This window comes from Argiope bruennichi, chromosome 2, assembly GCF_947563725.1.
Source record: "Argiope bruennichi chromosome 2, qqArgBrue1.1, whole genome shotgun sequence".
In the NCBI taxonomy this organism is placed as follows: Eukaryota; Metazoa; Arthropoda; class Arachnida; order Araneae; family Araneidae; genus Argiope; species Argiope bruennichi.
The window spans coordinates 21,209,604-22,230,896 of NC_079152.1; the positions used below are offsets into that span (position 1 = coordinate 21,209,604).

General features: G+C 30.5%; 17 protein-coding genes, 1 long non-coding RNA gene and 1 other non-coding gene across 32 annotated transcripts; 11 read left to right on the forward strand and 8 right to left on the reverse strand.

The window, feature by feature from the left end:
• The first annotated feature begins 12,897 nt into the window (after positions 1-12,897).
• Positions 12,898-132,304, forward strand: LOC129960568 (aquaporin-9-like). Of its 4 annotated transcripts, none has more exons than XM_056074086.1 (9): positions 12,968-13,054; positions 43,031-43,115; positions 54,635-54,744; positions 106,907-107,033; positions 110,162-110,299; positions 113,380-113,501; positions 116,945-117,162; positions 119,195-119,388; positions 130,547-132,304. In XM_056074086.1, exons 2-9 carry the CDS (start codon positions 43,046-43,048, stop codon positions 130,582-130,584), a joined length of 1,017 nt encoding a protein of 338 aa, XP_055930061.1. In that variant the 5' UTR covers positions 12,968-13,054; positions 43,031-43,045; the 3' UTR covers positions 130,585-132,304. The 4 variants fall into 4 exon arrangements, with proteins under 4 accessions (XP_055930045.1, XP_055930061.1, XP_055930052.1 ...); XM_056074077.1 differs by lacking the exon at positions 12,968-13,054 and adding an exon at positions 36,697-36,792; XM_056074064.1 differs by lacking the exon at positions 12,968-13,054 and adding an exon at positions 39,568-39,689.
• Positions 132,305-140,908: 8,604 nt separating this feature from the next.
• On the reverse strand, positions 140,909-449,899 carry LOC129962088 (multiple epidermal growth factor-like domains protein 11). Of its 4 annotated transcripts, none has more exons than XM_056075805.1 (30): positions 449,808-449,899; positions 447,036-447,167; positions 443,542-443,637; positions 441,807-441,907; positions 436,624-436,722; positions 431,076-431,177; positions 427,007-427,151; positions 423,588-423,700; positions 421,063-421,207; positions 419,419-419,531; positions 417,003-417,147; positions 416,278-416,390; positions 413,435-413,579; positions 412,918-413,030; positions 195,015-195,159; positions 189,849-189,961; positions 183,479-183,623; positions 176,514-176,626; positions 176,252-176,415; positions 171,608-171,716; positions 166,338-166,484; positions 164,914-165,042; positions 163,124-163,249; positions 162,009-162,137; positions 156,649-156,756; positions 154,891-155,023; positions 152,141-152,166; positions 146,624-146,761; positions 143,024-143,128; positions 140,909-141,252 (listed from the first exon to the last, which is right to left on the reverse strand). In XM_056075805.1, the coding sequence occupies exons 2-30, from the start codon at positions 447,128-447,130 to the stop codon at positions 141,119-141,121; spliced, it is 3,489 nt and encodes a 1,162-aa protein (XP_055931780.1). In that variant the 5' UTR covers positions 447,131-447,167; positions 449,808-449,899; the 3' UTR covers positions 140,909-141,118. The 4 variants fall into 4 exon arrangements, with proteins under 4 accessions (XP_055931780.1, XP_055931781.1, XP_055931784.1 ...); XM_056075804.1 differs by having other exon boundaries at positions 140,910-141,252; positions 164,908-165,042; XM_056075806.1 differs by lacking the exon at positions 431,076-431,177 and having other exon boundaries at positions 164,908-165,042.
• Positions 169,371-169,498, forward strand: LOC129962437 (U6atac minor spliceosomal RNA). Its single transcript, XR_008783898.1, has one exon. It is a non-coding gene; the product is annotated as a U6atac minor spliceosomal RNA (small nuclear RNA).
• A 2,120-nt stretch (positions 449,900-452,019) lies between the features above and the next one.
• LOC129958267 (zinc finger protein 474-like) lies at positions 452,020-509,907 on the forward strand. The gene is made up of 7 exons (XM_056070601.1): positions 452,020-452,175; positions 476,088-476,344; positions 476,825-476,982; positions 479,696-480,045; positions 499,664-499,862; positions 501,130-501,274; positions 509,794-509,907. Exons 2-7 carry the CDS (start codon positions 476,118-476,120, stop codon positions 509,813-509,815), a joined length of 1,101 nt encoding a protein of 366 aa, XP_055926576.1. The 5' UTR covers positions 452,020-452,175; positions 476,088-476,117; the 3' UTR covers positions 509,816-509,907.
• LOC129959226 (uncharacterized protein F54H12.2-like) lies at positions 467,538-468,842 on the forward strand. Its single transcript, XM_056072052.1, has one exon. The coding sequence runs from the start codon at positions 467,538-467,540 to the stop codon at positions 468,840-468,842; it is 1,305 nt and encodes a 434-aa protein (XP_055928027.1).
• Positions 470,333-475,214, forward strand: LOC129958254 (uncharacterized). 3 transcript variants are annotated; one of them, XM_056070571.1, is made up of 3 exons: positions 470,333-470,445; positions 470,540-470,608; positions 470,751-475,214. In XM_056070571.1, the coding sequence occupies exon 3, from the start codon at positions 471,117-471,119 to the stop codon at positions 474,483-474,485; it is 3,369 nt and encodes a 1,122-aa protein (XP_055926546.1). In that variant the 5' UTR covers positions 470,333-470,445; positions 470,540-470,608; positions 470,751-471,116; the 3' UTR covers positions 474,486-475,214. The 3 variants fall into 3 exon arrangements, with proteins under 3 accessions (XP_055926546.1, XP_055926554.1, XP_055926562.1); XM_056070579.1 differs by having other exon boundaries at positions 470,338-470,445; positions 470,521-470,608; XM_056070587.1 differs by lacking the exon at positions 470,540-470,608 and having other exon boundaries at positions 470,339-470,445.
• Positions 509,908-514,983: 5,076 nt separating the features above from the next.
• LOC129958918 (tetratricopeptide repeat protein 39B-like) lies at positions 514,984-554,789 on the reverse strand. Of its 2 annotated transcripts, XM_056071662.1 has the most exons (19): positions 554,698-554,789; positions 537,176-537,257; positions 532,177-532,208; positions 530,994-531,098; positions 529,702-529,777; positions 529,225-529,345; positions 528,584-528,716; positions 527,397-527,496; positions 527,028-527,093; positions 524,099-524,210; positions 523,604-523,671; positions 523,267-523,326; positions 522,407-522,498; positions 519,896-520,057; positions 519,613-519,730; positions 519,348-519,459; positions 517,991-518,108; positions 516,890-517,006; positions 514,984-515,643 (listed from the first exon to the last, which is right to left on the reverse strand). In XM_056071662.1, exons 1-19 carry the CDS (start codon positions 554,751-554,753, stop codon positions 515,385-515,387), a joined length of 1,989 nt encoding a protein of 662 aa, XP_055927637.1. In that variant the 5' UTR covers positions 554,754-554,789; the 3' UTR covers positions 514,984-515,384. The 2 variants fall into 2 exon arrangements, with proteins under 2 accessions (XP_055927637.1, XP_055927645.1); XM_056071670.1 differs by lacking the exons at positions 537,176-537,257; positions 554,698-554,789 and adding an exon at positions 533,170-533,305 and having other exon boundaries at positions 514,986-515,643.
• Positions 554,790-568,012: 13,223 nt separating this feature from the next.
• On the forward strand, positions 568,013-576,932 carry LOC129961884 (novel acetylcholine receptor chaperone-like). The gene is made up of 3 exons (XM_056075504.1): positions 568,013-568,198; positions 569,587-569,722; positions 571,933-576,932. Exons 1-3 carry the CDS (start codon positions 568,088-568,090, stop codon positions 572,130-572,132), a joined length of 447 nt encoding a protein of 148 aa, XP_055931479.1. The 5' UTR covers positions 568,013-568,087; the 3' UTR covers positions 572,133-576,932.
• Positions 576,933-579,670: 2,738 nt separating this feature from the next.
• Positions 579,671-590,979, reverse strand: LOC129954998 (peroxiredoxin-4-like). Its single transcript, XM_056068188.1, has 6 exons — positions 590,517-590,979; positions 586,566-586,683; positions 583,617-583,733; positions 583,357-583,479; positions 582,340-582,505; positions 579,671-579,833 (listed from the first exon to the last, which is right to left on the reverse strand). Exons 1-6 carry the CDS (start codon positions 590,686-590,688, stop codon positions 579,780-579,782), a joined length of 750 nt encoding a protein of 249 aa, XP_055924163.1. The 5' UTR covers positions 590,689-590,979; the 3' UTR covers positions 579,671-579,779.
• Positions 590,980-591,204: 225 nt separating this feature from the next.
• LOC129954982 (26S proteasome non-ATPase regulatory subunit 11-like) lies at positions 591,205-610,039 on the forward strand. Its single transcript, XM_056068187.1, has 12 exons — positions 591,205-591,396; positions 596,694-596,828; positions 597,071-597,195; positions 597,339-597,410; positions 600,707-600,764; positions 601,150-601,261; positions 604,019-604,246; positions 605,555-605,678; positions 606,912-607,037; positions 607,386-607,421; positions 608,978-609,029; positions 609,783-610,039. Exons 1-12 carry the CDS (start codon positions 591,300-591,302, stop codon positions 609,923-609,925), a joined length of 1,308 nt encoding a protein of 435 aa, XP_055924162.1. The 5' UTR covers positions 591,205-591,299; the 3' UTR covers positions 609,926-610,039.
• A 5,084-nt stretch (positions 610,040-615,123) lies between these two features.
• On the reverse strand, positions 615,124-659,850 carry LOC129961890 (cytochrome P450 3A21-like). Its single transcript, XM_056075510.1, has 15 exons — positions 659,833-659,850; positions 651,020-651,115; positions 644,757-644,853; positions 637,914-637,966; positions 637,727-637,823; positions 636,295-636,426; positions 635,966-636,203; positions 633,936-634,075; positions 630,700-630,817; positions 627,988-628,063; positions 625,747-625,852; positions 622,540-622,631; positions 620,568-620,708; positions 617,188-617,344; positions 615,124-615,370 (listed from the first exon to the last, which is right to left on the reverse strand). Exons 2-15 carry the CDS (start codon positions 651,067-651,069, stop codon positions 615,284-615,286), a joined length of 1,584 nt encoding a protein of 527 aa, XP_055931485.1. The 5' UTR covers positions 651,070-651,115; positions 659,833-659,850; the 3' UTR covers positions 615,124-615,283.
• Positions 659,851-661,041: 1,191 nt separating this feature from the next.
• On the forward strand, positions 661,042-689,486 carry LOC129960721 (complex I assembly factor ACAD9, mitochondrial-like). Its single transcript, XM_056074315.1, has 19 exons — positions 661,042-661,155; positions 662,554-662,794; positions 665,588-665,681; positions 666,487-666,588; positions 666,802-666,908; positions 667,530-667,630; positions 670,596-670,737; positions 672,456-672,555; positions 672,930-673,003; positions 674,176-674,251; positions 675,112-675,182; positions 677,057-677,176; positions 677,281-677,409; positions 678,246-678,325; positions 680,227-680,353; positions 680,737-680,814; positions 683,245-683,373; positions 686,457-686,529; positions 689,350-689,486. The coding sequence occupies exons 2-19, from the start codon at positions 662,558-662,560 to the stop codon at positions 689,448-689,450; spliced, it is 1,941 nt and encodes a 646-aa protein (XP_055930290.1). The 5' UTR covers positions 661,042-661,155; positions 662,554-662,557; the 3' UTR covers positions 689,451-689,486.
• Positions 689,487-690,069: 583 nt separating this feature from the next.
• On the reverse strand, positions 690,070-697,729 carry LOC129961725 (uncharacterized). The gene is made up of 4 exons (XR_008783819.1): positions 697,586-697,729; positions 695,161-695,213; positions 693,058-693,123; positions 690,070-690,382 (listed from the first exon to the last, which is right to left on the reverse strand). It is a non-coding gene; the product is annotated as an uncharacterized LOC129961725 (long non-coding RNA).
• Positions 697,661-757,255, forward strand: LOC129961724 (neurofilament medium polypeptide-like). The gene is made up of 7 exons (XM_056075274.1): positions 697,661-697,783; positions 730,809-730,951; positions 737,818-737,995; positions 748,873-749,174; positions 753,261-753,478; positions 754,932-754,999; positions 757,121-757,255. Exons 2-6 carry the CDS (start codon positions 730,825-730,827, stop codon positions 754,962-754,964), a joined length of 858 nt encoding a protein of 285 aa, XP_055931249.1. The 5' UTR covers positions 697,661-697,783; positions 730,809-730,824; the 3' UTR covers positions 754,965-754,999; positions 757,121-757,255.
• A 20,416-nt stretch (positions 757,256-777,671) lies between these two features.
• Positions 777,672-804,183, forward strand: LOC129958766 (nose resistant to fluoxetine protein 6-like). Its single transcript, XM_056071442.1, has 15 exons — positions 777,672-778,240; positions 779,325-779,491; positions 781,372-781,486; positions 782,895-782,991; positions 783,349-783,512; positions 783,775-783,951; positions 784,309-784,402; positions 789,976-790,068; positions 791,998-792,166; positions 795,243-795,322; positions 795,428-795,544; positions 795,958-796,087; positions 800,454-800,640; positions 802,019-802,161; positions 803,517-804,183. Exons 1-15 carry the CDS (start codon positions 777,964-777,966, stop codon positions 803,637-803,639), a joined length of 2,133 nt encoding a protein of 710 aa, XP_055927417.1. The 5' UTR covers positions 777,672-777,963; the 3' UTR covers positions 803,640-804,183.
• A 3,486-nt stretch (positions 804,184-807,669) lies between these two features.
• On the reverse strand, positions 807,670-827,057 carry LOC129954956 (far upstream element-binding protein 1-like). 2 transcript variants are annotated; one of them, XM_056068186.1, is made up of 18 exons: positions 826,903-827,057; positions 825,051-825,144; positions 824,586-824,624; positions 824,287-824,317; positions 824,137-824,201; positions 823,725-823,854; positions 819,118-819,283; positions 818,608-818,706; positions 817,155-817,202; positions 816,481-816,516; positions 816,051-816,257; positions 814,975-815,340; positions 814,381-814,472; positions 814,065-814,180; positions 812,123-812,266; positions 810,537-810,649; positions 809,416-809,708; positions 807,670-808,120 (listed from the first exon to the last, which is right to left on the reverse strand). In XM_056068186.1, exons 1-17 carry the CDS (start codon positions 827,002-827,004, stop codon positions 809,433-809,435), a joined length of 2,124 nt encoding a protein of 707 aa, XP_055924161.1. In that variant the 5' UTR covers positions 827,005-827,057; the 3' UTR covers positions 807,670-808,120; positions 809,416-809,432. The 2 variants fall into 2 exon arrangements, with proteins under 2 accessions (XP_055924161.1, XP_055924160.1); XM_056068185.1 differs by having other exon boundaries at positions 814,975-815,355.
• Positions 827,058-837,582: 10,525 nt separating this feature from the next.
• On the forward strand, positions 837,583-844,656 carry LOC129961644 (signal recognition particle 19 kDa protein-like). The gene is made up of 5 exons (XM_056075170.1): positions 837,583-837,741; positions 839,482-839,557; positions 840,566-840,637; positions 844,138-844,249; positions 844,434-844,656. Exons 1-5 carry the CDS (start codon positions 837,698-837,700, stop codon positions 844,559-844,561), a joined length of 432 nt encoding a protein of 143 aa, XP_055931145.1. The 5' UTR covers positions 837,583-837,697; the 3' UTR covers positions 844,562-844,656.
• Positions 844,657-844,684: 28 nt separating this feature from the next.
• On the reverse strand, positions 844,685-855,392 carry LOC129961643 (proteasome subunit beta type-4-like). The gene is made up of 8 exons (XM_056075169.1): positions 855,154-855,392; positions 852,902-853,108; positions 850,331-850,414; positions 848,799-848,861; positions 846,422-846,503; positions 845,706-845,822; positions 845,415-845,504; positions 844,685-844,766 (listed from the first exon to the last, which is right to left on the reverse strand). Exons 1-8 carry the CDS (start codon positions 855,288-855,290, stop codon positions 844,752-844,754), a joined length of 795 nt encoding a protein of 264 aa, XP_055931144.1. The 5' UTR covers positions 855,291-855,392; the 3' UTR covers positions 844,685-844,751.
• A 4,399-nt stretch (positions 855,393-859,791) lies between these two features.
• LOC129990877 (methyl-CpG-binding domain protein 4-like) lies at positions 859,792-945,858 on the reverse strand. Of its 4 annotated transcripts, XM_056098187.1 has the most exons (10): positions 945,711-945,805; positions 892,101-892,208; positions 872,539-872,668; positions 872,015-872,185; positions 869,889-870,041; positions 869,126-869,253; positions 867,911-868,120; positions 865,142-865,291; positions 863,756-863,859; positions 859,792-859,978 (listed from the first exon to the last, which is right to left on the reverse strand). In XM_056098187.1, the coding sequence occupies exons 2-10, from the start codon at positions 892,195-892,197 to the stop codon at positions 859,916-859,918; spliced, it is 1,206 nt and encodes a 401-aa protein (XP_055954162.1). In that variant the 5' UTR covers positions 892,198-892,208; positions 945,711-945,805; the 3' UTR covers positions 859,792-859,915. The 4 variants fall into 4 exon arrangements, with proteins under 4 accessions (XP_055954162.1, XP_055954166.1, XP_055954163.1 ...); XM_056098191.1 differs by lacking the exon at positions 867,911-868,120 and having other exon boundaries at positions 945,711-945,858; XM_056098188.1 differs by lacking the exons at positions 892,101-892,208; positions 945,711-945,805 and adding an exon at positions 874,201-874,437.
• Positions 945,859-1,021,293: the final 75,435 nt, after the last annotated feature.

The window sequence follows — 1,021,293 nt, forward strand, 5'->3', positions numbered from 1 at the left end:
AATTTTAAATAAACGATTAAATAAGTGAATGACGTCGTGAAACCATATTTAAAAGATCTTTGTCATTACTTATTAACATTTTAATTTTGAATTTCAATTAAAAATTTTAAAAATATCAAATCTTGCATATTATAATATCAAATATTACAAGAACTTTTAAAATGGTAAAAAAACATTTTCAGCCATTTCTTATAAATGCAGCGAAATATATTTTAGTAACATTTGAAGAAGTAATCATAAAATGATTTAAAAATGAAAAAAACTTATTGAATGCTTTTAAAAATCTTCCATATTTACATTTTTGAAAATTGTTAATAAAATTTGATGGACAGTTTATTTTTTTATAATAAAAAAAATTTTGAAGTAGAAATCTTTACTAGTAATAATGGAAAATGAATGTGCTTATCAATACATTAGCGTTTTACAAGACAGATTGTTATTTGATACAAATATACAATGCAAGTTAAGGATAAACAAAAATTTCACTCGTTTCATATTTAAGTTACTGAGTTTACATGCAAACGAATATATAAGTATTGTCTATTCTAAATCTTTTGATGGTTAGAGTTCTAAATAAATCTGGTTATTATAAGTAGGAGAGAATACATATTTCTTTGTTGGTTCTTGATATTTTTTTTTATAAAAAACGAATTGTATCTCATTTTATTACACTGAACATTTTAAAAATTCAATAAAAATAAAAATGTTCATGAGTGATTCTCAAAATGGCACGAATGTATAGTAAAAAGTGCCAGCTTTTTCTATGTAAAAATTTTATTTTTAATCATGAAACAATATTCTTGATCATTGAGTTTATTGTTTATAATTTTTTCTGCTAGGGGATATATTTAAATAGTACTACAGCATGGAATTATAAATTTAAAAAAAACATCTTTCTAGTTCTGACACTCATCAATCAGCCGCTGTACTCCTAAAATATTATTCTCGTTGTTGTGTTGCTGTCTGTATCTTTTAGATCAGACTGCCTATGTTAAGACATGAATTCATTGCCTATAAATTTTCTTTTTTAGAAATTTATTTTGATTTCCATATCAAAAGTTGTTTTTAATATTTATTATAAAAATTTCGGTGAAAAATAAAACAGTTGAAAGAATTTTTAAAAGAAAATTGCTGGATAGCTTATGCCCTGTATTAAAAATTAACCATTTTTTTACTTTCTCGTATTCGTATTATCGTGAAAAGATATTAATACAGTACACTCCCGATTATCCGCGGAATTGGGTGGCGCGGCCGCCGCGGATAACAAAAATCGCGGATAATCCGAAAAAAGCTAAAAACGGGTATAGCAAAAAAGAAAACAGTCATTCCAACTTTGAAAAATCGTTTTATGTACAATAAAACGTAAAATAAACAGCAGGAAATGTTTAACTAACGCTTCATATTTTAGTATATCACTCAAAACTAACCTAAAATGCATTTTGTTAATGAAAACAGAAAAGTGCTTAGTATTTACGAGAGGCGTCAAGGATACACAGAAAAATTAATACATATGTACTGTTTTAATACTGTAATGTATTATGTAATTACAAAAGCATAACTGTAAAACTGTACCTTTTTGAAAAAATCAGTCAAAAAAAAAAAAAAAAAAAACTTTGTGCGGCAGGCGCGGATAATCCGCATCGCGGATAACCCGCCCGCGGATAATCGGGAGTCTACTGTATTCAAAAAATCGAACTCGAGATTTTGAAAAATCTCTACGTTTTAGACCTTTTTAAGTTCAAAGAACACATTTTTGGAAAATGTCTATCTGTCTTTCTGTGACAAAGATAACTTAAAACGATTTGAGCTAGATATTTTAGGTTTCTATCAAATTTTGAGTAAATTTTGTCATAGGATTTTAGATTTCTATCAAATTTTGTGTAAATTTTGTCACAGGAAGTCCGTCTATGACGAATGTAGGTTACCATGACAACTACAGTAATTTTAGATTTCTATCAAATTTTGAGTAAATTTTGTCACAAGAAGTCCCTCTATGACGAATGTAAATTAACATGACAACTACAGAGATTTTAGATTTCTATCAAATTTTGAGTAAATTTTGTCACAAGAAGTCCCTCTATGACGAATGTAAATTACCATGACAACTACAGAGATTTTAGATTTCTATCAAATTTTGAGTAAATTTTGTCACAGGAAGTCCGTCTATGACGAATGTAAGTTACCATGACAACTACAGAGATTTTAGATTTCTATCAAATTTTGAGTAAATTTTGTCACAAGAAGTCCGTCTATGACGAATGTAAGTTACCATAATAACTACAGAGATTTTAGATTTCTATCAAATTTTGAGTAAATTTTGTCACAGGAAGTCCGTCTATGAAGAATGTAAGTTACCATGATAACTACAAAGATTTTAGATTTCTATCAAATTTTAAGTAAATTTTTTCACAGGAGCCATTCAGTCTGCGCCAAATTTGAACAAGTTGCGTTTTACAATATCAATGGATAGATAGTCTTTTAAACTTTAAGGTGGTGTATCAGTAATTTGTGTAGGATCGTATAATACCAATTCCCAAAATTATTTTAATTTTGTGTTAATCAAAATTCTGAAAAAATATTTTTTTTAAAAATCAGTAAGAGGTGGATATTTCTATATTTTAAAGTTTGTATGAGATGAATTTTGTGACTGTAGATCCAAATATCTATTCTATATAAGATGTTAACATACAAAAAGACATATTAAAAAAACTATAGAACAAGTTGACACAAAGGTAGCTTAGCTTTAAGTATAGGATAAAATAGAGGGCACTGACAAATCTTCAAAAAGGAAACCTCAATTGAAACGGATACGGGAATCTGGATCTGAAATTAAAAAAAAAACTCTAAAGCAAGAGTTTATACTAAATGTGAAACAAATACGCAGTTACTACCACGAAAAGAAAAAAAGAGCCAAGATGCGGCCTCAAGGAAAAAATTGAAAGGGTAAATAGAAACAAAAGTCGATCTGTTCCTCTAGCCTTTTGCTGTCAGAAGAAGTGATTCTCGAAAGTTGAACATCCTCCTGTGGCGGGTGAAAATGGTCCGAATTCAAGATCATTGAACCGAGGTTAACGATCATCTGAAGAACCTGGAACAACACTAAACAAAAGCAGTTGGCATTGCATATTTTATCACTTCGTGATATTGGTATGCATTTCTGAGACATACGTCGGCCACTTTTATTTAAACAGAATATAAGATATGGTATATACGATAGGATAAAGATTTTAGCCAGAATTAAAAAAAAATGAATACTTAAAATCCGATTATATAGCACAATGTGACCGAATCGTTTCTACTATTTTTTGCAATAAATTTTACTTGAATAATTTTATTGAATTCAGTAGTGTTTGAACGACAGTGGAGTCTATATTTTAGCTGTAGCATAAAAAAATTCATTTTGAAAAATTTACTTTTATCGAATTTATCTATTAGATAAACATGAATATTAAAGACTGATAGTGATGTGGTTATTAAATCAAATTTACTTTTTCTCAATTTTTACTTTCTTTTATATGAATAAGAAAAAAAATAGTCGAAAAATTCAAATCCAAGATTTTGACGAATCTTTACGTTTTAAAACTCTCCAAGTCTGAAAAACATTTTTTTTTTTTTTTGGAATTACGTGTGTGTGTTTGTGAACACATTGACACAAAAAATACTTTGAAATCGAAAGAATAAAATTAGAATATGCAGTTTTCAGGCAAAATTTGTAGATTTCTATTACATTTTAGATCGATTTACAGAACTTTGCCGATCTGTTCTAGAATAACAGAATAAGATAAATACAGAACGTAAAGGGTTAGATGAATAAAATTTTATACACAACTTTGGATTCTGAAATTGGAAACGGTATCTAATTCTGAAACAAACCCGTCCAAGGGTGTAGACCTTTTGTACCTCGGTTTAATTTAGTTATATGAACGTCCCATTTTAAGGCTACACTAAGGCTATTTTGGGACGGACTTCATAATTTTGAACCTCGATCAGATGACGAGGACGACACCTGAGCAAGAACCCCCTCGCACAAACTTCCACGCCACCCCCGATGGAGGATATTTGACCTCGACGGATTTAAGATACAGCAGATCCACTTCACCACGACGGTTAACCTCGGTTCTTCGGTAGAATCGGGTCTCGGACCTCAAGCCTTTCAGACACTAAGCCGAGACCTTACCACCAGGCCACCGCGGGTACCTATCGTTTGTGCTTCGGATGAATAAAATTCGGTGTATTGTTTTATAATTGAATTGATATTGCGGTTTTGAGTCAAATATTGCTTTTAATCAATCGGGGTACCCAAAACACATTCTTTTTTCTTTCTTTTTTTATTTTTTATTCTACTACGAAGCATAAAGTCCTTACGAACGATGTTCTGAGATTGAAATTCTAAGCATACCTCGATTCTTCCATACCCAGACCGGGACCGGGATCGAGACCGGGGGATAACATATTTTAGTATGCATGCAAGCAAGCTGCAAGCTTCAGGGAGACTACTTCCACTACTTTAAAACAAAAAAAGACCCTAATGTGTGGAATTTATTACGAAGAAAACGTAAAAGTAATTACGGCTGAAATAAACCAAAATATGGGGTGTCCATAAAATAACCTTCCCTGTTTGGTGGCTTCTACAGCTAAAACAAATGAATAAAATGAAGCCACATTTCATATACCGACCGTGGAAGATAAATTCTGCAGAAAAAAAATTAATACTAAAAGTGGACGATAGGAGAAATATTGGCGCTGCAGTCACGTACGAAAGAGGAAATTTGCATATCGAGATGGATTATGTAAAATTCCTGGTGCGTGCGTGACAACAGCGCCATGCTTTCCTTGTAAAAATGGAAGAGCAATGACCTGCTAGCAATTAGTTCTTGACTATTGATGTGTTCTTTACTGTTCTTAATCGATTGTTGATGTGTGCTTAAAATGGGACCTACCTTTCCTCAACATCCTCTAGTAATAAAACTGTTCTACACTAGACAGTGTAATGTCGTGGCTGCTCTTAAGCAAACCTGCATGTCTTGAAACAGAACATAAGACGAGCTGTTATGAGCAACGAAACTGACAGTCAACACGCAGCAGCGGAGAAACATATGCAATATGCAATACACCATATGCAATATATTGTACTCAAGGAAGGTCAGAATGTTGAAAATGTTGCACGGCGTCCAGAAGATTTTAATATTGATTAATTAAAGATCATTCATTTTCTGTGAATTTTATGAATTTATTTGTAATTGTACTTCACCAGCGCCAGTGTTTTTCCTATAGGCAACATTTGGTGCTAATTTTTTTCCTGCGGAATTCATCTTCCCATGCCTTTCACAGTCTGTATATGAAATGTGGCTTCATTTCGTTCATTCGTTTGAGCTGCAGATGCCGTCAAACAGAGGAAGATATTTTATGACCACCCTGTATTAATTAAAACATTTACTAATAAATACTGGGCCGGCGTCCTTGTATAGGGGTAGGACATCTTCCTCATGATCTGGGCTTCCCGGGTTCGAATCCCGGTTCGGGCATGGCTGTTCCCCATTTGTGCTCTATCTGTGAGGGGTCTGAATGTGCCCCCCCCATGTAAAAAGGGTTGTTCAAGCGAAAGTGTGAGTTTCATCTTCATATGAGCTAGAAGTCAGACTTCTGTCTTCGGGTGCTCATGGGTTTTTACTCTCAGAAGCTACTGCACCCCCTTTTCGTGGTAACGCGGACACATCATCATCATTACTATTAAATACTATTACAAAGATTATTTACAAATAATATTAAAAAGATTTCCATTATCATGTGAGGGGTTACAATGGCCTGGTTATAAATGTTTCAAATTTGACCTCGGGAAAGAGAAGATTCGATTTGAGACCACGTGCTCATTGCATGGTTTTGGCAAATAATATGATAGGCCTAGTAAGTGTTTAATCTGTGGTCGTAAGTAAAATGTTTTTTAGTTGGTGTGGAGTAGCAGTTTGGAGAGGAGGTAATTCCCCTTTAGATACCTATCATCCTGGGGATGTTAATCTAATGAAAAGCTCAATCAAACCCTAAAACACATGCTTAAGCATATTTTTTTTTTTTTTTACCAAAGTTCAAACGAAACGTTATTGATTTTATTAGTTTAGATCTTTTAAGTGTAAAGTTGAAAAACAATTTATCCATTTTAATTGTATAAAAAGATTAATAATTGAGGCCGAGATAGCCTGGTTGGTAGGGCGTTAGATTCGTGTCTCTTCGGTTGCGAGTTCCGCACAAAGACTCTCCGTGTGTGTGGTGGCTGGCGCACATACAAATCTGCCGTGGTCACAAAGCCCTTCATGTCGAAGGCAACCCCACTGGGGGTACTGGACCAGGGGTGATCGTTCTCTGATTCAGGTCTAAATTACTATCTGTAGATGAATGAATGAATGAATGAAATGCATGAATGAAGTCCGCCTCGTTAAAAGGTCTGTGACGTGTGTAGCTAAGTCGTACTCGTGATCCTAGATGGCGCTACTGAAAAACAACAGACGCATGCTTGTCTTAAAACAATGACTTCTAAAGTCAGTGGGTTTGTCTATGACAAGCGCCATTAGAAACAACAACAACAGAATAATAATTGCTTGAAAATAAACAAATATTCGAAATTCTGCTTTATAATGAAAGCATCTTACCATAATAATGCTTGATTTTAAGAGCAAAACAAAATAAATTTCAAATAATCTTTATTTATTAATATTTTACATCTAGTGTACGTTAATTTTTTGCGTAATAACTACAGAAAAAGGTAAATAAACGCATTATGCCAATAAAAAAAATTTGATCTAAGCACTTTGTACTAAGCATAATGCACGTTCTGTCGTTTTGTCAATTTGGTTTCTTACTTAACCAAGTTTTAGCAATTTTTTAAAATGAAATATAATTAATAAAAAAGAAAAAAAAAAATACTTTAAAAACATTTGAATCGAAGAAATGGAACCGAAAGGTTAACTTAAGAACTATTTACTGATAAAATCACCATATATTCTCAATTTAAAGATTATTTAATATAAAAAAAATATGATAAAATTCTCATATTCCAAAAAAAGCTTATATTTTAAACATATAAATAAATGTCCTTATTTTAAGCTAATTTTTTATAAAATATTAAGTAATCCATCAAATTTTATAACAAGTAGATTTAAATGTCTTTTTTAAATTTTGAAAGATAAAGATATCACATCGGCATGAATGAATTAATGTCTATTGCAACAAATCCTGCTTAAAAATTATATTCCGAGTATAACGAGTTTTACAACTTGCAATTTATAGAAAGAATGGTACTCTAAAAACATGTTTACCATAAGAAACGTGGAATCAACATGTGAAGAGTATAGAAACTGTTTAGTATGATTGAAGAAGATGATGCAAAGGTGTGGGAATCCTTTCTCTTTTATCTAAACTAAAGAAAGATAAAAAAAAAATGGTTAAACTCCTTGATTTAAATTAGCTGCTACAGCATAGGTGTACGTACATACTTGAAACTTCGAAAATCTTTCAAAATATCGAATATTTTTTGATTGCTTCAAAATGTTCTCTGATCCTTTATCTTTCAAACAATACCAAGATATTGTCAGTATTCGGAATATTTCTCGAGTTATAATTATTTTTCTTGAGGTACTTTCACTAAAAACTCTAGCTTCGGTTTTTTTTAAACTCATTTTACGAAGAATGATATTTTTCCACTATATTGTTTCATTCAAACAATCATAACTCAACAAGAAATGAACCAAATACAATTATTTATATATCAAAATAATCTGTATGAAACAACGGATATTTAGTGTCTCAATCAAAGTTATATTTATAGAAATAAATTTTTAATAGCTATTTAAAAGTTAAAATGACAGAAAAAAAGCTCGCTTTTTCTATTCATCGTTGATGAAAAACTTGGTAAAAAAAACTGTATGTTTTTATATCTTGATTGAGGCTGATAACATGAAGACTAATATTCGGCATCATTTCCAACTAGAATTGTGTGTCTGTACACATTAGAATTTAAGATATCGTGTTTCAAAAAATATGCTAATTAGCTCATTAAATATTATTTAGTTAATTAATAATGAGTGTAATATGTTTTTTTTTCTCACGGAAATGAGTTTAAACATATATTAATGATCTACTGTGAAAAAACTGGATTTTTAAAGTTAAAATTTAAAAAAAACTTCTAGTGTGTACGTACACCTTATGATGATAGTTTTGAAGAAATAACAACAAAAAGTTGAAGGAAATACTGAACAATTTTTGTGGAGAATTTATATCTCATATATAAATTCATCAGTTTTCTTCCGATGAAATTATTTCAAAGACGTGATAAATTACCTGAATTTCCGATTCCATACAAAAATTCCTGTTTAATATTTGTTTCTTGTGCGTCGGCGTGCCATTTAAAACGCCAAAATCAGATGTAAGAGTCCCATTTTCCAATCGGAATACAATGGGTCATTCAACATCGACTAGATTTCCCGTCACCAAGTAGTTTAGAAATACATAAAAACAGTTCATCTCCATAAAAATGTACTTGCTGCTAAAGGAACGCTTCGTTAATTTTGACTTAATTCATGAAAAAAAGAAAAATAAATCTTCCCATTTTGTGTATGAATTTTCTACTTGACTTCTCTATCAGAATATTTTTATTGTTGTAACGTATTTCTCGGAAGTCGCCTCGGTCGTACAATGGAACCAATAAAATGAAATGATAGTAAACATGCGTATATGTAACTGACGTGTGTTTTTTTTTATTTGTAGAGAATTTTGCAAATGTGAAGGGTGTTTCAAAATGGCATTACAGTATTTTTTTTCTCAGAATTTCTTTTAGCAGTTCTTTTTAGTTTATTTTTTAATGAGCATGCCATTACTTCTATCAAAATCAGCAAAATGGTTGAATATTGATCTGTATAATTGAATCTGTCTAAAAAAATATTCAAACGTACTTCGAGCCCCAGCTCTAGGATTTCGTAGAATGATGATTGTACTAGTTGTATTAATTTAGTTTGATTGCACATTAAGAAAATAAACAGAATCGTTTGAAATAATCTGTCGAAAACATGTTAAACCTAACCTCATTAGTGTGAGAAAAAAAAATTGAAGCCTTTCTCATGTGGCGGTGGAGAAATGAAGATTTTTTGGCAAGAAAGTTTTTAATTAATAATTAAAATTCTAATTAAAATTAATAAAAAAGGGACCCTAGGTGCATATTCCCGACCTCCAAGGTATACATGTACCATATTTTCGACCATTGCCGTTTTATTAAAAAAAGTTGGCAATGTTATATGAATCCCCCTAAAGGGAAAATTGAAAGCTTAATAGTAGTATATTTTATTCAATCTATTTAAAATCTGCTGTTTATAAATTATTTTTTATAATTTCCATTTTTTTTTTTTGAAAATTTTATCTAATTTTCCACTATATCTTCAAATTCCGAGATAGTATGGCCGGGTTTAAGATAATCCTTTATTGAAGTTCAGAAAACTGATTACTTTAGATCCAGCATTGGATATTGCTCCGTGAGGAGTAAGGATATGGATATATCATATTAACAGCAAAACTTTCTTTTGACAATTTATTGAAAGGAAAAAGAAAAGTAGCAGTTTCTTTTGCATTTTCTATGGTAATCAAAACCTTCCAGTTAAATCCAATGCCAGTTAAGTCGAGAATGTATTGGGGTTTTTAAATCACCTCACAGTTTACATAAGGAACCATCACAACTTATTATTTAAAAAAACTTCGCATTAAAATGAATCTTCTGACATTTCATAATAATTATAAAAAGAAGTAAGAATAAAACCCTGGCATTCGTTTTCGTCAAGTATAAATGACATTTTTTGAAATTCAACTGAGACTACACACTTACCTTGTTTATGATATAAAGAATCCACTGCAGAACATCACTCTCATTAGTTTGTTAGTTTGCGCTCTTTCTTATTCTTGAACTATTTACTCTATAGAGTTATTCGTATTTTCTCCTTGGATATATCTGTTACTTATCTGATTAAAATCTACAATACTCATAGTTTGAATTCCCGTATTTTAGTTCATTACTTTTTTAAACAATCAATAAAATAATTCAATGACTTTAAATATTCAGTTTTATTCATCTTGTATTTTTGGTATAAGCTTTCAAAGTTTCAAATATATGCCAAAATATTTTAATCAAATTTAATAATAATGGGATCTCAGTAATCCGAATATCAAAAACACAAGCATCTTATAATTTTTTTGAAAAAAAAAAAATTAAAAGAGGCTTATTTTAAAAATAAATTATGAAAAGCTGAAGGAAAATTAAAAATTTTGATCAGAAACAACGCTTATGTTTATTCTTAATTTGAAAGAAACATTTGAATATTTAAGAATGAATATAGTAATTCAGAATAGTAAAAATTGGTTAATAGTCAATTTCTTCAATTAAGAGGTTTCAACAATATGCAGATCAAAGAGTATAAGCAAAATTGTATAAATTACTGATCGAGTTCAATAGCCAAGAAAAAAAAAGTGGAGGGTAGGGGTGTGCTACAGTTCTGCTGTGTATTTGCACGAATCGCCAGAGAGTGAGAAATCAGTAAGGACTACTAAAATCCCACTCTATGCATTTGTTTGATAATCAAGTTGTTTCAATATTGCCATGAATTTCAAGTCATATTTTTAATTAAAATAAATATTTTCCTTGTCCATTGTTTGGTAAATTTTCAATGCAAAAAACGAACTGGAAACATCTCAGTTTCCTGTTACCATACAAACTCATGAAATGAATGAATAAACTTGGAAATTACATTTCTCGGAGTTTCTTGCAGCTTGGGGCAGGATGGACTAATTCCTCCACTTCAATGTTCATAACTTCAAGAAACGCTACGGTATTTTAACAAGAACGAGGATAGATTTAATTTTATGCAAAAAAAGGAAAGAAAAATGAATAGAACAAGTAAAAGTAGCTCTTTCAAGTTGGGAAAGAAATATTAAATTCCTAAACTTTTATAAATTAGAATAGACTCTATGTAATATCTTTATATTTGATAAATTCTACGAATGTCGCCATTACTACTATGAGATCCCTAAATGATGTTGCCTTTGGGATTCTTGACTCAATGAATATTTCAAGGATATGAAGTGCATGTAAGAACGGTAATTATGAGTGTGGTCTCCTTTAAGATATTCGTGTAGCGTACCAAGACAGGAAAGATAAAATTAATTTTACTCATTCATACCATTCTTTTGTCTGATTACTTTTAAATTTTGACGATGAACAATATGGGCATCAATTTCATAAACATTAATATTAGATTTTTCTTATTCATTTATTTTAATATTAACATAGCGCTGAAACTATTCTATTAACAGAGACTGCTTTCTGTTCCAATTTAGATCTGCATTGCCTCTCTTCAATTTATATTCATAATCTTTGGACTTATTTCTTCGCTTTTCTTACTCTAAAAGTTGCTGATGCAAGTCAGATCTATTTACTTATTTCTTCACGTTTCTTACACTAAAAGTTGTTGATATAGTACAGATCTATTTACTTATTTCTTCACGTTTCTTACACTAAAAGTTGTTGATATAGTACAGATCTATTTACTTATTTCTTCACGTTTCTTACACTAAAAGTTGTTGATATAGTACAGATCTATTTACTTATTTCTTCACGTTTCTTACACTAAAAGTTGTTGATATAGTACAGATCTATTTATTCATTTCTTCACGTTTATTTCACTAAAAGTTGTTGATATAGTACAGATCTATTTACTTATTTCTTCACGTTTCTTACACTAAAAGTTGTTGATGCAAGTCAGATCTATTTACTTATTTCTTCACGTTTCTTAATCTAAAGGTTTCTGATGCAGTACAGATCTATTTACTTATTTCTTCACGTTTCTTACATTAAAAGTTGCTTATATAGTACAGATCTATTTACTTATTTCTTCACGTTTATTACACTAAAGGTTGCTGATGTAGTACAGATCTATTTACTTATTTCTTCACGTTTCTTACACTAAAGGTTGCTGATGCAGTACAGATCTATTTACTTATTTCTTCACGTTTTTTACACTAAAGGTTGCTTCTATAGTACAGATCTATTTACTTATCAACTTTATTCCATAACTCCCACTCTATTGTGAAGCTTAATCTGTCTTATATGGAATCTTAACGAAAGAGGGGAGTAAATTGCTGCAACTAAGTGTTCTGAACAATATTGTGATCTAAGTGTTTGTGACCTTGGTAAAATGACTTATAAGAAGAGGGAAAATATCCATTTTTCGCACTTTTACCGTGGCGATAAGGGTGTAGATGAATTGAGTCCTTTAATTCTTTAATACCTTTACGTTAATGTCCATGCGGAAGAAGCACTCACAGCTTAAACGCATGTTATTAATTTTTACTATTAAATCAGATATATGAATAAGTTATTCTATGTAAAATAATCCATTAAACATTATTACATCATTTGGCATCAAACTACGAATGCCAGGACAATAAAAAATGAAGCATATATTTTCGTGTTGTGCATTTTAATATTTATGAAGCAGCATTCTGAAGCAACAAGCCAAGCTACAGCCTGTAGTTTTACACGGCATAATAATAAGATTTACTTTTCACAGTACAGCTCCGCAAACATAATAATAAAATTTAATTAAGTTTATTGGAACTTAAGACCTGTCAAAACCTAGGTGCTCAAAATTCTACTTATCCATATTTTTGCATCCAATCGCCATCAAATATGGATGCATCCTCACATTGCAGGTCATTGTCATGCGCATGATTAAACGTAGATGTTGACAATCACAGAAGAAAACGTCTGCACAGAAGGAATTCCATGTCGTATGCTAAAAAGTGACTGCATGCGATGCGTCACAAAAATGGAGTGTTTGGACACCTGTTGGAAGCTCTTCTCTTCGTGGCCAACACAGGTGCTACGCATGGAAATCGAAAAGTTCAATCTCATCGGGCCTTATTACTTTAAATATGGGCTTCAATTTTCCTCATAAGCAAACTTATTGGATTACGGGAAGGTTCAAAGACGCACCTTTGGAGCATCCAGATTACGGCAAGACACGTACGTACTGCCTTTTTTATTTTGTTTACAGTTTTTACAGAGGTTGACATCCTAGAGGGCTTCGCGAGACCTTTTTCATCAACAGTACGGGAGTGCTTAAGTTTATCATTTCTTCAGATTGATTTTCGATAGTCGATAGTGTTTGCAAATATTCATTAGGGGCTACATTGAATCCATTCCATTTAGAAGTAAGATTCTGAGTACTTGTAGCTTGGAACATAATGTAACTGAAGTTATAAATAAAAAAGAAAATCCAAGCACTTGCTTCTGTTTTTTTTAAAGGTAAAATTGAAATAATGGAATGCTATAGTAAAAAAATCAAAGTGTTTGTTTTTATTTTATAGAAACAATGTGGAAATTATAAGATAAACATTGATTAATCAAAGCGTTTGTTTTTGGTCTGTAAGCATAATATTGAAAAGATGCAATTCAGTATTCAAAATACAAATTTTTATTTCTGTATTTTGGGGGAGAGTAGTGACATAATGTAACATTGAAAATACAAGTCTTTGTATTTGTCCATTATTTGATGCAACAATTGATACAATATTGATACTCCAACTGCAAAAGATTGAAATTGTCAGAATTCCTGATTATTTTAATAACAATTATCTAATCATTTTCAGGGGAAAATATTTGTTAAGACGATAATGAATTTTTGCCGAGATTTTACTGGATATTTAATTACTTTGGCGCAGAAAATACACCCCCATTCATATTGAATCAAAATAATATATCAATTATTTCAATTTAATTATTTAATTAAATATGGCATGATTTTTAATTGTTTTTTTCATAAAACATTAGAATTTCATAATTATTTTCGAATAATATTTCTGTAACTAACGCATATTGAATATTATTTTATGTTCTGTTCAAATAGCTGAATTTTGTGAAGTGCGAGCGAAAATCTTAATTTTCAAAATAATGCAAGTTTTAAAATTTTCAGATATTTTATATTGCATAATACTAGATTTATTACCTTACTTATATCGGGATAAATTCAAATTCATTTTTGATTCATCTCAATTTTTTAACCTTGTTATTTCATATTTATTTTCATAAATGTCTGAAACAATATTTTTCATTTTTTATTGATCATTGCTTATGATATTGAAAAGTTTTTCATAAACCTACCCTTAACGATAATCTACACTTCCCTCTTTCTTATCTTCCTAAAAACTTCCCCAAGAATATCTTGTGCGAATTTCATGCCAATTCACTGTTTTTGTGACTGACAAACTCATGCATTTCTTGTTTTATATTAAGGATTAGATATTTACTTTGAATTAAATCTTTTATTTATACTTTAATATTCTTGATTCACTTTCCTCAAAAGATACAAGCATCAAATCATACATCAAGATCTTGTTTTTTAAATAGCTTTACACCTTTTCTTTTCATTTTGTGTGTGGACTAACCTAAAAATGTCGTCATAGTAAAAAGTGACATCATAGTGCTGTCCGGACATCACTATTATCTGTTGTTTGACTTTATCGGTTCGAGACCCGATTCCACCGAAGAACCGTCGTGTAAGGGGGTCTGTTTCATGTTAAATTCGTCATGCCAAACGTCCTGCCGCTGGTGTGGTGTGGAGTGGGGGGTGCCAGCTCAGGTGTCGTCCTCGTCATCTGACCGCTGTTCAAAATGACGAGGTCCGTCCCAAAATAGCCCTAGTGTTGCTTTACAACTTGACGTTAATATAACTAAAGTAAACTAAACTTGACTTTGGCAGTACTTTAACTTAAAGTCATATTACTGAATCTCCGAGCCACATCGAAGACACGCTGATAAAAAACTGAAATACCGACCCGCCGTTACAGCAATACTGGCGGGAACTGTGGTTGAAACTTAAGGGCCATCACCGGCCAAGGTACAAACTTTCTCTAAGGAAGTACGTCCCGTCAACGATGGGAGGAGCCAGATCCCCATCTTTTCGTGTACCCACAGGGGTGGTGAGAACCAACCACCATGCCAGAAGCTTCTCATTCTCAATTATGTGGCGACCCCGGGGGATGTGACTTAAACGTATTATTCTTTATAAAAAAAACTTATGTAAACTACATACTTATTAAACAGGATTCTTCTTCTTTATCTTTGAACAACATAAGAAAATCACGCAATTAAATATTTCACGAAATAACTGGTAGAATGTTAGTAATGAAATCTATCATTTAAAGTTATACATGAAAATAATTGAAAAAAAATTGGCAACGTTTAGGAAAATTTCGCACGACAATTAAATTGATATAATCAAAAAGATAAAGTTCAAATTGTGTAAAAATTAATTTCGAGTTACAGTATTAATGTTTCTAGAAGTTACGGTGAAAAAATATCAAAATTTTGTTTAGTTTTCAATTAATTATAATTATAATTAGTATTTTCAGAAAAGTCAACTCTTAAACCACCTCTTCTCCCACAACCAACAATAACAGCAAAAAAAAAAGAAAAAAGAGAGACAATACATACAGATGCAACCAGATACACTTACAGACACACATATTCACTTTTATTATTAGTAGAGATAGAGATTCAGGCATTAAACAATCAAGTTTATTAATAAAAATATTTCCCCGATCCTTATTGAAAACAAGGATCGATATTTGAAAAAGGTTGAAAGTATTGCTTGCTTTGTTAAAAACATTTTTGCTAAACTTTCTGACTGACTGAATGGATGGCGGTCATACAAGATTTAATTATTATTCTACAATCAGGGATATGTAGCCTTTATGCTTATTAGCCAATAGACCTAATCTAGTAATTATAGGATTGATATACTATTTAATAACTAATAATAATTATCAACAGCTCGGTACCTTCTTCTAAGAAAATAGATAACATTTAGTTTGATTTCAATTTGAAAAAAATATTCAGTGAAGTTCAGTAGCTTCGGTCAGAAAAAAATCCGAAAACTGATCAATATTTCATTAAATAGATAATTTTATTTACCATTTCTTATTTCTAATTTATAACTTTTCCAATTAATTATTTCTAATTTATGTCTATTCAATTTTATTATTTCTTATTTATGACCATTATTTCTAATTTATGACTGTTCTAATTTATTATTTCTAATTTATGACCATTAAATTAGAAAAATAATCTTATTGAAATATTAAATAATTATAATCTGAGCGTGAATTGCAAATTTTATGTATTAAATGTAGTATTAGTAAATGTATTTATTAGTAATAATGTAGTATATGTAGTATACTAATGTAGTATTGTTGTATATGTAGTAAATGTAGTATTAGTAATAGTATTTAAATGTATTTTATGTATCAATATTTCATTAAATCGATAATTTTATTTACCATTTATTATTTCTAATTTATGACCATTATTTCAAATTTATGACTATTATATTTTATTACTTCTAATTTATGATTATTCTAATTTATTATTTCTAATTTATGACCATTAAATTAGAAAAATAATCTTATTGAAATATTAAATAATTATAATCTGAGCGTGAATTGCAAATTTTATGTATTAAATGTAGTATTAGTAAATGTATTTATTAGTAATAATGTAGTATATGTAGTATACTAATGTAGTATTATTGTATATGTAGTAAATGTATTTATTAATAATAATGTAGTATATGTAGTATACTAATGTAGTATTGTTGTATATGTAGTAAATGTAGTATTAGTAATAGTATTTAAATGTAGTATTAGTAATAGTATTTAAATGTAGTAATGTAGTATTAAATGTATTTTATGTATCAATATTTCATTAAATCGATAATTTTATTTACCATTTATTATTTCTAATTTATGACCATTATTTCAAATTTATGACTATTCTATTTTATTACTTCTAATTTATGATTATTCTAATTTATTATTTCTAATTTATGACCATTAAATTCGAAAAATAATCTTATTGAAATATTAAATAATTATAATCTGAGCTTGAATTTCAAATTTTATGTATTGAATGTAGAACGTGTTCTAAAAGATATGATTGCTGAATATCGGCATTCATTATTCTCATAATAGAAATTTTTGTATTTAGTAATTAATTCATGTGAGTCGTATAACAAACTCATTTGTGCATGCCATGTAAACATGTAACTGAATATTGAGGCGCAAAGTGCATACTATTGTTTTCAAATATTCTAGGCTGGCCTAATTTTGCCTATAATTTTCTCAAACATTTTGAATAGGAATAATGTGTTATTCTTTATTTTTTGACTTTTCATTGTTTTAACGAAAAAGAGAAGAAATGTTTTTGCTCACGGAAGCATTTTATCACCACTTAATAATTTCGAGTTATTAAGATGCTAAATATTGTTAAATATTAACAATTTCAAAAACTAAAAATGAAATGTTTTTCAAGTTTAATTTTCACCAAGTTAAAGGCTATGATAATTAACAAAAAGTTGGCATATATTATTTGGCACATGCATATCTTGAAGGATAAAAATGTGCACTTGGGAGCGATTTTTTAAAAAATTTTAATAAATTAAAAATTCAATTAAATTTTGCAATTTTTCCGCTATAACTTTCGAAAATATTATCTCACAAAAATTCAATTTTGCAACGTATCAAAATATAAAAAAATCGTCTTTTAAATGATGCCAATTTAATAGTCGTGCATTTTGTTTATTTATTTTGGATTTCGGCAAATTTTAAAAAATTATCGTTTTATTGAAATTTTTTCCTAATTTTCTAATTTTTTTTCCTTATTTCCGAAATGCTGTTATTTTTTTTTTCTAATTTCCAACCATAGGTTACATTGTTTTTCTGAAATTCAAACCATTGTTAAATGAAATATATAACCGCTAAAGTTACAGAAGAAGGATTCTATTTTATATCTGTGAAGTTTATATCCATGTAGCTTACAAGACAAATAAAAAAAATGAAGTTAAAATAACGCGTATTTTAAAGGTAAATGAGACGAATATTTACATTTTTAATAACGTCATGATGCCCAGTAACTGGTCTTCATTAGAAAGACAGAACAGAAAATTTATTATATGTACATAATAAACCGAGCATATGTAAAATTCAATTATAATAACACAGCTTAAGGTATCTGTCTACGTTTAAAATTCAGTTTTTGGTCAAAATTTACAATTTTTTATTGTTTTTTGGACCTATTTATTTGGATTTCCAAATCTGTGTTTGTTTTAATTTTGCGATAAAAGAAAACGAGATATGTGATTTTTATAAACCACTGTAACTGAAATCGAAACCGAAAGTTGAATGTTTTTCAACATTTTATCTTATATACGCCTCTCTTGAATTATATTTATAATTTATTTTATAATATGTTATATTAACAAGCCACGCGTATTAGAATACGTTTTGAGTAGTTTTTATGCCTAAAGGATTGACAATTACATCCGCTTTTGAACATTGTTTATGTTTTCAAGGCATTTTTAATATATGACAAATGAAATTTTTAATTGAATTTTTTGAAAAACTTTGATTTTGTAAAAAATTTTATACGCAAAACACGATACTTTAAAAAACTTATTAATATATTAATTACCTTTAAATTTTGCATATATGTTACCTTAAGTGTTCCAAAGTCAGTGAACAAGGGATATAACAATGAACTGAGTAGTTTTTGTTTTAGAGCTGCCTAATGTAATTTCCAACTAAAATTTTGTGAAATTTTCAATACAGAAATACTCGATTAGTTATAACTTTTTTGAAAATGCATATATTTCTTAGATTCTAGTTCGTTCCCTTCATCATAGCTGTAAGTATGTTGTGCATAAAAATAATTGGAATAGGTGCAATAAAAATTTTTATAGAGTGTTTTACTTTCCTTGCAATTTTCACTATTTTTTCGCCAAATTGACACATTTTACAGAATCTCAATTGACACAAAATTTCTTGATCAATATTTGTCATTATTTTCAATCACACTGATCCAGAAAATGAACTGAAATGGCTCATTAGAGGGATTTTTTCAAAAAAAAAAAGTTTCTCCGTAGATAAACAAATACCTTAAGTCAACACAATTTGGTGGAATTATAGATTGAAAGTTAAATATAAACGATTTATCTGAAATCAAATATAACCAGCTGGTCACCTGAATCGACTAGCTTAATATAAACCTTTCTTTTGATGCGATAGAATCAGATCAAATTTAGTTGATATGATTAAGTTAATACTATTAATATGATGTCTGAGCTATAGCTCGCGGAAGGGGTGTAATATTCATTTCAGGGGAAGGGGAGAATAAAGAAAGTAAACGCTGCCTCACTTTTGTGCAAAAATACCCAAAGCAATAATGATTTGCTTTAGTAATTGATGGTTTGATATCACAATGGCTGCTTCTATCCGCGTGGATGCTTTAAATGACGATGCATGATTCTGATTCATGTTAAAGGTAATCATTTTCGATGACATTCCGCCCATTTGTTGACATCAGACCCAGAATGATTTTTCCAGAAGTTTACACACCTGTTGAACTCTGAATGCGCATGGAGTTGTATTGCGTTCATTATGTGGTTTCAGCGAAATTCATTACAAAATAATTAGTCTGAATTAAAATATTATGAATCTCTAGCAGAAAATGTATTGTATCGTTTTGTTATTTATTATGCGCATGAAAATAACGGTATTTGAATATATGTTTCATTTAATAATAAAATGCTTATTCTTGTGAGAGGGATACAATGTTGCATCCATCTTAAGAAACAGAAATTGTTCAATTTATTATTTATTGTTTGGATTCATAAATTACCCAAAGTATTTTCGAATTATTTGGAAGCTCGAATCATTACCAAATTTTTTACATACGTAGTTTAACCCTTTAAAGGGCCATTTTTTTCTAGTCATATTATGTTAAAATATTTTTAGGCTTGAAATTAAAGTAAGAAAAGGGATTCATTTAGCTTATGAGATAAATTTAATTTGATTAATTAATTAATTTGGTTAATTAATAATTAAGTATCAAATCAAGACACATCATTTTGTGTAAAATAAAGAACTAAAGCATCTAAGTTTCTGTCTTTCTAAAAAATTTGTCAGAACTTATGCCAACCTACATAAATTCATACAAAGATTGATAAATTTGGTGGGAAGCATACTTCCCACGGCCCTAGAAAGGGTTAAAAGAATGAAGAAGTGAATAAAAATGTTTTTGGTGAAAAATGGAAGAAAACAAAATGTTTTTCAAGGAGAAACATAAATATTTCAAAATGTATTAATTAAAGAAAAATGAAAATTGAAGGGAAAAAAATATGGAAATTATCATCAGATAAAGCATTGAAATCAGTTTGCCAGAAAAGCCTTGAAGCCAATTAAAATTTGGGATCCATGTTAGATTTTATATTTTCTGTAAGAATAATTATTTTACTATTTGAAAAATTGTTTATTTTTTGCTTTATATTTCTTTTCCTTAATTTTGTTCCAACATTAAAACAAAATAAATTCTTAATAATTCTTAAACTTAGTCTAATTTAGTTAATACTTTTTTAGTCATGTGTATTTAGTAACATTGTTGTATAAATAATTTATTTTGGATTGTATCTGTAGATTAAATGGTCTGATCTGCAAACCGCTAACACTATCACACACACACACACACACACACACACACACACACACACACACACACACACACACACACACACACACACACACACACACACACACACTATTATTGGTATAAATGATAATTTTTCTGTGAATATGGGTAATTCTAACTGATTAGTAATGCTTGCAAAGAGGCGAAAATAATTGATGAAATCTTCGTAATTGCTTAGATTGTGGGTTCTGCCAGAATTTTATTATCTTGTAAAACTGGGGATATATATATGTGTATGGACTGACCATTAGGGGTCATAAGCTTTCAAATACGATACAAACTGAGAAATCGTTATAACGATTATGGCTGAGAAATTCCATCAAAGTTTTGCCCTATAGAGAATGTACAATTAAATATTGTTTTTTGAAACTTTTCATAAAAATCGAAGGTGATAGACGGCAAGCGACCACTGATGATTTATTTATCTAAGGATCGTGAAGTAATAATTTGCGAAATCAGTATAGTGGTTAAGACTGGAATATCTATCTCGATCCCCCCCTTAATAAATTAGTGAAAATGCTTAATAAATTAGTGAAAAAATAGGTTGTGGTGTACAGGCAAACGCTGATGGCTTATCTCGAGTTATTAGCTTTCATATGAAATAAAAACTGATGAAATCAGACCAGTGGTTGGAGTGGGGAATTATTTCTTTTATTTTCCTAATTATTTTAAATATAAAGAATTTGTTTGTTGCGATATTTGTATCGAAATCGGGATTCATGCAATTTTTTTTACTAGTGATTGGCGAAAAAATACGTTTTTGTATTAATTGTATTTAATTTATTACTTTTTTGTATTAACTGTATTTGGCATGGAATGCATTAACTATGCTGCATACAATCGTTATGACTTATGGTAAGTAATAGAAAATGAAACCATCAAGACTTAATTAAACTTAAAACAATAAATGTTAACTTTATTTCTCTTTGCGATAATTTTTTAGCACTGCACGAATGAGTCAGTCATTGGAAATGTACTTAAGCACTGTACATTGAAAATGAGTGAGATACAAATGATTTCTCATTTCTTCATAATTTCCTTATAATTGAAAAAGGAAAGATAATTTAAACTAAAAAAAATGTCACATCATCATAAAAAACAACTTTTTTAGAAAAAGGTTTTCGATAGCTGCGATTACTGAGAACAGAAAGGAAATTTTTCTAATCCATAATTTCTATTATTTTTAAACTTTTGTGTGCGATATCTTGGTGAATATTCTCAGCAATTGCAATACTTCTCTTCTCGATGTTCCAATTTCTACAAAATTAAAGTATGTCTACTTTTAAAAAGCAGTTTTTTTACAAAATTCACAAATTCTTTTATTGTTTTATTTTAAAATCCATTTATTTGGGTTTCCAAATCTGTGTTTGTTTTAAATAGAAACCGAAATGTGTGATTTTTTATAAACCACTGCAGCTGAAAACGAAAACGAAACCGGAAGTTGAATGTTTTTCAACTTTTTATTAAATACACGCCTCTCTGAATTATAATTTATTTTATAATATGCTACATTAGCAAGCCACGTGTATTAGAATGCGTTTTGAGTAGTTTTTATACCAAAACGGATTGGCAATTACATCTGCTTTTGACCATTGTTTCTATTTACAAAGTATTTTTTAATACAAGTCAAATGAAAACTTTAAATAAATATTTCAAAAACTTGGATTTTGTAAAAAAATTTATACGCAAAAATTGATATAAAAATTTATTAATATATTACTTTGAAATTTTGCATATATGTTACCTTATGTGTTCCAAAAGCAATGAACTAGCGATATAACTGTGGTGACGCTTTATAAGCCAGATAACAGCTACGAGACATGAATAATTGCTTTTGGCTTGTGGTCTTGTTACTCGGCAACAAACCCAAACTTTGCGAGTTCGGTCCTCGCTATAACCAAATCGCTACATAACTTTAAACTGAGTAGTTTTTGTTTTAGATCTGCCTAATCTAATCTTCAGCAATGAATTTTGTGAAATTTTCAATACTGAAATATTCGATTAGCTATAACTTTATTGAAAATGCATATATTTCTTAGATTCTAAATCATTCCCTTCACCACAGCTATAAGTATGTTGAGTATAAAAATATTTGGAAAAATATTTTGTACAGTCTTTTTCTTTTTGTTGCAATATTTATTACTTTTTGCCCAAATTGACACATTTTACAGAATCTCAATTGGCACAGAATTTCCTGATCAATATTTTTCATTATTTGCAATGTTATTGATCCAGAAAATGAACTGAAATAGCTTATTAGAGGAATTTTTCAAAAATTTGTCTCGGTATGCATATTGATACCTTAAGGGAGAAAATGGTGGCTTCGGAGCTATACTATTCTTACTTCTTATATTCCTGGACAAAAAGAAACTCCATTCTTCTTTTGTACTGCTGAGAGGTTCTATTTAATTATATTATGAAGCACCTTTGATGAAGTGGAAATATTCGTACGATTTTTTAAAATTGTTTTAAGAATATGAGGAGTATAATTAAATACGAGGAGGTAGAAAATATATAAAATAATAGTTTCGAATACTTCAGTTTAGCACTGAAGACTATTTTTTTTATTAAAATTAAAATTTTCTTTTATAATTATTATACCGAACATAATATCTCATTCAGCCGATTAATCATTTGACTATCGTGTTTATTTCGTTGTCATGTTTTTTTTAAGTATATTTTGCATAAATAAATAACATTCTTATCTTTTGACTTTGATCGATAGATAAAATTCAATAGGATTTGATGAGTTTTGTTGACTTTTAATTTAAAATTTCCGATTCTTATTTTTAATCTCAGTTTTGTTTTGGCTTTCATTCAAAACTGATAAGAAAATTTTTATAAATTAAGATTATGCAATAATTATATTAATTTATTATTGCTGAAATTATTTTTCATTGTTTTATTAGTAGATAGATTTTTTTTTGCAGGGGATTCTGTCATACTTAAAGAATGAAGTGTCATAATTATGTCTTAAAAATTATCACCGAAATTTAAAATTCTTAGTTGTTTTAGAAGAATATCATCAAAGTTCTCCTTGCAGGTAATATTAATATTATTAGAACTCGGAATTCTAATCATAATCGAGATTCAGAATTCGAATTTCTTTCTTAAATTCTTTGAGAAATGTTCCGGCTGCTCCAATGACAAATCTGTCACGATATCAAGCAACCAGAAAGAACAATACTCATTCCGCATACAGTAAGAACATTCGTAAACAGATCTGGATGAAAAATAAAAGAAAGAAACCATTTCGTAATTTCGATTTTTTTCTTTTCCTCGTCAGAAACCAATCCAGACTTCTTCAATGAAAAATAACAACATTTTAAACCGATTTAGAAATGGCATCAAATTTAACTTGCACGATTTTTCATTTTGCGGTGGCAACATTGGAATAATAACAGTATTCGAAAAAGTGAGTTTTATTGTATGTTTACTCAGATGGCATTCGGTATTGAGAAAGATGTCAGCGCTCAGGTTTTAGAGACCTTGATACGAGATTAATCTCATTACGCAACGCTGGTTGAGTTTGTTTGTTTTGTAACGATAAATAATGGCGTTTTTTGTACGATCCTTTCTGTTATGAATTTTTCTGGAAGCGCATAAATCTTTCAGCTTAGTTAAGAAATATAACTCTGCAGTTTTTTTTCTTATCTAATTTTAAATATATCTTTTAAAAGTCAACAGTTTTGCACTTTTTTTTGATATGTTAAAATTTATTGTTAGCTATGTGTATAAAAATCGAATGTCTGTTTGTTCAAACTTGATACGATTGTATGAACATTCCATCTTTGATTATATATTAAATGAAATTTAGGATATATAAATTGATATTTCGTTTGAATAACTGATAGTAATGGACAGGAAAAAATGTCCTGGACCCGCCATAAATTTTATTTAAACGAATTTCAGATTGATTAGATTTTCAAATTACAGAACAGCTTAAGTTATATAAGAGAAACTAGATTTAACTTCATAAAAATTTAGACAGTAAAATTAATTTTAAATTTCAATCATTGATATATGTATAAAGCGAGTCACTTGTGGGCACTCTAGCAGTGGGTCTTGCCAAGTTTGGTCCTTTTTGCACCTTGTTAAGGTGCTCGTGTTTTTGATTCGAAATATCTGTCTTGAATTATTCCTTTTTAATGTGTCATTAAATGTTCAAATTAAAAATCAATGTATTTTATTTTTCAAAAAATTAGACTCTGAAGAACTTTTCTTCACAAATTTTCTCAGTTTAGGTGAAAGTCTGGGTTTGGGGGCGCAACTCAGCTGCCATTTGGTTTAACTGACCACTGTCCAGGATTTTTTTAGTGCTGCTTTTGAATTGGATGTTAAATCTAGCCAAACTAAACTAATTTTAATTCTACTATTTAGATAATATAATAATTCTTAATTTGATAGATATCAAGAATTTAGTGGGGGAAGGAAAAATAGTAAAAGTGATAACAAAATATATAATTGTAGATAGTAAAAATATGCACTGTTTGTCTCTTCCTGATTTCCAAAATTTAGAAAATATTTAACTATTTCATTGTTTGGAAATTCTTAAAATATTATTTAAATATATTTGTTAAAAAAATCACCACTAAATATTCTTGATATCTTTTAGTTAGCGTTGAAGAAAACGTGCAAAATCAAAATAATGATTGTTTGAAATTCAGAAAGTCTGTTCACTTAATTCACTCATTGAGTCAAAGACGCTGGATTTATAACAGAGTTTACTTCAGCAAATTTCTCTGATAATAAGCATAATCATACCGAATTCTTAAAATGTTGCATAATCATAATCCATTTCCCAGCTCCTACTAGAAATCCACCCTCCTTTTAAGAGAGCCACTCCCGGCTTATTATACCTAAATTTGCATCAACAATGGCAATGCTTGCGTTGGCGGCTAGACCGAAGAAACCAGTGCTTCTTTCAACAATGTACTTCCGAAACATTTCTGGCCAAAGACGTTCGAAGCGTTCTAGTCGTGAGGTTTTTTCCTTGTAGTATCGACCTACGCAAGCGAAAAAGAATAACAGCAATAAATAAAAAATACATAAACTATCAGGTCTTGTTTTTTTTTTTTTGAATACAACCCAATGAGTAATCAATTCGCGAAATTGGCGAGGAGAAAAAAAAAAAAAAAAGAGTAGTGAAAATGGTACCAAAATCAGGTCATGAGGGTCAACCTATTCCCAGCCACCAACTGATGGAAATTGCGAGGTTCGATTTTTTCGACTTTCTCTATTGCCCTGAGCGGAGCATGTATCGAAACGTGTAATGGCTCGGTAACAGCTTCTGACATGATGGAGTGTTGAAAATGCGTTCAGGATATTCAGTAGCGTGATGAAAAGACAATTTTCCACTTAGAAGACTAAGGTCAGAGCACTGGGTCACCACCACGATTAGCGTCAGTTAAAAAAAATCAGTTAATAATCTATTTTTACTAGACACGCTAGATTTGGCAATCGCGTTATAAAATAATGACTTATTAGTTCGATCTGACTGCAGAATATTAAATTAACTCATGATTATCCACGGATTTAAGTGGCCAGATAACCTCGGATAATCCTCAAATTGATCAAAATATTGGACCAAATTTATAGATTTCCGTTCAGTTTTGTACAGAAACCTGGAAATTTTGGAGAGACCTGGAAAAAATTTTATTATTTGTACAGATTCTAATCACTAAAATCATTTCATCTTCATCCTCATAATCATTCTTTAATTTTAAAAATCCTTGATATTTTTAACCATCTGTCTTCTCGTGATTTTACTATTTTATTCTGTTAGATGCCCTCTCCTGTAGGAATTCTGGGCAATGAGGAGGCAGACAAGGCTGCTAAGTTGGCCACCTCTATATGATCACATCTATTCCCGGAAGCGTTGTAAAAAAAAGCACACTAAAATGCTTCTTTAGTGGGACCTAGAAACTAACAATTAATCACATGTTATTACACCTCATGCGCAAATGGAATCTACATTACCGAATCAAAAAGCAGACACAGCGTTAACCCGTTTACGCATTGCGCATACTAGATTCATCCATCTCCACGTGCTGCTAGGTGAATAAACACCTCTATGTGACTGTCAAATGTCTGTCTAATATATAATGTTAAAATGACCACATTTCAATGCTCAGCCTTTGCTATTTTTTCAAAACGGGGACACTCCATTACCTTCCTTACTTGGTAAGACAACACATGCTCAAATGTTTGCATTTTTAAAGTCCATCAAATTTTATACACTCATTTAAACTTGTTTGTTTTTAAGTACTTTTGTACACTATCCGTTTCTGATTATTGTGAATTGATATGATTTTAACCCTAGTTTGGTGCAACATAGTCAAAACCATGGCTCTTTCGTCAAAAAAAAAAAAAAAAAAAAAAAAAAAATCCAATTTTGTACGAAGTCCATTCGTAGGAAGTATGCCTGTCTGTGAACAAGTGAACATAATAACTTGAAAACGTACCGGTTAACGGGTTAACGGTACTATCTGCGGGTTAACCGTCTATTGGGTTGTCCCTTCGCATTCATGTAAATGCGGTAACTTAAAAACGCAATGACATAAGTGAAAGAACTTACTATATGATTTTGTTCCGTGACTCTTATTATGGAGCACAAAACGTTCATTGCGGGATACTGAAAATAAAAAACTGAGCACTATAAGAAGGCCTTGTCTAAGGCCCTGTTTTTATTCAGGAGGAATAAGTGATGACTCCTATATTCGGAAGTATACGAGCAAGTTTCGGGGAGACCTTTCCTACTGGTTTAATAATATTTTCATATTAACAATCACAGATAATCAGTAAAGAGTATCATCTAAAGTTTACTGTATTCTTAATTTGGAATTTTATACAATGATCTGACTCTTATGTGGGATGTGAGTTTTAGAAATATATAACTCTGCAATTTGCTTTTTAATACAGAAAGGGATAGGCTGGTTTGTAGAACGTTAGACTCGCATTCCTTGGGTTGTGAGTTCTAACCCCGCCAGCCGAAGACTCTCCATGTACATGGTGGCTGGTGCACGTATAAATCTGTCGTAGCCACAAAATCTTCCATGTCGAAGCATTACCACTGAGGATGAGAGGGGACTTTTCTCTGATTCAGGTCTAAATTACGATCTGTGAATAAAATGAATGAATGAAGTCCGCCCCGTGCAAACGGCTGTGAGGTATGAATAGTTAAGATGTACTCTTGGACCTAGACGGCGCTACTGAAATAAGAGTTGCTAAAACTGGGCTTAAAATCGCTGAATTCTTCAGCGAGCTTGTCTATGACAGGTGCTCTAAGAAACAACAACTTTTGATATAATTTAATTTTTCTTACTTTTTAAAAACAAATTCAGTTAATCAGTCTTTAAGGCAGATTATTTACTAAAGACTGAGAAAAACCTGTACGTTTAATTAAAATTTGGGTTTGTACTAGATGATCCCGAACATCTAGACTCTTTAGTTAAGGTGTAAATTTCTCCTGCATTTTAATGTTTAGTTAAAAGTGAAAATACAAAGGAAACCTAAATTGCAAAATTAGTTAACTTTAGCGTTAGCACTCAAGGTTAAAGCGTAAAATGGCATTCGCAGATGTGATAATAAAGAGATATAATATGTCAACCTCTTATACAAAAAAAAAAAAAAAAAAAAAAAAAAAATTAGCTGAATAATTAGTTCTGTAAGCAAAAAAGATTTGAATATTCAGTAATTGAACGAAAAGTATCGTTTGCCAACGGATTCTAAAACCTTCCGCACTTTTGCGCATGCGTTAGGATGGGTTTAATTGCCAAAATAGGGGTGAGGGGAAAGATGAAAGAAGGCAATGCTTATATTTAACAATAAAGTTAACTCGGATTACTCGCAGACTGAATTAAAATAAAATAATAGGGTCAAGAACGACAAGATACTTGCACACAAGTAAAAAAATGAACTATAAAATATCTAATTGGGCGGAAATGAATGATGAAGAATACCGGAAATGCGTTCATCCTTCCGCGTCTCGCCCCTTAGTGAGATAGAATCGTCGAAAAGTGGTCATCTCAGGATACTGAAACGAGCAGTATTTGTTTATTCGTTTGAAAAAATTACGTTTTTAAAGATCTTATTGCTTATCAATAGATTTTTTTATATAAAATAGTTTATAAGAGAGCGTTTATTCATTACACGTTTTATTGACTTCATACGTTCTTTCATGAAGCAGTTAGATATAGCAGGAAAAGGTTGAATTAAACACATCAGTAATAACATAAATCTAATATTTAGGAAAGAAAGTAAATTTCGGATGTGATTTAATAAATAATAAAATACTAGCCGCCTTTGGCGACCAGCCGGTTCTCCAATCTTAATGTTCGTTAAAATTTTAATAATTAAATATTTTATGCAATTCCTGCTTTAATAGCTTCTTCATCAAAATATTTTAAAACTTCAAATTTTGATAGTCATATAATTCACTCATAATATTATAAACGCCTTCAGTCATAACATAATATGTATCTCTCTAACTTTCTGTTAGTTCCCGTAGAATTTATACTATAAATTAAAGTGGAAAGGTTTAATCTGCAATTAATATAATAATATTTTTTACTGAAACAAAGTATTTTTTTGTAATATGATTACTGAAAACAGTCACTGAGCGTTTAAACTTTATGGGCACTAATGAATATATTTCCTAATTTATGTAATATTTCAAGAATTTGTCAACAAAATATTCTCAGATTCATTATGACGAGAACGATTAATTAATAATGTTTAATTTTAAATGCATCAAACACTCATAAAATAAAACGAATCGTTTAAAATAATCGGTTGAAAACAGATTAAAAAAAAACTAAAAAAACGATGTACTTAAAACTATAAGCGTATACAAAAAATATATAACTAACATAAATACAATTTAATTACAAAAACATGCAACTAACCTAAAAATAATTTAAATTATCCGTTGATAATGGTTGTCATGCCAACAATCAGAACACAATGCGCATGCGTGAATTTTCAACGCCAGTTACGGTAACGCAAATGCGTGAGTTTTTTTACGCCAGTTGGGGTAACGCTATGCAGATTAGAAATTTTTAATTTCCTTTATTCTGTTTTATTTTGATTCAAAAGTACTTAAGAATGAATCTGGAAGATCGATTCATTAACAATGTTTAATTTTAAATGCATCAAACATTAAGAAAATAAATAGAATCGCTTCAAATAATCAGCCGAAAAATCTTAAGCCTAGCCGCATGACTGTTGGCGAAAAAAACTGAAGCCGTACTCATTTGGCGGTGGGGAAAATGAAAAAAATTTTATTTGGCAGGAAAGTTAGTTTTTATTTAATAATTAAAATTCTAATTAAAAATTCAAAAAAAGGGCTATCCTATCTTTTAAGTTAGATCAAACATCACACGGTGTGCAAATTTGATTAAAATCGGTTAATTAGTTTAGGAGTCCATCGCGGACAAACAACGTGACATGTAATTTATATATATTAAGATTATTCAAACACTTGAAAATTCGTTGGTGGGATCGGTACTTGACCTGAAACCCTCCGGTTCCTAGGCCAAGACTTTACCAGTAAGCCACCGGGGCCTCGGAGAATGTATTAAAAAGAATATATATTTAGAAACATCGTTGAAAAATCTATCATTTTTTACGATTGATAAATTTTCGACACAACGTGGACAAGTGATATTGTTTATAAATGAAGCCAATCGAGCCTAGGTTTATTTTTCCCTTTCCAGATAGAAAATTATCATTCATTTAAAAAAAAATTTGTTCGCTTCATCATCAATATTTAACTGATTGTATACTAAAAAAACAATACGATCTCCGTACATCGGGTTTGGTTATATCTAGTTATTATCATTCGGCTTAAATTATCAATAGAAATAATCACAAGGATAATTTGAAACTATCTTCGTTCGGAATAGATTATCAATTCCATATCAAAGTGCTCTCGAAGTTTGTTACGACGGTGCAAAAAACTGGATTAGATTTATAGATATATGTGGAAAAATTCTGATAGGCACGCAAGAATGTATTTAAAAATTAAACCGAAGGATGACAAAATTTCACTTCAAACAAAGATATGATGCTGAGCACTTAAAAAGTAATACTTATGGATATGCAAAGATCTATCAAATCAGCAAGAATTGTCTCTCCCAAATTATCACTTATAATTCTTAATAAAGGAATTATCCTCCATTTCTTCGCATAAAATTATGAATCTTAGACAAAATCGTGAATGCTGTGTGTGATCATATTTTTATTTCCTGAGTCCAGCAATGAGAAATGTGTGTTTGTAGTATAAGACCAAGTATGCCTTTTCTGACGATTGCAGTAGTTTGTTTGTTTCGTTTATATGGAAAAGTAAAAAAGGATCCTGTATAAATGAAAGTGTGTGTGTTAGTATTACACAGACTATTTGACTAAAGCAGCTCTCAAATCTGACACATATATATACTTTTGACGGATGAGAATGCGTACCTCTGGGCGATTTTTTGGAAATTTTAGTTAAAGTTTAAATGAATTAAAAATTAAACGAGATTTTCGCCTTTTCCATGATAATCCCTTCAAACAATTACTGTATGAAATGAATTATAATACCATTTTAAAATTTAAGAAGTTGTCTTTTTAACGATATCAAATTATTTCCTATGTAATTATTTCTTAAATGTTGACTCTTTTTGTACCTTTTTTTTAAAATTTGGATATTTTTTTTAATTTGATTTAAAATTTTTTTTTAAATTAAAATTTGATTTTTAAATTTTGACTTTTTAAAATTTTGAGTTTTAATTTTTTAAAAAGTTGATTTAAAAAAGTACTTCTTTGCATAATTTGCAGCAATAGATTTCATTGTTGCAATGAAATTCAAACCGCTTTTGTTTTTACATCAAATATTTAAATACAGGATTTTCTTCCTCTTGTTGAAAGCTAAGGAAGTAAAACTCTTTTTATCACCTATGCATACACACGCAGCTCTCATAAGAAATCAGAAAGTGTAATTACATTACCGCAAAAGTTAATGTTCAATTTGAAAGAGATCACATAAACATTTATATTTTTAATGGCATGATGATGTCATGGGACTCGACTCTATTAAGAATGCTCACGTTCATAATAAAGAGAACATGTTTTAAAGCAACAGGTATAAACCCATTTTTCTCTTAATAAATCAAAAACTAACTTAGAAATGGATTAATCTATTTTACGCATTGAAATTACATTATCGCAAAAGACAATGTGCAATTTGAAATAGATCCCATAAACATTTATAATTTTAATGGCATGATGATGTCATGGGACTCGACTCTATTAAGAATGCTCACGTTCATAATAAAGAGAACATGTTTTAAAGCAACAGGTATAAACCCATTTTTCTCTTAATAAATAAAAAACTAACTTAGAAATGGATTAATCTATTTTACGCATTGAAATTACATTATCGCAAAAGACAATGTGCAATTTGAAAGAGATCACATAAACATTTATATTTTTAATGGCATGATGATGTCATGGGACTCGACTCTATTAAGAATGCTCACGTTCATAATAAAGAGAACATGTTTTAAAGCAACAGGTATAAACCCATTTTTCTCTTAATAAATCAAAAACTAACTTAGAAATGGATTAATCTATTTTACGCATTGAAATTACATTATCGCAAAAGACAATGTGCAATTTGAAATAGATCCCATAAACATTTATAATTTTAATAGCACTATGATGTCATGGGACTCGATTCTATTAAGAATGTTCATGTGCGTAATAAAGAGAACAGGTTTAAAGCTATAGTTATAAAACCCTTTTTATTTTCAATAAATTTACAAAATATTAAAGAAATGAATTAATCTATTTTTCATATTCCATAAATACAAATAGCAGTTATTACATGTTAAAGGAACTCTTGATTAAACAAAAAATTAATAAACGTCAATTAACAGAGAACGTCGAACAGAAAACAATCGAGTAACATGAGATTACTCTAAAAACGCTTTTTTTTTTTTGCAAGAGAAAAAAAACAAACAAATCTTTCAGAAGTCGAGTAAAAAATGTATGTAGGTAAGGCAAAGCGAATCCTCTAAAAGCAGGCTCGAACTTGACCTCTTTGAAGGCCACGTTTTCCGACGTGATTTTCATCTGAATGGTTCTCTCTTCAGTATGGCCAGAAGCTAATGTCTCCGCTGTAAACCACACGGAAAAAGGGCAGGAAGTCCCAATCGTCCGTATCAGACGGCCTAATAAGTGGGTAAGCAATCGGAATGCGATTCCAACACAGAAGGAAATAATAATAAAAAAACCCCAACTTGTATTTAAGAAGTTATTAAGTATTTCGTTTTAATCTAATTTTAACAGAGAAGCTTAGTTGTGGAAAAAAACAATCCCGGATATAAGGATATTGTGTTCAGATAAGAGGAAAGAAAACTTTTTTTTTGTTGCTTAGCCTGGAGATGAACTTCCTGAAGCTGTGGTTTACTGGAGCGGAATTTGTTTTCATGTATCTAAGCAAGCTCATCAGTTTTCCGAATAAAAAAATTAATATCACCAAGGGATAATTAAACATTCTAGAAAATGATTTTATCACTGGGGAAATATGTGTTTATAAAAACGCTTTTGCGTGTGTAAATCAGGTGCGATTGATAACTGATATGAGGCCACCCAGAAATAACACTTCCTTATATGGCATTAAAATTTAGTGGTAAATAATTATTCATAAATTATCACGATAATTATTGTGATATTAAAGAGCTACTTCAGGTTTAAGGAGGGTAAGAAAATGTTGAGCTTACAGGCGTTGCTCATTTAATGGCTGCTCAGATTTATTGTACTGTCTCTACAAATAATGAAGGTGAATTTGTGCATGAACTGTACAGTTCAATGAAATAAGGGTGAAAATTTTCATTTTCCTATAACTACCTTACTACTGAAAATAGAAATTATCGCTTCAACAATAACAATAAAAAAACACACTTTTGGGCCGAAAAGTTAGGCTTACTTAGAATTTAGGCACTGAAAATTTACTTTTAAATGATCATTTCGACTACTTTTTTAACCTAGAGACACTTCTTTGATGGGAAGCTGTCATCTCTTCATCTTTCATTCCCATAATTCCAATTTCTATGGAAGTAAAGAAGAAGAGAGGTGGGTGGGTGGAGGGATTCTTTGTAAAACGGAACAAACAGAATCTACCTTCGCCTTTCCGTCCGGATTTTCTTCTGACTTTTTGCTGAATTTGTTTGTGGCGCTTTTTAAACAGATATTGTTCCGAATCTGAAATATGGTTTTCCGTTGTTGTATGTCTTAAGATTGGAAAGAAAAAAAAATTCTAATATATTTAGATACTAAGACAAGAATTTCCGACCCTAGAGACAAATTTAGTCGACTTGGTGAAGCGTTTTATAACTTTGACGATAAAAGTTAAAGTTCTCGCAAATGCGGGAATTGTGTCCTATTTCTGTTAGAAACTGAGATCAAAAGATTCTTCCGGAGAATTCCATGTGATGCCCAGCCCTCTCGGGAACTAATATTATCCGTTGTACTCAAGTAATTTAATCTCTCTGCAGTTGGTAGATATTTCGAGATGGAAAACTGTACATACTGAGTGCTATTACAATTATTTAACTAACGATTTCCTCCTGTTTTTTTATTTTTTTATTTTTAGAATTTTTTTTCTCTGTATACTTTGTCTGAGTTTCCTGTGATTCCTGTTTTCTGCATTAAAGTGTCGTTTCTCATTGTGCATTTTGTTGGTCGGCCTTCACCGTGTTCTAGTCTGATGATTTTAATAATAATATGAAAGCATCAATTAATTTCAATATAACAGTTCATAAGATGAACTTTGGATTTGAAATTCGATCACTCCATGGAGAAAAATATGTTTTGATCAAGGCATCTTTGATTTTTAAAAATTATTACAAAACAATGTTTAATAAAGGTCATTTATCTTTTTGGTATAGTTTTTATCCCCCAAGTTGCATAAAACTCAGTATTATTTTTTCATCTATCTTAAGTTGGTTACCATCTTTTGCTAACCATGCCGTTAATGAAAAGGACAATACGATATCCCTCAAAGTTCATCCTCAGTCGCTGATATGCATACGAAAGCAAAAACGAATAATTAAAAACTTAATTAATGATAATAGAATACACATTTATTAATTTTTAATCATAAAATAACTTTAATGGTGATTATATTCCGAAAAAGTTCTTTAATTATTTTTGATTTTTTTTTGTTATTAAAGAATTTGCCAGCGCACAACATGTTTGAGATCCATCACCCATTAATACTATGCTTGTCTGCAATTTGAGGAGTAAAATAAGTAATCAAGTTTTTAATTAAAGTTTTATTGCTATAGATCAGTTTTTAAGAACTCTAGTAACACATAATTAGAAGCCAGCAGTTTTTAGAGTTTCGATTTTACATCGAAGTCTACATCAAAGTACCTCTAATTTTCAAAATAAAATCAAGCCGTTTGAAGTCTGTTGTTAAATAAATTTCTTATAATGCTTTAATTATTATTTTTTTAAATTGTGGAAATAATTTTTTTCTTTTGTTTTGTCCAAAAAACTATATAAAGAGTGTTTACGTTTTGGACGTTCTATATTTAACATTAATAGAAACTAGTTATTTTCGCTCTATTCAGTGACTCTGAGCAACGCATTCATAAGGTGTTAGTTGCACTTGATTCGTTGCTACACTTGGTTTTGCATTTATGCTTAGTTGGTTACTTAGTTAATTCCATATCATGATAAAAGGGTAGTGTGACATCTACAGATCAAAGAGACTTTAAGGTACGTATGTATTGCAAATCTAATTCTCCTTCATAATAAGAGTATAGGTCGCATTCTTAGAAGCATTTCAGACCAATTAACCTGTGTTTCTTTTGGAATGAAAGCCATTAAAAGTAAATTTAATTATAGAAACAAAATACTACTAAAGCGCACAATTCCTCCCTCCCTTCTTTTCTTTGTATACCCCTCCATTGTTGGCGACGCCGGCGTCCTGGCCTGGAGGTAGCAAGACTTCCCCGTGTTCTGAGGGTCCCGGGTTCGAGTCCTGGTTCGGTAATAGTTGTTCTTTACCCTGTGTTCTATTTGTGAGGTGTGTGAAAGAGTCCTCCCTGTAAAAAGGGGTTGTACAAGTGAGTGTCACCTTCATATGAGCTAGAAGTCAGGCTTGTGCTCAGGGGCCTTTACTCTCAGAAGCTACTGCAGTTCTCTTTTCCCGATCTCTTAGATTTAGTTTGCATTGGTGTTCAATCCAAGGTTGATAAGCAACAATAACAATTTTTGGAGACAAGTTTTTTCGCCAAAAATATGAGCTGTGTTTAATTTCAAATAAACTTCTCATTCTTAACTTTAACTGATAACTTGATGACTTTAGCTCAAGATTCCCACTTTAGTTTAGTTTAGTAATATTAACGTCCCGTTGTAAAGCAACACTAGGGCTATTTTGGGACGGACCTCGTAATTTTGAACCGCGGTCAGATGTCGAGGACGACACCTGAGCTCACACCCCCCTCGCCACGCCACACCACACCAGCAGGAGGACGTTTGACATGATGGATTTAACGTGCAACAGACTCCCTTACATGACGGTTCTTCGGTGGAATCGGGCCTCGAACCTGAAACCTTACGGCTCACAAGCCGAGGCCTTACCACCAGGCCACCGCGGCCAAGATTTCCGCAAAACATGTTTTAACATTGTTGAGCATTTCTTATGTTTTTAAGTTTTAAGCATTGTTCTTATTAATAATTTCTCAGAACACATTAAACGAAGCACTAACTCATCAATCCAATGAAATAAAAAAAAAAGAAGTCATGACATATAAAATAAAGAGACAGCAAGTGTTCATAAAAGTAAAAAAATGACTCTTTTTTTTTCAAAAGGAATAAATTTTTTTATGCCTATTTCGTGGTTTGAATCGCTTTCAATACTATTTGATTAATACAAAAAGAGATTTATCATTTATGCAATAATCTCAAAACGTTTCGAAACGAATTCCGAAGTTTAGAGCATATTGTATTTGGTGCATTTTATCTGAACCGCTTGCGTTTTCTCTACAAATTATTAATATCATGTTACGTTCAAGGTATCAAATCAGTTCAAGATATTTCAGGACTGATAAAGCAATGTGATCTCTCCAATAAAATCTGTGTTAGTATCTCACTGATATCTCAATTTTTGTCGAAAGGGGTGACAAGGACAGGTAGGAATATCTTATGCTCATCAAAGAACTAAAATTTATTCAAAGATTAATTTATATAAAAATCTATTTTTTTATTTTTGTTTTATATTTTGCTGATAATGTTTTTTAAAAGTATTTGCAAATTTTTATTTAAGACAATGTCTCGTATTTTGAATTTAAAATGAGAAAAGTAGAATCATTAAGAAGATCACGATCAATTTTATGTAAAATTAATTAAATTATTTTCGGCAATTAAATAAATTTGTAGATAAGGTAATGCTGACTTTATTTAAAAATTTCTAGTAAATACGTAAATAATTTCGAAAATTGCGAAAGAGCAGTTACTTGAAATTTGTGGCAGAAAAAAAGAACAATTACATAATGAATTTAGAATTATTTATGCTGTGATAAATCGATTACTTTTAATTTGAAATCACAAATAATTAGAATTTTGCCCCTGCTTCTTGAATTTCTTAGTAACATAATATTTAAAAAATGCATACAATCCGAATATATTTTGGTTAATTTGCAGTGGAAATCAAAAATTGTAAAGAAAAAAGAATTATAGTCGAGAGTCTCATAATTTGTATTTACTATGCCTTTATTGTAACTTGTATTCACTATGCCTTTATTTTAATTGGAAATATCAAAAAGGTAAATTTCTTCTTTCAAACATCAGATTAGTATCAACATCTTCAGATTAGTATTGTGTGAAGATTTTTTTTTTTTTTTTTTGGAGTGAAGCATCTATTTGCGAATCATCTTCAGTATACGGATACGGGTTAAAAATTAAGAATACATTTCTCAAATACTTTAATGAAAGTTAAAAAACAAGAACATTGTACTCATAATTAAAAAAAACTAATTACTAACATGGTATGAATATACTTAAATAATTGCAAAGAGGTAAATATTAAAAAAAAAAAGAAATTACGACATTTGTTTTAAAAGTAATATTACAATATAATTTATACATTTTTTCATCATCAGTTGCGAAAAATATTGTTAGTGAAATTTGAAAAAAGAGTGTACTAAATAAGAAAACTAAGTATTTTTAGTACCTCCCTATTTTGAGTATCCATATTTTAATATTGTCGCTCATTAAATCAAAAGAATTGTAGAAAAATTCTCGGAAAATCTGAACAAATCAGATGACGTTAGAGAAAGATTTAAAAGTACAATTTTCTTCGAAACTTATATGTAAAGCTTGAATGATTCTGTTTTTTTTTATTTTTTTATTTATGTGACATTGTAATGGCAAAACATCCAACTAACATCCTATAGACAAAAGAAACGAATGTTCACAGATTTCTTTTATTTTCGAGAAAAATCATAACTTTTTTCTTCGAATGGTTGTTTTAAGAAATTGTAGAAAATTTGTTTACTTAGAAGAAGAAACTCGAGTAAGAATTTTTTAAGAATGCCTATAAACTGATTTTATTCAGGATTTTTATAGCTTTCAAATGATTTTATTAAAATATGAACGAAAGAATCGGCATCTTAGTCCCCGTAGAAACAGAGGGACATATTCTTTAGAATTCAATATCTTTAGAAAAATGCCTCAAAAACATGAAGAAAAAGATCTGATTTGAAAAAGTGTATGCATGAAAGCATGACTATCTCCTAAAATAAGGTTAAAAATATATACATCTGAAATAGGATAAAAAAGATACTATTTATTCTCAAATACGCAATTACTTCACGGTTGCGCATGTCCCAGGAGGCGTTGATTTCCCAAAATAAGGGTAAATTAAAAAAGAGAGAAGATGTTTATATTTTATTTAGAAATACATGAAATGACAAATGAAAATGATAAGAAAAAAATGAATATGACAAATAAAGAAAAAGGAGAAGGAAATGAAAAAAAAAAAAAAAAAAGAGTAAGAGAAAGAAAAAAAGAAATGGAAAGAAAACTCATTTAACAGATCGAATGTGCTCATCTTTCTCACTATATCAGAAGGGTAAAGTGATAGTCTCGGATCTCTGAAAGAAATGGATGAAAATTATAAATTATTTTGATAAAATTAATATTTCAGTCCCGAAGATAATTGTTAACAAATCAAAAAGCAAAACTGATTGCTTCAAAGACATAAAATACAGCTTGGAAGTGTAAATATTACTATAATAAGTAATTTTCATGTCATTTTCTTATTTATTTTATTCGATAGATGACATTTACAATTTCAAATTTAATAGATAAAATGCACAGGGCCGTAAATCTTCCTTGATTAATATTGGATCTCAAGTAATTATTTGATTGTTATATTTCAAATTTGAGATGAGATTCTATGGCCCCAAAATATGCCTTGGATTAGAGGACGTTGAATGGCCAAAACTCATGAAGTAATATCAAGTATATATATTCGGATTTAAAAAGAAACAAAAAACGAAATATTTTTCTTTTTGCAAAACTATACAGTGATGTGGGTCTTTGAGTTTTCACTAGGGATTGCAATTCCGGTATACCGAATACCGGTATTTTGATCCATTTGTATAATTTTGTAATACCGGTATTCACAAGTTTAAATACCGTTTTTTTCGGTATTTACTATAAATTTTTAAAATTGTCTCCAATATGTTTTTGTTTTTATGTCTGCCTAACGGGCGAAATTAATTAAACTGTAAATACAAAGTTGCATCCTAAATTCAAGAGAAATGATAAAATACTGTTTGACAACGGATTGTAAAACCCTTAAAAAATTGAACTAAAAAGTATCTAATGGGGGATCCTAGGTCAAAGGTGAATACCAGAAATGCTCTTATCGTTCCGCGTCGAAATAGGGCCGTCTTCGAATCCGTTGATAAACAGCATGTGACTCATGCAAGGAGGTCAATCCTCCAAGGTCAAAACTATCCACACTCGCAGGATTCGTAGTCTGATATTCGTATCTGAAAAGAAAGTCGTAGTTGTGAAGAAAGTGAGTAATATTTCGATATTTTTTAAATTAGTGAGTTTGTTATTCACATTGTATTTGCATATCATGCTTTAGGGTTCAGATTTATTATATATATATATATACTCATAAATAATAACCCATAATTATGAATAACTTTAAAGAACATAAAAAATCAGTTGATAATACTTCGGTTTGGTTTCATTATTTATATAATGAAAAGAATATGATGGCGCATGTAAAAAATGTTCAAGAGCTATTAAATTGAACGGAGGAAGTACAAGCGGACTCCATTTAAAAAAGAAACATGATACAAATTTGTTAAAGAGGAAAGAATCTAATTGCGATGAAAATACAAATTTAAGCACAGTTTCTAAACCTGGGCTATCAGGAATTTTAGATTATTTTGAAGGGGGGGGGGAAGATAATTTGTAGGAAATTATGAGTAAAATGACAGCATTAGATGGTTTGCTATTTCGAGTGTTTTGCACTTCTATTGAATTAAGAAAATCACTATCCGCCATATCTACCAACATCTTTAAAAATCTACCAACATCGATTAACACTATAAGAAGAAATGTTATAAACTATAGTAACGGTGTTCGCAATTCTTTGAAACACGAGCTAATACAATTAAAAGTAAATGATGAAAAATTTAGTCTTACATTTGATGAATGGACAAGTGTAAGAAATAGAAGTTATTTAAATATAAATATTCTTTCGGAAAAAAAAAATTGGAATATAGGACTTACACATGTCTCGGGAAGTATGCCAGTCGAAAAACGTGTGGAAGTGCTTAAATCTAAATTAACGAAACATGGATTATCTCTGAAAAAAGATATTGTACCCATAACGACTAATGGTGAAACAGTTTTGAAAAAAGTTAGAAAGTAAATTGGTGCAAATCAGCAATTGTGCTATGCTCATGGAATTCAGTAAGGAGTAATAGATGTATTATACCAAAAAAATAAAGAACAGAAGAATCCAAATATTGTGGATATAGAAACTTCGGATTCCGAATTTGAAGAGAATGAATGATATTGACAATGTAATTGTCGAAGAAGATATTGCTAATGAGGATGAAATATTAACCCATCAAGAATTGATTCCTATAATTTATAAAGTTCGAAAAATTGTTAAGATATTTAAACGTTCCCCTACAAAAAATGCCATATTACAAAAGTATATATTAACTGAAAATTAAACAGAATTTTTGTTAATATTGATTCTTGGAACAGTTTACTCCTAATGATGGAACGATTTTTGAAACTGAGAAATCCAATCCAAAACGCAATAATCGACTTAAACCTGCAAATTATTTTTTCAGATAGTGAATTCGACTTAATATCCAGAACTATATCAACTCTACTTCCAATAAAACTGGCTGTCGAGGCATTATGTCGGAGAGATTCTAATTTATTAACAGTTAATGCAACAATAAATTTCATGTTGCAGTCACTGAAAGAACAGCACACATTACTATCTGAAGAATTATATATTACATTGAAAAATCGCACAGAAGAAAGGCATACCGAAATAGAAAATGTCTTTCGGTATTTACATAATTATAATAATTTTAAAAATGAAAATGAGAAAGAGGAAAAGAGACTAACCAATTCAAATCTGATATAAGTTTATAGTAAATTTTCTTCACATTTTTTAACCACAAACCTATCTACATTGAGAAGAATTCGGTACAGTTATCGAAGATTATGGCAGATGTTTCGGTCGTGGTTGTTAAGACTTCAACTTCTGCCTATGCTGTCGTGATGACGATCATTCAGATAACCCAGAATACTTGAACAAGGCGAGGGTGATTCAATCCTTATTGCCGGGAAAATACTAGAGGAATGTATAACATAGTCACACATTCATGTAATATTTTAACTCCTTTTGCTATCTTCAAAATTTATCGGCTATTTATAAGAAAACTAACTCAAAATTTTCAGAGCTGACCATTGTTTTTATTCACTATTTTCATTATTATCGACTGCATTAGGAAAAAGAAACCGCGAATTCTAGTATTTTAGTGCTATAATCATATCAACGGCCCGAAAGTATGTAATGCCTTTATAAGTATAAATAGGAATGCAAACCTGAAGATTCGGAAATGCCAGCTTTGAATAAGAAAATGTTCGTTTCAAAGTCAGTTGTTTTCATTATTTAAAGCAAATTATGTATTTAGTTTAATAATGCAATCTTCTCACACGTTACGATTTTCATAAAATGGTATGATTGCTCAACTATAAAGGTTGAAACAGGAAACCTTCATTTTTGTGTGTTTTGTTTGCTGCACTAAATTACATCTATCAGAGGTCAAGGTTTCGCTACATATTCATGGTTGATTTTTATCCAGGGTAATGCAGGTATCGCAATGATTTTTGACGAGTTCGGATAAAGTTGCAATTTTCTTTTGCGTGTAATCAACAAAAACAAAATTCTGCAAAATGTAACTCACAATAAATATTTATATAGGAAATGTAATGCGATAAAAGAATGGATAGCCATAATAATAAGTTTTTACAGTGACTCTGCGAATTATAAAAGAATTAAATTTTCATGAATGAATTAAAAAAACATGAATCTGTAAATATGCTCCATCTTTCTTATTATTTTTCAGAAATATAGAAATATAGTATCATTTGATAGGAAATATTAATTTGTTTTATAATTTATTTTTAGAAAAGAGACGTTGGCTAGGAGCAATAATATTATTAATTCAAATTTTATTTAATTTATTAATCATTAATGCAGATATATATGAATGCATTTAGCAAATATTTTTAAACATTGCTGAGAGATACGGCTAAACAATAAACAATCAGTAGAATACAGGAAATAGGAATATATTCTCACAATGGATAATGATAGAAGATTTTCATTCAGTTCATAAGTGCTCTGTTGACTGTCACCTAAAGTTAAATGTAACATAACTAAATGGCAAACAACTTTCTCTTTTAATAGTACACATCAATATTTTATATTCTTATAAAATTTTTAATTCAATTCAAAAATATTTTTTTGCTACGTCTATAGAACTGTTAAATACATTTTAAAAAATCAGCAGAACTTTTTATGTCTTATGCTATTAGTCTGTAAATAATTAACGAAAAGAAATTTAGCATGGTAATTTTGATTACGCAAAATATTGAATTGAAATCCTATATATTTATTAGTTAGATTAAATTAAAATTAAATTAATTAAAAATATTCCACTCCCCGTGGTTATTTGTATTTTAAGCCTCTTTTCAAAATTAATAAATAAGCTTCAGTTTATGAAATATATATGGTGATCTTCTATTAGATAATATTTACATATTTTAGTAAAATTTCAATGTAATCAATGGATTTAAATTTCGATGCAGATTCTTGAGTTTACAATGGAGCCGCCGGGCATTGAAGAACTTGACTTCGAGAGAGGATCTACTGAATTGATGATCGAGGAAAATGGTGAGGAATAGAAACAGCTTCTTAAACACTTGCTCGCAAACTGATTACATAAAACGTGCCTTTCTAGGGCAAAAATATGCAAAATCCGAAGAATATGTTATTACTATCTGCCTTACCAATAATTCTAAAACTTTTCCAATTCTTGATGCCGTTGTTTCTAATACTTGGAAGACTCCAATATAAAATTTCAATAAAACTGCAGGATAGGACAAAAAACAGTTGTTACTTTTTCTTAGGACAGGTAAAAATAGCTAAAACGTATTTTACATTAAATAGGAAGTGATAAATGAGATTTAACATTTGATAACACTCAGGAGTTTAGTTTATTTTAGTTTAATTGTATTAACATCACGTTTTAAAGCAACACTAGGGCTATTTTGGGACTAATCTCGTAATTTTTAACCTCTATCAGATGACGAGGACGACACCTGTTTAGCACTCAAGAAAGAATATTCATCTTTTATCGATAACCAAAGCATTGTTATTTCCACACTGATAAATCTGTAACGAACTGTTTGCAACTCAATCAGATGTTACACTTGTTAATATGAAGTTTAATTAAAAATATGAAAATGAACTCCAGATGTTATTGTGAGAAATTTGAGACTCACACTTTGGTAAGTACAGAATTTTTTTTCTAAATATTATCAAAATGTAGAAAATTACACCTTAACATTCAATAATATTGAGTATGACGACTGTGACAAAAATGCGATCTTATTTCTTATGACTTTCTGGAGTAACTTACTAGAAATAGAAATTCCAGAATTTCAAACGAATTGCGTGATCTTTTGAACGAGAGTTTAATAAAATGCAATAATTGTGTGCTCTTTTGAACAAGAGTTTAATAAAATGAAATAATTGTGTGATCTTGTGAACGAGAGTTTAATAAAATGCAATCTGGTTATGGTATGTTTTGTTTGGATTTGGAAATTAAGTTGGGCATTCCATGTAATATTTTCTTTTCTTTTTCTGCTTTTCCTGTACAATGATGATGCAATACTTATAAAAATGTATTTTGCTTTGAAGCAGTTCTTGCTCGATTTCTTCTCTGATTTATGTGAGCTTCTCTATACGAAGATGAATGCTTATTTGTGTCTTTTAAATAAATCTACAGTTTTTTCCTCAGTCTTAATGAAATTTGGAGCATGTTCTCCAAATATTAGCTTTATAGTGACACAAATTTTATTTGTATTTAATTTTGTTTTTTTAAGTTCCATTTAGCCAATCAATCGCATACTTTTGTCAATAAAGCGATTAAAAAAATAGAATTTCTCTTTTTAGACATTCACTTTTGCTTTTATTTCGTAAGCATAATAATTTGTTGTTGATATATTTTATAAACATATTTTTAGCCTTATCATATAAAAAGAAGTAAAGAAAAATCTATTTTATGTTAATAGTTTAACAGCTAAGAAAGTAAATATTCAGAAAAAACAAGCTAGCTGTCAAAGATTGATTTATCTTTACTGATACTATCCTAATTTTTTTTTTGGGGGGGGATACAGAAAATTGTGAGCAAAAATGCTGCCCATTATCAAAAGAGATTTCTTTTCTGGAGATTCAATTGTTTTTTCATGTCCTTTTCTAAGAAATATCTAATAAAAGGAGTTCTGATAATTAAGTAGAAAAATGGTAAAAGCAATCAGACCTTTCAGATTGCTGGATAATATATATATATATATATATATATATATATATATATATATATATATATATATATATATATATATATATATATATATATATATATATATATATATATATATATTAGGGTGGAACGAAAAAATCAACTTTTGATTTTTGTAATAGCGCGGAAAAGTTGCCTTTCGGTGTAGGCAAAATAAATTAAAAATATGAAAAATAATGTAAACCTTTTGAAGCACCGCAGGGACGTTAAAGTTTCATAAAATTGAAATTTTTGCACCGTTCTAAAGTTTCTTAAAGAAATAATCAACTTTTCATTTTTAATTAGTAACAACGCCAAATATTTACCTTTTGGTACAGATAAGATAAATTAAAAATTTGAAAAATATTGGAATACGTTTTGAGGCGTCGCAAGGATGTTGAATTTTCATAAAAATACACCTTTTGGAACTTTTTCAAAGATTTTTGCGTTTGCCGATTATGAAATAATTTTTTTAAAATAGACGTTATAATATGAATAGAAATATGAACATAGTTGTGATATAGTAGAATATGTGAAGGATTATATAAGATACATATGATAGACATATTTAGACATTTTTACATATATAGACATTTTTACATACATATGATTAGAACTAGAATTTTTTTATTCAATAATCCACCACATTTGATGTTAGATTTAATAAGGTAGGTTAATTCCTAATGGTTGAAGGCCATCTTAACAGTTGGCAAACTGTAGAACTTTATGAAAAGACAATATCATGTTCTTATTTGTAACTTCAATTTTGTATCTGTATGTAAATTTATTGAGTATTCTATTATCGACTAAGTACTACTGCGTTAATATAAAGGTGATATAGACCAAATTCCTCAAGTTAATAAAATAAAACGAAATGTTTCGAATTGGGATAGCTGTAAATTCTATTTTGTTGCGTTTGAAATGAAACACCAGATGAACTATCGCATTTTACAGGCAATAAAATCTACAGACAATAATCTAAATTTAAACTTATAGGATGGAAAATGGAAAGAAATATAAAAAATGAGGGAAACTCATGTTATATATAAAATATAAATGGCTGAATATGTTTTAAGCATAAAATATGTAGCGATTAATGTGTCATTTTTCTTAAAATCTTGCCAATTTAACATTACTTTAATATAATAATTTTTCGTTTTTATATATGGTAATATACCATATGCTTTTATCTTTGAAAGATACTTTTTATTTAAACTTTCCATTGAAAACACTTTTCGAAACTTTTTTTATCTGAATTCTTGATGGCTGCTAACCAAACAATCACAGTTATCGATTTAAAAATAAAAATAAAAAAGGCGCGAATTACCTAGTCACGTGGTCTCAAATTACGGTGGTGTATCGTCATCAGATTGAGGTGATGACACTCTTTTTTTTTCTTCCATTCTACTGTCCGCTATCGGAGGATAACTGCAATCCTGGAGGTTCTGTTTCTTTCAGAAATTTAAAAAGTGTTATATTCCATTCGAATATCAGTCAATTGACTGAAATTTTATCTGAGAAGCTAGCACCTTAGTTGAAGGTTAGTGTGTTATTTTTTTATACTTGATTTAAAATCATGCGATTTTAATTTTTAATTTTAGAATCTGATATTTCATTGGAAATAAATATTTTATAGATAAGGCTATTTGCTAAAATAAAGCTTTGTTGTTAGCAAAAATTTAAACAATTTTTTAAGAATCTATTTCCAGAAATCTATCTAACAACAAAAATGAGCTACGGAAATTTTCAGAATTTCCAAAGTTCACGTGTTGTAATTCTGTTAGTTATTCTCCATATAAAAGAACTTTAAAATGAAGTTAATAATAATTTTATCTTTAGAAAAGTTTAAACATCCTTACACTATTTATTCATGAAAAGCAGTTTGAAAATGGAATTCTTTTATTTTTAACAAAAACATTTTAAGGAAATGGTCATTTATTTTACTTTTGAAGACGAAATGAAATTGATAGTTTATAATGACTGGAAACTCCAAAACTTAACTTACTGAAATACTGAAAAAGATTGAACATTATGTGGTGATCCTGCTTTCATCAAGATGATGTCACAGTTTAAGGTGCGTGCTCGTGCCAGCGTAATCTTTTTGTAATTATAATAATTTGTAATCTTTTCTTTAAAAATAAAAATTATACAGTTTGCCAGGTAGATCAGTTATATATTAAAATATTGACTTTCCTTGAAATAAAATAAATGAGAATCTAAATGTCTTCTTATTAAGGCAATTTTCGCAATTTACTATCAAAATTAATAATTTTAAAAAAATTCATTTTAAGTGTTTAAAAAAATTGCCTGTATAGATCAAGAACATTTGAAAAGGCGCCATACCGTATCGATTAGGAAAAAACAGAAAACATAAAATGTTAAAAAATCCATTTCGTTTAAAAGATTAAAACTTCCGTAATTAGCAAATTTTTTTAAAAATAATTTTGTCATTATTAGAAGATATTCGCTTTTCAATACAATTCCCACAAAAAAGTTATTATTTTGTTTTATGCCTTGATTGTATGTACAAAGGCGTACTTAGTTACCAAATTACATTTCAAGCAAAATAAATGAGTACTGTACTGTCTTCATTGTTGTTGTTTGTTTCTTATGGCACTTGCCATGGACAAGACCGCTGTTATGAAGACAGCGATTTAAGCCGGTGGGTCAGCGTCTCTTGTTTTTTTAATAGCTCCAACTAGGACCAAGAGTACGACGTTGCTACTCACGCATCACTCATTCGCTTGCACAACTCCTTTTTACAGGGGGGCACATTCACACATCTCACAGATAGAACAGATGAAGAACAACCATGCCTGAACCGGGATGCCCAGATCACGGTGAAGACGCGCTACCCCCTATGCCAGGACGCCGGCATTGTCTTCGTTTTACCTATGGAATCATGATTTAAATTGATTTTTTTTTCAAATAAGTTATTCAAAGAAACAATTTCCATTTTAAAGTTTCTTGCAAGAAATCATTTATTTCTCTTCGAATGTCCAAAGAAAGTTTGAAGATTTGAAGGAACTAATAAAAATGTTTGTGTATTAACAAAATTAAGTATATTTTGAGAATTTTCTTTTATATTTTAATGCGCAATGCCTAAAAGGTATAAACGCAATATTCTTAAATTTTACTGTAGTGTTTATCATAACTTTAAAATACTATAAATTCATTAGAAGAGTCAAAGTGAGTAATATTTACAATACTCACAGATATACAAGAGTCCAGAAAATTCTGTATTTCCGAACGGAAATTTCATAGATCTTGCAACAAATCCCAAATAACGTATTCTGATATCAATAAATACTATTATAGCTTATTTTACAGTTGCTAATTGCTATTCCTTAAAACACATTTCAATCTTCCAACAAGAAGCCTGGTACAGATATTAAGAGCATGGCATAGAAGAACTTTATACAGGTGCGTGTTCTAAGAGCTACATATATTAAGTTATTAAACTAGAAACTATTAAATCTGTAAAAGAAAACCTGCATTCTCCAAATAAACAGGAAATGGATGCTGTTTTTTTTTCTTTCTATCTGAGGATCGGACATATAAGATTTACATACAAATATTTGTTATTTTTAACATAAATGTTTATCAGTCTGTATTGTTATTGTAGCACAGAATAATTTCTCGCGTTCATATTTTAATACTCAACATTTGCATCGCTTCCAACCAACGCGTGAAATGAATTAATTGTTATCTAGTTATTGCTAATCATTGATAAGAGTGTATTTAGCTATTTTTTTAAAACCATAGGATATTAAACTATAACTGAAATTTTATTTTGATTCTATAACCTCCCACTGGGGAGGGGGGCAGGTACCTCAGATATAAGTATGAGAGATTTCCGGTATGGTGGTTGATACTCGCCATCCTGGTGGGTACAGAAATGATGTGGGTTCAACTACCCTCTGTCAATGACGGGATGTGCCTCCTACGGGTAGGGTTATACCGTGGCCAGTGATGGCCCTTGGGACTCAACCTTGGTTCCCGCAATGCTGTCGCGACGTCCGGTCATTCATATTTCTCCGTTCACTTCAGGCGTGTCAGAGTAACTGTCCATAGTTATGATTCTATGACTGCATTTTTACTTCCTCGTTTGTTGAAGAGAAAGTATTGTAATTGCAGGAGATTTTGACGTTATGTACTTCTGTGTGTCCGAGAATAGAATTATGTCTCTCTAGAATATGGTAACTAAAAAACGCTTTGAACTAGATGGATGAAAATTGGATTTTTGATTTTAACAGCAGAATTTTAAAATTTTTATCAAATAAAATCTAGTAATCATTTAATTGATAGATTTTTATCAAATTTTGAAGGAAATTTATTCAGTGGAAGTGAGTTTATCGTATTGTCCGAGTACAAGTTGTTGTTGTTTATAATGGCACTTGCCATGGACAAGCTCGCGCACGAAATCAGCAATTTTAAGCCAAGGAAGCGTCTCTTGTTTTTTAGTAGCGCCAACTAGGGCCAAGAGTACGTCGTAGCTACTCACGCATCACATTCGCTTGCACAACCCCTTTTTTCAGGGGGGGGGGCACATTCACGCATCTCACAGATAGAACAGATGAAGAACACCCATGCCCGAACCGGGACTCGAACCAGGATGCCCAGATCACGGGGAAGACGCGCTACCCCTATGCCAGGACGCCGGCCCGAGTACAAGTAAACACTCTAACTATAGAATATTAAAAGTTCATTGGATAAAATTTGGTACGCAACTTTAGCATCTAAACTGCCAATCTATATCAAATTTAGAACAGAATCTGTTGTTGGGGAGGGGTTGACATTATGTGCTTTCGCACCCATGTGAACGCAGTAACTCGAAAATGCATTGACTTAAATAAGTAAAATATGGCAATCTTGTAACTGCAATTGTAATTACATGTCAAATTTTGGGTTCAATAGGTTAGATAAACGATATCAAAATGCATATTCGATTTTTCTTGTAATTGTGCATTAAACTATGCCGGTGATTAATCGCCAAAGATGCCAAATTAGATTCAGTAAAAACGTTTGAAACACGCTAAAGCTCAATGATTTATAACTTTCGTTTGCCAGATTTCAGTTAATACACAAGTACTGGTTTTTTTTTCTCTACTCTACGAAGATCACTACTCTCAAGTATGGAGCACTGAAAATAAAAATTTGAGTTATTGTGTCATTCATGGCTTTACCCAGGTGTATTATTTTATTCGGTGGAACGGGGATAACACCTTTATTAGAGAATAGCGATAAAGTTTCGGGGGGGGGACCCCCCTCACTTTGGTTCTTTTAAATGCCACTTTATCAGTGATTACTCCGAGACATTTTATTTTGAACTATTTTAATTGTGTTTTTAAATGATATTTAGAGAAATATAAATATTTGTTTGGTGCAATATCACTTCTGTAGTGGAATTTGCGCTGCGAAGTCCCAAACCAAACTAAGCCTGCTCTAATTTCTATTCTGTAGCAGGGGACAAACATATTAAAATCAAAAATACATATAGAAATGAAATCCATTATCTTTAGAAAGAATTTATATTTCGACACAAAAATTCATCTAATTTCTTTATTTATTTAGTACATTCTCTGTAAATTTTTCTAATTTTTTCCCTACACTTATTTACTAAATTCTCCTGTTCAGGCCAGGATGTCAAAAAGCAGCAGATATCTAAAAATTATCGTAAACTTAAGAATTAAAAAAAATCTTCTTGCACTTTTTAATACTTTCTTCATCGTGATTACTTACTATTTCTTTTGTTAATTAATGAGTTTATTATATTTAAATGTTTAACTTTGAAGTAAAACAAAAGTCATATTTGACCGGATTTCATTATTTTGAACTGTTGTTGGATGACTGCTCTGGAGCTGGCAACCCCCTTTCTCTACTTTCCGCATCGTACCAGCTGAAGAATATTTGACATTTGCTGTCAAATTTAATTTGCACCGGTGTAGTTACTTTAGTTTAGTTATGTTAAAGTCCAGATTTTAAAGCAACACTAGAGGTATTTTGGGACGAACCTCGTAGTTTTGAACCACGGTCAGATAACGAGGACGACACCTTAGCTGGCACATTTCCCCTTCACACCAGCGGGAGGTCGTTTGGCCCCGACAAATTCAACAATTAGTATCGGAATCACAAAAGTGGTCAATCTTCACTGGAATTACGTCTTGAGCCAGATGTCACGTGACATCGAAACCAATATTATATGTCCATGATAACGAGGCTTAGCTAATGAACTACCCGCTACAATTATTTTCTAATCTCCGGCTTTGATGATGAATTTGAGCACCTTTCACAATTATTTTGAAGTATTTTATGCACTCATATGACTTCTAGTAACATATTTGACTGAAGTTTAAATAAACTTTTTCTTAGTCGAATATTTTAGATTTATAAGGATTTTCAATTACTTCATGGAAAAAAGGCTTAGAATTGTTCCATTCATTTCTTTTGTGTTACAGATCGAATATTCATCCGAATTCTTTGTGAAAAATGTGTTTCTATTTCCTGCAGATGCAGGTATATACTTACAGGTGCCCCATTATTTTCCACAACTCTATCAAAATTCTGAATTGAAGTTGAAATCAATGTATAATTGATGTCATTTAGTTTGTATCACAACTTCCTTGAATGAAGTTACAGCATTATTGTGTTGAACTTGTGTTTCTAATGCATTTACAGAACTCTACGGTTCTTTTTTTTTTCTCTTTTAATAATTTAACGGGAAAAAATTCACGTGTTTTTGATTCTACGCGTGTTTTCATACTATTTTTCATTAATTTAAATATTTAAGTAAGTTGAAAAATATTAGGAAAATTTGATTACATTTATAATGGTTTCCATAGAAATGAAGTAATCATGATTGCTTTTCTTTTTTTTATATCCTTTTAAAGCTATAAAAAAAAGAGGACTTCATTATTAAGAGAAGGATGCATTTCGAAAGATTTCTTAGAAATTGGTAAACAAACACTGAATAAAGGAGTAATTTAAAAAAAATTAGATCCAATAATTAAAATTTAAATAATAGGTGTAAAAGAGTTTGATATGCACATATAAATATTTAAAAAATGAAGCAAAACGAAATAAAAAAAAATCAGCAGCTGAAAATTAATTAATATTTTTAAACCAATTATCAAAAATAGTCATTTGTACATATTTGCAGAATATTATAGAACTTCAAATCAATTGGAATTTCTCAATCACATTTGCTTTCTCTTTTGTAAAGAGCAAATATAGTAATTTAAAAAAAAAATTCTCTCGATATTTTAACGAATCTCTACTTTTCAAATAGTACAAAAATAGTCCATATTTTTGAAATGATATTTGTAAATCTTTGAATATGATAATTCTACGGATCAGGATCTGGTGCACTCTTTACATCAAATTTGTATATTTCTATAAAATTTTGAACGAAAATCCATCCACAGGAAATTTATCTGTCTGTGTGAGAGAAAATGAACTACTTTACTCTTATAATTACAAAATCTGACGCTCTTTACGCTTCAGAGTACTATGATGAAAATAGGAGACATATTTTCATTCTTTTGACCGACTTGGTCAAGAATTTGGTACAAATTTACTATACTGCCGACCTATTATAACTTACCAAACATACCGAACTATTATAACTTACATATAACTGCCAACATATAGATAGACGATTAATCCTTTATCCGTACTAAATCTGATATAGGTATACAATTCTATTGATAAATCTATATCAATTTCATTTATCTGGCTATTGATTTACCATATTCATAGAAACATGGAGTAAGACACCAGGGGGGGGGGACCTCGAAATGAGGACGAGATGCTTCTGGCATGGTGTTTGGATCTCGCCACCTAGAGGGTACACAAATAGGTAGGGTATCTGACTCCTCCCATCGATGACGGGACGTACTTCCTTCGGGGAGGGTTATACCGTGACCGGTGATGGCCCTTAGGACTCAACCACAGTTCACCAGTGCTGCTATTGCGGCTGTCCTGTCATTCAGTTTATGGTTTAATCCGCGTCCCTTCGTGGTGGGTCGGAGAGTCAGATGGTTGACTTGAACATGGAGTAATGAACAGGCAGAATTTCCAAAAATGGTTTTCATCCCAAATCTGCCAATTTAGTAACAAAGATGCATCGAAAATTATTTCATATTTATCGTATTTACAGAAGGTGGAGAAACGGGAATTCCAGGAAGGTCTGAAAAGTGAGAATTATTTAACTCTCGAGACCGGATTTCGAATTTTTTGATGTCTACAAAACTTTTTGTTTGCATATTTCTTATACAAGAAAGTAAAAATAGCTGTGAGCGTAAAAAAAATAACAAAACTAAATATACTTTTTCCTGAAAAAATGTATTTAATTGCCCCGAGTGCGAGTAAGGCAATGAAAAACATTGTTATAAAGTATGTAGAAAATATTTTGCAAAAAAATATTAAAAGTAGAAAGATATTTGTTGCCAGAATGTAGAATTGGTGTAATTGAAGAGCTACATTCTATGTGGTTTAAAATTGTTCTTTTTACATTAATATGTTTCAAAGCTACTAGAGGAAACGCAAATATTTCGATAAATTTTGAAGTAAAAATTTTGAAGAAGCTTTTCACAACAAGAACTTAGTATTCAAGAAGTAACTGCGTGCCTAATTTGGTTATTTCTCATAGAACATTTTAAACGATTTTTGACTAATGCATTTCTCAGTTTGCTAGCTTATAAATATTATCATGTTCAAGACATGTTTATAAATAATTCACAAAAATCAACCAAATAAGCAGCTTTATAATTTAATCTAGTGATATATGATCTATGAAAATTGCTATTGGCGTTTTCATACCCTCTAAATTATGCTAACTACTTCAGACCCTTCCCCCTACACGATCATTTATTATAAGTAAAGATATACAAACTTAATTATATATCTTGCCCAGTTTCAAACAACAACCTTTAATTTTTTAAATAAGTAAGAAGAAAAATTGGAAAAGTTCTTTTAAATGTTTGAGACAGATAAATAATTTATGTGTATCAAATTTTTAGTATTTGTAAATATATACTTTTAAATAGTTGAGGTAATATATCCATATCTATATCTATAACTATATCTCTATCTATCTATCTACCTATTGTATTTTCTATTTGTGTCTATCTATCTATCTATATTTTTTGTATTTGTAAATATATACTTTTTAATAGTTAAGGTAATATATCTGTATCTATCTATCTATAATCAGTTTTATGTCTTAAACATTATAGGAAATTTATATAAAAATTAATTTTAAAATATTAAATTATTAATCATTTTAATTTAATTTCTTAATTGATGTCTGTTTATTCAAGAGATTTAATTTTTTTGTTCTGTGAAATTTTTGTAGAAATTTATTTAAAAAGGAAAATCAGATCGTTATCATTAATTAGTTTTAACATGATTTTCTGGAAAATAAAGAAACATTCTTTTTCTTTACATATTTATGATCATCTACATATTGAATATTCATTTTTTAAAACTTAAGTAGTAGTACTATTTTCAAAACTTAAGCAGAACATTTATTTATTTTTGAATTTAGTAGTTCTCAGAGTAAAATATGCAGTGAACTTTGAAGATTAAAGCTTTTTCAAGAATTTGCATTTGCCATTCCGATATCTCTCATGATATTTCTGCAAAATACAAAATACAAATACATTGGTTACTTAATACTTTTCTAGAAAGGTTAAGAGAGGCACTGAGAGGGCGCTGCGGTCGCCTCTATCCCTTTCCTCTCTGTGAACTGATTCCTCGCGGAAAAAAGATAGGCAGGAGCAGGTGAGATACTCAGTCAGTTCTGTGTGCAGGTATCAACCGAGTAACAGCATGCCTTTTGTTCTTGTAGCCGTGGACACGAGGGTGAAGAAATTCAAAGAAAAGCTCAACACCATGAAGTGCAAAAGCGACGTCCTCAGGGAGTCCATAGCGGAGTTTCTAGGGACTTTTATCCTCTTGGTAAGCCATACACTAAAATTTAATCATCTATCATTTACTTTTATTTGAAGAGAAATATTAAACTATATATTAGTTTCAGTGGTGAATGGAATGGAAACTATTCAATAAATGTTATGTTATATTAAATAAATTTTGAAGAGAAAAGATTTTATTTATAATGAGTCAAAGAAAACTTGCTTATTGAGAGTTACTGCTAAAAATAAATATATTTTTAACAACATTTTTTATTTTATTTATTAAATAAATGAGAAAGTTAATCCGATTTCATGCATCTTGTTAACTGATTTTTGTCTGCAAGTTTATAACAAAAAATGTCCGATGTCAGCTATTTTAACCTCTTTATCGTCCGTAACGCGTCTAGCGCATTCAAGTGACATTTCTGCAAGCGTTCTTCTAGATTTTAAAACTTTTAAACGTTTAAAACGCTTTGTAAAGGTTTACTTGTTTGAGTTTTTATTTTTGTTTGTTCTAATGCGGCAAAAAACAGAGATTTTCGCAGACAGGAGAGGACAGTGAAAGGGTTAATATGCTTCATAATGCAATTGGAAAATATGAGATAGACGATTAAAAAATTTAATTAATGTGATTTCAAATGGCATAAAGCTTTGTTTTATTTTTAATGTATTGTGGGACCTGCTGTGAAATATTTAATAAAAATTAAAATAATTAATAGCAATGAAATAAAATCCGTATTCTTGTATGACATATTCGTTTCAAGGCTGTGATTAAATTGTTTTATTTAATTATACAGAACGGGAAATAATACTACCTAGAAAATAAGGATTTTGCTTGGAGAAGACTTTTAACGTCCCATACACTATAAATATTTAATTTATCATGAGGGTGACAGGATTTTTGTTTTTAATTCTTTTTTAGGGACTGCGTGATGTCATAAAATTTATTCAAATTGATTGGAATATATTGTAATATTTATATTTCTGATTAATTTAAATATAATGGATTATTACAGAATGTTTTCAATTCCATTTCTATTTTGTTCCACGATAGCAGCTATCGAAGAAAAGAGATTTTGTATTATAGTCATAGCTTGAAATTTTGCCTAACATTGAGCAGTCATTTTAGCTTAAAAAAAAAAGATTCAAGGAACATGTTTCACCATTCGAATTGATTGTTAACCAATTTCACCATTTTAATTGATTTTTAAAAAGAAGTAAATAGACAATGACAGCTTTTGAGAAAATTCATTTTTTTCCTGCAGGCAAAATTGTGAAGTTTTTGTTAAAAATTTTTTTGTTTAAGAATACACAAAAATACTGAAAGGAGAAGAAAAGAGCTGAACAAGCACATACATTTTATATATCAGATTTATTTTTAGGTTATCAGCGGATGTTTAAAGGCATTTGCAGAAATACGAAAATAACAATTAAAGTTTTAAATGACTTTGAATTAGGTCTTGGAGTGATAACATTTGGTGGAAGGTGGAAATAGTTTATTTGCAATTGATCTAAACTGGCATATTATTGAATAAAACATTGAGTCATAATAGTCACAGAGAGTCATAATAGTAAAAACAGTGACGATTTCAGGCAATAGTCTATCAAATAATTAATATTAAATCGTGGGTAAAGAAATTCTTTCAGTATTTTCGTAGAGAAATTGGTTTATTTTCACATTTTAATGAGAATTATATCAAAACTTGCCGCCTTTCACGACCAGTTATATCATTGGGAATATACTGGTTGCGCTTAATTTCAATTAAAACTTTTATACGTAATTTTCTTAACAAAATATTTTTAAGCATCTAACTGTGACATACTTTAAAATGGTTCTATTTTAATTGCTTTAAAACTGTTCTATTTATTGTGTTCATGAACCTTCCTAATGAAATTGAGTCCCATGACATTAGCATGCCATTAAAAATTTAAATGTATGGGTAATCCACTAAAAATTGTTCAATGCCTTTTGCGGTAACTCAATTTTACTTCCTGTTTCCTAAACTGAACTGTCATGCTAAAAAGTAATGAGAACGTTTTTTTTCTTAGCTTTCAATATTGGAAGAAAATTATGCAATTAATTATATACTGAATGAATGGAAATGGTTTGAATTACATTGCAACAATGAGATTGATTGTTGAAAATTACACATCATTTAAAAAAAATTGTCAATATTCAGAGAAAAATTGCACGCTTAGTTGGTATCAATAAAAAAAAAAATCTTAAATTTTAAGATTGCCTAAAAGTTATTTTTATGCTGTCATATTTTTTGAAGTAAAAAAAAATCACTTCGAGGTACATATTTTCACCTTCAAAGTATGTTTGTACTAAAGTTGGAGGATCTAGATTTTATGATCTGTCCCGTAGAGCGCTAACACACCCATACACGCACGCACGCACGCACACGACTTCCTTTTATATGTTGAGAAGAGAGTCAAAGCAGCAAAAGTAGTGAAATTTGTTGTAAATGATGTATGAAATCATTAGGAGAGATTTCAAATATTTACATAATATTGCGAGTTCTTTGTCTAAGTTCATTATGCAGCGAAGAAAATAACCGTACATCTGGGATTTAATTTTTAAACAAATTGGATTCAATAGTTAATAAAGATCTGCAGTTATGTTTCAACGCCATATACCAACTTTCTTTCGTTTAGCTCATTTCACTATTGAATTATTGTGTTCAGAGATTGACATACAGTTAACCAGTTGATAGATTTAACATCAAATTTGATATTAAGAGCGATTAAATAAAAGATCTGTATCGACGTTTGGTTTTAAAAGCGTATCGCAAATTTCAATAACGGATCTCACTACATGTTTTTGTTAGAAACTATAAATGAAGAAAAGAAGAAAATTAAAAAAAGAAATTAATTTTTTAAAAACTTAGCTATCGTAGTAGATGCCTGTGATTTATTTAAATATATTATTTCCAGATATTTGAAAAAGTTATGTCTCAGTTTGCATTTTCTTATATTTTAATGACATAAGTCTAATAAGCTCATATTATCAAAGTTTAATCTCTTATGATCACGTTATTACGTATTAGCTTAGGTGATCAGCTTGTTCTACGAAATTATTGACTTTTTAGGATATTAATTATTAATATGAAATGCTTTTTTAAAAAAAAAATTCATTTTTTGATATTAAATAAGATCTGAAAACATGAATTTAATTGAATAAGTCAAAGGAAAATATAACACATACCAATTAAAAATATTTATGCTATGATATAAAAATGTCTAAAGAAAGCTTTTTTTTAAAACTTAATTTTAACATTAGCGCAATTTTATGATTAAATGTTTTAACGGATGAGTTCGAATTTCATAATATTAAAAATTTACTGTTGCAAATTATGTATTACCTTAAAAAATTATTAAAAGTAAAGAAATTGAATTGAAATGAAACTGTATATCATTAAAAGAGAATTTTTTTCAATTTCATGATAATGCAAAATTTTTTCAATGAGATAATAATTTTGGAAGATATAGTTATCTATTTGTGTATATTGTACATATAATGATTTGTTTACAATTAAGTTTTGCCATTCAACAATTAATATAGTTCTTCAAAATTCGAATTATTTATTTTTAAAGGCCAAAAATATTAAATTTCATTTGTGATTGAGTCATTTATAGCTAATTTTTCTATTTATTACTTATGCAAGCGTTTTACAAAAAAGAAATGAAATGAATTTTCATAATTTTATCGTCGGATTTATTGTTATTACTTTCATTATTTTCGTCGTTTTATTATCACTTTTGTTTTGATTTTTAGCATATCTAATCAAAGAAAATCCTTTAATAATTGTTAGCATTTTATCAAATTGTTTTTTTAATTTCGGGAAGAAATAAAATGAAATAGTTTTCTATTTTTTTAGAAATAAATAAAACAAAATTAATGGGAAATATTTACTCTAACGCTGCGTCAATGATAGCCTATTTATCTTTGGAGTTCCTATAATTATTCTTCAAAATTAGAATCTTTAAGGCAGCGTTTTATATATCAGAAATAGTGACTAAATATTTGAATTAAAGGGAGTTGAGGTAACTCTAAACTCTTTTAGGTGCTTGAAAGACTAAGTCAACAGCAATTAAATTATCTTTCTAGAGAGATTGTTTATAAAGAAGATTATATTTTCTTGATTATTATCGTTCAATTTCATCGCAAAATAATTGTATATTTAATACAACAAAGCTGAAATATTTCAAATAATTATAAATTTAATATATCATATGTAGTATATTTTAAATATAATATAATATAATAATACAATTTTCTTACGAATATACATTTTAATATAATATATTTAATATATCAAATCATTACAGTCAAAAACAGTTGAAAATTACCTGACAGTTGATAAACTGAGGATCACTTTTTAAATTCTCATTAACTTTGCAATAAACTTAAAAATATTTAGAATTGTTTATTGTATTCTTTCAGATTTAAAGTAATTGAAAATTATATTTTTAACTATTTTGAAAATATTGATTTTTATTATTAAATTGTTACAAAAATTTAGTTTTTAGTAGTTTTGGTTTATTAGTTTAATTTACTCTTTAAATTTAATTGAATGCAAAGTAAATCCTTCATAAAAAATTTTGTTAATCTTTTTATACTTAATGGCATGAAAAAAAAATGCATTTTCTACTGACACATAATTCCAGAGCAATTTAAGCGCATTAAAAAGTATTTGGTCTATGCTATTATTATGCAAAATGCACAAAAAAAGTATTTGATAGATATTAAAAGAAAGACTATTTTCTATTATTTATTTCCATTAACAGAGTCAAAGAACGAAGGATTGTATTCCTTTTTTTTTTTTTTTTTTTTCATGAAATTGTATTATACTGAATGCAAAGAACTTTTAAAAATTTATTTTGAAGCGATTATTGTAGTGTTATTGAATGAAACGAGAGATTAAGTCTTATTATAGTATCTATTTAGAAACAAGCATCCCGTAGGCGTCAAAGAAGTGGAAGTATGCTATCGAGCCGTATTAACGAGCCACAATCGCAAAATCGCCTTTTCTGCTATTCCCCCCAAAAACTAGGCCGTTATTTTCTTACCGATATAGCTTCCATGCCGAGTTGAATGACCTGTCCGGAGCTTTTTCTTTCAATCAACAAGTTTACTCGAGCAGCGGGTGTTTTTATTTTGGGTGTAGGTAGGTCAATGTGCATTTTCTATTCCATTCACCTTTCTCTGCGGCTTTCTCACGCCTCGTTAACAGGTGGGTGACAACGGCTAAGATCTTTCGGTTAGGCTTTCGGATAGATTCAATTTTTTTTTTTTTTTTTTCTGAACTTGCCGATTTTTACTGTTAGATTATCTGCCAAAACAATGTTATTAAATTTGTTTACAACTGAGCGCACTTATGCAATTTTGGCTTCAATTTTAATGACAGGTTACCGATTTATACGTTTCAGGTTGACTAATGCAAATTGCACATTATGCAGTAAATTATATAATTTAATGCATAAAATTAAGGTGTACGTACACACTTGAAGATTTTTTTTTTAAATTTTAACTTTAAAAATCCAATTTTTTCACAGTAGGTTATTAATATATGTTTAAACTCATTTCAGTGAGAAAAAACCATATTACACTAATTATTAATTAATAATAATATTCTAATTAGCCTATTTTTTGAAACATGATATCTTAAATTCTAATTTGTACAGACACATAATTCTAGTTGGAAATGATACCTAATATGAGTCTTCATGTTGTCTGCCTCAATCAAGTTATAAAAATAGATAGTTATTTTTTTACAATTTTTTCATCAACGATGAATAGAAAAAGCGAGATTTTTTCTATCATTTTAACTTTTAAACAGGTATTAAAAATTTATTTCTATAAATATTACTTTGATTGAGGCACAAAACATCCGCTATTTCATACAGATTGTTTTGATATATAAATAACTGTATTTAGTTAATTTATTGTTGAGTTATGATTGTTTGAATGAAGCCACATAGTGGGAAAATATCATTCTTCATAAAATGAGTTTTAAAAACACCGTAACTAGAGTTTTCAATGAAAGTAATTCAAGAAAAATATTTATAACTCGAGAAATATTTGGAATATTGGCAACATCTTGGTATCGTTTGAAAGCTAAAGGATCAGAGAACATTATTAAGCAATAAAAAAATATTCGATATTTTGAACGATTTTCGAAGTTTTAAGTGTGTACATACACCTTAAACCAATTCTTAGCTCGGTAAACTAGTTATAATACAATAATTAATAAATGGTAAGCAATTTGATCTTTTTTCTGGTAATTATTTGTAAAAATAGATTTTTTGGAATAGGGTGAAAATATGCCAATAGGTTTTTAGTGTACATAATGTTCGCTCCCTTCATTAAAGTAAAATCAATTTTTATTTTAATTAAAAGTCTTAGTTAAAATAAAGCAGTTACCAATTTCAGTAACTTGGTTTTCATTTTTAATCATTTATGAAAACTATCCGTTTCTTCGGTGGTCAACTGTTGGCGCTTTTGCTGTAAGCTACCTGGCTTTCTCTTTTAACAAGAAAAACTCTATTAAAAATATGTCCGCACATTCTAATCTTATACAAGAATATATATTAAAATGAATATTTTGAAATAATGCCTTTTTCCAAAACAGTTTCCAGTACCTGTTTTAGTTTATTTAACAATTTTAAATGATATTTTTTTATACTTTTTTAGATTTTCATTTTTTTTTTTATCAGTCGCAGGCTGAAAACATAGTTTCTTAATATCATCCAAAACAATTTATAGAAATCGAGCATGTTATTATGACTAAGGCAAAATTAAAGAAAAGTTTTTAATAGTTTTCTTCTAAATCCTTTTTATTCGATAAGCATATCATGCCATTCTACTTCGAGCATTGCTACTTATAGAATTAAGAAAAGATGAAAGATGTAAATGATCTGTCAATTCATATTGAACATCACCGTTGTTATGATTTAATAGATTACACAAGTATATTGTTCATGTCATCGTGGCAATTTCAAAAAGTATAAACAGAATGAATGAATTAATATAATTTTAAATTCGATATAAAACAAATTCGAATAATTCAGAAAATTTCAAAAAAGTATTATTTTTAATTATTGAATATCAAAGTTGAAAACAAAGTTTATTTTTAAGAATTTTTTGCAGAAAAGAATTATTAGTTCCATTTGGACATTAATTTAGAAAAATTCAGAGCATTTTGCTTGAAAAGTATTAAGTTATTATGATTAAAAATAGCATATTTTTGATCAAGATTACTGTTCGTTTCAGTCTCCTGAAACGACCACTTTTCGACAATTCTATCATTCTAAGGGGTGAGACGCGGACGCATGTGCGTATTTTTGGAATTTACTTGATTGTTAAATGTAAACATCTTCAATTTTCATCTTTCCTTTCTATCCTATTTTATTGAATTAACTCGTTCTAACGCATGAGCAAAAGCGCGGAGGGTTTAAGAATCCGTTGGTAAACAATATAATTTTCGTATTAATTATAGGGAATATCTACTGTAAATAAATTTAAAAAAATTTTTCGTCTTTATTTTTGCATTATATTATTTCTATTTTTTATCTTTTACTCTGAGGAAAATAATAATATTTTTGTTTATTTTTATCAGAATTTTCCACATAAGTTTTTGTCAAATTGCATATTATTATTATTATTTGTTGGTTATACTTTGAAGTCAGCACATAGAATGTCCACAACGTTTGGTTTCTATTTACAATGGTAAATAATAGTAATATAAGGAATAAATTTGTAGAATAATATTAGGAATATATACTAACATAAGGAATAAGGATTATAAATTTGTATAACATAAGGGATAAACAGAATTTGTAGAATTTTTTAGTGATTAGTTTAAAAAATCATTATGAATCTATGGCTTGATTAGAAAGCAGTGATATTGTAAAGGACTTTTTTGTTAATTTTCTCTCTTCTTCTGGGAGCTGTTTCTTTCTTGTGCTTTTTCGAAACATACTTGTAGTAATTTTCGAAAGACTAAAGTAGATTTCAAATCAAGTAGTCAAAGAACAGGAATTTCTATGCTTTTTTTAGCGAATCTACCAGTCAGTACTAATTATGAGAAATAAATTATTTTAGAGTTGAATTTCTAAAGATACAATTTCCACTAACAGCATTAAAAATTCGAAACACCATCTTATCTAATTTTCTATGTCATTCTATTGTATATATTTACATATTAATAACTATTTTAAATATCATGCAAATTTAAGTCTTCTTGAAATATACGATTCAAAGATTCTGAAAAGTTCCAAAATATATGGAACAAAAAGTTAATAATACTCAATTTTCCAATAAATACACAATTCCAATAAATACACAACTGGATTTCATTTGATTTTTAAAGTGTGGTAAAAAGTATACAACACTTATCTATCGTTCTTATGCTGTTAAAAGAAAACATTGTCTAACTCTTAATATTGTTAATTTCAAAGAAAATTAAATAATATATTTTTTTTTAAATTCTTAGAAAATATATTGAAATGATCCAAACATTACTGTTTTGAGAAAATACATGATTATTGTATTATGTAGATGAAATTAAAACTATAGCAAAAAGTCGTTTGGTATTTTGTTTTCGTTTCTTACCATTTCAAAATATGCTCATGGAACAAAAGATTGATATGATTTTTTATTCCTTTGAAAGGACATTTATTGCTTTCTAATGTTCACCTGCAAATTTCTGCTCTCTATATATGAGACACGAATATTCATGTTTAACTGCGGGAACAAATCATGTTCCGCATTGTGATTCCATTAAATATCGCCATTTTGATTTTCTGCTTTCCCCTCTATTACTCGCGTTTTATGAGGATGTGTTCTAATTCCCATGTTTATTTGCTTGTGTTGGCAACATGTCCAGTATCCAATAAATACACAACTGGAAAATGTGTCTTTAGTCTATCCAAAGGTAGTTTTCGAAATATGCGTAAAAAAATATAATAAATTAATATAATTTTATCGCCGATCACAAAAAGCGCATAAATTATTTAATTTTACTTGTAGGGGAACAAATGATGATGTTATGTTGATATAATATTCAATTGCTCTTGCTGATTCTCATTTTTTTATTAGGTAATCGAAGAAATAAAGTCAAAGTTGAAAAGATAAATGGGATAAATAATAAATTCAATTAAGGAAAAAACATGGGAAATTTCTAGAATATTTCAATGAAATTCCATGACATTACACTAAAATGCACTTTATGTGGGCTTTCCCATTTATTTAAATGATAAAAAACGTGTATAGAGATATTTGAATTTATTAAATTTGAAATTATTGAAATCATATTCTTAGATATACTATATCTGTATTCTCCTTCTTATTCTAATGACTGTAAATGAAAAATATTTCGGAAATTTGTTTATCAAATTTGGCATTCTCTGGTATTGTGTTACGCCAATTTAAATAAATGTGATAATATTTATTAGTCAGATGATATTGATGGTAAAAACAGCTCACATAGTTATTTAAAACGATGAAAACCAGAATTCGCCTCTGTTGATTTTCTGCCCAATACTTGTGGGATTTTAAGGTAGAGTCGATTTTATGCAATGATTCATAATGAGGATGGTTTCAAGCTGTGAATTTTTTTAACAATTTAAAAGAATAATTCCATCAACCAAGCCTCCTTTTGTAACAATCTGTCAAACTTTCTAAATAAAAGAAAATTTCAAATTCTACTGGAATAAATTCATGGTGCGACTTAATTGCTCACAGTCCGTTTTATTTTGAAATATTTTACACATTTCATAGAAGAAAAATGCACGGCGTCATAGAGCACAAGAAAGAAACAAGATGAAATACAAAGTTTCGTTAATTGCAGATTATTTAAATCGATCGATTCAGTTCGATGGAGATTATTTCTTTTATCAGAGATTTTGTGTTAATGTATTTGTATTATTGTATTTCGGCGGAACATGTGACTGCAACGGAATCGCAGTTGCTTTTCAAAAATATAAGCTGCCTTTGGCGATCCTGGCGAAATGTATTGGTTAATTCGCCAAGATTCGATAGAATGATTCATCAGGAATACTAGCTGTGTTTAATTTCAGTTATTGTGAATTTCACGTATACATAACGTGAAATTCACAATATCCTTTATAAATTATTTTTCAATTCCAAATTGTAATAGACATTAAGTCTTGTTATTTTACACTGGTTTTGATTATTGTAGGAATGAACCTTCCTAATGTTGTCGAGTCCCATGATATCATTAAAGCTTCAATGTATGGATAATCTATTTAAAAATTCGATAAATGTTTTTAAAATATATCAAAATCCAAGAGAAAAATCATTTAGAAAAAAAAATCATTTAATTTTAAAATGGTATAAAAATCAGTTTGCGGATAGTATTTTGATATTTGGTACTCAGTGTGAACTATAGTACTTGTGAAAAAGCCAAATCATGCAAAATTTTTAATTAATCAGAATTTTAATTTCTTTTAGAGCGAAAACACACACAGCATGCGCACACATACAAGCATACACACACACACACATGCGCGCACGCACACACACACACACTTTTATTATTAGTATAGATAGTGATTGCTAATTTTGCTTTAATTTATCTTATTTGTGTTTCTAAAACATAGAAGAACGAATTAAGTAGTTATATATTCGTAGATTTCTTTCGGGTATGTAAATATAATTTTCTATATTAAGTTCGCCTTTCTGATCTTTTAGTTAAATAAGCATAATAAAAGATGTCTAACGTTTTCCTCTTACTTTGAAAGACCAAACGATTCGCAGGTTTTCAACCGTTGATCCTTAGAGATCATTCTAACAATATATATGAAAATAAATATGTCACCTTTGGTCAGAATGCATTGTGCAGATGAAGCAGTCTTGATGTAAAGCTCTCATGTTTCAAAATATGAGCAGCTGTTGTCCTTAAGCTTTATTTATAAATCTTCTGCAAATAGGAATATGACGTTTTCTTCTTTCCTAACCCTATCAAGGGTAGATTAAAATAATCTCTGTCGGATTATGTTGTCAAGTCTAGCCAACTGATTTGCTGCACTTTTTTCATGTTCCAACATCCTTCATTCCCAGAATTCCAAGATAAATTGTATTCAGAATTGTTTGAAAAATGGCAGAGGAAATTCTATATCTTTCAGATAGCAATATTTGCACGAACCTTCTATTGTTTGACATTTAACGGTAGTTTTGAATTTAATATTTACAATACCAAGAAAAAATGCATTATAGAATCAGAAATTAAAGGTAGATTTTATTTTGCTTTTACCGAAGATTTGTATATCAATTTAGGAGGCTAGGTAAGGCGTTAGAATTCAACAACTTAATAGTAAAGATTTTATAGAGAATTTAATTCTAACCATTGTTTCGACATCCACGGTTACAGTGAATTAAACTAAAATGTTGCCTGGAATACTGAAATTTAAAAAGACATAAAACTTTTTGTTTGTTTCAGAAATGAAAAATTAATAAATCAATATAAGTGATTTTTGAAATGATAACCATAAGCAGACTTTTTATTTTTGACGACAAAAGAAATAATTCAGAATTTTGGTTTCATTTTAATGTCTCTCTATCTCATTATGTTAATGTACAGGGTAATTGAAAATGAATATAGCGATTACATGTTGCAAGAAACGGCTATAACTATTTAATGAAAAAGAATTTATCGATAAGATTAACTCATAATGTTGATGGAATTTCAAAATTTTGTATACATACGTCATAGATGCTCTATGTGAATTTCCTTTGTTACACGGACAATATCTAGGCGGTAGTCCATTTCAAGCCATATATTCTGAAGCGTGTCTGCAGTCACCGACGCAAGCGCATTACAAATGGGTACTTTGAGTTTTTCAATTGTTTTGGGCATGGGAAGATTTGAGGAGCACATACATGTGCATGTGCTCCCATGGGAAGCAAAAGCTATAGCCTGAATTTCGTTGAACATTTTAAATATAATTTTTTACATTTTCAACATTGAATTTTATTATTGAAATGAAATACAAATCGTTTTCATTATTTCTTCGAATATTACATTGTGTCATTACTAAAGCAGCAAGGTTTCACATAATTACCCGCACATTTTACATGTGGAATAAGATAATGATGTGACAGCACTATGAATGACAACATTTGATTAGCAGATAGATTATTCGGATAATTGTATTTTGAATGGCACTTTGATGTCATAATTCGATTCCATCAAGGAGGTCCAATAGCACAATAAACAGAACAGGTGCAAGGCTGTTGAAATTGCACATTTTTTATGAATTTGGTAGAGAGAATTTGATACTTAAAAAACACTTTTTTAAAGAAATTATGATCATCAAGTTTCGAATGAGATTTAATTAAATTTTAATACAATCAATATTCCTGGCTTATTACTTGTTCTCCAGAAGTGGCCGAGGAAAATAAAAATCAGATATACATGAGTAGTAATATATAATTGCATTTAGAATTACAATAGGTCAAAGCCATAGAAAAATTGAGAATTAAATTACCACTTCGATGGGCCATCATTTTTTTAATTGTATATTATCTTATAAAAGGTGCTTGTTTCAATTCAATGAATGATCCATTTCTTCTTTACAATCCATCAATTAACACTGATATAACTTGTATCGAAACCAATTTGACTGATCGGTAAATATCAGAGAAAGGGCGTTTGATCGAATTTTCTTTTTAATCTTGTCTTACAAACACTAAATGTTGTTCTTGTGTTCGAAAGTAGATTCTGTCGTCATCTGACTCTATTGGCAGCCGCATGTCGGTCACTTGGCTAAAGGGCAGACGGGGAATACCCGATTCGTCGTGCTGACCTGACCGACAATTATGTCTTACTCAATTTTCATCTGCTTACTATATTTGGAATAATTAGACATTACTTGTGCGTCGTGATAAGTTAAGATCCCTTGCGAGATTGAGGGTAGAATTGACTGCTTTTGTGGTTATGAAAAGGTTTGTAGGTTGGAATTAATAGTTATTTCAATGTCTTATACCGGCTTTGGATGATACATCAAATATTAAATCAGAGGTATGAGTCAAATGATTCGTCATTTGCAGTGTTTTTGCAGCACAGTGTGGTAAACGTTTGAATTCTTCTCAATAAAGGGTGTCCCAAAATTAACGCAAGTTTTGAATTTGTCACCATTCGTGCAGAAGATTCCTGAAGAAAAAGTATCATATTTTATCTACTTGGATTTTTGATTCATATTCAATAACAAACACATGAAACGACAAACATTGATTCCAAAATTAAAATTTTCAGATCGAATGAAGCCTAAATCATGAAAAAATAATCAAAATTTCGAGATCATTTTTTTTTTTGTATTTGTAAATTTTTTTCATTATTTCTTATTTGAAAAAGTAAATAAAGGGAAATAAATTAAATAAATTTTTTTTATCACACATCATAAATATAAAAACTGACTGTTAACATTTTCCTACATGTCCAAGAAAAGTTTTCGTGTATTTGCAATATCACGCGAATATCTTTACATTTGTTCGTGCGTGAAACACGTCAACGTACTTTTCTTTTTTTAAAGAATTAACAGTGTGTTTGATCGAGATGTTAAGAGATTAGATAATGTACTTTGCGGAAGTTTTTACCTAATGAATGTTTGTTCACAACCTGTCAACCGAATTAGTGGTGTGTTGTGCAGATTGCCGACGAGAGCACCACACCTTGCGGGGGAGGAAGTGATTTCGAACAGGAAAACACCTGTTGACGCATGCAGTGTTCCTTATCGAATTTCTTAAGAGATTTAATCGAATTTCTTAAGAGATTTAAGAGAGAGACCAAATTAAAAAGTGTTAATTTTCATGTCATTGAATTGAAAACATGAATTCAACCTGTTACAGCATGCCTCATTAAATCTTATTTATTCGTATGCGTTTACAGAGCAGTACTGTAGTCATCAAAGAGTCCGATCTCGAGATTTTGACACATTTTTTTGACACAAAAACACATTTTCGAATTTATCTCTTTGTCTAAGAATACAATAACTAATTTGAGTTAGACTGATAGGGTTTGGTATGCATTTAATTGTATTTTGGCGTAAAATTTTGTTCAAAATTTCTATCAAATTTTAAACGAAATACATGTACAGGAAGCTTGTCTGTCTATAAAAATACAAGCGAACACAATACGCACTAAAACCTAAACAGTTAAATAAAGTTTGATGCTCAATTAAAATAGTTGTTCATATCAAATTTTGAACTAAAGCCGTCAATTGATTGTTCGTATGTTCAAATACATATAAAGGCGATAAAACAATCTAAATTTAAATTATTTCGGAAACGAAATTAAAAATTATTTCGGAATCGAAACTAAAAAATTATTTCGGAATCAAACTAAAAAAAGTTGGACTAGAATGAAACTAAAAAAGCACCATTGTTGGACTAAAGTCAGATTTCTCACAGAAAAAAATCTCTTATTTTGAATCCCTGCCTGAGGGTGACCCTTGTGAAAGTCTTCAGGCGGGATTCTTATTTTATTTGGTTTAATTTTGATTCTATTTTTTTTCCTTTTAACTTGGTATTTATTACTAATTAGTATATATATATAAACTCGAAATAAAAGTAAATTTTTCATACACGCATTGTGTCAAATTTAATCTGTAAACCACTGGAGCATTGTAAGTGCTTTTAAAAATGCCTCAGTGATTTTTTGAAATATTGTTTTCAAAATTGCATCAACCTAGTGATTTTTTTTTTGTCTTTTCCTCGAGGAAGTAAGTGCTTTCTCGAGGAATAATTATGCAATTGAACTGAACAAAAAAACTCATTATTATTATCATCAAAATTACGCATCAGTGGTTTTTAAAAATATTATTTTCGAAGTTGTGGCCATTAAGGTAAAATAAAAAGATACAATTAGTCTTTTTTTTTACATTTTTTGTTTCCCTTGAAATGGAAGTAGTTTTGATGGAATAATCATGCTGTTGAATTTAATCAACGAATCACTGTTCTTTTCAATGATTTTCTGCATTCGAAATTCAATTCACAGTTTTTAAATAAAAATACAATTATTTTTTTTAGTAAATCTATGTATTTTTTTTTTCTTTAAATGGAGTATCTGTTAAGGAAAACCCAAATATAAAATTTAAATAAATCGCAGTTAAAAACGGAAATGCAAGAAATGCCTACAGTTATGTAATTCAAAAGCAACAGCCATTTTATGACTTCCGCTTTTAATACTGTTAATAATTTTTCTATGTGTTTGTTTTGTTATTTGAAATTGAAGAATCCATGGACAATAGATCATTTAGAATGCTGTAATTTATTTAAAGAAATGCAACAATAAAGTTCTTTTCTGTTATATTTTGCTAAAACTGTAGCATCTCAAAATGTATAGATTAGAGACTAATTCTCAATTCCTCATTTGGGTCCAAAAAATCGTTTTCTCTTCAGGAACTTGCATTCGTTACGGAATTAAAATTTTCACCGCTTTCCTTTTAATAAAAAGTGGTTAAAGAGGCTTTATTTTGTGGAGAGTTATTCTATTATCGATTGGAAATTTGCACATATTCACTCAAATCTTAATATTTCAGTTGCAGTCAGTGACTTAAAATTAATTTATTTTATTTATTAGCCCCCTCCAGCGACCAATTGGTCTTATTAATAATATTACTTTATACTAGCTACGCCAACCAACTTTTATGAATTGCACCGTATCGTACAAAAAGAAAATATTACGTTAAGCAAAGCTTTATTAACATGGTGCAGTTTGGTTCATTAGCAACCCCTGCAAATTGAAGAAGTCTGTCCTGTTGTCCTGCTGGGAACTTTGCTAAAATTTTACTTTGTGATCTCTCTCGAAACGTAAGTGGAAGTGGATACAGGTGATAAATGCTGACTTATCTAAAGATCATAAGCATTCAATGGAGCAAAAATTGGCGAAATCTGACCAGTGGTTGGGGTTGGGTAATTGGTATTCTTGATTATTTTAAATACATAAGTATGTATTTTCTCCTGCACAAAATATATTACGAGAGCGAATACTGTCTGCATTGTGCATGAGATGTATCTCTGCACATGAGATGTATCTGTTTTACACATCCTTAAGTCTGAAAGAAAAAAAAAAAAAGTCATTTTCGTAATGGTAAACGTTTATGATCACTAGAACAAGCTAGAAAAATAAAATTAAGTATATAGTTTTTGTATTGAAATTGTTGATTTTTATTAAATTATAGAACGATATTCATTTTGTGAAATGCTTGTAAGAAATCTGTTTGTTTGTTTATCGTCGAAGTAATAAAAAATTAAAAACGAACGAGCTACATAAGTGAGATGTGGCTTGTAGTTTCAATGTTAAATTTTTAGATTTGATTCGTGTTTTGCTGTAAATTTATCAAAAAATTTCCTTTTGTCCATCTGTCTATTTGTGCCTATGAGAGTTCATGCAACAAGATGGAAATAATAAATTTTACTTTATAATCATCACAACAAAATTCCTGATTTTCATCTAATTTTGAATTAAATTAGTCCGTTTTTCTGTTTGTGCATATGTGGTGATGGAAAACTCAGAAACAATGAGATCTAAATGAATGAAATTTGGTATATGACCTCGACACAAAAATTGTATATTTGTATCAAATTTTAAACGAAATCTTTTTATATGAAGTCTGTAATGCAGTGAGCTAGATATATGAAACTAGGTGCATTATTTTATGACCAAAGATCAGTATGAAAATTTTTGTAGCTAAATTGTCTTAGAAACTGACTGTTCATCTGTATGTTTATTATAGCGTAATTAAATCTCGGCAACGCAAGTAGCTAAATGAATAGAGATTGCAATTCGTGATATAAGCTCCGATAACAAAAAAAAAAAAAAAAAAAAAAAAAAAAAAAAACTGGAATCTCGACTGGTTTCATGAATTTTCAATTTTTTCAAAGTATCAGCTTGCAAGTTACCGTGATCCACCATTGACTTGAAAGCATTTCAGATTTTCATCTGTTATTTCAGAAATTTTATTAATTTTGTCGACAATTGCCCTTATCAACATAGTGCTCGGAATTGATTTTATAGGAAAGCAATTTAAACTGGCATTTAAGATTTATGATACTGGATTAATATATATCACGAAGCTGTTATTGCGCTTCAGTAAATAAATGTCCTCTTAATCTATATCTATACTTATAATAAAGCTCAATGTGTGTGTGTGTGTTGGCGCTCTACAGGCCAGACCGTTTGACATACAGCTACCAAATTTGGTACATGTATACCTTGGAGGTTGGGAATGTGCACCTGGGGTTTCTTTTTTCGAATTTTTAATTAGAATTTTAATTATTAATTAAAAACTAACTTTCACGCCAAAAGAATCTTCCGTTTTCCCCACCGCCAACTTTTCCGCCAAAAAAATCTTCCATTATCCCCAGCGCCAAACGAGAAAGACTTCAGTTTTTTTTTCTCCCAACAGTAATGAGGCTAGGGTTAAAATTTTTCGGCGGATTATTTCAATCGGTTCTGTTTATTTTCTTAATGTTTGATGCATTTAAAATTAAACATTGTTAATGAATCAATCTTTCAGATTCATTCTGATGTACTTTTGAATTAAAATAAAACAGAATAAAGGAAATTAAAAATTTCTAATCCGCATAGCGTTACCCCAACTGGCGTAGAAAAAATCACGTATTTGCGTTACGTAACCGGCGAAGAAAATTCACGCATGCGCATTCTGTTCTGATTGTTGCCATGACAACGTTATCAATGGATGATTTAAATTATTTTTGGGTTAGTTGCATGCTTTTGTAAGTAAATTGTATTTATGTTAGTTATATATTTTTTGTATATGCTTATAGTTTTAAGTACATCGTTTTTTAAGTAGTTTTTTTAAAACCTGTTTTCAACCGTTTGTTTTAAACGATTCGTTTTATTTTCTTAGTGTTTGATGCATTTAAATTTAAACATTTTTAATTAATCGATCTGCTCATAATGAATCTAAGAAAATTTTGTTGACCAACTCTTGAGATATTACATAAATTAAAAAAGATATTCTTTAGTGCCCATAAAGTTTAAATGCTGAGTTACTCTATTTTCAGTAATCAGATTATAAAAAAATGCTTTGTTCAGTAAAAAATATTATTATATTAATTGAAGATAAATTCTTTCCACTTTAATTTAAAGCATAAATTCTACGGGTGCTAACAGAAAATGAGAGAGATACATATTACGTTATGACTGAAGGCCTTTATAATATTATGAATGAATTATATGATAATCAAAATTTTAAGTTTTAAAATATTTTGATGAAGAAGCTATTAAAGTAGAAATTGCATAAAATATTTAATTATTAAAATTTTAACGAACATTAAGATTGGCGAACCGGCTGGTCGCCAAAGGCGGCTAGTTATTAATATAAATGGCATTTTATATCCCTCTTGTTTTTATTTTACTTTCTAAATCTTAATTCTTTCTGAGAAAGGTTACGGTCACATTATTTGAGATAATCCACTAACAATTGACCCATATACGAATGTTACATGATGAAAACACTGAGGTTTTCCACGCATATTTTTTTTTGAAAATTACTGTGGGCGAATTCATTCTGAAAACTATTCGGTTAGTGCTCTGTTTTTGCAACGCTTCGTTTAATTCTTGGTAGAAAAATCATTCATTAAAATTCGTGGCACCATGCTTTCAATTTTCTTTCTGCGCTGTTCTCCTACTTAACGTGACTGAATTTCTAGCTGTGCATAAAATAATGCTTATTTATATATGCTAGCATTTTCTTCGTCTTCCCTTGCAAGAATTGTTTCCGCAAATTGCCAACTTATTAAATAAAATTTCTATATTTGTTTGTTGATACTACTTTGAATATTTCAACAACAACAAAATTTGGTATACAACAAAAAGTAAACAGGTCAAAAGAAAATGAAGGAGAAATCAGTATTTATAAAATTACTTTAACCCTTTAAAGGGCCCTTTTTTTCTAGTCATATTATGTTAAAATATTTTAGGTTTGAAATTCGAATAAGAAAAGGGATTCATTTAGCTTATTAGATAAAGTTAATTTGATTAATTAATTCATTTGGTTCATTAATAATTAAGTAACAAATCAAGACACATCATTTTGTGTGAGATAAAGAACTGAAGCATCTAAGTTTCTGACTTACTAAAAAAATTTGTCAGAACTTATGCCAACCTACATAATTTCATGCAAAGATTGATAAATTTGGTGGAAAGCATACTTCCCACGGCCTTAGAAAGGGTTAATTCACAAAAAACGACCAAATTATAATAAAAGGGAGATTTAAATTAAATCAAGCATATCGAAATAATAAGTAAAATATTAGAAAACGTTATTTCAAAAGCTTTGATAAGTTGGCAACCTAAGTTGAAAGTAGATAGGAAGTTTGAATAACTGAATCTCTGGGGATTGATTGAACAGTATCACAACCCCCGATCGGGGGTTGTGACAGCATTCCTACGCAAGAGGCCAAAGAATTAATTTTATGAAAGGGGCCAAAGAATCAATTGTCATTACTCGGAGTGCGAATGTTTTTGAATTTAAATTTGTCTGACAACAGTAATACTTATGTTAATGTTAATATTTAGCGTTATTATACAAGACACAATGAACCTACCAAAGCGTTCGCCTTTATGCAAACTGCAATATGGAAAGAGTATATATTTCTTGGGTTTATATATATATATATATATATATATATATATATATATATATTACCAACGATATTTCGGGAAAAAATAGATACGAACTCTGTCTTCCTATTGTATTCTCAACTAATATTATTTAGAAACTACGACAAGGATGTAGGATTTACCAATGAAACGATAGTTGTTAGATGTTTCACGATTTTCCTTGAAGTCGGATACGAACATGGTTCAATTTTTCCTGATTCTTTTAGAAGTCACCGATTTTCAGATAGATAGACGTAATTCCATGAATGGTGTTTTAGAACTGAAAGAAGTCTGGAGATGGAAATGAATTAAAATTTTGAGAATTCCAATACATTTCTAAAGATTTCAAAAATTTCCCTTTGATTATTTTGTATGCAAGGAATCGGAAATAGTTTGTGTGCTAAAGATACACATTTTTAAAGGCACGTGAAGAACTTATACAAGGTATGAATATCAGTTAACACTTCAGATTCTGATATCCATCATTCTCTTACGTAACGAACAACATTTCACGCCCTTCACAATCAATTAAACAGCTGACTTGCATCATTTTTATTTTGGTCAGCACATCTATTCATCAGCGTGCCAGGGTTTCGTCCCCAGTGACACAAGAATTCAGGGTCGGCCTCTGAGAGAAAGCCTTACCACGAAATGGGCCAACTGTCCGGTTGGGCAACTATTAATCCATATTGACTCGGTAGTCAACCACCATGAACTTGTGGGATTGACCAAAATGTTCCAGTTCTTGAATAGAATGTTGCCGATTTCGGACAACGCCTCTCTCGGGGTCAGATCGGGGCAGGCACAGGTCAGATGGCGGTACTTGACTTGGAGGCATTTCTTTCAGAAAAACGTGAATCATGAATATTGACACTTTCTGATTGAAATTACACATGCACAGATGATGTAATCCTATACATACAACGGGTGTTGGCCAGTGAAAGTATCCGCGGAATAATTGATATATTTTTTGATACTGTTTCAGCCTTTTCTTCTTTCTGCTGCAGCTAAATCTAATTAGAGGTGAGAATAAATAAATAAATGGTAGATTCAATGTGTTTGACTGCATACCTATCAATTGGAATTTCATTTAAGATAACTGGTCAGTAAGGCAAATCATATTTTTCAATCGCTTTTTTTAAATAAAAAAAATTGAATTATGTTTTAACATTTTCTTTTCATTCAGTCTGCTGAGAAGATTACAGTTGTTATATGCCTCTTCCCTATTTTGTTTTATTTAAAGACAGAAGATTCTGAAATCCTTTTTAACGACTAAATTTCACCCGCTCATTATATGTACTCTATAAAAACCATAAAACTTGATTAATAAAACAGCGTTATTTCTTGCAATTTCTTGTATGCTTCCACGGGAGGGCTCTACTTAGAATCTGCTGTCAAAAATAACCTTATCTCTCTGATATGTAACCAAATGTTTCGGAATGGCATTAAAAAAAATCTGGTGGGAAAAAAAAAAAACACCTTTAAAATGATATTTGTTAATGATGATTTTGCACTGTGTAACTGTAAAGCCTTAAAGAGATAAATATAACTCTTTTAATTACATTTATCATTTTTAAATATATATATATATACAATTAATACTATTATTATTGATAATACATGACCGATAAACAATTACTACAACAATTGATAATTGTCGTTAGGTAAAAATCATATACCAAATTTTATTCATCCAGTTTGTTTCATTTTTGAGCTTTAATGTTGAAATACACAAGAGCAGGTCGGTAAAATTCAGTAAATAATTTTTCCGGACGCAGGTAGAGGAGGTGGAAGAAAAAGCGAGGAAATGCATCAAAATTTCGAGGGGTATCTGTTAGTTATTGCAATATTTTCTTTTGGTATATTTATATAAAAGAAAATTAACAATAAATAAATAAAGAAAGGAAGAAATGATTTCAAGGCTGGCAGCAAATTCGGACAGAAGAAAAAAAATCAGATAGATAAATGTTCCTTTAATTTACATACGGATTTCTTTTTAGAAACTGGGTTACCACAAGGGGGAACTTCAGAAATGAGAATGAGAAGCTTCCGGCATGGCGGTTATAGAAATGGTGAGGACCGGCTACCTCCTACCGATGACGGGACGTGCGTCCCACCGTAAGGGTTGTATAGTGGCCGTTAATGGCCTATCAACTAAAATTCCCGTCAGTGCGGCAGTCCGGTCATTCAAATTTATCCGTGTGCCTTATGATGGATCGCAGTAGTTGCTTATGGTTATTGTTATTAGAATCTGTGTGCACTTCATCGAAGGGAATGAGAAACTTCTGGTATGGTGGTTGGTTCTCCCTTCCTTGGTGGTAAAGTAATGGTATGATCTTGGCTACCTCCATACCATTGATGGGACTTATCTTCTATGGAATGAGGTTGTACCGTAAGTTAGTGATGCTGTTAGGATTCACAAAAATAATTCCCGTTAGAGTGTTAGCGCGACGATGCGGGTTATTCAGTTTACCCTAAATGCTGCAGAGGGTGAAGAGAGTTCTTTTGGTTTACTTAACTTCTCAGTTTGACTGTAAAGGAAGAGAATTTGAGAAAAAAAAAGAGGTTGCTAAAAATATAATTTGATTTTTTTAAAAATCTATCTATTTTTGAAAAACGGAAACTTTTGTCCTTAATGCTTATAGTAGATTTTAAATCCATATGTTTACAAAATATTAAACTCGTCTCGACATTTTTCGAATTTTTGTACCCATTTCTTACATTAAAGAAAAAGAAATGATTAATTGAAAATAGCTGTAACATATTTTAACTTTTACATTAGCGAAATATTCCTGAAATGCAAAGAACAGTACTTCAGAAATTGAGTATGAATATATGAAGATATTGAGTATGAAATATATGATAATATTTCCATATATCGTGTGATCACTGAATAATCGTGAAACGTACTTAAGACTTTTCTCCTATAAAGAAAGCGCACAAAAGCTAAATAAGAAAATATCAAGCTCTCTTTGTTGTTTGTATTAGATAACTTCATAAAAAAAATGTATTTTTTTTTTTCCCAAGCAGCTTCAAAGCTTCGGAATGCCACTAAAACGGCAACATGAAATGATGATCACTTCTAAAACTGATTCATCATTACACGAATCATCTGTTGACATTGTTGTGGTTTTTGTAATGTACAGCTGGAGTGGGAAAAAAAACGGCTTTAGTTCTTACAGGTGAACAAAGACATTTAATGCTGTAAGATTCCCCATAAACGATGAAATATTTTTTTTTTCCTTTTTAATGTGCTTTAGAAATTTTTCTAAGAACCCAGGATTTTTATGAGCCTACATAGCGATCTATTGTTCTTAACGGTTCTTACTTTATGAAATCGATCCGAAAAATTTATAATAATGTAAAATTAAAAAGAGAGCAAACATCAATTCCCATGATTTTTGACTATTAATAACAAAACATTCTGATTATGGGCAAGAAATGCGCTTGTTCTAGATTTTGCGATCCAAATGATTAAATGAAAATAACTCTAATAAAACTGCACAAACTAATTTTTAAATTAGTGACCTACTTTAGTCCTAATTAATAAGGCGTTTTACATCAAAATATTAAAAAAAAAAAAAAAAAAAAAAAAGCTAACTGTAAAGAAAGTTTATGAGAAGAAAATTATTTAATCTTTTGTAGGAACTTTTTGATCTCAAGACATTTAATTTTGAATTTTCGAGAATTTGAAATTATCAATTTGTGAATTTTGCAAAACAGAAAAATTGGATCGAACGGCACAATTCTGAAATCATTTTACCTAGTTATTCTTAATATAAATATTGCTATAAAAGTTGTAAATGCTATAAAAAGGCATTAGCTCTAAATGCCGTTTTCTTTAAAATGAAACGTTATTTCTTTTAATTGTTAAAATCATTTACTTTTTTTTTTTGAAAATTTCACGTATATTGAGTTTTTTTTTTTTTTTTTTTTGGTTTTTTTCTATCAGATCGTTGCAGCTTTTGTTTAAGAAATATTTTAGTTTTGAGATTGAACTCGGAATCTATAAACATTAGGGAGCTTTTTGGATTTCAAGCAATTTTTGCATCAAATTGTAAAACCTACGTCTGATTAAATTTGTTATAAATTTAAACATTTAATAATGCGACGATATTAATTTTTCGATTTGGTTTAGCTATATTAACGTTCCGTTTTAAAACAACACTTGGGCTATTTTAGGACGGATTTCATAATCTTTAGCCGTGGCCAGATGACGAGGACAACACCTAAGCTGGCAACCCCCTTTCCAAGTTTTGCCCCGACGGATTTAACGCACACCACACCCGTTTAAACGACGCTGCTTCGGTGGAGCTAGGTCTCGAGCTTGAAACCCTGCGGATCTGAAGCCGATATCTTACCACCAGGCCGCCACGGCCTGACATTCGCTCTGTACGAGCATGAAGATTAAGTGGTTAAAGATGACTTTGACTAGATATTGAAATATTAATGTAATATTGAAAACAAAACTTGTGGGTTTTCGATGACATCTCATAGAGATTGTTTCGATGTTTAGTAAAGAAAAATTTTGCTTTGTTTTTAGTATGCAAAAGAAGTGTTTTACGTATGGATTCACAAAATTTCGAGCTGATGCTTTTTCACAATCTTTTTTAAAAAGGAATCGTTATAATATAACATTTAAAGGTTACATTAATAAAGAGCGCGCAGTCATCTACGTCGTAACGCTTTCAGGTCAGATACGATTTATTACATTTAGAGTGGTGAGATTATTCTTTAAGGAAAACCCTTTATTTCCCATATCTGTGCAATGCTCAGTTCATTATAATATCCGACCGGTAGAAATAAAATAAACTTTCGGTTGTAGTTGGCAGAAATCACGTAAGATGACGTTAAAAGACGTCGCCGGCATAACAAAGCATCACGAAAAACAAAACACAACAAATAAAACCTCCATCTATATCAAATGCATTATACCTTGAAATCATATTTGTAAGTTATATCTTTATTGTTTTATTCAATAAACTACTCTCCATTTTGTTTATCGACGATTTCTCTGACTATTGCCAGATCCTTGTTTCTTAAGAATTTTTACTCGAATTGGTTCGCATTATTTTAATCCTTTTCCCGGAGTAACCAAAACAAAGCAAGTTTTTATGTTGGAATTCTTTTGCATAAAACGTTCGTATAAATGAAACGACACGGTCGTGTTCGCATCTGTGATGTGGAAAAAAAAACCGAACCGATCGTTTGAAGTGAATTTATCGTCTGCCATTCTCGAATGAAATGTAAATATATTCCACCTCGCATACACAAAGCGGATGTATTTGGTTTGAGAGGAGATCAAGTTTAGGCGATTTTCTATAAATTTTTGTTCTATAAATTTGAGGACTCTTAAAGGAGAATCATTTTCGAAAATTTCATTCATTTTTTCTGATTTTCTCAGAAAAGTATTTTTATGTAGTTTGATTAAATTATTATGCTCTACCTTTTTGAAATATTTTTAGATCGCAAATGAACGGAGATTGAATCCACTTATTTACAACTAGCCGCCTTTGGCGACCAGCCGGTTCGCCAATCTTAATGATCGTTAAAATTTTAATAATTAACTATTTTATGTAATTCCTACTTTAATAGCTTCTTCATTAAAATATTTTAAAACTTCAAATTTCAATTCACTCAGAATATTATAAAGGCCTTCAGTCATAACTTAATCTGTATCTCTCCGATTTTCTGTTAGCTCCCGTAGAATTAATTTATGCTTTAAATTAAAGTGGAAAGGATTAATCTGCAATTGATATAACAATATTTTTTACTGAAACAAAGTGTTTTTTTGTAATATGATTACTGAAAATAGTCACTGAGCGTTTAAACTTTATGGGCACTAAAGAATATCTTTCCTAATTTATGTAATATTTCAAGAATTTTTCAACAAAATTTTCTCAGATTCATCATGACCAGATCAATTTTTTAACAATGTTTAATTTTAAATGCATCAAACACTAAGAAAATAAAATGAATCGTTTAAAATAATCGGTTGAAAAAAGGTTAAAAAGAACTACTTAAAAAACGATGTACTTAAACTATAAGCATATACAAAAAATATATAACTAACATAAATACACTTTAATTACAAAAGCGTGCAACTAATCTAAAAATAATTTAAATCATCCTTTGATAAAGGTTGTCATGTCAACAATCAGAACATAATGCGCATGCGTGAATTTTCAACGCCAGTTACGGTAACGCAAATGCGTGAGTATTTCTTCGCCAATTGGGGTAACGCTATGCAGAATAGAAATTTTTAATTTCCTTTATTCTGTTTTATTTTAATTCAAAAGTACTTCAGAAGGAATCTGAAAGATCGATTCATTAACAATGTTTAATTTTAAATGCATGAGACATTAAGAAAATAAACAGAATCGTTTGAAATAATCAGCCGAAAAATCTTAAGCCTAGCTTCATTACTGTTGGGAAAAAAAACTGAACCCTTACTCATTTGGCGGCGGGGAAAATGAAAAGATTTTTTGGCGGGAAAGTTAGTTTTTAATTAATAATTAAAATTCTAATTAAAAATTCAGAAAAAGGGACCCCAGGTGCACATTCCCGACCTCCAAAGTATACATGTACCAAATTTGGTAGTTGTAGGTCAAATGGTCTTTTCTGTAGAGCGCCAACACACACACACACACACACACACACACACACACACACACACACACACACATACACACACATTGAGCTTTATATATAAGTATAGATTTAAACTAACCATTAATTCTACTAAATCATATTTTTACATGGAAAAATATTGGACAATCAACAAAACAACTTAAGTCGATAAAAAAAAGTTGCTGTGTTTGCTGTCCAAAACAGGCCGATCCCGGATGAGCGGGGGAAGGGATGTTAAATTCAGCATTTTTATTGGATCTATAGTGTCATCCTTGGTAAGTTTTCTAATGTTTAATCCATGACATGCGCGTAATAGTATCTGACAGCAGACTTTGTGTTTTAGACATGTTTTTCTCATTCGATTGAGGCAAAAATTTGACACAAAACTATACTGTTTTAGGTGCGTTTTTCCCAATCGAATGAGAAAAAAAATTGACACAAAATTACACATGTTGTCCCAAAAACCCATGCCAAATTTGATATATTTAAGTTCCTGTGATTTGGAGTTATTGAGTTTACATATTTCTGAAAGTAAAAACCGACAGACGGTCAATCTCTCGTTGGATTTGGCTCAAAATTTGATATGTATCTACACTATAGATGTTAAATTTGTGTACCAAATTTTATCTATCTATCTCTGTTCGTTTTGTAACTATCGTATTAACTTATATTCGAATATTCTCTGAAATGATTTAGCTCAAAATTTGGTGTAAAGACCGTAAACCAAATTTCATCCATTTAACTCTTGTGATGATCTGTACCAAATTTCATCTGTCGCTGTCTTTGTCACAGACTAATAGACATTTTTTAAAATAAGTTTTCGAACTGGTGAAGGTCGAAAACGTGGAGAATCGTCAAAATCATGAGTTCGAATTTTTTGTCCATTTAAAATACTTTATCTGAACTATGTATTACAAAATGTAATGAAGTAATTTAGGGTAATTTTGGACGATGTGATCAAAGTTTGCACTGTTGAGGACCTAGCGAGCTGGGAATATATTTTATTAAAAATATCCTAAACGACATGTGTTGTTAAGAATATTCCAAACGATATTGCCCTCATATGATCATGCACTCACATAAATTAAGCCTATTTTTCTCCCTCATATCATCGCTATGAATTTAAAAAATGGACAACATCAGCAAAATTCGTTCTAAGTTACACTTATTTACTCTAATTTCTTACATTAATACTTGAATCATTTATTAATAGAATATTGATCAAATATTTTTATAGTTATTGTCCCAAAAATTATACAATTTTTCTGAATTGAAAGCTAAAACGATAGACAATTTTTCTTTTATTTATTTAAAAACTATTTTAAAATATTTTTTTTCATAATATTAGTTATTCACTTCTTATCGTCGTTATATTTTCATTGAGATATTAAATATATTAAATTTATTAAAAATTTTTTTAGCCAAACATATAAATTTATGATAAAAAAAAGTATTATTTTCTAAAACGTTTTTTTTTCTCACCGTAGCAGAAATTTAGAATATTTCTTACTTTAATCCGAATTTCTGCCTTTCCTTATAATGCTGACTATAGTGAAAAAAAATGGGAATAAATTTGACTCATTTTACATTTTATCAAAATCATATAAAAAAAGCTTCAGGCAATTTTTTTTTTTTTTTTGAATTTTTTCATTCTATTTACCAATTCTCCTGACACTTCATTATTTCTCGGCATTGACCGCAAAACTGTATCATTTTTTTAAGCGAATCATTACTCGAAATATTATCTGCAGATAACATCTGAACTCCTTGAACACAATAAAAACTTACGATAATCATAAGAAGTTTGTGGACTCTTAATAGAGGTTAGCGTTAAAAATAGGCATGTTATTGTGAAACGGAGGATAAGTATTTCTAATGGTGCCTGAAATAGGAAACTAAGATCTAAGAAATGATAAAAATCTGTTCTATGATGATATGTAGACATATTAGGTTTCTTTAAATGACGGTAAAATTATTTGTTTAATAAATAATTAAACTACTACCACATTTTTTAATAATAATATTTAGTACTAACCACCTTTAATAATATCTAATGTTCGCTAGAAAAAAAAACCTCTTACGTTCTTTTGCAATTGTATTTTTTCATGGAAGATTCATTTTTGCTCGAAAAAACCTGAATTTCTAAAATCTGCCTTCAAATGTAGTTAGTGAAAGCGGTCTACTCTAAATTTTCACAGATACTTCTTTATGAAGATGTTATACCATCTTCCCGTGAAAGTTGGGGAACTTGAATAACACCTTGAGCACCAATAGTATCTAGACTTTCATTTTCGATGTCCAACGTTTGAAAGTTCTCTGCTTCGGGAATGTAAAGTTCGGGAAGGGAAAGTTCTATAAACAACATCGACAGATGTAGAGAAACAATTTTAATTAACTGAATCGCACTCCAAATTTCATTTGTTTAAACTATTGCCCTTTTGATTTATCGGTGGAGTTATCTCGCCTCAGACAGCCTTGCTGATCTGAATGACCCGCATCGCGAGTGCATAGATGGAAACTGAGAGTGTTGACCTAATGGACGGCATTGACTGCAATTAAGCTCATATCTATAACTATATTGATCCATACCTCCCAATGAAGGTACGTTCCGTTATCGGAGTGGAAGCAACTCTATTTAATACCATTCCCAGACCCATCGAGGCAACCAGATTCTATTTATTTACGGAGCGGCTTCTCATTTTGCACTTGTGATTCTCTCTTGTGGGAGAGCAGGAAATGACAAGTTTAGATGCTAAATGATATGCATTTTTGTGATTTGATACAACAGGAGCTGTCACCATAATAAACAATTAAATGGCAGATTAAATATAGAAATAAAAGAAACGTTTATGAATTGTTCTTCGCGTACCATCGATATTCATTTTAAACCTGAAATTAATGATATGCCAGCGACGATTCGTTATCTTTTTTATGATTATTATTTCAGCGTAAATTTTGAGTTACGAGTCTGAGGCAAAACACATAAGACTCATTTATTCTGTCCTTAATATCCATTTCATTCATATTTGATTCTTATTGACTTAATGTATAAATTGGGAATGAATTTATTGATTATTTAGCGCATGCCTTACACAAATATTAAATATTATAAATATTTATTAAATTACCATTCGACTTTAGTTGATACCGGTCATTTATTTTATCTCCATATTTATAAAAACAGCAATATTGAACTTGTAAGCTGGTATTAATAACATATGAAGTCAGCTCTCAAATTAGAAAAATAAATTTGTAAAAGAATTTGTGTTTCCTATGAATTGTAATTCCGTTAATAAATATGTATGCGTTCTTTATCATCAGATTTCTGATCAGTCTTATTAATATGCCCTATAAATAATTAAACTGATAATATTATTTTATAAAGCAATATCACTTAATGACAAATTCTAATTAAAATCTAAAATTTTATTTTATCCCCCCCGAAATTATAATTATAACAATATTTTTAGAAATATTGTTATAATGAAAATTTAATATAATTGAATGTTTCTAATTCGAATATGCCAATAATCCGAATTTTTTTCTTTTGTTTCATGAAGTTTCTATTATTTCAATGTTAAAATAACGCCTATAATTAGAATTTAAACTAGTTCATTTGATGACTAAATTTAAAATCATAAAAATATTATGTATTCTTCAATTACTTTCGTTAGTTGCATGTATCTGTATCTTGTGTCCTCAGTAACCGTAGATGAATAATTTTTAAGGTCTTTATTTTATTCAAAGATTTTATTTTTGAAAATTTATTTATTAATTATAATATAATAAAAATCCATAAAAAATGTTCATTTAAAATTTTTTTTAAAGTTTGATGTAAATTATACAGTTAATTTTATTTTTTGCTTGGGCAGTTGTTTTATTCAAAGCTCTGTTTATCAAAACTTACCTATTCTTATTATCTTACAATTATTTATTCTTATTATACTCTTATAATTACTTATTCTTATTATTAAATTTCTTATTCTTCTTATTCTTATTATACTCTTATTATTACTTAGTTTTATTATTAAATTTCTTATTCTTCTTATCCTTATTATACTCTTATTATTACTTAGTTTTATTATTAAATTTCTTATTCTTCTTATTCTTATTACACTCTTATAAGTACTTATTCTTATTATTAAATTTCTTATTCTTCATATCCTTATTATACTCTTATTATTACTTAGTCTTATTATTAAATGTTTTATTCTTCTCATTATTAATTAATTAATTAATTAATTATTATTATTATCATAAATGTATTAATTTAATAAGTTTTAATTGCAATTATTTTTACTTCATCTATAAGAATTATTTATTTCTTATTAAATTATGGGTTATTAATTTCTTAAATATTAGAAATAAATCTTAAATCTCTAACATATGTATAAACATATTTACAAAGTTCAAAAATTATCATTTTCTATTATTATATTCCTTTTTTAGAAATTTGTTTTCTTTATTCAAATTTTTGAATAAATCAATCATTTATTGTGGTTTTGTCGGCTTCAAATAAGACAATTTCATGACATTAATTAACTTCCTAGCTGGGGGAGGAGGGAGAATTTCCCATGCGATACTTCTTTGAAGCCCTCAGTAACGAAGCTGGACATTTTAAATTCGATTCTGTTCTTCTAAATTTCCAGAACCACCTACAGACTTCTAAAAAGAAAGAATGATTTATGGCAGAGCACTGTAAACCTTTATCATCAATTATGAGAGTCTGTGAAATTCGGAATTCGATCGGCGAGGCCTCTTTTAGCCAGAGCTCAATGCTCACGTCCGCCCTACTCCCTGGGGTCCAGGAATAGAGGTTGGACGATTTCAAAATGACGATCAAGGTTATCGGATGAACAGTTAGATACCTTGCAGATGTATCGAACGTTCTATTTTTCATATTTTGGCTATTAATTCTTTTTTATCTTCCAAAAAGAAAAAGAGATATGTGGTAGAGGAACAGCCATTCATGGATGATTTCTGTTGGATTCCATGGACTTGTTAGAAATCCGTTGTTTCATCGCAAAAGAGTTTTTAAGACTGTTTTATTAAAATATTTTAGGAAAAAAAGTTTATAAATATGAAGTTCAGACATTTTTTTTATGAAGATATATTAGGAAAGGGATAAAGATATGCGAAAAAAAGTTTTATTAGATTTTTAAATATGATAAGAGGGTAGTAGTTCATTAACAAATTTTAATAAATATTATACAAAATTATATAAATTATAAATATTATATAAAATATTATACAAAATTTAATTTTGGGCAAAATCAATTAACAAGAAATATTTTGATAAATTAATAAATGTTTGTTTTTATAAATTCATTATCACTGTCTGAGTAATTGGTTTAATTTCATGAGATTTCCTGTAGCTTATAATGTAATTATTAATGCGTTATTTATGCTTTTTAATAATTTTTCGTGAAGTTTATATTAATGGTTTTCTTGAAGTTTGTTTATTAATGCTTTTTGTTTTATTAATAATGAAATGTATTAATAATGCCTTTACGTTGCGCTAATAATGCTTTTAGTTCTATTTCTTAAGTTGAATTAAGGCTTTTCTTAAAGTTTGTTTGTTAATGATTTTCCTATAGTTTGTTTGTTAATGATTTTCCTATAGTTTGTTTATTAATGCTTTTCTTAAAGTTTTTATTAATGCTTTTCTTAAAGTTTCTATTAATGCTTTTCTTAAAGTTTGTTTATTAACGCTTTTCTTAAAATTTGTTTACTAACGCTTTTCTTAAAATTTGTTTATTAATGTTTTTCTTGAAGTTTGTTTATTAATGCTTTTTCTTTAAGTTCATTAATGCTTTTAGTTGCATTAACAATGCAATTACGTTCTGCTAATAATGCTTTTAAGTTGTATTTCTTAAGTTGAATTAATGCATTTCTTAAAGTTAGTTTATTAATGTTTTATCTTAAAGTTTGTTATCAGAATTGCCTTAATCTCTATTATTTTGACAATTACACTTTAAAAAACAATACAAAGAAAATAATGTAAACTTATACGTTTTTAAAATGATATAATTTTCTGTTTACTTATAAATACTCCGAATCATTTATAATATTATCTGTTATATGCTGTCCCCTATAATTATTTATATAAAATATTAGTTGAATTTTTTTTGGTTTGAATAATTTTTACTTCAATTTTAAATCTTAAGAGCATATTCATGCAAAAAAGGAAAAAAAAAAAAACATTCTGCTTCTTTGTTTGCAACATTTACCAACAAACAATGCTCAATAATTCAATTTGCGAAGATGCATTCATTCAACTGGAAGCCAAGGATACCCAAAAAAGATTTATTGAGTGACCCGATGACCCTCCGAATTGGAGCACTCATTTAAATTACCCGACAGCTGATAAATCCTATATAAGATGTGTAATTAACCATTTTTCCAGCAGTGACCCTTATTTAACATGAGTTAGGCGTGTCTACGCTCCAGATTTGGCTCTCTTGGCGTAATTTGCCTTTTTTTTTAGATCCAAATCGTGATTTACATTTCGTGAAGAACTTATTTTTGCATATAGTGATTTGGATCAATTTATTTTCAGTCATCGTGATCGCTGTTACTGCTTTAAAATTGAAGTTAAAGCGAAAAAAAATTAATTTAGTTCTTGATGCAAATTACATGTCGTGACGAATGTATTTATTTTACTGGGCGGTTTTTACAATTTTGTATTCATTAGTGATTTTGAATTATTTTAATCAATTCTTTTTATAAAACGGATTATTATCATTTGGTAAGTAAATGAAGAAGTAGGAATAGATTTTTCACTTTGGATTTTGTAAGGCAGAATTTGAGGTATTTGTAATTATACAATTATGAAAAAAATGCAAATTCCATTAGAAAAATGGTGATAAGTAATAATCATGTGTTATTTTTTTCATATTGTCGCATAGATGAAGCTAGTGTAGGTAAACCGTGTGTTCACTACAGTCAAAGATAACACTCTTTAATCTCAACTCAAGACTTTATTCAACTAAACCTTACATCTGTTTTTATCCACAAGACGAAATGACTCGAATCTTCCAGATTTAGAAAGATACAGAAATTATAAGAACATTCTAGAACAAACGAGAAATAATAGAATGTAAATCAATAAAAAAACAATTTTTAGACAACTTGCCTGCAGTCAGATACAAAGTTGCGAACTGTCGCTTTCATTTCATAGCATTCTACCACTGAGCCATTCAGTCCGAGCCAAGTTAGAACAAGTTTCGTTACAATATGTAGTATTTAAAACAACCTAAGCACTATTTTTTGTTATGAATAAAAGAATAATTTTTCATGAACTGTGTAAGGAAGATAAGAATTTAATGAGGCACAAAATTAAATACTGATACTAGATAATAAATTTGCCGATTTTCTATTCGTATTGAGTTCTTTAAATATGGAGTTAGTCTATATGTTCAAATAAGCTTTATTGCTTGACTTACGGATCAAATCATAAATATAATGTTTACGAATTCTCTTGACGTTATGCGAGAATCTTTAAGTTCCCGTGCAATTAAAACAGTTCCAATATTATAAGCAATAGAAAGAATTTAAAACCAACAGCAGTGACCATCATGCGATTTTATAATAATTTTTTTTTCTATATGATTTGGTAATAAATATTTTTTTCTTTACCTTCGTGAAATAAATCAGTTATGCATTTTGGATCTTTTATGTTTTACTGATTAGATTCAAAATTTATTACATATTTATAACTATCGTTTTAAACCATGATATGAAATTTATTTAGCAAGCAAGCTCATAACATTTTTAAGTTATGGTATTCGTACATCCATTCACAGACAAGCAAGCAATAATTTATTCTTCGATGTTTTGGCAAAAAAATTTACAAAACTTTTTTATTTAGGAATTAAAAAAAAATCACATTCTTAAACTCATCTATCTTTCTGGTTGTATTGATGAGGTGTCGCTTTTATTTGCATTGTGTAGACAGTTTAGATTAGTTATATTAACGTCCCATTTTAAAGCAACACTAGGGCTATTTTGGAACGGACCTCGTAATTTTGAACCACGGTCAGAGGACGAGGACGACACCTGAGCTGGCACCCCTCTTCAAGCTTCCACATCACAGCAGCTGGAGAATTTTTGTCCCCAACGGATTTAACTCGCACCATACCCGCTTATACGATGGTTCTTTGGTGGAATTGGGTCTTGAAACTGAAACCTCCGGTTCCGAACCGGAGGCCACCATGTCCCATTGATTAGGTAAAAGCCCGACGGATGGTAAATTATTTGAGAGATTTAACACAGATTTAATAATGATTGATGATAAAAACAAATACCTAATTCCACCTATATAAATTTTATATTGTTTTTAAGATCGCGAATCGGAAAAACATCATCTTCACTACCGAGTTTCTCTTAAAATTTAGTACAAATCTGCAGGGGGGTGGGTATATTTCCTAACGATTTCATTCGTTTTGAGTATTTGCTTTGGAATTTTCATATTCAGATTGACTGGTAGAAATTTTTTTTCTGATTCTTGTCTGAAATGTGAAAATTCACAAAGAAATCGAATTTTTTTCCAGTTATTCACTAATATTAAAGAAAAACATGTTTTAATTTTTAAAAAGGTAAAAAAAAAACGTTTAGTCGTAGAATCATTTATATTTCTCATTTTTTTTTTTGGATGTAGTATATAGTATTAGGCATTCAATTTCTGAATAGGAGGACCTCGGATTTGGTATCTCATTCTATTACGCATCCACCATCAGCTGATCATTAAATCTCGTAAAAGCGTTCTGTTGCATCATCGAAAAAGAAATTAAATTTATGGCTGTTGCACCAAAACAACGCCAAACCAAATTGAAGATGTTGACTTAATATTCGTCTTTTTTGTTTGATTATGCTTGAAAAGCATACGATCTGTACCCTAAGTGATTTGCCGAGTTTCAAAACAGAAATTTCATCTATTGCAACAGTTATTAAAAAAATTTTTTTTAATTAAATCACGTTTCCAACGACCTGTAATTTGTAAATTATATAATATTCAAGAAAAACGTATTTTAATTTGTGAAAAAATAGTGTCGAAAGTTATTCAGAGTGTAAAATTTGCAGATGCATTTTGGACACAGCATATCACATATCTTCTTCATAGCTTTCAATATTTGAAGTGAAAATATTTGTAGTCAAAAATATATATATGCGTTTAGTACGTAGAGAAAGGACAAAAACAATTCATGATAAGTAATGTTGGGAAATTCGAACTATGACACCAAAAAAATGTCCTTACATTAAAATTTCCGAGATAACTTTTACTAGCAATAACTGTTATGAAAGAAATACATAAAAAATAATTTTATTCGCAGCATCTTTCCTACTTTATTTACGAAATGTAGAATAAGTAAAGTTGCATAAGGTTGAAGTTATTTTAGTCATATACAATTTTAAACTCGATGTTGAAATCGTTATATTGAATATAATAATAACACTATAAAATCTATCTATTCTCAGACTTGAAAAAAATTAATAAATGAATTCTCAATTGTTACTTGGAATTGCTGGAAAAATTATTTTCCATTCAATGCAAATCAATATAAAATTATATTCGAAAAATAAAATAAAATATCAAATAAATAAATTCATTATTTGCCTTTAACCAATCATTTGCAAAATTTAGGCCCTTTTGCAACAGCTTATTAAATTAGGCAATGTTATACTTCACTTTACTCATACACTGTACTTTAAACTTAATTTTTTTACTATGAAATGGCAAATTTTTTTGTATAATTTTTTAAAAAACTATTTTAAGATAATGAAAAACATTTCAATATTTTAACTGTTGTGTTAAACATTATATTGAGTTCAGGCTAGCAAAGACTTATATCTCTTGCATCATAAAAATCCATAATTCACTTATTCATTTTCTGAAACTGAGTGCGTTCATCTAATTGATTTCTCAATATTCTGAATGATTTGGAGATATCCATGCTTTTATTGCTAAAACTAACTAAATAAGATTTATGTCCTGTAATAAAACTTGAGATTTTTTTTTTTATTCCAACACGAACTTTTCTAAGCCATTAAACAATTTTAACGAGAAAAAAAAATGCTTCATAAATTATTCCTCCAATCCAGTTTTAATTAGGGTTCAATTAATTTTCCGTCCTGTTACGCAAACTGTGCGTCATCGGTTTCAACATTCACACGCCTTGACAGTCCCGGCATTATCAAACCACACTGTCTACAAGTCAGGCCACTTTGCCATCCGACACATTGACCAGCAGCCCTGTCTGCTTTGTTCGAGTGGGAACAGTAGAAGACTTAAGTGTTTCTTTTGTGTCTTCGCTTGACAAGAAGAACCCCAGGGGTATATTCACTTTCCGAAAAGTATCGGCCCTTTTGATGTCACACTCCAAATTAGACAAGCAAAGTTCCATGCTACCATTTTGGTTTATGGGGTCGGATAGACTTGCGCAACGGACCGCTTATACTTTGCATGTTTTTTTAAATCATTATAGCATGTCGGTTGTTAGAAGTTCTTCGTATGCTGGATTTTCTTCTTTTGTTTGTTCAGAAACAAATGCTGGTAAGTTTGGACCGATGGCCTGACTGAGAAGTTCTCTACAGAACCGATTGAGGTCACAATTTAATGGATGATTCGCTTTTTTGCCATTTAATGGTTTCATGAGTTCCTTTATTGTTTCTTTGTGAACTTTGTTCCTAAAGTGATGATACATTTCGCTTATTTTTGAGTTATTTGATTCAACTTTTCTGGTTCAGTGGGAAATTAATAAGCTAACTGGAAATGAAATGTTCGTTTAACCAATTAATTTTATTCAAAAAAAAAAAAAACACCCCCATAACTTACTGCGTTTCAGAGCGAATTATAATAAATAAACATTGATTGCAACTGTGTATAGTAGAAAAAAAATCACTTGAGCTATGTTATATTAAGAAGAAAATGAGTCGCAGCCAAGACCAGAAATGTAGAAAATTTATTTAGAATTACCTCTTCTAATGATAAAGATGAAAGTATATGTATATTGGCGCTTTACATGCCAAACCGTTTAACTTAGAGCACCAAACTTGGAGCATAATACTTTGTGGGTGAAAATATGCAACTCAGAGCGATTTTTTAAAAAAAATTTAGTTACAATTTTAATTCATTAAAAATTTATCGAAATTTTATTGTTTTTCTGTTAAAAATTCCGAAAATGCCATTTCACAAAAGTGAATTTTACACTTTTCCAAAACTTAAAAGATTGTTTTTTTAATCATATCATTTTAATAATTTTGCAAAATATTCTGAATTTGAGTCATTTTTTAAATTTTTTTTCCAAATTTTCAACAATAGATTAAGTTTTTGCTATGACGGGCAAACCATTTTTATTGTCTCATTAACTATCTGATCGCCTGATTTCACTCTTTATTGAAAGCTAAAAAAACGAGAATTTTGTTTGATATCTATGTTTTTACAAAATGAATAATGACGTGAAGTTACAATATCGTGAAATTTAGAAAACAAAAAGAACCGGATATTTAAGTTTTCAACAATCCTATGATGCTATGGGATTGACTCCATTAGAAAAGTTTTTGTACTCAATACATAAAACTTAAGTAAGTTAAAATAATGCAGCGCTAATGTCAGACAGTTTGGCGAAACTATGGGTTTGATATTATATCTAAATGATTTATCTCTTATAACCAACATTCACTGCGAACCAAACAGTCGCGAGTTGTTTAGTTTTCAATATTAAAGAAAAATTCACTTGTAGTTGAGACCAGTAATTGAATAAAATTTAGATGATGAATATCGTTTGCAGTCAAATAAAAGAAAAATTAATAATGAGCTTTAGATATGTATTTAAAAACTTGAAAAACGAATTTTGGTATATCTATCAGAACAAAAATTCTATTACAATGTAGATTAGTATAAAATTTTCTAATTTATGTATTTGTTCTTAAAAAAAGCTTTTGATAAAATTAGGAACCGACCATTAATTGCTGGAAATAATGCCTTATCTTTCTGTATTGTCAAAAAAATAATTGTTTTGTCTAGGATTTTTACTTTATAACATTTTTTTCTATCTTGATACCTGATTGTTTGTGAGGATAATATGGAATGGAAGAAGATTATGGAATAAAAAAACATTTTTCAACCCTAAGTGATTATTTGAAATTATTTAGGAATATTTTTGGCTTGGTGGTAGAATAGCCTTCCAAGTTAGGGAAAGTATTCTACAATATTGTACAGTATGGTGGATATTGATATATATCATGAAAACGTAGTAATTTTGTATGTGTTATAAAACGTTTATTTCGGAACGTTTTGAACTTGGTGGTAGAATGTGGTGGTTCGGAACTTGGTGGTAGAATATGTTACATAGAATACATAATTACATAGAATATGTTAATAACACATAACGAAATAAAACGTTTATTTCGTTATGTGTTATTAAGCGTTTATTTATGTGTAATAAAACGTAATCTAATTTTTCGGAAAAATTAGATAAGTAAATAAATGTAATTGTGAAAAATATTTCTCAAGTTCTCTGAAAATCTTTAGAACAATAATATGAAAAAAAAAAAAAAAAAAAAAACGAAATAAAATACGAATATGCTTCTTTTTTTACGAATATATACGAATATACGAAAAGCTTCAATATTTTTCATGGTTTTACGAATGAATTACGAATTAATCTTACCAAATTATTCTTTTATTATTCTTACGAAAATTTCGGAAAAAATTACAGATTTAAAAATTTGCAGTCAGCGTTACTTTTCCCGTTTCCTACTTAAAACCCATATAAAGCCTACTTCGAATATTTATTACTAGGTTTATTTGTTCTAAAAATGAGATACATACTTGTGATATATCACATATTTTAAATTCCAGGTCAAACAAAATATACAAAGACAACATAAAAACGTAATTTCAGCCAAAATATTTCAACAATATAAAATCATCATATATTCCTTTAAGAATCCGAAACAATAGAATGTTCCGTCTTTATTCTAAAATAAAGTTATAAAGTAAGATACCCAGGAAATAATTCTACAATTCTGGATTATGGAACACTGTACTTGAATATCCGTATTTCCAACATTGTGGCGCATTGTTTATACTTTCTTTGTTTGGTTTTGGTGACAATGTTTATGGAACATTTTGAACTTGTATAAAAACTTCTTAATCGAAGTAGTTTTTTGAACTTCTCAAATATGTTTTCGTTGATATCGAAACGAATATTATTTTGTGATAAAATATGTTCCATAGGTGAGCTAAAAAGAGGAGCATGTATTGGTATAGGACAGCTCATATTGGTAAAACCGTCTCGCATTTCAAATAACAATGTATTAAGCATACAAAGCAAATTTGGGATACTGATCACGTATGAACAAATTAAGGTACTTTCCTTGGGAAATTATTTGTCCCTATTAAAACTGTATTTCAATTGCCATGAAGAAGTTAAATGGCTAGTGGTAATTTATGTGACGTCACAGTCACATAAAAAATGTAACCATTGATATCATTTTCAAAAATTAAAAAAAAAAAAAAAAAAGAGGGCACGTTTTAATTTTTTAAAATGATATCGCAGTAACACTTCTCGTGTGATTCGGACATCGAAGGTGAGCTTACTTTTTTCCAACTCTGGTATTCCTTAGATAAATTGAAAATAGATTTACCTAGAGCTTTACATTTTATCTTTACGTAAAATTCGACAAATAAATTCCAGGAAGCCTTTTGTAAAAAGTGTATTTTTTGAGATTTAATTGCTCATAACAGTTATAATATTTACCATAATATCCCAAAGTTACATATCCTTTTTATTGTAACTAAACCAAGAAATAAATGAAATATGTTCAATTTTCTTTAATTTTTAAAGTTATAGGTAAATAATCAGAATAAACGCCTTGTTTAATACATGAGTTTTCTTCATTTGAATGTAGCCAATGAATAATAGTTGTTAGAAAGTCAATAAATTGGAATTTTTTTATCAATAGAATTCAGTAATTGACACCACGATTTGGGTCTAAGAGGAGAAGGTAATTTAATGCTTTTTATGGCTGCTATCAAGTTGGTCTTTGTATTTTGTATTTTTTTGTTTTGAGTGTCGTAAAAACGAATTAAATAAATAAAATTTAAAAAAAAAATTTAAAAAAATTATTAAGTAAATTAAAAATTTAATAAATAAAATAATAAATAAATGAATAAAATAATAAATAAATGAATAAAATAATAAATAAGCATATAAATAAAATAATAAATTAATAAATAAAATAATAAATAAAAAAAGTTTAAAAATAAAAAAGTTTAGAAATTTATTATTGTATAAACAAGGCTTTAGTTATAATGAAATTAAATAGAAAAATTAATCAGGAAATCTAACTAAAGGCTGCATTTTTAGATTTTTGAAAAGATAAGAAAATTTTCGACACAGAATACCAAATTGGTTAAGTCAGAAGAAGATGTTTAATACAGCGTGATGATAGATTAATTAAAAAAACATTGTCTACATGATAAAAAAAAAGAATCATTTCGGAAAATACAAAATGAAATGGCACAATGCGATGTCATGCTGAATGCAAGGGCCATTCGACTCAAATTACAGGAATCTAGTCTAAATAAAAGAATTTCACGAAAAAACGATTTTTAAAATCAGAAAATTGTGGAAAGATTTAAACTGTTAACAGGACAATAGAACAATGAGATAGAATGATTTGAAATTATGAGACCAAAGCTTCACTATTTGCTAACGGCGGTATAAAATATATAAAGAGAAGAAAATTCCCTTACCGATTACATTGTACCTAAGTGCACCATACATTCATCCATTGCATTCAATTATTGTTACAATCTAGAGTCTTGTGACAGCAAACTCCATGGACAGAATTGGTGTGATTAATGAGAATATAAATGTCCAAGAACACATGCAGGAAATACTCATTCCTGGACTGCTTGCTGGCTTCCATATGTGACGACATTCCCAGATAATGAGGAATTCATAATTTATCAGAATTCAGCTCCATGTCGTCTAGCCACAGTATGTGAAAAGAGCTTCAAGGCAATCATATTTTGCCATTGGAATGGCCTGGGCCCTATTAACAAGCATTGACTTTAATCTAATCGAAGTAGATTCGGTAAACTTGTTACACAGAAGCAACATAGCAATAAAAACCAATTAAATGAAGCAATAATTAAATCATGATATTACATTAAACAGCTGAGAAACTAAAAGCATTGGTGAAGCATTGCATGAAACGATGCTGTAAGGCCGCAGCAGATGCTAAAGTTTACCCAAATAAGTATAAACGGCCTTTAAGTGAGAAGTTTTGCAAATGACATTATTTCTATGTTTATGGCTACGTTATGAATAACTTTATGATACTTCTGTTAAAAAAATTGTTTTTATGATTCATCAAATTTAAAAATGCATTTTCACAAAAGGTTCCCAAATTTTGACTATTACTGTATATACAAATTTAATTTTTCTTGGACAAATAATATTTTGTTTGGTAAAAAAAACATAACACAACAAAACAAAGACGTATTTGATAAAATTTAAAATTAATGATTTTTTTAAATTGTTTCACTGAATGGCTGCTAATATGGGAAAAAAATCATAATCAAAGAGGAAAGAAATAGGCTTCTCACTTAAAAGAATTTCGACTGTAGAAATATTTGGAACTTTGCAAACAATTTTAAATTTTATTTTTGCTTGGGAATAAATATTTATAGTAAAATTTTATTGTAGTATATAGTATATATCTCTATTACATAATTATTTTGTAAACATTGTGTTATATCACTTTGTGATTGGTAGATAGCGTGTCACCTGATCTATGACATTTGAGGTTTGGTTTGCCAGCATTGTTTGAAATATTTAATAAAAATTATTATTACATCGTAGTAAGTATTTATATTGCACTTAGTGGTGAAATGGTGACAAAGATGGAAAAGTAAAGCTTTAATTAACTTAAGCCAAATTAACAGCAAATGAGTTAAAAACAACGTGATTTATTAGTTCTTCTTTTAGACATATTGTTTGTGGCAACACTAATGAATAACTTTTCGGTTTTTTCATACTTTTACCAAACGATATTTTTACAAATCAAATCTACTAGAATAGCAGTAGAACTTCGAATACCAAACGATATTTTTACAAAAAATTTTTTTTTCCAAAAGATTGTTTTTTTATGAAAGCCAATTTTATTTCTTCCAATTCTATTTATTTTAATATCTTTATCAAATAAAGCAGGAAGAGCAATTAAAGATGTTCGTATAGAAATCTTTTTTTTTTGTAGTTCATATCAACGGTCTAGTGATTTATATAAGAATATCTCTTGTCGCAATTTCACTCAACTATGAAAAATGTTTACAAATATGATTTTCCTTATCTTTTTATATCGTAGAAATTTTATTAAAATGTAAAAAGTAATTTTTTTTTCTTATGATTGCCGAGGCAAAGTAATAAGAAAGGTTTGTTTAGACATTTACTAAAATAAACAGACCGAATCATGAGTTCTTCTGGAACTGTTGTGATGAACTATCCTTTGAGAATGATGGATATATTTCATAAAGGGGAAGTATAATTTACTTTGTTTCAAAGATACCTGTTATAATATATGAAACTATTTAAAGTTTAAAACACATTAATGTTTTAAAATTAAGCGCATTTCTTATTTTTATATACTTATTTGTTTTTATTTTAATGTACATTAAATATTTGTAAATTATTTATGTACATTCACTTTACTTTTATCTTGTGTTTAACCTAAGCGCTTGCGTTATTTGCGTACATTAAAAATCTACTTGCTTCATATATTTACATGAAATATAAAAACACACTTCTATTTTTAAGATTTAAGTAATAATTTCTTAGAATTATAACACATGCATACCGTTAAAGCATGAAGTAACGAAGTTCACTGAATTACGTAGATGAAGTTTTATATTAAGTATTCAATTAAATGCATAAACAAATTTATTATGTTAAAGTAAAAATGTTTAAAATCTAAAGTTCACTTGAATTTTGTACTATTTAAGTGGTGTTTCTAAAAAAAGTGTAATAAACAAGTGCTCTACGATCAAGACAATTTCTTTATAAAGGAAAAAATGTTGGTTTTTATTTTACCATATAGCTGTCAATGTTGGCAATCGACTGGTTCATCAGTAATATTGGTTTTGTTTCATTTCAATTTTTCTTATGAATAATTTGTTAGTTATGATTTTTTTCAACAAATATTTTTAAATATCAAATTGTGATACACATCAAAGCTATGTTAATTAAATAGCCTCATACCTGTTTTGTTTATTCTGTACATGAACATTCTATATGGAACTGATTCCCATGGCATCGTAATATCATTAAAAGAGTAACTCTCCGGAAACTTATTTGCAAAAATTAAATTATTGTTGAATATTTTGTAAAAATTATCAAAATTCAGGGTAAAAAGCTACACTACATATTTAAGTTGACAACATTATAAAGATATTCTTTTTCTTTTTTTTAATTTTCAAATTGCTTAGAATTCATTTTTGTACTGTAATATGTTTGGAAATTATAGTGGAAAAACATTAAACTTTCGCTTAATTTTTAACAAATTGAAATTTTAATTTAAAAAAAAATCTACAAATTGTTCCAAATGTGCTTTTGTCTAGTTATCAAAAAATAATTATTGTATACAAATAATTATTTCATAGACTAATTAATTAAAGTGTAAAGTCGTTCATCATTTACTTTGATTGACTTAACCTGTTATTATGGGAAATATCTCGTGCAATAACTTAATTACACATTTTAAACATTACACTGTTTAAACATTACACTGTCATTGTCGTATTTAGTATTGCAAAGAAAAATATATTTAAATCTATGTTGATCATTTATTTCCAGTTCCTAAAAATGTCTGCTTTCTCTTCACCAAAAAGGCGTTTAAAATAGAAAATTTGTAATTTTTATAGATTATTGAGTATAAGTAATGTTTATTCCTATAACATTCAATCGTAATAATATCCATTCCTATGTGTCGCACGCATTCTATGGTCCAATGCATTACTAATCTATCCGTTGATTTAGTAAAGCATTCTACAGGGTGTTTATAAAGTCCCGGACCCATTTTGATGTTTAATAACTCATAAAATAATAAAGATATAAACACACTTATGGCATTTATTGATGGAATAACTCATATATTTTCCTTTTCAGGTTTGAATATTTTTACTTTTGTAAATATCGTCTGCGCGTGTGGTTAATTTCAGATAATTTCATTTTCCAGTCTAAATATCTGTACTTTTCTAAATATTGTCTGCTTATTAATTGCACTTTTCTCTCTTTTGTTTTTGGCAATTATTGCAATGTTATGTTTACTTTTGATGTGTTTGTTCTATGTAGTACTTTTGTATGTGATGTTTTATTCGAGCGGATATTAAGGAGAATGCATACACCACAAGAGAAAGCACAGATTTTATGGTGGTTCATAGAAATGAAATCGATAGTGCAAGCACAGAGAAATTTAAGAAGAATTTACCAAAAAGATCCTCCATCCAAAAACAGCATCTTGCGGTGGAAAAAGAATTTTCTAGAAATTGGAAGTATCGAAGATAAGAAACGTTCCAGACGTCCTTGCACAAGTGATTTTGATGTTGAGCGTGTCAGAGAGACATTTTTACACAATCCTAGAATATCTGTGAGATCAGCGGCAACAGAATTGGATATGCCAATTTCGACGGTGTACAAGGTTATTAAGAAAAAATTAAGACTACAGGCATACAAAGTTCAAATTGTTCAAGTTTTGGAACCGAACGATAGGCCTAGGAGGATGGCCTTTGCAACAGATATGCTAAGGAGGATAGAAGATGATGCTGATTTTCTGAAGAGCATAATGTTCTCCGATGAAGCAAATCTATCTTTATTATTTTATGAGTTATTAAACATCAAAATGGGTCCGGGACTTTATAAACACCCTGTATTTTACATACATATACATATTTCATAGAAGATGAAGTTGGAAATATTTTTCCCTAAAAATTATATGTGGATTATTAGAAAAAATAGGAACAGCTTTTTAAAAGTCATCAATCGGTCAAAAATATTAGTTTTGTAAAAATAGAATATGTGTGTATATTTAATATTCATTTTTGTATTATTTTTGTACATTTTTCTCCAATTTTTTAGAATAAAATTATATTGTAAGAATTTTAAAAGTATTGAATTGGCAACATTAGCTGAATGTTGATGCCATTTTATTCCATGTTTTACGCCGAATTACTCTTACTTCATTTTTAAGAAAAGTGAACAAAAATATAACTTTCTACTACTATGGAACCTGTCATTATCGCATTCTAAATTCATTTAGACATCATGAACGCTCAGAAACATTTCTGTCCACCTTCTCTAAATTGTAGAGACGTGTATTTCCGTGTCACAAAACACGAAGGCGAACGTTCTATCCACCCTGTAATTAAGGAAACTCGGTTCTCCTGTACGAAGAAGTTTTAACCACCACCCTTATAGAATGTTTCCTTTGAAACGTTTCGGTTATTTTGGTGTGAAAAAAAGAATATACCAAAAGATAGATAAAGAAACTGATAGCTTTCTGGAATACAACTTTTCAAATTTTTTTTTCCTTCTTTCTTTTCGAATAGGAGTTCGACATTTTTTACTTTAAAAGAAAACAAATTGTTCTTTCGAATAATGTTACTTTTTTTGTCCCTTTTCTAGAATTATTGTAACATATAGATTTGAGATTATAGTTTCGCATTTAGGTTAAAAAATAAATAATAATTGTCACACTTTGTTTTAAAGATATGAATGACCTATATGTTTAAAATAAAGGCGCTTTACTGAAGTTTGTTTATAACAGTTACCAGAAACGAATGCAATGTTAAATGGCAATGTTGAGGATGTAAAATCGTTTGCTTTTACAGACTGAAAAATGATTATGTCGTTGTATTTGTTATAAATTCATTATGTGTCTGAAAAAATCCATTTCAAAAGAAAGAAAACTAGAGAAAAAAGTTTCTATCTTAATGAAATAAATAAATAAGATCGGCATTAAAAAGATGTTCCATTCTTCTGTTGTTATAAATTTGTCTTATAATTTTCCATAAAATTATAGAAAAATAAAAAAAAAATTGTTTTTTTAATTTGTTATTGATATTTTCCTTCCTTTTTTTCAATTTTCGAAGGTAAAATGAACAATATTTGGAAGCGATGGTAAAGTGGAAGATCTGTTCTATTTTATTCTTAATGCTGACTATTGCATCTGTTTATGTACAACTTGATACATTGTATATTATGCAATAAAAATTTAATAAGCAAAATCTTTTTTTCCATAGCTTTCAATAATGGAAAAATAATCACTCAATTAAATGCTCGATGTCCAATGCAGACGATTTGAATTTCGTTGTAAAAAAAGAAATGTGTTAAAAATTATACAGAAAAATGTTGTTTAAAATCATTGTTTAGGTCATTAAGCAGACAATTTTTAAATTTTTAAATAGTTTAGATGTCAATTTTGTTCAGTAGTAATTGCGAAACCCCCCTGCAAAGCCCATTAGTTGTTAATAAAATTCTAATCAAAAATTTTTTAAAAAAATCACACCGAGTTGGTCGTTTTTGCCCTTCAAGATGTGCCAAATTTTGCAACTCTCAATCGTAAGGATTGCCTGTAGAGTGTCAACACACACATATATTCTCTTTTATTGTTAGTAAAGATATGGTTGATTTTGCTTTCATGGAATCCACAAAGTCCTCATCAGTTTTTCAATATGCACGCAAGATATATTTATGGCTGCATATGAAATTTCCTATATAGATTATGGCATATTTGAGTTACATTGCTCACAAACTTTTTTTTGTATACTTCGTATGCAAGAATTCACCTAGCTAGATTATTTAGTGTTTGAGTTATCGTAATTACAAACTTAATATAAGTATATTTCGTATACGAGAATTCATCTGTTTAGATTATTGCATGTTTGTATTACCGTGGTCAAAATCTTTTATTAGTATACTTTGTACACGAGAAAGTAAAAACAGCTATTGTTTACTCATTTATTTTAGGACTTGAAGTGGAAGTTGTTAACATTTTGTTTATACTCAGTATATTTTTTTGGTAGAGCAACAGTCATTTTTTTTAAAAATATGAGACAATGTTGTTATTATTTTTATTCTTTCTATCTCTGACAGGTTTTCCAGCGATTTTCTCATTAGAGCACGTGACCTGAAACATTTGTTTTCGTTTCAACCTGCTATCGTTCATTGACCGATCATCTTTAAGAAGTAAATAATACGAATTGCTTCGAAATAATTTGCAAGAAAAAAAATAACCTAATTTTTTTTTTTTTGGAGACGGCGGTTATTTATATTCACCGAGGAACACATTTATATTCATAATAACAGATGACAAATATTTCGTTTGTAGGTAACGCTCGCGTCAAAAATATGCATATTTGTCTCGATTTTTAATTAGTTCATATTTATATCTGCTTTATGTGAATAATTTCCGTCATAAATGACTTTGTCACCATTCTGTCAATTCAAATATAAGCTATTATAATCTGTTAATGATATTCTGATCTTTATTTAGGTTGTTTTGGTAGATACATAAGGCTATTCTAATCACAATTATGCAGGTGTTATCGATAAGCTTAAGAGGTCACAAAGGCGATGTGCAGAGTCGTTGGTTCAAGACCGGGTACCGCAAAAAATTTGCCATGTATATAAAATACGTTGAACTTCCAAAATACGATTGGAAACTGCTTCCAAACTTTATATATATATAAATTCGTGGCCGATTGTAAACTTAGTTAATATTTCTAAATAATTAAAAAATTTAATCTACAAGAAACAAATAAAAATATTATTATCATAAAAGTAGTTGATATATATATATATATATATATATATATATATATATATATATATATATATATATATATATATATATATATATATATATAATTTGAATTTTTAAACTTCGCTTTTATTCCATTCCGAGAGGCACAATCTATGTACAAGTAAAGAGCGACAATGTACGTCTACATCACAACACAAGAGCGAAAAGAGAGAGATGGAAATATCTCCGTGATTATTATATAATGTGAGATTCTGATAGGGATTTCTTTACCCGTGTGGATTTAGGTAAGGGAATTATAGGGATCTTTTAAAAGAATTTGTTTATATCGACAGATTTTTATCTCTTTACTCGAAGTATGGAAACTTGTCGATTTTAGCAATTTTAAAGTGTTTCGGTTGCATTAATTAAATAAAAAAGGTGGAAATGGATCAGGAAATAAGAGAACATTTTAGAATAAAGTTAATATGAGTTAAATTAAGATAAAAATTAGGAAATAAATTAAGCTTTAATTTAGATTTAGAGGTATCATTACACACACATATCAAACCAAAGAATTTCCGCATTAGCATACAGTCAACGCTTTCACAAGAAAGCAACTTTTGCTTATTCTTGCAAAACACATTTTCCCATCCCATACGCCCCTTCGGTAAATGTAACCCAAAAAGGATGCGCCGTTGCTCAATGTCGGATACCTTTGCTGTTCGACAGAGGCACTTTCTTCGTCTTCCGAACAATGGGAAGAACAGTCTTAGATTCTAGGTGTGACAAATTTCGAGGCGCACAGAGGTCGAGATCGGGTCAATGCGTGGTGTCCTTTGTCCACAAAACCTACATCCAGCAGTGTGTCAAAAGGGTGTTGGGATCGACTGATGAGTGACTTTAAGTAGTAGAGGTGTGTTGAATTGGGACATGTTTGAAGAAAACAAAATTAATTAATACTCTTTTGTTTGCTTTTTTTAAAAAAATAATTTTGATAATAAGAGAAAAAATTTTAATATTCATGTTAAGAAAAGAAAGACGGAGAATTTTCAACGCATACAATAAGATTGGTTTAATATGTATATTTTTGTATTATTTATTATATATTGAATTCAAAATATTTAGCCTTTTTGATCTGTAAAATAAAATCTATTAATAAGTAAATTTGTCTTAAAAAACGATTGGAAAAAACACGGCGTTTTAATTTTTTTTTGAACTAAAATTTATTCTAATGGATACATGATTGAAATGAATTTACATTTGAATGATTTTCAATAATTGCTTATCTTATTCTCTCATTATAATCTTAATCATCCAACTGATAACTAAGCACCCTCAAATACTTAGTTAAGAAATCAAGGACTTGAGGATTCTCTTTTCTGGATATCTGTAGAAACAGTTTGGTTCGATGTCATTGCATTACCATTTCCTTTTAGCATTCAATAAGAATGACATTTGGACGAACTTTTTTCATTTTGAACCACAATCCTATGACGACAACATACTTGAGCCGGCATTCCCTCTCCAAATATCCAAAACCACATTAATAGGAGGTTGTTTGACAGTAGCAGATTTAAAGTTCACCCTTCAAGAAATAGAACTGCGTTATAATAAGATAAATGGCATTCCTTTTGAATCTTCCAGTAAATTTTATATCTATTATTAAATTATAAAATATTATAGCTTCTGTAAAAATGCTACTACAATCCTCTTTGTTTTTGCTTAAGTAATAATCGAAAAAAATTCTTTAAAAAATGCTACAAAAATTTTTCTTTTTCTAATTTCTATGAAATGTTATTGAAGCTACTTATTTTTTACTTCTTATTTCCTTCTTATGTGACAAACATTCCTTTAAAATTATGATTCCTTTAAAAATAGAAATCCTTTCTTCAAATTTTTTCAGATAACTAAAAATATTTTTTTCTTCTCTTTTTTTGTCATAAAATCCCATATTTTTTCTTCTTTTTCTCATAAAGCCTCCTTTCTTTTCTCCTTTTATAATGGTACTAAAAAAGTTTTCTTTTCTGAAATGCAAAAATTCCTTTTATTTAAATGCTTTTGCCTTTTCTCTTCTGAATTGCAATAAAAATCACTTTTTTAATGTTATAAAGATCTTTCTTTTTGTTATTCCTTTCTCTTCGGTTAAAACTTAAGAAGTAACACCAAGTGTGGTAATTTTTTTTGAAATATTATAACTTTTTTTCATATATGGCAAAAATTCCTTAAAAAATATGAAATCACTTCTTTTAATTTTTTCAGACATTATAAAAGTAATTATCTCACTCTTTTTTACATATTATATAATCCTATCTGTTTTTTCTTCTTTTTTTTTATCTCATAGTGCTTCAAATATCCCTTTTCTTTTCTTCGTTTATAATGGTACTAATGGTACTAAAAAAGGTTTTTCCTTTTCTGTATTCTTAAAATTTTTATTCTTTTTATAATATTATAAATTCCTATCTTTCTTCTATTTCTAGTAATGTTATAAACATTTCTTGTTCTTTTCTCCTTTTATAATGGTAATAAGAAAAGTTTTTCTTTTCTGTAATTCTAAAATTCTTATTCTTTTTTTAATACCATAAATTCCCACCTTTCTTCTTTTTCTAATAATGTTATAAAAATTCCCTTTTCTTTTCTCCTTTCATAATGGTACTAAAAAAAGGTTTTTCTTTTCGATATTGCTACAATTCTTATTCTTTTTTTATATATTATAAATTCTCTTCTTTCACTTTCTAGTAATGTTTATCTATACTTTTTTTCATGTTAAAAAAAAAAAAAAACACCTTTTTTTACTATGTTACAGACTTCTTTCTTTTCGGTTAGAAATTAAGATGTAAGGTGATGTAAAATTTAACTGAACCCGCAGATGTGAGCAAAAGTTATTACGAGTGAAAGTGATTTGAATGGAGGTGATGGGACATAATGACCCTGCCATACCATGTTTCCGGTTCTCCGGTGCAATCGATGGCCTATTTTGGGCCTGAACTCTGGTCCCAGGATCATTGTGTCAAGGGCTCTCTCGCCAGTAATACAGAAGTGTCTAATGAATGGTCCGTGAATTCGCATAACGCTCACGTAAGAGTGGTTCCAGGGCTGGGAGTTTGCGGTCGATTTTGTCATCAAATAATTGCATATTTTTTCCTCTTAAAATTAGCTATGAAGTGACCGCATAAATCAATCAAAATTCGTTTTGATGGCGCCTTGACTGATAATATGATGGAAAAAGGTGAAGGATGTTGGGAAATCTCCTGGGTCCTCTTTCATGTTATGATATACGAGTCTAATTGCCGTTGTTTATGGCTGATGCCGCAAGATTTAGTGATTTCCAAATTAAGGAATTTTATTCAATCTAATGGGAGAATCAATGACTTTCATTTTGAAATAGTTAATTTGGTTCCTTATTTTCTATCTGCCATAATATTACCCTGAATTTTGTTTTTACTCAATGCTTATAACTTTAAATCTCTTTTAATGCATGAGAAATTTCAAAATGTCTAAGAATTTTTAATACACATTCACTTTCTACCATTTATTTATTTAGCCATTATTTGAAGCAGCATTTTTAGATAGGGTTACTATGCAAATAAGTCTTAGCAACTAATAAACCAATTCGATTCAATTCTAATCTGATTTCCAGATCAATCAAACTGAGTAAGAGAGAGCTGGAAAATCGGATATAAAAAATTAAAAGTAATGTTTATAATGCTTAAAAATATTCAAACTCAGATTTGAAAAAAATTAAGTGCTTTTGTAAAGAAAAGTAAGTACACTTGCTTTTCTTCATCATGTGAGGAAATTAAGTATAAAACATGCCACAAGAAAATCAGAAAAAATAACGCTCCCATTTCTTTCCCACAAATATATAATTGTACTTTCTTTTATCGTAATAAGGTGTATTTCTTTGAAAATAATTGCCATAATTATAATTTTATTTCCAACATGGTGGATGAACAACTGATTGCTGATGGTAGAAAATTAATAATAATTAACTAGATTGGGTGGTTTTAAATATGAACAATATTTTCAAATCTTGATCTGAATATATTTATAAAAAGTTATTTAAATAAATAAATAATAATGCAAATAAATAATGAGGACCTTTTTTTTCTTTTATAGTTGCTGGGAAATGCTGTGATAGCTGTCATTGTTTTCAGTGAAGTCAAGAACGTAGGCTCCATAATAGCACCTATAGGATGGGGATTGTCTCTCATGGTCGCCATATCTGTCACCGGTGGAGTCTCAGGTAATTTTTGATTTTGAGTATTTAACTAAGATTTTGAGCTATGGAAGTAAATGAGTTGGGAAAAGTGATATAAAACATGATATAAAATATGATGCAAAAATGTTTCAAAATATTATACAAAGTAAACAAGATACAAAGTATGATACAAAACAAAAAGATACAAAGTATGATACAAAACAAAAAGATACAAAGTATGATACAAAACAAAAAGATACAAAGTATGATACAAAACAAAAAGATACAAAGTATGATACAAAACAAAAAGATACAAAGTATGATACAAAATAAAAAGATACAAAGTATGATACAAAACAAAAAGTTACAAAGTATAATACGTAAAAAAATACAAAATATGATAAATAACAAAAAATTCAAAGTATGATACAAAACAAAAAAGATGCAAACCTTGTTATGAATTTTTCTAATAATTCATTTGTAGGAAAAAAATAACTAGTTCAAAGATGACTAGTTCAAATGGAAAATATTTACTCACTGACAAGAAAATAAAAACTAAATTAAATTAAAATAAAAATTTAAAAAAATTGCTATAAGAAATATACGCCTATATTTTCCATGCACTTTAAAAATATGGGGTGAATACATCTTATCGTTACAGATTAAAGAATTCTTTTAAACATTTTCAATCTATAAATTGCTTGATGCATCCGGCAAAACATAATTCGAAACATTCTATAGAATAGATTGCTAGATTTAGAGTTAGAATTTTTTTTTTACTCATTAAGAAAGGAATTTTCCAGGTTTTAATAATTAAAAATTAATCAAAATGCTTTTCTTAATAATTTTGAAACATATAATAGCCCTAAAAACTTTTATTACAATTCTTTTTTTAATTTCAACAAACTTTTCGAATTACCTTTAAATATACAGGATGGTTATAATTAAAGTTCCACTTTGAAATGGTCATAAAAGGAAAACTACTGGACCAAATCTTATCAAAGTTGGTAATAATTTAAAGGAGGTCATGAAAATTTCTTTTCTGCCAAAAAAAAGTTTAAAAACTCACCACATATTATAATGCTATTTCTACGAATTATTTTATAATAATTGTTGGTAAAACATATTATAAAAAACGATTATTAAGCGATTATAAAACGATTATTAACGATTATCATATTCGCTTAAAACGATTATTAACGATTATCATATTCGCTTAAAACGATTATTAACGATTATCATATTCGCTTAAAACGATTATTAACGATTATCATATTCGCTTAAAACGATTATTAAGGGAGCCTCATTCAATACTTTCTTTTTTGGTTGTTCATTTTCAAAATTATCTCTATACTTTTATAGTTTATGTAGAACTGTTTTATTAGACAAATAAATGAATGCTACATTCACTTTTCTGAGGACATATTTTTTCTCATCACTCAACGAACTCGTGCGTAAAACGTTGTCGCGTTTTCATTCATACATCTTCTAAATATGAATCGCGTTCATCGAGGCATTACCTGTTCTCTACCAGAACTTCATTCATCCATACGTGATCGAGAAGAAACGTGCAAGCAGACTTTTCGTTTCTGCTATTTCTTGCTCTTTTTTTCTTTCTCCTTCAATGAAGGAAAATAATCATATTCCAGCTTATCTCTTGAGGATGCCAGCCATTCATATACTAAACGATTCAAATCACCCAGGAACAAGATCTGTACGCCTGATGGCAGAAGTACATCATTTCATGCCATTCGTGTTTCAAAAGTAAAACCAGATCTGTGTGTATCATAATAAAATAATTCCTATGAGCGTATATTTTTTATACAATACTTTTTACTATTGCTCGGTAATTAGGTAACATCATAAAATTACAAAAATTAACTTTAAAAATTACAGCTTTAGAGCTGCAGATGTTTATTTTAACGAGACTCTGAAATCAGCGCCTATTAATAAATATGCCCTCTCATTTATATTCATTTTACGCCGGGTTTACACTCGGCCAATTATAAGACGGCCATTAGGCAGCGCATGCGTAGAAAGGCTGAAAAATGCTGTTCGGCCGATGGCAAGTATGGTACAACAACACGCCGCTCTATAGTAATTTTTTCTTACTGCTCATGCGTTTGCAGAATTTGATGTGAAAAAATTGGTCACTTATCATAGATTAATTCCGACATTTTTTTCCCTCTCTTTGTTCTTCCTGAAGCGAGTTTTTTTTTTTTTTTTTAATTTTCATTTTACTCGCCATTTCTTTTCTATAGTTTTCCAAATTTAATATGTTGACTTATTTTTATTTTACTATGTGTCTTTGTGTAAGTATCCACCATTTTAATTCGATACGCAGTGAAAAAGAAAAATTCGGGGACGCCAAAATGGCAATTTATAACCAAGCATGGAATGCTTGAATCTATATTATGGAATTTTGACAAACATAAGTCATTCCCTTTCCACGCATGCTAACTACTGGCTCTCTTATAATTGGCCGTGTGGAAACACGGCGTTAGAATATACAAATCGTGATGTTATTTTAGAGTGATAGCAAGTAGAACTATATTCCATATACAAGGGCAAAAATTAAAGTGTTTATATTTTCAAGAGCAACAAACACTGAACTGTTTGATAAATGGATGTTTGCGGACGGCAGGGACACTTCTTTTAATAATTTCATTCCTATCGTATACGAAAATAGTAATAATTAAAAAAAAATATTCATAAACCAATTGACATACAAAATGATTAATACACAAATAAAATCAAAATTGTAAAAATTAAAATTGCAGAATAAAATATGAAAAAAAATTATAAAACCAGAGTTTTTTTTTTTTTTGATAATTAAAACATAAAGACTAAGATAAATTGTCAAAGAACACAAAGAATGCAATATTCAATGATATGGATACCAATAAGTAATTTGTCATAATAAAACGATAAAACGGTGTAAACATAAACAAACAAAAGTAATAGGTTTTTGTACTTCATTGTAATGATATATTTTAACTTTTGTTTTGGGCTTTAGTAGGAGCTGGAGGAGGCGTACCAATATCTTACGATGTCTCCTTTAATTCCTCCCTAATTTGTTGTTGGACATTAGCTTACTACAATTTCGTTTTTATTTTGGGTTTTTTTTTTATGTTTAGAAATGTTATTTAATCTAGAAATGCGATTTATTTCAGGTTGCCACGCGAATCCAGCAGTGACGTTGGCCTTCGCGACAGTGGGTAAATGCTCCTGGAAGAAAGTACTGCCGTTCTTTTTCGCCCAGTACGCAGGCGCATTCGTCGCCTCCATTGTTCTCTATGCTATCTATTTCGGTGAGTACAACCTCTCTCTACAATTATATATTTTCTTCTAATAATAATTAGAGATAATCCAGGGTGCCTAAAATAACTTTTTCTGTTAGGATAACATGTATTGCTAAAATACTGTAGTAATTTATTTATACTTTAGTAATACTTTTCATTTAAAATCTTTTTCCAATTTTTTTTGTAGAGCAATAGCGTTCTCCACAATTTTATTATTATTTTTTTTACGATTTTTAATATTTTTCTATACGAAACTACGTAGAGTTGCAATATAGAGTTAAGGAATTCCTCTTTTAATCGAATATCAAAAATCTTTTTTTAAAAGATTTTTTTTTTTTAAATTGAAGCTATTATTTTAGTTACCTTATATTCTTTTTGTTTTGATCCAAAAAATCCTTTAATTTGCAAATGTTCTCGTAGAGGGGGATGCCAGCTCAGGTATCGTCCTCATCATTTGAGCGCGGTTCAAAGCTGCGTGGTCCGTCCCAAAATAGACCTAGTGTTGTCTTAAATTGGAACTTTAATATAACTAAACTAAAAACCGAAGTAAATGTTATCGGAATATTTTAGCACCGAATCGTCCAGACTGGAATCGGAAAAAGAAAAACAAAAGAAAGAAAGAAAAAAACATATTTGCCCAAGATGGAATTGGCTCACAATCAGCATAATCAAATGTTATGTAAATACTCTCGGTTTACACTCAAATTACATAGTGAGGGCATTAAAAAAGCTGTTGTCCATGCCTCAACCTTCACCATTCAATCAACAAGTGCTCTCTCTCTGATCTGGCCGATATATAAAGAGAGATGTAGGTAACAGGTCAGTCAGTCCCGGCGGCCGGTGGGCATCACGTTTTTGCTGTTGTCAAGATCCTCCGTCATCGGCGCAACGACCTTGACTGCCTGACCGGTGACCTACAACGCCGCCTGCCGGTCTTGGCTGCTTCTGAATGGAAAGAAAAAGCCTGCACCGGCCGGAAGGTGGAGGCGGCTTTCTCAGGGGCAGATTTAGATACTTCACGACCCTAGGCCATGCACATTATGAGGTCCCTCTTTTAATATGAGCTGCAATTCAATTTCATTTTCCAGCACATTTTTAATATGTTGATGGTTTATTTAGATTAATATTTTTCTTTCATTATTTTATTAACTTTGTGAATATTTGTTCTATTTATCTAATTTGACCCAGTTTACACTTGTGTAGATAAATATCTGACTATTTATACGTGATAAAGTATAAATATCCTTCTTATTTTTTTTCAGTCGTACAATATGTATTTTTTACAAACTTATTTATAAGACAATTACAAACTAGTTTTTTTTAAAAAAAATATTCTACTTACGGTTCCTCTCAGCCTAATTGTCCTAGGTATCTGCTTGGTCTGCCCAATTCAAAATATGCTACTGGGTCTTTCAGTGAGAAATTTGAGAGGTTATCAGCAGTTGTTGATTAAATACTATAGGAGTTTGGATCAGTATTTAGAAAAAAAAATCTATTGTAACAGAAAGAAATTAATTTTTTTCTTCCTCACCTCAAAACAAAAGCCAATTATATTGACTTTTTTTTTTTTTTTTTTTTGCAAAAAGTGACTAGTCTGAAGGTTTTAAATATTCTTGCGTAGATGAAGTTAGCATAGATAATCCGCTTGTTAGCTAAAGTCAAAGATAACACTCGCTAATCTCAAATCGAGACTTTATTCAAGGAACTCAACCTTACATCTGTTTTATCCTTAAGACGAAATGACTCGAAGCTTCCAGATTTAGAAAGATGCAGAAATTATAAGAACATTCTAGAACAATCAGAAATTTCAGAAAATACATCAATAACAAAACAACTTTCAGGCAACTTGCCTGTAGTCAGACACGAACTTGCAAGCTATCGTTTTCAGTTCACAGCATTCTACCAGTGAGCCTTTCAGTCCACGCCGAGCTAGAACAAATTTCGTTACGATTTTTATCTTTTCCTTTGAATAAAGCTACTAGGGAAAGTCACGAACCTGGAGTCATTGGCTCTGACAGCCGATATGTTGCTATTATGACACAGCTCCCCATTAGTTATTTCATATAATAAAATGGGAAAATCAGGAATAAAATAAAGGAGGTTGTATTCCGCTAAAGCAACGTTGCACACTTTATATTGGTACATCTGTTTCCTTTGCTTAATTTATTGGCAAACAACCCACTGTAACGACCCCCCCCCTCCCTTCTCATTTGCTGACTCATGTCGTATTATAAAGATGACTTGTTTCGGTAATGCCTAATTAACATTAAAAATCATGTACAGCTTTTGGAACATCTTGTACAATGTGTTCAGAAAGTAATGTAATATGATACTTTCAACTAACGTAGTTTTCATTTAACATCTGCATTTATGTACAATTTTAAGAAACAACCATCTTTTTAAAACGGATGGTAGTTTTTAAATGTTTTAATGTGCTTTGCACTCAGATTTCATTTATGCTTAGCCCCCTTGAATTGAACTCCAATTCAAACCAAGTAAGAGATCGGGGAAAGAGTTGGGCAGTAGCTTCTGAGGGTAAAGACCCCTGAGCACTCAAGGGCAAGGGCAGAAGTCTAATACGAAGATGACACTCACATACTCGCTTGCACAACCCCCTTTTTACAGGGGGGGCGCTTTCACTCACCTCACAGATAGAACATAGGACAGAAAACAACTAAGTCCGAACCAGGATTCGAATCCGGGGTGCCCAGATCACGGAGAAGGCGCACTACCCCTAGGCCAGGACGGCAGCAGAATTCATTTATTAATTCTCTTAAGAAAGTAGAGGTTATGCAACATCATCGTAGGTGAATTATTAATTAATTTAATTATAATTTAATATTGAAAAATAACTTTTTATCACGAAAACTTTAGTGGGAATTTTCTTATAGTTTATAGTATTTCTGGTCAAAATTTGGCTGAAAAAATCACCATGCAACATTCTCACTTTTTTTCATTCACTATTTATATCTTACGTAGGTAAGTAATTTTAAATTCCTTTCATTCCAACTGCCTATTTTGGAAATGTTGTGCACCTGGAATTAATTTTGCTGGAATATTTCTTGATGATCCCCCATTCATTCTTTCAGAATCTTTCACTCACTTCGATGGAGGCAGCAGAGAAATTCCACCCCACGCAGCTGCGACTGCTCAGATTTTTGCCACTTACTTACCAGAGCATATATCCATTTGGACAGCTGTAGGAGATCAGGTAAGAACCCTTTATACCTGGGGCTCTCCAACTTTCAAACACTGCGATCCTAATTTTTATTTATTTTAGAACGCTGGTGTGGTGGGGAAGTTTGGAAAGAGGGATGCTAACTCAGGTGACGTCATCGTCATCTGAACGCGGTTCAAAATTACAAGGTTCGTTCTAAAACAGCCCCAGTGTTGCTTTAAAGCGGGACGTTAATATAACTAAACTAAACCAAACCTAATTTTAGAATCCAAATCTAGAATGAAACATTATGGGCTAAAAAGAATTTTTTTTTGTTATGAAAAAGTACCCATTTACTATTAACTATTACAAATGTTTACACAAATGATAACAAAATAATAAACCGTTTCAAAATGAATGCGTTCAAAAACCGAATTCATAGCGAAATGGAGTTTGTGATTAAATGAATAGTTTATAAGTATTCCAAGGAAACATGACATTTTGCGAAGCTGTAGATTGGAACAACAAATGATTCTACGGAACTACTTATTCTTTAATTATGACTCTGGCACATTGAAAACGTAACAGTTTTAATTCTTCAGCTCTTATCACTCAACACGAATTGATTGTTTGCATATTGCGTTATTTTTTGTCATGTGACTTAATGAAGATGTTACATTACGTCACATTTTTGTAAATTTTAAAAGGATATTTTCAAGAGATAGTACATTTTAGACCATAGTTTGGGAATCCTATGCTTTAAACATCAGATCGGAATGGACATACGGAATTCGCATCTCAAACTTTTTAATACTAACGTTTTTTAGATAGATTATTATATTCAAAAAGTTTCGAAATCGTTCAAATATTTTCTAAACGTGGAAGAACTACGCCATTTCTCGTAGAATGATGAAGAATATCATGTGCCCTACGAAAAAAATGGGTACCAAACAGACAAATACGTACATTGCATGTGTATCATTCATGATTATAAGCATTTAAAATTTTCTGTCAATTTTCATAAACACTCAAAATTAATACTTCAAAAAAACTGACGAGTTCATTCTATCGGTGCTCTAAACGCTATTGATTTTTTTCACAGTAAAATAAATTCGGGGGGGGGGTATGAGAATCATGGGAAGGGGTTAAGGGGCTCTCGTATACGAAATTGCTAAAGGAAAGAAAGTATTATAATAGCCAAAAAAATTCAATCTCTGTGAATCCGAAATTCATCTTTGCAATTAATTACTTTGTTTGCCGATTTTAGCACGATACCTCACAAACGATTAGAGGTAGATAGATGAAATTTGGCACTTGGTATTCGTGCCACATTTGGGCCGTTGCGGCCTGATGGTAAGGTCTCGGAGGGTTTCAGGTTCAGGACCCGTTTCACCGAAGAACGGTCGGGTAAGCTGGTCTGGTATACGTTAAATCTGTCAGGGCCAAACGTCCTCCCACTGGTGTGTGTGGAAGCTTGGAAAGGGGGATGCCAGTTCAGGTGTCGTCTTCGTCATCTGACCGTGGTTCAAATTTACTTGATTCATCCCAAAAATAGTCCTAATGATGCTGATGATCCCAATTTAATGGGACGTTATAATCACTAAACTTAAAAACTAAAACTTATGGAAAGTTTTTATTAAATTTTGCACGAAATTTATTAAAAGGAAGTGTGTCTGTATGTCCGTATGTGAACACAGTAACTACAAATAGCAAAGAGCTAGAGGTACATAATTCGATACATTAACAGCTAAAGTGTAGTTCCGTATCAGAATTTCAACCCAACCAGTCATCAGGATGACCGTCAGTCTGTCTGTGTATTTGCAGGCACGTAAACGCGCTGATTTAAAAACATAACATTTTGGTCAAAAGAAATTTGGTGTGTAATCTTATTTCTGAAATTGCTGTTCTGTGTGAAATTTTGCTTCCAATTGATTGATTAAAACGTAGTACAAACTTGGCTTTCTTCACTGTACTAGGAAGTACAAAGCGCTCATGTGCCAAACTATGAAATTAAAAGCCTTTGGATTTTCCTAAACATTATAGATTTAAGTGTGGGAGGAAAGGGATGTAAAAAAATTTCGTTGAAATCAATCCCGTTTGGTGAATATAATAATATGTAAGATTTCATTTCAATTTGAACTAAACAAATTTAGTTTCAGTTTGAACTTACATTTTAAAATCTTGGCAAACCTGCCCATCACTTTCTGATCAAACATTGGTAATTCCATATTTGAAAATCAAACAAATTACAAGATGAAATTTTTGACAGGTGATTAATTTTAAATATTGTTTCCATGGTAATTAAGTGGGGCTTCTAAAACGATTTAATACTTTTGAAACGACATAATTAACGATTAAATAAATAATTACATTTTTATTCCAAAAATACAGCTTATATATCATAGGTTCTTATTTCCAAAAACCTTCTTATCAGAGTTATTAATTATCGTTAGCAACCATCTAGTTTGCCGTGATTAATATTTATGTAAAATCTCTAGAATTGAATCTCTTTAACAAAGCTCAAAGATTTCTTTAGTATTTTTTAAATTTCACGTGATTTGTACTATTTTAGAAATCATATGCAGATATACTCATTAACGATACTTAGTAAATATAAAATTTTATTGACTCAAAAAATATTATTCGAAATAATAATATAATTATAATATATAATAAAAAAATATAACCATTAAATAAATGAAGGAAAACGTCTAGTTTAAAGAGCGATAGTATAAAAGAGTTTCAAAATTTCCGTCTTTACATTACTTATTTCTAAATATTAACTTTAATTGTTATAATATTAAAACATCACATTAAAAACATGTTTAAAACTGAAACTAATTCAATAGAGCAAAATATGGCAAAATTTTCGTACCTTTATTATCAATGGAAGAAAAAATTGCAGAATGGAATATTAGCAACAATGAAAATGAGTTGCGTCTCATTTAAAACAAAGACACTAATGCAATAAAATGTAATTAGAAACATTGTCAAAAGTTCATTAAATCGAGGCCATAATAATAATAATAATAATATTTTTTAATGGCAACTATATTAACATTATAGAAAAGAAGTTCTTTTTTTTTAAATTTTAAAGCAAAGACAAAACCTTGCTTAGTTTTTAATAAATCAACATTTAAAATTGGCTTTCAGATGCGCATTCTTATTCTTAAAAGTATTTAAGTGCCGAATTTGGTAAGTCTGGGACTAAGAATATGATCTGTAGAGGGCCAACACCCACCCACTTGCTGTGTTATTTGGTGCCTATTAAGCAGGATTCACACGAGGCCAACTATTGGGAAGAAGTTCACGCCTACTTCAGAAAGATCATGTGAGCGCAATGGGACAATGGAAACAATTGTCTCGATCAGACAACCATTTGCCATTATTCTGTTTTGTTCACGTGATGTTCCCGAGTTAGGTATGACCTTCTATTGCGCTGACCTCGATTGAACCCTGCTTTATTTTACTATAACACAAAACTATTCCTCTTACAGATCGTGGGCACCATGATGTTGATGGTGGCGATCGGGGCTGTTACAGACCCGAACAACATGGCAGTGCCCAAAGGCTCCTACCCCCTGATGATCGGACTGTCCTTGGCGGCCATCATCTTCGCCTTCCCCCTCAACTGTGGAGCACCCCTCAACCCCGCCAGAGATCTCGCCCCCAGAGTCTTCACTGCATTCGCCGGATGGGGTAACGGCGTCTTCAGGTAAGATAGTGCCGTTGCGCCAAGAATATGCAATATATAATGTACGATGTCCATTTCACTTTTCCGACGATCTATATACGAGCACTGCGCGCGGTGACCTGTTGGTAAAGTCTCGGCTTGGGAACCGGAGGGTTCCAGGTTCTAGACCGATTCCCCCAAAGAACCGTCGTGTAAGCAGGTCTAGTGTACGTTGAATCCGTAGGGGCCGAACGTCCTCCCGCTGATGTGGTGTGGAAATTTGGACATACGACCGTCATCTGATCATGGTTCAAAATCAGGAGATCCATCCCAAAATAGCCCTAGTGGCGCTTTAAAAATGGGATGTTAATATAATTAAACTAAACCATATGCGAGTTCGCAAAACTGCTGCAAAAAGATGTCTTCAAAAGACCTTAAAAGTAGTTGATAAATTTCCTTTTACATTATTTTTACTCAAAAATATATCTTCGAAATATTGATCTGATAGAAGTACAAAATATGTAGTACTGTGCTAGCATATTGAGAAAAGAACTCTTACGATGGTTTTTGGAAATTTTCGTCGAAAGTGACGTCGTATCATTTTTCACATATTATCGAATTGCGCGATGGCCTCGACGTTTTATATCCTTTAATGATTGCTCGGTCAACAAACTTATCTGTTGCATAAGAAAATTTTTCGAAAAATATTGAAAAAACGCCGCTTTTACAATGGGATCAATGCCTATCTATTTCTTTGTTTATTGACATTCGTCTTGATGTGCTAAGTGAAAGGTAAGCACCTTAATCTGCCGCTATTTTTTGGGGTGATTATTTATCTTTGTTTGACGATCTCAGCATTCAAAGAATACGAGAAAATTTATATGAATAAGGCCATCGTAACTATAATTGCGGTCGGCAACCGAATGAGAACGAGGACAAAAATAGCTTTTTAGTGAAATCTATGATGTAAAAAAAACTTTTAAACATTCCTACTCATTTTTCAAATTTTAAGCTAAATCGAACAAAAGGCTGACTGTCTTTCGGTCTGAATTTTCATACATATGTAAAAAGCCATAACTCGGAAAAGTTATCACTTAAATAAATCAAATTTGTTATGGATTTTGTGACTGCAAGTGTAGTTAGGTGTCAGTTTGTTTTTTCTAATCGGTTGGTAATACTGCGTCCAAAACACTAATTTAATTTTCGGATACTATTTGTCGCATACCGTTGTGTCCTGTTTTTCATCATCGAAGTCTTAGACCATAATACAATGCTCAACTCTGGTTGAAAATTTTGACTACAGTTTTTATCAGTGAAGAACCTGTAAATGAAGACCATCGAAGTTACATTCAGATACACTTCACTAGAAATCATAGCAAAAGCGAAGTGGAAAATTATTTACCATTTTTCTCTCAGTTTTCCTTTCTATTGCACCCATTTTCAAAACTCACTGTTTTTTGGGCGCCAATCTTGGATTTTTGAGCTGCTGACCTGCTCTCCAGAGCTTCGGGCTATTCCTTGTCGTTTATATCATCTCCTGAGCCTTAGACCATAATACAATGCTCAACCCTGGAGGAAAATTTGCCTACAGTTTTTGCATATCTTCTGATTATAAGTTATCATTCGCTTCAGCGCTTGGTATAATCCAAAATATTTAGCTGGACTCAATCTTTAACTCCTTCGCATAAAATGACGACTCTGACTCGAGCATCAAAATTCTGAATTTTTAATTTTAAATCTGAAATTAAGTGAAAGTATTAAGTATTTAAAATGCAAAAAAGTCACTTTAAAACGCTTTGACATCTCAAATGCCTTTATATTGTCATAAGAATTAAATTAGTATACTAAGTGCTACAAATAGAACGTGTGATTTAATTAGGAAATTAAGCCAATTCGTAGGTCAAAAAATCAAGGCGAGATATTTTTTTTAAAGTTTTGTTGTTGTGGAATGTAACGATTGAATAAGGATAATTACTTTCAGTGTATATAATATAAAAAAATAGTTAAAATGTAAGCATATCGTTTAATTCGAACACTATTTTAATGAAAGATTTCTTTTATTGTTTCATTAAAGCTTCCGGGACTACAATTACTTCTGGGTACCAGTGGTCGGACCCCACATCGGAGCCATCATCGGAGTCTGGGTCTATAAACTGATGGTCGAGCTGCACTGGCCTGTGGACAGTTACGATTTCGCCAACCCTACAGAAGTCAAGACCAATGGAGAATTCAAGAAGAAGGAAGATTTACCATTCGTCGATAAGAAGAGTAAGCACATTTTTGAAGCCCTGCCGTCTTAGAGAAAGACTCTAAAATCCTCTGAAATATCCTACAAAACAACATCACTTAGAATCGTTGGAAAAGAAATTTGATATGCCTTAATTGAGCACTTTCTTATATATATACAAGCCGCCTTTGGCGACCAGCCGGTTCGCCAATCTTAATGTTCGTTTAAATTTTAATAATTAAATAGGTTGAACCGGAGTTTAACCCCCTTCTTCGCCAAGATGCGATAACGCTCCAAAGCTGGCAATCTTTATTATGCACTATAATTGAACATCTGCTCCTTTGCTTTTGAACAATTCGCAAGGCCGTTGTTGGCGATTTTTAAAAAGTCCGCCAAGCAGGGGGTTAAACTCCAGTTGTACCATTAAATATTTTACGCAATTCCAACTTTAATAGATTATTCAGCAAAATATTTTAAAACTTCAAATTTTGATAGTCATATAATTCACTCATAATATTATAAAGGCCTTCAGTCATAGCGTGATATGTATCTCTCTCATTTTCTGTTACCCCTCGTAGAAATTATGCTTTAAATTAAAGTGTAAATGATTAATCTGCAATTAATATAATAATATTTTTTACTGAAACAAAGCATTTTTTTTAATAATATGATTACTGATAATAGAGTCACTGAGCGTTTAAACTTTATGGGCACTAAAGAATATCTTTCTTAATTAATGTAATATCTCAAGAATTTGTCAACAAAAATTTCTCAGATTCATCATGAACAGATCGATTCATTAACGATGTTTCATTTTAAATGCATCAGACACTAAGAAAATAAAATGAATCGTTTAAAATAATCAGTCGAAAACAGGTTTAAAAAAACTACTTAAAAAACGATGTACTTAAAACTGTAAGCATATACAAAAAAGTATATAACTAACATAAATACAATTTAATTACTAAAGCATGCAACTAACCTAAAAATAATTTGAATCATTGAAAACAGGTTTAAAAAAAACTACTTAAAAAACGATGTACTTAAAACTATAAGCATATTTAGAAAATATATAACTAACATAAATACAATTTACTTACAAAAGCATGCAACTAACCTAAAAGTAATTTTAATCATCCGTTGATAACGGTTGTCATGGCAACAATCAGAATGCGCATGCGTGAATTTTCTTCGCCAGTTATGTAACGCAAATACGTGATTTTTTCTACGCCAGTTGGGGTAACGCTATGCGGATTAGAAATTTTTAATTTCCTTTATTCTGTTTTATTTTAATTCAAAAGTACTTCAGAATGAATCTGAAAGATCGATTCATTAACAATGTTTAATTATAAATTCATCAAACATTAAGAAAATAAACAGAATCGTTTGAAATAATCCGCCGAAAAATGTTAACCCTAGACTCATTACTGTTGGGAGAAAAAAAACCCAAACTCATTTGGCGGTGCCTTACTCATAAGGCCAAAGCCTTACTCATTTGGCGGTGGAGAAAATGGAAGATTTTTTTTGGCGGAAAAGTTGGCGGTGGGGAAAATGGAAGATTTTTTGGCGAGAAAGTTAGTTTTTAATTAATAATTAATATTCTAATTAAAATTTCAAAAAAAGGGATCCCAGGTGCACATTCCCGACCTCTAAGGTATACATGTACCAAATTTGATAGCTGTATGTCAAATGACCTGGCCTGTAGAGCGCCAACACACACACACACATATTGAGCTTTATTATAAGTTTAGATAATGTATGCTACACGATTTGGAAGCCTGATTGAATCATCCCGCTTTAATTTAAAAAGAGTTTTAATTTAGAAATATTTAATTTTTGATATTAGAGAAAAACATAACTGTAATCTAGATCAGCGTTCCGTGAAATCGGTCAGAATAGACAACTCTGCATAAGACTGAATATCGATTCCAAAGGCCATTTTTATTATTCAATGACTTGCAAATCATTTATTTATTGCAAATGCCCATAAGATTGTCTTTGACTCCACTAGATCTCTAGCCTTCCAATATTTCTGAACTTTACAGTTTAAAAACACAAGTGCTGATCATGAGTCACAGTAAGTAGCATCAAAAATTTGATGTTGTCCGCACAGAGGACATAAGGGGGAGTCACAAAGCCCGAGCCAATACGAGTAAACAGTCATGGCCTGTAGTAAGGCGGAAAAGTGCCACAGCTGCACTTCAAGGCAAATCTGGGATCAACTGTGTAAAACTCAAGCAGTGAGGCCCATGGCTTACCGGCAGAGTCACTCAGTGCACTCTGCTGCTAAGGTTTTGCCTCCTTTCTTATGTCCCTTACATTTTACTTGAAAATCATTTCTTTATAGAGTATTTTGAACGATAGATCTTTTTTCTGCAATACATTATATCTCTATTTTATTTCTTATTAATAATTAAAAATCAATAATTAAATAACACCTTTTCTGTTACTTTTAAGATATAGGAAAGAAGAGGACAACTATTAACAATTAAATTATATAAATTCTTTTTTATTTTTCTCTCTTTATTTTTTTTTTCTCTCTTTTCTTTCTTTTTTTTTTTTTTTTTTTTTTTTTTTGTGATACACTTGCACTTGGAATAAGGTTAAAATATATAGTAGTCCCCAGTTTCAAAATCATGTAAATAAAAAAATGGAAATATTAGCATTTTAGCAAACTTTTATCAAATAATTTTTTAAAATTTTTGAAGTCTTTTAGGAGCATTCATTCGATGAGTTGACTTATAAAGGTTTTAAAATATTTTTTTTCTTTTAAAAATAGAATGACTAGCATTTTTATAAAAATTTGGAATTGCGAGCCTTTGGTACTAAGTCGGCGATATACATTCTGGTTTAAATCGGGCTTTTTGGATATTAGGCTTTTAATAAGATGAGATATTTTCTTATTCCATTCTGATAATTCAGATGTGATATTCATCACTTGTTACTCGCTTTTTAATATTTTATTTTATTTTCATTCAATTTTTCTTCACATTTTATCATATTTTTTTTTGTTAAATCTATATGAATATCTTTTTCTGGTTATATCGAAGATACGCATGCCACTAGTTTGTAATTGTTTATTGGGGGGAAAAAACTGTAAAGATTGAAGAGTTAAAATAAAAATCATGCTGACGCTAGTAACTTTCAGGATTTTTAATTAAAAATCATTCAATCAATAAAAAGCAGCAGAAAAAAATTATAATTATATGATTCATTTGAATCGTTATCGTAGCTAAAAAAGGCAAAACCATTTGCCATGAGTAATTTGAGTGAGCTTCCTTGTACTTCTGGAAACCCTACAACCTTAGAATACTTGAGGATCCATTAACTAACTATTACCAAAAATGATGTATCGATTTCATTTATTGTACCAGATTCTCCAATAGTTTATTTTTTCATTCTCCATCTTAATGCCTTTCTATATTAATAGCGGTTGCAAATATTTTTTCCACGCTACAACTGGATGATTTATAAACGAAGTCAGAGAATTTAATCTGAAAATTAAAAAAAAAAAATTCTTTTTGTTACATAATTATATCATGTAAACAACGAATTATATTATAACAATAATTATATTACATTTGGATAAGAAAATTGAATAAAAATTAAATTGGGAAATCAAGAAAAATTGGATAAAGTAAGAGAAAATGGTAATTTGTAAATGAAGAGGGATTAAAAATGACTTTACAAATTTATTTTAAACACGTTAAGTTTATTCAGTTGATGAATAAAAAATAAATTGTTTCAAGAAATGATTATTATTATAAGAAAACTGTTAATAATTTTGAAATTAGAAATTTCAATAAACATATGTTTTTATAAATAGACAGTCAGTAGAGCATTATGAATACAATTGTAAGAAATTCCGAACAAAATTTAAAATAAATGATATAGTTTCCAGCTACTGTAGGTAAAAAAGAGAAAGATTAACTCATAGTTGTTCATTGCCTTTTTTATTGAACACATTGTACAGAAGTTTAGCTTTGGAATGAAGTAAAGAAAAAAATTTACTTTCTTATTTTTACCCAGAAAATATGATATACGAGCACTTTGAATTGACGAAATTAATTCAGAAATATAAGCCTTTTTTGTTTTAATTTGAATTTGCGGATTAAATAAAAAATATAGATGATATCTTAATACAAAATTAATGGAAAAATTCAAAAATCTAGGTAAAAATTCTATTTATTGAACAGTGTGACCAGAAAACATTTCAAGTTGCACTCTTTTATAATAGTTCAATATATAAGTATTGTGCAGCTTTTATAAAGTTTCTAATGATTTTCTTAATTCTTTAAATTTTCAGCTGAATTATGAGATTGAACCTTTATTTTTAAGACTAAAATGTCTTGAACTAGTAAATACATAATAGAATAACGTACAAAAGGTTAAAAAAAAACGATTTCTTTTTAAAGGTTTAAGGACATCTGTTCTTTGGTATAAATTCATTGCATCCAAAAAGATTCTGACAAGACGGTTTAATAACAGAAATAGATATACCTTTTCAAAATATAAAATATTTTAAGTTTGAATAAAAATATAATAATTTATAATTCTATAAAAATTTATAACGCAGAAATTATTATAATTGAATATAAATTTATTTCTATACATTTGAAGTATTGTTAAATAGTTTTTAATAAGAGCTTTGATTGCAGGATTTGAATGATTTGCATTTTATAAACACCCAGAATTAGTTTTCTTGTGAAGAATTTTAACGATTGTTGTTTGCGACATTTACAGTTAGTCTAATTTATTTTATATTATTAACTACTGTAAATTTTTCATATAATTGCTTCATTGCCTTTCCGCCTGGCATTGCATTCTTTACAAAATCAAAATTCGTGGAACACAAATGAGTGATTATGTTACGTGAAACCTAAGAGCACAATTTGCTCATTCTTTCATCGGCACCATTTGGACTTTCCTTAAAAATTTACCATCGATTAATACTTGACGTAGAAGAGTTGGGACGCTATCTATTGTGCACACACACACACGCACATAACATAACGCCATTCTGTGCCTATAACGACACACACATACATAACATAACGCCATCATGTGCCTATAACGACACACACACACAACATAACATAACGTAACGCCATCCTGTGCCCCCCCCGGTGCCTTTAATGACACACACACACAACATAACATAATATAACGCCATCCAGTGCCTCCGGTGCCTATAACGACACAAACACACAAAGAGGTCCAATTTACATAATTACATTCAACGGTTGCTTTGTAACAAATTTTTATAATTAGACTAGATTTTCTGCTAACCCTATAATTTCTTTTTTTTTTTTTTCATTTCATGCTGCATTTTTTGTACTGTATCGTACTGTACCTCTCTCACTGTGTCTTTTTTTGTTTTTGCCTCTCCTGATAGCAGCATGGAGAACTGTCTTAATATGGCCAACTGGCTTTCCTATTTATCCTGAGTATGTTGAAATTCATTTCTCAGTAGTTAGAACGCTTACTGCCCGTTAGTTTAGAACTATAAGCACAGCATTTTCCTGCTAATTGCGTTTGCGTAATCTAATAACTAATTATCTTGGGTCTGCATAATCTAATTATATTTTGCACGTAAGATGCTTAGAAACTGTAGAATGATACCAGATCAGTATGAAATTTTGTGTAAGAATAATTGGTATTGATTTTTGGTATTGGTATAGCTTTTTAGAAGCATCACGCATGTCAATACCCGGATGATGGGCAGTGCGCATGCTACGTCACTTGTAGCCTCGACGGAGCGTGTAGTTTACAGATTCATATTGTTATATGATTTATGATGGGCATTCACTACAGGCCCATGATTTAAAAAAAATTGCAATTGATCGAATAAATTTTACCAGATGATGGATAGGATGATGTCATCGAAGTGAGGGCAATTTGATCTCACACCACCCATCAAGGGAGTGAATACTGCTCATTATATCTGTAGCTTCTCATTTCTTTACTTCAGATTCATTCTGGGTGCTATCCCCCTAATTACTGTCATAAATTTAACCAATGTTTATTATACAAAAGGAATTTGGATACCAATTCTTTCTCTTTCTTGCAATGAATGTTCGATGAAGAATTGACAATATAAGTATTTATTATAATAAATAAAGTATGTTTGTCTGAATAGTAACATTAAAGTAATTGATTCGATTATGTCACTAATCATAACTGTAACTCTACTCTTTATAAACAAAATCGTAACAAACACTCTCATTTGATTAGTTAAATTAACGCCGATCAAACTTAAAGGAATGGTGGGCGAAATTGATACTAACACTTATACTAAAATCTAATCTGACTTCCTTCCATTTTTTTTTTTAATGTCAGCGCGCATTTGTTCTTAACCTAATCAAGATTATTTGTATTCTGTTTATAGAGCGAGGTGAAACTTACTTCGCAAAAATAAACATTTTCCCAACAAAATAAATAAATAAATAAAACTAAAAGATAATGTATGCCCCTTTATGTTTATTTCTTAACTGAATCTATTAACAATAAGGAAAAAGAATTTCTTACAATTTAAATTGTAACTCATTTTAAGTGTTTGCACTAAAAAATATCATATCTAGATTAAACCCTTTTTCTTTTTGACATTTCTGTTTGCTAAGTGTTCGATTATCTGTTGCCCTTGAATATTCCAGTTGTAACCCGGATTTATCAATTGTCAACTTTCCTTTCTCTCTCTCTCTTTCATCCACCCTTTTTCTTTGTTATCTGTTGTTTAATTTATCTCCAAAGAATAATACATTCCTGGAAATATCTGACCGTTTTGAATTTCGCGATAAAATTTGTAAATAGCTAGGGTTAAAATTAATACATTCCTGCGGTCTGTCAATGAATTTCAGTACGTTAAAGAAAGAGAAAAGTACTCTAATATAAGCATGGCAGATTTTCATTTAAAAAAAAACTGAGCAGCCTGCCTCGCTGTGTTAAGGGAAGGTCACAGACCCAACGTTCATAAATATGTTATTTGTCCAGATGTCAGATATTAATAAAATGTATAGATTCTCTTTAGTATAAAATATTAGACTAATTATCTTTGATAAAGGGCTAATATAGGGTGTCCCACAAGGTATGCAGCGTTTAATATTTACAGATTTGGATAGGAAGCGTTAAGACAATTATTTTGATGTATAACATGTAGGCTCCCCGAATATAGTGTCACAGTCTAATTATCCACATGTTAATAGGATAATTAGACTATGACACTATATTCAGGGAACCTACATGTTATACATAAAAATAATTTGTCTTAACGTGTCCTATCCGAATCTGTAAATATTAAACGCTACATACCTTGTGGTCTGCATTTGTATTAGCCCTTTCTCAAAGATAATTGTTGAGATTCTTATCTTGGGATTCCTATTTCTTGGTTTTTATACAATTCGCAGACATGCAGCCCCAGCTTCAAAAATATGTGCATAAATAGGAATACTGGATTATAATGAATCGAATAAATAAAATAACATGCCTCTTCAGAAAAAAAAAAGAATTGATATAAATTAGATAATCCACCTGATTTTGTATTAAAGACACTGAATTGTAAAACTATAAAAACCAAATGATTAAACGAAGAACATCATCCTCAACATACCTCTGACTGTAAGATAGGCATATACAGTAACTTAGTGCAAAAAAACCCTCTTTTTTTAGGATGTAGGAAACTAATGGAAACATTATCACAACAAGTGGATTAACTGTGAAGTGAAGTGAAGTTAATTGTTGTGAAGTGAAGTGAAATTGGCGGAAAAGAATATTTTACACTCACGAAAAGTCCTGCTTTGTTTCACTTGAAAGAAGAACGTTTGAAATTAAGTTTTGCATTTGATAAATTAAAATAGCAATAGTTTGTTAGCTCAAATAATCCGTTCAATGAAGTAAGTATTCATTAAAATACAATCAGTTGTGAGAAAGAAGGATTTATAAAAACCATAATCAACGTAATCACGTAAACAACCTGCATAAAATTTTATTCTCACATTTTGTTCATTGCCTCGTGCGCGATGTTTTAAAACAGTTTGCTGGATTTTTCTCCATCTGTCGTTAATAAAAACCTGAAAGCTGCACGCAAATATATTTGTATACATAATAAATAACTGTGTGCCACAAATTCGTGCAAACTTCTCTGATGGCAGATATTTCCTGATCTTTAGCTTCATTACTGTTGTTGTTGCTGTTTATGGCACTTGTCATAGACAAGACCACTAATGAATTTAAGCCGAGTTTTAGCTTCTCTTGTTTCAGTAGCGCCATCTAGGGCCAAGAATACGTCTTAGTTACTTATCTGTCACAGCTCTTTTCACGGGGTGGACTTCATTCATACATACATATCATTCACAGATCGTAATTTAGATCTGAACGAGAGAACGATCACCTCTGATCCAGTACCCCCAGTGATATTGTCTCAACTTGGAGGACTTTGTCGTAACGACAGATTTATGTGTGCACCATGCACCAGCTACCATGCACACGGAGAGGTTTTAGTCAGCGGGGTTCGAACTTACAATCCAACGCTCTATCAACCAGTCTATCCCAGCCTAGATTCATTACTAAGGAAAGAAGATGAGAGGATGCAAAAAATTGGGGTTATTGAATAGTTATAAAGAATTTTAATTTGTACAGCAGATGAATTTTTTTTCCTAGCCTAATCTCTGTCTGTCTTAAATGATTTTAGGGTTTCAACTCTTATTCGAAGGATATTTTTGAAAATTATCCTTTAGAATTTCTTTCAAACCTCTTATATAACACGTATGTTATGGGAAATATAATAAACTAATGATAATTCTTAATTAAAATTAACCTTGACAACTGGGATAACTTATTGGTTAGTTTATAAAATCAACTCGTAATGAAGAATATAATGAAAGTAAATTTTTCAATACATTTTTTGCTAATATTTTTCAATAGCTTTTACGACATATATTATATTACTTATGCTATGTTATATAATATTTATACTGAAATATTTATTGAAATTAAGGTACGAAAGCGGTACTTTTATTTTTCTTAAATTGAAATATGATTGTAAGTTTTAATAGCCACCATGACGTTCTTCGAAATTTTTACAAAGAAATTTTTAGTGTTATTTAAAAATATTCAGGTTTTTTTTTTTTTTTTTTTTTTTTTTTTTTTTAAATTAAGGCCTTGTTACTAACTAAAATAATCTGAATTTATTATATTCCTCATTATGAATTGGAAATTTTAGAAACTCACCGGTAAATTTGACAAATATTCAATAATTTGTCACATTTACCAAGTTTAATGGTGATTTTGAATAATCACCGATAATTATACGTAATCACCGTATTAATCATATTTACTGTAACATATACAATATCGACAATATTGGCCAATACAATATCGCCAATATAACAATACAATATCGCCAATTACAATCTAAAAATTCAGTATAATAACAGAATATACTGAATTAGTATCTACTTTGTTGAAATATTACGGCTAATAAGCACTTAATTACGAGTTATTTTATTTATACTTGATCAAAGTATGCACCTTATATTGAAATTTCGTTGAATGACATGCTATTTCGAATACTATTTTCAGTTTATAGACAGCGTTAGAACAATGCAAGGATTTTGATTTTTTTTTCTTGTTCAGATTTAACATGAACTATTGATTCCATTGAATAATTTCAGAGAATTGTAATTTTTCTTTTCTTTTTTGTATGTGAGCATTTTCAATTATATGATCCCATGGATTCATTTTCTTTAGATTTTGCATTGTTTCTTAGAGATTCTTTAAGTTAACTAATAAAAAAATAATATACATCTGTAATTAATTTTTTTCTGGAAAATCACTTAAAGCATTATATGAACTATACTAAAAAGAAAAAGAATAAAGGTTAAAAGATCCAATCAATTTCTTTTTTAAAATATGAATTTAATTTTGCTATATTAGCACTCCATTTTAAAATCCACAAATATAATTTTATGGGTGATTTCCCTTTTTTTTTTTTAAATCTTGGTGATGCCTGGTTAAAAAAATGATAAAGACACGTCTTAGATGACACTCATTTCTTCATACTTCCACACCATATTAACAGGAAAACATTTGTTATTACTCACAATTGAATTATTGAGACGCAGAATGGAGCCGCAGTTTCCATTGAAGCTGCTCTGAGCAATTTTTTATTTATTTATTTTCATTTCAAAAAATAAATTGAATAAAATATTTTTGTTGTCCTGTAGAAGAGAAACCGATTTTCCTCAATTGATTCACCTTAAAAACACAAACATTCAAAAATATGATACTTACTTCAGTTTATCAAAATCAAATATGAAAATAATAAATTATTTAATATTAATATGACTTCATAAATTCTCTTGATCTATCATTTGAAGTCAAATTTCTAAATCCATTTGGCCAAGCATATAAAGCTATGATTCTAATTTCCCTTGATCACAACAAACCAAGGTTCTATTAGGTCTATCATATCGAACCAAAGCTCTAACTCTATTTCATCTAGCATGACAAGCCGAGATTCTAATCTCACTTGATGTAATATATCAAGTGATAAGTAGAGGGGTCATAATAAAGTTGAAATATAGCCTCTTCTGTAACATAGTTTTGCAGATGAATTAACGAAAATAAGACAAACTTCGAATTTAAATTGACTTTTTCACTGGTAGGTTTGGTTTGTAAACGGGGAGTACAGATGAAATGTGTCTGTTTACATCTGGACACAAAGGAAAAATGTGCGAAATTTTTCCTTCAGTGCCTTTACAAAAAGATTCTTAAGCCCCATTCCGATGACCAGCGGCCTTACGGATTTAGTCATAAATCTGCCAACTGACCCATGAACGGCGATCGGGAGCTTCCCGCAAATTGTCGGTAAAATGAACAGACGTCAAAGAACCCCGAAAACCACTAGAGAGGGGAAAATGTGCCAAACTCAAGGCGGGTTCAAATCGTCGGAACAGGGATTTATAAGGATTTCCTTGACATCTGTTGATCCAGAAAAGGGGAACCAAATCATCTTTGGAAGTTATGCCATGAGCGTCAAGGTTTTTGAACCTTTCGATCGCAATGTGAGAATCACAGAGTCAGTATTTTATTACAGTCCATGTTAGAAATAATTAAATAAAAAAAAAGGGAATTTGGATTAGAAAATAAGAGAAAATATGAAAAAAATTATTAATTAATTAATTTTTGAAATTATTTTTTTAGGGATGCTAGCGGCAGAAGGCCGAAAGGTCGAAGAATAACCCATCGGACGAAGCGGACCGGGCTGCGGCGTTGTGTCACGTAACACCCCCTCATCTGACAAGAGAAAGAATTCAAAAGTGACTTAAAGAAACTCTACTGGAAATGAAGTGGAATATCACGGACAAGAAATTTCCTCCTTTCCATGATAGGAATACTTCTGCAACTTTTTATTCCTTTCAAACTGAGTTTCCGAAGGAGGTTTTATATTTATAAGCTGGTTTTTATCTAGAATTTCAAAAATGAAGTTGAATTATGCACGGGCTAATAATTCTCAAAGATTTTAGTAAATATATTTATGCATTATAAAAGTCTTAAAGTTAAGGCCGTATTTCATTAAAAAGAATTCCTTCTTTCGAATTAATTCAATGGCTAATGATAATTTTAATTTTTAGAAAAGAAAAATTCATTTTATTTCATTTTTATAACATAACACTTTTTGTTTGAAATTGCTGCATGTGGCATGTATGTTTTATACGTGTAAATATAAAATCTGAATTTTCAGATTCCATTTGTTTATTCTAAATGAATGCTGATTTTATTATAATTGCGTCAGATCTTTCAAAATGAAAATAAAAAGAAAAAAAAATGTATGAAGAAAATAATTGGAGAGATGAGAGATTTAAAATCAGATTATAGAATGTAACAGTCGTTGAAAATTTATCAACTTTTGTTTTGTCACTATTTATTAGCTTCAAAAATTTATCAGTTTACATTTAGGAAATTCTAGAATGGCCTTTTTTCAAGTAGAATAAGTTCCTCCATGGACACTGTAAATATGAATTTACTTCAATTCGATTTTAGAAGCTTTTTAAAAGTATTTTCACTTTTAAAAGGCATAATCACATACAAAACTGTGAATTACATTTTTATAAGTCGTAACAGTTTTTATAAGTCACTTTTCGGTCGGTCGATGGAATGGATTCCATTTATTCCTTTTAATAAAAACAATCATGGACCGTTTTTTACTTTTTCATCTTTGTTTTTTCATTGTGATTCTTTTTTTTGCTACAAGAAATTTCTCTTATGTTTATGTTTTACTAAGAGATCTGTTGAAGTTGAATACAATAGATGTTTGCAAAGGAGTTAAAATCTTATCCAAAAGATGTTGTTTCATCTGATATTTGCTTTTTTATATGAAATCATTAAATTTTATTTGATAAAATATAATTTTCAGTTTAAAATATAATTTTCAGTTTTAAAATATAATTTTCAGTCAGTTTAAAAACTACCCCCATGGTGAATGTTTTTTAATATTTATATTTTAACTATGTAATACATCTAAGAAAAGGATTGCTAACAAAGTACAATTGTTTCCTGACTTATATGTGAGTTTCCATACATACTTTAAGCTGTACATAAAATGTTTCCAATTTTATTGATATTTACATTATTCCAATGTTATGAAAATACTTTTTCTACATATTTTTTCATATATATCTGCAAAAAAAAATTCACTAGTGAAATTTTTTTATACTTGCAAACGCTTAAAAATGTGCGAGGAGCGTAGTTGTAAATAGCAATGTACAAAGTGAAGTTTGTTTGTTTTTTTCCCACTTTCTTGCGTAGTGTAATTTATATTTTATTTAGGTTTGGTGTTTCTCTACGTGGAAACACACTTTTTCCAAATACTATTTTTATTTCACTCTGTAAACGTATCGAAAACACATGAAATCTATGTATCATGTTATATTTATATCAATAAAAGGTGTTTTATTTGGATGGTGTTGTGATGTTTGTCAGAATCTGCGATGTATCATTATTTTACATACACGAGCTCTTCACAAATATTGCAGTTAAAATTGCTTATGCAGTTTTACTATTGTGTAATTATTTCTTAATCCATCATCATCGGTCGTGTATCATAAGAATATCGAATCATAGCTTCTCAAATCTTATAAGCTGAAATTAAATCATTCAACAGACTGTAATTGGATTAAAAAATAGCGCATAATCCATAAAAAACAACCCTCAAGTATTTTATAAATTCTTCAATGAATCAGTAAGACAGAACATTCGAGAAATTGAAGACGTCATTTAATTAATAAATATCAATATTGATAAGAGATTAATGAAAATTAGATGTCTCTAAGGACCAGCTTGGTTGCCAGCAGTAATTATTGAACTTCATTTCAACTGAATCTCTTATGAATAACTTGATATTCTTTGTACTCTTAAGAAAAACTTCAAATTTCGATAGTCAAGAAGCGCTATTATAGTTGTCCTACACTTAATTTTTTCATTCACGTGACATAACAATCTTCATCATTTAACATCTAATTGCGAGTTGTCAATGTTAACTTCACCTTCTTATTTCTCATACAAATTACGGCTTTGTGTCTAGCTTTAAATAGTGCGACGCATTCTACATTCAATATCAATCAGTTCGAATCAAATGTGTGCATAAAATAATACAACCATGATTATTCAAATTACAGAATAATTTTTTCTATGAGAAGGGGCTTACTATTTCATGGATTTTTTTTTACAGTTACCACAAAAAAATCTATGGAAATCAAAAAAGAAAAAAAAAATTAATAACGTTTTATCAAAAAAAAAAAGAAAAAAAAGTAAAGAATTTTAAACAATGTCAAAACATGCAATTAAATATTTATATATACAAACAAGTTGACTTTTATTGAAACTATGTTAAGTATTGTCACAAATCATACAAAAACATTTCACAAAATGATACGTTTAAATCAAACATTCAAATGTTAAAATCGAAGAAAATGTTAATATCGCTGGAATTTTTTTAAAAATTCAGTTTCTCCTATATTACTATTTCCTAAAATGGGACATTTAATTTGAAAAACAGAAATATTGAAATTTCAATTAACATAAAAACTTACTTTATGAAACAAAATATTTTTATTTAAATTATAAGAATTGAGAATTGAATTCTTCAGTATTGAAGTTTTATGCGTACTGCAGCCCATATTTCATAATTTTTTTGAAAAGAAGATTATATAGCTAAAATCTTCTTGATTTTATAAAAAATTCAGTTCACTGAAATAAGAAAGCACTTTTTAAGTGATAAAGAAAATAATATGTATTTACACATCCAATTATATTATAAAAAAGTGGAGTAATTTTTAATACATTTACTCAATTAAAAATCATTACTGCTTACTTGTGAAATTAAATTTTAATATGAATTACACAATAAATTTCAAAAAGTACATTCAAAGCATGTTTTAAATAAAAATCTGCTCATTATATGTGGAAAAATAAGCCCTAATTTTATACTTATATCAACAACAATGGATAAAAAAAGCCGGGATGCAAGGCAATTCGAGTTTCAATTGAAACTTTCTCTTTCAACAATAATATATATTTTAAAACGCGCTTAAAATGTTTTTAAAAATTAATTAAGGACAAAAAATATCTGGCAACTTTGTTATCATTAAAAAGGTATGTTTTTTTTTTTTAAAAACTTTAAGAAGGCACAAAAATAATTTTAGTGATATAATGTCTCCGGAATTTATAAAGGGAAAACATCATTATTTATTTCAATTTCTAATTAATGAAGTTTTTTAAAAAAATCAATCATTCTGAGGTGCACATTTCCAATCTCCAAATTATAAATGTGCCAAATTTCATAGTTCTAGGTCTAATGGTCTGGCCTGTAAACAGACAGACAGACACACACATACACTTAATATTAGTAGAGGTTGTTAAAAGTCAAAGATTCTGCTATCAATAACTTTTTATCATTTTATTTCATTCAAGTTTTGTAAAATAATTACAGACTCTAAGATTCGAAGTATTAAATCGGATATGTTGAAAGATTATCTTTCTAATTTATAGCATGTTTAATTTTGCTCACAAACTAATATGCTCAAGTTATGCAAGTAACATTTATGAGCAGTTTAAATGTTGGAATCAAATGCGAGTTTTATATGAGGAAAAGAAAGTAATTTACTGCATCGCGAAAGACAATGTGTCGCGACTTTAACAAATATTCATGTCATTACCACAAGACTTAATTACAAATATATGTATTTAAACTAAATTAATTTAAAAGTTCTAAAATGTTTATTATATTAATTGAAACAACTCAACTCTTTACTGAAACGATTTTTGAAACGGAAAAGAAGATTTATGTTTTATGTGAATGGCAACTGTCCGAATAAACAAAGGATTTGGATGTCAGGTTCAGTGTGGTTATGATTTATTTTAACTAAAGTGTTTTATTATAATTTGGACAAAACACAACGTGTAATTAGAGTTTGCATGACAAAAAAATTTAAGGCTTTTTTATTAAATTTCTTTTTATGGCATATGTGACTTGCCATTAGAAAGTTGACACAAGCAATGAATTAGATAGACTTGTGACAATTCAAATAACGCATCTTAAATTTTTAACACAATCTAAAGTTTAAAAATATTTTATTGAAAGAACCATGAAAATTAAATTATGGAAAAAAGACACGTAATTTAAATGAAATGAACAACACTCCTGAGAAACTAGTTGGCTGTCAAAAACGGTCAGTTGTACTGTAAATTCTGTTTATTAGTTATCTTTCTGGTAAACCATCATACTGTACTTGATATTTTTAGAAAAATGGTACGGATGAAAAGAAAAATTCATAAACGTGGAAAAAAATATACACACATTCAACGAAGAAGAAAGCGGGTGATAGTGCTGCCATCTACAGGTACACATACAAACTGTTTTCATTCACTAATGAAAGCTGTTTCTCAATTAAGCATGATATTTGAATTATAGTAAAGAGTAGATCTTCGAAAAACTGTTAATTCGTCTGGGGTATTTTTTTTGTTTGTTTCAGATTTATGTCATATTTTTTTCTCAAACGATGTCATTAAGGGATGTGTATGGCAAAAAAAAGATATTGATACAAAATTTTAACTTTTGGCTAATTGTTAAAATTTCGACTTAATTTTCTACATTACAAAAAAGATACATTAAGTTTTCTGTGCTATCGTTAATGAACAAAGAAGCTAAAGCTGCAACTATTCCATTTAAGCTTCAATATTCCTTTAAATCATATTTTCAGCTTACGTAAATTTTCCTCGTTTTAATTTTTTGAGTGGTTTCACTTGTCAGATCTTCAATATTCAATATCAATATTATTATCTTCAATAATAATAAATAGTTTAATTTATCTATTTTTATACTCCATTTATAACTTTATTTTGCAAGTCTATAACATTTTTTAATAAATTATGTTAAATGCTATCTAATAAAATCTTTTGAAAGGTATGTTAAAACTGAACTTATTTACTTATAAACTAAATAATGATTTACAATTAAACTAAATGATGAACCAAAGCAGAAAAAGATTTCATGTAAAAGTAATTCTGTAATAACTCTAACTATCTAACTGTAACTCTAACTAATTTCTCGACAATTTACATATTAGGAAATCTATAAGTTGAAATGTAAATATTTATAAATATCTTATACATAATTCTATACCTTGATTTAAAAGAAGCCAAATCTCCATTTGTTTGCTTTTAGTAAAAAATTGATATAGTTACAGTTTTTCTTAACGGAAATATGAAAATAATTCATCATTTTGCGTTATTCATATTTAGCATTTACTTTTCTTTTCTATGAAAAAAATATAATTTTTAAAATTAAGATAGGGAAAATTTTTTGTACTAAAAGATATTTTAAAACTATATCAAAAGATTTTTAAAAACTATGGCAAGTTAATATTTTTTTGTCAGTTGCTAGTAATATTTTAAGAATTATACAAAATTTGACGAATATTCTGATGGATAACTTGAAAAAATGCTCTCAAAATGCTTTCAAATGGAATGGTCAAGACTAGGGATTGCAATACCGGTATACCGGGATACCGAATACCGGTATTTTGAGCCATTTGTACAATTTTGTAATACCGGTATTCACAAGTTTAAATACCGGTTTTTGCGGTATTTACTAGAAAATTTTTAAATTGTCTCCACTATATGTTCAGGGATCGCCAACATAGCAAAATAGTATACTTTTTGTTTTTATGTCTCCCTAACGGGCGAAATTAATTAGCTATTTAATTGCTTAATTAGTTGCTTAAATCTAAATTAGCGAAACATGGATTATCCCTGAAAGAAGATATAGTATCCATAACGACTAATGCAGCAACAGTTATGAAAAAAGTTGGAAAGTTGATTGGCGCAAATCAGTAATTATGCTATGCTCATGGTATTCAATGAGGAGTAATAGATGTATTATACTAAAAAAATAGAGAACAGAAGAATTCAAATACTGTGGATATAGAAATTTCGGATTCCGACATTGAAGCGAGTAAGAGTGAGAGTGATATTAGCAATGAAGATAATGAACAATGTAATTGTTGAAGAAGATATTGCTAATGAGGATGAAATATTAACCCATCAAAAATTGCTTCCTATAATTTATAAAGTTCGAAAAATTGTTGATATTTAAACGTTCCCCTATAAAAAATGACATATTACTAAAATATATACTTACTGAAAATAAAACAGAGTATATGTTAATAATAGATTCTAAGACACGTTGGAACAGTTTACTCCTAATGATGGAACGATTTTTGAAATTTAGAAATCCAATCCAAAAAGCAATAATCGACTTAAACCTGTAAATTAATTTTTCAGATAGTAAATTCGACTTAATATCCAGAACTATATCAGCTCTACTTCCAATAAAACTGACTATAGAGGCATTATGTCGGAGAGTTTTAATTTATTAACAGCTAATGCAACAATAAATTTCATGTTGCAGTTATGAAAGAACAGCACACATTACTATCTGAAGAATTATATATTACATTGATAAATCGCACAGAAGAAAGGCATACCGAAATAGAAAATGTCTTTCGGTATTTACATAATTATAATAATTTTAAAAATGAAAATGAGAAAGAGGAAAAGAGACTAACCAATTCAAATCTGATACAAGTTTATAGTAAATTTTCTTCACATTTTTTAATCACAAACCTATCAACACTCAGAAAAATTCGGTTCAGTTATCGAAGATTATGATAATTTTCGATAACTGAATGTCGATAGTGAAAAGGAATTGTCTCTTGAACAAAAATTAGAATTGGTGATAAATAAAAAAAAAAAAATCAACGAACCAAAATACAATACAGAAATCATCTATATCCAAAACCATCCGACGAGAAATCGATTTATTTGAAGATGAGGGATTTAGAGGTAAATACTTGGAAAAAATATATCGTGCATTGCTAACAGTATCACCAACTAGCGTAGATGCCGAAAGAGCGTTTTCGACAGCTGGTAATTTTTTACACAAAATTACGTTTCAGGCTTAATGACAGTACAATTAATGCATTATGTTTTTTAAGATCACATTTCAAAAATTTGTAATAGTACCATAGACTGAATAGTGATATTTACACTTTTTTTGTGATTTGAATAAATTTGAATTCCTTTACTTTTTTGTGATTCTTTATATACTGTTATAATTTATAAGTTACATATTATTTTTGATATTTACACTCTCTTATAAAACTGGCAAATAAAACGAAGAAACACCTGCGTTTTCTTTCTTTTCCTAAAATTTCTGATACCGGTATAAAAATCGGTATCCCGGTATTAAGATCTAAAAAATACCGAATACCGGTATTGAAATTTTGGTCCGGTATTGCAATCCCTAGTCAAGACTAAAAGTACAAAAATTTTTCAACTCTACATAAGAAAATAACAAAAGTTATTCCGTATCATTGCCATATAATTATCATACATAATGATGAATTAATTATTTGGAGACTATTAATCCATATAATTAATAATTATATAGATTGTTATATTATCATAACCATATCTAGACTTCTATAAATAGTTATAAATATTAAAAGAAACAAAGTAAAGTACTTACACTAACGTCATTAGTAAAACAAAAACTTGCTTTTTAAGCAAAGTTTTTGTTTTACTAATGACTTGCTTGCAACAATATGTTGATACTTGCAAAATATGTTTTTTTATTTAAAATATAATATATATTTTTTATAAATAATAATAATAATAATAATAATTTTTATTTATAATTAATATATTTATTTTTTGTGCGAAATAAAACATTGTCTTTATTCAAGTTAATCAGCTTCGGAGGATTTCTTGTATCAGATGCATAAGCAAACATACGTATTTTCGATTTTAATTCATATATGTGTATATATATGGATAAATTTTGACGAAAGGGACTTTCTAATTTGATAATATATCGTTTTTTATAAATGACTGGAATTCTGAGATTGTTGAAAATAAAACAAAATTAATGATTACAATTTTGCCCTTATTATGCTTTAGTTCTTTTATAGAAAGGCAAGGCATAAGAAACTATTTTCATCTATTTATAATTACAGAAATTCATTTTTTCTAGAATCGATTACAAGGTTGTGTAAACAATACTTTTTTTTGATCTTTTAAGTAATATATCTCTTTGTCTCCTTGACTTAAAAGTTCCGATAAGATTAACATAGTTTATCAATGTTGTGCTGCCATCTATTGGTTCATTCCAAAATTAAAAAAGGAAAGAATTTTCTTCAAAAAAAGGCAGTGAATATAATTTGAAAAACGCATGTTGCTTCAATCAAAATCGAAATATTAATATTAATATATAATATAAATAACTATCATTTTTGAACAGTAAAAATGCATTCTTCGCACAAAAGGTTCATCATTATGGCAATTTTCTATAAATATATTATACATTTTTAATTTTCAAAACTTGGTACAGCAGAATGCTTTATACAGTCCCATTTTGTACAACAATATATTGAGTGATTGCCGATAATTTTAATTAATTTTGATTGGCTTTATGCCTCAACTAAAGGATGAATAGGCTTTGGCAGTGTATACTCTGTGGATCTTTGTCGACGAATTCAAAAAGTCTTTCGTTAAATCATAAGTCTTATATCGCATCGCATATGCTCAAGTATTGTTAAATGATGCAACTTTGTAGAGGTGTCGAAAATATTCATTTTTTGCAAGTTTTAAGCATTAAAGTTTATGTATTATCCAACTTTTTTTCCCAATTTTATAAAAACCGATAAATGACTGTTATCCTCTGATTCGGCACTTTTTATAATTGTTCATACTGTATATATTATCTATAAAATTCATAACGATAATCTCTCTCAAACACCTGTCAGAAATATGGAAAAATAGTCTAAATTAATACATTTGCCTTATAATATTTCAGTAAATTTGTACAGATAAAAGCATAAAACATTGCACCAGCATCGCTGAATATAAGAAAAGTAATTTATTAACTCACGCCTTTTTACTTTATGGTCAGTATAAAAATTGAATTTTTTAAACTTTTTCTTACCCTCCTCTACAAAAGCCTAAAGTATTTTCATGCATTTGCGTACTTTACTTTATTAAACTTTACACTTGAAATTTATATCTAATTGCAGTAATTGAGAAAATAAATGTTTTCCTAACTTTTTTTGAATATCCTGTACACTTGTTGAAATAACATTATACTATGGTATGAAATAAACCTGCGTGAGGCTCATGCAATCAGCAGAAATTTGTGGGAATCGAATCTTGGTCCCATGATCCCCCGATTACGAACCGAGGGAGCCGCAGTGGGCTGGCGATAAGGTCTCGGCTTCGGAATCGGAAGGTTTCAGGTTGGAGACTCGATCCCACCGAAGAACCGTTGTGTAAGCGGGTCTGGTGCACATTAAATCCGTCGGAGCCAAACTTCCTCCCTATAGCGTAGTTTAGAAGTTAGGAGAGGGAGGTGCCAGCTCAGGTGTCGTCCTCGTCATTTGACCGTGGTTCAAAATTATGAGTTTCGTCCCAAAATAGCTGTAGTGTTGCTTTAAAACTTGACGTTCATATAATTAAACTAAACTATGAAACGAAGGCTTTACTGCCTTGTAAATTGATAGCATAAAAGGAAAATGAATCGAATGTAATTTAAAAATAAATTACAGAATTTATCTAAAATATTGATTTCACTAATGATATTTATTATTTTTGTGAAAATTTATGTTATTCACTTAAGACATATCACTCATTTCGGAAGATGCATTGAATTATTTATCTTTAAAATGTAAAACATGCAAAATTTCTCTATTTGCGCTATAAGACGGTTTTGTCAACAATATTTTTGTCGCCTGAAGGGGAAATTGAGTTCTCAAAATTAAACTGGTGTAAAATTAACTCAACAAAATGATTATAAAATCGTAATTTTTTCGCTCCACTGATTCCATTACGTTATTGAAGAGTCAAATCAAGTATTCTGGTCAGGTCAAGAACTAGCGAGGTACTCTGAAATACGAACAAATTCATATTAAAAACGAAGAGGAAAAATAATATTAAGACATAGTTTTTACGAAATGGAATGTTTATCTGAGACATACGAGAAAAATGGCCAGAAACATATGTTTATACGAACATTGTTTAAACAATATATGATATAACAAATAAATGGGATATAACATATTTCTAATGAGTCAAAAGTTTTTTTCACTTCATAGACAGAGATAATAAAACAGCACGAATCATGTGAAGCAGATTTTTACAAGGGCACATGAAGCAAAATAATACTCAAGTATTCACATAAATATTTTCTTCTTCTTCTAAACCATAACACGCATTCTCATAGATATTCATTGACTGAATGGAATTTTTGTCATTCACTGCAGACGATTTTGGTTTATCGTAGAACTCAAACTGAGCAGCTGAAAGGAAAAGAAGAAATTGGGATTGAACAGTTATAAAAAAACACAGAAAATGTATTCAGATTGAAAAATTATCAGACAACCAAATTAAAAATAAATAAACGAAAATTCTTAGCATTTAAGGAATTAAAAATCATATGTTACAATTTTAGCTAAATTCGTCAAAAGCTGTCCTTTCGATCCCTTAAAAATAGTTTCATTGCTTGATGTAAATATTAGATAGCCACATTGAGTGACTTGCTACACGCCCATTATATAAATAGTAATAATTTAGTCAATTCTAACGAACTACATTAGAACATAGCAAAAGAAATGACTGTTATAATTGATACTCGAATTATAAATATAAAACATTCCAATCAGTTAGATATGTTTGCAAAACATTGAAATGAGCAGCCGAAATCTTATATGCTGTTGTTCTGATAAGGATTTTTTGGCAATATCTCCCGGAAACAGAGAGATATGAGGAATAGCGATTATTAATGACGTATTAAGGTTCATTGGCTTCACTATAAGTTTAGTTATATTAACGTCCCATTGTAAAACAACACTAGGGCTATTTTGGGACGGACCTCGTAATTTTGAACCGCGGTCAGATGACGAGGACGACACCTGAGATGGCACCCCTCTCTCCACATTACACCACACCAACGGGAGGACGTTTGGCATGACGGATTTAACATGCACCTGACGACGGTTATCCTTACACGACGGTTCTTTGGTGGAATCGGGTCTCGAACCTGAAACCCTACGGCTCAAAAGCCGAGACCTTACCACCAGGCCACCACGGCCTCGGACTTCAGTGTAAAGAATGTGCAATGAAATAGTTTTTTGGACTCACAAACAAAAGGTTAAAAGGAAACATGCGACTATTAATAACGTATCTAGAGGTTAGAGACTTTCATGTAAAATAAAAATTTGCGAAATCGGACCAGTAGTTGGGACTGGAGTGCTGATTGTTTTGGTTCCGCGAATCCCAAAAACAAAACAAGAAAGAAAAAAAAAAGATAAATAAGCAGTGAAAAAAAAAAGGAAAAGTACGTAATATAATAAAAAATATAAATTGGCGGGGGGGGGATAATCACTAAAATATTACAGCATATCTACATTTCTTGGATGCACCGACAGTTGTAGAAGCTTTTAGCAATAAATTAGATCTGCCCTTTATTCTCATTCATATATATATCCATTCTTCCTTACCTTGGCGAATTTTATAAACTTTATAATTTTCTAATGCCACATTTAGTGAAATAATAGATAATTAAATATTTCAAATCTTAGTAATAGGTATTTTTTAATAGTTAAGTTGCCCTACTATTCGAATAGAAAAATTCAAAATCGTCAAGGCCTTTAACTTTGTGTATAATAATGTTTGAATTGACATTAATTGCTAGCTAATTGTAATATGACGGGACAACGTAGACACTTTTTGAGACAACGTAGGTTTGTAGAAGGTAAAGTACAACGGTGCATTTTTATTTTTTTTTATTTTCGTTCAATTCGAAACATAATGCTCGTATTTTCATATAAACGTTAAAATTAACTTCTTGCATCGATAGTATCGAACTTAAGGTAAATGAATAGTGAGAGAGCGTCAGGCTTCTGACGCATCACCCTAAGTATGTTTACAAAGTGAATTCTATTTTTTTTAAAACAACCCATTATCCATCTGAATGCTCCGTTTCATCACATAGAATCCCAGTTACTTTCAAATAATGCTGCACCACAAAAAAAACCCCAAAGGAATAAAAAATATATTTATACTTTTTACCTTCTTGATTATTTTCGCCGATTAACTTTCTTCTGTGGTCCTCGGTATTTTCATAGGTATCTGCACCATAGGAGAATTTAAACTCCACGTTGGAAAGCGGTGAATCTGTGGATGGAAGAAGATAAAAGTTAATTTAACAGAAATATATGTGATAACTGATAAGACTGTGGGCAAAATTATCCAAGCTGAGAGTTCTGACAGCTGATAACGAAATTAGGTGATAGATTTTTCATAGCAGAAAATAATTTCCATGTTATGAAGATAATTTCCGATTTATCTAGCAACATTTTTACAACCAAAAGAAAGTGCCCGTTTCTTCTGCAACACTTTTTACAACCAAAGGAAACGCGCAATTGCTCACTGTTCCTTTTTGGTGTATGCTGGTAGTGATAGGACTATGCTCACTGTTCTATAGTTAAGATAAAGGGAGCTTTGGATGTCAAAATTCTCTATTTGATCACAATATCGCAAACTTTACGCATGCGCAAACATATACCGTATTTTCCATTGAAATTAATTTTTTACTTACATACGCAAAAAGTATAACAATTCTTTAAATACTGTAATGGAATTAGAAATATCGCTTAAACAATTTATTAATAATTCTGAAATGATTAAATGTATCGATTCGCAGTTTTTTTTAAATTTCACATTGTATAAAATACATAAACATATGGAACAAGATGGATTTGGCGCAAATATGTGAAATTTGTACTCTCTGAAATGACTATATCCCTAAAATTCCTATATCAGAAAAGGAATGAAATGTCAGAAAGGCTGACTTAAGGCTTGTCATATCACAAATGCTTTAATTTTAATCAACGATGTATTCAAATTAAAACTGAAGGCAAGTAAAAAAATAATAAATTTATGGACTAATAAATGGCAAAATTTCATTAAAGACAAATGTTTTTTTTTAATAATAATATCAGAGCCAAAATAATAACAAGAAATTTTTAATAAAATACTTACTGGACATAGGGATTTTTCGGATTACAGATTTCGGATTTCAGATCAGACATTTGGGTAAAAATTTTTAATGTAAGAATGCACTGGGGTGCAGTTTCATATATTATTAAAGAACGTGAGCTTTGAAACAAGCAACGCTGATAAGAGGCTTCTAGCTGGATGGAAATAGAATTGAAAAATTGAAATTCTAATTCCTCAGGCACTCAGTCATTTTGATTGTTGAGAGACCTCTCATTAAAGAGTTGCATGATTATATTATATATATATATGTGTGTGTGTGTGTGTGTGTAATGATGTCTCAAAATTTAAATTAAATTATAATTAATTTTCTAATTTTTATCTTACTTTAACCCATATTAACTTCATTTTAAAATATTCTTTTATTTCTTGATCCCATTCCACTTTTTTTTTATTTAATTAATTCAACATGAGTTCTAAAATTGCTGAAATCGACAAGTTCTCACATTCCGAGTAAAGGGATAAAAAAAAATGCCAAGCCAAGCAAATTCTTTTAAAATGTATCTGAAATTTTCCTTATCTAAATCGACACGTGTAAAGAAATCCCTGTCTGAATCTCATGGTATATAATTATCGTTAAAATATTTTTGCCCATTTTCGCCCTTTTCTTTTTTTGCTCTTGTGTTATGACGCAGAAGTATCTTTTCACTTCTTGCTTGTAAATAAATTATGCCTCCCGGGATGGAATAAAGCGAAGCTTTAAAATTACAAAATTGCCTTCTCCCTTCGGCCACGAAACTGCTCAAAAATATACGCTTTGCATATTTTTGACATTATTTTCATTTATTGTACTCTTTTACATTTACTTTTTCTTCTATTTCTCATTATTTTTCTTTTCTATTTTCTGTTTTTTAATTTTTGTTGTCTGCTACTTGGCATTCCAGAACACCTAAGTATAAATGAGCTGCCTGCTTGTTCTTGATTTTTACTTTCACTGGCATGTGAATTCTTTTGTTGCTTTCAAACTTATCTGGTCGAAATGCTATGCAAAATATCAAAACGTGAAAAAAATATACAACAATTTTATTGGTTTAAATTATCCAATTATTTATCCAAAACGGCCTCTAAGTTTGTATTTCGATGCGATAGCAAAAAGGATTGGAACATGAGACTCCGGTCTTTTGCGTTTAAATAATAAAAAAAACAAATAAAAAAAAAAACATTTAGATTAAAGGAAAGGATTAAATTTCAAATATGTAAGCTGGAAAAGTATCTATAAAATAAGCTGTCGAACTTTATGAAAGTTTAATAAGGTCAGAATAAAATTAAATCAGCTTAATTAGGACAGGGTAAATTTTGAAAGATATTTGACATTCTTTTTTCTTAAAATTAGTGAAAAATTTCCGAAATTCCACACACGTAAGTTTTACAAAGAAGGAAATAAGTGATAAAAAATCTAGATAAATACTTGCATTATTCTTTTTCAAAAAAATTTTACCAAAAAAAATGTTCTTCGAAAAATATCTGTAAGTTTTTTTCTATAAATCTGAAGTCATAGATTTAAAAAAATTGTTATAAAAGTATTATGTGTTATTTTATGATTTGATATAGTATTAGAATGATGATTTTTCTTTAAAAAAAGTGATGAAAATTAAATTTTAAATTAATATTTTATCTCAATAATTAATCTTGAATTCATTTCCTGATGACCATTTCAATCATAGAAAATACTATCTAATGATTTTTGCAAATCAATCGCCAAGAAATTCAAATCTTTCTTTTTCAAATCTAATCTTTACTGCTATTTTCTAAACATTAGCCATAATATCTTTTGATATCATAGAACAGCAATTTTAAAATAGGATTTTTCTTGGTCCCAGAATTCTGAGTGGAAGAAAAGTATGTATTTCTCAGCAGTTTATAATGACTGCAAGTTTTTATAAATATCAAAAATTTTAAAAAAATAAAACAGGCACCAGACTTAAAGTTTTATCACTTATTCCCTTCTGTTTAAAACATTATAAATAATGAATTATGAATATTTCGTTAAAATTAAAATAAAAACAATGAAACATTTTCCCAAATTTGCATCTTTCTAAAATTTACTTTCGATTTAGTAAAGCTTTTAACACTTCCGATAGCTTATTTTATAGGCCTTTTTAACATCTAGAACTATTTAATTAAAAAAAAAATCTCCTCTCAATTAAATTTTATTTTTTAATTTTAATATAAAAATTCGGTGTTCCATCTTTTACATCTTATTTGGTAACGTATCCTTGTGTAAACTTAGAGGATTTCCAATTAAAAAAAAATTCCCAAATAGAAAAGTCAGTATTATGCATTTTTTACAGGAAAAAGTACTACATGGGATAAATTGTTTTGTTGCAGCATATTCCATTCGACTTCAGCTGGGGTAGGGCTTGGATTTTGTATATCATGAATGCTTTGAATATTAAGTTTTTTTTTTCGATATACTTTCTAAATATGAGATTTGCACTTCATGCGACAATAAGTGTGATAAGATTATTCCAAAGTGATCTCTTTACGAAAACAAAAATCAATGAAGATGTTTTTTCTGAATTTAACCAGTAAAATTTTCAAAATATATTCTTGAGTATATAGAAATTAGAATAAAATTCATGATGTAATGTTGAATCAATGACATCGGCTGACCTTTCTTCAACTCGACGTTCTCGTAGATTCCATCTTGGCTCATTGCTCCAAGCTCAGGCTCTACGTAAATATTTCCCTGATTCACTTCATTGCAGTTCGATTCTTCCAATTTGGAACACTGAATATTTTGAGGTGTTGCTAAAAATGGGAGATTGAAATTAAAAAGATATTTATTGGTGTCATGCCAAAAATGAACAAATATTGTAAAATAAAAGTATAAAGTAAAATAAGTATTGTAAAATAAAAGTATAATGTTTTTAATACATCATATGCGAAATACGATTCCTCATGTTATCTTTCATTTAACTACATATTGTCTTAAGTTCTTTTATACTATTACTAAAAAATGAGACTGGGTTGTAGAGCGTTGGATTCGCATCCCTTAGGTTGCGAATTCGAACCCTGCCAACCGAAGACTCTCCGTGTGTGTGGTGGCTGGTGCACATATAAATCTGCCGTGGTCACAAAATCCTCCATGTCGAGAGTAATACCACTGAGGGGTACTGGATCAGGGGTGATCATTGTCTGATTCATGTCTAAATTGCGATCTATGGATGAGTGAATGAAATGCATGAATGAAGTCCGCCCTTTAAAAAGGGTTGTGACGTGTGTGTAGCTAAGTCGTACTCTTGGTCATAGATGGCGCTAGTGAAAAAACAAGAGACGCGATTTTGGCTTAAAATCACTGACTTCTAATATCAGTGGGCTTGTCTATGGAAAGTGCAATTAGAAACAACAACAACACAACTAAAAAATGAAATTTGAAATTGGGTTTTAAGTTAAATTTGTAGATAGGTATCAAATTTTTCTCCTATCTATCAAGAATCCGAACATCTGTTGATCTTTACTTTTGCCTTCATGTAAATACGAATTTAAAATCGCAACGATTTAGTTAAATGAAATATGATATTTTGAAATGTCATCTTGGAAGTAAAATTGTAGTTCTACACCCTCAATCTACAATTTTTATGAGGGAAGAAAGGGCGAATAACATTTTTATTAAAGAAAATGGAATGGGAGAAAGTTTTGTGGAGACCATTCTTACTGTCAATTCTCACTAGCAAAATGTTCGCTGTCAACTAGAAATTATTTGTCATCCAGTTTGTCGTCCAAAAGTTTTCTGTCGTCTAAACAGATAAAAAATACATGTTACTAAGTCCTTATATAGTACTGTTACGAAATTTCCGGGTTCGTTTGGATAGTGGAAGTTATATGGTGTGGAGAACGCTCAATCAGCAGGCGGCAGTAGAAAAAAAAACAACTACGTTTATTTACACGAAGGCACACAGGACAGCACAAAGACGACAACTATATACAGCACAGAAGACGATTATCTTCAGTCGAGACGGGCAGCATACAACTGGACTCTACTGCAGACAGTAGCCCACAGCTTAGTTCAGCACTAGCTTGACTCCGTCGCCGCTCTGCTAATCCATGGAAGACAGTTGCACACAGTTCTTTAACGTCGATTCCGACTACTCTCTGTCACTTCCGACTACTCCGCTCTGTCGATTTCGACCACGACTACGACTACTCCATCGTCTACCTTCCACTGGCAGCTGCGGCTGTTTTCTTTTATAGGTCTCAGGAGGCGGGGCTAGAAGCCTCTCAACCAATCAGGAACGTTCGAGGCGTATCTCGGTTCCTACTGGACGAATCGGGAAAATTCTCGATGTTTCGGGTATAATCTATTTTGGCGCCAAAGTCGCCAAATTGGTTGCCAAGCTCCGGGACCCCCGACGCGACACACGGACTCCCTCCAATACAGATGACTGTAAAACATTCTTTCCGATGGTGGAACCAACTATGCTGGGAAGCAGCATTACAGAATCGTAACAGTACGGAAATTACGGCACCAATTCCCAACTTCTGACCTGTCAGATGTGTACGAGTCTTGAGTTGCAGTTATGCGTCTTAATGCGCGTTGCTTATAACTACGTTATAACTTTCGTCAATATAAAACGTCATCTTTGTTCGTAAAATATGATGAATAATTTGGAATAGTATCGCTATAAAAGAAAACACTGTTCCAAGATGAACAGTATTGTTCTGTAATAAAAGTCGTTCTATTTTTTTAGAAAGTCCATGAAAATAAACTGCCTGATATCCCTAGTGAATGTCCATGCGTTGTTGAAACGACGCACAAACTACGTTTTCCCCCTAAAACCCAATGTTTTCGACATAATATTTTGTTAGATCACTGGACATGTGAGCATAACGACAAATGAAAATGCAGAAGGGGTTGTAGAGATAACCATTAAAACAAAATGCATCTCTAAACGATATTAATCTGATAATAAATATAGATCTCCATAAGAAATGGCAAAACATATGTTGTTGTTGTTACTTATGGCACTTGTCCTAGAGCAGCTGCTGACTTTATCAGCGATTTTAAGACGAGTTCTGTGCAGTAGCTTCTGACGATAAACACCAAAAGGCAGAAGTCTGACTCCTGGCTCATATGAAGATGAAATTCACACACTCGCTTGTACAACCCTTTTCTACAGGGCAGTTCTTTTACACACCTCACAGATAGAACATGGGGTAACGAACAAACATGCCCGAACCAGGGCTCCTAGATCACAGGGAAGACGCACTACCCCTAGGCCATGAGGCCGGAGGTAAAACATACTGCTTTTTATATAATTGCCCATATCCTGGTTTTACACCTAATATATAAAAATCTCATGCCACGGTGGTTGTGTTCGTACTCCTCCGAAACGGCTCGACCGATTTTCATGAAATTTTTTATGTGTATTTGGTAGGTATGAGAATAGGTCGTAAAGTATATTTCACAACGTTAGGTAATTAGGGTGTTCCTATCCACGTTCACCGTACGATGAGGAGATCAACGCTTGCTTGAAATCATCGCCACTGTGGCGTAATGTTGAAAAAGTCCAGCTAAAAATAAACACGAGCTTCCAAATAATACAAGATCCATCTGCTGACATATTCTCGGACCAATTGTTAGATATCGGTGATGGAAAAGTTGATTTCTATGAAAATACTGGATGCATAAAATTGCCCACTCATTTCTGCACTATCGTTGATTCGCAAAATGCTCTAATTGACCGCATATTTCCCGATGTGCGCACATAATACATAGCCATTTTGGCAGCAAAAAATGTGAACGTCGACGATTTAAACTTCAAGATAAAGTAGTCGTTGCCAGGCGACTTAGTATCATACAAATTGATCGATGCAGTTTGCGATGCTAACGAAGCTGTAAATTATCCTGTAAAATTAGTTTTTGAACTCACTGTATTTGCCAGGCATGTCACCACACCTTCTACGACTGAAAGTTGGATCTCCGTTTATTTTACTTCGGAATTTGAACCCACCACGGCTGTGCAATGACACACGATTGGTCATTAAAAAATTGATGAAAAACGTTATCGAAGCCACCATTTTGAATGGTAAATTCCGAGCCGAAAATGTTTTGCTGCCACGAATTCCACTGATTCTCACAGACGTGCCAATCGAATTCAAACGCGTTCAATTTCCTACTAGATTCGCATTCGCAGTGACAATCAATAAATCGCAAGGACAAACGATGTCTGTATGCAGCTTAGATTTAGGCGCACCATGTTTTTCCCACGGACAATTATACGTGGCATGTTCTCGTGTGAGCAAACCATCGAGCTTATTTGTGTTGACTAAAGATGGACTGACAAAAAATTCTGGCTCTCAATTGCTCTTCGAAATGAAGGTTGATTTTCTTTTTTTCATTTTTATACTTTAAGATAAAAAATATATTACTTTTTTCAATTTAAGTTTGATTTTTAAGAGATCAAACAATGTATATGTTCATTGCGTTAATGAAATACATTGTATTGAGAAAATGAATGGTTTTGTTTTTATCGGCGTTCATCGTCTACAGCGTTCCATTTCTCTTTCTGTCATAGATTCCATCCCCACACACTTACAATACATTCATTTTTTTTAATTAACAACCAAAATATTCACTAGAAATAATTTATATGGCAGAACAACGTCTGCCGGGTCATCTAATTTTAATAGTAAAAATACATTAAAATTGACAGGACCTGAGAAATGGTTACGCGTATTCTATGCATACACTGAAACATGCTAAAGAAGGGATTAGCAACAAAGTGTATTTCCTGTAATATGACTTTATCTTGGATATATTCCAATCGAGTATACTATTTTATCTCATTTCAAAACATTTTATTTTGAGAATTAGCTTCGTCATTTCATTGATTTAGTGTGATATATTCCTATTTTATTACAGATATTCTGACAAATATGGTTCTTATTCCATAAATATTCAGTTCATATTTACCATGATTATGTTACTTTAACTTGGTAAATCCCAACTTCTTTTCAATGCATAGATTTGAATGCTTACATTCAGGAATTGCTGATAAGATTTTCATTATGTAGCAGTGAATAGCATTGAGATTCTCAATGGCTTATGGGGCATGAAAGGAAATAAATTTTGCGCAGGTGAAGCGATGAATGGCCATGACCTTCATTCAATAGTGCGTATCATTTTTGAGATAGTGTAGACTGTAAGTTACTTTTTAAGAGGCGTGTATAAGAGTTTATACAGATTCAGTGTTGTCATTAATGGTTTTAATGTCACAAAATTTGCATACGTTTTAATTCTGGGGGGGGCATCATCGAGGTAGATAATAAAAATTACGTATAGAATCATTGAATTGGTTTTTGAATGAACATGCATAGGGATATTTATAAGTTCCGGAGGATTCACGGTTCACTCATAATAGGACCGTTTTTCTCAACATAAAAATGTACAAAAAGATTTAAATTTATGAATAATATGTGAATTTTTATAAATATATCCAACCAATTATCAATTTCGCATTCAGATTAGCAGTGGCAATGGGCTACGAATTCAATTTGCAATGTAGCCTTGATTTAATGAGAATCTTGCACCACAACATCATAATTAAAAGAAAGTAAATATATTTTTGCTTTAAAACATAACAAAATAATTTAAATTGTCTTGCAGAAAAAATTGATGAGCAAATGATAATAATCAGAACTCACGTAAATTATCGTGACAAGCACATCGAAATGCATTTTGAGTGTGTTGGAAATAATTTAGCAAATTTAAGAAAAGAGACTCGGATTTGCAATTTAATTAAGAAACTATTTTTTATTTTACTTAATGGAAAATGATTGAATGAATGCTCCAAAATTGCTCGAGGCTATGTTTGTGAGATTAACTAAGAGATCCTGAAGAAATTCTTTATAAAACTAAAACTATAAAACTCTCTGAAATTTTAAACAAAGAATCATTCATTGACATAGCACAATATAGATTTAAATGTAAGATTGTTATAAAACACCTAGGCTTTAGATGTTTTGGGTAATTATGATCCTCAGCATTTATTATTTTCTTCATTCTTTCGTGGAAATTTAATTCGGGAGTTTTATTGAAATACCAATAATTGAAAATATTTGAAACAAAATATCGCGATGAAATTATAAAAGAATATCTGAAATCAATGAAAAAATTTATGTACTTACTTCCAGACTTATTTGTAAGTGCAAATCTAAAAATAAAAATATTCCATAAATATAAAACAAAAAATTCTTCAGGAAAATATAGAACATAATAGAAATTTTAATTTAAAAATAATAAATATAAAATATTATTCTAATTGAAATGCATCATAAGATTCTCATTTATTTTTAAAGTTCATTTTATTTTTATTGTTTTTCCAACTGACAGAAATTAAACTTAATTTTCTAAACTAGTTTAAATAAGCATGATGGCAACGAAGGAAACATGTCGAGGCGATTATGGTTATTATTGTAATTACTGTCTTCACGGATTATCGTAGGTTTAAATTTGTGTATAATATTTTTATTATAACTGGTCATGCACTTTTGAAATTTCAATGTAATTTAACCAGACATAGACTAAAGTTTATATGGCAATTTCCTATAAATGAGTTTATCCCAACAATATCCATTGCAACTCTTGAAATTATTTATTTCCTTGTGGCCATCCAAAGTGATATCTTCAGATGAGTGTTTAGATATTGGTGAGAAACCGGGCCCTGTTCTTATCTCTAATTCAATATTCATGGCTCTGTTAATCTTATAACTATAATTTAATGACTTAAACATATATTAGATTTCGATAAAAGTAACTCAAATATATTGAGTTTTCCTTTTTAATTCGGATATTGAGTTTACATATTGATATATATTGAGTTTTCCTTCTTAATTCTGATATTGAGTTTACATATTGATATATATTGAGTTTTCCTTTTTAATTCGGATATTGAATTTACATATTGATATATATTGAATTTTCCTTTTTAATTCGGAAACGTAGATACATTACAGATTTTGGTATTCTCAACAGTTCATGTTTTATTTTTGCGAGAATTCTTATTCTTCATCTGCATGTTTGATTGTTTATTTCAGTCAAAAAAACAGCAATCAAAATCACTCTTTTAAGTCTGATCAGTAGCTGCATCCCAACAAGTGAACTTTTCTTTATATTCTTTCTGATTAGAGAAATTTTGGAGAAAAATATTTGATTTATTTTATAGCAGCGTCTTTTAATTCTAACCCTTTTTTTTATCAATCTGCATATCCTGGTCCAATAAAAGTGAAATTATTCTTCACATCAATACACCTGACTTAAGAAAAGTAATCAGCAGTTAAAGTTGAATTTCAATCGGCGATTTCTGGCTAAACAATCTTTATTGCAGTCCTAAAAATGCTAGTTGCAATTTCTTGGGATTATACAAGATGGTGCATATTGGAACATTTCTGGATGCTTAGTACAATTTCGGTGTGATTCATGGCAGACTGGAAACTATTCTTAAGTCTTACCCATAAATGAATACATCATACATACTAGGTTTAATGTAAGATTAATTTACAAAATCACGATAAAATAGTTGCAGGGATAACTTTATTATATTACGAATCATAAGCAACATGTAAGATGCAACGCAGTATCAAGGATAAACCTCTGTAGTGCTTAAGAGAAAATATCTCGTCTAAATATATTGTAATGTTTCCCCGTTCCCCTCACATGGTAATTGGCATTCCTACCAGATGTAACGTCACTCTTTTCCCACAATAATTAAGTGTCTACGGACTTCTAGATACGGATCCTTTTTACCAGTAGAGTCTTGTATCTAGTCATTTTTTGTATCCAGGTGAACAGCCACAGATGGGTATCTCGTCGTTTCAAATAGATCCATCATGTTTTCAAGTGGAAAGAACGTCAAAACATCCAGATGCCAAACTTTCTTCTCTTATGAAGGAACTCCTCAAATCTTCAAGAAACGATCAATCATCAGCCGCCATTATCATTAAGTGTCGAAGTGAAGTGGACTTTAGCCGGTGTTAGCTGTCAATTGATTATAATTGAAATGTGTTCGGGAAAGATCAGTTACAAATGTATATCCTAAGCAAAGATTCCAACGATCGACTGGAGACCATAGAAGAAACATTGCTGAGCAGCTATTGGTTGATAGAGAATTCGAGTTCTCCAATGAGAAAATCAAAGGTGTACATTTGACGGAAATAAAAAGCGGTAATTTTGTTTAGAAAAAGAAAAGAGAGTAAGGTGAGCAGTGAGAGGCGTTGAAGGAGAAGTCAGAGAGACGTCGGTATTCGAAGTTGCTCCTAATTTTGTGAAACACTCCGTGTGATTCGTATTTCTGTGTTAGGATGAACCCGATAAAGATGAGTGGATTTCTGGAGTGGCACCTGGAGCAGTCGTTTGAGCTGACAGCCTGTTAGCTCCATTTTGGTGTCTATTATCTGATTTAATCGAGGAACTATTTCATGATTCAAGTTTCAACTTTTGTAAATAATATTAACCTAGATGAGAACAAGTTGTTTTTTGCGTACATATATATGGCTGTAAATAAAAGAATTGTTTTGTTACACTACTCTCTTATTTGATCGGTCAGGATCAAAATATCACAATATATACATTTCACAAGTTCTTAATCAGAAAACTGTGCTATTGTGCTAGTGTAAATTTGTATCCGATTAAATCTCTTGTAGTACACGTTATTTGGTATACTCTTTTCTTTTTCTTAATTCATTGACCAAAAGCCCCTCATAGTGGTTCCCCCTTATCTTATTATTTTCGATTTTCAAAATGACATGTTTCTATTTGTCTGATTTACTCTTAAAGTTCGCAAGCTATATTTTTGAAAGACATTGTAAATAAGAATTACACAGATTTAACTGTAGATAGAAAATCTTGCGGAAAGAATTCGGAATCCAAAATATCTTACAATTCCGGCTGGTACTTCTTTCGTTTTTTCTTGCACATCATGCACCCAACAATGATTGAGATGATAATGACGATCAGGATTGCTGCAGATATGCTGGACAATTTTAGCACATCCTGGGAACTACTGAATAAACCTGAAATAAAAAGCATTTTAGTTTAAAAATCGAATATCATGCAGTGGTAATATCTTTTTCAAATATTGTTTGTTATTAAATATTTTTATGTGCAAAAAATGTTACATGGTTCACTTTGAATTGGCTTACAAAAACGGAAATACCTGCTAATAATGTATTAAGGAAGTTTTATAATTGCATTGCTTTTTGTTATAAAATTTCATGGACTCACTTCAAAAATATATTGTTGAAAATTTAAAGAATAACCAAAAATATTCCAACGAAAGATTGGAGTTGAAGATTGATGATATTGTGGAATCAAATGGGATTCATCTTCTTTACTTGGAGACAAGACTTTTTTTTAGCATGATGTATGATATGTGATGATAATTAATTTGCGTGAGCACTTGTATAAATTGTTTGCATGAAGAAGATGAAATATGTTGTTCAAAAGGTATTTGGCGCTTTTTTAAAAATGGCATTTGATTAGAAGAGTAAACTTGACCAACCAGACGCCAACCTAGATTTATAAAGTAATTACAAGTAGTCAAAATGTTATATTAGGAACATGAAAAGGGTTCATTTAAACTCGCATGCAGACAACTGCAGCAAGATCGTAAAACTGACTCTCAGGACTATCTTATAAGCACTGATAAAGAAAATAGATAACTGAAATTAAATAAGACTGCAAATGAATTTGCCGTAGATACAGAAACTCGGCTCTCTAGATAAACCGTGTCATTGATAACTGAGATTATTTGCAGAAAGCCCATTATTTGCCTACAACGAATTCGAGTTACAAAACGGATCCGACTGAAGTGGTGTAGAAATACACATTATTGGAGTTCAACGGACAGGAACTAAATTTCATTTAATGATGAGTCTTACCGCTGATGTGGTGTGGTGTAGAGATGGGGTTGCCAGCTCAGTGTCGTCCTCGTCATCTGATCGCGGTTCAAAATTATGAGGTCCGTCCCGAAATAGCCCTAGTGTTGCTTTACAACGGGATGTTAATATAACAAAACTAAACTAAAACTGATGAGTCTTATTTTCGTTTGGATAGCAGTTATAGATGCTTTGTAACCTGTACATATCCAAGAAGCCTAAAATCATCGGTAAAATGGAATTATACGAAGACAGTGACTGATTTTGACCGTGAGCTATCTGCACTATCATGCGCAGTTTCACAATACTGCAATACACAAAAATGAATAAATCTAATTCTCATATTTTGTTGTTTAGGAGAATTACAGCCTAACAATATCCTAATGGATAGTAATAAACGTTCTTAGCGATCTTCACTGATCATCAGTTGAATTAAAATTCGATAGAGCGAAGTCGCAAAATTCAATAACTGCAGGCTATACCTAGCGCGTGAGCATTTGAACTTGGTTTCAACCTATCATAAGGGTGTCAAATCTATAAGAATAATCAAATAGATAGTAATCAATCCTGAAGCAAAGAAATGGAACCTTTTATTTTGTTTTGAATGCCAGTCCAATAATATTTTCTTCATATTATGAGGGACCGAAATATTGGACAAGATTAGGTTTCGCAATTTTTTCAGAGCTATATTTATTGACTCAGACAACATAAAATATAATTTTTTTAAAAAATTATAGTAGTAAATATATGCTGTAGCATACCCAATATTTCTGTAGACTTTGTACATCCTGTGTGAGGGTCACATTTGAATCCTGCTCCACACTTGCACTCTTTAGAACAACGGTCACCATAGAAACCAGGGCGGCAAACTGCAATTATAATTGTGTTATTCGCAATGAAATGCCACTAAATTTTAGTTTTTCAGTTTGATTTGAATTATTTCACAAAACCATAACTATGCTATTGCAGTATTTTTTTAAAAAATTTTTTTTGCAACACTGCAACTTTTTTTTTTATACCTTCAAATGTCTTCTCAAATTAGAAGATATAAAAAAAATTAAGTGAAAAGACTTTTAACCACTTTTTAAGAAGAGAACTTTGATTAATTCTTGTGATCAAGTTTCTGATAATACTATTTTACAATTAGGATACAAAAAAAAAAAAAAAAAAAAAAAAAAAAAAACTCTTTCTTTCTGTTAAAGGTTAAATTCCTGTGAAAGACTTATGCTAATGAATCTAAAAAATGTCATTATTTGTTTTAAAAAGAGGACGCTCAAATCTACAAATTATAAAAAGATAGCTATTCTTGTATTTTCGGTCCAGAAATGATAGTACGATTTAAGAGGATATATGCCTCTAAGTTTAGAGAATTTTAATAAAATAAATTCTTTTTTTTTTAATTTTTCAATTGATTTATTGATATATTTTGATATTTAATTAATATTTTTATTGATTAAATTGTAAGTATTGATGTTATTTTTTGGTACTTATTAAAACAAAGTTAAAATCTGTACATAATATAAAATGAAGTCTCCTGAAAGTGTCTATATGTTAAAAAGAGAAAAACTCGAGAATACTTAACTGATATTGGACATATTTGTACCATTTTATAGGGCATTTATTGGAGAAGGTTTTAGTGTATTAAAGTGATATCAATTTTTTAAAAAAAAAATGAGTTTTGTAATTGCGATTTTGATTATTTTCCTACTAGAATTCGCGTATGCTTTGCACTTATCTGCGAATGTAAGGAAACCTCAAATTGCGCATGCGCAAATAGCAAGAGCTGTGGTCTGCAAATGCGATATATTTCTTTGTTTACGTCTGATTTTAAACAAAGATTCAAAATTCCTTATACCCAATAAAAAAGGAAATTCAACCTTGGTCGAAGCACATTAAATGCCAAAACGCTTTGTTTCTTGCGCGATAATAAAGGAGTAGAGGAAAGAAATTTTCGGTTAGCGAATATCAGAGAAAGAATGTCCACACTTAGAAAAGGAGCGTCTTATATTGAGCGAAGTAACAGTCTCTCTTTAAATCGCACCGCAATTGAATTACAGAGACAGAATGAATCTCATGAGGAGTGAAGTGATCGCCTATCTGCCGACAGAGAAAGACATTTAAATTTGAGACAGAGGTGAAGAAGTGAAAAAACAAACATTCCCTATATTTGGTCCGAAAAGGAGTATTCCGCCCTAAATTATGATCCATGTGTGGATTGTTGGAGTTTTTCTCAACAAAAATAGCAGAGTATAAATAAGACCAGCCATTTAGATTAAAATCAAATTCTTTTAATGAAAAACTAAAAGGTCTGCATCTTGCAGAGTTTACAGCTACGGTATATGCACACCGGCGGTGTCTGAAGAACAAACATCCAATGACAGTTCATCCGGAAATATAACGTACTTCCGGTTACAAAATGATTATAAAGTAATGTTGCTCCTCAGGGACCGACCTCTGCTTGATTTGAATATGCAACATGGATTACAGAAATGATGCCTCAGTTTCAATAGGAACAATGTCGACAGTCTGACCATATTGTTCAGCTTTAAAATGGAAAGATGAATCAAAAGGTATGTGTTGTTTACAAGGGAATATTAAATTAGAAGAAATCCTCCCCCCCTTCCCCCTCATGAACCATTACATTCACTTCTTACTAATGAACATCCTATTTACTCAATATCCCACACCAAGTTTATTGTTCAATGGACACAGTTGTGGATAGTGAAGAAGCTGTTCATTATTCAATTGAATTTTTAAATTCTCTTAATCCATCTGCTCTTCCTCCACACAAATTAATTTTAAAAGTTGGTGCTCCTGTTGGTTAAACTTTGATGTACAGTCATTGTGAGGTTGGCAATTTTTCGTTGGCGCTTTGTTTGGGGTTACACTGAAGCAATTTTTTTATTTTTTATTTTTTTACAACTATTTGTTTATTGTATTTCGATCGTTCCTGTTAATTTCTCTTGATTTTTTTCATGCTGTACGAATCCTACTGTTTACTTTCATTATTTTCGATTAAATTTTTTTTTTGTGTGTATTCCATTTTACTGCATGTACTGATTTTTTTTTCTATATTTCGAAATATGTTACAGCGTTCATCGGAACCTTACGATTGGAAACGCTATTGCTGCCGTTTGCGCCACATTCGGCCACTTCGCTAGAATTTGGCGTTAAACTATTTTTTGTGTGACGAAAATCATTGTAAATCAAAGTTGTTCCTTGAGCCAGTACTTTTAATTGGCTCTGGTGCTGGAGAATCAGTTTTAATACCAAAGATCCCTCTCATTCCAACAAGTTTACCGTTTTCCTTTAAACATGTTCAGTTCCCAGTTAAGCTCTGTTTCGCCATGACAATAAATAAAGCTGAAGAACTACTGGAATTGACTTAAGCTGGAATTTCACACTGCTGGAATTGACTTAAGCTGGAATTTCACACTGCTGGAATTGACTTAAGCTGGAATTTCACACTGCTGGAATTTCACACTGCTGGAATTGACTTAAGCGAAGAATGTTTTTCTCATGAACAACTTTATGTAGCACTTTCTAGACTTACATCCAAACAAAATCTTTTTGTTTTGGCATTAAGAGGAAAAACAGCCAATATAGTTTACAAAGAAATATTGTGAAACAAGCTGAATTTTATTTTCATATCAGATTATACAGAGTTGATAAACAAGTGTGGAACAGTGACTTATTTGTATTTTTTTAAACTTTAAAACAGCTTTTCTATTGTATATTTTTAGAGAATTGTTTTGTCTATGAATATATCATATTTTTGCCTTTTTAACAGTCTAAATATTTCTGAATGTATGCTATAAAAATTGTTTTATCGTTACTTTTGATGATTTCTAAATATATATTTATGTTTGATGTTGCGTGACATGCCCATGTCATATCGGGTGGTGGCTAGACATATGCAGGGTTTACACTCGGTCAATAGGCAGAGTATGAGCAGAAAAGGACTGATTTATGTTTGTCCCAATTTCATAAAATAGATTCAGGCATTCCATGTTTGTCTATAAATTGCCAATTTGGGACCTCTGAATTTTTCTTTTTCACTGCATATCGTATTAAAATGATGAATAATTACACAAAAAAACCTTGTAAAATAAAAAAAAAGGTCAACATATCTCAATTTGGAAAAATATAGAAAAAAAATGGCAAATAAAATGAAAAAATAATAATAAGCGCAACCTCGTATCAGAAAGAACAACGAGCAAAAAATGTCGAAATTAATATATGATTAATTTTTCCATGCATAAAACTCGCCAAATTCTACAAACGCATGCGAAGTAAGAAAAAATAATACAATACAGCATCATGTTGTTGTCCCATCGGGACAATTAATTTTCATCAACTGAACAGCATTTTTCTACACATGCGCTGCAATACTAGCCGCCTTATAACTGTCCGAGTATAAACCCGGCATTCAGTTTAAACTTAATTTTTCCTCTTGGATGTTATGCCACGGGCAACGGAGTGAGGGTACTTCTAGTTATTTATGTAATTTCTTTATCTTTAACCCTCAGCATTTTTAACTTTAGATGTATAAAAAAGAACACCCATCAAGGCATTTAAAAAGCCACTGAAAATTTTGATGGAAATGTATTATTGCGATCGTACCACAGTAAGACCTTTTTCATTCATATTATTATTTAAAAAAACCAAAATTTTATTTTAGCAAATAAGCCTAATGATGCTACAAAAAGCCTGTCACACACAAATTAGCAGACATCCAATTATACTTTTTCTTATGCTATCTGCTCATTATTGACATTTGCCAATTTTTTTAGACAAATTCGATTAAAAATAATATATTTCTACTAAGCTGACATTTCGGAAACAAAAGCAGGTTCCCGCAGCAAAATTACTGTTTCAGATTAAAATCGAAAAGGAATTTTATTTGCGATCATTGAAATTTTAAAAAGGAAATGCCGCTAAATGTTACGAAAAGGTTTAAATATGAATTTTTTAATAAATGCTGGAATTGTTAGAACTCGTTGTGGTGTTGCAATGAGCGAGCCGTAGTTTACATTCAATTGGCATCAAGGCAAGATAATAACCAACTGTATTCTGAATGCGCTGGTAGAGTCGTTCATGATATCTGACTGAAGGGCACAACACTGACGCAGGAACACTTGCGTTAGTGCTGTGAGAGACTGAAAGTTTATGCAATTCCTGAAGTAGGAAGTTGTGTTATCGTAACAAGTATCCTTGTGGCCCATTATAGAAGCATTTCGGAAATGTCAAAGGACATCCGCCTTCTCCAGATATAATCTTCTGGGTTTTTTTCTGGAAATACTTTAAATGAGTCATTTATGAGCTTTCTATTTATATTTCAGAGTTCGAATCTTTATGCTTGTAGAAGGCATTGGCAGAGTGTTCATGTAGGAAGTGATATTGGCTGAAAACTTACTTCAGGGATGGTGATTAATTGAATTTGTTTTCGATTGTAGGAGATGGCGACGCCAATCATGTCAAGTCGGATCTGGCTGGGTTTTGGCATCCAATGGGAGAGGCTCGCGCGCGTGTGACGTCAGGCCGCCTGGGAGGCTCCTAAAGTAGTAACAACCGATTCTTCCGGCTTCCGATGGACGAGTAAGATCTGACGCTGTTTACGTGGTCTCTTTACTTACTGTTTTTAAGATTGGCCATGTTTGGCATTCCAATCTCAGGTGAGCTCTGCTCCCAATTAAATCTTATCCCACTTCTGTAAATATTAAAATGTTTCAATTATATTTAGTCTTAATAGATTAATTGTTTGTTAATCCGGATATCCTTATTCTTTTTTTCAAAAAATCTACTTTACCCCTAGACGCCGTCCTTCATTCATTATTTGTGAATCTTTTCTATGTCAGCGCAAACTGTGCAATGATGGTAGCTCATATAAGCTTCAGTTACAATTCCATTCAGATTATACCTTTTCTACTTTATACAAACATACACGCATATAAATTAATCCTTTTGTATTTAGCAGATATTAGAATCGTTATCTTCACCTCCTTAAACTGATTTGCTACACCAAGTCTCAATTACCCTCCTGAAGCGTAATTCTCTCTAAGTTAAAGGCCGCACAGCTGAGCAATTAGCAGAAGCGAGTATATAAAATCTGGCAACTCACTCTCTTCGCAATGCGCTCCCATCCAGCCAGGCTTGCACCTGCACATCCCACTGGGCCGGAGGCAGACCCCACCGTTGTGACAGCCGCATCTTTGCTGGCAGTAGAGCCCGAAGGTTCCATCGGGGCATTCTGTTGAAAGAAAAAAGACACTGAAATCAGTTACGTTTATGAGGAAATGATGAATGCATCATTCATCTTTTTGATCTTCAGATGAAATTTTATGTACTCTTTTAACTAGTTTTAACCAGCTAGTCAAACACATGCACTGCTAACTAATTGGGGTTTTACTTTCCTGTTGTGTTTCACTATTGTTTTGCTCTGTAGGGAACGTTACTCTTTTTTTCTACAATGCATATCCATGTGAGATGTTTCATATTTATTGGAATGAAAAGAGGCAAAAATGGATAACCACACAAGTGATTATTAGAATCAATATCAATATAATAATGAATCAATAAGTTCTTAAATAATATTTATGTAGATGTTAAATTTTATTCTATGATATTTTGAAGTTTATTCTGAAGTTGAAACTATACTGTTAATAATGATGATGTCGTGTCCACGTTGCCACCGAAAGGGGGTGCAGCAGCTTCTGAGGGTAAATGCCCCTGAGCACCCGAGGGCAGGAGTCTGACTTTCAGCTCATGGAACTCACACACATTCGCTTGCACAACCCCTTTTTATAGCGGGGCACAATCACACACCCCACAGATAGAACACCAATGCCCGAACTGGGATTCGAACCCCGGACGCTCAGATCACGAGGAAGACGCGCTACCCTTATGCCAGTACGCCGGCTACCGTTAATAATCATGTTCTAAATTATATTTTTTGATCTATGTCGTTTAGGTTATTAAGAATTTTCACCGCTGGCTTGTATATATCTTATAGATTTTTAGGTAAATAGAACTTAATAAATAGACAAATATCTTGCCGTTTCATCCTCTCTGTAAAGCATCGTCAATCGACACATAGAATTCATAAAAGAGTGATTATAATTATCCTTATAAATTTATTTTTCAACTTCTCCTGACATTATAAGACACTAATTTGAAATCGAAAAAGTAAAAATCAATTATATACATTAAAATCAAATGAATTAAATAAAAATTTACCTTTAGAGCAGTCATCCCCTGTTCTTCCTGGGGGACAAATGCAGCGTCCACTCATCGGATTACACTCTCCAAATTTGCATATACATGTCTCCGAACATTTCTTCCCCCAGGTTCCTCTGGGACAAACTACATGAAAAGTTAATCATTATTTAAATATTTCCTACATAAAAGTTATTTATGAAAAATCAGCACTATTTCCTTCACTGTCACAGACGTTATTGTTTGAACTTTATTGTTTCTTAGTCCAGCCGAATAGCCAAGAAACATATTAAAATGTTTTAAAAATGCATAGCAGCAATTTTATTGATTTTTAATTGTTGGATCATCTCTTTCCTGTCATAGAAAAGAAGATGTAAAAGAAATCGAGAAATAGGCATCGAATGAAAAGTTTAATAAAACGCGAAAACAGATTTAACTACCACCAGATGATTAATCGCTATGACTTAACACATGGAAATGGATGACGACATTTTCTAAAGCTATTATTTCAAAAAAATTAGCTTTATCACTATTTTCAAATTGAAAAAATAAAATTTTAATGATATCAGTTTTCTTTATTTTGAATTAAAAATTTTTAATGCAATACACAATTTGTAACTGCAATAAAGTGAAGTTAAATGTCCCTGGATTATGTTGTTTGCAAAACAAGGTTTTACGAGTGATCTGATAAATAAAATAGGAATTTCAGTTCTCGGTTTATTCCCTCATTACTACGGTATCTGAACAAAACACCAACAAGACAGTCAAAAATATCTGTAACTATGTTTTTAATGTCATGCTGAAATTCAAATTCATCTATCATAACATTCGATCGTATGCTTTTAACAACTTTACAATTAAGACTTTTAAAAAAATGCTTTCTTTGGAGTTAACACAGAAAAAGAAATGTCACTTTTATTTTTAGTATCAGTTTTTTTACTGCACCCACAATAATTAGCAGTACATTGATTCATTTAAATAAATTTTTCTTTGTGTCATCAAATAACAAAATGAAATATTTTTAAAAAATAAATTCCATATTCATGGTTTAACAGCTGAAAATGCAAATTATCTGAGCGAACAAGCTGATAGCCAAAGATGGTGAGTCTTAATTTATTTTACGAAAATGGTAGTTTTGTTTTAATAATATGTTTATGAAAATTGAATTTTTTTATTTTTTGCCTGTAAATATTCCGATTGGGTGAATGAGCTTTTATTTCCTGATAATATTTCCATGTACATGCTTTAGAATGAGTGGTTTTCATTTAAAAGCTCTCGAAGTTGTGATAAATAATTTATTTAAAAACTTAAAATTACTCGGAATTCATGATAGAAAATTATTGTTCCAATAAATATGCGTTGTTGTTGTTTCTAATGGCACTTGCCATGGACAAGCTCGCTGAAGAAGTCAGCGATTTTTAGCCAAGGGAGCGTCTCTTGTTTTAGTAGCGCCAACTAGAGCCAAGAGAACGTCTTAGCCACTCACGCATCACATTCGCTTGCAAAACCTATTTTTACAGGAGGGCACATTCACACATCTCACCGATAGAACAGATGAAGAACAAACATGCCCGAACCGGAACTCGACCCCAGGACGCCCAGATCACGGAGAAGACGCGCTAACCCTATGCCAGGAAGCCGGCATAAATTTGTGTGAATACTGCGATGAGAAGTAAGTTTAAGTAATCCAATTTTGTTAGTATCCCAAAAATTAATTTAATTTATATATATCTTGCATGATTCAATCACTATTTTGTATGAGCATATAAATATCTCGATTCCCTGCAAAAGGGGCTCGCACATACATTTACCACATAATCTTCCTGTGCGTCCAGGCGGACAGTCGCACCATCCGGTCAAATGGTCACATGTTGTGTTTTCAACAGGGCAAACAGGACACAGTTCTTCACAGTCTTTACCAAAGTATCCTGGAGAGCATTCTGGTGGAAATAAATAAATATATATATAAAATTTAAACCCTAATATTTTTCCTAATTTTTATCTTAATTTAGCTCGTATTAACTTCATTCTAAAATATTCCCTTATTTCCTGATCCAATTCCCACTTTTTATTTAATTCTACACGCGCTCTATAAAACTACTAGTCTCAGAATTTCTCAGCTCTGGAAGAAGGATAAAAATCCTTAACGCTTACAATATTCTTTTAAAGATATCTAAATTTCCCTTTCCTAAAACTACACATGTCAAAAAAATCCCTATGAAAATCTCATAGTAAAATCACCAAAGGGCAAAATTTAGCTCTCTTCTGGTTTTGTGTCACGATGTAGACTGACTTATTTCTTACCACTTATTCTTTGGACGTAAATCATACCTACCGACGTGAAATAAATTGAAGTTTTAAAATTTCAAAAATCTCTTTTGTTCGGCCACGAAACTGCTAATATATATATGATGTTCCAGAAAGTGAAATAAGCTTTTATTTTTTAAACTATTATAAAAATTCACATGCATATACTAATTAATAATATTATTTATAATTTATAACTAATAATATTATTTTTATTATAAATAAAAATTTAAATTTTGAAACGTTTTACTATCAACTTCCATAGAAGCCAAATTATTTTCATACAATTGCCCACCTTATTTAATGAAATTTTGTAATTGGAAGCATATGCGTAGGTACAATATATAGGGAAATAACAAGTTGATCCATTTTTGGGGATACCTAGTATAATTTCATCTCCTATCTCCAAATACATAGGATACTTAGATTCTTAAAAATCTACATGAAATTAGACATAGTAAAGGCTTAATTAGTAAAGTATCAAGTTATTTAGTGAAAAGTTATTTTTGGCGACTGTCAGTGAATATTCAATCGCTTACCTTAATCTGACTGATTTGCTTAATAACTATCCTCACACTAACCTTTTTACGTTTCAGCAGAATTTAGAATTTAAGGTCTTGCTCAAAAACGTTGTTTAATTCTCTTTAATAAGGAATGCTTTTCTGAGGAAAGTTACATTTTCACTTTATTGGAAATATATATATATATATATATAACCACCATACAAAAATATATAGCCATTATCTTTTTAATAAAAGGCAATAAAAAAAGATCTTTGTAAATTTCTTTGTAAAGAAGTCGTAAATTTATTTTTTAAAAGTATTTTTTTATCCTATAATTAAATTGATTTTAAAATACTGCCAATGTCTGTATTGAAATTAGAAAGAAAAACTACATTTTTTAAATAAAAAATTGAGATATATTTTACCTTCGGAACAATTGTAACCTTGGAATCCAGGATCGCAGATGCATTTTCCTGTGACATGGTGACATAGAATATCATCATCGCATATGCACGTTTCGTTGCACTGGTCACCCCAGGAACGATTGCTGCATGGTTCCTCACAGAAGACACCTTAAATACATAATAGTGAAAACATCAATCACTAGATTACATTAATTTAACTTTAAATTGAAGCCATTTCTTATAGCCATAGAATTTAATGGTCACTGCAATGCATTTCTTTGATCATAATATATAAGTTATACCTTTTGAATTTAATTCCTTATAGTGATAGAAATTATAAATAATTACATAGCATTCCCTTAATAGTATTACAAAGTGGTAAAAAGTATCCCTGACATGCCAATCTTGGCGAGAAAAATGGGTGATTTGGCGAGAAATTTGGCGACAAAAGTTGGTGACCTTGGCGAGAAATTTGGCAACAAAAGTTGGTGACCTTGGCGAGAAAAATGGGTGACTTGCCGAGAAATTTGGTGACAAAAGTTGGTGACCTTGGCGACAAAAGGAATCTTCTAGAAGAATACAGATAATCTGAACATTGTATCAACTGAGATCAGTTTTTCCCTGAAGCTTGGAGAAAGTTCTGGAACTTTCCAAGATTACATCATTTCCTGTCAGTGACATTATTTCCTGTGGAGTGTCTATAAAAAGCAAGCACTCAAGACGAAAAAAAGCAAAAGGATTCGTCTACCTATATATATATATATATATATATATATATATATATATATATATATATATATATATATATATATATATATATATATATATATATATATATATATATATATAAGCTTTCGACTGGGTATGGATCAATGACTTATAAATCTGTCGTGGTCCCAAAGTCCTCCATGTCGAGAGTAATACCACTGGGGGGTACTGGATCAGGGGTGATCGTTCTATGATTCAGATCTAAATTACGATCTGTGGACGAGTGAATGAAATGCGTGAATGAAGTCCTCCCCATAAAAAGGGTTGTAACGTGTGTGTAAGTAACTAAGTCGTTCTCTTGACCCTAGATGGCACTACTATAAAAACAAGAGACGCTCCCCCACCGGCTTAAAATCACTGTCTTCGTAACAGCGGGCTTGTCCATGGCAAGTGCCATAAGAAACAACAACAAACTAATAAAGAATCAAACCCCAAATACATAATTATGGTCATTGTCTATACCTAAACAATCGAAGCTTCCGAGTAAGGGTGAAAAAAAAATTTTCAGACACCAAACTCATACAAGCAAGAGTACCACAAGGCTCAAAACTAGGACCAGTTCTGTTCTGTTACATAAACGACATCCCAAAGCAGTTTAACACAATGTTGTGTTTATACGCAGACACACCGCAATTCTCCGCAAAACCGCCACCGCAATGACCACCAAAACCCACAATGCAAAATTCATACAAATTGCACTAATTAGGCATCTCCTCAAAATTACTGAATATATGGAGAAATGGAAAATAGAAATTAATGCAGATAAGACTGCGGCAATACTGTTCCACAAAGCTCCCAAGGACAAATCATTTGACAGAATAATGATCAAAGGCAAATACATCGCATGGTCTCAGGAAGCGAAATACCTAGGTGTCATAATGGACAGAAAGCTTAATTGGAGGGCACACTTTAATTACATTAAAGACAAATTCCTAGCTCAATCGCGTCAGTTCTTCTTCTTAATCTCTCGGAATTCAAAAATGCATAGGGACACTAAGATGCTTATTTACACAGCCTATTTGCGTCCGATACTGACATATGCATGCCAAATTTGGGGATATGCGGCCAAAAATATTTCAAAATACTTGAAGGACAGCATAATATGATTATCAGTAATATTTGTGGTGCTACATGGGCCATGCCTAGTTCCGAAATTAACAAAGCTCTTATGTACCTAACTTTCAAACAAACCATCAAGAAAATAGCAACCAACTTCTTTAATAAACTTGACACCCACGAAAATGATGCAATAAAGGCAATAGATAAATACATCCCCGATCCCAATATTAAAAGAATTAGAAATATACTTTTAATTTAGAAATAGCCCTATCCAAATTCCCTGCCGTCATGTCCTTCTAAACAAGCCTACCATCTCGTATAAAAGCATGTTAAATTAACTCTGAACGAACAATAGTTTATCCTCAATAGCAAACATAAACACAACTTGGGTACCCTCTCCGATCTCCACTGCAACCCAACTCACCCACCCCTCCGCAGCTGAACTCCGACTGGACGGCGTTCTCCCTCCTCCTTCCTCTCCAACAGGGGGTCAGATAATCACCAAACACCATGGCGGAACTACAAGTACATGCCATCTATCAAAAGCCATGGCTAAATTCTGCAACTCTATGCCACTTCAGAAGATAGCTTCTGGATGAAGCGGGCTCTCCTTCAACTGTATCAGTCTCCACCTAGGAAAGGATTCCACAGCCAAGACCAGATTTCACCCTGCCACCTACACCCCCGAAGACGGTCTATCCTGATTGGTCGCATCCTCACCTACTCTTCCAGCCTTCTTAAGCCGCGGTCCAACGACCGGATGATCTTCACAGATGTGGTCATAAAACTGTCACCCTTCCTTCGTGGTGCCACCCCCGCCTGTGGCAGCGGACCCACGACCAGAGAAATCTTCAGACGGCACGCGTTCCCCTTTCGACCGCTCAAAACCCTCAGTTTCTTTGACTCCCTTCCCCCCCATAGCCCAAACAAATTTTCCGGGTCTTTGATGTTTATCCATCTACCGACATTTTGCGGGAAGCTACAGGCGTACCACGGGCGACGGGGGAGTGTGGTCCCCCAGTAGGTTGGATGTCAGATTTATGACCAAATCCGTGATGTGGCAGGTCATTGGACCGCCGCTTTACTCTACTAGTTCTGGCTTCGCTTCCACTTCATCTGTCATGAAGAAGTCCATACCATCCACTAGATGTCATGCTTTATTCAGTCATCGTCATTAAAGGAGATAGCGTCTTAGGAAGCGGGTACTCTTTTAACTGCACCAGTCTCTTCTCCAAGAAAAGCAGAGAAGGTTAGCACTCCCCTTGACAAGGAAGAATGGCCTCTGGGCCTATAACACATATAAATGGTTAAGGCACATGGTTGCGTACTTCGCAGCCACTTAACCGCAATTTTATACACCAGAGAGAGATGTAAGTTCATGTCATCCATCACAGGCCATGGCTTAATTTCCTCCAATCTGCGCCACTACAGTAGATAGCCTCTGGATGAAGCGGGGGGCTTTCCTCGAACTGCACAAGTCACCAAGAGGTGAATGGAGTATTGGACGGCAAGCAAGCTGCAAAGCTAGTGATTGAATGCGCTGTGTTAGTGCGATTGATTTCTTGTTGAATGATGCTTTGTGCTACTTTAGAGTTTTCCTGGTACACTTCGTTAAAATAAAAAGCTTTATTTTTGTAAGATCCTGCTTATTTGATTACCTCCAAAAACACCCACAAGGAAAATTTTGTAACAATATTTTATAAACGTTGTCCTTTATGGGCACAAAAACGATAATCCAGTTATAATTTCTGTAAGGGATATACAAGCTCACACTTTACAATTAAAATATTTTATTCCTATTTTTGCCCAGAAACCTATTTCTAAGCTATATAGTTCTGACTGAAAAGGAAGTGTTTTTAACGAGCAATATTTTGTGTTTTTAGAGTCCAATAGAGAAAAATTGAGAAATCTAACTTCCCTTTAATCCCATTATTGACATCTAGAAAATGTTCTAAAAATGTTCCCCTGCTCTGCGACTAAAACTGATTGATATATGAAGTTTTTAATGAATATAAGAATTGATATACTCTTTTTCACCCTAACTTGGCAGTATTGTAAAAGGTAGAAAATGTGACGCTCCGCGTTGGGAAAAAGTTCCCCATCAATTCCGAATTTAAAATAGTTAAAATGCTTAGAAATTTATCAAATAATATCATTAATTACAGAAATCCTTTTTATCAATATGTATTTAAAATTATTCTCAAATTAGAAGTGCTTATCTGTTAAGTATTTTGTAAATAAAGCGAACGAATAAAACTAAAAGATTGATATAATGAATTCCACTTTGGCTAGAACCGGTCTTCAAGGTCAAATATTTGGCGCGCTTTTCTTTTACGTCTCCGCCAACTCAGCTTCATTCAGTTCGCAATCCTTATCATCTTTCGTACTTTTTTATTCACGCTTTTTTACCAGCTGGTTTTTTTGATACTATTAATCACATTAGTAGTTATTAGTTTTGATTCTTGAATATTTATTCGATTCGTCATTTCTATTCACTTCTAAAATGTCTGAAAAAGAGAAAGTGTTATCACCGACTACGCTGTACACACCTTCAAGACGAATGAAATCAACAAAAAGTGTAGCATGCAGAAACATAAATGTTTATTCTCGACTACGAGAAAACCCTCAAGATTCTATCAATCAAATCGTCGATAAAGTTTTGCATCTTACAGGTGTTTCGCATTGAACAGTTTGCCTTTTGAAAAAAAGAAATAAAGGATCCAGTCCTTTAAGTACTCCTGGAAAGAAGCGCCCAGGCTCAGTAGGCAAACATTCAGGTCTTGTAAAATATGATGATTTTACATTATCCTGTATTTCACGAAAAATCCATGCATTTTTTCGTAGAAATGAGATTCCAACATTAGATAAAGTTTTAAAAGATGTGAACGATGATACAGATATCTTTTCGAAAAACATCAGCTGAACTACGCTTTACAGAATATTGAAAGATTTAGTGTTTTCTTTTGAGAAACGATATGAAATAACTTTAATGATTTATTAAGTAATGTATCAATAATATTGAAAAAATAAGGAAGCAATTAACTCTCCGATAAAGTAATAATAAAGTAAATAAATATTTACTATTTGGCGAAAAATTTGCGAGATAAAGTTTCGCCAGCGATCTGCATTTCTAGTAACTTTGTACTTTAAAGTAACCCAGTTCCCCTGACAACGACTGCAATTCGGCATGCCTAGAATATACACTACTGCCAAGTTAGGATGAAACAGAGTATAGAAACAAAGTAAAATATAATTCTTTTCACCATTTAAAGTATTTTTCCGACTGTAAGTATATACCTATCTCTAACGACGGTTTAGAAATTAGTTATTGGACCACGGTAAGAGTATATGTCTGTATCCACATGTTTTCACCCAAATTATATATAAATATACATATGTACAGGGAGAGAGAGAGAAAAAAACCTTTTAAAACCACAAGATAATTCAATTATAATTCATCTCACCTTCCCATCCAGGTAGACAGCTGCAGAGACCTGTTCTGATATCACAGTAATCTGTATTGGAAACATTACATAAACATTCGCTTGAGCATTGCAGTCCATAAAATCCTGGCTGAAATTCAAGAGGCAAAAATTAATAAGATTCAAATCTTTAGTCAGAATCTCCGTAACATGATAATGCTTGACTCCTCTATCCTTACTTTATTTTTAAACTTTATTCCTAATCATAGAGCAACAAAAAACATACCGAATATCATTTCCCAAGATTTTTTTAACATAAATTCAGCAATTAAAACGTTGAAAAGTATTATTGTAAGATGCACATAAACATTTAATCAAATTTTTTAATTAGAGGAAAAAATATGTAATAAAATTGATATCATTGGAGAACTTTTTTTCTGAAGTTTAAAAGTGCTGCAAAAATGTCATTTCTGAATAATGGACATCAAAATTATCAGGTGGAAACGTTAAAACTTGACCTAAGTAGTATTACGCTGTTTATAGATGGTATGCCAATCCGTTAACACTATCAAGTTAAAAAATGTTTTAATTTGTTTGTATTAAAATATATGTAATGATTTTTAAAATCTAATTTAAACTTCACTAATTTCCTAATTTTTAGCTTAATTTAGCCCATATTAACTTCATTCTAAAATGTTCTCTTATTTCCTGATTCAATTCCATCTCTTTTATTCAATTAATTCAACGCGAATTCTAAAATTGCTGAAGTCGACAAGTTCCCACATTCAGAGTGAAGGATAAAAAAATTTCCAACCTAAGCGAATTCCTTTTAAAAGATTCCTGTAATTCCCTTACCTAAATCGACGCGTATAAAGAAATCCCTATCAAAATATAATCACGGGGATAAATATTTCATTAATTTCTCCTCTTTTCGCTCTTGTGTTGTTCTGCGTTGATATGTCTCGTCACTCCTCCTTGCACATAAATAATGCCTCCCGGGATGGAATAAAGCAAGTTTGAAAATTCGAAAGTATCTCCTCCCCCTTGGGCATCTACTTAAAAAATTATGTTTATATATATATGTAACATATTTTGATTGGAGTATAATGCAGGTTCGAAACAATGAAGAGACTTGTTATTTTTAATTTCGTTTTATACTATTCCTAGTGGCAGGCATGATTATATACAAGAAAACGCAGCGCAGAACACTCAGAAGTAAGAAAAGGGAAAAAAAGGGCCAAACAGATGATCACTAGCCTTATATAACATTGGATTTCTGGCCAGGCGCCAATTCAATACACGTGTGACCTTTGACACCTTTTGAAGGGTAAAAGTATCACTTTCATTTAATACGTAGTACTGATGGCGCATTATTTTTACAAAGGGATTAATTAAACCGAAATTGGAATTGGATCACGAAATAAGAGAATATTTTAGAACATAGGTTCCCAAAGTGGTCCAGGTGGACCCCCAGGGGTCCATAGGAGACCACACGGGGGTCCACGTAGACGTAGAACAAATGACCGGATCCCGATATTTACAAATGTATCATACTTCATGTGATTGCTTCAGAATCAGGCATTAAAATATGACGACGATATCTGTTGGATATTTATAAATACCGATTACATTTTCTAATATTAATAAAAAAATATTTTTGCAGACGAAACTTTGAAGAATTATTTGAAAGTTAAATTCTTATAACGCAAATATTTTGGTGGTTGATTGATGGGACTTGGAAGTTGATTCTAAGATTCCTCAGCAGAGATTTGAGACCCGAATTTCAATCATGAATTCAATTTCAATTTCACTTCAATTTCCTTTTCATTTCTATGCATCTCACTGAAACACTTAAATTTTCATCGACTAATATGAACCTCAGAGTGATTGACTGATAAACTGAAATGGTAAATATATATATATATATATATAACATTGTATTCTCATCATATGACTGTTTTTCGAAATACCATTTGATTTACAAGTTCAGTTCAGTTACATTAACGTCCAGTTTTAAAGAAAAATTAGACCTATTTTGGGACGGACATCAAGATTCTTAACCGCGGTCAGATGACGAGAACAGCGGCTTAGTTGACATCCCTTCTCCAAGCTTCCACACAGCAACAGATGGACTTAGCGTGCACCAGGCCCATGGATATTTTGGTTCTTCGAGTTTCGAGCCTGAAACTTTCGAGTTCCGAAGCCACGACCTTACCACCAGGCCACCGCGGCCTTAGGTAATTTCCAAGATCTGGTAATATAATTTTAAAACGGAAGGTTAATTCCGAGATTTGAAATCATACTAAATAAGCAGTGCAAAAATACATATAATGCTTTCCTCTTCAACCATTTCCAGGATTATTTCTGAATGTATAGAGGGGTAAAGTAGCATTACTCTAATTAAAACAGGCGTTCAAATGTTTGACCCAAACTGACGATACATCCTTGATTTGATTTTAGCTTCAGCGCAGAATTAATCTTCTAATTGATCTTAGCAAGCTTAGGCGTCTATTAGATTATGTTATTGAGACGTGAGACGCATTCATTTTTATCGCTTACCAGAGGCGTTCTTTTATGTGCGTCTCTTTTCCCATTGAATAAAACGCCATAAAAGAGAGATGCATATATAGACCATAATTCTGAGTGTTACTTTGAAGGACCCTTTGATAGCATTGCCAGACTCTACAAACATCATTTTTTTTTTCGTTTCTCAGAATTTATATGGCAACCTTTCATTTTAATTTTTAAAGACAATTTAGGTATTTTTTCGAGTAATATCAATGCTATAATAATGCTATTTGTTCTGTGCTTGTATTTTTTTTCCATTTATCTGTTTCGTGTATATATTCTGTTAACATTCCTCTAAGTTATAACAAATTACTAACAGAAAAATCGAAGAAAATTGCAAATTTAAATGAAAATTCATTATTTCTTTTACAGAAAAAAATAATGAATATGTTATGTTGTTGTTTCTTATGGCACTTGCCATGGGCAAGCTCGCTGTTCGGAGACAGCCGATTTAAGTCTGAGGGGGGGGGGCTCTTGTTTCAATAGTAGCGCCATCAAGGGCCAAGAGAACGACTTAGCTACACACACGTCACAACCCTTTTTACGGGGTGGACTTCATTCACACATATCATTTTACTCACAGATCGTAATTTAGACCTGAATCAGAGAACGATCACCCCTGATCCAGTACCCCCAGTGGTATTATTCTCGACATGGAGGACTTTGTGACCAGGACAGATTTAACGCGCGTCAGCTACCAAGCACGCGGGGAATCTTCGGCCGGCGGGGTTCGAATACGCAACCTAAGGGACGCGAATCCGACGCTCTACCAACCAGGTTATCCCGGCCCCATGAATATGTTATAAAAGGCTATATCAAAAAGAAAGAAAATGTTGCAAAGAATCCTAAATGCAGTTTACCATTTTCTTTTTATATTTACTCTGCGTAAAATTTTTCAATTCTTTAGATTGCACACTCATTAAAGAGAGGTTGCACACATTTTCTTTTGATAAAAGAAATACTTCCATGAACACACACTTACAACAGATTTATCCTTATGTATATGAACAGAAGAATAGAAAAAATCTCAAGAATATATAAAATATCTTTATTTCACTTTTATGATGTACCTTCATAATTTATTACTTCATATTTATTAAGAAATTAAAGCATGGCATGAAGGACATGAATCGGGATTACGGTGTCTATCCTCTGACAATGAAGCTTTTAATCAACTTTATATAAAACAACTAGACCGATGAATTTTTTGGTAACGAATTACTGTCTGCAGTCATTCCATATTCTCCTTCCAGGTTGGTCAAAAATGTGGGTTAATTGCCCTTGAAAGTTCTTACCGTAGACACATTATCCCCATTAAAGTAAAACGTTTGTCTCAGATGCTACCTTAGCGTTTCAAAATGACTTTGACAATAGAAGGTGGACACTTTCTTCGTAATGTGAACATTTGAATTATGAAGTTTGTGGAATATAATTAAGCAACTGAATGAAGATTGTCACGCTCTCACGGAATTTACAACAAAAAGTTATTATACGCACTAAAACATTTTCAAGATTTTCTAAGCATTAAATACAACAACAACAACAACAATAATAATAATCCTTAAACAGAATTATTTCAAACACTTTTTTCCTAAGCCTTCCATCATTTGAGTCAGATTATTATGCTGAAAATAAAAGTTTATCACATCTCTTATTTCATTTTTTTCCTTTTAAGAATTATTTGCTTGAATTTAATTAGAAAATGAAAATAGTGCTGATATAAATAATAAAGCTGAAAATTTTAAAAAAAAATCATTTTTCCTTGATATTAAAGAATCGACAATCTGTTCTAAATATTTCTTTTTTTTGGAAGCATGGAATAAATTATGTTTAATTGACGCTTACTAAACTTTCATTGTAAAAAATGCAAATCTTGAAAGAGTAGTGACAACTTAACAACAACAACAACAACTAGCTAAACAAAGCAGTTGTTACACATACTGTTATCGTAATGCCTCTTCCATTTAATATCAAGCAAAAAGCAGCGAAAGATTTAGATGTTTAAAATATTAATTTCTTTTTTGCGCGTATTTCTTCGATATTTATACGCTTTTCAATCATTCTGTATTTCATTTATAATTTTGAAAGTTGAAAATTCACAAATATTTGCTCCGTTACCTTGCACTGTCTTTCACAGAATAGACCCTCATATCCCGGGAGACAAGTGCAATCTCCAGTCACAGAATCGCAGTAGCCGTTATTCTGACACTGACATTGGTTTTGACAATCTTGACCGAAAGTACCAGATGGGCAATGTTCTTCGCACTCTTTGCCCATAAAACCTAAAAAAAAAAAAAAAAAAAAAAAAAAATGCAATTTTTAAACGAATTATTTTTTAAGCCTTGATGATGATGATGAACAAGATGGCAGTTGTTGTTACCTGGTGTGCAAGAGCATTCTCCTGTGCTAGGATCGCAACTTCCGTTATTTTGGCATAAACAATTTTCCGTGCAATAATAACCCCAGTGCTCTTCATCGCAGATTTCATCACAACTGCGGTAAAAAAGAATGTATCGTTGATTACCTTACATGAATGTCTTATACAGGTATAAGACATTCATGTGTTATATATGTATAACATATGTTATAAGCACTCATATATTTTATACAGAGCTTTGTATAAGATCGGTGTGTCTTATATAGGATGCAATATATCCATATATGTTATATAGGATACAATCGTATCCATATGGATTTCGGTCAAATGCCTTATTCATTTGAACATATTTTAAATGAACGTCCAGTTTTAAACTTTCAACATCAATCATTTTTAATGTCACATTTTATCTCTTTAACAGTGCAGTGTTAGAAACAACTCTCCCTAGTGTCTTCTTTTTGCAGTCATTTAGTTTTATACGCCATATATGTTTATTTTTTATCATGAATTACTTTTAAACCATTTGCGTCAAAATGAGCAATTTACACATATTAAAAATTCATATCATAATTTTGCGTTATATTGCGTCCATATATTAATTGTATATTTGGTACAGCAAAAAGTGCAACTTCCAGTTATACAGGGTGTTTTAAGCTCTTGATGCTAAGTTTAAGGAATCACAACTAGGTAAGAAAAATCGCCATTCAACCGCAGAAGTTGGAGTGAGGCGATTATACTGAGCGGTTGCCGGGTTTACCTATAACCCACATCTCGATTTTTCTATGGTGTCATATATATAGTCAGCGTATGTAGTTTTAAGCTTATCTATAATGACAAGTCATATGAACAGTTACAATGACAGTACCGGCGATCTTGTGGAGTGTTTTGTTGTCAGAATTTCTAAAGCTGTAGATGCTGCAGAATATACATGCCGTTCTGCCAGATAACTAAGTCGACATTAGAAAATGCACATCTGTGTTGTTAGCCACGGGCATGAAAAGTCTCTGTAATTTGTTCTTTGAATGCAGGCCTTAAATTTATAAATTTTCTTTCATTCTTTTCCATTTTTATTTTTCACCATATCAGGATATTCCAACCACTGGCACAAATATCCTGCAGTTTGAGTCACATCTAAATATTTCACAGCGATTTCATGATCTAAATTTCTTCTATCATGACCTTAAGTTTTCAAAAAGAATTTTGATAAATCCTATATAATACCATCACTTGAAGATGGTTTGTGTGATTTTCTGAAAATGTTCCGAATAACCAAGCAGGCATAAATCAAATAAAATATCATCAAATATTTTGTTGACGGATTTTGTTGGTATTGTATTTAAAATAATAAGAAAAATTAAGAGATGTAGATTAAATGTTTAATTTAGATTAATTATAATTAGGGATTGCAATACCGGACCAAAATTTCAATACCAGTATTCGGTATTTTTTAAATCTTAATACCGGGATACCGGTTTTAATACCGGTATTAGAAATTTTAGAAAAAGAAAGAAAACACAGGTGTTTCTTTGTTTTATTTGCCAGTTTTGTTAGAGAGTGTAAATATCACAAAAAAAAATTTGTAACTTATAAATTATAACAGTATATAATCACAAAAAAGTAAAGGAACATCTTATTTATTTAAATCACAAAAAAGTGTAAATATCACTATTCAGTCTGTGGTACTATTACAAATTTTTGAAATGTGATCTTAAAAAAACATAATGCATCAGTTGTACTGTCATTAAGCCTGAAAAGTAATTTTGTGTAAAAATTACCAGCTGTCGAAAACGCTCTTTCGGCATCTTACGCTAGTTTGTGGTACTGTTAGCAAGGCGCGATATGTTTCCAAGTATTTATCTCTAAATCCCTTATCTTCAAATAAAATAAATCGATTTCTCGTCGGATGATTTTGGATATAGCTGATTTCTGTATTGTATTTTGGTTCGTTTAAATTTTTTTATTTATCGCTAATTCTAATTTTTGTTCAAGAGACAATTCCTTTTCACTATCGACAGTAGTGACATCATAATCTTCAATAATTGAACCGAATTCTGAATGTGGATAGGTTTGTGGATAAAACATTTTAAGAAAATTTACTCTAAACTTAATCAGATTTTAATTGGTTATTTTCTTTTCTTCTTTTTCATTTTCATTTTTAAAATCATCATAATTATTTAAATACCATAAGGCATTTTCTATTTCTGTATGCCTTTTTTCTGTGCGATTTTTCAATGTAATATATAATTCTTTAGATAGTGATGGGTGCTGTTCTTTCAGTGACTGCAACATGAAATTTATTGTTGCATTAGCTGTTAATAAGAATCTCTCCGACATAATGCCTCAATAATCAGTTTTATTGGAAGTAGAGATGGTATAGTTCTGGATATTAAGCCGAATTCACTATCTGAAAAATAAATTTACAGGTTTAAGTCGATTATTGCTTTTTGGATTGGATTTCTCAGTTTCAAAAATCGTTCTAATATTAACTAATTAATCTAATATTAACATATATTCTGTTTTATTTTCAGTTAGTATATATTTTAGTAATATGTAATTTTTTATAGGGGAACGTTTAAATATCTTAACAATTTTTCGAACTTCATAAATTATAGGAAGCAATTCTTGATAGGTTAATATTTCATCCTCATTAGCAATATCTTCTTCAACAATTACATTGTCAATATCACTCTCACTCTTACTCTCTTCAAAGTTGGAATCCGAAGTTTCTATATCCACAGTATTTGGATTATTCTGTTCTTAATTTTTTTGGTATAATACATCTATTACTCCTAATTGAATTCCATGTACATAGCACAACTGCTGATTTGCAACAATCAACTTTCCAACTTTTTTCATAATTGTTGCTCCATCAGTCGTTATAGATACACTACTTTCTTTCAGGGATAATCCATGTTTCGCTCATTTAGATTTAAGCAATTAATTAAGCCAATAATTAGCTAATTAATTTCGCCTGTTAGGCAGACATAAAAACAAAAACGTATGCTATTTTGTCATGTTGGCGATCCCTGAACATATAGTGGAGAATTTTAAAAATTTCTAGTAAATACTGAAAAACCGGTATTTAAACTTGTGAATACCGGTATTACAAAATTGTACAAATGGTTTCAAAATACCGGTATTCGGTATCCCTGTATACCGGTTTTGCAATCCCTAATTATAATGCCTTAAGCAGCACGAAGCCTATTTCGGGACTGACCTCATAATTTTAAACTCCGGTCAGATGACAAAGATAACATCTGAGTTGGCATTCAGACTCCAAACTTCTGCACCACATCAACTAAAGGATATTTGATGCCCATGGAATTACGCTCAACACGGAGGTTCTTCGGTGGAATCATATCTCGGACTTGAAACGCCGCCGTCCTAAAGTCAAAATAGGTTGAACCGGAGTTTAACCCTCTTCTTCGCAAGTTGCGAAAACGCGCCAAAGCTGTCAATCTCCGTTTTCTCTAGATTGGCAAACCTATTATATTTCGCCTTTAGTATGCGCTATGATTGGACATCTGCTCCCTCGCTTTTGAACATTTCGAAAAACATGGCGCAAGACCATTCTCGGCGAGTTGGCGATTTTTGAAAATTGCGCCAAGCAGGGGGTTAAACTCCGGTCGTATCTGGGAATATTATAAGTAAGCCGTTGCGGCCTGATATTTTGGTTAGAAGCAACAGTTTTATCACATATCTAAGAAAGTAGAGCTCTTCAACAAATTTGCTTTCTTCTAAATGGAATAGAGCTTTAAAAGTTGCTGTGAAATCAATGGGCATTGTTAAGAAAACGTTTTGTTAATGAATGTTGCTGATAAAACTAAATATCTTTTCAATAGTTATGATGAATAAATGATAAATGCATTTCCGGATCCTGTTAAACGCTTGCATTGCTGTTTTTATGTATAAGTTCTAGATGCAAAATCTGCCTCAAAACAATTTCGTATTTCTTCTCGCTCAGCAAATCAAATATATTTGCGTTATGCTGTATTTTTATGAAAGAAAAATGGAAAATGATGAGGACGTGACATGTTATTTAAAAAGGAGAAATTCTTTCCTCACTGAACACATTGTAGGATAGAATTAGACATTAGAATTTAATAAGCATTTATTCGATCGGCAAATAATTTCTGTACTGACATAGTATAATAATTGTAAATACTCTATAATTGATTTCAAAAAATTCTCAGTTCACGAGCAAAGCCATTTGTTTGTTAATGGTTTTGATTATGAACCGAGACTTGACTGTAATTCTAATTTTACTGTGCTAAAATCCCTTGCATTATGACATGTTGAATAAAAAAAAACTTTTCATATATTTAAATATTGGATAAAATCACGCGCCATATGAAATATCTTAATACAATAATAATTGTTGATAAACCTTTTATATCTGAAGATTTTTGGTCTTTAACAAATAAGATTTGCTTAATTATTTATAATACAAAACTCTTTCCAGTGTTTAAAATTTTTTTAAATGATATCTGAATTAAATCTATTAGAAATTCATTTATTTAATTATACTGTGCCCCTTTTGATTCTCTCACACAATAGCTTATAAAACTTATAGAAGAATTAATAGGTATCAAAGTTTAAATTAAACTGAATGGATTAAGTTATTTTACAAATGCAATTTGAAATTTAATTTGGCATAAAATTTGTGACGCTGTTCTTATTTTTACGTTGAATTTCAAACGTTTTTCATTGTTCAATCAAATTATTCAATCATGTACTCTTAGAAATGTTAAAATAAAAATTCTTTCTTTTTTTTTGCATTAATCCCAAAGTAGGATTTATACATTCGCTATGTCTTCATACTATTTAATTTAAATGCACAGTAATTTGTACACTATCTACCAATAAGTAATTGTACACTTGCAATAAAAAAGATAAACACAATTTATGAATATTCAATAGTTAGGCGAACTTCCATCTGAGGCAATTACAGCCTTAACACACCAGGGCAGGCTTTTCACAATTGTTTAGATGATGTATAAGGGTATTTTCTTCCACTAGGCCTGGAGAAGACATATAAGTTCTTTCATCGATTTTGGATGGTTGTTGCACCCCTTAATTCGGCTATCCAACTGGTCCCAGAGGTTTTCTACAGGATTCAAGCCTGGATTCTGGGTAAGCCAGTCCAGTCGATTCACCCTATTGCCATCATACCAATCCATGGTGGAATTCGTGACATGACAAGTGGCGTTGTCATCCTGGAAATAACGATCCAACTCGTCCAACTCTTTTCACAATTGTTTAGATGATGTATAATGGTATTTTCTTCCACTAGGCCTGGAGAAGACATGTAAGTTCTTTCATCGATTTTGGATGGTTGTTGCACCCCTTAATTCGGCTATCCAACTCGTCCCAGAGGTTTTCTACAGGATTCAAGCCTGGATTCTGGGTAAGCCAGTCCAGTCGATTCACCCTATTGCCATCATACTAATCCATGGTGGAATTCGTGACATGACAAGTGGCGTTGTCATCCTGGAAATAACGATCCAACTCGTCCAACTCTTTTCACAATTGTTTAGATGATGTATAATGGTATTTTCTTCCACTAGGCCTGGAGAAGACATGTAAGTTCTTTCATCGATTTTGGATGGTTGTTGCACCCCTTAATTCGGCTATCCAACTCGTCCCAGAGGTTTTCTACAGAATTCAAGCCTGGATTCTGGGTAAGCCAGTCCAGTCGATTCACCCTATTGCCATCATACCAATCCAAGGTGGAATTCGTGACATGACAAGTGGCGTTGTCATCCTGGAAACAACGATCCAACTCGTAAAATTGCCACAATGTAGGAAGTACATTTTTGTCTAGAATAATGGAGTAGCAGCCAGGGTTGAGCTTACCATGAATTGGGATCAAGGGAGCCATACTACGAGAAACATCTCCATAATATAATTCCACCTCTGCCAAACTTTACTGTAGGCGCAATGCATTCTGGCAAAAAGCGTTTTCCATGTATACGCCAGACACAGGCTCTGCCATCCGATTGGTATAGATTGAACCATGATTCATCACTCCAAAAAAAAACACCTGTTTCCACTCATCTATGGTCTCATTTCGGCGTCCCTTGCATCACCTCAAACGAGCAGTTGGATTTTGTAATCAAAGACTCATGGGCGGCAGCGTGATCTTATGGAAATCACAAAAATGTGCTTCCTTGCAGATGGTGTTTATCGAAATAACAGACCCAGATGTTTGTTAGATCTCCTGGAGTATATAGGACATTAGTTTGATGCGGCTTTTTCTAATTTCTTTGGATAGCTATCATCTTTCAGTTTCGTACGTCTGCCGGGTCGAAGCACATTCCAATAATCACCATTTACCTTTCCCTTTTTAATCACAAAAACCACTGCTGATTTTGGAATGTTTAGCTCAACCAGTATGTATCTTAAGGATAGGCCATTTCTATGATATCCGACAATTACACCTTTCTCTAAGAAGACGTGACGTAGATCAGGACTGCAGATATTCTCTTTTGCATGGGTGTCGAAATACTTATTGGTAGATAGTGTCGTTGACTGTGTCCATTAAATTTATATTTCTTAGCCTTACTTAATATGAAGATCAAATTTTGAATGAATGCATTCTACGTTTATAGTTAGCAATAGAAAAAAAATTATTTTTCGAGGTATTGGGCACCATAAACGGTTTGTTGAATATAAAAATTGAATAGTTTTAATCTATGAATCTTATTTGTAAAACAATAAGCATAGAATCAATTTTAAATATTAGAATAAGTCACATAAAAGATTTAGAAATAACTTTCGACATAATTTAATGAATATTCATGTTCTCGACGGATTTATTGACTGAAATGACCCCTTTTATTAGTCATTGCATTTTTTTTTTTTTTGAATTTTGGATTTACAATCAGAGTATCCTTTCTAAATTTCTATTTATTTAAATCAGGTCAATCCATTAAAAAAATATTATTTGTCAAAAATAAACGCCTTACCTATCACCTTTGTATCCAGGCAGACATTCGCAAATTCCGTTCACGGGACTGCAGGCAGCTCCGTTTTGGCATTTGCATTTTTCTTCGCAATTTTGGCCAAAGGTATCATTTTCACAAGGTAGGTCACATTTGACTCCTTTCCAACCTAATTTCAAATATAATGCATTTATTTAATAATACTTTATTAATTGATATAGTATGATATGCATTATTAATTAATAATGCATTAAAGAAAGCAAAAAAAAAAAAAAATGGCACACCTCTATCTCCACATATAATAAAAATGGCTGTATGTGTAATGTGTACTGTATATTGGAGAATAGGCATGTGTACCTAGGCGCAAATTGTTAGAAATTTCAATTATTTAAAAATAAAGTGAGATTTCGTCTTTTTTTTAAAAGAGATAACTTACAAAAATATTATTGATATAAAATAATTTTTCTATCATTTTAAAATCTAAAAAGTTATCTTTCAATTACATTAATTTTTACCTCATAATTTTTTGTCAATTTTTAATTAATTAAAAACATATTAAGCATGTTTTAATGTATATCATTGTTGAAGTGCAATTCAAATCATTTTCCTTGTTGCGAATAATATTTAATTCTCCCGTTTTTCACACTGTTGGTGATTATAAATTTTGTCCTATTCAATCATTCTGAATCGGTTTCAGTTTAAAATATACCTTTAATAAAATCTTTGAGTCTTTGTTGTACTTATAATTTTGGACTAACATCAGATTTGAAGATCGGTAAAAAAGAAAGCGCTCATTTTTGTGAAGTGCTGTTTTGGGGAAATATGATTGGAAATATAAAGTTAAAACAGATAAATAGATATTTCTAAAATTATCATTTTTGGATTTTAGGAAATTTAAAACGCAGAAATTCATCAAAATTTCGAATAGAAATTTTCGATACCTTCATATTTGAGAAAAATAAAATAACTCAATTTAAATAACTGAAATTTCTAAAATTTTTTCACTTCATGCTTTGCATGTTTCTATGAAAAATGTGAACATAATGTATCGTGGCTACTTCCATGAAATTCATTATGATTGAAATTTATTGTTTGGTTTTCAAAGAGCATGACACCGTAAAAGAAATATCACTGTCTTCAAAGATTCACTACTGAAGATATTCACACTCGTGCACGGAGTATACAAAAGGAAAAGTATTGTATTCATGAAAAAAATTTGAACTCAAGATTTTGATGAATTTCTACGTTTCTGATCTTCTTGAATCCCATAATCATATTTTTGTTACTATGTCTATCTGTTTTTTGCAGTTTGTGACAAAGATAACTCAAAGAAGCGTTGATTTAAATGGAATGAAATTTTGTACATAGAAATAATGTCAAATTTTGAAAGAAATCCTTTGAGAGGAAGTTTGTCCGGCTATGCGATTGTAAGTGAACATGAAAGCTACAAAACGTAGAGAGGTAGATAGGTAAAATTTCGTATACAGATTTAATATTTAAAATATAGATTTTTATCAAATTTTGAATCAAATCTTTGAAGGTGTTGGGATGAAGTGAGCAGACTATTTTTCTGACGTAGGAATATCTGTGTGATTACGTTTTTGCTTCGTTCTGGCACCATTCCTCCCGCGAACTGCTTAACACAGCGTTTCTCAACCTTTCAGTATTCGTGGTCCAGTTTTCAATCATAATTTTCATCGCCCCCCCTCTTACAATAAAATGTATACAACAATAATGTATATTGAGTATTTTGGATTCTGTTTTTAAATTATTTTTAATTTACTGCCAAAACAAGAGTAAAAGTGAGCCAACGTAGGCGAGAAACGACATCTTGTATTTTGGACAAGCGGACAGTGAACAAATGAAGCGAATGAAAGCGGAGAAAATGTAAATATTATATTTGAAATGAAAGTCAAATAGGGAGATAACGTTAAAAGAATATGAAAGTAGAAAAATTCGTCAATGAAAGTTAACCTAGACGGGGTGAGCTAAATTTAGAAACGGGGAATACATTTTTTAGAATAATAAAAGAAATAAAACAGAAGCACGACAAAACAAAAGTGAAAAAAAAATAGGAATGTTTGTGCAAGGAAATCCACACGACCGAGGCCATCTCGAGCATGCGCGGAGTAAATGTTTTCTCATAAGAAGAAGGAAAATATTCGATACGCAAGTTTCAATTCCAGCCAGTCTCATTCTAGTCGATCCTTTTATCGCTATCCAATCAATTGTGAATTTGTATCTTATATATGTTTTCGTGTTAATTGCAATTCACCATATAAAATATTCACGGCAGCAGATTTATGCAGACTTATGAATAAATTTTTAAGCGGAAGTAAGCAAGCATTAGACGATAGTCAAGCATCAACAAGTACACAGACGAGCGTGGTACCGAAAATAAAATCAAGGAAATATTCTCAAGAATACTTAAATTTTGGGTTTACCAGTACTGAAGTAAATGAAGAAAAAAGGCCCCTGTGTATCATTTGCTCAAAATTGTTGGCCGCAGACAGCATGAAACCTAATAAACTTAAACGACATTCGAAAAAGTCTTCATAATGAGTACGTCAACAAACCCAGAGAATTCTTCGAATTAAAATTAAAATCATATAACAAGCAATAACAATCATAACAGTTTGCGTGACAAATTGTTTTCAATACAGCTTGACGAAGCAACAGATAGTAATAAAGATGCTCATTTAATTGCCACGTTCGAATTTGTAGTAATATGTCAGTAGTAGAACTACTTTTCTGCAAACCAATAGAACTCAAAACATCAGCACTCGCATTATTTGGTATTTTAAATGATTTTATGAACGAGGCAAACATAGAATGGAAAAATTGCGTCGGAATATGCACCGATGGTGGTCGTTCAATGTCCCAAAGATTCCAAGATATACAAGCAATTTTAAAATAAAAATCGCCTCAGTGCACACATTGCATGATCCACAGAGAAACTTTGGCTTCGAAAGAAATGAGTCCTGGTTTGAATATTGTGTTAACTACATTTGTAACCGTAGTAAATTATATAAAAATGAGACCCCTGAAATCGAGAATCTTTTCCGCACTTTGTGAAGACATGGGTTCAGTACATTCAGCGTTATTATTTTATTGCGAGGCAAGATGGTCATCACGTGGGAAATTTTTGCAACGTGTTTATGAATTAAGAGAAGAAATCGCCATTTCCTAGAAGAAGAAAACAGACAGGAGGCCGGGAATTTTCGCGATAGTTTATTTCTGATGAAATTGAGGTACTTGGTCGACATATTCGAAAACTGAGAATGGCTATTTCTAATGTTAAGCCTTCCTTCGAAAAACTTTGCTCTGCAAGACAGGCCCAAGGAAGTCACTAATAATTATTAAATTTGTTTTTAATTTAGTATGTTTTGATTAAGAAAGTTGTTTTACTTCAATAAGTTATTAAATATGTCGAAATGTATTTTGTTTTCTATTTGTATGTGTGCTTTCCTTTCAATCACATTTTCTCTTTTAGTCATAATATTTTCTCTTTTCTCTTTTAAATAATATTTTCTCTTGGGTATTCTCGCGTCCCCCTTCTAGTGTGCTCGCGCCCCCCTAGGGGGGCGCGCCCCACAGGTTGAGAATCGCTGGCTTAACATAATGCTGTGTGCGTAATTGTCAATACCTGGGTTCTTTTCTTTTGTCGTTTTCCGTGTCTAATAAATGTGCTATCTGCAAAAACCATACTGAGATTTATTGAAAAGTAACAACAGAAGGGTTAACTTTTTATAAGTCTGTTCTTTCGTTTGCATGCAAACCATTTACATAGAAACACTGGTATAAATAAAGGAAATATGGTATGCGATCTAGACAACTGACATAAATTTATGTCAAAGTTTATTTTCATTTCAACTAAAGAAAAGGCATTTAAAATATATATTCTGATTTTTTTTTATTATTACGTATTTACAGCATTTTTCCACATGGCAGCGAGTAATCGTCGTAAAAACACTACGAAAGATCGCACATTGAATTTACATCAAAGATCGATATTTCATGATTAATGTTTGCCAATGGCAAGTAATTAATAGGCAAATGCTGGTTTTCTCTACGATACAACAAAGTTCACAACTCTCATGTGTGTGTGGGGGGGGGGAGGATAAAAATCTAAGCGCTCATGCCATTTACTGTCTTGTTCAAGGCCCACAATTTTTTTGCTGGGGGATAATAGCTGTATTAGAGAGTATACAAAAAAGTGTTAAGGTGACCACTCCCATTTATTTAGTTCAATGAAAGAAACAGAAGTTCACATCAAGATCAGCGGTAATCGCCATTTGTTAATAATGCAAAGCCACATTTCGATGAACACGGAAATCAATGAATATTCATTAACGGCAGATTTTTGTGAAATGAGAAAGAGAAGTTTCGGGACGCTATCAGAAATATTTCTATATTTATATATAAAATTAAAATTATTAAATATTTATATATAAGAATTTTAGAGTAAATAAAAACTGTCGAATTTTTTTTTCCACAACTGTATGGCCTCGCATTGATATGAGAAAAATCAACCAAATTTTTTACTATTGATTAAAGAAATTTTTCTTCTTCTTCCATCTGAATTCAGATAAATGATGACACTCGTTAAATGACGATTTTAAGTTCCATGGGAAAACATGTTATACTTGTGAGTGCAACGTGATCCTTTTTAAAAACAGCATTCAAGAATACCTGGACATTTTTTTTCTTGTAGAAATTGATTAAGCTGCTAAATTTTCAAAGAATTTATAATAGTACTTTTAAAAAATTATATTGGCAAAATATAAGAGGAAGGATAATTTCAGTTATGGATCAAAAACCGCAATTTGTTAATCCTAGGAATCAATGGTAGCCCTTTCTCAATAGAAAGTACTGAAGATTTATTGCCCAATATATATTTTTCTATTCTGCAGATTACAAGAGGGGCGTAGCTAGAATAATAAGCATCGGAGGTGTAGCATTTATGGGTCCTTGTCATCCTTATATTGCTTTAGTAAATATAAATATCGCGATACTATTTTTTGCAGCTTCTCCATATTTCATTCAAAAAACGATCTAAATACATAAATGTATTGCCACCTGGTAGCATAAGTCAACCATCTAACTCTCCGACCCGCCCAAAGGCACACGGATTTAAACCATAAAACTGAATGACCGGACCGCCGCAACAGCAACATTGGCGGGAACTGTGGTTGAGTCCTAAGGGCCGTCACCGGCCAAGGTACAACCCTCCCCGAAGGAAGTACGTCCCGTCATCGATGGGAGGAGCTAGATCCACCACCTATTAGTGTACCCTCCAGGATGGCGAGATCCAACCACCATGCCGGAAGCATCACATCCTCATTTCGAGGTGCCTCCGATGCTGATTACAATAGTGCAGATAGAGTGATAGAAGATTTACTGCACTCAACCTCCTTTAATCTTCTTTACCACCCATCCGATTTTCCCACCTACCCTCATTACAACGGCACATCAACAAATCCTGACCTAACTATGGTTTCGGATGATCTAGTACCTAACGCCGCAAGAGATGTAATTTGCGATCTCGGATCTGGACACAGAGTGATCATTACAACAATGAAGGAAAATATTCATATAAAAAATGTCCTCAACCTCCTTTAGTCTTCTTCACCACCCATACGATTTTCCCACCTACCCTCATTACAACGGCACATCAACAAATCCTAACCTAACTATGGTTTCGGATGATCTAGTACCTAACGCCGTAAGAGATTCAATTTGCGATCTCGGATCTGGACACAGAGTGATCATTACAACAATGAAGGAAAATATTCATATAAAAAATGTCCTCAACCTCCTTTAATCTTCTTCACTACCCATCCGATTTTCCCACCTACCCTCATTACAACGGCACATCAACAAATCCTGACTTAACTATGGTTTCGGATGATCTAGCACCTAACGCCGTAAGAGATGTAATTTGCGATCTCGGATCTGGACACAGAGTGATCATTACAACAATGAAGGAAAATATTCATATAAAAAATGTCAAATATAGTAGACCACAAACGCAGATGGAACTTTACAAAAGCCAACTGGAATGCAGTTACTGCAGATCCAGTATAGGGTTTTGAAGATGATAATATATTCCATATGGTTAGCATTGATGCTTCCTTTAAGAGATCCTATGAGACAATCAACAAATTAATAGACAATCAACAAAATTGCTAGAAAGTGGATTCCCAGAGGAATTCAATTACAAACTATTCTTGTTTCCACATCTCCACTGCAGTTTATCATTGTAGAGAAAACATGATTTTTTTTTATTATCTCACATCTAGACTACATTCAGAGAACAGCTAGCTTAAATCTGGAGAAATTCAAACGTTTTCTGCTCATCCTTCATCATTAACAGACATCTTTTCTCACTTACCTGGCGAACAGAAGCACTCCCCCGTGGATCGCAGACATAGTGCGTCGTTCATGCACTGGCACTTTTCTTTGCAGTAATATCCCCAGGAGTCTCCATCGCAGACTTCATCGCATCTTTAAGAAGGAAAACATCAGAAAGAAGCAATTAAAAATCAGTAGACACACAAAAAGAAGAGACCCTAAACTGAATCAAAGCAGTTTACAGAAGTTACTATTCATATTAAGAAACTCTGTTTCATCATTAATCTGACAACTTACCAACTGGCATACTAAACTTAATTTAAGAAGAAAAAAATTAATAGAAATTGAATACTGAAAATATTAAAGCAATACGTTACAAATCTGTAATGTTGCTTCTCATCACGGTTAGACCGTTGTCACTGTTAGACCGTTTCCATCAATCACTGGAAAGACCGTTTTACGATGAGCTCCTTTGGATGCCTTTCGGATGCCGAATCAGTGATACCAGAGCTTGGCGACCATTTGGTGACTTTGGCGACAACATATACAATACTGGAATCCTTCATAATTTTGGTGATAGAGCCAATAGGAACAGAGATATGCCTGATTGTTCCAGAACCTTCTCTGCTCGGCTCCGGGAACTATTAAAGGCCGGCAGTCTCAAGCTGAAGACGGTCGTGTTTCGAGTCCTGGATTAGTTTAGTTTAGTTATCTTAACATCCAGTTGTAAAGCAACACTAGGGCTATTTTGGGACGGACCTCGTAATTTTGAACCGCGGTCAGATGTCGAGGACGACACCTGAGCTGGCACCCCCCTCTCCACGCCACACCACACCAGCGGGAGGACGTTTGGCGGATTTAACGTACAACAGACCCCCTTACACGACGGTTCTTCGGTGGAATCGGGTCTTGAACCTGAAACCCTACGGTTCAAAAGCCGATACCTTACCACCAGGCCACCGCGGCCTTCTTCGAGTCCTGGAAAGAGTGCTCGAAAGAATCGCATAACGAGTTAACAGCCATTTAGTTGGATTAGTCCAGCGAAGCGCATGTGTTGAGTGGAGTTCAAGCGATTGCTGAATTGAGCTGTGTTCCGAATCCTGGAATTTATTGCAGAAACTGATAACTAAGATTGACTGATACACTGATACTGACTGATACAAATACTGATATATACTGACTGATACAAATACTGATATATACTGATTGATACAAATACTGATATATACTGAGTGATACAAATATCATTCCACACTGGGATTTCTCTTCTGCGGTAGAGATATTGATGACAATGTGTCAGTGGACATGTTTTTGTCTTTAATTGACGGATGGGTGAAAAGAAGAAAGGAAAGTCTTTGCTATTGTAATTAGAATGGGAAAAGTTGGGAGGTTTTCAGTGGTGTATGCAAGATTAAATACACTCATGTTCAAAATTAAGGTCACAAAAATGTTTTTCAAAGTAATTCTAAATGGCTACCAGTAAAATTTAAACAAATTATATTTTATATGTTGTGAAGGACAGCTAACACGATATTAACCTTTTTTGTGGGAAAAAATGTTGTTTAGCATTAGGTTTTGGGGAACTACTGAAATTAGATCGTTTAGGCATTTGGGATTTTTGCCTGCCATTTTGTGAATATTGCATTAAAACAAAAAAATTAATCTGTTTCAGTGAGAACGAGTTCTCATAATCCTTTAGACGATGCCTTGAGATGGAGAACCGTTGGTAGGCTTGAAGCTGGGCAGTCTCAAGTGAGGGTGGCTCGATGGTTATAAGTGGCACCGAAAGTGGTATCCAGGCTGTGGAATCAATTCCAAACAAGTGGTACTGTAACTAGGAAGGCCGGCCAAGGCCGTCACAGAGCAAAGACGCCTGCAAATGATCACTATTTGGCATTAAGCGCACGAGGGCATAGGCTGACAACGGCTCCTCAACTTGCTCGTGACCTTGCTGCTGCGTCTGGAATAGGAATTTCCAGACAAAAAGTATACAAACGTCTAGCAGAGAGGACTCTTTATGTCCAACGACCAGTTGAGTGCGTCCCTTTGACTGCATCCAACAGAAAAGCCCGTCTGTTGTGGTGCCTAACATATCAGTCTTGGGCACAGCAAGAATAAGGGCGTTCTTTTCAGTGATGAGTCGCGATTTACCACACATAGTGACACTCGTCGAATCTTCATATGGAGAGAGCAAGGAGCTCACTATCATCCCTCCTACGTAAAAGAAATCGACATATTTTGTGGCAGAGGAATCCTTATCTAGGGTGGCATAATGTGTGGCAGTCGTACACCACTGCACGACTTCGATGCGGGTACTGTCAATGCATATCGCTATAGGGATGAGATCCTTGAAACCTATGTGAGGTTGTTCCGGGGTGCTTTTGGCCCAGACTTCATATTTATGGATGAAAACGCGCTTCCACACAGAGCCCAGATCGTTGATGATTTTCTTGAGGAAGAGGATATACGACGTATGGACTGGCCCTCGAAAACCCCGGATCACAATCCTATTGAACATGTTTGAGATGGTCTTGGAAGAGCCATTGCACAGCGTAACCCCCCTACTAATACCCTCCAAGAGTTAAAAGTCGCCCTTATGGAAAAATGGGCTTTGTTGCTCCAAGCATTTATAGACACCCTAATAAACAGTATGAAAGCTCGTTGTGATGCCAGTATAGCAGTGCACGGTCGTCACATTTCATATTAGACAAGCTTTTCCCGAGATAAATGCTGTATCTCTGATTCATAATGTAACACTTTTTGATATATCCTATTTCTTAATTCCCAATTAAAATCTTTTCCATGTTGTTATGTGTCTATGTTCTTTCTTCCATTGTAGTGTACCTCTGTGGCAAATTGCGTGGCAACACATTAAATAGTTTTTCATTTTTCGCAGATTTTATGTTTGTGACCTTAATTTTGGACATGAGTGTAGATAAAAGACAGTAATGATGAGGAGAAAATAGATATAGTTAAAAGAAAAGACCATCATGCATGCTTTATAGCATCGTCCAGGCAAGACAGCAAACATGCTATATAGAACCTCATATTCGATTCATACCGAGTGAAAATTAATGAGGCGGAGGAGATTACCAATCGGTCTTAAACGAGTCCAAAACCTAATACAAAGTCTTGACAAACTGTGCCAGTTTTATATGCCTAATACTTTTATTTTATCTGATACAAAGCATGAGGTTGATACAGATCATCCAATCCGATTCTGAATTCACATACAAATGCATGTTCTCCATTTGAAATAATAAATTTCTTTAGATACGACCATGGATTCCTGTATGCCTACCTATTTTCTTATCATTGTTTACATTCCATACATATTTTTTCAAGTTATATTTGAAATATCTTGTTTCTTTGCATATAATCTATCTTTGGCAGGCCAAAAAAAAAAAAAAAAAAAAAAAAAAAATGAAGCGAGCTATAAATTATTCCAGTAAATTTTTTTCTAATGTATTTTTATCCGTTTTTGCCCTAAAAATCATTTGAGAGCGCTTTAATAACTATCAAATGATCAGCAGGTACTTAGCTATTGGTTGATATTACTTACAGAATGATAGTTTCCTTATCTTGAGCATAAATATCGATGCATAGTAATATAAATTATACAACGAATTGTAGAATCTAAATTTTAGAGACTCATTTTTAAAAATCAAAACCACATAATTTTTTCAGTGTTCTTGCTTTTACAACAATCGGTATATAAATACTTTTAGGGTTTTTGATGCCATTTTTCATTACAGGAATAACGGGTTTTCCGTGCTTTGTTGTTTTTAATTTAACCTGATTTATTTAGTTATATTAACGTTTTACAGCAACACTAGAGCTATTTTGGGACAGACCTTCTAATTTTGAACTGCGGTCAGATGATGAGAACGACACCTGGGCTGACACCCCCCTCTCTACATCAACGGGAGGACGTTTAGCTCGTACAGACTTAGCGAGCATCACACCCGCTTAGATGACAGTTCTTCGGTGGAATCGGGTCTCGAACCTGAAACCCTTCGGTTCCGAAACCTTATCATCAGGCCACTGCGGCTCTTGGTTTAACTTGGAGAGAGGATGATGGGATTTAGATGATATGGATATGGATGAATAAGGATTGATGAATTTTAATTAATTTATTAAAAAATAATGAATTTATAACAAATGAAGAATTTCATAAGTGAAGTATTTCTAAGTTTATTCCTTCAGTTTTCATTTTAAGGATAAATAATATTTTTTCCAGAAAAAGACGGAAAGGAAAATTCTGCTATAATTCAAAATCCAGATCGAAAGGATCCCAAGCTTTTAAAAATGTAAAAAAAGAAAGGAGGTATTACAAGAATCAACAGGCAAACATTAAAATAAATGTTCGTTAAAAGTTATAAATTTTTTTTTCGGTTCTTACCGGGTGTTCTAGCATTCTTTTCCTTTGATTTGCTACAAATAACAAGGGCCACGGTGACCTGGAGGTAAAGTTTAAACATCGGTAATGGAGAGGTTCAGGCTGGAGACCGGATTCCACCGAAGAATCATCGTTTAGCAGGCTTAGTGCACTTTAAATTCGTCGGTATCAAACGTCTTCCTGCTGGTCTGGTGGAATCCGGAAGTTTGGAGAGAGAGGTACCAATTTTTGTGTGGTCCTCTTCATCTCACCGCGGTTCAAAATTACGAGATCCGTTCCAAAATATCACTAATAGTACTTTAAAAACGGAACGTTAATGTAACTAAGCTACAAGTAACATCGTAAAAATCAAATAATTTATAAACATTTTTTAAAAAAATCTCTTAAATTAGTTCTGTTGAAACTCAGGATATTATACACTCTCCAAGGAATGCCACGATCCTCTTCTCTAAAACAGCATACAGATACAAAATGGTTGCCAATGTTATCGTATTAGCAGAGGCACGATTTGGTATGCATTAGCAAAACTGATTATAATCTAGGATTGTATACATTTGGAACATCAAGGCACATCAGATCCATTTGTTGCCCATATAAACTAAAGTGCAAGGTGGATTTGAGTAACGATTTCGAAGATGGAATATTATGTATATCTTGGTAAAATTGTTTATCTAAAATCTAATATTTTTACTCTTTTAATAAGCTTAAAAACACTTACCTTGAGCACTTGCATGTATAGAAAGATTCGTTATGAAAGTATCAAAAATTTCAAATTATTGCTTAAATAATAAATTTCATAAAACTCACTTCGCTCCTTTGAAACCTAACGAGCAGTTACAAGATCCATCAATCGGGTTGCAAACTGCCTCGTTTCTGCACTCACATTTTTCCGTGCAATTCTGTCCATAAGTGCCTGCATCACAGCTTCGGTCACAGTTTGTACCTTTCCAACCTGTTTTAGATATTTTATTTATTAAGATTTTTTTCATTAAGCGAAGAAAAATTCGATTGAAGCATACTGCAGCTATTAGAAAATAAGAAACCAGTGATGTATTCACGTGTAAGAAGTTTTTAGAATATAAGAAATAGAGACATTTCCAGACTAGAAAATTTATTCAAGTTAATTTCAATAGTGTGATTTCAAATATTTAAATATGTATGATGCACTAAAGTTGAATTTATTCCACTAGAAAGCAATATTTGCTATACATTAAGGCACTTTATACATTAAATTGAACGTATTACAGATTGTCAAAAGTTATTTGAGTCTATATAAACTCGATTAATAATGCTATTAAAAGCAATTTTTAAAAGCACACGTTTTTACATCAATTCCTTTCCACACACGTTTTTCACACACAGCTTAAATACGGTATCTAGCTGGTCTAAAAGCACACTGCTAAGAATACTAATGAATTCTGCGCAAGTGCGGGAACTAGACTAGTAAAATTTCGAATAAATATAAAATTTTTTTGATATTAAATTCTATTTTTGACGTATATGATTTGGAATTATTCAATTTATTTCTAGGAATGATGAAAACTGGCTAAAATCAATTAAAATATATATATATATATATATATATATATATATATATATATATAAATTTGTCGGCTTCGAGGCTCGAACTGAAGACCTGCAAAACTAAGCGCTGCACTCTGCCGATACAGCCACCAAGCCTCGTAACGTGAGAGCTTATGAAGGGGCTAAAAGTCTTAATACGACTTTCCAGTAAAATTTTAAATACGGTGTCAATCTGGTATAAAAGCACAATGCTAAGAATACGAATGAATTCTACGCATGTGCGTAAACTTGACTCGTAAAATTTCGAATGCATATAGAAATATTTTGATATTTAATTCTATTTTTGACGTATCTGATTTGGAATTATACCATTTATCTCTAGGAATGATGAAAACTGGCTAAAATCAATTTTAAAAAAAAAGAAAAATATATAAAAATATTTATCGGCTTCGAGCCTCGAACTGAAGACCCTCCAAGCTAAGCGCTGCACTCTGCCGATCCAACCACAAAGCCTCGTAACCAAAGAGCTTATGTAACGTAAGGAGCTACGTAAAGAGCTAAGAGTCTCATTACGACTTTCCAATAAAATTTTAAATACGGTGTCAATCTGGTTTAAAAGCACAATGCTAAGAATACGAATGAATTCTACGCATGTGCGTGAAATTGACTCATAAAATTTCGAATAAATTTAAAAATATTTTTATATTAAATCCTATCTTTGACGTATATAATTTGGAATCATTTAATTTATTTCTAGGAATGATGGAGAAAACTGGATAAAATCCATTAAAAAATATGTATATATAAAAATATTTGTCGGCTTCGAGCGTCGAACTGAAGACCTGCAAAACATAGCGCGGCACTCTGCCGATCCAGCCAAAACGCCTCGTAAACTGCGAGCTTCTGAAGGGTCTAGGATTCTCATTACGACTGTCCAATAAAATTTTAAATACGGTGTCAATCTTATCTAAAATCACAATGCTAAGAATACGAATAAATTCTGCGCATGAGCGTGAAATTTACTCGTAAAATTTCGAATAAATATAGAAATATTTTGATATTAAATCCTTTTTTTGACGTATATGTTTTGGAATTATTCAATTTATCTCTAGGAATGATGGAGAAATCTGGCTAAAATAAGTTAAAAAATAAATAAATGTATATATAAATATTTATCGGCTTCGAGCCTCGAACTGAAGACTGCAAAACTAAGCGCTGCACTCTGCCGATCCAGCCACAAAGCCTCGTAATCTGAGAGCATCTGAAGGGGCTAAGATTCTCATTACGACTGTAAAGTAAAATTTTAAATACGGTGTTACTCTTGTCTAAAAGCACAATGCTAAGAATACGAATGAATTTTGCGCATGTGCGTGAAATTGACTCGAAAAATTTCGAATAAATATAGAAATATTTGTATACTAAATCCTATTTTTGATGTATATGATTTGGAATAATTCAATTTATCTCTAGGAATGATGGAGAAAACTGGCTAAAATCAATTTAAAAAAAATATATAAAATAATTTGTCGGCTTCGGGCCTCGAACTGAAGACCTGCAAAACTAAGCGTTACAATATGCCATTGTAGCCAAAAAGCATCGTAACCCGAGAGCTTCTGAAGAAACTAAGAGTCTCATTACGACTGTCCAGTAAAATTTTAAATGTGGTGTCAATCTGGTCTAAAAGCACAATGATAAGAATACGAATGAATTCTGCGCATGTGCGTGAAATTGACTCATAAAATTTCGAATAAATTTAGAAATATTTTTATATTAAATCCTATCTTTGACGTATATGATGTGGAATCATTTAATTTATTTCTAGGAATGATGGAGAAAACTGCATAAAATCCATTAAAAAATATGTATATATAAAAATATTTGTCGGCTTCGAGCCTCGAACTGAAGACCTGCAAAACTAAGCGTTACAATATGCCATTGTAGCCACCAAGCCTCGTAACCAGAGAGCTTCTGAAGGGTCAAAGAGTCTGATCACGGCTATCCACTAAAAGTTTTAAATATGGTGTCAATCTGGTCAAAAAGCACAATGCTAAGAATATTAATGATATCTGCGCATGTGGGTGAACTTGAATCGTAAAATTTCGATTAAATATAGAAATATTTTCAGATTAAATTTTATTTATGAGACATATGATTTGGAATAATTCATAGTAACTGTAGGAATATTGAAGAAAAATAGTTAAAAAAAATTTAAAAAATAAAGTATGTAAAACTATTTGCAAAGTTTCGGGAAACGAACTGAAGTCCTGCAAAAACTAATGTCACACACTGCAGATCTTGCCACTAAGCCTCGTATCCTGAAAGCGCCGGAACGATATAAGATTATCATCACGGCTATCCACTAAAAGTTTTAAATACGGTGTCAATCTCGTCAAAAAGCACAATGCTAAGAATATTAATGATATCTGCGCATGTGCGTAAAATTTCGATTAAATATAGAAATATTTTGAGATTAAATTTTATTTTTGTAACATATGATTTGGAATAATTCATAGTAACTCTAGGAATAATGGAGAAAGCTAAAAAATTTTTAAAAATAAAGTATTTAAAACTATTTGCAAAGTTTCGGGAATCGAACTGAAGTCCTGCAAAAAGGAGTTTCACACCCTGCCGATCTTGCCACCAAGCCTCGTACCCTGAGCGTGCCGGTACGGCCTAATATTCTCATCACGGCTATCCACTAAAAGTTTTAAATACGGTGTCAATCTGGTCAAAAAGCACAATTCTAAGAATATTAATGATATCTGCGCATGTGCGTGAGTTTGAATCATAAATTTCGATTAAATATAGAAATATTTTGAAATTAAATTTTATTTTTGAGACATATGATTTGGAATAATTCATAGTAACTGTAGGAATAATGGAGAAAAATAGCTAAAATAAATTTAAAAAATAAAATATTTAAAACTATTTGCAAAGTTTCGGGAAACGAACTGAAGTCCTGCAAAAACTAATGTCACACACTGCAGATCTTGCCACTAAGCCTCGTATCCTGAAAGCGCATGAACGATATAAGATTCTCATCACGGCTATCCACTAAAAGTTTTAAATACGGTGTCAATCTGGTCAAAACGCACAATGCTAAGAATATTAATGATATCTGCGCATGTGCGTGAATTTGAATCGTAAAATTTCGATTAAATATAGAAATATTTTGAGATTAAAATTTATTTTTGTGACATATGATTTGAAATAATTTATAGTAACTCTAGGAATAATGGAGAAAGCTAAAAATTTTTTAAAAATAAAGTATTTAAAACTATTTGCAAAGTTTCGGTAATCGAACTGAAGTCCTGCAAAAAGTAGTGTCACACCCTGCCGATCTTGCCACCAAGCCTCGTACCCTGAGAGCGCCGGTACGGCCTAAGATTCTCATCACGGCTATCCACTAAAAGTTTTACATACGGTGTCAATCTGGTCAAAAAGCACAATGCTAAAAATATTAATGATATCTGCGCATTTGCGTGAACTTGAATCGTAAAATTTCGATTAAATATAGTAATATTTTGAAATTAAATTTTATTTTTGAAACATATGATTTGGAATAATTCATAGTAACTGTAGGAATATTGAAGAAAAATAGTTAAAAAAAATTTTAAAAATAAAGTATGTAAAACTATTTGCAAAGTTTCGGGAAACGAACTGAAGTCCTGCAAAAACTAATGTCACGCACTGCAGATCTTGCCACTAAGCCTCGTATCCTGAAAGCGCCGGAACGATATAAGATTCTCATCACGGCTATCCTCTAAAAGTTTTAAATACGGTGTCAATCTGGCCAAAACGCACAATGCTAAGAATATTAATGATATCTGCGCATGTGCGTAAAATTTCGATTAAATATAGAAATATTTTGAGATTAAATTTTATTTTTGTAACATATGATTTGGAATAATTCATAGTAACTCTAGGAATAAAGGAGAAAGCTAAAAAAATTTTAAAAATAAAGTATTTAAAACTATTTGCAAAGTTTCGGGAATCGAACTGAAGTCCTGCAAAAAGTAGTGTCACACCCTGCCGATCTTGCCACCAAGCCTCGTACCCTGAGAGTGCCGGTACGGCCTAATATTCTCATCACGGCTATCCACTAAAAGTTTTACATACGGTGTCAATCTGGTCAAAAAGCACAATGCTAAAAATATTAATGATATCTGCGCATGTGCGTGAGTTTGAAAAGTAAAATTTCGATTAAATATAGAAATATTTTGAGTTTAAATTTTATTTTTGAGACATATGATTTGGAATAATTCATAGTAACTGTAGGAATATTGGAGAAAAATAGCTAAAATAAATTTAAAAAATAAAGTATATCAAACTATTTGCAAAGTTTCGGGAATCGAACTGAAGTCCTGCAAAAAGGAGTGTCGCACCATGCCGATCTTGCCACCAAACCTCGTACCCTCACAGCGCCGGAACTGCCTAAGATTCTCATCACGGCTATCCACTGAAAGTTTTAAATACGGTGTCAATCTCGTCAAAAAGCACAATGCTAAGAATATTAATGATATCTGCGAATGTGCGTGAATTTTACTCGTAAAATTTCGATTAAATATAGAAATATTTTGAGATTAAAATTTATTTTGTTGACATATGATTTGAAATAATTTATAGTAACTCTAGGAATAAAGGAGAAAGCTAAAAAAATTTTAAAAATAAAGTATTTAAAACTATTTGCAAAGTTTCGGGAATCAAACTGAAGTCCTGCAAAAAGGAATGCCACACACTGCAGATCTTGCCACTAAGCCTCGTAACCTCACAGCGCCGGAACGGCCTAAGATTCTCATCACGGCTATCCACTAAAAGTGTTAAATACGGTGTCAATCTGGTCAAAAAGCACAATGCTAAGAATATTAATGATATCTGCGCATGTGCGTGAACTTGAATCGTAAAATTTCGATTAAATATAGAAACATTTTGAAATTAAATTTTATTTTTGAGACATATGATTTGGAATAATTCATAGTAACTGTAGGAATAATGGAGAAAAATAGCTAAAATAAATTTAAAAATTAAAGTATATAAAACTATTTGCAAAGTTTCGGGAATCGAACTGAAGTCCTGCAAAAAGGAGTGTCGCACCCTGCCGATCTTGCCACAACGCCTCGTACCGTGAGAGATCCGGAACGGTCTAAGATTCTCATCACGGCTATCCACTAAAAGTGTTAAATACGGTGTCAGTCTGGTCAAAAAGGACAATGCTAAGAATATTAATGATATCTGCGCATGAACGTGAACTTGACTCGTAAAATTTAGATTAAATATAAAAACATTTTGAAATTAAATTTTATTTTTGAGACATATGATTTGGAATAATTCATAGTAACTGTAGGAATATTGGAGAAAAATAGTTAAAATAAATTTAAAAAATAAAGTATATAAAATTATTTGCAAAGTTTCGGGAATCGAACTGAAGTCCTGCAAAAAGGAATGCCACACACTGCAGACCTTGCCACTAAGCCTCGTACCCTCACAGCGCCAGAACGGTTAAGATTCTCATCACGGCTATCCACTAAAAGTGTTAAATACGGTGTCAATCTGGTCAAAAAGCACAATGCTAAGAATATTAATGATATCTGCGCATGTGCGTGAACTTGAATCGTAAAATTTCGATTAAATATAGAAACATTTTGAAATTAAATTTTATTTTTTAAACATATGATTTTTAATAATTCATAGTAACTGTAGGAATATTGGAGAAAAATAGCTAAAAAAATTCAAAAAATAAAGTATATAAAACTATTTGCAAAGTTTCGAGAATCGAACTGAAGTCCTGCAAAAAGGAGTGTCGCACCATGCCGATCTTGCCACAACGCCTCGTACCGTGAGAGATCCGGAACGGTCTAAGATTCTCATCACGGCTATCCACTAAAAGTGTTAAATACGGTGTCAGTCTGGTCAAAAAGGGCAATGCTAAGAATATTAATGATATCTGCGCATAAACGTAAACTTGACTCGTAAAATTTAGATTAAATATAGAAACATTTTGAAATTAAATTTTATTTTTGAGACACATGATTTGTAATAATTCATAGTAACTGTAGAAATATTGGAGAAAAATAGTTAAAATAAATTTAAAAAATAAAGTATATAAAACTATTTGCAAAGTTTCGGGAATCGAACTGAAGTCCTGCAAAAAGGATTGACACACCCTGCCGATCTTGCCACAAAGCCTCGCACCTTCACAGCGCCGGAACGGCCTAAGATTCTCATCACGGCTATCCACTAAAAGTGTTAAATACGGTGTCAATCTGGTCAAAAAGCACAATGCTAAGAATATTAATGATATCTGCGCATGTGCGTGAACTTGAATCGTAAAATTTCGATTAAATATAGAAACATTTTGAAAATAATTTTATTTTTTAAACATATGATTTTTAATAATTCATAGTAACTGTAAGAATATTGGAGAAAAATTGCTAAAAAAATTCAAAAAATAAAGTATATAAAACTATTTGCAAAGTTTCGGGAATCGAACTGAAGTCCTGCAAAAAGGAGTGTCGCACCATGCCGATCTTGCCACAACGCCTCGTACCGTGAGTGATCCGGAACGGTCTAAGATTCTCATCACGGCTTTCCACTAAAAGTGTTAAATACGCAGTGAGTCTGGTTAAAAAGCACAATGCTAAGAATATTAATGATATCTGCGCATGTGCATGAACTTAAATCGTAAAATTTCGATTAAATATAGAAACATTTTGAAATTAAATTTTATTTTTTAAACATATGATTTTTAATAATTCATAGTAACTGTAGGAATATTGGAGAAGAATAGCTAAAAAAATTCAAAAAATAAAGTATATAAAACTATTTGCAAAGTTTCGGGAATCGAAGTCCTGCAAAAAGTAGTGTCGCACCATGCCGATCTTGCCACAACACCTCGTACCGTGAGAGATCCGGAACGGCCTAAGATTCTCATCACGGCTATCCACTAAAAATCTTAAATACAGTGTCAATCTGGATCAAAAAGCACAATGCTAAGAATATTAATGATATCTGTGCATGTGCGTGAACGTGAATCGTAAAATTTCGATTAAATATAGAAATATTTTGAGTTTAAATTTTATTTTTGAGACATATGATTTGGAATAATTCATAGCAACTCTAGGAATACTGGAGAAAGCTAAAATAAATTAAAAAAATAAAGTATGTAAAACTATTTGCAAAGTTTCGGGAATCGAACTGAAGTCCTGCAAAAAGGAGTGTCGCACCATGCCGATCTTGCACCAAGCCTCGTACCCTGAGAGCGCCGGAACACCCTAAGATTCTCATCATGGCTATCCACTGAAAGTTTTAAATACGGTGTCAATCTCGTCAAAAAGCACAATGCTAAGAATATTAATCATATCTGCGCATGTGCGTGAATTGAATCGTAAAATTTCGATTAAATATAGAAATATTTTGAGTTTAAATTTTATTTTTGATACATATGATTTGAAATAATTCATAGTAACTGTAGGAATATTGGAGAAAAATAGCTAAAATAAATTTAAAAAATAAAGTATATAAAACTATTTGCAAAGTTTCGGGAATCGAACTGAAGTCCTGCAAAAAGGAGTGTCGCACCATGCCGATCTTGCCACAACGAATCGTACCGTGAGAGATCCGGAACGGTCTAAGATTCTCATCACGGCTATCCACTAAAAGTGTTAAATACGGTGTCAATCTCGTCAAAAAGCACAATGCTAAGAATATTAATGGTATCTGCGCATGTGTGTGAACTTGAATCGTAAAATTTCGATTAAATATAGAAATATTTTGAGTTTAAATTTTATTTTTGAGACATATGATTTGGAATAATTCATAGTAACTGTAGGAATATTGGAGAAAAATAGCTAAAATAAATTTAAAAAATAAAGTATATAAAACTATTTGCAAAGTTTCGGGAATCAAACTGAAGTCCTGCAAAAAAGAATGCCACACACTGCAGATCTTGCCACTAAGCCTCGTAACCTCACAGCGCCGGAACGGCCTAAGATTCTCATCACGGCTATCCGCTAAAAGTATTAAATACGGTGTCAGTCTGGTCAAAAATGACAATGCTAAGAATAATAATAAAATCTGCGCATGTGCGTGAACTTGACTCGTAAAATTTCGATTAAATATAGAAACATTTTGAAATTAAATTTTATTTTTGAGATATATGATTTGGAATAATTCATAGTAACTGTAGAAATATTGGAGAAAAATAGTTAAAATAAATTTAAAAAATAAAGTATATAAAATTATTTGCAAAGTTTCGGGAATCGAACTGAAGTCCTGCAAAATTTAATGCCACACACTGCAGATCTTGCCACTAACCCTCGTACCCTCACAGCGCCGGAACGGCCTAAGATTCTCATCACGGCTATCCACTAAAAGTTTTAAATACGGTGTCCATCTGGTCAAAAAGCACAATGCTTAGAATATTAATGATATCTGCGCATGAACGTGAACTTGACTCGTAAAATTTCGATTAAATATAGAAATATTTTGAGTCTAAATTTTATTTTTGAGACATATGATTTGGAATAATTCATAGTAACTCTAGGAATAATGGAGAAAGCTAAAATAAATTTAAAAAATAAAGTATATAAAATTATTTGCAAAGTTTCGGGAATCGAACTGAAGTCTTGCAAAAAAACAGTGTCGAAGCCTGCCAATCTTTCCACCAAGCCTCGTAACGTGAGAAATCCGGAACGGCCTAAGATTCTCATCACGGCTATCCACTAAAAGTCTTAAATACAGTGTGAATCTGGCCAAAAAGCACAATGCTAAGAATATTAATGATATCTGCGCATGTGTGTGAACTTGAATCGTAAAATTTCGATTAAATATAGAAATATTTTGAGTTTAAATTTTATTTTTGAGACATATGATTTGGAATAATTCATAGTAACTGTAGGAATAATGGAGAAAAATAGCTAAAATAAATTTAAAAAATAAAGTATATAAAACTATTTGCGTAGTTTCGGGAATCGAACTGAAGTCCTGCAAAAAGGAATGCCACACACTGCAATTCTTGCCACTAAACCTCGTAACCTGAAAGCGCAGGACCGGCCTAAGATTCTCATCACGGCTATCCAATGAAAGTTTTAAATACTGTGTCAATCTGGTCAAAAAGCACAATGCTAAGAATATTAATGATATCTGCGCATGTGCGTGAACTTGAATCGTAAAATTTCGATTAAATATAGAAACATTTTGAAATTAAATTTTATTTTTTAAACATATGATTTGGAATAATTCATAGTAACTGTAGGAATACTGGAGAAAAATAGCTAAAAAAATTTAAAAAATAAAGTATATAAAACTATTTGCAAAGTTTCGGGAATCGAACTGTAGTCCTGCAAAAAGGAGTGTCGCATCATGCCGATCTTGCCACAACGCCTCGTACCGTGAGAGATCCGGAACGGTCTAAGATTCTCATCACTGCTATCCACTAAAAGTGTTAAATACGGTGTCAGTCTCGTCAAAAAGGACAATGCTAAGAATATTAATGATATCTGCGCATGTGCGTGAACTTGAATCGTAAAATTTCGATTAAATATAGAAATATTATGAGTTTAAATTTTATTTTTGAGACATATGATTTGGAGTAATTCATAGTAACTGTAGGATTAATGGAGAAAAATAGGTAAAATAAATTTAAAAAATAAAGTATATAAAACTATTTGCAAAGTTTCGGGAATCGAACTGAAGTCCTGTAAAAAGGAATGCCACACAATGCAGATCTTGCCACTAAGACTCGTACCCTCACTCAGCCGGAACGGCCTAAGATTCTCATCACGGCTATCCACTAAAAGTGTTAAATACGGTGTCAGTCTGGTCAAAAAGGACAATGCTAAGAATATTAATGATATCTGCGCATGAACGTGAACTTGACTCGTAAAATTTAGATTAAATATAGAAACATTTTGAAATTAAATTTTATTTTTGAGACATATGATTTGGAATAATTCATAGTAACTGTAGGAATATTGGAGAAAAATATTTAAAATAAATTTAAAAAATAAAGTATATAAAATTATTTGCAAAGTTTCGGGAATCGAACTGAAGTCCTGCAAAAAGGAATGCCACACCCTGCCGATCTTGCCACAAAGCCTCGCACCTTCACAGCGCCGGAACGGCCTAAGATTCTCATCACGGCTATCCACTAAAAGTGTTAAATATTTTGTCAGTCTGGTCAAAAAGGACAATGCTAAGAATATTAATGATACCTGCGCATGAACGTGAACTTGACTCGTAAAATTTAGATTAAATATAGAAACATTTTGAAATTAAATTTTATTTTTGAGACATATGATTTGGAATAATTTATAGTAACTGTAGGAATAATGGATGAAAGCTAAAATAAATTTAAAAAATAAAGTATATAAAACTATTTGCAAAGTTTCGGGAATCGAACTGAAGTCTTGCAAAAAACAGTGTCGTAGCCTGCCAATCTTTCCACCAAGACTCGTAACGTGAGAAATCCGGAACGGCCTAAGATTCTCATCACGGCTATCCACTAAAAGTGTTAAATACGGTGTCAATCTGGTCAAAAAGCACAATGCTAAGAATATTAATGATATCTGCGCATGTGCGTGAACTTGAATCGTAAAATTTCGATTAAATATAGAAACATTTTGAAATTAAATTTTATTTTTTAAACATATGATTTTTAATAATTCATAGTAACTGTAGGAATATTGGAGAAAAATAGCTAAAAAAATTCGAAAAATAAAGTATATAAAACTATTTGCAAAGTTTCGAGAATCGAACTGAAGTCCTGCAAAAAGGAGTGTCGCACCATGCCGATCTTGCCACAACGCCTCGTACCGTGAGAGATCCGGAACGGTCTAAGATTCTCATCACGGCTATCCACTAAAAGTGTTAAACACGGTGTCAGTCTGGTCAAAAAGGGCAATGCTAAGAATATTAATGATATCTGCGCATGAACGTAAACTTGACTCGTAAAATTTAGATTAAATATAGAAACATTTTGAAATTAAATTTTATTTTTGAGACATATGATTTGGAATAATTCATAGTAACTGTAGGAATATTGGAAAAAAATAGTTAAAATAAATTTAAAAAATAAAGTATATAAAATTATTTTCAAAGTTTCGGGAATGGAACGGAAGTACTGCAAAAAGGAATGCCACACCCTGCCGATCTTGCCACCAAGCCGCGTACCCTGAGAGCGCAGGAACGCCCTAAGATTCTCATCACGGCTATCCACTGAAAGTTTTAAATACGGTGTCAATCTCGTCAAAAAGCACAATGCTAAGAATATTAATGATATCTGCGCATGTGCGTGAACTTGAATCGTAAAATTTAGATTAAATATAGAAACATTTTGAAATTAAATTTTATTTTTGAGACATATGATTTGGAATAATTCATAGTAACTGTAGGAATAATGGAGAAAAATAGCTAAAATAAATTTAAAAAATAAAGTATATAAAACTATTTGCAAAGTTTCGGGAATCGAACTGAAGACCTGCAAAAAGGATTGACACACCCTGCCGATCTTGCCACAAAGCCTCGCACCTTCACAGCCCCGGAACGGCCTAAGATTCTCATCACGGCTATCCACTAAAAGTGTTAAATACGGTGTCAATCTGGTCAAAAATCACAATGCTAAGAATATTAATGATAGCTGTGCATGTGCGTGAACTTGAATCGTAAAATTTCGATTAATTATAGAAACATTTTGAAATTAAATTTTATTTTTTAAACATATGATTTGGAATAATTCCTAGTAACTGTAGGAATATTTCAGAAAAATAGCTAAAAAATTTTTAAAAATAAAGTATATAAAACTATTTGCAAAGTTTCGGGAATCGAACTGAAGTCCTGCAAAAAGGATTGACACACCCTGCCGATCTTGCCACCAAGACTCGTTCCCTCACAGCGCCGGAACGGCCTAAGATTCTCATCACGGCTATCCACTGAAAGTTTTAAATACGTTGTCAATCTCGTCAAAATGCACAATGTTAAGAATATTAATGATATCTGCGCATGTGCGTGAACTTGAATCGTAAAATTTCGATTAAATATAGAAACATTTTGAAATTAAATTTTATTTTTTAAACATATGATTTGGAATAATTCATAGTAACTGTAGGAATATTGGAGAAAAATAGGTAAAAAATTTTAAAAAATAAAGTATATAAATCTATTTGCAAAGTTTCGGGAATCGAACTGAAGTCCTGCAAAAAGGATTGACACACCCTGCCGATCTTCCCACCAAGACTCGTACCCTCACAGTGCCGGAACGGCCTAAGATACCTATCACGGCTATCCACTAAAAGTCTTAAATACAGTGTCAATCTGGATAAAAAAGCACAATGCTAAGAATATTAATGATATCTGCGCATGTGCGTGAACGTGAATCGTAAAATTTCGATTAAATATAGAAATATTTTGAGTTTAAATTTTATTTTTGAGACATATGATTTGGAATAATTCATAGCAACTCTAGGAATAATGGAGAAAGCTAAAATAAATTAAAAAAATAAAGTATATAAAACTATTTGCAAAGTTTCGGGAATCGAACTGAAGTCCTGCAAAAAGGATTGACACACCCTGCCGATCTTGCCACCAAGACTCGTACCCTCACAGCGCCGGAACGGCCTAAGATTCTCATCACGGCTATCCACTGAAAGTTTTAAATTCGTTGTCAATCTCGTCAAAAAGCACAATGCTAAGAATATTAATGATATCTGCGCATGTGCGTGAACTTGAATCGTAAAATTTCGATTAAATATAGAAATATTTTGAGTTTAAATTTTATTTTTGAGACATATGATTTGGAATAATTCATAGTAACTGTAGGAATATTGGAGAAAAATAGCTAAAAAATTTTAAAAAATAAAGTATATAAAACTATTTGCAAAGTTTCGTGAATCGAACTGAAGTCCTGCAAAAATGATTAACACACCCTGCCGATCTTGCCACCAAGACTCGTACCCTCACAGCGCCGGAACGGCCTAAGATTCCCATCACGGCTATAAACTAAAATTCTTGAATACAGTGTCAATCTGGATCAAAAAGCACAATGCTAAGAATATTAATGAAATCTGCGCATGTGCGTGAACTTGAATCGTAAAATTTCGATTAAATATAGAAACATTTTAAAATTAAATTTTATTTTTTAAACATATGATTTGGAATAATTCATAGTAACTCTAGGAATATTGAAGAAAAATAGCTAAAAAATTTTAAAAAATAAAGTATATAGAACTATTTGCAAAGTTTCGGGAATCGAACTGAAGTCCTGCAAAAAGGATTGACACACCCTGCCGATCTTGCCACCAAGACTCGTACCCTCACAGCGCCGGAACGGCCTAAGATTCTCATCACGGCTATCCACTGAAAGTTTTAAATACGTTGTCAATCTCGTCAAAAAGCACAATGTTAAGAATATTAATGATATCTGCGCATGTGCGTGAACTTGAATCGTAAAATTTCGATTAAATATAGAAACATTTTGAAATTAAATTTTATTTTTTAAACATATGATTTGGAATAATTCATAGTAACTGTAGGAATATTGGAGAAAAATAGCTAAAAAATTTTAAAAAATAAAGTATATAAATCTATTTGCAAAGTTTCGGGAATCGAACTGAAGTCCTGCAAAAAGGATTGACACACCCTGCCGATCTTGCCACCAAGACTCGTACCCTCACTCAGCCGGAACGGCCTAAGATTCTCATCACGGCTATCCACTGAAAGTTTTAAATACGTTGTCAATCTCGTCAAAAAGCACAATGTTAAGAATATTAATGATATCTGCGCATGTGCGTGAACTTGAATCGTAAAATTTCGATTAAATATAGAAACATTTTGAAATTAAATTTTATTTTTTAAACATATGATTTGGAATAATTCATAGTAACTGTAGGAATATTGGAGAAAAATAGCTAAAAAATTTTAAAAAATAAAGTATATAAATCTATTTGCAAAGTTTCGGGAATCGAACTGAAGTCCTGCAAAAAGGATTGACACACCCTGCCGATCTTCCTACCAAGACTCGTACCCTCACAGTGCCGGAACGGCCTAAGATACCTATCACGGCTATCCACTAAAAGTCTTAAATACAGTGTCAATCTGGATAAAAAAGCACAATGCTAAGAATATTAATGATATCTGCGCATGTGCGTGAACGTGAATCGTAAAATTTCGATTAAATATAGAAATATTTTGAGTTTAAATTTTATTTTTGAGACATATGATTTGGAATAATTCATAGCAACTCTAGGAATAATGGAGAAAGCTAAAATAAATTAAAAAAATAAAGTATATAAAACTATTTGCAAAGTTTCGGGAATCGAACTGAAGTCCTGCAAAAGGATTGACACACCCTGCCGATCTTGCCACCAAGACTCGTACCCTCACAGCGCCGGAACGGCCTAAGATTCTCATCACGGCTATCCACTGAAAGTTTTAAATTCGTTGTCAATCTCGTCAAAAAGCACAATGCTAAGAATATTAATGATATCTGCGCATGTGCGTGAACTTGAATCGTAAAATTTCGATTAAATATAGAAACATTTTGAAATTAAATTTTATTTTTTAAACATATGATTTGGAGTAATTCATAGTAACTGTAGGAATATTGGAGAAAAATAGCTAAAAAATTTTTAAAAATAAAGTATATAAATCAATTTGCAAAGTTTCGGGAATCGAACTGAAGTCCTGCAAAAAGGATTGACACACCCTGCCGATCTTCCCACCAAGACTCGTACCCTCACAGTGCCGGAACGGCCTAAGATACCTATCACGGCTATCCACTAAAAGTCTTAAATACAGTGTCAATCTGGATAAAAAAGCACAATGCTAAGAATATTAATGATATCTGCGCATGTGCGTGAACGTGAATCGTAAAATTTCGATTAAATATAGAAATATTTTGAGTTTAAATTTTATTTTTGAGACATATGATTTGGAATAATTCATAGCAACTCTAGGAATAATGGAGAAAGCTAAAATAAATTAAAAAAATAAAGTATATAAAACTATTTGCAAAATATCGGGAATCGAACTGAAGTCCTGCAAAAAGGATTGACACACCCTGCCGATCTTGCCACCAAGACTCGTACCCTCACAGCGCCGGAACGGCCTAAGATTCTCATCACGGCTATCCACTGAAAGTTTTAAATTCGTTGTCAATCTCGTCAAAAAGCACAATGCTAAGAATATTAATGATATCTGCGCATGTGCGTGAACTTGAATCGTAAAATTTCGATTAAATATAGAAATATTTTGAGTTTAAATTTTATTTTTGAGACATATGATTTGGAATAATTCATAGTAACTGTAGGAATATTGGAGAAAAATAGCTAAAAAATTTTAAAAAATAAAGTATATAAAACTATTTGCAAAGTTTCGGGAATCGAACTGAAGTCCTGCAAAAATGATTAACACACCCTGCCGATCTTGCCACCAAGACTCGTACCCTCACAGCGCCGGAACGGCCTAAGATTCCCATCACGGGTATAAACTAAAATTCTTGAATACAGTGTCAATCTGGATCAAAAAGCACAATGCTAAGAATATTAATGAAATCTGCGCATGTGCGTGAACTTGAATCGTAAAATTTCGATTAAATATAGAAACATTTTAAAATTAAATTTTATTTTTTAAACATATGATTTGGAATAATTCATAGTACCTCTAGGAATATTGAAGAAAAATAGCTAAAAAATTTTAAAAAATAAAGTATATAGAACTATTTGCAAAGTTTCGGGAATCGAACTGAAGTCCTGAAAAAAGGATTGACACACCCTGCTGACCTTGCCACCAAGAATCGTACACTCACAGCGCCGGAACGGCCTAAGATACCCATCAGGGCTATCCACTAAAAGTCTTAAATACAGTGTCAATCTGGATCAAAAAGCATAATGCTAAGAATATTAATGATATCTGCGCATGTGCGTGAACTTGAATCGTAAAATTTCGATTAAATATAGAAACATTTTGAAAATAATTTTATTTTTTAAACATATGATTTTTAATAATTCATAGTAACTGTAAGAATATTAGAGAAAAATTGCTAAAAAAATTAAAAAAAAAAAGTATATAAAACTATTTGCAAAGTTTCGGGAATCGAACTGAAGTCCTGCAAAAAGGAGTGTCGCACCATGCCGATCTTGCCACAACGCCTCGTACCGTGAGAGATCCGGAACGGTCTAAGATTCTCATTACGGCTATCCACTAAAAGTCTTAAATACAGTGTCAATCTGGATCAAAAAGCACAATGCTAAGAATATTAATGATATCTGTGCATGTGCGTGAACTTGAATCGTAAAATTTCGATTAATTATAGAAACATTTTGAAATTAAATTTTATTTTTTAAACATATGATTTGGAATAATTCCTAGTAACTGTAGGAATATTGGAGAAAAATAGCTAAAAAATTTTTAAAAATAAAGTATATAAAACTATTTGCAAAGTTTCGGGAATCGAACTGAAGTCCTGCAAAAAGGATTGACACACCCTGCCGATCTTGCCACCAAGACTCGTACCCTCACAGCGCCGGAACGGCCTAAGATTCTCATCACGGCTATCCACTGAAAGTTTTAAATTCGTTGTCAATCTCGTCAAAAAGCACAATGCTAAGAATATTAATGATATCTGCGCATGTGCGTGAACTTGAATAGTAAAATTTCGATTAAATATAGAAATATTTTGAGTTTAAATTTTATTTTTGAGACATATGATTTGGAATAATTCATAGTAACTGTAGGAATATTGGAGAAAAATAGCTAAAAAATTTAAAAAAATAAAGTATATAAAACTATTTGCAAAGTTTCGTGAATCGAACTGAAGTCCTGCAAAAATGATTAACACACCCTGCCGATCTTGCCACCAAGACTCGTACCCTCACAGCGCCGGAACGGCCTAAGATTCCCATCACGGATATAAACTAAAATTCTTGAATACAGTGTCAATCTGGATCAAAAAGCACAATGCTAAGAATATTAATGAAATCTGCGCATGTGCGTGAACTTGAATCGTAAAATTTCGATTAAATATAGAAACATTTTAAAATTAAATTTTATTTTTTAAACATATGATTTGGAATAATTCATAGTAACTCTAGGAATATTGAAGAAAAATAGCTAAAAAATTTTAAAAAATAAAGTATATAGAACTATTTGCAAAGTTTCGGGAATCGAACTGAAGTCCTGAAAAAAGGATTGACACACCCTGCTGACCTTGCCACCAAGAATCGTACACTCACAGCGCCGGAACGGCCTAAGATACCCATCAGGGCTATCCACTAAAAGTCTTAAATACAGTGTCAATCTGGATCAAAAAGCACAATGCTAAGAATATTAATGATATATGCGCATGTGCGTGAACTTGAATCGTAAAATTTCGATTAAATATAGAAATATTTTGAGTTTCAATTTTATTTTTGAGACATATGATTTGGAATAATTCAGAGTAACTCTAGGAATAATGGAGAAAGCTAAAATAAATTTAAAAAATAAAGTATATAAAACTATTTGCAAAGTTTCGGGAATCGAACTGAAGTCCTGCAAAAAGGATTGACACACCCTGCCGATCTTGCCGCCAAGACTCGTACTCTCACAGCGCCGGAACGGCCAAAGATACCCATCACGGCTATCCACTAAAAGTCTTAAATACAGTGTCAATCTGGAACAAAAAGCACAATGCTAAGAATATTAATGATATCTGCGCATGTGCGTGAACTTGAATCGTAAAATTTCGATTAAATATAGAAATATTTTGAGTTTAAATTTTATTTTTGAGACATATGATTTGGAATAATTCATAGTAACTCTAGGAATAATGGAGAAAGCTAAAGTAAATTTAAAAAATAAAGTATATAAAACTATTTGCAAAGTTTCGGGAATCGAACTGAAGTCCTGCAAAAAGGATTGACACACCCTGCCGATCTTGCCACCAAGACTCATACCCTTACAGCGCCGGAACGGCCAAAGATTCTCATCACGGCTATCCATTGAAAGTTTTAAATTCGTTGTCAATCTCGTCAAAAAGCACAATGTTAAGAATATTAATGATATCTGCGCATGTGCGTGAACTTGAATCGTAAAATTTCGATTAAATATAGAAACATTTTGAAATTAAATTTTATTTTTTAAACATATGATTTGGAGTAATTCATAGTAACTGTAGGAATATTGGAGAAAAATAGCTAAAAAATTTTTAAAAATAAAGTATATAAATCAATTTGCAAAGTTTCGGGAATCGAACTGAAGTCCTGCAAAAAGGATTGACACACCCTGCCGATCTTCCCACCAAGACTCGTACCCTCACAGTGCCGGAACGGCCTAAGATACCTATCACGGCTATCCACTAAAAGTCTTAAATACAGTGTCAATCTGGATAAAAAAGCACAATGCTAAGAATATTAATGATATCTGCGCATGTGCGTGAACGTGAATCGTAAAATTTCGATTAAATATAGAAATATTTTGAGTTTAAATTTTATTTTTGAGACATATGATTTGGAATAATTCATAGCAACTCTAGGAATAATGGAGAAAGCTAAAATAAATTAAAAAAATAAAGTATATAAAACTATTTGCAAAATATCGGGAATCGAACTGAAGTCCTGCAAAAAGGATTGACACACCCTGCCGATCTTGCCACCAAGACTCGTACCCTCACAGCGCCGGAACGGCCTAAGATTCTCATCACGGCTATCCACTGAAAGTTTTAAATTCGTTGTCAATCTCGTCAAAAAGCACAATGCTAAGAATATTAATGATATCTGCGCATGTGCGTGAACTTGAATCGTAAAATTTCGATTAAATATAGAAATATTTTGAGTTTAAATTTTATTTTTGAGACATATGATTTGGAATAATTCATAGTAACTGTAGGAATATTGGAGAAAAATAGCTAAAAAATTTTAAAAAATAAAGTATATAAAACTATTTGCAAAGTTTCGGGAATCGAACTGAAGTCCTGCAAAAATGATTAACACACCCTGCCGATCTTGCCACCAAGACTCGTACCCTCACAGCGCCGGAACGGCCTAAGATTCCCATCACGGGTATAAACTAAAATTCTTCAATACAGTGTCAATCTGGATCAAAAAGCACAATGCTAAGAATATTAATGATATCTGCGCATGTGCGTGAACTTTAATCGTAAAATTTCGATTAAATATAGAAACAATTTAAAATTAAATTTTATTTTTTAAACATATGATTTGGAATAATTCATAGTAACTCTAGGATTATTGAAGAAAAATAGCTAAAAAATTTTAAAAAATAAAGTATATAGAACTATTTGCAAAGTTTCGGGAATCGAACTGAAGTCCTGCAAAAAGGATTGACACACCCTGCTGACCTTGCCACCAAGAATCGTACACTCACAGCGCCGGAACGGCCTAAGATACCCATCAGGGCTATCCACTAAAAGTCTTAAATACAGTGTCAATCTGGATCAAAAAGCACAATGCTAAGAATATTAATGATATCTGCGCCTGTGCGTGAACTTGAATCGTAAAATTTCGATTAAATATAGAAATATTTTGAGTTTCAATTTTATTTTTGAGACATATGATTTGGAATAATTCATAGTAACTCTAGGAATAATGGAGAAAGCTAAAGTAAATTTAAAAAATAAAGTATATAAAACTATTTGCAAAGTTTCGGGAATCGAACTGAAGTCCTGCAAAAAGGATTGACACACCCTGCCGATCTTGCCGCCAAGACTCGTACTCTCACAGCGCCGGAACGGCCAAAGATACCCATCACGGCTATCCACTAAAAGTCTTAAATACAGTGTCAATCTGGAACAAAAAGCACAATGCTAAGAATATTAATGATATCTGCGCATGTGCGTGAACTTGAATCGTAAAATTTCGATTAAATATAGAAATATTTTGAGTTTAAATTTTATTTTTGAGACATATGATTTGGAATAATTCATAGTAACTCTAGGAATAATGGAGAAAGCTAAAATAAATTAAAAAAATAAAGTATATAAAACTATTTGCAAAGTTTCGGGAATCGAACTGAAGTCCTGCAAAAAGGATTGACACACCCTGCCGATCTTGCCACCAAGACTCATACCCTTACAGCGCCGGAACGGCCTAAGATTCCCATCACGGCTATCCACTAAAAGTCTTAAATACAGTGTCAATCTGGATCAAAAAGCACAATGCTAAGAATATTAATGATATCTCCGCATGTGTGTGAACTTGAATCGTAAAATTTCGATTAAATATAGAAACATTTTGAAATTAAATTTTATTTTTTAAACATATGATTTGGAATAATTCATAGTAACTGTAGGAATATTGGAGAAAAATAGCTAAAAAATTTTAAAAAATAAAGTATATAGAACTATTTGCAAAGTTTCGGGAATCGAACTGAAGTCCTGCAAAAAGGATTGACACAATCTGCCGATCTTGCCACCACGACTCGTACCCTCACAGCGCCGGAACGGCCTAAGATACCCATCAAGGCTATCCACTAAAAGTCTTAAATACAGTGTCAATCTGGATCAAAAAGCACAATGCTAAGAATATTAATTATATCTGCGCATGTGCGTGAACGTGAATCGTAAAATTTCGATTAAATATAGAAATATTTTGAGTTTAAATTTTATTTTTGAGACATATGATTTGGAATAATTCATAGCAACTCTAGGAATAATGGAGAAAGCTAAAATAAATTAAAAAAATAAAGTATATAAAACTATTTGCAAAGTTTCGGGAATCGAACTGAAGTCCTGCAAAAAGGATTGACACAAACTGCCGATCTTACCACCAAGACTCGTACCCTCACAGCGCCGGAACGGCCTAAGATACCTATCACGGCTATCCACTAAAAGTCTTAAATGCAGTGTCAATCTGGATAAAAAAGCACAATGCTAAGAATATTAATGATATCTGCGCATGTGCGTGAACGTGAATCGTAAAATTTCGATTAAATATAGAAATATTTTGAGTTTCAATTTTATTTTTGAGACATATGATTTGGAATAATTCATAGTAACTCTAGGAATAATGGAGAAAGCTAAAATAAATTTAAAAAATAAAGTATATAAAAATATTTGCAAAGTTTCGGGAATCGAACTGAAGTCCTGCAAAAAGGATTGACACACCCTGCCGATCTTGCCGCCAAGAATCGTACTCTCACAGCGCCGGAACGGCCAAAGATACCCATCACGGCTATCCACTAAAAGTCTTAAATACAGTGTCAATCTGGAACAAAAAGCACAATGCTAAGAATATTAATGATACTGCGCATGTGCGTGAACTTGAATCGTAAAATTTCGATTAAATATAGAAATATTTTGAGTTTAAATTTTATTTTTGAGACATATGATTTGGAATAATTCATAGTAACTCTAGGAATAATGGAGAAAGCTAAAATAAATTAAAAAAATTAAGTATATAAAACTATTTGCAAAGTTTCGGGAATCGAACTGAAGTCCTGCAAAAAGGATTGACAAACCCTGCCGATCTTGCCACCAAGACTCATACCCTTACAGCGCCGGAACGGCCAAAGATTCTCATCACGGCTATCCACTGAAAGTTTTAAATACGTTGTCAATCTCGTCAAAAAGCACAATGTTAAGAATATTAATGATATCTGCGCATGTGCGTGAACTTGAATCGTAAAATTTCGATTAAATATAGAAACATTTTGAAATTAAATTTTATTTTTTAAACATATGATTTGGAATAATTCATAGTAACTGTAGAAATATTGGAGAAAAATAGCTAAAAAATTTTAAAAAATAAAGTATATAAATCAATTTGCAAAGTTTCGGGAATCGAACTGAAGTCCTGCAAAAAGGATTGACACACCCTGCCGATCTTCCCACCAAGACTCGTACCCTCACAGTGCCGGAATGCCTAAGATACCTATCACGGCTATCCACTAAAAGTCTTAAATACAGTGTCAATCTGGATAAAAAACACAATGCTAAGAATATTAATGATATCTGCGCATGTGCGTGAACCTGAATCGTAAAATTTCGATTAAATATAGAAATATTTTGAGTTTAAATTTTATTTTTGAGACATATGATTTGGAATAATTCATAGCAACTCTAGGAATAATGGAGAAAGCTAAAATAAATTAAAAAAATAAAGTATATAAAACTATTTGCAAAATATCGGGAATCGAACTGAAGTCCTGCAAAAAGGATTGATACACCCTGCCGATCTTGCCACCAAGACTCGTACCCTCACAGCGCCGCAACGGCCTAAGATTCTCATCACGGCTATCCACTGAAAGTTTTAAATTCGTTGTCAATCTCGTCAAAAAGCACAATGCTAAGAATATTAATGATATCTGCGCATGTGCGTGAACTTGAATCGTAAAATTTCGATTAAATATAGAAATATTTTGAGTTTAAATTTTATTTTTGAGACATATGATTTGGAATAATTCATAGTAACTGTAGGAAAATTGGAGAAAAATAGCTAAAAAATTTTAAAAAATAAAGTATATAAAACTATTTGCAAAGTTTCGGGAATCGAACTGAAGTCCTGCAAAAATGATTAACACACCCTGCCGATCTTGCCACCAAGACTCGTACCCTCACAGCGCCGGAACGGCCTAAGATTCCCATCACGGCTATAAACTAAAATTCTTCAATACAGTGTCAATCTGGATCAAAAAGCACAATGCTAAGAATATTAATGATATCTGCGCATGTGCGTGAACTTGAATCGTAAAATTTCGATTAAATATAGAAACATTTTAAAATTAAATTTTATTTTTTAAACATATGATTTGGAATAATTCATAGTAACTCTAGGAATATTGAAGAAAAATAGCTAAAAAATTTTAAAAAATAAAGTATATAGAACTATTTGCAAAGTTTCGGGAATCGAACTGAAGTCCTGCAAAAAGGATTGACACACCCTGCTGACCTTGCCACCAAGAATCGTACACTCACAGCGCCGGAACGGCCTAAGATACCCATCAGGGCTATCCACTAAAAGTCTTAAATACAGTGTCAATCTGGATCAAAAAGCACAATGCTAAGAATATTAATGATATCTGCGCATGTGCGTGAACTTGAATCGTAAAATTTCGATTAAATATAGAAATATTTTGAGTTTCAATTTTATTTTTGAGACATATGATTTGGAATAATTCATAGTAACTCTAGGAATAATGGAGAATGCTAAATTAAATTTAAAAAATAAAGTATATAAAACTATTTGCAAAGTTTCGGGAATCGAACTGAAGTCCTGCAAAAAGGATTGACACACCCTGCCGATCTTGCCGCCAAGACTCGTACTCTCACAGCGCCGGAACGGCCAAAGATACTCATCACGGCTATCCACTAAAAGTCTTAAATACAGTGTCAATCTGGAACAAAAAGCACAATGCTAAGAATATTAATGATATCTGCGCATGTGCGTGAACTTGAATCGTAAAATTTCGATTAAATATAGAAATATTTTGAGTTTAAATTTTATTTTTGAGACATATGTTTGGAATAATTCATAGTAACTCTAGGAATAATGGAGAAAGCTAAAATAAATTAAAAAAATAAAGTATATAAAACTATTTGCAAAGTTTCGGGAATCGAACTGAAGTCCTGCAAAAAGGATTGACACACCCTGCCGATCTTGCCACCAAGACTCATACCCTTACAGCGCCGGAACGGCCAAAGATTCTCATCACGGCTATCCATTGAAAGTTTTAAATACGTTGTCAATCTCGTCAAAAAGCACAGTGTTAAGAATATTAATGATATCTGCGCATGTGCGTGAACTTGAATCGTAAAATTTCGATTAAATATAGAAACATTTTGAAATTAAATTTTATTTTTTAAACATATGATTTGGAATAATTCATAGTAACTGTAGGAATATTGGAGAAAAATAGCTAAAAAATTTTAAAAAATAAAGTATATAAATCAATTTGCAAAGTTTCGGGAATCGAACTGAAGTCCTGCAAAAAGGATTGACACACCCTGCCGATCTTCCCACCAAGACTCGTACCCTCACAGTGCCGGAACGGCCTAAGATACCTATCACGGCTATCCACTAAAAGTCTTAAATACAGTGTCAATCTGGATAAAAAAGCACAATGCTAAGAATATTAATGATATCTGCGCATGTGCGTGAACGTGAATCGTAAAATTTCGATTAAATATAGAAATATTTTGAGTTTAAATTTTATTTTTGAGACATATGATTTGGAATAATTCATAGCAACTCTAGGAATAATGGAGAAAGCTAAAATAAATTAAAAAAATAAAGTATATAAAACTATTTGCAAAATATCGGGAATCGAACTGAAGTCCTGCAAAAAGGATTGACACACCCTGCCGATCTTGCCACCAAGACTCGTACCCTCACAGCGCCGGAATGGCCTAAGATTCTCATCACGGCTATCCACTGAAAGTTTTAAATTCGTTGTCAATCTCGTCAAAAAGCACAATGCTAAGAATATTAATGATATCTGCGCATGTGCGTGAACTTGAATCGTAAAATTTCGATTAAATATAGAAATATTTTGAGTTTAAATTTTATTTTTGAGACATATGATTTGGAATAATTCATAGTAACTGTAGGAATATTGGAGAAAAATAGCTAAAAAATTTTAAAAAATAAAGTATATAAAACTATTTGCAAAGTTTCGGGAATCGAACTGAAGTCCTGCAAAAATGATTAACACACCCTGCCGATCTTGCCACCAAGACTCGTACCCTCACAGCGCCGGAACGGCCTAAGATTCCCATCACGGCTATAAACTAAAATTCTTCAATACAGTGTCAATCTGGATCAAAAAGCACAATGCTAAGAATATTAATGATATCTGCGCATGTGCGTGAACTTGAATCGTAAAATTTCGATTAAATATAGAAACAATTTAAAATTAAATTTTATTTTTTAAACATATGATTTGGAATAATTCATAGTAACTCTAGGATTATTGAAGAAAAATAGCTAAAAAAATTTAAAAAATAAAGTATATAGAACTATTTGCAAAGTTTCGGGAATCGAACTGAAGTCCTGCAAAAAGGATTGACACACCCTGCTGACCTTGCCACCAAGAATCGTACACTCACAGCGCCGGAACGGCCTAAGATACCCATCAGGGCTATCCACTAAAAGTCTTAAATACAGTGTCAATCTGGATCAAAAAGCACAATGCTAAGAATATTAATGATATCTGCGCCTGTGCGTGAACTTGAATCGTAAAATTTCGATTAAATATAGAAATATTTTGAGTTTCAATTTTATTTTTGAGACATATGATTTGGAATAATTCATAGTAACTCTAGGAATAATGGAGAAAGCTAAAGTAAATTTAAAAAATAAAGTATATAAAACTATTTGCAAAGTTTCGGGAATCGAACTGAAGTCCTGCAAAAAGGATTGACACACCCTGCCGATCTTGCCGCCAAGACTCGTACTCTCACAGCGCCGGAACGGCCAAAGATACCCATCACGGCTATCCACTAAAAGTCTTAAATACAGTGTCAATCTGGAACAAAAAGCACAATGCTAAGAATATTAATGATATCTGCGCATGTGCGTGAACTTGAATCGTAAAATTTCGATTAAATATAGAAATATTTTGAGTTTAAATTTTATTTTTGAGACATATGATTTGGAATAATTCATAGTAACTCTAGGAATAATGGAGAAAGCTAAAATAAATTAAAAAAATAAAGTATATAAAACTATTTGCAAAGTTTCGGGAATCGAACTGAAGTCCTGCAAAAAGGATTGACACACCCTGCCGATCTTGCCACCAAGACTCATACCCTTACAGCGCCGGAACGGCCTAAGATTCCCATCACGGCTATCCTCTAAAAGTCTTAAATACAGTGTCAATCTGGATCAAAAAGCACAATGCTAAGAATATTAATGATATCTGCGCATGTGTGTGAACTTGAATCCTAAAATTTCGATTAAATATAGAAACGTTTTGAAATTAAATTTTATTTTTTAAACATATGATTTGGAATAATTCATAGTAACTGTAGGAATATTGGAGAAAAATAGCTAAAAAATTTTAAAAAATAAAGTATATAGAACTATTTGCAAAGTTTCGGGAATCGAACTGAAGTCCTGCAAAAAGGATTGACACAACCTGCCGATCTTGCCACCAAGACTCGTACCCTCACAGCGCCGGAACGGCCTAAGATACCCATCACGGCTATCCACTAAAAGTCTTAAATACAGTGTCAGTCTGGATCAAAAAGCACAATGCTAAGAATATTAATGATATCTGCGCATGTGCGTGAACGTGAATCGTAAAATTTCGATTAAATATAGAAATATTTTGAGTTTAAATTTTATTTTTGAGACATATGATTTGGAATAATTCATAGCAACTCTAGGAATAATGGGGAAAGCTAAAATAAATTAAAAAAATAAAGTATATAAAACTATTTGCAAAGTTTCGGGAATCGAACTGAAGTCCTGCAAAAAGGATTGACACAAACTGCCGATCTTACCACCAAGACTCGTACCCTCACAGCGCCGGAACGGCCTAAGATTCCCATCACGGCTATCCACTAAAAGTCTTCAATACAGTGTCAATCTGGATTAAAAAGCACAATGCTAAGAATATTAATGATATCTGCGCATGTGCGTGAACTTGAATCGTAAAATTTCGATTAAATATAGAAATATTTTGAGTTTAAATTTTATTTTTGAGACATATGATTTGGAATAATTCATAGTAACTGTAGGAATATTGGAGAAAAATAGCTAAAAAATTTAAAAAAATAAAGTATATAAAACTATTTGCAAAGTTTCGGGAATCGAACTGAAGTCCTGCAAAAATGATTAACACACCCTGCCGATCTTGCCACCAAGACTCGTACCCTCACAGCGCCGGAACGGCCTAAGATTCCCATCACGGCTATAAACTAAAATTCTTCAATACAGTGTCAATCTGGATCAAAAAGCACAATGCTAAGAATATTAATGATATCTGCGCATGTGCGTGAACTTGAATCGTAAAATTTCGATTAAATATAGAAACAATTGAAAATTAAATTTTATTTTTTAAACATATGATTTGGAATAATTCATAGTAACTCTAGGATTATTGAAGAAAAATAGCTAAAAAATTTTAAAAAATAAAGTATATAGAACTATTTGCAAAGTTTCGGGAATCGAACTGAAGTCCTGCAAAAAGGATTGACACACTCTGCTGACCTTGCCACCAAGAATCGTACACTCACAGCGCCGGAACGGCCTAAGATACCCATCAGGGCTATCCACTAAAAGTCTTAAATACAGTGTCAATCTGGATCAAAAAGCACAATGCTAAGAATATTAATGATATCTGCGCCTGTGCGTGAACTTGAATCGTAAAATTTCGATTAAATATAGAAATATTTTGAGTTTCAATTTTATTTTTGAGACATATGATTTGGAATAATTCATAGTAACTCTAGGAATAATGGAGAAAGCTAAAGTAAATTTAAAAAATAAAGTATATAAAACTATTTGCAAAGTTTCGGGAATCGAACTGAAGTCCTGCAAAAAGGATTGACACACCCTGCCGATCTTGCCGCCAAGACTCGTACTCTCACAGCGCCGGAACGGCCAAAGATACCCTTCACGGCTATCCACTAAAAGTCTTAAATACAGTGTCAATCTGGAACAAAAAGCACAATGCTAAGAATATTAATGATATCTGCGCATGTGCGTGAACTTGAATCGTAAAATTTCGATTAAATATAGAAATATTTTGAGTTTAAATTTTATTTTTGAGACATATGATTTGGAATAATTCATAGTAACTCTAGGAATAATGGAGAAAGCTAAAATAAATTAAAAAAATAAAGTATATAAAACTATTTGCAAAGTTTCGGGAATCGAACTGAAGTCCTGCAAAAAGGATTGACACACCCTGCCGATCTTGCCACCATGACTCATACCCTTACAGCGCCGGAACGGCCTAAGATTCCCATCACGGCTATCCACTAAAAGTCTTAAATACAGTGTCAATCTGGATCAAAAAGCACAATGCTAAGAATATTAATGATATCTGCGCATGTGTGTGAACTTGAATCGTAAAATTTCGATTAAATATAGAAACGTTTTGAAATTAAATTTTATTTTTTAAACATATGATTTGGAATAATTCATAGTAACTGTAGGAATATTGGAGAAAAATAGCTAAAAAATTTTAAAAAATAAAGTATATAGAACTATTTGCAAAGTTTCGGGAATCGAACTGAAGTCCTGCAAAAAGGATTGACACAACCTGCCGATCTTGCCACCAAGACTCGTACCCTCACAGCGCCGGAACGGCCTAAGATACCCATCACGGCTATCCACTAAAAGTCTTAAATACAGTGTCAATCTGGATCAAAAAGCACAATGCTAAGAATATTAATGATATCTGCGCATGTGCGTGAACTTGAATCGTAAAATTTCGATTAAATATAGAAATATTTTGAGTTTCAATTTTATTTTTGAGACATATGATTTGGAATAATTCATAGTAACTCTAGGAATAATGGAGAATGCTAAATTAAATTTAAAAAATAAAGTATATAAAAATATTTGCAAAGTTTCGGGAATCGAACTGAAGTCCTGCAAAAAGGATTGACACACCCTGCCGATCTTGCCGCCAAGACTCGTACTCTCACAGCGCCGGAACGGCCAAAGATACCCATCACGGCTATCCACTAAAAGTCTTAAATACAGTGTCAATCTGGAACAAAAAGCACAATGCTAAGAATATTAATGATATCTGCGCATGTGCGTGAACTTGAATCGTAAAATTTCGATTAAATATAGAAATATTTTGAGTTTAAATTTTATTTTTGAGACATATGATTTGGAATAATTCATAGTAACTCTAGGAATAATGGAGAAAGCTAAAATAAATTAAAAAAATAAAGTATATAAAACTATTTGCAAAGTTTCGGGAATCGAACTGAAGTCCTGCAAAAAGGATTGACACACCCTGCCGATCTTGCCACCAAGACTCATACCCTTACAGCGCCGGAACGGCCAAAGATTCTCATCACGGCTATCCATTGAAAGTTTTAAATACGTTGTCAATCTCGTCAAAAAGCACAATGTTAAGAATATTAATGATATCTGCGCATGTGCGTGAACTTGAATCGTAAAATTTCGATTAAATATAGAAACATTTTGAAATTAAATTTTATTTTTTAAACATATGATTTGGAATAATTCATAGTAACTGTAGGAATATTGGAGAAAAATAGCTAAAAAATTTTAAAAAATAAAGTATATAAATCAATTTGCAAAGTTTCGGGAATCGAACTGAAGTCCTGCAAAAAGGATTGACACACCCTGCCGATCTTCCCACCAAGACTCGTACCCTCACAGTGCCGGAACGGCCTAAGATACCTATCACGGCTATCCACTAAAAGTCTTAAATACAGTGTCAATCTGGATAAAAAAGCACAATGCTAAGAATATTAATGATATCTGCGCATGTGCGTGAACGTGAATCGTAAAATTTCGATTAAATATAGAAATATTTTGAGTTTAAATTTTATTTTTGAGACATATGATTTGGAATAATTCATAGCAACTCTAGGAATAATGGAGAAAGCTAAAATAAATTAAAAAAATAAAGTATATAAAACTATTTGCAAAATATCGGGAATCGAACTGAAGTCCTGCAAAAAGGATTGACACACCCTGCCGATCTTGCCACCAAGACTCGTACCCTCACAGCGCCGGAATGGCCTAAGATTCTCATCACGGCTATCCACTGAAAGTTTTAAATTCGTTGTCAATCTCGTCAAAAAGCACAATGCTAAGAATATTAATGATATCTGCGCATGTGCGTGAACTTGAATCGTAAAATTTCGATTAAATATAGAAATATTTTGAGTTTAAATTTTATTTTTGAGACATATGATTTGGAATAATTCATAGTAACTGTAGGAATATTGGAGAAAAATAGCTAAAAAATTTTAAAAAATAAAGTATATAAAACTATTTGCAAAGTTTCGGGAATCGAACTGAAGTCCTGCAAAAATGATTAACACACCCTGCCGATCTTGCCACCAAGACTCGTACCCTCACAGCGCCGGAACGGCCTAAGATTCCCATCACGGCTATAAACTAAAATTCTTCAATACAGTGTCAATCTGGATCAAAAAGCACAATGCTAAGAATATTAATGATATCTGCGCATGTGCGTGAACTTGAATCGTAAAATTTCGATTAAATATAGAAACAATTTAAAATTAAATTTTATTTTTTAAACATATGATTTGGAATAATTCATAGTAACTCTAGGATTATTGAAGAAAAATAGCTAAAAAAATTTAAAAAATAAAGTATATAGAACTATTTGCAAAGTTTCGGGAATCGAACTGAAGTCCTGCAAAAAGGATTGACACACCCTGCTGACCTTGCCACCAAGAATCGTACACTCACAGCGCCGGAACGGCCTAAGATACCCATCAGGGCTATCCACTAAAAGTCTTAAATACAGTGTCAATCTGGATCAAAAAGCACAATGCTAAGAATATTAATGATATCTGCGCCTGTGCGTGAACTTGAATCGTAAAATTTCGATTAAATATAGAAATATTTTGAGTTTCAATTTTATTTTTGAGACATATGATTTGGAATAATTCATAGTAACTCTAGGAATAATGGAGAAAGCTAAAGTAAATTTAAAAAATAAAGTATATAAAACTATTTGCAAAGTTTCGGGAATCGAACTGAAGTCCTGCAAAAAGGATTGACACACCCTGCCGATCTTGCCGCCAAGACTCGTACTCTCACAGCGCCGGAACGGCCAAAGATACCCATCACGGCTATCCACTAAAAGTCTTAAATACAGTGTCAATCTGGAACAAAAAGCACAATGCTAAGAATATTAATGATATCTGCGCATGTGCGTGAACTTGAATCGTAAAATTTCGATTAAATATAGAAATATTTTGAGTTTAAATTTTATTTTTGAGACATATGATTTGGAATAATTCATAGTAACTCTAGGAATAATGGAGAAAGCTAAAATAAATTAAAAAAATAAAGTATATAAAACTATTTGCAAAGTTTCGGGAATCGAACTGAAGTCCTGCAAAAAGGATTGACACACCCTGCCGATCTTGCCACCAAGACTCATACCCTTACAGCGCCGGAACGGCCTAAGATTCCCATCACGGCTATCCTCTAAAAGTCTTAAATACAGTGTCAATCTGGATCAAAAAGCACAATGCTAAGAATATTAATGATATCTGCGCATGTGTGTGAACTTGAATCGTAAAATTTCGATTAAATATAGAAACGTTTTGAAATTAAATTTTATTTTTTAAACATATGATTTGGAATAATTCATAGTAACTGTAGGAATATTGGAGAAAAATAGCTAAAAAATTTTAAAAAATAAAGTATATAGAACTATTTGCAAAGTTTCGGGAATCGAACTGAAGTCCTGCAAAAAGGATTGACACAACCTGCCGATCTTGCCACCAAGACTCGTACCCTCACAGCGCCGGAACGGCCTAAGATACCCATCACGGCTATCCACTAAAAGTCTTAAATACAGTGTCAATCTGGATCAAAAAGCACAATGCTAAGAATATTAATGATATCTGCGCATGTGCGTGAACGTGAATCGTAAAATTTCGATTAAATATAGAAATATTTTGAGTTTAAATTTTATTTTTGAGACATATGATTTGGAATAATTCATAGCAACTCTAGGAATAATGGGGAAAGCTAAAATAAATTAAAAAAATAAAGTATATAAAACTATTTGCAAAGTTTCGGGAATCGAACTGAAGTCCTGCAAAAAGGATTGACACAAACTGCCGATCTTACCACCAAGACTCGTACCCTCACAGCGCCGGAACGGCCTAAGATTCCCATCACGGCTATCCACTAAAAGTCTTCAATACAGTGTCAATCTGGATAAAAAAGCACAATGCTAAGAATATTAATGATATCTGCGCATGTGCGTGAACGTGAATCGTAAAATTTCGATTAAATATAGAAATATTTTGAGTTTAAATTTTATTTTTGAGACATATGATTTGGAATAATTCATAGCAACTCTAGGAATAATGGAGAAAGCTAAAATAAATTAAAAAAATAAAGTATATAAAACTATTTGCTAAGTTTCGGGAATCGAACTGACGTCCTGCAAAAAGGATTGACACACCCTGCCGATCTTGCCACCAAGACTCGTACCCTCACAGCGCCGGAATGGCCTAAGATTCTCATCACGGCTATCCACTGAAAGTTTTAAATTCGTTGTCAATCTCGTCAAAAAGCACAATGCTAAGAATATTAATGATATCTGCGCATGTGCGTGAACTTGAATCGTAAAATTTCGATTAAATATAGAAATATTTTGAGTTTAAATTTTATTTTTGAGACATATGATTTGGAATAATTCATAGTAACTGTAGGAATATTGGAGAAAAATAGCTAAAAAATTTTAAAAAATAAAGTATATAAAACTATTTGCAAAGTTTCGGGAATCGAACTGAAGTCCTGCAAAAATGATTAACACACCCTGCCGATCTTGCCACCAAGACTCGTACCCTCACAGCGCCGGAACGGCCTAAGATTCCCATCACGGCTATAAACTAAAATTCTTCAATACAGTGTCAATCTGGATCAAAAAGCACAATGCTAAGAATATTAATGATATCTGCGCATGTGCGTGAACTTGAATCGTAAAATTTCGATTAAATATAGAAACAATTTAAAATTAAATTTTATTTTTTAAACATATGATTTGGAATAATTCATAGTAACTCTAGGATTATTGAAGAAAAATAGCTAAAAAAATTTAAAAAATAAAGTATATAGAACTATTTGCAAAGTTTCGGGAATCGAACTGAAGTCCTGCAAAAAGGATTGACACACCCTGCTGACCTTGCCACCAAGAATCGTACACTCACAGCGCCGGAACGGCCTAAGATACCCATCAGGGCTATCCACTAAAAGTCTTAAATACAGTGTCAATCTGGATCAAAAAGCACAATGCTAAGAATATTAATGATATCTGCGCCTGTGCGTGAACTTGAATCGTAAAATTTCGATTAAATATAGAAATATTTTGAGTTTCAATTTTATTTTTGAGACATATGATTTGGAATAATTCATAGTAACTCTAGGAATAATGGAGAAAGCTAAAGTAAATTTAAAAAATAAAGTATATAAAACTATTTGCAAAGTTTCGGGAATCGAACTGAAGTCCTGCAAAAAGGATTGACACACCCTGCCGATCTTGCCGCCAAGACTCGTACTCTCACAGCGCCGGAACGGCCAAAGATACCCATCACGGCTATCCACTAAAAGTCTTAAATACAGTGTCAATCTGGAACAAAAAGCACAATGCTAAGAATATTAATGATATCTGCGCATGTGCGTGAACTTGAATCGTAAAATTTCGATTAAATATAGAAATATTTTGAGTTTAAATTTTATTTTTGAGACATATGATTTGGAATAATTCATAGTAACTCTAGGAATAATGGAGAAAGCTAAAATAAATTAAAAAAATAAAGTATATAAAACTATTTGCAAAGTTTCGGGAATCGAACTGAAGTCCTGCAAAAAGGATTGACACACCCTGCCGATCTTGCCACCAAGACTCATACCCTTACAGCGCCGGAACGGCCTAAGATTCCCATCACGGCTATCCTCTAAAAGTCTTAAATACAGTGTCAATCTGGATCAAAAAGCACAATGCTAAGAATATTAATGATATCTGCGCATGTGTGTGAACTTGAATCGTAAAATTTCGATTAAATATAGAAACGTTTTGAAATTAAATTTTATTTTTTAAACATATGATTTGGAATAATTCATAGTAACTGTAGGAATATTGGAGAAAAATAGCTAAAAAATTTTAAAAAATAAAGTATATAGAACTATTTGCAAAGTTTCGGGAATCGAACTGAAGTCCTGCAAAAAGGATTGACACAACCTGCCGATCTTGCCACCAAGACTCGTACCCTCACAGCGCCGGAACGGCCTAAGATACCCATCACGGCTATCCACTAAAAGTCTTAAATACAGTGTCAATCTGGATCAAAAAGCACAATGCTAAGAATATTAATGATATCTGCGCATGTGCGTGAACGTGAATCGTAAAATTTCGATTAAATATAGAAATATTTTGAGTTTAAATTTTATTTTTGAGACATATGATTTGGAATAATTCATAGCAACTCTAGGAATAATGGGGAAAGCTAAAATAAATTAAAAAAATAAAGTATATAAAACTATTTGCAAAGTTTCGGGAATCGAACTGAAGTCCTGCAAAAAGGATTGACACAAACTGCCGATCTTACCACCAAGACTCGTACCCTCACAGCGCCGGAACGGCCTAAGATTCCCATCACGGCTATCCACTAAAAGTCTTCAATACAGTGTCAATCTGGATAAAAAAGCACAATGCTAAGAATATTAATGATATCTGCGCATGTGCGTGAACGTGAATCGTAAAATTTCGATTAAATATAGAAATATTTTGAGTTTAAATTTTATTTTTGAGACATATGATTTGGAATAATTCATAGCAACTCTAGGAATAATGGAGAAAGCTAAAATAAATTAAAAAAATAAAGTATATAAAACTATTTGCAAAATATCGGGAATCGAACTGAAGTCCTGCAAAAAGGATTGACACACCCCGCCGATCTTGCCACCAAGACTCGTACCCTCACAGCGCCGGAATGGCCTAAGATTCTCATCACGGCTATCCACTGAAAGTTTTAAATTCGTTGTCAATCTCGTCAAAAAGCACAATGCTAAGAATATTAATGATATCTGCGCATGTGCGTGAACTTGAATCGTAAAATTTCGATTAAATATAGAAATATTTTGAGTTTAAATTTTATTTTTGAGACATATGATTTGGAATAATTCATAGTAACTGTAGGAATATTGGAGAAAAATAGCTAAAAAATTTTAAAAAATAAAGTATATAAAACTATTTGCAAAGTTTCGGGAATCGAACTGAAGTCCTGCAAAAATGATTAACACACCCTGCCGATCTTGCCACCAAGACTCGTACCCTCACAGCGCCGGAACGGCCTAAGATTCCCATCACGGCTATAAACTAAAATTCTTCAATACAGTGTCAATCTGGATCAAAAAGCACAATGCTAAGAATATTAATGATATCTGCGCATGTGCGTGAACTTGAATCGTAAAATTTCGATTAAATATAGAAACAATTTAAAATTAAATTTTATTTTTTAAACATATGATTTGGAATAATTCATAGTAACTCTAGGATTATTGAAGAAAAATAGCTAAAAAAATTTAAAAAATAAAGTATATAGAACTATTTGCAAAGTTTCGGGAATCGAACTGAAGTCCTGCAAAAAGGATTGACACACCCTGCTGACCTTGCCACCAAGAATCGTACACTCACAGCGCCGGAACGGCCTAAGATACCCATCAGGGCTATCCACTAAAAGTCTTAAATACAGTGTCAATCTGGATCAAAAAGCACAATGCTAAGAATATTAATGATATCTGCGCCTGTGCGTGAACTTGAATCGTAAAATTTCGATTAAATATAGAAATATTTTGAGTTTCAATTTTATTTTTGAGACATATGATTTGGAATAATTCATAGTAACTCTAGGAATAATGGAGAAAGCTAAAGTAAATTTAAAAAATAAAGTATATAAAACTATTTGCAAAGTTTCGGGAATCGAACTGAAGTCCTGCAAAAAGGATTGACACACCCTGCCGATCTTGCCGCCAAGACTCGTACTCTCACAGCGCCGGAACGGCCAAAGATACCCATCACGGCTATCCACTAAAAGTCTTAAATACAGTGTCAATCTGGAACAAAAAGCACAATGCTAAGAATATTAATGATATCTGCGCATGTGCGTGAACTTGAATCGTAAAATTTCGATTAAATATAGAAATATTTTGAGTTTAAATTTTATTTTTGAGACATATGATTTGGAATAATTCATAGTAACTCTAGGAATAATGGAGAAAGCTAAAATAAATTAAAAAAATAAAGTATATAAAACTATTTGCAAAGTTTCGGGAATCGAACTGAAGTCCTGCAAAAAGGATTGACACACCCTGCCGATCTTGCCACCAAGACTCATACCCTTACAGCGCCGGAACGGCCTAAGATTCCCATCACGGCTATCCTCTAAAAGTCTTAAATACAGTGTCAATCTGGATCAAAAAGCACAATGCTAAGAATATTAATGATATCTGCGCATGTGTGTGAACTTGAATCGTAAAATTTCGATTAAATATAGAAACGTTTTGAAATTAAATTTTATTTTTTAAACATATGATTTGGAATAATTCATAGTAACTGTAGGAATATTGGAGAAAAATAGCTAAAAAATTTTAAAAAATAAAGTATATAGAACTATTTGCAAAGTTTCGGGAATCGAACTGAAGTCCTGCAAAAAGGATTGACACAACCTGCCGATCTTGCCACCAAGACTCGTACCCTCACAGCGCCGGAACGGCCTAAGATACCCATCACGGCTATCCACTAAAAGTCTTAAATACAGTGTCAATCTGGATCAAAAAGCACAATGCTAAGAATATTAATGATATCTGCGCATGTGCGTGAACGTGAATCGTAAAATTTCGATTAAATATAGAAATATTTTGAGTTTAAATTTTATTTTTGAGACATATGATTTGGAATAATTCATAGTAACTGTAGGAATATTGGAGAAAAATAGCTAAAAAATTTTAAAAAATAAAGTATATAAAACTATTTGCAAAGTTTCGGGAATCGAACTGAAGTCCTGCAAAAATGATTAACACACCCTGCCGATCTTGCCACCAAGACTCGTACCCTCACAGCGCCGGAACGGCCTAAGATTCCCATCACGGCTATAAACTAAAATTCTTCAATACAGTGTCAATCTGGATCAAAAAGCACAATGCTAAGAATATTAATGATATCTGCGCATGTGCGTGAACTTGAATCGTAAAATTTCGATTAAATATAGAAACAATTTAAAATTAAATTTTATTTTTTAAACATATGATTTGGAATAATTCATAGTAACTCTAGGATTATTGAAGAAAAATAGCTAAAAAATTTTAAAAAATAAAGTATATAGAACTATTTGCAAAGTTTCGGGAATCGAACTGAAGTCCTGCAAAAAGGATTGACACACCCTGCTGACCTTGCCACCAAGAATCGTACACTCACAGCGCCGGAACGGCCTAAGATACCCATCAGGGCTATCCACTAAAAGTCTTAAATACAGTGTCAATCTGGATCAAAAAGCACAATGCTAAGAATATTAATGATATCTGCGCCTGTGCGTGAACTTGAATCGTAAAATTTCGATTAAATATAGAAATATTTTGAGTTTCAATTTTATTTTTGAGACATATGATTTGGAATAATTCATAGTAACTCTAGGAATAATGGAGAAAGCTAAAGTAAATTTAAAAAATAAAGTATATAAAACTATTTGCAAAGTTTCGGGAATCGAACTGAAGTCCTGCAAAAAGGATTGACACACCCTGCCGATCTTGCCGCCAAGACTCGTACTCTCACAGCGCCGGAACGGCCAAAGATACCCTTCACGGCTATCCACTAAAAGTCTTAAATACAGTGTCAATCTGGAACAAAAAGCACAATGCTAAGAATATTAATGATATCTGCGCATGTGCGTGAACTTGAATCGTAAAATTTCGATTAAATATAGAAATATTTTGAGTTTAAATTTTATTTTTGAGACATATGATTTGGAATAATTCATAGTAACTCTAGGAATAATGGAGAAAGCTAAAATAAATTAAAAAAATAAAGTATATAAAACTATTTGCAAAGTTTCGGGAATCGAACTGAAGTCCTGCAAAAAGGATTGACACACCCTGCCGATCTTGCCACCATGACTCATACCCTTACAGCGCCGGAACGGCCTAAGATTCCCATCACGGCTATCCACTAAAAGTCTTAAATACAGTGTCAATCTGGATCAAAAAGCACAATGCTAAGAATATTAATGATATCTGCGCATGTGTGTGAACTTGAATCGTAAAATTTCGATTAAATATAGAAACGTTTTGAAATTAAATTTTATTTTTTAAACATATGATTTGGAATAATTCATAGTAACTGTAGGAATATTGGAGAAAAATAGCTAAAAAATTTTAAAAAATAAAGTATATAGAACTATTTGCAAAGTTTCGGGAATCGAACTGAAGTCCTGCAAAAAGGATTGACACAACCTGCCGATCTTGCCACCAAGACTCGTACCCTCACAGCGCCGGAACGGCCTAAGATACCCATCACGGCTATCCACTAAAAGTCTTAAATACAGTGTCAATCTGGATCAAAAAGCACAATGCTAAGAATATTAATGATATCTGCGCATGTGTGTGAACTTGAATCGTAAAATTTCGATTAAATATAGAAACGTTTTGAAATTAAATTTTATTTTTTAAACATATGATTTGGAATAATTCATAGTAACTGTAGGAATATTGGAGAAAAATAGCTAAAAAATTTTAAAAAATAAAGTATATAGAACTATTTGCAAAGTTTCGGGAATCGAACTGAAGTCCTGCAAAAAGGATTGACACAACCTGCCGATCTTGCCACCAAGACTCGTACCCTCACAGCGCCGGAACGGCCTAAGATACCCATCACGGCTATCCACTAAAAGTCTTAAATACAGTGTCAATCTGGATCAAAAAGCACAATGCTAAGAATATTAATGATATCTGCGCATGTGCGTGAACGTGAATCGTAAAATTTCGATTAAATATAGAAATATTTTGAGTTTAAATTTTATTTTTGAGACATATGATTTGGAATAATTCATAGCAACTCTAGGAATAATGGGGAAAGCTAAAATAAATTAAAAAAATAAAGTATATAAAACTATTTGCAAAGTTTCGGGAATCGAACTGAAGTCCTGCAAAAAGGATTGACACAAACTGCCGATCTTACCACCAAGACTCGTACCCTCACAGCGCCGGAACGGCCTAAGATTCCCATCACGGCTATCCACTAAAAGTCTTCAATACAGTGTCAATCTGGATAAAAAAGCACAATGCTAAGAATATTAATGATATCTGCGCATGTGCGTGAACGTGAATCGTAAAATTTCGATTAAATATAGAAATATTTTGAGTTTAAATTTTATTTTTGAGACATATGATTTGGAATAATTCATAGCAACTCTAGGAATAATGGAGAAAGCTAAAATAAATTAAAAAAATAAAGTATATAAAACTATTTGCAAAATATCGGGAATCGAACTGAAGTCCTGCAAAAAGGATTGACACACCCTGCCGATCTTGCCACCAAGACTCGTACCCTCACAGCGCCGGAATGGCCTAAGATTCTCATCACGGCTATCCACTGAAAGTTTTAAATTCGTTGTCAATCTCGTCAAAAAGCACAATGCTAAGAATATTAATGATATCTGCGCATGTGCGTGAACTTGAATCGTAAAATTTCGATTAAATATAGAAATATTTTGAGTTTAAATTTTATTTTTTAAACATATGATTTGGAATAATTCATAGTAACTGTAGGAATATTGGAGAAAAATAGCTAAAAAATTTTAAAAAATAAAGTATATAGAACTATTTGCAAAGTTTCGGGAATCGAACTGAAGTCCTGCAAAAAGGATTGACACAACCTGCCGATCTTGCCACCAAGACTCGTACCCTCACAGCGCCGGAACGGCCTAAGATACCCATCACGGCTATCCACTAAAAGTCTTAAATACAGTGTCAATCTGGATCAAAAAGCACAATGCTAAGAATATTAATGATATCTGCGCATGTGCGTGAACGTGAATCGTAAAATTTCGATTAAATATAGAAATATTTTGAGTTTAAATTTTATTTTTGAGACATATGATTTGGAATAATTCATAGTAACTGTAGGAATATTGGAGAAAAATAGCTAAAAAATTTTAAAAAATAAAGTATATAAAACTATTTGCAAAGTTTCGGGAATCGAACTGAAGTCCTGCAAAAATGATTAACACACCCTGCCGATCTTGCCACCAAGACTCGTACCCTCACAGCGCCGGAACGGCCTAAGATTCCCATCACGGCTATAAACTAAAATTCTTCAATACAGTGTCAATCTGGATCAAAAAGCACAATGCTAAGAATATTAATGATATCTGCGCATGTGCGTGAACTTGAATCGTAAAATTTCGATTAAATATAGAAACAATTTAAAATTAAATTTTATTTTTTAAACATATGATTTGGAATAATTCATAGTAACTCTAGGATTATTGAAGAAAAATAGCTAAAAAATTTTAAAAAATAAAGTATATAGAACTATTTGCAAAGTTTCGGGAATCGAACTGAAGTCCTGCAAAAAGGATTGACACACCCTGCTGACCTTGCCACCAAGAATCGTACACTCACAGCGCCGGAACGGCCTAAGATACCCATCAGGGCTATCCACTAAAAGTCTTAAATACAGTGTCAATCTGGATCAAAAAGCACAATGCTAAGAATATTAATGATATCTGCGCCTGTGCGTGAACTTGAATCGTAAAATTTCGATTAAATATAGAAATATTTTGAGTTTCAATTTTATTTTTGAGACATATGATTTGGAATAATTCATAGTAACTCTAGGAATAATGGAGAAAGCTAAAGTAAATTTAAAAAATAAAGTATATAAAACTATTTGCAAAGTTTCGGGAATCGAACTGAAGTCCTGCAAAAAGGATTGACACACCCTGCCGATCTTGCCACCAAGACTCATACCCTTACAGCGCCGGAACGGCCTAAGATTCCCATCACGGCTATCCTCTAAAAGTCTTAAATACAGTGTCAATCTGGATCAAAAAGCACAATGCTAAGAATATTAATGATATCTGCGCATGTGTGTGAACTTGAATCGTAAAATTTCGATTAAATATAGAAACGTTTTGAAATTAAATTTTATTTTTTAAACATATGATTTGGAATAATTCATAGTAACTGTAGGAATATTGGAGAAAAATAGCTAAAAAATTTTAAAAAATAAAGTATATAGAACTATTTGCAAAGTTTCGGGAATCGAACTGAAGTCCTGCAAAAAGGATTGACACAACCTGCCGATCTTGCCACCAAGACTCGTACCCTCACAGCGCCGGAACGGCCTAAGATACCCATCACGGCTATCCACTAAAAGTCTTAAATACAGTGTCAATCTGGATCAAAAAGCACAATGCTAAGAATATTAATGATATCTGCGCATGTGCGTGAACGTGAATCGTAAAATTTCGATTAAATATAGAAATATTTTGAGTTTAAATTTTATTTTTGAGACATATGATTTGGAATAATTCATAGTAACTGTAGGAATATTGGAGAAAAATAGCTAAAAAATTTTAAAAAATAAAGTATATAAAACTATTTGCAAAGTTTCGGGAATCGAACTGAAGTCCTGCAAAAATGATTAACACACCCTGCCGATCTTGCCACCAAGACTCGTACCCTCACAGCGCCGGAACGGCCTAAGATTCCCATCACGGCTATAAACTAAAATTCTTCAATACAGTGCCAATCTGGATCAAAAAGCACAATGCTAAGAATATTAATGATATCTGCGCATGTGCGTGAACTTGAATCGTAAAATTTCGATTAAATATAGAAACAATTTAAAATTAAATTTTATTTTTTAAACATATGATTTGGAATAATTCATAGTAACTCTAGGATTATTGAAGAAAAATAGCTAAAAAATTTTAAAAAATAAAGTATATAGAACTATTTGCAAAGTTTCGGGAATCGAACTGAAGTCCTGCAAAAAGGATTGACACACCCTGCTGACCTTGCCACCAAGAATCGTACACTCACAGCGCCGGAACGGCCTAAGATACCCATCAGGGCTATCCACTAAAAGTCTTAAATACAGTGTCAATCTGGATCAAAAAGCACAATGCTAAGAATATTAATGATATCTGCGCCTGTGCGTGAACTTGAATCGTAAAATTTCGATTAAATATAGAAATATTTTGAGTTTCAATTTTATTTTTGAGACATATGATTTGGAATAATTCATAGTAACTCTAGGAATAATGGAGAAAGCTAAAGTAAATTTAAAAAATAAAGTATATAAAACTATTTGCAAAGTTTCGGGAATCGAACTGAAGTCCTGCAAAAAGGATTGACACACCCTGCCGATCTTGCCGCCAAGACTCGTACTCTCACAGCGCCGGAACGGCCAAAGATACCCTTCACGGCTATCCACTAAAAGTCTTAAATACAGTGTCAATCTGGAACAAAAAGCACAATGCTAAGAATATTAATGATATCTGCGCATGTGCGTGAACTTGAATCGTAAAATTTCGATTAAATATAGAAATATTTTGAGTTTAAATTTTATTTTTGAGACATATGATTTGGAATAATTCATAGTAACTCTAGGAATAATGGAGAAAGCTAAAATAAATTAAAAAAATAAAGTATATAAAACTATTTGCAAAGTTTCGGGAATCGAACTGAAGTCCTGCAAAAAGGATTGACACACCCTGCCGATCTTGCCACCATGACTCATACCCTTACAGCGCCGGAACGGCCTAAGATTCCCATCACGGCTATCCACTAAAAGTCTTAAATACAGTGTCAATCTGGATCAAAAAGCACAATGCTAAGAATATTAATGATATCTGCGCATGTGTGTGAACTTGAATCGTAAAATTTCGATTAAATATAGAAACGTTTTGAAATTAAATTTTATTTTTTAAACATATGATTTGGAATAATTCATAGTAACTGTAGGAATATTGGAGAAAAATAGCTAAAAAATTTTAAAAAATAAAGTATATAGAACTATTTGCAAAGTTTCGGGAATCGAACTGAAGTCCTGCAAAAAGGATTGACACAACCTGCCGATCTTGCCACCAAGACTCGTACCCTCACAGCGCCGGAACGGCCTAAGATACCCATCACGGCTATCCACTAAAAGTCTTAAATACAGTGTCAATCTGGATCAAAAAGCACAATGCTAAGAATATTAATGATATCTGCGCATGTGCGTGAACGTGAATCGTAAAATTTCGATTAAATATAGAAATATTTTGAGTTTAAATTTTATTTTTGAGACATATGATTTGGAATAATTCATAGCAACTCTAGGAATAATGGGGAAAGCTAAAATAAATTAAAAAAATAAAGTATATAAAACTATTTGCAAAGTTTCGGGAATCGAACTGAAGTCCTGCAAAAAGGATTGACACAAACTGCCGATCTTACCACCAAGACTCGTACCCTCACAGCGCCGGAACGGCCTAAGATTCCCATCACGGCTATCCACTAAAAGTCTTCAATACAGTGTCAATCTGGATAAAAAAGCACAATGCTAAGAATATTAATGATATCTGCGCATGTGCGTGAACGTGAATCGTAAAATTTCGATTAAATATAGAAATATTTTGAGTTTAAATTTTATTTTTGAGACATATGATTTGCAATAATTCATAGCAACTCTAGGAATAATGGAGAAAGCTAAAATAAATTAAAAAAATAAAGTATATAAAACTATTTGCAAAATATCGGGAATCGAACTGAAGTCCTGCAAAAAGGATTGACACACCCTGCCGATCTTGCCACCAAGACTCGTACCCTCACAGCGCCGGAATGGCCTAAGATTCTCATCACGGCTATCCACTGAAAGTTTTAAATTCGTTGTCAATCTCGTCAAAAAGCACAATGCTAAGAATATTAATGATATCTGCGCATGTGCGTGAACTTGAATCGTAAAATTTCGATTAAATATAGAAATATTTTGAGTTTAAATTTTATTTTTGAGACATATGATTTGGAATAATTCATAGTAACTGTAGGAATATTGGAGAAAAATAGCTAAAAAATTTTAAAAAATAAAGTATATAAAACTATTTGCAAAGTTTCGGGAATCGAACTGAAGTCCTGCAAAAATGATTAACACACCCTGCCGATCTTGCCACCAAGACTCGTACCCTCACAGCGCCGGAACGGCCTAAGATTCCCATCACGGCTATAAACTAAAATTCTTCAATACAGTGTCAATCTGGATCAAAAAGCACAATGCTAAGAATATTAATGATATCTGCGCATGTGCGTGAACTTGAATCGTAAAATTTCGATTAAATATAGAAACAATTTAAAATTAAATTTTATTTTTTAAACATATGATTTGGAATAATTCATAGTAACTCTAGGATTATTGAAGAAAAATAGCTAAAAAAATTTAAAAAATAAAGTATATAGAACTATTTGCAAAGTTTCGGGAATCGAACTGAAGTCCTGCAAAAAGGATTGACACACCCTGCTGACCTTGCCACCAAGAATCGTACACTCACAGCGCCGGAACAGCCTAAGATACCCATCAGGGCTATAAACTAAAAGTCTTAAATACAGTGTCAATCTGGATCAAAAAGCACAATGCTAAGAATATTAATGATATCTGCGCCTGTGCGTGAACTTGAATCGTAAAATTTCGATTAAATATAGAAATATTTTGAGTTTAAATTTTATTTTTGAGACATATGATTTGGAATAATTCATAGCAACTCTAGGAATAATGGAGAAAGCTAAAATAAATTAAAAAAATAAAGTATATAAAACTATTTGCAAAGTTTCGGGAATCGAACTGAAGTCCTGCAAAAAGGATTGACACAAACTGCCGATCTTACCACCAAGACTCGTACCCTCACAGCGCCGGAACGGCCTAAGATTCCCATCACGGCTATAAACTAAAATTCTTCAATACAGTGTCAATCTGGATCAAAAAGCACAATGCTAAGAATATTAATGATATCTGCGCATGTGCGTGAACTTGAATCGTAAAATTTCGATTAAATATAGAAATATTTTGAGTTTAAATTTTATTTTTGAGACATATGATTTGGAATAATTCATAGTAACTCTAGGAATAATGGAGAAAGCTAAAATAAATTAAAAAAATAAAGTATATAAAACTATTTGCAAAGTTTCGGGAATCGAACTGAAGTCCTGCAAAAAGGATTGACACACCCTGCCGATCTTGCCACCAAGACTCATACCCTCACAGCGCCGGAACGGCCTAAGATTCCCATCACGGCTATAAACTAAAATTCTTCAATACAGTGTCAATCTGGATCAAAAAGCACAATGCTAAGAATATTAATGATATCTGCGCATGTGCGTGAACTTGAATCGTAAAATTTCGATTAAATATAGAAACAATTTAAAATTAAATTTTATTTTTTAAACATATGATTTGGAATAATTCATAGTAACTCTAGGATTATTGAAGAAAAATAGCTAAAAAATTTTAAAAAATAAAGTATATAGAACTATTTGCAAAGTTTCGGGAATCGAACTGAAGTCCTGCAAAAAGGATTGACACACCCTGCTGACCTTGCCACCAAGAATCGTACACTCACAGCGCCGGAACGGCCTAAGATACCCATCAGGGCTATCCACTAAAAGTCTTAAATACAGTGTCAATCTGGATCAAAAAGCACAATGCTAAGAATATTAATGATATCTGCGCCTGTGCGTGAACTTGAATCGTAAAATTTCGATTAAATATAGAAATATTTTGAGTTTCAATTTTATTTTTGAGACATATGATTTGGAATAATTCATAGTAACTCTAGGAATAATGGAGAAAGCTAAAGTAAATTTAAAAAATAAAGTATATAAAACTATTTGCAAAGTTTCGGGAATCGAACTGAAGTCCTGCAAAAAGGATTGACACACCCTGCCGATCTTGCCGCCAAGACTCGTACTCTCACAGCGCCGGAACGGCCAAAGATACCCTTCACGGCTATCCACTAAAAGTCTTAAATACAGTGTCAATCTGGAACAAAAAGCACAATGCTAAGAATATTAATGATATCTGCGCATGTGCGTGAACTTGAATCGTAAAATTTCGATTAAATATAGAAATATTTTGAGTTTAAATTTTATTTTTGAGACATATGATTTGGAATAATTCATAGTAACTCTAGGAATAATGGAGAAAGCTAAAATAAATTAAAAAAATAAAGTATATAAAACTATTTGCAAAGTTTCGGGAATCGAACTGAAGTCCTGCAAAAAGGATTGACACACCCTGCCGATCTTGCCACCATGACTCATACCCTTACAGCGCCGGAACGGCCTAAGATTCCCATCACGGCTATCCACTAAAAGTCTTAAATACAGTGTCAATCTGGATCAAAAAGCACAATGCTAAGAATATTAATGATATCTGCGCATGTGTGTGAACTTGAATCGTAAAATTTCGATTAAATATAGAAACGTTTTGAAATTAAATTTTATTTTTTAAACATATGATTTGGAATAATTCATAGTAACTGTAGGAATATTGGAGAAAAATAGCTAAAAAATTTTAAAAAATAAAGTATATAGAACTATTTGCAAAGTTTCGGGAATCGAACTGAAGTCCTGCAAAAAGGATTGACACAACCTGCCGATCTTGCCACCAAGACTCGTACCCTCACAGCGCCGGAACGGCCTAAGATACCCATCACGGCTATCCACTAAAAGTCTTAAATACAGTGTCAATCTGGATCAAAAAGCACAATGCTAAGAATATTAATGATATCTGCGCATGTGTGTGAACTTGAATCGTAAAATTTCGATTAAATATAGAAACGTTTTGAAATTAAATTTTATTTTTTAAACATATGATTTGGAATAATTCATAGTAACTGTAGGAATATTGGAGAAAAATAGCTAAAAAATTTTAAAAAATAAAGTATATAGAACTATTTGCAAAGTTTCGGGAATCGAACTGAAGTCCTGCAAAAAGGATTGACACAACCTGCCGATCTTGCCACCAAGACTCGTACCCTCACAGCGCCGGAACGGCCTAAGATACCCATCACGGCTATCCACTAAAAGTCTTAAATACAGTGTCAATCTGGATCAAAAAGCACAATGCTAAGAATATTAATGATATCTGCGCATGTGCGTGAACGTGAATCGTAAAATTTCGATTAAATATAGAAATATTTTGAGTTTAAATTTTATTTTTGAGACATATGATTTGGAATAATTCATAGCAACTCTAGGAATAATGGGGAAAGCTAAAATAAATTAAAAAAATAAAGTATATAAAACTATTTGCAAAGTTTCGGGAATCGAACTGAAGTCCTGCAAAAAGGATTGACACAAACTGCCGATCTTACCACCAAGACTCGTACCCTCACAGCGCCGGAACGGCCTAAGATTCCCATCACGGCTATCCACTAAAAGTCTTCAATACAGTGTCAATCTGGATCAAAAAGCACAATGCTAAGAATATTAATGATATCTGCGCATGTGCGTGAACTTGAATCGTAAAATTTCGATTAAATATAGAAATATTTTGAGTTTAAATTTTATTTTTGAGACATATGATTTGGAATAATTCATAGTAACTGTAGGAATATTGGAGAAAAATAGCTAAAAAATTTTAAAAAATAAAGTATATAAAACTATTTGCAAAGTTTCGGGAATCGAACTGAAGTCCTGCAAAAATGATTAACACACCCTGCCGATCTTGCCACCAAGACTCGTACCCTCACAGCGCCGGAACGGCCTAAGATTCCCATCACGGCTATAAACTAAAATTCTTCAATACAGTGTCAATCTGGATCAAAAAGCACAATGCTAAGAATATTAATGATATCTGCGCATGTGCGTGAACTTGAATCGTAAAATTTCGATTAAATATAGAAACAATTTAAAATTAAATTTTATTTTTTAAACATATGATTTGGAATAATTCATAGTAACTGTAGGAATATTGGAGAAAAATAGCTAAAAAATTTTAAAAAATAAAGTATATAAATCAATTTGCAAAGTTTCGGGAATCGAACTGAAGTCCTGCAAAAAGGATTGACACACCCTGCCGATCTTCCCACCAAGACTCGTACCCTCACAGTGCCGGAACGGCCTAAGATACCTATCACGGCTATCCACTAAAAGTCTTAAATACAGTGTCAATCTGGATAAAAAAGCACAATGCTAAGAATATTAATGATATCTGCGCATGTGCGTGAACGTGAATCGTAAAATTTCGATTAAATATAGAAATATTTTGAGTTTAAATTTTATTTTTGAGACATATGATTTGGAATAATTCATAGCAACTCTAGGAATAATGGAGAAAGCTAAAATAAATTAAAAAAATAAAGTATATAAAACTATTTGCAAAATATCGGGAATCGAACTGAAGTCCTGCAAAAAGGATTGACACACCCTGCCGATCTTGCCACCAAGACTCGTACCCTCACAGCGCCGGAATGGCCTAAGATTCTCATCACGGCTATCCACTGAAAGTTTTAAATTCGTTTTCAATCTCGTCAAAAAGCACAATGCTAAGAATATTAATGATATCTGCGCATGTGCGTGAACTTGAATCGTAAAATTTCGATTAAATATAGAAATATTTTGAATTTAAATTTTATTTTTGAGACATATGATTTGGAATAATTCATAGTAACTGTAGGAATATTGGAGAAAAATAGCTAAAAAATTTTAAAAAATAAAGTATATAAAACTATTTGCAAAGTTTCGGGAATCGAACTGAAGTCCTGCAAAAATGATTAACACACCCTGCCGATCTTGCCACCAAGACTCGTACCCTCACAGCGCCGGAACGGCCTAAGATTCCCATCACGGCTATAAACTTAAATTCTTCAATACAGTGTCAATCTGGATCAAAAAGCACAATGCTAAGAATATTAATGATATCTGCGCATGTGCGTGAACTTGAATCGTAAAATTTCGATTAAATATAGAAACAATTTAAAATTAAATTTTATTTTTTAAACATATGATTTGGAATAATTCATAGTAACTCTAGGATTATTGAAGAAAAATAGCTAAAAAAATTTAAAAAATAAAGTATATAGAACTATTTGCAAAGTTTCGGGAATCGAACTGAATTCCTGCAAAAAGGATTGACACACCCTGCTGACCTTGCCACCAAGAATCGTACACTCACAGCGCCGGAACGGCCTAAGATACCCATCAGGGCTATCCACTAAAAGTCTTAAATACAGTGTCAATCTGGATCAAAAAGCACAATGCTAAGAATATTAATGATATCTGCGCCTGTGCGTGAACTTGAATCGTAAAATTTCGATTAAATATAGAAATATTTTGAGTTTCAATTTTATTTTTGAGACATATGATTTGGAATAATTCATAGTAACTCTAGGAATAATGGAGAAAGCTAAAGTAAATTTAAAAAATAAAGTATATAAAACTATTTGCAAAGTTTCGGGAATCGAACTGAAGTCCTGCAAAAAGGATTGACACACCCTGCCGATCTTGCCGCCAAGACTCGTACTCTCACAGCGCCGGAACGGCCAAAGATACCCATCACGGCTATCCACTAAAAGTCTTAAATACAGTGTCAATCTGGAACAAAAAGCACAATGCTAAGAATATTAATGATATCTGCGCATGTGCGTGAACTTGAATCGTAAAATTTCGATTAAATATAGCAATATTTTGAGTTTAAATTTTATTTTTGAGACATATGATTTGGAATAATTCATAGTAACTCTAGGAATAATGGAGAAAGCTAAAATAAATTAAAAAAATAAAGTATATAAAACTATTTGCAAAGTTTCGGGAATCGAACTGAAGTCCTGCAAAAAGGATTGACACACCCTGCCGATCTTGCCACCAAGACTCATACCCTTACAGCGCCGGAACGGCCTAAGATTCCCATCACGGCTATCCTCTAAAAGTCTTAAATACAGTGTCAATCTGGATCAAAAAGCACAATGCTAAGAATATTAATGATATCTGCGCATGTGTGTGAACTTGAATCGTAAAATTTCGATTAAATATAGAAACGTTTTGAAATTAAATTTTATTTTTTAAACATATGATTTGGAATAATTCATAGTAACTGTAGGAATATTGGAGAAAAATAGCTAAAAAATTTTAAAAAATAAAGTATATAGAACTATTTGCAAAGTTTCGGGAATCGAACTGAAGTCCTGCAAAAAGGATTGACACAACCTGCCGATCTTGCCACCAAGACTCGTACCCTCACAGCGCCGGAACGGCCTAAGATACCCATCACGGCTATCCACTAAAAGTCTTAAATACAGTGTCAATCTGGATCAAAAAGCACAATGCTAAGAATATTAATGATATCTGCGCATGTGCGTGAACGTGAATCGTAAAATTTCGATTAAATATAGAAATATTTTGAGTTTAAATTTTATTTTTGAGACATATGATTTGGAATAATTCATAGCAACTCTAGGAATAATGGGGAAAGCTAAAATAAATTAAAAAAATAAAGTATATAAAACTATTTGCAAAGTTTCGGGAATCGAACTGAAGTCCTGCAAAAAGGATTGACACAAACTGCCGATCTTACCACCAAGACTCGTACCCTCACAGCGCCGGAACGGCCTAAGATTCCCAACACGGCTATCCACTAAAAGTCTTCAATACAGTGTCAATCTGGATAAAAAAGCACAATGCTAAGAATATTAATGATATCTGCGCATGTGCGTGAACGTGAATCGTAAAATTTCGATTAAATATAGAAATATTTTGAGTTTAAATTTTATTTTTGAGACATATGATTTGGAATAATTCATAGTAACTGTAGGAATATTGGAGAAAAATAGCTAAAAAATTTTAAAAAATAAAGTATATAAAACTATTTGCAAAGTTTCGGGAATCGAACTGAAGTCCTGCAAAAATGATTAACACACCCTGCCGATCTTGCCACCAAGACTCGTACCCTCACAGCGCCGGAACGGCCTAAGATTCCCATCACGGCTATAAACTAAAATTCTTCAATACAGTGTCAATCTGGATCAAAAAGCACAATGCTAAGAATATTAATGATATCTGCGCATGTGCGTGAACTTGAATCGTAAAATTTCGATTAAATATAGAAACAATTTAAAATTAAATTTTATTTTTTAAACATATGATTTGGAATAATTCATAGTAACTCTAGGATTATTGAAGAAAAATAGCTAAAAAAATTTAAAAAATAAAGTATATAGAACTATTTGCAAAGTTTCGGGAATCGAACTGAAGTCCTGCAAAAAGGATTGACACACCCTGCTGACCTTGCCACCAAGAATCGTACACTCACAGCGCCGGAACGGCCTAAGATACCCATCAGGGCTATCCACTAAAAGTCTTAAATACAGTGTCAATCTGGATCAAAAAGCACAATGCTAAGAATATTAATGATATCTGCACCTGTGCGTGAACTTGAATCGTAAAATTTCGATTAAATATAGAAATATTTTGAGTTTCAATTTTATTTTTGAGACATATGATTTGGAATAATTCATAGTAACTCTAGGAATAATGGAGAAAGCTAAAGTAAATTTAAAAAATAAAGTATATAAAACTATTTGCAAAGTTTCGGGAATCGAACTGAAGTCCTGCAAAAAGGATTGACACACCCTGCCGATCTTGCCGCCAAGACTCGTACTCTCACAGCGCCGGAACGGCCAAAGATACCCATCACGGCTATCCACTAAAAGTCTTAAATACAGTGTCAATCTGGAACAAAAAGCACAATGCTAAGAATATTAATGATATCTGCGCATGTGCGTGAACTTGAATCGTAAAATTTCGATTAAATATAGAAATATTTTGAGTTTAAATTTTATTTTTGAGACATATGATTTGGAATAATTCATAGTAACTCTAGGAATAATGGAGAAAGCTAAAATAAATTAAAAAAATAAAGTATATAAAACTATTTGCAAAGTTTCGGGAATCGAACTGAAGTCCTGCAAAAAGGATTGACACACCCTGCCGATCTTGCCACCAAGACTCATACCCTTACAGCGCCGGAACGGCCTAAGATTCCCATCACGGCTATCCTCTAAAAGTCTTAAATACAGTGTCAATCTGGATCAAAAAGCACAATGCTAAGAATATTAATGATATCTGCGCATGTGTGTGAACTTGAATCGTAAAATTTCGATTAAATATAGAAACGTTTTGAAATTAAATTTTATTTTTTAAACATATGATTTGGAATAATTCATAGTAACTGTAGGAATATTGGAGAAAAATAGCTAAAAAATTTTAAAAAATAAAGTATATAGAACTATTTGCAAAGTTTCGGGAATCGAACTGAAGTCCTGCAAAAAGGATTGACACAACCTGCCGATCTTGCCACCAAGACTCGTACCCTCACAGCGCCGGAACGGCCTAAGATACCCATCACGGCTATCCACTAAAAGTCTTAAATACAGTGTCAATCTGGATCAAAAAGCACAATGCTAAGAATATTAATGATATCTGCGCATGTGCGTGAACGTGAATCGTAAAATTTCGATTAAATATAGAAATATTTTGAGTTTAAATTTTATTTTTGAGACATATGATTTGGAATAATTCATAGCAACTCTAGGAATAATGGGGAAAGCTAAAATAAATTAAAAAAATAAAGTATATAAAACTATTTGCAAAGTTTCGGGAATCGAACTGAAGTCCTGCAAAAAGGATTGACACAAACTGCCGATCTTACCACCAAGACTCGTACCCTCACAGCGCCGGAACGGCCTAAGATTCCCATCACGGCTATCCACTAAAAGTCTTCAATACAGTGTCAATCTGGATAAAAAAGCACAATGCTAAGAATATTAATGATATCTGCGCATGTGCGTGAACGTGAATCGTAAAATTTCGATTAAATATAGAAATATTTTGAGTTTAAATTTTATTTTTGAGACATATGATTTGGAATAATTCATAGCAACTCTAGGAATAATGGAGAAAGCTAAAATAAATTAAAAAAATAAAGTATATAAAACTATTTGCAAAATATCGGGAATCGAACTGAAGTCCTGCAAAAAGGATTGACACACCCTGCCGATCTTGCCACCAAGACTCGTACCCTCACAGCGCCGGAATGGCCTAAGATTCTCATCACGGCTATCCACTGAAAGTTTTAAATTCGTTGTCAATCTCGTCAAAAAGCACAATGCTAAGAATATTAATGATATCTGCGCATGTGCGTGAACTTGAATCGTAAAATTTCGATTAAATATAGAAATATTTTGAGTTTAAATTTTATTTTTGAGACATATGATTTGGAATAATTCATAGTAACTGTAGGAATATTGGAGAAAAATAGCTAAAAAATTTTAAAAAATAAAGTATATAAAACTATTTGCAAAGTTTCGGGAATCGAACTGAAGTCCTGCAAAAATGATTAACACACCCTGCCGATCTTGCCACCAAGACTCGTACCCTCACAGCGCCGGAACGGCCTAAGATTCCCATCACGGCTATAAACTAAAATTCTTCAATACAGTGTCAATCTGGATCAAAAAGCACAATGCTAAGAATATTAATGATATCTGCGCATGTGCGTGAACTTGAATCGTAAAATTTCGATTAAATATAGAAACAATTTAAAATTAAATTTTATTTTTTAAACATATGATTTGGAATAATTCATAGTAACTCTAGGATTATTGAAGAAAAATAGCTAAAAAAATTTAAAAAATAAAGTATATAGAACTATTTGCAAAGTTTCGGGAATCGAACTGAAGTCCTGCAAAAAGGATTGACACACCCTGCTGACCTTGCCACCAAGAATCGTACACTCACAGCGCCGGAACGGCCTAAGATACCCATCAGGGCTATCCACTAAAAGTCTTAAATACAGTGTCAATCTGGATCAAAAAGCACAATGCTAAGAATATTAATGATATCTGCGCCTGTGCGTGAACTTGAATCGTAAAATTTCGATTAAATATAGAAATATTTTGAGTTTCAATTTTATTTTTGAGACATATGATTTGGAATAATTCATAGTAACTCTAGGAATAATGGAGAAAGCTAAAGTAAATTTAAAAAATAAAGTATATAAAACTATTTGCAAAGTTTCGGGAATCGAACTGAAGTCCTGCAAAAAGGATTGACACACCCTGCCGATCTTGCCGCCAAGACTCGTACTCTCACAGCGCCGGAACGGCCAAAGATACCCATCACGGCTATCCACTAAAAGTCTTAAATACAGTGTCAATCTGGAACAAAAAGCACAATGCTAAGAATATTAATGATATCTGCGCATGTGCGTGAACTTGAATCGTAAAATTTCGATTAAATATAGAAATATTTTGAGTTTAAATTTTATTTTTGAGACATATGATTTGGAATAATTCATAGTAACTCTAGGAATAATGGAGAAAGCTAAAATAAATTAAAAAAATAAAGTATATAAAACTATTTGCAAAGTTTCGGGAATCGAACTGAAGTCCTGCAAAAAGGATTGACACACCCTGCCGATCTTGCCACCAAGACTCATACCCTTACAGCGCCGGAACGGCCTAAGATTCCCATCACGGCTATCCTCTAAAAGTCTTAAATACAGTGTCAATCTGGATCAAAAAGCACAATGCTAAGAATATTAATGATATCTGCGCATGTGTGTGAACTTGAATCGTAAAATTTCGATTAAATATAGAAACGTTTTGAAATTAAATTTTATTTTTTAAACATATGATTTGGAATAATTCATAGTAACTGTAGGAATATTGGAGAAAAATAGCTAAAAAATTTTAAAAAATAAAGTATATAGAACTATTTGCAAAGTTTCGGGAATCGAACTGAAGTCCTGCAAAAAGGATTGACACAACCTGCCGATCTTGCCACCAAGACTCGTACCCTCACAGCGCCGGAACGGCCTAAGATACCCATCACGGCTATCCACTAAAAGTCTTAAATACAGTGTCAATCTGGATCAAAAAGCACAATGCTAAGAATATTAATGATATCTGCGCATGTGCGTGAACGTGAATCGTAAAATTTCGATTAAATATAGAAATATTTTGAGTTTAAATTTTATTTTTGAGACATATGATTTGGAATAATTCATAGTAACTGTAGGAATATTGGAGAAAAATAGCTAAAAAATTTTAAAAAATAAAGTATATAAAACTATTTGCAAAGTTTCGGGAATCGAACTGAAGTCCTGCAAAAATGATTAACACACCCTGCCGATCTTGCCACCAAGACTCGTACCCTCACAGCGCCGGAACGGCCTAAGATTCCCATCACGGCTATAAACTAAAATTCTTCAATACAGTGTCAATCTGGATCAAAAAGCACAATGCTAAGAATATTAATGATATCTGCGCATGTGCGTGAACTTGAATCGTAAAATTTCGATTAAATATAGAAACAATTTAAAATTAAATTTTATTTTTTAAACATATGATTTGGAATAATTCATAGTAACTCTAGGATTATTGAAGAAAAATAGCTAAAAAATTTTAAAAAATAAAGTATATAGAACTATTTGCAAAGTTTCGGGAATCGAACTGAAGTCCTGCAAAAAGGATTGACACACCCTGCTGACCTTGCCACCAAGAATCGTACACTCACAGCGCCGGAACGGCCTAAGATACCCATCAGGGCTATCCACTAAAAGTCTTAAATACAGTGTCAATCTGGATCAAAAAGCACAATGCTAAGAATATTAATGATATCTGCGCCTGTGCGTGAACTTGAATCGTAAAATTTCGATTAAATATAGAAATATTTTGAGTTTCAATTTTATTTTTGAGACATATGATTTGGAATAATTCATAGTAACTCTAGGAATAATGGAGAAAGCTAAAGTAAATTTAAAAAATAAAGTATATAAAACTATTTGCAAAGTTTCGGGAATCGAACTGAAGTCCTGCAAAAAGGATTGACACACCCTGCCGATCTTGCCGCCAAGACTCGTACTCTCACAGCGCCGGAACGGCCAAAGATACCCTTCACGGCTATCCACTAAAAGTCTTAAATACAGTGTCAATCTGGAACAAAAAGCACAATGCTAAGAATATTAATGATATCTGCGCATGTGCGTGAACTTGAATCGTAAAATTTCGATTAAATATAGAAATATTTTGAGTTTAAATTTTATTTTTGAGACATATGATTTGGAATAATTCATAGTAACTCTAGGAATAATGGAGAAAGCTAAAATAAATTAAAAAAATAAAGTATATAAAACTATTTGCAAAGTTTCGGGAATCGAACTGAAGTCCTGCAAAAAGGATTGACACACCCTGCCGATCTTGCCACCATGACTCATACCCTTACAGCGCCGGAACGGCCTAAGATTCCCATCACGGCTATCCACTAAAAGTCTTAAATACAGTGTCAATCTGGATCAAAAAGCACAATGCTAAGAATATTAATGATATCTGCGCATGTGTGTGAACTTGAATCGTAAAATTTCGATTAAATATAGAAACGTTTTGAAATTAAATTTTATTTTTTAAACATATGATTTGGAATAATTCATAGTAACTGTAGGAATATTGGAGAAAAATAGCTAAAAAATTTTAAAAAATAAAGTATATAGAACTATTTGCAAAGTTTCGGGAATCGAACTGAAGTCCTGCAAAAAGGATTGACACAACCTGCCGATCTTGCCACCAAGACTCGTACCCTCACAGCGCCGGAACGGCCTAAGATACCCATCACGGCTATCCACTAAAAGTCTTAAATACAGTGTCAATCTGGATCAAAAAGCACAATGCTAAGAATATTAATGATATCTGCGCATGTGTGTGAACTTGAATCGTAAAATTTCGATTAAATATAGAAACGTTTTGAAATTAAATTTTATTTTTTAAACATATGATTTGGAATAATTCATAGTAACTGTAGGAATATTGGAGAAAAATAGCTAAAAAATTTTAAAAAATAAAGTATATAGAACTATTTGCAAAGTTTCGGGAATCGAACTGAAGTCCTGCAAAAAGGATTGACACAACCTGCCGATCTTGCCACCAAGACTCGTACCCTCACAGCGCCGGAACGGCCTAAGATACCCATCACGGCTATCCACTAAAAGTCTTAAATACAGTGTCAATCTGGATCAAAAAGCACAATGCTAAGAATATTAATGATATCTGCGCATGTGCGTGAACGTGAATCGTAAAATTTCGATTAAATATAGAAATATTTTGAGTTTAAATTTTATTTTTGAGACATATGATTTGGAATAATTCATAGCAACTCTAGGAATAATGGGGAAAGCTAAAATAAATTAAAAAAATAAAGTATATAAAACTATTTGCAAAGTTTCGGGAATCGAACTGAAGTCCTGCAAAAAGGATTGACACAAACTGCCGATCTTACCACCAAGACTCGTACCCTCACAGCGCCGGAACGGCCTAAGATTCCCATCACGGCTATCCACTAAAAGTCTTCAATACAGTGTCAATCTGGATAAAAAAGCACAATGCTAAGAATATTAATGATATCTGCGCATGTGCGTGAACGTGAATCGTAAAATTTCGATTAAATATAGAAATATTTTGAGTTTAAATTTTATTTTTGAGACATATGATTTGGAATAATTCATAGCAACTCTAGGAATAATGGAGAAAGCTAAAATAAATTAAAAAAATAAAGTATATAAAACTATTTGCAAAATATCGGGAATCGAACTGAAGTCCTGCAAAAAGGATTGACACACCCTGCCGATCTTGCCACCAAGACTCGTACCCTCACAGCGCCGGAATGGCCTAAGATTCTCATCACGGCTATCCACTGAAAGTTTTAAATTCGTTGTCAATCTCGTCAAAAAGCACAATGCTAAGAATATTAATGATATCTGCGCATGTGCGTGAACTTGAATCGTAAAATTTCGATTAAATATAGAAATATTTTGAGTTTAAATTTTATTTTTGAGACATATGATTTGGAATAATTCATAGTAACTGTAGGAATATTGGAGAAAAATAGCTAAAAAATTTTAAAAAATAAAGTATATAAAACTATTTGCAAAGTTTCGGGAATCGAACTGAAGTCCTGCAAAAATGATTAACACACCCTGCCGATCTTGCCACCAAGACTCGTACCCTCACAGCGCCGGAACGGCCTAAGATTCCCATCACGGCTATAAACTAAAATTCTTCAATACAGTGTCAATCTGGATCAAAAAGCACAATGCTAAGAATATTAATGATATCTGCGCATGTGCGTGAACTTGAATCGTAAAATTTCGATTAAATATAGAAACAATTTAAAATTAAATTTTATTTTTTAAACATATGATTTGGAATAATTCATAGTAACTCTAGGATTATTGAAGAAAAATAGCTAAAAAAATTTAAAAAATAAAGTATATAGAACTATTTGCAAAGTTTCGGGAATCGAACTGAAGTCCTGCAAAAAGGATTGACACACCCTGCTGACCTTGCCACCAAGAATCGTACACTCACAGCGCCGGAACGGCCTAAGATACCCATCAGGGCTATAAACTAAAAGTCTTAAATACAGTGTCAATCTGGATCAAAAAGCACAATGCTAAGAATATTAATGATATCTGCGCCTGTGCGTGAACTTGAATCGTAAAATTTCGATTAAATATAGAAATATTTTGAGTTTAAATTTTATTTTTGAGACATATGATTTGGAATAATTCATAGCAACTCTAGGAATAATGGAGAAAGCTAAAATAAATTAAAAAAATAAAGTATATAAAACTATTTGCAAAGTTTCGGGAATCGAACTGAAGTCCTGCAAAAAGGATTGACACAAACTGCCGATCTTACCACCAAGACTCGTACCCTCACAGCGCCGGAACGGCCTAAGATTCCCATCACGGCTATAAACTAAAATTCTTCAATACAGTGTCAATCTGGATCAAAAAGCACAATGCTAAGAATATTAATGATATCTGCGCATGTGCGTGAACTTGAATCGTAAAATTTCGATTAAATATAGAAATATTTTGAGTTTAAATTTTATTTTTGAGACATATGATTTGGAATAATTCATAGTAACTCTAGGAATAATGGAGAAAGCTAAAATAAATTAAAAAAATAAAGTATATAAAACTATTTGCAAAGTTTCGGGAATCGAACTGAAGTCCTGCAAAAAGGATTGACACACCCTGCCGATCTTGCCACCAAGACTCATACCCTCACAGCGCCGGAACGGCCTAAGATTCCCATCACGGCTATAAACTAAAATTCTTCAATACAGTGTCAATCTGGATCAAAAAGCACAATGCTAAGAATATTAATGATATCTGCGCATGTGCGTGAACTTGAATCGTAAAATTTCGATTAAATATAGAAACAATTTAAAATTAAATTTTATTTTTTAAACATATGATTTGGAATAATTCATAGTAACTCTAGGATTATTGAAGAAAAATAGCTAAAAAATTTTAAAAAATAAAGTATATAGAACTATTTGCAAAGTTTCGGGAATCGAACTGAAGTCCTGCAAAAAGGATTGACACACCCTGCTGACCTTGCCACCAAGAATCGTACACTCACAGCGCCGGAACGGCCTAAGATACCCATCAGGGCTATCCACTAAAAGTCTTAAATACAGTGTCAATCTGGATCAAAAAGCACAATGCTAAGAATATTAATGATATCTGCGCCTGTGCGTGAACTTGAATCGTAAAATTTCGATTAAATATAGAAATATTTTGAGTTTCAATTTTATTTTTGAGACATATGATTTGGAATAATTCATAGTAACTCTAGGAATAATGGAGAAAGCTAAAGTAAATTTAAAAAATAAAGTATATAAAACTATTTGCAAAGTTTCGGGAATCGAACTGAAGTCCTGCAAAAAGGATTGACACACCCTGCCGATCTTGCCGCCAAGACTCGTACTCTCACAGCGCCGGAACGGCCAAAGATACCCTTCACGGCTATCCACTAAAAGTCTTAAATACAGTGTCAATCTGGAACAAAAAGCACAATGCTAAGAATATTAATGATATCTGCGCATGTGCGTGAACTTGAATCGTAAAATTTCGATTAAATATAGAAATATTTTGAGTTTAAATTTTATTTTTGAGACATATGATTTGGAATAATTCATAGTAACTCTAGGAATAATGGAGAAAGCTAAAATAAATTAAAAAAATAAAGTATATAAAACTATTTGCAAAGTTTCGGGAATCGAACTGAAGTCCTGCAAAAAGGATTGACACACCCTGCCGATCTTGCCACCATGACTCATACCCTTACAGCGCCGGAACGGCCTAAGATTCCCATCACGGCTATCCACTAAAAGTCTTAAATACAGTGTCAATCTGGATCAAAAAGCACAATGCTAAGAATATTAATGATATCTGCGCATGTGTGTGAACTTGAATCGTAAAATTTCGATTAAATATAGAAACGTTTTGAAATTAAATTTTATTTTTTAAACATATGATTTGGAATAATTCATAGTAACTGTAGGAATATTGGAGAAAAATAGCTAAAAAATTTTAAAAAATAAAGTATATAGAACTATTTGCAAAGTTTCGGGAATCGAACTGAAGTCCTGCAAAAAGGATTGACACAACCTGCCGATCTTGCCACCAAGACTCGTACCCTCACAGCGCCGGAACGGCCTAAGATACCCATCACGGCTATCCACTAAAAGTCTTAAATACAGTGTCAATCTGGATCAAAAAGCACAATGCTAAGAATATTAATGATATCTGCGCATGTGTGTGAACTTGAATCGTAAAATTTCGATTAAATATAGAAACGTTTTGAAATTAAATTTTATTTTTTAAACATATGATTTGGAATAATTCATAGTAACTGTAGGAATATTGGAGAAAAATAGCTAAAAAATTTTAAAAAATAAAGTATATAGAACTATTTGCAAAGTTTCGGGAATCGAACTGAAGTCCTGCAAAAAGGATTGACACAACCTGCCGATCTTGCCACCAAGACTCGTACCCTCACAGCGCCGGAACGGCCTAAGATACCCATCACGGCTATCCACTAAAAGTCTTAAATACAGTGTCAATCTGGATCAAAAAGCACAATGCTAAGAATATTAATGATATCTGCGCATGTGCGTGAACGTGAATCGTAAAATTTCGATTAAATATAGAAATATTTTGAGTTTAAATTTTATTTTTGAGACATATGATTTGGAATAATTCATAGCAACTCTAGGAATAATGGGGAAAGCTAAAATAAATTAAAAAAATAAAGTATATAAAACTATTTGCAAAGTTTCGGGAATCGAACTGAAGTCCTGCAAAAAGGATTGACACAAACTGCCGATCTTACCACCAAGACTCGTACCCTCACAGCGCCGGAACGGCCTAAGATTCCCATCACGGCTATCCACTAAAAGTCTTCAATACAGTGTCAATCTGGATCAAAAAGCACAATGCTAAGAATATTAATGATATCTGCGCATGTGCGTGAACTTGAATCGTAAAATTTCGATTAAATATAGAAATATTTTGAGTTTAAATTTTATTTTTGAGACATATGATTTGGAATAATTCATAGTAACTGTAGGAATATTGGAGAAAAATAGCTAAAAAATTTTAAAAAATAAAGTATATAAAACTATTTGCAAAGTTTCGGGAATCGAACTGAAGTCCTGCAAAAATGATTAACACACCCTGCCGATCTTGCCACCAAGACTCGTACCCTCACAGCGCCGGAACGGCCTAAGATTCCCATCACGGCTATAAACTAAAATTCTTCAATACAGTGTCAATCTGGATCAAAAAGCACAATGCTAAGAATATTAATGATATCTGCGCATGTGCGTGAACTTGAATCGTAAAATTTCGATTAAATATAGAAACAATTTAAAATTAAATTTTATTTTTTAAACATATGATTTGGAATAATTCATAGTAACTCTAGGATTATTGAAGAAAAATAGCTAAAAAATTTTAAAAAATAAAGTATATAGAACTATTTGCAAAGTTTCGGGAATCGAACTGAAGTCCTGCAAAAAGGATTGACACACCCTGCTGACCTTGCCACCAAGAATCGTACACTCACAGCGCCGGAACGGCCTAAGATACCCATCAGGGCTATCCACTAAAAGTCTTAAATACAGTGTCAATCTGGATCAAAAAGCACAATGCTAAGAATATTAATGATATCTGCGCCTGTGCGTGAACTTGAATCGTAAAATTTCGATTAAATATAGAAATATTTTGAGTTTCAATTTTATTTTTGAGACATATGATTTGGAATAATTCATAGTAACTCTAGGAATAATGGAGAAAGCTAAAGTAAATTTAAAAAATAAAGTATATAAAACTATTTGCAAAGTTTCGGGAATCGAACTGAAGTCCTGCAAAAAGGATTGACACACCCTGCCGATCTTGCCGCCAAGACTCGTACTCTCACAGCGCCGGAACGGCCAAAGATACCCTTCACGGCTATCCACTAAAAGTCTTAAATACAGTGTCAATCTGGAACAAAAAGCACAATGCTAAGAATATTAATGATATCTGCGCATGTGCGTGAACTTGAATCGTAAAATTTCGATTAAATATAGAAATATTTTGAGTTTAAATTTTATTTTTGAGACATATGATTTGGAATAATTCATAGTAACTCTAGGAATAATGGAGAAAGCTAAAATAAATTAAAAAAATAAAGTATATAAAACTATTTGCAAAGTTTCGGGAATCGAACTGAAGTCCTGCAAAAAGGATTGACACACCCTGCCGATCTTGCCACCATGACTCATACCCTTACAGCGCCGGAACGGCCTAAGATTCCCATCACAGCTATCCACTAAAAGTCTTAAATACAGTGTCAATCTGGATCAAAAAGCACAATGCTAAGAATATTAATGATATCTGCGCATGTGTGTGAACTTGAATCGTAAAATTTCGATTAAATATAGAAACGTTTTGAAATTAAATTTTATTTTTTAAACATATGATTTGGAATAATTCATAGTAACTGTAGGAATATTGGAGAAAAATAGCTAAAAAATTTTAAAAAATAAAGTATATAGAACTATTTGCAAAGTTTCGGGAATCGAACTGAAGTCCTGCAAAAAGGATTGACACAACCTGCCGATCTTGCCACCAAGACTCGTACCCTCACAGCGCCGGAACGGCCTAAGATACCCATCACGGCTATCCACTAAAAGTCTTAAATACAGTGTCAATCTGGATAAAAAAGCACAATGCTAAGAATATTAATGATATCTGCGCATGTGCGTGAACGTGAATCGTAAAATTTCGATTAAATATAGAAATATTTTGAGTTTAAATTTTATTTTTGAGACATATGATTTGGAATAATTCATAGCAACTCTAGGAATAATGGAGAAAGCTAAAATAAATTAAAAAAATAAAGTATATAAAACTATTTGCAAAGTTTCGGGAATCGAACTGAAGTCCTGCAAAAAGGATTGACACAAACTGCCGATCTTACCACCAAGACTCGTACCCTCACAGCGCCGGAACGGCCTAAGATTCCCATCACGGCTATTCACTAAAAGTCTTCAATACAGTGTCAATCTGGATCAAAAAGCACAATGCTAAGAATATAAATGATATCTGCGCATGTGCGTGAACTTGAATCGTAAAATTTCGATTAAATATAGAAACATTTTAAAATTAAATTTTATTTTTTAAACATATGATTTGGAATAATTCATAGTAACTCTAGGAATATTGAAGAAAAATAGCTAAAAAATTTTAAAAAATAAAGTATATAGAACTATTTGCAAAGTTTCGGGAATCGAACTGAAGTCCTGCAAAAAGGACTGACACACCCTGCTGACCTTGCCACCAAGAATCGTACACTCACAGCGCCGGAACGGCCTAAGATACCCATCAGGGCTATCCACTAAAAGTCTTAAATACAGTGTCAATCTGGATCAAAAAGCACAATGCTAAGAATATTAATGATATCTGCGCATGTGCGTGAACTTGAATCGTAAAATTTCGATTAAATATAGAAATATTTTGAGTTTCAATTTTATTTTTGAGACATATGATTTGGAATAATTCATAGTAACTCTAGGAATAATGGAGAAAGCTAAAGTAAATTTAAAAAATAAAGTATATAAAACTATTTGCAAAGTTTCGGGAATCGAACTGAAGTCCTGCAAAAAGGATTGACACACCCTGCCGATCTTGCCACCAAGACTCATACCCTTACAGCGCCGGAACGGCCTAAGATTCCCATCACGGCTATCCACTAAAAGTCTTAAATACAGTGTCAATCTGGATCAAAAAGCACAATGCTAAGAATATTAATGATATCTGCGCATGTGCGTGAACGTGAATCGTAAAATTTCGATTAAATATAGAAATATTTTGAGTTTAAATTTTATTTTTGAGACATATGATTTGGAATAATTCATAGCAACTCTAGTAATAATGGAGAAAGCTAAAATAAATTAAAAAAATAAAGTATATAAAACTATTTGCAAAGTTTCGGGAATCGAACTGAAGTCCTGCAAAAAGGATTGACACACCCTGCCGATCTTGCCACCAAGACTCGTACCCTTACAGCGCCGGAATGGCCTAAGATTCCCATCACGGCTATCCACTAAAAGTCTTAAATACAGTGTCAATCTGGATCAAAAAGCACAATGCTAAGAATATTAATGATATCTGCACATGTGTGTGAACTTGAATCGTAAAATTTCGATTAAATATAGAAACATTTTGAAATTAAATTTTATTTTTTAAACATATGATTTGGAATAATTCATAGTAACTGTAGGAATATTGGAGAAAAATAGCTAAAAAATTTTAAAAAATAAAGTATATAGAACTATTTGCAAAGTTTCGGGAATCGAACTGAAGTCCTGCAAAAAGGATTGACACAACCTGCCGATCTTGCCACCAAGACTCATACCCTTACAGCGCCGGAACGGCCTAAGATACCCATCAGGGCTATCCACTAAAAGTCTTAAATACAGTGTCAATCTGGATCAAAAAGCACAATGCTAAGAATATTAATGATATCTGCGCATGTGCGTGAACTTGAATCGTAAAATTTCGATTAAATATAGAAATATTTTGAGTTTCAATTTTATTTTTGAGACATATGATTTGGAATAATTCATAGTAACTCTAGGAATAATGGAGAAAGCTAAAGTAAATTTAAAAAATAAAGTATATAAAACTATTTGCAAAGTTTCGGGAATCGAACTGAAGTCCTGCAAAAAGGATTGACACACCCTGCCGATCTTGCCACCAAGACTCGTACCCTCACAGCGCCGGAACGGCCTAAGATTCCCATCACGGCTATCCACTAAAAGGCTTAAATACAGTGTCAATCTGGATCAAAAAGCACAATGCTAAGAATATTAATGATATCTGCGCATGTGCGTGAACTTGAATCGTAAAATTTCGATTAAATATAGAAATATTTTGAGTATCAATTTTATTTTTGAGACATATGATTTGGAATAATTCATAGTAACTCTAGGAATAATGGAGAAAGCTAAAATAAATTTAAAAAATAAAGTATATAAAACTATTTGCAAAGTTTCGGGAATCGAACTGAAGTCCTGCAAAAAGGATTGACACAAACTGCCGATCTTGCCACCAAGACTCGTACCCTCACAGTGCCGGAACGGCCTAAGATTCCCATCACGGCTATCCACTAAAAGTCTTCAATACAGTGTCAATCTGGATCAAAAAGCACAATGCTAAGAATATTAATGATATCTGCGCATGTGCGTGAACTTGAATCGTAAAATTTCGATTAAATATAGAAACATTTTAAAATTAAATTTTATTTTTTAAACATATGATTTGGAATAATTCATAGTAACTCTAGGAATATTGAAGAAAAATAGCTAAAAAATTTTAAAAAATAAAGTATATAGAACTATTTGCAAAGTTTCGGGAATCGAACTGAAGTCCTGCAAAAAGGATTGACACACCCTGCTGACCTTGCCACCAAGAATCGTACACTCACAGCGCCGGAACGGCCTAAGATACCCATCAGGGCTATCCACTAAAAGTCTTAAATACAGTGTCAATCTGGATCAAAAAGCACAATGCTAAGAATATTAATGATATCTGCGCATGTGCGTGAACTTGAATCGTAAAATTTCGATTAAATATAGAAATATTTTGAGTTTCAATTTTATTTTTGAGACATATGATTTGGAATAATTCATAGTAACTGTAGGAATATTGGAGAAAAATAGCTAAAAAATTTTAAAAAATAAAGTATATAGAACTATTTGCAAAGTTTCGGGAATCGAACTGAAGTCCTGCAAAAAGGATTGACACAACCTGCCGATCTTGCCACCAAGACTCATACCCTTACAGCGCCGGAACGGCCTAAGATACCCATCAGGGCTATCCACTAAAAGTCTTAAATACAGTGTCAATCTGGATCAAAAAGCACAATGCTAAGAATATTAATGATATCTGCGCATGTGCGTGAACTTGAATCGTAAAATTTCGATTAAATATAGAAATATTTTGAGTTTCAATTTTATTTTTGAGACATATGATTTGGAATAATTCATAGTAACTCTAGGAATAATGGAGAAAGCTAAAGTAAATTTAAAAAATAAAGTATATAAAACTATTTGCAAAGTTTCGGGAATCGAACTGAAGTCCTGCAAAAAGGATTGACACACCCTGCCGATCTTGCCACCAAGACTCGTACCCTTACAGCGCCGGAATGGCCTAAGATTCCCATCACGGCTATCCACTAAAAGTCTTAAATACAGTGTCAATCTGGATCAAAAAGCACAATGCTAAGAATATTAATGATATCTGCACATGTGTGTGAACTTGAATCGTAAAATTTCGATTAAATATAGAAACATTTTGAAATTAAATTTTATTTTTTAAACATATGATTTGGAATAATTCATAGTAACTGTAGGAATATTGGAGAAAAATAGCTAAAAAATTTTAAAAAATAAAGTATATAGAACTATTTGCAAAGTTTCGGGAATCGAACTGAAGTCCTGCAAAAAGGATTGACACAACCTGCCGATCTTGCCACCAAGACTCATACCCTTACAGCGCCGGAACGGCCTAAGATACCCATCAGGGCTATCCACTAAAAGTCTTAAATACAGTGTCAATCTGGATCAAAAAGCACAATGCTAAGAATATTAATGATATCTGCGCATGTGCGTGAACTTGAATCGTAAAATTTCGATTAAATATAGAAATATTTTGAGTTTCAATTTTATTTTTGAGACATATGATTTGGAATAATTCATAGTAACTCTAGGAATAATGGAGAAAGCTAAAGTAAATTTAAAAAATAAAGTATATAAAACTATTTGCAAAGTTTCGGGAATCGAACTGAAGTCCTGCAAAAAGGATTGACACACCCTGCCGATCTTGCCACCAAGACTCGTACCCTCACAGCGCCGGAACGGCCTAAGATTCCCATCACGGCTATCCACTAAAAGTCTTAAATACAGTGTCAATCTGGATCAAAAAGCACAATGCTAAGAATATTAATGATATCTGCGCATGTGCGTGAACTTGAATCGTAAAATTTCGATTAAATATAGAAATATTTTGAGTATCAATTTTATTTTTGAGACATATGATTTGGAATAATTCATAGTAACTCTAGGAATAATGGAGAAAGCTAAAATAAATTTAAAAAATAAAGTATATAAAACTATTTGCAAAGTTTCGGGAATCGAACTGAAGTCCTGCAAAAAGGATTGACACAAACTGCCGATCTTGCCACCAAGACTCGTACCCTCACAGCGCCGGAACGGCCTAAGATTCCCATCACGGCTATCCACTAAAAGTCTTCAATACAGTGTCAATCTGGATCAAAAAGCACAATGCTAAGAATATTAATGATATCTGCGCATGTGCGTGAACTTGAATCGTAAAATTTCGATTAAATATAGAAACATTTTAAAATTAAATTTTATTTTTTAAACATATGATTTGGAATAATTCATAGTAACTCTAGGAATATTGAAGAAAAATAGCTAAAAAATTTTAAAAAATAAAGTATATAGAACTATTTGCAAAGTTTCGGGAATCGAACTGAAGTCCTGCAAAAAGGATTGACACACCCTGCTGACCTTGCCACCAAGAATCGTACACTCACAGCGCCGGAACGGCCTAAGATACCCATCAGGGCTATCCACTAAAAGTCTTAAATACAGTGTCAATCTGGATCAAAAAGCACAATGCTAAGAATATTAATGATATCTGCGCATGTGCGTGAACTTGAATCGTAAAATTTCGATTAAATATAGAAATATTTTGAGTTTCAATTTTATTTTTGAGACATATGATTTGGAATAATTCATAGTAACTGTAGGAATATTGGAGAAAAATAGCTAAAAAATTTTAAAAAATAAAGTATATAGAACTATTTGCAAAGTTTCGGGAATCGAACTGAAGTCCTGCAAAAAGGATTGACACAACCTGCCGATCTTGCCACCAAGACTCATACCCTTACAGCGCCGGAACGGCCTAAGATACCCATCAGGGCTATCCACTAAAAGTCTTAAATACAGTGTCAATCTGGATCAAAAAGCACAATGCTAAGAATATTAATGATATCTGCGCATGTGCGTGAACTTGAATCGTAAAATTTCGATTAAATATAGAAATATTTTGAGTTTCAATTTTATTTTTGAGACATATGATTTGGAATAATTCATAGTAACTCTAGGAATAATGGAGAAAGCTAAAGTAAATTTAAAAAATAAAGTATATAAAACTATTTGCAAAGTTTCGGGAATCGAACTGAAGTCCTGCAAAAAGGATTGACACACCCTGCCGATCTTGCCACCAAGACTCGTACCCTCACAGCGCCGGAACGGCCTAAGATTCCCATCACGGCTATCCACTAAAAGTCTTAAATACAGTGTCAATCTGGATCAAAAAGCACAATGCTAAGAATATTAATGATATCTGCGCATGTGCGTGAACTTGAATCGTAAAATTTCGATTAAATATAGAAATATTTTGAGTATCAATTTTATTTTTGAGACATATGATTTGGAATAATTCATAGTAACTCTAGGAATAATGGAGAAAGCTAAAATAAATTTAAAAAATAAAGTATATAAAACTATTTGCAAAGTTTCGGGAATCGAACTGAAGTCCTGCAAAAAGGATTGACACAAACTGCCGATCTTGCCACCAAGACTCGTACCCTCACAGCGCCGGAACGGCCTAAGATTCCCATCACGGCTATCCACTAAAAGTCTTCAATACAGTGTCAATCTGGATCAAAAAGCACAATGCTAAGAATATTAATGATATCTGCGCATGTGCGTGAACTTGAATCGTAAAATTTCGATTAAATATAGAAACATTTTAAAATTAAATTTTATTTTTTAAACATATGATTTGGAATAATTCATAGTAACTCTAGGAATATTGAAGAAAAATAGCTAAAAAATTTTAAAAAATAAAGTATATAGAACTATTTGCAAAGTTTCGGGAATCGAACTGAAGTCCTGCAAAAAGGATTGACACACCCTGCTGACCTTGCCACCAAGAATCGTACACTCACAGCGCCGGAACGGCCTAAGATACCCATCAGGGCTATCCACTAAAAGTCTTAAATACAGTGTCAATCTGGATCAAAAAGCACAATGCTAAGAATATTAATGATATCTGCGCATGTGCGTGAACTTGAATCGTAAAATTTCGATTAAATATAGAAATATTTTGAGTTTCAATTTTATTTTTGAGACATATGATTTGGAATAATTCATAGTAACTCTAGGAATAATGGAGGAAGCTAAAGTAAATTTAAAAAATAAAGTATATAAAACTATTTGCAAAGTTTCGGGAATCGAACTGAAGTCCTGCAAAAAGGATTGACACACCCTGCCGATCTTGCCGCCAAGACTCGTACTCTCACAGCGCCGGAACGGCCAAAGATACCCATCACGGCTATCCACTAAAAGTCTTAAATACAGTGTCAATCTGGATCAAAAAGCACAATGCTAAGAATATTAATGATATCTGCGCATGTGCGTGAACTTGAATCGTAAAATTTCGATTAAATATAGAAACATTTTAAAATTAAATTTTATTTTTTAAACATATGATTTGGAATAATTCATAGTAACTCTAGGAATATTGAAGAAAAATAGCTAAAAAATTTTAAAAAATAAAGTATATAGAACTATTTGCAAAGTTTCGGGAATCGAACTGAAGTCCTGCAAAAAGGATTGACACACCCTTCTGACCTTGCCACCAAGAATCGTACACTCACAGCGCCGGAACGGCCTAAGATACCCATCAGGGCTATCCACTAAAAGTCTTAAATACAGTGTCAATCTGGATCAAAAAGCACAATGCTAAGAATATTAATGATATCTGCGCATGTGCGTGAACTTGAATCGTAAAATTTCGATTAAATATAGAAATATTTTGAGTTTCAATTTTATTTTTGAGACATATGATTTGGAATAATTCATAGTAACTCTAGGAATAATGGAGAAAGCTAAAGTAAATTTAAAAAATAAAGTATATAAAACTATTTGCAAAGTTTCGGGAATCGAACTGAAGTCCTGCAAAAAGGATTGACACACCCTGCCGATCTTGCCACCAAGACTCATACCCTTACAGCGCCGGAACAGCCTAAGATTCCCATCACGGCTATCCACTAAAAGTCTTAAATACAGTGTCAATCTGGATCAAAAAGCACAATGCTAAGAATATTAATGATATCTGCGCATGTGTGTGAACTTGAATCGTAAAATTTCGATTAAATATAGAAACATTTTGAAATTAAATTTTATTTTTTAAACATATGATTTGGAATAATTCATAGTAACTGTAGGAATATTGGAGAAAAATAGCTAAAAAATTTTAAAAAATAAAGTATATAGAACTATTTGCAAAGTTTCGGGAATCGAACTGAAGTCCTTCAAAAAGGATTGACACACCCTGCCGATCTTGCCACCAAGACTCGTACCCTCACAGCGCCGGAACGGCCTAAGATACCCATCACGGCTATCCACTAAAAGTCTTAAATACAGTGTCAATCTGGATCAAAAAGCACAATGCTAAGAATATTAATGATATCTGCGCATGTGCGTGAACGTGAATCGTAAAATTTCGATTAAATATAGAAATATTTTGAGTTTAAATTTTATTTTTGAGACATATGATTTGGAATAATTCATAGCAACTCTAGTAATAATGGAGAAAGCTAAAATAAATTAAAAAAATAAAGTATATAAAACTATTTGCAAAGTTTCGGGAATCGAACTGAAGTCCTGCAAAAAGGATTGACACAAACTGCCCATCTTGCCACCAAGACTCGTACCCTCACAGCGCCGGAACGGCCTAAGATTCCCATCACGGCTATCCACTAAAAGTCTTAAATACAGTGTCAATCTGGATCAAAAAGCACAATGCTAAGAATATTAATGATATCTGCGCATGTGCGTGAACTTGAATCGTAAAATTTCGATTAAATATAGAAACATTTTGAAATTAAATTTTATTTTTTAAACATATGATTTGGAATAATTCATAGTAACTGTAGGAATATTGGAGAAAAATAGCTAAAAAATTTTAAAAAATAAAGTATATAGAACTATTTGCAAAGTTTCGGGAATCGAACTGAAGTCCTGCAAAAAGGATTGACACAACCTGCCGATCTTGCCACCAAGACTCATACCCTTACAGCGCCGGAACGGCCTAAGATACCCATCAGGGCTATCCACTAAAAGTCTTAAATACAGTGTCAATCTGGATCAAAAAGCACAATGCTAAGAATATTAATGATATCTGCGCATGTGCGTGAACTTGAATCGTAAAATTTCGATTAAATATAGAAATATTTTGAGTTTCAATTTTATTTTTGAGACATATGATTTGGAATAATTCATAGTAACTCTAGGAATAATGGAGAAAGCTAAAGTAAATTTAAAAAATAAAGTATATAAAACTATTTGCAAAGTTTCGGGAATCGAACTGAAGTCCTGCAAAAAGGATTGACACACCCTGCCGATCTTGCCACCAAGACTCGTACCCTCACAGCGCCGGAACGGCCTAAGATTCCCATCACGGCTATCCACTAAAAGTCTTAAATACAGTGTCAATCTGGATCAAAAAGCACAATGCTAAGAATATTAATGATATCTGCGCATGTGCGTGAACTTGAATCGTAAAATTTCGATTAAATATAGAAATATTTTGAGTATCAATTTTATTTTTGAGACATATGATTTGGAATAATTCATAGTAACTCTAGGAATAATGGAGAAAGCTAAAATAAATTTAAAAAATAAAGTATATAAAACTATTTGCAAAGTTTCGGGAATCGAACTGAAGTCCTGCAAAAAGGATTGACACAAACTGCCGATCTTGCCACCAAGACTCGTACCCTCACAGCGCCGGAACGGCCTAAGATTCCCATCACGGCTATCCACTAAAAGTCTTCAATACAGTGTCAATCTGGATCAAAAAGCACAATGCTAAGAATATTAATGATATCTGCGCATGTGCGTGAACTTGAATCGTAAAATTTCGATTAAATATAGAAACATTTTAAAATTAAATTTTATTTTTTAAACATATGATTTGGAATAATTCATAGTAACTCTAGGAATATTGGAGAAAAATAGCTAAAAAATTTTAAAAAATAAAGTATATAGAACTATTTGCAAAGTTTCGGGAATCGAACTGAAGTCCTGCAAAAAGGATTGACACAACCTGCCGATCTTGCCACCAAGACTCATACCCTTACAGCGCCGGAACGGCCTAAGATACCCATCAGGGCTATCCACTAAAAGTCTTAAATACAGTGTCAATCTGGATCAAAAAGCACAATGCTAAGAATATTAATGATATCTGCGCATGTGCGTGAACTTGAATCGTAAAATTTCGATTAAATATAGAAATATTTTGAGTTTCAATTTTATTTTTGAGACATATGATTTGGAATAATTCATAGTAACTCTAGGAATAATGGAGAAAGCTAAAGTAAATTTAAAAAATAAAGTATATAAAACTATTTGCAAAGTTTCGGGAATCGAACTGAAGTCCTGCAAAAAGGATTGACACACCCTGCCGATCTTGCCACCAAGACACGTACCCTCACAGCGCCGGAACGGCCTAAGATTCCCATCACGGCTATCCACTAAAAGTCTTAAATACAGTGTCAATCTGGATCAAAAAGCACAATGCTAAGAATATTAATGATATCTGCGCATGTGCGTGAACTTGAATCGTAAAATTTCGATTAAATATAGAAATATTTTGAGTATCAATTTTATTTTTGAGACATATGATTTGGAATAATTCATAGTAACTCTAGGAATAATGGAGAAAGCTAAAATAAATTTAAAAAATAAAGTATATAAAACTATTTGCAAAGTTTCGGGAATCGAACTGAAGTCCTGCAAAAAGGATTGACACAAACTGCCGATCTTGCCACCAAGACTCGTACCCTCACAGCGCCGGAACGGCCTAAGATTCCCATCACGGCTATCCACTAAAAGTCTTCAATACAGTGTCAATCTGGATCAAAAAGCACAATGCTAAGAATATTAATGATATCTGCGCATGTGCGTGAACTTGAATCGTAAAATTTCGATTAAATATAGAAACATTTTAAAATTAAATTTTATTTTTTAAACATATGATTTGGAATAATTCATAGTAACTCTAGGAATATTGAAGAAAAATAGCTAAAAAATTTTAAAAAATAAAGTATATAGAACTATTTGCAAAGTTTCGGGAATCGAACTGAAGTCCTGCAAAAAGGATTGACACACCCTGCTGACCTTGCCACCAAGAATCGTACACTCACAGCGCCGGAACGGCCTAAGATACCCATCAGGGCTATCCACTAAAAGTCTTAAATACAGTGTCAATCTGGATCAAAAAGCACAATGCTAAGAATATTAATGATATCTGCGCATGTGCGTGAACTTGAATCGTAAAATTTCGATTAAATATAGAAATATTTTGAGTTTCAATTTTATTTTTGAGACATATGATTTGGAATAATTCATAGTAACTCTAGGAATAATGGAGAAAGCTAAAGTAAATTTAAAAAATAAAGTATATAAAACTATTTGCAAAGTTTCGGGAATCGAACTGAAGTCCTGCAAAAAGGATTGACACACCCTGCCGATCTTGCCACCAAGACTCATACCCTTACAGCGCCGGAACAGCCTAAGATTCCCATCACGGCTATCCACTAAAAGTCTTAAATACAGTGTCAATCTGGATCAAAAAGCACAATGCTAAGAATATTAATGATATCTGCGCATGTGTGTGAACTTGAATCGTAAAATTTCGATTAAATATAGAAACATTTTGAAATTAAATTTTATTTTTTAAACATATGATTTGGAATAATTCATAGTAACTGTAGGAATATTGGAGAAAAATAGCTAAAAAATTTTAAAAAATAAAGTATATAGAACTATTTGCAAAGTTTCGGGAATCGAACTGAAGTCCTTCAAAAAGGATTGACACACCCTGCCGATCTTGCCACCAAGACTCGTACCCTCACAGCGCCGGAACGGCCTAAGATACCCATCACGGCTATCCACTAAAAGTCTTAAATACAGTGTCAATCTGGATCAAAAAGCACAATGCTAAGAATATTAATGATATCTGCGCATGTGCGTGAACGTGAATCGTAAAATTTCGATTAAATATAGAAATATTTTGAGTTTAAATTTTATTTTTGAGACATATGATTTGGAATAATTCATAGCAACTCTAGTAATAATGGAGAAAGCTAAAATAAATTAAAAAAATAAAGTATATAAAACTATTTGCAAAGTTTCGGGAATCGAACTGAAGTCCTGCAAAAAGGATTGACACAAACTGCCCATCTTGCCACCAAGACTCGTACCCTCACAGCGCCGGAACGGCCTAAGATTCCCATCACGGCTATCCACTAAAAGTCTTAAATACAGTGTCAATCTGGATCAAAAAGCACAATGCTAAGAATATTAATGATATCTGCGCATGTGCGTGAACTTGAATCGTAAAATTTCGATTAAATATAGAAATATTTTGAGTTTCAATTTTATTTTTGAGACATATGATTTGGAATAATTCATAGTAACTCTAGGAATAATGGAGAAAGCTAAAATAAATTTAAAAAATAAAGTATATAAAACTATTTGCAAAGTTTCGGGAATCGAACTGAAGTCCTGCAAAAAGGATTGACACACCCTGCCGATCTTGCCGCCAAGACTCGTACTCTCACAGCGCCGGAACGGCCAAAGATACCCATCACGGCTATCCACTAAAAGTCTTAAATGCAGTGTCAATCTGGAACAAAAAGCACAATGCTAAGAATATTAATGATATCTGCGCATGTGCGTGAACTTGAATCGTAAAATTTCGATTAAATATAGAAATATTTTGAGTTTCAATTTTATTTTTGAGACATATGATTTGGAATAATTCATAGTAACTCTAGGAATAATGGAGAAAGCTAAAATAAATTTAAAAAATAAAGTATATAAAACTATTTGCAAAGTTTCGGGAATCGAACTGAAGTCCTGCAAAAAGGATTGACACACCCTGCCGATCTTGCCGCCAAGACTCGTACTCTCACAGCGCCGGAACGGCCAAAGATACCCATCACGGCTATCCACTAAAAGTCTTAAATGCAGTGTCAATCTGGAACAAAAAGCACAATGCTAAGAATATTAATGATATCTGCGCATGTGCGTGAACTTGAATCGTAAAATTTCGATTAAATATAGAAACATTTTGAAATTAAATTTTATTTTTTAAACATATGATTTGGAATAATTCATAGTAACTGTAGGAATATTGGAGAAAAATAGCAAAAAAATATTAAAAAATAAAGTATATAGAACTATTTGCAAAGTTTCGGGAATCGAACTGAAGTCCTGCAAAAAGGATTGACACAACCTGCCGATCTTGCCACCAAGACTCGTACCCTCACAGCGCCGGAACGGCCTAAGATACCCATCACGGCTATCCACTAAAAGTCTTAAATACAGTGTCAATCTGGATCAAAAAGCACAATGCTAAGAATATTAATGATATCTGCGCATGTGCGTGAACGTGAATCGTAAAATTTCGATTAAATATAGAAATATTTTGAGTTTCAATTTTATTTTTGAGACATATGATTTGGAATAATTCATAGTAACTCTAGGAATAATGGAGAAAGCTAAAGTAAATTTAAAAAATAAAGTATATAAAACTATTTGCAAAGTTTCGGGAATCGAACTGAAGTCCTGCAAAAAGGATTGACACACCCTGCCGATCTTGCCACCAAGACTCATACCCTTACAGCGCCGGAACAGCCTAAGATTCCCATCACGGCTATCCACTAAAAGTCTTAAATACAGTGTCAATCTGGATCAAAAAGCACAATGCTAAGAATATTAATGATATCTGCGCATGTGTGTGAACTTGAATCGTAAAATTTCGATTAAATATAGAAACATTTTGAAATTAAATTTTATTTTTTAAACATATGATTTGGAATAATTCATAGTAACTGTAGGAATATTGGAGAAAAATAGCTAAAAAATTTTAAAAAATAAAGTATATAGAACTATTTGCAAAGTTTCGGGAATCGAACTGAAGTCCTTCAAAAAGGATTGACACACCCTGCCGATCTTGCCACCAAGACTCGTACCCTCACAGCGCCGGAACGGCCTAAGATACCCATCACGGCTATCCACTAAAAGTCTTAAATACAGTGTCAATCTGGATCAAAAAGCACAATGCTAAGAATATTAATGATATCTGCGCATGTGCGTGAACGTGAATCGTAAAATTTCGATTAAATATAGAAATACTTTGAGTATAAATTTTATTTTTGAGACATATGATTTGGAATAATTCATAGCAACTCTAGTAATAATGGAGAAAGCTAAAATAAATTAAAAAAATAAAGTATATAAAACTATTTGCAAAGTTTCGGGAATCGAACTGAAGTCCTGCAAAAAGGATTGACACAAACTGCCCATCTTGCCACCAAGACTCGTACCCTCACAGCGCCGGAACGGCCTAAGATTCCCATCACGGCTATCCACTAAAAGTCTTAAATACAGTGTCAATCTGGATCAAAAAGCACAATGCTAAGAATATTAATGATATCTGCGCATGTGCGTGAACTTGAATCGTAAAATTTCGATTAAATATAGAAATATTTTGAGTTTCAATTTTATTTTTGAGACATATGATTTGGAATAATTCATAGTAACTCTAGGAATAATGGAGAAAGCTAAAATAAATTTAAAAAATAAAGTATATAAAACTATTTGCAAAGTTTCGGGAATCGAACTGAAGTCCTGCAAAAAGGATTGACACACCCTGCCGATCTTGCCGCCAAGACTCGTACTCTCACAGCGCCGGAACGGCCAAAGATACCCATCACGGCTATCCACTAAAAGTCTTAAATGCAGTGTCAATCTGGAACAAAAAGCACAATGCTAAGAATATTAATGATATCTGCGCATGTGAATGAACTTGAATCGTAAAATTTCGATTAAATATAGAAATATTTTGAGTTTAAATTTTATTTTTGAGACATATGATTTGGAATAATTCATAGTAACTCTAGGAATAATGGAGAAAGCTAAAATAAATTAAAAAAATAAAGTATATAAAACTATTTGCAAAGTTTCGGGAATCGAACTGAAGTCCTGCAAAAAGGATTGACACACCCTGCCGATCTTGCCACCAAGACTCGTACCCTTACAGCGCCGGAACGGCCTAAGATTCCCATCACGGCTATCCATTAAAAGTCTTAAATACAGTGTCAATCTGGATCAAAAAGCACAATGCTAAGAATATTAATGATATCTGCGCATGTGTGTGAACTTGAATCGTAAAATTTCGATTAAATATAGAAACATTTTGAAATTAAATTTTATTTTTTAAACATATGATTTGGAATAATTCATAGTAACTGTACGAATATTGGAGAAAAATAGCAAAAAAATATTAAAAAAATAAAGTATATAGAACTATTTGCAAAGTTTCGGGAATCGAACTGAAGTCCTGCAAAAAGGATTGACACAACCTGCCGATCTTGCCACCAAGACTCGTACCCTCACAGCGCCGGAACGGCCTAAGATACCCATCACGGCTATCCACTAAAAGTCTTAAATACAGTGTCAATCTGGATCAAAAAGCACAATGCTAAGAATATTAATGATATCTGCGCATGTGCGTGAACGTGAATCGTAAAATTTCGATTAAATATAGAAACATTTTGAAATTAAATTTTATTTTTTAAACATATGATTTGGAATAATTCATAGTAACTGTAGGAATATTGGAGAAAAATAGCTAAAAAATTTTAAAAAATAAAGTATATAGAACTATTTGCAAAGTTTCGGGAATCGAACTGAAGTCCTGCAAAAAGGATTGACACACCCTGCTGACCTTGCCACCAAGAATCGTACACTCACAGCGCCGGAACGGCCTAAGATACCCATCAGGGCTATCCACTAAAAGTCTTAAATACAGTGTCAATCTGGATCAAAAAGCACAATGCTAAGAATATTAATGATATCTGCGCATGTGCGTGAACTTGAATCGTAAAATTTCGATTAAATATAGAAATATTTTGAGTTTCAATTTTATTTTTGAGACATATGATTTGGAATAATTCATAGTAACTCTAGGAATAATGGAGAAAGCTAAAATAAATTTAAAAAATAAAGTATATAAAACTATTTGCAAAGTTTCGGGAATCGAACTGAAGTCCTGCAAAAAGGATTGACACACCCTGCCGATCTTGCCGCCAAGACTCGTACTCTCACAGCGCCGGAACGGCCAAAGATACCCATCACGGCTATCCACTAAAAGTCTTAAATGCAGTGTCAATCTGGAACAAAAAGCACAATGCTAAGAATATTAATGATATCTGCGCATGTGCGTGAACTTGAATCGTAAAATTTCGATTAAATATAGAAATATTTTGAGTTTCAATTTTATTTTTGAGACATATGATTTGGAATAATTCATAGTAACTCTAGGAATAATGGAGAAAGCTAAAATAAATTTAAAAAATAAAGTATATAAAACTATTTGCAAAGTTTCGGGAATCGAACTGAAGTCCTGCAAAAAGGATTGACACACCCTGCCGATCTTGCCGCCAAGACTCGTACTCTCACAGCGCCGGAACGGCCAAAGATACCCATCACGGCTATCCACTAAAAGTCTTAAATGCAGTGTCAATCTGGAACAAAAAGCACAATGCTAAGAATATTAATGATATCTGCGCATGTGCGTGAACTTGAATCGTAAAATTTCGATTAAATATAGAAACATTTTGAAATTAAATTTTATTTTTTAAACATATGATTTGGAATAATTCATAGTAACTGTAGGAATATTGGAGAAAAATAGCAAAAAAATATTAAAAAATAAAGTATATAGAACTATTTGCAAAGTTTCGGGAATCGAACTGAAGTCCTGCAAAAAGGATTGACACAACCTGCCGATCTTGCCACCAAGACTCGTACCCTCACAGCGCCGGAACGGCCTAAGATACCCATCACGGCTATCCACTAAAAGTCTTAAATACAGTGTCAATCTGGATCAAAAAGCACAATGCTAAGAATATTAATGATATCTGCGCATGTGCGTGAACGTGAATCGTAAAATTTCGATTAAATATAGAAATATTTTGAGTTTCAATTTTATTTTTGAGACATATGATTTGGAATAATTCATAGTAACTCTAGGAATAATGGAGAAAGCTAAAGTAAATTTAAAAAATAAAGTATATAAAACTATTTGCAAAGTTTCGGGAATCGAACTGAAGTCCTGCAAAAAGGATTGACACACCCTGCCGATCTTGCCACCAAGACTCATACCCTTACAGCGCCGGAACAGCCTAAGATTCCCATCACGGCTATCCACTAAAAGTCTTAAATACAGTGTCAATCTGGATCAAAAAGCACAATGCTAAGAATATTAATGATATCTGCGCATGTGTGTGAACTTGAATCGTAAAATTTCGATTAAATATAGAAACATTTTGAAATTAAATTTTATTTTTTAAACATATGATTTGGAATAATTCATAGTAACTGTAGGAATATTGGAGAAAAATAGCTAAAAAATTTTAAAAAATAAAGTATATAGAACTATTTGCAAAGTTTCGGGAATCGAACTGAAGTCCTTCAAAAAGGATTGACACACCCTGCCGATCTTGCCACCAAGACTCGTACCCTCACAGCGCCGGAACGGCCTAAGATACCCATCACGGCTATCCACTAAAAGTCTTAAATACAGTGTCAATCTGGATCAAAAAGCACAATGCTAAGAATATTAATGATATCTGCGCATGTGCGTGAACGTGAATCGTAAAATTTCGATTAAATATAGAAATACTTTGAGTATAAATTTTATTTTTGAGACATATGATTTGGAATAATTCATAGCAACTCTAGTAATAATGGAGAAAGCTAAAATAAATTAAAAAAATAAAGTATATAAAACTATTTGCAAAGTTTCGGGAATCGAACTGAAGTCCTGCAAAAAGGATTGACACAAACTGCCCATCTTGCCACCAAGACTCGTACCCTCACAGCGCCGGAACGGCCTAAGATTCCCATCACGGCTATCCACTAAAAGTCTTAAATACAGTGTCAATCTGGATCAAAAAGCACAATGCTAAGAATATTAATGATATCTGCGCATGTGCGTGAACTTGAATCGTAAAATTTCGATTAAATATAGAAATATTTTGAGTTTCAATTTTATTTTTGAGACATATGATTTGGAATAATTCATAGTAACTCTAGGAATAATGGAGAAAGCTAAAATAAATTTAAAAAATAAAGTATATAAAACTATTTGCAAAGTTTCGGGAATCGAACTGAAGTCCTGCAAAAAGGATTGACACACCCTGCCGATCTTGCCGCCAAGACTCGTACTCTCACAGCGCCGGAACGGCCAAAGATACCCATCACGGCTATCCACTAAAAGTCTTAAATGCAGTGTCAATCTGGAACAAAAAGCACAATGCTAAGAATATTAATGATATCTGCGCATGTGAATGAACTTGAATCGTAAAATTTCGATTAAATATAGAAATATTTTGAGTTTAAATTTTATTTTTGAGACATATGATTTGGAATAATTCATAGTAACTCTAGGAATAATGGAGAAAGCTAAAATAAATTAAAAAAATAAAGTATATAAAACTATTTGCAAAGTTTCGGGAATCGAACTGAAGTCCTGCAAAAAGGATTGACACACCCTGCCGATCTTGCCACCAAGACTCGTACCCTTACAGCGCCGGAACGGCCTAAGATTCCCATCACGGCTATCCATTAAAAGTCTTAAATACAGTGTCAATCTGGATCAAAAAGCACAATGCTAAGAATATTAATGATATCTGCGCATGTGTGTGAACTTGAATCGTAAAATTTCGATTAAATATAGAAACATTTTGAAATTAAATTTTATTTTTTAAACATATGATTTGGAATAATTCATAGTAACTGTACGAATATTGGAGAAAAATAGCAAAAAAATATTAAAAAAATAAAGTATATAGAACTATTTGCAAAGTTTCGGGAATCGAACTGAAGTCCTGCAAAAAGGATTGACACAACCTGCCGATCTTGCCACCAAGACTCGTACCCTCACAGCGCCGGAACGGCCTAAGATACCCATCACGGCTATCCACTAAAAGTCTTAAATACAGCGTCAATCTGGATCAAAAAGCACAATGCTAAGAATATTAATGATATCTGCGCATGTGCGTGAACGTGAATCGTAAAATTTCGATTAAATATAGAAATATTTTGAGTTTAAATTTTATTTTTGAGACATATGATTTGGAATAATTCATAGCAACTCTAGGAATAATGGAGAAAGCTAAAATAAATTAAAAAAATAAAGTATATTAAACTATTTGCAAAATATCGGGAATCGAACTGAAGTCCTGCAAAAAGGATTGACACACCCTGCCGATCTTGCCACCAAGACTCGTACCCTCACAGCGCCGGAACGGCCTAAGATTCCCATCACGGCTATCCACTAAAAGTCTTAAATACAGTGTCAATCTGGATCAAAAAGCACAATGCTAAGAATATTAATGATATCTGCGCATGTGCGTGAACTTGAATCGTAAAATTTCGATTAAATATAGAAATATTTTGAGTTTCAATTTTATTTTTGAGACATATGATTTGGAATAATTCATAGTAACTCTAGGAATAATGGAGAAAGCTAAAATAAATTTAAAAAATAAAGTATATAAAACTATTTGCAAAGTTTCGGGAATCGAACTGAAGTCCTGCAAAAAGGATTGACACACCCTGCCGATCTTGCCGCCAAGACTCGTACTCTCACAGCGCCGGAACGGCCAAAGATACCCATCACGGCTATCCACTAAAAGTCTTAAATGCAGTGTCAATCTGAAACAAAAAGCACAATGCTAAGAATATTAATGATATCTGCGCATGTGCGTGAACTTGAATCGTAAAATTTCGATTAAATATAGAAATATTTTGAGTTTAAATTTTATTTTTGAGACATATGATTTGGAATAATTCATAGTAACTCTAGGAATAATGGAGAAAGCTAAAATAAATTAAAAAAATAAAGTATATAAAACTATTTGCAAAGTTTCGGGAATCGAACTGAAGTCCTGCAAAAACGATTGACACACCCTGCCGATCTTGCCACCAAGACTCGTACCCTTACAGCGCCGGAACGGCCTAAGATTCCCATCACGGCTATTCACTAAAAGTCTTAAATACAGTGTCAATCTGGATCAAAAAGCACAATGCTAAGAATATTAATGATATCTGCGCATGTGTGTGAACTTGAATCGTAAAATTTCGATTAAATATAGAAACATTTTGAAATTAAATTTTATTTTTTAAACATATGATTTGGAATAATTCATAGTAACTGTAGGAATATTGGAGAAAAATAGCTAAAAAATTTTAAAAAATAAAGTATATAGAACTATTTGCAAAGTTTCGGGAATCGAACTGAAGTCCTGCAAAAAGGATTGACACACCCTGCTGACCTTGCCACCAAGAATCGTACACTCACAGCGCCGGAACGGCCTAAGATACCCATCAGGGCTATCCACTAAAATTCTTAAATACAGTGTCAATCTGGATCAAAAAGCACAATGCTAAGAATATTAATGATATCTGCGCATGTGCGTGAACTTGAATCGTAAAATTTCGATTAAATATAGAAATATTTTGAGTTTCAATTTTATTTTTGAGACATATGATTTGGAATAATTCATAGTAACTCTAGGAATAATGGAGAAAGCTAAAGTAAATTTAAAAAATAAAGTATATAAAACTATTTGCAAAGTTTCGGGAATCGAACTGAAGTCCTGCAAAAAGGATTGACACACCCTGCCGATCTTGCCACCAAGACTCATACCCTTACAGCGCCGGAACAGCCTAAGATTCCCATCACGGCTATCCACTAAAAGTCTTAAATACAGTGTCAATCTGGATCAAAAAGCACAATGCTAAGAATATTAATGATATCTGCGCATGTGTGTGAACTTGAATCGTAAAATTTCGATTAAATATAGAAACATTTTGAAATTAAATTTTATTTTTTAAACATATGATTTGGAATAATTCATAGTAACTGTAGGAATATTGGAGAAAAATAGCTAAAAAATTTTATAAAATAAAGTATATAGAACTATTTGCAAAGTTTCGGGAATCGAACTGAAGTCCTTCAAAAAGGATTGACACACCCTGCCGATCTTGCCACCAAGACTGGTACCCTCACAGCGCCGGAACGGCCTAAGATACCCATCACGGCTATAAACTAAAAGTCTTAAATACAGTGTCAATCTGGATCAAAAAGCACAATGCTAAGAATATTAATGATATCTGCGCATGTGCGTGAACGTGAATCGTAAAATTTCGATTAAATATAGAAATATTTTGAGTTTAAATTTTATTTTTGAGACATATGATTTGGAATAATTCATAGCAACTCTAGTAATAATGGAGAAAGCTAAAATAAATTAAAAAAATAAAGTATATAAAACTATTTGCAAAGTTTCGGGAATCGAACTGAAGTCCTGCAAAAAGGATTGACACAAACTGCCCATCTTGCCACCAAGACTCGTACCCTCACAGCGCCGGAACGGCCTAAGATTCCCATCACGGCTATCCACTAAAAGTCTTAAATACAGTGTCAATCTGGATCAAAAAGCACAATGCTAAGAATATTAATGATATCTGCGCATGTGCGTGAACTTGAATCGTAAAATTTCGATTAAATATAGAAATATTTTGAGTTTCAATTTTATTTTTGAGACATATGATTTGGAATAATTCATAGTAACTCTAGGAATAATGGAGAAAGCTAAAATAAATTTAAAAAATAAAGTATATAAAACTATTTGCAAAGTTTCGGGAATCGAACTGAAGTCCTGCAAAAAGGATTGACACACCCTGCCGATCTTGCCGCCAAGACTCGTACTCTCACAGCGCCGGAACGGCCAAAGATACCCATCACGGCTATCCACTAAAAGTCTTAAATGCAGTGTCAATCTGGAACAAAAAGCACAATGCTAAGAATATTAATGATATCTGCGCATGTGCGTGAACTTGAATCGTAAAATTTCGATTAAATATAGAAATATTTTGAGTTTAAATATTATTTTTGAGACATATGATTTGGAATAATTCATAGTAACTCTAGGAATAATGGAGAAAGCTAAAATAAATTAAAAAAATAAAGTATATAAAACTATTTGCAAAGTTTCGGGAATCGAACTGAAGTCCTGCAAAAAGGATTGACACACCCTGCCGATCTTGCCACCAAGACTCGTACCCTTACAGCGCCGGAACGGTCTAAGATTCCCATCACGGCTATCCACTAAAAGTCTTAAATACAGTGTCAATCTGGATCAAAAAGCACAATGCTAAGAATATTAATGATATCTGCGCATGTGTGTGAACTTGAATCGTAAAATTTCGATTAAATATAGAAACATTTTGAAATTAAATTTTATTTTTTAAACATATGATTTGGAATAATTCATAGTAACCGTAGGAATATTGGAGAAAAATAGCTAAAAAATTTTAAAAAATAAAGTATATAGAACTATTTGCAAAGTTTCGGGAATCGAACTGAAGTCCTGCAAAAAGGATTGACACAACCTGTCGATCTTGCCACCAAGACTCGTACCCTCACAGCGCCGGAACGGCCTAAGATACCCATCACGGCTATCCACTAAAAAACTTAAATACAGTGTCAATCTGGATCAAAAAGCACAACGCTAAGAATATTAATGATATCTGCGCATGTGCGTGAACGTGAATCGTAAAATTTCGATTAAATATAGAAATATTTTGAGTTTAAATTTTATTTTTGAGACATATGATTTGGAATAATTCATAGCAACTCTAGGAATAATGGAGAAAGCTAAAATAAATTAAAAAAATAAAGTATATAAAACTATTTGCAAAGTTTCGGGAATCGAACTGAAGTCCTGCAAAAAGGATTGACACAAACTGCCGATCTTGCCACCAAGACTCGTACCCTCACAGCGCCGGAACGGCCTAAGATTCCCATCACGGCTATCCACTAAAAGTCTTAAATACAGTGTCAATCTGGATCAAAAAGCACAATGCTAAGAATATTAATGATATCTGCGCATGTGCGTGAACTTGAATCGTAAAATTTCGATTAAATATAGAAACATTTTGAAATTAAATTTTATTTTTTAAAATATGATTTGGAATAATTCATAGTAACTCTAGGAATATTGGAGAAAAATAGCTAAAAAATTTTAAAAAATAAAGTATATAGAACTATTTGCAAAGTTTCGGGAATCGAACTGAAGTCCTGTAAAAAGGATTGACACAACCTGCCGATCTTGCCACCAAGACTCGTACCCTCACAGCGCCGGAACGGCCTAAGATACCCATCACGGCTATCCACTAAAAGTCTTAAATACAGTGTCAATCTGGATCAAAAAGCACAATGCTAAGAATATTAATGATATCTGCGCATGTGCGTGAACGTGAATCGTAAAATTTCGATTAAATATAGAAATATTTTGAGTTTAAATTTTATTTTTGAGACATATGATTTGGAATAATTCATAGCAACTCTAGGAATAACGGAGAAAGCTAAAATAAATTAAAAAAATAAAGTATATAAAACTATTTGCAAAGTTTCGGGAATCGAACTGAAGTCCGGCAAAAAGGATTGACACAAACTGCCGATCTTGCCACCACGACTCGTACCCTCACAGCGCCGGAACTTCCTAAGATTCCCATCACGGCTATCCACTAAAAGTCTTAAATACAGTGTCAATCTGGATTAAAAAGCACAATGCTAAGAATATTAATGATATCTGCGCATGTGCGTGAACGTGAATCGTAAAATTTCTATTAAATATAGAAATATTTTGAGTTTAAATTTTATTTTTGAGACATATGATTTGGAATAATTCATAGCAACTCTAGGAATAATGGAGAAAGCTAAAATAAATTAAAAAAATAAAGTATATAAAACTATTTGCAAAGTTTCGTGAATCGAACTGAAGTCCTGCAAAAAGGATTGACACACCCTGCCGATCTTGCCACCAAGACTCGTACCCTCACAGCGCCGGAACGGCCTAAGATTCCCATCACGGCTATAAACTAAAATTCTTAAATACAGTGTCAATCTGGATCAAAAGGCACAATGCTAAGAATATTAATGATATCTGCGCATGTGCGTGAACTTGAATCGTAAAATTTCGATTAAATATAGAAACATTTTGAAATTAAATTTTATTTTTTAAACATATGATTTGGAATAATTCATAGTAACTGTAGGAATATTGGAGAAAAATAGCTAAAAAATTTTAAAAAATAAAGTATATAGAACTATTTGCAAAGTTTCGGGAATCGAACTGAAGTCCTGCAAAAAGGATTGACACACCCTGCTGACCTTGCCACCAAGAATCGTACACTCACAGCGCCGGAACGGCCTAAGATACCCATCAGGGCTATCCACTAAAAGTCTTAAATACAGTGTCAATCTGGATCAAAAAGCACAATGCTAAGAATATTAATGATATCTGCGCATGTGCGTGAACTTGAATCGTAAAATTTCGATTAAATATAGAAATATTTTGAGTTTCAATTTTATTTTTGAGACATATGATTTGGAATAATTCATAGTAACTCTAGGAATAATGGAGAAAGCTAAAGTAAATTTAAAAAATAAAGTATATAAAACTATTTGCAAAGTTTCGGGAATCGAACTGAAGTCCTGCAAAAAGGATTGACACACCCTGCCGATCTTGCCGCCAAGACTCGTACTCTCACAGCGCCGGAACGGCCAAAGATACCCATCACTGCTATCCACTAAAAGTCTTAAATACAGTGTCAATCTGGATCAAAAAGCACAATGCTAAGAATATTAATGATATCTGCGCATGTGCGTGAACTTGAATCGTAAAATTTCGATTAAATATAGAAACATTTTAAAATTAAATTTTATTTTTTAAACATATGATTTGGAATAATTCATAGTAACTCTAGGAATATTGAAGAAAAATAGCTAAAAAATTTTAAAAAATAAAGTATATAGAACTATTTGCAAAGTTTCGGGAATCGAACTGAAGTCCTGCAAAAAGGATTGACACACCCTTCTGACCTTGCCACCAAGAATCGTACACTCACAGCGCCGGAACGGCCTAAGATACCCATCAGGGCTATCCACTAAAAGTCTTAAATACAGTGTCAATCTGGATCAAAAAGCACAATGTTAAGAATATTAATGATATCTGCGCATGTGCGTGAACTTGAATCGTAAAATTTCGATTAAATATAGAAATATTTTGAGTTTCAATTTTATTTTTGAGACATATGATTTGGAATAATTCATAGTAACTCTAGGAATAATGGAGAAAGCTAAAGTAAATTTAAAAAATAAAGTATATAAAACTATTTGCAAAGTTTCGGGAATCGAACTGAAGTCCTGCAAATGGGATTGACACACCCTGCCGATCTTGCCACCAAGACTCATACCCTTACAGCGCCGGAACGGCCTAAGATTCCCATCACGGCTATCCACTAAAAGTCTTAAATACAGTGTCAATCTGGATCAAAAAGCACAATGCTAAGAATATTAATGATATCTGCGCATGTGTGTGAACTTGAATCGTAAAATTTCGATTAAATATAGAAACATTTTGAAATTAAATTTTATTTTTTAAACATATGATTTGGAATAATTCATAGTAACTCTAGGAATATTGGAGAAAAATAGCTAAAAAATTTTAAAAAATAAAGTATATAGAACTATTTGCAAAGTTTCGGGAATCGAACTGAAGTCCTGCAAAAAGGATTGACACAACCTGTCGATCTTGCCACCAAGACTCGTACCCTCACAGCGCCGGAACGGCCTAAGATACCCATCACGGCTATCCACTAAAAAACTTAAATACAGTGTCAATCTGGATCAAAAAGCACAATGCTAAGAATATTAATGATATCTGCGCATGTGCGTGAACGTGAATCGTAAAATTTCGATTAAATATAGAAATATTTTGAGTTTAAATTTTATTTTTGAGACATATGATTTGGAATAATTCATAGCAACTCTAGGAATAATGGAGAAAGCTAAAATAAATTAAAAAAATAAAGTATATAAAACTATTTGCAAAGTTTCGGGAATCGAACTGAAGTCCTGCAAAAAGGATTGACACAAACTGCCGATCTTGCCACCAAGACTCGTACCCTCACAGCGCCGGAACGGCCTAAGATTCCCATCACGGCTATCCACTAAAAGTCTTAAATACAGTGTCAATCTGGATCAAAATGCACAATGCTAAGAATATTAATGATATCTGCGCATGTGCGTGAACTTGAATCGTAAAATTTCGATTAAATATAGAAACATTTTGAAATTAAATTTTATTTTTTAAAATATGATTTGGAATAATTCATAGTAACTCTAGGAATATTGGAGAAAAATAGCTAAAAAATTTTAAAAAATAAAGTATATAGAACTATTTGCAAAGTTTCGGGAATCGAACTGAAGTCCTGCAAAAAGGATTGACACAACCTGCCGATCTTGCCACCAAGACTCGTACCCTCACAGCGCCGGAACGGCCTAAGATACCCATCACGGCTATCCACTAAAAGTCTTAAATACAGTGTCAATCTGGATCAAAAAGCACAATGCTAAGAATATTAATGATATCTGCGCATGTGCGTGAACGTGAATCGTAAAATTTCGATTAAATATAGAAATATTTTGAGTTTAAATTTTATTTTTGAGACATATGATTTGGAATAATTCATAGCAACTCTAGGAATAACGGAGAAAGCTAAAATAAATTAAAAAAATAAAGTATATAAAACTATTTGCAAAGTTTCGGGAATCGAACTGAAGTCCGGCAAAAAGGATTGACACAAACTGCCGATCTTGCCACCACGACTCGTACCCTCACAGCGCCGGAACGGCCTAAGATTCCCATCACGGCTATCCACTAAAAGTCTTAAATACAGTGTCAATCTGGATTAAAAAGCACAATGCTAAGAATATTAATGATATCTGCGCATGTGCGTGAACGTGAATCGTAAAATTTCGATTAAATATAGAAATATTTTGAGTTTAAATTTTATTTTTGAGACATATGATTTGGAATAATTCATAGCAACTCTAGGAATAATGGAGAAAGCTAAAATAAATTAAAAAAATAAAGTATATAAAACTATTTGCAAAGTTTCGTGAATCGAACTGAAGTCCTGCAAAAAGGATTGACACACCCTGCCGATCTTGCCACCAAGACTCGTACCCTCACAGCGCCGGAACGGCCTAAGATTCCCATCACGGCTATAAACTAAAATTCTTAAATACAGTGTCAATCTGGATCAAAAGGCACAATGCTAAGAATATTAATGATATCTGCGCATGTGCGTGAACTTGAATCGTAAAATTTCGATTAAATATAGAAACATTTTAAAATTAAATTTTATTTTTTAAACATATTATTTGGAATAATTCATAGTAACTCTAGGAATATTGAAGAAAAATAGCTAAAAAATTTTAAAAAATAAAGTATATAGAACTATTTGCAAAGTTTCGGGAATCGAACTGAAGACCTGCAAAAAGGATTGACACACCCTGCCGATCTTGCCCCCAAGACTCGCACCCTCACAGCGCCGGAACGGTATAAGATTCCCATCACGGCTATCCACTAAAAGTCTTAAATACAGTGTCAATCTGGATCAAAAAACACAATGCTAAGAATATTAATGATATCTGCGCATGTGTGTGAACTTGAATCGTAAATTTTCGATTAAATATAGAAACATTTAGAAATTAAATTTTATTTTTTAAACATATGATTTGGAATAATTCATAGTAACTGTAGGAATATTGGAGAAAAATAGCTAAAAAATTTTAAAAAATAAAGTATATAGAACTATTTGCAAAGTTTCGGGAATCGAACTGAAGTCCTGCAAAAAGGATTGACACACCCTGCCGATCTTGCCACCAAGACTCGTACCCTCACAGCGCCGGAACGGCCTAAGATACCCATCACGGCTATCCACTAAAAGTCTTAAATACAGTGTCAATCTGGATCAAAAAGCACAATGCTAAGAATATTAATGATATCTGCGCATGTGCGTGAACATGAATCGTAAAATTTCGATTAAATATAGAAATATTTTGAGTTTAAATTTTATTTTTGAGACATATGATTTGGAATAATTCATAGCAACTCTAGGAATAATGGAGAAACCTAAAATAAATTAAAAAAATAAAGTATATAAAACTATTTGCAAAGTTTAGGGAATCGAACTGAAGTCCTGCAAAAAGGATTGACACAAACTGCCAATCTTGCCACCAAGACTCGTACCCTCACTGCGCCGGAACGGCCTAAGATTCCCATCACGGCTATCCACTAAACGTCTTAAATACAGTGTCAATCTGGATCAAAAAGCACAATGCTAAGAATATTAATGATATCTGCGCATGTGCGTGAACTTAAATCGTAAAATTTCGATTAAATATAGAAACATTTTGAAATTAAATTTTATTTTTTAAACATATGATTTGGAATAATTCATAGTAACTCTAGGAATATTAGAGAAAAATAGCTAAAAAATATTAAAAAATAAAGTATATAGAACTATTTGCAAAGTTTCAGGAATCGAACTGAAGTCCTGCATAAAGGATTGACACACCTTGCCGATCTTGCCACCAAGACTCGCACCCTAACAGCGCCGGAACGGCCTAAGATACCCATCACGGCTATCCACTAAAAGTCTTAAATACAGTGTCAATCTGGATCAAAAAGCACAATGCTAAGAATATTAATGATATCTGCGCATGTGCGTGAACGTGAATCGTAAAATTTCGATTAAATATAGAAATATTTTGAGTTTAAATTTTATTTTTGAGACATATGATTTGGAATAATTCATAGCAACTCTAGGAATAATGGAGAAAGCTAAAATAAATTAAAAAAATAAAGTATATAAAACTATTTGCAAAGTTTCGGGAATCGAACTGAAGTCCTGCAAAAAGGATTGACACAAACTGCCAATCTTGCCACCAAGACTCGTACCCTCACTGCGCCGGAACGGCCTAAGATTCCCATCACGGCTATCCACTAAAAGTTTTAAATACAGTGTCAATCTGGATCAAAAAGCAAAATGCTAAGAATATTAATGATATCTGCGCATGTGCGTGAACTTGAATCGTAAAATTTCGATTAAATATAGAAACATTTTGAAATTAAATTTTATTTTTTAAACATATGATTTGGAATAATTCATAGTAACTCTAGGAATATTGGAGAAAAATAGCTAAAAAATTTTAAAAAATAAAGTATATAGAACTATTTGCAAAGTTTCGGGAATCGAACTGAAGTCCTGCAAAAAGGATTGACACACCCTGCCGATCTTGCCACCAAGATTCGTACCCTCACAGCGCCGGAACGGCCTAAGATCCACATCACGGCTATCCACTAAAAGTCTTAAATATAGTGTCAATCTGGATCAAAAAGCACAATGCTAAGAATATTAATGATATCTGCGCATGTGCGTGAACGTGAATCGTAAAATTTCGATTAAATATAGAAATATTTTGAGTTTAAATTTTATTTTTGAGACATATGATTTTTAATAATTCATAGCAACTCTAGGAATAATGGAGAAAGCTAAAATAAATTAAAAAAATAAAGTATATAAAACTATTTGCAAAGTTTCGGGAATCGAACTGAAGTCCTGCAAAAAGGATTGACACAAACTGCCGATCTTGCCACCAAGACTCGCACCCTCACAGCGCCGGAACGGTATATGATTCCCATCACGGCTATCCACTAAAAGTCTTAAATACAGTGTCAATCTGGATCTAAAAGCACAATGCTAAGAATATTAATGATATCTGCGCATGTGCGTGAACTTGAATCGTAAAATTTCGATTAAATATAGAAACATTTTGAAATTAAATTTTATTTTTTAAACATATGATTTGGAATAATTCATAGTAACTCTAGGAATATTGGAGAAAAATAGCTAAAAAAATTTAAAAAATAAAGTATATAAAACTATTTGCAAAGTTTCGGGAATCGAGCTGAAGTCCTGCAAAAAGGATTGACACACCCTGCCGATCTTGCCACCAAGACTCGTACCCTAACAGCGCCGGAACGGCCTAAGATACCCATCACGCCTATCCACTAAAAGTCTTAAATACAGTGTCAATCTGGATCAAAAAGCACAATGCTAAGAATATTAATGATATCTGCGCATGTGCGTGAACGTTAATCGTAAAATTTCGATTAAATATAGAAATATTTTGAGTTTAAATTTTATTTTTGAGACATATGATTTGGAATAATACATAGCAACTCTAGGAATAATGGAGAAAGCTAAAATAAATTAAAAAAATAAAGTATATACAACTATTTGCAAAGTTTCGGGAATCGAACTGAAGTCCTGCAAAAAGGATTGACACAAACTGCCAATCTTGCCACCAAGACTCGTACCCTCTCTGCGCCGGAACGGCCTAAGATTCCCATCACGGCTATCCACTAAAAGTCTTAAATACAGTGTCAATCTGGATCAAAAAGCAAAATGCTAAGAATATTAATGATATCTGCGCATGTGCGTGAACTTGAATCGTAAAATTTCGATTAAATATAGAAACATTTTGAAATTAAATTTTATTTTTTAAACATATGATTTGGAATAATTCATAGTAACTCTAGGAATATTGGAGAAAAATAGCTAAAAAATTTTAAAAAATAAAGTATATAGAACTATTTGCAAAGTTTCGGGAATCGAACTGAAGTCCTGCAAAAAGGATTGACACACCCTGCCGATCTTGCCACCAAGATTCGTACCCTCACAGCGCCGGAACGGCCTAAGATCCACATCACGGCTATCCACTAAAAGTCTTAAATATAGTGTCAATCTGGATCAAAAAGCACAATGCTAAGAATATTAATGATATCTGCGCATGTGCGTGAACGTGAATCGTAAAATTTCGATTAAATATAGAAATATTTTGAGTTTAAATTTTATTTTTGAGACATATGATTTTTAATAATTCATAGCAACTCTAGGAATAATGGAGAAAGCTAAAATAAATTAAAAAAATAAAGTATATAAAACTATTTGCAAAGTTTCGGGAATCGAACTGAAGTCCTGCAAAAAGGATTGACACAAACTGCCGATCTTGCCACCAAGACTCGCACCCTCACAGCGCCGGAACGGTATATGATTCCCATCACGGCTATCCACTAAAAGTCTTAAATACAGTGTCAATCTGGATCTAAAAGCACAATGCTAAGAATATTAATGATATCTGCGCATGTGCGTGAACTTGAATCGTAAAATTTCGATTAAATATAGAAACATTTTGAAATTAAATTTTATTTTTTAAACATATGATTTGGAATAATTCATAGTAACTCTAGGAATATTGGAGAAAAATAGCTAAAAAAATTTAAAAAATAAAGTATATAAAACTATTTGCAAAGTTTCGGGAATCGAGCTGAAGTCCTGCAAAAAGGATTGACACACCCTGCCGATCTTGCCACCAAGACTCGTACCCTAACAGCGCCGGAACGGCCTAAGATACCCATCACGCCTATCCACTAAAAGTCTTAAATACAGTGTCAATCTGGATCAAAAAGCACAATGCTAAGAATATTAATGATATCTGCGCATGTGCGTGAACGTTAATCGTAAAATTTCGATTAAATATAGAAATATTTTGAGTTTAAATTTTATTTTTGAGACATATGATTTGGAATAATACATAGCAACTCTAGGAATAATGGAGAAAGCTAAAATAAATTAAAAAAATAAAGTATATACAACTATTTGCAAAGTTTCGGGAATCGAACTGAAGTCCTGCAAAAAGGATTGACACAAACTGCCAATCTTGCCACCAAGACTCGTACCCTCTCTGCGCCGGAACGGCCTAAGATTCCCATCACGGCTATCCACTAAAAGTCTTAAATACAGTGTCAATCTGGATCAAAAAGCACAATGCTAAGAATATTAATGATATCTGCGCATGTGCGTGAACTTGAATCGTAAAATTTCGATTAAATATAGAAACATTTTGAAATTAAATTTTATTTTTTAAACATATGATTTGGAATAATTCATAGTAACTCTAGGAATATTGGAGAAAAATAGCTAAAAAATTTTAAAAAATAAAGTATATAGAACTATTTGCAAAGTTTCGGGAATCGAACTGAAGTCCTGCAAAAAGGATTGACACAACCTGCCGATCTTGCCACCAAGACTCGTACCCTCACAGCGCCGGAACGGCCTAAGATACCCATCACGGCTATCCACTAAAAGTCTTAAATACAGTGTCAATCTGGATCAAAAAGCACAATGCTAAGAATATTAATGATATCTGCGCATGTGCGTGAACGTGAATCGTAAAATTTCGATTAAATATAGAAATATTTTGAGTTTAAATTTTATTTTTGAGACATATGATTTGGAATAATTCATAGCAACTCTAGGAATAATGGAGAAAGCTAAAATAAATTAAAAAAATAAAGTATATAAAACTATTTGCAAAGTTTCGGGAATCGAACTGAAGTCCTGCAAAAAGGATTGACACAAACTGCCGATCTTGCCACCAAGACTCGCACCCTCACAGCGCCGGAACGGTATAAGATTCCCATCACGGCTATCCACTAAAAGTCTTAAATACAGTGTCAATCTGGATCTAAAAGCACAATGCTAAGAATATTAATGATATCTGCGCATGTGCGTGAACTTGAATCGTAAAATTTCGATTAAATATAGAAACATTTTGAAATTAAATTTTATTTTTTAAACATATGATTTGGAATAATTCATAGTAACTCTAGGAATATTGGAGAAAAATAGCTAAAAAAATTTAAAAAATAAAGTATATAAAACTATTTGCAAAGTTTCGGGAATCGAGCTGAAGTCCTGCAAAAAGGATTGACACACCCTGCCGATCTTGCCACCAAGACTCGTACCCTAACAGCGCCGGAACGGCCTAAGATACCCATCACGGCTATCCACTAAAAGTCTTAAATACAGTGTCAATCTGGATCAAAAAGCACAATGCTAAGAATATTAATGATATCTGCGCATGTGCGTGAACGTGAATCGTAAAATTTCGATTAAATATAGAAATATTTTGAGTTTAAATTTTATTTTTGAGACATATGATTTGGAATAATACATAGCAACTCTAGGAATAATGGAGAAAGCTAAAATAAATTAAAAAAATAAAGTATATACAACTATTTGCAAAGTTTCGGGAATCGAACTGAAGTCCTGCAAAAAGGATTGACACAAACTGCCAATCTTGCCACCAAGACTCGTACCCTCTCTGCGCCGGAACGGCCTAAGATTCCCATCACGGCTATCCACTAAAAGTCTTAAATACAGTGTCAATCTGGATCAAAAAGCACAATGCTAAGAATATTAATGATATCTGCGCATGTGCGTGAACTTGAATCGTAAAATTTCGATTAAATATAGAAACATTTTGAAATTAAATTTTATTTTTTAAACATATGATTTGGAATAATTCATAGTAACTCTAGGAATATTGGAGAAAAATAGCTAAAAAATTTTAAAAAATAAAGTATATAGAACTATTTGCAAAGTTTCGGGAATCGAACTGAAGTCCTGCAAAAAGGATTGACACAACCTGCCGATCTTGCCACCAAGACTCGTACCCTCACAGCGCCGGAACGGCCTAAGATACCCATCACGGCTATCCACTAAAAGTCTTAAATACAGTGTCAATCTGGATCAAAAAGCACAATGCTAAGAATATTAATGATATCTGCGCATGTGCGTGAACGTGAATCGTAAAATTTCGATTAAATATAGAAATATTTGGAGTTTAAATTTTATTTTTGAGACATATGATTTGGAATAATTCATAGCAACTCTAGGAATAAAGGAGAAAGCTAAAATAAATTAAAAAAATAAAGTATATAAAACTATTTGCAAAGTTTCGGGAATCGAACTGAAGTCCTGCAAAAAGGATTGACACAAACTGCCGATCTTGCCACCAAGACTCGCACCCTCACAGCGCCGGAACGGTATAAGATTCCCATCACGGCTATCCACTAAAAGTCTTAAATACAGTGTCAATCTGGATCTAAAAGCACAATGCTAAGAATATTAATGATATCTGCGCATGTGCGTGAACTTGAATCGTAAAATTTCGATTAAATATAGAAACATTTTGAAATTAAATTTTATTTTTTAAACATATGATTTGGAATAATTCATAGTAACTCTAGGAATATTGGAGAAAAATAGCTAAAAAATTTTAAAAAATAAAGTATATAAAACTATTTGCAAAGTTTCGGGAATCGAGCTGAAGTCCTGCAAAAAGGATTGACACACCCTGCCGATCTTGCCACCAAGACTCGTACCCTAACAGCGCCGGAACGGCCTAAGATACCCATCACGGCTATCCACTAAAAGTCTTAAATACAGTGTCAATCTGGATCAAAAAGCACAATGCTAAGAATATTAATGATATCTGCGCATGTGCGTGAACGTGAATCGTAAAATTTCGATTAAATATAGAAATATTTTGAGTTTAAATTTTATTTTTGAGACATATGATTTGGAATAACATAGCAACATAGGAATAATGGAGAAAGCTAAAATAAATTAAAAAAATAAAGTATATACAACTATTTGCAAAGTTTCGGGAATCGAACTGAAGTCCTGCAAAAAGGATTGACACAAACTGCCAATCTTGCCACCAAGACTCGTACCCTCTCTGCGCCGGAACGGCCTAAGATTCCCATCACGGCTATCCACTAAAAGTCTTAAATACAGTGTCAATCTGGATCAAAAAGCACAATGCTAAGAATATTAATGATATCTGCGCATGTGCGTGAACTTGAATCGTAAAATTTCGATTAAATATACGAGGGCAATTCAGAAACTAACCTCCGGTTGATTGAAAAAAATACACCAAGTTAAGTAAAAATATTTTAATATATACATCTTACAACTACATCTTTGCACTATTTTTCGACATGGTCTCCATAACTATTGAGGCACTTATCGTATCTCTTCACAAGCTTTGAAATTCCTTCTGCATAAAAATCACCCGCTTGTGCCTTGAGCCAGCCTGTGACCGCATCTTTGAGCTCTTCGTCGTCATCAAACCGCTGGGACCCGAGCCATTTCTTCATACGCATGAAGAGGTGATAATCGCTTGGCGCCAGATCTGGGCTGTAAGGTGGATGGTTGAAAACGTCCCACTTGAAGGACTCAAGAAGGGCTGTTGTTCTGCGAGCAGAGTGAGGATGGGCGTTATCGTGCAAAAAAACGATACCGGAAGTCAGCATACCACGGCGTTTGTTCTGTATAGCCCGTCGTAATGTTTTTAGTGTTTCACAGTACACGTCTTGATTAATGGTCGTCCCACGTTCCATGAATTCAACCAACAACACCCCTTTGGCATCCCAAAACACCGTTGCCATAAGTTTTCTGGCAGAAAAATCTTGCCGGGCTTTTTTTGGTTTGGTAGGCGAATCTGAATGTGCCCACATCTTTGATTGTTCTTTTGTCTCAGGGTTCACGTACTTAATCCAGGTTTCGTCACCGGTCACGATTCTGTTTAACAATGGTTCTCCTTCGTCCTCATAACGTGACAGAAAGTCTAATGCAGAGGCCATTCTTTGACTTTTGTGGTGGTCGGTAAGAATTTTGGGCACCCATCGTGCACAGAACTTACGGTAACCCAATCTTGCTGTCACTATCTCGTACAAAAGACTCTTAGAAATCTGTGGAAAATCAGTAGACAACTCCGCCATTGTGAAACGTCGATTTTCACGAACTTTTGCATCAACTGTCTGAACGAGTTCGTCAGTCACCAAGGATGGTCTACCACTCCTCTCTTCATCATGAACGTTTTCTCGTCCACTTTTAAATAAACGTACCCATTCACGGACAACTCCTTCACTCATAACTTTTGGTCCGTACACGGCACAAAGCTCACGATGAATAGCTGCTGCAGAGTATCCTTTGGCTGTAAAAAACCTTATAACAGCACGCACTTCACATTTGGCGGGATTTTCTATTGCAGCACACATTTCAAACTGCCACAAAAACTAAACTAGCGCAGGTACGATGTTCACTCGACTACGGCTTGATGCCGACTGACCTGCTGAGCGTGTGAATGCACAGATGGCGCGCTACTCCCCCCACTACCCGCACTGTGACCAATCGGAGGTTAGTTTCTGAATTGCCCTCGTAGAAACCTTTTGAAATTAAATTTTATTTTTTAAACATATGATTTGGAATAATTCATAGTAACTCTAGGAATATTGGAGAAAAATAGCTAAAAAATTTTAAAAAATAAAGTATATAAAACTATTTGCAAAGTTTCGGGAATCGAACTGAAGTCTTGCAAAAAGGATTGACACACCCTGCCGATCTTGCCACCAAGACTCGCACCCTAACAGCGCCGGAACGGCCTAAGATACTCATCACGGCTATCCACTAAAAGTCTTAAATACAGTGTCAATCTGGATCAAAAAGCACAATGCTAAGAATATGAATGATATCTGCGCATGTGCGTGAACTTGAATCGTAAAATTTCGATTAAATATAGAAACATTTTGAAATTAAATTTTATTTTTTAAACATATGATTTGGAATAATTCATAGTAACTGTAGGAATATTGGAGAAAAATAGCTAAAAAATTTTAAAAAATAAAGTATATAGAACTATTTGCAAAGTTTCGGGAATCGAACTGAAGTCCTGCAAAAAGGATTGATACACCCTGCCGATCTTGCCAACAAGACTCGTACCCTCACAGCGCCGGAACGGCCTAAGATACTCATCACGGCTATCCACTAAAATTCTTAAATACAGTGTCAATCTGGATCAAACAGCACAATGCTAAGAATATTAATGATATCTGCGCATGTGCGTGAACTTGAATCGTAAATTTTCGATTAAATATAGAAATGTTTTGAGTTTAAATTTTATTTTTGAGACATATGATTTGGAATAATTTATAGTAACTCTAGGAATAATGGAGAAAGCTAAAATAAATTTAAAAAATAAAGTATATAAAACTATTTGCAAAGTTTCGGGAATCGAACTGAAGTCTTGCAAAAAGGATTGACACACCCTGCCGATCTTGCCACCAAGACTCGTACCCTCACAGCGCCGGAACGGCCTAAGATACTCATCACGGCTATCCACTAAAAGTCTTAAATACAGTGTCAATCTGGATCAAAAAACACAATGCTAAGAATATAAATGATATCTGCGCATGTGCGTGAACTTGAATCGTAAAATTTCGATTAAATATAGAAATATTTTTAGTTTAAATTTTATTTTTGAGACATATGATTTGGAATAATTCATAGTAACTCTAGGAATAATGGAGAAAGCTAAAATAAATTTAAAAAATAAAGTATATAAAACTATTTGCAAAGTTTCGAGAATCGAACTGAAGTCCTGCAAAAAGGATTGACACACCCTGCCGATCTTGCCGCCAAGACTCGTACCCTCGCAGCGCCGGAAAGGCCTAAGATTCTCATCACGGCTATCCACTAAAAGTCTTAAATACAGTGTCAATCTGGATCAAAAAGCACAATGCTAAGAATATTAATGATATCTGCGCATGTGCGTGAACTTGAATCGTAAAATTTCGATTAAATATAGAAACATTTTGAAATTAAATTTTATTTTTTTAACATATGATTTGGAATAATTCATAATAACTGTAGGAATATTGGAGAAAAATAGCTCAAAAATTTAAAAAAATAAAGTATATAGAACTATTTGCAAAGTTTCAAGAATCGAACTGAAGTCCTGCAAAAAGGATTGACACACCCTGCCGATCTTGCCACCAAGACACGTACCCTAACAGCGCCGGAACGGCCTAAGATACCCATCACGGCTATCCACTAAAAGTTTTAAATACAGTCTCAATCTGGATCAAAAAGCACAATGCTAAGAATATTAATGATATCTGCGCATGTGCGTGAACTTGAATCGTAAAATTTCGATTAAATATAGAAATATTTTGAGTTTAAATTTTATTTTTGAGACATATGATTTGGAATAATTCATAGTAACTGTAGGAATATTGGAGAAAAATAGCTAAAAAATTTTAAAAAATAAAGTATATAAAACTATTTGCAAAGTTTCGGGAATCGAACTGAAGTCCTGCAAAAAGGATTGACACACACTGCCGATCTTGCCACCAAGACTCGTACCCTAACAGCGCCGGAACGGCCTAAGATACCCATCACGGCTATCCACTAAAAGTCTTAAATACAGTGTCAATCTGGATCAAAAAGCACAATGCTAAGAATATTAATGATATCTGCGCATGTGCGTGAACTTGAATCGTAAAATTTCGATTAAATATAGAAACATTTTGAAATTAAATTTTATTTTTTAAACATATGATTTGGAATAATTCATAGTAACTGTAGGTATATTGGAGAAAAATAGCTCAAAAATTTTAAAAATGAAAGTATATAGAACTATTTGCAAAGTTTCGGGAATCGAACTTAAGTCCTGCAAAAAGGATTGACACACCCTGCCGATCTTGCCACCAAGACTCGTACCCTCACAGCGCCGGAACGGCCTAAGATTCCCATCACGGCTATCCACTAAAATTCTTAAAAACAGTGTCAATCTGGATCAAAAAGCACAATGCTAAGAATATTAATGATATCTGCGCATGTGCGTGAACTTGAATCGTAAAATTTCGATTAAATATAGAAATATTTTGAGTTTAAATTTTATTTTTGAGACATATGATTTGGAATAATTCATAGTAACTCTAGGAATAATGGAGAAAGCTAAAATAAATTTAAAAAATAAAGTATATAAAACTATTTGCAAAGTTTCGGGAATCGAACTGAAGTCTTGCAAAAAGAATTGACACACCCTGCCGATCTTGCCACCAAGACTCGTACCCTCACAGCGCCGGAACGGCCTAAGATTCTCATCACGGCTATCCACTAAAAGTCTTAAATACAGTGTCAATCTGGATCAAAAAGCACAATGCTAAGAATATTAATGATATCTGCGCATGTGCGTGAACTTGAATCGTAAAATTTCGATTAAATATAGAAACATTTTGAAATTAAATTTTATTTTTTTAACATATGATTTGGAATAATTCATAATAACTGTAGGAATATTGGAGAAAAATAGCTCAAAAATTTAAAAAAATAAAGTATATAGAACTATTTGCAAAGTTTCAAGAATCGAACTGAAGTCCTGCAAAAAGGATTGACACACCCTGCCGATCTTGCCACCAAGACACGTACCCTAACAGCGCCGGAACGGCCTAAGATACCCATCACGGCTATCCACTAAAAGTTTTAAATACAGTCTCAATCTGGATCAAAAAGCACAATGCTAAGAATATTAATGATATCTGCGCATGTGCGTGAACTTGAATCGTAAAATTTCGATTAAATATAGAAATATTTTGAGTTTAAATTTTATTTTTGAGACATATGATTTGGAATAATTCATAGTAACTGTAGGAATATTGGAGAAAAATAGCTAAAAAATTTTAAAAAATAAAGTATATAAAACTATTTGCAAAGTTTCGGGAATCGAACTGAAGTCCTGCAAAAAGGATTGACACACACTGCCGATCTTGCCACCAAGACTCGTACCCTAACAGCGCCGGAACGGCCTAAGATACCCATCACGGCTATCCACTAAAAGTCTTAAATACAGTGTCAATCTGGATCAAAAAGCACAATGCTAAGAATATTAATGATATCTGCGCATGTGCGTGAACTTGAATCGTAAAATTTCGATTAAATATAGAAACATTTTGAAATTAAATTTTATTTTTTAAACATATGATTTGGAATAATTCATAGTAACTGTAGGTATATTGGAGAAAAATAGCTCAAAAATTTTAAAAATGAAAGTATATAGAACTATTTGCAAAGTTTCGGGAATCGAACTTAAGTCCTGCAAAAAGGATTGACACACCCTGCCGATCTTGCCACCAAGACTCGTACCCTCACAGCGCCGGAACGGCCTAAGATTCCCATCACGGCTATCCACTAAAATTCTTAAAAACAGTGTCAATCTGGATCAAAAAGCACAATGCTAAGAATATTAATGATATCTGCGCATGTGCGTGAACTTGAATCGTAAAATTTCGATTAAATATAGAAATATTTTGAGTTTAAATTTTATTTTTGAGACATATGATTTGGAATAATTCATAGTAACTCTAGGAATAATGGAGAAAGCTAAAATAAATTTAAAAAATAAAGTATATAAAACTATTTGCAAAGTTTCGGGAATCGAACTGAAGTCTTGCAAAAAGAATTGACACACCCTGCCGATCTTGCCACCAAGACTCGTACCCTCACAGCGCCGGAACGGCCTAAGATTCTCATCACGGCTATCCACTAAAAGTCTTAAATACAGTGTCAATCTGGATCAAAAAGCACAATGCTAAGAATATTAATGATGTCTGCACATGTGCGTGAACTTGAATCGTAAAATTTCGATTAAATATAGAAATATTTTTAGTTTAAATTTTATTTTTGAGACATATGATTTGGAATAATTCATAGTAACTCTAGGAATAATGGAGAAAGCTAAAATAAATTTAAAAAATAAAGTATATAAAACTATTTGCAAAGTTTCGAGAATCGAACTGAAGTCCTGCAAAAAGGATTGACACACCCTGCCGATCTTGCCACCAAGACTCGTACCCTCACAGCGCCGGAACGGCCTAAGATTCTCATCACGGCTATAAACTGAGAGTTTTAAATTCGTTGTCAATCTCGTCAAAAAGCACAATGCTAAAAATATTAATGATATCTGCGCATGTGCGTGAACTTGAATCGTAAAATTTCGATTAAATATAGAAACATTTTGAAATTAAATTTTATTTTTTAAACATATGATTTGAAATAATTCATAGTAACTGTAGGAATATTGGAGAAAAATAGCTAAAAAATTTTAAAAATGAAAGTATATAGAACTATTTGCAAAGTTTCGGGAATCGAACTGAAGTCCTGCAAAAATGATTGACACACCCTGCCGATCTTGCCACCAAGACTCGTACCCTTACAGCGCCGGAACGGCCTAAGATTCTCATCACGGCTATAAACTGAGAGTTTTAAATTCGTTGTCAATCTCGTCAAAAAGCACAATGCTAAAAATATTAATGATATCTGCGCATGTGCGTGAACTTGAATCGTAAAATTTCGATTAAATATAGAAACATTTTGAAATTAAATTTTATTTTTTAAACATATGATTTGGAATAATTCATAATAACTGTAGGAATATTGGAGAAAAATAGCTCAAAAATTTTAAAAAATAAAGTATATAGAACTATTTGCAAAGTTTCAAGAATCGAACTGAAGTCCTGCAAAAAGGATTGACACACCCTGCCGATCTTGCCACCAAGACACGTACCCTAACAGCGCCGGAACGGCCTAAGATACCCATCACGGCTATCCACTAAAAGTCTTAAATACAGTCTCAATCTGGATCAAAAAGCACAATGCTAAGAATATTAATGATATCTGCGCATGTGCGTGAACTTGAATCGTAAAATTTCGATTAAATATAGAAATATTTTGAGTTTAAATTTTATTTTTGAGACATATGATTTGGAATAATTCATAGTAACTCTAGGAATAATGGAGAAAGCTAAAATAAATTTAAAAAATAAAGTATATAAAACTATTTGCAATGTTTCGGGAATCGAACTGAAGTCCTGCAAAAAGGATTGACACACCCTGCCGATCTTGCCACCAAGACTCGTACCCTCACAGCGCCGGAACGGCCTAAGATTCCCATCACGGCTATCCACTAAAAGTCTTAAATACAGTGTCAATCTGGATCAAAAAGCACAATGCTAAGAATATTAATGATATCTGCGCATGTGCGTGAACTTGAATCGTAAAATTTCGATTAAATATAGAAACATTTTGAAATTAAATTTTATTTTTGAGACATATGATTTGGAATAATTCATAGTAACTCTAGGAATAATGGAGAAAGCTAAAATAAATTTAAAAAATAAAGTATATAAAACTATTTGCAATGTTTCGGGAATCGAACTGAAGTCCTGCAAAAAGGATTGACACACCCTGCCGATCTTGCCACCAAGACTCGTACCCTCACAGCGCCGGAACGGCCTAAGATTCCCATCACGGCTATCCACTAAAATTCTTAAAAACAGTGTCAATCTGGATCAAAAAGCACAATGCTAAGAATATTAATGATATCTGCGCATGTGCGTGAACTTGAATCGTAAAATTTCGATTAAATATAGAAATATTTTGAGTTTAAATTTTATTTTTGAGACATATGATTTGGAATAATTCATAGTAACTCTAGGAATAATGGAGAAAGCTAAAATAAATTTAAAAAATAAAGTATATAAAACTATTTGCAAAGTTTCGAGAATCGAACTGAAGTCCTGCAAAAAGGATTGACACACCCTGCCGATCTTGCCACCAAGACTCGTACCCTCACAGCGCCGGAACGGCCTAAGATTCTCATCACGGCTATAAACTGAGAGTTTTAAATTCGTTGTCAATCTCGTCAAAAAGCACAATGCTAAAAATATTAATGATATCTGCGCATGTGCGTGAACTTGAATCGTAAAATTTCGATTAAATATAGAAACATTTTGAAATTAAATTTTATTTTTTAAACATATGATTTGAAATAATTCATAGTAACTGTAGGAATATTGGAGAAAAATAGCTAAAAAATTTTAAAAATGAAAGTATATAGAACTATTTGCAAAGTTTCGGGAATCGAACTGAAGTCCTGCAAAAATGATTGACACACCCTGCCGATCTTGCCACCAAGACTCGTACCCTTACAGCGCCGGAACGGCCTAAGATTCTCATCACGGCTATAAACTGAGAGTTTTAAATTCGTTGTCAATCTCGTCAAAAAGCACAATGCTAAAAATATTAATGATATCTGCGCATGTGCGTGAACTTGAATCGTAAAATTTCGATTAAATATAGAAACATTTTGAAATTAAATTTTATTTTTTAAACATATGATTTGGAATAATTCATAATAACTGTAGGAATATTGGAGAAAAATAGCTCAAAAATTTTAAAAAATAAAGTATATAGAACTATTTGCAAAGTTTCAAGAATCGAACTGAAGTCCTGCAAAAAGGATTGACACACCCTGCCGATCTTGCCACCAAGACACGTACCCTAACAGCGCCGGAACGGCCTAAGATACCCATCACGGCTATCCACTAAAAGTCTTAAATACAGTCTCAATCTGGATCAAAAAGCACAATGCTAAGAATATTAATGATATCTGCGCATGTGCGTGAACTTGAATCGTAAAATTTCGATTAAATATAGAAATATTTTGAGTTTAAATTTTATTTTTGAGACATATGATTTGGAATAATTCATAGTAACTCTAGGAATAATGGAGAAAGCTAAAATAAATTTAAAAAATAAAGTATATAAAACTATTTGCAATGTTTCGGGAATCGAACTGAAGTCCTGCAAAAAGGATTGACACACCCTGCCGATCTTGCCACCAAGACTCGTACCCTCACAGCGCCGGAACGGCCTAAGATTCCCATCACGGCTATCCACTAAAAGTCTTAAATACAGTGTCAATCTGGATCAAAAAGCACAATGCTAAGAATATTAATGATATCTGCGCATGTGCGTGAACTTGAATCGTAAAATTTCGATTAAATATAGAAACATTTTGAAATTAAATTTTATTTTTGAGACATATGATTTGGAATAATTCATAGTAACTCTAGGAATAATGGAGAAAGCTAAAATAAATTTAAAAAATAAAGTATATAAAACTATTTGCAATGTTTCGGGAATCGAACTGAAGTCCTGCAAAAAGGATTGACACACCCTGCCGATCTTGCCACCAAGACTCGTACCCTCACAGCGCCGGAACGGCCTAAGATTCCCATCACGGCTATCCACTAAAATTCTTAAAAACAGTGTCAATCTGGATCAAAAAGCACAATGCTAAGAATATTAATGATATCTGCGCATGTGCGTGAACTTGAATCGTAAAATTTCGATTAAATATAGAAATATTTTGAGTTTAAATTTTATTTTTGAGACATATGATTTGGAATAATTCATAGTAACTCTAGGAATAATGGAGAAAGCTAAAATAAATTTAAAAAATAAAGTATATAAAACTATTTGCAAAGTTTCGGGAATCGAACTGAAGTCTTGCAAAAAGAATTGACACACCCTGCCGATCTTGCCACCAAGACTCGTACCCTCACAGCGCCGGAACGGCCTAAGATTCTCATCACGGCTATCCACTAAAAGTCTTAAATACAGTGTCAATCTGGATCAAAAAGCACAATGCTAAGAATATTAATGATGTCTGCGCATGTGCGTGAACTTGAATCGTAAAATTTCGATTAAATATAGAAATATTTTTAGTTTAAATTTTATTTTTGAGACATATGATTTGGAATAATTCATAGTAACTCTAGGAATAATGGAGAAAGCTAAAATAAATTTAAAAAATAAAGTATATAAAACTATTTGCAAAGTTTCGAGAATCGAACTGAAGTCCTGCAAAAAGGATTGACACACCCTGCCGATCTTGCCACCAAGACTCGTACCCTCACAGCGCCGGAACGGCCTAAGATTCTCATCACGGCTATAAACTGAGAGTTTTAAATTCGTTGTCAATCTCGTCAAAAAGCACAATGCTAAAAATATTAATGATATCTGCGCATGTGCGTGAACTTGAATCGTAAAATTTCGATTAAATATAGAAACATTTTGAAATTAAATTTTATTTTTTAAACATATGATTTGAAATAATTCATAGTAACTGTAGGAATATTGGAGAAAAATAGCTAAAAAATTTTAAAAATGAAAGTATATAGAACTATTTGCAAAGTTTCGGGAATCGAACTGAAGTCCTGCAAAAATGATTGACACACCCTGCCGATCTTGCCACCAAGACTCGTACCCTTACAGCGCCGGAACGGCCTAAGATTCTCATCACGGCTATAAACTGAGAGTTTTAAATTCGTTGTCAATCTCGTCAAAAAGCACAATGCTAAAAATATTAATAATATCTGCGCATGTGCGTGAACTTGAATCGTAAAATTTCGATTAAATATAGAAACATTTTGAAATTAAATTTTATTTTTTAAACATATGATTTGGAATATTTCATAATAACTGTAGGAATATTGGAGAAAAATAGCTCAAAAATTTTAAAAAATAAAGTATATAGAACTATTTGCAAAGTTTCAAGAATCGAACTGAAGTCCTGCAAAAAGGATTGACACACCCTGCCGAGCTTGCCACCAAGACACGTACCCTAACAGCGCCGGAACGGCCTAAGATACCCATCACGGCTATCCACTAAAAGTCTTAAATACAGTCTCAATCTGGATCAAAAAGCACAATGCTAAGAATATTAATGATATCTGCGCATGTGCGTGAACTTGAATCGTAAAATTTCGATTAAATATAGAAATATTTTGAGTTTAAATTTTATTTTTGAGACATATGCTTTGGAATAATTCATAGTAACTCTAGGAATAATGGAGAAAGCTAAAATAAATTTAAAAAATAAAGTATATAAAACTATTTGCAATGTTTCGGGAATCGAACTGAAGTCCTGCAAAAAGGATTGACACACCCTGCCGATCTTGCCACCAAGACTCGTACCCTCACAGCGCCGGAACGGCCTAAGATTCCCATCACGGCTATCCACTAAAAGTCTTAAATACAGTGTCAATCTGGATCAAAAAGCACAATGCTAAGAATATTAATGATATCTGCGCATGTGCGTGAACTTGAATCGTAAAATTTCGATTAAATATAGAAACATTTTGAAATTAAATTTTATTTTTGAGACATATGATTTGGAATAATTCATAGTAACTCTAGGAACAATGGAGAAAGCTAAAATAAATTTAAAAAATAAAGTATATAAAACTATTTGCAATGTTTCGGGAATCGAACTGAAGTCCTGCAAAAAGGATTGACACACCCTGCCGATCTTGCCACCAAGACTCGTATCCTCACAGCGCCGGAACGGCCTTAGATTCCCATCACGGCTATCCACTAAAATTCTTAAAAACAGTGTCAATCTGGATCAAAAAGCACAATGCTAAGAATATTAATGATATCTGCGCATGTGCGTGAACTTGAATCGTAAAATTTCGATTAAATATAGAAATATTTTTAGTTTAAATTTTATTTTTGAGACATATGATTTGGAATAATTCATAGTAACTCTAGGAATAATGGAGAAAGCTAAAATAAATTTAAAAAATAAAGTATATAAAACTATTTGCAAAGTTTCGAGAATCGAACTGAAGTCCTGCAAAAAGGATTGACACACCCTGCCGATCTTGCCACCAAGACTCGTACCCTCACAGCGCCGGAACGGCCTAAGATTCTCATCACGGCTATAAACTGAGAGTTTTAAATTCGTTGTCAATCTCGTCAAAAAGCACAATGCTAAAAATATTAATGATATCTGCGCATGTGCGTGAACTTGAATCGTAAAATTTCGATTAAATATAGAAACATTTTGAAATTAAATTTTATTTTTTAAACATATGATTTGAAATAATTCATAGTAACTGTAGGAATATTGGAGAAAAATAGCTAAAAAATTTTAAAAATGAAAGTATATAGAACTATTTGCAAAGTTTCGGGAATCGAACTGAATTCCTGCAAAAATGATTGACACACCCTGCCGATCTTGCCACCAAGACTCGTACCCTTACAGCGCCGGAACGGCCTAAGATTCTCATCACGGCTATAAACTGAGAGTTTTAAATTCGTTGTCAATCTCGTCAAAAAGCACAATGCTAAAAATATTAATGATATCTGCGCATGTGCGTGAACTTGAATCGTAAAATTTCGATTAAATATAGAAACATTTTGAAATTAAATTTTATTTTTTAAACATATGATTTGGAATAATTCATAATAACTGTAGGAATATTGGAGAAAAATAGCTCAAAAATTTTAAAAAATAAAGTATATAGAACTATTTGCAAAGTTTCAAGAATCGAACTGAAGTCCTGCAAAAAGGATTGACACACCCTGCCGATCTTGCCACCAAGACACGTACCCTAACAGCGCCGGAACGGCCTAAGATACCCATCACGGCTATCCACTAAAAGTCTTAAATACAGTGTCAATCTGGATCAAAAAGCACAATGCTAAGAATATTAATGATATCTGCGCATGTGCGTGAACTTGAATCGTAAAATTTCGATTAAATATAGTAACATTTTGAAATTAAATTTTATTTTTGAGACATATGATTTGGAATAATTCATAGTAACTCTAGGAATAATTTAGAAAGCTAAAATAAATTTAAAAAATAAAGTATATAAAACTATTTGCAAAGTTTCGGGAATCGAACTGAAGTCCTGCAAAAATTATTGACACACCCTGCCGATCTTGCCACCAAGACTCATACCCTCACAGCGCCGGAACGGCCTAAGATTCTCATCACGGCTATCCACTGAAAGTTTTAAATTCGTTGTCAATCTCGTCAAAAAGCACAATGCTAAGAATATTAATGATATCTGCGCATGTGCGTGAACTTGAATCGTAAAATTTAGATTAAATATAGAAACATTTTGAAATTAAATTTTATTTTTTAAACATATGATTTGGAATAATTCATAATAACTGTAGGAATATTGGAGAAAAATAGCTCAAAAATTTTAAAAAATAAAGTATATAGAACTATTTGCAAAGTTTCAAGAATCGAACTGAAGTCCTGCAAAAAGGATTGACACACCCTGCCGATCTTGCCACCAAGACACGTACCCTAACAGCGCCGGAACGGCCTAAGATACCCATCACGGCTATCCACTAAAAGTCTTAAATACAGTCTCAATCTGGATCAAAAAGCACAATGCTAAGAATATTAATGATATCTGCGCATGTGCGTGAACTTGAATCGTAAAATTTCGATTAAATATAGAAATATTTTGAGTTTAAATTTTATTTTTGAGACATATGATTTGGAATAATTCATAGTAACTCTAGGAATAATGGAGAAAGCTAAAATAAATTTAAAAAATAAAGTATATAAAACTATTTGCAATGTTTCGGGAATCGAACTGAAGTCCTGCAAAAAGGATTGACACACCCTGCCGATCTTGCCACCAAGACTCGTACCCTCACAGCGCCGGAACGGCCTAAGATTCCCATCACGGCTATCCACTAAAAGTCTTAAATACAGTGTCAATCTGGATCAAAAAGCACAATGCTAAGAATATTAATGATATCTGCGCATGTGCGTGAACTTGAATCGTAAAATTTCGATTAAATATAGAAACATTTTGAAATTAAATTTTATTTTTGAGACATATGATTTGGAATAATTCATAGTAACTCTAGGAATAATGGAGAAAGCTAAAATAAATTTAAAAAATAAAGTATATAAAACTATTTGCAATGTTTCGGGAATCGAACTGAAGTCCTGCAAAAAGGATTGACACACCCTGCCGATCTTGCCACCAAGACTCGTACCCTCACAGCGCCGGAACGGCCTAAGATTCCCATCACGGCTATCCACTAAAATTCTTAAAAACAGTGTCAATCTGGATCAAAAAGCACAATGCTAAGAATATTAATGATATCTGCGCATGTGCGTGAACTTGAATCGTAAAATTTCGATTAAATATAGAAATATTTTGAGTTTAAATTTTATTTTTGAGACATATGATTTGGAATAATTCATAGTAACTCTAGGAATAATGGAGAAAGCTAAAATAAATTTAAAAAATAAAGTATATAAAACTATTTGCAAAGTTTCGAGAATCGAACTGAAGTCCTGCAAAAAGGATTGACACACCCTGCCGATCTTGCCACCAAGACTCGTACCCTCACAGCGCCGGAACGGCCTAAGATTCTCATCACGGCTATAAACTGAGAGTTTTAAATTCGTTGTCAATCTCGTCAAAAAGCACAATGCTAAAAATATTAATGATATCTGCGCATGTGCGTGAACTTGAATCGTAAAATTTCGATTAAATATAGAAACATTTTGAAATTAAATTTTATTTTTTAAACATATGATTTGAAATAATTCATAGTAACTGTAGGAATATTGGAGAAAAATAGCTAAAAAATTTTAAAAATGAAAGTATATAGAACTATTTGCAAAGTTTCGGGAATCGAACTGAAGTCCTGCAAAAATGATTGACACACCCTGCCGATCTTGCCACCAAGACTCGTACCCTTACAGCGCCGGAACGGCCTAAGATTCTCATCACGGCTATAAACTGAGAGTTTTAAATTCGTTGTCAATCTCGTCAAAAAGCACAATGCTAAAAATATTAATGATATCTGCGCATGTGCGTGAACTTGAATCGTAAAATTTCGATTAAATATAGAAACATTTTGAAATTAAATTTTATTTTTTAAACATATGATTTGGAATAATTCATAATAACTGTAGGAATATTGGAGAAAAATAGCTCAAAAATTTTAAAAAATAAAGTATATAGAACTATTTGCAAAGTTTCAAGAATCGAACTGAAGTCCTGCAAAAAGGATTGACACACCCTGCCGATCTTGCCACCAAGACACGTACCCTAACAGCGCCGGAACGGCCTAAGATACCCATCACGGCTATCCACTAAAAGTCTTAAATACAGTCTCAATCTGGATCAAAAAGCACAATGCTAAGAATATTAATGATATCTGCGCATGTGCGTGAACTTGAATCGTAAAATTTCGATTAAATATAGAAATATTTTGAGTTTAAATTTTATTTTTGAGACATATGATTTGGAATAATTCATAGTAACTCTAGGAATAATGGAGAAAGCTAAAATAAATTTAAAAAATAAAGTATATAAAACTATTTGCAATGTTTCGGGAATCGAACTGAAGTCCTGCAAAAAGGATTGACACACCCTGCCGATCTTGCCACCAAGACTCGTACCCTCACAGCGCCGGAACGGCCTAAGATTCCCATCACGGCTATCCACTAAAAGTCTTAAATACAGTGTCAATCTGGATCAAAAAGCACAATGCTAAGAATATTAATGATATCTGCGCATGTGCGTGAACTTGAATCGTAAAATTTCGATTAAATATAGAAACATTTTGAAATTAAATTTTATTTTTGAGACATATGATTTGGAATAATTCATAGTAACTCTAGGAATAATGGAGAAAGCTAAAATAAATTTAAAAAATAAAGTATATAAAACTATTTGCAATGTTTCGGGAATCGAACTGAAGTCCTGCAAAAAGGATTGACACACCCTGCCGATCTTGCCACCAAGACTCGTACCCTCACAGCGCCGGAACGGCCTAAGATTCCCATCACGGCTATCCACTAAAATTCTTAAAAACAGTGTCAATCTGGATCAAAAAGCACAATGCTAAGAATATTAATGATATCTGCGCATGTGCGTGAACTTGAATCGTAAAATTTCGATTAAATATAGAAATATTTTGAGTTTAAATTTTATTTTTGAGACATATGATTTGGAATAATTCATAGTAACTCTAGGAATAATGGAGAAAGCTAAAATAAATTTAAAAAATAAAGTATATAAAACTATTTGCAAAGTTTCGGGAATCGAACTGAAGTCTTGCAAAAAGAATTGACACACCCTGCCGATCTTGCCACCAAGACTCGTACCCTCACAGCGCCGGAACGGCCTAAGATTCTCATCACGGCTATCCACTAAAAGTCTTAAATACAGTGTCAATCTGGATCAAAAAGCACAATGCTAAGAATATTAATGATGTCTGCGCATGTGCGTGAACTTGAATCGTAAAATTTCGATTAAATATAGAAATATTTTTAGTTTAAATTTTATTTTTGAGACATATGATTTGGAATAATTCATAGTAACTCTAGGAATAATGGAGAAAGCTAAAATAAATTTAAAAAATAAAGTATATAAAACTATTTGCAAAGTTTCGAGAATCGAACTGAAGTCCTGCAAAAAGGATTGACACACCCTGCCGATCTTGCCACCAAGACTCGTACCCTCACAGCGCCGGAACGGCCTAAGATTCTCATCACGGCTATAAACTGAGAGTTTTAAATTCGTTGTCAATCTCGTCAAAAAGCACAATGCTAAAAATATTAATGATATCTGCGCATGTGCGTGAACTTGAATCGTAAAATTTCGATTAAATATAGAAACATTTTGAAATTAAATTTTATTTTTTAAACATATGATTTGAAATAATTCATAGTAACTGTAGGAATATTGGAGAAAAATAGCTAAAAAATTTTAAAAATGAAAGTATATAGAACTATTTGCAAAGTTTCGGGAATCGAACTGAAGTCCTGCAAAAATGATTGACACACCCTGCCGATCTTGCCACCAAGACTCGTACCCTTACAGCGCCGGAACGGCCTAAGATTCTCATCACGGCTATAAACTGAGAGTTTTAAATTCGTTGTCAATCTCGTCAAAAAGCACAATGCTAAAAATATTAATAATATCTGCGCATGTGCGTGAACTTGAATCGTAAAATTTCGATTAAATATAGAAACATTTTGAAATTAAATTTTATTTTTTAAACATATGATTTGGAATAATTCATAATAACTGTAGGAATATTGGAGAAAAATAGCTCAAAAATTTTAAAAAATAAAGTATATAGAACTATTTGCAAAGTTTCAAGAATCGAACTGAAGTCCTGCAAAAAGGATTGACACACCCTGCCGAGCTTGCCACCAAGACACGTACCCTAACAGCGCCGGAACGGCCTAAGATACCCATCACGGCTATCCACTAAAAGTCTTAAATACAGTCTCAATCTGGATCAAAAAGCACAATGCTAAGAATATTAATGATATCTGCGCATGTGCGTGAACTTGAATCGTAAAATTTCGATTAAATATAGAAACATTTTGAAATTAAATTTTATTTTTGAGACATATGATTTGGAATAATTCATAGTAACTCTAGGAACAATGGAGAAAGCTAAAATAAATTTAAAAAATAAAGTATATAAAACTATTTGCAATGTTTCGGGAATCGAACTGAAGTCCTGCAAAAAGGATTGACACACCCTGCCGATCTTGCCACCAAGACTCGTATCCTCACAGCGCCGGAACGGCCTTAGATTCCCATCACGGCTATCCACTAAAATTCTTAAAAACAGTGTCAATCTGGATCAAAAAGCACAATGCTAAGAATATTAATGATATCTGCGCATGTGCGTGAACTTGAATCGTAAAATTTCGATTAAATATAGAAATATTTTTAGTTTAAATTTTATTTTTGAGACATATGATTTGGAATAATTCATAGTAACTCTAGGAATAATGGAGAAAGCTAAAATAAATTTAAAAAATAAAGTATATAAAACTATTTGCAAAGTTTCGAGAATCGAACTGAAGTCCTGCAAAAAGGATTGACACACCCTGCCGATCTTGCCACCAAGACTCGTACCCTCACAGCGCCGGAACGGCCTAAGATTCTCATCACGGCTATAAACTGAGAGTTTTAAATTCGTTGTCAATCTCGTCAAAAAGCACAATGCTAAAAATATTAATGATATCTGCGCATGTGCGTGAACTTGAATCGTAAAATTTCGATTAAATATAGAAACATTTTGAAATTAAATTTTATTTTTTAAACATATGATTTGAAATAATTCATAGTAACTGTAGGAATATTGGAGAAAAATAGCTAAAAAATTTTAAAAATGAAAGTATATAGAACTATTTGCAAAGTTTCGGGAATCGAACTGAATTCCTGCAAAAATGATTGACACACCCTGCCGATCTTGCCACCAAGACTCGTACCCTTACAGCGCCGGAACGGCCTAAGATTCTCATCACGGCTATAAACTGAGAGTTTTAAATTCGTTGTCAATCTCGTCAAAAAGCACAATGCTAAAAATATTAATGATATCTGCGCATGTGCGTGAACTTGAATCGTAAAATTTCGATTAAATATAGAAACATTTTGAAATTAAATTTTATTTTTTAAACATATGATTTGGAATAATTCATAATAACTGTAGGAATATTGGAGAAAAATAGCTCAAAAATTTTAAAAAATAAAGTATATAGAACTATTTGCAAAGTTTCAAGAATCGAACTGAAGTCCTGCAAAAAGGATTGACACACCCTGCCGATCTTGCCACCAAGACACGTACCCTAACAGCGCCGGAACGGCCTAAGATACCCATCACGGCTATCCACTAAAAGTCTTAAATACAGTGTCAATCTGGATCAAAAAGCACAATGCTAAGAATATTAATGATATCTGCGCATGTGCGTGAACTTGAATCGTAAAATTTCGATTAAATATAGAAACATTTTGAAATTAAATTTTATTTTTGAGACATATGATTTGGAATAATTCATAGTAACTCTAGGAATAATTTAGAAAGCTAAAATAAATTTAAAAAATAAAGTATATAAAACTATTTGCAAAGTTTCGGGAATCGAACTGAAGTCCTGCAAAAATTATTGACACACCCTGCCGATCTTGCCACCAAGACTCATACCCTCACAGCGCCGGAACGGCCTAAGATTCTCATCACGGCTATCCACTGAAAGTTTTAAATTCGTTGTCAATCTCGTCAAAAAGCACAATGCTAAGAATATTAATGATATCTGCGCATGTGCGTGAACTTGAATCGTAAAATTTAGATTAAATATAGAAACATTTTGAAATTAAATTTTATTTTTTAAACATATGATTTGGAATAATTCATAGTAACTGTAGGAATATTGGAGAAAAATAGCTAAAAAATTTTAAAAAATAAAGTATATAAAACTATTTGCAAAGTTTCCGGAATCGAACTGAAGTCCTGCAAAAAGGATTGACACACACTGCCGATCTTGCCACCAAGACTCGTACCCTAACTGCGCCGGAACGGCCTAAGATACCCATCACGGCTATCCACTAAAAGTCTTAAATACAGTGTCAATCTGGATCAAAAAGCACAATGCTAAGAATATTAATGATATCTGCGCATGTGCGTGAACTTGAATCGTAAAATTTCGATTAATATAGAAATATTTTTAGTTTAAATTTTATTTTTGAGACATATGATTTGGAATAATTCATAGTACTTCTAGGAATAATGGAGAAAGCTAAAATAAATTTAAAAAATAAAGTATATAAAACTAATTGCAAAGTTTCGGGAATCGAACTAAAGTCCTGCAAAAAGGATTGACACACCCTGCCGATCTTGCCACCAAGACTCATACCCTCACAGCGCCGGAACGGCCTAAGATTCTCATCACGGCTATCCACTAAAAGTCTTAAATACAGTGTCAATCTGTATCAAAAAGCACAATGCTAAGAATATTAATGATATCTGCGCATGTGCGTGAACTTGAATCGTAAAATTTCGATTAAATATAGAAATATTTTGAGTTTAAATTTAATTTTTGAGACATATGATTTGGAATAATTCATAGTAACTCTAGGAATAATGGAGAAAGCTAAAATAAATTTAAAAAATAAAGTATATAAAACTATTTGCAAAGTTTCGGGAATCGAACTGAAGTCCTGCAAAAATGATTGACACACCCTGCCGATCTTGCCACCAAGACTCGTACCCTCACAGCGCCGGAACGGCCTAAGATTCCCATCACGGCTATCCACTAAAATTCTTAAATACAGTGTCAATCTGGATCAAAAAGCACAATGCTAAGAATATTAATGATATCTGCGCATGTGCGTGAACTTGAATCGTAAAATTTCGATTAAACATAGAAATATTTTGAGTTTAAATTTTATTTTTGAGACATATGATTTGGAATAATTCATAGTAACTCTAGGAATAATGGAGAAAGCTAAAATAAATTTAAAAAATAAAGTATATAAAACTATTTGCAAAGTTTCGGGAATCGAACTGAAGTCTTGCAAAAAGGATTGACACACCCTGCCGATCTTGCCACCAAGACTCGTACCCTTACAGCGCCGGAACGGCCTAAGATTCCATTCACGGCTATCCACTAAAAGTCTTAAATACAGTGTCAATCTGGATCAAAAAGCACAATGCTAAGAATATTAATGATATCTGCGCATGTGCGTGAACTTGAATCGTAAAATTTCGATTAAATATAGAAACATTTTGAAATTAAATTTTATTTTTTAAACATATGATTTGGAATAATTCATAGTAACTGTAGGAATATTGGAGAAAAATAGTTCAAAAATTTTAAAAATGAAAGTATATAGAACTATTTGCAAAGTTTCGGGAATCGAACTTAAGTCCTGCAAAAAGGATTGACACACCCTGCCGATCTTGCCACCAAGACTCGTACCCTCACAGCGCCGGAACGGCCTAAGATTCCCATCACGGCTATCCACTAAAATTCTTAAATACAGTGTCAATCTGGATCAAACAGCACAATGCTAAGAATATTAATGATATCTGCGCATGTGCGTGAACTTGAATCGTAAAATTTCGATTAAATATAGAAATATTTTGAGTTTAAATTTTATTTTTGAGACATATGATTTGGAATAATTTATAGTAACTCTAGGAATAATGGAGAAAGCTAAAATAAATTTAAAAAATAAAGTATATAAAACTATTTGCAAAGTTTCGGGAATCGAACTGAAGTCTTGCAAAAAGGATTGAAACACCCTGCCGATCTTGCCACCAAGACTCGTACCCTCACAGCGCCGGAACGGCCTAAGATACTCATCACGGCTATCCACTAAAAGTCTTAAATACAGTGTCAATCTGGATCTAAAAACACAATGCTAAGAATATTAATGATATCTGCGCATGTGCGTGAACTTGAATCGTAAAATTTCGATTAAATATAGAAATATTTTTAGTTTAAATTTTATTTTTGAGACATATGATTTGGAATAATTCATAGTAACTCTAGGAATAATGGAGAAAGCTAAAATAAATTTAAAAAATAAAGTATATAAAACTATTTGCAAAGTTTCGAGAATCGAACTTAAGTCTTGCAAAAAGGATTGACACACCCTGCCGATCTTGCCACCAAGACTCGTACCCTCACAGCGCCGGAACGGCCTAAGATTCTCATCACGGCTATAAACTGAGAGTTTTAAATTCGTTGTCAATCTCGTCAAAAAGCACAATGCTAAAAATATTAATGATATCTGCGCATGTGCGTGAACTTGAATCGTAAAATTTCGATTAAATATAGAAACATTTTGAAATTAAATTTTATTTTTTAAACATATGATTTGGAATAATTCATAGTTACTGTAGGAATATTGGAGAAAAATAGCTAAAAAATTTTAAAAATGAAAGTATATAGAACTATTTGCAAAGTTTCGGGAATCGAACTGAAGTCCTGCAAAAAGGATTGACACACCCTGCCGATCTTGCCACCAAGACTCATACCCTCACAGCGCCGGAACGGCCTAAGATTCTCATCACGGCTATCCACTAAAAGTCTTAAATACAGTGTCAATCTGGATCAAAAAGCACAATGCTAAGAATATTAATGATATCTGCGCATGTGCGTGAACTTGAATCGTAAAATTTCGATTAAACATAGAAATATTTTGAGTTTAAATTTTATTTTTGAGACATATGATTTGGAATAATTCATAGTAACTCTAGGAATAATGGAGAAAGCTAAAATAAATTTAAAAAATAAAGTATATAAAACTATTTGCAAAGTTTCGGGAATCGAACTGAAGTCTTGCAAAAAGGATTGACACACCCTGCCGATCTTGCCACCAAGACTCGTACCCTTACAGCGCCGGAACGGCCTAAGATTCCATTCACGGCTATCCACTAAAAGTCTTAAATACAGTGTCAATCTGGATCAAAAAGCACAATGCTAAGAATATTAATGATATCTGCGCATGTGCGTGAACTTGAATCGTAAAATTTCGATTAAATATAGAAACATTTTGAAATTAAATTTTATTTTTTAAACATATGATTTGGAATAATTCATAGTAACTGTAGGAATATTGGAGAAAAATAGTTCAAAAATTTTAAAAATGAAAGTATATAGAACTATTTGCAAAGTTTCGGGAATCGAACTTAAGTCCTGCAAAAAGGATTGACACACCCTGCCGATCTTGCCACCAAGACTCGTACCCTCACAGCGCCGGAACGGCCTAAGATTCCCATCACGGCTATCCACTAAAATTCTTAAATACAGTGTCAATCTGGATCAAACAGCACAATGCTAAGAATATTAATGATATCTGCGCATGTGCGTGAACTTGAATCGTAAAATTTCGATTAAATATAGAAATATTTTGAGTTTAAATTTTATTTTTGAGACATATGATTTGGAATAATTTATAGTAACTCTAGGAATAATGGAGAAAGCTAAAATAAATTTAAAAAATAAAGTATATAAAACTATTTGCAAAGTTTCGGGAATCGAACTGAAGTCTTGCAAAAAGGATTGAAACACCCTGCCGATCTTGCCACCAAGACTCGTACCCTCACAGCGCCGGAACGGCCTAAGATACTCATCACGGCTATCCACTAAAAGTCTTAAATACAGTGTCAATCTGGATCTAAAAACACAATGCTAAGAATATTAATGATATCTGCGCATGTGCGTGAACTTGAATCGTAAAATTTCGATTAAATATAGAAATATTTTTAGTTTAAATTTTATTTTTGAGACATATGATTTGGAATAATTCATAGTAACTCTAGGAATAATGGAGAAAGCTAAAATAAATTTAAAAAATAAAGTATATAAAACTATTTGCAAAGTTTCGAGAATCGAACTTAAGTCTTGCAAAAAGGATTGACACACCCTGCCGATCTTGCCACCAAGACTCGTACCCTCACAGCGCCGGAACGGGCTAAGATTCTCATCACGGCTATAAACTGAGAGTTTTAAATTCGTTGTCAATCTCGTCAAAAAGCACAATGCTAAAAATATTAATGATATCTGCGCATGTGCGTGAACTTGAATCGTAAAATTTCGATTAAATATAGAAACATTTTGAAATTAAATTTTATTTTTTAAACATATGATTTGGAATAATTCATAGTTACTGTAGGAATATTGGAGAAAAATAGCTAAAAAATTTTAAAAATGAAAGTATATAGAACTATTTGCAAAGTTTCGGGAATCGAACTGAAGTCCTGCAAAAAGGATTGACACACCCTGCCGATCTTGCCACCAAGACTCATACCCTCACAGCGCCGGAACGGCCTAAGATTCTCATCACGGCTATCCACTAAAAGTCTTAAATACAGTGTCAATCTGGATCAAAAAGCACAATGCTAAGAATATTAATGATATCTGCGCATGTGCGTGAACTTGAATCGTAAAATTTCGATTAAATATAGAAATATTTTGAGTTTAAATTTAATTTTTGAGACATATGATTTGGAATAATTCATAGTAACTCTAGGAATAATGGAGAAAGCTAAAGTAAATTTAAAAAATAAAGTATATAAAACTATTTGCAAAGTTTCGGGAATCGAACTGAAGTCCTGCAAAAATGATTGACACACCCTGCCGATCTTGCCACCAAGACTCATACCCTCACAGCGCCGGAACGGCCTAAGATTCTCATCACGGCTATCCACTAAAAGTCTTAAATACAGTGTCAATCTGGATCAAAAAGCACAATGCTAAGAATATTAATGATATCTGCGCATGTGCGTGAACTTGAATCGTAAAATTTCGATTAAATATAGAAATATTTTGAGTTTAAATTTAATTTTTGAGACATATGATTTGGAATAATTCATAGTAACTCTAGGAATAATGGAGAAAGCTAAAATAAATTTAAAAAATAAAGTATATAAAACTATTTGCAAAGTTTCGGGAATCGAACTGAAGTCCTGCAAAAATGATTGACACACCCTGCCGATCTTGCCACCAAGACTCGTACCCTCACAGCGCCGGAACGGCCTAAGATTCCCATCACGGCTATCCACTAAAATTCTTAAATACAGTGTCAATCTGGATCAAAAAGCACAATGCTAAGAATATTAATGATATCTGCGCATGTGCGTGAACTTGAATCGTAAAATTTCGATTAAACATAGAAATATTTTGAGTTTAAATTTTATTTTTGAGACATATGATTTGGAATAATTCATAGTAACTCTAGGAATAATGGAGAAAGCTAAAATAAATTTAAAAAATAAAGTATATAAAACTATTTGCAAAGTTTCGGGAATCGAACTGAAGTCTTGCAAAAAGGATTGACACACCCTGCCGATCTTGCCACCAAGACTCGTACCCTTACAGCGCCGGAACGGCCTAAGATTCCATTCACGGCTATCCACTAAAAGTCTTAAATACAGTGTCAATCTGGATCAAAAAGCACAATGCTAAGAATATTAATGATATCTGCGCATGTGCGTGAACTTGAATCGTAAAATTTCGATTAAATATAGAAACATTTTGAAATTAAATTTTATTTTTTAAACATATGATTTGGAATAATTCATAGTAACTGTAGGAATATTGGAGAAAAATAGTTCAAAAATTTTAAAAATGAAAGTATATAGAACTATTTGCAAAGTTTCGGGAATCGAACTTAAGTCCTGCAAAAAGGATTGACACACCCTGCCGATCTTGCCACCAAGACTCGTACCCTCACAGCGCCGGAACGGCCTAAGATTCCCATCACGGCTATCCACTAAAATTCTTAAATACAGTGTCAATCTGGATCAAACAGCACAATGCTAAGAATATTAATGATATCTGCGCATGTGCGTGAACTTGAATCGTAAAATTTCGATTAAATATAGAAATATTTTGAGTTTAAATTTTATTTTTGAGACATATGATTTGGAATAATTTATAGTAACTCTAGGAATAATGGAGAAAGCTAAAATAAATTTAAAAAATAAAGTATATAAAACTATTTGCAAAGTTTCGGGAATCGAACTGAAGTCTTGCAAAAAGGATTAAAACACCCTGCCGATCTTGCCACCAAGACTCGTACCCTCACAGCGCCGGAACGGCCTAAGATACTCATCACGGCTATCCACTAAAAGTCTTAAATACAGTGTCAATCTGGATCTAAAAACACAATGCTAAGAATATTAATGATATCTGCGCATGTGCGTGAACTTGAATCGTAAAATTTCGATTAAATATAGAAATATTTTTAGTTTAAATTTTATTTTTGAGACATATGATTTGGAATAATTCATAGTAACTCTAGGAATAATGGAGAAAGCTAAAATAAATTTAAAAAATAAAGTATATAAAACTATTTGCAAAGTTTCGAGAATCGAACTTAAGTCTTGCAAAAAGGATTGACACACCCTGCCGATCTTGCCACCAAGACTCGTACCCTCACAGCGCCGGAACGGCCTAAGATTCTCATCACGGCTATAAACTGAGAGTTTTAAATTCGTTGTCAATCTCGTCAAAAAGCACAATGCTAAAAATATTAATGATATCTGCGCATGTGCGTGAACTTGAATCGTAAAATTTCGATTAAATATAGAAACATTTTGAAATTAAATTTTATTTTTTAAACATATGATTTGGAATAATTCATAGTTACTGTAGGAATATTGGAGAAAAATAGCTAAAAAATTTTAAAAATGAAAGTATATAGAACTATTTGCAAAGTTTCGGGAATCGAACTGAAGTCCTGCAAAAAGGATTGACACACCCTGCCGTTCTTGCCACCAAGACTCATACCCTCACAGCGCCGGAACGGCCTAAGATTCTCATCACGGCTATCCACTAAAAGTCTTAAATACAGTGTCAATCTGGATCAAAAAGCACAATGCTAAGAATATTAATGATATCTGCGCATGTGCGTGAACTTGAATCGTAAAATTTCGATTAAATATAGAAATATTTTGAGTTTAAATTTAATTTTTGAGACATATGATTTGGAATAATTCATAGTAACTCTAGGAATAATGGAGAAAGCTAAAGTAAATTTAAAAAATAAAGTATATAAAACTATTTGCAAAGTTTCGGGAATCGAACTGAAGTCCTGCAAAAATGATTGACACACCCTGCCGATCTTGCCACCAAGACTCATACCCTCACAGCGCCGGAACGGCCTAAGATTCTCATCACGGCTATCCACTAAAAGTCTTAAATACAGTGTCAATCTGGATCAAAAAGCACAATGCTAAGAATATTAATGATATCTGCGCATGTGCGTGAACTTGAATCGTAAAATTTCGATTAAATATAGAAATATTTTGAGTTTAAATTTAATTTTTGAGACATATGATTTGGAATAATTCATAGTAACTCTAGGAATAATGGAGAAAGCTAAAATAAATTTAAAAAATAAAGTATATAAAACTATTTGCAAAGTTTCGGGAATCGAACTGAAGTCCTGCAAAAATGATTGACACACCCTGCCGATCTTGCCACCAAGACTCGTACCCTCACAGCGCCGGAACGGCCTAAGATTCCCATCACGGCTATCCACTAAAATTCTTAAATACAGTGTCAATCTGGATCAAAAAGCACAATGCTAAGAATATTAATGATATCTGCGCATGTGCGTGAACTTGAATCGTAAAATTTCGATTAAACATAGAAATATTTTGAGTTTAAATTTTATTTTTGAGACATATGATTTGGAATAATTCATAGTAACTCTAGGAATAATGGAGAAAGCTAAAATAAATTTAAAAAATAAAGTATATAAAACTATTTGCAAAGTTTCGGGAATCGAACTGAAGTCTTGCAAAAAGGATTGACACACCCTGCCGATCTTGCCACCAAGACTCGTACCCTTACAGCGCCGGAACGGCCTAAGATTCCATTCACGGCTATCCACTAAAAGTCTTAAATACAGTCAATCTGGATCAAAAAGCACAATGCTAAGAATATTAATGATATCTGCGCATGTGCGTGAACTTGAATCGTAAAATTTCGATTAAATATAGAAACATTTTGAAATTAAATTTTATTTTTTAAACATATGATTTGGAATAATTCATAGTAACTGTAGGAATATTGGAGAAAAATAGTTCAAAAATTTTAAAAATGAAAGTATATAGAACTATTTGCAAAGTTTCGGGAATCGAACTTAAGTCCTGCAAAAAGGATTGACACACCCTGCCGATCTTGCCACCAAGACTCGTACCCTCACAGCGCCGGAACGGCCTAAGATTCCCATCACGGCTATCCACTAAAATTCTTAAATACAGTGTCAATCTGGATCAAAAAGCACAATGCTAAGAATATTAATGATATCTGCGCATGTGCGTGAACTTGAATCGTAAAATTTCGATTAAATATAGAAATATTTTGAGTTTAAATTTTATTTTTGAGACATATGATTTGGAATAATTCATAGTAACTCTAGGAATAACGGAGAAAGCTAAAATAAATTTTAAAAATAAATTATATAAAACTATTTGCAAAGTTTCGGGAATCGAACTAAAGTCCTGCAAAAAGGATTGACCCACCCTGCCGATCTTGCCACCAAGACTCGTACCCTGACAGCGCCGGAACGGCCTAAGATTCCCATCACGGCTATCCACTAAAATTCTTAAAAACAGTGTCAATCTGGATCAAAAAGCACAATGCTAAGAATATTAATGATATCTGCGCATGTGCGTGAACTTGAATCGTAAAATTTCGATTAAATATAGAAATATTTTGAGTTTAAATTTTATTTTTGAGACATATGATTTGGAATAATTCATAGTAACTCTAGGAATAATGGAGAAAGCTAAAAAAAATTTAAAAAATAAAGTATATAAAACTATTTGCAAAGTTTCGGGAATCGAACTGAAGTCCTGCAAAACGGATTGACACACCCTGCCGATCTTGCCACGAAGACTCGTACCCTCACAGCGCCGGAACGGCCTAAGATTCTCATCACGGCTATCCACTAAAAGTAATAAATACAGTGTCAATCTGGATAAAAAAGCACAATGCTAAGAATATTAATGATATCTGCGCATGTGCGTGAACTTGAATCGTAAAATTTCGATTAAATATAGAAATATTTTGAGTTTAAATTTTATTTTTGAGACATATGATTTGGAATAATTCATAGTAACTCTAGGAATAATGGAGAAAGCTAACATAAATTTAAAAAATAAAGTATATAAAACTATTTGCAAAGTTTCGAGAATCGAACTGAAGTCCTGCAAAAATGATTGACACACCCTGCCGATCTTGCCACCAAGACTCGTACCCTCACAGCGCCGGAACGGCCTAAGATTCTCATCGGCTATAAACTGAGAGTTTTAAATTCGTTGTCAATCTCGTCAAAAAGCACAATGCTAAAAATATTAATGATATCTGCGCATGTGCGTGAACTTGAATCGTAAAATTTCGATTAAATATAGAAACATTTTGAAATTAAATTTTATTTTTTAAACATATGATTTGGAATAATTCATAGTAACTGTAGGAATATTGGAGAAAAATAGCTCAAAAATTTTAAAAAATAAAATATATAGAACTATTTGCAAAGTTTCGGGAATCGAACTGAAGTCCTGCAAAAAGGATTGACACACACTGCCGATCTTGCCACCAAGACTCGTACCCTAACAGCGCCGGAACGGCCTAAGATACCCATCACGGCTATCCACTAAAAGTCTTAAATACAGTGTCAATCTGGATCAAAAAGCACAATGCTAAGAATATTAATGATATCTGAGCATGTGCGTGAACTTGAATCGTAAAATTTCGATTAAATATAGAAACATTTTGAAATTAAATTTTATTTTTTAAACATATGATTTGGAATAATTCATAGTAACTGTAGGAATATTGGAGAAAAATAGCTCAAAAAATTAAAAAAATTATATTGAACTATTTGCAAAGTTTCGGGAATCGAACTGAAGTCCTGCAAAAAGGATTGACACACCCTGCCGATCTTGCCACCAAGACTCGTACCCTCACAGCGCCGGAACGGCCTAAGATTCCCATCACGGCTATCCACTAAAATTCTTAAATACAGTGTCAATCTGGATCAAAAAGCACAATGCTAAGAATATTAATGATATCTGCGCATGTGCGTGAACTTGAATCGTAAAATTTCGATTAAATATAGAAATATTTTGAGTTTAAATTTTATTTTTGAGACATATGATTTGGAATAATTCATAGTAACTCTAGGAATAATGGAGAAAGCTAAAATAAATTTAAAAAATAAAGTATATAAAACTATTTGCAAAGTTTCGGGAATCGAACTGAAGTCCTGCAAAACGGATTGACACACCCTGCCGATCTTGCCACCAAGACTCGTACCCTCACAGCGCCGGAACGGCCTAAGATTCTCATCACGGCTATCCACTGAAAGTTTTAAATTCGTTGTCAATCTCGTCAAAAAGCACAATGCTAAGAATATTAATGATATCTGCGCATGTGCGTGAACTTGAATCGTAAAATTTCGATTAAATATAGAAATATTTTGAGTTTAAATTTTAATTTTGAGACATATGATTTGGAATAATTCATAGTAACTCTAGGAATAATGGAGAAAGCTAAAAAAAATTTAAAAAATAAAGTATATAAAACTATTTGCAAAGTTTCGGGAATCGAACTGAAGTCCTGCAAAACGGATTGACACACCCTGCCGATCTTGCCACGAAGACTCGTACCCTCACAGCGCCGGAACGGCCTAAGATTCTCATCACGGCTATCCACTAAAAGTCTTAAATACAGTGTCAATCTGGATAAAAAAGCACAATGCTAAGAATATTAATGATATCTGCGCATGTGCGTGAACTTGAATCGTAAAATTTCGATTAAATATAGAAATATTTTGAGTTTAAATTTTATTTTTGAGACATATGATTTGGAATAATTCATAGTAACTCTAGGAATAATGGAGAAAGCTAAAATAAATTTAAAAAATAAAGTATATAAAACTATTTGCAAAGTTTCGAGAATCGAACTGAAGTCCTGCAAAAATGATTGACACACCCTGCCGATCTTGCCACCAAGACTCGTACCCTCACAGCGCCGGAACGGCCTAAGATTCTCATCACGGCTATAAACTGAGAGTTTTAAATTCGTTGTCAATCTCGTCAAAAAGCACAATGCTAAAAATATTAATGATATCTGCGCATGTGCGTGAACTTGAATCGTAAAATTTCGATTAAATATAGAAACATTTTGAAATTAAATTTTATTTTTTAAACATCTGATTTGGAATAATTCATAGTAACTGTAGGAATATTGGAGAAAAATAGCTCAAAAATTTTAAAAAATAAAGTATATAGAACTATTTGCAAAGTTTCGGGAATCGAACTGAAGTCCTGCAAAAAGGATTGACACACACTGCCGATCTTGCCACCAAGACTCGTACCCTAACAGCGCCGGAACGGCCTAAGATACCCATCACGGCTATCCACTAAAAGTCTTAAATACAGTGTCAATCTGGATCAAAAAGCACAATGCTAAGAATATTAATGATATCTGAGCATGTGCGTGAACTTGAATCGTAAAATTTCGATTAAATATAGAAACATTTTGAAATTAAATTTTATTTTTTAAACATATGATTTGGAATAATTCATAGTAACTGTAGGAATATTGGAGAAAAATAGCTCAAAAAATTAAAAAAATTATATTGAACTATTTGCAAAGTTTCGGGAATCGAACTGAAGTCCTGCAAAAAGGATTGACACACCCTGCCGATCTTGCCACCAAGACTCGTACCCTCACAGCGCCGGAACGGCCTAAGATTCCCATCACGGCTATCCACTAAAATTCTTAAATACAGTGTCAATCTGGATCAAAAAGCACAATGCTAAGAATATTAATGATATCTGCGCATGTGCGTGAACTTGAATCGTAAAATTTCGATTAAATATAGAAATATTTTGAGTTTAAATTTTATTTTTGAGACATATGATTTGGAATAATTCATAGTAACTCTAGGAATAATGGAGAAAGCTAAAATAAATTTAAAAAATAAAGTATATAAAACTATTTGCAAAGTTTCGGGAATCGAACTGAAGTCCTGCAAAACGGATTGACACACCCTGCCGATCTTGCCACCAAGACTCGTACCCTCACAGCGCCGGAACGGCCTAAGATTCTCATCAGGGCTATCCACTGAAAGTTTTAAATTCGTTGTCAATCTCGTCAAAAAGCACAATGCTAAGAATATTAATGATATCTGCGCATGTACGTGAACTTGAATCGTAAAATTTCGATTAAATATAGAAATATTTTGAGTTTAAATTTTATTTTTGAGACATATGATTTGGAATAATTCATAGTAACTCTAGGAATAATGGAGAAAGCTAAAATAAATTTAAAAAATAAAGTATATAAAACTATTTGCAAAGTTTCGGGAATCGAACTGAAGTCCTGCAAAAATTATTGACACACCCTGCCGATCTTGCCACCAAGACTCATAGCCTCACAGTGCCGGAACGGCCTAAGATTCTCATCACGGCTATCCACTGAAAGTTTTAAATTCGTTGTCAATCTCGTCAAAAAGCACAATGCTAAGAATATTAATGATATCTGCGCATGTTCGTGAACTTGAATCGTAAAATTTCGATTAAATATAGAAACATTTTGAAATTAAATTTTATTTTTTAAACATATGATTTGGAATAGTTCATAGTAACTGTAGGAATATTGGAGAAAAATAGCTAAAAAATTTTAAAAAATAAAGTATATAGAACTATTTGCAAAGTTTCGGGAATCGAACTGAAGTCCTGCAAAAAGGATTGACACACACTGCCGATCTTGCCACCAAGACTCGTACCCTCACAGCGCCGGAACGGCCTAAGATACCCATCACGGCTATCCACTAAAAGTCTTAAATACAGTGTCAATCTGGATCAAAAAGCACAATGCTAAGAATATTAATGATATCTGCGCATGTGCGTGAACTTGAATCGTAAAATTTCGATTAAATATAGAAATATTTTGAGTTTAAATTTTATTTTTGAGACATATTATTTGGAATAATTCATAGTAACTCTAGGAATAATGGAGAAAGCTAAAATAAATTTAAAAAATAAAGTATATAAAACTATTTGCAAAGTTTCGGGAATCCAACTGAAGTCCTGCAAAAAGGATTGACACACCCTGCCGATCTTGCCACCAAGACTCGTACCCTAACAGCGCCGGAACGGCCTAAGATACCCATCACGGCTATCCACTAAAAGTCTTAAATACAGTGTCAATCTGGATCAAAAAGCACAATGCTAAGAATATTAATGATATCTGCGCATGTGCGTGAACTTGAATCGTAAAATTTCGATTAAATTTAGAAATATTTTGAGTTTAAATTTTATTTTTGAGACAAAGGATTTGGAATAATTCATAGTAACTCTAGGAATAATGAAGAAAGCTAAAATAAATTTAAAAAATAAAGTATATAAAACTATTTGCAAAGTTTCGGGAATCGAACTGAAGTCCTGCAAAAAGGATTGACACACCCTGCCGATCTTGCCACCAAGACTCATACCCTCACAGCGCCGGAACGGCCTAAGATTCTCATCACGGCTATCCACTGAAATTTTTAAATTCGTTGTCAATCTCGTCAAAAAGCACAATGCTAAGAATATTAATGATATCTGCGCATGTGCGTGAACTTGAATCGTAAAATTTCGATTAAATATAGAAACATTTTGAAATTAAATTTTATTTTTTAAACATATGATTTGGAATATATCATAGCAACTGTAGGAATATTCTAGAAAAATAGCTAAAAAATTTTAAAAAATAAAGTATATAGAACTATTTGCAAAGTTTCGGGAATCGAACTGAAGTCCTGCAAAAAGGATTGACACACCCTGCCGATCTTGCCACCAAGACTCGTACCCTAACAGCGCCGGAACGGCCTAAGATACCCATCACGGCTATCCACTAAAAGTCTTAAATACAGTGTCAATCTGGATCAAAAAGCACAATGCTAAGAATATTAATGATATCTGCGCATGTGCGTGAACTTGAATCGTAAAATTTCGATTAAATATAGAAATATTTTGAGTTTAAATTTTATTTTTGAGACAAAGGATTTGGAATAATTCATAGTAACTCTAGGAATAATGAAGAAAGCTAAAATAAATTTAAAAAATAAAGTATATAAAACTATTTGCAAAGTTTCGGGAATCGAACTGAAGTCCTGCAAAAAGGATTGACACACCCTGCCGATCTTGCCACCAAGACTCATACCCTCACAGCGCCGGAACGGCCTAAGATTCTCATCACGGCTATCCACTGAAATTTTTAAATTCGTTGTCAATCTCGTCAAAAAGCACAATGCTAAGAATATTAATGATATCTGCGCATGTGCGTGAACTTGAATCGTAAAATTTCGATTAAATATAGAAACATTTTGAAATTAAATTTTATTTTTTAAACATATGATTTGGAATAATTCATAGTAACTGTAGGAATATTGGAGAAAAATAGCTAAAAAATTTTAAAAAATAAAGTATATAGAACTATTTGCAAAGTTTCGGGAATCGAACTGAAGTCCTGCAAAAAGGATTGACACACACTGCCGATCTTGCCACCAAGACTCGTACCCTCACAGCGCCGGAACGGCCTAAGATACCCATCACGGCTATCCACTAAAAGTCTTAAATACAGTGTCAATCTGGATCAAAAAGCACAATGCTAAGAATATTAATGATATCTGCGCATGTGCGTGAACTTGAATCGTAAAATTTCGATTAAATATAGAAATATTTTGAGTTTAAATTTTATTTTTGAGACATATGATTTGGAATAATTCATAGTAACTCTAGGAATAATGGAGAAAGCTAAAATAAATTTAAAAAATAAAGTATATAAAACTATTTGCAAAGTTTTGGGAATCGAACTGAAGTCCTGCAAAACGGATTGACACACCCTGCCTATCTTGCCACCAAGACTCGCACCCTCACAGCGCCGGAACGGCCTAAGATTCTCATCACGGCTATCCACTGAAAGTTTTAAATTCGTTGTGAATCTCGTCAAAAAGCACAATGCTAAGAATATTAATGATATCTGCGCATGTGCGTGAACTTGAATCGTAAAATTTCGATTAATATAGAAATATTTTTAGTTTAAATTTTATTTTTGAGACATATGATTTGGAATAATTCATAGTAACTCTAGGAATAATGGAGAAAGCTAAAATAAATTTAAAAAATAAAGTATATAAAACTATTTGCAAAGTTTCGGGAATCGAACTGAAGTCCTGCAAAAAGGATTGACACACCCTGCCGATATTGCCACCAAGACTCATACCCTCACAGCGCCGGAACGGCCTAAGATTCTCATCACGGCTATCCACTAAAAGTCTTAAATACAGTGTCAATCTGGATCAAAAAGCACAATGCTAAGAATATTAATGATATCTGCGCATGTGCGTGAACTTGAATCGTAAAATTTCGATTAATATAGAAATATTTTTAGTTTAAATTTTATTTTTGAGACATATGATTTGGAATAATTCATAGTAACTGTAGGAATATTGGAGAAAAATAGCTAAAAAATTTTAAAAAATAAAGTATATAGAACTATTTGCAAAGTTTCGGGAATCCAACTGAAGTCCTGCAAAAAGGATTGACACACCCTGCCGATCTTGCCACCAAGACTCGTACCCTAACAGCGCCGGAACGGCCTAAGATACCCATCACGGCTATCCACTAAAAGTCTTAAATACAGTGTCAATCTGGATCAAAAAGCACAATGCTAAGAATATTAATGATATCTGCGCATGTGCGTGAACTTGAATCGTAAAATTTCGATTAAATATAGAAATATTTTGAGTTTAAATTTTATTTTTGAGACATATTATTTGGAATAATTCATAGTAACTCTAGGAATAATGGAGAAAGCTAAAATAAATTTAAAAAATAAAGTATATAAAACTATTTGCAAAGTTTCGGGAATCCAACTGAAGTCCTGCAAAAAGGATTGACACACCCTGCCGATCTTGCCACCAAGACTCGTACCCTAACAGCGCCGGAACGGCCTAAGATACCCATCACGGCTATCCACTAAAAGTCTTAAATACAGTGTCAATCTGGATCAAAAAGCACAATGCTAAGAATATTAATGATATCTGCGCATGTGCGTGAACTTGAATCGTAAAATTTCGATTAAATATAGAAATATTTTGAGTTTAAATTTTATTTTTGAGACAAAGGATTTGGAATAATTCATAGTAACTCTAGGAATAATGAAGAAAGCTAAAATAAATTTAAAAAATAAAGTATATAAAACTATTTGCAAAGTTTCGGGAATCGAACTGAAGTCCTGCAAAAAGGATTGACACACCCTGCCGATCTTGCCACCAAGACTCATACCCTCACAGCGCCGGAACGGCCTAAGATTCTCATCACGGCTATCCACTGAAATTTTTAAATTCGTTGTCAATCTCGTCAAAAAGCACAATGCTAAGAATATTAATGATATCTGCGCATGTGCGTGAACTTGAATCGTAAAATTTCGATTAAATATAGAAACATTTTGAAATTAAATTTTATTTTTTAAACATATGATTTGGAATATATCATAGCAACTGTAGGAATATTCTAGAAAAATAGCTAAAAAATTTTAAAAAATAAAGTATATAGAACTATTTGCAAAGTTTCGGGAATCGAACTGAAGTCCTGCAAAAAGGATTGACACACCCTGCCGATCTTGCCACCAAGACTCGTACCCTAACAGCGCCGGAACGGCCTAAGATACCCATCACGGCTATAAACTAAAATTCTTAAATACAGTGTCAATCTGGATCAAAAAGCACAATGCTAAGAATATTAATGATATCTGCGCATGTGCGTGAACTTGAATCGTAAAATTTCGATTAAATATAGAAACATTTTGAAATTAAATTTTATTTTTTAAACATATGATTTGGAATAATTCATAGTAACTGTAGGAATATTGGAGAAAAATAGCTCAAAAATTTTAAAATTGAAAGTATATAGAACTATTTGCAAAGTTTCGGGAATCGAACTGAAGTCCTGCAAAAAGGATTGACACACCCTGCCGATCTTGCCACCAAGACTCGTACCCTAACAGCGCCGGAACGGCCAAAGATACCCATCACGGCTATCCACTAAAAGTCTTAAATACTGTGTCAATCTGGATCAAAAAGCACAATGCTAAGAATATTAATGATATCTACGCATGTGCGTGAACTTGAATCGTAAAATTTCGATTAAATATAGAAATATTTTTAGTTTAAATTTTATTTTTGAGACATATGATTTGGAATAATTCATAGTAACTCTAGGAATAATGGAGAAAGCTAAAATAAATTTAAAAAATAAAGTATATAAAACTATTTGCAAAGTTTCGGGAATCGAACTGAAGTCCTGAAAGAAGGATTGACACACCCTGCCGATCTTGCCAAAAAGACTCATACCCTCACAGCGCCGGAACGGCCTAAGATTCTCATCACGGCTATCCACTGAAATTTTTAAATTCGTTGTCAATCTCGTCAAAAAGCACAATGCTAAGAATATTAATGATATCTGCGCATGTGCGTGAACTTGAATCGTAAAATTTCGATTAAATATAGAAACATTTTGAAATTAAATTTTATTTTTTAAACATATGATTTGGAATAACTCATAGTAACTGTAGGAATATTGGAGAAAAATAGCTAAAAAATTTAAAAAAATAAAGTATATAAAACTATTTGCAAAGTTTCGGGAATCGAACTGAAGTCCTGCAAAAAGGATTGACACACCCTGCCGATCTTGCCACCAAGACTCGTACCCTCACAGCGCCGGAACGGCCTAAGATTCCCATCACGGCTATCCACTAAAATTCTTAAATACAGTTTCAATCTGGATCAAAAAGCACAATGCTAAGAATATTAATGATATCTGCGCATGTGCGTGAACTTGAATCGTAAAATTTCGATTAAATATAGAAATATTTTGAGTTTAAATTTTATTTTTGAGACATATGATTTGGAATAATTTATAGTAACCCTAGGAATAATGGAGAAAGCTAAAATAAATTTAAAAAATAAAGTATATAAAACTATTTGCAAAGTTTTGGGAATCGAACTGAAGTCCTGCAAAACGGATTGACACACCCTGCCTATCTTGCCACCAAGACTCGCACCCTCACAGCGCCGGAACGGCCTAAGATTCTCATCACGGCTATCCACTGAAAGTTTTAAATTCGTTGTGAATCTCGTCAAAAAGCACAATGCTAAGAATATTAATGATATCTGCGCATGTGCGTGAACTTGAATCGTAAAATTTCAATTAAATATAGAAACATTTTGAAATTAAATTTTATTTTTTAAACATATGATTTGGAATAATTCATAGTATTTTTAGGAATATTAGAGAAAAATAGCTTAAAAATTTTAAAAAATAAAGTATATAGAACTATTTGCAAAGTTTCGGGAATCGAACTGAAGTCCTGCAAGAAGGATTGACACACCCTGCCGATCTTGCCACCAAGACTCGTACCCTAACAGCGCCGGAACGGCCTAAGATACCCATCACGGCTATCCACTAAAAGTCTTAAATACAGTGTCAATCTGGATCAAAAAGCACAATGCTAAGAATATTAATGATATCTGCGCATGTGCGTGAACTTGAATCGTAAAATTTCGATTAAATATAGAAATATTTTGAGTTTAAATTTTATTTTTGAGACAAAGGATTTGGAATAATTCATAGTAACTCTAGGAATAATGAAGAAAGCTAAAATAAATTTAAAAAATAAAGTATATAAAACTATTTGCAAAGTTTCGGGAATCGAACTGAAGTCCTGCAAAAAGGATTGACACACCCTGCCGATCTTGCCACCAAGACTCATACCCTCACAGCGCCGGAACGGCCTAAGATTCTCATCACGGCTATCCACTGAAATTTTTAAATTCGTTGTCAATCTCGTCAAAAAGCACAATGCTAAGAATATTAATGATATCTGCGCATGTGCGTGAACTTGAATCGTAAAATTTCGATTACATATAGAAACATTTTGAAATTAAATTTTATTTTTTAAACATATGATTTGGAATATATCATAGCAACTGTAGGAATATTCTAGAAAAATAGCTAAAAAATTTTAAAAAATAAAGTATATAGAACTATTTGCAAAGTTTCGGGAATCGAACTGAAGTCCTGCAAAAAGGATTGACACACCCTGCCGATCTTGCCACCAAGACTCGTACCCTAACAGCGCCGGAACGGCCTAAGATACCCATCACGGCTATAAACTAAAATTCTTAAATACAGTGTCAATCTGGATCAAAAAGCACAATGCTAAGAATATTAATGATATCTGCGCATGTGCGTGAACTTGAATCGTAAAATTTCGATTAAATATAGAAACATTTTGAAATTAAATTTTATTTTTTAAACATATGATTTGGAATAATTCATAGTAACTGTAGGAATATTGGAGAAAAATAGCTCAAAAATTTTAAAATTGAAAGTATATAGAACTATTTGCAAAGTTTCGGGAATCGAACTGAAGTCCTGCAAAAAGGATTGACACACCCTGCCGATCTTGCCACCAAGACTCGTACCCTAACAGCGCCGGAACGGCCAAAGATACCCATCACGGCTATCCACTAAAAGTCTTAAATACTGTGTCAATCTGGATCAAAAAGCACAATGCTAAGAATATTAATGATATCTACGCATGTGCGTGAACTTGAATCGTAAAATTTCGATTAAATATAGAAATATTTTTAGTTTAAATTTTATTTTTGAGACATATGATTTGGAATAATTCATAGTAACTCTAGGAATAATGGAGAAAGCTAAAATAAATTTAAAAAATAAAGTATATAAAACTATTTGCAAAGTTTCGGGAATCGAACTGAAGTCCTGCAAGAAGGATTGACACACCCTGCCGATCTTGCCAACAAGACTCATACCCTCACAGCGCCGGAACGGCCTAAGATTCTCATCACGGCTATCCACTGAAATTTTTAAATTCGTTGTCAATCTCGTCAAAAAGCACAATGCTAAGAATATTAATGATATCTGCGCATGTGCGTGAACTTGAATCGTAAAATTTCGATTAAATATAGAAACATTTTGAAATTAAATTTTATTTTTTAAACATATGATTTGGAATAACTCATAGTAACTGTAGGAATATTGGAGAAAAATAGCTAAAAAATTTAAAAAAATAAAGTATATAGAACTATTTGCAAAGTTTCGGGAATCGAACTGAAGTCCTGCAAAAAGGATTGACACACCCTGCCGATCTTGCCACCAAGACTCGTACCCTCACAGCGCCGGAACGGCCTAAGATTCCCATCACGGCTATCCACTAAAATTCTTAAATACAGTTTCAATCTGGATCAAAAAGCACAATGCTAAGAATATTAATGATATCTGCGCATGTGCGTGAACTTGAATCGTAAAATTTCGATTAAATATAGAAATATTTTGAGTTTAAATTTTATTTTTGAGACATATGATTTGGAATAATTCATAGTAACTCTAGGAATAATGGAGAAAGCTAAAATAAATTTAAAAAATAAAGTATATAAAACTATTTGCAAAGTTTTGGGAATCGAACTGAAGTCCTGCAAAACGGATTGACACACCCTGCCTATCTTGCCACCAAGACTCGCACCCTCACAGCGCCGGAACGGCCTAAGATTCTCATCACGGCTATCCACTGAAAGTTTTAAATTCGTTGTGAATCTCGTCAAAAAGCACAATGCTAAGAATATTAATGATATCTGCGCATGTGCGTGAACTTGAATCGTAAAATTTCAATTAAATATAGAAACATTTTGAAATTAAATTTTATTTTTTAAACATATGATTTGGAATAATTCATAGTAACTTTAGGAATATTAGAGAAAAATAGCTTAAAAATTTTAAAAAATAAAGTATATAGAACTATTTGCAAAGTTTCGGGAATCGAACTGAAGTCCTGCAAAAAGGATTGACACACCCTGCCGATCTTGCCACCAAGACTCGTACCCTAACAGCGCCGGAACGGCCTAAGATACCCATCATGGCTATCCACTAAAAGTCTTAAATACAGTGTCAATCTGGATCAAAAAACACAATGCTAAGACTATTAATGATATCTGCGCATGTGCGTGAACATGAATCGTAAAATTTTAATTAAATATAGAAATATTTTTAGTTTAAATTTTATTTTTGAAACATATGATTCGGAATAATTCATAGTAACTCTAGGAATAATGGAGAAAGCTAAAATAAATTTAAAAAATAAAGTATATAAAACTATTTGCAAAGTTTCGGGAATCGAACTGAAGTCCTGCAAAAAGGATTGACACACCCTCCTGATCTTGCCACCAAGACTCGTACCCTAACAGCGCCGGAACGGCCTAAGATACCCATCACGGCTATCCACTAAAAGTCTTAAATACAGTGTCAATCTGGATCAAAAAACACAATGCTAAGAATATTAATGATATCTGCGCATGTGCGTGAACTTGAATCGTAAAATTTTAATTAAATATAGAAATATTTTTAGTTTAAATTTTATTTTTGAAACATATGATTTGGAATAATTCATAGTAACTCTAGGAATAATGGAGAAAGCTAAAATAAATTTAAAAAATAAAGTATATAAAACTATTTGCAAAGTTTCGGGAATCGAACTGAAGTCCTGCAAAAAGGATTGACACACCCTGCTGATCTTGCCACCAAGACTCGTACCCTAACAGCGCCGGAACGGCCTAAGATACCCATCACGGCTATCCACTAAAAGTCTTAAATACAGTGTCAATCTGGATCAAAAAACACAATGCTAAGAATATTAATGATATCTGCGCATGTGCGTGAACTTGAATCGTAAAATTTCGATTAAATATAGAAACCTTTTGAAATTAAATTTTATTTTTTAAACATATGATTTGGAATAATTCATAGTAACTGTAGGAATATTGGAGAAAAATAGCTAAAAAATTTTAAAAATGAAAGTATATAGAACTATTTGCAAAGTTTCGGGAATCGAACTGAAGTCCTGCAAAAAGGATTGACACACCCTGCCGATCTTGCCACCAAGACTCATACCCTCACAGCGCCGGAACGGCCTAAGATTCTCATCACGGCTATCCACTGAAAGTTTTAAATTCGTTGTCAATCTCGTCAAAAAGCACAATGCTAAGAATATTAATGATATCTGCGCATGTGCGTGAACTTGAATCGTAAAATTTCGATTAAATATAGAAACATTTTGAAATTAAATTTTATTTTTTAAACATATGATTTGGAATAATTCATAGTAACTGTAGGAATATTGGAGAAAAATAGCTAAAAAATTAAAAAAAATAAAGTATGTAGAACTATTTGCAAAGTTTCGGGAATCGAACTGAAGTCCTGCAAAAAGGATTGACACACCCTGCCGATCTTGCCACCAAGACTCGTACCCTAACAGCGCTGGAACGGCCTAAGATACCCATCATGGCTATCCACTAAAAGTCTTAAATACAGTGTCAATCTGGATCAAAAAACACAATGCTAAGAATATTAATGATATCTGCGCATGTGCGTGAACTTGAATCGTAAAATTTTAATTAAATATAGAAATATTTTTAGTTTAAATTTTATTTTTGAAACATATGATTTGGAATAATTCATAGTAATTCTAGGAATAATGGAGAAAGCTAAAATAAATTTAAAAAATAAAGTATATAAAACTATTTGCAAAGTTTCGGGAATCGAACTGAAGTCCTGCAAAAAGGATTGACACACCCTGCCGATCTTGCCACCAAGACTCGTACCCTAACAGCGCCGGAACGGCCTAAGATACCCATCATGGCTATCCACTAAAAGTCTTAAATACAGTGTCAATCTGGATCAAAAAACACAATGCTAAGAATATTAATGATATCTGCGCATGTGCGTGAACTTGAATCGTAAAATTTTAATTAAATATAGAAATATTTTTAGTTTAAATTTTATTTTTGAAACATATGATTTGGAATAATTCATAGTAACTCTAGGAATAATGGAGAAAGCTAAAATAAATTTAAAAAATAAAGTATATAAAACTATTTGCAAAGTTTCGGGAATCGAACTGAAGTCCTGCAAAAAGGATTGACACACCCTGCCGATCTTGCCACCAAGACTCGTACCCTAACAGCGCCGGAACGGCCTAAGATACCCATCATGGCTATCCACTAAAAGTCTTAAATACAGTGTCAATCTGGATCAAAAAACACAATGCTAAGAATATTAATGATATCTGCGCATGTGCGTGAACTTGAATCGTAAAATTTTAATTAAATATAGAAATATTTTTAGTTTAAATTTTATTTTTGAAACATATGATTTGGAATAATTCATAGTAACTCTAGGAATAATGGAGAAAGCTAAAATAAATTTAAAAAATAAAGTATATAAAACTATTTGCAAAGTTTCGGGAATCGAACTGAAGTCCTGCAAAAAGGATTGACACACCCTGCTGATCTTGCCACCAAGACTCGTACCCTAACAGCGCCGGAACGGCCTAAGATACCCATCACGGCTATCCACTAAAAGTCTTAAATACAGTGTCAATCTGGATCAAAAAACACAATGCTAAGAATATTAATGATATCTGCGCATGTGCGTGAACTTGAATCGTAAAATTTCGATTAAATATAGAAACCTTTTGAAATTAAATTTTATTTTTTAAACATATGATTTGGAATAATTCATAGTAACTGTAGGAATATTGGAGAAAAATAGCTAAAAAATTAAAAAAAATAAAGTATGTAGAACTATTTGCAAAGTTTCGGGAATCGAACTGAAGTCCTGCAAAAAGGATTGACACACCCTGCCGATCTTGCCACCAAGACTCGTACCCTAACAGCGCCGGAACGGCCTAAGATACCCATCATGGCTATCCACTAAAAGTCTTAAATACAGTGTCAATCTGGATCAAAAAACACAATGCTAAGAATATTAATGATATCTGCGCATGTGCGTGAACTTGAATCGTAAAATTTTAATTAAATATAGAAATATTTTTAGTTTAAATTTTATTTTTGAAACATATGATTTGGAATAATTCATAGTAACTCTAGGAATAATGGAGAAAGCTAAAATAAATTTAAAAAATAAAGTATATAAAACTATTTGCAAAGTTTCGGGAATCGAACTGAAGTCCTGCAAAAAGGATTGACACACCCTGCCGATCTTGCCACCAAGACTCGTACCCTAACAGCGCCGGAACGGCCTAAGATACCCATCATGGCTATCCACTAAAAGTCTTAAATACAGAGTCAATCTGGATCAAAAAACACAATGCTAAGAATATTAATGATATCTGCGCATGTGCGTGAACTTGAATCGTAAAATTTTAATTAAATATAGAAATATTTTTAGTTTAAATTTTATTTTTGAAACATATGATTTGGAATAATTCATAGTAACTCTAGGAATAATGGAGAAAGCTAAAATAAATTTAAAAAATAAAGTATATAAAACTATTTGCAAAGTTTCGGGAATCGAACTGAAGTCCTGCAAAAAGGATTGACACACCCTGCTGATCTTGCCACCAAGACTCGTACCCTAACAGCGCCGGAACGGCCTAAGATACCCATCACGGCTATCCACTAAAAGTCTTAAATACAGTGTCAATCTGGATCAAAAAACACAATGCTAAGAATATTAATGATATCTGCGCATGTGCGTGAACTTGAATCGTAAAATTTCGATTAAATATAGAAACCTTTTGAAATTAAATTTTATTTTTTAAACATATGATTTGGAATAATTCATAGTAACTGTAGGAATATTGGAGAAAAATAGCTAAAAAATTAAAAAAAATAAAGTATGTAGAACTATTTGCAAAGTTTCGGGAATCGAACTGAAGTCCTGCAAAAAGGATTGACACACCCTGCCGATCTTGCCACCAAGACTCGTACCCTAACAGCGCCGGAACGGCCTAAGATACCCATCATGGCTATCCACTAAAAGTCTTAAATACAGTGTCAATCTGGATCAAAAAACACAATGCTAAGAATATTAATGATATCTGCGCATGTGCGTGAACTTGAATCGTAAAATTTTAATTAAATATAGAAATATTTTTAGTTTAAATTTTATTTTTGAAACATATGATTTGGAATAATTCATAGTAACTCTAGGAATAATGGAGAAAGCTAAAATAAATTTAAAAAATAAAGTATATAAAACTATTTGCAAAGTTTCGGGAATCGAACTGAAGTCCTGCAAAAAGGATTGACACACCCTGCCGATCTTGCCACCAAGACTCGTACCCTAACAGCGCCGGAACGGCCTAAGATACCCATCATGGCTATCCACTAAAAGTCTTAAATACAGTGTCAATCTGGATCAAAAAACACAATGCTAAGAATATTAATGATATCTGCGCATGTGCGTGAACTTGAATCGTAAAATTTTAATTAAATATAGAAATATTTTTAGTTTAAATTTTATTTTTGAAACATATGATTTGGAATAATTCATAGTAACTCTAGGAATAATGGAGAAAGCTAAAATAAATTTAAAAAATAAAGTATATAAAACTATTTGCAAAGTTTCGGGAATCGAACTGAAGTCCTGCAAAAAGGATTGACACACCCTGCTGATCTTGCCACCAAGACTCGTACCCTAACAGCGCCGGAACGGCCTAAGATACCCATCACGGCTATCCACTAAAAGTCTTAAATACAGTGTCAATCTGGATCAAAAAACACAATGCTAAGAATATTAATGATATCTGCGCATGTGCGTGAACTTGAATCGTAAAATTTCGATTAAATATAGAAACCTTTTGAAATTAAATTTTATTTTTTAAACATATGATTTGGAATAATTCATAGTAACTGTAGGAATATTGGAGAAAAATAGCTAAAAAATTTTAAAAATGAAAGTATATAGAACTATTTGCAAAGTTTCGGGAATCGAACTGAAGTCCTGCAAAAAGGATTGACACACCCTGCCGATCTTGCCACCAAGACTCATACCCTCACAGCGCCGGAACGGCCTAAGATTCTCATCACGGCTATCCACTGAAAGTTTTAAATTCGTTGTCAATCTCGTCAAAAAGCACAATGCTAAGAATATTAATGATATCTGCGCATGTGCGTGAACTTGAATCGTAAAATTTCGATTAAATATAGAAACATTTTGAAATTAAATTTTATTTTTTAAACATATGATTTGGAATAATTCATAGTAACTGTAGGAATATTGGAGAAAAATAGCTAAAAAATTTTAAAAAATAAAGTATATAGAACTATTTGCAAAGTTTCGGGAATCGAACTGAAGTCCTGCAAAAAGGATTGACACACCCCGCCGATCTTGCCACCAAGACTCGTGCCCTCACAGCGCCGGAACGGCCTAAGATTCCCATCACGGCTATCCACTAAAATTCTTAAATACAGTGTAAATCTGGATCAAAAAGCACAATGCTAAGAATATTAATGATATCTGCGCATGTGCGTGAACGTGAATCGTAAAATTTCGATTAAATATAGAAATATTTTGAGTTTAAATTTTATTTTTGAGACATATGATTTGGAATAATTCATAGCAACTCTAGGAATAATGGAGAAAGCTAAAATAAATTAAAAAAATAAAGTATATAAAACTATTTGCAAAGTTTCGGGAATCGAACTGAAGTCCTGCAAAATGGATTGACACACCCTACCGATCTTGCCACCAAGACTCGTACCCTCACAGCGCCGGAACGGCCTAAGATTCCCATCACGGCTATCCACTAAAATTCTTAAATTCAGTGTCAATCTGGATCAAAAAACACAATGCTAAGAATATTAATGATATCTGCGCATGTGCGTGAACTTGAATCGTAAAATTTCGATTAAATATAGAAATATTTTGAGTTTAAATTTTATTTTTGAGACATATGATTTGGAATAATTCATAGTAACTCTAGGAACAATGGAGAAAGCTAAAATAAATTTAAAAAATAAAGTATATAAAACTATTTGCAAAGTTTCGGGAATCGAACTGAAGTCCTGCAAAAATGATTGACACACCCTGCCGATCTTGCCACCAAGACTCGTACCCTCACAGCGCCGGAACGGCCTAAGATTCTCATCACGGCTATCCACTGAAATTTTTAAATTCGTTGTCAATCTCGTCAAAAAGCACAATGCTAAGAATATTAATGATATCTGCGCATGTGCGTGAACTTGAATCGTAAAATTTCGATTAAATATAGAAACATTTTGAAATTAAATTTTATTTTTTAAACATATGATTTGGAATAATTCATAGTAACTGTAGGAATATTGGAGAAAAATAGCTAAAAAATTTAAAAAAATAAAGTATATAGAACTATTTGCAAAGTTTCGGGAATCGAACTGAAGTCCTGCAAAAAGGATTGACACACCTTGCCGATCTTGCCACCAAGACTCGTACCCTCACAGCGCCGGAACGGCCTAAGATTCCCATCACGGCTATCCACTAAAATTCTTAAATACAGTGTAAATCTGGATCAAAAAGCACAATGCTAAGAATATTAATGATATCTGCGCATGTGCGTGAACGTGAATCGTAAAATTTCGATTAAATATAGAAATATTTTGAGTTTAAATTTTATTTTTGAGACATATGATTTGGAATAATTCATAGTAACTCTAGGAATAATGGAGAAAGCTAAAATAAATTTAAAAAATAAAGTATATAAAACTATTTGCAAAGTTTCGGGAATCGAACTGAAGTCCTGCAAAATGGATTGACACACCCTACCGATCTTGCCACCAAGACTCGTACCCTCACAGCGCCGGAACGGCCTAAGATTCCCATCACGGCTATCCACTAAAATTCTTAAATTCAGTGTCAATCTGGATCAAAAAACACAATGCTAAGAATATTAATGATATCTGCGCATGTGCGTGAACTTGAATCGTAAAATTTCGATTAAATATAGAAATATTTTGAGTTTAAATTTTATTTTTGAGACATATGATTTGAAAAATTCATAGTAACTCTAGGAACAATGGAGAAAGCTAAAATAAATTTAAAAAATAAAGTATATAAAACTATTTGCAAAGTTTCGGGAATCGAACTGAAGTCCTGCAAAAATGTTTGACACACCCTGCCGATCTTGCCACCAAGACTCGTACCCTCACAGCGCCGCAACGGCCTAAGATTCCCATCACGGCTATAAACTAAAATTCTTAAATACAGTGTCAATCTGGATCAAAAAGCACAATGCTAAGAATATTAATGATATCTGCGCATGTGCGTGAACTTGAATCGTAAAATGTCGATTAAATATAGAAACATTTTGAAATTAAATTTTATTTTTTAAACATATGATTTGGAATAACTCATAGTAACTGCAGGAATATTGGAGAAAAATAGCTCAAAAATTTTAAAAATGAAAGTATATAGAACTATTTGCAAAGTTTCGGGAATCGAACTGAAGTCCTGCAAAAAGGATTGACACACCTTGCCGATCTTGCCACCAAGACTCGTACCCTCACAGCGCCGGAACGGCCTAAGATACTCATCACGGCTATCCACTAAAAGTCTTAAATACAGTGTCAATCTGTATCAAAAAACACAATGCTAAGAATATTAATGATATCTGCGCATGTGCGTGAACTTGAATCGTAAAATTTCGATTAAATATAGAAATATTTTTAGTTTAAATTTTATTTTTGAGACATATGATTTGGAATAATTCATAGTAACTCTAGGAATAATGGAGAAAGCTAAAATAAATTTAAAAAATAAAGTATATAAAACTATTTGCAAAGTTTCGGGAATCGAACTGAAGTCCTGCAAAAAGGATTGACACACCCTGCCGATCTTGCCACCAAGACTCGTACCCTCACAGCGCCGGAACGGCCTAAGATTCCCATCACGGCTATCCACTAAAATTCTTAAATACAGTGTAAATCTGGATCAAAAAGCACAATGCTAAGAATATTAATGATATCTGCGCATGTGCGTGAACGTGAATCGTAAAATTTCGATTAAATATAGAAATATTTTGAGTTTAAATTTTATTTTTGAGACATATGATTTGGAATAATTCATAGCAACTCTAGGAATAATGGAGAAAGCTAAAATAAATTAAAAAAATAAAGTATATAAAACTATTTGCAAAGTTTCGGGAATCGAACTGAAGTCCTGCAAAATGGATTGACACACCCTACCGATCTTGCCACCAAGACTCGTACCCTCACAGCGCCGGAACGGCCTAAGATTCCCATCACGGCTATCCACTAAAATTCTTAAATTCAGTGTCAATCTGGATCAAAAAACACAATGCTAAGAATATTAATGATATCTTTGCATGTGCGTGAACTTGAATCGTAAAATTTCGATTAAATATAGAAATATTTTGAGTTTAAATTTTATTTTTGAGACATATGATTTGGAATAATTCATAGTAACTCTAGGAACAATGGAGAAAGCTAAAATAAATTTAAAAAATAAAGTATATAAAACTATTTGCAAAGTTTCGGGAATCGAACTGAAGTCCTGCAAAAATGATTGACACACCCTGCCGATCTTGCCACCAAGACTCGTACCCTCACAGCGCCGCAACGGCCTAAGATTCCCATCACGGCTATAAACTAAAATTCTTAAATACAGTGTCAATCTGGATCAAAAAGCACAATGCTAAGAATATTAATGATATCTGCGCATGTGCGTGAACTTGAATCGTAAAATGTCGATTAAATATAGAAACATTTTGAAATTAAATTTTATTTTTTAAACATATGATTTGGAATAACTCATAGTAACTGCAGGAATATTGGAGAAAAATAGCTCAAAAATTTAAAAAATGAAAGTATATAGAACTATTTGCAAAGTTTCGGGAATCGAACTGAAGTCCTGCAAAAAGGATTGACACACCTTGCCGATCTTGCCACCAAGACTCGTACCCTCACAGCGCCGGAACGGCCTAAGATACTCATCACGGCTATCCACTAAAAGTCTTAAATACAGTGTCAATCTGGATCAAAAAACACAATGCTAAGAATATTAATGATATCTGCGCATGTGCGTGAACTTGAATCGTAAAATTTCGATTAAATATAGAAATATTTTTAGTTTAAATTTTATTTTTGAGACATATCATTTGGAATAATTCATAGTAACTCTAGGAATAATGGAGAAAGCTAAAATAAATTTAAAAAATAAAGTATATAAAACTATTTGCAAAGTTTCGGGAATCGAACTGAAGTCCTGCATAAAGGATTGACACATCCTGCCGATCTTGCCACCAAGACTCGTGCCCTCACAGCGCCGGAACGGCCTAAGATACCCATCACGGCTCTCCACTAAAAGTCTTAAATACAGTCTCAATCTGGATCAAAAAGCACAATGCTAAGAATATTAATGATATCTGCGCATGTGCGTGAACTTGAATCGTAAATTTTCGATTAAATATAGAAACATTTTGAAATTAAATTTTATTTTTTAAACATATGATTTGGAATAATTCATAGTAACTGTAGGAATATTGGAGAAAAATAGCCAAAAAATTTTAAAAAATAAAGTATATAGAACTATTTGCAAAGTTTCGGGAATCGAACTGAAGTCCTGCAAAAAGGATTGACACACCCTGCCGATCTTGCCACCAAGACTCGTGCCCTCACAGCGCCGGAACGGCCTAAGATACCCATCACGGCTCTCCACTAAAAGTCTTAAATACAGTCTCAATCTGGATCAAAAAGCACAATGCTAAGAATATTAATGATATCTGTGCATGTGCGTGAACGTGAATCGTAAAATTTCGATTAAATATAGAAATATTTTGAGTTTAAATTTTATTTTTGAGACATATGATTTGGAATAAATCATTACAACTCTAGGAATAATGGAGAAAGCTAAAATAAATTAAAAAAATAAAGTATATAAAACTATTTGCAAAGTTTCGGGAATCGAACTGAAGTCCTGCAAAAAGGATTGACACACCCTGCCGATCTTGCCACCAAGACTCGTACCCTCACAGCGCCGGAACGGCCTAAGATTCCCATCACGGCTATCCACTAAAAGTCTTAAATACAGTGTCAATCTGGAACAAAAAGCACAATGCTAAGAATATTAATGATATCTGCGCATGTGCGTGAACTTGAATCGTAAATTTTCGATTAAATATAGAAACATTTTGAAATTAAATTTTATTTTTTGAACATATGATTTGGAATAATTCATAGTAACTGTAGGAATATTGGAGAAAAATAGCTAAAAAATTTTAAAAAATAAAGTATATAGAACTATTTGCAAAGTTTCGGGTATCGAACTGAAGTCCTGCAAAAAGGATTGACACACCCTGCCGATCTTGCCACCAAGACTCGTACCCTAACAGCGCCGGAACGGCCTAAGATACCCATCACGGCTCTCCACTAAAAGTCTTAAATACAGTCTCAATCTGGATCAAAAAGCACAATGCTAAGAATATTAATGATATCTGCGCATGTGCGTGAACTTGAATCGTAAATTTTCGATTAAATATAGAAACATTTTGAAATTCAATTTTATTTTTTAAACATATGATTTGGAATAATTCATAGTAACTGTAGGAATATTGGAGAAAAATAGCTAAAAAATTTTAAAAAATAAAGTATATAGAACTATTTGCAAAGTTTCGGGAATCGAACTGAAGTCCTGCAAAAAGGATTGACACACCCTGCCGATCTTGCCACCAAGACTCGTGCCCTCACAGCGCCGGAACGGCCTAAGATACCCATCACGGCTCTCCACTAAAAGTCTTAAATACAGTCTCAATCTGGATCAAAAAGCACAATGCTAAGAATATTAATGATATCTGCGCATGTGCGTGAACGTGAATCGTAAAGTTTCGATTAAATATAGAAATATTTTGAGTTTAAATTTTATTTTTGAGACATATGATTTGGAATAATTCATAGCAACTCTAGGAATAATGGAGAAGGCTAAAATAAATTAAAAAAATAAAGTATATAAAACTATTTGCAAAGTTTCGGGAATCGAACTGAAGTCCTGCAAAAAGGATTGACACACCCTGCCGATCTTGCCACCAAGACTCGTACCCTCACAGCGCCGGAACGGCCTAAGATTCCCATCTCGGCTATCCACTAAAATTCTTAAATACAGTGTCAATCTGGATCAAAAAGCACAATGCTAAGAATATTAATGATATCTGCGCATGTGCGTGAACTTGAATCGTAAAATTTCGATTAAATATAGAAACATTTTGAAATTAAATTTTATTTTTTAAACATATGATTTGGAATAATTCATAGTAACTGTAGGAATATTGGAGAAAAATCGCTAAAAAATTTTAAAAAATAAAGTATATAGAACTATTTGCAAAGTTTCGGGAATCGAACTGAAGTCCTGCAAAAAGGATTGACACACCCTGCCGATCTTGCCACCAAGACTCGTACCCTCACAGCGCCGGAACGGCCTAAGATACCCATCACGGCTATCCACTAAAAGTCTTAAATACAGTGTCAATCTGGATCAAAAAGCACAATGCTAAGAATATTAATGATATCTGCGCATGTGCGTGAACTTGAATCGTAAAATTTCGATTAAATATAGAAACATTTTGAAATTAAATTTTATTTTTTAAACATATGATTTGGAATAATTCATAGTAACTGTAGGAATATTGGAGAAAAATAGCTAAAATATTTAAAAAATAAAGTATATAGAACTATTTGCAAAGTTTCGGGAATCGAACTGAAGTCCTGCAAAAAGGATTGACACACCCTGCCGATCTTGCCACCAAGACTCGTACCCTCACAGCGCCGGAACGGCCTAAGATACCCATCACGGCTATCCACTATAAGTCTTAAATACAGTGTCAATCTGGATCAAAAAGCACAATGCTAAGAATATTAATGATATCTGCGCATGTGCGTGAACATGAATCGTAAAATTTCGATTAAATATAGAAATATTTTGAGTTTAAATTTTATTTTTGAGACATATGATTTGGAATATTTCATAGTAACTGTAGGAATATTGGAAAAAATAGCTAAAAAATTTTAAAAAATAAAGTATATAGAATTATTTGTAAAGTTTCATGAATCGAACTGAAGTCCTGCAAAAAGGATTGACACACCCTGCCGATCTTGCCACCAAGACTCGTACCCTCACAGCGCCGGAACGGCCTAAGATACCCATCACGGCTATCCACTAAAAGTCTTAAATACAGTCTCAATCTGGATCAAAAAGCACAATGCTAAGAATATTAATGATATCTGCGCATGTGCGTGAACTTGAATCGTAAATTTTCGATTAAATATAGAAACATTTTGAAATTCAATTTTATTTTTTAAACATATGATTTGGAATAATTCATAGTAACTGTAGGAATATTGGAGAAAAATAGCTAAAAAATTTTAAAAAATAAAGTATATAGAACTATTTGCAAAGTTTCGGGAATCGAACTGAAGTCCTGCAAAAAGGATTGACACACCCTGCCGATCTTGCCACCAAGACTCGTGCCCTCACAGCGCCGGAACGGCCTAAGATACCCATCACGGCTCTCCACTAAAAGTCTTAAATACAGTCTCAATCTGGATCAAAAAGCACAATGCTAAGAATATTAATGATATCTGCGCATGTGCGTGAACGTGAATCGTAAAGTTTCGATTAAATATAGAAATATTTTGAGTTTAAATTTTATTTTTGAGACATATGATTTGGAATAATTCATAGCAACTCTAGGAATAATGGAGAAGGCTAAAATAAATTAAAAAAATAAAGTATATAAAACTATTTGCAAAGTTTCGGGAATCGAACTGAAGTCCTGCAAAAAGGATTGACACACCCTGCCGATCTTGCCACCAAGACTCGTACCCTCACAGCGCCGGAACGGCCTAAGATTCCCATCACGGCTATCCACTAAAATTCTTAAATACAGTGTCAATCTGGATCAAAAAGCACAATGCTAAGAATATTAATGATATCTGCGCATGTGCGTGAACTTGAATCGTAAAATTTCGATTAAATATAGAAACATTTTGAAATTAAATTTTATTTTTTAAACATATGATTTGGAATAATTCATAGTAACTGTAGGAATATTGGAGAAAAATCGCTAAAAAATTTTAAAAAATAAAGTATATAGAACTATTTGCAAAGTTTCGGGAATCGAACTGAAGTCCTGCAAAAAGGATTGACACACCCTGCCGATCTTGCCACCAAGACTCGTACCCTCACAGCGCCGGAACGGCCTAAGATACCCATCACGGCTATCCACTAAAAGTCTTAAATACAGTGTCAATCTGGATCAAAAAGCACAATGCTAAGAATATTAATGATATCTGCGCATGTGCGTGAACTTGAATCGTAAAATTTCGATTAAATATAGAAACATTTTGAAATTAAATTTTATTTTTTAAACATATGATTTGGAATAATTCATAGTAACTGTAGGAATATTGGAGAAAAATAGCTAAAATATTTAAAAAATAAAGTATATAGAACTATTTGCAAAGTTTCGGGAATCGAACTGAAGTCCTGCAAAAAGGATTGACACACCCTGCCGATCTTGCCACCAAGACTCGTACCCTCACAGCGCCGGAACGGCCTAAGATACCCATCACGGCTATCCACTATAAGTCTTAAATACAGTGTCAATCTGGATCAAAAAGCACAATGCTAAGAATATTAATGATATCTGCGCATGTGCGTGAACATGAATCGTAAAATTTCGATTAAATATAGAAATATTTTGAGTTTAAATTTTATTTTTGAGACATATGATTTGGAATATTTCATAGTAACTGTAGGAATATTGGAAAAAATAGCTAAAAAATTTTAAAAAATAAAGTATATAGAATTATTTGTAAAGTTTCATGAATCGAACTGAAGTCCTGCAAAAAGGATTGACACACCCTGCCGATCTTGCCACCAAGACTCGTACCCTCACAGCGTCGGAACGGCCTAAGATACCCATCACGGCTATCCACTAAAAGTCTTAAATACAGTGTCAATCTGGATCAAAAAGCACAATGATAAGAATATTAATGATATATGCGCATGTGCGTGAACTTGAATCGTAAAATTTCGATTAAATATAGAAATATTTTGAGTTTCAATTTTATTTTTGAGACATATGATTTGGAATAATTCATAGTAACTCTAGGAATAATGGAGAAAGCTAAAATAAATTTAAAAAATAAAGTATATAAAACTATTTGCAAAGTTTCGGGAATCAAACTGAAGTCCTGCAAAAATGATTGACACACCCTGCCGATCTTGCCACCAAGACTCGTACCCTCACAGCGCCGGAACGGCCTAAGATTCCCATCACGGCTATAAACTAAAATTCTTGAATACAGTGTCAATCTGGATCAAAAAGAACAATGCTAAGAATATTAATGATATCTGCGCATGTGCGTGAACTTGAATCGTAAAATTTCGATTAATTATAGAAACATTTTCAAATTAAATTTTATTTTTTAAACATATGATTTGGAATAATTCATAGTAACTGTAGGAATATTGGAGAAAAATAGCTAAAAAATTTTAAAAAATAAAGTATATAGAACTATTTGCAAAGTTTCAGGAATCGAACTGAAGTCCTGAATAAAGGATTGACAAACCCTGCCGATCTTGCCACCAAGACTCGTACATTAACAGCGCCGGAACGGCCTAAGATACCCATCACGGCTATCCACTAAAAGTCTTAAATAAAATGTCAATCTGGATCAAAAAGCACAATGCTAAGAATATTAATGATATCTGCGCATGTGCGTGAACTTGAATCGTAAAATTTCGATTAAATATAGAAACATTTTGAAATTAAATTTTATTTTTTAAACATATGATTTGTAATAATTCATAGTAACTGTAGGAATATTGGAGAAAAATAGCTAAAAAATTTTAAAAAATAAAGTATATAGAACTATTTGCAAAGTTTCAGGAATCGAACTGAAGTCCTGCAAAAAGGATTGACACACCCTGCCGATCTTGCCACCAAGACTGGTACCCTAACAGCGCCGGAACGGCCTAAGATACCCATCACGGCTATCCACTAAAAGTCTTAAATAAAGTGTCAATCTGAATCAAAAAGCACAATGCTAAGAATATTAATGATATCTGCGCATGTGCGTGAACTTGAATCGTAAAATTTCGATTAAATATAGAAACATTTTGAAATTAAATTTTATTTTTTAAACATATGATTTGGAATAATTCATAGTAACTGTAGGAATATTGGAGAAAAATAGCTAAAAAATTTTAAAAAATAAAGTATATAGAACTATTTTCAAAGTTTCGGGAATCGAACTGAAGTCCTGCAAAAAGGATTGACCCACATTGCCGATCTTGCCACCAAGACTCGTACCCTAACAGCGCCGGAACGGCCTAAGATACCCATCACGGCTATCCACTAAAAGTCTTAAATACAGTGTCAATCTGGATCAAAAAGCACAATGCTAAGAATTTTAATGATATCTGCGCATGTGCGTGAACTTGAATCGTAAAATTTCGATTAAATATAGAAATATTTTGAGTTTAAATTTTATTTTTGAGACATATGATTTGGAATAATTCATAGTAACTCTAGGAATAATGGAAAGGCTAAAATAAATTTAAAAAATAAAGTATATAAAACTATTTGCAAAGTTTCGGGAATCGAACTGAAGTCCTGCAAAATTTATTGACACACCCTGCCGATCTTGCCACCAAGACTCATACCCTCACAGCGCCGGAACGGCCTAAGATTCTCATCACGGCTATCCACTGAAAGTTTTAAATTCGTTGTCAATCTCGTCAAAAAGCACAATGCTAAGAATATTAATGATATCTGCGCATGTGCGTGAACTTGAATCGTAAAATTTCGATTAAATATAGAAACATTTTGAAATTAAATTTTATTTTTTAAACATATGATTTGGAATAATTCATAGTAACTGTAGGAATATTGGAGAAAAATAGCTAAAAAATTTTAAAAAATAAAGTATATAGAACTATTTGCAAAGTTTCAGGAATCGAACTGAAGTCCTGCATAAAGGATTGACACACCCTGCCGATCTTGCCACCAAGACTCGTACCCTAAAAGCGCCGGAACGGCCTAAGATACCCATCACGGCTATCCACTAAAAGTCTTAAATAAAATGTCAATCTGGATCAAAAAGCACAATGCTAAGAATATTAATGATATCTGCGCATGTGCGTGAACTTGAATCGTAAAATTTCGATTAAATATAGAAACATTTTGAAATTAAATTTTATTTTTTAAACATATGATTTGGAATAATTCATAGTAACTGTAGGAATATTGGAGAAAAATAGCTAAAAAATTTTAAAAAATAAAGTATATAGAACTATTTTCAAAGTTTCGGGAATCGAACTGAAGTCCTGCAAAAAGGATTGACCCACCCTGCCGATCTTGCCACCAAGACTCGTACCCTAACAGCGCCGGAACGGCCTAAGATACCCATCACGGCTATCCGCTAAAAGTCTTAAATACAGTGTCAATCTGGATCAAAAAGCACAATGCTAAGAATATTAATGATATCTGCGCATGTGCGTGAACTTGAATCGTAAAATTTCGATTAAATATAGAAATATTTTGAGTTTAAATTTTATTTTTGAGACATATGATTTGGAATAATTCATAGTAACTCTAGGAATAATGGAGAAAGCTAAAATAAATTTAAAAAATAAAGTATATAAAACTATTTGCAAAGTTTCGGGAATCGAACTGAAGTCCTGCAAAAAATATTGACACACCCTGCCGATCTTGCCACCAAGACTCATACCCTCACAGCGCCGGAACGGCCTAAGATTCTCATCACGGCTATCCACTGAAAGTTTTAAATTCGTTGTCAATCTCGTCAAAAAGCACAATGCTAAGAATATTAATGATATCTGCGCATGTGCGTGAACTTGAATCGTAAAATTTCGATTAAATATAGAAACATTTTGAATTTAAATTTTATTTTTTAAACATATGTTTTGGAATAATTCATAGTAACTGTAGGAATATTGGAGAAAAATAGCTAAAAAATTTTAAAAAATAAAGTATATAGAACTATTTGCAAAGTTTCGGTAATCGAACTGAAGTCCTACAAAAAGGATTGACCCACCCTGCCGATCTTGCCACCAAGACTCGTACCCTAACAACGCCGGAACGGCCTAAGATACCCATCACGGCTATCCACTAAAAGTCTTAAATACAGTGTCAATCTGGATCAAAAAGCACAATGCTAAGAATATTAATGATATCTGCGCATGTGCGTGAACTTGAATCGTAAAATTTCGATTAAATATAGAAACATTTTGAAATTAAATTTTATTTTTTAAACATATGATTTGGAATAATTCATAGTAACTGTAGGAATATTGGAGAAAAATAGCTAAAAAATTTTAAAAAATAAAGTATATAGAACTATTTGCAAAGTTTCGGGAATCGAACTGAAGTCCTGCAAAAAGGATTGACCCACCCTGCCGATCTTGCCACCAAGACTCGTACCCTAACAGCGCCGGAACGGCCTAAGATACCCATCACGGCTATCCACTAAAAGTCTTAAATACAGTGTCAATCTGGATCAAAAAGCACAATGCTAAGAATATTAATGATATCTGCGCATGTGCGTGAACTTGAATCGTAAAATTTCGATTAAATATAGAAACATTTTCAAATTAAATTTTATTTTTTAAACATATGATTTGGAATAATTCATAGTAACTGTAGGAATATTGGAGAAAAATAGCTAAAAAATTTTAAAAAATAAAGTATATAGAACTATTTGCAAAGTTTCAGGAATCGAACTGAAGTCCTGCATAAAGGATTGACACACCCTGCCGATCTTGCCACCAAGACTCGTACCCTAACAGCGCCGGAACGGCCTAAGATACCCATCACGGCTATCCACTAAAAGTCTTAAATAAAATATCAATCTGGATCAAAAAGCACAATGCTAAGAATATTAATGATATCTGCGCATGTGCGTGAACTTGAATCGTAAAATTTCGATTAAATATAGAAACATTTTGAAATTAAATTTTATTTTTTAAACATATGATTTGGAATAATTCATAGTAACTGTAGGAATATTGGAGAAAAATAGCTAAAAAATTTTAAAAAATAAAGTATATAGAACTATTTTCAAAATTTCGGGAATCGAACTGAAGTCCTGCAAAAAGGATTGACCCACATTGCCGATCTTGCGACCAAGACTCGTACCCTAACAGCGCCGGAACGGCCTAAGATACCCATCACGGCTATCCACTAAAAGTCTTAAATACAGTGTCAATCTGGATCAAAAAGCACAATGCTAAGAATTTTAATGATATCTGCGCATGTGCGTGAACTTGAATCGTAAAATTTCGATTAAATATAGAAATATTTTGAGTTTAAATTTTATTTTTGAGACATATGATTTGGAATAATTCATAGTAACTCTAGGAATAATGGAGAAAGCTAAAATAAATTTAAAAAATAAAGTATATAAAAATATTTGCAAAGTTTCGGGAATCGAACTGAAGTCCTGCAAAAATTATTGACACACCCTGCCGATCTTGCCACCAAGACTCATACACTCACAGCGCCGGAACGGCCTAAGATTCTCATCACGGCTATCCACTGAAAGTTTTAAATTCGTTGTCAATCTCGTCAAAAAGCACAATGCTAAGAATATTAATGATATCTGCGCATGTGCGTGAACTTGAATCGTAAAATTTCGATTAAATATAGAAACATTTTGAAATTAATTTTTTTTTTAAACATATGATTTGGAATAATTCATAGTAACTGTAGGAATATTGGAGAAAAATAGCTAAAAAATTTTAAAAAATAAAGTATATAGAACTATTTGCAAAGTTTCGGGAATCGAACTGAAGTCCTGCAAAAAGGATTGACACACCCTGCCGATCTTGCCACCAAGACCCGTACCCTCACAGCGCCGGAACGGCCTAAGATTCTCATCACGGCTATCCACTGAAAGTTTTAAATTCGTTGTCAATCTCGTCAAAAAGCACAATGCTAAGAATATTAATGATATCTGCGCATGTGCGTGAACTTGAATCGTAAAATTTCGATTAAATATAGAAACATTTTGAAATTAAATTTTATTTTTTAAACATATGATTTGGAATAATTCATAGTAACTGTAGGAATATTGGAGAAAAATAGCTAAAAAATTTTAAAAAATAAAGTATATAGAACTATTTTCAAAATTTCGGGAATCGAACTGAAGTCCTGCAAAAAGGATTGACCCACATTGCCGATCTTGCGACCAAGACTCGTACCCTAACAGCGCCGGAACGGCCTAAGATACCCATCACGGCTATCCACTAAAAGTCTTAAATACAGTGTCAATCTGGATCAAAAAGCACAATGCTAAGAATTTTAATGATATCTGCGCATGTGCGTGAACTTGAATCGTAAAATTTCGATTAAATATAGAAATATTTTGAGTTTAAATTTTATTTTTGAGACATATGATTTGGAATAATTCATAGTAACTCTAGGAATAATGGAGAAAGCTAAAATAAATTTAAAAAATAAAGTATATAAAAATATTTGCAAAGTTTCGGGAATCGAACTGAAGTCCTGCAAAAAGGATTGACACACCCTGCCGATCTTGCCACCAAGACCCGTACCCTCACAGCGCCGGAACGGCCTAAGATTCTCATCACGGCTATCCACTGAAAGTTTTAAATTCGTTGTCAATCTCGTCAAAAAGCACAATGCTAAGAATATTAATGATATCTGCGCATGTGCGTGAACTTGAATCGTAAAATTTCGATTAAATATAGAAACATTTTGAAATTAAATTTTATTTTTTAAACATATGATTTGGAATAATTCATAGTAACTGTAGGAATATTGGAGAAAAATAGCTAAAAAATTTTAAAAAATAAAGTATATAGAACTATTTTCAAAATTTCGGGAATCGAACTGAAGTCCTGCAAAAAGGATTGACCCACATTGCCGATCTTGCGACCAAGACTCGTACCCTAACAGCGCCGGAACGGCCTAAGATACCCATCACGGCTATCCACTAAAAGTCTTAAATACAGTGTCAATCTGGATCAAAAAGCACAATGCTAAGAATTTTAATGATATCTGCGCATGTGCGTGAACTTGAATCGTAAAATTTCGATTAAATATAGAAATATTTTGAGTTTAAATTTTATTTTTGAGACATATGATTTGGAATAATTCATAGTAACTCTAGGAATAATGGAGAAAGCTAAAATAAATTTAAAAAATAAAGTATATAAAAATATTTGCAAAGTTTCGGGAATCGAACTGAAGTCCTGCAAAAAGGATTGACACACCCTGCCGATCTTGCCACCAAGACCCGTACCCTCACAGCGCCGGAACGGCCTAAGATTCTCATCACGGCTATCCACTGAAAGTTTTAAATTCGTTGTCAATCTCGTCAAAAAGCACAATGCTAAGAATATTAATGATATCTGCGCATGTGCGTGAACTTGAATCGTAAAATTTCGATTAAATATAGAAACATTTTGAAATTAATTTTTTTTTAAACATATGATTTGGAATAATTCATAGTAACTGTAGGAATATTGGAGAAAAATAGCTAAAAAATTTTAAAAAATAAAGTATATAGAACTATTTGCAAAGTTTCGGGAATCGAACTGAAGTCCTGCAAAAAGGATTGACACACCCTGCCGATCTTGCCACCAAGACCCGTACCCTCACAGCGCCGGAACGGCCTAAGATTCTCATCACGGCTTACACTGAAAGTTTTAAATTCGTTGTCAATCTCGTCAAAAAGCACAATGCTAAGAATATTAATGATATCTGCGCATGTGCGTGAACTTGAATCGTAAAATTTCGATTAAATATAGAAACATTTTGAAATTAAATTTTATTTTTTAAACATATGATTTGGAATAATTCATAGTAACTGTAGGAATATTGGAGAAAAATAGCTAAAAAATTTTAAAAATGAAAGTATATAGAACTATTTGCAATGTTTCGGGAATCGAACTGAAGTCCTGCAAAAAGTATTGACACACCCTGCCGATCTTGCCACGAAGACTCGTACCCTAACAGCGCCGGAACGGCCTAAGATACCCATCACGGCTATCCACTAAAAGTCTTAAATACAGTGTCAATCTGGATCAAAAAGCACAATGCTAAGAATATTAATGATATCTGCGCATGTGCGTGAACTTGAATCGTAAAATTTCGATTAAATATAGAAACATTTTGAAATTAAATTTTATTTTTTAAACATATGATTTGGAATAATTCATAGTAACTGTAGGAATATTGGAGAAAAATAGCTAAAAAATTTTAAAAATGAAAGTATATAGAACTATTTGCAATGTTTCGGGAATCGAACTGAAGTCCTGCAAAAAGAATTGACACACCCTGCCGATCTTGCCACGAAGACTCGTACCCTAACAGCGCCGGAACGGCCTAAGATACCCATCACGGCTATCCACTAAAAGTCTTAAATACAGTGTCAATCTGGATCAAAAAGCACAATGCTAAGAATATTAATGATATCTGCGCATGTGCGTGAACTTGAATCGTAAAATTTCGATTAAATATAGAAACATTTTGAAATTAAATTTTATTTTTTAAACATATGATTTAGAATAATTCATAGTAACTGTAGGAATATTGGAGAAAAATAGCTAAAAAATTTTAAAAATGAAAGTATATAGAACTATTTGCAATGTTTCGGGAATCGAACTGAAGTCCTGCAAAAAGTATTGACACACCCTGCCGATCTTGCCACCAAGACTCGTACCCTAACAGCGCCGGAACGGCCTAAGATACCCATCACGGCTATCCACTAAAAGTCTTAAATACAGTGTCAATCTGGATCAAAAAGCACAATGCTAAGAATATTAATGATATCTGCGCATGTGCGTGAACTTGAATCGTAAAATTTCGATTAAATATAGAAACATTTTGAAATTAAATTTTATTTTTTAAACATATGATTTGGAATAATTCATAGTAACTGTAGGAATATTGGAGAAAAATAGCTAAAAAATTTTAAAAAATAAAGTATATAGAACTATTTTCAAAGTTTCGGGAATCGAACTGAAGTCCTGCAAAAAGGATTGACCCACATTGCCGATCTTGCCACCAAGACTCGTACCCTAACAGCGCCGGAACGGCCTAAGATACCCATCACGGCTATCCACTAAAAGTCTTAAATAAAATGTCAATCTGGATCAAAAAGCACAATGCTAAGAATATTAATGATATCTGCGCATGTGCGTGAACTTGAATCGTAAAATTTCGATTAAATATAGAAACATTTTGAAATTAAATTTTATTTTTTAAACATATGATTTGGAATAATTCATAGTAACTGTAGGAATATTGGAGAAAAATAGCTAAAAAATTTTAAAAAATAAAGTATATAGAACTATTTTCAAAGTTTCGGGAATCGAACTGAAGTCCTGCAAAAAGGATTGACCCACCCTGCCGATCTTGCCACCAAGACTCGTACCCTAACAGCGCCGGAACGGCCTAAGATACCCATCACGGCTATCCGCTAAAAGTCTTAAATACAGTGTCAATCTGGATCAAAAAGCACAATGCTAAGAATATTAATGATATCTGCGCATGTGCGTGAACTTGAATCGTAAAATTTCGATTAAATATAGAAATATTTTGAGTTTAAATTTTATTTTTGAGACATATGATTTGGAATAATTCATAGTAACTCTAGGAATAATGGAGAAAGCTAAAATAAATTTAAAAAATAAAGTATATAAAACTATTTGCAAAGTTTCGGGAATCGAACTGAAGTCCTGCAAAAATTATTGACACACCCTGCCGATCTTGCCACCAAGACTCATACCCTCACAGCGCCGGAACGGCCTAAGATTCTCATCACGGCTATCCACTGAAAGTTTTAAATTCGTTGTCAATCTCGTCAAAAAGCACAATGCTAAGAATATTAATGATATCTGCGCATGTGCGTGAACTTGAATCGTAAAATTTCGATTAAATATAGAAACATTTTGAAATTAAATTTTTTTTTTAAACATATGATTTGGAATAATTCATAGTAACTGTAGGAATATTGGAGAAAAATAGCTAAAAAATTTTAAAAATGAAAGTATATAGAACTTATTGCAATGTTTCGGGAATCGAACTGAAGTCCTGCAAAAAGTATTGACACACCCTGCCGATCTTGCCACGAAGACTCGTACCCTAACAGCGCCGGAACGGCCTAAGATACCCATCACGGCTATCCACTAAAAGTCTTAAATACAGTGTCAATCTGGATCAAAAAGCACAATGCTAAGAATATTAATGATATCTGCGCATGTGCGTGAACGTGAATCGTAAAATTTCGATTAAATATAGAAATATTTTGAGTTTAAATTTTATTTTTGAGACATATGATTTGGAATAATTCATAGTAACTCTAGGAATAATGGAGAAAGCTAAAATAAATTTAAAAAATAAAGTATATAAAACTATTTGCAAAGTTTCGGGAATCGAACTGAAGTCCTGCAAAAATTATTGACACACCCTGCCGATCTTGCCACCAAGACTCATACCCTCACAGCGCCGGAACGGCCTAAGATTCTCATCACGGCTATCCACTGAAAGTTTTAAATTCGTTGTCAATCTCGTCAAAAAGCACAATGCTAAGAATATTAATGATATCTGCGCATGTGCGTGAACTTGAATCGTAAAATTTCGATTAAATATAGAAACATTTTGAAATTAAATTTTATTTTTTAAACATATGATTTGGAATAATTCATAGCAACTCTAGGAATAATGGAGAAAGCTAAAATAAATTAAAAAAATAAAGTATATAAAACTATTTGCAAAGTTTCGGGAATCGAACTGAAGTCCTGCAAAAAGGATTGACCCACCCTGCCGATCTTGCCACCAAGACTCGTACCCTAACAGCGCCGGAACGGCCTAAGATACCCATCACGGCTATCCACTAAAAGTCTTAAATACAGTGTCAATCTGGATCAAAAAGCACAATGCTAAGAATATTAATGATATCTGCGCATGTGCGTGAACTTGAATCGTAAAATTTCGATTAAATATAGAAACATTTTGAAATTAAATTTTATTTTTTAAACATATGATTTGGAATAATTCATAGTAACTGTAGGAATATTGGAGAAAAATAGCTAAAAAATTTTAAAAAATAAAGTATATAGAACTATTTTCAAAGTTTCGGGAATCGAACTGAAGTCCTGCAAAAAGGATTGACCCACATTGCCGATCTTGCCACCAAGACTCGTACCCTAACAGCGCCGGAACGGCCTAAGATACCCATCACGGCTATCCACTAAAAGTCTTAAATAAAATGTCAATCTGGATCAAAAAGCACAATGCTAAGAATATTAATGATATCTGCGCATGTGCGTGAACTTGAATCGTAAAATTTCGATTAAATATAGAAACATTTTGAAATTAAATTTTATTTTTTAAACATATGATTTGGAATAATTCATAGTAACTGTAGGAATATTGGAGAAAAATAGCTAAAAAATTTTAAAAAATAAAGTATATAGAACTATTTTCAAAGTTTCGGGAATCGAACTGAAGTCCTGCAAAAAGGATTGACCCACCCTGCCGATCTTGCCACCAAGACTCGTACCCTAACAGCGCCGGAACGGCCTAAGATACCCATCACGGCTATCCGCTAAAAGTCTTAAATACAGTGTCAATCTGGATCAAAAAGCACAATGCTAAGAATATTAATGATATCTGCGCATGTGCGTGAACTTGAATCGTAAAATTTCGATTAAATATAGAAATATTTTGAGTTTAAATTTTATTTTTGAGACATATGATTTGGAATAATTCATAGTAACTCTAGGAATAATGGAGAAAGCTAAAATAAATTTAAAAAATAAAGTATATAAAACTATTTGCAAAGTTTCGGGAATCGAACTGAAGTCCTGCAAAAATTATTGACACACCCTGCCGATCTTGCCACCAAGACTCATACCCTCACAGCGCCGGAACGGCCTAAGATTCTCATCACGGCTATCCACTGAAAGTTTTAAATTCGTTGTCAATCTCGTCAAAAAGCACAATGCTAAGAATATTAATGATATCTGCGCATGTGCGTGAACTTGAATCGTAAAATTTCGATTAAATATAGAAACATTTTGAAATTAAATTTTTTTTTTAAACATATGATTTGGAATAATTCATAGTAACTGTAGGAATATTGGAGAAAAATAGCTAAAAAATTTTAAAAAAGAAAGTATATAGAACTATTTTCAAAGTTTCGGGAATCGAACTGAAGTCCTGCAAAAAGGATTGACCCACATTGCCGATCTTGCCACCAAGACTCGTACCCTAACAGCGCCGGAACGGCCTAAGATACCCATCACGGCTATCCACTAAAAGTCTTAAATAAAATGTCAATCTGGATCAAAAAGCACAATGCTAAGAATATTAATGATATCTGCGCATGTGCGTGAACTTGAATCGTAAAATTTCGATTAAATATAGAAACATTTTGAAATTAAATTTTATTTTTTAAACATATGATTTGGAATAATTCATAGTAACTGTAGGAATATTGGAGAAAAATAGCTAAAAAATTTTAAAAAATAAAGTATATAGAACTATTTTCAAAGTTTCGGGAATCGAACTGAAGTCCTGCAAAAAGGATTGACCCACCCTGCTGATCTTGCCACCAAGACTCGTACCCTAACAGCGCCGGAACGGCCTAAGATACCCATCACGGCTATCCGCTAAAAGTCTTAAATACAGTGTCAATCTGGATCAAAAAGCACAATGCTAAGAATATTAATGATATCTGCGAATGTGCGTGAACTTGAATCGTAAAATTTCGATTAAATATAGAAATATTTTGAGTTTAAATTTTATTTTTGAGACATATGATTTGGAATAATTCATAGTAACTCTAGGAATAATGGAGAAAGCTAAAATAAATTTAAAAAATAAAGTATATAAAACTATTTGCAAAGTTTCGGGAATCGAACTGAAGTCCTGCAAAAATTATTGACACACCCTGCCGATCTTGCCACCAAGACTCATACCCTCACAGCGCCGGAACGGCCTAAGATTCTCATCACGGCTATCCACTGAAAGTTTTAAATTCGTTGTCAATCTTGTCAAAAAGCACAATGCTAAGAATATTAATGATATCTGCGCATGTGCGTGAACTTGAATCGTAAAATTTCGATTAAATATAGAAACATTTTGAAATTAAATTTTTTTTTAAACATATGATTTGGAATAATTCATAGTAACTGTAGGAATATTGGAGAAAAATAGCTAAAAAATTTTAAAAAATAAAGTATATAGAACTATTTGCAAAGTTTCGGGAATCGAACTGAAGTCCTGCAAAAAGGATTGACACACCCTGCCGATCTTGCCACCAAGACCCGTACCCTCACAGCGCCGGAACGGCCTAAGATTCTCATCACGGCTATCCACTGAAAGTTTTAAATTCGTTATCAATCTCGTCAAAAAGCACAATGCTAAGAATATGAATGATATCTGCGCATGTGCGTGAACTTGAATCGTAAAATTTCGATTAAATATAGAAACATTTTGAAATTAAATTTTATTTTTTAAACATATGATTTGGAATAATTCATAGTAACTGTAGGAATATTGGAGAAAAATAGCTAAAAAATTTTAAAAATGAAAGTATATAGAACTTATTGCAATGTTTCGGGAATCGAACTGAAGTCCTGCAAAAAGTATTGACACACCCTGCCGATCTTGCCACCAAGACTCGTACCCTAACAGCGCCGGAACGGCCTAAGATACCCATCACGGCTATCCACTAAAAGTCTTAAATACAGTGTCAATCTGGATCAAAAAGCACAATGCTAAGAATATTAATGATATCTGCGCATGTGCGTGAACTTGAATCGTAAAATTTCGATTAAATATAGAAACATTTTGAAATTAAATTTTATTTTTTAAACATATGATTTGGAATAATTCATAGTAACTGTAGGAATATTGGAGAAAAATAGCTAAAAAATTTTAAAAAATAAAGTATATAGAACTATTTGCAAAGTTTCAGGAATCGAACTGAAGTCCTGCATAAAGGATTGACACACCCTGCCGATCTTGCCACCAAGACTCGTACCCTAACAGCGCCGGAACGGCCTAAGATACCCATCACGGCTATCCACTAAAAGTCTTAAATAAAATGTCAATCTGGATCAAAAAGCACAATGCTAAGAATATTAATGATATCTGCGCATGTGCGTGAACTTGAATCGTAAAATTTCGATTAAATATAGAAACATTTTGAAATTAAATTTTATTTTTTAAACATATGATTTGGAATAATTCATAGTAACTGTAGGAATATTGGAGAAAAATAGCTAAAAAATTTTAAAAAATAAAGTATATAGAACTATTTTCAAAGTTTCGGGAATCGAACTGAAGTCCTGCAAAAAGGATTGACCCACATTGCCGATCTTGCCACCAAGACTCGTACCCTAACAGCGCCGGAACGGCCTAAGATACCCATCACGGCTATCCACTAAAAGTCTTAAATAAAATGTCAATCTGGATCAAAAAGCACAATGCTAAGAATATTAATGATATCTGCGCATGTGCGTGAACTTGAATCGTAAAATTTCGATTAAATATAGAAACATTTTGAAATTAAATTTTATTTTTTAAACATATGATTTGGAATAATTCATAGTAACTGTAGGTATATTGGAGAAAAATAGCTAAAAAATTTTAAAAAATAAAGTATATAGAACTATTTTCAAAGTTTCGGGAATCGAACTGAAGTCCTGCAAAAAGGATTGACCCACCCTGCCGATCTTGCCACCAAGACTCGTACCCTAACAGCGCCGGAACGGCCTAAGATACCCATCACGGCTATCCGCTAAAAGTCTTAAATACAGTGTCAATCTGGATCAAAAAGCACAATGCTAAGAATATTAATGATATCTGCGCATGTGCGTGAACTTGAATCGTAAAATTTCGATTAAATATAGAAATATTTTGAGTTTAAATTTTATTTTTGAGACATATGATTTGGAATAATTCATAGTAACTCTAGGAATAATGGAGAAAGCTAAAATAAATTTAAAAAATAAAGTATATAAAACTATTTGCAAAGTTTCGGGAATCGAACTGAAGTCCTGCAAAAATTATTGACACACCCTGCCGATCTTGCCACCAAGACTCATACCCTCACAGCGCCGGAACGGCCTAAGATTCTCATCACGGCTATCCACTGAAAGTTTTAAATTCGTTGTCAATCTCGTCAAAAAGCACAATGCTAAGAATATTAATGATATCTGCGCATGTGCGTGAACTTGAATCGTAAAATTTCGATTAAATATAGAAACATTTTGAAATTAAATTTTTTTTAAACATATGATTTGGAATAATTCATAGTAACTGTAGGAATATTGGAGAAAAATAGCTAAAAAATTTTAAAAAATAAAGTATATAGAACTATTTGCAAAGTTTCGGGAATCGAACTGAAGTCCTGCAAAAAGGATTGACACACCCTGCCGATCTTGCCACCAAGACCCGTACCCTCACAGCGCCGGAACGGCCTAAGATTCTCATCACGGCTATCCACTGAAAGTTTTAAATTCGTTGTCAATCTCGTCAAAAAGCACAATGCTAAGAATATTAATGATATCTGCGCATGTGCGTGAACTTGAATCGTAAAATTTCGATTAAATATAGAAACATTTTGAAATTAAATTTTATTTTTTAAACATATGATTTGGAATAATTCATAGTAACTGTAGGAATATTGGAGAAAAATAGCTAAAAAATTTTAAAAATGAAAGTATATAGAACTATTTGCAATGTTTCGGGAATCGAACTGAAGTCCTGCAAAAAGTATTGACACACCCTGCCGATCTTGCCACCAAGACTCGTACCCTAACAGCGCCGGAACAGACTAAGATACCCATCACGGCTATCCACTAAAAGTCTTAAATACAGTGTCAATCTGGATCAAAAAGCACAATGCTAAGAATATTAATGATATCTGCGCATGTGCGTGAACTTGAATCGTAAAATTTCGATTAAATATAGAAACATTTTGAAATTAAATTTTATTTTTTAAACATATGATTTGGAATAATTCATAGTAACTGTAGGAATATTGGAGAAAAATAGCTAAAAAATTTTAAAAAATAAAGTATATAGAACTATTTGCAAAGTTTCAGGAATCGAACTGAAGTCCTGCATAAAGGATTGACACACCCTGCCGATCTTGCCACCAAGACTCGTACCCTAACAGCGCCGGAACGGCCTAAGATACCCATCACGGCTATCCACTAAAAGTCTTAAATAAAATGTCAATCTGGATCAAAAAGCACAATGCTAAGAATATTAATGATATCTGCGCATGTGCGTGAACTTGAATCGTAAAATTTCGATTAAATATAGAAACATTTTGAAATTAAATTTTATTTTTTAAACATATGATTTGGAATAATTCATAGTAACTGTAGGAATATTGGAGAAAAATAGCTAAAAAATTTTAAAAAATAAAGTATATAGAACTATTTTCAAAGTTTCGGGAATCGAACTGAAGTCCTGCAAAAAGGATTGACCCACATTGCCGATCTTGCCACCAAGACTCGTACCCTAACAGCGCCGGAACGGCCTAAGATACCCATCACGGCTATCCACTAAAAGTCTTAAATAAAATGTCAATCTGGATCAAAAAGCACAATGCTAAGAATATTAATGATATCTGCGCATGTGCGTGAACTTGAATCGTAAAATTTCGATTAAATATAGAAATATTTTGAGTTTAAATTTTATTTTTGAGACATATGATTTGGAATAATTCATAGTAACTCTAGGAATAATGGAGAAAGCTAAAATAAATTTAAAAAATAAAGTATATAAAACTATTTGCAAAGTTTCAGGAATCGAACTGAAGTCCTGCAAAAAGGATTGACACACCCTGCCGATCTTGCCACCAAGACTCGTACCCTCACAGCGCCGGAACGGCCTTAGATTCCGATCACGGCTATCCACTGAAAGTCTTAAATACAGTGTCAATCTGGATCAAAAAGCACAATGCTAAGAATATTAATGATATCTGCGCATGTGCGTGAACTTGAATCGTAAAATTTCGATTAAATATAGAAACATTTTGAAATTAAATTTTATTTTTTAAACATATGATTTGGAATAATTCATAGTAACTGTAGGAATATTGGAGAAAAATAGCTAAAAAATTTTAAAAAATAAAGTATATAGAACTATTTGCAATGTTTCGGGAATCGAACTGAAGTCCTGCAAAAAGTATTGACACACTCTGCCGATCTTGCCACCAAGACTCGTACCCTAACAGCGCCGGAACGGCCTAAGATACCCATCACGGCTATCCACTAAAAGTCTTAAATACAGTGTCAATCTGGATCAAAAAGCACAATGCTAAGAATATTAATGATATCTGCGCATGTGCGTGAACTTGAATCGTAAAATTTCGATTAAATATAGAAACATTTTGAAATTAAATTTTATTTTTTAAAATATGATTTGGAATAATTCATAGTAACTGTAGGAATATTGGAGAAAAATAGCTAAAAAATTTTAAAAAATAAAGTATACAGAACTATTTGCAAAGTTTCAGGAATCGAACTGATGTCCTGCATAAAGGATTGACACACCCTGCCGATCTTGCCACCAAGACTCGTACACTAACAGCGCCGGAACGGCCTAAGATACCCATCACGGCTATCCACTAAAAGTCTTAAATAAAATGTCAATCTGGATCAAAAAGCACAATGCTAAGAATATTAATGATATCTGCGCATGTGCGTGAACTTGAATCGTAAAATTTCGATTAAATATAGAAACATTTTGAAATTAAATATTTTTTTTTAAACATATGATTTGGAATAATTCATAGTAACTGTAGGAATATTGGAGAAAAATAGCTAAAAAATTTTAAAAAATAAAGTATATAGAACTATTTTCAAAGTTTCGGGAATCGAACTGAAGTCCTGCAAAAAGGATTGACCCACCCTGCCGATCTTGCCACCAAGACTCGTACCCTAACAGCGCCGGAACGGCCTAAGATACCCATCACGGCTATCCGCTAAAAGTCTTAAATACAGTGTCAATCTGGATCAAAAAGCACAATGCTAAGAATATTAATGATATCTGCGCATGTGCGTGAACTTGAATCGTAAAATTTCGATTAAATATAGAAATATTTTGAGTTTAAATTTTATTTTTGAGACATATGATTTGGAATAATTCATAGTAACTCTAGGAATAATGGAGAAAGCTAAAATAAATTTAAAAAATAAAGTATATAAAACTATTTGCAAAGTTTCGGGAATCGAACTGAAGTCCTGCAAAAATTATTGACACACCCTGCCAATCTTGCCACCAAGACTCATACCCTCACAGCGCCGGAACGGCCTAAGATTCTCATCACGGCTAGCCACTGAAAGTTTTAAATTCGTTGTCAATCTCGTCAAAAAGCACAATGCTAAGAATATTAATGATATCTGCGCATGTGCGTGAACTTGAATCGTAAAATTTCGATTAAATATAGAAACATTTTGAAAATAAATTTTATTTTTTAAACATATGATTTGGAATAATTCATAGTAACTGTAGGAATATTGGAGAAAAATAGCTAAAAAATTTTAAAAATGAAAGTATATAGAACTATTTGCAATGTTTCGGGAATCGAACTGAAGTCCTGCAAAAAGTATTGAGACACCCTGCCGATCTTGCCACCAAGAGTCGTACCCTAACAGCGCCGGAACGGCCTAAGATACCCATAACGGCTATCCACTAAAAGTCTTAAATACAGTGTCAATCTGGATCAAAAAGCACAATGCTAAGAATATTAATGATATCTGCGCATGTGCGTGAACTTGAATCGTAAAATTTCGATTAAATATAGAAACATTTTGAAATTAAATTTCATTTTTTAAACATATGATTTGGAATAATTCATAGTAACTGTAGGAATATTGGAGAAAAATAGCTAAAAAATTTTAAAAATGAAAGTATATAGAACTATTTGCAATGTTTCGGGAATCGAACTGAAGTCCTGCAAAAAGTATTGACACACCCTGCCGATCTTGCCACCAAGACTCGTACCCTAACAGCGCCGGAACGGCCTAAGATACCCATCACGGCTATCCACTAAAAGTCTTAAATACAGTGTCAATCTGGATCAAAAAGCACAATGCTAAGAATATTAATGATATCTGCGCATGTGCGTGAACTTGAATCGTAAAATTTCGATTAAATATAGAAACATTTTCAAATTAAATTTTATTTTTTAAACATATGATTTGGAATAATTCATAGTAACTGTAGGAATATTGGAGAAAAATAGCTAAAAAATTTAAAAAAATAAAGTATATAGAACTATTTGCAAAGTTTCAGGAATCGAACTGAAGTCCTGCATAAAGGATTGACACACCCTGCCGATCTTGCCACCAAGACTCGTACCCTAACAGCGCCGGAACGGCCTAAGATACCCATCACGGCTATCCACTAAAAGTCTTAAATAAAATGTCAATCTGGATCAAAAAGCACAATGCTAAGAATATTAATGATATCTGCGCATGTGCGTGAACTTGAATCGTAAAATTTCGATTAAATATAGAAACATTTTGAAATTAAATTTTATTTTTTAAACATATGATTTGGAATAATTCATAGTAACTGTAGGAATATTGGAGAAAAATAGCTAAAAAATTTTAAAAAATAAAGTATATAAAACTATTTTCAAAGTTTCGGGAATCGAACTGAAGTCCTTCAAAAAGGATTGACCCACTCTGCCGATCTTGCCACCAAGACTCGTACCCTAACAGCGCCGGAACGGCATAAGATACCCATCACGGCTATCCACTAAAAGTCTTAAATAAAATGTCAATCTGGATCAAAAAGCACAATGCTAAGAATATTAATGATATCTGCGCATGTGCGTGAACTTGAATCGTAAAATTTCGATTAAATATAGAAACATTTTGAAATTAAATTTTATTTTTTAAACATATGATTTGGAATAATTCATAGTAACTGTAGGAATATTGGAGAAAAATAGCTAAAAAATTTTAAAAAATAAAGTATATAGAACTATTTGCAAAGTTTCGGGAATCGAACTGAAGTCCTGCAAAAAGGATTGACACACCCTGCCGATCTTGCCACCAAGACTCGTACCCTAACAACGCCGGAACGGCCTAAGATACCCATCACGGCTATCCACTAAAAGTCTTAAATACAGTGTCAATCTGGATCAAAAAGCACAATGCTAAGAATATTAATGATATCTGCGCATGTGCGTGAACTTGAATCGTAAAATTTCGATTAAATATAGAAATATTTTGAGTTTAAATTTTATTTTTGAGACATATGATTTGGAATAATTCATAGTAACTGTAGGAATATTGGAGAAAAATAGCTAAAAAATTTTAAAAAATAAAGTATATAGAATTATTTGTAAATGTTCATGAATCGCACTGAAGTCCTGCAAAAAGGAATGACACACCCTGCCGATCTTGCCACCAAGACTCGTACCCTCACAGCGCCGGAACGGCCTAAGATACCCATCACGGCTATCCACTAAAAGTCTTAAATACAGTGTCAATCTGGATCAAAAAGCACAATGCTAAGAATATTAATGATATCTGCGCATGTGCCTGAACTTGAATCGTAAAATTTCGATTAAATATAGAAATATTTTGAGTTTCAATTTTATTTTTGAGACATATGATTTGGAATAATTCATAGTAACTCTAGGAATAATGGAGAAAGCTAAAATAAATTAAAAAAATAAAGTATATAAAACTATTTGCAAAGTTTCGGGAATCGAACTGAAGTCCTGCAAAAAGGATTGACACACCCTGCCGATCTTGCCACCAAGACTCGTACCCTCACAGCGCCGGAACGGCCTAAGATTCTCATCACGGCTATCCACTGAAAGTTTTAAATTCGTTGTCAATCTCGTCAAAAAGCACAATGCTAAGAATATAAATGATATCTGCGCATGTGCGTGAACTTGAATCGTAAAATTTCGATTAAATATAGAAATATTTTGAGTTTCAATTTTATTTTTGAGACATATGATTTGGAATAATTCATAGTAACTCTAGGAATAATGGAGAAAGCTAAAATAAATTAAAAAAATAAAGTATATAAAACTATTTGCAAAGTTTCGGGAATCGAACTGAAGTCCTGCAAAAATGATTGACACACCCTGCCGATCTTGCCACCAAGACTCGTACCCTCACAGCGCCGGAACGGCCTAAGATTCTCATCACGGCTATAAACTAAAATTCTTAAATACAGTGTCAATCTGGATCAAAACGCACAATGCTAAGAATATTAATGATATGTGCGCATGTGCGTGAACTTGAATCGTAAAATTTCGATTAAATATAGAAATATTTTGAGTTTCAATTTTATTTTTGAGACATATGATTTGGAATAATTCATAGTAACTCTATTAATAATGGAGAAAGCTAAAATAAATTAAAAAAATAAAGTATATAAAACTATTTGCAAAGTTTCGGGAATCGAACTGAAGTCCTGCAAAAAGGATTGACACACCCTGCCGATCTTGCCACCAAGACTCGTACCCTCACAGCGCCGGAACGGCCTAAGATTCTCATCACGGCTATCCACTGAAAGTTTTAAATTCGTTGTCAATCTCGTCAAAAAGCACAATGCTAAGAATATTAATGATATCTGCGCATGTGCGTGAACTTGAATCGTAAAATTTCGATTAAATATAAAAATATTTTGAGTTTCAATTTTATTTTTGAGACATATGATTTGGAATAATTCATAGTAACTCTAGGAATAATGGAGAAATCTAAAATAAATTAAAAAAATAAAGTATATAAAACTATTTGCAAAGTTTCGGGAATCGAACTGAAGTCCTGCAAAAAGGATTGACACACCCTGCCGATCTTGCCACCAAGACTCGTACACTCACAGCGCCGGAACGGCCTAAGATTCTCATCACGGCTATCCACTGAAAGTTTTAAATTCGTTGTCAATCTCGTCAAAAAGCACAATGCTAAGAATATTAATGATATCTGCGCATGTGCGTGAACTTGAATCGTAAAATTTCGATTAAATATAGAAATATTTTGAGTTTACATTTTATTTTTGAGACATATGATTTGGAATAATTCATAGTAACTGTAGGAATATTGGAGAAAAATAGCTAAAAAATTTCAAAAAATAAAGTATATAAAACTATTTGCAAAGTTTCGTGAATCGAACTGAAGTCCTGCAAAAATGATTGACACACCCTGCCGATCTTGCCACCAAGACTCGTATCCTCACAGCGCCGGAACGGCCTAAGATTCCCATCACGGCTATAAACTAAAATTCTTGAATACAGTGTCAATTTTGATCAAAAAGCACAATGCTAAGAATATTAATGATATCTGCGCATGTGCGTGAACTTGAATCGTAAAATTTCGATTAAATATAGAAATATTTTGAGTTTCAATTTTATTTTTGAGACATATGATTTGGTATAATTCATAGTAACTCTAGGAATAATGAAGAAAGCTTAAATAAATTTAAAAAATAAAGTATATAAAACTATTTGCAAAGTTTCGGGAATCGAACTGAAGTCCTGCAAAAAGGATTGACAGACCCTGCCGATCTTGCCACCAAGACTCGTACCCTCACAGCGCCGGAACGGCCTAAGATACCCATCACGGCTATCCACTAAAAGTCTTAAATACAGTGTCAATCTGGAACAAAAAGCACAAAGCTAAGAATATTAATGATATCTGCGCATGTGCGTGAAATTGAATCGTAAAATTTCGATTAAATATAGAAATATTTTGAGTTTCAATTTTATTTTTGAGACATATGATTTGGAATAATTCATAGTAACTCTAGGAATAATGGAGAAAGCTAAAATAAATTAAAAAAATAAAGTATATAAAACTATTTGCAAAGTTTCGGGAATCGAACTGAACTCCTGCAAAAAGGATTGACACTCCCTGCCGATCTTGCCACCAAGACTCGCACCCTCACAGCGCCGGAACGGCCTAAGATACCCATCACGGCTATCCACTAAAAGTCTTAAATACAGTGTCAATCTGGATCAAAAAGCACAATGCTAAGAAGATTAATGATATGTGCGCATGTGCGTGAACTTGAATCGTAAAATTTCGATTAAATATAGAAATATTTTGAGTTTCAATTTTATTTTTGAGACATATGATTTGGAATAATTCATAGTAACTCTAGGAATAATGGAGAAAGCTAAAATAAATTAAAAAAATAAAGTATATAAAACTATTTGCAAAGTTTCGGGAATCGAACTGAAGTCCTGCAAAAAGGATTGACACACCCTGCCGATCTTGCCACCAAGACTCGTACCCTAACAGCGCCGGAACGGCCTAAGATTCTCATCACGGCTATCCACTGAAAGTTTTAAATTCGTTGTTAATCTCGTCAAAAAGCACAATGCTAAGAATATTAATGATATCTGCGCATGTGCGTGAACTTGAATCGTAAAATTTCGATTAAATATAGAATCATTTTGAAATTAAATTTTATTTTTTAAACATATGATTTGGAATAATTCATAGTAAATGTAGGAATATTGGAGAAAAATAGCTAAAAAATTTTAAAAAATAAAGTATATAGAACTATTTGTAAAGTTTCAGGAATCGAACTGAAGTCCTGCATAAAGGATTGACACACCCTGCCGATCTTGCCACCAAGACTCGTACCCTAACAGCGCCGGAACGGCCTAAGATTCTCATCACGGCTATCCACTGAAAGTTTTAAATTCGTTGTCAGTCTCGTCAAAAAGCACAATGCTAAGAATATTAATGATATCTGCGCATGTGCGTGAACTTGAATCGTAAAATTTCGATTAAATATAGAAACATTTTGAAATTAAATTTTATTTTTTAAACATATGATTTGGAATAATTCATAGTAACTGTAGGAATATTGGAGAAAAATAGCTAAAAAATTTTAAAAAATAAAGTATATAGAACTATTTGCAAAGTTTCGGTAATCGAACTGAAGTCCTGCGAAAAGGATTGACCCACCCTGCCGATCTTGCCACCAAGACTCGTACCCTAACAGCGCCGGAACGGCTTAAGATACCCATCACGGCTATCCACTAAAAGTCTTAAATACAGTGTCAATCTGGATCAAAATGCACAATGATAAGAATATAAATGATATCTGCGCATGTGCGTGAACTTGAATCGTAAAATTTCGATTAAATATAGAATTATTTTGAGTTTCAATTTTATTTTTGAGACATATGATTTGGAATAATTCATAGTAACTCTAGGAATAATGGAGAAAGCTAAAATAAATTTAAAAAATAAAGTATTTAAAATTATTTGCAAAGTTTCGGGAAGCAAACTGAAGTCCTGCAAAAATGATTGACACACCCTGCCGATCATGCCACCAAGACCCGTACCCTAACAGCGCCGGAACGGCCTAAGATACCCATCACGGCTATCCACTAAAAGTCTTAAATACAGTGTCAATCTGGATCAAAAAGCACAATGCTAAGAATATTAATGATATCTGCGCATGTGCGTGAACTTGAATCGTAAAATTTCGATTAAATATAGGAACATTTTGAAATTAAATTTTAATTTTTAAACATATGATTTGGAATAATTCATAGTAACTGTAGGAATATTGGAGAAAAATAGCTAAAAAATTTTAAAAAATAAAGTATATAGAACTATTTGTAAAGTTTCAGGAATCGAACTGAAGTCCTGCATAAAGGATTGACACACCCTGCCGATCTTGCCACCAAGACTCGTACCCTAACAGCGCCGGAACGGCCTAAGATTCTCATCACGGCTATCCACTGAAAGTTTTAAATTCGTTGTCAGTCTCGTCAAAAAGCACAATGCTACGTATATTAATGATATCTGCGCATGTGCGTGAACTTGAATCGTAAAATTTCGATTAAATATAGAAACATTTTGAAATTAAATTTTATTTTTTAAACATATGATTTGGAATAATTCATAGTAACTGTAGGAATATTGGAGAAAAATAGCTAAAAAATTTTAAAAAATAAAGTATATAGAACTATTTGCAAAGTTTCGGTAATCGAACTGAAGTCCTGCAAAAAGGATTGACCCACCCTGCCGATCTTGCCACCAAGACTCGTACCCTAACAGCGCCGGAACGGCCTAAGATACCCATCACGGCTATCCACTAAAAGTCTTAAATACAGTGTCAATCTGGATCAAAATGCACAATGATAAGAATATAAATGATATCTGCGCATGTGCGTGAACTTGAATCGTAAAATTTCGATTAAATATAGAAATATTTTGAGTTTCAATTTTATTTTTGAGACATATGATTTGGAATAATTCATAGTAACTCTAGGAATAATGGAGAAAGCTAAAATAAATTTAAAAAATAAAGTATTTAAAATTATTTGCAAAGTTTCGGGAAGCAAACTGAAGTCCTGCAAAAATGATTGACACACCCTGCCGATCATGCCACCAAGACCCGTACCCTGACAGCGCCGGAACGGCCTAAGATACCCATCACGGCTATCCACTAAAAGTCTTAAATACAGTGTCAATCTGGATCAAAAAGCACAATGCTAAGAATATTAATGATATCTGCGCATGTGCGTGAACTTGAATCGTAAAATTTCGATTAAATATAGGAACATTTTGAAATTAAATTTTAATTTTTAAACATATGATTTGGAATAATTCATGGTAACTGTAGGAATATTGGAGAAAAATAGCTAAAAAATTTTAAAAAATAAAGTATATAGAACTATTTGCAAAGTTTCGGGAATCGAACTGAAGTCCTGCAAAAAGGATTGACACACCCTGCCGATCTTGCCACCAAGACCCGTACCCTAACAGCGCCGGAACGGCCTAAGATTCTCATCACGGCTATCCACTGAAAGTTTTAAATTCGTTGTCAATCTCGTCAAAAAGCACAATGCTAAGAATATTAATGATGATATCTGCGCATGTGCGTGAACTTGAATCGTAAAATTTCGATTAAATATAGAAACATTTTGAAATTAAATTTTATTTTTTAAACATATGATTTGGAATAATTCATAGTAACTGTAGGAATATTGGAGAAAAATAGCTAAAAAATTTTAAAAAATAAAGTATATAGAAAAATTTGCAAAGTTTCGGGAATCAAACTGAAGTCCTGCAAAAAGGATTGACACACCCTGCCGATCTTGCCACCAAGACTCGTACCCTCACAGCGCCGGAACGGCCTAAGATACTCATCACGGCTATCCACTAAAAGTCTTAAATACAGTGTCAATCTGGAACAAAAAGCACAATGCTAAGAATATTAAGGATATCTGCGCATGTGCGTGAACTTGAATCGTAAAATTTCGATTAAATATAGAAATATTTTGAGTTTAAATTTTATTTTTTAGACATATGATTTGGAATAATTCATAGTAACTCTAGGAATAATGGAGAAAGCTAAAATAAATTAAAAAAATAAAGTATATAAAACTATTTGCAAAGTTCGGGAATCGAACTGAAGTCCTGCAAAAAGGATTGACACACCCTTCCGATCTTGCCACCAAGACTCGTACAATCACAGTGCCGGAACGGCCTAAGATTCTCATCACGGCTATCCACTGAAAGTTTTAAATTCGTTGTCAATCTCGTCAAAAAGCACAATGCTAAGAATATTAATGATATCTGCGCATGTGCGTGAACTTGAATCGTAAAATTTCGATTAAATATAGAAATATTTTGAGTTTCAATTTTATTTTTGAGACATATGATTTGGAATAATTCATAGTAACTCTAGGAATAATGGAGAAAGCTAAAATAAATTTAAAAAATAAAGTATTTAAAACTATTTGCAAAGTTTCGGGAAGCAAACTGAAGTCCTGCAAAAATGATTGACACACCCTGCTGATCATGCCACCAAGACCCGTACCCTAACAGCGCCGGAACGGCCTAAGATACCCATCACGGCTATCCACTAAAAGTCTTAAATACAGTGTCAATCTGGATCAAAAAGCACAATGCTAAGAATATTAATGATATCTGCGCATGTGCGTGAACTTGAATCGTAAAATTTCGATTAAATATAGAAACATTTTGAAATTAAATTTTATTTTTTAAACATATGATTTGGAATAATTCATAGTAACTCTAGGAATAATGGAGAAAGCTAAAATAAATTAAAAAAATAAAGTATATAAAACTATTTGCAAAGTTTCGGGAATCGAACTGAACTCCTGCAAAAAGGATTGACACTCCCTGCCGATCTTGCCACCAAGACTCGCACCCTCGCAGCGCCGGAACGGCCTAAGATTCCCATCACGGCTATCCACTAAAAGTCTTAAATACAGTGTCAATCTGGATCAAAAAGCACAATGCTAAGAAGATTAATGATATGTGCGCATGTGCGTGAACTTGAATCGTAAAATTTCGATTAAATATAGAAATATTTTGAGTTTCAATTTTATTTTTGAGACATATGATTTGGAATAATTCATAGTAACTCTAGGAATAATGGAGAAAGCTAAAATAAATTAAAAAAATAAAGTATATAAAACTATTTGCAAAGTTTCGGGAATCGAACTGAAGTCCTGCAAAAAGGATTGACACACCCTGCCGATCTTGCCACCAAGACTCGTACCCTAACAGCGCCGGAACGGCCTAAGATTCTCATCACGGCTATCCACTGAAAGTTTTAAATTCGTTGTTAATCTCGTCAAAAAGCACAATGCTAAGAATATTAATGATATCTGCGCATGTGCGTGAACTTGAATCGTAAAATTTCGATTAAATATAGAATCATTTTGAAATTAAATTTTATTTTTTAAACATATGATTTGGAATAATTCATAGTAACTGTAGGAATATTGGAGAAAAATAGCTAAAAAATTTTAAAAAATAAAGTATATAGAACTATTTGTAAAGTTTCAGGAATCGAACTGAAGTCCTGCATAAAGGATTGACACACCCTGCCGATCTTGCCACCAAGACTCGTACCCTAACAGCGCCGGAACGGCCTAAGATTCTCATCACGGCTATCCACTGAAAGTTTTAAATTCGTTGTCAGTCTCGTCAAAAAGCACAATGCTAAGAATATTAATGATATCTGCGCATGTGCGTGAACTTGAATCGTAAAATTTCGATTAAATATAGAAACATTTTGAAATTAAATTTTATTTTTTAAACATATGATTTGGAATAATTCATAGTAACTGTAGGAATATTGGAGAAAAATAGCTAAAAAATTTTAAAAAATAAAGTATATAGAACTATTTGCAAAGTTTCGGTAATCGAACTGAAGTCCTGCAAAAAGGATTGACCCACCCTGCCGATCTTGCCACCAAGACTCGTACCCTAACAGCGCCGGAACGGCCTAAGATACCCATCACGGCTATCCACTAAAAGTCTTAAATACAGTGTCAATCTGGATCAAAATGCACAATGATAAGAATATAAATGATATCTGCGCATGTGCGTGAACTTGAATCGTAAAATTTCGATTAAATATAGAAATATTTTGAGTTTCAATTTTATTTTTGAGACATATGATTTGGAATAATTCATAGTAACTCTAGGAATAATGGAGAAAGCTAAAATAAATTTAAAAAATAAAGTATTTAAAATTATTTGTAAAGTTTCGGGAAGCAAACTGAAGTCCTGCAAAAATGATTGACACACCCTGCCGATCATGCCACCAAGACCCGTACCCTAACAGCGCCGGAACGGCCTAAGATACCCATCACGGCTATCCACTAAAAGTCTTAAATACAGTGTCAATCTGGATCAAAAAGCACAATGCTAAGAATATTAATGATATCTGCGCATGTGCGTGAACTTGAATCGTAAAATTTCGATTAAATATAGGAACATTTTGAAATTAAATTTTAATTTTTAAACATATGATTTGGAATAATTCATAGTAACTGTAGGAATATTGGAGAAAAATAGCTAAAAAATTTTAAAAAATAAAGTATATAGAACTATTTGCAAAGTTTCGGGAATCGAACTGAAGTCCTGCAAAAAGGATTGACACACCCTGCCGATCTTGCCACCAAGAGCCGTACCCTAACAGCGCCGGAACGGCCTAAGATTCTCATCACGGCTATCCACTGAAAGTTTTAAATTCGTTGTCAATCTCGTCAAAAAGCACAATGCTAAGAATATTAATGATGATATCTGCGCATGTGCGTGAACTTGAATCGTAAAATTTCGATTAAATATAGAAACATTTTGAAATTAAATTTTATTTTTTAAACATATGATTTGGAATAATTCATAGTAACTGTAGGAATATTGGAGAAAAATAGCTAAAAAATTTTAAAAAATAAAGTATATAGAACTATTTGCAAAGTTTCGGGAATCAAACTGAAGTCCTGCAAAAAGGATTGACACACCCTGCCGATCTTGCCACCAAGACTCGTACCCTCACAGCGCCGGAACGGCCTAAGATACTCATCACGGCTATCCACTAAAAGTCTTAAATACAGTGTCAATCTGGAACAAAAAGCACAATGCTAAGAATATTAAGGATATCTGCGCATGTGCGTGAACTTGAATCGTAAAATTTCGATTAAATATAGAAATATTTTGAGTTTAAATTTTATTTTTTAGACATATGATTTGGAATAATTCATAGTAACTCTAGGAATAATGGAGAAAGCTAAAATAAATTAAAAAAATAAAGTATATAAAACTATTTGCAAAGTTCGGGAATCGAACTGAAGTCCTGCAAAAAGGATTGACACACCCTTCCGATCTTGCCACCAAGACTCGTACAATCACAGTGCCGGAACGGCCTAAGATTCTCATCACGGCTATCCACTGAAAGTTTTAAATTCGTTGTAAATCTCGTCAAAAAGCACAATGCTAAGAATATTAATGATATCTGCGCATGTGCGTGAACTTGAATCGTAAAATTTCGATTAAATATAGAAATATTTTGAGTTTCAATTTTATTTTTGAGACATATGATTTGGAATAATTCATAGTAACTCTAGGAATAATGGAGAAAGTTAAAATAAATTTAAAAAATAAAGTATTTAAAACTATTTGCAAAGTTTCGGGAAGCAAACTGAAGTCCTGCAAAAATGATTGACACACCCTGCCGATCATGCCACCAAGACCCGTACCCTAACAGCGCCGGAACGGCCTAAGATACACATCACGGCTATCCACTAAAAGTCTTAAATACAGTGTCAATCTGGATCAAAAAGCACAATGCTAAGAATATTAATGATATCTGCGCATGTGCGTGAACTTGAATCGTAAAATTTCGATTAAATATAGAAACATTTTGAAATTAAATTTTATTTTTTAAACATATGATTTGGAATAATTCATAGTAACTGTAGGAATATTGGAGAAAAATAGCTAAAAAATTTTAAAAAATAAAGTATATAGAACTATTTGCAAAGTTTCGGGAATCGAACTGAAGTCCTGCAAAAAGGATTGACACACCCTGCCGATCTTGCCACCAAGACCCGTACCCTAACAGCGCCGGAACGGCCTAAGATTCTCATCACGGCTATCCACTGAAAGTTTTAAATTCGTTGTCAATCTCGTCAAAAAGCACAATGCTAAGAATATTAATGATATCTGCGCATGTGCGTGAACTTGAATCGTAAAATTTCGATTAAATATAGAAACATTTTGAAATTAAATTTTATTTTTTAAACATATGATTTGGATTAATTTATAGTAACTGTAGGAATATTGGAGAAAAATAGCTAAAAAATTTTAAAAAATAAAGTATATAGAACTATTTGCAAAGTTTCGGTAATCGAACTGAAGTCCTGCAAAAAGGATTGACCCACCCTGCCGATCTTGCCACCAAGACTCGTACCCTAACAGCGCCGGAACGGCCTAAGATACCCATCACGGCTATCCACTAAAAGTCTTAAATACAGTGTCAATCTGGATCAAAAAGCACAATGCAAAGAATATTAATGATATCTGCGCATGTGCGTGAACTTGAATCGTAAAATTTCGATTAAATATAGAAACATTTTGAAATTAAATTTTATTTTTAAACATATGATTTGGAATAATTCATAGTAACTGTAGGAATATTGGAGAAAAATAGCTAAAAAATTTTAAAAAATAAAGTATATAGAACTATTTGCAAAGTTTCGGGAATCGAACTGAAGTCCTGCAAAAAGGATTGACACACCCTGCCGATCTTGCCACCAAGACTCGTACTCTCACAGCGCCGGAACGGCCTAAGATACCCATCACGGCTATCCACTAAAAGTCTTAAATACAGTGTCAATCTGGAACAAAAAGCACAATGCTAAGAATATTAATGATATCTGCGCATGTGCGTGAACTTGAATCGTAAAATTTCAATTAAATATAGAAACATTTTAAATTAAATTTTATTTTTTAAACATATGATTTGGAATAATTCATAGTAACTGTAGGAATATTGGAGAAAAATAGCTAAAAAATTTAAAAAAATAAAATATATAGAACTATTTGCAAAGTTTCATGAATCGAACTGAAGTCCTGAAAAAAGGATTGACACACCCTGCCGATCTTGCCACCAAGACTCGTACCCTCACAGCGCCGGAACGGCCTAAGATACCCATCACGGCTATCCACTAAAAGTCTTAAATACAGTGTCAATCTGGATCAAAAAGTACAATGCTAAGAATATTAATGATATCTGTGCATGTGCGTGAACTAGAATCGTAAAATTTCGATTAAATATAGAAATATTTTGAGTTTCAATTTTATTTTTGAGACATATGATTTGGAATAATTCATAGTAACTCTAGGAATAATGGAGAAAGCTAAAATAAATTTCAAAAATAAAGTATATAAAACTATTTGCAAAGTTTCGGGAAGCGAACTGAAGTCCTGCAAAAAGGATTGACACACCCTGCCGATCTTGCCACCAAGACTCGTACCCTCACAGCGCCGGAACGGCCTAAGATACCCATCACGGCTATCCACTAAAAGTCTTAAATACAGTGTCAATCTGGATCAAAAAGCACAATGCTAAGAATATTAATGATATCTGCGCATGTGCGTGAACTTGAATCGTAAAATTTCGATTAAATTTAGAAACATTTTGAAATTAAATTTTATTTTTAAACATATGATTTGGAATAATTCATAGTAACTGTAGGAATATTGGAGAAAAATAGCTAAAAAATTTTAAAAAATAAAGTATATAGAACTATTTGCAAAGTTTCGGGAATCGAACTGAAGTCCTGCAAAAAGGATTGACACACCCTGCCGATCTTGCCACCAACACCCGTACCCTAACAGCGCCGGAACGGCCTAAGATACCCATCACGGCTATCCACTAAAAGTCTTAAATACAGTGTCAATCTGGATCAAAAAGCACAATGCTAAGAATATTAATGATATCTGCGCATGTGCCTGAACTTGAATCGTAAAATTTCGATTAAATATAGAAATATTTTGAGTTTAAATTTTATTTTTTAGACATATGATTTGGAATAATTCATAGTAACTCTAGGAATAATGGAGAAAGCTAAAATAAATTAAAAAAATAAAGTATATAAAACTATTTGCAAAGTTTCGGGAATCGAACTGAAGTCCTGCAAAAAGGATTGACACACCCTGCCGATCTTGCCACCAAGACTCGTACCCTCACAGCGCCGGAACGGCCTAAGATACCCATCACGGCTATCCACTAAAAGTCTTAAATACAGTGTCAATCTGGAACAAAAAGCACAATGCTAAGAATATTAAGGATATCTGCGCATGTGCGTGGACTTGAATCGTAAAATTTCGATTAAATATAGAAGTATTTTGAGTTTAAATTTTATTTTTTAGACATATGATTTGGAATAATTCATAGTAACTCTAGGAATAATGGAGAAAGCTAAAATAAATTAAAAAAATAAAGTATATAAAACTATTTGCAAAGTTTCGGGAATCGAACTGAAGTCCTGCAAAAAGGATTGACACACCCTTCCGATCTTGCCACCAAGACTCGTACAATCACAGCGTCGGAACGGCCTAAGATTCTCATCACGGCTATCCACTGAAAGTTTTAAATTCGTTGTCAATCTCGTCCAAAAGCACAATGCTAAGAATATTAATGATATCTGCGCATGTACGTGAACTTGAATCGTAAAATTTCGATTAAATATAGAAATATTTTGAGTTTAAATTTTATTTTTGAGACATATGATTTGGAATAATTCATAGTAACTGTAGGAATATTGGAGAAAAATAGCTAAAAATTTTTAAAAAATAAAGTATATAAAACTATTTGCAAAGTTTCGGGAATCGAACTGAAGTCCTGCAAAAATGATTGACACACCTTGCCGATCTTGCCACCAAGACTCGTACCCTCACAGCGCCGGAACGGCCTAAGATTCCCATCACGGCTATAAACTAAAATTCTTGAATACAGTGTCAATCTGGATCAAAAAGCACAATGCTAAGAATATTAATGATATCTGCGCATGTGCGTGAACTTGAATCGTAAAATTTCGATTAAATATAGAAATATTTTGAGTTTCAATTTTATTTTTGAGACATAGGATTTGGAATAATTCATAGTAACTCTAGGAATAATGGAGAAAGCTAAAATAAATTTAAAAAATAAAGTATTTAAAACTATTTGCAAAGTTTCGGGAAGCAAACTGAAGTCCTGCAAAAATGATTGACACACCCTGCCGATCTTGCCACCAAGACTCGTACCCTCACAGCGCCGGAACGGTCTAAGATTCCCATCACGGCTATAAACTAAAATTCTTGAATACAGTGTCAATCTGGATCAAAAAGCACAATGCAAAGAATATTAATGATATCTGCGCATGTGCGTGAACTTGAATCGTAAAATTTCAATTAAATATAGAAACATTTTGAAATTAAATTTTATTTTTTAAACATATGATTTGGAATAATTCATAGTAACTGTAGGAATATTGGAGAAAAATAGCTAAAAAATTTAAAAAAATAAAATATATAGAACTATTTGCAAAGTTTCATGAATCGAACTGAAGTCCTGAAAAAAGGATTGACACACCCTGCCGATCTTGCCACCAAGACTCGTACCCTCACAGCGCCGGAACGGCCTAAGATACCCATCACGGCTATCCACTAAAAGTCTTAAATACAGTGTCAATCTGGATCAAAAAGTACAATGCTAAGAATATTAATGATATCTGTGCATGTGCGTGAACTAGAATCGTAAAATTTCGATTAAATATAGAAATATTTTGAGTTTCAATTTTATTTTTGAGACATATGATTTGGAATAATTCATAGTAACTCTAGGAATAATGGAGAAAGCTAAAATAAATTTCAAAAATAAAGTATATAAAACTATTTGCAAAGTTTCGGGAAGCGAACTGAAGTCCTGCAAAAAGGATTGACACACCCTGCCGATCTTGCCACCAAGACTCGTACCCTCACAGCGCCGGAACGGCCTAAGATACCCATCACGGCTATCCACTAAAAGTCTTAAATACAGTGTCAATCTGGATCAAAAAGCACAATGCTAAGAATATTAATGATATCTGCGCATGTGCGTGAACTTGAATCGTAAAATTTCGATTAAATATAGAAACATTTTGAAATTAAATTTTATTTTTTAAACATATGATTTGGAATAATTCATAGTAACTGTAGGAATATTGGAGAAAAATAGCTAAAAAATTTTAAAAAATAAAGTATATAGAACTATTTGCAAAGTTTCGGGAATCGAACTGAAGTCCTGCAAAAAAGATTGACACACCCTGCCGATCTTGCCACCACCCGTACCCTAACAGCGCCGGAACGGCCTAAGATTCTCATCACGGCTATCCACTGAAAGTTTTAAATTCGTTGTCAATCTCGTCAAAAAGCACAATGCTAAGAATATTAATGATATCTGCGCATGTGCGTGAACTTGAATCGTAAAATTTCGATTAAATATAGAAACATTTTGAAATTAAATTTTATTTTTTAAACATATGATTTGGAATAATTCATAGTAACTGTAGGAATATTGGAGAAAAATAGCTAAAAAATTTTAAAAAATAAAGTATATAGAACTATTTGCAAAGTTTCGGGAATCGAACTGAAGTCCTGCAAAAAGGATTGACACACCCTGCCGATCTTGCCACCAAGACTCGTACCCTCATAGCGCCGGAACGGCCTAAGATACCCATCACGGCTATCCACTAAAATTCTTAAATACAGTGTCAATCTGGAACAAAAAGCACAATGCTAAGAATATTAAGGATATCTGCGCATGTGCGTGAACTTGAATCGTAAAATTTCGATTAAATATAGAAATATTTTGAGTTTAAATTTTATTTCTTAGACATATGATTTGGAATAATTCATAGTAACTCTAGGAATAATGGAGAAAGCTAAAATAAATTAAAAAAATAAAGTATATAAAACTATTTGCAAAGTTTCGGGAATCGAACTGAAGTCCTGCAAAAAGGATTGACACACCCTGCCGATCTTGCCACCAAGACTCGTACAATCACAGCGCCGGAACGGCCTAAGATTCTCATCACGGCTATCCACTGAAAGTTTTAAATTCGTTGTCAATCTCGTCAAAAAGCACAATGCTAAGAATATTCATGATATCTGCGCATGTGCGTGAACTTGAATCGTAAAATTTCGATTAAATATAGAAATATTTTGAGTTTAAATTTTATTTTTGAGACATATGATTTGGAATAATTCATAGTAACTGTAGGAATATTGGAGAAAAATAGCTAAAAATTTTTAAAAAATAAAGTATATAAAACTATTTGCAAAGTTTCGGGAATCGAACTGAAGTCCTGCAAAAATGATTGACACACCCTGCCGATCTTGCCACCAAGACTCGTACCCTCACAGCGCCGGAACGGCCTAAGATTCCCATCACGGCTATAAACTAAAATTCTTGAATACAGTGTCAATCTGGATCAAAAAGCACAATGCTAAGAATATTAATGATATCTGCGCATGTGCGTAAACTTGAATCGTAAAATTTCAATTTAATATAGAAACATTTTGAAATTAAATTTTATTTTTTAAACATATGATTTGGAATAATTCATAGTAACTGTAGGAATATTGGAGAAAAATAGCTAAAAAATTTTAAAAAATAAAATATATAGAACTATTTGCAAAGTTTCATGAATCGAACTGAAGTCCTGAAAAAAGGATTGACACACCCTGCCGATCTTGCCACTAAGACTCGTACCCTCACAGCGCCGGAACGGCCTAAGATACCCATCACGGCTATCCACTAAAAGTCTTAAATACAGTGTCAATCTGGAACAAAAAGCACAATGCTAAGAATATTAATGATATCTGCGCATGTGCGTGAACTTGAATCGTAAAATTTCGATTAAATATAGAAATATTTTGAGTTTCAATTTTATTTTTGAGACATATGATTTGGAATAATTTATAGTAACTCTAGGAATAATGGAGAAAGCTAAAATAAATTTCAAAAATAAAGTATATAAAACTATTTGCAAAGTTTCGGGAAAGGAACTGAAGTCCTGCAAAAAGGATTGACACACCCTGCCGATCTTGCCACCAAGACTCGTACCCTCACAGCGCCGGAACGGCCTAAGATACCCATCACGGCTATCCACTAAAAGTCTTAAATACAGTGTCAATCTCTAACAAAAATCACAAAGCTAAGACTATTAATGATATCTGCGCATGTGCGTGAACTTGAATCGTAAAATTTCGATTAAATATAGAAATATTTTGAGTTTAAATTTTATTTTTTAGACATATGGTTTGGAATAATTCATAGTAACTCTAGGAATAATGGAGAAAGCTAAAATAAATTAAAAAATAAAGTATATAAAACTATTTGCAAAGTTTCGGGAATCGAACTGAAGTCCTGCAAAAAGGATTGACACACCCTGCCGATCTTGCCACCAAGACTCGTACCCTCACAGCGCCGGAACGGCCTAAGATACCCATCACGGCTATCCACTAAAAGTCTTAAATACAGTGTCAATTTGGATCAAAAAGCACAATGCTAAGAATATTAATGATATCTGCGCATGTGCCTGAAATTGAATCGTAAATTTTCGATTAAATATAGAAATATTTTGAGTTTAAATTTTATTTTTGAGACATATGATTTGGAATAATTCATAGTAACTCTAGGAATAATGGAGAAAGCTAAAATAAATATAAAAAATAATGTATATAAAACTATTTGCAAAGTTTCGGGAATCGAACTGAAGTCCTGCAAAAAGGATTGACACACCCTGCCGATCTTGCCACCAAGACTCGTACCCTCACACCGCCGGAACGGCCTAAGATTCCCATCACGGCTATCCACTAAAATTCTTAAATACAGTGTCAATCTGGATCAAAAAGCACAATGCTAAGAATATTAATGATATCTGCGCATGTGCGTGAACTTGAATCGTAAAATTTCGATTAAATATAGAAATATTTTGAGTTTAAATTTTATTTTTGAGACATATGATTTGGAATAATTTATAGTAACTGTAGGAATATTGGAGAAAAATAGCTAAAAAATTTTAAAAAATAAAGTATATAAAACTATTTGCAAAGTTTCGTGAATCGAACTGAAGTCCTGCAAAAAGGATTGACACACCCTGCCGATCTTGCCACCAAGACTCGTACCCTCACAGCGCCGGAACGGCCTAAGATACCCATCACGGCTATCCACTAAAAGTCTTAAATACAGTGTCAATCTGGATCAAAAAGCACAATGCTAAGAATATTAATGATATCTGCGCATGTGCGTGAACGTGAATCGTAAAATTTCGATTAAATATAGAAACATTTTGAAATTAAATTTTATTTTTTAAACATATGATTTGGAATAATTCATAGTAACTGTAGGAATATTGGAGAAAAATAGCTAAAAAATTTTAAAAAATAAAGTATATAGAACTATTTGCAAAGTTTCGGGAATCGAACTGAAGTCCTGCAAAAAGGATTGACACACCCTGCCGATCTTGCCACCAAGACTCGTACCCTTACAGCGCCGGAACGGCCTAAGATACCCATCACGGCTATCCACTAAAATTCTTAGATACAGTGTCAATCTGGATCAAAAAGCACAATGCTAAGAATATTAATGATATCTGCGCATGTGCGTGAACTTGAATCGTAAAATTTCGATTAAATATAGAAATATTTTGAGTTTAAATTTTATTTATGAGACATATGATTTGGAATAATTCATAGTAACTCTAGGAATAATGGAGAAAAATAGCTAAAAAATTTTAAAAAATAAAGTATATAGAACTATTTGCAAAGTTTCGGGAATCGAACTGAAGTCCTGCAAAAAGGATTGACACACCCTGCCGATCTTGCCACCAAGACTCGTACCCTTACAGCGCCGGAACGGCCTAAGATACCCATCACGGCTATCCACTAAAATTCTTAGATGCAGTGTCAATCTGGATCAAAAAGCACAATGCTAAGAATATTAATGATATCTGCGCATGTGCGTGAACTTGAATCGTAAAATTTCGATTAAATATAGAAATATTTTGAGTTTAAATTTTATTTTTGAGACATATGATTTGGAATAATTCATAGTAACTGTAGGAATATTGGAGAAATATAGCTAAAAAATTTTAAAAAATAAAGTATATAAAACTATTTGCAAAGTTTCGTGAATCGAACTGAAGTCCTGCAAAAATCATTGACACACCCTGCCGATCTTGCCACCAAGACTCGTACCCTCACAGCGCCGGAACGGCCTAAGATACCCATCACGGCTATCCACTAAAAGTCTTAAATACAGTGTCAATCTGGATCAAAAAGCACAATGCTAAGAATATTAATGATATCTGCGCATGTGCCTGAACTTGAATCGTAAAATTTCGATTAAATATAGAAATATTTTGAGTTTAAATTTTATTTTTTAGACATATGATTTGGAATAATTCATAGTAACTCTAGGAATAATGGAGAAAGCTAAAATAAATTAAAAAAATAAAGTATATAAAACTATTTGCAAAGTTTCGGGAATCGAACTGAAGTCCTGCAAAAAGGATTGACACACCCTGCCGATCTTGCCACCAAGACTCGTACCCTCACAGCGCCGGAACGGCCTAAGATTCCCATCACGGCTATCCACTAAAAGTCTTAAATACAGTGTCAATCTGGATCAAAAAGCACAATGCTAAGAATATTAATGATATCTGCGCATGTGCGTGAACGTGAATCGTAAAATTTCAATTAAATATAGAAACATTTTGAAATTAAATTTTATTTTTTAAACATATGATTTGGAATAATTCATAGTAACTGTAGGAATATTGGAGAAAAATAGCTAAAAAATTTTAAAAAATAAAGTATATAGAACTATTTGCAAAGTTTCGGGAATCGAACTGAAGTCCTGCAAAAAGGATTGACACACCCTGCCGATCTTGCCACCAAGACTCGTACCCTTACAGCGCCGGAACGGCCTAAGATACCCATCACGGCTATCCACTAAAATTCTTAGATACAGTGTCAATCTGGATCAAAAAGCACAATGCTAAGAATATTAATGATATCTGCGCATGTGCGTGAACTTGAATCGTAAAATTTCGATTAAATATAGAAATATTTTGAGTTTAAATTTTATTTATGAGACATATGATTTGGAATAATTCATAGTAACTCTAGGAATAATGGAGAAAAATAGCTAAAAAATTTTAAAAAATAAAGTATATAGAACTATTTGCAAAGTTTCGGGAATCGAAATGAAGTCCTGCAAAAAGGATTGACACACCCTGCCGATCTTGCCACCAAGACTCGTACCCTTACAGCGCCGGAACGGCCTAAGATACCCATCACGGCTATCCACTAAAATTCTTAGATGCAGTGTCAATCTGGATCAAAAAGCACAATGCTAAGAATATTAATGATATCTGCGCATGTGCGTGAACTTGAATCGTAAAATTTCGATTAAATATAGAAATATTTTGAGTTTAAATTTTATTTTTGAGACATATGATTTGGAATAATTCATAGTAACTGTAGGAATATTGGAGAAAAATAGCTAAAAAATTTTAAAAAATAAAGTATATAAAACTATTTGCAAAGTTTCGTGAATCGAACTGAAGTCCTGCAAAAAGGATTGACACACCCTGCCGATCTTGCCACCAAGACTCGTACCCTCACAGCGCCGGAACGGCCTAAGATACCCATCACGGCTATCCACTAAAAGTCTTAAATACAGTGTCAATCTGGATCAAAAAGCACAATGTTAAGAATATTAATGATATCTGCGCATGTGCCTGAACTTGAATCGTAAAATTTCGATTAAATATAGAAATATTTTGAGTTTAAATTTTATTTTTTAGACATATGATTTGGAATAATTCATAGTAACTCTAGGAATAATGGAGAAAGCTAAAATAAATTAAAAAAATAAAGTATATAAAACTATTTGCAAAGTTTCGGGAATCGAACTGAAGTCCTACAAAAAGGATTGACACTCCCTGCCGATCTTGCCACACAGACTCGCACCCTCACAGCGCCGGAACGGCCTAAGATTCCCATCACGGCTATCCACTAAAAGTCTTAAATACAGTGTTAATCTGGATCAAAAAGCACAATGCTAAGAATATTAATGATATGTGCGCATGTGCGTGAACTTGAGTCGTAAAATTTCGATTAAATATAGAAATATTTTGAGTTTCAATTTTATTTTTGAGACATATGATTTGGAATAATTCATAGTAACTCTAGGAATAATGGAGAAAGCTAAAATAAATTAAAAAAATAAAGTATATAAAACTATTTGCAAAGTTTCGGGAATCGAACTGAAGTCCTGCAAAAAGGATTGACACACCCTGCCGATCTTGCCACCAAGACTCGTACCCTTACAGCGCCGGAACGGCCTAGATACCCATCACGGCTATCCACTAAAATTCTTAGATACAGTGTCAATCTTGATCAAAAAGCACAATGCTAAGAATATTAATGATATCTGCGCATGTGCGTGAACTTGAATCGTAAAATTTCGATTAAATATAGAAATATTTTGAGTTTAAATTTTATTTATGAGACATATGATTTGGAATAATTCATAGTAACTCTAGGAATAATGGAGAAAAATAGCTAAAAAATTTTAAAAAATAAAGTATATAGAACTATTTGCAAAGTTTCGGGAATCGAACTGAAGTCCTGCAAAAAGGATTGACACACCCTGCCGATCTTGCCACCAAGACTCGTACCCTTACAGCGCCGGAACGGCCTAAGATACCCATCACGGCTATCCACTAAAATTCTTAGATGCAGTGTCAATCTGGATCAAAAAGCACAATGCTAAGAATATTAATGATATCTGCGCATGTGCGTGAACTTGAATCGTAAAATCTCGATTAAATATAGAAATATTTTGAGTTTAAATTTTATTTTTGAGACATATGATTTGGAATAATTCATAGTAACTCTAGGAATAATGGAGAAAGCTAAAATAAATTAAAAAAATAAAGTATATAAAACTATTTGCAAAGTTTCGGGAATCGAACTGAAGTCCTGCAAAAAGGATTGACACTCCCTGCCGATCTTGCCACCAAGACTCGTACCCTCACAGCGCCGGAACGGCCTAAGATTCTCATCACGGCTATCCACTGAAAGTTTTAAATTCGTTGTCAATCTCGTCAAAAAGCACAATGCTAAGAATATTAATGATATCTGCGCATGTGCGTGAACTTGAATCGTAAAATTTCGATTAAATACAGAAACATTTTGAAATTAAATTTTATTTTTTAAACATATGATTTGGAATAATTCATAGTAACTGTAGGAATATTGGAGAAAAATAGCTAAAAAATTTTAAAAAATAAAGTATATAAAACTATTTGCAAAGTTTCGGGAATCGAACTGAAGTCCTGCAAAAAGGATTGACACACCCTGCCGATCTTGCCACCAAGACTCGTACCCTCAGAGCGCCGGAACGGCCTAAGATTCCCATCACGGCTATCCACTAAAAGTCTTAAATACAGTGTCAATCTTGATCTAAAAGCACAATGCTAAGAATATTAATGATATCTGCGCATGTGCGTGAACTTGAATCGTAAAATTTCGATTAAATATAGAAATATTTTGAGTTTCAATTTTATTTTTGAGACATATGATTTGGAATAATTCATAGTAACTGTAGGAATATTGGAGAAAAATAGCTAAAAATTTTTAAAAAATAAAGTATATAAAACTATTTGCAAAGTTTCGGGAATCGAACTGAAGTCCTGCAAAAAGGATTGACACTCCCTGCCGATCTTGCCACCAAGACTCGCACCCTCACAGCGCCGGAACGGCCTAAGATTCCCATCACGGCTATCCACTAAAAGTCTTAAATACAGTGTCAATCTGGATCAAAAAGCACAATGCTAAGAATATTAATGATATGTGCGTATGTGCGTGAACTTGAATCGTGAAATTTCGATTAAATATAGAAATATTTTGAGTTTAAATTTTATTTTTGAGACATATGATTTGGAATAATTCATAGTAACTCTAGGAATAATGGAGAAAGCTAAAATAAATATAAAAAATAAAGTATATAAAACTATTTGTAAAGTTTCGGGAATCGAACTGAAGTCCTGCAAAAAGGATTGACACACCCTGCCGATCTTGCCACCAAGACTCGTACCCTCACAGCGCCGGAACGGCCTAAGATTCCCATCACGGCTATACACTAAAAGTCTTAAATACAGTGTCAATCTGGATCAAAAAGCACAATGCTAAGAATATTAATGATATCTGCGCATGTGCGTGAACTTGAATCGTAAAATTTCGATTAAATATAGAAATATTTTGAGTTTCAATTTTATTTTTGAGACATATGATTTGGAATAATTCATAGTAACTCTAGGAATAATGGAGAAAGCTAAAATAAATTAAATAAATAAAGTATATAAAACTATTTGCAAAGTTTCGGGAATCGAACTGAAGTCCTGCAAAAAGGATTGACACACCCTGCCGACCTTGAAACCAAGACTCGTACAATCACAGCGCCGGAACGGCCTAAGACACCCATCACGGCTATCCACTAAAAGTCTTAAATACAGTGTCAATCTGGACCAAAAAGCACAATGCTAAGAATATTAATGATATCTGCGCATGTGCGTGAACTTGAATCGTAAAATTTCGATTAAATATAGAAATATTTTGAGTTTCAATTTTATTTTTGAGACATATGATTCGGAATAATTCATAGTAACTCTAGGAATAATGGAGAAAGCTAAAATAAATTAAAAAAATAAAGTATATAAAACTATTTGCAAAGTTTCGGGAATCGAACTGAAGTCCTGCAAAAAGGATTGACACACCCTGCCGATCTTGCCACCAAGACTCGTACCCTCACAGCGCCGGAACGGCCTAAGATTCTCATCACGGCTATCCACTGAAAGTTTTAAATTCGTTGTCAATCTCGTCAAAAAGCACAATGCTAAGAATATTAATGATATCTGCGCATGAGCGTGAATTTGAATCGTAAAATTTCGATTAAATATAGAAATATTTTGAGTTTAAATTTTATTTTTAGACATATGATATGGAATAATTCATAGTAACTGTAGGAATATTGGAGAAAAATAGCTAAAAAATTTTAAAAAATAAAGTATATAAAACTATTTGCAAAGTTTCGTGAATCGAACTGAAGTCCTGCAAAAAGGATTGACACACCCTGCCGATCCTGCCACCAAGACTCGTACCCTCACAGCGCCGGAACGGCCTAAGATTCCCATCACGGCTATCCACTAAAAGTCTTAAATACAGTGTCAATCTGGATCAAAAAGCACAATGCTAAGAATATTAATGATATCTGCGCATGTGCGTGAACTTGAATCGTAAAATTTCGATTAAATATAGAAACATTTTAAAATTAAATTTTATTTTTTAAACATATGATTTGGAATAATTCATAGTAACTCTAGGAATATTGGAGAAAAATAGCTAAAAAATTTTAAAAAATAAAGTATATAGAACTATTTGCAAAGTTTCGGGAATCGAACTGAAGTCCTGCAAAGAGGATTGACACACCCTGCCGACCTTGCCACCAAGACTCGTACCCTCACAGCGCCGGAACGGCCTAAGACACCCATCACGGCTATCCACTAAAAGTCTTAAATACAGTGTCAATCTGGATCAAAAAGCACAATGCTAAGAATATTAATGATATCTGCGCATGTGCCTGAACTTGAATCGTAAAATTTCGATTAAATATAGAAATATTTTGAGTTTCAATTTTATTTTTGAGACATATGATTTGGAATAATTCATAGTAACTCTAGGAATAATGGAGAAAGCTAAAATAAATTAAAAAAATAAAGTATATAAAACTATTTGCAAAGTTTCGGGAATCGAACTGAAGTCCTGCAAAAAGGATTGACACACCCTGCCGATCTTGCCACCAAGACTCGTACCCTCACAGCGCCGGAACGGCCTAAGATTCTCATCACGGCTATCCACTGAAAGTTTTAAATTCGTTGTCAATCTCGTCAAAAAGCACAATGCTAAGAATATTAATGATATCTGCGCATGTGCGTGATCTTGAATCGTAAAATTTCGATTAAATATAGAAATATTTTGAGTTTAAATTTTATTTTTAGACATATGATTTGGAATAATTCATAGTAACTGTAGGAATATTGGAGAAAAATAGCTAAAAAATTTTAAAAAATAAAGTATATAAAACTATTTGCAAAGTTTCGTGAATCGAACTGAAGTCCTGCAAAAAGGATTGACACACCCTGCCGATCCTGCCACCAAGACTCGTACCCTCACAGCGCCGGAACGGCCTAAGATTCCCATCACGGCTATAAACTAAAATTCTTGAATACAGTGTCAATCTGGATCAAAAAGCACAATGCTAAAAATATAAATGATATCTGCGCATGTGCATGAACTTGAATCGTAAAATTTCGATTAAATATAGAAATATTTTAAGTTTCAATTTTATTTTTGAGACATATGATTTGGAATAATTCATAGTAACTCTAGGAATAATGGAGAAAGCTAAAATAAATTAAAAAAATAAAGTATATAAAACTATTTGCAAAGTTTCGGGAATCGAACTGAAGTCCTGCAAAAAGGATTGACACACCCGGCCGATCTTTCCACCAAGACTCGTACCCTCACAGCGCCGGAACGGCCTAAGATTCCCATCACGGCTATAAACTAAAATTCTTGAATACAGTGTCAATCTGGATCAAAAAGCACAATGCTAAGGATATTAATGATATCTGCGCATGTGCGTGAACTTGAATCGTAAAATTTCGATTAAATATAGAAATATTTTGAGTTTCAATTTTATTTTTGAGACATATGATTTGGAATAATTCATAGTAACTCTAGGAATAATGGAGAAAGCTAAAATAAATTAAAAAAATAAAGTATATAAAACTATTTGCAAAGTTTCGGGAATCGAACTGAAGTCCTGCAAAAAGGATTGACACACCCTGCCGATCTTGCCACCAAGACTCGTACCCTCACAGCGCCGGAACGGCCTAAGATTCTCATCACGGCTATCCACTGAAAGTTTTAAATTCGTTGTCAATCTCGTCAAAAAGCACAATGCTAAGAATATTAATGATATCTGCGCATGTGCCTGAACTTGAATCGTAAAATTTCGATTAAATATAGAAATATTTTGAGTTTCAATTTTATTTTTGAGACATATGATTTGGAATAATTCATAGTAACTCTAGGAATAATGGAGAAAGCTAAAATAAATTAAAAAAATAAAGTATATAAAACTATTTGCAAAGTTTCGGGAATCGAACTGAAGTCCTGCAAAAATGATTGACACACCCTGCCGATCTTGCCACCAAGACTCGTACCCTCACAGCGCCGGAACGGCCTAAGATTCTCATCACGGCTATCCACTGAAAGTTTTAAATTCGTTGTCAATCTCGTCAAAAAGCACAATGCTAAGAATATTAATGATATCTGCGCATGTGCGTGATCTTGAATCGTAAAATTTCGATTAAATATAGAAATATTTTGAGTTTAAATTTTATTTTTAGACATATGATTTGGAATAATTCATAGTAACTGTAGGAATATTGGAGAAAAATAGCTAAAAAATTTTAAAAAATAAAGTATATAAAACTATTTGCAAAGTTTCGTGAATCGAACTGAAGTCCTGCAAAAAGGATTGACACACCCTGCCGATCCTGCCACCACGACTCGTACCCTCACAGCGCCGGAACGGCCTAAGATTCCCATCACGGCTATAAACTAAAATTCTTGAATACAGTGTCAATCTGGATCAAAAAGCACAATGCTAAAAATATAAATGATATCTGCGCATGTGCGTGAACGTGAATCGTAAAATTTCGATTAAATATAGAAATATTTTGAGTTTCAATTTTATTTTTGAGACATATGATTTGGAATAATTCATAGTAACTCTAGGAATAATGGAGAAAGCTAAAATAAATTAAAAAAATAAAGTATATAAAACTATTTGCAAAGTTTCGGGAATCGAACTGAAGTCCTGCAAAAAGGATTGACACACCCTGCCGATCTTGCCACCAAGACTCGTACCCTCACAGCGCCGGAACGGCCTAAGATTCTCATCACGGCTATATACTGAAAGTTTTAAATTCGTTGTCAATCTCGTCAAAAAGCACAATGCTAAGAATATTAATGATATCTGCGCATGTGCGTGAACTTGAATCGTAAAATTTCGATTAAATATAAAAATATTTTGAGTTTAAATTTTATTTTTTAGACATATGATTTGGAATAATTCATAGTAACTGTAGGAATATTGGAGAAAAAAAACTAAAAAATTTTAAAAAATAAAGTATATAAAACTATTTGCAAAGTTTCGTGAATCGAACTGAAGTCCTGCAAAAATGATTGACACACCCTGCCGATCTTGCCACCAAGACTCGTACCCTCACAGCGCCGGAACGGCCTAAGATTCCCATCACGGCTATAAACTAAAATTCTTGAATACAGTGTCAATCTGGATCAAAATGCACAATGCTAAGAATATTAATGATATCTGCGCATGTGCGTGAACTTGAATCGTAAAATTTCGATTAAATATAGAAATATTTTGAGTTTCAATTTTATTTTTGAGACATATGATTTGGTATAATTCATAGTAACTCTAGGAATAATGGAGAAAGCTAAAATAAATTAAAAAAATAAAGTATATAAAACTATTTGCAAAGTTTCGGGAATCGAACTGAAGTCCTGCAAAAAGGATTGACACTCCCTGCCGATCTTGCCACACAGACTCGCACCCTCACAGCGCCGGAATGGCCTAAGATTCCCATCACGGCTATCCACTAAAAGTCTTAAATACAGTGTCAATCTGGATCAAAAAGCACAATGCTAAGAATATTAATGATATGTGCGCATGTGCGTGAACTTGAGTCGTAAAATTTCGATTAAATATAGAAATATTTTGAGTTTCAATTTTATTTTTGAGACATATGATTTGGAATAATTCATAGTAACTCTAGGAATAATGGAGAAAGCTAAAATAAATTAAAAAAATAAAGTATATAAAACTATTTGCAAAGTTTCGTTAATCGAACTGAAGTCCTGCAAAAAGGATTGACACACCCTGCCGATCTTGCCACCAAGACTCGTACCCTCACAGCGCCGGAACGGCCTAAGATTCTCATCACGGCTATCCACTGAAAGTTTTAAATTCGTTGTCAATCTCGTCAAAAAGCACAATGCTAAGAATATTAATGATATCTGCGCATGTGCGTGAACTTGAATCGTAAAATTTCGATTAAATATAGAAATATTTTGAGTTTAAATTTTATTTTTGAGACATATGATTTGGAATAATTCATAGTAACTGTAGGAATATTGGAGAAAAATAGCTAAAAAATTTTAAAAAATAAAGTATATAAAACTATTTGCAAATTTTCGTGAATCGAACTGAAGTCCTGCAAAAAGGATTGACACACCCTGCCGATCTTGCCACCAAGACTCGAACCCTCACAGCGCCGGAACGGCCTAAGATACCCATCACGGCTATCCACTAAAAGTCTTAAATACAGTGTCAATCTGGATCTAAAAGCGCAATGCTAAGAATATTAATGATATCTGCGCATGTGCGTGAACTTGAATCGTAAAATTTCGATTAAATATAGAAATATTTTGAGTTTAAATTTTATTTTTGAGACATATGATTTGGAATAATTCATAGTAACTCTAGGAATAATGGAGAAAGCTAAAATAAATATAAAAAATAAAGTATATAAAACTATTTGCAAAGTTTCGGGAATCGAACTGAAGTCCTGCAAAAAGGATTGGCACACCCTGCCGATCTTGCCACCAAGACTCGTACCCTCACAGCGCCGGAACGGCCTAAGATACCCATCACGGCTATCCACTAAAAGTCTTAAATACAGTGTCAATCTGGAACAAAAAGCACAATGCTAAGAATATTAATGATATCTGCGCATGTGCGTGAACTTGAATCGTAAAATTTCGATTAAATATAGAAATATTTTGAGTTTAAATTTTATTTTTTAGACATATGATTTGGAATAATTTATAGTAACTCTAGGAATAATGGAGAAAGCTAAAATAAATTAAAAAAATAAAGTATATAAAACTATTTGCAAAGTTTCGGGAATCGAACTGAAGTCCAGCAAAAAGGATTGACACACCCTGCCGATCTTGCCACCAAGACTCGTACCCTCACAGCGCCGGAACGGCCTAAGATTCCCATCACGGCTATCCACTAAAATTCTTAAATACAGTGTCAATCTGGATCAAAAAGCACAATGCTAAGAATATTAATGATATCTGCGCATGTGCCTGAACTTGAATCGTAAAATTTCGATTAAATATAGAAATATTTTGAGTTTCAATTTTATTTTTGAGACATATGATTTGGAATAATTCATAGTAACTCTAGGAATAATGGAGAAAGCTAAAATAAATTAAAAAAATAAAGTATATAAAACTATTTGCAAAGTTTCGGGAATCGAACTGAAGTCCTGCAAAAAGGATTGACACACCCTGCCGATCTTGCCACCAAGACTCGTACCCTCACAGCGCCGGAACGGCCTAAGATTCTCATCACGGCTATCCACTGAAAGTTTTAAATTCGTTGTCAATCTCGTCAAAAAGCACAATGCTAAGAATATTAATGATATCTGCGCATGTGCGTGATCTTGAATCGTAAAATTTCGATTAAATATAGAAATATTTTGAGTTTAAATTTTATTTTTAGACATATGATTTGGAATAATTCATAGTAACTGTAGGAATATTGGAGAAAAATAGCTAAAAAATTTTAAAAAATAAAGTATATAAAACTATTTGCAAAGTTTCGTGAATCGAACTGAAGTCCTGCAAAAAGGATTGACACACCCTGCCGATCCTGCCACCAAGACTCGTACCCTCACAGCGCCGGAACGGCCTAAGATTCCCATCACGGCTATAAACTAAAATTCTTGAATACAGTGTCAATCTGGATCAAAAAGCACAATGCTAAAAATATAAATGATATCTGCGCATGTGCATGAACTTGAATCGTAAAATTTCGATTAAATATAGAAATATTTTAAGTTTCAATTTTATTTTTGAGACATATGATTTGGAATAATTCATAGTAACTCTAGGAATAATGGAGAAAGCTAAAATAAATTAAAAAAATAAAGTATATAAAACTATTTGCAAAGTTTCGGGAATCGAACTGAAGTCCTGCAAAAAGGATTGACACACCCGGCCGATCTTTCCACCAAGACTCGTACCCTCACAGCGCCGGAACGGCCTAAGATTCCCATCACGGCTATAAACTAAAATTCTTGAATACAGTGTCAATCTGGATCAAAAAGCACAATGCTAAGGATATTAATGATATCTGCGCATGTGCGTGAACTTGAATCGTAAAATTTCGATTAAATATAGAAATATTTTGAGTTTCAATTTTATTTTTGAGACATATGATTTGGAATAATTCATAGTAACTCTAGGAATAATGGAGAAAGCTAAAATAAATTAAAAAAATAAAGTATATAAAACTATTTGCAAAGTTTCGGGAATCGAACTGAAGTCCTGCAAAAAGGATTGACACACCCTGCCGATCTTGCCACCAAGACTCGTACCCTCACAGCGCCGGAACGGCCTAAGATTCTCATCACGGCTATCCACTGAAAGTTTTAAATTCGTTGTCAATCTCGTCAAAAAGCACAATGCTAAGAATATTAATGATATCTGCGCATGTGCCTGAACTTGAATCGTAAAATTTCGATTAAATATAGAAATATTTTGAGTTTCAATTTTATTTTTGAGACATATGATTTGGAATAATTCATAGTAACTCTAGGAATAATGGAGAAAGCTAAAATAAATTAAAAAAATAAAGTATATAAAACTATTTGCAAAGTTTCGGGAATCGAACTGAAGTCCTGCAAAAATGATTGACACACCCTGCCGATCTTGCCACCAAGACTCGTACCCTCACAGCGCCGGAACGGCCTAAGATTCTCATCACGGCTATCCACTGAAAGTTTTAAATTCGTTGTCAATCTCGTCAAAAAGCACAATGCTAAGAATATTAATGATATCTGCGCATGTGCGTGATCTTGAATCGTAAAATTTCGATTAAATATAGAAATATTTTGAGTTTAAATTTTATTTTTAGACATATGATTTGGAATAATTCATAGTAACTGTAGGAATATTGGAGAAAAATAGCTAAAAAATTTTAAAAAATAAAGTATATAAAACTATTTGCAAAGTTTCGTGAATCGAACTGAAGTCCTGCAAAAAGGATTGACACACCCTGCCGATCCTGCCACCAAGACTCGTACCCTCACAGCGCCGGAACGGCCTAAGATTCCCATCACGGCTATAAACTAAAATTCTTGAATACAGTGTCAATCTGGATCAAAAAGCACAATGCTAAAAATATAAATGATATCTGCGCATGTGCGTGAACTTGAATCGTAAAATTTCGATTAAATATAGAAATATTTTGAGTTTCAATTTTATTTTTGAGACATATGATTTGGAATAATTCATAGTAACTCTAGGAATAATGGAGAAAGCTAAAATAAATTAAAAAAATAAAGTATATAAAACTATTTGCAAAGTTTCGGGAATCGAACTGAAGTCCTGCAAAAAGGATTGACACACCCTGCCGATCTTGCCACCAAGACTCGTACCCTCACAGCGCCGGAACGGCCTAAGATTCTCATCACGGCTATCCACTGAAAGTTTTAAATTCGTTGTCAATCTCGTCAAAAAGCACAATGCTAAGAATATTAATGATATCTGCGCATGTGCGTGAACTTGAATCGTAAAATTTCGATTAAATATAAAAATATTTTGAGTTTAAATTTTATTTTTTAGACATATGATTTGGAATAATTCATAGTAACTGTAGGAATATTGGAGAAAAAAAACTAAAAAATTTTAAAAAATAAAGTATATAAAACTATTTGCAAAGTTTCGTGAATCGAACTGAAGTCCTGCAAAAATGATTGACACACCCTGCCGATCTTGCCACCAAGACTCGTACCCTCACAGCGCCGGAACGGCCTAAGATTCCCATCACGGCTATAAACTAAAATTCTTGAATACAGTGTCAATCTGGATCAAAATGCACAATGCTAAGAATATTAATGATATCTGCGCATGTGCGTGAACTTGAATCGTAAAATTTCGATTAAATATAGAAATATTTTGAGTTTCAATTTTATTTTTGAGACATATGATTTGGTATAATTCATAGTAACTCTAGGAATAATGGAGAAAGCTAAAATAAATTAAAAAAATAAAGTATATAAAACTATTTGCAAAGTTTCGGGAATCGAACTGAAGTCCTGCAAAAAGGATTGACACTCCCTGCCGATCTTGCCACACAGACTCGCACCCTCACAGCGCCGGAATGGCCTAAGATTCCCATCACGGCTATCCACTAAAAGTCTTAAATACAGTGTCAATCTGGATCAAAAAGCACAATGCTAAGAATATTAATGATATGTGCGCATGTGCGTGAACTTGAGTCGTAAAATTTCGATTAAATATAGAAATATTTTGAGTTTCAATTTTATTTTTGAGACATATGATTTGGAATAATTCATAGTAACTCTAGGAATAATGGAGAAAGCTAAAATAAATTAAAAAAATAAAGTATATAAAACTATTTGCAAAGTTTCGTTAATCGAACTGAAGTCCTGCAAAAAGGATTGACACACCCTGCCGATCTTGCCACCAAGACTCGTACCCTCACAGCGCCGGAACGGCCTAAGATTCTCATCACGGCTATCCACTGAAAGTTTTAAATTCGTTGTCAATCTCGTCAAAAAGCACAATGCTAAGAATATTAATGATATCTGCGCATGTGCGTGAACTTGAATCGTAAAATTTCGATTAAATATAGAAATATTTTGAGTTTAAATTTTATTTTTGAGACATATGATTTGGAATAATTCATAGTAACTGTAGGAATATTGGAGAAAAATAGCTAAAAAATTTTAAAAAATAAAGTATATAAAACTATTTGCAAATTTTCGTGAATCGAACTGAAGTCCTGCAAAAAGGATTGACACACCCTGCCGATCTTGCCACCAAGACTCGAACCCTCACAGCGCCGGAACGGCCTAAGATACCCATCACGGCTATCCACTAAAAGTCTTAAATACAGTGTCAATCTGGATCTAAAAGCGCAATGCTAAGAATATTAATGATATCTGCGCATGTGCGTGAACTTGAATCGTAAAATTTCGATTAAATATAGAAATATTTTGAGTTTAAATTTTATTTTTGAGACATATGATTTGGAATAATTCATAGTAACTCTAGGAATAATGGAGAAAGCTAAAATAAATATAAAAAATAAAGTATATAAAACTATTTGCAAAGTTTCGGGAATCGAACTGAAGTCCTGCAAAAAGGATTGGCACACCCTGCCGATCTTGCCACCAAGACTCGTACCCTCACAGCGCCGGAACGGCCTAAGATACCCATCACGGCTATCCACTAAAAGTCTTAAATACAGTGTCAATCTGGAACAAAAAGCACAATGCTAAGAATATTAATGATATCTGCGCATGTGCGTGAACTTGAATCGTAAAATTTCGATTAAATATAGAAATATTTTGAGTTTAAATTTTATTTTTTAGACATATGATTTGGAATAATTTATAGTAACTCTAGGAATAATGGAGAAAGCTAAAATAAATTAAAAAAATTAAGTATATAAAACTATTTGCAAAGTTTCGGGAATCGAACTGAAGTCCTGCAAAAAGGATTGACACACCCTGCCGATCTTGCCACCAAGACTCGTACCCTCACAGCGCCGGAACAGCCTAAGATTCCCATCACGGCTATCCACTAAAATTCTTAAATACAGTGTCAATCTGGATCAAAAAGCACAATGCTAAGAATATTAATGATATCTGCGCATGTGCGTGAACTTGAATCGTAAAATTTCGATTAAATATAGAAACATTTTGAAATTAAATTTTATTTTTTAAACATATGATTCGGAATAATTCATAGTAACTGTAGGAATATTGGAGAAAAATAGCTAAAAAATTTTAAAAAATAAATTATATAAAACTATTTTCAAAGTTTCGGGAATCGAACTGAAGTCCTGCAAAAAGGATTGACACACCCTGCCGATCTTACCACCAAGACTCGTACCCTCACACCGCCGGAACGGCCTAAGATTCCCATCACGGCTATCCACTAAAATTCTTAAATACAGTGTCAATCTGGATCAAAAAGCACAATGCTAAGAATATTAATGATATCTGCGCATGTGCGTGAACTTGAATCGTAAAATTTCGATTAAATATAGAAATATTTTGAGTTTAAATTTTATTTTTGAGACATATGATTTGGAATAATTCACAGTAACTGTAGGAATATTGGAGAAAAATAGCTAAAAAATTTTAAAAAATAAAGTATATAAAACTATTTGCAAAGTTTCGTGAATCGAACTGAAGTCCTGCAAAAAGGATTGACACACCCTGCCGATCTTGCCACCAAGACTCGTACCCTCACAGCGCCGGAACGGCCTAAGATACCCATCACGGCTATCCACTAAAAGTCTTAAATACAGTGTCAATCTGGATCAAAAAGCACAATGTTAAGAATATAAATGATATCTGCGCATGTGCGTGAACTTGAATCGTAAAATTTCAATTAAATATAGAAATATTTTGAGTTTAAATTTTATTTTTGAGACATATGATTTGGAATAATTCATAGTAACTCTAGGAATAATGGAGAAAGCTAAAATAAATTAAAAAAATAAAGTATATAAAACTATTTGCAAAGTTTCGGGAATCGAACTGAAGTCCTGCAAAAAGGATTGACACACCCTGCCGATCTTGCCACCAAGACTCGTACCCTCACAGAGCCGGAACGGCCTAAGATACCTATCACGGCTATCCACTGAAAGTTTTAAATTCGTTGTCAATCTCGTCAAAAAGCACAATGCTAAGAATATTAATGATATCTGCGCATGTGCGTGAACTTGAATCGTAAAATTTCGATTAAATATAGAAATAATTTGAGTTTCAATTTTATTTTTGAGACATATGATTTGGAATATATCATAGTAACTCTACGAATAATGGAGAAAGCTAAAATAAATTTAAAAAATAAAGTATATAAAACTATTTGCAAAGTTTCGGGAATCGAACTGAAGTCCTGCAAAAAGGATTGACACACACTGCCAACCACCAAGACTCGTACCCTCACAGCGCCGGAACGGCCTAAGATACCCATCACGGTTATCCACTAAAAGTCTTAAATACAGTGTCAATCTGGATCAAAAAGCACAATGCTAAGAATATTAATAATATCTGCGCATGTGCGTGAACGTGAATCGTAAAATTTCGATTAAATATAGAAATATTTTGAGTTTAAATTTTATTTTTGAGACATATGATTTGGAATAATTCATAGCAACTCTAGGAATAATGGAGAAAGCTAAAGTAAATTAAAAAAATAAAGTATATAAAACTATTTGCAAAGTTTCGGGAATCGAACTGAAGTCCTGCAAAAAGGATTGACACAAACTGCCGATCTTGCCAACACGACTCGTACCCTCACAGCGCCCGAACGGCCTAAGATTCTCATCACGGCTATCCACTAAAAGTCTTAAATACAGTGTCAATCTGGATCAAAAAGCACAATGCTAAGAATATTAATGATATCTGCGCATGTGCGTGAACTTGAATCGTAAAATTTCGATTAAATATAGAAATATTTTGAGTTTAAATTTTATTTTTGAGACATATGATTCGGAATAATTCACAGTAACTGTAGGAATATTGGAGAAAAATAGCTAAAAAATTTTAAAAAATAAAGTATATAGAACTATTTACAAAGTTTCGGGAATCGAACTGAAGTCCTGCAAAAAGGATTGACACACCCTGCCGATCTTGCCACCAAGACTCGTACCCTTACAGCGCCGGAACGGCCTAAGATACTCATCACGGCTATCCACTAAAAGTCTTAAATACAGTGTCAATCTGGATCTAAAAGCAGATTGCTAAGAATATTAATGATATCTGCGCATGTGCGTGAACTTGACTCGTAAAATTTCGATTAAATATAGAAATATTTTGAGTTTAAATTTTATTTTTTAGACATATGATTTGGAATAATTCATAGTAACTCTAGGAATAATGGAGAAAGCTAAAATAAATTAAAAAAATAAAGTATATAAAACTATTTGCAAAGTTTCGGGAATCGAACTGAAGTCCTGCAAAAAGGATTGACACACCCTGCCGATCTTGCCACCAAGACTCGTACCCTCACAGCGCCGGAACGGCCTAAGATACCCATCACGCCTATCCACTAAAACTGTTAAATACAGTGTCAATCTGGTCAAAAAGCACAATGCTAAGAATATTAATGATATCTGCGCATGTAAGTGAACTTGACTCGTAAAATTTCGATTAAATATAGAAATATTTTGAGATTAAATTTCAATTTTGAGACATATGATTTGGAATAATTCATAGTAACTGTAAGAATAATGGAGAAAGCTCAAATAAATTAAAAAAATAAAGTATATAAAACTATTTGCAAAGTTTCGGGAATCGAACTGAAGTCCTGCAAAAAGAAGTGACGCGCCCGGCCAATCTTGCCACCAAGCTTCGTACCCTGAGAGCGCCGGAACGGCCTAAGATTCTCATCAAGGCTATCCACTAAAAGTTTTAAATACAGTGTCAATCTGGTCAAAAAGCACAATGCTAACAATATTAATGATATGTGCGCATGTGCGTGAACTTGAATCGTAAAATTTCGATTAAATATAGAAATATTTTGAGTTTAAATTTTATTTTTGCGACATATGATTTGGAATAATTCATAGTAACTGTAGGAATAATGGAGAAAGCTAAAATAAATTTAAAAAATAAAGTATATAAAACTATTTGCAAAGTTTCGGGAATCCAACTGAAGCCCTGCATAAACTATTGTCACACCCTACAAATCTTGCCACCGAGCCACGTACCCTGAGAGCGCCGGAACGGCCTAAGATTCTCATCACGGCTATCCACTAAAAGTTTTAACTACGGTGTCAATCTGGTCAAAAAGCACAATGCTAAGAATATTAATGATATCTGCGCATGGGCGTGAACATGAATCGTAAAATTTCGATTAAATATAGAAATATTTTGAAATTAAATTTTATTTTTGAGACATATGATTTGGAATAATTCATAGTAACTGTAGGAATAATGAAGAAAGCTAAAATAAATTTAAAAAATAAAGAATATATAAAACTATTCGCAAAGATTCGGGAATCGAACTGAAGTCCTGCAAAAACGAGTGACACACCCTGCCGATCTTGCCACCAAGAATCGTACCCTGAGAGCGCCGGAACGGCCTAAGATTCTCATCACGGCTATCCACTAAAAGTTTTAAATACGGTGTAAATCTGGTCAAAAAGCACAATGCTAAGAATATTAATGATATCTGCGCATGAACGTGACTCGTAAAATTTCGATTAAATAGAGAAACATTTTGAAATTAAATTTTATTTTTGAGGCGTATGATTTTTAATAATTCATAGTAACTGTAGGAATATTGGAGAAAAATAGCTAAAATAAATTATATAAAATTATTTGCAAAGTTCCGGGAATCGAACTGAAGTCCTTCAAAAAGGAGTGAAGCACCCTGCAGATCTTGCCACCAAGCCTCGTACCATGAAAGCGCCGGAACGGCCTAAGATTCTCATCACGGCTATCCACTAAAACTTTTAAATACGGTGTCAATCTGGTCAAAAAGCACAATGCTAAGAATATTAATGATATCTGCGCATGTGCGTGAACTTAACTAGTAAAAGTTCGATTAAATATAGAAACATTTTGAAATTAAATTTTATTTTTGAGACTTATGATTTGGAATAATTCATAGTAACTGTAGGAATAGTGGAGAAAAATAGCTAAAAAAAATTTAAAAATAATGTAATTAAAACTATTTGTAAAGTTTCGGGAATCGAACTGAAGTCCTGCAAAAAGGAGAGTCGCACCCTGCCGACCTTGCTATCAAACCTCGTACCGTGAGAGATCCGGAACGACCTAAGATTCTCATCACGGCTATCCACTAAAAGTTTATTTTTGAAAAATTTTATTTTTGAGACATATGATTTGGAATAATTCATAGTAACTGTAGGAATAATGGAGAAAAATAGCTAAAAAAATTTAAAAAATAAAGTATATAAAACTATTTGCAAAGTTTCGGGAATCGGACTAAGGGCCTGCAAAAAGATCTTGAGATCTTTCCACCAAGCCTCGTACCCTGAGAGCGCCGGAACGGCCTAGGATTCTCCTCACGGCTATCCACTAAAAGTTTTAAATACGGTGTGAATCTGGTCAAAACGCACATTGCTAAGAATATTAATGATATCTGCGCATGTACGTGAACTTGACTCGTAACATTTCGATTAAATATAGAAACATTTTGAAATTAAATTTTATTTTTGAGACATATTATTTGGAATAATTCATAGTAACTCTAGGAATATTGGAGAAAAATAGCTAAAATAAATTTAAAAAATAAAGTATATAAAACTATTTGTAAAGTTTCGGGAATCGAATTGAAGTCCTGCAAAACGGAGTGCCACACCCTTCAGATCTTGCCACCAAGCTTCGTAACCTGAAAGCGCCGGAACGCCCTAAGATTCTCATCACGGCTATCCACTACAAGTTTTAAATACGGTGTCAATCTGGTCAAAAAGGACAATGCTAAGAATATTAATGAATTCTGTGCATGTGCTTGAACTTGAATCGTAAAATTTCGAATAAATATAGAAATATTTTGATATTAAATCCTATTTTTGACGTATATGATTTGGAATTATTCAATTTATTTCTAGGAATGATGGTTTGTGATGGTTTGGTTATATATTAACGCCCCGTTTGAAGCAACACTATGGTTATTTTAGGACGGACCTCATAATTTTGAACCGCGGTCAGATGACGAGGACGACACCTAAGCCGGCACACCCCTCTCCACTTCACACCACACCAGCGGGAGGACTTTTGGTCAGGATGGATTTAACGTGCAACAGACCCCCTTACACGACTGTTCTTCAAGGAATCAGGTCTCGACCATGAAACCCTCCGGTTCTGAAGCCTAGACCTTACCACCAGGCCACCGCTGCCCCTAGGATTGATGGAGAAAACTGGATAAAATCCATTATATATATATATATATATATATATATATATATATATATATATATATATATATATATATATATATATATATATATATATATATATTTGTTGGCTTCGAGATTCGAACTGAACACCTGTAAAACTATAAGCTACAATCTGCAAATCTAGTCATAAAGCCTCGTAACCCCCAGAGCTTCTGAAGAGTCTAATAGTCTCATTACGACTGTCCAGTAAAATTTTAAATACGGTGTCAATCTGGTCTAAAAGAACAATGCTAAGAATACGAATGAATTCTGCGCATGTGCGTGAACTTTAATCGTAAAATTTCGAATAAATATAGAAATATTTTGATATTAAATCCTATTTTTGACATGTATGATTTGGAATTATTCAATTTATCTCTAGGAAGGATGGAGAAAACTGGCTAAAATCAATTAAAAATATATATATATATAAAAATATTTGTCGGCTTCGATCCTCGAACTGAAGACCTGCAAAATTAAGCGGAACACTCTGCCGATTCCGCCACCAAGCCTCGTAACCTGAGATCTTCTGAAGGGTCTAAGAGTCTGATTACGACTGTCCAGTAAAATTTTAAATACGGTGTCTAAAAAAACTGGCTAAAATAAATTTTAAAAACTATATCTATATAAAAATGTTTATCGGATTCGAGCCTCCAACTGAGGACCTGCAAAACCAAGCGCTACAATTTTTTAATGTAGCCAACAAGCCTCGTACCCTGAGAGCTTCTGAAGCTTCTAAGAGTCTCATTACGACTGTCCAGTAAAATTTTAAATACCGTGTCAATCTGGTCTAAAAGCACAAAGCTAGGAATACGAATGAATTCTGCGCATGTGCGTGAACTAAAATTTCGAATAAATATAGAAATATTTTGATATTAAATCCTATTTTTGACGTATATGATTTGGAATTATACAATTTATCTCTAGGAATGATGGAGAAAACTGGCTAAAATCAATTTTAAAAAAAAGAAAAATATATAAAAATAATTTTCAGCCTCCAGCCTCGAACTGAAGACCTGCAAAACTAAGCGGAACACTCTGCCGATCCAAATACCAAGCCTCGTAGCCTGAGAACTTCTGAAGGGCCTAAGATTCTCATTACGACTGTCCAGTAAAATTTTATATACGGTGTCAATTAGTCTAAAAGCACAATGCTAAGAATACGAATGAATTCTGCGCATGTGCGTGAAATTGACTAGTAAAATTTCGAATAAATATAGAAATATTTTGATATTAAATCCTATTTTTGACGTATATGATTTGGAATTATACAATTTTTCTCTAAGAATGATGGAGAAAACTGGCTAAAATCAATTTAAATATATATATATATATATATATATATATATATATATATATATATATATATATATATATATATATATATATATATATATAAATATTTGTCTACTTCGAGCCTCGAACTGAAGACCTGCAAAATTAAGCGGAACACTCTGCCGATCCAGCCACCAAGCCTCGTAAACCGAGATCTACTGAAGGGTCAAAGAGTGTCATTACGACTGTCCATTAAAATTTTAAATACGGTGTCAATCTGGTCTAAAATCAAAATGCTAAGAATACGAATGGATTCTGCGCATGTGCGTGAAATTGACCTTTAAAATTTCGAATAAATATAGAAATATTTTGATATTAAATTCTATTTTTGACGTATATGATTTAGAATTATTCACTTTATCTCTAGGAATGATGAAGAAAACTGGCTCAAATACATTTTTAAAAAAAATATATAAATATATAAAAATTTTTGTCGGGTCCGAACCTCAAACAGAAAACCTGCAACACTAATCCCTACACTCTACCGATCCAGCCACGAAGCCTCGTAAACCGAGATCTACTGAAGGGTCTAAGAGTCTCTTTACCACTGTCCATTAAAATTTTAAATACGGTGTCAATCTGGTCTAAAATCAAAATGCTAAGAATACGAATGGATTCTGCGCATGTGCGTGAAATTGACCTTTAAAATTTCGAATAAATATAGAAATATTTTGATATTAAATTCTATTTTTGACGTATATCATTTGGAATTATTCACTTTATCTCTAGGAATGATGAAGAAAACTGGCTCAAATACATTTTTTAAAAAAATATAAATATATAAAAATATTTGTCGGGTCCGAACCTCAAACAGAAAACCTGCAACACTAATCCCTACACTCTACCGATCCAGCCACCAAGCCTCGTAAACCGAGATCTACTGAAGGGTCTAAGAGTCTCTTTACCACTGTCCATTAAAATTTTAAATACTGTGTCAATCTGGTCTAAAATCACAATGCTAAGAATACGAATGAATTCTGCGCATGTACGTGAAATTGACCTTTAAAATGTCGAATAAATACAGAAATATTTTGATATTAAATTCTATTTTTGACGTATATGATTTAGAATTATTCACTTTATCTCTAGGAATGATGAAGAAAACTGGCTCAAATACATTTTTTAAAAAAATATATAAATATATGAAAATATTTGTCGGGTCCGAACCTCAAACAGAAAACCTGCAACACTAATCCCTACACTCTACCGATCCAGCCACGAAGCCTCGTAAACCGAGATCTACTGAAGGGTCAAAGAGTGTCATTACGACTGTCCATTAAAATTTTAAATACGGTGTCAATCTGGTCTAAAATCAAAATGCTAAGAATACGAATGGATTCTGCGCATGTGCGTGAAATTGACCTTTAAAATTTCGAATAAATATAGAAATATTTTGATATTAAATTCTATTTTTGACGTATATGATTTAGAATTATTCACTTTATCTCTAGGAATGATGAAGAAAACTGGCTCAAATACATTTTTAAAAAAAATATATAAATATATAAAAATTTTTGTCGGGTCCGAACCTCAAACAGAAAACCTGCAACACTAATCCCTACACTCTACCGATCCAGCCACGAAGCCTCGTAAACCGAGATCTACTGAAGGGTCTAAGAGTCTCTTTACCACTGTCCATTAAAATTTTAAATACGGTGTCAATCTGGTCTAAAATCAAAATGCTAAGAATACGAATGGATTCTGCGCATGTGCGTGAAATTGACCTTTAAAATTTCGAATAAATATAGAAATATTTTGATATTAAATTCTATTTTTGACGTATATCATTTGGAATTATTCACTTTATCTCTAGGAATGATGAAGAAAACTGGCTCAAATACATTTTTTAAAAAAATATAAATATATAAAAATATTTGTCGGGTCCGAACCTCAAACAGAAAACCTGCAACACTAATCCCTACACTCTACCGATCCAGCCACCAAGCCTCGTAAACCGAGATCTACTGAAGGGTCTAAGAGTCTCTTTACCACTGTCCATTAAAATTTTAAATACTGTGTCAATCTGGTCTAAAATCACAATGCTAAGAATACGAATGAATTCTGCGCATGTACGTGAAATTGACCTTTAAAATGTCGAATAAATACAGAAATATTTTGATATTAAATTCTATTTTTGACGTATATGATTTAGAATTATTCACTTTATCTCTAGGAATGATGAAGAAAACTGGCTCAAATACATTTTTAAAAAAAATATATAAATATATGAAAATATTTGTCGGGTCCGAACCTCAAACAGAAAACCTGCAACACTAATCCCTACACTCTACCGATCCAGCCACGAAGCCTCGTAAACCGAGATCTACTGAAGGGTCAAAGAGTGTCATTACGACTGTCCATTAAAATTTTAAATACGGTGTCAATCTGGTCTAAAATCAAAATGCTAAGAATACGAATGGATTCTGCGCATGTGCGTGAAATTGACCTTTAAAATTTCGAATAAATATAGAAATATTTTGATATTAAATTCTATTTTTGACGTATATGATTTAGAATTATTCACTTTATCTCTAGGAATGATGAAGAAAACTGGCTGAAATACATTTTTAAAAAATATATATAAATATATAAAAATATTTGTCGGGTCCGAACCTCAAACAGAAAACCTGCAACACTAATCCCTACACTCTACCGATCCAGCCACGAAGCCTCGTAAACCGAGATCTACTGAAGGGTCAAAGAGTGTCATTACGACTGTCCATTAAAATTTTAAATACGGTGTCAATCTGGTCTAAAATCAAAATGCTAAGAATACGAATGGATTCTGCGCATGTGCGTGAAATTGACCTTTAAAATTTCGAATAAATATAGAAATATTTTGATATTAAATTCTATTTTTGACGTATATGATTTAGAATTATTCACTTTATCTCTAGGAATGATGAAGAAAACTGGCTCAAATACATTTTTAAAAAAAATATATAAATATATAAAAATATTTGTCGGGTCCGAACCTCAAACAGAAAACCTGCAACACTAATCCCTACACTCTACCGATCCAGCCACGAAGCCTCGTAAACCGAGATCTACTGAAGGGTCAAAGAGTGTCATTACGACTGTCCATTAAAATTTTAAATACGGTGTCAATCTGGTCTAAAATCAAAATGCTAAGAATACGAATGGATTCTGCGCATGTGCGTGAAATTGACCTTTAAAATTTCGAATAAATATAGAAATATTTTGATATTAAATACTATTTTTGACGTATATGATTTAGAATTATTCACTTTATCTCTAGGAATGATGAAGAAAACTGGCTCAAATACATTTTAAAAAAAAATATATAAATATATAAAAATATTTGTCGGGTCCGAACCTCAAACAGAAAACCTGCAACACTAATCCCTACACTCTACCGATCCAGCCACGAAGCCTCGTAAACCGAGATCTACTGAAGGGTCAAAGAGTGTCATTACGACTGTCCATTAAAATTTTAAATACGGTGTCAATCTGGTCTAAAATCAAAATGCTAAGAATACGAATGGATTCTGCGCATGTGCGTGAAATTGACCTTTAAAATTTCGAATAAATATAGAAATATTTTGATATTAAATTCTATTTTTGACGTATATGATTTGGAATTATTCACTTTATCTCTAAGAATGATGAAGAAAACTGGCTCAAATACATTTTTTAAAAAAATATAAATATATAAAAATATTTGTCGGGTCCGAACCTCAAACAGAAAACCTGCAACACTAATCCCTACACTCTACCGATCCAGCCACGAAGCCTCGTAAACCGAGATCTACTGAAGGGTCAAAGAGTGTCATTACGACTGTCCATTAAAATTTTAAATACGGTGTCAATCTGGTCTAAAATCAAAATGCTAAGAATACGAATGGATTCTGCGCATGTGCGTGAAATTGACCTTTAAAATTTCGAATAAATATAGAAATATTTTGATATTAAATTCTATTTTTGACGTATATGATTTGGAATTATTCACTTTATCTCTAAGAATGATGAAGAAAACTGGCTCAAATACATTTTTTAAAAAAATATAAATATATAAAAATATTTGTCGGGTCCGAACCTCAAACAGAAAACCTGCAACACTAATCCCTACACTCTACCGATCCAGCCACCAAGCCTCGTAAACCGAGATCTACTGAAGGGTCTAAGAGTGTCATTACGACTGTCCATTAAAATTTTAAATACGGTGTCAATCTGGTCTAAAATCAAAATGCTAAGAATACGAATGGATTCTGCGCATGTGCGTGAAATTGACCTTTAAAATTTCGAATAAATATAGAAATATTTTGATATTAAATTCTATTTTTGACGTATATGATTTGGAATTATTCACTTTATCTCTAAGAATGATGAAGAAAACTGGCTCAAATACATTTTTTAAAAAAATATAAATATATAAAAATATTTGTCGGGTCCGAACCTCAAACAGAAAACCTGCAACACTAATCCCTACACTCTACCGATCCAGCCACCAAGCCTCGTAAACCGAGATCTACTGAAGGGTCTAAGAGTGTCATTACGACTGTCCATTAAAATTTTAAATACTGTGTCAATCTGGTCTAAAATCAAAATGCTAAGCATACGAATGGATTCTGCGCATGTGCGTGAAATTGACCTATAAAATTTCGAATAAATATAGAAATATTTTGATATTAAATACTATTTTTGACGTATATGATTTAGAATTATTCACTTTATCTCTAGGAATGATGAAGAAAACTGGCTCAAATACATTTTAAAAAAAAATATATAAATATATAAAAATATTTGTCGGGTCCGAACCTCAAACAGAAAACCTGCAACACTAATCCCTACACTCTACCGATCCAGCCACGAAGCCTCGTAAACCGAGATCTACTGAAGGGTCAAAGAGTGTCATTACGACTGTCCATTAAAATTTTATATACGGTGTCAATCTCGTCTAAAAGCACAATGCTAAGAATACAAATGAATTCTGCGCATGTGCGTGAAATTGACCTTTAAAATTTCGAATAAATATAGAAATATTTTGATATTAAATTCTATTTTTGACGTATATGATTTGGAATTATTCAATTTATCTCTAGGAATGATTAAGAAAACTGGCTCAAATACATTTTTAAAAAAAAGATAAATATATAAAAATATTTGTCGGCTTCGAACCTGGAACTGAAAACCTGCAAAACTAATCGCTACACTCTACCGATCCAGCCACCAAGCATCGTAAAACGAGATCTACTGAAGGGTCAAAGAGTGTCATTAAGACTGTCCATTAAAATTTTAAATACGGTCTCAATCTGGTCTAAAATCACAATGCTAAGAATACGAATGAATTCTGCGCATGTGCGTGAAATTGACCTATAAAATTTCGAAAAAATATAGAAATATTTTGATATTAAGTTCTATTTTTGACGTATATGATTTGGAATTATTCACTTTATCTCTAAGAATGATGAAGAAAACTGGCTCAAATACATTTTTAAAAAAAAGATAAATATATAAAAATATTTGTCGGGTTCGAACCTCAAACAGAAAACCTGCAAAACTAATCGCTACACTCTACCGATCCAGCCACCAAGCATCGTAAACCGAGATCTACTGAAGGGTCAAAGAGTGTCATTACGACTGTCCATTAAAATTTTAAATACGGTGTCAATCTGGTCTAAAATCACAATGCTAAGAATACGAATGAATTCTGCGCATGTGCGTGAAATTGACTCGTAAAATTTCGAATAAATATAGAAACATTTTGATATTAAATCCTATTTTTGACGTATATGATTTGGAATAATTCAATTTATCTCTAGGAATGATGAAGAAAACTGGCTAAAATAAATTTTTAAAAAAAGAAGAAAAATATATAAAAATATTTGTCGGCTTCAAGCCTCGAACTGAAAACCTTCAAAACTAAGCGCTGCACTCTGCTGATCCAGCCACGAAGCCTTGAAACCCGAGAGCTCCTGAAGGGTCTAAGAGTCTCATTACGACTGTCTAGTAAAATTTTAAATACGGTGTCAATCTGGTCTAAAAGCACAATGCTAAGAATACTAATGAATTCTGCTCATGTGCGTGAACTAGACTTGTAAAATTTCGAATAAATATAGAAATATTTTGATATTAAATTCTATTTTTGACGTATATGATTTTTATTTATACAATTTATCTCTAGGAATGATGGAGAAAACTGGCTAAAATCAGTTAAAAAATATATAAAAATATTTTTCAGCTTCTAGCTTCGAACTGAAGACCTGCAAAACTAAGCGGAACACTCGACCGATTTAGCCACCAAGCCTCGTAACCTGTGAGTTTCTGAAGGGTCTAAGAATCTCATTACGACTGTCCAGTAAAATTTTAATAGTGTATTGCAACCACGTGCTCTTTAGGTTCCCATTCAACTAAAGAAGAAACCCCAATATCCAAATATACTGGTTCGAGAAAAAAGAAAGGAAGAAAGACAAAACCTTTTATATGACAGAACTATATTTCCTGAATTTCATTAAGCAAATTCTATTTTGCAAGTCAAAGAACGGCCAGCTTCTTCCTGTTTTCAAATCTACAATACTTGCGTCTTTACCGACGAAATTACAGCCTTTCTTCTTGAGCTCTCTAAAAATCTTATGCCAAAAAATAATAGTGAAATGAATGGGCAAAATGAGACGCCGTGAAGAATGTGCCCTTGCAAAGGTTAGGTCTTCTCCAGTATCAAAGCAAACAGCATAAATCATGTCCGCAACAGTGCAAGGTCCATTCACTATTTCACGTCCTAATTTTTCCGAGTATTCTCTGATCAAATGAGCCATTAACATCCAGATTCGGAGACATTCATAGACATTCATTTAATTCTAATATTGCATGCCTACGGAGCTAGTAACTGATAAACAGGGCTAAAATTTCTGTTGCAGCATAAACTCTTTTGGTAAGTAACAAAAGAGTCAAATTAGAGACTAATTACAGAAGGAATACTCTCGGACGTAAATAAAACATTTTGGAGATATATTCCATTTAGATATCAAATGCGATAGCGGCCTGGTTTCGAGGTAGGATATCTTCCCAGTGATGTAGGCATCCCGGGTTCGAGTCCTATCGTGATGGTTCGGGAATGGTTATTATCTTCTTTGTATTCTGTCTCTGAGGTGTGTGAAAAACATCTCTCTAAAAAGGACTTATACGAGCGAACGTGTGTGTCATCATCAAATGAGATAGAAGGCAGACCTATGTCATCGTATGCTCAGGGGCCCTTGCTATCAGAAGCTACTGCAGGCTCAGCGTAAATAGCTGATAGTTCGTCAGAGGGCTTTCAAAATGCCCTGAGTAACAACAACATATATCAAAGTTGAAATATCAAATTAGAAATGAGCTATATACCATGTACTCGTTTCAATTTATAAATTTTCAAATATTGTTATGTTTTTTCAGATTTTAGGAAATTAATTTAATTTCCAAAAATGGAAATTTTAAATTTTAGGGAACAATATACTAATTAGTTACTCTGAAGTTCTGATAATCGGAACATTAACAAGATAAATGAATAAAAAAAAACAATGATGATGGATTAACCTCCTAGTCTTTGAAACGACAAATATAAGAAACAAGGAATACCAACCTGGTGTGCATAAGCACTGTCCTGTAGAGGGAACGCATTTGGCGCCATTTTGGCACAAGCATTTTTGTGAGCAATAAACTCCCCAGGTACCGATGCTGCAAATTTCGTCACACCTATGGAGTTTAAATCAGAAATATATACCGAAATACATAAATGCAGATAAATTATTCTTTTTAATTATAGATTAACTTGAATTTGGTTATAACTATTAGGATAATTTGGAATTCAGCTCCAGATGCTTAGTTGCAACAAATCATGAGAGATATCGCAACAATTCCTGTGGGTTTGAGAGAATATGTTCATTACCTACTAAATAATCCAATTAAAAGAATCTATCGAAATTATCTCGACGTCAAGAACGATTCAAAATGAGTGTTTCAATAAATATCTTACAAATTCGGAAGTCCACTTAGCAGTGCAACGAAAAATGAAATCTTAGAATATAAGTTTGCAGACTATATTGCTGTGCTCTCTAGTATAAGAGTTTTAAAATTTCATTTAGATTTCTAAAGCTTACCTGGACCCTTTGAAACCAGATGTACAGTTGCAGGATCCATCGATTGGATTACATAAGGCCCCATTCCTGCAATTACAGCTCTGCTTGCAGTTCTGTCCATATGTGCCTGCATCACATCTTTTTTCACAATTAGTACCTTTCCAGCCTAACTCAAAAAAAATATTTCAGATAATCATTTTTAATAACAATAAATAAAAAAAATTTCTGATTTGTATAACTATTTAAAATAGTTAACAAATAATATCTATTTTAAAATAATAGTATTAATAAAGAAATATACAGGATCTATGCGAAAATGCTGTAAATATTGGGAGATGCCGAATTATGCAAAGCACTTGAAATTAGAGTGAAGGTAAGAAGTTAAACTTAACACATTATTTTATTTATCAGCACCAAGTTCTACTATTTTCAAAAACAAAAGAAATCATTTCCCTCCGTCATTATACTTCAAGTATTTCAAGGCAAAATAAAAACATTAATGACAAATGATGGGGGAAATTTTGAGTTATTATAAGCGTTTTTGGTATTTTTTTTAACCAGAAACTTCTTAAAATAAAACATAAAGAAAACGATTTCTCTCAGAATTCACTAAATCAATAAATAACGAAATCCAAATATGTTATCGTTAAACCAACCGAAGAAAAGACCATCGCTGGCCTACGCGAATGTATAATGAGCATGATGATCCAAAACTGTGATTACAATTATTTAATCAGAAATGGGGAGATTTATATAAAGTTGTCGAAGAACTTAAAAATATTTCTCTGCGGGACGTACAATTTTCTCCCTGACTGCATTGGTCATAAAGAAGTATTTATTTAGTAGATTATTTCACTCTATGCATTCAGAGGTATTTGTGCACAAATTAAAATTACATATATTTTCCAAATGAATTTATTTCAGAGGACAATGCAAAATAGATATTTCTTTAAGGTAGGTCGTTTTCCGTGAATTGCTTGAAAAAGAACTATTAACTCTCGCAACATCTTTTAATAATACTAACGGATGGTCACTGCGTTTCCATTTTAAATTCTACTATTAGTTCACACTCTCCTTATATATATTTATATATCTTGTCCAAATTTTCAATCGCTAATAAAATATTTTTTATTAATCCACTCAAGTTAAATACATTTTTTTTAAACTAGTGGTTGACACTTGATGTTTATACAGTTTTTTTCAAATATTAATTCATTAATTATTAAATTGAATTAACTTTTAATACCTTAAATAGAGTTTTGGCAGTTTCTAATATAAACGGAAATCAGCAGGCAGTAGCTCAATCGATAAAATGCAAGGATTTCAGTATTTTTCACGTGAAGGCGAAGAATCGAGTTCAATTCTTGTGAAAATAGGAATGGACTTAATTTTTTTTTATATTACTTGTTAATACTCAGCGTAAGTGTCCATGGCAAATACGTGTTCTCCAGGTACTCATTCAAACGAAGAAAAACTTTAGAGATTCCAATATACTGCAGCAAGGAGAAAGAAAGGAAGAAAGACAAAATCTTCTATGTACCAGTATGACAGAGCTATATTACTTGAATTTCATTAAGTAGATTGTGTTTTAAACGACTCAAAGAACAGTCAGATTCTTCCTGTTGTCCAATCTACACTTGCTTCTTCACCAACGAAATTACAGCCTTTCTTCTTGGCTCTCTAAAAATCTTGTGCCAACAAATTATTTTGAAATGAAAGGGGAAAATGAGACGCCATGAAGAATGTGCCCTTGCAAAAGTAAGGTCGTCTTTAATGTCAAGGCAAATAGCAGAAATCGTCTTCGCAACAGTGCAAGGTTCATTCCCAATTTACTTTAAGAGGTTTCAATTCCGAATAATCCATAGTTTCGTCTGATCAAATGTCACTTTAACGTCCAAATAAGAAGACAAGCACTGTCACCAAGGATTGCAATACCTGTCTACCGGGATACCGAATACCGGTATTTTGAGCCATTAATACAATTTTGTAATACTAGTATTCACAAGTTTAAATACCGATTTTTCGGTATTTACTAGACATTTTTTAAATTGTCTCCATTATATGTTCAGGTATCGCCAAAATAGCAAAATGGTATACGTTTTTGTTTTTATGTCTCCCTTACGGACGAAATTAATTAGACTGTGAATACAAATTTGCATCATAGAATCAAGAGAAGTGATAAAATACTGTTCGGTAATGGATTGTAAATCCCTCCACGATTTTGCGCATGAGTTAGTATGGGTTTAATTTAACAAAATAGGAGTGAGAGGAAAGTTGAAAGGAGATGTTTAGGATGAGATTCTGAAACACGTTCGAACAGTTTACTCCTAATGATGGAACGATTTTTGAAACTGAGAAATTCAATCCAAAAAGCAATAATCGGCTCAAACCTGCAGATTAATTTTTCAGATAGTGAATTCGACTTTATATCCAGAACAGGTTGTTATAAATTAATATTAAACCTGGCTTTTCAGGCATTATGTCGGAGAGATTCAAATTTATTAACAGCTAATGCAACAATAAATTGCATGTTGCAGTCACTGAAAGAACAGCACACATCACTATCTGAAGAATTATATATTACATTGAAAAATCGCACAGAAAAAAGGCATATCGAAATAGAAAATATACCATGTACTCGTTTCATTTTATAAAATTTGAAATAATTTTTTTTAGATTTTAGTTAATTAATTTAATTCCCAAAAATGGAAATTTTTACTTTTTGGGAAAAATGTAGTAATTAGTTACTCTGAAGTTCTGATAATTGGAACATTGACAAGATAAATGAATAAAAAAAAATAATGATTATGGATTAATCCTCCTAGTCTTTGAGACGACAAATATAAGAAACAAGGAATACCAACCTGGTGTGCATAAGCACTCTCCTGTAGAGGGAACGCATTTGGCGCCATTTTGGCACAAGCATTTTTGTGAGCAATAAACTCCCCAGGTACCGCTGCTGCAAATTTCGTCACACCTATGGAGTTTAAATCAGAAATATATACCGAAATACATAAATAGAGATAAATTATTCTTTTTAATTAATGGATTAACATAGATTTAGTTATAACTGTTAGGGTTCTATGGAAGGTAAACTATAGATGCTTAGTTGCAACATATGAACGAAGATATCACAAGAATTCCTGCAGTTTCGAGGGCAGATATTCATCACCTAATAAATAAACTAATTAAAAAAACATATCGAAAGTATCTCTACGTCAAGAACGATTCAAAATGAGTGTTACAATAAATATCCTACAAGTTGGGAAGTCCACCTATCATTGCGTTTTTTGTGATGTACGAAAACGATTTCGACAGATGCTGTGTAAAATATGTAAAATGTGCATATTCATATGAGACACGCATCTCAAAAAATATGCCATAGTATGAGTAGTTCTGATGTATTCTTGCTTCACGATAACTCTATGAATTTTTGAAATAATTCATCTGGAGACGAAATTTTTATTATTTAATTGAAATAAATTTTGTTTCTCTAAGTTCATATCAATATCAGTTCAAACTATCATTAAATAGATTTGAGGACATGCCAGAATATTAAATTATATTCTCTTTTAAGAAATTTCCTTACCTTTTACCTTTGAAACCAGATGTACATTCACAAGAACCGTCAACTACGTTGCATTTTCCGTCATTCTTACAATCGCAGATTTCCTGACAGTTTTTGCCAAATCGTCCGGTTGCGCACTGCGTATTACAATCGGAACCAATCCATCCTTTTAATAAAAGAAAATGAATCAATTTAAGATCAATATTAGAGACCACAAAGATTATAACAAGATAGAATTATACAAAGATAGAATTATCAAAAAAATTCGTCATCACGAATTTCCAAGTTCCAAAGTTCCCTTAGTTTAAAAAACACATTTCAAAAAATCATATCTGTCTTTACTCTATCAATGCAATATTCATTTAGGGGGAGCGGTCTCCTCAAAACTTTCTCGCCACCCTCCTGGCAAAGGTGTTATATGAGAGAACACCTCGTATGGCATCGGCTTTCAACAGTAAGAAATATTAACCTTTGATGTGAATGTAATACTTTTACAATTATCAGCTAAATTTTTTGGTGATTAACTCCTGGCATGCAATTAATAGTATCCGAAAATCGAACATATTTTTCCTAATGAAGTAAAACAAAAATTTGATACAAAACTACACTTATAGTCAAAATTTTGTATCAAACTTGACATATTTAAGCATCTGGCGGTTTGGGTTGCGCGAGGATAGAACCTGGGACCTTGTGGTTCGCAGCCCAGTAACATGACCACGATACAAAAGCAACTACTCGCGCAGTGTAGTTGTTAACTGGCTTATAAGCTATTCACCACATTGAATTGAGATGCGCGAGGATAGAACCTGGGACCTTGTGGTTCGAAGCCCCATAACATTATCACGATACAAAAGCATTGCTCGTGCAGCGTAGTTGTTAATTGGCTTATAAGCTATTCACCACATTGAATTGAGATGCGCAAGGATAGAACCTGGGACCTTGTGGTTCGCAGCCCAGTAACATGACCACGATGCAAAAGTAATTGCTCGTGCAGCGTAGTTGTTAACTGGCTTATAAACTTTTCACCACAAGTAATAGGGTTTTTGAGCTACAGACCGAGCTGTCGTCAACCTGTTTATTGGATTTGGCTCAAAATTTGATAATTATCTAGGCCTTTGATGTTAAACTGTGTACCGAATTTTATCCATCCTGCTCTCTTCGTTTTGTAATTACTAAATTAGCTTTTATTCCAGTTGCAGTACAGACAAACTTCCTTCGAACATAATTTGCTTAAAATGTGATAGAAATCTACAAATTCATTTTAAATACAATATACCAAGTTTCATCCTCTATTTTAAGGAGTTATTGAGGTATCTTTGTCAGAGTCAGATCGACTGACATTTTCAAAAAATGAGTTTTTCGATCTTAGGAAGATCTAGAACTAGGAGATTAGTCATAATCTAGAATTCAAATTTTTTAATTATTACAATACTTTCTCTATATTTCGTATACGAAAAAGTAAAAATGCTACTTTTAAAAAAAAATGTATAATTTCTCTCGTAGATTTCAGCCGGCTTATAATAAAATTGGTGAACACATGTAAGTGTAGTACATTAATAACTTGAAACAAAAGATGAAATTTCGATTTCATATGCTATTCATGATGAAGTTATACTTTTGAGAACACATTAAGAAATCTAAAATTTTCATTATGGGCAACTTTGAGCTTGATGGTTCTCAAATAAGAGATTTGCATCAAATGTGGTAAAAAAAAAGACAATATTCGTGTCTTTTCTACTCCTTATTCAAAAGTTATATCTTAATTATATTCTTTAAAAGATGTTGAAAATATAATAAATATAATTTTTATCTCCAATATTTAATACAAATTTTCTGGTATGGAATTTTAGATGTCATGGTAATGTAATAATAAAAATAATAGGTAATAATAAAATGTTATAATGTATTTTAAGCACAGGTCTTGCATTATCATCATTTAATGCTTATGGTTCTTACATCTTTATTTCTAAAATATAAATGGCATTTAAACTATTTTTATCGAATACTTTATCTTAGGGTATTTTTTTTTTTTTTTACTTAGATTTGGCTCTTTTTTTTTTCTTTTTTTTTTCAAAATTCTTTACATTTTCTTACAAATTCTTCACTAAACACTTCTAAATAAATTAATCAATGATTAAACAGCAATAATTATTTGACAAAATTATTTAAAATCAGTTTGATTTCCTAATTTTCTTCAAAACGTCCAAATATTTTTGTCATAAAATACAATATAGTGTCCGAACATATAGTTGATAAACGTAAAAAATAACAGAATTGCATTTGAAGTCTTATAAAATTTTAAAAAGTACGTCAGTTGAGTTCAGTACCGTTTATTGAAAAAGTACGCAAAGTTATAAAACTGTTTTGAAATTTTTTTTTATCATGATTATCCTTATTTAGCATAATGATTAAGTAAAATAGGTACTGTATTCCTTACCTGGGGTACAATCGCAATGCCCAGTAGCCGGCTGACATTTTCCACCATTCTTGCAAGTGCATTGCTGAGAGCAACCTTTTCCCCAAGTCCCAGAGGGACACACATCTTCACACCTTTCAGTTAAAAAAAAAAAATTCAGTTTTCTTTCAGTAATTTTTACTTTCTTACTGCCTAAAAATTTAATCATAAGATTTTGATTAATTTTCACATTTTAATCTCTAAGATAAAAAAAAATGTTTTTAATGTATCTATTTCGAATACGATGGTGCAAAAAGACAGTAATAAGACATTTGCAATTTAATATGTAATTTTCACACCGAAATTGTAGATTCCTGTCAAAATTTGAGCGAAATCCATCAATGCTAATATATTAACTTCATTCTAAAGTGTTATCTTATTTCCTAATTCATTCACCCCGAGTTCTCAAATTGCTGAAGTCGACAACGTTCCTACACTCAGAGTGAAGGGATAAAAATTTGTCGATCTAAGACCTTTCTTTAAATGATCCCTGTGAATACTTTATCAAAATCGACACGTGTAAAGAAATCCATATCAAAATCTCACTGTATATAATCACGGGGATAAATATTTAATTAGCTTTTCCTCCTTTCGTTCTTGTGTCGTGCTGTATTGAAGTGCTCATCGCCTCTGCTGGTACATAAATCATGCCTCCCGGGATGGCATAAAAGCAAGTTTAAAATTTAAACGTGTCTGTTTTTCTCTTCGGCTATATATATATATATAAGTAACCAACCCAATTAATTTTCTCACAAGTTAACAGGATAAAAAGGGTTTGCAATAATAAAAATTCCTATATTGAAGCATCAAATAACCTCATTAAAAATTTAATTAAAAATGAATTTCCTAAAAATTACTGTAATGTCAACTTTTTAATTAAACAAGATATGGTTTGGGAATAATCCTTTACCTAAAATAAAAATAGAACTTTCCTTTCTTATTAGATCACTCAATAGATGGCGCTGGGAGACTACAATTATTATTTACCTTTAATACGTTAGCTTTGTGTTTTTTAAAAAGCGGGAATCACAATCGATAGCTTAAAATTTCCTTGCTGCTGCTGGTATGTACTTTCCTTTTTGTTTTTTCTTTAATGGTTTAAGTGTTTTCTTTAATGGTTAAGTGGTAAAGATGATTGTATAGATGTGTATATGTGTGTGTTTATATGTGCTAGTGCTCTACAGGCTGAACAATCTGATCTACTGACCTTAGAGTTAACAAACTTGGCAAGTATAGACTTTGGAAGGCGGAAATATGCACCTTAGACTAATTATTTTAAAGCTATAATTAGCATTTTAATTAACTAAAAATTAAGAGAAGCTTTGGTGTTTTTCCCGATGGCTGTCGAAAATATAACAGTACAAAATTATTTTTATATCATCGTAAAATTCTAAACAATATATTTTCAGTGGTACTTATTATTTCCCCGTATTATCTTTTTTTTTTTTTTGTAATTAATTAAAAAATATTCTAAAAACGTTTTCCTGTAATATATTTCGTATAAAGTAAAAATAAAAACACTGGTGACCACAGCTATTTAGTAGTTATTTAGTAACTCATTTCTAATTTTAAAAATAAACATAATCTTTAAATGAAACTGAAAAAACAAAATGAATTCTCACTTACTTATTTCCTTTAAAACCTGAAGGACAGTCGCAAGTACCACTGATAGGATTGCATTTGCCTTCATTTCTGCAGTTACACTGCTGTGAGCAGTTGGAACCATAAGTGCCTTCCGCACATGGAGTTCCACATTTCGAATCCCTCCAGCCTACGAATAAATGGATCATTAATAATGTCTCAGTATTCAGTAAAATGCTGTTAATTATTAAGTGAGCTGTCCATTCAAATTAAATAAATAAGAAATAAATTATTTTAAAACTGATTTTCTTTTTAAAAAATTCAAAGTTAACAGCATTAATGTTGAGCTATTTTTAAAGAGCTGTACAGAATATGTTGTAAGAGAAGGCAGTTTCTTCTGAATTTGATGGTTGAGACGTCACCCTACAAAAGCTTTAGGATTTCATACGATATAAAAAATAACATATAAAAAAATTGATGCCACATAAGCGATAAATCGCCAATTTTCTGTCATCGCATTTTGTCGCTTCAAAAACGCAAAAACTAAAACAACATCATGTTCTCACATAATAATAACAGTTTACCAATAGTAATGAAAGAAGATAACTTTTAGAAGAGGTATTGTTAAAATATCTCGCCAAAAAACCATATTCCTCAGTATGTAATATTTCTGCTCTTACAGAAAAGATCACCAAGGGGTGAATGTTAAATTTAAAAAAGGGGATAAATTTTCTGAAAAAAATTGAATAAAATATCAGAAAGTAAAAATATATAGTTGATTCTTTTAACAAAATTCCATTCTAAATGAACAGTATTTTACTAACAAAATCAAAATTTAATCACTTACTATGGTTCCCAAAGATTTCAAGACGTGAGGCAAGAATTTCCAATTCCAACTTCTTCTGAATATTAAAATGCATGACCGCAATATTTCCCAGAACCAAATTGTTTAACTAATGTAAGTAATTGTGTTTTATAGCTTAATACCGATTCATGGAAGAGTTAAAAGTAGCGAATCCAAAGGGGACTTATGATTGACTTGGAGGGGCAGAGAGGTTTGGGACTTGAATGAATAGAGCAAGATTTTCGTGTGCTCTGTGTCTCATTTGCCTTGTATTATATTCTCGCTGAGGAGTATAGAAATATATTTTACTGTATCCTCAGGGAGAAGGTAATTTCACGTCAGAGACCAGAACTGGGCATTTGTACAAATGTATAGGAGCTCTAAATAAAAGAAACGTAGTTTATATTCCTGATTTGTCATTGTCAAACGTACCCCTAGAACATCACACTGATGTTATCTGATTGAGGATATTTAAAGAAATTGTACTGAATCGAAAAGATACCAAAGAATTGTACTTATACAAATTGAATAAAACGTTTTTACAAGAGTTTATAGCAACTTTCTTCTCGAGAAATACTTAATCAGAATCTTAGTGCACTGTTTCGATGCACTTCACAAAACTGTATATCCTATACATCAATACGGAGACGCTGTGGCCTGGTGGTAAAGTCTCGGCTTGGAAACACGAGGGCATCAGGTTCGAGACCCGATTCCAACGAAAAAATGTAGTGTCGGCCGACCTGATGCATCCGACCGCGGTTCAAAATTACAGATTTATTACAGAACAGCCTAGTGTTGATTTAAAATGGAACGTTAATATGTAACTAAACATAAAAAGCCATACATCGTCACAGTAAATACACTTAATGAATTATGGCTGTGGTAATGTCGAGGATAGAGAAAGGGTGTGAATTTATTGGAGTTCTTTAGCAGCTCAGTGAAAATAAAAAAAAAACAATGTCCTCAATTAAAAAAAAAAAATCATTTTCTGATGGAGACTGATTTGCGTAAGTGAGTACCAATTTTAGGTGCTTTCGTTTAATCTCGATTTCCCTTTAAGCAAAATAAATTGAATTATCAAAACTAGATACGAGATGAAAATGAGGAGCAAATGATAATAAACTAAAACATCTATAGAAAAAAATATACTTATCGCAAATTATACGAATATAATATGGGAAAAACAATGACCCTAGAAAGTTTTGTTTATGGCATTGTAAAATCTTTTCATTTCTGGTTCTCAAACCAACCATGACAAAATGGCGAAAAAATACTGGCGCATTCTGAAACATTTTATTTTAAGAGAAACAAATTCATAAATGATAAAAATCTTGATTTTTTTTTCATTTAAATATTGTATATCATATTACACATTTAGTTGAGACAATATTTTTGGTTGTTTCTTATGGCACTTGTCATAGACAAGCCCGCTGACGAAGTCAGCAATTTTAAGCCGAGAGAGCGTCTCATGTTTCAGTACGCCATTTTGGGCCAAGAGTATGTCTTAGCTACTCATGCGTCACAATCACTTGCATAACCTCCTTTTACAGGGGTGCACATTCACACAAACTACAGGTAGAACACAGATGAAGAACAACCAAGCTCGAACCAGGACTCGAACCCAGGACGCGTAAGTCTCGGGAAGATGCGCTACCCCTATACCAGGACGTCGGGGGATACGGCATTTAATCAACCCAAACACTTAAATAATTTCCTTTCTTCTTACCTGGAGTACATGCACATTCCCCTGTGGCAGGTAAGCACTTGGCACCATTCATGCAAGTGCATTTCTGAGAGCAGCCTTTTCCCCAGGTGCCAGAGGGACATACGTCTTCACATCTGCCAAAATAAACACACATTTATTTTTTTATTATTGTATTTTCATACATGTACTTTGTTCTTATTCTATAGCAACATGTCTCTATCCTTTACTTTTAGTGGAATTAATGCACATGACACATGCAATAGCACATGTCTAACACTTGATTGCATTTTATGGTACGTTGTGATATACCATGTAATTTAAAGTCCCTCTAGATGCGCAATAAATTTCAAAATTTAAATTAATGTAATATAGGTTAACTTCTTAAGATATTTAATTAAATTTTTCTAATTAATGTAATAATTCATATTAATTATTATAATATAGTATTTGTTCATAATAATTTGTTATAATTAAATATAAATCTTCTAAAAATGGTCAAAACTAAATATTTATTATATTAAGAATGAGCTGGTAATTTAACGTATACATCGCAAGCTACGTTCTGTATAGTTTTTTGTTGTTGTTGTTGTTCTTAACATATTGCCATTCCGCCTTTTACATTCTATCTTAAACAATAAATATAAACCTACCCTTACTTTTTTAGTTGCAATTAAAATATGAGCGCACGTGTTCATCGCGTGTCATTTGAGATTATCCAAGTCCATTACGTAATGCCTTACTCATCGTCCAATTGATTTATGATGCATTGTGTCAAAATGTGGTAATCAAACATAACAGCAATTTTAATGCTTTCAATAGTTGAATGGAAAGCACTAAAATTGCTTAAAAGCATTAAAATTACTGTATTTGCACTATATCACTGTAAAGCATTAAAATCGCTGTATTTGCTTCTTAGTCTCGATCCGAATAAAAGTAGACGAGAGGAAGAAAGCCAAAACACTATCATAAAGTCATTAAGAGCAAAAATTCCATAATATGCTCTGCATTTTAGTTCCCGCTTTTCCTTTGATTTTCCAAATATTCGAAATACTCATTATAACTATAATTCTTTGTAGTTTGAAGACAGGGTGCTTGCAATATTCATTTTACATATTTTGTAAAATGGCTTCTAATTTAAAAAAAAAAATTCCGAAACTGAATGGAAAAACTGGGATACTACATACAGCAGTTTTCAAGGGACGAGATTTTTAGGGCAGTTACATAAATAAAAAGCAATTAATCTGAGAAGAAAAAAATTGAAATAAAAAAATTTACGTAACAAAACACAAATAAAATGATTTATAGAACGTCAAAATGTCTTAATTTGGAATTCAAGAATTAATTAGAAAACAACGTAAAATTTGAAAAATATTTTTAATTTTTCAAAGAAATTTTCATGCTATTTTTTTTTTTTTAATTTCATCTAATTGTTATACGAAACAAAAAATCTAGCAAATATTTCCGATCGATACCAGCGTTTTTTTTAAAAACATGTAACTTAGAAAGAACTAAACAGGAACTCAGTTGAAAGAACTAATCAATCGGACCCCTGAAATAATCAGGATCCGCAAATAATTCCTATGAGTTCTTTTCTATTGATATGAATTCTCAGAGTAATTAAAATACGTACTTTCAAAGTGCTCTATAGTTTTAAGTTTTAATACGGCCACTATTTAGGAAAAAGTGATCTAAAATTCATTTTGAAATTAACACCTTGTCAAAGTTTATACTCTGGGATAAACATAGGCTACCATATAAAGCATTAAAACGTAAATGTAAGCTTGAATATTTAAATTTATCATTTAAAAATCATTTAAATTTATTTTAATGTTAGCTGATAAATGATTATGGAAATCCGATAAGTTTGATCCACACATCAAGATTAAAGAGTTAAAGCCGTCAGTTCATGATTGCATGCAGGCGCTTACAAAGTCTGGTGAAAATTGATTGTTCCCAAATTTATTTTAAAGCGTTATTTTTAAATTAGAACTGGACTGTCAAATGTCTACTGTGCTTCATTTTGGAAGGTATATGTAGCAACTTAACTAATCTGTATGGAAATTAAAACGTATTATATTTATTAACATAATAAACCCTTAATGCTTATTAATTTTGAATAATTAATAATAGCCTTAAAATTGAGTTATTAACAGCGATATAAACACTGAGTTCTATTTATTATAGTGCATTTCTCCAACTAACTAATATAATATGATAATCAAAATAAACAAATTCTTAAGTAAATTCTTAAGTCTATGTACAAGGTGATCAAAATTAAAACACCCCTACTCTGAGCTCTCTATACAACGAAATACTCAGTGTAAAGGCTCCAAACTTGTAGAACATACTATTTAAGATATATGGAGACGGATTATGCGAACAAATATTAGTTCCAGAAACACCGATGGATGGCGCTGTGCAACAAAAAACATGCTATAAAGACACAAATAATCATACACAAAAAAATCCACATACTTTATGAAATTTTTCCTTTCTTGTTCCTATTGCTGATATGAAAGAAAAAAAAAAGAAGATAAAAAAAGTGAAGAAACTGAAACTGTCATTGTAACTGCAACTTCGCCCTGTAAGCACAAAAATTTGCATAAACCCTTGGTTTGCTGCTACTATTCTAGGCATAAAATTGATAAATATGGGAAAATGTCATTCTTATCAGTGATGGCTTCGCGCTTTGCTTGTGAAGTTGTTTTATAAAAACAATGGACACAGTGCAGCTACACTTCAAGTGTTTCGTCGACTTGACAATTTACGCAAAGGACCATGACTATAACATGATCCACAATTTTGTTGTACCCCAAATGCAACAGAGTCAATGTCTTGATTCAATTACCTGTATGCAAGATGAAGCGTCTCCGCACATTAGATTCTGTGTACAGCAGTTTCTTCTGCAACATTTTTTTTAATGATAGTCGTGCGTTTCCGGCAACCTAACCAACTCCTTCTACAATTCCAATGATTTTTGGTTTTGGAGATACTTAAAAAAATCTTGTTTATCTAGGACGTCCAGTAGACAGTGTCACTTTGCAGGCGAGAAGCATCTTAATCGACCCATTACGATCCACAGTTGAACAAGCAGTCCACAGAATGCAGAGATTACATCTGCAAGAAGGGAACCATATTGAGCAATTTCCCTTTCATCAATAAAGTCCTTGTGATCGAATGTTTGATACGTTCGAATAGAGTGTGTTGCAAATGACTATTTTGAGTCTTTTCAGCATATTTTTTGTTATACAGTGCCATCTATCTGTGTTTCTGAGACTTATTTTTTATTCGCGTAATTCGCCTCTCCATGTCTTGAGTAGTATATTCAACAATTTTGGAGCCTTCACACTGTATAGAGAGCTGAGAGTAGGTGTGTTTTAATTTTGATCACTTTGTATTTATAATTCCGTTTAAAGCAGGATAAACTATTTTTTCCGTACTTTCTTCCTTGAAACCCAGGAGGACAGTCACATGTACCGTTGACAGGGTTGCATTTAGCTCCATTTTTGCAGTAACAATTCTGAGAACATTTAGACCCGTAGGTACCTTCAGCACACGGAGTTCCACAATCTGATTGTCTCCATCCTGTCAGAAAAACATCAAAACAATATGGGAAAAAGAATGAAACATTTTTTTACTTTTTTTTTCATATTGAGTTGCCAGTGTAAGGTATCCCACCATATTAAATCATTTGTAAAAACACCGTAATGAAATTTTCTTTTAAAAAACTTTTTATACCTTTTGATGAAACCATTTCTTCAAAAGTAGAATGAAAAAGAAAGCAACTAATTTTTAAAATTCATAACGCAGTTCTATTATGAAACTAACTAAGTTTAATTTAAAGACAGGAAAGCCCCGTTTGCAGTTCTTTTAGTTTGTTTAGTTAGTTTAGTTATATTAACGCCCCGTTTTAAAGCAACACTAGGGCTAGTTTGGAACGGACCTCATAATTTTAAACCGCTCTCAGATGACGAGGACGACACTTCAGCTGCCACCCCCTCTCCAAACTCCACACCACGTCAGCTGGAGGACGATTACAATTCTCTTAAAAGAACTATAGTCAGGCGATATATTCTCGCCACCATATAGATTCATTTCAGTTATTAATTATTTCGTTCGATTTTCTTAGGCAAAATTTGTTGGTCACAATTCCCTCAACGAGTTATTTTTATTCATTAAACTGTGACAGACATTAAAGTCATCTTATCTTAATATTCTTACATCTATTCTTTTTATTGCATACACCAACATTCTCAATAACGAAATGAATGACATTATACAGCAATTAAAAACTTACATGTCAGGGTAATGTATTTAAAATATTGCGTTACCCTTAGCGCTAAAAGTTATCACTGTCTTACTATATCATGTAAGTCCTCTTTTTTCTATAGTTTTGAGCAATGGAAAAAAATTATGCATCTAATAAAATGATGAGAATAGTTAAATTAACAATATTTTTAAAATTATACAAAAATAATTTTTAAAGAATTTTCCAAATTTAGAAAAGTTTTGCTCATCAAGTAATTCAATATGATCAAAAAGACAATTTCTCAAGTTAAAAATTGGATTTGTTCAATAGTATTTTCGAGAAAAATTGCAGAAAGGCATTAAGATCCCGCTTCATTTTTGTTTATTAATTAAAATTTAAAATGGAAAATAATGATTTCGAAATTTCCTAACTCTACAAAATATATTTATGCAAAAATTTGGTAGCATTAAGTAAAATGAAAAGTTCTGGCGGGCCCAGACACACACTCACACACGAGCTCTCTTTCATCAACAGTAAAGATTGAGATTATTCCGAAACAAGAAGGAGTGGTCTCTCCCAAACTTTCTCGCGTTCTCTCTAATGAAGATATTATCACATACAATAATTACGAAATATTAACCTTGGGCATGAATTTAGCCTTTTTAATGAATCAATCGTGTCACACTTGACGAGTTATTTGGAGATTAAGCCCAGGCATGCGTTTAATAGAAACTGAACATCGAATTTTTATTTTAAATTCGTTTTCCCCAATATATTGATACAAAAATTTGTTAAAAAGTTACACTTGTAGTCACCAAATCCCATAAAAAATTTTATATATTTAAGTCCTTTCTTTAATGTTTTTGAGTTATTGTATTTTTATATTTTTTAAAGTACAGATAGACAGACGGTCAGCCCAGCATTGGATTTAACTCAAACTTTGACAGGTGTCAACTAGTGATTGCAATACCGGACCAAAATTTCAATACTGGTATTCGGTATTTTTTAGATCTTAATACCGGGATACCGGTTTTAATACCGGTATTAGAAATTTTAGAAAAAGAAAGAAAACACAGGTGTTTCTTTGATTTATTTGCCAGTTTTATTAGAGAGTGTAAATATCACAAAAAATAATTTGTAACTTATAAATTATAACAGTATATAAAGAATCACAAAAAAGTAAAGGACCATCTTATTTATTTCAATCACAAAACAAGTGTAAATATAACTATTCAGTCTGTGGTACTATGACAAATTTTTGAAATGTGATCTTAAAAAACATAATGCATCCATTGTACTGTCATTAAGCCTAAAAGGTTTTGTGTAAAAATTACCAGCTGTCGAAAACGCTCTTTCGGCATCTATTCTAGTTGGTGGTACTGTTAGCAATGCGCGATATACTTTTTGTAAGTATTTACCTCTAAATCCCTCATCTTCAAATAAATCAATTTCTCGTCGGATGGTTTTGGATATATCTGATTTCTGTATTGTATTTTGGTTCGTTGAAATTTTTTTATTTATCGCAAATTCTAATTTTTGTTCAAGAGACAATTCCTTTTCACTATCAACATTAGTGTCATCATAATCTTCGATAACTGAACCGGGAGATAGGTTTGTAGGTAAAAAATTTTTAGAAAATTTACTCTAAACTTAATCATATTTGAAATGGTTATTTTCTTTTCTTCTTTTTCATTTTCATTTTTAAAATCATTATAATTATATAAATACCTTCAGACATTTTCTTTCTTCTGTGCGATTTTTCAATGTAATATATAATTCTTCAGATAGTGATGTGTGTTGTTCTTTCAGTGACTGCAACATGAAATTTATTGTTGCATTAGCTGTTAATAAATTAGAATCTCTCCGACATAATGCCTTAATAGTCAGTTTTATTGGAAGTAGAGCTGATATAGTTCTGGATATTAAGTCGAATTCACTATCTGAAAAATTAACTTACAGGTTTAAGTCGATTATTGTTTTTTGGATTGGATTTCTCAGTTTCAAAAATTGTTCCATCATTAGGAGTAAACTGTTCCAACGTGTTTTAGAATCTAGTATCAACATATATTCTGTTTTATTTTCAGTTAGTATATATTTTAGTAATATATAATTTTTTATAGGGGAACGTTTAAATATCTTAACAATTTTTCGAACTTTATAAATTATAGGAAGCAATTCTTGATGATTAATATTTCATCCTCATTAGCAATATCTTCTTCAAAAATTACATTGTCATTGTCAATATCATTCTCACTCTTACTCTATTCAAAGTTGGAATCCGAAGTTTCTATATCCACAGTATTTGGATTCTTCTGTTCTTTATTTTTTTGGTATAATACATCTATTATTCCTAATTGAATTCCATGTGCATAGCACAATTGCTGATTTGCACCAATCAACTTTCCAACTTTTTTTCATAACTGTTTCTCCATCAGTCGTTATGGATACAATATTTTCTTTCGGGGATAATCCATGTTTCGCTAATTTAGATTTAAGCAATTAATTAAGCCATTAATTAGCTAATTAATTTCGCCCGTTAGGGAGACATAAAAACAAAAACGTATACTATTTTGCTATGTTCGCGATCCCTGAACATATAGTGGAGACAATTTAAAAATTTTTTAGTAAATACCGAAAAACCGGTATTTAAACTTGTGAATACCGGTATTACAAAATTGTACAAATGGCTCAAAATACCGGTATTCGGTATCCCGGTATTGCAATCCCTAGTGTCAACACTTTAGCTGATAAATATGCGTGCGGAATTTTATCTTTCTAGCTCTCTTCGTTTTGCAGTTGGCATGTTAACAAATATTCGAACACCCGGGCAGAGAGAATTTTTAACGAATTTTGCTCAAAATTTAATAGAAATCTGAAAACTTGATATAGAGACTGATTTCAATAGTCAATTGAAATCAGATTTCAATAGTCTAACTGAAAATATTTTTGAATTATCTTTGTCGCAAACAGACAGATCGAACATTTTCCAAAAATGTGCTCTTCAAAGTCAGGGAGATCTAAAATATGAAGATTCGTCAAAATCTAGCGTTCGAACTTTTTGACGATTATTTATATTTTTTTTTATGACACGTATTCGAGAAAAGAAAAAGACATTTGTGTTTTGCGCACAATTTTTTTCACATCTTCGTTGATTTTTTTACAATAAAGTAAAGTGAAAATGAAAAATTCTGAAACTATTCTAAATATGAACTTTTAAAAAAATATTACTCTTTTCTTATATTCTGTCATTTCTTTCTTACCTGGCGTACACTCGCAATAGCCATTCGCCTTGTCACATTTGGCCCCGTTTTTACAAGAACATGTTTGTGAACACTGCTTTCCATACTTGCCAGTGGGACATTCTATTAGAAAATTTAAAAACAGTTTTGATTTTAAATGAATTAATAGCATATACAGGTTTTACTGAAGCAGTGCCTTTTTCTACTAAAAATGGAAGTTTTAATTTTATTTTATTATAAACATCTAAACAATTCAACAATTGTATACATACAGTCACTCAAAAAAGTATTGGGACACTTGGCAGGAATAACTGCAAAGCTATTTATAGAACTATTTACCACATTAAAATAAAAACAAAATGAATCAAGAAATATTTTAACAGTTGGCGTACAGTTTGTAAAAAAAAGTTGGTATTTTACAATTATATTTTGATATAGCTTTTCAAATATAATTCAAAGACAAGTAGGAGTCAAAAAAGTATTGGGACGCTTTTTAAATGAGAAATTTAACAAATATAATAGCACATCAATAGAACTGAATTTACTATCATTTTTAGACTATAAATTTAAGCATAAAATTTTCAACAGATAAGATTACTAAGAGAACAAGTAATATATATTTTTAAAAAAATTAAGTCAATTCCTACTTATGTCAACAATTTTTTTTTAGTTACTTTTTATTAAATTTGCGACAAACTTCGCGACATGGCAATGGATATGATGACTTTGGAGACCAAATAGAAATTACTGGACAAATTTAATTAATTAATTAATATTTGAAAAAACTGTATTAACATCAAGTGTCATCCACTACAAGTTTAAAAAAATGTATTTGAACTTGAGTGGATGAATAAAAAGTATTTTATTAACGATTGAAAATTTGATCTGTATATACATATTGATATTCAGTAAATCTACTGTTTTTAACATTATTCAGAGCTTCAAGAAGGCAAATAGTATTGAAAGTCAGCCAATACCAGGGCGTCCAAGAGCTTTTCTTGAATGTAAAAAGCCCGATTATGAAATAAGTTCACTTTAATCCAAAAAAAACTAGTGCAGTAAAAAAAATTGACTCTCCAAGATAAAAGTAAGTTCGGAAAATATGCAAATCCTGAAACTGTCAGATATATTTTAAGGAAACATGAATATTATGGCATAGTACCTCAAAGAAAACCATAAATCAGCAGAGCAAAACGGCAAGATAGACTTGCATTTGCTTAATGGCATGTAAAGCAAAGAAAAGAATCTGGAATCTGGGGAGAATGCATTTTTGGTTGATGAAAGCAAAGATAACATTTTCAGATCGGATGACAGTCAAAAAGTTTGGCGGAAACCAGATAAGCAATGCATGTCAAAATTGACGACCTACTGTCAAATATGGAAGTGACAATCAAATAGTCTTTGATTGTATGGCCAGCCCTGGTGTCGGGAATTTACATTTTATTGGTTGTATAATGAATAAATATGCCTATCTTGACATTCTCAAGCAAAATTCCAATCAAAGTGTGAGCAACTTGGGAATCTTAAGTTATTTTAGATTGCACCAGGATAATGATCCGAAACATACTGTTGATATTTGCAAGTTATGAGTAATCTATCACTGTCCTATTGCTATTAAGACTGTTGCACAAAGTCCAGGCCTTAATCCCATTGAGTATGTGTGGGATTATTTGTAACAAAAACTGTATGAACATCAAATTTCTAACAAACAGGATTTAAGAAGACATTTGGTCAAAGAGGGCACAAATCGATGGATAATTTTGCAAAAAACTAATAGATGGATCCAACTTATGCCAAACAGACTACGAGAGATCATAAAAACAAGGTCTGTCCTACAAGATATTAACTTTTAAGTTTGCTTTTTTTTCTTAATTTATTGGAAAATGTGTCGATACTTTTTGAGCATGTTTTTTTTTCTTTCTTGATTTCTTTTATTTTCAATTATACCCTTAATTGCATTAATTTGATAGTTTTGTTTGAATTATTATGATTTGCATATATCAAAATGATATTTACTTTTTTGTTTTGGTTTCATTTGTATACTTAAGTAAAGTAGATAGAAAAGCAAAAGTAAGAAAATTTTTATAAGAATTTGCATGGTGCCTTTAGATGATGTAGGGCAGTAATGGAACCTTCACCAATGAAGTTAAACTTACAAATTTGTATAAAATTAATACTATAATAGTCGCCATCAGGCTTATTATATTTCACGTAGCAGGATATCAAAGGCCTAACAAGAACTGTTCTTCATGCTGTTTAATCATTTTAAAAATTGTACATACAGTATCCTTTTCTATAAGATCTTTTATTTTCTCCATATAGAAATTCCATGTCAGCAATCTTTTTTTTTTTTTTTTTTTTTTGCTAGAAATAACAACTAACAGCAACAATCTCCCCCGCCTCAACATCTCAATCTTCCTATAATTTTAATTAAAAAATTGCTTGTAATAATGTATATTTTATTATGGTTCATTTTTCAAGATTTCGATTTTTTTTCTCTTGATATTTAAGAATATTTGTGTGTTTTACGAAATATATCAAGCAAACGATATATTTCGAGAAGCAAAGTTTGGCATTCTTTCTTATTTATCAGAATAAATATCTGTTTCATCAAATGAATATTTCTCAATTTTGTATATATTAACTACTTACATACCTTAGCATAATGCTCATATACCTTTAGTTTAGTTATACTCGAAGCTCATATCGAAGCAATACCAGGGTTATTTTAAGGAAGACCTTATAAATTTGAATTATGGTCAGTGACTGAGATGACACCAGCGCCACCCCCAGAGAGAGTGCGTTTGGCTCAAATGGATTTAACATATAACACGGCCACTTCTACTGTGAAATCTAGTTTCAAACTCAGAATCCATTCATTCCATAGCCAAGACCTTCCCACCAGAACATAGCGGTCTCCTCAAGTGACACACGGCTTGGTGGTAAGGTCTCGGCTTCGGAACCGGAGGATTTCTGGTTCGTGATCCGATTCCACCGAAGAGTCGTCGAGTAAGCGGGTCTGGTGCACGTTAAATCCGTCGGGGCCAAACGTCCTCCAGCTGGTGTGGTGTGGAAGTTTGGATAGAGGATATCAGCTCAGGGTTAGAAGTGAGATTTATTATTCCACATTGTTAAATTAATCCCAATACTATTAAGAAGGTTCTTTATGATAATCTCTTGTAACACCAGAATGTTTATTCTAATGTGGTATCCCACGAGAAATTTGAAGGTTCTGGGAAATGCAAAAATTATGTCTTATCTTTATTAAGAATCAAAATTTGAAGATTATTCTGGTTAATACCAAGTAGAATCATGCCCGTTGTAAGGTATAAAGCGAGAAATGAATTCCCTCTGGAGTTAAGTTAGAAGGGTGAGTTGGTGAACTACAGAAGCCGAACGCTTTTACTAATGCTGCTATTACTATTTAATAGTGAAATGCAATCAGCTTGTGATGATAATTTCCACATTAGCTATCTTTTTCACATCTTGTTTATATTTCTATTTCCTGTGTTTCGTGTTTTGTGTTTGTGTATGCGTGCGCGTGTGAGTGGGTGTGAAATGAAGCGTTGTTCTATATTATCCGTCCTATTGTTTTAAGTCACTGTGCACTAGGGTTTGACGGTTTTCAAACCCGGTTTTAAAAAGCCGGTTTTTTAAAGTAAATTTGATACATTCGAAAACCGGCTTTTAAATTAAGAAAACCGGTTTTAAGAATTCATATTATTATGTAAAAATTAATTTTGAACTTATTTGATTTGCTATTAATTCTATGCAACGGGCAGCAAACACATTTTTTCAACGTTGCAAGTTTAGTTGGTCAGTGCTTGTGCACTGCACAGTTGCGCCTCGAATTCGTCAATTTATGTTTTTCATGAACATCCCTTTTCACATTTTTTTCCAAAGTGAAACAAAAGTTTGATAAAGTTCATCTCTTGCTTCTCGTCGGATGTTTTGTCTATCGGTATGAAGTCGGTGCTAACAGAAACGTCAGCAATTTGACTGGCTCGTTTCGAAGAACGTGTGAAAGGAATAAATAATTCCCCGTTTTCTGCTTCTTGATCACAGTATTTAATGATATCATATAAAATTTTCTTCGTACCACTCCTGAAAGCTTTTTACACCACTTGAACTAGCCATATCAATACGAAATATTCAGTTAAAATAAAATGCTGTCAGAAATAACACTCACATACTCGTGAAAAAAAAATAGAACTAAAAAGTATCTAATGCGAGAAATCCAAGGTCAAATGTGCTCATCGTACCGCGTCACGCCCCTTAATGAAATGGAATTGTCGAAATGTGGTCTCGAGTCACGACAGGTTTGCTCGAGGTGAAAACAGGATATTGCGAAGGTGAAAACAGGAAACAAAAATATAAAGTTGTTATATTTGGTAAAAATAACGTAAGTATTGAGTATGTTTAATTTTTATATTCATATTTTCTATTTTACATTTTAAAATTTAAATATTATTATATAAATTTCTTCTATCAAAAATTAAAGTAAAATAAGAAGTTCTGACTTCTGTTTAATGGAATTTTAAATGAAACACAGGGTGTTAAAATATTCCATATTTTCTTTCGCAACGTTTTAACATAAATTATGTCTTTAGCAAGCATCGGGATTAGATTAAGAAGTGTTTTTTCTAATTCCTTGAACATGTGTAGATTAGATTATTTTAAATTGCATTAATATTAATAGTTAAAATAATAAAATTGTAAAATAAACGTCAAAAATACTTATTCAATAACTTTAATTTCATTTTTAGATTAAAAAAAAAGTCGGAAGTTTGGGATAGTTTCAAAAAGATCTGGAAAGACAAGGCAAACTGAAATCATTGTAATAAAATGTTGAGCTGCAAAGGATCATCTACGAGCAATCTATATAATCATTTGAAAGCAATTCATAAAATAATTGTCGGAAATAATATAATTGTTTAGTTTCTTGAAGACCCTGAAGAAAAACTTACAAATCCAGAGACACTGAAAGCTGAATTTTCATTATTTGAACAAACGAATAAAAGAACAAAAAACTTAGATTTGTAATTTGATGCCAAACTCAGTAACTAGTGAACGAGTATTTTCAATTTCAGGCAATATTGTGTCAAAAATAAGAACGAGACTTAGCCACCGTTCAGTGGATATTTTATGTTTTTTAAAATCCTATTTTCTTAGGAGAAATTAAAATTAGTGAAAAGAATATAATAATATATAAATATTATTTGAAATTTTTGTTTGAGTTTTCGTTATTTTGTGTAAGTAATATGTATATTTAATCTTTAATTTTGTTTTTTATATTTTGACTTTGATATTGATTTCGTTGTTATTTTATATAAATTAAAATAAAATAAAAAAAATAGAATAGGGAAAATTATTTTATTTTTCCCTATTCAATTTTTTTTTTTTTTTTTTTGACAAAAATTCGAAAACCAGCTAAAACCGGGTTTTTTGGAAATGTCGAATTCGAAAACCGGTTTTTCAAAAAGTCGGTTTTTGTATAAACCCTACTGTGCACCCAATGATTAATTTCCATAACATTGTTATTATTCAATCAATTTCGGAATTTACTCACCATATTGGCAATTATTCCCAGTCCACCAGGGAAGGAGGCAATTGCAGTAATCAGGTTTCGTGCAGATTCCCCGGCCATTGCAAGAACCTCTACAGTAAGCTATGAAAAAAAGGGCAAATATATATATATATATATATATATATATATATATATATATATATATATATATATATATATATATATATATATATATATATATATATATATATATATATATATATATATATATATATATATATAACCATATTAGTTAGTTATTTTACTCCAAGAACAAAACCCAAAATTTGTCCCATTTGCTTTTATTGAAGCTATAGTATTTATGTCTTTCTATTATCATTGGTAGAAAATCTTTTATAGAGAAGACACGAGTCAAAATAGAGAAATGAAGAGAAAAATCTAGATGAAACGCCTACGGTAGATGAAATGAGTAAAAAAAGAGGGCAATGCATGTGACTGGCACATGGAGAATTTTATATAGAAGGGTCAGCTAGCAGCAAGTGAGAAAGCGAATGCTGTATGTTAAATGAAAACATATTACGACACATTTTCTGAACCAGTGGATAAGAGTTATGCTCATATTGCTTAAATATAATGTTACGAATCTGTGATGTTGCTCCCCAGCATAGTTGGTTCCATCATCAGAAAGACTGTTTCACAGTCATCTGTATTGGACGGAGTCCGGGTGTCGCGTCGGAGGTCCCAGAGCTTGGTGACAAACTTGGCGACTTGGCGACGAATTTGGCGACTTTGGCGCCGAAATAGATTACACCCGAAACGTCGAGAATTTTCCCGATCCGTCCATTGGGAACCGAGATACGCCTCGAAAGTTCCTGATTGGTTGAGAGGCTTCTAGCCCCGCCTTCTGAGACCTATAAAAGGAGGCAGTCTGCAGCTGCCGGTAGTAGTCTGAATCGATGGTGAAGAATGAGTCTTCCAGAGATTAGCAGAGCAGCGACGGAGTTAAGCTAATGCTGTACTAAGCTGTGCGCTACTGTCTGCAATAGAGTCTTATTGTTTGTACGTCTCGGCTGGAGATAATTGTCTTCTCTATGCTGTATATAGTTGTCGTCTTTGTGCTGTCCTGTGTCGATAAACGTTCGTGTAAATAAACGTCGTTGTTTTTTTTTCTACTGCCGCCTGCTGATTGAGCCATATCCACGCCATATAACTTCCATTATCCAAACGAACCCGGAAATTTAGTAGCAATAAGTTTTCGTTAATAAACTCTAAAACACAAATATAGTTAAAAAACACAAATACGATTGTTTTAAGAATTATGTAAAGTAAGACAGAATTATATAAAGTAATTAAAATGTGTTGTAAAACAATTCAGAGATGGCAGAGGTAACCGAAAGAATTTCGTTTACACTTTAAATCTGTTATTTCTTACCTTCGCGAATTGACTACAAATTTTGCATTCACATGAACACAAACGAAAAGACAGACATACTTTGCGTAGACACATTTTTATGGAATTTGACTGATATGAAACAATTTTGGTGTAAAGACTGCATGCCAAACTTAATACCATAGCTCAGTGTATCCTTGACTTATTGTATTTATGAACACACCTTCTGGCAAATATAATGCCAAAAAATGTCTTTTTGTGAATCAGGGGCATCTGAAAGAGAAGATTCAACAACATTTAGAAAGTGAATGTTTTAAAGATTAAAAAGGATTCTCCTTGTACATTGAATATACGAGAAATCAAAAACAACAAGAGAGGAAATATTTTTCACTATTGAAATAATAGGGTGAGGTTTATGGGTGAGTCAGGCACAAGGGAACAAGATTGCTGCCACTGGGAGCCATCTGTCACTAATTGTTTTAATATGAATAAAAGTCATTGTGGCTATATATATTTAAGTATGTTTGTTCCTACTTCTAAGCGACTGCGTCGACTTCACCTAACTTTGTACACAAATTCTTTAAAATGAAGAAAGAAGTACTGTTTGCTTTTTAAGGGACAAAAATTAATTAAACATTCTATTAATAAAAAAATTAACAGAAATTTCGTCCTTTTTCTGCAGTATTTTCGGAGAAAAAAAATACTAAATACTTTCTCTTAAAAATCGAAATTTTGAAATTTTAATTTGTTAGCTCTAATTTTACCCAATTATTCCTTCTCTATTATTTAGTAAAAATTATACCCCTAAAATTAATGTTAATTTTCAAGTGCTCTGCCATTATTATTATTATTATTATTATATATATATATATATATATATATATATATATATATATATATATATATTACTTTAAAATAGTGATTTAACAATGCTTAAAAATAGGCAAAAATAATGATTCAAACGGTGGCAAAAAAAAAATGTGCCTTTGCGGATAGTAAAAAAATTAAAAGCATAATAGATAAAACTATTTATAAATGAGCAATTTAATATAAATAATTTTTGGATAGATATTTAAAATCAAACGCATCCCAAACCAAACTCTGACCTTCAGCTTATTAAACGATTGCCTTCACAACTACACCGTTGAGTTTCTGAAAAAGTTACTATTACACAAGCTATATGAAAGTCTTGAAGACGATTTTCTCAGAATCGGCTAGCTATTGTGCTTTAATATTTTAATGAATGAGCATGCTAAAAGTATATTTGCATCCTACTAAATCTCATCCTAAACTCAATTTTCCAACCTGTACTTTTCCCTTGGAAGTTTTAGCAATGTCTCGAATAATGAAGCGAAAAGAGATGATCCTTCATAGTGTTACAAATCTATATTGTTGTTTTCTAGCACAGTTAGTTTCATCACTGGCAAGACCATTTTATAATCAGCTCTGTTGGATGCTGATAGAATGTCTTATCAGTGATCCCAGGGCTGGGAGACAAAGTTGGCGACCATTTGGCGACTTGCCGACGAATTTGGTGACAAAATAGATAATACTGGAATCTTCCAGAATTTTCGCGGTAGAGCTAATAGTTAACTAGATATGCTTGACTGTTCGACAACATTCTCTGCTGCGTCTCGGGAACTATAAAAGGCCGTGCGGCCGAGCTGGAGCTGTTTTTGAGTTCATCTCTGGTTAATTGTTGAACGAGCTCTCTCTCTGAGTGCTTCGAGCTGCTTATCGTTGTGCTGTTCTGTGATATTGCGCATTGTTGTGTATTGCTTGCGTGCGTTTCGGCCGTGTATTTCTTGCCTGTGCATCCGTGACTTCGTGTTACTAAAGTCGTCGTTTGTTACCGAAGCCAGTTGACTGTCCGTCTCCATATATCTATTACACAAACCCGTAAACTTTACGGACTTACAGGAGAAAATTCAGTGACAATATATTGTAGCTAAAGATCAAAAACTTAATAAAAATTGGATTGAATTGCATTTGAAATATTTTATTTAGTAGTAGTAACTAGAGACTACTTCCAGTTTTTTCCCCTACAAAGAAGGCATAGTTGAATAGTATAATTGGGGTTTTCCCAAAAATGGACGATTAAGAGCAAATGGCCATTAATGACCTATCCATTATCGACTTTCTTATAAAAAAAATATTAATGAAATCAGGAAGATGGAGTAGTGAGAGGACATTTTTCTCATTTTGCCAATTATTTTAAATTTATAGCTTCTTGCCAAGTAACTTGTCAATAAAGGTGGCCTGTTTAATCAAAACTAAGTCAGTATTCTAAAATGTAATATACTTAATACAGAAATATATATATATATATATATACAGGGTGTCCCAAAAAAATGTATACACATTTTAGCAGCTGATAACTAAGTTATTTCTTTTTTCTTTACAGACTGAACCCATTGAACCGAGTGATGGCAGACAGACTTGAATTTGAAGAAAGGAAATTTATTCTAAAATGCTACTGGAAGTATGAAAATGCAGTAGAAGTGCAAAGACAATTTAAGAGGGAGTTTAACAAAGAACCACCTACACGATTTACCATCACTCGAATTAGAGATAAGTTTGAAGCTGATGGAACTGTTCAGGACGTCCATAAACCTGCAACAGTTGTTCAATTGAGGGCAACCATTGAACATGAATGTACGAATATCCCAAGGGAATTGTTTCATTATGTGTGCTATTCCATCGCTTCGCGTTATCAGCAGTGTCAGGAGCAGAACGGACATCAGTTTGAGAACATGCGATAACAAGACAATAGAATGATATTTGTAGAATCTTTTACATGTTGAAAATTATTCGAATTATAATAAACCCCAAATTTACAATTATTTAAAGTGTGTATACTTTTTTGGGACACCCTGTATATATAAAATTATTCTAATTAGATAATATAAATTTATTTAACAAACTATGAGAATTAATAAAAATGAAATTTATTAAGCAATTACAATTCTAATTTAAAAGTGTAGATTACAATACCGAAGAAAAAAATTAAAAATGGAAAGCAAGAAACAAATCTTTACGTCAAACAATGGAAACTTTTATAAATATTATGCGAGTAAGCAAATGCACCGTTGTGATTATTTCAAAATGTAAGTCTGACATATCACATTTCATAAGCAAGAAAATATAATTCATGCGAAATCTTCTAAAAATGTCTAAACAGTTTTTATACCGATTTTATAGGCTTTAACTAGCACAAGTAAATGTAAAAACTAGCTGCTTTTGGCGACCAGCTGGCTTGCGGAAAATATTGGTTGCGTTTAATTTTACTTAAATATCTTGTGAACAGGTTACTCATGATTTCCTCATCAGAAAATTTTTAAACTTCATTACCACGATAGACATTAAAATTGGGTTATAAGCACTGCTTTATGAAGCACTTTCAAAGGGCTTAATTTCACCCACATAAATTATACATATATTAAATAGAAACCAGGTTTTTTAATCTTTAATAATGAAAAAAATTAGTAAATTAAATGTTTGATGGAACCTTTTAAATCTCCTTGTATCCATGAAATCTATTGCTGGATATTATGGGAAAGAATATTTGTACGAAATTGTTAAAATTAAAAAAAAAGGATTGAACAATAATTAAACGTATATTTTAAATGGAAATTTTTTAATTTTTAAAATGGTGTAAAATCAGATGTATGCAATATTTCATACAGTTACCACTAAAGTATTCCTGAACTTGTAATTAAATAAAATTCTAATTAAAATTTCAGTTATAGTACTTTGAGTTGAACCCTTTCAATCTATATCAGTGCTAAATTTGACAACTCAAGATAAAATAGTCATAAATCGAGTTCTTACTTACGTTCACATGAAGTTCCCTCCTGAGTGTATCCACTGCAGCAGTAATATACAGTCTTTTTCTTTATTTCAGGTAGAGTCCTATATTCTGTATAATACCGTGTCCTGGAATCAAAAACATACAATGTGACTTTAAATATTAAGCTAAGTAACTGCTCAAAATAGCATGGATTCGTTGCACATGCGTATGTTGAAAAAATTCATAAAATAAAATTATTTCACCTTTTTTCATCATATCTTATTAAATCGGAAGTCGGATTTTTATTAAAATAATTTTTATGTCGTTAAAGTATAACTTCATTTCTACTGATATGATGTTAAGCATTCTATTAAGATAGTAAAGGATGTAATACGAACTTTCGAAAGTTTTAGTTGTTATAAGATGATTTCTAAGAAATTATATATTTTATGAAGAAGAAATTATATATTTTATTTATTATTTTTCTAAGAATTATATACTTTATTTATTATTTTTCTAAGAATTATATACTTTATTTATTATTTTTCTAAGAATTATATATTTTATATACATTATGAAGTCTTTAATTCTTGCTTTGAAATCATTTGTTAATTCTTTTCATGTGTTTTTTTATCAATAAAAAAATTTGGATTAACTACCGTGAATCAAAAATTATTTCAATTTAAAATTATTGGTAAACTATAACTCACACAGTAATTTTCACATTTTATAAAAGAAACCTTCAAAAGGTTATGCTTTAGTTATTAATCTGCAATTCCTTTTTTCTGCCAAGTTAATACTATGGCTGGAAAAAAAAGATTTAGAGAAGTTCTTAAATCGATTTTGGCGACAAAAATGAAGATTCTAGAAATTGCACGACTTATTGCTTCATCTGTTAGGAATTAAGTATTGGAGATTTTTCTAAAGCATTCCCTGTGTCGTCACACACTACACTAAGATCTCTCTCTTTTTCAAAAACGATGTAAGATGTCTGTATGGAGTTCTTTTTAGTGAGCGAACAGCTGAACTGCAGACGCGGAGTGCTTTTGTTAGTGCCAAACTATTTTTTAATAGTGAATTTCTGCTTGTTTGTGTTTACAATTTTTTTATAAATGTTGTTCTTTGTATATATCTTGGTCAAATTTTTTTAAACCTATACCTTGCGTTTTCAGAATTTAGAAGGATATAATGTGGTTTTCTATTATCAAGCTTGCTGGAGTCATTATCTGTACTGTAAATTTTAATATGAATACTTTTTATTATCATACAAAAAAATATTTGCAACAAGGGATCCCGGAATCAAAGGGAAACTTTTAAAATGTTTCAACTTAATTTAATTATAAATTATTAACTGTTTCTTTCAAAACAAATTACACTTTTTGTTGAACTAACAGTAAACATAAAAAGCTGTGTCTGGTGCATTTTTCGCTTTCGAAATTTTTATTGTATACATAATGAATGGATTTGTATAAATGGCATTTGTATAAATAAAAATATATCACTTAATTTCACAAATAAATTTGCTTAGATTTGTTTAATCAAAATAATTGCTTTCGCCAATGTTTACTAAACTCGAAGACTATTTTTAATATAATATTAACAGACAATGTAAGAGCAGTAATTTGAATTGCTAATCCATGTTTGCATATTGTGACCTTTGTTAGATTTAATCTTTTAACGGCTAAATGTCTTTTTTTCGTCATTAAACGCTAAGTTTCTGATCACTCGAATCAAAACATCATCATTTATTTAAAGATATTTAAAAAAAATAACTTCTTACCTGTATCTTGTGCATCTCGGTGGAAGACTTAAACACCATGTGGTATATCTATATTCGTAGGATGCTGTAAATGACACTCGTTTTGTAACTTGATATCTATAAAAAAAATCAGCTGTACGAAAACTGTTGAGATTTCTACTGAAACTATAAGTAAATTTGGACACATTATTGCCCGTATGTACATAAATTCAGATTCCAAAATATGCACCATTTGGTAATTGAAATTTAAAAACACACAAATAAATGAAGTAAAGACAATTTTAATACTACAGTTTTATTAGTGTATTAGAATTAGTAATTATGTTTTTCTCTCGTATACAGTATAAAGAAAGTATTGTAATCGTCAAAAAATGTAAAATTTTAATGAATCTCCACGATTTAGACTGTAGAGATTGCATTCTCGAGGACAGAAACCACGACGTTAGGGTCCGTAGCCACGTAACATAACCACTAGACAAAAGTGATCACCCCGTATCCGGACGCTGTTAACTGGCTTATGAAGCTATCACCACAAGACTTCTCTGATTTCGAATACTTAATTTTGAAACATATCCGTCTGTTTCTCTATAACAAAAATAACTGAAATTTGGTATATGGTTTTTTACACCAAATTTGTTAACTTCTGTCAAATTGTAAGCAAACTCCGATCACTATCTTGCTGCTCGAATATCAGTTAACAGAATAATTATCAAACAAAGAGACCATGTTGACAAAATTCGAAAAACAAATTTAACATCTATAGTGCAGACATTTAACAAATTGTAATCCAAATCCCATAAAAGGTTGAGTGTCAGTACCTTCAGAAATATGAAATCGCGATAACTCAAACACACAATGGCATAAATATATCAAATTAGGTATGACATTTTGTGATCTCAAGAGAAGTTTTCAGTCAAATCTTTATTTCAATCAGTTCAGAAAAACGTGTCTAAAATACAAATTCGATTTTCTGGTACTATTAACCACGTGTCAAGGATTAATCGCCAAAACAATTCGCCAAGGATGACACGATAGATTCAGGAAAAATGGTAAATTGAAGCCAAAGATTAATATTTCGCAACTGTTGTACACCATTAACATGCAAGAGCTCTCTGGGAAAACAACTTTATTAAAGAGTAAGTGAGAAAATTTAAGGGAGATTGCATTCTATGGTTTATTTTTATTATCTTCTAAATATTAGTCTAAGTATTAATCTAATTTATTATTATAAATATTATGAAATTTCGATGTTTTTTTTCCTTAAACTCAATATCAGATTATTCTTCTGCATATTACGTTCCGATGAATATTTTGACGAATTAATCAGAACATAAAATCAGAAAGTGAGTAAAAAATCTGTTATAAATTATATCTCTATGAACAGAAACAAGTAAAGTTCAATAAAAATTCTTAAAATTATTTTTTAAGACTCTGATTGATCTAAAATCAGCAGATTCTTTTAAATTTGGAGATAAAATATTTTTAAATTCAAAATTTCTCTTTGTATCCTCGTATTGCAAGAAAGTACAAATGTTTCGTTATTTTATTAAAGAATTTGGATGGCTTATTCTTTACTAATATCATAAATATTAAATTCATAATGATATATAAAAAAAAATATTGAAAAGTACATTGCTCAACCAGTGTAACGATCTCCCCAGAACATCCTCGCCTATTCCAAATAAAGGTATTAATATCACTGGAGCACATAAGAAGTGTGGTGAAAGCTTATAGCAATTGCTTCTGTATTGCGGTCATGTTACTGGGCTGCGAACCACAAGGTCCCAGGATCGGTCCTCTCTCAGCACCATCCGCCACAGAAGTGTTCCCCAGATAAAGAATAAACCGTACGAGTCTTCAGCTTTTTATTTTTAGATTCATAATGCTTCGTTGTTTTGTGCTTTTTTTTAAAAGAAAAGTAATTATGTAGTTTGGATGACTTTTTACTGAAGATTCAATCAAAAATATGACACAGAACTACAGCTTTATAAAAGGATAACGAGCCAAATTTCCTGTATCTACGTTGCTTCTCTTGATTGTCATGTTTACAGGCATACGAACAAGCTACTCTTTGATAGATTTGATTCAGAATTTGATATGGTTCTACTTTTTATACATGATTCTCACTTATATCCACTACACAAACCTCTAATTTCTAAACAGTGCCAGCTTATGCCATAAAGTTGGTGTCAAATTATTGTAAAAAAAACTATGGCTATTCGATGAGAAAACTTACATCACCATCTATAGTCAAGTTTTGGAATTAGCCGTCATATCTTATAAAGGAGACAAAAGAAGAAGGAGACTTAGAATGAAAAAATGCCTCGTACAAATTAATATTCATAAAAAAAATATTTGTGTCGTTGCGATTTCGAACATTATCATGGCATAAAGAGTTGAACAGACACTTGCCTATCATCAGGATCATTTATTTATTACCTAATTGCTCTCCGCCAGCCACTAAACATATTAGCTCTCTGGACAGAATTTCTTGCAATAAATTTCGGAAAAGGCAGGTATTGTGGAGGCACAAGCATCAGTATTGTGTTCTCGTATATTCTGCAATGTTGACAGAGGAATAGCATATGCCGGCTCTTTTACATGTCTTCATGAGAAGAATTCCAATGGAGTCAAGTCAGGTCAGGAGCGGAATACCCTCTACGGAACCCCCATATTCTATGATTCGATACTGGAATGTCTCCATTATTTAGTGCCTAACATATGTGAAATCTTATGCGAAGGAATATATGCGAGGAGCAGAAATGCGATATCTTGTCACAAATTGAAAGCATATATTTAGAAGCTGGCGCAACAGTAGATTCTCATGAAATCGTTTATTATAGAATGCAGAAGCTCCAAGTACCATTACCTCGTTAACTGTACCTCGTAAAATAATGTACCAATGAGACTTGTTATTATAAATTCCGCACCAAATGTTAATGAAGCAGCATTGTTGATCTCGAACTTCAATAGCATATTTCTGATTTTCTAGCGACCAGGTATGAATATTCTGTCTATTAAACATTCGGTTTCTCGAAAAACGTGTTTCATCCGTCCTTATTATGTTTGCCATGAATATTAAGTGGACTTCTAATTTATTCATCTGAAAGTTCGCCGAATTCACACAAATTCGAATTTTGTGCAAAATGTAAAGAAAACTACAAATTTAAATTTAAATTACTAGATTTCAGTGTAAAGTTGCAGTTTTTTTTCTGCAATTTGCAGAATTTTTAAATTGTCTACTAAATTTTATCCATCTACTTAATTCCACCTTAGAGTCTAAAGAGAATTTCAAGAATGGTTTTATCTCACTTGGGGAATTTCCAAGATTTTTCAATTCATCGTAATCTCGATTAGAAATTTGTTGAGATTTATGACAACTTCCTTTCCTATAATTTCTATTCAAGGAAAGTTAAGGCTAAATTTGAGCTGAAAATGTTTTGAAATTTATGTTATATTTTTACATAAATCCTATATTATAGTTTAATAATTATATTCTTTGCTTGTCAACTTACGTTTCGTATTTCGTGCACGTATTGGATCCAGATGGCTCCAATGAGTATACTGCAGATGCTGTCATAAGAATTAGGAATACAGCTCCCCACTCCATATCATTCTTTAAACTTGAAATTGATAAAAATAATGTCCTGAAAAAATGAAAAAGACGTTTTCAATTTCAAAACTAATTCAAAGCATTGCGGTAATACGTTAATATGTTAGGCTGGATTCGTCAATCTTGATTTTGTCTCGCTTGATTGTACCAGCCATTTCATTCTGGGCATAAAACTTTTTACATCATGGCATCATTGAAAATTTTCCAGCTTTTACAGTCCTCATATTAAAAATGATAAAAATTCTGCCTTGGAATCAATGCCCAAAGATGATATTTAATTAAAGCGCAAAAGCACGTGGTTAATTTGTTTGAGTAAACAATTAAAATATTTTAAATTTCATTACAACAATAAAACGCGTTATTGCAAATTTTTTAAAAAAATTAAAGAAAAAAATTGCATGAAAATAAAATTGGCATAATTGACAAAATAATTTTTCAAAAATTAAAATGATATCAAATTACTTTTTTCTAAAATAATATATTCTGAATTTACTACATAAAAATCAAAATCACTCTCAAATTTTAATTAATTAAAATTTTAGTTAAATGGTTTTTAAGGGATGCTTACCATTTTAGAACTAATGGTAATGAAAAATTTAATAATTTTAGATTACACGATCTGCCTTGTATAGTTCTATGCGCATTGCGAAGAGTTTATGAAGTATACTAAACTAAAAACTTTAGGCTGATATAATTTTCTTTAGAAAACATCTGTTGTGAATAATTGTCCATATATTTCTTTCTCTAGAAACTATTTTGACATGGATTGTAATTCAGCTGATCATGAAAAACATATTTCTGTCTGGTCCGAAAAAAGTACAAAATAGTATACGATATTTATTTTATTTATTACAATAATGTAATAAATAAATGAATAACAATAAAAACTTTGTTTATTCAATATATTGAAGCAAAGAAAAAATGTTTCTAATAAAGAGCACAACAAAAGAAAAAAAACAATTTTTAAACTAAAAATTGCAGCACAAGTATTTAAAATTTTTTTATCAAATGTTGCGAAATCAATAAAGAAACATCAATTTTAATAAAAAGAGGCTATGGCTGTTATTTTTTGCATAGTTTAAATAATTCTTTAAATAATAATTTTAATAAGTAAGAAAAAAAATCTTTAACTATATATTATTGTGATCAAAAAGTATCTAGAAAGCTATTATAAAACAAAGGATACTAGTTTATAGTAATATTTATAAAAGCAATCTTTACTGCCTGCGACCTTCGCTAATTACACGAAATGAATGGTTTACCAGAGAATGAATCATTTATGACATATTCTAAATTTTATTTAAGCATTTTACACGTGTCGAATACTTTTGCTTTCGAATAACAGTTGTTTTTGAAGATTTCTTGCTAAACTTTTTCAGAAATTATATTACGGAAGGAGTTTTAAAATATATTCCTTGTTCAATCAATTCGCCATTTTGGAAAATCTAAAAATAAATAAATAAAATTATGTGTTTTTTTAAAGACAAATTTATTTCCAGACAATTTTTTTTATATAAGTCGCTAAAATATTTCATCAAAATTTCTTGCTTATTTTTGATACATATATAACAATATGCGAGGGGGCTTAAAATATCCAATTCAGTTCACATTCAAAGAGTAATAAATATTGCTTTTCTTTAATTCAGCAAACATTCTATAGCACTATAGATACAAAATGAAAAAGAGTCTCAAAAATTATTCAATTATGACTGTGGAGTCGGATTTATATATATATTGAAACAGAAAACAGATACTGTAAGAGCAATATTTTACAATTTCCAGCTTTAACTTCGAATGAAATTTGGCATGTTTACTATGGCAGCAATGAGAGAGTTTCAGAGTCTTACCTGATGTGATTCATATTTTGCTTATTGCTTCAAACAATTGATTTATCTATGTACATTTTATTCTAGACTAACCACCACTGGCTTCTAGCCGGTTCATCGAAATTAGCGGCCACTAAAATTTTCAACTAATTATTTTATATAACTTGGTCTTAATAGTTTCCTCGGCAAAATATTTTAAAATTTAAATTTTGATAATCAATCAGTCATATTATTATAGAAACTTTACTCTGTACTTTTCATTGCACTATACATTCCCATATTTTCTCTCGTCTCCTCTAAATTTCAACTTTAATTTTTAAACGGAAGTGATTAAACTTCAATTAATGTAAAAAAAAAAATCCTGAAACTAAAGATGTTTTTTTTAATATGAATAAAGAAAAGAATTCATCAGCATTGAAATCTCATATGTACTACAGAATATGTTTCATAATTTATTTAGTATCACAAAAGATAAATCTATAAAAATTTCTCTTGATTTATCATAAAATTCAGTTTTCAGTTTTAATTTCGAAAAGAATTAATTGAAATAAATGATAACATTTCACTCGCACACATTTCACGAAAACACGACTTTTGAGTATTATATTATAACTAATTAAAATAAAATAATATTTTTTTCAACACATTCAGCAATTAACAAGAAAGTTTTATAGAAAATAAATAAGTGGACTTTTTAATCATTTTTAAACATTGAATTATTTATGGCATTTCTGATCCGTTACCATAGAAACAGTATTCAGGGGGATTTCACTTTTGTGTGAGTTTTTAGTTACTGGATTCATCAATAACATATAAATAATTTTTAATAGAGTCTAAAACACACACACCTGAAAAATATTTCCAGAAATAGAGGATTTTTCTTATATGCTTGTCGTCCAGTGCCTCAATGACTGAAACGGAAAGTTTAAGTCAGTTGGCGGAAGTCACATGTTATGATTAATCAGCGAAACGGGAAGCCACAACAAGAAAGCGATTGCAAACCAATTAAGAACTGTTCACAAATTATTAATGAGCTCAGCGGAAATCGCGACAACAATTTAGTTTCGATTTGTCCATTCATTCTTAAGGCCACAACGTTTTGTATTAAAGTGATCATATTTTCCGAACTTAATAATCAATTTTAATTATCATTCAGATGAAACCAGATAGGCTACCTGAAACTCTCGCAAGGAGGAGAGTTGGAAAACTACGTTATCTTAAGGGGAAAAAATTATTTTTGATAAAAATATAAAAGTTTAAATAAGAAAGTTGTTTAGCTTTATAGCACCCTACACCTTATATAAATATGTTAACATAAGTTAAAAGCCTTTTGAAGATCATTTAAAAAGAAAATTTTAAAAACTTGACAACGTGGTGTGGTTATAATAGTAACCGGAGTAGGTCCATCATAACTTTCGGGCCATCCTCTTGCAAATTATAAACATTAAAATAACATTTAAAACAATAAATATCAGTTCAAATTTCATTATTTATTGCACAAACGTTTTTATAAATATAACTAATTCTTTTCTAATTTTTTTTTAATATGGCAAATTTATTTCAGGTGTAAATTACATTTTTTATAGCCATAAGTAAAACCATTTTGCCTACCAATGTGAATACACTATATTTGGCTCATGGCTATACATGGGTTATATGGAACCATTTATCACAAAAAGTATACCGGTACCATACTTTATATATGTCATATTCTTTTTATCCCCCCCGAGGGGTACCTCAGGCTTGAGGATAAGAGTTTTTCGAAATGGTTCTTGTCACCATGGTGGTTACAGAAATGGTATAGGTAACTACCCACTGTCGATGATGGGGCATGCCTCCTACCGGAAAGGTTGTATCGCGACCTGCGATGAGCCTTAGGATTCAAACTTCAGCCAATGTTGTCAAGGCGTCTAATCATTCAGATTTATCCATGTGCCTTCCGGCGGGTTGGAACAGTCAAAAATGATGCCATACTCTTCCCAATTTATATAAATTTCCACATCTATTGAAAAAACATCAAACACTCATCACGTGATATAACATAACTTTTCTTTAATTTCATTATCAACAACAGAAGATATCTGAGTATTAATCGACATCTGTAGGTTCCTTTTCTTAAATTTTTCTCTCAGAATAGTACTTGGAATCATATGTTTTATTAACTTCCCATCTAATATTTGTTTTACAGTTACTTTAAATTCGTCCCCTGAAAGGCATCTTAAATGTTAATTATAAAATATTCGAGGTGAAGAGATTTATTGAATTGTGTCTCTCCAGTATGGTTGTTCAAACTCATTTTAATGGTGCCATTACCTCCGTAGAACAATATGGTGGACGATCCTAATTTACGACATGCGAAGACGCTCCTAAAAATTACAATACAGAAACGCTAATAATTATTAGTAGAATGCATATACACAATAATTACGGATACAAATTATCATAGAGATATCCTCATTTCTATTTCATTATTTTTCGCAACAATGAACACACGTCTCTAATAAGAACTTTGATAATACAGAAACAATTTTTCCAATTTATCGCTAAATTGCAAAATGTTTCGGTATCTTACTGCCTGCTATAGTTTGGTGTTCATGTAGCATATTGGTATTTTCCCGTACAGCACCAATCATCCAAATATCTCCTGTCCCAAAATAAAAATGTATCCCCCCTCCGCATATAAACTGCACCCTCGACTAAAAATTTTTTTAATAATTTTAGAGGTTTCATTTACAATCATTTCTTTGTGTAAAGTACGAAGAAATCTTCAAATTTCTGTTGACTTCAAGCAAAACCAGCATGAAAATCAATTCTATACAAATTATAAATAACCTGCGTTTTTTTTTTCAGTCATAGCATTCACCTCATTTCGGTTTTTCGTTTTTATGCGCTTGTTTACTTTTCGCAGAAGAAGTTCCCATCTGTGGGTCAATAAGAGTTTGTTGTACTGGCGACAGAGACATGGCAACAAAATGCACGTTGCTCTGATCGAAAGTTATTTTGAATTTACGTGCGAGACTGATAGATCCGAAGCTGTTACACACGCAACGGAGACTTCCGGATACACGCGCTACTAACTAATGATTCCTCTTCAACGAAGTAGGATAGTTGTTTGCCGTATTTCTTTGATGTTTCATCCAATGGCAAAATCCATTTGTATTTGCTAGCTTTAAAAAATATTTTTTTCAGAAATTTTATGATTTAATATCGTCGTCGGTAAGTAATTTACGTCTTTGTTATTCATTTTGAAAAATCTATTAAATTACTTGAAAATGAGAAAGGCATGAGCTAGTTAATTATTAAATATAGCTTATGATTTTGTTCCCTGCAAAATATCTTTGGATATTTATGAGATGTCGTATCTCTATGCCGTTTCATCTTTTGCCTGATATTATTGCATTCTGGTAACGTAACAGATTATTTTTTACATGAATTTAGAATTTTATTTCGGCCTTGGTTAAAAGGGTAACTATAAGTTCTTCTTTCTGTGAAATCTATTAAACAAAATAATCATGAATAAAGTTTAGTCTCAATATGATTAAATCATAAATTGATATAGATATCATCTAATGCATTGAATCTTCATGAGGCATATTACGCCGTATTTTGTTAGCTTTCCTGATGTTTCATTTTAGGCACAATCTCAATACATTTAAGTTGTTGAAAACATTTTATTTATTTTATATATTTTGGATTTTCATTCTTTATGATCAATTAAAGTACATGAAAATTAGACTTAAAAGTATGATGTATCTGCAAAATTTGAACTTTGTTCAGGCAGTAATTCACCAAATTTTAAATCAGAATTAACTCGGGTTTAAACTTAATAAGTTGTCGTTTTACAGCCAAAGAAAAGAAACGAAGTTGGTAACCATATCGTACTGTCACATTCAATTTCGGTGGTGTAAATAATTATTTGCTCCATTTCTCAAAGCTAATTACTTCAATTTTATTACTTCCTATTCTGTATGTATTATTTATTAAATCACGCAATCGTGATAAAATGCTTGCTTCATTATGTTTGTTTAGATGATATTTAAAGACAACGAAGCAGCTTTGATATACAGTCATTTTAGCCAAAAAAATAATTTATCGCCAAATTTTAGCGAAATGGCTGAATGTGGCGCGAACGGCAGCAGTAGCGTAACGGTAGCAAAAGCGCCATCGAAAAATTTCCAACCTCGCAAGACGCTACATGACTGTATATCAAAGTTCAGCCAAAGGCAACAAATTTGAAAGGAACATATTGGGTCAAACTTTATATGAAAAATTAAGCTTATTGTTCAAACAATGCGTCTAAATTCAGAAAATGTTTTCTACCTTACCTGTAAACGTATAATTTCATAAAAACGGAAACATGGCATGATTTTGTTTAATTGAGATTTCGGTTAAAAACTACTTTAATGTGCTCCTTCACATCCCAAGGGTGCCAATAGTAAAAAGTTGCCAAAGTTTTAAATTTAAATGACTGACAAGGTAAATCCGCATTTGAGTACAAGCCACTTGCCAAAAAAATCACCCAAAATGTCATGTTTGTTATAACCAGCAATTAATCGCCAAATATGTCATATTAAACTATCGCCTACGTTCGCCAAAAGCATGCATGTGAGTCTAAAGTTCGCCAATGGCATGCAGTTAACTCAAAAGTTTCTACTGGCATGCGATTGACACACACATTTCGGGCAAACCATATCGTAAAATAGTCACAATTAAAGAATAAATGACTTTTTAAAACACATAAATTTTATCCATTGAGATTGAATCCTGAAATAAAGAATAAATGGTCTGAGCTGGTCTATGCAGTGAAAATATATTAGAGCACGGGATGTTATTACCATCTGAAGCATCAGTCAAGATTTTTCCGTCTAGCAGGAAAAAAATAAAAAACATTTTACTGCTTTTTTAAAAGCAGGAGCAAAATAAACAGCTTGAAAGCAAAGAATTTGCAATTTTATCGAATAACAGAAACAAAGTAAACTAAACCATGCTTGTGATGCCTACGTTGTCTCAAATTGACGCCTCAATTGAGAATCTCTTTGTTTAAAATAACATCCTACGGTTTCGCTGGGTCCGAAAGCGGGAACCTAGCAACTTCACAAATGCTCCGGAGGATTCTGAAAAAAATTAATAAAAATTAGCACGAAATGAAAGAAGCTAAAGAAGCATGAGTCATTAGTTTTCACTTCTCCACTAGTGGCATTCTAACTGATACCATCAACCCTTCAAAAAAAAAAAAAAAATCCACCCAGCTATATTCTTGGTACGACCGGAGTTTAACCCCCTGTTTGCCGCGATTTTAAAAAATCGCCAACAACGGTCTTGCTCCGTGTTTTGCGAAATGTTCAAAAGCAAGGGAGCAGATGTCCAATCAGAGCGCATAATAAAGGCGAAAGATAATAGGTTTGCCAGTCTGGAGGTTGCCAGCTTTGTCGCATTGTCGCAACTTGGCGAAGAAGGGGGTTAAACTCCGGTTCACCCATATTCTCTTCCTTAGCAATCAATAACATAATGAAATATAAAAAAAAATCGTAAAATGATGAAATCGTAATTCTGAAACCACCTTAACATAGAAAAATAAACCCAATCTGACTATCTCGATCATCAGCACTGGAAAAAAATGTTAGTAACCACAATGAAAGTGATTTGAGTTTCACTTCAACAAAAAAAAAGCCATACATTATATTTAAAATATTTTAAGAAATTAATTAAAGAATAGAAAAGGTTTATACTGCAAAAAATTGGTATGATTCTTTAATTATACCATTTATTTTTACCGATAATATTTTGTATTTTAAGGTGATGTAAATATCAATTTTGTGCCTTAATATTTTGGGATGCCACCGCGGAATAACCTCAAAATTTCATTTAATTTTTATTTAATTGGAATTTCAAAAATATCTCTCTGAAAATTTAGAAGTAGAATTTCAAAAATATCCACTCTCCAAAGTATATGTGTGTCAAGTTTGCTAACTCTAGGTACAGTGATTTAATTTGTTACTATCCAACACATGCATACGCATTCAACTTTTTTTAATGAAGGTCTTTCTTTCTTGTTTGATAACATTTAAAAATATGAATTAAATCGAATAAATCTAAGCCACATTGCTCCGCTTGCCAATTTATTAATGTATATGTTAAGAAATGAAAGCGAAAATGAAAATCCCATTTCAAAGTCAATTTTATATATTAAAATTAGCAAACACACGTGATTGATTAGTTTGACAGAATAAAGCTGGAATTTCATCGTATCAATAGATACATTGTTATGATTTCATCATATAATATTTAATAAATTATTAAATTTAGAGAAAACACTATACTGACATAAAATTGCAATTATTATAGAGAAATTTTTTAGAGTTTTAAGCCAGGGTAAAACCTATTTTTGTGACATAATATTTCCGGAATGATATAGTTGGAAATACCGTGAATCTGTTTCATTTTAATTAACTTAGATTTTAATGAACTTCTATATTTTGGAAAATTAATATTGACTTTCATTTGGTCAAAAAAGTACGTGGGCCAAATTCGTCTGATTCAGATAAAGACTATGGGTTTGTATGTAAAGCTTATAAGCAATCATTCATCGTTATATACTATATTTAGGGACAGAAGGATCATTGAGTACCTCATATGAGTTAATTATCTTAATGTAAACCTATTTATTGAGAAGAAAATTGGTCTTATAATAATTATGTATTAAATTTTACTCTAAGATATATTATTTGCAATGAATTTATTATTATACAGGGTGTTCATTAATTATTGTCGGGGTTTCCGTACCTCATAACTTTCGAATAAAAAATATTATGCAAAACCCGATTACGTATTCGTAAATTACAACTCAAAGAATTTTATTAATGATATTAAAGTGTAAAGCTTGCCCAATTTGCACTTTGTAGGCATTCAACTGAAGGCGATTATGTATTCGTAAATTACAACTCAAAGAATTTTACGTGGCAACAATGCGAAGAGGTGGACCAATCCCAGGGCCTCCGAGATCACCAGATATAACACCGCTGGACTTCTTTCTATGGGGATTTGCCAAGAACATTGTGTACAAGACCCCTGTGCCCTCCCTTGATGAACTAAAGCGCAGAATTGTTACTGCGATCCAAAATGTTACCCCACAAATGCTGGAGAACACTTGGAGGGAAATCGAATTTCGTCTCGATGTGTTACGAGCCACGAAGGGCAGCCATGGGCAAATTCATTAATATTTTTAATATCATTAATAAAATTCTTTGAGTTGTAATTTACGAATACATAATCGCCTTCAGCTGAATGCCTACAAAGTGCAAATTGTGGAAGCTTTACACTTTAATATCATTAATGAAATTCTTTGAGTTGTAATTTACGAATACGTAATCGGATTTTGCGTAATATTTTTTATTAGAAAGTTATTAGGTACGGAAACCCCGACAATAATTAATGAACACCCTATATTAACACATATTAATTAATCTAAAATTCACAATCACCTTCATATTAATTCGTCTGCTGTAATGTTATTTATTTCTACATTTCTGATGATTTATTACTCTAAAAATAAACTTATTTCTATTATTGTTTTTATAGCGATCAGTTGAATGGGAATTATTTGTTTCTAATTGATTCAACAGAATAATTTTTCGTAAATTTAGAAAGTAAATTTTTATTTTAATTACATTTAATAATTTTTTCTATCACATTTTTTTTATAAATTTTTGTATCCTTTAAAAAAACTTAGTATCTATGAAGTTAAAACTGAGTTGCTTTGATTTTAAAATTTCACTAATTAAGTGACATTGAAAACTATAAGATCTTTCATATAAAAATTAAAAATTAGAAGAATGTTGTAACCATAAGCAATTCTGACTTACTTCATTGCTTTTCCTTTCCTTTGCTGCTATTACAGAGTTCGGAAGTATAAATCTCAAACAACCTAAAATTTTAAAAACATTAGCCTTGCACCAATTTCTTTTTCTCTTAGTTCTTTAGAAAAAGATAGCTGAAATAAGACTATTTTGCAGTAGAATTCGAAAGAGAGGAGTTACATACAGCTGATTCTATACCAGTTTTAGCTCGACTGAGATAACTCCAGAGAGGAGTTGGTTTTGTTTTGCTCGCAACCCATAAGAAATTCTTAGCATTCTTATCCCACCCCCTCCCCCACTAAATTGTTATTTATCTGTAGCTGGCAAAACAGGTAGTTTGGGAAGTAGGGGAAAAGAAACGGGTCCCCGTAAACTTCGTGGGACGTTGCTGGAACGTCTGAAATTCTAATTTTAGATGCATGGATTAGAAACTTTTAATCGATTAATTTTAATGTACGAATTTACAAGGAATATATAAATCTCAGTAGGAGAAGAAAAAATTCAATTTGCATGAGATTTTTCACTATCAGTAATTGATTTCCAGAATTAAAATATTTGGCTGCAATGCTTATATAAGAACTGATATTACAGATGTTTGATTAGTTTGTATCAGGTACTGATTTATATGAATATTAATGCAAACTGCTTTTGACAGAACACTGTCTACAGCCTATAGAAAAAAAATTAAGAAATTGAATGAAAATGGAATTTCTAAATTCAATTTTCCTGGTGCAATAAGTCTCGCTTTCTTATTTTATACAGTAAACTTTGAAAAATGAAATTAATTTCCGAATAAAAAATATCAAACTCTTTTAGTCGCCTTTGTCAGCTAGCTATTAGTCCACGGATATTAGAAAAAAATAATTTATTGATGTCAAAAAAATGAACTACATTTTATCACATCAAATGATTGAATTATAATTACACATTAAATATTGAATATCCTGATTTCTTAGCTAAGTGTAGAATAAAATTATGTCAAGGTGTTGAGATGAGAAGCAATGTCAAAGATTTATTTTGCAAGGATTTGTGTAGGCGTCGAATATAAATATCTCCAACTTACAAATAACATAGAAATTGGTGGTTTTGGGGGCATTATTGAGTTAGAGACTGATTCTTAGATTTTCCTAATTACTTTAAACATATAGATAAAATGATAAATTACCCATCATGTTTTTTTAAATATAGTTTGATTATAAATGAATATACCAGTTTTGCAGATCTTTTAAAAGATAAGAAAACAAAGTAAATGTTGCTTGTTCATCGAAAATCAAAATATAACATTTCAAAGTTTATATTGAACACTGTCATAATGTTCAATGTGATTCTCTCCAGAAATTCCAAATATATTGAAGCAGTGTGATAATTCATTTCACAATTTATTCTGCATTTCCGGTGCTTTGAAATGATATACGTGTTTAGTAATACTTGATTATTTTTTCCCTGAAGCTACATCAAATAGTAAATGCCCCCCCCCCTCTATTAACTAAAGTTGATAAATTTAAGACATGGATATCTACAAACTTTCAATACATCATATCATAAAGTTGAAAAAGCATAAAATGAGTTAAAGTATCACCTTGATATCATTCGTATTTTTGGAAATGTTTAAAATGAACACTTATAGCTATTTTAAACACTTACAGTTAATTTTAAATTTTCAACTGTTATTTGTAATTTCCGCTGAACAAGAAACTTATATTTTGTTTTATTTTCTTTTAACAAACCTGCAAATTTGGAATATTCTTTTATAATCACGATGTAGGGACCCTCCCTTTAAATTTAGGAAACCAAACTGCCTCCGACGAATTTTCCGAATACATCAAAGGTTAACTATTAGTCTGCATTTTCATGTGCATGTAAACACAACTCAAGAGCACAAAAGTTGATAGCTGATATTTGATATTTAGTGCCCCTTGCCTACAAATTCTGTGAATCTACAGGGATTTTGTTAGGAGGTGCATCACATAAACTACACTTTTTTCCATTTCATTTTAAATTAGTTTTAATTTGTTTTGTTTTTTTACGCAAGATACTGAAACTGCCAACTCTTTTGAAAGCGACTTGCACTTAATGGGTTGTTATTTTGTTATAAATACATATAACTTGAAGACTATATATATATATAGAAATGGACATAAAACTAATAAATAAATATCTGTTTTTGGAAATGGGAAAGTGTAAAAAGAATCTAGAAATCTGCATTTCCTAAGGACCCCTACATGGTTTAATCCTGCATTGATTGTTGCAAATTGTGTTTAAAATAAACTTTGAAATATTATACATAAATGTGATGCATGGATTGGCTTTAAATATTATATAAATGTTAAATTGTTTTTATAACATTCCTCAATCAAAAGTATAGCTAATATATAAATGAATAACGCTGTTAACACCATTTAAAATGTGCGAAATGGTAAGCACGCGTTGCTTGGTATGTTGCTTAAGGTTGTTGTATGTTTCATCACTTCTTACTGAATTCCTTGTGAATCGATTTAACTCATAACTACTAGTACGAATTAAATAATTCTCATGGGACTTTATATTGACACTAGATGTACACATCGAGACTGTTATTATCCTGTTAATAGTATTGTAGTGAAAGCTTATAAGCCAGTTAACAGCTACGCTACCCGAGCAACTGCTTTTGTATTGTGGTCATGTTACTGGGCTGCGAAACACAAGGTCCCAGGTTCTATCCTCGCTCCTAACAATCCACCACATTGGTAACCTCGGACGATGATCCTTCAACTTTCGTACAGCTGTTGTGGCGCCATCTACCCACAGCAAAACCAAAGTCGTCAAACTCACTTGACGCAGCAACGCAAAGTCGTCAGACTCACTTGACGCAGCAACACAAAAAGGCCGCAGCAACACAAAGTCGTCAGACGACTTGACTTGACTCACTTGACGCATCAACAGCAACCACTCACACGCTAGCTATAACGCTTGGCGCTACTCAAATGGGTACAGGCACGTTAGACTCAACAGCTAAATACATCAATAGCCATATCGTTCGTCTCACCTCCGACTCACTGGAGGGAGAGTCTGTAGTGAAAGCTTATAAGCCAGTTAATAGCTACGCTACACAAGCAATTGCTTTTGTGTTGTGGTCATGTTACTGGGCTGCGAACTACAAGGTCCCGGGTTCTATCCTCGCTCCTAACAATCCGCCACAGTATCTCTAATCTGATTTAATATCTCTTGGATTCGTCTCACCCTCTCTTGCTGGACTTGTTTCATCGCCGTGTTATCTTCTTGGTTCGTAATTTCCATGAACATTTAAATTAATATTAGTTACTAAAATAAGATTGGAACAAATATTGATCCACTAGAGTAAAAAAATTTATTACAAAATTCATAGTTTAAAAAAACGCTAAAGAAAATATTAGCTTCCAGATGTCCTTAAAATGTTAACATAATGAATAAGCATACATATAAAATAACCAAAATTTCTGGCCTTCGCTAATAAAACTTTGCTTTACAACTCATACAACAACAACAAAAATGTGAAAAAAAAATTTAACAGCTGATGTTAAGGATTCCACAGTTAAATTTTCCATAAATAAGTTATGAGATCGTATTTCTTATGGGAGCATCATTAAATTGATCAATTTAAATAACTATATTTACAAAACGTTTGCATGAATGATGCAGAAATAGCTCTCATTGCTTATTGTTAAATGGCAACAGTCAAATATAAAGAAACGGCCCAATGGACATTTCAAGCTGCTCCACTGAATTCTTTTACAGCTGCACTTAATTCAAAGTTTCACTCATAATTAATTGAGCTGCAAAATATTATTAGAAACCAGATGATCTCCAGCAAAATATATTACAATTCACTATTTTGGACTGTGAAATGCTTACTGTGCATCACATGTTTAAAATCTTATTAAAAATGTAAAATAAAATTCTGGATAAAAATAAGTGTTTTAATAGCTAATAGATATTTTCTTCTTCTTTTTATGTGTATGATTTTAAGCATGCAATAATTATTTTAGTATTTGATTTGTAATAAAATGCATATAATATAGGGTGTTCATTAATTATTGTCGGGGTTTCCGTACCTCATAACTTTCAAATAAAAAATATTACACAAAAACCGATTACGTATTCGTAAATTACAACTCAAAGAATTTTACGTGGCAACAATGCGATCTTAGCGCATTTGCAGTCTGGGTAATTATGACGTCATAAATAAAAATGGCGAGCGTGCAAGAAAAAGCAATGTGTGTATTGTGGTTTTTCGAAACTAAATCAGTCATAACTACTCAACGTCGCTTCAGGACCACGTACAAGAAAGATCCTCCTTCGGATAATTCTATCAGACGCTGGTTAACACAATTTCAGGAAACTGGTAGCGTTCTACACGGAAAGGGAGCGGGAAGACCGAGCACATACGACGATATGGAACGTTCTCCTTAACCGCCTTCAACTGAATGCCTACAAAGTGCAAAATGTGCAAGCTTTGCATTTTAATATCATTAATAAAATTCTTTGAGTTGTAATTTACGAATATGTAATCGGTTTTTGCGTAATATTTTTTATTCGAAAGTTATGAGGTACGGAAACCCCGACAATAATTAATGAACACCCTATATATACACGACAAATATTGATGGGATTTGCAACTTCTAACTAAATTATTACGACAGCCAAATGTCCGAGTTCCTTAATGTCAACACAAAAGCTTGCGATTTGCTCACCCGATAATAACATACACAAAAGGGACAGAGATATTTTTAACTCTGTCCAGCTTTATTTGAGCGGCTATATCTTTAACATATGTTAGCTTTTTGTAGTATAATTGGCACAATATAATGGAGTGTTTGTGTTTAATCCCGAGTGTTTAGTTGTGACCTTATTTATGGTCAATTTGCTTTTGCGTCCAATGCCTTTCGCTAATTATGAATTTCATGTGTTCTCCATAAGTGAATTTATAAATGCCTAAAAGTTACCTTATTGTAAAAAAATCCTCCACATCTCGACAAATATGCCATAGACGTGAAACATAATAGTAGTATAGAGATGATGGCTCTCATATAAAAAGTACCTTTCACTAGATGATGGCTCTCATATAAAAAGTACCTTTCACTAGATGATGGCTCTCATATAAAAAGTACCTTTCACTAGATGATGGCTCTCATATAAAAAGTACCTTTCACTAGATGATGGCTCTCATATAAAAAGTACCTTTCACTAGATGATGGCTCTCATATAAAAAGTGCCTTTCAAAATAGTTGAAATATTCAACTAAATGAATTTTTTTTATCTCATTTCAGAATTAAAAATTTAGAATAACATTATAATTACAACAAATGTCTCTAGATTATAAAAAGAAATAAGTAAAATTTTATCTGTATACGGAGGAACATTGTTAACTCATATATTTAAACCGAAGCGATTAAATTCATCTAGAATTGTTTTTATAACTTTACAAGTTCATTTTTCACCGAAAGGAAATTGATAGAAGGGAAAAAACGTTACGATCAAGAATAAAATCATGAAAAACAATGAGTGAGAGAAGCATTGCTGGCTCATTCGATTGAACCGCGGCGATTAAAATGAGCGAGCAATGTTTTTGCAAGGTTATAAGTTCTATTCCCACTCAAAAAAAAGAGGCACAACAACTAAAAGAACCTTCAGATAAATTACAGATCTGAAATGATGCACGCTGCAAATGAAGTTTGCTGAGAAGAGAGTATGCAGATACGAACCTTGGTACCATTGAAATCACGGTAGAAAATGATCCGTTAAAGCGGGTGTATTCAGGTCGGGAGGAAAGGTTAAGTACAAGTTTGCGAAGAAGAGGAAATGCGCGTTCCATTTTTTTTTCCAAGGTGAAAAAAAAGCATTTGTTTATAATGGGGGACATCTGAAGAAAAAAAGAATATAAAGAAATTTATCGATCGAAATCGTCATTTAGTCACTCAGTATACACGGGAAATGGATGGAAAAAAGTTGAGCTTGTTTGTTTTAATAATTCTAGCTACAGCAGAATTAATTTTTATAATATCAAACCACCTTGAGACGACTGACAACGAAATTAAAATTAATAATAAAACGTGCTTTCGTTCGATACATATAGGAAGGAAATTATTTTATCATGAATGTTTAAAACAGGGTGCAAATATTCATGACATACGATATTTTTTTAACGTAAATTCAACATATTTATCAGCAAGCTTTTTAGGAGTTCAAATGACTGAGAAAGAATTTCAGAAAGTATGTGAACAATGTTCAAATTGAAACATCCTTCGTGTTTACTATGTGTAGGAGCATCGCAGTCGGGTAAAACCTCATTGGTGCGACAAATGATTGCACATAAAGCATATGATTTTGAATTTAAAAATATTATCTGGTGCTATAAAGTTTTTCAGCCATGGTTTGCTAAAGAAAAAGAAATGAAATTTGTTCAAGGTTTTCCAGAAAAAGTCGAAAGCGGAAATCTATATGTATTTGATGATCAGATGGATCAACTTTGCCAAGATTATGCGGAATTGTTCACTATTACAGCACACCATTCTAGAATCAGTGTGATTCTGATTTTGCAGAATCTATTTCCCCGAAATAAAGTGATGCGAGACATAAGTCTGAATGCACAATATGTAATATTATTTAAAAACAATCGTGACGTGGGACAAATCCAGTGTTTCGCAAGACAAGTATACGGAAATAAGGCAGCATATTTTATGGATGCTTACAAAAAGAGCACGCAAGGCAATTTTAACTATTTGTTGGTGGACCTACACCCGAGAACGGATGAAAAATTTAGGCTCAGAGAGAGCGTGTTCCCTGATTCCAATGGATTTTATTGGATATATTTACCGATAAAATGAAGAATATAAAGAAGCATTATCACTTACTGAAACTACTACTCAGCGCATCTCCAGCACAAAAAAGAGCAATAATACGGACTGCTAACAAAAGTCAGTTACATTGCTTATGCGAAATTTGTGTAAACGTCTTAGGTGGTAATTTATCGGTGAGCGTAAAGAAATTACGTAAATATAAAACGGCTATAAGAAAAATTGTTAATAAAAAATTATCTTTAGAAAAAAAGAGAAAAGAATTAATTAACCAAACGGGAGGCTTCCTACCCCTCATTCTTCCCGCAGTTCTATCTGCGTTAGTAGGCCTTGCCGGAAAAGCAATAGGAAGCTGAATTTAATATTCGCAGCAATGTCTCGGAGAATGGCTCTCGTTCCTGAAGATTTAGCAGCAACTTACTTTTCGAAAACATCAGATACCGGAGTACATGGTATTGAAAACCAAATATTAAACCTTCTTCATGAGTCAAACTATTCGGATGATGCAAAAGCAAAACTGTTGAGCCAACTGCTTTTAAAATATCAGCATGCTATAAATGTGCCTAAACCACCGATACGTGTAACTATTGAAGACTCTAAGGAACAAGTTCAAGAATCGCCTAAAAGTAACTCAGTGGAAGATCCTATATTACGTGATATCATACTTTCAGTTCCTGCGAACTTCCAAAAATTTATTTCGCCTATTGCTGAAAAATTGAATACACGCAGCTATGCTTGGAATGAATATGGTGAATTGATGAAAGATAACGAAATCGTTAAAAACACAAACGTTATTGACTTATTTTCATATTTAATGAGAAATGTAAAGAAAGGTTATGAACCACATGGTTTTTCAGTGTTTTGGAGGGGTATTAAAGAGATAAAAATACCAACACGTTGGATTGGCAACCAGAAGCTAGTAGAAAATTTCGGGTTTGACACAGACGCAGGCGAGATCCAAAACGAAATTAATCTGAAATCTCCAGATTCAAAAGCAAAGAAGAAGAAGCAAAACTCGAAAAGAAAATGGAAAGAATATTAGAAGCAGCATATTACGATTTCGCAAACCCTGCATCATTTGGCGGAATAAAGAAACTATCAGCAATCTCTAAAGTTCCATATGAGAAAGCTAAACGCTGGTTAATGACCCAAGATACTTATTCGTTACATAAACCAGTTCGGTATAAATTTTCTCGGATGTCGACGCTTTCATATGGTATAAATGATTTATGGCAATGCGATCTTGTGGATTTACAGCATTTAGCAGAACATAATAATGGGTTTAAGTATTTACTCACCGTAATTGATGTATTTTCGAAGTATGCCTATGTTATACCTCTTAAAAGCAAAACTTCTGTGGCTGTAAAAAATGCTTTTGAAAAATTGTTACAGCAGGTTAAGCCTAAACACATTCAAAGCGATAAGGGCAAGGAATTTTACAATACGCAACTTCAGTCATTGTTTAAGAGGTACAACATTAACCACTATTCAGCTGAAGGTGATCATAAAGCTAGTGTTATTGAGAGGTTCAACAGAACTTTAAAAAACAAAATGTTCAGGGTATTCACATATAGAAAATCTTATAGATATGATGATGTGCTACAGTCACTAGTAAAGTCGTATAATGACAGTGAACATCGTAGCATTGGCATGGCACCTTCAAAAGTCACTCGTGATTTTGAACCACATATCTTCAAAAAATTATATGGTTACACATTGAAGAACTCGCGAGTGATTTTGAATAAGGGAGATTTAGTAAGAATATCGAAAGCGAATAAATCGTTCAGACGAGGATATTTACCAGGGTGGAGCGATGAGGTGTTTATGGTGTCAAAAGTATATCCCTCTTATCCAACTACATTCGAGCTTCAAGACCTTAAATCAGAAGCTATAAAAGGACGATTTTACGCAGAAGAACTCCAGAAAATATTGAAACGCCCTGAGGATTATTGGCATATAGAAAAGGTGCTTAAAACAAAGGGCAAAGGTACGAAGAAAGAATATTACGTGAAGTGGAAAGGCTTTGATAATCGGTTCAACTCGTGGGTAAAAGCAGCATGGATGAAGTGAACGATTTTTACATTACGCTTCCCAGCAACTCTAGCATGGATTACTTTCCAAAAAATACGCAAGCATCATTCAGAACGAAATTATCTCGTCCAATAATACTAACTGGTGAATGGGAAGTTGGTTTATCAGAAATATTCGTTCCTCGAACCTGGTTCAACATCGGAAATCATAATAATAAATATTCGATAACTTACGAGGAAACAAAATTGGTGGAAAAGGATTTTCTGGAGTACTCAATCAGAATAAAAATTGAACAGGGAACTTCTGATGAGGATATAATCGATAACATTAACCAAAGTATTGAAGCAATATGTGGACATTTCGTCTCTTTCGAATTGGATCACAAGAATATGAATATACTTATTGCTCCGAATTATGAACTACACTTGACAGCTGCTGATTCACCAAGATTGTTAACTATGTTAAACTTACCTAGAGAGGATAGAGTTATAAAAACATCGGAAAGTTTTATGTACAGAAAACCATCAAAGACAAACAAAGACAATATTTTCAAAATTATCGCTCGAAATATGAAAAGGCATTTTATAATTCGCGTCACCAGGTTTAATCATAAGTATACTGATATGGACAACATACATCACGAACTCTTTCAGCATATAAATCATAATCTAATGCAGACTGGTATAGGAGGTGCAGCGGATTTTATATTCGACTTTAAAGAAGATAAAGTAGAAATAACGGTTCAAAAGAATGTTGAACTCGAGTTTAGGTTATTATATGCCCCGTTGTTTATGCGAATGTTGGGCATGACGAAAGATATTGTTTTAACGGGTAGAACGTTACATGTTTTGCAAAAAATTGAAAGGCCTCCTATGAACGAATACTTCCGCGTGAGCATTACGGATAAACCAACAATTCCTGTGAAAATTAAAAAAACAGAGGATATGGAACTACAAGTCGGATTTTATAAAAACTCAGAGCAGTTGTTTGGATCTTTTAAACACCTTGCTTTTAATCATTTAGCGAACAATAAGATCAAAATTCATATACCAGAAAATTCAACTCTGACTTTACAAGAAGGATTAAGAGATCTTTTAGGTTTCAAAGAATCCACATTAAATGGCGGAACTCATATATCTGACTATCAATTGGAGTTAGATGGAGGAATCACCGAAATTTATGTCTATAGTGATATCATAGAATCGCACTTTGTAGGGGATACAATTGCTCCTTTACTCCGTATTATTCCTGTTATGTCGAAAAAAGAAGACCAAATAGTAATAAATTATCAAAGACCGCTGTATTTTCCTTTGCGCAAAAATTATATCGATTGCATAGAAATCGAATTGAGAAGTAGCTCTGGAGATGGTATAATTTTTACCAGTGGGAAATCACTCTTGGTTCTCTCCTTCCGTCGCAGAACACTATAAAACTATTACTTATTTTGTGATGAATCATTTTAAATCCGATCGTGAAAGAGAATGCATTTGGATCAAAAAGCTTGTGAAGATTATTACTGCTCGCAAGTGCAGGCTGGCGGTGGACCATATTTTCAGGGTGTTGGCCACCAAAGAGGATATGGAATGTTTTCAAATTTATTTCGATTTATTTCTCCCATAGCACTGAAAGCTGGAAAGTATTTAGGAAAACACCTTCTAAGCGCAGGTTCAAAAGTAATGTCAGATGTTGCTTCAGGTTCATCTCTTAAAGACTCGGCAAGATCGCGATTTCGCGAAACATCAAAACAAATAAAAGACGACATTATTCATAAAATTCAGAGCGGTTCGGGTATAAAAAGAAAGAAATTCCAGAAGAAAAATCATTCGCAACGTGTCAAGCGGAGCCGAAAGAAATTAAAGAAAGCAGACATATTTTCATAATGGATTCCCGAGCGTGTGCTTGCTTGCAGAGTGAATTAGACCTTTTTAACGTGAATCCTGTACAATTATCAACAGAAGACAGCTCATTCACTGAGATTTTTCCTGTTGCATCTCTGAATGAAAAGACGCCAATTGAATTTTACGTAAGCGGAAGTGGTGAACATTATCTGGACTTATCCCATACACTTTTGCATCTACAAGTGAAAATTAAAAAGAGAAATGGAGCAGTAATTGGAACGCCTGATCAAGTGGCTCCTATCAATTATCTCCTTAATACGCTATTTTCTGAATGTTCAGTTACATTAAATGACAAGCAGGTTTCTTCGCAAGCTAACTACGCATATAGATGTATTTTCGATGCTTTGCTTTCACCTCGAGCTGTTCAAGAATCAATGCTAACATCGGGTCTTTTCTACAAAGACGCTGCTTCTAAGCATGAATCAGTAGAACTAGCTAATGTTGGTGATAATGCAAATTCCGGTTACCAAACTAGATATAACATCTGCAAAGATAGTAAACTTATAGATATGATAGGTCCATTACATTTCGATCTAGGCAATCAGAGCAAATGTCTTATAAATTCGGTGAATCTTCGGATCAAATTAGAAAGAAATAAGGATTCTTTTGCTCTGATGTCGGCCACGCAAGATTTTAAAGTAGTTATATATCATGCATCATTATTTGTTAGGAAAATTAAAGTCGCTCCCTCAGTCGTGATTGCCCATGAATTAGCTTTAAGCAAGGGAGTTATAAAAATGCCTATTCGCAGAACAGAAGTGAAATCATTCGCACTTTCTTCAGGAATGCAATCAATAACTATCCCTAATGCGTTCATTGGACAATTACCGACACGACTTATAATGGGTATGGTATCTAATGCTGCATTTAATGGGGATTTTTCAAAAAATCCATTCAATTTCAAGCATTATGATTTATCATATCTTTGTATATTAGATGGCAATCGTATGATTCCGTCAAAGCCCTTTCAACCAAAATTTGATAATTCTAACAGTTACAGCAGATGTTATATGAGTCTATTTACTGATTTGGGTAGATATCATAAAGATCAAGACATTAATATAAGTTACACTGAATATAAAGATGGGTATACGCTGTTCGCTGTAGATTTGACGCCCGATCTCAACGCGGACGGAATGCATGAAAGTATTTCACGCAATGGTAATTTAACTATTGATATAAAATTCAGCAAAGCATTATCTGAAACTGTAAATTTAATAGTTTTTTCAGAGTATCGAAATACTATAGAAATCGACAAAAGTCGCAGTATTTTTTCAGATTTTTGAAAATGGATAGCACAACTTTGTGCAGACTTGCATGCAGCGACTTCCGTCTACGTTCTAAATTTGGAGGTGTATACGCTTCAGATGAATTGCCTAAGACAATAGATAGTTATTCATGTTTTATTGTAAATTTAGATCCTAAAACAAAACCGGGAAGTCATTGGGTTGCAATAGCATTTCGGAATAATAAATGTTACTATTTTTGTAGTTACGCTTCTGTGCCGAATAACAAATATATTTTAAAGTTCATAGAAAATAACGCTGCAAATTTTGCTTGGAACAAATGTAGATATCAAAGCTTAGTGTCGTATACTTGTGGTCATTTTTGCCTTCATTTCTTGTACAATTTTGTGAGAAAGCAAACTTTGTCACCTCTAGATTCTAATAAAATTGAAAATAACGAGAAGTTTATTAAAAAATTTGTAGCTAGCAAATTTCGTTTACAAAATTGCTGCTTTTCTCCATATTCAAATCAAATTTGTGAAGCTCGTGATTTCAGAAATAGATGTCTTTAGACATGTTTCAACAGAATATAATTATATATGCTCTCTCTATAAGCTCTCTATATAAATTTAACATATTTTTTTGGAGGTCACTTTTCATACAGAGCATATAAAAGAGATACACTAACTGGGGAATTCTCATTGTGCTTCAACTGATTCAGCAGAAACGATGACTTCCGAACTGAGATATGGCTTTATGTACTTGAAGCGTACTGGATCAGCTTATATGATTCATTGCTTCACCGATTCCCTTTACGAAAATATGATATCCTGTGTTCAAGCTGCGAACTCCTATCAAATGGATACAGTCGATTCAGACTGCAGATTGAAGATTGCCTATTTCAAGGTTCTCAACAATAATGATATTGTCAGAGAACTCCATAACGGTTCTGCTATGAATTATCGACAGACATTTGATTGTAAAACGTAATACAAAGCGAACTTCGACGAATCAATTACTCATGATTCAAAGATCTGCAATGGAATTGTGGACAACTTCAAAGAAAATAAATGTAAATACTAAACTATACAGCTAAGATACTGAGAATAGCTCAGCATTGTAAACTCTATATAAAATTGTAATACTAAGCAGCACTAACTGTCATTTAATGTAACATCATCAATGAATCGATGTTCTACATGCATAAGCAACACGAAGAAACTGATTGTACCACTCGATGTAATATTTTAACAATCCCTGAATAAAAATATAATTTAACTGTATAATTGCGTCTGTCTTATTTTGCTTCGCTACATCAATATGTTTTTTGTAATATCCTATATCACCGTAAAATTACGTTGTTTTATTCTCAAGGTGGTGAAAGTGGGTTAAGGTAGGAAAATGCACATAAAGTTATTTTAAAATTACTTTAAGGTCACCAGTTCAGGGAGAACAAGGCGTTCCTGGGAAATTCTACAGATAATAAACAATTATTCCATTGCCACTTACATAAACAGGGGTATAAATATAAGCTACATCAACCTTTGTACATATACTACCGATCTTGTTGAAGACTTCATCTTCATCTCTGTCTCCGTCTTCCTCAGAGTGCGTGTATCTAAGTACTACTCAGCTATCATGGACAGTCACAAAGCGAGCGTCAGTAAGTGATTGCATTTTCATATTCTTTTTAGATTGCTAAGCATGTGTAACATAATTTTTTAAAAATAAAGTTAAGTTTTCACACTTCCTAATAGGCTTAACTGATAGCGATTCAGACGGCGAGCAGTTATTTCCCCTTCCTTCCAAGGAAAAGCATACAAGCGGTAAATTAGATTTGATTTTATAAGTCAATTTAGACTTTAGATTTTTAAATTCCCAAAGAAAAAACATGACGGTAAAATGTAAAATCATTTTACATTTTGTATCTTTAGATTTAATTTCAAAATATTATCCCTTTTCTGATAGCTAAAAGAAAATCAAACGATGAGAAAAAAGAGGAGTCCACCAAAAGAGCAAAGAATTTCGAGTATAATTTTTCTGATCCGACAGAAGAGAAAAAGCTCATACCCCCAATAAGCGCTTACCTAGGAAAAGGGATTAACATCAGCATCAAGGAATACAGAAAGTCCTATTATCTTGCTTTCCAAAAGAATGTTGGAGATGAAACAAAGAACAGATTCAACATGAATCTTGACCAATTGGGAGCTTTAAAAAAAGCTATAAATGTGTTTGCAGAACATATAAAGAAAAATTGACATTCACGAGTTAAATGAAAATTTTGTAAAAAAATTGAACTAACTTGACAATTTTCCCTATATTCATCTTCTTAGAATGTCGTTTAATAGAATAGAATCAAGTTTTAGAGGTTATATTTCAGCTTACCGACACTCTCCGATACACTCTGATCCCTACAACTTATATAACGAAATTCGAGAAAACATTTTCTTACTCTTATTAGAGCAAAACCTACCTTTCCGTCTTTTAATATGCATAAGCATTGAATTTATTAAAGATACTCATCCTGACAATTTACTGCAAAACGCTTACTTCTGTTCATTTGCTGAACGCATAATATCATATAACCAAGTAAAAAGTAAAGTTAAAAGCTGTTTTCAGAAAATATTCAATTCCATTGAAACATATATCCAAAACGGTAGTGGTTGGGTTATTAATAAAATTAACTTTTTAGATGTTAATATCGGACAGTACAGAGAACCGCGGGGAGGTTGCGGTAATATAAAATTACCTGACTGTTTAAAAAAAAAAAGAACTCTTCTAAATATACGTTGCGATGATCACAAATGCTTCATATATAGTTGCTTAGCTCATCTCTTTCCTCCTGAAAAAAATTCTAATGCTCCAAGCAGTTACCAAAATAAACTAAAATACTTAAAATTGAAAAATGTAACCTTCCCCATGAAACTCTCTAACATAAAGCATTTTGAAAGTATCAACAGCTTAAAGATAAATATTTTTACTTATGACAAAGAAGTTTTCCCCATATATATCAGTAATAAAAAGTTGGGTTCGGAAATAAATTTACTTCTGTATAAAGAGCATTACTTCTTAATTAAAAATCTAAATCGTTTATTAAACTCCAAAAAAGGGATTCATCATTATTGCTCGCGATGCCTGATTGGATTTCAGAGGCGAAATAGTCTTGTAGATCATAAGCGAGTGTGTTGCCAAAATGCCCCCCAAAAACTATCCCCGCCTAAAATAAACACTGTAAAATTTACTAGCATTTACAAAATGTTGTTCCATCCTTTTATTTTGTATGCGGATTTTGAATGCATAACGAAAAATATATCTACTGTTTTACCAAATACATCTCAGAGTTTTTCAGCCAACCTAGAGCATCACGAACCAATCAGTTTCGCATTAATAGCAATTAATATAAAAAATGAAATAATATATCACAAATTCTATTGCGGAGAAAATCCAGTACAAATATTTTTAAAAACAATAAAAAAATTAGCAAAATCTTTATTTAAAAGACTATCATGCAATAAACCAATGATCGAGGAAAATATACCAACGGGAAAGCCTAGCACATGTTACATATGCAAGTTAAAATTTGAACCGAGTGATCGCATTGTCAGAGATCATTGCCATGTTTTAGGCATATTTAGAGGTTTCTGTCACAATTCATGCAATTTAAATTTAAAAAGAAGTAATTTCATTCCTGTAGTCATTCACAACCTTAAGGGGTACGATTCCCACTTATTGTTAAAACATATGTCTCCAGAATTCGCGCATCAGATTGATATAATTCCGACGAATAGTCAAAAATTTACTAGTTTCACCCTCGATAATTACATTAAATTTATTGATTCGTACGCATTTCTTGATTCTTCCTTATCTTCTCTTGTAGAAATTTTGAAAATTTCTGAACATCGGTTTGACATTTTTGATTCTTTTTTCCAAAATAAAACAAATAGAAACTTACTCAAACAAAAAGGATTTTTTCCTTATAGCTATTTTTCATCAAAAGATATTTTAAAACAAAAGACATTTCCACCTCACGAAGCCTTTTTTAACATTTTGACGAATTCGAACATAACAAAAAAAGAATACAAACACGCACTGAGGGTTTACCAAGAATTTCATTGTAAAAATTTTCAAGATTACCTTGAATTGTATCAAAATACAGATACAATTCTTTTAGCTGAAGTATTTCAATCGTTTCGACAAACAAGCATGATGCACTATCATTTGGACCCTGCTCATTTCCTAACTATTGCTGATTTAACGTGGCATTCTGGTTTAAAATTCACAGGTCAGGAATTAAAATTGTTATCGAATGTAGAAGACTATGTCTTACTTGAGACTCAAATGAGAGGTGGAATTTGCTTTCTCGGTCAAAGATATGCCCAGGCAAATAATCCATATCTTTCTTGTTATAACCCCGATGAACCTACAAATTATATTGTGAATTTAGATGTTAACAATCTTTACGGACATTGCATGTCTGAATATCTACCTGTGGGGGATTTTCGTTGGCTTTCACCTGAAGAAATAGCTGTTTTTGATTTAGCAAATGTATCTCGATACTCAGAAACGGGATATTTATTAGAGGTAGATTTACTATATGATAAATCAGCTCATGATTTCCATGATTTTCCCTTAGCAGCAGAACACTTAAATATAAATAAACAAATGTTATCAGATTATCAAAAAAAAATATTGTCTGAAAAAAATATTCCATTCACCGAGTGTAAAAAGTTAACACCAAATTTTTATCCAAAGAAACGCTACATTTTACACTACAGGAACTTAAAATACTATTTAAAGCATGGGATGTCTTTAAAAAAAATTTATCGGATCTTGGCTTTTTCACAATCAGACTGGTTGCGAAGCTATATAAATTTTAATAATGAAAAACGCCAACAAGCCAAAAGCGAGTTTGAAAAATCTTTCTTTAAAAAAATGAATAATGCTTTTTTCGGCAAAACATGCCAAAACGTCAGAAAAAGAATTAACTTAAAGACTGCTCTTACACCCGCTGAATGTAGAAAGCATTTAGCAAGTCCTTTACTTGAATACTTTGAGAGCATAAACGAAGACTTCGCTGTCTTTAAGATGAAAAAAATTAATCTAGTTCTCGACAAACCAATTTATGTAGGATTTTGCGTGCTTGAGCTAGCTAAATTACACATGTATACTTTATATTACTCTAAGTTCAAAAAATATTATAAAGAAAATTGCAAACTCTTATACACAGATACTGATTCTCTATTCATGCAAATATTTACAAATAATGTTTACAAAGATTTTAAAAACGAATTTTTTGATATCATGGATCTAAGCAACTATCCATCTTCAAGTGAATTTTTTAATTCGGAGAACCAAAATAAGTTAGGGTTTTTAAAAGACGAAACGAAATCTAAACCTATTTCAGAATTTATCGGTTTACGATGCAAAATGTACAGCTACAAATGTGAAAATACTGAAACGAAAAAGGCAAAAGGTGTAAAACAGAGTTGTTTAAGAAACATAACACATGAACATTTTAAAACCTCTTTACTTAATGAAACGATTCATCGTCACGAGCAATATTCTATACAGTCAAAATCACATATTCTTTCTACAACCATATCAAACAAAATTTCTTTATCTCCGTTTTACGATAAAATATTTTTGAATGAGGATGGTGTGACCGGAAAATGCTTTGGTCACTATTCCTTGCTTGAAGAATAATGGTAATATAATTTTCGTTTATTTTTATGTTCTTCAAAAAAAAATTTTTTTTGAAAAACTATTAAGCATTCAATAGCTACCTTCTGTTAAGGGGAAAATTGTCTCTTAGTTCAATTTTATTTCACATGCTTTGTAAGTGAATCAAATGTTTACTCAGATCGACTGGTTGGACTGAGTTTTTTCATGGTTTTCTCAGTCTATAACGCAAATGCGAACCAATATAAGAAGATCTTCCATGACATATTATTAATAAATACCAAGAACATTTTATTTTTAATGTAATCAATTTTTATACTATTTTTGCATGTACATATATATATGATTCAAGTTGTTGTTTTTATCTTAGTTAATATTGTATTAATTGTTTGCACTGTTTTTCGAATGAAATGGAAATAATTTGTATTCATATCCTTTCTTTATATACATTTCTTTCTTATATTCACATGCTTTGTAAGTGAATCAAATGTTTACTCAGATCGACTGGTTGGACTGAGTCTTTTCATGGTTTTCTCAGTCTATAACGCAAATGCGAACCTATATAAGATCTTCCATGAGATATTATTAATAAATTCCAAGAACATTTTATTTTTTAATGTAATCAATTTTTATACTATTTTTGCATGTATATATATATATGATTCAAGTTGTTGTTTTGTCTTACTTAATAATGTATTAATTGTTTGCACTGCTTTTTCGAATGAAATGAAAATAATTTGTATTCATATCCTTTCTTTATACATATATTTCTTTCTTATAAATACAATAAAAATCGTTCAACAATTATCAGTCTATGCCTCTTTTTTTTGAGTGGGAATAAAATTTATAACCTTGCAGAAAACATTGCTCGCTCTTTTAGTAGTATAGAGATGATGGTTTTCATATAAAAAGTTTTTATATGAGAGCCATCATTTAGTGAAAGGTACTTTTTATATGAGAGCCATCATCTAGTGAAAGGTACTTTTTATATGAGAGCCATCATCTAGTGAAAGGTACTTTTTATATGAGAGCCATCATCTAGTGAAAGGTACTTTTTATATGAGAGCCATCATCTAGTGAAAGGTACTTTTTATATGAGAGCCATCATCTAGTGAAAGGTACTTTTTATATGAGAGCCATCATCTCTATACTACTCATAATATCATATTCAACAATTCATAAATAGATAAAATTGAAGATTACATCTAGTCGTTTTTACAGTCAACTTAAGAGTCATTCCAGCTTAATCCTCTTGGCAAACACCCTTTGCCTAAAATGAAGAGAAAAACCAAAATTGTATGTCCCTCTTCCCGTTCAAACCAAACTAATTTGTGTCAGTCTAGGCTGAAATACTTTATTTGAAATGTTTCGCAACAATCTTAAATTTATCAAATTATTTAACAGTTACTCCCAAAATATAATTCTTAATGGCGTCTGTCGCTAAATTCAGAATTATTTTTTAGCTAAATAACCAAAATATTTACAAGATTTCTTTTTAACTTTCAAGTTGAAGAAAAATGTACCAAACGAATGTCTAAGCCAATCAAAAGATTGCCTTTTTCTCATGCTTTTGCTTTAACTTTGTTTAAATATATCAATAAAATGTGTTTCGACTTCCTTGAACAGAATATTCCACCCAAAGAGCTAAAATGAAGCATGTCGGAATTGAGAAATCCTCGGAGCTTCGTACCATGCTACGTGTGTGGCCGCCTCTGCCCCCAACATTCTCTCAGATTCCACCAGCCCAAGTGCCTGTTGCGCTGGAGGGCGGACAATGAGAGAAAGCCCCCGCACCAGCGAGACCCCACTCCTGTAGATCCAAAGTTCTGGGGACAGGACGACGAAGAGAGCACCGAATCCCTGGACATCAGCAAGGCTGAAAGGTGAGTAAAGATTTCTTTAAAATTTCATCAGATTAGCGATTTATTTTGAAACAATGAAAGCTAATTGTTGGTGGCGATCGCAATTTTGAACCTTGGATAGATGATGAGAACAGTCCCAAAGTTTGTGCATCCTTTCCATTACTATTCATCTCATTAATGCTGAGATGTATGATCTTCAACATCTGATCCATGCACCACTGATTTTGGAGGAATTGTGTTGCAAGATTGGAATTCTCCAGTATCAATGCTTTTACTACCAAGATACTCTCTATAAATTTACAATTACCAGAATATCCATTTTAACTAGGTAAGATTTCTTTAATTTGAATATTTAGTGCTTTGTGATATTTAGGTTCCACTTTTCTCCCAAATCTTCCATGCTGATTAATATCCTACATTGGCCTTGAAATCGTACTTCAATTTCATATATAAGCCAGAGACACTTAAATCAAAATTGTACTCCTTCCTTTTTCATTTTAGAGACAGTGAAGTCCGTCCCGCCACTCGAACGCTGCTCAATCCGACACCCAATATTGTCCACCCAGTTATATCCTCAGTTACAAAGGCCAAAGGACCGCAGAACGTCACCATACAAGAGCAGCCCAGTTTCAGGCAGCGAATATACGACAACGAACAAGGTAAATCAATGTTTCTGTTTTACACAAAATATGGAGAAAATTTATATAACAAGGTTTATATATGCTGTAGCAGATTTCATATTGTAAAACGCGCATAAGAATTAGATTTGAAGCATCTTACATGGGGGAGGGGGGTCTGGGAAGAAATTAGTAGTATTTCATACAAAATAATAAACGAAATAAAACAGTTAGTTAAATTATTGTTGTGGGTGATCATTAATGAAAACCGAACTATTTTATTAACATGCTTCTTTTCACCAAAACCAATTGTCATTGAAAAGGACACTCCGATTTTACAACTTGTGAATTACTTGGAAAATTTTTGTAAATCACTCTGCAATGATTTTATATACAAAAATATTACGGTATATGCAGCTATATCCAGAAAAAAGTCATCAGGAATGAAAAAAAAATGTGTGGTTATCCTTAATGATTTGATGATTTATACTATCTGGTGTACATTAGATAGTAGGACATCCCATTGGATTAAAATATTTTTATTTTCCAGTTTGTTCCTAAAGTTTGCTTGCTACATCTTTCCATAGGATTGACCTGCTAATATCTCTAATTTCTAAGATTTTTTTTTAAATATATTAAATTTTTTAAATCGCCTGAAAGAGGCGATATATTGCAGGAGATTATTTAACAAAATGCTCATGAATATAAATAGTTTTTATTTTTATATACATCGAATGTCTAATCAGAATAAATCTTATGAAAACATAAAAAGTAAGCTAATCTCTATGGGATATTGGCATAGATGTAGTTCTTCATCAAGAAATGACGAAATAAAGACGTCAATTAAATATATCAGGTCAATTCCTTTTTATTTTCTACTTCAGATGAAATTTGCAAAATTAAATATTAATTTTTATGCAAATTATTATTGACTTAACCCTTTTTGTAAAAAAAAATGTTTCTTTTGGAATGATCAGAGCCATTTAGTTTGTTATGCAAAACATGTTTCGTTTCCAACATAAGATACACTTTATAGAACCAAGAGATACTTGAAGAGATGTTTTCAGGGTGTCAGATATGGCAATCTTCTTCTAATTCATATAATTGCTTTGATGCTATTACTTAGAAAATTTAGAAGAAACCGAAAAGTTATAAAAATGTTTTAACCTGAATCTTGAATATAGAAAAAAAAAAAGGTTGGCCGATTAGTATTGAGAGGGGTAAATAAATGGATAAATGAGGACTTATTTTATGGATTTAATCAAGACTGCTAGCAGAACTTATGACCAAGTATTTGTTTTTAAGTCTCTTGCCATGAAACATGAAATCCCTTTCCATACGAATCTATGAACTACAGTACTCTCTCTCTAAACGTGTGTGTGTGTTACAATATGCAAAAAAAGAATTCAAGCAGGTCTAACAGGAGTGAAAGCGGAACCGTAACATAACTTATTACTTAATATGGATTAGCCTTCTATGAAATTAAGAACTATATAAAAATGTTAAACAAGGGATTTTTTTTTCATTTAATATTTAACTATACAAAATTATTGTTAATAAATTAAATAACAAAAGTAATTGTTTAAAACTGTCATACAATTAATTATGTGACTCTCAAGAAGACGTTTACAAAATATAAATTTTATTATATTTTCCTTTAGTATATTTGGCATTTCATTCGTTAATTTCATCTACGGGAATAGGGAAGAGTTTTTTGATAGGATATATAAAAATTGATAGATAAAATGAATAATAAAAGGAAAGTCATTCGTCATTAATGCAAGGCCTTAAAAATGATTTTTTTCTACTATTATTTTCGATTTTAAGAAAAATCTTGCTGAAAATGCAGTGGTAATGGGTGCAGTTAATGTTCAGGAAAAAAAGACAGAATTTAGATAATAATTTCAAATAAATTATGTTATAAAAAATTATAATGTTTATAATATTGAGATTCTGGAAGGAAAAGATCGATAATAAATTTTGGTTTCTTTAAATCCTGTAAAATTGCATTTAATTCTTTTCAAGAATTGAAAAGATCGTTTTCAATCTTTTTATTTAAAAATGCTGTTAAATCAAGTCTCATGTTCGTAAGAAGTTTCGAATTTTTTCTTAAAAAAAAGAAATATCGGCACTTTCAGTTTGGACTAGATCGGATCAGGATTAATTTGCAAATATATCGAGAATTAACGGCATACAGTCCCTTGTCTTGGAAAAGCGCACGTGAAATATGCGTAAATATAGAAATAGTTTTCAAATATATTCTTATAGAATACAAACTGAAATTAACTCGAATCGAAATTTAAGTAAATAGAAAAAAAAAATCATTTCAAGGACTTTGGTAGCATGAATCCTTGTTTAGTGGCACCTTGCACTCCTTAGAGGAGAACCTGAATTTAAATATATGGGGGGAGGGGAGTATGATGAAATTAATCGTATTAAATAAAAACACAACTTATACATATCAATGTATTGAGATAAAATTTCAATGTTGAGGATTTAATGTTCTCATACGATGCATGAAACATATTTGCTGTTTTATTCATTAGATACATAGATACCGAGGTTTTTATTGTTATTATTTTCCTGTGACAACAATAGTAAACATTTCTTTTACGCCATTGCAAAATCTCACAGATCGTAGCGCCAATCATTAAGCACACGCGATCTCCATAAACAACAAAATCTCCAGCAGTTATTCTCTTTGTATCCCAAACTTGTAAAAATCGTCAGCTATATTGATCGGTTTTGTTTGCAGCTTCTCCACCAATCGATAGCCGAAGATCCCGAGCCTCCTCCCCGTGCTGCCTGTCCGTACATACTCTACTGAGGTCCCGTTCTAACAGGCGTCCTTCAGTCCGCAAAGTGCGCCCCACCATGGACGACGACAGACCAGCAGCCCCGCACAGAGCCGGACGGCTGCCCATTCGAGTCTACAAGCCGGTACACCGGCCGCCGCAACAGGTGATCAAGGGGACAGAGACTTCCCGCGTAGTGGCCGATAAGGGTGGGCCGCCCTTAGAGGGTGGAGGTTTCACCAGATGTGGCATGTGTGGTGAACAAGTTGACATGAGGAAACTAAAAGCCCATGAATCCAATTGTCTGAAGGTATGTTAAGCACTTTTTTGATAAGTAATTGTGAATATTATTTACTGCAAAACGGTTTTGAGGATTGATTAAAATAAAACTAGCCGCCTTTGGCGACCAGTTTGTCCGATAAAATTATTGAATTTTTATCATTAATGATGAATTTTAAACATTAACATGGAATGTATATTTTTAAAAAAAAATTCATTTTATTATTTGATAAGAACGAAAAACACAAATTGAAATTAATAAAACGAATTGTAACGCTTGCAAATTCAAATGTGCATATACCGTAATTTTCACCGAAATAAAAATGGAAGTGAAAATCCTACTTTGAAATAAATGTCCAAAGAAAGCATTTTTTTAAATCTCAATTTTAACATTGGCGAAAGCATGCGAATGTTTTCATGGATGAGTTTGAATGTCATAACATTAAAAAATGTTACAAATTGTTTATTACATTTTTAAATATTATGTATTAAAAGTAAAGGAAACATTACACAAAAATGAAATTGATGGCATTAAAAAGATATTTTAAGTTTTAAGATGATATAAAAACCAGTATTCTTTTGGGATTTATTTAAATTAAATTTGTCATTAATTCCTAATACATATTGTGAGCATTAATTGTTTCCAAGTACTCGAAATAAACTTAGATAAAGCATTTCATAAATCAAAGAAATTTGATGTTGTAGAACTTCCCGAGCGAAAAAACATTCATTTTTGCTTTCATGTATGCGAAATATACGAAGAAAAATTATAATTTTCTTCAAAACATTTAGCCTCAAGGTTTCGAAATATTGTTGAAATTATATAAATACAATAATTTTTAAAAAAATTTCAAGCAATTTCAAACAACATTTTCAAGCAATAAAAAAATATTCGATATTTTGAACGATTTTCGAAGTTTCAAGTGTGTATGCGTACACCTTAATCTGTTTATAAGCATATTTACCACATATATTTCTAATGTTTTACAGGGATGTAGCATATATTACCACTGATAATTTTTTACTCACCTCAACAGAATTGTTTATTAATAGCAAAGTTCATAGGTTCGATTGCATTGCATGTTAAATAATTCCCAATCAAAAAAGCTATTGCATTTTTCTTTTAACTCGATATTTAACAATTTGAGGAGATGCAGCATTCCGATTTTCTACTTTCACAATCATAATATAACAAACAGAATATTCATCGAAAGATAGGATTACAAGCAGAAGACTCCGCAACGAAAAGGCTGACAAAAACAGAGAGAATATTAAAAAATGAATCTGTACGCCCGAAAAGATTCCAAAAAAGATGGTTTCTAAGTTCAAGGATCTGGTATTGTAAAAATGAGACATCAATACTCTTGTGACTGCCTTTTGATTAAATGTTGTTAATGGAATAAACTGTTTTTTTTTTCAATTAGAAGAAGCAAGTATAACTAGAGGAAATGACCCCCCCCCCTTAAAAAAAGTATTCTCGCATATTCTCTAATATACATTCCCTCTTCCCCGACGAGCATAAAACTATGGATGTTGGACAAGATCATAAAAGATGTGAAAATCTCAAATTTTTATTTTCAAAATGGAAGTGTTGAGCTTCGGAATACAATAAAGAAAATCTAATATTCAATTTTGGAGTATTATTTTTTCAACCAATTGAAAGCAAAATCTAATACAAAATCGCAATTTTAATAACAAGATGACGTATCAAATTTTATTTATTTAAATCGCGCGTTTTTGAGTTATCGCATTTTCGGGCACGAGAAAGTGCAGACCAAAAAATGGATAATCCTTTGAAAGATTTGGTTCAAAACTTGATGAATATCTACAGTTCAGCTGTTATAACTAAGCACCAAATTTCAATTATCTCACCGTTATGTTTTTGAGTGTTTGCATTTATATGCATATGTACTTACAGACCGACAGAGGTCAAAGTTTGGCGTGTTTGGCTCAAAATTTCATAGTGATCTACATTTTAGAAGCTAAAACCAGAGTCAAAATTTATTTCTTATTCACTTATACTCGGAAAACACGATAAACAGACTTCTCGAGTTTACTCAAAGTTTAATAGAAAAAGAAAACAAACAGAGAGACATAATTCCAAAGTTTTCCCAAGTTCCAATAAGTTTTTCGAAACTGAGGAGCTCTGAAAAATTCGACAAAATCTGTAGTTCGATTTTTTTTTTTTTTTGATAAGTACAATATATTCTTTTTTTGTGTACTATGTTTTACGCTCTAATGATATACATACCATTAGAGTGTTTTAAAAATCAGAGGTTTAAAATATAGAAAAAATTAACCATTTCGTCACCACAAACAGAAGCAAAGTTTAAATAGTTCTAAAAAACAATTCTTTGAAAAAAAAATATAACTTATTTTTTTTAAAAAGTTTAAAGTTTTATTTTTCCACGAAATAATAGCATAAATTATATTCATACTTCGAAGTTAATATTCAAAGCAGGAATTTATTATTTCAATTTTGAACGATTTAATGATTTTATAATGCAGTGATATTGGCCTCAATTTAATCATAACATTAAATTGAGTAAATAACATTAAATTGTACATAAAAATAATATTTACAAAAAATCATCGAAGTTAGACAAAAATTAAAATTATAGGAAATGAACTCATTATCATTAAAAAGATATCTTTTCTAATTTTAAATAGGTATAAAAATTAAATTCATGAGATAGTATTTTTGAAAAATGTCAATACATTTAAAATTAACTGCAATTTTAATTAACTTTTTGTTTTTAAATAATTGTCTTTTATTTTTATTTGTTTATTTGAAGAAAACATGGGCTAAATTTCCAAAAGTACAAATTGTACAGACTCTAAATTCGTAATTATGCTTTGCTGTGTAAATACACATTCTCTTAGCTTTTTATATAAATTACAAGGCAGAAAACGTAATACAATGGTGCTACTAAACAACATAGTATATAAATGAAACTGCAACTGAACAGTTTTTCATATTTTATACCAAATTTAAAAGGCAGTTTTAAAAAAATTTCTAATTTCATAGCATGATGATGCTCTTAATCATCTATCTTGTCTGGATTAATTGTATCAGCTTTTGGCATTCCTTGCGTAACAATTAACAGAAAGAATGTGTGTCTATAAATCAAAAGCGGCTACTTTAACCCACTCGAAGGAGTACAGAAAAGATTTCATCAAGACTCTAAATTCGTAACTATGTTGTGCAGTGCAACTCAATCAGATCGCCATGGCAGCTTAGGTGAGAACTAATCTGAAAGCATAAAGGGTAGATTAAACATCTTATCTAGTTTTTTCGACTAGGAACTCTTTCGTTTTTTTGTTTTTTTTTTTTGTCACAAAGAATGTATACAAAAGTAGTGCTTTGAGATTTTTCTCAAAAATGGGAAGTTGAGAACAGGGGACCATGGAAGACGTATCGATTTTGTCATCGACTTTTATATGAATTAAAAATTGGTGAAATCTATAAAGTAGTTGTGGTTTGAAGACTTGTTTAGCTAATTATTTTTAATGGATAGTAGATGAACAGCTGGTCGTCAAAGAAGGCAAGTAGTTCGAATAAGAAAATTGTGTATCTTTGCGCTTCTTTCAATTTTATTGTTTCAATAATATCGCTCTAAAATCCTGAAGATCCATTAAATACAAGGTTACATAAAAGAAATGTTAAAAAATTAAAACCCCTTGTTAAGTCAAATCTAAATCACCAATATGCTCTACTGATCCTAAATTAAATTTCTCTGTTTTCCATACAATACTGTCTGGTAATCCTTTCATTTGGAATAACCTTCAAGAATTCAGACCACTTACATCAATTTCTTTATCTAAAAATATCAGACTTAGACTGAAAAAATAAAAAAAAATCGAAACTCAGATCAATGAGAAATAAGTGGAATCCTGTTCTTTCAATCAATGTTTTACTCTTGCTCGAAATATGTTTCCTTGTCGAACTTTTTTTTTATCCACGTGCGCCTCATCTGGGTCAGTGGGATTGTGGGTAATAAGCCTTTGTCGATAAATTTCAACAAAAGGGAAGGTTGCCGGGAGACACGCAACCGGGAAGATACGTTGCTGATTGCTATGACAACTATTGGAAACCTTCGTTTGCTCGTCCACAATTAATGACTTTTGAGAGGTGGACTTGAATTCGTTTTCCACCAGGATGATTTTCAGTCAAACCCATTTGTTCACTTCCATACAATTACGCAGATTGTTATTCAATATTACTCTCGTCTACGGTGGGTTCGCCATAACTAAGATTTCGTAGCTTGATAATCTGTTTGATATGAATATCTTCATTTCCACTTAAATTATTAAAATACCTTTCGTGTATGTTTCCACATTGGGAACTAACCATTACATAAAAATTTTTAACTTCCCTGAAAGGATCCTACCATCAAAAATCGAATAAAAGAGGCAGCTGATTGAATAGGGAAATAAGGATTTCAATGATTACAAAAATGTATAAATTTTATAAGTTGAAAAATCAAAGTTTTTAAATTTGCCCGAACAATGAATCTAATAGGATCACTTATGATAAAAAAAGAAAAAGATTTTTTTCTCCTGTCGAAACGTGATTTTTTATTTATTTATTTATTTACTGTTGGATGTTCGGTATGCATAGAATATAAGAACATATTCCATTCATTATAATCCTATGAAATCTTATGCAACAACATTAACTAGCATTATATAGCTCCAGGATGACATATTAATGTTTTTAATATAAAAAATAAACGTATTTTTATTTTTTTCTATGCAATAGTATTAATTTTTAGAGGTTATTTATTATGCAAAATATAAATGTTTATATATATATATATATATATACTAGCCGCCTTTGGCGACCAGCCGGTTCGCCAATCTTAATGTTCGTTAAAATTTTAATAATTAAATATTTTATGCAATTCCTACTTTAATAGTTTCTACATCAAAATATTTTAAAACTTCAAATTTTGATATATAATTCACTCATAATATTATAAACGCCTTCAGTCATAACATAATATGTATCTCTCTAATTTTCTGTTAGTTCCCGTAGAATTTATACTATAAATTAAAGTGGAAAGGATTAATCTGCAATTGATATAATAATATTTTTTACAAAGTATTTTTTTGTAATATGATTACTGAAAACAGTCACTGAGCGTTTAAACTTTATAGGCACTAAAGAATATCTTTCCTAATTTATGTAATATTTCAAGAATTTGTCAACAAAATATTCTCAGATTCATCATGGCCAGAACGATTAATTAACAATGTTTAATTTTAAATGCAGCAAACACTAAGAAAATAAAACGAATCGTTTAAAATAATCGGTTGAAAACAGGTTAAAAAAAACTACTTAAAAAACGATGTACTTAAAACTGTAAGCGTATACAAAAAATATATAACTAACATAAATACAATTTAATTACAAAAACATGCAACTAACCTAAAAATAATTTAAATCATCCGTTGATAATGGTTGTCATGTCAACAATCAGAACACAATGCGCATGCGTGAATTTTCAACGCCAGTTACGGAACGCAAATGCGTGAGTTTTTCTACTCCAGTTGGGGTAACGCTATGCAGATTAGAAATTTTTAATTTCCTTTATTCTGTTTTATTTTAATTCAAAAGTACATAAGAATGAATCTGAAAGATCGATTCATTAACAAAGTTTAATTTTAAATGCATCAAACATTAAGAAAATAAATAGAATCGTTTCAAATAATCAGCCGAAAAATCTTAAGCCTAGCCTCATGACTGTTGGGAAAAAAACTGAAGCCGTACTCATTTGGCGGTGGGGAAAATGAAGACTTTTTTGGCGGGAAAGTTAGTTTTTAATTAATAATTGAAATTCTAATTAAAAATTCAAAAAAAGGGCTATCCTATCTTTTAAGTTAGATCAAACTGCACACGGTGTGCAAATTTGATTAAAATCGTTTAAGTAGTTTAGGAGTCCATCGCGGACAAACAACGTGACACGTAATTTATATATATTAAGATTTAAGTTGCACGATATCCATTTTCTATTTCCTATACGTAGTACAGAAAAAGTATAGAAATCGTCAAAAATTTCAAATTCAAGATACTGCCGTTTTAGACCTGCCCTCGAAAAACGAATTTTTGAAAAATGTCCGTCTGTCTATCTGTGACAAAGATAACTCAAAACCGATGTGAGCTAGAAGGATGAAATTAAGTATATGGCCTTTATACCGTATTTGTAGATTTATATCAAATGTTCAGCAGAATCCCCTCGGAGAAAATCTGTCTGTCCGGCTGTTCGAATATAATTTTGCACGTTAACTACAAAACAAAAAGAGCTAGGGAGATAAAATTCGATCCACAGAATTAACATCTACTGTATAAACAGTTATAAAATTTTTTGTCAAATACGACAGATATTGACCATCTGTCTTTCTGTACTCTCAGAAACATGCAAACACAATAATTCAAAGGCGCACTGACTTAAATATATCAAATCTGGTATGGAATTTTGTGATTACACAAATTTTTATTACATCTCAGATTATTAGATTTTTATTTCCTATATTTGTGATTACACAGTTAACATTATTTACACTACAATTACAATAAAAATTTTATTCCAATCGATCGGAAAAAATGGATCTAAAGCACAAATCCAATTTCCGGATATTATCAATCGAATTCGTATATTCCAGAAATTAATCGCCAAAAAATTCGCCAACAATCCAATGATATATTTAATAAAAATGCTATATTCATGCCAAAAATTTATATATCGTAACTATTGTACGCCATTGCCATGCAAGATTTTCTCTGGGACTATACTTTTATTACAGTATATGCGAGAAAGTTTTGGGAAGACCACTCTTACTAGGTTTTTAATTTTTACTATTTGCATATTCAAATTCATTTCACTGTAATTATTAAGTTTATGTTCATGTTATTTTAATTTGGAAGTAATTTTACTAATAATTATTTAGTTTATGTTCATGTTATTTTAATTTGGAAGTAATTTTACTAATAATTATTTCTTCTGAGCGTACAGATTTTAACCCTTTCTAGGGCCGTGGGAAGTATGCTTCCCACCAAATTTATCAATCTTTGTATGAAATTATGTAAGTTGGCATAAGTTCTGACAAATTTTTTTAGTAAGTCAGAAACTTAGATTCTTCAGTTCTTTATCTTACACAAAATGTAAGATAAAGTCTTGATTTGTTACTTAATTATTAAATAACCAAATTAATAATTAAGTTTATCTAATAAGTTAAATGAACCCCTTTTCTTATTCTAATTTCAAGCCTAAAAATATTTTAACATAATATGACTAGAAAAAAATAGCCCTTTAAAGGGTTAAATTATGACAACTTTCATGGTAGAGAACGTCCCAGTTCTCATCAAGGATTTTTTTAGCATTAAATAATTAATACTCCTTCAACTAAATTCTGTCTTATTTGATAACTTTTTTTTCTTGTTCAAAATTAAAAGTTGGCTTTTTGGTTGTATTTTAATTGATGTGAGATAAGTTGTACAAAACAGATAAAAATATCTACTCAATTCGTAAATAAATCATCAAACTCTCATTTCCCATAATTTAGATTGAATGGACGAAATAAAATGAAATTAAAAACAACTAACGCTGCATCATAATGAACAAATTTTTTTACGAAAAATCTTTCAATAGTTGCATTTTCTTAGTAGTTATGGACTACAAAACAATTTTCAATCTTGGACTACTTTTAGAATGATTTGTGATGCAAAAAAGCGAAATACCACTCACATACAGAATTATAAGAAAATTCACTGGGACTAGAAACTTGAAATTTGGGAAATAATTGTTTCTTGGAAAGTAGGTGCTTATGAAAGGATTTTTTGAAATTTAAAAAGTTACCCAAAACGTTTTCCGCAATATTTTTCAGCTTATTATTGCTCGAAAGCTGCCTTTGAGCAATCAGTCCTTAGTAAATCAACTTTTCATTTTCACTTCTATGCAACAAATAGTTTAATTTTAATTCATCTTTTTTCAAATTTTTTTCATGCGCAATCCGTAATAAAGCTCCTGTTATTGGAATGAAATTCATATCAGTTTTATTATTTCCTTCCAGACGTGAAATTTACAGAGTAAAATATACTTCATTTAATAGCGTATGTTTTCCTCTGGTTAAGTTATGATAAAAATATTGTTTTTGTGGAATTTTCTTATCAAACATAGTATTGGATTATTGTTGAAGTTTAAGAGCGTGCAATCATCGTAACGATTGTGGAAAATGTTTCGATATCACGAGAGGGTCAGTAACGTGATTGGGATAACAGGTGCCAGGGGCTAATATAATTTTTTAACTACCAGTCGTTATTAGGACATTCCTTATTCGTACTTATTATTCATTATTCGTATTCGTACTATGACTTACTAATGGAAATTAATGACCAAACTATTTCTTCAGAAACTATTATCTCACAAAAATGACTTTTACATTTTATTAAAATTCAAAAAATCACTTTTTTAATTAAATCAATTTCATTTCTTTTCAATGTTTTACTTTAAATAAGCTTTTTAATGTAATTAAAAAACTTTTTATTGTGATATACAATTTGCAAAAATTAATATTTAATGTTATGATGAAATTCAAAAACATCTATCAAAGCATTCAATCTGTGTGTTTGCCAATGTTAAAATAATAATTAAATTCTTTTGAACATTAATACCGAATTAGGATTTTCATTTCACAGTATTTACAATTTTTTATACTCATTCCTTATTATTTGCTTAGAATTATTCAATTGATGCCTCATTAATATTTCACAACTTAAAAAGTAAATCTGGCCTAGCAAGCCTGGTTCCATGGTTGTTAGTTTCCTGTTATTTTTAAATATTTTCAAAATTATTTTTATCTTTATTTCCTTACAGAATGCAAAGAAATGATAAATCTAGACGATTTCGAAGTGTAGTGTGTCAATGATATTTCAATACATGAAAAATCATTTTGAAAACAAATCCATGGCTCGGATAAAACAGCTTATTCCTTTCAAATAACTGCACACGGATATTTCAGAAGTGATAGCTCATAGAAATTTTTTTTTGAGGAACCATGAACATGAACCAAAACAATGAACCATGTTACAAACTGATGTCTGTTTCATTTTGCAATGGAAACCATATGCAGGTAAAATCTGCAGTAGTTAACTTCTTCCCACGACATTCTTGTAAACTTATGGCGCGATTTCTGCTTGATAATAAATTAAAGAAAAATCAGTATAGATTCTGGGTGTCTTCTTTTCCAGGAAATGAATTAGAATTTTGACACAAATCTATAATATTGATAACAATACCCAACACCAAATTTCATTTCTCTATGTCATTGTGTTTTCGATTTATCACTGTCACATAATCCCACACAGATCGAAAAACAAGTGATGAACTCGTTACCATATCTGATATTCATCTGAAGTTCTGATAATAAATCTATAAATTTTTATCTCATTTTTTTTAAAGTACCTTAGATTTCCCGCAAAAAAAACTCGTCCAAAGTTTGATCAAAATCTGAAAAATTGTAGTACAGTTATGTATCCATCCTCATTACATTTTGCAATCATTATGTTCTTAGAGTTATAAACATATATAATTTCAAAGATTTGACTGAAGCGTGGATATTCGGTCAAAATCTTAATGCTGAATTTGTTTATAGCTACTATACTTAGTTTATAAAAGAAATTATAAAAGGCAGTTCGTTTCTCATTGCATAACTGCTTCCTCTTTATAGTTGACTCCCCACAGCTCAAATGCGTGCAGTTAGCTGCTTATCCACCATTTCTTATCCAATGGTGATTTTCTATTTAAAATCTATTTATTGATGAAACTTTATTCACAAGTTTTTCCTTGTAGCCACAGTATTGTCTAACGCCGCACTTCTTTCAAAAGATTTCGTTACATACACATTATCTTCTTATCGTCGCTTTAGAAATAATGAGTTTTGGATTTCATTCAAGTTGAGATATAAGACCGTTTTTTCAAGACAAAGTAAAATGCAGGAAGTTTGTTTCTTAACACGCAATGTAGTTTCATTTATATTTTTTCCACTAGGGTTGCTTTTAAATAAATTAAAAACTAGGTTGAAGCTTCAAGATTATGCAAGATTTGCATTTTCAAATTGGCTTTTACTGATCCTTTCGGCTATATTTCTAAAAGATAATTCCGTGTTTAAGAACCTATTGTGCAGCTTGGGTTGAGAATTGTTTCATAAAGGATGTAAAAATCTAGGGTGAGCTTTCAACACCGCAATTGCTTTACTTTTTTTAATGCAGATGTGACGATAGAACAACTTTAGTTCTGAAAACAAACGCATAAATTAAATATTTGTTTCGGTCATTTTTTTAAGGTATCCGACTACGTTAAAAACACTGGTTTTCGACCACATTGGCGAATTCTTCTTTTATTATTATTTCTTGTAGTTCAGGCTTTCCTCTTTCCAAAATAGTATTTTCTAGGAAAAGGAAGGTCTGATCTATCATCCAGGATAATTTTAAACAATTTTTTAGCTAAAATATTTCTTTAACTTCAATTTTCTTAAACTTTAATTTTTATAAAAATTATCCACCGTTAACATGATATCTCAAAAACTAATAGAGGTATTTACATAAAAATTTCAGCGTGTGTTTTAAATACTGTGGGCAATGAAATGAACCAAAAGTTTTATTGTTGGTGAAATACTTTTTCATTTATAGGTGTTTTCAGAAAAATTAAGTTGTAAATTTATGGAAAAAATGTATATATACGTACATTTTTACCCATAATTTTTTTGCATCTCAAAATGTTTCTTAGATTTTGGTTCATTTCATTCACCATTATATTCTATAACTTCTGTACAAAGAAAAATAGGATTGCTGCATTACAATTTTGTGAAGAGTGTTAACCGTTTAGGTTAAATTTCATTAAAATTTACTACAAATTTTCCTATTTCTCAAAATATATTATATTTCCAAATAATTTTTTTGTATATATAGTGTTTATAATTGACAATACATCTAAAAACCATAAATAGTTTTTAAAAAATCCAATTTTTCAAAAATATTGCTTCGAACGTAGTCGGCTACCTTAAATCTACGGAAGTAGGTCCACCGAAACTTTCTCATATTCTCTAATAAAATTATTGTAAACTTCCCACACATAAAATTGCGGATCTAGATTAAGGCTGTGAACCCAGTGAGAAATAAGAATTTTCATTTCACACTTGAGAACTGTGTGGTTTGTAATATATTAAGAAAAACTGGTACTTAGGAATTTGCTACATACATGCCAGTGACAAGCAGTGGTTACGAAAGATTGATCTTTGGCGTGAATCGAAGGTTTTTAATGAATCTAGCTTACGATCCTTGGTAATTAATCAATGAAATTCAATTAATTCAGAAATATCTGAAAATCAATTATATATTTTGGTGATTTTTTTTCCGACTGCACAAAAATTGACATAGAACTACAATTGTAGCCAAAAGATTACACACCTAATTTCATCTATTTAAGTTACGGAGCTTTTCAGTTATTATGCTTGCATAAGCGCCGAAGAAGAAAATCAGACGATCAATTCCTGGACGGATTTGGTTTCAAATTTGATTAAATTAACGCTAAAGTTGCATGTTAAATTGTACCTATCTAGTTCCTTATATTCTGTCGTCATTGTATTCGCTTGTACTGGGACTGCTAGGCAGACAGACGTCCTCTGAATAAATTCCGTTCAAAATTTGATTGAAATCTGAAAATGTAGTATAAGGACCTATATACCTAATTTTATCCATCTTGCTCAAAGTGTTTTTGAGTTTCTATGTTCACAAACAGACATAAATTTTAAAAATGTGTTTTTTTCAATTTACGGGATATCTGAAATGTGAGATTCATCGAAATCTTGAGCGAATTTTTTGGCGATTACAGTACTTTCTTCTTCGCATGCTTTGAACACGAGAAAGTAGCAATTATATTAACCCTTATCATGGCATGTTTGCTTTTTAAAAGAAAAGCAAAAAAAAAAAAATGTATATAGGTATGTATATATAAAAATGTGTAAGAACAAACATTTAGGCATGTGTATTTTATAATAAACATACATATTTAGGGGTACAAACATAAAAATAAAATAAATAAGTAATAAATAAATAATAAATTTTTATAAAGTTGTATGTATGGTATACTATACAAAATGAACATAAGGGTTAACATTTCTAACGGACCTTTTAGTACATTGATGAGAACGTTTTCTTTTTTTATTTAACTCTTTATTTTTATATTTTAGTAGTATTCTAAATTTCTTCATTAATTAATTCAAATCCAACTCAGCTCAACTCAAAAAAGGAAAATGAACACAGTTGTGCGAGTATTTTTTATGGGACAAAATCTATCATTGTAGCAAACTGATATGTGATTTTCTCTTATGTGCGGAATCTAAATATAAAAGTCTTAAATTCACAAAAACTTTGTAATATGCTTGCTACTCTTCTTTTTAAATAAAAATATTACATCCATTTCAGCATGGTAATTTTTTTAAGGTTGGCATACCTTCTGCAACTGATTCCTGTAAAAATCGGCATGTATAGAAAGCACCGGCTGATACAATCATATGAGATGAAAAAAATAAAGATAAATCAATTTCTCTGACATTATCATGCCACAATGTTACAGACTGGACTTCGATTGTCATTTGTTTTCCAAAAGAAATGGCTATTTTATTCCAAGAGAATAAAAGCACTGCACAGCAGAAGATTACATCCACTTAAATCTTACTACTTTCAATTATATATGGCATTTGACTGTGATGATACTTCAGATTGTAATATCAGAGTAGTTTAGTTTTTACATATAATCTTTTATCCTTGCATTTAAATTTATATTGGCCTTTGAATATATATAATTAATGTACGACGTCAGGAAAGCAATAGACTTTTCTACTGCTACCAAACCTCATGATAAACTTGACACAGAAGGAAAATGGCATTCGATGCTTAATAGCAATTAACCATAAACCTCGCTGACCTAAATGTGCATTGTCGTGTATACTGTGTTTGTCTTTTCATCAAATCAATTAAGTTGAGAGCTTTTAAGCACCGTCATTTTCTTAGGTCGACTGAACAGAGTGAAAACTTAGTTGCGATTAGAGTAGATCCATCACGCTAATGAAATCAATATAATTTTCTAAACGCGAAAAGAATTATTTGTTTGCAAACTATTCCGATAAAGCAGAGGGAAGGTTCTTTATCCGATTTTCTCATTAGCAAGTGCAAAAAAGTAACCTTTTTTTTTCATTCAGCTTCATCATACAGTAAAAAAGAATCCAATGTCCATAATGGGAAAGCTATTTCCTTTCACCTAATGTGTCTACATTCTAATTAAAGTCTTCAGTTAAGATATCAGAACCTGCGCAAAATGCTAAAAGTGAAACACATTTCATTCCAACTACTTGAAATTTTTTCTGTGAATACAGAAGTATCAACTTAATAGGATTAGGCATCGATTTTTAAAAATATTTATTAGAAAAAAAATTTAAGTCTTAGCGAAGGCAAAAAAAAATAATTGATATTTTCCAGAATATCACAAAAATTTTAAAGTCAAAGATTTTTTTGCTCCGAAATTAATTTAGATGTCCAAAATCTGATGCCAGATTTTATTAAATTCATTAGAAGGATTCTTCAAAGGAAATAGACAGCAAAAAAATTGAGAATTGAATAAAAAAGCCTCTTTAAAAAAAAAAAGAAAAAAGAAGAAGAAGAGGATAATTTTTAAAGAAATTTTTTTAAAAAAAAATTAAACTTTACATTTTTGAACAAAAATATTTTGAAATTTTAAATTTCTGAACGATTTATATTTAAATACCGCAAAACAAAACAGATATTAGGAAAATATAGAAAAGCATTTGAGGGTACCGGTTTCCCTTAAAAAATAATTGTTTTCATTATCCACTGTATCTTTAAGAAGTGGATAATGAAGCGAAGCTACAGTAAATTTAATATTACCAGAACAATTTGAAAATTTGTGAACGTACGATTTAAAATCTGTTATATATACAAAATACAAATATATTTTTAGCAAGAGTGGCGTAATGTTTTATTTTGAAAGCAAATGGTTAATATTTCTAATACTGTATGAAATACCTCATCTGTGTTTATCTAGTGTTCACCTCACAAAAAAAAGCGGAGTATTGTTTATTAGCAAATCCATTTGAGTTAAAATATTCTTTGTTGTTCATTATTAATTTTCGTACAATATTTAAATTATTTTTCTCAAGATTAAAAAAAAAACACCTCCAGCGCATTGAAAGCGCTCTTTCTAATCGCCGGATTCAAGAGCTGGAGCAACTAAATTTTGCACGGGGGAAAAAATTTGAAATGAAATTCATTTTTAGGACCTTTTTGTGTGTATAACACACTAACTTCGATATGAATTGATGTTATTTAGGTTTATTTCTGCCAAACGAACCGTCTGAAACAAATGTAACTTGTAACGCTCATTTTTTTTTTTTTTTGTAATAATCTCAATTAAAATATTACGATGACTGGGTCCTGTTAGGGTATAAACTTGGGTATAGCTGCAATAATAGGTCACTTGACTCCCAAAAATATTATCTACAATCGACAGTCTGAAATCAAGAAATATATGCGTGAAGAGGTAAAAAAAGAAAGTGCATCATGGGCATGTGCAAATTACCACTGGCTATTATCCCAATGTTCTGCGTATACGTAATTCAGATTATCGATGGAAGAAAAACTCCCAACGTAAAAGTGATTTTTATTGAAATTAACTCAGCTTCAAATAGCGATCATTATCATTGTGTAAAATGGTCTTAATTTGTTAGCATGCTGTATTATAATAAACTTTATAACTATCTTCCAAAAAGTTGTATCACATTCGTTATCTATAACAGGTTTTGCTAATACTTTTCTACTTGAATTTCTTCATAACACATTCCTATCAACAAAATTTTGCTATTATACTGCAATTAGAAAATAAATACTAATTTTGATTAATGATTTAATAAACAATTATGCAACAAAGCAACTGGCAAGTTTGCTTGCAGTTGTGTGTTATTGGGATTTCTGTAATTGTTTTTGCCATCCATGTGGGATTACCGCCTTTTAAGAATTCCTGATTTTTACACTCATTACATTAGAAAAAAATTATTCTTCGCAAATTTTCAAAATAACATATCAAAATTGCTGAGCAATAGCGCCCATTTCCATTTTTAGAAACTTCAAATTTTAAAGAAAGGAAGTATTATTCCCTCAACTCTAACTTCATAGTGTGGAATATTTTATTTTTAACTTCATCGAATAAAAATACAGAACTAAGAATTCGGAATTCTTTCCTCTGAATGCTTGAGTTCAAAACTGCACATGTAGCCAGAAATTTGGTGTAAAGGCATTATTCTGAATTTCAATTTGCTTAATTTTTTATGTTGTTGAGTTATCGCGTCCATTTCGGCTTAAATTTGGTCCAAAAATTTGATAAAATCTACAATTCTAGTTATTTGTCTTACTCATTTCGTTTTTGAATTCTCTTGTTTACATGCATGTGGGCGAAGTGTCAGATTCATTCGTTTGTACACAAATCTTGTCTGCAAACATGGTACACAAATCTGCACTCTTGCATTAAAAATCATTTCCCAAATCTCATTCTTTTCCAGATTCCATTCCTGAATTATTGCATGCACATACTGGTAGATGTAATTCCAAAAATGTATTTTTTTTTTTTTTGACATGGGGGACTCTAAAAATAGAGCAATCATTTAAATCTCCAGTGTATTTTTTAAAAACTATTGCAATACTTTCTCTTTGCCCTATAACATAAAATAGAAATGAAATCAAAAAACAAAGAATAAATTAATAACTTTATAATACTTAAAAATTATTATTAAATTCTGCGCCGCTCAAAGCACTGACAAAAGTTGGAGCATTTATGCCCCACGTGCCGAATTTATTTCCTGATTGAAAATATGGATTCCTTAATTGCTCCCATGGGATCTTTTTGTGCTCTCAGTTCTACAGCTGATTTCTGAACTCACTGCACAGCTAATATATCCCTAGAGGGGGTTAATAGATCATTTCTCAATTCTACAGTGATATTTACTGCTATTAGACAGGAAGAGATCCAAATAACTTCTTCCGGGTTGGCAGCAGGCATTGCGCCTTTTTTTAATATTATTAGTTGACTGTTAGATCTCAGATTTTCTGCAGCATAGATATAACTTATAAATGACGTTCCATTCTCGTAATTAGAAGTTGCTACAAACTCACCATTTTCTCGCATTCATTTGGGAAATATTGAAAGGAAATATTTCAAATTAAAATATGATTTCAATACCATTTATCTATCAAAATAATAACTTATTTGTAGAAAATCGTTTTTTTTTCTTCCATTTTTTATTCTACTTCTGTATAAAATACTATATACAACTTCTATAGATATTTTTATCTATAGCAAGAAAAATTTTCTCTGTGCATCAAAGTGTTTTAAAAAAATCAACAAAACTCTTATAAAATTATCCAAAATTATTTTTTCCTCTGATAGATTATCACTCTCTTTTATTTTTTCGTAAACGAAGTATAACAAAGAGAAAAATATTTTAATCGTCAATAAATTGGACCTCGAGATTTTTACGAAATTTCTAAGTTTTGGATCTTTTTAAGTTCGAAAAATAAGTATATGTCTGTCAATATGTCTCTCTGTGGGGATAATAATTCAGAACCGCTTATAGTTAGAGCGATTAAATTTGATATATGATCTTTACTACAAATTTCTAGATCAAATGAAATTTTCAACAAGATTTACGCTTAGAACTTCTGTTCTGTCCGATTACAAATTCAGTAGATACAAACCTTAATGAAGTAGATAAATAAAATTCGGTACAAACGTTTACCAATCTAAATGGTAGATTCGATCAGATTTTGAACGCAATCCGTCAAGGTGTTGTCTGTCTGTTCATTCTGTGCATTCCTATCTGTAAGTGTTGGCATGCATATAAATGCGATATAACTCAAAATCGCAGTGACTTAAATGAAATTTGGTATGCGATTTTGTTGCCAATTTTGAGTCAAATATTGATTTCATTCGGTTGGAATAAAAAGCAGCCAAATGCATAACGGCCAGTATTATACTACAAAGCACATTTTTGTAGAACGGGATTCTGAAAATAAAAATCTGAGTAATCGTGGCGTTCATGGCTTTACCGTAATTTTATTTTAAGGGGGGATAACACCTTCATTAAAGTATAAACCAGAAAATTTCGGGAGACCACTCCCACTAATTTACTGTCCACTTTACTGTCACAAAAAATTTTATGCAGTTTCTAGTCTAAGATTGCTTGAAATATAGCATTTACTTGCACTCTAAAAATACAGGGTGATACAAAACTTATCGTTTAAAATTTGGAGGAAAGTAGGGAATAAGTAAGGAAATAGATTTCACAATGGAAATTACGTCCTCAAATATGCGTATGTAGACAGCGCTGTTTGTACTCAACTAGTGTCCAACTCGTCCGACCAATCCTGCTATCATCAATGTACGAACTGACTTACTTGTGATGAATCACTTTCCGCATCAAGAGCTAAAGGATATGCATCTCACATATGAGGCACTGACAGACAGAACTCCAGCAGAAGCATTCCGCAGCATCAAATGTTTGCAAGTATGTATCGCAATCTGTGCGAACAAGGTTCACTGCGCAATAACATGCAGGAGGAAGAGGACTGACGACTGACACGGACTGTCAACATCGCAGAACAAGTCCTACAGTTCATCGATAATCCGAATACTAGCATACGAGCTATTGCTCAGCAGCTTGGAGGTCTCTCAGTGAGCAGTCTCGTGGATATTGCACGAGGAATGCAACGGCACTGTGAATCCTGTGTTCGTGTAAATGATCGAAAATTTGAACACCTACTGTGCACCTGCACTTTACCTTGTTGGAATAATAATCACATTCCTCACCACATAACTGTATTTTTTCCTGATGTTCACTTGTCCATTTTGGTCATGCAGTTGATGTTTCTGGACATACTTTCCTAAGTGAAATATCGGTTTCCTGACGTATTCTCTACTTCCAAGTTGAACGAAAAGTTTTGAATCACCCTGCATAAAATCTTAATCAGGCAATATAAATTTGTTTAATTATCATGTTATCCAAGGCGACTATCAATTCATATCATGGAATACGTTAAGAAGATGCACTTTGTGAATGACAAAATTTGAATTAACGTCTATTTCTGAACCTATTCTATAATGGTCAGCTGAAATGTCTATTGACGAGATACCTTGAAAGAGTTACACAGTCTTAATGCTCACTTCTAAAAACAAAAAAAAGTAAAATGCTTTATAATGCAGTTGCACAGAATCCATTTCAGTGTTCGTTTCCTTAGCAGTTAAACTAATAATGTAACCACAATGAAATGAAGTATGCGCTACCTCCAACTAACCATCGAAACGAAACGAAGAATTTTACCCAACAGCGCGTTCAGCCATGAACCTCCGAGAAATAATAATAAGTCTAATCATTGTTCTTCTTGAATAAGCAATATTTACCTTTCTGCTTTGAACAGTAGTTACCAATACAATGCCAGCGAGACCTATCGCATATTTCGATTTCTGGGCTCAATATGTGCTAACATTTCTAATGGATTGCATCAAACAGTATGTGGAATCATCTATGACCTTTATGTAAGTTTTAATATGATTTGTTGTTGCTGCTGCTGTTTATGGCACTTGTCAAAGACAAACCCGCTTGTGAGGTCAACGATTTTAAGCCGAGTTTTATTGTCTCTTGTTTAATTAGCGCCATTTAGGGCCAAGAGTGAGTCTTAGCTACCCGTGGTGTCACAGCCCTTTTCATAGGGCGGACTTCATTCATACATTTCATTCACATCATTCATTCGTAATTTAGACCTGAATCAGGGAAAGATCACCTCCGATCCAGTACCCTCAGTGGTATTGTCTCGACTTAGAGGACTTTGTGGCTACGACAGATTTATACCTCCACCAGCCGCTATTTACTCGGAGAATCTTCAACCGGCGGGATTCGAACTCACAACCCAAGGGAGACGAATCCAAATACCTACCAACCCGGCTATTCTGGCCTTTAGTATGATTTATTTCTTTTAATCAGCAATATTTTCGAAATTATAACTTTTTTTTTATTTTAATGATATATTAAACTTAAAACTGTAATGGCGTTAAACGCTTCACTATAGCGTGCATATGCATGCGTTTTTATGATACAAATAATTCGGATTTTATATTATCATTATAAGGATAGATGATTTGCTGTAATTTTCTTTAAATGAATCTTCATCGTGATATCACTGGTTCAACTGATGAACATTCTAATCTAAATCACAGAATCAATGTCCCTTCGTACAGAATGTAGTTTTCTTTTCAAAACTTACTTTCTTATATTGGAAAAAAAAAAGATGAACATGCTCAAACTCCATATCAATATTTTTTTTTCCTTTATATCAATATTTTTCATCAGTCAATCTCAATATCTTTTTATCTTTCTTTCTTTTCTCCTGTGAATTGCAAATAATAATGATCACGGTTAAGACTATGGCATCTCAGACTTCTATTAAAACATTAAATAAGTTAAATGAGAGTAACTTTTTTTTGTGAATTGGCATATAACTTCATTATAGACGATCTGTTTCCTTTCAGATGCGAGGACTTCGATCTTCGAAAGCAGCCTCTCGGAGACCTCCTACGATCATCTGCTACATATGTGGTCGCCAGTTCGGCACCAAATCCATCAGTCTTCACGAACCTCATTGCCTCAAAAAATGGCACTTGGAGAACGACAAACTGCCAAAAAATCTGAGGCGAGCAGAGCCGAAGAAACCTGAAGTCATACTCAGAGGTTGTTTCCTGAATATTTTCTTTATTCTCAAATATGATTTAGTTTCAAAAAAAAAATATTATGCGTACAACTATGTTTCCGCTGTTTTTCTATTCCGAAATTTGAAGCTTTATTCTTAAAAAGTGACTGTTTATTCATGCCTCAAAGTTTCTGTCCGCCGCTAGCTATTACTTTTCCCTTCTTTTGGAGGGCCTCAATGACCTGGTGGTTAGGTCACGATTTAGGTTTTCAGGTTCGAGACCTGATTCCATCAAAGAATCGCCATATAAAAGGGTCTGGTGCACGTTAAATCCATCGGGCCAGCTCTTTTAGAGTTTCCAAGTATTTCTTGACCGGCTTTGAGAAATATCGCTGAGCATTGTCATGCTGGAGGATAACCTTGCCGTGCTTCTCACCGTTTCTTCTTCAATACTTGGTTCAAGCATACAATTTGCATTCGATACCGATCCCCTCTGTTGGTTTGCTGCCCTCTGCTGGAGAAGGATTTCAATTGCTCTTGATATATCACACCGAGCTGATCCCACCAACTTGTCTGGAACATTCGGGCTGGAGCTCTGAAACTACTCACGACATGTTCTTTTACTAAGAGCAGATTAACCCCCCGGGGGGGTACCTCGTAACTGAGGATGAGAAGCTTCCGGCATGGTGGTAGTTTCTCGCCACCTTGTGAATACACGAAAAGGTGGGGGTCTGGCTTCTCCCGTCGATGACTGGACTTACTTCCATAGGGAAGGGTTGTACCGTGACCGGTGATGGCCCTTAGGATTCACCACAGTTCCCACCAGTGTTGCTGTCGCGGTGGTCCGCTCATTCAGTTTTTTCATCCGTGTGTCTTCGAGGCCGGTCGGAGAGTCAGTGATATGACTTTATTAAGAGCAGACTCACCGTGAGAACTTAAGAGAATTCGATACGCCTTAGCCGCAGTTTTCTACAAATGGAAGCAGAAAATCAAAATTTTCAGCACATGCAGAGAACTCGCCTCGAAAACTGATATCTTCGTTTGAAAATCAGCTGTTTATGTAAACAATAATTCACTAATGCGTTGCTGGTTTATATATATATATATATATATATATATATATGGCAAAACTTACAGTGTGACATTTTAAATCTGTCTATTTCGACCAGCACTTTCTACGACAGTCATTTATCGAAAAACGGCCGGAAGCAGAGTTGCATATCTAATATTATGTACAACTGTATCGTAATTATAACTGTATCATAGTTAAAATTTTGTATAACGTTTCTTTGCTTTCCCTTCGTCTAGGGGACGGCTCCTTCGATACAGCCGCCATGTCTGAAGCTGCCTGGCAGATGCATTTGCAGCAACTCGTCCCCTGTGAGAACTGCGGCAGGACATTCCTGCCGGACAGGTTAGAAGTGCATCTCAGGGGATGCAACGGCGATAACAGGTGACATAATTTTGTTGCATAAGTGTAAAGGCTTTTATAACCTCTACCACTTTTTTTTCAAACAAGTCATTACAAAGGAAATAAAAAGGCATATATCAAAATTTTTCGAACCAACTTGCAAACGTTTGTTATTTAAATCTATTTGTAGGAAAAGCTTTAGAGAAAAGGCTGATAGTAAATATAACAAAACGATGAAAACACATAAAGACAAAAGTAACAATTAAGAACTTTGTTATCATTTACTGTGTGGGACCTTTCAAAAGCAAAAATTCTAAAATATCTAGTTAGAGATTTTTCTGAAGGGGGGGGGGGTCTTTCAAAGCATTTTTGTTACCTGCAAGTACCTTTTTGATACTGCTATATGAACGCCCAGTAAAATGTTAATGTTGAGAAAAATGTGCCTTTTGCTTCGTTTATAGAGACAATGACACCTCCGATTCTGGGTTTTAAATTAAATAATTACCATTTGCAAATTTTCACTGAGAAATTTAATTTAAAAGTAGCAAATAAACATTTCTTCATGATTTAATTTCTTTTTCATACTAAGTATAAAAGTCTATTACTCACTTTACAGCCAGTATTACTATTTATTCCCAAAGTTCTAAATAGATTTGATATTTACGAAGAAATTAATTTATTATTCAAATGATTTCGTTTACCTATTTTATCAATAAAAAGACTTAATAATAACTCAAATTTATTTAAAGTTAATATGCTCCACTAAAAATAATGCTCTTCTGTGTGAGTAACAAAATACAGTGTTGCTCTTTGAGTTGTATTATCTGTCTATTTCAAATCTATCCATATAAACAGCTAACGGGGACAAAATTTGGCCGAATTTGTTAATCGTCATTAGACAACAGGTCGCAAATTAGGACTATTTATATAATGCTACACTTTTTTTTCTTTTTTGTGGAAATGTTATAAGACAAAAAAAAATGAGTTTAATAAATCATCGATTCTAAATCGAAATTATCGAAAACGAGAAGCTAAGACAATTGAAATTATTCATAAGTAGATCCAATTGGAATGAATAAAGTAGAAGTATGAGGTGTTTTCGTCTACAGAGTGAAGGTTCTGAATTACAGAAGTATCGCCAATTTTTGTAGCCAGCTAATTTCGACACTTTGAAGTTGAAGATGAGAATGCTTTACCATTATTACTCATGTACAATTTAAGATACGATAAAAAAAATTTATAGTATCGGTAAAATAATATAGTCTTATTTTTATAAGATGTCGTTCATCAGAGTTTAGTGACATTACTAAAATAATTGTCTTAAACTTTACCGTCTTCGACGATTGTTTTAATGTTATTAACATTATGTCGGCCAGTTTTAATAAATACTTTTTATCAAAAAAAGAAAAAGAAATAAATTTAATTTTGATTTTTAAACATTTTAGAATTATATATTTTTACTTCCTAACATTTAGAAATTTATGATTTAGAAATTGAATGAAAATACAAATTGAAGAATTTAGTGAATTTAGAAATCGATGATTTAGTTTTTAATAACTGATGAAAAATTAACGTCAGAGTTTCAGGAATTTGAAATAATATTAATTTAATTTTAGTAATGAATGTATTTATAATTTCTTATTATTAAAAGAAATGCATAAATGTAAAATCCTAGTTATTTCACCAAGGATACCAACAGTACCACACCGCCAATCAAGATGGCTGACTACATAAACAATACTAGGAAATAATTACAATTACCCATCATTTTTATCAAAATTCTGAGATTTACTGAACTACGACTATTGGTTGATTTATCTATTGATTGTTTTATCTATTTTTATTTATTTATTCATTTATTGCCTTTATGGGTCACTGTTGAGTCTCTTTTGAACCTAGTAGCTACGCTAACTCATTAAACTTAAGGAATCTGAGAATAATACGAAGAGCTCAAGGAAAAAATGAAAGCATCTTTTCCTAATAGCTTCGCTACTAGAGACTTAACTTGCAGGAAAATATCTGCGTACAAACGCACAGTACCTAAAGAGAATAAAAGTACATCATAGTGACGATATAAATTTAATTTTTATTTAAAATGTTTCTTGAAAAATTCATTAAATATCATTAACAATTTAGAAATATAACACACTTTGTTTTAAAGTAATCATAATAATAATTTATGATTACACAAAAAGTTGCTCGAAAAAAGTTTACTCACAAGTGAAAAAAGTCTTCAAAAAATAGCTTCTATGAACTTTCAATTAAACTTTAATATCTGGTTGGATAACCTTTAACCTCTGTCAATCGTTTAGGCTAGCCTGGTGGTTTCCTCAGATGAAATATTATTCCCTTCCATCATAATCACTCTTTTCAGCATATCTTTCAATGTTATGTTATGTTGCCAAATATTGTGTTCTAATAAGTTCCATAAATGTTCGATTAGGCTTAAGTCTGGCAATTGTAGAGGAGTATACAACTGATTTGGTATTATGCAACAGCCAGAGTTTTACGTTGTGAGCGGTGTATTTTGGATCATTGTCTTGTTGAAACCAAAAAGTAGTCGCCAATGCTAAAATCTTGTGTGATCTGTTTCAAATTTTCTTTTAATATATTCAGATATCCCATATAATCTAATGTGGAGTCTATAAAGTTAATCGACTTACTCCACTTTCTGCCATACACCCCAAAAATATAACGCCACCTCCAACATGTTTAGATGTTGGCACAAGATTTCGTTTCTCAAAAGCCGTACCTTGTTTTCTCCACACCAGTTTAAGCCCTTTGATGCCAAAGATACAAAACTTGCTTTCATCAAAGAATATTATTTTTTTCCCAAAACTCAGAAGGTTTATTTATATATTCATTGGCAAAGTTTAAACGTTTTTGATTATTGACAACTGAAATGTGTGGCTTTTTACAAGCTACACAGCCATGATAGCCTTTTTCAATATTTTCTGTATAATGTTTTCTTGAAGAGACTTTTTAAATGATTCTCTAATATCAATTACTATTTGAGATGCAATAATCTTTGGATTTCAGAATGTGTCTTTTATCTCATAAAGTCAGCTTAGATGGGAGGGCACTACGTGGCTTTGAGATAGCAGATTTCGATGACTTGTATTTAATCTTTGGATAGAAGAATGATTCTTCCAATTATCTTTCCAATTTCTCGAAGAGTTTTACTTTCATTCCTTAGTCTTAAGATGATTTTCCTTTCATTCCAAGTAATCTGTTTTCCTTTAGAATTCATTTTAAATTAAACGCAATATGTACTATCTAAAAAATCTTCAAAATGCAATTTTAAATTTACTTAGCAAAACTAAATATTTGTTTGCAAGTATGTATCAAATCAACAAAACAATATATTTTTTTATTCTATTTGTTGTATTGTCACCAAAGTTAAAATGAATAAGTACTCGTAGCAAAAAATAAATGCAGATGATATTTCATTTCATAAAAGTTCATGGAGACTAAAAACTGAAGATTAGTTCTCAAATATCCTTTCAATTTCTACCTGTACGCAAATTTTTTCTGATAACTTTTCATATAATTTTAAATTATTATTACTTTAAAAGAAGGTATATTATATTTCTGAAATTGTTATTGATATTTAATGAATTGTTCAAGAATTACTTTAAGCAAAAATTAAATTAATATTGTCACTATAATGTATTTTTATTCTCTATAGAATATTTACTGTGAGTTTGTACGCAAACATTTTCTGGCAGATATATATTCTTCTTAAGAAACAATTTGAAGGAATAAATGTACTTACTTCGTTCAACTAATTCTTCATTTTAGCATAGAACGATTTAGGAATTTCCATTAAAAAAGGCAGCGGAACTTTTTAGTGGTGCAAACGTCGTCAGTGTATATTCTTCGAAATGCAGACATTGAATTGTCAAATGAAATATCCATCATAATATTTGTGATCATAACATTTCTGATTATCACTATCATCAGACATCGAATAAATACACACTCTCAACCTCATCAATAATCACGGGAAATCCAGAAAGAGAATAACAAATCGCAAAGAATTCTATTAGAATTCTAAGAAAATATTAAAATAAAAAACTGTGAAATAAACACAAACGATTCAAAACGCTCGAGCAGATGTTTTTGGTTTCTGTTCTGACAAAATTCGTAAGCAGACGATTTTTATTGCAATAAAATAATTCAGTCAGAATTGCAAAAGGATAAATATTATTTCTTCATAAGTTCACTTTAAAAATAACACTGACTGTTTTATTAATACTTTCAACTGTAAAGCGTAATTTAATTAAATTCTTTAATTAAATTTTATTTATCGATTATTTTTAATTTTCATTTCTTACTAAATTGTTGAAGTGAATGTACAATTCAATAAGCGAAAGAAATTTTTTAAAAAATCAGTATTGAGGTTAATAGGAAAATTATTCTTCTTGTTTTTTACTTTCTCGTATACGTAGTATAGTAAAAATACAGTAATCGTCAAAAAATTAGAACTCGAGATTTTGACGAATCTCCACATTTTAGACTTGCCTGATTTCGAAAAACACAGTTTTTGGTAAATGACCGTCTGTGACAAAGATAACTGAAAAACGCTTTGAGTTAGATGGATGAAGTGGTATATGGTCTTTACACCAAATTTTTGGATTTCTATCAAACTTTGAGTAGAATCCGTTCAGAGGAAGTCTGTCTGTCCGGCCGTTTGAATATAAGTTAATACGATAACTACAAAACGAAGGGAACTGGATGGATGAAATTCAGCACACACATGTAGCATCTATAGTGTAGGCACCTACTAAATTTTGAGGGGTTGTCCGTCTATCTGTTTGTACTTTCAGAAACATATAAGGCGATATCTCAAAAACGCAATGAGTTAAATACTTGTATATTAAATTTGGTGAGGGATTTTGTAACTTGTGCAGTTTTTGAACAAATCTTTGTTTCAGTCGATTCAGAAAACACATCTACTATATAGATTTGATTTCCGGATGTTATTAACCGCATATCAGGGTTTAATCACCAAATAACTCTTCAAGGATGATACAATAGATTCAGCAAGAATACTAAATTTACACCAAATGTTAATATTCCGCAACTATTATACGTTATACTTTGCAAGGAATTCTCTGGCATGACAGGTTTATTAGAGAATATTCGAGAAAATTTTGATGAGACCACTTCCGATCCATATTGGTGACAAAGTCTGCAGCCATATCTGTGAATAATATATGATTTTGAATGGTAAGAATTTTAAGCAGCTTTTGTGACACAAAACCAACTCAAAGCAGGTGCGAACAATGTTTTTTCAAAGGTCCCATTAACCAATTTTAAGAAAGGAAAATTGCTTTGCTTTATTCTTTAATCTAAATAGCCCTAAATTTAAACATTTTCTTCCAATTTTTGCATATTTCACTTTCTTGAAACCAATCCAAAATAAGGTAAAAAATGCTGATATAATATGAAATACCTTAAGACAAATAATAAGAGTTTAGTTATATTAACATCCCGTTTTAAAGCAACACTAGGGCCGTTTTGGGACGGACTTTTTGAATCCTAGTCAGATGACGAGGATGACACCTGAGCTGGCATCACCCTCTTCAAACTTCCTTACGGAAGGTTGAAGAGTCAAGCCTAAGAATCAGGGCTAAACGTCCTCCAGCAGGAGGACGTTTAGCCCCGACGGATTTGTTGTACACCAGAGCCGCTTACACGACGTTTCTTCAGTGGAACCGGGTAACGAGCCTGAAACCCTTCGGTTTCGAAGCCGAGAGCTTACCATCAGGACACTGCGGCCCTCATCATCCACATCATATTTCAAGAAAAGTCCCCCCCCCCTGATTCCTGAGCTCGCCCTTTGTAATTTCCAGTTCCACTAACGACTTAAATTAAAGCGCTTCGTGTGAGCACTGTGTGGTCGGAAGTATCAATCGTTGAGATCTGAACTAATGACTTGCGCCGGGTACACATTATGTCTATACGTCACACTAATGGTTTTTGCTGGATGCATATATACTCGCTCATAACAGTTAAAGGGATAAAGACAATTAATCCCCAAGCTTATATTCTTCTCTTAGTCAAAGATATTACTTTTACGAGTAGGAAATGTCGCACAATTGTTTTAATAAGCAGATGAAGACGATCTAATTGCTGCAAAGATTTAAATTTGACTTTTCAAGAATTAGTGAAATCAAAATTTATCGTCGAGTCTCGGCTTCCAAGATCTCAATAATATAAAAACTACAATATTCATTTATAAGTATTTGAATTTTTAAGTAAAACTTGCTTCTGTTTTGAAAATTATATTTGTCTTACCATTTACCGTCGCACCTCAGAAATATACTTTTCAAGACTGAAATTTAAATTTAAAGAATTACTTGAGATACTTATTATACAAGAATGATTGACATTTCTGCCATTTCAATTATGAATTAGCCAAACAACTAAAAGAGGATAAATTGTATCAATAAATTTTCTAAAAAGCCTGTAATAGGAAACATCTAAACAAACAAGCAATTTTCACTAAACAATGCATGAGCGGAGAGCAAGCAGTGAACCGCTAAGAGGTATCCGCTACTGTCACATGAAAGAACGAAACACCATACGTAGAGAGGAGGTACTAAATAATTTTATTGACAACTTGTATGGCAAAATTATAGAAACTGCTCAAAAAAGCGACTGCCTGCGGTAATGCAGGCGTTACACCTACGCCGTAGTGAGCGGCGCACTTTTTCAAACACAGCCGGCATTTCTAGGACGACACCGGCAGCAACAGAAATCCTAACAACTAGGTCTTCTTCGGAGACGATGGGGCTTTCATCGACGAGACTTTTCAAATGGTCCCACAAAAAAAATTCAGACAGGAGAGGTCGCATGAGCGTAGCGCCAAGGTGTGGGACCATCCCGACCAATCCATCGCCCAGGGAATTTAGCGTCTAAAGTGCTCCACACATCCAAGCTGAAATGGGGTGGTGCTTCGTGGTGCTGGAACCACATACGAGCTTGTATGTTGGCTGAAACAGATTGAAGTAACTCTGACAACACCTGTTGTAAAAATGTGAGATATGTTCTGCCGTCAAGTCGGAATGGCAGAAGGTATGGGCCGACCAAATGGTCACCTACAATTCCAGCCCAAGCATTTACACTGAAACGCTTCTGATATGCATGGGGATGTGTGACGTACGGATTACTAAATGCCCACGCATGAAGGTTGTGCGTATTAGAAATGCCTTCACGAGTAAAGGTACATTCATCCGTGAATAACACATGAGGCTGCGCTGCTAGCTTTGCAAAAACCAATGTGCAAACTCGACACGTAAAGCATAATCTGCAGGTATCAAGACTTGTACTTTCTGTGCATGGTAGGATTGTAATCTTTCGTTCTGTATTACTCGTCAAACAGTCGAGTGAGGCACACTTACGGCGCAGGAAACCTCTCGCGGGCTAATATCCGGACGATTTTCCACTCTTTGTAGAATGTCATCTACAACTTGTGGTGTCTGCACACTTCTGCCACGCCCTTTATCATGCATGCCGGTGACAAAGGATCTCGTTTCACATAGGCACCGATGCAATTGCTGGAATATTTTTCAGTCTTATTTTCAGTGGAATATTTTCAGTACAGTCTTGCGCCGTCCAAGCATTCTTATTGAACAGACCAAACATAAAATGCATGTTCGCCTTTTCCTGATTACTGCTTACGTCGCCATACCTTCTGAAATCCACGGTAGAAATGACGATGTGTAAGAAAACTCGCGCATTATGCTTTCCATTACAGAGCCATCTAGCGGTTCTCTGCTTGCTCTCCGTCCATGCGTTGTATGGTGAAAATTGCTTGTTCAGATGTTTTCTATCACCCATTAAATTTTTGCCAATGAGTTTTGAAACACCATGTATATGAGATAATAACATATTTACAATTTTATTATGATTTTCATTTTTTAAATGTTAATTTTACCTATTTGTCAAATGTAATAAAGAAGGCCGCGGTGGCCTGATGGTAAGGTTTTGCCTTCGAAACCCAATACCCAGTAGTGTAAGAGGGTTTGGCGCACGTTTAATCTGTCGGAGCCAAATGTCCCTCCCTTTGGTGTGGTGTAGAAATTTGGATAGGAGGTTGTCCGGCTCAGATGTCGTCCTCGTCATCTGACCGCTGCTCAGAAATACGAGGCACGTTCCAAAATAACCCTAGTGTTGCTTTAAAACTAGGCGTTCATATAAATAAGCTAAAAATAAGCGAAAGTAATAAACAGTAAAATGTAATAAATTCTTATTTTGTTGTATGAAATCTGTTTCAATTCCCACAGCTCAACTTACTACAAGGCTCCAGTTTTGCTCAGGTGTCCTGGTGAAACTGGATGCAGGAAGTGTTCAACGAAATAAGATTTCACCTTTTAACAATTTATCGTTTTTGTCGATCTTTTATCTCGTAGCATTTCCGATCAAATATCCCTACGTGACTTTAGCCTATTTTAATCCTTTATACCACCTTCAGTAGTTTATAAATTGAATTTTGAATCAACCAATATTAGTACATATCTGAAGTGATCTAAAACTTTGTCTTTGTCTTTCAGACGAGCCAAGGTCAGAAGATAACACTTGGAAGTGACTGGAAAGAAATGCATAGGAATAGCGAGCTTACTCCTTCTTTTCTCACACGTCATTGTCTCTTTCTAATAAAATTTGCGAACCCTTTCTAGGGATCACGTTTTTAACATCCTTGAGAGAAACATACAGCCCAAAATAGGTGATATATTTCTAAAATTCCTTTTGTAAATACTTTTAATACAGAATGGCTTACTTGCAAATCTGTTGCTGGAAAGTCACAAAATGTTGCCACAAAAATACTAAAAAATATTAATATGATATTCTCACAGTATTGTGCAGCATTCAGAATATCGAACGATATTCCAGAGATATCGTACATTACTAATAAGGTCATGTGTAAGGACATTCACAAAATACACGCCACTTTAAAGGAGCGGAGAGGGATTTTTATAAAAACATGAAAACCTTAAATAAAAGGACTGTTTGGTTTACACATTGGACAAGTAAACGTACAAAAATTTAAAGACTTTTAAACATTATTTAAAAACAAATTTTCAAAACTTGTTGGTATGATAAAATCCGGCATTTTAGAACAATACAAGACCAAACAAGAAAAAAAAAAAATCCAAACGATTTTTAAAAGGACAGCTTGAATGGAAAAAGTTAGTTTCTCTATTATGAAAGTCAAAAAATATATTTTATGATATTATCGAATTCTCAAAAGATACAATGCAGTTCTATTTAGGTTTACCTGCCAATATATCACAAATGATATTTTTTACATCAATAAAAAATGAACTAAGTTAATTAAAAAGTATTACTTAAAAAGAATACCTTGAATAATATTTGATTTAGTTTAGTTATATTAAAGTCCCGTTTAAAGCAATACTAAGGCTATTTTGGGACGGATCTCGTACTTTTAAACCGCGGTCAGATGACGAGGACGACACCTGAGCTGGCACCCACCCCCCCTCTCCACACCAGCGGGAGGGCATTTGGTCATGCAACAGACCCCCTTACACGACTGATATTCGGCGGAATCGGGTCTAGGCTTCGGAACCGGAGGGTTCCGAAACCGAGACCTTACCACCAGGCCACAGCGGACCCTGAATAATATTTGTATGCTTATCCACAATTCAATTTACAGAATTTAAATAGTCCCCTCCCCCCACTTAAGAAATTAAGTTGAAATATTTCAGCAGCAAAATAGTGTAAAAACTTGAAAGCACTTTTAATCAAGTAGTTACCATTTGGCAAAATGGCTTCATGTCCATGCAAAAACCATTAAAAGAAAAACTGCATAATTTTTAACCTTTATTGATAATCCATAAAATATTAAATGCATGCAATCAAAAAAAACTTCAATAATATAAATAAAATAAACATAAATTTCCCATTAACATACATATACATGTATACACAAATATACACAAAAACTAAGTAATAGATGCAAAGTTTTAGACACTATTTATAAACATATACATTTGTAAACAGTAATAGATATTTATATCAATGGTTTTTCACAAATATTATTTTTTTAAATGATTTGTTCGATTACAAAATTCCAGAAAAAAAAAATGGACTTAAAAAAGTAAAAGAATTTGTACACAGATATTCAAAAAAAAACATAATACTACTGAAATAAACTATATGATCGACTAACAAAAATGAAAGAGTGTAATGAATAAATTTATTATTTTAAAATGATAGGCTAATAAAACACTTTAAACCATTCTGAAAAGTAAATGAGATTTCGTAAGTTCAAAAATATAGTTCATACATAAATGCAAAAGACAATAATCCATGAGAATTCTTTGAAACTATTTCAACTACCTCACCAGGCATAAATTGAAATTAGATCTTAAAAATATATTCTGGAAGGGTCTTTAACAAAATATTACCCTCCATTAACAATACTTACATATTAAGTGTAGTTATAATTTCTTTGAAAAATATACACAAAAGATATAGATTCAAATACAATATTTATAAACATATTAAATATTTGTACACTGTAATATATATTTTCTGTCTGTTTTTCTTAAATAATTTTTCAGTACCTGTTTACTGTATTTTATATGGAAATATAATTTGTCAATCATTATCATACAATCCTTTTCAAAGCACTTTATAATTATTCACTTCAAAAATGAAAGATTGTCTCAAATTGAGAATTATAAAAATTGTAATATTTAAAATTTTGTTGTTAATTATAATTTCTTAATACATATTTATTATTTTGAATATTGCTAAAATATAGAATGAAAACATAAAATTGTTAGAAACATGTCAGATGAAGCTGATAATGATGAAAGTAAAAAAAAAAAAAAGAAGAAAATCAGTTATAATTATTACAGAAATGAACATAAAATTAAAATATTTCTTATGACTATCATGCATTGTTCATATATATGTGTGTGTGTTATGAACATTATTAATCTACATAAAGAGAAAAAATACTAAAAACTATGGATTGAAATGTACCTGTTGAAACTCTCAGAAATTTTTGTAAAATAATTTCCAACAATAATAACTCAACTAAATAGCGAAATTTTATAAACTTAGTACTTCTGTATAATGTATATAAAAATACTGCTGTAAACAAATGTTATAGAGTAAGGTATTTTAGAATACTAGTGAAACTTGAGATTCATTTGAGAAGTAACAAAAAAGAATATTAAAGTATAATAAAATTAGCCGGATCAAAATTACAACCCATTCAAATTTGCTGATACTGAATTTATCATGTATGAACAACTAAATAGTACAATGAAAACAGAATTTTGCAATTATCAACACAATTATATAGGAATTTTTTGTTAAATATAGCAATATTTCACACACATTCTTATACAATTTCTATAATGTTAATAAAATCTTTATGTAAATAATTTGTTCTTTTAATTTTAGTCTCTGATATTAAAATATCATGTATTATATTTTTTACAGAAATTTAAAATGATGTGCAAGCATATTAATTCAAAAATGTAACAATATTTTATTTATGAATATCAAAGCATTTAGTTAATTCTCTAGAATAAAACTATAGTATGCTCAATAAATAAAGTAATGTTATTTCTACATTTAAAACTATAAAATTAAAATCTAATTAGAAAGATTAAAACTGTGATTTGAAATTAATCACAACAATTAAAAATCATAGCTAAATATTTAAAAAATAAGAAATTATAAGAATTCAAGAAAATGTTAAACTAAATATACTAAACACATATAATATAACAAAAAATATAATTTCTCTAATACATAATTAAAATTTTTATTTGTTGATTGCAATAAATTGCTTTTGGAGGGATAATGGTTATGGTAATGTTAAAATTATTAATACAAGCTCGGTTTTTTTCGTTAGATTTGAAAATGTGAGAATGTTGGCATATATTATGTTACAGTGCAAACAAAAACATCTACAATACTAATCTAATAATGAAAAAAAGAAAGAAAGATACACTCTTTGGTATAAACATCATTCTAGAATAATATAGTCAGAAAAATCACCTATTCCATATTAAAAATTAAACTATAATACTGTATAAACAATGAAAAGTGTATATACATATAGATGACTAGCATATCCATAACTTTCTGAGAATCCATTTGCTTAGAAATCAGACTCAACACAATTCAAAGAACAAACAAATCTTAAACTCAACCTTTTTGTTTAATTTTGTGTTTTTAACAAGAAAATATTAAACAAAAAGATAATATAACATGATCAAAAGCTTTTTAAAAATAATAATTTGAAATTTGAGTGATTTTATCAATGTCAAAAAAAAAAATGAAGTAACTATATTTCAAAATATGAAATGGTTAATCAAAATAGAATGAAAATAAGCATCTTCTTGTGCGTCCAAAATAAGATCTAGTGTAATTGCACATTTAATACTGAATAATATTTTCAAAAATTAAATTTATTAAATTAATTACTTTTTGCAATTAAAATATGTTATTATATATATATATTGCTGTACCAAAATACCTTTAAATAGTTTACAATAAAACACTTTCATAATGCAATGGATTTATAAGTCCTCTCTCTTCCCCTAAAAAAATACTTTGGATCACAATTTCAAATTTAAAACTAAGCTTCTAACTTTGTTCTTTACAATTCAGTACTTCATACAATAGCAAAAATTCCAATCGTTCATACCACACCAGGTTTATCTATGTCAACATATCAACTTGTAAAAAGATTACAAATACATTTAAACTACTTTGAATGTATATCATATAATAATAATTACACCAAAATTTACTATATAGAAATTAAGTGTTGTCGTTAGTTTCATGGCCAATAGCCACTACTCATTTTTGACTCCTCTCTAAGTACAAAGAAGTTTGAAAGTTAAATGTCTACAATGCAGTGTTCTATAAAGATTATTAGAATATAGAAACTAATACTGATTCTAAATTCCAAGCATTATTAATATTTCCTTAAAAATAGTGTATTATTTCTAAAAGAATGCAATACGTTACAATAGAAACTATTATAGAAAAGTAGGCATTTTTAAAATAAAAAATAGTAATACATATATGAATAGATAATGAATATAAAGATTTCATACAAAAGAAAACAAAGTAACCAGAAAAAAAAGAAAAAGAAAGCAGCATCAACTGCAGTTATTCAAAACTTTTGATAATTATCAACCTAGAGCATCTTTTATATAATTTTTATTAGTGCAGAACTCAAATAACAAAGATTCTGAAATCCACAATCCTGAACAATAATTACAAAATAAAAGATTTTAACCAAATGTAAAGAAAAAATATATATAATTATTGCAAGAATTCACAATAATGTCATAAAAGAATAACCAAAAGAGCGATACAACAGATGACTGTTATAATAAAAAAAAATTATCAATACACAGGATAAAGTCAATGAATTTCATTCATTAGTACGTTATAGAATAATGAATATTGAAATTCATCTGAAAAGTAAATCACTTTATATATGTATATAATAAAATCAAAATTAAAAATATATTTCTTTTGAATAATAAACTGATTCTTGCAGAATCATTTTAATAAAATAAATAGGAACCCAACATTAATAAATAAAAATTTAAATGTTTCATTACTTTTATCACAGACATATCTAATTCTTTGGTAATACATTTTGGTTTTAATTTTTACACAAAATATAACAACTTTTTTATTTAGTATCAAAACAAAAAAAAAACATACTTGAATTTTTAAGTACTCTTCCTTTGGATCATCTCTGATTCAAAAAGCAAAGAAAAAACTTAATATAAATAACAAAAAAAGCCAATACTTTATAATCACATGATAAAATGAGATAATTTAAATTAAAATTATAAAACTTTTTTAGAACATTATTTTTAAAATCATGTCTGGTTTAACAGAATCTGCACATATGATTAAGTCCAACAACTTCAAATCTATGAGCTGCATAGAAATAATAAAATAAATGCTTTTTTTTTTCAAGTTTACATATGATTCAGAACAAAACATAAAACCGGTACTCAATAATTAATCTAACTTGATGCTCTGTTCTTTAAAATATAAAATACTTTTGTAAGATCTATCAATAGACAAAAATAAGTTATCTTCCATCCAAGTGCATGAAGAGGTCTTTTGCTCAAGGCAGGGACACACAAGATCCTAAGTCTGAAGGTGGATGCAGAAGAGTACGCTTGGGGACTGTGGTAGGACTCTCTTTCAGGTAAGGGAATTCTGGGATATCCTCTCCTCGGCTGGGTGACGGATCAGGAGAGTGAAAGGGGGTGAGTTTTGGAGAAGGGGTGGGAATCACATGACCTTTGGCACGCAATTGATGTAGAATAGAATGGACACGGAAATGCAAAATGGTCTCCAATGGATATCTGTGATAATTGTGCCTGCAATAAGAATAATAAAAAATATGTGCGTGCTCGTAAAAACCAAAAATTTGGATAAATTTTAATCAAGATACATGAAAAACTATTCAAAATATTCTTGCATGTTTAGCATGGCATTTCAAACACAGTTTTTGTAAATTTATATTTCCATAATTTTAACTTTTAATATTATTTAAAGAATTCTTCATTTTCAAGTTTTTCATATTTTATTTTTGTAAATAGATAATTGAATTTCAAAAAATTTGATATAAAATATAATAATTTGATATCTTTGAAAACAGTCTTCAACCAGAGACAGTAAAATCCTATTATCTCATCCTAAGAATCTACTATAATATCCATGAAGAATAGCCAGAATCATCTTAATGATTTCGTTTTAAAATGTCATAGCATACTGAAATCCAGTATAACTGAAATATTTTTCATCTAAAGAATACAAGTTGCAATAAAAAATTTATAAGCATAAGATCTGCATCAAATGATAGATCATCAAAAAAATGAATTAATATTAACAATATTGATGTTAAATAAATACACAAAGTCCTTTACTGTACATTTAACCAAAATAATTTTTGAACCGAAGTATCTTTAATCAAAGTAATTTGATTAGCATAAATATCTTCCCAAATTTGTCTTTAAAAAAATGAAAATAATTTCAACCTAGAAGAATAGAAAAATTACCATAAACTACAGTTGTCAGTCTGTGAAATTTTCAAACAAAAGGAGTTATTAGCTTCATTTTTGGTTCAACAAAAAGGAATTTATGAACTCATAAACCATTACTTGAACTTGTATGAATAAAACAGGTATTAATTTTTCTAATATTCTGATAAAAAATGCTTTCACATCAATATATCTTCTCATTTTTTTAACCTCTTAAGCTAAAGTAATAAAATATATAAACTAGTCTTGTGAAACCTTAATTTAATAATAATTTTCTGATTAGAAGAAATTTGTTTCAAATAATCTTTGGATTAAGAAAGCATAACAGTCAAAAGCACAATTAGGAATTTCAAAACTAGTAATTTGCATAATATATTATTTGTACAAAACCTTTTTAAGCACAACTTTTTTTCAAAACTTTCCTTGTATATAGAGAGATTTTTAATTATAAAAATTAGTATCTGTAAGACTTTTCTTTTTTCATTATTACTTTGAATCATGAATAAAAACCTTAAATTTCAACACTGAACTGATTGCACAGTTAAAGTCTGAAATTCATATTATAAATATACTAAAAATATACCTTGCAGGCTCCAACAATTCTTTAGCTTCCACTGGTTTAGAATGTTTGATTTTTATCTGAGCTAACTCACTCATAGCAAAAGGTACCAAATAGATGTCTTCTTTGATTCTCTTCTCGCTAAAAATTACAAGGCAATATTAATAAATAAGTAATCAAAACGGAATATAAAATAAGAGTGAGGAAGTTGTCAGTTTTTAAGGAAATAAATAAATATGATGATAATATTTTGGCCCATTATTTTGATATTAAAATATTATTACATAGCAATTTTTAAACATTTGAAACATAAATATAAGAAATGAAATGATCAAACAAATGAAATCAAAAGAAAGAAATGATTAATGGTCAAAGAAGAATTATAACAATTTTTTTAATGGCAAGTCCTAGAATCTAAAGTAAGAAAATTTCAATATATTGAGAAAAGAATATGTTACAATTATTTATATCAACAGAGATAAAATTTTATCTGCATATACTATTTGTAAATTAAAAGTTTTCATTTATGAATACAATCACACTTTGCACTTTTCATCTCATTAGAATGAAAGCTTTTTGAGATAAACTATTTTTTGTTTCTTTTTATTAGTTTTAATCTTAATCATATTGTAAAAAAGACATAAATCAATCATTATTTATGAAATTTTATATTAATCAATATGAAATAAAGTGTAATATTTCATGCAACAAAAGGTAGAAAATACTTATTTATAAAGACTGAAAATAAAACATGATGAAAAATTATTTTATAAATGATTTGAGTATTCATTTTTCTTTGCATTTATTATTATAGCAAACAGTGGTCTCAGCTTTCTGCAACTATTTAGACGAATTCTGAGTTCAATATAAGTACTTTCATATGAAAAATCAAGATTATTAAAACTAATTAAATGCAATTTATTTCCTTCAAAGTTATATACTCCCATGTAAATAACAGAAAAAAAAGCAGACTATATTGATAAGAAGAGGCAAAATCTTCAATCTTTTCATTTATCATCATATTAGAATCATAATCACACAAATGCATTTATTTAAGCAAAAGCCCACAATTAAAGAAATCATAAATCATGAAGCTTTAATGAAAAACACTTAGAAAAATCTCACCAGGAAATTATTTCCCTAAAGCAATCTTCTGCCTGCATATGTCTGTTTAAACTTGTGTAACACACACCTCTCAGCAGCAAAATGAGGCAGTAATCATCAAGAGGTCTGTTCTCAATATCTAAGAATAAAGGAGAAAAATGCATACAAATGAATAATGAATTTTTGTTTCTTAAATTTGACCTTTAAGTATTATTTGATTAACTTAATTATCAAATGATTTAGAACTGATGATTAGTAATCAATTTTAAGCTCATTTATTTTCCATTTGAAAACAAACAATTTTAGAATGTAATTATTTTAATATTTATCTGAGTGAAGTTTCTTGTTTCAAATTAATAAGCATTAATATTTGTGAAGGGTAAAAATATTTATTTTTTTTAGTCCGCTTAATGAGATTTTTTTTCTTCTTGTTATTGCTGAAAAAATGATTATTAATTCTTTAACTTTGTGATATCTTTATTTTTAAGCTAATCAACAATGTATTAATTTGAATATAATATCTATTAATGGCAAGAAAATTTAAGGAATAATGTATCTTCCTTACATAGAAAATACTAATATATATATATATATATATATACACTTTGAATTATTAACACACAGATAATGAAAAACATACATCACAGTTTTATAACAAAATAATAAATTTAAGGCAGAATCTAGTCAACATGAAAAGTTTCATGATTCTTATTTAATTTCCACAATTATCCTTTTTTTAAATATTAAAACACTTTCACACTAATAAATAATCAGTAATCAAAATTGCAGTTATTAGTTAAATTAATTATTTGGCAACAGAAATGTGTAGGACAGTTTGTCAATAAGTGAATTAACTTATCTTTCTTTGAGAAAGTGAGTACACATGATGTTCATTTGAATACAAAAAGTGTCATGCTATGCATCCAAGAGACATTTGAGAATAAACAGCTTTCCTTCTTCATAGCTGCTGTAACTTGAAGATGTAATTTCATGTGATTTTATTGAACAGATGAAACAAAGAGTAAATTTTGAGTTCTCTTCAACATTCTGAACCTGACATTAATTTATTTTCATAGGGAAACATGAAATATAATATTAAGAGCACAGAAATAATCAAAAAACAATACTTTGAGAAAATCCATTGAAAGAGAATGCATTTAAATATGTTCAGATCCATTTAAAATTAAGTTTATTATAGCACTTCAACAATATCAATCGACAATTCCTACAATTGACAAAATTTACAATTGTGTAAATTAATTTGAATAATGAAACTCTGAAACTTCATAACTGTTCATGTAACAAATAATCAAAATAAACATTTTTTTTTTTTTTTTTTTGTAATACGCTGGATATATAGAAAATCAACTTTTCATACCTTTGGCATCTTCCAAGGTAGAAAATACATTATTAACTCGACAAAGAATATTTTCTGTAAGCTCTCGAGATTTTGCAATCATTGGAAAGCTATTCCATATATAAAGAAGTTCCTGTAAAATAAGCAGATATTTCAAATTACCAGTACAAATTATTTTAATTTATTTTGTTTTAAGAAAGTAGAAATTACTAATATATATAACAGCACTTTTTTTACTACATGAAAAAAATTGAAACAAAATCCAAAAGAAAATTTTACCACTTACCAAAGCTGGAACAATAAGACGACCTCCTTGAGATGCAAATTTATTTGATTTCCTTACAACATATTTTTCAAGTGGAATAGATTTTCCAGCCAATCGTTGTTTTAAACTCGGTACTTTCCTATTTTAAAGATGATAATTTTTATAATATAAAGGAATTAAAATATAATTTTTAACAATTACAAAACAGAAAAATATTTTTAAAAACAAGATTAAAAAATAAAACATTTTGCATTGCTTTTTCACATGTCTGAAAGTGAATAAACATCAAACAAAACAAACTTACGCCATAAGATCTGTGATGGTGTCTCTCAATTCTGGATGTCCTTCCTCCATCATCATATATAAAATGGATGCATGGACATAAGTGTAGATGGCTGGTGACCACTTACACTCATTTCGAAGTATATCAGAGCATTCAGAAGCTTCCTTCCAATCACACTTAAAGCTGATAATAAAGAATAGAATATTTTGAAACAAAGAATAAAAAGAAATGTTCCTGAGCAAAAAAACAAATTTTCAGCTTCAAATAAAAATATTTGAAATGCAATTAACCTTAGCTGTCCATTATACAGGATGGCCACAAATTATTTCAGCCAATAGAATTACATATTATGCATAGTTATATATATATAAAACACTGAGGGTACACATTATAAGACAATGAAATGCACATATTTTTGTTTACTTACCTTGAAAATGTTAAGTATGGCTGCTTTCAAATCTATACTTTTGAAAATGCCCCATTAGAAAATAAGTTATTTCCATTTTGTGGTAATCTTGCTCACATTGATCAAAAATGTCATTCAGATTTTTTTTTTCTGCTCCTATGCTATTTTTATGGTGTTCATAAAAATTATAATGCAGAGGAATTAATTTCCTAAGCTCACAGATAGTATTAGCTTTTTCAGCACTGTCTCGGTAATAATTAGAACATGGAAGTAAATTATACTTCACACAGATGCAGATTTAAAACATCTAAAGCCATATGCATACTTCAGATATAATACTGTAGCGGATTGTAATGAGCGAGGATAGAACATGGGACCCTGTGGTTTGCAGCCAAGTAACAAGACCACAAGACAAAAGCAATTGCCCGTGTTTCATAACTGTTATCTGGCTTGTAAGCTTTCCACCACAGTACTCTCCCAGCAGTGAGTCAGACGTGAGACGAACGATATGGCTGTTGAATGGAGATATATTAGCTGTTGAGTCTAATGCGCCGTTTGAGTAATGCCAAACGTTTTGGCGAGCGTGTGTGAGTGAGTGGTTACTGTTGCTGATGCAGTTGCGCCAGGTGAATCTGATGACTTTGGGTTGCTGCATCAAGTGAATCTGATGACTTTGCATTGCTGTGGGTAGATGGCACCACAACAGCTGTACGAAGGTTGAAGGTTCATCGTCCGAGGTCACCATTGTAGCGAATTGTTATAAGCGAGGATAATTAGGCTTATAAGCTTTTTACTACAATACAAAAAATCTATTACCACTGAACTGGTAACTTTAAAAAAAGAACTTATGGGTCATTTTACCATGAAAAGGATATTTAAAAAGGAAAAAAATTGAATGAATTATAATTTAGAATGTTTGAATTGGAAATGAGCCTATCCATGATACAAATCCAGACTACATGGAATAACATATAACATACTATATTATTTGAATGGGCTTCTCTTTCCAATCTGTGTTATTCAGTTAGTGTTATTCAAGTAGGCTTAGTAATTAAGAAAGATATGTTCAACAAATTATTTAATAAAATAAAAAATATTATTTTCAACTGAAATTGAATTCTTTTGGCTCCTTTCATTTTGAATTTCAAAATCAAAGCAGTCGAGAGAATTTTAGATTTCATTTATCATAATGAGGCGATATGAACAAAATGGCATTCAGAAATATTAATATAAGTATTCTTAAAAGTAGCCCATAATAATTTACTATAATTGCACTGGAACAAAATGCTCTTGAGCTCCATCATGGCATATAAAATATAATACTGCAATTTTGACTACATATTTTTGTGGATTAGTAGGCTATTTCAATAAATTTGAACATTCTGAACTAGAAAAATTTAGCATCTTATCAGAATCATAATTAGAAATTTGAGCTCTAATGGGCCAGCAAATTACCTAACTAATAATATTATTGAATATGGAATGTGATAAAAGCATTAAATATGATGTAATATTATGAAATAGAATGTGGCTACTTATTTTATCATTAGTAATATAGGTAATTTCTATTACATGAATAGATTAGGATTTTTTTACTGATTGTCTTGGAATGGATTTTTGTGAGCTAATCGAATGATTGCCCTCCGAATTGATATTATACCTTCAAGGTTTTAAACTAAAGAATGTAAGCTTATTATTGAATGACATTACTTAAATTACTTAAGCATATTATCAGAAACATGCAATCAAACTATGAATGTAGAGTGACGGATATCAAGTAAGTCCCCATGCCTAGTCAGGTTAGCCATAGATAATATAGTATTGAGAACAATGTACATTGAAAACAGACCTTATTACAAACATTTCAGGTACAACAACATTATAGTGGCCCCAGAAGAAATGTGTGCATGCATTTGGAAAAATTTTTATCCTTGCCTTAAGGTGCCATTCCAGAAACAAAATGAAAAGCTATGAGCCAAACTAAAAGCTCTCAAAAAATGTCCAATGTACATAGTATGCGGCAGATGAAGTTTATCATCACATTTCTTATAAATTTAAAATCAAAATGTGAATACTCTTTAGAAAATATTTAAATAGAATATTTATAAAAGGAAATAATATATTACCAGTGACACCACAGCAATTCCCAGTAACAAAGATAGTGGAACTGCTTCCACTCTTGTTGAACATTGATGGAAAGTTGATATGTACTGATAGCCTAAAGGATATTCATATATTCAAAATATTTGTAAAATGATATTTGAAAAGCATATTATGGATATAAAAATGATTTCATTTATTTTACAAATCTTGCAAAACTAATAGGAGTTATAACAAAAGGAAGGCACTCAGAAGTATTCCACATTCTGCATTTAAAAAAAATGCTTTGAATTGTAACTGTTTACAGTTGAAAGACATGCCATTTTAGAAACAATTCCCAAACAATCACATTTTATGGTCTCTTATGTCAAAATCGATGTAGTATTTCATATTTTCTTCAGATCCCAATATTTATGATAGTAATTGGTTTTTAATCTGAATTTGAAATAAATATAGATTAAATGCTAAATAGAATTAAATGCTTTTTTAAAACCGAAATTGACTTATAAGCTGTTAAAAAAATGGTTTTCAAAAAATGCAATTTCACTATTTTGACAGACAAATAATGAAGGTGAAATTAGCATTATTCTCAAATTGTTATGAGGAATATGCTTGGTATTTACAATTACAAGCCATACATAAATTGTCTATTTAAACTTCTGATTTCTGAATAAGTAACTATTTCCAAAGTGGATATGCCAATATTTTAAGAAAATTTGCATTTTATAAGAGCATTAATCATTTTACTGCAAAAAAAAAAAAAAATTGAAAGTTAAACATAAAAAAAAAAAATCTATCATTCCAAAGTATTTACAAATTATAATACAATTTTTTAAAGTAAATTTCAGAGTGAACATAAGGGAAAAAAGATTTAAAGGAGACTTACATCATCAATTTGTCCTCTCAATTGCTTTATACGGCCAGAAAGAAATATGAATAAAGCTGCCTATGGGAAGAGTCACAGATATTAAAAGTTATGCTTCATATAATTCAGTTATCCAAAACTAAGGATGAAAATCAATTAAAAATATATGTTTAAGTAATTGTTAAATAAACTATTTCACTTCATAACTCAACAGAAAAATAATGAGCTAAAAATGTAATTAGCAACATATAAATTTTAAACATTTTTAATTTACAGAAAGTTGAAATTAAAGAATTCAAAAATAGCAGTAATTTTAGCTTTATATAAAGTTTAAGCTTATAAAAGAAGAACATCTTACTTCTGGATATCTCACAAGCATATCATTAACAATTGCTTCCGAAGCATCAATATCTCCATCTCCACAACCTTGAGAAATAAAAAAAGAAAACTAAATAATTACAGTAAAATTTCTTAAAACTGATATTCAGTAACAACGTTTATATATATATATATTATATATATTTTATATAGCTGGCATGCAAAATAACATTCTAAAATTTACTTTACTATTGTTAAATCATAAAGATAATAGGAAAATAAATTTATATTTCACTTTAAAACAAATTTATTTTGCATATTAAGGAATTATTTAAAGAAAAAAATATCTATCATATCTATAATAAGTCACTGCTGAATACAATATTATGGCATTTCCAAAAGATGCAATTCACAGAATTTAAAAGAAAAATTACAACAGAAGTCACGGAAAATACCAGCATCCTTTTCAAGAGCCTGTTAATCAAACATACTTTTAAATATAAAGAAGAAGAAAAAAACAAAAAAATATACTTACCAAAAATATATGTGACAAGAGTGTGGAATGTTACCAAGATGAGGGCACAAAGGGGTGAACGTAAGCTTTCTTTCATAGCATAACCATCATCAAGCTCCTTTAGACCCAATTGCTAAAAATACATTAAAAAATAGTAAGGGTTATTTTTTAATTTAAAAAATGCACTTATATAGACAATTATAAGCCCTTGATATGACTATCAAACTTCAAATTTTAAATTAAACTTATAGTATTTATTTTCAGTACAAAAAACTTTTCAATAATTAGTATTTATGAATCCCACTCAGTCCCAAAAACATAGAATACAATACAATTTACCATAAAAATAAGAATGGGGTGGAATTTTTTTCATTTTTTTTTCTGCATAATTATAAACACTAGATGAAACGCAAATTAAAGTTTATTAGGGAAAACAACAAGTGCTGAATTTGTTTACTAAAACAAAAAAATAGGGTATCCCATAATTATAAACAATATTTGTTTTATGGATTTTATTTAAGGTTTAGGAACATAATTACAAATATTAATATTCAATCATCTTTCCATTATCTTTAATCACTTCAAATACATGATTTTCTATTGAAAGTACCAAGTCTTGCCTTATTTCTTGAGACAATTCATATCACGCTTATTTATTGCTGCTTCAAGGTTCTTGGTATATAAAATATTTTTTTAATATATTGTATATTGCATCAACTTTCCTATACATTTTATACTAAATGTCCTCCATTTGGTTTAAAACCAGATAAAGTAACGGCCAGTTCATGACATTGATATTAATCATGTTGAATCATATATTTGTCGAGTTAGATACATGAAGAGGCACCCTCTTTTGTTAAATTAAAAAGTTTGGTTCTCCCAACAAATTATACTATGGAATAAAATGGCCCTGTAATATTTGCTGATAGTCCTGGGAGTTCATATTTTTGTAACAAATTGCCAAACATGTTAGCCCATTAAACCTAACACCAACCAAAGTCAATACAAATCTTCCACTTTGATGTCTCCAAAAGAAACGTTTTGGTTCGCTTCTTCAGTCATACCAATAAAATTTATAACCATTTGGCCATCTAGTTATCATTTTTTCTCATCACTAAATATTGTTGACAGCCATTTAGTTTTGTGGTGTACTTTTAAGCATGGTTTCTTCAACATTTTCTTGAAAGTTATTCGTTCATATTCCAGTAGTCTTTTGTGAATGCTTTTTTTTCCTGAATTCCAAATTTGCAAGCAATTTGTTGCAGGGACATTTTTTTTCAGATGCAAGATGCTAGATTTTTTTTTTTTTTTTTTCTGCATACAGATGTTATTTTTTGCCGGTCAGATCCTTTTTTTACTAGCCACTTGTCATGCAAAATTCTGTAAACATTTTAAAAAGATATTTTCAAAATCTAGATAGATCCTTTGGATGATTAATTTTAAGTTTTAAATCCAAAACTTTCATGATATGATTTTCTCTTTCAAAATCTCTTAACCTCTAAGCATTTTGTTGAATTTATAAAAGCCTCAATTTGTTAGTAAATAAAAAAACTGAAAAATTACTCAAAACCAATAAAAGTAAGAAAATCAAACAATAAATACTTTTAAGAAATATAAATAAATAATCACCTGCTGATAAAAATATATAATTAATAGTATTTTTTAATAAAGTCGGATGATGTCTATAGTTACAAAACAGACGACTTTTAATATTTTTAAATTTTTTGTCTTACTTATTTCTCAAGGTTTATTATAATAAAAACCAAATAAATCAATTAAAAAATATATCTGAATCCTTTCTGAAAGTACATGAAAGGTATTTTAGTCTCAATATCACTTTTTAGAATATCATTTTTGATTTGTCTATATTTTGGGGAAAGTGTGTATATGTTATAACTTCTAAACATCACAAGATTAAAAATTTATTTTTTTAGTTGCTTCATTATAAATTTGAGACTTGTTTCATTATTTAAAACAATTGTTTTTCATAAAATAAACACCATAAATCCTTAAAGTAAACCTATATAACTATGCAACTTAATTCTTAAAATTATAGCATGATTGACAATAGTTAAGAATTAAAGTCACAATTATTTATAATAAATTATTAAAAACTATATTCATTTCTTTTTCAAAATTTCATGCGACATTTACAACATTTATAATTTATTTTCGTCAATTTTGATCTCAAAAATTTCTATTCCAGAATCACATAAAATCAAACATCTACATTTTACATTTGTGCAAAATCATCATAAATGATATGCATAAAATGCTGCTCATTTTTTCAAATGACTGAAGAAAATGTTCATTTTATTTTTCAATTGATTACCTCATCGCAAACAATCTTAGAGATTATTTGTAGAAACAGAAGTGAAAAATTACAGAACAATATCCAACTCATTATATTAAAAAAGAACATTTATTACAAGTATCAGCATGATTAAGCATTTTCGAAACCCAAGAAGTGCAACGAAAGTATTGCACACACAGTTAAAATAATGATTCCTGTAGTAGTAGTTGTATTTCATAGAGCAGATGCAAGCTAGTTTGAATGATATTTTAGAAATCAGTCTTTGAGAATCTTGAAATCATATTACATTTTTTTTTAAAATGATCAATATACTGCATGGTGTGTATATGATAAAATCTGAGATAAATTTGCATTATGCAATGCTCTATAAGTAAAAATATATGCTTATGAGTAGTAAAATATATTCAAGCACTATTTATTGTTTGAATATACACTGCTATTCAAATAATGACTAGGAATTCAGTATGAAATTTTTTACATCAAAATGAAAATAAATTAATATTTAGTAGCAATGAATATTTAAAAAAGATGTATAAACCTGAAGTTATTAAATGATAATAATCGTTGCATATATACATGGGTAATAAGGATCAATTCTCTTAAAAAATAAAGCATTGAAAATATAAGTATACTTACTCGATTGCCAGAAAATCCTATGAATTCTAAGAGTTTCAAAACTCTTGAAGGAAGTTGGGACAGCATCTAAATAGAATTTAAAAATACTTATATCTTGCATTAACAACCACACTGATTTAAAATTAGTCTATTTATATAAACTTTTAGGCCATTATTAGAACATCTGGCATTTTAATGACAGCAGTAGGATTACCAATTCACTAATCTTGCATACTTAGATAGCTTATTAATTGAGAACTACAGGCTTTCCTATTAAATAAATATGGAAATAAAACAATAAAGTACACACAATGAAATAAAATATATTTTATTAATTTGATTTCAATATTGTACTTCAATTAAGTAAAGTGTAAAAGCAATATGTTTTACCAAATTAAAAGTGCCAACACCCATACGCACACCACTCTCAAAGTGTTTTTTACGGAGCTCATTACTCCAACGTCTGGTTTCCAATATGTGCATACATTCCCTGTAATTAAAAAAATTATTATGTATTAAAAAATTAATTTATTTTATGAAAAACTAATAATAATATAATAGCAAAAACAATCCATATCTATTTAATATCAGATTTTTTTAAAAACATAATTTGAGTATAATATTTAGAAAAATTGGCTTTTAAAACTGACTTTCTATTTTACATTTTGTTCTAAAATATATTTCATAATTACCACAATATCTTTGAGAATATTATGACTTTGAGAATTAAATGAACAATATGTTCTTCCAATTTGTATTTTTAGTTGACATTAGGCCAAATCGATGATTAAAGTGGTGAATTGCTTTATTCATGCACAGCACAAATACATAAAAAATAATAAAAAGTAAAAAAATAAAACCTTCTTATTCCCATAAATATTCTCATCTTATGAAAATGTATCAACAGAAACTACAGAGCATTATATTTAAATATATCATCAAAAACCTTGTGCACATCATTTTTTTTTTGATCATGTATTATATTTAAAAAATATCTATTACTTATTTATTCTTAAATAATAATAAAGGATAAATTCAATCGATTCTATAAAGTTTGAACAAAAAAATGGCACTCCACACTTTTCTTATGAAAACATCTATTAATCAATATTTTTGTAGTAACAGATAATCACCTATTAGTGACTGCTATCACTTATTGCTGACCACTTAAATGGAAATTATGATCTATTGTTAAAAAAATTTGTTATGAATAATGATCAGGACTCTCTAAAAGTGAATGATCTGGTTTTACCTTCTTTCATAGAAACACACACACACACACACACACACAAAAAAAAAAAAAAAAAAAAAAAATGCCTTCAGAGATAACAGAATCAAGCAAATAGAAGAAAAATTAACAACAGCTGTTGGATATATATTTAAATCTTACAGTTCCGTTGATATAATTTAATTGAAAATAAAATGCCTATCAGTATATTAGCCTTTATTGTTTCTTTGAGAGATTCAATTTCAGAAATAAATGTTAAGTAACAGCTATGATAAATTTGAGAAATAAAAAATATTAAAAAAAACAATTGCTATGAAAATAATATTTTTCATATTTATTAATGACATACTTGTATGAATGGTAGCATGTTCTGATCCTGAGACTACCTCTAACGAAATTTACCAAGCTTTGATCTTCAACAAAAGTTAGAACTGCAGTCAACAACAAGCATTCAGCATAGCATAATTCAGCATGAACTTCCTCTATAAAACATTTTGAAACAAGAAAACACTGTATGAATAATAAAAATGAATATCTATAACAAAATTTAACTCATGAAATTTTATATGACAAATTTAAAGAGAACAATATTTAAACATATGTTAATCTTTGAAATTTCATACTCCTCCTTCAAGCATCAAATTATGATATTTGTAAATTTACCACCATGATTATGTCATTCACAGACTCTTATTTAATATGAAAATTTAATTTAATCCATTAATATCTCAAGTCTTCTGGATTCTTAATTGCATATGTACAACATACGATTTCCAAGACCAACAGGTTTATCTTATTATAGTCTGTGTATTTTCTGTAGGCGGTTAAAAGTCACATTTTCTACCTCGTTATTGATTGTCTGGTACAAGTAATACGGTAGAAAATGTGACCTTGAATCGCCTACAGAAAATACACAGACTATAGATAGTAGAGAAAAGTTACACAATAAAGAGGTGAAATGAAAAGTTTCATGGAAGAAAATATCAATACCTTCAGTATACAAGTTGTAATCTGGTCTTCTAATAACCCTTGATACTGTGTGTTTCTTACGTTTCCTTTGGCAAACATCCACAGCTTGTTTTAAAGCTTCAGCGGCTTTTTCTATTTCCTTCTGTAGAAATATAAAAGCATACTTGTGTTAAAATTTACTCCTAGATATAATTTTTAAGAATAAAACATATTTTCTTTTTTTTTATGCACTGAAAAATATTGAAAAATTATATATTATGAAAAGAAAGATTATAAAATTATATATTATGAAAGGATATGTTATAAAATTATATATTATGAAAGGATATGTTATAAAATTATATATTATGAAAGGATATGTTATAAAATTATATAGAATGAAAGGATATGTTATAAAATTATATAGAATGAAAGGATATGTTATAAAATTATATAGAATGAAAGGATATGTTATAAAATTAAATATAATGAACAGGTTTAAATTATAAGACCACTTACACTTTCCATGGTCAGCAAAGCCTGCATGAAAAGCATTGTACCTTTTCCTAATGCATGATAAGAACTGATATGTGACCTAGAAAAAAAAATTCTATATCTTATCTAGAAGATAATCTGCTTCAGATCATAATGCAGCCTTTTAACTTATAAAAGTTAGAGAGATCTAAGTCATTGAATATATATATATATATGCCATGATGACATCAAGTGAAAGTAGAAAAATATGAATTTATACAAAAAAGCACAAAAATAAATTAAAAAGAAGAAAATAATATAGTCTGTTCTCATTTTACTAACATTTCTTTTTATATTTTAATTAGAATTTGACTAGCATTTTGATGCAAAGAGATACTACAATCGGAAGTATATATTCATCAGTTGGTAATTGATTAAAAGTTAAATAATTTTTTAGATTATGGAATAGGCAAAATTTTCAAAACATCTAAATCAAAGAGGTATCTTGATAAAGAAATAGGAAACTACTTTCACTCTTTTCCAGTAATTTCAGATAAGACCTGACTCTCTGGTAACATTTTGGGAGATTAGCTTTTTTCCCCCCTTTCTACAATCAAATCTACTTTTTACAAAAATGCAATAGGACAAGAGAATAAAATTATCATAAGGAGGCTAATTTTAATTTTTTATTATTTCCACATTCAAATATAGAGCAGAAAATAGAGCTAGAATTCCAGCATTTGTATAAACTCATACATACAGGACAAAAAAATTTGTTGATATAAATTATATATATATTACAAGTAATAAATGTTAATAAATGATAAAAGTCCATTTAAAACTATAAAAGTAAATGATGAACTAAACATGTAAAGAAAGGGGGGTATCTTTGGAAACACCTTGAAGCTGGGTTCTTCCACATGACAATATATATTAAGCATTTTTTTTTTTTTTATGTAATAGGGAGTGACTGCACTTTAATTTATTTAATAGGCAGTAACTGCAATTTATTTAATAGAGAGTAACTGCACATTACATTTGATCTAAGAATACAATTTATTAAAAAAAATCTACAAGAGAATAATTTGTCTATCTAATTATTTATTATTGTCTTGAATTTGTATTAGTTAATTGCATCAAAACTAAACTTGCCAGTCTGGTATTGTGAAGAGGAGATTAAAGTTAAGTGAGAATAAAAAATAAAATTATGATATGAACAGACAGTAAGAAATGTTTTACATAAACCGAATAAAAAGTAGTATTTAAAAAAAAATCCTTATAAAAAATGTTTAAAAGAAACATTTGGAATATTCCAGAAAATAAAATTGAATCTTTACCATGGTACTAAACTATCAAGTGCAGCAGCAAATTTGTTCTGTAAAAATAAGTCTAAAGATAGCTTAGCTTCTTTGATAGATTCATCCAAACTGGGGAGTCCATCACTAAAAATAAAAAATAACTGCTTATAAAAAATATCACAAGTTAATAAAATAATTTACATAATATAAACAAGAGTATTATGAACCCATATCAAGTATCATTACTATAGAATGAAAATTTCTCAGAATTTTAGATCTCTTAAGATATTGCAATCACTTACATGTATGCATACAATTTTTTTTTTAAAAAAAACAATTTCAGTGATGTTAAAAAGCATACCTTTAAATCAGATAAAAATTAATTTGTTTCGTTACATAATTTTATAAAGTAACTTATATTTTTGGTTTTCAATTTAAAAAAATAGTTTTAAAGCTAAGCTGACTAAATTTTGGAAATGCTGTATTCTGTAGTCACTAAGAACTAAATCATTAATTTGATCAATATACAGTTTAATGTACATGTGGCTTTTCATTTATTACTTCAAGCATTTTATTATAACTTCAAATATGAATATTAAAACATGTTGAAGAGATAGAACTGTAATCAAGAAGTAAATAATTTATGAAATGTAAATAATTTGAAAAATTGTCCAGCTATTTAACAAATTGCAATCAAAATTTACAACAAATTTTTAAGTTATAAGGTTTTGAAAGGATTTTCTGGGTCAAAAATTTCACATAAGCATTTGCTTAATATAATTAATATTTCACAGAATTTAGATTATAAATATTATATTTATATAATAATCTCCAGATTCCTAATTCCTTTTTAATTACATATTATTTTTTTAAAAAAAAAAGAAAAAAAATGAGGCTGTATTTCATGAATTCAAAAACTCTAGAAATAAAAAATAATACAAACTTCTTGCCAAATTTTACCTAAATGACTCTAGTATAAAAATAACAGCAAAAAAAAAAAAAATTATAACTAATACATCATTAACTAATGTAGAAAATAATGAAAAACAATTTTTAAAATATTTTAAAAAGATTTTAATTTAAAATTTAAGGATACATACTGTAAAAACAAGTTTTCCTCTTTTTAAGTAGATTGATTGGCATACAGAAACGAAACAAGATTTTTAATTTTACTCATTTACATTCATTTCACAGATTCACATAAAATAAAAATATTACTTACATATGCAATCCATCCAATGCATCTTCAAAAGGCTGAAAAAGATCAGTTTTTTAACATAAAAATTAAACAGTCAATTTTTTTATCAATAGTTTTAAGAATAAAATAAATATAATAAAAATTATTCAAAAATATACATTTCAATGATTGCTTAATTTTTCAATGAAAATAATGAATCATTATCTGCAAAACAGCATATAAAATCTTAATAACAGATTTTTGCTGTAAATTCCAATAGGAAATGGAATAATGTTTTAACTATCAATATCCAAAGTATTATTTTCTATTATTTATTATCCAAAGTATTATTTTCTATTTTCTATTCAAAAAGTATTATTTTCTATTCTAAAAACATATAAATAATATTTAGAATATTCAAAACATTCCTAGAATGTTTGAAAAGTTCAAATAATGTTATTTATATTTATTTTTTAGAAATATTTTTTATTCTTTATATAATAACCATTTTAAGATAAAAACATTTAAGCAGAAATTATACAAAACCAACTGCTATCTCATGTTTATACGAAATTTCCGATTCTGCACTTTTTTTAGTCTTCAAAAATAATATAATACAAAAGTATTAAACAGAAGATTTTTTTTTTAAATTTTGTCTAGAAAACTATGCAGTCTTCTTGTTTGTCAACAATTTTTTTTAAATAATATACATAACACTTAATACTTTGATGTATTGCCATATTTCCATTCGATGACATTTTAATGTATGCATCATAAAATTATTGAAATATAACACAATATCTTAGTAAAAATATCATTCATTTACGATTGCTTCATAAAGTTACTACAAAGGAATTCAATGAAAAAAAAAATTCAGGGTACAGTATCCAAAACTGAGCCCCATTAATCACGAAAACAGATGTTCGTTAAAAAAAGAAAAATAGATAAAATCGATATTTTTCTACAAAAATTTAAACAAAATCATAATACTATTTGAAATATTTTAATATTTCCAACATTTTCATCGCTCTACAATACCTCGTCTTCACTATCGCTTCCAGCCATTTCACTTATTTTCCGAAATTCAGTAACAAAACATATTTTTCAGAGGTGACATAACGGTAACACAGACATTCTATAGTACAGGCTGGAAACCGAAAACAAACAGACATAAATATCCGTAGGCAAGGTTGCAGTTAAAGTAGATATTAAAATCGGATTACAATCGTACTCGATCAGCGAAACGAGGAAGTTTTATGTTCTCTCTCTATTAGAGATGCATATCTCTATATATTCCCTCTTTCTCTACTTGTGATTAAAATGTATATTGCGAAAGCATTTTCCTTTATCTCTAAAGGACAAACAATACATGGCAATCATGTTACAGGATAGGATGCTAAATAGTGAATATTTGTCCTGTTGAGAAACAGTGCCTTGTTTTGCGGATGGTTTAAGGTGCAACAACAATTGCAGTAAAACTGAAATGGAGTAAAATGTTATTATTGGCTTAAATGAACATGCGTAATTATTATTAAGTATGTTCTTCTTATTAGTATTGGCGTAAAATAGTCATAAATCCAATTTATAATATTTAAATAATTAAGAAGAAACTTTTGCTTTGAATTACTAGTGGCGTAACAGCGAGGGAAAAAGGGTATACATGCCTCAGTTTTTATTCTTAAGGGACGCCATGAGAACACGAAATTAATGCACTTAGATTGCTTTTGTAAACAGAAATATAATGAGAGTGCTGCGAATTGGAATGAGCGAGGATAGAACCTGGGACATTGTGGTTCGCAGCCGAGTAACAAGACTACAAGACAAAAGCAATTGCCTGTGCTTCGTAGCTGCTAACTGGCTTATAAGCTCTTCAAGAGGAAGGGGAAAAAATAACAACATGCCCTGGACGCAACCTACTTTCGCTAGGCCACTATCTTTACGTGTTTCTTGCAATCAGATGTTCGTAATTTGCTCATCTAAATGACAGAGTATTCATCATTTCTTTATCTGAATTGCCATGTGTAATTAAAAATTTAGCTTCTATAGAAAATTCTGTAATATGGGTAGAATGATAATTCATTTAATTTGTGGAGCGTGGTTGTATGTTTGATGAGAAAGCAACCAGATTGCTCTTTATATATGTATATCATATCTTAGCTCACGTGAAAATCTTGCTTTAAAATCACAGTGACAGAATTCTTCAAATATCATAAGATGAAGCAGGAATTAATTTCCTACCAACGGGAAGTGATGTTGAAAAGAATGTTTTCTAACTAAAAATCCGTGCCTTATCTTGAAAATGACAATAAGAACTTTAGAGCTAATTAATTGGTGATCTTCATAAACTGATAACAACACTTAAGAACAGGAATCGTGACAGATTTCCATTACGATATTTTTTAAAAACCATGACATTCTTGATTTAAAAATAGCAATATTACCAAAAACAATTGCTATTTTTAACATGGTTTCGCATCAGAAATCAAATACAAGATATCCATCATAGCTTTTCTGCAAAACAGAAGATTATATTTTTAATTAAAAGAAAGAACCAATTATAGAATCAGTTCAGTAGCCATGTTAGATGGCAAAAAAACTTAATTTTCAATTGTTAATTGATATTAGAAAATAAAGAAAATTGGGCAAAATTAATTTTTAAATTTCAAATTAAATATAAATTATGCTTTAAAACATAATGCATCGAAAAATTTCTCAAAGATAAATTTCATGGAAGGAATATATATATATATATATAAGTAACCAAGAATATAAGCATTATGAAATTAAAACCTATTATAGAAACAATCTAAAATTAAAATTATTTCGGAAAAGAAACCAAATTATTTCGAAAACGAAACTAATTTCGGAATCAAACTAAAAATTTAAAAAAGTGAAAAATAGAAAAAGCATCATTGCATTTAGAGAGCGCCAATGCATCTACTACTGAAACACATATGAATCTAGACAATTAGTAATAAAAACCAAGTTAAAAGGAAAAATAGAATCAAAGTTAAATCAAATAAATTGAGAATCCGGCCTGAAAACTTTCTCAATTATCACTCTCAAGCAGGGATTCAAAATAAGGGATATTTTTCTTTGAGGAATCAGACTTTTGTCTAACAGTATTGACCCCTCGTGACCCGAAAATCCCCTGAAATTAAGGCCTAAGAGATACACCATTTTTACAGAAAAGACACAAAACAATAAATTAAAAGAATACAACCACTAATTAGCAAAGAAAAAAAACATAACACAAAATAAACTATATAATAACTCTCATAACCAATTATGAAATCAAAAAGGAAAAAACGTACAATCAGCAGATAAAATTTTTTTATAAAAGATGTCCCTTGTTCATTCTTGTTTCCCGCGCCCTAAATTTTTTCTGCTAACGCCATTCAAGGTAAAAATAATTGGAGGATCTCAGCGCCATCTATTGAGTTAGTTAATATGTAACGGAAAGTCTATTTTCATTTTAGGCAAATGATTAATCCCAAATCATCTCTTTTTTTATTAAAATATTAATATTCCAGTAGTCTCTGGAAAATTCATTATTAATTAAATTTTTAATGAGTTTATTTGTTGCTTCAATATAGGAAATTTTAATCCTGTTGAATTGTGTGAAAATTATTTTTTTGAAAATTTTATTGTTTAGATTAGAATGATAATTACAAAGTTTTACTATTTTAAAGTTGAATTCATCCCTTTTATCGTTGGAGGGTGAAGAAATGAAAATTTTATTGTTTAGATTAGAATGATAATCACAAAGTTTTACTATTTTAAAGTTGAATTCATCCCTTTTATCGTTGATACCAACTATTGTTTTATCATTAGCAATTTCGATTTTTAAATCCAGAAAAGAAGCTTCAAGTTTATTTTTATTTGTTTCTGTTAGAATTAAATCTTTTGGATAGCAATTAGTCACAATATTGGTATTATCTAAGTTTATCAAAACTAAGTTATCAATATACCTCCAACCGTTTATTAAATTATGCTTAATTATTTTTTTTCTCATAGTAATGTAGGAAAATATTGGCTAAAGCACTTGAGAAAGCTGTTCCCATTGGAAAGCCCTTTACTTGTTTATAAAAATTAATTCCATTAAAAACGGAATTTTCGGTAATATTAAAATGATATAATTCTAGCCAATTATTTTTAGTAATAACATCTTCATTTAAATATTCGTCATATATAAAAGTACAGACATTTATTAATTCTTCATGAGGCAGATTGGTGTATAAATTTTCGAAATCATATGTGTAAAGTTTAATGATGTTGTTATCTTTAAGAAAATCCAAAACTTTTTTGTCTCTATTAATTATAAAGTTATCTTCATCTTTGATTTTGTCCAGGATAATTTTGAAGCATTTAAAGAAATGTTTTCCCGTATAGTAATTATAACTGCCAGTGCTACAAGTCACGAATCTGAATTTTAATGGGTTTTTTTTATGAAATTTAACTGTTGGGAACAAATAAGGATAGCTTAGAGAGCAAGTCCTAATTTTGGTTTTTTACAAAAGCTAGCATTCTTTTATCTAATTCTTTTCCCCGTATTTAAAATATATGGTGCATTAGAGTTATATTCATTAATTAATAGTTCTTTATAATAATATTTACAAATTAAACAGAAATTATTTGCTGATTTATCTATTACTGTAATATATTTTTCTTTTAAAGTTTTTATTTCTTTTTTTAATGTTTTGTTAAAAAAATCCCGTGTTTTTTAGATTTGTCAATATCTGTATTCATTTTTGTTTTAATTTTTTTCTCTAAAATTCTCACTTTTCTTTCTCCGAAACCTTCCGCAGGCCAATGGTATTTTCTAGATAATTTTGCAATAAAAATATCCAAATCTTTTCCAATAGAAATTGAGATTTCATTATGGTTTATTTTTTCTCTTAATCTAAATTTAATTCCTCTTTCCATTAACTCTCTTAAAGAGCTGGATTTAATAATTTTTAAATTACCTGTAATAATATGACCTTTATCCACATCTATAATATATATATATATATATTTGTCAATGAAAAAGATGGAAACTTACGTTGTGGCAATTCCTGTTTATCTTATCTGCTTCCTTTTGTGATTTCTTGCTGTCACTTTTAGTCAGTTTTGAAATCTTGACCCTAAAGAAGAAATGTAGATTAAAAACTGATAACCATTTTTTAATAGTTAAAATAGTTTCATATAAGAATAAATTGCATCCCGGACGTTACTTGCATTTTATAGTAGTAGTTTCAGTGCATTTCGTAGTTTCAATGAGGAGATTATATAAATATCAAAAATTAATTTTCAATTAGTAATTTTTTTCATTCTTTATTTATTTTTTTTTCGAGAATTTAATGGTTACACGATAATTTCGAATCCAAAATCAGAAGAAAACTTTATTTGCCACTGCCGTAAATAAATTCTAATTACTTTGGACAAGATTTCCTTCGAAGTAAATATTAAATGTTGCTCATTTTATATTCTTTAATAATTTCACTGTTTTAAAACAATAACAATTTAATTTGAAACTGCTGTTAAGCGTTGTCAATATAATTAGGACATTTTCTTAAGAGTTCAAAACGAAGTCGAATAATTATCCTTGATTGGAGTGTATACGGTTGCATCATTCAAAAAAAAATGTGTGGTGGAAAGGATGTTAAATATTAGAGGAAAAACTGATTTTAACTCTTTTTAAAAATTATTCGTTGAAAACTAAATTTACATATTTATTATTATTATTTTAAAAACCTCCAAAATTGTACTTATTTTTTACCAATCTATATATCTTTTGAACTTGTTTATTTCACATTGCGCTAACATTAGATACGCGTTTTAAAAGATATAATATTACAAACGTCAATACTTTCTCGCATACGAAATATATAGATAAAAAATACTGCAATTTCGAAAAATTCGACCATTTGCTTTTGATGAATCTTCACATTTTAGATATTCTTAAGTCCGAAAAAGACAGTTTTATAATCATTTTTGTCTGCCTGTGAACACGATAATCCAAGATTTCTTTGAGCTAGATGAATGAAATTTGTTATTTATTTTTCACATTCAATTTGGAGGTTTCTATCAACTTCCGAATGGAATCTCTCCACAGGAAGATTAAATGTCTGTCCGAGCACAAGTGTATACAATAATTACAAAACGTATATAGCTGATGAATTCTACTATCATTAAGATCGTAGATCCGTATCGGATTTTGATTTAAATCCATCAATAGACTAACCATCTACAGATCTACATATTTCTTTGCATATAAACGTGCTAATTAAAAAACGCACTGATTTTGATAAATGAAATTTGGTACTGTGTGTCCACCGCGAGAACACTTCCAGACAAATGTCTATGTTTAAGAGGTTGCTAAAGAAACATGTTACTTCGGAAGAGTTCATTTGGCATATGTAGATATTCATTCTTCTTACATTGGCTCGTTTAGCGCCAAATTGGCGATAGTTCGTATTATTACATTTAATCTTAGAAAACAAATTCAAAAAACAATTCACTAAGCTGAAAATCATTTGAATACTCGGAATATTGAAAATATCTGATATTCTTGTCATATATTTGCAAAGAACAATGCAAATCAAATAGAAAAACTGAATAATTATTTGTATGTTTAACGATTGCACAAGAAAAAAATAATTATTAAGAAATCTACAGTAGAATCATGCATGACAAAAAAAATTGTCTTTATTCCATTTGTTTTAAATGTATGTATGTAATTAATTTCACATTCTCCGGAGTAAATACGAGATAATCTGTCTAATTTAACATTAAAACATTAATATAAATAATCGTATTTATTTCATAATTTTTATAAAAAGTTGTTTATATTCTTATGTAAAGTAAAATGTTCGTTGCTAAATAGGTTTGAAACTTTTCGAAACTTATATTTATTGATTTTTTAAAGAATATACTATTTTACGAAACAAAGTTATATTAACATGCAGTTACTGTTAACCAAAGAAGTGGTTAATAAAATATAAAAGAAGTAAGTCAAGCGAATATAAAGACACATGCAACTATGACTAAACAAGCAACAGCTTTTTTTATCGCTTCAAATTGACTCTATGAAAAAATATATATATATATAACCTCCAGAATTCCGTCCGATTCCTCCTATTCGAAATGGATATTCCCTACAGAAATCTGTTTGTATAACGCCCGCCGTAAACATGGACATTTGTCTGGAAGGGGTTTCGTGATGGACACACTGTTTATGGTGTTATTACTAAAATTGTAGTTTATTGTCAAATTTTCGTTACAATCTTTCAAAAAAAGAAGGCGTCTAAAATGTATTCTTAATGTTCTTTATTATACTGCGAAGTACATATTGAGATCTGAAAATAAAAGTCTGCTCGCTCGTGGCCTTCATGGCCTAACTCAAAGTCGACAATTTTTACGCAAAGGAGAAAGAAGAATTAGGTACTTTTCAGGGAGTGTGCGAGAAAGTTTCGAAGAGACTACACCCGCCTGCTTTTCTTTGGAATGGAATCCATTAATATGACAGGACTGTGACTTAGTAAACATAAATGCAGATGCCATTTGACTTCACAATATCTTCACTTGAAGGAGAATGCGCAATGGGCCCTGTATAAAAGTGGTGCTGTGCACATGGTGATGGCATGAATCATGTGAATAAATAGACTTTATTCAACCATTTTGCGTCATTTTTTGTCTTAATAAAGGTTTTTGAGGCGCAATCAATTCAGATGACATCAGAGCTTCATTACAAACTTGATAGTCCATGTAATTTAATTGCAATTTATCTTACATTTTGTTGTGATATTCTTTTTTTCACCAGCAATATGACCGTTATAGGCAAAAAGAAAAAAAAAGAACATAATGGAGCATATCATATGAGTTGTAATGGACTCGGCCCATTTAAAATTATGCTTGTTCACTATGAGCAACGTACATTTCAACCATTCATGAAAAACAAATTCAGATATTTCGGATTGTTGTCCTTTCAGAAAATGATAGATTTGTATTAGCTATCGGTTGAAATCGTCAAAGAATAGATTGTTTATCTATACCTTCGGTCGCAAGTGAAAACAATAACCTAAAAGAAAAAAATATTTATTTAGTTGAATACTAAATGGGTGAAAATTGACATATGTTTTTTTTTCAAAAGATTCATTAATGCTTATCGGATTTTGGACCAAATACGTCAATGGGTGACTTGTTGGTTGGTCGATCGATCTATTTGTGCTTAAGTGAACATCGTATTTCAAGAGCACAATGAGCTGTGTAAGCGGAATTAACTGTCTATGTAAGCGGAATTAGCGGAAACTTTATCGATTATAAATGCTTATTCGATTCTCTTTAGCATACAATGGAAACCCAATTGAAGAGACACCAAAATGTGCAACTTCTGGTGTGCAGATCACATTGTACACTATTGGTGAAAACTGAGTGAAAAACTTATCCTCCGAATGATTCTTATAAAAAAGGTTTCACAGCAAATAAAAACTATAATAAATCCTATTTTGATAGCAGAACAAAGATTTACAGTTAGTTTAGATATATTAACGTCCCGTTTTAAAGCAGAGCTATTTCGGTCGTACCTCGTAATTTTGAACCACGGTCAGATGACGAGGACGACATCTCAGTTGGCACCCGCTTCTCCAAACTTCCGTGCCACAGCAGCGGAAGGACATTTGACCCCAACGGAAATAACGTGCACCAGACCCGCTCACACAACTTCAAACCCTCCGGTTCCGAAGTCAAGACCTTACCACCAGGCCACTGCGGTCAAACATTGGCAGTTATTGTAATTTTGTTGCACACCTTTTTAACCACTTGCGATGGCAAGAAATTCACAGGTGTGCGTGCCAAAAGTAGTCCACTGTAATTCATAGCGAGTCCATATAAAGCATCTGAAATCTTATCGAAATCGGATAAAGATTTACTTTTTCTAAATGGATGAATTTTCGACCTAAGATTGCACTCCTGTTAACTGTATTTCGGCAATCTCAGTCGACGGGCCGCCAAAATTATTTTTATTTTGTGGTAGTTGTTTATTTAAGTTTCGTCGTTGACGATTTTGTAACAAAAGTATCTCGATGTACGTACGTGGCATGTATTTCCACTGCAAGTGGTTAAAACTGAATGATGTGACCTAAAAGGTTTTTTGGGATGAGGAAAAAGCAAAATATTAGACTAGATCAACGAAATAAGTTTCAATATGAATCGGCGACACCGAATGTTTTTGCTTGCTTTCTAGTAGAAGTATAGTTCTTCTATTTCAAATCTTCTGTTGCAGCTTCAAAATTAACTAAGAGTTAATTTATTTTTTTTTTTGAACAACTTCTAAATTCAGAACTGTTATAAGCTCTATTCTCCTACTGAAGGCACCTCAGAAATGAGGACCAGAAACTTCCGGTATGGGGGTTGGTTCTCTTCACCCTGGTAGGTATAGAAATAGTGGAATTAGCCACTTGCTATCGATGACAGAATGTACATCCCACGGGAAAGGGTGTTCCGTGGCTGGTGATGGCCCGTAGGACTTAACCATAGTTCCCCCCAGTGTTGCTGTCGCGGCGATCTGATCATTCAAATTTTTCCGTGTGCCTTCGGGAAAGTTGGAGAAGCCAGTTAAAGTTAACTAAGTTATATAAATTATTACGGAAATTGCCCAATAGTTGTTCGTTAATGGAGTCTAATACCTTGGATAATGGAAATGACGCTTTATTCTTTAAAAAAACCGTGAAGTATAAGTAAAAAAAAAAAAGCGCAGAAGAGATGTAAATAAAAAACAATATTTTTATATACTAATATAAACAGAAAACAAATCGCTAATTGAATTATAGCATCAGCACAACAGCACTCGGCTTTACAGCTTACAATATGATCAGTACTCCCAAGAGGCTTCAGCCTCTCGAGTTTCTGTATATTTTTGCAACTGAACATGATACCACATAGATTTTCTAGAGGGTTCTACAGACCTCGGTTCCTAATAGAGAAAACCCTAATTCATGTATTTTCATTTTTATCCCAAATTCGTTACCAAATCAAGAAAGACCGCCAAGGTCGGGGGTCCTTGCCTTTCACCTATTCAACATACTTGTATGTCTCTCTTTCCAAAGATGAGACCAATTTGGTAGAAAAACATATTACAGATTCGTAGCAACATTAAAAAATTAGGAAGATAATTTTTCTCTGTCTCTCAGATTTTCTTCTGAGCAATTAGGCTCAGGTGCCATCCTTATCGTCTGACTGAGGTATAAAATTACGCTTTCCGTCCCCCTGACAACCTCATGTGTCTCCAAAACAGGATGAAACTATAGTTGAGTAAAGTGACGTCTTTCATGTGAGTTTTCAGTATGGTTTCAAGCATCTTGGAAAGTTGATTTTTATTATTTTTGCCTCTACCCTTCCTCAAAAACATATCATAAACACCTTAAAAATTGAGACAATAGAAAAATCTTGCTGAATAATGAGAAAAAAAATTTCAATTTCAGAAAATTTTTCATGAAAAATAAAATCACGAAAGCTATATAAAGGAATATTTTATGTATGCATACACAACTAGCAAATGAGCTTTCACCTTTAAGCTAACTAATATTTGCTATTTCATAAAAATTATTCTTACTTTAAGGATAAAAATTTTGTACATTTTTAAATTCTACTGATCTGAGTTGTGCAGAAAAGGTTTCTAATGTTTCCCTATAAATTTCTTTACTAGTATCGAAATTAGGCTTTAAAATTTGTTAAGGAACTTTTAATCTTAAATGTTATATTTGATAACCCGTATTTACAAGAAGTCAGGGAGGGTTTCACAAATTAGTAAAATAGGCTAAATTTAAATGCCCCAAAACTTTATTTAAAACTAGCTCAAGGCATCGAAATGTTTTATTTATCATTTTCAAAGTAATTTAATTTTGAATATTCAAATTAAAAGCAAGTAACGTTTAAAATTTGAAACGTTATTTTAATGACATTCCTCATTAATTACCTTTTAAAAGTTTTACATTAGGTTGATTTATAATTCTAAAATTCATTACTTTGTTGTTTGAAAATAATCTGACCTTATAATGGAAAAGAATTTAGATTATTTTAACATGTTTTACTTTTTTTTCACTTTCTCGTATATAAGTTATGGAGAAAAAATTGTAATCGTCAAAAAATTCGAACTCGAAGTTTTAATGAATCTTTACGTTTTAAACCAACCTGGGATTTAAAAAAACAAAACAAAAAACATATATATTTTGGAAAATATCTTCCCTTTGTCTATCTGTGACAAAGATAACTCTAAAACTCTTTGAACTAGACAGATGAAATTTGGTATACGGTTTTTACATCAAATTTGTAGCTTTCCCCCAAAGTTGGAGCAAACATTCAGAGAAAGTTTGTCTGGCTATTCAAATAAAAGTTAACACGATAACTATAAAGCAAAGAGAGCTGGATGGATGAAATTTGTCACAAAAATTTTATATCTATAGGGTAGACAGTTACAAAATTTTTAGCCAAATTGAGCAAAGGTTGATCTTTTATCGATATGTACTGTAATTCTCTTCAATTAATACTCATTTCTTTCTAGTGAACACCATTTTATTTTCGGACACATTTTTTGTGCCTCTTCAGGTAGACTGTTACAGATTAGGACACCACTCACAATTGGATGCCACGACTAGGTCACAGAATCTTTCTTACACACTCTACGTTCCGATACAAAAAAGAATTAACAAAAACTTTGTACTCGACAGATAAGCCATCTATCGGCGTGAAGCTGTAACATGTATTTTCAGAAAACTGTAAACGCTATAACTCAAAAACGAAAAAACTTAAATATATCAAATTTGGTATGTCATTTTGTGACTACATTTGTAGTTTTTTTGCCAAATTTTGGTTCAAAACGTGTCAAAGAAATAAATTCGATTTTCTTATGTTATTTACCGCATGTGAGGATTAAAAGCCCCCCCCCCAAAAAAAAAACCTTGCTACACACAAAAGAATCCCATGATAGATTCAGTAAATTTATGCTAAAGGTTATATATTTCGTAACTAATGTACACCAATGCCATACAAGCGTTCTCTGGTATATAACATTTTTATAAGATAGTATGCGAGAAAGTTTTGAAAATTCTCCAACTCTTTCTTTTTTATTTTAATAACGATTCAGCATAAAATTACTTTTGTTTTTTGCTTTCTGATATACGAGGCATAAAGGAAGTATTGTAATCGTAAAAAAATTCGTACCCGATATTTTGACAAACCTCCAAGTACTGGCCCTACCTGAGTTCGAAAAACACATTTTTGGAAAATGCTTGTCTGACTGTGATAACGATCATTCAAAAACGCATCTATAAAGCATTAACATCTATTATGCAGACACCCATTAAAGTTTAAACTAAATTTAACAAAGGGTTGACCATCTGTTGGTTTACACTTTCAGAAAAAAATATATAAAATTTAGTATGAGATTTTGTAATTACAAGAGTAATTCTACGTCAAATTTTTGTTTCAATCGGTTGTAACCAAAGCACTAAAACATAAACGATTTTCAAAAGTTGTTAACCACATGCTAGGGATTAATCGCAAAAAATACTCCCCAAAGATGACTCGATAGATTTCGTAAAAATACTAAAATCAAACCAGGGTTTAATATTTCTAACTATTCTACGCCAATACCATGAAAGGCATTCTCGGAGGTAACACCTTTATTAGAAAGTACGCGAGAAACTTTTGAGGAGACCACATCCACTGGTTTTGCATCCTATGCACTGAAATTAGTTCTCTAGAAAGTAATTTGTAAATAAAAACAATATGATACTTCACTTTGCCAAAATTTGCCATTTAAAACAGCTTGTTTCGAGATTAAAATACGAGTAAAATAAATAAAAAAAAATAAAGTAAGCAAATAATAATAAGGATAGGTATTATTTAAAATTATGCCTACAGAATAAAGAAAAAGCATTCTAATTTGGTCTCTGTGCTTAAAATGGAAATATTCTCAAGCTGATGAAGTCGGTCCAGCTGCTGAGATTGAAATCCCGCTCGAAATTCTATTTTGCTATATTTCACGAAAGGGAAAGGAAGTGGCTAAACGACCATTGATTACTTATCTAAGGATCATTGATTACTTATCTAAGGATCATTGATTACTTATCTAAGGATCATTGATTACATATCTAAGGATATCTTGAGGATAATGATTACTTATCTAAGGAAGCATTCACAAGAAACAAATTTTCGAAATCGAACATTGATTGGAACTAAGGAGCTCTGTAATGGATTTTCCTCATTAAGAACAGACCTGAGGTGGTTCCTCCCCCCCTGGGGGAAGGAATGAAGGGTAGAGGAGGATTGTCGATAGCATATCTAAAGGTCATGAGCTTTCATATAATACAAAATTTGCCGAAATTGGATCAGTAACTTTCTGCTTTGGTCCCATTTCTCTAATCGGGTTTGGGTGACTATTCTTTGATTTTCCTTATTACTAGTCGAATTTGGCGACCAAACTTTTCGTCCAAAGTATTAACTTGTCATTTGATGCATTATAAATTTATGAATTTAATTAAATCAATCCTATAAAAATAACTGAAGGTACAAACTAAAAAAATGTATATATTATGGAATAATAATGGTAGTAAAAATCCTATTTCTAAATTAATACTTATAGAAAACAGTTTTTTTAAACCTAATTTTAACATCAACACACACAATTGAATATTTTGAGGAATGAGTTTGAATTCAATAATAATATTTATACAAATTTTACAGACTTTGTATTAAATTAAATTTAAAGAATTGATTAAAAGTAAACAAAAAAGGGTTAAAAAGGACGTTAATAGCATTAAAAAGTAATTTTGTAAATTTTAAGGAAGTGCAAAATTTATTTTTTGAGATAATAAGTTTGGTTATTAATTTTCATAATTATGTCCTACAGATTACCCGTCTGGCAACGGTTAGACCATTTTCGCGCACGATTGAATTTAATGTTTGACGCCTATTTCTTGATTTCTTTTACATTTGAATTCGTTCGATTGAATGGGATTTCTGGCAATACACTTGGCCTCCTTCAGAGCATTTCTAATAATCTTTTGGAGCTCCATTAGTTAACGAAATCTTGAGTTTAGTGCAGTTATTAAAAAATTTCGACGAAGCCGTTTGAAAAATTTTCACAGAATTTGTTTACATTTAATTGTTGCCATTCGGCAGTAAATAATAAGAGTGGTTTCTGTGCCACATACGTTAGGTTTTTATAAGTATAGATTTTAAATACATAGTTTGGTCTTTAAAAAAAATATTTTTAAAGAAGTTTTAAGCAACGTTTCTATCCTTATAAAAAGGGAAATAAAAAAAAAAATAGGTTGAATCAGTGCTTTGGCTCTACAAAATTTCAAAGATATTACAAAAAACTGCACATCTTGAAAAGGAAAAGGAGGGGAGCTATATGTAAGCTATTAGCAAACCTAATAAATAATTAATCTGAGATTATTCTACTGCTTATTTTAAGGAAAGTTTAATTACCTGAAAATGAAAAAAAAATGAATGCGGAAGACTTAATATGTATTTCGCGGAAACATATTCAGTTCAACGTATTATTTAATCAACAGAGTGAAACGCATTAGCATATTGAAAAAAATTCGTCTAAAGTTATATTTAACGGGATTTCATCAAAAGTTTTTTCCCCCTTTTGATACACAGAGATATATTTTGCATAATGAATGCATTAATAAATTAAGAACAATTCGTTGAGCTTTTTAATATTTCAATTTTCCTGAAATTCTTCCTGTGTGTTCGAAGCTTTGTTTTTTTGTAAATATAAATTCATAAGTTGTTTTGTTTTTTTCTTTTAACACATCAATCATAAGAACTCAAACATTAAGTTTCTCATTTTTTTTTTTATTACTACTAGGAAATTGGGTTTTGTTTTGTTAGAATTATAGGATGGAAGGCTCAATCAGCTGTGTCAGTTCAATGTTTTAAAAAAAATGTGCAAATTAACTGAACTTAGAAATTGAACTGTTTAAATCAAAGCATTGCTTTACCATTAACACCTGTGATAGCATGAAATAAATTCCTTCTCTAGTCTTATAAAGGCTGGGGCTATGAATATAAAAGTGAAAGCAATATTGAAGGCTCTTCAACAAATAGTAGCAAGCTTAGGTTAAAAAGTAGTTAATTAAATTAACTACTTCTAGTAAAATTTAATAATGAAAAACTGTTCATGGAATAACTATTTAATTTTTATTTAAGAAAGTTAATTTTATAATTATTACATTTTTTAATTAAAATTATATTATTGATATTTATATAAATTTAATTCTCAGGTTCATATTCAAAGTTTCTTCAAAAATCTCTTATGACTTCGGATTAGCCCATAGTTTTCGCATTTGCGCCAGGCACTCCTGTATTTATTTTTTATTTTATTTCAGGCACATTATCTATTTCCTTCCAAATCCTTTCATCTAATGACGTTTCTATGACTCCAGAGCATTCATTAAAATCACTTTTAAGTCGTTAAATACGTTTTCGACTTCTTTGTAATATTTCACTATCATTAGATTCATTATCAGTATCAACAAAACTTATGTTTATTTCTTCCGAATCCCTTCACCCATCTTGTTCTTCATAGTCTGCAATACTCTTATCTTTATGGTGTTTATTTCAAAACATGTTTTAATTTAATAAGACCAATGTTCTCACTAAATAAGAATGAAATTCACTAGATAATAATAATTTGGACTTGTACCATGACAATCTAACAGTAAACAATGTGTGATAGTGATTTATGGTATCAACTTAAGTAATAAAAGTACTGTCGGATTCAGTACACTAGAAATTTTAAACCAAATTTATAATTATATTGAACAGTAACCTCAGTTGCATGAGGAGTGTAAAGATCGTCATTGTACTGTATGGCATGAAAAACCGATGACGAGCTATACTCGTCATTTTACCGGAAGGGGTTTGTGCTTAAAAATCACTATTCATTCCGAGTCGCAGTTATTGAATATTATTTTTCATTTCAAGCAATAAGTTGCTCATTTTTAGCTTGCCGACTTCAATAACCAGCCGATGCGACGGAAATATTGGTTGTGTATCATTACAAAGAAATCCTTTATGCAAAACTTGACGTTCACGATTCTTCCAACAAAGTATTTTTGCAATCTCATTGTAACAAACATTAAATCCAAGTTATTTTAATAACCTTGACCTATTTTGTTTATTATATATATGAACCTTTCTAATGAAGTCGAGTCTCATGGCACCGTAAAGCCATTAAAATCTTGAGTATCTGGGCAACAATTTTAAATTGCATGTTGTCTATTGCAATAATGTAATTCCATTTATGATTCTACAAGCAAACTTTGTAGATTTTTCTTTCTTAGTTGGCAATATACCAAAAAAAATCACACAATCAAATATTTGATGGAAAAGGTTTGAATTCGATTGCAACAATTAAACCTATTGTTAAAAACTGTATAAAAAATATCGTTTTCCAAAAAAGTGCAAAAATTCAAACAAAAAAAAATTGCCCAAAATCATTATTGTTAAGAGCATAATTTTTTTGAATTTCAAAATTACGTAAAAATTAATTTTGTACACTATTATTGTTGGGATTTATCACGAGTAAAAAAAAAAATCTTATTTAATTTCTAACCAATTAAAAATTTTAAAAAATTACAGAGATGTACATTTTTATTCTCCAAAATATATATGAGTCAAGTTTGATTTCTCTAGATCTAACGTCAACATACAGACGCAGAAATACACTTGTTAATCTTTATTATTAATAGAGATAATCTTTCTATTTTTAAACTGAAAAGGAAGTATGGAGAAATTAAGATTTAAGAAACTTCCTCGAAATTGAATCATAAGGACCATTATAATGGATAATATTTAGGCAAGGAATTTTAGAAAATGGAGGGAAATTGGAGAGAGAGAAGAATTAAGTTTTTTGAAAAAAAAATATATTGGTTGTTTTAAAGTGATGGGATGAAAAAAGAAATCTTATTAGTTTTATTAATAATGAATTTAAATGTCAATACAAAATTCAACAACTTGATTAATATTTTTCAAATTTAACACCGAAAAAGTGCTGGTGGTACCGTTTTTCACAGTGCTTGAGCTTGAATCATCCCAGAGTTTGAAGAATGGAAAGTTGTCAAAGCAAACTTGAAAGAATCCGATTACATTTTCAAAAAAAAAAAAAAAAAAAAATTAAAAAGACTTTTAATCGAAATTTGATTCTTTAATAGTAAATAACGTTCTAGTATTGTGTTGGAATGAAGATCATTATGATTCGTGCAGAGGAAGCAAGAGGAGCCATGTTTTCGGGAACATTTCTTTAATGCTCACATTTCACACAAAACAAACACAAACACGAAGACAAGACAAGACACGCGCACCTTATCTCTTACAGCATATTATCTCATTATAATAACAATCACAATGCACTATGGGATTCGTTCCTAATCAAGTATCGCCATCTATTATCCAAAAGAGAAGATAGAGTAATGCTACTGCTACAGTATTTTAATTGTGTGTATATATTTCGGCGTAATGCACATGATAATTGTAATTTTATTAAACCATGAAAAGTAGTTTTCTATACATTCGAAACTTTTTCCGAAATGCGGATATAAATTACCATTTATCAAGCAAAAAATAAAAACGTTTTCGTCTACATTAAATAACTAGATGCCTAACAATATTTAACTATCAAAATTTATTTAAAAGGGCGATTAAAATATAAAATTTTTCAAACTCACTTATTAAGCGAAGAAAAGCACATCTTAAAATTTCCTCTGACAATAAAAATTACTCCAATTTAGAAATGTAGTTTACTATTGCTTTTTTAACCCTAGAAATACATTACTTTTTTTTAAGAAAAAAAATACTTGAATTTTGAACAACTGCATAAATTTAGGAAAATTATTTTTTTTTAAAAAATTTAGTTTATATCTTCTGGTGAAATTTTAACAAATAATTAAAATGTGCTAGTTGGGTGCATTATGAAGTAAACAATATCCCAGTGACACAAATCACATTATAACAATTCTGCAATAAAAATAAAAGTCCCTTTTTACCAATATATATATTTTTTTACAATGGAAATAAAATATTTTGATAGTATTTTTTATGGTAGAATTATTCATACAACAGCCATCGGGGCATTTTTCTAAATTTCCAGTTTAAAACTGATTCTAGTTCCGCCTTAGCCCTATATCGGTGCTTTTTGAAAATATTTATTAAAAAGCATTTAAAAAAGGATTTCAATACATCCATTGTTGCCCTTTTAAACAGTCATTTGAAGCTCATAAATGGGAAAAAATATGTGTACCCAAATGGCTTCACGATGCATTGTAGGGTTAATGCATTATTAAATTTCTTCATACTCTTTTACAAAAGAAGGGAAATGGTCTCTCTGAAACGTTCTGACATATTTTCTTATATTTCCTTCCTCAAACCACGCAGTGTAAAACTGCGAACGGCATGAGTACTGAGATTTTTATTTTTGGAGTCCTACATGGGAGTGCATAATTGCATACTTCACACATATAAGAAAACCGGTACTTATCAGTTATTAACCGCATGACATTTGATAAATAATGTCTAGTCCAAACAACCTATTAGAATTCGATTTTTGGAATTTTTTTGTCGGTTAATTACTGGAATGCGATTAATATATGGGTACCAGAAAAACAGATATGTTTTTTTTCTGGCATGAAGCCAAAATTTGATACAGAATTACAATTATAGTCAGAACATCATGTACCAACTTTCACTACTTTATTTAAGTCTTTGCATTTTTGAATTATTGGCTCTACGAGTATGCAATAGTACAAACCGGTAAAGGTCAAGACCTCGACGAATTCGGTTTCATATTTAATACAAATCTACGATTTAGATGTTAAATTTATGTGTCAATTTTTATCTACATCGTCCATAATGTTTTGTAATTATCGTGTTAACTGTATTCGGGTAGTTGGACAGACGAACTTCCTGTGAGATGATTTCGTTCAAAATTTAACAGAAACCTACAGATTTGATGTTAAAATCGTATGTCTAATCTTTTAGATATAGCCCAAATTTTTTTTTTCATTTATCGTGTTTACAGATAGACACAGAGAGTGATTAACAGACATAATTCCAAAAATGTGTTTTTCAGACTGAGGAGATCTGAAGTGTGAAGCATCGTCAAAGTTTTGAGTTCAAATTTTTTAGCGATTACATAAATTTCTCTTCATTTAAGTAGAAGTAAATATACGCAATTGTACAAACTGTAGCAATAAAAATACTGTGTAAAATTCGCAGCTGCCGTTATTGAATAAAATTCATGTATATAAAGTGCCGGCTATGAAATATAAGTTGCCACGGTGATAAACAAGTACCTCATTTACAAATGACAGTTTTCTCTTTAAATTATAACAAGAAAGAAATAGTGAGGGAAGTTTCAAATTTAGTTTACATGCTTACTAATTGTCTTATGTAACTTTCTCTAGATTCACAGGTGTTCACCATCTCATAATTAGTTTCATTACCATGAAAAACATTCTCTAAATGTACTACAATGGTTGCGGGCCGCGGTAGCCTGGTGTTAAGATCTCAGCTTCAGAGCTGAAGGGTTTTCAGGTTCGAGACGCGATAGCCGCGGTCCAACGGCCGGTTGATCTTCACAGATGTGGTCATAAAACTGTCACCCTTCCTTCGTGGTGCCACCCCCGCCTGTGGCAGCGGACCCACGACAAGAGAAATCTTCAGACGGCACGCGTTCCCCTTTCGACCGCTCAAAACCTTCAGTTTCTTTGACTCTCTTCCCCCCCATAGCCCAAACAAATTTTCCGGTTCTTTGATGTTTATCCATCTACCGACATTTTGCGGGAAGCTACAGGCGTACCACGGGCGACGGGGGAGTGTGGTCCCCCAGTGGGTTGGATGTCAGATTTATGACCAAATCCGTGAGGTGGCAGGTCATTGGACCGCCGCTTAAGAACCGTCGTGTTGAAGATCTGGTGCGAGTTAAATCCGTCAGGACCAAACGACCTCCCGCTGGCGTGGAGGCCTGTAGAGGGGGTGCCAGCTCAGGTGTCGTCCTCGTCATCTGACAGGGGTTCAGAAGTACGAGATCTTTCTCTAAACAGCCTTAGTTTAGTAGGATGTTATAGAACTAAACTAAACTTAACTAATCCATGGCCCAAGAAGGCACAATACCTTCAATATGGTGGTGTATGTATGCAAAGATGCATCCCAATGAAATGGAGGCTAATGAAGTAATTTCCGAAAATTTAACTAGTCACATGTAAAATATGCATGCAACTGTCAAGCGCTCATAAGTAGCTCTGAATATGCTTCACAATGTCTGGCACGAAATGGATGCTCGCCTTGACCAGGAGAAGTCACGAGACAATTATTACAAACACAGAAAAAGTTTGATCAGTTTTTACTTTCTGTTTATACGAAAGGAAAGTACTGTATTCGTTTAAAACTAAGAACGCGAAGTTTTGACGAGTTTACTCGTTTCAGATCTGCATGAGTTCGAAAAATACATTTTTTTTTTAATTGTATCTCTGTTTGTGAACACTCTAACTTAAAAATATTGTGAGTTAGATTGATGAAATTTGGTGTGTGATCTAAGCACCATATTTGTAGTTTTTAATCAAATTTTTAACTAAATCTATTACAGGAAGTTTGACCGCCTGATTGCCCAAATACAATTGAAGATGATAACTACACAACTTAAAGAGCTAGATAAATAAAATTTGGTATACAGATAGAACATCTAAAATTCAAATTCATGCCAAATTTTTAATGAAAACAAGGAGGTGGTATGTCAATTTATACTTTCACTTGCATATAAACACTATTAAAAAAATACGTTTTGTCTTAACATATTTCATATATGTCAAAGTAAAAATTCTTAAAATACACATTTTCAGAAGTTAAAGCAAAATTGTAATGAGGAAACAAAGCTAAGAGTAAATAAGAGATATTTTTGCATATTACTTTTTACGGCAATCTCTATGTGATTACTCTTATAAAATGCATAAAAGAATTTTTCCTCCTTTACTTTCAACAATAGAAGGAAATTCCGCATTTAAATTTTTGATAAAACAATGAAAGTTATGTGAATTTCATTGTAATTAGTTGAAATTTAATCCCGAATATTATTGAAAAATGTGTTTTCAAAAAATTGCTCATGTCAGCTAAATCTGCATTATTTAAAAAAAAAAAACGATTTTTAAATTCTAAAATGATGCAGAAATCAGTTTTGTGCAATATTTTCAGAAGTTATCGCGGAAAAATAGCAACATCTAACTTAATTTTTTAATTAATTGAAATTCTAAGGAAAAAAATCTCCTAAATGCACATCCCAACCCTCCAAAAAATTTTCCTACTCATCCCTTTCTCAATATCTGCAGGTCAAACGATTTATTTTGTGGAGTGGCACGCACTCACACATCCTTTTTAATTATTGGTATAGAAGAAGAGGATTATTGCTGTATTTATCACTTTTATAAAAACTCCTTTGATCTTCTCAAATACTTAAACAATATTTAATATACTTAAACTTATATACAGACTTCTTTTAGGTTTTGTTTGTAAGAGTCTGCATACCTTAAAAGTCACAAGGGATATAGTAAATGTTTCAAGAACAAGGAAAGTCCACACAAGGCAGTTATCTCCTCCCAGCCGAATTCCACTTGTTGCGACTCAAGGTAATGTATTTAGTGTTCTGAAGGCGATGGTGGTTTGGTGGTAAGGTGTCAGCTTCGGAACCGGAGGGTTTAAAGTTCGAGACCCGATTCCACCGAAGAGCCGTTGTGTAAGCGGGTCTAGTGCACGCTAAATTCGTCAGGGTTAAACATCCTTCCACTGGTGTGATGGGAGTGGCAGCTCAGGTGTCGTCCTCGCCATTTGACCTCGGTTCAAAATGACGAGGTCCGTCCCAAAACATCCCTATTGCTGCTTTAAAAGCGGGACGTTAATATAACTAAACTAAACTAAGTGTTCCGAAACGTAAGGAAAAGAACTGAATGCAGTCAACCTTTCAGCCGACTGGGTTTAAGTTTTAATACAGATCTGCAGTGTGGTCATAAAAAAGGCATATTAATGCTTATCTGTTGTATGCCATAAAGTTATTGTACTATCGTGATCACATTCGTATATATAAATAGACAGACAGATAATTATCAAACCGAAGAATTTGGTTCAAAATCTAAAATAATCTACATTTCTGATCATAAATCTATAAACCAAATTTCATCTTTCTCGGTCTTAGCATGCTTGAATTATCGGGCTGTCATGCCAAGGACAGACGGAGAGACTTCCTTTCTGAGAATTACGTCCAGAATTCGATAAACCTTCAAATATATGGCTACATCCAAATTCCATCTATCTAGCTCAAAACATTTTTGAATTATTGTGAGCATAGGTAGATAGACAAGTGGATAAAAAGACATAATGGCATAATTTTGCACTCGGGAAGATCTAGAGCGTATTAGCTGTGTATTTATATGAGAAGACGTCGGAAAAGAAAAATATACTGTTAAGATATCATGCCTTTAAACTATATAATACCCAACTAAATCATTTCATAACAAATTTACTTACTTCTTTTTCAGCTTTTGAAATCTTGTAGGTTTTGCATCTTTCACTTCAACCGACATCTTGAAGAGCTGGGCACAACGAAATTAAGTAATCAAAAAGTTAATTAATTTAAGAAAAAAATTGGTAATTTTTTTTTCTTTCTTTTTTCAAACAGTCATTTTATCCACAGAAACTCGATAAACGATCCGTCTCCGTGAAGAACACTTCACTTTGTCTTCTGAAGCGGGAAAAATGTTCGAAAAGTGCAGTGAACGGAACACAGGGACATGCGCAGTGGGCCTGTTAACTGGGGCATAAACTTAAAAACTGAAGAAATAAAAAAATAATTTGTACCGTTTGACAGAATTTAAGAAATAAAAAAGAAAACAAAAACATTTCGAAAAAAGTTAATGAAAAAGAAAAGCATTTTAATTCGTTCAACTAGGCAATGTTGTTATCGATAATTCTTATGCAGAACATTCGAATGACAGACTGTTTATCAGAATAATTTATGATAATTTTATTCACGCGATAGGAGTCTTAAATTACTTTCTTTTTTCTTTTTCTGTTTATGCTAAAACAATTTTTCCACGTCTGTATTTTTTTTTTTTTCTTTTCTTACTGAATTTCTAAAAAAAAAAAACTTTTTAACTGGCACACTAACCTCGACCAGTGGAATGAATGAATATTCTCGAATGATTAGTCGGAAATTTACTACAAAGAATCTATTTCAAAGTTCCTATAAAATAAAAATGTTATAATGAAAAAAAAAATAATATACATGGAAATCAATCTGTAATTTGATATAATTTCAATGTTTCAATTATGGAAATTTAATTTCTTAATAGCCGGCTTTGGCGACCAGTTGGTTCTTTGGGAATGTTGTTTAATTTTAGTTTAATCTTTTACGTAAAACTAGATGTTCATGATTTTCTAAACAAAAGGGGAATTTCCTTAATGAATCGAGTTCCTTTTCATGAGTCCCATGAATTGAAGCATTCTGTTATGAACTAAAGAATTGGTACGATATATTTAAACTTGAACTCCCTGTCAAAAAATGTTTACTCTGCTCTTTTTTGCGAAACTGATTAATGCACAGTAAAATTATAAATCCCTATCACTGTAGAAATATATTTTTTATAAGTGTACAAAATATTTCATCCTGCATTTAGATTTACTCAAACTCAGATGTGTGTGTTTTTTAAATACCAATACTTGATTTTCAATATATATCTGAATTCACTATTCAAATAACTCAGATACATATAACATTGTGCAATATTGCGTAAGCAATTGAGGTTTTATAAAAAGAAAATTGAATATTTGAATTTCTGATGTTAAATGAGATTTCCCATTCTTCAATATTTTTCTAAATATAAGTAATTTTCTTATTATTCATTAAAATACTCATTAAACAAGATGAAATTTATGAATTTTTAGAAATATGAAAGTATTTTTTTTTATACTTCTAATTTTCAAATTTACAAGTTAAAAATTTTTGGATAGAAGTTCATAAAAATTTTGATGTCAGTCGAAGTAGTAAGAACTAAAACATCACTATTTCATATTTTATCTATAATTGCATTAACTTAACACTTTCATTACAAATTTTTAAAAAATCTTTTGTTCTTCATTTTCTGTATAAATGAAGAAAATAGATCTGAATAAGACAAATTCATTTGAATTTTTTTTCCGTCAAATGATTTTTAAGCTAGAGGATGGGACATGTGAGTCAAATAACCCTCAACAAACTACTTTTGCTAATAGCTGTTTAAATTGATTTTGAAAAGTTAGTGAGATGTATGGATATCATTATTAGTTAAGGTGCCGGCGTCCTGGCCTAGGGGTAGCGCGTCTTCCCCTTGGTTTGGGCGTCCCGGGTTTGGGCGTCCCGGGCATGGTTGTTCTTCCGTTGTTCTATCTGTGAGATGTGTGAAAGTGCCCTCATGTAAAAAGGGGTTGCGCAAGCGAATGAGTGATGCGTGAGTAGCAAAGTCGTACTCTTGGCCCTAGTTGGCGCTACTATAAAAACAAGAGACGCTCCCCCTTCGGCTTAAAATTGCTGTCCTCGTAATAGCGGGCTTGTCCGTGGCAAGTGCCATACGAAAAAACAACAACAATAGATATTTGGAATTAGTTTTAACTTCCATTTGGATATCAACAATGAGCAGCATCATTTATAAACGCAATATTACGCCGTAGGCCTTCGGCACGGCCTTGGCGAAGCTCCACAAGTACTCAGATTACAGAATCCCTCATTTTTGTGCTATTATAGTGAGAAAAACCGAATACGTTTTTTGCCCAAGTTGGATTGATTTTTCTCTTGGGTAGAAATTGGTTTCATCTAAATACTGACACAGAACTAGAATTCCATTCATAAGATTACAATCGATCGATAAAAAAAGACATTCAAACTGTATCCTCGCTATATCATGAAGTAGTACAAGGCTCTCGTATTCAGAATCCAAAAAGTAAAAAATCTGAGCATTCGTTTAGACCAAAGGCTTGTCCAACGTGCACAATTTTTATACATGATAGGTGGATGATAATACTTTTATTAGGGAGTATGCAATGAAATCTCAGGAACACAACTACCTGAGATGGAAACTACTGTAGCCGCACAACAGTTGTAAGAAGATTGAAGGTATCACGTCCGGGTCACCAATGTAGCCGAATTGGTATGCGAGAGAATTGGGATAAGCGAGGATAGAACCTGGGACCTTGTAGTTCGCAGTCCAGTAACATGACCACAATACAAAAGCAATTGCTCGTGCAGCATAGTTCTTAACTGGCTTATAAACTATTCACTACCCTACATTCGATTGCTTTTCTGTCTAAGGACATGATAACTCAAAGTATCAACACGATACAAACTTGTAAAATTCATTATGTGGTCTTTCTCCAAACTGCAATTTTTCCATCTAATTTTTTTTTAAAAAAATTAGACATAATGATTTATTAAAAGATTTTTAGATTTGTATAGAATATTTGTCTCAATACGTAGAAGAACTCTCTGTATATGTACTAATATGGATGTATTTAGTATGTGTGACTATGTAGTTCATCTTATGTCAACTTGTTTGACTGCAACGTTTTATAACGATTCTGTAATAATCCCTTACTATTAGTTCACACTATCCCTATATATATATATTTATTTATATATCTTGTTCAAATTTTCAATCGTTAATAAAATAGTTTTTATTTATCCGCTCAAGTTCAAATACATTTTTTTAAACTTGTAGTGGATGACACTTGATGTTAATACAGTTTTTTTCCAAATATTAATTAATTAATTACATTTGTCCAATAATTTCTATTTGATCATCAAATCCGTCGCCATGTCGCAAAATGGTCGCCAAGCTCTGAGATTACTGACGAAACACCCGATCATAAATAATATAAGATGTATATAAATAATATTAGAAAATAAGTAGGAATTGACTTAAAAATTTATATATATATATATATATATATATATATATATATATATATATATATATATATATATATATATATATATATATATATATATATATATATATATATATATATATATATATATATATATATATATATATATATATATATATATATATATTACTTGTTTGTACGTATGCTTTATCAATAATTTATTATTAATTAATCAATTAAATATTCAAACTACTTCAGTTTTTGATGATAAAACTTTAGTCCGTTGGCAACTTTCCTGTAAACACGTTGAAATTACTTTTTATCATTGTTTTCAGAGCTCGTTTTTATCCATTTTGATTTGGTTTATTCGTGTTAAATATTCTAGGTCACGTATACTGAAACAAACAACAATGAACCGATTTTCCAAACAATTTAATGGAAAAATTCTCAAATGAATTCGTCTAATTTGCGTCTTTCGTATAAATTGCAAGCAGCTCTAAAACACAAAGTATTGTAACTTTAACGAATTTCCCACTCATTATTAAATTCAACATATCATCTCACTCGTTTCCTAACAGTCTACAAGTAAAAGCAAACAACTGTGTTCCATTTTATTTATTGATGCAGTGTTTTCTTGTCGGTCGAAATTTTCCCATTCCCTCGCAATATTTCTCCTACCTGTTATCAGTCACACTCGATCGATTTCGAACCAACAGTCTTTCTCGAAGTAATTGCATCGTAACGGTCCCAAAAACATTTAAAATTTTTAACTTCCTCATTTTTCGCCTCCGGTAACATGACTCATTTTGTCATTCGAACTTATAGGTCACCAGGGCTGTCTTGTCGAAACTGTTCATGCGTTGGAAACAGGCGATTCATTCGCCACTTCACCTTTAAAACAATCATATATAGCACCTTTTCTCAATACGTTTGCTAAATAAAAGCTGACTAGAATTATAGATAAAAAGCACCCAATAATATTGGTAATATTTCAGAACGTTAGAAATATAAATGAAACAAAATAAGTGAATAAATAAAACAAATGATTGGTAAAATTTGACCTTTTTTATATTTTTGAAATTTTATTTATCTTATGCTTCCGTGCCTTCTCTCGCCTCTATCTGTTCTATATGCATAAAAGAAAAGCGAAAAAGGATGCCCTCAGTTTTAATTAATAATACCTAATTAATTACTACTATAAAGCTTTCGGATAAACGATATTTTTTGTCTCACGAATTAGTACAAATATAGGATGTATTAGTACAGCGGGGGTACTAAGGGGTCTTTACCTTAGTACTAAGGGGTCTTTACCTTTCAGAAGCTACTGCACCCCCTTTCCGTGGTAACGTGGATACGACATCATCATTGAAGATCTAACGTTAGCGAAAATACTGGACGTATCCCGGACTTAATCACATCTACCTCGATGGGCACAATATTTTCAGCACTGTTAAAAGGAGTTTCGTAGACCAGCTAAAGACTTTTTGCTGTACTAAGAATAATAAACAAGTTTTCTTCTCTTGTGTTTTGTGTCATTACTACCATGCCAAGAAAGCGTTTCTGATCATACATTGCTATGTGATTTCTCATATTCTAGGTGTACTCTATCTCTCTTGAAAGCTTGCAACCGCTGTATTGATACACCCTGTATGTAAAGGTAATTTAGAGTTCCCATAATAGAATATGCAACATATTGTAGTGAATAGCTTATAAGCCAGTTAACAGCTACACTACACGAGCAATTGCTTTTGTATCGTGGTCACGTTACTGGGCTGCGAACCACAAGATCCCAAGTTCTATTCTCACTCAATTCAATCCGTCACAATATAATAGAGTTCTGTTAATGAAGAAATATCCTTGTGGGTTGTTTTTTACCCAAAATTTTTATATTGTAATTTATAAATAGTGTAGATTGTTTAAATTTTGTTAGATTAAAATTCTGTTTTGAAATTATACCAGAGTTGTTTTTAGGAAGAGAAGAATGATAATTTTGATTTGAGGTTAGATTGATTGATTGATTGGATTTTAATGGCTCAAAATTGAGGTTAGAAGACATTGGACGAGACGAGATCTTTCTCCAAATTTCCAAAATCCAATGGAAACCATCGTGTTTAAATGGGAGTGAACTTTTAATGGTTTGTTATGCCGAAGTTATCCGATAATGTTTTATTAATTCACGTAATCGTTGTCGACTATAAATACAAGTAACATATATGACACCTTTATGCGTGGTTATGCGGCAAAGTAGAAGGAAAAACCTTCTTAATTCTTATTTCTTAATCTCTATCTCTGCAACAAATGAATTATCAAATTTCGAAGCGCAAGCCAATTTCATAACAATGTCAACTTTCAAGGATCATATGCATCAAAGATGTGAACGAAAATTCTAACGGAAATTTGTCTATCTCTTGTGAAGTCTCATTTTAAAGATTTTTAATGTTATTTGTGGCAAACATTCATAAAAAAAAAAAAAAAAAAAAAGAAGATTCTAGGAAAAAAAACTCGAAAATTAGGAACTTAGTTTCGAAGTATTCAAAATATTTTTTGATATTAATATATTTAGGGAAGAAAAGAACACTTGTTTTGATAAATTAACATTTGTTCATGAAAGTGATGTAAACATTATTATATTTTACAAAGAACTGAATCCCTTCATATTGCTTGCAAAAGGCGATAGAGAAAAATTTAGTAATCTAATTGAAATAATTGTGTATTTCAGAAGTGCTATCATCAGCATATCCTATTGTTGAGATAATTTAGAAATTTTTTTGACTCTCCCCATTACAAACTGAACAGCAGAAAGACCATTTTCTGTTTTGAAAAGAATAAAAAATTATAAATGAAGCCCAATATATGAAGAACAAGTAAATAGAATTAACATATTTATCATAATTAAAGAATATTCTGGAGAAAAATCCAGAAAAAATTTATTTAAGTTGATAATTTTATTTATAATTAGTTTTATTATCATCAATTTTAAAAACACTTGTAACTCGTGGTTATTTTCGAAGTGTTGTATATTCATTTTGTATAATTTTAAACATTATTATTTTGCATTACTTTTAGCACAGTATTTCAAGAATTCAAAAGAAATTGCGTTGATTTTAACCAATAAATTATTTTAATTTCTCTAAGTATATATGAGTATCATGTTATTTATTAATTGGCAGAACTGATGATATCATTTATATATCAGAACTCAATTTCATTTGCCTTGTTCTTTTCAATTATTCTTTGACACATTTTAAAAGGCAATATTCTTAGTTTCTGAAAATGAATTAATTTATGATTATTATTTGAATAAAGTAATTTAAGGTTTCTTTTTAGGGATTGGAGTGGAGGCTCATATTCTGAGCAAATTTCAGAATAATCTGAATTCTTTTCAATCTTTCGTTTATTTTTAAATACTTTATAGATTGCCTATTCTAAATACATTTCGTGTCTTTAATTAAAAAAAAAACGGAAAAAGCAAGCTTTTTATAATTAATTGTGATTTTTAATGAACAATAAAAAAAAGGAAGTACATCAAATACACTACTAAGATTATTTAAATCTTGCTATTTTTATATTTATCATTCTTATTTATCGCATCACAGTATTTAAAATGTAACTAATTATCGTTTTACTTTTTTAAAAATTCGCTGGATTTTATATTTATTTATTCGATAATTATAATTAAAGTAATTTTACTAGGAAAAGACCTTTCTATTATACAATGAATGGTAAGTTATTTCGGTAATATTTAAAATAAATATCGATACAAGAAAATTACAGATATAAGCTTCATAAATTTCTCGATTGGTTTCAACAAAGGTTAATTTAACTAATCAAGTGATAATGGTAATAAAATCACGGATCAGTTATAAAAAATTATTTATTAATAAAAACAATTACTATGAATTTAAATATGAAGAAATAATTTAAATCATTATATCTGAGAAGTCGAAACTTGCAAATTCATATGTGTATTTCTTTCATTGGGCCACAAATTTGCTTAATCTATCCCTGTCTGTTAGGAGATTTATGTACACAAGGAATGGAATAGGAGCAAGACTATTAAAATAATACTACTTTAATATAATTAAAATTATTTTGTCAGAGAAATAATGAACATCAAGTCACGCATAAGCAATTTAATCGAAAAAAAAACATAATCAAATCAATGTTCCGTCTTAGAGGCGCTATTTCACTTTCTAGCATGCGGTTGCCTTGGAAACCGGCGCATGAGCAATTTTTCTAGAATTTTTATACGTTTTTTTTTTTTTTTTTATTTATTTATAGCTATTCAGATTTGCAATGTCTAATTAGAGATGTAACGGTGAATATCTTTGTGTCTGTGTAGGTTTTCGTGTTCGTCAATAAATACTATTCTGTGTTTAGTGATATATTTGATTCTTGAGAGTTAGAAAATAGGTTTTAGATCATAGATCATTAAAACCACTGCACCACGTAATAGAATTAGAATGGCGCGACTGACTGCATTGAGAATTATTTGTTAAAAGCTCTAGCGCCATAGACATCAACAATCAATATCCTCTTTAAACCAAATGGTCGCCAAATGTGGCTAGTTTCCAATAAAATGGCGAAGAGGACACTTTGTACGAAACATATTTTAGTACTGCCCTTCCCTTTCAATAGCAAATAAAATTATTTTATTTTATTTCGCCGATTACAAAACATTTTTGATACTTTGCATTTACTGAGGAGAAAAAAACGTAAAAAGCGGAAATAGCAGCTGCTCACTGAACTGGAAATCAGAACAAGAGGTTTCGTGCGGACTTGTTAGTCAAGGCCGAGCCCTGCTTGCCTTTTACTTCTGCACGTTTGGAAGAGAAATTATGAGTGTGGGCTAATTCTACTTTAATACTGTTGCAAATTGATAATAAGGGGCACTTGGTTCAAACCTTTCAATTATTTTTTTCTACCTGAAACTTTGTATCAGAAAGTATTTAGGTAGATAGTGTGGGCTTCTCATGTTTTTGTTTCCGCAATTGTTGCTATTTGAAGTTAATCGGATTACACGAATTAGATAAAAAAAAAAATGGTTCAGCGCGCTCAGGAAAAACAGATAACTGAAATCATATCTGCAGCTGAATGTCATAAAAGTTTTGCGCAAGTGCCATTTCTTCATCAAATCGGATTTATTTAATGTTTCAGAACCGTTTTTTGTTTCAGAACCAAATTATTGACATTCCTAAATGCGTGAGGATTAAAAATGTTCTCACCACATCTATGATTATCTGTGTAATTTATTTTATATTTCCAAACTAGTCGCATTTCCTCATTACTGAATCGGCTCTTTATGCAATAAAATTAAATATATAATGTAATAATAAATAAAACCCTTTATATATAAAATATTCCGAAATCATTTATGTCGCCATGTAACGTATTATATAGAACTTATTTTAAATTTGTGCATAAACGTTTGGGATCGCTCCTTCCTGAATGTGTTAGTTTTATTGTAAAACTTTTGGAATTTCAAAATATTATTAGATTGTAAAATTATAATTCAATTTTGCAAATTTTTAAACACGTGCTCCTCTTAACGAGTAAACATATGGTTGCTGAATTTTGACTGATTTTAATTGTTTGACTCTTTTTATTATTGTCTCATGTTCAATTATACTAATGCAGTTTGACTTCAATCAAAATATCTGATTAAATAATAAGTCTTGATGTTTATTTTATCAACATTTATGAATAACATCGAAAGGTGAATGAGATGAATTTAGACAATTTTCGGCTTTAAATACTAAACATTGTAAGACCCTCCCCTCTTCACTACATAAATTGTTTAATTTAATTTCACGTTCCAACGTATTCTCAACTTCATCTGCATTTTAAAGATTCAAATTAGTAATTAAGAAAATTCGGAAGTTTTTATTTAATTATTAGAACTTATTACGTCGACGTTTGTGCACCGTGTTAATTAAGCAGACGATTTGTTTTTAAATGCTGTTATACTGAGTGAATGCAAGAACATGAACAAATATACTTGATAGTGTTAATATTATGCTAATATTATTTAATTTATAGAATTAGTTTTTTTACAAAGTTATTCATTTGATGAATAGAATCTTTTTAATTCCCATCGTCCAATTCAACAGCCCTAAGTAGTTGCTTTATCTGTCTGAAATCCCTTTCTGTAAAAGTGTTGATTTCACTTATTTCTCTTTATTATACAGCGTTTTCGATTTCGTATTTTTCCAGTGATGGTGGCGTAGCGCGTGGGTAAATGATGCTGAGAGTTTTAATTTTATTCATCTCTCCCCATTTGAATTAATGGATTGTTTAGTGTTAATAGTTTTTTTTTTAAGTTTTTTTTCTCCTTCTTAATTTTCATTTCATTGTTCACAGCCGTACTCACACACAACATTATTTACCTGTAACACTTGAGAATTAGACACAGATGTGGCGCCCTCTGTATGCTTCAATATTATTTCCACTGAGCATGCGCCAACATGGATCAACAAATGTCAACTTTGCCTTGAGCATGGTGTTAATAATAATAATACTAAATGCACGTGGAGACCAGTTGGTTTACTGAAATTAATGATCACAAATAATTTCAATTAGATATTTTATGTACATTAAACTTAATGGCTTCCTCAACAAAGTATTTTCAAATTTTAAAAGATATGGAAATAGTTTTATTTATGAAGTCTTTTACCGCTCTATTCCCTGAGCTGATCTAGTATTATCTTAAATTTTCTGTCATCGCACATAAATCTGAACTATTTTTTGTTGCACAAAAACTTTTTTAAAGTAAAAAGCATACTTTAAATAGAAAAGTACCTAACACAGAAGCCGTATCATTAAGAACAGTGGCAAAAAAAATTACAGGATGAAATATTTTTTGCAGCAATGGAAACTATTTGAGTTTCATTGAGTTTTGCAACGATAGATTATATTGCCATAAAATTTGCAAAAGTACAGTATATGAAAAAAATTAGTATTATTAAAAAGATGATTTTTTGAATTTTAAGATGATATAAGATTATCTTTGTAGTATAATATTTTTGGATATCAGTGTCAAAATCTCACTGAATATTTAAATTAATTAAAATTGCAAAAAGAAATCATTTTCTCAGCAAAGGAAAAGCTTAACTAATGGAGCTAAACATCATAGAACTATTTAAAAACAAAATATCAATTTAATGTATTTTAAATTGGACGCTGCCTTTTTATATTATATATTTTTCCAATCCTTTCTCCCCTAAATTGCACAAATAATTAACAGAATCCTTTTTCTGCAGCTTTCAACAGTAGAAGAATATTTTATGAAACATTGATAAAGGTTTTAATTTCTATGTAAAAAAATAAATATACTGTTATAAATTAGACAGTTTTTTTTAATGTTGAAGTTTTAAAAAAATTATGAGACAACTAAATTAGAATCGTAAAAAAGTTCTACCTTTTTAAAATTTTAAAATGGATCGAAATTTGTTTTTGTGCAATAATATTTTCGGCAATTATTGCGGAAAAGCGAGATAATTTTACTGAACCTGGTAAATTCATTGTCTCCGAACAATGCCTAAGACATTGCATCTAATATTGTATTTTATTTAAACGAAGAAAGAATTTTATTAGGAAAAAACTTGGACCTTGTTGGCTATTGATCGTGCAGGAAAAAAAGTGTTACTGTTCTTCAATTCTAAACCTACTTTGGATGATCACTACAATCAGCTTCAATTCATTGTGTTAGCTACTTTTCATCACCGTTTTCAGCTTTTGGTGGGGAGACAACTGACACAAGATTATTCTGTGGATAGATAAAAGATAGTATCCGGATGTCAGGAAAAACTGCAATTGATAGATTTTTAACCAACAGATAAGGTTGATTCAACAAGTAAGACTTAAAACAGTTAGACTAGTGAAATACATTAAAAAATTTTTAATGGACATATTTTATAATCTTAAAGACACCATTTATAAAACCTATTTGGAATTAAATAAAATAATTAAATAAATTTAATTGATATTAATATTAATTAAATTTAACTGGTTCGATAAATTTTTTTCATAAATTTTGTGAGATTTTTCCCGATTTGAAGGTATTTTCTAGATAATTAATTGATTTTTTATGGTGTGACACTCTTGCAAATTTTATGCATTAGAAAATTAAAAGAAACAGGAAGAAAGCTTTAAAAAATTTCTAAGAAAGAGTAAAATCTCCATTTATTTTGGGCCGGAGAATTATTTGAACTGTTGCCATCAAAAGATATTTTTTGGTTTAAATAACTTTTTCCTCATTATTTAAGTATGCACCCATTGTAAATTTCTTGCGCTATAGCAAATCGAAAATATAAATTTGCATTTTTTCGTACCTTTCTAACCTAAATTAAAGTAGATAAAATAAATAGATAAAGTTTCGTACCTAAATTAAAGTAGCATAGTTTCTTTATAGCTATTAATATTTCATGAAGATATTTTAAAATGTTTCTATATATTTATAGAAATATCTTCCCCACTTCTTCTGATAAATTTGGGGGAGGGGAATAATATCATCTATTCGTACTTTAAGTTACGAGAGATAGGATAAGAATGAATAATTCCGATTAGATGAGCCAAAAAATTAATTGCATGAGCGTGGAGATCAAGTAGTAAATTTTATCATTAGTATTCGGTGGAAAAAGTACACTCACAGTTTTAGACTTCGAAAATCCATGATGAATAAATTCTGTAACTCAAAGCAGTTCGTGATTTGTATTTAAGTTTCTTCTAAAACTAAGTTGTTCGGCTCTAATGATATCATTATCATCACAGTGCCAATTTTGTCGCTTCAGACCATTTTATCCAGTTTTTTTAACTAGTGATATGGGATGTTAACTTTAAGTTAATTTAAGGATTTCATTTTGGAATAGAGACAACCATGGCATCTAGCATTCGGAGAAGTGATTGTTCTTGAATAAATACGATTCAAAAGGTACGTAATAAACGAAACAAGTAAAAGGAGTAGGATCTTAAACATACGATTTGAACTGAAATCCATGCCAGATGATTTATATAGTTTTAAAAAGTGAACGAAGTTATAGGCGTAGTTCTGAAGCTTTAATACCTTGCAAGTCCAAAGTGTTGGGGGTTTGCATGATTTTTCAATCTTAAAATTAATGCATTGAGCCATTTCTGGGCTTAACATGTTTTGAACTGCTTAAAATACAGTTTGAAATTTTTGATGTCTTTACAAAAGATAAAATAATTGTATCAAGTGCTCAATTATAAAATCGAAAACTTAATGAAAACTGAAAAAAAAAATATGCCAAATATTTCAGTTTTTTTCCATAAATATCAAAATTGTTTGAGAGACCATGGTGATTTCGTGTTCAGAGTCAGAGGTATGACGGGGATATGCCGTGTAAACGAGCTTTGTGCATGTTCGAATTTGTGTTCAGTCGAATTTTCACCTTCTGAAGTGATACAGAAATTTTGAAATTGAGCAATTGCTACAGGTGTGGTGAATAGCTTATAAGCCAGTTAATAGCTGTGTTACACGGGAGATTGCTTTTATATTTTGGTCATGTTACTGGGCTGCGAACCACAAGGTCCCACGTTCTATTCACGCTCCTCTCACTCCGCTACACAAGTATCATTTTCCTCATTTAACTATAGTTTAGAATTAAGAAATGCTGAGAATCATTCCTTTTGAGTGAAAGTAGAAAGATAATCGAATTAAATTACAGAAATTTATTAAAATTATCATTTGCAAAAGAGACTAATGATTATAAAACTTATACAGTAAACTGACAAAAAATTAAATGAAGTCCATATATATATATTTATTTTTTATTTAATGATGGATAAGTGAGAATTTTTGTTACAGGGGAAAAAAAATAAAGGTCTTATTTTACAGCTAATTATAATCTTGAACCCAAAATCCATTTTTATTATAGTTAAGGTATATTTTTCGAAGTGTTGGCAACGATCGTAATTTGCAAGATGCTCGCTTCGCAGCGATTAGTTTCGTTTTAAGAAATAGGTAGATTGTATCTCCTTAAAAATGGGTTCGATTGTTTTGAGCACACTGTCTATTTTTCTAGGATTATTTTTTATTCTTGTGGGATCGATGAAAATATCCCCCACAATAAATAAAGAAATGCATAGGGAGATAGTAAGTATTATAAACCGGTAGTGTTTTCTTTTCATTTGATTGTGATAATGTGTCCTCAGTAATTTTTTCTTTTATATATTTTGATATTATTGATCACTTTATATTCTTTGATTGATTATTAGTATATGCCTGTTTTTAATACATTTGAATGTGTACTGGAAACTTTGATAGTTGTTTTATTGTTTTCTTTCAATGAAAACCTTTCTGTTCTTTTAAATAATGCAGTTTTTGACTTTCATAGATATTAGTTACAATTTAGGGTTAAACTAAGAATAAGTTGAAGATGTAAATCGTCTAATAAGTTATGTTAAGTTTTTCTTGTTGTTTTCTTTCATTATATTATAAGGATTAACAATTTTAAATCAAATTTTTTGTAAGCATTTATTATGTTTCCAAGACTGTTTATTCTTCCAGGGACCAGTTAAGAAATTCATATTCAATGAAAATCTCCATTTTTTTTCTATTCTGAGATAGGAATGAAAATTGCTCATTTACTTGCATTATTCAAAAATTTTGAGATAAAATTCTCTTTTGCAAAATCTTTCTTTTTATTCGCTGGAAAGTAATCATTATAAACATAAATTCTCTACTAATGATAAATGATTTAAAAGTTCTAGAAATATTTTGTATGTAATACAAGTAACATGATTTATTTTCATGCCACTTGATTTAGAGTATTAAATTGTAATGATTTATATTTTTGAATTAGAATGTGACATTATTGCAAAATGTTGCCACTTATCTTCGTAACAAAAAGACCCCCATTTAAATGAAAATGATCCATTTATACTCTGTTCTGGTAACAAAATTATGACAATTAGAATCAACTGCATTATTTTTGTCTAATATAAAAAATTCATTATAAATCATTAGCATGTTTGAAAAGCTTATTAAATTATGAATTTTTTGGAAAAATGGGGTCTTATATTAAATAATTTATGAATTTTTTTTAATGTTTTAAGCATTGCGGTAAAATTCTAGATGGGCCCACCTATTGGCGACTTATTTCAAATCACGCCAAGTTGACTACTAATTGAATATTTGTTATTATTATTATTATTATTCAATTAAAAAACGATACTTGAAGGCCATAAATAATAATAAATAAAATAAATAAATAATAATAAATAAATAATAATAAATAAATAATAATAAATAAATAATTAATAATAAAATAATAAATAAATAAAAAATGAAATAAATATAGCAAAAAATAAAATTAAATAAAAAAATCCATCTAGGTTGCCACGTTGGCGACGTTATCGCCACTCATTTGGCGAGAATTCAAAAAGACGCCAAGAGGTGGGCTGTGCTAGGATCCACCCAGCATTTCTGTTGTGAAATAATTTGTGTAATGTTTTAAGCATTTCTGTTTTGCTCATTTGTAGAGGAGAAATTTTGTGCAGTATGCGAAAGTATTTCCTTTGGCAAGAACATTTGGCTTTAAAATACCATCCAAATACTTTCGAATGGTTGTTGGCTGGCTAGAAGTGGCATGTGGAATCAGCCTTATATTTGTCCCTGGTGAGTTTTAATTCTCTTTCATTACAATACAATGGTCTTCATGTTTTTGCTTTAGACAGATGCATATAATTTTTTTAAAAAAATTTATATTTTAACTTCATATTGTGAAAATACATGATCTATTAGCATTTATTATATCCAGAATCTTGAAATATTGTGTGTTTCAAGTCTGAATTTCTTGTAAGATAAACTGTGTATGGTAGAAATTTCAAATGCATGATCATAATTTGGGGGAAATGCTATAACTAGATAAATACTAAACTTGTTTAGATAAAAATTTAAATGAATAGTTTTTTTCATAATATATTGACTTTATGAGAGCCAGAATGAAACTGTAATTAGAACCTAATGATTTGTGTATAATATACATGATAACTAGATGACTGTTTGTTTCAGAATTCTGAGACGAGCACTTTTCGCCGTTTCTATCTCATTAAAGGGAGAGCATAACTGCATTTCCAGAATTCTTTGACCTTGATTTTTGTCCTATTGGATACTTTTTTTTCATGTGTGTCTGAATATCAAATCGTTTCTGACTTTATTATTTTAGTTTCGTCTGCGAGTAATCTGAGTTTATTTAATTTTTAAGCATAAACATCCTCTTCTTTCATCTTTACTCTCACCCCTATTTTGACGAATTAAACCCATCCTAATGCATATGCAAAAGCATGGAGGGTTTTAGAATCCATTGTCAGTATAATATCCAATAGTATATTGTTAGTCCAGCCTAATGGTAGTGTTTCATGTATTTGTCTAGGATGCTTACATTTTGCAATGTTCACTGCTCACTATCCTCTCGTCATTTTACCATAATTTATAATTATGTGTAGCTTAAAACCAGATATTAATCTGACAAAGCTATACTCTGTAATCCAGAATAAAATAATTTGATTTTTGTTTTGAAGAATACAAATAAAATGTCATCTGATAAAATATGATGAATAGAAAGCATTCTGAGGTAAGAAGAAATTTAATCGAATTTTTTAAAAATAAAATTAGCTTTTATATAATGTAATTTTAGGGAAAAAATGAAGAATTTTTTTTTTTATTCCAGTAGGGTTCCTTTATGGAATCCCATTAATATTTATAATTTGTTTCATTATTAACTGCTTGCTTTTATAATTTATTTGAAGAATTCAGCTAACAAAACATGATCATAATTTAGTCTTTCTTATATACTTTCATATGTATTTCAAGGAGGGCATATATCAAAATGCAGTAACTTTAATACCTATTTAACCATAATTCTGTCATACCTTATAAAGTAATCTGATTAACCCAGTTTACTCCCTATTTAAAACAGTCACTAGTATCAACATTAAAGTCCATATTATGAGCAACTCATGTAACCACCCATCATCGATTAGCAAAATGAGGGCGACTTGATCTCTTGCTCATTATATTGTCTACCAGTGAAGTGAGAACCAACCACCCTTATAGGTAGCTTCTCATACCATTATTGATCTCTCAGGTTGAACTAATTTGGAGTATTAAATATTTTCTCAAATTCAAAGAGTAAATTCATTTTTATTATAGAATTAAAAAGAATGCTTGGATGTAGTTATGAAATAATAAATCAAGTATCAAAATTACACCTTGTTATTTATAATCAGTTCTATAACCATTTAAATGCAAGATTTGTAACATCTTCTACCAATAAAATTTGGATTTCTCCACACTGAGTTTATTTAAGATATATCTAGGGAAGAAAGATATTGTTTCTGACTTCTGTTTCTTTCAAAGCCATCTGACCATTAACTGCTTTATATTTAATTTATTCTAATAGTGATATATCTTGGGTAGATGGTTATATAACTTCTAATGCATAGAATAATGCTGCGAAAATTATTGTTTCTATTTAATTTAGGATAACTTGTGTAACCTTATAAACATCCAAAATATCTTAACTGTTTTTCATGTATATTTTTAAACTCATATTAATGTTCTACGAATACAATATCTAAGATTTTAGAGATTTTATTAATTATAAAAAGTTCAATTAATTTGTATAAAATGTTGATTCTTAAGTTTGTGCATCAAGATAATTCATCTTTTTAAAGGGTTAATGTGTTACAAAAACAGCTGTATTTCAGAAAAAATATTTTAGAGCTGATTTTTAGGTATAATTAACTAGTCTTTTTGTTTTATTTCATGTAAATTTTATGCATAGTATTTAATCATTTTTCCTATTTTCCTTCATTATGGAATAGGTGTCATGAAGCTGCTAGCCAACATAATCCTTCTGGTGCTGATGGTGGGTGCCTCCTACACGCACACGATTATTGAAGACAAATTTGAGCGCACGGCCCCCTCCATTGTGTTTGCTCTGATGCTGGGATGCAGACTTATTGTTCAGTGGCAAGTTAGAAGGAAGGAAAAGAGAGCACTCAAAGACACAAAACAAGACTAGATATTTTATTTGTTTGTTTGTGTTTAATTTGTAGATATATTTGTTATTTTTTATTCCAAAAGTCAGAATTTTTCTTTACATTATTTTTAAGCTTAATTTCTAATATAATTTTTTGTATATTTTTGTTTTCAGTACTATCAAGAGAGATGATGTAGTTATTATAAGAATTTATGCTTTGTTAACTTTTTTTTTTCAGATAAAAATTTAAACAATCCTACAATTACAATTTTCAATTTTTATTAAGATGTGGAATTTCATAAAAACTTTGAAATACATTGAGTAAGAAGGGAATCACCTTTCATTATTTTAAAAATAATTCTTTGATTTCTGAAATAGTAAAAAAATTTTCTCATTGCTTAAAGCATTTGTGTGAAATGTGTTTGAATCTATTAATGTTTTTTTGTTTTTTTTTTCAGTTTAAAATCTGAAAACCCTTAACTGATAATTGAAAGTGTAGAACTTTAAATTTCTCTACAAATAAATTGAATTTTCTTAGAAATTAAAATTTAGCTTTTACTGTGTAAGATGAGTCGTCTAAGAGAATGGGTCTAATATGGCAACCAAAAACTATCTAGGAGATTAAAAAATTTCTAAAGATTATGATAATTAGACATATTTCTTGTATTCTCAAGCCCTTTTCTTTCTACACACACAAAAAGAAGAAACAACAAAATAAAATATATGGAAGAAATAAATTGCATTATTTTTTTTAAATATTGTGAATTAAATATTGTAAGCATAAATATCATATATGTTTCTTTTTTGTATTCAAATATAAAAATTTTATTTATTTACTCCCCCCCCCCATTTAAAGATCATAATATTGTTATATCCAAACTGAGGGATCATTTCATATTTATTTCCAGGCCTCAAAATTCAAAGTGTCACTCAATTTGACAATTTCACATCAAAAGTAATATATGCAGATGAAATTTTAAACTGGATTATGGATAAAATTTTGATGTCTGAATAATTCTGGATTAATCTTATAACTTTTGACTAATTAATTTGTTTTGAAATGATACCTTTGAATCTGTTTCATATTTCATACAGAATAGTGATGGATAGGTGATCTCTTGTTGCTCAACTGTATATTGGGGATCATATTCCAATTTTTATTACATTTTATTTGATTTTTTTTTTGTTTTATTGTTATTGTTATTTTTTTTTTTATTCTGTTTCATAAACAGATGTAGTTTGTCATCTTGTAACATGAAATTTCTTTGTTTATTAATATATGTCTATCATAAAAATTTAGATTTAATATCTAAATGTGCACATCCTGTTTAAAAATAATAATTATGTGCCACTAAAGAATAGAACAAATTGCTTTTCACCTTGCATTATGGCATTTTATGACCTTTCCGAGGATTTCCTATTTTACTCAAACAAAATCCAATATTTTAATGTAAAAAAATGCAAGAATTATTATATAATTTTGTTTAACACTATGGAAGATACAAGTACAATATGAAAAATAATTTATAAAACAAAAGTTGTATAACTTCAGTCAATTGGATAACTATTAAGATGGCAAAAAATTCTGTAGTAAAATAAATCTCAAAAGGGAAAAAAAAATTAGAAATCTTTTTTTTTTCTCCAATATTTTTAATAATAACTATGATTAAATAGTTTTTGGTGTGTGATTTTGGAATTTTCATAGAAAGAACATGTAAATTCTAAAAATTAATTTTTTTAAGAAAAAAAAAACTACAATTTATTTGTTTATTGCTATCTAAGATGTCTAATAGATTTTATTTTTGTTATAATGTAGAACTTATGTTAAGAATTGTTCTGTTACATATTTTCATACAAATATTGATCTAAGAAAAAAATTAATTTTACCTTTTTCTAGTCTATTTGTAATGCTTTGAATTTGATTTTTAGTGTATTTAAACAGTGGTGGATTTAGGTATTTTGCAGCCATAGGCAATGTACATAATGAGACCCCTCTTTTAATAAATTAGTCTATTTATATTTCAACACATTTTTAACTTAATCACCATAATAATGGTTTATTTTAGGTTAATATTTTGAGTAATTATGTGATATATAGTTTTTATTTAACAAAATCAAAAGAAACAGCTTTTCACTTTGTTTATGGTATTCTCACTCATATGTAATATAGAATAGCTTGATTTGCATTAGGTTAAAATTATCTTGAAGGACTGAAAACTGTCTCACATTTGGGTGGTATCCACATTTATACACAATATTAAATTTAAACAGATTTTTAGTGTTTATAAATACTGTAATAACAAATTGGATCTAATGGAACAGAAGAAAAGCTAACTTATTATACTGGGCAATGATATGTATAATTGATTGCAACTGATATTTTATTTAAATACATGGCTAATATATTGTTAAATGCATTAAATTTGAATTTTTACTAATCTAATTATTTGGCAGCAGGCTAATTACAATTTTTTTTTAATCTCCTGTTTGCATCTCCTTTTAAGTAACTGTATAGTCAGTTATTTGCCTGTGTATTAACATTTTTCTTGTTGATGATATGTGCCACAAAATTGAGAAGAAACACCCTATATTAGATTATGATCACTATTGTAACTTCTTTTCATATTCAAACCTTTTTTTGCATATTGAATGAACTTAACAGATTTGGATTGTTTTTGCTTTCAAATCAAAATATGTGTCGCCCATTATATTTACAATCTTTCTACACTATGTGCATACAAACAGTTAAATGTTATTTAAACTTAAATATAATGTATTCATTCCTATAATAAAAAGCAAATATTCATTTAAAAATCCACCAAATTTAGAAATTCAGAGAGTAATAAAAATATTTGATAAAAAGAAATTCTTCGCAGTATGAAAATTCAATCTTCTGTAATAAATCTATAGTAAATCTACACAATTTTAATATAAATAATTATTATGCAATGAAAACTATACAATTTTCATGAGCTGGTAATCAAATTGTAGTTTTGTGCTTCTTATTATTAGTTTGCAATTTATGTAAAGTAAAAATTCCTAATTCTGTTGCACATTTGGGGAAGAAAGAGGTGTAATCTTGATAATGTCAATAAAACCAGTGACTTAACTTTTAGAATATATTTTTTAACAAATAAGATTATCTGTAGTATATTATTGCTATTTTGAGTCATTTTTTATATGTATTTTGTTCATATGTTTTCTAGCAGCAGCTTGAGAATTATTTTTTACTTTCTTTAAAGAGCTTATTTTTTTATTCTTTTAATCATTTTAATTTTATGAAATGATTGTTATTATTATTTTTTTAGATTTGTATTTATATGTTTTTGTACAAATGTAAAGATTTTATGTAGATGTTGTCTTCTTATTTTTCTTATATTTATTTAAATTTTTTTTATTTAAAACAAATAAAGTATTTGTATTGTACATTGATGTAATGAAAATTTTACTATTCTACCATGAATTCAAACACAGTTGTGCAATGTATTGATATCAACATTTTAATTTTCCAAACATATTGTGAATTTGTAATATACAATGGAATTCTACTTCTTAACATTCAGTATAATATTATCTGTACTGTATTTCATCCTTTTACATGATCAAAACCATTTCTTTTACTGATTTTCATTATTTGTCTTCACAGTGTTTTTATTTTCTCGTACTCACCTTATTTTTAATTCAGGACATTTTATTTTTTGTCTGCTAAATTGGTCATTGATTTCTGTTGGCTTTTTATCACAATTTGCCAAACTTAAATGTTGGCAAAAAATATTACTTTTCGGTTTGCTAAACACTTTTGAAAGAATTTTTTTAACATACCGTGAAGTTTTTTCGACAAATTTTAATTCCATTTGAATTAAATGAGAAGTATTTTGGGTTTTTAAAATGCTACAATAATTGCATTGCAAACTCTTTCAATGTCTTTTTTAATCCCATTATGCTGTTTTTCTATGTTTATAATTAATTTATGAGAAACTATTTTTATTCATTTCTTAATTATAGGTGAACACTTTCAGTCTTAGTAGTATTCATACAAACTTCCTTTTCATTTTGTTTTATAGTAGATTTTTAATGTTTTATTAAAAAATATAAATAGAATTGCTTTTCAAAATATGTTATCTTTTGGGCAATAAACAGCAGAAAATGTAAACATCAATGCCTTTGCATAACAGGATCAAGATAGTTAGTGTAAGATTAGTTCTAGTATGTGTATATTTCACTTAACCACTTAAAAAAATAAAACTTCTAACCTGTGGATTAGTCATTCTTAACATTTTGATGCCTTCAGGATTTTTTTCCCTTTCAATTTGTATATTTAATTAATTATAAGTCATACTTGCAACATTTTATGAATATATGCTTTTATATCATTGAAAATGTAAGCCGTGGATTTTGAAATATGGTTAATAAAATGCTGAATTCAGTAAACATTTTTAATATTTCAAATTTATTATTTTCCCATTCTTTGTTGTATAATTATAGAGAATTATTTTTTGAGGCAGGAAAAAAGTGACATTTGTATTGTTATATATATTATCTTTGGCTAAGAATGACTTCTGCAGATCAAATTACATTGATTAACATTTCACTAATACTTTAATGTACATTATCAGTTCCACTACGAATTCCTTTGGTATCCTATTTTTAAAGGTCAAAATTTATACTAGGCAAATTTATTCTTTTTCTTCTAGTGCTTTTGATTTAATAAGCTGTAAATAATTCCTGTAAGTGTGGTGTTTGGTAAATTCTCCTGTAATATTTCATTGCCAATGAGTTTTTATTTGTTGTACAGAGTGTCAAAAATTACCTGCTTAAGATTTGGTGAATAAAAATCTTTAAACTGATAGTGTATGGCTTTATTTTCAGAAATATTTATATAATCATTTTCCTAATACATTGCAAATATTTAGACATATTTCCAAGTTGCATAAAATCCAAATTAAAAATTGCTTTGAAGATTTGAACCAAGCAAATTATATTTACTAGTATTCATATATTTCAAAAAATGTAAGGAGGCAAAACTAACAATTGCAGTAGGAGGAAAATATTCCAAAATGTATTTTTATATTATATATTATTTGTAGCATTCCAATTTAGTTTTCAGTGAAAACAATGAATTTAATAGCTTTTTATAATAAAATTATATGCTGGCAATTATATTAACAATGAAAATATAAATTTGTAAATTATGAGGCAGATGGAGTTTTTAAATAAAAATCTTGCCTGATTTCTATTAACTTGATTATTATAATTATCAGTTTTCATTTATCTCTATTTTAAAAGTGATCTGTGAATTTTTAATTATAACTCCATTAGATAATCAAATTTTAATAAGTGAAATAAAAAGGTTAGTAGATTGCAAATATAACAAGAATTGGCAATAGAATAAGCCAGGTTCTTGTACAGTTCCATTTAATTTCAGCATCCTCTCTCACAATTTAATAAAAAAAAGTTCTTATATTTATGTAATAAAATTTTAAAAGTTTAAGAGAAAAAAATATGCATCATCATAGCACTTTCCAATTGAAAATCAATGCATCTTAAGTGTGGAATTTCTAATGGAAAATTAAATCATTTTAACCCTTTATTAGGCTGTGGGAAGTATGCTTCTCACCAAATTTATCAATCTCTGTATGAAATTATGAAGGTTGGCATAAGTTCTGACAAATTTTTTTAGAAAGACAGAAACTTAGATGCTTCAGTTCTCTATCTTGCACAAAATGATGTGCCTTGGTTTGTCACTTAATTATTAATTAACCAAATTAATTAATTAATCAAATTAAATTTATCTAATAAGCTAAATGAATCCTTTTTCTTATTCTAATTTCAAGCCTAAAAATATTTTAACATAATATGACTAGAAAAAAATGACCCTTTAAAGGGTTAAACTTTAATTATTATTATTCAATTATATTTATAAATGAAGATTTTCCCATAAGAAAATATAAATATACTATATCGTAGTAAATAGTGCGAGATTATAAATAATAATATTAAAATTTATTATCGAAGGATGAATAAATCTGTTACTTGGTAACAAATTTTGATATGCCCAGATTATTTCCATTTATTTCACACATAAACCAGGTTCATGTTGCAACCATGTGATATTATTTTTAATGCAACATTGCTGAAAATCCAGTATCACAAAGGCATGTGTTGGAAAACAAAAATTTTAACTGCTTTTTCATAAACATGATTGTATTTCATCTCTTCTTTTGAGTCAAAATGTACACAAGTCCTTAAAAAAAATTTATTCTTGATATTTCTATCTTATAAAATATCTAATCTTTCTGAATAGAAACATTGCCTGGCACAGAGCTGAAAATGTGTAAAAATTATATAACCAAAAGTAATCAAATGAATAACAAGTAGTATATGCACCACTAAGAAATCATGCTATGATACTTTCATTCATTTTCTAAACAAATGTATTTCAAATTAAAAGTTTTTGTAATTTTTTAATATAAAAATAATAAGAAAAAATTTTAAAGCTAGATGAAAAATTTGATTTATGTATGAAATGAATTAAAAGCTAGTTTAAGCTAAGCAGCAAAATTCGCAGGAAAAAAAAGGCATTGCAATTTCTTCCTTTGTTTTTACATTTTTATGACAAAAATTGAGGACAAACATACAACATTAAAAAAAAAATATTTTTTTATTGATGCACTGTACATTTGAGCTGCCAAAATACATGTATCGTTTCTTGCTATTTTTTATAAGGTAAGTTACCGATAACAAAAAAAGACAAGCCCTGCACTGAGCCCACATTTTGTTGAAGGTGGACAATTTGCTTCAAGTACATACACTTGGGGGAACATGGCTTCTGACAGAACCTTCAATACCAGTATATAATGTAAACTAGTGCATTGAAATAGGCTCCTGCATTTTCAACAAAATTGGGAGAAAAAAAAGCATAAAAGCTGTCAAAAATATTAATCTATTGATTATTATATTCTTTGATTTATTATGATAATCCATTTTTACCTTGTCATTTACTTACTATTCATTTCATTTTTTTTTTTTTTTCTTTTTTTCTATATAGTATTGTAATTGCCAAAATATTTGACCTTGAAGCTTGAGTGAATCTAGCCATTTCTGGCTCTTTTCTGTCTAAAAAACATAAATAAACTCATATCAATCTCTCCATGAACATGACATAGAAGTTCTGAAATTTGGCTTATCATGTTTATATTAAAATTGTAGATCACTACCAATTTAAGATGAAACTCATTAACAAAAATTCTGCCTATTTGTGAGTATTTAAATGACATCATTCAAAAGAGAACAAGCTAGATTAACAAAATCTGGCATGTAATCTTGTCATTAAAAATGTAAATCTGTAATAAATTACCAATTGATTAAAGGGAAGAGCTTCAAGTGCCTCTTCACTGCATTATCAAGTTTAATAAAAAAAATTTTAAAATGTCTCATTGTGAAATTATATAAGTCAAAAAGGAAGAACACTATCACTAGTTTTTTTCCATACCCAAATGAGATTTCAAGATGATTTCATATTATATTGCAAATATAATATCACGATACTTGATGTTCAATTAAGCCCAAACTTTCAGAAGAAAAAGAGTAATAAACTTTAATGACAAAACAAGTACATACTGAAACATAAATGCAGTAGACATTTTATATATATAAAATGCAGACATCAATATCTTTTTCTTTTCTTTTTCATTTGTTGACTTTACTGAAATATTTGAGCTTATCTTCAGGGTTTGGAATGATCTAGAGAGAGAGGGATAAAAAATTGAAACAATTTTTATTATAATAATTTTTTTAAGTATACATTGAAAATTAAACATTCTAAAATGCATTTTTACATAATAGGGGAAAAATAGAACTGCTTTTCATAATAAAATTAAAATTTTGTCTGATTATGTAATTGCTAAATAAGCTGATTGATTAGTGATATAAATATGTATCATTCTACGGTAAATACAGTAAAATAAGTGATATAAATATATATCATTCTACAGTAATGAGTTAAAAGTTAAAGCATCCACATAACTGCAATATACAAGTCACCACTGATTTCAAATTACAACATCAAGCTTTTGCTTATGGGTGGTACAACTGCTGTACCAGAATTTTTTTTACCTTTGGTTCCAAGCTGGTATAAATGTTCTGCCAGTGACGAGTAACAATTACCTTCCGCCAAGTAAACTTTCTAGCAATATTACTTTCCTAATTGCCACATAAAGTCATTTCCCTATTATACTGTACTCCTTAAGGTCAGAAGATTTCCATCAGCAGAAGTTTAAAATCAGTGTTGGTGATAATGAGTTTTGCGAGCCACGTTTTGGCAACTTTTTTTCTTTTTCAAAAGAAATAGTCTTAAATATATGGAATAAATAAGTTCAAATTCATTCATGAATTATATTATACTGAATCAAATTTCCATGATTTTGTAATATCAAAATTTCCATATCAATAATACTAATCTTTAATAGTAAATGCTGATCTATATTGAGAACGCATGTATGTTAAAGCCTTATGATAATGAGAATGAATTTAAAATTTCAAAGAAAAAATAGTAAACCTTTCAGAATAAAAAAAGCTATTTTTATCGTAATTTGGCACAATTATAATATTATGTTGAAAAAATTCCATTGAAAGTTTTTATTTGTACTATCTCTATAAATAAGCAATTATAAAATTAGTTTTAATATGCAAAATAACTATACAGCAGAAAATTTCATATAGTTTATTCAGCATCATAATATTTGATTTGATAATGTCTCTTGGAAAATTAGTGAATTGCCATTTTGCAGGGGTGGGAAAGAAATAAAACTGAGATACGAAGTCACATCTAGAATCTAGAGAAAGACAAAACCAGAAAAGGGAAACCTGCTTACAATGGTGGGGAGAGATCACTCATTAACACTATAGGTTGAAAAAGTCGAAAAGTCATTTTTAACAAAAGGGGAAGGAATTTTTAAGTTTTCTCATTAAGAGGCTACAGTTAGAGAAATTTTTCAGAGTTTGGATTCCCAAAAGCTAAAGATTAAAATAGTGAGGTACTTTTTACGTGCAACAACACATAAATATAAATGTTTATGATAGGTAAAATAAAAAGATATTAATGATTCAACTTTCTGCATATATTTCCTAATTTACTTAATACCTTTGAGGACTCATTATGTATACAACAAAAATAAAATTTAAAAAATCTAATCCATCATGGCATTATTAAAGAATGTTAAAAAAATTTAAAGAATCTTCAATATTTTGTTTTCAAATATACCTAAAAATACTTTTATAAATTTAATGAAATTAAAGAAAAAAAATTTTACAACAAGTAATTCGGTAAAATATTAATAAAAAAATGGAATGGGTCAAAACATATTTTTTTGCTAGAATATTTTCAAAAATTATCAAATGTAAAAATATTGCTTAATTTTAAAACTTATTATTATTATTGTTTAGTTGTCATGTTCCAATTCCTATCTTTCAAAGATAATCTTGTTTGTTTCTTAATGCAATAGTCAATTCCATAGAGTTTCTATATATTATATACATTTCTCTTCATTATTAGTACAGATAAATCTGAATAAAACCTTTTCAGCTTCTATTATTTAATTATTTCCAGCAATAAAGGAAGACATGTGATATGCTTATCAATCTATTTCAATAGCTGACAAAATGAAGCAATTAAAAGGACAAGATTTAAATTTCAGGTAAAGTCACAGGTAGATGCATGTTTCTCAAAAAAAAAAAAAAAAAAAAAAAAAAAAGAAAGAAAGAAAGAAAGAAAGAGAAATAGAATTTAAACACATTGAAGAACACTGAATGTACATCTTATAAAATTTCTAATAGATTTAAAAGGATGAACAATATATTTACTTTTAGTAAGTTAAAGTAATTTCATACATCAATGAAAAGGAGTATATTCTTATGATTAATAGAGATATTGAAATTTATTATATCACTCAATGCGAACAAGAGGAATTCATAAATTTCATTTAAATAATTTATTGATATTTTAAAGAATAAAAAAATAATCCACAAAAATTTCAAATAAAATTTTAAAATGTAACAATTTAGAATAATTTATAAATAATTTTATTTGATAAATTATTAGTTTCGTTATGTTTAATTGACATAAAAACATAACAAAACTAATTTTGTCAATATTTAATTCAAATGCAATAATTAGCAAAAAAGTCCAACTAAAAATTATGGAAGAAAACTTTTATAAAACAAACAAACAAGATTTAATAAAATATCTTACAGTATCTGCTCCAGGTTTCCAATTTGCGGGGCAAACTTCACCATGTTTGTCAGTATACTGGAATGCCTGAATTAACCTCAGCGTTTCATCTACAGATCGGCCAACTGGGAGATCATTCATAGTGATTTGTCTCAAAATACCTTTGTCATCCACAATGAAGAGGCCCCTAACAAAAGGAAAGAAGATAATTGAAAAAGAATTAAATATTAGGATTTATAAATTTTCTATGTGGAATTTCTATTATTTAGATTTTGAAACGTTTTTGAGGCAAAAAGAATCCTCCTTAAACAGATGAGAATCTATGACCTCTTAGGAGCAAAAAAAGGGATACAAACAGAAAATTTTAAGAAGTCATGATTGAAATCAATCAATCAGTACTGAGTTGCTCAAGTGACAGAATGAAGAATTACCTTATCATTGCAATGTTTCCCTGATATTGAAATCATGCTAAAATTTGAAAATGTAGGAAAATTATTAATTCCATCATAATGAAATAGGAAATCTGCAATAGTAAAGGTAAATTAATGAAAGGAAATCACGAGAAACCTAGTGTAGGATAAATATATAACTGAATTAGAATGAACAATAAGCAAAACCTTCTAAAAAGTAGAGAAATATTGATCCTTTAACAAATTAAATTCTTTACAATATTTATTTTTTAGGGACTATTATCAGAATGATGCCATTACTCCTAAATTAATCACATTGCTTACGAAAAGATTTACAGAAAGCAAACTTGCAAATCCAAATTATTTAAGATTCTGTTAAAATCTTATCATGAATTAGGTTCAGATAGGATTAGCAACTTCTAATGACTGGAGTTGAAAACTGAATTTTGTTCATATCTATTTCAATAGAGAGGAAAAAAAATAGTTTTAAACTGAGAACATTGTAACACTACTCATTTCTGAGTTGATGATTCATAAAACATTCAGATTTTAAAGCTATCTAAGCAAAAATAAAAACTTGCATTTTATAGGTAAACAAGCATAGAAGCTAATGAATCGGAGGAGTTACCTGAGAGTGTGTCCTAGATCTTCAAGAAAGACACCATAATCCTTGGAGATTTTGTGAGAGAGATCAGATAAAAGAGGAATGTTGATGGGACCCAAACCACCCACTTTTCTTGGAGTATTCATCCTGAAAAACAAGGTTTTTTGTTTTGTTTTTGTTTATATATTCATGTTGAAAATTTTATGATGAAAATGGAAAAAATCTGAAAACTATTAAAAAATATCACTTTGACTTTCAAGCAAATTAAAAACAAATCATCTTACCATGCTAAATGTGTGAATGGAGAATCTACAGAGCAAGCAACAACTTCTGTGTTTAGGGCTTGGAATTCTTTGAGTCTGTCACTGAAGGCAATGATTTCAGTTGGACAAACGAAAGTACTGCAAATATTGAACAACACAGGTCAATACTAATTTTGCTTTATTAGTACTTATCCACTTTTATATTACATTTGTCCACTAAATTAAAAAATTCTTTATATAACTGTGGATAAGATGGAAAATTCATTATTTGTAACATGTAATTATTTATCATTCAAGTATTTGTAACAAACAATTTAATAATAATAATAAAATACATATCTTCCATATGAAAGGAAAATAAATTTTAAATTTGTTCATTCTGCATTATATAAAAATCACAAGCAAAAATTCAAGCATTATATAAAAATCACTTGAGAATAATCCTCAGATTATTACGCTTTAAAAGTCAATAAATTGACATGAACAGATGACAATATGAACACTCATAATACGAAGTACTATCAATCATGATTAACAGGATGGTCTAATGCATGCATCTTTGTTTGCATGTTGTGCATGCATTATGTCTGTTAAACTGCTACTATTACCATAGCTGGGAGCATAATAAATACTACAAATATGCTGAGTTTGATATGTTTTTGAAATATGTTTTGCCTATCATTCTTACTTCTTAATTTTGAATTGAAATTGGGATATATGAATGAACTCTGGTTCAATCACATAGTGCACAGTACTTGTATGAGACTTAAAAAATGGCCATTTGAGAAGAAGAATATATATATAAGTATTATTTTATGTTAAGCAGAATGCAGGTGTGACAAGCAAGTGAACAGACTTTGTATTATTAAGTTCGTTTTATTCTCTCACGGAAGGCAGGCATGATTTATTTATAAGAAGGCGCGGACAAGGCACATCCGCCGCAGTACGGCACAAAAGCAGAATACGGGAAGAGAGCAAAATAAATTATCCCTCATCTTATATAACATGAGATACTGATAGGGATTTCTGATGCATGTCAATCACAAGTAAGGAAAACAGAGGGATCTTTAAAAAATAATGTGCTTATTGGACATTTTTCTAGCCCTTCACGTGGAGCATGAGAATGTGTCGGCGTTTAGCTGATTCAGCAATTTTATAAAGCTTCTCTTGAATTAATTAAGTAGAGAAAGTGGAATTAGATCAAGAAATAAGAAAATGAACTTACTATAGTCTAAATTAAGATAAAACTTTGTAAATTAATTAGAATTGAAATAAGAGTTTAAAATATCATTACATATATATACATAAATGAAATTATATCTCTAAATCTAATTTAAACTTACTTTATTTCCGAAATTTTATCTTAACTTAACCCATATTAAATTAATTCTAAAATATTCTTTTATTTCCTGATTCAGTTCCACTTTTTTTATTTAATTAATGCTACTGGAGCTTAGTAAAAATACTTAAATCAATGGTTCTCACACTTCACGTAAAATAATAAAATTCCGTCAATCTAAGCAAATTCTTTTAAAAGATACCTATATCGACATGTGTAAAGAAATCCCTATCAGAATCTCATAGTATATAATCATTGGGGGGAAATATTTATACCTCTTTAATCCTTGTATTGCGCTGTAGATTGATGTACGTTGCCACTTCTTGCTTGTACATAAACTATGCCTCCCAGAATAGAATAAAGTTTAAAATTTTAAAGCATCTCTCTCTTCTACCACAAAACTGCTTAAAAAATATGTATTTGTTTTCACATTATAGTTAGTCGCCAGGAAGGTTTTCTGTACTTAAAAACTCAAATTATTAAAGAATTAAAATCAAATCCCCTGGAGGAGAGCAATTTGATGTTCTGTGCGGCTCATCAATGTTTTTTGTCCCTATCCGTACTCCAATAACCAGTTCTCATTTCATTCCTTTTTATCTTCAGCTTTCAGCTTTGCCTGTGCCAAATGACCCATCCAGATTTTTAAGATGTCATTTTTGTGTTCCATTCTTAACACAATAATAATCACCTTCCTTCAAGTTTAAAAGTGTTGCTTTACAGAACAGTAGTCAAAATTTTGCGTCCCTGTGATTCATGAACAAGTGATTAGTGTTACAATGTGATAATTATTACAGTGTGTGCATGTGTACACACACACATTGTAACAATTATCAATGAATGTTTTGAAAAATTTTTGCAGATTCACTTTTTAACAATTTGTTTTTTTACTTATTTCTTTGCTTTTGCATTCTCTATAGATTTCAACACAAAAATTAATATGATTAAAATATTTCAGTTCACATAGATAAATAACCCAAAATTGAAGTTGCCTCCTTGCTATTTTATAATGAACATCATCTTAAACCAGGGCAAATAGCACCAAATGATCTAAGTCAGAACCCAACTCTAAATTTCTATTAAGCAACCCCTGTAGGTAAATCTAAAAAACTTATCAATATGATGAATTCTCTAATCAAGCCTGGAAAATGCAATTCTCTGATCTAGAAGATGAGACTACATCACAAGATCACAAAGGTCCTGAAAATTCAAGAGATGAAGAAATGATGAGAAAGGGGAGGGAGAGAAAACACCTGAATTAAATTACGATCTGTGATAAATTATTTAAAATGGACCAAGCTATGTCCTTGAATTCATATGCAAGCTATCATTGGCATTGATGCCAATAAAATAAGAATAAATTAGAACCGCTAGTATTTCCCTCTTTCTTATTATGGTTCTTTTTTTTTTCTTTGTAAGTTATATTATAAACTAAATGGGATTTTAATATGGAATTTATTCCATCAATTTAAATACTAGACTTTATAGAATATAAAGTTAAAGTTAGAAACTAAATAAGACAGAAAAAAATAAGATTAAAAATGCTTATTACATAAATAAAAAAGTAAATTTTTACATTTTGAAAAATACTGCTTTTGAAAATTAAAAATAGTTAAAAACTATTATCAACTCACAAATCCAGAGGATAGAAAAAGAAAACAAGATATTTTCCTCTGAAGTCTTTTAATTTCAACTCCTTGAATTCTCCATTGACGACTGCTGTGCCCTCCCAATCAGGAGCTGGTTTTGAAACTAAATAAAAAGAAATAACTTTTTAACTTTTAAAAGTAAATTCTATATAAAACTATATAGGATTAATATCAATTCAATTTGCATAAATGCATAATTGTTTATATGATTTTAAAAAATTCTATTAATACATTGATCACTTGCCACAAATAAATCTATAAAAAAAAAATTATAAAAAAAGTTGCAATATTTTAGCTTAAGATTTCATTCAAGCTTTACTTTAACCTTTAAGAATATAGATAATAATCAGAAATCTTGAATAAAAAGAATAAACATGCACATTTAAAATTTCAAAAAAAAAAAAAAAATCATACTGATTAATATGTTTCCAAAGACACGATAAAGTCTTTTAATATTTTTGGTTTTATTATTTTGAAGGTTGTTTAACAAGCTTTTCTACCTAGATGGTTTAAAAAAGGTTACAGTCATAATAGTTCTCATAACATGAGAATTTTTGCACGGTTATTCCAATCATGGTTCTTTGAAATCAAGACAAAATTTTATACATAAGTATAATGTTTTATCTCAGGTATTATGTGAACACAATAAGAACAATTATGATTGGATTTGGACTATTCAGCAATATGTCTTATGATGTGAAGTCACAACTGAGGCTGCAGATAACCATCGAGCTAAAAGTGAATTAAAATTTAGATTCTCTCATATTTCTCTTACTATTAAAGATAGAATGATAGTTCAAATCATCACTTATCATATTAAATGACTTTTGCAATAGTTAATTTTATAATATATGCAATTTCTTAGAAGTTGGAAATAAAAAAACTAAATATTTAATTTCTGACTGTTTTTAATCCTAAGCTGGTAATATCTTTTTGGAATGTTCTCACTAACTTTCTTTTATTGCATCTACTATAATTTCCAATTTTTATGGAATGAGCGGTTGAAATGACAGAAAGTGGCAACATAGTGGAATTAACATTATATTTTCTTATAGCTAGTCAACAGGAACTCTATTTTAGATTTCCAAATTGATTATAGGCTTTTTTTTTTTTTTTTTTTTTTTTTCACTTGGCCTAGACAGAAAAGCGTAGCAGTGTGAAAACCAGGGAAATACAGATTTAAAACCTTGTCCATCTGCCTTTTATACATATTGGCATGCTATGAAAATAGAGGGACGAGGAAATTGGTTAGTGTTATCTTTATTATCTCACTATGATTTTAAAATAATGGCAATAATTTGGAAATAGCCCCTGAATTGCATCAAAATGGAATATAAATCTAGAAAGACTCAACACATTTTCTTTGCAGGAAACCTATGATTTAACAGATGATAGATTTCATAGATAGAATTTAACTAATGTTTAGGAGAGTTCTTTTCTATTCTGATAATAAAAATTAATTTTTCTAAAAATATTTTACATTTATATTTTAGCACTTAAACAGAAATATTTCAAATGCACTTAAATGAATTAAATGACTTAAAGTATATGTATTAAAATTACCTACACACTTAAAATAATTAGGAAAAGGAAAATGTACTTCTTCTTCTCTAATCATTGGTTTAATTTTGTCAAAATATATTCCACAAAAAAATCTCATGATCCCCAGGTATGCCATCAACAACTGACTTCACACTTTTCAAAAAAACTCAAAAATACTTTCTATCTCTATAGGTGGGTAAAAAATGTAATTAAGTTCTCTGGCCCTTTTGCACTAATTTTGTATTTATAGCATTTCAGTAATTAATGCGAGTTCGCAAATTGTACAGACTAAGTCTATGACAAAGGATACTGACGTGCTCTGATTGGTTTAAGCCTTGGCATCTTTTTGGCAATGTTTTGCCAAAAAGATGCCATACCGAAATATATTTTAATAAAATAAATAAAATTTTTGAATTTTTTATGGTTTACATATAATATTAATCTGGAACACATATGCAGCAGAAAAGATCAAATCCTGAAACCTAAATTCAAGAAATATAAAAATTACAATTTATTAAAAATATTTTTTTTGTGTGTTTCTTCTTAATATTATTTTGATATAACTAAAAAAATAGCTACGAAATCACATATTCCGTTACAGCTTACATATTTATACGTTTTGGGCATTAAGTAATCATCTCCCCATACGTATTTGATGGGAAAGTAACAAACATTCAGCAACAAGTTTCAATGACTGCATAAATTATCTAATAAATGCACGAAAATCATAGAAAAAAAAGAATTATTTAATTGCTGCATCATATGTTGAGTCATTACTTTCATTTAGTTTTTGTACTTCTGTTCATAAACAACATTAGTTACTTGTATTACTAGTATTATTAGTAATATTTATTATTATTATTAATAATTAGTATTAGTAGTATTACTAGTAATATTTAAAGAAAACAATTATATTAATAAAAATTAGATGGTGTTGATATTCACTCGTATCTTCCATAAAACTAATGAAAGGTACAAAGTTTGAGCCAAATAAGAGAAAACTACACTATTATGAGTGCAAAACATTGCCAAAAAGATGCCAAGGCTTAAACCAATCAGAGCACGTCGGTATCCTTTGTCATACAATTGTACTTTGCTGTACAATTTGCGAATTCGCATAATAAATTGCCAAAAATGTCGCAGAATCTGACAAATGTGTCTGACTTGTAGAGATGTTTGTTTCAATGAACCAAGCTGCATTAAATCAAAAGTTCACCAATGTATCTAAGTAAACCAGACATTCATCTATATTATGCAGTTAATACATAAGTATTTTTAGTTCATTTGAAAACTCATGACAATTCAATAAATTAATACCAATTTCCTGCCGATATCTAACTCCACTTTTGGAAGAAATCACAAAATAAAACCTTAGCACAGTTCCCAACTCAAAAACTAGTTTTATTTCTGATTAATTTCTTTCACAGGCAGCTAATCAATCAGTATTTTCTATGTTTATTGTGTAAATTTAAAATGGAACTTTCATTTGTTGTAATAAGATGTAGCTTATTAAAATTTAAAGAGAATGAATAGCTAATCACTGAAAACAGCTAGTCAAAGATAACAGAATCAAAAGGCCCTCCAAAAATTAATATTTTTTCATTACTGCAGAGACCATTTTGATCCTGTAAAGCAAACTACAATCCAATTCTTCACAATATTAATTTCCAAGATTCATTTTCATAAAATGAATGACTTTTTGATAATCTTTTTTTATATTGACTTTGGAGATGTTTTTTTTTTTCCCCAAAGCTAATGTAGATTTTTAAAAAAAATATTTTTAGTTTTATAAAATAGGTACAATTTTAGTTTTTAATTCAGGATGCAACACCCTAATTAGTTCTTAAATATTTTTATCTACGTAATACAGAAACCTTATGGTTTCTTAAAAAACTATTTTTGATGTCTATAGAATCAATAAATTGTGCAAGCCTTTTTATTTGGTAAATAAGAAATCATTTAACAATGCTTTACATCCCTCTTTTTTTGCAGGACAATTCAAAATTAGTCAAGTAAATTCTATTCTGATGATATGCTTACAGACTGTACCTATCATTTGGTTGAAATGTTGAAAATAATTTTTTTTTTAAATTCCTCATTAGATTTCCATAAAATAAGATAGATTAAGATAACAAAACAATCAATTGTAACAAAAAATCTGCAAGTTTGATTTCTCTAATATACATATGATCTTAACTTATTATTTTGTTTGCATCATACAAAACAATCATGATTTATTAATCGAAGTTGTGATCAGCAAGAGGTATAAGAAAATGAAATTAGATTAGGAAAAATTAAATCTAATACTTAATAATTTTTTTCTTGTTAAGACTCCAGAAGAAAATAAATCTAAAATGATAATGATGATAAACGTGTCTGATCTGATTAACTTACTCTGGGCCTTACTAGTTACTAAATTTTGTCCAGTTGTCGATTTTGACGTTTCATGGGGATAAACATGTCCACCAGCATACGAATAACAAGCTTCTTCAGACAAAATAAAAGATGGTAAAGTAACAACTAAGCATAAAAATGCAAATTTATTCACTTGATTAACTAAAGGCATTGTTAGAGCTTTGTATGTTTCTCCTCATCGAGAATAGATAACTTGCAATTAAATTAACACCTGTTTTTTCCTCCAATAATCTACCAATATCTTGCTTGATCGTCGTTATCTACTAAAACAAAATAAACTTAAAAAACCGGCGTCTACGAATCAATATCTGATTCGTTCAGTTCAATTCAAATGAAAAGACTAAAAGTAAAGCAAATTAAAAGAAAATTTTCTTGACAATTCTTTTCTTTTCAAATAAAATCGATCTGATTTTTTTCATTCATAATATCTCCGCTACATTCGACAAATTAGTTCTTATTACATTACATATAGCTACTTCCTTATAAAAATTAGTCTTCAAATAATTACCACTTATCAAAATAATTCGTATTAGAATCAAATAGGCATGTATTTCATAGAGAATTTTAAAATTATATTTTGAAGTGAAGAAATAATAAAACTATAATTAATTAAACAAATAAAAAAATAATCGAAACATGAAAATCGTAGCAGACAGACAACCTACAGAATAAAGTAGTTCCTTTCATTGGCAACATTCAGTTTGGCCGGCGCGTTTCTAACTGTAAACACATATTTAATTACAAAATTTCATATCTCTAAAAATGTCGGGTGCTGTGAAGATTATTGGTAGACCAGAAAAGTTCAAGAAGAACCGCAGTACTGAAAAATCAGATGGAGTGGAGCAACTCAAAAAATTAGGTATGTACTTTAATTTTAAAGTCGATTTTGCATCTGTCTTTCGCGAACATTCTTTGCACTTTAAATTGAATTTGTTTTGATATATTCCAATTTAAAGTATTGCATTTTTGTAATTCTAAATTGTTTATAAATTTTTTAAAATTAATAAATGTATCTACGCTGTTTCCCTCTAAAATTGTTCTTGTACATGTGCCAAACTATGACATTGCATTTGTAATCCGATTGCTAAATCAGTGAGTGCAACGTCCTTGATTACACATTTCTTTTTATTTCATTTTTTTTTCTTTGTTTTCTATTTGAAAAAGCGTTCAAATCCTACTGTGGCAGATTATATTTGAAAAAAAGAAATGTAATATAGATTTCGATTTTTATTTTTAATGATAATGTCATTATATTTGAATTTAGTCCTTTTGTTTACCTTTGTTTCTACCTATCACTTAAGAAGAATCTCATATTTAAATTAAATGATATATTATTAAAAAAGTATGATGTTGAAATTTGTTTTTTAGCAATGAATAAGCTAAATACAGAATTTTAAAGAAATTCATATCCTTATTCAATCCTGTAGAGCTTGCATCATTTCTTGCAAATCTTCACATTCTTTTTATTATTTTGTTACAATATGTACTTGAATGGAAAGAAATAATAAATTCTTGCGTATGTTTTAATAAATAATTGTTTTATGACTGCAAATACTCAATCCATGTTACATTTTTCATGGATTACAATTATATATTTCACAAACGACTTACTTTAGTGAATCAACAGTTTACTTTCTAAAAAAATCATCATGAATTTTTTTAATGAAATGCTTTGCTCTTTATATTTTTATTGATGTTTTATTTGTATAGTTTGAATGTTTCATTCAAATATTACTGATTACCTCTAGTAAATGTATAATCATCCTGGTAAGTAAGATTATTTGGGTTAATAGTGTGTTAATTAGCAATGATTCTTACAGTAATAACATATTTTTCAGTTAAATTTAAGGTTAATGTACAATTGCCAAAATTGAATTATTTTAGAGCTTTCTCTTACCTAATGTAATTGTTATAATTTTTATTACAACCTAGAAAAGTTATTTATCATTTTTGATTGCCATTCACAATGGCATGCTTTTGACAAATTTTTGGATGATTAGCTCAATTTTGATGTGTAGAGCGAGAAACTGTGTATTAAGTTTTTTGCAAAAACTTTTAAGGTCATTCAAAACTCTTGAAGTGTATTCAAATTATGTTCAAGGTATTTTTTTTTTTTTATATTCTACCTTTATATTCTACCTTAACGAAATTGAAAAAGTTTTAGCTTTATTTTTAATTGATTAAAATTATTTTTGTGTTTATAAATAAAAATCTATTAATCTTAATTAGTATATGTTAATTCATTGGAATTTCTCCATCTGTAAGGGTATTCTTCCATAATTCTAAACATGTGATGCTGCAGAATGATTTCTAGATTGTTTTCTAGTAATTTTTTTTAGTGATTTCACAATATCTCATTAGAACTAAAACTGATCATTATATAAGCCAATGCTAAAATCTGTCACTAGCATTCAGAAGTTTTTTTTTTTTTTTTTTTCTGTGTGTGTGTGTAAGTGTCTGTGTGTCTGCCTTACTAATGAACGCTAAAAAAAAATTGCAGAAACAGTTAAATTATTCAATATTTTCTTTTTATCTCCATCTTTCAAATCATTATCATTTGAACTTTTTTTTATTGGCAAATGATATTGCTTCTTATTTTGAGTGTATAGTGAGGCTGAGCATTACTTTATTCATATTAATTTTGTTTTTAAAAATATAATTAGCTTTTTTTTTTTTTTTTTTTTTTTACTGCAGATGAATAAAGAATGTTCATATTTTATTATTACATGTTGTTGCCATATAGTAGATAAACTACATATTAACTATTTTATCTTTTCATGGTCAAAGTTTTTATGATAATCCTCTGTTTTATTACTATTAACTTTTAAAGTAATATCCAATCTATTTTTCAAGTACCAAAAGGTATATTTCTATCATCTTAGATATTATATTAAGCTTGAAATTTGTTGGCTAATTGTTAATTTTATTATTGTTCAAAAGAATTTACTTAATTTTTCAAAAAAATTTATATTTAGTTTAGGCAATTGGAAAATTTGTTTATTTATTATTATTTATTTATTTATTTTCAAAATTGAAATATATGGTTTTCATTAGCTGCCCATGGTATCAAAGTGTATAAAGAGTTTCATTAATCAATTTTAAAACCATTTATAATAATCCATCATCTTTGAAATTTTAAATATGATTTTCATTTGTATAGTATTGTGTAATGTCTTTTTTTAATTGTTAAATACTATGGATATTATTAAAATGGCTTTTTTTTATAGATATAAAAATTTACTTAATGTTTTTTTTAAGCAATACTTTCTTCCCCTCCCCTCTTGTTAGCATAGTGTAGAATTATACCAATTGTTCTTTTAATATATATATAGTTATCCCAACTTTGTCTAATTTGATTGATAAGATGTAACAAAAAAATGTGTTTGTTGTAAATTATCATTTGAAAATCTGTATTTTTCGTACTCGTAAGTATTATATAATTTTGCTTTAATGTTTTTGATCGAATCTTTAAAAGGATATACAACAACAACTTAACTTTTTTCACTTTTCTTATCGTCCAAATTCTGTTTTCCATAGTTTTCTATACTTAGAAGAAGAAATTGCTTCTGTTATTGATTGAAATCTTTCATACTAAACCCCACTTCTTTCTTAACTGGCTATGTCATTAATAGTCATGAGTTTCTGGAAAATTTATTTATTTAAATAAGAATTGTTCCTAACCCAAGAAACAACTGATGGACTGAAATTCCAATAGCTAGTATCAATATCCAATTTCTTTAATAAATATAAAATCTTCTGAAAAAAACATTTTTCTGGGAAGGGAGGAAACATATCAACAATGAATTAAGTTTTGATGCCATATTTAAATTCTAAATGATTTAATATGTATTTATTTAGTTGGAAATTGTTAAATAATAGAAATTGTCTGTTATTCTAAAATCAAAGATTAATATTTGATAAAAAAAAAGTATTGTGAATAATTAAAATAAATGATACTAAAATTAGAGAGGAATTTCTGTGGAAGGAATAATGTATTTTCTCTCAGTATAAAAAGTTGCCTGTTTCAAACTCTTTATAAGATGCTTTTAATAAATCAGATAAACTATTTTATTAAAACTTGCAAAAATGCTTGATTCTTCAATTAAATGCCATGGATTACAATTTTTTTTTTTTTTTTTTTTTTTTTTTTTCAAAACAGTTGATGAAATGCCTTTATTCATGTTTTCACATTTCACTAAATCTTTCAAATCATGAAATGGAACACTACCTGCAAATGAATTCCTTAAAAAACAAATAAATCTTCTTCAGGCTATTAACTTCAAACAGATAAAAAAAAATGCTGTCTAATAAAAACATTTTAAAGGATTAAATTTCCTTTACCAAAGCATTACTCTCAAATATTATAAAAGTTTTAATGCCCTTATTTGATTGTATCAGGATAGTGTTTGAATTCCTCCCAATAAAAGATTATACAGAATTTAACTTGCTCTCAATATTCTAGTTTTTTGTTTTTCTATGCATTATAAAATAATTCACATTATTCAGTATTTTATTCTTACTACATATTTGGTTCAAGTATTTAGATCTGTATATTTAATTTTTTTTTTCCCTTATAATTCCATTTTTCATTGATTTTTTTTTTCTTTTTTTTTTCCAAATAATACAGCTGGGCTGCTAATTACTTGAGATTATTCATGCTTAAAACTCTTCAAAGCACTAAAACTTAAATGTATGCCAACAGCGAAAATATATTATCTGTTGATGTATAAGATTAGCTTATAGATCAACAGATAGTGTGTTGTTGATTGTTTAAGAAATGCAATTGCATTGTTGATATGACTAATAAAAAAAACTGATTCTCACAGTAAATCTGTTTACTCCTGCTTGATTTCCATAAGACATCTTTTTTGCTTTGACTCTCTTAGACTCAACAAAAAAAAAAAAAAAAAAAAAAAAAAAAGAAACTGTCATTTAAATAATAAACAATTAACTTGCAATCATGCCTTTCTGCTTGTTTGACCTACAGCAGACTTTTTTATTTTATTTATTTATTGTAAATTGCACCAATAAGAGTGCATTATTATTATTTTTTCCTCGATTAGACATTGCTCTTTTAAGAATCCTTGCCTTCTCCCAAAAAACTAAATATACTAAGTTAGCACTTTGATTTGGGAACAATATAATCTTGTAAATTATAAAACTCAAATGTACTATTTGCTGATTAGCTAGAAGTTTGTTTCCAGTAATTTGATGATCTCACTGCAAGTTGGATAAAATTATTTTCCAGCTTACATATATATCATAATTATACTCAAAGATGTCTTATACATTTATTGTAGTAGATTGGGACATAGAAAATAGATTGCAACATGAACTACACCCACAGGTTTGTCACATCTATCACAGTGATACTCTTTGGGATTCCTACTTTTGATTTGAATAAATAAGGTCTTTTGTTCCTTGGAAAAAATAAAAAAAAGTTTTAAAAAAAAAGCTTGTTTTAACTGAAATTAAAACATAAAAAATAAAAATGAGAACCCTCCTAATGAATTACATAGGGTAATTCCCATTCCCAATATTATATTATGTTCATGATGTTGGTTATTTTTAGTTATTTTCCCATGGTTCTTTATTTTTCATTTGGTTCTCGCAATTAATAAGTAAGATGTCTTATTAAAGATGCTAATTGGTAAGAAAGGAAATATAAAATATGTTTACAAAAGTAATGAATCTTATTTTTATTTTCATCTCTAAAAATATGTAATTAAAATTAATGCTATTCTATTTAAGGGGCTTTATTTGTTGCGAGTCTGAATTAGCATTATTATTCCACCTATACCATTTTTTTTAATCATTATGACAGACTTCTCTTTGAACCCTATTAATGGAATACATATTCAAAATTATTCTGATATCATTAAGCTGATTAAAGTGAAGCATATTATCATTATAACCTATATTGAAATAGCAATAATATATGATAAATTCTTTTAATGTCCTTTGGTGACTTGAGTATTTCATCAAAAGTTTCATTCATAAAGAAAAATGTCAGATATTAGACCATGAGTAAAATTTCATAATCAAAATTGATATCCAGATTTAACTCCGTAAAAAAAAAAAAAAAAAAAAAAGTTTTAAAATGACCTTATTCTCTAAGTATGAATGTAGAAATTCATTTGAAATTCTCTTTTGTAGCTCAGGACAGTGTAAAACCTGATGTACCTCCAGAGGAAGAAGAAGATGAGATCCTCGATGAGGAGGGCCTTCGTCTCAAAGAACAAAATATCTTGGAACAGGGGCAGCTGCTCAGTCGTACAGGAAAGGCTGTTGGTAAGATCTATTTAAAATTATAGTTTCAGAGTAAAAAGTTTTTATTTCTGTGTCTGACTTCTTTTTTTTTTTCTCCATTAAATGACTTCATTTTTTTTTAAGCAAAGAAATTGGAACTGGTAGAAGATTAATCTGAATATAGTTATATAAAGATTTGATTATTAAAAAAATTTATATAATTGCAAGTATACTTATGTTATATCAGCAAAAATATATAATAAGTGTGATGGTTTCTCCCACAGAATTGGGCAACTTGATAAAATCAACTAGACCATTTTTGAATAAAATCAGCAAAGCCAAAGCATCCAAATTAGTTCGAGCTCTTGTAGATCTCTTTTTAGACATGGAAGCTGAGACTGGAATGGAAGTAAGTCTTTTTATTAGTCAAGGAACTTTTTTATTGATAATTTTCTTTCTCAATGTATAGAAACTGTATTATTTCAGCATTTATCATGCTAGTTGTTGCATTTCTGTATGTATTTAAATTAGCTGTGAAATTTATTTAATTAGGTAGATCTGTGTGTCGAGTGTATTGAGTGGGCCAAACAAGAAAAAAGAACTTTTCTGAGACAATCTCTTGAAGTAAGCATATGACATGTGTTTTCTTTAATACATATTAGTGTATTAATTTATGTCTACTATTTTTGTTGAAATTTTTAATGAGAAGAGATCCTACTATTGTGTATCAGCAACAGTAAATATAATTAATTATAAATAACTTGCTCATTTTGCTTTCATCTTGAATTTGCTTTAAATATAAAGTAACTTTTTTCATTTGATTTATATAAATTTGTATTGCAATTTATTAAGTAATGTAAAATATCTAAAAACATTTAAGCAATGTAAAACTTATTTGTATACCAAGTAGAGACTCAAAAAGATGATCTCAAAATTTTTGATTTAGTCTTGTTTTAGAATAAGAACATGTATAAATATATTTTATTACTTAACTAGTCACATTTGATGATCTGCTGATTTACGGGAATTAATGGTTTGCTAAAAATTTTTAATTAAATATTTTATAAGCTTGGGCTTGTATTTTGTGTGTTAACCACATGCTAATGATGATTTTTAAGCTTAACCTCATATCATTAGTAAACATCGTTAGATTTTAGATATGACTAAAATGTCATCCTTGGTGATCCCCCCCCCCCTTAATAACTGACATGCAGTTTACATAAGTGTCCTATGTATCTTTAAAGTTTGATATGAATGCAATATACACTATTTAAAAAGCTTTGCACTGTTAGCGTTAATTTAAAACAGAATTGTTTAAACTTTAACTAATACCAGATTATTATTTTTTTTAAATGAAGCATTTTTATTTAAAATTTAAGAATGAAAAATAGAATCATTCAACATTGTAGTTTTATGTGCATTACTGAATATTTTTTATGATTTGTGTAATAAATCAGAAGACTATTCAATAAAAATTTCTTAAATTTAACAAAATTCAATGCAATACAGTAAGAAATCAATATTCAAGCAATAAGAATACTACATTTTTGAGTTTCCAAATATATAAAAGCAAAGAAATGTTTGTTTGAAAATAAGCATACTATAAAAAAATCTCATCATTACTTAATTGTGATATTCAGTTTTAATTGTGGTACAACACATTTCAACAAGTATATAAAAAGCTTACTTCGAATAGAAAACTACATACTATGGAAAAATAAGCCTTAATTTCATGCTTTCATCATTAACATTTGAAGTATGATTCGATATGAAATATTTGTAATAATAACGAAAAGAATTCAAGTTTTATTTTAACAATTAATTTTATTTTTGTAAAATATATTTAAAGTATCAAGTATGACCCATTCCTCTGAAAGTACCGATTCCAGTATTTACAGAGTTGATTTGCATCTTTCTTGAGATCAGTTAATTTTTTTATGTAATAATTCTTCGTTCTTTTTAAATATCCTAAACTCTTTTTATATAAATTTATTCATTTTATTGTTCAATTAATCAGACTTGTTTTTCTTTTCAGTATTTATGCTTGACACAGTACATTATTTTATATTGTTCAGCTTTTTTGTTCCAAGTCTGTATCTTGTCTAAAATATCTGATATCATTGAAAATATAATTTTTTTGAATTTTAAGATAATATAAACATTGTTTTTGTGCTGTGGTATTTTCCAAAGCTATTACAAATAAAGACCTCCAAAATTTTGCTTAATTTGTAATTAATTAAAATTATAATTAAAAAAATTCTTAAAATATTTATTCCTAAAAAGTATCTGGTTGCTCTAGACCCGACATTCAACTTGTAAAGTGCACAACACACACATTCATCTTTATTGTTAGTAGAGATATCTTTAAAATATCTGCATTTTTGATGAATTGGATTAAAAATTGAAGATAAATGCTATTTTCTTATTGAAATTTAACATGCATATAACCAACTCGAGCATTTGCTGTTATTACTTGTATTGACTGTGATGAATAATTTACTATCATTTTATTATGATAAGTGTTTCTAATAAAATGAAGTTGTAAAAATGAAGATATACTATCTGCCTTTGGCAATCAGCTTGTTAGCCCATATTATTGACATTTTAAGCTGTTACATAAAAAAATAATTGAATTAATGTTTTATTAATTACTGCGATTTGTTTAACTTGTTAAAAGTGTATATTCTATGAAATACAAATGGAAGCTAAAATCCTATTTCGAAAATAATGTCCATAGAAAGCATTTTTTCCCCCCATAAATCTTAACTGTAGCATTGGAAAAACATGTGATTGAATATTATAATGAATAAATTTGTATTCAGTCTAACATTAAAAGCATTGTTACAGATGCGCTTGACCACCATCTAATAATAAAACAAATTGAAATTGAATTGAAACAAATGAATTAACAAAAAATTGGATTTCCTACTTTATTTAAATGATTATTGACAAAATCTTACTTTACAAGCAGCATAAACCAGTAAATTTAACATAACTTATTAATTCATCATAGTTATAAAATGCGTATTGCATTTAGAACTTTTATTAAAATTGCAGATAAAGGAAATTGATATTATTAAAAGTTTTTTTAAGATAATGTAAAAGTCATTCTTCCTAGATAATTGTTTTGAAAGTATGATTATCAATTTCCATTGGTAAATATAGCAATTACTCAACTGGAAACAGTTAAGTCTATTTTTTTACTGAATTAAACTTTTAGCTTGATGCTTATTTCTTAAGTTCTTTTACATCTTTCCTCTAATTAAATAGAATCTTTGGTCATTCACTGAACTCCCTTTAGAGCGTTTTAATAATATTTTACAGTTCCATTAATTAGTGATTCATTGAATAAATGCAGGTGTAAAAATGTTCTGTGAAGCAGTATGAAAAATGTTTGTAGAGCAATTTGTTTATATTTGATGTACCATTAAACAAGTAATAAAAGTGATTTCAATGTCATATACATAACTTTTTGCATATAGAGAGATATAGTTTAGCTATGACCATATAAATTCTTTTGGCAGTATACAGATAAAAATGCTAGTATGTGACACCTCCACTAAATGTTACGAATTTGTAATAGTACTTCCCTGCGCTGTAAATATCCTGCTACAGAAGATAGTTTAAGACATAAGTATTTGCTACTGAATGGATGTTGAGTCAATTATCCCCATCTTTGAAAAAAAAATCATCCAAAATGTTTGAGAATCTTGACTTTAAAAAGGTGCAGATGAGAGTGCGTTAAAAGTGAATAGTAGTCAGTTGAGTTAAGCTGCAATGAGAAGTTGAGCAAAGTCTGTCCACCAATTCTCTCTGGTGACTTCATGCTTTTATGGTTGTTTATTGCCTTTATGAAAAGTCGTGTCATGTGAAAACTGTTACAAAATAAAATTAATATCTGAAAATTTTCTCATTTTTAGGCAAGATTGATCGCTTTATATTATGATACACACAGATATTCTGATGCCTTACAATTAGGTAGGTAATCCTTTCAATGCAGTTTGTATAAATGAGGGTATTAATTATTATAAAATATTGCCGTACTATTAAAAATATCTGAAGGTTGCACTGCCATTTGCAACATTTTTATCTTTCTTCTTTCTTTGTTATAAGTGCAAAATTGTACATATTCTATTTTAAATTAGGTAATAATGTTACTTTTATGACTCGAAATAAGGGGGAAGTAGTTTAATACAAATATATTCTGTGCATAATGACATGTATGACTTTTTTTAATATATTGCAATTTAATAATATGTAATCCATTTGGTCTTGAATCTATATTATTAGTAGCTTTTTTTCCTACAGAACGAAACTTTAAAAGTTCATGCTAATGATGTTATATTTTTGGCCCTTTTCTTAGGAAGTGGTTTATTGAAAGAACTGAAAAAGATGGATGACAAAAATCTTTTGGTGGAAGTCCAGCTTTTAGAGAGCAAAGTTTATCATGCCCTGAGCAATTTACCGAAAGCAAGGTAAAATAAATTTTATTTTTATTTTACCAATTTTTCAATGTGAATACAAACAATCTATAAACATAACTGTTTTCAGACTTTCTTTATTATTAAATTGCTGCTTGTCGAAAAAAATTGGCATATTAACTTTTTCTTTATGATTTCAGAATAAATTAATTTCTTTTAAAATAATCTTTTATTATAGTCTGCAAATTGCTTCATAGCATTTGTTCTATAGTTTTCTATCATATAGTTCCAGATATATACAAAAAAACATTTATACAAATTTCAAATCTGTATATAAGTTGAAATGATTTTTTTTTTTTTTTTTTTTTTTTTTTCAAATGTTACCATGGGAATGAAAATATTGTCAGACTGGTAAAATGCGTTAAATATTTTTTCAATCAAATCACTATAAAGTAATGCTAATGATAATAGCTCTAAATTTGGTAACTCTGATACATTTTTTTTTTTCCCATATTTATTTTCTATCTGGTATCGAGGATGATCAGGCAACCAGTAGTTATGAGAGAATTTCTGGAGATTGGAAAAGGTCAGGGAATTTATTCTGATGTTGGAAATTTTTTAAAAATTGGAAATTCTAATGTTAAAGGACAATTTTCTGATATTTTTTCTTCGGTAAAATGAAACATCATTGGCAACTAATGGAAAATCGGTCATTTACTGACAGTCAAAAGCAGAAACCACACACTAGGTTGAGGAAGATTTATATTAAAATATCTGAGGGTATGTAACATCACTGGTTTTTGTGAAGTTCTTACAATTCTGAAGAACTCTTAAGGATCTAGATTATAATGATTCAAATTGTGCTGGATGTTCTGTATCTGTTTACCAGATTATTATTTGCTTTATCTTTGTATTCTATACACTTATCTAAAAAAATTTACTCCTTTTATCCCATTTTCTTCCATTATTTAGGGCATTGCAATGATAATTTGATTATATAATTTGTTAATTCGTCATTTTTAGATCATGTTGCATTTGCGGTTAGGTTTAGCTGTAGCCAAAGCAATTTAGGTACAATAAAATTGGTTAAATTAACATTTGGAGTTACAATGGAATAGAAAGATTAACCATCATATCTAATTTATTACATATGTAATATATTCCCAAGAGTTTTTGTTAGCATTTTTTCAGGACAATTAAATTTGCATGCATGTATATTTATTGAATTAGGAAGTACCAGACATCCTTCCTAATATTTTCTTAACACTTTTTTTGTGTGTGTTTATTTTTAAATATTGTGAATATGGATCTTTTACTAAATTCTTCCTTTGGATGGATGTTGTGAACAACATGGATTGGATTGCTGATATTTTCTTCTGGCTTTTTTTTTAAAATTTGCTCCTTTAAAATATTTTTCCTTTTATGCAGTAGAGAAAAAAAAATTGATAAGGTCCAATTCTCCACTTATTTTATTATGTTGTGTGTTAAGCATTTAACCAATATGCAAAAGATTTTTTATTATAGTTGATGGGCTAAAAGTTTATCAATTTTTCATTGAATATTTTTTTTTTGTTTTTATAAATGATCCCCCCCCCCTTCTGCTAATAGAATTATTGTTCAGTTCTGATATGTGTGTTGGTGAACACTATGGAAGTATGGATAGGGAAGAACCCAATGAAAGGAAACAAATCATTTCATTTTTATGCATTCTGCCAGTGTGCATGCATTTTCGTATTGCATATTTCATGAGTAAATCTGACAAGCAGTCCTGAGATAATGACTGTTGGCTAAAAATGTGTCTAGATAAGCATGTACCTTTTAATGTTGGTTAATATATTTACATAAAAAGGGAAATGTTTTATATAATTAAATCTTTTCTGTTATTCAATTATTGAAAATGTTTTTTTATTTTTATTTTCTAGCATTGAATTTTATTTTACATTGATTTTAGTTAAAAGAGTAAAATGGCTTTGTTCATATTATCATCATGTTAAAAACATATTGTGCAGTAAATAAAGAAAGCAACATTATTTTGAGAATATTAGATAGATCTGAAAAATGTCAGCAAAATTTTTTTTAAAAAAAATCTGGAAATATCAGGGAAATTCAAACTGCAGAAGTGATGGCCATAGTATGTATCTTATCTACTGTATATGCAACAATCTTATTATTTCTGTTTGTTTGTTTGAGTGATGAACAGGAAGAGAAATTATTATATAGTAAATTTCAAGTTACAGGTGATCACATTTGTAGGAAATTCTAATTACAAATCCTTGATGAGACATAAAAACCAGCAATAATAAACAGTTTTGGAAAAACTTATTTTCACAAAAGAAAAATAAATCTTGCTTTATTTTAATTATTTTTTAATTAATTTAAGAATTATTTACTGTAAAAATGAAAAGTGCTGCATTTGATTATATTTGGAAAATATTGCTTGTGCTTTTCAACTAATAAAAATCTTTTTTTGCAAGATTAGTGAATCCATATATAAGCTGACCATTGTAGTTAAGTTTTAGAAAAAGTTCCAAAAATTCTCAACTTATACACGAAAATATACATTATATACTGTTATGATTTATTTAGAATTCTTTTAAATTCATAAGTTCTATTACCAGAAAGCCAATGCTCTAGATTATAACTTTATAAATATGTTGCTGTTATTCATTAAAATATTTAATAAAGTTAAAAACAGGCATTATTATTTATAAAAATTACTTTTCTGATCTATAGTATTTTCAGTGTTTCATTTTATTTGTGTGGAATAAATGAAATGTGTTTTAAAAAAAATTAAAAACCTATTTCTTAAAGAGCTGCTCTGACCTCTGCTCGAACAACTGCCAATGCAATCTATTGTCCTCCTAAACTTCAAGCAGCCTTGGACTTGCAATCTGGTATTCTTCATGCAGCAGATGAAAAAGATTTTAAGACAGCCTTCTCATATTTTTATGAAGCATTTGAAGGATACGACTCTGTAGATAGTCCAAAAGCCATGCAATCGCTCAAATACATGTTACTTTCCAAGGTTATGCTCAACCAGTGAGTATTTGAATTCTTCATGTTTGTTATTATTTTTATGCAAGTTTCATATTTAAGGTTAAGCAATGTTATTGACAATGACTAATAGGTTCAGGGCAATGGGCTGACATGGTAAATTCTGTCTAATGTGAAATATGCAAATTATTGATATGTACATGTTAAAAATATTTAGTAAACACTTTTTATTGTTGTGTATTTTTTACATTTATATTATTCCTCTCTCTGAGATAATGAAGACTGACTAAATTCATAGAGAGAGTTGAAATTCTCAGCAACAATATACAGGCAAAAAAAAAAAAAAAAAAAAAAGAGTTCATGCTAGTGAAAGATGAAATGCATAAACCGACTAAGCCCAGAATTCTGTTCAGATAAAGAGGTGGAGATAATGGTAAATTTTGCTGCTAAACGTAACGATAATTTTCATCCTAGGCTCTTTTCCACATTTTAGTGATTGATTATTGGTTCAATTAATTTTCTTTTATGCTGAATGCAAGATTATAATTCCAGATAAGATTTATTCTACATACAGGTTTGATAAATATTACTCATTAAGGGGGGATGTAAGTAGAGCTAAAAGGTATTACAAATAACAACATGTAATTTTTTGTTATAAGAAATGTCCTTTTGTTAATCAACACATCTGATACTAGTTGGCTATGAGTTGAGTTATAGCTTCTTATGAAATGTAAGCATGTGACATCATTCTGACTAATGAAACGAAGTCTTTTTATTTGCCCCCCCCCCAAATTAAGAATGCTAAAAGAAAATGTTCTGTATCATCTCCCTTTGAAACTAAAATAAAATTGTGAATAGTGAATGAATAATAATCAAAAAATGTGAAATGATTTCTATTGAGTAGTAGGTGTGATTTTATTTCACTATATTGTTACACAGATTAATTTCAGGTAATAGTTTATCAAAGAAAAGATAAAATTAATTTTGAATCATTTTATTGTCAATAATACCAGTATCAAAAGCATTTCTTATAAAAAAAATTATATGTTACTTCATACCAAGAAGTTGCATGCTATTTTATCAGAGCTTTTCTACTGGAATGTTGGGTGTCAAGCTTATTTATAATGTAATTTTAAACTATTTTTTCCCCATTGTATCAAAATAAAAATGAAATATTATATGAGATAATAGAGATACCAAATTCTTAATGACTTCTTTTTAAGCCTTATGTTTTCTATTAGTAAGAATTGATTATTCTTTTTAATAAAACAGTTTATTATATTTAGTTTTCTGCATTTGTTTGCAAATTATGGCAAAGTAATATAATTATTTGTATATTCTGTGTTTATTTAGACCAGATGAAGTGTCTTCCATCATTCTTGGAAAACTGGTACTAAAATATGCTGGCCCTGAAGTCGATGCTCTGAAAGCCATTGCTCAAGCAAGTCGTAAAAGGTCCATGGCTGATTTCCAACAGGTACGAATGTTAATGTTATTGCATTTATTTTGAGTATCTAATGATTAAACCGAAGGCTGAGATAGGAAAAGCATGTAATAATTATTATTAACATAGTTTTATGCTTTAAAAATGTAAAAGGGTATTTAGATAATTCATTAAAAAATTAATGTTAAAAATTCAGCCTGCTTCAAAGCAACAAATTTCTTTTCTTTTTCTCCAGACTTTCTTCGGTTTTAAAGAATTTTGCTAATAATTTTTAGTTAAAAATAAATTTTCCATCTTCTAGACAAAATAATTGCCTTTAAAATGATGGTTAAATTGAAAGGAAATATATATACATCTTTTGGTTTGTTGAGTTTATTTTATATAAATCATTAATTACTTATATCACACTACAACCATTCAACTATAATTTTCAATCAATTTGGGGCAATTAGGAGACAAACTTTTTTTTTTTTTTCCCTGTCCTTGTAAAATGGGGTGTATAATATATTTAAAGTGTATTTTATTAGAATTTTTTCCCTGAAATTCATGAATAAATTGGTTGGAATTCAGCATACTTACTTCTGATTTAATGTACTAAAAGGAATAAAGTCTGATGTGTATTAAATCATGAGTTAAGTCTCATGAAGAAAATCTTATTCATTAAATGTTATTTTTTGATAGTCAACAGTTAGGTGTTTTAAAAATAAACCAGCAATCCTAGAACTAAAGATATCTTTATTTAAACCATTATTATATACAATTATACATGCTGCTGGATTTTTAAAATCATCTGATCACAAATTTAGGCCTCAATAGTTTTTCTTCTTCTCACCTACATTGATCTGATTGTATATCTGTTAAATTCAAAGCTCAATAATTTGAGGTCCATTAAATTGAAATTACAAATTTAAGAATTTTTTTAAAAATTTAATTAGAAAACATGTAGGTAAATATCATGAATATCATCGGCTAGCATTACCCAGTAAAATTGTTTTGGCAGTTTCCCATGAAAATTAAGTAATTTTTTAAATACATTTTAAAGCTCTGAAAAGTTAAAAAGGAAGTTATGAAACTTTTAACATAATCACCAATATTTTTTCCATGCATCTGATTAATATGCTGTCTCACGGTGCAAGAAAGTCAAGAATTTAATTTTGCAATAATTTTAATATAAGTAAATTTTGACTTTAAATAATCATTGTGCATTGAATTTTTTTCTCTTGCCCTTATTTGTTATGTAATTTTTATTTCATTCCTTTTTTTAAGGCTCTTGTAAAATTTAGAAAAGAATTAGTGGAAGATCCTTTTATCAAATCTCATTTGAATACTTTATATGATACCATGTTAGAACAGAATTTGTGCCGGATTATTGAACCATTTTCTAGAGTGCAAGTAAGTGGCTTTTTTTTTTTTCTTCCAATTTTAATTTTTAATTAAGGTAAACAAGAAAAAATATTGTTGCATATTCTGGAAATGCTTGTTTTTGTTCTAATTTGAAAAAAATTTATAATTATTATTAAAAGAGATTACCAATAATAAAATGAAAGTTTCATGATCCTACATATTAAAATAATTTAATGGATGTTTATCATTAATTATTTGTGTTTGTCCCTTTCTTTTAAAAATGTTTACTAGTTCCCAGTTTGAATTTTTTTAAATATATTTTTAAAATGTTGCTATAAATAATTTCTGATTAATGCATTAAATTGCAGATTTCAGTTTATGCTTTCTTTTTTCTAGGTATCGCATATAGCAAAAATCATCAACTTGACTGTGGTAAGAATACTTTTTTCCCCTTTAATTTCTCAAAATTTATTAACTAATTGCTTCAGGCAGTAGGCTGGTTCACTGGAAATTTTAGTTATATTTAATTTGAGATAAATAGTTTAGTGCCCATGATTCTGTAAAATTGTCTATCTAGCATTAAAATTGTGTCATTTTAAATTCTGTATATTGTATACATTCCTTTCTCTCGTGGAGAATCATAATGGCATTAAAAACTTAAATATACAGTTCATCTTATCTTGAATATTCGTCTTATAAATTTTGTGGTGTTGTAACTTCGTCTTTTTATATGTCATGTAAATTACTCTGCTATTAAACAAATTCTTTCTTCTTTTAACTTTCAACAATGGGGAAAAAAATCATGCGATCAGATATTTGACAAAACAATAAAACTGATTTGAATTTCAGGGCAATAATTCATTCAGGAATTGCTATTGTTAAAAATTAAGCGAAAAGATGTTTTTTAAAAATTACCAAAATTCAGCAAAAATTCACATGACTATTAGTGCAATTAAAAAGGCAATTTGATTTTGAAGCAGTATAAAATTCATTTTTATGCAATAATATTTTTGAAAGCTATTATGAAAAATGCCAAAATTCAACTTCAGTTTTAATTAATAAAAATTGCTTCCAAATGAACACTCTCATCTTTTGAAGTATATCTGTGCGAAATTGTGACAATTCTGTAAGCACTAATACTTACAAAGACACATTCCTTTTTTTATTATTATTATTAATAGAAATATATTGAAACACATAAGCATTCAACCACAGCAAGTTGAACTGTGATAATAGTTTTGGAAGCTATCATGAAAAAAATATCAAAATTGAGCTTAATTAAAATTTCAAAAATTTGCTTCATGTTGTACATTTCCGTTCTCTAAAATATTGTTACAAAATTTTTCTATACAGCAAAATACCGTCGATCAATCGTAATTACTCAGCGCATTTAATTGCTATAGTTCAGCAGCTTTCTTGCTGTCTAATCCTCCAAGACCTCTACGTGTCGGCGACTCCGGCTCCTCTCACACAGGACTTCTGACGATACACACGACACGACTTCCTCAGCTTCAGATTGCCCATCTTTTATAGTTCCGGGAGGCGGGGCTAGAATCTTCAGACCAATCAGGGCGTAGCTGGCTGTACCTCGTGTCTTAGTGGATGGATCGTGAAAGTTCTCGAACCTTCTGGTATTATCCATTTAGTCGCCAAACTCGCCAAATGTATCGCCAAGCCGCCAAATGCTCGCCAAGTCTGTCGCCAAGCTCTAAGTTCATTGATCTCAGCACGTACAGGACCGATCGTGCAACGGTCTTTCTTACGATGACTCTATTCGTGCCGGGTAGCAATATTATAGGTTTGTAACAATATGTATATGTCAATTTGGTGGGTCTAGGTTGAATAGTCTGACTTATAGAAACCAATAGACATATTCATCTTTAATATTAGTAGAAATATACTGTAATTTTATATGCAAAGAAGAGATGTTAGACTTTTGAATGAAAAATTGCACTTTATAAATTATTGGCTTTATTTTATAAATACAGGATCAAGTAGAGAAGAAATTGTCTCAGATGATTCTAGATAAGAAATTTAATGGTAAGTATGCTATATTGTTCAAGATAGCTCATTCTCTATTAATACTTTCTGAGAAAAAGTCATGTTTGTAATGCCATATTTTTCTAAATAACTTTGATATAGCAGCTTATTGTAAACGACATTTAAAATGTAGAAATGACAATGTTAAATTTAAATAATGCAAATACATAAATTTGAATTGTTTTCTTGTTGGTCAAATCTTTTCAATTCCTAAATGCAAAACTTTTATGTCGCATAAAATTAACTAAAAAATAAAGTTTCAAACCGGAATCAATTATAAACAAAATACAACTATGCACGATTACTATTAATTAAAAATCTTAGAACTTTTTAATAGAAACACTTGAATTCAAATGTCTCAGAATTTAATATCATTTTTTTTTTAAGAGAGCATTTCTTCTATTTTATAAGTGAGATGCATTTTAATCAATCAAATATAAATTACTTTTTGACAAATGCTATTAAAAAATAATAAACTAGAAGATATATTAATATGCAACTAAAGTAGACCTGAATATAATTAAAATTTATCATGTCAACTAAATGTATATTTATTATTGATATTCTGTAAAATATTCATTCATAACTTTATTCCTTTATTTTTAACTTGAAATATCTCTAACCATGAAATAATTTTAAATTCTAGCAAAGTACACTTACTTTATGTTTAATGATTGCCTCCTTTGAGATAAGATATTTTATTGTAATATATTATCTTCATTTTTTTATATAATAAACGGAACATTTCTTCAGGCATTTTAGATCAGGGAGAAGGAGTGCTGATCATCTTTGAAGATGCCCCCATCAATCAGACATATGAAAAGACCTTGGAGACCATCCAGAGCCTCGGGAAAGTGGTTGATGCCCTGTATCAAAAAGCCACCAAACTCTCTTAAGGGGACTTGTGTTTTAATGCATCATCAAAACTGTTTCTTAATATATTATATATATATATATATGAATAAGGTTGTATAAAAGAGGAAATTCATTATAAAGTACTTATTCTTTCATGCTTGTATAAAATCTTGTCTACTTTTTCCTTTCATTAACTCGCTTTCCTTGTTGTTGAGTTGTAGATACAAGCATATTTATTTTAAATAACAGCTGAGTGCCTGGGCGAGCTAATGATATTTATAAATTTGACAGTTTTACATCAGATTATTATTATCTTGTTATAAATGTTACGTTTTTATATTCTTCCTCTTTGACTATCAGGAGAACACATGAATTAAGTGCTCTTTTATATCACTAAAACATTCTTACCCAATGTGTTATGAAATTGATTTTTGTTGTATTTTTCTTTACTGTTCAGTGACTGACTGTAGATATTAATTCGAATGTCAGAAATGGGCATGGATTGTTCTATTTTACTTCTTGTCTATTTCATTTATTATCCATAATGCACTAGTAACTATTTCAAAAGCAAATGGTCTTCCATCTTCTGACTTTCTCTACCCCCATTCCATATTGTGCTTCATTATGTTGATTACAATTTAAAACATAAATCTTGTTTATATGAGCTAACATCATTTTATAGCATTATGTTTGGCTAAAATATAAGGTGCCTTACATTTGGGATGAATTCAAACTTCCTTTTTCTGAATCTGCATCAGTTGTTTATAATCTTGTAAAGAAACTTGTTGAAACAGATGCAAAATTACTTTTGACTATCTGGCTTATTTGAATCATAATATAGCTGAAACTTGTATAAAGTAGCTGCATTTTAAAAAAATAAATTATTCAAAAAAAATTATATTGTTTTTTTATAACATTTTAGAATTTAAGGATAAAAAAAATCTTAAAAGGAGGAATTTTCTGTTTATATTACTTTGGCATGTATTTCATAGAAGCCCAAAAAGAGGCTTTTATTGTTGAGTTTTTGACATGCAGCTCCTCAAAATTACATTAGTAGGCAAATGAGCTTGGACTTCATGACTAGATTCAAGATCTAATTCCTCTTGATATGCACTCTGCTTACAGATCTCTGGTGAATATTTAGTATATTCTTTTGTTTGCGAGAAAATTTGATTTTGTTGTCATTTTTATCATTTAGGTATGGTTCAAAGTTTCTGAAAATAACCCTCATGTAATTTTATTCTTTTTTTTTTTTCCCACTTCAGCTATACACTTATTTAATTACACATGACTATTTTTAATGGTGTGATAAGATTAAATAGATAAATGATATATATATATAAAGTAATACTTTTTAATTCTTAAAATTACACAAAAACTTTTAAAATTTAAAAATAAATCTTCCATATCAAAAATAAGGCTTAAATCTAAAGTCATATCTTTAAAAAAAAATGGCCTCTGATCTGGGAAGAAATTTGATTCCTTCAAATATAGCAGATTTTAGGCAATTAAATCTCCAATATTTATATTATCATTACTTATCTATATATTCTGTGTTATGGCCTTATGAAATTTACGCCAAGTGGTCTACTACATCAACTTCTACGTTATCTCTGTTCTACACTCCATATTAAAGTCAAGTTTTTGTGTGTATGCATCAGTTTTGTTATTGTCTTGATTTAGGCTAAAAAATATGACATTTTGCTTTGATAAGTATGTAAAAAGCAAATATATATATATATAATAAATCCCTTTTGTGAAAATTTCAAATCCAAAAGTATTTTAACATTCCTTTATTTAAAAAATGCCCTTTTTAAATGATTAATTCTTCTAAAGCAACAGCACCTGGGGGAATAATTTTCTGGTAGTCAGATATACGGAAAGCATCAAAGAACATTTCATTCACTTCCATATGTGACTTAACTGTTTCATTATCAATGGGAACTTTTGGAGTAAAGTAAGGGGCAGTGTTAACTATAAGTGAGAGAGCTTGTGAGCTTTCCATCTTTCTGGATTTGGTTTAACAGTACACATTCACTGCCCTCCTTATATGACAAATATAGAGTTAAATGATCCATTAGGGAAGCATCAGTATCAACTATTGTGGAGAATTCATTAATTATCTTTCTCGGGTTTCCTTGTCATACACTTATTGTAGAAGGAATGGCTAAACTAATTCTATATCTTTGTTTTTCTGTGGTTCATCTTCAATAAAAAAATTATATTAAACTACTAACAAACCTTCACTACGAACCCAACTGGATCAACCATGAAAATTCTATAATAAGGGATGTGGCTGTAGCAAATAATAATTGCAGCATATAAAGTGGAGACATCCTTGGTGATAACTCGTTTTAAATTCTGTGCCCGTTATTTGAAACAGAAACTGGTCCACCTGTGTAGAATTTGCATAAAGTATTGGGTTGGGATAGTAATGAAGGAAATAGGGAGGGGGGGGTGAGAGAGAAAAGAATCTCAAAAGATTTTGCAAAATTTGATATAAAAGAAGTCTTTATGCCAGTGTACTTCAAATCTGGAGGCATCAAATTCTCTGTTCTAGTCTTAAACTGGAAGCATGTTTTTCTGCATTCAAACTTACTTGTAAAATTTTCCCCTTACTGATAATTAAGAAACTGAATGAGAATGTAACAAAACGTAGAGGGAAATAAGCTTGATTGAAACGTCAAGAAGAATAAAACAGATTTGACAGAAATTTTTTAAAATATAAGAATTATAAAAAACATTGAAAAAATATACAAAACCCACATATTTAACATAAATTGTGGTATGATTAGCAATATGTGATTAGAATATCATTTTTAAGTGAAAGAGAAATCATGATGTTTCCAAGATGAAGATTCAAATGCTTTTTTGGTGAAATGCAAAGTAGGATTATCAAATAGATATTGCCGTGGGGCCCTAAGGAAATTTTTATTTACAAAGATGTTATACTTGAGTATATTCAAATTAAAACCAATTTTTGTTTAATTTCATTTAAGTGGATTTATGTAAAGGTTTTTAATTTAAATGCAGATCAATATGGTCCATTTTCATTGGGCTGATTCATAAACTTACAATTCCTTCCTATCATAAAACGATAAGAGGGGGGGGGGATATTTCTTTTAGAAGAAATGTCAGTGCCACTAATAATTTATTTAAAAATTAGGATTCGTTTTACAATTTGCTTGCAAATTAATGAGATTCAATTTCCTTTAGTAAGCTGACTCATTCGCCTACAATTTCCCGTTTCCATTGGATAAAAAATTAAAAACTTCTTTTACACTAAATACCATTCAATTTACAGTAAAGAAGTGTCCCTTCCCCCTGACCATATGACATGTTTTGGTGACATTTTTATTTGTTTTTGTTTCCTGTCTGCCTACAATATTTAAGCTTTTATAAATTTTTATTTTCACAAGGTATAGACAGTTTCCTTTTGCTGAAGACTAGACAGAAGTATACAGATGCACATATATAATGTTTCTCAGCTATCATAAAATTTTATTTATTTGTTAATTTATTTTTCCATTTCTAAATGATTTAAAGAGAATTCATCGATAGTATATCTGTTATATATGTTCAAAAAAAGTTTTGAAAAATTAAACATTATTTATAACAAAAAACTGTAATTTTTTAAAAAAGGAAATGGTAATTCTAATTTTCATCTTTGCCATTAGCTTATTTTCATATTCATTTAATAGTTTTAAAGGTAAAAAACTTGGGATTTTTTTTAAAAAAATTGCTTAATAAACAAGGATTATTTATAATATTTGAATTCTCCCAAGACTAAATTCTTTGAAACCACGAAATTATGAGGGATATTATTCTTAGAATTTATTTCCAACAAACTAAAAAGTAATAGCTTTCCTCAAAATATATACTATGGAATTAATTGTAAAAGAAATTATTATTTTGGCTCAAAAATAACTTGGATGGTATTTGTTATTCAACAGAGGAAGAATTATAATTATATAAAGGGTAAATTATATAATTATTAAAGTGAATGCAATTAATGCAAATACTGACATTTATTAAATTAAATTATTGACATTTAAAAGCTGCTCACTTTAGCTTTTTGTCTGTTCTGCTTTTTTTTTTTTTTTTTTTTTTTTAGCTACCTTTTTCCCCTGAGTGAGGTTTTTTGTTTTGTTCTCGCCAACTAGATTAAGAATTTTTTTCCCTACAAATGGTATTTAAATTCAGATAGAAGCTTGTCAGCTACTTAAGCTCAGTATCTTGAATGAAATATCTCCAATCTCTAAGATTTAAAATATCTGTATCGAATAAACATAGATACGCGTTATGCATTAGTACATGCTATTATTTATATTATGCATAATAGTTTAATTATTACATTAATCAAATCATTAATTATTGCGGGAATTTTTATTTAAAATTTTCTGAGCTCTGCATTAAACTAAATTAATGCAATTGTAACATTTAAATAGGATTATGATTAGTTATGAAATTCGGGGTTCTTTCCGATTTGTTGGTCGATGAAGAAACACAATCAGCCTGTCTCAGTAACAAACGACGACGCTTATTGAACATGACGACACTAATACAAAGACAATGAATGCACAGCCGAGATGAACACAGGCAACAAACAATAGCCCACAAGTAGTAATCGGTAGCAATAACAACCACAGCACCCAAAGGGGCCATACAGAATTCAGCAAGAGGAAGGAATCTCGGTAGTCATGCTCTACGGTCTCTCCAGACACGTAATTCTCTACTGTCTCCTCACTTTAGCTGTATCCAACTGCCGACACACTACTACAGATTGGCTACTCCACACACGACTCGATTCTGCTTCTACAATAAACACCAGGACTCGGCACACTGCTCAGTTCAGCAATCGCTTGAGCTCCACACAACGCTTGGGCTTCGCCGGACTGATCCAACTATTCGCTCTTGACTCCTTCCACTATTCTGTACACGACTGCCTTCTGTTTGTGACTGCGGGCCTTTTTTAGTTCCCGAAGGCGGGCAGAGAAAGTTCTAGAACAATCAGGCATATCTCGGTTTCTATTTGATCAATCGCTAAAATTCTGGAAGTTTCCAGTATGATCTGTTTTGTCGCCAAATGATAGCCAAGCTCTGAGATCACTGATTCGGTATCCGATCAGCATCCAACATAGCTGATCGTAAAACAGTCTTGGTAGTAATTGAACTAACCGTGCTGTTTAGCAACATTACAGATTTGTAACAATATGAAGTATTCACAACTAAAATAATATGAATTTTTAAATAGAAATTCTTTTATTTTAAAAAATGCTTCGTTATATACATCATGAACCAAAAGAAAAGACGAATTCACAAGAGCAATGATAATTAACTCTTTAGTTAACAAAAAGATGCAACTATAGCTGCATTTGAAAGTCATTGTACTTGTTTTCTCAGTTGTCTTCATGTCTTGGCTCCAATTTGACGCCCACTTTGGCTGGTGTCAAAAATCGGAGGCGGCACAAAATTTCCAAATTATCCTGAAAATTAATATTGATTAGACCAACTGAAACGAATGTTTTTTTTTTTTTTTTTTTTTTCATTCAGAGGCTTTGAAATAGTTCCAAATACAATAAAAGTGACTCATGAGTTTGGTTTAATTTAGTTATATGAACGCCCCGTTTTTAAGGCAACACTAGGGTTATTTTTGGGACGGACCTCGTCATTTTGAACCTTGCTCAGATGACGAGGGCGACACCTGAGCAGTGGCTCAGGAGAAAAAAAGAAATGAAAAAATTTTATTGATATTCAATAATTTTCCATATTATCTTTGCTATGAGGAAATTTAAATGACCAAAATAGAAAGCTTTTTATTATTATTATTTACTATTTAGTAATAGATGTTAGTTATTATTGTTATTTACCATTTAGAGAAGATAGAGTAATGCAACTGCTACAACATTTAAAAACATCGCATTAAATAAATTCTGTATCATATTGAATTTAAAATAATCAAAATTAAGAGAAAAATTGTGTAGAAATGAAACTGATATCATTAAAAAGATAATTTTTTGAGTTTTAAGATAATGAAAATAATTTTTTAAAGGTAATTGTGTTGGAAGATAAGAACATTTATTTCCGTATGCAAGTTATAACAGATTACCCATTTGGCAACGGTTAAGACTAATTTTGGGCTCGATTAAGTTTTCTACTTGAAGCTTATTTGTTTGATTTTTTTTATATCTTCTTTTTCCGACTGATTACTCTTTTTGGTGACACCGTTTCCATTACATTTCTAATAATATTTTGTGCCTCTATAAATTACCTAAGCGAAGCGTTGCAACTGTATAAAGGTTTAATGAAACAGTCAGAAATTCGAACGATGGCTTGTTTACATTTGACCGTTGCCATTCGACAGCAAGTAATAAAAGCGATTTCTTTTCCACATTAGCAATTTATATACTGAGAAATTACAAAAATTTTTAGTGCATTTGTAGCGATATGTGATGTGCTAGGATAGAACCTGGGACCTTGTGGTTCGCAGTCCAGTAACATGACCATGATACCAAAACAACTGCTCTGGTAGCAGGGCTATTAACTGGCTTATCTTCTCTTCACCACAGACTCTCCCTCCAGTGAGTCGGAGGTGAGATGAACGATATGGCTGTTGAGTGCTGATGTATTGATCTGTTGAATTTAATGGGCATGTAGCCAGTTGAATAGCGAGTGTGTGTGTTTTAGTGGTTGCTGCGTCAAGTGAATCTGACGACTTTGGTTGCAGGTAGATGGCGCCACAACAGCTGTAAGAAGGTTGAAGGTTCATCGTCCGAGGTCACTAGTTTGGAGATATGTGATGTGCTAGGATAGAACCTGGGACCTTGTGATTCGCAATCCAATAACATGACCATGATACCAAAACAATTGCTCGGGTAGCGTAGCTGTTAACTGGCTTATCTTCTCTTCACCACACATTTTAAACGTTGCAAATTTTGGCAGAACTGTTGACTTATATACAAAGGACACCAACAGCAAGATAAATAAAACTTCCAAAAAATAAAGATATGAAATTTAAAATACAAAAATTGATTTAATGATTTTTAACTTACATATGCTGGACTACACGGCTACTATTAATGAAAAGAAAGCACAAAATGCAAATACTTTAAAATTCTAGATAACCATGGGCAGTTATCTATTTGATAATTTGGGCCTGGATTCCATTATTTATAAAATTGGATCTTATTTCATTGCCTGCATTAATAATGTTACTTTTGTGGGGTCCATATAAAATTCATAAAAGAAGGATTCCGGCCCATAGAAGAGGAGTAAAAAGTACAGGCTTTCTACTTATACGCACCTTCTGCTTTTCATCCAATTTTATCTTGAATTTGTAGACGACGTTTGCCAGGGCTAATTTCGCTTCGAGTTGTGCAAAACGCATTCCCAGACAGTTTCTCGGTCCAACTCCGAATGGCAGGTACGTAATTCCTTCCATATTAGGCTTGGTACTAAACCTATTTTTAGAAAATTGTATGAAATCAATAGTTGCTTATTATTTCATTCCAGATATTATACTGCAAATTATTGAAAGCACCATTTTTTCTGGCTACATTATCAGTTTTCAAATGAAAAAGTTAGAAATCAATCCCAAATAAAGAAGAGAACTGTAATTATAGACTTACCTTTTAAAAAGTCGCATTTAAACGTTAAAATGCTGCATTAGTTGTCTTTCGCTCATTAGTCATATATTTAAAATAATTGGCAAAACGAATGAAAACCAGTCTTCAAACAACAACCACTTTATTGACTTTGTCAATTTTTATGAAAATCGATGACATTGTGGCGGTTTGGGATGAGCGAGGATAGAACCTGGGACCTTGTGGTCCGCAGTCCAGTAACATGACCACGATACAAAAACAATTGCCCGTGTAGCGTAGCTGTTAGCTGGCTTATAAGCTATACACCACAGTATCAACGGTCCCTTTCTTTTAACCGTCCATTTCAAAAACGCTATTTCATTGAACATTTTTTGTAGGAAAACAACTTGTTAAAGTTAACTGTCACGATTACTCTATAAAATATCTATTGAACAGATTTCGCCAATTCTTAATTTATATGAAAGTTTATTATCTCTAGGTACTTCATCAAAGATCGCTTGTCCCCTCCTTTTCGAGAGATATTACAAAATGAACACTTAGACAGAGTCCTCAACTTCAACAACTGAATCGATTTCGGCAATTTTCGACGCCAATTGATATCAACACTCTTCAAGAATGCCAACCAATCAAAATGCTAATCATTATTATGCATTCATAATTTAAAATATCACTTACTTTTGTTTTGATAAGATGTATATCATCACAATTTGTCCTAATGACTATATTATTTAGTGGTCATTATTACCATCACCAATTACCGGTAATATGATAGTCAAAGGTGGCTAATATTAATAAAACGGTAATTGCTTCATGAATTAGGCTTAAGATATCAGTCAGATAATCAATTTGATATACAATTAAAACATAACTATAATAATGAAAACTAAAATAATCATACTTTTTATTATTTTAATTTATACTTCCATAATAATGATAATTAAAGTATCATGGTTGGTTAGTTATTTAATCACAAATAGCTACCCTGACCCGCCCGAAGGCACACATAAAATTCTGCATGACCAGACAGCCACGACAACATTAACGGAAACTAAGGTGGAATTTTAAAAACCATCACCAGCCACGGTACAACCCCTCCCGTAAGATGCATGTCCCATCATCGGTAAGATGCAGCTGACCACACCATTTCAATACCCATCAAAGTGGCGAGAACCAATCACCATTCTGGAAGCTTCTCATCCCCATATATAAAGTGCCCCCCGGTGGTAAATGGTTAACTATTTAAAGTGGTGAAAGTGTCAATATGGCAACGAAAATTGGCAAAATCGAACCAGTTGTAGAAGTTGAGGGCTTTATCAAAGTTTTGTTTAGCAATATCTCTCACAATAGAAAGGAAAAGGTGAGATGACTATTGACAATTTATCAAAATGTCGTGAACATTCGTATACAATAAAAATTTCCTTAATAAGAAAAAAAAATGAATGGAGAGCTCTATTATAAGTGTTATCTCAAGCAAATGTAGTATTTTTTCGTTTTTTCTACAAAATTGTAAATGCTGTTAGGCAGACAACCATTTGGGACCTAGAAGTCATGAGATTTCATATTAAAGTAAAATTTTCGAAATCAGTCCAATAATTGGGATTGGCGGATTCTGTCGTATGTTTTCTCCATAGACTATAAGCAGTAAAGCAGTGTTTTTTTTTTTAAATTTATTCCTAAAATTTAAGATTAAGTAGGGCCTAACACGCTAATAACATATATGAAAGGCATGAATTTTCGTATGAAAATAATATTTTCAAAATCAGACAAGTAGGTGGGGTGGCGGATTTTGATACAGGTAGCATTATACAATGAAGTAGTATTTTCCTGATTTATGTCGAAAATTGAAGGCAAAAAGGACCGAACCTCATTGACAACATAATTAGAGTTATGAGCTTTCACACGAAACAAAAATTGGTGAAATCAGATCAATATTAGGGTTGAATGACTGGTTTATTGGTTTTTCCATATTTTTTTTAATATTTAAACTCTCACTGTGACATTATTTTATTTTTATTTTTAACCATAGATATGTTAATCTATATGAATGAAGTAATATTTTTAATGTCAGGTGATAGAGAAATAATTTTAATAAATATGTAACAGTTTGTAAAGTTTATTTTCAAAATAATATAAGTAACTGTTTTAAAATTTAAAAAAAAACACATTAAAATTATATTATCGGTTCATATAAAAAAAAACACTGAGTTTTTCCCAATTAAATCAACAATTTCTTTAAGCAAAAAAAAAAGAGAAAAAAAAAAGAAACGAAAAGTATGTTTGGTTTTGAAATATTTAAACACAGGACAAATTTTTGCATACTTTTATGATATACATCATACAAAACTACATTGCTATAGATTATGGGTTTTTTTATCACCTTTTGATGTTTTTATTCTCCTATTTAATGCTTTTAATATATATATATATTTGTTCATTTTATGAGGTATCCCAGTTACTATAACTGCTTTCTGAATTATTGCAATTTAAGTAATTTTTTTTGTTCCAAAGTGGAGTTTTTGATTCAGGCAACTAGGTCCCAAACTGAACAACTTTTATAGTTGCTTTATTTGCATCAGTTTGATAACTTTCACAAAAAAAAAATATTGATATTTGTTTATGTTTAATTAGATAACACTTTTACAAAAGATTACTTTTGATTTTTTTTTGTTTCAAAAAATAATCAAAAAGTGAGATTTTTAAAAATCTTTATTGAACTTTTTAGAATTGCTCTTTCTTGTAAATAGCATTATCACAAACAATCTGACCAATAAAATTTCAACCTACAGATTGAAGATGAATCTTAATAATACCCATTTTATAGGTAAATGCAGATAAAGCATAATAATACCAGTCTGAAAGAAACGTAATTTTACTGTATCGTATGTTAAGAATATCCTAATGATCAGTATTGCAGATCTTTACGTTGAATAATTTTATATTACAGATTGGCATCACCAGTCATAAGAAATTGTTATCACTTAATCAGAAAATTCATAAATATTAAATCTTGCAGACCTATGTCATCCTCAACATCTGTAAAATCTTCGAGAGAAATTAGAATCGAACGATTGTATCTTACCTCTCCGGATCGAATATCTCTGGCTCTGACCAAAAATCTGGATCATGGTGCATCAGGTAGACAGGAGCTTGGATCAGAGTTCCTTTGGGAATGTAGATATCCCCGTATTGGACGTCCTCGACAGCATAGCGATTAGTAAATCTACGAATTAAAAGTCAATTATAAGTGTTTCCCAAGAACATAGAGATTGGTAAACCTACGAATTAAAAGTCAATTATAAATATTCCTCGAGAACATAGCGATTGGTAAATCTACGAATTAAAAGTCAATTATAGTTATTCCTCGAGAACATAGCGATTGGTAAATCTACGAATTAAAAGTCAATTATAAATATTCCTCGAGAACATAGCGATTGGTAAATCTACGAATTAAAAGTCAATTATAAGTGTTTCCCAAGAACATAGAGATTGGTAAACCTACGAATTAAAAGTCAATTATAAGTATTTCTCTACAGCATAGCGATTGGTAAATCTACGAATTAAAAGTCAATTATAAGTGTTTCTCGTGAACATAACGATTGGTAAATCTACGAATTTAAAGTCAATTATAAGTGTTTCTCGTGAACATAAAGATTGGTAAACCTACGAATTAAAAGTGAGTTACAAGTATTCCTCAACAGCATAGCGATTGGTAAACCTACGAATTAAAAGTCAATTATAAGTATCCCTTCATTTTTACCGATAAACATATCGAATAAATACCCAATAGAATATTTGTAGCCTTTCTTATGTTTGGGAAAGATTATACTTTTGTTGTTGTTGTTGTTGTTGAGACTTAAATACCTATTTAATTACACGTTGAATAGTTCTGGATAACAATCTGACAACATTGGAGATTTCACATTTCAGAATAAATATTAATTTATTGTTGAAACTGTCATTAATTCAATTCTCTTCGAGTGTTTTCATTCGACATATTGAGAGAAGATTATATTTCAGCATCCCCTCTCTGACTTGTGCATGTAATACAGAATCTCTGACATTTAACTCTGCAATTCAGTCAAAAGTTACACTAAGTTTAAAGGTCGAAAATCATTCAGACACGTTTAAGTACATCTGACGTCCTTTATGTTCTGACTAGCCGCCTTTGGAAACCAGCTGGTTCTCAGGGAATATTCATCATATTTAATTCCAATTAAATCTGTTATTAATAATTTGATGTTCATGATTCGTCAACAAAGTAATTTTAGGGATCAAATTGAGACAGACATTAAAACTGTATAATTATGATAATTTTACATCGAATTCGAATTTATAACTTAACCTGAAGTCTTTATCCCTTGATTTTTACATACTATTGTGAATAACAAGAAAATTAATTATAAGCCTGATAAAAAAATTCTAAATGTGATATCAAAGTTAGGCATCAGGTTCTTTGATCAGTTAATGTTTTTGAAGAATTTTCAATAAATTGTTGCTGTCCAGACGAAATTTGTGTCAGAAAGATGGATAAATTTACCCAATGACTCATAAGTGATGCATTCTTCAGCAATTTGTAAATGAAGTGTTTTGGAAATCGCGATAAAACAAATGCATATTACGTGCATTCCATTCTTGAAATCAATGTGCACAATGTGCCTTATTTTGCTTAAGCGAATGATGTTCTATAATTCCATAGACCTTTTTCCATGTCTTTTACCGTTTTCGAGAGATTAAAAGCTAACTTTTGATTTTGCCAATAGATGGCACAGTAAAGTGTTTAAGAATTACACAGCAATTTATTGGATAACTCATAAATGCTACATACCATATGCTTGGCGCAGTATGGCCAAATCTGGCTTTTGCGCCAAAAAACCTCAACTATCTACCTTCCTACCATAAATGCTACTTCATCTAGATACGAATTTTATGATTATAGCTGTAGATAATAAGGTGATAGAATTAAGGATTTTAATGGACATTCAGTAAAATTCCGTTTGCTACTATTTCGTTGACGACAATTTAAACCAACATTAAATTTCATACAAACTTACAAATGAACTGGTGGATACATCCTGAGACTTTCACAAAGAACCTTGTCAAGGTAGGGAAGCTTATTTATGGTAGCATATTCCAGCTTCTGGCCCTACAGAAATGCAACAAAAGAAAAAGAAAAAGACACAAGTACAAGAAATGCATATAGATTGATTATTAAATACTTAATATGGGATTTCTAAAAAAATTAAACTTATTTTTATTGGATTGCAATATTGTTAAAAAAAATTACTGAATTGTATATCGCATGATTATCGCTTGCAATATTTGAACATTAGAAACCTGAATGTGGACTGAATAATATCAGTGAAACTGCTGTGTAACTACTAACTGACTTAAATTTTGAGTGTGTGTGCGCGTTCGCTTTTAGGTTTGTAGGTGAATTTTTTTTATCTCTACATCTGGAACTAAGAGATAACCACCATTGTTGCTATACATTCCTACCTCTTACTTCTTTCAAGTTTCCGATTAACTGCAGGAAGTCAGTGTAAGAGATATCGTTACGTGGGAATTAGATGTTATGTGAATCAAAATATATTGCTTTTCAAATTTTCAAATTACAACAGTTTGTAATTCAGTTTCTTTAACTACAGAAAATGTTCAAATACATCTGTTTCTTCTCGCATGAAAAGGGACGAATTACATTTTCAGTAATTTATAGTTTGGACATACCTAAATAGGTATAGGTCATATCTAAATATTATGGAGATACAAAAAGTTTTTCAGTCAAAAAGTTAAGGAAACGGGAAAGTCAGCTAGCTGATGCTTCGACATTTGATACAGAATGCAACAAAGTCTGTGGACTCCTAGGACCAATGAAGTCGGCAGCTTCATTGGCCGTTCATCTTTGTCATTTTTTATTCCTCCAGGGCATCTCTCTCTATTATAAAGGGGTAAACCCTATATTTGAACAGAAAGTAATTTTAAACCTTTCACAATAATCAAAATAGGTCACGTTGATCCATAGATAATTTGGCTGGGACATTTGTCGCAGAAGGTCCATTGATAACTTGATCATTTGTAAAAATGGAAAATATTCTGAAAAATATTCGGATATCGATTTAGTATGGATTGTAATTAATTAAAAAAGCTTCATTGCAATACAAATATTTGCAATAATTTTTATTTTCTCGTATATGAAATATATAAAAATAAAGCATTGAAATCGTAAAATAATTAGACATCGAAGCTTCGATGAATTTCCATATTTCAAACCTCCTTGAGACTGAAAAACACATTTTAGGAATTATGCTTGTCTGTCTATGAAAACGATAACACAAAAATACTTAGAATTAGACGAGTGAAATTTGGTATGTGGTACTAAAATCAATTGTGAAGGATTCTATCAAATTCTAAACGAAATACATTCCAAGGACATTTGTTTGTCTATCCATCGGCAAACGAAAGCGTTATTTACAAAACGTAAAGAATTAGATCAATAAAATTTGATACATTCGATTTCATGTCTCAATATCTAAGTGTTAGCATTTAAACTGTAAATCTGTACTAAATTTTAAATTAAATAAGCCCTCAAATTGGCCACATGGAGGTCTATATTTTAAGCATGCAAATGATAACTCAAAAATGTAATTATTTATATAAATGAAATTTGGTATGTGATCTTTTGAATATAAATATAGTTCTATGCCAAATAGTTGTTTCAATCGGTAGATAAAAAAAGCCGGATGAACCGGAGTCCCTCTTCGCCAAGTTGCGATAACGCGCCAAAGCTGGCAACCTCCAGACTGGCAAACCTATTATTTTTCGCCCTTATTATGCGCTATGATTGGACATCTGCTCCCTCGCTTTTGAACATATCGCAAAACACGGAGCAAGACCGTTGTTGGCGAGTTCGCAGGTTTTGAAAATTGCGCCAAGCAGGGGGTTACACCGTTACCTCCGAGATATCTCTCTAGAGGGTCACGGTTAAACTCCGGTCGTACCAAAGGTCATATTTGATTTGCCTTCAATGCTCCAAAGCACAAATGTGCGGAATTTTTTAAACAAAATTCGGAGCACTTGCGGTATTTACTACCTTGCCTATGGATCATAATTTCCATATAGAGTCAGAGATTGATAACTATTTTATTAGGCGTTGTGCAAGAAAGTTTCAGGGGGACAGTCGCAACTTCGGAGACTGCATAAATATATAGGGAAAAGTCTGATCCGACTTAAAAATAGAATAAAGTTATTGAAATTTAACCGAATAGAATCTTGATGCTAAGAGCATCTATCTTCTTCTATTTTAAATGAACAATGGGTAAGACCGGAGTTTAACCCCCTGTTTGGCACAATTTTCAAAAATCGGCAACTCGCCAATAATGGTCTTGCGCCGTGTTTTGTGAAATGTTCAAAAGCGAGGGAGCAGATGTCCAATCATAGCGCATAATAAAGGGGAAAGATAATAGATTTGCCAATCTAGAGAAAACGGAGGTTGCCAGCTTTGGCGCGTTATCGCAACTTGGCGAAGAAGGGGGTTAAAATCTGGTTCACCCGAATAATGATTTACAATGAATTATTCTGTAGAGGCTAATTATTACAATTGTCAAATCTTTTTTCACTAATCACCGCCTGAGTTTTCTCTGCGGAAAGCACCTTGAGTAATAATTTTTTTTGCTGATGCTGATTTTTTCCTATTATATTTTCTTAAGACTTGTTTTTGCTAGATAATGTAAGCGATTTATTGAATCTATTGCCAGAAAAATGACAAAACATAATCGAACAAAATAAAAATATTATTTTACTGCTTAACCCCATGAAAAGTAGATATCTACCAAGAAAAAAAAAATCATTACTTTCTGACCAATTTAATAATTAATCAAATAGTATCCACTATGGAATCATATAAATTTTAGTTACTGTAGCGAGAATTCTTTCCAATCGCTAGAACTGTAATGAGTTGCCAAATAGGATAACCGAACTCTGCCTTTAGCGACTTGGCGAACATTGACTGGCAATCCCTGACAACGGAAAACGAACTTTTCAAGATTTCTTCAGTCGGTGTGTCATTCTCTTGAGTGCATGTGGTGACCCAATGTTTACTTTCTGGTTGTAACTGTTTTATAATATTGGTTAATTGAAAAATTTATTTCAAATATTACTTGACTGATTCCTATACTACGAAATTGCATAAGGATCTACTAAAATATTTCATTGAAATGAATCATTTCTTTATATAATAAAAATTAATATACTGATTTACTTACTCGTTCGATCAGATCTTTAATTTCTTGATACAAGTTTTCTTGCACATCTTGATATTTTGCGAGTATGTATGTCGTGAAAGCTAACGCTGTGCTTGTCGTTTCGTAACTATAAAAAATTACAAAATAAATGAATAAATAAATAAAAATAAAAATTAATATTTTTTCCGAAAATCTTTCAATATTAATTTATAATCTAACAAGATAATACTTTCGAGAAATATCAATAAACGTATGCTTCCCGGATTGAAGATAATGTAAAGTCTCGATCCAATAAAAGGTAGCGTTATGATCAAATTCTTTATTTACAGCTTTATTTACATAAAATTACAGTTCATCATCTAGGTTAAATGAGTGTTTAGTATTCTTATTCGACACAACAAGGATAGTTTCTCGAATACTTTCGGAGAAACCTCCCAAGGAAACAACTAGCCGACTCTCAGCGTTCTCGCAAACAGACGTAGCTCCAGGGATCCACCGAATCTTCTCGGGTGGAATTCTCGTCGGACACTCCGCTCTCTGTCTCCTTCTTCACGATTCTTTTCTCTCTTCCAATCTCTTCCCACTTTTATTCTGTTCCACATTCACATCGGACCATTTTCCCGGTTATACAATAATCGTTCAGCAAACTTCACTGGTCTACCGTCGACCATGGGAATCCGTTGGGAGCCACCCTCCACAATGTAAGGAATGCAGGTTTACATCTGTTTCAAATACAGTGCAGGTGGGGTCCCTTATCTGGACTCACACTAATTGCCCAGATGTCCTTACTTTAAAGGGGTTGACCACCTGGCACTTCTGGAAGCTCTTACACTGCGGTAGGGCGTCGCCATTGCTGATACTGCTGTCTGGATGCTAATTATGGAGCGTGGGAAAAAGAAACTTCACCATGGTCAAGCAGGGAAGAAGCTGAATCATTACAATAATTTCTACAAAATGGTGTTTTATACTTATAGAAACCTTGAATGATGTATTATATTGTCTTCAATTACACGATAGTATGCCTGAAAACTGAGTTTACCTAATTGTAATTATTATTATTGCTTAAAGTGTGTTTCCACAAGAGATTTTTTTTAATTTCCTTAGTGACATTATTTTAATTTCATGAAGGGAGCGATTTAATCTCATATTCATTTGCTTCAAAGATGTAGTTCAGCCATAATAGATAATTATAACTTCATTCATTCACATTTATGCTCTCACATTAAGACTAATGGTTTTATTTATAGCTAGCTATATTACTATAAGTACAATTACTTCGTTCAAAAAATTTCGAAACTTATTTTGTGATTGATAAATGAAGAAATTTGTCATTTCTTCGTTCATCAGTCATAAAGCAAGAAATTATCCTAAGAATTGTATTTTCCCCATCTTAAATATAGAGTTATAAATGCATATAAAAAGCTTTTCTTTCCCGCCTCTAAGGTCATGGTGGCCTGGTGATAAGGTTTCATCTTTGGAACCCGAATATTTTATTTTCGAGAGACGATTCCGCCCAAGAGCCGTAGTGTAAGAGGGTCTGGTGCACTTTCACTAATCGCCTTCAGCTGAATGCCTACAAAGTGCAAATTGTGCAAGCTTTACATTTTAATATCATTAATAAAATTCTTTGAGTTGTAATTTACGAATATGCAATTGGTTTTTGCGTTATATTTTTTATTCGAAAGTTATGAGGTACGGAAACCCCGACAATAATTAATGAACACCTATATATTTGCTATTACTCTTTTCAAATTTCATCCAATTTCTAAGTCATACTTTTATAATCTCAAAATTACGTATAATTTTATAAAACTATTACTTAAAATTTATATATTATAAAAATACATGACAGTTTCATCAAAAAGATAGTATGTCATTTAATTTTGATTAGCTCTACTCGAGGAAATACTGATACATTTTGAATCTTTATCTGAGATTGTCCTTAAGTGATAAGCTTTAATACTACATCTATGTGTAAATATCGAAAGTGTAATTATTAATCCAAAATTTTTCCTCTAGAAGGCGGCTGAAGTGACAATGAAGCCATCAAGATCGATTATTGAGAAACAATAATTGATCAGTGGGGGAGAAAAGAGGCGGAGCTTTTATAACTTGATTATAAAAATGACGAAATATACACAAATGTGGGGAGCAGCTAAATATCATGGACTGGCATGTCTAATAAGTGTAAAAAAAATGAGGCGATATCTGTTTGCTCATATAATAAAAGAGACTGAAATTTTTAAAAAGATGTAAACATACCCAGCCAGCAGGACAACAAATGCACTGGATACTATCTCTTCATTTGTCATTCTCCTTGTCTTTTTATTACCAGTTTCTGAAAATAAATAAAACGCTATAGATAAAGACTGAAGAGTTAGCAATATAAAGTAAAAGTAGATGTACAAGTAAAAAAGATTCATGCACTATTCTTTAAAGTAAGATGCAAAGATATTATTATCAGATTGGTATAAATATAACTATAATTTTTCTACCTGGCTATTCTTACAGAAATCTTGAGAATTTATTTGGTTCTGTTTGTGTTGCGTACTACTTTAAGATTCGAAGATTGTTCTTTAATTTTTATATTATAGTTATTATGTTTCCAATATTTTTTCATTATTTCCGACTATTAAAATAAAGATTTAAAAAAAGCATATTGAAGTTTAATATCAAAATGATCGAGTTATTTTTTGATCATCATTAATTAATCATGCTTTCGTTTCAGTGTGATTTAATATTGTTTACTAGAATTCTTCTATGAATACTTTTGAAAGATTACGTTAGTTTACAATCATTGTATTTTATATTTCATATTATTTGTTGAATTTTTTTAGATGGTTTATAAAGTACTTTTTTGTGATTAAACCAGGCGTTTTAAAATGAAAATTGCGACTCCTAGCATAGTTGTGAAAACACATACAAGACCATTTTCTTTTTGAGTCTTTAGCATTTGTGAAAAAAGAAAAAGAAAAAGAAAAAATTAGCACATTATTCCGATAAAATAAATTTACTGTAAAAACTAATTCTTTTTGAATATTCTTCCTCCATTTGTTGTGATAGCAAATCTTGAATATGAGCGAAAATTTCTCCCTATTTTAGGTTTAATCTCCATATTTAATTATAATTTTGGTGTCACCAATAAAGATTGTTAGGGGACAATATGGAATCTTAGGCATATCATTGACGTGTAGGTTGAAAAGTATTGTTACAAACCTGTAGTTTTGCTTCCCAGTATGACTAGTGTCATCGTAAGAAAGACAGGATGTACGATCTGTCCTGTGCGTGCTGAGCGTCAATGAACTCAGAGCTCGGCGACTAACTTGGCGACCATTTGGCAACTTGGCGATGAATTTGGCGACTTTGATGACAAAATGGATCCTAGTGGAAAGTTCGAGAAGTTTCACGACCCATCCAGTAGGAACCGAGTTACACCCAGAGACGTCCTGATTGGTCTGGAAGATTCTAGACCCGCCCCCGAAAATCTAAAATTCAGGCACTGTCAAGCTGCGAAAAGTGGTATAAGTGAGGTCGTGTGAGAAGTAGCGAGTCGGCAGCTAAAGCGAGAAGTTCAACCGTTGGAGAGACGGTAGAGCGAAACTCCCAGGAACCCCTCTCCTGCTGGATTCTGTCTATCCGCTTCGTGTGCTACTGTCTACTGAAGTGTGCTACTGTCGTCTACTGTGTTCGTCTCTGTTGTACTTAGTTGTCGTCTGTGTACTCGTCGTCTTTGTGCTATCCAGTCTTCGTGTAAATAAACGTCATTGTTTTTTTTCTACTTCCGCCTGCTGATTGAGCGTTCTCCACACCATATCAATTCCACTTTCCAAACGAACCCGGAAATTTCGTAGCAGTATAGAATTCTAAACTCTCAAAGGGATATCTCTCCTGACAGGCTTAGTAGAAGTAATAATACCTTTTATTTGTGCGAGATACGAGTATATAATTTTAATTATTTGAGACGAAAAACCAAGAAGAGAGGTACTTGGAGATCATGGCATTCTGTTAAATTTTATGAAAGGTGTGGAAGTGTCTAGAGTAGGGCCAACCAGTAGTTTTAGATTTGAGTTTGAAAAACCCACGGTTTGATTTGGTCCTAGAAGTTTGATTTAAATTCAACAAATGCAGGTATGTCTTTACTGGAAGCTGGACAACATTCGGGTTTTGCCTAGAATAAAACTCCGGCAGCCAGCGAGGCAAGCAAAATGCCGATATATTTTTCACATCGATCTTTCAATGTTTGGATTTTTCTGGTTGAAGAAGTGGAGCCTCAAGATAGAGCCATAGCCTCCTTCTTCCAATTCATATTTCTCTTCCAAGCCACATATGAACCAATAGAATATTTAATTTATAAAATATTGAAATAAAATTTAACTAAGAATCATTATGTAAACAATATCGAAAGCATATTTCAAGCTAAAAATATTTTCTGAATATTCTTTTCCTGCAAATGTTAAAGAATAAGAAAGAAGATGGCTTTGTAAATACTTTCACGATCACATTAGGAATCGCAACTTTTATTTTAAAACGCTTGGTATAATCTCAAAAATGTATTTTATAAACCATCTAAAAATACAATGTATCATTTGCATTTGTCTTTGCTTTTGGATAATAGATGGCGATACCTTATTAGGTACGCATCCCATGGTGCCCTGCGATTGTTATTATAATAAGATGAGACGCTGTTCTGTTTGGTGTGCGTACGTTAATATCTTGTCTTCCGTGTTTGTGTTTGTTTTGTGTGAAATGTAATCATTAAAGAAATGTTCCCGAAAACATACGTCCTCTTGTTTCCACTAAACGGATCATAAGGATCTCCATTCCACCACAGCAAGAAATAATTTGAAATATAAAATATAATGAATGCAAACTAAAGTAAACTTACAAAAAACATTGATAAAAAATGTTGGTAAACAATATTAAATGACACTGAAACGAAATCATGATTTCATAACGGTGATCATGAATCATCACCTTCATTTCCACGTTTTTCAAGTTCCACATTTCCTGCTTCTAGTCTTGAAACATCCACATCTCCGGATTCAGCGGCAGAAGAATCTATCATCAGCTGCAGCAGATCGTTTTTCCTAGCCTGAAACAAATAAAACTATCATGTCAAGGGAGGCGAAACTTAAAATAACTGAATAACTGAGGGCATTTTAAAAATTGTTTCAAAATTTTAATTAAAAATTTTGTTATAAATTTTAATATTTGTTTTTCCCCGAGAATGTTTGTTGCAGATAGTCTTTGGTCTACAGTGGATCTTCTGAAAAATGAATTTGACATTCCTGCAATAAATAGTTGCGTTTTCGAATGATGGTGTTCACATGTTCGCAAATATGCATACAGTCAACTCTTTGCAGAAAAGATTTAAAATTCTGTACAGATCTTTAATTTTTATGGTAAATAATTGCACTTAACTTTATCAATGTAATAATTTGCACATTCGATACAGATGGATATAAGCAGCATAGAAACAAAATATCCAAAACGTTGTCCAAAATTTCATAGAAATCTTTAAATTTGTTGAAGAAGCTTATACCAAATTTCATTCATTTACCTTCTTGCAATTTTGTGTTATTGTTTTGAAAGATCGATAGCAAACCCTAATTCCAAAAAAGGGTTTTTTTTTTTTTTTTAAAGAAAAGTAAGTTACAAATTTGTTTCTATGAAAAAATTACACCTAGAATAGAAATACATGGTATTAAAAAAAAAACGACGGTACTGAGAGACCTCTGTAGCTCGAGCTATCAGCCGCAAAGCCACCAAATTTTGTATGGATGACATGGGGAAAAGGAATCCGCGAGAAAAAAACTTTTAGTTCGAAAAGTTGCCGATAGGGGGAATGTGGCGCTTTTGATCTAAATGTTAAGTTTAACTGCACGATAAAATTTTAAAAAGCTACAGTAAACAGATAAATGAATAACAAAGAAAAAAAATTTCCACAAATTTGCTTTATTCGAAAAATTAACTTCTGTAAATAGTTACAAATTTAAAAAAAAGAAGAAGAGGTTCTATTCGACTTCCTTTTTATTCTTTGTTCTTTCATTTTATTCAGTAGAATCGCTTTCACGGGGAAGACACCGGCTATATCCAATATGGCCTCCATTTTCTTGGACTAAGCATTGCATTCTGTGCACCGTATTCTCTACAGCTGAATTCAATATTTCAGGAGGCATGCTCATGACAATCCGTATTATGTTTTCCTTTAAAACTGATAAGTTCGAGACTCGACCAAGATATACCTTCGATTTTAAATAACCCCACATAAAAAAGTCACATGGGGTTAGAGCCGGGGAGTGAGGTCATCATGCAACACGAAAACAGCGACTAATGACTCTTTCTTCTGTAAAGTGAGGGCGCAACAGTTGCTGTACAGATGTACCAATATGTGTTGGTGCTCCATCCTGCATAAAGACAATTTCATCTAAGCATTGCCTTTGCTGAAGTTGTGGGATAACAAAACTACTCAGCATATCATGATAATTTTGAGCGTTTACGAAACAGCGTTACATATCATGATAATTTTGAGCGTTAGTGTGGTCCTGCTTGGTTAATAGTCTCAAAAAAAGCTTGGTCCGTTGATAAAATCTGCTGTAAAACCACACCAAACAGTTACTTTTTGAGAATGAAGTGGAATTTCTTGATATACATGGGGTTGTTCAGATGCCCAAATTCTAGAATTCTGAGTGTTTACAGTCCCATTAAAATAAAAATGGGCCTCGTCACTCCAGAGAAGTGTCCAAGGCCAAGCCTCGTCGACCCCCATCCTGACAAGAGATATCAAAGCAAAGGTTAATCGAAGATCCTAATCTGTAGGTTTTAATTCATGCAAAAGGCCAATTTTATATGGATAAAATTGAAGAATTTTTCTTAAAACTTTCCATACTGTTGAAGCAATAACATCCAGTTGTCGGGCAACTCCACGTGTGCTGCTATTATCAGCAGTGCTCGTCTGATTTTTTTCAACGATTGCAGTCGCAACATCTATGTCCTCTACTAGGCCGAGTTGCAAGAGAACCTGTTTTTTTTTTTTTTTTTTTCAAATTTTTTAATCATTGCTTTCACTGCATTAATTGATAGAGGTACTTTACGTAAATTGTTTCGACTTCTAAATTCGCGAAGAACGGCCGCTGCATTGGATTGATGAAGATAAAAGAGCTTCACAAGTAATGCACGCTGTACTAAAGTGAGACACATTTTACAAATCAACGATACTTGAAATGATTTTCAATACCTCGTTTCTTTTTTATAACTTAGAGTACTGGCGTTGGTGTCGACTATGTAATCGGGATTTTGCATTTTGCAATTTTTCCCTTTGTTTTATGTAAAATTTTAGTTGTCTTAAAGTGTAAAGCGCCACATTTTTCCTTATCGGAAACTTTTAGAACTAATTGTTTTGTTTTTTTGGTGGATTTCTTTTTCTCATGTCGTCAACAGTCCCCGTACAAAATTTGGTGGCTTTGGGGCTGATAGTTCAAGCTACAGAGGTCTCTGTAGCTTGAACTGTAGCTTGATGAGCTCTGTAGCTCGTCAGTTTTAAAAAATCCTATAGCAATAAAAACCTGCCTGGCTTGAAGGTTTCACAGTGAACGAGGAGAAAGATCCAGAATCAAAATATGAATGCTGTTTAATAGATGCGGGCTTTAAACAAAACTGGTGAGTATTAGTTTCTCGACTTTCTAGTATAATTGCACGATGCGTCTCATTTTGCATTAAGGTTCATAATCGTGTGAAAAGAATAGAGTGTGCATTTTGGGCATCTTTCCCGTTTATCGAATTAGTCCAATATTTTAAATACTGGATCAAAATATTAGTATAAAACTAAAGAAAGTTATTCCAATGTTTTGAGTTCGTTGTGAAGATGTTAGTATAAAATTAACGGAAGTGCTTTCAATATTTTGAATACATTGATAAAAAATGTTAGTATAAGGCTAATGGAAGTGGTCTCTCCAGAAGCTTCTTGCATACTCTCTAATAAAGATGCTATGCTACAAAACTATTATGCAAAACTATATTATCGAATGCATTAAGCAACTTTGAACTTCTCACAATCTAATGTGTATCGTATGAATTCAAGAAGTTCTAAAATCTTGAGCTACAAAAAAAATCCAGGTCTTATTTTCAGATGGTTGCAATACTTTCTCTTTGTACATATGTTTCGTATATCAAGATTTTTTTAAAAAAATTCTGCCTGGTTGGTAGCTTACCTCAGGATTACTCCTTCTCATTTCTACCACCTTCTTGATCCCCCTTCGCAGCATGGTGTGGGGGGGTCTTCCCTTGTTCAGAAGGGTTGCGATGAACTCTTGCACCCTCAAGCAAAGCTTCCGAAGAATTGGGAATGTCACTGCAAAAGAAAGTATTCTGTTACTGGGATAAGCTTACACCCTTAAAAGTGATTAGAAAATCAATATTTTAAGAATGCGGATAAAATGAAATTATTATATATCGGTTATTTCGTCAGGATTAATAGTTGGGCTAAATTCTAGAGACGGGTACCGCCACGTTTGGCGCCAAATTTTAAAGCTAAAGTTGCCAATATGGCAACCGCTCTACGCCTGCAATGTATGGCAACCCTGTGAAGAGAATGGGGTGATGTAATTATAAACTAATCAGGTATGAATTGACTTTGAATATCAACCAATTAGGTATAAGTGCAGCTTTTCGCGGGGAATTTCTAATTTCTACTGCTCCCCAAGTCTTGTAACGTATTTTTTCTTACTTTCTTCGATTTCTCTTGTGCTGGCAGCTTTTCGTGGGGAATTTCAAGATTTTCTCTTCAATTAATTGACGATTGGATTTATTCTGATTTCTTCTGCTTGTAAAGTATTTTTTTTTCTTACTTTCGTCGATTTTTCTTGTGGTGTAAAATGGCTGGTATGAATGTGACAAATGAGGAATCCCTTAAATTGAGGGGTTTTTTCGATTTCGAACGTTTGGTAGCGAAAGCGTGTGTTGAATGGTGCATGAAAGTGGATTTAATTGGCTGATGGAAGTGTGGTGAATGCGGTAAGGATATGGTATTAACAGAAAGGAAAGGTTTGTAGAAGAGAAGGGCATTATTGTAAATTAACGAAATTCACATCGTTAAATCGGGTGAGTTAAAAAAAAAATTGTATTGTTATTTTTGTGCATTTTTTTAAATTTAACATTGTTCAAATTGTGCTATTTTTAATTATTTCTTATATAATTATTCTTATTTTATAATTATAATATTCTAAATTCTAATATTCTATAATATTCTAAATATAAATATAATATTCTATTAAATATAATTATTCTTATTTTTGTTCTTTTTGTATACTTCATGCCAAATTTTTCTCCTGCCATCGCCCCAAGGACGCTATAATCTTCACAAAAAAAATCTCTTGAAAATAGTCATAATATTGAGAAATACAATTCTGAAGATTACAGCGTCCGCGGGGCTTGGCGAGAAAAATTTGGCAGGAAATCGCCAAATGGTACCCGTCTCTAAAACTGTACCAATAGTTGCTAAAAAGTATAATATTTTTAGTTATAAATTAAAATTAAAGTTCAATATTTTTTGTAACTTGGTCTTAATAGCTTCATAAACAAAATATTTTTAAATTTCAAATTTTGATATGCGTATAACTCACTCTATTTTAGAAGTCTTGCACTGCTCTGTTCTATGTATGTATCTTATAATTTTAAATGAGCAATTCTTATATGGCAGTTATTCTACCATTTAACTGATGACTTGTCTGCTTGTGTGTTGATTTTTAAATGCTATAAAGACTAAAAATTAGAAATGAATTAAAATTGAAAAGTTTTTATTTCTGGCATATGATAAAGCTGTTGTTTAAAGTATACTCTATTTTACATGAATGTCTTAACTGTGTAAAGGAAGGGAGGATTAAACATACTATTATTATCTGTTGAGACTCTACCTGAATTTCATTTCATTTCATTCAGTCGTTTCTCCGCTAATAAGATTCAAACATGTGGATTCGTAATGTGAAATAATCCACTCGTTGTTAATCTGACTCCATTTTATTCTCTCTCTCTCTTATTTAAAATTCTATTTACATGCTATATATATAGTTAGTTGCTTGCTTTGTATAGTTGCCATATACAAAAACATACATTGGTTTGGCGCACAATTAATTCTGGCGTTAGAGTTCTAAAAGCAAGTTACAGCTCTAGTATGATTAAAGTTAAAACTAGTTTTTAGCCAAGGGCGCTCGTAACATTATCTGAACTAAAATTTTGTACTTACATCCAATAAATACAATTGCGTCTCTGTAAGAAGCGGAGAAGATGAGCTTGGTGGCACGTAGTAAGCTTGATTTGGTATTTGTCTGTATGTCCGTCTGAATGCCGAACGCCGTTTTGGTAATGACATCCATGGTTAACCTCTGATAGACATCAAATATGTCGAATCCTTGTCCTTTCTTTGATTTTTCTTGCAAAACTTCCAACATGGTTTCAATAGACGACTTCATGCTCCCCGACATCTAAATAAATAAATTGGGCTAGATGGTAGAGAAAAGTTTTGGATCTAAGGCAAATATGACTTGATATTCTGTTTTCAGCCCACATTGTTACCTGTTTCATTTTGGTCGTCGTAAACGTTGGAGTAAGAATGCTCCTGACGTCTTTCCAAGCTTGTCCTGGCAGGATCAGGATGCTTTGAGAGCCCTCATCCTTCTTGGAGTATTTGTTCAGAGGGTGGAAGGACTGCAGAAATTAAATAAAACTCTAATAAATTCTATTTATTTCTCTTTAATAAATAAGATAAGATAAATGTATGTTATTTGTTTGGTAACTTTGAAATTGCAATGATTCATGTTTTTATCGCTGTGATTTAAAAAAAAAATTCTTTTAGATTTATTTAGAACTATCTACCTTTGGCGACCAATTGATTAGCCAGGAATACTGGTTGTATTTCATTTCAATTAAATCTCGTATGTATAATTTCCATTTTGTTCATTATTTTCACAAAAAAGAAGTATTTATCAACATCAAATTGCGATAGTTACTTTATATGTTGCATTTGTTATGTTTATTATGTAAAGGAAACTCCTCAGAAAAAGATCCGTGATGTCATTTACTGCCCAGACAATCTATCTTTTATACATTATCTTTCACTACATTTCAGCAACACTTTTTTATTCCTCATGCAATCAATGGATAAAAGAAATAGAATATTACTTCAAAAATAGAGAGAAAAACCTAGAAATATTTCTGATCATTAAAAACTTTTTTTTTCAATTTAAGTACAATTAATTTAAATTTTATTTAATGTCTGTGCATTCATTTAATTTAAATTTTGTTTAATCCTTCCATTACTGTGTCAGTAGTGGAAGGCCATGGAAACTCTACCCTGGCGGAACGGTTTCTGTTTTAAACGAAGGATGCAGAATCTTCGGTAATTATTCGTTTTCGATTCTACAACCCTCGTTTGAAACAGAAAATGGCGAGCTAAGACAGAATTTGTACTGCCTGTTGCGCCGGGTCAGTAGAGAAAGGGTTAATGTCATGTCATTAACCACCACGGAACTGTTCCGGCCGTCCTCAAAAGGATGTGAAGTGAAGAGTGGAAGAACACATTGCGCGGGGATAGAATTCACGAGTAATATGAGGGAGTCTCGACGTAGAGATTGTGTGCGTGTTTAGTAGGAGTTCTGAGAAGAACTCTGAGTCATTTTTAATAACCTGAAAGGTAATCCACAATTGTAAATTATATATTTCATATTCAATCATGTGTATATACCATCAATAATAAACTCTTGAAGGAAAATGTGAAAGTATTCCTGTCTGGTGTGTACAGTTATTACAGTTAACATCCAAAAAAATCGCTCCGAGACGTTCTTCCACGTATATTGGAATATTCAATTCCGAATCTCGAAACATTGCGGTGCCAAATTTGGAAACTCAGGTCAAGTGATCAGCCCTGCACTTGACCTAGCAATACACACTTAAATACACAAATATTCTTCTTCGTTATCGGTAAAGATTTAATAAATAAAACTCTTACCTCTCTGTTGATAAATTTATTAAAATCCTTGATGAATATGTTTTTCAGAATGTATGGATCGGTCACCAATAACACGGGCTTCATACCATAGAAATAGCTGAAAAGAGCAAAAATTCTCTTTTAAAGCCAAATTAAATTAAAAAAGACGAAGAAAATGCACAGTCTTGAAAAATACGTGAATACTTACCCAAGCACTCTTCCATATTTCTTGACCCATTCTTCGTGGCATTTCAGAGGCCCCTAAAAATGAAAGCGGAAAAAAATCATATTTTTGTTTATACTTCATTTCGTATAATTCCAATGAATTTTATCATGGATAAGTAATATCACAGTGCTGCTTTTGGCGTTTTATAAACAATCTGGAATTCGGAAAATTTATTAACAATAGTATTTTCACGCAAGATGTTAAAAAGAAGGAATTAGTCGTTTCTGGTAACCAGTTCGTTTGCCGTGAATATTGACTGCGTTTAATATCAATTAAATTCTTTATAAATAGCTTGATGTTCATGATTCTCTGATCAATGAATTGTTAAGCTTCATGTTGCTATAGCAATTAAAACCAGTGGAAGTGGTCTCCCAAAAACTTTCTCGCATACACTTTAACAAAGGTGTCATACCAGAGAATGCCTTTCAAGCACTGACGTACTATAGTTCCAAAATATTAAACCTTTGACGTGGATTTAGTATTATTACTGAATCTATCGTGTCATCATTGGCGAGTTTTTTGGCGATTAAGTCCTAATATGTGGTTAATAACATCCAAAAATCTAATCTATATTTTTTCCCATCGTTATAATCGTTTTTCCCATCGATTGAAACAAAACATTGTTAAAAAGCTACACTTGTAGTCACAAAATCCCCCACCAAATTCAATATATTCAGCTCACTGCTTTTCTGAGTTTTTGCGTTTATGTTTCTAAAAGTACAGATCGACCGACGGTTCTCTTTGGAATTGGCTCAAAATTTGACAGGATTTTGCACTATAGATTTTAAATATCGAATTTTGTCTAACCAGCTCTCTTCGTTTTGTAATTGTGTTAACTTATATACGAATCGCCGGGTAGACGGATTTCCTCTGGACGGATTTTGCTCACAATTCGATAGAAATCTTCAAATTCGGTGTAAAGACCAAATTTCATCTATCTAGCTCAAGACGTTTTTGAATTATCTTTGCCACAGACTGACGGACAGACAAAAGAACATTTTCCAAAAATCTGTTTTTCGAACTGCAAAAGGTCTAAAACGTGGAGATTCAAAATCTCGAATTCGAATTTTTTTACGTTTACTATACTTACTCTATACTATGTATACTAAAAAGTAAAAAGGTTATTTTAATAATTTTATGCATTTTCTATTTATTATGATAAAAGAACCTTCCTAATAGAGTCAAGTTCCATGATTTAATATTGCCATTATAAATGTAATTATCCATCTTGCAACTTTCTCAGTACTGCAATTTCACTTTCTTATTCTTCACTATATGTCTTCCATAACTAGTTGATTCGCCAAAATTAATGATTGATAAAAATTTCAATTAAATATTTTGCATCTTGATCTTAATGACTTCGGTGACGAAATATTTTTAACATTGAAATTTTTATAGGCGAGTAAATCATATTATTTTAGAAATTTTATATCATTGTAATAGTTGTGCTATGTATTTCTCTAATTTTCAGTCCATATTTTGATACAACCAATTATATCAAAAGAAAGCGCAAAAGGATTTAACATTCATTAGTTTTTAAGTTAAATGCTAATTACAGCAAAATTTCAAAACTTTTATTAAAAGCATATCTTATACTGAAATCCTCTCAACATAGAAAAATAAATGGAATTTCCATGTCTTGATCATCCACAATAGAAATAAAGGCAGAATGAAATATTACAATATAAAACGATATTACAATGAAAACGATTTAATTTCATTTCAACAATGAAATATATTTATGTGAATTATGGTTAAAATATTCCACTCACATATCGATTCTTTTTAATTAACTATTTGTGCTTTATCTGGTCCCAACTTTGTCTATTTACATTAACAAGTTTGTCTATTGGACATTCTAACTTTTGTCTATTTTCTTCTAGTTATAGCAAATTTTCCATATAGACAATACCAGCCAATGTTAATGAGTTTATATGAAATATTCAAACCTGAGCTATCAGATGCGTGTCGAAGGATTGCATCTACGACATAAGCAAGAAAATGTGTTGGAATTGGCGTTCTAAGGTATCTCATTTTTGGATACTTAAAAGACCGCTCTTCCTACCATAAATTTTCTTGCTTCTTTTCGAATTCTGTATTTCTTAAAATATTCGTCAGTATATCTGATGTATCTTCATATTAGTTCAATTTATTCCTTTTCCCGGGGAATTCAGCCCTCCTATGACTGGCTTGAAGCAACCACTTCCTTGCTTACTACAAAAATCAGGCCTTGCATCCAATCTGAAATAATTAAGAATTGCCATTTTGTTTGGCTAATTATATTCTTCAACCTGCTGAATCCATGCAGAGAGCAATATCTGCTATCGCCAAATCCAGAAGAGATTCAATACCGTAAGTACCACGAAATAGTGCTTTAACAATATTTTGGGCATTTTATGTGATTGCCATTGACAAAAATGCGCCAATCTTAGTATTTAGAAAAGAAATGGATAGCTTTGTGATGAAGCTTATAAGCCAGACAACAGGACAAGAGTATTTACTTTTGTCTAGTGGTCTTGTTACTCGGCTGCGAACCACAAGGTCCCAGGTTCTATCCTCGCTCATAACAATCCGCTACATTGGTGACACCGGACGATGAACCTTCAACCTTCGTACAGCTGTTGTGGTGCCATCTACCCGCAGCAACACAAAGACGTCAGACTCACTTAACGCAACAGCAACCACTCACCCACACACGCTCGCCATAACGCTTGGCGCTACTCAAATGGTACAGGCGCAGTAAACTCAACAGCTACGATACATTACTACTCAACACTGCCATATCGTTCGACTCAATGGAGGGAGAGTACTATGGTGAAGCTTTTAAGCCAGATAACAGCTACGGGACACGAGTAATTACTTTTGTCTTGTGGTCTTGTTACTCGGCTGCGCACCACAAGGTCCCAGGTTCTATCATCGCTCATAACAATCCGCTACAACTTCATCGTCAAAACTCCCTGTTGGTGAGAGATCCAGTTTTCTATGGTGCCTTGAACGTTGTCACATGGAAACCATTAAAATTTCATTTTTTTTTCTTTTTTGATGCTGAATATAGATGAGTGGCACAAAGAGAAATCAAAAAGGTATGGCTTTTCAGAGATTTTTTAAAGAAAATGTCAGTCACATGGGAGGACATCAAGATGGTCCGAAAGTTGACTGAGAATTAATTGTAGAAATTTCTGTGTCTTCATAATCTCTTTCCAGAGTTTGCTTCTGCATTTATTTCTGATTTTCTGTTAAATCTTGTGGCAAATTGAGATGTGTGAGGATAGAACCTGGGACCTTGTGGTTCGCAGTCCAGTAGCATGACTACGATACAAAAGCAATTGCTCGAGTAGGTAGCGTTAAATTAGCCAGTTAATTGCGTAACTGTTAACTGGCTTATAAGCCATTCACCACAGACTCTCCCTCCGGTGAGTCGGAGGTGAGACGATATGGCTGTTGAGTGATGATATATTAGCTGTTGATTCTAATGCGCCTGTACTCATTTGAATAACGCCACGTGTTATGGCGAGCGTGTGTAGGTGAGTGGTTGCTGATGCCGTTTCTGCATCAAGTGAGTCTGACAACTTTGGGTTGCTGCGGCCTTTTTGTGTTGCTGCGTCAAGTGAATATGACGTCTTTGGGTTGCTGCGTCAAGTGAGTCTGACGACTTTGGTTTGCTGTGGGTAGATGGCACCACAACAGCTATACGAAGGTTGAAAGTTCGTCGTCCGAGGTCACCAATGTTGCGAATTGGCAGTGAGCGAGGATAGAACCTGGGACCTTGTAGTTCGCAGCCCTGTAACATGACCACGATACAAAAGCAGTTGTTCGGGTAGCGTAGCTGTTATAAGCTATTCACCACAATCTCAACAACAGTGGAGAATTATTGAACTCTAACTGTTTCATTCCGTTCCCGCTAATTTTTTGGTTTTCCTTCTAAAGCAATTTTTTTTTTCAAATAACAATACATGAAGGTGCCGTGCATCATGGCTGATTTTGAAATTCTGTAGTCAACCCTTTTTAAAAAGAAAGTTCTTTCTATTTGAAATAAAGAAAAATGTATTTCACCAGAGCAGAAATATTATTTTGCAGCGAATAACTATTATGAATTCCGTTTCACCCGCGAAGAATTAGGAAATTCGGTAGCCAGTCTATATAAAGAGCATTCGTTGGCATAGCACGGCGCAGTTTGGTTCTTGTGCCATCGAAAATCAAATTCTTATGCCAGTAGAATGGGGATTTATCTTTTACCGAAGAAACAAGAAGTTGGTACCTCATCATTCATTCCAAAACTAGAAAACAACTCTATTTCTCAAAGTTAAATTTCCTGTTAATATTTGGAAAATACGTGACTTCAGTACCAGTGTAGTCTTACCAGCACATAAGCTCATACCAGCCCATTACAGAGTTATATAATGAAATAATGAATGAGTGGACCACAACTACTATTGATGAAGAATTTGGATAACTGTAACTTTTTTTCTGATTTATCTCGCCTTATAATGTTTTATGTTATTTAATTACTCCTGTAGCCGGCGTCATGGCATAGGAGTAGCGCGTCTTCCCCGAGACCTGGGCGTCCTGGGTTCGAGTCCCGGTTCGGGCGTGGTTGTTCTTCAACTGTGTTCTATCTGTGAGGTGTGTGACTGGGCCCCACTGTAAAAAGGGGTTGTGCAAGCGAATGTGTGAATTTCATTTTCATATGAGTTAGAACTCAGACTTCTGCCCTCGCGGGCTCGGGGGTCTTTACCCTCAGAAGTTACTGCACCCCCTTTCCGTGGCAACGCGGACACATCATCATCAATTATTCCTGTATATGTTCTTCCTGTAATGTTTCCTAGTGATATTTGTTTTTAATAAGTATTTCATGAAAATATATCTTTGTATGTTAAGGTTGACCTAGATTCATTTTTAAATATACTATCTTCAAGTAAGGGAAAAAAAAAAAAAAAAAAAAAACTGGGTTTCTTTAGGATTTTAAATAATCATGTAATCATTTTTACCTTACGTGTAACTTTTTTTAATAATTAAAAAAATAATTACTTGGGTTTTTTGAAAATCTTATGGAAAGAAACGATATTTGCTTCTGTAGAAACAACATCGTTTTCAAAATAATCGATTTAGTTACATCATAAAAAACAAAAAAAAACCCTAATATTTTATTTTTAAATGATTTTTAGACAATCATTTCTTAACTTTTTTGGCAAATTCTTTTAAAAGATTGAAGTAGATTTCTATTAAAAATTGTCTAGAACTTATCAGTGATTTCGAAAACCGCTATAAAAAAGAACGCAGATTTGTGATGTCTGTAATTCAAAGCGGGATTTTTTCTCTTGCATACTTGATATTTCAATTCTTATCTCTTTCTATCTTTATATTGATAGATATAATTTCAACAACTTTTTTTTTCTCCACTTTCCAAACAATACTTTAAAGAATGCTTCTTTGATAAGTAATGTAATCAAAGCATAAAAGTGGATTCCACCAAGTGTAAGAAATCGAGATAAGTCACCTTATTATTTATTGTTACACGTGTTCTCTCAATTGATTTCTGTTTTAATTTTTAGAATGTCAATCAAATATTTATAGATCCTCAATGGATAAATTTTTTATCTAAAAGATCATGCATAGTGTTTTCTGAATGAATACGATATCAGTGTTTTGATTCTTTTAAGTAATCATCATCTAGAGCAAACTTTTCCAGCACCTGACCCCTTTTCCGTATCTTTCAGTGATACCAAAGTTGAGAAATTAATTATAATATACCATTAATAAATGATAAACAAAAAAATTAGATTAAACAAAGACTACTTATAAAGTTGATAGTATTATTTAAATAAAATCGACTTTTTTAATTGTTTTTTCTTTCTTGTATTCTCAAATTTGTTTTTGTACGAGATATCACATAAAAGAAAATGCATAAACATATTCTGAAGCCTTCGTAAATAATTATAATTTATATTATTTGCAAAAATTAATTTTTTTTTTTTTTGATAAATGAAATGTAAAAAATCAAGATGTATGAGAAAAATTATACGAAATCGCATAAAAAAAATAATTAATTTTCCAAACTAAGGAAAAATTAATTTACACACGGAAAAGTAGTTGAATATTTTATTTGTTTTTATACTGAATATTACACTTATAAAAATTTTAAAAAGTACTTATAAAATTATTTTTTCTATTGAAGTGATAAAATTGATGATGAGATCTGAACATATAAACATCTCGCAGTAATCATCTGGTGTGCCAATGATTGTTTATTTTTTATTCATATTATATATTTTGGAGGTTTTTTCCTTTTGTATATCGCTTTAAAAAAAGACACAATAAAAGCAGATTTAATTTTATATGAAGTACGAAAAAGCTTTGTAATTGGCAAAAAAAATCGATTTCGAGATCTTGATGTATATTGTAAATAGAATTCTTTCCGATCGCCTGAACTATAATGAGTCGCCAAATAGAATAACCGAATTTTGCCTTTGCGACTTGACGAACATTGACTGGCAACCTTTCACAATAGGAAACAAACTTTTCAAGATTTTTTCAGTCGGTGTGTGATCCCTTTGAATGCATGCGGATGGAAGAACATGCCCACTGGTAATATGAGTGTTGAAATTTTATTAATTTCTCGTTGGAATTTTGGAATCTCCGTGTTTTGGTGATTATGAATAATCTTAAAATAATAATTAAAAAAAAAATGCTACTCTGGAGTGCATCGTGAATGCAAATTAATTCTTACGGATATCAAATATTAATATTTAAAACTTTATGGAAATCTTGTTTGCAATGATAACTTTTAAAACTAATACATTATGAATATTGAAAGATATTTATTACTTTTTTGTAGAGTTCGAGAAGATTGCCAAAGATCAAATTCGGTTTGGGTCCTGGTATTCCCAGGTTCTGCCACACTGATAATTTCTTCCATCTCCACCTGAAAAACAAGGAAACATTAAAAAAAAACATATATATTTAGTTTTCATCTTATGTATTTGTAACAATAGGATAGTTCGTTGGGAATAAAACCTAATATATATTCTAAATTTATGTGAGAAGCAAAAATAATTCCTCTATTCTTTGAAATCAATCGGAAATTATGATGTGGGAAATAAAATTATATTTTCCTTCACTTCTCCATTATCGCCATTTATAGCTTTCTTAACAAATACTAATACAAGCGATTTTCGATATTGGCGACTATTTGGTGAATTGGCAACAAATTTGACGGCTAAAATAAAGATAAAAGGAAATGTAATTTTATAGCTCTGTTACTATTAATGTCGAGATCTATGGATTCTTCTAGAGTATTAATTATGGCATCACATCCTGGTGAAAACTATAAATATCTGAGGTGCTCGAACGAGTTAATCTCTCTCTGGGGTTTTATTCATAGTGCGAGCTCGTAAACTGTTAGACGCGAACAGCTATTGAAAGTGCATTTACTGTTATTTTAGTAGCGACTTGTCAACTTGTAGTATTAGTTTCTACATGTTTTGTTATTTGTGAATATCTTGGCGGTTTCTTGTTAAATATGCTTTTTTCCCCTGGAATATTTGTGGAATAAAGCAGTGTTTTCAATTATCCAGCTATTTGGAATGCATTCAGTGTATATCCACTGAATGATTTTCTTAATAACATATTATTTCTAGCGACGAAATTATTTCCTCTGCGATTTCTAGAGCTTACCCAAAATTGTTTAACTAATGTTAGTTCGATTCTGGCCACCGATTCCTATTCAAATTAGACCTCATTACTTCCATTTGCATGTAATTACATACTACTTCTACAATTTTTGAGAAAAATGGGGTAAACAAATTTCTCGCAAGATTGTAATATGTAAGGGCAAAATTCCAATGTCTTATCAATGTTGTAAGCAACCTTCGATGGCAAACAGCCTGTACGCACACGATATTTATAGCTTTCATTTGGTGACGCCAACCAACTTTGAATTAACTACTTCGTATCCAACCAAATGGAATAATTGTTTTAAATTATAGCAGTTATACTATATTAAGTTTATCCAAATCCGGTTGTTGAGGTTGGGATTGTGTCAAAGGTTATATTTTATGATATCTACCTCTAAAAACGAAAGGACCAAATAGAACAAGCAGCAATTAATGATTATCTGAATGCTATGAATTTTCAAGTGAAATAAAAACTGAAGAAATTTTCATGTTCAGAATGAAAGAATATTTTGTAATGTTTTTTCCTTGCAAAAAACGTACAATGAAAGTGTTTGTGCCCGTGTGCGTGTGTGTGTCTGTGCACGTGTGCGTGCGTGTGTGTGTTTATTTCTCTAGAAACCTGTTATTCATGGGAGACAGACAGCCATCAATCCTTTATCTGGATATCATGAATATGCACATGAAATTAAAATTGATGAAATTGAATCAGTGATTGGGAGGGAACTGTAGGAGGTTTTTTTTCCATTACTTTCCATATTATTTTAAATATAAAAATATGACACGGAAAATTTTGAAAAAAATTTAAGCTACATGAAGTGACAATAACAATGAGTAATAAAAACTTCTAGTGTCACTTTTATAATCAATTTGAACTATTTATTCACAAGATCTCAAAATCCATTATTGGGGACGATTGTTTGTATCAGTGTGACACCAGTGATTTTCCCTGGTTTTCACGAAAGAATAACGGAAATGTAAGCATCGTTGAATATCAGAAGAATTTAAATTTGGAGAATGCTAAAACCCGTTTATTTCTTTGCGTCTTGCCCTCTGTTTCATACTTTTTTTATCACAGCAAAGCTGCACATTTGTATGATATCGGAAATTAGCCGCCAATTCGTGACAGACAGATAATAAATAGTACATACAGAATGTCCCGATATGTCGTTTACAAGCATTACTGTAACTCAGGTATATAAAAACAAGTTATTTTAACTTGAATAAGGGGGATGAAATGCAAAAGTGATTCATAACCATTGAATGAAATAAAAGAAAAGGATGTACCAGATAAAATATGCAACACAGATTTGATAGAATGTTAATTTACAATAGCCCAATTTTATTTATGCTGCATTACTATAAAGTCTCATTCAACAAAAGGGATACGATAATATCAATTGACGAGCTGAACTTATTGTCAACAATAGAAGGAAAAAAAATCCTTTGGATTATTTAAAGTAAATGTTCGAAAGAATGAATGTTTTCAGCGATACATGCTCGGAAAAATGCAGAGCCAAGAGAATTTCGCAAGATTAGCATTGTTTACTACTACAATACATAGAATCGTAATTCATTAATAGTAACAGAAATGTACCATGCAAAGATACCTGAAATAGAATGTTTGGTTTTTGTTTCGAAAAAAACAAACATAATATCTAATTTGCATTTCATTTCTATCATTATTAGTAATTTACTCTTTTTAAGAGCATTGAAGTGTTTTTAAAGAATATAAGAACAGAAAACTCATATGTCGAATCCTCGGAAAATCGTTCTTTTATTTCTTGTATTCGTATATACAGCCCTCCATTGTTTTTTACAGAATATACAAACACAAAACTCATGTCGAATCTTTGCAAAATCAATTTTTAAATTCACGTATTCTTACATAGAACACTTCATAGATTTTTAAAAAACATAAGAACATATAAATTACAGAACAGCTAGATACATATGTCGAATCCTTTCAAAATAAATTTCTACCTTCTTGTATTAGTATATAAAACAACCATTGTTTTTTACAGAAAATAAGAGGACAAAACTCATGTCGAATCTTTGCAAGGCCAATTTTTAATTTCTCGTATTCGTATAAAGAATACTCAATTGTTTTTTGCAGAATATAAGAACTGAAAACTCATATGTCGAATCCTCGGAAAATTATTTTTTAATTTCTTGTATTCGTATATACAGTCCTCCATTCTTTTTTACAGAATATACAAACACAAAACTCATGTCGAATCTTTGCAAAATCAATTTTTAAATTCACGTATTCGTATACAGAACACTCCATAGATTTTTACAAAATACAAGAACAGATAAATTATAGAACAGATAGATACATATGTCGAATCCTTTCAAAATAAATTTCTATCTTCTTGTATTAGTATATAAAATAACCATTGTTTTTTACAGAATATAAGAGAACAAAACTCATGTCGAATCTTTGCAAAACCGATTTTTAATTTCTCGTATTCGTATAAAGAATGCTCATTTGTTTTTTGCAGAATATAAGAACAGATAATTCATATGTCGAATTCTTGGGAAATCACTTTTTAATTTCTGGTATACATACACAGGAAAAATATTGATATCGTTAAAAAAATTCGAATTCGAGATTTTGACGGATCTCCACGTTTCAAACCTTACTGAGTCCGAGAAACACATTTCTAGAATTATTTTCTTGCTATCTTTGAAAACAATAATTCAAAAACGTTTTGAGATTAATGGATTAAATTTGATATGTGTGCTTGCACCAAACATATAGATTTATATGACAATTTGAATGAAATCTGTACAAAGGAAATGTGTCTGTTTGTCCGAGTAGAAGTGAACAAGGTAACTACAAAACATAAAAAGCTAGATGGATTAATTTTAGTATCTAAATGGTAGATTTGTACGAAATTTTAAGTCAAATTTGTCGTTAGGGGATTTATATCAATCTGTACATCTGCATATACGTAAATGTGATCATTCAAAACCGCAAAAATTTCTATTAATGAAATCTGGTATATAATTTTGTTACTGAAATTATAATTCTGTATCAAATTTTTGTTTCAATCAAACGGAAAAAAAAAGCGTCGGTTTTCTTCTCTACACTACGAAGTACATCTCATTTTCGAGATTCTGAAAATAGAGAATCCGAAGATACGATTCGTTCAGGGTTTAGCGCAAGATCCACAATTTTTATGCTGATAAAGGGAGATAACATTTTTATTAGGCAGTAAACGAAAAAACTTTAGAAAGATATCTCAGGCAGGTAAAAGAATAATCGAAAACTATTGCATGCATTCTTTCAAATGGATTAAAGTTAGTTCACAAATTTGTGGAAACTGTGGACATAAACAGAAAATCCATAAAATAGTATTGCATAACTATACGTCTTGTTTATAATCTACTAGTCGTTAATGATAACTAGCTGTTTTACCAGGGATATTGATTGCATTTCATTTCATTTAAATCGTCTGGATATAACTTCATGTCTATTGTTCTATTAAATTCTCAAACATTAAAGTCATATGTTCTTTTCATCATATAAATGAACCACCCATCTAATGGAGATTAATCCCATGTCATCATAGCCTTGTTAAAAACTCTAAGTTGTAGTTCATCTGTCTTCTAAATTTTGCAGTGTTGTAATTCTTTTTTTTTTTTTTTTTTTGCTTTCTTATATATTCTCTGTACCTCCTCTGTACCTCCTTTGCTTTCTTATATATTTCTTATATAGGAGGTACAGAGAAAATATTGAAATCGTCGAAAAATTCGAATTCGAGATTTTGACGAATCTTCACGTTTACCACCCTGAATTCGGAACACTCAATTTGTAAAATGCTCGTTTGCTTGTCTGTCTGTGACAAAGATAATTCAAAAACGTTTACAACTGCGTGAATGAAATTTGGTATACGACATTTACACCAAATTTGTACATTTCTGTGAAGTTTTGAGCAAATTCCGTTCAGACGAAGTCCGTCCGTCCGGTTGTTTGAATTTAAATTAATATGATAGCTACAAAACGAAAAGAGTGATATGAACAAATTTGGTGCACATATTAAACATCTTTAAAGTAGATACATTTCAAATTTTGAGTTAAATTGAACAAGTAGTTTAATGTCTCTCGATCGGTACGTTAAAAAGCATACAAATTCGATAATTCAAAAACTCAATGATTTAAATATCTCAAATTTGGCATGTGGTTTTGTGATTGCAACTGTAATTCTGTGTAAATTTTGGTTTTCATTCAGGAAAAAAAATGGGTGAAATTTAGCTTTATTACAGAATATGTGAGAAAGTTTTGTGGTGACCACTTCCCCTGGTTATTTATTTTGTAAACTGCAAAAAAATGGAAAGAAAATCATGCGATTAATAATTAATGAAGTAATGAAAATGGCTTGAGCTTCACGACAACAATATGTTTTTGGAAATGTATTAGTTGTTTTTATTTATTTATTTATTATTCTTATTTATTAATTGTTTTTATTTATTACCTTTATTTATTTATAAAGATTCAGAAAAAAAACTGCACAGCTATAACATTTGTGTCATTAAAAAACATTTACTTTTTAAATCTGAAGTAAATCACAATTCCTTTTTGTGCAATAATATTTTCTTAACTTATTAGGAAAAAATAACAAAATTCAGTCAAATTTATAATCAATTGAAATTTAAATTAAAATTTCAAAAAAAAATCTTTGAGTTGCATTCCCACCCTCCACAGTATATATGTGCTAGATTTGGTTGCTGTAGGTCAAACAATCTGACCTGTAAAGTTCCAACACACACACACACACACATACAGATAGACAGATGCACAGCCAAACTCACATTCCTCTTTACTATTAATAGAGATATATTTAAGGAGAAGAAAAACCCGGAAAACTAAAGAGCCAATCTTCCAATTCAAATCATTGGTATGATTTCACTTCTTCTAATGTAATGGCTCCTGCCTTCTGGACATGTCAATAACAATCGCTTACGTCTCACCATTTTCAGGAGATATCTAGTGGGAATTCTCTATAAGGAAAACACCGTAACGAAGCCATCCAGCGTCGATCATTCGTTCCACTGGTCAGCTACTATTCTCGGCCCACCATCTTCGACAGATATTGCAAAATAAATTCATGACTTACCCCAGCCTCAATAATTCGACCGATTTCTAAGTTTCTTATTTATTTTGCCACTTTGTTTGCTATTTATAATACAAGAACCACTAAAAGTTCATTCAAATTGGTTGGCATGACTAAATAAATGCTAATAATATTGTAGGCGAGCAACTGATCGTCTAAAATGCCATTTTTGACTTCAGTTGAATATTTTTAAAATCCAAATAAAATAAACTCGAACTTTAAAAAAGTGTAGAAAAAATCTTTTAATTAGACACACCCTTCGGTTATAAATAAATAGTACAAAGTCTAAACTACTTACGCTATCCAAAGGACAACTGCGACACACAACAGAGCGACGTAGATGTCCATGTTTCGCTATCAACAGTTTTTCCAAGTGTGAGACGGTTCTAGACGGCTTAAAAAAAGAAAAAAAAGCGAAGTGCTAGATGAACTTCAAGATTGTGAGATTAGAAATAGGGCACCCGTTTTAGAGATTAGAGAGCGCTTGTTTTTAAACAAAGGGCGCACACTCTCCAAATAAATTGCTACGATTAAAGAGTGACAGTGCAGAAATATACAAGAAAACTGCGTAAACAAAAATTTGGAAATCATCAAATGTTTGTCCGAAAGCAATATAGATAGCATTGAAATGATATGAATATTGCCACTTGTGACTGAAAATATAGTTTTTTTTTCGGATTTCATGTTACAGTAAGAACCTTTTATCTAGATTAAATTAAATATAAAAATTTCAATATAGTCCTCAGTTTGGAATGAATTATGCTGCTGAATTAATTGATGTAAAAAAAAAAAAAAGAATCCCCATTTTGCATCCGAAGAAAATATGCTGTAAAATAACTCTTGTGCTTTAAAAAAATATATATATTGACCCTCGCAGAGTGTTGTGTTTGGGCCCAAGTTTCAATTTCTGTCCTTCGGGTTCGGAATTTGACATGCTCTCGCTATATGGCGAGAGTATACACCAAAATAAATTTATCTAAGCCTTTGCGTTTTTCAGTTATCATTAGGGATTACAATACCTGTGTACCGGGATACCGAATACCGGTATTTGGTGCCAATTGTACAATTTTGTAATACCGGTATTCACAAGTTTAAATACCGTTTTTTCGGGATTTACTAGAAATTTTTAAAATTGTCTCCACTATATGTTCGGGATCGCAAACATAGCAGAATAGTATAAGTTTTTGTTTTTATGTCTCCCTAACGGGCGAAACTAACTAGACTGTGAATAAAAAGTTGCATCGTACAATCAAGAGGAGTGATAAAATACTGTTTGACAACGGATTGTAAAACCCTCCGCGCTTTTGCGCATGCGTTAGGATGGGTTTAATTCGACAAAATAGGGGTGAGAGGAAAGATTAAAGGACGGGGTGTTTACATTTAACAATGAAGACTCGCGGTTTTATGAGACGTAAACATTACAGATAATTAGTAATACAGAATGTCTTACGGTATTTACATAATTGTAATGATTTTTAAAATGACGATGAAAAAGAAGAAAAGAGACTAGCCAATTCAAATCTGATCAAGTTTATAGTAAATTTTTTCTAAATTTTTTACCCGCAAACCTATTTACATTCAGAATTCGGTTCAGTTATCGAAGATTATGATGATACTAGTGTCGATAGTGAAAAGGAATTGTCTCTTGAACAAAAATTAGAATAAATGTTAAATAGATTAAAAATTCAACAAACCAAAGTACAATACAGAAATTAGCTATATCCGAAACCATCTGACGAGAAATCGATTTATTTGAAAATGAGAGATTTAGAAGAAAATACTTGGAAGAAGTATATCGCGCATTGCTAACAGTACCACCAACTAGCGTAGATGCCGGAAGAGCGTTTTCGACAGCTGGTAATTTTTGCACAAAATTACGTTTCAGGTTTAATGACAGTACAATTGATGCATTATGATTTTTAAGATCACATTTCAAAAATTTGTAATAGTACCACAGACTGAATAGTGATATTTACACTTTTTTATGATTTTTTTATATACTGTTATAATTTATAAATTACAAATTATTTTTTATGATATTTACACTCTCTAATAAAACTGGCAAGTAGAACAAAGAGACACCTGTGTTTTCTTTCTTTTTCTAAAATTTCTACTACCGGTATTAAAACCGGTATCCCGGTATTAAGATCTAAAAAATACCGAATACCGGTATTTGAGCTTTTGGTCCGATATTGCAATCTCTAGTTATCATATTCGAACACACGAAAATAGATAAACCAACAAAAGAATGCAAAATTAAAAAAAAGATAAATAAAGGATCAACATTCGGTCAAAACAGAAGCCAATCTACAATTTTATGGGAAAACCAAATGACAAATTTCATTCATGAATTTTTTAGCAATTGTCTTCTCATTCACCCTAACTACATAAACAGCAGATGGTTTTAGTCCATAATTTCATAGATGTACATAATTTGTTGGGCAAAGTCCATATATATAAAAAAATCTCATCCGTCTTCTCCTTGCAATTTTCAATTATCATATTCACAAACAGGTCAAAACTAGTTAAAAAAAATTAAAAGACATAAGACAGCATTCATAATTGAATGCTCAATAAGATCGAATGGATTAGCCAAACGAGTAGAGATTTCAGTATATTAATATTATTTTACGGAAAGAAGTAGTTACCTTATATGATCCGAAGTGTACAAATCGAATTTTTACTTGCCCGTGCAGAAGGAAATGATAAGAAATTCCTTCAATTCAGAAATGGGTTTGTTGAATTAGAAAATTGCTGATGACGTAACAGATGTGAATTATGTCTGACGGTGATGCCAGTTATAGAGCCAGAATAATAGTTTCAAATTTCCACAACGTAATTGTTTGCTTTATTTTAGAATGCAGCCTCCTAAACTTTATCATTTAAGATTTCAACACCGGGGAGACGAAGCAGTATTTGATGACAAAAAAAATATAAATTCATTTTTAAATAACCTTTTAGTAAATTTTAATAAATGGCTATAAATCGAGATACTCTGAGACTCTGATTGATGTCATATTCACAGTTTAAGATGACGGGATTTAGAATAACCTAAAAAATCGTTCATTACCTAAACCTAACCTAAAAAATTAACCTAAAAACCCTTAATTATTCTCTCCAATGATTTCTTTAAATAAATACTTTCATAATAAAAAATATGCTCATATGTTTTAAATGTTAATGTTAGCATAAGTACTGAGAAAGTAAAAGACAATATTTGTCGGAAACTTATTACAAAGAAGAAAGTGAGGCGGGGGGGGGACAAAACAGGAGGAGTTCCAACATCGTAACATGATAAAGGTTTAGGCTTGATTCGCCTAATCCAGCTCAAGTGTCGTCCACGTCATCTGCGGGCGGTTTAAAATTACGAGGTTCATCCGAAAATAGCCCTAATGTTACTTTAAAACTGGACGCTAATATAACTGAACTGAACTGAGCCGCCTAAGCTTTGCATTATTTTAAAAAAATTATTTTCAGTTATAGAAGTGGTAATATACATATAAAATCATATTTACTACCGTTGCAAACGCAACAGCTGTGACAATAGAGAGTATTTAAAATAATTTTTTAAAAAAAATTTTAATTGAAGAAAGAATTGAACGAAAATAAGATTTATATCATTTCTAAATTTTTACTTTTTCGTATACGAAGTAACGAGAAATTGTAATCGCCGAAAACTTTGGCTTCGAAGTTTAGGCAAATATCCACATTTCAGATTTCTCTGAATTCGAACGACACGTTTTGGATCTTATGTCTGTCTGACCGTTTTTTTTTTCTTTCTGTGACCAAGATGACTCAAAAACACTATGAACGATTGAAATTCAGAATACGGATGTAAAGCCACATTTATAGATTTTTTTTATCAAATTTTGAACGAAATACATTCAGGGTAAATCTGTCTTCAACTTGATAACTACAAAACGTAAATATTTAGATAGATAACATTTGGTGCATAGGTTTAGCATCTAAAATTAGATTCTAATCAAATTTTGAAGCAAATCTGTCAAAGGATTGACCAGTTACCGATATGCGCTTTAAAATGAATATAAACATAATAACTCATAAACGAAATGATTTAATACAATAATATTTGGTATGTGAGCTTTGGGAAAATACTTACCGTTCTATGTCAAATTTCGATTGGAAGAAAGGCTACCAAAATACGTACGCACGTTAAATGCAGCAAAAATGCTAGATTCACGCCAAAGATCTATATTTCATGATTATTATTTTTCAGTGGCATATGAAGTATTCGTCTCCCGTTGATGTGGTATGGAAGTTTGGAGAGGTGGTTACCAACGCAGGTGCCGTCCTCGTCATCTGACTGAGGTTCAAAATTGAGAGGCCCGTCCCAAAATAGCCCTAGTATTGCTTTAAAACGGGACGTTAATATAACTAAACTAAACGAAGTATTTGCGACCTTACTCAAGTACCAGAATTGTATGCTAGGGAGGGGAATGAGGAATTGGAAAGTAAACGATAAAATTCTGGGGGAACTATTCCTATTGGTTAAGTTTTAAAGTGACGTAAAAAATGTTTTTTTAATGATGAAATATTCTTTAGATCATAAGAGAAATGCACGATTCGATCGATTGTTACTTGAAAATCTAATTAAAACTTTGGTGATCTCTTTCTACGAGACTACCTTCTATCTAAGAAGTAATTATGAACCGAGCATGGTAATTCTAGGTCCAATAATTTTCTGTTTAGAATGTTTAAAATAATTCATCCATTCTTAGGAAAATGAAACTTAAAATTAAAGTGTGATTATTTTCTATTTTGTTTTAAACATCAGCTGGCTCGCCGGGATAATGCTCGTTAAAATGTCCAATTAAATATTTATGTAACTTGGTCTCTTAACAGCCCTTTCAGCAAAATATTTTTAAGCTCCAAATTTTTATAAACAATAACTCATACTATTATAGATGCTGTAGTGAATTGAATTGTGCGAGGATAGAACCTGAAACTTTGTTGTTCGCAGTCGAGTAACAAGACCTCAAGACAAAAACAATTGCCCGTGTTTCGTATATGTCATCTGGCTTATAAGCTTTTCACCAAAGTACTCTCCTCCCAGTGAATCGGAGGTGGGACGAACGATATGGCTGTTGAGAGGTGATGTATTAGCTGTTGATTCTAATGCGCCCGTGCCCATTTGAGCATTTGAGTAGCGCCAAGCGTTATGGCGAGTGTGTGGGGGTGAGTGGTTGCTGTTGCTAATGCTGTTGCACCAAGTGAATCTGACGACTTTGTGTTACTGTGGGTAGATGACGCAACAACAGCTGTACGAAGGTTGAAGGTTCTTTGCCCGAGGTCGCCACTGTAGCGGATGGAATTGAGCGAGGATAGAAGCTGGGACCTTGCGGTTCGCAGTCGAGTAACAAGACCTCAAGACAAAAACAATTGCCCGTGTTTCGTATCTGTTATCTGGCTTATAAGCTTTTCACCAAAGTACTCTCCTCCCAGTGAATCGGAGGTGGGACGAACGATATGGCTGTTGAGAGGTGATGTATTAGCTGTTGATTCTAATGCGCCCGTGCCCATTTGAGCATTTGAGTAGCGTCAAGCGTTATGGCGAGTGTGTGGGGGTGAGTGGTTGCTGATGCTAATGCTGTTGCACCAAGTGAATCTGACGACTTTGTGTTACTGTGGGTAGATGACGCAACAACAGCTGTACGAAGGTTGAAGGTTCTTTGCCCGAGGTCGCCACTGTAGCGGATGGAATTGAGCGAGGATAGAAGCTGGGACCTTGCGGTTCGCAGTCGAGTAACAAGACCTCAAGACAAAAACAATTGCCCGTGTTTCGTATATGTCATCTGGCTTATAAGCTTTTCACCAAAGTACTCTCCTCCCAGTGAATCGGAGGTGGGACGAACGATATGGCTGTTGAGAGGTGATGTATTAGCTGTTGATTCTAATGCGCCCGTGCCCATTTGAGCATTTGAGTAGCGCCAAGCGTTATGGCGAGTGTGTGGGGGTGAGGGGTTGCTGATGCTAATGCTGTTGCACCAAGTGAATCTGACGACTTTGTGTTGCTGTGGGTAGATGACGCAACAACAGCTGTACGAAGGTTGAAGGTTCTTTGCCCGAGGTCGCCACTGTAGCGGATGGAATTGAGCGAGGATAGAAGCTGGGACCTTGCGGTTCGCAGTCGAGTAACAAGACCTCAAGACAAAAACAATTGCCCGTGTTTCGTATATGTCATCTGGCTTATAAGCTTTTCACCAAAGTACTCTCCTCCCAGTGAATCGGAGGTGGGACGAACGATATGGCTGTTGAGAGGTGATGTATTAGCTGTTGATTCTAATGCGCCCGTGCCCATTTGAGCATTTGAGTAGCGCCAAGCGTTATGGCGAGTGTGTGGGGGTGAGGGGTTGCTGATGCTGTTGCGCCAAGTGAGTCTGACGGCTTTGTGTTGCTGCGTCAAGTGAGTCTGACGACTTTGGGTTGCTGACGCCACAACAGCTGTACGAAGGTTGAAGTTTCATTGACCGAGGTCACCAACGTAGCCGATGGAATTGAGCGAGGATAGAAGCTGGGACTTTGTGGTTCGCAGTCGAGTAACAAGACCACAAGACAAAAGCAATTGCCCTTGTTTCGTATCTGTTATCTGGTTTATAAGCTTTTCACCACAGTACTCGCGCATCACAATGTTTCACAATCACTCGCGCATCACAATGTATACCACTCTAGTTTTCTGTTAGTTTCCGTAAAATTTGAACTTTAAATTGAAACAAAAGAGACTAAATTTCAATTAAAACAAAACAAAAAATATTGTTACTGAAAACAAACATGTCTTTAAAAAAAAATAAGAATACGTTAAACAGAATCGTTCATCATTGAAATCTTATGTGCACTATAGAATATTTGTTACATTTTATGCATTATCTTATTCTATAAAACTTCTCTGATTCATCATAATATTCGGTTTTTAGTTTTACTTTGAAGAGGATTAAATGATTTATATAATAATATTCAAATTTATTTCAGCCAATAAATGTACTGAAAAAATGATGAAAAGTATATTTTATTCAGTCTTTTAATCAAAAGGAATCATATTGAGCAAAATATTCCTAACATTCCAACATTTAAATGTTAAAAAAAATATCTCTGTCTTCTGCAGCCAAATCCGACTAAGTTATGAAGTTTTGGACAATTTTAGGACAAAATACAACTTTCAAAATTTTAGGCTAATAAGTTGAAGGGAAACTCCGGGCGCTGATTGGTTTATGTTTTTTGAAATGATCAATGGAATTAATGGTCTAAAATCGTGCGTTTTTGTAAGATAGTAATATCCAAATTTTTGTAAGTTACCCAGTTTTAATTGCAATAGAGAGGACTTTTCATTTTATTTAAAATTCTAATAACTACATTATTGAGGATCTGTATAAAAATATAAAATTCATTATTAATCAGAGTATACATTGTTTATCTTTACTTCATTTGAACCATTTCTTTTTTTATTATTATTAAATGTATATGCATAACATTAATTGTTTAGAAATCAAATGTTAAAATTTGATTAAACTTTATATATAAAACTGTGTTTGCCTTATAAACTACAGAATTATTGAATTAACCAGCGAGAGTGGTCTCCTAAAAACTTTCTCGCTTACTCTCTAATAAAGGTCTCTTCCCAGAGACCACCGTGCATGATTTTGGCATATAATAATTGCGAAATATTTGCCTTTGGCATAAATTGAGCCTTTTTACTTAATCTTTCGTAGTGAACCTTGGCGAGTGTTTTGGCGATTATTTTCTGGAATGCGATTAACATTATCCGAAAATAGAATTTGTGTTTAGAATGCGTTTTTCCGGGCTGATTAAAACAAACATTGTCATATAGCTGCATTTGTAGCCACAAAATCTCCTACAAAATTTCTTACACTTAAGTCATTACCTTTTTGAGTTACTGTGTCTCCAAGCTTCTGAAAGTAGATAAAACTCTAATTGGATATATCTCAATACTTGATAGGTGTCTAGACTATAAATATTAAATTTGTGTACCGAATTTTAACCGTCTAGTTCTCTTTGTTTTGTAGTTACGTATTAAAATATATCGAACAGACATTCTTCCTCTAAACGGATTTTGCGCAAGATTTGACAAAAATCTACAAAACTTTTATCAAATATCATTCGTCTAACTGAAACCTTGTCACAGACAGACAGACGGACACTTTCCAAAATGTATTTTTCGAACTCAGAGATGTGAGAAACGTGGTAGATTTGTCTAAATCTCGAGTTCGATTTTTTTTTTTTTTTTTTTTTTTTTTATTACAGTACTTTTTCTAAACTAAGTATATGAGAAATTAATAACATTGGAGATGTAAAAAATTCAGAGAAAATCGTATGTTTCGTTTTTATTTCATTTCTTACAGACACGTGCTGAAAATTGCACTTCTTCTAGAGTTAGTTCACAGTAGAAGTTAATTTGGTCTTTTAATTTGATTTTTTGTTAACATGATGGAAACATTAATAAAAACTTTTTTCCAAACACGCTATGGCATTCATGAAGTTTAACTTTTATTTTTATATTGTGTGAAATAAATCATTCGAAAATATGCTTTTCAAATAATTATTATTGATATATTAATTATAATTTAGAATTAATTATAAATTATAAATTTAGAATTCAAATAATTAATGTATTAATAATAATTATTTGAATTCTAAATTTTAAAATATTTTTTAAAACTTGATTAAAAATAGAATTTTATTTATATTTTCAAAGAAATTAGTGTAAATGAAAAGATTTTCTTTATTACTTTTAAGATAATATAAAAAAAGTTATTTTTGTATGGTAACATTTTCCGATATTATCGCGGAAAAATGCCAAAACTTCGCTTCATTTGTAATGAAATAAAATTCTAATTAAAATTTTTTAAAAATCTCTCCGAGATACGCATTTTATCTCTCAAAAGAATATATGTGCTATGATTGGTAGTTTTGGGCTGTACAGGGCCAACACACTCTTATGAATTCTCATTACTGCAATACTATGTAAGTTAAAAGCATTTTTTTTTTTTTTTTGCCGAAACCTTTTATTTCCCGTCCCGCATTACCATACTAAAAAAAAAAAAAAAGAAGAAAAAAAAAAAAGCGTATTTTACCTACATTTGAAGTTTGATCCATGAATTCAGTGATACCTTGTATCACTGAAATTTCTCATGTCTCGTAGCTGTTATCTGGCTTATAAAGAGTCACCACATTACTCCCCCTTCAGTTCGTCGGAGGTGAGACGAACGATTTTTTTTGTCCTGTTTTTGCTGTTATTAGTGGTGATATATTGGCTGTTGCGCCTTATCCATTTTTTTTTTTTTATTGGCTGATTATTTATCAGCTTCCTTTATTTATTGGCTGATTATTTATCAGCTGCATTTTTATTGATCCTCGCCTATCGATAATAGTAACACTTTCATCCCTTAATGCCAAACAGCCAGAATTAATAATAAATATAAGAAAACTTCAATGAATAAAAAATAAAAATGAAGAAAGCGTTTAAAAAAAACAGTGTTTTATGCTCTCTTTTATTTAAAGTCAAAATGAATATTATAAGAAATAAAGATTAAAAACTTGAAAATGTTAGAATAAAACTTTCTGAAATTGCTTTTATTATTGTATTAAAAAGAAAAAAATTAAAATCAAAATTATAAAAGTCAAAAAACGAAATCGAAAAATCATGAGGTTGGGGGGAAAATAGGAGAAGGCTATAAAATCATAATGGATATCACAGGAAACAAACGTGTTCCAAACATCCAGTAAACTTTCAAATTACTTAAAGTTAGCTAAAACTTAAAAGCGTACAGCAGGGTTCATACGAGGCCAACTATTGCGCCCAATAGAAGGTCATGCCTACTTCAGGAAGATCACATGACAGCAATGGAGCAATGGCAAATAATTGTCCCGATGAGATAACCATTTGACATTGTCCCATTGGGGTCACGTGATCGTCTGAAATAGGCATGACCTTCGATCGCGCGCTATAGTTGGCCTCGAGTGAACGCTCCTTAACGCTGTGGCGGTAACTTCATAAGCCAGATAACAACCTCCGAAAAGGAGTGTATATTTTTGTCTAGTGGCTTTGTCACTCGGCTATGAACCATAACGTTGCGAATTCGAACCTCAAACTTGCACAACGCTTTTACGATTATTGATTTGATTTTTCAGATTTATAATGAAAAAACATTCTTTTTAATATATTAATGAAAGCATTTTTTGAAGTTTCTTTTGTAGATTAAATCTTTCTATTTGCACTTATATTTATTTATTTTTCAACACTCCGTATATTGGAGAAAACCAGATTAGCTATTAACTGAAATGAAATGAAGTTTATTCATGTTAAAGGTAAACATGTTTTGAAAGTTTCATGCTGTCTGCCGGTTACCAAGTGCACATTATTACAAGTTAATATTATTCATTAAATTTTCTTTGCAGACGGTATGTTATTGCATTTGCATTATTTATAAAAGGCATGTTTTAATTTTGTATTAAATTCACCATATTATATTGAATTCTTATTACTATAATTTGAATTATAAGTGAACATTGTGTGATGTTTTTCATAGCTGTGATTAATTCTAAAAGTTTGGCTAGAAAATTAGAACTATCCTTGACATCAGAGTTGTATTCAACAATTTTTTCATGCAAACATAAATCCACCTTTTATCCCATTTTGCATAAATAAATTTCTAGTACATCTAGTACATCCCATAAATAAATTTCTAGTACATTGACGTAATATTTTTTTAGGTCTGTCAATTAAAATTTTTGGATTAAATAACTTTTTAAATTCAGCTAGAAAATATTGGAAGGAATGCTTATATTCTTCCCTTGTCCTGATGATACATAAAGTGCCTCGTTATCATTATTTGTAAATATTTTACGAAAGTTGAGAGAGGGGGGAGATTATAGGAAAATTGAAATTTTCAAAAAATATCATTTAATCTTTGATCGAAATTAAGAAGAAAAATATAATTTCTTTTAAAATTTGAAAAATTTATAAAAGAGAAAAGAAATAAAAAATGTTCTGTCTCTGTTAATGTAAATTTTTTAGTATTTTCTGAGACTAATAGTTTTATGAAAGTTCAACCAATTTATATTTTTGAGTTCCTTTTATAAATATTGCAATCCAAACTTTTTTAGTATGTCGGTCAAATAAATTTAAAGTTAGGTAGTTTTAATGACTCTTCTGTTCTCAATTATGTAAAGCATTTTTTAAAAAAAATATTAAAATTTACTAGGGATTTGTTCCCATTTTTGATCAAATATATATGATTACGGAAGAATTAAAAATGTAACTATAACTTTTTAGCTCTATAAGAAAGAAAAAAAGAAACAATTTAAATTTTTATTAAACGAAAGTTATATGTTTGAAACTGAAAGCAAAACATAAATAAGCTATTTTAATTATACAAGAAGATTGTGTTCTTCCTGTTAGGTAATTTTTTCTTGATGTTTATTTTTAAATGTTTCAATTTCTTGTGGGTTTGTTTTAATAAAAATACTAAAATAATATAACAAATTATTTTATAAATTTTTTTTAACTAAGAAAAATTCTGTTGTTAATTTTATGAAAGAATTTCACCATCAATTAACAATTACTCATTATATAAGATGCATAATAAACATATTTTATATATGTTTTTTCAATTATTTATCAATATAAATATTTATTCATTTTTTTCCTTTGTTAGAAAGAAATTCAAAAGTGATAGATTTTTTTTAATATATGTAATTTCATTTATTAGTTAATTAGGTTATTTTCTAAATTAGTCAATTTCAAATTAAAAATAGAATTTTGTTTGTATTTTGATTAAATATGTAATTATTTTACAGAACAATGGAAACCACAAAAATATTATGGCCAGCATTAAAATATTCCAATCGTTATTTGCTAAAATTATTAAAGCATAGACACTGCAGTAGTTTAAACAGCACCTGGAGAAGTTATTCTACTGAACAGCCACAAGCCCAAGAAGTTATTTCAAGAGAAAAAATTCAATTATCAAAACCTTCTATTGTTAAATGGAAACGACCACCATTTCTTAAAGATATTTTTCTGGGTAAACTTGATGTAGTATGTATTGTTTCTTTGTAATAATTTTGAGATTTTATATTTGATTTTAAAATATTCTCTGTTATTTCCTGTAAATTATTAGATTAAATATTATTCTACATTTCCATGTAAAAGTATATGAAATATCATTACAGATTATTATTCTTTACTGCATACTGTTATTTAGCTCTAAAGAGTTGTTAAAATCAATATGGATTCTATTAATCTTTTAACTAGTTTGTATCTTTTAACTAGTCTCTGAGATTCAATCATTGCACCATTGATATTTTGATATTAAATCAGTTTAATTGATAAACAAATCTGAAATTTTTTGCCGATGACATAGTTTTCATCATTATAAGAACCATCAAATGAAATCATGCCACCTATTTAAATAATTTACTTGACTGACTTTCTAACTGAATTAATTATCCTAAACTTGCAATTTTATTTGACATATATCAAATATTAGTTTTTAAATCAATTATTTCCATGGGAGTTTTCAAAAAAATTAAGGGACAGGAAAATTAGAGTATAATACTTAAAATTAATAGCTATAAAATCAAAATCATGAATTACTTAAAATATCTAGAATTTTTTTTTTAATTATCATCTTTACCTCAGATATTAACTCTTTTACAATTAATCTACTTGTTTTGGTAAATATTTAAGACATATTGAATTTTTAATAAATTTTTATCCATGATGCGGATTGAATTCTTCATTGGTGAATGAGGTGAAGCTGTCATCATCAAATAAATTTAAAACTCTATGGCATTCAAGAAATATTATCATTATCTTAATGAGCATCATTTGTTAATATTCTGGACATGATACATACCTCATCTTTTCTTGTTTATACTCAACCATGGTACATTAAAATGCAATTATAATTTATTGCACCATTTTTGAAATTTTAATCTTATTATTAATGAAAGCAGCTTAAATTTTTATTCTAAAAAATATCTAATTTACCTACTGAAATTAAAATGATATATGTTATAGAAAAATCAACAATTCCAAATTTTGAAGTGTTCATTGATTGCATCAGGGTTAAAAATGTATTATGCCTTGAATTAGGAAACCAAAATTAAATTTTTCAGATAATTTTTTTAATTAGAAATGTTATGATTTCTTAAAAAAGACCTATTTTATGGTTAGTATAAAGAAAAATCTAATTAAAAAGGATCAATTCATTCAGTAATTCAGGGCGTAGAGAGATCAAACTAATGCCTCTAAACTTTGAGAACAAATGTGTTACTGCTATGTAAAAATTGATACTTATATTGAGGAAAATTTGAATTATCCCACTCCATAATCCTATTTAAAATCTCATATAAGAGATTTAATTAAAACCACACTGCAAGAATGCAATATAAATTCATTGACAGAATCATATTCTTTATTGAATATGGATTCAAGTCAATAAATTTGTGGCATATGCTGTGGATCCAACTTCTCTGAAATTGTAATGGATATTTAATTTATAATTTTGTTGTACTTATTTAACTTGAAATTTTCAAATTCCCCAAAACTGCTTATGTAAAAGATAGAAGATGAGGGTTAATATTTTTTAAATGTATTTACAGTGTTCCATCTAAATGCCAACGGAAGCAACCAAGAAAATTTGATATAAAACAATTTGTAGAGACATGCCTACATTTCTTTATTTGAAAAGTATATTTCAGATTGCATTTGTGATAAACCTAATAACTAATAACTTCTTTTATTTACATATATTTAATATTGGCTATAGTGTGGTTACTTTTGTTTGACATATGTAGAATATCTAATGAATTAATATTATTTGCATTATGCTCTAAATTTAATTCTGCAGTTGTTGTTTTTTTTTTTTTTTACTTTATGGAAAATATTCCTAAATCCTGGCTTATATGCATCTCATGTCCTTCTGGAGAGATGGAACTGGTGGAGATTAAATAAATGAGTGGGAAAATATTTGAAATATGATAGATTTAACTACTAGACCTCTCTGTTTTGTGGATTTTTGAAGTAATCAGGTTTTAGATCAGAAAGTTGCTTAAGATTCTCTGGTCCTTAAGACTATTATCACAGCCTTTACCATTTCATGGATAAAGTGTGTATAACTTGTGTTAATCTAAATTGAAATTTGATATGAATGTGCAAAAATTTCGTCGGATAACATTAAGTTATCTGAAATGTACAAAAATTTATATTATTATTTAATAATGTTTTTCAGTTGTGTGATAATTCATGATTAGAAATTTTTTTAAATGATTTTTTTTACCCTTGACACTTAATAATATCTGATAGACATCATTCATTTCATATGCAATTGTACATTTTGATGTTTCTGAAACATTTAGAATTGTTACTCGTGAATGTGAAAATCATGTGTTTGTTCTGTTTTATTTATATTGCTCATGGTTACCCTCCCCTTTTCAATGTATATCTTTTTAAAAAAAAAACCTGTGAAGTGATGCCATACATTTAAAAATTAATTTAAGAAACAAAACAACTTGGCACTGTAGAAAATGTCTAGTTCTTTTATATATTTCAGACTCTTTTTAGCTATTTCATACTTTGCAGAACTGGCAACTTATTATTTTATAATGTTACTTATTTATTGTTCTTTAAACTGTATGCCATCTTGATTTAATATTATATAGCAATGCAAATTTCAAAATAAAATGTTCTGTTTTGAACTTATTATTTCTAAGTTTCATTAAACCAAATTAAAAAATATTTTTCAGGCTTGTAAAATTTCATTTTATTTATATGTCAATGACTTAAAAACCCTATAAAAAGTAAATAATGGGAAGTATTTTTTTATAGGAATTATTAGCATTTCCTGAAATTTTAACAAAGGAGCAAGTAACTGAATTAGAAGATATTGTGAAAAATCTCAATGACTTCATGATAAAAAGAGGTATTTTGTTAATAATTGAAAATTTGTTCTAATTCTATTCATATATTACTATAGTTATATGAAAATGTTTAATATTTGGAATTGAATTTTAAACATGCTTAACTTGTAAAATCATTCCAGCATGAGTTCATTTTTTAATGTAATTTTTTTACTTGTTGTATAGCAAAATATCTTCGTTTTAATTGTGCCTAAGTCTGATTTAATACATGAGCTTCCCCCCTTATAAAACTTTTAATTTTCTTTCCTATGATTAATAATAATGTTATAATCTCTGACTGTTGATAAAATTATAAATTTAATCTTCAGCATTGAATCAATCTATATAATTTAAAATAATAAAATAGAAAGAGATTCTTCTGAATGATTTCACTAAAATGAGATTTTTCTTCTTCTTCTTTTAAATTTAGAAATTAATTTTCTTCTGCTGAAAAATGCCAGAACAGACACTGAGAAAATTGTTAGTTGTATTGATATTAATGGGCTCTTGCTGTTATCAAGGAATTTTAAAATACATTGCTTATTCATCTTCAAAATGTTTTTTTTTATTAATAGTCCTTTAAATAAAAAAAAAATGTAAAATATTATAATAAAATAATATTTTTTTTTTTTTTCTGTTTAAAAAACATAAAAAGGTGTATTTTATTGAGCTGTATTAAAGAATGTGCTTTGTAGATAGTTTTTAAAGTAAAAAAATATGTGCTAAAATATTATAATAAAATGTTGTTTTCTGTTAAAATATATAAAGTAAACATGTAAAATTTTGTAATACATGAATGATTATTTTTTTCTTCTTTTTCTTTGATAGTAAATTCACAAGAAATTGACAAAAATGCAGTTATACCAGAAGATGTTTTACAGGAATTGAAAGAAATGGGTTTATTTGGTCGTATCATTCCAGAAAAATATGGTAATTTGGCCAATTTTTAAATGTCATGAAATTGTGGAATTTTATTGTATTAAAATTTAAATTTCTTTCTGTATGCACATTTTAGAACACATTTTTGAGTTGCAATAATTTTTGTAAATTATTATTGTCATGGAAATTTTGTGTCAAAAAGAAATTCATTTTTATAATATTTATTTTTAATTTGATTATATGAATCATTTATTATTTTTATAGGTGGTTTAGGGCTGTCTTACACATCATCTACACGTTTAAATGAAGTTCTTGGCTTAGATTGGTCTGTAGCAAGTACTTTAGCAGTTCATGAGTTCTTTGCAGCTGAGGTATATAATGCATAATTCTAATTCATGTTTACTTAATTTCCAACACCAAATAATAATTATTATTTTGGCATTATGTCATATTTTTTGGTATTATTTGGTTTGGTATTATTGGTATAATTCAATGACATAAGAAAAAATTTGAATTAATAATGAATTTGGATAATCAAAGTCATCCAAATTTGTCTAGTTAAATTACATATGTGTATTTTGTAGAAAAATGTTATTTATTCATTTTAAATTAAGTCTAAATACTAATAACCTTGACATGACAATATATATATACATACAAATATTCATGAGGTGCTTTTCATAGCATAATAAACAAAATTACTTTGAGATAAGCCTTATATACAATTCTATTCAGTTCACTATCTGATCCCCCCCCCCACACACACATAAGCACTGCTTTTGGAATTGCTTATTCTTATTTTTAGTCGCGATAATGATTTTTACATTTGATTTAGTAAATTTTAGTTTTTAAGAAATCTTTAAAGAGTTTTTCTTTAATGCTATTTTAAAAGAAGCATTTAATTGGTAACATTTCTAAAATTTTTAATATATGTATATGTATTACTATATAAAATGATATGATTTTAAGATATATATATTCTATCATTATAGGCTCTTCTTCATTTTGGTTCTGAAACTCAAAAATCACATTACCTTCCCAAAATGGCATCTGGAGAAATTGTTGGTGCATATTGTTCTTCTGAATTAAATAGGTAAGTTTTGTAATTCTTGCTACTAATGCTACTAATCATATTAATTTCTTTATTCATTTCTTTGTATATATTAGAGTTATTATTTTTTCATTGATAAACATGTTATATCAGAAAATATTTGAGGATTGTTTATTTTTAATTTGAATCATTACATTGACTACAATAGTAATTCAATATAGTTCATTGTTGAAGTCTAACTCCAATATTTTTCATAGTTGCTACTAATATTTCACCATAGCATTTTTTTTTCACTGTTATTGATAAAATTTTGAAGTTACATCTTAATATCCCCAAAAGTATACATTTTTAATTAAAATATGTTATTAATAGTATATCCATTTTTAATATGTTACTTTTTAATGTAATAAATGTATGTATAAAAATGTGTGATCCTTCTTGTCACTTGATAATAATTTTCTTATTCTTCTTGTTACTTAAAAATCATTTTCTTATTTATTCCTCTGAATTATTGTACAAATGTTCTGTAGGAACATATAAAACTTTAATATTGAATAATTCTATTTTCTGTTCTTATATTTTAAACATAAATGCTTGATTTTAAAAACAAAGTTTTTGTATTAATTAGAGTTTAAATTCTTTCCTCTTTCAAAGTAAGGTTCACATTTTAGGTGAAATGACAGAAAATTAGAGATCATCGCCCAATAAATAAATAAGTAAATAATGAATGTTATATGCCTATCAGATTTGAAGTTTAAAAATTCTCTTCTGGGGAAGTGATCAAAAGCAAACTAAACAAATGAAAATTTGGAAATCAGAAAGAATCTAGCTTGTTTACTGGCTTGAAATTTAATTAAAGGTATTTTTAAAAATTAATGGTTTTTCTTACTAATATTAGAACACTCCAATGTTACTGACTGAATTTTCTTCACAACTGTTGTTAAAATACTCCTAACAATCAAATTTTTATATAAAATCTCATGCATCATTATTATCAGATTAAAATTTCAAAAGAGATACATTTGAACACTTTAGGAATTAAATGTTTTTAATGTGTGTTAGCATCTATGTACTAAACTAAACTCAGTGACATGATAGCCCATGTGGGCCAAGGCCTGCAGGGCCCATATTTGCTTTCTTGACCGAGGCATATATCCCAAGGCTAGGCATATGTCCCGGTTAGGTGGTCAGCCTAATGTGGAACTCCAAGTGCAATATAATAAATATGTTATTATTTAAATTCTATTTATTTATATTTACATAAGAATCATTGCAAATTCGGAATTAAATTTTCTGTCTAGAGTATTCCAGAACTCTATTGCAGAATATGGGATTCTGGTTACAGAGATGAATGGCAATAATGACAAAATCCAATAAATAAATAAAATAAGATGAAATAAATTCGAAACTAATCATTTATTTAAAGGTTTATTTTTAAAAACCACGAAGAGATTAAAAGAGCACAAGCATTTTACAATTCCATTCACTATTTTTTATTCCAATTGATTTATATATTTTCATCATATTACAGTGGCTATATTCCATGTTAAAAAAAATTGAGGAAAAGAATTCATCATAAAATTATTTTTAGAAGGAATCATATTTAATTTGTGTTTTCTTTTTGATATGAACTACTTACAGATATGTGAAAAAAGTATAAATGAGACATGTAATTCAAATTGAAGGCATTTTCTTCTGTCTGCAATATTAATCGAAAATCAGCAGCATCTTAGCCATACAGACCATTTTATATCTAGCAAAAATGTTGCAAGAGTTGAAAAATTTAATTTAAATATAAATAATTTACTTATAAAATTCAAGAAAATCAGAATCATTTTATTAAAATACTTTGTCAACGATGAAATGGAGTAGAAGGACTGAGCTCATTCTTAAGGAGGTTTCAGCTGAAATTTAATAGTAACATAAATCTTGCAATTCAACCCACCTGGATTGAAAAAATAAGACACATTTATAAAATAAAAGTTGTGCCAGTTGAAATACCATGAATACTGAATTTTTTACTTACTCTTTCTAATTTATAAATTTCTTAAAAATAAAATTTATGTATTATAGAGAACAATTAAATGTCTCAAAAAATGAAGTACTCCAATAATTAATCATATTATTAATTGTTCTAAGTGTTTTTCGAATATTTGCTGCATGACTGAATACTATTTAGTTATGACCTTTCTACTATGCAAACAGTAATACATCTAATTCAAATATTACTTTTTCTCAGTTTACCTGGTGGTACATTGTTTATGAGTTCTCTGTGATGTTCAAATTTAAGAAAGTATTAGTTTTCTAAATGGCACTAGACTTCTTGACTCATGAAAGACTGTGGGGGGGGGATGATAATTTTTATTTTAGGTCTTTCAGTGGTCGTGACTCATCCTTCAAAAAAATCATGATTCTACATAGCTCTCTTTTCAAGGATTAGGAGCTTCTTTCTTGTTGAGTGTTATCAAATCTTTCAAATAATTTCCACTGATGGTTTGGGCAAGGCCTTTAATAATCATTAAAAAAATGGTGCTTTCATTGACTTTGGTCTGTTTTTGAAAATATGTATGAGACTTTTCTCTCTTTCTTTCTTTCACATCAGATCTATTTTTCATTAGAATTAAAGCAACCAATTTTCATGATATTTATTCAAAAAAATCCATGCATATGTCATAACCTCTAAATGATAAGTATTCATTACCAATAAGAGCTCAAAATAAGGTAGTAAATATACAAAAAAAATAGTCTGCCTTTCACTATATACTTAATGTTGCTTTGATTGTTTGATAGTTATTGACATTACTACCCCCCCCCCCCCCCTCTAATAATATAGTCGTGCATTTGAGTAAATATAATTATAATTGAATTAAACATTAATTATTTAATTCAGCTATTGGACAGGCTACATATTTTTTGCAACTTATGTTAAGCATGTTATAAAAAATGAAAGCAATGAAGCAAATTAATTATAAATCTCATTTCTATAATTTTTATGTACATTTTTCAGTGGCAGTGATTTGTTATCTATGTCTACAATAGCAAACAATTCTGGAGAAGGGCATTATCTTCTTAGTGGTACAAAATCTTGGGTGTCTAATGCTGGTTTAGCAGGACTTTTTATTGTTTTTGCTAAAACACAAGGCGTAATGGTATGTAATGCACTGTATTTTATGTTGCCTTTCATTAATGTTTTCCTATTGGTGTAAAGATCTGTTGATTAAATATCATAATCAAATGATATAGCTAGTTAACTCTTCATGTAGTTTCTTTTTGCATGAAATTTATTTTAGTAAATGTAAAAGTTTTTTTTTAGTATTATTTATTGAGAAAATTTTTATATTTGTACTCGTCCATTTTATAATTAGCAACCATAAAGGGCTGCAGCAAATGGGATACTTGAACAATGAATAAAATTGCATTCATTTTTTTTATTTTTATTTTATTCCTTTCAGTATCAAAGAAGTTAAAAATTATTTAATAATTCATTTGCTTGTTTATTTTCACATTTTCTTTATTTTTGAATAAAACTACTGAATGTGTGTTTCAGGTATGACACATTTCCACTGAAATATTGATTTCAGCATCTAGGAATTAAAATTTATCATTTTTGTAATGATGTGATGTAATATAATGATTTTTTGATTCAAATACAATATATGAAGCATTTTTTATATAAATTAATTCATTATATATATTTAATTAGCCAATTTTATTTTATTTCTTGGTGTGTATGTCTCACACTATTCATTATTTTATGATCATTTTTTTTTTTCAAAGTCTATGGTGTGTCTTATGTTTGATCTGCTATTGGGTTTGTCCTTGTACGGCAATAAGTTCTTAAAATTAATTAACTTAAAAACAAGCTGAAGTGTTTTTAATTTTTTTCCTCACAACTCTCTGTTAGTCAGTCTCAGACTTTTACACCTCATGTCTTGACTTGATATCAGAAAAAACTTGATTAATCTCATCATCAGTTTCTTATTTCAAATATTTTCTGATTGTTTCTTTCTTCTATGGAATTAGTATGAGTTCCATAGAATTTTAGTTGAATTTATCTTTCTGGATATGATTACAGGTTCCTTAGTTTATTTGGATTGTAAATTTAGCTAGGCTAATTAATTTAGATCATAAATTTAATTTTTGAGGTTAAAAATGATTAAAGGAAATAATTGCATAAAACAGTAACAATAGGCTTGCTTTTTATGAAAAATAGCTCTGTAATCTGCTTTTGCTATATAAACTAAAATAATTTCTAAGAGTAATTATTAATTATTCATTAATTGATGATTCAGATTATGAATAGACAAAAGTGTACTTTTTCAAAAGATTGTTATACTTAAACAATAATCATTTTGATAAAAAAAAAATTGTGTTTAGGACTTGTTGTCATATTGCCATCTGTTGCTGCTGCCATAGGAAATTTGAACAGATGAAAATAAGATTTCCAATGAAAATAAGGTTGCCAGAACCAATAGTGAACTTTCTAGGTGATGAAAACAAAAATTGAAAACAAAATCTAAAATGCACAGTAGGAACTTTTATGCATTTATTTGCAATTTCTGAGCCAAGGCATTGCCATCTGTTTACATGAACCTTTTTTTGTGCTGCATCATTGGTTTCTATTCGCTGAATTTTTGTTACCTAATTTCTGAACATTTGATCAATAGAAATTGTTATAACAAATGATTTCAATAAAAAATATTTTCTCTTAAAAGATTGTTACTTAAAACTGGTGTTTTCTGTATTCAAGATTTTTCTGGTTTTCTGTATTCAAAATTTTTCTGGTTTTTATTTTATGAGTATAATTAATGCATTATAATCAATAATTACTCTTTGAATTTGTTGTATAATATTTTTTTTTTTTTAGGATCCAAAGCAGGCGGATATAACGGCATTTCTAGTTGATAGAAATAGTAAAGGTTTAACTGTTACAATGCATGACAAAGTTTGTCTTCGTGGACTTCAAAGTATGTATTGTTTTCTTCATTCTAATACTTTCCATACTGCTTATATAAAAATATGCTTATATATTTATCTGACTATTTCAAACATGATATTTTTAATCAAAAAAATTATTACTTATCTTTGTTTAAATTATGAAATTCAGAAATAGGAAATTATCCCCATTCTTCTGTATTTAAAAAGTGTGTGTGCATTTATGTGTTTAGATCATTTATCTTTTCTTGATTATAATTAAAGTTCTAATTAGTATTCTATTCATAAATATTTCGAATAAAATGAACTTCCACATATGGCATTAAAATAATAAATTTCTTTTGTGTTTTATGACTTGATGTATCAACTTTTATTTTTATTAGCTAAATTTTTAATTTATTTTTAGCTGGAATGGTTCATTTTGATGATGTAGTTGTGACACCCTTAAATATTTTAGGAGGATTAGGTCAAGGTTTCAACGTAAGTCATATTTTTTACTTTTATCAATTACTTTCTCATATTATTAATTGCTTTGTTTATCAAACTTTCAATAAAGTTTATGTGAATATAATTTCCATGTACAATGTCATTTTAATCTTAAAAAATTAAACTGAATTTTTCAGAATTTCTTGTAATTGTTTTCCATTGAGAACTTTACAATAAATTAAGGAAATTTGATTCTTTTATTCTAATAATATGAAACAAAAATGGTAATATAATATCTGTTTAAAATGGTAATAATATAATGCTTGAACTTTGGGAATTCATATTCTAAACAGCTACAAAATTTCTGTATTTGCTACGGAAATTAGATGAAAACTATGGATTAACTGATATATTATGAAAAACTATGGAAAATTACATTTAAAAAAAAAACAGATATATGCAGAAAACTAAAAAAAAAAAAAAGGCCGAAAATACCCTTGAATGGTTCTTAGGTTGGGGGGGGTGGGAATGGAATTTTATTCTAGCATTAAAACAAAAACACTGGGATTTCTCATAACAAACATGAATGTGGAGTTTATTATGATGTTAAACTAAGCAGTGATGACTTTTAAAAAAAAGCAGAAGTGCTTGCTTTTTAATGAAAAAATTTGTAAATGTTAAACAAGTAATTTATTTGATCAATAAAATCATGCTCTGTGATATTTTAAAAAATTATTTCACTTATATATTTAGTCATTAATAAATGTCGGTTAAATAATATTGATTAATGTTTGGAAATATTTGTGTTAAAATTCTTTGGAAATATGTACTCTTCAATAATTTGTTAATACTGCCTAATGATTTGATAACCAAAGTTGGAGGCTATAGAATTCCAATTTCAGCAACTTGAAATAATGTGAAAAGATTTATTTCATTTTCTTTTTCTTTCCAGTAATATAGCAATACTATTAATTGTTGAGTTTTATTGTTTGCTTTTAATCATTTTATTTTGCTGTTAATTGTTTCTACAAATCATTATTATAAAAACGTATTCCTATTTTATTTTTTTTAAATTTCTGTCATTTGTACATCCATTTAAGAATAATTATATATTAATGTTTGTAAAAATCAAGTGAATTATTTGCTGTCAGCCTTTAAATTTTGTAAAATAAAATAAATTTTCTGTTGATTCTTTTTATGTTGTTACATACTGAACTACATTTTAGGTTTATTTAAAATCATTAGAATCATTCAGATTTGCCATGCATTCATTTACATTTGGAGCCTTAAAATCTCTTCTAGGTAAGTAAAAACGATTTAATCTTTTGTTAAGTTTGTAACATATAACTTTTAACCATTTTGTTTCTTGATTTTGTTAGTTAAACTAAAATGTTTTTTTATCTCTTTAATTCCTAATTTCTGAAACTGTTTTTCTTTTCTTTTTATTAAATTTGAAATGAATTTTTCTTCAGCTTTTGTCAATTATTTTCAGTTACTAGAAATCAGTTTTTAATAAAAATCAACTGTCTATTATGACAGTGATATTGAATTCTTCATCAGTATCTTCCATTCGATCCCCTTTGTTACATACATGATGTTTCTAAAACTCGTAAGATTGTATAAATTAAAATACAATTCCATAACAAAAAAGGAAGAGATATTCTTCAAACAATGTGTCAATTGACCTGGAATAGTAAGATTTGTTGTATTAAAAAAAGGATATAAATGTTATTATGTAAATTGTTGAGACATTTTTCACTATGATTTCAAAGATACTTTATAGCATAAAAAGTAATGTTACTCTAGTGATAATAGCCATATCTTCATTTTTATAAATCAATCACAACAATGCTTGCTATATCTTAATGCCATCATTTCCTTTCTTATAAACTTAGATCATGGATTTGCACACATGCGTATTCTATGACAATATAAAATGTCTTAAAGAAACATTTCATCAATAAATGGCATGCTTCTACATATCTAATATTATAGAGACAACACAGAATGAAATTATACACTTTAATGTATTCTGATTTAGTTTTCGTCTCTCCTTTTTAACAAATTTCGTTTTCAGATGTCAAATTTTGTGTTTTATATCTAGTTTTAGTTCTGAACAATACTAAATACTTATTCATGCTTTAAATGTTTCATTTTTATAGATTCTGTCACAGAGCACATCATCCATTGTGAAAGATTAGAAAAATCTTTGGCTGACTACCAGTTAGTGAGGGTAAGAATGATTTGTTTTAAATTAAAATCAGAGTTTTGTCAACTGATAATGATTCATTGCAAAAAAAAAAAAAAAAAAAAAAAAAAAGAGCAATGATATTTTTAAAATGCCTTTTACTGCTGTGCAATAAATTGTATAAAATGCTAGAAAATTAGTTGATTAAATAAAAATAAAATGAAGGATTTGATGTACTTAAAGTAGTGCAGATGAAAATGAAGGAGTGGAATATTTTTTTAAAAAAAATTATGTATGATATATTTGTATGTTGATGATTATGTAATAATAACTTAGAAACCTTATGCATGATTATTATTATTATGGGAAAGATCAACATCAGTGAAGTCTCAATTATTCTATAAACTATATTATTAAAGTTTCTAATATATACACATAATGTTACTATTATAGAATAAAATGTTGTTTACTTAAATAATAGTTTCAAAAAATATTGAATGGGAATTAAAAGAATTTTTTTTAAGTACTTGTCTACGATTTCTTATAATAGATAGTTTTTTTTATGAACTTGCGCTCTGATCAAGATTGCTATGTATAAAAACCAATTTATTTACATAAGATTAAATTAAAACAATTGATTTGAAACTTATTAGACTTTAACTTTAATGGACTAATCTATGTTCATTAAAGCTAAATATATACTTTCCTCAGAAAATTAGAACTGACATTCATTTGTTATAAAATTAGTAAAAGCAAATTGTCCAAATATTTTTAGTATCACCAACAACAATGTGTAAATTCCTAGTGACTAAAGATAAAATATTCTTACTTTTTAATTATGCTGAACCTGGATATTTTTTTTATCTTATAATACAATAATCATTATTTATTATTAGCAAGGCTACTTTTAACATTTGTATTATATTATTGAAATTATTCTGATTCAATTTAGTTTAATATTAAACTTGCAAAGAATTTACAAGTTTGTGACGATTTTTATGATGATGACGGTTTTCATTTTGACATTTGAATTAAGCGTTTTGGTTAATATTGATGATATAGTATAAAAATATTATGAAATTTTTGCTTCATTTAATAGACAAGTTTACCATTATTTTAAATCAAAAGAGTTCTCTTACCTAAATAGGCTTAAATCTTTCCTGTTTAATATGTTAGGATATTCTGTTACTTCTTCAGGTTAAGTGATTATGTAAATAGAAAATGAAGCAGACAGTTTAAACCTCATTGTTGTAAAATTTTACTGAAAAATAGATGAATTTTCAAATGACTTTTATTGATAAGGATTAACAAATTTAATAGAACCTCTTTCTATATTTTACAATCCTGAAATTCCTCTTCGCAATTGAATTAAACTACTTTAGATGGAAACTCATATTTTAAAGAGTATTAGTCTAAATATATAATATTATGAAGCTAAATATTTCCCAATAAACATTGATATGAAAAGTTGTTAGGTTATTAACAACATATTTATTATATTGTAAATTTAAAAAGCCTAGACTTTGTTATTTCAGAAGTCTTGTTTCCTAATTGATGTTTGATCTGAAAGGTATTCATAACCTTATCATAGACAGATGCATAATCTCATTGTTCAAAAAGATGTAGCAACTTTATGATAGTACTGATTCTAATTTTGTATTGAAGGTCAAAAATAGAATTTTCACAAATTTATAAAACTTAAATATTGGTGTACTCCAGATGGCTACAATTGATATTCCACTATTGCTACTTGAGTTAAATATAAAAACATCAAATTTGGTATTGCCAACTCACATGTTATCTTATGTTAATTTTTTCATCTATTCAAGTTATATTATTATATAGATAAAAGGATAGAGAACAAAATTATTTTTTTAAAACTCTGAATAAAAAATTTTAAACTTATTTTCTTTTTTTAGACTAGGTTATCTAGAATTACTAATATGATTTATGGTATGGAAACAGCATCTTATTTTACTGCAGCCATACTTGATTCAACAGAAAAACCAGATATAACTTTAGAAACCACTGCTTTAAAGGTATGTACTAATATGTCTATTTCTAGTATGATGTTATATTTATTATGAAGTTTATAAGAAATATAAGGAATTCCTCATATATTTAATATATCATTTCCTGTTAGATATTTAATTCTGAAGCAACCTTAGATTGTCTACGGGAACTCATGGATGCTTTGGGTTCTTCAGGTCTGATGCCAGGATCTCACTTAGAAAAATTCCATCGAGATGCTTTAGGATTAGCTATGTTTGATGTAATAAATTCATTTTTTTTTTAAATTTCAAGTTATAGTTCATATTTTTTGTTTTGTTATTTATTAATTCATGACTGAAAATTCTATTTTATGTATTGTTAACATGTGATTACATTCAGACACTTATAAGATTCCAGTAAGTCATGCATGTGCAATAGCAAGTCCTTGTCCTGACGGGACAAGGACTTGCTACTGTACAGTTTCTGTGTATGCATGGTCCTATTGGACGGATTATAACTGGCTAAGTGTAAACCCATTTTTAATATAGATATATATTCATTTTTCATCTTCTATTAAATATTTTGAATTTATGAGTTCTATTTTCATTGAATAAAAATTTTTATCGTAATAAATATTTTAAAAAAATGTGTGATGATGAAATTACACATTTTAACTATGCATTCCTTACAAGATGTTAGATTTTTATTTTGTTAATGCTAATTTTTGTTATTATTATTATTTGTAATTATTGAATGTATATGTTTTATAATAAATATTTATCTTAAGCAGTGCAAGATAATAAATTTAGCATTTTTTGGTTCACTCTGTTCTTAAAAGTTTGAAAAAAATATAAACTCTTATATTAATTATGTAAGATTTTTTTTTTTTCATTTCACTTTTTTAGAGAACTATTTTATTATAGCTGATTTTCATTATTGATACTGATTGGAAATAATTTTTTTTAGAAATGTTATTTGTTTAAATAAACTAAAATAAAATTATTTGCATTATTATTTAATTTCGCAGTGCTTAAAAAATAAAATAGCTTAAATTATGTTATAAATTTTAGAATATTTTTGTTACATTTTCTTCAGGTCTTTGTATGAATTTTTCAGAGCCCAAATGATGTTGCTCGACTTTATTTAGGCTTGCAGGGATGCAAATATGTTGGAGAACATGAGCTGGAAAAGATAAGGTAAGTTTTACTATCTTCTTTAGTTTGACTAATAGTAAAGATGATTGTGTCGAGGCTCTATAGGCCAGACCGTTTGACCTAGAGCTACAAAATTTAGTACATGACCTTTGAAGATGACAGCGTGAACTTCAACGTGATTTTTTAAAAAAATTTAATTCATTTTTTTTAATTGTGCTAAATTAATTGAAAATAAGCCTTTCTTCTAATTTTAATTTTTTCTTTTCTAATTTTAATATTTTTTCTAATTCTAATTTTTTTTTTTTTTTTTTGCCTTTTTTCCAATTCTAAACTTTTGAAAGTTTTCAGCACAAAAATAATTAATAAATAAGCACACAAATAAATAATAAATAATTTTGACATATTTTTAAAAGTTAAGAAATTGTCTTTTTATTGATGGCAATTTAATTGTTGTATACATTTTTCATGAATTTTGTCGATTCTTTTTAAAAATATTTTTTGCATAAATTTCAGCATAGATTTTATTGTTGAATGAAATTCAAATTGCTTTCATATCTTCATCAAATATTTAATTCTATGATTTCTTCCATTATTGAAAGCTAAGAGTGGATTCTGTATAAATTTGTATAATCTACATGAAGAATAAGAATGAGATTACAGTACTGTGAAATTTAGAACACAAAATGAACCAGACATTTACACTTTTAATAGTGCTTTGATATCATGAAACTTGACTCTATTAGAATATGCAATAATGAACAGGTATAAAATTACTAAAAGAAGACAGCTTTGATATCTGTCACATTTTGATACTTTAAAGCAATTTCTTGTAGGAATCGTGATCTTTAAGTTATGCATAAGAGGCTTAACTGAAAATAAATACAACTAATATTCCTGGCAAATCAGCTGACTGCAAACAATTGCTATTATATAAATAAAAAAAATAATTTCAGAATTAAATTACCTTAGGAATTGAATAAAGCTTTCTAAACATGAAATAATTACTATTTTTGTTTTGTGTGAAAAATGCCTATTATGTATTATAAAAAAATTCAAAAATAAAACTTAATATAGATATACATATCTTATATAAGATATATATATATATATATATATATATATATATATATATATATATAAGATATCATTTTCTGGAATTGATTATCAAATAAAACTTTAATAAGAATCATGTAAATTTTGGATGCATGTAAATATATAAACATTTTCTGTGCATTTTTTTAATTTAATATATCATATAAATTTAAGTATTTTGGATGGTATTTTGATTTTCTTTTCCCTTTTGTGAACGAATGCATTTTATAAAAATAATCTTGAAAAGCATTTAAATTATGATATAAATAAATTTTTAAATTAGCACATAAAAATTAATTTAAATGACTTTTTACATTCTAATGCCGTGAACTGAATTTTTGTAAATATTTTAATGCTATGAAAAGCTACACAATGCATTTTGAGACATTACATATTTCTGCCAATCATATAACTGAATGTCATATTTTACCATTCATCTATATTGTGTTTTCTGTTATCCATGCATAACATTAAAAAGTTTAAATGTATGCTGTATAGCAGTTTCATAATAATTAACATTCCATGTCAGTAAAAGATATGAAAATAAATAATGAAACACACTATCCTTAGCCAGAATTCCCAATTGCAATTTTTTAAAAATCTAAATTGAGATAAAATAAAGTAGTTTTTCTAGAAGTAAAAAATGCATAACATTTTATGGCCCTGAAATTTTTATCATGAACTTCATTAAACTTTATAATCCTGACTTAAACCTGTTATTTTCTGGTATCCAATTATGTATTGCTATTAAGTTGAGCTTTTTTATTCATGAAATTGTTTAACATAAGCTGTTCAATATCTGTGTTCTAATTAATTTATTATTATACTACACTTCCTTTTGTGCCTCTTAGAAAATTACGAAATCCGTTCTTTTTTCCTTATGACATTATGAAAGAACATATTCGTCAGCTGAGAATTCGATGGAATCTTATAAAATATGAGCAAGACATTGCTGGACATATTCATCCATCCTTAGTGGTGAGTTAAAAATTAATGAATAATAAATTTATTATAAATTAATTACCTATAAATTATAATGATTTATTATGATTGAAAGAGATACAAGGTTGAAATTTATTTTGTATCCTATTTATTTGTTATTATGCTACTGTAGAGGCATGAATTTGGAAAAGATTTTTTTTTAATATTTAAGTTTGATTTGTGTTATTGATTTTCAATAATATAAACAAAATATTTTTACTTTAATATTTTATTATAAAAATTATTATACTTTTTGACAATTCTTTAATGTTCTTTTATGTATCTTAACATATGGCAGGGACAATGTCAAAATCGTTTTATCTCCCTATCTCTCAATATTTAAATCATTTTATAATGTATTTATTTCTCTTTGTCTGTAGGAATGGGGAAATAAACTGGAGAAATGCTTACAAAACTTTGAAGTAGCTTCTGCAACAATCTTGTCAGATCATGGGCAAGTAAGAAAGTTGTTTTGTTTTATGATGTAGAAAACAGGCATTTTAATTTCTGAATTATATTATTCTTGAAAACTAGATTTTTAACAGTACAGTGGAATCTTGCTTAACAAGCGCAATTAGTTCCTGAATCATAATTATAATATGGAACCCTCCATAAGTGAAACAATGTTTCCCATTAGAATCAATGGAAATGGGACAATGCAATTTATACAGAAAAAAAATATTCAAATTTGTGATGATAAAATTTATTATTTATAATGCATGCTTTTTTTACAACAAAAAAACACACTTTGTCTACACTTCAAAAGTAGGCCAAAATGAGATACAAGATAGTTAAATGCATTTCTGGTACACATAACTATTACTTTATTAGGTGGTTCTCAATATACGATGCAATAATTTTCCATGCTTACAACATATATCTTATCTTACTGGAATGTTGTTTCTCTGATGAGTCTATTATTTCTTCCACTCTTGACAAATTTTCTCTGCAGCTTTTTGTAGTGATAGAGAATATAGTTCTATAAGCTTTTAGGTAGCTCTGGCTATGTTTGATCACCAACTCATCATTGTTTTTGATATCCTCATCACTATGTTTGACCACCAACTCATCATTGTTTTTGATATCCCCATCACTATGTTTGACCACCAACTCACTATTTTCTTTGATATCCAAGTCCCATAATCTTGGTCAGAGACACAATACCAGCCATTTACCCACAGGCAATGTTCATATGCTCAGAGTTGCAATCAAAAGATTATTTGGTTAAAGTATCTTTCATGCAGAAATAAGATAGTTAAGATAAACAAACATGATCAAGCCAAAGGATAAACTGGGTTACTAGATGATGTCACCACAGAGCAACCTCATTAACAAAAAGATTCAAGCAACACTTGTCAATACCGAAAATCTGAAACCAACACAAGCTCCCTCTAGGAGAATGTGCCAACTGTCTCATGTAGAGCAACAGCCACCATCTTATATTAACATGAAGATCACCTGCTTTTCTGTAAATGTTTAGTTAGACAAACATAACAATGATGGAAATAATGCCTTAACAATTCAAGAATAATAGTTATACCATAAAGGTTACAATATAATAATAGTTACAGAATAAACCAATAATAATTATACAAAAAGTTATAAAACACTTAAAAGTTATACAAAAACAAAATAATGCACTGAAGTCACTCAACTTTAATTAATAAAAGTTGAGTAATAATATCAATGCATGATTTTTTTACAAGATGCCGAGTAAGATTTTTCAAAATTTTTTTGCTACCAACCAAAAGGCCAGTAACTCCTCAAATTAACCCATTTAGGGCAATCTTTTATTATATGGTCCACAGTTCCTTCTGAAATTCTACACTGACAAAGTAATATGACTTTGGAAAGTTTTACTTTAATTTACCATTTTTAAATTCTCTTCTCTTTCTTAATAAAATTAATTTTTTTTAATTAAAAATGGATTAAATTTCTTTTAAACAAATTTTTAGATGCAAATATTTACATGCTTATAATTTTCACTTTGATTTTGTTTCATCTATCAATCTATTATTTCCATTTCTTCCTGAGTAAGATTAAATTTTAAAAATGAATAATTATTTGTAGTTATTTTTACTTGTAGCTGTAAGGCATTAACTTACCAATAAAGTTTTAAGTTTTATATATATTGTGATTTTTTTTTTAAATGCTTATAAAGAAGTATGGATTCAGATATGTTTTATGACATCACCTCTCATGTTAGATTTGATTCTAAATTACTCTGTCAACACAAAATTTTTCACTTTTATTTTCTCATATATTAACTGTAAAGAGAAATTACTACAAGTATCATAAAAGCAGTAAGATGAATCGCCATTTTTTGAACCTCTCTGAATCTGTAAAAATGTCCTTGGAATAACATGATAATTCAAAAATCAAATTTAATATTTCGGATTATGTAATTCGATTATAGATAGAATTTTATAGTTGTATTCTATTGGCCAATTTGTATATTTTCTTTTATTATTGTATATTAGGATCTTTTGTCTACCTATTCATACGCATCTGTATGATAACTCAAAGCTCAACAAGCTGGATAGAGGAAAGTTGGCATATAATTTCATAATTAGACATGTGGAATGGTATCAATTTTGGACATAACCAATCAAAGGGAAGAAGTAAAAATACATATTCAATTTTCTTCACTATGTGAAACTTGAAGTATATGATTTTGCTCATATTTACAAGAAAGACTAAGATTTCCCTTCAATTTCTTTCATTGGTTGCATCATACTCCATTCATAGCTTTATATAAGAATAAAAAACTGAACATTTAATTTATATCATATAGATATTCCGTTTTTACATTTGTATATCATGATCTAATCAAAGGCAGATATTTAGTTTTTCAAAATCTCAGTATTTTAATTATATCTTTGTTTCAGAAAGTAGTAGAAGCTCAAATTGATCCTAGAAAATTAGCTGATATTGCTAAGGAACTGTATGTTTGGGCAGCTGTTCTGTCAAGATGTTCAAGATCATACTGCCTGGGCATGAAAAATTCTCATCATGAGGTAAATTTGTTCAATATTTATTTTTAGGCAAAGAGTTTTTATTTGATAATATTTAATTTAAAATAATTTTTTGGTTATTCTTAAGTAATGAAATATCTGAAATTATCTTCTTGAAAGATATTCATTATCATGAAAATGTAAGATTGAATCATCAAAATAGTCAAGTTCAAGGTTTTGATGAATCTTTATACTTAAAGTTCTCCTTAGTTTGTTGAGAAGATTTGTGAATTATATCTGTCAATCAGTCTACATACAAATATAATAAATCAAAAATAGAAAATGTTAATGTAATTTAGTATATGAACAGTATCAAATTTTGGATGAAATCCAAAACTGGAAAAAAACATGCAAAGAAAACATGCAAAGTCAAAAGTGCAGCAAGTCAACGTTTGTTACTTTTAATATTGAAATTATGTCTTCATCAAATGTTAAACCCATGTAGTCAGAGGATTGATTGTCTGTATGTGTGTGTGTTAAACTTTACCATGGTGTTTAAAAACATTTTATGGATTTGTCAAGCTCAATTACCAAAAATTCCTTATTGATATGGTAAGTTCCCAGTTTTTTCAAAAGTGTGTGTGTGGGGGGGGGTATTTGGAACATGTTTCTGCTTCTGATTGTATTAAAAAAATTAATTTGGAAATATAATACTTTTTATGATAAGAAAGTATATTGAAATAAAAAAAAAACTCATAATTTTAAAACAGAAATGTTATATTTCTTAATGTGTGTTTTACATCTGGTCCTTAATTTTTTCAAAAGTGTTTTACTGTTTTTGAGCAAAAATATTGTTTTTTTCTAGAATATAACATACAAATTATCATAGCATTTTAATATTTCCAGTTTGAAGAAATTTATTGTCATTATATCTCTATTTTTTTAATTAATTGTTATAAAAATAGAAATGATGAATATCACGACAAATGAGAAGGACTTAGAGATACACTTTAAAATTAAGGAAAATTTGTAGTTCAATTAATAATAGAAAATAGGTCTTCTTCAAATAGAACATTCAGTCTACTATAAAACAAGTCTTGACTTAACCAAATTAGCACTTTTTAAACATGCCACATGCAGTTCATCACCATCAACTAATCTATTCGGCAGATGTGTGAATAATAAATCTTCATTTCGATCTTTAATTTTATCACTAAAAATATGCATATTTATTGAAAAACTAGCTATGAATAATCTGAAAAATTATTATTTCATCTTCACAGCTTAAATGAAATGAGTTAAGATCATGTTCAAATTTCTACAAAGATATATATATATATATATATATAATATTCTTATGATCAGGCTTTTTATATATATATTTGCCACCAATATATATACATTATTGAATATACATAGAGAAAGATAGTAAAATTTTTTTTAGAATATCAATTGTTAATTTGAAATAAAAAAAAAAGTATTATATGCTAAATGGAATATTAATGCTTTTGTAGATTAAATATTGTTACATGCCTTTTAATTAATTACTTCAAAAAGATATAGAACATTTTTTTTATCACATTTAGAGTCTATTCCCAATTATTTTAAATAAAAGTTTTCTCCTGCAATTGAAAATTGTGCTTCTTTGAAAAAACTCTAAAAATGGAAACTGAAGTTTCTTCATAACTTTATATCCTATATATATATACAGATCCAAATATATATAGCCTAGCAAATTATCTTACATATGATCAGTGTAAAAAACAAAATTTACAGAAATTTGGTTTTACATTGTATGAGCATTTTTACAACTTAAGTAAACAAATGTTGGAAAATGTCACAGCTTTTTTTAAATGATTCACATACTTTTCATTCTACTACAATCATACTGTAATCACAGTACATACTGTAATGACAGTTCCTAATTACATTGTCTGATTCTGTCAACAAAAATTTCAAAAATCTGAATGCAGCATTTATTAAGGATTCTAGAGTAAAGAGAAACTCCTTAATTCATGTTGAAACATAAGAATTAATTCACCAAACTATTATACATAATCTATATTGCTTGATATAAAAGTTAAAATAGCTAATTTTTTGGTATTTATAATTTATGGAAATATTTTGCACATTTTGTAAGTAATAATTGAGAAACAAAAGTTGAATACAAGATATTTTCAGTAAAACTATGGCTGAACATGTAGATATGTAAGAGAGTGTCATAATCAACAATTTACACCTTTCCAATAGTAGAGTTTTAATTAATTACTATTTGAAATAATTTTAACTCAAAAAATATGTTATGTTTGTGGTAAGACCATCACTGTTATTTGGAAAATAGGTGTTTGATGTCTTTTTTGTCATCTGATTTGTTGAAAATAATTAAATTTTTCTTTAACATGCATAAAAGGAACTACAATTATGATAAATCATTTAAATGGACTGAGATCATTAAATACTTGGATTATTTAAAAATTATTTATTAGAATGAAGTTTGATAAAAGCTTCAATAATGATTATTTATTGATTTTAAAATGAACTTCTTGTACATAAAAATTTTTTTTAAATATTGTTGTATATATGTTATATATAAACCAAGATATTGTGATAAAAAATTATTTATTTAATAAAATATTTCTTTTTCAAAATTCTAAACTAAATTTTACAGTATGATATTCAGAGCAGTAATGTTAAAATTGATTGATGTTGTGTAACAAAAGATATAATTATTTATCCTTTAGATCATTTTATTCAGAATTCTTTTATTCTGAATTAATTGATCTAATATTAATTAATTGATATATATTGCAAATTTATGATTATATTAATTGATATATTATTGCAAATTTATTGAAATGATTGTTAATAAATTTTACTCTCTATGTTAAATACATTTCATTATTTTTTTTTTATTATTTGTAACAAGCATTTCTTTTTATCTGTATTTTATAAATGCCAGTTAAAGAAGAAGAAAAAAATTTATTTCTGCCATATACAAAACACTAATTCTTATGTGAAAAAAAGATCAGACATCCTGGTTTAGTTTATTAAACATTAGTGTTATTGAATTATTTCTTAATGCATCTAACAATTGTTATATTGAAAATTGTTACAACTTCATGATTTTGTTTTCCTCTATTTTATAGCTTCGTCTTGCAGATGCTTTCTGCTATGATGCATTCTTGAGGGTTGCTATAAACATGGATGCTATTGCTATTGGTATGTTGAATTCAAAAATACTTTGTTTATTTTTCAAAAAAAAAAAATATTCATTATCTATGATCCATTTTTATAACTTAAATTTGCAAAAAGGAAAGTGTATATAATTAAACATTATTTGCAATCTCAAGTTAGCATGTTACAGAGTAGCAAGTTTATATGAGATAAATACTAAAAAAATATACCTTTCAAATATTTTTTTTATCAGTTTTTCCATTAACACATGACTTCCAACATGCAGAAGGATTAACATGGATGTTTAACCTCATAGATTTTACATTTCAATTTTATGTTTTGATGATAAACAAGCTGTCTGTTGATTCAAAAGGTTCGAAATATCAATCAAAGATGACATCCTTTCTTTCATTTCCCCATCCCAAAAGAATTTTGAAAGTATTATAATCAAAATTTATCATCTCAGTTTATCATCAGTTTTTCATTTATCAAACTGAGATGATAAATTTTGATTTCCTTGTCTCTAGGGGTGAAGAAATCGTGAATACATCTTTTAGTTCATATATATGTGACCAATAATTTTAAATCACATGAAGAGATAGATGGATTTTTTTTTTTTCATGTTGTACAAAATTCTAAATAATAACTTGTATCAAGTTTTTTTTAATGCAGTTTGTCAATGCGAATGAGTGGTTCCTAGAAACACAAAATAACTTTCTTCATTATATTATGGGAGTAATAGAAATTAGCTATTCTTTTAATCACTATTGATTTATTTTTACATTAAGTAACAATATTTTTTATATATTTACTCATTGCATCTATTTTCAAAGATGCTACCACATTGTCTATTTGAAATATTAAACATATTTATTTGTGTAGAAACTATCATGACTTAAATTGAAAACAATTTTTAATTGTAAAAACCTGAAAAAAATACACATTAATCAACCTTAAATGCATATTTTTAGTATAATGAATGTATATATTTTGTAATTTTATGATAATATATAAAGGCAGAACTAAGTAACTTTACCAATCAAGTAAAGCAACAGTATGGCTCCCACTACCACCATCATAAATATTAAATTCTATAATGTCTGTATTCTAAATGACAAAGTTTTTAGTTCCAAACAAACATTTTTACATAAAAATATGTATGTTTTATCTGCCAATAGGATTATATTATTGTGAGAATTTTCAAATTTCAGATATATTTCAAGTGATCTTATTGAAATAAAATAATGTATTCAACTCATTTATTTAACAAATTATACTTTATTTTTTAGAAGACATTAATATAAATTCATTCAAAAATTCATTTTCTTGCCTTTTTATCTTCAAATTATTTACCATAATTAGCATATTTTTAGGCTCAACAAGTTGCTCCTAGAACACATTGGATAGCAATACGTTTTGATAAGTTTCAGTTTATAAGAATTTAAATGAAAAATCCTCTGTTTTTCTTACTCCCATTTTTCAGCAACTCTGTTCATATTCAATTAAAAATAGAATCTCGAATGAAGTAATCACTTCTCCTGATTATAATTAGCATAATTAATATTTTTTGGTAATATAAATACATTATTATGATCACAGTCTCTCAAACCTGATAAAGATCTTTACACATACCAAATTTCCTCTTATTTCGCATTTTTGATGTTAGATAAAAAATCTAAAATTTTCATTTGCTGTGGAAGAAGTGCTCAAAGTAGAAGTTGATTGTGATATTTCAAATATAAAAATATTAAGTTTGTTTGAATATTTTTTTGGCATTGAGAGGAGCTATGTCTTGAAATTCAAGTTGATTCTTTTGTCGCCCCCCCCCCCACCTTCCAATTTCTGGATCTTGAGGAAACTAATTTCAAGACTAAAATTATTTGCTGTTTTTCTGGGGCTGTCATGTCTGTTACATTTATTCTCTCCTCCCCACCCCTTTGACACCCACTTTAGCATTACCCTATTCTTAGGGACTATGGGCCCACACCATGAATCCCCCCCTCAGGATGTATAATCTTTTGTTATATACAAAGCAATAATTAGAAAAATCATAACTTGAAACCAAACCAACAGTAGCAAATCGTGTGTAAAAATGTATATCTTTGCTTAATGTTTTACCTTAAATGTATAATAGATACACACTAGCTGTTTTTTTAATCTACTTTTATGTGTCTGGTTTGTTCTATGCCATCTATAGTTTCTAACTGAATTTTTGAATCTATATCTTAAAGTTTGATCAAGAATATTAAAATATATATCTAAGATTTTGCATTTGTATCTTTCTAATTTTAAAATAGGGGCACACATTTTAATTGTAATCATGCCAAGATTATAGCATGGCAATATTTAAAGGGACAATATTATCGTCAGCCATTGATTAGTAATACCCAATTAATGCAGCTGTAAGGTATTGGTATGGGTGAGTAGTAGGGTATTGGTATACCCATACCTGGTTCGCAGCCCTGTAACATGACCACATGCTTGTCTAGCGTAGCTGTTAACTGGCTTATAAGCTTTCACCACACAGCTAATTCAGGAAATTATCTCGCTTCATAGGAGAGATTTTACATAGCCATTTAAGAATGATTTTAAAATTTCTTCATTAATCAAGCACAGAATTGTTTCTAAAACATCCAAATATTTCATGTTGCTTATAAAAAAAATCTATCTCATTTTCTTTTTATTTTTAAAAAATCTTATATTTTCTATGTGACAGCTAATTATTCTATTGTTTTCTTAATTAATTACTATACTTTTTTTATTTATTTGATTTATACTCTGATATAACATTAAAGCTTATTGTGTTTATTATTGATAGCCTGTTGATGATGTTATGCTTTCATTGTTTGATGTTATGCTTTTCAGGTATTGCTAAAAATAATGAAAGAAATCATCTTATGCAGGGAGAGCAGATTGTAGATTGCCGAGGATATTTTCCAGAACATCCTTTGAAACACAATTTTTAATTTGTATATAGTTAATAAAATGGATTTTATCTTGTCTTAATGTCGTTTCAAATTTTCATTGAAAATATTTTGGATTATCTTAAATGTAGGTGTTTTTCTTTATGATAAGACACTGTCGATATTTTCACTACACATTCCACATATTATCCTCAGTTAAAATATTCTGTCACAGGCTTACCTATTCTTTTTAGCTAAAATCACTAATTGGTAAAAATTCTTGATCCAAATATTTTTAAGAGCTGTATTTAATTGTACTTTCCAGAATATGGACCATTAGTATTCCCAAAATATAGCTCTCTGTCTATTGTCAATCTCATTTATCATTGATGGCAGTGGTGACGTTTGGAAATATTGGTTTCTCAAACAAAATATGCCATTTTGATTCTAATAACAGTTTATTGAATATCTGAGTTCACTTTTGTAGCATCTTGAATTATTTGGGCTATCAAATGTTTATAAATGGTGTAAGAAATACTTAATTCGATGTATTTTTGATGTTCATGAGTGCTACATGCATTAAGTGTTAATATAATGACAAAATACATTTCATTGTTTTTGAATTTTGAAATTTTTTTATTTAAACAAGTTGTGTTTGTAGAATTCAAAACTCAATCATTAGTTGAAGTAAAATGCGTTTATTTTAACTATACTGCAGTTTATTGATATTTGTCACAGATTTTACGAGGTACTATATCTGGTGTTGCTTATCTTTTTTGCCTTGGTCATTTTTCCAGATCCAAAATGCAGTTTTCTATCTTTTAAACCTTTCCACCTCCAAGAAGCATCGAGTATTTACTTTTTAAATATTTGGAACACTTTTCAGCTTCAACTTTTGAGACACCAACAGTAAACTTTGGATCTCGTGACTCTGACATTCAATTTTCCCACAGCACATTCTTCACAGCAAAGAGACATCTGTCCAATTCGAGACTCTGCAATGGAAAGAAGACAATATTTCCGAACATATATTTTATATCAGGTTTATAAAAATTAATATTAGATTAAGTAGTAATTCATGAACATCGAAACAAAAAATTGTAAGAAATTATTCTGTTCGTTTGACATGAACTTTCTTGGAGAAGATCATTATTATTGTTTCACTGCAAAAAAACCAACAACAGTTTTTTTTTTTAGATATTGGTCCTTCTAAATACATAACCTTAAACTATACAATTTATGATAACTAACTTTGGAGGTCTTAAGATTTCAATTGAATACAAAAAGAAAAGATATGCACAATGTTCTACTTTATCCAACTGAAAATTCCTTTTTATGATCTGAAGATATGTAAAAATTGATAAAACTAAGAAAGAAGATCTATTTTGTAGAAGATAAGCTCACCTTCAAATAAAGGTAAGCACTCTGAATTTTATTTCTGCATGTATTTTTAAATTTGAAAAAATTATTAATAATAAGTAAATAAAAAAAAATGAAATTTGTTATCACAAATTTCATGTAATCATATGAGAAAATTATTATTTTTTAAGTCATTGTTTACCTTAATTAATTTAAGTCATTAACGAGTTTAAACCGGTTTTAAATAATCATGTGACTATCAGATTGCGCATGCGTCGATATTTATAAACGATTTTTTCTCTTATCTCAAAATCGGAAGAACTCCAAAACTTCTCGATTTTTTTTAATTTTTTTTTTTTAATTTTAATTTTTATTATGTTAGAACATGATGTTGTTTTGGCTTGAGGCTTTTGAAGCTATTTGAAGGCAACAAATTGTTGAAGCCTCAAAATGTGTAGGCAACAAATTTGCGATTTAACCTTTTTATTTTGGAATCGGCTTTCACAGTATAGATTTTCAATTATCTATCGTCTGCTAATGTAGTTTTATTTTGGAGTCGACTTTCACTGTATAGCTTTTGAATTATCTATCATCTGCTGTTGTAGTACGTCCCTTGGAAATTACAGTGTTGTTGCCTAACTCGCGCAACGTTTTTTTAAAAATAAACAAGTTGAAATATTGTTTGTTTAATCGATAAAGATTGTTGGTTCAGGGATAATTTCAACTGATTAAAATAAGGTTATTAAAAAATAATGCAGAAGGTTGCCACATCGGCAGTTCGAGTTACAACTTGATTTCCAAATTATACATTCTCTGAATTCTTACGAATTTTCTTAATTAATTTAAGTCATTAACCAGTTTAAACCGGTTTGAAATAATCACGAGACTATCAGATTTCGTATGCGTCGACATTTAGAAAAACGATGGGTTTTTTCATCTCAAAATCGGTCAAGCTTCAAAATTTTGTTTGCCAGCTAGAAAAATTAAAAATGAAAGTTAAAAAAAATTATATATATATATATAGAGAGAGAGAGAGAGAGAGACCGATAGAGAAGTCTCGTGATTGTTTCAAACTTTAATGACTTAAATTAATTAAGACGAATAATAACTTAAAAAATAATGTTCTCACATGGTAACTTGAAATTTACGATAGTAGATTTGAATTTTTGAAATTAAAATGCATTTCATATTATTATTATTTTGCGAAAATTCTGTTTAAACTACTTTGGAATGATAACATTACTATTGCATTGCGCATTGTATACATATAAAAAAGAACTCTCGGAAAAAAATAATATGTTATGGGCGTAATTATTTTAAATATATAATACGAATATATTTTACTAATTCTCTTGCTTAATTTCAAAGACATTAACAAAGCCATTTTACCATATAGGCCAGGTAGGGGCCCTGATATCATGATTTATTTTTGCTATGGGGCCGCGGTGGTAGGGTCTCGACTTCGGGATCGGTGAAAACCCGATTCCACTGAAGAATCGTCGTGTAAGCGGGTCTGGTGCCCGTTAAATCCGTCCTGGCCAAACGTTTTTCCGCTGCTGTGGCATGGAAGTTTGGAGAGAGGGTACCATCTCAGGTGTTGTCCTCATCATTTGACCGCTGTTCAAAATTATGAGGTCCGTCCCAAAATAGCCCTAGTGTTTCTTTAAAATGGAATGTTAATATAACTAAACTTAAACTTGTTTTTGCTATATTTTCCGAATAATCTAACCGTAGAGGGTATCGGAGAATGTATCAGTATGAGTAGATGTGATGTATCAGTATTGGGCAGGTTATCAAAGAGTTTAAGCTTAATTTCAGTATTGGTTTAACGGGAGATATGAAATGTAAATGATTCAGGAGAGGTACAAAGACAAAAGATTAGAAATTTTTGATTTTTTAAAATTCATTTTGAAAAATCAAATATATAGAGCGGAAAAAACTATTAGAACTACATCAGTGGCCTTAGTGAAGCTTGTTCTATTTAAGGACAAAACAAAATAATCCCACGTAAAGCCACGTTCCTACGACCTGGGCCCGCCTTGAGTCTGGTACATTTTGCCCTCTTTTGTGGTTTTCCGGGGTTCTTTGATGTTTCCATTTTACCGACAATTTGTGAGAAGTTCCCAACCGACGTCCATAGGCGGGAGGTGGTCATACAATGGACCAGATGTCAGTAAATGCACCGACCCATTGGTCAGTCATATCCTAAAAGGTCAGTCATAAATCGTCAGCCTAAATGTTCAATCATATCCTTAAAGCCACGGATCGTCGGAACGGGGCTTTACAAAGATTATTGCCAAGATATGCTTACTTCTGGTGCATGCGTCACATTTTTGCCTTGTCCAGCACGGAACTCTTTTCTGTTGACTGTGAGAAACTGAAAAAAGCATCAAGTAAATAAAATGCATTGAAAATTAGATATTTTGTCTCGCAGTTACTTTTATAGAAAAATGCTAAAAAATATAATGTACAGATAGATAAAACTGAAAATTTTAAGCTTTTTTTATTTATTTACTATCAAATATAAATGATTATCAGAAATTGTGTACTAGTTGTAGTGCCCGAGACTTTGCCCTCATTTATCGCCTCAATCAGTATGAAAGAAAAAAGAAAGCTAATATATTTGTACGTCATACAGTTTTCGAATTCTAATTTTCAACAGCTCATAGAATTAGAGCCATTAATCTCATTTGATAATATTTAAATAGTAATATTTGGGCAAATTTTTTCTTTTTTTTTCGGGCAAATGGCATTTTTATATTCACTGTTTAGCTCATATTAGCTAAAATTGCTTGGAATTCACGCTTTAAAACATATGCCAAGTGTTCTCACACTTGGCGCATAATGCTTACAATTTTAAGAGTTTTCCCTTCAATTCACTTAGTCGTAACTCTGAAAGAATTAGATGACGTTGAGTGAGTCTAATTGCATATATGGAGTGAAATTTGGGCTACAGAAAATTCAGATTATGGCCTGGAATATGCCATTTATTCAGCCATGTCATTCCAACAAGAAAGTAATAATTTCTTCAGTTCAATGCAATAGATCTGCACTCTGTAAATTTCCCGACGAATGCTATCTTCTAAATGCATTTTGTAGTGTTCTCGCCAAATCTGGTCAATTTGAAATTCCCGAAAAAGACACGGATTAGATCAGGTGAAAGGAGAAATCCGGTAGTTGGAAGATATTTTTCCAGAAGAGTTTTTATAATTAAATATTTAATTAATGTGATTTTTATAATTGATGAGTCATCCGTGCCTCGGCGGAAGTTCCTGTTGAGCTCCACATAAAAACAGGCAGGGCATTATCCTACATGAAAATCGTGTCCCAAAAGTGATTAAGTACCAAAAACTGTGGAATCGCCAACTCTACTAACATATCTTAATATTGCTTACATTGATGGAAAAGGTTTCTTATCACTGCGGTTACTCTTTCACTTTTTAAAATAACTTCTAAAATTTTCTGTTTCGCAAAATCATGACATTTTGAAGGATACAATGCATACAAAAAAATTTTCTAGTTACAGCTCCATAAACTCAATATTAGAGTATTTTAGTAAACTATATTACAATTGATAATTATTTCAGTTGCATTGTGCATAAAACATCTTATAGTGGTGAAATGAAGATCATTATGATCCGTGGAAACAAGAGGACGTACGTTTTCGGAAACATTTCTTTAATGATCACATTCCCTAGTAGCATCCGAATATTCTACAATATTGCATAATATTCGTAATATTATTTAATATTCATGAATATTTAATAATATCATATAATATTTAATAATATTATATAATATTCATGAATATTTAATAATATTATATAATATCGCACAATATTATACAATATTGTTCAACATTCTGTGCTACTTGGGTTTCACACAAAACACGAAAGACAAGACATTAACCCGCGCACACCTTACAGAACAGCATCTCATCTCATTATAATAACAATCGCAGTGCACTATGGGATGCGAACCTAATTAGGTATCGCCATCTATTATCCAAAAGAGAAGATATAGTAATGAAACTACAGCATGTTTTTGTTTCTGCTCTGAGGTAGGCAGACCTAATTCTAAATTAAAGTTTAAAAGAATGTCGTTTCTTTTTTTCCATTTCAAAATAATACAAAGTAGTTCCTGCAAATAAATTTTCTTCCACAGTTCAATGGACATTATTCTAGAATAATATTGATTGTTTAATAAATAATGTAGTGGCTGTAACAGTCTAGTTATTCATCCTATAAGTTAAAAAATTCTGCTTATTCTATTATTTTTCTACAATTCTGTTTATGAACACATATAAGATAAAATATAAGCAATCAAACTTTGCCACGAATTTTAATATCCATACATATGTATATAATTTTAAATTTTACAGACATGCATTTTATTTCAGCTGTACATTACTTACTTAACACTTGACTCAAAATAATGCAGCAAATCAGAAATCCATATGCGTGCATTCTAGAGAGAGAAAAAAAGGACTCTATCAGTTATTGATGGTTGAAATGCCACAGTAGAAAGAAAGTTTATATGTATTTAAAAATAAAAAGAAGAAAAACTCCTTTCATTACGATGATGACATAATGAAATATTTTATTTATTCCTTTTTGAACTTATTATTTAACACCTATCTTGAACAGTGATTGTTGTATTTTATTGGTGAAAGTCTAACAATAACTGGTAAAGAAGTGTAGTATTTTTATTGAAAATTAGCAGATATATTTGGAGTTTCTAGAGATAAAAATATTTTCAAATACATGTAATGATTATAAATAATGTGTATACATCAGGAACAAATTTTAAACACGCTCACAAAAAGAAGATTCACTGCTGCGTGTCTTTTATTGTCCTTTCCTGTGTTGTCTGATCTCTTGACCAGCAGCTGAGACCTCTCTTTTCTTTTTGTTTTCGTATTTTAAATCACCTAGCAAAAGTGTAACAATCCTCTGGGTTTCATTTCCTCATCTTTATCATGTCCAAGGTGTCGGTTCCTTCATATCATGGTTTTTATAATCAGTATTCAACGCACATCATTTTTCTTACTATACCAAAGTACCATTTTTTAAAAAAAAATGGCTAATAATATGGATAATCGATACGATTGTTACAAACGCTATGGACAGCGACATGCAGCTGAATATTCTGAAGCTAAACTGTTTATAGGCAAACTGAAATTTAATTAACACAGGCAAAGAAATGCTCGGAAAAGAAGAATTTAACAATCCAGATGTCTGAATGAAAATGAGATCTAAAGACTAATCAGACGATGCACCTTTTTTATTAATTGGCTGGAACTAAACATACTGTTGCCACAACGGTAAAATCGAATTCGCGAATGCTATTTATCCAGAAGCTGGATCTAAACATACTGTTGCCACAACGGTCAAATCGAATTCGTGAATGTTATTTATCCAGAAGCATTAAAAGTGGTTGGCAGTCATTCCGATGCTATTACTTTTCGCCAAAATATTCGATGATACAATTCTTCCTTTGCGATGGCTGCTTTTTGTCCGTCATAAAAAATATCTTTCAAAGTTATAAGTTAAAAAAATTTTGAAGGTGATGTCAATATTAGAGCTACTAGAAGTTTGATTCCAGTTAATAATATTAATGTTACCAATTAATAATTTCTTAACAGATTTGCAGAAATTTAAAATCAAGACAATAATTCTGCTTTGTCAAGTAGAATTTCTGACAGATGTATTAGATCTGTCCTGTTTATTATACAAAACATAATGGACAGAAATTGTTATTCCCAAATATATAGGGCACTTTATAATAGATATAAAGAATACCCTGGTGAAGAAATTAATTTATTATGTATTTCTTTGTTTCCTTATGATATACATTGACTCGTTGAATTTATTTAACGATAAAATGGTGGTTTAGGATGCCCCTTGCTGCGACAAGGATGCCAAGTCGCCAACAAAGGTGGCGGACTAAATAAACAATTCTGCAAAACAGTTACGGCTTCCAATTTTTGCATTAAAATTATGATCTTGTAATAGTTGTAGTTCATGTACAACTCAACCACTGTAAAAAGTAGTTAACAAAACAGCATTAGGGTTGCTATAAGATCGTTTCTTTGGGTTACCATATTGGCGACAAACTCGGGGGCACACTAAACTACAATTCAACCCATTGAACTATTACAATGTATTTTTAGGAAGTAAAAAGAATCGATTGCATTGCTCTATAATGGAATAATCAATTTCGTCTGCGAATCAAACGAAAAGATATTCATAGATATTAGAATATCTACGAGAAAATATTGTAGAAAAGATATACGTAGCAATTATAGAGGATTGACGAAACGTAGCGAACAAGGGGATTAGCCTCCTAGTGAGAAAATAACAAAACCTTTTATTATCTCTTTACGAAAATAAAAGGTTGCCGAGTCCTAGTCAACAATATATACCTTAATAACTAATTATTAACAAATATATAAGAAATTCGGTATTACTTTGACCTGAATATTGTGTTAACAGCCATAAGAAAATTAATTTCTTAAAGTTTGGATTCTTCCTTCAGAGATATTATTTTTAAATTGATGTTTTCATTGTTCTTACTTTTAGACTCAATAAAATTTTTAAGAAGGCAACACTTTTGAAATGTTTCTGGATTTAAAATCTTGAAATATCTTACGAAATTTAATTCATTAATCGGCATAACGTATTTAGATGAAATTCTTTAAATATTTTCACAATTTTTCTTTTATTTATGGATTGTTTCATTGAAGAGAAATGAAAGAGATGTATTAATATTTTAAATTTTTTGTCTCATTATTTTATAATAACTAAAAAAAAATATTTAAGTAAAAAAATAAAGATTACCTTTAATTTCTGGAACTCGATGAGATAATTGCACAAACTTGCTTCTCATTTGTGGAAAGATTTTTTTTCTTGTGCCTTTTTATTTATTGGAATGTTCGCGTTCGATAAGTTGACTTCCTGCGACGTTTCCTGATGTAGACGGTACTTCCGTTTTTCCTGCCGACAGAAGATCATCATTTGTACAGAAGCGCAGAAAAGGTAAGCTAATTTTAAATTAATTTTAGAAATTGTGCAACCATTTTGATTTTTAGAAAATTATTATTGAATAGCTGTATTTTTTATAAATTATTGGATGTAGATGTAGAGGGAAAACTCCATTAGAATTTTTCCAGTAATATTCTCCAAGCTATGTTTTGTAGGCGTAGGATGAATGAGAATCATAAAGTTTCAAGAAATTCATTTTCAGTGTACATAGAAAGAGAAAGTATTTAGGGTATGCGACTACGTTCGGAATGACTTTAAAAAAACATCACTCTAAAATAATTATATTTTTAAATTTTTGTATAAAAAAGAATGATAAAATATCTATGAAACTAAAATAAACGAGTTGAATGTTTTTTTTAAAAGCTGGAAAAAAGTTTTTTTTTTTAACTAAAAAATGTATAAAGCAAAAAGTCTATTGGTTTAGAAGTTTATCAAGACAGCTTTTTGCAGATAGCTTAATAAATTTATTTTCCATTCCCTGAACTAATACGAAATTTTCATTTTTTTTTCCTTCTGATTTTGAAACATTAAAATTGTTACAGAATATTTCTAAATGAATAGATTACTTATATTTCTTGTTCAGGAACTGCAGGACATATTTATCAATTATTATACCAAATTTGAACAAAAAATATGCATTAGGTTTTAATTGATGGAATTATTCATAAGAAAATTCTTCCAAAGATTATAATTTGAGAAAATAGCCTTTAAATATTTAAAATAGCATTAAAACGTATATAAATTCAAGAGTGTAATTCTCACCAAAAATAGACTTAGAAATAAAATTCAAACGGGTCTATAAAGAAAACTAATAAAACATTAAGAATATTAAATTTAAAAAAATTCACATATTCGCAAAAAAAAAATGACTTTTAAACCTAGTCACCTGCCTTAAATTGCCAAAAATAATTATTATAATTATAAGAATCTCTATATCTTGGAGAATCTTCATAATTTGAATGTCGCTGAATCTGAAAAAGTCATTTCTGAAATTACTTACGATTGCCTGTAACTACAACAACTCAGAAATAGTGTAAGATAGATTATTATGATTTGGTATATGATCTTTGTAAAAAAAAACTATTCATTTATATATAATTCTGGACTAATTCATGAAAGGAAGGCCTGTCTCTCAGCCCATCTGTATGCTTGTGAATACTGTCGCATATTCTCAAATAAAAGTGCTATCCCAGAGAAGGCCCTGCATGGTATTGGCATATAAATAATCACCAAATATCAACTTTTGGCATGAATATAGCATTTTTAATGAATCTAATGTATAATCTTTGACGAGCTATTTGATGACTAATTCCTGGTATGAGGTTAATAGTATCTGAAAGGCGAATTTGTCATTCAGACACTTTTTTCATAACCAATTAAAACAAAAATTAGACACAGAACAACAGTTGCAGTTATAAAATCCCATATCAAATTTCATATATTTAAATCATTGCGTCTTTGAGATACCCCGTTTCCATGCTCCTGAAAGTACACACCGACAGATGGACAATCCCTTGTCGGATTTGGCTCAAAATTTGAAAGGTGTCTATATTACAGATGTTAATTCGGCGTACCGAATTTTATCTATCTAGCTCACTTTGTTTTGTAATTATCGTGGTAAATTACATTCGAGCAACCGGACAGTCCGATTCCCTTTGAGCAGAATAAAATTTGATAAAAATAAGACCGTATACCAAATTTCCTCAGACTAGATAAAAGCGTTTTTCAGTTATCTTTCTCACAGAGAGACGGTCTCATATTTCCAAAAAAAGGTGTTTTTCGAACACAAGGGGGTCTAAAACGTAGAGTTTCGGCAAAATTTCGAGTTCCAATTTTTTGACGCTTATTATACTTTCTCTATGAGCTATCTATGCGAGAAAGTAGAAATTCCCCAATCTGGTTTCATAAAATTTTGCGAATTGTTTTATGATTAAAAACTTAAATGTATATCAAATTTTGCATCATATGCGTCGACGAATTGACTGATTATTAATTCGTCTGTGCTTGTGTATGTAAGCGCAATACTCAAAAATGTAATAAACTCGTGAGATGAATTTTAATATGTGACCCTCGTACTAAAGTTTAAATTCTGTGTGTTAAATTTTAAAACGATTCTTGCGTTCAGAGTGGTATAAAATTATCAAGCATCATAAAGAGTAAAAAAAACAAACAATAATATATATAATTGTTAATATTATATTATTTAAACTAATATGATTCAAGTTTATTTTTCAATTATTAAAAAAAAAATCCTTTATTTATTTTTTTGAAGTAACAGCTTTTTATAAACCATTTCTCCAATTCATAATTTTTAAAAGTTTTTTTATGGCATGATTTATGTGTTTAAAAGAAGGAAAAAAATTACCGATCAGATGTTTTCACAACTGACTTGAAAAAAAAATTCCATTTCAAATCGTATTCCTTTTTTGAAACATTTTCGAATACAAGAAAACTGCAAAGTTGGATTACTAATATTAATTAATTATTTAATAAATTAATTTTAAAGTTCGCAATAAAAATTTAAAGAATGGACTTTATTTTGTGATAATTTTATTGTTATTAACATGATATTTAAATGAATTCATAAAAATCAAGGTCATAAATACATTTTAAATAACAAGCGTATTGTATTTAATAGTTTGGAAATATTTCTTGACTGTTGAATATAAAATTATGCAAAATTCATATACATTGTCTAGGAAGAAGACGACAGTAAGTGTTTATAAATGAATTACCAAGTGTAATTAATTAAGTAATTAGTCCTTTTCATTTCGGATACAGCTGCATTATACTATTTACCATATTTTCTGACAATGAATTTCTAGAAATCAATTTGATTCATTTCAAGACAGTGTAGCAGTTTCATTACTCTATTTTCTCTTTTGGATAACAGATGGCGATACCTAATTAGGTACGCATTCCATAGAGCATTGCGATTGTAATTATAATGAAATGAGATGATGTTCTGTTAAGAGGTGCGCACGTTAATATGTTGTCTTGTCTTTCGTGTTTGTGTTTGTTTTGTGTGAAATGCGATCATTAAAGAAATATTCCCGAAAACAGGGATCCTCTTTGCTTCCACTGCTCGGATATCATAATGATCTTCATTCCACCACAACAAATATTTTTTAAATTTACTTTTGTAAAAGTGCAAGTAATTGAGAAATCATATTTAAGAGGTTGTTTTAAAAATAAATATTTTAATACACGATGTCATCAAAAAACAACCAATAACTGGTTACACAAAATTTTAACGTGATTACTTATATATTTACTTTTTTTTTTCCGGGTAAACAGAAGTGAAGATAATTATTGAAATATGCTTTCTTGTATTTAGACAAGGTATTATAACAAAAATTATACTAGATGAATTTAGTAATTCTTTTTTATTGAATTAAATCTATGGAAATAATCCAATAATAAAGAATCAATATTTCTGCAAAGTTTACGAATTGGAATAAAACACTGAATAAACCTACAATGTGTTGAATGTGAATTTAAAGACTTTTTTATTTTAAAAATTTCATTTTCAAATTCATTATAAACTGAGAAATCAGAATACAGCATTCTTTTGCGTACCATTTTAAATTCATTGCCAAAATTCAGTTCGGGAAAATATTTTGATGATGTTTTCAAGATTCCATTTTTGTTTTAGAACTGAACAATGAACTCGTTATATCAATGAAATATATTATTATCAATATTTGATGAAATACTGGCAATCTCATATATGAGGTAGAGTTAAATTGTTATGTTAATTAAAATTTATTTTTCAATGTAAAATAAAGTATCCAATAAGAACGAGTTGTGCATGCAAATTACACATCCATTCCAATAAAGAACACACGCACACACACACACACAACGGAATTTCCATCTTCAACCCAAAATTTCTCAAAGATTATTACTTCGGTATAATGCAAAATATTGTGAACGTTTGCTAAAATCTATTTTAACTATCGCTATTAAAGCAATTAGCATCCAAAGGCAGTCTCTGATATTTATTAAATGTTGCCAAATTTAAAAGAGATTTATTTCTTTAATTTGGAAGAATTATGTCAGGGAAATTATATTTAAATTATATTTTCACTTTCTCGTATATGAAATATGGTTAAGATACTTAGTCATAAAAAAAAAAAAAAAAAAAAAAAAAAAAAAAACCCTCCAGATTTTGATGATTATCCACGACTTTAACTTATCTGACTTCGAAAAATGCATTTTTGGAGCATGCTCGTCTGCCTATCTGTGACAAAGATAACTCAAAAACGCTTTGATCTAGATGAATGAAATTTGGCATACGGTTTTTACATCAAATGTGTAAATTTCTATCAAATTTTGAGCAAAATCCGTTGTGAGGAAGTCAGCCTGACCTGCTTTTCGAATATAACATGGTAACTAAAAAAATGTAGAGAACTAAATTGATACAATTCATTGTCAGATTTAACATCTATACTGTACACACCTATCAAGTTTTCAGCCATATCCAACAAGTGGTTGACCGGTTGTTGGTCTGTACTTTCAGAAATATGTAAACACGCTAAAAACGCAATGACATAAATATAGCGAATTTGATTTGGGCATTTGTGAATACAGGAGTATAATTTTATTTGAATTTTTTTCCAATCGGTTAAGAAAAATGCATCTAAAAATTAAATTCGATTTTTCGAATTTCACGTTTAAATGCATGCCAAAGATGAATCGCCAAAAAATTCGCCAAGTATCCGACGATGTATTCAGCAAAAATGCTAAATTCACGCCAAGATTAATATTTTTTTTTAACTATTGTTCGCCAATGGCATGCAAGTCGTTCTCTAGGATAACATCTCTATTAGAAAGTATACGATAAAGTTTTGGAAAGAACACTCCCACTGATTTAAAAATAAAAAATGTTTGAAAAAAATGGCGTTTTTGTGAAAGTGATATCTAGTTTCCTACAAAGTCTCTTAACAAACCGGTAAGATTGCCAATGATTCTATGTGACAGAAAATCATTTAACGACAGCCTTTTCAACATGTTTTAACTCTTATGAATTTTTACAAATTTTAATCACCGCACTTGTTTTCAACTTGTTGAACAAGTGTATTTTTGCAGTCAGTTTGAGTGATTTGAAAAGTCCATTCATTCTTTTATGTTACATCTTAGTTTAATAATATTACTTAGATAGCTGTGGCAGAAATCTGGGTAAAAATGGAACAACTCCGCCAATCTAGAATTCCGCCCCCTCTTTTAATTCTTGTTTACATTTTTTTTCAAAGCACGTATTTTTCGTTTTTATTTTCTACTTAAGACGCCAAGATGCAATAAAACCTAGTTGGGAGCCACAGGTGTCAAAAATATTGTGATGAGCGTTACAATTTGCTTTCTTTATTGTGATTTATAAGGAAATGATCGTAGAAAAGAATTAAGTCACTTTTCAATGATTCTTCAAGAGATGTTATATCTTACTAATAAAAGTTTAAGAAGTAAAGTTTTTCATAATTTAAAAAAACCTTTTATATTTTTCTCAGGAGGATTAGGACTAATTTAACACATTTACTTAAGTTGTGTTCTTCGTAAACGTTTTCATTTTCATAACGTATAAACGTTATTAAATTTATTTAAATTCCACATAATATAAAACTAGATACAGAGATTGATGGTTTCTGTCATGGTTTTGAAATATATTTATATACTAGCCACTTTTTGTGATTAGTTTGCACACTAAGATTACTGACTTTTCAGGTTATTAAACGATTAATTACAAATACCAGTTTAATTGATACGACTTAAAAATATGACTTAACTGTATCATTCTGCAACAAATTACTGTGGGCAGAAATTAAAGGTGTATATATACTATGAAATATCAGCAGAAGGGAAAATCCTATTTCGGAACTAATGATAAAAAAAAGGCATTTTTTTTTTTCATCTTAATTTTAACTTTTCAAAAGCGCGCAATTGAGTACTTTGATGGATGATTTTGAATTTCATAATATTAAAAAATGCAACTGAAGTGAGCATTATTTCTTAAAATTCTATTTTCATACCAAACCTAACCTAACATTAAAAGAACGATAGCATTGTAAATTAAACTTGAAGAATTTATTAAAAGTAAAGAAAAAAACAGTACAGAAATGAAATCGATATCATTAAAGAGGTAATTTTTTGACTTTTAAGATAATGCGAAAATCTTTTTTTGGGGGAATTAATAGTTTTGGAAGCCATCTATTTCCAGTGGGTAAGTCATAGCTAGTATCCAAAGGGATGGTTAAGCTTATTTTCATTTCCGATTTGCTAATCTCTTAACTTTTTTTTACATCTTCGGGCTGAATGAAGTTTTGACAAGGCATGCAGCATTTATATTATAATAATGTAATAAACAGTTGTATAAACGCTGAATAAAACAGTTCGTTGGAGCATTCGTATGTAGATAAGTTTACATTTGATTGTTGCCAATCCGTAATAAGGAATAAAAATTATTTCTGTGTCAGATACGTTAGTGTTATATATATATTGATTGCTTGTTTACAAAATAGATGAAAGAAAGAAAAATGTATCAGAGTTATTCTAATTTTCGATGTACAATTGTGAACTTGCATGATTGCATCTGAAATTAAAGCATTCAATTTAGTTTTTTTAAAGGTATTTATATCGTATAAAACTTTCATGAGATAAAGCAGAATTATTTTTACCCAAAAATTTTTTATTCGAAAACCGAATTTAATTAAAAATCAGAATAATATTTACTCCAAGCACCATTTTTATAAGAAAATGTGTTCTAGTTTTATATTTAGTTACCAAGCATCAGTTGTTGAATTATCAATTTGTCGCCTCAAATTCTTTCTTTTTTTTCCCAACTCTTTTATTTTTAACTTCTGATTAAACGATGGGCGTTTTGCTTTAAATATTTTTCAGAGATTAAACATATTTTCTCTAGCTTTGCTGATAAGATCTGACATTGAGCTAGTTCAAGGCAAAGCTGTTTTAGATCATCCGATAATTATTGTCACCAAGAAGTGCGACATTCAAGGTGTTTTAAAACAGGCACGAGGAGTGATAAGAGTTCAATACTCTCTTTGCAAATAGAGATTGAAAACACGTCTTTTCGATTTAGAAATCATGATTTGATTTTTTTTAAAGTGGGAGTTGCTCCTCGAAACTTTCTCGCATATTCCCTAATTGAAGTATTATTCTCCCTCTGTTTCTTATAAAAAAAATTAACAGGCTTTTATTTTCTGAGTTTTGAAGATGAACGCTTTATACTTCGTAGCGTAATTAAGAAAATCATTTTGGATTCTTATTTTTGCACATGTTGAAAGTAAACTTTGATAGAGAATTACAGTTTCAGTACCAAGTTGATAAACCAAATTTCATTTTTCATAATCGTTGCATTTTTTATCTATCGCGTTTTACATACATCGTTTTTTAGCTATTGAATTTATCGACCGATAGATAGACATCCCTTGATGGATGTAAATCTATCGGTCTGTAAATTTGGTTGAAATTTCCTACAGATCTACAATTTAAACGTTAAAATTATCTAAAAAAAATTTATCTGCTTTCTACTTAAAAAGTTTTTCACCCTTGTTTGTTTCTGAAATTAAACTTTAACTGTTAGTACCAATATTAGGTTTTAGAATAATATTGGGCCGGAATAACCTGGTTGGTAGAACGTTGGATTCGCGCTCCTTTGGTTGTGAGTTCGAACCCCGGCGGCCGAAGATTCCCCGCGTGCTTGGTGGCTGACGCGCGTATAAATCTGTCATGGTCACAAAGTCCTCCATGTCGAAAGTAATACCACTGGGGGTACTGGATCAGGGGTGATCGTTCTCTGATACAGGTTTAAATTACGATCTGTGGATGAATGAATGAAATGCGTGAATGAAGTCCGCCCCGTAAAAAGAGTTGTGACGTGTGTGTAGCTAAGTCGTTTTCTTGGCCCTAGATGGCGCTGCTATTAAAACAAGAGACGCTTCCCCACTGGCCTAAAATCGCTGTCTTCATAACAGCGGGCTTGTCCATGGCAAGTGCCATAAGAAACAACAACAGAATAATATTGTCTCTTATTGTGAAATTTGGAAGTTCTGTTCTTGCTTGAATTTTAGCACCTATTTTGCGATCCCACCACAAACTTTCACTCAGCTTCAGATATTAGTTTAAAACGTCATTCGATACATTGCGTGTGGCATGGAAATTATTATTTTGGCATATCCTCGGTGCCAGTAATAAGAAGACGAAGAATGAGTGGTTTGCGTTTTTTCTGGCTTCTTACATTCAATTTCAAAGCAGGAATTCCAGTTAGTTCTGGAAATTACTTTTCTTCGTACCTTTCTTTCAAGTCTGTCATTTATATTGAATGTGTAAGAGATGACTCTGTTGCAACACAAATTAACTAATCAATGAAATCAATATTATCTATTGCTTCGAAATTGAAATTCTTAAAATAAGAAGCCTGAATAAAATGTTAAACCATTTGAGTTCTTCGTCTTCTTATCTCTGGCGCCGAGAAAATGCTTAACTAATAATTGCCGGATGTGTTTCCTAGAGTCGTGTGGCATAGATAATAATGTCCGGGATGCGCAAAATATGCATCGTTTAAGAATACTTTGTAAATAATATGTAATGATTAACGTGAAGTATGTAATGCTTTACACTGTCAGAAAACTGCCTTGAAAGGGAAATGATTTTTCCAGAAATATTGGACCCATTCTGTCAATTCGATTTTATTTTTTATCTTGCATCATGGTTGAGAAAAAAGTGCGTTGCATACTTCAAGTGTATTATAAAGTTCTGTGATGGACATGGAGTACCATAGTACAACAGTAATAAATGGTTTGGAGTTGTTAACCATCATGCATTACTGAGTTTACCTAGGCTATTGCAGTCACATAAGAAGAGAAACTGCCATCCTTTATGGCAAGACGGATCTGATGCAAATATTGTTGATCAGAACGAAGCTTTTCGGTATCTTCAGATCAAAAGGCTGAAATGTACAGACTGTGCTGAAAACTTATAAGCCAGTTAATAGCTACATTACCCGAGCAATTGCTTTTGTATCGTGGTCATGTTAATGGGATGCGAACCAAAAGGTCCCAGGTTCTATACTCGCTCATAACGATCCGCTACATTGGTGACCTCGGACGATGAACCTTCAACCTTCGTACAGCTCTTGTAGCCCCATCTACCCGCAACCAAAGTCGTCAGATTCACTTGACGCAGCAAGACAAAAAAAAGGCCGCAGCAACCCAAAGTCGTCAGACTCACTTGATGCAACAACAGCATCAGCAACCACTCACCTACACACTCTCGCCATAACGCTTGGCGCTAGACAAATGGGTACAGGCGCATTAGACTCAACAGCTAATACATCACCACCCAATAGCCATATCGTTCGTCTCACCTCCGACTCACTGGAGGGAGAGTCTGTGGTGAAAAGCTTATAAGCCAGATAACAGCTACGAAACGCGAGCACCTGCTTTTGTCTTGTGGTCTTGTTACTCGGCCGCGAACCACAAGGTCCCTGGTTCTATCCTCGTGCATCCCATACCACCGCAAGACAATTGCCCAGAATAAGATACCTTAGTGGCAACTCATTCGTAAGCATCATACTTGCATTTGATTGTAATGTTTTTCCAATGTATGTCACAAACAAACGTATTACTCTACTTTTCCATTACGTGTATTCACAGTTGTTCCGTCACATTCGATAACTGATAAGTTCAGTAGACTCATATTAAACATTCTTTGTAAATTTAATAATAACTTGGGTTATTTCTTTTGCACTTTCGCTAGCAGTAAACGATATATGACTTATAAACTTGCTATCTGGTTCTTCTATGAATGCAATATGCGCTTTTGATTTTCAATGACCAGATGTTTATTGAACAGTTTCAATTTTGCACCCATCAAAATACGAACTCTTAACGGGACTCCTTTAGTACCCTTAAATAATTTTCCCTTAGTTCTTTCCTCCCCCCCCCTTCTCTTTTCACTTTGTTTTTATTAATTATATAGGTTTTATCGCTCAGACGAAACTAAATCGAAATCAGCCAGAAATGCTTTAATAGTTTTGGTCATTGTTCTACTTGAGGCATCAGTTAAATTTGCATCCTATGCTGAATTGAACTAGAAATTCTCATTTGATTTGTTGATGTCGATGGCGCATCAGTTCATTTTCATTTTCTTGAAAGAAAATAAGTCCACTCGAAATCTTGTTCCGTACTTTTTGTATTCATTTTTGATCCAAACTTTATTTCATTACCTTCCAAATTATTATGGTATTCCTTAAATTGAAATGCTCTTGTGCTGGACATTTCTTATCCGGGCCAAAAGATATTTCCAGATCTTTAGCTTTTGCTGTTAGTATTTACTTCATATTTTGCTCAGTATAAGAAATTTATCAAAGATTTATCAAGTATTTGTCGAATAGATATTAGTAGGTTAATCAAAATTAATTATTCATTAATAAAATAACTTGAAAATTATTTCATCCCGAGAAATACTGGATTTATCAGCTATCTATACTTATAATAAAGCTCAATGTGTGTGTGTGTGTGTGTGTGTGTGTGTGTGTGTTGGCGCTCTACAGGCCAGGTCATTTGACATAAAGCTACCAAATTTGGTACATGTATACCTTAGAGGTCGGGAATGTGCACCTGGGGTTCCTTTTTTTGAAATTTTAATTAGAATTTTAATTATTAATTAAAAACTAACTTTCCCGCCAAAAAAATCTTCCATTTTCCCCACCGCCAACTTTTCCGCCAAAATAATCTTCCATTTTCCCCAACGCCAAATGATTTAGGCTTTAGTTCTTTTTTTCTCCCAACAGTAATGAGGCTAGGGTTAAGATTTTTCGGCGGATTATTTCAAACGATTCTGTTTATTTTCTTGATGTTTTATGCATTTAAAATTAAACATTGTTAATTAATCCATGTTTCAGATTCATTCTGAAGTACTTTTGAATTAAAATAACACAGAATAAAGGAAATTAAAAATGTATAATCTGCATAGCGTTACCCCAACTGGAGTAGAAAAATTCACGCATTTGCGTTACCGTAAAAGGCGAAGAAAATTCACGCATGCGCACTGTGTTCTGATTGTTGGCATGGCAACCGTTATCAACGGACGATTTAAATTACTTTTAGGATAGTTGTATGTTTTTGTAAGTAAATTGTATTTATGTTAGTTATATATTTTTTGTATATGCTTATAGTTTTAAGTACATCGTTTTTTAAGTAGTTTTTTTTAAACCTGTTTTCAATGATTTAAGTTATTTTTAGGTTAGTTGCATGCTTTTGTAATTAAATTGTATTTATGTTAGTTATATATTTTTTTTATATATGCTTACAGTTTTAAGTACATCGTTTTTTAAGTAGTTTTTTTAAACCTGTTTTCGACCGATTATTTTAAACGATTCATTTTATTTTCTTAGTGTTTGATGCATTTAAAATGAAACATTGTTAATGAATCGATCTGTTCATGATGAATCTGAGAAAATTTTGTTGACAAATTCTTGAGATATTACATAAATTAAGAAAGATATTCTTTAGTGCCCATAAAGTTTAAACGCTCAGTGACTCTATTATCAATAATCATATTATTAAAAAAAATGCTTTGTTTCAGTAAAAAAATATTATTATATTAATTGCAGATTAATCCTTTACACTTTAATTTAAAGCATAAATTCTACGAGGGGTAACAGAAAATTAGAGAGATACATATCACGTTATGACTGAAGGCCTTTATAATATTATGAGTGAATTATATGACTATCAAAATTTGAAGTTTTAAAATATTTTGCTGAAGAATCTATTAAAGTTGGAATTGCATAAAATATTTAATTATTAAAATTTTAACGAACATTAAGATTGGCGAACCAGCTGGTCGCCAAAGGCGGCTAGTTATAAATAAATGTCGCAAGCAGTTCTGCTGGTTATTTTGAAGTCTATCATTCGATTTGATAATTAATTCATTTGAAACTAGTAGATATCAATCAGCTTTATAAAAAAACACTGTCAGCATCAATAAAAACTACACTAGCTTTACTTGTTTGTGCAACTTTGAAAAAGCTTAATGTCAGTTTGTTTTTATGATCACATCAGGTTTACTAACTAATGCGATATTCTAAAAAGATTAAATGCCCAGGAGCTCGGATTATCACTTGTGTATTATAATTGCGTTTCGAATTAAAATAAAAGCAACAAATGTGTAGTGTATTCTAAAGATAAAACAAATGGAATATTTTTTTTTAAATAATCCCTTTTTAAAATTGCTGGTTGCAAGTCTAAAAGTGATAAAACACTCGCTTTCGCGAGTTAAATTAATTATTATCTTTATCATCTTTTTCCATTGTCATAAAAGTGATTTTCTGTTTTTCCTGCATTTTGAAGGTCAGGAAGTCGGATGTTGCTTTGTATGTTTTTCCCTTCCTTTTTTGACAGTTATTACTGGTTTTGTTGTGCAATTTCTAGAATTAGTATTTTTGGCAACTGCTTTAACGAAAACTTCCTGATAGCACATCATAAATTGTTTTTAAAAAAGTGCCTAATGCCATTTGTATTCTACTACAGACACTTTAAAATTTTTTTTTCTTTTTTAAGAATTTTATTTCTTTATTTTTAGAACTTCAAAAAGGAATATTAAAAATAAAAGTACTGCGACGTGAAAGAAAGGATTTTTTTTTTCAGAAGGGATTTTTTGTCTCGTGTTAAGAAAAGATGCGTAGTTACACTAAATTTGCGCTAATAATATTGTTCAGTAAAATATCCTTTTTCGTTCTAAAAAATGGAATATGGAGTTAAAATCTGTGGCACTAGATAATTGACATGATACACCAGACTGTCAGAACCGAGTCTGTGATTAATTAAAAGATTATCCTAAATTAATTACTCCATAGTCGTACAGTTTAACAACTTCCTGATATTATAATCTTAAATTCATGTGTGTTCTTTTAAAATATTTAGTATATAAGTGTTTTAAATCATATGTTTATGGTTAAAAATTAGGGTTTTTTTAAGAATGTGAAAGATTTAATCATTGAGTTTAACTTCTGCTTCTGAAGGCCAGTGCAGAGGCATTAACCGATAATCAAACTTTTAAACATCAGCTTTTCATGTTTATATAAAAAGGTTATTAATTTTAAAAGAATAATTTAAATAAGAAAATGATGGATATTAAAGAACAGAATCAATTGTCATCGAATATTAACCCTTTGGGCCCCACCGGGACATATATGTCCCATCTGATACTTTTAAATCATCCAAAGGGGATTTTATTGTAACTGGGGAATTTATTGAAGTGCATGTCCTAATGGTTTTCTGTGATTTCATTCATATGTTAGTGTAATTTTTAATCACATCTTAGTAATTAAGAAACCCAAACGAAAACTGTATGTGCCATGAGTAAAGTTTCACTCTTCAAAAACTGTTTCGCAATGTATCATATATAGAAATGTCATGAATAATGTTGGATATGTAATTGGCAAGAGTTTTCTTGCAATAAAATTGTTTTAAAATATTATAAAAACTAGAGACTCAACTTTTCAACGTACTTTATATGGTCACCTCAACCCCAATGGGACACATGTGTCCCATTTAAAAAGACAACTGGGACACATATGACCCTCCTCAGGTAGTTAATTTTTGTTTTTATTTCAGCAGAATATAGCTATTTATACTTTATTTGACATATTACAACCCCAAATTATCTCACTAAGGGGTGACACACGGAAGGTGCGCCATTTCCGGAATTTACTTTATTGTTAAACTAGCCGCATTTGGCGACCAGCCGGTTCGTCAATCTTAATGCTCGTTAAAATTTTAATAATTAAATATTTTATGTTACTCCTACTTTAATAGCTTCTTCATCAAAATATTTTAAAGCTTCAAATTTTGATAGTCATATGATCCACTCATAATATTATAAAGGCCTTCAGCCATAATGTAATATGTATCTTTGTAATTTTCTGTTAGCTCCTGTAGAATTTATGCTTTAAATTAAAGTGGAAAGGATTAATCTGCAATTAATATAATAATATTTTTTACTGAAACAAAGTTTTTTTTTATATGATTTTTGAAAACAGAGTCGCTGAGTATTTAAACCTTATGGGCACTAAAGAATATCTTTCTTAATTTATGTAATATCTCAAGACGTTTTCAACAAAATTTTCTCAGATTCGTCATCATGAACAGATCGATTAATTAACAATTATGCGTTAATTTTAAATGCATCAAACACTAAGAAAATAAACAGAATTCTTTGAATTTATTGTTTGAAAACATGTTAAGCCTTCAAAACCAAGTCCATATCCGTTGAAAATAGAGTTGTCAACAATCAGAACACAATGCGCATGCGTGAATTTTCAACGCCAATTATGGTAACGCAAATGCGTGGATTTTTCTACGCCAGTTGAGGTAACGCTACGCAGATTAGAAATTTTTAATCTTCTTTATTCTGTGTTATTTTAATTCAAAAGTACTTCAGAATGAATCTGAAAGATCGATTCATTAACAAATTTTAATTTTCAATGCATCAAACACTAAGAAAATAAACAGAATCGTTTGAAAATATCGGTCGAAAATATGTTAAGTCTAACCTCGTTAGCACGGGGAAAAAATTGGAGCCTTTCTCGTTTGGCGGTGGGGAAATAAAAAGATTTTTTGGGGGGAAAGTTAGTTTTTAATTAATTATTAAAATTCTAATTAAAAATTCAAACAAGGTACCTCCAAGTGCACATTCCCGATCTCCAACATATGCATGTGCCAAATTTGGTAGCTGTAGATCGAACGGTCTGGTCTGTAGAGCGCCAACACACATACACACACATTGAGCTTTATTATAAGTATAGATATAGATATAGATATCTCCTCCTTTCGTCTTTCCTCTCACCCTTATTTTGCCGAATTAAACCCATCCTAATGCAAGCGCAAAAGAGCGGAATGTTTTAGAATCCGTAGGTAAACAATATATTGTTTTGTATATTTTTCAAATTATTTTATTTTTCAATTTAATATTATGTATAACAAAATTTTAATAAATAAAGGTTAATAAATAAAAAAAAAATTTGCAATTCCATTAAAGAGCAACTTATACAAGACACTATACTTAGCAAAAACTTCAGATCACTTATTTTTCAAAATCTGTTGCCATATTAGAAAAAAAAAAACACTCAATTTTGTCAACAACAACCACACACAAAAAAAGATCATAAAAAAATAAGGTGCATATAAATAATTTTCTCTCTGTTCGAATAGCGAGTCAAAACATTAAAACGTTCTATTCAAAAAAAATATCACTTCGCAATTCCGGATGGTTTCTGTATTATCGTGACGCAGAAAAAAGCGGTGAAAGCCAAACTGAGATATTAAGTGACACTCGATGACCAGCAAGAAATGGTGCCCTATACCCTTTTATAAGTATATCAAAGGGTTTTATAATGCCTTAATTAGCTCGAAATTTTCCACGAAATTTCGGGACATAATTAAATGTCAGACATAATTAACATGTAAAGATTTTTAACGAGTCAGAGTCAGAGAATACGTTTCGATGCCAGAAAATTTACATGAGATATTCCATTATTTTTAAACTCGATTTGGATATTTGATTTCTATCAACGGTATTTTTCCGTTAGCCGGGCGCAAGCGAAGAATCGCCAGATAATGTAGAATTCCGCCAAATTTCTTACGCCAAATTCACGTTTGGTTCACAATTGGTGACATTTGCGCCCGGCTAACGGAAAAGCACCCTATCAATATTATTTAGTAGAAGAATGGGAACAGATAGAAGACAAATAAAAATAAGCTGTAAAAAATAACCTCAAGAAAAAATTAACATATTTATGCATGAACTTTCTTAATAAGCATCAGATGCATCAATGTTGTAGACTTTTATAATGGTTGAAGGTTTTATAAGAACCACGATATTAATTCACTTCTAAATGCAAATAGAAATATCAATGACAAATTAAAAATTTCTTTTAAAAAATTATCTTCTATGAAATCCATTACTAGTTGAGCAAGAAACAGACGAAATTTCGGAAAGAAAGAAATAATTTAGATGTAAGAAATCCGCCTTTCTGTTCGTTTCTAATCCAAACTAAACCACATGTCAAACCGCAGCTGTGCAATCAGCTTGTACCACTGCGTTAATCCTAAATTTAGAATGCCGCCTTCCTATAAAAACAAAATGATTTGACGTACGTTGAATCATTTTGCAACAAAGTCATTTACGGAGGAACAGCTGGCTCCGATTCTTTCAGCACGTGGACCGTGCTTTAAAATATCTTTTGGTGCTACTTTTATTAAGAAATTTCAAAATACTTTGAGCTCAGTAACTGAATGAACTTTACAATTAATTATGTCATATTAAAAATGCATTAAACGAATTTTACTTCGACTCCATTACTCAGTTTCTAACTTCAAAGACATTCATCGCCTGTACTATTACGAAACTGATATGCAATATACAGGGGGTCTTAAAAGTTGGTAGACAGATTAAATGTAGAACAAATATGCAGATGCATGTTATTTATAATAGAAGACGGGATCGATAATACATAAAGGCTCTTTTGCAATAAATTAAAAAAATGAAATCTGCTATCGCAGATTTTAGTTATCATGTGAGAACATTATTTTTTTAAGTTGAATGGCATCAATCCGACAGAAAAAACATCAGATTCCCATATGACTCATATTTCGCAATCATCAACTTTTAGAAAAGTGATGGTTTTTGACCATCTCAAAAATCAATCGAGTTCTAAAATTTCTTTCTCGAGGCCAGAATGAATTCATGAAAAACCAGTTTAAACAGGTTATAAATAATCACGTGACTGTCAGATTACGCATGTGTAGATATTTAGAAAACACTGCTTTTTTTAAATCTTAAAATCGGCCTCCAAAATCGTAACTCGAGGACAGAATTTTTTTTTTATTTTGCGAAAATTCAGTTTAAAAATGGATTGGAATGATCACGTGACTATTGTAATGCGCAATCGTCAATTTTTAGAAAAGCGATCCCCCCCCACTTTCTCAAAATCGCCCAGATAAGAGAATCGGGTTAGTAGCGGACATTCACGCCAAGTTGTATCTATTTGTTGGTGATAAGTCGCCGAAATTGACACCTTCTTTATCATTTTCTAATAACCTTAAAGTCGAAAAATTGATAAATCAAAAGCGATAAATCGTCAATTTTCTGTACGTGCATTTCGTGGTTTCAAAAACCTCAAACCAAAACAACATGTTCTCACATGACAATAAAAGAAAATGACACGACATGTTTAATGGATTAATTTATAACAGTACAATAACAGAGTTGCCTATTTAGCATCTTATAAGTCGTATGAGCAAGGGACAAATGATGCAGTATAACTAACAAATTATTGGAATTCTTAAGATAAGTGATAAAAGAGATTATCGTCCAAATACCTGCTTCTCATGTTGCATTCAAACGACTATGCTACTGTACTATTGCAAATTTATATTCTATTAAACGTGTATTGCAAGCTTCATCAGAAATGGCAGTTTAATTTAACTAGCCGCCTTTGGCAACCATTTGAATCGCTGGTTTAATGGTTGCTAAAAATTTCCATTGTTTCCTCAGCAAAATATTTTTAAACTTCAAATCTTAGAAGACTTATAATATATTATTTCAAAAACCCTACATGGTTCTGTTCATTGTACTTTGCAATTCTCTGTCTGCAACTTTGTACATCCACTGACATCACAGGAAACAGCAGCAATATTTTAAATAAGGGATACTTGAAAATTTTTCCACCATTACCTGATTCTGAACTCAAACCTTAATTTTAAGTATAAGAAAATATCAAAAAAATTATTAAAAGCATGGCTTATGCTAATATCCTTCGACATGAAAAAATAAACTAAATCTTCATGGAACAATGAAATGAATGCTCGATCACAACAACGAAAAAAAAGCAATACGAATTTTTAGCAATAATGCTAAAGTTTATTTCAACTTACTTAAGTTTTATTTCAACAATGAAATATATTGTTGTAAAATATTTTCAAAATATTTTTTTAAGAATTAATTAATAATAGAAAAAATATATGGAAAAATTATATGGTATTTTTGAAAAGATGTATTAATTTTAAGGTGCTGCAAAAATTATTTTTCTACTAAATATTTTCCGAAGTTATCATGGAAAAGTGCCAAAATTTCAGTTGATTTTCAATTAATTAACATTCTATTTCAAAAAAAAAATCGTTCAAAGGTACACATTTTCGCCTTCCAAAGTAAATATATGTGACAAGTTTGATTGTTATATTTCAAATGGTCTGGCCTATAAAGTACCAAGACACACATTTTCATCTTTATGATTAGTAGATACAATTCAATTAAAAGTACACCTCCTTCGTTTATACTCAGGTTTTGTTGCAAAAATGACTTGTTTTTGTATACCTAACTCATCTCTAGCCGGCGTCCTAGCATAGGGGTAGCGCGTCTTCCTCGTGATCTGGGCGTCCCGGTTCGGGCATGGTTGTTCTTCATCTGTATTCTATCTGTGAGGTGTGTGAATGTGCCCCCTCCTCCCTGTAAAAAGGGGTTGTGCAAGCGAATGTGTGAGTTTTATCTTCATATGAGCTAGGTCAGACTTCTGCCCTTGGGTGCTCAGGGGTCTTTACCCTCAGAAGCTACTACAACCCCTTTCCGTGGTAAAGCGGACACGACATCATCATCAACTTATCTCTAAAGTTGATGTATAGGTTTTTTAATTGCCCCTTTGCTTATCTAATAAGAGCAATTTTGCCTGCACATGCAGATATGGTTTATAATATAATAAAATAGAAATTGTCTTCAAGAACCACCTGTTCATCCAAAACCTTTACATTTCAAATGACTGTCATATCCAAAGAACCAGTTGCCCGTTTATACCAATTTCACCAATTTTTAATTCATATGAAATCCAATAACTCCTTATTTCATCAATTGTCTCCTATTCTCAACCATCTATTCTCGAGAAAAATTTCAAAATCATTGTAGACTTTTTTTGTGAGAGGGCAAAAACTTGACAGAGTTAACAGTCACAATTATTAATTAATATATATAATATCCATATTTTGCCTATTTTTATTTTGTATGAAACTCTCAATTTCTAGATATGTTATCAAGAGCTGCCTGGCCCATCCGCCACCATTTTCGATGTATTTCAAAATAGACGGAGTTCCTGAACTAGGGTATCCGAGTCAATCTCGCCAATTCATTCATTGCTTTGCAACTATAGTTAAACAATCAGAGTGTTTTATCGTTATTATATGATTATAAATTACAGTATTTTTTTTCTTTTGATAAAATATATTCCGTCAAAATTGTTCCTCCCAACGAGAAGCACCTTAGATATAAAGGATGAGACGCTTTCGGTATGGTAAATGGTTCTCGTCACCCTGGTGGGTATATAAATGGTGGGGATCAACTACCTTCTATCGATGACGGGACGTACTTCCCACGGAAAGGTTGTACCTCGCCAATGGCCCTTAGGACTCAACGATAATTCCCATCATCGCGGTAGTCCGGTCATTCATATTTTTTCGTGTGTCTTCGGGCGTAGTAGCCGGTTATGGTTAATATCATTAAAATTGTCCACATGACATATTAATTAATCACTGTTGTTACCATTAGAAACCACCAATAACATAGTCTCAAAAAGCACCTGATATTTATAAGATTAATTTAATTATAGCAACTAACTTTTATGAACGGCATATTGTACCGACAAAAGTATAATTACAATAATATAAGTTTTTTAAAGAGTTATCTTGCATAATGATGATAGAACTTTCTGATTAGGTAGCTATATTTTAAAGGAATGAAATCATAAAGTTGGCGATGAAAAGTAGCGAAATCAGACTAGTTGTTGAGGTTTAGAGCTCTGTTATTCAGTTATAAATTATCTCTTAAAATGGAAAGTGTAACAGTTGCATTGCTCTATCTTCTCTTTTGGATAATAGATGGCGATTCCTGATTAGGTACGCATCCCATAGTGCATTGCGATTGTAATTATAATGAGATGAGATGTTGTTCTGTTAAGAGGTGCGCGCGTTAATGGCTTGTCTTGTCTTTCTTGTTTGTGTTTGTTTTGTGTGAAATGTGATGATTAAAGAAATGTTCCCGAATACATGGGTCCTCTTGCTTCCATTGCACGGATCGTAATAATTTTCATTCCACCACAAAAGAATGTGAATAGACAACCATTGATGGCATATCTGTGGTTCATTAGCATTTATTGAGAACAAAAATAGGCAAAATGATTGTGGCTTCTAAACTCTGCCGCGGCTTTTCGCCATAACGAATGTACAGTGAAGCAATGCTTTTTTTTTTTTTTTTTTTTTTCCAATCCTTTTTGAAAGTAGAGTTTAGAGTGAGATAGGCAACAACTGATGACATATTTAAAAGTCGCCTTTCATATGGAACATTACATGATGAAATATTAGTGTGGGGCTGAGTGATTGTTTTACTTGCTTTCATTACTATTTTTAACTAGTCAGCTGGTTCGTCGGGATTATTTGTTATATTTCATTTCAGATAAATCTTTTTTTTATAACTTCATATTCATGATTACATCAAGCAGTCTGACATTCAAATTAGGTTATTTTAATTGTCTTACTTAAGTCCTATTTATTGCATACAAGGACTTTTCTAATGGAGATCATGACATCAGAGTGAGTGATAAAAACGTAAAATCCGATACTAAATTCCGTGGTATTGTAAAACATTTCTATATATCGCAATATTGTAACTTTACTTTTTTATTTGTGTATTAAAATACACAGATATAAAAGAGAAATTTTCTTCTTCAGCCTTCAACAATGGAAGAAAATCATTAAATATTTGATAAAACCACGAAGACAGTTCGGATTTAAGGGCATTAATGTAATCTGTTATCGAAAACCAGGAAAAAAATATTAAGGAATCGCAAAACTTCGGACGATTACTAAATTGCTATCATTAAAGAGAATTTTTTTTTTTTAATTTTTGAAACGATTTAAAATTTATTTTCGTGCAATAATATTTTAGAAGGATTTTGCGAAAAACGCCAAAATTCAGTTTAATTTTCAATTAATTAAAATTTTGAAAACTCAAAAATTTCTCATAGTTTCACAGTCCCACCTTCCAATGTGACCAAATTGATAGCTGTAGGTCAAACGGTCTGATCTGTAATGCGCCAACACACACACGCGTACATCTTTATTAGTTGTAAGATATGTAGATTATAAATGACATCTGAGATGTTTTATTCGCAAATTTAATTCATTTTTATTCTTTTATTTTTCGAGTATATATTTTCCATTTTAGCCACTTCAAACTAGTTTTTAAATCTTAAATTATAACGTGTGTAAAAAAAATTGAAGGCTATTTCACATTTCCGCATTGAGAATACTGAATGAACAAAATATTTTTTAAACCTGACCAATGGGAGATGATATATTATAAACCTGTTGACGAAGTCAGGTGTTTTGCAATGTGAATTCTCTTATAACACACTTTTACATTCGTGTAATTTTGACGCGGAAGTATGGCCTTTGATGAAGATTAAAGCAGTCAAAGTTATCGAAAATACAAGCAAATTGTGGTTGAACATTCGTTCCAAAAAATAAAAAAACCTGTTCTGTGTTCCGCCTTAGTGCCAAGAGCAATTTCGCTCTCTTGCAATTCATCGTAAGGAATTCCAAACAAATACTCATAAGTAGTTCTTGCTTAGCTAAAGAATTTATGATGCCAGAAGCAGGAAAAAGAAAGAATCACTTTTGTATTTAACAATTATTTTAGCACTCAGCACTTACATTAATAGCCCAATCAAATTATCATAAAAAGCATCAAATTCTGAAAAAAAAACAAAAAAACATAAGAACAATTTTATTGGTTAAAGTTGTTGGGCTGACTATCGAAAATCGGCCATTATGTTTGCCCCCGGATATCATATGAAAAATGGGGGAGGGAAGTTGCAACACCAATTTTTCGAATTTAAATAAAAAAAAACAATTAATTTGAGAGGTAAAATATAAACTAAAAAATCATTAGTATTAAAAATGATAGCAAATTGAACCGCCGAACATTCTGATAGCCTAGTTAGGCCAAGAATCAATTTTAAGGAATCGAAAATAAAGAGAAAAAAAAACCAAAATTTTTTTAAAAATTAAAACAAATATTTTGCAATTGCATTTAAATATGTGTTACATAAAAAAGAATAATTAGTAAAAATTTCAGATCGATAACTGCATTATTTCCCGAAAAGTTCAATTTGGCAAAAAACACGGTCTTCAAAAAAATGCCTACAAGTTTTTTTCTGTCTGTCTTAATTAGCGGATTCGGATAAAATTCTTGTTCTAAAAATATTATTCTAAGGTTTCGTTTCAGATCATATTATAAAGGTTGATTTTCTGTTGAGACATATTAAAAAACATTTTTAAGTAGTGACCATTATAAAACCATTCGAAATCGTAGAACAACATTTTTAAACAAGCATAATGATTTATGCAGAATTCAATATACAGGAAGCCCCTGAATTCATGGGCCAAATTGTAAGGGTAGGTAAAATACATATAAAGAAGCATTTTTTGTATAGCAATGTAGAGTCGAAAATGAAAAGTTTCGGCTGAAAAAACAAGAAATGCTGAGGAAATGAAGGGCTAGAGCTTACATAATATTTCAGTAAGTGCACAAATGTACCACCACCAGCATCGATACAGGCTTAGGAGCGTCTAAGAAAGTAATTAGCGTATACTCTTTCGAAGATGCCAGGTGTTCAATAAACAATTCCAGCTGAAATTTTGCAATAAAGTTTTTATCAGAGTCGTCATTGGAAATCTGGTAAACACTATATTTTTTCCGCTTTGCTTGCACTTATATACACTTACTTGTTCCATCTACACTTTTCATTTCCGATAGCATATTACTATATAAAAAATGTTTTTTTATATGTATTTCGCTTAACCTTAAACTTTGGCCCATGAGTTCAGGGGCACCCTGTTGACAAGTGTTTCTTGAGAAGGCCAACACATTAAAAGGTTTCAGAGACATTTCTCTTGTCTTTCTTGCGAATGTAACTAAATTCTTAACAAAAAAATTATACTGACAATCTTTTGAGTGCAGTACAAATAATAAACAAAAGTTATGTGGTTTGGCATATACGTAGGATCAAACTGACTTTCAGGCTTTGGAAAATGACCCACCGAAGAGCAAGTTGGAAGCTGCACGGATGGCTTTCAATTCAAGGTCTGCAAAAATAAATTGGTTGGTGGAATCTTCTCTTTTGCCAATGTACCAGGCTCTGAACCTGAATGGGGAGTAAAGTTATCCTGGTTTCAAATCTACAATCCAAGTATTTGAAAAATATTAATTCGATTCCTGTTCGTGTGTCTATAAGAGAATATATTCAATAATATTCTCTGATTGCATTGATTGCTATTCTTTTACGCTCAAAATGTTAATATATTGAAAGTGGCTTGAATGTTTTGAGCTTCGTGCATAGTATAACTAAGACGTTGAGATTTTCTTTCTCTCTATGCTATATGTTCTGAATTAGAAGACAAAGTTTCAATCCAGATATCAAGGAGTTTAAATCCAGCTGATTCCTCTTCGATCATGTTAAACAAAAAAGTGGTGAGTGGGATAGATCACATTTACGATCACATACTCCGGCTGCAGCTACCGTCGTCTGAAAACTAGAAGCGTTTTCAAAGTGACTCAGCTACATCAACGTTTACAGATTGCATATTTAGGACGATGAGACTTTCCTTCTTTCCAATGCACGGAATTCTTAATTGGAGGATACACTAGAGTCACCACAACTCGGCATTTCTGTCCCAGATCCAAGTCTTACCTTTCTTTTGCTCAATTTTGTTACTCTGTAATTGAGGTAGAGAAAATGGTATATCTCTTGAGCATAATTTCAGGGGATTTCGGGTCACGAGGAATCAGTATTAGACAATGTCTGTATGTCCTCACAGAAAAAATCCCTTTCTTTGAATCCCTGCCTGAGGGTGACCCTTGAAAAAGTCTTCAGGCCGGATTCTTTTTTTATATTTTTTTAATAAATTTTTGGTTTAATTTTTATTTGATTTTTGTTTTTCCTATTAACTTGATTCTAATACTTTTGTATATATATATATATATATATATATATATATATATATATATATATATATATATATATATATATATATATATATATTGAAAGAGAGTCGTGGCCGAAGACAGAAAAGACACTTTGAATTTTTAACTTCGTTTTATTTCCATCCAGGGAGGCATGATTTTTTGAACAAGCACACACACAACGACACAGAGCGAAATGCAGGAAAAGCTGATAAAAATTTAATCGCTGTGAATATATACTGTGAGATTTTTAATAGACATTTCTTACACATATCGACCATAGATAAGGGAATCATAGGGATCTTTTAGAAGAATTTGCTTAAGTCAGCAATTTTTTATCCCTTCACTCGGAGCGTGGGAATCGTAGACGAAAGCATTGTTACAGAGATTTCTGTTGCATTAAATTAAATAGAAAAGGTGGAATGGGATCAGGAAATAAGAGAATATTTTGGAAAGAAGTTATTATGTGCTGAATTGAGCGAAATATTAGGAAAATTAGATTTTAAAATATCATTACGTATATTATGTGTGTGTGTGTGTGTGTGTGTGTGTGTGTGTGTGTGTGTGTGTGTGTGTGTGTGTGTGTGTGTGTGTGTGTGTGTGTGCGTGCGTGTGTGTGTGTGTGTGTGTGTGTAATGATATTTTAATATCTAATTTAATCCAAATTAAGTTCATAAATTTTTGCCTAATTCGGCCCATGTTCATTCTAAAGAGTTCTCTTGTTTCCTCATTCCATTCCACTTTTTCTGTTTAATTAATTCAACTGAAGCTTTCTAAAAATGATGCACCATCAGTTCCACATGCGGAGTGAAAATTATCCCTCCGTTTCCCTTGTCAAGGTCAACACGTGTATTGAATCGACACGTGAAATTTCATGTTATATAAGATTGGGGATAAAATGTTCAGTGGACTTTTATTTTTCTCTTTTCGCTTTGTATAGTTCTATGTTGTTTGTGTGTTCATCGTTCTTGCTTGTACATAATGTGTGCTTCTCCTGGATAAAATAAAATGACAGCAGGAAATCGAAAGTCTCTTCAATGCCTTCGAATCTTTCTTCTGCTTTTAAGAATTGTTTGCTTATATATATATATATTTAAAGTACAATAATTCAGAATCTCGATATCAATCTTTTAGTGCCCCGCTCAGAATTATTGTCTAGTTTTAGCACACGTTCCTAATACTCTCAATTTTTGTTCTAATTAACTTTATGATCACATCAAAAGCCTTTGCTGACTTAACGATTTAAGTGAAGACTGACGATTTTAACTCAAGTAAATCAAATCGTCTTGCTATATTAAGTCATTGAAGTAGATTAGAATATTTTCCTAGAGTTAACAATTCCTTCAGAACAAAGATATAAAAATTATTTCCATTATCTTTCCTTTCACGATTCCACTGTATATTTCTCATTTTATCATTTAGATAATTTTAACAATAAATCAACATCAATTCGGTTGATTTTATCAGAGAAATGGAATCTGCAAAGTAACTGTAATCTGTTAGATTCAATGGATATATGAGGATCTAAAATTGAAAACTAAATTTTCCTTGTTTACGAATTTTTAAAGAAAAAGTGAGGCTTTCTCATTCTTTTAGGTAATATGACATAAAAAACACTTCGTCATGTTGAATAGATGGATTTTTCCAATTTTTTTAATATTGAGCTCTAATAGACATTCTTGTCTGAGATGACCTTAAAAAGTTCTGATGTGGGTCCGAACTCCTTATTTATCAGAAGAAATTCTTTTCCTTAGAAGATAATACAAGCGTTTTGAAAAAAAGGCAAAATCAGAATTCTTATAATCAGACCAAATATTCTAAAATATATATACAAAATGCATCATTATTCCTTTAATTAAAAGTTTAAAATCCATAATCGGAATTAATGTGGCTTATGGTAATGCACAGATCCAAAGATAAGGAACTGGCATTTTTTTTAATGCAGTCATGGAGCAGAGATTGATAAAGCATATGTAATCGTATTATTCTCGTGGTATGATAAGAGTTTGGGTGGGGGTTTTATTGAGTAAGAATTTTTGGAATTGCAAACAACATGCAAGATAGATGGTTGGTTGGTTGGATTTTTTTGGCGCAAGAGCCATTTTTGGCCAAACTGCGCCAAGCATATGGTATGAAATACTACGAGATTAAAAAGAAACCAAACATCATAAGGTCTAACATAAAGTAAAGTACGCAAATTCGGATGATATAAAATGCTTTCAAAAAGTTTTAAAATTTCAAAAGAAAGTTTGAGAAAAGAATTTTACATAAAAATTGTTGAAAAAATTTAATAAATAAAATGGAGATTTAAGGCTAGTTCATTTGAGGAATAGTCATTCAGAAATCACCCTAGAAAAGACGTCAAGCCAGGTAGACCTCACTCCAATGAAAAGAGCTCTTATTTAGTCTAAATCTGTTCCATTATAAAGTAGGAAAGAGGCATTTTTACGAAAGCCATCAGAGCACAATATGACATATGTATATGTAAACATATTTTAGCAGTTTCGTGGTCGAATAGAAAAAACTTTTGAAATTTTAAAACTTTAATTTATTTCATAATTTATGTACAAAGAATAAGAGGTAAGAACTACTTCAGTATACATCAAGATACAAGAGCAAAACAGCAAAAGAGACCAAAATTTTCCCTTTAGTTTTTACATTCAGATTTGAATAGGGATTTCATTGACGTGTAGATTTAGGATAGGGAAATTTAGGTATTTTTTAAAAAAATGTGGTAAACATTAAGGATTTTTATCCCTTCACTCTGAGCGTGAGAACTTACTGAATTCAGCGGTTTTATAGAGCTCGTGTAGAATTAATTCAATAAAAAAGTAAAATTAGATCAGGTAAAAGCATTTTAGAATAAAATTAATAGGCGCTAAATAAAGATTATTCAAAGCCTATATTTGGACTCGTTTCTGTATTTATGGCAAATTTATTTTTAAAAAGACTTATGATTTTGTGCTTTGGAAAATTAAAAGAACACAGCTATAAATAGTTATTGGCTGATATTTGTGGTTTTTAAATCATGAGACAAACTCAGCAGAAGGACAGAAACATTTTTACAACGAATATAGAATCACAAAAGAGAAACTGTAACTGAAGACTCTTTTCCAGTGAAATAAACCAAATCCACATATAAAGGGCGGAATTCAAGTTTACAGGAATATAAATTTGCAATTATATAACAGCACAGTTGCATTAATGACAACATACGAAGCATGTGTAACTTCTGACGGCAAAATCTTTGAACACTTAGTTTTAGAAACTCCAAGGATTTATTGTTTATATTGCATTATATGTTGCCATACTGCATAAGACTTATAATGATATCAGCTATGCAATAAGTTGTTGCACTATTGTGAATTTTTATTTCATTAAATCTGTTTACAAAGATTCACTAGGATATCTAGGACTTCCTTTTTTGCCACTTAATTTACAAGCTTCACATAACCTCCTGTAGTGGTTGTCCTTTGCATTTATAGTTTATGTTTTAATGCAATAAATGTCTTTGTCTGACGCGTAGCCTTAAAATTTGTCTTTTGAGTTATGAATCTTCTATATGGCTCTCCTTGGTTTTTGAGGAATATTGATAACTTTAATATTTCTTGAAACATCGAGAAACTACATAAAAATTTGGATTTTAAATTAAAAAAAAATTGTTAGAGACTAAAAATTACTGGATTAATCAGTTATTTATTATTGCATTAGCTTAGTCAAGATCTTTATGTTACCTGAATGATTGCATATTCACTGAAAAGGGGATTGAACTTTGTTAGTACGATCTCACTGTTCCTCAAGTTAGTCCTCAAGTGACGTCACAATTAATTATCAAATGTCCCATCTCAACAAATTTGATAGTTGCTGTAATATTTAGCTCATCTAAGCACTGATTAGAAAGCTCTTATTTAAGTTGGTGAGATAACACTTTTCATGTTTAATGGTTGCCTTTAACCTGAAAAATGAGATACATTAGAGTAATATTATTTCAGGTCATACACCTTTCCATCCATAATCTCCAAAATGAGTAATTCGCAGTTATTTCCAAATTAGGTCATGTTTAACCCTTATGGAAAAAAATCAGGTGCAGTTCATTTCCAGATAGCGCTCTTATCTCTAGTATTATCTGGCGGAAAAGGCATTGTTTTTTTACTCTGAATGACACAAAATCTAAAACATTGATACCATTCCTTATCGATTCGGGTTTTTGCTTTATCGTATTTCCTGTCGCATTTCCTGATTTACCTAGTTAAGCATAGGAAAGCAGATTTTGAATTTGTTGTTGAAATCTAAAAAAGAAAGATAGCTCATAAGTCATAGAATGCTGATTTCTGCTGCATTTTATGTACTTTCTGCATATTAATAGTACACAATAAACTTACTGAAAATAAAAGTTTCATTTAGTTTTAAAAAGTCGTCACTATATTAAAATTGCTCGGATATTGATATGAGCCAGATATGTTGGAGAGTTGGACAAAACAGCAGAAGGCAGTGTTTGAAGTTTGTAAAAAAATGTAGAAAATTTCTGGCGAATTATGAGAAGTCGGGTTTGTTTCAACTTAAAATGGAGAAAGAATCCACATTGCTCGATTAAATAAAATAGTAATCAACAAATATATGCAATCAAATTGTTTAAATGAAATAATAATGCAGTCAAATCAAACAATGTCACAAACATATGATGGAACTAATTGTTTTTATTATCTAAACAATTAACTAAATGTTCTGCTCCGGCCACTTGGATTCTAGCTCTGTTTACACAATCTTTAGAATTTGATCAATATTGTACGAACAATATTCGCAATATTGTATAATATTGTACGAACAATATTAGCAATATTGTATAATATTGTACGAACAATATTAGCAATATTGTATAATATTGTAAGAACAATATTAGCAATATTGTATAATATTGTAAGAACAATATTAGCAATATTGTATAATATTGTAAGAACAATATTAGCAATGTTGTATAATATTGTTAAATATTAAATTATATAATATTGCACAATATTGTATAATATTGTGCAACAGGATGTGCTACCTGAGGCTATAAAAGAGAACGGAATTTTGGTACGAATTTTTTTAAAACCTTTTTACAGTTCTGTGATATTAAAAGCTTGGGCTTGAAAAATTCCGAGGCGAAATTCGAGTAAGAAAAACGAGAATCGATCGGTTTTATATGAAATCCCAAAAATATTTTTTTTCATGAATTGCTTGAAAATAATAAGCCTTATAAAATTCAATAAAAATTTAATTTTTCAAAGTCTCACTTCTTTTCTTTAAAAAACAAAGACCTTCAAAGAATTTAAAAAAAAGGGTACCTACTTATTTACGAAACCAAGGAAGGTAAAAGTAGGAGGTTATGACAATTGCACGACATTGTGACTCGTTCATTTTTACATTGTCTTTCATAATTATGCATTAGTCTTTATTCAAAAATTCAGATTTTTCTCAACTCAGGCGTTACGATTTTATTTAGGTGAAGGTAATTTTTTAAATTTTTGGACACGAGGTGCTAGTTCTGGCGATGATAGACATATTGATAGGAGTTATAAATGTTCCGTACTTAATAATTACCGTGAAGACAAAACTGAACTAAATTTATTTTATAGTGTCAAATATAGAAATATAAAGTCAAAGTGCTTGAAAAAAATACCAAATCTCAGGCCTTATTTATCCTTGTTACATCACTGGATAACAGTCGATTGTTTAGTAGCTCGGAGCAGTAAATTTTAGAAAAGGGATATGCAGAATATTATTTTCGAGGGGGAGATGGATTTATTTCTAAAAGATGAGAAAATTCTAAAATGAAGCTTATGCATTTCTTCTATAATTTTTATCACTTGTAAAGACTTTATATGCCGTGGAATGGATAGAGCAATTAGGGAAATCAATATATTGTCTTTTATTATTTTAGTTCTTTTAGGTCGTCCTTTATGCTTTCAAAAATACTCTTTCCTAATGAGAAATATTCATCATTAAATTAATAGTTTTTGTCATTAAATCATCATTACTAAAACTATTTTCACAATTTTACCATTTAATTAAATTTGCCATTAACAGAAAAAAATAAGATCTTCTGCTATAGAATCAATGAGATTATAGCCACGCACTAAACGTAGTTGTAGCTGTCATCTAACATTTCGTGCTGTGATGTAATGTTACATCAATATCTTCTTCGCAGTGGATTCCGAAATTCACTTGGGCAACAAGTTTGAAGTGTATTACGTTAAGATGTATTTTGACCTCGTCAGGAGTAGGCATTTAGATAATAAACAATAAAATAAGATTTCTTTGATTATAAGGTGCAAAACTATTCTGGATTTGCAGCCATTCTGTTTATTATAATTTCTAAAATATAACTGTTGTTGTATTGTTGTGTATTATAAGAACAGTCTGAAATCAGAAACATTTAAAGGAAGATTACTTCATTCGATTTTTACTTCAAAATTACCACTGAAAATTAACATAAAAAATATGTGTCTTATTTAATTGTTGATATTATCTCAGTACACAGTTATATGCCCAGAGATCTCATTTCATTCTCCATTAGATTCCATCTCGTTTTAAATATATAATTTCTATATATTGTATAGTTTTCACGCATGTTTTGCCAATTTAAGTGAAATACGAGATGGAAATCCCACTCATCCAAAGCAAAAAGGAAAAAAAAAATGAGTTGCTGCACAGGATTTATCTGGTAAGAAGGCACTAAAGAAAACAATAGGCCATGAAAGGGAGAACCAAGATTCAGCAGCTAACTCATTTATAATGAAATATTCTGAAAAATCATCAGTAAAACCCTAACTTGCGAAGGAATCCATTTCAGCCCTCTGAACTGTCAAAAAGAACAAAAATTTAAACTCATCGGTAGTTGATTTAGAATTTAAACTAGAATATAAACAGATAAAAACAGATATATAAGAGAAATGGAATTATCGATAGAAATATTAAGAATTGAGAAATATTCTAAAAAAATGGCTGTGAACTCAAGAAACAATATCAAAACAACTCTCAAGACCGCTGATTTTAAATCAGCTTGCAATTTTCATTAATTGAAATTCTCACAAACCTGGATAGCGTGATCAGCTAATGAGACGAAAAACACCAAATAATGGGGCAAAAATTGTAAAGAAAAATGAAGCCGAAAATCCAGTTTAATCGAGGAAAATCGTATAAATATACATATGGCTCTAAAACTGATGGATGGACAATTTCACTTCATAGTTAAATACATTCTAGGATTCGCTTACTATTTCTAGCATCGGATTTGCTCTTTGTCTTCGTATTCAATACAGCTCTAAAGATTGCTGATTTTAAGTCAGCTTTCAACTTTCATTGGTCTTGTTCTACCCCACGACCAATGAACCAATGAATTCATTAATTGGAATTCTCACAAACCTGGATCGGTTGACCAGCTTTTGAGACGAAAAACAACAAAAAAATGGGGCAAAAATTACAATGGAAAATGATGCCGGGAATCCAGTTTAATTGAGGGAAATCGTATATGAGTATACATGCAGTATTTGTACATACGGCTTCAAAACTGAAGGATGGACAATTTTACTTTATCTTTAAATGCATTCTGGGATTCACTTACTATTTCTAGCATCGGATTTGCTCTTTGTCTTCATATTCAATACAGCTCTAAAGATTGCTGATTTTAAGTCAGCTTTCAACTTTCATTGGTCTTGTTCTACCCCACGTCCAATGAACCAATGAATTCATTAATTGGAATTCTCACAAACCTGGATAGGTTGATCAGCTTTTGAGACGAAAAACAACAAAAAAATGGGGCAAAAATTACAATGGAAAATGATGCCGGGAATCCAGTTTAATTGAGGGAAATCGTATATGAGTATACATGCAGTATTTGTACATACGGCTTCAAAACTGAAGGATGGACAATTTTACTTTATCTTTAAATGCATTCTGGGATTCACTTACTATTTTTAGCATCGGATTTGTTGCTTTGTATTCACATTCGCCAGATTTTAATCCATTATGTCCATGGGTTATCTAAAATTACTGATTTATAAAACCGTGGGCACTTAAAAACAATTTATTTCGGCATTGCGGCAGATATCTATAACATACTTAGTAACTCTGGTTTTAGAATCATTTTATGACGATGCAGATTGTGCAACCATTTATTGCTGCCATTTTGAAAAACAAAAAACACTGTAATGATTTCGTTTCTTATCCATTCCAAATTCTGTATGACGATACTGATATACTGTGAAATAAATATATATTTTTGTATTATTGATTTTCCTCAGTCTATGCGTGACGATAGAACAAATCTACATGATATTCATCGCCTAAAATGATTTTTGAAAACCCATTTTTCTATTTCAGTTTGCACTTTTTTGTGTCTATCAACAATCTTTGAATTTGTTGCCACATTGCATGTAAGTTCAAGCGTGAATTAAATACTTTTCACAGTACTCTAGGCGGAAAGCTATAGGGCTTACCTATAGTCCATATAGTCTATAAGCTACCTATTAGTCCATAAGGGCAATTTCATGTTCCTTGATGGCTTCGGCAAAAAAACTACTCATATTTATTTGCCGTAAAAATTTGTTTTTATTCCAAATGTAGCAAAGTGTTATATCATGTGAATGTACTTTTATTTAAGATCTATGGAGATTCACTCATTTTCAGGATTTTTACATCATTTTATGAATATATGGATTGAATTCTTCAATAAAGGCGGGTTAATTATCAAGAGGAGATAAACATTTAAGTCAACTGGAAAAAAAATATCTAAATAAGACTATTCGGTACAGAAACTGTTTAACTTTGATAATTTTTGCAGTCTTATGGTGGAAAATATATGACCTGGAAAAAATATTAATATTTGATTTGGAATGCATTTCTGAATTTTTGCCTAAACGTTAGCTGTTACCTATTCTTTTCATTATTACAGGTAATTTCTTACCATTATGGCAGCCGTCCAACTGTCTGTAGCAGTATTCGTCTGTGTATCTTTGGCGGGGGCATGGGCCCTTCCGAAGCCACCTATTTCAAACGGCGTATCTTCAGGCGCAGGTGAAATACCTGATGTTCCAGGTAAGTATTGAAAAATTAACGTCATATGTTTCATTCATAATTTTTTATTCGAAAAAGTTTTAGAGTAGTATTCGGTCAAACATCATTGCATATTATAAATCAAAGATTATTTGATAATACTTATTATAGAAAAAGATATATTTTGAGAATTTTCTTAGTTCGGAAAACACACACACACACACACACACACACACACACACACACACACACACACACACACACACACACACACACACACACACACACACACACACACACACACACTTTGAAAACTGATTAAACCTTTTGCATACGGTGCCGATTATGTATTATATATGCCGTAACGAATGAATGGCAGAACACACACACACACATTGAAAACTGATTAAACCTTTTGCATACGGTGCCGATTATGTATTATATATGCCGTAACGAATGAATGGCAGAACACACACACATAGTGAAAACTGATTAAACCTTTTGCATACGGTGCCGATTATGTATTATAAATGCCGTAACGAATGAATGGCAGAAATTGACTACCAAGGACATAACCCGAAGAACCCAACGTGTATATGGGCTTTTCGCATATCAAAACTGCCATCACGACCATTCTGCTTAGAAATATACAGGATGAATCACAGTGACAGTAGACCATCGTTGTCACGATGCTGATTTGACGTCTTCATATAGACATCATAATAGATTTTAATTATTAGAATATTAGCTGGTCATCAACTACCTCAGAAAATTTTAATTATGACTATGTTTCAAAATTTCATATCCCCATACTACATTTATTCTTCTGTCAATAATCTTTTTTTTTTTAATTTGACAATTTGACACTTATATTCCCGGATAATGTTTTTTTAATGGTCTCACTTTTCAAAATATAGCAAGGAATTATCATGTGACGAAACAAAGTCACTGGATGATTCCAATATACATCATCTAACATGTAACTGCAGACATCATCTGACTTATTGCATACATCATCTAACATATTGCATACGTCACCTAACATGTAACTACATACTTATCTAACATGTTGCATACTAACATCATCTAACATGTTGCATACTAACATCATCTAACATGTATGCATACGTCTTCGAATATGTAACTGCAGATTTTACGGTATTACACAATGCGCATACACTTATGCTAACAATCTATGAAAACTTTGTTGTAGAAAACAATAGCTGTTAGTGTGTAAACGAAAGACTGTTATATCAGGAAAAATATTTTCTAAATTTTCTCAACAATCTTTAGTTATTAAAAAAAAGGACTGTTAAAATTCAAAGGCAAGTTTATATGCCTGTGATTGTTCTAAGTTTTATCCGGTATATTGGTTAAATATTTATAAATTGATTCATAAAAAGGTGAAAAAATAATTTAATTGAAATTGATTAAATATATTATAGATTCATAAAGAACGTCACTATAATTTATATTTCACAAATTCTAATAATGCAAATGAACACGAATAATTCTACAGCAAATAGAAGATGATATTCAATAAATTAAATATTCAAAAATTCAAATGAACAAAAAGTAACTAAAATAAATAGAAGATGATATTCAATAAATTAGATGTACAAAAATGAAAATGAACTCGAATAATTCCACAGTAAATAGAAGATGATATTCAATAAATTAAATATTCAAAAATGCAAATGAACACGAATAATTCTACAGTAAATAGAAGATGATATTCAATAAATTAAATGTACAAAAATGTAAATGAACACGAATAATTCTACAGTAAATAGAAGATGATATTCAATAAATTAAATGTGCAAAAATGTAAATGAACACGAATAATTCTACAGTAAATAGAAGATGATATTCAGTAAATTAGATAAAAAGTTTAAAAACTTAATTAAAACCCCAAAATATTGTAAGTTCTTATTCAAGAATTAGAATTATATCAATATAAAAAAAAATTTAAATCAAGTAATTATTTTAACTAACAAAAAGAAATTTCTCGTAACATGAGAAAGCTGGATTCCAAATTAAAATCGGCTGGGCGAACTTAACATCTACACGTGATCATTCCCTCCTCATTTACATGAAAGCTAAAAAAATTAGTTCACAACACGTGTTCCTGTACTTCCTGGTGTACGGCTTCTGAGGTAATCAAATGAACTTCTCTGATCTGAAAACACCTGCTCTGAAAATGCTGCTCTGCGCAGCGAATTTTTAAAAGCAGAACGCGAACATTATACATGATGCAGGGATTAATTTCCATTTGCCCACTTGTACGGAGCATTGAAGATTAGAAAGTGACCTAAGTGGGTCAAACGTTCAGCTTTCGATTGCGCGAATTCACAAATGGGTCAAACCAAAAAAATGTAAACATAATCTGCTGTTCCTTGCGTACTAATTTCTTAGAGGTCACTGACACATGAATGAGTCCACTACTTTCGCGCTTAGTTTTTACAAGAACGGAAAACGAACAAACGATAATTCACCATTAAAAACTCTATAAATTGTGAAACAAAAAACATTATTTTATTTTCTCTGTAATTTAATTTACTTTTTTTTTCAAAAGCTGCACTTCTTATATTTATTTAAGGAAATTTCATATAATTCTCAGTTTACTTATCTTTTTCCAAATTAAAAATGTGAATTTACATTTTTATTTAGTTGTCTTCGATTTCAATCAAATCGAATGATTTCGTGCATATAATTTGCATATTAAAATTCTTAATCATTCGTCAAAATCTTCCAGAATTTTAAAGAAAATTAATCGCAAATATTTTTAGCGTTTGACCACCAAGCATAAAGAAGTGTGAGTGTTTCGAAAATTGTACTTTATATTTTCATCGAGGACATGAGAAAATATATCTAATGAAATCTTTCAAAATAGAAAGAAATCCCCATATTGTGCCATAATAAGCATCAAAACCAGTTTGGTTTGATATGCATCATAATATCAAACAGTTTTGGATAAAATATATTTTTCTACAACATTCATAAAAGATATTAATGAAATTATATTGTGAATGATTTTAAAACTCTTTATAGTTTTTATCGAAAATCTGCTTCCCTACTTTTATTCAAAATAAAAATTATAAAAACTTTTACAAAAAAAAATGTCTTTATCAGTATATTTTATCAGTGCATTAAAAAGAAACAAAATTTAATCAGAAATCTGAATTTCTGTATAAAAATCGAAAGGCGTTACAGTTTTCCAATTTTTAGAAAACTGAAATCGATTTTTTTTTTTGATTACTAAATTTAAGATAAAATAATTTTTCGCCTTTGATGTATTAAGAAAAATGTTGTTGTTTTTTAAAATTTTATTCATATTTTCAATCCTTTGTCTCCTCTTTTTATGATATTCATTGTGATTGAAAAAAGACCTTAAACACTTAAAATACCTAAACAACTATTTAATCCATGAAACAAACATCGTCACCTACAGGTATAACATCATTGTTTTTTTTTAAATGATTTAATTTATATTCTGAATAGTTGCGTAAAATAAATAAATAATCATAAAATAAATTAACCGCGGTTAATATTTTAAATTTCTAAAAATAGTTATTCGAATTATGTTTAGTCTATATTTTTAATATTCTACTAGAAGAATAAATATTCCAGTTCGCATAAGTAATATACCTTCTGTAAGAATAAATATTTTATTTCTCACTTCTTAATTTTTTACATTAATTAATTTTTCTCAAAAAAATAGATATCTAACAAAACTATAAAAGTGTTAGATTATAATATAAATATTCTAGATCAATTAAAACTTTAATCACAACTATAATATACTTTAACTTTCATTGAATGTCTACGAATTCCTTTTTTACTATTACATTGTGTTTTTATAAAATTCCTTGCTTTTCTATAAGAACAAATATTATTTGCTTTTTTTAAATAATACTATGGTAATAAAATAATGTTTAAAACTTTTTTAATTTTCTACTTTTTAGTCTTTTACACATTTCATAATTCATAAAACTAAACTGTAAAGAATAAGAATTAATATTTCCATTCATAAAACAAAACTGTTAAGTTTAAGAATTAATATTTCCATTAATAGTATATTAACGAATGTCTAAAAAATTAATACATTAAAACTATTATTAATATTTCTCAAGTAACTTTCCGGATAGAGCAATCTGTGAAATCAATTTTTTGCTAATATAATGTATAATTGATAGTTAAAAGTTTTAAAATCACCAAAATATTCTATTTTCACCTGGAACCAATAGCTATAAGAAATTTTGGAACTCTTAATAAGTGAGACAGCGAATAAATTATTGATTAAAAAATTCCATCCATACAAATTTGAAACGACAGGAATAAAATATGTGCTTTAAAAAGGATTTAAATTCACTACACAATAAATAGTTCAAAAATAAACAGTTTAGAAAGGAATCAGCACTGTGCTTCTGATTAAAATATTTCTTTAATTATTAAATCCATTATCAAGAATCTATTTTCCACTAAGAATTTCTACACGAAAGAAAATCATATCTACATTTTTTAACAAAGTAGCGTAATATAATTCAAAATATTAATAAGCAACACCTTAACTAGGGATACCGAATACCGGTATTTTGAGCCACTTGTACAATTTCGTGATACCGGTATTCACAAGTTTAAATACCGGTTTTTCGGTATTTACTGGACATTTTTTAAATTGTCTCCACTATATGTTCAGGGATCGCCAACATAGCAAAATAGTATACGTTTTTGTTTTTATGTCTCCCTAACGGACGAAATTAATTAACTAATGAATGGCTTAATTAATTGCTTAAATCTAAATGAGCGAAACATGGATTAACCCTGAAAGAAGATATTGTACTCTTAACGACTGATGGAGCAACAGTCATGAAAAAAGTTGGAAAGTTGATTGGTGCAAATCAGCAGTTGTGCTATGCTCATGGAATTCAGTTAGGAGTAATAGATGTATTATACCAAAAATATAAAGAACAGAAGAATCCAAATACTGTGCATATACAAACTTTGAATTCCAACTTTGAAAAGAGTAAGAGTGAGAGTGATATTGACAATGAAGATAATGACAATGTAATTGTTGAAGAAGATATTGTTAATGAGGATGAAATATTAACCCATCAAGAATTGCTTCCTATAATTTATAAAGTTCGAAAATTGTTAAGATATTTAAATGTTTCCCTATAAAAAGGATATATTACTAAAATATAAACTAACTGAAAATAAAACAGAATATGTGTTAATATTATATTCTAAAACACGTTGGAACAGTTTACTTCTAATGATGGAACGATTTTTGAAACTGAGAAATCCAATCCAAAAAGCAATAATCGACTTAAACCTTTAAATTCATTTTTCAGATAGTGAATTCGACTTAATATCCAGAACTATATCAGCTCTACTTCCAATAAAACTGACTATTGAGGCTTACGTCGGAGAGATTCTAATTTATTAACAGCTAATGCAACAATAAATTTCGTGTTGCAGTCACTGAAAGAGCATCACACGTCACTATCTCAAGAATTATATATTACATTGAATAATCACACAGAAGAAAGGCATACCGAAATAGAAAATGTCTTACGGTATTTACATAATTATAATAATTTTAAAAATCAAAATGAAAAAGAAGAAAAGAAGATAACCAATTCAAATCTGATTAAGTTAGAGTAAATTTTCTTAAAATTTTTTCCCCACAAACCTATCTACATTCAGAATTCGGTTCAATTATCGAAGATTATGATGTCGCTACTGTCGATAGTGAAAAAGAATTGTCTCTTGAACAAAAATTAGAATTAGCGATAGTAAAAAAATTTCAACGAACCAAAATACAATTCAGAAAGCAGCTATATCCAAAACCATCCGACGAGAAAGCGATTTATTTGAAGATGAGGGATTTAGAGGTAAATATTTAGAAAAAGTATATCGCGCATTGCTAACAGTACCACCAACTAGCATAGATGCCGAAAGAGCGTTTTCGACAGCTGGTCATTTTTACACAAAATTACTTTTCAGGCTTAATGACAGTACAATGGATGCATTATGTTTTTTAAGATCACATTTCAAAAATTTGTAATAGTACCACAGACTGAATAGGAAAATTTACACTTTTTTTTTTTTGTGATTTAAATAAATAAGATGTTTTTTTACTTTATTGTGATTATATACTATTATAATTTATAAGTTACAAATTATTTTTTGTGATATTTACACTCTCTAACAAAACTGACAAATAAAACAAAGAAACCCCCGTGTTTTCTTTCTTTTTCTAAAATTTCTAATACCAGTATTAAAACCGGTATCCCGGTACTAAGATTTAAAAAATACCGAATACCGGTATTGAAATTTTGGTCCGGTATTGCAATCCCTAATCTTAACATTCTGGAATTCAAAAAAGGGGGGAAAGGAAAGGAAAGGGGGGACTAAATTTGCAAAGGTTGGAAGTTCCAGCTCAGGTATCGCCCTCGCCATCTGACCGCGGTTCAAAATTACGAGGTCTGTCCCAACATAGTCGTAGTATTGCTTTAAAACAAGACGTTAATATAACTAAACTAAACTAAACTAATAGACTTTGTCATCGGCTTTGTAAACAACTGATTTCCCAGAAATTGTAGAGTACTTGAGACAGTATTAGTTTTAAAGATAATTCGGATGAAGCGGTCTATCTCCTTAAGAATCACTCAAACTGTTAAATAGCGAATGTGACAAAGTTGCATTGCTTTAGGATTAAATCACAATCACATTTATTTAAATACTATAGAAATCGGTGTGTAAACGTTTCAAGCTACTACATATGTCGCATTGAGTGTTGCCGCAATTAATTAATTTATTTAATTAATTGTAAGTGTTATTTTATTTAAGGAGTCATACATTCTGTTGACATATTTCTTTGTTTATATGATTTTTCAATACAGATTATCGTCCATTTGGCGAACCCCTTGGTAAAGGATTTCCAGATAACGAAGTGTTCAACGATTACGATTTGGACTCGAACGGAGGTGGTCCCGAGATCTTTCCAGAGTACGACGAGAATGAAATCCATCCACGACCACCAGGCGGCGGTGTGGATCGTCCTTTAAAACCCGATGATAGGTAAGGCACAAGTCCCACTGCTGTCAAAAACGAAGATTTTAAAAAAAAAGGGGGGGGGCTGATTATTATTTTTTTTTCTAATATCAATGAGTATAATAACTCATGTCGACCAAAAAGGGGTTTGAGGCATGGAATATGTCAATAGAGCAGAATATCAGTAATTTGCTGGCGTTTTATGTCGGATTTCACATTTGCTCTAGTGGAATAATATTCATTTTTCCCTTGCGATTTTCTAATAATTATCCATATAAATGGCAAGATACAATTCTTCACATACATAATAAAATAAAAATCATAAGGCTGCTCTCCTGTCGACATCGAGTAATCCTCCATCCATCGAGTAATCCTCCCTGTAGACATCGAGTAATGAATGACTCGTAGAAAATATTACGGAAAATAAAAGCACTGAAAAATAGATTGCATTACACTCCAAGCAACAAATCGTTAATTCATCCTGTCATCGGCGACTTCATTACCATTATTAACCCCTTCCAATAAAATGACAGGGGCCGTGGTGGCCTGGTGGTAAGGTCTCGGCTTGTGAGCCGTAGGATTTCAGGTTCGAGACCCGATTCTACCGCAGAACCGTCGTGTAAGGGGGTCTGTTTCACGTTAAATCCGTCATGCCAAACGTCCTCCCGCTGGTGTAGTGTGGTGTGGAGAGGGGGTGCCAGCTCAGGTGTCGTCCTCGTCATCTGACCGCGGTTCAAAATGACGAGGTCCGTCCCAAAATAGCCCTAGTGTTGCTTTACAACGGGACGTTAATATAACTAAACCAATCCAATAAAATGATGAGTATAGCTCTATGCTCGTCATGCGACTAAAGTTACTGTTAAATATGATAATGAATCAGGTTTAAAATTCCTAGTGTATTGAATCCGGGAGTACTTTTATTTCCTATGTTGATACCATAGATCACTATCGCATATTGTTTACCGTTAGATTATTTTAGTATAAGTCACAGCCAAATTGTTGTTAGACAGTGGATTTCTTTCTTATAAACATTTAACGTGAACATCTGTCTTACTAAAGGGAAAACATGTTGTGAAATAAACACTATAATCAATAAGAGTAGCGCAGATTATGAAGATCAAGGTAATTGGAGGGATTTAGTAAAATCAGAAGAAATAAGTATACCTGATACTGATAATAAATCTAATGATAGTAAAATATTATCAAGAAGGTGAAAACGCGCATAGCGACTAATAAATGATTTTAATGAATGCTCTGGAGTCATAGTAATATCATCAGAAGAATGGATTTGGAAGGAAATAGATATGCCTGAGGTAAAAAAATGAAAAAAATTACGGGAGTGAACACGAAAATCAGATGCTAATCTGAAATCATTTGAAGTCTTTTAAAAAGTGCTGAATATGAACTTACGAATTACAATTATATCCATATCAATAACCTAATTTTAAGTAATAATAAGTAAGAATTATAAAATAAACTAAGTTTTTCTTAAATAAGACTTAAAAAGTTATTTCATACACAATTTTTCATTATTAAATCTTACTGGAAAGGGTTAAGCCTCCAAATACAGATAGAGTCTGAATACTTTATTCGGAAAATATCTCATTCTCGGTTTCGTTGTGGTATTTTGAATAAAGCAATTAAGCAATTAAAGGCTAATTGTTTCCGAAAGCGGTAAATAGGTAGCAATTAAAACAACGTAAGATGATATATGAGTAAAAGTCATATCATTAACTCTCCGAACCGCCCGAAGGCACACGGACGAAAATACTGAATGACCGGACCGCCGCAACAGCAACACTGGCGGCAACTGTGGTTGAGTCCTAAGGGCCATCACCGGTCACGGTACAACCCTTCAATAAGGAAGCACGTCCCGTTATCAATGGGTAGAGCTAGATCCCCCACCTTTTTGTGTACCCTCCAGGGTGGCGAGATCCAACCACCATATCGGAAGCATCTCATTCTCTTTTCGAAGTGCCCCCCACGGGGGTTTCGAGAAATAGCGATAAAAAATGAGAAAAATAATATGTCTGTTTTTAAATAAAAGCGAGTAAAATCAAAATGAATTAGAAATAAAGAAAACGGCACTACAAAAGTATATATTTCAAGTGATATAGAGTCAGTACAAAGGTTTGGATAAAAATAAATAGGAAAAGAAAGCAATTTATTCAGTAAATCCACTGCAATAAAACAAGATTAGAAAATAGATTAAAATCACAGATAAGCTATTTAATCAAACCAAACAAATATTTATGTTCATACAAAGACGAGACGACACTCAGGTTCGTAAGATGTTCTCAGTGAAGTAGATCAAAGACCTTTGACTATCAAAAAATCTTGTTGAAAATAAATAGAAGCATGAACTGATAAAAACTCAAACAGAAAATTCATAGAAAGGAGCATAAATATATGAATTAAAGAAAGAAAATACATCATAAAAGCACCAATAAAAAGTTCGCTCATAAAAATATAGGTAATAAAGTTCACTATTCAGTTATTACAGTGAAATGCATACGATGGAATGTAGTCCAATCAAACAGCCATGAAAAATATCAAAACGTGAAAAAAATTCATAGCAGCAATTTTATTGGTCTAAGTTTTTGTGTTGGCTATTCAAAATAAGCCTCTAAATATGCACCCTGTTACTTGATAAAAGGTGGAAAAGGCTGGAAATTTAAACATCGGTTTTCCGGGTAAAATAAAATTATTATAAATTTTGAGAAAAACTTTGTACTAAAAAATTGCGGGTTATAAACAAAAATCTATAAATTTAACTGACAAACGTAATGGTAAATTAATTAAATCAAGAGTAAATATTAATAAAAGGTAAATTTAAATATATATATATATATATATATATATATATATATATTTGCAAAATTTTTGGAATTCTATACAAGTAAGTGTTATATAAATGGTACAGATTTCAGAATGATATCTCGATTTTTTTAATGATTCAGTTTGGTCAAAAAAAGCAAGCTTATCGGAAAAAGTTCATGAGCAATTTTGTATTAGTCAGAATTAGCGAATCGGGGGAAAAAAAAAATACTAAATGAAAATGTTGCTTTATGATTTCAAGCGGTATTATGGTGTTTTATTATCAAGAAAATAAGTGGTGAAAATTAAAATTGGAAAAGAAAAATAAATCTTACTTTGTGGCGACCAGTTCTTAGAAAACATAAAGTAATAGTTTTCGAGAACATTATTGCCACCGAAAGATAAGTTCAAGTCTTCTTAACTGGGTTAAAATGTTAATTCTAGAATATCATAATCAATTTTTACCCCTGTTTTTTAATCGACCCTTATGGCACTATTTGAAATCGTATAAAAACACTTTTAGAATATTGAACTAGTTTCTTTTGAACTTTTTTTTTCTGTCCGTGAACTCTTACCGATAGAAATGTACACCACAACCAATGTGACTCATAGAAACGTGCGAAGTATTTTTCGACAACTTTGTTATTTTAATAAAGTCGAAATTTTCAAAAATTGATACTTATCTGAAATTTTTAACAGTTACTTTCTACAATATACCACTTCCTAAATAAAAATTCAAAATTTTTGAAAAAATTTGAAAAAAAAAAAAACATGAAAAAAATTTAAAGTTGTATTTATTTATTTTTTCTTCTTATATATACGAAATTTAGATAAAGTATTATAAAAAAATCAGCATATCAAGATTTTAATACATGATTAGTACCTGGTTAAAATGTAAAATAAGTTAAAATGCTTTCTATAAAAATACTTAAATACTTAAGCCCGTTGACAAATTTTAATTAAAAAAATAAATACTAAAAATTAGTTCCCTATTTAAATCTGTCAATTTTTTTGAGTGTTTATAGGAAGGAATTGCTCTAAAGGGCGAAGCTTGGCTTTTATAAATGGATAAATTTAATCTATTTTGTTCTCCAAACTATTCTACACCTTACTATAGGCTGTGAGCATCAGGTCATTTACAATGACCTTAATATAGTACATATTGTTACGAAATTTCCGGGGTTCGTTTGGATAGTGGGTGTTATATGGTGTAGAGAACGCTCAATCACCAGACGGCAGTAGAAAATGAAACAACGACGTTTATTTACACGAAGACACACAGGACAGCACAAAGACGACAACTATATACAGCACAGAAGACGATTATCTTCCGCAGAGACGTGCAGCATACACAGCAGCTCTACTCCGTCGCTGCTCCGCTAGTCCCTGGAAGACGAGTTCTTCCCCGGCGCTTCCGACTACTCTTCGACTCCACTGGTCCACGACCACTCTTCTCTGTCGCTCCCGACTACTCAATTCACCACTCCACTCACCGTTGGTTCACACTACTCTGCTCTGCCGTTCCGACTTCTTCTCAATTCACCGTCCAGGTCCACGACTGAACGGCAGCTGCGGCTGCTTCCTTTTATAGGTCTCAGGAGGCGGGGCTAGACGCCTCTCAACCAATCAGGAACGTTCGAGGCGTATCTCCGTTCCTACTCGACGGATCGGGAAAATTCTCGATGTTTCGGGTATAATCTATTTTGGCGCCAAAATCGCCAAATTCGTCGCCAAGCTCTGGGACCTCCTATGGAACCAGCTATGCTGGGAAGCCGCATCGCAGATTCGTAACAATATGATTCATAAATTTAAAACCAAGTTCATGTAAATATTTCAAATGGCTGATACAATCACTGATACCTATGGGTAACCCTTATTATAATTAATAATACAAATTAAATAACTGGCGTAATAGAAGCTATCATACTTTATGTAATCACAAATGAAGTACCTATAAAATTTTGGTACATTGTATTTGTTAAAAATTGAATATTAACTGAAATAAAAACGACCACTCCATGTTATCAAAGGAAGCTTTAATGTCAAGGAAAGTTGCCAATTCTTATAATATTATATTCATTTTTCAATAATAATACATAGGGAAAATTCACAGCTCCTGCCTTCTTAAACCATATCGTTATCGTTTTCGCCAAGAGAGTTGTACAAACAACTTAAGAACAGACTTCCAACTGTATCATCAATTGCCGGTAACAAACTTTGTTTAGTTTAATTATGGCAAAGTCTCGACTTTCGAGGCAACACGAGGGCTGTTTTAGGATGGTTAAAGTCAGTATAAACCTTCATTAGATGGCAAGGGCCATCCCCGAATGGAAGTCTAGTGAGTCTAATACCAGCTTATCTGTTCATGCTTTAAATGAACAAACAGTTCCAAATCAGCGCTCAGGTTCATTGAAAATGGTATATTATTCTAAATAAACTATCAGTGAAATGTAGTGGTTGTCCACTCGGGTTTAGAGGGTGAGTAACCTAGAGTCATACGCCACATCACTTTATTTTCATTTTTACAAGTCTAAATAATAATTTTCTTTATCCAGAAAAAGTTACTATTGTTGTAAAAAATGCTCTACATGAAAGAAGTAACTTTCAATTTCCAAATAATAATTACGATTCGAATTGAATATGAAGATTCTCCATTCTCGGTAATTAGATCTCTTATGTCAGTAACTTGATAATGACGCAAAATACATCTATGAGTTAATAACAAAAGAGACATCAAATGATAACGACACAAAAAACATCAAATTAACTATCACAAGATTGTCTGGTTAGTTTGTATTAATCCTTTGGGCCCCACCGGGACATGTATATCCCACTGATATTTTTAAATCATCGAAAGGGATAAGTAAGTGGGGAATTTATTGAAGTGCATGTCCCAACGGTTTTCTGTGATTACATTCATATGTTAGTGTAATTTTTATCTACATCTTAGTAATAAAGAAACCCGAACGAAAACTGCATGTGCCATGAGTAAAGTTGAAAGTTGTTTCGCAATGTATCATATATAGAAATGTCATGAATAATGTTGGATATGTAATTGGTAAGAATTTTCTTGCAATAAAATTGTTTTAAAATATTACATGAACTAGAGACTCAACTTTTCAAGAGACACAACTTTTATGGTGGCCTCAACCTAATGAGACATATGTGTCCCATTTAAAAAGACCACTGTGACACATATGACCCACCTCAAAAATTGCACCTATAGTTAATTTTTGTGTTCATTTTAGCAGAATATAGATACTTATACTTTATTTGACCCATTAGAGCCCTAAATTATCTTAATTTCGGAAAAGAAAAGATGGTATTGAAAGGGTTAACCAATGGATTGTTTTGATTTTCTATTTTCAAGTTAGTGACATTTTATAGTTTGAGAAAATCACCGTATAACAGATGTTTACGAGTTCCATGGCGCCTTCGTATCAAGTTTTAATATCTATAAATGAATTTATTTCAATATGAGCTAAAAAATCGAATAATTCCATATATGGGTAAGCAGTTACATGATGAAAGCGAAGAATTTAGAACGTTCTCAAGCAGCGAGTCAGGAAACTCCCTTGAACTTGTCAGCAGTAATAACGCTATTCAAATGATCCTCGATTTTATCATGACATGATCTGCTTCGTTAACGCGTGTAAATAATTACCAAGGACTTTAGTTTTCTTTTGATTTGTCTTTGCAGCTTTTTAAAAATTAAGCACCTAACAATAGCCCTCCCAATTTAATTTATACAACCATCGGGTGAAGCTACAGAAATAAAACAATATTTCAACACACCTGCCTGTTGCCCTTGATGCTGAACAAAGAAACTTCTCCTTCAAATGCCTTTGCATCTGAGCCATTAAACCGAAACAAAGTGCCTGCCTGTCAAACGACATTTCGCTTGCTTGGCGAATTTAATTCCCACTTCTTTAAAGTGACGAAAACAAAATACGGTGTTTTTCATCCTTTGATTTGTAGATTCTTTTCTTGCAGAGATGCGTTGCATAGCTTTCGGATTCTACTCCTGTACAGTGTCTTTTACATTAACAGTGCTTTTTTTGTTTGTTTGTTTATGCGGTCCACCTGTTATGCAAGAAATATTTTGAGCTGAAATTGATATATTCTAGTCAATGTGAATAATCGGTTATTATTAATACTAACCGGTCATTACTAATAATTACCAAATAAGCCGGTTAAAGTGAGTAATTTATGAGCATTTATCACATTAACCGGTTATTATTATTAATAACCAATGAGCCGGCGTCCTGGCATAGGGGTAGCGCGTCTTCCCCGTGATCTGGGCGTCCCGGGTTCGAGTCCCGGTTTGGGCATGGTTGTTCTTCTGTTGTTCTATCTGTGAGATGTGTGAATGTGCCCTCCTGTAAAAAAGGGGTTGTGCAAGCGAATGAATGATGCGTGAAGTGGCAAAGTCGTACTCTTGGCCCTAGTTGGCGCTGCTATAAAAAATAAGAGACGTCCCCCTCAGGCTTAAATCGCTGGTAACAGCGGGCTTGTCAGTGGCAAGTGCCATAAGAAACAAACAAACAAGCAATAACCAATGAAGTCAATGTCACCGGTTAGTATTAATAATTAATAATATTAGTGCCGGCGTCCTGGCATAGGGGTAGCGCGTCTTCCCCGTGATCTGGGCGTCCCGGGTTTGATTCCCGGTTTGGGCATGGTTGTTCTTCCTGTTCTATGTGTGAATGTGCCCTTCTGTAAAAAGGGGCTGTGCGAGCGAATGAGTGATGTGTGAGTAGCAAAGTCGTACTCTTGGCCGAAGTTGGCTCTACGATAAAAAACAAGAGGCTCTCCCCCTTAGGCTTAAATTGGCCGTCTTCGAACAGCGGGCTTGTCCGTGGCAAGTGCCATAAGTAACAACAGCAACATAATATTAGTTAGTATTAAAGTAAGTTAATAAAATTAGTTAGTTTTTAGGTAAAGCCATGTCTGTTCTTTTGGGAATTTAACCACAAAAATTAGATGCTAGGAATACTTATATATAAAAAACAACAAACCTTTGCACTTTTTTATGTATTTAAATCCATTCAAGGGCGTATATATGGGGGAGCCAACCTCCACACCCTGAAATCTTCGTGGGATTTCCACACCCTTGTACCACAGACCACTAAAATCCATGGACCGTGATACCACATAAAAAAATTAGAGGGGACATCGATTGATCCCTCTCAAAGGAAAAATTATAATCTACTATATCCCCCATTAAATCCATCCTTTTTTTTTAAAAAAAAAAAAAAGCTTCAAAATATACATTTTTTTTTTCTTCAACAGATAGATATTGGGATTTTTCAATGTCTTATCTCCTCCCCTCCCCCGAAAAATAAGTCTAGACTCATTAATTATGAAATAAAGAAAAGAAAGTTAGAAAAAAATGTCATAGAAAAACTTTATAGCAAGTTTGAAAAACATATACAAAGAGGCACACTCAAGTCCCAATCCTATATAAACCGTTTAATCACATTGAACAAATTTTATTGGGAATTATTATTAATAATAACCGGTTAAAGTGAATTATTTGTGGTATTTCTCACTTTGACCAAAAGAAGTGATTATTGTTGATAATGACCGGTTAGTATTAATAACAACCGATTATTCATATTGACAGCAACATATATACTTCAAATTCTCCTCTATGTATAAATATAAGTGTGTGTGTATGTCAGTAATGTCAGTAATTAGAAATCAAATCAAATAAAAACCCAACAAATTATAGCAAGTTTTTACTAAAAGCGTGGATATGTATTAAATTTCATGGCCAAAGTAAATTTCAAAATTAAATTGACCTGGCGGATTTTGCATGCATCGCGTGAACATAAACTGACACGAATGTTTCGTAATGGCATGCAAGAAAGAGTATGAATTATATCTGGACATGACTGGAAATAGAATGGGTTATAAACTTGCTCAAAGTGACTGAGGAAAAATAGCTTTCAGTTAATAATAAAATTTCATTGTAGAAATATGTATTTTTGGAATGAATAGGCAAAAAGCAATCAAAATCAAAATAAGAAGCTATTGCCGATAATTGCTTAAACTTCAAAACGGCGGAAATGGATTTTGATTTTTTTTTAACGTTTAATTTAAGGTGTATGTACACACTTGAAACTTCGAAAATCGTTCAAAATATCGAATATTTTTTTATTGCTTAATAATGTTGTCTGGTCCTTTAGCTTTCAAACGATACCAAGATGTTATCAATATTCGAAATATTTCTCGAGTTATAATTATTTTTCTTGAGGAGCTTTCATTAAAAACTCTAGTTACGGAGTTTTTAAAACTCATTTTATGAAGAATGGTATTTTCCCACTATGTTGCTTCATTCAAACAATCATAACTCAACAAGAAATGAACCAAATACAGTTATTTATATATCAAAATAAGCTGTATGAAATAGCGGATGTTTTGTGCCTCAATCAAAGTTATATTTATAGAAATAAATTTTTTATAGCTTTTTAAAAGTTAAAATGACAGAAAAAATCTCGCTTTTTCTATTCATTGTTGATGAAAAAATTGTTTAAAAAAAACTATATATTTTTATAACTTGATTGAGGCAGACAACATGAAGACTCATATTAGGCATCATTTCCAACTAGAATTATGTGTCTGTGCAAATTAGAATTTAAAATATCATGTTTCACAAAATAGGCTAATTAGCTTATTAAATATAATTTAATTAATTAATAATTAGTGTAATGTGGTTTTTTCTCACTGAAATGAGTTTAAACATATATTAATGACCTACTGTGAAAAAACTGGACTTTTAAAGTTAAAATTTTAAAAAAAATCTTCAAGTGTGTACGTACACCTTAAGAGCTGGTAATTCATATTTATATCTTCTTAACCCCTTCGCAAACAATGACGAGTCTGATTCACGTATCGAATTATTAATTTTAAATTTGCAATAAAGTGAAAGTTTTAAGTTAGTTAAAAAGCAAAAATCAATTAAAAACGCCTCTATATCGCAAATGCCCTTATATTATTATAGAAATTAAAATAATAATAAATCCACTTAATACGATGTGTCATCTAATTAAATAGTTAAGTAAATTCAGGAAAAGCATTCAACTGGAACTGCTAAAAGGGCATCGAGTAGCATGCATATTTTAGACTTAAAAAACATATTTTTTTGTTCACTATAGACACTATAGAAAACAACTACTATTTTTAACTATTGATTAATGTAACTGCGCTATTTTTAAAAGAATTTCACAAGTAAATGCAACCATTAAAACATTATAAGCATCTAATTAGTTTTTGATTAACAAAACGTTAAGGGTTAATCATCTTTGGATGAGTATTCTGAAGGATCAAAGATACGATTAAGTGAAAAAAAAATGATCCAGTCGCTTTAATTGCTTTTTTAACCTGAAAGCTATAGGATCAAAATAATTGGTGCTCGGAAACTTAACCCTTTCGCCGTCCTCTCCTGTTCGTGAAGTGGCCGCGGTGGCCTGGTGGTAAGGTCTCGGCTTCGGAACCGAAGGGTTTCAGGTTCGTGACCCGATTCCACCGAAGAACCGTCGTGTAAGGGGGTCTGTTGCACGTTAAATCCGTCATGACCAAACGTCCTCCCGCTGGTGTGGTGTGGAGAGGGGGGTGCCAGCTCAGGTGTCGTTCTCGTCATCTGCCCGCGGTTCAAAATGACGAGGTCCGTCCCAAAATAGCCCTAGTGTTGCTTTAAACGGGACGTTAATATAATTAAACCAAACCTGTTAGTGAAAATTTCTGTTTTTCACCTTATTAGAACAAACAAAAATAAAAACTCAAACAAGTAAACATTTACAAAGCGTTTTAAACGTTTAAAAGTTTTAAAATGTTGAAGAACGCTTGAAGCGCGTTACGGCTGCCCCTCAGAAGTTTCACTAGAACGGGCGGGATGCGTTACGGACAATGAAGAGGTTAAAAGAAAATCTATAAGTTCTCGAAATTAAATTCGGCGACCTCTTGATAAAGCTCTCGAAGGTAATATCAGCGTGATCATTCCTAGATCCATCGGGAGGTTAGATCATTGATCTTTGATATATGAATTGCAATGCTATTTTCGCTTCATTTTGTTTTCTTCACAGAATTCCGGAAGAAAAACATCCTGAGGATGAGCGCAAAGAGGAGCCCGAAGAGGAAGAGGATCATGAACCTCCCTCGAAAGGAGGTGAAGAAACACTTGACGAGGAGGAGGAGCCAGAACCCGAAGGTGGGGAAGAACCGCAAGGTCCAGAGGAAGAGGACACGCATGCTGTGGAAGATGAAAAGAAACCTCACGATGATGAAGGAGAAGAGACCCAGGAGGGTGAGGAGGAAGTTCCTCTCCCCTTCAACGCCGCCATTTTCACCTTCAAGCAAGTGAATCACTACATCAAGCAACTCGAACGTAAGTACCGATGGAAGAACGTGCTTTAAAAAACATGGCGACCAAAAAGCTTAGTGAACTTTCTGATATATCGGGAACTGAATATCATAGGGGCCGCGGTGGCCTGGTGGTAAGATCTCGGATTCGGAACCGGAAGGTTTCGGTTCGAGACCCGATTCCACCGAAGAACAGTCTTAGTACGCGGGTGTGGTGCTCGTTAAATCCGTCGATACCAAACGTCCTTCCGGTGGTGTGGCGTGGAAGTTTGGGGAGGGGAGTGCCAGCTCAGATGTTGTCCTCGTCATCTGACCGCGTCCCAAAATAGCCCTAGTGTTGCTTTAAAACGGGACGTTAATATAGCTCAACTAAACTAAATGTAAATTTAATATGCTTTGATGTTTGTATTCAAAAAAAATTCAGAGTGACGTAGATTGATTATGTTGAAGGAGACAAACAAAAGTGGCAATTTTTTGAAACACTTATACACAGAAAAAATCGCTTAAAAAATTTTCATCAAACGTGTAGTAACCGAGATCGGGATGAGGACAAAAAGGATGCCAAGATACCATGCAAAATTTAATACGTTCGTGTCATTTTCTTAAAGTAAAATATGAAGTAGTACAGAAAAAAATAATTACAAGCCGAAAACGTTATTTACACTTATTTAACCGCTAAAGACAAAAAAATGGAGGGGAGTGCATTTTGTCTCTATTGCCATTTATTTTCACTAGACCTTTGATATATATATTTAACCCTTCTGAGACCAAGTAGATTAATAGTAAGATCCCGATTTTGGGGAGAGGAGGATTCCAAAATCGAAACCTCATTCTATTTCAGAATCGACGTGTAAGTGGATCTAATGCATGTTATATCCGATGTGACCAAATATCCCCCCCCCCGGCGCGGCATGGAATGAAAGTTCAGAGATATGGGTGTCAGTTTAACTCTGACCATGGTTCAAAATTATGAGGTCTATTCAAGCATAGCTTCGTATCGTTTCAAAATGCAACGTAAATATAATTGGATCTTCCTAAAACAGAGTTAATTCGTTCTTTGCTACACTGAAACCTCATACATTTAAAGCGAAATTAATGCATTTAACGCAATCAAATCAATATAAATGAAGAAAAAAAATCCTCTCGATAAGCTGTAAGATAAAGGTAAGATTTCTTATGTTTGTTTTTCCAAATTCCTTCCATTTCTTTGACAAATACAATTAAATATTACATATCGAAGCAATCGTAGATAATGATTTTATTACGGTCGCATAATTCAGTATTGATTTCAAAATAAATAGTGATAAAGTAACATATATTATTAAAATAATGTGCAAACAGATTCTTTTATATTATTTAAAAACTTTGAAGTTTTAAACAAATGCGAAAAATTGTATCTGACGCCAAGAACTAACGTTTATCGTCTGCGTTTTAAACATATTTGAAGAAAATAATTATCGTTTACAATTATTCTTCTTTTAATTAAATGAAAGGAATGACATTTCGTGATACAAATTAAGAATTTATCGTTTGGATTTTCTTTTTGTATATATATTGAAGGAAAAATCGCCTGCTTTTTTTAAAATAATATTGGAATCACAATTTTTATGTTTTGCGCTCTGAAATATTTTAATTATAATTATTAATTGGAATGAAAGGAATTATCATTTTTATTTTTTTAATTATATTTCAATACTTTTGTATTAATTGTATACCATAGACAAATTTTAGGATTAAAAGCATAACATTGGGGAATTTATTTAATAGACTAAAATAACATTTTTGGAGATTATCCCTTGGTTCGAATGAGCATGATATCTTTGACAATTTTTAGCGATTAAATGTTGCTATGTTAATACCCATACTTTTGTTAAAATTATGTGTTTCTTTTGCTACAGTATATTTTCAGTAATGCATCAGATATGCAGCCAAAGGATATCTAACTTAAACAAAGCTCCGAAACAATGAGATTCATTAAAAATGCATCGAAATAAATAAAAAATTATATTTATTGCACAAAATACGCAGAATGATTATTCAAAAAAAATGTTTCTTCATTTTTTGTAATGAATATTGCAAAATGCAATTCAAAATTTGAGCAACAAATATATTTTACATTTTAGCAAGGGAACTGATTTCCGGTTCGTAAATTTAATAAGTATTTATTTTGGATAGAAAGATATCAATTAAATCCTTCCAGCAGCTTATAGTTATATTTTAAAGGAAAATTTTACTGCCCTAGAAAAAGACAAATTTCAAATATGTTCCTAAATAATTAAGAATTCGTTATCAATGAATGAATGAATGAATGAGCGAGTTATATTTTGATGTTATAAATATTTTCAAGAAGAAAATACAATTTTAGAAAGTAATTTCAGTCATTTTAAACGGAGAAGCAAAACAAATATTCTCACACTTTTGTAACCAAGATAAGGAGTATTATAAAATACATTCAAAAGAACGGAAATGCGCACAGCAGCTTCTGAATTTTTTTTTTTTTTTTTTTTTTTGCATAATGTTGCCAATAAATCTTTGTCCGTCCTAATTTTTATTTAATTAGCTTTGTTCAAAGCTTTAAACTTTAGTCCACATAAATTTAACCAATTTCAAGATTTAATATAAAGTAATAGTATAAATTTTATTTAATTTTTTTTATATAAATTTTTGATGAACATAATCGAAGTTAGAAATTTAAAATCATCAGTCCTGTAACATTCTCTTCTAGTATGGAGTGGAAATCTGGAGAGGGTGGTGCCAGCTCAGGTATCGTCTTCGTCATTTGACGGCAGTTCAAAATTACGAAGTCCTCACAAAATAGCCCTAGTGTTGCTTTAAAATGGAATGTTAATCTAACTAAACTAAACATCAATAAATCAAATCATTTAGGTATTCGTGTCTTTCTTTCGTTCTCTTAATTTTAAAAGAATTTATAATAATTTAAAGCAAATCAACAATTTTTAGTATTTACATTTTTTTTATTTGAATATGCGTATAACATATGCTGTTGTAAAGAGTTAAAGTTAATCATTCAGACACTTTTCTTTATCAGAAAAAGCTATATAGAATAAAATCTTTTAATTCTAACTGACATATGCTAAAATAACAGGTATTCTAAAAAAATTAAGAAAATGAGAAACGATTTTAAGAAAAATGTCCATGTAGCAACAAAATAATAATTTAAGAAAAAAAATCGTACTTAGATAAACAATATTACATAAAATACAACATTACCTCCAAGTTTTTGAAATTACAATTTTTTCATAGGTTTGTAAAATACTTTTTTGGGTTTGTGGAAACCAAAACCTAAGAAAATTGTAAAAACCTCCAAAGATGAAAATATTACTGAACTCGTGATTTTTCTTCCTAAAATAAAATTAACGGAATAGTGGAATGAATATTAACTAGTTAATTGTTTTTGACGAGTATACTCGTCATGGAAAAAATACAACATTTTGTGTTATGACGAGTTTATTCATCAGGGTAATAAGTAGTGAGAATTTTCAGTTTGAATCACAATTTTAGTAAAAACTCAAACATATTCGGAAATGACAAGATGTTTAAAATATTTTGAAACCAAGTCGAAATCAAAGGAACAAGGAACGAATAAAAGATTACTATGCGTTATACCATGCTTTGCTCAATACCATTCTCTAAATGCAAATTAAAATAATAAATTAATTTTTTTTTGTTTCTTTTCATTCATATGCAAAAAAATGCATGTTAGTTTAAGTAAATAAATAAATATGATTATTGAAATAAAAAAAATGTCACTTCATTACAATACAATTTCATATTACAAATTCTGTGTTTGACGAGTGTACTCGTCATCGCTAAATTTTTGAGACACAATTTAGATACGCATTTTCCGAAGAGGTCGAAGCAGTTAATGGTATAAATTTAACTAACTTCAAATTTGCCTATCAAGTTCTGAGGGGTGAACTTTGGCTTTCGTCTTCTACTATAGCGCGATGAGGAAATTGTATTGCTTTATAGAATTTTCAGAAAGAAGTCCCAAATTGTGTATTTCCTGCTTACTGATTTATTCATTTTATATTTCATTCTTTATTATTTGTCAACGAAGAGAATCACATTTCTGCTCTTTCGTTTGCAGAGGCGATGGAACACGTGTTCAAAGAGACCCTCGAGGATGCCGCCTTCCTTAACAACACTTTCGCTAACACTACAGAGGAAGAGGTGGAGGTGGACGGACACAAGTACAAAGTACAGAAATCCCTCATCAAGACCGGGGATGAGGACAGGAACAGTACCCTGCTCGTTGAAGCCATCTCTTCAGTGAATGAAGACGAACCGAAGAAAAACAGGAGTGAGGTAAAATTTCAGCTTAAATTCCTTTAAATTGCCATTTCAGTATAAATATAAAATAAATCGGATATTGACAGAATGATCCTAGTAATCAAAATGTTATTTATTTTACAAGAGATTAGAAATCGCTTCAATAAACAATCAACAACTCCAGAATCGGAATTTAATTTAAGGCCAGAATAGCCTGATTGGTAGAGCATTAGATTCACATTCCTTGGGCTGTGAGTTCAAACTCCGCCGGCCTAAGACTCTCCGTGTACATGGTGGCTGGTGCACGTATAAATCTGCTGTAGCCACAAAGTCCTCCAAGTCGAGACAATACCACTGTGGGTACTGGATCAGTGATGATCGGTCTCTGATTAAGGTCTAAATTACGATCTGGGGATGAGTGAAATAAATATATGAATGAAGTTCACCCTGTGCGAAGGGCTGCGACGCATAAGTAGCTAAGACATATTCTTAGCCCCAGATGGCGCTACTGAAACAAGAGACGCTAAAGCTCGGCTTAAAATGACTGACTTCATCAGCAAACTTGTCCATGACAAGTGCCATAAGCAACAACAACACAACAGAATTGAATTCGGAGATTGATCCATAAACGAGCCAAGCAATTTCTGTCTATAGCCTTTTAACTTCGGTAATGAGCACTAGTGTTATTCTATTGTTCGCTAACATCTAGTAATAAGTTGCAAAATACTTCTTTGCTGTATATATAAGCTAGTTGTATTCAAACTTTAGTGCTTTTCGTCACCAAACGCTATATGATCATAACTGACTACTTTGATTCACCCGAAAGCACACAGAAAAATCTGAATAACCCAACAACTCCATGAAAGCCTTCTCGGGAACTAATCGTAAGGGTGTCACCGGCCACAGTACAACTCTTCCCATAGGAAGCATGTCAAGTCATCAATAGGGGTAATCACCCTACACCCATTCTGTACTCAACAAGGGGAGCGAACCAACCACAATTTCAGAAGCTTCTCATCTAACCCATATATGAAACGCCCGTGGGAGGATAAACTTTGAATCTCAATTAAAATTTCTCTAATAACACGTGACTGTAGATAAACTGTAGTTGTAAATTAATTTACAATTTACTAACGGATGAAAAGAATGTAAGACAAGCAAAAACAATTTACAAATTCAAGAAAATAACGTTGGCAGGTATTCGCAGAATTTTGAATGTAGATTATAATACCTCTTTGGAAAACAGACGTGTAATGAACGGAAGAAAATGTCAAATACTCATACTGTTCTCTTGATACTTTTAAATATTGTTAATTAAGAATGTGGTAAGAGCAAAGTTGACAGTTATTTTCTCCAAGTTTACATTTATAATGTCATTCATCACTTGTTATTTATCAATAAAAATAGTTCAAGTAATAAAAAATATGATTGAAATGCTTTTGAGTTTTCATAAATCGTTAATATTATGTAATGTTTGAAATTTTTGCAGCGATCAAATCCTGATGCAGAACCCATCCAATAACAGATTAATCAAGTTTAAACAAATAATAAACACAGGTACAGCCATTCAGTTTTCATCTTTTCTTATTTCTTTTCAGAAACTTCTAGGATTTAAATAATTTTTATACAGTTTTATGCAACTTGAATTGCTTCAAGAATATAAAAACGGAATTTCATAACTGCAATACAATTCTTGAAAAATTTTCTGATGAATTATGAACATCTATTTCGTTGATTTCTTGATACTACATTAATTTAATATTTTTAGAACTTGATTACAAATTAATCAGTGACTTTTGATTTTATACGTTCCCCCAGTTGATAGTGAATTAAACAAAGAGCTGATTCGGAGATTCCCTAATGTTTAGAATTAGCCGCTTCTGACAATCAAAGGATCTATCAGGTGTATTGCTTGCATTTAATTTCAATTAATTCTTTATGCATATCTTAATGTTCATGATTTTTCAACAAACTGTTTTTAGGTATCAAATTGTGAAAGATATCAAAACCTATTCTATTTATTACGCAAATAAGAGTAATCAACTCTAATAACATCATACTTCCATTAAAAAAATGACAGAAAACCACAAGATTAAATATTTGATAAAAACAACGAAAATAGTTTGAACTTCTTTAGAGTTAATAAAATCTAGTATTGAACCAGATACAAAAAAAAAGTAATTCAAATGAAGGGAAAATGCGCAGTAATTGAACTGGCATCATAATAAAAATATTTTTAAAATTTTTGTGCAATAATATTTTGGGGAGTCATTGCGGAAAAGTGTCAAAATCATGATTATAATTTTTAACTCATTAATTTCAAAGAAATCGCTTCTTGGTACACTAATCCAATATACAGGGTGTTTATAAAGTCCCGGACCCATTTTGATGTTTAATAACTCATAAAATAATAAAGATAGATTTAAATTAATAACATAAATGGTTAAATAGACTCAAAAAGTTTCATGACCCTTGTCGATGAACTTCCACGTGTGCCCCCTTCGTCGCACGGAGAATATCAAGTCGATAGCCAATTTCACGCCAGGTAGCGACAAGCATGTGAGCTTCCTCAGAGCCATTTGCGCACATTATGGCGATTAACAATGCCAGAAACATGAAAGGATGCTTCATCGGAGAACATTATGCTCTTCAGAAAATCAGCAGCATCTTCTATCCTCCTTAGCATATCTGTTGCAAAGGCCATCCTCCTAGGCCTATCGTTCGGTTCCAAAACTTGAACAGTTTGAACTTTGTATGCATGCAGTCTTAATTTTTTCTTAATAACCTTGTACACCATCGAAATTGGGATATCCAATTCTGTTGCCGCTGATCTCACAGATATTCTAGGATTGTGTAAAAATGTCTCTCTGACACGCTCAACATCAAAATCACTTGTGCAAGGACGTCTGGAACGTTTCTTATCTTCGATACTTCCAATGTCTAGAAAATTCTTTTTCCACCGCAAGATGCTGTTTTTGGATGGAGGATCTTTTTGGTAAATTCTTCTGAAATTTCTCTGTGCTTGCCCTATCGATTTCATTTCTATGAACCACCATAAAATCTGTGCTTTCTCTTGTGGTGTACGCATTCTCCTTAATATCCACTCGAATAAAACATCACATACAAAAGTACTACATAGAACAAACGCATCAAAAGTAAACATAACATTGCAATAGTTGCCAAAAACAAAAGAGAGAAAAATGCAATTAATAAGCAGACAATATTTAGAAAAGTACAGTTATTTAGACTGGAAAATGAAATTATCTGAAATTAACCACACGCGCAGACGATATTTAGAAAAGTAAAAATATTCAAACCTGAAAAGGAAAATATATGAGTTATTCCATCAATAAATGCCATAAGTTTGTTTATATCTTTATTATTTTACGAGTTATTAAACATCAAAATGGGTCCGGGACTTTATAAACACCCTGTATACTTGTACAGAATTTAATAACTCTAAATCAAATGCCTAGCCTGATGAGTACCGGTACAGATATTCTCCTCTATTATCTTCAGTAGAGATAAGGGTTTTTAAATTAAATATAAAATTCAAAAATAATCAAGATAAAAAAACTATTTTTTTCTATTATTTAATATACTAATAAAAGTGTGTTTTAAAAAAAAACTTTCTTATAACTTTATCTAATCTTTTTAACTCTTTCTTTTCTTTTGTAGATGATAGAAAATTAATCTGCTGACACAAGAAAACTATTTCTTCTATTTATCAGCAAATATCTTGGAAGATTTTTTTTTATTTCTTGTAAATTTCATTAACTTCTACATGTGTTTAATAAATCTATCCTTATTATATATCTGTCCATTTCTTCATTTAATCACTCATTTGACTAAAAATTATTGTTTTGCATCAAATAGTCAAGGTTATTAGGATACAAAAAATGTTATGCAAAATTGTTGAAATTGCATGAAAGAAGTTTTGCAAAATATTCTTGATGAGATCAACACTGTCCAAACTTCTACACCAACCAGTAGACATTTGAAAAAGGCCTCGAACCTGCAAAGCACCGATCCAGAAGCCAATACAGATTTTTGAGACCACCCCTGCCCACCTAGGAGTAGAATCTTGACATTTGGTTTGAGGGCTGCGGTAATTTGGTGGTAAGACCTCGGCTTCAGAACCGGAGGATCTCAGATTCAAGATTCGATTCCACCAAAGAACCGTTGTGTAAGCGGGTATGGTGCACGCTAAATCCATCAGGGCCAAACGTCCACCCGCTGGTGTGGTGCGGAAAGGGGGGAGGGTGCCAGCTCGGGTGTCGTCCTCGTCATCTGACCGCGGTTCAAAATAGCGCTAGTGTTGCTTTAAAACAGAACGTTAATATAACTAAACTAAACTTGCCATCTAGTTTAAATTAATATCTCTTATATAGAGGACTGACTCCTAATTCTGATATGAAAGATAGACTAATTAGGCTGAAAAGTAAGATTTGAATCGAAGTATTTTATTCTCTTATTAAAAATACCCTGACACATGGAATGAGCACACTGAAATTCCTCAGTGTCAAACTTTAAATCTTATTCAATCAGTATATTGTGAAAGAGAGGTAGTGTTAGGTAAGCCGTTGACCATTATTCAAATTTATAATGGCCACGTCAAAATTTCCCTCATATTATTTTGGAATGGAATTCGGTCCACAGAGATAGTAAGGAAATAAAAGATGTCCATAAAACAGTGTTCAATGAAACTGGCTCTGCTAAACAGAAATTGAAAGAGTTTGATATTGTGTTCTTATTTAAAGACCTAAAATATGCCGAAACAATCCCGTAATCATGGCATAAAAATCTCGAGACTGTTTGCACATTCTTAGCAATCGTGAATTGCAGATGAATGCATCTCAATATTTGTAGCAATCGTGAAATCTGAAGCAGCTGCAAGTAGCACACACTCACAGCATAAGAAGATTAAAAAATGCTGTGTTGAAAACCAAAGTACATAACGAAATCCTGTAAATGTTTCCACTGTACTAGGTAGCAAATATAAAACTTAAAAATGGGTATCTACATTCCAATTTGTCAGTTCTGTATCTAAGATGTATCATTATTTTGATATGCTTTAGATCGCCCCGAGTTCGAAAAGCACATTTTTGGGTAATGCCCGCCTGTCTGTCTGCGACAAAGATATTTCAAAAATGCTTTGAACTAGACCGATGAAATTTGGTATGTGATCATTACATCAAATTTGTAGATTTCTATCAAATTTTGAGTAAAATCTGTACTGAGTAAATCCGTCAGTCCGGCTGTTTGAATATAAATAAACACAATAACTATAAAAAAAGAGAGCCAGATCGATAAGATTCGGTTAATAGATTTAACATCTATTGTCTAAACATCTATCAAATTTTGAGCTAAATTCAATTGCAGGTTGGCCGTCTGTCGGTCTGCTCTTTTATAAATATGTAAACGCGATAACTCAAAGAAGTAATGATGTAAATATATTAAATTTGGTATGCGATTTTGTGACAAGTTTTTGTTTCAATCGGTTGGGAAAAACGCATCTAAAACACAAATTCGATTTTCTGATATTGTTAAGAGTATTCCAGGAATTGATCGGCAGGAAACTCGCCACAGATGACACGACCGATTCAGTAAAAATGCTAAATTCAAGCCAAAGGTTAATATTTCGCTTAAAGGTTAATAATTTTTTTTATATATTTTTTTTTTATTTATTCATATTTTTTTTTTTTTTTTTTTTTTGCGTAATTCTAAGCATTGAAATTCAAAATTTTTCGTTTCTTCAAATATTTATTCAATTATGTAAACATTTTATATGAGGGCTCACAAAGGAAGATTGTATTACCGAAAAGACAACGTGCAGATTAAAATAGATAACCAAAAGACTTTAGTTTTTAATATCACTATGATATCTTGGGATTTGTTTGATGAAGCAAATTCACTTTTTCGTTCAGAGAATATCAAGTGATGCATAAAAGTTTTAGTTCAGATTAGATCCAACTAATAGGTTCATCGCAGATCTCCATAATTTCAACCGGAACTGGGACATTTTTGTTAGTAAAATTCTTCGTAATTTCAATCGAATATAAAGGAGATTTTTTTTAATAAATATTATACCAAATGAAAAAATTAATATATATATTAGAATGAAAAAGATAACTAGGATTAGTATAAAATTTCTTATGTCTCAAAATATCTTTCATTCAGTATATATTTTCATTTTAATAACAAACCGAAATTATGATAATTTGCAAACTCACAAGTACTTTTAGGAACTCAAAGGCAAGATAATTAATCATGAAATCATTCCATAATTAGCATAAAATGTGAATAAAGATTCAATAATTACTGTGAACCTTTTCATTTTAAAACAATTTTTTAAAAATCTAATATCATGTAATTTGACAGTCCGAAAAACGTAAATTTTTCATTATAAATAGCATCTTATAAATATATAAATAAATAAAAATAAAAAATAAATATATATATAAATAAACCTTTGACAGACGAATAATGCCTATAAATATTAATAAAATCCATTTCAATACAGTGAGAAAAATTTTACACTTGTGACAACCTAAATTTGAAAAGATAAAAAAATATGTATTAAGAAAAGTGCAAAAAAAAAAAAAAAAAAAACTGAAGTGGTCTTCTCAAAACTTTTTTGCGTACTCTCCGATACAGATTTTATCTTCGTGAACGCTTTATATGGCACTGGTGTACAATATTTACGAAATATTAACCTTTGGCATGAATTTAGCATTTTCGCTGAATCTATCGTGTGATCCTTGGCGAGTGTTTTGGCGATTAATCCCTGGCATGCGTCAAAAGTATCCAAAAATCAAATTTGGATTTCAGACACCTTATTCACAGTCGATTGAAGAAAAAAAATTGACATAAAATTATATTTAAAGTCACAAACTCACGTACCAAATGTGATAAATTTAAGTCATTACGTTTTTGAGTTATGTCGTTTCATGTTTCTGAGAGTACAGACTGACAAACAATCAACTCTGTTAGAATTGACACAAAATTTAGATTGTTAAATCAGTGTACCGAATTTTATTTATCTAGCTCTCTTCGTTTTGTAATTATCATGTTAACTTATATTCGAACAGCTAGAGAAGCAGGCTTTCTCTGAAAGGATTTTGCTTAAAATTTGACAGAAATCTTCAAATTTGGTTTTAGGCCTGTATACCAAATTTCATTTGTCTAGCTAAATTGATTTTTGAGTTATCTTTGTCACAGATAGAGATAGATATACGAATATTTTCCAAAAATTATTTTTTTCGAACTCAGGCAGTTCTAAAACATGGATATTCGTTAAAATCTTGAATAAGTGCAAAATAATACATTTTTATCACATTGGCCTCTTTTGATTCTGTTAAAAGTTAACTTATGACCTATTTGCAATTCAAACTTCTACATGTTATATGTTTTCAGAATAGGATGACATGTCTCTGGTGAATGAGGAGTTGAAAATTGAAAAATGGACGGTGCAAAATGCCCCAGTTTCCTTAATGAGAGCAAAAGTGTCTTAGAATCCTTAAAATCAGTTGCTCACAATTCTACAATGGCCATCCTTGAACTACTTACCGTCCTCCGGCCCATTCATTGTCAATTGCGCCGATTTGGGTCTCGGGTCAGAAAGGAATTGTGGGAAATGAGGAAGCTGATCGACATGCGAAATGTGTCAATGTGATCGCAGAGAATATCAAAATGTAGCAATGAAAGATTTCATTGTCATAATCAGAGAGAAAGGAACGATGAACAAACTTTTAGCAATAATACAGGGTGTTCATTAATTATTGTCGGGGTTTCCGTACCACATAATTTTCGAATAAAAAATATTACGCAAAAACCGATTACGTATTCGTAAATTACAACTCAAAGAATTTTATTAATGATATTAAAGTGTAAAGCTTGCACAATTTGCACTTTGTAGGCATTCAGCTGAAGGCGATTCTTTGAGTTGTACTTTACGAATACATAATTCTTTGAGTTGTACTTTACGAATACATAATTCTTTGAGTTGTACTTTACGAATACATAATTCTTTGAGTTGTACTTTACGAATACATAATTCTTTGGGTTGTACTTTACGAATACATAATTCTTTGAGTTGCAATTTACATATTCATAATTCTTTGAGTTGTAGTTTACGAATACGTAATTCTTTGAGTTGTAGTTTACGAATACGTAATTCTTTGAGTTGTAATTTACGTATTCATAATTCTTTGAGTTGTAATTTACGAATACATAATCGCCTTCAACTGAATGCCTACAAAGTGCAAATTGTGGAAGCTTTACACTTTAATATCATTAATAAAATTCTTTGAGTTGTAATTTACGAATACGTAATCGGTTTTTGGGTAATATTTTTTATTCGAAAGTTATGAGGTATTGAAACCCCGACAATAATTAATTAACACCCTGTATTCTTTCCGTTTAGTTCGATAGCAATTTGTCTATGCTTTCTTGCTTCCTGAAATGCGTAGTATAGAGAAAAAAGTATTGCAATCGTTAAAAAACTCGAACTCGAGATTTTGACGAATCTCCACGTTTTAGACCTCCGTGAATCTGAAAAACACATTTTCACAAAATGTCAGTCTGTGAACAAAGATAACTCAAAAACGCTTTGATCTAGTAGGATGAAATTTGGTAAATGGTCTTTATTCCAAATTTGTAGATTTCTAGCAAATTTTGATCAAAATTCACTCAAAGGAAGTCCATCTGTCCTTTCGGCTTTCGAATATAAGTTAACACAATAACTACAAAACGAAGAGAACTAGATAGATAAAATTCGGCACACAGTATTTAACATATATAGTGAAGACACCTGTCAAAGTGTGAGTCAAAGCCAACCAGGAGGTGACCGGCTGTTGAACTGTCATTTCAGAAGCAGGTTAAAACATTAGATAATTCAAAAACGAAATGATTTAAATATATCAACTTTGGTTTGTGATTTTGTGACTACAAATGTAGTTTTGTGTCAAATCTTTATTTCAATCAGTTGAAAAAAAACATATTTAAAGAACAAATTCGATTTTTTGGATACTATTAACCCTTTGTGTACATTTGACGTATCAGAACGTTCCCTGTTTTTTTTAAATTGTTTCCATTTTTTTTTTTTGTAGTTCTACTTATCTTAAGTTATCTCAATATTATCTTAATATATATAAATTAAGTGTCACGTTGTTTGTCCGCGATGGACTCCTAAACTACTTAACCGATTTTAATCAAATTTGCACATCGTGTGCAGTTTGATCTAACTTAAAAGATAGGATGGCCCTTTTTTTGAATTTTTAATTAATTTTTAATTAATAATTAAAATTCTAACTTTCCCGCCAAAAAAATCTTTTCATTTTCCCCACCGCCAAATGAGTACGGCTTCATTTTTTTTCCCCAACAGTCATGAGGCTAGGCTTAAAATTTTTCGGCTGATTATTTGAAACGATTCTATTTATTTTCTTAATGTTTGATGCATTTAAAATGAAACATTGTTAATGAATCGATCTTTCAGATTCATTCTTAAGTACTTTTGAATTAAAATAAAACAGAACAAAGGAAATTAAAAATTTCTAATCTGCATAGCGTTACCCCAACTGGTGTAGAAAAACTCGCGCATTTGCGTTCCGTAACTGGCGTTGAAAATACACACATGCGCATTGTATTCTGATTGTTGACAAATATTATCAACTGATGAGGACTTAATTTAAATTATTTTTATTTTAGTTGAATGCTTTTGTAATTAAATTGTATTTATGTTAGTTATATATTTTTCGTATACGCTTATAGTTTTAAGTACATCGTTTTTTAAGTAGTTTTTTTTAACCTGTTTTCAACTGATTATTTTAAACGATTCGTTTTATTTTCTTGGTGTTTGATGCATTTAAAATTAAACATTGTTAATTAATCGTTCTGGTCATGATGAATCTGAGAATATTTTGTTGACAAATTCTTGAAATATTACATATATTAAGAAAGATATTCTTTTGTGCCCATAAAGTTTAAACGCTCAGTGACTGTTTTCAGTAATCATATTACAAAAAAAAAAAAAAAAAAAAAAAAAAAAAAAAAAAAAACTTTTTTTCAGTAAAAAAAATATTATTATATTAATTGCAGATTAATCCTTTCCACTTTAATTTATAGTATAAATTCTACGGGAGCTAACAGAAAATTAGAGAGATACATATTACGTTATGACTGAAGGCGTTTATAATATTATAAGTGAATTAATATATCAAAATTTGAAGTTTTAAAATATTTTGATGAAGAAGCTATTAAAGTAGGAATTGCATAAAATATTTAATTATTAAAATTTTAACGAATATTAAGATTGGCGAACCGACTGGTCGTCAAAGGCGGCTAGTGTACTATATATTCTGAATAATAAGAAATAAATGAATTCTTACGTAAAATGTACTGCCTTTACATGTTTTAAAAAAATTAAATGCGCTTCGAATACAAAAGTCGTCTCAAATAAATGTGAAGTCAAAGAGTTAATGAAGGAATGCTAGGAAATAACCGTCAAACAACTCGCCAAGAATCACACGATAAATTCAGTAAAAATGCTAAATTCGCGCCAAAAGTTAATATTTCGTAACTATTGTACGCCAGTGCCATGCAAGGCGTTCTCTGACTTGGCAAGTTTATAAGAGAGTATGCGAGAAAGTGTTGTAAAGATTATTTCCGTTAGTTACTTTTTCGCATACGAAGTATGGAGAAGTATCGTTATCTTCAAAACCTTAAGATTTCGACGAATCTTCGTGTTTTAGAACTTCCCGAGTTCGAAAAACAAATTTTTAGAATATAGTGTATGTCTGCCTATGACAGACAACACTTCACAATGTTTTGAGCTAGACGGATGAAATATGATATACAGTTTTTACACCAAATTTGTATGTTTCTGTCAAATTTTTGAGGAACATTTTTCATGGAAAGAAAGTCTGTCCGTCTGGAACACAGTTTTAGCATCTAAAATGTAAATTCTGTTCAAATTTTGAACCAAATCTATCTATAGGCAGATAAGTCCTCCATTCGCGTCCGTCGGTTTTTACATTTGCACACATGTAATAACTCGAAAATCCAGTGTCTCAGATTAACCCTTTAAAGGACCATTTTTTTCTAGTCATATTATATTAAAATATTTTTAGGCTTGACATTAGAATAAGAAAAGGGATTCATTTAGCTTATTAGATAAATTTAATTTGATTCATTAATTAATTTGGTTAATTAATAATTAAGTAACAAATCAAGACACATCATTTTGTCTGAGATAAAAAACTGAAGCATCTAAGTTTCTGTTTTACTAAAAAAAATTGTCAGAACTGATGCCAACCTACATAATTCCATACAAAGATTGATAAATTTGGTGGGAAGCATACTTCCCACGACTCTAAAAAGGGTTAATAAAATTTGGTAGATGATTTTTTTAACTAAAATTGTAATTCAGTGTCAAATTTTGGTTTCAACCGATCGAAAAAAATCGTCCAAAATATTAGTTTCTTTCGTTTAATTGTGATTCATAAAAGTGCTGCTGTGCATGAAAATATCAATGCGTTTAAACATAAAATGAATATGCCATCGTAAATGTCTATAAAAAAATCCTTATCCATAGATATTTTATTCACCGGTATAAATTTTGCTCTCGTTAAGGAAAAGACATTTTAAAGACAGAAATAATATACAAGTTTTTCATATTGTTCGGTTTTTAATTTTTTTTAAATCTTGAAAGCTCTAGTAACGCCTAACTAAGTCCTTGTAGCAAAGGTTATTATAATTCTGTTAACCCCTTAACCTACCATTTACATTCCAAAAGTTTGGGTCAAAAACGTAAACAAGGTCGCGCTGACTTCGAGCCATTTGGCAAATCGGTCCTAAGTTGTACACGCAAGACTTGTGGATTGTAAATACTGTGTATAAGACACAACTGGTTTAATTTTGTGGGATATTTGACAAGTAATTACAAACTGATATAATAATTGTGGTGTATATTCAAAATAATAATTATCAATCTCTAAAAATAACATAAATCAATAATATTTATTCGTAGTTCCTGCCCAGTCATCCTATTACGGGTTATGCCCGTGATATTTACATTTGGCCCGATCATCATAATACGGCCTATGCCTATAGTAGTAGGTTAGGGGGTTAAACAATAAATATTCTTTTATTGGAATAACATTGTGTTATTAAATGATTACAGTGCTTAAAATGCATAATATATTTTTCACTTAATGTAAATAGTAACTTCTATGTTATACGTTAAAAAAAATGTCTGAAAATATGGTGTGTGCAAGTGCATGCATAAATGGAAGTGATTAAGAAAACCACCTGTTCCCGTTAAAGGACAAAATTTGATTCTGAATACAATTCTACTATTCAACGGAAATATCACACACACTAAGTTTTATACACCTAAATCAAGTTACAGTTTTATTCATCTGGTTCGCATGGTCAAGAGAAAACAGACATAATTCCAAAAACGAAAATTTTTATCTTCCCAGATACAGTATGGCCAAAAACATCAAAATTTATCTTAATATTTAAACTCATATTTTTAATGATTGCGAATTATATTTTTACACAGTATATTTCGTATACGAGTAATATATATATATATTAAACCTAAAAATTTAGAAGAATTTTATTTACCTTTCTTAAGATCATATTTATTGGAGTTACTCTTTTTTTTTTTTTTTTGAAGCAAGATGAAGAGAAAGATTTTGTTAACAAATTCCTTAGGTATGGGAAAAAATCGACGTAATTTCTGCTTTCCCCAAAAAATTATCATCCTTTTAGTGGCGCAACTATTGCACAAGTCATGCCTTCGGTGTGAGGTCGTTGAACTCATGGAATCTCATCTAATTTTATATGAGCAAATAAATGCTGAGTAAAACAATAAGTATTCGAACAGAGAGAGGAATCACATAACTTATCAGACATTCCCTCCGCAGCGAATCGAACATGCATTGACGTTTTTACCAAAAGATAATATTATTGTAGTTATTAAAAAGATATCATTGGCGAGATTTGTCAACATTACTGGCAATTTATTGGCGACTTTCTCCAAATAGGAATTATTGATGTCTATGGAGTCAGAGTTTTTAACAAATTTCTAAATGCAATCGTACCATTTTAATTCTATTATTGTCTAGTGGTTTTAATTATCTATGATCTAACATTTAAAATCTATTTTCTAACTTACAAGAATCAAAGATAAAAGGCACAAAATGGCACTTATTGACGTACACAAAAACCCACACGAACTCAAAGATATTCACGATTACATATCTAATTAGATATTACAAAACTGAATAAGAATTAAAAAAAACGTATCAAAGTTCTAAAAAAAAAATTGCGCATGCGCCGGTTTTCACAGCAACCACAGCTGGAAAGAGAAAAAGGCGTCTCTAAGCCGGAACGGGAATAATATTCATTAAATCAGTGATTCCCAAACTATTTTAGTCGTGGAACCCGAAAATGTGTTGCCAATTATCGCGGAACCCTGAATATTTTTTAATCAACGACTTTTCAAAATTTAATATCTGATACTAAATGAAACAAGTATTATTTTGGTATTTCAGATTTTATTAAATTAAGCAAAACTCAAAAAAAAAAAAAATTCATCGTAGAAATAATTAATAAAAATACGAAACATAAACTAAAATAAATGGAAAATCTTTAATGTGGAGAATGCACCTGCTTCTTTAATTCCATGATTCTTTTAAAATTGAGCGTTAGGTTTGATAACTGAACTTTGGTGCAGCATCAAGTTTGTTACGATATTTGGTTTTTGTCGCAACATATTTTGAAAACCCAGCTTCACACAAATAAGTGGTTGCAAACGGTAATATAATTCGAATAGCCTGTTTTGCTAAATTTGGATATTCATCGAATACATCTAACCAGAATATTGTTAATAAAACTGTTCTAAATTTGGCTTCTAATTGCATATCCGAACTCAATTCAATCAAATTTTCATAATCCATAGAATGAAATCCTTTTGGTTTTTCTTTTATTTTAAAAGGATTTTGTACCCAGTAATTATTTTGATTCTCTAAGTTTGTAAAATAATCACTGAGTGACTGCTGTAAACTGGACAGATGTGTTATCTACTATCACAGATTTCCATATCTAAATCCACTTCAGATTCTTCGAGAAAATCACTAAGTGTCTGGAAACACTCGAAATTATTTTGCTCCACAGCTGAAATCCAATATTGTATTTTCCTTGAAAAGGCAACCAATTTTATCTTTTGTTTGCAATATGTTGACTTGTTTTCCTTGCAGAGCCAAATATAATTTGTTCAATTTTTCAAATATATCAGCAATGTATGCAAGTGTAGATAGTCAACCCATATTATTTAATCTGTCTGACAATTCAAATTTATGACCAATAAAATAAACCATAAGTTCCTTTCGCAATTCAAATATTTTATCACGCGATAACCATCTAACTTCCGTATAAAGAAATAAAGTGGTTTGAAGATTACCCATATCTTCGCACATGGCTTTGAAAATACGTGATTGCAATGGTTTACTTTTGATAAAATGAGTAATCTTCACTGCTTCGTCTAGAACAGATTTAAATGTCACTGAAATCCTTTTTGTTACTAATGAATATCTGTGAAGAATGCAATGAGTACTGTTACAGTTATTCGAAACATTTTAAATCCGTGCTATAGCACCACTCATTTTTCTTGTCATTGCTTTTGCTCCATCGCTGCATACTTTAATACATTTTCCCTATTCTCCCCCGTGGTGTTAATGTTCACACTTCCAATTAAAAGCAAATCTTCATTTTTTTTAAATTAAAATCATACCGAACGAAAACAAGCAAAATAGCTAATCCAACAACGTCTGTGGACTTATCTAGTTGTAACAGATAAGCGTTACAAGTCTGCAACCGTGAAATAAGTTCTATTTCAATGTCATCAGCAATATCGTTAATACGCTTTTTTACAGTATTGTTAGAAAGAGGGACACTTTCAACTTTTTTACTATACCTTTCGCCGAATACACAGGAAACGATATCTTGAACACAAGGTTTAATAAGTGATTCACTAATAACATGTGCCTCGCCTGCTAGAGCAATATGTTAAGATACTTTATACAACGCTTCCGTTATCTTTTGATTATCTGTTTTGAATTATTTTTACCATAAAACTCTTGCTTTTATTATGGCTTTCAAATTTTCTTTAAAAAGAAATATCTTTGCCTTTATCAGTTGGGTGATTTTTTTCCAAATGCCTCAGTAGTTTTGCTGGTGCTAAGGAGCTGTTTGCCAATATTTTGTTGCAAAGCAAATAAATCGCATTTGGGGCCTCCTCGTCACCAGTACTAATAAATCCAAACAACAGGTAACTAGTATCATATTTACGTCTTTTCGTTGATACCATTTGTCCAAAATTGGAAGATGAGGCTGTAGCTGTACGGAACTGGAAGTTAACGACTTTGCGGGTTCCAGAATGCCTGTATCTGTAGATTCCAAGATTTCTGCATTACTACTAACAATGTCAGTTTTCTTTAACGACCCATTTTCTAACCAACGATCCATTATAAGGGTAATTTTTATGTTTTAGATATTACGGAATTTCTTTTGATATTGAAACTTTGTTTATGATCTGAATTACAATTATCGTTAATAATAAAGGGCACAATAGCATTGGCGCAAATGGATGGTTAACCGACTTTTTTTTACAAACAAACTAGCCCTCCTACCAGTGTAACCTTCCACCCATGTATTTCTACCGGAAATGGTGTGAAAAGGCTCCGTTTTTTTTTTTTTTTTAGGTTTTTTCAATAATTCACAGTTTTTTTTTTTTATACATTACTTTTATTATTGTTTTTTCTTTTCCTCTAATCGATGTCGTTTAAGAATATGCAATGCAGACAAGTCAGTGACTATGATGAATACAAATAAAAACATGCTTTGCATGGATCAACTGGTACGGTTATAAGAAACCAAGGGACATAGACAATCGCCAAAGCAGTAACCCGGAAAAGAAGTTTGGAATATGCCACTATGGTCATCTATTGGTAGGATCAAAAGTTTGATCCCAGTTAAACATCCATACGCCGGTAGATTGCACACACACAAAAAAAAATTACATAAATTTTGGGGGTCGATTGTAAACTTTCGGAGGAAAATGTGAATATATTAGACACCATTCTTATTTTTTTTAATCGAATAAAATTTGTCACGCGGAACCCCTAAATTTTTTCGTGGAACCCACTTAGGGAACCACTGCATTAAATAATATTACTGTCAAGAAATTAGTAACTTCTCGATCTATTTCTTTTCAAGTTTTTGGACAAATTAACTTTTAAGCATAGGTTGTATTGCTATAGCAACTAATTAAGGTCCCTATAATTAAATTGAGTGAAAACTTAAGCTTTTTTCTGGGACTAGAAAATCTATTAAAATGTCCAATCCAAAAAGTGTAGCGACGAAAAATGTATATGGCATTCTAGAACCAGTACCAATTGATTATGATATAAAATATAATCTTTATCATGCCTGATAATAAAACTGATACTCCATTATTAAATCCTATGCCAAGGAATAATCAGGTATCAATCAAGAGAATAAATTCAATCAACCCCAACTCTTCCAGCTCTAATAAACTTAACTCTCTAATAAACTTGTCATGACAGAGAATATGATATACCATTGGCGTACAATAGTTACGAAATATTAACTTTTGGTTTAAATTTAGCATTTTTACTAAATTTATCGTGTCGTCCTTGGCTAGTTATTTGGTGATTAAATTCCGGTCTGTGTTAATGGTATGCAAAATTCGAATTTGTGTTTCAGGCACGTTTTTTTTTTTTTTTTCAATCAAATTGAAACAAAAATAGGACATAAAACTACATTTGTAGTCACAAAATCCCCTACCAAATTCGATATATTAAAATCATTGCGTTTTTGAAATATATCATTTGTAAAATTTTAAAAGTACAGAAAGAGAGACAGACAACCTATAATGGGATTTGGCTCAAACTTTGATACATGTGTACATTATAGATGTTAAATCTGTATACCAAATTTTACCTATCTAGCTCATTCCATTTTGTAGTTAGTGTCTTAACTTATATTCGAACACAGACTGAATATATTTTATACAAAATCTGAAAGAAATCTGCAAATTTGGTGTAAAGACTATATACCAAATTGCCTCTAGAGCGATAAATCGCCATTTTCTGCCCTTGCATTTTGTAACTGAAAGTGTTTTTGAGTCATCTTTGTCACAAACAAATAGATGCATATTGCTCAAAAATGTGTTTTTCGAGCTCGAGGTGGTCTGAAACGTGGAGATACGACAAAATCTCTTCGAATTTTTTTGACGATTTTTTGCTATATTTTTTCCATGCTTCTTATACGAGAAAATAAAGATGCTTTAAATAACAGGAAGAATTACAGTTTATGTTATTTGAGTTAATAAATATATTTCTCAAAAAGTTAAGTTTTTTATTCCATTCAAATTTCAATTAATTAAAAATCTTAATTTTTTTTTTTTTTTTTTACCACAAAAACTTCTGAAAATATTAAACACAAAAGTGATTGTAGCAACATCTTAAAATATTCAAAATATTAGCTTTTAATAATATTAATTTGATATATAAGCAGATTTTTTCTGAATTTTGTTTAATTTCCAACAATAGATTACACTATTGCTCTGAAATTTAAAAAAAAAAAAAAAGTTCATAGTTTCATCAAATAATGAATCGCTTGATTTTCTTACACTTTTTAAAAACTAAAAAACTTTTTTTTTCTGTTTGATTATCAAGTAGATAGCAAGACGAATATAAATAAATAAATAACTGAAATTTGCTGTCGCAAATTTCAAGTTATCATGTGAGAACATTACTTTTTTTAAGTCACGTGGTATCAATCCGACAGAAAAACAATATCATGTTCTCACATGACTCATATTTCACAATCACCAACATTTAGAAAAGTGATGGTTTTTGACCATCTCAAAATCAATCTTCTTAAAAAGTTTTTCACGAGACCAGAATTTTTTTCGTATAAAACCAGTTGAAAGCGGTTTAAACAGAAAAAAACACGATATTTATTTCCCCTTTTCCCTCGTCTGGAAAACGTTCAAATTCCAAAACCTTTTCTCCTGGCCAGATAGAAAGGTTTTATTCATTTATTTTTTCCTTTATATATATATATATATATATATATATATATATATATATATATATATATTGCGAAAATTTGGTTAAAAATGATTTCAAATGATTACGTGACCACTGTATTTCTCAATCGCCAACTTTTAGAAAGGCGATGGGGTTTTTTTTCATCGTGAAATCATTCGAGCTGCAAAACTTTTTTTTTACCAGCTCGAAAAATTGTAACTTTTAAAAAAATTAGATAAGTAATTTTAGATGCCTCCCTCGCTGTTTCGCGTTCCTTCCCATTTTCTTCTCTGTGTTTTTTGGGGCGATAATTTCTTACGACCCTGCCCTTTATTGGACAGACAGGAGAATCGGGTACATGGCGCACCAAGTTGAAACTTTTTTTGGTGATAAGTCGCCAAATGTGGCAACCTTCTTTATCATTTTTAATAACCCTAAAAGCGAAAAAACGATGCCTCTAGAGCGATAAATAGCCATTTTCTGCCCGTGCATTTTGTGGCTTCAAAAACCTCAAACCAAAACATCATGTTCTCGCACGATTAAAAAAAATGATTTGCAGAATTTTTATTTCATAGAATTATGAAAATATTTTTTTGCTCTCAATTTCGTAAAAAAATTACATTTCATGCTTGGGGTTGTAATGCATATCATTTTATTAGAACTCAATTATTAAGAAATTATTAGAACTCAATTGCTCTTAAAGCGAAACGAAAAAATTTCTATTTCTACATGCAAGCAATAGCAGTGTCTAATGATCACAAAACAGCTGTCAAAAGGTAAACGAAAATTTAAATACCTCGTCTACAATGCAAACATTTCAGCTGCTTGTAACAATATGTTATTCACAATATTTTAATATTTCATAACTATTGTATGCCAATACCAAGCAAGGCCTTCCCTGTCTTACCAGATCCATAATTTTTGGTGGATATGGGAAATAATACCTTTATTAGAGAGTATTCTCACTAGTTTTATATTTTCATTTATATGGGAAGCATGCTTTCCATTTGAACATTATTTTTTTAATTAAAGAGGAGTCGGTGTGATAGAAATTTTGTTATTGCTTTTGTTATGGTTATTTAAATTGTGGTGAAGAGCTTATAAGCCAGTTAACAGCTACAAAACACGGTCTTTTGTCTTGCGGTCTTGTTACTCGGTGCGAACCCCAAGGTTCCAGGTTCTATCCTCGCTCATAACAATCCGCCACATTGGTGACCCGGACGTGAAAAGCTTATAAGTGGAGCTTAAAAAGTTTATCTTGTGGGACCGACCACATGGCCAGGAATTAATTGCAGAATTGAAATCGTCTTAAATGTAAGGTCATTAATTGCACACACACACACAAAAAAAAAAGATGGATTGAAACATACTGATAAAAACCAGAAGGAGTGGTCTCTCTGAAATTGAAAAGATTTTATTGTTTTTTATTCCTTGTGAAGATTTTATTTTGTGATATCTTTTGAAAATGGTGGAAGGAAGGAAGAAAGAATGGTACTACTGGTGACATATCTAAACGTCAGGAGCTTTCAAATGAAAAAAATCGGTACTGCAGTTAGTTAGGGCTAGAAGATTGTCGTGCATTACTCCCCCCCCCCATAAATAATATAGAGTGAAATAGAACTTTTGAAATTTGTCTTAAAAATGGAGTAGAATAGGAAGTAGGGAACCCTTGATGACATAACTAGAGGTCATGCGCTTAGAAATGAAATAGAAAATGTAAAAATCGAATTAATGGGGTTTTTTTTTGTGTGTGTGTGTGTGTGTGTGCGTGCGTGCGTATGTTAGTTGATTTAAGTATATAGATGATCAAAAAAATTTGCATAATTTGTTAAGTATTGCTAAGTAGCTAAACGGTGGCGACAAGTGTCCTTAAAATATACTCTAAAAATATTAAACATTTCGATACCCCAATAGAGTAATTTTTGTTTGATCTAAAATTTAATATTTATTGACAAAAAATATTTAAATGTTATCAAAAAAATTGCAATTGTTTCTTTTCATCTTAAAATTGAAAAAAAAAAAATTAAATATTCAGGCATAACAGTTAGTTTATCATTACAAATTTTTCGCATTCTAATAATTTTTAATAACTTTTTTAATCTAGCCACAATAATTTGCACACGCGCAAATGTATTTCATATTTTTATAGGACTCTTTAGAAACACATAAGAACTGCATTAGCTAAGAATATATATAAATTTCCGCGTGATCTTGGATTCGAGTCCCGGTTCGGACATTGTTGTTCTTCATTTGTTCTATCTGTGAGATGTGTGAATGTGCCCCCCCCCCTGTAAAAAGGGGCTGTGCAAGCGAATGTGATGCGTGAATAGCTAAGACGTACTCTTGGCCCTAGTTGGTTCTACTAAAACAAGAGACGCTCCCTCGGCTTAAAATCGCTGACTTCATCAGCTAGCTTGTTCATGGCAAGTGACATTAGAAACAACAATATATAAATTTTATATGAATGTGACAAACTAACATTACAAATAATCAAATAAAATAATTAAAACTTTATCTATGCTAATAATAAAGATGTTGGGTGGGTGTGTGAGAAATGATCTGCCCCATCCTAAAGCATTTGAATAAATCTGAATCATTGAAGCACCACGAAAGCATTGGTGGGAACTATGGTTGAATCCTCAAAGGCTGTCATCTTCTACGATATAACCTTTCCAGTATTAGGCACGCCCCCTCATAAAGAGTGAATAGCCAACTCCGAACCGTTTCTGCAACCACTAGGGTGAACGAGGACCAACTTCCAAGTCGGAAACATCGAACCGCACTTTTGAAGTATCCTAGGATGATAACCGTAAGTACAAGTGTATGGACCGAAATTAGAGGAACGCGTAGTCCATTAAAGAGAATGTAGTCACGCTTCTAAAATAATATTAGCTATATGTCTACCAAATCTGAAATATAAATAAATTTTGTTCTGATTTAATAAGACAAAGTTATAGAAAATATTTAACTGAAATTTTTAGCAATCATTTATTCCGACGAAACAACTGGTTGCCAAAGGCGGCTAGTATATAATATTTTAATTCAAGTTGAATAGCATTATAAATAATATGTGAAAATATAGTACTTGTTTATTTAGTTTCATTGCATTTTAAAGAACATACCAAATATGTATTTAAAGCTAGCAGTTTATATATAAAGTATAATTATCGTCAAGAAATTCAAAATGTTGACAGATATTTACGTTTCCGCCTTCCCCAAGTCCACAAAACACATTTTTGGAAATATGACTGTCTGTGTGCACAATAACTTAAAATTGTTTGGAGCTAGATGGGTGAAATGTGTTGAAGAATGTTACATAATGCGGTCCTTACAACAAATTTATATATTTCAATCAAATTTTGAAGGGAATTAATTCACTCTTATTAATTCTCTCTTACTTATTATTCTCTCTATCTCAAGTTCACCTTGTCATATTAAGTGAACCAAAGAAGAACAAAAAGTAAAGTGAGAGATGGATAAAATTCGGTGCACAGTTCTAGCATCTAAAATGCAGATTCGTATGAAATTTTGAACCAAATCTATTTACGGACTAACCATCTGTAGGTCCATTATATTAATATTTTGGGTTGAATTTCAATATCTAAGAAATGCTTAACCATTAAAAGATCACTTCTATATTTTATTGAAGGAATATTTCTTCATCACCTTTGTCATTGGAAAATTTATATTCAACATGAAGAGTGAATTTGAATCAGATTAGAAAAATGAATCAAAGCTAATGTATTGGCGGAATATATATTATGTATATCAAATGGATAAAATATTAACATTTTCTTTAAAACTGATTATGAAAAAAATAATGAAATTTTATTATTTAAAATTTCTATTCTATTGAATAATAATACTTCTATTCAATCCTAATCATTTCAAATTTTATTAAAGTATTAAAATAAATAAAAAATAAAGAAAAATAATGCCTTATATAATCAATAAAACCGTTTTCATGAGAATTAATCAAAGTAAGATTTTCATTAAATGAATAAAATCTGAAGGTATTCCTGAAAAGCAGAATTTAAATTCGAGAAATAACAAAAAATAATTAGTAGTTATTTTATTCTGAAAAAATTCTAAGTTCCAAAAATCAGAAATTCCAAAAATCTTCAAATTCCTAAAAGAAAGATAAGCCATATCTGTCTTCGAAGGGGTTGGGGAGGTTAGGGGTGAGTTGCAGGGAAGGGGGTTTTGCTATTATCCATTTCAGCTGGTATCAAAGGTCATTTTGGCCCAGAACTGTCCTTTTCTCCCTACTTAGCGTTTTTCACGATATTTTCAGAACATATGATTGCATAAATTCCAATTTCACACAGTTTTAAAAGTAAAAAGAAAGAGGGAAAGGGCTTTTTATTCATATCAGTATATTTTTTTTCCCTTTAAATTCATTAAATTCTTAATATTTTCTTTAAATATATTTAATTTTATAACGAAACTATTCTTTATTTTCTGGATTCACACCCGCACATGTTGCTAAGATATTAAATACATTTTATTTATGCGTAATCAATCGCAGCTATATGATGAAGCGAAAATTTCAAAAAAATAAATAAATAAAGGGGGACTAGAAATGTTTAATATTTATCTTAAATCTTAAACATTATCATTCGACGATGTTTCGACCAGGAGGTTCGAATCTTCTTTGAATCTTTTTTTTTTTTTAATTTTAAATCAAGTGATGAATAAATAATTATTTTTTATAATTTTAAAATAAGTCGATATTAAGAAATAAGATCACAAAACACATTTTTTTATTATTATTATTTTCATCGCCTATTTCTTTTACATCATAAATCTTTTAGGCTGACAGATTGTTTGTTAACTTTTAAAAATCGGAAAAATACAAAGGCTCAGTTATTGCACCGAAAAATAAATAAATGTGATTGTTTTGATTCGAATTTCCGAGAAAAATTAATATGCATCTTCTTACCACTCTTTAAGTATTTTTAACAATAAAATTTAAAAAAAATAATAATAAATAAATAAAGCATGAAAATGATGCACTGTTTTGAACGGTGACAGAGAGAAGAAATCCGAGCACCGAGTCTATTTCGTGATATGAAAATCGTTCTGTTGAATGAGAGGAGAAAAAAGGAGGGGGGGGGGGGGAAGGCAACTTGAAGATTTACTGTATACAAGACAAACAGGTGGACAGACCAACTTTGTTTCTGTTAATTGCGTAGTATAAAAATCGCTACGCACAAAATGCAATCCACTCAAATAAAAATAAGACAGACAAATCAAACCCAAAACTTACTTGATTTGTCTGTATTAATTTTTTTTTTTTTTTTTTTTTTTGCCTTTTTAAATACATATTTGATACAAAAATTATAGCATTTAATAAATTTGGCTCTATTTTTTTAAAAATAAGTATTAAATTTGTTACTAAATGGATAAAGTAGACATAAATAGAAATAAAATAAGTTTTTTTTTTTTTTTTTTTCCTTACAATATATTTTGTAACACGCTTTAGAATCAAACCCAAAACTTACTTGATTTGTCTGGCTTGTGAATAATTTTTTCTATTTTTGCTGGGTTTTGTTTTTGTTTTTTCGGAAAAAAGCTTCATTTTTTTTTTGCCTTTTTAAATACATATTTGATACGAAAATTATAACATTTAATAAATTTGACTCTATTTTTAAAAATAAGTATTAATTTTTCTTTCTTTCTAAATAGATAAGCTGGACCTGTATAGAAGTAAAAAAGAAAAAAAAAATGTCTATAGATATATTTCGTAACATACTTTACAAATTCATATCAAAAAGTTTTGAAAAATTGCAAGGGAAGCATATACCAATGAACGCATTCAAGGTTAAAAAAATAAAAAAGGAATAAAAGAAAGCCCAGTTAGAGCTCTTATCAAAGAAGTATCGTGTTTTAGTTTACGCAAAACAATTACGCAAAAGGTGTGATGCATACAATTTATTCCCAATCGCGATTGTGTTTTGACTAACAATACTTGCCTCCAGAAAAATGGGAGGAGAGAAAGTGAAAGAGATAGAAAGAAAAGAAAAAAAAAAAAAAAAAAAAAAAAGGAAAGAAAGAAAATCATGGCAGAACGCCAAACATTCTCTATCTCTCATTCTTATGCTCCGGCAATGAAGTTTTATAAACAGTCCTAGCGCAGAAGTATGTCAAAGCAGTTCCGATCGGCAATAGTTCATCCAACAAAAAGCAAACAGCCATTGAGTTTTAGGTCAAAAAAAATATACAAGTTGCGCTTTGGAGAACGAATAAATTTTAAACTTTAAATTTAATAAAAAGAAATGTTATGTTCCTTTTAGAAGGTTTTTAAAAAGAAATTCGAATTTGGAGAACCATACGTAACATAGGGGGGGAAAAGAAGGGGTAAAAAACTACCGCAAGCTGTTTTGGCCAATCAAAATGCATGAAAATAAAAAAGCGGCAACTTTTTCCACACGCTGGTTTGTTTACATTCTTGGCGTTTACCTGTTGATCGGAGAAGCGGACGCTGTCCAAAGAGCGGTTGATTTGAAAGATCATAGTTTGTTTGGAAATCTGACTGCACCATATTTATCATTTTTAGACGATTTATTCTATTACCTGGATGGGGGATCTGAAAAAATTACAGAGGCTTGTCGATCGGATATGAAAAAATTGATTGACTTAGCACTGATTGGTGATACAAATGCTTTGAAAAGTAAGTAGCCTCTTCCGTATTTTTATGTCACATCCAGACTATTTTTTATTTAAATAATTTGCTGGTTTACTTGTATAAATTTATTTATTTATTTAAAAAATCATGTCTGTACCACTAATCATTTATTAATGTAATTTGTCTTAAAAAATAATGCTTAGTTTATACCTTTGGAAGAAATTACAGCTTTAAAAAAGATATTAAATGCTTTATATTTATTTTGACATTTCTGAATATCATGACTAAATAACTGTTATCCCTCTTTAAAATCATGGAAACATGTTACATTTTAATAATTAAATACAAAAATTAAAATGTTAAAAATTTATTAAAACAAAAATTTGAATCTAGCAAATATTTCTCAAATTAGTAATAAATATACAATTTTTGTAACAAATAATAAGTATTTTTTATTTCAAATATTTTTGTTTAACTCCTTTTTGTTTTTAATGAATTGAGATGTTTATAAACTCTCTCCATGATGAAAAACAAATGCTTAATATTCATTTCATAATAAAAATATAAGAACTTTAAAAAATCAATATTTTTGCTGAAAAGATAAAAAAAAATTTTCAAATGCACAAAACTTTTTCCCCCTTACTACAATTTGTAATTAATGTAGCCAGTATATAATTCAGTAAAAAATATACAAAAAGTGAAATCATTTTTTTAAAAATTTACATGCCAAATATATTAAAGAAAGAAAGCGGTTATATCTTTGATATTACTCATTTATTTGTACATAAAGTTTTCATTTTCTTACTGCCAATACTTACTTTATTGGTCTGTTAATTTCATTAAAAATGTTTTATTATAAATCAAATATTATTACATTTGTATTCTCATCTTTAATACTTGTCAATCATTTGCAATAGTTTTCTTTCTCTTCTTAAATTTTCGAAACATTTTTTACCTACATAAATGGTTATTCATGATTTACACTTATAGAATTATCTGTAAAGTTTCTTGAAAAGTATAATAGAGCGGTAATAAAATATTGGTAGATATTAGTTGTAGCATATAATAATAATTTTATATATTTCTTATTATGTGTCCTTTTTGTTAATATCTCATATGATGCTTTTAGTTTTTGATGCAAGTGGGAAAGCTTCAAGTGGAATTCTTGAAGGAGCTGTTAATTTCATTGGAATTTATTCAGAATGTGTCAAAACTACAATTCAATCCAAAGAAACACTTATACACTCAAAATATTGCTTGATCAATTTGAATGCTTCAACTTCTTCTCATCAAAAGGTTATACTTATTGCATTCTTAAATTTTTATTTAATTTCTTTAATATACTGTGATGCACACAACAATTATCATTTTATACTTTTGAATATTTAACTTTGTATTCCTCTTATTATATCCAACTACACAGATCAATTAAAATAAAATTTCTGTTTGAAAAAAAGAAGTAAAACACATACATGCATGAATTTTTGCATCAGGGTTTCCTACAATCTTTTTTTTAAATGAAAAATCAATTTTATGTGTAACATTGTAAGTAAAAAGGGTCTATTAAGAAGCTAAAAGATTGCAGTTCTATTTCAAAAATCAAGAAAATTGTCATGACTTAGAATTACAACATAATTTTATATATTATAAAATATTATTTTATATTATTTGTATCACAAAGATAGATATACACAAGCAGATATACATAAAAATAATTTGTTTTAATGTATAATTTCAAAACCGCAGGCATCTTTTTGGTTACTCGATATTTTCAAACATAGTTGCTTAATTCGGCTTACTTGTTGGGTAATTAAATTCTGAGAATAAATAATTTTATTAGTATGTCTAATTATTTATTAATTATACTTTATCAAAAATCTGGAGTAGGATCCAAAACTGTATATGTATTTTTATTTAAAGAAAAAAAATGACATTTCATAGGCTAAAATATATTCACGGTATCAGTGTTTGAGGATGATCTTCATCCTGTCATAATCTAATCTCTGTAAATAGAATTTAAAACAAATTTCATATAAAATTTATGGAAAATTTAAGAAGTATAAAATTATTACTGCTGCTCTAGGCATCACACATTTGATAAAATACAAAATTATGATTTTAATTTACAAATATATGATTATTAAAAATTATACAAATAAATGATTAAAATTACAAAAATAAATTGTCATTGTGGCAAATGATGAAAATATACTATTTTAAGTTGAACTTTTAAAATAAACAAACTGTTTCATATTTTGAAATATAATGACCAAAATGCAATAAAAATATAACTAGCTGACCAGGCAAACAGTACTGATAAGTTGTTATACTTTTTAAGCTGTTAAATGATTAATCTGGAATATATATATTTTTAAAAACATTTCATCTTGTTATTCGATATGATTGAAAAATATGACTTCAGCTGAATCAGTTTACGGCATTAAAAAGTATATATATTACAAAATAAAAACGGAAATGAAAATCCTACTTCGAAGTACATCAATGTGGACAGGTGATGAAACTCAATGTTTTAAAGGATGAATTTGAACTCTATCATAGCATTTATAAATAAAGTTAGGATACAAAGTAATTAAGAAAAGAAATTGTATGGAAACGAAATTGATATCATTAAAATGATATATATATTTTTAGTCTTAAGATTTTACAAAGACTATTCTTGTTAGATCATTGCTTTGGAAGATGAATATCAATTTTAGAGGCAGATTATAATGATTATGCATCTGGCGACGATTAAAAACTATTTTTGTACTCGATTAAATTTTCTGTATGAAGCTTATTTCTTGATTTCTTTTATATCTGCTTTCCCCTGGCTAAATGTATGTTTTGGCGATATGGTGAACTAGCTTCAAAAATTTCTAATCATATTTTACAGCATCATTAGTTATCCAAGTAAAGTTTTGGATTAAATGCAGCTGTAAAAATGTTCAATGAAAAAGTCTGAAATTCATATGATAGTTTGTTTACATTTGATTCTTGCCGTTGGGTAAATAAATGTGATTTCTGTGACATGTATGTTGGCATTTTATATATACAGAGATTTAATCTTATAAATTATATTCTTAATTTTATTATTATAATTGGTAGGGGGGGAGAAGAATAAAATATATCATTTTAATTGCTTAAAGTTATAAATGAATATTTTTTAATCGATGCAGGAAGTACCTCAAGCTTCATGGCTGGTATTGACCAAGAGTGGACATCCAGCCACAATTGGAGTATGCATTCCATATTCTTGTTCTACACAAGATGTACAATATGCTACAAATGCTAGTAAGTAAAAAGATTTATTATATATATATATATATATATATATATCTATATAAGATGATGAATTCTAAGTATGAAAAAAGTAAGGATTCCAAGTTATTTTTGACTTTTTACTCTCCAAAGCAGTTAGTGGTGATTTCAAATCAGATGAATATTCCAAAGAATCAAAGTAAAATCAATGTAGTTTTTGTTAAGACACAGAATATCTCCTGAAATAAAAGAATCCTTATTTATATTTTTAAGCTGCAATATTTTAAATGTGAACTAATCCAAAATCACAAAAAATATAATATGATCTTTATGATAGTTTAAAAATCTGAAATTAGTTTAAATTATAAACTTCTGATATGATAAAATTTGTATGTCATAAAATCTGTGACTTTCTATAGATATATTAATTAAATCACAATAAGAGACATTATGAATATTGTATAGCTCAATAAAGAAAGTTTTTCACATTTCCCTTTCATATATAAATAAAAAATAAATTTTAAAAAGTCTACCAAAAATATATAGTATATAGCCATAATTATGAAATTTAAGATATAATAATAAATAATTTGATTGACTGAAATGTCCATAATGGAATCTTTAGCAAGAATAGCTGTGATCCCGTGATTCAAAGAAATTACAGTTAACAGACATAAGTGATTTCTTCAAATTAGATTTTAAAAGATGCTAGAAATATTTCATATACAAATATTTGAGGCATCATGATCAAAATTTTAGTATCAATCCAACAAAAAAAATTTATAGCACTATGGAAAAGTACTTAATATCCTTCGATTAAATGAATAATTCTTTAAAAACTTGTAGAATGATTGGTTTTAAAATACTTAGTTAAAAAAAAAAGATAAACAAGAAGATTTTTTAAAAAATCCTCATCCTAATTGATTATAATTACATTTCAGCTACATTTTCTTGAAGTTAAGAATTATCATATACCATTGATTCAAATCACCACGCATTCTAGATTAGCCAAGAAGTCTGGATTTTTTACTCCTTGCTTAATATTTAAAACAATCTTTTAGATTTATCTTGAAATTTATGTAAATGTTCTATTTTCTGATCATAAATGAATAGTTTTAAAAATATATATTGAGTCAGTGTTGAGGTTAACATTTTTCCTTATTAGCTTTTACTTAGTACTTCTGCTTTATATAGTATTTTAGAAAATTAGGTATGTTAGGTTTTGTATAATACCATGTCCTACATTCAACTGCAGCATATATTCTTCATTTAAATTTTTAAAAATCTGGCCACTTTATATTTTTGACATTTTTATTTCTTGGCACTTATATTCATTTATATGTAAATATTCCATTTTTCACAACTCCAACTATGCTAAATTCAAATAATTTAATTTTGAGCTTAAATTTTATATTTTATCTAATTTCTTTACTTTATGTAGGTCTGCGTCAAAATTTTCAAGATGTTGATGGCCATGTAGCAGTATGCCATGCTGATCAAACAGGAATGTTTAAAGATGCTGGAGCCATTATAACTTTGTGAGTGCTAATCTCAACTATATTTTACTATTTTGAATTTCTTAACTTCGTTTTGCAGTTTTTGTCAATCACTATATCAAAATAGTAGATCATTTACAATGCTATTGTAATGCATTTAACTGGTATAGTTTGATATATGTGTATTTCATAATATTGTAAAAAACTCTACAATATAATGTTATCTTTTTTTACAGTTCATTCACACAAAGTTCTTTCAATTTTTTAATCACTCACCACATTTATAATTTTGTAAAATAATAAAAAGAATAATTTTCCAGTAATATATACAGTTCATTTTTTATAAAGAATTTTCTTATTTCATCATAGAAATATTTATATATTTTCTATATTTTGCAGCTGTATCTTTTTGGTATTTTTTGTGACTGCCATCATTGCCACTATTTTTGATTACATACTTGAAAACAGAAATAGTCCAGAAACTATAAAAATTCTTTCCAATGAAAACAATAAAAGTATTTCAATGGCTGAATTATGTGAAAATGAAGATCAGAAACCAAAAGGTATGTGATGAATATTTTTGACTTTTACTTAAAAGAGTATACTTTCAAAATATTTTTGAGATTATTGTAAAACATTTTAAACAAAATTGATGTTTTTGTGAGAAAAATTTTTTTTATAACAGCAGATATATTTATAATACAAGTTTTAAACATCAAAAATAGTTTCATTTATCATAATTCTACTGAATTTTCATTACCTAAGATGAGAGACATATATGATGTTATAATTTAAAAGTTAACAGGATTCTGTTTTCTTTTGCAGGTCCATCTCTAGGATTGCGATGCCTTCTGGCTTTTTCCTTTAAAACCAACATGGGAAAAATTTTCACAGTGGGTAAAGGAGATGGTATCAGAGCTATTCATGGACTGAAATTCCTTAGTATGGCCCTCATTATCTTCGGACACACATTTTCCTTTGCTACAACAAACCTTTTCTTTGGTAAATATTTCTTTTATTTCACATTCAAAACAATATTAAACAGTATATATATTTAGTATACATATTTTTAATTTTATAATATGCTCTTCAAACGTAATGCTTCAAATGTGATTAACAAACAAGACATGCAATTTAGCATCACGCAATTAATAATAATATTTAAGCTAATATCATATGTATAATAAGAAGTGTGATATTATACGATAATAGAGGTAAGGTTTTCTTATCTTTATTCTCAGTGCATTTGCACCTTTCTAATTATAGCCTTTTTGATGATATTATCCGGTACATTTATCTGGCATTGTTAATAAAAATTAATTTTATTTGTTTTGGTAAAATCTGTTCTTTATTCTTAAGTGAATCCTGGGTTTACGCAAGAAGCACCTAAAGATTTCCTAACCCAGATCTTGGCAAATGGAACATTTGCAGTGGATACCTTCTATTTGATAAGGTACTATTTTCAATAATTCTCAAAAGCTTTCAGTACTGCATTAATATTTCTGTGCATCAAGTTTTAATTAGATTATATATACAATTATTTTTATTAATAAATGTTTATTTAATAAATACATAACCTGTTCTTGATAACTTCACGAAAGTATCTTTTTAGTGTCGAATTGTGACGGATAGATAACAATAGTTATATATAACTGTTATTTTCAGAACCTTACATCTGTTCTAATTATTATCCATCTGAACTTCCCTGTTGAAGTTACGTTGAATGACATAATAGTATCATTAAAAATGTAGCTCTCACGGTTATCCGCCTTTTAAAAGTATATTGTCTTTCACAATACTGAGCTCATTGATTCTGCACAGATAATAAACAAAATCTTCCTTTTCTTTCACCAATGAAAGGAAATTAGGCAATTAAATATTTGATAAAACGATGAGAATGGCTTGAACTTATTGTGACAATGAAAGAATTGTTAAAAATTATGAAAAAAATATTTATAAAAAATGCTTACAATAGCTTAATTAGTTGCAAAGTTTTTAATAACAGTTTTTTGAATTTTAAAACAGTGTAGAAATTATTTTTGTATAATAATATTTCTGCAAATTACAGAAAAATGTCAAAATCACTTTAATTTTTAGCTAATTTAAATTTCAAAAAATCATTCTGAGGTGTACATTTCCACTTTCCAAAACATATACATATGAAGTGGATATTTTACGTTAATTTGTTTCCTCTTAATAAAGTTTTAACTCTAAATTAACAAAATTATTTAAGGAAAAAAACTGCACAAATAATAAACTAGTTTATTTTTTTATCAAAACAATAATCTCCATTGTTGCCAATGTTGTCATCTTACAAAAACTAAAATATACAGAAATTAAAAATAAGATGAAGCGGAAAACATAGAGGACGCTACACACTCCCTTCCCAGTGAAAACGATTACGAGACATAATCCTTTAAATGGGGTGGAAACTTGGCGGTCCTTCCACTGTGTATGGTATGGTTATGATTGACCTGTGTTGAAATTTTCTCCCGCGGTTCCACTGGATGTGCGAATCTGGATAATCCATGTGTCTGTGGGTTTCAGGAGGCCGCTCATCATTGTCTTTTATGGTAAAACATGGTTTCAGTCTATCAACTGAAATTCTTTTGGCAGTTCCATTAATTTCAATGTCAAAATACTTTAGTGCTCGGTGTTTGACAGCATAAGGTCCAAGATAAACTGGTTGCAAAGATGAAGTGGTCGTGTTATTGTAGACGAAAACATGCGAGCAATTCAAAAGATGTATTGAAACGAATACGGTTGTATTGCCATGAGTTGTCATTGCAGAAGGTTTCATGCTACGGATAATACTTTGTAGCCATTTGCACGAATTCTGAGTGTGTGATGTTAGGGATCGTGGTGACGAATTCTCCGGGTAAACAGAGGGGACTTGTGTAAAGAAGCTCAGCGTAAGAGTATCCAATATCTTCTTTCAGCGCCAAGCGTAAACCATGAAGAACCAAAGGTAAAGCGTCTACCCAAGATTTGCTTTGTTGTAAATGACATTTCAAGCTTGCTTTTATAATCGTGTGTTGTCGCTCAATCAGTCCGATTGTGGATGATATGTTACTGTTCTGGATTTTTGAAAATCGATGTATTTGTTCAGAGATGAGATGAGAAGAGTTGACTTTCAAACTGACTTCCGTGATCAGATGTAATACGCTGTGGTATTCCAAACGAGAAATCCAGGTTGAGATCATGCCCTTTGCAACTGTTTCAGATGATTGATCCGTCATTGGAAGGGCTTCAACTCATTTTGAAAAACGATCAATCATCGTTAGTAAATATCTGAAACCTTGACATGAAGGCAAGGGCCCAGCAATATCAATGTGAACGTGTTGAAAACGTTCAGGTGGAACTTTGAAGTCCATAAGAGCTGACTTTGTATGTCTTTGAACCTTAGATCGTTGGCATTCCATGCATTCCCTATACCATAACTGACTATCTTTACTGATATTTGGTCATATGAATCTTTTCATGATTAATTTTCTTGTGCCTCTAATCCCTGTATGAGATTGGGTATGAATAGAAGAAAATATCTGTCGGCGAAAGTTTGAGGGGATGTATGGGCGATTACTGCTGGTGGAGACATCACAATAAATCGATTTTCGGTGCCTGGAATGGGAATCTGAACCATTCTCAGCCTTGAGTTCTTTTTTAAAATTATTAAATCTTCAACATCTTGAAATTCTGCAATAGTTGCGTAATCATTTGGAGATGGTATTAATTTTGGAAAGAGCATCTGCAACAATGCTTTCTTCTCCCTTGATGAAACAAATATTCGTTGAAAATTGAGCAATATAACTCAATTATCTTGCTTGTCTGAGAGAGGCTTTGTCTAAATTTTGTTGAAAAGTGAAGATGATAGGTTTGTGGACCGTATAGATGTTGAAAGAACTTCCCTCTAATATGTACCTAAAATGCTTTATTGTGAGTTAAGGAGTGTGTCAGTTAAGGAGCGCGAGAAGAAACTTAATGGACGCGCCTCTCCCTGGTCAATTTGATGAATGACGACCCCGATAGCTGTATCTAGCATGTGGGAGATATAGTAGCATCAGTTGAGGGGGGAACTAGCATAGTAGAGTGACAAAATGCAAAAAGTTTTTCAATGCATTGCGTGAATCTTCGGTCCATGCCAGCTTTTACTATTTTTGAATCTTCCACTGAGTAGTGAGGTTGTTGAAGCTTGGCGAACTTTGGGATGAAGCGGTGATAAAAATTAATCATCCTTAAGAACCTACGCAAGCTGGTGGATGATGTGGGTTCGGGTATGTTTTGTATGACATCAACTTTCGCCGAAAAAGGTCTTATTCCTTAGTTGTGATTTCATACCCAAAATAATTAAGTTTAGAAGTGCCCAAAATACATTTTGCAACATTGATGCATAAACCATAGTTGCTTAACCTTTGAAAAACCGTGTATAAATGCTTACGGTGTGACTCTTCGTCTGGAGAAGCGATTAGTATGTCATCTAAATAGTAGAATGTAAAGTCTAATCCTGATAATACCATATTCATGAATCGTTGAAATATCTGTGCCGCGTTGCATAAACCAAATGTGATGAATGGGAATTCAAACAGCCCAAAAGGAGTTATTATGGCCGTTTTTGGGATGTTGCTTTCGTGCACTGGAATTTGTTGATAAGCTCTAATTAAGTCAATGATGAAAAAAAAATTTCTTCCCATATAGCATATAGCTGCAGTCGGTCAGGAACGGTAGAGGATATCGATCAAGAATGGCGATATTATTAAGGGCCGTGTAATCTCAACATGACCTCCAATCACCTGATTTCTTTAGGGTGAGATGTAGAGGACTGGCCCAACAACTTTTTGAAGGTCTGCAAAGACCTTGTTGCAACATAAACTCAAATTCAGCTTTTGCTCCATTTAATTTTTCTGCTGAGAGTCTTCTGACCCTGGCCGCAACTGGGGCCCCTTAAGTTTCAATGAAATGTTCAGTGTTGTGACTTTTGATTTTATTATTGACGAGTGTTGGTTGAAAAAGATCTGGAGTTTGTTTGAGGATTACTTGGTACCGATTTTGTACTGCATGAAGCATTGGTGAAACGACACCGTAGGAGAGGTCACCATTAGAGGACAATGAAGTGAGGCCATCTACGACTTTTGCTGTCAATCAAAAGGTGAAAGTGAGACAAAAAGTCAATACCTATTATTGGTTTATTGACATCAGCTATCTCAAAGGGCCAATCAAATGCTCTTCTCAGTCCCAAATCCAATTTTAGCAACTTTTGCCCATAAATCTTACCTTTTTTCCATTTGCAGGGAAGAGTTCCAGCTTTGCAACAGCTCTTTTTATTCTTTCGGTAATAGTGGAATTACGGAAATTTTGGCGCCAGTATCGATTAAAAATTGGTAGCTCCTTGTCAAGAATAAAAAGACGACACATCTCGACCTCTTGGTCCTCTGTCGTCTGCAAGTGAACGTTGGTTTTGTTAGGTCAATTGCAAGAATTATTGCATTTGAAAGCCTTATCGTCAAAACTTGAATGATAACACACTTTCATTTCCGTTACTATGACTTTTAACAGAATTACTTCTAGAGCGGAACTGAACTGTTGACGTCTAGAATAATGTTTTATTCAGTTCCTTAACTTGTAGGGATAACTTTGAAATCTGCTCTTGCAGTGTAGTTAAAACACTGTCATTTCTAGAGCAAGCTACAGCGGCATTCTGATGTGACGTGGATCTTATTTCCTACATTTTATCGGCCATTGTCGCCAATTTGGCTAAATCGTCGACACTGATGGATAAAATACTCGAGATTTCCGTGGGTAATCTTTGAAGCCAGAGAGTTTTCAGAAAAGCTTCACCTACCTTATCTGAAGCTAGATTCTTCATTCCACATAACAACTGTGATGGTTTTCCATCACCCAACCAATTCCACCTCAGTTAATAACTTTTGGGTCTTTTGCGTTTCGGTAACAGCAAAGACGGAAATTAGTCTGTCTTTAATAGCCACGTCCTTGTCGTCCCTTGGGGGATTGGTCAAAATGTCTGACACTTGTGATAATACTTCAGCGTCAATGGAACTCACGACATAATCGTATTTCGTTTGAACCGTCGTAATTGCAACATTTCGAAATTAAGCTTCCAATTGGAGTTCGGTTCCGGTTTCCAAAACGCTGAGACTTAAATGCTAACTTAGCGACCGATGTTTCAGCGTCGCTTTCGTTTTTGTCTACCATTCTCGATTCTTGAGTATCACGTCCAGTAATCACCAATGAAGTAGATATTTTATGTTAATTTGTTTTCCCTTAATCAAGTTTTAACTCTTTAAATGAACAAAATTAGATGATACGATGACTTAAGGAAAAGAACACAACTGATTTATTTTTTTTATCAAAACAATAATCTCCAATGTTGCTGGGCAACCAATGTGGCCATCTTACAAAAATTAAAATGTACAGAAATTAAAAATAAGATGAAGAGGAAAACATAGAGGACACTATACATATATGCCAAATTTAGTAGCTTTAGGTCAAATAATCACACCTGTAAAAGTATTTACACACATCTGCTTCATTATTAGTAGAGATTATATTTTTTCTTGTATAACATAGCTTATTTTATAACATCTAATATGAATACACCCATGTCAAACATTTGTAAATTCAATATAATAAAAATAATTAATAAGAAAAATATTGTTAGAAATTTTTATAGGATGGTCAAAAGCTTATTCCACATAATAAAATTTCAAATTATTATATATATTATATTAAAACGAAAACAGAAAAAAAAAAGTCAGTATTGTTAAATCTAACAATTTCCCTCCATTATGAAACCTAAGATCTGGCATGTTTTCAAATGAAATAATTCTTCAACTATTTATTCATAAATTATATTTTGTAATATTTTAACAGAATTTCAAAATTCTAAAAATGTTTGCACGACTTTGAAATATGAACTCTCTCTCTATAGCTATTGTGAAAATTTCTTGAAAAATTTGTGGGATTTTTACAATGAAAGTTTTAATAGTTTCTGCTTTTGAAATTTCTTTCCAGTGGTGTTTTAGTTGCGTTTGTTACCTTGAAAGGATTGGAAAAAACAAATGGAAAATTACCTCTTCTGTACTTTTATTTCCATAGATATTTCAGGTAATTTTCTAAAATTTTCTATTAACAGAAAACAATTTTTTGACTTTTCACTATAATTGGTTACTTTAGCCAAATAAATGTATTAATGCAGGATAAATTCTAAAATTTCGAATAATTTTGATATAATTAAAGTTTTAACTATTTGTGATTGTCATAATTCTATATTATTGTGATAATTACTTTTATTTGCAAATGATGCTTACAAGGGAACATTAAATGCTTACGAATGCTATTTTCGCACATCTTTGAAATATACTAAAAAAACCATATACATCTAAAACTTATTCGATTTCTACCTTAAATACAACCCAAAATATCTTCAATGTTTGACTTCATTTCTTCAATTGAAGAATAATTAATTTTGATATAACCTGTGCTTGTGAAGATATCATACATATATATTGTCTATGGAACTCAAATCAGAGTTTATCACAATCCTGTTTTTATTTAATTGTCATTGTTGGAACTAGCCACATGTAGTCTTCCTAAAGAATATTTTCATCTGAAGGCTTCATCACAGGCCAATACTTGATAAATGCCATGTTTAAACTTCTAAAAGAGAATGAAGTTTCAAAAATGGTCTTTTAATTTGCTTTCATACACCACTATATGTATTATGTAAAAATTCTTTAGGCCTAGCAACTTACAATTACTATCAAAAGAGCATTCAGTTCTTCTTAACCACATAAATATATGCATGTCCAATTGCCTGTTTGGTTTTATTAATTTGCAAAAAGTCAGTTTTGTACTTAAAACTTTTGATATAGCAAATTTTATTCTTTTTAAAAATATTAGCTAAGAAGAAATTTTAAAATATAGTTATGTTTAATATCATTGTAAAATTGCAGAATTTTTTTATGCATATAAATTAAATATTGAAATAAAATGAACATTTAAAATTTTGTTACGAAATTATTGTTGTTCTTAGACAAATTTCTTAATTCAGTTACTGATTTTAAAATTTTCATTTTTTATACTGCTTGTAAAAATTAAATGCTAGCAAAAAAATTATGTTAATTTAAAAAGCAAACCATATGAAGCTAGTAATTTGATTATGATTTTCAATTATGTATGCCAGGATTAATTTCATTTAAGTCAAATTTGTCTAAAAGCATGCGTGTCTGAAATTTTTTAGAATAATGCATTCTTTTGACATTTCTTTTTAATTTTTAGAAAAACGATTAACTTATTCATCTGATTCTGTAATTTCAATAAATTATTTATGCATTGAACATGTGATACAGATAATAGCTTTGGCATACTGCTGATAATTTCTCAGTATTTCATCTATATAAATCATTGCAAATATGTTCTTATCACTTATTTGTCTCCTTTTTAATAAAATGATTTCATAGATGCTGTTATTGCTTAGCTTGCATAAATTACAATAAATTAGAATTCTTAATTCAATATTTTATAGAATATCTTTCGTCTAGATAATGATGTGTATTCAATCAAATGTACAAAATGTGTAAAATATGTCTCCCAACTGAATATTGGATCTCTGTAAATTTAATGAGAAATGTCCCATTAGTTTTAACTATTTGCCTTCAAATTTATGTGTAGAATATAGAATGACCAGAATCAACTCCCAAACCTATTGCCATACTTGGAAATAAAACTTCGTAGTTTTTCTCACTTCATAAAATTAATTCACTATATCCCCTTTCTCTCTCTCTCTCTTTTCGTTTGAAGGATTCATCTTACACATTGTAAAATGTGATTTATATCATATATATCATTACCAACAATAATTGAATCCATTTCAGCACACATTTGATCTCCCATAAATTACATATAAGTCAGCAGAACTCATCTTTAAATTCTGTAAAACTCCTTGACATAATGCAGAAAAATAAATTTGTTGCTTCATAGGACTAATACTGAATTCTCCGGCAGCTATCAATTAATAAATTGAAATTTTTCTAGATTAACACCCCTATTTATGGCTGTGATTATGTTTTGTGCCTACCTACTTCGGTATGTGAGCTCTGGGCCAAATTGGTTGCACTCTATTGAAATGTATGATTCTTGGTGTAGACAAAATGGCTGGATTAATGCTCTATATTTGCACAATTTCATCAAAACAGAGAATATGGTATGATATATGATGTTACTTTTTAAATACTTAATACCAATTATTGTGTATAATACACAGATTTTTTTTTTTTTTTTTTACTTCTTAATTTTATCTCTTATTTTACATTTTTCAGTGGTTTCAACTGACTTCAAATATGAACTGAATATATGTGGAGAATGAGTAAACTGTATGACATTAAAAAAAATCCCAAAGTGTACCAAGAGATGGTGCTGTAAGCGGCATACCATGCAAATTAAAAAATATTCATGCACACTACATATTGTATTTGTTATAAAAACTTTGGGTATGTGGAGTTCTCCTTATATTGAAATTGAGCAGCTTGTAATGAGTCTTTCAAAGAAGGATCGAACTCTCCTTGTGAAACTCTTTTACAAGAATGGTGATTATACGCTTACATTTTTAAAGAAATTCCGGTTATTAAAGGGTATAGAAAAAGGCTATGGTCTGCCAAGGTTCTGAAGAAAATAATTAAGTAATTCGAAGAGACACGTTCTTTCAGGACAGTGAAATCTGACAGAAGGGAAAAATCAATATCTCGGACGTCAGTAGAAGATGTAGTCACAGCATTACACAGGAAAAGACGAGCAGTGATTTGCAGACGTGCAGTGCACGGGTAATTGCCCCATCTTTTGGCATGCCTGTGAGCATGGTCCATAAAATTTTATGCAACAACCTGCATTACTATCCATAAAAAAATTACACATGTTCAGAAATTGTTTCGTGCTGACCTGCCAGTAAGACACATCTTTGTTCTAGAATTTCTTGCTCTCACGGAAGTAGACAATGAATGGCCATGGAACATTTATTTGGACAGACGTCAATTCACAGAATTGCAGGATGTGGGCAACGGAAAGTTTTTTCGTACATGCACTAATATTGCTTCATTCTGCAAATGTAACTGTATCCTGCAGATTAATGGCATCTTTTATTGAAGGGTCTGTTTTTATTTATTTATCTTTGATGTGCCCTGCCGGTCCTGTTACCTGTACTATTAATGGTAAATACTATTTGGGGCAACCAGATCATTCCAATACTTCAACAGCGTGCATGTCTGGATAGAATCATTTTCGTGCAAGATGGCGCTCCTCTGCACATTGCAAAGCCAGTGATGCAACTGCTCAAGAGGCAATCCGGAAATAGTAAAATTATCAGTGGACATTTTCCTACAGCCTGGCTTTCAAGATTAACGGATTTTTGCTTGTGATTTCTGACTGTGGTTATCTTAAAAAGGCTGTGTATAAGGGCCCGATTTAACTGAGCTGAATTTAACTGAACCGAATTTAACTGAATTGATGGCATGGATCGTAATCCATGCCTTCAATCCAACAGATTCACAATGTTACCTCTGAGGCCCTCTGGTCTGTTAGGTAACATGCTGTTTATCGGTTTCAACTTGTGGCGAAAATTGTCTTGTCTAGTCTAGCAATGATGAACAGCGGTTTTTCTTTTTGCTGTTTGTGCAGTTTTTGGCCTAAGGATAATTAAAAACTGATTTTTCATGTGGTGCGACCTTGTTATGGTGGACGGGCCTTTTCTGATAATAGTACCACAACTATTGAATGACTAGGAAGTCACTTTTTCAGTCACAAAAACGAAACAATCATGCACATTGAACAGTCCAGTTGGTTTAATGAGCAACTCATGCCAAAGCTGCCGTATTTCGATACAAAATGTCACTTGTGGTCAAATCCACTTTTGTTTTACAGTGCCACCTATTGATACACTTTGGGATTATTTTTATTATGCCATACCGTTTCCCCTTTCTTCAAATAAATTCCCTTTAGATTTGAAGTCACTCTGACCGGTGGTTCTTTTTTTACAGCTTTTTGAAAGTAGGATTTTAATCTTAATCACCCTGTGTACTTAAATATACATTTGGTTAAATGAAATATGCAAGTATGAATTATTTGCAAATGAAAACAATATTCTAAATAAATATAATATGCAACTACATTACATTACAATTTAATTTACATAGTTATCCTTTATTTATAAGATACATATTTTAGTAACAGAAAGGATGAACACTCCTGTGGCAATTTTCAATTAAACTACTCTTACCATACCACCATCCCATAGATAGATTACTTTTAAAATTCTTGCAATTGTCCATTTGCAGGAAGGCAAGTCATTCTCTTTTAAAAGCTCTAAACATCTTACAGTAACATTATCTTTTTGAAATTACCACTTACTTTTTTGTTGTAAATGATTACGAAAGTCATTTTTCCAAAGTTTCCAAATGGTTTGGATATATGTAATTTGTATTGCACTGATAAGGTGATTAATTATAAAATGTCTAGAAGTTAAAACTTCATGTTCGTTAATATTATCTAATAACAGAATTAATGGACATGAATTAAGTATACCATCTATTTGAATACCTATTGTTTCGAATTCTTCTATAGTTATTTTACTATTAGCTTAAGTTCTGTACAGATGATATTTAAATGATTTCTGCTTCTATCTCCCCCAAATCCTGAAAGAAGGAGAGTAAAGAGGAATACATTTCCATTGAATTGCTTCTGAAATTAAATAATTCGCTAAAGTCTCATTTGCGTTACAAATTAATTTTCTGAAATTATTTAATTCTGAACCTGCGCCTTTAAAGTTAGATGCATTATTGGACAAATATCAAGGAAATATCATAAGCAGTAAAAGATTTGTTTAGTGAAACGAATTTAAAATAATCAAAACACGGGAAAAGGATATAGCCAAATAAGATGTCTACCTTATTGTCTCTGTTTTGAGGATTCCTTCACTTTAACTAAAAATCTGACTATCTTCTTTAAATGGACAATACTATTTTCAAAATGTTTGCTTTCATATTTTATGTGGTAAATTTATTATTCTGACTCAAAATATCATATTCAGTAACTATTTACGAGTTTTTTTGTTTGTTTTTTCATCTGCCATAAAAAATTTAGTTAAGAAATCTTGCCTAGTTTAATTATATCCTAACTCCTAATAATCAGGCTTTATATGCATGGATTTATATAAAAGTTTTTATGCTTAAATTGATGAGAAGAACTTTTCTTTGTAATAGCAAAATAATTATTTTCTCTTTCTTTTGTAGTGCTTAAGTCATACCTGGTATTTAGCAACTGATATGCAAATGTACTTGGTCACACCTTTGATATTAATACCTTTGTATAGGTAAGTGAATAAATTTTAACTATAATTTTCTGAACTTAGAAAATTTGCCAATGGAATGTTGATGAATGCATTTATTATTAACATATTATTATGTGTCATTTACAGGAGTGTTAAATATGGTTTTATATCTATGGGTGCATTCCTGTTTACTACTATTATTACAACTGCTGTAATCACTGCTGTTAATCATTATCCTGCAGTTCCCTACATGAATAACATTTTGTGAGTATCATGCACAAAACTATTTTTTTCCAAGATATTTCAACATATATTTTAAAAAAATCTCCAATATACACACAAAAGCAATTTTATTATTCAAATACCAAGCTATATATATATATTAAATGAAAAAATAGAATACTCAATGCTTTTTCTCTATATTTCTCTAATTTTATCAGCTGTTTAATTAATATAGAGTCAACATAGATAGAGACTACAGGTATTGTAAAGATCTTTATCATAATATCACATTAGTTTTAATAGGAAACATTAAAGATCATTAAATTTATTCATAAATAATTGGAGATAAATTTTAAAAAATTTCATGCTTTGCATTCAACCTTCCTTAATACATATTTCAAATTGTGTCATTTGTTTTCTGATAAGTAAACAAATTCTTTTCTAATTCTTTTCAGGCCTTTAGAAGTGGTGAACGAGTATTATAAAAATGTTTATATAAAAACTTATTGTAGAATGGGTCCTTATATAATAGGAATAGCAATTGGATATTTATTTTTGCATAAGAAAGAACTCATATTAAATAAGGTAATATTTATATATTTTTCTGTTATTAATTTATTGAAATTGAAATAACAATTTGATTATATTTCATATAAGCAGTTAAAATTTCAAGAACAAGTTTTTTTAAATGTGTGATTATTAATTAAAATAACTGATAGTTGATTAGTAATTTAAATAATTATTAGGTGATTTTTAATTAAATGATGAATCATAATTCAACATGAAGAAAAGGAATTGATACATAATATCCAGTACTTTGATTAAAGTTAAAAAAAATATTATTTTCAAAAATTTTCCAAAAATATAATTTAGAAAATATTTATCAAAAATTTTATCAACTTTTGCTTTCTATTTCTTTTTGTAATATTCAATTCATTAAAAAATTATATTGATAGAAGTTTTCTTATATTACTTCATTATTATTTTACCATAATTAAGCAATTCTAATTGCAGACTTTCTACAAATTATAAAGGGAAAACCAATGAACCAATCACCCAGTCCCAACCACTGGTCCGATTTCACTAGTTTTTGTTTCATATGATAACTTATGACCTATAGAGTCATGTCTCCTGTCTAGAAATCCCACAGAATTCACAAGCCAAATTTATTAAGTAAATTTCGATAATATTTCATATGAAAGCTCAAGAATATGAATCAAGAGTCGGTTATTCTCCTGCACACTCCATTTTCGACAGAAATCGAAAAAAAAAAAAAAACTTCACTGCACATTATCTAGGAGAAAATCCTGCAACAAAGTTCGACAGCTCTAACTACAGGATCGATTTCAAAATAATTTCATATAAAATGTAGAAATGACAATAACACCCTCTCCCCTCTTACCCCACACGTTTTTCTCTAATTTGAAGAGAAAAAAACAAACAGAAAAACTAGAAAGACAGCAATGGCATAAGTTGACTGAAGCTATCTAAGTCTGTTCAAAACTATAGTGCAAAAGGAGAAGAATTCAATTTTTGCAGTGGATTCTCTGCCCATTGTAAAAGCTTTAGAATGTTCTTATCGTTTCTCAGGAAAATATTTTAATTCTTCCAGACAGCTCCTTAGTTTTATCAGCAATATCTCAATCTATTCTTAAAAAATGGAATTGTTATCAATTTTATAATGGATAATCTATTCTTCAAAAACTATGCAATGGATAGTGTCTAAAGTAGGTATATATTTTGGTAAGATTGAACCCGAGGATTTCATTCATATGAGTTCAGGAACTCAAATATTGCCTGGAGTGAATTGGCAGATTGATTGGCAAAGAAAATAACAGAAAAATCTTCCTCTTCTAAATGGATTTTTTTTATGATATTATTTCAAACCTTAAAAATAGCCTTAGTAGGTTCCAAAACAACAAATATTTAGGAGACATCCCTGGCATTGATGCTATTACAACCTGGACAACAAATAGAAAAGATGTACTTACTGCTAGATTTACCAGCAAAATGATAATTTAACCAGGGCTTTTAAAAACCATTCCAATTTACATGATGACCTTTTTTACCATGATTGCAATAATGTCAATAATATTAATTATATCTTATTGTTCTTCAAAAAGTTTTCTTACATCAGAAACAGACTTTGAACGAAAGTTCTTCTCAATATACAGGCAGAATTATGTCATCATAAGTTTTTTTTTAGCGCTTTCTAATCCTGACTGCTTTGGAGGAAAGGGAATGATTTTTGTCTTTTCACATTTACTCACTACTTCAATTAAAAATTGTACAACTTAATTAATGTATATATAATTATACTTTTGTTATGGTAAGTTGTGTTTCATCAAACTTTACCATGATAAATTGTGTTTCATGGCATAAATAAATTAATTTTATAAATACTAACCATTTTCAATGATTATATGACATTAATATAATCATGTTGATGAAATAATCAGACATTAATATTTCAAATTATGATTGCATGATAATAATACGGCATTCTGATTTATTATCTATTTTTGCATAGTGTCAAAACTAACTGAAATGGAAATTGGAGAAATTGGTCCAGTTGGTGTGATTGGGGCCTCTATTTAAATTGTTTTACCTTATCTCTAAATTTTCAAATTATTTCTTGAAATTCAAGGTAAAAGTTCAGACATCCCTTAATGACATATCTAGCATTGCAAGATTGAAATAAAAATTGGCAAAATTGGTACATTAGATATTTTATTTAGTGGTTATGGTTGGCAGACTTTATTAAGGTCTTCATCCACACACAGAGAGAGAGAGAGAGAGAAAATGTATAGTAAAGTAATACTTTTTAAATAGCTCTCAAAAATGAATAGTGATTGAAGAATCACCATTGATTTAATGTCATATAACCTTTGGAAGAATTAATTTCATATATAATAAAAAATATCACAGTTTGTGGTGGACAGAATGGCTATTTTTTTAGCCAATTATTTTAAATACATAGATGATGGGCAAACAAAGATAGCTAGTATTTTTAAATAGGCATCACAAAAATTTCTGTAAAATTTTAGATAATTAGAGTTACTTCCAATACTTCATCTCAAATTACTTAAAACAGAGAGAAGAAAGAAAAATATTTTACAACACAAATAGAATTTTGATAATTTATAAATTAATGATTAATATTTGTAAGTGTAATTTGATTTTATAATAATTTACAACATTAATTATTAGAATGTAAACAAAGTTAAATATAGCTCTATTATCTTTAAAGGGAGATAATGGTCAAGAAACATGAAAATATTTTACCTTTTTTCAAGGCATTCAAAGATATGACATCACTTTCAACCACCTATGAGATTATCTGTTATAATCTTCATTCATTAGAAAACCTTCCCCAATCTCAAGTGAAAAAAGAAGGCAGCAGAGTAAAAATATCAAAAAATAATCAGATGCAACAGCCCATATCCAGAAGGGAAAATATGCTTGTACAGCACCTGTGAATGAAAGATTAATGGGAAAAAAAATTACTTTTGTTCTACACTTTAAAAAAAAATAGTTAATATAAAACTGCATTTTATTTGTAGGATCATCAATTTTGCCTTAATTATGCACAGAAAATGGCCAATTAAAAATTGTACTTTAATTGATATTTCCAGTATTAAGTAAATTTATTTATTACCCTTTCATAAGCATTTATTTTCTAAATTAATGTTATTTTTATTCAAATAGTATATATGAGATTCACATAAAACTTCTTAATTTTATAGAGAAGATAAATGTTAAATTTTATATTGTGTCACTGGTTACATTTTATAAGGTTTATTAAAATAATAACTCCTGCATTGTACAAGATAAATATGGTTATTTAGTAGCATAATTTTTGAAACTAAATAAACATTCTATTTTATTTTTTTCTGTTTTATTTTCCCTTAAGTTATATTGTCAGCAAACAGGCTTTTACGAACTTAACCTCAATAAATCATTATAAATCTCTAAACCAATTTACTCAACCTGTGATAATTAGCTTTGTTCACTATCTAAAAATACATCAAACAGTTGTAAAAAATTCCACTGATTGCTGCAAACGATTTAAGTGCTAATAAAAAATAATTTAATTAAAAAAGAAGTATAACACAAAAAATTAAAAACAACACAACCATTACAAATGGTTCATTAGAGTAAATTCATATCTGTGTAATTTTATTAGTTTTGGAATCATCAGAACCTTTCTTGTCAGCTGCCTTAATAATTTAAAATTGATTTAGTCATAGATAAACAATTACAACTTATCTAGCAAAATAAACCAAAGTAAAAGTAAACTGTTGAAACAATATTTTTAAAAAATGTTCATTTTCACTGAGACCTTGAATATTACAGCATTGTAGATGAAGTACAAACTAATTCATATTTGACAAGAATATTCATATTCTTGTGAATTCAAGTAATTAATATTTATCACAAAATTTTAGTATTTTTATTTACTTTTATCATGCTAGACTTGTTTTATGTTCATAGAGGTAGAATTATGTAATTGATTTTTCACTACCAAATATCCTATATAGAGGTTTTGTGCCTTTGTCTATTTATTGTCAATGACAACACTATTTTTAGAATTCAAATTTTGATTTCACACAAGTGGCATTATCTGATGATGAAATTAATGATTGTTTTCAAAATTCCAAAATATTTATATTAATGAATTAAGAACTAAAAAGTAAAAAAATAATAATAAATAAATAAATGGAATTGAAGAGTATACGTTCTTTATATGCCGTTATTATAAGCATGTTTTCATAAATTATTTGATTAAATCCACACAACTAATTTTAATAAATTTTTGACATATGTGAAAAGTAAATTGTGCTAGCTTTTAAAATGATTTATTATCATATTAGTTTCAAAAACTTGTTCTAAATAGATTTATTTGGAATTCATAAATAAAATCTCTTAAAAGATTGTAATTGATTTTCAGAAAACAGCAGCTGCTCTGTGGTGTGCCTCCATAGGGCTTGGATTAACTATCATTTATCTAATGTGGCCAGCCAATCAAGGAATCCTGCCCTCTGATGCTGAAGCAGCAGCATACAGTGCTTTAGCTCGAACTTTGTGGGGTGTATCCACGGGATGGATAATAATAGCCTGTTATTATGGTTATGGAGGTAACCCCTACATAATTTCATTTTTTTACTTCTTATTAATATTTAGCTGTCAAAAAATGATTAAATCTGTCACTTGTTTATTTGAAGAATTGAGCAAACAATTGATAAATATTTTGACTTGTTAATACATTTCCATAATTTAATTTTTCAATTGCTGCCAAGACCAATGCAAAGGTACCTATACAAAGAAATACTCATATATTCTAAAGCAAAGGAAAAAAATAAAACTTTTTACAAGTATGTACTTTGAGAGAATGGAAGTCAAAAGACAGTTTATTTGATGAAAAAGCATTCCAAGCCCCAGGTAGGATCTCTTAATAGTATGATAAAACAGATCCCGATTGCTACATTTACAAGGCTGAATTCACCATAAAGTAACTATATGTAAATTATTCATCAAATGAAGCTACAAAATAAATGCATTATAATAATTTTCATTATAAATGCATTATTAAGTATGAATTATTGGAAAACTTTTTACTCTTTTTGAACTTTTCCTTAATTAATAAAAAAGTTTTTGTAGTCAAACTAGCAGTTATGAAATTAAGCACATGAATATGACATATATCAGTACAGGATAATGAATTTTTCCTAGCTTAGGGATATTAAGTCTTAGGGCTAGACCAAACCTATGCATTTATTATAGAAAATTTGTGCACAGAAAGAGTAATTATTTCACTTTTTTAGAATATGCATCTAATTCATATATCCAGAAAATAAACTCAATATACATTTGACACTTTTCCAAGAGTTAGACATTTTCATACTAATATATTTAATACAAATTAATTAATTTTAGCATTTAAAAGTATTTTCAAATTTATTCATAATTAATCAATAACATTCAAAATCTAATAAGTGGATAATATGAAAGTACTAAAAAAAATTATTATATTACTGGAGAACTTTGCCACTTTACCTTAAATTTCCCAACATAACTGGATAATCATTATGTAGATTATTTAAGAGAATCTGTAAATCATTTGCATGTTAGAATATTACTATTGCTATTATATATTGCGAGTTTAATAATTCTTATGCTTTTTCATAAGAGCTTTTAAAAATGTTGATTGCAGTCCTGAATAGAATTAAAGAAAATTTCTGATTCCGAAAATTACATTGACAATATATGCTTTTATATTTGATATTAGTAAACACTGTAAGAAATATCAGAACGATTTAAAATATTTTAACAAAATTTGCTGAGCATTTCTTCATGCTCATTTCCTTCTTATTTGACATTTTTTTTTAAAAATTATGATTTTGAAGTGGTGGCAAAATAATAAAATCAGACAAATTTTAAGAACTAAAATTTATTATACATTTAAGCAATATTATTGATTTTTTGATTTCCTAACTTTTTGGTGTTATATTTTAGGTATTGTCAACAGTATTTTAACTTGGTCTCCGTTTGTACCTTTGAGTCGCTTAACCTACTGTGCCTATCTCATACATCCTGTTATTATGAATGTCTACTATGGATCTACTGAAACAGCTGTCATGTTCACACCTGGTTTCACTGTAAGTAGCATTTACAACATAATTTCCATTTTTAGTTGAAGAGAAAAAGTACAAAAATATAAATAGTTCATAATGGCACTTACCTTCTTAAAAATGGATGGGCACTTAATATTCATCTATCATTTTAATGATTTGTATAAGAAAGGCATCTCTCACTTTGAATAGTATGATCCTTTACATTTCAAAGACAAAATAAATAATATTCTACAGTTCCTGTAATATAAATATTGTTTCCAATAAAACAAAATCGACTTAAATATATTTATAAATATATTTCTATAAAAGTTTTCCCAGACTTATTTAATTTATGCTTCAAATTAATTGTGCAGCTAGATATGAATATGAATGCTGGTCATACTTTAACAAGTCATACATACAAGTCATAAAAAGTCATACTTTATATGCTATGGAGAAATATAAAAAATAAAATATTAAATATAGTTATCATGTGAAAGCTAATTTATGAAAAGGTATGAATAACTCATAATTTATATATATACATGTAACAAATTCGAATCCTGTCGGCTTTTTAATATGTAATATTATTTGTTGTGAAGCATGATGCAGTTTGAAGACAGTGAAGAGACTTATTATCTTTTTAATCCATCGGGTAAGCATGATTATTTACAAGCAGAGACGCGGACAAGACGTCCGTCACAGCGCAGTGCAAAAGCCAGAGTGGGGAAAAAAAGGGTCGAAATAAATTATCCCTCGCCTTATATAACCTTAGATTTTGATAGGGAAAATATTTCTTCACAGTGCCAATATATTAATAAGATTCTGATAGGGATTTCTGATGCATATCAATCACATGTAAGGGAAACACAGGGATCTTTTAAGAAAGAATGTGCTTACTGGACATTTTTACCCCTTCATGCCGAGCATGTGAAAGTATCGGCTTTTAGCTGACTAAGTAATTTTATAAAGCTTCTCTTGAATTAATTAAGTAGAGAAAGTGGAATTGGATCACGAAATAAGAAAATATTTTAGAATGAAGTTACTATGGGCTAAATTAAGATAAAATCTTGGAAATTAATTAAATTGAAATTAAAAGTTTAAAATATCATTAAATATATATATATATTAAACCTAAAATCCTGTACATGTACATTTTTGTATTAATTTTACTCAACTGCACATAAGTTACATTTATTTAATCACTCATTCCGCCCAAAAATAAAGACATTGAACATTTTTTTTTTTTTTTTTTGCTATTTAATTAGAAACACTTCATTGCATCATAGTAAACCAATTGAAAATTCATTAACAAGTCCTCAGGGAATAAAACATCACTACAATTTAATATGCAAAAAATACTTTTTTTTTTTAACTCAAATTTTTTTATTTTTTTTTAGATTTATACCTTCCTGGGAAACATATGCATTACCTTCGTACTTTCTACATTCCTGTCGATGCTATTTGAATCTCCTTTTGTGAATCTAGAGAAAGCAATTCTGACGAGAGGAAAAGCCTCTTGATTTGACAATTTTCCTAAATCACTTTATAAACATTGGATTACAAATATTTACTTAAATCAAGAACTTACCATTAAACTCTTATTTAAAATATATTTTGCATAATAAATTAGAACCATTTTGTTGCAGCTTTGATCAATACATAAATATTACAATAAATCCAGAGAATTGAATTCAGTATATTGTCAAAAATTGGCATTGTGAAATATGAAAAACTCTCTTCTGAGGGAATATGAATGGTTCCTTTTAATGCCGGCATCTAATCATTTCTCCAATCATTGACAAAAAAACTCATCTGATTATGTTTCATCAGTGACAAAGGAAATAAATATCTGCTGGTCACATCAACAAAAGGATGTATATTTCCTGCAGTGAATTCATTTTATGAAGTACTATTCTCCTACAGAGAAGAAATAAAAATGAAAGAATGTTATTGTGCATTATATTATATTTAACATTCCAAAAGATATTGGCAGAAATTTTATGTAATCGTATTTCAAAATATGTAAAAGCAAGTTCATTTCATTCTGTATTATATATATTTCTGATGTATAAATTTATGTTTTTAAACATTGTCTCAGCTCATCTTTTCTTTTTTAACTCATAAAAGCACTTACAATGGTTTTGTTTATGTTAGACACTTTGTATCTAACTATTAAGCATAAACACAGATGCACCCCATTTTACTAAAATATTATGTAAGTAAAATAATAACAAAAGGTTTGTTTAATCCTTTGGGTGCATTTGATGTATCAGAATACTATGCATTTGCTTGTAATATTAATTACCTAATCTCAATACCATGTAAGAGTTAATATAAAGCATTAGGAATTCTAAAAAAACCTAATGCTTTCACATTCCTAAAAAATTAAATATGCTCGAAAAGAAAATTATTAGACAACTGTTACATATAAAAGAGAAGTTTGCAGATCCATTATTATTTATTGAGAAGGCAAGTAAAAGATATATATATATATATATATTCAAAACTGTAATTATCTGAGTCGGATGAAATGACATTAGAAACAATCAAAATACTAACTGAATACCATCTCAAGAATTCACACTGTAACTGAAAAGATATCATTCATGACCTTTGATTCCAAGAATGTAAAGACTAGAATATTAACATAAGAATGGATAAGATAGCCAAATCCATTAGTAAATGAAATTATACACATTTCTAACTGGTGAAATTGGATGAATTAATATTGATTGAAAGAAGTAAAACAAATTTATAATGGTACTGGGAATGAGTTATAAATGCATTAGCTAAAAAAAAAAAAATCTTATATAGTGAAACTTTTATCAATTAAATTCGAGTTCCACGAAGAAGAAAAAATTTATTCATAGAAATACATATAAAATTCCATGAAAAATACATTTTATTTTCTTTTATTATTTTTTTTCCCAATTCCAAAGAATTACATTTTGTGGAGCCCCCCTCATTTCAGACACAATTTATATTTTCCTCAATTATCTCAGAATTAGACAACTTAAACAAATTAAAACTTTTAAGACAATTTGTAAACAATCTTCCCTGAATTTCTATAGCTAAGAATTGGCGAGATTTCCTTTTATTTTATTTATATTCATCCTGCTGAACGAAATCCATGGGTGCATTTTAGCTGCATAAACCGTTTTTCACTGAAAGTTTCATTTCAAGTTCCTGAAAAGTTATATATATATATATATTTGTGAGGCCTCATCAGTAAAAACCACATTTAAAAAAAAAATCATTATTAGTATCCATCATGTCTGGCATAGTAACAGTAAAAATGTCTTGTTTTTGTCTGTTGGTTTGATTTCGTGTGCAAGTTGTAGCTTGTAAACAGTTAAGCGAAGTCTTTTGTGAACCACTATATGAACAGTTGATTTGGGTAGGCCCAACTAAAGACTGTCTCATCTCAACAATTTTTCCGGACTTCGTTGACGAAGTATGGAATTTATTGACATTACTTTCAAACACTCTTGACCTTGGCCCATTTCTTTAAATGCACGCAACCACTGACAAATGGTTTTGATCATAGGATTATTACCATCATAACGCAGAAAGTTCCACTGAACAGTGGTAACAGATCTAGTTTCTATAAGCCAGATAACACACCAAACCTTTTGTTGTTGCTTGTTGTTTGGGTTGAAAAAAACTGAAACTGGTATGAATAAATTACCGATTTCTTTAAAATTAACCGATCTGACCAAATTCATACCATTAAATCGATATGATTTTTTAAAACCTCGGTGTTCTTAGACACCCTGTATATTGAAACTTTTAAATTTATTTTAGAACAATTTCTCTACACAGAAATGAAATAAATAGAAGTTAAAAGAAGTCTGCCTTAATAAAAAGTTGATCTTATGTATAAATCCCCAATTTATTTTTCATAAAAAAAATGATCAATTGTTAATACAGAAAGAAAAAAAAAAATAAACATTAGAAAGATTCGCATTTAGTACAGATTCATAAGGTCAATTTGTAATTTGGTTCACTTTACATTACAAGTTCAGAAAGATACTTTCAAATTAAGTAGTTTTAATTAAAAAGTAAAATATTTATATTTTATTAAATTCCAGCTATTCATGATTTAAATTCAAAATATACTGCTACATACAAGAGCAGAATTTTTCTTTTATTATCGCTTCATGCCACTGCATTCTAGAATGACTTTTGCAATCATTCCTTACAGTATAAGGACATGCATATTTTTCTAATATTTGAAGTTTAATTAAATATCAACTGAGAAAACTTCAGAATATAAAATATGTGGTTTAAAATTATATATCTTAAATTAAGGGATACTTTATGCAAAGGCTACTTATCGCAATTATTTCTTAATTAGGCGATATATGCTAAGTTTAAAATATTAATATCTGAATTTTTCTCACCACTTCATTGCATGCTCAAGAAGTTAAAATGTTATGGAATCTAGGTATTTGTTACAAAATCCCATCATAAATTCAAATCAAACATAACCTACCAAGAAGCTCATTTGATAATGGTCAAAAAATATACCAGAATTCTTTATTAAATTAGATTATTTCTGTAATGTTTGAGAAAAAAGTTATTCAGTGTAATTAGCTTCAATTCACATATAAAATATACATGACATGAAAGCTTCAAAATTCATGTTTAGTTTTCATATATACAATTCAATACTAACAATTTTCAACTCCTATAAAAAGATGCCACTTAAATGTATGAATCTTAAAATTTAGAAAACTATAGTAAATATTGGTATATGATAATACAAAAACAGAGTATTCTTTTTCAAAAGCAATTTTGAACACTCCTTATTTTCTTTCAGCAACATATTGAGTTTTAAAGAGCAAAACAAGTAGTAGTGCATTTTAATTTTCATGTTAACTTCAAAATTTATTTTAATAAATTAAATTCCCATACAAAAGGTTTAGAAAGAAATGTTACCTGAAAGGAAGATTTTCATTGATTGGTTGATTTTCTTTAAAAGGTCTGTTCATGATTTTACATTCATACCAAAAAGCTTCTACAAAATTGCAAGTTGAAGAAAACCAGTATAAAAATAATCACACAATTTAACTACAATTAAAACAGCCTATTATAGACAACTTAATTATTCAAACTGAGAATTTGCCATATGGTAAAACTTGCCTGAAATGGAATAAAATTATATTTAAATTTATTCAGAAAATAACTTCTATTTAAAAGAAAAAAAATATTTTGAAATTTACAATTACTTATGTCCTCTTCTATAACTAGAAAGAATTTTTTTTATCAAGTATTATTCCTGCTTTAAATGTTAAACCTTTTCCAAGAATCTCACATTTTGACAGCATTTTTCAATTTTGCTATTTATAATTTGATAAACATAAAACAAGGAATTCTGACATTTCTGTCATCTACACACTAAGTGTTTGTGTACTATGTTATATAATTTGATAAAAACAAATACTGCCCAAGTTTGCAATGTACTGGTGAAATTCTCTCTAACCATAATACTAGAAACCTTCCAAAATCATGATTAACTTCCAAAGATGAGAAAATAAAAGACACACATTTATAAATGAAGTTTATTCTTAATGATGATTAGCATTTTCTAAAAATCACAATAAAATTATCTTACATCTGGCTAAGAATAGCTTTTAACTTGAACAATAAATGATGAAATTTCGGTATAGTAAAGTTGTTTTACTTTTGATCCCACATAGAAAAATGGTACAAATTAATAGTTTTTTTTTTTCCATGATTTTAAATTTTCTTGCACAAGACCCATGATTGACTGTCATGAATGCGTCGGGAAGGGTGGAGGAAGATATAAATAGCCATATAAAAAATACTAATGAAAATTAGGACAATGAAAATAATGCAGATTATTCACAAAGTAAATTACAGGTCTTGGAACTGTACATCTTGTACACTCTACAATGGAATTCAGATGATTTTCAGAGATGACTTCACTAATCCGCAAATGATGCTCAAACAACAGAACTCATTTTTTAAAAACAACCTGCAAATATAAAATTATCAAAAGCAATTCAAAGCATATTTAAGGTATAGTAAAAAATTAATTTAAGATCATTCAATTATCAAGATATAATATAATGTCACTCCACAAAACAAATGTATTAAATATTAAGTATATTAATGTAATAAATATTTAATGTAATTTTTAAATAGATGAAGTAAAATTAAATCATTTAATTATGACATGGAATTCGTAAGACATCTCAAACTACTCTAGGGAATGCAAGTTAAATCAAAACTGATACATTTCTAAAAAGGAATAACTTATTAGATTATCTAAAATACAATCATAAATTTAACATTTCAGAGATAAAATTCAGAAATGTAATCCTATTTAGACTAAAATCCAGGGAACTATACTTTGAGTGAAAACAACGTATAAATTATATAAATGTGATAATTTTTTTTATTTTTTAACTATTTAGTTTGCAAAGGTAAATTTGTATACAGTTTACTGCATTATCTGATAGAATTACTACAATTTCAGTTTCTCAGCAATTTTTAAATATTTAGCAAGCTCTTTTTTTCCCCAGAGAGGTAATTGCTGAGCGTGTATTTTTCTGCTAAAAGTTGGAATCTGCTTATGTTTTCCTAATCTTCCTTTAAAACCTTAGATGTCAATGCGTATATTCAATCCTACAAATATAAGATATAAAGAAACACCAATAGTAAAAATGTCTGATGAAGGATGCATAGTGAGAAATTATTACAAAAATTTAGCACTTTTTAAATGCCTTAGCTCTTGTCCTTTATTAATTGCAATTTTAATATGGCTCATTCGATGAAACATTTAGAATTTCATTAACATAAAAATCATTGTTGCAAACTGTCTGAAACTAAGGTTCCATACAAAATTAGATATATATATGGAATGTTTTTAACTAAATTTTAAAAAATATTGAACACATACATAACTTAACAGAATGGCATTTTACAATGGAACAAGGTACTAAAATAAAAAGTGTATAAAACATTTGTTGATGTTGTTGTTATTAATAGAAATTGTGTCCAGTTAATACTCATATTGGTTCCTTCAAGCATTTCTTAAAAGGCACAGCTAAAAGCAAAAAATAAGTTAATTAAAAAATTAAAACTGAATCTATCAAAGAATTGATAGGTCTGTTGTCAAAATTCTTGAATTTTAGACTATTTCAGAATAAAACTGATAAAACATTTATAAAAATTACATATTGATTTATTATTTACCTATAAATAAAAACCACCAATTTGCTTCTTATAGAAACCATTAAAAATTAGATTATCACTTTTAACACTGACCTAACATGAATTTTTCTTTATTGTGGAGCAGCAGCCTGGTAAGGTTGCTGTGCTCCATATGCAGCAGCATAACTATATCCTGGATAAGGAGCAGGTTGCCCATAAGGTACTTGAGCTGGCTGAGGTTGCTGTCCAGGTGCTGGGTAGGCTCCAGGATAGCCTGCCGCCGCAACGGTTGCAGGCTGTGCTGCAGAGGTGCCAGCTGGTGCGGCTGGTTGGCCAGTAGGCTGTACAGCTGCTTGGGCCATAGGTGCACCAGTAGCTGGTGTTGTTTGAGCAGACGGTGTTGCACCCTGCATGAAAAAAAGGAGGGAAAATTTTTTTACAACAGATATATACAAAGATTTCAGAACAAAAATTTTGCAAGCATTAAAAAAACAGATAAAATTATATTTAGTCATAATATAATTGATAATTTAAAAACGTGTTCTAAAAATTTATGAGAAAAGTACCAACTCAATCTTTCTGTATTAAAGATTATTATTAAAAGAATATTTTAAAAAATTACGGCAAAAAATTTCCATCCCCTTTTTTTTGAACAAATATACGAAATTTACTTCTTGTACAAATATACGAAAAAGTGAAAATTCCATGAGTCAATGTTAGTGATTAAAAGTCCTCAATTCCGTTATCAATGATGCTTCAAACATATTGATGAGCTGCTATATTAAATTACCTTCAAGAATTTCAAACATTATTAGTGAAGAGTATATTTATCTTTAAATTGAATATAAATGTTTGATCATGAATTTGAAAGCATTAACCAACTTAATTTTAAACAGCATGCCAAATTCAAAAGTTAGGTTCGTAATTCATTCAAATAAGTTTTAATTACAAATCTAACTTTCAACATTGGCATGTTTTTTTTAAATATAAATCTGTTTTATATATAAATTTCCTCCCCAGGTTAAGGGTACATGACAGAATTCCAATAACTTTTACCTATTTTAATGAAAAATAGAGGGAGATAATAGCCAAAGCTACTTATATAACTTGGTAATTAATTGAGATAACATTTACCAAGTTTATTAATTTTCAATCTAATATATTGACACATTTTCCAGGCCATTTTATTATAGAGCAAACGAAGATTCCTTATTGAATATACAGAATATACTTACAGGTGCTGCACCACCACGTGCCTGCTGTTCAATCATTTCTGCTTCCCTAAACATTCCTAGAGAACGATAATACTCCACCCATGCAGCACTGTAATCTGCTTGACCTGCAGCAGCTAATAGACAAAAAAGATTCAATGAAATATAAAATTGAACCATAAGCATTTTTTTATAATCCAAAACATTTTATGATAATAATACATCATATGATGGAATTATGATTATCAAAATCCAATAATTTTTGTGATATAAGCATCTAATTGGAGGTTAATTTATAATTATACTTTACATTTATTTATAACTATCATACATAATGACTGAAAAATCAATAATACATTGATATAAAGATTTATATAAAGATTAACAATAATATAAAGATTTCACAATACTAGCATATAATAGTCCCAATATATACCAGGAATGCTACATTTTAAATAATTTTATTATTATGATTAATAAAGTAATTTTTTAATATTTTATTATACATTATAGGCCATACTTTAAAAATATCTTTCAACATTTCACGAAAAACATTTATCCCAGATTATTTTCTCTATGCAAACTATAGCTATACTATGTCAATTGGCTGAACCCCAGATTCATTCAAAATTTTGATGAATATATGTTGGCTCCATGAAAATTATATTCACAATTGACAATGAATTGAATGCAGCTAGTTCCTTCAAATTACCATGTAATATAACCATTCTAGCAGTCCGAACAGATTCCTACATTTTCCACATATTCGATGATTTTCTCAAAAAGTTTAGCAGTATCTCTTTTTGACATGTGAACAACAAAGCAATACAGGGTGCGTGGTGAGAAATGGATGCAAACATTAAGCACCTTAATAAAAAATGCATGGGTACATAAACCCACATATTTCTAAGCATAGGATTCAATACATTCAGCAAAACAAATAAAAAAAAGAAAACCATCAATATTTAAAATAAGGAAAAAATGATATTGTATTATCTCTTTAATTGGTAAATTGTATTGTTAACTATATATTCACAATAATAAAAATGTAAAATAAAATTTGACAAATTTAACAAAAAAAAATAACATGCACAATAGAGATGCAAATGTTTTAGAGACTGATTTCCATCTTGACAATAAGTATAGCTGCAAAAATTAAAAATCATAACTGAAATCTTGCCAAGTCACTGTTTTCCTGGCATAATCTGAAAATCGTCAAATTATTCCAGGAGTCGTTTCAGCGACAGATATAACTTTGCAAGTACATATTTAACTTTAAATATTAGATTCAATTAAGCAAATACAAATTGTAAAAAGTGATTGAGCAAAGAAGAATTTCTACCCCCATGAATGAAACAACACCAACCCAGGAAAAAATATTCAATTTATTATGATTTTAAATTTAAGTATTTGGATATTGGAAAAATAGTAAACATGTTTTAAAACAATGTTTTAAATATAAATATTTTCCATTAAAATAAATTCCATTATTTTAATACAACTAACATGTTCCTCATTAACTACTTAGGCAAAATTATAAATAAGATAACTATTCCAGAAGTCTATTTTTGGTTAATCTATCATTAAAATATGGCAAATCAAATACTTACCAGTTGGTTGTTGTGCAGCTTGAGGCTGAGCAGCCGGTTGAGGTTGGGGTATCTGACCAGGCTGAGGTTGAGGCTGACCAGGTTGATTATAATAAGCATAATAGGCAGCCCATGCAGCAGCATTAGCATCAGCAGCTGCTTTGGCTGAAAAAAAAAAGTAGTAATTTAAAAGAAAGTTATTTCTTCCAGGCATACAAGAAAACATTAAAGACCTATTTTAATCTTTAACAAAGCTAGGATTGAAAATTTATCACTTCAAATTTCCATATGAATTATGCATTCTTAACTAAATTACAAATGAAATTTCTTTATATAATTAAGATTCAATGGGATAAATTATGGTCTATACTTATTTAAATTTCAAATCCATAATTATTTATATTGTATAATTCTTACTCATAACAATAAGAACTGTTATTGCTGCTGTTTTTTTAAAAATAATTCCATTTGTTGAATTTAATTTTCTTTACTGATATAATTGCACTTCTTACAATAGAACCTATATTTTTATTTTATCATTTTTTAAAATTCTGTTCAAATTTCTAGATAAAGTTAATACTTAAAATTTTTAATTAAACTCATTATCTAATATTGAGAATAAGTAGTTTAAATTTTATAAATTTGCATTATTTAGTTAAAAATTCAGAAGATATGATGAGTTATTATATTGTCATTCAACATCAGCAACACAAATTTATTGGTAGGAAGACAATTTTGTTCATTTATTGAAAAATTTTCCAGTCACAGAACAAAATTAACGAATACCAATATAATCTGTTAATTCAAAAAATCCATAACCATATTCCTTAAACTTTTTGGATAAATGAAAATAAAACATTGCAACAAATGAATTGCTGAAATTTTATTCAGAAAATGAAATATTTACAGGATTTTTATATTTCACATATATATGCCATGAGACATATTGATTCAAAATTTGTTTTTAATGTAATGTATTCTCTCCACCAGTTGGAGGGGGGGGGATTTCAAGTAATGCTATGCTTAAAATCTCAAATATTAAAGAAAATAATGTAAAATCCAAAAACATTTTTATATTAAATATAACAAAAATCTTTTCCGATGCAGAAACTGAGAATCTAGTTTATGAATATGTCATTCCCAAATCATTGTAGTCATTCATGCATTTGAATTTTCTTCATATTAAAATGGAAGATATTTAATAATTTTAAAGCAGCATAGCTTTTTGCTTTTACCTGTCACCAGTGATTTTAGTTTCAATTTCCACTCGCATTAGCTCGAAGCAGAAGGGTTTGACATAATTTACTATCAACCAAGAAGTGCACTTTTCATCCTCAAATGAGCAAAGGACAATAAAATAAACCAGTTCCATCAAGATTAAAAACATTTGATACAGCAAACCTAGATAAAATAGCCTAGAGAACATTGTCCTTCCAGTCTTCTGTATCATCACCTTAAACGGTTGCTACTGCTGCTTTTCCATAAATCGTTTTAAAAATAAGGCAATTCATCTTTGAAAATTTGCAGCCAAAATCTTTAACACAAATCTACTCGGCAATTTCCATGGCCTTTTCTACGAGAATCACAACAGAATTGATACATTTGCATTCTAGCATGTTTTAGCAAACAAATTAAAATCTCTATTTCGTTATTCAATTTCCTCGTTCTCTTTCTTTCATCTGCATAGTCAGTTCCATCAATGATTTGTTTTGATGAAAGAATACACTTTAGTGAAGTCCTAGGAAAATGGGAGTTCTTTGGCAAAATATTTTAGAATGCAAGTCTGCCCCCCCCACCCCTTCTATTTAAAAGATAATAAGTTAAGTTTCCATTTCTGTGGTAAAACATAATTGGACCACAAAATTTTAAGAGAAAAAATATCCCTTATAATAGGACTACAGACAAAAAAATACTGAAATTTTACTGTTACTTATCCAATGAAAACTAATATATGTGCACTCACTTGGATCATTAGAAGCAACAGCTACACCTGCTGTAGCAGGCTGATTAGGCCATGGTTGATAAGCTCCTCCAGGCCATCCAGGAGTAGCATAAGGCTGACCAGGACCAGGTTGCTGACTAAAAAAAGAGAAAAAATCATGTCTGAAAATCAAATTTTATATTTTTTAATTTTATATAGTAATTAATAGTCCGCAATAATTTTAATGTTGTCTCTTCTTTACTAGATTCTAACTAATCTTATTAAACTAACATGTTCAATTTTCTTTACCTAAAATTGTTAAAAACTAATAGTGCAGCTTTAAAAAAATTAAACATACTACTGTTGTTGATATTGAGGCCCTGGATATTGACCTTGAGGTCCTCCTTGCCCTGGATTAGGTCCTCCTGGTGGACCTCCTTGTCCCATAGGCTAAAAATAAAAAAGGCGAATTCAAAACATGCTTTTAAAAATTATATATAATAAACACATGTAACAAATTTAAACTCCTTATTTCTGAAATTATTTTCTAACCATTTAAAAAAACATTTAAACTTCTGAGTTACATAATAATCTGATTTTTCATGTCTCTCAGGATTTAATTTTTAAACTTTTTCGATTTAACTGACTTTTAAAAATTTTTAACTGAATAATTTTACATTAAGCTGCAGTATTACACAAAAATTCTGCACTTAAAACATGTTTGCTCAACAATAATTCAGAAAAACTCTTTCCCATAAAAATATATAAACAGTTTGAATGCTTTCTCACAGTTTTTTTTCTGTTTTCGGCATCTCTGTAATGAGTGTGTCCCCCGAGTTCCTGGCCAGGTTTAATCAAGATTTTTAAAAAGTTTTTAAAATAAGCATTTTTTAATTATACTGAGGAAAATGGAAGGAAATCATAAAATAAATAACCATGCAAAGGAACTTACCATTCCACCAACTCTTTCCATGATGAGTTGTTTTGCATGCTCTATCTGTTGTGGATTGCCTCTAATAGTAAATATTTTCTCATGGGGATTTGGTGGTGCTCCTCTTGCTATCTCTACATGTGCCCCTGATTGCTGGTTGATATTCCGCACAGTTTCTCCACCTTTTCCAATCACCAGGCCACATTTGTTAGCAGGTACAGAAAACTGGATCTCGGTTCCGCCGCCATCACCACCACCTGGACGTCCCATCCTGGGTCCACCTGGGCCAAAATCTGGTCGCATGCCACCAGGACCAGGCATGTTTCCTCGTCCTCTGCCACGGCCACGACCACCTGGCATCCCCATGTTGTTACCGCCACCTCCCATCTGTTGATCACGAACCTATGTCAGAAATTTCACATTCACTTGCACTAAGACTTGCACGCAACCCGCTTGCGGCAATTTTTTTTAATTTTACTGCTTTTATATTTAACCGAAATTAAATAAATTAATTTAACTATTAATTAATGTAAGTATTAATTACTTCTGAAGAATAATTTGCTAATCACACTTTAATAGTTAACTTATCAAATAAAAATTTACTTTTTTTGAAATTATTTACTTAAATTTATAATGAAAATGATATTTAGACATTTATACTATGCTAGTCATTTTTTTAAAGGAATGAACTGTACGTAATTTTGATTAACAGTTTATACACGTGTTATTTTATTTGAACATTAAAAATTAATTTTTTTAAAAAATCAACAAGCAATTGAATCTGCACATTTTACAAATATTTTTCTAATGAAATTTTAATATTTTAGATGTTCCTAAACAAAAGGCATAAACTTTTAATAAGTTTTTTAAAATAAAAACTGAAACATAACTGATTTTCCATTAAATTCATTTGCTATCTGGTACTAGATTACAAGCATTGAAAAACTTTTATATAATTTAATTTTTTTTTAACTTTAATTTTTACTAATTTTGAAAAGTCTATTTGTATGTAACAATATTAGAAAAATCCGACTTTTCTTTCTAAGAATATCTTAATATTCATATATCCGCTGACTGAAAATAAGTAAAGGACATACCAAAACACTTTGAATGAGATCTCTAATCATTGCGGAGGCCTTTTGTACTTGATCCATAGTTCCTGTTATCTGGCAAAGTTTATCACCAGGTAAGTCTTCTTTCCCTTGAATAAATTGTACACGTGCTCCAGAGTCCTGCTGTATCCGTTTTATCATGTCACCACCTTTGCCTATAACAACTCCAACTGCTTGCCGAGGAACCATAATCTGATAAGGATTAAAATAAATAAGGAATAAGCAACACTCTTCTTTAAATTTGTGTTACCTAAATTGCTATGACTTAAAATCAGTTAAACATTTTAAAAGATTAATGATCATTAAACTAAAAAAGTACTATTTAAACAAAAAAAAAAGAAATTTAATAATCCAAAAAAGGAAATTATATAAACAAAATAAATATAAAAGACAATAAATTATTACAAAAACTTACTTCATCTGTAGAGGTGCCACCATTTGCATAACTTCGCTAGAAAAAGGAATGGATAATTAAAACGCATGGAAAGACAGAATTGAAATGACTAAGAATGAAAATGCTAGTGATAATTTTATGCAGAAAATAAGACTTCTGCAAATATTTGAAAAATATTTCCTGTCTATTTTAGCTGTTAAAGATTTAAGAAAACCAAAATATATAAATATAGCATAGTTTGTATATTAAATTCATTATCAATTTTATAAAAAAATTCAATTCAAATAAACTGCCTAAAAATTAAAAATATATATTAAAAAGTAATTTTGATTAAATTCAACATCTTAATCATTATACATAGATATTTCCCCAAAGCTCATTAAAATATTTCTTTAAAAGACTTTTCATATATTTAAAAAAAAATATTAAAAACATGAGTTATTTATAATGAAAATATGTTAAATACTCTATCAGCAGTACTCTCTCTGTTTACAAAATGTACAATTTAAAATGCAAGAACAGTAGTCTGACACTTGAAACATTTATTATAACAGTCATAGAAAAGAATAAGATTTATATATGCATATTTTAAAACAACAAAAACAAATTCATAATAAATTATTAGCATGTTTTTTTTTCTTTCAAATTAGGACTATTTAGAAAAAAAAATGGAAATATATAGTATAAAAAAATACCTCCATATCTTTTTGAGCAAGTAGATCTATTACCATCTGCTTAGCAAACTGAAAAAAAAAGTTAATTAAAATCTTAATTTAAAGTTATCTAGAAGACATACATTTTCATAAAATGTATGAATTTTAAGATCAGCTTTATTATCGTATTATAAAAAAAAAGCATAGCTTTATCAAATCTATAATTAAACAATCAAGATTATTATACTCTATCTCTGTTTACCTAAAATATTTCACATTTTAATAAAAAACTAAAACTTTTTTACCAAATTAAAATGCAAAGTTTACTAATTAATCAGATTACATATATTGTTTGAAAGCTTTTATAAATCCCCTTCAGGAAAAGATACACTAGCTCCCCTAAAAGAAAATTCTGAACAATACCAAACATTTCATATAAGGATAAAAATCAGTAGTTACATTAAACGTTATATCAGGGTTCCCAGGGTCTGGAAAAAAAAATCCGTATGTTTCCCTCGTATGTATACTCAAAATACAGAAATGCAAAAATAGCATTCATTTGCTAGTTATAATGCAATATGATTTTAAGGAGTAGAAAGAGCAAGGAAAGGAAGCAACAATTTAACATTTGAAATAATACCATGTTAAAAGAACATTGATATTTACGTAAAAAAAACAATTCATCTTTATTATCAATAACTTTATATATTATACATATTAAGAGGTGGAAAGATATATTACCTCTCATGCTCTTTAATTGTAATTCACACAAAATTAAAGACTCCAGTAAAATAAAATATAAAACATTTTTGTTTGCCTGTTTTCTTAAATTACGAAGACTTATTATTTTCTCACTAAGTGAGCAGTACTCAGCAAATGGATTTTGCAGAACTCAAACCCTTTCGGCAAAGTCGGGTTTGATTTATTTTATCCATCCAATTCATATTAAATACAAATTTTGAGCAGCTTATTATTTAAAAAGTTCTTTAATCTACCACGGATAAAACCACAATTTCTCAATTGATACGCAAACCATTCAATAATCTGAAGTGTGAGTGACTCAATACCACCACGATGTGTCTGCAGATTAAATGTTACTACTCCTGCAAGAGAAATGTATTCTATTCTTTCATGCAGTAACAGAAGTCTCATGCATGCTCATTAGCTGCAATTTACTGGTAAGATCATCTAAACAGAAAAAAAAAAGGAGGAAGAGTAGAAAAAGTGCGAGTTCCCACATTACATAATATCAAAATAGTACTGTTCTGTTTTTGGAAGTGATGGCCAAGATCTTTTATTCTTGCAATCTTTAGAAATCGGCCTTTTTAAGATAGCAAAAAAAAAACTAAGAAACTCAAATTTTTCGTTTTTTAAAAACTCAAATTTTTCTGCTTTTTTAAAAATTGCTTTTAAATTCCCTGTGTTTTCCCGGTAGCGTGGCAACCCTGTCAAATAAAAATGCAACATGACTACTGAATATATTAAAAAGACTTACTTCGACTTTTTGTGGATCACCTGATATCCTTAAAGGTTTATCATGAATTGTTTGTTGAGGTCCATCTTGAATGAGTACCATTTTCACTCCACCTTTCTCCTAAAAATATAAAAGTTATCACATTGAGCATTTAATTTTAAATAATATCCTTAAAAATTATAAATTCTTTAATATAGAATTTTTTTAATTGCTTTAATTATCCATTATTTGCAGAATATCAAATAGAAAGATAAGTACATCATGCATATCTTTTCAAATCAGTAAAATCATTGAAGGAAATGCATCACAAATATGTCATTAAAAAGCAATACATTTAGTTTCTTTAAATTATAAATTTATTTAACATGATTATATTTCCTTTATGTACTTAATTCCTATATGAAAATGATATTCTTGATTGTGCTCAAGATGCATCTCCTAGGCTTTGAGTAACAATTATAATAGAATTTTACAAAATTTATTTTTGCTTAACATTTTACACTCTAAAATATATCCGATATGAATTTGTACCTGTAAATTCCTTATATTTTCTCCTCCTTTTCCTATTAATAAACCCACTTTAGGACCAGGAATCATCATTTCTGTAACAAATTGGCCATCTGGTACATGTCCAGGTTCAGGTGGAAATGGACTATTTGCTTTACTTATGATTTGTTCAATCATAGATTTTACAGCCCTATTTAAAAATAATTCATATTAATAAGAAAACAAGGTATAGATTATTTGCAATTGCACAATTACAGCAAAACTGCCTGTGTGCTTACAATTAAAAATATTAAAAATGTCTTTAATAAAAGATTAAAGACCAATTATTTTTAATTTAAAAATTATTTATCATAAGATGAAATATATTTACTTACCTAAAATACTTACTATCTCTTTACTACACAAAATATTCAAACATCCATTTTAGAAAAAATTTGAAACAAGAAGAAAACAGAACTAACAAAACCTACTTCAATATGGAATTATAAATGTGCAATTTCATCAAAACTCTCACACAAACATGCAATCAACAGTCAAGTAATCCAAACATACTGCATACATTCATTCCACAGATAAATTATCTTTATGCATCGCATCAAGAACAAAACTTATCCCAACCTTTTTTTCAAAATATTTTTCTAGATATTAAATTTTAGACAACCATTTGAAAATTGCGCTGCCCAGCAGGTTATATTATTTAATAAAACCAATTAGAATACAAATAATAATTGTCACTCCCTTCCTCCCAATAACAATTGTGCAAATTGAAGGTTATTAAATTATCCAATAGTTGAGTTATTTTCTAAAATAACTTAGATAAAAATGAACTGTTTAAAAAAAATCTAAGGAAATACAGAAACAAATACCTGGCATCTTTTATATTAATTACATTTTTTCTTGTGAAACCCAGTATTCTAATATTCCCAAATTAATCTCAAGAAAAAATAGCTAGAAAAGGTAATCCCAATCTTCCCAGAATGTAAAAACAATTTGCAAAACAACCAATGTAAAAAAAAAAAAAGAAAATTCTTCCCAAATACTCTCCCACTAAGTATCAAAAAGAAATTTCAAAAGAAAAATCATGAAGCAGCAAAAAGCCATTGAAAAATTACAATCACTTTCTAAAACAAATTCATATTACATAAAAACATTTTATTGCCCTAAACCGTAAAATTTACACAGTATTAAAATTTTAAAATAAATCTCTTCATTACTATAAAAATAGCAAATAATTAAACAAAATTAATCAAAAATCAATGATTATGTAGAAGCTAATTTCACAAGAAATTTTAGCATTCTAATATCTAATAATTCAAAATATACTGAAAAAACTCTTAACATGCAAACTAGAATTCATGTTCATTTTTAAAAATATTTATTGAAATGTAAGAATTCAAAATTAAAATTTATATATTATCAAGCTAAAGCATAAGTGCAATACATCTGAATTCTTACCATTTTTAGCAATACTGTTTAAGAGTTATTTGATTATATTAAAAATTTAAAAACTTCAAATAGAATAAAAAGAATGCAATCAAGATAAAATTTTATTCTTAAAAGGCAAAATCAATCTTGAAAAGGAGAGAAGAGAAACTATGATTTGTAAAAGAAGAGATAAGTTTTGGAATTTTATGAATTATATTAACAAGAAATTAATATTTTTCCTTTATTTCAGCATTTAAAAATTAATATATTATTTCAAAAAATGTCTTGCATATATAACTGGCAAGTTATGAATTAAGATAAAATCTTATACTACAACAATTTTGTACAAATTATTTACTTATGATCTTGCACTTCATTACCATCTCATTACTAGTATCAATTAAGCAACACAGGCAGTAAGTATTTATGATATCAAGTTAGAAATGAAGTAACCTCTTAGCAATAAGACTCATTATACAAAATTGCTCAAACCTGACAAACAATTTTAAGTAATTTTAAACAAACTGATGAAGAAATTTTTTTAGGTCATGAATTAAACAGAGTAGGGAAAAAATTTATATAATCAACTGAAAAAATAATTTAACATTTTCGACTATATATAACTTAGGCATAAATATATTTCAGAACTTAAACAGTAAAAGATAAATATGAAACTTTTTATTAAAAAAATAGTTTTGTAAGAAAAAAGAAATTCACACAATTTTTTAAAAAATAATTAGTATTTTTCTATGCAAATTAATACAAGAGTGCACAATGAGTACTACTGCTATAAGGAATTTATATATATATATACTGGCCAAGAAAATAAAGTCTGGTAATGTAGAGCAATATTATTCCTAAATCATTAGACTTGTTTCATTATTATTTATATAATGCAAGAACTAATGCTCAAGAAATTAATTTCAATTAATTAGAAGATGCATTTTATCTCCCTCCCCTTTTATGAAGTTAACAGACAAAATTAAAACAATTAGAGAATTTCTGCTTTTATATGTATTATATTTAAATTCAACGCATAAAGATTTTAAATAATTCAAAATATACCAACAAATTTATTTCAATTAACATTAAAATTCATTTTCAATTTTAGGGAAATACTACATCCCATGATTCCCAATTAGTTTTAAAAAAAAGTTTATTACTTCCATAATTTTCTGAATCAAGTATTTTAAACATTTATAAAATTAAATCAAAGAATCTACATCTACAGTCATTATCATCTGAGAAAAAACATATAATGAATCTGAACTCAAATAAATGCAACACTTCAATGAGAATATTTTATCAACTTTTTAGGAAAACAAGATACTGCTTTGTTCATGAAAGTATGTGGTTTTACAGTGTGGCCTTACCTGCCATGCTTTCCTCCAAAAGCCACACAGAGCTCCTTCTTTTATTATCACCCTGTTAATACATTTTAATCCCTGTCAAATGAGATAGTGGATAAAAAAGGCACTAGAAACAAAACGATTTGATGGATTGAATTTAAGGCACTGCACGAAAATAGAATATAAGCTATGTCACAACTGATCCTACAATTTCCATCTATTTTTTCAAAATATGAATCATTAAGAACAATTTTTAGTTATTAAATACAAATTCAATAAAAATTGACACTAAAATAAATGCATTCATTGAAAAGGCATTATAAATGGGACAAAAGGTAAAATACCAAGTGCTCAAGTCCCTTTAAATGAATATTCAAGATACAGTAATTTGTAATAAACAATATATAAAAAAGAATGAAAGTTGATGAAAAGATTTTTGGTTTTAAATCAGAATATAAAAATATACTTCCTATAACAGATATATATATCTACTAATATGTGAATACTGCATATTATTTTTTCACCGTTTACACGTAAAGTTTTGAAAAAAATGCAATTTTAAAAAACTGGCACTTTTTAGTTTCAAATAATTATAAAACTCATTTCATAAAGTACAGCCATCACAAAAGTTACATTTCACATATAAAAGGCAGTAAGAATCAAGTTATTCACATAAGATAGATAACGAGAAGGTATAGAATTAGTAAAATGTAATTCATGCTGTTTAGTATCTTACAAATGAATATTTAGTTATAAAACCCATAATACAGCTGTGAAATTATTAAATATTTATTCATACATTCTGCTTTCAAATAGTAAAAATAAAAAGCAAGAAAATGATTCTACTGATATAGATATATATATATATATATATAAATGGTTTCACGATTTCAAATTTTATCTCACAAACAATATATTTTTATATATATTTATAAAAAGTAAGATTAAATTATATATCAAATTATAAATTCATTTAATTATGCTGCATATATCTACATAAAACGTCAAAAGTTTCTTAAGGCAAATAATTCCGAAATGCTATTTAAAAAACTACACGTTCATTGAAGCAGTACATAATGTATTATATAGAATGATACTATTGTAACCAATTACTATGCATCCAGATAAACAATTCAATGACAGAAAAGTACTCAAATGATAGTACACTTAAAGAATCACAAAGAATTACAAATCTGATTTTTCCACTAAAATTTTTTTGTAAAAAGATGCAATGAAAAAATCCCAAAATAATCTAAATGACAATCAAAACTGCACAGTACTTTTACAAGATTACCAAACGGTTAAAATATTTTCAGAAATAGAAAAGATATTTGTGGATTCAGTTTTAAGGTGTGGAGAAAACCTGCCCCACGTCGGAGAGAACGTACTTTTTCCACAGCCATCATGACACTATTAACGGCCAGACAAGATGGGTTTGCTGGAGTGTCCTTCGGAGAGAAATAAAATAAGGTGTAAAATATATCGAGTGGAGTTCAAGTACACACAGGATCTTTTTAAAATATCTCAGGTGACGAAATATTTATGATAAAATAAAAGGGTATTTTGTAAAAGTAAAAAAAATATATATTAGCGAAATATTTAAAAAATCCAACTAAAAAGCAACCATTCACACCCAACAAACAATTCATATATCCAGCTACCATTCACACTTACCATGAATACTAAAGTCAAAATATTTATACATTATGTAAACCAATTATGACTAACATTCATTTTGGACCATGTAAAAGCATGACTAACAATGCTTCAAACAATAGTTTCGAAAGAAATTTCATAATCACTGTCATCACATAGGTTTCTTTCAATGATAGTAGGTCTTACTGAAAATACACTTACTCTACTGATTCCCGACTTCCAGTTAGTGTACAAGGCCTATTAGGAGCTCCATTACTATCAGAAGCCAATTGAATCTTACATCCTGTTTCTGTTTGCAGCCTTATGATCTGTTCCCCACCACGTCCAATTACTATGATGAAAATATCACAATTTAAAATTAATCAAGATTTGAAAATATACTCAATACATATTTTTTAAACATTTTACTTTTCAGGGCATACTGTTTAATCATTTGCATATTAAAAATATTTTAAGATTATACTTCATAACAAATTTTTAGAAACTTATATAGAAGTTAATTAATTGACATAGTAAGATGATATTGAAGATATAATTCATAATGCATTGATATTAATTTTCAACACATTACTAAGGCGTGGAAAGAAAACAAATGTTGAAATTTAAAACTTACTTAAACCAACCATTTTATCTGGTACAGAATACTCTTCTACTACAAAATTTCCACCAGCTCCATTCCTATGAATTAAACATTTCATTAATTTAATCTCAATTCCATTAAATTAACTAAAATAGAGCAGTGCATAGGTAATTAAGTACTTACCTCTGCTGCATTCCTTGAATTTGACCATATTCTAAAAATTAAAAAAAAATTATTTAAAACTTTAGATACTTAAATTATGAATAAAATAGTGCTCAAAATTATGGTAAATTTCTTTAAAAAAATTAAAATTCATGAAAATTTAAAACTACAAAACGAAAGCTAAATAATAAATTTTAAATGATTAACTAATAAATGAAATAAAAACTTATTTTCTAAATGCATGCTAAGGAATTTGTAAAAATTCCCAAATGAAACAAATCATTCATTATAAAAAAGATAAGTAAAATTATCCAACTTACGATCACCTGAAGCCATTTTCTTATTTTCGGGTGTGCCTTCTAAAAAAAATAAGTAAATTTCATTAATTTAAGTAAACTTTATCACAAATTTCTAAATGTTACAATTGAAAATTTAAAAAATATTGAATAGATAAACAGCCAAGTTTTTACTACATTAAACATTTCTACAATTTTTCAATATTACAAAATATAGCAATGTTAATATTCTACATTCTACAAAAATCTGTATAAATTTAAAATTTTGTAATTAAAATCATATTCTTCAATAACACATAATAATACCACAATAAATTTTAAAACGTGGCAATTTTAAAATGCCAAACTATTGCAAGAATTAAACAATTACACTCAAGTATTTTTGATGCAATTTTTGTACATTACAAACTATGATTATATTGAGGATTTTTAACATAGTGCAATAAAAAAATCTTCAATGGACATGCTTACAAACATTATTTACAATACCTGCTACACCATTCATACTGTCTTCTAAAGGCCTTTTAACCCCACTAGATACACTATTACTTTCACTTCCGGTAGACTGGATTTTCGCGGCAAGCTGAAACGAACACAAAATATTTTTAAAAAATGATTACAAATGCACCATCAACTTCAAAAACATCAAGAGGGGGAAAGTTGTGTTGATATAACACTGCAAGATCAATTGACAAATGCTTAAATCTATTATTAATTAGCAATAATTAATATTAAAAATAAAAATTCAAAAACTGGTATTAAAATATTATATTGGTTATTGTTTGCTTTAGAGCAGACATTAACTGGAGGCTACAAATAAAGCAACCTAGCTACATGGCTTTAGACTACTAGAAGAATTGATAATATAAACTACCTTAAATTGCCGTAATAGACATATCATACCGCAAACAGATACTAATTATGCATTTGTAAGAATGCAAGATAATCTTAAGGAAAAATCCTGGCAATAATGTCAACAATAAAAGATATTTCTACAAACATGTTTATGAAATTAAACAATTTTCATTTTAAATTATAAAATTTAATAACACAGATTACTCCAAAATGATGCTGAAAACCCTACAATGAATATATTACTAATAGATAGAGCTGCACATAACACATTTCAATGAATATGATGCAATAGTTGAGCTTTCTCTGAACTACCAAAAATAAGCTGCAATAAAAAGCAAATGGATAAAAAGAGAATAATTAAAATTATAGTAGAAGAAATAACTTATACAGATAAATCACCTATTATTTGAAATGAAACAATCAGCATATCAATATAAATTAACAGCCATAGCTTTAGGTCAAGTAAAACATTTTATATTCATCCATAGAGAAGGTAATACCCGATATGCATAGATAAGCAAAACACTCATACTAAATGAAAAATGTTTGATTGCATAACCATTAATCACATAAAATTTATATAGGTACATATAACAGTTTTAGTAAAGTAACAAACTTTGATTAAAAAGGTTATGCTGATTACATTTTGTATTTATATATTCTGCAGAGTGAAAATTATGCACAAGAACAGCAGAATAAGATTTTACAATACATGCCTCAAAAGAACAGGATCTGACAATAATGAGAAAATGCAATAAAAATGAGATGTTGGATTAAGCAATTTAGAAGTACTTGGAATGAATTGCAGTGGAATTTTCTTATTCCACTGCAAGTCAAATCATTTTTTCCCAGCATAATTAAATATTTTTTTATTTCTCAAAATATGATTTTCTACTTGAAATTGATTGTTTATTACTGTGATCAATATAATCAAAATATATTTTAGATTGTGTTAAATCTAGATAATACAAAAAATAATAACACTTCAAATAATGAAAAAAAAGAGCATCTATCAATATAATAGCCTTAATTATAACTAATCTCCACTAACAATTCGAATCATCAACTGTCACACACTCTAAAAGTCAATAAATAAACGTAAATACAAAATATTTTTCAAGTATTTACATATTGGAAATCTACAAAACCACTCAGCAGCCATAAACAGAAAAAAATATATTGCAAGGCCATATGAACAAAGAAACGCCATTTTGGAAAGTAACGAAAGTTCGTTGAGTACAACACATCACAGACCAAATAACATTATTACACTATATAAACAGAGAAAGTACCTACATCGAAATACATTGCTACCGAGAATAAATACCGCCAGTTTCAACAGATATTAAAGACAATAAGTATAATTTACAAATTTTGTCAAGAAGGTATCCCATAAGGAGGTTAGCATACCGACAATAAAAAAACCACCTGTTGTGAATTTAATAACATCACAACTAGGTAAAACTGCATTAAATCATTATTTTACCTGGCGAGCTCTCTGTACCGCATCCGCAAAAGCTGAATTTGTTTCGTTTCCTCCTGAACTATTTGTTTTTTGAGCTGAAGACTTAACACTGGAATCCGACATAGTGCAAACTGCAAAATGGCACGATCAGATTCACGTTTCCAAAGTTGAAGTACATAATACTATTACTATATTTAACTCAAGATGACAAGTGAAGTGATTGAAGGCTTAGCTTATAACTTGGGGGAAAAAGTAAAATTTAAAACCAATGATAAACTAAATAACTTATAAATAATTAAATATTTTTAATTATAGGTTTCAAATACTATAAAGTAAGTATGGGTGCTACAGATATATATAGGGGGAGAGGAAATTATTAAAATTTAAGATTTGGATTTTTGAGAAAAAGCATCCTTACTACTTGTCTTTGAAGATTTAATCATCTTCTCTACTTTTCTTTGAAAATGATTTCAATTGTCTCAAAATATATAAAGAATTATAAGCTCTTCTTTGAAATTAATTATCGGAATTTTCCTTCTTGAAATTTATATGCGTAGACCAAACTACGGTACATAGGATTTACCATAAATCACCATGGATAATGTAGGTGGGAGACTTTTATCAACTTAAATTTTTACTTCATGAGCGGAAAGAGTTTGAATTAAAAGTCAAAGATTTATTTGAAATACGAGATTTTTATATATTAGATATATCACAAGTGAGTAAAGGATCAGGACGAAACTACTGCTTTTAAACAACATAAGCCAATAATATTAATTATCCAGGTACCTAAATTAATGTACAATATTTTGGGCAATACTGCGAATACAATGAAATATCGAATTTGACATGTGTAATATCGTTTAATATCTAACAATATTTAAAGAAACGAAAATTGTAAGAGCACTGTTACCGAAAAATTTTGACGCAAAATATTAATTTCATTTAATGATTCATTTAATTTGAGATTTTATTCCAAAAGATTTTCTGAAAAACTTTTCATAAAAAAACAGATATTGTACGTTGTTGTACATTATTTTGGAAATAACAGTCAAACACCATATTTCACAAAAGTGAATAATATTGTGAACAAAATACTGTGAAAACTAAATTGCAAATTATGCTTCATAAAATTTTTGTGTGATTTTCTTGAATCATTTGCACCTAAGATGGATATTTCCATTTGAAATATGTGTAGTTTGTAAAAGGAATCAGAAAGTGAAATTACAGTAACGAGAATATTAAAAGTTAGATTACGGTATAGTTTTTAATAACAATATGATGTTAGTAGACTTGTGGTGACGCTTTATAAGCCAGATAACAGCTACGAGACATGAGAAATTTCTTTTGTCTAGTGGTCTTGTTACTCGGCTACGAACTCAAAGGTTGCGAGTTCGATCCTCGCCTATCGCCAATAGTAACATTGGTGACCCGATGACGTAATACGCAAAAAAAAAAAAAAAAAAAAAAAACTTCATACAACTGTTGTAGCGCCCTCTACCAGAAATAAATAAAAAATCAAAGCTGATAAATAATCAGCCAATAAAAAAAAATGAAGCTGATAAACAATCGGCCAATAAAATAAAATGAAGCTGATAAATAATCGACCAATAAGAGAGAAAAAAAATGCAGCTGATAAATAATCAGCCAAAAAAAATGGATAAGACGCTACAGCCAATATACCACCACTAATAACAGCAAAAAAAAACAGGATAAAAAATCGTTCGTCTCACCTCCGACGCACTGAAGGGGGAGTAATGTGGTGACGCTTTATAAGCCAGATAACAGCTACGAGACATGAGAAATTTCTTTTGTCTAGTGGTCTTGTTACTTGGCTACGAACTCAAAGGTTGTGAGTTCGATCCTCGCCTATCGCTAATAGCAACAGACTATACTCTGTTACAGGGATGGAAAACCAGTGGCACACGGGCCATTGATGGCACGCAACACAATATTTTGAGCACGCCGCCGATCAAAATGTTTTGCATTTCAGTTCAAAATAACGGAGTTCACTATGAAGTATTATAAACAAACGTGAGTGATCGGTCGTGGTGCGCGAGGATCATATTCCCATTCTCTACCTATTTCTTGTATGAAAGAAAATAGGGGAATATCATTTATTCGCAACGTTGCGCACTCTACAAAGAAAGAGTGACGTCATTATATGCAAACTTCGAAGTAGTTTTATGCTTTGCTATGTAGAGATGCATAATCCACGATTTTTTGAATAACAAATAATATTGCTATTATTATTTTTAAATATGCGTTCCAAATATCTGTTATTTGAATCATATTATTAATCAAAAACTATTACTTAATATTAAATATAAAATTTATTAATTGTAATTAATACTTAATTTACTAATTTAAGTAACCTGTGATTGAATTAATTTATCTGTTTCAGCTTACTTCTTAAATTTTATTTTTTTTCTCAAAACTATTTATTTAATTTATTTATTAGAATGAACCATTTTCTGGAAAAGGTGAGTTAAAAATATATGTCATTTCTTTAAAATGTTTACTTTAGTCCTATATTCTACCAATAGATGGCGCCAGCAGTAAACAGAATACATGTAATCAAAGTCAATCATGTCACGAGCAATTAAAAATGATCTGTATGGAATAGTGCATCATCAAATACGAATATCGGTCACTCCCGTAAAGTGGAGCGGTGAAGCCTCGCACTTTCCGGTGAAATCACCGCTCCGATAAATTTCAGTGATATGCAATTCAATGATACGATTCGATAATTCCAATAAACAGTCCGTTCACTTTTCAATCCAATCACAGATTTCTTTCGAGAGCTTCCATTGAACAGATCGTATCAATTGTTACTTTCCAGTGAAGTCACCGCTCCGGCAAATTTCAGTGATATCGTATCGATTGTTACTTTCTATCGTGATCCAAGACCTGTAATCGAAATATCACCAGTAAGATCGTATCCAGGATTTGAATCACACCCCTCTTTGAAAAGTATTGATCACTTGTATTTGTGACTTTTTGATATCGGTTACGTAATAACCGCTCTTAAAATATTCGTCATCCCTATTGTTATGTGATTTTTATCTCCCCCTCTCTCTTTTTAACCTTTCATTCACCACCTAATTAAATTTGTCTGAGCATATTCGTATTTAGTTTAGTTTAGTTTAGTTATATTAACGTCCCGTTTGAAGTAACACTAGGACTATTTTGGGACGGACCTCGTAATTTTGAACCACAGTCAGATGACGAGGACGACGCCTGAGCTGGCACCCCCCTCTCCACACCACACCACACCAGCGGGAGGACGTTTGGTCATGACGGATTTAACGTGCAACAGACCTCCTTAGAGCATATTCGTATGAATAACAGTCGAGAATTTCCCTCCTAATTTCGAAACTGAAATTGTTGAAAACAATGAAATAGTTTCCATTAGGTGCACTTTAAAATCCATGGATGGTATCAACGAATGAGTGAAATAATTTGGAAATTTAATATATACTAAGTGGAACAATAGAAAATCATGTCCTTAAAAAAAAAGGATTTATTTACTGGTGAGTTAAGGCTTTCAAAATTGATGTTTTTTAAAGATATATGCCAACATTTCAATGAATTGAACTTAAAGCTTCAAGGAACAAATAAAACAATTATCGTCATGATGGATCTCATTCGCGCTTTTGACGCTAAACTGCATGTTTTCAGAAATGATATTATAACAAGAAACTACAAGTACTTCCCAAACTTGGAAAAAAAATTATGACAGATTCAAATGTACATGAGAAACCAGACGAAGAAAAAGTTATTGAAGAATTTATTTCCGTAATTGATTCTTCAATAAAGGAATTTTCAGCGAAATTTTCTGAGTTCAAACAATTATTGGAAACGCTCAAGTTTATTATGTATCCCGATGTGACTTCATTTGATAAACTGAACTTGTCCCAATTCGATTGGCTGGAAATCGAAGAATTTGAAATTCAACTGATTGGTTTCCAGTCTAGTTCAATATGTATTCAAAAATTTATTGAAACAAGGAAAAAGTTGGAATTGATTGAAACAAAAACATTAACAAACAATATAAATAAAAATGACAGAAACGAAATTGTGGAAACATGAAATTCGATTCCATTAAACTGCTTGAAGAAGCTGGTTCATTATTTTCAGAGAGGAATAACATTAAAGACTCGCTTAGAAACCGTTTGGCAGATGACTCCGATTCAGCATGCATCCTTCTAAAAATAACATCACAATACATCTTAACATATTACAATCTTACCTAATATAAGTAATTTGTCATCTAATCTGCAACAACAGATATCACACTAATGTTACTTTAATTTGAATTGCACGTATAACTAAAACATTTATTACTATACAGTGCAAAATGCATTTCTTCGTAGTGAATAAAAAGAGTTTTCAGTTGTTAGTATTTAGTTTCATTACTTTTCCAATAATCACAATTCAAAATTATTTGACGGCATGTCTATACCTCATTTAACATTTCTTTAGAAAAAGGGCACGTTGATCCATAAAGGTTTGCCACCCCTGCTCTATTAGGATCATTGTTATACAGAATTAATCTAATGTTAAACATAATGAATTTATATTAAAACAAAACGGTTTTAATATCTTTTAAATTTTATGTTTAAAAATATTTTGTAAAAGGATTCATAACAATCACCTTTTGTTAAAGAAGCTAAAATGAAAGTAAACACACTCAGTATTCTAGACGAATCAACTGTCAAAAACGGGTAATTTAAAATATTTGGCAAAACAAAATATTCAATCCCTTATCCCCAATTACTAGCCTTATTCAATCATATTTTGTTTCGTACGAAAGCTAGAGATATATCTTTATTACTTGTAGATATGCCATTAATGATCACCAGTCTCCCACCACCCTCCATTTTTGACAGAAATCTTCAAAACACTATTTTACTCTACATTCTTTGTGAGGATAAAAGCCCTAGACTATTTTCCAATCATATTTACTATTTCGTATGAATGCTCAATCCTTAAGTAATTCATTACTACTTGTCTGCTCCTCACTCCAGATTCAGTTCAATAAACACTTCAAAATAAAAATTTAGCAGAGGCCCTAACCTCAACAATTGAATATATTTTGTTAATCTTATTCGACAATTCATTTTGCCATTTTGTGAACTTTTATGACCAATCAGAATACTCTTAGAGTGGAATTATAATTTAAAACAAAACGCTTTCATGGTATGGTAATATGGTGTTCATCCATGTTAGTTAACATGATTAAACTAGTATTATTAATATGATAGACAAAACATTGACCACCTAAAATATAAGTGCTTTATAAAACATTCTAACGAATAAGATCATTTTACATCACACAAACAATATTCAAGTGCTTCAAAGATTTTATATCTCGTTAAACTTGTATGAATAGTAAATTTAAATAATATAGTGCCAAAAATAAGAGCAATAAATAGCTCCTAATAAAATTTCTTTTGATGAGTTTCTCGTGAAAATTTACCGAAATTCGATAAGATTCAAAATCCAGTATACGAAAAGATAGTTCTTCAGAATTTATTTTTTTAACAGCTATATCTAAATCAGGGAGCCAAACCAGTTATGCTCTCCATTTTCATCCATACTAACACAATGCGACGCACTATGAGCTGCTTCATTATTAAATCACCTCTTTACTATTAATATTTTTCCATGATTTAAACATACCTTTCCATGACTAAACGTATCTAAGGGACTGATGTTTACATTCCTTGTGCAGCGCTAGGGTAAGATTTCCTCTACCTTACAATTTGGTGTAACATTTCATCCATGAAAATGGAATGAAATCGTCTTTTCCAGTGTAGAAATTTCAGGGGGGGGGCATACTTGCTGCCGAACCATTGTCAGAAATGAAAAAAAACAACCATCTATACTTATATTAAGTTCAGTGTATATGTGTGTGTGTGTTGGCGATCTACAGGCCAGACTGTTCGACCTACAGCTACCAAATTTGGCACATGCATACCTTGGAGGTCGGAAATGTGCATCTGGGGTTCTTTTTTTTTGAATTTTTAATAAGAATTTTAATTATTAATTAAAAACTAACTTTACCGCCAAAAAACTCTTTTCATTTCCCCACCGCCAAATGAGTAAGGCTTTAGTTTTTTTTCCAACGCTAAAAACGATAGGCTTAAGCAATTTTCGGTAGATTGTTTCAAAGGATTCTGTTTATTTTCTTAATGTTTGATGCATTTAAAATTAAACATTGTTAATTAATCGATCTTTCAGATTCATTCTGAAGTACTTTTGAATTAAAATAAAACAGAATAAAGGAAATTAAAAATTTATAATCTGCATAGCGTTACCCTAACTGGAGTAGAAAATTTACGTTACCATAATTGGCGTTGAAAATTCACACATGCGCATTGTGTTCTGATTGTTGACAAGTATTTTCAACGGATACGGACTTGGTTTTGAAGCTTAATATATTTTCGACAGATTATTTCAAACCATTCTGTTTATTTTTTTAGTGTTTGATGCATTTAAAACTAAACGTTGTTAATTAATCGATCTGTTCATGATGAATTTGAGAAAATTTTGTTGAAGACTTCTTGAGATATTATATAAATTAAGAAAAATATTCTTTAGTGCCTATAAGGTTTAAATACTCAGCGACTCTGTTTTCAGTACTCATATTAAAAAAAAATACTTCGTTTCAGTAAAAAAAAATATTATTATATTAATTGCAGTTTAATCATTTCCACTTTAATTTAAAGCATAAATTCTACGGGAGCTGACAGAAAATTAGAGAGATACATATTACGTTATGGCTGAAGGCCTTTTTAATATTATGAGTGAATTATATGACTATTAAAATTTGAAATTTTGAAATATTTTAATGAAGAAGCTATTAAAGTAGGAATTAGATAAAATATTTAATTATTAAAATTTTAACGAGCATTTAGATTGGCGAACCGGCTGGTCGTCAAAGGCGGCTATTTGTTATAATTTGAGGTTTAGAGATGAAATTTAAAAAGTTAATTTCACATTTCAATTTCTTTGAGATGTTTCTTCTTCACTCAGTTAACGCATAACAAAGATCAGAAATATTTTTTCTGAAACATGCATTGCTTAAAGCATTTTTCATAAAATTGCATTCTTGCATATAAAGCTGCTTACTTAATAAAAATTTTTAAAAAATGTGATATTTAAAATTAATTGCGACTAATAATTTCCCTACTATGATTTTTTTTAAAATATAAAAAAAATTATTCAAATATAAATGCCTTTATAAATTTATAACAGAAAAACCTAAATATTGACAAAAATATCCATCGTTACGTTTTACGAATCATTAGTAATAAGGTTTATAATGCGGTGGAGAAAGCTATTTTATTTATTAAAATATCTTCAGTTTCAATAGAATTTTCTGTGTATCATAAATTTATACTTAACAAAAATAACATAATATTAGAATTTGAGATTATCAGATTAATAATCTTTCTTTTTTCCATAGGCGAATTTTTTCTTTAAATATTTTTAAATCAAAAGACTCAGTTACTAATCTATTATATATTCTGACCTATAATATTTCTTTGATTGTCAAAAAAAGTTTAGGAAGCATGCTGGTATGTTTTCTATATATTTGCTTCTAAATTAATGAATTTTTTTTAAAAAAAAATTTCGAGCAGAAACTAATTTATAAAATTAGAAGAAGAAGAATTGTTGAAAGAACTCTGTAATCCTTTCTTCAGTTGCAATCGGCAAATCTTGTTTATGTAATTAACCAGTATTTATACGTCATTTTTTTTATTAAAATTGCTGTATTTTATCTTTTTAACGTCAATTTTTATTTTTAAAAAGAACTACATAGAGGACGTTAAAAATAAGAAATTCAATTAATTGTAAAATATTTATTAGAAAATAAAATTTCTTCAAATAACAATTTTACTTTTTAATATCAAAATAAAGCCTGTTACTTTTTTATTAAACTTTTAGATATGTCTCATAAAAAATTAGTAATGAATGCATTTTAGATACATCAATATTATATAATTACTTTCATTCTACGTATAAAAGCACAGTAATATTTAACATCTTTTCCTACACCAAATTTTATTAATGATAAAACTTGTGAAATTTTATATATTTCATTTATGTTCATGAATTTTTTAACCGCCATTAAAAGTAATAAAAATTATTGTAACTCATTTGATATATAATTTTTTTAGTTTTTCACATAATTTTTTTCCCCTTACGATAATACAAGACAACTGAAATTTTGCTTAAAAGATCTGCCCGCAATTTAGTGTAAGTTTTATTTACTATAATGCTTCTAAAGAATGAACCAAATATCCGTGTAATGATGGTTCATTGTAATGTTTTATAACTTTTGTGATTTTAAGATAACATAATATTCTAAAAATAAAAAAAAGAATATGATTTCTCTTCAAGAATTTGAGATACTGATAAGCGTCTTTTTCATTCTCAAGCCAATTTTTTAAAAGTAATTTGTACTATGGGGATTCCATTCTGATCTTTTATTATAGATTGTATTTGAAAAATGTAAAAAATAGTGCAAAAAATTCCAAATTATCTGAAAAATTAAAACAAAAACCTTTATGTGTAGTAAATGTTTGTGCAATTTATTACATTTTAGCCTAAACGTCATTTTAAAACACAAAAATACTGCTTCAAAAGCTAGTCTTTTTTTTAATGCACGATTATTTTTATATTATTATTGAAATAGATAAATTGGGATTTTTAGCAGCATAGACTTTCATCTCTTGGAAGTCAGAGTTAAAAAATATCAAAAAGCTTCAGCATGTGAAGAAAAATTCGAAGAAAGCGTTTTTGAAAAAAGAGTTTTTTTTTAATCAAAATTTTAAGAGACGAAATTTCTTGATGATTGAAAATGAGTTTTCTTCAAAGGTATGCTCTTTGAGTTGAATTCTTCAAACAGTGCACGAGAATAGGTTCAATGTCATTTCCTTGGTTACGAGAGAGATAGTCAGGTTGTGCGAGTTATTCACTCTCCGAATTTCAAGAAATCTTAAGGATCAAGGTAAGCAGCGAAATTGTATCCATTTTAACTTTTTCATCTATGCGATTATTTAAAAGATGGAAATAAAACTATGGTATTTTTTTCCAACGAAAGCTGATTTATGACTTATTTCTTTGACAACAGAAATGATAAGTGGGCCGATCAGGAGCAGATGTGATAAAGATTCATCCTATCATATTCATATTGCTTTGTCTCGGAGCCTCGGTTGAAATCCTCCCAGTCTAATGTAAATAAATCATCGGGCTTATTTCAAACTGCTTCGTTGAACGTTTTTATAGTTTTATTAAATTTAACACTTCGTTTAGGTAGTTAATAGAGATGCTACATGCTACTTGAAAAGTTCAGGAGAGTATTCGCCTTGTCACTAAAAATTTCATGCCGATAGAGGAAGATGTAAAAGAAATCAAGAAGAAAATTTAATTGAGCACAAAAATAGATGCAGATGGATAATTGCTATGATGTAACTATGGAAATTGATGTTTATATTTTCCAAAACAGTTGTCTTTAAAAATGGTTTCATTTTAAGACTCTCAAAAAATTATCTTTTCAATGATATCAGTTTCATTTCCCGTACATTTTCCCTTAAATAATTATATTTTTAATTTAGTTGGATACACAATTGGATATAATTCTTTAAAGTGTTATGACGGAATTAACATCGTGCATCAATACATTCAGATACGTGCTTTCACCAGTTATCGTACTGTAGGATTTTCACTTCTGCATTTATTTTGCAATGTATATACTTTTTAATTTAAACTGATACGATTGAATTCATGTTTCTAGCCGTATCACATAATAAAGATGGATTAAAAAAATACTATATATGCATTTAAAAATATATAATTCATTTAATAATATAAAAGGTCAATAACCTGGGCGAAAAATCTGGTCGCCAAAGATTGCGTCAATTTATTATAAGCGATTTCTTACGCCGCGTTTCGACGACCTGTGCGCATCTTCATACCGACACATTTCCTCCTTTCTTGTGATTTTCTGGGGTTCTTTGATGTCCATTCATTTGACCGACAATTTGCTGGAAGCTCCCAATCGTGTTCAGAGGCAGGGTTTTTCCAACAAAGTGCCAGTTGGAAGATTTACGACCATATTCGTAAAGGCTACAGGTCGTCGAAGCGCGGCTTTATATTCCTATATTCTTTATTTTCTGTAATTGCCTTTGAAATAACCTTCAACAGCATTTATTTTCCTGGCGCCATCTATTGAAAAAAGATAGCATTAAATTTTTTTAAAAATAAATTGCATTTTTTAATTTAAATTTTTAGGAAACATTTTAATTAAATAAATTAAGTAATGTGCTTTAAATAAAATGAAAAATTAAACTTAAATAAATAAAATAAATAAATCACATTTTTTTTAAATTAATAAATTAAGTATTAATTATTATTAGTATTTTTTCAATAATAATAATTAATTTTTTTTAATGTGTGACTGAAATAAGAGTTTTTTGAATACGTCATTATTCAAACTTAGAAAATAACAACTCATCAATTATTGATCGTAATTGAACATCATTGTTAGACAATGGGGAAGTCAGTTTCTTTCCGAATACATAATTAGAGAAAGAAAAGTTATTCAAACTACAAATAAAAAATGAGAGTTAATTTTATAGATTACAAAAAAATTATTAACAATGTACTTAACTGAGGCTCGTTGTCAGCAATATTTTCATGTACCATGAAAAATAATATATGAATTTGGCAACATATGCTGTTTAACAACGAAAACAAACATATTGTTAAAGTGGTTTCGTGTGACTTTTTAATTCTCTAAAATATGGTTTCGTATTATGCTGATAAGAAATATTCTGACCGGGAAAGGTAATTAAGCATTCCTTATGTTATATGTATATATATTCCAGATGAAAAATGGACAGTTCTTAATCGTTATTACCTAGAAGCTTTTTCACGTCCCTTGCCGTTTTGGTTCCTTTTTAAATTACAGTTTAATTTATCTCTATAAATTTATTTGACATTTAATTTTCTTTTTCGAGTTCAAATTGCAACCTTCCAATATTTTGTTGCTTTTATGTTTCAAGTGTTTGATCGCAGGAAGACAGTTATTCATCGTTGAATACGTTTTGTTGCATTATAATTTGTACATTTAGTCAAAATTATTATTACATATTTTAAGTAAATTATACTCAAATATAAAAAGGAAGAATATAATTATATATGTCAATAAACCTGATCATTTTTACAGTTGTATCATCAGGAATTATAATTTATAGTTTGTATTCTTAGAAAAATAAGTATATTTTTTTAAAATAGTCGAGATATAAATTTAGGTGTCCTAATTCCAATGGCTGGTAATATATCAACAATTATTATTGATGCATTCTATGGTAGGGGAGGAGTTTCACATTTTATTATTATTTACTTCATCAGTTTAGACTTACTAAGAGTTTTGTTGATAAAAAGCTAATAGTATGTTCTTTAATTTATTTTAAAAACAATAAGAAAATACAAACAACTAGCTTTTGCATAGTCTTTTGTCCTACATCTCCCTTATATGAGGAAGATATGGGGCACATATGATAGAGCAATCGGACAAGGTTTGAGGAAATTAAAATTAATAAATAAGGTATTTTGATATCCTTTGCATTCAGTGATTTGTCATTCTGGACATGCCAAACAAGAGCTTTATTATGAAATATTTATTGGCAAAATTTAACAAAAATAAAGAATAACAAAATATGTTTAGAGATACTGGTGCTCTTAAGTAAATTTTTGAAAATGAGTGAAATTTCATTTAATGTTTTTTGCTTTGGTTAATGGAAACTCGGCTTTTTTATTGTTGTATATTGATACTTTATATTATTTAATATATATATATATGTTTATGATATAATATAATAATGAATACTAACTTGAATATTTGATAAATTTAAAATCAACTTGCTTTTGCATTGTAACACACCAACAATTAATTTATCAAACAACTTTAAGAAAAATTAAAAACTTTAATTATTATCATATTTAGAAAATATATTGAAATGTAATCGAGCATGTCCCATGCCTCCCACTACAGAATTTTCTTAATCTTAACCTTCTTTTAATAATTTATTAATCTTAATCTTTAATTAAAAATTTAATAATCTTAACCTTCTTTTAGTTCCAAACAACAAAAAATGACTGATTGACAATATCCTGCTAAGCACTGGCATACCATAAATCTGAACTTACAGAAATTTAATGGTCACCATATTTAATTAGCTTAATATGCTTCAGAATTAGTTAAAACACTATTTAAGAATGTTTACTACAGCTCCAATTAAATGTCTATTTGTGTGATTTCTGTTTATTGAAATTTAGTTAAACTGAGTTGTTTCCTAATTAACAAAATAAACAGAATTGATTGTAGTAAACATTTGTGACAATGGCAATATTTTTTGTCAGCTTTCAAAGCTTATTTTCTTTTGTTTTAATTATATTTTTTTTAATGAGTATATATATATCAACATTTTTGTAAGTAAATTGCTTATATATGTATATAAGATTTCAGAAATTAATTATGTATGTTTAAAATAAAGCATTAATATATACTACACTCACTTTCAGATGGTTATGTATTTATCCTGCTTACATCAATAGCAAGAAAACTTTTGCAGAAGGACGAAGAATAAAGAAAGATAAAGTAGGTTATATTTATATTCTCCCATCTTATTATTGAACTGTGATTTCTGATTGGAGTTTCTTAGATAGAATTTAATAATGTAACTTAATACATAATATAATAATCATAGAAATCTTGGACAATTATGGTTAGATATAATCAGAACTTTGAAATTTTTTTTACTATCTCGAATATGAAATTTCCAACTTTGTAAAATGTAGATTTAATTGTTTTTTCCACAAATTTGATTGTAAGAGTGGACATATAATTCAAATGTTGATTATATTTAGAGTAGAAATTATAGAATGTAGAAATCTTTAAACATTGCTTGTCTTAATACTAAAAAAAATCTTAAAATGCTACTTTTATTTTTATGTAATAAAAATAAGTATTTTCTGCTAAAAAATTCTTCTTAATACTATCAAAGGTATCATAAATGTTTTTTAGAGCATTCTTCCCCCCCCCCCCTCTCTTCAAAATGTAGTATATTTGAGCATTATTAATTATTTTAAGAATTAATTTTTTAAAATTTTTAAAAATTCTTTATAATTCTATACCAGTAGACACATAACAGGCATTTAATTTAATGATAACCAAAGATAACATCAAATTTGTAGAGAAGCCTTATATTATAACAACGCAAGAAAAAATAAACACCTCCATTAGCACAAAAAGAGAAGGTACAGATACGCTTTAAGCAAACACAGAGAATTGCACTTGCATTTAATTACATAAAATTATAAATATTGCTAGTTCAATAAGTTCACAATTAATTTTTCAAAGTTTAACATATAAAAGGTTGTTCAAATTATTTAAATTGACTAAGGATGTAAGAAATCTGATTGGAAAGTCTACAAAAATGTGCGTCATTGTTGGATTTTCTGAAATGATATGTTTCATAGTAAATCTTAAAAGGGAGCATTTATGAGTTGTTTTTTTTTCAGTTAAATCTTAAACAAAAAATAGTGTACATTTTCTTTTAGTTTTGTACTATTTATATTATGATATGAAAGCAACATATTTTTGTAGTGTGTAGAAAACCCTACTTGCCAAGAAATAAGAGATGTTTTAGATGCTGCATCATTTCAAATTGGTGTAGAGGTAAGTCATTTCATTTTCTTTTCCTATTTCTCAACGTCTCATATATATGTAAATACTATATATGTGTTTTATATATTTTCCAGGAGAGATGCTGGCAACATGTTCTTTAAATAAGCTTTATATCTTTTTTTTTTTTTTTTTGCTAAAATTTATGTTTTTAGATAGTTTTAAGAAATTTTTATATTGTTGTTAGAACGACAACAAGTGAGACTCATATTCTGACTGGGAAAAGAATGTGTGAAAAACCACTCAAAATTTATGTAGCTTCAAAATGAAATTTTTTCTCAATGTAGTTGTGATAGATTTATTTTACACTCATGCAAACTGAAGAGCATAGAAAGGCTATGTACAGTTCGGGAATTAAAGTGAAGTTTGAATTTATGTGATTAGGAAATGATTATTTTATAAGTGGAAAAAATCTCCAATTTAATAATTTTGTTGAAAGAATATATACTGAGTAACCTGAGTAAATTTAAATAGTGTTTATGTGAATAACATTGAACTAATTCACACTAATAATAATTATTGAATATTACCAATAATAAATGGTATTTTATTTTTTGTTTCAAAATTTAAAAAAAAAAAATTATATTTTATATTATTAATTTATGGTTGCAATTTTTGCAAAATAGTGTATTAGTATCATAATTAATAGTAAAATTTATTACACTATTTAAACTAATAGCACAAGCATTAGATTTGTAATATAATGTAGCTTCATATATATTGTATAGTTAAAAACATCAAGATTTTTATGGTTTGTTTATTCTGCAGATGTTATTAATGTTTAGTGAGATCACATTTTTCTGCAGTGATGATTGCTATCATATGTACAAGCTATTCATTAGATTCTGAATGTTTCTTCAGAAATTGGACACTGTTCTTGTGAAAAAAAAAAAAAAAAAAAAAAAAATCTGGTGAAATTTGTCATTGATGTGGGGCATTGTGGACTAGATCAAATTCTATGTTAAAATTAATTTCTTAGATGCTGAGGAATTGGACCGGTTTGCTCAGAGTCTGAATTTCTATCTTATAGAATTCTCAAGTTTGTTCTAATAATATGAATAACATAATAATTTTTCTGTTATTTATGATGCCTGTTTTCCTGCAATTTAAATTATATTCTTAATATATAATCATGCAGGGGTATCTTTATGTTACAATTGTATGCTGAAGTATTATTTTGTGAAAGTATTGGTCACTCCTCTTGGAGAACAACTGAAAATCAGCTAGCAATATCTTTTTGAATCTTGACAGTATTCAACAGAAATTTTTATTTAAGGTTTTCATTATTACAAAAGAAATATATTATGCTTCCATATATAGAGTTAAAAATTATTCATTACAAGTGTTTATATTTTCTCAGATATCCAAAATATCTATACTTCAAAACCTATTATCATATATCCTGCATCATTTAAATGAAACTTTTAATGTTATAAGTGAAAAATTAGATTTAAAAGTATTTCTCTAGGTATTCATTCTATTTATATAAAACATGCAAGTATTGTTCACTGCTAACAAAATGATTAGTACAGATTGCAAATCATAAGGCTTTTTGAAAGAAATCGATAAAAACCTTCATTATCAATTTCCAGTAATTCCCTAAATGTCCTTGTATCCAAAACTTTTCTGAAAAATAGATATTCAAACATATCCTTTATATGATTGGCCTTTTATAGAGCAGTTTATCTAGCTTTTCAGATGAAATTTGTTTTAAAAAATCTTATTTGACACTTTTGACCATGTAATCTACATATCAGTAAAAACTTTTAATTGCCTTTGTCAATATAAGAAATTTTCAGACAACATAATCCAGCTATTCATTCATATTGTTTCTTTTCTCCAAAATCTTGGTAGAAAAGAGCTAGTTTATGAATACAAACTTCGTAATTTTACCATTCATATTTCTGTAATAAAAGTGCCAAATTTTTTATAGTAAAGATAAATTAGAAATATATTTTTTAGAACTCACCATAAAATTTAAATCACTGAGTTAATACATTGAGATTCCTCTTAACAAACAATTATTAACTTTTTATCTGCCAAGGTACAGATATGTAAGTGATATATAACTATAAAAGTGTTTTTGATCTTGCATTTCCTTTGTAATCCTTTACAAGTATGATCTCATTAAAAAAATTACAATATTTTACATATAAATTATGATAAAAGTATATTTTTGCAATGAGTTATACAAAGTTTAGTTTCATGAATTTTAACAATTTTTCGCTATTCTTTGATTCATACACACTATGTAAACTGAATGATTCATCACATTGTCTTGCTGAGGAAAGACAATGCACATGAAAGAGTAGATATTATCTGCAAAGATAGGTGTATACTTTAATTGATTTATCATACTTTACATATTAATGAGTACACTCAGAGACGTCTTTGCCAGATCATAATGCTGCCTCCTTCTGCTTGGATCCAAAATCTAACTGCAAAAGATCTTACAGCACAAAAATAAATTTCATAATGTAGAATTGGAGAAAAAAAAATCTTCCATACATGAAAAGTTTCCTTTTTATTTGAAATCATTTGAGCCTGGATTTGGATGCTTAGCTAGAATTTAAGGATAAAAAGTATTTCATAATTTGCCATGTATATAGAAGGAATGTTTCCATTGTTTTCATGCATGAAAAATTACTCGGGAATTTGATATGCTGGAATTTTCAGATTAGATAAGCTCATTGAATTAAATATTTTAAATGTCTCTTCAACAACATATTTCATTTCATTGTTGTTGGTTAATGCATTAAACTTATTCTACTATAATCAGTAAGTTTGTATTTAAAATATATATGTACTTTGAAATTTGTAGTGTTTAAATTACTTCGTTGAGGAAGCTATCAAGAGCAAGCCATATAAAATAATTAACTGAAAATTCTAGCAAATTTTAATGTAGAAGAATTAGCTGGCAGTAAAAGGTGACTAGTTTAATAATATATTAAAGTAAATAATGAATTATTCATTAAATTATATACATGTATAATGTTTACTATTGATCTAAAGCTACGCTTTTGCAGTGTTTGAAAAAAAAAAAATTTTTTTTGTTACTTGGTAATCGATGCCTTTACAAATTGGCATTTCAAGGTAATTTACTTATATAAATTTGACATCTACTAAGAATTATTTTAAAATCAAAACTATTTATTATTGGTAAATTTCAATTTTCAAAAAATTATAATTATTGTGACAAGTTGTCTTTGATTGGAATCATATGATTAGTACTTATAGCAATCCATATCTATGCCAAAAAATTCTTAGTAAAAATTACTAGCCAGCTTCAAAGTATAAATTGATGAAATGCATCAGTTATATGAAATGTCTCCCTACTTCTTTTTTGTTGTACAATTAACGAACATATTGGAATGCAAATCAATAGCAAATTTTTTATATGTATTATATAAAAATTTCCTTGTTTTTTTTTTAAAGATCACATTTATGATTGTAAGTCTTATATAAAACTTTTGTATTTATTAAAATTTTTCTAGAACAAGTTATATTCAAGAGAACAAAATAAGGATAGTGTCATATTCAGAGGCCGTGTCAGAGTTCAGTTTAAAAATGATGATGGTTCTGTAGTTAATCCCAAATTTAAAACAAGTAAGATATTATCTTTTGTTTTATTTTTTAAACATGATGGATAGTAAATTTCCAAATTTCTTTCAATTGCTTATTAAATTGTTTTATTATAAGGAAGAATGAACTATCTACATTTCTTCACCTAGATAAGTTTAAAAATTCTGTTCAGTATCTCAAATTATGTTTTACTCATTCTCCCAAATAGGAAAGGAACTTTTAGAGTATATAGCTGAAACTATTCCGAAATTGAAAAGCCGAACCCAGAGCAAGTCTACTGACCAGCCTCAAAATGTTCAGAGTGCCAAGAAAGGCAACAAGAAGAAACGAAGATAAATATGAAAATAATGATTATGTAAAATATATGTACTTTTTCTCGGAAAATTTCTCTTTCAAAATGTTTTTTTAATTAAAGTTTATTTCAAAAAGTGGCAATGAAGTCAAGATTAAAGAAACAGATGCTTTTAAATATATTTATTATTATAAAAGACATTTTCAAACACAATACATAGTTTTACATGGATCTTCAGGAACACTTGGCCTGCAAGGAAGAAAAAAATAAATAAATAAATCATAAAATAATCTGAAAAATGTGTTAAAAAAGGCCAATTTTTTTTTCAATTTAATTTTATAGATTGAATATTATTTCTAGAAAAAATTAATGTAAATTTAAGGTATCCATTTTTCATATCTTTAGATGTAGAAAACATCAGTGAAGTATGCCTTGCTATTCTAGAAATTTTATTCTAAAACAATACTTAACTTATAGAGATCTAATTATACGAGCAGTAATTCAAAATTCCCAATCTATTTATTGAGGATCTTGTTTTCATACTCATAAAGATGGGATTTTATTTTTGAATTTTATAATTGTGTATTTTTGATGATAATTAAGAATACATATGTGCGATGCAAATTTGATTTTAGAATTTCACTATTTTTTTTAATTTTCTAATTGTTAGCACACTAACAACTGTTTGTATCAACTTTATTACCTTACGAACTTGTTAAAAGCTCTGTAATATATAGACATAAAATTTACTACACAGTTTACACTAAGAAGTTAAACTGCCGGTATTTTCAAATTTGTATAAAATCTAGAAAATGGAATTAAAATCACAGCAATCAAGTATGATGAATAAAGATCAGTAAATTTATAATATTGAAAAGTGCAAAAAAAAACACATACCCCAACTAATCGTGCAACTGACCAATCGGAATCTATTTCCACTGGATCAGTAACCCTGACACCTTCTTTTGTGCAAATCCCAACAGTAAACTAAACAGGATTAAATATATATTACATTTGTATTTAAACATTTTTAAAACAATTTAATTGTAAATAACAATAGCAATTTTTACCAATAGAAGAAAAATGACAAGACAACAATGATAGGCCATCAAAGCCAATAAATTTTATAATTCAGTAAATAATAAAATGTTTTACTTTTTTTTATATACAGAATAAGAAAAATTTTACCTTGGGAAAGGATCTTCCATCTCTGTAGTACAAAATCCTCAAACAATGCTTTATGAGATCTAGTGCTTCATGTTCAGATATGTTCGGATTTTTTTCAATTCTGGTACGGAACAAAGGCTACAAAGTAATAATAATAATAAGAAGAAGCTAATTTCACAATATTTATTTTAATGTATAGTGAATTATAAATTTACATCCTAAGCAAAATACATGCATATGCCAGAAGAGAATCCAGTCTCAGATTATTATTTACCATCTCATTAAATTAACTTCTGTGAAATATTTTAAATAATAATTTCTTTAACAAAGATTATACTGCTTTAGTGATCATTTTTACTCAAAGTTTTAACCATAATTAGCTTGATTTTGGTTATTTTTTGCAAGAAATTTCAAATATTACTATTTTAAAAGAAATGTACTGCATTGCATTTTAATATTAGAACAGTACACAGTTATTATCGGAAACAGAACAATTACCACATGGATTCATCTTGAACCACATCATTATTTAATAAATTTCCTTAATGAAATAAAAAGACAACATCAGAATAAACAAGAAGATAAGTGGAATAAAATTTATATCTATTAAATGTATGGTTTTGAAAAAATCAAAACTAATCTTACACATAAAACTAACCTTTCAGAATATTTTTTATACTATAGTAATCTATAAAGTTTTATCTAAATATCAGTATTTGAAATACAAGTTAACAAACCTGAGCTAAGTATGAGCCATAACCAGTAGCAATAGAAGGAGCTTCAAAAGCAGTTCCAATTTTATCAACCAACCCCAAATACCTGAAACATTTTAGATACAAGCATTAAAAAAATACTTTTTTTTGGTGGCCAGCATTTCTGTTTGAATTTCCCTGACTTTTTTTGGATGTTTCTATTTCTTCAGAATGATTTCATTTTATTTTATTCTCTTTAATTATTGCACAGTATGTTCTTAACTGTATTAGAAAAATTGTTCTACTCTTAACTAAAATCAATACAAAAAAAAAAAAAAAACATTTTTACTTATTGACTTTCAAATAAGCTTCAATTATGTATACCTTACCCTTACTTTTTTTTTAACTAATACTAGAAGACACCTATCTAGCAGAAGGACTTTTAGCCAACCAGTCATATCTCAAAACTGTTTGTCAAATTTATTCACTAAAATTACAGTATAAAAATAAATGCACATTGGCAGAGTGAAATGATTTGTTTCCTTCCATCAGGGTCTCCTTTTTCCATGCTGTTTACTAACAGCTAATTAGAACTGAACAATAATTTTACTAACAGAAAAAAAAAAAAAAAAAACATTCTTTACAAATACAAAATGAAATCTCTGCATCAAAATAAGAAAAATTCTTCAATGATATAAAAATTGCATTGATTTTTAGTCTACCAACTATAATAAAAAAACACTGGCTGAATACTTAACTTGTAAAATACAAAGGGGGAGAAAGCGTGGAAAATATGTCATTATTGGATGGAAATAAAAATGTTTTAGAAGCGTAAATTTTCGTGCCAAACAGTTTCATATACCATCCAAACATATATGAAAAGTGCTACCCTTCACTTTTTGAGAAAATTACAAGAGAAACGTGCACCTTTAATGTATCTAACAAAAACATTTCTTGCATTTAATGTCATTTTTAAATTTCTAGAGCATTTTATTGGACGTATGGAGAATTTTAAACAAACACAAAATAAATGTTAAAAGAAAATATTAGAAATAATGTCCATAATATCTGTCCATATGAAGAATTTAGTAAATCCATATTTATAAAGTTTAAAAATAAACAAAAAATTGTTTTAAGGAAATATTAGTAATAGTGCCCGATATTTCAGAATTCAAGAAAAAGATCTCCAAGAAGAGGGAGAAAAAAATTGTGAAATACTTATTTAATTAAAATAAATTGTTTTGGAATTATAATATTTTACATCCAGTTTTGAATGTTAAAATACCCAAAATTCATACCTTTTTTTTTGTAACACATGGTAAAATTGATTTGGCATTCGATGGAAGAAAAGGGGGGGGGGGAATATAGCTCCATATATATATATTTTTAAATAAAAGAAATCCATTAGAGCTTAAAATAATAACAGTAATAGAGGCTAGGCCTTAGTTAGACTGCCTTTTCCCATAGTAAGCAAAAACAGTTTTACTACTTATGCCGATATAATTTGACATTCTGATAAAAAGCAAACAAAAACTTTCAGCAGAAATATATATTTATACATATACGCAATACATTAGATATGGTGGCTAATTTTTCTTTTCCACAGTCTGTCTTAGATTATCAGTAAATGTTTGATTTTCATTCTAATGATGTTTCATTCTACTTATGAAAAAATACCAGTAAATTTTCAAGTTCAATGAAAATTACCAATTTTTAAAAAATTTCCAGTTTTATAATAAATTTCCCTAATTTTTCCCTATCTCCTCTAATTTCCTGTGTTCCCAGTCGACTGGCCACTCCGATTTTATATCATTACAAAATCCATAAGTAACTTCTTTAAATAAAATCTAAATAAACCAGTCAATATGTAAATTACAAAGACATAAAATCTTACATTACTTTTATACATTTTAAGAATAACAGTATTTGAAGTGTAAAATCTGAAAATTAGTTTGCATCCCTGATTTTTTTTTTCTTCCCCACCCCTTCAATATATATATATATATATATATATATATATATATATATATATATATATATATTCATATTATATACCTAAAATTTGATAAAACAGAGAATTGTTAATTAAAAAGCAAAAAATATCTAATAAGTCAAAACTTCCTTTTTTGGGGGGGGGGCTTATGTTGATTATTCTTTGGTTATTTATTAATATAAAAAGATGGTAATATTTTTAATAAAAGCTATATTTCCACCTCAAATTAGAGCAAATCAGTAGAATAATTTCAGGCTGCAGCAGTGTGTTAAAAATCAGACCTGTATTACTTAAGAAATATATACTTTTTAATTCTTTTATGATGATTCAATAAAAAAAAATTAACTGATAAAACTAAGAAAAATTAACATAATCATCAGATTTTATTATCATAATAGTATTGACATAATACAAAATTGCAATACTTACGGCTTTCCGTCTTGCATGCCACCTACAACATATATATTCCACAAAGGATCAAGTTTAGATCTCCTGTAAATATATATATATATTGATAAAGATTTAAAGAATGTAATATATTTAGAAGCAATTTTAAAGATGCCAGACCTGAAACATGATTTCATTAATTGTGTACTTTTGGTATCATACAGTTTTTTGTTTTTATTGTTGAGATGCATATGCTAAGTTTATAATATAGATATTTTTTAAGAAGGTCAAAGATTAACCTGGCATCATTTTTCAAAGACTGGATTTGGCATTTTTTTTGTAAAGATTTAGATTATTCCAAATCAAGACCATTTATTATTATCAGCTATTTGAAATGCAGTCTCAAAAGTTTTTACATTTTTGTAATTATTGACTTTAAGCCAATTGAAAATCATGAAAAATTCTTAATAAATGAAACACATTAAAAATTGATTTTAAAAAGTTTTACTTTTTATTATTTAATCAATTATTTATTCGTTACATTAATTTAAACTTTTTTTTCATATGTTAGTTCATATTTAAAATGATAAAGGTAACTTTCTGAATTGTAATTTTTTTTTATTTTTTTTTTTATAACAATATGTGTTTAAAGTGAAAATGTTCTTAATCATCAGCTATCTATGGTGTTTCAATGTGCAATATTTTATCTTTTTCTCATAAAGATTTAAAAGAATTTCAAAATACTAATTTAGATTATATGGAATCTACCTTTTCCTTCCAGTTTGCTAGAAGGATTTTTTTTTCTTTCTGCTGTTAGCAATAATATACATATGTCATCACATTAATGCTATGCAGAAATATCTAGATAGTATGGATAATTATAGTATTGTACCTTATTAATCTGAATTCCATAGAAAATATGTGGGGACAAGGGGGATGTGCTTGGATGCAAAATTTAGCAGCTTACTCATATCCTCCAAACAAACAAGTTTGGCCTCAAACTTCCTTGCTTGCAATATGTCCCAATATGTACACTGACAAATAGCTTAAGAATGATATATTTCTAGTAGGCCTTTTTTATTTAAACTGTTAGATATACTAAATCAAAAATAAACAATACTTCCACCAACAGAAAAAAAAAAATCTATAAATACATAATGTAAAATGAGTGAAAGAGAATATAAGCAATAATACCATACACTTAGATTAAATTTTAAAAAATTGAGCTTCAATACAAGTTATTCTAACTTTTCCTGATCTCCCTTTAGGCTGACCACCCAATGTAGTTTTTGAGAAATTTGTATTCCTTCATTTTGTATTTCTGTGTTAATATATTTTATTTAAAAAAAAAAAAGAAGCAACTTGTAGTTCTCTTAAAAATATTTTGTATTAGATCATGTCTAATCTTAACATGAAATCTATAGTCATTTGTTTTTTAAAGATAGCCAATCATTAATAATTTTTAGTTTGTTTTGTCAGAGAATTTCAGTCAACTTCTCTTTATTTGTATCAATCTTTCAGTATATTATTTAAAATGAATATTAACTTTTCATAAAAAAATGACAAGTTTTTACCTATTGTACATAGATCTTGTTAACCAACAGTGAAGTGATCTTGGCTTTAAATTAAAGCCATCGTTCAAACATTCTTCGTTGATTCTGAAAAAATATATATAAAGATACAATTAAAATAACACAGCAAACAATTAAAATCCATCATAACCAAAGCCTTTTCACAATGAAAAGAATATTTTCCAAGCATTAATATTTCAACAACTGAAATAATTCTGAAAAGCAGATAGATATTAGTTCAATAAAATGTTAAATCTAACCCCTCCCCCACATGCTGAAATAGTAAGAAGATTATTTGAAATAAATATTTAAAAAAAACCCAGCAAACTTTATTAAGATATGTTTACTTTATAAAATATTTTTTTAAGTATTAAAATAAGAATGAAAACACTGTTTGACATTGTGCTGCAAATTACCATTTAAATATTTTGAATTGGTTTCTTACAAAAAAAAAAAAAAAAAATGATAATAAAGGGATGGGGGGGGATTAAGGGACAGATCCCAACAAGTTTTTCAAAATTTCTTTAACAGACAAGACATAAGCCTGAAGTTTATAAAAATAAGAAATGGAGCCAAACATCAATACCAAAAAGTAAAATAAACATGATTAACTGAACAATAAAATGAATTAATCTATACAAAGTGTTTGAGGTTTTAAAAATACTATAAATTTAATACATGAAAGAAAATCAATCTCAAAAATGATAAATTTTGATTCTGAAACAACTGAAATTGTGTTTCTGCAGTAATGTGTCATGTTTACTTTTAAGAAATTGAATTACAAATAAAACATTTCTTATGTTTTTAATAAAAAATTTCTTAATAATTTTTATTTCTATCCTTTTTGTATTTTTGTTAAACTACCTTTCATTAATTTAATACAAAAAAAAATTTTTTTAATATTATTTCTGCATAAAATTACAGGATATCTCCACTTATTATTTCTAATAAATGCAAATGTTGATATAACATATTTATAAACTATGTCAACTTACATTTCATTGACAATTATAGGAAAAGTTTAATTTTACATATAAGTATTATAAATTTGAGTGAAGTATTATGATATTTCTAAATAAAAAAAAATATATAACTTCTAAATAACAATTTTTCTTAGTACTGTATGCCTTGAAATAATTCTATACATAATTTACAATAGACACAATAGAATACAAGAAATATGAATTGCTTTTGTTCTATACATTATTATTAATTTTGCAGAGTAAAAGTAACTTGTTTATAGATCAAATATAGTAAACTTTTAAATTTTATCACCTAAGTAGGTTACCAATCAATTTAATAGAGAAACAGTATTTTCTAAAAGCAAAATAGTTCAAAAAATTATATATAAGACTACAGACAATATACCATGTCAAATTTTATGAGTAATTCAGACAATTCTATATTGCACATGATAAGAAAGAAATTAAAAGATAAAAAAATGGAAACTGAATGCTGTCTTTCAGATAATATGTATTACAGTAGGTCATAAGTATGGTTGTGCCAATTTTCGATTTACCGGAAAAAAAATCGATATTTTTGAAAAATTGATTTTTTGATGCCACTTTTTGAAAAATATCAATCTATCGAAATCATGATTATGAATAATAGTTTACGATGAATCGCCATATAATAAATCGATATTCACAATTAATTTCTGTTTTCAATTTCATTTTGGTTATCAATTAGTGTTAATTTTTATTAATATTTCTATTAATACTGTCATGTTTTAATATATAACACTTGTCTTAAGCATGTCATTTTGGAAAAAATTATTTTTTGTTCTCTAACTGAATGATACCAATATGGAAAAATAACTGCGATTATCAGAAGGTTGTCGATTGTTCATTGTTTAATCGCTAAATATTCATCGTCAGAAATACAAGCAAAAAGGATTAATTCAGATCAAATCAACAATTTTATTCGTAGCTAGCATTTTCACACTCAAACATTAAAAAAAAAAAATAAAAAAAAAGAAGAAGCTAATTAATTTTTCAAGATATCAGATTTTGAATTTACTTGTTAAAGGCATTATTATGTTGTTTTCCTATATTTTTTTTTTAATAAAGAATGAAAAAATTATTATATTGAAAAAACACAATGCTATAAATTATAACATGCAGACATTGCTTTGGCATTGACACACTTTTTTAAAGGAGTTTCAGTGCAATTATTTTCTAACTATTTTGATTCAAAGAAAGCAAATAGTTTTATTACATAAATTAAAACTACCCTTTATTTGGAGCCGTTTTGATCAGTCAATATGTTAAGAGATCTATTTATAACTTATAATAGCTATAAATAAATAACGATATCACAATATATCGAAAAATATTGATATGTGTTGGACGATATATCGTGACAAAGTTCGGTCATCGCCTAGCTCTAGTCATAGGCTACTTGGCAACCTCAGGATTATGCCAAGATCACTAAACTTCATTATACAACCATCTTAATGATCTAATTAGTAGCTTGATGATTGAATCAGTGGTTCACTATAATATATGGATGATATATTTGTAAAAAATAAATGAATAAAAATGTTCCAATTTGTTTTAAAAACCTTTAACTTACATCTGCTGTTCAATGACTGATGACATGTATTGAAAGTCAGCAAAATCTCCTCCAGCGCCAAGGATAATTTGATCATTTACTTTTAGTACCCTAGGACAGTTCAAAAAACGAGCCATAGACCCAAATGAACCAAGGGTATCTGCAGCAATCATAACACCTTCATCAAATACCAAACCTAAGACAGAAGTTCCAGTGATAATTGGGTGCCTATAAAATACATATAAATAAATATAACAAATTGATTTAATCATATATTTATTTCAATAAAAAAAGATTTACTTAAGGGCAGATAGAGCTGACAGAATGTTTGGTTTATAATCAAAATGTCATAGTTTGCATCTGCAAGGAAAGATATTTAAAAACAAAATATAAAAAACTCATAACTAACTTTTTGCACTATTCTTTGGTCTTGTAGAATGATTTATAGAGAGTAATTTTGGTACCATCAGATTAACTAGAATCTCACATTAGTCATGGGGGAAGGGGCAATTAACATATTTTAGACATATGAAATGAACTGTAAGAACAGGTCAAAGTTTCTAATGCTGATGGCGAGGAACTTCATTTCAATCAATCTTAATAATATTCACAGTACCAATATTCATCAATGGTACAGTTAAGTAGATTTAAGCATTATCTAGCAAAATTTATATCAAGTTGAACTCTAAAAGTAGAATTTATTATCATACTGAATAGAAACCTTAACTCGAATGCTAGTTCAATGCCAGAGAAATTCAAAATAATTACCTAATTCATATTGTTTTTAACAATATAAATATTACAATTGTTACCTAATTTATATTGTTTTTAACACACAAAGAAGCAGTGTCCAAGGTAATTATCTTGAAAATAAAGCTTCATTTTCTGAAACAAAGTTAAATTTTGCATTTTTAAGGAATTTGAGTTTAATAATTACTATTAATAAAAAGATAAGGCAATGATGATGCAATTCATTATTGAGTAATCCTTTTTCATTTAATATTAAGCATGCCACTTTTAAAATTTGCTAAGAAATGGAACTTAAAAAGTTGTAACCTATCACTATAACTTTAAAAGTATATGATTAGATGGAAATTAGTACACTAAAAATGTAGCTTGCACAGGAATAATAGACAATAAAAAAAATTAGTTACTAACACATTTATAGAAATTTTTTCATACATTTTATATGTCCATGGTTGACAACCAGTTAGTTCAGTTACTATAAATTTTTATATATATCTTCAAAGTCACCCTCTCCTTTCAAATTCTCATCTGAATCAAGATGTCTTTTTTGAACAACTTATGAGAAGTTATCAATGTAATATTATGATCTAAATAAATAATCCAGATATGGAAAGTATAAAATTTTATGAAATTTGTAATAACAAACAGATGAAAAATTCTGACTCAAAATACACATTATTAAAAAAAAAAAAGTTAAAAAAGAAAGAAAGAAACTGAACTGATGATGAAAGAAATTTCCCTTTTTAGAAAACAGGTAATCAATTATGACTTTCTGATCAGTAAGAAGGATGCATTGTCCTTTAAAGCTGATCTTACTGATAAGGAACTCGCATTTTCCCAAAATTATTTCAAAGAAATTTTTTTTTCTAATCATCAATGAACTTTATTGAGTCTTAATAATTTTATTGTATTTATCCCTTATTTTTCTATGTTTAATTTTCTTATTTGCACAGAGATACAAAATTCACTTAAAATTATTTTCAACACATATTTTACACACTCATGAAAAATTCAACTAAGTAAAAGCTATTCTTTCCTATCAAGTTTAGACAACTTTTCCAAGTATAAAAAACATTCACGATAGTTACAGATACACATATATTCTAAGAACATTCTAAAATAGTCATTAATTATTCATTACAGTAACATTTATTACAATGAAACATACATATTGCAATTCAGTGAGACATAAGTTGACATATAAAATTTTTGTTAAGTGACAGTTTTCTAACAGAACAGATCATATATTATAGGAAATTCGTACAGAAGAAGCAAAAACTAATACATGAAATTAATTTCTTTTAACCATACTAATCAATAAAAACTTTAAATACTGTGTCATTTTATACTGATGATATCATAATATTTGGCCACTCAAAATAAAAATGGAAAAGTATAATTTTAATTTCACATTCTAAAATATTCTAAATTATTTTAAATACAGGGTTTTTATATAATTAATATTCAATTTAGATAGCTAATAACTAATGTAATTAACATATAATAAAACCAAAATTCATTCGTACGTAGTTCTTTTGAATACTCCGTCTTCAGAAGCAAAATTCCAAGTTGAATTTTCAGTAAAGGGCATCATATTATCAACATCTTTTGCAAAAATCGAGGAAGAACAACTTCCTTGGGAATACAGCTTAGCAAAATCCATTTTATTTTTTTAATATTTGATACAGATCGTACAGAAAGCTAGCTCCCAAACAAAAACAGTAAACTTTCAATTTTCTTCAAGTCATTCAGTTTCCAAGAAGTTGAGTTGATTTCTCCTTCTTCCGGCATTTTCTTTTTAGTGTTTTAAATGGTTTTAAAATACAGACAAGTAAATAACATTACTTAAATGCAGATAATAAGAAAAAAAATATTGAAAATTAAGGCCATTTTTTCTATTAAAGAAGATTGCAGAAGAAAAAAAAAACTAAAAGACGGAGAAATTTAAATAAAAATCTTGAAATGCGCAAACTTTATTTCGCATTTATGGATGAATTTTAATCACTAGACCAAATGCGGAAAGTATTCGATAAAGATTCGGCCAAATTAAATTAATATTTGTCTGATGTTTCCAAAGTAGAGAAACTTTTAATAATTTCAAATGGTTCCAAATCTACAGTTACTTATGAAAAAATAATCCTCTCACTGAAAATGAAAACTGGCAAAGTGTCATTATTTTCGGATTCCATTATCGCAATCCTTTTGATAAAATTCCTTCTCAGCTATTCAAAACATTTGTAAAAATCTGAATTTCGAGTTTCGAAAATGCAGACTCACTCTTTGAGTCTGTATTTTCAAAAACAGGCTGAAAGGGAGAGTCTATAGACTAAAGGGAGAGTTTCAACAGACTCTCTTCAAATTTAATCTAGTGAATGATGAAAATCCGATTGACTTAATATCTCGTAGTGCTGATCCGACAAACCTCAAGAATCAGGCTTTGATACTTGAGACTTCTATAACAATCAATGGTCTTGATCATCAGGGCAATTGATTGTTATAGGAGGAGCAAGCATAGTCAATTGTTCTACTGAATACAAAATGGATTGAGAAAGAATTATACTTGATTGAATATAAACAGTTATCTTTTTACAATTTAGCTCTTTTATTGAAAAGCAACTTCAACAACAAATTTCTTTCTTTGAGTAAATATTTTCATAAAATAATTCTAATTCTTAATTTCCTTTTCAGATTCCAGAACTGTAAAACCAAGTAGAAAAAGAAATGACTTTATGACTATAGAAGAATTTCAGCATGATAAAAATATTTAATTATTACAGTGCATGAAAATGCATTTAATGTAAAAAATATTGTCTTAAAGAAAAATGAAAACCTTAAGAAAACCAGTGCAAATAATTTAAATATTTTTCTTGGTAATGATCATCTTAATCGTTTTGGAAATAGTTGAAAGATTCTGAATTATCATTTAGTAATATTATAATGAAACATTTTCATATAAAAAAATTGTATGTTGGTGCGTAAACCAGCCTTTATCGCATAAGGCAAGAATATTGGTTTTTAAATAGGAAAAATGTGTAGAGAATTGCACATCGATGCATTAAATCTTTTAAGGCAAAGCTTAAAATGGAAGCTTTTACTCCAAGATCGCCTAGTTTTGGTGGTTTCTGAAAGGCTTGTGTTAAATTGTTTAACTCTCGTTTGAAAAGAATCGTAAAAAGGTTTAAAACTATGTTCTGCCTATATAGAAAATATCGATTTCCAAACACTTTGGCAACATTTTTTTTTTTTTTTTTTTTTCATATCAAACTTTTTTTTTTTTGTAAACACATTTACCATTTTTTACCCAAACATATTTTTAAAAAAAAATTACAATAATTATCATATATTTTGTCTGCAGCGGAAATTGATATGGAAATGTAATATTTTGCTATTTTTCGGCGTTTTTGCATATAATACAATAAACGATATTCATGAGGTGAATTTCGGGGAAAATTAGAATGTACTGCATATATATAGCAAAAAGTTGGAAAATCTCCTTCAATTTTTTTTTTTTTTTAAATAGCGCACAAAGGAACTAAGTGGAAAAGAAAACTGACCTATAGATAAATTGCAAACCATTATGGAATTATAATTCGTGACAACAGTAACTTATAATACATGCAAAGTGCTATTATTGCATTATTTCTTTACTGTTGTCAATACTCGAAAGGTATTGATGGTGGGTGCAAGTATTAATGAGCAAAGGTTTTGGCAATTGTTGCATCAATGGTCTATACAGAAAAACCCAAATAACAAATGAATATTTTAATGACATGTTATGGAATTCCAAAACAACATTTTCGTAGAGTTAAAATCATTGAGACTAGGATAATTTATTCTAATATTTCAGTTTAATTAGAACTATAAAGTTGCATGAGCAATTATAAAACGTTTAAAGTTGAGAATTGGAAATTACATGTTAAGTAGATTGATATTATTTGAAAATGAACTAATCGATGATTTCATTCTCTGCCAAAAGCAAACGCTTAATGATGGAGGAAAAAAAAAAAAAAAAAATTGTCGAACAAAATAAGAAACGCTTGTAAAAGTAGAAAAAAAAATTGTCTTTATGGGAAATTGTATCTCGGAACCATAAGAATCATGCTTTTCAGTTAAAGAAAATCTTTATTCAAAGATTGCCTTGCCATTAAAATGATAACTCAAAATCCAATAGAGATAATTTCAAGAAAGTTACATTAATGGTGTCAAATAATATGAATGAAATAAGGCAAAAGTTTTGGAAATGTTAAAATACTTTTTCATTTATAGGTTACATTAAAATTCATTAAAAAATTTATGAAAAAATGTATATTTAAGAACGTTTACTCCTAATTTACTATCATTTCAATTTTTTTCCCTTTATTTTGGGCCATTTCATACATTTTTTATTTCCTATAATTTTTGTGCAAAGAAATTTACACTTGTGGCGTTACAATTTGGAGAATAATTTTAATTGTTTAGTTGTTTAGTTCAAATTTACTAGAAAATCTCTTGTTTCACAAAAAATATTATATTTATAAAAAAATTTGTTCTCATTTTCTTGTTTCTATTTGACGTATTTAAAAATAATGAAAAACTATTAAAAAATCAAAATATAAAAAAAAATATTAAAAAATCAAAAATCAGTCATATATTTAAAATAATTGGCAAAACGAATAAAAACCAGTCTTCAAACAACAACCACTTTATCGACTTTGTCAATTTTTATGAAAATCGATGACATTGTGGCGGATTGGGATGAGTGAGTATAGAACCTGGGACCTTGTGGTTCGCAGCCGAGTAACAAGACCGCAAGACAGAAGCAATTGCCAGTATTTCGTAGCTGTTAGCAGGCTTATAAGTTTTTCACCACAAGAACAAGATTACTATAAATGTAATTAGTAATAAATGAAATTTGGGACTCAGTTTTACCGTCTAAAATGTAAATAACAATCAAATTTTGAATCAGATCTGTCAATGAGTTAACCATCTGTTGGTCTGTACAATTGCTTATATATAAACACGATAACTCAAAAATGCAAAGGCTTATTTATATAAACAAAGATTATATATTAACACAGTTCCTTTCGGATCTCATTTCTCTCCTTGTTCTGCCAAGCCTGGCATCTTCCTTTGACTGATTTTGCAGAATTCCTATTATATAATTTTTTTCCCTCCACTCTCCACATTCTCTTTATATCTCCCAATTTTTTAAAAGTTATTTTTGCTCTGTTCCGTAACCAATGACAAGCGCTGTTGCAGCAGCGCCATTTACAACAACAACAAGAGTGAGGTGTATAGCGACGTTACGTTCGCGTCATGGTTTATGGTTTAAAAGTGTAAAAAATAAATAAACAGAATAGAAAATTACAGTCATTGAGAATAAGTTTGTGAATAATTTTCCGTTTTCAAACATTCTCTATTATTTTGCCGTTAACTTTCTTTTTTTTTGCAAACAACAATTATTATAGAATTGTATTTTTTTTGGCATCCCCCCTTCGGCATTTCAGAAAGTTCTCTCCAATGAAAGAATTTCGAGTTATCTTGAACTGTTTACAACTTGAGCAAACGATGACGCTTAAAATCCAACCCAGAAAAATTTTCTTCTAAATCCAGAAGACTTCTGATCCCCAGGATAAAGTCCTATGAAGTATTCCTGCCAAAAGGGCAATTAATCTATTGTGAAACCTATTGTATAATTTTACATTTCCGCAACGGTTTATGATTGTAATAAAATCAATTTCTTTTAATTTTTTAGTCAATAGGAATATTTAAACAGAAATTACTAAATACCCATAAATTGGTTGCAAAAAAGACGACACCTTTTTTTTTATACTTAAAAATAATTTTCATTAAAGGAAATCTTTACCAAAGTAAAAATATTTGCAGCATTTGATCAATAAAGGTATAAAAAATTTGATTTAAATAAATAAAAATTATATTTTTAAATTTTAAGAAAATATTATTTATGTCCAATATGCAAAAAAAATAGCAACATTTCCCCACAGTTCATAAAAGTATTTATAACAAAATCAAATATTTATAGAATGAATTGTTTTATCTAAACATATTCAAGAATACGTAATGTTAAAAATTAAACATTTTGTTGGCATGAATAATAGTAAATATTTCAATGCAAAACTTCTCATCTGCAGTAAATTTATAACCAACAAAGGATAATTCAAATATATATACAGAACTTATTTTTATTTCATTTTTTAAAAAGCGATAAAAAATATATACATGCAATTTACAACTAAAAATCCTAAAATGTTTAAACAACTATACAAATAAATAGGAATATAGCATTCACTAGTTGATTGTGGTCTTCAGCCATTCATGATATTTTTCTAACATATGGTCTTTGGGATCTACCTAAAACAAGAAAATATATTGCAAATCCAAATATATAAACATCAGCAGAGATGAAAATTTAACCATTTCTTTGAAAATATGGAATTTAAAGAATGATTAAAAATGAATTCACAGAAATTTATTCAGTTGAAGAGAAAAACACACACACATGCACATTCCTTAATGATATAAAATTTATTTAAAAAATTATAGGAATCACTTTAATTTCAAATTGTTTTTGATTCCAATGAGTTTAAAAAATGAAATCTACCTAATAAAGGCATTTTTTTTAAAGGAAAATTCTCAAAGAGAACCAAATGAGAGAAGGGAAAAAGATTTATTAAATACACACAAAAAAAAATTAAGAAGAAATGATGAAAAGTATTCTTAATTTCTACTAATAATAAAAGAGAATGTGTATTTGTGTTGCTGCTTTACCAAATTCGGCACATGTAAACCTTAAAGTGCCGCAAAAATCAGGAATATTTGTTTGAAATTTTAATTAATTAAAAATTAAACAGAACTCAAGCCATAATAACTTCGGAAAATATTATTGCACAAAAATAAATTTTCTCACCATTTTAAAATTATAAAAAAAAAAAAAATTGTCCTTTTAAGGATATTAATTTAGTAATCGTCCAAATTTTTTCTGAATTTCAGTAATTTCTTACAACGTATTACACAAGCAGCCTAGTTCGTTCGCCCAATTTATCGACTTTTTAGGTTGTTAAATAGATTAATTTGTTATTTGATCCGACTTAAAAACATGAATTCAATCAGTATACTCTAAATTAAAAAGTATATATATTACAAAATAAAAACGGAAGTGAAAATCCTACTACTGATTTAATGACATCTGAAAATATACGACTGAATGTTTTGATGTATAATTTGAAACCCTCTTCATACTACTTAAAAACATTTTTTCAGTTAATGTATCAAATAAGATTAAAAATATTATTCCTTTTAAATAGGAAACTATGCCGAAATGAAATTATTAAAAAGATAATTTTTAAGAGACTTAAGATAATACAAAGATAATTTTTATAAGATAATTGTTTTAGAAAATATGAATTTAAATTTCCATAAGGTAGTCATAACGATATGGTTAGATTTAAAATTAATATATGGTCGATAAAATTGAAACATTTTGAGATGATTTGTCACCAATATCTGAAATGACTGAATTCTTCTGACTGAATACATTTTTGGTGAAATGGCAAAATATCTCCAGAATATTTCTGATAATATTTTGCAGTTCCATTAATTAGCTGAGAGAAACGTTGGATTTAATGTACCTGTAAAAATATTGTATGAATGAAATAGTCTGAAATTTCTATAATGGTTTGTTGATATTTGAATGTTGCCATTCTACAGTAAGTAATAAGCGTGATTTCAGTGCCATGTATGTTAACGTTTTATATATATGGATTGCTGCACTGAGATTCAAACCATTTTCATAGCTTCATCAACTATTTAGATGCATGATTTTCTTCCATTGTTGAAAGCTAATGAAGAAGGATTTTGGAAAGAAGGATCGAAAAATTCAGACGATCGGACATATATGTCTTTACTAACGCGATGGCGTCATGAGATTTGTCTTTATAAGAAAGGTTCAAGTAAGCAATAAACAGAGCATTTGTAAGATAATTAAAATAACATACTTTTACTGTTGGATAATTTGAAGGAATCACGAATATCAAGTTATATCTAAACGATTAAGCTAAAATTAAATATAATCAATATTGCTCATGAGCCAAGTGATCATCAAAAGCGCTAATAATAAATAAATAAAATTGTATAACAAATAAGTAGCCAAGTAGAGTAAGATGTTGATTAAAGAGTGAAGGGAGGGGGGATTTTTTTAGTTTTATAAACTTTTTCAAAGATTCCAAATTTATATAATCTTAATATTATATTTTAAGAAAAGGAACAGAAATAAATAGCACCACAGCATCATAGTCCATAAATGCAATAAAGGCATAAGGCCTATCTTAGGAAAAAAAATCATCATTTTTAAAATCAACACACAACAGAACACAATAAATACAATTTCTAAATGTAAGCTGTTCAATAAAAATGATCATAAATTAATGAAAATTATTATCAGTACTTTCCCTCATATTGTCATGGCCTTTCTCAAATATTCGCTATTGCATGTAATGCATTTATCCTACTTCTTTTTTTCTAGTCTTTAAAACATGTCACAGCCATGTTTTGATAGGCTTATTGGTATAATACTTCGAAAATTAAAACAGAGTTAAATAGCAATAATACTTTTCGAAGTGCATTGTTAAAACAGAAAATCTCCTTTAATGTTAAGCCAACAAAAATGTAATTTAAAAAAATTGCCCCAAGATACACATTTCTATCACCTTGCATAATATATTTGTGCTGAATTAGATATCTCTGAGTCAAATTATTTAGTCTACAGAGTGCCAACACAGGCAATCTTTTTTTATCTTCCCCCCTCTCTATTATATATATATATATCACAGAAATTGCTTTTATTACTTAATGCCAAATGGAAACAATCAGACAAATTGTCATACAAACGTTTCAGATTGTTACATGATGTTAAGTTTGCTTAAAATTCAGCCGCTGCTTCATCTTATAACGAAATGTGAATTATTTTCTAGAGGGGGATAATTGCTTTTGCTGCACTTCATCTCTCAACTTGTCTCTCAAATAAAAAGAAAAATGTTTGGCTGTTCTGAATTTCCTCCAAAGCATCAATTTATTTAAAACTATCTATTTGTCCAAAGGATCAATGGCAAAAAACTGTTTACTTTGAAGCATAATCCAGTAAAAATACTCTTCAATATCAAGAACTGCTTTATTAAATGTTTTTATAGATGCATTGAGTTCAACTTTTGTTGATTAATGGAGTACCCCTAATATCATTAGAAATACTCAGGAGATGGTTCATCTTTTCTCCAAGGTCAGAGGAAAAAAGATGTAAAAGAATTCAAGAAATAAATTTCAAACAGGAAGTTTAATCGAGCATGTAATAAACAGGTTTAATTTTCTCCAAATGGGTAATTGCTATGCCTTAATTATGGAAACTGATGATTATATTTTCAAAAACTCTTATCTGAAAAGATGGTTCTTGCATCATCTTAAAACTCAAAAATAACCTTTTTAATTATATCAGTTTCATTTCTGCTCAATGTTATTTTTATTAAATTTTATTTAAAACACAATTTGTAACAAGGTTTTTAATGCTGTAATGAAATTCAAACTAATTTCATTTCTCCATGAAGCTTGACAACACATGCATTTTCCAATATAAATATTAAGATTAAAAAATTGCTTTCTTTTACCTTAGATATACACACACTGTAATAAATACAATATGTAATGTATTTACAATTAATTTTTCTAACTACTTTTATGGAAACTTAAAAACCACATCGTCTTTAATTTCAAAGTTGAATGAGTTTCTCATATTCCCTGTACCTTTGAAGGACTTATTTCTGTAACTACAAAAAACTTGAAATGCAATATTGTCATATAAAATCCTAATTCTCAAAAATTATTAGATGAGCTTTTTTTTTAAGCTATAGCGTCCACCTCAAACACATAAAAACTTCACAAATATTTCCATACTTTCGCTTTTCAGCATTGGTATAAATAGTATGCTAATTAGGTTCCCAGGCATAATTTCAACAATGAAAATAAATCTGATTAAAAGATGAAAACTTTTGTTTGATTATGATGAAATTGAAATAAAGTAGTGATTACTAGGATAATTTGCCTTTAACATTTAACATGTGTGTGTGTTTGTGTATTACTTACTTGTTTCCATTCATTTATACAAAATATTCTGTAAGAATCATTGCCATATTTTCCAATTCCATGCAGTTCAATTGGATATTTCCAGCTTTTGTTGATATATTCATCTAAAAAACATCAAATAAAAGCATTACACTAAAATTTATTTTGCAATAACTTTGCACTAAATAAAAATAGAAGCAAAATATTAATGACTTATGATCATTCCCTATTACAAAATTTTGATTAAATTAAAAGGACTTTTGTCAGCTAAATTCCAAATGGAATCCATTCAATAAATTAATAAAAATTCTATAAAAAAAGAAATAGATAGCTCCAATAAATTGATATAATCTCCTCTTTGACCTTTTTCAAAGTCATATCTTCAAAAGTAGTTTTTTTTTTTTTAATTTTTATTTTTCAAACATAATACATAAAATTCTTTGCATAGAATAAAAAGTCTAATCTAGATACAAATTAAATATTACTGCATTCCAAATCAGGAATCTTACCCAATGGGAAAAAAATTACGGCTAATTTAAGAACTAATTAATTTCTAATTTAAGAACTTTTCTCTCTGTTATCATAAAAGATCATGTCTCTGCAATTTCATAAGTTTTTACCCCCACCCCCCACCCTTTTTTTTCAGTGGTAAACTGTAATATATAAGTACTATGTATTTTTTTCAGTGTACTAATTAATTATTACAAATAATCTGATGTTAACTGAGAATTACTTGTAACCATTACAAATCATATAATTTTTGTTTCAACAACTTTATGTCAACTATGAATTTCAACATTATACAAAAAGAAACATTCTTCAAATAAAAATGTTCTTAGAAGAATAATGTTTAAAAAGGAAAGGTTTTTTTAAAGTTATTCTAAAATAGAACAAAATAATGTTTTAAGATGTAGCAACTGCTAAATCATACAAATTAAAATACAAAAAAAAAAAGAAAAAGAAAAAAAGTCAACAATATTTTAACTAGATGCAAGATTGTGATTTTTAGAACAAAGCATGAACTTTAGCCATCACTGCTTCGTTAATAAAAATATAATTATAAAGTAATGAAATGTTTGCATGCATTAATATGACTGAAATAAGAAAATGTTTTTAAAAGAAATTAAAATAATTTGTCTTTTATGTTAAAGTAACGTTTTACTGGAAGTCATAAAAAATAGACCTTACTTTGCACATCATTATAATCACTCTGATAATTTAGATACTAAATGAAACACTGGATGGTTGAATATTCAATGCATACAATAACAATTATGTAAATCAACTATATAGATCTGAAGAGGAAACACATTATTAAAATAGCAGAAACAATGGAGAAAACATAGCTGAGCAGCTAAAATAAAATTGTGTATGTTTCCACAGTTCAAACATTTTTACAAAACTTACTTGAAAAGCGAATTATTATCTTTGCCTTTTTATCTTGCAAACCAAGAGGTTCCAAAACTTTTGAAATATCACATGGTTGTGCTGTCATAGCTGCTTCAGGTGTAGGAAACTTAGTAAAAAAATCTGACAAAATTCTTTTAACTGATTTACCTAAAAAAAGCAAATGATTACTTCAAGGTAAGCAATCACTTCAAGTTCCAAAAGAAAAATATTCATAAGAAATTGGATCGATCGTTTTGTTGATTTTAATAGTGCAAGAGCCAGATATCTCTACACTATGCGAGAATATGGTAGGGATAAAAATATATTTAAAATTTTTATTAAAATGTTTTTAAAGGGTCAAAAAAAATACAGATAAAATTGAAGTTAAAAGTAATTTTGGCTAAGTTAAAAAGCATGTAATACCAAATTAAAAATTAAAGTTTCTAAATGTTACAATATTGCAAAAATATTTGATAATACCAAAACAAGAATAAAAGCTATCCCCCCTTATTATCATGACAGTTGGGGGAAATCATTGCAAACATTTAATTGTGTGTTGTTTAATGTATTTATTATATATAAAAGTATGTAATGTACTATTATAAAAGCTTTTAAAATCCATCTACTGAAAGGCACTCTTTTTAAATCTTTGCTTAAGAGCTGCCTTATCTAAACAAGGAGAATTGGCAGAAAGTTTTGAGAGATGGTTCACCATAGCAGGCATTTTTTAGACAGTTTCATGTGGATCACAATAAATAGTATTTTAGTTTAAGGTAATACACTTTCTTTCTCATAATTACTAGTAAAGGGATTGTCATTAGACATGGCTTCCAAATTTGAGATTACAGATGTTAATACAGCATAATTTTCAGAAATTGTGATAGTATTTATTGCTTGTACAGAAGAAGGAGATCCATCACCTTGCATGGAAGATGAGTTTGAAACTTGTAATGATAAAGTTTTCCAAAATTTATATTGTGCCTTCACTTTCTTGTAATTATTTGCTTTAGACAGGTTGTAGGCTTTTTCTTCTAACTGTAATAAAACGAATAAGTCCTTGGTCTTCATATAAGGTGAGGATTGTGAAAGTGGTAGAAGTTATTTAAATAATATGATAATTAAATTTGACAGAGTTTTTGGACCAAATTACAGGCACAGATGATGGAATTATGAAGGAGAAGTTGGAAAGAGAACAACAGAACAGCTTGGAAAGAGAAACAACAGAAATGCCTAGATTTGTTTGATTTGATGGTGTAAAGCATGATTTTTTTTTTAACCACAGAAACATAACTATTCTCAGGTGTTGAAATCTGATATATAAAGCGAGTTTTTTTTTGTCTTGTTTTGAAATATTTCTTGAATTTTTGTAGAAAGCATTTCTTTTTCCAGTTTACATGCAAAACATTTTCAGAAAAATGAAGTGTGGCCTCCCACTGCAAATAATACACTTTTCTTTATCTTAGCAATTAATGCTTACATGTCTGATTTTGTCTTTCAATCTGGGCATAAGACAAGAAATTTTTGCATTTTTGAAACAATAGTTTGGTACATATACTCTAACAGGAAAATATATATAACCCCTTTTATGTTCTCAAGCAATTCCAGCACATAAAATTATATTATATTCCATCTCTTCAAATTAAAATTTAATGTAGATGGATCACTCCCTGATTATTTAACTCTGCAGTTAATTTCAAGGCAGATTCATTATGCATTAGGAAATAAGTCTTCTGGATGAATTCAAAGTGATGTGTAGATAACAGTAACACATACCTTTGAAAGAGATCTAATGCTTAAAATTTGCTTTGTATAGATGACTTTAACAAACCAAAATTTTTGTAATTGATTTAATTTCATCAAGTGCACCAGAAATTGCATTTTCTACTAGAAAAGGTGATAAGCTATGGCTTATATAGTTTCTACACTAGATAACTTTATGTACAATATAAAAGATTGAAAAAAATATTTAATTTTGGAAACTATTGATTCATGAAATTATTAGATTCAATTTGTTGCCTATTGGCAGGAACATATTTGGTTCTGTCTATATGATATTTTAATCCAACAGCACCACCTACCTCAGATTCCAACAAGAGATGGAACCACAAGTTCTTGGAATTCTAATTTTAGCCAGAACTTACACTCAGAGTCCTTTCTGGGGATAGTGACCTTTCTTAACACTAGCCCACAGAACAAACACTTCACTTGATCTCTAACAGACTAACCATTGAGGGTCTACCTATAAGTCAACTTAATAACCAAGGGCCATAGCACACTCATGTAATGGGGATCACCATGCATGGCCAATATGTAGGGGTTCTTGCTGTCCATATAATACTAGAAGCAAATAGTTCTGCATGGAGAGTTTCTACATTTGCTATTGAAGGAGGAAAATATCAAGCAGAAGGCGAAAGGGAGGTTAAACTTAAAGGTAGGGTCAGGAAAGGTCAGAACATATTCATTCTCTCTTACAAAAGGTGAACCCCTCAGACTAAGAAATCTTAGGAAATATATTTTTCTTATTTGTAAACAACATGATAATAATTGACTTTTTATAAGACATATGTGACATTTTTTATTTTATTTAGAATTTGATAAATTAAAAAAATACTATGCAGTTTACATCTTCCAATTTGAGTTTTTCATGCAAAATAGATTTTAATACATTAATTCCTATAGTATAGAAAGTAGTTAGTCATTTAAGAGATTCTATGTTTGCAATTAATAAGTTTGACAATAATAAACTGATTTGAGCTTTAATATAACATATTTATATTATAATAGTACCTGTTGTTTTTTGAAGACAAATTGTTGCTATAAGTAATTTCCATGGATCATGATACAGATCTTCTTGTATTAAATTATAAGGGGATCTTGGAGGAATCCATTTTGGGATATTTTTTCTGAAGAAACTTGGAGTTAAGTGTTGGTTAACTTTGTTTTTCATATTGAAGTAAGGGCTCTGACGCTTCTGAATTTTTGTTGCAATTTTGATGGCTAAAATTAAAGATAGAATACATATCAATATGTTTTATTTTTACATAAAAATCAGTACGAAACTCTTTGCTTTAGTTATATTTAACATTTTAAAAAGCTACCAATCAAATTAAAAAAAAATTAGTTAAAATATAATTTTTAGTTTCAATATTTTTATATAAATTAACTGAGATATAAATTATAATAAAAAAGTTTTTGAAGCAAGCTACAAATTTAATAAAATTTAAACCAACCACTACTGGTATATAGATGATAGGTTAAGGAGTTTATTACCAATATTTATTATAATTATTGTATTTACCTCTGACTAATGAGGGGAAAAATAATGATAAAGATTAATTATTTCAAAATGCAGAGAATAAAAGAAGCTCAAAACTGTTAAGAAACCAAAAAATGAAATAAAGGATAACTAAGATAATCACAAAAAAAAAAAAAAAAAAAAAAAAACTAAATTTGCATAGCTAAACAAAAAAATTGGAGAAACTGCTTAAGAAATATGTTACCTACAATTATCAGAATAATTAAATCTCATGAAAATAGAGAAACACATCTCACAATTAAGAAATTTATATACACAAGATAACATCAGGTTTAATTAAATTGCAAGTACATAAAACATTTTTTTTTTTTTTTAGAAAAAGCACTTTTTAGAATCAAGATTAACTTTTGCTTTTGCATCACTCTCATGACGCTTGTACAGTGATGGTTTGTAGTTTGGGTAATAGCATAAACCTCAATTTTAGAAAATTAGCATGGTCTTGAATTCACATGTTCTCTCATCATAATTTAAACAGAGAGATATCATAAATGTATTCATTCAACTATGAAATCTAATGAGAAGAAGTACAAGGGAGCAATTCTATTATTTATAGAAATTCAAGATATCATGTTTTATTTTTAAGTTTCACCTCTTAAAAAAAACTTATCACTATCAGAAATAACATTGTACCCTGAAATAATAAGAAACTAAAATTAAATTCTGAAATATAACAATAAAAAACTTACTGGATTGTTTATTGTAAGAAATTTTTTCATGCTGGTTTTCAATCAAAGTATTATCATGATCTCTAAATCTTAATTCTCTACTATCCATAAAACCTGATGCGTTTTTAGAATCACAAATGTTGACTACACTATGGAATAATAAAAAATAATTATTTTAACACATAAAAAACTTATTTATTACAAACTTTACATAAGAAAGAAAACCAAAATATCTTTCTAAAGGACAAAGAACTAAGTATTAATAGTCTCTTTTTTGTCTTCCTGAAAATTAGTATTTAATGATTTTATAACACCTTCTTTCTCTAACTATTATGTATACAAGTGACAAAAATATATTTTACTAGCTAGCTGTTGATTCAATAGAAGTATTTTTGAATTTTTAAAGAGCAAAATAATTAAAATATTATTCAATTAGTAATGTAAAACATATTTTACAATTAATGATTTACTATTTTCAGTTTCATACTTTGATAATGCATAAAAATGTATGTTACTTTTTCTTTCAAAGATAAAAATATATATTTTAAAAAGTCAAATCAAGTCTTAACTGAAAATTCTTAATCATGGCTTATATTAAATAGTTTTATTAAATACTATAATGAATTTTTAACTATACAAATCATTATTAGAATTCAATTTGATTAGAAATACTATTAAATAAGTGAAAGTCATATGATTTATAGTAGTTTCTCATATTTTAAGGGCAAACACCAGCATTAAGATGATTTGTAAAAGATACAAAGAAATGAAAAAAAAAAATTACCTATCTTTATAAGAAAATTCTTCTGGTTTTTCAATTTGAATAATTTCTTCTGGAGAATTATTATAATCTTCAATTTCATTACAGTTGGATTCACTAGTATTGATTGATATAATTTCTTCCATGTTCCGCTCATCCATTTTCTCTGGATCTATACTAAATCAGGATTTTTGAGGTAAGATATACTTGACACATTTATAAATGAGATGAAAAATCTAATTCTTAGTTAAATAAAAAAAAAAATCATCACATGTAATAAAGTTGTCTATAAAAGCATGTGTATATTAAGATATTGTTTACATTCTTCATAATTAGACTTAATATTAATATTAACATACAGCAAAAATTAGGGCTGGGGGGAGAAGCACTGCAATCTCTAACATAATAAGCATCAATCATACAAAACAGAAAATAGATTTTTAAAAACAGATGGTGATTTTGACTGTAAAATTACCAAAAATTACAGAAAGAGAATCATAAAATTACCAAAAATTAAGAGGAATAGAATTGTAATAATAATTGAATTTTCAGAGATTTTCTGAATGAACGGAAACAAAGGTGAAAAAAATAGCAATTAAAAATGAAAATTTCTCTTTTTTACAAAATTGAATATTGCCCTATCAAATGTCAGAATTAATGTTTTTTACAATAATCATTCTTCCCATTAGTAATTACTCAGAAAATCTATTGTTGGTAGAAAAGACAGTTATACTATACTATATTATTAACATAGAAATTAATTAAAAATCAGCATAAATTTCAAATCCTGCCACAATATATATATATATATGTAATGATATTTCAACTTTAATTTCAATTTAATTAATTTCCAAGATTTTATCTTAAGTTAGCTCATAGTAAATTCATTCTAAAATATTCTCTTATTTCATGATACAATTCCACTTTCTCTACTTAATTAATTCAAGAGAAGCTTTACAAAATTGCTTAGTCAGCTAAACGCCAATACTTTCACACGCTCGGCGTGAAGGGGTAAAAATGTCCAGTCAGCACATTCTTTCTTAAAAGATCCCTGTGTTTCCCTTACATGTGATTGACATGTGTCAGAAATCCCTATCAGAATCTTAATAAGATATTAGCACTGTGAAGAAATATTTTCCCTATCAAAATCTAAGGTTATATAAGGCGAGGGATAATTCATTTCGGCCCCTTTTTTCCCCACTTCGGCTTTTGTACTGCACTGTGGCGGACATCTTGCCCGCGTCTCTGCTTGTAAATAATCATGCTTTTCCTGATGGATTAAAAAGAATTTTAAGAAGTTAAAAGTTTCTTCAATGTCTTCAAACTGCATCCTGCTTCACAACAAATAATATTATATATATATATACACAATAGTAATAAAAACCTAGTTAATAGGAAAAAAAGTAACAAAATTAAACCAAATAAAATAAGAATCCGGCCTGAAAACTTTTTCAAGGGTCACCCTCAGGCAGGGATTAAAAAAAAAAGGAATTTTTTCTGTGAGGAATAAATAATTGGACATTTTAGTCTTTATTCCTCACAGAAAAAATCCCTTTGAATCCCTGTCTGAGGGTGACCCTTGAGAAAATCTTCAGCCCAGCTTCTTATTTTATTTGGTTTAATTTTGTTATTTTTTTTCCTATTAACTTGGTTTTTATTACTATTGTCTTGATTCATCTGTATTTTAGTAGTAGCTGCATTTGCACTCTCTAAATGCAATGGTGCTTTTTCTGTTCTTTTTTTAGTTTTTAGTTTGAATCAGAAATAATTTTTTAGTTGCAATACTGAAATAATTTAGTTTTGTTTCAAAAATAATTTTAATTTTAAATTGTTTCAATAATAGGTTTTAATTACCTAATGCTTATATTTTTGGTTACTATATATATATTGAGAATTATCACAATCCTTGCATAATCTAGATATTATTTGAATTTGATTTACAAAATTTTTTTAAACATTCAGAAGTCAAAAATTTTTTAACAGCTTTTAAAAATTACATAGAAATACAATTTCCATCTAATGCAAATTACTGTATATTATCTACCAGATTTTAATAATTATGTATAGTTAAACTGCAAGAAATATATCATTAAAAAAGCATAACAGAATGAAAAAAAAAATGCTACAATTGAAAAATGAAAGAATGCGACCTGATTTCATTTATAGTTTTGTCTGGTATTTCTATAGGTTCATCTTCTTCTATAGACAATTCCTGATCTTGATGAGTAGAAAAATCAAAGCTTGTTATATTAAATTCAGCTCCAGTTGTTTCTATGTGTCTTTGAAGACTTTTCTTGGACCTAAACATTTGTCCATCAGGACTGTAAATACAAAATTTTAATAAATTATTCAGGAAAAATATAAATTAATACATATCATATAAAATATAGGCACTTTTTCACTATCTCGTCAACAATTATAGTTAAGCAAAAATTCTGCCACAAAAAGTCATTGTTTTGTAAGTGAATCAATTATCAATATAAAAATTAAACATTTTCACATTTTATAGAGGAAAGTTGCTTACTTCCCATTGGCATACATTTTGAAAATTCTTGCTAATAGAAATGTGTGACATTTAATGAAAATTTCAGCTGTAATGTGCTAACAAAAAAAAAGTACAAAATTTTCTAGAGTATTCAAAGGAAGGAAAAAAAAAAAAGTTTCATATAATCACCTATAAAAATAAACATCAAATTTCCCTTTTGTCTTCCCCGATTTTCTTTTTTTAACAACTCTCTTCCAGCCATCAGGTACTGTCTTACACTTCACAATTTCAGCCTGATATCCAGTCAAATTCATGATTTCTAAATCATACAAAAAGAAATCAAATATTTATATGCAAATATTCTTTATATCTCTTTCTAATAAATAGGTTTTTTTTTTAATAATTAAATTTCCAAGACATTCATTACTTAGATCATATGAAAAAAAAAAAAAATGAGATTTAAATGTACATAAACATCAATCTGAAATATATTTTATATAATTTTATGAAAATGAGTAAATAAATGTATATTAGCACCAAAGGAAGGGAGAAAAAAAGTCAATTCAGATGCCTGAAGAATTAATTGCAACATTTACTTACAACTGCAAAAAAAAGAAAATGTAAAATCAATAATTTTTGAAAAATTAGTATTATGATATTAAATAACAGAACCAAATTATAAACTGAATATTATGATATTAAATCTTTTTTAATCTGAATTTTTATTAAATATAAGGGGACTTTATAAAGCTTTAGAATATAGCTAAAATTTTATTTTTATTTAATATCAACAAATATTAGGCTATTCAATATAATAATATACAATTCAGAGGCATATTAAAAATTAAAACATCCTTGTATTTTCCATATTAAATATCCATCACTGTTTTTATGCTACAAAGTGTGCAGTTAGTTAAATGTTTAGATTTTTTTAAAAACTAATAACAGATGTTTAAAATATATTACTCAATAGAATAATATTTTTTTTTTCAGATTAAATTTGAATGAGCTACAAAAGCTAAACTTACTGGCTTACTACCAGTATACTGTGCAATACTCAGACCTAACCAGAGGCTATGTGGAAAAATTACCAGTATAATAATTTACTACCAGATGAATAATTTTACAATGATATTTATACTGCATCCAGATATATTTCAAATTTTATTAAATTAATTTTAATACACTACTTTTTTTTAAGTTGACAAGATGATTAGAGATTTTTTAATATAAATATCATGTATCATCAGAATAATTTCCCAAAATAGAAGTAACATTTTCCAAGTTTCATTAAATTGAAATATAAAAGAGTAATTCAGATAAAATTAAAAAAAACAACTTTTCTTTATTTTTTTTTCGTTAGTTTATTTTTAGCAGATAGATAGTTAGGGGGTAAAAAGAAAAGAAAATGTTAAGCAAAATGACACAAATAAGATGTTAGAATCAGAGAATTAAAACATGATTCATTAAAGAAATATTAAAAACTATAAAATAAGTACAGGATTAAATATATCACTAATTAAGATTGAAACAAAAATGTTGAAATAATATAAAAATCATTCTGAAATTATTGAACGGCATTTTTTTTCAACGAGGGAATTATGATCGGATCTACAGGTAAGCAACTTCAGATGAAGGGGAAACAATAAAGGAAATTATAATTATTAAATCTTTTATAAAACAGGAAACCCATAAATTATTTCATTAGTTAACCTGTTCAGCAAATATCTAAAGTCTAATTCTAACAATTTAACGCCTAAATAATAAATTTACTAAAGAAGCTACACAAAAAAATATTCGGAAACTTTTTTCTCAATATATAATAAAGCTTTTTTATGGTTAAATACGTACATTATAAATTAAGTAATTTTCACTGGTTATTTTAATAGGTCTTCAAATTATTTCACAAATATTATTTTTAATAATGCAATAATATAGGTGATCAGTTAAGTCAAAAACTCTTTTCCTTAAAATTATAATTCGGTTTCCTTATAATTAAAACGCATGAATTGATTGATTGAATGAGGGGGGTTAAAGGATTTTTAGTAACAAGGGCTGTCATCCCAATAACGCATGCAAATATTGTAAACAAACAAATCCAAACAAAAAAATGTCTTCACTTCAAACTCACTACAGATTCAAATTAAGCGTAGAAAAGAAAAATTCCTCCCCTCCCCCTAAGGATTCAAAATACTTCAAGTACGATTTTAAAGGATATACGTTTGTTCTTAGAATATATATATATATATATATATATATATATATATATATATATATATATATATATATATATATATATATATATATATATATATATATATATATATATATATATATATAAACTTCTATTTCTATAAAATCTTCAAATCTATCTTTCTTCAAATCTATTGATTCAAAAACAAAACTTTACATTAAAATATTTATTTCAGGTTTTAAGTGTCAGGCACATACACAGAAATTATTCCTATTCTTAGCATTCAGCTTTTAGACTAAATTCCCAACTTGAATCTTGTATTCGAAATTGTAGCGAATCGTTATGAGCGAGGATAGAACCTGGGATTTTGTGGTTCGCAGCCCAGTAACAAGACCAGAAGACAAAAGCAATTGCTCGTGTTTCGTAGCTGCTAACTGGCTTATAAGCTTTTCACCACAGTACTCTCCCTCCAGTGAATCGGAGGTGAGACGAACGATATGGCTGTTGAGTGGTGATGTATTTAGCTGTTGAGTCTAATGCGCCTGTACCCATTTGAGTTGCGCCAAGAGTTATGGCGAGCGTGTGTGGCTGAGTGGTTGCTGTTGCACTAAGAGAGTCTGACGGATTTGTGTTGCTGCGGCCTTTTTGTGTTGCTGCTTCAAATGAGTCTGACGACTTTGTGTTGTTGCGCCAAGTGAGTCTGATGACTTTGTGTTGTTGCGTCAAGTGAATCTGAAGATTTTGGTTTGCTTTGGGTAGATGGCACCCCAACAGCTGTACGAAGGTTGAAGGTTCATCATCCGAGGTCACCAATGTAGTGGAGAGTACTGTAGTGAAAAGCTTATAAGCCATCTAACAGCTACGAAACACGGGCAATTGCTTTTGTCTTGTGGTCTTGTTACTTGGCTGCGAACCACAAGGTCCCAGGTTCTATCTTCGCTCATACCAATACGATACATTGGTGACTTCGGACTAGGGTTTATACAAAAACCGACTTTTTGAAAACCAGTTTTAGAATTCGATATTTCCAAAAGGACCGGTTTTAGCCGGTTTTCGAATTTTTGTCAATAAAAATTGAATAGAGAAAAATAAAATATTTTCCCTATTCTATTTTTTCCATTTTATTTTAATTTATATAAAATAACAAAAAACGAAATCAATATCAAAGTCAAAATATAGAAAACAAAATTAAAGATTTCATATACATATTACTTACACAAAATAACGAAAACTCAAACATAAATTTCAAATAATATTTATATTATTTTCACTAATTTTAATTTCTCCTAAGAAAATAGGATTTTAAAAAACATAAAATATCCACTGAACGGTGGCTAAGTCTCGTTCTTATTTTGGGCACAATACTGCCTGAAATTGAAAATACTCGGTTCACTAATTACTGAGTTTGGCATCAAATTACAAATCTGAGTTTTTTGTTCTTTTATTCGTTTATTCAAATAATGAAAATTCAGCTTTCAGTGTCTTTGGATTTGTAAGTTTTTCTTCAGTGCCTTCAAAAAATTAAACAATTATATTATTTCCGACAATTATTTTATAAACTGCTTTCAAATGATTATGTAGATTGCTCGTAGATGATCCTTGGCAGCTCAACATTTTATTACAATGATTTCAGATTGCCTTGTCTATCCTGAACTTTTTGAAACTATCCCAAACTTCCGATCTACTCATTTTTATCTAAAAATGAAATTAAAGTTATTGAATAAATATTTTTGATGTTTATTTTACTATTTTAACTATTAATATTAACGCAATTTAAAATAATCTAATCTACACATTTTCTAGGAATTTTGTAAAAAAAAAAAAAAAAAAAAAAACATTTCTTAATCTAATTCCGATGCTTGCTAAAGATATAATTTATGTTAAAACGTTGCGAAAGAAAATATGGAATATTTTAACTCCCTGTGTTTTATTTAAAATTCCATTAAACGGAAGCCAGAACTTCTTATTTTACACTAATTTTTGATAGAAGAAATTTATATAATAAAATTTAAATTTTAAAATGTAAAATAGAAAATATAAGCATAAAAATTAACATAATTAATACTTACGTTATTTTTACCAAATATAACAACTTTATATTTTTGTTACCGGTTTTCACTTTCACAATATTAAGCAAACCTGTCGTGACTCGAGACGGATCGGATTCTGAGACCACATTTCAATTCCATTTCATTAAGGGGTGAGATGCGGAACGAGGAGCACATTTGACCTTGGATTTATCGCATTAAATACTTTTTAGTTCTATTTTTTTCACGTGTATGTGAGTGTTATGTCATTTCTGACAGCATTTTATTTTAACTGATTATTTCGTATTGATATGGTTAGTTCAAATGGTGTAATAAAGCTTTCAGGAGTGGTACGAAGAAAATTTTATATGATATCATTAAATACTGTGATCAAGAAGCAGAAAACGGTGAATTATTTATTCCTTTCACACGTTCTTCGAAACGAGCCAGTCAAATTGCTGACGTTTCTATTAGCACCGACTTCATACCGATAGACAAAACATCCGACGAGAAGCAAGAGATGAACTTTATCAAACTTTTGTTTCCCCTAGAAAAAAAAAAAAATTGAAAAGGTATTTTCAAGAAAAACAGAAATTGGCGAATTCGAGGCGCAACTGTGCAGTGCACAAGCACTGGCCACCGTAACTTGCAACGTTGAAAAAATGTGCTGCCCGTTGGATAGAATGAATATCAAATCAAACAAGTTCAGAATAAATTTTTACATAATAATAGGAATTCTTAAAACAGGTTTTCTTAATTTAAAAACTGGTTTTCGAATGTGACAAATTTACATTAAAAAACCGGTTTTTTAAAACCGGGTTTGAAAACCGTCAAACCCTACTTCGGACGTTGAACTTTCAACCTTCGTATAGCTGTTGTGGCGCCATCTACCCACAGCAACCCAAAGTCGTCAGATTCACTTGACGCAGCAACACAAAGCCGTCAGACTCACTTGGCGCAACAGCAACCATTCACCCACAAACGCTTGCCATGACGCTTGGAGATGGTCAAATGGGTACAGGCATAATAGACTAAACAACTACATCCCCACTCAACACCCATATCGTTCGTCCCACCTCCGACTCACTGGAGGAAGAATACTGTGGTGAAAAGCTTATAAGCCAGCTAATAGCTACAAACACAGGCAATTGCTTTTGTCTTGTGGTCTTGTTACTGGGCTGCGAACTACAAGGTCCCAGGTTCTATCATCGCTCGTAATAATCCGCTACATGATATGTATTTTGGTGGATACCGCACGAGGGAGGAACACGTATATTTGCGGGTCTTCAGTTCGAGTCTCGAAGCCGCAAAATGCTTTTATATGTATTTCAACTATTTTTTCTTTTCTTTAATTTTTTTAAATATTATTTAGAATACTAATTCTATAGTTACACTAAATTATTCCAAATTATTATTTCAAAAATAAAATTTTACGTTAAAATATTTATATAATTATATGATGTTTTAAGTCCCAATATCATGCACATGTACAAAAAGGATTCCTATTCTTAGCGTTGTGATTATAGACCAGATTCCCATCGTATTTTAAACTTGAAATGGATTATCGTATTAAGAATCAAGACTCCTCAACCGTTATCGTGATATGCTTGGTGGATAACGCTGCAGAGAGGAACACTCGAGTTTCGAATCAGCAAAATGCTTTTTTATACATTTCATCTTTTTTTTTTACTTCTATTATTTATTTTGAATACTAATTAAATAGTTATACTAAATTATTCCAAAAATAAAATTTTACAATAAAATATTTATATATTTCTTTGAAATTTTAAGTGCCAAGATCACGCACATGCGCAAAATTGATACGTATTCTTAGCATTGCACTTTTAGACCAGATTTCCAGCATATTTGAAACTTGGATTGTCGTAATGGGACTTGGGATAATCGTATTAAGAATGAAAGACCCCTCAGCCGCTCAAGGAATAAGGGGCTTGGTGGATAGAGCGACAGGGAGAAACCAATATTTTTGCTGGTCTTTAGTTCCAGTCTCAAAACCACAAAATGCTTTTATATATAAATTTCATCATTTATTTTTAATACTAATTCTATAGTTACACTGAATTATTCCAAAATTAAAATTTTAAAAAATCAAATTTTACATTTAAATATTTATATATTTCTTTGAAGTTTTAAGTGCCAATATCATGTACATGCTCAGAAAAGATTCCAATTCTTAGCATTGTGCTTTTAGACCGGATTTCCACCGTATATGAAATTTAAATTGGTTTTTCTTATTAATAATATTAGACCCCTCACTGGTGATATGTGGTCGTAATATGTGGCTTGGTGGATAGCGCGGCAGAACGAAACGTAAATTTTTGCTTGTTTTCAGTTCGAGTCTCGAAACTGCAACATGCTTTTATATATATTTAATCTTTTTTTTCTATTACTTATTTTGAATACTAATTCAATAGCTATACTAAACTATTCCAAAATTAAAAATGTACATTAAAATATTTATATATTTATTTGAAGTTTTGAGTGACAAGATCATACACATGTGCAGAAAAGATTCCTATTCTTTGCATTGTGCTTTTAGACCATATTCGCAACGTATTTTTTAACTTGAAATGGATTGTCGTATTAAGAATCTAAGAATCTTGGTGGATAGCGCGGCAGAACAGAACGTAAATTTTTGCTGGTTTTCAGTTCGAGTCTCGAAACTGCAAAATGCTTTTATATATATTTAATCTTTTTTTTTCTATTACATATTTTGAATAATAATTCAATAGCTACACTAAACTATTCCAAAATTAAAAATTTACATTAAAATATTTATATATTTATTTGAAGTTTTAAGTGGCAAGATCATACACATGTGCAGAAAAGATTCCTATTCTTTGCATTGTGCTTTTAGACCATATTCGCAACGTATTTTTTAACTTGAAATGGATTGTCGTATTAAGAATCTAAGAACCCTCACCCACTGTCGTGATTTGTGGCTTGGTGGATAGCGCGGCGATGAAGAAAAATTATTTGTGCTGGTCTTCAGACTAATATATATCTTGCTTTTTGAATTTTATTCTGAATACTTATTCTATAGTTACTATGAATTATTCCAAATCATATACTTCAAAAATACAATTTTACCTCAATATATATATATATTTAATGGAACTTTTAAGTGTTATGCACGTGCACAGAAATCATTCCTAATCTAAAACAGGTTTTTTAGACTGGATTCCCACGGTATTTGAAACTTAAGTTGGATTGTCTTATTAATTACGGATTTCGTATTATTACGGATGTGTGGCTTGGTGGAATGAAAGACAAGGAGTTTCACATTTTTTTTTTTGCTGACATTAAAATTTTCCTTCTTTTGTTAAAAAAACTTCCCCAAAATCCTTTTAAAAATAAGAATAATTTACAGAAGCACAATGGAAATAACATAAATCAATTGTTTTTCTTTCCCGCCATGTAGTCTCATTTCCTTTTCATCGTTCGTAACATCTTTCATTTTTGTTTGCTTTGCTTTTCCCCTGTTTCTGTATCTATTATAAGCATATATAATTCATAGATAAACAAAAAGTTGTATACATGTGGTTATCAAAATAATGGAAAAACCTTAGATTTATAAAGAATCCTTTATTAGTATGGTGTAGGACCACCTTTGGTATGTAATAAAGTTAAGATTGCCTAGGAATCGATATTTACGTGTTGAATAGTATTTAAAGGAATATTGTACCATTCTTCCTGGAGATATTGTGGAAGTTCAGAGAGAGATGCCGATGGAGGATATCGATTCCGTATTGAAAACAGACTATAACGGTTCAATTATATTGAGGTCGGATGATTGTGCGAGCCAAGGCGGATATTTAACTTCATCCTCGTTTTCATCAAACCATGACTGTATAAATCTCGCTGTTTGGATAAGTGCATTATCATCCTGGAAAATACCATCTCTTACAATAAACAATATTTGCATCATAGAATGGACCTGGTCAGCTAAACTTTCGCTATACTTTTCCCCAATGATCCTTCCTTTCAGGTTTACGATTAGTCCAATAAAAACTGTGACATGGCTGCCCATATCATGACATATCCACCTCTATGCTTGACAGTTGGAAGGAAACAGTCTCGATCCTACGCTTGTGCAGGTGTCCTCCTAACGAGCACCCGTCCTGTTGTAAGGAAAAGGGTGAAACGCATTCGTCAGATCATATTATTTTCTTCCACTTATCAAACGATTAGGTTTTGGGAACTTGACACTACTGTAGACGTCGTTTACCATTAAATCTGTGACAAGTGGCTTGGGAATTGCTGCTCTGCCATAAAATGTTCTGTTTATGAAAGTTCCTTCTAACTGTAATCACACTGGGGAATCCAGATGGGTATTGAGCTCTGCGGTCACTTTTGCTGCAGTTGTTCACTTTTTAGACATTACAATCCGCTTCAATACCCGTCGTCTCTTTCACGTTCACTGAGCTTCTCTTTCCGCCCACTATTTTCTTTTGCCGAACTTGTTTTGCCGCGCTGTGTATGACTTTAGACACTGTACCTCTAGAAACGCATAAAAGTTGGTATGTTTCGGTCACACTTGCTCCAGTTAGACGGGTTCCTACAATTTAACCTCTTTGAAAATCTGAGAGGTCCAACATTTTACGCTTTTGAAAAAAAAAAAAAACTCCAGAGAATTACAGAACTTCAATTAAGAAAACACATACTACCAGAATATATACATTGCTATTTATATAAAAAAAATGGGGGTTATTATTATACTTTGATGCTTACGAAGCACATTCAAAAATGTCACTTTTATTCACAAGTGTTTCCATTATTTCGACCACTTGTACTTCAAATATACACACACGTGTTCCGCCGCTTGCATACACACACATAGGGTGTTGCTCTAATCGCAGCGCAAAATCTGGTTTCTAAACTGTTACAAATTCTTTAAATGACGGAAAAATTCATATTTTGTGCTTGAGACAATAAATGTATTCCTCGAAAGTTTGGAAATCTACTTTTCATACAATCCGTCTATGGTATAAATCATTTTTAATCATTAAATCATTTAATCGAATTTTTCTTAGTACTGTAATTAACATTTTAAACTAGAAATAATGATACGACATTCATTTGCGACTAATTCAAATGAGTCATGAAACATTAAAATTCGTTATTTTAGACAATTTTTACAATAAATTCTTAATGAGAGTCATAGTAAATATTTGTTTGCAAACCGATATTATATATTGTTATAGTAATGAACTCTCATTTTTTTCGAATGAGAAGGTAGAACTATTGCTTTGAAAGTGTTTTTAAAACAGAATAATTTTTAATTAGCCTTCGATTTTATTATATTTTTTTAGTAACTTTAATTAAAGAATAACCTTTATTTTATACAACTGATATTTCCTAAGGTTATAAAGACTACTTTTTGCTTTCAATTTAGTTGATAATTTATAGTTTGTGTTTGAGATTTAAAAAAATTTCATATCTGTCAGGAAATTTTGGGAACTCTATGACTCACAAAAGGAAAAAAGAAACAAAAGCATTTATGGTTCCAAATGCAAACTAAACGCAAACAAGCTGTCGACGGGCAAAAGAAAATTTTAATCCTTCTTTTATGATGCGAAATTTCAGCTGCTCGCAGTAACATGTTATTCTTAACTTTTTTTTTATATACATTTATTTTTATTTGGAAAGATTTATGTTTCATTTGAGTGAATGTTTTGAAATTAAAAAGGCTTTTTTGCTGCGTCAACAGTTTTGTTATTAATATTTGCGCTTGATGTGGGAGAAAATGGGGCGTTTCTGCTCACAGCTGTTTGAGTTAGTAAAAAACGCGGCTAATGGTTTTTGACCATCTGTCTAATTGATGGAAGATTGTATATTTGTATAAGCATCCTCACTTCGTCATTTTTCGTTTTCATTAGATCATTATAGGCTATTTAAAAAAATCGAAGCATTACTTATAATTTGGAGCCTCTAATTTTTTAAAGCAATGAAAACAACTTGCAACAAGTCACTCCCCACATTTTTCTTTAAGATATATCATTTTTTCAATCAATCTTTTCTATCCATCTTTAACCATCCACCCAATTTTTACCATACATCTTTGATCAATCCATCATTAACCCTTTATTAGGGCATAATTCTGGGACATTGACAAATAACATTTTTGGGGGGGGATTATACTATGATAAACTGATGATTCAAATACTAAAACATTAAAAGTTCTTCGATTTGCCATTTGATTTATGAAATAAGGGGTGGCAAATATACTTACCAGAGATCGTTCAGGAAAAACTAAAAGTGGTAAGCATACTTACCATTAAGCGTTAAAAGTAAAAATATCATAGAATATTCATTGGTAAGTATATTTACCACTCAATTTTATTTCATTTAAAACAAATTTACACGTTTTTTTAGATAGAAATCATGAAATTCAAATTCAATAACGTCTTATATATTAACTCTTTCACGCCGACTGTCACGTCTATGTGCCAGCAAGAAACGCACTCATTTCCCTGCCGACACGCTGGCGTGCCAGAACGTTTTCTAGTTCACACATTTGTGCAAATCTGTCCTCGAACGTTCAAACCTTCTACTCAAGATGAGAGTAGCATGACTCACATACACGTGGGTTTTGATTATATGAGGGGAAAGGAATGTTTCCGAATGGCATGCTTTATGACAGTTCTTTAAATTCGCACGTGGAATTTGTTTATAGTAAGGGGAGTTTTATTTTCGCTACAGCGTTGGTTATTCAGGTTTGCAGTCCAGTTTTTAATGGATAACTTAATCTTGTAGACATGAATTTTTTCTCTTTTTACCGTTAGAATGTCGAGGCGTCTAAAATGTTTAACTGTACTTAAAATAGCAGAAATGATGCAGAATATTTCTTATATTGATTCTGAAAACATTCGAATAGTAGTGATAGTGACACTATAATATATTACAGAACTTTATTAAATAACGCGTTGATATTTCGGTAATTTCATGAATTTAGGCTTAATTGCAAAAAACCCTCCGGACCTGAATAGACACTCGCGAAAGAGATTGTCGGCCTCAGAGATAAGCGCACGTTTGAGCTTCCCTTCCTGAAAGGGTTAAAGTTTGAAGCTCATTTTGTATTTATTAGGCTGGCTGGGAGGATTGTACGTTGCATAAAAATAAAACTATTGCAATCTGATGCAACTTTATTAATAATCTCTTAGCCACTTTTGCTTTAAGAAATAAACTAAAATGTCATAAACTACAGTATTCAAGTAATCATTTCAACAAAAATGAAGTCAGAATATGCATAAATTGATTTAACTGGAAGATTCTGAATTTTAAGAAATGCACCAACAGTTTTCGTTCATTTTTAAAAATGAATGTTGAATTTTAATTAAATAAATTCAATAACAAATAATGGTAATTAAATATAAGAAAATCTTAAACAGAAGGAACACAACACAATGGTTTTCCATGTCTGTAAACTTTTTTACGCTGAAACTTTACTCTTACATCGTGAACGGACAGTGTTAAGCATATTTACCCCTTTTGAATTTAAATGATGCTTAACTATAGACAAAGTATTAAGATAGTCCAATCAAATTTTAAGCATCTGATTATCCTAATTATCATTTTAAAATACTTTTTTGAGCCCTCATGAAAAATATTTTACAGGTGGTAAGAATATATACCAGAGAACTATAAAGGATAAACGGAAATGAGACCTGTTGAGTTAATAAATTCTATATGGTGTAATTTTGAAATTGATGAGCTGAATTATTCCATACCAAAAATAATGAGTTTTTTTATAAACTTTATTAATGTTTAGAAGGCATACGCAGCATGTTGGAAAAATAATTTCCACAAGGGACATATATCACAAGAAAAGCCAAAACTGATAATCATAAACCATGTCGCTATGAGTTAAACAAGGGGAAATACAAAAAGTTATAAGCATTTTTTTTTAAATAATTGAAAAACAAATTTACAATTTAGAAGAAACTGAATAACTACAATACAGAAGTATGTAAAAGCATTGGGTCAAATAAGAATTAAACATTTCTGCATCCTAGAATCCTGGAATGATATAAAAGTCTCGGAGTATAACCTCTGATAATTGGTAATGAGCCTAGTTAATCAATTTGCTCTTATGACATTCATAAAGATTATTACGGTTGAGAAAGGTATGTGAATTTTAACTATGTTATTTTAAATTGATTTAATAATATTCATTTTAGTAAAATGTGCGAATTTTAGATTAAACCGATTTAATATTTATATTTATTTTTATAGAGTTCATAGGAATTAGTAATTATATTCCTCATTCACAAAATTTCACCTCACATCCATACGCGGAATGACTCGCTCTAGATCATGGGTGGGCATTAAGTCGATCGTGATTCGACCGGTGGATCATCGAGATAATTTGGGGTGACCATTTTTACTAGGATGCGCATACTAAAAGAAATATATTTATGGAACACCGATATAATATAAATTATATATTATATTTATCTCTTGAAGAAAACGAAGCTTTTCTCCTTCAAATTGACATAAATTTAAAAGCACGTAGTTCAGAACCCAAGAATAACTTCTGGAATCTAAAGGGCAGAGTAAAGTATCCTCATTAAAAAAAAAAAAAAAAAAAAAAAACCTTGCATACCATTTAACATCGCTTTTTTTTTTTTGGTGTACCTACTTGCGTGAATCTGTATTATCAGCGATGAATGTAATTAAGACAACATATCGCCCACGTCTCACAGACAATCACTTAGAACTCAGTGAAAGATTAGCAGTTAGTAATTATATACCGAGAAATTTTAGATTGGTGGACAGTATGCAGGCTAAGTCTTCTGCTACGAGAACTAATACTAGATGAAAATATTTTTCAATGCATTTCGATTTGTTTGATATTAAATGCATCATTTGATATTATTATATTTGTGACTATTATTATTATGTTTGTATCTTGCTAGTATTGTAATATTTCTAGTTATAAAGTTAAAAACATATTTCGTATTTATTATTAAGTTATAATAAATATTGTAGACCTTTTTTTTAGGTCACCACATCCACTCATTTTTTAGAATTCAAATAATGTTGCCATACAGAAAAAAATAATACAATGTTGCTATTCAAAGAATAAACTATGAATAATAAAAATAAATAATAATTATAATCAGTTATGACAACTTCAATGCTTAACATCCTCCCACCTTGAGTTGATAACAATTAGCATGCTTTACAGTCTTAATTTGGTATACTTTAAAAAAATTTAATTTGCCGAATAAAGCTATTAATGTTGCAACTATTCATGAAAACTAAAGTTAATAAAATGTCAATAAATTCAATCTTTTAGGTATTTTCACAAATTGACCACTTCGTGTTACAGTCAGTTCACATGCAGGATCAACTGATCTTTTCTCAAAAGAATTATCTTATTTATTTTCTAGTTTTCCAATCGAATAGGAGTAGTCTGTTAATTCAATAGGTGGTACTTCTAAAAGATATATTCGTTGAATGGGTCTTAGTAACGTTGAATGGACTGTTTTGACTTTCACAACCTGGTTGTTGTGATCTTTTCCTGGTAAGATCTCAGTAATCTTTCCTAAGAGCCAGTTAATACGCTTAAGATTATCACTTCGAACCAAGACTATGTCACCAAACCTGATTGAATTTTGTAATCTAGATTTTGGCTTTTGCACAAGCTGTCCTAAATATTCAGATCTAAACCTATTTCTTAAATCCTTTTGAAGAGTTTATCTGTATTTAATTCTTTTAACTAAAGATTTCTGTTCCAGTATGTCAATATCCAGTATATATGATTCCTTTATGTCATTTAAAAACATAGATGCCGGCGTCCTGGCATAGGGGTAGCGCGTCTTCCCCGTGATCTGGGCGTCCCGGGTTCGAGTCCCGGTTTGGGCATGGTTGTTCTTCTGTTGTTCTATCTGTGAGATGTGTGAATGTGCCCTCCTGTAAAAAGGGGTTGTGCAAGCGAATGAGTGATGCGTGAGTGGCAAAGTCGTACTCTTGGCCCTAGTTGGCGCTGCTATAAAAAATAAGAGACGTTCCCCCTCAGGCTTAAATCACTGTCTTCGTAACAGTGGGCTTGTCAGTGGCAAGTGCCATAAGAAACAAACAAACAAACAACAAAAACATAGATGGTGTCAATGGTTTCAGAGTTTCATCTTCAGAAAAATAGGTTAATGGACGTGAATTAACTATGTTTTCGCAATCAGTCAGCACAATTAGCATTTCTTCATATGATAATAGAACACGACCTAAAACTCTCTTCAATAAATCTTTAATAATTCTAATAATTCTCTCCCACCAACCTCTCCACCACGGTGTCGCTGGTGGGTTAAACCTCCATGCAATTAAATGAACAGCAGCAAACTGTTAAACACGCTTCTAATCAAGTTGCTTCAGCTGATTATATGCTCCTGTAAAATTGTGCCATTATCGCAATATTTTGTAGGTATTCTACCGCGTCGGGAAATAAATCTTCTTAATCCCATCAAAAAACTCTCGGTAGAAGTAGAAGTAACAAGCTCTAGGTGCACAGCCCGATAAAAGACACATGTAAAAGTAATTATCCAGCTTTTTAAGGAATAATGGGCCTTCAATGTCTTTGAAACCGAGTAGTTATGTTTGAATCGGTGTATCCAAGCTACTAGAAGTACGATTTGTTTATACTTCAAAAAATATCTTGAAAACCAATTCTTTTCCGAGGGAACAGTTGTGTTAAGCAAATTGGGTGATTTCTTCTTTTCAGCCTCTCTTCCTTATTTACGTGTGGAAAATCAGTTGTTGAACAAGGACATTCTTCTACGTTTTTTTCTCAACCACTGTGGCCTCTCCCAACATTTCAACTTCACTAGAAAACTGGCTTTGCAACTTCTAGATGGTAAATTGCCAGAAACATGTCCCCAGATTGGTGCATGAGTTAATTTTCTTATTTCAATGACTGTTTTTCACAAAAACAGTCCAATTGTCTTCCCTAGTGATCCACGAAAGTACGAATCGCTCCAGAAATAATGTCTAATTTCTTCACAATTTAATGAATCAGTAATAGATTTTGCTAGCCTGGTATTACAGCAGCCAAAAGTTTTATTTGTGGAATAGTAACCCCCTTCAGTGGTGCAAATTGGGACTTAGATCCTAAAAGAAGCACCTCTACTTTTTCATTCAATTCAATCCTTAAATATTTGAATAAGCATCTTTGGCAGCATCAACAAAAGTATGCAAAGAACATAAATCACAATTTTTATTTTTCGCTTCATTGAAGCGAATATAAAAATTCGCTTCAATGAAGCGAATCTTTATATTCAGACTAGTTTAAATTTATTGTTATAATTTTGCCCTTTTCTCGTCTCATTTATAATTTTGCCTTTGGGAGCAAAATACAGACCACATTCTTTTCCTAACTCGAGAGCTGAAACCACTTTTGGTTTTGTCTAATTATGATATGAGTTGCTGTTTCTTTGTACAGCGTTTGCAATAATTTATCCGAAAACTATCAGTTGTTTTAGGGTCCCAAAATCTGTTGCACCTTTTAATTTTAAATAATATTCAAAACTCGTCATTAAGCGTGACGCAAATTGCACACGACTTTCGTTATCTCTAGAAGCATTTCTAAAATTCTCTAAAACCGCTTGTGCTGTTGGTTCGAATTCTCTTAATACAATTGATTTAACTTCGTTATAATTAGTTAAATCTTTCTCAGCAATTTAAGTTAGGATATTAGAAGCTATTTCTCTTAATAAATTTAATAAAATTTCTGCTTTAAGCTTCTCTGGTACCTTTTTAGTACTAAATGCTCTCTCTAACGAAGTAAAAAAGAAATTCCAGTCCTCAGCTTTACTCGGTGTTTTATTACACAATATTCTCACAAAATTTAATAAGCTATCCAGCGACTCTTCTGTTCGGTTTTACACCTTTGATTTACAGGAGTCTGAGTACTATTTTCATTAGCCCTTAATTGTAATTCTTTTTAGTTTTCTCTCTAATCTGAGCTGCCCTAGTTCTATTTCACTATCTATTTCCTGTCGATTTTTGGTTTCTATTCCCTGTTACTCGATCTACAGCATCTTTAACAACTTCGTTGTCATTTTATAATAAGTCACATTCCTCAGTTAAAGGCTTTATTTCACTCTTTTTCATGCCTTCCGCTACAACCAAACCTATCTCTTCGCCAACGAGTTTTAATTCATCGTTTCTTAACTTTGTCAAACCCGCCATATAAATATATAATTCGAAATAATTCAAGAGAACAATGTTATCACATTTTTATTCTAAACTCCTTAAAAAAAAATGAACTCCGTCTCGGAAAATTAATTAGTTAATAACTCAAAGGATAATATTGCCTCTACCTCTTTGCTGGGACTGCTGTCACACGAGACCAGTTATCCACAACTCAGTTCTCATTCTTGATATTTTCCACCAAGCTCGTCATCGTCGACGATATTACCAGATTTCAAGTAATAAATCACTATTCAATAGATGCATAGTCGTCTCCGGCTCGACGGACCATGTTTTGGCCCATGATAGCTCATTAAAAAAAACCCATAATCACATAGAAATTAAACACAAAATCTTTGACTGTATCACCATTGCTTTGTTTTCAACACTCTGTGGAACATACTAAAGGGTTATATCATTTGGTCACTTGATGGCGTTACAAAATTAGTAGGCAGAGCGTTCTGCCGACTTATTGGCGCCAACAACAAAAATCAACAACAACACTGAATTCCCGCCAAAGGTCAATATTTCATAAATATAGTACGCCAATGCCATGCAAGGCATTCTCTGGAAAGATACCTTTATAAAGAGAGTATACGAGAAAGTTCTGCAGGGACCACTCCCGCTGTTTAATCTTCCAGTGGGCGTGTCCTCTTTACCAACAAGAAAGGTTGCACGTATTTCCTAGATACATTATTATAAAATATGAATTTTTAACGCATCTTAAGTGGGAAACGATAAACGATTTATGTTCATTTTTAATAAGCGATATGATAATAATCCTTTGATACAAATTATTGAATTATTTCAAGAGCTACAGCTGATTTGAATCAAAGTAATTTTTCGCTCCAATTGCTCCCCTTCCCTCTAAAATCGTCTAGTATACGTATGGGTGAGAGTTTGGAAAAGGATCACTCACTTAGGTTGTGTTTAAGAGTTTAATTATGTAAAGTAGATTGCAATTAGAGGCTGAGAGGTTAATAAGCAAAATCATTTTTAAATAGCGTTTATTTTTAAAAAAATGGAACTTAAAACATAGGGACAAAATAAAATGAACAAACAAATTGCTGAATGACGTGAAAATAAAAGAAATGAAATTGCCAGAATTCCAACAGTAATATCTACAATTGTAATACAAAATTGTAGGAACAATGGGGGAATTACAAAAATTGAAATTCTGTTATAAAAAGTAAGAAGTCCAAATATATAAAAGTAAGAAAGCTCCAAATATATAAATTTCTGTCAAATCCCACGGCCAAACCCCCATATTTGTAGTGTGTTTGTCATTTTTCGGTGGTTTGCCTCTTTTTCTCTTCCTGTCTTCAAAACATAATTATTTTGTTATGTTTTTTCAGCATTTTAATTTGCTTTGTAAACAGAAAAAATGCGTTGAGAGATCTCTCAAAGCTTCGTAGATATTTTCCTTTCTAGCTTAGTAGATATTTCCTTCTAAGTAGTTTTTCTTTATTATTTATTGAATGAATAGTTGTTGATTGCAGACACATTAATTTTTAAAACACTTAATTTAAAAAAAAAAGAAACGAAAAGAAGATACAACAAAAACTTACTTCAACGGTCGCGCGTATCTTTGAAATATAAATAGAAGATTCACAGACCTCTATTAGCGTCTTGAATTCCAAATGTTAACTAACGCTTTGTCGAAAGTGGTCACAAGAATAGTTTGTCTCATTTTGAAATAGATTTTGTAATTTTGAACCTTGATTAGACGACAACGATGACCTTTGGGTCAGACCCTCTCCCTCCATTTGTACAAATTTCTGTACCATACTACTTTATCTAGTAAAAGTGTATGCCAAAATTAATCCATCTAGCGTTTTAAGTTTTGTAATTATCGTTGTCACTTGCACTCGGGCAGACAGACTAAAAATCTTTCTGAATGGATTTCGATCAAAATTTGATAGAAATTTACAAGTATATAAAGATCATATATTAAACTTGATACAGACAATTCAAAGCATTTTTGAATTTACGTATATGCAATACGATTCCAAAAAAATTTGCTTTTCAGACTTCAGAAGGTCTGAACGTTTGATGATTACTCTTAGTGTATTTCGTATTAAAAAAATTAATTACCATATCCTAAAGCTCTCACAGGTGTAAAAATTGGTGTTAATCTTGTAAATAAATTTTCGATGCGTTCAGTCTTCAAGTATGATTAAATTTTGAAGTTATAAATTTAATATATATCTGAAACTTAATTCCTCTTCTTCTGCTATTCAAATAAATAATAAAGAAATAAAATAGATAATTTTCAACCTCCCTAAAATTTAAATAATAATTCGGATTTACATGTTTTTTCTGATATAATTAATTATCAAGATTTTTTAAGGTTATATCCGTTCAAATGAAAATTTCGTTGAATTTTGAGCAATGAAGGATTAAATAAAACCGAAGAGAATGACCCGCTCTTGCAATTTAATACGTAATATTGAAATTTCCGCATTGTGTGTTATACGGATTTTATTATTCAACAGCAAATGAAACGATTTCCTTTTTTTCCAGTATATAAATTTGATCAAATGTAAGATTCTTTGTGTTGTGGGTGTGTATTTATCGTGCCTCATTAAATACACACAAGTTTTAAATCTCGTGAGCATAAAAACAAGTTTCTCTTCAAATATAAAACATTTTCGTTAATTCTTTATAAAGGTCTGAAAATGCTGTTTTCAAAATGAGTTTTTCCACCCGATCCGATTTTTATACGAAAATCTGTTTCACATTTAAATAAGCCGTAAATATTCACTTAATTAAAAAACAAAATAAAGAAAAACGAATGAAAGCATCTTGTCCTAAATGGTAATTATTTCTAGAAAAACACCAATCCTGTCTGATTGGATAGAAAAATGTAACTACGTTTTCATCCTCCTCCAAAGCCATTTGCTAATTTTTCGAATAAATTATGCTAATCTGCATTTTGTAGTCATATGTGCTCGCGCATTCCCGTTTTTTTTTGTGAACTTACGCGCTGTTTTTCACTTTAATTTCGTCCTTGAATCGGAGCAGGTGTTCGTCTTGTTTGTGATATCGCTTGTAATATCGTTAGCATTCGAATGAACTGTACTGGAGGACTTCTGCGAGTTTAATTTTATATATGGGTCTTTTACCTAATCATCGTATTGCTTGAACTTTCGCTTTGCTGTACCTCTTTAATTGAACTTTAAAAACCCGAACATGGACTGGGTCGCATAAGCGAAACTGAACTCGAACTGATAACTAACTGCCTGAAACTTCAATTCGTTTTTGTGGGCGCTCTTGTGTTTATAGATACATTTAAGATAACAGCCATTGTTGTTATAAATCCTTACCTCTTACTTCTTTCAAGTTTATCTCTAGCATTCGTATGAGCCATACTGGAAGACTTAGAGTACAACTTTGACTGCTTTCACTGCTTTTATCCTGCATTTTTGGATCATCTAAAAAACGTGAGAAAAAAAGCTTATTTAAAAGAAGATGAAGTTAACAATTACTTATACAAATAAGAAGAAAACTTTCAAGAAAAGTCGATGAACTGTGGAACAAATCTGCCTGAAAGTCATCTACAAATTCTATATATTACGGTAAGTTGATATTTATTGTAATACTTTTCTTGCTCAAGTTTTCTGATTATTGCAGTAATAAGCATGATTTTGTGATGCGAGTATTTAATTTATGTATATGAAATTATTTGTGCATTAAGTTATGATCTTAATGAATTGGAATTAAAGAAAGATATTTAATTTTAATAATACAGTAAAGCGCTGTTTATGTACCCTTTTTCAAGGGGCTGAAATATTTTTTAAAAACAAAACGATGTGTAATCGAAATTTTAATAAACTGAAATCTTATTGTGTTGTGCTAATAATGCAATTTCATCTATAAATAATAATTTTAAAACTTTTAAGTTAGCGTGTTATCAAAAACAGTAATTAAATCTTTAATTTAAACATTTATCACAAAAGTAAATAAATCTTTCCATTATTGCTCATCCTTAATACTTGTATATTGTATATTTTATGTGATTTTTACAAGCATACAAATAGGCATCTACTTGGAAAAATTCTTTAACCTTCCTCTGTGTTGCTGATTGTCTATAAGTATTTAAAGTAGCATGAATCGATTTAAATTCATTGAGCATTTTGACAAAGAAACTCGAAGCCTTCTGATTCTGCTGCGTCTTTAAAGAAAAGTGAGAATTAAATTCTTTAGCATCGGATAAACTAATACTAGATAAATAATTTCCCATTTAATTCATCAACTGTGAATAATTCCGATGTCATCATATCGGTATTACAGTTCTCGTATTCCTCAAATGTTATGTCTGCTTTTGGAATGTCTAGTCTTCAAAAACTGAAAAAGATACAATCGAAGCGTTCCGTACATTGTAATACTTATTCCAATGAAATAATTATTACTTGCAATGATTACGAATGAAGCGATTATGTGATGAAACAACCTATAAATAGTGCTTTACCGTAATTTCCGTAGAAACTCGTTTATGTATTTCATGTTAAAAAGAACTTACTTTCAGAATTGGTTGAAATAATTAGGTTTCTAATTTTTTAAGTTTAAAACTCATTTATCATTCAATTGCACCAATAAAGTTTTTATTTTAGCTTAATGACGCAGATTAAATATAAAGCAAATCAACAATTTCTTTAACAGTGAATTAGTATCTTTATATTTTAATTATTTTGGAATGTGATTTTCTTGTTATCCTTAATCAACGTTTCAATTAATTAAAAATCAGCAAAATAATACATGTCAGTTACTACATTTGACAATTTTTCACTTAAAAAAATTTCAGTTTGTCGTATTCTTTTATTTCTGTAGTTCGAGTTCTTATTAAAGAAATCGAACTACCAGAAACCAACTATCACTCCTTTGGATTTTAATTGTTTGTAAACTAGCTCGAAGGATGTGTATTCTGTTAAGCAAAACTAAACTAGTTTCAGAAAATATAATATAGATTTTTTTTGTAGTACTATAATTTTGGAATGATGAATATAGGAATTCGTTTTGATCTTTTTTGAAAATTATGACCATCTGACCAAATCGGAAAGGTTATGTTTATTGATCTTTGATCGATATATACATATATACACTTGAATCGGGGTATAGATATATATATGTAATGATATTTTAAACTCTTAATTTCAATTTAATTAATTTCCAAGGTTTTATCTTAATTTAGCCCATAGTAACTTCATTCTAAAATATTCTCTTATTTCATGATCCAATTCCACTTTCGCTACTTAATTAATTCAAGAGAAGCTTTATGAAATTGCTGAATCGACTAAACGCCGACACATTCACACGCTTCACGTGAAGGGGTAAAAAAACTGTCCAGTAAGCACATTCTTTTTAAAAGATCCCTGTGTTTCCTTTACATGTGATTGACATGCGTCCGAAATCCCTATCAGAATCTTAATAATATATTAATACTGTAAAGAAATATTTTCCCTATCAAAATCGAAGGTTATATAAGACGAGGGATAATTTATTTCTCTCTCTTCCCCACTTCTGCTTTTGCAACGCGCTGTGGCGGACGCGCCATGTCCGCGTCTTTTCTTGTAAATAATTATGTTGTCCCGATGGATTTAAAAGAATTTAAAAATGAAAAAGTCTTTTCACTGTCTTCAAAACTGCATCCTGCTTCACATAAAATAATGCTTATATATAATATGCATGAGAATTCTTAATTTTGTTGATGCTTTTGTTTAAAAGTCGTATGAAAATTGAAAATATTTGAACTCGGGAGTCGATAAGTAGTGCGTAAAAGTCGCGAAAATTAAATTGTAATTTGCTTTTTTGTATATAATCATTTGAAGTAAATCCAGTTTTGAGACTGGATGAATCTAATGTAGAAAATATTTAAATCCAATGTTCAAATTTGAATTAGTATAATTTCCAGTATGCATTTCAAAGACGTCATTTATACCGTATTTTAATGAATTAGTCTTATTCCAGTTGCACTAAAATGTCATCGACGATCGTTTTATCAGCTAATATCACAAATGTCTATTCGGATTGTAGTCCAACAGTAATTCTAATTGAAAAATGATTTAAATAACATAAAGAAATATATTCTATGAAGTTAAATTCAATAAATATACGGCTCAAAAAATGATGAAATCTGAAAGTTTTATGTGGTCTTTTAATTATTTAAATTATACAATGGTATATTATATATTTCAATATTAGATTGTCTTTAGATTACTGAAATAGTTTCTGCGTATATGATCTTCCAGTAATTGGAGGATTCTTGATAGAAACCATCTTTGATTCACCTAATAATAATTGAAATCAAAAATTCATAATTCGTTTCAATATTCAATTTTTTACATCTTTTAAAATCGTTGTTAAATCCCTGAGTAGGGAGAGAAACACTCGGAAATGCAAAATAGGAAAAAAGCAGGTCCTGTGGCATTAAATACCATCAAAAACGTATTTTCTTTAAATTGATCTGATTCAGCATTTATTTTGGCGATCTTCAAGCAAAGCGAGACCCCCCCCCCCCCCGAGCTAAACTCCGCCAATTTTATTTTCTAAAGTTTGAGTACAATTCGATTATTCTTAAAACAATTTGATTATAAAATTGCTTTAAGAACACGAATATATTAATTTATTAAATATACTGTAGTTTTTTTCATAATATTTTAATGAGCAATGCATGGGAAAATTTTGATATTTAAAGGCGTTCTATCAAATAGAGAAGAAATGAAAACGGTACTATTATGATTCCAATCAATTGTGATTTATGAAAAGAATTCACTGGTTAATTTTAGAATGTTGAGAATTTGATTCAAGATAAATTATTTGTTAAATATCTGCTCCTTTGTTAAATATTTGCTCCTTTAACTATTTCGCTTAATTTGTTTTCTCTTCGCCCTAGATTTTACGCATTTGTTACGTATCGATAAACAGTAAACATTTTTAAAGTTCCGCTTTTAAAGTAAAATCTTCAGAAGAATACTACCATTTTTTTTATGCACAGAATATGATCACTTTGTTTATACGTATAACTGATTATGATTTAGACTTGTTTAAATTCCTGCATTAAAAAGCAAATGTCGGCTTTTCCTCTTTGGAAAAAAAATTAGAATGACATTTATATTGTGAACTCAGAAATTTCCATGTGTGCCAGAACAGAAGTCAGTAATTTCAGTCGCTCCTTGTTATCTTGCAATTATTCAGAAATCTGATATGGTTTTTATTTAGTCTTTCTTGTGAATATTGAATAAACTTTTGTGCAGATGTTAGCGGGAGCCCATATTTTATAATAACAATTGGTGCTGGGAAGTCTTACTTCATCTGGGAAAAAAAAAAAAAAAAAACCCTTGGAAATCGAACATCTGCACAGCATCGCGCTTCTAAAATAAATGTTAATGAGACGTAGCTGGGATATGTAGATTCCATGGAGGAACTTTGACCTGCAGTTCAGGACAAATTACTTTGTTGCGTCTGTTAATTAGGAAGCGCAAAAAATGTTGCCTACTTTCAGCCTAGTAGTAGAAAGCAAAGGAGAAGGTTCTTTATAAATGAAACTTTTAAGATAATAAAAAGTTGTGCATGAATGATTTTTTTCAATTGAGTTGTATTAAAACATTTTTTAAACAACTTGAGAATGAGTATTATGCTGTTCAAGCAAAACTCTTCATTTCAGCTTTGTTGGACAGAACTTTGCGTTCATCAGCAAAAGCGTACAATTAACATGCCGAGTCTATTTTATTTTATTAGTTTGTACATTCTTGTTAGCGAAGTTATTGAAGTAATGATCAAAAATTTCGGTCTCGACATTTTGACGAATCTTTACCTTTAATATGTCTCGGATGTCTGTTGTCGAACCGAGATTTCTCAGATGTTTGTTGGTTTATGACAAAAACAACTGAAGCGCTTTGAACTGAACTTTAAAATTGATATTTGAACTTTACACCAAATAAGTAGATTTCTATCAAATTTTGAGAAAAATCCATTAAGAGGAAATCTGTCTGTCCGGTTGTTCGAATATAATTTAACAAGATTTACATAATGAAGAAAGCTAGATGTCAAATCTGTATCGAAGTTTGTACATCTAGGGTGTAGTCGCTTATCAAATTTTGAATCGAATTTAACAAGAAGTTGATCGTCTGTCGATCTGTAATTTCAGAAATATATAAAGGCAACAACTCAACGCTGTGACTCAGATGAAATTTAGTATGTTATTTTGTGACTTCTATTGCAGTTCTTTTATTGCAAATTTTGGTTTCAGTCGGGTGGGGTGTAAAACAAATTCACATTTATTAGAGAGTATGCCAGAAAGGTTTTGAAGACAATTCCCGCTGGTTCATTCCAGCTGCGTGCTTTTATCTGCAAATGTAATCCAAACGAAATAGCACCCACCCCGAACTCTGCATTTATCTAAATGCTGCTACATTCGTTCATTTTTGAGGGGAAAATGCAGTTAATCTATTTGTTAGGTATTTATTTGTATTTAACAACTGGGTAAAGACTGCTTTCATGTCGCGAGCACTCGCATTCATATATAGTCTATATATCTGATGAATAAAAATTAGGGTATGAAATTAAGTCCAAATAAATTAAAATAAGAAGAGCAGTACGCAAAAGATTCTTAAAAATAAGCTAATTAAATGATCAAATTTTCCTGATTCCATTTTAAAATTATTGGACAAAAAATTTGTTTTTCTTCTTGGAAATTGTTTTGCGCGAGTATTACTATTAGCTTTTACTTTCTGATCGACGTGAACTGATTCATGAAGTTCAAAAGAGAATCTTAAAATTGTATACTGAAATGAAATATAATTATGAAAGAGAAAAATATACTTCAATATTAATATTCCGTACTATTTTAGATATTTCTGTTTTTCTTTCTCTTGGATAATCTGTTATAAACAATTTTATGTGATACTAAATTTAAATTTTATAGAGGCGTGAAATCAGATAAGAAAGTATTCTGAAAAATTGTTCCGCAAAAGAGTTTTTAACTGAGTTACGATACTCTAAATAAATACAGATGGTCGTGAAAATGTTTCATAATATGAAGAAAATGAAAATTCTGATCTTTGTTAAAGAATAACTTACATGAGTATGTATGGAAGAAAGTGTGGGGGACAATACTCCCTTTTGTTTTAAAATTTAATTCCTTAATGCATGTCACTATTTACATTTCAAATTGACCTTTAAATTAAGTCGGATCTCGTGTGCTTTTATGATGTTTGAATCGTAATGAATTCTAAGTTATAAAATATTTATTATCAGATATTAGGCAAAAGCAAAATGATATATTAACTATCTGTTATAAAATTCTTTTCAAAATAAGCGATGTTTTTATATTGATCTTTTAATCATGTAGGCTGTAATGAATTATTTTCGTACAAAAAGTGCAACACAACAGGTTTTTAATTTTTATTCTTTTTATGAACGCATATTAAAAATTAGTGAATCAGAAATTAGAAATGTATGTTGCGTCGTTGCATTATATTTTTTAATGTAACATTGAAATACAAATATCTCTTATTTGATGGAAACACGAGCGAAATTAGCTCTCTTTGAGGTTACTTTGTTTTGAAAGTATTTTTTGAACATAGAAAATAATTTTTTTTATTAAAATACTTTCTGTATATTTTGTCATTTAATTTAAAAATTTTAATAGTCAAAGATAAGCGCTCGCGAATTAGTTTTGGAGTATGACATTTTTCCTTCTTTTTAATAAATTTATTGAAATTAAAGTTATTCTGAGTACATTTGGAATGAGGGATATTTTATTTGATGCAATTCAGTTCATATGAGGTGTTCGTTTCAGCCGGTCGGTCTGGTAAAATGTATGCCGGAAATTGCAGATGCCGCACGCCAGTGCTGCATATGAATGTTTGTAGGAAGCTAGATAAGCATTCGCTACCTTCTGTAATGGATGAATCTCGGTTGAGTATTAGATGAAGTCACCAGGATTTCATGTTTTCATTCTAGGGTTATGAAATTAAATTTTTGTCTTCAACATAATTCAGCAAAATGAAAACTATTTCATCCTGCTGGCCTGATCACAAGATTTGATCGGATGCTTATTAATGTGGCGAATAATTGAATTTTTATAATATAAAAGCATTGAAAAAAATTGAATTTTTATAATATAAAAGCATCGAAAAAATTGAATTTTTCTCGAGATTTCTATTTAACCTTTTTGAGTTTTGTTATTCCTTCAGATTATTCTTAAATTTATCCCTTTACAATCTTTATAGCAGTAATTCTAGATTTCAATTTCCATAGAAATATTAAGTATCCCGTATTTTTGAGTGTATGCCGAGCTTGTTACGAATTGCTTAAAAATAAAAAGTTAATTTTTAGGTAAAAAAAAGCTTTTAAGATCATTTTAAAAATATTTTTGGAGGGTATAATTTTTTTATTTGTAAGAGTTTCTGAAATCATAGTAGGAAAACCACGAAAATTTCATTCAATGTTTAATTATGAAAATTCTATTTTTTTTTTTTTTTTTTGGGGGGGGGGGGAAACCCCCATAGCTTCTAGTACATTTCCATTATCCACTTTTTCTTGCAAAATGGTTTAGCCTATTGAACGTCAATACATATATATTATACAACTTATAATAAAGTAAAGATGATACCTGTTTAATCCTCAAAGGCAAATCCAACATTGCCGCTTTGTTTTCTTGCAGAAATTTGAAGAAAAGGTAGACGCTTCAGTTGATTATAATACAGTATTAACAAAAATTAAAAAAAAAATAATTATAAGGTATTGAATCAAAAGGTTTGCAATTTCTTGTTTTGGGAGCTTTTCCATGAAAATTTGAAACATGGTTTTTATGCGAAACGTAAATGACCTGAGAATATTAAAATTTTCGATACCAGTAATGTTGGGCAGCTCGCATTTCAAGAAGTTTTCTACCATCATCTTTTTCAGTCATTTATCTTGTTGTCTATTGTAAAAACGGCAACCTAAACTGTAGCTTCTAAATAATATGAAAAATATTTATAGTTCGACATTTGATGCAGCGAGATTCGCGAGTTCACAAATTGTACAGACTAAGTCTATGGCAAAGGATACCGACGTGCTCTGATTGGTTTAAGCCTTGGCATCTTTTTGGCAATGTTTTGCACTCATAATAGTCTAGTTTTCGCTTATTTGGATCAAACCTTGCACCTTTCATTAGTTTTATGGAAGATACGAGTGAATATCAACACGATCCAATTTTTATTAATGTAATTGTTTTCTCTAAATATTACTAGTAATACTACTAATACTAATTAATAATAATAATAAATATTACTAATAATAATAGTAATACAAGTAACTAATGTTGTTTATGCACAGAACTATAAAAACTGAATGAAAGTAATTACTCAACATATGATGCAGAAATTATCTAATTCTCATTTTTCTATGATTTTCGTGCCTTCATTAGATAATTTATTCAGTCATTGAAACTTGTTGCTGAACGTTTGTTACTTTCCCATCAACTACATATGGGGAGATGATTACTTAATGCCCAAACGTATAAATATGTAAGCTTTAACGGAATATGTGATTTCGTAGCAAATTTTTTAGTTATATCAAAATAATATTAAGAAGAAACACACACAAAAAATATTTTGAATAAATTGTAATTTTTATATTTCCTGAATTTAGGTTTCAGGATTTGATCTTTTCTACTGCATATGTATTCCAGATTAATATTAAATGTAAAACGTAAAAAATAAAAGGGGAGATAAAATCACAAATTTTATTTATTTTTATGAAAATATATTTCGGTATGGCATCTCTTTGGCAAAACATTGCCAAAAAGATGCCAAGGCTTAAACCAATCAGAGCACGTCGGTATCCTTTGCCCTATATTTAGTCTGTACAATTTGCGAACTCGCGCGAGATTCATTTGGAGTAGATATAAATGATCTACTCGCGTGATCATCAGTTTCATGCATGATTTTTCATATTTGATGTTATTCTGTCTTAAAAACTTTTATTTGTCTTTATTTCATGTAAGTGTAGCACAAGAGTTCGTATTTAAAAATGTTTATCCAAAATCAAATGCATTTTTACTAATATAACTCGTGATTTCAGGCATGGAATTTTTCAAGCTGGCCTATTATCCATTCTCTCATCATAGCACAGTTTTATGTTCATCTCTTCACCAGTGTAAGTATTATTCCAGTTTTATTTATTGAAAAGAAATTTTTAATTTTTCCTGAAGTATTTGCTCAAATGCAATTTCTGTCTTTTTTTTAACGAAATGCAGTTATTCAAATATATTTGGTTATTTAATAAAATAATGCCTGTCCGCTATGGTCCATTAGGAAAGAGATAATTGCTTTAAAACAGGGTATTGAAATAATGAAATTATCAAGAGAAAATTTAGGCTGTTTTTTTTGTTTTTTTTTCCTTGGAAAGTTCATTTATACGAGACTAGAAGTAATAATTATTTAAGTTTGCGATAGTCTTATGGCTGGATAAAGTTTTTGGATGGAAGGGTAGCAGTTTCTCGATCCGAAATTCGTTAGAGTTGTAAAATATCAAATTTCAGTGTGGGATCTTAAGTCAAATCTAGTCATCAATTAAATTGTCTTGTGTATACATAATGCATAATTTTGAACTGACTTGTTAGCATGAAGTATAACAATTTCCATTGACTACTTTTCATAATATTGCTCTCCCTCAGAGATAATCCTTGATTTGATTCATAATTAGGAATGCAGTAAACAAACCAGTGTTTCCTTCACACAGGCAATCTAGAATAGTTTTCTGTCTTCTTCATGAGTCTGCATCTTCCAAACGAAGGCAAAAGTTAGGGAGGGTGGCGGCGGGACTTCATGGCAAAGTCAGCAAACAGGAATAAAAATGACAAAATATATCTTTGTATTTCGTAGTAAAATTCTTAATAAATGAATGAGTTATGATTGTCTTCGTTTCGTCTAAATATATATATTTCGCCTAAAATTTAATAAATCTACAAATTTATTTGACCGCGTACCGAATTTCAACCATCTAGTTCAATGTGTTTTCGAGTTGATTTTCTCAGTTAGAGAAATAATTCCGAAAATATATTTTTTGAACTCTGAGAGAAGAATTTCGATGTCGAATTTTTTGACTTAACAATATTTTTATTGAATATGCTACATATATATATTTATTATAAAGAAAAGAAAATGACAATTCATCAATCTCATCGGGAATCGACGATGAAGCTGACACAACAAATGTGTCTATAACTTTGCATTGAAAAGCGCAAACGCGTTTCCATAAATTTCTCTGGGCTTCTAAAGATCGAGAGTCAGCGAAGTAAACATTTTAGGACTATTCGAAGCAAAGCTGTCCGGATCGCTAGTTAACGTCAAATTTCTAAATGAGCATTGAGACCATTTGAGGCTTAGAAAAGGGGAAAATAATTATTTTGGTTTGCAATAAATAAAAAAAAATGATATTTTAATGGGATTAGCGAAGCTTATTGTAGAGTTGCGACACAGACGTAAAGCAGAGGAAATCTAATTGTGTACACTTTCTTTCACAACTCTTTCAATTTTAAACGAGAGATTTGCTTTAAGAGAGGAAATCATAAATCATATGCTGTAAATCTTGTTAATTCTTTCTGAGCTAATTTCCAAGTAGGAACTATCAGTATCTTTTGAATATAAAGACGAATTGAATATTTTGTCTCAAATGATGCAACAAGTTTATGTCAGTGTAAGCACAAGCTTTCTTTGTTTTGTTTTTTCCCGACATGTGTAAAATTTTTAATAATAGATTTTTTATAATGTTTTAATATTTGCTTTTAGTGTGGCATATTCGGTTTTTATAACTTCAAAATTAGTTAAGCAATTTATATAGTGGAGATGACGGAAATATATTTTCCCACAATTCTAAATGCCATTGTCTGTTATATTTAGCCCTTTAGTATCTTCGCGAACCGCGGAATTAACAAATAAAAATAGAAACTTTTGTATATGTTTTGTTTATTTAATACTTATCAATAAGATTAGTTCAGAATTTTGATTTCTGATAGAATAACATTTTTGCAGGGATACTTAAATGCAGTAGATCACCTAGAATTTCTCTGATATAATTTTAATATTAGTCGGATATTTTTTTTTTGTAAATAAAGTATTTAAGAAATTTCAGAATTAAAATTCATAAAAATTGTATTGCATGGATATATGTTGAAGAAGGTAAGCATTTATAATGTGCTCCTGACCCAAATTGCCTGAAATATTATTTATGTTATAAGGTAAGTATTTTGAATTGCTTGATTAGATATGTGTATATAATGCATTTTTATAACCCTTTGCTTTCCTACGGTCACTGTGATGATGGGGTACAACACACTTCACTGACTTTCTTATTTAGCATGATTAAGTGAACTATCGCTTACTGAAACCAAATTTAATTCCTTAACCCTTTCTAGGGTTGTGGGAAGTATGCTTCCCACCAAATTTATCAATCTTTGTATGAAATTATGAAGGCCGGCATAAGTTCTGACAAATTTTTTTAGAAAGACAGAAACTTAGATGCTTCAGTTCTTTATCGTAAACAAAATGTGTCTTGATTTGTTACTTAATTATTAATTAACCAAATTAATTTATCAAATTAAATTTATCTAATAAGCTAAATGAATTCCTTTCCTTATTCTAATTTCAAACCTAAAAATATTTTAACATATGACTAGAAAAAAATGGCTCTTTAAAGGGTTAAAATATCTTTTATTCTTGTTTCGGAGCTCCCGAATTGTTTTGCATTCGATGCAAAATTTTTGAGTTTTCTTCTTTTATAATCAAACGAGAAACGTCCTGTGGTGAATCTTTTTAATCGAAAAGAAATTCGTTTTTTTTCTTTTTTTTTTTTTTTGTCGAGACACATATGTTGGATATTCAATATAATTTCAGGCCGTGAGCTGAATTTTCAGTTAGACTCGAACAGCTGGTAAAGATAAGGTATTCATATTAAGAAATATTTAGAACTACTTTTTTTCCTTCCTTTTGTCACCCGTTTTAAGTCGTCCGGAAGTTTTGTTTCAGTACATTTCAAAATGTCTCATAAACTAGAAAACAGCTGGATAATTTTTTTTTTAAATATTAGAGATCACGCAACGTGTAAACGAGAGGGTCGTTTTCTGTTTTTCGCGTCCTTGAATTCTAGATGCCATCCTTGTTTTTCTCGAATTATACTCTTCCATTGTAAGAGTTTTTCTGGTACACGTTCTAAAATGTAATTAGACTCTTAAAACAATTTAGAAACTTGGTTATATGTAAAGAGAAGATGGGAATAACGTCTTATTAATGCAACCGGATTATCCGTGGCTGTAATTGTCACTCCAGGTGAAAGCAGTTTAAAACATTCCAAAATGAATTTTTAATAAACATCACTGACGGTTCGATCTTATAAAAAATATTTTTGCCTTTCATTCTCTTTATTTCATTTTCATTGATTTAAATGAGATGAGCAAAATATTATGTTAAACTGGATCCAGCTCTAGCATTTGTTGGAATGATTAATAACTTTTGCTAAAGAAACTGTGTGAGGGCGAGGACTTTATTAAAGTAATTATTTTTGAGCAAAGTTTCGTTGTTGTATTTTCAAAACGGGTGAAGTATAAGAACTGCTTTTTAAAAGTCAACGATTAAATTTTTTTAACTCTTGAAGACTTCATAATTTGGATGGTTAAAAGTAATTTCGTATTTTGAAGGCAAAATCCAAAATTGTAAAGGAGAGAAAAAATTGCTCTTATATCTTGTTAATTTTTGCATTGTCTCGTTTTCCCAAAGGAATTGCACGAGGTTGAAAATTCAGTTCGGGATAAGATTTGGTATAATAGTAATGTACTTTTAGAATATTCATTATCAAAAATATTTAAGCGCAATGGCCTGTCAGTTTCGAGAAAATGGCCCTCAAATGTTCTGTATAGCTTGGATACTAATAATGAAAAAAAAAAACATTCATACTTATAATTATTTTTCTTCTAAAAATTAAATTTTAATCCAAGAATTAAAAGAATATATTTTCGCATAAATGAAAAACATATTAATTAAAACTGTTTTTAAATCGTTAAGTTAATTTGAAATAATTAGAAGAAAAAACAAATATATAAAAAAAAACCCAAGCCCAAGATCGAACCCGGGTCTCCTGAATGCTACACCAATGCCTTATCTACTTCACTATTCGGTTTTCGGCAACGACGACATATTAGTATAAAAGGTATGCTGAAAGTTTGATGACCATTTTCTCAAATTTGCCTCGTGATTACGCTTTAATATTTTCTCGAATGAACATTCTAAATGTGTACTAGCATTTATATCTCATCCCGAACTCAGTTTTCAATCTCGTGCCTTAACCTTGTCAGTTTAAAAATTAATATTTTTTTTTTCTTTCAAGTAAAGGACTCGTTTTCCCACGATTGTCGTTGAATATTCGGTTTTCACTATTTATTGCTATTTCGTTTAAAAATTAAATTTGTATTCATTAAAAAGGATTTTCAAATATTTGGTACATTCATATATTTAAAATAACAAAATCAATCTCCCAGTCACAACCACCATACGATTTCGCTCACTTTTTTTCTCATACGAATGCTTAGAACTTTGATGCGTTATCGACGATTACATTTTCGTAAAATACTGCAAAATGAAACCTGTACAGAAACCGCAGCCTCAACAATTGGACCGATTTCACAATTTATTTTACCGCTTTGCAAGTGTAGCGAATAGGAGTCGGTTCTTTCAACTTACCCAAGTCAATGTAATTTTTAAAAATTAAAAAAATGAATTAATATAACTTGTAATTTAAATGACTGCCGAATGTGGAGGATTTTCTTTAAAAATTGGACTTGTAAGCACCTTTTGGACTCGGTTTCGAATTTATGCCCCCATATTGCTAAAGTTTTTATACATTTTAGCTGTTAAATTTTGGCTCATGAATTCAAGGGACACCCTGTATTTCTTAAAATATAGTAATCCTAATCCCGTGCTCTGATAACTCGGGAAAATTAAAATTTGGAAAAAGCTATGGAAATCTCCCCTAATTAGCTAAGGGAAAAAAGAGAAGCAAATGACTTAGTGATCGTCTCTTGTATCGATGCGTGTGGAAGAGGATAAAATTTGGTCATACAATTTCGTAAGAAAAGAATTGTGTAACCTCATTCGCCAGTAAAAAAAAAATAAAAAAAAATATTGAAATGTTTAAAATATTTACGCTTAAATGAAAGAATGATAAATTTCCTATCACGTAGAAATGATTCAGTCTGATTTTGTTTAATAATTATGGTTGAAGCCAGTTTATATAATAAAATGATCTCGTGTATGGTTAGCTATGGTGAGAAAAAGTAACAGTAGTGGGAAAAATAGGTACAATCAACGGTCAAAGCTAGGAAAATGTACATTACCGTAAAAATGAGGTAATACGGTAGGGAGTAAATAGTATAACAGCAATAAAAAAAATTGTTTAATAAAGAATTTAGACAAATATAGATACGTTCATGACATACAGACACATTCTACTCAGAAATTATTTGATTAACTATTAAAATAGATGACGCGCAGAAGACATTGAAAAAGTCTCGGTTAAAAAAAAACGAGTGTAACAATAGAATGCAAAAACAATTGAGTGATTGTAAAGCAGCCACATTACATGGGAAACCAAAAGTAGAGAATTTTCTTAACAGAAGATAATCATTTAACTTTGCACCTCTTTTAAACAACTTGCGTCTTATCAAGTGGCCGTCAGAAAGCAAAGGGTTAACAGTTGTAAATGAGTGTAAATATATTTGTTATATAATCTTTAAAATATATATATACATTGTAAATGCGAATATTTTAATGCAGTTCCTTAACTGCACATGAGTAAGTATAAGGAAATTCTCCCTCTAATCAGTGTCATGACCCCACCTGTGTCGCTCCAGCGTTCTTCTCGTTTCGTTGGGGAACTCTCTCGACGCGACATTCTTCGGAAAGGGACGCGACGAGCACGCATTGTTGGGCAAGCAAGGATTCGTCTTTTTGCTACTCGCTTTGCCGGATGGGAGGGGATGAAAATTTGGTATTTCACAAAGATGGAAAAATTTTAAAAGGCATATCTTTACAGTGACTTTGAACTACAGTCCTAGATCAGAATTAAAGAATGGGGACATATATTCCCCATTCCTTTAGATCCATAGTCGAAGGGTTAAATCAATTTTAACTCAATATCTGCCGGCGATGATAACTGCATTCCAGCTTAAACAATCATAAGTGAAATTTTTGAAGTCATACGTTCTGCGAACCTTTATATAACTTAAATTTTACCAAAATCGGATTTTCATACGCAATCATGAAAATGTGAATATCTCTGGGAGAGGAGATAATTGTATTAAATATTTCACATGATAATAAATTCAGTTTCTTAATGAAAGAAATGGCATGATAAGTGTAATTTCTTTATTACTATTGTATTTTACATGTTCTTCTGTTCCTCATTTAAAAAGAGGAACAGAAAAAGAGTATTTTATCTATTTTTTTTTTTTTTTTTTTTTTTGAAATTCAAAATAACCCTGATTTTTAAGGCATGGCTCAAGTTTCCCGGCACATTTTCTTTAACATTATTTTGCAGAAAAAAAAGTGTAAAGGTGGTAACTTAAATTAAAATTTGTTGAGAATGAAATTCAAAAATGGCGAAGTTCTTTATACATTTTATAACAAATGTTAAAATATCCAAAATTTTGTTAAAATTGTTATACAAAAAATAGTATTTTTTTAATATAATTAAAGAACTAGAGGTGAATAGTTTAAAAGAGAGCCGCTATATTTTTCCAACGCAACTGCAAATCTTTTTTTTAAGTTATTACCAATGTTTGGCGTTCCAAATTCATGAATTCAGGTTAAACAATGAATATAGTTACATGAAGTTAAGCCATGTGCAACTGATATAACCAAATATGGAATTAGATTTCATTGCTGTATTCGTGAGAGGTTTTTGATTGCATGGCTTCTTGCGTTATCAGTATCTTCGAAATGCAACTTGCATTTGAAAATTTACATATTTGGAGGATTCTCTATATAAAATTTATTTTTGAGAAACTAGTAACTTTTTAAAAATTTATTAATTGATAATATGTCTAATTTTGTTTTCGATGTTAAAGAACAAATTTTAATAAAATCAGTACCATGCCTTAGAAGGAAATCAGGAAATAGGCTCTCAATCCTGTATTGTTCTGTAAATATTATGAAATCTCACATAAGTGAGAAATCATCGATAAATGGAAAGTGAATGACGTGACAAATGCACCTATAATCACAGTGCAGCTGAAATTTTTTTTATTCATCCCCACCTTTCGAAATAAAATGTTTATTTTATTACGGCATGCTCAATCTATTGAAAACTATGTTAAGTCTCCGGTTCTAATAGCTACATATGTTAAAATATGTAAACTTCATTTGAGTTTGCAATAATCACCCAACAACAAATTTCATCTTGGTGTGAAATTATTTCTGGAAAACTGAAACACACCACAAAGTTGTAAAGCTGAGTGACTATTTTAGTGATAAAATTATAAATGTTTTTTTTTCGAAAGTATTTATTATATAGACCTTTTGTCTAATTATTGTCTTGTACGATTACACACTATTTTCGTGGAATGCAGAAATGAAAGTATAACAAAATTTTATATTTTTTTGTAGTTGGCAGTTATTGAGTTAAATTTGAATTTTTCGTGTACGTGGTTGATTAAAATGGTAGAATCGTATAGTGTTCACTAATAAAAACTTAATTGTCCTATTTCTGGTTCAAAGCATATTCTACATACTTTAAATTCTAAAATCAAAGGCGCCCATTCCGAAGATTATATTGCAAACTAAAGGAACTTATAACATTTGATACTTGAACGAAAATTGAATTCGCCTGCAATTCTCTGTAGTGGCTATGTCTTGCCTCCAACTCGCGCAGATAAGCGAGTCCACAAAATCATTTTATCCCAGGAGAGCGTCACATTTTGCAAACAGTTTAGCAGCAAAAATTAAACCCAGCTCGATTTTTCACCTATTAGAACCTTTGCATTTTCCTTCGATTATTCCTACGAACTGAATATGACTAAATTTGAAATTAATTCAAATGTATATAGATGTATATTTCGTTTAGAATAAATGAAAATCACTAACTCAGGTGTTTTTACATTTAGAAACTAAAATAATAAACAATTTATTTTAATTATTCAAGTTCAGCTTGTCGAATCGACCCTTGCTGCGTAAACTTGCTTAAGACATACTTATTTAATCCATCCAGATGAAATCTGGCACACAACAGATGTAACAACTTTTAAATTGGTGGAGTTCGTGTGAATGTGGAATCAAAACGGGCGCTTTTGTAAATTGTGAAAATACCTGGCTCATTGTATGCGAAATTTTAAACATTTAAGACCACATAATTCTGTCTGAATCTTCTGTCTCGAAACACTTAATATTACTGTAAGATTAAATAACTCCTGGTATTTTTTATAGAGAAAGAGAGGTAGCAAATTAAGACTTCAGTAAAATGCAGTTTTTACTATGAAAATGAGAGTGGAAATAAGTGAGCCTCATCGACGCTCTGTTAAAATAATTAGTAATTTTAAAATTATATAAACAATATTTAATACTTTGATAAAGTTTCGACCAAGGGGCACTGGAATTCCCTACAAATTGGATATGTCGAATTGTACGTTAAAAAGAATTTTGGCCCTTTTGTCCTTGTAGAATTTTCTTAATATTTATTTGAATCAATAATAAAAGTTGTATTCTGATCATGACTGTAGTTCACATGTACTGCTTGCTTTAGGGATTTTAAAATTGTCCTTTTTGACTATGTTTCGCACACTGAGGAATTTCGTTCGCCAAAAGTTCTTAATTCCTCGCATCTATTTGCTGCTCTGATATATGATGCTCGGAATTGTGAAATGTTCGAGAAATTTTAGACCGAAAAATCTTTGGAATTTTGGAGGAATTTTGCCAATTTTATAGAAGGTTACATATTTTCTAAAATATTTTGGAAGTTAAAGGTTTCTGTCTTTGAAGATGAAATAAATAGTGCACAAGTCTTAATTTTCAAATTTCGAGGCAAAATAAAAAGTTTGCTTTCTGAAAACTTAAAAAAAAAATTGCATAAAATATCCATAATTAACTTTTATATTGGAAATGTGAAAAAAGAAAAGGAGTACTAAATTTTTTTTTAAGAAAAAGAAAACGGGTAAGAAAGTTATCTTCGGAGATCTTGTATTAAAAATGTTTCCTCTTTTTCTACTATCCGATCAAGATCTAATTGTACTCTTCTCATCTAATAGACAATTAGAAGCCCTGGCAAAATTTAACGGATTAAGATATAAACAAAAAATGTGTGGTAAATTATGGAATTTATAATCATCAAATACTGAATTGTAAAAAAATTAGGAAAGACGAAATCGAGTATCAACAATAAATGCATCTTTGACGTTGGCAAATGATCGACAATAATTGGTATAACTGTTTTAAAATCGATTTGATATTAAAACATTCAAGAAAATTTCTAGAAAAATATTTATTTTCTAGGCTACTGTATTCCTGAACATCTATAGAAAATATTTCCTGATATTCTGTATTTTTGCACATTTATCGAAAATATTTATTAGCAATGTTTTTCGTAGAAGGTCGATATCATAAGTTTAAAAAGAAGGGTGGAAATAAGGGATTGTAAAAGTCCATGGTACATTGAAATACTTACACAACGAGTTGAAAACGGGAAAATTATTTCGGATCACTTAATCTGTTTCGATGATTCAGTTTAAATTAATGATATGGTAAAACTTCTAATGTATTTTTTCAGATGATTTGAAAATTTGGTTTGATTTGATAATATATGAAATTTAGCAGCTCAGTAGGGAAATGTATTTTCTTTTGTGAACCAGCAATTTGGCTATTTCGAAACCACCAACATGGGAGGATCGAAAAGACGTTTAGCAGTTATTTAATAACGCCTTTAGATTTATTCTCAATCTGATGGTTTTGACAGTTGCAATTATTTTATTCAAAATGAAATATTTTAAAACTTTCCATAGAATATGTAGAAATTAAACTAATTTTATCTGTACTACATCCAATCAGTATCGAATTGTCAATCATGCTTTGCCTTTCTGGTGTTTTGTTTCCAAAATCTCTTGTTTTTGATTATATTTACTTTTTGGATTTTTTTCTTCTTTTGCCATTTTATTTATTTGTGGGAGTCTTAGTAACCTGGCTGTTTCGATAGCGATGAATTTCAAGGATAACTAATCTTTTTAAAGTTTTCTGTATACGGATATCGATAGATTATCATTTTACATGTTTGCATTACTGTTGCGCATCGTCATTCGTAAACTGTTTTATTTAGCTATCGCTTGCTTTTATTTACTTGTTATTATTCCATTTGCTGTTAATTGCATTTCAAAAAGTATAATCTTGAGCTCAAAAGTAGTTTTTGTCTTTCTATTTTACCTTTAAACGAGGAAGTATACTGTCTAGAATTGTTTACTGTTCTTAAATATGTCGCTTAAAAAAATGGGAAATCTCTTTACATAATAAATATCTATCTAAAACGTTAATGTACGTGGCATAAAAATTCCTTTTATTACTTATTGTCCCCTGGCGAAAATTAAACATAAACAAATGACTTGGTATTCTGCAGCCAAATCTCAAATAATCGTGACAGCTGAATGCAAAATATTATGAAAAATTATTTGAACAAGGTCCGCCATATCCTAAAAAAGTTCCATTTCATTAAAAGATACAACAGAAATCAAACAGGTGTCAAATAGAAAGATTGATCGAGCGCAAAACAGGCGTAACTATCGGCAAATGGCTAATAGCTATGATTTAAGGAAGATATGGTGATCGATTTTCATCTCACAAAAATTATCTGAACTCTCAAATTTTTTCTTGATATTCATTCTTTTTCCGACCATGATTTCTTTATTTTGAAATTTTAAATTTAATACGCTAACTGGTACGAGACAATATGTTATCATCCAATGAAATATTCAGTTTCGTCAGTATTGAAAATTTTTTAAAAATGCTTTATTTGGACCATAACTCCGAAGTAGAATTTTCGCTTCAGTTTTTTTTTTTTTTTTTAAATATACATCCCAAATTGCTACACATGTAAATTGAATAGACTGATAAAATTAAGGTTTTTTTTCAGTCTGTCGACATAACCTTTTTAAAAATGTATTCTTAAAAATTTAATTGCCCAAAAGTCAATCTGAGCAAACAAGTTGGTCATCAAAGGCGGCTAATTATTTGTTCTTACCAAAATAAGATTGTGCATTAAGAGGAAGGATCAAAATCCGATAATTCAAAAGGAGCTTTTTACTTTTCTCATAGCAGCAAGAATTTTATTTTAACGGATGAGGAATTCATATTTTATGCAAATTACGGCTTGTTAAACTTGAGGCAATAACCTTGTGACACTGAAAGTTTATCTCAATAGTAAAGACTTCTTCCAGATCTTCCCAAAATGAATACCTATACAAATTTAATTTCGGTGCTCGAATTATTTAGGTTAAAAGATAGGTTCGGAGTGCTATGTTGAAATTCTTCTGCCATTTTTGTTAGATATATGTAAAACTTAACCATGTGAAATTTTGCAAAAGAAAAAAAAAATTCCTATTTGTTTCGTTTCCTACTAAGAGAAGGTGCCTTTTTGCGAATAAGCAAAATAATATGTGTGAAAGTAATCTTTCCCAAAATTTCCCCATGATATGTTTAACTTCTCCAAAGTATATCTACTACATGTATCTTAAATCCAACTATCTGATTGACAAAGGCTAAAATAAGCATTTTTCATTGCATGAGACTTGAGGATAGCAAAAAATGTGTGTGGAATCAATTTTTTTCCATTGATATGTTTCTTCTCGGGCAGTGGAATATTTTCTTGAAATTAATTTTAAATTTACTGAATAGATGTTGCGGTTAAAACTAAAATGAAAGCGCTATTCAATTTTGACTTGGGTTAGAATAAAAAATTTATAGATTTTCCTTAAATATTGTGCCCAGTGAGTTCAGAACAAACAATAAACACTTATACTAGAAATGATGGAATATTTTATCAATAATTTCTATACTCTAATTCAGCTCTCATTTCTTGCGCTTTAATCTAAAACGCGTCGTCTGTGTAATCTAGTGGAGTTATCATAGATTTTAAATTTGTGAAATATTCCGCAAAGTATATTCAACGGAATTCTTTTGAAAATTTTAATATTTTACAAAATCGTATTTATTTTGATATCTTTGATACTTAATGAAAACTAGGAAATTAAGATTGTGGGTTTATTTGCTAAAATAGCTTTCTAACCGAGCTGTTTTCTGAGGAAAACAAGGCAATTATTGAAACAACGAAAATTTAGATGCAAGAATATGTAGATTTTTTAAATTTTTTTTTTATTTTCTTGCTAAAAAGACTTTTAAAGCGTCTTAAAAAGTCTTACGTTAGAATACCAGCGAACTTTTAATTCCCATTATTTTGAAAGATCCGTCTGTTTCGTCTAATTCGTATAAAATACTAATGCTCTATCTTATTTCTCTGATATGGGATTTTGTACACTGTTCGGAATTCTCCGAATTGAAACTCGTGCATTCCATTGAAATATTGCGCGATCCTTTTCATTGCATTATGCCGCGCTTCCAAAGAATTATAAAAATTGCTCTCCCTCTGCTACTGACCTAAATAAAGCTTCAAACCATCTCTTAAAGATTTAAAAGAAAGCGATATTGGAAGAAAAAAAAGATTTTTTTAGCATATTTCTATTTATATTTAAACGCGTGTCTTTTAATATTTCAAAAGTTAGATTTCATTTATGATAAATTTAGGGTATTTACAAATGACATCTGAAATGGATTTTTTCTCTCCATTTTTTTTTTTTTTTCATATTTTTATTTTATAACTGCTAACGTTTTTTTTATATAATAAAGAAGGGTTTTCAAATTTTTATACACATTTATTGCTATGTATATGATAAAATGCGCATTACAATCACTTAAATAAAACTTCTAGCTTATGTTTCTAGATATAGCGATGTACCTCAATTTTTATTTCTAAATTTTCCTTCATTGTAAATCAGTAAAAAATTTAAATGAAAGTTCAAACACAGCTTTGTTATATATTTTTCTAAACCTGCTAGTAAAATTTAAAACAAAAGCATTTATAATGAATATTTACAAGAATTAACAGTATAATGGAAGAGCTGTAAAAGTTTAATTTTTATTGAAAGAAAATTAATCTAAAATAGCGGATCAGGATTTTCTGTTTAAGTTAATTTTATTTTAATGTAGAGCTTTAATAATATTCGAAATTAAAAAAAAAAACTGTTAAACGCTGTATTCATTTAATAAGAGATCCATAAGAAAAGAGTGCTGCTTATGTTTTGATAAGAATGTTTGAATTTGTAGATTCAAATGCATTTTATCTTGCATTCAAAAGCTATGCAAGAATGCTGACATACTCGGATCTTTTAAACAAAACAAAAATTAATAGGCATATTTTTTTTTTCAATAAAAGTGCGTCAGCAAAAGTAAAATGATAATATTGCCTTTTGGTGATGAATTTTGATGCCCATTCCCCGAAAAAATATTCTTGATCTAAATTTGAAATTTAGTGCAGAGATGAGAGAAAAGAACATCAACTTTTTAACTCTTCAAAGCAAATGCACGAAGCATGTTCTGATCTAGTGAAGATAGGGTGAAAACTGTTTCAAATTCCTTTGATCAACTATGTCTTCATTTTTTAAGTATTGCCTTTTGGGTACTTCACATTCAGAACATAATATAAATGTCCAATTTACCATCATAACTACAATACTTATCGTTTATTTTTATTTTCCCGGAATTCGTGAGTTTTTTTACCTTAAGCATTCGATAAGAATTGAATTTTAAGAAAACTGCACAGTTTTTTGTATAGTTTATTTCAAAGAAGACATAACGCATCTTTTGTCTGTAAATGCAATAAAATTATCCCCCAAGTATCGGAAAAATGGCATTCATTTGGAACCTTCAATCATCTGCCAATGGATTTTAATTGTTTTAAAAGCCTTAATTTTTTAAGGTATTCTTGGAATTTCTTTTCATTGTTTTTGTATTTTAAAAGAAAAGGCTTTTATTTCTGTAAATTTTAGTTAGGACTTTTTTTTAAACAAAGTCAAGATTTATCAGTGTGATTTTAAAGAGAAGCTGATTAATTTCCGGCAACTTCCAACAATGAAATCTCGGAAGAATGTTTGTCATTAGACCAATAAGAAAGGGAATGAACGGTGATTACATTTCACCAAAAAATTTTTTTAAAAATTTCGCATTTTTAGCTACTAATTTAAGTTTATTCCAATGCGTGTTTAGGGTGTTCTAATTATTTTACATAGTTGTAAAGAAGATATTTAACATTTTATAAAATATTAATGATATCTTCAGATAATGATGCATTCTTCTCTTTGGAATCATTCGGCTGTGACGGATCTTTATCTGATTACTTTGTAAATCGCATTTGCTGCATTAAAAAAAGATTGTAATTGACTTTCGTTAGCTCGTACTCTTGTTTCAAGAATACGCGGGCATTTTCTATTAATTCTTGATGCTTTGTTTGATCACAATTCGAAATGTACCTAAACGATGAGTACTTCGTTTGTTAGTTGGGGAAATGGTTAAAGATCAAAATTTTAATTCATCAGCAACATTGAAAGTGAGATGAATTTTTTTACATTAAGATTAGAGTTTTTATGTCTAATCCTTATATAACCCTTCATTCAAAAGGAATTCATATTTTCACAGTTGGACGAATCATGAAGTTGATAATGAGGAATAAATTTAATTGTTGTTGCTGAACTTGTTGCTAATAAATTACTGAAACTTCAGTTTTTCAAAAGCTTTAAAATTTCTTGGAACACAATTTTTATTATGTTCTAAAGATATGATTTACCGATATCATAAAAATTTAATTAAAATTACGTAGTTTGAAGTTGTTTATGTTGTATACCATACTTCGAAAAATTTTGCAGTGAACTGTATTTGAATTCAAAATTAAATTAAACCATATTTTAAAGAAAATCCTGAACTTTTCCCAGGACGAAGATCTACTTAATATTCGATCTGTCCGGGAACATGTGTCCTTTTAAACTCCTTCAATGCGATGCTGTTTTTTTTAATTCTTTTATTTTCGGAGAAAAATGTCTTTATTAATATTAACAAATATTACTTTTTAAACGAGATTTTAAAATCTGTAATTTTTTGTTTACTGCATTAAAATCTTCCTTCAAATTTTAGATTTTAAAATTGCTAATAATTATATCAATATATCATGCAGTGATATAACATCGCTGAATTCAAAAATAGCGATTTCTTTTTCCTATGTAAAACTTTGAAAAATTTGTATGAAAATATTTCTCTTCCCTATTCTTATATATGGAATCTATTAAAAAGATGTAGTTGTCTATGAACTGGTAATCCAAGTGTCATAGAAACGGAATTCTAATACGGAATTCTTTCATTTTCAAAAGTGACTGGCTGTACTGGAAAATTGGACTGTAACATGTGACAACATGAGTGGCATGATTATACTGTCTATTATCATTAAGATTGACTTTCTACATACAATAAATGCACAACTAGGTTGCTCATTTAGTTTTGCAACGGCGTAGGTGAAGCAAATGGTGGGCCATTGCTTCAGATTTACGCATTTGCATCAGTTCGCAAAGGCTCATTTAAATTTTCAAATCTGCCAATAAGGTTCATTTTGATAATTCCAAAGATAGTTTTGTGTTTAATTTCATTATTTTTTCCCTTTTTAAATTTATATTTTTATCATTTTAAGAATTAGACTTTTTTATAGACAATAATAAAATATTTGTGTAATAAGCATTATATATTTTGCATCTTTATCATTTAAAATTCTGGATTTAAAAGTAAAGTAGATTTTATAAAACTACTTGAAACTCAAAACCATGTTTTAAGAAATTTTTAATGTTCCAAAATTTTTAAATTATGATGTTGTGATTCCAAAATTTTATGAAAATGCTCATTAATATAATGCAAGTGTGATTATTGACCTAAAAAGGCTGGGATACCAAAATGTAAGATAAAATTTTAAAAATGAATCGGATTTTTTTGCGCCAATATATCTTTTAAATTTTCTTATTAGATTTTTATAACTTTTGTGCCACTGAATTGAGTGTTTCTGTGAAATTATAAAAATAGCATTATATATTTGAAGAATTTAAATAAAAAAAAGTTCTTTAAAATAGAAACGTAAGCTTGGTGTTTACAAAATAAAACAAGCTTTGAAGTTGAAAAAAAAAGCTTGAAATTTTTAAAAAAACTAGCGAGTTCGAAATTAAAATTAAAAAAAATGGCTAGCGAGCTCGAATTAAAAAAAAATAGCTAGCGAGCTCGAATTAAAAAAAAAAAAAGCTAGCGAGCTCGAATTAAAAAAAAAAATAGCTAGCGAGCTCGAATTAAAAAAAAAAAATAGCTAGCGAGCTCGAATTAAAAAAAAAAAAAATAGCTAGCGAGCTCGAATTAAAAAAAAAAAAAATAGCTAGCGAGCTCGAATTAAAAAAAAAAATAGCTAGCGAGCTCGAATTAAAAAAAAAAAAATAGCTAGCGAGCTCGAATTAAAAAAAAAAAAAATAGTTAGCGAGCTCGAATTAAAAAAAAAAAAAATAGCTAGCGAGCTCAAATTAAAAAAAAAAAAAAAAAAGCTAGCGAGCTCGAATTAAAAAAAAAAAATAGCTAGCGAGCTCGAATTAAAAAAAAAAAATAGCTAGCGAGCTCGAATTAAAAAAAAAAAAAAAATAGCTAGCGAGCTCGAATTAAAAAAAAAAAAAAATAGATAGCAAGCTCGAATTAAAAAAAAAAAAAAATAGATAGCGAGCTCGAATTAAAAAAAAAAAAATAGATAGCGAGCTCGAATTAAAAAAAAAAAAAATAGATAGCGAGCTCGAATTAAAAAAAAAAATAGCTAGCGAGCTCGAATTAAAAAAAAAAAATAGCTAGCGAGCTCGAATTAAAAAAAAAAAATAGCTAGCGAGCTCGAATTAAAAAAAAAAAATAGCTAGCGAGCTCGAATTAAAAAAAAAATAGCTAGCGACCTCGAATTAAAAAAAAAATAGCTAGCGACCTCGAATTAAAAAAAAAAAAGCTATCGAGCACGAAATTAAAAAAAAAAGCTGCGATGAGTATTTGCATGAAATATTTCAGAAACGCTCAAATTGGCTGCAAGCATTCATTTTGTAATACTTTTAAAGTGTTACTTCAAAAAAAGTATTGTGTTCAAAATCATGTTTTTAAAATTGAATGATATGCATTGTGTTTAAAAGGCTATTTTCTTTTTGCATTCATTTGCATCCGTTTGTATCGCATTTACATACTATAGATATTTTAAGAGTATTTGAAATGTTAGTTATACATTTCATTTACAAGCGTAAATATGATTTAAAAAAATGATTTTAAAAATATTTTTGTGAATTTTAAAATCTTTTGAATCGTTGTTTAAAATTTTTAGTACAAATTATATGTATATTAATCAAATAAATCTTCATTAGCGTTTGTCAAAATATATCTTTCAAGAATTCTAAAATTTGATGCATTTAAAATTGGGAAAACTACTTTTTTTCGAAAACTGCAACATCATAAATTATTTATTTGATGGCTTGAAAAATGTTACAAAATACACAGGACAGCGACTGCTGACGTAGTCCATGCACTGTGTTAAAATACTTTGTAATTAGTGTTGGAACTATTTGAAAACTGAATGACTGCTGCTCAGGAACTAAAGACATTATATGTGTACACTGTCGCTTGAAAATTTTTACTGGAACCTTTCATCGAGATTTACTTGGTGTGCCAATCGAACTGAAACAGCTGGACGATAAGGTCCTGGACTAGAAAATATCCTTAACCCCTTCGTGACGAATATTATATCCAAGATTCGTGTTCAGGAGACGGGGGAAAAAAACAACCCATCCTGAACCAACTGTGAAGCTATAAAACCAATTGGCATCTTTCTAATGACGGCTACTGATATCAAGCAACACTCCCTCACGGAAAGGCTGCAGAATATAGGAGATCCATAGATTTGTTTCTTTGACTTTCTGAACTGAAGCCTCGGCAGTCGCATATACTGCTGAAGCCTTTGGATAAAGAGATCTGCCTACCAATGTATCTATGGAGGTGTGCCGTGGAGAATCTCTTCTGTTCTCACAGGACTGCTTTGGACATAATACAGAGATAAACATGCTATGCCAAAGACATTTTTCTGTGTAAAGAACTTGTTGCCGGCTATCTTCATGTCTTTATACATTTGTAACACCTTAGTCCAAGATTCGTGTTCCATCTACCGAAAAAAAAAAAAAACTTGCTTTGACCGATTGACAGACTATGAAGCCAACATGTATCATTCTGATAATGGTGTCGCGTGTGTCAAATAGCAGCCTTTCTTGAAAAATGTGTGAAACACAAAAGAAGCTTTATGTCCGATATAAGATTTGAACTGAAACATCAGTGGTTGCAAAAACTGCTGGAAAGTACGAGATGACTTTGGATAAAGGTATCTATCTGCCTATGCACCATGGAATTGCACCTTAACGAATCTCTGCTGTCTTCGCAGAACCTCTTCAACCTTATATACAAAGATATATTCTGCGTTAAGATATATTCTGTATTATCCAGCAATCTGCATTCAATATATCGGATCTTCTCGTAAACTAACAAAATCAATGCTGCCGATAGAAATGAAGCGAAATGGTCTCTTCAAGCGATAACCTGCTCTGTACAGGCAGATCAAATGACTTTTATTACCTATCTTTGAGAGCATAGCAAAGGCAGTTCTAATAGTCGTTGGAAATAAGACAAGATGAGGTCATTGTGCCTGCATTATGTATTTAGCTGAACATAAATAAATCACATGCTTAGCTTGATTGTGCACTGAATCTATTAACAGTGAACCCCCTCCTCCCACCCTTTGTGTCTGTGGGCTAAGGAGGAAGTGGTAAAATGTGGTAGCATTCGAACTTATGTCGTAAGAAATGGACAGCAGAGATTTGCCACGTCAAGACTCTTGAAAAAAAAAAAAATTAAAAAAAAACAACCTTTATTGACATTTCTTGTTGCCAACTCAACAATTCTTATTTCAGTGTATTCGTCTGCAAATTAGTTATCAACCACCTCTCTGTCCATTTGACAACTAATGTAAATAAACTTTTATCGGAACTTTCATATGGATATCCATTCATTCCATATAATGAGAAAATGTTAATTAAACGCATCAATAACCTTCAGGTTTCTGCTGTTATGACCAACAACTGACATTGGAAATTGTTTGAAAATACTGAAATGATTAATATGAATGTATAAAGATTTTCACTGTATTCTCTTTGGTGGTGCAGTTTTCAAAAATGGTAGTATTAATAATCGGATTGTAAGAATATAGTATTTAACATCTAGTAACATATTAACTTTTATAAAATAATAAGCGGAAGAAAAAAAAATTAAGAATGTTCATCCTAAAAGTGGAACGTCTTTTCCAGGTTTAGTCATATGTGTAGTAAACATTTGCATTTGAATACTGTAACATACATTGGCGCAAAAAAAAAAATTCATTTAATAATATGTATACTTTTAAACGAACTCGTGTAATTTTTGCGCGAGATTTCAAATGTTAACATTGATTTTTCTTTTGTGAAACTATAGAAATACTGAAATTCTATTTAAACTCTCACAAAATAACAAAGCGTTTGAATAAAAATAAAAAATATTGAATTTCTAATTCGATTCTAAAGTAGGAAGAATAAGCATTTTCGATTTCAAAATAAAAAACAAAGCTTATTCTTCTTTTAATTTAAGGATACTTTTTAATTGAAATGTTTACAAATTTGTTTAAATGAAATGCTTTTCATTTTGATATCCCAGTTTTGTAATTATATTTTCGAATTCTGAATAAATAAAAGAATTTCAGAATTTAATCTGTGATATGAATGCATGGGCCGAGCTGCTCTGAAAGTAACTTCTGGGCATGCTCGGATATCATTTCGAAAGTGTAAAATCTCTCAATCAAGAAATATTCTGTATAAAAGTAATTAATAGAATGTCTTATTTCTATCAACCTTTGAAATCTTGATTATTTGTATATTTTAAATTCTTAAATTCACGTTACATTTTAAGTATTTTTGGTATTTTAAAATTTGTTGGCTGTACATAGAATTCTCATTTTGTGCATATGATAAATTAAAAACTGAAACCCATGCAGTTCTAGTAAGAATTTTAATGTTTGCTTTTGGAACTGTTTAAAGCATTTTCGTTGTGATTTTAAATGAAGATATTGACTGTTTTTATTGACTTAATTTACTATAAGTATAGTATAATATAAAGAAATTTTTAAAGTGTAAAGTTTTGTCTTCATAGTGTCATTGTTTTGTCTGCTATAATGGGAGGAAAAAAAATATAAAAAAAGGTGAAAATGAAAAATGAAAAAAAAAGAAAAAAAGAAAGAAAATAAAATAAGAAAGAGAATAAATAAAAAATAAAGAAAAGGAAAAAAAACAGAAATAGGGGAAAAAAAAGAAAAATATTTAAAAAAATAACTGAAAAAATACGAAAGAAAAGAAAGGAAAAAAAAAAAATGAAAAAAGAAATCATACCACTCCCTTTAAGTGATATGAAATTTTTCGCAAATATTTTGATATGCTTTATCAACTTTGTGATTATTAAATTGTATAGTTGAGATGTGTTATATTAAAGTGTATGTATATGTTTTATTATATATAATTCCTTAACCTGTTAACTGGGTATGACGAATTATTTCATTGCAAAACGAATTGAGCATAAGTTAATTACCCGGTTAACAGGTTAATGAAGAAAAAAATTGCCTGCCATAAAAATTTTCAAAATGCCCGAAGATAAAACATAAGTATTAAGTTACCTTAATTTCTAGTCAAGCAAGCTAAATAATGGCTAATAGGGGGAAAAAAAAGAGCACCGCATTTCTAACCTTGTTAAAAATTACGAATACATTGCTATATAGTTGGGTGATATATTTGTGCTGCATGTTAAAAATGTGGTACAAATTATATTTATCAATATTATTTCATGATTACACGTTCTTATGATGTTTATAGTGTTTTTAATTTTTCTATTTTAAACTTAATTTTTCCAATTTCAAGATATAGTGATAGTACATATCAGATGATATGTACCATCACTATATCTTGAAGAAAAGAATAATTTTCAAATGTCATCACCCTTAGATGTTAATATAATGGCAGACGATTTTTTTTTTCTTTTGAAGAACAAAATTTTGGAATCTTTATTTATTAATAATTAAAAAATATATGAATTTAAAAGTTCATTAATAAAAGATTAACGATAAATTTTAAGTAGACATTATGCTATTCTTATTTGATTGTATTTAAAAATTTTAAAGTTTTCCTTAAACAAATAAACAAAGTTTTCAAAGCTATTTTATATTGATAAAGATGCAATTGCTTGTTACATGAAGTTGAATAAAATGGAATTTATAGGATTTCTGAGAAAAAAATATGAAGTGATTGAATTGAAAAATGATTTCTTTTATTATGAATATTATATTTAAGTGGATAAAAGAATTATTTTGTAACACTAAACTATTATTAAATTTTCTAAAATACTTATTTTCTTCATAATTATAATCTATAGTTTTAAAAGTCAGAACTGACTACTTGAGCAACCTTATTCTTTTTCTAAATTAGTTTAATTTTTGTATCTGCTCTTCATCCAATAATTGTAAACAAGAGGCATTTGCTGGAATCATATTTTCTAAAATGCTGTAATCGTAACTTTGTTAGTACTACGATAGCCACACCCTTGTGCCATCGAATGAAAAAATGTCTGGAATCGATAAGTAGTAATAATGACAAACTTTTCTGAAATTTGAACGATGTTTCTCATCTTTTAATTTTTTAATTTACTTTGACAGGGTTTTTTTTACGTATAAGCATCAGGTATCCTATGAATGCATGCTTGTGAATTAACATTTACAAATCATAAATATTCTCCCAAGTTGTTTGATTCCTTGCCCTTTCAAATACAGTTCACTGCACGATTGGTCAAATCAATTGGTGTACAATTACAAATTGGTGAATCTTTTCAAAATTAAAGCATCTCTATCAGTGAAGGATCGTGGAATTACAAGATAATTACATCTCTATCGACGAAGGGTCATGGAATAATAAGAAAGTTTTATAGAAATCTGATCCGATATTGTTCAGTGTTAAATGCAACGTAAAAGAAAGACAGAAGCTCCTCGCCTTTTTTGTACTTTTCACATTCAGTTTTTCAACATAGTAGTAATTTTAGCCAAACTAAATCAGCGTTCAAAGCTGGCTTGTGTAAAATTTCAGTTCTTTATAACAATGAGTTCTGTTCATCCCATTTTAAACTGAGCTAAAGTAAAGATTAATTATGGCCGGTCACAAAAAAAAAAAAAAAAAAAAATGCATTTGTTATAATTGTGAATGTTTTTGATTAAATCTTTTTTTTTTTCTTTCAAAGAATTGATTAGAGTCTCATTTCATACAAACAGTTTGATAAAATGAACTTCTGAGTTTTCGTTCGAAAACTCATCTGTTGCGAATTCAACATTTTTTTGTATCTATTTACAGCGCTGTTTATTATTTCCCCGTCCATATGGCTAACAAAATGAAATGTTATGTTGTAATTTCATCCATTTTTATTATCAGATGTCTTTTGTACATTTATAGAGTCCGATTTCATTGCTTCTGTTTCAGACTTTTTATGCCTTCAATATAAAGCTTGTTCGGAGTAATTGCGTAAACAGTTTCTCGAGAACAACTTTCTTTTATATCAATGAAAACGAGCTTGGTAAAAAATATTAATTACTTATAAACTATGTTAAACAATTTCATGATTTATTTGCAGATGATTCCTCATTACGTTGCTTGGATTGAAATTTTGATTAGTTCTTATGTAAAATTTTCAGTCTGTTTCTAACTGAATAATTTATTGGTATTTTTTTTCAACAAATTTCATATTGACCAATGATGAAATGAGGTAATCCGAAAGAAAATGCTGAGTACCCTCAAATATTAATTATATTTCTAGGGTTATTTTGACTAAGCGATAATTTTTTAAAATGAGAAATTAAAATTGTTTCTTTTGCATAAAGAACGGGTTGTATACGATAGCTTTGACGCTACCATTAGTTTCGAAAAATCTCATGGTTTCTTATAATACGCTTTAAAGCTGTTTTATTTTAATATTTTATAACAATAATAAAATAAAATTGAGAATATATTTAAATCGGATTAAACGAATTCTGAATATGAAGTTCTTTGTCTCTAACTTTGGAATAAAACTTCCCTATTGTTTTTGGAATAAGTGAATGAATTTCACTTTGTACATATCTGCAAATGCGTTAAGGGATTTTTTCTTTTATTAATCCTATATACCATGCACATTAAAAAGTATTTTTATCATATATAAAATATGAAGTTTTCATAGAGTTTTTGTTTTAAGGTTAAAATAATTTTTTGCAAAGTAATGCATCGGCGAGTTGCGGTTCAAGTGGTCGAATTTTTAAAATGTATATTTAATTCTACTCAACACGTGTGAATCTAGACTTGTGATATACAAAAAGAAGAGGCGCAACTATAAACGTGTGATTTAAGGTAGAGTAAATCATAATCAAAGTGTCTGATGTGGTGGTTGTGATTGAAGCGCTGCCTGTTTATTTCGTCTAAATCGTGCTGTAATTATAAAAATATATCTTCTATACATTTTTGAAAGGATTGCAGACTACTTGAATAAGAAATATAGATGTCTATTTCTTAGATGTCCCCTACATTATAGAGATAGAGGTAGAAAAATATTTTTTTTCTATTGATAAAGGGCTCTATTTCTGAAACTATTGAAATATTTTATTTGTTTCTCTGTAACAGAATTAGTAATCATCTGTCAGATCGCGCGCATCTAGCTACACTTCATACCATTACCTTGTTTACCTCAGGATTAAAATGAGAATGAAAGATTTCATTTAGTTTGAATTCTTACTACCCAACATTTTTAGGCAATTTTCCAAAATGAATGAAGATTCCTAGTTAATAAATGACTGTATTCTTTCGCAGTTGTATTTTGTTTGGCTCACAATGCGATGTAATTCATAAAAGCTGTGATAATAAAAGAAAAAGCATAACTTTCAGAAAATATAAAAGCATATCACATTTCAGTTTTATTCGTTTTGCTACAGCAAACCTAACTTTTGAGTTTTAACAAAGAAGCAATAATCTCTTCCATAATTAAAATTGTTAGAAAAATAAAACTGAATTTTTGTTTTATTTTAGTGATCATAGAAATATAGAAACCTCTCCTCAAAAACCAAAATGAATGTTAATATGTATGGGATTTAAGAAAATTCCACTGCTCGATAAGAACTGCCCATTTTCATTTCAATGCCGAGAACAGAATGACAGGTTGCCTTGAAGCTAAGTAAGTTTGGACTGCAGGATTTTATCCATCCGTTACATTTGTAACATGAATATTTTCTACGCTAATAAACTGTTTCACTCTTGACGTCAAAACAAAATGGCACTCGAATAATTAGTTAAAACTTAAATTCGGGAAGGCGGGACTTGGTAGTTTTTGCAGCAAGAGCTCCATGAATATGAGAAAGGCGCATTCGTTTTCAGTTTTGAAAGTGTACCGTTAGCATTTTTTTCTTTATTTCTTCCTCTTCTTCATTCTTGGAGATTTAAAAAATTTGCACAAAATGTGGCCAAGGAAAATATTTTGGGAGACATTTCTTACTCTCGAAGTACGATTCGTATGCATTTTGAAACTTTACATTTTTCCAGTGGACTAAAAACGAACATAATAAAATCATAAATTAATCTGAATTCATTGATCCGAACTCTTCAAATAATTTCCTGTTGCAAAATAACTCACATTTATCAAATCGGATTCTGATTTTTTAATAGCTTCATTTAACATTTCTACAAATTATACCTTTATATGCAATATTTCTAGAGCATCTTATTATTTTTAAATTAAAAGCGAAACAAATTTGCAGTTCCAATTATTTCCTCTTGCTGTTTGGCGAAAAGAACAATGGACTTCTTATTATTATTCTATTTGTCATTCATTATTATTCTATTCTAAATAAAATTTCATTTTATTGATCGTATTCAGACGAAAATCTTTCATTTATTTTTAGAGTTTTCATTGTGTGGATTTTCTTAAACGCAAACTCCGATTAGAGTACTCTTTGGCCCACATTTAAAGAATTCAAAAGTTGTAAACTTTTAATCATTAGAACATTAAAAAAAAAGAAATTTCAACGAAATATTATAACTGTCAATCTCTAGAAAATAGTTTCATTAAATTCTTTTGAGAAAATGTTAAATTTACTTAACTTTTCATTTGTAGATAGGCTGCTACTTCTGAGAGTTATGGTCAATTCCTCAAAAAAATGGTTGAAAAAAAGTTTTAGAAAATTGTTTTATGCATTTACTTTCATGTAAACTTGTAGCTAAGCGAGGAAGAACGATTCTGAGGCTTTCCAGTTGGTGCTACTCTTTGATAAGCTCCATTTATCTTCAAGAGTTCAGATATTGTAAAGAATATTATTCATTTGGTGAAGTATAAGAGCTAATTAGATCTTTGGCATGAAAAAGTGCGAATGCTAAGTTCGGAGTTACTAACTTATGTACATAGGATGGCGTTTAAGCATATTCACTCCAATATAATCATTATTTGTCCAGTTTGATGTAGTCTCGTCATTTTACAGAAAAATTTCTTATAAAGAAAGCTTGTTAAATAGAAGAATAAAAAGCAAGAAAAAAAGACTAAAATTTATTTTTTATAATTTACTTTAATACATATTGTATACTTTGTAGGAAAATCCTACCTTGATTTGAATTATCTATTAAAAGAAAAACATACTTTCATTAAAAAAATATTTGCACATTTCGAAATATTTTTAAAAAATTTTGCAGCCTTTTATTGAAACTGTAATCCCTTTTGCATTTGATTAAATAATGCTTACATTTCTCTTCACTCAATTAATGTCTTTATAAAATTTCGTTACATATTGGGATGCCATGCCTTATTGGACATTCGGCAATCATGACGTCTCCATCAGTGTGGAGAAAATTACACAACTTCTACTATCTTGAATAGTAGTTCTCGTATTTTTTTTCGATATTACTATCTTTGACATCTCATAAGATTGATTTTATTGGAACTTCGAAAAATAAAATGTCTCTAAACATTGGAGAGGGGGGGGGGGTAAAGCTCATAAAATTACACTAATAAAAACTTTATTGAATGATGTTTTGTGGAATAGTGATTATTGGTAAATTCTTTTGAACTCAAGATTCATGGTTCTTCGTTTTTCTGCAATGATATTTAAATTGGAACATATATATTATAGAAAACTTACCACTTTCCCAAGTTTCTTTTTTCGATTTTTAGTTCTTGATTGTGCATTGGATTTCATGGAGCTGCAGAATTTCTTATTTTGCAATCCATGTGATTCTTTTGCTTCTGTGTGTCACTATGTTCAGTTACGCAAAACTATAAACCATTTGAAATAAATATTTCTTGCTACAGGAAGTAATTAATAATTTAAATATGTAGATCTCTGAATGAGAGAATTTTTACTCGTCGGTTGAAATCGAATATGCCATTTTATGTCGCCAAGGATGCCAAAAATACCAAATACCGAAAGTAGTAGGAGTGCAACTGAACAAAGTGCAACATTTGTAAAGAAATCAGCAATAGGTTTGCAAGAGAAACTAGTCTGCCTGTGTGCTCAAGTTTCCATATTGGCGTTCTCATATTCCCGAACTCAAAGAGCATATTGAAATAGATTTCAACAATTCCATAATTAATGGTACTTTTTCTTCTGAGGTAGTGAATTTTCCACATCGAAAGGATTAAACTTTTCCTGGCCAATGTATACTATATCAGTCACATTTACATTTTTTCCCCAAAAATTTAAATGCTTTTTGTGGGAATTAAATGCTTTAAACAATTTATTGTATTGATTAAATGTGAACTTTTAACAATTCAAATTCAGTCGATTTCTTTATACACGGAAGTAAAACAAAATATTGCTAATATATTACATTTGTTTTTGAAACTCTTTTTCTGATTGATATGCCATTGCATGTCTTCCTTTATCTCTAAAAATTGTGTTTTCGCATTTCCAAATGGAATGAATAGGTTCTCCTATGTTTTTTCTATTCCTATCAATCTAATAAAAATAATTCGAAATAAAACTAATATGAAAAGGTTAGTTTGGATTCTAATATTTTTTTAACAATTTTATACGGAATCGACAAAATTTTTAAAGTTGCTTTGTTTCTTCTCGTTCTAATTAAACTTTTGAAGTAAGCAACGTCATTTAAGAATTGCAACCGTTATGCTATGCGGGAACTCGCCAATCTTTGTTCAATTTTCTGGCGATATTCTCAAAACTCAACTTGTATGGCAGGATTGACTAGGTATAATTTTCCGCCTTATCCGTCTGAATGTTGTCGAATAATCTCTAGTTCACCTGAAGGCAGTATTTCATTTCTTTTCTTTTTTAGATACATCAGAAAATTTATTTGGTTGTTTTAAATGTTAGGTATCAGGCACTTTTACCAGTAGAAAAAGATTACATTTTAATTTAAAAATCAGACAGAATTTAAATGCATCTGTATAATACAAAAAAAAAGTTCCATGGTGAGTATTGAGTGTTTTCAAATTCATTTGCTCAGAAACAAACTCGTTTGAAAGGCAACCGGAAATGCTGCTTTACTCACAAAAAAAAGTTTAAGGATCGAATTAAGGTTTCTAATATTACAAACGATATATTAGTATCTCCTTTTTGTAAAACAAAGAAAGTACGGTGAACATTGAAAATGTGAAAAAATTTCTGAAGAGATTTATCTATTTCTTTATTAATATGATGTAGTATTTCTTTTGCTGAAAGTAATAATTTTTCATTTATTGAGAGTTATTCTACTGACATGAAAAAAAATGAAAACTTTGAGGGGGAAAAATATTTTTTCACAATGCTTGGTTTATGAAAGAAAAATATTACCCTGGTTTCTTTTGTTGTCGTGGGATTATACCAACTTCGACTTCGATGGCAGGCTTATCGGGGCTCCCGTCCTCGGAGAAGGACTATCCCCTTATTGATGTGACTGATAGAGCATTTACTTTTAATATGTTGCCATGAGTTTGTTACAGTAGTGGGGAAAAGTGTGTATTTTCTCAGATGTGATTCAGGGTGAAGTTAGGATTGTGGTTGGCTGAGATGATGAGGATTATTGAAAGTCGTGATACTATTGGTTGTTACTGGTGGAGTGGGTGAGTCAAAAGATTATGCTGATTATACCAACATCAATAACATTCAATTATTACTATCCAATTTTCAAATGTCCGGGTACCTTTCATTCCATTTAATATTTATAAAACATCAAGCACCATGTACTGAATGTGTATAGAATCTTTTCTAGTCGCCTTCTCTTTTGACATCGGTATGACTGCTATTTTATTCGAATCATTTGGAATTGGAAGCGACAACTAAAAGAAATGAGCTTTCGATAATGTTTCTTATATCGCTTGCTCAATATTTCTGGTGTTTCGAAAATTCTGATATACCCTTTTATACTCTAAAATGCAATTTTCAATAAACTGATCACCGTCGCTGAATTCGTCTGTTTCTAATCAGTTGGTTTCGACTATTTGTGGTCAAAATCATTTTTAAATAGACAGGAATACAGCGGAACCTACAGCGGGTGTGAGAAATGATACTTTTGGGCTTAATAAAGGAATTGACAAAAGCTTAGACAAAACAATCGCAATACGTTACTATATTTGAACTCCTCGATTTTATCGATATTGCCTTGAATTTCTACTATCAGTTCTTGCCCGTCTGATAAGTATAATTTCAAACATAGACCCTGTAGCGGATTGCGATGCGCTAGGATAGAACCTGGGACCTTGTGGTTCGCAGCCCAGTAACATGACCACGATACAAAAGCAATTGCTCGAGTAGCGTAGTTGTTAACTGACTTATAAACTATTCACTACAACCCATTAGCAACGTGGCTAATCTTCATGGAAGTCTTCTAACGACAAAATTGAAGGAATAAATAAATAAAAATAGTTTTTTTTTCATGCGGTGGATAGATATACCACACACTTCAAGGATGCCCTTGGCACAAAATCGTGTTGCATACGTCAACAGGTAATTAACTTTCACAGAAGTAAAGATGTTCCTCGCCACCCTTCGGCACTGATAGTTTGCTGGAACACGGTTTACAGGAACACAGTCTTGGATCTAAAATTTATTCATTTAGAATTTTTTTTTTTTTTATGGTTCTATAAATGTATCGGATACTTTGCGACTTGCAGTGGATTCTTTTGACACGCGCACTTGTGAATTTCTGGTCTCTGCAAGTGGTTAAAAACATAGACTTCCATGGAGTTTTTAATTCCACAGAGGCGAATGAAACTAAATGCCCCCCCCCCCACTCTTCCCTAATGCTAATATATGGGAGGGGGATGCGACGAAACGTTGCATGATGTCTGGACGAATTTCCAGAGCCATTCCGACGGCCTGTTGCATTTACGGATATTGTCGTAAATCTTCCAACTGACTTATTGTAGGACTACCCCGCTTGTGGACGTCGGTCGGGAGCTTCCCTCAAAATGTCGGTAAAATGAACATACATCAAGGAACCCGGGAAACCACAAGATAGAGGAAAGAGGGCAAATTGTGGCTGTATGAAGATGCACACGAGCCGTCGGAACGGGTTTTAATGTGTCTCGCCTTGAATATGCCTCTGTATCTTGCCACTAATTTTTGCTACGTTGCTAATGGTATTCAGTACTTTTTTTTTATTTAAATGTCGATCCCTAAAGCAAGCTGTTTGTCTCACGGAACATCGCAAATATGCCAAATATTTAAGATACTACATATATTTTTCTATCTATGCGGAATATCAAATTTTCATCCCTTCCCATCCGGTAAACTGTGTCGCATAAAGAGGAATCCTTGCCTGGTCAACAATGCGCGATCGTCGTGTCTCTTTTCGAAGAATGTCGCGTCGAGGGGAGTCCCTCCAACGAAACGAGAAGAACGTTGGAGCCACACAAGTAGGATCGTGGCATTGATTAGAAGGAGAATTCCTTATGCTTACACATGTGCAGTTCGGTGACTACGTTAAAAATTCGTATTTGCACGTGTATATTTAAATTTCCTTTGTATTATATGTGTATTTCAATTTCCTTTTATACTATAACATTGAAATTCAGCAAATACGTTGAAGTTTCCCCTTTTGAAAGTAAGTGATGTTTGTATTTAAGTCCCTGGTGTTTTTTTGGTCATGATTTAATTTTTAAGATACCCAAAGTTTCAAGTAAGTATTACGTTCTTTATGCATTTCAGAAGGGATCTTCAAATTTTTGAGAGTAAACTTATCAAAAGTTTTTTTTTATATAAATTGCTCGAATCTCTTATAGTTCATTTCGATTTAAGAATAGATTTCATTTGTATTAAATATAATAAAGTTTTCCCGATATGGTGTGTACAAGTACGCTGAAAGCATTTTTAAAACAAATTCATTAAAATATTTTAAGCTTGATTACTTCTTGAAGTAGACCTGGCCACCTTTGGCGACCAGCCGGTTCGCCAGTATTAATATTCGCTAAAATGTTCGAATAAATATTTTATGTAACTTGTTTTCATAGTATATATTTCAACAAAATATTCTTAAGCTTCAAATTTTGATAGTCATATAATTCTCTAATACTACTATTATGTAGGCTTTAATCCGTTCTGTTCATTGGATTACGCATCTCTCTCGAATTTTCTATTAGCGTCCGTAAAATTCAATTTTAAATTAAAGTGGAAATGATGAAATTGCAATTAATATAAAAACGTATTTTAGTAAATTCGAGCACGTCTTAAAAAAAAATGAGAATTGAAAGTAGTCGTTTGGCATTGAAGTCTTATGTGCACTGCAGAATAATTTTCATAATTTATATCTCAATGAATTATTAAACAAGAATTCAAAACAAAATGATTCAATGAAACATTCAGTTTTTAGTTTTATTTTCAAAAGGATATAAATGCTGTCAATAATACTTTATTTATAAATATACTTCAAAAAATTATGAAGTTTAAATTTCAGGTAATCCTTTTTGTCGTAGATAATAATTTAGACAAAATATTCTTGACACTCTAACTTTTAAATAAATGAACTCTTCTGCTTTTAAATCTGACCGATTTATTAAGTTTTGATCATTAAAATATTAGAACAATCAACATTTTCACAATCTTGACCAATCACTCTTGAGACAACCTGGGAGATGATTGCCTTCTTTGTGACGGTCGATAAAGTGATCTAAAATCACCCGTTTTTAAAGTATAGAGATATTGAAATTTCATAAATCGGTCAGCTTTAGTAATTGATGTATTTGATTGGGGTGCAAGGCTTTTTATTTATGTCTTAAGAATATTTTGTTAAATATGATTCACAGGACAGAGGATATATGTAAAAATTTAAAAGGCATCATCATAAAAAATTAAAAGGCATTCATCAGCATTTATTCATTAAATTTATATACAATATAATTATTTTATTTAGATCATTTTGTTAACAGATGTATGTCGATTACTAAAAGTTTACAAATTAGGTGTTCTGCTCCGATTAGAATAGATATCTTGTCTATACTTATATAAAGCTCAGTGTGTGTGTGTTTTCGCTCTACAGGTCAGATCTTTCGACCTACAGCTACCAAATTTGGTACATGCATACCTTGGAGATCGGGAATGCGTACTTGGTCTCCCTTTCTTGAATTTTTAATTAGAATTTTAATTATTAATTAAAAACTTTCCCGCATTGTGTTCTGTTTGTTGACAACGGATACGGACTTGGTTTTGAAGGCTTAACATGTTTCCGACCGATTATTTCAAACGATTCTATTTATTTTCTTAGTTTCATGCTTTTAAAACTAAACATTGTTAATTAATTGATCTGTTCATGATGAATCTGAGAATTTTGTAAAAAATTTCTTCAGATATTACATAAATTATAAAAGATATTTAGTGCCCATAAGGTTTAAATACTCACTCTGTTTTCAATACTCATATTTTTAAAAAATGTTTCGTTTCAGAAAAAAAATGATTTGCAATTTAACCATTTCACTTTAATTTAAAGCATAAATTCTACGGGAGCTAACAGAAAATTATTACGTTATGGCTGAAGGCCTTCATAATATTATAAATGAATTATAAGACTATCAAAATTTGAAGCTGTAAAATATTTTGATGAAGAAGCTATTAAAATAGGAGTTACATAAAATATTTAATTATTAAAATTTTAATGAACATTAAGATTGGCGAACTGGCTGGTCGCCAAAAGCGGCTAGTAAATAAAATAAAAATAAATTTAAACTTGCCAAGGATTACACGATCGATTCAACAAAAGTGCTAAATTCACTTCAAAGGTTAATATTTAGTAATTATTGTACGGCAATGTCATGAAAGACTTTTTCTGAGATGACTTTATTATAAAGTATGCGAGAAAGATTTGAGGAGACCCGTTTCTTTGAGTTTAGAAAATTTCGCTCTCAATTGAGATATTAAATTTTGTGCCCAAAAAATAATTTTCAGTTTTTTAAGATTTGGTTATTAATACTTGGAAGTATAACTGCCAATGTCTTCTAAAGAGGGGGGGTCCTTCTGATCATGTACCGGATAAGATGTAAATATTCGTTATTGAATTTCATGAACAGGAATTTGAATCTGTCTTTTGCATCGATATAAACTCTAAAGATACTGCTCTTCTTAAAAATGTTGTTAAAAAAGAGATTTTTATAAGTTTTCTTTAAAAAGTTGATCTTTCTTTTTGATCTGATCCAGATTTCTCTGCTTAGCACTTAACATTTTAGTGTATATTGAAATTATTCTTTGAGCCTTAAAAATGATTGAATTTGTTTTATAGATCTTTGCGGAGCAATTCGTGTTTTATATGCGGAGCAATTCGTGTTTTATAAGGGGAAGTTTGGATTTTATCATTTTTTTACCAATGCGCATCATAATACTGGGGTGGGTTTTTTTTAAATTAAAATTTAGATCATTACCCGTTTTAACTTTTAAAATGAACGTTTCATTTTCTCGAGTCTGTCCCCCTCCCCCTGTTTACTTTCTGCCAAAATCATATTCTCATAAATTAGTTCTAGCACAGCGTAAATACATTCCAAGAAGTAAATACACAATTTACTCATTCGTACTGCCCGTTGCAGGTAATACATTCTGTATATTGATGGCACTGGATTTCGATTTTCACCCGAAAGAATGTTATTTTATTATGTTATATACTAAGTATGCAGCGAGGAAATATTCTAATTGTTAAAAAAAAATTGTATTCGAGATTTATCAAAACTTTCGATTCAGACCTCTCTGAATCAGACGACACGGTCTTGGGAATTATCTTTCTGTCTGGTTATCTAAATCTAAATGAACTCTCTAACTACCAAATGTAAACAGCTAGCTGAATAAAATTTGGTATTCAAGTTTAGCATCTGAGGTGTAAATCCGCATCGAATTGTGAATCAAATCCGACGAATGATTGCACTTCTGCGTGCGTGCGAACGCTGTAATTCAAAGATGCAATGGCATAAAAATGAAATTTGATATGCGATCTGTTATTAAAACTGGTAGTTGGGTACAAAGTTTCATATCCCATGGTCGAAAAAAGTTCAAAATGTGGATTATGAGGTTTTTTTTTTTTTTCATTATACAACTCGCAAAACAGTTATGTACAGATTCGGGGTGGAGTCATTCGTTACGTTCTAAGTTTGATTTTTTTTTTCCCTTGAGAGGAAGGATTTCATCATACAGTTGAGATACTGACTATACTTTATATATCAGCTCTATGGATTTCATCTTCATTAGAGAATATGCGAGAAAATTTCGGAAAGACCTCTCCCACTGGGTAAGGTCAAGTGAAGTAAATGCGTTTAGTACTTCTAGATCATAGGTTCCCAAAGTGGTCCAGGTGGACCCCCAGGGGTCCATAGGAGACCACACGGGGGTCCACGTAGACGTGAAAAGAAAACTTATATTTTGTCAATTTTGATTGTATGTAATAATAAATGTTTATAATTTTGTATAACCACAAGCATTATTTTAATAAATAGGACACAAGAAAATGTGCTACTGTTTTTTCTTCTTAACACCTCCAATTTAGGGTGATTTTTTTTAGGAGTTTTGGGAATACAGTAGAAATATAGCAGCAGGGGGTCTACTGAAAATAGTAAAACTTTGAAAGTGGTACACGAGAAAAAAAAGCTTGTGAACCTCTGTTCTAGATGATTTAACTCATCTCCAGTAAAGGTTAAGGGGTATTTTGACAGCTGTCCCATTTAGTTTTCTCTAGTCATAACAAAACCGATGAGAACAGTTTTTTTTCCCCCTCTCCTCCATCTAACCACTATGAATTCAGCTGCTTTGAATTAGTCACTCTTTTAGCCTTGATTGTACTCTATCTTCAATTATATTTTATTCAGCGAAATCCAATGCCGAGGCTTTCGAAAAAGAAAAAAAAAAAAAAAAAACTTACTGAATTATATTCACTTTAGATTCGTGGTTTTTGTTATTCCCGGCTCTGGTTTTCAATAAGTATTATTTCGTTTCTGTGTTTAGAATTTGTCGCGTTACTCAAGTTGATCTTATCTGCACAAAAATGGCATTAGTGAGACGGAAGATTTTCCTGGATTGCACCCCGATTAAATTCATACCATTAAAATATAAGCATTGGTAGAATAAGACCTTTTAAGCATGAGTAATATTTTTTTTATCGTTATACAAGCAATGTTAATAATAGCTTGCTCTGTAACAATATGATCAAACTTTATTTTTTACTTTCTCGTATACGTAGTATAGGGAAATTATTGTAATTATAAAAAAAGAGAAAAAAATGACATTTTGCCGTATCTCCATGTTTTACACTTACTTGAATTCGAAAATCACATTTTGGGCATCATTTCTGTCTGTCTGTTTGTGACAAATATAACTAAAAATATTTTGAGCTACACGCATGAAATTTAATATACGGTCTTTACACCAAATTTTTAGCAAGATCCGGTTTGTCTGTTCGTCTTTTCCAATATAAGTTAATACGATAATTACAAAACGAAGAGAACTAGATGAATAAAATTCAGTACATAGAGGTAACATCAACAATGTATACACGTGTGAAATGTTGAGCAAAATCCAAAAAGGCTATACTGTCTGTCGGTCTGTACTTTCAGAAACATGTAAACACGGTGACTCAAAAATGCCCCGATTTAAATTTATCAAATTTAGTATGTTATTTTGTGACTACAATTGTAGTTTTGTATTTAACTGTGTTTCAATCAATATGGAAAAACGTCTCTAAAGCTCAAAATCGGTTTTTTTTTTTTTTTTTTTCAATCTATTAACCGAATGTCAGGGATTCATCGCCAAAAAACTCGCCAACTACCCCATGATAGATCCAGTAAAAATGCTGAATTCAGGCCAGAAAATATTTTGTAACTCTTGTACGTCAGTGCCGTGTAAGATCTATTTTGCCTTATAAATTTATGAGTGTATGCAAGAAAGTTTTGAGGAGACTACAAACGATGGTTAGAATTGACATTGAAAAGTATTTATGTAACAAAATAAATTTCTTAATGACATCGATCTGATGATACCTTTATAACTGAAATAGAGCTGATTTTAATAGATAATTCATAACATATCTTTGACAATTTCGAATCTTAAACAGTATCTAATAAAGTGCATATTTTAATGCATTGAATAACTGCAATTAGTGGTCCTAGTAAATGGTTGATTTCATTCTATTTGCTCACAATTTAGCCACGTTCGAATTTAGAGCATTTTAAATGTTTTGGTGTTTTTTTCTTATAAACATATTCTGAAGACTTGCGCCCCTTCAAATTACGCTGAAACGTTCATATTTTAAAGGCCAAAGTTATATCTTGTTCGAAATCGTTTATTTCAACACAATTGATGCTGTTTCAGCAAACGGCTTCCACTTCGAATGTTCCGTTTAATTCCTTTTTAGTAATTGCAAATCGCAGATTAATGAGTCTAATTTATTAATTCGTCGATGCTTTTGATTTTGGGCAGCTCGTTTATAAAAATGATCGCTTGCATCAGGAGGCTTCTTTTGTTGTAGATGGTCCGAGATCAAAAATTGTTTGAAATTTGGAAAGTGTTAATATCTTTTCCACTTATTCTTTCTTCGGAATAATTTTACTATACAAATGTTAAAGAGTGCAGCAAGGCAAATGACTATTTTGTTTAATCAAATTATTCAATAACTCCAAAATTAGCAGACGTTTTCTGGATCAAGTACTGTCGTCAAAAATAAAACATTTCTGGATTTTTGACTTATTATCGTATCTTCACAAGATTGCTCTTTTTAAGACATTTTTATTGCTAGCAGTTTTTCTTTAGTAATTAGTTACTAATTCTAGTTAATGAAGAAATATCTAAAAATTTTCCTATTACGGAAATCTAGCTTTTCCAATCACTCTATCATACAGGCTTTTCTTTGTATTAAATTTTGTTTCGAAAAATACAGTAGTTCTTGAGATATACTTAATTTTGTTTGCTAAAAACTCCACCCAAGAAGATCCTACCCACCGGGGATTATAAAGTAAATATCAGCTTGTTAAAATCAAAATAAGACATTTTTTACAGGAATTTTAGTAAAATAAAAGATTTAGATTTCTTTAACATGAGTGATTTTTTTCAAATTTTAAATAAATTTTTTATATAAATATAGCCACCTTTTGCTACCAGCTGGTTCGTCGGGATAATGATTATATTTAATTTTAATTAAAGCGCTTCATCATAATTTTATGCCGATGTAAGACTTTAAAAGAATGTTCTATTCATAGATTTGCATATGTTCTATTAATTGTGTAAATGAACCTGTCTAATAGAGATCCGTCGTGTAAAATCATAAGGTTATTAAAAAAACAGAGATGCGCAATTCTTCTATTTTCTAAATTTCCTAGTATTGTAATTTTGCTTTTTGTTTAGTCTTGTAAGCTACATAGATATTCAACAGATTTCCTCCTCTTTAGCTTTGGAAAGAAAACTACGCGATTAGATATTTTATATAACGGTTTAATTCTTAAACCGTATAATGATTTAATCTATTGTTGGAAGCTAGACAAAGTGAAAGAAATCGATGAAATTTAGGAAAAATTTGCACCCTTATTAAATGGGTATCATTAAAAAGCAATTTTTTTAAAATTTCAAAATGATGCGAAATGAATTTTTTTATGCTGTAAACGTTTTGAAAGTTATCACAGAAAAACACCAAAATTCAGTTCAATTTTAATTGATTAACCTTTTCTAAGGCCGTGGGAAGTATGCTTCCCACCAAATTTATCAATCTTTGCATGAAATTATGTAGGCTGGCATAAGTTCTGACACATTTTTTTAGAAAGACAGAAACTTAGATGCTTTTTTTTATCTCACACAAAATGATGCGTCTTGGTTTTGTAACTTAATTATTAATTAACCAAATTAAATTTATCTAATAAGCTAAATGATCCCTTTTCTTATTCTAATTTCAAGCCTAAAAATATTTTAACATAATATGATTAGAAGAAAATGGCTCTTTAAAAGGTTAAAATTCTAGTTAAATTTCTTTTAAAAAATGCGTCCGAGGTTCACATTTCTACCCTCCAAGTTACGCATATCCGAAGTTTAGTAATTCTAAATTGAACAATCTGACCTGTACAGCCCCAACACGCATACAATCACTCCACTCTCGCGCACACTCACATTTATCTTTATTATTAACTGGTCGTCTCAGAATTCCCCAGGTAAAATGGTTATAGTTGATAATTCCATGTCTGACATTAAAACCGTGTTGCTTTAGTAGTCAGTTAAGTTCCGCTTCTCTTGCACATGAAACGTTCTATCGGATATCAGTCACGTGACATGTCGGAAGTGTAAATGTATTGTTCATATTCTTGGTATTGTAACTTAATTTTTTTATGTATCTGTGAACTGCACAGACACAGATATTAACTTCTTTAATTATCAACAAGGGAAGAAAAAATCACGTGATCATTTGATTGATAAAACGGTTTGAATTTCAGGGTAATGTAATTTATTGTTGGAAATTAGGAAAATTATTTTTAAATTGCCAAAACCCAGCAAAAACTCATATGACTGCTAAACTGGTATCATGAAAGAGAACATTTTACATCGGTTAATTTGTATCGTTTAAACCTTTAAAAAAATTTACTTTTTGCAATATCATTTTCGCAAGTTATCGGTTAATTTGTATGTATATGTATGGCCAGACATACAATTATACATGCATCACATATGGTAGCTATAGATCAAAAGATATGGCCAGGGGAACACACACACACACACACACACACACACACACACACACACACACACACACACACACACACACACAGCTTAATTTTTATGCCGAATGGAATACGCTTCTCTAACCATTTTTTTAAATCTCCAGTTGATGGAATGCGCATTTCGTACACACATTTTAAGACAATGAAATTATCTGTAGAGAATTTTATTTTCAAGCTGAAGCGATTGTTAATGGGATAGGATACTGATTAAGTTTCATACGGTTATTTTATTAACAAAAATATGGAAAAAAATTAATTGATCAATAGTATTGGGCTAATATTATTGTGGATAATATGGGCAGCAAGTGGATTTCAGTGCTGTAAGTTAAAGATTTAACTTAATAATCATAATGATAATACTGAAATTTTGAATTACAAAAATATTATAGAAGTTAGAGAAATAAAATTCCACTTATCTGGTCATAGAAATTTACTATTTTAATATATGGCGATAATAAAACAGTATTTGAAATAAACATTTTTTTGTTGTTGTTCTGATGCTAATTTCCTGAGCAAAGAGCAGTTGTGCTTAAATAGATTAATTACTAGATTTTAGCAAAGCTTCACATTTGGGAACATTCGGAAACCGAAATAGAACATTTGAAATGGCATCCGTCTCTCAGCTAGCATGCTAACTCAAAAATGGAATGAGTTGAGATGGATGAAATTTGTTATGTACTATACATCTCCAAGAGTTCATTTCATTTCACACCAGCCGCTTTTGACGACCAGCTGGTTCGCCGGGAGTAATGCATTCTATGATTTTCAATTAAATATTTATGAACCTGGGTCTCTTAATAGCTCCTTCAGCAAACTATTTTTATACTTCATATTTCGATAGTGACATAACTCGTATTATTATGGAAGCCTCGCGATATTTTGTTCATTGTACTTTCTATCTCTAATTTTCTGTCAACTGCTGTAAGATTTAGATTTGTATTTAAAATGGAAGAGATATATATAACTAGATGAAAATAGAATTCTTCATCGTTGTAATCTTATTAAAAAAAAAGGCTTTGTGGTACACATTATTTATGCAATATATCAAATAATCTAATATTTAAAAATCTCGTGTCACGGTGTTTGTGTTCGTACTCCTCCTAAACGGCTCGACCGATTTTTATGAAATTTTTTATGTGTATTTGGTACATATTTTGGTATGAGAATAGGTCGTAAATTATATTTCACAACACGAGGTAATTAGGGTGTCCCTCTCTATCCAATTTTTTTTTTTTGTAATTTTTTTTTTTTTTTTTTTTTCACTTGGCATCAAAAAATACCCTATAGTCCCAAATTTTTACCCTCCTATTCCCACCCTCAATTAACCCGTCGTTAATAAAGCTCAATGTGTGTGTGTGTGTGTGTGTGTGTGTGTGTGTGTGTGTGTGTGTGTGTGTGTGTGTGTGTGTGTGTGTGTGTGTGTGTGGCGCTCTACTGACCATACCGTTTTACCTACAGCTGCCAAATTTGGCATGTTTATACCTTGGAGGCAGGATATGTGCACCTCGGAGCAATTTTTTAAAATTTTTAATTAGAATTTTAAATATTTAAAAATCAGTCGAAATTTGGGTGTTTTTCCCGCTATAAGTTCCAAAAATATTACAGCACAAAACTGACTTTTGCATCAAGTTAAAGTTCAAAAAATTATCCTCTTAATGAACCAATGCTTTAACCTACTAATTAAATTCTTATTTTTAACGAATTTTTAAAGATATATTTTAACCATATTTTTCAAGACTATATTTCGCACAAAATGAAAATAAAATTTAACTTGCACGAGCACGTTATGCGTGTATAGGAAAAATTATCTAATTATTAGCTTTTATCAACAAGTTGCCATCATACTGACAAAAGCTTAAATTAAAAATAAATTGTTATTGCAAATTAAACATGCAAACTTATTTTTTTTTTTTTTTAATTTGAACTTTTGTCAGTGTGATGGCAACACGTTGATAAAAGCTAATTTTTTTTACATGTATATTCAAAGGCTCGTGCTCTAGCAGATTAAATTATATTTTTATTTTGCGCAAAATAAATTGTTGAAAATATGGTTAAAATATTTTTTTAAAAAAAATCATTAACAATAAAAACTTAATTTATAGGTTAAAACATATCATTAAAAAGATAATTTTTTGGACTTGATGCAAAACCATTTTTATGCGATATTTTCGGAATTAACGTGGAAAAAACACCTAAATTCTGCATAATTTTCAATTAATCAAAATTCCAATTAAAAATTAAAAAAAAAAAGTAGCTCCGAGGTGCACATTCCCGACCTAAAATATATCAATGTGCAAAATTTGGTAAATGTAGATCAAACAGTCTGGTCTGTACAGCGCCAACACACACACACACACAATACATCTTTATTATAAATAAAAATAAAGGTACTATGAGAAAGCAAAAGGTTTAACATTTCGTAGTTATTCGCAGTGTTATAGATTATTGCAAATAATTTTAGATTTAGATTTATTAGATTATTGCATAAAGTCACATAAAATTGCAAGAACGTGCCATTTTGCAAAAATCTTTAACTCTCAATTTTTATCAGAAGCTCAGAAAAAATAATTTTGAAGTCTAATTTCATGACAAGCAATCGATTGTACGAAAAACATTGGCAAACGTAATCAAAAAAGTGGCACAATTCGTTAAAATGTCTAAACTAAGATGTGCTTTTGAGTTATTTCCAACGATACCAATTTTGTGAAAGGGCGATAATAAATAGCTAAGCTGCAAATGTATCCCACTATTTTTGTTAGCGACTGTACAATGTTTATAGTTTGTTTTGTTTGCAATAAAGTAATTTTCTAGAGATGGTGTGCAGAGAAATCCCCAAAATCTGTCCACTGCATCCTTAAAAGTTTCACATATATTTTTCTTTGTCTTCCATTGTTTCTGAAAAGAGGGAATCGGATAAGTTTTTCTCTGTCGGGGCCAGTAAAAATGCCCTCTTTCAATATGGCTTCTGTCAGGTTCTTAACTTTGAGTACAGATATTTGAAGCATTCCCCATCTTTAGACGGTGATTTTATAAAATGCTTAATGAGCCCTAACTTTTAATAAAGAGGTGGTCATAAAATTTGGTCAAGCTGTAATTACGATATTTTTTCCGCCAGGCGTTAATACACCTAGAAAGGGTCGTCAGTTTTAGACAAATTAAAATCTTTGACTTTCTTCCATTCAGATATTCTGTGTAACCTATCTGCTGACCCTACAACATGGTTAGTATTTTAAAGTTTCCACAAAACATCCAACGATAGTTGATTAACTGAAGAGTCGTGTACAAATCATTATATTCGATGCCTACCTGCATCGAGTGTCCTAAAGGATTACCATTATGCTGCAGGATTGCTTTGACGCTTTTTTAAAAAGAAACCTATGATCAGGTGTCTCTGATAATTCATATTGAAAAGTATTTAACTTAACATCATTACAAACAAGTGAGAAAGGTTTTCCTAAAAATTCCTTGCACACTCTGTAATGAAGGTGTCAACCAAGAGAACGCCTTGTTTGGTATTGGAGTACAATAATTATGAATTTATTAAAAGTCTTTGTTTGGATTTGGAAAGTTTACTGAATCTATCGTGTGAACCTTGGCGAATCAGTGTTTCGGCGATTAATTTAAATTTAGACACACTGAGACCTTTAACTAGATCCTGAAGCTCATTCTAACAAAGTGGTGGGATTTTCACGTTAGCAGAAAAATCTGAGCTAGATTCGTTCTGGAGTGGTAATTTGTCTTCATCCTCAGAATTACTCCGAATGTCAGTCAAAGTGGGTGTAAAACCGTTATTTCTGAGATACGAGTCATTCGATGTATGACTGGATTAAGATTTGATTAAAACATGTTCTTTTCTATTTGATAGCTATTCTAATACTAAAATATTAATTAGTAGCACAGTTTTTCTTACACTGTACGTCATTGGAATACCAAATAAAAAAAGTTTTTCTTTCCCTTAGTCATTCTGAAATATATAAAATCATTAATGGATATTGTCGTGGCTGGTTCGTGAGTGCTTTGAAAAAAATTAGGCAAATAGAAAATTTAACAAATTTATTGCAGATTCGTTCGAGTTACTCTGCTCAGTAACTCCTTCTCCTCCAAGAGCAAACACTCGAATGATCTCACTCTTTTAATTACAGTCGCGCTAGTTGTCTAGCGCCATCTATGAACGTTTATTTTCTAACGCTTCAAAATCCAATCACTACAGATATGTATTTTTTGAACCGAGAATGGGATACCATATTTCAGATTAAAAAGAAAAAAAATATGTTCTTATTTAAACTAAAATCGTGAGTCTTACAAGTAAATCTGACTTGATGGAATTGTTTAAATGTTTTTCCTGGCTTCAGTGAGAAAAAAAATCTAAGAAATAGACAAAATGCAGTTTTTTGACTATAGATGGCTGTAATTTTTGAAGGAATTGCTTTCTATGTATAATGTAGAATTATTGCTTTTAGTTTCTTCGTTTTTTGTTCCAATTTCTTATTAGTTTGCATTTTCTTCTTTCGGGTTCTTTTCTTTTTTTCTTGCCATCTGGCGAAAATGAAATGTAACAACTTTTCAAAAATGATCAATAATTTAGGTGATTCAATTGAGACTCTAGACGCTGCAGTTATTCTTCGTTTAAATTTCACAGGTTACATACACTCGAAAGGAGATATTAAAGATTGTATGTACATAAATATGTTTTTGAAAGCTTTTTTAAAAGCAAATATAAAGTTTTCATCCGATCTTAATGAAACTTGGCTCACATGTTCTTCAAAATAAAAGACAGGCCCTTGTTGAATTTTTAGTGTACAAAGATTACGCTTTGGATTGTAATTGTATCTTCTGAAAATATTTTATAAAGGATTTTAATTGTTTGAAAATTCAAAAAATACTTTTTTAATTCCTCTAATTTTATTTCCGTATTATTTAATCTACTCTTAATGAAATAATTTTAATTGAATCAATTTTTATATTTCCTATGCAGTCTGTAAAATTGTTTTTATTAAAATAATCAAGATTTATAATAGCATTTTCTAATTTCATTATTACGTCAAATCGTACAGTCGTGTATTTTTACCAGTATTAAAATTATGATAAATTACCTTTTTGCTTTTTCGTATACAGAATTTACAAAGTATTTAACTGTCAAACGATTCGATCACAAGGTTTTGTCGAATATCCGCATTTAAAACCTATCATTGACCGAAAAACACATTTTTGGAATTACATCTATGAACACTATAGCTAAAAAAAAATCTTTGACCTATTCGTATGAAATTCGGTGTGTGATCTTCATGCGAAATTTGTAGATTTTTGTCAAATTTTAAACGAAATTTATGTACAGTACTTTGTTTGCCATCTGTCTGATAATAAATGAATACGATAAATGCACAACGTAAGATCTTGATGTTAAAATCTAAAATACAGTTTAGCATCAACACTATAGAATCGTATTCGTCAGCAGGTCAACCGATTGTTTGCCTGCACGCTTGCTACATGTAAATGCGATATTTAAAGACAATAGGTTAGATGAATGAAATTTGGTACTTGATATTGTTTTAGAAAATGTAGTTTTGTGTCGAATTTTGACTTCAGTCAGTCAAGAAAAGGTGTATAAAATGCAGAAATGAGTTTTCTTCTATATAACATGTAGTACAAAACGCTCATATGCTGTACTCTGCCATTTACAAATGGCTCGTCAATTTCTAGGGTTCAACATAATAGTTTTTGTGACGATTTAATAGAATAAAGTCCATTTAGCCATAAAGAAATGTTTGTATATCTGGAACATCTACCCATCTATTTCAGCACAGTTCAGGTAAAAAATACCATCTTTGTTTTTCTCGATGGAAGGAAGGGAATAGAAGACGTTGTTTCATTAGAAATCCTAAACTTGTCATAGATGCCGCTGTATTGTTTTCTTGGCCAGTACTGTGGATGTAACAACATATACGTAATGTTCGTTCCAGTATTCTGCGACAACTTTTCGACGGTTCTATCTCACTAAGGGGTGAAACGCAGAAAGATGTGGGCTTTCCCGAATTTACTTTTTTATTAAATGTAAACATTTCCTCTTTCCTTTTACCCTATTTTGCCAAATTAAACCCATTCGAAGTCATACGCAAAAGCTGGGAGGATTTTAAAATCCGTTGGAAAATAATAGTTTATTTTTATTAACTAAAAACTAATTCATTAACACTAGAACGTCCGGGATTTCGATTACCCTTAAACTTTCGCCTGTGACGTTACGACATCTCGATAAAGAATATATAAAATAATTATAATAACGAAATAATTGCGGGACTACTGTTCAGTAGGGGTTAGTTGGAAGACTTTTTAATGTTATTTTATGTAAGTATCATATATTATGACCATTTATATAATAAAAACTATAAAAAAACAATACAAAAAATAATATTCATAAATATTAGTATAATAAGCAAAATCGTAATTTTTGTGAGAACGCAAGTTTTTAATCATTATTTATCGTATTTACGCATAATGTTTTGTACATACCTCATTTGCAGTGGATACAGTGATATTCAATATTTCCTGTACATTTTCCGCGCATCATGTTCGTGCAAGAGACGCATATTTTTTTTAGTTGCTTTTCCATTACACTCTTTAATTTCGAATCAAAAATGGAATGCAATATTTTTTATGAGCAGATAAGCAAATGCTGTCTAACGAAACACTTGGACACGGCAATTTTAGAATAATCGATTCCTTTCTGCTGTGGACTCAATAACACTGCATTCAAGGTCGAATAAATGCGCGATAGTACTTTCGGAAGTTTGTTTTAGAACTATCGTTTGTTGAACGATAGCTATTTATAATGATAAATTGCTTTGGTGTCGAAACGACTCCAGCGGACGTTCTAGGTATATTTAGTTGTTGTTGTTAAATCTTTCCTAAATAACCTAGAACCACAAAACTTTTTCTTTGTGATCACTATGGAAAATTATTAAAAGTCACGAAAAATTTTCAAATTCCATGCTAAAATGCGGGTAGGAGAACAAACTACAGGCTCCTGTGTCCAATCGGCACCGACGGACGTTCTGGTGTTAATTGTCCCAAATCCTTTCTTGTATTCTAGAGCATTTGTGAGAGAACATATTAAAAATCAGTCGTTTGGATTTTATGAGATACAAAAGATTCAATATTCGATTTCATTTACACAGATTTTTACTTAGAAGCATAGAAAGAAAATTCATTTTTTATCGTTAAAAAGTTTTCCACGACATTTTGAATTTTTGCGTTTTAAACTTGCACTAGAGTGAGAAACGTATTTTTGACGTTGATCGCCTACCTGTTAACATTACAAAAGCGCAACGGTTCAGGTAAATGCAATTTGATATATTGTCAGTATTCAGATCTGTACAGAAATCTTTGTCCGTTTTTCTGAGGGGGAAGTTTGCCTGTATATAAATACGATAACCGAAATGGGACTAATGGTACCAATCTAGAGTTTTGTTCGGCCCAATTTTGATATTGTCCAAAAATGGAAAGTTTCGAATGGTTGAAGTAATTAATTGGTTGAAAATTGACACTAAACATTATCATAGAAATAAGATTCCAACATCGCATAAATTGACTGCATAAAATCGAAGTAAAAGGCTTGCCAAATAAAAAAAGGAGGTGTCGAAACTGTTATTCCAGCGGTTATTTCACAAGATTACGCAAAACGATGAATTTATATTCCCTCTAGTCGTAGGAACAGAGGTACAGATTAAGTAAAGGTGTTTATCTTTCAGAATTTAATCTACTCGTTAAATATATAAGAATCATTCAATAAAATCTTAGTTTATATATTCTAAATCATTCCGGTTTCTTAGCTGTCTTGTTCGCAGGCACATAATTGTACAGACCGAACGGATGATCAACCAGCTCACAAATTTAGTCCGAAATTTGATACAGAACTTCTGCTGACAAAACTTTTATATATGTGTGCATGTATATAATATGTTGCTCTGTGAGTTTTCCATATCTCGCATTCACAAACACACGACTGAACAGGTGGTTGCCTTATTGACCGATGATTTTTTTTAATTCATAGAAGTCTGATTTTAATGTTAAGTGCTTCATATTAAATTTAATTCATTTTCTCTCGTTTTGTTTTTGAATTATTAAATCGAAAAACGAACATCATTTCAGAAGTAGGTGGATTTTCTTCGAACCTCCTTGAATCTTATGGGTACTGAAGGGTTTGATGTAAAAAGGAGGTGGCTCCAATTATTCAAGTTTGCAGAGAACAGCAAAAAACGTTTGAAAATTCTAAATTCAAGATTGTGTGAAGATTTTTTTTTCGTCCATCTTCTTAATTGTTCTTTACATATGATGACAATATTTTCACTCAAAAAATATATTTTTCTAGATGACGTGGCACATGTTGGAATATTGGAGCGACCTCTTTTTTTGTAACCAAATAGTCTATCTCTATAAAAATATTTCCCAATAAAAATGCAGCTTTCTATATTATTATTTATTTAAACTAACAAAATATAAATAATAATCATACAACATGGCTTTAAAACCAAAACTATATATATATATATATATATATTCCTATTAATCATCATACTCCCTGTCTGTGACTTCGGTCTCATCTGCTGCGTCTTCGGATTACAGGCCATCATAGATCTACATATCATTTTGTGGGACGTATTTGCGAGCTATTTCCATTACATCCTTATATTTTGGGCTCTTAAGTGGAAGTGGAAGGAGATGGGGATACAATGGCTGATTCATGTTAAGCATTAATGGAGTAATGTTTTGGATCTTGAATATTCTTTCTGTCTTGTTACAGAGGAGTCCAACACTCACTTTACATAATGTTTCCTTTATTTATTTTGGATTTTACATAAGTAAAAACTCTATATTTCGTTATAAAATACTTGTGTTATCATTAGAAATGATGTAAGGAGTTTTCAGGAAGAAACCTTTTAATAGGTTAACGAAGTTGAAAATCATTCCTTCGTCATTCCACAACATACTTTTCATTTGTTTTCTCAACGATACCAGTGTACTCGCAAGGTAGAAAAACTTTCCACTTTCCTTGTACGTTTTTCAGTGTTTCCGAAGGCACGATGGGTAGGGGAAAATGGCGGTAGCACCAGGAGCCATTTCTATATTGCAACAAATTAATGAGACAAACAGCTCCATTGCTTGGGTAACGCGAGAACTAACGATTAGAGCTACATCTTCCTGGCACCAAACGAACAAGTTTTTATTTTACCACATAACAGGACAAGTAACTCCAAATTCCCCTAGGTTGGAGCTACATTCTTTTTGCAGCGAACCCTTCCATTCTCGTTAATGTTTGGATGGAGCATTTTTCCTCTGTTTATAAAAGTTCAGAGTTGTATGGGTAATTTTTTTTCTCCCACAGAATGGAGTTACTTCTTTTTTTTGCGAGCAAACCATTCAATCGTTTACCTGTGTTAGAATTTTGTCACATTCCATCTTTTCTTTTGGTCAGTCTGTTTGTGGGTATGCAGGAACGATGATATTCAATCCAGCTAACTCTTTGAAATCTAATATGCGACCTTGAGATAATTATAGATATTTATCAAATTTCAGATAATCGTTGAATATTCAAAAGTCTTAAAATGCTCTAGGGTTTCTTCTCTCTACAAAATATAATAGTTGTTGTTTCTTATGGCACTTGCCATGGATAAGCCCGCTGTTTCGACGGCCGATTTAAGCCTGAGGGGGAGGGCCTCTTGTTTCTATAGTAGCGCCATCTAGGGCCAAGAGAACGACTTAGCTACACACACGTCTCAACCCTTTTTACGGGGCGGACTTCATTCATCCACAGATCGTAATTTAGACCCGAATCAGAGAACGATCACCCCTGATCCAGTACCCCCAGTGGTATTACTCTCGACATGGAGGACTTTGTGACCACGACAGATTTATACGCGCGCCAGCCACGAAGCACGCGGGGAATCTTCGGCCGGCGGGGTTCGAACTCGCAACCTAAGGGACGCGAATCCAACGCTCTACCAACCAGGCTATCCCGGCCTTAAATATGATAGTAAAGACATTAAAAGTAAAGATAAAGACATGTTGCTGGTGCGTACAATGAAGTTGATGGAGAGCACTTCAACTGGCTTCAGAATTTCCACATCTCATTTTTTTGCTTATGATTATTAAAGGTGCTCGGAAAATTAGATACTACAACAAAATTCTTTTCTTGTAAGGAAGGAGAGGTTGGGGAGAAATAGACTAGGCATTCTAGCTTGTATCTTTGTATCGACATAATCTACTTCCTTTGATTTCAGTCCAAAGACCGGAAAAGCTTTCTGCGAAAAGTGAACATATCCACTTTAATATAGTATCTTGTTAGTTAAACATGAAAGGGTCCAGTGGCATTTTTTTTCTCAGAATTTACATTGATTTCATTTAAAGAACCTTTTAGCTGTAATTTTCATGGAACAACTTCCGAAAAATTTCTGAAAAATCTTCTCCGGTCGGAGTTTTTAGAGCAGGAATGACATAGAAAAAAAACACTACTTGAATAATATTCATATTATAGTAGACGTGAAAATCTCATGCGAGTTCATAGATAGGTCTTCCAACTTAAAGGCGTAAGCAGTTTGGGGGGGGGGGGCACTTCCTTTTAACTCAACGACTATTGAAATTATGAAGTTTTTTTTATTTAATCAAGACGAAAACTACCTCATTGCATGGTAACTTCTGCATTGAAAGTTTTCTGATATCTGCCATCCTTTCGATTATTACAAGATCAAAACACTCTAATACTTTTACTACTTTTGACTCCACAATTCTTTTCGGTTAACTCTTTCTTGCTTAGTTTGGAGAACGGATTGAAGACTCGAATTTTTGGATGATCCATTGCGCATACGTATAGTAAAGCTAACGAAATTAATAGTCTACCTAAATCGACAGTGTCGATTAAAAAAAGTATTATGGGGTTAACTGCCAAATAAACTTGTAACGAATACTGTTATGTCTGTCGATCCCTGGCTCTGATTAATGACTCTTCCGGCCCACATTCTATCTGAAAAACCTTGGTTATCTACAAGCTGTATCCTAAATGATATAATGCTTGTTAGATTATTTTCTATTCGTAATTTGCGCAGTTCCACATGTATGATGAAAAAATGATTCAAACCGCTCTACAAAGCAGCCATCATGGCCTGGATGTACCAGATTTATTGCACGTAATTACTTCTTGGGTGTTAGATTCTCAATAATAACTTTTTCTAAACTGTAAACACAATTTCAATTAATTCGTTTTCAATTTCTTTAACTTTTACCCCTCAAAAATTTCGATCGTGAGCAAAACTTTCGAGAATTTTAAAGTAATGTAAAAATTACATTTTTGGAGAAATCAAATTTATTTTCGTGAGATCTTTCACTTTAATTTATTTTAAAATATCTTAAGCGTATTATATAAAAAAAAAAATCAGAATTATTTTAGTTACTTATTTAACACTCACGCTCGTACGGACTAGCGAGTTATATTACTCGAGTTCTTTCTCTGTGCTAAAAATCGACAGTAAAAAGTTCATTTTTTAAAAAATTGTTAAATTTTGATTGACAAAAGCATTTCTATACAGTGATAAAATAACCGCACCCCATTTTTGAAAGATTATTAAAGTGAATTCAAACAAGTTTAAATGAATGAATGAATATTTTCTAATTTACAGCGCTTCATTTTAAGGTTATACAATATAAAAACATACTCAGATAGCAATTTATGCCAGGAGTACATTGCGAAGGATTTAAAATCTCATTTTAATTCAGAAGTTTTTGGAATTTTTAAATTAGTAAGAAATATTTGCAGAATCGGATTTCTTCGCATTTTGCTTAAAAGTGAGCGAAATACTTAAAATTTCTAAATAAAATTAGACAAATTAAAATTTCTTAACACCTTTAATATCGTATTGTAATAACCAGGTAATATTAAAATGCATAATCTAATGAAATAATAAAATAATATTATGTAAAATAATTTCATAACAGTTGAAGTATTAATTACGTTTTCAATCAGTTTCAGTGAATTGCGTTACGATCTTATTCAGGATTTCATTATTCATTAGAATTTAATTATCATAGCTGTGGATAAAATTTAGCTCCAAAGCGAAATAACTTGGATACAGGATATTGGTTATTTCACACTAAAACTGTCTAATTTAATTACAATGCTTTTTTAACCTATAATTCTCGTTTCGACTCATTTCTATCAAAACCAGTGTTTCGCAAGAATCAAGCATACGTAAATAAAGGATTATTTGAGAATAAGCGGGTCACGGTGTCCTGATGGTAAAGTCTTGATTTCGGAGCCGGAGAATTTCAGTCTCGAAACTAGATTCCACCGAAGAAACGTCGTGTAAGCGGGTCTGGTGCACGCTAGATTTGCCGGGGTCAAATGTTCTCCCTCTGGTGTGGTGTGGAAGTATGGAGAGGGGGAGGTAGTTGTGCCATCTCAGGTGTCGTCCTCGTCATCTTGCCCACGGCTGAAAATGACGAGGTCCGTTTCAAAATTGCCCTGGTGTCGCTTTAAAATGGAACATTGATATAGCAACACTAGGTAAGTAAACTTACGAATAGTCAGTTACCCAGGTTCTTCATGGTGGAAGGGAGGAGAAGCAGATTTTCGATTGAAAATATGTTAAGTTAATCGTCAAATATACACAAATTCTATTAATTTTAAGATATTAGAATAATATCAAGTTTTGTTTAGTACAATTGGTTCGGTTTCTATCATCCACCTCTCTGTCGGAGCACTGTATCAAAACCAGCGAGTGTGTTCTCAAAATTTTCTCCCAAATACTCTAATAAAGGGGTTTTCCTAGACAGCGCCTTCAAGGGCATTGGTGAACGATAGTCACGAAATATTAACTTCTGGTTTGGGTTCAGTATTTTTACTGAATCTGTCGTGTCATCCTTGGCTCTTTATTTGGCGATAAATCCCTGGCTTGCGGTTAATAGTATCCGAAATACGAATTCGATCTATTTAAATCATTGCATTTTATATTACATATATATCATTGCATATATAAATGCATATATATTATTGCATTTATATATTATATTATTTATATACGTTTAATCGTTTGAAATTACAGACCGATAAACGTTCATTTCATAGTTGGATTTAGCTCAATATTTGACAGGCATCAACAGTATAGTTATTGAATCTGCATACCGAATTTCATTCATCCAGCTTTCTTCGTTTTCTAGTTATCGTGTTAACTTACATTCGAGTATTCATGTAAATTATATTCCAGCATCCGGCATCATGCTTAAAATTTGACAGAAATCTACACATTTGATGTAATGACCATATACCAAAATTCATCTATCTAGTTCAACGTTTTTTTTAGTTATCTTGTCACATACAGATACTTTCCAGAAATATGTTTCTGAAACTCAGGAACGTTTAAAACGTCGAGATTAGTCAAAATCTCGCGTCCAAATTTTTTGACGATTCCTGTATCACGCATACGAGAAAGTAAAAAGGCCAAGTAGCACCGTCACGAAAGTTAATGCGTGATCAGAAAATAATTTACACAGTGACGTTGTTAACGGCATTGTGATGCTATGGGATTTGACTCGTGTAGAGTTCATTCATACAATGAATGGAACAAGTGCGAGGCTTTTAAAATGAAAGTTTTAATATCTAGAACAATTTCATGCTTAATGCATTCCTGTGATTCACACATTAAGATGTTTAATTCTTTACTGTATTTTAATTGTAATAGAGATGAGCGTACCCAATTAAATAGCAGGTATGAATCACGGGTGATTCACATTATGGACAACGGATAATGCAAAGAGATATAAACTGAACATGGGTGTTTCATACGCCTCTAATTTTACACTGAATGGCAACTTTTGCTATCATTCAAATATGGGCTACATGGCATTTAATTGAAAAAATCATGAACATCAAGATTTTTTTATAAAGGATAACATTAAAATTGAACGCAATCAGTATATCCGTTGAGCTAGCTGGTCTCCAAACATTGCTTATAAATTTGTAAATGCATACAAATTTTCACAGAATTGTAGAAATAATCTATACTTATATATAGCTCAATGTGTGTGTATGTGTTGGCGCTCAACAGGCCAGACCGTTTGACCTACATCTACCAAATTTGGTACATGTATACCTTGGAAGTCGGAAATGTGCACCTTTGGTCCCTTTTTTGAATTTTTAATTAGAATTTTAATTATTAATTAAAAACTAACTTTCCCGCCAAAAAAATCTTCCATTTTCCCCACCGCCACATGAGTAAGGCTTCAGTTTTTTTCCCACACTAAAGAGGGTAGGGTTAACATTTTTCGGCAGATTATTTCAAACGATTCTGTTTATTTTCTTAGTGTATGACGCCTTTAAAATTAAACATTGTTAATAAATCGATCTGCTCATGATGAATCTGAGAAAGTTTTGTTGACAAATTCTTGAGATATTACATAAAATAAGATATATATTCTTTAGTGCTCATAAAGTTTAAATGCTCAGTGACTCTGTTTTCAGTAATCATATTATTAAAAAAAATGCTTTGTTTCAGTAAAAAATATTATATTAATTTCAGATTCATCCTTTCCACTTTAATTTAAAGCATAAATTCTACCGGAGCTAACAGAAAATGAGAGAGATACATATTACGTTATGACTGAAGGCCTTTATAATATTATGCGTGAATTATATGACTCTCAAAATTTGAAGTTTTAAAATATTTTGGTGAAGAAGTTATTAAAGTAGGAATTGCATAAAATATTTAATTATTAAAATTTTTACGAACTTTAAGATTGGCGAAAAATAAGATGGCGATAAAATAAACTGAAATAAATTATCAACAAGCTGTTTAATTTAAAAAAACTGGTGAAATATGAAATCACATGGGTCAATTTATTAGAGGGACCACATACTATGTAATGCCTAGGATCACCAAATGATTGAATCCACTCCTGCCTTTCAGTAAAATTTAAAAAAAAAAAAAAAAAAAAAAAAAATCACTGATTCACCATTTTTTTCTTCTCAATTTTTAATAAGAGGTGAGACAGCAACCACGTGTATTTTTTTTTTCTTTTGCAAAAGCAGATTGCTCTATCCGGCGTGTATCGATTTCTAGCTTGAGATATAATTGATTGGATAAAATTTACGTTTCGGCTACACCTGCTACTGTTAATAAAATTCTGATTCGTGATGTTTAGCGATTACATCCATTCCTTTAAATGAATATCTTTCTGATAATAGATAATGTAAGAAATTCATTTGGCCAATCCTAATCATAACAAGAAATGGACGCTGCATAAAGACCAGCGGAAGTGGTCACCCCAAAACTTTCTCTATACTCTAGTGAAGGTGTCATTTCAAAGAATGCCCTGCCTGGCATTGGCGTACAATAGTTACGAAATATCAACCTATGGCGTGACTTCAGCATTTTTACTGAATCAATCGTGTGAACCTTGGCATGTGTTTTGGCGATGAATCCCTGGCAAATGGTATCCAAAAATCGAATTAGTGCCTTAGACGCATTATTCCCAAGTAACTGAAACGAAAATCTGACGCAGAATTATACAAATCAAATCAAATTTGATATGTACTTTTGTGACTGCTTTTAAGGCATTGTATATTTGAGCAATCCCGTCTACGGGCTTCTGAAATATCGCGTTACAGAGCGATAGACGGTCCACTCCGTATTTGATTTAATTCAAAATTTGATGCGTGTCTAGTATAAAGTGAAATCTGTGTCTCGAATTATATCGATCTAGCTGTCTTTCTTCTGTATTTATAGTGTTAACTTATAAACGAACAGCCGGACAGACAACTTTCACAGAATGAATTTAGCTCCAAATTTGATTATAAAAAATCTGAAAATTAGGAGCGAAACTGATATACCAAATTTCATACGTCTAGCTCAAAGCATTTTTGAATTATCCGACACAGACGGACAGACATATTAACATAATGCCAAAAACGTGCATTTCGAATTCGAAAAGAACTGAAACGAGGAGATTCGTCAAAATCTCGAGCTCGAATTTTTTTGATGACTGCAATATTTTCTCTTCCTCGTTTATGAGAAAGTATTAATTAATAACTAGTACCTTCATAAGAAGTGCAAAATGTTGCTCTTGAATTAAACAGAAGATACTTCAGTGTCTTTTGAACTGTCTAAAGAAAATTCATTACTGATTTTTATTATTGTCTTCTTTCATGATATTGTTTTACTTTTGTGCATTGCATTGTTATTAATATTTGTTTTTTCTTTTCCATATCTCGCGAGGCGAATACTCTTCTCCCAGCATGCTACTGGAAGGATGTAAATATTGACTTTTGCTACATGCATGCCATGTTCATACTACAGAGTGATAAAACTTGAAGGAAAGAAAACTGACATGCAGCGATGGACTAAACTGCCCTTTGCTATAATCGAGAATTTTCGCAGAAATTATGACTCTTCAATGAACAAACTCCGTACTTTTTTGTCTGCTTCTTTTGTGGATGTTTGGTGAAGAATTTGGACTTTTTTTTTATGAACTCAATCATCTGAATTTTATTGGACACTTAGGACTTACAGAATATTTCCTACTCTTTTTAAAATGCTTATATGTATTTTTATCAAAATCAGATTAATTTTAATTGTATTTAAATTTTGAAAGAAAAAAAAAACACTTCGTTATTCTCCTACAAAAGAAAAGGGAGACATTTTGGTGGCCCATGAATGGCTTCCGTGGCCCCACATCTCTCGCATCCGGACGCCGTTTTTATGAGCCGGTATGCGACTGCTGTGTGGTTTCAAGGCGAGCGCGTTCTTTGCTTGTGTTCTTTTATTCCCCATTACATACGAAAACATGAGAGTTTCGCTGTTAATGACTAGTGTATAAAAATTCCAACTACTCTTGCACAACGTATCAAATGTTTTTCTCCATTCAAAGGATTGTTTCCTTTTAAATTCCCTTATTAAAATTTTTTGCTTTTTATTTAAGCAAAGATACTTAATTTAGGGGAAGATTTATAAATTGAACCAAACAGCTATAAATTCTTTTTTATTGCTAGTTTAAAAGGTCGTTAATTTTAATATTAAGCAAACCATACTATCGTAAGATCATATTTAATTGAAGTTAGGTTTAAGTATTGAAGTTCAAGTTCAGTTGCCATTTATTTAAAATGTACCAAGTGGCGTCTGATGCCTTCAATTAAAAGGAGATTTGTGATCTGAACCTCAGTTTTTTCCCCCCTTTAATTGCAATCCCAATATGATATGTTTTCACAAATGTATTCGTTTTTATACATTTCTAATTGATCGAACTATAACGATTTCCTAAATTTTTAATTCAATTGCAGCGCTGCTGTTGTTAAGATTTGTCCCCATTTAAATCATTTACATGTTTTCATTATTTGATTTAATTTTTTAAAGTCCGGATTAATTGAATTTCAAGTATCTGTTTAATTTTAGTAGGAAAACGAAAGCAGTGCTTTTATCTTAAAATATAAGAATTCGAATTTCTTATAAAGTGCGCATGCTTATTTACTCCCGTCTCGTACAATTACGAGTCTCCTCCTTTATTGAAGATTTTAAATTGAGTGATTCGATAAAGTGGAAAGTGTGAAATAATTTAAAATTCAAAAATCATTTATAAACGCGTCACCATTTCGGAAGTCCTTATATTATTATGAGATTTTAAATAATTGTACTATTAAGATGCCAAAATCAACTTCGCTATAACTGTTATATTTATCACTAGAATCTTTTAATTATAAATTTTATCAAATTACTTCTTCATTCCCCCCTTTTGCAACCTGAGGTTGGGAGTTTCTAGTTTCATAAAACTAAACATAAACATATATATATGTATATATATGTTGTGTTGGAAAGCAAGTGATTGCGTATTTTAAATGAAAAGGGAAATTAAATTTTCTTAAAAACTTAACTTTAAAGCCTTGTCTTTATAAATGACCTTTTTCCACCCTTCAGGTAGTTTCATAATTCCATGTTCATATAACTCCACATTTTTGCAAACAAAAAACGGAATTAAATGTGATTTCACATCATGTGCGTCATTATATATTTCACCATTTAAGCAGTTCTGCATGGAACAAAATAAATGGTAAAATTTAAATTGGGATAAAAGCGGAACTCGAAAACTAATCGATGCAATTTTTTTACTAAACTGAAGGTGAAAGTCTAAACACCAAAAATTAGGTGCTTTGAACACATTGACAAAACAAAAGAATTTGCTAAAACTATCTATTGACAAAATTCGCAATAACTTTGTTACCAACCCAATGTTTCATTTTTTATCACTTGGATATACAATGTAAATAAGTTATAAAATAATAATGTAGACTGAAAGCGCATTATGAAAATAAGGAGCAATACTCGCGGAACAGGTGCCTTTTTTTTTTTTTTTTTTAACCAATTCACTCGTGAATTATAAATTTCCGAGAGTAATTTAAAACCCAAGTACGAGAAGGCTGAAGTGGAACATATCTCTATACATTATAAAATGAAATTATGTTGTCAGTCTACATTAATATCTAATCCATATTCTATTCGCAATCAACACAGGGTTTGAAATTAGCAAGAGTTTGTGTTCTAAATATCAGTATTTGCAAATACTAATTTCTCGACTGCCCTAATAATCCAAACGGTGCCAGAAACAAATACTGTACAAGCATAAAATTATAAGGAAATGCTTACATCTAGCTATTTTTTTTATTTCGTTTTCTTACTGAATACTTTTACTGTGTTGTGCCGAATTTGCTTCAAACGAATCGTTTCATCTAGTATAGCTATTTTGAATCCGACAGAAAAAATAACCTGTACAGGAGAGAAATGTCTTTAATAGGAGCAAACTCAAGCCTGAACTGAATTTAGAACATTAGTTAACTCCACAAAAAACGGTGCCAAATATTTATAACGCATGTCCAAGACTAACTCAAGGAGAGTAAATTTGATATGCTTAAAATTTAAGAGAAGGTTAAATTTTAAATGTATAGAAATATACTATGAAATACAGTATAGACCGGTAAATCTCTTCACAATATAAATGAATATTTTTAAATTTAGAATGTGAAAGCAAATTAAAATTTGTTAGATTGATAAAAAAAATAACACATGGAACTTACTTTATACATTAATCGAAAATAAATTGCCACAAACGCCAAAAATGAGCAAGCTAAATAAGACAAAGAAAAAATAACGTGCGTTTATATATTAAAATACTATAATAAAATTGTAAAGAATATGTGAAAGTTTTTTGTGCCTTTCACAATAAATTTATAAAATACCCAAGCAAAAACAGTAATTATTATGCACTTTTCCGTTATGCAATAAATATAAATATTTGCATATAAATTTTAAAAAATTGCGTATGACGTTATAGTTAATTAAAAAAAAATTTGGCTATGAAATTTCTTTAACTATATTTTGCTTTTTCTTAATTAACAATTGACCAAATTAATTTATGAATCAAATTACATTTATCACGTAAGCTAAATGAATCGCTTTTCATCAATAAGATAAGACAATTTCATCGCTTTTCAGTCCTAAAAATACTTTAATATACCATAACTAAGAAAAACCACAAAAGAATGTGAATCCTATGACCTTGTTACGATGAATTAGAATTGGAACTGTTAGGAGCTTTATTTTAAGGTATCTTTGTACCTACGGAGACAAATTTTTGAAAATCCCTCTGGTGAGCTATTTCAGTTCATTTTCTGGATCAATGAGATTGCAAATAATGGAAAATATTGGCTAGGAAATTCTGTGCAAATTGAAATACTGTAAAATGTATAAGGCTAAAAATTGCAAAAAAAAACTTCTACTGAACATATTCTAATTATCTTTATACACAACACATTTACAACTATGGTGAAAGGAATAAACTAGAATCTAAGAAATATGTGCATTTTTCAAAACAAAGTTCTAACCAGTCGAGTATTTCTGTATTGAAAATTTCTCGAAATTCGTTGTTCAACATTACGTTAGGCAGATCTAAAAGAAAAACTACTCCGTTCAAAGTTTATTGCCTTTGGAACATTTAAGGTAACATGCATGCAAAATTTCGAGGTAATATATTAGTAAGTTTTTAAAAAATGTTTTGCGAATGAAAATTTTTGCCAAGTCCAATTTTTTTTTAAAAATTCATTTAAAGTTTTCGTCAAAAAATTCATTTGTCATTTAAATTTCGTCATAGGTAGTTCTTTAATGCAGCTCTTTAACTTCAACTGGGAACCAACCGCATTTTATATATAAAACTATTTAAAAGTCGGCAAAATGGGTCTGAGATATTAGATCACAGAAAGCTTACTGAAATTCAACTTAGTGACACTAAATATCAATCTTTCAGCCAGATCATTATTTAATTTAGAAAATTAATTTAATCATCAAAACAGAGTTTGTGATAAAAGTCAGTAAGCTAAACCATTTAAAAAAAAAAAAAAAAAAAAAACTCTGATAGCATTTTCCCATTCCCAACCCTATTTCATGTATGGAAGAAAATCGGGCATATCATTGGTTCGCTCCTTCGGTGACGTCATGCTTGCTCTCGCTTAGATTTTCGGCACAAATTGGATTTGCAATATATGTTATATATCTTAGTTACACATACATTGTTATTTGACATCTATATTTTTCATTATAATTTTTCCTGTTACTTAAATAAAGTGTTTTACTGTGTCGCACGTTTATAGAATGTTATCTTAATATGAACGAAAGTCGTGTCTATGAATCTGAAGTTCCACATCTTCTGCTACACGCCAAGGCCGATTTTAACCAAACTAATTCTTTATGACAAGAAAAATAAAATACCATTAATTTTTCATTAATAAAATGCCATTAATTAGTAATTAACTGAAAATCTGTCACTTTTCGAATGTAACTTCGGAGAGAATAATCTTACAAGAAATATTTTTAAATTAAAATGCAGAATTTTATATTTTCAGTAACATTAAATTCATTTTCGAGAATCGTAAATTTCTTTGAAATTTAACGCAGACAATTTTAAAATGCGTGACAGTAAGACTGACCTATTCTGCCACAGTTTTTTGAATTTTCAATTTACCTTTGGGACTTTAATTAAATTAAAGTTGTTAACAGTTTCTAAAAAGCTGAAAGAAAGTATGATGTCCTTCATCTTCCAATAAACACAAACAAGGGAATCAATCACATGGTGCAAAGTAATAAAAGGATTGCCTTATAATTTATCGAAAATTAGATTTTACATTAAAAATATTATGCGTAAATGTATTCCAAGCAACAGCAAGTTATCAGCCAATAATTTATATTCCTAAAAAATAAATTGCTTATATAGTATTAAGTTGTTTATAGCCTTTCCATTGGGATAAATAATACATTCATCTTGTTTCTTTCTGTGTTGAAATTTGTGCTCTCACATCAAAGGAAATGAATGGATAGCTAAAGTTAGTGTTTTGGTAGATTTAAGGCATATCCTATCGTAATTTTTTCTGATACTTAGCAGATTTTTTATACTAATCAAAAGTAACTAACTCTTAAATTTCTATGTATCATTTATCTTAATGATGTGTTTATTGTACTACTGACTTGCATTTTCTGCTCCATTTATCAATAGTCAAAGATCTTGGATGATTGCAGTGATTCCAATTTAATCCTGCATAGCACGCTTTCTTTTATTGTTATTTCTTAATGTCTCAAACGTTTATAAACATATTGAAATATAAATAATGTAACATTTTAAAAATCGATTTAGAAATACTATTTGAATTTCTTTGCCACAAAGCATTCCTTTTTCTTTAAAAAAAAAGCAGCAAACTTTATTAAACAGTTTAAAAAATTTTAATACAAATATGAGTTGCTGCGCAAAGAAATGCTAAAAATAAACTTATCCCTCACTCCCTCAGCTATTTTTAATTGACAATATTTAAATATTCTTTAAATATCTATCAAAAAGTATTTTTAATAATCTTAATAAATCATTTTTTTTATTAAAGTAAGTAAATCATAAAACATCAATACAAAAAAGTAAAAAAGAGCAAAGAAATTTGCAAAATTCTAAGAACAGAATTTTAAAATAGGCGATGAACCTATAAAGGGTATTAAGATCCTAGAGTTTATTTTGCCATATTTATGATGCCTTTCAAATGGCTATTAATATAAAATTATACAACCTAGGGTTGGAACGGAAAAAAAGCTGATCTTCATAAATTAATGTATCGTTCCAAACACCAAGGAGTAAAATAAGTATGTTTAATTGAACAATGAAATGATTAAATTTGTATAAAAGGTTCTTGAGATATTAAAATTACTATAAAATTATTACACAAAAGAAAATTCATTCTTTGACTTTATTGAATTTAATCATTCATAAATTCAAAATTTTGATTTGATTTTATCATGACTCACATTTAAAATGAAGAGGAAAAAAAAAGAAAAAAAAAAGATCTGACATTTTAAAAAAAAGAACATACCCAGACGGATGATGAGACATTTCTATAACAAACGTTGTTTCTAATGGCCAAGAATTGAATGAGTTAAGACGGAAATATGTATAGAGATAAAAGTGGATAGTAAAATGCAAACGATTAAAATAAAAGAGAAATAGTTCTGGAACCAATATATGTATATAATGGCATAAACACACCATCAACACTAAAAGAACATAGATTTTTAAATGAAATATAAAAAATCATGTAATTCGAATTTTATTAAACTCCCTTTATCCAGTTTTATTTATTCGATTTGCCCTTTATTGTGGTCCACAATTAGAATTCTGAATTTCAAAAAGATTTAGAACTCTATCACTTATCTATATATAAAAAAAATATGAGCAAACAAAAAATTAAATTTCTTGATCTTGTATAAAATATCTGGCCGTTGTATTCGTGGCCCGTTTTGATCAACTCGGCATGTATGAAAGAAAAAGTGAAACGTCAGTTTTACATCGTAGTGTCCGAGATCTTATTTTCAATCTTTTAAAAGGTTCCAAGACCTTAACTTCTGATTAAAAACATCTAATTAATTACTATTCTGAAGCTTTCGAATACACGACATTTTTAATTTCACTGTTTGGCATTATGAAAAGATTGCTTGAAATTCCTATTTTAGAACACTAAATATAAAATTGACTGTGGGAGAAAAAGAAGAGTTAGATTGATACCAGTAGCTTTAAAAGATTGCATTTCATCTTTATTAAATGTTATTGCGAAAGGAAAGCGAATTACAAATTATTGAAAGGCATATCACTTGAGATAAATATGGTGAAGCACACACTCTCTCTTGTGCTATTTAAATGTAAAAGTAGTAGCATGAATTATGTTGGACATAAGCATTTAAGATGAATAATGTTTTGAAATGTCTAACACATAAAAATCAGATGGAGCCAAAATTAAATTTGACGATATGACAGTACTAGTTAAAAGGAAAAAATAAAGTTGAATTCTAGACACCTTGAATTAAAAAAAGGTCATAAATTAATAGTAAGAAAATACAAACCTAGAAAGGAAAGTATACTGACATGTTTAAAAAAAAGATTAAATATATAACAGTATAATAAAAAAATTAAAAAAAAAACTGGCAAATTTTTAAAGAGAAAGGAAAACTTCAGTGGGCTCGCTGCCGTCTTTTTTAATCTTATTTCATTTTCAAACGCCATATGCAGCAAATATTAATTATACAAACTGAAAGAATAAATTTTATCAAAAGCATATTTTCAGCAAAATTAAATAATAAAACTAAATGAAAGATAAATTAATATTTACAATAAGTAAAATATTACATATGCTACTATAAACATGAGTTAAAAAACAATTAATACAAAGACACATGATGTATCATGCAATCTGGGCGCGTTAAAAATGCTAAAAAAAAGAAAAGAAAAAAGACTAAACTAGATGAAATAGCGAAAGATATTGCAACAATTTTAAAAGATCGCTTTTAAAGATAAATTGCTGTGCTCTCATATTAAATGATACTTATTTAACATAATAAAATACAAAAGCAATAATATCAGAGGACAGAATTTTAACAAGAGCAAAAATATGCAAATGTTCATTATGATAGAATAATATAAAAAATTCAATATTTAGAGGGAGGAAAAAAGAATTTTTACAAATCTTGTTTAAATCAACTTTAAAAAAAATTAGAAAAGGAAGATTAATTTACGAAAATAAAACTGATGTCACTAAAAAAATATAGTTTTATTATTATTAATTTTAAGAAAATGCAAAAATAATTTTTAAGCAATGATGTATTTCAAACTTAGGGCAAAAAGTTAAAACATTTTATGCCTTTTTTTAGATGCGGAATCGGGGGGTGGGGACACAAACCATTTATTAGCGAAATGAATCCTTCTCAAGCATAAAGAAGTTGAGTGCCAGATTCCGTTCGAAGCCATAATATATATAGATAACTGAATCTATAAATATCTAATTATTTGTATATATATTATGCTATATATTTATATCACAATGTTTCAAATCATAAAAAAATAAATTCATCAATTGTATACCTCATATAAAGCCTAATAAGTAAATACACAAAGTACTTTTTCCTTGACAATGCGCCGAAATAACAAATTATAGTATAAAAATGTAACATGAAAATATATAAAAATATAATATAAAGATTGTTATAAACTTGTTTCAGATATCATGAAACTAAAACCTCCTTTTTTGCTATGAGAAGGGGCAAACTTCACATAGATATTTTTAAAAATAAATGCAGAATAAACTATTTAAATCGAGTTTTCCAGAATTTGTCCTTTTATTAATTTTAGAGAAAATGGTTGGAAAGAGTAAATTTTAATCTATGAGGTTAAAATAAAAAAGTAAAGTCGTCGGATGAAATTCTACCATTAGTTCTTCAAAGCCATAGCTCCTACATGAATCATCCGAATATGTTTATTCAAGTTACTTTTTTGTGAAAAGGCTTTGCTACATAAGAAGCACTTGAATTCTCGGATTCCGGTATGTTTCACTTGGTGCAGGCGTACATTAAACTTTCGAGGAGACACATAGGAACAATAGCTGCAAGAATACAACTTATATGGAAATGTATGCTGAAAATTCCGATTTGGTCGCCCTAGAAAGAAAAATCAATATATTTAAAAATTATTATAACAATCGTATGAATTTTTTAAAGCAATTTTAATATAAGTGGCATAAAAAAGTCTGATTGTTAAGTATCTATCGATTAAAAAAGCAAAGTAAGCACACAAAGAATGTTTCTAGAATAGGACTAATAAGATAGACCAGGTTAAGAAAAATTTAGAAATTTTTTTAGAAAAAGAGTGTGAGATCATTAAAGAAAAAGGATGATGTCTACAAGGAGATTTTTGTCTGTGAATGATAAAGAGACAAAATCATTTTGTTGGTACAGAGCCCCTGGAGGCATACCGCTCAAGGAAAAAAGAATGAAACTTCGGACATTTGCAGATATAAAGAATGATATGAAAAACATTTTTTTTTTTCAATTCCAACGATTATGGTTTCAGAAATAATGTTTCAAAATAGCAAAGCCCCCCCCCCCTTTTTTTTAATGGAGTGGAAATTTCATAATAATAATAAATTTTAACTTGCAATCGTGACGGCAGCATGAAAAATATCGATGCTAGCAGAGGCTAAGAAAAAAGTGCAAGTAACGAAAAAGGGCAAGAAGCATCAGAAAAGAAAAATACTGTTGTATATTTGCAATTTCCATGCGTGTTTAAAGTAGATAAAATCGAATATAAAGACACCCTCCTTTAGCCTTTTTTTAATATTCACTTTTTATAAATCAATAATAAATGGAATAACAAAAACGGCATCTATTGGCATTTGTTAACACCTAATTGGCGCTCGTAACCCTATGGTATAATGTATAGACAAATTTCAGCATCTCGATATATTCTTCACGCTTGCCCTGTGATTTTATACACAGTTTGCATATAACACCTTAACTGTTAGAATTATCGTAACACAAAGAATTATTTACTATATTTCCTAAAGCACACACTGAGAAATTTAAACATGATTCAATTATCGAAATTGCAAAACAACGAATAATCATGAATCGGATTGTTTCTATTTCTTAGATTTTTTTTTCATTAAAAAAAAGCAATCACCAAAAATAAGATCCACACAAATAAAATTACACTACAGAATCGAAAGTCATAATTTTAAGTCAAAGAATACTAGTATTTTTTTTTTGGTACTTTTTAATTATTGGATCATCAATTTCCAAAGAGTAACATTTTCTTGGTTCGTTTCATTTCTTCATTCATTAGATAACTATATATTTCAGCAATAAATATAAAATTTACAATCATTATTCCAAGTCTTTCGTTATGAAAAATCTCATCCGGTGGATGTGCGGTGAAAAATCAGATAGGCTGAGTAATGGATAACGATGATTTATTCAACGCGTACATAAATATACACAATACAAACAAAACATACAGAAAACACTACTTGCAGTAAAAATTAATAAATTAGTCCTTTAACCTACCAATTTACTTAATCTTCTTATTAGCTGACACATTTCATTTGGGACATTATTATTTAAATTCCTATAATAATATAAAGGTATTTGAGATTTTGAAGACACTTTTTTTTGGTGGGGGGGGGCGATTCTTGCTTTTAAATCGATACTTTCACTTAATTATGATTTAAAATTGAGTAATTCGATACACAAGTCAGATTCACATTTGTATGTGAAAGATTTAATAATAAACAACCATAACAACACAAAATGCTGTCAAAGAACAAACGTTCTCAGAAGATCAACAATTCAAAAGCGATTACACTCAACTGCTCGCTTGAGCCCAATTCACGTCTCCCGACTTGATTATCCACTACTGACTCTTTTCGCTTAAAAGAGCAACGAACTGTTCTAGAAAAAACTTAGAACTTGGATTCCAAATGGAGCTATCACCTAAATTCTCGAATATTCTGGATCCCTCATTTTTGTTGCCAAGGTTGGGGGTCATTAACTTGGTATCCATTAGAGCTACCTGTAAACTGTCTTCCTTTGCAGGAAACTAACTGAAACAATATTACAAATCCGCAGCAATTTTTAAAAAATTATCCACTGGATTTGCAAGAAAAATTATAAAATAGGTTTTTTACATTCTCTGACAAACCATAAAATTTATAAAATTAGTAATAAAATAATATATACATTATATCACATATGCAAAAACTTGGTTTTTGTTAAATGACAATTTATTTGATCTGATCAGAAATTACTACTTTGTATTAGCTGTAAGCAATAATTTTGGACTGATACAAAACAAAACTACTTTGAAAAATATTTATTGGTATAAAGGAACAGTTTTAAAAATCAGTGGTGAAATATAAGGTAAAACATGAGAATAGTGTACCAGGTTCTCATCAAGGCCAAAAGTGTTCCAGCCAACCTATCAAAACTCGCCTCTTGTGCTACTAATGCAATAAGAAATTTAGGAAAGAATATAAACACAATTATAACAACAAAAATATTTAAGATCAATATTTAATTATTGATTTTACAACTTTTTAGAAAATAACATTTACATTTTTGTCTATTCTTGTGATTTTTTTTACTCATATAATTGTATACTAAAAGTAAATCAATCTATTATTTTGAAAAAAAAAATTATCAAACTTTTTTGCTATTGTAATTGACTCTGATTGCTAATATGTGAATGCTTGTTATGCCAAAATAAAAATTATATTTGAAGGCAGCTTACTTTTTGCATTTCTTCCTATTTTATTATGCTAATTGTAAAATAGATTGATTGCTAAAAATGCCCCAACATGTTCACTGACAACATTAAAATGGTTAGCTTATTAGTATTAGTCTTTACTTAAGAAATATGAAACAGCTCCAACTTCCTATAGTAATTTTTGTAATAGCATACTCTTGAGCAGCATAGTTTTGTAATCGCAGATGATGAAACAAATTTGTATTACTTTGTACAGAAAACTGGATTTATTATATTTTACACATATTTATCTCTTGTTTAAAACCTCTGCACCTATATTTTTTTAATAAATCTATATGAATAAAAGTAAGGGGGGGGATAACAGATTTTAGACTCCAAATCATAATCAAAATCAAGTATATAAAAATTGCAGGAGCCTTAACTGTATTCATGTACAATTTCTTCATAAATAATATTTTATGTTATGTAATCAAAAAGATTGGATATAGCTTATGAGTTCACAAACAGGGACGAATGTGTATTATTTATTCATAAAATATAGACAATACATTGAGAAGACTAATTGGGTCCACCAATTTGTGTCTTCTGTTTATTATATTTTAAAACAATTTCTTTGTAAAAGTATTTAGTGGTTATGAAAAATATAAAAAAGTAACCAAGTTCAAAAAAAAATATAATTAAAATTTAAAAGAAAAAACATGCATATTAATTTTACACATAAATGAGAATAATAAAAAAAAAATTACTTTAAAAACAAATTGAAACAAAAATTATTACTCATTTCTTGCATTTCCATACATAAAGTAGGATACTAATCGAAAAAGAATATTTAAAAAATAATCACACATAGCTTCTAAACTGATTCACAATGAAAAAGAAAATAAAATCACTCCAAATAGTCATAACTTCAAAAACTTCACACTTCAAAGTGAATATCGTACACAATGCTTCTTGATTAAGTAATAAAGAAGGGAAAATCATAACGTATTCCAGTATGAAAGGAGAACAAAAACACTCATTATGGTCAAATTAATAAAAGGAATTTTTTAAAAAGTGAAATAAATTTACAAACATGTAACAGATAAGGAAAATTACTTATTATTGTCATTTATATTACTAACCCAAATGCTCAAATTTTTATACTAATTTTTATAGTAAAAAAAACTTTGTAATAAATAATAATTTGCATTTAAATTTAATTAAAAAATGTAAATATAAATTATTCAATTTTGAATATTATCTATTAATTATGATTTATGAAATAAAGAAACTACAATTACATTATATATTCTGAAGACATTCATATTGTATTTTTTACATACATAAAAAAATTGCACTCAGTATCTAGTCATGCAAATATAAAGGAAAATATTTAAAAGAACTAAAAATGAAACAGCATTTTTTTAATAAAATATTTTTTTTCAAAATGATTATATCATTTTTAGACAAACATATGATCAATAATTTTCAGCTATTACTGAAATATGATAAAGTAACTTAAAAATTACTTGCAACTACATTTATAGTATGCAACTTTTAAAATTTTGCACTTCCAAAATGAACAATTGTACGATGTTGATTCAAATTGCTTTTGTAAGCAAAACGTTTGCCACAAATTGGACATCCATAAGGCCTCTCTCCTGTATGCTTTACTTGGTGCAGTTTCATGTTGTCAAGTCGAGCTGATGAGTATGGGCAATGTTTGCAGTGATACTTTTTGCCAAAGGCACAATCAGTACTTGTGTAAGGTTTCATCAAACTGCTTTGAAAAAATGCTGGAAAAAAATAGTAATGTTAATATATACAATGAAAAATAGAATATCTGTAATTTATTTCATATATATCAGAGAGGAGATTTCTTAATTCAATGCATTATTCTTTAAAATATAAGAAAGACTAAACTTGCAATTTTTAGATTGCAGAGTAGATATCTTAATTGGAGAAATTTTGCAAAGAAAAAAATAATTCATAATCACAGAAAGAAAGGACAATAAATATCTAAATACAGGATAATAGCAAGGATATTATAAAGGAAAAATAATTTATTGAGAAATAGAATAATTTAAAGAATTGTTATAGAAGTAGCACACCAAACAAAAATTAAAAATTCTTAAAATACAAAAGAAATAACAAAAAACAAGAAACATCAATCAAGCATTTTATTCTGCAAATTTTTAACTTTATCATGAGCTGACATTTTTTCAATGCCTGCTAAAAACATAACTATATAAGATTTATTTACATACTCTCTTGTAAAAGTGAATATTAAAAAAAAAAAAAAAAAAAAAAAAAACTGACTAAGCAAATGAAATTTTGTAATATTTTTCTTTGTGTGAATCATAATTATTAAAAAGAACATAAGAAAACAGATTTCATAATTCTATTTTAAACTAAAAAAGCTTTCTCAGATATGATTATACAAGAATAAAAATGATCAAATACAAAAAAAAAAAAAAAAAAAAAAAAAAAAGATATACATAAGATATTGGAAACTAAAATGCTTTAAAAATATATATTTGTGTGGTATTGAAAATTCTAATTATCTCTTTAAATATCACTCATACCATTGCATTATAGGAGTAGATTCATTACATTTCAAATAAAAATAGAATCACTGCAGAAATTAAATATCAAGTAAATAGTATTTATTTCACAACATTTTTTTTTCAGTCAATGGTCACATATTTTTGACTGCATCACAAGTTTGGCGATAGATACAAATCTGGCACACTAATATTATTCTTTGTCACAAGCTTGGTACTAATATCTCTCTTAGCAAAAGAAAATACTGTTAAGAAGAAATAGAACATAAATAAGATATTTCAAATTAATCTTCAACATTTCATTTGTTAATGAGGGATGAACGGTAAAGACCACTGATATATATAAAAATATATTTGTTAAAAAATAACCAGAACCTCAAAAGGACTTTACATTCACTTTAATTAAAAATCTACACAAAACACAAATGTTGACAGAAGTTTTCAATCCTGTAAAGCTATATGTATGCAACAAGTTGCACCATTCTTTTACCAAAATGATACTGTATATGTAGGTGCATGCTAGGAATCTTAGAAACTCCATAAAGGCATATTTTGCACATGAACAATTTAGTATTTAAATTCGAAAAAACATTTAACTCATAATTAGGAGATAAATTCATTCTGAGAAATTAAAGCACAAAATAAAATCATATGCAATCCAAAATTTATGCATAATTTGTTTCATTTAATAATAATAATAAAAAAACCCCCAAGAAATGTATTTTATGTCAGTGGATAAACTTCCCTATTTCATTAAAAAAAAATTATTCTTAAAATCTGTAATCTTTAATCATCATGAGATACAACACAATGAAGTACAACTTAACTTCAAAGGTAAATCATGATAAAATTCATTAATTTTATAATTCTAATATTTTAATTTTTAAAAAAGAAAAGTCATCACAAAATATAAATATTAGTATTCAGTTTAAAAAAAAAAAAAACTTGAAAATTCTAATACATTTCACTATAGCAAAAGACAGGGAACTCAAAATATACAGATTATAACACAATCAAATAAAGGGAAAATATCAGGATGTTAAAAATACTGATGGCTAAAAAAAAAAAAAAAAAAAATCAGAAAAAGTGCATACAAGTCTCAAAGCAGTTGAATGCAATAGAAGCTCTACAAATCCCATATTTTAGATTAATTAACTTATTAATACTTGAAGTGCCATCCCTCATGGTGACTGATAGTATACTTTTTGTTTGGATCATGTCAGCCATCAGTGACACAGTTAATGTGATAAAGGATTTATTTTGAAATTTTTTTTAAGTTTCAAAAGCAACAGTCTAAAAATAAAATTCATTGAAACTAAGTATATTTAGCCTTAATATACAGATACTCTGAATTATTAAGCTTTCTTTCCTTTCACAAATGTTATGCAACATCATTTTAAATTACAATCAGATGGTCTGTGTTATATTAATGAATGGCGGTTCAATTTGCCCTTCAATTCAAGATATTCAACATCATAATGCTTAAATAATTTTCAGTTTTTATATTACTGTACAAGAATGAATTGGATTTCATCTAATTGATCTAGTAAGTAGAAAAGATAGTTTCTTAATAATAATGATTAAAATATTTCTCGAAAAAGATTTTAATTTAACATGAATGGTATTAGAACAGAATCACATGAAATTAAACTCCAATCTATCCATTAGAATGAAGAAGAAAAAAAAATTTCTAAATGAAATTAATCCATCTTTTTCTTTCTCTCAGAGAACACAAGGAAAATTTAATAGTATTAAATTAATAAATATGTATTTTATTTGAATGCTTAGCAATTATATATTAATACTATTAAAATATTCAGATATTAAATGATAAAAATCAAACATTAGAAGAATAATCTGACACTAAATGAATGCATAGAATTTCAAAGAGAATGGTATTCAACAGAAAAATTTAACAATAATTAATCAAGAAATAAAATCATAAATATTGACACATACAAAAAAAAAGCTTAAAGAAAATTATAACAAACTTACTGACAATAAACATTCCTTAAAATAATTTTATTTTATTGAAATATGCAACAAACTGCTAAAAAATTAATCAATCAAATGTAAAAAATAAACAGTTTATGACATACAGAAGTATTCTTTTCATTTTTTTCTTTCACTCTTCATCAATTAGAAGAAGAATGATTCTTAAGCATTTCCAGAAGACAATGAAAAAAAATATTACATACAGTATTCAAGTGTTTTAAAACTTCCCAATTTCAAGATGATATTTTGTACTATGCTGTATTAAATTGCATTTGTAAGCAAAACGCTTGCTACAGATGGAGCAAATATAGGGACGCTCTCCTGTATGTTTCAGCTGATGCCGTTTCATGTTGTCAAGTCGTACAGATGAGTATGGACAATGCCTGCAGAAATACTTTTTACCACCAATACAATCAATGCTTGTATAAGGATTCATTAAATTGCTATAAGAAAATGCTGGAAAAAAGGAAGAATTTTTAATACAATCAGATTACTTATTTCATACATATTCAATTATCAGACTATTATTATTTATATTTAATTATTTTGGAATTATAGACAAAAAAAAATTTATTAATCCATCCTATATTAACAAAAATTAAAATATTGAGTATTGGAACTGAGAAGCTTCAGATTAGCATAATTTCAAATGAAGATAACTTCCCATGAAAAAACTTCCTGTTGATGAGTGGAAACAAAACCAATTATAGAAAAAAGCATTTAATTTCTACAAAAGATTAATTACAAAGAAACTGGAAAGAATACAATTCAATTAAGCAATAAAATCATTTATAAAGATACACAAGCAGCAAACTAAATAGAAAATAATAAAATATGATCATAACAATAAAAGCACAATAGTCATGATTCAAATATTTTATTCTGAGATTTTTAAATTTTAATGGAACTTGTATTTTTCTGTTTATTTTAAAAACTGCATAATAATAAAAAATGAACTGCATAATAATGACCTGAATTTTTTCTCACAATATAATTTGCTAAAATTAAATGCAATCTTCTGATATTTAAATGAATTTTGGTAATATTCTGCTAAACTATTCAGTAATAAACAGAAAATAAAACATTTTTCTAAACAGAAAATAAAACATTTCAATAAATTATCTCCAACTAAAAAAAAAAAATCTTAGATATTGCTGCAATGAAGATTATTAAAAGAATCACATAATTATTACATAATCACTTAAAAAATACATGTAAAGGAAATATTAAAATATTATGAACAATGGGGAAAAAAACAACATTAAAAACTGTATAGCACGGACATTATAAAAAAATGCATAACATTAATATATTTTCTTTAAAAAAACTTTAAATGTATATATGATAATAAGTTTTTATAATATAAAACTAACCAAAAAAATATATTATTTAAAAAGATGTAGCATCTCTGGTAATATCAAAAAACTTCAAATGAAACAAAAATTTGTTTTTGAAAAAATTTAAGAAAAACTCTAAAATAATTAAGCTATTTTCAATTTTCATTCACATTTTCACACAAATTACTAAAAAATCTTGGAGAAAATTTAAATAATTAAAATTTTAATTATTTAAAAATTAAATTGCATTTTGGTATTTTCAAACAATAACTTTTGACAATATTATTGGAAAAAAATGAGTTTTACATTATTTCAAAATTAAAAGTTGCCTTTTTAATGACATCAATTTAATAGACGTGTGAATTTTTTATGAATTATGGCTTTCCTTTGTTTAATTTCAAACAATAGATTACATTGTTACCTTGAAATTCAAACTGTTTTGAATAGTTCATCAAACATGTAATTGCTTATTTTCTTTCACTGTTGAAAGCTTAAAAAGGATTCTATTTAATATCTATGTAGTTTACAAGATGATTAGAAAGTAAAGTCATATCGTGAAATTCATACGATAGATGATCTAGATATTTATGTTTTTGATAGTACTATGATATGATCGGATTGTTTCCATTAGAAAAAGAGACAATTCATTCATGCATACAATTAACAGAACTTAATTAAGGCAATTAAAATAACAGATCTGCATGGTCAGAGAATTTTGTGGAATTATGAACATGAAACTAGATCTAAACGATTTATCAGAAATCATATATAAACAATATTTCCAGTGAATTAACTCATTGACAGAGGTCATTAATTAAAAATAAATTCTTGAAACTATAATGATTTAATTTATAACTCTAATGATCTAAAAAAAAAAAAAAGAAATTCATGTATTGAATCTGGTATGAATCTCCAGCTATTAAAATATTGATTCAAATATAATTCTACAAAACTATCAAAACAAAAGAAAGTTTGAAACCAATAAAAAAAATCTAAACATGATAACACAAGAAAGATAAAAAAATTTAGATATGCTTAGTAAAAATAATAATTCCTCTTACAGAAAAAAAAAAGTTTGCATTAAAGGATCTCTTCTCTTCTCGCCATTTATTTCAGTCATCAGAACAGACACTTTGAAGTAGAAATTAAATATTGTAAAGTTTTTTTTTAATAGTATCCCCTCTTTTATTGAGTAGAATAAATATAAAACTATTTTTCAGTTAAAGAAATAATAAAATAATCTCATCATTTTAGAACATTATGATATTTATCATGTCTTGTATCCTTATCTCACTTCACAATCAGTGAAAATTATATCCAATATTACAGTTTGAAAAATGACTTCTTCATGAATAATAATTAAAATAAAAAAAAGTGAAATTTCAAACTAATCTTATATTTTCCATTTCTGAAAAAGTGGAAAGAGAGAGAGAGAGAGAGAGAAGGTTGTACATATTGAAGTAGAGTTAGTAGGGTTCTGCAAAAGTTTAATCATAATATTAGAATAATCATAATATTAAGAATATAATATTAGAATAAGTCTGTATTCACATCTCAACAAAAAAACTCTACAAAACAGAAATGTTAACTGCAACACTCAGCTATTTTAAAACATTATGAGTAAAGCAGAAGCGAGAATGTTCTCTAGAAGGCTACCATAAATGCAAGTACATTCTATGAACCCTAAAGGTTGAATGAAGGCACATTTCTTATATGAACCATTGGTATCAGCAATTCAGTGATTTGGGAGATAACTTTACTGCAAGAAAGCAAAATACAAAAATAAATAAAATAAGGTGCAATTTAAATTTCAAGCATAAATTTTCCTAATTTGAACATATTGATTGACTAACAATTAACAGTGAATTCCAGTTTTTGTATAAGATTCTTACAATTGTTCTTCTAATTTAAAAAGGAATAATAAATAAATATTTAAACTAAATGAATTAAATTAAATTAATTATTTGTTAAATTAAATTTATTTAATAAAAATAATATTAGAAGTGTAAGACATATGGTAGTAAAATTTGATATTAAAGACTCATCTTGATTAATTTATTTGTGGAAGTTATTTCTCACATTCAAAAAAATATCAAAAATGAAAATCAAAGAAATCGGATAAATTGAAATATAAAAGATACCAATAAAAAAATTATTCAGATTACTGTATCGACAGATTACAAACATCACATCTGATACAATAAATAACTTTACAGGAATATTATTCAAAATAAACAGATATATACTAGCCTTACATTCAAAAGGAAAATTCCTCCGAGTTTCATTGACTATTTATCCTATATAATCAAGCATTAAACATGTATGTACTTTCAATGAATGCTTTATCCTTTATAAATTTTATTATTATGGAGGTTCAATGAATAATTTATTCAAAGAAAAATCAGTAAACATATATGAGTGTAAATCACATTGGGTCATTTAAAGTCAATCTTGTGCAATGAATATAAATATATATGCAGTTTCAGAAAGAAATCTTCAATAAAGGTAATCAAAAACTAAAACTATGGAATAAATAATAAATTCAGCAGCAATGGAAAATTTCGCTCACAAAATAACTTACATATACTTTAGAAGAATTTAATTTTATTTTAAAGAAATCCGTACCATAGAGATATAAACTCCTATAGGATACTACATTTTTATACATAACAGCTGACATTGTTGTCACGTGAGATCATTAAGAGTTAAATAAAAACATATCAAATGGAAACAAATGAGTGCTTCATCAACTAAAAAAATATTTTTTTCTAGCAATATTTTCTATGTCATAAAAAATAAAACAATCACTGTCAATAAAAGTTTCTACAAAAAATCAATGGATTTTCAGAGAAGGCCACAATGCAATAAGTAATAATTGCTCTTTTTAGAAAACTAACAAAGAAATGCATATTAGCATGAATAAGAATATTATTCATGAATAAGTCTTTAAGACTTACTTTATTATTTTTTAAGTTCTAATAATGTATGTTATCCACACATTTTGATTAACCTTATTTTTGAATTGTTGATTGATTACTACAATAAAATAAAGTTCCCTTGATTGAGTATTTACATTTTTTATCTGATTCAATAAATAAAATGATAGTTTTAATTAGAAGAGGAGTTCAGAATTATACTAAATCTATTTTCAGTTATTTAATTTTCATATTTCTTTTATACCTGTTAAATTTATTTCTAAGATCCAACCATGACCACAATAATAAAAAAGTAAAAACCTTCAATTTCCACCACTACAATAAATTAGGTATTTTTGCTCACATATCCTGGTAAAACAGATGGAATGCCTTATTGAATATAATTTGCAAAAACAGTGTATTCTACAAAGGAGTAGGTGATAAATTTTCAACTAGGATAGCAATCTAAAATAGTCAAAACGATAAGGAATTAAAAATGAATTTAAATGATAAGATATTTCATAAGAAAAAAAATTCATAGCATTTCTATTTTATTTTTAATCAATTATTAGTTGTATAATTCAAAATTGTTTCCAGAACATAAAAAATAATAGAATCTTGAACCAGCAATTTCATAAACATGCATTTTTTTAAATTTTGCATTTTCAAAATGAACTATAGCACAATGCTGATTCAAACTGTAAAGCAAAACATTTGCCACAAATGGAGCAATCATGGAAACGCTCTCTTGAATGTTTCAGCTGGTGCCCTTTCAAGTCATGCTGATGAGTAAGGATAACATTTACAGATTTACTTTTTGCCAACCACATAGTCAATGATTGCATAAAGTTACATAAAAATTGCCAGGAAAAAATTCTGCAAAAAAGGAAGAGATAAAATAAAGATATAAAACATCTTTTCTTTGTAGAGAGTGGAATAAAAAACATCTTAATATATATAAGATGTTTTTCTAGGTATATCAGCATATAACATAATAAAATGCTGACTAAAATATTTTGTATTAAATTATGAAACTGCTCGATATAAACAGCAATTATATTTCTCAAAAATGTGAAGACCCCCCCCCCCCCCCCAAAAAAAAAAGAGAGAGAAATAATCCAAATTTTGTACTGGCATGTGAATGTGGAAATGACATTGAAATAGGCAATGCATATTTTAAATATGTTCAGAGTTTGCCATCTTCATCTCTAGGTATATGATAATCAATGTAGCAGGAGATTATGGAAAAATATTCCCCATTAATATGGGTTGTCACAGAGCTAGTTTATGATATATGTATACTAGGGATCATAGTTGCATATATAAAATCTTTCTGAAAGATATCTTTTTAGAACTTTTTCTAATGTTTCATCATAGCTTGCACACAAATGCAGCAAGCCAGCAAAATCTTTATTAATTATTGAATAGATATTATATGCAATTACCTTGTAAGACCATATATTTGGTCGCATGGCAACACATATAGCAGCTTTGTGCAAAATATTTTTCCAATATTTCCCTGCAGTATGCACACAAAAATGAAGTGATCCCAACAAGATAAAACAAAGTAGATTTTTTTACATAACATTAGATATTACCATATACAGACTAGAGCAAACCTATTCCATGGTTACCATGGAACGTGATCATAGATCCAATCTTAGAGTTTGACAAAAAACAGAATTTAATGGCAAGTTGAAAAGGTAAGAGAATTTTGAAAACTGTTCATCTAATCAATTGCTACTGATATACAGCAATTAACATGTATCAAAGATAGTGGCAAAACGATAAACATCCAGCAGAAGGCAAATTGTTGACTATTTAAAAACCATGGATGAAACAAACTTCATCTGTATTGGACAGAATGCTACTGTGGCAGAAATTATTAATATCTCTAAGTTGATATTCTATACAACCTATTAACATATAAATAAAGGTATGCAACGCTGTGGCCAAACTTTTTTTGATATTTAAAAACAGACTTAAACATTGTTAGATAAAAGGTTTTAGAGTTTAAACTTATCAGTATATATAATACTAAAGAGGGGAGGCATTTATGCTTTTTAAATATGAAAATTAAAGTTGATTATTAAGCTGAAATACTAATGATATAAAAAGGGGGGGACCAGACTATTCCAGTATATATCATTTCATGAAACTGATAGCAAAATAGTGTCTTTTGCACAAGCTGAGTATATTAATCTCTACCTTACTTTTATTTAAACTAAAACACCCCAAATCTATTTATAACTTTTTACAGTCTGAACTAACCATTCACTTAAATCTCGTAAACTAATCACTTTATAGATTAACTAAAAAATAATATTATAATAATGATTACACATTTCACTATAACAAAGAATTTCAAATCCACAAATATATATTCTTCAGATTGATTCTAATCAATTTATAATAGTTACTTTAAAAAAATTAAGTATCTGCAATTTAAAAAAAAATGTAACAGAAAGTTCTTAATTTTAACAATCTGATTTTTAAAAACTAATGCTTACAAAAAGTATATTGTCATCATTTAAATTATTTTGAATTCCAGACTATTGCATCAGACAATGATGAAAACAATTAACAATGAGCACAATAAAGTAAGAATTTACATTATTAGTCTTAAAAATATTCAGATCTGAAATTAAAACCACATAAATTTAAATTATGCAGTAATAATAAAAATGAAATTAATAATTAGTTAACTTATATGTGATAGAGAATATCAGAGCATACATAGTTTAAAAACAAAAATTCTGTCTCATATCCATTAGTTGCTCTCAAACAACTACAAGCATGAATGAATATGCAATTTGTATAGATACAGATTTTGTTGCTTTATTATAGTGAAAATAGAAGAGCTTGAATTAATCAAGGCATTAAAATAGTCTTTTTTAAAAACTGAATGCAAATGGTGTATCAAATAATGGTGCAAAATAGGCAAAGTTTTAAAAAAATGAAGCATGGCTTTATTTTTCACAAAAATACAATGCTGAATGAAATTTGAGTATAATTATTTAAATATTTTCAAAGTAATAAAATTTTATACATAATTATTATGCAATTAATCTCAAACTGTTTCAGAAAAAAAATATATTTAGGAAAATTTGCTTAGTACAAATACATGTAAGTAAAAGAAGAAAGAGATGTAAGCAAACATGTAAGCAAAAGAAGCAAATCCAGCAAACATGTAAGTAAAAGAAGAAAGAGATTATTTATATAAATAATAGCAATGAATTTTTAAAAAAAGGAGAGCTATGTTGATGCATATGCATCACTTTTTGCTAAAAATATATAAAAATTGTCTAATTTTTAAATTTCATTATTTAAACCAATTAAAAAAATTTTTATGTTTTACATAAAATGTTTGAACTTAAATAAATCATAAATCTAAAAAAAATCATTAAAAATATTTTTATTCAATAGATTAAAACATGTTTAAAATTCCCTCTCTTTTATTTTACAAAAAATTATGGAAACTTAAACACTTAACTTTCTTTCTTCCAAATTACACACACAAAAAAAGATTTTAATCTTAAGACTTAAGTCATTCACAAAATAAAACATCAGCCACTTTTATCACTCAATATATATTTAATCTTCCTTGATATATTACACATATATTCTTGTTTCATTAGATCAAGCTCTTTATAATCAAATTAAAATATCTTGGAAATGCCTCCTTTTAACAATGAAGAATCTCATAATGGTCTAATAAATCTATGAGATTCAAAGTCATGATTCATTAAACATTCTAGAGAGGTGAATATTTCGGATGTGAAAGTTCAAATTACTTTTCTGTGAAAATTTTTTCCCACACATGGAACACTGAAAAGCACGTTCTCCTGTATGTTTTACATGGTGGGCACGCATGTGGCTTCCTTTGGCAGTGCTGTAACTACAGAGTAGGCAAACATATTTACCACCTTGGAAAGTGGAGATATGAGTCAAGTTATTATTTGAAAAGCCACCTTCATATGCTACAAAAGAAAATGTTTTTAAGAAAATGTATTTTATTAATGTAAAAATATAGACTAATGCAGACAAAACAACATAAACAATAAAAGAGTTAATACTTTAAATTACAAATAAAATCTTAGATATTTATAAAAATTAAACTTCATCACTGTTCCTTGCTTGAGAAATATTTTATGAATCATGAATTTTTTTAACATTTATTCTATTACTTATATTCGTACGTATAAAACATACACACATAATCAATTTTTAAGCTATTTTTGTGAATTTTTCTAAATATTTCTTAATTCCTCACCTTCCTACACGGACGGAGGATCTTTGCTGAATGTCTTTGGTGCAAAGCAGATAAAGCCTCCCTAAATCATATTCTTAAATGTTTAAATTTTTACGATTTTTGAGATTTTCAGGGATTTGCTATTGTTTTTGGACTTTTTAGAGATCTTTAGTTTCATGGAGGTGGTTATACCACCTGGGATCAGAAACAACAACAAATATTTTTTTGAATTTTTTTCAATAAACATATAAAGAGTACATTTTATACTTAAGGAACATTAAATACTTGGAAGAGATATAAACAACCTACTTGAACAATTCATACTAACACCAATAAAATTAAGTCATAAAATTCCATAAAGTTTTTCATATTCAATAAGAAATTCATTAAGAAAATATACAAAAAAACAAGATCATCAAAATATACATTACAAGTTTCACTTGATACCTATAGAAAAACAACCATAATATGACAATATAACAATAACAATGGCACAGTTAGGAAAAAAAAATCTAGAAACCAAAACTAGTAACAAGTTAATCACCCTTTCTTTTTTGATTTTCCTACAAATAAAATTATCTTGCATAATTAAACAACTGATATTATTAGAATCTCTCCTTATTTAAGAAGTTCATAATAATGTAGCCATTCTAAAATAACTGTTTGTTCAGACTTCCTCTTTTACAGAGTTATTTACAAAAATGAATGCTCCTCATATGGAAATTTACACTGCTTTTCTGTGAAAACCTTTTCCCACACAAAGAGCATGGAAAAGGGCGCTCTCCGGTGTGCTTCACATGATGGGCACGCATGTGGCTTCCTTTGCGAGTGGAGTAGTCACAAAGAAGGCAAACATATTTACCATCCTGGTAAGTGGAGATATTTGTAATGTGTGCAGGGCTTTTATTTGGAAAGTCACCTTCATACACTATAAAAGAAAACAAACTAAGAAAAAAGCACATCATATTACATTTAAATAAACATTTAATTTTAAAGAACAATTAAAAATAAGAAAGTTACTTTTACTAAATAACGATATAAAAACTTATGTTACTAAATGTAAGTAATTTTTTTTACTAATAAAAATAAACAAATCAAGATATTAAAACAGAAAATACAAGAAATTAATTCTAGAAACCAATCCTTAAATTGAAAAAGAGATTAAAAAATAAACTAAGCAAAAATTTTATTTACCTTAATGCTTGTATGGGAATTAAAAAATAAAAATAAAAAGTTTTTGATTCTTTCAAAAATTTAAAAGTGAATTATTTCAAACTTTTTTATAAAAACAGTTACAATGAAACTTATGTTGCTAACATTGTAATCAAATAATAATAATTACTCTTTATTTAATGACAGTTGAATTTTTAAAAAACCGAAGTTAAGCAAAATCAATTGCTTTACAATTAGTTAATAAGCAGATATTTTTTCAAAGTTCTATAGATTTAAATCCTTTGTCAATATAGATTCATTCATTTAAGATAATTTATAAATGCATTCTCAAGATTATTTGATAAGTATAAATTAAAAATGTTACTCTCATTAAGCATTAAAATAACAGTTCAATTTTTGAATTCATTTCTTTAAGTAAATATATTTCATCAGATTCTTTTTGTGCTTTTATTGCATACAAAAACAGCCCATGAAAATGCAAACTCTTACACTTTTCATAAATATAGGATTATTAATAAAAATAAGCAAAAAATACTGTTTAAAAGAATTCAATTTTGATGTCTATAATAAAAATATCTCTTGCATATTTACAATGAAATATCCAATTGAAATAAATCTTTTGCTACTGCATCATTTTTTTAAATGACTATGGTAGCTTCAGTTATAAAATTTAATAACTCAGGATTCATAATTATCAAAGAATTCTTGATCATTCAAAAGTCAGAAAATCAAAATGTACTTTTGTGGTTAACGGATAATTAAATATTTATATAAATATACCCAAGACCCTTCTTAAGAATACAAATGGTTATGTGAAACTATTCTAGTCATAACACAAATGTTATACACTTAAGAATAAATTGTTTTTATATCAAAAATACTTAAATATTTTTATTTTAGCATTTTTATATATTATTCAAAATATTTATATATATAATATATTTATACATTATATATTTAATTCAAAATATTTATATATTAATATTTCGAATCAAATAACTCTCCTAATATTTAATCTAATGAATTTTTTTTTTTAAAAAGTTTCCCCTTATCTAATTTTTTTAAAAAGTTTCATTTAAAATAATTCTAGTAAATTTTAATAATATTAAGATATTAAAAAGTTTACTTACAAAAATATGCATTTAATCACAGCTCTTGTAAAAATTATTCTAATATTATTGTCTGTAAATAATGCAACCAAATTCAACTTTCTTTGAAATAATATTCATGAATGAATAAAAGTAAAACATAATACCAATTAATTTTTGAGAAAAACCGAAATATCAACAACACTTGACCATGTGTTTAAGACATCATACTAAAACTAAAAATATAATTATATAAATAGCAAGCAATAATAAGAAAATGGAACAGAACAAAATAAGTAATAAATAAATAGCAAAATCATTTACTATAATACCAATAATGCTTAATTAAATATATAAAAAAAACTTATTTTGTCCATAATTAATAGTTTTCAGTCTGAAATGAATGCACTAACCATATCATAATAATGCATGGATATTTCAAAAATCTGAAATCTTTTGAAAGATATATCAAAATAATAAACTTTAAAATATTCCAAAACAATGTCTGCAGAAAAAGGATTCAAAAATTAGACAATTGCATTAAAAATAAACATTAAGTAAAAAACTTTAATATGATGTTCACATTTTTTAAATCGTTCATAAAAATCAGACTATTATAGAATACTTTAAATCATTGTGAACATTTTTTTTATTGTTCCTTGAATAAAAATATATTACATAATAAATATTTAATAAAAAAAAGTATCTCCTTTATTCTGAATCAGTCAACAAGCTCGTAATTATTTTGAAACAACTTTGTTTTTTAACATCAAATTTCTTTCAGCTGTCTATAAAAATGTATGCTTCTTGTATGAAAATTCAGACTGCTTTTCTGTGAAAATCGTTTTCCACAAATAGAGCACTGGAAGGGTCGCTCTCCAGTGTGTTTTACTTTATGACATTCCATATGACCTCTGTTTGCAGTGCAGTAACCACAAAGCTTGCAGATATACTTTCGTCCCTGAAAGGTGGGAAGAACACTATTTGCAAAATCACTATGTAGAACTAAAAAAAGAAAATATATTTCAGAGTTCAGTACATAAAATAAGTAACAGTTCAGAATTAATATAAATATCAACATAACTGTTCATATTTACATTAAGTAGAAAAGATAAAGCTTTTAACAAACATTTTGTAATCAATTAAAAAAAAAGATTTGGACAGAGAATGAACTTTAATTGCATTGATATTATAATTGGTTTTAAGAATTTTCCATAATAATTTGAAATTATATGCCTGTTACTTAAAATCATTTCAGAAAAGTGTATATTACCAATGAACAAATAATTTAGAATAAAGAAGAAAATATTTATTTATGAACAAAAAGTATCTGCATCATCTAATAATTTGAATATCAAATTTGTAAATGACAAGATTGAACACATATCATTAATTAAAAAAAACTTCAATTTTATTTGAAAGAAAGTGATGTATATTATAAAATGTATGATAATTAAAAAAAGAAAACCAAACAAAGCAAGATCTAATTATTCTAAGCATCTTTTTGAAAAAGCAAAATGATCAGATAAGTGATAATATAAATCAGATAAGTGATAAAAATAATAACAGGCAAACAAAATGCAAACAATATATAATATGTAAAAATTTTATCAATCTGCGCTGAATTTAGTAATAGAGCAGCAGTTCTGCTATTTAAGTATTGCTCCTGCAGTACTAGCATCATAATGATAAGTACATTAAGCACAATTTAATCTCTATCATTGAGAAAATTATTGATAAAAAAAAGTAAACCAATTTGTTATCAAAATATACATAGTTTTTCTCTGAAAACAATATCTTAAAATTGATACTGATTTCCCTGCTTAAAGAAAATTAAAAGTGAGGTATGTGTCTTTATTTCTGGAGATTAATAACCATAATTTCATATTTAGTTTTAATATATAAAATATTATTTATATATTAAAACTAAATATGCATATATTTAATAAATATTTAATTTTAATATTAAAATACTTTTATTATAAAATATGCACATGAATATTAAATATCTCTTACAAAAACTAACGAGATTTAAAACATAATTGTAATAAAACATAATCTTAAAAAATAGGAGGAAAAACTCAAAAAGAAAATCTTTAATAGCAAAACTTTATTCAACTTAATTTTGTGGCTGAAATCAAATACAGAAAAAGAATAAACAAATTTTCTCATTCCAGTTCCTTTGTATATTCCTGCATATTTTAATAATTTTAAGTAAATATATAGAAATAAAACTTTATAGAAGAAACTAGTGCACTTCATATTAAGCAAAACAAATTTAGATTAAGCTTTTTATAAAATTAGATTTAAAAAGTAAAGCCAATTAGAATATAAAAACAGAATTTAACTTTCTCACCATAAACCTATTTTTAAAAGAAGCGAATGTTTTTTTAAACATTTATATATTTTCATTTTCAATAAACAATTTAACTTGACTATTTTGCAATTTTTGCTCCAGATATATCTTGTGAAAAATGAAATTGTGTTTGTAAACATATTTCAGAAAAGAAAAAAAAAAAAAAAAAAGAAAAAAGCTGAAATTATTTATTAATATTCAAACGAAAATGATTTTATAGCCATGAAATTAAATCAATCATTAAAAGAGTGCAGTCATTGTCATTTATCTGGGATTACAATATATATATATACAAATTACACAATGCAACAATTCGCAGAAATTTAATTTTAATTAACAATTCATAGAAATAACTTTTGAAGAAAATACAATTGCATCAAATTTATTCTAAATGCTTTGACTTAGAATACAGTACTCTATTCCTTTCATAGCACCAAGATCACCACTTTCATATGAACTAAAATTTAAAAATGTCAACAAAATTAGATAATTTCTATTATTAATATTTGTTGGTTCAAAATTTCATGAATAACAATCACAATACTACAAATTGCAAATTCAAAAATAATATTTTGAAAATTGCTGTGTAATGTAAAAAATAAACTGAAATATTATAAAATCAAAGTATTGTAAATTAAATAGAGCAAGCAAATTAAAAAATAATGATTCATTATTTATGGGAAACTGACATATTTCAAATTAAAAAAATATGTTAGATTTACTGGAAACATTTTAATAGCCAAAAGAAACATGCTTCACATCACAATTCAAAAACTAAAATGATGATACAATACATTTTCCACCTATAAAAAGTGAATGGCGATGCTGACAAAACATTTAAATGAAAAAGAAATCAAGAGTAGGTTTCCAGAATATCAAATCAATTATTTAATTTGTAATGAATCAAATAAACCAACTATTTAAATTTCGGAAAATAATAAAATCAAAGAAAAGGAAATAAAAACATGCAAATTTCTCAACAATTTTCAATGTTTAAAAGTGAATTTCAAAATTCTTAGCACAGTTCAATACAAATGATTTTATAATATTTCAAAGTTCTTAATATATAATTTTTTCAAAGTTTAAATAGTATGTAATAGAATCATAAAAAATTAACGAAAAAATATTTTAGGAAAGAGTTATTTGCAATAATTTTATAATATATTTAACAATTTAAAACAAATTCTCAAGTTCTGAATGATTCGCGAAAATGAACGATCTTGTGATGATTCAGATGGGAAGATTGTCGGAAAGACTTCTGGCAGATATTACATTTGAAAGGTCTTTCACCAGTATGAATACGAGTGTGACGTAGCATATCACCCTTGAAACGAAAACCTTTCCCACAATAATTGCATAGAAAAGGTTTAGCAGAAGACTGAAGGCTGGCCAACATATTTTCACTTATAAGATTGTATTCAAACAGATCTGAGAAAACAAAATTTTTATAAAAATTAGAAAAAAGAAATAAACACATCACAAACAGTTAACAACAGGTATATTTAAAATACAGGAACAAAAATATTCATTTAATAAAAATATTATATCAAGGAATTTAATAAAAGCAATAAGATCTTACTTAACTATGAACAGAAACAGAAATTTAAAAAAATTCTGTCATGGCTGGCATGCTTTATATATTGACAGAAAATTTTAAAAATTCATAACAACAATCTTTAGAGTTATAAAAAAAGGATTTAAATTTTTTGTACTTGAACTAAAAGAATAATATATATGTATATATTGATTCCGATTTTGTAGTAAAGAGAGAAATAAATGAGGAAAATCAATAAGAAATTGAAGCATTAATTAAGAATAATTGAAATAAGTTACAATTCAATATAATCATTTATGTAATTTAATGAAATATTTTAAACTGAGATGATTTTCTAAATAATTTTAGCATTTATAATTATCAAAAAATCTGGAAAAAAAAAATCCTGCAAGAGATTTTGATTTTCTTCACAAGGTACAGTTCCAGAAGCTTTGGCATTAGAAAATAATTTTGAAACATTTTTAAAAAATAAGAATTTTAGTTTTAATTTTAATGATGTTTTATTAAAATTATTTTATACATCTATGATCAAATTTTATATTCGCTTTTCAATACCATTATAAAAATATCGATATGATTTCACTTTTAATAAAGTAATGAAATTTAACAACATGAAATATTTTTAAAATTTAAAGCTTTTAAAATGTAACAATTTGGCTATATTGGCAAAGGCAATTAAGATAAAAAATTCAGAATTCAAATGATACTTATGTAAAATATTGCAATATTTTGCATATTTTTGGTTTATTAATTTTATATTCAGTTTCATTCATATTTCATTCTCTCATCTTCACAAACTTACTTTGCGAACATTTAGAACTGAACTATAGTAAAAATTTTATACATAAAATGAAATAAAAATAACATTTGAATATATTAAATATTTTTTAAAAAATATATTCTCATATGTAGACAATAGGAAATTAAGAGCGTAAACAAGTATATGTTAACATAAAATCAATAAATACATTTATCAAAAAAGTACAGAGATTGATTCTCAGAAAGATAAATATTTAATATATTAACAATACCACCAGTGCAAGAAATCGTCTCAATAATATTATTACTGTCAAAAAATAAATAAATAAATTACAAAGCAATACCTAGCATTTAGAACATGAAAGGTACATTTGACTAATAGTAAACATAACAATTCTGCAATGAATCTGTACATATTACATAAAATAGAAAACCTAATTTCCCAACAATTGAAAGTATATTTTGCTTTGGAATTAATGTAATAAATACCAAGGGCTTTAAGGTAAAAGACATGAATCAATCTCTAAACAATTCATGATATAAATAGCATGTAAATCTCAGTCAAATGGTGAAATATGTTTGAAATTTTCTTGCAGTTTTTTTTAACTCAAATACTAAAACTGATTAACCATTTAAATAACTTTCAAATTCTCATTAAATGTTATTAAAGTAGATAGAAATTTTCTTCTGATTGCTTTATTATTGATACTAATCCCTTATATTATAAATAACTAAGACATATAATTATATATTACAAAATTAACCTAAAATTAATTAATCAATTTGAAATAAAAATATATACATCAAGTATACTTAATATTTCACTGGATAATACAGAAATCAAAATTAAACTAAAGTGTAGTAAAAATGAAAGTCCAAAAAATATTCATTTATATCATCTCTAATTATATTATATAAAAAATAAATGAGTTTAAGTTTGATCTTTTAAGAAGCGTTATTTTTGACCTTCTTGTAATTAGAATATATATTGGGATAAGACATGCCATATAATCTTTGCTATTAATTCCCATGATCATTTATTCAAAAAACAGAAGCAGAAACTCTGTTTATTAGTAGGCTTTCTTATTTTATTTTCAAAAGATCAAACATTAATAGTACACATCAAATAGCATCTAAAGTGTTAATACAAAACTGCAAAAAATGGTCTTGCAATAAAAATAATTTCCATGAAAAATTAATTACTGAATCATTATTTAACTACTAAAATAGCAAATTTATTTCATTTCTAACAAGATAGAAAAGAAAGTATATAATTTACAAAATATTAACAAGTATCATGATACTGAGAAGATTACTGCATTAAGCATAGTTTCAATATACAACATTCAAGGTGAAATAAGAACTCATTTAAATATTTAAAAAACAATTATTTTCTCACTTTGCTAAATGCTTTCAATAAAAAACAATATATATATCCAATAATAGCTTGAATGGTTTACAAAAGTTGCAGGATGCTACAAAGCAGTATTCAATATAATAAATGAATTTTCTAAACTGTAATTTCAAGGATTTATTCAATAATTTTTTTCTCTCGAGCATTCAATATTAGAAAAAAATTGTCAAATTTATTAATAATATTTATTAATATATGCCATCAAGGTAATAATATTAAAAAAAAGTGGTCCTTTGTATTGTTATGGAAATTTTATTAAAGTACAAAAAATATGTAGCTCTAAACATTATATTATTATATAGCTACATAAAGATCTCGCAAGTTTCCTGATTATATATTTTTTAAACAGTGGAAAAAGCAAAAGAAAGCAAGCAATAATTCACTATTGTCTGATATAATAGTATATTAAATTAATATTTATATTTACATATAAAAAATTCTCTATTATTACCTATAATCTAGCAAAATAGATTCATATGTTCAAGGGAAAAAAGAAATTGATTCCTTCCTCATGCTCACAAATTTAAAGTGACAGAAAATTAAAAACTGGGATGAAATAAAACACAAAATAACATTCTTATTTTTGTTATCATAATAAAAATCATTTAATAATTACTTTAACTTTTTTTTTGTTGTTTTATATATTAGAGCATCAATTTCTACAACTTCTGTAGGTTTTTCAGTCCCAAATTTCAATTTTTTCCTTTGTAACAATTTAATTTGCAAAACTGCTTCGTAAATTAACTCTTTTTCTTTGAATTTCTTTTTTTGCTTTTTTAAAGCTTCATAATACTTCCCATACACTAATTTTGCATTATGTTGCAAGTGTTTTGTGATAGGAACATTTAAGATACCTCCATAAAAGTTTATGACATCATGCATAGAAAATTAAAGAATCTTCTTTCAGAGGTTCAGCATATCCTTGTTGAGACTAAATCCATTTTACTGCCCATTACTAAATCCATTGCACTGTCACATTGTCATGTGACAGTACAAGAATTTTTATGACTTCCCAAAAATTAGAAAATTTTTTGGACATCGAAACAGTAGAATAGAAATTATTGAAATAAATTTCTTCATTAAATGAATTAAGCTTCCTTCGTATTGGTTTAAGTTTTGGGGGGAAATTTTGAAACTAGATCCTGGCACGTTCTGAACATGCAGTGGACATTAATGTTTGGAATATAGAAGTTGAAGCAAATCAAGCATTCACTTTTGACACAATACTGGATGGACACAAATATGGATTTAAACAATGCAAGTTCAATTCTCCCAATGCTGTGGCAACCCTGTATAAGAAGAAATCCCCAGCCTTGCAAATTTTAAGAAGTGGAGAAGTTCACCCTTTGCAAACCCTAAAATAATTACCAAATATTTTATTTTACATCATTGCAATCTTGAATTGAATTTCCCAATCATTTACTACTTATAAGCACAAAGACAGATGCCTCATAGTTAATTTTAGCACAAAAACTCATGAAAATTTTTTTGGTAGTTGGTATAACTTGGAGAAAATGCTTTCAGGTTTGAAAATTTTATTTTAAAAGTGAATATACATAAAAGAAGAAAGTGGAAACAATACATGCTCATAATCCAGCAGAGCTGAAATTTAATGACTTGAATTATAGAGCCAAAAAAAAAAAAAAAAAAAACTTAGGCAAGAAGCAGCAATCCAGCTGGAAAAAAATAGTAAATCCTGATTCATAAAGAATTACATTTACATTCTAAAACAAGAAGCACATAAGAAACAACTGTCTTTTCATATTTCAACCATTTATAGCAGTATAAAACTACAGCAAAATCCTTGTTAAAAGAAGTATTAAACTTTCGATAGTTACAGACTTTCTAATATAATATATAACAAATAATAAATAACCTTATAATATTTTCTTCTATAAAAAAAAATGCAGTTTAAAAATTAACACACAATGAAAAAATTGCAGCTATAATAAATAAAATAAAACTAACAACAGTTTAAAAATTAAAACAAACATAGCTATCCTTAGTTATGCTGTAGCTATGCCTTGTTTTGAAACTAACATATTCATAAATACATTCTTTACACAAAAAAGATAATTATGATTTTTACAATACCAGTTTCAATTTTTGCATTAAAGAATAAATAAACAATTTATTTAAATACTTCTCCAAATTTTACTTATAAAATGCATTTAATGAACAATTCATTTATAATAAACAGAATTTTTAAATAAACAACAACTCTAATATTTAAAAATAAAATAAATATAATAAGTAAATATAATCTGCAGCATTTATTGTTTACAGGAAATATAAATAAAATAAAAACAACATGGTTTCATTAAAATTAAACTTTGATTTCCTGGTTAATACTTTTTTGTGATATTAAATGTACAATTATTATATATCTTTTGAAGTATGCTTTTAGCACTCTAATGTTATTTTTTTTTAAAAAATATTTGTCAAACAATTAAAAAAAAATTATCTTGCAAACTTAATTTGCTGAAAATTCATAGTATATATTAATATAAAAAATATTTAATGGCTAGAGTAGTTTTAGAATGTCAATAACTTAGAAGGAAAAAAGAGAACTTTAAATCAAAAATTTCTACTTAATAAACTTTCATTTATAAAATTTATAAATTGAATTTTGAAACAATGTACATAAATACTGCATTGGTAGTATGTAATTTATTAAGATTTTTCATCAACAGGTTAAAAGTGCCCATGAGTTCTTTGATGCTGTGTTAGATTACTCTGTTGACGGAATCTCTTATTACACACTTTACAAGGAAATGGCAGTTCCCCAGTATGAATCCGCATATGTCTCTGTAAATTAGCTTTTTGTGTGAAAGTCTTGCCACATTCTAAACACTGGAAAGGACGTCTAAGAGATGCATAAGATACAAAAGGATTTCTAGTTTGAGGACTGCACACAACTACAGAAGAAAATGAAGATCGAAGAGCCAAAGCACCATTTTCATCTGGAAGACAAGCATTAGATTCAAGCACAAATTATTAAAAAAAATCACAATGAATAAATTAAACAGCGTTCCAAGGAAATAATGATATATTGGTCCAAAGAATCTTTTCTTAAATAAAAATTTCATGTATTTAATCAAAAGAATAAAAATTACATTTTTGTAACAACAAACTAAAAACATTGAACAATCTTAAAATAAATGTCTAGATTTAAAAAATTACCTCTACAGAATCAAAAAACTAAAAAGCTCTCTTAACCTCCAATATTTACCAATTTTTATTACTGCAAAGATACAACTTTAATATTTAAATAAACGTCTTTTCTTCTGTGTTGCAGGTAGATTTAGCAATATTTCCCCTTTATATTTTATTAATGCTAATTTTCTTTAATCAATATTTTGATGACACCATTAATAACAATTTGATGAAATAAATCAAAAAATGAAATAATTTTTTAAATCCCTATATATCATTATTAAATAACTTATGTCTCAATTGAACATAGCAAGAAGCATTTCAAATACTTTACTATTTTAAAATTGAAAATTAAACAATTCATAGGAATTTAAAATAAAGTTTTTACCAATTCTAAAATTGCAACGAATTTTTAGAAACTCTCATTATGAAAGAATTTAATTTTTTAAAACGTAGGATAACTTTCAATTTATAAATATGAAAAATTTGATTTCTTTGTCTATCTATTTGCCAATGAAAAAATAGCATGCTGAATAATCACACATTTAGTAATTTAAGTGAAAAATAATAAGTTATATATATGCAAATAAATATTTTAAAAATTTGAGAATAGAAAAGGCAAATATTTTTCAGAAGGGGAGAAGGAGATTTATTTTTTTAAAAAAACAACATCATCATTAGATAATAATGGTATACGAATATTGCAAATATAACAATTCAGTTCATGTTAATATAATAAGCAATTTAAAATTCAAATATAGATATAATTATGTGTAGTCTGAATAAGGAAATTTGGAATGTTTTAAAAATTATCACTCTTTAGCTCTAATAATCTAAAATATATTGAATATATTTAAATTTAAATAATATTAGAAATTATTACTATTAAAAATTGTATCATATATTAAAAATTGTATTTGGATATTGGTATGAAAATTTTTTCTCATCTATAATACAAACTTTTGAGTGCTGAGTTATATGTTATTTATAATATAGGAAAAAATTAATGATATGAAAATTTATTTAAAAATTCACAAGAAAATGACGAATTCATTGAAAATATTTTTTATTGCACATATAATTCAAATATTTATAGCCAATAGCACATCTTTAGCAGCAATTTTAAATCTTGAGAATGCTTCTAAAAATACAAAAGTACAAAACTGAAATTTGTTCAATTTATTTATTAAGAAGTTTCATAGTTTTTTTTATAAAACAAAATTTTAAATACAAGTTACACATAGTACAAAAAGAGGCAAATGCTGCAAAGCAAGAGATCCTTTACCTATTCAAGTATGGAAAGCAGAAAAGACAACTTTAAAAGCATCAATTCTAATACATATAATGAAACAAAGAATTTATGCATTCAAATGAAATCGAAAGTTATTTTTAGTTTATTTATTTTATCAGATAAAATAAACTAGTGTCCGATTTAAACAAATTCTCCTGTTCTGTTATTGTAATACAAACTGCACAAAAATATTAAAATACCACTTTTTATCTCATTTCCAGTACAAATTTAATAAAATAGAAAAAAAATTACATTGCATTAATTTAACATTTAACTTCCTTTCCTAAGTTCAACTTAAATGTATGTTATAACAGCATACCAGTTTATAGCAATATATATATTTATAGTATAATAATTGCTTAGAAGGCAAGATGAAAGCATATAAACAAATATTAATTTTGTAATTATAAGCAAATGTATAAAACATAAAAACTATAACATAAGAATTAACATTAAAAATACTTTACAGAGAAATCAATAATAAAAATTGCATTTTTTTTTCATGCTTACATAATTTATTAACATTTTGGTAAAGCATTGTCAAAAATCATCTTCAAAATTTATCTTGTTCCTATTTTTTTTTTCCTTCTAATAATAAGATTTTAATTTGGAAAATAAGTGGAAATCCATGAGAAAAAACTAATGCAATATAAAAATTAATAATATTAAATAAATGTATTTTGAAAAATTCCAAGTGACTCTATCATAATTGGTTAATATACATGTAAGTTATTCAGAATTTTTTACATAACAAGGAAAAGAAATCTATTACAAATCAAACATTCAGTAGATTGTTAAACATATTTGCTTCTATGCTGACACAGGGTGCATTGACAAACATTATTTGAAAATAGAAGCACTTCATAAGCAATTTTTAAGTACCTTTAGAAAAAATAAAACCCAACTTTAACACAGTATTTTTTATTACAGAACTATGAAATCGTTAAAAAAAGTAAGGTGAGTATTAATTGAGTAAATGACCAATTCCGTACAAATATAAACATAAAACACCACCAGTAATTTCTGATTAAAACTAAGTTATTAAAAAATGTTTTTAATATAAATTCTGTTTGAAAAATCTTATATCTTTCATTTGCCTACCTTAAATTATTTAATTACTTTACAGTTAGCAGTATTAAGAAAGAACATCTACATCATTATTTTATTTTTCTCGAAAAAAGAACCTAAGCAAACAAATTTAGAATATAAAAATCATGCCAATTTTATTAAATATGTAAATAAAAGTTTATATTTTTAGATATTTTTCCGAACTTTGTCAATTTAAATAAATTTCTCATTAATAGCTTTTCCCAACTCAATAGATCTTGATGAAATGCTTTTGATTTTGTCAAATAAGCCCATCAGATTTATATTCAGTTTCAGCAACTTTTTTTCCTGAAAGAAATTTCTTCTGCAAAAAAATCAAGAAATCAAAGTCCAAATTTCTTCATGTCATTGGCAACTATTTCTTTTGCTATCAGTTCTGCCACTCCAAAATAGGTGATTTTTGAATGGGTTGATGTTGCTAACATTCACGATCCTTTAGTAATATATACGGAATGGATCCCATAAGACTGCTTTATATGATCATAAGCTACATACTGTGAAATATATGATATTTTTCATTCAAATTTCCCATTTATTTTTTTATTAATGCTGAATCTTCTTTCAACAACTCTCCACATTTTTTAAATTTATGGTCTTCAAATAAAGGATTAAAAAAAATAACTCATCTAATTCTCATTTTTTTGACATTACAATTCTCGAAATCAAATAAAGATGATTTGACCAAAAAGTCTGTTATCTACATGAGAATCTTCATCTTTTTATCTTTTCCCATAAAAGTACAGCAAACAGCATGGTTATTTTTATTTGTTTTCACACTTGCTTATGCTCTGTCAAAACAATATTTCTTATTGATGCTTAATTTACCGTAAATCTATTCATTATACATTCGAACGTTTTTAAAACAAGCTACTGACAATCAAATTTGAAAAGCAGATAAGTTTTACAGATATTTCTTTAGAAGAATGCAAGATTTGTAAACATTTGTTCTCGCATCACTTTATCAATTGCAGAATATAATTAGAGAAATAACTGCATAATTAGAGAAATTAAACTAGTATTGGCAATTTACTGAAGAAATAATTTCAAATAATAATTTTTCTTTCAAAATTTTTAGAAAGTACTATCACGGTTTTGTTGACTTATGTAAATCTGATTTTAAAAAAAGAAGCAAAAGTAGATCATCACTCTGATGCATTTTAGAAAATAGTTTAAATAGCTCAGCAATGCATATTCTTTAATAGAAGTGTTACCAGTCTTCCTGCTGTTCTAAAAATTAGGCATTTGAAACAAGGCCATAAAAGCCACGAATAATCAGAGTTTTATTTTCAGTCTTACACATGAGCAATTTGCGCTTCGAAATATAGTAACAAACAGCAACCAAGTATGTAATTTATAAGTTTTTTAATCAGTGAACTGAATCTAAAATTTGTGACTGAGTTACAATTTTAGAAATAAGATATCCTGCCAAATTTCCCTTATCTAAGCTGTAAGTTTTTTTTTTTTTCTTTTCTCTTTGTACTCTCTCTCGTGTTTACATTCATACGAATACACAGATTGACAGTTTCTCAATTCACTGATAAATCATGTTCAAAATTTGATATGGATCTATACTTCAGATGCTAAGTTATTGTGTTTACTTGCATACTAGAACAAGCAGACAAAAAAAAAAAAACCTTTAAAATGAATTTTATTGAAAATTTGATAGAAATCTGCAAATTTGTTATTAAAAAACTCTCTCAAAGCTCTTTTGAATTAGCAGCATACTTTATTTTTCAACATATTATTAAAAAATTCAAAACTTTTACTTGCAAATGATCTGAAGCAAAAATACGTAACTTATTCATTAAAGGCAATTGACTAAATGATGTTGAAATATAATTAGGAATTGCTCTACAAATAGGTAATCATGTGAAGAGAAAGAACGATGAACTGAAATTACTCACTATTAAAAACTAACCCATGCAATTTTACATTAATATATAAAATTATCCTTACAAAGAAATAATTCTCTTTCATATCTTAATAAGCAAAAGAAGATAAAAGAAGAGTCAAATAAATGAAAAGGATATGTTTCTCCTATACTATCAGTATTTCCTTAAACAGAGATAAAAACTTCTTCCATTGACATCTGGATTCATTGAAGTTCATTAAACATCGAAAGAGCAGACAATACAAAGAAAAAATAGAATCATATCATTGGGCAGATCTAGTGTAATTCTGTAGTGTGTGAAACCCTTTATTTTTTTCATCCGAAAGAAGAAAAAAAATAAGCACCTGAACGAAGAATAAGAACTTTTAATGATTAGCAAAAAATAAACAGTTCTTAAGGGACTTTTAATGATGCTATGCACCCTGTGAATTAATCCTGTTCACCCTGTGATAGCAATTTTTTATAATACTAAAGAATACATTTTATTCCAAATCAGCAAAATTCAATTATAATAACAAAATCATAAAATGTTGTTAAGGTAAAATAACAACAACATTGATTTAGAATGGTGAAGGGAACAGTTAAATGTTTTTATCCTGAATAACATTTATGATTCACAACCATATCTGCATTTTATTCAAAAAGCATAATCCCACAAGCTCAAGTAAAAACTTGAAAAGATCACTTTTACAAGATAATTTAAGTAAGCAGTAGGGTAATTTTTGCTAATTTGCAGAACCTAGGGAAGTAAAAAAAGGATGATCCTTACTTCACAAATCTGATCTCATTTTTTAATCCCTGTGAACATTGAAAAGCCTGAACTATTTTCATAAGCTTAACAGAATTAGAATATTAAAAAAAAAAAAGTCATGCTTAGTAATCAGTTATATTGTGACACTTTAATTAATTTCCCAAAATTTTATATAACCAAACTTTTTGCTTCATAAAACAGTTTATAAATGCATCATAAAAATTGCTTTTAGAAATATAAAGGTCGCTGATAATGTAAGAAAACTACTGTATTTGTAAGATAGATGTCAACTTATTTTAAGCATATAAATACAGATAATTAATAAGTATCTCAAGTAAATAAAATTAAATTAACAATAAAAAAAGTTTGTCTACTCAGAGTAAAAAGAAAAATTAAACCGAGTAAACACTGATTAAAGTCATAAACAAAATACAGAATAAAAATGTGATACCAAACAGAACAAAAAAGCAAATAAAATATTGTCTTGATTTTTTTCTCATCTATGAAATGTTGGTCAATAAATGCCAGTTTTGGCAACATATTGTAATATAAATTATTTAACAAACTTAATGTTTCATATTACTATTAATCTATGCATTGTAAATTACTTTGATTGATTGCATAGGATTTATAAACGTGTCAAAAATAGGTTTTCTAAATATAGCTTCACCAAATATACCTACTTTTATAGATGTTTTAAAATCTAAACTATATTAAATATATTGTCAAGTATACAATATTGCTTAAAACAATTGCAACTACTTGGAAAGTTATAAATGGCCATAACCTTATAAAAATATTCCTATAAATAGAAAATGGAAAAATTTGAGCACATCACAAAAAGAAAGCATAATGTTTTACATGCAAAGATGGTAACTCCCCTATGGAATTTTCCTTACTCACAGAAGAAATAATTAGGCAACAGTCTATTTTACTACCATATGAAACATTCTCTATGAGTACTTGTACTTCAGTCTGTTTGCTGTTGTATGCAAAAGAGGCATTAAAATGAAGGATACAATACATCCTAGTGAAGCAAAGTAATTTTAGAAAATTCAGATAGTGATATGATGAAAAAACATGTGGCTAGAAAACCTGTATTAATGGCTGGTTGTGAACATGTGCAGCAATATCTGACGAGAAATGCATAGTTGCATAGATATTATCCATGCAAGCAAACAATGTCATATAGGACAGTTATTATGTATGCAAACAAAATGTTAATCTTTCTTCTGAACAATATTGAAATATTTTCTTATTATTGTTGACAAAAATGTTATAGTCATTTGTAATCAATCTAAATGTCTTACTTATTTATTTTATTGCTATAAGTAAGTCACTATAAAAGCTCTCATTATTTTGTTCATAATAAAATAGCATTTCATCATGCATGAGGAAGAAAAAAAGATTTAATAATATTCTTTTCTAAAACACACACTTTTCAACTTAAAAAATAAATAAATAAAAGGCACTTAAAGATACTTTATATTTTTTTAATTTGGGTAAAAAGGCACTTCCAAAATATGTCAAGTACATTCTTCAAAGTAATAATCAATACAATGTCTAAATATCATATTTAACATTTCTTTAACTTCACTGCTTGATTTTTAGATACTTTTACCAATGTCGAATTATTATTTTACATCATAAAAGTACTTCTACTAATCTAAAGTCAATGAATGAATTCATGAAAGGAAGTAGGTTTCCAAAACATTCAATTCCACAGTATATATATATATAATACTATTCATTTAATTCTCATACACTTTATATATGTTTTAAGCTAAGGGATAATTTATAATTAAAATTTTCCATTAAGATAAAATGTATTTTATGATCTTTTTTTAATAACTGAATTTAAAATATTCATACTTTTATTAAATATAATTTTTTTGAATACTTGAATTTGTGTTCCACATAAAATGAATTATTATTCCTTAAACACTATAGATTTAAATGGAAATTTCACAACTTTTCGATACACATCTAAAAATGAGTGCAATAAGCATTTCCTTAACATATTTATCACCCATATAGAAGGATGGCAAAGATGGGGGATATTTTTTTATGTTTTACAATTCCACAGCTTTTCTTTTTATTAAGTTACTTTTGAGCTATAGTGATTCTTATCAAAAACTTCAAAAAGAATTAGATGGGGAACACAGTATTAAAAGTTAAGTATATTTTAATAAGGTTATAATTTATCTATATAAATAAAAATGTAAATGTTCAAAATCTTAAAACTCCAAAAATTCTTCACCCATTGCTTTGAATGTGTCTTTGACACAATATTGCATTTGAATATATGCATGTTTTTATATATCTATTACATAGATGTCACACATATGACAGATAAAAACATGCTTTTTGAAAATAGTGCTATTTTTCAGACATAAAAGCAGCACATGCTATAGTAAATATTTTACAGTTCTGCTATAATATTTCTAATGCATTGTTAAATAAATTTTCATAGATTTTAATTTATTTTCATTTTGATTTAATTAAGTCATATGACATTACATTGGAGTTCACCTAATTTTTATCATAGCATTCATTTCATGAATATAATTTTTTTTCATTATTTTCCTTTTATTTTTTAAACTGCTTTTTTTTTTTTTTTCAGTATTATTGACATTGAAATTGAGCTACGTTGATTGATTTTCATTTGAATTCAAATTTTATTGAATTGACCTCTCTGAAGTGATTTGTTCACAAATTAAAATATTTTGTTTCTCATAGTGTTGGAGTTGAACTGTGTTTGAATCAAACTTCAATATTTAAACAAAATTATATAAATCAAAAAAAGTAAATGTTTGTCAAAATTTAAGCTATTGCAAAGTTTAGTTGTATTCAAAAGCACCTACATATTACATAAGGAATGAGAGAAGACACTTTATTTGCATCTTGCAAATGAGGAGAGGGAGTTGATGAACAACCTGGCATATTCAGAGAAACTTTTATAGGCAAGCTGTAATAAAGCATCCCAATCAGGATTAATGCTTATTTTTTCACATGCTGTTGGTAAATGTGCCCAGTCCAATGCCTTTCTAGTAATTGAAAATTATCAATGGCATTATGCATCCACTTTCCATAGTGATGTTAAGTTCTGAATTTATTAGGGAACAACTAACACTGAAATAATGACAAGAGCCATACATCTCATCCAAATAAAATTCATGTTTGCAATCATACTGACCGACTGCACCCCATCATTTTCAAAAGAGTTATTGGAGAAATAGGCTGATCCATAGCGATGTGTAGCTGGGCATAGCTAATAATAAATACTATCACAACAGAATTGTCTAAGCATATGTAAAAAAATAAAATCTTCCTTAAAGGATAAACTGCACACCATTCCTGCCCAATTTTAATTATGTATTTTTTAACAACCTAGCAGTTTTTTTTCTGTCATATTATGTCAAAAATTAGTATGTTTTTGATAAACAAATATATATTTAAATTGATTACAGGAACGCAGATCAGCAGCCAAAACTTTTACTAACACAGAATTTATGAAATATTAATTTTTATTTAATGAGAAAAAATAACATTTTAACATAAAATTAGCTTTTCCCCTCACAAAATTAACTTTACAAAGTGAAAGAAAAGAAAAAATGCTTTACAAATATGAATAAAATATAATATTATATATATAAGGAATTTTCAAAACTGCCAGAATCATTTAGAGAAATTTCAGACTCAATATCTGATCCAATATTAAAGTAGCCTTGTGTTATTAGCTGCTCACTGTAATTCATTTTTTTTTTAACTCCACATTTAAATTTTAGTATTGTGTGATACACAGAGTTAGTGAAAACAAAATGCCTTTTCCTCATAAAAAAAAAGAAATAAAATCCAATTAAAAACCAACTTACATCTATTTTCCAATCTTATCTTTACAGATCACTAGAGCCATCTGTTAGAAACATTGCAAACTAAGAAAGTAAAAAATACAAGCAAATCAGTGGATTAGAATAGAAAAATAAGATGCTCAGGTAACATTCAGGCAATTCAGGAGTATGGCATTTCTAAATACACAAATGTCATTCAGGCAAAACTGTCAAATTGTTAACATCATATGTTATCATAACTTTGTTAATCAGTATTTTATTTTATAATTATGCGTTTTCTAAAATGGCAACAATTATACTTACTATAAAATTATATTCAATATGTAAAAAAGGTTAAAACTGGAAAACAGAAAATTTCCAAAAATAATTTTAGTCATCACTATACTAAATGTCACTAGAATGTTTCATTCGACAGTGTCTAGTCCAACTTGATCTATCAGAAAACTTCTTAAAACAAAATCGACATTCATACGGTCTTTCTCCTGTATGGGTACGGATATGTTTCGGCATATTGCCAGTATATACTGTGGAGTAATTGCACAACCTACATCTATAAATACCACCATCAGAGATCACATATTCTGATCTGATCCGAGTAGGAAGGTGATGATTCATAAGCCATTGGAATCCTTGAAGAAATAAAGACTATATTAGCATTATATTGCAATTATATTTAAAAACAATAACTTAAGATATCTTGAACAGACATGAATGTACAATTAAAAGACATCAAAATAAAAAAAGATATACATAATAAATAACATAAAACATTTTTAAAAGATGACAGAGCATGAAATCATTTTCTCTTTGTCTACGGAACTACTTTTTTCAGACATATGTTTGACATGGTATTTAAGAATTGTTTCAGATACAGATATGACAATGCACTAAAACTAGAGAAATTAGCCAAGGGGAAAAAATGTAATGAAAATGGTTTACTTTTGTAACAATACATTATTTCTGATGCAATGTAAAATTGTGATGCACACAAATTAATATTTAAAGTACAAAAAGTTAATATTTAAAAATAATGATTGTTATTCAATCAGTTTTACATAAAAAAAATAACAAAATGCCATCTTTTTATATCATTCAAAGAAAATAAACTATTCAGAGACTTTTCACATTACTATTATAAATATTTCAATTTAGGAAATTACCATTGCACTTTATACACATTTTATTCAGAGATTATCTTAAATTGATTGCAGATATTTTTCTCATTGAGACTGAAATCTTTTTAAAATGTGTTTCTAAATCTCAAACTTTTTTTTTAATCAAATTACTATAAATTTCAGCTTTAAGATAACCATGATAAGAGATTAAGATACTAAATAACCATGTAAGAGATTGAAACTTAGGGACATTAAGCAAAAATTTCTATTCATTATCACAACCAGCTCTGATCCTATTTAGAAAAAAACCTTGAAAATTAAAGCAATAATACCTTATTGAACTATTATTTAATAAAAGAAAAATATAGAAATATGCAAAAGTTTAAAGCCATTTTATTATTTAATAATAATGAAACAAAAATACAAGAGAAAATAGGAAATATACTCAATACATTCAAAATACACATATAATTAGAATATCCAAGATGCAACTTAAGTTGAGTTCATTGCAAACAATATACATTTATATGTGACAGAAAAACATTTAAAAAGTTAACTCTTTCAAAAATAAGTATTAAATCTTCTGGTATACTTAACACAGGACTAATATATATTTCTCAAACAAACTGAAATTTTTGACAAGAACTTCAGGGGAAAAAGACACTGCTTTCCTTTAGGTATTATGTATTATAATTAAAACACCTGAAACAATTTTAAAAATATGAAAAATATGTTTAAAAGACCATTTTTAAAAAGAAGTGAATGTGAAATAACTTCTATAAAAGCTAATCTTGGTTAAAAAATTTTTAAACACTGAAGGAAGAACAATAACAGTCAATGAAAATTCAAATTCACAATAAGTAAAACAGCCACATTAGCGTATGAGCAAATATTTGTACTGTCTGCATTAAAAAACATTCAATGAATCTGAGCACCTTTTGTTTCCAGCATAAAATTTTATCACATAGATGACAAACTGTCCGAATTGAAATATAAATTCTTGTCAAAAATATCAGTAACTTTACAATGCATTATGATCATATTTAAAACTTATTAACATAATATAATGGCACATTATCTAGCATTACATAATACTATCAAACTGGATTGTCGGTGATAATAAAAATTATTTTCAAATACCACATGAAACAATTTATACTGAAATTCTGAATAGTTAGCATATTTCCACAAAAATATAATCATGAAAAAAAAAAAATCTAACAAGAAAAGAATGCCTAGAATATTTTTTCAGGATACTCATAATATAACTCAGATCTAAAAGAATAGCTTAGTTAAAAATCCTTTTTGCAATCCATTGAAATGATATTCAGTAGGTTTTTTGTAAAATATGAATGACTAGAAAGTAATACAGAAACATCAGTACAATGGATTATAAAATATAAGAATCAATTATAAAAAAATATCACATAATTATTTCTAAATAAATTATAGTATGAACTGAAAATGAATACTCATAAGCATAAAAAAAAAAATGGATTCACAGGCAATTCAGCTGAGAATTTTCATTTGATTCAGTCATTGGATGACTATATATGAATAAATAAGATTTCTATATATGAAAAAAAATTAAGCATTAATATATCATTATGTACAAAAATTAATTTAGGGCTAATTTTATTTTTGGGAAAATATAGTACCTGATAAAAAAAATAATTATAATTCACATTTTCATTTATGCTTGCATATTTTACAAAAACCCTAAATTTTTAAAAAATGGCTTTTAACCCTCCAAGCAAGTATTATTCAATCATCAATTTCAATCAAACATGATAAGTTCTGGATTATCTGGGACCTTCCGTTTTCTCTTTTGCAACAATAAAATAAACTATTGTTAAAAAATGTATGTCACAAATTTTTAAAAAAAATTCTTTTTTAACACACATACACAAAATCTTAACCAACATTATTTACAATAAACTTAACCTAATAAATGGGCAACAAACAATATATATCAGACTTCAGCCATAACTATATGTGCTGGTCCTCTGCTTTTAAATACAAATTGTTCTTAAACTCAATAATTACATCAATTTATAATCTTTTTAGCTATTTTTGGAATTAACTGCACATACTACTCTACCAATTCCATGAATAACCAAACATATTGCAAATGATATTGATTTAACTATTTTCTGGGTAATTCACTGGTAAATTTTATTTTAATATTAAAAGATTCAAAAACATATCAAAAGATATGGTTTATACACTTTAACAGTTCAGTTCTCAAAAGCTAATCATTTGAAATAATAAACCACCTGGAGGGTTAAAAGAAAAAGAGATAGAAAATCTCAAGGAAAATAAACAAACATTAACAAAACAGCTGGCAAAGAAGCAAGGAATAGTATCCAGCTTCATTACTAATAAATATTTGCATTTGTGCTTCAACTCAAACAAAAGCATATCATTCACTAGAAAATGGTGAGCAAAGCTTGTGGAAAAAATGAGAGTTTCTGTGTCTTTTGAAGCTTGAAGGATCAGAAAAATGTTTTGAACACATATTACAATAGTAAGGCTTTTCACCAGTGTGTATCCTCATATGTCGCAGAAAGTTTGCAACTATTTTAGAAGTGTAAGGACATATGTTACACTTATATATACCAGAAACAGAACAAAAGTAATCTTTTGCACTTTCTTTAGTTGATGAGACTTTGGATTCAAAAGAAATACACTGAAGCACTGAAAAAACAGTAATTATAAAAAATGTTAATTATTATAAAATTATGCATTACAAATTATTAAGTTAGTAAACTGTTATATATTTAAAGTCAATTATCATACATTATAAAACTAAAAATGTCTTATGGATTCAAATCAGAAATAATGGTAGTAAAATTTTAGTAAAAAACAGCCAAAATATAAATATAACATAGCTGGGAAAAAAATATGATTAAAAAACATTCAATGTATTGATGTGAGAAAAAAAAAGCAACATTATCATTTCTATAACTCTTGTATGTAGTTTCAAAAAGCAAATATTAAGAGGAGAGTAATGTTTACTAAATTCAGTTATTTTCATATTCAGTTATTCAATCACTTAAGGAAAAAAAGGAGGGGTTATTATTTACTTGGTTAAAAAATATTATTTGGAAATATGCACCTTCTCATATGTGCAGTACAATTTAGTACAATTCTGTGACAAAGTTCATTAGCTAAATAAATTGAAAAAATATTTAGTACACAGATCTATTAAAAATTTCTTGGGTATAAATTTCATTGTGCTTGTTATTGATTATGTTCTATGTCTCCATACTATTCACAGACATTTCTAAGTTAACTCATATGCTATGAATAACATATCTTTATAAGAGAATCATATTTCTATTCAGAAAATTACAATAAAACTGAACACTTAAAAAAAATTTTTTTTTCTTCTTAATTCTTTGTAAGTTATAATGAAGTTGTATTTGTTTTGAAACTGATGCATCATTATAATTTTATCTTCTTTTCAAGATACTTACACACTCTATATTATAATATTCCAGGATATATACGCAAATTCAAAAAGTCTATCAACTAAAAACTGGAAAAACTAATAAAAAGCCTATTCTTTTATGAATGAAAGAATTGCAAATATATTCTCACCTAGAACAGGAAAATGTAATAAAAATCAGAAATGTGTTACTATTTTTTATTCTAATGAATCATTTATTATTATTGTTAATAAAAATCCACACTTGTAATTTATTAGGACTGAATTTGCTATAATTTTTTACAGACAGCAATTAATTTATATCAACTGTTGATTTTGAATTGAATCTCTTAAATTAATTTTAAATTACAGAAATATTTTATTCCATTAATAATTTGAATGTAGTTTAATAATTACTTAGTTTAAACAACTATCCAAAAAATCACAATCGCAGCTTCTTAAGCTTTTAGAAATTTATACTAAATGATTCAGATAAGCTAAGTTGCATGAAACACATGTAACTGAATAAAATTGTTTCATATATGAGACAGTGAAAATATTTTTTTAAATTTTACAGCATACTTAAAAAAAAAAAAAAAAAAAAAAAAAAACTAAATTGGTACATTAGGATCTTTCTTTCTCTCTGGGTGTGTTGTCCAAAGTCAATTGATTTCTACCATCTCCATTTAAAAAAAAAATATCCAAAAATAAAACAAAATACATTCTCTATGAGAAAATCCTGCAACAAAAATCACTGAATCTATTGAAATACTTTTAGATTTACATGAAAGATCAAGATTCCTAGATAAGTCGTTAACTTGTTAACCGGGTAATTAACTTATATTCAATTAATTTTGCATTGAAATATTTCCTCATATCTAGTTAACAGATTAAAAATCACCTATCCTCCTCCACTCTTCAATCTTGAAAGAATAAAAAATATCAAAAAAGAAAATTCATAATACACTCTCTATGGAGAAATTTTGTAGCACAATTTACCAGCCCCAGCTATTGAAGTTATACACAAAAATGTCACTTCATATGAAAGCTTATGATACCTAGATATATCATCAATACTCTTTTACCCCTTTCCTCTCCATTGCATGAGATTTTGAAAAATAAAACTCTGATATAGCTCTCAGCTTCAATAACTGGAATGAATTTATATCATTATACTTTGATGGAGAAAAGACGTAGTTAATAAAAGTTGGCAAAACAGTTAAAAGTAAATATTATTAACCAGTCGTCTTCGGTGACTCTATTAATAGCTTTAATAGAGTCATATCACTCATTGAAATACATCCAATCAAAATAAAAGGAAGTACTATTTGAAGCTATGTCTGCATATATTAGCACAGCAATTTTATTTGTTTAATATTCTTGTAAATTGGTAAAATTAATTGGGGACAAATATTAGAAAATTGGTCTGATTTTAGAGGCCTTGCCGAGTTTAGAGGCCTTGATCATTTTTTTAAAAATATTTCTCAAAAATTGATTTGGAGAAGACAGATGATATATTGAAGAGTCATGAAGTTTCATACACATATAAAACTTCATAAAGGGCACATATTTTTTTAGGCAAAGTGGCACACATATTTTTTTAGTGATTATGACTTTCAAACTTTGTCAAGGATTGTCCAGACAGATAATGAGCTATGAAATAATTCTTTTAAAATTTCTCTCAGAAATGAATGGTGGGTGAAAGAAGGATACTATTGATTTAGTAAGAAATTATTGCCATATTCATAGAACCAATGGTAGAATTAACTTAATGCAAAATTAAAATTTACAAAATTGGTAAAGTGTTTGTGACTAGGGGAATAATTCTTTGGTTTTGCCTGTTATTTTAAGAACCCAAATGGAAAGTGAACAACTGGTTACCAAAGGCATCTAGTTTAATCCTTTTTTCAATTTCCATATTTTATTCTATAAAATATTCAAATTGCATGAAATACCATAAAAGATTTGTTATAAAAATAAAGATAAATATTACTGCAATAATAAAAGCTGAAAAAAATAAATATATACAATTATTTAATTTCATGCTTGGAACTATAAAAAAATACAGAGAAAAATAATTCTGCAAACCTTCACAATTATTCAAGTATGACTGTATTTAATTTTCACAAAATAGATTTAAAATTTGTATTTTATTAAATAATAGAAAAAAAATTTTACTTTTTCAGCATTTTTCCAAAAAAAATTATAATAAAGTAAAATACTGAATTACTGAAAAAGTTAGTAGCTTGGATCAAATATCAAAAATTAAAAAAAAGGAAGCAGAATAGGTAACAACACTGTTCTTAGTTATATATATATATATATATATATATATATATATATATATATATATATATATATATATATTAGATAAATGAACAGGATTTTTATGAAAATAAGCTTTAGGTACATATTGCAATTCTATTGCATGCATTTTCTTATTTGTAATTAAAATCAACATTCAGATATTCAACTACAAAATATAAAGGAAAAAAAAACTAATATTTTAAAGCAAACTTACAATTATTTGTCATTAATGTTTTTAAAATTTTTATTTTAATACTTCTACAGAAAAATATAAATATTAAAAAATATTATGTATATATAAATAATACATCAAAAAAATACTAACACAAATAAATGATAAATTTTTGAAAAATAAATCATAAAAATCTGTATGCAAAATAGAAATGAAATGAAAGAAAATGTATCAGAAGAGAAATTAATTTGAAATACAGAAGAATAAGGTTAAAGAAACACAATGTAATAAAGTGAAATATTTGTAAAAAATTTAACATAAATATGCAGCAATTTGAAATAAATAGTGGGAGTTCTATGTTTTTTTGTCATAGGTTATTGCTCTGTAAAATGAAAAATTACATAAATAAAATTTTATATTTTTCTATAACCTCAGCAGACGATTAACCAAGTAATAATGCTGATGTAAAATTCCTCATTTAATATTAGTGTAAGAGTCAATAGTATAAGAGCCTTATGCAAAGAAGGTCTGCAAAGGTGAATTATAGTCTATGTGAATAAATTAGGCATATCTAAGTTATAGGATTTCCCACTCTTCACAATTTCTTCTTCTCTGTTACCATGGTTTCGACAAATTTTGTTTTTTCCCCTATGCCAGTACATTTCAGTTAAAAGCTGGAATTGAAAACGAAAAGTAATATATTCTAGCTACTACTTGAAAGCTAATATGCTACTGAAATAAACTAATATCATGATGATTTTCTTTTATGTTTAATAAGGGCTTTATATATTTTAACATAAATATTTTTGTCATAAAAAATTAATATAGCAATGCAAGCAAACAATTTTATACAAACTTTAAGCTTTTGAGATACTTTCTTCAGTAAATAAAAAAGATTAAAAATTTAATGAAAATTTTATTTTGAAATCTTGTAGAATAATAAAAAGTACTTGGTTTTGTATATTAAAACTATTTTTGTCACACTTTTTTTTTAAAAAAAAGTAAATTTCAGTACTAGAAATCTACATATTATGGTTAATATATATTTATTATTTATAAAAAAAATATCTAAAAACTTGAAAAAAATAAGTTTAATGGATGCAGAAATAATTATTATATTATACAAAAATAAGATCTTGAATTTTTAAGATATTTAATGAAGATAAATTTCAGTTTAATAAATATATACTTTTAATAGCACACATGTTTAATAATGTCATATATTTAAAAAATAAATAAATATATATATTTAAAAAATAACTATATCTGTTCTTTCAGATACAGTAATGGTTACCAGGGTAAATTTTTGCATGTTTCATTTTAAAAGACATAAAAGGATTATAAAAAGAAAAAAATCTCTAATTTAAAAGTTCTCGACTTTAAAAAGAAACTTCATCTTCATTTTCAGGAAACTACTTTCACTGTCATCTTGTAAAATTATTTATAGACTTGTCTTGTAAATTTCTCTACGTTATATATATTTTTATTAATTATATACTGTTACATTTAACAGTGTTTCATCGAGAAATTTTCTAAAGTCTAGGTTAAAAAGTTAAAGGTTAAAGTTAATTTTGAAAGAGTTTTATTCACAATTTCACCTTTCAACTGCACCAAGATAAATTCTACTGCATTGCATTGCCAGTGATACAGGGGAAAATCTCCCCTTTTCCTGTTCACCACTCACCACTTTATTTCAGCACTTATTTTCTGCATCTGTAAAAACAATTCTTTTATTGTAAAATTCAATTTAGATTACACCAACTCTTTTAAGTAACTGTACATAAAATAAAGACAACCATCTTTGATTGCCACCTGACATCAGGGCTATTCATGATAGTAAAGCTTAAAAAACAAACATTTTAGCACTATTTTGTGAAAATGAATTGAGAACAAATGGTAAGAGATCAAACTGCAATGCATTTGCCAAGAGGGAGATAGCAGAAACGTATCAAACTCCCTAACAGCTGTTTTAAAAAAAGAATTACACTACTGTCTACTATATCATTGCCAAGGCAACAGAGAAGAAAATGTGACCTTGAAATGCCTATTGTATTTACATAGACTTTAGCAGTACACATTTAATGCATTTAGCATTCATTTTGAACTATTTAGCTCAAAGAAAAAAAAAAATCAAAATTTTTTTCATTCCAGCTTTGAATAATGATAAAATGCAATTGATGAAATAATGCAAACAATGATAAACTTTAATATAGTCTTGTTAAACAGCATATTAAAAACTAATTTTTTAAAATTAAATTACTAAAACTGGAGAGGAAAATAATTTTAAATTCTAAAATGATGTAAAAATTATTGCCTCATTAATTTCAAATGAAACTACAGAAGATACATTTTTTTTAAATTATAAGTAATGCGTAAATTGAAACTGATTTTCAAAAATACTCTAATGCCATTCTGAATTGATAAATAAATGTTTATTATTTTCAATATAAAATTACATATTTAAGACCTAATTTAATGGTAATAGATGACACATGAAAAATTTTGACTGTTTTAATTTCTGAATATAAACTTATGTGGATTTATGATAAAGTCATATGCTATACAAAAAATTTAGTCTCAAATAAAATTTTTGGTTTGAAAAATTAACAAAGAGAAATTAATAATCTTTAAAATAAGCTTTCATAAATATTTTAAGAAATGAAAAAAAGGGGGGGGGCAAAAATTTATGTTAAAATTTTCATTCATATTTTAACTTACAAATCATTTTAAAATATAAATGCTCATGGTACATTTAAAATGTTATTCTTAATTTATCTTGTTATTCATCAATTTCACGAATAAAATTTATGGAACAAATGTAAAATAAACCTTTCTGGCAACTCTTGCTTAGAATTTTCTTTTTAAAAAAATTCCAATATATTTATAGAGCAAACATAAAATAGAAATGCAAATAAGTTAATAAAAAAGACAAATGGAAAAACAAAAGTATTATGTTCATAGCATAAAATTTCTAAAGTTAACACTAAAAGAGTAATAGTTTATCTTCAACTATTGCATAACAATAACCTTGCTTTTACTTGGATAAACTTTCCTTACATCTTGAAGCATTAGAAGTAACTTGGAGATATAATTAACTTATTATATACAGAAACATGATTACTCCGTCCATTATGCTAAATAAGTGTACGTACATAATAAAGATCATCAAATAGTAAAGTCTAAAAGTTGACATGTAATTCATTATTTAAATTCCCACTTCAAACAACTTAATTTTATAAACTTTAATATTATATAAGAGAGTACTGGCTGATATTCAATGAGATATTTCGAACTCGAACGAATATTTTTTTAATGCACAAATTATTTACAAAAATTGACTCATGTTTTATTAATTTTTTAAGAATTACGATTTTTTATTACGTTTTTAAAATTTCACAATAAATTTAAAGTGAATTCAATTTCAGAAAAATAGACCACCGAAATAAAAAGTAAAAATAAATATCTCTATTTCGTTTTACACATATAATTTGTTCTTAATAGACTCAAATTTCACAGCTTCATTACATTTTCAGTTTGTTGCTATGTGGTTGTGATAGTAAAAACACGCTAAAATTTAAAAATAATATTAATTCTAAAAGTTCCGTATTTTGTTTACAATTTTTATGAAGAAAATACTCTCAAACCGGCAAATGCCATAACTTTCAGTTACAGCTAGTGATGCATAATCCAGTTTTTTTTTTTTTTTTTTTTTTTTTTTTTTTTTTTTTTTGTAACAAATATTTTTGGTGTAGATATTTTTTAAATATTTCTTGCAAATAACAATTAAATTAGCTTAATTTAATTAAAATATAATTATTATTGATAAAAATATATTACTTATAACTTAGACCTTATTTATTTAAGTAATGTGTTACCGGTTTAATTTATATATTTAAATTTTATTTTACTCAAAATCTTTTATTTATTTATTTGAGTAGATTTTATTTACTATGCTAAACCTTTAACCTTTTTTATTTCATTTAAAAAAATGAAATAAAAAAGGTAATTCCCTAAAGTTTTTATTTTAGTTCTATATTCTGTATATAGATGGCGACTGGAGAATAAATGCAATACACTTCTTGGCTAACAATAAGTCAAATCACTGATATTGGACCGGTCGTTTTAAGAAGTCAATAATATTTCGACTTCACTCTTATAAAACTTTTATATGAATAACCTTAATTACAGTGATATGCACGGTCTCGAATGATAACAAAGATTCGGAGAATAATCGGTCAATCCATTTGGATATTTCTCCCTTTTCTTTTGTTTCAAAATTTTTGAAGCAGCAGAGTCGTGACCGAAGACAGAGAAAAAGATTTTGAATTATTAAGTTCGCTTTATTGCATCCCTGGAGACACGAATTATGTACAAGCAGAAGCGACGAGCACAACACAGAACGACACAAAATGAAATGAGAAAAAACTGATATAAATTTTATCCCTGTGAACATATACTGTGGGATTTTCATAAGGATCATTTAGAAGAATTGTTTAACTCAGAAATATTTTATCCCTTCACTCGGAGTGTGGGAACTTCTCGACTTTTAGCCGATTCAGCAATTTTAGAACTCGTGTTACATTAATTAAATAGAAAAATTGGAATGAGATCAGGAAATAAGAGAATTTTTTAGAATGAAGTTGATATGAGCTGAATTGAGTTAAGAATTAGAAAATTTATTAAGATTAAATTAAATTTTAAAATATCATTAAATATATATATAATGCCGCATCTTCAAAAAATTGATGTCGATGGAAATGACCCGAAGGGACAGGTTTATTACAACTGACTATCCGAGTTAAGTAATATGATTAATTAATAACTATCCAAACATTTTTCCATCATGAAATTCGAGATTTTTTCATGAATCTATTTATCAGTTTGTAATTAACTTCTAAATAAAATGTTATGAAATTCTGATGATAATTTCGAGAGTTATAGGGTTTTGAAAAATGACGCTTCCAATGTTAACTTAAATTTATGCACTTTCAGCGATATCTTGGAAATTATTATATATTTTGGAAATTTTTTTTCGTTCATTAAAAGAAAATTAACATTTTTTATTAAATCACGAAATAAAAGTATAAATAACACCAATTTAATATTTTTTTAATGCATTTTTAATCATGAAGGTGGGAAAAAAGTGAATAGTAACACAAATTGTAAAATACCCACAGTCAATTTGCAACGGCCACTTTTTGAGGGACCATGCATCATTTGTATTTATAGACCTAAGTTTTTGAAACACGAGCTTTAACGGCTATTATAAAATCGTAATTAATTAAATAATGATTTTATTTTAAAATTAAACGGTTTTAATTTATCATAAATTCTGTTTTCTGTAAAAAACTGAATATTTTTTCCGCACTCAGACGATATAAGATTAAACTGCAGGACAGATTTAATGTTGGAATTTTTAATCGGTTTTTGCTCTTTAGGGGCAATTATCATTGAAAGTGGATGAAATAGAAACCCAAGGAAATCCGTACCCTTTCTCACCATTCAGTAAATTAATTAAAGCTAAACTAAGTAAATTAGTTAATTAATTTACATACTTAATGGCTTAATGTTGAGTACTCATTCATAATTGTTTTTAATTAGGTGGAAAATATTTTTTAAATATCCTTAAAATGATTCGCTCAGAGTCACGAAATAATCTACTCTTTGCAATGGGGTCAATTCATGTGACGTAAAAGTCACATGTCATGTACCTCTTGCGCATGGCATTTAAGTTTCATCCGCGCCGCTCTCGTCGATCAGTCTGCCATTAACGTTCTCCGCCAAGTATGAAGCGGATTTTTTGTTTACATTTGAAGTTATAATTTTTGAGTCATTTTGTTTCCTCTTATTATGTGTTAACAGAGGAAATACTGGTGTGCTGATGGATGCATGCTTTAATGCGAAATACAAGAGTGACTGTCATGATAAAATGTTTTTTTTATTTTAATTTCAACAAACCTGACTTGGGTTGATAGCTTTGGTATAGATTTTTTCAAGCCTTCGAAGTCAATGATATGCTCCGATCATTTTGAAGAATTCCTTCAGTTTGTGTCCATTTATTAAATATAGCTGTTCCAGTAATTTGTTAGAAAAACTCTTCGAAGAAAAAGAAATCGGTAAGCGATTTGCCACCAAAAACAATCAAACAAAATCATGAGTGCATTTCTAATTTACTTCATTCACATTTGATGAAATTTCTGATAATTTTGAATATGCTTAGAAGGTTTTAAAATGTTTACATGAGTATTACATTGCATTTTTTTACAAAATCTTATCTAAATTTAATTAACGTAAGTAAACAAACTCCTATTGCAAAAATAACAACTGCTATAATGCTAAACTTAGGTGGAAGTGAATATTACTAGTTTTCTAATTACATTTGCAGATTTGTGATGGATTCAAAGTGAATTTATATCAAACATCTTTTCTATTGTTCAAAATGAAATGTCAATAGTTTATTGTATTTAAACTGAAATTGACTGTTATCATAATATCCTGTTATAACACTGTGCACCTCAGTGATTTCTGTTTTAATAAATAAAGGTCTTTTCATTGAAAATCAATTTCCATATCAGCATTTATTATATAATTTTTATTCCCAACTTCATTGCTACATGCATGTTTCACTTTTTTTTTCTATTTCTTTAACATATCAATTTTGAATTATAAAATTCTGTGAAAGCATAAAAGTGTTTCTTTCAACTCCTCTTTATATCCTATTTAACTTCTCTCTCTATATATATGTATATATATCATGACCTTATTGTTGTTTATTAAATTTACTCTATTATATGTTTTTGTTTTATTTTATGATATTCATTCAATTTAATTTTTATCAATGTAACTTTAGCATTTAAAAAAATTTCATAAATGTTCTGCTTTAAAAGTATACTGTTCAACATTATGTTTTTATTAGTGATAAAAAAAACTGTTCTTTAGTATCTAGGATGTTTCTGTTGAAAAAAATTGATTTCATCATTTACATTGACATTCTTGTCATACTGTGTTTATATTATTTCTAAGTGTCTAGAAAAATAAATGTTGATAAATAGTTAATAGTTTTTTTTTTAGTTTTTTGTATTAGTGAGTACATTGAAACATACATTGGATCATATTTTTTCAAATAATTATCACATATATTTTATATATCTCTCTCTCTCTTTATATATATATATATATTTGTAATGTGTAAATAAAAATTATGAAAGCTTGATTTTGTTTGTTTTCCTTTAATGATTTCTACAAATTAAAATGAAATTATTTATTCATAAGTTGCATAGATTTAAAAAAAGGTATCCATACCTTTTATATTTCCTAATTTGAAATTGTAAACATAATTTATTCAATATATACTAATTTGAGTTTCATGTTCTTTCTTTTAAGCAAACTGAAAACATCAAGTAACTAACTCTCAATATTTATAAAAGTAATTACATAAGAAAAAAAAAATACAATAATTTCATTAGTAAGCTTTAAAATATTAACTTATCTAAGAGTAATAATTATTTTTAAAAAGAACTAACTGGGGGAACTATATTCCTAAAATTCAACATTCAATACTATTTAAATAATATGTAAAAAAGAACATATGTAATTTTTCAAAAACACTGCCATAGTCATTTGTCAAAATGTATCCTTCGGATGAAAAAATGGGGGTGGGGGGATATGGGAAAGGAAAGAATAAAGCGGCACCAGACGAATTAAAAAGCGATGTTAGTTAATTTTGCATAAACAATAATTCTATTGAAAATATTAATTAAAATTTTAATATAAGAAATAAAAATATATAACTAAGAAAATTTGGAGAAAATAATTCAAAATAATATCTTTAAAAAAAAATCAGAAGTTTTTAATAATTGATCGGCTAGCTTAATATTTACTAAACAATGTCAATAACAATGTAAACAGTGTCAACGTTATCGGCAGACATCACGACATGCGCAGAACGGTTGAAAATTGAGCAGAAACGGTTTGTTTGGTACCTGACACGTGACCGTGAATTGACCCCATTGGGTTTATGAAAAAACATTGTTTTTGTGATTGTTCAAAACATTACTCAAGATATTGTTGCATGATAATGTGCGTGTCTCAGTTCGAGTTCGTCTTGATTACAAGTCTTTGTACTACAGAAAGAATGCCCATCACTCTGTCATTTTTACTGTAATAAACTTAATCCATCTCGCCTTAATCCGTGTCAGCCTGAAAATAAAATCGCGCCCTTTCAATAAACACTAGTAATTTTTACGGTATTCGCATCTCCCCAAAACGATATGTTACTTTATTACGGCGGAAGCGATTAAAAAAGAATACATGATTAATTAACTTTTAAAGTGATGGAAAGGCTTCAATATTTGTACAAAAAAAATTAATCTGTTATCGCAACTTTTAAGTTATCAGGGTAGAACATTATTTTTTTAGGTCACTTGGTATCAACTGGACAGAAAAACAACATCATGTTCTTACATGACATATTTCACAATCACTAACATTTAGAAGAGAGATGGTTTTTGACCATCTCAAAATCAATCAAATTCTAAAATTTTTTTTTTTGAAGATTTTTTTTTTTTTTTTTTTTTTTCATTTTCGAAAATCTGATTTAAACTGGTTTGAAATGATCACGTGACTATTGTATTGCGTATCCGTCAACTTTCAGAAAAGCAATGTTTTTTTCCCTTTTTTTCTCCCCCCTTTCTTTTTCCCATCTCAAAATCGTTCGAGTCCCACAACTTTTTTTGCCAGCGAAAAAAATTGAAAACTTAAAAAATAGTATATATATATATATATATATATATATATGTGTGTGTGTGTGTGTGTGTGTGTGTGCGTTATTGGAGATAAATCGTCAATTTTCTGTCCATGCATTTTGTGACTTCAAAAACTTCAAACCAAGAGAACATCATGTTCTCACATGATAAAAATATTCATATTTTGAAAAATCATACGCATAGTAAGCATATATCCGAGTTGTGTCGCTTATTTCTTCAAAATTCTTGAAATAAAAACGCGAAAAATATCTTTTGTTATTATCTTATGTAAGCTGAGATTTACTTAATATACAGGATTGGCTCTTTTTGGACTGAGTTTTCAACAAACAAAATTAAGTATATCTCATGAACTATTGCGAATTTTGGAACGAAGTTTGATATACATACATAAAAAAAATTTGCTAAATCGAATTATTAAAAAAAAAAAAAAAAAAAATCTTGACTTGCATGATGGGAGAAATTTTAAGATAGTAGTTAACTAACTCGTTAATCAGTTTGTCTATCTTAAAAAAACCCTTTAATCCATTTCCATTCACATCAATTTTGTGAAGATGCGATAATAAACAACAAAGTTATCACTTTTTTTTTTACTACTGTACAATCAGCCCGCTTAACTTTCGGCTGCATAATGTCAAGAAGAGAAGGGTATTGCTCCTTTATGGTTTTCGATTGATAAAAATTTAAGACTCTATTTTTTTTTTTTTTTTGCACTTAAATCTGAAAGTTCGCAATCGTCAAATTTACTATTATTTAATTAACATCGTAAATAAAATAGAAATCAATTGTTTCCATCAATGACGTCTTGAAACATTAAGAACGCTAGCGTCCTGGCATAGGGGCAGCGCGTCTTCTCCGTCATTTGGACGTCCTGTGTTCGAGCATGGTTGTTCTTCGTCTGTTCTGTCTGTGAATGTGCCCCCCTGTAAAAAGGGGGTGTGCAAGCGAATGTGATGCGTGAGTAGATAAGTCGTACTCTTGGCCTTAGTTGACGCTACTAAAAAACAAGAGACGCTCCCCACAGGCTTAAATAGCTGTCTTCGTAACAGCGGGCTTGTCCATGGCTAGTGCCACAAGAAACAACAACAGTAAGAACGATCGATTTTATACTTATTTTTAAGCACTATGGTTTAGTTATATTAACGTCCCGTTTGAAGCAACACTTGGGCTATTTTGGGACGGACCTCGTAATTTTGAACTGCGGTCAGATGACGAGGACGACACCTGAGCTGGCACCCCCTCTCCACACCAGCGGGAGGACGTTTGGTCATGACGGATTTAACGTGCAACAGACCTCCTTACACGACGGTTCTTCGGTGGAATTGGGTCACGAACCTGAAACCCTCCGGTTCCGAAGCCGTGACTTTACCACCAGGCCACCGCGGCCCTTTAAGCACAATGAATGCAATACATTTTATTTTTCAATTTGCAGAATAAACATACCGATTAGCACAAAATGCCAAATAACATTGTTCGATATCTATCCAATATTAACCGGCATTCAGAATATCGAACATCGTGAGGATATCGTACAATATCTTGCGCTAATAGGGTATTAATGGTGATGAAACTTTGAATTCATTTCTTTGAAACGCTAATCATTTCACGAATTAGAGTTTTTAATATTTCCACGTCACTTTTGAAGTTTTTGATAATGAAGCATTGTCCGGTGATTGCGAGGTTTCAGTGATGTTATTTGTAAAAGAAAACACATTTTCTTTTTGAGGATGTTTGTTTTCCTCATAATGTATCCCAAAATTTGTATAATCTCTTTTATTCCACATGCTTTGAAAACAAGTTAATATATGTTATCGTGTATATATATTTTTTATATAAAATATATACTTTTATACATATAGTTCCACAAGTCCTTATAAAAAAATCCAATTTGTATATTTTCATACAACTCGAGAGAAATATATAAAAATAAATGAACTGAAACGAATAAAAGAATTTTATAAAAATAAACGAACTGTTTATTTTTTTAAGATTTTTATACACTAAATGAAAGGTAAGCATAACTAATTTTTACATCCATTTTTCCCCCCATGAATTTAATTGCAAAAAAAAAAAAAAAAAACTTAAAATATGTAAATTTAATTTTCAAAAATGGATGAAGCAATATGTTGTATTCTGAAATGCAATTCTTTTAGAAGAGAATTTCTCGATATCCAATATTGTTTTCTAAACTGAATGTCAATTTAAAGAAAATTATATTATTTTACTACATCGAATGAAAGAAACAGCACGATAAAGATCATATTAAAAATTTACAAGTATTTTGTGATGTTTGATGCTTTCCATAGTTCTTATATCCTTTCATCATGATATTTTGTCTTTTATTCACACTTGATCAGGGGTGGCGGCAGAGAGCAAGATAAATCCGACAGGGGAGCAAGCACAGTTTCTCTAATTTGTCTTCAAAATAACTCATAACTAATTTTTACATTTAATTAAAGGCAATTAAATATTATTTAGCTTTTTTCAATTCGGATACTAATCACTTCATTCATTATTAAAACCTTACAAAGTAATTTATAAAAAAATTGCTCTCATTTTCTTTTACTGACCATCAAAAGATTGTCAATATTTGAGTCTATTTTTTTATGAGACTCTTGATATTTACTCACTCGGAAATCTAATTTTGGAAAAAATAGTTATATTTTATTCTATAGATAGAAGCACAGATTTCTGTTTCATGTTAAATTAATACTCTTACCATGGAAGCTATATAAAATGAATGTAGAATCCAAATTCACAAAGTTTTATAAACGAAAGTTTTTAGGAATCCAAAATAATAAATTAAAAAAATATTCGATGTTCTCGCCAAAAATCGATTTTTATACGAATTGCAACAACTAGCAGGAATTCGGATGCATTTCGAATCTGAGACGAATACGCGCGCACTGCAACATTTAACTATAGTTAAGGCACGAACAATACAGAATGCTTTCTTAAGAAGGTTGGAGAAAATATATGTACAAACCTATTATTTTATGTAAGACATGAAAAATGTCTACTTAAATATTAGGTTTTCCGTGTACTTATTATTCATTGCACATTTAAGATAAAACTAGTAGGAGTGGTCTCTTCAAATCTTTCTCGCATACTCTCAATAAACTTGTCATGCCAGAGTACGCTTGACATGGGATTCGTGTACAATAGTTACGAAAAATTAACTAGGGATGACGAATATTTTACGAGCGGTTATTACGTAACCAATATCAAAAAGTCACAAATACAAGTGATCAATACTTTTCAAAGAGGGGTGTGATTCAAATCCTTGATACGATCTTACTGGTGATATTTCGATTACAGGTTTTGGATCACGTTAGAAAGTAACAATCGATACGATATCACTGAAATTTACCGCAGCGGTGACTTCACTTGAAAGTAACAATCGATACGATCTGTCCAATGGAAGCTCTCGAATATAACAGAAAAGGAGAAATCGGTGAACGGATTGAAAAGTGAACGAACCGGTTATTGGAATCATCGTATCACTGAAATTTATCGGAGCGGTGACTTCTGTGGAAAGTGTGAAGTCACCGCTCCACTTCATGAGAGTAACCGGTCTTACTGGTATTCGTATGTATTGATGCACTGTTTCATATAAATCGTTCTTAACTGCTTGTGATTTCACTTTGCATATATTCCATTTACTACTGGCGCCATCTATTGGTAGAATATAAAACTAAAGAAAACAATTTAAAGAAATGACATTTATATTTATTTCAAATTTTTCAGAAAATGGTTTACTCCAATACAGAAATTAAATAAATATCAAATTTAAGAAGTAAGCTGAAATAGATAAATTAATTCAATCACACGTTACTTAAATTAGTAAATTAAGTATTAATTAGAATTAATAAATTTTATATTTAATATTAATTAATAATTTTAAATTAATAATATGATTGAAATAACAGATATTTGGAACAAATATTTAAAAATAACAATAGCAAAATTATTTGTTATTCAAAAAATCGTGGATTATGCATCTCTAATATTAACCTTTGGCATGAGTTTAGCATTTTTACAGAATCTATCATGGCATCCTTGGCGATTAATCCCTATCATGCTGTTAATAGTATCCAAAAATCTAATTTGTTTTAGACATTTTTCTCAACCTATTGAAACAAAACTGCATTTATAGTCACAAAATCACATAGCAAATTTGATATATTAAGTTATCAAGTTAGTGTATTTTTGAATTGTCAAACAGTACAGTTATTGAAAGTACAGATCGGTAGATAATCAGTCAGTGGTTGGATTTAGCTTAAAATTTGACAGGAATTTATACTATAGATGTTGAATTTGTGTACCGAATTTTAATGATATGGCTCCTTTCGTTTTGTAATTATCGTGTTGACTTTCAATGGAACAGCCGGACTTCCTTTGAGCCAATTTTACTCAAAATTTGATAGAAATCTGAAAATTTGGTGTAAAGAACATATAACAAATTTCAACCATTTGGCTCAGTGTTTTCAGTTATCTTTGTCACAGAGAGATAGATATTTTGCGAAAATGTGTTTTTCGCACTTAGGGAGGTCTAAAATGGGGATATTTGTCAAAATCCCGAGTTCAGATTTTTTTGACGATTCCTATACTTCCTGTATACTATGCATACGATAAAAGTAAAATCAATGCACTTTATTAAAAAAAACCATTTGATCTTAGATATGAAATCCCCTATCTTTGTTTTTAGGCATGGTTAAATATTTTTTTCCTCGAAGCTAAGTAAGCCCAAAAATTAATTTTATCCTCTCGGTTGCATGCATTTGTTTTTCTTAACTTCTTCGTATATAATGACGAGTTTGAATTGCTCATGGAATTACTAAAGTTTTAATCTTTTGAAAGTGAAATATTAAATAATTTAAAATGCAAAAATCACTTGTAAATGCATTATTACCTCAAATGCTTTTATATTACTCTAGGGATTAAAATAATAATAGTCCCAAATAAGATGTGCCATCTATAATTAGGAAGTGAAATAAATTCGTATGTGAAGGGATTAATGTGTTATATATGAACATTCTACGGAAAAACTATTTTAGCCATTATTTTATCAAGATATCTTTATCCAAAGTCTTTTAAAAATTTAGTGAAAATTGATATTATATAGATTTTGCCACAAAGAGTCATTGAAAGAAAAAAATGAAAAAAGAAAATTTTTTTAAATACAGCTACACAGTTGTAATCCTGAATGCAGAATCTGAAGAATTGAGGTA

Bases quoted from the DNA above. Each gene is read 5' to 3' on its own strand.
- LOC129960568 (XM_056074064.1), top strand. From the start codon at position 39,591: ATGCAAGGAGGTCAATCCTCCAAGGTCAAAACTATCCACACTCGCAGG. The intron at 117,163-119,194 runs GTAAGATAGTGC...GTTTCATTAAAG, and splicing joins TGGGGTAACGGCGTCTTCAG to CTTCCGGGACTACAATTACT. The intron at 119,389-130,546 runs GTAAGCACATTT...TTATTTTTTTAG, and splicing joins ACCATTCGTCGATAAGAAGA to GGATGCTAGCGGCAGAAGGC.
- LOC129962088 (XM_056075804.1), bottom strand. From the start codon at position 447,130: ATGGAGTGGGGAGCTGTATTCCTAATTCTTATGACAGCATCTGCAGTA. The intron at 431,178-436,623 runs GTGAGTAAATTC...ATTTTCTAATAG, and splicing joins TGGGAATAATTGCCAATATG to AATGTCCCACTGGCAAGTAT. The intron at 146,762-152,140 runs GTAAGTACATAA...TCCCATTTTTAG, and splicing joins ACTTACAAATAAGTCTGGAA to CAACACCTCAAAATATTCAG.
- LOC129959226 (XM_056072052.1), top strand. From the start codon at position 467,538: ATGGATTCCCGAGCGTGTGCTTGCTTGCAGAGTGAATTAGACCTTTTT.
- LOC129958254 (XM_056070571.1), top strand. From the start codon at position 471,117: ATGTCGTTTAATAGAATAGAATCAAGTTTTAGAGGTTATATTTCAGCT.
- LOC129958267 (XM_056070601.1), top strand. From the start codon at position 476,118: ATGTCGGAATTGAGAAATCCTCGGAGCTTCGTACCATGCTACGTGTGT. The intron at 476,983-479,695 runs GTAAATCAATGT...TTTTGTTTGCAG, and splicing joins AATATACGACAACGAACAAG to CTTCTCCACCAATCGATAGC. The intron at 499,863-501,129 runs GTTGTTTCCTGA...CCCTTCGTCTAG, and splicing joins ACCTGAAGTCATACTCAGAG to GGGACGGCTCCTTCGATACA.
- LOC129958918 (XM_056071662.1), bottom strand. From the start codon at position 554,753: ATGTCGGTTGAAGTGAAAGATGCAAAACCTACAAGATTTCAAAAGCTG. The intron at 523,672-524,098 runs GTAAGTATATTT...TTATTTCTCAAG, and splicing joins TCTTGTCACATATATTTTTG to GTTGTGGAGATGGAGATATT. The intron at 515,644-516,889 runs GTATATTTTTAG...TTCTTATTGCAG, and splicing joins GAATTGTTGGAGCCTGCAAG to GCACAATTATCACAGATATC.
- LOC129961884 (XM_056075504.1), top strand. From the start codon at position 568,088: ATGGGTTCGATTGTTTTGAGCACACTGTCTATTTTTCTAGGATTATTT. The intron at 568,199-569,586 runs GTAAGTATTATA...GCTCATTTGTAG, and splicing joins AAGAAATGCATAGGGAGATA to AGGAGAAATTTTGTGCAGTA. The intron at 569,723-571,932 runs GTGAGTTTTAAT...ATTATGGAATAG, and splicing joins CAGCCTTATATTTGTCCCTG to GTGTCATGAAGCTGCTAGCC.
- LOC129954998 (XM_056068188.1), bottom strand. From the start codon at position 590,688: ATGCCTTTAGTTAATCAAGTGAATAAATTTGCATTTTTATGCTTAGTT. The intron at 583,734-586,565 runs GTGAGTTGATAA...CAATATTTGCAG, and splicing joins TTTTTCTATCCTCTGGATTT to TACTTTCGTTTGTCCAACTG. The intron at 579,834-582,339 runs GTAAGATATTTT...CTCTCTCTCTAG, and splicing joins GGAAACCTGGAGCAGATACT to ATCATTCCAAACCCTGAAGA.
- LOC129954982 (XM_056068187.1), top strand. From the start codon at position 591,300: ATGTCGGGTGCTGTGAAGATTATTGGTAGACCAGAAAAGTTCAAGAAG. The intron at 601,262-604,018 runs GTAAAATAAATT...TATTTCTTAAAG, and splicing joins AGCAATTTACCGAAAGCAAG to AGCTGCTCTGACCTCTGCTC. The intron at 609,030-609,782 runs GTAAGTATGCTA...ACATTTCTTCAG, and splicing joins TCTAGATAAGAAATTTAATG to GCATTTTAGATCAGGGAGAA.
- LOC129961890 (XM_056075510.1), bottom strand. From the start codon at position 651,069: ATGGACATCTACGTCGCTCTGTTGTGTGTCGCAGTTGTCCTTTGGATA. The intron at 634,076-635,965 runs GTAAGTACAAAA...TTTCTTTTGCAG, and splicing joins CGCAATTGTATTTATTGGAT to TGACATTCCCAATTCTTCGG. The intron at 620,709-622,539 runs GTAAGTTTGTAT...TTTAATTCGTAG, and splicing joins ATGTATCCACCAGTTCATTT to ATTTACTAATCGCTATGCTG.
- LOC129960721 (XM_056074315.1), top strand. From the start codon at position 662,558: ATGGAAACCACAAAAATATTATGGCCAGCATTAAAATATTCCAATCGT. The intron at 662,795-665,587 runs GTATGTATTGTT...ATTTTTTTATAG, and splicing joins TTCTGGGTAAACTTGATGTA to GAATTATTAGCATTTCCTGA. The intron at 683,374-686,456 runs GTAAATTTGTTC...TCTATTTTATAG, and splicing joins TGAAAAATTCTCATCATGAG to CTTCGTCTTGCAGATGCTTT.
- LOC129961724 (XM_056075274.1), top strand. From the start codon at position 730,825: ATGGCAGCCGTCCAACTGTCTGTAGCAGTATTCGTCTGTGTATCTTTG. The intron at 730,952-737,817 runs GTAAGTATTGAA...TTTTCAATACAG, and splicing joins TGAAATACCTGATGTTCCAG to ATTATCGTCCATTTGGCGAA. The intron at 753,479-754,931 runs GTAAAATTTCAG...AAATTTTTGCAG, and splicing joins CGAAGAAAAACAGGAGTGAG to CGATCAAATCCTGATGCAGA.
- LOC129958766 (XM_056071442.1), top strand. From the start codon at position 777,964: ATGCATGAAAATAAAAAAGCGGCAACTTTTTCCACACGCTGGTTTGTT. The intron at 790,069-791,997 runs GTAATTTTCTAA...AAATTTTTCTAG, and splicing joins TATTTCCATAGATATTTCAG to ATTAACACCCCTATTTATGG. The intron at 795,323-795,427 runs GTAAGTGAATAA...TGTCATTTACAG, and splicing joins ATATTAATACCTTTGTATAG to GAGTGTTAAATATGGTTTTA.
- LOC129954956 (XM_056068185.1), bottom strand. From the start codon at position 827,004: ATGTCGGATTCCAGTGTTAAGTCTTCAGCTCAAAAAACAAATAGTTCA. The intron at 819,284-823,724 runs GTAAGTGTATTT...ATTTTTAAATAG, and splicing joins GGAAGTCGGGAATCAGTAGA to GGCTGTAAAATCTATGATTG. The intron at 809,709-810,536 runs GTAAGTATATTC...TTTTTCATGCAG, and splicing joins CACGTGGTGGTGCAGCACCT to GGTGCAACACCGTCTGCTCA.
- LOC129961644 (XM_056075170.1), top strand. From the start codon at position 837,698: ATGGTTTCGTATTATGCTGATAAGAAATATTCTGACCGGGAAAG. The intron at 839,558-840,565 runs GTAGGTTATATT...ATATTTTTGTAG, and splicing joins GAAGAATAAAGAAAGATAAA to TGTGTAGAAAACCCTACTTG. The intron at 840,638-844,137 runs GTAAGTCATTTC...AAATTTTTCTAG, and splicing joins CATTTCAAATTGGTGTAGAG to AACAAGTTATATTCAAGAGA.
- LOC129961643 (XM_056075169.1), bottom strand. From the start codon at position 855,290: ATGGATTTTGCTAAGCTGTATTCCCAAGGAAGTTGTTCTTCCTCGATT. The intron at 848,862-850,330 runs GTAAAAACTTGT...ATATATTTACAG, and splicing joins ACAAGATCTATGTACAATAG to GAGATCTAAACTTGATCCTT. The intron at 846,504-848,798 runs GTAAGTATTGCA...AAAATGTTTCAG, and splicing joins GGCATGCAAGACGGAAAGCC to GTATTTGGGGTTGGTTGATA.
- LOC129990877 (XM_056098187.1), bottom strand. From the start codon at position 892,197: ATGCAGGATAAAAGCAGTGAAAGCAGTCAAAGTTGTACTCTAAGTCTT. The intron at 869,254-869,888 runs GTAATTTTTTTT...ATTATTCCATAG, and splicing joins GAATTTTCTTATAAAGATAG to TGTAGTCAACATTTGTGATT. The intron at 859,979-863,755 runs GTAAGTAATACA...TTCTTGTTTTAG, and splicing joins GTATAAATGAATGGAAACAA to GTAGATCCCAAAGACCATAT.